Source organism: Schistocerca americana, chromosome 4 (assembly GCF_021461395.2).
Source record: "Schistocerca americana isolate TAMUIC-IGC-003095 chromosome 4, iqSchAmer2.1, whole genome shotgun sequence".
Lineage (NCBI taxonomy): Eukaryota > Metazoa > Arthropoda > Insecta > Orthoptera > Acrididae > Schistocerca > Schistocerca americana.
Genome location: NC_060122.1, coordinates 421,239,974 through 422,215,148, shown reverse-complemented (window position 1 = coordinate 422,215,148; position 975,175 = coordinate 421,239,974). Strand labels below are relative to the sequence as shown.

General features: G+C 41.1%; 1 protein-coding gene and 2 pseudogenes across 4 annotated transcripts; 2 read left to right on the top strand and 1 right to left on the bottom strand.

Moving 5' to 3' along the window:
* The first annotated feature begins 10,799 nt into the window (after positions 1-10,799).
* On the top strand, positions 10,800-510,550 carry LOC124614002 (glucose transporter type 1). 4 transcript variants are annotated; one of them, XM_047142807.1, is made up of 17 exons: positions 10,800-10,920; positions 185,114-185,277; positions 215,536-215,866; positions 222,905-223,060; positions 237,727-237,747; positions 247,997-248,303; positions 259,307-259,402; positions 288,383-288,543; positions 290,975-291,099; positions 291,871-292,041; positions 307,279-307,386; positions 329,752-329,939; positions 364,506-364,718; positions 378,192-378,395; positions 397,094-397,233; positions 434,394-434,423; positions 506,887-510,550. In XM_047142807.1, exons 3-17 carry the CDS (start codon positions 215,544-215,546, stop codon positions 507,011-507,013), a joined length of 2,370 nt encoding a protein of 789 aa, XP_046998763.1. In that variant the 5' UTR covers positions 10,800-10,920; positions 185,114-185,277; positions 215,536-215,543; the 3' UTR covers positions 507,014-510,550. The 4 variants fall into 4 exon arrangements, with proteins under 4 accessions (XP_046998763.1, XP_046998765.1, XP_046998764.1 ...); XM_047142809.1 differs by lacking the exons at positions 215,536-215,866; positions 222,905-223,060 and having other exon boundaries at positions 378,171-378,395; XM_047142808.1 differs by lacking the exons at positions 222,905-223,060; positions 237,727-237,747 and having other exon boundaries at positions 378,171-378,395.
* LOC124614421 lies at positions 349,446-349,563 on the bottom strand (annotated as a pseudogene).
* Positions 510,551-915,527: 404,977 nt separating the features above from the next.
* LOC124614279 lies at positions 915,528-915,645 on the top strand (annotated as a pseudogene).
* The last annotated feature ends 59,530 nt before the right edge of the window (positions 915,646-975,175 follow it).

Below are 975,175 nucleotides of genomic sequence, written 5' to 3'. Positions count from 1 at the left end.
GTCGCTTGGCGTTAAGTGCCACCTCCGAGATGCCGTCACTACGCAGTAAATGGCTCTGAGTACTATAGGACTTAACATCTGAGGTCATCAGTCCCCTAGAACTTAGAACTACTTAAACCTAACTAACCTAAGCACATCACACACATCCATGGCCGAGGCAGGATTCCAACCTGCGACCGTAGTAGTCACGCGGTCCCGGACTGACGCGCCTAGAACCGCACGGCCACTACGCAGTACTCACAAGGGAACCTCCCCATCGCACTCCCCTCAGATTTAGTTATGTTGGCACAGTGGATAGGCCTTGAAAAACTGAACACAGATCAGTCGAGAAGACAGGAAGAAGTTGTGTGGAACTATGAAAAAAATAAGCAAAATATACAAACTGAGTAGTTCATACGCAAGATAGGCAACATCAAGGACAGTGCGAGCTCAGGAGCGCCGTGGTCCCGTGGTTAGCGTGAGCAGCTGCGGAACGAGAGGTCCTTGGTGCAAGTCTTCCCTCGAGTGAAAAGTTTAATTTTTTATTTTCAGACAATTATTATCTGTCCGTCCGTCCGTCCGATGCGAGGTAGCCGGCCGAAGTGGCCGCGCGGTTCTGGCGCTGCAGTCTGGAACCGCGAGACCGCTACGGTCGCAGGTTCGAATCCTGCCTCGGGCATGGATGTGTGTCATGTCCTTAGGTTAGTTAGGTTTAACTAGTTCTAAGTTCTAGGGGACTAATGACCTCAGCAGTTGAGTCCCATAGTGCTCAGAGCCATTTGATGCGAGGTAACTGCGCCGTTGTATGGGTTGTTCAAATGGCTCTGAGCACTATGGGATTTAACTTCTAAGGTCATCAGTCCCCTAGAACTAGTTAAACTTAACCAACCCAAGGACATCACACACATCCATGCCCGAAGCAGGATTCGAACCTGCGACCGTAGCGGTCGCGCGGTTCCAGACTGTAGCGCCTAGAACCGCTCGGTCACCCCGGTCGGCCGTTGTATGGGGAAGCTACACCTAAACAAACATCGAAACATATTCCTGTCATGTGACGCACATGCCGTCACCAGTGTCGTATAGAATATATCAGACGTGTTTTCCTGTGAAGGAATCGGTTGACCTATGACCTTGCGATCAAATGTTTTCGGTTCCCATTGGAGAGGCACGTCCTTTCGTCTACTAATCGCACGGTTTTGCGATGCGGTCGCAAAACACACACACTAAACTTGTTACAGTGAACAGAGACGTCAATGAACGAACGGACAGATCATAACTTTGCTAAAAACTTATTACAGTGAACAGAGACGTCAAAGAACGAACGGACATATCATAACTTTGCGAAAATAAAGAACGTAAACTTTTCACTCGAGGGAAGACTTGAACCAAGGACCTCTCGTTCCGCAGCTGCTCACGCTAACCACGGGACCACGGCGCTCCTGAGCTCACATTCTCCTTGATGTTGCCCATCTTGCGTATGTACTACTCAGTTTGTATATTTTGCTTATTTTTTTCATAGTTCCTCGCAATTTCTTCCTGTTTTCTCGATTGATCTGTGTTCAGTTTTTCAAGGCCTATCCATTGTGCCAACTTATAACTAAATCTGAGAGGGGTGCGATGGGGAGGTTCCCTTGTCAGTGATGCCACCCTTCTGAGGGTCTATAGCAGTGAGAGAGAGTAGCATGTCAGGTGTCACTGTATCATTGTTTCGAGCGTGTACGGTCGGACGGACCTGTGACGGTTTGAAGCCTCCAAGTATAATCTGCTAGCACCACAACACGGCAGTCACAAAAAACTCTCAACATCTTCTTGCCTGGTGATGGTTGGGTCTTCGCCTTTTTTGACGGTGATGAATCCAAATGTTTCCACTGCTTGATTTGCTCAATTTTCTCGGGTCAAAGTGATGCAGCCAGCACTCGCCCATTGTGATTAGGCAGCTAAAGTCATCATCTGGATTGTCCTGACGCAGATAAAGCATTTCCGATCGTTCGTTGTCTTGACAAGCTGCCAGTTGGTAGAATGCGTCCTTTGCAAATGTTTGTATAATACTTTATTACGTCACGGTCGCTTCAATATATAAAAAAAATATTCACATTGCCGGTTTCGACAAGTAGTTGCCTCCTTGAGACGGGCTTACTCCCCTAGAAAGCTTCATACAGATATATAAACACATGTAGTTAAGCAACTTGAACATTATAAAGACATTTCACATTTAAATGAACGTATATCATATCGTCACGTGATAAAAAACTCAAGGCAATGCTGGAAACATACGATACCTCAGATGACTCTGGTGTTTCCATCTGCTTTCTGTCTCTCCTTTTCTGGCTGCCTATTCTTGTTCTTAAACTCAGCGGGTTTTTTTCCCATTCCTTCCTTTCTTCTTCATTTTAGTTTCTTCCTATTTCTTTACCACAGGTGTGCGCGCCTGGACTCTTTCAGTGCACCATTACTTCCATCTTCCATTACATACTAACGTGATCATATTCTTATGTATACCTTTATACTTTAAAAGCGAATCCGTGCACTGATGCAATGAATTCCAACTTTAATAACATATTCAAATAGAAGTGAATCAGTAATAATTATAAACTTACCTTCTTACTTCTATGCGCTGAAAGTAACAAGGAAGTGGGCAGTTTTACTTCTCTCGAAGTCACGTATTTACATCCCACATGGCATCTGTCTTCTTGTTCCCGTTTCTTACATACAAGAATCAGAAGAAGACAGCAGTAGTCGGAAGTCGTCATGTTTATTGCAAGCTACAATTATTTAATGCGTAAAATTGCTCAACGCCCCTACTCATCCACTATTTGTACCAAGTTTCAATAAATGCGCGCTCTTAAAAACATGCACAAACACAGAAATCCGATCCTGTGCTAGTTTTGTTTTTGGAAACACAGGACCCGAGCTGCCGACTTTATGCATGAACTTATGAGGTCCGTATATTAATCATCATTTACGAACATACAACAAACACTTCAACCAACACAAAATCGATGTCTTCGTGTGATAGGCATATTTTAGAACCAAATAAGATACAAACTTTTCCACTTTCAGTAATAAAATGTAAAATTAGAAAGTGTGAATGAAAACATTTAATATTTTTGCCTGAGTGACTTTCACATTAGAGCTCTATCTATTACGTGCAGCTGTCTTTACCCGTTAGATTACGAGTCTCCAGCTGTCTTTACCCGTTATATTACGGTCTCCAGCATACCATTTCAGTTAATATTTAATACTCTTAGATATTTGAAGAAAACTTCCTTTGCCAGCTGTTTGCTTCTAAAAATCTCTCTTGTTTCGCCCAGCATGTGCACCTCGTTTCCTAGGTAAGAGTATTCTCTATGTTCCTCTCTTTTGATTCTCTAATTAACTGCAGTTAGCACAGTATAGAAGTAACATAGAAGGTTCGCCAGCTTCTCTGTAACCCACCTGATAATGTTACGAAGTTATACTTACGTCTGCCTAGTGCATGACGCAACGTACTTCGTTCCAATATTAGCAAAATCTTGAATATCGCACAGTCTTTGCTGAAGGTACGTGTCTAAAGTGTACGGAAGTGAAACGTGGACGATAAACAGCTCTGGCAAGAAGAGAAAGGAACCTACTGAAACGTGTTGCTACAGAAGAATGCTGAACGTTAGGTAGGTAGATCGAGTACTAAACAATAGGGACTGAATTAGGGAGAAAAAAAAATATGGCACAACATTACTAAAAGATGGGATACATTCAAGCCATCGGGGAGTCGTAAGTTTCGTTGTGGAGAGACATGTGGGTGGGGGAGCGGTAAAAACTATAGCGGAAGCCCACGGTATGAAAACAGTAAGCAAGTTCAAAGGAATTAAGGTTGCAGCAGTTAATCGGAGATGAAAAGGCTTGCACGGGAATAGCATGGAGAAATGCATCAAACCAGTCCTCGGATTGAAGATTACAACAACAGCGAACACTTCCTTAAACATTGTAGAGAAAGGGGCGCAGTATTCATCATTTCCAACCGTCTTCCAGCAGGACTTTAAAAAAGTCTGATAAACAACATGTATTCAGATTTAAGCTGAAAGGTTTAGTTGTGGCACAGTCCTTCCACCCGGTACAGAGCTCCTTGCAGTAGTTGGGAACTTTGCTAGGTAAGGTGTTATTTATTCGCATATTCTTTCTGAATTTTTTGTGGTTTATTGCTTCTTCAATTTCTTTTGTTCATAAATTTTTTCATATGCTTTCCGTAAACTATGTACTGACTAGTACCATAACTAGCTTCGGCTCCTACTATCCTTCAGAACCTGATACATAAATTAAAAAAAACGAAAGAGTGGGCGAGGAAAACATTACTGCGTATGATCCGCGCTAAGCACCCTAATCTCTTATTCTCATGATCCACGACATATCCGATGGGAGCATAAAATTAAGAGGGCCTCGATACAGTTGTGAAGAATATCATTGCACCATTTACAGTAAGGTGATGAAGGTCGTGGGATGGCGAAATGCACATAGCGGTAGTGTCGCGTACACTAGGTGTAAAAGGGCAGTGCACTGGCGGGCGTGTCTCTTGTACTTAATTGATTCATGTGAAGAGGTTTCCGCTTTGATTATGGCCGCACGACGGGGGTTAACAGACTTTGAAGGCGGAGTGATAATTGAAGCTAGACTCATGGGACATTTTATTTCGGAAATCGTTTAGGAATTCAATATTCATAGATCCACGGTGTGAAGAGTGTACCGAGAATACAAACTTTCGGGCATTACGTCTCACTACGAATTACGCAATGGCAGACGCTGTTCACTTAACTACCGAGAGCTAACAGATAAGCAACACTGCGTGAAATAACCGCAGAAATCAGTGTAGGACGTACGATGAACGTATCCTTTAGGACAGTGCGGCGAAATTTGGCGTTAATGGACTATGGCAGCAGACGATCGACGCGACCGCTAACATCAGGACATCGCCTGCAGCTCCTCTCCTGGACGGGTGACCATATTGGTTGGAACCCAGATGACTGAAAAACCATGGCCTGGTCAGATGAGCACTGAAATAAGTTGGTAAGAGCTGAGAGTAGGGTTCGAATGTGGAATAGACCCCAAGAAGCACCGCGAGGTCTATGCGCCTGCCAAGGTTCGCGCGGCTTCCCCCGTTGGAGGTTTGAGTCCTCCCTCGGGCATGAGTGTGTGTGTTGTCCTTAGCGCAAGTTAGTTTAACTTAGATTAAGTAGTGTGTAAGCCTAGGGACCGCTGACATGAACTTACCGCCATAACCACCCATTGAAGTGATTGACCCAGTTACCAACAAGGCACTGTGCTAGCTGGTAGTAGCTCCATAATGGTGTGGAATGTGTTTACATGGAATAGAATAGGTCCTCCGATCCAACTGAACGTATCATTAATTGGAAATGTTTGTGTTCAGCTACTTGGAGATCATCTGCAGCCATTCATGAACTTCATGTTCCTAAACAACGATGGAATTTTTGTGGATAACAATGCGCTACGTCACCGAGCCGCTCTTGTTCGCGATTTCTTTGAAGAACATTCTGGACTGTTCTGGTATATGATCTGTCCACCCATATCACCCGACTTGAATCCCATTTAACATTTACGGGACGTAATCGAGAGGTCACTTCGTGCACAAAATCATGCAATAGCAACACTTTTGCAATTAGCTCAGTATTTCTGCTGAGAACTTCCAACGACTTGTTGAGAAAATGCCACATCGAGTTGCTTCAATACACCGGAAAAAGGAGGTTGGACACGATGTTAGGGAATCTCATACTTCTATCACCTCAGCGTCGTGTGCTCGTCCACGAAACGTCAGGGTTGTTTAAGTATGGTTGGGAATAAATTTCTAACCAACCCTATTCCAGATATGTTACTTAGGGAATATGTAATTAAGACAAACAGGAAGGAAAAGCAGTGACTAACCTCACTCTTCCAAGAAGGGTTCACCTGTGGCTGGGACTTGGCCAAGATTACAGATGTATTCAGGCGAAACGGTCGTACCTCAGACTTAAAACCTTTATTACGTAGCGCCTGCTGTGTAGATTGTCTCTTCACCGAATATCGGTTCACTAAACTTATACAAGAGGGTTTCGCGAGAACAACACAACATTTAAGATTCATAACCATGCCTATTACACTTTCGTGTAGGCTATACCGACCTTTTACGTTCCAGCAGGGCGCCTCTGTGTTTGTTCCACATCTATTGTCATGCACCGATGCCAAGAACTCCAAACAGTGGAGCAGTAGTCTAGAACTGGTTGCAGCAGCGGTTCCTCTACAGGTGCACCGCGCTTTTCCAGAACTCTTCCAGCTAATTTGTTTTCCATTTGCTTTACCTACTGCTTATATTACTTTGTCGTCCCATTCAGTATCGTTTCATACTGTTACGATGCGATGCGCTCCTGAAGTTTACCACCAGTCTTGTAACCAGACACTATCGGCAGTTTCTCCTGCATTGTCTTGAATTTTACTCGCAAGTTACGTTGCAAGTCCTCGATTCTTATTTTTGGAAAATGTTCTCCAATCACGCAAAGCATCAGACTGCACAGGGGTTCGGATATCGGTTCGGAGGAACATCTACAATAGACTTCTCTCAATCATCGCAGTTTTCTATCTGATGACTTTTTTACTTTTTCCGTAGATTTTAATAGAGTTGGGATACTATACACTGAACCTGACATACATTACAAGCTGCATAATTACTGGGCCACATGTAGAGCAATCCGAAGAACATTATCTAGGAAAACGAGAAATAAACAAGAACGAAATTTCGCGGGATATGGATAGCGAATTCTTACAATTAGTAAGATACATGTGTTAGAAATGAAATCTCCGTAGAAGCCTGCACGAGATTGTATAGATTTAAAAATTTAGTAGAGAGAGACCTGAACAATTTTTAAAAATAAGAGACAGAACCAACGAAAGAAAAGAAAGATGGCTGTCACACCTGAATAGGAAAAAAATACCGATAGAAGTATTATCATATAGAGCGTCCGTGAACTTACTAAGTTTGGCTGCAAAGCTCGCAAATAGTGTTTTTTAGATAAACCGGTTTCGACACTAGTCGTTTCCGTTTCTCGACATTGCTTCTTAACCGATGGCTGCGTCAGAAAGTAGTATGCATGTATTGAACTGGGGACCTAGAAACGACGGAGAGACTTCGTCTCCGCCGTAGCCCTCAGTAGTACACAACCGCACAACAGGCTACAGACCCCCCCGCGGGGAACATCTCATTCCAGACGAGTGTAACCCAATGTTTGCGTGGTAGAGTAATTATGGTGTACGCGTACGTGGAGGCGCAGCAATGTATATAACTGACGCGCAATAAGGGGAACCATCCCGCATTCGCCAAGGCAGATGGAAAACCGCCTTAAAAACCATCCACAGGCTGGCCGGCACACCGGATCTCTACACTAATCCGCCGAGCGGATTCGTGCAGGGGACCGGCACGCCTTCCCGCTCGGGAAGCAGTGCGTTACACCCACGGCTAGCCGGGCGGGCTCAGAAAGTAGTAGGCATTAGTATCTTCTCAAAGTTTTACTCCAGAATTCCTCAAATCGATATCTTATCTAATAAACAAAGCGTGGTTTACCCGGACATGACGCTACAACTCTGCAACCGACTATGGTGTGGTAGCCCTCAACCCACCACACATGAGAAAGGTTTCGGTTTAGAACTGCACGAGTTACGGAAGATATGGGTGTCAAAAGAAGTCATTGCACCGACGGACTTCTCATGAAAAAATCAGTGACGCATCTGGTAATAGAGTGCCAAGGCTGGCGAGATTGGCCAGAATATTTTAGAATGTTGTAGAATATCCCATAATGCTGTAGAATCTTCTAGAACTTTCGAGACTGTACTAGAAGGCTGCAGAATGTTATTGAATCTTCCAGAAAGTTCGAGAATGTTTCTAGAATGCTCTCAAGCTTTATGTTGTTAAACGTCAACGAATATTTTCGAATGTCCTAGAATATTCCAGTATGTTGTAGGTTATCGAGGAGTGTTCTTTAATGTTTCCGAGTGTTCTTGAATGTTTTAGAATGTTCTGGAATGTTCCAAAAAGTTCCTGAGTTTGCTTTTACGTTCTCGAAGATTTATGAATGTTTTGAATGTTCTGGAATGTTTCGGAATGTTCTCGGTGTTGCATAAAGAAGTGAATAAGTGACTGACAGAGTACTTTAGTTCAAATTAGCGTGTTGTTGAATACTTTAGTGGATTTAAGAGCACTTGAGAGTATTTTTAACTTTCGAGAGTGTTTTTAAACGTGAAATATTAATATTTCTACGACTTTTTTCATATTAAAATTAATTCCAAGCGCAGCGTGTCTTTTACAGCTAGTCAAAAATATCTGAGTCAAATACTGACCGAATGGTAAGGGAAACACCGGAAGATCAAGGAAATTAGGCAACGAACTTCCTCTGACAGAAACAGGCCAGTCGCTCACTTCGCTAATGAGACTCCCCAAGACTGGTTAAGTTTCACGGAAGCTCGAAATTTAGTGCGGACGTCAATGCGAGATGCTTTTAATAGTTTCCACAATGAAATATTGTCTCAAAATATGGTAGAAAATCCAAAGAGATTCTGATCGTACGTAAAGTACACCGGTGGCAAAAAACAGTCAATACCGTCACTGCGCGATAGCGATGGAAATGTTACCGATGATGGTGTCACTAAAGCGGAGTTACTAAATACAGTTTTCCGTAATTCCTTCACGAAAGAAGACGAAGTAAATATTCCAGAATTCGATGATGATGATGTGATGATGTTTGGTTTGTGGGGCGCTCAACTGCGTGGTTATCAGCGCCCGTACAATTATCCAATCTTTGCTCAGTCCAATTTCGCCACTTTTCTGGATGATGATGAAATGATGAGGACAACACAAACACCCAGTCATCTCGAGGCAGGTGAAAATCCCTGACCCCGCCGGGAATCGAACCCGGGACCCCGGGCTCGGGAAGCGAGATTAAAACATGCCCGAGGCAGGATTCGAACCTGCGACCGTAGTAGTCGCGCGGTTCCGGACTGAGCGCCTGAACCGCTAGACCACCGCGGCCGGCCCAGAATTCGAAACCAGAACAGCTGTTAGCATGAGTGACATAAAAGTAGACATTTTAGGTGTTGCGAAACAACTCAAATCACTTACGAAAGGCAAGTCTTCCGGTCCAGATGGTATACGAATCAGGTTGCTTTCAGAGTATGTAGACACAGTAGCGCCTTTCTTAGCAATCATATACAACCGCTCACTTGACGAAAGGTCTGTGCCTAAAGACTGAAAAGTAGCACAATATTCAAGAAAGGAAACAGGAGTAACCCATTGAATTACAGACCCATTTCTCTCACCTCAATTTCCAGTAGCATTTTGGAGCATATACTGTACTCGAACATTATGAATCAGCTTGAAGATAATTACTTATTGATACATAACCAACATGGATTCAGAAAATATCGTTCTTGTGCAACACAGCTAGCTCTTTATTCCCATGAAGTAATGAGTGCTGTCGACAAGGGATCTAAGATTGATTTCATATTCCTAGATTTCCAGAAGGCTTTTGATACCGTTCCTCACAAGCGACTATTAGTCAAATTGCGTGCATATGGAGTATCGTCTCAGTTGTGTGACTGGATTCGTGATTTCCTCTCAGAGAGGTCACGGTTCGTAGTGATAGACGGTAAATCATCGAGTAGAAAAGAAGTGATACCTGGCGTTCCGCAAGGTAGTGTCATAGGCCATCTGCTGTTCCTGATTTACATAAATGATCTAGGTGATAATCTGAGCAGCCCCCTTAGATTGTTTGCAAATGACGCTGTAATTTACCGTCTAGTAATTTCATCAGGCGACCAATTCCAATTACAAAATGATCTAGAGAGAATTTCTGTATGGTGCCAAAAGTGGCAATTGGCACTAAACAAAGAAAAGTGCGAGGTCATCCACATGGGTACTAAAAGAAATCCGATAAATTTTGCGTATACGATAAATCGCACAAATGTAAGGGCTGTCAATTCGACTAAATACCTAGGAATTACAATTACGAGCAACTTAATTTGGAAAGACCACATAGATAATATTGTGGGGAAGGCGAAACAAAGACTGCGTTTTGTTGGCAGAACACTTAGAAGATACGACAAACCCACTAAAGAGACAGCCTACATTACACTTGTCTGTCCTCTGCTGGAATAATGCTGCGCGGCATGAGATTCTTACCAAGTACGATTGCCGTAGCACATCGAAAAAGTGCAAAGAAGGGCAGCTCGTTTCGCGTTATCGCGCAATAGGGATGAGAGTGTCACTGATATGATACGCGAGCTGAGGTGGCAGTCACTGAAACAAAGGCGGTTTTTCTTTGCGGCGAGATGTATTTGCGAAATTTCAATCACCAACTTTCTCTTCCGAATGCGAAAATATTTTGTTGACACCCACCTACGTACGGAGATATGATCATCATAATAAAATAAGAGAAATCAGAGCCCCAACGGAAAGATTTAGGTGTTCATATTTCTCACGCGCCATTCGAGAGTGGAATGGTAGAGAAGTAGTATGAAAACGGTTCGATGAACCGTCTGCCAGGCACTTAGGTGTGAATTGCAGAGTAATCTTGTAGATGTAGACGGAGAAGAAGACAAGGCAAAACCACCTACCTACAGCACTAGCACCCTTTTCGCACCTTAATGAGTCACATACAGCAGTGGGGGAGAAGCAGTCGCGCAGGACGTCTTATTCGAACGTGGCGCGCGAGGTCCCTGGAAAGCGGCCTAACCGCGCGTTGGACAGGCAGGCCCCGGCTGGCGTGCCAGGCCAGTCACTGGGGTCCGCTGTTGCCGTGGTTGGCAGCCTTGTGCTTCTCTCGCGCTAACGCGGTCGCAGCCGGCAGTCCTGTGGCAACAATAGTCGTGGTCGGGAGTGTGAACGCAGCCGTATTCCAGCAGTCACGTGCGGAGAAATCTCGCTACGAGCAGGTGAGCGGCACGCGAACGCTAGGCACTCTGCGGTACTCATTTCCACCCCGTTGTTGCTTTTACTGTTATCCCGCCTAACATCTGAATGTCCGTCCAGACAACACGCAACAGCTAAGTACGAATAGTAACTTCTCTCTGTTTGCTGTCAGGGTAAACGAAATCGTCCTTTGCTCAGAGGGTACAAACACGGATCTCGGTAGGTCACGCTCTTAAACAGACGACTGGTCAGATAAACCATTTGAGCGATTTCAAGTGATACGTGACCTTGACTGCACGGATACCTGGCCAGTGTTACGTGACAGGTCGAGAGCAGGCTTTCTACGCACCAGGCCATGCTTTCCCGTCGCTGTCCGCTACAGTTGGCACTACTGTAGCGTGGCTCTTTAAACGGGCGCGTGAGTCGTGATGACAGAACTCATTTAAACTCGCGTTGCTGTGTTGAGCTCTGCGGCCTATACCCCACATAATGATCGAATATCATGTAACAGGCCAGAAGTGTGTGTCGTGTAATTTGACGCAGTCGTTAGTTCCCGAAGTGCGTCAAGGTACACAGGTATTTTGCGATGATTGAGTAATAAAGCCGCTGAAACGAAAGCATTCCCTTTATAGAAGCGCCGAAAGGACACGTGTGCTCCGTTGAGTGTGCAATAAACACTTAACAGACAATGAATTTAAAATACTACTATTTTTTGAGCAATTCCGTAGATATGTCTTCACATTCGAAACTCTTTGTATTTCAAAGAAGTTCATATTAATGCTATGGCCACCAGATGGTGCTGATTTATTAACGAAGTGCGCTACAAAACATAATCGGTTGGAGGAGCCTTTTGACAGCATGACGTTTATGCGCCGATTACCATCTTTCTGCCACGGTGGTCAGTCATGTTGGCAGAAATGTCGTTTGCTTGCTTATTGTACTGTGGATCGAATTTTGCCATCAACTCCTTGACAACAACTATCAACAATATTCCATTAACAGCAGGGGCCCTTACTAGTGACGAGTACTGAACACAAACGTAAACAAGGTGCTAGGTGCGGGTAAACAGATTATTGCTCAGTGTCTCGTTGACGTCGTGATCACTTGGGAGGGAGGGGTTAGCGTTAGTGTATTGAAAGCTGCATGAGGCTTTTCGCGGATGATTGTTTAATAATTAAGTTGCAACTCCAGAGAAATGAAGCAAAATGCAGAAAAACCTCCGACGATCGGCGCTCATTGCAGGCACTGTCAGCTGAGAGTAAACGTAAACAAACAATTGTGTTTTGCGTGCGCACTCTGGTAAAAGGGCCAGCCTTGAGTGTGATTTTCATGCGGTTTGCCTAGGTCGCGTAGGCAAATGTTGCGCTGGTCTTCAAACCTCCGCCTCAGAAAACACTAAACCTAAGCAGTTAAAATACAGCACTTAAAACACAGTACCACAAAGAGCAATGTTTACATGATGCACATGACTTTATTGCCTCAGCATGCGGCCAAAAATTTAAAATAACGGCCAAACGATGAAATAAAATTTGCTAATCTCGTGGCCACTAAACAACATGGAGGAGTCAGTTTTTAATAGGATTGATACGGCATATTTTAACTCTCACACACTCCATAAAGTAACTGATGTTATCTAGTTCCATTTTTTTACATCGTGCGACTGTCTCTCGTACTTGTATAAAAGAAGCAAGCTGGGACTTGTCTCATGAGGAACACCATCATTAACCCTTGATTACTAAACCCTCGTAAGATTCACAATTGGAGTTGGTACCAGTTCTCAGTTACCGTCAATCAGGTACTGCCGGGCTAGGGTAACTGGACATTTTTTACTTATTTTGTATATAACGTAGCATTTGGTAAAAACTGTAATTACGTGGTGGATACACTATAAATTAGGACTTCCTTTGAATAAAACATGGAGTAGTAAAATAGTTTAATTACAATGATACATTTTTCCACCCTTTGGCGTTCTAAGGTTAAAGCAAATTTGAGGAAAGAAATCGGCCACTGCCTTTTTGAAGGCCAGCTGCTTGAAATAATGTAACATGCGGAATACTTAAGATGACCGGGTACGACGTGTACCACAATGCTTCTGGATAAGAGTTCGATGTTAATTGCTGTGGTACCTTACTCGGTTTGTCTGGTTAGATAGCTTAGAGGATCACAGTTTGTTACAAAACGTTCCCTTATGGCAGCCACATTCATTACTAAAATTCTACCAAGTCTTCCAAAAGCGCGGGCATACACTAACGTTTCTTCCATGAAATGTTCGTTGAAAACTACCTACCATTTGAGCTTATATTCTACCTCTCTCGTATGTGTCTGGCGCTTACATCCCGCAGTGACAGTTTAGCAACATTCCTTCCTCCACGTTCACAGTCTAGTCACATTTGGTGGCAGTAGTAGTGAAGAGGCTGACTGATACCGTGGGATCAGCTTCAGCCCGTAACGTAATGATGGAACTTGTAACGTCATATGTGCGCAGACAAAGAGAGGACACTGACAGTTTGCATTTGTTTTTGTGGTAATACTGTTCTGTAATGCAGCCCGAGACCTAGCTTAGGTTCGAAAGTAACAGTATGATTGAGAGTTGGCCGAAGCAAACGGATGTGAATGCGAAATCTTCAGTGTGACGACGTACTAATCTGCAGCACAGTCTGAGGTCTAGATTAGGTTGAAAGGTGGTGTTGGCTTTGAATTAGCTATCCAATACCGAACGCTTCAGTTAATTCTTTTTGTTTTTCGACTGCACGTAAGCGGAAACTTATTTTGCTTCATTTAAATCAGTGCTATACGAACCACCATATGGATTGTGGTCAGGAGTTCTAGTGCCGCTATAATCTCCTCTCCCCCTCCCTTTCCCGTTCCAGTAGCGAAATGTTGCGTGGGAAGGATATTAGTAAGCCTCAGTATGAGATCCATCGTCTACTACCAGCCGTAATTTCTCAAAATGTTGCTTGACTCTTCTGGGAACATAGTCTCGGAATCTTTACCGTATTTAGAACAATAGTCACTAATCTGTAACACAAATACGATCATTGTGGATCTCTTTCCTGTTCTTTAAACTAGCCTGCTAACATGGAAAGTTGTTGCAGTGGCCAAAAAATTCAAAAAGTTAATATATTAATTACTTCAACGAACTTATCGTTTACTAGTTTCTGATAACGCGTGTGACACTTCGAGCTTGAAAAGCTATACAACTGCATTAGAATAAGAACATTAACAGACGTTACGATGTTTTTCAAAAACAGTGGTGGTACATGTGTGTTAAGTTACGTGCCATTATTGGACGCAAGAGCTATCCTTGCAGAAGTAGAGGAACCTCCCACATGTAGCACTACGTGCAGCGTGGTACTCTTGGAATAAAGGTTTGCGTTTTCCTAAGCAGATGGGCACCTGTACGCAAAACTACCACTTGGATGATAGGGGCTTAAGAAAGTCGCCCATCAGAGACAAAAAATGGTCCTAACTTGTACAGTTTATCATAACGCTATATCACCCTGTTTTGGTATGCATCTGGCATGTAATTTGGGTCACAACTACAGCCGGCATATTCGTCTGATGAACACTGCCTTAGAGGTATTTCGGAACGGAGTATTACCATCTTTCTACAGCGTTCCATTACAAATTGAAACTGAAAATATTGTCTCGATTTAAATACACGAAGTTCGTTTACCCTCTCATTCAGTTTTACAGCACAAACAATGCACCAAATGTGTACCACTATTCAATGTTCCACGCAGTACCTAACGCAGAGGAGGAACATTGATGGATGATGGTACAAACTTTTGAAGAGTTATTCATGAAATAGTCGTCTTTTGCAGAGTGTATCTAAGAGCAGTGAATTCTATGATTCTGCATGTATATGTCATTATTCTACCCATAATAAAAAGCTGAATCGACAATACAACACGTAAAGCCGGAAACAGTTATACACTCGGTCGCAGTAGGCAAAAACCAGCAACACTGTGGACACGGTGCGAAATAACAATCGCCACAGACGTACTTTTTTTTCCTTTTTATTATCTTCTTCCATACAAACTACGTACTATACGGAGCAGTGACCTCTGTCGATCGTAGTTGTAACTACAAATTACATCAATGGCTTATAAATTAGTGCAGCAATCAGTCGTCGTTTAAGATTTTGTTACGTATTGATTCAAAGAACTGTGACCGACGCCCGAACAATAGGGACTTAGATGCATTGACAATAGGAAAAAAATAGTACATTGAGAATGGCTAGCTACTAGCCGAAATCTGGATTTGCGTAATAAAATCTAAAAAAGGACGACTGATTGCTGCACTCTATAAGTCACATAACAGTCGCAGAGTGTAGCCACTTTCCGAATGGAAGGTAACCTGATGACACATACAATGGGTGTTTCGACAAACATACCTTCACGCTGTACGAGCAGTGTTGCACAATCAGCCTTTTTAAAGCTGACTCTGGCTTCATCTTAATATCATTTAGCTGACAAATGAGTGATTTAGCTGGGGTCCGGAATTATGGTTTTTTTTGCAGTCATTCTGCTTTTTTTCCCCTGACTATAGGAAAGAATTAAAATTCATGTTGATTATAGGGATATTATTTGTTTTGAACTAAGAGATCGAAACACACTTTAAAATCCCATGAAAATGTATTATATTGAATCAGAAAGCACAAAAAGGAAACTAAAGCTGTGTTGGTGTGTGTTCTGGGCTCGTCAGGCTAGGAACACCGCCAGGGAACAATATGTCCAACGGTATTGCATATATATAAGCACGGAGATATGACTGGATAAAATCCGTTTAAAGCATTGGCTTTTCTCACGTTACTGATGCTTGTTCTTGCAAGGTCTAACGGGAAGTTGAGAGTGTGTAGTCAGATGACTGTACTTAAACGAAACTTCGCCGTAGATAGAGTTCTGAGACACTTAATACTATTCTTAAAGTACGAGAACGGGTTAGAGATCACACTAAGTGTTGTGAGGATTACATTATTCCATGTTCCATTTTAAACAAAATTGGAAGAATAGTCTTATGCAGGTGTCAGCTTCACTATGATGCATAGATGATTTCGATGAAGTAATACTAAATGTAGGTTTCATGGATACAAATTAACGTTTAAATTAACATGTATAATGATACATATAATGCGTTCTGAACTTTTAAAAATGCGGGTCTATTCTTCCCGTATTGTCAAGCACATGTACGAGTAATTCAGATATTGTACACATTCATTCACGGCTTCATATATAATTATTTGTATTACTGTACTGTCCAGGTGATTTCAAATTACGCAAATAAATATAAATTCATGCTAGTCTGTTACAAAGTTTAATTATTCCAAAAATGAAACTGCAAAATAACACATTTTGTTTTATTTCAGTTTTTTTATTGTTTTTAATAGATATATTTACCTTATTTAATTTAGGATGGTTGGCAACACTGTGTTTGAGTCAGGGCTTCCCAATTAAGTGGGATGCTTTTTGTATCACCATGAGTATAAGCAAGGAGGAATGGTGGTAAAAGACGTACTACTACCTATCTGAAAAAGCTAAAATCATGATAGGAACAAGGTAGCATTCAGAGTATTCTTGTCCTTGTCCTCCCTCGCCAGGTACTACTAATCTCAACAAATGTTAGAATTCCGAGCTCACAACGAATTAGGAGAGAGAACGTATACACTTCTGACACTTTAAGTTCTGGAACGCACACTTCTGTCATGTTGAGCACTACACTGGTTGTACCCAGTGCGGTAAGCGAGACACCGCGGTTCTGCCAAAGCGACATCAAAGCGTTTTTGTGCTGCATATCAATTTCTCCGGTAGACCTGTTATTTCAGCTCTCCGATGAGACATCCTAGCAATTAAAATACTCCACGACGGAAAAGCGACCGCATTAAGCAGCCATATCCTTGAGGGCACCCCGAACGCCGACGGAGGCGACAGTCGTCGAGAAGCGAGGAACGCGACGACCGAGTCAGCATTCTTTTCCGCGCACCGCAGCGGTAATCAGAAAGGGTTTAGGCGGACCTTTCCGCCAAGGCATTCATCACGGGGAATAAAGGAGCAGTCGCAGATTAGTGGCGGACGCCGGCCGTCTGATTGCGCCCGTCTCATTGGCAGCCGGCTGAAAGACTCGCTCCTGCCGCCGCCTCCACTGCCGCCTCTTCCACCCCCGAAGGCCGAATGAACTGCTGCTGGTGGCGGTGGAGCAACATGCCGACTGTGATTTGGTTTCTGTGACGCACCGCCAGCGTGTAATTACCGCGTCGTCTTCTATGTCGCATGCCTACCCACCTGCCCAGTAACAGGTGGCCTCGGGAAGAAAGGCACTGGGTTACAGAGTTCCGCAGCACATTATGAGGTAAACGTCGGAATTAAACTCCTTCTCCTGTAACAGGTCTGCTGCTTGCTTTTTTACTGTCACCATAAGCCTGACTTCTCTCACACATCATGTAGGGAAAAGTCCGGTAACGTGAAAACTGGATAAGATAATGGATTTGATAATTCACTAAAATGTTACTTGGTGGACCTCTATATATATATATATCAAGAGACCAGTAGAAAACACAGATTAGATTGTTTGGTTGTTTCGGGGAAGGAGACCAGACAGCGAGGTCATCGGATTAGGGAAGGACGGGGAAGGAAGTCGGCCGTGCCCTTTGAAAGGGACCATCCCGGCATTTGCCTGGAGCGATTTAGGGCAATCACGGAAAACCTAAATCAGGATGGCCGGACGCGGGATTGAACCGTCGTCCCCCCGAATGCGAGTCCAGTGTCTAATAACCACTGCGCTACCTCGCTCGGTCACAGACTAGGCATATTACCTTAGAGCAACTGTGAACTTCCGTGTAATTTTCTTTTTAAACATACTAAGTGCTCCACGAGGAATGGTTAGTATTGAGGGGCATGACAGGATCATTTGAAGCAAAAAATGGACGTAAGCCCTATTCCGAATGGTTTCCAGAATAGAACGCAATTAATTTACATTGCTCTTTATTTTCTATATTATTCGATACGTTATCAGGTTTACAAACATTACAACAAGCGTTTTACAAAGTATTAACTGAAAAATACCTATTTCTTTCACATTCACCTCTAAGCATTATAGTACACGTCACGTTACTGCTGTTGTACATTTCACAGTAAATATTCGAATGTCTCACCGTCAACTTCAGTTAATCTGTGCACTCTTTGGAGAACATATTGTATTGCTTGTCTGAGGCCCTCTGCACGCTCCATAATGAGGACGGCAGCCTCCATGATGCCTCCAAGCAGTTCATCTTGCATATCCACCTTTCGTTTGTACATCTCAGACCTCTCCCAACTCCATAAACAATCTATTGCGGTAAGGTGTGGCGGTCTTGGCCAGATAATGGTACAATCACGACCAATCCGGTGATTAGGATAAGTGCGGCTGAGATGGCCCCTTACGCATTTGCCAAAATGTGGAGGGTCTCAGTCATGCTGAAAGTTACGCTGCAGACCACGTGACCAAAGAAACGTCCTCAAGGTGGTCAACAACTGAATTTTCCAAAAAATGTAAGTAATTCGATCCTGTCATTCTATCTTCTAAAATGACTGGACCTGTCAACATGTTATCGATCATGCCGCATCAAACATTGATGAAAACACGAACCTGGAAATTGATTTCTACTGCGGCGTGTAGATTTTCCTGCGACCATCAATGATTATTACTTGTGTTATTGATTCCATTCCGTGTGGAAGAAGCTTCATCAGTGGATAGTATTACTGGAAGCAAATGACGACTGTCATTTGACCAGTGATAAAATTCAATTCTTGTTGCATTGTCACCGGTGTAAAAATTGTGGACACGCTGTACCTGGAATGGGTAAAGGTTTTCCGAATGTCATGTTCGTCATACACCTGTTCGTGGTACATTGGTACGTGTTGGTGGTAGAACTACGCTGCATCATTTCAACAATATATTGCCGTTCCCGAACAGGTTGTCAAACCACAAGTTCAGAAGAAAAGTGGGAAATTATAAGAATGCCTGTTTCACGCTGGTAAACTCTACGATCAGGAGTTCGACGTGTCAGAACGCGCCGACGGTATTCTTCGTCAGCAGCATGAGCACTAACAACGCATAAACATACTACTTATCTGCATAGTCTTTATTAGTTTAGATCTGTGGCATTTTAGCTAGCGCCTGTACAAACGCAGTTATCACAAGCTTCTCTGTGATACCCTCTTAGCCTCTCGCACTACCTCACTCACAACATACCATGGACAACTGCGCGTTCAGTGTGCTAGTTTCATGACAGAAAAACAACCCTAGCAAAGAGGTTGACAGCAACGAGGTAGGTTGGGCTAGAATCAAACGTCAAAGATCGATGGGTAAGAGACATCAGTGCGCGCCACTGGCCCAAAAACAGTTGCACATTAAATGTGTTCGAAATAGGAAATATGACCGTACCAATCTTTTTGCTTCAAATAAGCCTTTTTGTCATAAACCTGAATACTGAACATTCTTCTTGAGACATCCTGTATATTTAAGTTTCTCCTTCTCCTCCTCAATCCGAAGATTGGTCAGCAGCAGTTCTACTTCTCAGTTTTTTCCTATCATCTGCAAGTATCTTCAGTTCCCAATAAGTTGTCGATTTCAGAGGTTGGTTTACCTGTCTAATGTTCCTCGTGCGTTCTTCCCCTGGCATTTTTCCTTCTATTAATTTGCAGTGAATTGACAATATCTCCTTTCCTTGATAGTCCTCCACAAAGACTTTTCTCCCCACATGACTGGTTATTCTTTCTGTACATGAAATAGTTAGTTTTTTCCAACTCTATACCCGAAAAACCTGCAGTCTTCTCCGTTCTGCCTCCCCAGCTGTCTTTGTTTCCTAGGCATATAAGTCAAAGCTCCAAACAATTGTTTAATGAAGTTTCCTGGTGTTTAAACTACGATTTTTCGTTTTAGTAGTTTCTTCTTGTTGAATAGTATCTTGTAAAGTCTACATTTAATTTCCTTGCATGATTACCATCGTCTGTTACTCTACTACGTGGGCACTTGCTTCAGATTCTCTCCATCCAGACGGAGTTTTACTGCTACTGAAACTTTACTACGTACAAGGATTTTGCTTTCTTCTTATATATTTTCATATTCTCTTTCTGAAAAATCTTGTTGATGCCTTCTACGACGTTCTCGACCCTATTTTCAGATTAGGCGAAAACAGCTGTATCATCTGCAAATTTAAGCGTTGTATGTTTTCCTCATTTATAGTTAATTTCTTAAAGATGTGTATCTTCATGTTCGTTTATTGCATCCCCCACTGTATCTGTTGAAGAGAAATATGGAAAGGCTGCATTCCTGCCGAACACATCTATTTACTCCAACAAATATTGGGTCACTCTTGTATTTTGACAACAACTGTCTGATTTCTGTAAAACTGGTGGATAATGCTGTCTTGGCGACCCAACTTAATGCGCATTAAGATTTTCATGGTTTAGACCACTCTAAGCTATCATTACTGGTTTCGATTTGTTATTGTTTTCCCCTTAAGCAATGCATCTTGTGTAACTAAATTTGTTTCCAACCAGACCTCAGGTACTTGATGATAAGTCAAGACCAGTTAATGATACCATCCGAGTGACCCGAGGCTCTAATACCAGTAAAAAAAAAAAATCTGTCAGCCGTGTCAAGCCCAAATGTTTCATCATGGCTTTCCTATAGTTCGCCAAATGCAAACGTGCTTTTCAGCCCACTGTGTGCAAGTTGTTCACGCCACTTCGTAACCGTTAGCATGTATGTAGTATATTTTATTTATTCGTGTGATTTTTGAAGTATTACCGAAATATAAAAAACTTGGCGTATGATTTAACTGTTCTGAGAAACTGATTTCCTGTAACGCTATTTGAATTAGAAATGATATCTGCTAGACGACGCTGGCCGTTGTGGCCGAGCGGTTCTAGGCGCTTCAATCTGGAACCGCGCACCCGCTACGGTCGCAGGATCGAATCCTGCCTCGGGCATGGATGTGTGTGATGTCCTTAGGTAAGTTAGGTTGAAGTAGTTCTAAGCTCTAGGGGACTGATGACCTGAGAAGTTAAGTCCAATAGTGCTCAGAGCCATTTGAACCATTAAAAAGACAATAACAGGATTTCTTAATAAATATAATTATGAATCACAAACATAGAAAATTATTTTTTAAATATTACACTATATTATTTTAAGAAGATTCTACAAAGATTCGAAGGCCAGCAGCAAAGAAGAAAAATATTCAAAATTTAAGTTTGCCGTCATAGCCAACTTTCTTCTACGTCTACCCCGGGCACAGCAATCCACTGTACAGTATGCGACGGAGTGGAGATACAACATTCATTTCTTCCTACGACCCCTTTGCCCCCCCTCCACCTTTCCTACTGTTTACTGATGGTGCCCGGGCAGAATGATGGTCGATATCGCTCTTCACACTCCCGTTTATCACTAGTTTTGCCGTTGAGGTGTAAACTGGCCAAAATAACCTTCACTCGCATTTAAACATAGGCTCTCTTAATATCGCTACCGGTATTCTACGCGATGCACAGTAGTTTCCTTCGGTCGTCTCTCGCCGCATTTGTGACAAGCCAGTAACGAAACGCGCGTATCTTCTTTGAATCTTATTCCTCCTTCATGTTAATCCTACTTGTTAATGATCCTACTTGTTAATGATCCTACCTACGAACAATGTTAAAGATTTTATCGAACGAGAACTTTGTAGTTACATGCTTCGACGGTAAGTTAATCTTCCGTAGGATCCTTCTAATAAATCCCTGCCACCGAACATGGTGGCGCACTTATTAAATGACTGGACTTGTATTCATGAGGGCCGAAGTCCAATTTCCCGTCTGGAAGGCCACGCAGTGGTTTCCCTGAATTGGTTAGGGCAAACGCCGGGGTGGTTTCTTTGAGTACATTACGTCTGATTTCCTAACCCACACTTTTGGAGTTCCTGTTCCGTTCCTAATAACATCGTCGTCGGAGCTTCTATCCCCAGTTTTCCTTCTTACCATCCTCCCTTTCTTCGGTCGCCATCGTAGATATTAAAAGCACCAGCAACCTATGAAGCTTGGCAAATACTTGCAATTTCATGTATTTAGAATGGCAAAATCGTCAGAAAATCATATATTGACCATTATTCGAACGATCAGAAAATCATGACAACTAAAGAGACCATAAGTCTTGGCGATTTTTCCTTAAATGTCATTGAGACTAGAATCCCGCAAAGCACGTTCCCTGCATTCACAGTCAACTACTTACTCTACTCAGGTTTACATTTCCCTTATATTGAACCAAGTCCTACTGTTTCATCAATTCAAGTTCTTTCATCACCAGAAAGAGTAAAATTTAAATCGTTCAGACATACGTGAGCATCGCTTTTCTTTGCGATATGGCAGTCAGGATGCCCACAATATGTGTGAATCATCGCTTGTAGCATGCGGATGCATAGACTGTTGCAAAAATCAGGTTACGTGACAGTGAAACGTGAGGATTATATAATTGATGTAATTAAGAAATGTACCAGCTCCTAAATCAATGCATTATTTTATCAAAATTTTACTCGATGTTGGTGGTTTCTAACCATGACAGTCGGTCAAATAACTGTAATACATGTATAACCATCAGATGAAATATCAGACCGTTTAGAGTGATTTGAGATACCGATGGAGTCATGTGATAAATTGTCACGGTTATATTACAACATAATGACTAATAATTTGATTAAATAGTAAATAAGTTCAGGAGCTGAAAGCTAATTTGAAAATAATTGTATGTAGTAACGTATACTATCAACAAGAGTTCATTAGAACATAAACACTTGAGAGAGGTCGCCTGTTAGAAAATGAACAACTATAGTGATACTGCTCAATCCACCCGTAACCACACGTCTTGCGAAAGTTTCTCATAACCTCTTGTTTAGTGAATGGAACATTAGGTTATTCCTCACTGGAAGTATTTTCTGGCTTGATTGCGGGGTTAACCTGCAGTGTACTTCATTGCTCGCAAACTGTGACGAGTTGAGATGAAAGGGCCTTGTATATTGTCCGTCACGGGGAACAAACTACTTTTCAGATGTTCTCTTACAATGTGTGAGGTACACCAACGTGATTTTGTTATTTCTGAGGACTGCATAATAACCGACAGGATATAAAACTTAGAAAAAACAACCTGAAACAGTTCCAATAATTGCCACCGGCAGAAAACAAAATATCGCGACTAACCTAGACATACACGTCACAACACATTCTTTATGCCACCGTAGACTTGGTAGGCGCAGGAGCGGAAATAGTCTGTTTCCAGAATAAATTTTCGCTCTGCAGAGGAGTGCGCGCTGATTTGAAACTTCACGGCAGATTAAAACTGTGCCAGGCCGGGAGTCGAACTCGGGACCTCTGCATTTAGCGTACAACTGCTCTACCAAGTGAGCTATCGACTCACGACCCGCCTTACCGCCAGAACTTCATCTCCTTCCTTGGAAACTTCACAGACGCTCTGCATACCTTACGGGACTGTCGGCCGATCCACGATGGCGGTTCGCCCAGGTCGAGAAACGGTCGCGATTGCATCGTTGCCGGTTCCAAGCGACAGTTGCGTTAAGCGCGTATACATGCTTTGCGCTTAATGTAAGCGTGCATCCCTCAAATTATTTCTCTCAGTTGCTTGTATAGGTGATGTCGCTTACCATCATCATCAGCCATAACTGGCAACATATGGAATAAAAATTCACTAAACTCGTTACGATCACGTTTAATCCCCACACTGGGTACGACATTCACAGCAAAGCGCTCAGAACACTACTGAACGCTCACTGGCTGTCACAGAACGAGCCTAAACTCGGCCGCCATCGTTTGTGACTCAAAATGTAACACTCCTAGTGAAGATGATGGGCGGGTCGTGAGTCGTCCTTGAATAGCTCTAGCGCCCTTGTAGCCTCTGACTTGATAAGAAATATTCGTGTAGTAACTTTCTACGGACATGAATAGATGAAATGGCTGAGATGGTCGCGAGCTAAAAGGCATCTAAATTACGCCGAAAACTCTTACCGTTGTTTCTTCAGAAACAGCCGAGTATCTAGGGATAAGCCGAGACACGTTTTCGCTTATTTTGAATCCTTTCCCGCTGTGCGAACTTTTGGGAAATCTGGTTTGGGACTTGCCGTGTTCTCCTCGTTAGTTGGCAGAGCACTTGCTCGGAAAAGACAAAGGTCCCAGGTTTGACTCCCGGTCCGGCACACAGACAATCTGCTGACAGGCCGCCAGACTCAAATCCCCCATTTGCTGTACACTACTATTACTCGCACTGGGAGAAGCGTTCGGTGGCGTATATATAGAGCGTAATTTTATAATACAACCCACTGCTCTCGCAGAACAGCTGGGTATAGTAAGCAAGTGGATGTGCGTCATTATCCACGATGAGTCGCCCATGCGGAAGTCTTCGCAAGGCATTGCCTTAGTCTCACAGCGAAACGGAAGGACAGATGCTTTGCTCACTGCGTTACGAATGTTCTCTGCGTCAACTGAAGCCCACTAAACCACCTCTAGTACCGTTGCGAGCCGCGGCCATCTGCCTTACGCGTCCCTGCTTGCTTGTAGTTCCTGTACACATTGTCCAGTCAGTAACTCTAATTTCTCTGCTCACTGCCCAATTTGTTCGTTAGTACAGTGCGCCTTGGGTGCGCTATTAACAATGGAGAAAAGAGTAACTGTATACAATATTAACAACTTCATTGCGGAAGTACAAAGTTGGACAATATTATACAGGGTGTTTGTTTTAACTTGAGACAACTAACAACACAGTACGAAAAAAAAGTCCTAGGTGAAAAGTTAGTACTAGTAAATGGGACATCCGTCTGTGCTATAACTGGCCACCTCCTAACCACTTCTCCTGCTTGGGTAGGGTCATCTTCGTATTTTTAAATGGGGACCCCCATTTTTATTGCATATTCGGACTATACGTCACAAAATATGCACGGTTTACTCAAACCATTGTTCCCCATTCGTGGTAGATGGCGTTATAATCAACAATTATCAGGTGTGTTTTTACAACTAAGAAGCGATGCATCTGATTCTACATTTCATTAACGGTGTAAATGTTATCCTTTGTATTGTAAAATTTGATACTGATGTCCAAACGTTACTCGAGTGTTGCAAATTTCATTTTACAGTAGAAATAATATGGCTAGACATTAACATTTCTGGCAAATAAGCTATTTGTATGGTACGTAGTTTTCTGTTTACTACGGGGTTGGTTGTGGTGAGTCCCCAAACCATCGTAATGCATGATTTTCGATCCTAGCCATCAGGGTGACGGATTTCGGTGTCTGTTTCCATACAACCGCCATAAAGCGGCTATCTGTGGAATGCGGACCTCAGCCATTCTAAAAAGATAAAATGCCCATGAAGTGAGACAGACAAGCGCGTCTGCTGTGGATACACACAGGCACATGGTTTTAACACTCACACGCTCGCCCCATGGGTCAGCAACACACCACGCGCCACGCCCATACTGCACTGCCGGGGCCCTTAAAAGCAGGGTATTGATATTTAAATACGAATTATTACAACACAAATTTATTTTAGAATCGTAAATGATCCGTACAGTCAAATGCGTCGTTTCTTAATTGCAAAAACGGGCACACTTGATATGTGTCGTTTACAGCGCCGTCTACCATGAATTGAAAACAATACTTTGAATAAATCGTGTGTTTTTTGGCGAATAATGCGAATACGCAAAAAAAATGGGGGTTCCATTTGAAAATATAAAGTTGAACCTGCCAACGCACGAGGTTAGATGATGGCCAGTTTCAGCACAGACAGACGTCCCATTAATATTAACTTTTCACGAAGAACATTTTTTTCGTACGATATATTGTTCTCGGGATATTTGGTAGTCTCATGTTAAAACAAACAGCCCGTATACAAAAAATATCGAAAATTTGAATTAATTATGTAATATTCAAAAGGGTCGACGGAAGGAAGTGCTAACCCAGAAGAGTATTTTTGAGGTATTACGTGTTGTCTATTTAATTAAATTGGAAGACAAGAACACCAGAATGAGTCCATTTGAAAATAGGACGGATAATGTGAACACGCTCCACTTTCGTCAGTCACCTCTATCAGTTTATGACAAATTTTCAGATGGTGAATAGTACTTGTTCGTAACGCTTATTTCTTCTCATTCCACAATCGATATCAGACGTCAGTTCTAACCCCTTTCCTGCAAGTTAATGTATTGTAGCTAGATTTCTATAAAATTAAAAAAAAATTGGCATTGCTTTAACTCTGTTGCGAATGCAAATTTGTTTTTAAAGGAAACAGCTTCTTAGAATTGGAACAAAATATCTTTTTACAATGCAATTTTTATGATAACACCATTGACCGCCACCTTATCTTAGTTAATTTCGCGTGTATATATATACACACACACACCATTTGTAAAGACCCATTCACTTTTATAGTTCGTTTAAGTTCTCTATGGCGTACGTTAGGAACTGAAAAAATCTCAGAATCTGTTCGAAGTGAAGGTAATGAAATGCTGCTCCAGTTAATCGAGAAGCGGTTACTGTATTGTGCATATTCCCACTTTTTATTTTTATTTCATATCAACGCCGCTTGGACTGTCAACTATTTGCTCTGCAGGAAACCTTTCGTAACTAGTTCCACGAACACTACGCAAGCAAGCTGCGGTTGAGCTGTGACGTGGCAGCTGAGGTATAGTGAGCGGGACTTGGGTTCTATGATTCGATGATCGTCTCAAGCGGCCTAACGCTGAAGCTTTAATACTGCTGTCACAGTGGGACTCTAAACGTTATTCACTTCCAAATATGTCGTTACTGGCGATGAAGTTTTCTCCTATGTGATTAATTTTTCTGTTAGATGGGTCATGTCAAAAAAAGTACCAGGAAAGTATCCCCATCCTAGATCCCTGCTGGTGAAGATATAAATAATGTCTGTTCATTTTCTGCCGTGATTTTTGATAAGTTTGCATTGACTGCCATTTATCGGTTTGCTCTCTGAAAAAATCGCACGCAATGATTGCATATGTCCCCTAACCGCCCTAACTTTATCTTGCTGAACATTGCACAATAGGTGCACATACAGCCGCAAATCAAGTACTGAATTTGACGTTCGACTGGTCGCCCGAAATTTTCAAAGTTGCTTTTTAAGAGAAATAAAAGATATTAGAACGATAATGTTGGTGAAGTAGCAGAAATTATGCAGTTGTTTCTCGAAAGTATTAGAACGTCTTCAGCTATTTTACCTCGCACCGAACCACATCGAAAGAAACAATATTAAAGAACAGTATTGCCTAAAAATCCTCCCTTAATAATATTTTATTGCACTAGACCACCTTAGATTAACATTTTACATGTATCAATTCTGTTCATATCTTCACTACACGCTTTACTGTTCTATTAGCATCCCCGAAGTCTGGTGAAAGTAAATGCGCTTGCCCTTGCAAATTGAAATAGGATTCAGTTTGCTTCCGAAGTCGTTTGAGATGGCATCATTAGTTACGAATTGGTCCAGAAGTATTTACATCACGTCCTGGATTTCTCCGCTGAATCTGGTGTCTTTTGTGGAGACCCTTGGAGGTAAATTAATTGTAATTTTCTGCTTTTCATTGCTTCTGTCAAGCCTTCTGCAACCCGTCTATGTTTATGTTAAGATTGATAAAGTTGGAAAAAGCTTTTATACAGCCGCGATCTCCTGTTGTAAATAGTCGATCTGTGCTTGAAATCCGAATAACGGAGAAATGTTTGACGATAAAGACCGGAAGTGTTACGAATCTTTCTGTAGCCTAGAACTTGGTAGTTCCAGTGACTGATCACGTAATCGATAGGGAGATTTTGCGAAGTCAACAAAAATCATTGGAAGGCAGCACTCTGTCACAAACATTTACGCAGTTGGTAGCAGTGGGCGGCATGGAAGGGATAGTGTCGTTTACATAGGCAGGAACCAACCGATAGCACTATCCAAGTGCAAACAGTGTAGCAATAATGTGACGAACACAGTTTGTGAGATAATGATGATGGACTCCTGACAGCATCAAACACGTAAAGACATGATATTGATCAGCTTGTAAAGTTTTCAATGTAATATTATTTTCTGTTTCAAAGCGTGTTATGTCGCACTCATAGTTCTTAGATCACAAACTTTCGTCAGCGTTTTTTAATCTTCTCTCCATAAGATATCATTTATCTTTATTCCTTTAGTAAAAAATTAAATACTTTGGGGATTCGCATAACACAACCTTTCAGCAGTACTTTAGTGTGTGGTTAGAATCTGTATTGGTCTCGATACCAAAAAAGCAGTAGCGAGTATCGCACTTACTAGCAAAAATGGTTCAAAGAGGTGATCTGAGTGTGGCAAAAGTGGAATTTCTTGTTGGCGAGCGAAGGGCAACTCCGCACGCTGCTGGGTTACCTGATTGTCATTTCACGTTTTCTCACGAGAAGTTCGAACATTCATTCCCACCTAAGGTCAATAGTAGTATATTGCGCGCGGTAATGTTGAAATCTAATTCTTTACCCGGCAACGTATTTTTGTTAAAGGGTGGTTCTTCATTTGAATATTTGTACCCACCTGTCTGTTTATAATGAATCGTATTTTAATCTATATCCTTACAGAAGAGCACTGCTGCATTGGAGATTTGCCCGTAATTTCGATAATTTAGGACGAATTTAGCACATATTTTAAACTTTGGTGTATTGTCATGGCTCATCGTGCTCTGTAAATCACTGTGAAGAGTATGGCAAGAGGATACTTCTTATTGTGCTAAGTCTTACACACTGAGGTGACGGAAGTCACGCGATAGCGATATACAGGGCTATTACACATGATTGAAGCGATTTCATAAATTCACTGTAGCTCCATTCATTGACATATGGTCACGACACACTACAGATACGTAGAAAAACTCATAAAGTTTTGTTCGGCTGAGCCGCACTTCAGGTTTCTGCCGCCAGAGCGCTCGAGAGCGCAGTGATACAAAATGGTGACAGGAGCGGAGATAGCGTATGTCGTGCTTGAAATGCACTCACATCAGTCAGTCATAACAGTGCAACGACACTTCAGGACGAAGTTCAACAAAGATCCACCAACTGCTAACTCCATTCGGCGATGGCATGCGCTTGTTTAAAGCTTCTGGATGCCTCTGTAAGGGGAAATCAACGGGTCGGCCTGCAGTGAGCGAAGAAACGGTTGAACGCGTGCGGGCAAGTTTCACGCGTAGCCCGCGGAAGTCTACGAATAAAGCAAGCAGGGAGCTAAACGTATCACAGCCGACGGTTTGGAAAATCTTACGGAAAAGGCTAAAGCAGAAGCCATACCGTTTACAATTGCTACAAGCCCAGACACCCGATGATAAACGCTTTGAATTTTCGGCGCGGTTGCAACAGCTCATGGAAGAGGATGCGTTCAGTGCGAAACTTGTTTTCAGTGATGAAGCAACATTTTTTCTTAATGGTGAAGTGAACAGACACAATGTGCGAATCTGGGCGGTAGAGAATCCTCACGCATTCGTGCAGCAAATTCGCAATTCACCAAAAGTTAACGTGTTTTGTGCAATCTCACGGTTTAAAGTTTACGGCCCCTTTTTCTTCTGCGAAAAAAACGTTACAGGACACATGTATCTGGACATGCTGGAAAATTGGCTCATGCCACGACTGGAGACCGACAGCGCCGACTTCATCTTTCAACAGGATAGTGCTCCACCACACTTCAATCATGATGTTCGGCATTTCTTAAACAGGGGATTGGAAAACCGATGGATCGGTCGTGGTGGAGATCACGATCAGCAATTCATGTCATGGCCTCCACGCTCTCCCGACTTAACCCCATGTGATTTCTTTCTGTGGGGTTATGTGAAAGATTCAGTGTTTAAACCTCCTCTACCAAGAAACGTGCCAGAACGCATCAACGATGCTTTCGAACTCATTGATGGGGACATGCTGCGCTGAGTGTGGGAGGAACTTGATTATCGGCTTGATGTCTGCCGAATCACTAAAGGGGCACATATCGAACATTTGCGAATGCCTAAAAAAACTTTTTGAGTTTCTGTATGTGTGTGCAAAGCATTGTGAAAATATCTCAAATAATAAAGTTATTGTAGAGCTGTGAAATCGCTTCAATCATTTGTAATAGCCCTGTACACATACAGATGCAGGTAGCATAGCGTACACAAGATGTAAAAGGGCAGTGCTTTGACGGAGCTGTCGTTTGTACTCGGGTCATTCATGTTAACTTTCCAGCGTTATCATGGCCGCACGACAGGAATTGACAGATTTCGAACGCGGAATGGTACCTGGAGCTAGACACATGGGACATTCCATTTCGGAAATTTTTAGGAAATTCAATGTTCCGAGACCCAAAGTGTCATGAATGTGCCTTGAATACCAAATTCCAGGCACTGCCTTTCACCAAGGAAACGCAGTCGCCGATGGCCTTCACTTAACGACAGAGAGCAGCTTCATTTTCGTAGAGTTGTCAGCGCTAACAGACCAACAACACTACGTGAAATAACTGCAGAAATCAATGTGGGACAGACGGCGAACGTATCCGTTAGGACAGTGCGCCGAAATTTGGCGTTAACGGGCTGTGGCAGCAGACGACCGACGCGAGTGACTTTTTTAACAGCACGACATCGTCTGCAGCGCCTATACTGGGCTGGTGAAAATATCGTCTGGATCATAGGCGGCTGCAGAACCGTGGCTCGGTCGGATGAGTCCAGATTTCAGCGGCAATAACTGATGGTGTGGCTCGAGTGTGATTAAGATCCCACAAAGCCATGGACCCAAGTTGTCAACACGGCACTGTTCAAGCTTGTGGTGGCTCTATAATGTTGTGGGCTGTGTTTACACGGGATGGCCTGGGTGCTCTGGATGTTCGGCTGCTTGGAGACCATTTGCAGCCATTTATGGACTCAACGTTCCCAAACAACGATCCAATGTTTATGGATAACGACGCCTCGTGTCACCGGACAGCAATTGTTCGCGATTGGTTTGGAGAGCATTCTAGATCATTTGCACGAATCATTTGGCCACACAGATACCGGCATGAATCCCATCGAACATACTTTGGATATAATCGAGAGGTCAGATCGTGCGCAAAATCGCGCACCGGCAACACTTGCGCATCTGGACGGCTGTAGATGCAGTATGACGCAATCTTTTTGTTGGGGACTTGGACTTTTGAGTACATGTCACGACAAATTGCTGCACTACACTGGACGAAAGGTGGTCGGACATGACATAAGGAGGCATCTCGTGACTTTTGTCACCTCAGTGTACTTCCTGTTCCATTCTCGAACGGAGCGCGAGTAGAATCATTATTTAAATGCCTCTGTACGCGCGGTGATATTCTTACGTGAGCTTCGTGGCCACTAAGGGTACGATACGCAGGAATCTGTAATATTTTCCTATACTGCTCTCTTACTACTGTCTTCAGGCACCTGCCACAGCGGGCTATTCATGATGTGTGTCCCTTGGAGAAACAGGAAATTTTAAATGTTGTCGTGTGGCTGGTTCAAAAGTCGTCTTATTAGCCAATCACATACATTCGAACGTTTTCTAGTATTAACAGTCAGCCATTCACTATTTCCTGGGAAACAGTTTCGATAGTTTTATGTTTTACTGAATCGTCAGTTGATGTAGACGCTAGTAAAAAAAAAAAAGACGCAGCACGAAGGAATTATCCAAATGTGGCGGGAAAAGGTAGATGGGATGTACATTTATAGACAAAAACATGATTACAATTTCAGAAAAGTTGGGTGATTTATTCAAGAGAAAAATCTTCGCAAATTGAGAAAGTCAGTAACCCGTTGGACCACCTCTGGCCTTTATGCAAGCAGGTACCCTACTTGGCATTGATTGATACAGTTATTGGCTGTCCTCTTGATAGATATCGTGCCGAATTCTGTCCAATTTGCGCGTTAAATCATCAAAATCTCGACCTAGTTGGAGGGTCCTGCCTATATGGTTCCAAATATTCTCAGTTGGAGAGAGATCATAAATGAATAAAATTTTACTACAGTGAATGAGATTGCAGGCCGAATGCGCCAGACACCAGTGTAAACGGGCATGTTGGTGCACAGAGGTCGTTACTAGTTGGTCCAAGGGGTGCCTTGAGATCAGCCTTCTTTATGTGAGCCTTCTGTTAATGGTCCTCGCTGTAACTAAAGCACCAGTTGCACGTCGGATCGCTAATAACGACGAATCGTGGCATAGCTCCTATTCAGATGTCGAGCGATTCACCGATTACTCCAACCGGCTCCCTTGAGCCCAAATGCACGTCCTCTCTCAAACGCTGACACATTTGCGTATATTGTTCACTGTCCACCTGAGCACATGGAATGAAATTCGTAGCTTTATGCCCTGGAATTGACTTTTCCCCTATTTAGTATCCTTTCCAGATGCGCTGTGAAATTTTGCTACCGCGTCACACATTCATCCACCGACAAAATTTACAACTTTGCATTGTCCTTCGGTACATTATTTTTTTCTTGTCCTAGAGTGAATTTTTGTATGAACTGTTACTGTCATTAGGACGAATACAGAGCAAAGCTTTTAGACCGCAAAACGAACGGACACTTACTACCTCGTCGTTTAGCGCCCTGAACACAAGCAATAACGGTAACACCGTGCACTGTTGCAGTTACTCGATCCAAGACCTTCTCGTGGTGCTCTACCAACTCAATTGTCTGAAGATTCTTCACTGCCATGCTCAAAGCTCTAGTCTGCGAGTACTTCCCTCTTACATTTTTTTAGTACACAGTCCCTTTACAAAGCAGCGGGACGCTTTCATTCTAAAGGCTTACACGGCCGGAGTTCATTCAGTAAAATTCTACAAGGTGCGAGGTCGTGTCTGTTACAGAACTACCGACGATTTTCCTACTATTGCTGGCGTCCTTAAAGACGGTCGCTGACCTTATCCACCCAGTCATCGTCGTATTGTTTCGGTATGGAAGAAACCGTAAGACTCGGCAAATGTACTTCTTTGTTCTTCAAAAGTATTTTCAAGGTAAAATGATTTGGGTGAAGGACAGCAGCGTAGTTAGTTTGTCTTTAAACACTCGCTGCTGCGTATTTCCCACGATTGTGTTCAGCCAGGTGAAATTTTGCCCACCGTTACGCGGACCTCCTGAATGAATTCCTTGTTAGCTCTTGCCTACGTCTGCCCACCAAATAGATTTATTTACAAAGACTTCATGGTTTTGTTAGTTATTAAAACAGTCTTGATGGATGCCATTAAAAACGATTCTTCATCGAAATACATAATACGAAGATTTTTATTTTCTCCGTTTGACATGACTTAAAATGTCAGGGGAGAGAGAAGTTAACATCTTTGTTGAGGATCTGACGTATCAAGGTTAGCTTTAAACACACGGTTCGACATGTGGACGCCTATTGCTGCATGACAAGAGGACTTCTCGCTCATTCAAATGTCGTTCGTGGAGGACAAAATGGGCTAGTTAATTTCAGGCATTTACCAAATCTGGCGGTAGTTGGTTTCCCTACTGTCGTTGGATATCTTAAGAATACTGTACTGCCTTGCGTAGCTATGTGGCTGAATAATAATGAAGAAAATAGCTCTGAGGATAAAATTGTGGAACACTGCAAGTTAATGGGTAATAATCGTCTTGTGTAATGTCCTTGCATAATCAATTTACAAAGGCGTATTTAATTAAAATGGCTAAGTTTCGAAAAACTCGCTGCCTTACACAGCGGTAACTATTTGGACTGTAAAATAATCTTATTACTGCAGCGACTCTGTAACTAGTCAAGTTGCTATTATGACCAAGATTCCTGTGTAATATTCATTTCATTTTGATTTATTATCGAGGATTTTGTCAATTTAGTGCAAAACTTCAATCGCAACTTTTTACGCCTTTTCCTTCATTTCTATTTAAACTCTGAAGTCCAAGAGTAACGTCTTTGAGCGGTACACCGAAAGTATTTTCTAATGTAACATCATTTCAGAACCAACATATTTGTAAGAGTTTTCAGTTTGTTCACGAATCTGAGAATAGCTCTGTAAACCGAAATTCGTTCGCTCGTTTTGTAGCCTTTTGCGAACAAAGGAGTATCATTAGACTACATTTGGCACTAAAATACTGTTTTATAATACAGGGTGATTCAAAAAGAATACCACAACTTTAAAAATGTGTATTTAATGAAAGAAACATAATATAACCTTCTGTTATACATCATTACAAAGAGTATTTAAAAAGGTTTTTTTTTTCACTCAAAAACAATTTCAGAGATGTTAAATATGGCCCCCTCCAGACACTCGAGCAATATCAACCCGATACTCCAACTCGTTCCACACACTCTGTAGCATATCAGGCGTAACAGTTTGGATAGCTGCTGTTATTTCTCGTTTCAAATCATCAATGGTGGCTGGGAGAGGTGGCCGAAACACCATATCCTTAACATACCCCCATAAGATAAAATCGCAGGGGGTAAGATCAGGGCTTCTTGGAGGCCAGTGATGACGTGCTCTGTCACGGGCTGCCTGGCGGCCGATCCATCGCCTCGGGTAGTTGACGTTCAGGTAGTTACGGACAGATAAGTGCCAATGTGGTGGCGCTCCATCCTGCTGAAATAGGAACTGTTGTGCTTCTTGTTCGAGCTGAGGGAGCAGCCAATTCTCTAACATCTCCAGAGAGTGTGGAACGAGTTGGAGTATCGGGTTGATATTGCTCGAGTGTCTGGAGGGGGCCATATTGAACATCTCTGAACTTGTTTTTGAGTGAAAAAAACCTTTTTAAATACTCTTTGTAATGATGTATAACAGAAGGTTATATTATGTTTCTTTCATTAAATACACATTTTTAAAGTTGTGGTATTCTTTTTGAATCACCCCGTATTTGACCCTGCTTCTAACTTCAATGTTTTTTTATCAAGAGTGTGTAACGAGACATCACTCCGTGAAATCCACTATTAACGGCATCAATCTGGCCAGTTGGCTTTTGATTTAGTTAGTAATGTACTCGGAATGACTTATGCAGATGAAATAAGTATGAGGCTTTGTCGCATCTAGAATGACCAGTGGATTACTGTCAGGCATGCAACATCGGGCGTGAAAATTTTGTTGAGGAAATCTGGTGAAAGTAATCTGATGGTTCTCCAACGGCTGGAATCCATGACAGAGTGTCTAGTAACAGAAGTTAGGAAATAGCTGTCTCGGCGTTTCAGGCGCATTTTTTGCCCTGTTTCTACTGTTTATGTGTAGATGCAATAGTGATACATTTTGATAATATACAAACAAAACACTTGAACATACAGACAAAAATTTAAATAATTGTCTTCTATGACATTCCACTAAGTGTTACTCTAAGATATCGAAGTGGTGATAGGAAGAACTTCGAGCCGAAGAAATCAAATAAGCTAAATTAAAGGTGAGCCATTGCCTGTCACTCGCGGACACTGATGGAGCAGGAATAACTTCAAAGAAAAGGAGTAGCGTAAAACAGGCTGATCGTGTTGATTTTAGGCTTTCAGTTACAAACTGCGTTTTCGTAGCATTTTTGATACACCAGTAACACTTTGATGTGTTAACGTATTAAAGACTGGAGCCTATCAATAATCTTAGTCCACCGCAGACCATGGAGCGCGCAGTTCTCTTCCGAAACTATGAGAGAATTCCTGGCTATTATAAACTGCGTAAAGTATCATCCAAATTTTTCTTTCCATACGGCGAAAGAACTATACATTTAGCGTGAAGTACACAGTCGTCACTTAGCTTGCATTTTCAGCAAAGATTTCACCGCTAGCAAATAGCGCTTGCGTTCTGTTGTTCTCCAGTGTTACATGCGATTTTTTCCATCCAGATCGTAAACCAAAAGACAATTATCGTTGGATATAAGAATCTCACAGTGAATCCTTGACAGTGTACGAGAAATGTCCGATTGCTCTTAGTTTTTGTTCTTTACAACAGTGATGTTAAAGGACGACGATCGACGAAAGGTAGATCGTGCGTGGAAACTGTCAAAAGAATTTAGGGAGTTTCGTCGCATATGAATAAGGTGTGGTAGAGACTAAAATTGTTGTCTAGTGCCACAGTACCTATGAATCTGTTCCCTTGTATTTAATTCTATCTAATGTAACACTTCTTTTTCCATTTCGTATAGGTATCCACCTTACTGTCTCAAGCCATGTCCATCTCGTCGGCTTATTTCACCACTGCAAAACTGCTTCCACACACACAAATCAGGGAGATAAACTGAGAAGCAACCATAACAGTCTTAATATTAACCACTGTGTTTACATCTCTCGTTCACTGTGTCTGTACTAGGTCATAAAGACATCGTATGCAAAATGTGAGGGTATTGACATTCTTTCGCCTGGCTGTATTGTAAATTACAGCTTTCAGGCAAAGCATCGTCCTTAGACAAACCGAGAGGATAGCGATGTAGCTGGACAGCTACAGATAAGTGTTAATGTCTCCGGCGGAGCAGCTTAATGGCTTTGTTTACGCGACAACCTGGTCTTTCGGCGACTGAAGAGGACGAGAGAGAGAGAGAGAGAGAGAGAGAGAGAGAGAGAGAGAGAGAGAGAGAGGGGGGGGGGGGGCAGCTGAGGGATCGCAGGTAACTTCCTGAACTTTCCGTAATGTAGATCTACTACCTTCGAACTGGTGAAGGTTTTAAAAAGGCCTCAAATGTCATTACTGCAGAGTAAAGTAGTGAAGGTTCTGCACTCGCTAGGGAGGAGGAAGTTTCAGTAGGGGATTGTGTATCATAAATTCGGCCAGTCGATTTCTTCACTGATCTTTGTCACATTATGTTTACTGTCCCCAGTGACGTTGGTGTTGACAGTACTTCCAAACAGTGAAAGAAAGGCCTGTCTTTATATAATGTAATATTATTGTAGTTGTTTCGCTATTGTCAGTCTGCATTTTATATTTTACCTGCTTCGGGTGTCGTTAGTTATTTTGCTGCTCAAATAACAAAATCCGTCTACTGATTTTAGTGTCTCATTTCATAATCTGATTCCCTCAGCATAGCCCGATTTTATTAGATTACACTACATTACCCTTGTTTCACTTTTGTTGATGTTCACCTTATAATCTCTCTTCAATACACTATTCCGCTGAGCTGCTCTTCCAAGTCCTTAGCTGTAACTGATAGGATTACAATGTCATCGACAAACATGGTTTTTATTGCTTTTCTTCTTAACGGAAACAATGAGAAAATAGAGTAAAATTAGGCGTAATACATCGAATTGTCAGGAAACTGCAGCACTAAAGGTACTACGGGTGGAGGACTAGAATTCGTTGAAAGGCACTGGAGAAGTCCAGGTAGATCGACATATATGCCTAGAAGTCACAAATGGAGAGATTCAGATGTCATAATAATAATAATAATAATAATAATAATAATAATAATAATAATAATAATGATGATATAATAATAATAATTCAGCCTGATAATGAAGATAAAAGCTCCACAATGTGATGAATTCAGCCTCGATGGACCGACAGCGTGTTAAGTAGAACTAGCGGCGAGAACAGTAAGGCTGGCAGCTGACTTCGTGCCTTGACTGTTAACGCCTACTCTGGGAACTCCAGGCGGGAGACGCGTGGTAATTGTCTCGATCGCGTGCTTCCTTCTCGTGTGGCTTGCGGACTTCCCAAGTGCTAACTGACTAAGAACATGATGCTGTTCTGTAGACTATGGTAGTCAAAATGACGTTCAAATCTCCGAGGTGCTCGGTTTTGTATTGATTTCTCGATGGTTGAGAGACATATTTAAGCAGAAGAATAAACCTAATTTTCACCATAGAAATAAATACTAAACTCCCATCTATTGCTCAGTCACATGTTGTGGAGATGGAAGATTTTTTGGATATCCAATACCATTGTTGATGAGTCCATGTTTCCACCATTGATACTACAAATCCCCCCTCGCCCTCGTCAGTAACTGCAAGCAAAGTTTCCAACTTGCTCTTTTGGATGCTAATTCGCTGTTACATGATCAGTCATGGTTCCTTTACAGGCGTCTGTTTGTGTATGGCGCATAGGTTTCTGTCCAGTTAGTACAGTCAATAAAAGAATGTCTCGGTCGGTTGTAGTGACTAAGTTCTCAGAAATTCTTCAAATTACTGCGCCGTGTTCTATGATGTTTAATTTTGGCGAATTTACTTGTGACTTGTTCACCACAGCACCGCTTTATGTTCAGGTGTAGCTTCAACAATTTTCGAATGTAGTACATCATCTTCGCACTAAAATGAAGCAATTTCTAAGGTGTATCTCAATACAGTTGTAGAAAAAAATCGATTCGAAAAGCCCACTCGAAACCTATTACGGCGAGAAAATCAAAGAAATAGCATTGTCGAAGATTTGTTAATGTGAGAAATACTACTTATGCTGTTAATATATTTAGTATCTGCAATTCTTTAACATCGGTCTCATTATAGCCATTAAGCGAAAGTGGGTATATATTTGTGTCAGAGAGCGCTTTCGGTGGGTGAGTTGGCAGTCGTCAGTTTCTCATATTGATGACGATTTTGGGATTTCTTTGGAGTTTGAACCGGACTCCACGACTTAGTGAACGTAGTATCTAATTCCGTGGCTATGGAGCTCCATTTAATTCCATTTCTGGTAGCCAAACGAGAGTGAGGGTCAGTGCCACACGAAGCAAACTTAAACTTTGTTGCCGACCATCTGAAGGCACACTGATGCAGACTCTCCACAACCATTGCATAATGGATACACAGAAGAAAGAAAAGTTGGAATCATTGTGAGAAATATGATACTTTGAATAACTGAGACGAGGACTTAGCGGACACAAATGAGAGTTCTGTAATTCATTTTATCGTTAGAATTCTTAGAAGCGATCAAAGTTTCGCGAGACATTAATGGAGAAAAAAGTTCAGTGACGCGTGTTAGTGATATCAAGGTAACGTAATAGCAGCCGTATTACGATAATAGCATGGAAGCTAATAAACACCGCTGCGGAGTGCTCCTTAGTAATTCCGTTCTCAGGAGGCCATTGAAAGAAAAATTTTCGTAACAAGACTCTGCTCTACGTATTATGAACCACAAAAAGCCATCGAAATACGCTCGGTCTCTTCAATTGCTGTACACGTACAAGCGTCCATTGAGAAGTCTTCCGCATGATTTTCCTTTTTCGAGTCACTTTCATTTGTCCGTAGTTCGCTTGTTGTGAGCAACGGGTCATTGACTCGCTGGTGCAAGCGGTTAAAAAGGGAAGGGGGAGAGAGAGGGAGAGAGAACGCTTTTGCTTAAGCGCATTTTCCTCTCTCTTACGTCTTGCCCAACTAGTGCTCTAAAGGTGCCAAGGAGACCACGGCCCTGCCATTGTACTGTAGAATGACTCAGGCAGCTACACAGCACTTCTCTTGAAACCACGCGACTGTTATCGATACGTGACATTCTCCTCTTTTGTGATTGGGTAAATACCAAGCAGAACTCGGTGTAATTGAACCTGTTAGCCAAAGTGTCTAAGAAGTGTAGTAAGAACGAAATGCGTACATCCTGCCGAGCAAAGACCTCTATTGCTATACTAGAAACATTAAGCTTTAGTTTCATTTAGTTGGTGTATGAAAAATGTGTAAAACTTACCTTGGCATCGAAATATGTAAATCCTGTTGTAGGGCAACAGAACTGTATGCAAATTTAATTTTGTACGGAAATATGTGAGATCTCGGTGGACGGCAACAGAATTGTGTGAAAATTTAATTTTGAACGGAAGTATGTGAGTTCACGCTAGACTGTGAAATCCAGGCACGCCGGTACATCAAACAATTCGTCTGCCAGAAAGCAGTTAGTTTTCAATGAAACTTACGTGTGCCATCTGACTGCAGATTAAAAAGTTGGCACTTAATATTGCTAATCTTTTTCTTAGTCTTGCAAACATCGCTTACCAAAACCGTAATTGTAATTACATAGAAAATGAACATAAAAATTAACTCATCTGACTTTCTGATAAAACTGCTTCAAAATTCACAAGATGGCACTTTACTCAAATCTTCTATTGGTTTTAAGCCTCTGCACGGATATGATATTATTTTCACTAGCAATCACCGTGCCGTACTGTGGACATGAACTTTGATGGTAATTATATCTGGGGGCCTTCCTGTGCACACGGAACGCTCGGCTGCTCTGCAACTTATTGGTTGTAGGAATAATATGACTATCAAAAAATTAAATTTAATTTGCCGTACTTGCGATGTGCTATGGAAGACGGTATCTTAGCAATTGTCATAAATGCTTCTCAGTGCACAACTTGTAATGTGCGATGCGAGTGTCCAAACAGTCGTGAAAGTAAAAGTGAAAATGAACTAATCTTCACGATTGATAAATGAGAACGAAGACTCAGTTTAACTATACTTCAGTAAGGCATGACTACAATACACCTTTTGACAAAGCCCTCACACCTATACAAGTTAGCAAAATATTTCTTAATGACTTTCCTGAGTACAAGTGCCTTCCTTGAAAATTGTTTCAACTGTAAGACAAGACCGTATGTTGCATCATAAAATTTCTACAGCGAAACTTCCACCAAGCGCAATGTTCTAACAGTAAGAGGCTACACAGTTACAAACATAAACTGGACACCTTAAACGTAGGCTTTTGACATTCTTTCAGTAATACTGCGTATTGAAAAACTGAGGGAGATTGTCAGCCCAAGTGATATTCTTGTGAGCTTCGATGTAGTGTCATTGTTCACCATGGTGCCTGTAAACGAAGATATTTCATACAGAGCAGATATTTTTCCGACTGACATAGTGGCTTTATCTAAACACTGCCTGACAACTTATTTCCAGTCCAACAACGAGTTTTACGAACAGATCGACGGGGTGGCGATGGGAAGCCCTCGCAGCCCAGCTGTTGCCATTTTATTTACGGAGATCTTCGAACAGCGAGCGCTTAAGACTGCCAGTAAAAAGCCAGCTAAATGGTACCGCTATGTTGATGACACTTCGGTAGTGGAGACTCATGGTGAAGAAGAGCTGGATGTCTTCTTGGTGCATCTAAACAGTATTAACCCGAAGATACAGATTACGATGGAGAAAGAGAGAAAAGGTCAACTCAATTTCCTGGGTGTGTCGGTAATTAAACGGGTGGATGGGACGCTGGGCCACAAGGTATATAGAAAGAACACTCACACGGATAGATACCTCCACAAGGAATCTTCCTAGGCAAAAAAGAGGTGGACAGAGCCAACAAAATCTGCGAGCCGGCTTACTTGCAATATGAATTAAATCACTTACGGTCAGCCTTCATGGAAAAACGGCAAGGAAAGGAAATTGATCGAGCCCTCCATCAAAGAAGAAAAGAAGCCAGAAGAGAAACAACGGTCGCCTATTGGAAAAGTTTTCCTACCGTTCATTAATAAAGTCACTGACCGTATCGGGGAAGTTCTGGCCAGGTATAGGATCGAAACAATCCTCAGACCCACCAAGAAGATTAAGGAATATTTAAGAACTGCAAAAGACTTCCGACACCCCCTAGCAACACCTGGAGTATACAAAATTCCATGCAGTTGTGGACAAGTATATATTGGTACAACGAAAAGAAGTGTAAACATCCGCTTAGCCGAACATAAAAGAAACTGTCGCTTAGGACACATCGAAAAATCGGTCGTAGCTGAGCATGTTTTTCGAGATGGGAACCACGAAATTAAATTTAATGAGACAAGCGTTCTAGCACGAACATCCCCTTACCATGCGCGCATGTATAGAGAAGCAATAGAGATTCACAAGCACCATAATAATTTAAATAGAAAAGAGGAAGTTTTAAAGTTGGACAAAATATGGATCTCGACGTTGCGCCAGCAGAATGACAATCGATTACTTTTAATCGAGAAGGATGACGCCTTCGAAAGATAGGCATACCGTCGGCATCACGTGACGAATGGTGGTGCCCTCTATGCGTCTATAAATGCGAGAGTACCTGGAGCCTCAGTGGCAGTAGCCGGACGACCTCAGATGATGTCTCCCGCAGATGGAGACGATACGTTAGGTGAAAATTTTATACATCGACCACGGCCTCTCAGCCCGGAAGTTTTAACTGAAGAAAACACCGGCCGTGAAAGCCTACATTGTATGAATAAACTCATTTGCTCAATTTCTTTCCTCAAAACATAATGTTCCAAAATCCTTTCAAATAATGCTACCTCCACTACACCTCAGGCCAGCTTCCATCCTTGCCAGACTCTCACACACACCGACTGACTTACTCTGACCAACATCTTTAGTCTCAAACACATCTTACAAAGAATATGTTTATATCTATACTACATCAGCTGAGTACATATATCAGATCTGCAGCCTTTTCAATTGTCCTCAGCTCAGACTCCATCAGTGCCCTTCAAAGTCTACGTCCACTGTACACCGCCCATCCCTCAGTGCAGTGGGTCCAGGAAACCAGTCACTTGCTCACTCTTGGTGGTGCCAGCGTGATGTTTCTGTTGGTCCCTGGTCACGTCGGTCTTCCAGGAAATGAGGCTGCTGACGCTGCTGCCAAGGCTGCAATCCTCGTACCTCAGCCCGCGAGTTCCTACATTCCCTCCGATCTCTCTGTTGCCGTCTGTCAGGGGGTGGTGTCCCTTTGGCATCGCCAATGGTCCTCCCTTCATGCGAATAATCGCCAGACTATTAAGCCTCTTCCAGGGGCTTGGACGACCTCCTCTCGGCCCTCTCACAGCGAGGTGGTCATTTTAACTAGGCTGCGTATTGGGCACTGCCTTTATAGCGATCGTCATTTGATAAGTGGCGCTACCCCGCCACTTTGTACACGTTGCGCCCAAGTTTTAATTGTCCGCCACTTCCTGACGGAATGCCCATTTTTTAACCGTTTACGTTCCCGCTTGGGTTTGCCTTCTGAGTTATCGGCCGTTTTAGCAAATGACGCGCGGGCTGTCGACCGCGTTTTACTTTTTATCTGCCAAAGCACTATGGCGGATGCTATTTAATTTTTAGTTTTAGACCTCCGTTTCTGTATGATGTCATTTTTTAGCCCTTTCTCCATGTCCCTGTTTTTAGCTGTCTTATGTCAATTGGGACTGACTTCTCCCTATCTTCGTGTTCTATAGTTTTGACTTGGGCGCGTATGACCCCAGTTGTTGTTTTTTTTTTTTTTCTCTCCTTAAAGCAAAGCAAAACAAAATCAAAACAATGGGCAGGGGATGACTGAGTGATTTAGAGTGATGAATCACATTATACCCTGTGGCAATCTCATGGAAGGATTTGGACTCGAGGAATGCCTGGAGAACGTCACGTGCCATCATATGCCTAGTGCCAAAAGTGAAGTACGGAGGAAGTGGTGTCATCGAGTGGAGGTGTTTCTTGTGCTTAGGGTGAGGCCCCTTATTGTGTCTAAGAAAACACTGTTGCGGAATGATGTGAAGAAATTTTACTGCGTTGTGTGCGGCGTACAGTAGAAGAACTGTTTGGACACGATGATTTTTTTTGTATGAGTGTGACAATGCATCCTGTTATGGAGAGCATGTGTAGTAAGGCAGTGGTTTGTGGACAACATTTCTGAACTGTTCTGTCCTGTCCAGAATCCAGATGTGAACCGGGTGAAACATTTGGGATGAATTAGAATGACTTCGCTCCTAACAAAGTGTCCAACATAACTACCTCCTCTGGTTTTAGCTGTTGTGGAAGAACTGGCTGTCATTCCTCCACAGACATTGGTACCTCTTGAAAGTGACTCCATCCCAGAGGTTGTCGTAAAGGCAGAGTGAACGCACCCTATAATGTTCACTAATAGGTATTCGGGTAATTTCGATGTCATACTGTATTCAAGATGCCCCAGCGGAGAATTTGTGATTATCGGAAATCATAGGGGGAAACGTAATCGATAGTTTGTCAGGCCTGGACGCGTGGTCTGCTCGGACAGCATAATCGTTTTCTATATCGAAACCTCATAAATTATTTTCCCGTAATGAATTAGAGAGGAAATACGTAGGAAAGAACTAGACTGTAAACAGTACGTATACACGCAACGTCTTATCAGCTTCGATCAAAAGGACATGGCTCGATACTGAGGCAATTACGACGCCCAAAAAATTAAATTAAATCAAATTAGCACCAAATCCATGCTGTAACTGGTCCTGCGTGACCACCTCCATCGGTCAATCTGTCTATGCAATGAACAAATACAGGTTCGGAATTGCACTCGGAAAAAAGTAGCCGTTATTGAAAAAATGCTCTGTGATCAAAATGACAGATATTCTGAGACCAGATTAGCGGATGTACCTTCCAGCCGAACACGATTGTAAAGTTTTATTAGCCTGCCTGTTCACATAGCAACCCAGTTCGTTTTGCAATTCAAAACACGCCGGGAAAGGAGACTGTCTAAATTTCTTGATTTGGAATAAGAAAAATTTTATTATGTTCATCAATAAGCAAATTTTAATTTCTTTATGTGATCAAATACTGGGAATAGGTAAGATACAAATGCCATCCGCATGAAGTAAATTTTAATTCGAATGTGGTGTAATTCCGTTTCTCCACAAGTGAAATGTTGCTGCTCAAAAACTTTTCTTTCTTCTTTTTTGCCCACTATAAATGCTTTTCGTTTTATGGTTACGATACCACATCTTTCTGTATGAAAAAATGTGTAACTATTATTTCGTATTGCATTAATGGAAAGCAATAGTGAACAGTTTCTAGTTAATCCCTTGTTTAAAAGAAATTTTTGAGTGGGCTATTGAAGAGTTGTAGTGAGTACTTAGAAAACTGGTATACATCTAAATGAATTGTTGAAAACCGCTTAACGTGAATGCTTATGGGTTAATTTCCGGTCTTACGAAAATACGATATATTCAAAATTGAAATTTGTTCAACATAACATTTCTCCATACACTTTTAGTGATTGTTTACTTCGTTCATAGCTCTTCAGCGTATTTACTGTAATCTGCCCCCCTTATTCTGCTTCCTCAATTGGCACACGATTTTAGCTGGAGAGAGAGGAAAAAAAGTCCGCGAGGTCGTGGCCGCTTGTGCAGGGATTCAGAGAGTACTTTTGACCCCGCGGAGAAAGCAGAGCGACGAGGCAAACATAACAGCACACTAGAGCACAACACGCATTATTGTCTGCTGCCGGCGGGCGGCGAGGGCGCCGCAGGCCAACGCGGGGGAGCTCCTCACAACGGCCGCCATCAAAATTGCAGCAGCAGCGCCCGGCGTACACTGAAGACTCCAGCCGCCACCCAGCTCGGCGCTCACCTCGGAGGCGGTGCGCTGTCGCCGCGGCCAAACGTGCACCAGCCCCCGCGCTCCGAGAACCGCTGCTGGAGCTAAACATTTACATCCTACGAGATTCTGGCCTCATACGGAGTACCTCCGCTGTCTCAATGGATATTTTACTAATACAGCACAGTATGTTGTACTCTATGCAATACATTTAAAGGGTCTCTTCTTCGAAAGATCTTCACTGTCTCCCATTGCGACGCAGAAGTTGGAAATTTAGCTCAGAGGTGCATACAACCTTCTTCGCCTGTAATTGAAGCCGGCCCATGTGGCCGAGCGGTTCTAGGCGCTTCAGTCCGGAACCGCGCTGCTGCTACGGTCGCGGGTTCGAATCCTGCCACGGGCATGGATATGTGTGATGTCCTTACGTTAGTTAGGTTTAAGTAGTTCTAAGTCGAGGGGACTGATGACCTCAGATGTTAAGTCCCATAGTGCTTAGAGCCATTTGAACTATTTTAAACCTGTAATTGTGATGGTGATGGTTATTGGGATGTTTAAGGGGGACTAAACAGCGAAGGTCATCAGTCCCCCTGTAATTGTGACGCCACCCTCGGGCTCGAGACGCTTCGAACAGCAAGGTGCCGTTATGGGGAAAAAAGGTCAGAGCTCAGTTCATGAGAGATTTAAGGTGCGTTAATGGAGTCACATTGGCAATGAATTTCACCACAATTCTGCCCAACGCCACCGTGAACGTGACACGATGGAAATAAAGGTGGTAACACCCTCTCTTACTTACATGTCACTTTTCTTTAAGGCTCTGCGATGGAGATCAGAACGGCGACGCCCAATGTTGAAATTAGGCAGTTTTCTGGTGGGTGGCCGAGGAAAACATCTGAAATACACCGCCGCTGAGTACCGACACGGAAAGGCCTCATAGTGATGTAAATAGCGTCACTGAGACCACCCCTTCCCTTGATGCGTTGATTCCCACACATTTCGCCGTGCGGTGAGCAATAGGACCACGTTTTTGACAGTCTTTGGCGCTGCTGACAGCCCATGGGCCATTCAACCGCTCTCCAAGGACATCGCGGGCGTACAACCCTATTGAACGTGGCTGCACCCATTTGGACTGTAGCGCTACTGCAATTTTTGCTCCGGTATACAGAGTGGAACACTGGGGACTGTGCAAAACCATTCAACGAAATTTGAACGTGATCCGAAGCAGCAAAGGGTGCGTCTGCTCCTGTTTAACGCCCTCCTGTGGTGTGATCGCGTGGAGTTACGACATTGACAACAGTGTGAATAAAGCGGCAAAGGGTCTCTCTGAGACCCACCAGTCGGCAACACCATCGGTACTTCTGTTCAGCAATATAGAAGCGTTCCTCTACAGGGACAGTCACTAATTACTAGGTGCCAGTGTGACGAGCAGAGTAGCATTATGCACTGAACCCGCTGCGTGCGAAATGGTGTCGAAAGGGATGCCTGCCACTCAGACGTCTAGTAACTAATGTCTGGCTGTTTCTGGACAGATACATTTTTAAAGTTCTCAACAAAGACGTGCAGGTGGCACCGATGGTGTTGCCGAACTGGGGGTTCTTAAAGGCATCTCCGCCATTTCGTTCACAACATTTGTTAGTGTTGCACCCACGTGTTATGACGACACAAGAGTACGCAAAACAGGATGGCTGAAGAAAGCATAAACACCCTTTGCTGCTTCGGATCTCGTTCAGATTTCGCCGAATGGTTTAACGGTTCCTAGTGGCTCCTTCCTGTATACTAGCAAAAAATTTGCGGGCGCACTTTATTCCAAAAGGATGGGATCATGGTCAGTGTGGTTGCAGCCCCACTATGTTCTTAGATAAGGGTCTAATAAACAAGGGGTGTCAAGAGTGTGAAAGGCTGTCAAGAACGACGTCATGCCCAACGCACTGCGAACTGTCGTTTTCGATCGTTAAATGTGTGGAAATCATCGGTGGGAGTGCTGCTTTCGTCGACGCTCTTTATCTCACACCATGAGGCCTTTCTTATCGATACTGAGCGGTGGCGTGTCTCAGATATTTTCCTCTCTCAAGAAAAAAGCGCGATTTCAACGCCTGGCATCGTGGTTGTGACCTCCATCTCACGGGCGTCAAAAGAAGCTGTGAAATGATAGTACGAGAGGATGTTGCGACCTTCCCATCGTGTCACACGTCCATGGGGGCGTTGACAAAATTGTGGCGAAATCTAGTGGCAGTGTGACATAATTAATCCCTTCTCACACCTCACATGGACTAAGCTCTTCCCTTGTTTCCGCATGTGTCGACACCTTGCTGTTTAACCCGTAGCCGAGCCCGAAGGTGACGTCATAGGACGCTACGCTTTTTCACAATTACAGGCGAAGAATGTTTTAGGCACCTTTAAGGGAAATTTCAAACTTTTTCTTCGCAGTTGGAGGCATTTAGCGGTTTCCAGCAAAGTGGAGGGTTCAATGTACTTAAAGACCTGGGCGGGTAAGCAAAATGCTACATCCATCTGCAAGGCTTTTGTCCGTATCCGGGGATATTAAAATATTGTAGTCTGCAAGTCGGGCCTCGTAATTTTCTTCCCACAGAGTAAGAATGCATATTCCGATTATGAACGTACCTTAGTACAGTGGTCTGTAAAGTTCTTGATACTTTCTTTAAGTTCCAACTTCCTATCATAATTTCTCTGTTTTTGCACCAAAGTCCTTGGAGCTCTCAACAATCTGCTTCTATACATCTCTGCTTTTCTCGTCCATCTTCTGATCTCCATCTTGGTAAGGTCATCCAACACTTTGTCCAGCCGTCTAACTCCTCGTCGCTCCCTTCCTTTTGCTGGAATACAATCGGCCTTTCATTATTCGTTTCGGTATTCTGTCATCTGCCATCCCCCCTCCGCATATCCTAACCAGCGTATTCTTTGAGATGTAACGTTTTCCTTTCCCTTCCCTTTACTTGTATCAGCTCTTGGCTTTCATAATTGTACCTTACTCTTCACGCCTCTGCTTTTTTTTTCCCTTCACACACCTATAAATTTCTCGTAGGATTTTTCTTTCAGATACCCTGAGTTTCCTCATAACCGCTTCTATCATCGTCCACGTTGCATTTATACGTCCAGTTTATAGTCTAATTATTTCCTTAATATTTCCTGTCTAATTCATTAGGGCAGAGTGATTGATGAGGGTTCGATATAGAAAACGATTATGCTGTTCGAGCAGATCACGCATCCAGGCTTCACAAACTGTCGCTTACGTTGCCACCTATGATTTCCGATCAGTTCAAATTCTCCCGTGCGCCATCTTGAATACACTGTCACATCGAAAGTATCCGAACACCTATTAGTAACATTATTACGGGGTGCGTTCACTCTTTGCCTTTACGACAACTTCATCTCGGATGGGAACACTTTCAAGAGGTATCAATGTCTGTGGAGGAATGACAGCCCGTTCATCCTCAATAGCTAAAAACCAAAGGGGGCAGTGTTGTTAGACGCCGGGCAATGAGCAAAGGCGACATTCTATTTAAAAAAAAAACTCACAGATGCTGCTCTATTACAGGATTCATTGTCATGCTCATACAAATAATCATCGTCTTCGAACAGTTCTTCTGTAAGGTCCCTTAGAAAGTCACACACACTCACTCTATGATGGACCAGGTCTCAAATAGCCGTCTCCACCATTGTAGTAGAGAATGCGTAGTAGAAAAAGCAAAGAACAGGTTTGCGCAGCGTTTGGCACACTGGACTCGCATTCGGCAGAACGGCGGTTCATATCTCCGTCATGCCACCCAGGTTTAGATTTTCCATGTTTTTCCTAAAACACGAAATCCAAATGACGGTGCGGTTTCTATGTTATAGACGCGGCCGACTTGCTTCCCTACCCTGCTCCTAGCTCGAAGTTGTGCTCTGTGAAAAATTGCCTCATCGACTATACGTTAAACCCAATCTTACATTTTTTTATTTTGAGCAGAGCGTCTGGCCGAACATGCTGGTAGCCGGACTGTAAGTGGAGCAATAGCTGGCAGTAATAGCAGCGAGCCAACGCAGCGCTGTAAAAAAGAATCGAAAAAAAGTCCACAGTGCTGGAGTTGCGTTGCTGACATACTCGTTGAGACCACATGCTATGTGAGGCACAATGGTTAGTCATACGGGGCAGACTTACTTCTCAAGGTCAACATTGTTTCTCACTCAGAGCTGGTTGTGATGATAAACGCTAATTAAATCTGTCGCAACGACTGCATTCTGATCCAGTGTTGTAACAGCGCCAACATATTACCAGAAGCGCTTTCATATGCAGAAATTTTTCCGATGTTCCCTTTATCGGACTTATTTTCTACCATATATTATCAGGACTCTGGAAAGAAGTTAGCGAAGAAACCGTTCTAGTCCTCAAAATAAAAGGGATACGTATCTACAGTAGGTGTTTTTTTGGTATATAACTGTTACGTTAGCACTCAGTGGCTGTCCATTATCATTCACTAACGCGATAAGGCTGTCCATTATCATTCATTAACGCGATAACCTCCGCAAAAGACTAACTCCAGAATTATTTGAAAACTACGAAAGCAGAGTACAACTGCATGATGTGTGAACCTATTGTTTCAAACCACGTAAATGTCTCGTGTAAGTCTCTCTCAATGTAAAATTTGCCGTCAGTCCAGATCTCGCTTTGAGACGAAGGCAATTTAGTGAACTACTCGAACTATGCTGTTCCTTCCTCCCAGCTGAAAATTACCTGTAATTAACAAAGAATTTGACGTATGCTTGAATTTGCCATTTTTTAACGTACAGTACTGTTGAAGAGGAAAATAACTTCATGTGCCAGAAAATTATTACGTAAGTGTACGAACTTTCACACTTCAGGCGGAAATCTCATTTTACACACAACTTAACTACCGTGCTAGTTCTTTTGACGGGTAAAATTTCACATTGAGGGGCTATTTAGGTGGAAAAATGACGACCTACTTTGTTGCATATTTAAACCAATTGAAACATCTAGCGTAGCCAGGGACTTCAAGCTGCTCCTATCATTTTTGCTACAACTGTCGAATTGCAGTTGAACAAAAGCCCACAGATATTCCCGTGCAATTTTTTAGGGGTCTTGTAGTGGAAATATCTCCGTATCTGAAAAGTCACTCAGTTTTCATAGATGATTGATCTGCAGCCTCAAGCACTCTCCCAGTAGAAGTTGAAGTGTCCTGAGGTCTGTACAAATTGGAGGCTGACCTATGTTTGTCACACCACTGAGGAGAGGACGGCCGGTCTTCAGAAATAACTCAAACCTTCTTCTTCTTCGATATGGCGTACTACCAGTCTTTCTTTATGTCCTCATTCCTCTCTTCCGTCCATTCGGTGATCATTCTCAGTCCAATAATGTACTGCAGATGCTTCCTCTTCATTGTTTTCTCAAAAAGTCATAGAATTTCAGCCTCTCATTACGAATTGTGCCCGTAATCTTTTTTAATGTCTGAACAATTGTTCATTTGTCCTGCCTGTCCATATCCTATCAGCAGTTTTGTGGTTTTAACATTTTTATTGGAGTCCTTATTTCCTTTTTGTCAAGTATTTGGAGTTCTACTTTCTTTTCAGATATAACACACTCTGAGTATTACTGTAATTGTGTCTAAAAACAAGAATTACCTATTGGAAGCTACTGGCCGTTCTCTATCCAGCATGATGCTGGATTCTAGGAAAATTGTCACAGTGAAGCGGCTCAAGGTACATGGACGCTTTAATCTGTGTGTTCACGATTACTTGCCCGAAAGTTTCTCTTTCGTCACAGTCCGCCAGCAAATTGGTAAAGAGCGAAATTTCAATTTATCAGCAGTAGGCTTCGAAGCTTAACGAGCGAGGTCATGCTGTGGTTCAAGTATTGAATTTGCGCTATTAATTTGGTTTCCCTTTATTTCCCTGAATGTCTGAGGCACTACCACGGTGATTTGCCGGACGAGGCCATGATCGACACCTGTCCTTAATTATCTAAAACTGGTCTAGTGTTCGTTTTTGGTGATGGTGCTGTGAGAGAGACATAAAGGTTTAGCCTTCCCACCTGTGCCTTACACTTCTTATAGTCTGCATGGAGCCGCTTGTAATTTTCTTCTTTTCGTAAAAGAAGATGATTAAAGTAACGACTTAAAAGATAGATAATGAACGGCTCCTTCAGAGTATGTATAGCAACGAATGTGCCTAGCAGAGAAAACATTTGCAGAAATGATTTTGTTAGTGTTGTAGTGTAATACATAACGTAGCGGAAACTAGAAAAAGTAAATTTTTTTGTTGTTGTACGACTTCGAAAGTGTAATTTGTATTATTAAAGCATTTGGTCAAGTTTGTCGAACTGGTTATGACGTGAACCGCTCTTTTCGTATTCTGATTAATACCAGTGTTAGACGTGGAATACTTCGTTGCTCATCAATAGCGTATTCGACATGACAAAATCTACCATACAGTAGAACAGTTGTATATAAGCCTTTCACTTTGCTGAGTAAATTCAGCGCTGAAAGAGGAAGAGTGCAGAAAGACTTTTAAAACAATGTCATTGACGGCGAGTACTTGATGTTCATAGATAGTCCTTTGCGGAGACGCAGCCGTAATTTTAACAGCTACCACAAACCGTACGGCCTCGGCTTGTTTCAGCGACACTTGTTACGCAGTTGGCATTGCACATATTTACGCTATAAGCTGCTATACAGGTTTCCGGGATTTTCCCCACCTGTCAGCTCTTGTGGTAGGAACTTGTCCGGTTGACCCTGGCGTCCAAATGGAAAAATCTTGTTACGTCGCTTACTGACCACATTGCAAATGTGGGAGAAACTTAGAAGACACAAGTTCTGAATTTATACAGAGTCCGCCAGAAAAATGTGTACACTCTGTGTCAGGCTCTATCAACATATCGATGTTGCCGTTCGATTTGAGTTAAGAGTGTGTTGTAGTATGATCTTCGGCTCAACACATGTTACTCCTTTCGTCCCGGTATTGAGAAACCAAGATGGCTGGAGCACGCTTCACATTCAAGCAACGAAAGTATATTTGGAAGTGATTTTTCAAGTTTGATAATGCCGTTGAACTGCAACGTCAGTGAACGCAGGCGTGTGAAACAGTCGCCAACCTGCCTAACAATTCAGTGCATCATTGACAAGTTTGAAATACATGAAACAATTTGTGATATTCACAAAGGAAGATCAGGAAGACGGCGTACAGCTGCAAGTCCTGCTTCATCCGCTCTCGTGTTGGAAACGTTTGATAATTCTCCACAGAAGTCTGCTACGCAATGTGCACGTGAAGTGGGGGTTAGCAGTACAATTCTAAAGCTGAAAAATGGAAAACTCACATTCCACGATCACTGCACGCGATTAATGACGACGATCCTGATCGCCGAATGCAGTTTTACGAATGGCGTCAGCAAATGGTAACTGATGACGAACAATTTGTGACGAAGGTAGTGTGGAGTGACGAGGCACAATTTAAACTTAATGGAACCGTGAATCGGCATAACACTGTGTACTGGGCACTGGAAAATCCGCATGTTAATGTGGATAAAGCGGTCAGTTTACCAGGGGTTTATGTGTGGTGTGGACTATCATCTAGAGGATTGGTAGTATCCTTTCTCTTTGATGCTGCTGTCACTGGAGAATTTTACGTGGAAATTTTAAGCATGTCAATTTTGCCAGGTATACGTGCTCTTTATGGAGCTGATGAAGAGGTCACCTACCAACAAGACAGGACGCCACCACACTACCCCCTAGCTGTACGAGCTTTCCTGGATGCCAATTTTCTGGGACATTGGATTGGACGAAGAGGGCCCAATGAGTTCCCTGCACGGTCGCCAGATCTAACACCTATGGACTTTTACTCGTGGGAAACTGTGAAAGATAACAGAATGAGATTTTCACTCTGCAGTGGAGTGTGCGCTGATATGAAACTTCCTGGCAGATTAAAACTGTGTGCCTGACCGAGACTCGAACTCGGGACCTTTGCCTTTCGCGGGCAAGTGCTCTACCATCTGAGCTACCGAAGCACGACTCACGCCCGGTCCCCACAGCTCTACTGTGAAAGATAACGTCTATCGACGTAAGCCACGCACGCTGGAGGAACTTCGGCAAAAGATTACAGCGACATGCGCAGCGATCTCAACTGTAACATTGACTGACGTAGTTGCGGCGACCGCTCGTCGTTTTGTTGTGTGTATAGCTGCCAACGGTGAGCATTTAAAGTAACCATGCGCTAAATTGAAGGTTGCACAACATGGGTGGTCAATTATTAAATAAACACTTAAGTAATACTTTTCGACCCTTAAAGTGTGTATACATTTTTCTGGCGTACTCTGTAGTTTCTCTGATCAGCTACCGCACGAATGAAAGCGTCAGTAGAACAGGAAAAATGTGTTAAGTTATCAAATATATTTTTCTCTCTACAATTCTTTGACTCTTGAAGCTCACGTGCAAAATACATGTTGTTCCCAAATAACATTATTTTTATTTTATTATTGAACATTGCCCCCTCGTACAGCTTCAGCCATAGGGGCCGCATAAAACTACTCTACATGCCATGGCGTCATGGTCCTATATTGTACAGAGTGGATAGAAACAGTCTGTAAAGCTTATAAGGGTATTGCAGGGAAGGTTGTGCTGAGAAATAATTGTTAAGAAAAAATTCGATACGTTGCTCTATTTCAGAGTTATTTCCCAGAAAATAACGCACAGCATTTTTGTCTTCAACAATTCTTTATTGAAAATAATTAAAATTACACGAACGAAAGTATGGTGTTTTATCTCCACCCCCTATTTTTCCACGTAATCTCCATCCCGTTCTATGGCCAGCGCGAAAGAAGGATGTGTCCGCCCTATCGGTACCAGTCCTTGTTCTGGTGGCGGAGCCAGTGCTTCACTGTGTGAATCACCTCCTCATCGTCCTCAAAATGTCTTCCACGAATGACATCCTTTAATGGCCCAAACATCATCTGCTCGCTGCAACATGTCAGCTGTGACAGCCGTGGCTGGTCTTCTTGACCGCTGCAAGTCGTGGAGCTCCGCCGAACCGCCTTCTAATGACTTCACCCTCCGTGCCCAGCGACTACCTGTACTTTTGTCGTAAGCAAATGTTCCATGGACTTCGCACAAGTGTTAGTCAATATTCTCCCTCAGTTTCTTTCTCTGCAGCGAGGAATTCAATGCCGTCACGTTGCTCGTAACGTACATATGAAGATAAAGTAGCATTTACTCTCGACAATAAACATAGACCATGCACTCTGAGCATATGCATGGTTTTTATCAGGAGCGCCAGCGCAGACTGAACTATTTTAAAAAATTGAGAACTTTGTAACTTCTGTTTGAAAAACTCACTGTCGACTTTGTTTTGTGATTGATGGCTCAATATTATGAACAGAAATGTTTTGTCCACTGGATACTGTCAAGATTTCCACTTGTGTACTTCTTGTATCGCTCAATATAACAACGCATTTTATTTTTTATTTCAGTACGATTACAGTTAATTAGTCCTGAATCACGTATTAGGTTTCCATTGAAAGATGGAAAATTATACACGAATACGAAGGTAATACACCTAGAGAGAGCAAATGTCTCTGCAAACAAATCAGCGTAGAACTAGGTACTATTCCTCTTTCGAAACGCAAATAATCCTTAGGTCACGCCTATATATGAAAATTTTACAAACGCCAGTCGACACCTTACGACACTACAGGCTGATAACAAAGTTACGCACATCCTGTGTATATTCGCAAATATGCGGTACGGTACTGTAGTTGGCTGACAGATCCCGGTAATACATGCGCTCTTAAGACTTCGCGAGGCGGCTGGTGCGAATAGCTAAGCCGATAAAAATCGAATGGCATCAGTCGGTATTAATTGGTGTCTGGTCCTGGCTAACGTTAGCTAGCGGACAATAGTCCTGTGTCTACGTATACCAGATCAGAAGTGACATTCGTGTTAACGATCATTGAAATGTTATCTGGAAATGATTTTAAATGCTTTTATTTATTGACACGTGTTAGCAGCATTGGGCAATGTGTTTTCTGCTGTCTGAAGTTGATAGCGATTGGACGGTATTCAGTACCAGCAACATACGTGGATTCGTAACGATCAACTCGCCGCAAAATCTTCTCAGAAAGCGCCTATAATATGTTACGCTATCGGAATCTATCAGAAAGGAAGGTGGCATGTGAAGAAACTATAGGAAGACCGTTGGGACCATTCAGACTGAAGTTATACAGCAGTATGTTAGGTAGTCAGGGATTCGGCGCTGAATTTTAACACTTCACTAATGTCCGTCGAGCTTATACTCCGCCGAGCAGTAAGCATAAAAAAAAATTAAAAAGAACTCTCAGCAGAGTCAAGATCTTTCGTTAACCAGAACTCCAACAAACTTTCAGAGGTGTTATTACGCATCAAAACAAGAAAAAAATCCAGTAAACATGGGTTCTAAAATGCTTACGTTAAGAGCTAAAGATAAGAGCAACTGTTAATCATTGCTACTGTGAAACAAATCTTACACTGAAAAAGTGCTCATAGCTCTTAGAGGAAGTATCTTAAATCCCATGTTTATTGGATGTATATATAACTTCAACAAATCGTCTCCAGTACAGATAACGACTGTATTTTGTATTATCAGTGTTTGAAAAAGACAGTAAAATATTCTACTGTCTACATAGTACTGGGCGGTTATAATTAAAAGTGCAGCTACGCACGAAGGTCGAATGTGGGCTGTAATTACCGTAGGGCAGTGAAACGTGATGAATATGAAGGGTGCGGCAGCGTTCATAATAGGGTATTAAAAACACACAGGTCAGGCAGTAACTGTAATTTATTTATTGCCTCTTATGTCAATTAATAGTTACAGGTAAGTCATTTACTAATGTGTAAGTCATTGTCCATGGCGTGAATTACTTTTTTAATATGACTGCTGTCAAATGATGCTCCCTCTGCACAACACATTCATCTAGGCGGCGTTGGAACCTTTCCATAACTCGGCGTAACATATTCCCTGGGACATTGCCGACGGCAGTTCTGATGCGATCCTTCAACCCAGGAATGGTGGCACAACGTGTTCGAAACACTTCTTGCTTGAGGTAGCCCCAAAGGAAAAAGTCTGCACATGAAAGGTCAGGAGAGTGAGACGGCCGGCAAATGCCACCAAAACGAAAAATTACTCTACCGGGAAATGTCTGTCGCATGAAATCCATGCAAATTCTCGCTGTATGCGAGGTCGCTCCGTCTTGTTGAAACCATAATCATTCGACATCCACATCGACCATACCTAATTGGGGAACGAAGTCTTGCAGCATCTTTAGGTAGCGTTCACTGGTGACAGTTACAGCCACACCGCTGATATCCGAAAGGAAGCAACTCCACACCACACTGAGACAGGAGAACTGTGATAGGGCTTGAGGTGTAGTTCATGCGGGTTTACATCTCTCCAATAACGCATATTATTTTTATTCACTGAACCACGTAACTCGAAATGAGCTTCACCTGACATCAGGATGGTGTGCAACACGTGTGGATTTTGGCGAAGGAGATCACGCATGGTTAAGTAGAATGTTTCGCGTGAAACTCAATCGCAAGGCCTAATTTCCTGAACAATCTGCAGATTATATGGGTGAAAATGGAGATCCACGTGTAATATCCTCCTGAATGAGCGATCGGACGTATACTCAGTATGTGCATGTCAACGAGCAGATCTTTTTGGACTACGCAATAGTGCAGCACGAACATTTTCCATGGATTCTGGTATCCTCACAGTTCTTTCACTTCTTCCCGGTTTGCCATTGCAAACAGAACCTATTGTTAGAAGTGCACATACCCATCTCACAATGGCTGGACGGGGTGGCCGAGCGGTTCTAGGCGCTACAGTCTGGAACCACGTGACCGCAACGGTCGCAGGTTCGAATCCTGCCTCGGGCATGGATGTATGTGATGTCCTTAGGTTAGTTAGGTTTAAGTAGTTCTAAGTTCTAGGGGACTGATGACCTAAGATGTTAAGTCCCATAGTGCTCAGAGCCTTTTGAACCACCTCACAATGGTCCGTCCATCTGGAAGTTGGGACACCAAGTTGAAATGTTGCCGAAATAGGCGCTGGGTACGATAACAGACTCGTTATTCTTGAAGTAACTTTCAACAGCAAAGGCACGATGCTATGCACTCCACCGCTCTGCATCACTGTCACACTCGAAATGGCAGCTCATTAGTACACGAATGCGACACGAGCTGGCGCGTATTCGTGCAGTACGTCATTGTACTACGCAAGTCAAATTACACTGTGAAGGATGCCGCACCCTGTACTAACGCGTTAATGCAGAACCGATTTACGCTGGGAAAAAAGTTCCAATTATGGCCACCACCATGTACAAATCTGGCTCTGTTTACTGTTTGTATGACGGTATGATTGTATGGCAACCACGCTGTCATTTGACAAGACATAACGTGCGTGGACAAAATGGCAATCGAGAAGACAGACCGCGCGCTATTAGCGAAATTATTTCATGTAACGAGAACAATTGCACTGCTGCATTGAGAGCGTATCACCGACTGAAATATCTGGGGAGAGGCCCGATCTCATTAAATGGTTTAAAAAATGATAATGAAATTAGAAAACACGTGTGACCTTGGTGTGGCACCTGGAAGAGGGAAGCTTCCTATGCCGGTAGAAGTTACTGACGTGGTTGCTGTTGATGTAACTGACCATGCAGCACGTGCTTCGAGTAATGCTTGTGCTAGTGCAGTGTCACAAGAATTGTCCGTCCCTTCGTCAACAGTACGGAAAGTTTTGCAGTCTATATTACATTTATACCTGTACATGATACAAACGGTGCAGCAACTGAAACCTCATGACCCGCAGCAACATTATGAATTCACTCACGGTTTCTGGCTCGGATCGAAGTTGATGACACGTGGCCAGACAATATTCTGTAGAGTGACGCACATCTTACGCTAGAGGATGCAACGAATATATCATCAGCCAATTCAGTCATTAAATGATGTGGCCTCTTCGAGTCGTGGATTCAGGTAGGCTTTCAGCAGTCCTCTCCAAGTGGAACGGTCTTGGGCAGTTCTCGGCCAGGTGCTACCAGCGATCTTCTTGATATCTTTTAGTGCCATCTGTCCGGTGGTCTTCCTCTAGGCCTCCGATGCTCTCTCGGACTCCACTCCACTACTAGCTTCATCCATCTGCTGTCTTTTCTTCTCGCCACGTGGTCAGCCCACTGCCATTTCAAGGAGCCTATTATCCCTAAGATGTCCTCAACGTTCGTCACAGACCGGATAACATCTGCCCTTTTACTGTCCTTTCTTATATAGCGCAGCATTGATCTTCCCGTGGCCCTCTGTGCTGTCCTAAGTTTAACTTTTGTAAACGAGTTAAGTGTCCATGTCTTGCAGCCATACGTCAGCACAAGAAGAATGCATTAATCAAGAATATATAGAGCTGCCTAATTTGGGTTACTGTTTAACCGGGTTTTGTGCACGAAGAGCCATTGCACTCGCTGAATTTGACTGTGTGGTATGGATTCACAAGCACCTTTATTCTCGGTCCATTGTTCTTTGAAGACAATATACGCAGATAGACCGCTAGGTGTCCCGTCATGTCTGCACGTAATCGAGACTACCTTGCATAGCATGTGATTCCTGCTCTGGAAGAGCGCAACCGTGTGTTCTCATGCAAGATAAGGCGACAGCTCATGTCGCTCGCCCGCTGAATAATCTGCTTGGTGCAACCTTCCACGAACGCGTTATCTCCAGAGGCTTTCCAGATACATGGCCTGCAAGATTACTTGATTTGAATCCATGTGTCTTTTCGCGCTCTGCCTGTTTTGAAGGTCAGTATGCAGGAACAAGTTGCTGAGATTCCACCGGGACAGTTGCGAGCGACTGTTAACGGATGCAGCATCTCTTCGACGTCTGCGGTGCTCACACTGAGCAAATTGTGTAAGGAGGCGTTAGTAATAAAATCAACGTTATGCCGTTTTCATTTGTTTGATCTTTTCTGCCTACGACCCGTTCCTAATCCATTACATACACTGTGTGATCAAAAGTATTTGGACACTCCACGTTTTTCATATTAGGTTCATTTTCCTGCCACCTACTGCCAGGTACTACATATCAGCGATCTCAGCAGTCACTGGACATCGTGGGAGAACAGAATGGGGCGCTCCGCGGAACTCACGGTCTTCGAACGTCGCCAGATGATTGGGTGTCACTTGTGTCATACGTCTACACGCGAGATTTCCACACTCCTAAACATCCCTAGCTCCACTGTTGCCAATGTGATAGTGAAGTGGAAACGTGAAGGCACACGTGCAGCACAAAAGCGTACAGGCCGACTTCGTCTGTTGACTGACAGAGACCGCGAACAGTTGAAGAGGGTCATAATGTGTAATAGGCAGACCTCTGTCCAGACCATCACACAGGAATTCCAAACTGCATCAGGATCCATTGCAAGACAGTTAAGCGGGAGGTGAGAAAACTCGGATTTCATGGTCGAGTGGCTGCTCATAAGCCACACATCACGCCGTTAAATGTCAAAAGACGCCTCGCTTGGTGTAAGGAGCGAAAACGTTGGACGATTGAACTGTGGAAAATCATTGTGTGGAGTGACGAATCACAGTACACAATGTGGTGATCCGATGGCGATGGCCCGGCGAACGTCATCTGCCAGCGTGTGTAGGGTCAACAGTAAAAGTCGGAGGCGGTGGTGTTATGATGTGGTTGTGTTTTTCATGGAGAGGGCTTGCACCCCTTGTTATTTTGCGTGGCACTATCACAGTATAGGCCTACATTGATGTTTTATGCACCTTTTTGCTTCCTACTGTTGAAGAGCAATTCGGGGATGGCGATTGCATCTTTCAACACTATCGAGCACCTGTTCATAATGGACGACCTGTGGCGGAACAGTTATGCGACAATAACATCCCTGTAATGAACTCGCCTGCACAGTCCTGACGTGAATCCTATAGAATGCTTTTGGGGTGTTTTGGAACGCTGACTTCGTGCCAGGGCTCACCGACCGACATCGATACCTCTCCATAGTGCAGCACTCTGTGAAGAACGGGCTGCCATTCCCCAAGAAACCTTCCAGCACCTGATTGAACGTATGCCTGCGAGATTGAAAGCTGTCATCAAGGCTAACGGTGAACTAACACCATACTGAATTCCAGCATTACCAAAGGAGGGCGCCACGAACTTGTAAGTCATTTTCAGCTATGTGTCCGGATACTTTTGATCACATAGTGTATGTAAACATTCCAACAAATCTTTCTTGCATTCATAGCGCCAGATTTGCACTTGTGGCCAAAACTGTAACTATTTTTTTCCAGCGTAAATCGGTTCCGTACTAACACATTACAATGGCTACCTAGTTTCGCTGTTATATGATAATTACTGCCCAAACTTGACGTCTGAGCAGCTGAACTTAAATTATAACCATCCGGTACGTTTGCGGAAGCACCATGAGAACAAGACGAGAGAGACTTAACTTCGTGCGGAGGTTTAGTCCCTCTTGCTCTTGGATCTGTGATGAAATGGTGAAGGCAGGAAGAAATAACGGTTAGAAGTACCCAATAGTGGTGCACAACAGTTTGCGAAGTATTTAAGTTGGAGGTGAAAGAATTATGAAAGCCAAGTGCTAAAGTAGCGTCAACATAAATTCGCCAAGAAGGGAAGGGTTGTTCCTGCCTAGTCGCCCCAGAGTGAAGTTATTCGTAAGTAGAGTTGAAAGTTAGGCATCAGAGAAGAAGCAGCAACAGAAACAGCGTCAGCAGTCAGATATTTATACTTTCGAAATCAGGAATACGTCCGATGCAGAGATGATTCCGCGTGGAGTCGCGACATGACAGGTGTGTGTGTGGAGCGGCCGGGCGTCACGTAACGCCCCGTGCGGCAGCCGGAATGCAGGCACCGGAAGGCCATCGGGTTCCCCGCTCAGCCGCTCGCGCCCGCGACTACTTGGCGGCTCGCGTGACCTTTAAACCAAACAGAACGCGACGGCTGCGGCTTGCCGTATCACAGCCGGCTCCCGTCCTTGGACCGAGCTCATCTCCTCCAGGAACTAGGGAACCCGAGCAGCCACCAGCCAGCCGTTACGTAAAGCGCACACCTTCACGCTCCATTACACGTTAGTGTGTTGTGTATGTTTACGTTTTCTTGACGGACAATCTTAGTTACCGGGAAGGTACCAGTTAATGGCACCAAAGTTGGTGTTCAGTCACTCATACACCAGACAGGAATTTAACCTCGGAGCAGTAAAGCAAAAGCAGAAATTCTTGGTTCTGTTTTCAAAAATTCCTTTACAAAGGAAAAACAGGAGTACTGTCCCAACTTAAGTTCTCGTACCGCTGAAAAGATGAGTGAAATAAGTGTTAATGTCAGTGACGTTGAGAAACTGCTGAAATTGTTGATGTTGAACAAAACCCTAGGGTCCGACGGAGTCAAATTTGAGTTATCCCCTCTGATACTATAATGTGTCGTAGATCCCTTGAATAAAAAGAAGCGCTGCCCAGTAGTTGGAAGAAAGCACAGGTCACGCCCATCTACAAGAAGAGTGACAGAAGTGATCAACAAAACTACCGTCCAATATCCGTAACATATATTTATCGTAAACTCTTAGAAAATATTCTGAACTCAAACATAATGAGGTACCTAACAGAACGACCTCCTTCATGCCAACCAGCACGAATTTCGAAAACATCGATGGCATGAAACCCAACTTGCACTTCTCTCGTGATGACTGGGTGTTGTGTGATGTCCTTAGGTTAGTTAGGTTTAAGTAGTTCTAAGTTCTAGGGGACTGATGACCATAGATGTTAAGTCCCATCGTGCTCAGAGCCATTTGAACCATTTTGCACTTCTCTCAGATCACAATATGAAAGCCACGGATGAAGGCAGTCACGTAGATGCAGTATTTCTCGATTTCCGAAAAGCGTATCACTCGCTACCACAAATCACTTATTATTAAAAGTGCGGTAGCATGGGGTATCGAGCGACATCTGTGGCTGGATTGAGAATTTTTTGGTAAGGCAGACGCAGTAATTTATCTTGGATGGAGAGTCGTCGAAAAAATGTAGACGGAACTTCGGATGTAATCCGGAGAAGTTTGTTGAGCCCCTTCTTGTTCATGCTGTATATTAATGACCTTGCGAACAATATTCATAGTAGCTTTTCGTAGTGCATGCAGGTATCTGCAATGAAGTACAGTCTGAAAGAAGCTGCACAAATGTTCAATGAGATCGTGATACTTCAGACTGGTGCAAAGTATGGCAACTTGCTTTAAATCTTCAGAAATGTAAAACAGTACACTTCACAAAACGAAAAGAACGTAGTATCCTAGAAATATAATATCAGTGAGTCACAGTTGAAATTCGTCAACTCGCACAAAGACCTAGGCGTAACACTTCGTAGGCACCTGAACTGAAAACATCACACAGGCACAGTTGTGGGTAAAACAGGGAGCAGGCTTCAGTTTATTTGCTAGAATACAACGGAAATGTAATCAGGGTACAAAAGAGATCGCTTGTAAATCACTAGAATATGGTTCCTGTGTGTGAGACACCTACGAAATTAGACTAACAGGAGACAGAGAACGCACACACTAAAGAGCAGCAAGAAGGGCTCAAATGGCTCTGAGCACTATGGGACCTAACATCTAAGGTCATCAGTCCCCTAGACTTAGAACTACTTAAACCTAACTAACCTAAGGACATCACACACATCCATGACCGAGGCAGGATTCGAACCTGCGACCGTAGCGGTCGCGCGGTCCCATACTGAAGCGCCTAGAACCGCTCGGCCACAACGGCCGGCCTGCACGAAGGGCCACAGGTTTGTTTGGTCCACAAGAGTGTGTCACAGACGCGTTGAAATAACTGAAGGGGTAGACGCTCAAAGATAGACGTAAGCTACAACGAGAAAGCCTAACAGGCTTTAAATGATGACTCTAGGAATATACAACCACCCTCTATGTATCGCTCCCATAGGGACTGCGAGGACAAGATTAATTACACCGCGCCTAAAGGCATTTGAACAATCATTCTTTCCGTGCTCAGTACTTGTATGGTACGGGGGAAAAACCTAATAACTGCTACAGTGGGACGTGTCCTCTACCATGCAGTTCAGTATAGTTTGCAGAGTATAGATACAGAAGAGCCACTCAGGGACATTTTACATTTCAACAGCTGGCGTGTTGAACTCGTAACCACGAGCTAGCCTGTAGGTTAATTTGACACGGTTACGTCGGTCGAGTAAAAACGTACACCACATTTACTATTCTTATATTGGTAGCGAGTGGATATCAGAGTTCTGCATTGAAGATTCTGTTCGGTAATAACGAGTTTTGTGTTCTTGGCGGAGTATGCATACGGGATAACTGCCTTTTCCCGACCAACGTTATCGAAACCCCCAAGAGTGGCTTACGAAATGTACACTATATTTCAGCTGTATTTCCAAATTCTTATGGGAAACTCATGAAGCTCCGCAACCCAAAACCAGGAGACAGCCATGGAGATCTCTCTTTCCTAGCGTTTATCCTGAGATACGAGATCCGCTGTTAAGTTGGGAAATTCTTTTTAAGTTTTTGGTCGGATGCACATCCTCTCGCTACAATCATTTAACCTAAGAGATTGAAATCGAGTGCATCATCGGTCTGTGAATAGTACAAATTTTGTTCTAGGCGTCGTAGCATTTCAGTTGTTCGTGTAGCGTATTGTATGAGGCAAAGACTGGAGACGATCGCAGCATTTGCCTAAACGATCGTCGAAAACCGCCTAAATACCACAGGCTGTCCGGTTTACCAGACCAATGATCGTTATACCTCGGTGCTTATTCGATCCGGATCTGGTTCACCTTCATTTTTCGCAACTTAGCGCTAAGTTATACGAGCAGGTCAGCTGGAGACGTAGATCATAGTACAAATATTTGTCCAGTAGCCCAGTTTTTAAGAGTGAGTGAGTGAGTGAGTGTGTGTGTGAGTGAGTGTGTGTGTGTGTGTGAGAGAGAGAGTGTGTGTGTGTGTGTGTGTGTGTGTGTGTGTGTGTGTGTGTGTGTGAGTGTGTGAGTGAGTGTGTGTGTGTTTCAGGTTGAATCCGAGACGCAGGGAACTGCCGAAAAGGAACTGGACGCCAACGCTTCTCCTATCCTTCGCCGCCAGATACTGATGATGAAAATTGTTACGGCCAATCCCCACACTAACCTTCGTCAATAAATTCATTCGAGGAGCAGCATTGTTGGTCCAGTAAACATCTGAAGCACAACACAGCATGACAGTGATTCGCAGACTGTGGGAAAATGGGAAAAGAAGAGATTGAATGTGGTGTTACAGAATGATATTGCGAATTTACTCAAAACATTGTGGTCGTTCTCTGCATGACCAACTAGAAAAGGAAATAAATAGAAAAATGGGAAACATTGAGGAGAAGTACACGATCAGGAAATAACTTCCATAGCACTAGTGTGGTAAATAGTGTGGGGAACGACAGACATTAGAGTACATACAAAAAATAGTTAAGGACGCCGCGTGTAGGTGCTACCCTGACAAGGGAGCGTCACCAATTTCACCTCATATTTGAAGGAGGAAAAAAGTACACTTGCAAGGTACCAACCGCAGAACTAGACCCTCCAATAAAAGTTTTGGCCATGACTCTGATATTACGCTGTTATGACCTTCTGAATGTACAGCTCTTAAACTTCGCGCGCAACCGTGGTTTGTAACTCTCTCAGCTCCACTTGCAGCCGCCTAATGCCCGAGAGCGAAGTGCTGTGCAGTGGGAGTGACAACCAAGGCTCCCCTATTCGCGGAACATTGAAGGGGAGAGAAGCGTAGGAGAAGAGAGGTGGACACATCGGCCCAACATGTTTTGAAATCTTGTTCGAGAACACGTTACTCTGTACGAGAAATAAGTAATATGAGTATTTGTCAATCTCACATACTCGCACATATACCGCTAATATTATTCTAACAATATCATCGTATTGATATTCTGGAACTATATACACGCCTAAAAATCAAGCAATTGAAGAGTTATTATGAGGTTAAGTAATAATTTTCGATTTATAGTTTAATCAAGCCAGTCGTGTAGAATAATTGCCCATCTGACAAATAAAAACATCCAAAGAAAAAAACGCACAAACAGTTACGTAATAACTAAATAGCGTTCTTCCTTAATGACACACTTTCGTTTCGTTTACTTACGCTGCAGTCATGAATCGCAACATAAAAATTGTCAGAGCAGAGAGATCTCTGATACCAGCTACAGGTTCGAAATCACGCACTTTGACACAATGAACAAGGCATATTCCAAGTGTCCAAACAGTATTTGTCAAACCTCTTAACTCGCTCCGCTGTGAAATGGCTCCTGCTTGGGCATTGGGTGGCTGCAGTGGGGCGGAGAGTGACAACCAGTGCTCTCGCATGTTTAAAAGCTGTATGTTTAAGGCCAAAAATTTTCACGGCAGACCTATTTCTGGGGTTGATATTTTGCAACTGTGCTTTTTTTTTGCTTAAAATAAGAGGTAAACTTGGTGATGTTTTCTTTGTGAGGGAAGAGGTAGCGTAAGAGACGGAAACTTAGCGGGCTGTATCAAACCAGTCAGAAGACTGATCATCCAAAACTAGAAGAAAAAAATTGATTTTAAAAGTTTACAGTAATGACTGCAACCAGCTTCCTCCTGCTATGGTAGGATTTTGGTTTTTGCATTTCCGGTTTCAAGTCGCGTGACGACGATCAGATGGCACAGATTTAGTATTCGTTTAGAGAACTGGAAGGATCGTTGTGTACCTGTGGCGACTTGGCAAGACAAAAAAGATAGAAGAAAGTGAGCACTGAATGAAGCGAGAGGAAGACTGAAAAATAAGGAAACTTTTTATTTCAAACTACTTCGAAGCAGATTGTTTCGAGGCAAATCGGATTTTAAGGAACAGATAGCATGGGGATAAATCAGATCGGGTAAGAAACAGTTATATTCAAAAAGTAGCAGTCCGCCATTGAGGTTGTTGTTTTCCTGGGATGAAACGCTTGCCAAGTGAAAAAGTACTTTTCTGGTACGCCAGTCTTCGTCAGTTCCTGTTTGACGAATAGTGCCAGAAAACGAGTCAGATTTTATGATGAGCATGGCGCTAACGTTATGTAAGGAAGGTAGGTACGTGTGTAAAAGTGCACTCTATTGTAAATCAGGAAGGAACAGCGCGTGGGCTCACCGCTGTGCCATTTGTCCATTGGACGTGCTCAAAGTGAGGTCAGCGGATCGTCAGACTGCACTACGAAGACAGAGAAGAGGATCAGCGACGTATAGTGCGGATTTTGACTGTGGAAAGAGTATCAGGAACTGAAATTCATGCCCGAAGATCTGCTGTGAATGGCGAACACACTACGTAAAATACATGTGTGTTTGCGAGGAATAAGAGATTTCGAAAATGTCGGGTTCACTGAAAGACGGCAGTCGGCCAGGACAGGCTCCTCGTGTCATTAACCTTTGCCATTGTTCAGTGGATGATGCCGTCAGGTGTGACCGACGGCGGAAGGTGGAAGGTGGAGATATTCGATTCACGCTAGGCATCAACCATGGTACCTTTCACGTCGTCTACATCTACATTTATACTCTGCAAGCCACCCAACGGTGTGTGGGGGAGTGCACTTTACGTGCCACTGTCATTACCTCCCTTTCCTGTTCCAGTCGCGGATGGTTCGCGGGAAGAACGACTGTCTGAAAGCCTCCCTGCGCTCTCTAATCTCTCTAATTTTACATTCGTGATCTCCTCGGGAGGTATAAGTAGGGGGAAGCAATATATTCGATACCTCATCCAAAAACGCACCCTCTCGAAACCTGGCGAGCAAGCTACACCGCGATGCAGAGCGCCTCTCTTGCAGAGTCTGCCACTTGAGTTTATTAAACATCTCCGTAACGCTATCACGGTTACCAAATAACCCTGTGACGAAACGCGCCAGCCGGCCGAAGTGGCCGTGCGGTTAAAGGCGCTGCAGTCTGGAACCGCAAGACCGCTACGGTCGCAGGTTCGAATCCTGCCTCGGGGATGGATGTTTGTGATGTCCTTAGGTTAGTTAGGTTTAACTAGTTCTAAGTTCTAGGGGACTAATGACCTCCGCAGTTGAGTCCCATAGTGCTCAGAGCCATTTGAACCATTTTGAACGAAACGCGCCGCTCTTCTTTGGATCTTCTCTATCTCCTCCGTCAGACCGATCTGGTACGGATCCCACACTGATGAGCAATACTCAAGTCATGACAGAGCATCTGAAGTTCCGGAAAATCTATGCACGGCGGGATTGCCCACAAGCTGGCGGAGGAGCAGAAGTTGAACAGGATGTCGACATAAGCGTAGCACCTGGTACGGTATCACGATGAAGAATAGTTTTCTGTCGCGTATTGTCGCTGCAAATGAAACATGGGGTCATCATTCTGAGCCGGAGAGCAAGCATCAGAGCCTACAATGGAAGCACGTGAATTCACCTACACCGAAAAAAATCCAAAGCCGTGCGCGCCAGCTCCGGTAAAGTCATTGTGACCTTTTTCTTTGACTGCACGAATCCGCTACTGCACAAATTAGAGCACCCAGGAATATTATCGGATGGCGGCATTCCGTTGCAGAATAATGCTATCCCACGTGTTGCTAAGGTTGTTTCGAGTACGCTGCAGAAGTTTCGCTGGAAAGCCCTTACACATCCTCCTTGCGATTGGAGCCCTGAAGGAAGACGTCCGTGGCGTCGATTTGCTTCGGACCACGCCTGGCCACAATAGGCTCCGTATGTAACAGCAGACATTTTTCCATGAAGGCACTGACCGTCTTGGCTCACAGTGGGCTAAATGTATTTGCAGTTATGATTATTTTTTAAATAATCAACTGTTTACGAACTTATACATCTGTCTCGTTTTCATTTGACAGTCGCTTTATACAGCATAGACTCAAAAGGTCGTGTTGTTGGCATTACTCACAGATATTTGATTCCGGAGGATTACTCCTGGTGCATAAAATCAATTTGGAAACCACGCTCAATATTAGCCGTTTATATTAATGACGCAACACTGCAAATATTTTACCGCAGACAAATCTCGTAGGAATGAGATTTTTCACTCTGCAGCGGAGTGTGCGCTGATATGAAACTTCCTGGCAGATTAAAACTGTGTGCCACAAACATCCCAAGTTCGAGTCGCGGTCCGGCACACAGTTTTGATCTGTCAGGAAGTTTCAAACCTCATGTGCTTTCCAGGATATAAACAAATCAAATAGTGTGACTTAAGCTAATGTTGAAATATTTTACGTCGGAACAGAGGTTTTATCCGTCTTTTTATCATTAAAGATCAGTGTACAACTTTCTAAAATACGGCATATTTGAGCGCTACAGCACATTTAGGAAAGACACTTCGAAAATCCGTGACAGGAAACAGCTCTCGGCCGACGAACACTTTTAATGGGAGCTGGAAATGACCAATTCAAATGCCTGTATTCGGCCTCTTATACTTACGTGGAGGAAGCCCCGGATGTAAAATAATATCGTGGAACAGTTTGGAGCTGGCCAGTATTAGAGTTGGCCGATGGCCCTCGTGACGTTAGAAGTCTAACACCCGCTGAGGTAGAAGTGGTGTTCTAAAATGGAAGTCGTGATCCTTCGTGATCAGCGACGTTACTTATGTACAAGCTCTCTCGTTCTCTAGTGTGGAATCGTGCTCAAGTTCTTTCCGGTCAAATGAAACTATATGGTTCCAGAGATATTTTCAGGTCTCAAACATCCGTGATATATACTTGCAGACTGAAACGACGAATGAAAATTTGTACCAAGTCTGGACATCGAACCCGAATCTACTGCTCACTAGGCAGATGCTCTAACGACTACGCCACCCTGACACAGTGGCTTTGCATAACTTCACGCACTACTCTAGAACGCCACCCTCCTCAGTTCAAATTCCAGTTCACGCCTCTACCCACTTGGTATTCCCACTAAACTCGAACGGCATTGCAGAGGCTCTCCAGCTCTATTGGAATAGCACCTCAGCATCGAACGAACGGGGGATGCTGTCTGAAACCCGGGCATAGGTACTTTAATCAAATGAAACTACATGGTTCCGGAGACCTTTCCAAGTCTCAACGGGAACTCGAATTGGGGAGGGAGACGTGCTAGGGTAGTCCGTGGAGGCGTATTCCGGGATGGTGTAGTGGTCAGCGCATATAACTGGTGAGCAGGAGACCCGCGATAGAATTTCGGCATTGATGCAAATATCCATTCGTCGCTTCAGGCTGCATATATACACCACTTTTCGGTCACCTAGGGGAGTGTTTCGGTTTTGTGAGCGGGTACGTTCTCGCTAGGAAAATACGCCATAACAGATCGCTGAGCCACTAGGTAATTGGGAAGCGGTGATTAATAAAAATTACGGACTCGACGAAATGTACTTGAAGTCAATAAATTGCATTTATTGCCGTAAAAATTTGAGATGTAGTTAATGTTTTCAAGTGTTCTACCAAGTTGTTGTTGTTGTTTCCTCTTTACGTGCACAGTATTACGAAATATTGTGCATAAAATGGAAAATACAACTACGCAGTACACCTGTAACCACTCTATTAATCAATAACGCCTATAAAATCTCAGGGATATCATTTGAAATGTTTTTTCCTGTCTTTTGTCTGTTGATTTTCAATTAGTTCGTGTTTAGTTGCTGTAGAGATTATCGGCGTCAGTTGTCAGGAACCTTCGTATGAACTGTTAAAGGTGGAAATTTCCAGTCTAGTAGTCAGATGTCTGAATCTCTCTGAAAGTAGTTAAATAGCTACAAGACTCTTAATTACTGACTTCGCAGTAGCGAAAAGCTTAACTCTTTAAGTGACAAAATGTCCAACATAAGGATGAAATCGTGTCAGTGTGGACTCTGCGGGAAATATAGTCAATAAAAGTGCACAATTTATGTATTTCTGAGCCCAACTTGAGTTATGGGTTGGTAAATATTCATACCGGTGTATCAGTAGAACAAAATCTGCCCTGAAAAAGTTTGAAATAGTCCGCAGGAAGTTAGTAATGTCGACTTCCATTAGTAAACGTGTGTCTCAGGAGGAATATATTTCCCAAAGGACTGGAGTTCACAACCAACTTTAGACCATGCATATAAATTCACATTTACAGCCACCTCAATATGAGTTAGTTTCACGGCTTTCAGAAATGCTGCTTCAAGCACAGACAAACAGGATACCCTATCTTCCACGTGTGGACTAGACGGTTCACCGACTAGTCAGCTTGACATTTTGTTACCAGACTATCACCAGAACTTTAGTAGTGTTCGAAACTGCAGAAACAGTAGCTACATCATTCGCATCATAATCTCCAACAAATTCAGAATCTTATGCGTGCTCTTCTGAAACTTCTTCGCAACGGTTCATTACACGATTAGTCAGAACTTCGGCTGCCATCTCCATCAAGTGTTTCTTACAGATCTAAAAGAAAGACTCACGAATGTCAGTATGATACCTACAAGAACCAACCAAAACTGGCAAACATGCTTATTTCATTCAAATGTGTACATAAACTGTTTTCGTCGTTTATCATACTTCCAGTAATCATCCTACACGTGCACTCTCTGGGAAATAATTTATTCATAGCGACTAACATATTAGAGATAATTTGTGAATCAATGTTATCTGCAATGTTCAGTCTTCATTAGAAGAAGTATTTCACACCACATAATCAGTAAAACTGGATGAAACTAGGAGCTCCATTCCCGACAAACTCATTGTTGACATGTACGGGACAGAACAACACGAAGTTTAACTGACGTTACCTACGACACTCATATTGATTTTACACTTTATAATATAGCAAATGTAACTGTGAATTAAACTTAAAGCCGTTTAAATCAGAAATGTAAATCCAAGGTTAAAATTGCTAATTGAACACAAAACCAGCTCTCAAGACGAGTGCCTCAAAGGCCATCAGTAAATATTCATATTATTACTCACGTGTCCCCTGATATCTCAAGCACACAGACTCAGAAATATAAAAATGGTATTCCTGCTTATCAGAGAAACTATTGTGAATAAATTAAAAGTAAAGGAGTCATCAGTCAGAAGGTTATTTTGAATACCACAGTGCTTTAATGTGCGTGGTCGTGTTCGAGGTAGATGCCGTTACCTTCTTCCGACCTCTGACCTGACTTTTCCAACAATTTACAGGGGGCGGGGCCTATCTGGATTCCAAGCCACGGTGCAACTCGTCATTTTTCACATTTATTAAAATCGACTATTTGTGGAAAATAAAGTAATAAACAGTATTTAAGACCAGTGGTACACAGAGGGTGTCCCAGGACGAATGGTCAGTGTTCAGGCATATAACAGAAACGACCATTCGAAGCAAAAATCTAGCAAACATGGGCTCTAAATTGCAAGCGCCATGAGCATCTGTCCATCTCCACTGCTGTGAAACATATCTCACACTGGTAGCGCTTTGGTTATGTCCAAATGTTGCCTCTTTCCACATGCCCAATCGCAGAAATACAAAGAGAACTTCTGTTTGCAGATTTCAGAAGGTCACAGCGAGATTTCAGACTTTCTGATTGGGAGACTGCAACGGTAACGCTGGCAATAACGTTTCGTTAGCTAGTGATTATTCCTCAGACTGAGAAATACTAAAGGGAGGTTCTTAGTCTTTATATGAAGGTTAGTTAACTTACATTGCATCATTTGTATTTATAAAAAAAGTTGTTTACGGAACTTGAATCATGGAAGATTATATGCAGGTTAACATCCTTGGACTCCACAAATTTGAGAATTTTATAGACACTGAACCCACTAGAATGAAGGTTGTGTTTTCTAATTCATTATTTTTTGTATCATCAGTATCTTTTGTTTCTATTTGTAATAGTTTCTTTTATTCATATGCAAGCCTCTTCAGCTGTGCTATTATGTCGCCGTATCACGAATATTTTCCTCAGTTTTCTTATACACTTTCATAAATTGCTGAAATATTTCCTATGTTTCCCTACTTCGAAACTTACCGTAGGCCTACCCTATTCTTTACAATTATATGATCAGAAACTACTTGTCTGATACTTCACGCTCACGGCATCACATTTCAATTTTCTATTCAAATAATATCTAAAAGCGGCATTCCATACGACTTTTCTTTGTCTGTATCCATCTATAGATTTGTGTGCTTCCTTTGGAGTCAAAAGACATTACTGCACATAAATCGTTTCACACCGTAACCTCAACACACAGTAGAATTGAACACACATGGGCCGCAGCTGCCTGTCGTTTGTTAAAAAGCGCAAAGATTCTCACAGAAGCCGGGAAGCCATGCGATTTACGCACGGGTTGCGTCTCCAGGAAAGTAAGCATGCTTTGCTGCGCTGTTGGAAATTTATGCACAATCGCAAAGTTGAACACACAAAAGCATCGTGTGGACGCCTTTTGCATTTTAGACCCCATATTTACTAGACTTCTTTTGCTTCGAATGATGGTTCCTGTCATATCCCTAAATACTGGTCATTCCATCTGGGACACCCTGTATATTTACGAATTACACTTAAAGAGGTAACCCTGGGTCAAAGCGCCGGTGGCAGCTCTCATTTGCACTGCTTTAGTAATATAACAGTGCAGAGGATAGTCCGGATGCGCCAGTAAAGGCTTCCAGTGTAAATTTGCAGAAGAATACGCCGCGCGCAGCACATGGCGAAGCTTAGGGGTCTATATGAAATCTGGTTGCGATCACGACTGGAAGGATTTTATGGTCCTTGAACTATGATAAGTAAGACGCGTCATTCATGAATCTGTGCTGAAGATTGTGTCAGGCAGGTCTCTTTTGAGACTAGAAGCCGATTTTCCTATTACTTCCTGTAATAAACGTAGAAATCGAACACAGATTGTATAATATTTACGCTCTCAGTTTGAAGATACGTAGAATCAAAATATTAAAATAAATAGGAAAATAAAAGAAAACTCAGTCCATCTGCTTTTTTCTTGAAAAGTGTTAAGTGGTTGAATATTACGAAAAATCCCTCGTATTGTGCTAATGATTCTTATTTTTTCAAACTCCGTTTAAAAATCGCGTTGTAATCGATGACGTTACAAGTAGTCAGTGCTAAAGGCTGAAAACTGAGGTTGAAGAACTTTATTTTTCGTCTTAATTTGTTGGTTTCCAAGGGCTACAAACAGATAGAGGCATATTAAGTAGACACTGCCAGCAGATCAGTTAGACTACTTTCTATTTTTGTTGCCAAGTATGAATGAACTGTTAAAATTTTTCTCCGTACATGATGTCGCAAGTCTGTTGTGGTTCCTCCCATTTGTAATCTTTTAAAGCAAAGGAAGCATCTTAGTTTATTGATACCACACTTCGTAAAGTATTGCCAGATTCGGAAGGGCGTCATTCTTTAATGAAACTGATTTCTGACAATGACTGCGAGAAATGCCGGTACACCAGATGGGGCAAGTGTTGCACATACCCGCGCACGATCTGATATGCCACGCCACATGGTAAAATGTACGTTATTGTCTCAGCAGTGTTGTATCAATTCCTATGCCATGTGTTTGCTGCTCGTTTCTGTCTGCATTGTTATTAAAAAAGCACCGATAGCTTTCCCGTTTTCTATAACAACGCAATATTTCAAAGCGATGGAAATTTTACGTATAAAAATTACTCGTTTTTATTTTAAGAAAAAAAGGTTTATTTAATAACCAAAAAATTTTGCGCTGCTGCTATGGCCAACTGTTATTTCGGCCAAACAAATACCGGTTATTCAGAACTAAAATACCGGTATTGGTTCTAAACGGTCGGTTTTTCTCTTCCGTACAGACAGGGTCGAGTGAGGAGGTGGGAGGGCTGGAGAGAGAGAGAGAGAGAGAGAGAGAGAGAGAGAGAGAGAGAGAGAGGAAGTCGGCAGCTCTTGGCTCGCGCCTAGATGGAGCCTTGCCGTTACCGAGCGCTGGCAGATAAGGTCACGGCAGTCCCTGCGGAATGCCTATCTCAGCGGCTGCCGGGGGTAGTCCCTGTCTGGGGCTGTCTTCGTGGCCCTGGAGTCTTCCCGGCTGCCGTAGATGAGTGCTGATAAAAGGGCGACAGGAAGGAGCGCTCTCTGTGGCGCTTTTCCCTTCTATTCGCGAGCTCCTCTGGCTGTGCGCAGCTGCAATACGACTTCCGGGGGGATGGGTCGGGAGGCAAGAATCACCTGCCACCTGCCAGCTACGCCACTTAATAAACACGCAAAATTGTTTAATAAACGCAGTCGCGATCCCATTTAAGTTGTTTATTTTTTTAGATGGCCGGTTTCGAACTCTCAGAAGACCGAAACTGGTCATCTAAAAAAATAAACAACTTAAATGCGATCCGACTGCGTTAATTAAATAAGTTATATTAATAGTTACTTATTTTTCCTGGAACAATGTTTCAAAAAATTTTATACACTCAAATGGTAAACTACCTTCAATATCCAAACTCTCATAAATTCATCTTTATTTTTGATCTTCGGTTTCGAAAGATGTCATCTTCCGATCTTTTAAAATTTATTGCCAAATGTGTTCAATGTGAGCTAGCCTCTTGCCATGTTGTCATCGTGGTGAATAAAATATAGCACTTCATACAAAGGTTTGTCAGAAATAAAATCTTTACAGTTAAAAAGATCCTTGTGCACATGGCCATGTTCGTCTACGTAGTGCTCACAGACGATTTTTAATTATTAAAAATCACAATACACAGTAAAATGCACATTTGGATATCTATTTACGTTTGCGTGATATGTTCCGCACATTGAGGAAGCGAGGTATATGGTGCAACTATATATTGTGATTTTTAATAGTTAACTGTCATCTGAGAGAGCTAAGCAGACGGACATGGCCATGTACACAAGGTGTTCTTAACTGTTATATTTCTGACAAACTTTTTTTATGAAGAGCTACATTTTGTCCACCATAATGACAGCATGGCATGAGGTTGTAACTTATAATCAACGCGTTTAGTAACAAAAATGTTTTTGAAGACCAGAAGATGACAGTTATAACTGTCGAAACCGGTTGTCAGAAATGAAGACGAGTTTATGCGAGCTTCGCTATTGAAAGTACTTTACCAATGAAAACACACCACGCCTCCTAATTTCTTGAGAAAATCCAGGCACAAGACACTAAGAGTGTGAGACGGTGTAATTCCGTTTTTTAAGGCAATCAGACTTCTGACTGGGTTCGTGTGGACCGCCATGGTTTCCTCTCCAGTGCCCAAGCATTGCATCCCAAAATAACACACCCAACGTCGTCAATTATTTCTTCCCTTGTGTTCCAACTTTTGTCTTTACAGCTCCCTGTAGCATCATGAAGTTTATACCTTGATGTCATCTCACATGTTTTGTTGTTCTGTCTGTTCTTCTCACCCGTAGTCTCCTCGTATCTCTCTCCTCGCTTTTTCTGCACTAATTTTCTATCCCATCAGTCCACTTCATTTTCACTTTCTTTCTAAACCTCCGTATCTCTCTTCGGTGTTCCTTCTGTCCATGATTCACTTTCCTACATACCTATGCTCTATGCTCCAGACGTACATTTTCGGATGATTTTTTTTTCCAGCTGATTCTAGCAGACTTACTTTAGCGAGGAATGTTCTCTTTCGAGAAATGGGGAAGCTAGTCACTAATCAAAGATAGTATCGTCAGGTGTTGAACTGGAACACTGTGAGACCCCAAAATATCTAGGAGTGATATTTGATACATCTCTTATTTTCAAGAGGCACTGCAACTGCAATTAAAAAGTCTCCTACGGAAACTGCCGGATCACAGTGGGCTAGTTAACCCGAAACTCTACGAACCTGTGCTATGTCGCTATGCTATTCTGTAGCAGATTATGCATGTCCTGTCTGACATAATTCAACACATGCCAAACAGATAGACATACCTCACAATGACACATGCAGAATCATAACAGGATGCTCGAAATCCACACCAGACGAATGGCTTTACGACGTAGCAGGAATAGCTCAAACTTCTGTTCGAAGAGAAATAGCCGCGAATGAGGAAAGAAAGAAAGAAACGCACCCGCAACGACTGAAGTCAAGGAGTAGTTTCGTTAGAACATCGGCAGTATTTACAATCATTGCTGTAAAAGCTATGTTGCAAGTATGGAGGGCTACAACCTACCCTCCCCTGACTGGAATAGTTTCAGAAACTCTATCTCCAAGCGGCTTAAGTTTCGGATAAAAGTAATATGGTCATTACTGCGTATATCATACGAAAGTTTCTATTACGAGAATATATAAATATTCTCTTTATGTGTAACAGGCTGCTGCTTGTATCCTTGTCACTTGGGCCGTCATACGCCAAACACTATGGTCTTCTATTTAGGTAGTGGCACATGGCCGTCCGAAGCTTGGTCTTGCGGAAACATTCGTGACTAACATCAGCTCACTACATCCAATCTCAAATGTGACTAACGCTCACGACCGTTACTGCATGTATTTAGGGCAAAACTGATTTGCGTCCTCACAGTGACGTTGCTAGCGCAACTCTTCTGTGACTGGTGCTAAATCTGAATACACATCATCCTTCAGATGCAGAAACACCCCTAGCAACTTCAGTTCATGCCGCACAACTAGTGTTGCGATTTGTTTCTCTGTCAGTGTATTTTGGTAGCCATAGACGAACGTTACTACTGATAGCGGAAGCATGACTTAAGAAAAATCTGAATGCTTTCATTAGATTTGAAACATAGAAAAAAGCCTTCGACAGCGTCAAGTGGTGCAAAAATTTCACAGTTTTCAGAAAAAAATTTCAGAAAAAATAAGTGTAAGCTGTAGCGAAAGAGAGGTGAAATACAATTTGAGTGAGAGGTAACTATTTTTCAAAGTGATAAATGAAAAGTTGGTAGGTAATTCCTTGCTTTTTTGCAGGCAGATCTCTGTGGTCCTTGTACGCCATGAAATCCCAGCGCCACAGCACGACGAAAGAGGAGTCAAAACAAAATTTCGCAGCCCACATCTTCTATCAATGGACGGCGCCATTTCGTTTTGATTCCTGTAGCACCGTCCTACGGTATTGTCATGCGAGGATTTCACGGAGTGCACATCGAAATGCCCGGATTAACAGAGTGGACTCGAATTTGAAATTAGCACAGTTCGAATAAGCTCCCAGCCAGCCCAGTCTCGCTGTTACATTGATTCATCAATATGATAGTATTCAGACCTTAGCGGATTATAAATAGTTAAAGGACTAAAGCTAACAACTCTCCGTATAACTGTGGCCGGGACAATGAACCCATACAGGTGTACGAGTGAATTTGTATGTGCGTGTATCTTGTAGTTAGCTCTAAACCAGTGGTCTTCAAACTGTATTCGTACGGCCCGCGGTAATCAGCAGTATTTTGTAATAGCTGCATTAAAAATTGTCAACTAACGTTTCCGGCCACTAAAAATCAAAAATAATTTCAGAGTCAGTAATGTTTTCTGACGGGCTCCATGTTAATTGACATTGGTGAAATCGGCCGTGTACTAAGTAAAGTTGGGCGCTTACGTCAGGGGTAGAGGGGTAAGTAACACGGCAGTTGCATCGTCAGAGGATGTGAGAGGGGCAATGTTTCACTCTTTTTTCTTCCAGTAGTGACAAGTCACGAGTGTGCGCAACTCGTACCGATCGCGTGCTACGGTATAAATTTTGACATTGCAGTAATCTGTGTTCGTGAATGCGGATTACAAAGACGACCACATTCAAATGCGATACTTAACTGTAGCAAGCAACATTAAATTAAGACTGTTGTAATTCAATGTAATGAGCAGAAGAAAAGTGGAACTTCAATAGGTATGACACGTTTGTGATGGTGTCCCATATTCGATAGTACTTTAAAATACAATTCTTAAATCACTCTAGCTAAATCCCGGGATGGTTCCTTTGAAAGGTCACAGCCGATTTCCTTCTCCATCCTTTGACGCCATTGTAGTTCGTGCTCCGTCTCTAGTGACCCAGATGTCGGCGGGACGTTAAACTCAATCTTCCTTTTTTTTTAAATACGAGTATTATTAATCAAATTCTCCAGAATGATTTTTTCACTGTCCAGCGGAGTGTGCCCTGATTTGAAATTTCCTATCAGATTAAAACTGTGTACCGGATCGGGACTGGAACCTGGAACCTTTGCCTTTGAAGGCAAGTGCCTGACCGACAAGAAGTTTCAAATGAGCGCACTTTTCGCTGCAAAGTGAAATTTCATTCAGAAAACAATCCGCCAGTCTGTGGCTATGCCATGTCTCCACGGTATCATTCCTTCCAGGAGTGCTAGTATTGCAGGGTACGCAGGAGAAATTCTGTGACGTTTGGAAGGTAGGAGATGAGGTACTGGCGGAAGCAAAGCTGTGAGGACCTTGTTAGTCGTGCTTTGGTAGCTCAGTCGGTGGAGCCCTTGCTCGCGAAAGCCAAATTACGCAAATTCGAATTACAGTCTGCCACGAAGTTTTGATTCACCTGAAGTTCCAAATTAACCAGTCACTATCACACATAGTAAAACGAACAACACTTCACCGTGCGACTATAACGTCACGACTGATACAGCTGACGTTCACAACAATCTGAAACAGGCCATAGTCAACACTTACGCCTAGTGTTCTGCATGGGGCAGTACTTCGGACCGGCGGCGAACTTACTGCACCCTTACTTTAAGTTTGGAGTACTTAACATACAAATTTATGTCGGTTACCAATTAATAATAAGATCGATACGTAAGCAGCCAGATGTGGCATCACACTGTCAGTACTGACTGTTGAGAAAATAAGTTTGACGACCAGTGCTCTATATCTGTATCGATATTCCGCAATCAACCTTAAGGCACGTGGCTGAGGGTACCCCGTACCACTACCCGTTTAGTCCGCAAATAGAACGAGGGAGAAACGACTGTGTATTTGCCCCCCTCTAAGTTTTCTCAATATTGTTCCTCGAAAAGAATGTCCCCTTCCTTCCAGGGATTCCCGTTCGAGTTCCCGAAGCAACTCTAACATTTACATGTTGTTAGAACCTAACAGTAACAAATCTAGCAGTCCGCCTCTGAATTGCTTCGATGTCTTCCTTTAATCCTACCTGGTATGGATCCCGAACACTCGAGCAGTACTCAAGAATAGGTCACACTAGCAACCCATATGCAGTCCCCTTCACAGAAGAAACACACTTTTCTAGAATTCTCCCAATAAACCGAACTCGACAATTTGCCGTTTCTACTAAGAGTACAATCCTCACGTACTCGTTCCATTTAATATCATTTGCAACATTACGCCCAGATATTTAAACAACGTGACTGTGTCAAGCAGGACACTACTAACGCTGTATCCGGACATTACATCTACATGACTACTCTGCAATTCACATTTAAGTGCTTGGCAGAGGGTTCATCGAACCACAATCATACTATCTCTCTACCATTCCACTCCCGAAAACTAACACCTAAACCTTTCTGTTCGAGCTCTGATTTCTCTTATTTCGATGATCATTCCTACCTATGTAGGTTGGGCTCAACAAAATATTTTCGCATTCGGAAGGGAAAGTTGGTGACTGAAATTTCGTAAATAGATCTCGCCGCGACGAAAAACGTCTTTGCTGTAATGACTTCCATCCCAATTCGCGTATCATATCTGCCACACTCTGTCCCCTATTACGTGATAATACAAAACGAGCTGCCCTTTTTTGCACCCTTTCGATGTCCTCCGTCAATCCCACCTGGTAAGGATCCCACACAGCGCAGCAATATTCTAACAGAGGACGAACGAGTGTAGTGTAAGCTGTCTCTTTAGTGGACTTGTTGCATCTTCTAAGTGTCCTGCCAATGAAACGCAACCTTTGGCTCGCCTACCCCACATTACAGGTTTGTTTTTCCTACTCATCCGCTGTAACATACATTTTTCTACATTTAGAGCTAGTTTCCATTCATCACATCAACTGCCGGCCGGGGTGGCCGAGCGGTTCTAGGCTCTACAGTCTGGAACCGTGCGATCGCTACGGTCGCAGGTTCGAATCCTGTCTCGGGCATGGATGTGTGTGATGTCCTTAGGTTAGTTAGGTTTAAGTAGTTCTAAGTTCTAGGGGACTGATGACCTCAGATGTTAAGTCCCATAGTGCTCAGAACCATTTGAACCATCACATCAACTACAAATTTTGTGTAAGTTACCTTGCGTCCTCCTACCGTCGCTCAATGACCAGACCTTACCGTACACCACAGCATCATCAGAAAACAACTGCAGATTACTGCCTCCATGTTAACCAAATCATTTATGTAGGCAGAGAATAACAGCGGCCCTTATCACTCCTGACGATTCTCTTCTGACGAACATTTGCCGTCGAGTACAATATACTGGGTTCTATAACTTCAGAAGTCGTCAACCCACTCGCATATCCGTGAACCTATTCCATATGCTCATACCTCCTTTAACAGCCTGCAATGGTGCACCGTGTCAAATGCTTTCCGGAAATCTAGGAATATAAAAGCTGCCTTCTGCCCTTCATCCATAGTTTGCAGTATATCATGTGATACGATATCGCAAAAAAATTTAGCAACATTTGTCTTATTTGCCTATCGTCGATTTAACGAGACTGTACCGTGAACTATTACCTTTACTCCTTCCACAGCATATTCCATGAACTCCATAGATTATTTAAATCGAATATCAGAATCTTTCCTCCAGGAGGTCACAGCCGATTTTCCATCCTTATCCAAGAGAATTAGTGTCACGTATGTATTGACCTCGGCGTGGGCTGAGCGTTATTTTCTTCGACTTAGTAGCATCCATCCTACGGTATCAACCAATCGATTTCTGTACTTCTCGTTTTGACTACATAAATGCTGAATCGCCACCACATTTACATTTCAGTCACTCTCGAAGACGCGCATTACGCTATTTTCTTTGCATCTTTTTCTTATGTTTCCTTCATGGAAATTTTCCATAGAAGTTTCATCTTGTTTTTGGAGTGGGATAGGGAGGATGGGTTGACGAGAGTCCTTCAGGACTAACTGTTTTAATTGTAAAAAATCATTCAACAACCAAGATCGCATAAAATATTTCTTTAAGACGACCGGTTTCAACAGACAGTTGTTGTCGTCTTTCAGGTCTTAAAACTCTTTCTGTTGCAAAAGATACTCATTTTACGCCTAACCTCACGCACAAGATTTCAATTGAATGAGTTTTATCCACTTGACATCTCGTACGTGAGGTTAAGCGTAAAATTAACATGTTTTGCAACAAGAGATTTTTAAGACCTGAAGATGACAGAAACTGTCTGTTCAAACCGGTTGTCTTAAATATTTTACGCGATCTCGGCTGTTGAATGTTTGTTTGAATGTTTGTTTGTTTGTGTTTTACAAAGAATCAGAAGAGTTCCTTAAGAGTAAGGAACTAGCACGCTATAAAAACCCACTTCACAGCAAGTAAAAAAGAAAACGGTTTGTTGTCCTCCATTTGCCTTATCCATGATAATCACTCTTGATAATTTCAAACATGTTCCACGCTACATTTGTGCTGCTTATTATTCTTTTTTAATACTAATTGTAAATCAGACTTGCGTGTTTTTTACATTTTCGAAGTGAAACGCACCACAATTTTCGTATTCTGTAGGGATGAAGCTCTAAGATATCAGTAGAAGTACTTTCCTTGTCAGAGTTGAGGTTTGAAGCTGGTTATTTCTGCTTAGCGTGGAAACAAACTCCTGACTCATTTGTCCGCATTACTGTGTTCCTGTGGTTTCGCGCCGCATCCGTCGTGTGGTAATACAGGAGCAGCGGCCAGAATGAATGTCCATCTGTATGGTAGTGGCACTGTCGGCGGATGTGCGGTCTTCCCTTCTGACGAATTCTTCCCTACCCACCTTCCTCCTAGAAGCAGCTTACGAAACCACGCGACAAGTTTGACCTCCTTTTTCTACGCTTCTGCTCAATTACATTTGCTAATTATACAGTTGGCTACAGTTATTGGACCGTGCACCGTCAGCGCAAGGAAGCGTTCAACGAATTCTAAAGTAAAGTTCTGTCTACCGAATCAACAGAAAATGCTAGGAAGTTTTGCTCTTATCAGTAAACGGTTTTAAGGCCATCTTTCTAGACGCTGTGACCATAGTGGCTGTGAAACGGACGACGATACAGAAAAGGCCGGGGAGTGTTCTGAATCTCGACGTGGTTTACTGTTAAAGTTCCGAGAGAGTACGTTCCTAGGACAGTCAGCCAATATATTGGTTACTATTACGTGTATCTCACGAAAAGATCATGAAGATAATATTAGAGAGCTTCAAGACCACATGAAGGCTTACCGGCAACCTCTCTTCCCGTGAACCACTGGCGACTATAACAGAAAAGGGGAAAGTGATGCTGGTACACAAAGCACCCTCCGTCATAAACCGTAATGTGGCATGCGGAGTGTAGCTGTAGGTACATAAAAATAGACGCATAGGTTCAAATGGCTCTGAGCACTATGCGACTTTACTTCTGAGGTCATCAGTCGCCTAGAACTTAGAACTAATTAAACCTAACTAACCTAAGGACATCACACACATCCATGCCCGAGGCAGGATTGGAACCTGCGACCGTAGCGGTCGCTCGGTTCCAGACTGTAGCGCCTAGAACCGCGCGGCCACTCCGGCTGGCAGACACATAGGGTACATGCCGAGTGGGGAGTAGGGCACGTTTACGTGGCCGTCTAATAAGAATAAGAATAGGAAAGGGAAATGATTGACCATTGTAAATAAGTGTATTGTCTGCACATATGAAGGGGATCTCAAAGGATCCTATGTTGACTACTACAGCGCAAGCGTCCTGTGCCATAACTAAACACTTTCTTTTCAAGAAAGTATATCGGCTCTAGGAACCATAGGCAACTCGTTTGCTTTGAAGTCAACCATCTTTCTGTTTACAAATTATTACTCTCCATTCCGCGTATGTTTCTTCGAATTTTCCATTTGCTAGGTATAGCAAACCTTTGGGGTCAGAATTTCACAAGCAGAAGAGAATCCTTTTTTTGCTAACCAAAATCAGTCGTCGGCTGTACAACTGGAATATTTTATATTTAACCTCTTTCGACAGATTAATCTGTCATCTCCTCTTCGGTAGTTAATTACTGGCTTATAACAAGCACAAGTAGGCCTCAAATTAGGATCAGGCAATTATATTTTCAATATGGAGCGGTGACATGGAGGGCATACGGTCATCCTGTGACACTAACATTCGCAAATCCAGAGTTACATGTCTACCCCGCGAAGATACGGGATAAGAACAGGAAGAAAATGTACTTGCTGTTCCACCAGTACCCGCAATATTGTATTCTTAGAACAGTACATTTCACGGTCAAGCTAACGGGTGCTTATTGATGAATGTTGTCCCTCACGATCGACTCCATCTCCTCAAACTCTACTGCGATAATGATGATTGGTTTGTGGGGCGCTCAACTGCGCGGTCATCAGCGCCCGAAATTCTAGTGCCATAACAGTTATCCGTCGAGAATCTTCGCAGGGTCTCTGTGGCTAGAGCGACTCAGTTTGTTGTGGTTTTGTACCCATGTCGATGAATTTCTTCCTAATAGTATGACGCCTGCAGCGTAATTTTTCTGTGTGGGCTGGTTCAACTTCCCGGCGTTTTCACCTTGCTGCACCGTACGGTAAATGCGTGTCTGTATGTTCCTTTAAATGCCGATCGTAATGCACCGTATTCAACAACAATTCGTGAGCTGTAAGCTGTGGTAAACTTCGTCGTAGACGCTTCACAGATAGTCTGCGATTTCTCTAGGCAGCTCCACCGACATAGAATCAGTAGTCGTTCCTTTGTGATTAAATGTGAGCAGTTTACAAACGCCTGCCTCGAATTTATTGGTCATTCAAGATTTAGTTCTTTCATCTTTTTACTGTCTTTTCTCGAGACAACACCAGGTTGAGACTGATCCGGTGCTTCTCCCGTTTTGCGAACCATACACTCATATACGATATTAGTTCAGTGGGGTCGCCACTACCAAAGGCGTTTTAGAACTATTGCCAGCTCCCCACCCACCCCCTTCCATGACCCCTCCCCTCCCTCCCCCCCCCCCCCCTTGTGCCCCTTATGGCTGCGTTTAGTGTGATCGTACGGTTAAATGTGACATCGTTCTTCAAAGTGTTTGCGCATTCTGCATCTGAGGAGGGACTTGGGAACCAGCCTATTATTTACGTAGATGGATGTGCAAAATTTCCTAAAAACATCGTCAGTTTGGCCAGCACACGGGCTTGCGTCTTTAATCCGCGAGACGGATTCGATACGGGGCTAGCGCGCCTCCCCGTGTCCTGGAAGTGGCTGCTTTAACGCGCTCCGCTATCGGGGCGGGTACTCAAGATTTATACCGTCTGATGTAGTAATTTCAGAGCGTTGCCTTATGTTGTAATACAAGGGAACTTTAACGACTGTTTTTTTTTCGATTTTTCTTCATGCTTAAAGAATTTGAAGGTCATCGAATCTGTAAAGCAGTACAAAGAGGTTCACAAAAAATTTTCATGCTACTATAAGGTAACTAAAACTGAAAAGATAATTTTTATTAAAGAAAGTATTTGTTAAGTAACAATTTTCTTGAATCGTTGACATCGTAGTACTATACCCTTCGGCTGATGGAGTAGCATCTCGGCCATTTTCTTCACGTAGGGATACCACATATTTGTTGAGGGACATGTCAAGTTTCCACCCCGACTGTAGCTTACACTTGTTTACTTTGTTAAAACTAGCCTCACAGGCCATTTTCAAGCGCTGCTGGTATCAACATGTAAAATATTCGATTATTTAGCAGTGGACGTGGCAGTTCCGAAAGCGAACACACAACTTAACTCATACGTAGAAACTGAATGCAGTAATGGTTTATTGTTGAAACTTCCGTCAAGTAACACTTCCATACGTTCAAAAATACAGACTCGAAATAAAAGTAAAAATTGTTTGCTATTGGCGGCATCCGAACTAGCGACATCAGTCGGAACTCTAGAATGCCACGCATTCGCCTACGTGCGAATGTGCTAATAGGCCAAAAATGTTTCACAATTAACACAGTTCGAAAATCTTCTGATCTTCAAAGGCGATTTATTTTTTAATTTGTGTTAGAAGAGTTGCGCCGTATGTATTAGTAAACTAGTTTTGTGCTATTACGTATGAATAAAATCAAACAAAGAACGATTCCGTAAGGTCTCGTTGCCAGTTTGACATCGTCCTCTACTGTATGTGTTATTTTGAATCAAAGCGCTTGGTACACTGTGAGTATGCAGGGCGTTTCCCTAAGAGCGTGCAAAAATTGGACAGGACAAAAATGGTTCAAATGGCTCTGAGCACTACGGGACTCAACTTCTGAGGTCATCAGTCCCCTAGAATGTAGAACTACTTAAACCTAACTAACCTAAGAACATCACACACATCCATGCCCGAGGCAGGATTTGAACCTGCGACCGTAGCGGTCTCGCGGTTTCAGACTGCAGCGCCTAGAACCGCACGGCCACTTCGGCCGGCTGGACAGGACATGAGAGGATGCTCCACTGAACAATCTGAGGTAGGAAATCTAGGATGGGAGAAGCCAGCTTAAGGAGATAATAGGAATAAAATCAAATTACTGTGTACTTCCTTATTTAGTTACAGTTAACTGCAAATACCATCACTGACACGATGAGCGTACCACTTGCACTGTACCTTACAAAATGTGCTGAAACTGACAGTCATCGACCTCAATGCAAGCATGACATCAGCGAACAAGATTCTGACGCACCCTGAGAAATATCCCTGGTGTGTTTCGAATCACATCACAGACAGCTACAATTCTGGCAATTAATTCCATCTCCGTATCCACTGGGGTCTCATGCACAGACTTTGGAATAAACAAGTCAGGTGACCTCGCAGGTCATGTAATAGAACCTCCCCTTCCAATCCAGCAACCAGGAAATAAAACATTGAGATGGTTGCGGACATTCAAACTGAAGTGAGGCGGTGCACCGTCATATTGCATCAACATCCTCTCACTAGCAGCCAAGAGGACAATGTAAACACGATACAACAGATCCACCTTATGGACAAGTAAAGAAAACAAAACCTGCATTATGACTTCCTAGTAATCAGGCTCGTCCTCCTTGTTTCCTTGCTGGCAATAATGCGCATGTAAATAAACAGCACAGTACGCGTAAACTTGTACGCATGTTAGTTGTAAATAACCTGGAGAACAGTAACGCCAGACAAAGCGGTAGCCAAGTTTACTTCCGTATCTCCTTAAGCTGGCTTCTCCGACCACAGGTTCCCTACCCTCAAATTGTTCAGTGGAGTATTATCTATGTCCTGTTAAATTTTTGTACCCTATTACGGAGACACCCTGTAGAATACGCACTGTAACGGCACAGTTCAGCGTTCATGCTCGAGTCGGAACTTCCCCCATGCTCATTAGAAGCACCATTGCGTTCGAAACAAGTATTTACTACGTTCAATAGGTTTCAATTTAAAACACACATTCTAAAATACAGTGCTCTAGAAAATACTCTTGGGCTCTGATGGCCCCCGTGTGGCTGTGTACTAGATACACCAGCCTACACGGGGTGGTGATCACCGAAAGCAGCAAATAACAGAAGTCGAACGATACCGCAATACTGAGTTACTACGGTCGATCTGACGTCATAAATACATCACGGTTAGTTCATTCCAACTCCCAATTCGTTCTTTCCACAAACAAAGTTTCAAGTCAAGTTTTATTTATAAACGCGGTGAAATAGTTCGTATTCAGAGTTCATCGATAGGATGAACTTTCAGTAAACAATGTCAGTTCCGTAATCTATTTCAAGGCAACCAGCAAAGCTCTAGATCATTCATGTATTTCGAATTTTTAGTTCGCCACTAGTTTCAGAATGTAATTTTCCCGTTTTCACGTGATAAAAACTCGGTAGAGTTGGTTTTATTGCACTTCCCTTGCCATCGATTGGACAACTACGTCTCCGTTAGCGCACAACACACGCGTCGATATGGGAGTGTACTACAAACGATTACTCATTAGTGTTATGAGGTGCTAATTTTTATCACCAGATGACAGATTTATGAAAAATAGTGCATCAACAACTAGGTATATGTTGTGTATTATCTCAAACATCATCGTCTGCGATGACGCACCACCTGCAATGAATGAAATGTTTGCGTGTATCAAAGACTAGTAGGTTCTCAGTTTTTCTAATGGACCTTTGCGCGTCATTCCTCCTGGAACATTTTGTTACTATAATTGCGTAGCCTTCCACGGACAGTCTGTTAACTTGGAAGTTTCCTGAGTGTGGTACCACGTCATATTGGCAGTAACTGTCACTAATAAAACCAACGTTACTGTGTACACCCAGAAGGATTTTTGTGAGGAACAGTTATTTACAATATGACGCGGTATCGTACCCAGGAAACTTTCATGTTAATTTCGTTAATATCGTTTGGGAATAAACGGGACTCCATTGTTCCACCACAGCAGGTTACCTTTAGTCGCGGAAGTGTCAAAACGGGACATCAACGCTTACGAGGAGTTTCGCACTTCACTGTTCACCGAGCACTAAAGCAGGGGTCTGATAGCGTGTATCGCACCTGCATATTAAGGCCAGTAACTGAATAAATGCACGGAAGCCCGCTATAACGAAAGTTAAGCCGCCTTGGAAACTCTTCGTGCAAAGTACCTCCAGGAATAAGGCCAGGCCTGGTATAAAGCAATAAAACTGAAGATAATGAAAATTACAGCCGTAAAGAGATTAAGTTTCCGAGCAGCGCAGAATTCTCTAACTTCTTCGAAGATAACATCCCGGCTCCTGCTCAGAAACCCCGAGGCGCTCAGGGGGTTCCCGTCTCGCGGAGGCCGCTGTGGAAGCCATGCCCTCGCACCGATTTGTGGTCACTCAGACTCACTCCAGTTTGCACTCGGCACGTCCTGAGTACCCGACGGCTCCCTGTAGTCATGTGACCTTGTTTATGCTTTACGACTGAAATTGTGGTTCCACGTTTTTTTTTTTTTTGTCTTCGAGAAAAAACAGTGACCAGTATATTTAATAAGTTTCCTTTAATTTACGTCTATGGTCACAAACTTTTAGTTAACAGATTACCGGTTTCGGTCTTTAATGACCATCATCAGATCTGTTCCATAAAAACAAAGTCCTAATGGAACAGATCTGATGATGGTCATTAAAGACCAAAACCGGTAATTTGTTAACTAAAGGTTTGTGACCATAGACGTAAATTAAAGGAAACTTTTTTTAGCGGCTAAAATGTAAAACACTGTAGCAGCAACTTAACAGATACGTCTGCATCTACTTGCGCACTCTACAAGCGTTATACAGTGCATCGCGGAGGGTACCTTGTACTATGGAGCGAGGGAGAGACGATTGTCTATGTCACTGTTTCCATCTACCAGGCACTTAACTGTGATCTGCAGAGTATCGATGTAGATGTAAATACCCCTTAGGTATAAAAAGAAATTTTCCAACGGGTAAGACAAAAAGGGGGAGCTCAGTTGTGTTTGGGTCTCCAAACCGATCTATTTTCAAAAGATTGTCAACACAATTTAGTAAAACCGTAATACTGATTATGTAGGTTGCCAATAATTACCTTTTTTACTTCTAATACTAGCATTAACGTGTGAGACAATGTGATGGAGGTTACAGCTTGTGAAACGAATGTATGAATATCAACCTCCTTGTACCTCACATAGTCCTGCTACTGTACATATACTCTGTATTTTCCATCTGTGACGGTAAAATTGATGCATATATGGTTGAATATCTCACGAAAATGCCGTCTCCGAGTTGTATTTGGTTCCCACAGTGAACTGCTTCATTATTCATTATTCACTTCGCTACAGTAAGCGATCTGATTGAAAACACAACACAGAAGTAATTACGCAATGGCTACTACGTTGCTGTGCGGCAGTGGTCAGACGCAAAGCATTGGCAACCTAAAGTCTTGCAGTTTCTACCATTTCGGGGGTAAGCTGTCCTGGTGTCGGTTGGTACACTAGCAGTTGGTATAGTGTACACCCTTTGACTTGGTTGCTTCTGCAGGGTGTGAGTGAAGCAACTGTCAGTAGGTAGACGAATGATGCAAAGAAAGCACTCTTTGTAATAAGTACCTACAATCAGTTTTCTTTTCTGACGAGGAATGCACTGAGAATTACTTCATCTTTCTATAAATATAAAAAAATGTTCTCGGCGACTCATTATTTTGCGGTCTAATAAGACACCTACGAAACATAAATATATTTTATATTCCATCATTTAAAAAATAAAATCATTTAAAAAATAAAATCATTTAAAAAATAAAATCATTTAAAAAATAAAATCATTTAAAAAATAAAATCATTTAAAAAATAAAATCATTTAAAAAATAAAATCATTTAAAAAATAAAATCATTTAAAAAATAAAATCATTTAAAAAATAAAATCATTTAAAAAATAAAATCATTTAAAAAATAAAATCATTTAAAAAATAAAATCATTTAAAAAATAAAATCATTTAAAAAATAAAATCATTTAAAAAATAAAATCATTTAAAAAATAAAATCATTTAAAAAATAAAATCATTTAAAAAATAAAATCATTTAAAAAATAAAATCATTTAAAAAATAAAATCATTTAAAAAATAAAATCATTTAAAAAATAAAATCATTTAAAAAATAAAATCATTTAAAAAATAAAATCATTTAAAAAATAAAATCATTTAAAAAATAAAATCATTTAAAAAATAAAATCATTTAAAAAATAAAATCATTTAAAAAATAAAATCATTTAAAAAATAAAATCATTTAAAAAATAAAATCATTTAAAGAATTTTTTTCATTGTAAAGTTTAGTTAGGCGCTAATGTTGTTGGTGGAGGGTGGGGTGGAGGGGGTACAAGGCAACATCTGATTGCATTCAGGGGTAATAGTCTCATAAAGGGTGGGAACCATTGGTCTATGTCAAATGAATTCGCAATTGCGAATAAGGACTACCATAAGCTGTAGAATGGAATGACATTGAAAATTTTTGCCGAACAGAGACTCGAACCCGGGTTTCCCGCTTATAGCGAGCGGTCGCCACAACATTCGGCTATCGGTGCACGACCCACGGCCAGACCTAAATTTCCATATATCGTCAACCACGCGGCCGCTCGCGTCCGGCAAAAATTTTCATTTTCATTGTCATTCCACTCTACAGCTTATGGTAGTCATTTGCAATTGCGAATTCATGTGATGTGTTTCGTAACGGCTGTGGTCGCCGCAGAGCCTGTTCCTCTGGACATGCATGCATGCCCAAAGGAACTTCCCATCGTACTCACAATAACACAAATGTTCAAATGTGTGTGAAATCTTATGGGACTTAACTGCTAAAGTCATCAGTCCCTAACCTTACACACTACTTAACCTAAATTATCCTAAGGACAAACACACCCATGCCCGAGGGAGGACTGTAACCTCCGCCGAGACCAGCCTCACAGTCCAGGACTGCAGCGCCCTAGACCGCTCGGCTAATCCCTCGCGGCTCACAATAATACAACCACTGCAATATCATACTGCTTTGTACGTTTCAGTGTGAGCCCGTATTTCTCCTATCTTCTCTTTGCGATACTTAGGCGAGATGTATGTTCGTGGCAATATGATCGTTCTGCAGTCTGTCGCAAATACCCGTTTTCTAAACATTCTCGCTATTGTTTCGCGAAATTCTCCCCTACATGCATTTCCATTTGTTTTCACGTGCGAGGCGACTTCAAAATGTAAGTTACACATTATTATGACAGGCAAAGTATCGTTTAATGATCGCTGCATTATACTCCAAAGTGACACAGATACGCAACGCTATTTTCTGACATAGTCACCAAATCTCTGAAAACAAAGGTCGGATGGTTCTACCAGTCGTTCATTTCCTTGAGGATACAAATCCACTCCTCGTTCACGGAGCCATCCGAGAACTGCGTTGTGAACGTCCTCATCGTTGGGAGACTTCTTTCCCCCAGACGTTCTTTCAGCTTGAAGAAAAAAAAAAATCGCGCAGTGGAAGATCTGGAATTCCCGATCAGCATCACCTTCATCTGCGTGGTCTTGGCCATGCTTTGGTACCATTTCATTACGGGTGTACGCGACACTGCATTTGGCTGGTGTCGCTCTTTAGGTTTATATCGAGCAACTTCAGTGGCCAACCGAGGGTAATAACGCACAGGAAAGGCAATCGACCCGCTTCCAGGAGGAAGTCGGTTCGAACTACTGTCTGGGGAAGCACATTTAAGTTTCTGTGTTGTTTCCCCACAGTGCTTAGCTTAAATGCCGCGTTCCTTTATTTGCAAATGACATATCCGTCGTCGAAGGTACGTTAAATCCTTATATGCCTTTCTCTTTTCCTGCCTTCTTTCCTTTCTTTATTCCTTCAGTAGTTGGAAATATAAAGGATCTCTCTCCTAAGAGTCGTCAGGTGCATTTTCTTTGGTGTTTCGGTAGGCATCTACAACTAGGGTTTGTAATTTGCTGATGGTTTAAGCCCAAACAAATGCTGGTCGTCATGTCTCACGCGTCGCTCAGCGTCGACTGAAAGAGTTGGTTTCCCGCTACAAGCCAAATGATTTTCAAAAGCAGCAGTTCATGCGTCCGTTCGATAAAACTGTCCCAAATCAGTCAAGAGCGATTTTTGTCAGTGGCAGTAGACTATGAAAAATCAGCAGTACTACTACAGGAGTGACAGCGCCGTCGCGGCCCGAACTGACGGCTACCGCCGTGCAGCAGTGCTGCCTATTATCCTGTTTTACTGTTCCTGTTAATAGATATCGATAAAACAAACACCGCACTAGACTGATTTGGGACTGCTCTATCGAAAGAACACGTAAAATACCGCTGTAAAATTGATATTGTCTATAACGGAAAGCAAACCGACGATTCCTGGTCGTCGCATGACAGACGTGATGTGCAGCATTTGTCTGAGCTGGGTGAGCTGACTCGAGGTACATCCTGCAAAAACTAAATTGCAAGTATCTGCCGAAATACCAGAGAAAACGCTCCTGACGTCTCCTAGGAGAGACACCTGGTACATACATTCCAGCTTAGGCGCAGCAGTAGTAACGTATTCCGAAATGAGCTTACAGGTTGTACTCTATTCCGACTCTGGCACTTTCTAGCAGGCTACATGTTTTCTCTTCACTTACATTCTATGGGTCACTAGATGATGATGCAAAGCAAAGCTCGGATGCTTCTTCATATTACGAAAAACATAATCACTCGAACAATCAATTTCATAATCACGAAATATGCTACTATAAATTTCCAAATGGTATTTCAGAAAGCAAGTCTGGTGGCTTCTAAAGAGGTTATTCTTATCGTCAGTCGACTTTTAATTCAAATACTTTCGTAGTGTCCTTATTTGTGGTCTTGCTGAAATGTATTCGCTCCGCTCTATCAGTTTCTTCGAATATCTCTTCCCTGTTTGCATTGTATCGGAAGCAGGTTGCGGGACCCATTCGTCAGTTCACTTCTTGTTTACGTGGAAATAGAGAATTTCTGCCATATTATTAACCAATAATTGAAAAGGTCTAATTATATGAATTTCTCACTCTTACCGTGCGTTATTTAACTGCAGAGGTCAACACCCAGTGTGCACATACATTGTTTGTAGGCTAGACAGATAGCGTGGCCTATTGAAAATGATATAGTTGTCGGAACCGGTCTAGGCAACGAACGGTGTATGAGAGCATCGACTGACAACCTCTGTAGTGAAATTGTGTACACTGACGCTCCTCGCCAACATTTGTGAACAAATGTCTGCTGTTTGTTGATAATGTTTCTGTTCTAAAGCATATCGTTTTTTCCCTTCTGTGAGTAGCCTTGTCTCTCTGGGCTGTCACTCGAAATTACATAATTATTCTTTAACGTACGGCTATTAATACTCACACTAATAAACTAACTTTTCACTTTAAGTTTTCACTTATTGTAAACATAATCGACTTTGCCTGATATCATCTCTGAAACCTTAACTTCTGGAAGATACCGTTGAATATTGCCAGTTACAGACCGGAAATCATTCTAATGCCTGTGTTCCAGAAAATTTCCTGAAATGAGCTTACAGATTACGAGCGAACCCGGCGAGGCTTCGTTGCTGCTAAATATGTTTCGAAATTGGATATACCTCCTGATCAGGGGTAACGCTGGGAATCGTGCCAGGACGCAAAATTTGGCTCCTCGTTGCAATTTCGACCACTTCGAAGGTGTGGAATTCGAAATCCTAAGAAGTCGTACGGGACATAAATGAGGAATATCTCGAAAAGTTCTTGGTTGACTTTAAATTTTTACGCAATACTCTAATTAAACATTCGGTCACAAATATGCTGCAAATTGTTTAAACAAGTTTCCAGGTTTTCTGTTAAAACAAACTGCAAGAGGGAAACTTAGCTATGCTGTGAAAATGTGCGACTCTGTTTTCTTTCTCGCATTCGGTTTTAACTACGGTAGCAAGGCATTTAAATCATTTGACAAATTGTTTTTCTCATGTGTATTGTTCATTCGTGCATATAATGTTAAACAAAAATTATATACACAATGCCCTGTTTTATTTTCTCCCCTGCAGCCGTTTTTAACAGAAAACCTGTGCCTTGTTGTTTCAAAAATGTATGGACTATGCCTATCTGAATGATTTAGAATACCATGTTAAAATTTGCAGTAAATCGGTAAAGAACTTCTCGGGATTTTTAGAAACAACGTTTCCCCTCTATGCTGTATATTAGCATAGAAAGGTCTTGTCCTGGAACTTCTTAATCGGGTATGTTTCTCTTCACTTACAGTGCTTCTTAACTTTGCACAACATGTGTGCTTGGTCTTCTGCCGGTAAATCCGATCTGCCTCTAACAGTGCTAGGCTTTCAAGTGTTCATACTACTCAAACAACAGATTCACTAGCAAAAAGCAGTCACACGTGTAGTGCAACATTAGCTACATACATTTATTGAGCAGGCAAATTCCTTGACCGTACTGTTTATAATCTATACATACAATTTCACAATTGTAAGTTAAGACTGTTTCGTGTAAGGGAAAATGTTCATAATTGAGGCCATTGAATATGACTCGGTTAAATTGAGGCGAAATACGTGAGGCTAAACATGAAGTGCATTCATTCAGCAGTACGCAGACTTAATTAGCAGCCGGCCGAAGTGGCCGTGCGGTTAAAGGCGCTGCAGTCTGGAACCGCGAGACCGCGACGGTCGCAGGTTCGAATCCTGCCTCGGGCATGGATGTTTGTGATGTCCTTAGGTTAGTTAGGTTTAACTAGTTCTAAGTTCTAGGGGACTAATGACCTCAGCAGTTGAGTCCCATAGTGCTCAGAGCCATTTGAACTTAACTAGCAACTGAAGAATAACAGCTTAACCACATACACGCGATATTCCACTTTTTGTAGTACTGTTTTCACCAACCCCATTGATATGTTTGTCATCAAAGCCCAATATTAGTTTACAGTTCCCTGCTCGAAACCATACTGCGCGGTGCCGATGGCGAGAAGTAGTAGCCTGTTTAGTTGCGGTAGTGCGGATGTGGTCGCGAGCGGCTGCCTGACCGACTGAAACCCATCGCAGGCAGCGACGGACAACGGGGCCAGCGCTCGTGCTTGGGCGGACCTCAACAGTGAAAGCGGAAACAGTGCGCGCTGTGGACGCGGCACCTGCTCTGTGAAGTCCCGGCGCCACTGCAACCGCTGCGCTGCCCACGTGTGCACGCCAGGGCGCGAGTGACTGCCGAGGAACGTAGCGACGTAATGCGTAAACGCTCGATACGAGATGCGCCGGAACTGGCTGGCTATTTCGAGCGCGAATATAGAGCGATAGAAACGGAGAGAGCACCAAGAATAAATTGCAGCTGCAAGTACCCTGCGGAGGGTTGGCAGAGTCAAATGATTCTGACCGACGGAAAGCGTAAGACATCAAGTAAGGTCCCTTAGTGTAAGAGTCGTGTACGCAGCTGTCTGTAACGCACCGAGACGTTTCGCCTGCACTCCGCGACAGCGTTAATTTCAGCTGATTTTCAGAGGGAGACTACTGCTGCTAAATCGTGGTTAAAATTCATCTCCCATTCAAGGTGACAGAGAGGTAGCGGTGGCTCTCCAGTGAAGAGTAGAGCAAGATACATCATCTGTATCTAGTAGTCCCCAGACAAGTAGTCCCTGGTGTATTATCAGTAGCATGTATAGATATCGTAGAAATATTGTCTGAAAAATTATATATATATATATATATATATATATATATATATATATATATATATATCTCTCTCTCCCCCGCGCGCGCGCGCGCGCGCGCGCGCGCGCGCGTGTGTGTGTGTGTGTGTGTGTGTGTCAGGACGCGCGCGAATCTATCAGTAATGAATCGTGAGATCATCTCTTTATCTTTCACAGTGTGCTTATATAACCTTGTGAAACTTGTGTGCTGAGCAGAGCAGCACTGCCGAAGACGAAGTTATAATATAAAACATATTCCATATTTTGTATAAGACTAACAGCAACAGTAGATAAAGTATTACATTGCACCGCCACATTAAAATCCAAAGATGTACAGACACTAGATAGGACAATATCACAATAGTTTTTATTTTTTTAGCTCAAATTCATTCTGTATTTCGGCATATTTCTTTCAGTTTTCAAAGTCACGCTCGAAGCATTTTCTGTTGAATGCTATAAAGTTCTCATTACGACTATAATTTGCATCTGAATCGTAAGGCTCGGATGACAGACCTTCTACCTTATTTAGATTTTGATGAATTATTTATATCTGCTATAGAATGACAGAGCCACAGTCACTGGAAGTTGATGCGTGATAATTTTTTTTTTTACGTGTAGTAACTGAACAGCCAGTTCGTGGCTACGTAAAATCATGAACTAAGATACAGGATTGATTATGTTACATCCGTGATACAAAAGAAACTATCTTCTGATGGGAAAATTCTTTGAAACGTTTACACCTAATTGAGGAAGTAGATGTCGTCTTCAAGTGCTTTTCATATGCTGAAATTACATGGCAGAGTTATCCACCTGGGTATTCCTCCTACAAATTTTGTCCACGTGGACTGCGCTCTATCTAAACTGACTAGTTTCTTCTGCATTTGAAACACAGATAGAAATAATATTTGTAAACAGCAGTGTATCTTATGACCAATGTTGCAAGAATCTGAGACGCGTTGTTAATAAATACATGCGATATTCACGTGTTCTGGATTAGGGTTTCTATTTACCGTCGATTACTTTTTCTCCGGCCGAGGTTCAACAGCATAGTACCAGGCAAGGATTATAATACACCTCCTGTAATAATCAATCACGGTACGACTGGCTTTCTGTGGTGAGCGTTCGTATTCGGAGCATGTGTGGTAAATCACTTACAACGGTCTGCGAACTACGTAAAGTGAAATATGGTGATGGGAGACCTCTGTTGCTCAACTAAGCTCTTCTGCATCAGTGGCTTTTCTTCTTGGCTTACTTACTACCTACCATCAAACAACAGCTTACAACAGTGATGCCCCGTATCGACGTGAAAGACCATCCACTTGGACTCCATGTTTTACAGCAGCATGATTTCATGACAAAACCCAGTGAAGAGACTAGAACATGTAGGACTATTTGTTCTTTCGAGTCCGAACAAAAAAATGCCCAAAGACAGATCCCTTCTCATACTTCTCCGTTAGGGACGTTTGTCACAAAATGAAAGCCATGGCTCCGTGACCGGATGTTGTGAAGAGAGAAAAATGGTGGGCAGTGCTCTGGCACGTATCACGTCATCACTGCCAACGTGAACCGCCCAGTACGTCTTGTGACGTAGGATGGTCTACAAGTAACCCGATTTACAACTTCGCTTACTACACTACTTGACAATTGCTAGGGGATAACGATACTTTTGCAAAAATCACTGCGCTGCAAAGATGAAAATGCTTAAAGTTGTTAGCAGAGTGCACATTCAAATGGGTTGTCTCAGTTGTAGATCGCTATCTTGGCAGAGAAAGAAGGCTGCAACTGGGGGTGACTGTCCAGTGATGCTGCTGGAGTATGGCCACAAGGAAAGGTTAACTGGTCAGTGTGAAATGTGTCAATGATAACGCCAGTCCATGCAGTCGTCGTCGTAGTTGTCGTCGTCGTCGTCGTTTTAGTCCCCCCCCCGGATGCTGAGACAGTGAGTGGTGATACTGTCCAAATTAAGTGCTCTGTATCTTTTCAGCACTTGAATGCAATAAATTACGTATGGAAATAGTCTCTGCAGAGTCATGTACTTAGATTCTACCAACGGTAACGCTTCTGGATCCACAAACCGCATTAAGGTAGGAATCTGCCAACGTGCGTAAATAATTCCTAGCAGGTATAATACGCAACGTATTCAGATGTGTTACACAGTGCATCTCAGGCCTGGTGGGTGTAATTTGCTTCTTTCATGATTTCTCTCGATAGGTAGTGACATAGTCATTGGAACGTTCATTCCAAGGATGTTGGGAACATTGGTCGAGGTTAGGTTGGCGAAGAAAGAAGCCGATAGTATCCAATTACATGTTTAGCTGTGAATATTCAGAGCACGACACAGAGCTTGAATATTTCGGTGTAATACTGAGAACTGATAGGAAACTGAGTCACCACGTAGAATTATGGCAGAAAATGGGAGGCTTATATTTGTTGAAATGATGGGGAGAAATTTGGCGTCAACGAGTTATGGCTGAAGACGGCAGACGAGGGTGCCTTTGCTAACAGCACGACATCGCCTGCAACGCCTCTCTTGGGTTTGTCACCTTTTAGGTTGGACCCTAGACGACTGGAAAACCGTGGCCTGGTCAGATGAGTCCCGATTTCAGTTGGTAAGAGCTGAGGGTTGGGTTCGAGTGTGGTGCAGACCCCAGGAAGATATGGACCAAAGTTGCCAAAAAGGCAGTGTGCAAGCTAGTGGTGACTCCATAGCGATACTAAAATGTAGACTTTCACGGCCGGAAATGTCATGTCCTTTATATTTATCCGGGCTGTTATGCCGTGGTCGGTTGATGAATTCTGTGTCAATTCCCAACGTTTCGTCCCCGTCTGCGGAGGACATCTTCAAGGGTGTCTGTAGCTCGATCGAAGGTCCAACACACCCACTGGCTCGCCACTGACTCGCTAAATTCCGTGTCCGCGCGCTCCCGCGCCGAGGCGTGACGTCACGTGTTTTTAAAACGTCAGTGCAATTTTCTTCAACACCGGCATCCATATACCGTGTAATTTCACGCCCTCCTCCTTTCGATTGAAATTATTAGGGTGTTTGGATATTTCGATTGCCTCCCTATAGAGCCTTTCGTAATATCCGCTTGTGGCCGCTAGTACTTGCGTCTCCTCGAAACGAATATGGTGGTTACTTGGCTGGAAAGCATGATCCGCAACAGCTGATCGTTCCGTTTCCCCTCTTCTACAATTTCCGTTGTGCTCTTCCCTAATAATTTCAATCGAAAGGAGGAGGGCCTAAAATTAAACGGTATATGGATGCCGGTGTTGAAGATGTGTACCACCCGTCCACTACTGGGTGATGTCAACGGCGATCGACGGCAGCGGACAGCGGCCAATTGCACTGACGTTTCCAAAACACGTGACGTCACGCCTCGGCGCAGGAGCGCGCGGACACGGAATTTAGCGGCAGTCAGTACTCAGTAGCGAGCCAGTGGGTGTGTTGGACCTACGATCGAGCTACAGACTCCCTTGAAGATGTCCTCCGCAGACGGGGACAAAACGTTGGGAATTGACACAGAATTTATCGACCACGGCATAACAGCCCGGATAAATATAATGGACATGGCTCCATAATGGTGTGGATTGTTCTTGAATGGAGTGGACTGGATTCTGTGGTCAAAGTGAACCGATCATTGACTGGAAATGTTTATATTCGGCTACTTAGAGACCATTTGCTACCATTCCCAAACAACGACGTCACGTCAGTGGGCCACAACAGTTCGCGATGGTTTGACGAAAGTTGTGGACTGTTCGAGCAAATGCTTTGGCCTCCTAGATCGCCATACATGGACATAATCGAGCGTTAGTTCGTGCATAAAATCCTGCGCCGGCAGTCGCAATTATGTTCAACTGTAGAGGTAGCATGGCTCAGTATTTGGTGCAGGGGACTTCCAACGACTTGTTGACCCTATACCACGTCGAGATGCTGCTCTACGCCTGGCAGGAGGTGGTCCAATAAGATATTAGGAGTGATTCCATGACTCTTTTCACCTCACTGTATACCATCACGTCAGACGAAGGCGAATGCGGAGTGTTTACGCACGTTGGCGTTGTCCGTCACTAATGACCTCGTTATCGACGGGACGTTAAAACTAATCTACCTTCGTACATACATACGGACGTACGTACGTACGTACGTACGTACCTACCTACCATTCTTCCATCCACCCACTCATGACCTAGTAGATAGTGTCGGAAGTTCCATGCGGCTTTTCGCGGATGATGCTGTAGTATGCAGAGAAGTTGCAGCATTAGAAAATTGTAGTGAAATGCAGGAAGATCTGCAGCGGATAGGCACTTGGTGCAGGGAGTAGCAACTGACCCTTAACATAGACAAATGTAATGTATTGCGAATACATAGAAAGAAGGATCCTTTATTGTATGATTATATGATAGCGAAACAAACACTGGTAGCAGTTACTTCTTGGCGTGTGCGGGCGGAACGATTTGAAGTGGAATGATCATATAAAATTAATTGTTGGTAAGGCGGGTACCAGGTTGAGATTCATTGGGAGAGTCCTTAGGAAATGTAGTCCATCGACAAAGGAGGTGGCTTACAAAACACTCGTTCGGCCTATGCTTGAGTATTGCTCATCAGTGTGGGATCCGTACCAGGTCGGGTTGACGGAGGAGATAAAAAAGATCCAAAGAAGAGCGGCGCGTTTCGTCACAGGGTTATTTGGTAAGCGTGATAGCGTTACGGAGATGTTTCATAAACTCAAGTGCCAGACTCTGCAAGAGAGGCGCTCTGCATCGCGGTGTAGCTTGCTGTCCAGGTTTCGAGAGGGTGCGTTTCTGGATGAAGTATCGAATATATTGCTTCCCCCTACTTATACCTCCAGAGATCATCACGAATGTAAAATTAGAGAGATTCGAGCGCGCACGGAGGCTTTCCGGCAGTCGTTCTTCCCGCGAACCATACGCGACTGGAACAGGAAAGGGAGGTAATGACAGTGGCACGTAAAGTGCCCTCCGCCACACACCGTTGGGTAGCTTGCGGAGTATAAATGTAGATGTAGATTCTCCCTCCCCTCCCTCCCTCCCTCATGCTGTACACAGGACACAGGCCTCGAATGCAAAGACGACGCGGTGGCACTCCAGTGTCCAGTATAACTGCAAGCCGCTGCAACTTTCGCAGTGCGCGTGCGTTACTCGTCTGACGAGTGTCTAGAACGCCACGATGATCTGCCCAGTGAAGTGAACTTCCTGGAATTGTGACTGGTGGTTTGGGTAGCAACGTGTCGGCCGCTTCCGACCTAATAGGAGGGTGAGAGCGCTGCAGGGGCGGCTGCAGCTGGCGGCGTCCGCTCGTGGCATTGCGCAGGCACGCACTATCGACCGCGACGCGACGCGCCACAGTAGCGCGCTCGCACGCCCGCCCGCACGCACTTGTTCCGTCTGCCAGAGGCGCCAAGGCTGCGGCCAAGGCGTTGGTGCGGCCCTGCGTGCGAGGCGGGCCGAACCTGGATCACACGCCTGCCTCTCTCTCTCTCTCTCTCTCTCTCTCTCTCTCTCTCTCTCTATCTCCCCCTCCCTCCCTCCCCATCCATCCATTCTCTGCTTTCCCCTCTTTCGTGGTTTGACTTAGCATTACAGGGAGTGCATTAAATTATTGTTCAGTGTTAAGAGGGGGCTAGACAAAAATATGGGAACACCGCGAGAAATCCATGCTTGAATAACACAGATCCTAGCCAAAACAAACCTGCAGGTTGCGTTGACCACGAACGACAACCCGTGCGAAGTTGTCAAAACGTTGCGAGTGCCAGACATGGTTAGAAGAGTGTTCTTTGTACTTGAGAGTCCTTTAGGTCGGAACGCGAAAGTAGGCAGATTATATTGGAACAAATAAGCCCTCGGTCACAAATATTAAGTCAAAATTGACCTGGTTTCGACGCTACTATGAGCGTCGTCTTCAGTATTAGACTAACTGTTCTAAAACATATTACGTATGTAGTACATGAAGAATACTGTTATCGCCTATGGCTTTAGGAACGTGTCCAGCATACCGAAAAGAAGGGGCGTAGGTTAGATGTCTTAGAGGAATTGGAGATTTTCAAACATCTCACTCGTCATAATGGCCTCATTCTCAACGAACATCTGCAGCTGCGAAATAAAAACTTTTTTGACTGTATAAAGCCATTGCTTGATCTTTGATTCAGATTTCCTCATGCAGTTTACCGAAATGTTGTTTTCCTGTCACATCTTTGCTGTTTTCTTGTATGTCATAACTAACGTTTTTTGCGTTACAAAATGTATCTCTATTTAAAGCAGATAAATATGTAACTTCATCCTGTTATTATTAATGCTTACGTTATGCCTGAATCAGCTGCATCACAATTTCATGTGTATAATTTTGAATGTACAGTAGCCTAGTTGTTTCTGCGGCTACTAGATGGCGCTCGTAGCAACACCATGTTTACTTGCCCATACTTTCTAAAGTGGGCACCTCAGTTTCGTTGCAATCCTTATTCACAGTACGAGCAGCCCTTAGCGGCTCGCTATCTCACAACTGTTCATGACGTCGCCTTTCCTGCTCAGATCTTTTTTAATATGTGACTTGTAAGTACTGCATCTTTTCCAGTCAGTACAAACTTTAATTTTATTAATGTACTATATACCTAATATGTTTTAGAACAGTTAGTCTAATTCTGAAGAAGACGCTCATAGTAGCGTCGAAACAAGGTCAATTTTGACTTAATATTTGTGACCGAGGGCTTATTTGTTTAAATATAATTCTGACACGTTCACTGAACCTTAGCAGCTATGTTCAAAGTAGGCAGATTATTGGTGCTCGCATGGTGAACGCTTCCGTAACCAAGGTAGCGGAAGTGTTTAGTGTTTCAAGAAGCACCGTACTAAAGATTTATACCACATGCAGAGAAAGCGGAAAAACTTTCGCTAATTCACAACGCGAATCAGTGTGTGTTGAGTGATCGTGACAGACGGTCATTGTAGAAGATCGTGTTGACAAATAAGAGAACGACAGTTGCAACAATCACTGCAGAACTGAATGTCCCACTCCCACGCCCTGTCAGAACCAAAACAACACGAAGGAAGTTCCATGAGCACGGAATTGCATAGCGATCTGGAATTACAAAAACACGTGCACCTGTGCCTCGAATACCCGTAACAGGAAAACGTGGTGCTGAAGCCATAAAAGCCTGGGTCTTAGAGCATTGGAAGTAAGTCATTTGGTGGGACGAGTCCTATTTCACACTGTTTCAGCTTCTGGCCGAATCTACGTCCCGAGAATGAAACGTTGCGGAGTTTGGTGATTTGGGCAGCCATAGCATGGTATTCCTTGGGTACCATGGTTACTCTTGCAAGGTCGCATTACTGCCAAGGGTTATAAGACCATTCTGGCTGCTCAGTCCATCCCATGGTACAATATTTGTTCCCAAGGGGTGATGTTGGGTTTTCAAGACACCAGTAAAGGACTGGTTTTGTCAGTGCGAGGGTGAACAGTCTCATCTCCCCCGGCCACCAGCCCCCAGACTTCAATATTACTGAGCTATTGTGATCTGATTTGGAGAGAATAGTGCTTGATCACTATCTACCTCAACTCGCAACTACTTTGCGGGAAGAATGGTGTAAAATTCCCTTCAAAACCATACGGAACTTGTATAAACACATTCCGAGACGACTAGAAGCTGTTACGAATGAAACGGTTTTGTTAGACCGTATCTGGAATGGTACTGTGGTGTTTCCATATTTTTGACCAATCTCCCCCCCCCCTCCGCCCCCAGTTATGTACATCATCGTTTTACAAGTACACAAAAGTATCTACAATCAAAACAGAAATGTCCACAGTTGTCAACCAACGAGTCCTGAGCACTTGTAGTCAGTTGGTGTACAGTCCTCAGAACAAAGTCAGATGCTCAAAGTGGACACTCCTTAACAGTATGTTCCGATGTTTCCTCCTCCTCTCCTCAGTGACTGACAGTCAACAAATGTACGGAAAACCCATTTCTTCGTGGTGTAACCACACCTGCCTCGACCTGCCCTAATGCGGTTCAGCTCCGACCATGTTTGGCTCGGTAGTTGGAATCCCTCAACTTTCTTTGATTTATCCTGAACCAGGTGAGCATTCCTGGCTGGATGTTCGTTCTAGTGTTGTCGCCACATGGAGCTCACGTCGAAAGAATTGATAGTTCGTGAATCAATCCTGGGTGGTTTTCCTGATCTTAGACAACGACTTGTTAAAGAATATCTCCCGTTTAATGTAGTTGAGATTGTAGAGTTTATTTATTAAAGGAAAACTATGTACCTCCCAATAGAAAAACACTCTCAAACTATTTACTCTCTCAAGTGTTCGACAACATACTAGTGCAAGTAAGATCAGCAATGGTGGATGGACATACGTGAAAAATGAGAATTACACTGCAGTGACTGCTCACTTCATTGATAAAAACTGCAATTTGAAGTCATATGTGGTATCTAGTTTCAAATTCCATGACAAGCATACAGCTGAAAACATTTCTAGTGAATTACAAAATGTGACTTCAACTTGGAGTATTAACAATAAAATTGTAGCTTGCACTACAGATAATGCACCTAATGCACACACACACATGCGCGCCCGTATGGCGTACGGGCATAGTGCCGAAGGAATTACCCTGCGATGCTAGAACTGGCATGAAGCGGTAATCGGTCGGACTTACGCCTATCACCGCTCGATGGCGAAGGCGTCATTATTTTGTTGATGCAGGGGACCATTTCATCGTAGCTCAGCCAGTTAACATGAAATATTTGTATATTATTTATACCAAATATTCCTCGTGAATCACTCTACCTATTACTGAAAACCAGATAAAAATCCCTACAATAGTTCCCGAGATTTTTGATGGATTACGAATGCAGTATAAGGATGTAATGCCAAAAAGTATTTTAATGTAATATAATTGCAGATGAACAATTTTAGGTTTTTTGTTCCTGTACTTGTACTGTGAAATCTTGCTTTTGCCCAAATATCATGATCAGGTGAATGGGAAGCACCCTTTAGGTTTTGTTGAGTGAGTTTGCAAGCATCAGAAAATGGCAGTATCTTTTTTTTTTCACTGACTTAAGAGCTTAAAGGTTTTACACTGCCAAGGAACTGTAGACTTCAGTATGTGGCAAATTACAGCCTCATACCTCTATCCGTTCATGAGAAAAACGAGATGGACAGGCAGATAGACGAATGTTGGCGACTCAGGCACGGGACCCTAAAAATTGAATTTGTTGTATAAATCCACAGCTACTTCAAAAGCACGATCCATAGATGCGCACTCCTACCCACGCCCATCTGCACACATCGCTCGGCTGCGTCACAATGCGTGCCCCATTGTCGTGTGGAGGGGAAGATGGGGGGGGGGGGGGGGGCAGGGGGCGCACCTTACGAGCTACTCTTATCTGAACAGGCACACACATGAGTGCAGCTGACGATATGGCGTAACAAAACTACTTATATGCGAGTGCAGGCGCAGGTAACAGCTAGTATATTAATAAAAATAATTACATCTTGCTGCATCTTATTTTAAACCACACCTCCAAAGTAGTCTACTTAGGAGCGAAGACATCCACCCCACGTTTCTGCCACTTCTGAAATGTGTCCTGGAAGTCTCTTTCTTATGGTCCTTATTACCTTCTGCAATTCTGCTGGAATCTTCTCCTCCACTGTATTAAATATTTGCCCCTCCAACTTGATTTTCATCTTGGGATAACAGGCAGGTCACACAGAGCTAGGTCTGGCGAGTATGGTGGGTTGGAAACAACTGTTGTCATCTGCATGAATTTTTACTCTGCAGCGAAGTGTGTGCTGAAATGAAACTTCCTAGTAGATTAAAACTGGATGGAGTGGGACTTGAACCTTTCAGGTTCGAGGCCTGGTCTGGTACATAGTTTTAATCTGCCAGAATTCAAATCAGCGCAAACTCTTTTGCAGTGTGAAAGTTCATGCTGGATACAATCCCCTAGGCTGTGGCTGAACCATGTTTCTGCAGTATCCTTTCTTCCAAGATTGCTGTTCCAAAAAAGGTATGTGGGAGAATATTGTGAAGATTGAAATGTAGGACGAGAGGTACTGGCGAAAGTAAAATAGGTCGTGATACATGCTTGGATAGCTTAGTCAGTAGAGCATTTGCCAGCAAAAGGCATAGGTCCCAGGGGGTTTGAGCCCTGGTTAGGTCGTGTGTCGTAGGTAATGGAATGGGATGCATTGTAAAAGTAGCTTATTTATCATACATGCCACATACTATGGTTCACTACTTCCTCTCATAACTTTGAAGCGCGATCTCCCCCTTGCAAGATAATTCAGATTATAATACAGTGGTTACGTTGAAGACGGCGTGAAGTTTTGTTGCGACTTAAAGATAAGACTGGAAGCGTCTTACATATTCTGCGATCTGCGATGCTTTGGTGCCACGTCATTCGCGAGCCATTTAATGCAGCTTGCAGAAACTTGAAAGCTTAGAAACCTTGACCGCAGAGTCACGGCGAGAGCAAGGAGTAGTAAAAGGTTGCGTGAGGAAGCTAGCATTTACACCGACAGTCGCTAGTGGTTTTCTTCGAAGATTGTGGCAATGTAAAAAGTTTCTTCTGGACAATTAGGTAGTTTCGTTGAGTCAGTAAGGGGGGGGGGGGGAGAGAGAGAGAGAGAGAGAGAGAGAGAGAGAGAGAGAGAGAGAGAAGTGCGTATTTATAGCGTAGCAAAAACTTTCGTTTGAAACAATAAAGGTGTGACTGAGCATGAAAAACCATTCTATATAACGAAAGTCTCGCAATATCGTACTTATGGCTTTAGACAAGTAAATAAAGTTCTTGGATGTTAAGAAACATAGTAATGTATTCGCTGCCAGTTTCGACACGTCTTTGAAAGTATCTTTATATTGTTACATTAAGTTTCGGGTGCGCAGCCGCAAGAAATCTCCTTCTTCTAATATTTCGGCTGTATAACGTTCAGCCATCTTCAGAGTGAGCCGCAAGACTGCCGCTCCAGTGCTCGCTTCGTCCCTTTATGCCGTTGTACAGCGCGACTGCGCATGCGGCCACAGATGCAAATGCGCCAGAGACGTTGGTCGGCGGCAGAGACGTGCATAATGCGCGAGTTGTATCTATGACTCCGCAGTTGATCTGTCCACAACAAATACAGAGGGCACTGAAAATGAAACCGAAAGAGGCCACAAAGAAAGCAGAAGAAGATGAAGAGTCCTTTAAATCGATGGCCTTCCTGCCATATGTGGGTAGCCTCTCATCAAAAATAGGACGCATTCTCGGCAGACACAAAGTAAGTGATTTTTCGTCCTCCACCCAAGACAGCTGCACTCGTGGGCTCCGTCAAAAATGATTTGCTGCTCCGAAAATCTGGAGTTTACAAAATCCCATGTGAATGTGGTCTTTCTTACATCGGACAAACAACTCGTACTGTCCAAGAAAGACGTACAGAACACCGGAGGTACACACAACTTTTACAACCTAACAAGTCGGTAGTGGCAGAACACTGTATTGATAATGGTCACAGTATGTTGTATGACATCGTCAAAATTTTGGAAACTACATCATCCTTTTGGGACTCGATAGTAACGGAGGCAGTTGAAATTCGCTTGACGACGAATTTAATTAATAAAGATAGTGGCTTCAATCTTGATAAATCATGTAATCCGGCACTTGCTGTAATAAACTCGCAAAGACGTCGTCACAGTGCAGCTCACAATGATATATCGATATGCCAACACAGATCAACTGCGGAGTCATAGATACAACTCGCGCATTATGCACGTCTCTGCCGCCGACAAACGTGTCTGGCGCATTTGTATCTGTGGCCGCATGCACAGTCGCGCGGTACAACAGTATAAAGGGACGAAGCGAGCACTGGAGCGGCAGTCTTGCGGCTCACTCTGAAGATGGCTGAACGTTATATAGCCGAAATATTAGGAGATTTATTGCGGCTGCACACCCGAAACTTAACGGAACAGTCTTTGCGCCACCAAAGCCTGAAGATTCATATCTTTATATTCTCTAATAAACGGCTAAGAGATTCAGGAATACTCAATGCCCCGTGTTCCAACCACTGGCACCCTCAGAAGTTTATCCAAAAGGAGGGAGAGGGGCTGGAAGTGCCCCCTCTTGCCCTACCCGTGGGTATCTGATTCCAACAAGCCTTGTATCCATTCACGCTGAAAATTCTCCAAGTAGCGCGTTAGACAGAAGATACTATCAGACATCTACATCTACATCTATACTCTGCAAGCCACCCAACGGTGTGTGGCGGAGGGCACTTTACGTGCCACTGTCATTACCTCCCTTTCCTGTTCCAGTCGCGTATGGTTCGCGGGAAGAACGACTGTCTGAAAGCCTCCGTGCGCGCTCTAATCTCTCTAATTTTACATTCGTGATCTCCTCGGGAGGTATAAGTAGGGGGAAGCAATATATTCGATACCTCATCCAGAAACGCACCCTCTTGAAACATGGCGAGCAAGCTACACCGCGATGCAGAGCGCCTCTCTTGCAGAGTCTGCCACTTGAGTTTATTAAAGATCTCCGTAACGCTATCACGGTTACCAAATAACCCTGTGACGAAACGCGCCGCTCTTCTTTGGATCTTCTCTATCTCCTCCGTCAGACCGCTCTGGTACGGATCCCACACTGATGAGCAATACTCAAGTATAGGTCGAACGAGTGTTTTGTAAGCCACCTCCTTTGTTGATGGACTACATTTTCTAAGCACTCTCCCAATGAATCTCAATCTGGTACCCGCCTTACCAACAATTAATTTTATATGATCATTCCACTTCAAATCGTTCCGCACGCATACTCCCAGATATTTTACAGAAGTAACTGCTACCAGTGTTTGTTCCGCTATCATACAATCATACAATAAAGGATCCTTCTTTCTATGTATTCGCAATACATTACATTTGTCTATGTTAAGGGTCAGTTGCCACTCCCTGCACCAAGTGCCTATCCGCTGCAGATCTTCCTGCATTTCGCTACAATTTTCTAATGCTGCAACTTCTCTGTATACTACAGCATCATCCGCGAAAAGCCGCATGGAACTTCCGACACTATCTACTAGGTCATTTATATACATTGTGAAAAGCAATGGTCCCATAACACTCCCCTGTGGCACGCCAGAGGTTACTTTGTCTGTAGACGTCTCTCCATTGATAACAACATGCTGTGTTCTGTTTGTTAAAAACTCTTCAATCCAGCCACACAGCTGGTCTAATATTCCGTAGGCTCTTACTTTATCAGGCGACAGTGCGGAACTGTATCGAACGCCTTCCGGAAGTCAAGAAAAATAGCATTTACCTGGGAGCCTGTATCTAATATTTTCTGGGTCTCATGAACAAATAAAGCGAGTTGGGTCTCACACGATCGCTGTTTCCGGAATCCATGTTGATTCCTACATAGTAGATTCTGGGTTTCCAAAAACGACATGATACTCGAGCAAAAAACATGTTCTAAAATTCTACAACAGATCGACGTCAGAGATATAGGTCTATAGTTTTGCGCATCTGCTCGACGACCCTTCTTGAAGACTGGGACTATCTGTGCTCTTTTCCAATCATTTGGAACCCTCCGTTCCTCTAGATACTTGCGGTACACGGCTGTTAGAAGGGGGCAAGTTCTTTCGCGTACTCTGTGTAGAATCGAATTGGTATCCCGTCAGGTCCAGTGGACTTTCCTCTATTGAGTGATTCCAGTTGCTTTTCTATTCCTTGGACAATTATTTCGATGTCAGCCATTTTTTCGTTTGTGCGCGGATTTAGAGAAGGAACTGCAGTGCGGTCTTCCTCTGTGAAACAGCTTTGGAAAAAGGTGTTTAGTATTTCAGCTTTACGCGTGTCATCCTCTGTTTCAATGCCATCATCAGCCCGGAGTGTCTGGATATGCTGTTTCGAGCCACTTACTGATTTAACGTAAGACCAGAACTACCTAGGATTTTCTGTCAAGTCGGTACATAGAATTTTACTTTTGAATTCACTGAACGCTTCACGCATAGCCCTCCTTACGCTAACTTTGACATCGTTTAGCTTCTGTTTGTCGGAGAGGTTTTGGCTGCGTTTAAACTTGGAGTGGAGCTCTCTTTGCTTTCGCAGTAGTTTCCTAACTTTGTTGTTGTACCACGGTGGGTTTTTCCCGTCCCTCACAGTTTTACTCGGCACGTACCTGTCTAAAACGCATTTTACGATTGCCTTGAACTTTTTCCATAAACACTCAACATTGTCAGTGTCGGAACAGAAATTTTTGTTTTGATCTGTTAGGTAGTCTGAAATCTGCCTTCTATTACTCTTGCTAAACAGATAAACCTTCCTCCCTTTTTTTATATTCCTATTAACTTCCATATTCAGGGATGCTGCAACGGCCTTATGATCACTGATTCCCTGTTCTGTACATACAGAGTCGAAAAGTTCGGGTCTGTTTGTTATCAGTAGGTCCAAGATGTTATCTCCACGAGTCGGTTCTCTGTTTAATTGCTCTAGGTAATTTTCGGATAGTGCACTCAGTATAATGTCACTCGATGCTCTGTCCCTACCACCCGTCCTAAACATCTGATTGTCCCAGTCTATATCTGGTAAATTGAAATCTCCACCTAAGACTATAACATGCTGAGAAAATTTATGTGAAATGTATTCCAAATTTTCTCTCAGTTGTTCTGCCACTAATGCTGCTGAGTCGGGAGGTCGGTAAAAGGAGCCAATTATTAACCTAGTTCGGTTGTTGAGTGTAACCTCCACCCATAATAATTCACAGGAACTATCCACTTCTACTTCACTACAGGATAAACTACTACTAACAGCGACGAACACTCCACCACCGGTTGCATGCAATCTGTCCTTTCTAAACACCGTCTGTACCTTTGTAAAAATTTCGGCAGAATTTATCTCTGGCTTAAGCCAGCTTTCTGTACCTATAACGATTTCAGCTTCGGTGCTTTCTATCAGTGCTTGAAGTTCTGGTACTTTACCAACGCAGCTTCGACAGTTGACAATTACAATACCGATTGCTGCTTGGTCCCCGCATGTCCTGACTTTGCCCCGCACCCGTTGAGGCTGTTGCCCTTTCTGTACTTGTACATCCTGGCAGACTGTTTAGCTGATGTTCTTGGGTGGTGACTACACTTTCGGAATATACATTCTTGATGAGTAGCGGCTCATGGCACCTAGTATATTTATGTATTCTGTGATACATGAGCCAATGGCTGGAAGTACTTATTTGGATAATAGTAGGACCTGAATGTGACACAACTGTAGCAATGAAACTAGTCGTCTGAGTAGTTTGAAAATATGGCTGTGTTCTTCCATTTCCATTACTAACTCCTATGGACATCCTATTCTTATAAGCTGCTACAGTCTTGTCCTTCCTTTCAGTCCTGGTAAGCTGTAAACATGTACACGTAATGAGTTCAGTAAAACTTATTTTGTCATCAGTCTTCTGACGCATATGATACGGCCTACAATATACTGAGAACTATTTGAAAAGCGCGCAGAAATTGTGTGTAGAAACAAGAGGACAACTTCAGTTTTTATTTACATATACCATCTACTCATCGTAATTCAGAGCAGAAATCCAGAACAGAAAATTCGACAAACTGAATTTCCTACTAGGTCCGTGTACGTTGTTGAATTGTTCGTCAGGGTAACATGTTATAACCTCTTCAGTTCCAGGACACAAGTGGCGTATTTATATCTGCAATACTTCTGTTACATGACGCCTTGCGGAAGGTAAACAAAGTATTGGTGCATGTATCTTTGGCGTTACATGGGTTCGGTATGCAGATAAGTCAACAGTTTCGTGTGTAGACACGACACATGGCAAGCGAAGAGGATACAAATATTACTCATGCAGCCTATAAGGACCAACTACGTGCGGCTCCACTCGTCTGTTCAGCATGGCGGTCAACAACACACTGGCTCATCCCCGGATCTGCGATAATTCCGAACCAGGGCAAAAAATTTGAAAATGGCGGTCCCCCATCTTCCAGCGTTTGAGATAGGACGTCAAAAACTTAAAAAATCGATTTTTCAAAAATGTTGATTTTTGTAGCGCACACCTTTCTGAAGAGCTTAATATAGAAAACAAACATGTTCAAGGAAATCTAAGACATGTTATTTTCAGGCCAAGACATCACGTACACTAAGCCCTAGATCCGGGCTTCCTCTGGTAGCACCTGAGACCCACGTTCTTGCTCGCCGCTTCAACAGTAGATAATCTACACACACACACACACACACACACACACACACACACACACACACACACACACACACACACACACACAGACAGAGAGAGAGAGAGAGAGAGAGAGAGAGAGAGAAGAGAAGAGAAGAATGCGACTCTTACAGAAAAATCTGCGTCATACCTTAAGTTGCGCTGACAAATTTATTCTGCCATTACTTCCTTTCCTCCCACTTTATGCCATACGGAGCCCGTCCTTCCTATAGGTGAGAGATTCTTTTGAACCATCTTTTCGCATTTCCAAAGCTTGTGTTGAAATTCTATGGTCGCGAAACATGATAGAATGAGAGCTCGCTGCTGATAATTTTCACTGTCTTTTGAAGATCCGACCTCACAAGGCACTTCACGCTTTCCACATTTTCATCCGTTTGTAATGTTCGTGTTCTTCCACGAGATTCCTCTACTTCTCGGCCTGCTACAACCGACTTCAGCCACGGTTGTAGATTAATACCGCGGTAACTGGAGGCAACAGCGTTGTCGGTTCATGCGTAGTGAAGATTGTTACTTTATTTTTCTAACAAATGTCATTCGTGTACGTATGTCTGATTTTATCGGGGCTTGGGGTGGGGGAGGGGAGGTTAGAAAACAGGGATAATAGTAGTGCTTGCAACGAAATTTACCCGTCAAAATATGTGCATATTTTAACTTTGAAAGTGCCTGCATGTTGTGAAACTATAAAAGTATGGACAGTTAACCACAAATATGAGGACTAATCAACATTCAGGTGCGATAATTTCTTTGTATCTCAGTTAAATTTAACACTCATTGACTGAAATTCTGACTCTTCACTAATTTGCAATTGTTATACTGTTCTTGCTGCTGATACAACGTAGTATCACAAACTGTTGCAAAACAACTTCTGATTCAGTTGTATTTTTTATTCATATAAACAAGGCCATATTACAGTTTTTATAGGTGGCTGAGCGCTGCATGGTATGACAGGGTAACTGCGGAGTCGAGAGAGTATAGGTGATGCATATGTTATTCGCATTGTTGTGTTTTTGTGGTCTTCAGTCCTGAGACTGATTTGATGCAGCTCTCCATGCTAATCTACCCTGTGCAAGCTTCTTCATCTCCCAGTACTTACTGCAACCTACATCCTTCTAAATCTGCTTAGTGTATTCATCTCTTGGTCTCCCTCATAAGATTTTTACCCTCCACGCTGCCCTCCAATGCTAAATTTGTGATCCCTTGATGCCTCAGAACATGTTCTACCAACCGGTCCCTTCTCCTTGTCAAGTTGTGCCACAAACTCCTCTTCTCCCCAATTCTATTCAATACCTCCTCATTAGTTATATGATGTACCCATCTTATCTTCGGCATTCTTCTATAGTACCACATTTCGAAAGCTTCTATTCTCTTCTTGTCCAAACTATTTATCGTCCATGTTTCACTTCCATACATGGCTACGCTCCATACAAATACTTTCAGAAACGACTTCCTGACACTTAAATCAATACTCGATGTTAACAGATTTCTCTTCTTGCTTTCCTTGCCATTGCCAGCCTACATTTTATATCCTCTCTACATCAACCATCATCAGTTACTTTGCTCCCCAAATAGCAAAACTCCTTTACTACTTTGTGTCCCATTTCCTAATCTAATTCACTCATCATCACCTGACTTAATTCGACTACATTCCATTATCCTCGTTTTGCTTCTGTTGATGTTCATCTTATATCCTCCTTTTAAGACACTGTCCATTCCGTTGAACTGCTTTTCCATGTCCGTTGCTATCTCTGGGTGCAAAAATACCTCGTTACTTGCGAAATAAATTATCTTGTGTCAGTGCTGATATGTGTGGAGTCAGCGCTCTTCTCCATACGCAACGTGAGATTAGGCACTCGAGAACTGAAGCCGACAGCGGTTTCCCTCGGAGCTTTACGCTACGTTGCGCTTCGCGGGTTAGCGCGAGGAAAGCTGCAGTTCGATTCGACGAGCAAACATCGGTCCAGTTATTCCGCTGCGCTTTCCAGGCCGGAGCAGTTCAGCCGGCCAGAAAGGCGCCGACAATCAAGCAGCGTCCGCCACTTTACGGCTTCTGTGCGCTGAAAGCGTCTCGGCGTCGAGCCCTGCTGTGGCCGTTTGCTACTTTCACAGCTTTGCTCTTCCTTAACTTATCGGTAAACTGTGACTTGACATTACTAGCCTTTATTCAAAAAGTCCACTGTGTGCCATAGTACAGGGCCTCCTTTAAACTCATTACCATATCAAAAAATCAAAATTTGGAAACTACAGGGTGGCGCACGAAATGTTACCATTTTGTTTTTGAATATAAACTTTGTCAATACCATCTGAATGGAACATACACTACAATGAAGAGCCGTCCATGGAGATTTGTTCTAACACAGCACATGCTGAATATGTCCACCATTTCGTTTCCTAACTTCCTTCAAACGAACACTGAAGTTAGTGATTACGCTACGTCACATATCTTCCATAATTTCACTGCAAGCTTGAAGAATAAGTCTTCTGAGCTCCATTAAATCACGTGGACGTTTCGGGAAATTTTTTTCCTTTAGGTACCCCAAAGAAAAAGTCACATGGATTGAGATCTGGACTATTGGGGGGCCAATTTTGTCAGTCATTGAAGCGACCTGGAAATCTGAGTGAAATGATTCGTATGTCGAAATGCTCGTGCAAAAACTCCAACACAGTGTTTGCAGCATGTCGCCTTGCTCCATCTTGCATGAAGCACTGCTTGTTGAAGGGCAAGGCAGTAGCAAGAAGCTGTGGAATGAAGCTATTGCAAAGAATGCTCAAATAACGCTCGCTGTTCAGTTTCTTCAAAGAAAAAGGGTCTATTAAGTCCGTGATTGGAAATTGCTGCCCACAGTGTAATCCTCGGAGCATAAAGTTGACGTTCATGAACCACTTGTGGGTTTTCAGTGGCCCAAAAGCGTACATTTTGTTTGTTAACCACACCGTCTAGATGAAAATGCACCTCGTCGTTCTTGAGAGTTTCTTCCCTATCCTCCGCCCACTGAGCAAACAGTAGACTCTGCTGCTTGTTCTTCAGTGAGCTTCTGTGCACAGGTCATCTTGTATGGGTACGTATGGAGGTCAATTTTAAGTATGCGTTGAACGGAGCGTTTGGATATTCCCAGTTGCACTGCTGCCTTTCTACACGATTTCCTGGGACTTCTCTGTACAGCAACTCGTACCGCTTCAATAATCTCCAGCGAACAAACAGGCTTAGGCCGAGGTCGCTTCGCTTCCAATACTGTTCCTTCATGTACAAATTTATTGTACAGCCTGTGGATGGTCTTCTTGCAAGGGACCCATCGTGTGTTAAACTGTTGAAAACGCCTCTGAGTCACAACAAGGCTTTTCGTTACATGCAAAAGTAGCGCAATTGTCGATCGTTGTTGTGTCGTCAGTCTTCCATTGTCAGCCATTGCTGCTTACTAGTCTCCTAGCGGCAGTATCGTGAATTACGTCATTTCGTAACTCAAAACAAAAAAGTTTGATGGTCTGACGTCGGGAGTGCGCTGGAAGGATGCAATGGGACCATCACGATCCTTCCACCTCTCCGGAAGAATCTTCCAACAGATCCCTCACTTTCATACTCCAACTTGGAGGTGCATCACCACGTTGGAAGATCATGGACGCTTCAGTTCTTGATTGCGTGGTTGCAGGAACTGGTCCAGCGCAGACAAGTGTTCACGTGTGCTGTGTAGGTTTGTGGAGCCCCAGAGCCAAATATTGTGGCGATTCACACATCCATAAATATGGAACGTTGCTACATCTGAAAACAGGCATTTTTTCGGGTAGTCGTTGGCATCATCTATGGAGACCAGCATGGAAAACACGTATGCATATCCCAGGGAGGCGATTTTTTGGCAGCAGTGGTTGGACCATTTGCGCACTGTACACAAAAAGTCGTAACCGTTTATGTAAAACTTTATGGACAGTTGATTTTGCTTCCTGCAACAACTGGCCACATGATTCTGGTGGCTGTGTTTAAATGCAGACTGCAGTCTGTGAACACTTGACTGAGACACAGGGGGACTCCTACATCAAGGAAGACTACGACATTGCATGTCTACGAGGGTTGCCCAGAAAGTAATGCACCGCTTTTTTTTTCTCAGCCGAAAACGATGCTACGAATGTGAAATGTTACGTATGTATTATTTGAAGTCTCCTGAGGGTGCCAATTTTCCATCATTTCCAACAGACAGCGTAGCAGCACGACAGTTTCAAAATGGCTTCTGTAGCTGATGTACGTTACAAGCAACGTATCGTCATTGAATTTCTCAATTCAGAGAAGAAACTATGGAAAATATTCGCAAAAGCTTCTACAAAGTCTATGGACTACCTGCTGTCCGGAACCGCGCGACCACTACGGTCGCAGGTTCGAATCCTGCCTCTGGGATGGATGTGTGTGATGCCCTTAGGTTAGTTAGGTTTAAGTAGTTCTGAGTTCTAGGGGACTTATGACCACAGATGTTGAGTCCCATAGTGCTCAGAGCCATTTGACTACCTGCTATCGAGAGAAGTACAGGTTGTCGCTGGGCACGGAGGGTGAGGTCATCAGAGGGCGGTTCGGCGGAGCTCCACGATTTGCAGCGGTCGACGAGACAATCCACGGCTGTCATACGTGATACACTTGACCCAGATCCCTCGGACTTGCATTTGTTTCAGCCATTAAAGGATCCCATTCGTGGAAGACATTTTGAGGACTATGAGGTGATGATTTACACAGTGAAGCACCTTCTGAGCAACCCTCGTATGCAAAGCCTTTGAACCACCTCATTTTGCTTGTTTTTTGCGGTATTGCCCACCCACACCGGCGCTAATAATTCCACAATACCGTTGGCACACATTTGAATTCTGCGTACCAGGAGACACGCTTCGCATTCTCCTGATCTGTCGCCATTTTCATGCAAGTCAAATCTGCATCAGTGGAATAAAAGGAAAAAAAATCGCATTGAGAGCTGCTAAACGTCTTACAACAAATGTCTCTAATAGTTTCAAAGTAACGATTTTCTGGAATGACAACGGGACTTCATGGACAACCCAGTATTGCTTAAACAGGTTTGTTTGCTCTATCTGTCGTGACGATGCAAGTTCATTTCCTCCTGTCGGTAGTGCTGCTTTTTATTTATAAGCTAGCTCTTGTGCCGGTGCCTTTAACACAACGTGAACAGCGATTCATATTTCCCTCTGACTTTTGTAACTACTTCACACAAATTTGTACACAATCTTTCACTCTACAGTGGTCGTCCAAGAGGATAAATAGAATAACAACAGGCTTGAATTCCTTTAAAACCCCTCTCATCATTATTATTTTACAATATCTTTGCTGCTTAGACGACGAGCTCGTAAAATGTGAGTGCCTCTCATGGTCTGACTTAGCCCGAAAGGGCTCTCAAGATCCCTTACACCCAGGGTAGAACAGAAATTACAAAATATTTACGTTTGAATCCTGACGCTTTTAACATACTACATATTGTTGCTAATCAGTTTAACGTGTAATACGAGGGCAGTTCAATAAGTAATGCAACACATTTTTTTTCTAGGCCAATTTTGGTTGAAAAAACCGGAAATTTCTTGTGGAATATTTTCCAACATTCCCGCTTCGTCTCGTATAGTTTCATTGACTTCCGACAGGTGGCAGTGCTGTACGGAGCTGTTAAAATGGCGTCTGTAACGGATGTGCGTTGCAAACAACGGGCAGTGATAGAGTTTCTTTTGGCGGAAAACCAGGGCATTTCAGATATTCATAGGCGCTTGCAGAATGTCTACGGTGATCTGGCAGTGGACAAACCACGGTGAGTCATTGGGCAAAGCGTGTGTCATCATCGCCGCAAGGTCAAGCAAGACTGTCTGATATCCCGCGTGCGGGCCGGCCGTGCACAGCTGTGACTCCTGCAATGGCGGAGCGTGCGAACACACTAGTTCGAGATGATCGACGGATCACCATCAAACAACTCAGTGCTCAACTTGACATCTCTGTTGGTAGTGCTGTCACAATTGTTCACCAGTTGGGATATTCAAAGGTTTGTTCCCGCTGGGTCCCTCGTTGTCTAACCGAACACCATAAAGAGCAAAGAAGAACCATCTGTGCGGAATTGCTTGCTCGTCATGTGGCTGAGAATGACAATTTCTTGTCAAAGATTGTTACAGGCGATGAAACATGGGTTCATCACTTCGAACCTGAAACAAAACGGCAATCAATGGAGTGGCGCCACACCCACTCCCCTACCAAGAAAAGCCGGTAAAGTCATGGTTACAGTCTTCTGGGACGCTGAAGGGGTCCTTCCCCATGGTCAAACGATCAACTCTGAAGTGTATTGTGCTACTCTTCATAAATTGAAGAAACGACTTCAGCGTGTTCGTAGGCACAAAAATCTGAACGAACTTCTCCTTCTTCATGACAATGCAAGACCTCACACAAGTCTTCGCACCCGAGCGGAGCTCACAAAACTTCAGTGGACTGTTCTTCCTCATGCACCCTACAGCCCCGATCTCGCACCGTCGGATTTCCATATGTTTGGCCCAATGAAGGACGCAATCCGTGGGAGGCACTATGCGGATGATGAAGTTATTGATGCAGTACGACGTTGGCTCCGACATCGACCAGTGGAATGGTACCGTGCAGGCATACAGGCCCTCATTTCAAGGTGGCGTAAGGCCGTAGCATTGAATGGAGATTACGTTGAAAAATAGTGTTGTGTAGATAAAAGATTGGGGAATAACCTGGTGTATTTCGATGCTGAATAAAACAACCCCTGTTTCAGAAAAAAGTGTTGCATTGCTTATTGAACTGCCCTCGTACAAAGGACGTCCGTAGCTGGTGGTCTAGCTGGTGCCTCTGGATCACGGGGTCACGGGTTCGATTCCCGGCCGGGTTGGGGATTTTCTCTGCCCGGGGACTGAGTGTTCGTGTTGTCCTCATCATTTAATCATCATCATTCGTGACAGTGGCTAGATTGGAATGTGAAAAAAAATTGGATTGTGTAAAAACTGGAACTTTGTATGGGCGCTGATGACCGCGCAGTTGTGCGCCCCACAAACCAATCACCACCACAACATCAATACAACGGTATCTCTGTTACGCTAATTGTACTTATCAAAGTTGGGAAGGGTTTGCCTCTCGCCACATATTGTCTCTGGGACCTCTAACTCTGCCCTACTTCATGATAGCAGTTCACCATTTAAAATTGTTTTAAGTCCTCCCCAAGCTTTCCTGGAGACGTTTCTTTTGAACCGTGTTAATTAAAGCGTAGGTGCTAAAAAAACTTGTCGTTAAAACGGGGCGCTAACGCCGGATTGTAGTGAGAGATTTTTGGTCCCATTTGTGCGTTCATTAGTTCCCTGTCGTCTTCTAATGGCTTGGAGTACATTCCAGTATTCGACTGCGAAACGTCATTCGTAGCTTTAAAATGTGAGTTGGAATTCTACAGTTTCGTATCGATACGAGAGCCCACTGTGTGCAAGACATTTCCACGTCATCATTTTACATTTAAGCTTCCACAAAAGAAAAACTCAAGTTAGATTTGCGATTTTGATATCAGCAGAACAAAGAGAAGATTCGAAAAAAAAACTGAAAGTTTCATCCCTGTTCTGTATCAGTTGAGGAACAAGTTCAACGCACGTTATAAAACAAATCTGATCATGAGAGGATCGTGTGCAATGCTTGTTGGTTTTCTCTGAATTCTTAATATAACTGATCGTTCAGATGTTCACTGTGCACAACGTTAATACCGTCGCAGTAAGAACAAGAAGCTTGGGTGCACCTGGTTATACTCGTTGTTAGTGGGTCGCCTAACCACAGACAAGTTGTGGGACAGCGTAAAGGATCTTGGAATCTAAGTCAAGATTGAGAACAGAAATTTGTTTGCTCTAACGAATGACAAAAATCACAATAAAAGTTAACAGAGAACGAAGCTACAAGTAAAACGTTGAGCTTAGGTCGGATTGTAATGGGAGAAAACTCAAAGTACAAAATGACGCTAACATTGCGACGTAGTTCCAAAAAGTGTGCAGGATTGTATAGAGAAAGAAAAAAACAGTTCTGTTAACCTGCGCAGCTTTCAGGACCGATACAACAAGATACCACAAATTATAACCAAAATAATCAGGTAACGAGCTGCTCAAAATATGACTCGCCCTATCACAATTGTGACAGCTAAATTTTCCCAAAATCAGTAAATGTTCACCCACCATCAACAGACAGCGGCCGGAGACGAGTGACCGTGATGTTGGGCGGTGATCGAATGATCATTAAACGTAATCTACCTCCATAATTCTGTCTACTTAAAAAAAAAAAAAAAAAAAAAAAAAAAGTGGAGAGGATGACTTAGTGCTGTCACCAAAGTAGCGGACGAGGAAAAACTGGGGAACGTTGCAGGAAGGTCACACTTTTGGCGTACATATAGCACCTTAACAAAAATAGGTGGTTGGTACTGGAATTTGAACAGCAGGCTTAGCAAATAAGAATACACAATGTTATCACTCAACTGTTTGCCTCGGTACACACAATGATTCCGTACCGTATACAGTATCGTAACGGCTCTCCATAGTAATGTATGCCCCCCTCTACTAGTCACTCAAAGCTCGCTCACAAAGCTATCTCCCGCGTAAAGCTTTCCAAGCAGGTCCTATAGCTAACCTACCCGCTTAGTATCAGAAATGCGGCAGTCAAAAAAGAAATACGTTGACAGTTACACAATTAGGAAACTACAGACTTCAAAACTAATATTCCCTGTTTCTAAACATATCCTCATTTTCACAACTAACAAACTGAGCATCCAAAGCTGATTAGACATTTCAGGAACGGATGTTATATATTCTAAGAGCTGAGAACCATCTCTTCCTGTCCCTCTCTCCCCCATCTCATCCTCTTTCATTTCTATGTCCACGTCTTTTCCCCCCGTCTGTCCATTTCCTCCTCGCCCTTCTCTCTGTGCCGTACAAAGATATAATTTTGTATTTACATTAAACGGCATATGTGCATACTGTCTTTGCTAATAGAGCTAGTATCAAAGAAGTTATAAAGCGTCATGCACGATACGGCATGTTTTCATGCATGTCAATAATTATGACTTCATATATCCTGAAGTATGTACCGTAAAATGATATAATTTTGCACATGTATTCAGTGGTGTGTGTGAACACTGTCTGCAAAATGTGTCGTGAATATCGTGGGCAGTGTAGAAGTGCGACGAGACTATTTTACTGCATGAACAACGAAAATGTACTAAAACGATAAACTTTCTGCATTTCATTATGTTGTGGGTATTGTACCCGAGAAAAGTTTACATGAATGTTTGAAATTACGTGTTAAGTTCGTTGCAAGTCACTAAGTGCTCTCGCTCTCAAAAAACTGGATGAATAAAATCTCGGTCTTCGTGCGTCGTAGCCTACACTTCTATTTCACCCCCAAAGCGATTCTTTCCAGACAGTGATATGTGCACCAAGTTTGGCTGAAATCGGTATAGTGGTTTCGAAGATGATGTGGTACATACATACAGACGTACATTACATACATTTGTATATGAATCTTCTGTTTTCGTGGTCCGATTTCGTTGTTATATAGCGTATACCGCGCGCCTAACTATGTATAACTTGCCAGTGAAAACACTATAAAAATACTTCTAGTAATTTGGGAGATTAGTGTGTTCAGACAGACACGACGATTTTAGATTTATTATTAGTATATACAATTCATCAGCTGCGGAGGTCTACGGCGACACCGTTTAAACTAAAATGGAAAAGTGGACAGGTGAAGTTTTAATCCTGTGGAATCGTGTGACCATAGAGCTGCAAGAGCTCTTGGCAAAGCAATTTGTGTAGTCTGCGGTAAGAGTGGTGACCCTCGGAAGATCACTGACGAATTACTCTCCCTCTTTCCCTCCCGCTTACCCCATCCTTCTCAAATTGCGTTAACGCTCTACTTCTAGTGATCACATTGTCAACGAGACGTTAAATAATATCTTTACTCATGTTTTTGCTCCCTTCGAGCGATATGATGCGCTAGTGGCACGACGCTGGATTCGCTTTGGGGAGGACGGCGCCTCGAATCCAGTCCGGGTTTTCAGGATTCAGGTTTTCCTAAATTGCTTCAGAAAAATTCCAGGATGTTTCCTGTGAAATGATGCGGCCTATATCCCCAAGTTTCCACAATCCAACCTCGTGCTCAGTCTCGAAGGCCTTTTATTTTTGGTCCTCAACACAATCTGGTTGAGGAATGACAAAAATTGGTGATAGAAGAATAATATTTGGAATGCGTTAATAACAATACAGAAGCGGAGACGTTGAGTCGTCTTCGAATACTTCGTATGGTTCAGTAGTAAACACACCGTTAAATAGTCACAGGCTACAGCTAATATTCCATGGCTTGCTGCGGTTGAGAGAGAGAGAGAGAGAGAGAGAGAGAGAGAGAGGGGGGGGGGGGCTGTTCTTTTATAGCCCTTTCTACTGCCAACGCGAGCGTAGAAATTGTGTGATGTGCAATGCTTCCTTCGATGTCTCGCTACACTGTAGCTTTTCGTACTAATTCCCGCCTTCAGCTGAGGAGGAGGAGGAGGAGGAGGAGGAGATTAATGTCCTGTCGACAACGAGGTCATTCGAAATGGAGCACAAACTCTGATTAGGTAAGGATGGGGAAGGAAATCGGCTGTGCCCTTTCAACGAAACCTCCCGGCATTTGCCTGAAGCGATTTAGGGAAATTACGAAAAACGTAAATGAGAATGGCTGGCGCGCGTTTGACCCGTCCTCCTCCCTAACGCGACTCCAGTGTGCTAACCACTGTGTTACCTCGCTCGGTCCTTCGGCTCTGTCCCAAGTTGTCACTAATGTGTTTTTGAGACAGGTCTACTGAAAATCGGTTTCGAACATCTTCAATGTTTTCAAAGTTTACTTTCGTTTATTTGCGGGTTACTACTTGTTTAAAATTTACGTCTGCACTGACAGGACGCATCTACTGAGTCCCACTCTAGTGGATTTTTAGTTAGTGTCACAGGTTGAAGATCCCACTGGCAATTGATAACAGTTCCACATTCTTTGTGTACGTTTTCGAAGTTTAGTTGGAACTTGTCGCTAAAATGCTCCATTTTTCGGCGAAGCTTTGTCTGAAGGTGGACTCCTAAGTATTCTGTGAAGATCCATCTTTCATAGACACGGCGGTTGGCCTGTAGATCAAAGAGTTTTATTAGGCATGGTCCTATTTGATGTGGAATGGCCGTTTCTTCCTATGACCTTAGAACTAACTTACGCAGCCAGTTACAGGCGAACCTACAATTTAATGTAGACTTATAACCACGGCGCAGCTTGTCATTTCCAGGGGAAAGACGTTATCATCAGAAAAATCATTGGACCCATTGGAGATCGAACCCTGGATCTTTCAATTTAGTCAGACGGTTTCCCACTGAGCCATACGTCATTTCATTTATTGCGTTTTTCGGTACTTGTGTAGTATTTAAAAACAGATCATACATCTTGCAGTTTTTAATGTGAGAACATAAATTATTTTTTAAGTAAATTTTGTTTTCAGCAATAAAAAATTGTAGTAGTAGTAGTAGTAGTAGTAGTAAGTTGTTACGAAGAAAAACAAAAGTAATTCATGTGAACGGAGAGTTTTCTTTTTCTTTTGCAGTTAAAGGTTTAAGCACTTGTGCCTCTTCCGTTTACACTTTTCAGGCCTCTCATTCTGGGTCTTCCTGTGTCCATTCTTCTTATCGACTGGTACAGCATGGCCAGGTGTGGGATTCATCCTTTTTCACTTTGAACAGAGCGAGCATGTATAAAATCCTGTGGCCGTGTTACGAGCGCTACGCAGGATAACCTCGGTCACAGGGCTGCCATCTCACAGCTTCCACACCCGCTGAGTCATATTTCGGATTACCAATCCTAGGCAGACCACTCCCAGGCTGAGAGCTCTGCCTGCCCTGAAGCGATGTCTTCTGCCCATTCCACGGTTGGGTAGCTATATAGCGTCCTCTTCCACCATCTGAGCCGTTGACGTAAACTTCAGTAGAGAATGAAAATGAACGACAGCCTCGGGCCCCGCAACCTAATACTGTCGGAGTCGAAAAAGCAAGAGTTCGCTAAGAGAGATCGACAGGAAAGAAAATAACTAATTGTCCAGTACATGTAAGTGAAAGTATGTCGGACCCATGGCCGACCACAAGTTCCCAAGAAGGGAGTCCCCTAGGGGGACTACTCTACTCTTTGTCTGGTCTCTCACCAGCAGACCAGTCTGGCGTAGGTGATCCTACCAGGAGCGTAGCTTCCGCCAGCATGGCTCTGTTGACCGCTGAGACACACATACCTCGAGAACAGTGACGTGGTAGTCCATGAGGAGGGTATGTTGGTAATTTGTTGAATTGCTGTAACTGAAGATCGCACAGGAATTGCCGATTCCAGCCACCGAAGTCGAGTGGGAATGGGTGTAATACAATAAGAAACAGTACGAGCCATCCGCCCACTGTTTGTTGGTTGATGTCTGTAAACTATATGTCTGTATCTATTGTATAGGTTTTACGTGACACTTTGTAAAACAACCTGCGACGGTAAATGTATTAGGCGATTTGACCAAGGAAGTTTTCGTCCTCTGTATTGTACCGCCACACTATTATGTGTTAAAAGTGAAAATCCTTACCTGTTGTGTTGGAGCCTGTACAAGGTTGTTCCTCTGGCGACGTAAGGGCACGCTGCACGGAGAGAGGGCCGCCTCAGAGCCTCTCAGCTCAGCTCGTTTGACTTTCTATTAGAGTTTATTGCCCTGGCCCGGCGTAGGACGTGCCGCTCTCTCAGCTGATGGAGAAGTGCTGAGCCACCCCGGAGTCCTAGTTGGATATGTGCGTGTTTGTGAGGAAAAACCAGTGCGAATTGATGCAAAAAAAAGTACTTCAAAAACAAAAGAAATGCACAGAAAGATCACAAAACCGAAAAAAATAGACGATATTATCCAGCGAAATGAAGGGAAGAATAAGATTACGAAAGGTGTGTATTTAACATTGCTCATAAGAAGTTTGCAACAAAAATCCCATGTCTAGAAACATCGAAACAGTTTGATACAGCAGACTATCGCGGTACCTAGTACAACTTCCAGGGACAACAAAAATTTCATTTTCAATATTTCGCGTGGTTATTGACGGAATTTAAAAATTTAACACAGTCATAATCTACTCATTAAGAGATATAATCTTACGCTAAAAGATTAACACAATAAGACAATTATTACAGTCAGAAACTGATTTTCTTGAGACAGCGTTAACTGACAGCACGCAAATACCCGGACTTAATTCATTAAATATTTAAAAATGAGAACACTAGCGACTTCCAACAAACTGTACGCGTTATTTCAAACCTTTACGAAACTTTTTCTCGCTGACACGACAAAATGACAATGTCTATCGCTTACTATATTTTCGTTTTATGTACAGTAAAACTTCAGCATCAGACATGACGTTTAAATTTATTTACTCCTTTGCTATCGACTCAACTCACATACTTTACAGATAGTATCTACATATGTCATTTAACGTACCTGCAAAAATTATGTCATTGTACAACTCAGTTCAAGAGACGTTACGTCATAAACATTGAGATCCGTGAAAAATTTTCTTTTGCTTACAGTGAAGCGCAAATGATCTAGACTTTATTCATCCAGTGTTTCATTACTTGTCAAAGCTTTCTCTCGCTTACATGCTTAACATCAAATATTTAAACTTCAACACATTCGTAATCACACGTTTGAAGCTGTTCTGCACATGGGAGTTAGATTCTTTAAAGACTTGGGGATTTACTGGTTTGTTTATAATAGGCGCACACAGTACAAGTACTTGTTTTAGAATGCATAAAATGAAATTAAGAAATCAAGGGGAAAAAGAAGCACTCACCTCGACATCTTTCACGGGACCCTTTAAGAAGAAAGCGCACAAAGCTTCTGTAAGGCTCTTTGCCTTTTGATTTTATTCATTTCATTCATTCAGTCTAACCTATTTTGATTAATAAAAATATAGCAGTCGTTTTCTATGTTTTACATCCAGAATTTTGTTCCTGAATTCCCATTGTTTGTCGTAGTTAATTATTAAGACTAATGTGGAATACTATACACATTCTGTGGCTTCTTCTACCATAGCTGCGTTCGTGTTGCTTTACATATAAGTACAGCCACTGAGCTATCCGCCTCCGTAGCTGAGTTGTCAGCACTGATTTTTCCTTGCTGCGAGGACGAGGTGCACTCAGTGCCTGAGAATGCCAGTTGAGCTATCTGATTGAAGCCGCAGGGTCTGGTAAGTCGGCAACACAGCCGGGAGAGTGGTGTGCTTACCCATGAAATTATAAGGGGAGTTGTGATGACGTCACAAACTTGAAGCCGACGTCCACCATATTAGTAGGGCCGAACATTAGCTTCTGGTGGAACTGTTTTGATATAAAAAAATGCCGGTTTGCGTAATTTACAGGTGTACTAGTCGTTTTAATTATAGTCGAAAGTGTAAATGATCACGTTTCATTCGGAAGTACAATCGTTCAAGCGATATTGTCTTTTGCATACGTGAATTTTAGCTGCGCTGTTTACTTTTACTGTTGTGGTTTGACTTCTGATTTCCTATCAATACAACTCGAATAGCGCTCTGGTGGGACGCTGTGAGAAGGAAATATTGCAAACTACCCATACATGGCAAAATATGTTTTGGGAAGAGGGCATATCTGTAATAAGATTACCTTCATCCCGAATAATGGAAATGCTGGATTACGAAAACAGCCTTTTCATATCCCTTCTCTTCTTGGTTATTGAAAATCTGTAACAAAAATAAAATTACATTAACGAAGGGAAATGCGTCGTATTACTGGATCAGATGTGCCCTTAAGTTCAGAAAAAGTTCTCAAAATGCCTTCCTGACACTGTTATTCAAGACAACTGTCTAATATTTACTATTTAGAGCAACTGTTGCGTGGACAAGACAGAAGTTAAGAACAAGAAGCAATTGTAAACGGTAGTCTGTTAATGTTTGATCCTACTACCGTGGCGTTGCCGGCTTTCTACATCCACATCTACATCCATACTCCGCAAGCCACCTGACGGTGTGTGGCGGAGGGTACCTTGAGTACCTCTATCGGTTCTCCCTTCTATTCCAGTCTCGTATTGTTCGTGGAAAGGAGGATTGTCGGTATGCCTCTGTATGGGCTCTAATCTCTCTGATTTTATCCTCATGGTCTCTTCGCGAGATATACGTAGGAGGGAGCAATATACTGCTTGACTCCTCGGTGAAGGTATGTTCTCGAAACTTCAACAAAAGCCTGTACCGAGCTACTGAGCGTCTCTCCTGCAGAGTCTTCCACTGGGGTTTATCTATCATCTCCGTAACGCTTTCGCGATTACTAAATGATCCTGCTAGTTGCTTTATAGCAATGTACAGCGTAAATCTGCAGCGCCACCACCTCTTATTATACTTCCATGTCCCTCGAGACCACATCGTATGACACCGAATGGTAGAGGGTGGCGCGGCGGTCGGTCGTTATCCATTAGGCCTTCATGGTATGACTGAGAACCACGGTAATAGTCACTAACGCTGAGAGCACTTTGTAGTAGTATATTGTCTCATTAAGCTCGTTTACTGTTAACCAACGAATCAGTGCACTAGATCAGATCAGGAGGCGGCATCGAAGCAATGCAGAAGTGTGTTGCTAAATTTGTTAAAAGTTGGTTCGGTCAGTATGAGATTATTGTGGAAACTTGCCGTGACCTTATGTGACAAGCCTTTTCGCGGAAAGTTATCGAGGTGATTTTGAGAACCACCATTTGCTACGGACTGCTGATAGATTCTATTGCTTCCATCGTTCATTTCGCTGACTGTAAGGAAAAAGAAGGGAGGTTAAGTCTTCTATAGACACACACAGGCAATCATTTGTCTGTGGCTTCTTTTGCGACTGGAATGAGGTGGGAAATGACTAGCAATAGTACAAAGAACTGTCCAGTGTTTTGCAGAGCATTATGTGGCTGTCGATTTGCACCTATGGACTTTCAACACTCGGTTTCCAAAATTTGTGGCGAGAGGCTGTAGCTGCAAGAAATAAAATATTCAAAGTAGTACTAAAGTGTCATTTGGAGGAATGAATGTGTGGTGCATGACGAATATCTTCATACGAAAGAATTAAATAAAAAATAGTTTATTCTTAATTTGCCAGAACAGATATTCGGTTCATTTAACTGTTCCTCCTTAAATCTACATCTACATAACTACTCTGCAATTAACAATTAACTGCCTAGCTGATGGGTCATCGAACTACCTTTAAGTATTTCTCTCCCCTTCCACTGTCGAAAAGCGCGCGGGGAAAAGGAACACTCAAGTCTTTCTGTCGCACTATAATGACATTGGTTTCGTATTTCTTTTAGTATATAATAATTTTGGAAGCAAGTGTGGGATAGTTGTTTCATGCTGGCACGAGATAAATGGTGCCAATTTGAGCCGTTACGCATATGAAGACAAAGTTTGTCACCGGGGGCATAGGGGACCAGCACGCAAGGCGCGTCTGCAAGTTTATTACGCTAAGTGGCAACTTGCCAACTGTGTTAGGTGCTTAGCGTTGAGATGTCTAAGGCTAAAGACGTGGGTTGTTCTTCAGTTTACATCCACTTGAGGTGATAAGCGGATGTCCCACCGCCCGCCACCGCTTAAGAGACTAATTTTAATGACGAAATGATAAAGCCACCAATGACAGGTTGTTCTTAAAAAAGGCAGTCGCTCAGTTGCCAGTCCTTCTAGCTTGTCGCCACTGGAAGTTCACCGCGAGCTGTGTCAATAGGTGAGCAGCTTTCCCTCATGAGGTGACCCTGTCATTGATATCCAAGGCACCCTTTTCCCACAGCTAGACGCTACCATTAATCTTAGTTACACGGTTCCGATCAATCCCAGCCAATTGAGCTCTCGCTGAAAAAGGGTTAGTATTTTTTTTTTTAATATTCAGCTTTTCGAATGGGGTGGCTACGGAAGGACGCAGAAACACTATCCTTAGCACGCCACGGTCAGTATGAAACTATTGCTATCAGAGGTACAGGACAGGAGGCTCCCCAGCTACTAGTACAGGGTGGCTATTTTTGAACTATATGAAATAAAATCGTCTTAACTTCTGAACCGTTTGCGTTAGGACGTTTGTACTGCGCGGTTGGCCGCGGGGTATGATACGAACTGTATGGTTTGGTTTAGCGAGGAATCCCACTTTCATTTGGATGGTTTCGCCAATAAGCAAAATTGGCACATTGGGGGGAACTGTCTCTTCACCCTCAACGGGTGGCTGTGTGGTATGCATTGTCGGGGTCACAGAATAATCGGTGCGATATTCCTTGATGGAACGGTGACCACCGAACGGTATGTGACGGTTTTGGAAGACGATTTCATCCCCATTATATAAAGTTACCCGATTTCGACAAGGTGTGATTCATGCAAGACAGAGTTCGACCCCGTCGAAGGAGGAGAATGTTTGATGTCCTGGAAGAGCACTTCGGGGACCGCATTATGGCTCTGGGGTACCCAGAGGCCACTGGCATGGGCCTCGATTGTCCACCATATTCTCTGGATCTGAACACGTGCGCCTCCTTTTTGTGGGGCTCTATTAAAGACCAGCAATAACCCCAAAACCATTTCTGAGGTGAAACAGCCATTCAGGAGGTCATCGACAGCATTGATGTTCAGACACTTCAGCGAGCCATCTGCGCCACATATCGCCAATAATTGTAGGCATATCGAACATGTCATAACCTAAACCCGAATATCTGTAGCGAAGTTTACATGTTGAATAAAGTGTGTGCACGCCATACTTTGTAACTAATTTACGATTTTTTCACATAGTGTAAATAAATCTGAAGAGAAGTAGATTACTTGCACAGTTATTCTCGTCACGTGTGGATGAATTTCGTACGTACAGCAACACCTCTCACCAGAAGTCACCAGCTGTTCATCTTTCTCGCGATACCAGAAACTGTAGTTGTGGCCAGAGGTCGGCCTCTGCCTCTGCCCTCAGAGTGGGTGGGTGTAGACAAGAGTGCAGGCGCGCTGCCTTGACCATGGGCGGCCGGCCGGGCGTTGGTGGCTGGTGTCGGGCGGCCAGCGATCCGGTCAATAGGCGGGCGTGGCCGGCCGGGACTGGCACTGTGCGCCGAGGGCCCCACCTGGCGCCACGAGCCCCGCACCCAACTCACGCTGCTGCCCCTCCATACACCACCACTGCACACTCTCACTCCCGACGGTCGCAAGCACGGGACACCAACCAAACAGCAGACGAGCCATGCAAACGGAGACGACTCGTCAGCGCTATACCACAGGACACTATGTCCAGGTTGCCCCCCCCCCCCCCCCCCCCCGTCTACTGACAGTATGTGGAAAGGTAGACAGTCGCTATCCCACTCTGTGACTCGGAATTTCTCTAATTTAGGAAACATCGTCATTACGTGACAAATATGCTGGGGGACTTAATACGTTCATTGACTCGCTCTGGCACACTCTCCCACACCGTTGCGAGTAGAACTGCGATTCACAGGGTTTCTGGTAACGCCTGTCGCTGCAACTTGAGCTGCTTCTATGCACACATTCACTGACAAAGAAAATCAGCACTAGTTGTCCAACTCTTCTTTGATTTTTTTTCACTTAAACCAACTTTGTTCTGGACAGAACAAAAATACTGAGGAATCGGTGCTACAGTTGTCTTGTTAACGACCTCTTTCGCGCGTGATTTATCCTCCCATAGTTCTTCCGATTAAACAGTCTGGTTTTCCCACGTATAGATTTTTGTAATCGTTAAGCAGAAATACTACTAGATACTTGAAGTTCGTGACTGATTCCAATGCCTCACCGCCGATCGCGTCTAAGCGCACTGCTTTACATTTTTTTTCCTATCACTCTGTTGGCAATCTTTACAGCAAGCGCCGATCATATGCACGTCTCTCCTCTACATTTCGAAAAAAAAATTGTGTATTACCACCTTGTACACTGCGTTATGGTTCAAATGGCTCTGAGCACTATGGGACTTAACATCTGTGGTCATCAGTCCCCTAGAACTCAGAACTACTTAAACCTAACTAACCTAACTAACCTAAGGACATCACACACATCCATGCCCGAGGCAGGATTCGAACCTGCGACCGTAGCACACTGCGTTATCTACGAACAGTTTCACAGGGCTAAAGACGTTGTAAGCTAAGACATTTAGTGAAAAATGGGGGAATAGTGTGCACTTCAGCAGAAATTACCATCTTGACACATTCATAATAAGTAACTTAAAAAACCAACTCTATGTAAAATGCCTGTAGTTACTCTGCCTTTACTACATTAAATCACTTTAAATGAAAAAAGCAAATAATGAAGTATAACTAGAAATACCACAAAGTTGCGATTGCGGATGAGAAGTAGAGCTTACATCAATATGTAGAAATAATGACCACTTAAATTGTTTACCAATTTCTAGTAGGAAATCAGAATAATGAAATTTACCTAAACAGTAACATTAAATGCGTACTCACTTACACTCTCACTTCTCAGCAATTTCTAATAGCGCTAAAATAGTACACGTAGCTTTTTTCTTTTTTTTTTTTCACCCCATAAATATTGTAAACAGTAACAGCCCTATAACACTGCTTTGAGGTACAACAAAGTCTTGATTTTAATACGTTGATTATGCCATGTGTAGTTTTATTTAAAATGTGAAACTGACGTAGTGTAATGTGTTCTACGCTGGTACAGTGACAAAATCGGTGTAAGCGTAGAATTTTTCTCTTTGTGCACACGGAATTCACGTCTGTGGCCGTAACTACCGTGATTATATGAAACCATAATTATGTATACCATCAGATGTTGCTTCCTTCACACATAAATGTGGTATATGATTAAAGTTTCTTTAACTGTGATGCAAGTAACAGTAGTAGTTTTATAATGCCCAAGGGGGTGAAATTAAGCAATAGCTAAATCATGAAATAGTGATTTCTAAACCAAAAACAGCCTTCCCAGGAAACTCTTCTCAAGCAAATTTTTACAAGCAGTTCTTGTAACGTTACTGCGTTTGCAATTCTTTTATATCACTTCATTTTTGTCGCAACGTGGATCGTAAACGACCCTTCCGGTTTTCTCACATTTAGTTTCACTTTCATACAGTTCCGTGGTCGAGATGGAGTTAAAATCAATCATTTCTGTTACATGGCAACATTTCGCACTAGTTAATTTCTTTAACTGAAGAGAACGTTATTCTGCAGTCCTGATAAGCTCCTGATAGCTACCATCCTCACGGATCAAGAATTGCTTTGTACATAAAACAACTTCCGTTTCATCCACTGTGGAATCCAAAATTTATACATCTACTGAAAATGCAGTTTTCTTCGTCCTAGCGTTTGACAGTTTAATCTTGGATTTGTTTCTCCTCGAATTGTGTCCTTATTAACCAAAACATTCTGTTTAACACAGTGTTCCTAACATTCGGCCTCAAGGGCTATTTCTATTGCGAGCCCCCGCGCTCCCATCCACCAGTTTAATTCCTTTCCTTACATTCTTATTCTCTTGCGTCATTTCTTCTTCCACATAAAAGGTAAAAACCACCGACGATAAGCTGCAATCGCATCTTAGATTCTCATTAACGCAAACCTGATTTTTAAATGCAAGAACTGATTTTTTTCTTCTTTCACGTTTACGTCTGTTCGCCTTCTTGTCGGAATTTCTAACACTGTATTGCACTTTGCATCGACGAACAGATGCTTTTTTGTTTTTCTTGATTCTTCTTTTGTTATTGAGCCATGGTCAAATTATTTCTGCGGTACTCTGATCTCTTTGTCTACAATCTTGTTGTATACTATACTAGCTAATAATTTATAAGCGTGATAAAATAGAACAAAAATATGATAGTTGTCACTCGTATCTGATTTTAAACAGTAATGCCACCCGAACTACTGACAAGACTGTCTAAATAAAATAAGGTAATCTTGACTGAAAACTACGGCCAAGGAGAATTTGAATACTGTAAAATTTCACTATTTCATATTATATATACAAACTTTCTAGCCTGGCATGTATAATACAAGAACAAGAGAAGTGACACAATGATGAAGGCAAACGATTCAATTTGGCAAGAAAGAAAGGTCGGAAGGAAGGTCAGGGTTTGACATCTCATCAACAGTGAGAGCTTTAGAGCACAAGCTCACGGTGGAGAAGGAAATCGACCGTGTCCTTTTCAAAGGAACAGCCCCTGCATTGCCGTAAACGATTTACGGAAACTACGCACAATATACATCTTCACGGCTGGACGGGCATTTGCACCGCCGTCCACCCGAATTCTTGTCCACTCACAATCTTGCCACTGCGTCGCGTCGCTCGGTCATATTCGGGATGAGCAAGGGTAAGATCTGCATCTGGTCATTCTGATGGTTCCCCACTGTAACTTCAGCCGATTGCCATGGTGGTTCCTTCAACAGAACTACAGCATATTTTTTCTTTCACTCATATCCGGTATGAGGGTACTAACGCCTGGAATTACTCTATTTAAAAACGTAGTATGGGACACCCATGGCGATACTAATACTGTCCGTCCCCGCAAACGTAGCGCTGGGTCGCCGCGACCCGCGCAGGCGTGGACAACATTCGACAGGAGAAAGGAGAGTCGAAAACCGATAGTTGGGGGACGTGTTTATCTCGAGTTCATTCGATCCCAGCTCGCTTTTTCTCCCTTGGGCGGAGTGGTGCGCATGCCGCCGCGCAAAATGAGATTTATGTACTCCCAGGGAAGGTGCAAACATTCATTTCGTCATCGGCGACATTTTTATGTGCTAGCCGAGAGAATCCCTGGCGATGTCAGCGTAAAGGGAGGAAGGGGGAGGGGGGGGGGGGCGGGGAGAGGTGATGGGTTAAAAAAAGAGAGATTGGGAACAGTGGTGGCGGCGGCAACATGCGACCAGGGTCGGCAGTTAGATAACTCGAGCGGCGCAGCCGTCACAACAGGCATTAAAACTTCGCAGGTTCTGATGAGAACGAAGTTGTGCCCAATGTTACACACTACAAGACAGACAGCGCTCGCGAATTCTTTGTTGCTGGGTTCGCACAATCCTGTTTTCGTGCTGATACAGTACTATTTTCTGTAAGTCTTTTACTAAATAAATACTTCTGAGAGAATGTATAATTTTGTCATTCGACGTCGTCGAACTACTAGCAACCTCTCACCAATTTACTTCACTATTATCACTTGAGCTTTTCAAATCAGGCAAGCTCCCGATTCTCAGGGTGTAGAGTGTCCATGGATAATTTTTGAAAAAAGGAAAAAGAGAAAACCATATTGGAAATTTTTTGTTATAAGTAGAAGGAATATTTCCGTCTATAATACACTGGAATACTCTTTCAAATTCTGAAGATGGCAGGGGTAAAATACAGGGAGCGAAAGGCTATTTACAATTTGTATAGAAAACAGATGGCAGTCACAAGAATCGAGGGACATGAAAGGGAAGCAGTGGTTGGGAAGGGAGTGAGACAGGGTTGTAGCCTCTGCCCGATGTTATTCAATCTGTATATTGAGCAAGCAGTAAAGGAAACAAAAGAAAGTTTCAGAGTAGGCATTAAAATCCATGGAGGAGAAATTAAAACTTTGAGGTTCGCCGATGACATTGTAATTATGTCAGAGACAGCAAAGGACCTGGAAGAGCAGCTGAACGGAATGGACAGTGTCCTGGAAGGAGGATATAAGATGATCAACAACAAAAGCAAAACAAGGGTAATGGAATGTAGTCGAATTAAATCGGGTGATGTTGCGGGAATTAGATTAGGAAATGAGACGCTTAAAGTAGTAAAGGAGTTTTGCTATTAGGGGAGCAAAATAATTGATGATGGTCGAAGTAGAGAGGATATAAAATGTAGACTGGCAATGGGAAGGAAAGCGTTTCTGAAGAAGAAAAATTTGTTAACATCGAATATAGATTTAAGTGTCAGGAAGTCATTTCTGAAAGTATTTGTATGGAGTTCGGCCATCTATGGAAGTGAAACATGGATGATAAATAGTTTAGACAAGAAGAGAACAGAAGCTTTCGAAATGTGGTGCTACAGAAGAATGCTGAAGATTAGTTGGGTAGATCACATAACTAATGAGGAGGTGTTGAATAGGATTGGGGAGAAGAGGAGTTTGTGGCACAACTTGACTAGAAGAAGGGATCGGTTGGTAGGACATGTTCTGAGGCATCAAGGGATCACCAATTTAGTACTGGAGGGCAGCGTGGAGGGTAAAAATCGCAGAGGGAGACCAAAATATGAATACACTAAGCAGATTCAGAAGGATGTAGGCTGCAGTAGGTACTGGGAGATGAAGAAGCTTGCACAGGATAGAGTAGCGTGGAGAGCTGCATCAAACCAGTCTCGGACTGAAAACAACAACAACAATAATACACTACCATGCAAGTGACTGAAGTTTTACCTCTGATAGACTATGCAGCTCCCAATACTAACGTCAAACACCCATGAAATATTTTTTCCCCATTTTCTCCCCTCTCATCTCCAGGTAAACGCGGCAGCTTTGACCCTTACCCAGTTTGCACCTGTTCTCTGTGTGAACTCACAGCTATACTGTTTTAGAAGCTACGATTATATTTGGCCGGAGTGCATTGGTTTTGTTTCATTGATTCATATTTCCACGCAAACTGTTACTCAATAAAATTCGTCACACTGCTGTAGTGGCGTGAAGTAGTCCCTGGCATTCTATCGGCGGCACTACGTATCATACACGCCATGTCTTCCCATGTGTACACTCAGCCTTGCAGCCACAAATGAGGAACAAAAAGTGAAGTGTAACTTACCGTAAAGAAGAATCGATTGTCATGTTTTTCTCGAGCCTCTGTGCCTTTCTGTTGGCTTGCAGCAACGTTTACCTCAGCTCGTCAGTTCAGACTACATTTATCCAAGCTCCGAACGTTCAGCGGCTGTGTTCGCGCACCGTGTCGCACTATGAGCAGCAGTATTCGCGTGCCGTCGTGGCTTTCTTTCTCATCAGCGAGCAGGTTATTCTGGGTAGTACGTCTGCCCACGTGGTATTACTGACGTCGTGCAGTCAGTTGCGAAGCCATTTCCCGGGTTCAGTCCGTCGATACGCTGCTATAATATTTGCTATGTAGTGCTTTTTCCCCATCTAGACGTTCTAAACGCATCAGCTGGCTCTGACAGGGGTTGTTTTACCTCAATACGACAGTGACGCGATGGCCATGAGTGGAGTAACTGCCCTGGTAGCTTAAACAGCTATAACAAGATCACTACGACCACAAGACGCGCAGAACTGCTCCATTTAGTAAGGCGAGGACAGGAGCGATCTCTCCAGCATAGCAGTATTGCTAAGTTTCTTGTCTCCGACTTCCTTTTTCTCTTGATGTACAATAAATTTCGCTTTCAAGTAAACTACTTCTTTTCTCAGACGAATGTACAGAAGGTACGTACGTCGTTGATGATAAAGTAGTAAGAAATGAATTCTGTATATTATCTCTTTCTTCTGGCTGAAGAATGCCATGCGGTAGGTGTATGTAAGCGGTACTACAAAACACTCGTCATGCTGCTGTAAATCAGATGCTCACTCTTTGTGGAAACACATCTGTGTTATAAAACGTTGACTAGTTACACTAATCTACGAGGGTATTCAATAAGTAATGCAACACATTTTTTTTTTCTGAAAGCAGGTTCGTTTTATAAAAGATTCCAATACCCCACATTATTCCCCACCCTTTTGGATACAAAACCCTATTTTTGAACTACCTTCGTTCGATACGACGGCCTTACGTCATCTTATTGGAGGGCCTGTATGCGCCCACTTGGTACTACTCCACTGGTCGAGGACGGAACCAACGTCTTGCTGAATCAATATCAGCATCATCCACATACTACTCCCTGCGGACTATATCCTTCATTGGGCAAAACAGATTGAAGTCGGAGGGCGCGAGATCAGAGCTGTAGGGTAGGTAAGGAAGGTTTGCCCGACCTTGTTGCGATGATGACAGATGCTTCGCCCAACGACTCACCATGCTTTTGTTCGCCGCCAGGACTCCGTAGACATTATGCAGGCGCTTATATCTCCGATGCTCTGATTTTCCGCCAAAAGAAACTCAATGACAGCTCTATGCTTCGAACGCTTCTCCGTTACAGCCGGCATTTTGAAGAGTATGGTACAGCACCGACACCTATCGGAAATTCATGAAGCTATAGGGACTGAAGCGGGAATATTCCACAATATCCACAACAAATTCCGCATTTTTTAACCGAAATTGGTCTAGAATAAAGTGTTGCATTACTTATTGAACGCCCATCGTACATCGTAAAATGCTGCATTGTCTTACACGAACGTGTATATCCTGATGAGCAAAAACTTCACGGCCACTTGCGTAATAGTGTGTTAGTCCATGTTTGGAACCCAACACAGCAACGATTCTGCGTGGATTTGACATTACATTGGTAGGTTTCCGGAGGTATGTGGCACCAGAGGTCTGTGCACAGGTACAGCAATTCCTGAAACTTCACTATTCGTCGACAGAGCGGGAACTCGACAGCGTCCCAGTGTGTCCCACTGGGATCAGATGAAGCGGATTTAATTGGTCAAGACATCCCGAGAGTACTCATGCAGCTGAAACCTCTGTGGCACGAATCTGGGCTTGCGATACGGACAGTTATCCTGCTTGAGGATGACATCTCCGTCGGGTAAGGCATCAAGCATGAAGGGATGCAAGTGGTTCGCAATAATGTTTATGTAGTGCAAAGATGTCATAGCGCCTTTGATTACTGCCACACGTCCCATGGAACCCCAGACGAATGTCCATTTCAACATAATACTGCCCCAACCAGCCTATATCCATGGCGCGATGCATGTTACGGGTAGCCGTTCACCCGGATGAAGGGGTAACTGGGCACGACATCGATCTAGTGTGACAAGAAACCCAATTCACCCGACCAGGCCACACATTTCCATTTCATTCGTACCCATTGCAATCTTAATCGGCAATTCTGTGGGAACACGAGGCGGCGTCTGCTGCGGAGCCCCATGTCTCCGATTGTGCCTATACTAGCATCAGATCTGCCACAGATCGCATCCTATCCTATAGAGTGGCCAAGCCTCCCACATCCGTGTTCTGTGATGAAGCGTGGGTGTCCAGCACGTTGTTTCCTACTCGTGGCTTCTCTGTTTTTCATTAGATTTCCATAGATGATCACCACAGTATCCCAGCCTAGATGTTTTTTCCGAGGCGCTATTAGCAATGTAGCCATTGTCAAAGTTGCTTACGTCATTGGATGTCCCCATTCGCGGCCAGCATCGTTAATAGAATGGTTCCCCATTCGTCTCTGTCCCGCTTATATACACTGCTCAACAAAAGTTTGTAATACTATCGAAAAAGGTAATCTACGGTACTAGAGATCACATTACCAAGGCACTTCATGCATTATCCAGTTGGAGCCCACGTACTGGAAGGTGTTCACCACTGGCAAGCTTTATGGCCGATTCCGTCATGTAAACATACCGCTGCCGGAGCAACACACCGCGAGCAGCCCAGTAACAACAGCAGCTTCATTCAGTTTATGATCAGTACTGCGGTAACTTGCCACGAAGAGGCATACAACACTTGCGATAGTAGCTTTACTTTCAGCAGGTCATTATATGTGTTAAATGTCACTCAAAATGGTGTGTCTAAGGTGTGGGAGAAAGTACAGCGAGATGGGAAATGTGAACAACGGACCTCGCAGTGGTCGTCCTCGTACAACACCAATGTAGGATCATTTCCTCCAACTGTCAGTTCGCAGGCCCTCAACATGATTTCAATAGAAATATTGAAAATGACTTCTCCCGGGCAACAGGAATTCGTATCTCAGACTGTAACGGGGTAATCATTCCAGAAGACCAATGACAAGTTTTGCACTGAACCAACGGAGCCGACGCAATGGAAGGACCTGGCCTCTTGGACATAAACATTGGACCGCTGCAGAATGGAGTAATGTCATGGTTCAAATGGCTCTGAGCACTATGGGACTTAACTTCTGAGGTCATCAGTCCCCTAGAATTCAGAACTACTTAAACCTAACTAACCTAAGAACATCACACACATCCATGCCTGAGGCAGGATTCGAACCTGCGATCGTAACGGTCTCGTGGTTCCAGATTGTAGCGCCTAGAACCGCTCGGCCACCCCGGCCGGCGGAGTAATGTCATGTTTTCTGACTGAACAGTATTGGTATAAGACCGGACACTAGACTTGTTAGGGTTTGGAATAGCGCTAGACGACATCAGGAACGTCGATACATTCAGGAAATCCATCCATTAGCAGGTGGGAGTGTAACGCTCTGGACGGCAATAATGATGGGAGAACGGGCCCCTCTAAGTCTCGGTATCTTCAAAGAGGTAACCTCAACCGAATGCATTGGCCAAAACAGTCCCCAGACATCAGTGCAATTGAGAATACTTGCACCAGTTGAAGGGGGCCATTGCACAGCGTCCGAATCCACCTGAAATGCTTCAGGATCTCAGTGAAGCCGCCATTGACGACTTGATACTCTCACATAGAGCACGCCTCGAACAGTGGAAGGCTTCATCCATGTGCGGGGAGGACATATTCACTACTGAACGACAATGATCAAGGGATAAATACTTTCACTGCGTTTACTTTCAAGATGCACACTTTGGAGAGAGCCTGCTTTGTTTTGTAATGATTTTTTGTAAGTAGAATTATATATTTTTTTTTAATTGTACAAACCTCAGTGAATGTACAATGCCATCCGGTGGTGTTCAGTGTGTCATAATGGTTTGGCTCTACAGTGTACGTTCAGTGTTGTGTTTACCAGGGGGCGATAAGTGTTGAAGTTTCTAGAAAGTGATGCCATCTCCTCGTTGTATAAATATTCCAAAAGTAAAACGGTACGGCGCCATGGTTTGTAGGAAAGGAAAAAGGAAGATCAGAGTTTAACGTCCCATCTACAACGAGGTCATTAACGACGGAGCATGGAATTTCCCTGGAGTTATTTAGGGCAACCACGGAAAACCTAAAACTGCATGGCCGGACGAGAATTTGAAGCGTCGTTCTCCCGAATGCAAATCAAATGTGTTAGCCACTGGCCACTTCGCGGGCTCCTTGGCTGGAAGAATGTACCACTATCAATAAAAGCAGTTCCAAACAACTTGTTGTTTTTCTATGAGGGGACATAAAGAAAAGCTACACATGTCGTGTCGTCATTGCGCAGCAAGTGGTACATTATCAGAAGGGACAACATGTTTTGGGTTTCGTGCAGATACAGTTCTGCTGCTGTGCGGATAATAGGTGCATCACAGTAGGCGATTCAAATGGCGTGGCAGCTTGAAACGTACTGAAATGCTGAAATACGCAGTACAGTAAGAATCTCGTGGACAAAACATTTAAATTGCACACAGTTTTAAGTAATACTCTGTCAGCATGCGGACCAAATGTAACGTCGCGTCAAGACGTGTTGAAATGACGCTAACAATTGAATCAAGACGGCACATTTGAGAGTGGTGGTGGTCGAGGAAAAAGTCATAAACATTGATCAGAGACAACAGTGTCAAGACAATAGAGAAACTGATTCGCAGCAGCTGCAGATTTTCCCATGATTAAGATACACAGCAGTTCCCGAAGGGATCCGAGACCAACGAGCGGACTTCTGTCATGTGTTATCTCTCTCTCTTTGAATTGCAGTGTAGCATTCTGTAACACTCACTTCGCCTTGCGTAACAAGGTGTAACTCACACTGAGATGGTAAGTCATGAGCCGGCCGGTGTGACCGAGCGGTTCTAGGCGCTTCAGTCCGGAACCGCGCTGCTGTTACGGTCGCAAGTTCGAATGCTGACGCAGGCATGGATGTGTGTGATGTCCTTAGGTTAGTTAGGTTTAAGTAGTTCTAGGGTACTGATGCCCTCAGATGTAAAGTCCCATAGTGCTCAGAGCCATTTGAACCGTTTTTTTTTTTTTTTTTGCTAAGTCATGGGATACGACCTAACATCGTGTCGAGCCTCCTTTTGCCCGGAGCAATGCAGTAACTCGAAGAGGCATGGACTCACAAGCCGTTTAAAGTAGCCTGCAGAAATATTGAGCCATGCTAATTCTATAGCCGTCCATAATTGCGAAAGTGTAACCGGTGCAGGATTCTGCTCCCGACCTGACCTTTCGATAGCGTCCCATAAATGTTCGATGGGATTTATGTCTAGCCATTTGGGTGGCCAAATCAATCGCTCCAGTTGTGTGGGACGTTCTTTAACCCAGTCGCGAACAACTGTGGCTCAGTGACATGGCGCATTCTCACCCATAAAAATTCCGTTGTTTTTTGGGAAGATGAAGCCCATGAATGGCTGCAAGTGGTCTCAAAGTAACCTAATATCCAGGGGACCCAATTTATTTCCTGTTAACACAACCCACGCCATTATGGTGCCACCACCAGCTTGCACAGTCGCTTGTTGGCAACCTGGGTCCATGGGTTTGTGGAGTGTGCGCCACGCTCGAACCCTATCATCAGCTCTTAGACCCTAAAATCAAGACTCATCTGACCGGGCCACGATTTTGCCGTCGTCTAAGGCCCAACCGATACAGTCACGAGAACAGGAGAGGCGCAACAGGCGTCCGTGGTGAGAGGTAATGCTTGAAATTTGTTCTCGGCTCGCTCTTGACCCTGTGGATCTCAGAATACTGAATTCACTAACGGTTTCCGAAATGAGATGTCCTATGCGTATAGCTCCAATACCTTTCCGCGGTGAAAGTCTGGTAATTCCCGTCGTGCAGCCATAATCACCTCGAAAGCCTTTTCACACGAATACATTAAGTACAAATTACAGCTCTGTCAACTCAGTGCCCTTTTATACCTTGTGTACGCAGTAATACGTCCATCTGTCTATGTGCATATCGCTGTCCCATGACGTCTGTCAACTCAGAGTATATTTTTGAGGTCCCTCGTAATTCAGATTGTCCGTCGATTGACTGTTTGTGCATGTCAGCGGCATCTGACAGCGAGCCCATTAAGTCTACAGTCTGGCGCAATTAAGTGTCTTTTCTTTTATGACTTCCATAGTGAACTTGACACCAGCAGGACGTTTAGCACTATTTTCCTCCTCCTCCTCCTCCTCCTCCTCCTCTTCACCTCTCCCCCGCCCCTCTCAACGATAACTGGACGTGACTGTTACGTTCGTCTCCCTCCCATAATAATATAATACACTACTGCCCATTAAAATTGCTGTACCAAGCAGAAATGCACATGATACAGGTATTCATTGGACAAATATATCATACTAGAACTGACTACATTATCACGCAATTTGGGTGCATAGCTCCTGAGAAATCAGTACCCAGAACAACCACCTCTGGCCGTAATAACGGCCTTGATACGCCTGGGCATTGAGTCAAACAGAGTTTGGATGGCGTGTACAGGTACAGCTGCCCACGCAACTTCAACACGATACCGCAGTTCATCAAGAGTAGTGACTGGCGTATTGTGACGAGCCAGTTGCTCGGTCACCATTGACCAGACGTTTTCAATTGGTGAGAGATCTGGAGAATGTGCTGACCAGGGCAGCAGTCGAACATTTTCTGTATCCAGAAAGGCCCGCACAGGACCTTCAACATGCGGTCGTGAATTATCCTTCTGAAATGTAGAGGTTCGCAGGGATCGAATGAAAGATGGAGCCACGGGTCGTAACACATCTGAAATGCAACGTCCACTGTTCAAAGTACCGTCAATGCGAACAAGAGGTGACCGAGATGTATAACCAGTGGCACCCCATACCATCACGCCGGCTGATACGCCAGTATGGCGATGACGAATACACGCTTCCAATGTGCGTTCACCGCGATGTCGCCAGACACGGATGCGACTATCATGATGCTATAAACACAACCTGGATTCATCCGAAAAAATGACGTTTTGCCATTCGTGCACCCAGGTTCGTCGTGGAGTACACCATCGCAGGCGCTCCTGTCTGTGATAAAGCGTCAATGGTAACCGCAGCCATGGTCTCCGAGCTGATAGTCCATTATGCCGCAAACGTCGTCGAACCGTTCGAGCAGATGGTTGTTGTCTTGCAAACGTCCCCATCTGTTGACTCGGGGATCGAGACGTGGCTGCACGATCCGTTACAGCCATGCGGATAAGATGCCTGTCATCTCGACTGCTAGTGATACGAGGCCATTGGGATCCAGCACTGCGTTCCGTATTACTCTCCTGAACCCACCCATTCCATATTCTGCTAACAGTCATTGGATCTCGACAACGCGAGCAGCAATGTCGCGATACGATAAACCGCAAACGCGATAGGCTACAATCCGACCTCTATCAATGTCGGAAACGTCATGGTACGCTTTTCTCCTCCTTACACGAGGCATCACAACAACGTTTCACCAGCAACGCCGGTCAACTGCTGTTTGTGTATGAGAAATCGGTTGGAAACTTTCCTCATGTCAGCACGTTGTAGGTGTCGCCACCGACGCCAACCTTGTGTGAATGCTATGAAAAGCTAATCATTTGCATATCACTGCATCTTCTCCCTGTCGGTTAAATTTCGCGTCTGTAGCACGTCATCTTCGTGGTGTAGCAATTTTAATGGCCAGTAGTGTATAACAATGACAGTCTTGCTTGGCTAAAAAGAAACCAGTGAATTTGCTTTAAAAAAAAAGATTAGATTCCCGGAAGAAGCAGTTTATAAGTTAGGGGAAACGATGAGACCTTCGCTTTCTGCTGGAACTCTTAACAAAATTTTACATTTTCACAGAACCTGCATCAGCGTTTCTATCACATTGAAGCAATGTACAACGGCTAGCGTGACGTGTCAAACCACTTGAGATGATAGAAGATTGGCGGTGACGCGTTTTGAAACTGCCCGCCGCTATTAGGAATGTATCTCTTAGATCTTCGCGCGATATCGCTGTAATTTCCTTTGCGTAGCTGAACCGAAACCCACTTTAAGCTCACATGTCGTTACGCAGTAACAGTCACTGACGGCGCGTTCGGTCAAGATGGCGCTACGAGGCAGTCGGGCCCCACCTCACCTTCCCATTAACCAAGTTGTTGCTTGCTGCAAACTGTAACATTTACAACAGATCGATCTAGGAATGTTACACGTCGTTCGCGCTTATTACTGCAGCTCCCAGACTTAGCATGTAGAAGGGTATGTGTGTAGGGAGGGGGAAAAGGAAGACACAGAGAGAGAGAGAGAGAGAGAGAGAGAGAGAGAGAGAGAGAGAGGTGGAGGGGGGGGGTTGGAGGAAGATCCACAGCACTGCTACTCGTGTGCCTAGCCCGCTAGCAGCCTTAATTGCGTCAAATGCGCTATGCGCTCCGTGGCTCATGTTCCCCAACTGTCTCTGTGATGATACAACTGTCTCTGTGATGATACAACTGTCTCTGTGATGATACAACTGTCTCTGTGATGATACAACTGTCTCTGTGATGATACAACTGTCTCTGTGATGATACAACTGTCTCTGTGATGATACAACTGTCTCTGTGATGATACAACTGTCTCTGTGATGATACAACTGTCTCTGTGATGATACAACTGTCTCTGTGATGATACAACTGTCTCTGTGATGATACAACTGTCTCTGTGATGATACAACTGTCTCTGTGATGATACAACTGTCTCTGTGATGATATGTCTGTACAATTCATTCTAGTTATTTTTTCAGGATTTATGCTATGAGACACTTACAGTAGTAAATTAGTTTTGCTATTTGGGAAGCAAAATACCCGATGACGGTCTAAGGAGGGAGGATATAAAGTGCAGACTGGCAATGGCAAGGAAAGCGTTTCTGAAGAAGAGAAATTTGTTAATGTCGAGTATAGATCTAAGTGTCTGGAAGTCCTTTCTGAAAGTTTTTGCAAGTACTGTAGCCACGTATGGAAGTGAAACATGGACGATAAACAGTTTAAACAAGAAGAGAAGAGAAGCTTTTGAAGTGTGTCGCTCCAGAAGAATGCTGAAGATTAGATGGGTAGATCACGCAATTAATGATGAGACACTGAATAGAATGGGGGAGAAGAAAAATTTGTGGTACAACCCGACCAAAAGGAGGGACCAGGTGGTAGGACACGTTCTGAGACATCAGGGGATCACCGAACTAGTACTGGAGGGAAGCGTGTGGGGAAAAAACCGTAGAGGGAGACTAAGAGATGAATACAGTAAGCAGATTCAAAGGGATGTAGGTTGCAGTAGTTACTCGAAGATGAAGAGGCTTGCACAGGATATGGTAGCATGGAGAGCTGCATCAAACGAGTCTTCGGACTGAAGACAACAACAACAACAACAACAACAACAACATGCTGAAAACGCTGGCAGCTGCTGTGACGATTGTTCTGCTAGCAATCTTAAACAATCACGTTCAAGCACAGAATTCATCGCTAAGCGGGTCCGACTGTTACATGTCACCCCAACTACTGCAAGGTCAAAACTGTTTCAAAAATTTACATCCTCGTGAAAGAAATATCGTCTTTCGTATTACTGTTTTAAAATCTGTGTTTTAGTACCTGGAGAGACAACATCGTCAGCGAACACCATAGGTGGCTACGTTGCGAGAACAGAGAAATCTGAAAGGTTCAGATCTAAAACCAGGGCTGACTTAAGGGTGGTTATTCTGTGACAATAACCACATTGGGGCTGGTTTCGGGTCTCCTATCCCATTGGCTGCAGCCGGGCTGTTTAGACGTTTCCGCCTCGGAAACATTCACGGACATTTAAAATAAGAAAGCGCACGCAATTTGTAGAGTAACTGCGTACGTGGATTTCCGCTATTACACGACGTCGTTAGAAAGGGCATCAGGCGAAGAAAACAACGTGTCGGTACCTCTTCGATATACAACATCAAAGCTGTGATAGTGCCACGCAAGACGCAAAGATCAGCCTCTATGAGTCAAATGGCTTTTACAGCCATCCAGAGTGGCTCAGTGGACCAGTTAGGAAACTCGACGCACACATTCCAGCACAGCGGCTTCGAAGTCGTGGTGGCTTCGACGATTTGTCGAGAAAATGGGTCACTTGCAGACCAAGGGACGAGATTTCGCCAGAATCCAGTTACTCATTCCCACTAGAGCACTGTCCTTCGACCACACTACTGCCCGCCGCCATACAACGACAATAAGCAGAGGTTCTCCAAACCACATTGTACGAAGAGCACGCGCTCCAACTGGTAGATCTCAACCATCTTCTGCTATTCTGCTCCCGTTATACCACTCCACAGATCAACCTTTATAAAGCAGACTTCAGACATGACGTACGAGTATTATGAACCGTCCACATCGACCGAATACTTCCATAGCACGATGCTATTAAGACTCAGATTAGTTTCCATGATGGGAGATCATGGAGGAAAGTTTCCAAGAGGAGCCGTGGTAGCAGCAGCAGCAACAACACATTGTACACCTTCGTGTTTGTTGTGGAATTTAAAGTAAATGCAATTCCAGTATATAGTTTTGCGCTCCCCTTACGAGACAACATAGACTGTAATAAGCACAACACTGAGACGACATTCGTAGGTCCACATTAAAACAGTGTGGAATAACGCGAGGATAAGGTGTGTGTGTGTGTGTGTGTGTGTGTGTGTGTGTGTGTGTGTGTGCGTGTGCGTGCGCGTGCGCGCGCGTTGGGGCAGTGCTTTACGATTTTATTTGCATCTAAAAGGGATTAATCTGGTAGCTAAACCATGTGTGTTCCGAATTTCCGAAAACTACTCAGTATATAACCAGCCAACATACTCTATCCGACGGTCACGTTACCATCAGTGACCTTTTCCTCTGTCACGGAAACACCACGTAGAATTTTCATATTAAATCTAGAATCTCGGCGCAGTGCTCGGTGTTTGGCAACTATAGTGCAGCATTTCTACGACAGTGTACGTAAAATGTTAATCGCGAGAAACTGTCCCAAGGACATTACCTGCACCGGTGCTTTTGCATCACTGGTTTGGTGGATGGTGACCTTGGCCAAGAAAGCGAAATACAGACCTTATAGCGTGCCACGTCACAGGCCAGGTCGTGAGACCGTGCTTAATGTACATCCATGCTTAACAGGCAGCCTTGCATTTACGTAACGGAAACAAAAGAAGCGCCGCCAGGCGGCTGAACGGCGTGTAATCTAGATGGGAAAAAATTCCAGCTCCAAATATGGCGTTCGTTTTCTTTATCGCAACTGATTAGGTATTCACGTGTACTATGCGTGTGTCAACGCTGTCACGTGTACTCACATTATCTGTCCTTCTGTGTGCAGTGTTGATAATGAATTTCTCGTTTAACGAATACGGAATACAAAGATAAACGGTTTGATTAAAGTGAAACATTCGTCCCGAAACAATTGCTCACAGGAAATTAAGTTCTATCCTGGTGTATACCAAACTATCAGGTCGACTCATAGTGTATACAAGACCGATTTAAGAGAGCAAATTCGTACCCTTGTCATACTTTCTCGTATCTGAAAATTATCGCACCAGAGGCACGTGACAGAAACGTGTCACATATTAAACGGATAACGCTCAGAGTGGGTGAGTGGGCGTACGATAATGTAACTCGTTAGTGCCTACCACTGAAACAAACGGCTCCTACTCGCAATAATTCCCAGTTCCAGGGTGACACTACCATCGCACTTGTTGTTGTTGTTTCTGTTGTTTTCTTCAGTCCGAAGACTGGTTTGGTGCAGCTCTCCATGCTAGTCTATCCTGTGTGAGTCTTTTCATCTCCGAATAATACTGCAACCTGCATCTTTCTTAATCTGGACCCCCTCCACGATTTTTACCCACCTCCCCCCCCCCCCCACCCCCATAAAAACACTCGCACTCTTTCCTCCAGTAGTACACTGGTGCTCCCTTGATGGCTGAGAATGTGACCTATCATCCTAACCCTTCTTTTGGTCAAGTTGTGCCACAAATTTCTTGTTTCCCCCATTTTATATCGTACTTGGTGATTCGTTACGTGATCGACTCATCTAATCTTCAGCATTCTTCTGTAACACCACATTCCGAAAGCTTCTATTCTCTTTTTATCTAAACTGTTTATCGTCCCTATTTCACTTCCACACATGACAACACTCCACCCAGTAGTTTCGGAAGAGACTTCCTGACACTTGTAAGTAGGCTGTTTAGGTTTTTATGTTGGTAACGCCACGTAGCGCTCTGTATGAAAATCACTGACTGTGCTGTGTGCAGTCTGAGGCTGATCGGCATTGTTGCAATATTTGCTATTGTATTGTTGGGCAGTTGGATGTGAACAGCGCGTAGCGTTGCGCAGTTAGGAGGTGAGCCGCCAGCAGTGGTGGATGTGGGGGGAGAGATTGCGGAGTTTTGAGAGCGAATGATCTGGACGTGTGTCCATCAGAGACAGTAAATTCGGTTCATTGGTAGAATTTTGGAAAGATGTGGTTCATCTGTAAAGGAGACCGCTTATAAAACACTAATACGACCTATTCGCTTGCCGAGGTGGCCGAGCGGTTCTAGGCGCTACTGTCTGGAACAGTGCGACTGCTACGGTCGCAGGTTCGAATCCTGCCTCGGGCATGGATGTGTGTGATGTCCTTAGATTAGTTAGGTTTAAGTAGTTCTAAGTTCTAGGGGACTGATGACCTCAGAAGTTGAGTCCCATAGTGCTCAGAGCCATTTGATTTGAACGGCCTATTCTTGAGTACTGCTCGAGCGTTTGGGATCCCTATCAGGTCGGATTGAGGGAGGACATAGAAGCAATTCAGAGGCGGGCTGCTAGATTTGTTACTGGTAGGTTTGATCATCACGCGAGTGTTACGGAAATGCTTCAGGAACTCGGTTGGGAGTCTTTAGAGGAAAGGAGGCGTTCTTTTCGTGAATCGATACTGAGGAAATTTAGAGAACCAGCATTTGAGGCTGACTGCGGTACAATTTTTGACTTTTGAACACTATTAAGGTAAATACATTGTTTGTTCTCTATCGAAATCTTTCATTTGCTAATTATGCGTATCAGTTGTTAGTGCCTTCAGTAGTTAGAATCTTTTATTTAGCTGGCAGTAGTGGCGCTCGCTGTATTGCAGTATTGTTAGTCAGTGCCATTCTTTTGTAGGGATTATTTAAAGTCAGATTGCGTTGGGCTAAAAATATTGTGTGTCAGTTTAGTGATGATCAGAATAAGTAAAGAGAGAAATGTCTGAGTTCGTTCAGTTCTGCTCAGCTGTTTGAAAATCAAATAATGTAAGAGGTTTATCAGCATAGTCATTCATAAATTTTTCTAAGGGGACGTTTCGCACTTAAATCTATACTCGATGTTAACAAATTTGTCTTCCTCAGAAATGATTTTTGCCATCGCCAGTATACATTCTACATCCTCTCTACCTCGGCTTTCATCAATTATTTTGCTGCCAAATACGAAAACACTAATCTACTAATTTAAGTGTCTCGTTTCCCAATGTGATTCCTTTAGCATCACCTTATTTAATTCGACTACATTCCATAATCTTTGTTTTGCTTTTTTTGATGTTCATCTCTCATTTTCCTTTAAAGACACTGTCCATTCCATTCAACTGCTCTTCCAAGTCCTTTGGTGTCTCTAACAGAACTGCAGTTTCATCAGCAAACGGTAAAGTTTTTATATCTTCTCCTTGCACTTTAATTTCTACTGCAAATTTTTCTTTCGCTTATTCTACTGCTTGTTCGATGTACAGATAGAATAACACTGGGGATAGGCTACAACCCTGTCTGTCTCTTCCCAGCCACAGATCCCCTTTCATGCCGCTCGATTCTTATGTCTGTCGTCTGTTTTCTGTACAAGTTGTAAGTAGCCTTTCGCTCCCTGTATTTTACCCCCGCTACCTTCAGAATTTCAAGGAGAGTATTGCAGTCAACATTGTCAAAAGCTTTCTCTAAGTCTCTAATTGAATTAACATAGGCTTGTCTTTGCTTAACCTATTTTCTAAGGTAAGTCGTAGGGTCAGTATTGCCTCGCGTGTTCTTACATTCCTCCGGTATCCAGACTGATCCTCCCCCGCGGTTGGTTTCTACCAGTTTTCCCATTCTTCTGTAAAGAATTCGTGTTAGTATTTTGCAACTATGTCTTCTTAAACTGATAGTTCGCTAATTATCAAACGTTTCAGCAACTGCTTTCTTTAGAATTGGAATTACTACATTTTTTTGAAGTCTGGGGTATTTCGCATGTCTCATACATCTTTCACAGCAAAATGGCTGGGTCTCCCAAGGCTATCAGTAGTTCTGATGGAATATCGTCTGCTCCTAGGGCCTTATTTCGACTTAGATCACGCAGAGCTTTATCAAATTATTCGCACAGTACCATATTTGCCATCTAATCTTCATTTGAGTCCACTTCACTTCCTATAATATATCTTCAAAGTTCATCTCATACCTTGATGTTGTTGTCTTCCAATCCAAAGACTAGTTTGATGCAGCTCTCCAAGTTGCTCTATCCTGTGCAAGCCTCTTCATCTCCAGGTAACTACTGCAACCTACATCCTTCTGAATGTGTTTACTTCAGTCATATCTTGGTCTCCTCATACGATTTTTACCCCCCCCCCCCCCTCTTTGCTGATCCCTATGAATGTGTCCTATTCCCTCCTAGTCAGTTTGTGCCACGAATTTCTCTTGTCCCCAGTACCTCACTGTACGAGTTCTAATCGCACCGGGCCATTTTTTTTTTTCCTTGTAGCCATTTTAGCCGTCCATCTAATGCAACTCTTCTCTTTGTTATTTGGCTCGTATCCGTTCTATTTTTCCATAAACATCTTCATTACTTACTAATTTCCTTTTCCCTTTGTTACATTTTGAGCCCAAGATTTTCGTGATTATTTCCTTTTTTTTCTATTCCATTTCACCTAATTGTCTGATTGTAGTTAACGAAAGGCATTCTGAAGCGTGAAGGCATTCTAGTCTAATGACAATGTCGTATTGACTGAGTTTTTCATTTGTGGATAAAGACTTCTTGTTATACACGTATCTACATCTACATACATACTCCGCAATCCACCATACGGTGCGTGGCGGAGGGTACCTCGTGCCACAACTAGCATCTTCTCTCCCTGTTCCACTCCCAAACAGAACGAGGGAAAAATGACTTCCTATATGCCTCTGTACGAGCCCTAATCTCTCTTATCTTATCCTTGTGGTCTTTCCGCGAAATGTAAGTTGGCGGCAGTAAAATTGTACCGCAGTCAGCCTCAAATGCTGGTTCTCTAAATTTCCTCAGTATCGATTCACGAAAAGAACGCCTCCTTTCCTCTAAAGACTCCCAACAGAGTTCCTGAAGCATTTCCGTAACACTCGCGTGATGATCAAACCTACCAGTAACAAATCTAGCAGCCCGCCTCTGAATTGCTTCTATGTCCTCCCTCAATCCGACCTGATAGGGATCCCAAACGCTCGAGCAGTACTCAAGAATAGGCCGTTCAAATCAAATGGCTCTGAGCACTATGGGACTCAACTTCTGAGGTCATCAGTCCCCTAGAACTTAGAACTACTTAAACCTAACTAATCTAAGGACATCACACACATCCATGCCCGAGGCAGGATTCGAACCTGCGACCGTAGCAGTCGCACGGTTCCAGACAATAGCGCCTAGAACCGCTCGGCCACCTCGGCAAGCGAATAGGTCGTATTAGTGTTTTATAAGCGGTCTCCTTTACAGATGAACCACATCTTTCCAAAATTCTACCAATGAACCGAAGACGACTATCCGCCCTCCCCACAACTGCCATTACATGCTTATCCCACTTCATTTCGCTCTGCAATCTTACGCCCAAATATTTAATCGACGTGACTGTGTCAAGCGCTACACTACTAATGGAGTATCTTGTTAATTGAAAAGCTACTTCCATTTTCCGTACCTTTGCGAAGTTAGTTTCTTTTCCCAAAGTATTTGGTTGTTTTGTTTGAACTATGTATAGTAAGTTTCGTAGCCTGTTTTATTCTTTCGTAATCAGTTTCAATGTATTTCTGCGCCTTTTTCACCCCTCTTGAAATGCATTGACAATAGGCGTCGCAGTGCAAACGGCTAATTGCAAGAATCCGCGCTTCTGGTGGTGGACCTACCTGCGTTTTACAGGAACCAGGGGCAGACCTGCCGCCTGTGTGCTCCCTGGGGGACGGCGACGGCGCCGGCAGCGCGACTCGCGACCGCCCTCGTCACGGCAATTAGGCCGTCCAGAGCGGCCACCGCCCAGTTTTAAAAAGCGTCCAGCCCAAATAGCTCGTCCCTGGAGAGCACGACGCTTTACGCACCCGGCTCGCTCCCAGACCAAACGCTGCATCCGAGTGAAAAGCGCTGGACACTCGTTGGTTTTACTGACGTAGCAATCTCCGGTGATTATAAACCCGTGTAGGCTATGTGTAAATGGAGCGCATTTCTGTTTTTTCCACAATACCACACACCCTTTCATTCTATCACAACAGTTGGTACATTACGAATTCTGTGGTTAAGTCGTAGAGTTCCCGATAAAAAGGAAATATTTTGTTCTTTACTTGACTGGCGACAAATCACTATATAATGTCGCCAGTACCTGTTCATCTCCTTTAGGGGGGTAGAAAGTCAAACGGGCCGACTTGGAGCAAGAGAGGCATCACAGGACATTTTAATTTCGAGTGTCTATACTTTTACAAATAAATTCATAAAACTTTGTCAGCATCACCAGGAAGGATTCATACTCATTTCAGTGGAAGTTCGAAAAAATAACAAAATAATTTTTTTACGTGTGAATTTTTTCACTTACTAATAGCTGCGTTTGTTGCTATAGGTACACTTTTCTTCATAAGTTAGAGAGAGTCTTCGATGAATTTTGCACAGCATACATACCATACTTACAGGTGTATGAAATTCTAGAATTTATTTATGAAAAAACGAGTGATCTGTTGTATTTTAAACTTCATGTTTAGAAAAAACACAAATTTTGTAGTTACATACCTCAATTTTTACCACTGTTTTAAATAGATGTGGAAAATTCGCGAGTTTCATACACCTTCAAGTATGGTTTGTATGTTGTGCAAAATTCATCGAAGAATCTCTCTTACTTATGAAGAAAAGTGTACCTACAGCAACAAATGCTGCCATTAGTAAGTGAAAAAATGAAGAAATTTCGCATGTAAAAAATTATATATATATATGTTTTCGAACTTCCACTGCTAAGAGTGTGAATTCTGAATCCTTCCTGGTCATGCTGACAATTTTTTATGAATTTATTTGTAAAAGTATAGACAATGGAAATTAAAATGTCCTGTCCATTATAATTATCCGGGCTGTTATGCCGTGGTCGGTTGATGAATTTTGTCTCAATTCCCAGCGTTTTGTCTCCGACTGCGGGAGACATATTCAAGGGGGTCGGTAGGTCGATGGAAGGTCCAACACACCCACTGGCTCGCTACTGAGTACTGACTGCCGCTAAATTCCGTGTCCGCGCGCTCCCGCGCCGCGGTGTGACGTCACGTGTTTTGAAAACGTCAGTGCAATTGGGGGCTGTCCGTCGCCGTCGATCGCCGTTGCCATCACCCAGTAGTGGACGGGTGGTACACATCTTCTTTAATACCGGCATCCATATACCGTTTAATTTCACGCCCTCCTCCTTTCGGTTGAAATTATTTGGGTGTTTAGCGATTTCGATTGCCTCCCTGTAGAGCCTTTCGTAGTATCCGCTTGTGGGCGCTAGTACTTGGCGTCTCCTCGAAACGAATATTGTGGTTCCCTGGCTGGAAAGCATGCTCCGCAACAGCTGATCGTTCCGTTTCTCCTCTTCTACAATTTCCCTTGTGCTCTTCCAAACGTTTAGAAACAGTTCTTTTAGTTGTACCCACATAAACATCACCACAACTGCATGGGATCCTATACACTCCAGCTTTTTCCAAAGGTTTGCGAGCGTCCTTGGCAGGCTTAAGGTATTCCTGTATCTTCCTGGTGGGCTTGTAAATTACGGTAATATTCCGCTTCGTCAAGATCCTCCCTATTCTTTCCGTTACGTTTTTAACAAACGGCAGGAAAACCTTAGATTTTGCAGTAGCCTGTACGTCAGTATGATTTCTGCGTGGCTGCCTCAACGCACGTTTTATTTCGGCGGACGAATATCCGTTCTTCATTAGTGCATTGTGGAGATGTTTCATGTCAGCGTCGAGCAACTCAGGTTCACAAATATTTCTAGCTCTGTCCGCTAACGTCTTGGTAACACCCCGCTTCTGTTGTGGGTGGTGGTTCGAATCCCGGTGCAAATAACGGTCCGTATGCGTGGGTTTGCGGTATACTAATGTCCTGTGGTGCCTCTCGTGCTCTAAGTCGGCCCGTTTGACGTCCTACCCCCCTTAATGGCAGCCTATATCCAGTAGGCCACGGATTAGGACTGATCTTTTCCAAGATCCTAACGTCTTGGTCGCTCCCCCATAACATTTAGGCGTCTGTTGCGTCCAGTTATTCAAGAATTTCAGGATGCTTCCATCTTTTACACCGACGGCTATAAACCTGTGGATCAGGCGGGATATTTTTTTACATCCCCTGCCGGTATGGAACGCCATTCGCTGTGGGAACATGTGGTGTGTTTACGGCAGATCTGACAACCATTGGTAGAGCGCTCCATTTTATTAAACAGGCCTGGCTTGGCCGTATTTTAATATGTCGACTCAGTGAGCAGTTTCCACGCTATTGACCGACGATTTTCGTGCCACCCTTCGGTCTCCGCTATTCATGACTTTATCGCTGATCTTATGAACTGTCTGATCGTTTGGCTACAGCAACATTTACTCGGTGCCCGTTCGCTTTGCCGAGTCCAGGTGTCGATTTGCGAGTGCACGTGAGATCTCTGCTCATTCAGAAATAGAACATCTTGTGGGCTAGTGCTCAATCTAATAAACTACGCACAGTCAAGCAGACTACTACAGCATGGTGCTCTTCCTTCCCGTTCTCCGGGAAGGATCCACTGTCCTACGTCGTCTTCGCATCGGTCTTCTGCGTAACGAGGAGCCTCCACAGTATCGTTGTGAAGCCTTACAAGAATTAGTTCGTATCTTGGTGAAATGCCCGCTTCTTTTTGCCATCCGTGCTGAGTACGGACTTCCGCACCCATTGTCTCTCATATTGGCGGATGGTTCACAAGTCGTTCTATCCATCTGTCTACCTACGTGATTACTCTGCTATTCACAATAAAGTGCCTAGCGGAGGGTTCAATGAACCACGTTCATGCTGTCTCTCTACCGTTCCACTCTCGAACGCCACGCAGCAAAAACGAGCACTTACATTTTTCCGTGCGACCCCTGATTCCTCTTATTTTATCGTGATCATCATTTCTCCCTATGTAGGTGGGTGCCAACAGAATGTTTTCGCAATCGGAGGAGAAAACTGGTGATCGAAATTTCATGAGAAGATCCTTTGCAACGAAAAACGCCTTTGCTTTAATGACTGCCACTCCAATTCACGTGTCATGTCTGTGACACTATCTCCCCTATTTCGAGATAATACAAAACGGAACCCCCTTCTTTGTACTTTTTCGACGTCATCCGTCAGTCCCACCTGATGTGGATCCCACACCGCACAGCAATGCTCCAGAATAGCGCGGACAAGCGTAGTGTAAGCAGTCTCCTTGGTAGATCTGTTGCACCTTCTAAGTGTTCTGCCAATGAATCGCAGTCTTTGGTTTGCTCTACCCACAATATTATCTGTGTGATCGGTCCAATTTAGGTTATTTGTCATTGTAATCCCTAAGTATTTAGCTGAATTCACAGCCCTCAGATTTGTGTGACTTATCGCGTAATCGAAATTTAGCCGATTTCTTTTAGTACTCATGTGAATAACTTCTCACTTTTCTTTATTCAGGGTCAATTGCCGCTTTTCGCACCATACAGATGTCTTATCTAAATCATTTTGCAAGTCGTTTTGATCATGTGATGACTTTACAGGACGGTAAATGACAGCATCGTTGAAATACTTATCAGTTTTGTCCGTGATATGGTTTTTATTCTCATTTACAATGATTAAATCTAGCTCTGGTGCAGGGGCAGGGTGCTTGGAAATGGAGCATCTGCCACTGTGTGTCAGGTCTCGGGGATCCCCGACCCTATCTTCTCTGTACGGCTACTTTTTCGTCACTCTTCTACTCTGCTTTAGTCGCTTTTAGATTCGGTTCTCCTCCTTTCTGCTGCACCTTGTTTTGTAATACGGATTTCGCACTTCGTTGAGTATTGGGCGCTCTCGGTTGTACTGAAACAGGACTGTGACCTGTGGTGGAACGTTTCCTGTTGCATACAGAGCTTTGGTACGCCAACCAACGGTGCAAAAGCTGTCCTTCACTTTTTGAGACTTCTCGCTTTTAGTGTTATGAATCTGTCGACTAGATCAGAAAAATCCTCGGTGGACGCCTACTTCCGGATGAACCACTCTTGGATCAAGGGACTGATGTCCTAGTTGTTCGATCCTTTACCCACAATCAATTAGCTAATCCATATCGAATGTTCCTGGTACATATTAAGGGTATACGTTACGTCTGTTATTACTTCAGCCACTGTCCGTTAACGCTAATTTATTGCTTCACCACTGGCGGAAGGATGCAACAATACAGGGTGTTTCAGGAAGAATAGTAAATATTTTAAGAGATGGTAGTATAGACGAATTGCAATGAAAATGCCATATAACGTGTGTCCAATTTTTATTGACTACAGAGATACAGCTGTTAGTATGTAACCCAAACAAATTTAAGGCAAAGATAAATAGGGCTGTTAAAAGTTTGTTTTCAAAAATTCCACAGCCAACTTCAATGCACTTTTGACATCTCTTGATAACAAAAAGTGTAACTCTTCTGAGGTCGTCTTTGTGTTCTTTCTTTCATGAGGACTGCGCTACTCATAATCGGAACGATCAAATCGGCTCTTGTGGTTACTTTTCCTTTGTAGATTTCGCCTTTCAACTATTCGCCATAGGCAAAAATCCGTAGGGGTAAGGTCAAGGGACCTTGGTGGCCAAGAAACGTGCCGCTATCTACCGATCCATCTTCCGGGGAGCCGGCAAGAGTGGCCGGGCGGTTCTAGGCGCTACAGTCGGGAACCGCGCGACCGCCACGGTCACAGGTTCGAATCCTGCCGCGGGCATGGATGTATGTGATGTCCTTAGGTTAGTTAGGTTTAAGTAGTTCTAAGTTCTAGGGGACTGATGACCTCAGAAGTTAAGTCCCATAGTGCCCAGAGCCATTTGAACCATTTCTTCCGGGGAATACTAGGTTTAGACAACGTGTCATCTGAGGACTGTAATGCGCAGGAGCCCCGTCATATCGGATGAACACCGGCATTCTGGTAGATAAAGGAATCTCTTCCAAAAATTATGGAAGCACATTTTGAAGGAAGTGTAGATAATCGGGTCCTGTAAGACGATGCGGTAACACAACAGGCCCAGTCAACTGATTGTCTATCAAAGCGCACCACACACAGAGAAACAATCAAGACCGATTATAAGTAACATTGTATGACCAGTGATTGCGGTATCCCATCAGACATTGTCTTTTTTTGCAAATTTTTTGAAAAAGTCTCCACAATGGCTTGTGGGTTTCTTCAGACGACTGATGTGAATTAAGTGTTATATTGATGCCGTCACGAGTGAAAGTGGCTTCATTAGTGAAAAGTAAAAATGGGATTACCTGGCGATTTTCAAGTATCCAATGTCAAAATTACAATCGTGTATCTTAATCTCCTGCTCGAAGGTGTTGAATAAGTCGTAAATGATATGGATGGAACCCATGCGTGCGTAATGTCCGCCATACTCTTGTATGCGGAACGCTGATATGTGTACTTATACGTGTGCTTGTTGAAGGACTACTTTGTACCGACTGAAAACTGTCTTCTTCATCCACAGTCTGTTCATTTACACGTTCAGATGCAATATGACTGCTGGGCATTGTACAAGTATCACGCAGTGTATTGAGCACACGAGTATTCTGCAGTTACGAAATCGTGTGTCGTATTCTCTACAAGCAGTAGCAGCGTTTTCATTACAAAAAGCATATACAAATTCTTCCGCAGCTCGTGGTCGTGCGGTAGCGTTCTCGCTTCCCGCGCCCGGGTTCCCGGGTTCGATTCCCGGCGGGGTCGGGGATTTTCTCTGCCTTGTGATGACTGGGTGTTGTGTGATGTCCTTAGGTTAGTTAGGTTTAAGTAGTTCTAAGTGCTAGGGGACTGATGACCATAGATGTTAAGTCCCATAGTGCTCAGAGCCATTTGAACCATTTTTGAACAAATACCATGTCGGGATACTCATTTGTAATACGTGCGGCATGTTTACACGCCCCAGTACAGTAGACTTGGGCAACAAATCACAATGAAAACTTCAATGTAAACTAAAGCACAACTTCACAACGTGAACGTCAACACCGCACTGCTGACATTCGAGAAATACACCCCTAGCACCCGATGTACCAACGCACGAAACGAAACGGCATTGAACTCAGCTGTATCTGTGTACTCAATAAAAATTGGACACATTTCATGTGGCACTTTTTATTGCAATTCGTTTAGCAATTTGTATTATGAGGTGTTACACATAATACGCTTCGACGCTCTCTGCCATGCAGTTAAATTGTTTGCAGCGTATATGTGAGGGAACTTCAAAAAACAAATCATACATTATTTTGACAGGCCAAGTAACTTCCACTGAATTCTGCACTACTCTACAAAGTGACACACATACCTAACACTGTTTTTGAACATAGTAACCAAGTATCTGCAAACAGCAGAACGTTCTACCAGTCGCTAAATTCCTCAAAGACAAAAATCCGCTCCTTTGTCACCGATCCGTTCGAGAACCACCTTTTGAACTTCCTCATCATTGGGAAATCCCTTCCCCCGCAGATGGTCTTTCAGCTTGCCGAAAAGATGGAAATCGAATGTGCAACATCTTTTTTCTTTCCCGATCAGCATAACCCTTGTCTGTGCGACCTCAGTCAAATTGTTGGCACTATTTCACTACAGCTGAACGTGACATTGCATTTGGTACATACACACCAGAACTTCACGGTCGATCTGTGAGCAATTTAGAAGTTTTGCCCACAAGAGTCATACCTCTGCGGTGAAGTACGTTTCCAGTTCATGCGCCGTTTCACTCCCCATACTGTGAAGCATTTGTTACCCTGACAGTAGCAGAACCTTGCCCGCAATAAAACCCAAAATACGCACTCTCTTGTTCTATCTTTGTAACGTTGGACGATACTTGTAATTTACTTTTTCAACTTTCCTCGTACTTCTCAAACTGGAGGATGAGTAGCGATCTGAAAAATAAAAATAAAATCCCAAAGCATATAAGTGTACATCCTCCAAAGTTGCACTGTTTTTGCCCGCGTCTCGTGGTCGTGCTGTAGCGTTCTCGCTTCCCACGCCCGGGTTCCCAGGTTCGATTCCCGGCGGGGTCAGGGATCTTCTCTGCCTCGTGATGGCTTAGGTTAGTTAGGTTTAAGTAGTTCTAAGTTCTAGGGGACTGATGACCATTGATGTTAAGTCCCATAGTGCTGAGAGCCATTTGAACCATTTTTTTTGCACTGTTTTTGCCACTTACTGTGTGGCGTCTGTGTAATACTTCGATACTCTGTGAAATTGCTGCTCTGAGACGAAATTGTTGTCACAGGAGAGGCGGGCTGCATCAAATCAGTCAGAAAAAAACTTTTTTTCCCCGATCATTACGAACGCTTCGCTGCTGTGGGAATCTACGGTACGCTGCTGCTAGTAGAGGGGCAAGTTCTATCGCAAACTCTGTATAGGATCGAATTGGTATCCTGTGAGTTCCAGTAGACTTTCCTCTGTTAAGCGATTTCAATTGCTTTTCTATCCCTTGGTCACTTATTTCGATACGTGTCACATTCACTCGTCCGACTATTTAAAAGAGGGACTGTGGTATGATCTTCCTATGTGAAACAGTTTTGGAAAAATACGTTCAGTATTTCAGCCTTTTCTGTGTCACTCTCTCTTTCAGTGTCTTTATATACGTGGACAGATGGCTTCGATCCGTTTACGGATTTAACACAAGACAGAACTTAAGATTTTCTGTCGAGTTGGTAGACAGAGCTTTACTTTCGTATTCGTTGAACGCTTCACGCGTAGCCCTCCCTACGCTAATTTTGTCTTTTAACACTCTCTGCAGTTGTCCTTTTACATTCCAGTATTAGACTGCTTCTATTTAAATGGGTCACTTTTTTAGTCCAAAGTAAAAAAAATATACTCCATAAGCAAGTCGGGAAACAACTACTTGTTGAGATAACGCCAATTTAGTTGTGTCGAGGACGGTCTCTTCTAAGTAGTGTAGGCTATCGTCCTGTTGATTTCGTTACCAATTTCTAATCGCTTGTGTGTGTACTCAGTCCGATAATGATGCTGTTAGGCATAGCTCCAGCTCCAACGGTAGCCATTCCCTACTTATCGTCTTGAGATTGTCCTGGCATCCGAACAAGATCAGCGATTGAATGCGGCGAGATCAACGTAAAGACAGAAACGGAGTCCTATTACTCCACTTTGGAAATGGCAGACATTGTGTTCTTTCGTGGTTACGCCAACGGAGTTAACCGACAAGGAGATACCGCGTACACAGACAATCCTCGACATCATATTCCATCTGAAAACTAAGTTCGGTAGCTTGTACCAGCTACATTACGACACGGAATCATTCCCAGCAATTAATGGCGATCACGGTGTATCACACTTATTTCATACACCAAATATCTACATCTACAGCGCTGATCAAAGTACCTCCAGGGTTTCAGGAGACGAATGCGTTAAGAATAAAAGACATACAAAAAACTGACGCATAGCAGTGGATAGACACACTCTCGAAGTTTCGATTCGCAACATGCGCCGTGGCGTATTTGCGCACGGGGCAGGCCAGCCAGATCATGATTATACACAAATCATCGACGTCCAAATTAGTTCACGTCTGCAGATTTTAAAAGCGGAATGCCTCGCGCCTTCCAGGCAATTTCGTGACAGCGACTCCATTGAATTGTAGGCACCTCTTGATATTTTCGCATCACAAGTAGTGACCGTACTGAGAACTGTATCATGAGTAAGCTATACGAAATATGGGTAATACGCAATATATACATTACTGGCCATTAAAATTGCTACACCAAGAAGAAATGCAGATGATAAACGGGTATTCATTAGACAAATATATTATACTAGAATTGACATGTGATTACATTTTCACGCAATTTGGGTGCATAGATCCTGAGAAATCAGTACCCAGAACAACCACCTCTGGCTGCAATAACGGCCTTGATACGCCTTGGCATTGAGTCAAACAGCTTGGATGGCGTGTTCAGGTACAGCTGCCCTTGTAGCTTCAACACGATACCACAGTTCATCAAGTGTAGTGACTGGGGTATTGTGACGAGCCACTTGCTCGGCCACCATTGACCAGACGCCAGTATGTCGATGACGAATACACGCTTCCAATGTGCGTTCACCGCGATGTCGCCAAACACGGATGCGACCATCATGATGCTACAAACAGAACCTGGATTCATCCGAAAAAATGACGTTTTGCCATTCGTGCACCCAGGTTCGTCGTGGAGTACACCATCGCAGGCGCTCCTGTCTGTGATGCAGCGTCAAGGGTAACCGCAACCATTGTCTCCGAGCTGATAGTCCATGCTGCTGCAAACGTCATCGAGCTGTTCGTGCAGATGCTTGCTGTCTTGCAAACGTCCCCATCTGTTGACTCAGGGATCGAGATGTGGCTGCACGATCCGTTACAGCCATGCGGATAAGATGCCTGTCATCTCGACTGCTAGTGATACGAGGCCATTGGGATCCAGCACGGCGTTCCGTATTACTCTCCTGAACCCACCCATTTCATATTCTGCTCACACTCGTTGGATCTCGACAACGCGAGCAGCAATGTCGCGATACGATAAACTGCAATCGCGATAGGCTACAATCCGACCTTTATCAAAGTCGGAAACGCGATGGTACTCATTTCTCCTCCTTGCACGAGACATCACAACGACGTTTCACCAGGCAACGCCGGTCAACTGCTGTTTGTGTATGAGAAATCGGTTGGAAACTTTCCTCATGTCAGCACGTTGTAGGTGTCGCCACCGGCGCCAACCTTGTGTGAATGCTCTGAAAAGCTAATCATTCGCATATCACAGCATCTTCTTCCTGTCGGTTAAATTTCGCGTCTGTAGCACGTCATCTTCGTGGTGTAGCAATTTTAATGGCCAGTAGTGTACAAAAACCAAGAGGGAACAAAAATAAAAAGGATATGACAGGGATGCAGTCTTCCACTCGTATTCTCCAATTTACACTTCGAAGAGCGATGACGGAAATAAAAGAAAGTTTCAATAGAGGGGTAAAAATTCAGGTTGAGAGGATAACAATGAGAAAATTTGCTGACTACGTTAATGCCTTCAGTGAAAGTGAAGAATAATTATAGAATCTGTTGACTCGAACATTCCAGTGAGTACAGAATGTAGATTGTGAGTAAACCAAAGAAAGGTGAAAGTAATGGAGAATAGCAGTATTGGGATTCATGGTAAACCGAATATTAAAATTTGCGATCACGTAATAGACTAAATGAAGGAACTCTGCTATCTTGGAAGCAAAATAACACATTATGGACGAAGCAAGGGTATAGAAAACAGAGTAGCACGGGCAAAGATGGCATTCTTGGCTATGTTATGCATCAGATAGTAAGGGACCGGAGAGCGCCTACAGCCCGGCACTGCTCAAGCACTCGAAGGTATCAACACAATCCGATCCCTAGGCATAAACATTTCGACACTGTTAGTCGGTCACCATGAGTGCGACATCAACACTTCTGTGCGTGGGTGCGAGCGAGCTCAGCGGAAAAGTGAAAGCCAAGTGCAGAGCAACCTGCCTCAGTTACTCTCGTAACATTATGTAAGAAGCACCAGGTACAACGCAACACCACTTATCAGGGGTTTCGCGAAACAGTTATGATACTGAAACGACTGATTAAGTCAACACAGCAAAACTGAAGAGGGCTGTAGAATCGTAATGAGAGAGACCGATTCGGTAATTATAAATCACGTCGTGCAGCAAAGCCGCTGCTAGATGCCATAAATACTCCACATCGCTAGCCTAGAGTCAGTCGATCATTATGATTGACGACGTTCATGTCGTTCGTACTAGTTTCTCTGATTATTATATTGCATCATCAGGTGTGAGATTAAAACTTTCTGCCAGATTAAAACTGTGTGCCGGACAGAGACTCGAACTCGGGACCTTTGTCTTTCGCCGGCAAACATCCCCCAGGCTGTGGCTAAGCCATGTCTCCGCAATATCCTATCTTTCAGGAGTGCAAGGTCTGCAAGGTTCGCAGGAGAGCTTCTGTAAAGTTTGGAAGGTAGGAGACGAGGTACTGGCAGAAGTAAAGCTGTGAGGACGGAGCGTGGGTCGTGCTTGGGTATCTCAAATGGTAGAGCATTTGTCCGCGAAAGGCAAAGGTCCCGAGTTAGAGTATCTGTCCGGCACACAGTTTTAATCTGCCAGAAAGTTTCATATCAGCGCACACTCCGCTGCAGACTGAAAGTCTCATTCAGGTGTGAGATTCTTCTGGTATGAGTAATACTCTTGCTGCCTGATGTGATGGCCGCAGATCCGTAGCTGCGAATGACAACGAACCAGTATCCATTATCGAAACCGCGACTGACGAGTAATCCACAAGGCTACAAAATCCGTTCCAGTTCGGGGCACCAACTGCTCGGAGACTTCAGCATCACTGGGGTAAGACAACCTACCGAACCGGCAAGCCAGGATCAGCATTCAACACACCACGGCATCCAGCATCGCAGCCCATCTGAAGGGACAACACGGGCAGTGAGAACACGACACCTGCTGAAACACCGCCATATTTTCTATACCTCGTTCGACAGGCAGTAACACAAACGTGTCAATGGATTGGTAGGAGTAGTCCCAGGTCGCATGACCATAAGCCCTTTTGTTTCTGGCTGTGGGGACATTCAAAATCAGTGGTATATTGCACACCCATCGGCATCGTGAGCAGCTTACGAGAGTGTGTGTGTGTATCATGCATGTTACTAAATACGAGGACAGCCAGGTGTGTTCGCGAGAGTTCGAGATTCCTCGAGGACGACTAAAAGAAGTCTGAGAATGATCGGTAACGAAGAAAGTTGGTTAAAAAGAAAACGGAAATGTCGTTACATCCGCAGGCTGCCGCAAACCACCAGCAGCAGCAGCAGCAGCAGCAGTTGGTCGCGACACGTGGTAGCGTCGCTGCCGTGATCTGCGGTCGTAACTCGCCGGAGCATATCTTGATCGATCTAACGATGTCGTTGTCTTTCAGCAGGTGCGCGGGGAGGCAGGCAAAGGCGGTAGCGTGGGTTCCTCAGCGAGCGCATAAAATGTTGCGCTGAAGCCGTCGCTGTCCATTTAGGTCAGGGCTACCGCAAGCACGCGCACCTTGCGTGATGACAAATTCGCGAATTTGCATGACAATTGCCGCTAAACCAATAGGCGCGCAGTTCGGCACGAACCTGTTGAAAAATGAGGCCCGCTTCCTCTGCAAGGCACCCAGCCACGCGGCTGTACGGACAGCCTTCCGTCATTTTTCGCCTTCCCGAACATGACGCGAAATTCTGTTCCAGTCTCGAACGATTCTGGTCGTTGTTCAGCTGTAACAGACATTGAAGCCACGTCACTATTCGTCACACTATTAGGCCGATAACGCAAGGGTAATACAAACCATCTAATTTAGCGAAATGACTGCCGACATACCAGGTTGTTAAAATATTAGATTACAACTACTCACGGAGGTCCTTTGTGGGTTGTAGTTACCCTATGGCAGCAAAACTTGATAGCTCTTCTCATGCGTTAATGAGGAACCGATTTACCCTGGAAAAAAATTAGTTCCAATTCTGGCCACCAGATGCAAACCTGGCACTGTGAATGCAAGAAAGACGTATAGAAATGTTTGCATGTGTAATGGATTAGGAACGTGAGCGGAAAAGTCAAACAAGTGAGAAACGCATAACGTTGATTTTATTATTAACCGCCGTTTACACATTTCTTTCCCGGTAATGGAAATGTCGTGTGGCTAGGGCCTCCCGTCGGGTAGACCGTTCATCTGGTGCAGTTCTTTCGATTTGACGCCACTTCGGCGACCTGCGCGTCGATGGGGGTGAAATGATGATGATTAAGGCAACACAACACCCAGTCCCTGATCGGAGAAAATCTCCGACCCAGCCGGGAATCGAACCCGGGCCCTTAGGATTGACAGTCCGTCACGCTGACCACTCAACTACCGGGCGGACCTCTTTCCCGGTATTAGCATCAGAGACGTCGACGAAATGCTGTATTCGTAAAACGACGTGAGCAACACTTCCTTGTAGCAGTTCTGATGGAATCTGAGAAACTTCTTCCTCTATACCGCCATTCAGATAGGTAGAGACAGAAGGCGTCTCTGGTAACCGCGTCCTACTAGATAGCCTCAGAGCCGAAAGTCACATGGGTTCAGGCCATGAATGTGGAACACCTGTGGAGGTAACATGGTCATGGAAGGCTGCATTAAGCAGATATTTCACTGGACGAACGATGTGTTGCCCCCATCTTGCATGAAAACAGCGGTTTCCACACAGTTGCTCTCTTCCAAAACAGGAATTACAAGCTGTACAAGGTCGTCTCGATAAGATGCGAACGTTCCGGTACACCTGACACACCCTCTGGGTGTATTGTCTTCAAAGAAGAAGGGACCGAGAATAAAGGCGCTTGTGAATCTTGCCACACAGTCACATACGGCGAGCGCAGTGATTCTTCGTGTATAACACCCGGATTAACAGTACCCTGAATTAGGCAGTTCTGTGTATCCATTGGATCCTACAGTGTAAAACGTGCCTCGACACTCCATGGAATATTTCCCGGCCACATATCAACTACTTCGATCTGTGCCAGAAACCGAAGAGCAAATTTTGACAGTTGCTGCAGGTCATGAGGTTTCAGTTGCTGCACTGTCTGGATGCGGTACAGGTACCAGTGTAAAATAGACCGCAAAACTTTTTGTACTGTTGACTACAGGATTGGCACTTCGCGTGGCACTAGAACTATACGGAGCACATACCTACATGGCCAGTTACAGCAACAGCAGTCTCTTCAATGACTTCCACTGGGATAGGACGCTTTCCCCTTGCAGGTACCACACTAAGCTCATCGGTGTTTTCGAATTTCATTGTCATCTTCTATAAAATATTTAATGACATCGGGCCTCTCCTCAGAGCTTTCAGTCGTTTAGACTATCTTAATCCAGCACAGTAATAGCTGCAGTTCACATAAAACAGTTTCACCAACTGCACACGGTCTATTTTTCTCGATAACTGTACTGTTCACTCACGTTATGGCTTGGCCAAATGGCAGCGTGAATGTAAAACCATTATACATAGTGTGTACAGATTGGCAGCTAGAGGGCACAATTGGAATTACACAGAAAATTGGAATAGAGATTAACATAAACATCATTTCCGCCCTTTTTATTGCTCATAAAAACCATACATTGCGTGTTGTACCACCAGTGCACCGAGACCTTCAGAGGTGGTGGTCCAGATTGCTGTACACACCGGTACATTTAATACCCAGTAGCACGTCCTCTTGCATTAATGCATGCCTGTATTCGTCGTGGCATACTATCCACAAGTTCATCAAGGCACTGTTGGTCCAGATTGTTCCACTCCTCGAACTGCGATTAAGAGTAGATCCCTCAGAGTCGTCCATAAAAAGCCCTTTTCAATCTATCCCAGACATCTTGAGAGGCATCACGTTTAAGCCAGTGAATGTTAAACTTTTTATTTCCACTATTGTAATTTCGCCCTTAGGCCATTATCAAGTGCAGATGTTTTGGATTTAAGCCTTGTCTACTTAATACAAGCTGACACATTTATATGTCGTTGTCATTTGCTGGTATATACATTCGTAACGCTGCTAAGTAATGCGAGGACACATGTCCATATATTGTAAAACAGCACAGTCTGTACATACATATGTTCGTTCCACCATCACTAGTAGCTTTTGCACTCAAAGTTTCCTTTTAAGGTGATACTTCATGACGGAACATTCAGAAGTTCTTCTGTAATTGGTAGGGGGGCAAGGGGGGGGGGGGCACTGACCATCATGGGAAATCACAAATCTGAAGGCAGCCACATAGGCTCCGACCACAACCTATTTAGGATGATTAGGGAATGACCGGCTCGAGAATACCTTCTTCCTCCGGACACAAAACCAACTGACGAACACACAGACGCGACCCGAAAATGATATTCTACGGCACCAGACCAGTTCAGACGATGGCGGATGAAAAAGAAAAAAAGTGCGAAGTAGATGGTGGAAGTTTTCAGTCCAAGAAACTGATGGGGATGCAGCGACACGGAAACAGTCCGGAGTCAGCGTGCGATAAATAGTGACGTCACCGTGTCACGAATAGCTGCAAGAGAGCAAATGGCTGCAGAGAGATGGCAGTGCAGATGGTGGGAGGAAGCGGGGGCGGGTGTGGCTGCTGTGGAGGAAGAGCGCGCGGTGACAGCCTGCCGCCTGGCAAGTGGGCGGCCGGCGCGCTTTCATCTGGCGGCGAGCAACACGCGCCGACATAACGCGCGCCATAATTAGCGGCGGGAAAGAGGCGCGCCCGCGTTAATTAGCACCCCCTCCCAGCCTCACCAGGTGGCGACTTTGATCTGCGGCTGACACCACGCGGGTCACACTTAGCCGCCACGCCACAATACCTGCTATCTGCATACCACGGGCTCCTCTCTCCCGCACTGGAAGGGAGAGAGAATCTAGCATGGATCCGTCTCCGACAGCAACTAAATTACATAGTTGGCCACTGAAAATCAGACCGTAAAGGGAATGCCATATAATGAAAATGTAATTGGCATTTTTAGTCGTCTTCATTCCAAGTACACCACTGGCCATTAAAATTGCTACACCACGAAGATGACGTGCTACAGGCGCGAAATTTAACCGACAGAAAGAAGATGCTGTGACACGCAAATGATTAGCTTTTCAGAGTATTCACACAAGGTTGGCACCAGTGCCGACACCTACAACGTGCTGACATGAGGAAAGTTTCCAACCAATTTCTCATACACGAACAGCAGTTGACCGGTGAAACGTTGTCATGCCTCGTGTAAGGAGGAGAAATGCGTACCATCACGAAATTGTAGCCTATCGCGATTGCAGTTAACAAGGCACGTCTGAGGCAGTTCCACGGGTTCAACAGGGAGGCGGATAGATTACGTTTTGGGGCGGTCTCGCGTACGAATGTCAAACAGAACTCATAGCTGCCGCTATCCAGTCGAATGTAATATCCCTTGTGAAATCGATCCCTGTACTCGTGTGTTACGAAAAACCCACATCATTAGTCCACGTTACATTCAATGTTTTCCCATAAATTTTCGATAGAATCGTGGGACTGACATGAAACTGCGTCAGTAAGTGTAGAAGACAGTACGGAAACCTGAGGAGCAGTTACATACACTGACGAAAATGGGAAATGTTACATGGTGAATTATCAGTCAGATATTTATGAATCTTCGTGAAGAAGTTAATCATCTAACGGGTATTATATGATTAAACTACCATTTCAATCGTAACTGATGCGTCATCAACAGTAGGACGAGGTAGAGTCCCACAGCTCGAAAACAATCTTTTTATTGTGGCATGGAAGCACACAGCGTCCGACTATCGTTTAGAGGAATTTCTTGTCACGCGTGAAACATATGCTATGTCGTTTCTTAGTTTTCTTGCGTTCGTATAAGATATTTGTCATGGTTGCTTATTCTCATTATTTTCATTTCTTGTTCCATGTTTGTAGGATGATGGTTATGATGTTTTAAATGCTCTGCAAATGTGGAATGGTTTGTTTCTTACTTCCAACGTCTGATATGTTCTTTGTATCTTGTTTCAAAATTCCTGCATCTCATGGCTACGTATACTGCATCACAACTTTGACATTCAAGGTTATATATTCCTGATTGTTGGAATTTGTCCCTCTTGGTAGCTGGCTGGCTTAGGTGTGATTGGAGGATTTGCCCAGGCTTATATGCTAGTTTGAAGCCCTGTCTCTTTAGGATGTTTGCAACTCTGTGTGTTAGTTTGTGTGTGTGTGTGTGTGTGTGTGTGTGTGTGTGTGTGTGTGTGGGTCATGGTAGTATTGTATTCTGGAGGTGTTGTTTTGTATTTGTGTTTTTATTTTTTGATTGAGCCTGTGTACCACATGTGTGTCTTCAACAAAAGTTGAAGATGTCAATACTCTTATTTGAATTGAATCACGCGACCATAATTTTGAATAAATAATAAAAATATAATAAAATATTATTACTGGGATAGCGATATCTGCTATGAAGTACTGATGCAAGTAAAAATAACAATAGAAAAGTATCGAGCAAAAAAGTATTATTGTCGAGGTCAGAGTATTCGGCACGGTACCAAGAAATGCCGATACTTTTTTTCGAGTCCCTACTTGTGAGTCCACGAGTAAAAACCAAGAGCATTCAATAAGTAATGCAAGCGCAACACACTTTCTTCCGATAGTAGATTCGTGGTTTAGTCAGGATTCCAGTACGCTCTGTTGGCTACAGAACCCTATTTTTCAACATAATCTCCGTTCATTGCGATGACTCCGCGCCACCTTACTGGGAATGCCTGTACACCCGCATGGTACCGCTCTTCTGATCGATGTTGGAGACGTCGCCTTGCTGCATCAAGTAACCTCCCTATCATCCACGTACTGCTCCCCGTAGAGTGCAGCCATCATTGGGTCAAACAGGTTGAAGTCGGAAGTTGCGAGATCCGGGCTTTGGGATGGATGAGAAAGAACAGTACACTGGAGTTTCCAGAGCTCCTTTCGTGTGAGCAAGCTTGTGTGAGAACTTGTGGTGTCATGGAGATGTTGGTTTGCATTTTTGTGGCGTCGAACACGCTGCAGGAGTCACAGCTGTGTGCCGCCGACCGGCACGCAAGACATCGGACAGGTCTAGACGACCTTGTTGCAATGTCGACAGATACCTCGCACAGAGGGTCATAGTCCACTTGTTCACTGCCAGGTCTCCGCAGCCATTCTGCAAACGCCTGTGAACATCTGGGATACTCTAGTATCCACCAAAAGAAACCCAATGACAGTTATCTGTTCCAAACGCACCTCCATTAAGGACGCCATTTTGAGGGCTAGGTATGGCACCGCCACCAGTCAGAACTTCAAACTATAGGGACCGGAGCGGCAATATTCCACGATGACCCTCAACAAATTCTGCATTTTTTAATGGAAATTGGTCAGGAAGAAAAGTGTTGCATTACTTATTGAACGCTCCTCGTGCAAGGCATTCACCTAAGAGTCAGTATTTTGACATGTAAGCGAAGAAAGAGTGCGTGATACCGTACGTCAGTTGAAGCGTTGAGGTCAAAAACAGGTCTTATCATTACTTTTGGGGTGTATGAGTTACTAGCGTAGTTATTGTCTTCACACGATTCCGCATGTGTTGGTTCGAATATGGCACTTCAGTGATTCCCCGCCCTTGTAAAGGCACATGTTCTAGCAGCACAGGTAGAGTCTTCCATATGAAATCATGATAACGTGCTCCATTGAGCGTAGGTGGAAGAACATGGGGCCCAATTAAGACATCACCAACAATGCCTGCCCAAACGTACTGTAGAGCAATGAGTCGCGTGTCAACACAAACACCAAAGTCAACATTACCTTCTTTCAACTGGGCCAACTGGCGGTGAATCGAGGAAGTACAGTACATATTGACGAAACGAAAATGAGCTCTAACATGGAAATTAAGCGTTTCCGGACACATGTCCACATAACATCTGAAATGATTAAAAATAATATTTTGCTTGAAAATACACTATTTTCTTAGTTAGCAATATAAAACGAGTGCTTTTAAATAAAAAACGAATATGTCAGTCTTTTCTATTATTTGCCTTTATTCTGTATCATAAATTTTGATATAAGATTGCACTTTCCCTGATGAGCGTGTGGGAGTACCTAAAAGGTTTGGAAATAATGCTCTGCGTAATTATACAGGTTTTTTTTTCTCTCAACTCAACTGATGTATTCCCCGTCATATCAAGATGTCACTTACATGATTCATGCAATCAGCATACTACGGGGGAAGCATGAAACAGATGTCGGTTTAGCACCACTCGCATGGTGGTCGTGGAAGCCTGCTCCCATCCCCCCTTACCCTACAGCCATCACCTGCGCCGCCAGACCCCGGCTCTGGCTATGACGCTATCTCTGGCCGATAATAACGGCTGGGCCGCGCACCAGGTCTTCACAGGTGAGCGACACCCGCTGCACCGCCGAGATAATGTCAGGGAAGCGGCTCCACTGGCCTACGGAAAAGGAAGCGCGCTGAAAATCCGCCGGCTTAGAGCGGAAACGCAAAGTAGTGACGAACAAAAAGGCAGAAAAAGGAAAAGTGGGGAAGGGGTGGGCTCTTAGTACAATAGCGTTCGCAACGGCGTCGCTGTGAATGTTCCTGCGTCATATTCGCGCGGCCTGCTTCTTTATGTGAAAAACACTGGTTCCCCGCTAAAATGTTTCCACCCTATACGAGCATTGACGCAAAGAATGCACACGAATAGGCGTGTGCCGCCCTGCTTTACAGCTTCCCTTTCGCACTGACTTTTCCTTCTTTCCCTTGTCTTCATCCAGAACCGCAAAAATCTAACGAACGTAACAGAGTACGAGAAGAATAATTATTTTAGGGCTTACATGCAATGTGCGTATTTGTATAGCAAAGGGTAACAAAGAAACCAATGAGCTGCAAATACAACTTCCCTTTTTGCTGACAACGTTTCACTATCGTTTATTAATTGCAGAAACATGTAAATCGGAAAGGTACATTGTGAGATTTTTGATAAGTCATATTTTAAACATTTAGGCATATAAAAACATGGCCGTATTAGAATTTAACGTTGTCAAAATGTCAAAGCAATCGGTCAAGAACTTTCAGAGTTACACGATTTTGAGCAAACAAACGGCTACAATTTTTATATATAGATAAAATATACTGGCCCCTACGGTCAGGGATTGTCAAGCAAGCATAGTTAAAATGCGGAAATAAAACCAATCAAATAAAATAACAGGTCATAGTATGAGCTGCGGCTCGTTTCTGTCTTTAATTTCTGCATTTACACATTCTTTACTTGAAAAGCCCTGGTCACAGGGACCAGTATATTAAATAATGTATACAGTGATATGCACTGACAGCATATTTTCATTCGGCAAATTCCAGATCGCTTCATTATTTGATTTTCCAATGTCAAATTTTAGTTACACGCACTTCTGAAGACTAGTTTGTATCCGTCGAAACCATGGTCGAAGGTTGAATAAAACCACCTTTTGTTGCTACCGGTTGGCTACCTTGGATTCATTTCCTACTGTAATCATTAAGTCAGCTAGCTTACATGAGACCTCCCATCTTATTATACTGATAAAACTGATATATCCTCGATAACAGTCGTCTTGGGGATTTTGGCCATGGTGCGTTGTAGATACACTGCAGCACAAATTTAGGGACGGAAGTATCTTCCGCAATATGTGCCACTTGGCCTTCGGACGTCACACAAGGCGGCATATTGTTCTCAATAAGCTGCGTACTCATTACGGGCAGCAATGCATGCTGTGCAACGTCCTTACATGGTGGCTACCAGGTTCGATAAGGAGTCAAGGTAGAACTTTCCATTCCTCCATTAACACCGTTGACAACTGCTAGGTGGTCGCCGGTGCTTGTGGAAGCGCTGCAGTACGCCTTCTCAACGTATCCCACAGTACTAGATGGGATTTAAGTCGGGCGAGTGGGCAGATCAGTCCATTCGCCGAATGTCCTCTCGTTCCGAGAGCTACTCCGTATGTGCTTTTCTATACGGTCGTACATTGCCATACATAAAAATGAAGTCAGGCACGAACAGACCCCCTGAACAGACGCACGTGGAAAGGAGTGCGGTGTCTCTATAACGTTGACGTGTGAGTGTACAGTGTTGAAAGATTTGGAGATCAGTACGCACGTGCAGCCTTATGCCTCCCCACAGCATACCGCTTGGACCATCGAAACGGTCACGTTCGACGATGTTCCTGGCTGCATTACGTGTTCTCACCTTTCGCTGTTATGAGGGTACGGCTCATACTGAACGTGTTCCCATCCGAGAAGAGCACGCAACCGCACTTCTCTTTCGTTGAGTCGCTGTACTCTTGGCACCACCGCAAAGAGTGCCGCCGAAGTGCGGGTTCAGCGGAACACAACGTGCTGGTCGGGCAGAGAGACCACCCCGTTTAGTCTCCGTGCCACAGTGGATTTAGAGATCATCTGCTGCTGTAGCTGACTGGCCGACCACCAGCTCTGCTTCGGGCAGCATTGCGTGTGCTTCGGAATTCTACCCATGCACATCAAAAATGCTGTGAGCAGTACCGAGCTCCTGGGCTACACTGGTCATATTTTTTCTTCCAGTTCTCCGATGGTTCTTCCCCGTGTGAAATCATCCAGAAGCTGTGTTCGCGCCACGTTGTAATGAACATTACCATAACAGTGCACCGTGTATATACACTATATGATCAAAAGAATCCGGACACATGACTGAAAATGACTTAAAAGTGGCGCCATCCATCGGTAATGCTGGAATTCAATATGGTATTGGCCCGCCCTTAGCTTTGATGACAGCATACACTCTCGCAGGCATACGTTCAATCAAGTGCTGGATGCTTTCTTGGGGAATGGCAGCCCATTCTTCACGGAGTGCTGCACTGAGGAGAGGTTCCAAGTCGGCGTTCCAAATCACCCCAAAGGCATTCTATACGATTCAGGTCAGGACTCTGTGCAGGCCAGTTCATTACAGGGAGGTTATTGTCGCATAACTATTCCGCCACAGGTCGTGCATTATGAACAGGTGCTCGATTGTGTTGAAAGATGCAGTCACCATCCCCGAATTGCTCTTCAACAGCGGGATGCAAGAAGGTGCTTAAAACATCAATGTAGGCCTGTGCTATGATAGTGCCACGCAAAACAACAAGGAGTGCAAGCCCTCTCCATGAAAAACACGACCACACCATAACACCACCGCCTCCGAATTTTACTGTTGGCACTACCCACGCTGGTAGAGGACTTTCACCGGGCATTTGTTGACACTCCTTAAATACCAAGCGAGACATCGTTTGGCATTTACCGGCGTGATATGTGGCTTATAAGCAGCCGCTCGACCATGAAATCAAAGTTTTCTCACCTCCCGCCTGTCACAGTACTTGCAGTGGATCCTGATGCAGTTTGGAATTCTTGTATGATGGTCTGGATAGATGCCTCCCTATTACACATTACGACCCTCTTCAACTGTTGTTGGTTTGTTGATTTGGGGGAGGGAACCACCTCTTCAACTGTCGGCGGTCTCTCTCTCTCCGTCAACAGTCGGCCTGCACGCTTTTGTGCTGTACGTGGCCCTTCACGTTTCCACCTCACTATCACATCGGAAACTATGGACCTAGGGATGTTTAGGAGTGTGGAAATCTCGCGTACAGACGTATGTCACCTGACCACGTTTGAAGTTCGTGAGTTCCGCGGAGCGCCCCATTCTGTTCTCTCACGATGTCCAGTGACTGCTGAGGTAGTACCTGGCAGTACGTGGCAGCGCAATGCACCTAATATGAAAAACGTATGTATTTGGGGGTGTCCGGATACCCCTCTGTTCCTTCAACTGCCTCGTGTTGTGGGCCACCCCGTTTGGCTCTATAGTCATACTGACACCAGATCATGTGACATCCAGCTTTCTGTGCACGATTGGGAGACCTCTGACAGCGTACTACCGCACTCTGAATCATTTTCACTGAGTAATTTATACGTTATGTCACGTTATCTCTCTCTTTCCTAAGAGCAATGTATAATGAGAATCAGTTTCAGCCATTTAGACATTCATGGCCTCTGCTTATGTCATCCTCTACAGGTGCTCAGCGAGAAACCCTAGCTTCTTAAATCCGTTCCGCTTCAAGTGTCGTGCTATTGAAGTGTGGGCTTAGTGTTGTCCCTGACAGGGGAAACGAAATCATTTGGCAGTCTCAACAATTTCAGCGTTTTCTCTGCTGCAATGTACCATTCACCAATAAGTTTAGGCAACATGAATACTGGCTAGAATGCTGTAAATCTGAAATTGGCTATGCGCGCCCGCATATTCATCAGGTATTTTTTTGTGTGGTATTTTTCATCCTGGGGTCACATAAATATCGGGTGGTTATAATTAAACTTTCCATATTTAACACATAGTACGGAAGCTAATTACTGTACGAGCACCAAACTTCGTAGCATTAATGTCCAGAGTATGGGGTGCATGATTTTCATGCGTCACAGGGCGACCGTCAAGTTCCAACAATGTTCGGCAAGTGCTGTGATCAGTCATCGTGATTCATAGTCTCTCGCATCTTACCAGTCGCAATGCACTTGTTGAGTGTGTCAACATGAGCTTGCACAAAAGGAGCAGGGCATTACTGGTGAAGCGCTATTATCAAAACAACAGTAATGTTGCAGGTGCACTTCGAGAATATCGCCGGCTGAAAGGATTACAGAATGGTCCCCTTTCTCCATCTCCTGTGCGGAGCATGACGAAGTGGTTCGAATCAACTGGTGGAGAATTGGGCGTCGTTCCGGGAAGAGACCGAAGACTGGTTGCACCACAGGTGGTTGATGAAATCGCTGTTGCTACGGCAGACAACGCTGTGCGCAGTTCCCGATCATCAGGCAGTGCGCGTGCTGTGTCACGACAGTTGAACATCTCGTGGTCTACTGAACGGAAAGTGTTTCGAACCATTCTCAAATGGTAACCGTACAGGATCTATATCGTACTGTAGCTTGCATCACAGGACGCACAACGACATGTTGACTTCGCTCTCCACTTTCTCCCAATGACTGAAGTTGACGACGGACCATCCTATGGACAGATAAAACTGATTTTTCTGTGAGGGGTGAGGTGAAAGCACAGAATTCCTGAGTGTGGGGATCTTTACCTCCAGTCACAGTGCATGAAGTTCCTCTGCTTGGTGAACTTGTCAACGTATGGTGTGGCTTCTCGGCTACGTTTATCATTGGTACATTCTTTTTTGAACAGGTTGGCACTCGATGACCAAAAAGTCCAGTATGGCTGGCCAGCGTTACTGCGACATGCTTCGCCAGCATGTCATACCCGCCCTACAAGAGAGAGACGCATTGAACCCAATAGTTTTCATGCAAGATGGGGCCCCACCGCACATAGCTCGTGAAGTTCACCTGCTCCTCCGAAACACATTTGGAAACGATCGAATTCTCAGTCGATCGTTACCAAATGCTTGGTCGGCACGATCACCTGACCTCACTCCCTGTGATTTCTGGTTGTGGGGCTACCTGAAAGACAGTGTTTACCAGGGTAACATTCACACATGTGCTGATCAGAAGCGCAGCATATCAAGAGAGGTAGCCAGCATACCTACGGACATGCTTCGTTGTGCTGTTCAGAATGCAGTCCTGCGTTTTCAGGCTCTTCTGGACACTTGACGGGCGCCATATTGAGCCCCTTTCGTAGCAGTAATGATACCGGTATGTAATGGTACGGTGTACCGCAGCAGCACATTGTTTCACTTGAACTGAGTCTGCATTATTTCTCTGGCCCATGCCCTTGACCTTAATGCTACCAAGTTTCTTCCTCGTACGGTTATTAGTTTGTGTTATAATGTGTTAAATAGGGAAAGTTTAATTATAACCACCCGGTAGTTACATTAGTGGTTTCGTAGATAATCTATTTTAAAAAAGAAAAAAGCGGGGTATTAAAATACTAGGAAACTTAATTACAAATCATGCAGACTTGAAATTTCATCCATACAAACTGATAGTGGTGTATAGACTTAAGACGAGATTTTATTTCGCGAACAAATTCATGTGAAGCCTTGATCGAAAACCTGGCTCATGACGCCCTTGCGTTCACCGACAACACACATTTTCATTTGTCTGGATGCATGAATAAACAAACCATGCAGTACCGGACTGCTATGAGTCCCCGAGAACTTCATGGGCAGCCCTTGTATACAAAACATGTCTGTTGTGGCGAGCATTACCCAAAATTGGCGTTATTGGCCCATCGTTTTTCGAAGAGAACGGCAGGGAAGTTAGTCAATTCTGAGCGTTATGTCCAGGTGACTGAGACGTTTTTTTCTTTCCGAACGTGAACTGAATGTGGAGGACGTCTGGTTCCAAAAAGATGGCGCCTCAGCTTACAGTACACGAACTTCAATGACACTCTTGCGCGAACACTTCTCCGAACGTCACATCTCTTAGAGGGCCGATCTTCAGTGACCAGCACGCTCGCCAGATTTAGCACCCGGCGACTTTTGCGTACGGGGCCGTCTTAAATTCTTGATGTATACCATTCGTCTACCGACCGCGCGAGATCTGAGGAACAATACAAGAGCACTTGCCCGTGAAAGGCAAAGGTCCCGAGTTATAGTCTCGGTCTGGCACACAGTTTTAATCTGCCAGGAAGTTTCATATCAGCGCACACTCCGCTGCAGAGTGAAAATCTCATTCTGGAGACACAGAATAGTTTGGTTTGTACTTACGGTGATTTTTCGGACGAGTTCTTAACGAACTGTTTTTCGATGTAAAAAGTAAATCAAAATTTAAATAAACTTAATTACATAACACTGATGATGCTTGACCTCAATAAAGCGAAACGCGTCTGATGAAAAAAATCACGCAGTTTTTGCAGTTGCAACGACGGATCAAAAATATCCTCCTGAAATATAAAGCAACTACGGACACTGGTCACACAAATGAAGAATAGAATCAAATTAATCTCCAATACTTTGTTATATGATTTTTTTAAATTAAGTTCTCGCGGCGCACCCTGTACAATTGCCAACAATCAGACTGTGGGCGGCTCTCCTGAACTATTCAATTAACGAGTTTCTGTATAACCTACTCAACCGGCTATAGTTGAGTTTAAAAGTCAGTTCGATTTGTAATTTAGTCTCCTAGTATTTTACTATCCCCCTTTTTCTTCTTTTTAAACAGACCTCCAGATGTCTTGGTCGGAAATCGAAACCGGTATTAATTTGTGTAATACGAGAATGAGGAATACAGTAAAACAATTTCGTTACAAATCACAGCGATCCCCATTGCCAGTATGACTAGTCTGTGCAGGACTAAAAGCTATTTTGGACGTCAGAGTTCGCTTTCTTTTTCGCGATCGAGCGAAATGGCGCAGTGGTTTAGACCATAGATTCGCAATGAGTGCAGATTTCCTTCCTCAACGGAGCTTGTGCTCCGCCTTTAGTGACCTAGTCGTCGACAGGGTGTTAAATCCTGATCTTCTTTCCTTCCTTTGCCTTTCTCTTCTGCTGTCCCCACCTCTCCAGAACAACAAATCAGACTGTTGCTTTATCCTCCTGCAGCACGAGGCCTCTGTTTGAAGCGATGTGCTGCCAAGAGAAAGATAGTGGAACATCGCTTTGATAAACTTTGGTGATACTGCCAATTGTGAATTATTTTATGGGACCAGTTTTCTTCAAGTAGAAATCAGAGGACTGAAGTAACGAATTGAAACCCGCATGGGGCAGGTGCTGTCACCCTAAGCACTGTTTCGTTTACAAAGCTGATTATCATCTTACAATAGATAAAGTGGAGAAGAAGCAGCCGACGCGGCAATGTGGGAGGGCTCTCTACACGTGATGAAAAATGGAGCGAGGATATCAAACCGCCAGAGACGTGTCTTATCAAGGTGGGTGAGTGGAGATTATTCCTGATCTCGGGAAGATAACTCTGTTAACTTACAACAAAATTCGACAAAGGTCATTTGCCGCCGTGAAAGAAGATGCAATCTGGATGGTTCTCGCACGGAACGCCACGTGTTTGACTATTACCATCAAGCCGTCAACGAGAAGTAAATACTTTACTATTTTTAAACTCGTGAATCGCGATGGTGTACCACCTTTTTTTTACCACAGTCTATCGCGAGACAGTAAAACTCTGGGAGAAGTCAAGTTTGGAAAGAAATCAGTTCATACGACGAGACCATATACGAGTATACAATTCGTAATCGTTGTCGGCGTGACTGACAGGATTCGGCGTTGTGTTGATGTATTACAATTTGTCTGTACATGAACATTGTCGGAGGATTCAATGATGGAAAATATATGAATGCATATTGCGTTATACGTAATTACTAATCATGCAGGTGTTATAATGTCGGCAGGGAAACAATAAAAAACCTTTCTCGCCCTGAGTACCACGTAGAGATATCTTGCAGTTGTATACATCACACGAATTAGCGTACTGCAGGCATAGTTCACCGACGATTCAACAGACCCGCTCAATTGCCCTACTGGCATACAATGTTTTAGACTTTGTCTTGGAAACTTCAGTTAATTATCAAGCCTCATACTGTCTTCGAAGAGCTAAATGCTGCACTCAGATAAATCGACGACATCGGAACTGCGTACAGTTCCTTTGTAGAAGTATCGATCCTTCTGGATAGCTAGCACAGTTTTGTTGTCGATACAGACTATTAGATATACGCGGTGTCCACATGTACCTGATTTCCAAATGTAATAATTTTGAGACTTAAGATCCATGCAATTTTCGGTATCATGTAAAGTTACTCAGTACGTTTTGTACAGAAAAATTGATCCACTTGTACAAGGTCTTCTTTTGTAACCCACAGTGCATCGACACGGTACCCAAACCCATGTGCGCACAGGCATGTCTGGGGGCGACGGTGTCAATTGCCTCCACATTTCTTCTGCGGAATCGCCGATGTCGTGTACAGGCGAGGTATAAACAATGTCCTTCACATAACCCCACGCCAAGAGCACCCATACGATAATTTGAAGGGGGGTGGGGGGGGGGGGGGGCAGTGACTAGACCCGAGGGAATAGAGTACTTTTAATATTTTGGAAGACGAATGGTGACTTGTAAGTGGCCATAAAACTGTTCCAGTTCCTATTCTGTTAAAACCTGCATAATATTGACTTCTAAATCATTTTCTTGAAAGAAAAACTCCTGAATACACTATATTCTTTTTTCCTTTCTAGGAGAGCAAAGGGGAATGTGTGCATCTGGGCCACAAAGCTTTTGCGTCGTTTTAACATCCTAAAGATTTGATCTGTAAATCCTGTTGGTTGGTTGGTTGATTTGGGGAGGGGACCAAACAGTGAGGTCATCGGTCCCGTCGGGTTAGGGAAGGATGGGGAAGGGAGTCAGCCGTGACCTTTCAAAGGAACCATTGCGGCATTTGCCCGAAGCTATTTAGGGAAATCGCGGAAAACGTAAATGAGGCTGGCCGGACGCAGGTTTGAAGAGTCGTCCTCCCGAATCAGAGTCCAGTGTGCTAAACACTGCGCCGTAAATGATATCATACTTTTCATATCACTATCCGGTATTCAATAGGATCATTTCATAACACTCATAATGCAGCTCAATGAATTAATTCATCGCATTATATTTGTAATAAATATGTTCTGATACTAAGACTTAAATTTTGTCTACATTTCTAAAGGAATCAAGTATATTTAAATACTGCCCATAAACTTTACAGCATATCAATCTTTATAAATGGATAGCTCGTAACCGTGTAAAATTTTTTTTAGTGAAAACGTGAGAGACTTTTGAGCAAATGAAACATTTGGTTCACTGGTTTTTACTGTGGATATGGTCAAGAAACGCGTATCTTAAGTTCCATAGAGATCAGGGCGTCAGGATAAATTTATCCTAGAGGGTATAAGATTAAAAATTTCAATTTGTACCCGACTGGTCAGTTTGAGAACTTCTGGAGCCCAAGGAGCAAAATTTTACAGGAACTGTACACACCTAAAAGTATCTTAAATGATAGATTTTGATATAAACTTAGATATCGAAATGGTAGACATAATTCATTATTACGTGCTAATTGTGTTTCACTATTATTATTATTATTATTATTATTATTATTATTATTATTAATGCCACCACTTCAGTTCAGCGATCTAAAGTTATATCCTTCTCCTGGTTAAGTCAACGATATTCAGCGACGTTATTAACAAGTAATCTTTTTATTCATGCACGGATGAAGTTAGGTTGTCACTGTAAACAAAGATGTGAACTGGAAAACAAAATCAAAATGATTCCGACAATCCTGCTGGACAGGAACAAAAAATAACCACGCAAAATTGCAAAATTAATACGAGGTATCTCAAACCATTATTGATTGCTGCGTTATACTGTAAAATGACACGTATACATGACATCATTTTTCTATGTAGTCGCCGACTCTGTAAACAATGGTCAGTTCCTCGACGATAGAAATCCACTCCTTGGTTACGGAGCCATTCGAGAAACGCTGTGTGAGCGTCCTCAACGTAGGAAAATCTGCCAATCAGCTCCTCGATTGCCTGTACATTGTCATATGTGATTCGAGTCAATGGCCTTCCTTCCCGATCATTACCCAAGTCTGTGCGGCCTTGGTCAAATTGCTAACATCATTTCGCTACGGCTGGACACGACATTGCATTTCATCCAACTACCGCCGTAGCTTCACAGTGAACCTGTTTGCACACAGTTCTGGTTCTGTCCCGCGTACTTAAACTTTGGAGCTCGTTTCCAGCCGCTGCGCCATTTCACTCCCATAATGATATGCACCTGTGATCTGAACCCCAGTAGAATGGTGTCGGAAAGTAACCCAGAACATGTATTCGCTTCTGTCTCTGAGCCACTTCTTTTACGCAAATGATCTTAGCGTGAGACGACATGTGTAATGTGTCTTCTAAACTCCCTTCTACTTCTCAAAGTGGAGAATCAGAAATAACCTTGCGTTCTTCATTGCTAAATCTACAATTTAGTAGGATTGCAGACAGTGACAGGAAGAAGGAATCAGCCGAATGGAATGGAAATCTGTAGATGTAGTGCACGTGTACAGCCAAACAAATGGCACTTTCAGAAAAAAACCTGGGTGATTTATTCAAGAGAGAAAGCTCACGAGCTGAGCAAGACAGTAACAAATTGGTCAATCTCTAGCCGTTACGCGAGTAACTACTCGGCCTGGCATGGTTTGAGAATTTTTGGCTGTCGTCCTGAGGGATGTCGTTCCAAATTCTGTCCAATTGGAGTGTTAGATCATCAAAATTCCCCGTTGGGGAGACATCTGGCGACCTTACTGGCCAAGATGGGGTTTAACAACAATGAGGACAAGATGTAGAAACGCTCGCTGTGTGCTGGCGGACATTGTCTTGCTGAAATGTAAGCAGATGAAGGCTTGCCATAAAGTGCAACAAAACTGGACGTAGAATATAGTTGACGCATCGCAGTGCTGTAAGGGTCCCACGGATCACAACCAAAGAGGTATAACTATGAAATGGAATGGCACCTCAGACCATCACTTTTTGTGGCATATGGCGGGTGACAATCAGGTTGGTATCCGACCGCTGTCCAGGACGTCTTCGCTGATCGTCAGGGTCTAGACCCTCATTGACTGGAGTTGAAATGTCTTCATTGATGAGTTCCCCATCGAAATGAGCCTCAATGACCAGCGAAGATGGGTATGGAGAAGCTCCATTATTATTATTATTATTAATGCCACCACTTCAGTTCAGCGATCTAAAGTTATATCCTTCTCCTGGTTAAGTCAACGATATTCAGCGACGTTATTAACAAGTAATCTTTTTATTCATGCACGGATGAAGTTAGGTTGTCACTGTAAACAAAGATGTGAACTGGAAAACAAAATCAAAATGATTCCGACAATCCTGCTGGACAGGAACAAAAAATAACCACGCAAAATTGCAAAATTAATACGAGGTATCTCAAACCATTATTGATTGCTGCGTTATACTGTAAAATGACACGTATACATGACATCATTTTTCTATGTAGTCGCCGACTCTGTAAACAATGGTCAGTTCCTCGACGATAGAAATCCACTCCTTGGTTACGGAGCCATTCGAGAAACGCTGTGTGAGCGTCCTCAACGTAGGAAAATCTGCCAATCAGCTCCTCGATTGCCTGTACATTGTCATATGTGATTCGAGTCAATGGCCTTCCTTCCCGATCATTACCCAAGTCTGTGCGGCCTTGGTCAAATTGCTAACATCATTTCGCTACGGCTGGACACGACATTGCATTTCATCCAACTACCGCCGTAGCTTCACAGTGAACCTGTTTGCACACAGTTCTGGTTCTGTCCCGCGTACTTAAACTTTGGAGCTCGTTTCCAGCCGCTGCGCCATTTCACTCCCATAATGATATGCACCTGTGATCTGAACCCCAGTAGAATGGTGTCGGAAAGTAACCCAGAACATGTATTCGCTTCTGTCTCTGAGCCACTTCTTTTACGCAAATGATCTTAGCGTGAGACGACATGTGTAATGTGTCTTCTAAACTCCCTTCTACTTCTCAAAGTGGAGAATCAGAAATAACCTTGCGTTCTTCATTGCTAAATCTACAATTTAGTAGGATTGCAGACAGTGACAGGAAGAAGGAATCAGCCGAATGGAATGGAAATCTGTAGATGTAGTGCACGTGTACAGCCAAACAAATGGCACTTTCAGAAAAAAACCTGGGTGATTTATTCAAGAGAGAAAGCTCACGAGCTGAGCAAGACAGTAACAAATTGGTCAATCTCTAGCCGTTACGCGAGTAACTACTCGGCCTGGCATGGTTTGAGAATTTTTGGCTGTCGTCCTGAGGGATGTCGTTCCAAATTCTGTCCAATTGGAGTGTTAGATCATCAAAATTCCCCGTTGGGGAGACATCTGGCGACCTTACTGGCCAAGATGGGGTTTAACAACAATGAGGACAAGATGTAGAAACGCTCGCTGTGTGCTGGCGGACATTGTCTTGCTGAAATGTAAGCAGATGAAGGCTTGCCATAAAGTGCAACAAAACTGGACGTAGAATATAGTTGACGCATCGCAGTGCTGTAAGGGTCCCACGGATCACAACCAAAGAGGTATAACTATGAAATGGAATGGCACCTCAGACCATCACTTTTTGTGGCATATGGCGGGTGACAATCAGGTTGGTATCCGACCGCTGTCCAGGACGTCTTCGCTGATCGTCAGGGTCTAGACCCTCATTGACTGGAGTTGAAATGTCTTCATTGATGAGTTCCCCATCGAAATGAGCCTCAATGACCAGCGAAGATGGGTATGGAGAAGCTCCAAACAGCGGTGGGAGACCAGGCTGACTGTTACCCGCCTTACAGCACGACAACTGAGTGATTGCCTGAGATGAAATTTAGTTTCATAGCAGGACACCTTTGGTTGTCATCCGCGGCGCCCTTACAGCACAGCGATACGTGGATGATATTGTACGCACCGTTTCGTTGCCCTTCATGGCAAGACATCTTGGGCTTACGTTTCAACAAGACAGTACCCGTACGCACCCAGAGTGAGTTTCTACTGCATGTCTTCGTGCTTGTCAAACCCCATCTTGGCCTCCAAGGTCGCTAGATCTCTCCCTAGTTGAGGGAGGTGGGGGTGGGGGCCCTGAATCTGTTCAGTGTATTCATCTCTTGGTCTCCCTCTACGATTTTTACTCTCCACGCTGCCCTCCAATACTAAATTGGTGATCCCTTGATGCCTCAGAATATGTCCTACCAACCGATCCCTTCTTCCAGTCAAGTTGTGCCACAAATTTCTCTTCTCCCCAATTCTGTTCAATACCTCCTCATTAGTTATGTGATCTACCCATCTAATCTTCAGCATTCTTGTGTAGCACCACATTTCGAAAGCTTCTATTCTCTTCTTGTCCAAACTATTTATCGTCAACGTTTCACTTCCATACATGGCTACACTCTGTACAAATACTTTCAGAAACGACTTCCTGACGCTTAAATCTATGCTCGATATTAACAAATTTCTCTTCTCCAGAAACGCTTTCCTTGCCATTTCCAGTCTACATTTTATATCCTCTCTACTTCGACCATCATCAGTTATTTTGCTCCCCTAATAGCAAAACTCCTTTACTACTTTAAACGTCTCATTTCCTAATCTAATTCCCGCAACATCACCGGATTTAATTCGACTACATTCCATTATCCTTGTTTTGCTTTTGTTGATGTTCATCTTGTATCCTCCTTCCAGGACACTGTCCATTCCGTTCAGCTGCTCTTCCAGGTCCTTTGCTGTCTCTGACAGAATTACAATGTCATCGGCGAACCTCAAAGTTTTTATTTCTTCTCCATGGATTTTAATACCTACTCCGAATTTTTCTTTTGTTTCCTTCGCAGCTTGCTCAATATACAGATTGAATAACATCGGGGATAGGCTACAACCCTGTCTCACTCCCTTCTCAACCACTGCTTCCCTTTCATGTCCCTCGATTCTTATAACTGCCATCTGGTTTCTGTACAAATTGTAAATAGGATTTCGCTCCCTGTATTTTACCCCTGCCACCTTCAGAATATAAAAGAGAGTATTCCAATCAACGTTGTCAAAAGCTTTCTCTAAGTCTACAAATGCTAGAAACGTAGGCTTGCCTTTCCTTAATCTATTCTCTCAGATAAGTCGTAGGGTCAGTATTGCCTCACGTGTTTCAATCACTAGACCATGGCAATGCAATGAAGTCTGTAGCCTCAGATTTCAGGACGCCTGTAATAAAGTTCATTAGAGATAGAATAACCTAGTTAGACAAGAACGAGGACGGAAATGGGCCTAGGCCTTTCTGCAGGAACCATTCCAGCATGTTCAGTTCATGAAACCACAGGCTGCAGCAGTCGCCGGTCTCTTAGCTCTCGGCGCCTTGACGCCTGCGCATTGCGCGCTGCGCACGGCCCTTCTGTTATCAGAGCGGCACCAGTATTACTCATTGTCGCTGTCGGTCGTTGTTTCAGAAGAGGTAGAGGCGCCGGCGGCCTGTCCAGCGATCGCACAAAGCTCCGCCGGCACCAACCGCAACAGCACCTGCAGCGTCACGTGCTCCTCCAGTGCTGCCAACTAGCACGCCACTAATCAAGCTCTCCTCCAGCCCTGAGACATGGCGCCCTTCCAAACTGAGGTGAGTACTGCTGTATTTTGCGCACCGCTACTGATGCACGCCACAAAACCAGAAAAATCGAGCGGTTGTTCAAATTTCTGCGAGAGCTGCTCCAACTTGCACAATGGATCCTAATTCAAAAAAATTTAAGTGTAAGAGACAAATAAGATTCTCGTCAGATGACTCCGTAGCGCTGCGTGTCCTAAATAATGCTATTATGCTTGTCTGATTTTCACTGTTTTATTTCATTTTCGAATGAAGCTCGATATTTTGAAATTGCTAGAAACAATGAGCATAAAAGCTATTTTCTGCGATCGATCATGACTTTATTTTGTTTTAATCTCAGTGACGTTTTTGCTACGCTTCATCACTGTCAAACATGCTTAAAGGCTTGTCACGGAAGGGTTAATTACGTTGCTAGATTCTCTACAATTACACCGATATATCCAATATTTAGACCATTTTTATAGCTCGACCAAACGGAGATGACACCTGGGACAGAAGTGCGTTTTCTTATTATTGTTGGTTCACAGCTCCCTAATTCTGGATCGACGGAAGCCGTTAGAAGTCGACCGACTTCAGTCCACAATGCTTTTTGGCCGACCGCTGCCAACATTGGTGATCCAATACCAGTGTTTACCGTAGCCGTTGGCAAGCGGTTGTTGCGCCGTGCAGTTCCAAACCAACAGGCACTCGTGTAGTGCCCCCGCACCATCACTTCGGCAGACTGAGCTACCTTCCTACACTCCCCGCACCCTCTGAAAACTTCTTCAGGGCGTCGTGAGCAAACATGATATGATATGAAATGCAACATCTTCGAAGCATCATTTTTTCCTTTCCTGATCTCCGCCCGGCGAGGTGAATAAGGCCCACTTGTAAAAAGTCGCATTTACTGTGGTTTCGTTTTTATTTACCTAGAATACACGAACAGTTACATATTTGTCTCCAAAGTACGTAGCACTAAGCTGAGCTTGTCATCACACGCTTGGCTGGACTATGTAACAGTGCTGCGAAAGGCATCCATGTCTCATACTCATAGTTCGTATGTTCGCTTGGCTATTGCTCTTGATTTTTTCCCCTCTCTAGGAGTGTCTACGATATATAAGAGGGACATCCAGCACTAGATCAGACTAGCAAAACCTTGTGTGTACATTGTGTAAATGAATTATTCATATTATTTATGCCACTGGAACACAGAAAAAGAACTTTCTCATTTTGTTAAAAAGCTTGAAATCCAGAGTGCATTGATTTTAAAACGTGCTACGAGGCGGTGCTTGACCACGAGACAGCTGGCACTAATGCTGACGGATGAATAAATTTGCGTCACAACGACTTACCACACAAAATGTGTATTTATTGATATCAGCTTTACAAGCTTCCATCTTCAGTCACCTTATAAGGACAAAAGACATTGAGCGCGAGTCCTGCACTGTTGTAAGGTTCCTGAATATGGGACCATTTCATTCACGAATCTATAGCATGTAAATCTGAAATCAATAAATACAGCTCAGTGCAGAAATTAAAGAACATGGGACTACAAATATTTTTATTCGGCGAAGATCGCTAAGTTTTGGTCTGCACTTTCTTCAGAGTTCTCAGATGTGTTACACCTCGCTCTTACTGATTTCGCTCTGTTTTAGGAATTGTGTCGAGTTGAAGTCGTCTGCTATTCTCAAATTCCTTAAATGCGCACAAGGAGGTTAGAATAAAGGGAGATGACTTTACCTGCGCTGAGAACAGACATTGGTTGAAGCAAGGGGTCAGAGCAGCCCATCATGTTGAATCCAAAATAACGGGTTTTCCCTTGAAACCCTGTGTTAAGATTTGCCCCTCTAGTTTAAGCCACTGAATTAGCAGTCGCGACCGAGTATGTACTTAGATGCTACGTATTTTTATGGAGGAATACTCATAATAAGACAGTGTTGCGAAATTTCATTCGTTAAGCATTCTCTACACCGTGGCAGAACAGCTGTCATTTTAACTCTGACTACGAGGGCGTACTGCAAAGTAATGCCTCTATGTGAAAACTCTTACTAACATTCTGCATCTTTATTCGATATGTCTACACATTTGCCGCCTTCTGCCGCTAGAGGGCTCCGAATTGTAGCGTTTACATGGCTGTGTGTAGCGTAACAATGTTGGTGCGTGAGAAACGGCATGCTGTGCGTTTCGAATTCGAATACTTCGTCCGCACATGGAGCAGCATCTCCTTCAGCATGACAACGCCAAAGCAGACAAGAGTGCTGCAACATCTGGACATTCCGACTCCTCGGATTCACTATCATCGATAATACTCCATACAGTCCCGACTTGGCCACATCAGATTTTCTTCGATTTCCAAAACGTAAAGAATACCTTCGAGGACTTCACTTTGATAGTGATGAAGCGGTGGAAGCAGAGGTGAGGTAGTGGCTCTGTCAACAAAGACAGACGTTCCTACGGTGATGGTATCAATAGGTCCGTCGTTGGGAGAAACGTGTTCGTCACCAGGGTGACTACGTTCGGAAATAAATATGTAGACATGAAGAATAAAGATACAGAATGCTAAAGTAAAAAAGAGAGCACTCAGTCTTCAGGCCACGAGTGGCCTACCGGTCATCCGACTGCCGTGTCATCCTCAAGGAGGATGCGGATAGGAGGGGTGTGGGGTCAGCACACCGCTCTCCCGGTCGTTATGATGGTATTCTTGACCGAAGCCGCTACTATTCGGTCGAGTAGCTCCTCAGTTGGCACCACGAGGCTGAGTGCACCCCGAAAAATGGCAACAGCGCATGGCGGCTGGATGGTCACCCATCCAAGTGCCGGCCACGCCCAACAGCGCTTAACTTCGCTGATCGCACGGGAACCGGTGTATCTACTGCGGCAAGGTCGTTGCCAATGTTAATGTATATTTTATTTAAAAAGCTGTAAGAACTGTCACACAATTCGGAGGCATTACTTTTCAGCATTGTGTTGTATTAACTGTAAGAATTAACGGTATAAACGGCATAAGATCGTTCCAATCACTTCACTACCAAATGTACGATTTTCAGAATGTAAGCACTGAACTGACGCCTTTTAGTCAGAGTAACAGGACAATATTGTATGAAACTTATTGATTAAGCTTATGTGCAACTAGGTATTACCGCTGAACTCAAAAGCTTACACTTAATATCAAGTAAAGCCTATCTTTGTCTCTCTCACTCTTTTTCCCTCATATAAGGACGCAATATATTTACATACTGTCAGTTTCTGTTGCCAGTTTTACACTATTAGGAATAATTTGTCATGATTTTAACTTACCATTACAATCTCTCTTCTGACTGCCTTATCCAAAATTCCTGAAAAAGTAATTTATTGTAGAGTAGCTTCACACCTTTGTAAAAATAAAGTTTTAACAAAATGTCAGTTTGGTTTCCAGAAGGGTTTTTCAACGAAAAATGCTATATATACTTTCACTAATGAAATATTAAATGCCCTGAGCAACCAGAAGTCACCCGTTGGGATTTTTTGTGATCTATCAAAGGCTTTTGATTGTGTAAATCATGGAATACTTCTAGATAAGCTCAAGTACTGTGGTATGAATGGGACAGTGCTCAAATGGTTTAAATCATACCTAACTGGAAGAGTGCAGAAAGTTGAAATAAGCAGTTCACATAATATATAAAAAACTGTTGGTTCCTCAAACTGGGGAACAATTAAGAATGGGGTGCCGCAAGGTTCGGTCTTCGGTCCTCTGCTGTTCTTAATATATATTAATGACTTGCCATTCTATATTGACGAAAATGCAAAGCTGGTACTTTTTGCTGATGATACAAGTATAGCTATCACACACAACAGACAAGAATTAACTGGTGAAATTGTAAACAATGTTTTTCAGAAAATCATTAAGTGGTTCGCTGCAAATGGGCTCTCATTAAACTTTGACAAAACACAGTATATGCAGTTCCACACAGTAAATGGAATGACACCATTAATAAATATAGACTTCGATCAGAAATCGGTAGCTAAGGTTGAATATTCAAAATTTCTAGGTGTATGCATTGATGAGGGGTTGAACTGGGAAAACACACTAAGGATCTGCTGAAACGTTTGAGTTCAGCTACTTATGCTATTAGGGTCATTGCAAATTTTGGCGATATACATCTGAGTAAATTAGCTTATCACGTCTGTTTTCATTGTCTGCTTTCGTATGCCATCATATTCTGGGGTAACTCAACATTGAGTAAAAGAGTGTTCATTGCACAAAAGCGTGTAATCATAATGATTGCTGGAGCTCATCCAGGATCATCCTGCAGACACTTATTTAAAGAGCTAGAGATCTTCACTGTAGCCTCAAAACATATGTATTCACTTATGAAATTTGTTATTAACAATCCAAACGAATTCAAAAGTAATAGCAGTGTACGTGGTTACGACACCAGGAGAAAGGGTGATCTTCACTACTCAAGGTTAAATCTAACTTTGGCTCAGAAGGGGGTAAATTATGCTGCCACTAAAGTCTTTGGTCACTTACCTAATAGCATCAAAAGTCTGACAGATAGCTATATAGCATTTAAAAGGAAATTAAGAGTTTCTTAATTGCAACTCCTTCTACTCATTAGATGAATTTTTGGATATAGTAAGTGGGTAATTTCCCAACCCACACCAAAAAATTAAAAATATTGAGTGTCATGTAATATTTTGTATAATGTAATATCTTATATGGACACCTTTCATTAACCTGACACGTTCCACATCATCACAAAGTGTCGTATTCATGATCTATATAACAATTACTAATCTCATCTAATCACTACTGCACATGTTTCCAATTATGATGATTATAAAAAGGATTTTCTTCAGCAAACTGATTATACACGTAAATGATCACTTCATATTCAACAAAATAATGCTCCATTGCTTTGTGAAAGTAAATCTAATTTAGCAAACAAAATAAACTTGCAACTTATTAACCAGTGTGCTTTACCAAAAATCTGGTTCACTGCCCTTCAAAGATAATTAAACTACTTGTTTTCATTCACTTTTATTTCTGTGGAAGCAGTCTTTAACATTCTCAGTATATGAGCTGTATTAGATGGCAATGCCAAGAGAGCTCTCAGATTCAGAAGTAAAGTTTAAACACTTACTCATAACTTCACTAACCATTAAATCAGTGGAATTCCATGTACATACATATTATCACTTGCGAAACCACGTGCCAAACTTTTCTACCACATGCTATTCTAGAAAGTGGAAATCAAGTATCAGATATAACGCTGAAATGATCATACACTCTTGTAGAATAAATGTTAAGCGTTGATGCAAAAGAGACAACTATCGTAAGAACGGCAAAACATAATGTAGCGGCAAACTGTCGTGAAAACTTTTCATTTACATTGGAGCACTGTTAAACACGGAAATACACATCAGTGTAGTTCTTCGTCTGCAATGCCATCATCACATGATTCACTATTTCGCTGCTTGAGGCGATAGCTTGGCTGCTGAAGAAATTTTATTTTCTTCCTGTTCGCATTTTAACTTCACACACACACACACACACACACACACACACACACACACACACACACAATGTACAACTTTCTCTTGATATGAACAACAGTGTCATAAGATGATGCATCTGGACTCAGTGGAACGTCTTTTGGTAACATTAGAAAACCATGATGCACAAAATTAGTATTACATTTCAAAGTTCGCGATTTGCATTGATTATTACTATTTTCTGGAGCATCAGTTTCAGAAATAAAAAAAAATCTTCAAAAATTATGCTTAGCACAAGGAAGAATAACAAAAAAGAATTAAAATATTGAAAATTTTAAATGATTAATTTGTTGCCTAGTCAAAACACTATTGAATTATCTCAAATGTAAATATATAGGTAAAATATACAGTGCATTGTCAGTTGATGATGATGATGATGATGATGATGATGATGATGATGATGATGATGATGATGATGATGATGATGATGATGATTTGTCCATGTTAACTTTGCAGTCTTGGACATCGTCATTTTTTGTACAATTATATCAATATCATGTCATTCCAAGAATGAATATATACATCAAGTAGCGCATTGTATATCATTCCACGCAATAATGTTATAAACACATTAGCACATTATATATCACTCTGTACATATAAGGATTATATACATCAATAAGCCAATTATAACAATACCACCACTAATATACTGCAGTATGTAAAAGAATAAACTAACAGTACTGCAGCTCAGAATTCTTTTAATGAGTATAAACATCTTTCTATTAACAAATTTCTCAACTTTCCCTTGAAAAGATTGCCTTGGAGTTGCTTAATATTTTTTGGCAACTTATTATAGAGTTGTCTCCCAGTTACATATGGACTGTGGTCTGTAGCTTTCTTGTTTCTCTGTATCCTATGTTAGTCACTTTTGGCTCGAGTATTGTAATTATGGGTGTCACTGTTCTTTACACTATTTTTCTCGTTCTCTTTTACAAACATTGTCTTACATACATACAATGAGTATGCAGTCAGTAATTTATAATTTTTGAAATAGTCCGTACAGGACTGGCGTTTGCTTATATTAGCATTTATCCTAACTGCTCTCTTTTGAAGCCTGAAAATGCGATCCATAGAGACAGTGGGTGCCCCACCCCAGACCTCGATCCCATATTGCAGATGTGAGTGTATTAACCAATAATGCACTTGTTTAAGGACAAGGGGAGCTATTATATTCGCAAGACGTTTTAGTAAGTAAATATTACTAGAAACCTTTTTACAGGTGGAGCCAATATGCTCTTTCCAAGTGAGATGTTCATGAATCAATATGCCTAAAAACTTATGTTTGTCAGACGTTTCAACTATAGAAAGTGATTGAGTATGAGTATTATTAAAATGTAGCAAGAACTTTATTACTACAGTCTTGTCCTTATTCAGTGTAAGCTTATTCACTGTTAGATATTCTGTGATCGTTTCAAAGTTCTCTTTATTGCTTTGGAATGCTGCCCACTCTGTACAACCCCAGCTAATAAAAGATGTATCGTCAGCATAGTTCACTAGTTTGGAGTTTTGTGGCTGTGTTATGTAATTAATACATATTATAAACAAGAGTGGTCCAAGTATACTTCCTTGGGAACTCCACAACTGAGAGTTCTGTATGCTGACTTTCCTGTTTGGATCTTACTTCCATTCTTATTATTTAGTTTTGTGCACTGTCTTCTACCACGGAGATAAGAACTTAGAACATTACGGGATAAGAGTAGTAGCTCTAAAATTACTAACTTGGATAACAGTACCGCTTGATTCACAGAGTCGGATGCTAACGTGTGACACTGGCTGGCAACAGGAAAGGAAAAGAAGTTTGTCAAATAAATAGGTTTCTACACTCGTACATTATAATAATTTTTGAAAACTGTAGTGCAACTTTTATTCTGCAAGTATGAGAGAAACGATGAAAAAAGTCAGTGTCTGATGCAGGCACCTGATGTTGAAGTTCGATCAGACAGCTTCGCAGAAGCGCTGTGAACATACTGTGCCGTATTTGACTGGTACATGTTATGATGTATTTGACTGGTGTGCTGTATTTCATCGCAATGCCCTGATCCACAAGCTTTTGCTTGCTCTGCCCTTCATGACCCTATATACTGTAGACATTAAATTCGGCGAGTGAAAACCAAAAGCAATGTTTTAACTACAGCATTTACCTGTAAAAGTAGCAGCTAACTATCCATTTATGTTCTTGCATCCATAGCTAACACAAATTGACGTAGATTCACGTTTGTATTTCAATGAATAACACTACGATACACAATGTCTTAGTCTCGGACACATGGCGGAGTTGTTGGCTTCGCGCTTGCGGAATTAGGGCATCTTGTTCAATTCACGTCACCTGACTGGACATGCGTTGTGTAATTCGTGCACAATGTCCTGAATCAGGGCTACGTAATTGTAAATAGGCTGAAGCCGGTAGAAGTCGATAGGTTGTATGCGACGAGTGGCTTGTCTCCGGAAGTTACCAACATTGGCAATCTTTCAATAAAATATATGCGTGTAGTAGCCATTTCGAAGTGATTCTTGAATCGTGTAGCGCCCAACCGGTGAGCAACACACGTGCGGTACGAGTACTGTGCGAGGAAAACTCAACTTGTTCCCCCAGCACCGCCATTCTCCCCGCGGCTGTCAGTATGTTGGGTTCCGATTGACGGAGCTTGCTTCCTCCACTTCCCACACCCCATGAAAACTCGGCCAGGACGTCGTGAACAACTTATGGCTCTGAAGAGCTTTGCCTCTTGAATACACGAACATCTACCCTGCAAACCATCTTAGTGTGGTGATGGGTGCTCGTACCACTGTCATTTCTCCCCTTCCTTGTTCCATTTACAGATGGAGCATGTGACAATACTGTTGGTAAATCCATTTATGGGCTCTAATTTCTCTGATTCTCTCGTCATGCTCATTTTGCAAGACGTATGGGGAAGCAATGTTGCCAGACTCTTTGGAACATACACTTTCGAGATTTCTGCAGTAAACTTCTCTGCGATACACAGTGCCTGTATCTGGAGTTTGTTCAGTAATTCCGTAACGCCTGCTAAACGATATCGTGAGGGAAAGCGCTGCTCTTCGTTGGATCATCATCATCATCCTCTTCTTCTTCTTCCTCTTCTTCTTCTATGCATCGCATAGAGAGTACAAAAATCGATGTCCACTATGCTCAACCTTCTTCCACACCATAACAGGAAAGAAGAAGGTGGTGATAAAATACCAAATCGATCATGTAGCAGTCGCACACAAGAACTGCAGAGAAATCATGAACGTATAAGTCAGAAAGTGGTGCAAACACAGTCTCCGATCATTATCTCACCAGAATCAGGCTGACACTAAACTGAATAAATTCGAAGACCACGGCGATACCAAAGTTCGATATGATAAAATTACAGTTATCAAAGATCAAGGGGCAATGAGAGGAGTGGTAGCCTCGACCTGGGAAAAAATTCAAAGAGAAAGTAATCAATAAAGCGAAAGAGAAAATTATTCTAATCAGGAAGACGACACATCCATCGTGGAATGATACATATTATAAAGCAAGTGAGGGTAAGAAAACAGCGTACCGATGATTGTCAGTGAAAACCTTGTAACTCTGTGTGTTTGTGACAACCCTTAATTCTAGTAATCAGTAACTCCATTATCAAAGCGAGATTTCTAAGTGCATGTATTTCTGATCTGTCAATAACTAGGTTCCTACTATACAGTTATAACGTAGCAACTTTGTGTATATGCCTACCGTCGATACAATACCTGGAACAACGGCAAAACAAAAGTTAATGTGGCAACGTTCGTAGGGACGAGAAATCAGTAACTGACAAGAGACATCGGGAGAGTCAAAGGAGAATATGAAAAGAACCAGTTAAACCGAATAGAGTTTATGAGCCCACATTACGAGAGACTTCCACAAGACATTTAAAACCAGAATCGTTGGGTACCGAGCACAGAATATGGGGGGAGTTCAGTAAGTAATGCAACACACTTTTTCTTTAACAGGTTGGTTTTATTCAGAATGCCAATAAACCACATTATCCCCATACTCTGTCGGCTATAAAACCGTATTTTCAAAATAATTTCCGTTCATTGCGACGGCCTCGTGACACTTTACTGCGAGGGCCGGTATGCCCGCAGCACTCCGTCTTCAGGACACGACTGGCCTACCAGGACCATCTGACCGCCGTGTCATCATCAAGGAGGTTGCGGATAGGAGGGGCGTGGGGTCAGCACACAGCTCTCACGGGAATCGGCGTATCTACTGTGGCAAGGCCGTTGCCTCCTTTCCTGTCTTGCCTTAATAAACTTCCCGTGGTTTGCCTGGTCTACTTGTTTAATCGACTAGCGTGGCAGACTAACTTGGCAGCAGCTACGATCAGCTTCTACCTGGATGAAATGTTTTCTGCAGCCGTTAGCCATCAAGCCCATCCACGTGCATTAGCCCTCAAGCAAGCAACTGATTAGCGGCCCGTGTTAAACATAGCTTGTAATATTCTAGGAGTCCTTGCCACTTTAGTCTATTTTCACGCTACTTCAGTTTCAGGAAATTATCGAAGACACTTGGAAGTTGATCCACGTAAAAATACAAATGCTGTGTTTTGGGGTGAGGGGGAAGATAGTAATCATAGTGACTCCTTGCGCCCTCTCGCCCATTGAATCTGCGCCTGGAAAGATGGAGCGCTCCTCCGGAAGCATTTTCATAACACGTATCCTTATACACCGACCGTTAAGAGAGGACCATTCCCTCTTGGCTATCTGAGTGTCCGATATTACGCCAGTATTTGTTTTTGCGTGGCAGAAGCGCTCTTGAACCTTCGTTTTGTCATACGTGCACTTCACACTGCAGGCATATACATATAAACAGACAGATTCCATCCATAGGCGTCCAGAAGGGTGAAAGGGGAGAGGAGGGTATGTGGGTCATTTTCGTCACTCTACCGCCACTCTCCCCCTCTTACGATCTTCCTGGAATCCGGAGTACAGAGTTTTTAGTCCAGAATGTATTTTCCCTATGCTGCAGAGTATACGTAGGTATGAAACTTCCTCGCAGACCAAAATTGTGTGCTCGATCTGGACTCCAACTTAGAACCTTTGCCTTTCGTGGGCAAGTGCTCTACCGGCTCAGCTCCTCGTACTTACAGTTTTACTTCCACCGGTTCCTCATCTCCTATCTTTTAAACTAGCTATTACCAGACTGTCTCCACAATAATCCTTTCCTCCAACAGTGTTAGCCTCGCAAGTTTCGCAGGAGAACATCAGTGAAATTTGGAAGATAGGTCGGAAATAATGCTGTGAGGAAGAGTCACGTATCGTAGAGTGTCACGTAGGGTAGCTTAGTTGGTAAAGCACTCACCCACGAAAGGCAAAGGTCGTGAATTGAGTCCCGGTCCAGCGCACAGTTTCAATCAGGCAGGAATTTTCCTAGAATTTTTCAGAAAAATTCCCGCCATTTGACTGTTCATTTTCTTTTGTTGTACACAATCATGATTTCGGCTTTGTAACCATTCCCAAGTGGATGTTGAAATGTTAAAATATATCTCACCTGTCTGTCAACATGTCATCGTAAAAAATACGTACTTCTGGTCTTTTGAACGATGACATGTCACAGACAGGTCAAATATATTTTAACATCTAAAACATGCATTTGAGAATCGCTACTAAGCCGAAATCATGATTGTGTATGGCAAATGAACCATTAAGTCAAATAGCTGAAATTTCTTTCAAAAACTTCTATATGACTGTGGCTCCCCACGAAGGAAAGATCCTTAACTTTCATAGTTTTCGTTCATTACAGAATTCTCATACAAGTTCAGAAGTGAGTGGATAACGATCAGTTCTCTGGAATTTAATGAGTTTGTGTCACGTATAACATTCTTGTTGCCTGGCACGTCTCGAAATGTACCGGTCATGGCTATTTCAGTGCTTTGCCTCACCCTGGATAATTTTTTCTGGACCCTCATGATCACATAGTATGTGTACGCATCATTATGAAAATAAAGTGGTCAGACTGGGTCAGGAACACGGAGGTGCTTTGAAGAGCTACTGGTGCATTCTGGTACCATTTAGAGCCAAATCCCACATACTGAAAAGACCCGTGAGGATAGCGGTGCGCGTTGGCACGCCATTTTTGGGATTTGGGGAGGCTCGGTGGATTAACGACGAAGACAAGTGTGTTGGCTAGCATGTATGTCGCTTTTAGGCCATTTCTCACAGCCGACTAGTTGAATGCCGGGCTGGTACCCAGTTGCTTACAAAGAGTTTGGGGGGCACGGAGGGGGTAGGGGGACAAGAGTTATCATGCTGTAGGTGCCAGTTGCAGAGGGTTGCTAAATGTTCTCAAAGACAAACAAGGTTTTCCGGAAAATACATTATTATTAGAGTAAATTATATATACTGCATTACTGAATGTGTTTCTGGAGAGAGGGGAGGGGGGGAGAGACCAATGAAGTGATGTGCCCTGACCGCCAGTTACGTTCGATAGGCCACTGCTGGTATCCCCGTTCTGCCACAGCTACACAAATAGCAAACATTTAGGGCACGTTCCCACACTTCCGCATGGGATGCAAATTCCGTCCCGGTGGGCGTGGAGGGAGGTGGGGGGAGGTGTGTGTGTGTGTGTGTGTGTGTGTGTGTGTGTGTGTGACTTGGAGGCCATCCGACCAACGTCAGGCATCAGGCTACTCTCCAGCACTGTCACAGACAAATCAAACAATTAACATGACGATCCTCTGAAGATACGGGATAAGGACCAGGAATAGTAGTAGATATACTGAGTTTTTCTCAGAATTTCCTAGCTAGCCTCGAAGTCCAGTGCTGTGCCACGAAAGCTGTGAAGTATTTGCAAGGTTGGTATTTCTTTGTATTAGTTGTTATATCGGAGAAACTGCAACATAACATATTTGTCCACAACATCAATGGGATATTTATGTTATGCACTTTGGCACTTTGCTTCTAAATACTGTACTTAAATCGTTCCCCCTGATATAATATGCACACCATCAACTTACTAAACGTCAACATGTTGACTGCACTTTCTAGCCAGCACAACAAATTTGGGCGTGCTCCTGCAAAATTAGTTATTGTTAAGCTTAGATTCCAGTGAGCAATGACAAAATTCAGTTTTCTCGTAGTGTGCATCACGACGAAAGGTGGTAGAGAGTCTAGAAAGTGGCAGAGCTTTGAAATGTTTGGCGCGTCCACGTCTGGCAATCGCTGGCATCTGTTGATGTTTCGGTCCGCTTCTGGGCAAGTCTGAACATGGTGCAGTCTCTAGGAGCATTGTTGCCCATACTTCCATTCAGTGTTGTCCACAGCACAAATTGTAATGGTTGGCAAGTCGGTGACCGGTCACCGATAGTCGTCTGAACTGGAATATCCACACCGGGACACTAAACTGCCTCACCGAGCCACTGTGACCCAGCAGTGACTCACCCTCGCCACATGTGACGGACACGGTTACTGTGTTTGCAGCTGTCACCGCCAGACATGCATTAGTTTGAATTGGAGTGTTCACACTGGAACACGAATGACAGCGCTGTAGATTTGCCATCCGGCAAGAAGTCATTTCTGAGCCAGTGACGCGAAACATTCATTGTACGTTACACTGCACGCATTGTAGCCACGAGGTTAGATTTGATTAACACGGAAGATTTTGGAAGTGAAGTAGAAAGTCGTCCTGCTATTTAGGATGTGAAAAACGATGACTGTAGCAACAAAGTGATGAAAACGATGCGTGGCGAGAAACTATAACGAAGTTTGTACCTGATTTCAATGAGAAGAGCATGGATGAGAAAAACAAAATTGGTAAGTTGTATGTTCCTTGTTCAAATTTAATACCTTATTTTTCGGACCGTAAAAGGCTAGGGAAATTTAGTTGCTACCCCTGTATGAATCCATTTCACTACCTAATCAGTTGGCAATACCTGCGGTGTCTGACTCAAGTGATCCAGGAATGTTCACCAGTCACCGTGAAACGGGCATAACTAGTACTCTCTCTCTCTCTCTCTCTCTCTCTCTCTCTCTCTCTGTGTGTGTGTGTGTGTGTGTGTGTGTGTGTGTGTGTGTGTTCTTGGATTTGTAATAGCTTTACTATCGTTACCAACATCGAATTAAAATTTGTGCTAACCTTTCTGCCTTTGTTATAAATGCTAATGCGTATCATGAGACTGAAAAGATCAAACGGACCACTCCGCATGTCAGTTCTAAGATAGGCGAATCTTTCCTCTGGTGTTTCGGACGATATTTACAAACTGCTTTGTATTTTATTTTGACCATCAAATATTCTTGTAGTAATTGTAGCAGCAGACCAGATTGTGTTCGTTTATTAGTCGGGCACATAAAAATAAGTATCGGTGATATAGACAGCGTACGGTACGGTATTGTTTTTCTTGATTTGTGAAACTGTTTTCCATTGACCCAGAGTTAAATGAAATATTCCACGAACAGATTTTTGATCATGTTGATCTTAAAGTGTGTACGCAGGACCTCAGCTAGAAGAAGACGACGGCGAAGACGAAGAAGAAGAAAAGAGATAAAGGTATTGGAAGGGCGTGCGAGTGGCGGCGGTGGTGTTAGTTTCACAATGAATGACGAAACAGTTTTGAAGTTTCACAACAAAGGCCCTGGATACACTTGCTACTCCTCACTATCTATTACATGTTATAGCTTTCTTCAGACTAATACTGAAAGTCCGCCTATCTGGCGGAGCACAATGAGAGTTCAATTTGCGAGGGGGGAGGGGGGGGGGGGGGCGCTGTCCTCGATTGCCACTTTGCCACTCGTTGCTGGGTGTATAACAACGAAACAAAGTTAAAACTAACATAAGAAACAACAGTTAAAAGCAATCTGATGACTCTTAATCAGTGATACCAGTATTTTGATTCTTTGTATTTCAATTTATTTGCATCGTGTTGCTTTATGATAGTAACTACAATCTTTCTGATGCATCAAATATCAGACTATACGCTTGTCTTCTGTGAAATATGAAGATAATGCTTATCTGGATGGCTGTCAGTTTTCTTTTTTTATGCCCTGGAGTTCCACTCAGATAAGATGCTGGATGTTAGCTCACTCAAAAACTGTAATAAATGTGATATTATCTCCTACAGCTGTCTAAGTTCAAGTTAGGGTTAAAGCTTAAAAGGTTGATCTTTATTTAGCAATAGTTAGAGTGTCAGCCTCCATCTCCCACATCTCTCTCTCTCTCTCTCTCTCTCTCTCTCTCTCTCCTCTCTCTCCCCCCTCTCTCTCTCTATCTCCGACCAAACATGTAGTTTAAGTGAGAAGTGGCAAGTTCTATTACTTCACAAGAGACTCACTTGTGGCAGTCTCTAATGCTGACAACAGGATCCGTATGAAGAAAATGGGAGGGTGGCTTTCCACAATGACAAGTACTTATTCTTCAAAAAGCGAGGTCAAAGGAGGGGGATAGGCGTTATTGTTGGACATTTTATCTGTTATTGCTGAAATTTTAGCATGAACAACCACATAGAACCATTCATTGCATGAATTCCTACTGATGTTATGCAGCTTAAATGTTTACGTAATATCTTCAATGTGGAAAATGTAATGTTGCTCAAGGATATTGGACATGTACCAAATAGAACTAACAACGGATGCAAAATATCTACAAAGAAGGGCTGCACAAATGTTCTCAGGTTTGTTTGACTCTCAGAAGAGCATTATGTTGAGAAAAATGAACTGGCAGAAATTTTAAGACAGAGGCTAACCATCCCACAAAAATCTCCTTACACAGTTTCAAGAACCAGTTCTAAGTGAGGAACCCAGAAGTACAGCACAGCTCCTTATGTGTGGTGGTCATATGTAGGCCCTAACAAGTTGCGAGAGATATGGTGACTGTGTGTGTGTGTGTGTGTGTGTGTGTGTGTGTGTGTGTGTGTGTGTGTTTCCTTCTCTGAAGAATGCGTTGTCTGAAAGCTAAATGTGTAACTGTCTTTTTGTTGTTTCTGTCAGCAACTCGACATTTCATCTTCATGGTGAGTGGTAACCTATCCTTTTCCTGTTATTGTTGACATTCCAACCTGCAGTGTTTGTAGCTGGTAATATCTTTTGATAGATTCACAAGACATTGTGTCATTTGTAAACCAAAATTGAAACACTTAAAAAGTTTTCATGAGTTAGTGCGACAAGATGAAGAGCCATCTTTAAGCACGCAATTAGGTACCAAAACAAAGTAAACATTATTTCTGCTGGTGCAGACAATAAACATTAATATTACCTAATAAACAAAAAAGTATTAAGATGTTTGCATACGTAAGATTTTAGAGGGGCTGTTCAAAGCATATCTGAATCTTTCCCAAGTAAAAAAAAAAAAAAAAAAAATCATGCAGTTGCCATATGCCATAAGGAGCCTCATTTCAGAATATCGATACTGCTTGGTGAGTACATCACAAATAATGAATTGCTCACCTTCCGCTAGATAAATACATTCCTGCAAACAGTTAGTAATATGTGCTTTAAATGTTCAGGAATGTAAAATTTTGCATTTCAGAAAACCAAAAATCATAACATCCTATGACTGCAATAAAAATAAATCACAGATGGAATCCTTCAACTTTTACAACAGTGATATAAAATAGAACAATCATGTTGGCTTGGTAAATCTGGTGGCAGACTGTGGTTGACTGGTGGAATACTGGGGAAAAAGCATTCAGTCTACAGTTACAGTACTGGTGGAATACTGGGGAAAAAGCATTCAGTCTACAGTTGCATACAAAATGTGTGAGACCTATCCATGTTGCGTAAGCATGTAGGGCCTGTACCAAAAAGATGAACACGGTGTATTTAACATACTCAAAGATGGGGGAGCACAAATTGTCACAGGTTTGCTTGAATCATGGGAGACCATCACACAGATACTGAAAAAACTGAACTTGCAGACTCTTGAAGTTAGTTTTGCCTATCTTTTAAAGTTTTTAGAACCAACTTTGTGATGAATTTAGGGAAATGCAACCATCTTCTACTTACCACTCCCATAGTGACCATGAAGATAAGATTAGGTTGTTGGACTAATTACAGCACGCATAGAGGCATTGAAGTAATCATTCTTCCTGCACTCGATACATGGATGGAATGGGATAAAGCTCTAATTGGTACATGGGAAGTACCCTCTGCCACGCATTCCAGTTGATTGCAGAGTTTTGCTGTAGCTACACACACATACTGGAGACTTTCCATTCCAGAAATATGTCTTATTATGTACAGAACAAAACGAGAGTTCCACCAACAGAAGTGCCAAAGTGATTGTTCAACTTTCTCAACGTAATTCTCAATATGCTTTTAATGATAAATAAGGATTATCAGAACCTCCACCAAAAGACAGATTACGCTGTTAGTGGGATTTACCACACAGCCACATACAAACAAAAACTTGTCAGTTTTAGTGAGAGCTTGTCTCTTAGAAGTATGTTGCACTGAATCTCTCTTTAAGCAGATGCGGTCTCTTTGTCAGAGGGTATAGCCACAGGATCAAGCAGCATTGTCAAAAGACGTCCTGCTGAACTGTTAGCAATTGTTCAAACATTATCCCAGCTGAAGACTGAGGCACACATTGGAACAATTCGTGCCTGTTGTCTGGGCTCAGAGGTCATACTTGGGTCATTCCAACATCTGGCAGAGAAGATTGAAGACCAGCTGCGCATGTGGAGTTTCAATGAAGCTCACAATTTGCAGCATTGTTCCTAGAACTGATCATGCTCCTTTTTTCCTGCGTCGGGTGGAAGGACTGAATGAGAGACTTTGAAGGTTCTGTGACAAGCTAGGCTGCAACTTCTTGGAGTTTGGCCATAGGGTTGAGAACTGTTCGGTGCCCTAAATGGGTCAGGTGTGCACCACCCATCAGAGGCTGCTACCCAGGTAGCTGACTGTATGTGGCATGCATGTAAAGGTTTTTTGGATTAGGCAGCTCTGCATCCAATCCAGATAACAATAGCTGTAGGAAACCCTGAGGTATTGGTGTAAGTTCAAGAGAAATGACTCCCACTGGTGAGTGTGTTAAAATCCTAACCTAGTGGTTAACTGTTGAAAGCGTTCACAACAAAGTGCTGGAGTTAGAACTGCTCCCAGAAAGCAGTGAAGTTAACATGATACTAGATACAGAAAGCTGGTTGAATCCTGAAATGATAGAGGAGTGGGATTTTTGGAAAAAAATAAAGTTTATATCAAAAGAATAGGCAAATGGGAAATAGAGGTGGTGTATTTGTCACAGTAGACAAGAAACTCAAATCCACTGAGATAGAAATTAAGCTGCGTGTGATATTGCTTAGGCAAGACTCAGTATCGGGATGGGCATAATGTAATACTTGTATCCTTCTGTCACCCACCTGACTCATCTCCTGATGTAACTGAAAATTTTAAAGAAAATCTCAGATCACTTGTACTTGAGTCCCCAAGTCATACTGTAATCATTGGTGGATGCTTTAATCATCCAACAGTTAACTGGGAAAATTACAGCTTTGTTAGTGGTGGACATAAGACATCCTGTGAAACAGTACTAACTGCCTTCTCTGAAAACTACCTACAATAGATGGTTAGGAACCCCATTCATGGTGGAAATAAATTGGAACTAATGGCAACAAAGAGACCTGACCACTTTGAATGTCTCCAGATTGAAACTGGTATCAGTGATGCGGTTGTGGGAATAATGATTACCAAAGTATAAAGAATAACTAAAGCAAGCAGAAAGATATATATGTTCAGAAAACTAGATAAAAAAATCAGTAGTGCCATATCTCAATGAGGAACTTGAAACTTTCAGCACAGGGCAGAAGCATGTAGAGGAAGTATGGCTCAAGTTTAAAAGAATAATTGACCATGTGCTAGATAGTTATGTACTCAGTAGAACACTCCATAATGGGAGGGAACTTCCATGTTAATATAATCACTGTAAAGAAACTTCTAAGGAAACAGAGATCACTGCATAAGAAGTGTGAAACAAATATCATAGGGCTATAGATAGAGAGATGATGATCAAAATGCATTTGGTTGTCAAGAGAGCAATAAGTGATGTCTTCAGTGACTACCATAGCAGAATATTGTCAAATGATCTTTCACAGAACCCAAAGAAATTCTGGTTGCGTGTAAAGGCTATTAGTGCCACTAAAGTTTGTGTCCAGCCCATAGTGAATGACACAGGAACTGAAATGGAGGGTAGCAGAGCAAAAGCTGAAATGCTTAACACCATTGTCAAATGTTCCTTTACAAAGGAAAACCCAGGAGAACTGCCCCAATTTATTCCTCATACTACTGGAAAGATGAATGAAATAAGTATTAGTGTTAGTGGTGTTGAGAAAGAGCTGAAATTGTTAAAATTGAACAAAGCCCCAGGGCCCGATGGAATCTGTCAGATTCTATACTGAATTTGTGGCCGACTTTGCCCACCTTCTAACTATAATCTATCATAGATTCCTTTTAGAAAAAACTGTGCCAAGTTCTTGGAAAAAAACATAAGTCACCAAGTCACACCTGTCTATAAGAAGGGTAGTAGAAGTGATCCACAAAACTATCACCCAATATCCCAGACATGAATTTGTTGTAGAATCTTAGAACATGTTCTGAGCTCGAATATAATGAGGTATCTTGAACATAATGACATCCTCAATGCCAACTAGTACAGGTTCTGAAAACATCAGTCATGTGAATCCCAACTTGCACATTTCTGACATGACGTACTGAAAGCTTCGGATCAAGGCAAATGCAGTATTTTTGGATTTTGAAAGAGCATTTGACTCGGGACTGCATCTATGCTTGTTGTCAAAAGTTTGCTCATATGAGGTATCAAGTGAAATTTGTGGCTGGATTGAGGAATTTCTGGTAGAGAGGACCAGCATGTTATCTTGAATGGAGAGTCATTGTCAGACATAGAAGTAACTTAGAGTGTACTCCAGGGAAATGTGTTGGGACTCCTGCTGCTCATGTTTTGTATTAATGATCTTGCCGACAATATTAACAATAACATCAGGCTTTTTGCAGATGATGCATCTATCTGTAACGAAGTACTATCTCGGAGAAGCTGCATAAATATTCAGTCAGATCTTAATGAGATTTCAAAGTAGTGCAGAGACTGGTAACTTGTTCTAAATATTCAGAAATGTAAAACTGTGTACTTCACAAAATGAAAGTCATTGTCTCCTATATCAGTGAGTCACTGTTGGAATCATGGGTTTAATTCTCCATAGGGATATGAAATAGAATAGTTACATAGATTCAGTCATGGGTAAAGGAAGTGGTAAACTTCATTTTTTAGTGTAATACTGGGGAGGTGCAATTAGTCCATAAAGGAGATTGCTTACAAATCACTTGTGTGGCCCATCCTAGAATGTTGTTAATACACGAGACTTGTGCCAAATAGGACTAAGGGGGGAATATTGAATGTGTATAGAGAAGGACAGCATGAATGTTCACCGGTTTGTTAATTGGTGGGAGGCAGTCACAGAGATACATGAAGAACTGAGGTGAAAGACTGTTGAAGAAAGACGTAAAGAATCCTGAGAAAGTCTGTTAATAAAGTTTCAAGAACCAGCTTTAAATGGTGGCTCCAGGGATATGCTACAATCCCCTACATACTGCTCACAAAGGGACCATGAGAATTAGATTAGAATAATTACTGCATGCACTGAGGCATTCATAAATTCATTTTTCCCACACTCCATATGTGAATGGAACAAGAAGAAACACAAATAACTGGTATAATGAGATGTACCCTCTGTCGTGCACCTCATGGTGGTTTGGAGAATATAGATGTGGATGTAGGTGTAGGTGTAGATTTCCCATGACAGTCTCCAATTACAGAATGAATGTTTTGCTTTCCACTGAAGTGTGTATTACTGTGGATCTCCTTGACAAATTAAAACTCTTTGCTATTGTGGGACTCACAGGCACTCCACTTTTGTTAGCCATGTTTTTCCAGTGGAGCTTCCACATCTGGTACTCAGTTTTAACCTGCCAGGAAGTTTGTCTCTGTTTATTTACCACAGCAAGGCTGAATAGTTATTAGTTATTTAATAATGTGTTTATTGGCTGCTTGTAGATTACCCTATAAAATATAATTCTTGTCCATGTAATTTGTGACTTGGCTGCAAGTGGCCAAACAAATAATCTTTTAATGCAGATAATGAGTTATAAGTATGAATTGCTATTACATGGATGTGCACAAAAGAGTCAAAGAATAGGTTCACAGATAATAATAAACAAGTGACAAACATACAACTGAAAGTGTGCTATATGAGATCTCATATATGTAAAAATGATAATTAATCGAAACCCTCAGCTGCCAACAGGTTGTTGTTGATATACCTCAATGGGGACAGCTGAAAATGTGTGCCCCTACTGGGACTCAAACCTGGGATCTCCTGCTTACATGGCAGATGCTCTCTCCATCTGAGTCACTTAGAGGACACTTTGTTTCTCTTGAATTACTCAAAAACTTCAGGTGAAATAGTTCCTTGCACAAAATTAAACTACATTAAATTTCCTCTAAAAAAGAAAGGTCCTCTTCATTTTTTTCTCTCCGACTAATAGTTTCCAGGCTGCAGTGGATGAAAAAAATTGCATGTTATTAAAAATACTGTTTTAACAGTATAAAATTAATGTAGATTGCTAAATAAAATGGGTGAAGAACAAATATTAAATGTGACTTCTGAAATTTTCCCGGCGTATTTCTTCTTCTAATAATTTCCGGGTATGCAGCCGGATCCCGTCGACATTCTGCCACGATATTTCGGCCCAGGGACGTCCGGCCATCATCAGGTGAGTACACAACTACTGAAGAGCCCAGGTGCAGTCGCGGTATTTATGCCGAATCTCGCGCATGTGAAATGTACTGGCATCCTACAGCGCATGCGTCAGGTGTTGACATGCGCAGCATAGCCGAGTTGTACGTGCTGCCCTCGGTGGTGGAAATAAAGGTTCATCTAGTCATTGAGTATCGAATGACACTGTCGATTCCGCTGTGATTGTATAATTTTAATAACAGGATTCCAATTTCCTTTATTTCCACCACCGAGGGCAGCACGTACAACTCGGCTATGCTGCGCATGTCAACACCTGACGCATGCGCTGTAGGATGCCAGTACATTTCACATGCGCGAGATTCGGCATAAATACTGCGACTGCACCTGGGCTCTTCAGTAGTTGTGTACTCACCTGATGATGGCCGGACGTCTCTGGGCCGAAATATCGTGGCAGAATGTCGACGGGATCCGGCTGCATACCCGGAAATTATTAGAAGAACAAATATTAAATGTTTTTATCACATGCCGTCCAGTCACATTACTGTGACCTGCTGTCAAAAGCCTGAAAAACCCCTTTTTGCAGCACAAACCACTGCATGATGTGCATGAGCACAGTCAGTGAGGTTCTGGTAGATATCAGCAGAGATTTGGAGCCGTGTTGACTCCACTGCAGTGGTCAGCTGCACTAGGTTTCTCAGTTGAGGATCCATGGTGCGAACAGCCTGATCGAGGTTGTCTCACATATTTTTCATGAGTGGGTTTAAATCCAGAACATTCCATGGTCAGGGGAGTATGGTAAACTTGTACTGGTGCTCTTCAGACCACACACATGCACTGTGAATTGCGTGACACATTGCATTGTTCCGCTGGTAGTTCCCATCGTGCCGAGGATAAAACAAACTCCATGTGGGAGTGGGCATTGTCTTGAAGGATAGATGTGTACCTGTATTGATCCATTGTGCCATCTAGAATGACAGAAATGTTCTCCAGAGTATAACACTCCCTCCTCTGGCCCAGACCCTTCCGACAATTGTTGCAGGATGTCTGCTTTCAGACATTTTGTGCCTTGCATGCCAATGGCCATTTGTTCTATGGAGCATAAAATGTCATTCATCTGAAAAGGCCACCTTTTACCACTCAGTGGACATGCATTTGCAATATTAGTGTGCAAGTCTCAACCTTCGTCCCTGGTGAACAGCAGATGGCATAAGTGGATCAACCAGGTGTATGCTGCAGCAATGATCACTTAACGATCATTGAGGTAACACCGTTGGTAGCCCCTTGGTTCATTTGGGTGGTCAGTTTCTCAGCAGTTGCACTTCAGTCTGCTCGTACATATCTCCATAGCCACCGTTAACCTGTGTCATCTATGGCCTATGGTGCACCACAGTTGCTTCAGAGCAAGTTTTGGATAGTGCCATTTTGCCAAACATGGTGTACTTTAACCATGGCAGCAGTTTACAAATGCAGCCATTTCAGAAATGCTTCCACCCTTGCAGCAAAAGCCATGAATCATGCCCTTTTGGACATCAGATAAATCACTTTGTTTCTGTGTTATGACAATATCTGCTCTGTTTCAGACATCCCTCCAATACATTCTATATACCCTCCTCTGTGACCTGCCATCAGTGGGTGGTTATCACATGTTGACATTGAACATAGGTGGTGGTCGCATTAATGTGACTAGACTGCATATTGGTGCTGCAGAACTGTATTAAGAGATAATCTGTGCTGTGGGAATTTAATGGTGTGAAAAGCTAGGGGTTGAGGGTAGAAGGACAAGGGAAGGTAGTTTACTGGATTGTCATCTTGCAGTTTCCTCCTTCATAGGTCTGCAAAATGTAGAGTGAGCCAGCAGTTCCTCATTCTGTCTACTGCACTACATCAAAAAGAGCAACTGCAGGGTGTGGCAAAACGTTATACTGATCCTTTCGCAGCTTGACTTGAGAATAATTGGTGAAGCCGAGTGCAGACATGCCTAGGGGTTTCATTTTCTGCAAAGTGCTTGAACGCTACATGGATTACAAATATGAATTACTAATAGTACTAACACAAGAAATGCATATGGACAGACTTAGTGTAAATCTCTGCACACTGTACTTGATTGCCACAAGGAAAATTTATTCTTAGTCTTCGTGTATGGCAGCTGTAGCATTCTTCCAGGAAAGACAACTTTCCTCTCCATGAGTGTAGCTTGCTTTCCAGTTAACAGTCTGATTATACCTCCCCTGCATTTCCTGCCCAAGTCTCTCATGTGAGTAGACAAAATAATTTCATGGAGTTCTTGTCTGTCTAGAGGAGGTATTTTCACTTTATTGACTGAGTATTTATTTGCATTTGTTAAGAACTGTAATATAAAAAAGCTCGTTCGTTGACACAGTTCTCTCTGTCTCATTTGAAATTTAGATTTCTTCATGTAGAGTAACTGTACATAGATTACTGTAGGACTTTTCTGTATCGTGTCCCTCATTTGAGGTGATCCGTAACTCCATCGTACACAGCATAAGTGTTGCATACATTCAGCAGTGCCTCTGGAGCCGCAGCTTTCTTTGTTGAACCATGTGGACTCAATGAGTTGCTTGCTATTGTGAGCCCAGATCTCACTTACTATGTATGCTCACGTTGCATAAGTGTTAAATTCTTCACACTGTCATGCTCTTACAGTTTCCGTGTTTGTCCCTGACCATGCATACGGACATTCTGCTCACTAGTGAGGTTGCACCCCATGTTTTTTACACATGCCACACACAGTGTTACTCCACGCTCATCCTGAGTGTTTTTTGTGGACACTACCATCTTCTTATGTGAGATACAACAGAAATATATCCTAATTTCTTCCTTTCACTGTGCTCATATTACGACTGAATGATGATATGCAGTAATGACTAGTATTCACTATCCCAGTCAAATGTAACCCTAATCACAATTTTCAGAGACTCATTGCCATGAATTTATATACTTCACTATATTTGTTATCATTTTGTCAACTATACACCTCAGTTTTCGAATAATTTCGTATAAATGATGTGAAGATTGTGTTTGTGATTTTGTATTCAAAATTGTGATGACTTCAAACTAGTGGCCACAAAGGAAATATCATCTTGTGATCCCATAACCAGTTTTTTATTGAAACAATTGTATTCGATTGCTATCATATAAATTTACATATATAACCTTCAGGCCTCCTTACAGTGTATTCTCTACTAAGAGAATATTTATAGAAAAAAAACTTAATATTGCATTTTAAATATAAACAGCATAAAATTTGTGGGCAGCATTAATGAAGGTAAGAGTGCAGAGAGAGAAAAAATGAGTCTCATGATATATTCGTAGTTATTGGACTTTAGTCATACCAATAAATGGTTAGTTAAGTACCAGGCAACTACACTTAAGTACACAGTGACTGAAGAATGTGATGTTATTGATTTTTAAATAGCTGATCATATAGAACTAAGACCTAAAATAGAGAATGCAATTCCAGTATTGCAGAAAGACTAGAGAAAAACATAATTCAGACTGAGGCTAACATCAGGTAGATGATAACCCAGTTAAAAGTATTGGATTGCTGTGGTACACTTAATAATGATAAAGTAATATTGATGATCCTTGGTAATTTTCTTCATTTGGGCATTCGGCTGTGGTTTAAGGCCCATTAACAAAAGAAAAGGCCAGGGATTCAAAATGTGAGCCCTGAAAGCCTCCATCATATAATGGAATGTTTTTTTCCTTTCTTAGTTGGCAACAGACTCATATCACACGCATCCAGTGCCACCAAAAGGTATACTAATATTACACACCTTACCAAAAATGGTACACTCGACAACTAAAGAAGCATGGTTATTATTAATTATTCTTACTGATAAATACCATAAAATTTGATCAAGGAATGTACATAACTTTCAGGAAATTCTAGCTGAAATGTGAGATTGAAGTTGCTAAGTACAAAGTAAAAAGTAAACATATTTTAAATGCCAAAAATAATTGTGCCACAGTCTGAAACGTTAATGAAGGAGAAATGATCATTTCTAGTAAAGAAAGTTGTCTAGTAGCCACGAAAATTTTGTACACTGTTAGTTTCACTTGTATCTTGAATGTGGAAACTCTGCTTGTTCTTGTACAACAGAGATGATGTGTGAAAGATTGTTAAAAAATCACTGTAAATGATGATTATGAATTTATAAACAAACTTACATCAACAAAAATAATAAATTTCTTAAAGTATAATATAATTGAATAGATAAAAAATCTATTCACCAAGTGGGGCAAGAGAAAACGTACATAAAAGCTAAGGAATTGCGCAAGCTTTTGAAGCCAGTGGCTCCTTCTAGAAGAAGAGTTGAAGGGAAGTGAGAGGAATGAAAGAAATGGACTAGTAAGATTTAGGGAAATGGGGAGAGCTGCAGAAAAGTCACACAGAACCCTGTGTCGAGCAGTAGGCTAGAAGTAGAGATTGGAAATATTCAAGATAATAAGAGGAGTTCGTTGATGTTCTATTTTTGGACCTTCCATGTACACTATGTGATCAAATGTATCCAGACACCCTTAAAAAACATGTTTTTCATATTAGGTGCATGGTGCTGTCACCTACAGTTGAAGAGGATAATAATGTGCAATAGGCAGACATCTATCCAGACCATCACACTGGAATTCCAAACTGCATCAGGATCCACTGCAAGTACTATGACAGTTCAGCGGGAAGTGAGAGAACCTCGAATTCACAGTCGAGCAGCTGCTCATAAGCCACACATCATGCCAGTAAATGCAAAATGATGTTTTGCTTGGTGTAAGAAGCATAAACATTGGACTACTGAACAGTGGAAAAACATTATGTCAAGTGATGAATCACGGTACACAATGTGGCGTTCCGATGGTAGAATGTGGGTACGGCGAATACCCGGTGAACGTCATCTGCCAGCTTGTGTAGTGCCAACAGTAAAATCCGGAGGTGGGGGTGTTACAGTGTGGTCATGTCTTTTTCATTGGGGGTTGGGGCTTGCACCCCATGATGTTTTGCATGACACTATCACAGCACAGGCCTACACTGGTGTTTTAAGCACCTTCTTACTTCCCACTGTTGAAGAGCAATTCGGGCATGGGGATCGAATCTTTAAACACGATCGACCACCTGTTCAAAATGCACGGCCTGTGGCAGAGTGGTTACACGACAATGACATCCCTGTAGTGGACTGGCCTGCACAAAGTGCTGACCTCAATCCTATAGAACAACTTTGGGATGTTTTGGAACGCTGACTTCGTGTGAGGCCTCACTGACCGACATCAATACCTCTCCTCAGTGCAGCACTCCGCGAAGAATGGGCTGCCATTCCCCAAGAAACCTTCCAGCACCTGATTGAACATATGGCTGCGAGAGTGGAAGCTGTCATCAAGGCTAAAGGTGGGCCAACACCATATTGAATCCCAGAATTACTGATCATGGAGGGTGCCATGAACTTCTAAGTCATTTTCTGCAAGGTATCCGGATACTTTTGATCACATAGTGTATATTGGTTATATTAACAATTTTTCCATGTCGTGTGACATGTATTACAAACTGTTGACAAAATGCAAGCAATTGCACAAAAGAATATATAAGGTGGTGCAGGTCAAACAGTGGCTCTAATAGCCCTAAGTGTCAAACCAATTAGTTGTGCATTAATAAAAAGAAAATAGGAGAATTTGTATTTGATCTCAGGATACTCAAAACAAAAGATAAAATAGGAAAATTTCTGGGACTTATAAGTGACAAAACATTTTCTGTGTAGTAAATATACTTATTTACTTCATTTTCAAAATTATAAACAATATGGGCAAATAGATATTTTTTTACGATGAGATGAGCTGCACAAGTAAATAATAATCCCACTTGGAAAATTAGATTTCTGCAAGACTCTCTCTGGTTCCTAGTAAGTACAAGTATGGAAATAAACAATTTTTCAGGAAACCATCCCATGCATCACATTAAGCACCATCAAAAGAACACAGGCTCATGATACATGACATTTCATGTCTTTGTGAGTGTGTGTTTTCCTTTGTTGACCTCCTTTTTTATGTTCTCCCTAACCCAGAGTTGCGAAATCTGGTAGACTTGCAGGCCATTGTGTATTTGCCGAATGGCTGCTTCAGTGCCCTCCCAATGTTCTGTTATTAAAATCTGTTATCACTGTGTGGAATGGGCAGGACATCCATCGCATTAGTACCACATCAATTGCTTTATGTTCAATAACTGTGGATTGTGTCTGTTTGCAACTGTAGCTACTTATGGCTATTTAAGTCCTACAAACAAAACAGGGGCTACTGATGCAGTTCCTGGAAAGCCAAAACCATGCACTAATATACCATGGCCATTGTTTGTCCACTTCTCTCAGCTGCTTTGGGTTTTCAGCTGACCAGTATTGCATATTACAAAGGTTTATTTGCTTACAGTTTGCAAAAAAAATGCTTTATCCGCAATCGGTATCTTGTATCTTGCTAGAAATGCTGCATTACTTTGCAGTTGTTGCAGACAACATTCAGAGAGCTGAAACTGATTTGGAGAGTCATTGCCATGATATTCTTTATGGAATGAAATGCAGAAAGGGTGAAATGTTTTAGAATATAGAATTAACAGAATACTCTTTTTAGCTGATCGTACTGGCATATTAAAGTTGCCTCATAGTGTCACATGGATTGTTAAAATGTCAGTTGTGTTTCTCCTATCAGTTGCTATTCTTTTTTGCTGTCATGTTTTGTTGTTGAGACTTCCCCATTCTTGAAATTATTTATGCTGTTTGCAAAGACAGTTATAAGGTCTTGGCACCATCAGGATACCTTTCAGTATACAACCACACCACTGCATCAACAATTTGGTGACATTTGTCATTATTCAAAACAATAACCACTTCTTCAACCATTGTATACTTTGCAATAGCCTGAATTGTACACTTCATATGATATGTCAGACTTTGGTGGAACCTCTTCTCCTGATTGCAGGACAGTAGTGTGTGTGCGGCTGTTATGTTGTTACTATTGGATTAAGTTTCACCTGTTATGTCACTGAAGTCCCATTTGAATTTTTCAGTCACGGAAAAAAGTATGTGGTTGCATTAGGAAAAAAAGGTGTTTGTCATAACCCAGCTGCTAAAAACATTAAAAAAAACTGCTACCATCATCTACTGTGACTTAGTGACTGACAAACCTTGGTATATTTACTTGTTTTGGATCTATTTGGGATAGCCTGTCTTAATTGTATCTCGCATTGTTCACGTTTAGGGTTTATTATGAGTTTCGGCATAAAATGCTATAATTTGCTTGTCTTACAAATTCACTATATATATCACACCATCACGTAGACAGTGTCACAGAACTTACATTGCTGACCAGGATGCTGTGCACAGTGATGCTGTCTGTAGTGATGCTGTTGTATAGAAGAAAGCTGTAACATTTGAGAACTTGATGCCAGAACTAATAGTTGACTTTCTTCATAAATGAAACCAATCTGTCGCACACAAATAGGTGTAAAGAACGATTACTTTTGTGTTACATTACCATTGATCAGTGAGTGGGAAATACCACAACAGATATATATATCTATGAGTGTGAGTGTGCAACTGTGCCTGTTTGAAGTGGAGCAACCACGTACAATTAGTTGTACGTAAGGTGGATTCCAGACTGTGATTCATTGGAAGAATTGTAAAAATATTTTATTCACCCATGAAGGAGGTAAATAACAAAATGATGTATGGTAGATTCTTGAGAACACTTAGTACATGACAGTAATAGAGGGAACATAGAAGATCCATAGAAGACCTGTGGGCTTTGTATGGAACTCTTCTAGTGAGCTCATGTCAAAAGAAATGCTCATAAAAATCAATTGTCCCTCAGACAGTGGTTATGATTAATGCTGTGATGATGTAGCCACTCTTTAACTTAATTTTGTTTGTTAGTACAGTGCTTAATGTGCAAACACCATTGATGAGTGTATGGATTTTAGTTGACACAGGGTACTAGCTAAGACCTGTTGGTGTGACATTCCCTGTCTGTCTTATGACCAAACACCCATTTTTCATATTAGATGTCTTTAGCTGTAAAGATTTGACTTTCTGGTGCAGTATTGCCTTTGTGAATTCCAGTGAATTATTACTAAATCATGCCCAAATAAGACCCCCCCCCCCCCCCCCCCCCCCCCCCCCGCCCACGCCACTCACACACACGCAAGACCAGTTATCTACAATTTATGCCTTGTTATTTCTTTGTAATGAAACTTGTGATTGTGTTTTAGTGAAGTAATGTGCACATCAGTTGAAAAGGAAAAAATCTTTTAGCACCACTCTTTATCTACCATTTATACAGTCACTTCCGTATGATGAGGAAATGTTTGTGGCTTCATTTGTTTATTCTTCCTAAGATTCATATCTTGTATCAATGTTAATGTGAAACTGTACAGTACATTTTGGATGTAGCTTTTTTCTTTTTTAGAAATAAACCACAAGTGTTTTATACATTTTTTGAGGACTGGTTCGCTGCTGCAACTCATGTTCATAAAATGTAACAAACTGAAGAAGAAATGTTCCAGCATTGTCACAGAATTCGTTTCTAGTACTGAGCTCAGAAACAGTGACTTGAAAGAAGTATATGACATGAATTAAATTTCCATTCTTTTTTAATCAAAACTGAGGATTTGTAATGTGAATTGTTTGTTATATTCTATCACCAAATTCTGAAAATATTTAGCTGAAATTAATTGTTACCGTAGCTATCTTACTTGAAACGAATTCTGACACGACAGAAGTCTGATGGCTTCCCCCTTCTAACATTTTAATACAGGTTACTCCTGCAAGTATAACGTTACACATTTTCAGTGTTCTTTTAATACATTTCCTTTTTTGTGTCTGTAATGCACCTTTTTCCTCCCACTAAGCAGAGGACCGAACCGGCACAGCCACAGCGGCAACTGACAATTTACTTTGACATACATATCGCAGCCTTTAAAATATGTTGTCGGGTTTTCTCCCTTCCCTACCTCAACCCTTGTCCCAATTTGTCAACAAAATCCCAGGCAGGAGGATGGGTGAGACGAGACCAGGGCTTAAATCGATGAGAAAATCTGTGGTCCAGCAAGGAGCAAGAGGAGCAGGAGCAGGAGCAGGAGGAGGCATTTCGGGGGCATACAAGGAAGTAGCTCAAGTGCACGAGCATGCACACAGTCACGCCCACGGCCATCCGGCGCTCTTCTCGGCCGTCCCCACGCTCGAGTTGACTGCCCGGCACGTGCACCCCCACCCGGTCCCCGCCCCGGCCCCGCCGCCGGCCCGCAGGAAGGTTAGTGATGAGACGAAGGAAGAGGTACAAGAAGAAGACGAAGCCACCCTCAGGGAGTTGCTTATGAGGTATGTTACCTCGTAGCTCAGGTGGGCATCCCTGCCCCTCTATAATGCTTGCTCTTTTTGCGCATGCCCTGCCTCCCGCCCCTGCTCCTTTTGAATACAGTACAGCTCTTAACCACTTTGCCATCAGCACAAGTAGGCTTCATCTCAGTATATGCTCTGCTGCCGGCACTGCTACTTGTAGTGATACTACAGAGTTCCTATTCTTCAAGAAAGTGACAAAAGCGAAAGAGTCCTTAGTTCTTTCTATTTAGATTGCTTAGTGAGTTTATTTAGGTCTAATGTATATAACTTTCGGAAATAGATTTCAGTTGTCTATCAACTTTTACCTCAATGAACTTAAAATTTTGAAACTTAGCATGAGCTGTTCAGTAGCCCCCTCCATACGAGATAGTGAATGATTGCTTTATTTTACATATTTTGTGTGATGTTCCACTTTATAACTGTAGCAGTTAAATGAACTGACACAGAAATCAGGCAACTTCAACTGAATACTGTATTTTTGTTTTGCTCAATTTGCATTGCTGACTTACCATTCTGTTGCATGGATATAAAGTCTTTTGAGAATTCTCATTACATAATGTGAAGGTTTATAGGAACACACAAAACAGACATGTGATCAGTTCTTACCTCCTGCTTAAAATGCTAATTATATTTGCAACTATGTCAGGAATAAGAATTACAAATTTGCCAGTGTTTGAGATTTATTTAGAACACAAGAATAAATTTGCATAAATGAGACATACATTATCACTTGGGGCTTAAAATTTTGTAATAAATTTAAAACATGAGAACTTTGAAAAACAAAAGGGCAGTGAATTTGATGAGTAATATGGAATTTAAATTTAGCCTGTATCACAGTTTCAGTATCAATACTCGTCTGTGTTTGATAGTGTAATCTTCTATTAAATGTTATATAATTGTATTATGGCATGGATTACTCACTGGTAGTTAGTGGAACACGAAAACCTAAAACTAATGAGACAGAGAAAATTAGACCCTTTTGTGAAATTTCTCTCATGATCGATAAAACGTGCAGTATTATTGCTTCCAGTCTCACACAAACATTTGAAGAACATAAAACTATTATGATCAAGTATTATTTCCTTTAAGGCTCCAGACCTTACCATTCCCGGTTAGCTCCACAGGTTTTTTTTAAAGCTTAAGTTCTGTTCAGTTCAGGGTGTCAGTGCTACAGGAGTAATATTTCTATAATATGAACAATTCTGTCTCATTTTCAATTACCATAAGATCAACAGACAATATTTAATTTTTATAACTGACACTCACTCTCACAATTTTTTCAATTCTGCGTCTCCCATAAGATTAGTATTGTTTAGCTATACTGCTTGTGTGTCATATTTCTTACAGTGAGTTGCCGTATACTTACATGATTTATACAGCTACCTGGTTTTATATGACAACTACTGCTTAATGATAATAATGATAATGATAGTAATAATAATAATAATAATAATAATAATAATAATAATAATAATAATAATAATAAACCCCGTGGAGGCCCGGGAAAAGAATAGGCCTCCGTATGTTCTGCCAGTCATAAAGGCGACGAAACAACAAACCACTAATAGGGCTAACCCCCCTTTTAGTGTGATTAGTTGGTTCAGGTCAGAACTAAAGAAACCTCGGACAAGCGCCGTCGTGGGCGGGGACGACGTTTGAACCCTATGCCTGCCCACAATGGTAACGACACTGCTAGCCAACTGGAAAAAGATTTAAATTCAAATAGAGGTGTTTTGCAGGATATGCTTCCTGCAACCACCCTAGAAGGAAAACAAAGACGGAGGATGAGATGGTCAGATGAAGTTAATCGACACCTCATGTTCTGTTATTACCAAGCAACAAATCTAGGAACCAACACAACTGGATACGGATCACAAGTATACACAACATTTATTATCAGATACCCAGAATTAAAAATTTGTAACAGAACAACGACTAGCTGATCAGATCCGTGTAATAATCAAAAATAACAGGCTACCCCAGTCAGAATTAGAAAACATCAAACAAGTAGTACAACAAATACTGGAACAAAATAATGTGCAATCAGAAGAAGAAGAAAATACAGTAATGGACTCAAACATCCCAGAGCAAACAAACAAAGAACAACACGCACCAATTAAACAATCAGAGGAAAACGAAATCTTAAGACAGCCACCAGAACAAGCACAAATAGAACACGAAGTGACACACATCTTAGATATAGAAGAAAAATTTCAGCTGCCATATATACAATACAAAGACACAAATACAGACATTAGACCATTCTTGCATAGACCGCCAAATAACCTACAAGTCGAAACAACAATAAAAACTATCAACACAATCATACACAACAAAATAAATGAAAACACAACTACGGAAGAGTTACAACTACTGGTTTATATAGGAGCACTCACTACACTAAATATACACACTAGGCAGAGATCAGAACCAACCAACACACAGAAGAAACCCACAAAACCAGCATGGCAACACAGGCTACAGATCAGAATAGAAAAACTGAGAAGAGACATCGGACAGCTAACACAATTTATAAGAAATGAAATGTCAGAAAAACAAACGAAAAAGGTTAGGTAAAATCTCACAATAAGAAGCGATAGAGCAATTAGATGAAAAGAAGCAGAAATTACGAGCATTGGCCAAACGACTTAGGAGATACAAAAAAAAAAAATGAAAATAGAAGGAAACAAAACCAAACATTCAACACAAACCAAAAGAAATTTTACCAGACAGTAGATAACACACACACATTAAAATAGACAATTCACCAAACGTAACAGACATTGAACACTTCTGGAGCAACATATGATCAAACCCGGTACAACATAACAGGCATGCACGGTGGATACAAGCAGAAACAGATACATACAAGATGATACCACAAGTGGCTGAAGTGATAATTTTGCAACATGAAGTCACCCAAGCAATTAATTCTACTCACAATTGGAAAGCCCCTGGAAAAGATAAAATAGCAAATTTCTGGCTAAAGTAGTTCACCTCAACACATTCACATCTAACTAAATTATTTAACAGTTACATTGCAGACCCATACACATTCCCTGATACACTTACAAATGGAATAACTTATCTGAAACCTAAAGATCAAGCAGACACAGCAAACCCAGCTAAATATCGCCCCATAACCTGCCTACCAACAATATACAAAATATTAACTTCAGTCATTACACAGAAATTAATGACACATACAACACAGAACAAAATTATAAATGAAGAACAAAAAGACTGTTGCAAAGGAGCGCGAGGATGTAAAGAGCAACTGATAATAGGTGCAGAGGTGACATATCAAGCTAAAACTAAACAAAGGTCGCTACACTACGCATACATTGATTACCAAAAAGCTTTTGATAGTGTACCCCACTCATGGTTACTACAAATATTGGAAGTATACAAAGTAGATCCTAAATTGATACAGTTCCTAAACATAGTAATGAAAAATTGGAAAACCACACTTAATTTCCCAACAAATTCAAGTAATATCACATCACAGCCAATACAGATTAAGTGTGGAATATACCAAGGAGACTCATTAAGTCCTTTCTGGTTCTGCCTTGCTCTGAACCTACTATCCAACATGCTAAATAATACAAATTATGGATACAATATTACTGGAACATACCCACACAAAATAACACATTTGCTATACATGGATGATCTAAAACTACTGGCAGCAACAAATCAACAGCTCAACCAATTACTAAAGATAACAGAAGTATTCAGCAATGATATAAATATGGCTTTTGGAACAGACAAATGTAAGAAAAATAGCATAGTCAAGGGAAAACACACTAAACAGGAAGATTACATATTGGATAACCACAGCGACTGCATAGAAGCGATGGAAAAAACAGATGCCTATAAATATCTAGGATACAGATAAAAAATAGGAATAGATAATACAGATATTAAAGAAGAACTAAAAGAAAAATATAGACAAAGACTAACAAAAATACTGAAAACATAATTGACAGCAAGAAACAAGACTAAAGCTATAAATACTTATGCTATACCAATACTGACCTACTCATTTGGAGTAGTGAAATGGAGTAACATAGACCTAGAAGCACTCAATACACTTACACTATCACAATGCCACAAATATAGAATACATCACATACATTCAGCAACTGAAAGATTCACATTAAGCAGAAAGGAAGGAGGAAGGGGGTTTATCGACATAAAAAACCTACATTATGGACAGGTAGACAATTTAAGAAAATTCTTTCTAGAACAAGCAGAAACTAGCAAAGTACACAAAGCAATCACTCATATAAATACATTGGCTACACCACTGCAATTTCATAACCAATTCTACAACCCTTTAGATCACATAACATCAACAGATACGAAGAAAGTAAATTGGAAAAAGAAAACACTACATGGCAAGCACCCTTATCATCTAACACAGCCACACATCGATCAAGACGCATCCAACGCATGGCTAAGAAAAGGCAATATATACAGTGAGATGGAAGGATTCATGATTGCAATACAGGATCAAACAATAAACATTAGATATTACAGCAAGCATATTATTAAAGATCCCAATACTACAACAGATAAATGCAGACTTTGCAAACAACAAATAGAAACAGTAGATCACATCACAAGCGGGTGTACAATACTAGCAAATACAGAATACCCCAGAAGACATGACAATGTAGCAAAAATAATACATCAACAGCTTGTCTTACAACATAAACTTATAAAACAACACGTTCCCACATACAAGTATGCACTACAAAATGTACTGGAGAATGATGAATACAAATTATACTGGAACAGAACCATTATAACAGATAAAACAACACCACATAACAAACCTGACATCATACTCACCAATAAAAAGAAGAAATTAACACAACTAATCGAAATATCCATACCCAATACAACAAATGTACAAAAGAAAACAGGAGAAAAAATTGAAAAATACATCCAACTGGCTGAGAAAGTCAAGGACATGTGGCATCAGGATAAAGTTGACATTATACCAATTATACTATCAACTACAGGAGTCATACCACACAATATCCACCAGTACATCAATGCAATACAGCTACATCCAAACTTATATATACAACTACAGAACTCCGTAATTATTGATACATATTCAATTACCCGAAAGTTCCTAAATGCAATATAACGTATACCGTACAGTTAAAAGGAAGTCACGCTTGATCAAGGTCCACGTCACTTTCCATTTTTGACCAGACATAACGTCTGAGAAAAGAAAGAAATAATAATAATAATCTTTTTTCACATTAATAGTGGTTTTCTATATCTGCTATGTTGCTTGGATTAGGAAGTCCATGCCATAACGGTACACAGTAAAATAAGAATCATTATTATCAGTGGGAATCCAGATATGGTAACAGAAAATATTCACCACAGACTTTTGCATTGTTTATTTTTAATCAGGGAGTTGGAGTTGGTTAGATAATGATTTTTGCTGATCTAGTAATCAGTTTTCTCATTTACCACAGGGAAGGGACCTAAATACAATGCTAAAATTTAATTATGGGTTATGTTAGGAGAGGGTTACATACTGTAGGAACATAAAACTTAGCATCCACTGTCATTTTACCTGGAACCTCTGAACTCCAGCCGAGTGATTGAACTCTGAATAGATTTAAGTAAATGACTGGTGGAAATTGAAAATGGAGATACATTGCATGAAATAATTGGAAAATAATGTGCTTGAAAGATAAAAATTCTTTGGCAAATAAGACACAGTGCAGTGAAGTGCTAACTTTACATCACATATTAAGACTTACATTGTTTAAAATATCATGGAGAAATCAATAACAAGAGAGAATAATTTGTAATTTAGACTGGAGTATAATGTTTCAATTACTTATCATGCAAAAACTAAAAATCTATGTTTCTAGTTTAAACCACATCATGGAAATCAGTGTTATGAGGATATGGTGAAAGAGTATGTAAACTGTTGACCAATAAAATGAGTATTAATAAGATATCAAGAAACATGATAATTTTCAAACAGTAAAGAATCAAATCCATTTAACCTTGAGGAAACTGTAATAGGGAAGGAAACTAAACTTGGGTGGCATATGAACATTTCTTTACATAAATTATCTCAGGGTTAGTCTACATGTTACAAAAGTTACTGTGTTGTGGTTTCCAATAGCCATTATTTTGGTTGTCTGTGATATTTCATGCAATTCAATTTACTACAAAAACCTGTGGACACTAGAGACAGAGTTAATAACCCAAAACTACCACCTGGAGTCTCTCTCTCTCCTCTCTCCTCTCTCTCTCTCCTCTCTCTCTCTCCTCTCTCTCTCTCCTCTCTCTCTCTCCTCTCTCCTCTCTCTCTCTCTCTCTCCTCTCTCTCTCTCTCTCTCTCTCTCCTCTCTCTCTCTCTCTCCTCTCTCTCTCTCTCTCTCTCCTCTCTCTCTCTCTCTCCTCTCTCTCCCTCCTCTCTCTCCCTCCTCTCTCTCTCCCCTCTCTCTCTCCCCTCTCTCTCTTTTCTTCTGTTTCTACTATTCTGTGTCTACCATTCCCCTAACTGGAAAGAGTATGTAATACGGGATGCAGTAAATATGCTAATGAAGGAAGACAGAAAACGTTATTAGTGATGCGTATAATGGGATGAGTAACAACCATGAAATCAAAACATATGATTCCTATAATAAATGAAGATTTGTCAATATATTTTTGAGTAATATGTCATTATCTTAATGGATAGTGACAGATGTTATGCAGTTACATTGTAAGATGGTATCTTTATGTGAGTAACTTAAAAAAAAAAAAAACCTTGTTAATTAAGATTGAAGTAACTTTGATGCTGGGTTGAGGGTGGATGCAGAGCTGGGAAAACCTGAATGATGTGTATAATGTAATAACAGTAAACATTTTAAAAAAGGCCTTAATAACACACATTTTTTTGTCTTAAATCCTGACAGTATTTTTACCTATAACACAAAACTATCATTGTCGTGGGAACTTTTGGTGATTATGTTGCTGATGTTTTGCCAGGTACCTCCTGGCATTTTCAGTGGAATGGGAATCCTGTGCTGTGAGTGGTCTATCAAGCACTGCACCTGTAGGTTCTTTCTTAAAAAGATGTGACGATGCTCCCTATTCTGCGCCCTCCAGCATGATGGCTACGTATAGGATTTTCCAGGATTTAAGGTATGACATATCCCATATATCTGGGAATGTGATAGATAACATGGATCATCTGATGATAGTAGATAGTTTTTAGTGAGGGTCTGGCTGAAGAAACTGCCAAAAACAAAAGTTACTGTAATGCTCTTTTGTTTGAGGTGTTAGTACTATCAGTATCACAGTTTCCTACAGATAATGTCACAGTCAAGTAGTTAGAAGCATGTTATACCTATGTCATATACCAGTTGAGGATAGGATGGCCTTCACTGCCAGTACTTCAAAGTACCTGAGACATGTTGTACACTACTCAGATTGTTACAATACAGTTTCTTACTAATTCAGATGGAGCCATCTTTGGCATATAAAAAGTAATGGCATTAATCAAATAGACAATAGAATGACGGTGTAGAAAATACCCATTTAATATGAAGAAGACAACTGCTGTAAGATTGTACAAGAGTAGTTCCATGAAATGTTTGTGTAACTGATGACAGGAGAGATACAACAGTGGCAGGCACGAGAACTGTCAGTCAGTCTCCCTACTTTTCCATGATCTTGTCGGTTTCCTTCATTCGCTAGTCAGCAGAGTACCAAATGATACAGGCAGTTATCTGTGACTAATTTCATCAATTTGGTTAAAATTTATTGTCAGAGGAATTTGGTGAACCAAAAACATTTTCAGGCATAACATCTGATCTGGGAAATGGTCTTGAAAACTGTTATAGTAGTAGCACAAGAGGAGAATAAATTATTCATAAAGGAGGACAAGCAATTACTAAGGCTAAGATATGTCCAATACAATAATTTTAGATTTACAAATGAAGGATATCTTTTGTTGGGCTAGGTTTGAAATATTCTTGAAATGATTGCTCTGTATGCCTTCTAGAAACCACATACTACACATAAAATTAAATGAAGACAGAGTTGATGGTTTTGCATGTTGACTTCTGTGTGAGCTCCAATTTTTTTTTCTGCGAAGTTCCTCTGCCTTAATGAGTATTGTGTGACCATCTGTTCAATAATAAATGTCTCCTTACATTGAAGTAATGATGTAATAACTTTTAGTATAATAGAATTTATAATTATATAAAATTGTCTGAGTCTTCAGATCATTCAAAAATAATAGCCATATTCACCAGAATTGTTGGAGGATAATGTGAATAGCAACACAAAAGCGCTGATTCTGAATTTTGAACTTTTGGAACATAGGCACCTATCTCAAGGAAAAAAAGAAAAAATTAAAATAAGGTGATGAAGATGGGGAAAAAGGTAATCATTAGAAACAGATTTTTGAGTTATGAAAGCATTAGTGTACAGGAAGTAAATTAATTTTTTTGGTATTAATTAAAGAAATCTTGGGTGGTTCCCAGTGACAGAATTATTACCATTTTGCTGTTATTGCACCACTAACAGTTTGCTTGACTGTAGGTATTAATCTGCAAAGGAAAAATGATATTTCTAAGTATGTGGGCTCTTTGTTCCCAGCAACATTAGCGTATAAAAGTATCTTCTCATTAAGTTCTTTTTATGAACTATTATCACAGTTCATGCAAAAACATTGTTGTTGAAGCCATTTCATTGTTTTAATGCTCAAAATTGCCAGGAAATTTTTATTTCTTTACTTTCATAATTTTAAGAAATTCTTTGACAGTGGATATTAAAAATGGAATGAGGGATGGATAGGAAGTCTGTATACAATTTTGAATTTCACACTATATCTTGATGAAATCACTATGATAGTCTTTCCTTGTAGGAAATAGATCTTAAATTCAAATTAGTCAAATTAGAACGCTTCTGTACTATAGTATAAGTATAAACATCTTCTGAAGGAAAGATTTCTTTACATGAAATTCGGTCCATCTGCACTTCATGATTTGTACACTACTAAATGTTTATATGCTAGTGAAATACAAATGATCTTCATTTAGATTTTTTATGACTTCTTTCTGGAGAGGGACCACTAAAGGGATGAAACTGGTGAAATGTGTCAAGCTGTTAGTGAGTATTCAGTTTTCTAAACAAATAAAATGACATACAAAAAATTCGCAATTTTTGTTCTACCAAGCATGCCAGTAAGGTCATATACTTGCGTGACCATTGCGGAGATTTGCTTAAATCTCCAAGAAATGGATCAAAATATTTTCCATCATAATCAGAAGCATAGTTGTATTATCTAGCTGGTGCATGCTTTAAGCTGGTTAATTACTAATGCAACTCTGGGTATATTCTAATCAAGGTGCAGTCTTTTTAAAAAGTAAACAAACCTTGTTCTATTGGAACAGAACTCAAAGAGTGCAGTGAAGGAAATGTATCACTTGAGATTCTGCATCTTCCCTCCTGTATCTCTCACTCAACAGAACACCTATTGTTTGGGCAATTAGGATTTAGACTAATATGTAAATAATGCCCAGAATGTCACAAATTCATCCAATAGAGCCATAAGGTTGTGCACATACAGAGATGCCATTGGTGTCTGTAGAGTCTCTTGTTTGTTCAGCCAGCACATTAGTCTGAAATAATGACTCGCTGGAAGGCAATATACCGAGGAATCCATTGCAGCCAGTAAGGTCTATTGTCTAGTGTACTATATTGTGCAAAGAATATATGTTGACAATCTGTGGCATAGCACACACATGCAGATTGTGCAGTAAGTTCTTGGCACATCGGTACCAGAACTGCTGTATATTGCCATAACTCAAACTGAAACTTAAAGACGAGACATATGTAGCGTTGCACAGATTTCTCTTTTGGTGGTCTGTAGTTGGAATTACGAATTATGTGGGACTTGTATCACTGTAGCGACTGCATATCCGTATGATCTGTAATATATCACTACAATAGACCATTCTCATGAAGGTCAATTGTTCACCTTCAATTCAAATTACCTAACTTGACCATGTGACACTGTTTCTTGTTACTTTTACTGCTAACATACAGTAATAAGCAATAATCACTGTAGTCCAGAAGTAGTTTCGAAAATACTCTTGACATAGCCATGCAAAATGAAATGATTCAAATTATTTATGTCCTACATCCCACTTTTGAGGCTAACTAAACTTCAGATCATGTGATCAAATTTATACTGTGGAGTAGCGCTATTTTCATCAGTGCTAATTAGTATCATCTATCTTCTATTTTCACTACTTACTACAGAACTCCTCAAAGATTTTTCTGCATAGCCTGTTATGCTGATAAGTTTTTCATGTTCATTTTTGACTTTCCTGTTATGTGGTATCCTCTACTTGCCATTTGGTATCCATTAGCTCCTCATTGGTTTCTTAACATCAGGAATCCAGCAGATGGACCCAGCACCTGTCTTTTTTCCTTACCCATTTTTTTCTGTAAATAAATATGACGTATACATTTCTCTGGTGAAACAAAAATGAATTGTCACATATGCTTTTCTTTGTGCACATTCAATTGCTTTTAGTTGCCATAAGTATAGAAAAATGCAAAAAGTTCAGTAATATATTTGCTAATTAGTACTATCTTCCTTTCTGATGGATTGATTGAGCAATTTACATTTGGGACTGTTAAATTCCTTTCTGTAGGAAGGATGTGCTGTGATGTAAGACAAGTCAAAGAGTAAAATCTTACATAAAAAAAGAGAGAGGAAAAAAGTAAACATGATAAATATTCCATATGAGTATTCATTATTATTTATGGTGAAGTCGTTTGAATAGTGTGTCTTGCTTATTGGCGCATATGATACATCAAACAATATGCACACTGGGCACACAATATAACATACATAGCACACAATGTTGTGATATTATTTATGAGGTGTGATCAAAGACCACAGAAATTTTTGTTTTTATTAAAGAATCTTTATGTATTCATTAGCATCAACAACTTGGTCCTCTTCAAAGTAATCCACCTCATATATAATACATTTGTGTCGGCGCTTTTTCCTTGGAAAAACTTCTGGAACACAGTTTCAGTTTGTGTTCAGCAATTTTGTTTTCGTCTCATCATTGGTGACTAAATGACGTCCTTTCATGATTATCTTTAGCCTCGGGAATAGAAAGAAGCCACAGGGGCCATATCTGGCGAATACAGTGGCTGAGTAGCAAAGCAATTTGTTTTTTTCCCAAAAAATCACCAACAAGCATTGAGGTGTGAACAGGAGCATTATCATGATGCAATTTCTACAAGGGGTTTCACCACAGTTCAGATTGCTTCAGGCAAATGGCACATAATTTCCAGGTTTATTGGCTGTATGACCATAAGACTGGAACTTGATATGTGATCCCATTGTAATCAAAGAAAATAATGAGGAGAACCTTCATTTGTGATCTAACTTGTCAAATTTGTTTCAGTCTTGGTTCTTCGGGCAGTTTCCATTTGGTTGATAAGCCTTGGTTTCAATTTCATAACTGTGTACCCATGTTTCGTCACCTGTTATGAGCTTCGTTAGAAGTTCTGGATCATTGTTGACTTAGTTAAGGAAAATGTGAGCGATTTCTATGCAACATTGTTTTTGGTTGAAATTCAACAATATCAGAACAAACTTTGATGCTATGCATTTCATGCGCCCCTTTTCCACCCCCCCCCCCCCCCCCCCCAAAAAAAAGGAAGAAAAAGAAAAATCATCAGCAATCTCTCAGACGGTGATTCAGCAGTTTTCCAGAACCATATTCATTACTACTTCCACATTATTGTCATTAATCTGTGTGCTAGCGTGTCCAGGATAGTCATTGCCTTCCTCTTCTTGACCCTCTTTGAAATGTTTGTACCACACATAAACTCTTGTCTTACTCATAGTACATTTGCCAAAAGCTGCAGTCAACATTTAGAATGTGGTGCTGTTCTTTATTCCATTTTTCAAGCAAAATTTAATGCAAATTCTTTGATCTATCTTCTTTGAAAGTAAAAATTGACTGAGATCTTGAAAACATGTATAACCTTCTTTATGGCCAACAATAAACTGAATATTCAAAACTGCTGAAAATACAAACATACATCAGGAACATGTGTACTGACCAAATAATAAAAATAAATTGGAAACTGGCTGTATAGCACTCACAAAATTAAAAAATTCCTACCCACAGGATACCTTTTAAGTTCATATAGCCCGTTGTACTCTACCCTCTCAAATATGTTTGAAAGAACTAGTGCCAGAGAGAAAGGCCAGTAGTTACATAGGGTGAAGCAGAACTCCACTAACAAGTTTTTTAAGGTGGTAGTATGAACCAAAACAAGAAAAAAGAAGTCTAGTAAACATGGACTCTAAAATGCATACCTTAAGACCTAAGAGCTTTGTTTCAGTAGAAGACATATTTCACAGTAGCAAAGATGAATAACTGCAGATAGTTCTTAAGGTCTGCACTTCACAGCCTATGCTTGCTAAATGCTTTTTTCTTGTTTTGGTCCAAACTACCACTTCTCAAAATATGGAAAGCAGAGGGCTTTCAGTAAGATGTCTCAGAGTAGTGAAGATGAAAAAGTACTCTTAATGTACAGTATGCAATTTAGAGCCTGGTTTACTAGACATTTTTTCCTTGTTTTGGGCCTTACAGCTACCTTTGAAAGCTATTTGGTGGAGTTCCGGTTCAATCTGTACATTACATGTCCCGCACCACATTTGTTTGTTGACATCACTGTAGCAAGTTTTAATCTATAAGGAAATGCCCCCTTTCTCGTAGACTAATAAATTAATAACACACTACGTTGCTTACAAAGTCACCAAATAATTTTAGTGCCTTGTTTGATGGTCCATTGTACCCAGAAGAGCTGATGCTTTTTAGGGAACTTATGATTTTTATAACTTCATTAGGTGTTGTGGATTTGAAGTAAAGTGAAGTGCAGTCATCATCATCGGTGTGTGTTAAGACGACGATTATGGCTTCTGAGGAAGGCAGTGTGTTTTGTGTTCCAACATTTTCAAATACTGAGCGAACAAATTTATTAAATTCTGAGGCTGCCCTGTACAGGTTATTCTGATCTGTTGCACTTCCCATTAACTGGGCTGCCCCTGCTTGTTCTAATTTTTTTGTCCATGATTGTTTTTGATTTTATGATTTTCCATACACTTTTTGTTTTATTGTTTGATCTGTTGGTTTGTTCAGCATAGTGCATGTTGATTTTAAATATCCCTTATAGTGTATGTTTACTGTTTTGTTTGTGCTATCCCTCTGTTGTAGGTAAGGTTTCCTTTTCTGTCACACGATATGCTGATTCCTACAGTTATCCAGTCTTTCTGATACTTGCTTTTGAAATAATTTTAATTTGTCTTTTTGGGAAGCTGGCATCGAATTGTTTGAGAGTAGATTTAAAAATGAATTAAATTTCGTATCCATTGGGTACATTCATTATTCAAAATTTTAACATGCCTAACTAGAGTTCATTAACTGTTGCCCTGTTCTCGAGTTTGAGGATTGCCATTTGACACTCATGGACTGGTAGTACGTTTACTAAAGCCTGTATTTTTATGAAAGTTATCATATGTGGGCTCCACAAAAATATTGTCATTAGCAATTTTGCTGAAGTCATCTACACTTGTTGAAAATGAGATCATTGGGTGTAAGTTAAAGCAAGACATCAATGTTTCTAATTATATATGACTGCTATCATTACATACAATTAGTCAATGTTAAAATCTTCACAAAAGTGATGTTGCTGTTATGCTTGTAAATTTGCATAAGAGCTGTTTCCTAGCTGAGCAAGGAACTTCGGGAAATCTTCTTGTGGTGCCCTGTAGATTGTTCTGATTACAGTGGACTACTTCTCTAGTTCTAGTTTAGTTGCACAGCATTAAAAATGTTGTTAAATGTGGCTCTGATTTTTATCTAGAGTCTATGACCCAAGAGTGTTGTTAATAAAAATTACTATCCCTCCTTGTTCTAAGTTGTTTCTACAACAACTAGATCTAATTTGCAACTTCATCTGCTCAATTTCTGCAGCTCCTAGATGATGCTCTGTTAAACAGAGTACATAAATATTTGCTTCCTTTGTTGCATCTTGAAGTGGAAGCAGCAGCTCTTCATTTTTGTTTAACAGGCTTATTATGTTCTGATGGAGTATTTTTAAACAGTGATGATTTCATGTTATTATCAACTAGATCTACTTTCACATCGTGTTTTCCATTTTCTTTTATCCTAAAATAGAAGTATGGTGAATGTTAGAGGTTACTGGGATTGGGTGGATGCTGGATTAGATACAATCTAATGCTATCGGTGATGGCCTTTATAACAGGCTTTTCCCCCTGATGTATTTAAATGCAAGCCACGACATATGTGATGACGACGACTTAGTGACATTGCATCATTCATTTCCATGTGTGACCAGCTTGGCTGCCAGACCAGTCTGCTAAGCTTCTCATGAAAACGTTTCACAGAATGTTTCATCCATGGTGTATCAAAATAGTGGAAGAGCAAAACCATCTTAACTTTGGTGTTGATACTGATTATAGACACTGATGAGCCAAAACATTACGAGCACCTGCTTGATAGATTTTTTTTGTCTCTGTCTTTGTCTCGAAATAAATCACTGATGCTGCTTAACATGGATCTGACAGTTTTTTGGTGAGTTTGTGGAGATATGTGGCATTAGATATCCATACACAGGTCATATAATTTGCATAAATATTGGGCCACTGATTTGTGTGGACGATGCTGGCACCTGATAGTGACCCAGATGTGTTTCATAGGATTTACAACAGGTGAATTTGGTCCTAGAGATGTCAACATTAGTTCACCATAATGTTGGTCAGATCACAGTAGCACAAGTAGCACAGTTCTGGCTTCGAGAAACAAATTATACTCCTGAAAGATGAAATTCCTGTAGAATAATACTGCTCCTACCAGCCTGTCTCTGTGGCGAGCTGCATGTTTTGAACGACTGCTCACCTGGATGACAGCATTTGTGGAGACAATCGCTGACCTAGTGTAGCAAAAGCGTGATTCACCCAAATAGCTGATGTATTTCCATTGATCAATGGTCAAATCCAGATGGTTCTGTGCCCACTGCAATCATAAATGACAATGTCATTGGATCAGCATGTGAACACATAGAGGTTGTCTGCTGCGGAGCTCCATATTCAGCAAAATATGATGAACGGTGTGCTCCGAAACCTTAATGCGTGCACCAGCATTGTGCTATTTCAACAGCGATGACACCCATCACAATCCATCCTACTTTACAGAATGGACAAGCCTCCAAACCCTGCATTCTGTAAACAGTTGTGGACATCTAACCATTTAGCACCCAGTAATATTTTCACTGTCCTCCTACCCCTTGCCATAGAGACTAAAGACAGTAGCACCTGAACATTTGACCAGCTTCACCATTTTCAAGATACTCATTCACAGGCTTTGTGTAATAATAGTCTGTCCTTTTTGCAAAGTTATTTATCTCAATGTATTTCCCCATTTGTAGCCCATATCTTCGCTAGGGTGATCGCCCGTTTGTGTCTGCTGTGCTTACATGTTTTTCATAGTGCATTGTGTACCCGCAACATCACTGTGTGGTATCCAACCTCGTGGTGGGCTATGGTCACAATGTTTTGGCTTATCAGTGTATCATTGTAGTTACAATGCAATTAATTTCCTACTCTGCTCCAGTAAATGCTGACTGATATACTACTATCATCTGCCAAGCTGTTCTGCAACCAAAGCAAACACGATAGTGTGAACAAAAAAAAAGTTGTTCAATATGCAATGATGGTTCTCTGTCTGTAGAGCTGAAAAATGTGATTGTGACGTGGAACCACTGTACCCAACTACTTCCTTAATTTTCCACATACTTGATGTTGTCTGATGGAACCTATTCTGAAATTACAGATGTTTCTTAACAAACTGATGTAGATGGATTTTATTGCTTGAAATCATTTAAAGCTCAGACAAAACTGGTAATTCATGCTGCTGGTTATTGCAATTTTAGTTTTTGATGTACGGATGGCAACTCATAGTACTGTCATTTTTGAAACTATTCTGGTTTCTTCCCCATGTTATACAGTTTGATTATGGTAAAAAATCTTGTCTGCTGATGAGAAGAATAATGAAACTAGAGTTTTTTTCTTAATTATTATATTAATTCAGAAACTGGCTGTCAGCATCTTACAGAAACCTTCTGCAGAAAATTATGTTAGTGCCAAATTCCCAGCTCTCTCTTCATTTTGTCCATGATCAAATGGCCTTGAATTCTGGCTCTGTGCTTGGAACTAAACTGTATTCATAGCCTATGATCAATTTTTGTGTTAGGTTTTCAAAACTGATGATAGATATTTACCAGATGATTAAAACCCTAAAGTAGCTCTTCAAGCTCCCAAAGAGGTGCCAAAGACGGCAGAGACATATGCAGTTGCCTGACTTAGAAACACAAAATGAGAGACACACACAGTAGAGCTATGCAAAACACAAGAATGAGAAATAAATGATAGTGGAGATGTATGTACATTTGGATGACAGTAAAGAGTATTCAAACTGATCGCATTCTGAAGTGTTGCTGCTGGATGGGAATGACATAGATCTTGTGAAGTATCTTTGCATTTTGTTTCAATGAATCACTATTATAAAATATGGTTTTGTTCATTTAATGCTATCTCCACTGTCTTAATGACTGATGTATAATATTGTTATGTAAGACTTCCAAAGGCAATAAGGTTACCCTATTGTGTTTATTAGAGCGCACAGTCATCCACATAATGCCAAAAAGTGTTCTTTCATTTCTTCAAGGGGTCATTGTCCATTGGGTAAACCACTGCCTCTTGTGGTTTCCTCTTTTGAAACCTGGGACATGACATGTCTAGTTTTTCCTTCAGTCATCTTGCAGGGCTATGCATGCTATTGTACATTTTATCTTACTGAACAATAGCTTTAATGATTAACATAAATTTTCAAGTACAAGGTGTACAACTTCGCTTCCGCCATTTTTTCCCCAACATTTGGGGTTTAATGAAACAAATTGGTTACACATGTATCATTCAAAGTATTTTCCATCTTTGGCCACTACTTTCTCCTATCTTTTGGGCAGTGTACGAATCCTACATCGAAAAAATTCTTCATCTTTTGAAGCGATCCATGAATTGATCCAATTTGTGACTTCATGAGATTGGAAGGGTTGATCAGCCAGGCCATGCGCCATTGATCTAAACAAGTGATAGTCAAAGGGAGCAATGTCTGGAGAATACGGCGGGTGGGGTAGGACTTCCTATTTTAATGTTTCCAAGTACATTTAGACCCCTTTTGCAACGTGGAGTCGAGCATTGTCATGCTGCATAATCACTTCATCGTGGCTCTCGCTGTATTGTGGACATTTGTCTTATAATGCTCTGCTGAAAGACATTAATTGCATTCGATAATGAGTACCTGTGATTGTTTCACTTGGTTTTAACACCTCATAATGTATGACGCCAAGCTGGTCCCACCAAATGTAGAGCATGATCTTGGAGCCGTGAGTATTCGGTTTGGCTGTCGATGTGGAAGCATGGCCACGATATTTCCATGATTTTGTGCGTTTAGGGTTATTGTAAACACAAACACACAAACGCTGTTCAACGTCTGTTGGTTTCAGCTGACATGGGACCTAAGTTCCTTCTTGCTGAATCATGCCCATAGCCTTCAGACGTTTTGAAATGGCTTGCTGTGTCATTCCCACTAATCATGCCAAGTCTTCTTGAGTTCTACATCTTTGAAAACATTCCCTCTTCCACCACTATGCCAGTCTATGACGTTAAAATCACCATTTTTGATGCGTTGAAACCACTCAAAACATGTTCTTTCACTAATAGCATCCTTACTGTATGTACTTGAGAGCATTCGATGAGACTCAGCCACTGTTTTCGTCATATTGAAACAAAACAGTAACACCTCCCACAAATGACGAGAATTTGACTCATATACTGACATTTTCAATCAAGAACAACTTTATGATGCAGACACACATTGACTAATGCTTAAATGAGGTTATGCTGACCTAGGTCCAAGCTAACTGCCTGACATCTGTGATCTGTTTCTTTCGACCGCTACTTACCGGCAAACGGCAGAAGCAAAGTTGTACACCTTGTAGTTCTTTCAGAAGTTATCCCCCCCTCCCCCTTCCCCACAATTCTCTCTCTCTCTCTCTCTCTCTCTCTCTCTCTCTCTATCTCTATCTCTCTCTCATATCATCAGTTTTCCTTAGAGTTTACAATGTTAAAATATGTTTTAAAATAGCATCATTTAAATAATGGTTAATTATAACCATATGCTTTTCTTAATTGTCAAAATTATTTCTTACAAAACTAGTAACAACACTTCTATCACGTACAAATTAATAACAGCCAACTGTAAGTAAGGATTTGCTTTGTAAAATACAAGAAAATGAAAGCTTTGAAAGAATAAGAAAACTGCAGTGGGAATCAGTAACAAGACTTGGGAGTAGGGGAGGAGAGGGGGGGGGGGGGGGGAAGGTGGGATAATCTAAAAACAAAGATGATGTGACTTACCGAACGAAAGCGCTGGCAGGTCGATAGACACACAAACATACACACAAAATTCAAGCTTTCGCAACAAACTGTTGCCTCATCAGGAAAGAGGGAAGGAGGGGAAATACGAAAGGATGTGGGTTTTAAGGGAGAGGGTAAGGAGTCATTCCAATCCCGGGAGCGGAAAGACTTACCTTAGGGGGGAAAAAAGGACGGGTATACACTCGCGCGTGCTCACACACACATATCCATCCACACATATAGACGCAAGCAGACATATTTGTCTTTAAATATGTCTGCTTGTGTCTGTATATGTGTGGATGGATGTGTGTGTGTGTGTGTGTGTGTGTGTGTGTGTGTGTGTGTGTGTGTGTGTGTGCGTGCGCGTGCGTGCGCGCGCGCGCGTATACCCGTCCTTTTTTCCCCCTATATATATATATATAAAAAGCGCTGGCATTCCATGTGGGAAAAATATATCTAAAAACGAAGATGATGTGACTTACCAAACGAAAGCGCTGGCACGTCGATAGACACACAAACAAACACAAACATACACACAAAATTCAAGCTTTCGCAACAAACTGTTGCTATATATATTTCTTTATCTTGCTAGCTATATATATATATATATATATATAGCAACAGTGTATATATATATAGCAAGATAAACAAATTTTGACAAAATTACGTATATCGGTTGAGAAGAATAAAGATCATCTACAGCAGACACACAAAATTAGCATGCTTAATTCATTGCTAAAACAATTTTATTCTTTAATCTTTGTATCAGTGCTTCAGAAGTCTGCAGTGGTACTAACTGTGTGCTACATGCAAGAATACCACAACACACTTCATTAAATTTTCTTCCATTTACTCATATTGGCATTTATAATCTCATTTCCTTTCATGGTACCATGAATTCATAATTGTGCATGCCTTTACTCATGGCTTCTTTCATCTTTTTTTTTCTACTTCTGTTTTCCCTCTTATTTTCCCAGTAACTGTACCAACTGTATTCCATTAATAGATTTTTTTGTTTTCACAGCCATCATGTTTGTGAATCTACATCCTTACTCTATCACCTGCATTCATTAAACATTTTGTTCCATACAGTTTTACTATTTTGCAATGGTTCATATATTTGAATATAATTTGCTAGAGTCACCATTATAACTCGCCAGTTACAGTATTTGAGATCTAAGTAACTTCATAGCCTATTCTTTATACTTTTTTCAAGTGTAGTTGGTATTTCCATTTTGCAGTTTCCCTCACATTTTAAAAGAAATAATATTTGGTTCCAAAAGCTTAATTGTTGACAACTTGTGCTGCTGCTGTCAAACAATTTGTTAACCCTTTATCTGGTGAATGTGACTGTTACTAATTTTTATTTGGTTTCATAAAAAAATCCACAATGTTTTGATAGTGTACAGCTATTTTTTATCCTGATCTAAATTTTTCAAGTTGTGATGTAAAATCTAATATAAAATGCTCATGGGGTACTTTTCTAATTCATATGTTTTACATTTTATGTTTTATAAATTTACAGTACTTGTTTCCAAATTACTAGAGGAATAAACTGAGATGCATAATTGAAAAATTACCAGTTCTTTCGGGAATGTAGGTGAACGTACCGGCCAAAATGTGTAAGAACTGGTCTTTTGAAATATGAGTTATCATAAAATGAAAATGATCTTTGGCATCCAGACAGTAATATACACTATTGCCTTCATATGTTTGTGATTGTGCACATTTTTATAGAAATTTGTAATGAGAATTCTGAATAAAACTTATTACCCATATAGTTAGTTACAATAATAATTTTTCTTGTGCTGTTTTTCAGTCAGCTAGCATTTAGTGTACAGTTTCTACACTGCAGCTTTTTACTTCCAACTAAAATCTTGTTTGATATTTAAAACTCAATAAACTTTTGGCTTCACTGTTCCATAAATACAGTCAGTTTAACTTTCACTTTACTGATCTTGTTTAAGGATCATGCACAGAATAGATGGAAAATTTGGGTGTCCTAGTATGAAATCAGTAACTCAAACCATATATAGGCAACTGTCTGCCATAGGAATCAGTCACCTTTCATCTTTGTTAAGTGCGTTTTGCCTTAACAAATGCAACAAACTGTTTGAAATTTTGTTGCTTCTTAATCATCATAACTTAAACTAAATATTGTAGAGATTTATGAGTTATTGTAAACGAATTCACAAGTACCTTGACATTTCATATTATCCTTTCCAGCTTTGTGAAATGACTACATGTGAGAATTTATACCAAAATTTATATTTTTGTGCATTGCATGGACCCTATCATTTCATTCCCTATGCAATTTTTGTTGAAAAATCTTGTATGTTCAGTACTATCAAACATATGAACATCTTACTTCACGAGTTGTGGTATTTTCATTTCTTGCAATTCATTCATGTATCAATAGCAATATTTCTGTTAGGTAAAATGCATATCAGAACTGTTATCTAGCTGTTGCCTGCAATTTATAATCCATACTTAATGTTGCTGCAGTTGACCTACATAATCGTGTTTGCATGGGAGTGGTTTAGTTAAAACTGACCATTACTGTCATGAATTTATTTGCTTGGAATTAATTGTAGTTAATTGTTCCTCTGAAATATTCATAGATATAATATATTTTAACACCACTTTTAACAGATGATGCTTGTAGAAGTGGTGTATACTGCATTAGTTATAATGACAAATTAATACTTTAACCATCACTTTTAACATGTCAGTTCTATTCCATCATTTGTTAGCCACAAAGTAATTTGATATACAAAAATTAAAATCTTCTATTATCTGTGTTAATATCTTTTAGTATTATTGACAACAAGGACCCTTTAGTGCACAAAGAAAAGAATCTGTTTTAATCTAAGATTTTGAGGAAGCATAAATTTTGCCTATGCTTGTCCTGGTACCAAACCAAGCTCAAGTTTTGTTATTGATTCTGTTGTCTACTGAAACAGCTATCACGGCAACAAAAATTGCTGGATGGAATGAATGTTATTTAACACACATTGTTACAAATGTCTCATTTCACAAGGCTGTTCCCAATTACATTTGCTGTAACATATGTACCTAACTGCTTGTTTCAGCCATGCAGTCTCCCGGTAACTTCCTTTAGAGACATAATAGTATTAAAAGGTATCAGAATGTATTATTCACAGTAAAAAAAAAAAAACTGACATGCATTAAAACTACTTATCGAGACTATAAGCAGTACCCTTTCTTCCATTTTTATTCCTCTTTCTGTTCTTTTCCTTTATAGTGGAGGCAGCCGGGAGTACGGGTAAATATCAACCTCATCTCTTTTTATTTATTATTTTTTCTTAATTTAACCTTCATTCATTACTGAAAACTTTTCACCAAACAGTATACCATGGTAGGCCAGTGAAGTAATGTACTGAGAACAGATGCTGTGAATGTGGTTCATTTAAAATACTTTTTTGTGCTCTTTGTAATATCCATAGATTATCGTACCAATTTATTGGAAAGTTTTGTGAGTAAGTAAATTAACTTCGGACATACTGGCTGATTACCCTGGCCTGTAATCCAAAAAGTAATGTGATGTTTGTATTGATACAGCATCAGTTTGCATCAATCTTAAAACCAGTAACGGCAGCTATTCAAAATTATACAGCTCTCACTGATTCCATTTTGATACTTAGACCATCTGCTATTCATTATAATTCTCATCAGCCCATTGCATTAGAAAAAAGAAAAGAAAATATACATTAAGAAGAAAATAAAACAATGGGCTGATATTTCATTCTGTCTTACAAAACGAAAATCTCATTTAGTAAATTTCTTGTGCATATTTCCTGTCATTAATGCTGCCCCTAGATAGTTGAACACACATTTTGCAGTAGCAATTTCTACTCCTGTTACAATATGGATATGGCCTTCTGTATTGAACTGTGGATGACACTAAACTCGGGATATACTGGAAAAGCCAATTCAAGGGTACTGAAATATTTATTTTCCATCTCTTCACCTCTCTGAAATATTAAATATTAAATGCTCCTAAATTACTGTAAGTCTTTGCCTTTTAAAACCCATGTAGTAATCATTTGAGTTGCTTAATACTCCTCATGACAAAAAAACTTGCCACACTCGTTAGATGTTTCAAAGCATAAAACTGTTACACAGATATATGGAACAGGAAGCACATCATTATTATTTAGCTGTAGCAATGCAGTAAACAACAAATAATTTGATGTTGAAGGAATGACTTGGAATAAAAATTATACTAAATGTTTATTTGAATAAAATCATCAGCTTTTATTGTTAATGCAATTGCAAATGTAAGATGTTCCTTTCAAAATTACATACCAAAAACTAAATAAAATATTTTTGTATTAATTAAGCACTTACTATGAGTGAGTGAGGGAGGATTGTAGAGCTATATTCCAATATGGTGCATAGTGAACAAAGTAATTTTAAGAGCTCCACCACTTCATTTCTTAACTACAATGTAATTGTTCAGTCCAGTGAAAATAGCCAGTCATATTTCCTGCTCATTTTATGATGCATAATCTAATACAATAAAGAAAAAAAATGTAACTAATTGCTCTGATATCATGCATGGTAAATTTCAACTTCACATGTATTCATTTCCTTAACAGATCTTGTGATTTGAAATGGCAATGCATTTCAAGACTGACATTAATAAAAAATAAAATTTACTACTCTATAACTCACTAATGTCTGAAACATTCTAGAAAATATTTTTATTTGCTGCTGTTGAACACAACTAAAGCTATAAAACACCAGAAATTTGTCAGTAGCTGCAGTTGTGATAACACAGACCGATTCCCAGTCCCACTGAGAGGTGCAGCGATGTGAAACCGAAGAATGATGGAACATTAGAACTGATTGGTAACTAATGAATCAGTGATAGACACCACTTAGTTGAACCAAAAGAAAGGGAACAAGTTACTTAAGAGAACTAAAAATGCAAATCTATTTTGTGCATGTAAATTCCTGTCATTTTGTGCAGCCACTTTTTTATTGTTTCGAAACAAAAATATGCTTGTGAATTCTTAGGGCCTAAATATTCATATGATTTGGTGGAGAGTTTTGCAGCTTCTTATTTTTTATTGCATGTCTGTTGAATAAAAAATTTTTGTTTAACTTACTTAAGTTTTGTGTGTTTTGTCCTGTCATGTGAATGTTTTGATGTTAGAATTTATTGTAGGATAATGTATTTTTAAAAGGCTCTTGGTTTTATCTAAATAATAACTCTTAGCACCTTTAATTTTTGCACTATTTCATACACTGTAAAATATACAATAACAAAAGAAAGATGTGAAAACCAGTGATGAAAGTCTGCCAAACCACATATAAAACAACTCGTTTAACAAGTGTTTGGTACACATTGTTGTACATTGATGAGAGATTTTTTCCTACTGAACTATTATTTTTGGAACAAAGTTGCTTTCACTTTTGAAGTGCTCTAAACATATTAAGAACCATACTCATTCCTATATAATAACTTAATTAAAAACAAACTTAAATGAGAGGCAGGAGGGGTAGGCAGTGGATGAGCTGATGAAAGTTCTCTGCTCTAGGTCGACCTTATAGCAAAACATTGCCAGTTTATTTTGTTTTTAGTTGCATTATTGGAAGTCAATATAAAATTGTTAATTTCCATCTTGGCAAGTGAAACAGTGAATGATGATGATGTAGAAAGAAATGGCAGGTCCCCAGAATTTTAACTAGTTCATTGTTAATGAGTCATTTGATACAGTTGGTTACGAAAATAATAAAACTCCTGAAGGAAAAAGAACAGCACAATACTGAACTAATTTTATCTTGACATACAAATGTAATTTATGACTGACTGGCTGCATGTTAGTTGAGACTCTGATGGCCCAGTAGACTGTTGTAGCTAATAATCCTGTTCCCCAAACCATGTCTGGGCATAATCAACAGTGATGATTGTAGCATCATTATTTCAGAAAAGGTTATCGTTGTTAGACATGTACTGCATTATACCTTTTCTTTTTACAGCATCAGTCTTTTGAATAGTTTGATCCTATCCTCTTTAGCTTGTACAATGATGTATTTTCGTCTCTGCATATGGGCTTCATCCAGCATCCTCCATTATCTATTCAATGTTTGTGTCTTTGTCTGCCCTACAATATTTCATTTCACACAGAGTATGTTTCTGACTCATTCTTTCTGAAATATCTTCAGTTCATACTTTATCTATGCATTCAATTCTTAAACATCCTTGGTTACATCACAGTTCAAATACTTTAATACTGTTCAGATTAGCAAAATAAATAGTAGGCAGGCTGTTGAGCTGACCTGAGAGTTAGTTACTGGAGACCATGATGCTGAGCATCCAAAAACCTATCATGCAGCCAGCCATCCATCCATCCATCCATCCATTATATGCATGTGGTTCCAAGACAGAAGTACCAGTGTTTCCAGTTTCCTCTCTTCCAGTTTTATTGTTATCAAGTTTTGCATCCCTGTAATACTGTGCTCCTGTCACATAATTCATTGTCAGGTTTTGAAACCAGCAAAGCTCATTCTTTTATTGAAGAAACACTCTTCACAGGTAACAATGTTTCTGATAGTGTATTACGTTCAGCAAGACATTATGAACCTTAGCATTGGTGCATATTATTCTTCGTGCCTTCTTGTCACTGATGCTTTTCCAGAAACTCCTCTTTTGTACATCTAGCCACGATATGAAATAAGCTTCTGGTTTCTGAAGCTCCTGCTGATTGCATTAACTTCAACAGTATCTCACTGATTCATTCTGACTATTCAAACCTCTAAGCGACAAATTAAACTCTAATGCATTATTGGACTGTCAGTTTCTGCCTCATAAACCACTTTATACTCTTCCTCCTCCTACTAAAGGATGAAGTGATACCTTGGCTGGATCCTTAAAATGAAATAAAAACTTATGTTAGTCAAAGAGGATGCAAATTCTGAAATAGTGTTAGAAATAACCTTGTATAAAGTCTTCAATAAGTAATATTGTAAGCTTGACAAATTTTAAATAAATAAATTGTAACCCTGACATGTCTCCTGTACATCAGATGTATATTCTGAAGTTATACGTGTTATGAGATGAATAAAACACTTTCCACATTTCTCATCCATCTCCACCTCATCCTGTTCGTAGTTGCAGGACAGGACTTGCTAACTGTTCAGACTTTCAGTGTAAAGCATACATTTATTTGTGATTTTTTTTTTGTTGACATTTAACTAAAGTTTACCTTTTGCACCTCCTATGCCAACATTTTTTAATTTCTTCAAATTGTATTCAGTTGTCGATTACATAGCAAAAATATCATTTCCTTTTTTTATATCATTTCTTCCACAAGTTCTGTTTTTTGCTTCTTTCCATTTTGTAATTATTTTATATCTAAGTAACCTATTCTGGCACCAGCTGGTTGTCCCACCCATTATCTTGCTTCTTTTTGCTCATTAAAGTATGAAGTGAACTATCCATGACACTTTCCACTCTACTTTGCTGTACCTGTTGTATTGTCTCCAGCCTTAACTGTTTTTGTATTGCTAATAAATCATCATCAGGGTAATCTGCTTATAAGGCTGGCTTCCAAACTTGTTTACTGAGGAGGCACTGACTCTGTTTCAGTCCTTACAAGAGCTGTTTGGTCAATATGTGTGTGTGTATATATTAAGTCTCTTAATACTATCCACCTCTGTCAGTTTTTAAAACTTGCCACTGATTTGTAGAGAGTTAGCTTTATTACATACTTTTGCAAATACTTTATTTCCAGAATGAAATTTGCATTCTGCAGCGGAGTGTCTGCTGATAGGAAACTTTCTGGCCGACTAAAACTGCGTACCAGACAGAGACTTGAAGTCGAGATCTTTGCCTTTTGTGGGCAAGTGCATGCAGTTTTAGTCTCTCAGGAAGTTTAAATGTATTTTTGGGTAGTTGACATGTGCAGATCCAGAGTACATTGACTTCTGATTTTTTTTTTTTTTTTTTAAGTAAGGTAATATATTGAGGTTAGTTTGGATAGTGTGTTTCTTTCTGCATCCACCCAAACACACTCACCTCTCGCTCCCCAATATATATCTCCCTCCCTCCCTCTTTTATGTGTTTATGGGGGGGGGGGGGGGGGTGCAGGGGAAGAGGGTGGAAGAATGATGATAGAATTAGAGTAATGCCTTCCAGAAGTCTTCAGCTTTACTTTGAAAGCTTTGTAGTGATTGAAATAATACACAGCACATTTTGATGAGCGATCAACCACGCTAACATTAGAACTCGGTAATCAATGCGCGCGCGCGACCGCACGCGCCCACACACACACACACACACACACACACACACACACACACACACACACACACACACACACACACACATGACCATGTAGTATTAGGTCATAATTTGTTCTTAAAGTAATATTAAGACTAATAGAATGTTATGAAACAGCAGCCCACACCATCGCCAAACAACTTCACCGTTTAGTGGAAGTTGACAGGGCACTTCATAAGCTTTTGGTGTGCATGCTGTACAGAAAATTGGTTTGGAAACAAAGTGAAGATTACCTATAAGGTTATACTGCTTATCGATAGGGTTATGTTAAGCAGCCTCAGCACAATTTCTATCAACCACAGATGTTTGTGTGCAGCTTCAGTTTGACTAAGTTTACAGTGAAAGAGGGTTCAAGATTGTGTTGGAGCTTTTATTTTACATATTCCATTAGCTCTGTAGCTACTTCAGAAAGAACTCTTCACTGTTCAGTGATTACTGTGAAGTGAATTTTTTCACCGTTCATGTTTTGCATGCTGTCTTCAGCTTGGATGCTGTCACCTTGCATATGTTTAATACATTGATAGTCCTTCACACGTAGCTGCAATTAACTCTACTCAGACAAAATATCCTTAGTTAAAAACTAATAGGTCTTCCATTTTACTGCCCCTTCATCTGGATAGTAGCAGAGACAAATAGGATATTTACCACCAAGCATACTGCAGTGCAACCTACCTACTAAAATTTCTCCCCTTCCTCACTCCCTGAAACTAAATAGAAATAATTATGTAACTAATCAACTAAGTTTCTATTTCATATTTCCATTGTTTTTTACTCATTACATTCTCTGTGAATTAAGAAATGACTTTAATATTTTGTAACTGCAGTTATAAGAAATTGATAGACGTGATATTCTGCAGTCTCTCTTTTCCTCTCAGTTCATTGTGTGTTAGCCCAAACTGGATTGTTAAAATTGACTCTCTTTGCACCAAGATATTTTATCATTTCGCTGAAAACAAAAACCATTTCAAGAAATATCATACATGACCATTATCTACTTTGTGTATTTGTGTGCACAGAATCATTAAATAAAAAGAAATTGTATTTCATTCAACTATCACAATATTATTAGATGTAAATACAGTCGCAATTTCTTGTGCCTTTCACAGTGTAGCGTTCTGTGATGTCTTCCACACACTCCACTTCTCCCTCCTTTCACCCTCTAATTTTGATTCCTAATATTAAACAAAGGCAATAACAGGAGGCGATTTTTTGAGAGGGATAATTAGTTTTACATCAGGCTGAATTTTTTTGTAGGTACTGGTAATCTACTCTTCGGCCAAGTAGGTGGAGCAATTCTGAGAAGTGAAAGTTGAGGCGAGACTGATTGTTTTCATGAAGAAATTCATGTAGTTGATCATTGTTACACATTTTTGCCATAAAGTGGATAAGTACTTCAGAAGAGGAGGATAGATATTTTTGGCATATTTCAAGAAAATTTTCTGTTTTTAAACCTGTCTGCTACCACTTAATAAGCAAAAATTATTGATTTTGCTTTCATTTTTGGAGATCTTTTTCGGTAAAGATAAAGAAAATAATTTAATTCCCTAAATCTGTTTAAAAAAATCTAAACATTGGAAATCTGTTTTTGAGAATGAGAATCAGCCATAAAAGTAAACTTTCCAGTAATGTTTTGAAGTAAATTATTTTAAGCAAATGAAAAATCCTTCTTTGTATATAGTCCTGAACCTTATGATTTCCTGAAACTTTTGCCCCACAAAAAATACTGCTGAAGCAGATGATTACAAAACCATTTTGTAAGTCATATATCTTAATATCATTTACACTAACAGAAAAGTGGAAATCAGAGGGTCACTAATAATGCACTCATTTGGGGGAGGGAACTAAGTTGCATGGTGCACTCACTCGTTTATAAAGGTGCATTCATTAGATGTGTTAAGATCTATGGGGTTTCTTGATGGAGTTCATAAGTTATTAATGTAATTGTGTGTTCTTTACTTTGCAACAAAAGTTTCAGCATGCTGTAATTGTGTTAAGACTATTTCAACATTTGTGAGTTATTATTTCTAACTGAATTAAGATGCCTGTGTTACTGATGTCACATAAGTTACTTGAAATTGCTATTGCATGTCTTAAAACTTAGCAAATTGTTTCAGAAGATTAAAAAAATCGCTGAATGAACGGAAGGAGAATGACTATTTAATGTAATCAAAATTAATACAAGATATACTTGTTAACATGACCAAAAACCAAAATGCCAAATTTGTCACCTAATTCCCTTACTAACATTATAAAAAGCATATGTCACATAGCATACAAGATGTAGCATTTAATTACAGTTATTAAAAACAAAGAGCAGGACATTGATATGTTTCCAGTTGTCATATTATTTCTAATTCATATGGTTCACTTTAACCAAAGATTATTTGCTGATAAATGAATTAATTGAACTCTGTTGAGTAGTCATACAAGTTTTCCCTCTTTCATATGTGAGAGTAATGCACTGAAAATCATTTGTAGATCACTTTTTTATTTGTTGTAATTCGTAACACCTCTTCTATGTACCATTAATTTGTAACTATTTCCAAAACAGTTTAATAGTATATGGCCGCTTCAACAGCACATGGTGCGAAACACACATCAGCTCATGAAATTTCTCTGACATAGCAAGTGTAAAATGATAAAGAAATATTGCTACAGTTAATAAGAAACTGTTTGTGGGGCCTACAGAAATATGGTTACTGTTAATATGAAAATCTTTGTCAAGTTTACTAATGTAATATTTATTTCCATTTCCCTTGTAACTGCGTCTGTAATTCTGCAGAAGACAATATTTTTGGGAGCATAGGCTTACACATTTCAGTTTTAGTTCCTTACATTTTTCTGGCATATGTGATCAGCATTGAGATGTAGGATGAATATGGCATAGGTACACTACTAACTTCAGTTTTGTTTATATTGCATTAATGAAAAGCAGCAGGGACCTGACATAGCAACACCACTTACGCAGTGTTTATTTTTTTATCGTTATTCCTTGTTACTGAGTGTGTAGAATATTTGTAAATTTCAGTAGTCTCTCCGAACAAAAATAAGTTATCGATTATAGGCAAAATGTTGTTGGAATGAAATTTTTGAAATTTGTTTTTCTGTTGGAATTAACATTTTTTTCTCTAGAAGCCTTATGTTTCTTGCTTGTTCAGGCAAGTTCCTCCTCTCCGACTAAATCAGATCTGTAAAAGTCCTTAGCAGAAAGTCAAGTAAAACTGCTCACAGCAACAAGAGCACAGCTCATTTCATGTATCTCCAGGGAAATATACATCAGGATGATTGGAAATCTGATAAAATTCTAGGATTCATAAGCTAAAAAAACAGTGCTGCCTGTTTTAAATTTTGATAGTGTGTTTTCAAAAAGGCTGTGTAGAACTAAATGTGAATTTTATTTAATTGTACTGGAGTATTGTAAATAGGTCATGGTGAGAAATATGTAAAAAGGACTTGCTGTTAAGAGGCCTCACATGACCAACATGCCATTGAGATGCACAGTTCCATCAGTGTCAAACAAAATCTTGTTGCTCGCGTAGACTAGGAGCTCTGTTTCACCTCATCTGTGTAGTCAAAACCTTTCGCATTATTTGAACAATTGCAAGTTGTATTGTCATTCAGTTCAGATGGTGCTTTTCTCTTCCTGTTTTGCTTTCTACACAACTTTAAGAAATGCAAACACACACAATAATTTAGATTGTGTACCCCAACAGGATTCATATTTTGGCTATTGAGATAATATTAAATCTCAGTGGGGATCAGTAAATTTCCTTCTTTGTTAATGATGCCTCACTTAAGTAATTAGGAATATGTACTGAGAATATTAAGTAGGATATGGTGGGCTCTGTATGCTGCATATCGTGCAATCATCAAAGATAATATTTTCATACTCCAGCATTAGTTCATGCTATCACACATTGTACAAAGTGTTTTCTCCATTTATTTACAAATTATTTTGTTCAGTCATTATACTAAATGTGTGGCTAACATGCTTGTTATTCATGCTCTGGAACATCGGTTGAAATACTTTGAATCATTAGCAAATACATGCAGTGGAACCATTTTTGAGATACAAGAAGTTGATTTTCCAGGAGCAATTGTTAGAAGAGGGCCACGTATTAATGAGTGAAGATAAAAGCTGAAAACCAGTAAAAATATGCTGTATTTATTTTGAAAGTGGTGTATTGTGGATGTGTTTAACCACCTTGTGTGATGGAATTTAATTCTTGCATACACATCATGTAAAATTTTCTGCTCAATTTCCTCTATTTACATGTAGTTTATTTTGTATTTGTATTAGAAATGTCTTTGTTGTGGTTGCTTTCATTAATCCATTTTGTCATTTAGTTTGAATACTGATTAAAGTTTTATGTCCTGTTTTACAAGTTGTCAGTATTTTGGAAGGTGCATCAACAACTACAGAAAGACTGGCGTGAAAATAATAGTTAAGTTGGATGCACTAGTTATTTGTAACATACTATTCAACCACATCGTTAGCAGTTCCTGCTATCTTCAAGCAGTTTGTTCCATCATTACAATAAATGTAGTCTCATTAAACTGCTGCATGCAGCAACAGGAATAAAAAAATTAGGTACTATTACTCAGTAAACAGTACGCAATTAAGATATTTTGCACGTAGTATTTACTAACATATATGTGCCCTTCCCAGAAGAAAAATGTGGAGCATCCCCTTCCAGATTATTTTGTATGCAGTGTATTTGATTACTGGGAATGAATGATTCCGTTTGCTTGCTAGAAATCTCTTAAACAAGAGAATTACTTTTAACTTACTTATCAACAGTTTCTTAGAACAAACAGTCTTCTATTTGAAAGATGATACACCTAGAATATCTTTTTGCATCCACCTTCCATTCAGTTATAAAGTATTATCTGATTTTTGAAGGTTCATTCATTTGGTGCAAAATATTGCATAACATTCTGTTATACATTATTGGAATGTGCTTTCTGTAAGCCTATAAAAACTGCAGCATTCACCTGAAATTGCTGGTCTAGCTGTCATTAATTAGACTGATTTATATTTCATTTGAATTTAATACACAGCATCTTTACTATGTATGAGGGACTGCATGAGAATGATTGGGCATTATCAGCAATTCAAAAAATAAAAATTAAGTATGTCATTCTCCTTCTCAAAATTTAATTTTAATTATCTACTGACACAAGTAGACAGAATTATTGTAACAGGAAATTGGGGGGGTGACAGTCTGCAGAAGCAGGTGAGCGTGATGAGCACAAACCTGAGCAACAAGCTGGATGAGCTGCAGGCGAGAGGAGACCGACAATTTGAAACGTCTGTAGCACTGTGCGAGATCCGGACCCAGCTACAAGAGCTCACAAAATCAGTCGAGTCGTGCCAGAGTGAAGTGAGTGAGGTGAAGCGTGATATGGTGGCCATCAAGCACGAGCTGGATACTGTCCAGCAAGTGAAAGAAGAGATTGAAGAACTGCGTGAATTTGTTGATCGACTGGGCGAGCAGAGTCATCGTCGTAAGCTTCGCCTTCTAGAACAGGTAGGTCACAAACACTGTACTTCATCTTTTCTGTTTATAGTTCTGTTTTCTTTTTACACATTGCAGGGTGACTGTTAGTTTTATAACCATGCACTGCCTAAATTTTGGTAACTTTTATGCTGCTATTTGTTTTTGTGGATTTAAAAGATGATGACGATGGTGATGGACATGACAGCTTAGTTTACAATTCTACTCATCTGATGCTTGTGTAACGTTCTGTTTCATTTCAACTTATTACCAGGCTAGTTTAGCAAGGTGATATTATTATATTTTCCTGATACCCTTCCCACACATACTTTGCGGATCACTATGTTCATTATCATAAGCAGTACATGGAGATTCAAAAAGCTCACTGGAAAAAAAAGTTGACAATCCATTTTGTGGAAATTATTGTAACTAGTGTTCTAGTGATGCTGTGATAGGCAGTCTTACATAGGTTTACTGCAGGACTTAAACACTTCTGGCTGAGCTAGGTATTGAGCACATACTAGATCATTACTTGGGTTACTTGAAGGTTATGACTAGATCAGTCATTTAAGTATATTGTGCAGAGGAGCACATTAATTCATCTATGCATCATCAACAAATATCAATATAATAATCGAAAGTACTGCACAATCTATCTTTGATTTTTTTCTTTCTTTCTTTGATTATTCATGGTAGAAATTCTTTCAGTTGTTGCATAATTTATTGACCTTGTATATTTCCTAGTGGTTTTATAGAAGTAGAACTCCTTGCTTTTAAAGTTTTCTTTACAACAATTGATTCAGTAGTGACTAAGCATTAGAAGGAAACTTGTTAAATAAAGTATTTGCACAATTCTTAAGTTTGAAGATACTCACTACACAGACAGTATTTTCTCCAAGGTAATCACACAAAGCAATTCCACTGTTCTACACTAGACATAACTTGAGGCAGTTTTCATAATCTGGATGTCAGTACCATCCATTGTATTCCTGTTAAGCAAAGTTGTCATTATCAGTGCCTAGAAAAGCCTACATTTTCATATTACAAGTGTCATAATTGATTGGACTGCCCACAAGTAGGTTAGAGAGCTTGAAATTAACCACAAGGTTTTTCCACTATTGTATGCTCCATAATAATGCTAAAACTTACAAATCTCGCATCAGGAATTTAAGCCTGCTGCTGCACCTGAAATACTATTTAAAGTAGGCATGAACGAACCATTTTCCTGATGAACACCACACAGGCCTATTAACACATTTAGTAGAAATTACAGTGAAATACAGGAAATCATATTTAACAAGATACACAAACACTGACTAAGTATAGAAAAGTTTTAAACTGTAGTTTCAAGTGCTTACTTTTATATGTGAACCTAACTAATATGTTTGCCCTACCAACAGGTGGTAGTCATTGTACTACATTGAGCACCACATTGTACCACTTTTCAGTAATACACTACATGCTTATTTGATAACATCTCTTAAACATATACTGACCAAACAGGCTCAAAAATGGTACTACTTACTCAGCAATATAGTGGAAATTCGAAACAGTTGAAGTCAATGAGTCTTGGATTTAAAACTAATGTAGTTCTGTAACAGGTTTGAAAATCCTCTGCAGGATATCCCAATCTGCAGCATATCACATTCTGTGTAACATTTACTCCCAAAACATTACATCATATGGACCTCTCTGTTCTTCATGAAGAAATTAAGGACTTTAGAGAAGTATTGTGATAAAATTATTTGGGGCATATGAGGAGGGAAAAATGTTACTACTCATGGAGCATTGAATTATGCAAATGTAGTAGTTAATATTTACAATTCATCGCTTTTTGAAGTGCTATTAAGAGAAAGCAGTATATATTTTATTCAATTACAAATGATTCCTTCAAAATGAAAGAGTTTGTGTCTCATTTAAATTTGTGTGATTAGTGGAAATGTGGTTTTTCATCATGTTGTTTTCTTGATTGTTGCTATCATCTCTTGCTCTGAAAAACTGTATAGGCACTGACAAAGGACTACCTAGTCAATGTAGCAATGGCCACCACAGAAATATGTCCCCTAGTGCACACACTCCTGCCTGTTGCAGTGCATCTCTCTTCTCCTACAGCCAACCCAGCATGTTTCAGCCACTAATCTACATCCCCCAGTCCATTTTTTCAATGACACAGTGCACCTCTTCAGTCAGAGCAGTTTGCGACATGAAATCCACCACCTTACTCCTTTCCTCCAATGTGGTCAACCACATTCAGACTATCTTGTTTTGCAGCTACTAATTATTCCCTTCAGTAATAGTTTCTCTTCTAATGTTTTACTCTCTACTTTTGAATCTCTTTGTCTTTGAAATTATTTCTGTAACAATATCATGTTCTTTCTTCACTGCTAATGAGAACATGGTGGTTTGAGATACTCTGTGTGCATAGGAAAAGCTTCTAAGAACCTATTAGCTCAAGATTAACATGAAGAAAGGAATTCTCATGGATCCCATTTTTCAAGTTATTATGTTTTTTGATTAATAACTTTGGTAAATATTCATTATATCAGACTTACATGCAGTGTTCTGCTATGACAGGTCACCCTGTAATTTGATTTTGTCGTGACTAATGTAAGAACATTTAAAACAGATATTGAAACTTCCTGGCAGATTAAAACTGTGTGCTGGAATGGAACTCGAACCTGGGAACTTTGCTTTTTGCAAGAAACTGTTGTACCAACTGAGTTATCAAAGCACAACCCATGACCTGCCCTCACAGCTTTACTTCCACCAGTACCTTATCTCCTATCCTCCAAAATAAACAGAAATTCTCGTGCAAACCTTGCAGTACTAGCACTCTTGTAAGAAAGGATATTGGAGAAATGTGGTTTAGCCAAAGCCTAGGTATAGTTTCTGTATTTGAGCCTTGAAGAAGCTGGTAAACCTTTCTGACATACTAAATTGTATCTTGAATGTAGATTCTACTTTTGCAAAAAGCACAGTGTGAAATGAGTCATCTAAGTATTTCTCATACTCTGGTCTAGCAATTTAATGAGCCACTACCTCATGTATCCAATACTATACTAAATTTCTCAAAATGTTCTCCTACTAATTACAGACCAGCATATGGAGGACAATGGATGTGAAGAAAAAGTCACTAGATGTATGCTACCTAAATCTTGCCAAAAATGCTAAAAATCTATATTTAAATTTGAGTCTTCGTCACATTTTTAATCTGTTAGGAAAGTTCGTTCTTGCACCAACTGCAAAGCTGAAGTGTCTGAAAAGCTGATAATGTTTACATATTAATTTTATGTTATGTGGATCTTATATGTTTGTGTATATATTGAATGAAATGAGGTAGCTTGATGATAATTTAAACAGAATTAATATATATGTATAAATATTTCTGATCATTTAATTGTAGACTAATATTGAATCATAAAGTACTCCTGACAGAAACTGCATGTATCTCATCTTGAGACATATTGCATCAGGTCAGTTACAGTAAGAAGTGACATGAAATCTAAGAATTAAATACTTTCATTTAGCTGTCTTTGTGTTTCTGTGTTTTCAATCAGTTTTTTAAGTTGAGGCAGATGTGTTTTTCACAACTATTTAACATTTGCACTTTTGTAATACTCTAAAGCAACTGGATAGGTAATAAAGCTAGCCTAAATTCATTTTGTAATCTAGTTTCAGCCAGATGAGCTGCAATGTTTCAGGAGTAACGGATGTGTTTATGTGAGTGGCTCATGCATAATTTTTCCACTGTACAACTTCACTGAGTACACTGTATAATTGTATATTGTTATGTTCTGTGTACCATAACGTGAGCTTTGTCACTTCACTGCACTTGCTTAAGTCCCTCAACTGACATCATTTTTGGGACTTGGAAGCATAACTGTATTCATTCACTGTTATCTCATTCCATTCAATAAATATGCAGATATGAAACTTTGTGATAACTACTCACTTTTGTCTAAGTTTCTCATTTGATTTTTTTCCCATTGTTTGCAATAGATTAGAAAACCATATTTTTATTCAAAATTCATTTTAGTGTAAAGTCTTCAGATAAGCAAACATGTCTGTCACAGAAAAATGGGTGATTAATTATCATCCATAATTTGCCAAAACAGAAGACATCTCTGTTCCCGGATAGTTTAAGGGCATCAGTAAATCCATGTAGTAGGCTATACATCTATGTATAGACATAAATTAAAAAAGCAAAATTTGTATTCGGCATTAACATTACATACAGTGAATTTGGGAGTAACAAACTTCATCTTGAATAAGATGTGCATGTAGTGTAATGTTGAATTAAAAGTTTGATTTAAAGTTTGAATCAGCTGAATTTATAAAGAATGCAGAATGAACTATTGGTTGATTGGCTTGTGGAATGAAAAGTTTTATGTTGTAACTGGCAGTATTATTATTATTATTATTATTATTATTATTATTGACTGTTACTTATTTTCCAGAATGGCAACATCATGATTTTTGAGAAACTAAAATATTGAAAATACTTTATTTTACTACATTACAATAATGCATCAGTTCTTTTATGTTCCCTTATATCTTAAAATATTAGTAAACTAGTACTGTTTTTTCTTTTTTATTTAGTTTCTTTTTAATCAGTAAATCACAGTGTCAAGTAAAATGGAAAAATTACTTTTACTCTCAGCAATAGATCTTATAAGAATTGTGAACACATCTTTTTTCTTAAGGCTGAATTTACTCCAGTAGATGAAGTATCACTTAAGCAGTGTACGAGATGCATAGAAGATATATCTTCCTGTATTTCTTTAATGAATAATAATTTATGCAACTTTAAACAGGCCATTATCTGATGTCAATAATCTGGCAAAGTCCAAACCTCTTAAAGCCAGCATTGGAGTTGAGCAGAATTTAAATTTCTGAGTCCAGATATTCTTGTACGATATAAGAGGAATGGCTAATGACGTATTCTTTCACTTAACTTATCTTTGTACTGCTGACACCTCAATTTGTTATCCAGCTGGATGCCTGGGAACTGTACATATGAAGTCATCCTCTGTGTTCCCACTGAACTGTTCGTGTGGTACTTGATAGTCAGTTTTATTTTTCTAGACTTGCGTCTTTGTAAGATTAAGGGTTAAACTGTTTTCTGTGAGCTAGTTCCAATCCTGTTCAATTATTCTTGTGGCAGTATCTGGTATGGATATGTTTTGGCCCTTAGTATACTAGTGTCATTAAATATTCTAGGTAAATCATTTATGTAGGCAAAAAACAGGAGCAGGTTAAGCACCAAGTCATATGAGACACCACATTCAATGTTTCACCACTGTGAAGTTAGTCTTATTTCTGTTCCCTCATTTCATAATGTGACCATCTGTTTCTAGAACAAGACTCTCTTCATGTGAGGGAAATGCCTTTAATACCATACTATTTTAGTTTCTCCAGCAGAATTTTTTGATTTGCACAAACAATGACCTGGGGAAGGTCACAGAAAATGCCATAATGATAATTTTCTTCTTTTGTTCTACCAGAAGTGAATTCGTGAGAACATTATTGCTTTTTCAGTAGAAAAGCCTCAATATAAAGCCAAAGTAAGACAATTGTTAAAAGATGATTCAACGCTACCTTTCCAAAAAAAATTCAGAACACAGGAAGGAGGGAAGACCTCTATAATTAGAGGTAACTTCTTCTGACCTTTCCAATAGTTTAACAAAACTGTTGCTGGCAGTGACTTTGTTAATCAGTCCAATGGATCTGTATTTAAATATTTATTTTTTATCTGTGTTTCTTTCTGGTACTTTCAAGAATTCCAGTCATTTGAATTTATCATAATCTGTATGACTCTGTCATTAGGAGGATGAATATCAAGTTCACTCATTTCATTTTTATAATGTGGTGAAGAATTTGGCAGTAGTATATGTAATGGTATTTTGTATTGGTGAGAGCTAGTCTTCTGCATTAAATATAGCTCTCTCTCCTTCCTGGTACAGGCTGCTTTTATCTTAAGCCTTTTTAATGCCATTTCACTACCGTGCTGAAATAGATCATTTTTTTTCTGATCTCACACATGTTGGTTGAAAGACAGTCTGATTTAGATAAATTGTCAATCATTGTTTTGCTAAGTCCTATTCTTGTTGGAAATACTGCTGTGAGCAACAAACCAAAGATAGGCATTTAAATGCCCTGGGTTAATACTGCCCAGAATTAAATAAATATTGAACTCTCCAGGTACAACTGCTTCCCAATCTTATGGACAACCTCTGAAATTTCTTAAGGAAGTTTAAAACATTTCCTGTTGAGGCTGTACACATTCGAACCCATATGCAGTTCTTGTATGGAAATGTGGCCTAGGACTTTTAAGTTTTTGTTTATATAGCTGGTCTCCCTTTCCTTATTTACATATGCAGTAATTAATAATGTGGTAGTAACTTGGAACCATCTAAGTGCATGTGTTCAATTACTGTGACTTCCAAATGATATGTTCAGCATAGAACATTTGTAAAAAATATCTTTAGATCTTTCAGTTTCTTGTAATGATATGAGAAGCTGATCTTTCTCATTTGAAAAGCTTCTTGTGTTTTCTTGAACAAACTCAATTTATGATTATTGTTGCCCTTTGTGTTGTCTAAGGTGCTGTTTCTTGTTTCTCCATTTATTCCCAAAATTGTGTGTCTATATATACTAGCTGCACTGTCTCGAATAACTTTACCTTAAAAAAGACCCAATGGAAATAGTAGGGTTTGGAGAAAAATCTTCTGGTTATACTGAATGCTTGTGTAGATTAGCCATTCAAGCAATTTCTTACAGGGAACATTTAGATGTAGACTATGCCACGTATGGTGCACCTATGTGAGAGACAATGCATCAGTCACATCCATGTGCGATTTCATCACTGTACTGACTCACTGCTGAAACTCTGTACTTACACAATCTGTTTACTAGAGGACTGTTCCCAGCAGTGTGCCTGATGTCCTCCTCAGTAGTATAGTTCAGGTTACAGTTCAGACTGTTTCCAGCATCTGCCAGTAATAACTACATAATCTTAGTTACCAATTCTTTTCTTCTGTGTAAATCTTGTAAGTGATATGAGTATTCAAATGATAAATTTCCAAAGCATTTTTTATTTGATGATAAACTGAAACTGTTAAGGGAATCTTACTTGTTCCTCCTCCTCATTTTCACTCCTGCAATTCATTTGCACTATTAAGCTGAGAGAGAGAGAGAGAGAGAGAGAGAGAGAGAGAGAGAGAGAGAGAGAGAGAGAGAGTAGCTGATGGATGAATTTGTGGCATTACAGCATAATTTTACCACACAGCTTACAAGGATAGTAAACAGGGGAGATGTCATTACCAAGGCATAAAGTCTTTGCTAATTTCATTCTGTGTACTCAGTTAGATAGTATGTGTGCCTTGCAGACAGGTGCATGGAAAATATATGCGGATTTCACCATCTGAGAGAGGATGTGTTGTTGGGCTCAAAGAAGCCTGTTGGAGTAATTGGTGAATTGCTTGACATTGAGTAGGACCAATGCCACTGTTCAACAGTGTTGTCAGGAATAGGTGAACCGTGGCTGAACACAATGTCAAAAAGGAAACGATTGACATAGAGAGACAGCAGAACGTGAGGATCGGCCAGTCATCAGAGGGGCACTCAGAGCCCCACATTCATCATAATCATCATCAATCCAACATGCAGTTGGTGCAGCAATGACCGCAAGTACCATTAATAAGTGGCTCACAGATAGGGGGTGGAGCTCTTGGTGCCCCTTACATCACCTACTATTGGCCTCTGTACACCAACAAGCCTGTTTGCATTGGTGTTGGTCACATTTGGTGTGGAATCTCATTGTCTGGAGTAGAACTGTCTTCAGTGATGAGTCCTGCTTCAAACTGAGTCCCAATGACCAGCGAAGACTTGTCTAGAGACACCCCAGACAGCATTGGGCTACAAACACGACTGTTGCCTGCTATATGGCCCGACAAGCAAGAGTGATGATCTGGGGTGAAATTTTGTTGCATAATATGACCCATTTGGTTGTCATCTGCAGCATCCTTACAGCACAGTAGTATGCCAAAGATAGTCTACACGCTATTTTTTGTCCTTCATAGCAAGCCATCCTGGGCTTAAATTTCTGCAAGATAATTCCCAACTCCACACAGTGAGAGTTTCTGCTGCTTGTCTTCTTGCTTGCCAAACCATACATTAATTAGCAAAGTTGCTGAATCTCTTCCTACCTGAGAATGTTTGGAACATTATGGGCAGGGCCCTCGAATATGTTCGGGATTTGATGATCTAACATGCCATTTGGACAGAATTTGGCTCAGTATTCCTCTGGAGGGTATCCAACAGCTTTATCAATTAGTGCCAAGCAGAATAACTGCTTGCATATGAGCCAGTGGTTTACCAGGCCTTTATTGACTTTCTCAATTTCTGAAGCTTTTTCTTCTTGAATAATTCGTCCAGTTTTTCTGAAATTGCAATCGTTTGTTTGTCTGTACAGGTATATCACATCCATTGATTTCTATACCACTTGAATAATTCCTTTGTGATGTGCTGTTCTCTCTCCACCCCCTCCCCCCCATGCACACACTCATGTGTATTTATATTTACTTTCCCCCTACTATTTAAACAATGTGTTCTACAAAAAATACAGGTACATTGCAAATAGTTTTTTATGAATGTATGTTATCCTTTTCCCCCTAAAACAGCTGCAATCTTTACTTTAGAAGCAATGAAATAAAATTTTGAAGGAGTTTTGCTATTCATGCAAACCTTTGAACAAAAGCTATAAGCAGGAAAACGGTCAGCTTTCATGTTGCAAGAAGACTGATAAACTTTTATACCCAGAATAATGTAAATATGTACTTCTGCTTTTAATTTCTGTTGTGCATAAGTCTGAGTGCATATATGTTCATAGTATGATATTTTTGGTTGTCGTCCTCTAAGTTTATTATATTTTTTGCACCCTTACACAGATTTTGCATGATTATTATTTTATTTTTCAGTTATCCTGCATTAATCTGCATGTGCTTGCTTGCTTTCTTGCTTGAATATTTCAATGTGGCTCCACAAGCATGTCATGTTGGACCAAGGCACTGAATGAAATTGCTGCAAGATGTAGAACATTCAAAAGAAGCTGATTCATGTGTATGAAGAACTGAAGAGGAAGATATACATGAATTTAGCAAAACAGCACTTTATTGTGAAAACTTTAATTGTGGTCTGAATATCACTTTATTGTATTGTAAAACATAAAAATCCTGTAACTTTTATGGTTCAAGATTTATACCATGAAATTGTCAATTACATGACTGGGACTCTCTGACTTAGGTGAAAGTACTAGTCCTAGAGAGAATGGGAATTGTTTCTTTCTTCTATTAAAAAACTGGAAAAAAGATGAGGCTGGGAGGGAGGGTGATAAAAAGAAGCCTAAGGAATAAATAATATGCTTCCTGATGACCAGCCAAGTTTTCAGTTTATAATATTTTATTTGTAACAATGGCATTGATACTCTGCAAGTTTCCTACTGAATTGTTATAGTACATAACTGAATGTGTGTGTTATATAAATAACAATCTTTGGCTGTGTCTTTCCCAGTTTGGTCCAGTTTGATGAACTGTCATCATTAATCACATTATTCGACATGGTCAAATTTGGAGATAAGTGATCTGTTGTGTTAAAGCTGTGGATTCAAGAAAACCTGTAATACTCAGTATTGCAAATTATGTAATTTCAGTGATTACTAGTCTCAGCTTATCTACAAGCCATCTTCGGAGGTTTTTTTTTTTTTTTAATATAAAAAAAGGGTAGTGTACAACTGCCAGACAGCATGACATAGTCTCACAATTTGTGTATGCAGGATTGTTTTTTTATGCAATCCAATGGAACAGTGATGTAAATTATTCTAGAATAAAAGGTCATCAAACGTAATGCACACAGACAAAATCCGACAGTTTATGGATACATACACAGTGGTCATGCTTGCGACATTGTGTTATTCAAAAGCAACATCAGAAGTAGTGACTGTTAAGTACTATGCAGAATGAGATGCCTGTTTCTCGCTGGAAACAAGCACTATGTAACCTCTTTAGGTGAACATTCTCATTCTACAGAGTCCATAGTCACTGTTCATGACACTACTTTAGACTAATGTAATGTGGAAAGCATGATCCCAGTGTCCACATATGTATACTGTCTGATTCTGTCGGTGTTCATTACACATGGCGGACTTCTTATCCAGGGAAAATTTACATTATTGTTCCATTTGACTGTATAACAATCAATCCTGCTCACACAGATGATGGTGCTGTGTCCTGCCGTTCGGCAGTTGTACACTAATTAGTGTATTTTGTTACAATCTGTAGATACATTGTAGATAAGCCAAAACAAGTATCAGTAAAATTATATTTGTGATCTTGAATTTTAAAAGTTTTTCTGAATCCACAGCTTTCTTTCCACTGGATATGGCTCTACAAATGATGTAACATTTCCTGTACAATGTTTATTCTAATTACTGTTAATTTTTTGCATTAGATTCACAAATTTATAATGAAAGTTTTGAAATCTTTGTGAATAAACTTCCAACTTCATATTTAATAGCAGAAAAGTGTAAGAAATACTCTTGTAGATAAAAATTTTCAAAAAGAGTAACAAACATTGTAAGTTTTGCAGATCTTAAGTTTTTCGTATCATATATGTTATTTCCAATAAAAAGAGAAATTTTATTTGTTCTTTATTTTGTGTTTGTTTCTGTTAACCCCAAGAAAATCTATGCAAATCTGTCCTTTTAAAATGGACGTTGAAAAATTATACTTCAAATGATATATGCTAAGCACTGTGATTTTGTGATTGCAGACTTCTGTACAATATTGAATCACGCAAAATATAAGTGATAAATCATACGCTTACAAGGAAAATAATTACTCTTCATCTTACTCATACCAACACAGTTAATTACACAGTACAAAACTGGAAATTATTATGTAAAATATGTGTCTGTGATTTTATACCTCATTTGTTTTTCATAATAAATTCTAAAAAAAATATTGTGTTGTGTATTCCAGGGACTGACATTCTTCCTGTCATATGCAATCCTTGCCGCAGTTTTGGGAATGCTGCAATTTGGCTACAACACGGGGGTTATCAATGCTCCACAAGGGGTAAGTTCCTTTAATGACCCAATATGACTTGTGTTTTGCCTGAGTTAATAATGTGAATGTATTGTATCTTTGGTTTTTTTCCCCTCTCAAAGCAGCAGGGTTGTGAGACTATAATTAGGTATTGTTTAAACGTTTATTAAAACTAAGTGACTTACCTTTAACAAAAGCAGAGAAGGAAAGTTGCTATTCACCATATAGCGGAGATGCTGTCATGATAGGCACAACAAAAAGATTCACACAGTTATAGCTTTTGGCCATTAAGGCCTTTGTCAGCAGTACACACACACACACACACACACACACACACACACACAAATGCAACTTGCACACGTCTGCAGTTTCAGAGAACTGAAACCACACTGTGAGCAGCAGCAGCACTGCATGATGGGAGTGGCGACTGGGTGGGGGGAAAAGGGGGAGGCTGGGGCAGGGAGGGATAGTATGGTGGGAGTGGCGGACAGTGAAGAGTTGCAGTTTAGATGGAGGGCAGGAGAGAAGGTACGGAGGGGGGAGGGGGTAAGTAGCGGAAAGGAGAGAAATAAAAAGAAATTAAAAGACTGGGTGTGGCGGTGAAATGACGGCTGTGTAGTGCTGGAATGGGAACAGGGAGGGGTCTGGATGGGAGAGGGCAGTGACTAATGAAGGTTGAGGCCAGGAAGGTTATGGCAATGTAGGATGTATTGCAGGGAAAGTTCCCACCTGCGCAATTTAGAAAAGCTGGTGTTGGTGGGAGGGATCCATATGGCACAGGCTGTGAAACAGTCATTGAATAAGGGATATCATGTTTAGCAGTGTGTTCAGCAACAGGGTGGTCCACTTGTTTTTTGGGCCCAGTTTGTCAGTGGCTGTTCATGCGGACAGACAGCTTGTTGGTTGTCATGCCTACATAGAATGTAGCACAGTGGTTGCAGCTTAGCTTGTAAATCACATGACTGGTTTCACAGGTAGCCCTGCCTTTGATGGTATAGGTGATGTTAGTGACTGGACTGGAGTAGGTGGTGGTAGGAGGATGTATGGGACAGGTCTTGCATCTAGGTCTATTACAGGAGTATGATCCATGAGGTAATGGATTGGGAGCAGAGGTTGTGTAAGGATGGACAAGTATATTGTGTAGGTTCAGTGGACAGCGGAATACCACAGTAGAAGGGGTGGGAAGGATAGTGGTCAGGACATTCCTCATTTCAGGGCATGATGAGAGGTATCGAAATCCTGACAGAGAATGTAATTCAGTTGTTCCAGTCTCGGATGGTACTGAGTTATGAGGGGAATGCTCCTCTGTGGCCGGACTGTGGGACTTCAGCAGGTGGTGGGAGACTGGAAGGATAAGGCATGGGAGATTTGCTTTTGTACAAGGATGGGAGGATAATTACGGTCACTGAAGGCTTGAGTGAGACCCTCGGTATATTTAGAGAGGGACTGTTCGTCACTGCAGATGCGACCACCACGGATGGCTGCGCTGTATGGAGGGGACTTCTTGGTATGGAATAGGTGGCAGCTGTCGAAGTGGAGGTGTTGCTGATGGTTAGTAGGTTTGATATGGATAGAGGTACTGATGTAACCATCTCTGAGGTGGAGGTCAACTTCTAGGAAGGTAGCTTGTTGGGTTGAGTAGAACCCCCTCCCCACCTTCTCTCCTGCCCTCCATCTAAATTGCAACACTTCACTGCCCACCACTCCCACCATACTATCCCTCCCTCTCCCCACCCTGGCCCCCTCCTTACCACAACCCAGTCGCCACTCCCATCATGCACTGGTGCTCGCAGTGTGGTTTCAGTTCTCTGAAACTGCAGATGTGTGTGCAAGTTGCGCTTGCGCGTGCGCGTGTCCACTGCAGACAAAGGCCTTCATGGCCGAAAGCTATAATTGTGTGAATCTTTTTGTTGTGCCTATCGTGACTCAGCATCTCCACTATATGGTGAGTAGCAACTTTCCTTCTCTGGTATTATTGCATTCCATCCTGGATTTTCCATTGATTTACTTACCTTTAAAATATTTTTATGGGCTACTGAAATACCTTTGATGCACAATGTTTGAAATATTGGTTAAAATATGTCTTTACCTTCTCCTAAAATTTACTGCCTTGCCAAATCTGTGCAGCAGCACATGCAATTTTTTCATTGCTGCATCAGTTTGTGGCTCTCCTTATAACAGGTTTATGAGCTGATTCTTTCATTTCACAATTTTAAGGAAATCTTCTGAGTACGAGTATGAGTGTATTTTGACTACAGGAGGAAATCTCTAGGAAAAAAAAAAAAAACCTCAGTTTGTTTTCAAATTTGGCTCTGCTATTTGTTAGGCTTTTCCCATCAGTGGATATGTGAATGGAAAAATTTTATTGCAATAGCACAAAAAGAGTATGTGCAATATGAACCTGAATTGAATATTTTAACTATTTAGAGTCTTAAAAAAATATGCAGTTTGCACCATATACATCCCTTACAGGCCTCTGTAGTGCAGTGAAAAACTTCTCTTTAAAAATTAATTTTTCCATAATGATATTCCATTAAACATTACACTCTGTAAATAGACAAGTGTTAACGTATTGACTTGTCTGTCTTGAATATTTGCAATGACATGAAGTGCAAATCTATTTTTATAGTTAAAGTTGCCATCCATACAAACAAATAAAAATTTTGAAGATCTTATCCCACTGAACAGCTCCTAGCTGTGTAGAGAAATAAAATTGATTATTGTAGAAGTTGGGTTTTGCAGATCTTGAATAGACAGTTTCCTAACACTAAGAGAGAAACCATTTTTAAAAATCACTCAGAATTGTTTTAAAAATATTTTCACCTTATCTTTACTGTATCTCCATAAAATACTTATGTCAATTGCAAAAAAGTAATAATTCTGCTTGCTGCTTCTTGTAAGATGTAATCAGCCACATTCAGGAGAAATATAATGTATCAAAGTGAACTTTGTGGAACTCCATTTATAATCTGTCATGTGAAAATTTTTAAGTCCAGCTAAGGGTGTGCCTCTGTATTTGTGGTGAGATGAACACTGCCTGTGAAAGACAAGGATTCAGGTTGAATTGTTGGTGAGGCATGTAGTTTTAATCGGTCAGGAAATTTGAGCAAATGATGTTCTTGAACTAATTGAGATACCAAATTTTGTTAGAACTATAGCAAAATGGACAAGGTAACAGTACTTCTCTTTTTTTATCTAAAAAAGTATTCTGCTCCAGGAGACAAGAATAAACTGAAAGGAAGGATAAGATACAATTAATTAGTTCATAGTTGAATATGAAATAAACTAAAAGATGGAGTGGAAACTGATGACAAATAGTGTATCTATTCAGTATTGGAAGGACATTTTTTTAAGGAACAATCCTAGCATTTATCTTAAGGGGAAACCATGAGAAACCTATTAACTCATGACCAGATGAAACTTTGAGACTATTCTCCAGAATACAAGTCCTATGTCTTAACCTCTACATTCCTTCACTCACTGTTGATCTGTGGAGATCACAGATAATGGTTTCGAAACAGAATGAAAATCAATTTGCTAGTTTCTGCGCGCAATGTAAAAGTCTGAAGGGGAAAATGGAATTTGATTCCTTTCTCCATTTTACGTGGAATCGTGTGAATTTGAATAACCTTTACATATATACTTCAGGAGTCCTGTTGTCGCAGTTCACATATTGGTAGATGACTACATTTTTTCACACAAATTTTTACACTGTTAAGTAGCGGCACCTGACAGTGCTGTAGTTATAAACTGACCAAATAATATAAAATATTATATTAGTGAAAAATAAGACACTGGTGCAGTATTCTAGAATATTGTAGAATGGAACACCAGTTTTGTGTGTGTGTGTTTTTTTTTTCATTTTTTTTCGTAATGTATAAAATGTTCTTCCAAGAAACGGGGGAACAGTCAATCAATGCACTAGAATATTTTATCAAGTATGTCACAGTGTTATTCACTTATGGTTGCTCAGTGGTTAAATGACTCTGGTCACTGTTGTAGAGGGGAGCATTTGCTACTGCTATTCTAAATGTCCGGTTTGAGCTCACCACATAGTCCCTGAATGAATATCATTATGTATACTGGCTGAATTCTTCTGATGTAAGCACACCTTTATGTCAACAGTTTTTGAATTTTTGTTTTTTAAATATTTGTAAAAGTCCAGATTGAGGTTTGGGATAATACCCTGTCCTTAGGTTAAGAAACTGCTTATACAAATGGAAAAATCAGCAATAATAAACTGCAGAAAGTGGGGAAACTTTTGATTAAAGACACAAAAAAGTGTATATGCGGAACATACATACAAGAAAATATCCCAGTGATGCTCACTTTAAACAATTTAGGGAGCTAGGTTTATTGCACCTCCCCCATTAAATCTTATGAAGGAATTAACTTTTAACTTTTTAGGTTACGTGAAACTCTTAAGATCCCCAGTAGAAATACCAGAATCATATGAGGCAATTATTCCAACAAATGGGCCAAAGAATCATGAGTCAGAATCGTAACTGCTGAAGTATTTGCTGCAAAGTCCCAGAGGTAATATCCTTCATAGAAAGCAGTTGCCCCCAACATCATACAAAGAAACAAGTCACTTAAAACTTTTTTGTTTTTGTTGAGAAACTTTTGATGACTCGTGGAATGTTTATCAGAAAGATAAGTGGAAACATTAGGTCTAGCAGGGTTCAAAATTAATGTGACGGTGAGCTAACATAGATAATAATAAACAGTCAGTGGATGTTGGTTAATAATTGGATATTTCTGTTAACGAATAGATTCACATCCATCAGTCATAGCCATTCAAAGAAGGTGTAAACAAACAGCAGAGAAATAGCTCAAGTGTACAGTAATAACAGATGGTGACTTCCACCTGCTCCACATCAACTGTGGGAACTAGGAATACACTTTTGGTAGTAAGGACAAACGGCCTTGAAAGTGGTACTGAGTACATTGACAACTGCTGCAAACAACTGGTCTGACAACTTGCATACAGAAGAAATATTTTAGCCTCTTGGCTACAATAGGGTGTATACGACCCGGGATAAACCCGGGAATTTTTTCATCCGGGAGAAAACTGGGAAAAACTCGGGATATTTTTAGAATTCCAGAAGTTTTTCATTGTTTCAGTTTTCAGTTAATTTTTTGTATTTTTGACTGGTAAAACTGATACTCTAACAAAGGATATTACTGTGTCCCGTTGCTGCAGAATAATACTTCCACCAATAAAATATAAACGAGAGAAAAAACGAAAATAACTTAAATTTGATTTGATTTGATTTGATTAAATTGCAAAGGAAATGCGCCATATACAACAACGACACACAGTGCTCATGCAAGCATCTGCCAATTGAAAATGTGTCAAAGGCTTTAGGAAGACTATGCAGTGCTTCATAACAACTAATTGCCTCCAATGGGCGTGAAGTCGCAACTATTTACATTCCATTTGCTTTAGCAGTTACGCGCGGGCTCATTCGCATGTGCAGTTGAGTCACGTTTAAGCAGTAGATTCTCCCACTTCTAGCAATAGGAATGTGGCTGTTGGCTGTGCAAGCAGTTGCAGCTAGATGCTACCGGAAAAAGGGTGCGCCAAATTCATATTCTTGAGGGAAACAAGTTGTTTCACAAAGCACCTAGCATCCAACGCACTTTCGCATGTCGATTATTCATATCATTTTGAAACGCTTCCTTGTTGGTTATTGAACATTTTTGAACACATTTTAAGTTGATTTCTGAGTGAATCATAAGTTGGCTTTTGGATGCATGCATAGTGTCCGTGATGTCTCTGTCAGGAGAATCCTCGTCGTATCTAGAAATAAACTTACCGCAGACAAAAGGGGACAAGGCTATACGAGCTGAAGGAGTAAAGCCGAACGGATGAATGCCAATCGCTGTCTGATTATGTGGTTGAGTGGGTTTGCGAATGATCAGCGTTGTTATGATTACATAGATTCAGACTACACAGAGAGGAAATAAACGACTGACAGGAATAACAGGTGAGAAAGATTACGTATTATCTTTTCGGTGTATCCAAGAAAACGAAAGTTTGACAGAAAATTTTTGGCCAGATCACTACACTAGTAAGGACCAGTAGTACAGTCGCCGGCTAGCAGCCGCGTAAAGTTCTATTCTGGAAGTAACGCGGAAAACGTGTTGTTCGAACACGTAATAACGCCTAACCGGAAAATAATCGCGGGATAACTAAACCTGTGATTCTGGCAGGGTTAGTGAAGTTCATCGGCGAACAAATTTTGACAGTGGCAGCAATAGCTACAGAATTGGTGATAAGATTGTTTGTTAGAACTAGGAAGGAGAAGTAACGGGGACATCACACAAATTATGGAAGAATAAGACGATTCCAAATTTTATAAAAATTCGGTCTCATGCTTGAGAAGCTGGTGCATATGAATGAAATGTGAAACTATTTACTAAAGTAAAGCTTTTTGCTTGTAGTAGGCCTAATAGGCATTTGATATTGGTACTTGCTGGATTATATTCTGTCGTGCTATAAAAATGGCCATTTGTGCGAAAACAGTCTCGTTTATTTGGTGTGTTACAAAATTGCTGCCATATGAGAAAGGCCTATTTTGTTTCATCTAGCAGACAGTGACAGAATAGACGTAATCAGATCGAGAACCCACAGCAGTCTTTGGTATTATTTGTATTAACAGATTTTTGAGTATTAGATAACGACATTTCGATTTTTCATGTAGCAAAACGTTTGACTAACTTTGATGAGGTAATAGATTCTTTCGCAGAAAGGAAAGCACGCCATGTAAAGCTGTAGCAAGATTAGAGAGAAAAAAATTCTAGGAGCTAAGGTCTGAAGAAATATCTACTTTCTTGCTTATCTCTTGTCAGTATTGGTTTTATATGCAATATATTTAATGTTACGTCACACAAAACAGCAAATTATTAGCTATTAGGGAATAAAGATTTCAGCTGAAGAGTTCTTGTTCTCTCGATTACAAATAATCCCATCCACTATTAATTGTGAGATTTTTTAAAGAGGGGCAGGCTGTCAAACCGGCTGACTGGGAGCAGGAGAGGCACCACAGGAAATTTCACTTTCCACTCTCTTGAATATAGTTTGGACGTGCGGTAGAATGTTTGCTTTAGTGATTTTGCTGTTTCCTCTTCGTTTACTCTCACGTCAAATGAAAACGAAATGGGTATCTGTGGCCGAGAGCTATCAAGTAAATTAAAACACATTCACATAATTACGGAAGGCTGAAAAATGTCATTAGTTTCAGATTTTATTTTATTTCCACCTTTCTGACAGTCAAGCATTAATCGCCTTGCGGAACAAAGAAGTTATTTTTGTCTGTTTGCTTAAGAAATTAGGCTTTTGTTAACCTTTTCCGCAGAGTCAGTCAATGTATTTGAAACGAAATGTTTAATTCCACATTACTGGCTAGTTTCAACTGTTCGCTGCATTTCAAGTGCACGTTTTCATTTTCTAGCACGTATGATGGCGTTATGCCACAATGAAGACCCAAACATGATATAATACAGTACTGGTGCTCCAAGAAAATTTACATCCCGAAAACCACACTGAAAAGCTTAATATCAGGTCGAGGTCTATTTCAATGGGAATCTGGACATACGAATGTGCCCTTTAAGTATGCACTTTAAATGTGCACATTTTAATATGGTACACGAAATTCCAATGCTCTTGCAGTATCCTCTGATGTCTTGTTTCTTTTATGACATCATGTATGATCTTTCAATTTTTTACACGTATGTACATACGGGCTTCCTACGTCATGATAGCTACCCAAGCGCGGTGTTGCCTGTTATTTCTAACAGGTCGCAGGAAAATATTGCGAATGGTGGTTTGAAAAGTGCTACTTTCAAACTAAATATCCTTTTACGTAAGTTGAACTATGTGCAAGAATGTACCATGAATTTATTAAATCAAAGTGCGTTTAACTTTCATTTAAAAATCAACTCTTTGATGACGAGCCATTTAGAAGAATGTTGAAGCCAGATCAGACATTTATGGCAGTATTAAAAATTTTACTGGCGCATTTGTTTGATATATTTTAAAGTGTAACACGCGCAAAAAAGATCAACAGTATATGCGAAAGCTTTGCTTCCCTTGCAGCTTGAAACCAATATTATATGTGAAAGCTTTTCTTTTCTTGTCGCGACACTATGTATATTAATTTAAACTATTAACTTTCCCTGTTTGTGTGTTCATGCTACTTAAGTGATTTTGCTGTTGGCTGACTACATCACGTGTCTTATGCTCTGAATATCCGCTGTCATCGGCTGGCGAGATCACGTGACGTGAGCTACGAACGGCTTACAAAAGCGCATCGAAATCTATATTTCAATGATTGGGAAAGTAACATGCGGTGTTTGGTGGAATTCCAATGTGTGCTATCGTAATACGAAAATACGCAGCGTACATGCTGCTGCTGCGGTGGCCGAGCGGTTCTAGGCGCTTCAGTCCGGAACCGCGCGACTGCTACGGTCGCAGGTTCGAATCCTGCCTCGGGCATGGGTGTGTGTGATATCCTTAGGTTAGTTAGGTTTAAGTAGTTCTAAGTTCTAGGGGACTGATGGCCTCCGACGTTAAGTCCCATAGTGTTCAGAGCCATTGAACATGTTGCTGCACATCAAAGATATTTCCGAAACGTGTCTTTTTCCCTGAGTTTCGTTTTCTAAAGTGCCGGGAAATTGTACGCCCTTGCATAAAACCAAAACCATTCAGAGGATTGATAACGGATAATATACTGTCACCCGGGAGAAAGTGTATTTTTAACCGGGAAATCCGGGAATTTTTTTCCTTGTCCACGTATACACCCTGAGTTACAAACAGACCTAATATTTCTGAGTGTGTCACCAATGAGAGGATGGTTATCAATCAAGATCCTATTATGGGAGTGATCTGTACCAAAGGAAAAGAGGTCATAAACAAAGCTGTGAGTATTTATGTCCAGTTGAGCTGATACACACTCATTGACATACTTGAAAAATGAAATGAGAACATTTAACTCAGATCTGGCAAACTTAAACAATTATGGTTAAAGTTGAGACATTATAAACCATGATGTAGGTAAATATATTCATTCATTCATTTATTTATCATGATCAGTATATCCTACTACAAAGAAATACCTTAATTTGTGTAGTGTATTAACAATAAGCCATCACTATGGTGCTTTTTGCTGTTCCTGGATATGCCAGCTGTATTTAACCAAATACATTAGAAATAAAGCTATTATTTTCAAAGAGCTGCTGTCTCCATGAGTGCTGTTTCTCTCCTATTGGCAATTTTTTTCACTTGATTATATTGATATTTTTCAAAGACATTAGTTACATACATCTGTACATACGTAATTCTGTTTACATGAAAAACTACTGCTGGTGAGGCCACTTCACAATGAACACTGCTACTTTTGATGTAGCCAACAGAACTTTCCAAAATTTGGATTTAGATATTCAGATAGTTTGAAAAACTATTTGGTAATAATGGATCTCCATAACAGACAGCACACAACAACTGAATGCACAAAAGTCCATCTACAAGTGGTAGCCTTGGGCAATACACTATGGTATATGGTGTGCGAGCCATGAACTCCAACCAAAGGATGGTTACTACAACCGGATGTTTCTATAAAATGGTGCCCATAAATAGTAGAATATTGTAAGTCAAGACTAGTGCAACAAAATCAGCTGTACTTAGGAAAATAAGTTTATAGAGGAGTGTTGTGCATGAATTTACAAAGGGAGGAATCTTCATGGACAATTTCATTTATTGTATCATCAGCTGTGGTCACCAGACAAATTCTTCAAGAGCAGAGATACATTTGACTATCACATCAATGAATTAAAGAAGAATGTTTCTTATGTGACTACAAACTTTCAACATTCAATAAGTGCAGAAGAATGATTAACAGAAGTATGGCAAAGCAATTGAGTTCCCCCATGAGGTATCTGTGGTGTAGCAGTAGCATCTTTGGCTAGTAATTAGAATCATTGTGGGTCCTGAGTTCAGACCAGGTTACTACTTATAGCAGGCTCATCCAAGAATTGCTCCCGGCGGTCGCCCCGCGGGCGCAAGGCAGTGTAGTTCAGTGCCCCGTCCGCGACCGTGTGTCGCTGATGTCGCCATAGGAGCGAGGGAGACTGCACAGTACTGCTCAAAGCTGACTGTCCCGCGGCCAGAGCCAAGAAAACGCCGGCCGCGGTGGCCGTGCGGTTCTAGGCGCTCCAGTCCGGAACCGCGCTGTTGCTACGGTCGCAGGTTCGAATCCTGCCTCGGGCATGGGTGTATGTGATGTCCTTAGGTTAGTTCGGTTTAAGTAGTTGTAAGTTCTAGGGGACTGATGACCACAGCAGTTGAGTCCCATAGTGCTCAGAGCCCAACGAAAACAAAATAACAGACGAAGTGCAGCTCTGTAAAAGAGGTCGATGAGCGGTGAAACAAGCAAACCATTTACTGTTTACGTAACTAGTGTTCGTGTGGCAGAATTACTACGCAAAGTTTTAGGAAACAATATCCAAAACAAGAATCGAAGAACAACTTAGTAATTTCCTGACTCACAGGTTGATTCTATTAGTACTGCACATGCACACTCGTCATATGTACAGTAGGCATCTTCTGAAAAATGTATCAGTTTCTTAAATGAACTAAGTCATAAATATTCTATTTTAGAAATAATTTTATGTAAGGAATATACAGTCTCATTCTTCCTGTTAGTAGTTGCAAGTAAATATTTTTTGTTATACTTCGTGCTACAGCTTTTTGTATCTCTTTTCAGAGTTTAGAAATCAGATCCGTAGTTTTGTTTTGTACATTTTAACTGAACAAGATTGAAAACTTATTAAAAATAGAATTAAGGTTATAAATCCCTTTATTTATCACAGTCAACATTGTTAAAGAAGACAATTAACATTTTACACTTTTTTTCTTTTACAAGGAAACGATGTAGTCTAGGTTTGGTACAAATTTTCGAACTGATCTTTGTGACAGTTGTTAAAGTGCCGTTCAATCAAGTACTTTTTTAAATAATGTGGCTCCGATGACATACTAAATTATTGCCATGATTTTCGACTGCAGTACAAAGGAAATTAATTTACCACTCGGGTTTAAATAGTGCTATTGACCATCCATCTCGATCCATTGTAACCTTACGTCTTTGTCTCGATTTTGGCCGCTGCTGACGCGGTGGCCTGTCGGCCATACGAAGCGCGTTACAGCGGCATGGCGAGGCTTAGGCGGGCGGTCCGCACGGCCAGCTAAGCGCCTCAGCTCGTCCACTGCGACAACACACGAGTTCGCCCGGGGCGCTGGCCGCGGGCGCTAGCACCCCAGGGGCGCAATTTGTACGAGCCTGACGTATAGTTTAACATACTCAGCTGCAATCCTACGTCCTGTTTCGTGTATTAATCTTTGTCTATATTCTTTGCATTGCATCTCAAAGTATATTTTTATGATCTTGCCAAAGTACGCTGTCTTTAAGTGTGTGCTCACCAATCCCAGTATATTACATACATTAAATTCATAACTAAACACATTGAACTACCAAAAAAATTTTGATGATCTTTTATTGCTAGGTATGTATTCCATTAACAGTCAGTGATAATGCCAATTATTTAAATTAATCTAAATACTTTGCATAAGTAAGATACATGATTTTTTTTAAAAACAAGAAAGGTCAAATGTTTTGTGAAATGATTTGTCTAAAAGTTAGAAATAAGAGAGACTAGAGGAACATTTGATGCACCTCATTTGCTGTACATGATTTCAAGCATCATTCAAAGGCACACCATCTTTAATCTATCTTATTTCTTTTAGACAAATCATTTCACAAAACGTTTGACTTCTTTTTCATTTTTTGTTTCAAAGTTTTATTCGGAAATCTTGTTCTCACTAACATCTCATTTGCCTTCCTAGCACCACAGATTAAAAATATCCTAAATTTAGTTCTTGATTCAAAGAAAGCCTTTTTCGCAGTTAAATATGTTATCATTTTACGTGCAAAAAACTAGGCCGTGAAGAGATTAACTTGTGACACTTTATTTGCATTAATAACAGCAAATGTTTGTGAAATATTTCAGTTCTCCCTGAACTCACTATGGTTTTCTTAATCACCACAATTACTTTAAAGTAAGCAAATATTTGTTTGCAAAACTAGACCTCACACTGGTCAAGTTGATACCCTGTTTGTCTATTTCTCATTCTCCCTCTTCGTTTGGATATGAAACTTTGGATAAAAGCCCGTTGTAAGATTTATAGGGAGTTTTGCTTTTAATCTGCTCAGAAATTTGCCTGAATCATTTTCAGTGTTAATCATATGACAAAATGCATCCTCTTTGCCTGCTGTTATTTTCGAAAAACATAATTTTGATATCTTGCACTGGTGTGATGATTTTTACAATCGTGTTTCTGGATGAACAGGAAAGAAATTGGGCATGCCACACGTGAGCCGCCTGCTGATGTAAAAACGAATGTCTTGAGAAAGAAGATAGATCATTCTGCACTGAAATTTAAATAAATTTTAAACATGTTGGTTACATTTCATACACCATAACGTATGGCCTAAAATGTGAAGTCAGTGCAATTAATTTTTATCTCTGCGAGCTCTTAAAAATTTTGTGCTGTCATTTACTTAGTTTCAAGCAGCTCAGTAACTACGACGAATAATGAAAAAAATCAGTCCTTTACTGAGCAAAGACAGCAAGCTGTCAGATGCAAAAAATTAATTTTTTTCTCTGGATAGTTTTCTTTAAATCAGATAAGTATTCATAGTAGCCAGCGTGTCCACTTCAGCACTATGTTGAGAAGATTTGTAGACGTTGCTGTCAAGAGTCACATGGGCTGCAGTGGCAAGATTCACACACATTTGAATTCAAACATTGCCAGTCTTAGCGGACAACAGGCAGTGTCTTGGATGTTGCGAACCAAGGACACTTTTGTGGGTACACATTTGGTCACATTTTGTCACTTGAAGCTATCATTCACTGTGTGTCGCTCACAAAAATAGATGCAAGTTAACCAGTAGTTTTCCAAAAAACATCTCTGTTCACATAAGTGGCTGCTAACCAAAATAGTCATTCAGAGTAAGTTTTTTTTAACTAATAGAGCCCTGTATGGTACACAGGATGACGAATGTTCTACAAAAAGTGAAGCAACTTTGAGTGTGCCCTGGGAAGTGCCATAGGAACTAGAATGTTCTCAATGTACATAAATGATTTATAAAGACTGTCAGCAATACTATGAGACGATTAGCTGATGATACTCCTGTTTCCAGGAAATTGTAGTAATTGAATGGTGATAAAGAAATGCAGATCGATTTGAACTAGATTTCTACCTTGTGAAATGAACAGATATTTATTGATAAGACAAAATGGAAGAATTAACCCTGGGAAATAGGCGAGTTCTTCTGCCCCTTTTGTCCTATCCTCTGCCTGTGAGAAGAAACCTTTCACCCATTCTGGGACTGTTAACACACACAGTTGCCACAGTATCGTTTCATCCAAGTAGCATCTTAAAGAAATTAATTTATGAAATAGACTTCCATCACAATGTGTTTTATGTGAAAAAAAGTGTGGTTCCAACATGTAAGTGGCTTGAAAACTTTTTAAATTATAGAATCCAATATTGTACCCTCAGTGGCAAGTGTTCATCAAAGACAAGGGTATCATCAGGAATGTCCCATAACCCCCTTCAGTCAGTCAGTCAGTCAGATCTCACAGACAGGCCGAGCAGCAATCCGGTGCTGTTTGCTGATGATGCTGTGGTGCACAAGAAAGTATTGTCGATGAGTGACTGCATAAAATTTCTAATTGGTGTGATAAATGGCAGGTAGCTCTAAATGTAGAAAAATTTAAGTTAAAGTAGATGAATAGGTGAAACAATCGAGTAATGTTTGAGTAGAGCATTAGTAGTGTGCTGCTGAACACAGGTACATCAGTTAAAGATCCAGGCATAATGTTGCAAAACAATATGAAATGGGACAACCACATAAGATTGGCAGTAGTGAAGGCTAATGGTGAAGTTAAGTTTATTGGGAGAATCTTCAGAAAGTGTGGTTCATCTGTAAAGGAGACTGTGTGTAGGACACCAATGCATCCTATTCTAGAGTACTGCTAGAGTGCTTCGGGCACCCACCAGGTTGGATCGCAGGAAGACACTGAAGCAGTTCTGAGGTGGGTTGCTAGATTTTTTACTGGTAGATTCATCAATACACAAATATTATAAAGATGTTTGAGGTACTCAAATAGGAATCCCTGGAGGAAAGGCAACATTCTTTTTTAGGAACACTATTCAAGAAATTTAGAGAACTGACATATACACAAAAGGTAAGAGAAATTAGCACTTCTATGGAGGCGTATAGACATTCATTGTTCCCTCACTCCATTTGCGACTGAAATAGGATAGGGAATGACTCGTAGTGGCAGAAGGCACCCTCTGCTATGCTGTATACATGTGTAGATCTAGATCTGAAATAATGAGCAAGGTAAAAAGTGCTAAGTACTTCTCTGTTGTTTGACTATGTTATGAAAACAGCAATTGTAGAACAAAGGAATCAAATCATTCAGTGTGTCTACACTAACGATGAGGACTTTTCAATGGAAGAAAGTTTGGTTGACTTCATCTTAAGTCGTCAGAAAACCGAAAGAGGCTTATCAGAAGAAATATTTTACAAGATGAACAGTGATGGCTTTGGACATTCAGAACTGTTGTGCCTAAGGCTTGGATAATCACTTGGACATAGCAGGAAAATGTGGAGCCATTTAACCACAAAAAAAAAACTTTGCTAAATTTATGCATTGTGCAGCACACAGCTCATTGACATGCATGCTCTGGAAGTGTCTGTTCTAATGATCACTTTTCTGGAAAAGTGGTGCAGTTTTTCAGTTACATCAGCAGCTCTGCTTTGAGGTGAGGGGCTTTACTTGATTGTCTTAAAAAGACTGGAGAGATACACTAATACAAAATAGTCTTCTGGACGGCAAGCTATGGCAACTCTTCAGAACAACTTAGCACCTGAGCACCTTGTGTTGCAGGATATGATCAATACAGGCAAATGAACCACTGAAACAGCAACAGGTGCTATGATCCTTTTTTGGTTAAATTAATTATGAATTTAAAGATATGATCTTACGAATTATTAAAACTGGACAATACTAACAACTCATGATAGAGTGCAGCAATTTGTTTGTTATCTGGTTTGGCAAAAAATATTGAACAGTTATATGAAGGGAGTGCAGAAATCCAGAGCCAAAGCCAAATATGTTTGTGATTCTGTGTCCATCCAAAGCAGTTTTCCTGTTAAATTATTGAGAAAGATGAAGGGTACAGCTGGAGAGAAGGCTGGAGGTAAGACACACTTGATCAATGCTGGGAAACTATTTGAGCTAGAATGCTTCAAATTTTTTGAGTTTTGTCAAGGGTGCAGGATCACCTTAGTGTGACTATGAACATAGGCCGCCCAATAACTGGCTGGGTAGTCAGTTCAGATGATGGAAGAAGGCAGCAGCAAACCACGTCCAATAGGAAAATGCGTTGTAAAGTACTGTGATCAGGTAGACAACAGATTTTCTTTTTTCTGAGGCATAATGGGCATAGTAGACAATCATTTTCCCCTTACTCAATATACATAATACAGTGACTTGATGAGTATAAACATGCAGGTAATAATAGATGTAAAATACCAACATCCTGCCTTACAAAAGAACAAGAATAACGAACATACCTGAACTGAAAGAAATTAACTGAAATCTCATGAGACAAAGAGGTTCACACTTTAGTTTTTCTTTCATTGTGTTTTTCATAAGTGTCCTAAACTATTCTATATTTCTTAAGTATAGTAACAATGGAAATTTGTGGGTGGATAATATGCAAAATAAAGGAAAGGTGGCCACTCGCCTATAGTTGATTGATGTGTGGCACATAGAAGCATGCAACATAAACAGTGTTTTACTTGCTTTTGAGGTCTTGCTTTTGGGGTCTTGCTCTTTCTCTTTCTTTACTAGAAGTACACACGTTCAAGCATACTGCCACACACAAACCCAAACGCTTGTGACCATGTCCATGGCGAGACTAGTTCTCGATTAATAACAGCAGGTGCCCAGGCATATGGAGTAGGGGAAGGGGTAGGAAGGATTTATGAGGCAAGGAGTAGTTAAGTGAGTAGTGTGAAACAGTCCTTTTGACAAATGGCCCAGTGACTGTACCAGAAGACAAAAGGACTTCAGAGGTTAGAGCTTGTAAGAGGTAGAGGTAGAGAGAGAGAGAGAGAGAGAGAGAGAGAGAGAGAGAGAGAGAGAGAGAGAGAGAGAGGGGGGGGGGGGGGGTAGGTAGGTAGGTAGGTAGGTAGGTAGGTAGGTAGGTAAGGTGAGGCACTGGGAAACAGGTTAGTGGAGGTTTAGGCCAGGGAGACTGTGAGACTGCAGAAAATACTGGAGAGGGAATTCTCATCTGCATAGTTCAGAAAAACTAGTGCTGGAAGGGAGTATCCGGATAGCTCACATAGTGAAGCAGCTGTTGAATATATTCCTGTTGTGTGTAATGTGTTCAGAAACTGTATGGTCAAGCTCACAATTTGCTACAGTTTGGGTGGTGACATTCATGTTAGTAAATAGTTGGTTACTTGTCATAGACAAACAGAATGCTGTACAGTATTTGCAGCATAGGTGATGTACAACATAGCTGCCTGCCTTTTGTAGGATAAGAAATGCCTGTGAGTAGACTCCAGTAAGAGGTGATGGGTGGATATATGAAACAGTTCTTACACCTGATTTGACCACAAGGAATGACCCATGGAGAGCATGATTGGAATAGGGACAGACAAGGATATTCTGTATGTTTTGTGAGTGGTGGAACACGACTTTGGATGATGTGGGTAAGATTTTGGTTAGGATATCCCATCTTGTGGCACAACGAGGTATTGCTGAAGTCCTGGTGAATTAAATGGTTGACCTGATCAAGGCCAGGGTGATAGTGGTTGATCAGTGGAGTGTTGGTTGGTGCCTGGTTAATATGTTGAGTTGTGTCAGAGGGAGGAGAAGATGGCATGGGCGATCTATTTGTGGATGATCTGGATAGGTTATTGTCAATAAAGGCTGTGGTAAAGTTGTTGGTATATTATGACAACTCTAGCTTTCCACTGCAGATGCGGCATCTAAGGGTAGCGAGGCTATAAAGAAGCCTCGTCAGTGTACATTGCACCCGCAGTGGAAAGCAGGGTGCACCAGTGCTTCTACCTCTGGAGGAAGACTTTGTCCGATAGCTTGGTCTAATCTAAATGTGCCTATTTACTGCTCTGTACTTCGTTTATGTGATGAGCAGTAGTACATTCTATTTGATATATATGATAAAGAAATATGATAGAAGGTTGATGGAGACCTGAATGATCAGAGGTCAAATGAAATGGCCGAAGTGAATGCTCTGCCTCTGGAATTACAGAAATCTCTAAGAAGTTTATAAATTACTAACTTCTTCAGTTTTAAAGTAAAGGGTATGTGTAACAGAGGACTTAAGATTAGATTTCCCAAACAGTATTACGGCTCACTGATATGTCATGGATTTTTTTAATCTCGTCATGGAAAGACCTTAAAGGATATTGTATGAATCAAGTTACGCATCAACAGGCAGAAGCAGCCATTGCAGCTTACTTCTGTAAAGCATACCAACTAAAGATTAGGACTGCTGCTAATCTACTCACACTGGCAATATTTTTTGGAATGACTGTTGTATTACTTTATGTATGTAAATTAGTAGAAACACAGGTACTTTGAAAAAGCCATTGCTTCTCATTTTACACTAATAAGCTGCTGTTTTAACCAATACTTCAAAGCACTTGCTTTACTCAGACTAGTACCAGCAGTCTATTTACTGGCAAAGCGAATATTTGTTTAATATATAAAGCAAAGTTTTGTAGAATATTCATTGCTGACTCCAAATATATTGACAAGTTGTAAAGGAGTAGCTAATGATGTGTTATTTTGCTTTGTGTTAGAATACTGAATATCCCTAGATATTCAATCTGTTGTCTACTGGTTTTTATACCAGAGTAAAAAACTTATTAACAAAATGCATTGTCTATATTGACATCAATTTTACTTCTAGTTGTGTGACTTTGAACTGAAGAGGTATATCAACCAACCTCACACAACTTCTTATTGCATGTTTCTGTAGAAAAACTACTTTTTAATCTTAGTTGTAGGGCTTCATTGTATTCAAGTTATCAGTATGAGGCAAACTGTATACAAATAATTGACTTCTTGAACTGCAGCCTGTTGTCTTTAATTGTGAGCCACTACACCTCCTGTAGTTGCATGACTCTGCTTAACACTTCAACTTGGCAACAAAATGACAGTCTGCAAGGGAATGACACTTTGTAATCTGTGTTCCCTGTATGTCCCCTTGGTTGCTTGGTTTGCTTGCCATTTCCCAAGGTTCTAACACACACTGATGCCAAGTAGAATGTCAGTGTTTCCTTTCCTGTTGGAGGAGGAGCATTTTGTCCTATGCTGTTCATATTGTTTTCTCCACTGGGTACTTTTGCGGCAATGCTCATAGGGCACTAAGGTAGGCAGAGCAGATGCTTTTACGAGACATTAGCTGCTCTGGTCCATTTGTACTATTTTGCAAAGTGCATCTTGAATACATGATTGAGACTGTCAACTGTCAGTGTATACCACATTGATGTCTATTTAAAATATTATGAAACAAGGGCTCAAACGTTAAATCAGGAATGCATTCAATCCTAAACTGTGTTAGATCTTGAACTATTCCGGGTCTCTTAAGAAGCCAAGGTGAAGATCTGCTCCATTCTTGGTGTAAAACTTTGAAATGAGCTACACGTATCTGTCAACAGCAGTCCTTCATGCAGCCACCTTGAGGCATCATTGGTCACAGTTGATTATGGATAAGCCATTTCATTGATGGGTGAGCAGTGGTATGATATGGCTACATTGGAGGTGTGGATATTGGTTTATAAGCTTTCCATACCATGAAAGTCCTTTCCTGATGGTATGTGGTATCTCACCAACCTCAGCACAGTGACTTGTAATTGTGCTGCTCCTAAAGGCCATGGTGGACAATCTACATTTCTCAAGATGAAAAGGAACAACAGGTGCTGACAAGAGCTCTGGGAATGTTTTCTGATAACTATAACTAGAACTACCTGAAGCCAAACCCACACAAAAGTTGGATCTGCATTTTCCACATGCAAATTAGACAGACGAAAAGAAAATTCAAAGTTATTTGGGAAGGCATTGAGCTGGAGTGTTGTTTTAACCCCAGTACTTTGAAGTTACCTTAGGCCAATCACTCGCTCACCGGCTCCACTACACTAATACCAAACATGAGGTGTCAGCCCGAAACATCATGATCCAGAAACTTGATAGTAATTAGGTTGCCCAATCCCAAGTGGTATGTACTTTTGCTATGGCACTCTGTTTCTCAACTGGTGAATGTGCCAGTCCAGTGTGGTATAAATCTGCCCATATGAAAGAAGTAGATGTAGCCCTCAATGAAAGTGCAAGGCCAATTACTGGATGCCTGAAACTGACTCCTGTTGATAAATTGTACTGCTTGGCAGGCATTGCTGCTCCTGATGGACACTGGGATGTAGCCACAAATGCCGAGAAGAAGAAAATTGTAGAAAGTGAGCTACACCCACTGGATGGACACACTCCACCAAGACCTAGGCTGAAGTATAGGAAGAACTTTTTACAGTCGATGTCTGCACTAAATACATCTGTCAAGGAATGCAAAGGAGAACTGTGGGCAGAGGTAAAGGCAGCTGAATGCTTGTCAGTTGGACACAACTTAGACTGGCATTGGCAAATCTAAGGACAACCTAGTAAAATAGGGATACTTAAGAGCTAACACTGTATGAATGTGGAGAAGTACAGACAATGAAACATTCTGTGTCACTGTTCACATTGTCCTGATTCATGCTACTAAGAGGAATTTTTCAAGAGACAAGAGCAAAGACTGTTACAGTTTATTTTTGTGTTTGTGCATATGTATGAATTCATTTTGTATGTATGAATTCATTTTGTTTCCTTAACACAAATTGTAAATTTATATGATCTTTCTTGTATACTTCTATCTTGAGTAAATAAATGAACCTGTAGAAAAGACATTTCCATGTAGAACAACACTTTGCGTTACATAATTCTCATGTTTTAAGCAGTCAGGCAGGGTGGCATCATCTCAGTATTTAAAATAACACAGGGAGAATGAGAACTGTATAAAGATAGGAATATGTCTGAGGAAAACCTCACTTGTGGAACTGTCAGAGGGACTTATGCCTCAAAGTAATATCATACCTGTTCCATTGTCAAAAACTATACCTGTTACATTATGCCTGTGCAGGAAAACCTTTAGTATGCCTACTTCTAGTTGGGTCAGGTAGCCCTAAGATCCTTCTTATGCAGCTGGTGAGAGCAATGCCACAGTAACTACTCCGGAATGTATCAAGAGGATAATTAAAATAACTTGTCTTATGGAGCTGTGAGAGCAGTGCTGCAGTAACTACTCTGAAATGTTTCAAGAGGATGACTAAAAAAACTTGTCTTTCATGATTCGGGGAAGTGTCCTGTCAGCCAGAGAAAATGGTGTGATTTTCTTTACTCCTTCCTTTAAGGTGCTGCAACATATTATAGTGTATTATGTCATGACCAGGTGATGGGTGTCACATGCTAAACACAATACTGAATCCAATTCCCATATCAGAAAGGGACAGTTGCATGCTCCATAGTTGGTGAAACTGAAGGCCTCAACTGCCTCTCCCAGCAGCCACTCTGTTGCATCAGAATAATGGATGTTGACTGGCAGTGTCTGTAATTCTGGCAAAATGTTCTGCCATTGTATGGACAGCGCCTTCCAGTTTGGTCTGAAGACAGTTTCACCTTGCAACTTGGCCAATAGCATTTGTTCTTTGTGAGAAGTATTTCAAATTACAGGAGACTTGGTGCGTACAAATCAGTGGAATTTTATACCATTCATCAAACTTGAATTGTCAAACATCCCTGAAGAGATGTAGGAGGGCATTGATACTAAGCCTGTAATACAGTTATAAATTTCTAAATATAAGTTCATGAATGGTAATGGTGCTGCGGTCGACACCACTGAATCCATAACAAATGCTGAGTAGGAATGTGTTGAGTGCAGCTAGATGGCAACCAACATAGTCTAAATTACAGAAAAAATAGCTTGTGTGAGAGTTAGCAATAAGTCCAAACTGACTTAAATAAGATAGTAGCAGTCTGATAAAAACTGAAACCAATCCCAATACAGTAACAGGATTGTTGTCATTTGTCTGTTTGGATGAAGCCTCTAGAAATGTGCCATCAACTTATGAACTGTCTGTGGCTTGTTGTGCTGCTAACTGTAAAGAGTGTAGAGGACTGGATGCTCCAACACTGAAATCATCTAGTCTTCCCATGGAGGGCATAACAGTTAAGTGGTTCAGCCCCCTCATTTCAGTTGTGGACTCATGTATCAATCTCATTGTCTGTCAAGAGCCCAGACATCTCCATTTCCTTACTGCTGTTACGCAAGGGTATAGAAAAACACATGTTCAGTTGCTTTTACGATGCAGTCCACAATGACTCAACAGGAATATTATAGTTTGAGGTCAGAGAAGATCTTACTTCATCCATGTACTCATTGCAGTTGAATGAACACACAGTGGTTTCATGAATCTGGTCAGTTGCCTTGCCTCAGTATGTGTATATGAGAATTTGGAGGTATTATTTTGTTGATAAAACCTTCACATAACCTGTGCAGTGCTTCACTGTTAGAAGAAGAAAGTCTGAATTTTGTGGTTCTCTTTGTTTCTCCATATGTAAACATGACTTGTGATGAGAATGTAGTAAAAGTAGGATAATCACACCACATTATTTGTTTGCATTTCAGGGTAGCAAGTTCTTATGTCGCACACACTGTTGAAGCCTCTGCTTTGCTTTCAGCTGTTCTACAAGAGGTTTGGGAGCAACAGCTCTGCAGTGAATGTTCAACTCATGCTGTTCACATCACACTGCTTCTCTTGACACTTTCCTCACCTTTAGTCCAGCAGCCACTTAAGTTACTAGGGTCTTTTTAGAGGTACTTAATTTCAGCCCCTACCATCCCCATATCCACCAGAAAGTTTATATGTTTTGCTTACAGCAAAAAACATCAGCATTCTATTACAGATAAACTGAAAATAAATTACTTGTATCAGGTTGTTCCTGATAAGTAGTCTACTAGTCCCTGTACATGTAAAAACTGTAGTGAGTGAGGTATTCAGAGACCGAGACACTGGATTCACTTTTGGGAGAAACAGGATTCAAATTCTCATCGGGCAGTCCAGATTCATGTTTTCCATCATTTCCTTAAATTAATTAATGTGAATGTTAAGGATGGTTCTATTGAAATGAATGTGGTTGATTTCCTTCCTCACTCTTGTGCTATCTGATCTCTAATTGCTTTGTCATCAGTAGAATGTTAAATCCTAAACTTCCTTATATTTTGTACAAATAGATAATCAATATGTAACAATGTACATACGAGGGCGGTTCAGAAAGTAACCTCCGATTGGTCACAGTGCGGGTTGTGGGGGGAGTAGCGACGCCATCTGTGCGTTCACGCACTCAACAGGTCAGTCGGCATCAAGCCGTGGTCGAGTGAACGTCGTACCTGCGCTAGTTTAGTTTTTGTGGCAGTTTGAAATGTGTGCTGCAATAGAAAACCCCGCCAAATGTGAAGTTCGTGTTGTCATAAGGTTTTTTACAGCCAAAGGATATTCTGCAGCAGCTATTCATCGTGAGCTTTGTGCCGTGTACAGACCAAGAGTTATGAGTGAAGGAATTGTCCGTGAATGGGTACGTTTATTTAAAAGTGGACGAGAAAACGTTCATGATGAAGAGAGGAGTGGTAGACCATCATTGGTGACTGATGAACTCGTTCAGACAGTTGATGCAAAAGTTCGTGAAAATCGACGTTTCTCAATGTCGGAGTTGTCTACTGGTTTTCCACAGATTTCTAAGACTCTCTTATATGAGATAGTGACAGCAAGATTGGGTTACCGTAAGTTCTGTGCACAATGGGTGCCCAAAATTCTTACCGACCACCACAAAACTCAAAGAATGGCCTCTGCATTAGACTTTCTGTCACGTTATGAGGACAAAGGAGAACCGTTGTTAAACAGAATCGTGACCGGTGACGAAACCTGGATTAAGTACGTGAACCCTGAGACAAAAGAACAATCAAAGATGTGGGCACATTCAAATTCGCCTACCAAACCAAGAAAAGCCTCGCAAGATTTTTCTGCCAGAAAACTGATGGCAACGGTGTTTTGGGATGCCAAAGGGGTGTTGTTGGTTGAATTCATGGAACGTGGTACGACCATTAATCAAGACGTGTACTGTGAAACAATAAAAAAGTTACGACGGGCTATACAGAACAAACGCCGTGGTATGCTGACTTCCGGTATCGTTTTTTTGCACGATAACGCCCGTCCTCACTCTGCTCGCAGAACAATGGCCCTTCTTGAGTCCTTCAAGTGGGACGTTATCAACCATCCACCTTACAGCCCAGACCTGGCGCCAAGTGATTATCACCTCTTCATGCATTTGAAGAAATGGCTTGGGTCACAGCGGTTTGATGACGACGAAGAGCTCAAAGATGCGGTCATCGGCTGGCTCCAGGCACAAGCGGGTGATTTTTATGCAGAAGGAATTTCAAAGCTTGTGAAGAGATACGATAAGTGCCTCAATCACTATGGAGACTATGTAGAAAAATAGTGCAAAGATGTAGTTGTAAGATGTATATATTAAAATATTTTTATTTAACTTGGTGTATTTTTTTAAATCAACCGGAGGTTACTTTCTGAACGGCCCTCGTATATTTCTATTTGTGGTTGTTATTCATTGGGCATATTCAGCATTATAATGTTTCCAGGAATATGGCCTATGGAACATTTAATTAAAAAATTTGTTGTCAACTGTGATGTCATTAAATATGGAGAAGTGACTCGGTTGAACAGGAATGGGAAAGGATTACAATCTGTATTTAACAATTTACCGAGTAAAAATGTAGTGAGAACATTTACTTCAAGGTTCTTTCTGCACTGATCAGCAAGAACATCATTCCCACCGACCTTTAATCAGTATAAACCTCTTCTAGTGATAGCAACATCACATGGTGAGGAGTGCCTGCTACACACACACACACACACACACACACACACACACACACACACACACACACCAGTAAGTATGATGTCCATGTGTAGAATGGGGAAAGCACATGATCTATTTGAGTTTGACCAAGGGGAGATAGTGATGATCCGGAGGGTCGGCATGAGCATTTTGAAAGCTGCATGACTTGTCAGGTGTTCGAAGAGTGCTGTTGTGAGTGTCTTCAACGTGTGGCAAAAGTAAACTAAACTCTGGCTGAGCAGGTCGTGGAGGCTAAATGGTACCGACCAACTGCAGTGTCATCCTCAGCCCACAGGTATCACTGGATGCGGGTATGGAAGGGCATGTAGTCAGCACACCTCTCTACCAGCCGTAGGACAGTTTAAGAGACCAGAGCTGCAACATCTCAATCAAGTAGCTCCTCAACTTGCCTCACAAGGTCTGAGTGAACCGTGCTTGCCAACAGCACTCAGCAGACTGGATGGTCACCCATCCACGTGCTAACCCAGCCCAACAGTGTTTAACTTTGGTGATCTGACGGGAACTGGTGTTACGACTGTTGGCAACATGTGACAAAACAAAGGTGAAACCATGTCCAGATGTTTTGGGTTTGTGCTGCAACTGGTCATTACAGATGTCGGACCTCGTAGGCTGGGCAGACTGATAAAACAGAACAGGCAGTGAACTGTTACTGACCTACCATCAGACTTTAATGCTGAGCAGAGCATGAGTGTGTCTGAACACACAGTGCACCAAACACTCTTAATGACGGACATCCACAGCTGACAACCCATGCATGTGGCAATGTTAACACTGTGACATTGGCAACTTTGACTGAAATGGGCAAGTGGCCATCCGCACTGTCATTGGTGCAGTGGTAGAGCATTGTACGATCTGATGAATACTGATACCTTCTTCATCATGCCAGTGGGAGGGTGCAAATCAATCGTCTTCCAGGGGAACAGCTCCTTGACACTTGTGCAGTGGGACAGAGACAATCTGCTGGTGGCTCCATTATGCCCTGGGGAACATTCACGTGGGTCCAGTCGAGCTTGTGCAAGGCACCATGAAGGCAAGGAGTATCTTGCAGTGGTTGCAGACCATATACACTCCTTCATAACGATCATGTTTCCCAACAGAAGTGGCATTTTTCAACAAGATTATGTTTCATTTTACAAGGCCAGGAGTATGATGGAATGGTTCGAGGAACACAGTAGTGAGTTCTAATTGTTGTGCTGGCCCCCCAACTCATCAGATTGGAACCCAATCGTCACGTCAGAGCTCATCCGACCCCTTCATAGAGTTTATGGAAATTAGGTGACTTGCGCATGTAGCAGCATACCAAGGCCTCTTTGCTTCCATGCCATGATGTGTTGCCACTGTTATCTGTGCCAAAGGTGGACATACTGTCTATAGGTAAGTGGTCATAATGTTCCGGATGATCAGTGTATAGTCAACTGCAGATAACCTCGGTTTTTATCACAAAGACCTCAATTATTCCTTTTATACATTCTACAGTCAAACTGTTCCTGAAATTGCGCTAGCTAACTTAAACACTAACAAAACTGTTGAAAAAAAAAATCAAAATTATGATCAAGATCAAACACCAATGTTTAAATAACTATCCTTCCATAAGAAGTTGCTGAGATATGCCTCTCTGGAAGCTCACACATTCATGTGGTACACTGACACACAGAGTTATAGAAAGAGGAACTTGCTTCATATGTGATTGTCATCATTGACATCAAAGATTAAAACCATTGGACTGATATAGTTGTATTTACTACTGTGCATTGAAGCTGTCCCCTCCTCTTTATTCTGTTTTTCATAATATTTGGAACTATTCTGCAGAGTTAGATTTCCTTTCGAATGTTATGTTGCAATTATCATCACATTGTGCCATAGAAATCTTAAATCTTTCAAGATTCATTTAAACATCATCTGATTTTATATGTTGAAATACATTTATTTGTTCCATTATATGTCCTTTTTATCACAATTTCCGCTGTTATTGGTTCTAATGCTTGAAATGACACCACTTTAGCTTTGCTTGTGGAAATCATCATGCCACATAGAGCAACAAATTGGCCCAGTTTATATTCTGCTGTCTAGATTTTTCTTGGAGAAATGCATGGTACAACTGTGCTGTCTTACAGTATAATTATAATATTTGAATAAATATATTGTAAGACAGCACAGTTGTACCATACATTTCTCAAAGTAAATCGAAGCGGTTTCAATTTCACTATTGCCTGTTAGGACCTGGAATGAGTGCAAAACCAGAACTCATAAAAATAATTCAGAAACTAAAATCCAGAAAGTCTATGGAGATGATGAAATGTCAAACTATCCAATAAAGCATGTGTATGAAGAAATAATTGAACTGCATTTGACTATATTAAACTGCTCATTCAGTTGAAGGAGTATTTGTGGAAAAATTAAAAATTGGCATATTAGCAGTAATATAAAGAAAATTAACAAGGATGACCAAAATAACTATAGACGAGTTTCTTTAATCTCTGATTTCTCGAAAATCTTAGAGAGACTTATGCATGGTAAGTTGATTATTTTGCTAGGAATACATATTATTCAGATTCTGGCACAAAATGGTTACCAAAAAGGAAAGTCTGCAGAAACCGCTATCTCAAGCTTAACAAAATCTTTTATAGATACATCAGACAACAGACACTCTGTATCTGCTATGCCTCTGGATCTGTCTAAAGCTTTTGGTACCATCACCTATAATAACTAAAAACTTGAATGTTGTGGCATAAAGGCCTTTGGACATGCAGTGCAATGGATAAAATAATACATGAGTAAGAGACTGCATAATACGACTACAGTATCTGGGTACAGATCTGAAATTACGGATATTAAATACAGTATACCTCAAGGATCTACTCTTGCTCCAGTTTTGTTCAATGTATTTATAAAGAATATTGAAGGCAGTGAGAAAGATTAAAAAATATTAGATGCTGGTGGTATAAATTAGTAAAAGCAGAATAAAATCTGGACACAATGGAAAGAATATCATTTGTTTCAGAGAATGACACAGTGCAGTGACTCATATGGAATGACTTAATTATAAATCTAAAAAAAAAGATAGTTTGTGGTGTTAATGGATAGAGAAAGGGAAAGAGAAAAGGAGGGATATATATAAAATAAAATAAATACCCCAGAAATATTTCTGGGAATTATATTTGACAATAAGCTCCAATGTAGACAACATATAGTCAATGCCTGTGGTAAATGACGTTCTGTAATATTTATTAGTATATAGCTTGCACATTATGCTAACAAAAAAACTTCTACGTGCAGTCTATTGTGCTTTTTTGAATTATACTTAAAGTATGAAATTACTATTTGGGGAAACTCCAGCAGCAATAATAAAAAATGATTTTTGTATCAAAAAAGCCATTGGGGACCATTCTGAATATAAAAAACAGACTGACTCATGCAGAGCAGCATTCTACATTCCAAACATACTGACATTTCCAACCTTCTACATAAACAGGACAATAATTTCTTTAATCAAAAGCAGTACATTACATGGAAAAAATTGCAGATGTTCGTTCATGTTGAGATGATCTGTTTGCCTGTAGTTAGATATTACTCTCTGGTTTGATGAATCTTGAAGTCTCATTTAGTGCTTTACTGAAAAGATACATTTGAAACTGCTGCTATACAGGATAGTGACAAATGATGTAGAGCAAACAAGGAATGAATTATAGAAGTAGTTCAGATAATTCTAAATATGTTTTCCGAAAGGTGGGAATGTCTGCTGTCAAATATTAGTAACAATACCTCCTCTGCTGCTTATTAGCTCACAATGTTCTTTCCATTATACAGTGTTGTTGTCACTTTAATTAAATGTCGCTTTTAATTACTCAGGCTTCCAGTAAAACCAATCACATCATTATAATTGTGAATATAAATATAAACAACTGACTATAAGTTTAAAAGAGACTGTGCATAAATAAAAATTTTACATATTCCTGTACAGATTACCTATATGTGTGCATCTGTATTAGCCGTAGAATGGAAAGCGAAAAGAAAAGTTATTCTTGAGAATAGGAAACTCAACAGGTGATTAAATTCTGACTGGCTATGTCCCGATGTGACATAAGAAATAAAGGCCAACTGAGGAGTATACCACACAGACTACATCTGTTGAAAAAGGTCCTTGATACTTAGGATACAACTGATAAAGCATTTCATTCGGTGGTATTATTTAAAGGAAAAAGAACTTTTTAGTATGACGGATTATATACATCTAAATAATGAAGAATTTTTTTGTTAAGTGTGTGTGTGTGTGTGTGTGTGTGTGTGTGTGTGTGTGTGTGTGTGTGTGTGTGTGAGAGAGAGAGAGAGAGAGAGAGAGAGAGAGAGAGAGAGAGAGTGTATTTTTTATATATATTTGCCTTTGTATGTATGTTATGTAGTCACCCGAATTAAAAAGTATGTAAAACGCCTTAGGCCTAAACATTGAGAGAGAAATGTAAGCAACTGTGCTATCATTGTTGCCTTTATTTGATGTTTTAAATTGCAATTAGATTAAGTTGATTTATTCTGTATTATAGTTGCAGACTCTGTACAGAATGTTACCAAATGGGACCAAATAAGTCAATCAATCGAGCTAGTCATTGGCAAACAATATAGTCGTAAACTTTATATTCTTAATAATTTATTGTTTTGAATCAACTTTTATCGCTCTAGTGTCACGGTATTTTAGTGATTAGAATGGTCTAAGGATGGGATTTCAAGAATTTTTCTCCTTTATGTGATTTTGGAAAATAATACAGCATTGTCTCAAGTTGTACCCAAACACTCAAGTAATACATACTTTCTTTTTCTTTTCAGAATATTGAAAATTTTATGAAGGATGTGTACAAAGATAGATATGGTGAAGATATGAAAGAAGAAACTGTGAAATTCTTCTACTCCATCGCTGTATCAATTTTTGCCATTGGAGGCATGTTTGGTGGTTTTAGTGGGGGTATGATAGCAAACAGGTTTGGCAGGTGAGCCAGCTAATTGTCACACATCTATCATCTCTCTCACCTTCAGTAATGGCCCACAGATATTTTGTATCGTGTATTTACTTTTATCAAACTATAAAGTAAACTGGAGAAAAGAACTTTTACTTGAAGTAACTATTAACTCGTGTTGATGCAAAACAATGGGGACTTCCAATTAACTACATAGAAGTTTTTGGAAGTGCGCAAAATGTTTGTTGTTCATAACTACTGCAGTGTCCTCAATGATCACTTGTTAAACTGCATTTTTGTCCTATTACTTTACCTCGTTCATAATACTGAATATTTTATATAAATCAGATAATGGAAAATGGAAGGTTCAGGATCAAAGAACAATAACATGATAGACTGCTACTCATAATATAGAGGAGGTGTTGAGTTCCAGTCGGGCACAATGAAAAGATTGCTAAACATTTAAGATTTCAGACAAAAAATTGAAAAGATCGCGCGCGCGCACACACGGCTACTATGTGCAGCTAGTGAAGCCTGAAAGCTAAAACCTAACTGCACCTGTGTCTGACTTGGTGGCAATCTAGGATGGGTAGTGGAGGCTAGGAGGTGGTGTGGGGCAGAGAGTGGGAGGGACAGCAGGGTAGGGGTGGGAGAATGTTGTACTGCTTGTGAGAGCATGGAAGTACATAGTTGGGAAGCTGGGCTTGTGAGGCAGAGGGAAGAGGAGAGACATGGAGAAGGAGAAAAGACTCTAGGTGCGTTGGTAGAATAATAAAAGCATTCGTGTTGTTCTGGAGTGGGAGCAGGGAATGGGTTAGATAGGGTGAGGACAGGGATTAGCAAAGGGTGAGGCCAGGTGGGTTATGGGAACATATGATACATTACAGGGAGAGTCCCCCACTTGCACAATTCAGAAAAGCTGGTGTTGGTAGGAAGGAGCCAGATGGTGTAGGCTGTGAAGCAGTCACTGAAGTGAAGCACATTGTGTGATGAAGCATGTTCAGCAGCTAGACTGTCCAGCTCTCTCTTGGCCATAGTTTGGCAGTGGCCATTCTTGTGGACAGCCAGCATGTTAGTTGCCATGCATATCTAGACAGCAGCACAGTGATTGCATCATATCATGGATAACATGGCTGCTTTCTTAGGTAGCCCTACCTTTGATGTTATAGGAGATGTCTGTGACCAGATTGGAATACGTGGTGCAGTGGACGGATATATGGGACAGGTCTTGCATCTAAATCGTACATTCTTCCACTACCAACAACTCCAGTCCTGTTACTGGCATCTTCTATCCCATCAAAGGTAGGGCTACCTTTGAAAAAAGTAGTACAATCTGCAAACTAAGCTGCAGCCACTGTGCTGCTTTCTGTGTGGGCCAAAAAATTAGAAAGCTATGTATCTGTATGAATGCCCAATGCCAAACTATGGCCAAGAGAGAGCTTGAAAACCCAGTTGCTGAACATGCTGCCCAACATGATGTGCCTCACTTCAGTAACTGCTTTGCAGCCTGCACATCTGGATCCTCCTGCAGCATTTCTGAATTATTGTGCAGGTGGGGACTCTCCCTGCAGTAGGTCCTATGTTCATGTAACCCCCCTGGTGTCAACCTTAACTAGCCCCTTTCCTCTCCCTACCTGTCCCCCTTCCCTTCCCTGTCCTCACTCCAACCCTACACCTGTCTTCTATTATTCCATTAATGCACCTGCAGTCTTCTCCCCCCCCCCCCCCCCCCCCACTCCTCTCTCTCTCTCTCTCTACCCCCCCTCACTCCTCTCTCTCTCTCTCTCTCTCTCTCTCTCTACCCCCCCTCTCCTAAGCCTCCCCTCCCCCTCACCTGTACCCAGCCTTACAATTCTGCACCTCCCCACCAAGTCTCTGCATGTTCCCACAAGGCTGACATTATTTTTTCCCCGGCCTACCTTGCTGTCCCTCCCCTTCCCTGTACCATGCCACCTCCTTACCGCCAACACCCATGCCAGATTGCTCCTCCCGTCAGACACAGTTGCAGTCCACAGGTCTATCACAGTGGTTTAGAGAGAGAGAGAGAGAGAGAGAGAGAGAGAGAGAGTGCACTATTTTGGAGGGAGGACTTTTTTGTCTGAAAGCTTAAATGTTTAGCAGTCGTGTCATTGTGCCTATCTGCAACACTGTCTCTGATCCACTGTTCAGTCAGGTTGTTGATCAGTTACTCAATGGGAAATTAAATACAGTAACAGTGAGATATGGAAAACATTCACATAACACTTTTTTTTTACTTTGTCGCACAAAATAGAATGGATTTATCAAGATTATAAGCACTGAGGTTCACCAGTGACATAGTAAAGGGTAACATGCAGCTCATTGTAGAGAGTTTTTCTTATGTAGTTCTTGTAAAACTTGAGAGGACTAAATTGACTGGGCCTGTAAGTTAAATATTTATAGCAGGACATTTGAAGGTGCAAGTACTCACCCCCTTACGTTGCAGGAAAGGTGGTTTGCTCCTCAATAATGTCCTGGGAATAGGTGGAGCCTGCCTCATGGGTTTCACTAAGATAGCCCACTCATACGAGGTGCTGTTCCTTGGCCGGTTCATCATTGGAGTCAACTGCGGTGAGTTGCTGGAGGTCCGCAGTCACTTGTGCATGCGAGACAACTCTGGCACGACACCAACACTATGCATGGAAACTAGCAAATGATGTTGATGCATGTTCTATATGTTATGTGCTGAGATTGTGGAATTGTTTGCTTCTCAATCTTCTCATTCTGTTACTTAACTAACCCACATTTCCTTCTGTGTATCATTACATATGATATACATAACCTTCCAGCTGACGCTTCACATTCTGTTGAAAGAACTCTTCATTGAACTTGTGCATACTAACTGAATGTTACTCAGTCAACTTCTAATACATCCAAAACCCAATCATGATATTTTTCCTGTTTTTATTCAGCTCTATGGCTGTGCTGGTAATGTTGAGAGATGCATTTATCTTGCCTTCCAAAAACATTTTTAGTCTCATTCATCAATAACATCACATTCTATTTGTTAAATCAAAGCACATGTAACATCGTAGATACATTTGACCTACTAACCAAAGAATTAATTCCCTGTAAGCAAAGCAGTTAAAATACTGCTGACAGAATGACTGCTTCATCCTAACACTGCAGTAGTTTTGGCGAGCTGCTTCTTAACTGTATTCAGACTAATACTGCGAAAATCACATCTCACTTTCTCAATGATTTTTTACTTTTTGCCACTGTACATTACAATCCCTTGTTTCCTGTAATTTGTTTGTAGCGCATTGTAGTGATTGTGTAATCAAACCAATAATCTCTAACAATTACTACTATTTTCTTATTATTTGGCTTTTATGACTTTAGGTCTGAACACATCACTGGTGCCGATGTACATCTCTGAGATAGCACCTCTGAACCTTCGTGGAGGGCTAGGTACAGTTAACCAGCTTGCTGTCACGGTTGGTCTCCTACTCTCGCAAGTTCTTGGAATAGAGCAGATTCTGGGAACTGATGATGGGTGGCCTGTGCTGCTGGGTATGTGCTTAGTCTTATTATGTGTAACATAATTATTTTTTGTGGAATTTGATTTTAACAAAATCTTTAAGAAACAGTTCTATCAATTTTCTGCTATCATCAATAAAATCCCCTAGTGTAAATTTAATATTCACTGATCTCACCTGGTTAATTAGCTGTCAAAAAAACTCAGCATTTCGGTATAGCCATTTGTCAACATCATGAATATCTGAGGGCGCATGAATTGAAAAATCTAAATCTACATCCAAATACATACTCCACAAGCCACCATGTGGTTTATGGAGGTTGGTGTCTTATACAACTACTAGTCATTTTCCTTCCAGTTCCACTCACATATAGAGTGAGGGGAAAATGACTGTATGACTGTCCATTTGCCTCCTTGTGAGCCCTGATTTCTCTTACCTTGTCTTTGCAGTCCTTAAACAAAATTTACATTGGTGGCACTAGACTCATTCTGGAGCCAGTTGGAAATGCCTATTGTCTAAATTATCTTGATAGAGTTTTGCAAAAAGAATTTAGTCTTTCCTTCAGGGATTCCTGTTTAAGTTCCAGAAATGTGTCCGTAACACTCCTGTACTGATTGAATCTTCTGGTAACAAACCTAGCAGCATGCTTCTGAATTGCATCAGTGCCCTTCATTGCGACCTGATGGGGATCCCAAACACTTGAACAGTACTCTAGAATGGGTCACATAAGTGTTCTATACACAGACTCCTTTACAGATGAGCTACATTTTCCAAAAAATCTCCCAATAAGCCAAAATTGACCATCCATCTTCACTAGTAATGTCCTTACATGCTCTTTCCATTTCATATCACTTTTCAGTGTCGTGACTGGGTATTAAACTGATATGGCATTGTCAAACAGCACTCCACTAATTCTGTATTTGAATACTACAGGATTGTTCTTCCTACTGATCTGCATTATCTTACATTTTTCTCTATTTAGAGCAACCTGCCATTCAGCACACCAAATAAAAATTCTGTCAGTCATCCTTTATCCCTTTACAATAGCTAATATAAAAATGAAAATAATCAATTCTTGAAAACAGAATTGTATAGATAAAAAAAAATTTACTCATAAAGTGGCAGCAGAAAAAACACACTTAAAGGTTCTCAAAATGTGTAAGCTTTCAGAGCCAGTGGCTCCTCCTCCTGGCAGAAGGGTTGAAGGGGAAGGAAGAGGGGTGAGGTAAAAAGACTGGTGAGGTTTGGGAAAAGGGGTGGAGTACAGAGAAGTCATCCAGAAACCTGGGTCAGGGGAGAAAAAAATTCGGAAATTTGTGGTAAGGTCTTAGGGGACCAAACTGCTGAGGTCGTCAGTCCCTCAGCTTCCACACTACTTAATCTAACTGAATCTAACTTATGCTAAGGACAACACACACATCCATGCCCAAGTGAGGACTGGAACCTCCGATGGGGGCAGCTGTGTAAACCATTACAAGGCGCCCTAGACCGCACAGCTACCCCGCACAGTATCAGGGGAGACTTACTAGTTGGGATGAGAAGGAAAGACTGATTCTTTGGGACTGCACTGGTTGAGATTTGAAAACCTGGAAGATATGATAATAAGCAAGACAGAGATCATTGACAAATCATGATGCAAGAGTTAATAAGAGCAGAATGCTAAGTGAACTATATGTGTTAGATGTGGGAAGTGGAGAAAAATAGACAGGGCAGAAAATAAAAGTATAGAAAACTAAAAGCGAATGAAGGAAAAAAATAGTTACTGAGAATAAATGCTGAGGCTGAAGAAACTGAAGAAAATTACTAATGTAAAATAAGGCCAGGGGGTGGCAAGAACCAAGGACATGTCGTAATGGCAGTTCTCACATGCAGAGTTCAGAGAAACTGGTGTCTGGAGGAAGAATACAAATGTCACATTTGGTGAAACAGGTGCTGAGGTCATAAGTCGTGCTGTAGAGCATGATCTGCAACAGGATATTGTGTGTTGCCAGTATACACCCTCTGTCTATTCCCATTTGTCCTAACTGATAATTTGGTGGGAGTCATATTGATGTAGAAGGCTGAACAGTGTTTACACAACAGCTGGTACATGCCCTGTATCATTTCACAGATGACACTCTTTGATAGCAAATGTTCTGCCAGTTTCAGGGCTGGTATACATCGTGGCAGGAGGGTGCGCAAGACAAGTCATACATTAGGGACAGGGGGGCCATAGTGTAGGGAAATGGGTGCAGAAGGACCTTAGGGTTTGATCAAGATGTTACGGAGATTGGGGAGGAGGGACAAAAAGCTGTGCTAGGTGTGGCAAGTAAAATGTTGGACAAAATGGACCTGATTTTATGAAGTCGTAGTCTTGTTGAAGTAGCGTATTGATATTAATAAGCTACTTTGACAAAGCTTTGACTTCCTTCCAATCTCTTCAACATCCTGGACAGACACTATGAGCCTTCTGCATCCATTTCCGTATCCTGTGGCTCCTACTGCTGTGACCATTCCCACTGTAAGATTTGGTTCCCTCCTTCCACCACCTATACCAGCCCTGTAACTGGTAAAACATCTACTATCTAAGGGAGAGCCACCTGTGAAACAACACACATCATGTACCAGCTGTTCTGTAAGCACTGTTCAACCTTCTATATAGGTGTGACTAGTGCAAAGTTAATAATTAGGATGAAGAGACATCGACAGATGGTGTTGTATACTGGAAACACATAATATACTTTTTCAGAGCAGACTCTAACACATGACAAGCATGTCCTCAGAGGCCATTTCACCACATGTGTCAACTGGATTCTTCCCCCAGACACCACTGCCTCAGAACTCCACAGGTGGGATCTGACTGACATGTTCTTGGTTCTCGCCATCCATTTGCCTTAATTTACATTTATTATTTTCTTCATTTTCTTCAGTCTCAGCATTTCTTCTCCGTAATTACCCTTTTCTTCATTCCCTTTTAGTTTCCTATGTATTATATCTTCTCACCTGTCAGTTTTCCTCCACCCCTACCTCTACCATATTTAATGCACTTAGCTTTCGCTCTTAACAACTCTTGCACCATGCTACTTTTGTCAGTAATCTCTGTCTTGCTTACTATCCTATCTTCTGTCCTTAAGCTCTCAGGTTTTCAAAATCGTCTAGTACAATCCTCAACAATCAGTCTTTCTCCTTGTCCTGTCCAGTAAGTCTTCCCTGATGCAGGGTACTGGGTGACTTTCCCAAAATCTCCGCATTTCCTAAACCTCACCTGACCTTTCCTTCATCTCACTTCCTTCCCTTTCAAGCCTTCTGCCAGAATAAGAAGCTACTGGCTCCAAAAGCTTCCACACTTTTTTAACCTTTACATGTGTTTCCTCCTCCTACTCACTTGGTGAGTAGATTTTTTAACCTATCCAATTATATTATACTTATTATGGTGACACTTTCCAGTATCTGGGAACCTATTCCATGTGCTCAGACCTATGTTAACAATTTGCAGTGGCAACTGTGTAGAACTTGTTCCTTAAATTATAAATATTCCAACACAGGGAGCAGAAAATGTTGGAGGATAAAACAAAATTCTTCCTTGAGATGTGGTTCCGAGTGTTTGACAGGCACAGTGAAGATTGAAACAGTTGCTTGCTGAACTTTGTTAATAAAAGAGTGTAAATAATTGGGCTTTCGCTAATCTACTGAATAGTATGTGTGTCAGGGCTCAAATTACATAACACAGAAATTCATAAAGGGGGGGGGAGAGAAAGAGAGAGAGAGAATACCTCATTAGCTACTCCTACAATTTATTGGAATACTTTAATTCAAGCATGTAAATTCCATTCAACTGTAATATTAGAAGTAGATATATCATGACTTTGCCAATATATGGATAGCTGATAGTGGTCTGCGTGAAATTAGATAAATGCTTTGTTCCAAGTATTAGATTAAAGCAGTGCGTGAGTAGTGTAGGAGGAAGAGCAGTGTTTTTCCTCTTTATTAAAGCAGCCGTTTTCTTTCCCCATACAATAAAAAAAATAATATAAAAGTTGTTACCATAACTTATCAGTTCGAGTAATTAGTGTTAGTCATTTGTTGTTGTTATACTTTATAACAGTGGGTGGCAATGGTTGCTACTGCCTGTTAATGTATTACATAACTTGATACATTTCCTGAAGGGTCTCCTCCATGATGGAATTTGTGGAATACAGTGTGTGAGTGAGTGAATTAATGAACAGAAAGTGTGGAAACAAAGAATTAGTATGTGTGTTAATGAAACACAGTTGATCCACCTTCAGCTGTTAGATAACGTACTGTTCCCCTTAATGCAGATAAAATTCAAGGACAAACTGTAGATTTAGTTGAGAAAATTTGAAAATAGAACTTTAGTTCTAATAAGTCAAAAATGAGTAATAATTAACAGTGTGGCTTGGTTTCATCATGAGTAAGGGTTGGATTTTAAATCCAAGGTTCCAGGATTCAATCCCCACTGATCAGTTTAGCTATTTTTGTGTCCCATGGCACCAAATTACAACCTCTCACTATGATGTGGAGAGTCAGTTTTACAATAATTATAATACACTTTAAAAAATCAGTGAAAACTATGGCCACATGATCATCATTTAGATGATAATTGCTACTTTTTTTAAACATACAAAGAATTGTACTTTACTATGTCCTTTACTATTTTCTCTCTCTCTCTCTCTCTCTCTCTCTCTCTCTCTCTCTCTCTCTCTCTCTCTCTCTCTCTATCTATCTATGACCCCATCATGGTCATGCAGAAGCTCTTACACATATTTCATGGAAATGCTGAGTTGAAAGAAGTTTTCTGTTAACAAAGTAATTTATGTTGCAAGGAACCCCTTGAGTCAAGTTCAGTCTTTAGTAAAGCTCATTTGAAAGAGTTGTGTTGACAATTATTAGAGGAATAATATTAGCTGTTAACGTCTTGCCATGTGCTTCACGAGGAAAACAGAAAATGGGTGTTTAGGAGGCGCAGAGATAAGCCTTCTTTGAGATGTGTGTATTATTACACTTTACAAAATGGGCATCGTTGACATTCAAGAAATGATCAAAACAAATTATTAACTTGAACCATGAATACCAAATGAAAAATGGTGTGCTGCAGTGACCACAAAGACTCACACGAGTTAGTTGATATTTGTACAACTCTCTTGGTGCCTCTAGTTTCCATGGTTTCTTTATAAGCATTTCCTCCTCAAATCATGATTGGTCAGAGTTGAAAAGAAATTCCTTACTGAACGATGGGTTAAGTTTGTGTATCTCATGCACAAATTTTTGGGCTGATTCAATATTTTGCAGTGCATCATCAAATTTACGTATTTTTTGAAATTTTGTTATCATATGTCTTCCGGTACTGTAGCAGTTTTTGAAATTGTGCATCCTTCCACACATTCCCTTGCATTCACTGTGATGTATGTCACATGCAATTTGATGTGCATAACATAGTAGGTCACTATCTTGCATGTACTGCAAATTGTATCAAGCATCCTTGAAATATGCATATACCAGTTTTTGTAACAAGTGTGCCTTATCCTCCCTTGAATATCTGTAGTTTTCCTTATGCAGTACGTGGGGTCCTGCCCACTTGTCTTGTATAGGGTGCCTAAAGGCTGCAGCATTCTTGGAATGCTATACAACAATTCAAGTAAATCACATTAATAGTTTTTATTGTAAATAAGAAAATTGAGAATACTTAACTTTCGAATTTACAACAAGTGTTGCAAGCGATGGGTAACATGCAAATAGTAATGTTCTTCGCTATACACAATGTCCAAAGAAGCAATGGTACAGATCACTAATAACTGTTCTGTGAGTGCTGATCTACAATGGTGCTTATACTGTCTTATTACTGTCTGGCCGAGGCTGGCAGGAGTGGCGCTTATACTCACTCCTTGTAGAGGCTGCTCCTGTCATGGTGTGGTCTTAATTGGTGCACCATTGGCTAACATCGTCTCACTGCCTCTTCTCTTCTCTTCTCTTCTCTTCTCTTCTTTTCTCTTCTCTTCTCTTGTGTTCTTCATCTTTGTTCCGACACTTGTGGTCATGCCAGAACACACTACAGTCATATTGCTGCAGACTTGAAATCTGTTCATAATTTTTTTTTGCTATGATGCAGATGATCTTCCACGTACATAATTATGTTCAGTACCTGCTTCTTGGATGACGATCGTCCTTTGCTGTGTTACACTGGAGATGGGATTTGTGATTCCCTGTCTGACAAGAATGATGAACCACTTGGCTTGACAGCTGTTTCAATACACCCTCACTTGTTAAGCATATTTCGTCGTCATTGTACTACTCATGTGCATTGTCTGCACAGTTGAACATATGACACCATACATTTCATTGACTCATTTCGCAGGAATGCCAAAATTCCACCTGCCACTTCTTTCTCACACTGCAAATTTCCTTGAGTTTCTTTCTGATGAAATTTCAAGTTTGGTAACTGTTATTACAGATATGATGCAATTTTTGCTTTGTTTATCATTAGCATTACTGGTCTTTGTATCAAAACCACTAGCACTGTTGCACTTTTGTGAGTTACGTGTTGACTAAGCAGTTCAACTATACTCTGTAGCTTCATGCTGTGCTCACTATTGGATACCTCCAGTCCCGTCCCCTGTTGCAATTAGCAGTCAATATCATGGTAGCATGGTGGACAGTATGCGGGATATCGAATGCCATAATCATAATCGCCACACTCGAGGAGTTGCTTGTTCAAAGAAAAGAAAATTGTTCCAGAAATAAGTGTTTACAATGCAATACAGTTGTTAGGTAATTTATTTAAAAGTGAGAAACAACTGAATATGGTTATTACAAAACCAGTGATGTGCCATCAATAAGAATAGTAGCCTTAAAAAAAAGGAATCTGATGAAAATTAAGTGGCTAATATTAAAAGAAGAACAGTTCAAGAAATAAGAGCCCCAAAAAAGAAAGAATGGCTATAGAAAAGACAAAAGAAAAACCTGAAGTTTTAGATGTTGAATGTTGAAATTCCAAGTTTATCTAAGAAACTTACACTGAATCTTTCATTGTGAAGTTTAACATTTGACATAAATTTTATACCTTTAAAATTGTTATAATGTGTTAGGGAAAATTGTAAGTTTTCACTACATTACTATGTTAAAACAATTTATATTTTAATTGATGTGATGATAAATATGTCTGAAAATAGCATACCACATCCTGTGTGAGTTTAATGTTTCCATAGCATTTGATGAATGGTACACACCAAGTCATACATAGTTACATTATTCATGCTGACATGCAGTTTAAGTGATATGAGAATTTTTTCATTCAGTGTTCATTTCAACTAGCTTTCAGGTTCACAAAAAAAGTGTTTTGTCATTGTACCACACACATTTTAATAGAGGTAATGAAAAGTCTTGAATTTGATCCTGTGATAATGCGTAGACACCCTGTACGGCCATCATGCTGGGGCAAAGTGATGTCAGTTCATTGTCTAAGTGGGGCACTAACAATTACTTACCTCCTGTTTCTAGCCTTCTTGAATGAGTTATTAACTTTAGTAACCATACGTGTTATAATATCTGATGACCACACCATGTCTCTATTCAGATGCTGTCGATAAGGTCAGACCTATTTGCACCTACAAGGTCTAAAATATTTCTGTCACATGTGGATTGTTGAATTAAGTGCTCAAGACAGTTTTCAGAAAATGTATTCAAAAGTAATTTACAAGACTGTCTGCCTGTACCTTTGCAGTGAATCCGTAGATATTCCAGTCTGTACTCAGTATGTGTGGGGATCTCCAACTAATATTTCCACACTACTGGCCGTAAACTTCCTTTGAATTACTAAAACTGTCACAACAGAATCAGTGGCCTGGTAAAAACATCCAACAATTAACTTTATTTCATCCGGACCTACTCTACGCCACCAGATAATTTCTCTGTCCCAATCAAATTTGACCTCAATAGAGAGAATATTTGTCAACTGCAATGAACACTTCCCCTCCCACAGCTTCTAATCTTTCTTCCCAATATACTTTCCATGACTTACTAAGTAGCTCAGTGCTATTTAGCAAGTCTTGGAACATACGGTGGAACTTATTGGAATGACACTCCAGCTGTGGGAGACTGTTGCCATTGTAGAACTGTTGCGAACTGAACCACATACAATTGCACTAAGGCTTGATTTGCACGATGTGTGCCGTGTGGCACTGGGAAGGCACTTTAGGTGAATGGAGCCAGATCTACTTGAAGGTTGTGGCCGAGCAGTTCTAGGTGCTTCAGTCTGGAACCACGCGGCTGCTATGGTGGCAGGTTTGAATCCAGCCTCTGGCATGGATGTGTGTGATGTCCTTAGGTTAGTTAGGTTTAAGTAATTCTAAGTCTAGGGTACTGATGACCTCGTCCCATAGTGCTTGGAGCCATTTTTTGAGGTATGTTGCGTGTTGTGGAGCCTCTGGAGGAAAACTATATGCTGGATGCAGCAACTTATTTTGTCAAGAGAAGTGTTGTACACCTACAAGAGAGGTATGGCAGAAGAGCGATACCTATAAATATAGGTAATTTTGACCCCGAAGTAATGAAGTTAAGAAAGGGAATGTTAATCGAGAGTTGAGACATTCCAGACAAGGATGAGTGGTGCTTGAGGAGTGTGAACCACAAGTGGCTGCAAGCTGCCTATAAGACTGTGATATGTAGGAGAGAGAGAGAGAGTGGATGAAAGAATTACTGTTTGAATCTGAGGTTTTATTTTTACTGTGGTGTCCATTGCCAGTAACACCCATGATCCAGTGTGAAATATGAGCAGGGGATGAAGCACCAGTGCATTCCTAGGTATTTACAACTGATAACAGAAATTGTATTAACCAGCAGTTATGTGATTAGATAATAGAAGAGAGTGATAGTCAATGCAGCGCAGGAATTGTGGTCGTACCAACAAGACTGCGGATGGATCTAGACAACACAGGTCCTGCTGTGATTACCATCACCTGAATAGCAAGACCATAACAGGTGGATCCTTTTACCGACCTTCCAATTCAGATGATACAGTTGCTGAAAGGTTCAAAGAAAACTTGAGTTTGATTTCAAACACACACACGACTCTTATGATAATAGTTGGTGATGACTTAAATTTACCCTCGATATGTTGACGAAAATAGATGTGTAATTCTGGAGGTACACATAAAATATCATCCAAAATTGTTCTAAACGCATTTCCTGAAAATTACTTTGAGCAGTTAGTTTATGAGCCCACGCGAATAGTAAATGGTTGTGAAAACACACTTGACCTCTTAGCAACAAATAATCCTGAGTTAATAAAGAGCATCAAAACCGAGTAAGGAATTAGTGAACACAGAGTTGTCGTACCGAGATTGAATGTTGTAATCCCCAAATCTCCAAAAAATATACCTATTTAAAAAAGCAGATAAAAATTCACTTGACGCCTTCCTGAGAGACAATCTCCACTCGTTCCAAATTAATAATGTAAGTGTAGACCAGATGTGGCTTGGATTCAAAGAAATAGTATTGGCAGCAATTGAGAGAGTTATACCAAATAAATTAACAAACAATGGAGCTGATCCTCCTTGGTACACAAAATGGGTTAGAACACTTGTAGAAACAATGAACAAACATGCCAAATTTAAACAGACGCAAAATTCCAAAGATTGGTGATCTTTTACAGAAGCTCGAAACTTTAGTGCGGACTTCAATGCGAGATGCCTGTCAAAGAGATTCTGGTTGTATGTGAAGTAAGTTAGCAGAAGAAACATTCAATGCCTTCTCTGCATGATAGCAATGGAGATACTATTGAAGACAGTGCGGACAAAGCAGAGTTACTAAACACAGCCTTCCGAAATGCCTTCACTCAAGATGAAGAAGTAAATATTCCAGAATTCGAATTGAGAACAGCTGTCAACATGAGTATTGTAGAAGGAAATATCATCAGCTCCTCCTTTCTTGTATTTTGTGTACAAAAATGGATTGATAATTCATAATTCTGAGTTTAACATGTCGATTGTTGTATTTACATGGTACTTGATTAAACATAACACTCTAACTTCCTTTTGACGTTGTAGATGATGTAAACACAGGAGGTTCGTTAACTTTGTTTAATAGTCCTCTAACATTCTGATGAATGAGAGTAAATTTACTCAGACAAGTTTGTTGTTTGTATGACAGTTCATTTATCTGCCTGCATAAGGTATTATCAAAGGATTTCTCCTATTGGTGATGCTGCTTCACCATCGTGGCATGAGGCTGCAGAAGGCAACGAACACCACTGCATTAAAGGCACATAAGGTGTAGTCACACAACATCTGGCATGTAATTAAAAAAGCACTGTAATTATCTCTCCATTGGCAAAATATTCCAGATTAGTTCCCTGTTTGAGTGACTAATGTAAAAAATGGAGGCTTGTAAGTTACAAATGCTGCAACTGATAATTTTTATGTACTTGACATGAAGGAATCTTCCTTTGATCTGATGTAGTCATATTTGTGACTTGAAGGAAGTCAGTTGATTGAAACTGGCTCTTGACAAATAAGCATGCATTACATCAACTTTTGATGGTTTTATGATGCTGTTCTTTAAGTGAAGTGTACATCTTTCACTTCTTTTCTCAGTACACACTCCTCTCTATAGAACATGAAGAATATATTTCATATGATGTGGTGTAGAAATAGTTTGTGTTGTTTTTTGATGGCTCGAAACGCAATTATATGTAGTGATTGTCACATTACTGGGTCTGATCACTTGCAATTTTACAAGCTGTCAGATGTACATCCACTTTTCATATAATCGTCGTCATACTTGGCTATGGAACGAAAGAAACCTGTCATATGGAAGATGAGTCCTGCTTCATAGATTTCAGCATGATTCTTTGTGGATGTGCATTTGAGAGGGAGCTCTTACTTTTACAGCAACACTGTCCTGCTGTTGTTTACTTACTAGGATGAGTTGAATGAATAGTACATGACAGACAGCAATAAGAAGCCAATTTGGGGTTGGGGGGGGGGGGGGGGGGGGTGTTCAGAGAGGATTGACCAGTCAGCTTTCACAAATATCAGTGAAATAAGACTTTAATTGTTGTTTAGACTGTGTGAATTCCAAATTCCCTGCCATTTGGCTGCCCTGTATGCTGATAAAATCTTAGTTATTTATAGAAAAGTAATTTAATTTTCAGACAGTGTGGAATTAGTTTTAAGTATAAAAGGATAATACATTTTATTTTTATGAAGCCAGACCAGTCCTAAGTGTGGACAGAATGATGCAAGAAGCCAGAGTTAGGAGAAGTGTAAGTCAGTGATAGACATTGTCATCAGTAAAAACTCTACTCACCAAGTGACAGCACAACACACACATAAAAGAGGGTTGTAATTAGGCAAGCTTTTGCAGCCATTGGCTCCTTATTTGGGCAGCAAGGTTGAAGGGGAAGCAGGAGGGGTGAAGGAAAAGGACTGAAGAGGTCTAAGAAAAGGGTAGATTTCAGGAAAGTCACCCAGAACGTTGGTTTAGGGGAGACTTACCACATGGGATGAGAAGAAGAGTCATTGTTGGGAACTGCATTGGACAAGATTTGAAAACCAGAGAGCTTAAAGGTGGAAGACCAGGTAATATGCAAAACAGAGATTACTGATCAAACAACATACATGAGTCAATAAAAGTGAAAAGCTAACTGCATTGTACGTAACAGAGGTGGGAGATGGGCCACAAAAATAGACGGGTAACACAATGAAAGATCTAGAAAACTAAAATGAAGTGAGGAAAAGAGTAGTTACTGTGAAGAAATGCTGAGATGGAAGAAATTAACATAAATTAAGGCCAGGTGGATGGTGAGAACCAAGGACATGTTGTGGTTCTAGTTCCCACCTGCGGAGTTTTGAGAAACTGGTGTCTGGGGGAAGGATCCAGGTGGTGGGTGTGAAGAAACAGGCACTGAAGTCACAATTGTCACATTGTAGAGCACACTCTGCAACAGGGTATTGTGTGATGCCACTATACACCCTCTGTGTATGCCCATTCATCCTAATTGATAATTTAGTGGTAGTCATGCTGATGTAAAAGGCCAAACAGTGTTTACATAACAGCTGGTATATGACGTGTCTTCTCACAGATGGCTGTCTCTTTGATGGTATATGTTCTGCCAGTTACGGAGCTGCTGTAGATGGAGGTAGGAGGGTGCATAGGACAAGTACTGCAGTGGGGATGGTCACAGGGGTAGGACCCATAGGATAGGGAGATGGGTGCAGGAGGAGCATAAGGTCTGACAAGAATATTGCAGAGATTGGGAGGGAGACGAAAAGCTTTTTAGGCGTGGTGGACAAGATTTTAGACAGAATGGATCTCGTTTCAGGGCATGATTTTAGGAAGTCATGGCTCTGTTGAAGTAGCTAATTAATACATTCCAGACCATGAGAATACTGATTTTCCTGTGATGTGCTCAGAAGTTTGTTTTTTTTTTTTTGAGGGATCAGCAGTACCAGGATTCATACTGATCCCTGTGACCGTCCCTTCTGCAAGACTTGCCCTATGTGCCTTCCTACAACTGCCTATAGCAGCTCTGTAACTGGTGAAATACATACTATTAGAGAGAGCCACTTGTGAAACAACACACCCTATACTAGCTGTTACATAAACACTGTACGGTCCTTCATGTCAGCATGACTACCACCAAATTGTCAATTAGGATGAATGGGTGTAGGCAGAGGGTGTATACTAGCAACATGCAATCTCCTGTTGCAGACAGATGCCTATTTCACCACATGCACCATCTGGATTCTTCCCACAGACATCAGTTTCTCAGAACTCTACAGGTGGGAACTAGCACTACAACATGTGCTTGGTTTCTGCCATCCATCTGGCCTCAATATAAATTGATTTCTTCTGTCTCAGCATTTCTTCACAGTAACTACTCTTTTCTTCACTCTGTTTTAGTTTTCTGAATGTTTCATTGTGTTACATACAATGCAGTTAGCTTTTCACTCTTATTAACTCATGTGTTATGTTTAAGCAGTAGTCTCTGTTGCATAGTATCCTGTCTTCCACCTTTACGCTCTCAGGTTTTCAAATCTCATCTGATGCAGTCCTCAGCAATCACTTTCCTTCTCATCCCATCCGGTAAATCTCCCCTGACCTGCGGTTCTGGGTGACTTTCCCGAAATCTACCTCTTTCCCTAAATGTCTCCAGTCCTTTTCCTTTACCCCTCTTTCTTCCCCTTCAACCCTTCTGCCTGGAGAAGGAGCCACTGGCTCCAAAAGCTTGCCTAATTACAACCCTCTTTTATGTATGTGTTCTGCCGCCACTTGGTGAGTAGATTTTTTATCTATCCAGTTAAATTATTTTATCAAAAATTGATTGTATTCGTTGTTACATTGTCATCAATGATGTTTAATTTGTATATTCCCCAATGAATGGAGTAACAGACTATCTCAACATGCAGTAATTTGTCAAGGACAGAAAACAAACAGCATATGGTTCCTTCATGACATATTAGTGCTTGCTGAAAGTGAATTAGAATTGAGTCATTTGCTGAATGACATGGAAATGTCTCTAGCTGACAGTTGTAATATGTGATAAAGAAAAAGAAAACTGAGGTAATGGTGTGGAAATTCAGGATGATAGATGTAGAACTTGGGCACAAGATGCTTGAAGAAGTGGATAAATTTTGATATCTAAAAACTAGAGAATAAAGTTAAAGATACAAGAAACACTTTGTGGTAAGGCTTACAAAAGACAAAAGAATCTTCTATAAGAAGAAACAAACACTAACATTCAAATAGAAAAAGTTAATGATTTGTAATGTTTGTTCACAGCTTTGTGTAGGTGAGAAGTATGAATAATGGAGTAAGGTGCAGCTGAAATGATCATAAGCCATGAAAATGTGGTATTACGGGGGACTATTGAAGATTGGCAGACATACTGATTAATTTAATTCGCAGTTGCAAATAAGGACTACTATTAGTTGTAGAATGGAATGATGACAGTGAAAATTTGGGGCAGATTGGGACTCGAACCTGGGTTTCCCACTTATTGCGAGCATTTGCCTTACCATTTTGCTATCCGTGCATGACTCATGGCCAGACGCAAACTTCCGTATGTCATCAGCCATGCATCTACAACCTGAACTCGTACATCAATTATGTATATTCCCATACAGGTCAGACGTTGTACTTGAAAGTCGCTTACACGGGATCGGCAAATAAATTTGATTTTGCAGTGCCTGTGTTGTTCTGATTATGATGTGAAGTTCCTTTGGACATTCATGGGTATGGAAGTTTGGGTCTCACTGTTAGTCATGCACGGATAGCCGAATGATGATGGGATTGCTCGTGATAAGCAGGAAATCCGGGTTCGAGTCCTGGTCTGGCACAAATCTTCATTCCATTGTACAGCTGAGGGTAGTCCTTATTCACAATTGCAAATTCATTTGATATGTTTCGTAATGGCTGTGCCAAAGGAGCTTTAATCATAATCAGAACAACACATGTACTGCAATACCGTATATTGATCAATGTCCTGCAGTGAGTCAATGATTAAGAAAACAGTGGAAAGGAAATATAGTAAGTATGATTTCATTTTACGATGTGTCATTGCTGAAAACTATGGATGGAGAAAGGAAAAGGTTGCAGGGGCAGGCTTGACATTATATAGATAGTTGATAATGTGAGATGCAATAGTTACGCTGAAATGAAGACAGCTAGCAGACAACCAAAACAGTTAAGTGCATCAAAACAGTCTTAAGGTTTGTGACTGAAAGAACATACTCTGCAGTGAATATTTGGACAAGGGAGTGTAAGTCACAAGTAGCTTTCCTTTTTTTTTTTTTTTTTTTTTTTTTTTTTTTTTTTTTTTTTTTTTTTTTTTTTTTTTTTTTTGCAAAGATTAATAGTGCAATTAACAACAATTAACCGTATAGAGAAGGAAAAAATGAAATTCTGGCAAATGAGCTATGTAGGTTCTTAGACTAAGTATCCTTGTTAGGCTATATTTGGCAGAACAAATACTTTATCATTATTTACTGTGAGATTCTTCATCACCTGATCTCCTCTCTGCTTGCCATTCTAATTAACACCTACCTCATCTACCTGCTCTTGGTTCTGCTCTCTTCCCCCACTCCCCCACCCCCATCTCACATTTGCATGTATGTGCTTTTTTTTTTCTTTCTTTCTTTCTTTCTTTGTGTGTGTGTGTGTGTGTGTGTGTGTGTGTGTGTGTGTGTGTGTGTGTGTGTTTGTGTGTTTGTTTGTTTGTGTGTGTTTTCTATATGAACAGACAAATAATTAAACGCTCAGTGAATTTTTTTTACAGGTCTTGCGGTCTGCCCTGCTGTCCTACAGTTAATTTTGCTACCGGTCTGTCCAGAATCACCTAGATATTTGCTCATAACAAAACAGTGGGAAGAAGAGGCAAGAAAAGGTACGTTTTTCTTTATGGAACACATGACTCAAAGCAAAAATTTCATTGTCTGGTTGTATAAATAGTCTGTTTCCCTGTATCATATGGTGAATCTGCTTTCTTTTGACCATCACAATAGAAATATGCTGCCATGTCAACATTTTTTGATAAGAAGTTTACCAGTGGTAAGAAAAAATGTCTGACTAGAACCAGAAAAAAAACTAATAAAATGTATATCATATAATAATTAACAGGAAGAAATAAAGAAAATATGAAGAAAGGTGGAACAGAATGTTGCGACTCTCAAGTGTTTTTCAAAAAGATGAAACTGCCACAGAGTAACTTATTGAAAAAAGTGCAAACAAGTGTTCATTGAAGAAAATTGAGACAAGTCTGAATACAAGACACTTAAAAGTGTGTGTGTGCGCACACACACACACACACACACACACACACACACTTAATGCTCGAAGAAAATTTTATCTTTCATAAAATGATGCTGTTGAGTCAAAGAACTAGTGTCGTATCAAGAAATTCAGTGTAGCAAAGTAATTTGAGAAAGACTGGAAAATTAATATGCCTACAAGGAAGGACAACATTGATGAGATACAGGACAATTCATTTTGAGAGTTGTGTAACAACTAGCATTCACCATTCTCTTTAAATGTGTGTGGATGACCATATTTAATACTCAATTAAAGGCCCATATACTGTAAAAAATATTAAAATATTAGGAATTTGAAGAACAACAGACACACATGGGGAGCAAATACGGAAGAATTATTAAACAATGGAGAACTATATTTATCATTAGAAAGGAACCTAAAGTTATAGACCAGTGTGACATAGGAAAAGGAGAATATACCTACTGACTAAGAGTACTTTCTTAGAGATATGTTCCCACTGCCCAATCTAAGAGGAACTGCGTTAGAGACTGTCATGTACAAACTAATACCAATGAGTGAAGAAATAGTTATCTATGACACACCATTAATTTATACTTAGATGGATATGGATATCAAAGAAAACCCAGGAATTTAATTTCATGCACTTCTGCCTTTATGGTCTAAAAAGGTGTACATTATCATAAGTAACCAACACTAGTAAATGTTATCAGAGTCTGTAAAATCTCCTCAACAGTAATTTTTCAAATGGATAGACATGAAAGAAAAATTCAGTAAAATCAAAACATATGCAGAAAAAACTGAGAAGCATGAAAAATTAAATCTTGATTCATTATTTTATATAACTTCATTCTTGAGAAAATTTACAGAGTTGGAAAAGGTAGCCTTCTCAAATTTCTGATTTTATACAAAGGCGTCATTTTGATAGACCCCAGTCCCATTAGAAATGTGTTCATGAAAACAAGGTACTAGAGTTCTTCTTACATGAGTAACAAAGCTGATTTGTGATTGATAAGGAACCCAAGGAAAGCTCTCTCAAAAATTATAAAAATAGAATGCACATTTTATTGGCAGTGTGACTGAATAAAATCTTCTCAGATTTCCATCTGCATTATGTCTCTAAAGTTCAAACACTCTGACAAGGCTGGACATCCAAGATATTTATTAAGTATTATAAAAGCAGCATGAAACTATAGCTTGTGCCAGTTTAAGTAAACTAGAGTACCTTCTGACAATGAAATGGATAAGACAGATGTGTCCTTTGCTAAGGAGAACTTCAGGAAATATTGGCTTAACAATTTAGAAAGCTTTTTCCAAGCAAGGGAAGCAAAATAATACAGGAAGTGAAGCAAGCATAGTGGCAGTTACCAGGTCAGCTTAAATCCTCTAACATTCTGTTAAAAGAATCATTTTCATCAAACTTTACTCAACAGTAAAACCCCTGGGTGGAATACAAATAAAGCAAGAAGTCAAAGTAATTCCTCATTCTATAGTGGAGGCAGCTGTGAGGAATAAACATAACTTGGATTTGCTTAGTATGTCTTTATAAGAATAACCAGATGGTAACCTATTATTTAGATAATTTGAAAAATAATTTGCATGGCACTTAACCAAGAAATACAACAAGGAGGTAATCATACGTCATGCTCATGTTTTTTTAGGTGTCTGTAAGTTACTAATGTAATTAAAAACTGTTTACAAAATTGTGCTATACACAGTATTTAGAGCCATCTTTTGTAGACAATGTACTCAATGTTCATTCTATTTGATATTAAAAAGCAAGCCAGGTACATTTTCTTATGTGAGAGACCTTTCTTTGTATTGGTGGCCAACCACGTGAGGAGTGTCACTCTCTGAGACTTGGTTACTTTTGAAAGAAGCTTCTCCTGTATATTGGCAAGGTAAGAAATTGATAAGCAAGCACCCCTTTCCCCCCCCCCCCCCCCCCTCTCCCCCCCTCCACACCCCATTTTTTATTTATTTTTTAAGCACAATAAGTTAAAGTGATGGCTTCAGCTACAGTTGCCTTATGTTTAGTTTTTATGGAAAGCCTTGTTCCATTAAACAAAGTTCTGCAGAAGTATTACTGGAACTTTCTATTTCACACGTAGTTGGGAGGTTGATTTCATATATGCTGAGGTTTTAGGACACCCAACCTGATAATACAGTGCATGCTTTTCGTGCAGAACATTAACATTGGCCTATTAGGATGTTGTAGGTTTGGAGCACAATAACTTCACTGTTAAGGGAAGTAGTTGTCTCTTGTGGAAAAGTATCGTTCACTTCCACAGCCAATTTGCAGAGAGGTGATTCTCTGCCATATTTGAGAACATCCGATCAGATCATCCAAATACACAGCCATATTTGCTACATCAAATAGAAAGAACTTGCATTTCCCCTGGAGTGATAATTCCATACCAGTATCCAGTGAATTTGCTGATAACTTGTCAGCACTGCAATCATTCTGGAGGTCATGTCACATATATTGCATCAGATATGAATTCTCAAGAAATTTCACAAAATCAACTTCTTTAAACAGGCAGTGATTTGATCTGATTGTGTACCATGTTGAATAAGTTGAAATGATTAACAGGAATCACCAGCTAACAAAATGAATAAATTTCCCATAATGTCTGTTACTAGTATCTTAAAGAAAGCATGTAGTGAGATGTGGTAAATTTGTCTCATATCAAAATGTAGAACAACATGAGACCTTCAGCTCTTTCCAATGTTATGAAGTCACTTTGAAGATCTTGCAAGAAACTAAAATATTGAACAGTCAACAAATATTATTGAAACAGTGAATGGATGCTCTAAGCAAGAAGCTGAGTTAGTCCTCATAGCCACTAGTATATTTTTTCCTGGTATATCCCATATTCGAACGGCTCCTGAGCTTCACTCTCCTTGCTATAACTTTTATATGTGTACTTGTCAAAGTTTTGAAGTTATCTAGAACTACATGTGGAGAAGCGGGCAGACACAGTAGCATTCTAAGTTGGCCATATGAATGTTGTATGCAGATTATTTAATGTGAGGAGGTACCACAAAATATGATCCTTGTTCTCCTTATTTCTGGTGTCTCAGCCTTAATAATGAGGCAGTTCTTGATGTAGCAGTGGTTTTACAAAATTATCTTAATTGCACATGGACAGCATGCTTTTCATAGATTTTTCGCATTTTTCTTGCATTTTGCATTCATTAAGGTTCTCGCGTTAACCTCTCAGGGTAAGTAACCTGGAGATAGACTGTGTGTTGTCTGTGATGAACAGGAAATTCAGAGAAGTCATTGTTGCTTCTGAAATAATGCCCAATTTGGTGGTGAGTTGCGTAATCATTACTAATCACAAGTCCTTCTTCCGCTAAGAAATTGAACACAGCTTGATTGATACATTTGCATACATATTTCCTAGTGTACCTGATGGGTTTGAGTACACTACAGCATTCAGAATTGTTGTGCATGTCAAATATCTTGATCAAGGCAGGACTGGTTGTACAATCCATTGGTTGTTAATGTCAACGACGTGCAACAAGTGGGGAAAAAAAACACCATCCACAATACTGTGTGTCTTAATGATACATTGACGAAGGGAATACAATGCAACATTCTTGTCATGTTTTTTAATGAGGTTCTGTTTACACTTATAGTGGACTTTTATATGGAAATAATTTAATTGTCTGACAGTCACCTTTATTTCGAATGAAATAACTGCTTTCAGCCAACATTAGTCATCCTCAGGTATTAAAATGTGAGCTATGATTCAATCCCACCACTATGGAAACCAGACAATCTCATAGAAGTGAACTTGTATGTTCCAGTTGAGTGTTCGTTGCATATGTGTATGAGATAGTTTGGTGTGCATTTCATAGGTCTCACTTGAGAATGGCCACAGTGCCAAAACTAACTAGTCGTGATGCAATGATAGACTAACTTACTCAAATATGAAGCAGGTTAATTCGAATAACAATTGGTTTTACACTTCGCAATATGATAGTAAATTTGTCTCTAAATAGTAAAATTGGTGAGAAAATAACTAGAAATTAACAGACCAGATTCAATGGAAGATGTCTTTTTGGATGCACATATTGTATTTATTAATATTTTTAAGAAAAACCTTTGGCAGCAAAAAACATGTTTTTGATTGACTCTGTTGTTTTCTAACAAAATTAGTTCCACTTTGCAGTTGACGTAATACACATAAAGTGTCACTACTTCCCCTAAGCGGCCCACAGAAGCCACAAATTCTACTGAAGTTTTCAATAAAAAAACTCATGGTTGATATTGCCATAAAGTCTGCTGCATACGTGGAGTAGGGATTAGCATAACTGGCCGGTATGCTGAGTGTCACCAATTAAAACCTAACAACCAACAGTTATTTGTTGTTTAGTATTTTTAATTTCTGGAAGATTTTCAAAATTTCATAGTATTTGTATATTCTGGAATATTTGATGTTTGTATAAATAACAGCATACTCCACCCAGGAGTTCAGTTCTGTTCTGTCTGTACTCTGGTGTAGGTAATAAATGTGCTTTCAGTGCTAAGTGCTGTATTGTACTCACGATGCTGCTTTTGGATCGGACATTGTTTGGTGGTGATGCCAGGTACTTCAAAACATCATCATCTCCACAGCTCCAATTGCACAACATAAAAACTGTTGCCTACATGAACAGGAATCAGAATACAAGCAGTGCAGAGTGTTCCCTATGTCCGTATATGCAGGAGACTATTGGATTCCAAAACAGCAATAAGTCAGATGGACATCAGGCATCCATCATTGTTTTCTGGAGATGCTGGTCAGGACCCAGTGAAATGGTTCAAAGGATTTGACCAATTTGTCGAATAAAACAGGCGATGAAGTGACATGTTTAGTAGATGTGTACTTTTACTTGGATGGTATAACTCAGCAGTGGTTCAAGAAGAGTGAAAAGAAACTTGTTATATGGGACAAATTTGAGGTCATACTGAAGAAAATAATTGGTGACTATCAGCAGAATATCTGCTTAACAGAACAACTATTGAAAAACATGGCCCATGTCATATGGAAATGACACATTCTTAAATACAAAATGTTTTGGGTCTATGCCACATTGTGATTCTGAATATGACAGAAGCTAACGAAGTGAAAGGAGTAGAGAAGACATGTATCAAGCACCTCTTGAAGGACATCACAACATGAGTAGTTCATCAGATAGTGCCAGCATATTGAGGAAATGCAACAGAAAAGAGCTGGACAAAAGAAGTATGACTATCTCCTGAATGTGGTCCCTATGGGAGTTGCGGAAGACCATGCATGACACCACCTCTCTCGTGTGTGAAATGTGATTTATTAGTCTAATTACATAACAGTGTTAAGGTAATTAGTACAGGAGACATGTCAAGTTTCAAAAGAATATAATGCATCACAAATGATATCTTTACAATGTTTTTAGAAAGTTATGCATTGTAGATTAACAGTTACGGAAATGCTTCTAATAAAACCACATAAAATACAACATTTGTATTATATTAACAGTTAATGAATTAATAGTTAAATATTTATATTGCTCAAGTTGTCAAACTGTCTTCCATGAATTCTTCAATGGTATAGTAACATTTTCCTACTAAAACTTTATGGGCTTAACTTTCCAAAGAGCCAGGGTCATGTTTAATACGTTCTTACCTTTTAGTTTGTTACATATTTTTAGCCCCATGTACAGTGGTGTCAGAGCATAAAGTTTTAAGCAATGTGAAAGAAGTTTGAAGTTCTTCTTGTGCCCATGGCTGCGGCTAAAACAGTACTTCCCAAGTTTAAATTGTTACTTGTATGCAAAAATAAAAATTTAAGAAATGTGCCATGAAGGATTGGTTAGTATCTTCAATTGCTTAAATGATGGGCAGCATAATTCATTTTTATGGTCAGCACATGGCATGGGTTTCTAAAGATTTCCTTCTGAAGAATTAACAGCCTTGTGCTGTTTGTAGAATTTCTCAAGAAAATTATCTCATATCAAATAACCGATTCAAAATAACCATCATAGATGGTCTTTCTAGTGTCCACATGAGTGGCAACAGATAAAATAAACATAACAAAAGCAAGGGTAGTTACTTTGTCAAAAAGTGTATTGTGTCACCCAGTTTAGACTTTCGTCAAGGTTTATGCTCAAGAATTTCACATGGCTGACTTCTGTCACCAATTGATTATTATGAGGTATTTTTATATGGAACATTGACAATGATGTAGAGACAAACTGTATTATCTGGGTCTTTGTGGCGTTCAGTTTTAGTCCATTTTTATGGAACCAGGATTCAAGTTTTCCTAGAACATTTAGTACATTATCTGGAATTTTTTCAATAGTGTCATTTTCCATTATGACTGAGGTGTCACCTGTGAAAAAGACTGAAGGAGCATAAATATTGAATGGTAAACACTGACAAATGGCAAGGACATGTATGGACCCATTATTGAACCTTGTGGGACCTCTTCAGAAATTGTTTTCCATTCAGAGCAGTAGTTAACTGAATTTGATGTTAAAATAGCTGTTTGTTTCCTTTCTAACAATATTATAAAAAGGACAGTTGCTACTCACCAATAGTGGAGATGCTGAGTCGCAGATACACACAACAAAAAGAACAATCAGACAGTTACAGGCCAACAAGACCTTTGTCAAATTGTGAAGTCTTTTTGTTATGCCTATCTGCAACTCTGTGAGTAGCAACCATTCTTTCCATAACAGTATTACATTCCATCCTGGATGTTCCATTGTTTGTCAGTTTCCTTTCTGTCAGATAAGAATTGAAACACTGTAATGGAGTATCCTTGCTCTGATAGCTCTTAAGTTTGGAAAGTAGTGATGAGGGGTTCACTAAATCAACGGCCTTTGTTAGATCACAGAAATGTCTGAAACCTGGTCCATTGAGATGCTTATGTTTTTTGTAAATTCTCTGGTGGCACTTATTATGCTCTCTCTTCAATGAAAAGCAAACTGATTTAACATTTTAAAGAACATAGTTCTTATGATAGGAAACAGCGATCTATAATTATTATAAATAAACTGGAAGCAGTCTTGATCGCATAAATTTTTAATGTGATGACCGGTTTCGATCTTATTATGAGATCGTCTTCAGACCACAGTTGTCTACCGGAGGCGGTGGCGCATGGCAACCATCTTGCTTGTGGCTGATGGTGTACTGCAGTAAGAGGATTGCCATGCACCAACGCCTCCAGCAGACAATTATGGTCTGAAGACGATCTTATAATAAGATCGAAACCGATCATCACATTAAAAATTTATGCTATCAAGACTGCTTTCAGTTTATTTATAAAAGTAAACTGATTTTTAGAAATACTGTCATTTCCTCTAAGAAAATTTACAAACTGTTTCGCCACAAGTTTTTCAATTGTTTTAGAAAAGAGGAGGAGGAGAGATGTAGGACAATAATTTCCTATACCTTCTTGTGAGTCCTGCTTGAATAGCAACTTTCTCAGTGTAGTTTAGGAATTTGAAAAACACCCTTGTTCAAAGGACTGGTTTATAATACTAGCCAATGGGTGTGAAATAACACAGCATACAGCTTTGATTGTAAGGCATTCCACTCCTCCAGGTGAATTTTTTTATTCATAGCACAGGGTGTATGAAAAAGAATCACCCAATTTTAAAAATAAAAAAAAATAAATAAATAAAATAAAAAAAAAAAATTACTATTATGTTATTTGAGATGTGCGTAAACAAAACATTGTTGGAAACAGCAGACTCGCAAGTTTTACATTGTTTTCTCTAGGTAGCAGCAGTGTGCACCCACTTCAGTTCTAGTAAAAATGGTGTCAAGACAACAGAAAGCATTTTGTGTTCTAAGTTTTGCACAGTGCAGATCAGTAATAACTGTTCAGCGTGACATTCGTGGTTGGTATGGTGTGGATCATTCTACAGCACAGAGCTTTAGATGATGGCATGAACAATTCTGAGAAGCAGGTTGTTTGTGTAAAGACAAATCACGGGGCTGTCCTCAAGTGTCTGACACAGACGTCGAATGCATCTGCCATAGTTTCACAAGGAGTCCGCAGAAATCTGTTCACCTTGCAGCTCGACAGCTCGCCATGGTCCACATGTCCATGTGATGTGTGTTGCGTTGTTGTTTACACATGAAGCTATACAAAATTCAGCTATTGCAAGCTCTTTGTGAAGGTGACTAACAACAACATGCGGAGTTCTGTAATTTCATTCTTGGCAAGATGGAGGATGACAGTTTTCTTCAACACTTAGTGTGTAGTGCCAAGGCAACATTCCATTTAAATGGAAAGGTTAACAGTTCTAATGTGAGAACATGGGGTACGGAACAACCACACAAAGTTGTAAAATATGAGAGGGACTCTCCAAAATTTAATGTGTTTTGTGCAGTTTCATGGGAAAAGGTGGATAGCCCATTTTTCTTTGCTGAGAACAATGTTGCATGAAGCACATATTTCGATATGCTTGAGAACTTTCTTTTCCCACAGTTGGAGACTGATTAGTATGACTTTATCTACCAACAGGATGTGGCACCGCCACACTGACATATGGAAGTGCAGGAATTTTTGAATCAAAATCAAAGGGTTACTGAATGATGGATCAGTTGCATTGGACCAAATGATTCAGCCTTACATTACTGGGCTCAAAGGTCACCAGACCTGACTGTATATGATTATTTCTTGTGGGATTTTACATGAGATTCTGTTTATGTGCCTCCGTTACCAACAACAACAATGAATGAACTGAGACATTGCATAATGGCAGTTGTGGGAGTTGTAACTCAAGAGATGCACACTGTAGTGTGGGAACAATTTGAATACTGCATAGACATATGCCACGCACCTGAAGGGGAGGCATGTTGAACACAAGATAAAAAAAAATTCAACACCTTGTATAATGTCTTCCACATCTTTGAGTGATTCTATTGAATTTTTTAAACTAAATATTTTGTTTGTTATCTTTGTGTGTAATATTCATCTTTTTCTGGTAGGCTGTCATATCTGCATCAGATTTTGTCACCTTTACAAAGAACTCATTGAAGCGATTTGACATTTGAACAGGGTTTACAACTTTTTTCTTAATCTAGATTTGTGAAAGTTCTGTACTGTTTAACATTTGCTGCCAACTCTAATTTTACAACAGACTAGACTTCTTTTGTTATGTAGTTGTGTGTGTGTGTGTGTGTGTGTGTGTGTGTGTGTGTGTGTGTGTGTGTGAAGGTATTGTTTGCCAGTGTCTTTGCTGCCAATGCAGCTTTCTTGTATATAGTCATATAATGCTAACATAAATTAGAAAATTGAGGTTTCTATTTACTTTATGCTCATTATACAGCTGTCTTTTTCTGGCACTAGAAATTCTTATTCCTGGTGTAATCCAATTCCATTTACTCTTTATTCTCTTTTGGTTATATTTTAGGGGAAGTGCTTCATTGAACACACCTGAAAACAATCTAAAAATTTGTGAAAGTTTCTGTAGCTTCAAGCACAGTGTTCCAATGGCTAGTTTATAACACTTAACTTTTTCTTTTTTTCTTTTGAGCTTTATAAACGAAGATGAGTGATCAGATATCCCTAGGGCTAGTGAGAATTCCTTCTATCATCAAAGTGATAATTACTTAGAATATTATCCATGCAGGTTGCTGAGTGGAAGTTTCTCTACTGCACACAGTAAATTTTAACTTAAATTCAAATCTCTGGATTAAATCACAATATTTAACAGTGTTTCCAGATAAAGTATTTAAGTTGAAGTTTGCTGTGCTCACACTTTTTTCCCTGCATCCTTTCTTAAGTTTTTCTAAAATAGAGCAAAATTTATCCAAGAAAAATTTAGTGACAGAACTTCCAGGAATTCTGTAAATTGATTTGAGCACAATATTTAAATCACGTAGCTCTACACAACTACTTTAAAAAATACATCCTTCATTCAGACAAATGAAATTTCCTTTCACTTCGTAGATCATTGAGGTATCAAGTAGGATACAGGAGCGGTGATGAGATTTGTTTGTTCTACAAAAATTGCTGGCAAGTTTAAAATTTTAACTTTTATTTAAAACCTCTGTGCATTTTTTTTTTTTTCATTCTTTTGTGAGCCAGTGTTCATTTATGCAGAATACCTTTATTTTTACAGATTATGAAAATATAACTGTGAGTTAATCAATTTTAGAGTAACTAAGATTTGGGTATTCTGCTCTCGGACCACGTATATTCAGATGCATCAGGACAGAGTTTTTGCATTTGTTTGTGATTTGAAGAGCATTGCTGTTTCATTATATTTACAGTTTTTATTTTCGACTTGTCCTTTTGGTTTATCACCTGCTTCAGAAATTATCAGTTTCTCTCGCTTTTCATGGCTGTGCAGATGTCTACAAGCATTTTTTTGAAAGTCATTGAACATAATCTATTAAAGTGTAGCCCATCCTTAGCCAGACACTTAAAACTTAAAAATTTGAGTCAATGAAAATTGCACCCAGCTTGTCACATTGTTCTCTCAATCAACTTTTAATTTTACTTACATTTGTATATGACTTACCAATCTCCTGTGCGAGTTTTCACTAATAACAGTTTTTGAATTTGTAGAAATTGTTTCAGCTGAGTGAATAATGTGTATGGTTTCATTGATTATTTGTTCCTCACTGCAGTTCTGGATAGAATTTATCTTGCCATGAATTAAAACACATCTGTTATTTGTCCTTTTTTTTTTTTTTTTTTTTTTTTCATTTCCACCTTCAGGTACACTTGGTTTCGAATTCAGGATAATTTGAAAATGTCTGCTGATATCTCTCTCTCTCTCTCTCTCTCCCTCTCCCTCTCCCTCTCCCTCTCCCTCTCTCTCTCTCTCTCTCTCCCTCTCTCTCTCTCTCACACACACACACTTATTTCGGTTTGATGGATTTCACACACTCAAGACTCTTCTTCTTCTTCTTCTTCTTCTTTTTTTTTCTTTTATTATTAACCTATAATTTTCTTTCCTGTAATCAATAATTCAGTTTCTAATTGCTCAAAGTCCTCTTGTAGCAAATTTATAATTTCGTTTCTTGAATGTCATTGTATTTCCCTTACATTAACATGTTTGCTTCTCATATTAATCTATCATTTCCTTTCTTTATAGTCCATATTTCGGTTTTTAATCCCTCACTGCCATTTTTTAGTAATTTTATGATTTGTTTTAGAATCCAGTGCATTTACAAGATCAGTCAGATTGACTCATACATGGCATGTTCGTGGAATATAGTCACTGAGGAATTTTGGGTTTACTTTAAAGCACTTTTCACATTACCATTAGTTGCACATGGCACATGGCACGCAAAATTCCTTTATCACTCGCTTTTTACATTCTCTACATGAGTAAGTCTTTATTTTTTGCCTTTTGATGAGACCAAAGTGTTACTACACTTAACTGTTGGTGCCATTTTGACACAGTACACTTGGTAGTAAGAGAAGAAATGCAGCAATTTATGGCAGCTACAACTATTAGACCAAGTAAGCAGGAGACGGCAGCCAGGAGATATGAAGAATGTTGAAGCGTATTGATCTTTAGTACCAATCACCACCAACAGCCAAATGTGCCAGGAAGAATGGACTTCGTCAACTTGGACTTAAGTCACAGTCATCAAATAACAACCTAACACCCAAACAACACAGGTACAGTCAACCATCTGCCAAGTATAATGCCTCAGGGAACTACTGAGATATGGAGGAAAGCAGACAACTTGCTGGTATTTTTCAAAGAGGATCCCGGACTCACTGTATGCTACTACATAGAAAGATAATGAGTTTTTGATGACTACTACACTGCACATTGTCAACCATCACAGCAGCCCTATTCACTCTAGGCATCTGCAGATGATTACAGTCAATGTGTGACACAAAATCTATTTCTAACCCTGGAAAAAATCCAATTGTAACTGTTCGATATAGCCATAAAGAGGTACCAGCCACTTGTCTGGCCACCAAATTCAGGAAACTAAGCAAGTTAACCATGTATGGAGATGGAGCCACTACGAATGAAAATACTCCGTGGGCAACAATTACCAAGATGTCAGGAAATCACATTCATGTCACCATCAACGACCAATCTGTCCATGTGATAGTTGACTCAGCAGCTTAATTTTCTCTAATGTTAAATGCTTATTTGTGCCAGCTGAAGAAGACTAGTTCATCAACAGTAAAGATGCTTAGTTTAATTGTGAAGCTCTTGTCAATTTCAAAAAGCTACTCAGGTTTACAAAAGAAATCTACATTCCAGTGATGATCATAAAAATTACAAGTGGTCAAGGAGAACTTTGGATCACTGTTGGTCACGAGCAACTGCAACTCGCTCCTAAAAGTAATGTGAGGAGCAGTTGAATCAGTCCAGGGTGGGCAGCCCAGTGCCATCTCCAAAGACTCGGGCTCCACTACCACTGCAGACATCATGGTTGAGGAAACTACTATTGAACTGTACAGTTGCAGAAGTGGAAGTGTGGTCGGAATGGTTCACAGTTGATGTCAGAAGAGTGTTTTGAAGTAAGACTTGAATGATCTGAACTTTGGATACACAGTATGTGTGTAAAGTCTGGGAACACTCTCAATTATTTATTGCACAAGAACTTAGCATTGTACAGATGTCATACATATTGCATTTTGAAAAGAAACTCTGAAAGTTTTTTTACAAACCTTCGATAGGTGAACCATGAGTGACCCGGCAGACATCAGTACAGTAATCGAATTCTTGCCATACCTGTCGCAGCATGGTATCGTTGACTGTGGCAGTCACTTGCTGTATTCTCTCCCAGAGCTCTGCTACATCATGTGGTAGAGGTGGTTCTTACGCCAGATCTTTAAAGTGTCCCTACAGAAAAAAGTCACATGGAGTGATATCTGGTGATGGGGAGGCCACTTCATGAATGTCATTGGAGCCATTTCGAGTTCACGGGATGCATGAGACACCAGTTCCTTGGACTCCTTATGAATGTCTCTAGTACGCCCTCCACATTCACTTCACTCACACTGGGACATCCACTTCTCTTTGCTGGGCACAAGCAACCTGTCTTAAAGAATTTGTTGTACCAGTGCTAAATGGCCTTCCTTGTTGGTGGCTTCCTACTGTACTTGATTCTAAACACCCATTGAACAGTTGTAGCACACTTGTTTTTGTTGATCTACAACACACAGAAAACTTGCTCCACACCTGAACTTGCCATGTTTGTGACTAGCGCTGACTATCGGCAAATTACGAAATCACGCTGTTGTGGTATACATGGAGAGAGAAAAAAAAACAAACTTCCAGGGTTTCTATTCAAAATGAAATATGTATGATATCTTTACAATGTTTGGTTCTTGTGCAATAAATAATTGGAAGTGTTTGCGGATTTTACGTACACCCTGTATTTTAAATACTCATGATACACGAGGTGGTTGTTAGGAAAGGGAATAGGAGTAAGAAGAGGGAGAGAAGGCAATTGACGTCTGAAATGACCTGGTAGCTGGAGCACCAGAGACAGGGACAAACAGCAAAAGCCATCTGCTCTGTCACAAAGCTAGATCACAAGAGAGTGGTTAGACTATGCTCTGCACTCCCAGACATGCCAGGGCTAGTGGGTGACTCCTTTCTTATGCCTCCTATTAGGTATGTGTGGCTGGATTTGTCAACAAAGGACTGGAAATTGTGGTGTGATGCTGATATCATGGTTTGACTAGGCACATAAACACTGTTGGAATTCATGCTGGCAGCTAGGATAAAGGCATACAAAAAATTTACAATAAAATTTCCTATAAAAATCTTAAAATACTCTGACTGTCAGATGCCCTGTACAGTCCTTCCCCTTCTTCCCCTTACCATGAGGCAAAAGTGCCATGGGAAGTTGACACATTTGAGGACTTAGGAGATAGGAAAGAGATGTTAAAATTAATTGTCTGTAGTTTCTGAGGAGGGAACTTCGACATAATTAAATTTCTCTAATTTGTTAAGAGGTCCCATGTTAGTTTACCACTTAATATATTACAGCAAAACTTTGGGTACATTGCAAGAATAATCACAATTTAACTACTTCTTTTTTATCTAATTTTTAGTTTACTTTGAAGAGTGTGTTTATGTTCATGGAGCACGTATTGAAGAGCACCCCTTGCCGGATGGCTTCAGTGTTTTCACTGCAGAGCTGTCGGCCATATCTTGTGCTCTTGAACACATCTGCTCATGCCCTGGCGAGTCATTTCTCCTGTGTAGTGACTCCTTGAGCAGCCAACATGCTGTTGAACAGTGCTACCCTTGCCATCCTTCGGTAGCATCCATTCAGGAGTCCATCTATGCGCTGAAATGCTCCCGTTGTCCAGTGGTGTTTGTGTGGACCCCAGGACACATTTGAATCCCAGGCAATGAACTTGCCAACAGGCTGGCCAAACGGGCTATGCAGAAACTGCTTCTGGAGATGGGCATCTCTGAAACTGACCTGCGTTCTGTCTTACGCTGCAGGGTTTTTCAGCTTTGGGAGACGGAATGGCATAACAGTACACACTAAAAGCTGAATGTCATTAAGGAGACTACGAATGTGTGGAAGTCTTCCATGTGGGCCTCTCATAGGAAATCAGTTCTCATCTGCTGGCTCCGCATTGGCCATACGTAGGTAACGTGTGGTTACCTCCACTGTCGCGAGGACCCCCCTTGGTGTCGCTGTGGCTCACAAATGACGGTCATCAACCTTTTGCTGGAGTGCCCAATTTTAGCCTCTCTACGGTGGACTTTCAATTTTCCCAGCACACTACCTTTGTTGTTGGGTGACAATGCCTCAACAGCAGCTTTAGTTTTATTTATTTGTGAGGGAGGGTTTTATCATTTGATCTAAGTTTAGCGCATGTCCTTTGTCCCTCTGTGTCATCCATCCTAGTGCTTTTAGGATGGAGGTTTTCATGTGTTGCAGAGTGGCTGGCTTCTCCTTTTTATTCCCATGGCCAGCCAGCGATGGTAATCTGCTCTCTTGTTTTGATCTATGTGTTTTGTCTCTCTCTCTCTCTCTCTCTCTCTCTCTCTCTGGTTTTCTCGTCCAATTTTGTCCACTTTAGTGTTTGTTGCCCTTTTGTCATTCTTGTGGTTTTCTCCTTTCTTCCAGCTGTGTTTTGTATGTCTTGCTTAGTTTACTCCCACCCTTGTGGAATTATTTTAATCAGAATGAGCTAGCAGTTTAGTCTCCCCCTCCTTTAAATCAACCAACTAACCAACCACCTTGCAACCCATTTTTTTCAATGACATCGATCGGCATCAGCGTCCTATTTGGCTGTCTTTCTCATCTCAAAACAGTGGGCTGAAGCTTCCCTGTCGTGTTTCACCCATTGTCAGGCAGAATCCTACAGTGAACTTATCATTGAAAGGGAACTTAGCATGGCCCCCTTCTCTTCCCATGATTTGCCCCTGGCTCCAAGTCCATTCATAACCAATTGCTTCAACACCTCATGACAGTATCTCCTCCATGTTTTTAGCCACATTTGGCTTCAGCATGTATTCAGGGTATTACATGCATGTGAATAGTAGCCTCACCTGAAGCGCTTAAGTTATCTTTGTAAAGAGATGGCAACTCCTGTCTTGCTCATAATCATTCCTCTAATTCCGATTCATAACATAAGTCACAATTTGTTCTCGCAATGCATTAATGGGACCCTAACTAACACCCTCCACTCTCTATCGGGAGATGTGTGTTTAGGCAGTATGTCCACCCAAATATCTCTACTCAAAATTGAAATAACCTAACCTTCCATTTAATTCAGTCTTACTGCAATTATATTCCAGTCCACATGTGAACCATCCCTAAAAATGAGATTAAGAACACTGGCAGAAGATTCTCTTGAATACTGTCCATTAAAAACTATGATACTAACTTAGAAGATAATTTGGCACATGTTACTGCTTATTAGCCCAAGGAACAGGCACTAGGTGGAAGTACACAAGAAGAAAACCTAGCAGTAAATTGTGTAATGAGAATAACACTTTATGTGAGTGCTTCACAGTTCAGAATTTTACATCCAGGACAGAAGTACAGAACTCTGTGCCGGTGAAGTCTTTCTGGTCACTGTTCTTGAGAGTCTCTCTCTCTCTCTCTCTCTCTCTCTCTCTCTCTCTCTCTCTATCTGTGACTCAGCATCTCTACTATATGGTGAGTAGCAACTTTTGCTTTTCATAATATTGTCACGCTGCAACAGGATTACTGTGGAGCCTCGTCAACAGGACTGTGAAGACAGCTGGCTCGCATATGCACCCTGGACACTCGGGTGAATGATTGAGAGTGCTTGAATGCCAAACACTAACCAGTGAAATACAGCTCAGGGGACTTAATATGGATTTTTCTGCCTGTGCAGAAAGTGGGATGCAGAAAGTGAGACTATCAGAAAAATTGCTAAAGCACTACTGTGGCCCATATCGTATCCATCACTTTTCAGACATCACATGTGAAGTGGAGGGTTCAGACACCTCATGGACAAGACAATAGTACAGAAATGTCATCCATGTCCTCCTTATGAACCCTAATACAATCCTGAGGTGCAGATAGATGAGTTTTCTCATAAAGTTTGCTTGAAGACCACCTTGACGACTGCTAAGTTCTGATGATAGGAACTACATTTGATACTTATGGAAAATGATGTGACAACAGGAACAGCACATGAGGATCTGCCAGTGCTGCCACATAGAGGACTATTGACAAGATCTAGATCCAGGGTGCTGTAATTGGCTCCAGTGAGAACTTCTGAAACGTTAGGTCACTGTTTCTCCCCAAGAGAGAGCAATAGTGCAAGCTGTAATGTAGTGTAGTGGTTAGTTTCGCTGGCTGGAGTACTGTGTGTTGCCAGTACAAACTCATCCACCAGCAGTTATTTGTTGTTTGGTATTTTCTGGAATGTTCTTGGAGTTCCTCATGTAAGTAATGTGTGTGTGTTCTGGAATATAGCATGTTTCTATAAATAGCAGGACACTCTGTCCAGGAGCTCATTTCTATCCCTTCTGTATGCTGGCATTTGTAATAAACATTTTTTCAGTACTATATGTTTTGGACTTGATTGCAATTACGATGTGACAGTATATTCTGTGGCATGGCCAGACATAGATCCAATATCTGTAAATGGATATCAATATTTTCTCATGGAAAATTTATCGTTGAACCATCCTAACATGAAGAATGGTTTCTTGTTGTTTAAAATTTGTGTCAATACATATCTAGCATATCATGTTGTGAATAAATTTAAAACTGATCAGTGGCTTCTGACAAATCTGGAATGCTGCTATGTTAGTGTTGGTTTCTCATTGTGCCCTACAGGCTTCCATTACTCAAAAAAAAACTCTGTATCATTAGATTCACTTGATGCTTAGTCTTGTTTGTTATACTTTCGGAGCTAATTTTGTTTGTTATACTTTTGGAGCATCAGAGCATCTCAGAAAAGGTATTCTGTTGGTCTTAACTTTTAACTGTAGGATTTTTCCATTTTTCTGAAGCATGTTTGGAAGCTTGTCTCACAGTCAACTATAATTGTTATCACTGTTGTGCAGATTAACTGCCCTGCAAGGAAAATATTACTTTGCAAGTGAGGATATTTGAGGAAAGAATATAATTTATCTCTCAGGATGACATTTGTTTCTAGAAAGTTCCACGTTCAGCTCTGTCTGGCACATAGTATTAATATGCAATCCAATTTCATGATGCTCGAACAATCCACGGGTGTATTGCCGATCCACAGTGTCCAACGGGCACAATATTTCGGCGATCAGACATCTCGCCATCGTCAGGTGCGCACCTGATGATGGCGACATGTCTGATCGCCGAAATATTGTGCCTGTTGGACACTGTGGATTGACAGTACACCTGTGGACTGTTAGAGCAAGAAATACACCAGGAGGAACTGAAGAATCACATCATATACCTCTATGGGGAGGAGACGTATCACAGGATGAAGAAATTCGACAAGCTGCGCCACCGAAGCAGCCAGTTGCTGACTTATCTAGCTTTTCTCAAGAGATGTCATGCTGATCAGGTTGTGCCAAACTTTGCTAAGATCACACATCACATTGATTCTGCAGCAGCTAAGAGAATTATGAAGCGTGCTAGCCTCGCCTTGGTTCGTGAGAGGGTACACTTCACCAGACACAGCCTTGAGTATAACACCCAGGAACTAATTAAACTACATCTACAACTAGCCAGTCATTTTAATTCAGGGACCTGGGACTGGATTGATGGTTTTACCTGGGTGATCGCTGATTCTGCACGTAAGAAGACGTCGGGATGTCAGATATCTAAATTCTCTCGTGTGTCTGACAAACCGTCGCTGGAGGCTTCACGCAAGACAGTCATCAATCTCACGGACATTGAGCTGACTGGGGATGCAGTTTCTGTTCTGGAGAAGGCACTTCATTTTTCTCCCACACCTAGGTTCACGCCAGTAGTGGACATTGTCGGTGCAGTTGAACAGGTTGCTGTGGGACTACCGCCTGAAGCAGCTGAAGTAGTTTGATGGGAAAGCTGCTGTGCTCTGATGAGAACTAAACCAGTCGAGTCAAATATTACCAGCAGGGAGAGGGCAGCCATTCGAGAGCTGAGACAGAACCATGAGATTGTTGTCTTACCTATATGGATATGGTGTCTGTTCTTTTGGACATGTCCAAAAGAACAGACACCATTGATGACCTGCAGCAGTCTAGAACAAAATTAGAATTATATTAATACCATCAGCTGCTGATCTCCTGCTTACATGGCAGACACTCTATCCGTCTGAGCCACTGAGGACACAGAGGATAGTGCGACTGCAGGGACTATCTCGCGCATGCCTCCCGCGAGACTCACATTCTCACCTTGTATGTCCACACACTACATTCATAGTGTCCCACCCCAACACACTCATTACTCGTGGAAGACATTCTTACCAAGTCCGCTAAGAATGTGGGTCTTGCGGGAGGGGTGCGCAAGATAGTCCCTGCAGTCACACTATCCTCTGTGTCCTTGGTGGCTCAGATGGATAGAACATCTGCCATGTAAGCAGGAGATCCCGGGTTCGAGTCCCAGTCAGGGCACACATTTTCACCTGTCCCCCGTTGATATATATAAACACCCGTCAGCAGCTGATGGTATTAATATTATTCTAATTTTGTTGTCTTACTGGCTGACAAAGGCAATGCTACGGTTGTTCTTTCCCATAAGGACTACATCGAGAAGATGCAGAACTTGCTAAATGATGAATTTACAGGAAGATAAAATCTGACCCCACAAAGAAGGTGGAGAACAAGACTAGAGCTCTTCTCAAGGATGCAGATTGAGCAGAGGGTGTCGCCAAGAAATTGACACCTCAAGGACCTGTATCGCCAAGACTTTATGGATTCCCCAAAGTCTACAAAGAAGGGGTGCTGTTATGCCCAATTGTCAGCAACATTAGGGAACCTACATATTTGCTGGCCAAATGCCTGGCAGAATTACTAAGCTCTTATGTGGGTAAATGCCCTCATCACATTCATAATTCTGTGGATTTCGTAAAAGTCTCGACAACTTTAAGCTGAAATACTCTGATATCCTGGTGAATTTTGACCTTGTTTCATTATTCACCTGGGTGCTTCTTCAACAGTCAGTTGAGCTTATTGCACAGAAATTTGACGAGAAGACGACCGACCTTTTCAAGCATGTTCTGACCTCCACGTATTTTTTGTTTAATGGAGAATACTATGAACAAACAGAAGGAGTCACAATGGGGAGCCCACTCTCGCCCTGTGGTTGCGAATTTCTATATGGAGTACTTCAAGGAGGAAGCTTTGGCGTCATCCAAATGGAAACCTACTTGTTTTCTATGTTATGTGGATTACACGTTCGTGATCTGGCCCCATGGAAGGGACAAGCTCCTAGACTTCCTTACACACCTGAAATCCGTACATCCAAACATCAAATTCACTATGGAGACCGAAGCAGAAGGAAGATTACCATTCCTGGACATCATGGTCAAAAGAAGAGTGGACGGCACACTGAGCCATGGGGTATACAGGAGAAAACGAACACCAACCTGTATTTGCAAGCAGGATAGCTGCCACCACCCTGCACAGAGGAATGGGGTGCTAAAAAACACTGATACACAGGGTGCACACCATCTCTGATGCAAAGAGTCTGCCTTAAGAGCTGGAACACCTCAAAACTGTATTCTGGAAAAACGGGTACTCAGAATGGCAGATCAGACGCGCTCTCAGCCCCACCTCTACAGTACAGCGTGTGGAGACGGAAGAAGTCATGGAGAGAGAGAGAGCCACTGCCTTTACACCGTATACTGGTGCACTATTGGGGAAAATAGGATGAATATTGAGGAAACACAGATTAGGAACTGTCTTTTGCCCACCAAATAAAATGCGAGCATTATTGGGAAGTGTCAAAGATGATCTTGGTTTGCGGAAGGCGGGCATATACCAGATTCCATATCAATGTGGCAAGGCGTATATTGGACAAACAGTGCGCACCATCAAAGATCATTGCCGAGAACATCAGAGGCAGACTCGACTTGGGTACCCCAACAAGCCAGCGGTCACAGAACACTGTTTGTCTGTAAATCACAAAATGAACTACCGACATACCACGGTCCTGGCACAGACATCTAAATACTGGGACAGCGCCGTTAGAGAGGCTATTGAAATTCATACCAGGGATGGACTCATCAACTGAGATTGCCAGTTCAACCTCAGCAGAGCATGGGAACCAGCATTGAGTCTAATTAAGAAGACGCTCAGCAAAGGAAACGAATGGGCGACTAGGGCAGACAAGACAATTACACCGACGCCTCCACAGACGCCGACACAAGCATCTCACCAACTGCTGACGCACAGGCATGGACCGTGGAGAGAATGCCCGCAAGGGGAGCGGATTTAAGATGACCACTCACCGTCAGGAGCTCAGTTCGTCAGCGCACCTGACTATGGCGACATGTCTGATCGCAAAAATATTGTGCCCGTTGGCCACTATGAACCGGCAGTACACCCGCTGACTGTTCGAGCAAGAAATACGCTGGGAGAAACTGAAGAATCACAATTTCATGATATTTGTTGTTTACTGGAAATAAAGCAATAACAGTTTATTTGGAGCACGTGCTCTCTCTCTCTCTCTCTCTCGCTCTCTCTCGCTCTCTCTCGCTCTCTCTCGCTCTCTCTCGCTCTCTCTCGCTCTCTCTCGCTCTCTCTCGCTCTCTCTCGCTCTCTCTCGCTCTCTCTCGCTCTCTCTCGCTCTCTCTCGCTCTCTCTCGCTCTCTCTCGCTCGCTCTCGCTCGCTCTCGCTCGCTCTCGCTCTCGCTCGCTCTCGCTCTCGCTCGCTCTCGCTCGCTCTCGCTCTCGCTCTCGCTCGCTCTCGCTCTCGCTCTCGCTCGCTCTCGCTCTCGCTCTCGCTCTCGCTCTCGCTCTCGCTCTCGCTCTCGCTCTCGCTCTCGCTCTCGCTCTCTCTCTCGCTCTCTCTCTCGCTCTCTCTCTCGCTCTCTCTCTCGCTCTCTCTCGCTCTCTCTCGCTCTCTCTCGCTCTCTCTCGCTCTCTCTCGCTCTCTCTCTCTCGCTCTCTCTCTCTCTCTCTCTCTCTCTCTCTCGCTCTCTCTCGCTCTCTCTCGCTCTCTCTCGCTCTCTCTCGCTCTCTCTCGCTCTCTCTCGCTCTCTCTCGCTCTCTCTCGCTCTCTCTCGCTCTCTCTCGCTCTCTCTCGCTCTCTCTCGCTCTCTCTCGCTCTCTCTCGCTCTCTCTCTCTCTCTCTCTCTCTCATTATGTATGGTGTCAATGATGTATTTTTAGATTTTTTTCGTAAGTCATAATAAGATTTCATTCAGTCCTTGAAAAACAAAATAATTTCATTCCAGTACTTTTCTGACACAAAAGAAATGTAAATTTGCTACTCTTCCCAGCCTCCTATGTCTCTCTTCTCTTAATATACTCGATGACTTTAGTTTTTCTCTATCTTTCTCTTTCACTAGAAGAAAGAATACTTGTCTTTTAGAGGCCAAAAAATAACATAACTCTGTTTAATGAAAAAAAATTGTCGTATTTGCAGCTCTCCGTAGACTGCGAGCATCAAACCAGGTAGAAGAAGATATAGAAGAAATGAGGGCAGAGGAGCGTGCTCAACAAGCAGAAGCAACAATATCAATGATGGAGCTCATTTGTTCACCAACACTGAGGTCCCCACTCATCATAGGTGTTGTAATGCAGCTTTCGCAGCAGCTTTCAGGGATCAATGCTGTGAGTAGTAACAACAGACATTATTTGTGTAACTTGAAATTATACTGGCTTAAATAAGTTGTACCTGACTAGCTTTGACCAGAAACTCTTCATGTATACCTACAAAAATTATAGTAGTGCAAATTGGATGACACACACAAAAATAAAGCTGTAATGAGGTGATTTTGTGAGGAATTGGGAAAATGAGGACAGACATCCAGTAACTGCAGAGAGGGAGCAGTGAGAGGGAGCAGTGAGAGGGAGCAGTGAGAGGGAGCAGTGAGAGGGAGCAGTGAGAGGGAGCAGTGAGAGGGAGCAGTGAGAGGGAGCAGTGAGAGGGAGCAGTGAGAGGGAGCAGTGAGAGGGAGCAGTGAGAGTGAGAGGGAGCAGTGAGAGTGAGAGGGAGCAGTGAGAGTGAGAGGGAGCAGTGAGAGGGAGAGGGAGCAGTGAGAGGGAGAGGGAGCAGTGAGCAGTCTGAATGGTCAACAACAAGATGATTACATATATATATTTAAAAACAAAGATGATGTGACTTACCATACGAAAGCGCTGGCAGGTCAATAGAAACACACACACACACACACACACACACACACACACACACACACACACACACACACACACACAAAATTCAAGCTTTCGCAACAAACTGTTGCCTCATCAGGAAAGAGGGAAGGAGAGGGAAAGATGAAAGGAAGTGGGTTTTAAGGGAGAGGGTAAGGAGTCATTCCAATCCCGGGAGCGGAAAGACTTACCTTAGGGGGAAAAAAGGACGGGTATACACTCGTCCTTTTTCCCCCTAAGGTATACTTTAGTATATTCTACTGAATGCATTTTTAAATTTTGACTGTTCTCAGAGGTTGTTGACTATGAGGAAAAAGAAGACATCATGTGGCAGTTTGGTACACTTACGATTTATTCTTGAGGCTAAGGAGTGAATAATGTTGAAAACATCTGTTCAGTTAAGCTCACGTATTCTGTAGGTTGACTTGTTGTGAAGATCTGTGTGTCGAAAACAAAGATCTGTGTATTGAAAACAACTATTTTCTGATGCTTGGTTGTTGAATAACACTCTTTGTGGAATTTGTTTGTAACTTACAAACCAATCTCATATAGTAGCGTTGGTACATGCATTGTTCTATAAATTTTTAGCCAGATTTGTTTCTGTTTGTTACTTTTTTAATCACCAGATTATCATTTTATATAGAGGAATATGATACACTCAATCACAGATATCTATCATATTTGTGAGAAGGTGAACTGTTCAATTTGATGGTGCAGTGGGATCTGTGTTTCTCTTGGATGTTATGTCTCTGGGCCCCATATGATGATCTGAATGGCAATTCTGCTCAGGTTTGGTAAGCCTTCAGCTAAATTGTATAAGTAATCAAAATGGAAATAATCAATTTGAAGTACAAACTATCAGACTCACATCTGGAATTTGCCTCTCTTATTAATAAGACTTTTAGACCTAAGTACATTAGATTGTTGCACAAAATTGGATCCCAAGCATGTGATTTCACCTCTAGCTCTGTGGCAGCTTTGGAGTTTTCAGGGCAGACTTCATCTGAAGTATTAAAACACTTGTGTTTGACAAAGATACTGTGGTCATGCACAACTCTGGTTGATGAATCGTTGTTGGTAGCTCAGATTGTAATGATGGTTATCCAGGTTTCAGTTCAGTATATGTTGATGCTGGATAAGGCGTTGTGTGCAACATACCACCCAAAACCATCATCACAAATGGATACTAAAGTCAACACACCAGTCAAGTACCTACAGTAACACATTTAATAAGGGATAGCAATTAGTTAAGTTCAGGAACACTGCCACTGGATACTCAAAGATTGGTGTGTGGTCACCTGAACGGATATGTTAGTGCACACCATGGAATCAGTCGGTTGTATCTTTCTTGGGAACAGAGTGCAGTCGATGCACAGGATTGTAAGGATCTGCCAGTAGTCAATGTGAACAGGTCTGATTACCTTATGAGCCATGCAGAAGATGGTTTGAGTAATTAATCTTGCTACCTTATTAGGTTGATGCACAAGTTTGTAGCATTTTTGTTTCACATGTTGCTGTGGGTTTATTTATTAATTGTCATTTTTATTTGTAGTTCACTAGACTACTTTAGTTTACATATTTTCATTTTGTCATTTGGAGATAGTGAGTGGAACTGTGGCTGCTAGAAAATGGAGTACCATGTGTGAAAAATAGTCTGAACATTTCTGACATAGACTTCTGTTTGAGTTCAATAGAAGGGTGACAGCAGTGGAGGCAGCCAGAAACATTTGTGCCCTGTATGGGGATAACGCCAATGGACAAAGCATGGCAAGAAAGTGACATTCTTGTTTAAAACAGAATCATTTTGACATTAATGCCTTCCACATTTAGGAACACGTTCTGGTGTTAATCCACAATGATCCACATCAGTGTACTCAAGAGCTGACAGATGTAATGAACTGCGATCAGTCCACCATTTTGTGACATTTTGATGATATGGGGAGGTTTCAAAAATCAGGTGTATGAGTATCTCATTCTCTAAGCCAAGATCACAAAAATCAGCAGGTGGCCATATGTGCATCTCTGCTTGGCTCGTCATCTGTTTGCTCACAAATGTCACTGATCATTCCTATCCTGTATTGATATTGGTGATGAAAATGGTGTCCTCATGCTAACATAAACAGGGTGAATACGACCCGGGACAATCGGGAGATTCGGGAAAAACCCGGGAATTTTTTCATCCGGGAGAAAACCGGGAAAAACCCGGGAATATTTTAGAATTCCGGAAATTTTTCATTGTTTTAGTTTTCAGCTAAGTTTTTGTGATTTTGACTGGTAAGAACCAATACGCTAACAAATTATATTACTGTATCCCCATATTGCAGAATAATACTGCAGCAACAAAACATGAACGAGAGAAAAAAAAAAAAAACGAAAATAAAACTTAAGTTGCAAAGGAAATGTGCCGTATAGAACAACAAAACAAAGTGCTCAGACAAGTGTCTGCCAACAGCAAAGTGTGTCAAAGGCTTTAGGAAGACTATACAATGTTTCCTAACAACAAATTGCCTCCTTCCGATGACAACCATTACTTAATATTGGCCCAGTTCGGAAATATAGTAAATCTGGCACTGATGCCCAGAACAGTCTGAGTTGTGGTAGGGAGATGGATCGTCTCCCCGTGACCTGTGTTTACATTCAGTGATTTTGTTGTTTCCTCTTAGTTTATTGCTCTCACATTAAATGATAACAAATGGATTTTTGTGGCTGGGAGTTATCAAATGAATTAAAATACGTTCGCATAATTACAGAAGGCCAAAATATGTTATCAGTTTTAGATTTTATTTCCACCTTCCTGGCAGTCGAGCATTAATCACCTTGCGGAACAATGAAGTTATTTTTGTTGGTTTGCTAAAGAGATTTGGCTTTCATTAATCTTTTCTGTTTCATTTGAAACGGAGTGTTTAATTTCACACTATTGGCTGGTTTCAACTGTTCTCTGCATTTCAAGTGCACATACGGCATTATGCCATAATAAAGAACCAAACATGAGATAATACAGTACTGGTATTCCAAGAAAACTTACATACAAATCTGGACATATGAATTTGCATTTTAATCCGAATTATGCATTTTAGCATGGTTCACGAAATTCCGATTCTCTTGAAGTATCCTCTGATGTCTTGTTTCTTTTATGACATAATGTAAGATCTTTTAATGTTTTACACGTACGAACATATGGGCTTCCTACGTCGTCATAGCTGTGCAAGTGCGGTGACGCCTATTATCTGGCGCTCTCTTCCAACAGCTGAAACGAACATATTTCTAACAGTTGCAGGAAAATATTGCGAATGGTGGTTTGAAAAGCGTTACATTCAAACCAAATTTCCTTTTACGCAAGATGAACTATGTGGGAGAATGTACGATGAATTACTTAAATCACAAAATGTTTGACTCTCATTTAAAAATCAGCTCTTTGAGGACGACCATTTAGAAGAATTTTGAGCCCAGAAGATCGAACATTTACGTCGTTATTAAAAATTTTACAGGCACACTTATGTGATGTATCTTAAAGTGTAACACATGCAAAAAAGATCAACATTATATGTGGAAGCTTAGCTTCTCTTCCAGCTTATTAATCTTAGAGACCAATATTATACGTGAATGCTATGTATATTAATTTAAACCATTAACTTTTCTTATTTGTGTGTTCGTGCTACTTAAGAGTGATCTTGTTATTGGCTTACTACATCAAGTGTCTGTGCTGTCATCAGCTGGTGAGATCACATGACAATGAGCTATGACTGGCTTACAAAAGTGCCTCGCAATCTCAATTTCAATGCTTCGGAAAGTGACATGCGATGTTTGGTGGAATTCAAATTTATACCTTCACAACACGGAAATATGCAGCATACAAGTTGCTGCACATCAAAGGTCTTTCAAAACGTCGCTATATAAAAACATAAACATGCAAAGAATTGATGAGTTTTACAGTGCGGAGGAAGAGTATACTGTCACTTAACACGGAAAAAGTGTATTTTCACCCGGGAGAAAGTGTATTTTGAACCGGGAAAAATCTGGGAATTTTTTTTCCTTGTCCACGTATACACCCTGATAAAGAAAAGAAAGTAATTGCTGAGCCCTAACAAAGCAGCAACTCCCCATACAAAGACCTGTATGCATCAACAAAAGATAATGTTGTGCGTGTAGTGGAGCAGTGGCTGTGTGGTGTACTAAGAATTGCTTCCCTGAGGTGCAACCATCACTGCTGAAATTTATTGTCAATAACTGAGACATTTTTCAGATGCAATCCAAGAACAATGACCAGGAAGACTGTATGGAGAGACGCTACTCCACTATAAAGCCCACACGCATTCTGCTGGACTGACAAAAAAAACTGCACAGGAGCTGGATTGAGAAGCCATTCCACACCCACCTTATTCACCTGATCTCGCACCCTCATATTTTCACCTTTCCTGCTCACTATTGAACAACCTTCAAGAACGTTCCTTTCTGATTGAAAATGCACTCCGAACATTGCTCGAGATGTTCTTCACCTCAAAATCACATTATTTCTACAGTTGTGGAATCAAAACGTTGCCCCAGCGATGGCACACGTTGTGAATAGTGTAGGAGAACATATTATTGAGTACTAATGTCTCTATTATGTGTATCTGTTGTTTTATTAAACTTATGCAAAAATGCTACAAACTTATGCACCCTCCCAATATTTTTATCAAACTCTTATTAAAGTTATTTGCAGTTTGAAGAGTAGTTCACATATACAATGGAACCCAAAGGTAACAGAATGCAGTTAAATCGTGCATTCTGGTTTGATCATGTTGTGGTCAGCACCGACACAAAGAAGGAATGAGGGAAGTTGCGATGGCCGGTGGCAGGAATCCAGAATGATTTGTACACTAAACTTCCTAATTAACAGACCAATATATTTCTAAGAAGAAAAGAAACCTAACTTCACTTCTGCTTCACATGTTTCCTAGATGCACTAGCTTTGCACACAGTTATTACTCGCAGAACGCAGGCTAAGTATCATCTTCATATTACTCAGTACTGATGCTCTCGAAGTCTGTTACTGAACTGGGACAAACCAGCAATGGGCAGCTGGTTAAGTCAGCTTTGACAAGAGGTGCTGAACTCTTCCTGGAGGTGTGTCGCTGCCCTCTTTTTCCATTGGCTTGCGAGTCAGTGCCTTCTTGATGCCATTTTGTGGCACTGTGCTGGTCGGTGTGCAGTTAATCCTTTAAGACTGGACAGACCAATGTCCATGACTTCCATTACCTGACAGTGATGGTAAATTAGGTTAGCTTCCCAATAATTCTGATATCTTGCGAATTTAATGTTATGATAAGTTACTGCTAACACTGCATGTAAAGGAGTGCCTTTAGGAGTATTCCTAATTTAGTTGCTCAGTAATGCATTCATGAAGTTTGACAGGTTGTTAATTTAAATTAGCTACAGGTTATTTTAAATGAATCACTTTAATTACTGTATTGCTCTAAGTATTTATTTTTATGAAGGACCTTACAGTTAAATGCTTGATATTTTAAATCATGCTGTTTACAAATTTTTTTTTTTTTTTTTTTTTTTGTCACTTTTAGTTCTGCTTTTAGTGTGAGTTTGTATATGTACAAATAAGAATCCAGTGCTTTTGTGAGTTCCTATCACTGTATTCAATGTATTGAAATAAGTTTTAAATTTCCAAATCGCATCTTCTGAATAAGTAACAGTGACTGAAACAGCATATCCTTGTCCAGCCACCTTGGGTATTGTAGTGAAATGAGCAAAACTGCCACTTAGGAGGACTGTTGTGTTTACATATCACAACTGGGCACTGTAACTTTAGTAAACAGTTCATTTTGGTAAATAATTGCCAAATGAATTCCCTGCTTCCTGTCGGTGGATTTTTATCTTTTTAATCATGAAAACCGCATCCGTTCATGAATTTTACTTTCTTATTATAATTATTCCCATGAAATACACTTCCTGACATGACTTTTAATGTGTGATTCTAGCAGATATTTTGTACTTCTTCCTGTAAGGCAATTCCTCAACAGTTTTCACAGTCTACAGAGTTCTCTGCTCTGACTGGTTTCATCTTAGCCCCACTTTTGGATTAATCTATTCAGACTTTGTGGGACTTCCACCACATTTATTTTTCGTGTCATAATAGTCAACTATCCATTACTGATTATTCAGAAGCTTCTTTGTTGAAATTTCAAAGATTTTTACTGTAGTAATTATGTCATTTCTCTATTGCAAAATTTAATTGGTGCCTTACTTTTGAGAACAATGAGAGACATGGATCATCCTCCCCTCCAAACCAAATATAATTTGTTGTCGCTCCCATTTTTAATGTATCACAGTTGGCTATTATTTAATACTGATAACTATTAAGTATATAAAGTATTTCAGTATAATAATTAATGATGATGATGATAGTTAGCTACATTAATTATTAGCACAAAGTTTTGTCATAGTTTACATTATTAGTATTACACTTAGCACTTGGGTTCATTATGATCAACATGTGAAAGTGTGTGTTTCCCTTGTTTGAAAGCTCTATACAGGTTCTCAACTAGCAAGCGCACCCTTGTGGGCAAGCTGTAGAGCAATCATCTGGAAAGTATCCCATGTTAAACACCAATGGAAATTTCTTAGAATTCCTTGGCATTTTTATACTTTCTTATGCTGCTTTATTTTCCAAAAATTACCTAAGAAACTTGGAAAGTGATATATGTAAAAATAGAAATGGGAGGGGTTCACGGTCCCCTCCCTCCCGCCCTCATCTATTCAGCAACCATCTTCATCCTTTAGATCCATGCCTGTCACTTTGAGTGTTGTCTAGTGATATACCCAACTTAGATCACATCTAGTCTGATTGTTACAATTACACTCTTCCCATTGTAATTTGCTATTAATGGAAAAAACAAATGTGTTTGTTCCCAGAGTGAAAGTTCAAGCTATCATACTGAGCTTCACAATTACATCAAGCTCTCCACATGCCTTAGCTGATGTCTCAGCTTTCAATTCAAACCAAGTCACTAATACCTGAAAAAAGAAAATAAAAGAAATATCCTAACCAAACAGAATCACTTTCTCAAGCAGTGAAACTAACCTGCTCCTGAGAAGATGGATTGTGAGACGTTATAAGGTGATCAGTTCCAGTGCTTCAGTGGCATAAATTTTTAATCTTTTAGAAAGTTTGTCCGGAGAGAAGGTGTCATTTGTCAGTTTTGCGTAGTCACTTTTTAGCAGTATTATGGCCATTTCAGAGCTAAAGCATAAAACAGCTAAAATGAGATCAGAAGGGTTGAGTTTAGTTTGTTAATTTTATCCGTTAACCAGAAAGATCAATCAAATTAACAGTGAAAAGACTGTCAATCAAAGCTTTTGGCCAAACAGGTGAGAGTGAGAGAGCGGGGGGGGGTAGATGGGGGCGGGGGGGAAGTGCCTAATTCTGATGAAGGCCTGTCTGACAGAAAGCATTGTTTGACAGTCTTTTTGTTGTGTGTGTCTGAAACTCAGCATCTCCACTGTATGGTGAGTAGCGACAATCCTTTTCATAATATTGTCATGGGGACAGGATAGGAAAATTTATTTATAACCAATTAGTGTAAAAACACACATTATCTGTTCAGAAGGTCTCACACTGACTTGGGGACTCATACAGAAAAGTTAAACATTAATAGTACTAGTCATTTACACATTCAGAGAGGAAAAGAAGTGATGATCTGTAAAAGTTCAGGAAAAAACTAAGAGTAGAACAGATTTCATGCAGTTTTCTCAGAGATTCCTATTGAAAGCTAAGTTACTTGCTGATAGTGGATCTGCATTGGCTCCTAATTGTCTGAAGAGAAATATTATGAAAGCTTTACAGAATTCAGTCACAAAATAAAGTCATCTGTCTCATTTCTATCAAAATACTTGTCAAAGTTCATTATATTAACATAAATCTTTCTTCAAATAATAGAAAATCCAGGATGGAATGTAACAAATTTATGAGAAGGAAAATTGCTACTCGCCGTATAGCGACTCAGCATCTCCGCTATATGGTGAGCAGCAACTTTCCTTCTCATAAATCTCTTTCCTTCTCTATACAAATGGAAATACATAATTATTCTGACATAAAAATGTTTAGTTTGAACTGTCTACATTATATATCTCACTTATTCTATAAAATGTAAGAGGTTTTAATGTGGAATTCAATCTTGCTCTTGTTAAAGTTTATACTAATGATGTGTTTAATCTAGACAGGATGAAATGGAGCAAAGTTGGGCTTTACTTCTAAATTCTTGGAGCATATCTTTCTAAAGCTGGTCCCATGTCATTTTTTATAATCTATCTACCTTCATACAGCTGAATTGGGATTAAAGCTGTAATACTATGAGTAAGTCTTTATGACTTCCGAGAAAGTGTGTTCAGATAAGAGAAAGGGGAAAGGCAACTACTCAGCTATAATGAAGTAATAGGTGGAATATGAAAACATGTAACAGGAAAACAGTTTCAGTCTAGGTTTCAAGCTCTTGCTTTTTATCTAGTAAAACTACACATGTGTGAATGTGTGCTTCTGCTCGATAAAGAGCAAGAGCTTGAAAGATAGTGTGAATAATGTTTCATGTTATATACTTCCATGCTCCACAGATTGGTCTGCTATAGGTGAGTTGTTGCCTCTCCCTTATTTTATGCATTGTTTCGTCCAGGAATTTTCGTTGTTGTTGTTGTTGTTGTTGCTATTATTAGTATTATTATTAAACATGTTTAAAGCTCTACTAAGGTTGAAATTAAGTGTGATCGTGAAGTTATCTGGTTGCGCATAATAGGTTTAGGTGAAACCAAGGCAATTATTTAATTTTTTACAGACCAACCGACTTTGCTGTAACAGTTCTAGAGTCATTAAAAAAATATCTATGGTCAGTTGTACATACATACCCAGATCATGCAACACTAGTTGATAGTGACTTCAACATACCGTGTAGAGACTGGTTCATGAATGGATTCATTGCAGGGGGTACAGACAGACAGTCTTGTGAAGTACTTTTGAACACAGTTTTCCAAAAACTGTCCTGATCAGCAATTCGGCAGGCAACACACATTGGAAGTATCTTGGACCTTGTAGATACAAACAAGCTGGATCTCATCAATGATGTCAGTAAAGAGATGGGGATTCGTGATCGTGATGTCATCATAGTGACCATGGTTAGGAAAGTTAATAAGTCAGTCAAGACGGCTAGGAGAGTGTTACTGCTAGAAAGAGCAGATAAGCAGTTATTAGCATCTCAAGTAGACAATGAACTGCAATCATTTGGTTTCAACATGATGGACATAGAGGAATTACAGGCAAAATTCAAACAGATTCTAAATTGTGCTCTGGACAAGTACATGCCTAGTAAGTGAAGTGAGAACAGAAAAGACCTACCATGTTTTAATAACGAAATTTGGAAAATTCTGCGGAAGCAGAAGCTGTTGCACTCTTGGTTCAAAAAAAGGATGCACAAATGATGACAGGCAAAGATGAGTAGAGATTCATGCAACTGTGAAACGATCTGTGCACAAAGCCTACAACAGCTACCAATGACATATCTTGGCTAAAGATCTGGTGAAGGGAAAAAAAAAAATTCTGGCCCTATCTAAAATTGCCGAGTGTTCCAAGGCTTCCACTCAGTCACTTGTTGACCAGTTGGTTTGGCAGTAGAAGGTTGCAAAAGGAAGGCTGAAGCTTTAAATACCACATTTAAGAAATTGTTCAAGCAGGAGAATTGTATAAATGTACCATTGTTGGACCACTACACAGAGTTCTGTATGGATGACATAGTAATAAACATCTCTGGTGTAGAGGAAACAACTTAAACATAAGGAATTAAATCACCACGTCCAGATATAATCTCAATTTGGTTTTACAGAGTTCTCTGTCTTTGGTCCCTCACTTAGTTTGCGTTTATCACGAATCTCTCGACAAGCACAAAGTGCCAACTACAGTGTATAACAAGGGTAAAAGAATGGACAAACAAATATCCTTAACATCGGTTTGCTGCAGAATTCTACAGCATATTCAGAGTTTGAATATAATAAATTTTCTAGTGACCGACAAGCTCATGTCCACAAATCAGCACAATTTTAGAAATCATTGCTCATCCAAAACCCAGTTTGTACTGATATACTGTGAACTATGGATGAAATGTAACAGGATGATTCCATATTTCTTAGATTTCTGAATAGCATTTGACATGGTACCCAACTGCAGACTGTTAATGGAGGTACATGCACACAGAATAGTCTCCTAGATATGTGGCTGGCTCGAAGACTTCTTAAGTAATAGAACCCAGTATGTTGTCCTTGATGGGGTAACATCAGGAGTGCCCCAGGAAGGTGCGATAGGACCATTGTTAATTTACATAAATGATCTGCAGAGAGGGTGGGCATTAATATGTGGTTGTTAGCTGATGGTGCTGTGATTCACAGGTGAGTGTATCGAACATAAGTGACTGAACGTTGATACAAGATGACCTAGACACAATTTCTAGTTGGCATGAGGGGAGAACCATGTAATGTTCAGATACAGATTAGTAGTGTCCTGCTAGACACTGTCGCATCATTTAAATGTTGTTGTTGTTGTCGTCTTCAGTCCAGAGACTGACTGGTTTGATGCAGCTCTCCATGCTGCTCTATCCCTTGCAAGCTTCCTCATCTCCCAGTACCTACTGCAACCTACATCCTTCTGAATCTGTTTGGCGTGTTCACCTCTTGGTTTCCCTCTATGACCCTCCACGCTGCCCTCCAGTACTAAATTGGTGATCCTTTGATGCCTCAGAATATTTCCTACCAACCAATCCTTTCTCTAGTCAAGTTGTGCCCCAAATTTCTCTTCTCCCCATTTCTATTCAATACCTCCTCATTAGTTATGTGATCTCCCATCTAATCATCAGCATTCTTCTGCAGCACCACATTTAGGAAGCTTCTATTCTCTTCTTGTCCAAACTATTTATTGTCCACGTTTCACTTCCATACATGGCTACACTCCATACAAATACTTTCAGAAACGACTTCCTGACACTTAAATCAATACTCGATGTTAACAAATTTCTCTTCTTCAGAAACACTTTTCTTGCCATTGCCAGTCTACATTTTATATCTTCTCTACTTCTACCATCATCAGTTATTTTGCTCCCCAGATAGCAAAACTCATTTACTACTTTAAGCGTCTCATTTCCTAATCTAATTCCCACAGCATCACCTGATTTAATTCGACTACATTCCTTTATCCTCATTTCGCTTTTGTTGATGTTAATCTTATATCCTCCTTTCAAGACACTGTCCATTCCGTTCAGCTGCTCTTCCAGGTCCTTTGCTGTCTCTGACAGAATTACAATGTCATCAGCAAACCTTTAAGTTTTTATTTCTTCTCCATGGATTTTAATACCTACTCCGAATTTTTCTTTTGTTTCTTTTACTGCTTGCTCAATATACAGATTGAACAACATCGGGGAGAGGTTACAACCCTGTCTTCCCTTTCATGCCACTCGACTCTTATAACTGCCATCTGGTTTCTGTACAAATTGTAAATAACCTTTCACTCCCTGTATTTTACCCCTGCCACCTTCAGAATTTGAAAGAAAGTATTCCAATCAACATTGTCAAGAGCTTTCTCTAAGTCTACAAATGCTAGAAGTGTAGATTTGCCTTCCTTAATCTATCTTCTAATATAAGTCTTAGGGATCAGTAGTGTCTCACATGTTCTAAAATTTTGACAGAATCCAAACTGATCTTCCCTGAGGTTGGCTTCTACCAGTTCTTCCATTCATCTGTAAAGAATTCGTGTTAGTATTTTGCAGCTGTGGCTTATTAAACTGATAGTTCAGTAATTTTCACATCTGTCAGCACCTGCTTTCTTTGAGATTGGAATTATTATATTCTTCTTGAGGTCTGAGGGTATTTCGCCTGTCTCATACATCTTGCTCACCAGATGGTAGAGTTTTATCAGGACTGGCTCTCCCAAGGCCGTCAGTAGTTCTAATGGAATGTTGTCTACTCCCGGGGCCTTGTTTCGACTCAGGTCTTTCAGTGCTCTGTCAAACTCTTCATGCAGTATCATATCTCCCATTTCATCTTCATCTACATCCTCTTCCATTTCCATAATATTGTCCTCCAGTGCATCGCCCTTGTATAGACCCTCTATACACTCCTTCCACCTTTCTGCTTTCCCTTCTTTGCTTAGAACTGGGTTTCCATCTGAGCTCTTGATATTCATGAAAGTGGTTCTTTTTTCTCCAAAGGTCTCTTTAATTTTCCTGAAGGCAGTATCTGTCTTACTCCTAGTGATACATGCTTCTACATCCTTACATTTGTCCTCTAGCTTACCCTGCTTAGCCATTTTGCATTTCCTGTTGATCTCATTTTTGAGACGTTTGTATTCCTTTTTGCCTGCTTCATTTACTGCATTTTTGTATTTTCTCCTTTCATCAATTAAGTTCAATATTTCTTCTGTTACCCAAGGATTTCTATTAGCCCTCGTCTTTTTACCAAGAAAGAAGAACGAAAATACAACGCTGCTGACGTTCCTAATTTAAACTAGAGGTATGTGATGCTGTAAATATGATTCCCAATTACCAAATCGTGAATACGCCCGAACTAAAAATTTATCACCATAATGTGCAATCCCTGCGTAATAAGATCGATGAAATTAATGTTCTATTAACACATGAACTTAATGATATCTCAGTGTTATGCATTTCAGAGCACTGGCTTAACCCAGAATTAACCCAGAATACGAAAATAAACAAATTTGTCTTGGCTGTTTACTACTGCAGGAAAAACAGTAAACAGGGTGGGGTAGCAATTTACACAAAGGATAATGTAGATTTTATTACACTACCTGACTTAACTAGGGCAAATGTCGAAAAGGATTATGAAATTGCAGCTATAAAAATTACTCAGTTCAACCTGGTTATTGCTACAGTTTACCGATCACCGTCCGGGAATTTTGAACTTTTCTTAAACAAAATGGAGTCATTGCTAAATAAAGTAAATAAAATGGATTGTGAATTGATAATCTGTGGTGACTTCAATATTGACTTCCTCACGAATAGTGGAAATAGGGAGACCATTTTGAACCTTGCAACGTCCTACAATTTAAAGGCTGAAGTAAAAGCAGCTACCCGAGTATCAGAAACTTGTCAAACAGCTCTTGATCAGTTTCTAGTAAAGAAGAGTTTACACAACACCTCACTAAAAATATTCAATGCAGGTTTTAGTGATCATCTTGCTCAAATATTAAGCATAAAAGTACAAGGCAGTATTATTAACAACATGTCTTTTAGAACAGCATATCGAAGCTATAATCAGCATAATGTGAACTACTTCAACAACTTATTACAGAAAGAAAAATGGCTAGGAGTGTACAAAATGAACGATATAAATGAAAAATTCGACACTTTCATTGATACATTAACCCATTTCTTTGAACTTGCATTCCCACTGAAAACATTAACCATACGGGGAAACTCTAGAACAAACAGCTGGATCACCAAGGGAATAAGGGTTTCATGCCAGAAGAAAAGACTACTTCATGAAATATGTAACTCAAAAAATTCCTCACCTGTAATACGCGCATACTATAAAACATACTCCAAAATATTAAGAAAAGTAATAAAAGCAGCAAAAATAATGTGTAATGATGAAATCATTTATAATTCAGCTAATAAATCAAAGGCTATGTGGAGTGTTATAAAAAAAGAATGTGGAGAATACAGACAACCTTGGAAAAATATAACACTATCACATAAAAATAAAAAAGTAACAAACCCCTTAGAAGTAGCTAACACATTTAACAACTTTTTCACAGGTGTTGCTGAAAATGTTACAATCAAACTTTAAGAGCATCCAGGCAAATGAATATAAAATAAGTACATGTAGAGGATCGATGTACATCAGTTCTGTTTCACAAGATGAAGTAGCTAAAGCAATAAAAGGACTAAAAAATTCCAAATCGGCAGGTATTGATGGTATACCTGCAACAATGTTAAAGAAGAGCGCATCAAACCTAATTGAAGTACTCACACATTTATGCGACTGCTCACTTCAGGTAGGCACTTTCCCTGATGTGTTAAAAACATCAAAAGTTATTCCTGTATATAAAAAGGGGATAAAGACAATGTAAATAACTACAGACGCATCACAATTTCCTCCTGCATCTCTAAAGTACTGGAAAAAGTTATGTATGAGAAACTTATGAAATTTATAAATAAAAACAGCATCCTATGGATTCAGAAATAAGAGGTCAACGACAACTGCTGTCTATGAGTGCATCAATTCCATCCTAAACCTGATGGACAAAAAACAGTAAACAATAGGAGTCTTTATTGACTTGTCAAAAGCTTTTGACATGGTGGACCATAAAATTCTGCTATCAAAGCTAGAAAGATATGGTATTCGAGGTCTGTCCAACAAGTGGATCAGTTCCTTCCTGACAAATCGTATGCAGGCAGTGTGCGTCAAGCACACAAATATTGAACTAAAAACTGTATCTAATCACTTATCTGACTATAAACAAATAAAATGTGGTGTACCCCAAGGATCCGTATTGGGACCCCTTCTGTTTCTTCTGTACATAAATGATCTAAGCTTAAATATTGATGCACACAAATCAATCATATTTGCAGATGACACCACGATTCTACTAAAAGGAGACGACGATGAACAGTTACAGCAGACAGTAAACACGGTAACGAAACAACTTAGCAGCTGGGCACAGAGTAATCAGCTTGTAATAAACAGTAAGAAAACCGTTGCTCTAAAATTCCACAATGTTCCTAACAAGGACATGTTTATCCCATCAGTCTCTATCAATGACGAACCAGTTGGTAAAAGTACTGAAACCAAATTCTTAGGACTTTGGCTGCAGAGTAACATCAGATGGAATAAGCATATTGAATGTCTCAATGCAGAACTGAGCAAAACATGTTATCTTCTTTGTTCATTAAAATCATGCTTTAGTGAGAAAACAGTATTGAATGCATATCATGCGTACTTTCATTCTCGTCTTAGATATGGGGTCACCTTCTGGGGAAACTGTAAAATAGCTAATAGCACTTTTAAACTACAAAAAAGGGCCATTAGAATCTTGTTTGGGTGCAAGCCTAGAGACTCTTGTAAACCCCTGTTTAAGAAATCTGGTATTCCCCCATTACCGTGTGTATAAATTATGGAAACCCTTTTGTTCTTTAAATTAAATGTAATAGGCAAGGACCAGAGGCTACAAAAAAAAACTGTGATATACATGAGCACTTTACCAGACAAAACAGGAACTTACATATGACTCAAATCAGCACAGCACTGTGCCAAAAAGGTACTTTTCACATGGGAGTTAAGCTTTATAACAAACTTCCTGAAAACATAAAAGCTATCACTGAGGTCAATACATTTGGAAAATCTCTAAAGTCATATTTACAGCATCACTGCTTTTATTCCATTGAAGAATATTTAAATTTATGAAATGTGTTATATAAATACTTGTGTGTAAAGTGTATTATTGTAAGCTTAAATATGTATGCCTTGAAATTACTTTCAGCCTGTATATTTATAACTTGACTTGTCCAATGTCTTATGCATAAGCTGCTATGTAGACAACAGGACCAATAAAATACAATCTACAATCTACAATACCTACTTGATCCTCTGCTGCTTTCACTATTTCATCTCTTAAAGCTACCCATTCTTCTTCTACTGTATTTATTTCCCCCATTCTTGTCAATTGTTCCCTATGTTCTCCCTGAAACTCTCCACAACCTCTGGTTCTTTCAATTTATCCAGGTCCCATCTCCTCAAATTCCCACTTCTCTGCAGTTTCTTCAGTTTTAATCTACAGTTCATAACCAATAGATTGTGGTCAGAGTCCACATCTGCCCCTGGAAATGTGTTACAATTTAAAACCTGGTTCCTAAATCTCTGTCTCACCATTATATAATCTATCTGATGGCGTTTAGTATCTCGAGGCTTCTTCCATGTATACAACTTCTTTTATGATTCTTGAACCAAGTGTTAGCTATGATTAAGTTATGATCTGTGCAAAATTCTACCAGGTGGCTTCCTCTTTCATTCCTTAACCCCATTCCATATTCACCTATTATGTTTCCTCCTCTTCCTTTTCCTACTATCGAATTCCAGTCACCCATGACTATTAAATTTTCGTCTCCCTTCACTGTCTGAATCATTTCTTTTATCTCATCATACACTCCTGGAAATTGAAATAAGAACACCGTGAATTCATTGTCCCAGGAAGGAGAAACTTTATTGACACATTCCTGGGGTCAGATACATCACATGATCACACTGACAGAACCACAGGCACATAGACACAGGCAACAGAGCATGCACAATGTCGGCACTAGTACAGTGTATATCCACCTTTCGCAGCAATGCAGGCTGCTATTCTCCCATGGAGACGATCGTAGAGATGCTGGATGTAGTCCTGTGGAACGGCTTGCCATGCCATTTCCACCTGGCGCCTCAGTTGGACCAGCGTTCGTGCTGGACGTGCAGACCGCGTGAGACGACGCTTCATCCAGTCCCAAACATGCTCAATGGGGGACAGATCCGGAGACCTTGCTGGCCAGGGTAGTTGACTTACACCTTCTAGAGCACGTTGGGTGGCACGGGATACATGCGGACGTGCATTGTCCTGTTGGAACAGCAAGTTCCCTTGCCGGTCTAGGAATGGTAGAACGATGGGTTCGATGACGGTTTGGATGTACCGTGCACTATTCAGTGTCCCCTCGACGATCACCAGTGGTGTACGGCCAGTGTAGGAGATCACTCCCCACACCATGATGCCGGGTGTTGGCCCTGTGTGCCTTGGTCGTATGCAGTTCTGATTGTGGCGCTCATCTGCACGGCGCCAAACACGCATACGACCATCATTGGCACCAAGGCAGAAGCGACTCTCATCGCTGAAGACGACACGTCTCCATTCGTCCCTCCATTCACGCCTGTCGCGACACCACTGGAGGCGGGCCGCACGATGTTGGGGCATGAGCGGAAGACGGCCTAACGGTGTGCGGGACCGTAGCCCAGCTTCATGGAGACGGTTGCGAATGGTCCTCGCCGATACCCCAGGAGCAACAGTGTCCCTAATTTGCTGGGAAGTGGCGGTGCGGTCCCCTACGGCACTGCGTAGGATCCTACGGTCTTGGCGTGCATCCCTGCGTCGCTGCGGTCCGGTCCCAGGTCGACGGGCACGTGCACCTTCCGCCGACCACTGGCGACAACGTCGATGTACTGTGGAGACCTCACGCCCCACGTGTTGAGCAATATGGCGGTACGTCCACCCGGCCTCCCACATGCCCACTATACGCCCTCGCTCAAAGTCCGTCAACTGCACATACGGTTCACGTCCACGCTGTCGCGGCATGCTACCAGTGTTAAAGACTGCGATGGAGCTCCGTATGCCACGGCAGACTGGCTGACACTGACGGCGGCGGTGCACAAATGCTGCGCAGCTAGCGCTATTCGACGGCCAACACCGCGGTTCCTGGTGTGTCCGCTGTGCCGTGCGTGTGATCATTGCTTGTACAGCCCTCTCGCAGTGTCCGGAGCAAGTATGGTGGGTCTGACACACCGGTGTCAATGTGTTCTTTTTTCCATTTCCAGGAGTGTACATTTGATCAATCTCTTCATGATCTGCAGACGTAGTTGGCATATGAACTTGTGCTACTGTGGTAGGCATGGGCTTCATATCTATCTTACCCACAATAATGCATTCACTATGCTGTTTGTCTGCTCATGGTCTCGCGGTAGCGTTCTCGCTTCCCGAGCGTGGGGTCCCGGGTTCGATTCCCGGTGGGTCAGGAATTTTTCCTGCCTCGAGATGACTGGGTGTTTTTGTGTCATCTTCATCATCATCATCATCATCATTCATCCCCATTACGGTCTGAGGAAGGCAATGGAAAACCATCTCCACTAGGACAGTGCCTAGTACGGCGGTGTGGGTCTCCCACACCGTTCTCCTACGCTCTGTCACAGAGTATGGCACAGCGTCATCATCATGCTGTTTGTTGTAGCTTACCCACATTCCTACATTTTTATTCATTATTAAACCTACTCCTGCATTACCCCTATTTGATTTTGTATTTAGAACCCTGTATTCACCAGACCAGAAGTCTTGTTCATCCTGCCACCAAACTTCACTAATTCCCACTGTATCTAACTTTAACCTATCCATTTCCCATTTCAAATTTTCTAACCTACCTGCCCGATTAAGGGATCTGACATTCCACGCTCCGACCTGTAGAAATTTTCTTTTCATTTAAATATTTGGCCATAATGTTGCGAAGCGATATGAAATGGGACAAGCCTGTGAGGATTGTGGTAGGGAAAGCAAATGGTAAACTTCAGTTTATTCGGAGAGTTTTAGGAAAGTGTGCTTTGTCTGTAAAGGAGACCATGTACAGGACGCTAGTGCGATCTATTCTTGAGTACTGTTCAAGTGTTTGGGATCCACACCAGATCAGATTGAAAGAAGACGCTGAAACAATTCAGAGGTGAACTGCTAGGTTTGTTACAGGTAGATTTGAACAGCGTGGAAGTGCTACGGATTTAGTTATTTGGTTTGGTAGCTCAAGTGGGAGTCCCTGGAGAGAAGAGGAGGTTCATTTCAAAGAACACCACTGAGAAACTTTCGAGGACCTGCATATGAAGCTGACTGCACAACAGTCCTATTGTCGCCAATATAAATTTCGCTTAGGGACCATAAAGATAAGATAGGCCTAAGAGAAAGCACAGCTCATATATAAGCATATATAATATATAATGCACTCCGTCTTCAGGCCTCAAGTGGCCCATCGGGACCATCTGACCGCCGTGTCATCCTCAGCTGAGGATGTGGATAGGAGGGGCATGTGGTCAGCACACCGCTCTGCCGGTCGTTACGATGGTTTTCTGTGACCGGAGCCGCTACTATTCGGTCGAGTAGCTCCTCAATTGGCATCATGAGGCTGAGTGCACCCCGAAAAATGGCAACAGCACATGGCGACCCGGATGGTCACCCATCCAAGTGCCGGCCACGACCAACAGCGCTTAACTTCGGTGATCTGATGGGAACCGTTGTATCCACTGCGGCAAGGTCATTGCCATATAAGCATATAGACAGTCATTTTTCCTTCATTCTATCTATCTGTGAGTGGAATAGGACAGGAAATAAATAGTTGTGGTACAGGGTACCCTCCGCCATGCATGTGGTATGATGGCTTGCGGAGTGTGTAGGTAGATGTAGATGTAGGTATAAATTTAGTGTCTGTATCTGGTACCAAATGACACACACATTGCACATTATACAAGAAAAGAGGGATAACAATATAAAATTGGCCTTAATAAATATGAAATAATTTCAAAAATAATTAAACAATCCGTTTGTAGGTTTATGATTTAATTTGGTGTGTCAAAGATGTTTATTGCACTGCTTTGTCGTGATTAGCAGTCTATTCTTTTCATATTGTTACTATTCCCTCCTAAATTTTCCACGATTACATGAGACAGAAGACTTATCAAGTGATTTATTCTCCAGTGATAGTAGATTTGTGTAGAGGCTGTGGTGCATAGGTGGAATGAGCTGTAGTGAGGACACCAGACCCTTTACAGAAGAACTGGACTATTACATAAAAAATAGTGGAAGCCTTGTGCATTCATCATTCTTCATACAGGGTAGTACAAAGCTAGCTTTACAAAATTACCTGTCTTCATTTAATGCCTCTTTGACAAACAGCAGCTATTTTGACTCTACATGTCTTTTCTGCATGCGCCTTATTTTTGTCAATTTACTTTTTTCTTCTCATTGCCTACTTTCCTGCTTCTCTTAACATCCCCAGTTGGTTTTATTGAGAGATAAGAACATAGTCTAATCAGACATGGAAAAACAAAGCTCATATTATGAACTTGATGAACTCGACACTTGGAAATAAAATAAATAAATTCAGTTTTCTATTTTCTCTTCTCGATGCAAAAAAAGTCATCATTTTCAAGATAGCTGAGTGTGCATAGCAGAAACTTGTGACTGACATTTTGTCACTATAAAAAGCTTTGGAAAGCTCTAAGCATACATCAGATACGTTCCCCTGATCATCCAAATTCTCTATTATTTTTGTTACAAATTTTGTCAGTGCTGTCTTTGTGAATCTCCCTTTCTGAACTATTTTGTGCTTTAAGGTGTTTTTGTTTCTGTGTGAACTTTATCATTCTATCTTTAATCACAGCTTCTGCTATTTTAAACAGAAGAGTTGTGATGGTTATGGGTCTGTATTTTCCTGGATCTGCATTATTCCCTCTTTTAAATACTAACAATACCTTGATACTTTCAGCTTATTTTGGAAATACTCCTTTCTTCATTACTAAGTTTATCAAGGGTGCCAGAGGCTTGCAAGACTTCTAGTACAGTGTTTTACCATTTTGCTGATATGCTGTCCAAACCCTGTATTTTTCAGTGCTGCAATTATTTTTGAAACTTACAGCTCATCTTTAAGGAGTAGGTATAAATTCTCAGCTGCCCATTTGGGTCTTTCCATGCTTTTTGGTACAACTAAGTTTTGTTTTAAATGTTTCTCCACTATAGCTATATAGCGCTGATAGAAATTATTAAACACTTGCGGATCTGTCACTTCTTTCACCCCCCCCCCCTTCCCCACCTCTCGTCAGTATTATGTATTTTAAGACAAGTGACTCTTTTCTGTTCTCAATTATACAGATCCAGACTGTTTTAGAAGTGTCAGGTGAAGTTTGTTTTTCCAGTTTTTCATGGCTAGCCTATGCTTCTCTTACCATCATAGTGTACATTTTCTTAAATTACACTATATAAATATTGCAACCACCCACTTGTGATGTGTTCCAGTATTTCCTACACTGTAATTTATGAAAATAGCAGTGGTGTTCTCTATCCAAAATGGATAAAATAATTTCTACTTTCTTCATGAACTTGTAAGCATCTTCACTAGAAAGAACAATCAGTTCTTTTCTTGCTTTTTAATTACCATGGTGAACCATTTCTTGTTTGATTTACCACAAATAGTTCTGCATACTCTGGGACAAGCTACATTTATGTGGTCTCTTAATATGTAACAAAAGTATTCCAAGCTTTTTTCAACACTATCCTCTATAAACATCATCCCTTTCTTTGCTTTTAGCAGCAGTTCTAAGAACATGGTCTATCGAAGTGCTTGACATTTCTGTATTTCTTGTTGTATTTTTTACAGTAAACTGAAAATTGTATGTGGTTGTAACATCATAGAAACTTCTTTGGAAACCACTGTCTTTCAGCATATCTGTATATATGTCACCTGCTGGTATTGTAAAACTGTGTTTCTTCATAAGTTTATATTCTAGTACATAAACATCCAGGAAAAAGCTTACAATGCTTGAGCTTGGTGACCAATACATTCCTACTAAAAATTGTTTTTCCCCAATGAGATTTATTTGTACTGTTGATACTCCAGAGCAAAATTTTTGTGCAGTTTGAGATATGTTGTGGAATGTAATTGATGCAGTATTTCCAACTGCATATTCATGAAAGCTTTCTTTGTGTTCCAAATATATATTCCAAAGTTCCTTGCTGTGATAAACTAGATTTGTGTTAAGCATTGGTGTGACAAGTATTTTGTGTAGATCAAATGTAACCAATCATTTGTACTAAATTGTCTTTCATCATCAATACAATTTCTTTCAAGGCATGCTTGACTTGGCTCAGTTGAAATCAGTTTTCCACTGAAAGTTTGTATTTTATGGATGATCCTGTCTGAACTTCGGTTAAAGCAGACATTTAATTAAAATATTCTATTCTATATACACATTATGGTTACCTCTTCTAAGTTTATAAAATGAAGTTTATGCAGAATTCAATAAATGTTGAAAAAATTAATCCCCTGTAAACAAAAATTGTTACCTTTGCATCTTTGCATCTTTCTCCATTTTGAGACAGATAATGTATGCGAAAATGTATGTATTTTGTGGGGATTATCCTGAGTTGAATAATAGTGGACTAACTTCAATCATTCAACATTAACTGAATTTTTCATCAGTGCTTGGCAGAAAGTGATGATAATACTAAAAACGAAAAAAACTTTCTAATGTTCTGCAAGGATATATTTATTTGGACATGAACTGGCTTTTGGCCTCATAAGCCATTTTCAGGTGACAACTGAATGTCACAGACAGAAATAAACATGATGTGTGACTTATGCAGATACTATTTGTACAGAAGACACAAAAATGACTCTGTGTTTACACAGGAAATCATTACATTTTCTTTTGTCACATGGAAATAGTTACATTAACTACTGAAAAGTGTGGGAAACAAAGTTTTCACGTGGAAATACATGTAGCAGCTGATGATGAATAAGATGAATTTATGGTTTGCATCTGTTATAAATAACAAAAACTTAATTAACAAATGGCGAGACGGAAACAGAGTTTGATCATTTAATACTAACCTGGCATTCTGTGTCATGTATTGTGTTGATTTCGCATAGGGTCATTGTTCTGCTTTTCTTAGCAGCACTTAAGAATAGTTTTCTGTTAAAAGATGATCAGCAAAAGTTCAATCTTTCTTCCTTAATCTCCAGCTTCTCTCATGTCCACATAACCTAATAGCACAGCTCCGCCTGACTGACCAATATACATTTCTTCACATTGCTTATATGTGATTTTATGCACACCACTCTACGTGAAGGATTGCGATTTGTCTGTATTGTTGAATAAAAAGTTTGATATATGCCATTCGTATTATAAAATGCAGACCTGTAGCTGTGAGACCTTAACTTTTTAGCAAGGCTGTCCAACACGTTGGCAATACATGGGATCTTGCACCACACTTTGTAACTATTGTACGGACTGCTGTTGACCGTTGTACAGAAGTGGTGTAATTTTATTCATCTTTTTTTGTAGTATATTATCAATCAGGGCAGAGCTATAGCAATTGCAGGAAGCAGTATGTGTGAGGTTTGAGAAGCTGCATGTTTGTAATTGTGTGGATGCTGGGTGCTTGCAGGGATTACCATATTTGCAGTTGTGGTTTTTTTTCTGTAAATGCTAAGTGAGTGCCTTCTTATGCTAATATCTACATTAAGATCCATGAAATTTATAGAATAGCCTCCCAGCTCCATTGTAAACTAAATTTTTTAATTTTACTTGTTTAAATATTGTAGTAATGTATCTAATTGTGTGGTGGTACCTGTGTTATAGGAAAGTTATGGTAGAATGTAAATGCTTTTGGATTTTTTAAACCACTCACTGAGAAGCAGAAACCTTGAATTGTCAGCACGCACTAAAAAAAGAAAGGAAACTTGCTAGCTTTCAGAGTAATCCCTTTAGCATTGATGACTCAGTGCTTCTACTTTTTGATGAGTTGTCTCCTGTGATCCAAAAGTATTTGCTGTTTAGTGGTACAGTGTAGAACATGGCACATTAACCACATATCTGAACCAATACAAAATTTTGAAATTCAGTGGCTCATTCTGTAAGAAAATGTGTTTATGATTGTCCATGAAAATTTCGGGTAGCCTAGGACTTGGGGGGAAAAACCTCTAGCTAGTTCATCAGACTGACTACTGATTGTTTTGAAACTGGGAGTAATTCTGTTTTACACACATTTAGTATCATCAGGTATCTCATGCAATTCTTTATTTTGGATTTGTACAAAAAATCTGTTAATATCTTTATACATTCATCAATAGGAGCATTTGTAAATAAGCTAGTGATGAGAAGAGCCATAGATTTTTTCAATTTTATTTTCAATGATATAGTCTAGCTTTCACTAGTAGGTAACAAGAGGCAGAAAAGGATGACACTACTGAGCTACTGGAACATCATCTTTATGTAATTTAGATAAGCCATATAATCTAGAAACCATAGGATTCATATTAACTAACATATTATGTTGATATAATGATATCAATATAACATATTATGTTGGTTTTATTTATACATTGAAAGCAGCAGTCAGACCTTTTTGTAGAAACTTCATCTAATGCATACTTAAGATCTACTTTTAGCACATCTAGCTGTTTTTTAGAGATTGTGCAAGGTGGAGCATGTATAACACCTTTACTAATCACTTTTAGCCCATCCATAATAATTCATATATTTGACTTGTTTGTGATTAGATCCAGCAAACTGTTGAGCGTGTACAGGTTTTGTAAACAATTTATCTTTTGTTAACTGCAAAAGTTTTTTTTCCAGGTACATTTTTTGGATAGTTGCATTTGCATCATCGTGCACATTGTGATCAAAACTCATATGTATATGTGACAGTCATAATAAGCATAGCTTTAAATGTGAACTTACATTATCACTGATTCTGTACCAGTTTTGCTTTTCTTCTCTTATCTACATTGTCTCCCCAGTCTTGTTAGCCTTCATTGACACTGAAGTATTTCACTTTGATTAAACGCTGACGTATTGCGGAGTAACGTTCCTGTGTAAACATTCCCTATTGAACCAGATATGTTGTGTAGCTTTTAGCTTCTGTTAAGACAATGGTTAATTGTACTTTTGATAGCACACTTTATAATAGTAACTGAATTTTACATCAGTGCTTGGCAGATTGTGGCAAAAATATTAAAAAAGAAAAACACTTCCAAACTTTCTGCAAAATTATAATATAAAAGTGGCATTCCCGTACACCCAGTAGTGTCATCCTTTCTGATCCTTGTTACCTACTAGCAGAAGAGGTAGACTGCATCAAAAAGAAAAAAAATTGAACCTAAATTTAATATAAAAATTTCTGTGGTTGTTGTTGATAAAATTAAAGGTATGCAAATTCCAGTGGTTCTAAACTAGTATTGTTTGATGTTGCTAGTTTATTTACAAATGTTCACATTGATGAATGTATGAATATATTAACAGAACTTTTGCACAAATCCAAAGTAAATACTGCAGAATATGACATAATCGATGCTACTGAAATAAGTGTAAAACAGAACTATGAGAGGCAGTCAAATGAAAACTGAACACCTGCCACAATGGCGCCATGGAATTGTTCGATTCAAAAGTAATCACCACATGCTTTAAGACATTTATCCCACTGGAAGATAAAATGATCAGTTCCTGTTTCATAGAATGCAGTCAGTTGCTGATGGATCCACAACTGCACTTCCTTGTCTGACTGAAACTAACACCCACACGTCTTTTTCCAGACTGCCAAAGATGTGAAAATCCCACAGCAACAGATCCAGGCTGTACAGAGGATAGTGCAATGTTTCCCAACCAAAGAGCTGAGGTGTAGCCTTTGTCCAATTGATAGTGTGAGGGTGGCCGGTATCGAGCAACAGGATGATTCCCTTAGAGAGCATTCCTGGGCATTTTGTTTTTATGTGCACACAGTGCCTTCATAGTACTGTGCATTGATTGTGGCTCCATGCTCGAGGAACTTGATGAGCAGAGTGCCCCTACAGTTGAAGGAGGTGGTCATCGTGATCTTACCGGACGTTGTTTTCTTCGGCAGGGGAGATTTGGGATGTTTCCACTGTTGGATTTGCCATTTGCCTACAGGCTTGAAATGTTGGCACCACATTTTATCCCATGTGGCACAGTAGATGGTTCAGACTTTACCCAGTTGTGTCCACATTTAGTCCCTCAAGTGATATTACACTATGCGAACTTTATGGTAATGCAAGTGATCTTGGATGACGACTTGCACGGAGCCATGACAAACGCCAACCTGAACACAAATTTCATTCCTGTGATGCATTGGTCTTCCAGGATAAGGCCATCTATCGACTCCATCATGTCAGGGATAATGGCCCGATGGGCCAGTTGTGGGTACAGATTGTCTCCCAATGATGTGCGCTCTTCCTGGAATGGACACAATTCAAGTTCATGCAGTTTTCACCATACACAGCAGACATGTGAAGGAGAATTTTGCACATTCTAGCTCCCTCACCCAACAGAAAAAGGAATGACGCATCTGCTGTTCTTTGCATGCCTCCATATCAGCACCTGAATGAGCACACTAGACCAGTTCCAACAACCAGGGTCATAACATAACAACTGTGTGTACCTGTTATATGGCACTCTGCTGTTACTCTACTACAATAGTGAAAGTATCGAAATGTAACAACAGTGGGACAACCTGTCATGTGGAATGTATATTGTGGGTTTGTTCAGTTTTCATTTGAATGCCACTGATACTTCCTAACAAGTACTCTATTAGTCTGATGGCCCAACTGTGGGTTCACCTTTTAGTTGTATGCTATCTGAAATGTTCATGAACAGTTATGAACAAATTTTAGTACATAAAGAGCCACTGAACTGAGAAATTATATACTGGTTCATATAGGAGTATGCTGTGCTGTGTTTGTGTACTAGTACCACTACACAATCAGAGACATTACAACAACATTTAAACATGCAACTAAGAAAATTCGCTTTAGAGTGGAACTGGGAAGCTCTTTTATATATTTCTTGGGTCTTAATGCAGTATAACCTCATTAGTGTGAACTCGCTTAACACAAACTTGTGGTTAAAACCAAAAAAATATATTAGTTTTTATAGGAAGTTTTATTGGTTAACATGACTTTTGGTTAAGGTGAATTACAAACTCTTTTTCTGTGCATAGCGTGATTAAATTACATTGTAACACAAACTTCTGATGCTTTTAAGTGCAATTTTTTTTTCCAAAATGAATGCAAGAAATGTAACTAAAAAGCTGACTACATGTTATTGACTTGTTTCTAACAAATTGTTGGTTGGCAGCTGCGATTATCAGCCCAATAATTAGATGTATGGTACATTTAAAACTTCAATAATGTGTGCATTAACATTTAGAAATGTATTTGATCCCAGATGTTCCTTTAGTCATAGCCAAATTGAGTTAGAATACTGAATAAAATCCTACAAATGGTTGCATGCAAAGTATGGCAGAGAGGAAACGGACAACTCTAATTGTACTGGAAAAGTTTAAGATGCAGATGAAGTGGGCTTTGGTACAAAGATAGCAGCAATTGCAGAGCAGTTTGGAATTCACAAATCAACTTTATCGCTGATAAATAAGACATGAGAAAAAATCATTAATGATGCTGGATCAGGTTCCACAGACAAATTTCAATGACTTCATAGCACTAAGTATGAAGACATTGAGATGTTACTGTTAGAATGCTTCAATCGTGTGGGCATCTAACGTACCTTTAAATGGACTTGTGATTCAGTCAGAAACAAATATACAGACATTGAAGACTTCGGTGTTTTCTGGTTGGTTGTATTGGTTCCAAAAGACACATTCAGTTTCATTTGTACAAATTTGTGGTGAGTGAAATAAAGTTGATAGAGAAAGTGCGAATGGCTGGCTGCATGAATTCGACCAAGTGAGGGAAAAGTATGTCTCATGTGATATGTTCAGTATAGATAAAACTGGACTTTTCTGCAAACTTTATCTACAGTGGATCCTGGAGATAGAAGGTGTTAAGTGTCACGGAGGAGCATGCAGCAAACAATGTGTAACAGTTGTCCTTGTATGTAATGCAGATGGCAGTGAGAAGTTTCATCCCTGGGTTATAGGTAAGTCTGAGAAACTGAGTTGTTTTAGTAACACAAATATATATGCTTTACCTTGAATCTACTCTTGCCATAAGAAAGGTTGGATGAGCAGCACACCATTTTGCAAGTGACTTCTTCATTTCAATAGTCGTTGGTTGCTCAGAACAGACATGTTCCTCTTACATTGGAAAGTTGCACTGCCCCTTAGATACAGGATCTGAATCAGACTAACATAAAGATTCCATTTTTTCCACCCACCGTGACAAGCCACCTTCAGCCATTGGACCGAGGTATCGTTTCTTTCATGAAGAGATCGTATCACAAGCAGTGTGTAAGAGTTGCAATTAATGCTGTTGAAAATAATACTGCAACCTCTAATCAGAATCCACTTGACATAGTAAAAGCCATCACAGCAGCCTGGAACTTCATGTTGCCATATCAAATACAGAAGTGCTTTAACAGAGCCTGGAGACGTAGCAATACTGAAGATGTCCATGAGTTGGACAATGTCACTTCACCTGAGGAATTCATTAGTGCAGACGACAGTGTTACCTTATTTGCTTCTGTGGAATCTGATGTTCCAAAAGATGTGACTGAGGTGCAAGAAGAAGGATGAGGAGGAGGAGGAGGAGGAGGAAGAGGAGAAAGAGACAGATATCATTCCACCTACCCTTCAGGATATGTTTACAGCATTTGACTGTTTAGAATGATTTGTTTCAACATCTGACATCGCTGCTGGTTTGTGGATGCTAGAGTTACAGTTGGTTGTGAATATTTTCCTTCCCGTGAATGTCGGCAAACTGTGCCTGAATTTTTTCCAAGGAAATATAATTTCTGAGTACTTATACCTTTACAGTCAGTTTATAGTGTCATTAATGTAAAGTGGTTGATGCAGCAATGGATTATGCCTGTACTACTGTACATGTATATGTATTAAAATATACATATTAAAAACTGTGATTTTTACCTAATACGAATTTATTTAACATGAACTCTTGATTTTTCGGTCCCTTTGGATTTGTTTTAATGAGGTTATAATTTGTAGATACTAGCACTTAAAGAAAAAAACATTGCTACAGGTACAGTAATCCCAGCAAGCACCCAGCATCAACACAGATACAAATGTGCAGCTTTCCATTTGACGGTGCATCACTTCATATCTGTTCCATTATCTAAATGAGCCCTTCAGACAGAACTTCAGACCATCACATGCATTGCTTCATGCAATGGGTATTTTATAGTGCAAACAACATGTATCAGTCCGGAACCGCGCAACTGCTATGGTAGCAGGTTCGAATCCTGCCTCGGGCATGGAGGTGTGTGATGTCCTTAGGTTAGTTAGGTTTAAGTAGTTCTAAGTTCTAGGGGACTGATGACCTCAGATGTTAAGTCCCATAGTGCTCAGAGCCATTTGAGCCAACATGTATCAGACTTTTTATTCAGTAGTAAAGACAAATTGCAGCCCTGGCACAGAGTGGTGTGCATAAAATCACATACAAGCAGTGTGAAAAAGTATATATTGGTCATTTGAGGTAGAGCTGTTTCAGTTAGGTAATATGAATGTGAGAGAAGCTGGAGATTAAGGAAGAAAGATTGAGTTTTTGCTGATAATCTTTTAACAGAAAACTGTAAATTCATCTTATTTCTCATTGGTTGTTAAATGTATTTTCTACATGAAAACTTTGTTTCCCCAGCCTCCCTTTTTAGTTAATGAAATTATTTCTATGTGTGAAAACAAGATGTAAACCCACTGTCATTTTTTTATCTTCTGTACAAATAATATCAATGTAAGTAGCACGTGATGTTTATTTGTGTCTGTAACATTCAGTTGTCACTTGAAAATGGCCAGCAAGCCAAAAGCTGTTTCATGATAGAATAAATAGATTCTGCTGAACATTAGAAAGTGTTTTCCATTTTTAATATTACAGTTTTTTTAGAAATAAGTTATTGCTTTCATTTTGGTAAAATATAACGTATACCCTTCACTTTCTCTACATCCCCGAGACTACTCTCAATGTGATATTATGTGTGTCATGTAATTCTTGAGGGCAGTAATTTATGAATTGAGTCATTAAAGTTGTTTCAAAGATGTTCACTTCTAGTTATACAGTAGCTGTTATATTGTTCATGTGTAGTTATGAAACGTTGGCATTTCAGAACAACATTATTCCTGTTTTGTCAAAAGCAATTTAGCCTTTCAGGGTATATTTACATTTCAGTCAGCATCAATAGTTTGGTAAACTATAGCTTATCTCCGTCTGCTAAGAGATGCAATGTAGTAGTCAAGCAATAAATTTTTATTTACTAAGGCTTGGAAACCAATCAACTGAAAAACATAAGTCAATACAAAGAATACTTATAAAAATCAGAGAGTAAACCAGATTGTCCGTGCACTCTTCACCACAAAATAATGCTGTGTTTCATTGTGCATTCACAGATGTTCTTCTGGCAACTCCCACACAGTGTCGTCCAACCTTGGTCTTCTGACAGTCTAAGCATGTTTTTGCCCAACTACGGCAGTCCTTCATTATGTCTGTCAGTCACCAGTTTGACACTCATTTATTCCCAGATGAGCCAGCCCATGGATGCTGTCAGATAATTTCCATCACAATTTCTTAGGTACAAAAGTCTCGGTTTTCCCTGTGATACATCGCATCACAAACGTTCACCAGTAGGTTGTATTTGGCGCAGACATAACCCAGATTACTGTCACAGTGGAATTTGGCAAGTTGTTGGTCTGTCTCTTGCGCAGCAGCTAGCTCCTTGTAGTCAATAGCCTGAGAGAGAGATTCCAACCAAGACAGGAAATCCGCCTCAACATTCTTAGCTCCTTTTATATGCTGCAGGTCAGTCGTGAATTGGATGATGAATTCAAGTTGTCTGAATTGTCGTGGTGAGCAACCATCCTTGTTCCTACTGAAGGCGAAAGTAATCAGCTTGTGGTGTGTGAAAACGGTGAATGGCCTGGCTTCCACTCATGGCCAGAAATGTCTGACGGCTTCATAAATTGCCAGCAATTCCCTATCATAATCACTCAGTTTCTCTTGTGATGATGTAAGCTTATGAGAGCAGCAGCCCAAGGGCTGCCAGTGGCCTTCGACTTGGTGGTGTAGAGCTGCGCCAATGTCTTGCTGGCTAGCATCCACAACTACTGCCAGTCGCATCTGAGCAACTGGGCGTGTCAACATGATTGCCTGATGTAGACATACCTTGGTCTTACCGAATGCCATCAAAGTCTCTGGTGTCCATTGCAAAGATCGTTTGCCTACTGCGTCCTTGCTGGCTGGTGCTGATCTCAAAGGTGCCTGGATGGCTGCCACATTAGGCAGATGATGTCTATAGAAATCAACTGCTCCAAGGAACTGGCGTAGTTGATGATAATCAATGGGGTGAGCCATCTCTTTGATAATGGCAAGTTTATCTTGCAGTGGGCTGATGCCAGCTGCTGTCATTGAGTATCCCAAGAATGGCACCTGACTGCGCCGAAGTGAACACTTTGATTCATTGACCGAAATGTATCAGTGCACTGGTAAACAGTCTTTAGATGCAGTTCGTGCAATTTCTCGGATGCTGAAAAGACAAGGATATCACTGAGGTGTGCGAAGCATTACGGTAAACCTCTTAGTACTTAGTCGACAAACCATTTCCAAGTGTGTGCCGCATTTACGAACCAAATGGCATACGGAGGTATTTGAATAAGCCAAATGGTGTTGTGACAGCTGTCTTCGATATATCAGAAGGCGCTACCGGTATCTGGTGACAAACTTTCTGGTAATCAATGGCACTAAAAATGGTCGTGCCTGCCAGCGTGTGCATAAAATCCTTAATATGTGGTATCGTGTAGTGATAGGGTATGGTACAGGTATTGAGTGCTCAGTAGTCTCCACATGGTCTCCAGGTCCCATCTTTCTTCTTTACTAGATGAAGTGATGATGACCACAGCCTGTTGGATCTACAGACGACTCCTGAGTGCAAGAGTTCTTTGAATTCTGCCTTCGCTGCAGCGAAACGATCAGGAGCTAACTGGCGCATGTGCTCAGGTACTGGTTGACTGGGTGTAGTCCTGATGTGATGGACCGTGTTGTGCTTAACTGTCTGTGCACACGGCATGGATTTGCATTTTGCTATGTGTGGCGTCACTTCCTGTCAGTCATCAAACGTAGGCAGAGAACCTCATCCTAGGATGCTTCTAATGCTTTGTTTACCCTGGCAGATGCTCCACATACTGACCTCTACTTGAGCTGCGTAATGAAAGAAAAATTTGCACTCAATATTGTGTCTGAAATATCGGCAATCACAAAAGTCCATGGTAAACGATCTTGGAAACCGAAGTCTACATGTATCTGGCTTTTTCCATAAGTCATTATTGAAGTGTGATTTGCTGCTGTGAGCTTTGATTGAGATGGAGGAAGCTTCACATTGCAACTTCTAACAGGCGATGCACTGACATCCGAGCCTGAGTCAATTAGATACGGGCGGCCAGATTTAGCGCCTGTGACAAAAAATCGGTGGGACAGCAAAGCTAAAGAAGAAAGGTTACTCACCAGTAGTTTCCCATCTATGCTCTCACCTTGCAGTGGTGGGTGCTGGTGCTGGTGCTGGTGCTCGAACTCGCAACTGGCGGCGCCTATCTCCAGCCGCTGTGGCCATTTGGGTGAGTGCAAGGTGATGTGCATCGCGTCGCCTTGTTTCAAAAGTCTTTGCTCTTCTTGTATGCAGCTGCTTTGCCTCCCAGCAACGTCGATAACTGTCGCCGCAAGTCGTCAATGTGATTTCATAGTTCATCCAATTGTCGAGTAACATCCATTTGTTGGCATTGTTGTATCGCTGCAGCTTCCTGAACGTTTGTAGGTACTGCTGCATTCAAACGTCACAGATGACGTATGTCCTGCATGTAATGAAGCATAGACCTTGTCGGCTAGTGAGAGCAACGATGAAATATTGCGTGTGTCATAAAACACCACAGCTGTTCTTTACTGCCTCTGGCAACTGTACGCGCCATACATGTTGCAGTGTCATATCTGGCCACTCGCTGTCGTTGACTGAGCATCACAGGTGCCACCAAAATTCTGAAGGTGACATGTCTCCTCTCTCTTCACCATGTAGTGCTTGTTGGATACATTATTCCACTGGCCGACGTAATTGCTCAAAAAGAAACTGTTTAAAATGTGTATACTTCTGCGTAGTGGGCGGGTGGAGTATTATATCTGCACTGATAGTTGCTGCTTTACTTTTGAGCAGATTAACAATGATCATAAATTTGGTATCTTCATTTACAGTGCTGTGGTGCTGGGAAGTCAATTCGAGCATTGCAAGCCATAATTCCAGTTTATCAGGAATGATCTGCAGTGAGTGTATCTTGATCTTGTTAGTGTCATCGCCAAGCGGCTGTTCCTTGGTGCAATAGAAAAGTTTAAAACAGCATTTTACTGGTTTTCAATTTTGCATCGTAAATATTCTGTGTGTTTCAACAAAGCATCGTGCTGTATGTGTTGTGCGCCGACTCTGCAGTAGACGATACCGAACGGTGCTGCATTTGTTCTTCTAAAACTGAATTCAGTAGACGGGGTCACCACTTTGGTCACCTACAGCTTATCTCCATCTACTGAAGAGATACAATGTAGTAGTCAAACCATAAGATTTTATTTACTAAAGCTCGAACACCAATTAACTGAAAAACATAAGTCAATACAAAGAATTCTTATAAAAATCAGAGAGTAAAGCAGATTGTCTGTGCACTCGTCACCACAGAATGATGTTGTTTTTCATTGTGCATTCACAGATGTTCTTCTGGCAACTCCCCCAATAGAAAATACCAGCATGTGACATGATTGGACGATGATGCCAATTAACACTATTTTATATAACAGAGTTAATTTGCAGTATTTTTGCTCTTCGATTGAATCAACAACTTGTTGTTTACCGCAATTGTATTCCAATTTTTTCCATTTTTATTTCCATTTGTTTATTTTCATTGTTTTATTTCCATTCTTTTGTTTTAATTTCCATTCTTTTGTTTTAATTTCCATTCTTTTGTTTTAATTTCCATTCTTTTGTTTTAATTTCCATTCTTTTGTTTTAATTTCCATTCTTTTGTTTTAATTTCCATTCTTTTGTTTTAATTTCCATTCTTTTGTTTTAATTTCCATTCTCTTTTTTTTTTAATTTCCATTCTCTTTTTTTTTTAATTTCCATTCTCTTTTTTTTTTAATTTCCATTCTCTTTTTTTTTTAATTTCCATTCTCTTTTTTTTTTAATTTCCATTCTCTTTTTTTTTTAATTTCCATTCTCTTTTTTTTTTAATTTCCATTCTCTTTTTTTTTTTTAATTTCCATTCTCTTTTTTTTTTTTAATTTCCATTCTCTTTTTTTTTTTTAATTTCCATTCTCTTTTTTTTTTTTAATTTCCATTCTCTTTTTTTTTTTAATTTCCATTCTTTTTTTTTAATTTCCATTCCATTCTTCTTCTTCTTCTTCTTCCTTTTTTTATTTTGCTGTCTGACAATGTAAGTAACATTGTTTTGTTGTGTAATAATTAGTATTATCCTTCTTGTTTCAGGTGTTCTACTACTCAACAGACTTGTTTAAAAACTCAGGACTTACTGAGGAAAGTGCCAAATTCGCTACAATTGGCATTGGTGCCATTATGGTGGGCATGACACTTGTTTCTATACCACTCATGGACCGCACCGGTCGGCGCACACTTCATCTGTATGGCCTGGGAGGAATGTTCATTTTCTCCATATTCATCACCATTTCATTTCTAATAAAGGTTTGTTATGCAATCTCAGTTTTCACAGTTCAGTTACTTGCATATATTTATGATCCTTGACTAATATAGCAGGATCTTTGTAAGTAGTGAAGTAAGTAACTTAATGCATAAATCAGATGAATTAGGTATCCTATTGTTGTCTTACACTGATCAACTAGAACATTGTGACCACTGCCCACCACAAGATTGAAAGACACATGGTAGTGTTGCGGGCACATAATGTTTCAAGGAAAGTTTATAAGCGTAACAGAGATGAATGGGAAGTCATTCTAGCAATGATATGGGTGTCATATGGATATGGAGAAATGTACTGACATAATTGAATGTAATTAAGGGCAGATTGTTGTTGCCTGGTGTCTGGGAACAAGTGATGCAGTATGTTCTCTTTTAGCATGCTTCTGTCATGAGCATTAATGAAAAGTAGTTGACAGACAATGAAACTGCAAATAGGCAACAAGATGTTGGTTGTTCATGCCTCATCACTGAGCATGGAGGTAGGAGGCTTACCCCTCAGTAGAGCAGGATAGTGATTGTCTGTTGCAGATCTGATGATGGAATACAGTGCTGGTACAGGCACAAGTGTTTCAGAGAACACTATTGAGCACATATTGTTGAACATGGGACTCTGTAACACACAACCCCTACATGTCCCAGTGTTGGGCCAACGTCGTCCTCAATTACCACTGCAGTGGAAACAGGATCATCGAGATTGGATCAATGAAAACATGTTGCCTGAATAGTGTTTCTTGTTACATCTGATCGATGGTCTTGTCTGGACACACAGACAAACGGGGCAGTATCATGCTGTTGTGGACATTCACCTGAGCTTCCATGGGATCTGTGATAGGAATCAAAGGCACCATTACAGCAGTGGACTTAATTATTGTGGACCTCCTGCAGCCACTCACACTTGATGTCTTACCTGAGGTCAATGGCATTTTTCATCATGAGAACTGGTCATATTACCAAGCCAGAATTGTGATTTGAGAACCATCATACTGAACTCATGTTAAATGTATTTCCCACCAAATTCATGTGATCTGAGTCAAATGGAAAACATCTGGGTGGTTGTTGGGCACCAGCTCTGTATACACAAACCATCGGCTCACAATTTGTGGGAATTGCATGATCTGTGGTGCCACATACCTCCAGAAACCTACCAACGTCTTCTTGAATTCATGCCAGGCAGAATCGCTGCAGTATTTTGTTCCCAACAGTTGGTCATAATGTTTTGGCTTATCGATGTAATTATTGGCACTGTACATTTGCAGCTATATTAATAAGTAAATAATAAACTGAATATTGATAAATGACGTGAGAAGACACATTAATTCGTCATGCCCAGATGACATTGATGGGAAGAGAGACATACAAGGAAAGTTTCTGACTAATGTCAGTCAGCTAAGAATCCTGAGAACATACACATATAACATCTGGAGCAAAATAGGTTAATATTACTGTTGAACTACCTTAGAAGAACTACTATGTTGTTGGAAACACAACTTCTCAGGTGTACAGCAGGGTCTGAGGATATACTTCAATTTATAAGTTAAGAGTGATAGCAGAAAAGACTGACGGTATTACATTCCATATCTTAGCTGCAGTTGGATTACACACAAACGTGTGTGCATTTTGTTGTTCTAGGAGGAAAGGAAAGGAAGGAAGAGAATACAGTATGTCTGAGAGATGAAGCAATGAATAATGCTTACACGCACTAAACATGCCTAGTAAAATTCTTATTCAATCTCATAATTCTTTATCCACTGTCTTACTTGCTTTTATCTCCAGTCATTTTACCTTTGGATCATTATGTGCATACTTTGTATTTAAGGTACATGTTCAAAAGCAAGTAACTTCTGCAAGCACTTGCTGATGATGTTTTACATTATAACAGAGGCTTTTGAAACTTAAGTCCCACAACTAATTTCAGCAAGTTAATTTCGGAAACTCTTTGCAAGTACTTGCAGTGTTTCCATTAGAGTCATGAGATGGGCAAGTGGAATATTACAACGTCATGCTTAAAAAATCAGAGCAGGTGACACTGTTGTTGTGGTTGTTGTTGTTATTATTATTATTATTAAACAATGTGAAACCTAGGGTGAAATAGAGATAATATTATGGAAAGGATAGATTATTACTCACCATGTAGCAGAGATATTGAGTCACAGACAAGCACGACGAAAAAACTACCAAACCTGTCAGCTTTCCCACATGCGCCCCCCCCCCCCCCCCCCCCCCCCCCCCCCCCCCCCCCCCCCCCCCCCCCCACACACACACACACATAGGAGGAGGCTGGGGCAGGGAGATGGAGGGGGAGGGATAGCGGGGTACTGCTGAGGGATGTAAAGTGATGTTTGTGGGAGCATACCGGGGGAGGGGGGGGGGGGGGTGAGAGAGAGAGAGAGAGAGAGAGAGAGAGAGAGAGAGAGAGAGGGAGGGGGGGGGAGAGAGAGGGGGGGGGGGGGCGGGTGGGTAAGTAAAGGTGAGAAGTGAAACGAGTGTGGGTTCACTTGTGGAATAGAAGGCTGTAGACTGGAAACAGGGAAGGGAATAGGTGGGTGAAGGATGCAGTCTCCTACTTAATCCACCATCCAGATTGCTTCTCCCATCATGTGGAGTTCCTCGCAGTCAGGCCCTGGCGACCAGACAGTGATCGCGTGTGTGTGTGTGTGTGTGTGTGTGTGTGTGTGTGTGTGTGTGTAGGCCTTCTGGCTGAAAGCTAAAGTGTTTAGTGGTGTTTTTATTGTGCCTGTCTATGACGCAACATCTCTGCAACATGGAGAGTAGCAGTCTATCCATTTCTTCTTCTTCTTCTTCTTCTCTTCTTCTTCTTTTCTTCTCCATCTTATTCTTATTCTTCTCATTATTATTATTAAAGAATAATTGTAATAAAAGCAAAAAGATAGATAGAATAATTGTTTGGGCAAAGAAATGGGTACAGAAGTGTACAAATTTAAGTGTATGAGAAACACATTTAAATTTCTTGTCCACTAAGTCTACAATTTGTGATATTCTTTTCCCCTCAAAATCTGCCACAATATTTTCTGGTGCATCCAGCAATTTATCACACGGTTCTTATGAGCTTTGTGTTTCATGTCCCACAATACAGGAAAGCGTTCCACTTTCTTAATTCACAGTTGCTTTCTTGTACTGGTCCACGCGTTTTTCTCACTTATCAATACTGCATTTTCGTACCTATCATAAACACACAAAATTTCTATGAATTTTATAAAACTTCCAGCAACTGGCAAGTAATTACAGCAAGATGCAAGGAACTGTTTCCATTAAACTTGCAGAAGTTATTTGTAGAGGTTGATTAAACTTGGGGAAGTTGACTTGCTCAGCCTTTTTTTCCACAGCAAAGGACTTGGAAAAGTAGCTTCTACAAGCGACTTACTGAAGTTCACTAGCTAGCTGACACATCTATTTAGAGATTTTGAGCATGGATTTGTACTTATTTGTAACTAATTTCCAATGATATGTAATTTTTATGAATTATTCAGCATTACACTATGGAAACTGTAATGAGGACTGTGTGTATGATAACTTGTACATGTTGTGCAGTTGAGGTAGTTACATCTGACACAATCTGTTATGCTGTGGCAAGTTGACATTAAGATTTTTATGCTTTAATAACTGTGTGCACTGTCTTCAGAACCCCCCAGGGGGTCCACAACTCTTTTGTGGATACGTGCGCAGCGAGTGTGGGACCCCGAGCTAATGTGGCCCTCCTTCCTTTCCGGGCTGCATACCTTCCCTTTCCGCATCCTTCCCCGTCCCCCATCTTCGCCCCCCCCCCCTCCACCCCCCCTTCACCCCCCCCTCCACCCCCCCTCCACCCCCCCTTCACCCCCCCCCCTCCACCCCCCTTCACCCCCCCCCCCCTCCACCTCTGGCTCTTTCCTTCTCTTTCTCCCCCTCTGGGAGTATGGTTTGTGCCTACGTCCGGAGACGAACGCTCGAAACTGTTACAAATTCGTTGCTTTCTACACTTCCAAGTCTTCGTCCTTCCTCTGTCCTTCTCTTTTCCTTACCTCTTGTCTTTGCCGTTTTCTCCACTGCGGCGTTTGAGACCCCTCTTCTTTCCTTTCCCTTTCTCTTTTTTCCTCCCTGTGCGTGTCTGAAGGCCGACCCACGCATTTCCACGCGTAGCCGGTGACGGGGTAACGCGTAATTTCCCGCCCCGGGTAGACAGGTAGGACACATACGTACCCCCTGGTAATGGCCAGGCCCAGGGAGGGGTGATTACCCGAGCTGATACCTTCCAAAAGTGCCGATTGGTCCCTCCGTCCGTTTGTCGGGAGGTGTGACCTGAGGTGTGAACAATCACCTAAGGTGGGAGTGCCCTCAGAGAGGGCCCCCACAAAGGAGGAGAGCGCCATCGGAGACGCCGGTAATCATGGGGGATTCTTCCGCAATGGTTTTTTTACCTTCCACTATGTCTGCTCACAAGCGTAAGTTCACTGAGTCTCAGCCAGACAGAGTTCTTCCATTGTTGCCACAGTGCCTTGTTGTTTCTCGGTCTGACGAAGGTCACGACTTCTCCACGGTCAACCCTTTCATTATTCAGAAAGGTGTCAACGCAATTGTAGGTCCTGTAAAGTCTTGTTCCAGATTACAAAATGGCACCTTGTTGTTAGAAACAGTCAGTGCCCTCCAGGCATAAAAATTTCTGTGTGCTTCACTGCTCCACACCTTCCCTGTCCGGGTTGAAGCGCACCACACATTAAATTCCTTGCGTGGAGTCGTTTATACACGCTCCCTCGATGGATTGTCTGACGAAGAAATTCAGCACTACCTGTCTGACCAGGGCGTAACGGCTGTTCATAGAGTTATGAAAAGGGTTGACACGAACATCATTCCAACCCACACTGTCTTCTTGACATATGACAAAGTTCAACTCCCATTGAAAATCAAAGCAGGCTATGAGATAATTTCCGTTCGCCCTTACGTCCCAAACCCTACGCGTTGCTATCGGTGTCAGCGGTTCAATCACACCAGCCAGTCCTGTTCCAATCCGGCCAAATGTGTTACGTGTGGCAAGGATGCCCATGAGGGTGCTTGTCCACCTCCATCCCCTCGCTGCATCAACTGTATGGGTGACCACGCTGCGTCCTCTCAAGATTGCCTCGTTTTTAAGGACGAAAAGCTCATCCAGGAAATCAGAGTGACGGAAAAGGTGTCGACCTTTGCTGCTCGAAAATTATTCGCCAGTCGACAGCCCACCGTGCCTCAGATAGGAGAATACAGCACTGTCCTTGCTTCTCCTCGGCCAACAAAGGTGGCGGCCATGCAGACTTGTGACCTCACCTTTAGTGCCACGGTCGTCAGATCGGCCAGCGCAAAGATCGCCCGTTCAACCTCACCACTTTCGCCTGCCCACTCTATGGCTCACCCTTCGTCGGGTTCTGCTAAATCTCGAGCCCAAAAGTCAGACACCAAGACTTTGAAAAAAGAGCATACTCGTGAAGATTTTTTACGTACCCCAACTTCACACCCATCGGTTCCTCCTTCATCTAAACATCATACTTCCAAGAAGGCTACAAAGAAACCCAGTTCATCTCCTTCTCCGCCAAGGCGTGTCGCATCTGTAGCACCACCTGGCGGAAATCGCCCTCGGCCGTCTTCTGTGTCGTCGAGGCGCACTGCTGGCGGCCGATCAGCCGGCCGATCACTGGTGGCAGGAGCTGCTGCTGAACAACCTATGGATCAGGATCTTCTGCCTTCGGCTGAATGCCATTCCATGCTGTCGGTCACAAGCTCTGAGCAGCCGTTGAGTTGACAGCGACCTTGGTCACATTCCTCCATTTTCTGTTCACCCTATGTCCATTATCCACTGGAATATCCGCGGCATTCGAGCCAATCGGGATGAATTGTCGATCCTCATACGATCCTAATCGCCGGTCATTTTCTGTCGTCAGGAAACAAAGCTGCATCCCCATGACCGCTTTGTTCTCCCTCATTTTCAGTCTGTCCGATATGATCTCCCCTTTGTTGAAGGCACTCCAGCCCATGGAGGACTCATGATTCTTCTCCATGATACTCTCCATTATCGCCCAATCCACTTAAACACTTCCTTCCAAGCTGTCGCCGTTCGTCTTTCCCTTTCTGGATACATGTTCTCTCTTTGTACTGTATACATTCCATCGTCCACACCAATGGCACGAGCTGATCTCCTTCATCTTCTTGGTCAGCTTCCACCCACCTATTTGCTGGTTGGGGCTTCAATGCCCACCACCCGCTTTGGGGATCTCCACATCCTTGTCCACGTGGCTCCCTATTGCTAGATGTCTTCCACCAAGCGGATCTAGTTTGCCTCAACACTGGGGCCCCCACATTTTTGTCTGCCTCCACGACACATTTATCTCATTTGGACCTTGCGGTCGGTACTGTTCCGCTAGCTCGGCGCTTCGAATGGTTCGCTCTTGATGATACACACTCGAGTGACCACTTTCCATGTGTCCTTAGACTGCAGCCTCAACTGCCATCTATGCGCCCGCGACTCTGGAAGTTTGCCCAAGCCGATTGGACACTTTTTTCGTCTCTAGCGACATTCGATGACTGTCACTTTCCCAGCGTCGATGATGAGGTCAAACACATTACCGACGTTATTCTTACAGCTGCGGAACGTTCAATACCATGCACCTCCGAATTGCCCCGGCGCCCCCCCAGTTCCTTGGTGGAACGAGGCATGCCGTGACGCAATACGTGAGCGGCGACGTGCTCTCCGCGTTCTCCGCCACCATCCTACTTTGGCCAACTGTATCCGCTATAAGCAGTTCCGTGCGCGATGCCGTCGTGTCATCCGCGATAGCAAGAAGGCAAGCTGGAAATTCTTTATTAGCTCATTTAACACCTTCACTCCCTCCTCGGAAGTTTGGAGTCGGCTTCAACAGTTCTCAGGCGCGCCTAGTTTCTCCCCGGTCTCTGGGCTCACTGTCGCGCATGATACATTAGTGGACCCTGTCGCAATTTCTAACTCATTGGGTCAGCACTTTGCTGAGATTTCGAGCTCTTCAAATTACCCGCCAGCATTTCTCCCGAAGAAACGTGCAGCGGAAGTGCGACATCTTGCTTTCTCCTCTCAAAATCGCTAAAGCTACAATACTGTTTTCTCCATGCGGGAACTACAACATGCACTCTCTTCTTCTCGCTCCTCCGCCCCAGGACCGGATGGTATCCACGTCCAAATGTTGCTGCATTTATCAACCCATAGTCTGCGTTACCTCCTTCGCCTTTATAATCGAATTTGGACCGACAGTACTTTTCCCAGACGATGGCGGGAAGCTATCGTCGTTCCTGTTCCGAAACCTGGAAAGGACAAACATCTCCCCTCTAGCTATCGCTCCATTTCTCTCACGAGTAGTGTCTGTAAGGTTTTGGAGCGTATGGTGAATTACCGTTTAGCTTGGTAGCTGGAATCCCGCAGTCTTTTAACACCTGCCCAATGCGGATTCCGAAAGCATCGTTCTGCAGTTGACCATCTTGTTGCTCTCTCCACTTATATCATGAACAATTTTCTCCAGAAACGCCAAACAGTAGCAATATTTTTTGATCTGGAGAGAGCATACGATACCTGTTGGAGGACAGGCACCCTCCGCACACTGTTCTCTTGGGGCTTTCGAGGTCGGCTGCCCCTTTTTCTTCGCGAATTTATGGCAGAGCACACATTTAGGGTGCGGGTGAACACTACTCTCTCCCATACTTTCTCCCAAGAAAACAGGGTACCCCAGGGCTCCGTGCTGAGTGTTGTGCTGTTTGCCATTGCCATAAATCCAATTATGGATTGTCTCCTTCCTGATGTCTCGGGCTCCCTCTTTGTGGACGATTTTGCGATCTACTACAGCTCTCAATGGACCAGCCTTCTTGAACGACGTCTTCAAGGATGTCTCGATCGCCTCCACACTTGGAGCATCGAAACCGGCTTCCGTTTTTCTCCCAGTAAGACCGTTTGTGTTACTTTTTGGCGACGTAAGGAGTTTCTTCTGCCCTCCTTACATCTAGGTCCTGTCAACCTTCCATTTCCAGACGTCGTTAAATTCTTGGGTCTTATGTTTGACAGAAAACTGTGCTGGTCCTCCGATGTTTCCTATCTTTCGGCTCGCTGTCTGCGGTCCCTCAACACCCTCCGTGTCCTGAATGGTACCTCCTGGGGAGCGGACCGAGTGGTCCTTCTCCGCCTCTATCGCGCCTTAGTGCGCTCGAAATTGGACTATGGAAGCATAGTCTACTCCTCTGCTCGACCGTCTATTCTTCGGCGTCTCGACTCTATCCACCACCGTGGATTTCATTTAGTGTCTGGAGCTTTTTACACCAGTCCTGTGGAAAGCCTTTATGCTGAGACTGCTGAATCTCCGCTGTCCAATCGGCGAGCAGTCCTTCTGAGTCGTTATGCTAGCCATCTGTCTTCCATGCCTGCTAATCCAGCCCATGACATTTTTTTCGACGCCTCGTTTGATGTAGGATATGCAGGCCGCCCCTCCTCCCTACTACCACCGGGAGTCCGCTTCCGTCAACTGCTCCATTCTCTTTCCTTCCGCTTTCCTAAAACCTTCTTGACAACTTGGGGTACAGCACCGCCTTGGCTCCGTCCCCGGATCTGCCTGCTCCGTGACCTTTGTCGATTTCCCAAGGAAGGTACCCCTTCACTTGTTTATCATCGGGCATTTGCTGCTCTATGTGCGCAAATGACGGAAGCCACATTTATTTACACCGACGGCCCGAAAACATCATTAAGTGTAGGGAGTGCATATATTGTTGGCGACACCCCAAATCACTTTCAGCTTCCCGACCAGTGTTCGGTTTATACTGTGGAGCTTTACGCTGTTCTCCAGGCTATCCACTACATCCGCCGCCATCAGCGGATACAGTATGTTATCTGCTCAGATTCTCTCAGCTCTCTCCTCAGTCTCCAAGCTCTTTACCCTGTGCACCCTCTGGTCCACCGGATTCAGGACTGTCTGCACTTGCTCCACCTGGGGGGCGTCTCGGTGGCGTTCCTCTGGCTCCCGGGACATGTTGGTATCTGTGGAAATGAGGCGGCTGATATTGCAGCCAAGGCTGCAGTCTCTCTTCTTCGGCCAGCTATTCAGTCGATTACCTTCGCCAATCTACGGAGCGTTTTATGTCGTTGTGTTGTTCATTTACGGCACGCACATTGGTCGACACTTCCCCATAATAAATTGCGGGACATGAAAGCTCTTTCTTGTGCTTGGACGTCTCCCTCCCGAGCTCGTCGTCGGGAGGAGGTAATTTTAACTAGACTCGGGATAGGGCACTGTCTTTTTAGCCATCGACATCTTTTAAGCGGCGATCCTCCCCCACTCTGTCCCCACTGCTCTCAGCTGTGGACGGTAAGACACCTTTAATTGAGTGCCCCTATTTTAATCCGTTACGCTCCCGTCTACAGCTATCGCCTGATATATCGTCGATTTTAGCAGATGTCCCATTGCTGCTGGTTTCCATTTTCGGTTTTTTACTGTTTCCTAAGTCCCGGACCGAGTGCTAATGACCATAGCAGTTTTGCGCCCTAAAAAAAAAAAAAAAACTTATCCGTAACTGGCCTTCAGAGTAATTTCACTGTCTGCAAGTTATTTTGTATACGTGAGGCTTACAGTGAGCATCACAGTATGGTATTTTGCTTCTCTGAGCCAACCAAGGGCCAAAAAACTATGCATGGAGTCACTTACTGTGAGCACTGGAAAATGTGATGTAGAAAAATTCTGTTGATCATTAATTTTGTCCTAAACATTTTTCTTAGACCAAGCAAATTCCAGAGTTTTATAATCATGTGCTATGCTGTTTTTAATTTTTCTTCATTGTCAGTATTAAGTAATTTCACTGTTAAGCTATAAATGAGCTTCACTTTTCATTTATGTGTTGTAGAGTTTGAACTGTTTACACACCCAAAACAAAATAATCTTCATGAAAGAGAGGTGTAACATGATTAAACTGCTTGGCTTAGCTACTTAAATCAGAATCCATAAGTTGTGTTAGCTACAATGCAAAGTGATTCATTAGGAAGACTGTGTACTTGTATTCCAAAACACAAAGATTCAAATTGCTGCTTAAATTGAGGTTATCCATGATTTCCTTAGATGCTATGGGGAAATGCTTTGGGGTTCCATGGAGGACAGCATGATCTAAGGCCTACCTCAATCTGAACTTGGATTCCATGACAGCACATGTGTGCATGCGCATATGTGGTGCCTACTCCCTCCAGTGACCTACCAAGGCTTCACTGCTTTCATGCCACGATAAGTCGCTACTGTTAACCATGCTATTAGATAGGTGGTCATAATGTTCTGGCTGATCAGTACAAGATCTGCACACTGATTGTATGGTTCAATCTTTCTGTGAGTAAGTTAAGATAAATGTTTTACTGTCTCAAACATGTACTACCAACTCAGATGGGTTCATCATGTGCACACTTTTATAATGTGAACCCCCCTTCTAACAATGTCAATTCAGGCTAATGTTAATAATTTTATGTTATCCTTTCAGTATTTAAATGCCATGTATGTATTAAACGAATGATTTTAATGGCCCTCAACTTAAATTTCAGTTGCAGCTTCCACATGCATGTATTTGTTTGTTTTGTAATATCACATTGATTTATATTGTATGCACATACATTACAATGCATTCATTCATTTTCTGTTGAAAGTGAATTTTAACATTGTAGCTTTGTGGGATACTTGCACAAAAATTTGTTAGCTAGAATTGTATTTACATTGAAAATAGTCATGGAACTTTTTTTAAACCCAGCATGTGATTTTGTTAGTTAAGTCTTAAACTAGTATAAACTGCTTTAGATATGTCAAAGTGAAGACTTGAAAATGATGTCAGGAAAATGCCGGTATTTCCATACATACTGACAAAGGTAGTTCACTTATCTGAGAGTGACTAATTCTTGTGCTCTGGTACTGGAATTATTATTAAATCAAAATCGACAAAACTGCTACAAATGAAAATGGCAACAATAAAGACAGATTGAAACTATGCAAATCATGGCCATTGGAAGAAGAGGGAGGGAGGGGAAACAAGCACTGCTTCTAAGGCGTGTTGCTGTCTATAAGACATGGTGTCCAGGTGTGCTGGAGCAGGAGAAAAAGAGGTAAAGAAGGGGGATTGTTTCAAGATGGCTCAAGTTATGAAAGATGCTGCTATACTTTTACTGTTGCAGTCAAAGGTATGGACTGCAACATGACAGTGTGTGCTGCCAGTGTAGGCTGTTTGACCCTCCATTCATTTATGCAGAAAGTTGCTTGCTCACCATTCCACTGTAGAGCTGTACACTCTCTTTTTACTCTCTTTTTATAGTGTCTCCACATCTTCCACTCTTGTTTTAAATCTTTTTCATTTCTAGATAACTACTACAGTCATCATTTGTATATTTTCTGGATATTTTAGTCTTTACCTGTCTCTAAAAGTCTTTTCCTCTAATGCTCATTCCTGTGTAATGCTAATCAGTACAGAATGCTGTAGCAGATGTTCCAGGAGCTGATTTCTGCTTTTAGTAAAGATTTTGCTAGACTCACTTCCTTACCTACTGTTCATAATAACTTTGTTTCTTATGTATCCAGTTAATTTTTAATTTCTGTCAATGCCACCACGTTTCAGTTATTTGTTTTTTCTTCTCTGAGTTTCCAGTAGGCTACATTTCACCGCATAAAATGCGGTTTTCCAGTCTACACTTTCAGGAAATTCTTCAATTCCATGTTAATATTTCATTCCTTGATAGGTCTCTGAAGAAACCTTTCTTCAAGCTGCACAGATCTACTTCTGAAATCATCCTACCTTCTGTGTAAGCTGTGTAGGTGCATTGATATATAACATCGTTAGTACTATTATGTGTAAGGTGTAGCACATGGGAGAACACATCACTCCAGGTGCTTTCAGTATATTACAAGAGAGATAACAATGGGTATGGGCTGTGGATGTTAAGAGTAAATGAATGTGAATCCCATAAAGTATCCTGGACAGGAGGCAAATAGTGAGTTTAGGTGTGTGGGATACTGGATTTGGTAAAGGTATATATCTTCATGTGAGGGGATTCCAGGGGTTTGGATGGAGGGATCCCAAGAGTTTTGAGGATGACTTTAGTTTTATGTTACGTTAAGGATTTGTAGGTCGTGCCTCATAATAATAACTGGAATAAGAACTTCTAGAGGTTTAGAATAGATTCTCTGCCACAAATCTCAGAACTAAAAAAGCATGATCAGCGGACAGATTTATTGCATTGGAAGAAGTGATGTGTGCATGTGATTCAGGGAGTAGAAGGTTTCTAGCACACACAGTATATTTAAATCATTATGATAAAGCAACATTGCAAAAACCATTGGAAAATTTGTAATGAGTAAATGAAACATGGAAAGTGAAACTGTTTTTACATAATGTTCCACTTTGGATCTAACATTGGAAGGCTGCTCAGATTAGGGAGTAAAGCAATGCCTTCTGACGCAAAAATAGTAATATTTACATCATGCGTGTTCTTTGGTGATGAGTTGGTGGAGAGCTTAAGTACCAGTAAGGCTGATGTTGCAAGAGTAGATGGATTGCTTTTGCAGATGAAATGGAGGGATGAGATACAGTAACCATATTACAGCTCCTCAAAAGTTCAAATGATTTTTCATAATTTACAATTGATTATATGGATAATACAACACTGTGTAACATATAAAGCTGATATTAGAAAAATTTATGCCAGTGTTCATGAGACACTGCTGGTGAGATGTGTTGTCAGAGTGTCACTGAGCGTTCCAAATATTGCTACAGATGATGTTGGTGAAATAAGGACTTGCAAACCAAAATTGATATTTTTATGCAGAGAGATGCATTGCAAAAGACTAGATGATTTGTCAGCTGGGTATCACTATGAAAATAAAACAAAGAAGAATCTTGGTGACAAAGAAACAAAATAAGAGAAAGGAACAAATGGAAATGCTGTTTGTCATACATTATCTGAAGTTGGACATTTCATTAACCCTTTTTGGATTGAAATCAATTGGTATATGTATATATCGTTTTTTTAAACTAAAAAGTTCTGACACAGAACAGAACTATAATACTTCAAAATGCATGCTACTGTTAGCTATAAAATGCTTCTGGACTACAAAAAAGGTAGATATCTGGCTCATCCAGAGATTTTAAGCTGTACTTTCAGGTTAGTTTCTTGTTCACATTGCACATGAATGCTTACTTTTTATTTTGTGCATGATGCTTCTTTTGCAGCCCTCCCTTTTTTTGTTATCAGAAAACTTTCCTGATACAACTTGAAGGAGAAGTTGAATTTGCTGACCATTTATGTTTAAAAATTATTTAGCAATGAAGAAATCAATGCATTCTCCAGCATGTTCCTCTGGATGCCTGCATAATTTTTCTTGAGTTTAACTATTTTAACTCTCCTTCACCTGTATCAGGAAAGAAGAACAGGGTACCAACGCCTGATAGGAGTTTTTTGGGTATGTGCAGGAAATGATAGACTGGATGTCGTACCTATCTGTTGTATCAACACTGAGTTTTGTGGTCTTCTTTGCTGTCGGCCCTGGCTCCATACCATGGATGATTACAGCTGAGCTCTTTTCGCAAGGACCACGGCCTGCTGCCATGTCCATAGCAGTCTTAATTAATTGGATTGCAAACTTCCTTGTTGGCATAGGCTTCCCCAGCATGCAGGTTAGTTTCTACATACCATATGACAGAAGTACACATATGTTTAATACAAAATTATAATATATAAAGGTGATTGTTGACTGGTCTAATATTTTCTGCATATGGAGTCTGTGTCTTACCTAGGAAAATATTTTCATTTGTTTACAAACTATAATTCTTCATTTCTATAACAAATTATTCAAATGTTGGTAACATAAAATATTCTAAAGATGATGTGATAAAAATAAAGTGTATTCTGTGTGGGGCATAATCTATTGCTGAGAACATCATTTCTGGAAGAAGCTGAAATTTATGTATTTTGATTTGTCTACAGTTGATGAGATAGACTTATATGATAAATCGGTCAAATGGTGCTTCTACATTATTTACATATATGTTTGTAGTTCTGTGATTTTTTTCCAGGTTACTGTAATCAACTAACTTTATCTAAAAACTACTTAGCAAATTTGGGAAAATGTATTAGCAGTCTTAAGAATTTAAATGGAGGTTATAAACTGAAATAACATCATGAAAAAAAAAAAAAAAAAAGGATTCACATACAGTTCGAAACAATAAACAAAAATGACCATAACCAACCATTCACTTGCAAGTGACTGATGTTATATTCATGAAATCGTGGCAGCGATTCAGTCCCATAACAAAGAATCTTAATCACTCACAAGCAGCAATTAGCCAACCTTCAGAAATTTCCTTTTAACATGCTACCTAATATGACACTAATATTTTCATACATGTATAATGTTCTTGTGCAGTTTGTTGTTGGTAATACATACAATTGAAAGTGGAACTTTTACACTTAGAAGATAAAAGAAGAGCAAAGTTTCATAGTAGTACTGGTTTTTGTAGAGGTATATAAAAGTTCAATACATGATATTCAGAAGATATGTTCCACTGGTAATTAAAAATGATGGAAATGTACTGCAAACTGATGTTCTGTCTTTAAATCTCCTAATGATTTTGCTTGTATTGATAATAAATTATTAACTGCTTGTTTGACAACAAGAAAAGTTCTCAAGTATAAGAAAAGAAGATAAAGCAGATGGGATAAGGTCAAAATTATAAGAGGATGGGGAAAGATTTCTCAGCAAAATTCCATAATGAGTCATAGACCTACTGCCAGTAACTACTGCATCCTACATGCTTCTGAATATGCTTACTGCAGTCATGTCTTGGTCGGCATCTACAGTTTTTACCCCCACACTTTCCTCAAATACTAAATTGGTGATCTCTTGATGTCTCAGAATGTGTCGTTTCAACCAATCCCATTCTTTGGTCAAGTTGCGCCACAAATTTCTTTTCTCTCCAGTTCTGTTCAGTAGCTTCTCATTATTTATGTGATCTACCCATCTAATCTTAAACATTCTTCTGTAGCACCACATTTTGCACGTTTCTATTCTCCTTTTGTCTAAACTGTTTGTTATACATGTTTCACTTCCATACATGACTACATTCCAGACAAATACTTCAGAAAAGACTTCCTAACACTTAAATCTATATTTAGTGTTAGAAGATTTCTCTTCTTCAGAAATGCTTTTCTTGCCATTGCCAGTCTACATTTTATATCCTCTCTATCTTGGCAGTCATCAGGTATTTTACTGTCCACATAGGAAAACTAATCTACTACTTTAAGTGTGTTGTTTCCTAATTCAATTTCGTAGCATCACCTTACTTAATTCGACTATATTCCATTATCCTTGTTTTGCATTTGTTGATATTCATCTTATACCTACATTTCAAGACACTGTCCATTCCATTAAACTGCTCATTCAAGTCCTCTGCTTTCCCAGATGGAACTACAATGTCATCGGCAAACATCAAAGTTTTTATTTTTCCCCCCTGAACTTTAATTCCTACTCCATATTTTTCTTAGGTTTTCCCTTACTGCGTGATCAGTGTACAGATTGAATAATGTCAGGGACTGTCTCACTCTCTTCTTAACCACTGCTTTCTGTTCATGACCCTCGACTCTTATTTCTGCCATCTAATTGCTGGACAAGTTGTAAATGACCTTTCGCTCCCTGTATTTTACCACTGCTACCTTAGAATTTCAAAGAGAGTATTCCAGTCAACATTGTCAAAAGTGTTATCTAAGTCTGCAAATGTTATAAATGTAGGTTTGCCTTTCCTTAACCTATCTTCTAAGATAAGTGGTAGTATCAGTACTTCCTTGCTGGTCCTACATTTCTCCAGAATCCAAACTGATCTTTCCTGAGCTTGGCTTCTATCAGTTTTTCCATTCTTCTGTAAGGAATTTGTGTTAGTATTTTGCAACCATGAGATATTAAATTGATAGTTTGGTAATTTTTCGCCCCTGTCAGCACCTGCTTTATTTGGAACTGGGATTATTCCAGTCTTCTTGAGGGCTAAGTTGATAAGCAGATCAAAATCTTTTATTCAATTGCGTAGTGACCATACTGGTACCAAAATGGAAGATGACAGAAATCAAGGGTGACATGTAATTTCATCTCCAGAAACTGTTTTACTGTGGAAGATCAAAATATGGTTCTTCCTTTTCATTACCACATTATTGCCAAAATGACAAATCCTGGGATAAGTGATTGCAGAACAGAAAAGCAACTACTGTCATGTAGTAGTGGAAAGGCATCTGGATCAGATGAGACAAATTTAATATTCCAGAGACATTATGCTAAAGAACTTGCTCTCCATTCTAGCTGTAGTTTTATCATAGGTCACTGGCGGAACAGGGAGTATCCAGTGAATGGAAAAAGTGCAAGTCAGTCCAGTTTTCAAGAAGGGCTGTAGGACAAATGTACACTATTACAGGCATATATATCTTGGGAAACTTGTCCTGATCTATCTACTTACATACTCCATGCGCCATACATGTACGGTGCATGACTGAGCCTGTCCTGTACCACTACTAGCAATTTCCTTTCCAAATCAACTTGCAAATACAGCAAGGGAAAAAGACTGTCTGTATGCCTCCATAGAGGCCCTAATTTAGAATTGCCCTGCAGTAAGCTTAAAACACCGGTTCTCAAAATTTTCTCAATAGTGTTCTTCAAAAAGAAAGTCACCCTGCCTCCAGATATTCCCATTTTAGCATTCCTAAATTCCTGAAAGTTGTTCAAACCTACAAGTGACAAATCTAGCAGCCTGCCACTGAATTGCTCGGATATTGTCCTTCGTTCTGATCGGTTGCGCATCCAAAAAACCCAAGCAATACTCAAGAACAGGTCACAATAGCATCCTGTATGAGGTCCCTTTTACAGATGAACCACAGTTTCTCAATAAACCAAAGTTGAGCCTTCCCTATCACAGTGCTCATATGGCCATTCCATTTCATATCACTTTGTGAAGTTACGCCCAGATAAGCAAATGACATGGCTGTGTCAAGCAGAACACCACTAATGGTGTATCTGAACATTACATGTTTGTTTTTGCTACTGTTCTGCATTAAGTTACATTTTTCTATATTTGGAGCTAGCTCTCATTCATCACACAAACTGGAAATTGTGTCTAAGTTATCTCGTATTCACCTATAGTTACTTATCAATGACACCTTCCTGTATACCACAGCATCAGCAAGCAATCACAGATTGCTGCCCACCCTGTCTGCCAGATCATTCATGCTTATAGAAGATCGTATTAGTCCTATCACACTTTCTTGGTGCACTCCTGGTGATACCCTTCTCCCTCCTGAACACACGCCATCAAGGACAACATACTGGGTACTTTTACTTAAGAAGTCTTCAAGCCGTTTATAATTCTAAGAACCCACTCCATATGCTCATACCTTTGTTAAAAGCCTGCACTGGGGTACAGCGTCAAGCGCTTTTCATAAATCTAAGAATAATCTGCCTTTTATTCTTCATCCTTAGTTTACAGGATATCATGTGAGAAAAGGGAAAGCTGTGTTTTGCACGAGTGATGCTTTCTAAAACTGTCTTGATTTGTGGACTTAAGTTTTTCACATTATAGGAAATTTACTATATTTTTAATTCAGGACATGTTCAAGAATTCTGCAGCAAACTGATGTTAAGGATATCGGTCTGTAATTTTGATGGTCTATTCTTTTACCCTTCTTACACACAGGACTTGCCTGGACTTTTTTGTAGTCTCATAGGACTTTGAGCACAGCAAGTGATTCGATAAATTCACCCTAAGTAAGGGGTTAATGCCATAGAGTACTCTTTGTAAAACTGAATTTGGATTCTATCTGGACCTGATGACTTATTTATTTTCTACTATTTCTGTTGTTTATCTACACCAGAGAGGATTATTACTGTCATCCATGTGGGTGCAATGGTCAAACAATAGCAGACCAGGTAATGATACCAGAAGTGCCTCCCACCACATACTGTAGGGTGGCTTGAAGAATATAAAACATAAACATGTGTTCTAAGGTCATGTACTTAATACAGTCATGCACTACTGACTGTAACTTCATACGATGATTGTTGGGCACCAGCCGACTTGATAATACTGGCTGATGTAGTGTCTGTTCTTGATGAATACTAAATGCAAGCTGGTGTTAAACATAATCATGGCTAACACAAAAGTGCACAAAATTATTCTTGGATGGTGACTGAGGGATGGGTGGCGGGATAATGGGGAGGCATGAGCTGGAGAGCAGGACAAGTAGCAGGGTAGGAGTGGAGGAAAATGCTAGTGCTGTCTATCAGAGTGTGCAGGTGTCTGGTGGAGACAGGAGAGGGCTGTTAGTTGCAGTGTTGGGAGGCTGCTGTTCTCCCAATCTCAACAGTGACAACACTTCTTCATCACCAATCAGACCCAATTCAAAACCAACATTGAACCCTGCCTGATTAAGTTTACTCTTCAAACCAACCATATTACTCCCCCACTGCCTCCAAATAACCCATTGTTAACTGTCCAGAATTTCCCAACCTCAAACAATGCATCACCATCATTCCCAAATCCCTCAAGATGGTGTGGGCTGTGAAGCAGGCTGTAAAGTGAAGCACATTATCCACAGGGAGAACCAAAACCCACCATCTAAAAATTGACCCTGACATCATAATCCTGCCTGCTGACAAAGGCTTCACCATTGTTGTAATGAATCACATTGATTACCTGGCAGAGGAACTCTGCCAGCTGTCCACCTACAAACACTACCACAGTGACCTCATTCCAGAAGCTCAGCAGGATCTTCAGTACTTCCCCAAATCAGGAAGCCCACAGCAGAATCTCTTCCCTGAATCTCTCTCTCTCCCCCCCCTCACCCCCCACTACTCCCTGCAGTATTTTGCATCTGTGACTTATTAAACTTATAGTTCAGGAATTTTCACAACTATCAGCACCTACTTTCTTTGGAACTGGGATTATTATATTCTTTTTGAAATATGGGGGTATTTTGCCTGTCTAATACATCTTAATCACCAGATGGTAGAGTTTTGTCTTGGCTTGCTCTCCCAAGGTTGTCAGTAGCTCTAGCAGCATGTTGCCTACCCCTAGGGCCTTGTTTCAACTTAGATCTTTCAGCACTTTGTCTAATCCTTCATGTGGTATCATATTTCCCTTCTCATCTTCCTCTACAAGATGGCGGCAAGTGTACATGTAACTTTAAACCGCTCTGCAGTTTTTGAGGACTTAATTTCAATCAAGTGTATTGTGTGTGACGAAACAGTGCTAAATAGAATTACAATGTGCGTGTTTAAACATAAATGGTGCCATTAACACTGCTTTGCTCAGGAAGATTTACAAATACAGTGTAAATATGACATAGAGTGTAACAGCCGCAAGATCGCGAGTGAAAAGTGCTACGCAGGATTAGAAGACAGTGTGCATGACGAACTTCAAAAAGAAATTGACATTATAAAAATATATAAAAACAGTGGAAAACGTGGCACTAACCATACGGGAACTGTCTGAATCATCAAGGCAACAAGATCTCATTAATGCTAGCCATAAAATTCGTAGGTCTGCACAACCAAATGTTCAAAGTGTAAACAGTACGACTGTAACTAGAAATATGAACGAACTGATCACCCAAAAAGACACAAGTGAATTAAACATTAGAAAAGACAGTGTTAATAGTGCGTCTATGGATAAAAATATGAACAAACTATCCACACAAAAAGATGCAAGTGGATTAAACGGAGACAACCACAAGGTAAATGTTCATAAAGAAAGAAAAGTAAACAACCATGTTATGCATAAGCAAGGATACAAGCAACAAACACATATTTTTGCAGATAGTCATGGGAGAGGAGTTACAGAAATTATGAGAAGAAATCACCCAGATCTTAATGTAACAGGCATCATCAAACCAGACGTGCCACTATGCGAATTTTTGAAAAACAGTGACAATATATTGAGGACCGGTAACAGCTGCATCATAATAGGAGGCGCAAATGACGTTTACTGTAATGAAACTTGGCGTACAATGAGAATCCTAAAGGAAACAATAAAAAGGATGCCTCGAGTGCATTTCTACATTGTTAGTATCCCCAGGAAACACGATCTGATGGAAAACTCGTGTGTAAACATCGAGATTGTTACAACAAACAGGCTATTTGAGAAAATATGTAGAGGTTTCCAGAATACGACTTTTGTAGAGATAAACAGTGTTCAAGACATGGTCTCCATATGAACGTAAAAGGGAAAAAGATTATTAGTGCCGAAATACTTAAATTTATTAATGAGTCATCTGTAATGGAAGGCTCTCCAATCCCAATTCCGCCAAAACAAGAATCTGTAATAGTGGAACCATCATTATCTGCAGGAGAGCTATAACAAACACCAGTAGCAGCAGCAAAGGCTCTGATATTCTCACCAGCAGCGTCAGATAAACCACTAGCAGCAGAATCACCACAATCGTCAGCAGAGCTGTTGTCATCAGCAACAGCATCCAGAACAGCAGACCCCATAATACTATCTCAAGGCAATGAAAATGCTTGTGAGGAAATCATACAAGGGTCATTAGCTGCAGCAGCTAACAAAGGAGGGAAGTCACAAAGTCAGAGAGCACAGGAGCCACCAGCAACAGCAACCACACAGAAGAGGTACCTGAGGCCTGCGAGATCAACAGCAGAAGCAGCTTCCAATCAAGACAGATGCCTGAGAACTAGGAGACCTGCTACACTAAGTGAGGATTTTTATGGTATCAAGTAAACAGAAAGAGAACATGGAAAAAGATGTAAGTAAAACTGTCCATCTTAAGTACCAGTGTGACAATAGTGAGAGGAATATAAACATAGGACAAAGATATGACCCAGGTTTAATGATACAAACTGAAAAAAATCACTGCATAGTACCAGAAGCAACGGGAGCAAGTGATGTGCTTAGTATATTACAGGAAGGGGAACTATTAAATTTAAAGTCAACTGTTAGAATACTTCACCAAAATGTTCAATACATAAACAATAAAGCAGAGGAACTAGAGGCAATATTACAGGAATATAGGCCAAACATTCTAGTAGCTACAGAATATGGGCTAAAAGAAAATCACATAGGAATGTACAACTTGAAGAATTATGTGAAAGTAGCCAGTTTTTGCAGAACTTCCTATAAAGGTGGTACGGTTTTTTCTAACTATAAATCAACTAAAGCCATAAATATAACAAAATATACTACAGAATTTAGCTTTGAAGCTACAGCACTGGAAACTAAAATTGCTGGGAATTTGTTGTGTATTAGGTTTCTATCAATCACCAGATAGTGTAATTAAAACCTTCTTTGAACAGCTGGAAGATATAATCCAACACCTCTCAAAAAGAAAAGCTTATTTTGATCATTATAGGAGATCTGAACATACACAAGTAAAAATACAGACAATACTAAGACCCTACTGGACTTATTGTGCATATAAATCTAAAAATAAAAATAGATAAACCAACCAGAGTAACAAAGCATAGTGAAACTATAATTGATCATGTAATAACAAATATTCCTACATGCTATTGTGACACACAGGTAATAAACTCCACATTAGCATACCATTTTACAATCATGATAAACATAAATATAAAGACTAGTGATTCACTGCAGAAGATACGGGAGATGAGAAGACAGAACCACCCACATAACATAAATCTGCTAAAAAAGATGTTAGAGGCAGAAAACTGGGAAACAATATATGCAGCAAAAGATGCAAAAACCAAATGGAACCACTTTTTTTCTTTATTCAACTATTATGATGTTACATGTCCTGTTAGTAAAAGGCTTGTCAAAAAGCAACAAAAAAAGAAAATCTGGGTGACTGGGGATGTAATCCATGCCAGAAATAATCTGAGAGTGTATTATGACCTCTCCAAACAAAAAAAAATATACTGAGGCCTACAACACACTGTATAAAATAAAAAAGAAAGAGTACTGTAGTTTTACCAGCGAAACTACAGCATCATTCATCAGGATGTCTATAGATAAGGGAAAGAACTTCTCAAAAAGTTTATGGTCTTTCATTAATGAAGAGAGAGGAAAAGTAACAAACCGGGCAGAGGACATCTGCCCACTGATGAGCGGGAAAAGCAACACAAACCCTCTAGAAATAGCCAGTACTTTTAACAGATATTATATTACTGTAGCAGACAAATTAATAAGACAAAATAAAACAAATGCAGTAAATAAATTGTTAAAACCCCCACAAACAAATCATACTATGGTTTTCATACATACAACAGATACAGAAGTGTCAAACCTAATAAAACATTAAAATTAAACATTCATCTGGCTGGGATGGTGTCACATCACATCTCATAAAGGAATGCAGAGAATGTATATTAAAACCATTGACACACATGCTGAATGCTGCGATAGAAGAAGGTACCGGGTAATCAAAAAGTCACTATAAATATGAAAACTTAGTAAACCACGGAATAATGTAGATAGAGAGATAAAAATTGACACACATGCTTGGAATGACATGGGTTTTTATTAGGGGGGGGGGGGGAAATAAGTTCACAAAATGTCCGACAGATGGCGCTGGACAGCAAAATGTTAGTGATCGTGCATGACAATCACGTATAAAAGGAGATGTAATGAGAGAGAGAGAGAATCAGATGCGCCAGCAGTCACAGCATGTTGACATTACCTGAAAAGGCGCGTTTAGTGAAGCTGTATTATCAGAATGGGGAATGTGCTTGTTCAGCGTTATGATCCTATCGCCATAGGAAGGGGATTCGAATGGGTAAAGGTCCGTTGACAAAAGCAGCTGTGGCGAGAATGATTTCGAAGTTCGAAGCCACGGGTTGTTTAGACGATAGACGCCGTAGTGACCGACCGAGCACAAGGCGTAATGCTGCTGAGACAGTTCAGGGAGAAATGGAGACTGTAGCGGGTTCGTCTATGCACGGGGAAGTCAGCGCTCGTGCAGTCGGACGTCGCACCGGCATTCCATACATACACTACTGTTTGGGTGGCACTTAGGCGAGCCCTCCGATGCTAAAATCCATCGGCATCATGAACTGTTAGCTGGTGATTTAGTGAAGCGGAGGGCATTTGCGATGTGGGCGTTTCAAAAGATGGCGGAAGATGATGATTGGTTGAGTAACGTGTTGTGGACCGACGAAGCTCATTTCACACTCCGAGGGTCTGTCAACGCCCACAACTGCAGAATTTGGGCTACCGAAAATCCTAGAAATGTCATGAAAACTCCATTGCACGATGAGAAAGCCACAGTATCGGTTGGATTTACCACATCTACCATTATCGGGCCTTTTTTCTTCGAGGAAATTCGTGATTCTGGTTTTGTAACTGCTACCGTGATGGCTGAGAGGTACGCCGATATGTTACAGAATCGCATCATCCCCAGCCTGGCTGATAAACACCTGCTGGAACGTACGATGTTTATGCAGGTTGGTGCTCCACCCTATATTGCTAGACGCGTGAAAGGTCTCTTGCGCGCGTTGTTTGGTGATGATTGTGTGCTCAGCACCACTTTTGTCATGCTTGGCCTTCCAAGTCCCCAGACCTCAGTCCATGCGATTATTGGCTTTGGGGTTACCTGTAGTTGCAAATGTATCGTGATCGACCAACATCTCTAGGGATGGTGAAAGACAACATCCGACGCCAATGCCTCACCATAACTCCGGATATGCTTCACAGTGCTGTTCACAACATTATTCCTTGACTACAGCTATTGTTGAGGAATTATGGTGGAGATATTGACCATTTCCTGTAAAGAACGTCATATTTGCTTTGTCTTACTTTGTTATGCTAATTATTGCTATTCTGATCAGATGGAGCGCCATCTGTTGGACATTTTTTGAACTTTTGTATTTTTTTGGTTCTAATAAAATCCCATGTCATTCCAAGCATAGGTGTCAATTTGTACGTCTCTATCTACATTATCTCCCCCCCCCCATGAACCATGGACCTTGCTGTTGGTGGGGAGGCTTGCGTGCCTCAGCGATACAGATGGCCGTACCGTAGGTGCAACCACAACGGAGGGGTATCTGTTGAAAGGCCAGACAAATGCGTGGTTCCTGAAGAGGGGCAGCAGCCTTTTCAGTAGTTGCAGGGGCAACAGTCTGGATGATTGACTGATCTGGCCTTGTAACACTATCCAAAACGGCCTTGCTGTGCTGGTACTGCGAACGGTTGAAAGCAATGGGAAACTATAGCCATAATTTTTCCCGAGGGCATGCAGCTCTACTGTATGGTTAAAATATTCCGGAGGTAAAATAGCCCCCATTCGGATCTCCGGGCGGGGACTACTCAAGAGGATGTCGTTAACAGGAGAAAGAAAACTGGCGTTCTATGGATCGGAGCGTGGAATGTCAGATCCCTTAATCGGGCAGGTAGGGTAGGAAATTTAAAAAGGGAAATGGATAGGTTAAAGTTAGATATAGTGGGAATTAGCGAAGGTCGGTGGCACGAGGAACAAGACTTTTGGTCAGGCGAATACAGGGTTATAAATACAAAGTCAAATAGGGGTAATGCAGGAATAGGTTTAATAATGAATACAAAAAAATAGGAATGCGGGTAAGCTACTACAAACAGCATAGTGAACGCATTATTGTGGCCAAGATAGACACGAAGCCCACGCCTACTACAGTAATACAAGTTTATATGTCAACCAGCTCTGCAGATGACGAAGAAATTGAAGCAATGTATGATAAAATAAAATAAATTATTCAGATAGTGAAGGGAGACAAAAATTTAATAGTCATGGGTGACTGGAATTCGATAGTAGGAAAAGGGAGAAAAGGAAACGTAGTAGGTGAATATGGATTGGGGGTAAGAAATGAAAGAGGAAGTCGTTGCGAAGAATTTTGCACAGAGCATAATTTAATCATAGCAAACACTTGGTTCAAGAATCATAAATGAAGGTTGTATACATGGAAGAAGCCTGGAGATACTGGAAGGTATCAGATAGGTTATATAATGGTAAGACAGAAATTTAGGAACCAGGTTTTAAATTGTAAGACATTTCCAGGGTCAGATGTGGACTCTGACCACAATCTATTGGTTATGAACTGTAGATTAAAACTAAAGAAAGTGCAAAAAGGTGGGAATTTAAGGAGATGGGACCTGGATAAACTGACTAAACCAGAGGTTGTACAGAGTTTCAGGGAGAGCATAAGGGAACAATTGACAGGAATGGGGGAAAGAAATACAGTAGAAGAAGAATGGGTAGCTCTGAGGGATGAAGTAGTGAAGGCAGCAGAGGATCTAATAGGTAAAAAGACGAGGGCTAGTAGAAATCCTTGGGTAACAGAAGAAATATTGAATTTAATTGATGAAAGGAGAAAATATAAAAATGCAGTAAATGAGGCAGGCGAAATGGAATACAAACGTCTCAAAAATGAGATCGACAGGAAGTGCAAAATGGCTAAGCAGGGATGGCTAGAGGATAAATGTAAGGATGTAGAGGCTTATCTCACTAGGGGTAAGATAGATACTGCCTACAGGAAAATTAAAGAGACTTTTGGAGAAAAGAGAACCACTTGTATGAATATCAAGAGCTCAGATGGAAACCCAGTTCTAAGCAAAGAAGGGAAAGCAGAAAGGTGGAAGGAGTGTATAGAGGGTCTATACAAGGGCGATGTACTTGAGGACAATATTATGGAAATGGAAGAGGATGTAGATGAAGATGAAATGGGAGATATGATACTGCATGAAGAGTTTCACAGAGCACTGAAAGACCTGAGTCGAAACAAGGCCCCGGGAGTAGACAACATTCCATTAGAACTACTGACGGCCTTGGGAGAGCCAGTCCTGATAAAACTCTACCATCTGGTGAGCAAGATGTATGAGACAGGCGAAATACCCTCAGACCTCAAGAAGAATATAATAATTCCAATCCCAAAGAAAGCAGGTGTTGACAGATGTGAAAATTACCGAATATCATTTTAATAAGTCATGGCTGCAAAATACTAACGCGAATTCTTTACAGACGAATGGAAAAACTAGTAGAAGTCTACCTTGGGGACGATCAGTTTGGATTCTGAAGAAATATTGGAACACGTGAGGCAATACTGACCCTACGGCTTATCTTAGAAGCTAGATTAAGGAAAGGCAAACCTACATTTCTAACATTTGTAGACTTGAGAAAGCTTTTGAAAATGTTGACTGGAATACTCTTTCAAATTTTGAAGGTGGCAGGGGTAATATATAGGGAGCGAAAGGCTATTTACAATTTGTATAGAAACCAAATGGCTGTTATAAGAGTTGAGGGGCATGAAAGGGAAGCAGTGGTTGGGAAGGGAGTGGGACAGGGTTGTAGCCTCTCCCCGATGTTATTCAATGTGTATATTGAGCATGCAGTAAAGGAAACAAAAGAAAAATTCGGAGTAGGTATTAAAATCCATGGAGAAGAAATAAATACTTCGAGGTTCGCCGATGACATTGTAATTCTGTCAGAGACAGCAAAGGACTTGGAAGAACAGTTGAACGGAATGGACAGTGTCTTGAAATGAGGATATGAGATGAACATCAACAAAAGCAAAACGAGGATAATGGAATGTAGTCAAATTAAGTCGGGTGATGCTGAGGGTATTAGATTAGGAAATGAGACACTTAAAGTAGTAAAGGAGTTTAGCTATTTGGGGAGCAAAATAACTGATGATGGTCGAAGTAGAGAGGATATAAAGTGTAGACTGGCAATGGGAAGGAAAGCGTTTCTGAAGAAGAGAAATTTGTTAACATCGAGTATAGATTTAAGTGTCAGGAAGTTGTTTCTGAAAGTATTTGTATGGAGTGTAGCCATGTATGGAAGTGAAACATGGATGATAAATAGTTTAGATAAGAAGAGAATAGAAGCTTTCGAAATGTGGTGCTGCAGAAGAATGCTGAAGATTAGATGGATAGATCATATAACTAATGAGGAGGTACTGAATAGGACTGGGGAGAAGAGAAATTTGTGGCACAACTTGACTAGTAGAAGGGATCGGTTGGTAGGACATGTTCTGAGGCATCAAGGGATCACCAATTTAGTATTGGAGGGGAGCGTGGAAGGTAAAAATCGTAGAGGGAGACCAAGAGATGAATACACTAAGCAGATTAAGAAGGATGTAGGCTGCAGTAGTTACTGGGAGATGAAGCAGCTTGCACAGGGTAGAGTAGCTTGGAGAGCTGCATCAAACCAGTCTCAGGACTAAAGGCCACAACAACAATAATCTACATTATTCCGTGATTTATTCAGTTTTCAGATTTATACTGACTTTTTGATCACCCGGTATATTTCCAGATTCACTGAAAGTAAGTAAAGTGAAGCCAATATTTAAGAAAGGGAACAGGGATGAATTAGGAAATTACAGGCCAATATCATTGATCTCAACATCTGCTAAAATCTATGAAATGATAACAAAGAATAGAATTGTAAATTTTATAACAAAGTGCAGTATACTGCATTCATCACAACATGGTTTCAGAGAAGGGAAGTCAACAAAAACAGCATCAACAGATATAATTGAGCACATTCTTAATTTACTTGACAGGCAACAAAAGACTTGTGGGATTTTTATGGTCCTATCTAAGGCATTTGATTGTGTGAACCACTCAAAATTAATGATGAAATTATATCAGAATGGAATTAGATGAAAATTCTATGACATACTTAAATCATACATTACAAATAGGAAACAATGCATGGAAATCAGAAATACTAGTGGGGGAAATATAACAAACTACAGATCAGAATTGCAAACAGTTAAACATGGTGTGCTGAAATGGTCGGTGCTAGGGCCAATACTATTTGTAATCTATGTAAAAGACTTCCCTAGCTACATAAATCAGAAACTTATAATGTATGCTGATGACACAACAATCAGTTGCACAGCTGACACAGAGGAGGAGCTTGAGAAGGAAGCACTCCTGAATATCGAAAATGCAAATAAATGTTTAACACAAAACAACCTGTTTATGAATCAGTGTAAAACAATGAATGTAGTATTTCAGACCATGCATAGTGAAAATTATAATATAAATGTTAATATAAATGGAAAGACTAGTAAAGAAGTAACCGGCACAAACTTTCTGGGAACTATAATAGACAAACATTTGGCATGGGGGGGAGCATATAGATGCACTGTGTAAAAGATAAACAAACAGATCTTCATCATGCATAAAACAGCTAAGATTGTGGATCATAAAGTCCTCAGATCAATGTATTATGGACTTGTCTTCTCACATTTGTCTTATTCAGTTCATATATGGAGAAGTGCACAAGCTGGCTACTTAAAAAGAATATTCACAATTCAGAAAAGGGCAATGAGATGCATTGCAAAAATACCACCAAGACAGACCTGTAGGCTAGCTTTTGTACACTATAATATTACGACAGTATATTCACTGTACATATACCAAAGCATAATGGCAGTAAGGTCACGCTTATCCTCCTAAATAAAGAAGTACACAAACATGGTACAAGAGGAAATGAAAATTACCACATGATAAACAGAAATCTAAAACTGTCTATGACTGCCCCTGAAGAAGCAGGCAAAAGGTTTTTTTAATAAACTCCCCAAAATCATTAAAAAAGAAACAGACCTAAAATAAAAAAGAAACAGACCTAAAATATTTTAAAAATCATTTGAAACTATATCTCACAGAGAAATGTATATACAGTTTGAGTGAATACTAAGATGGTATTTAAATATATTATATCATTACTGAAATGTATCTTTAAAAATTATCATTTCTGTATGTTGTTTGGATTTGTGTGTATATATAATGTGAAACATGTAATATCTTTGTATGCTTATAGACTATTTCTGTTTAATTATTTGTTTCATTTATATATAATGAAATCAAGTTTTATGTTAATAGCCTGTTGTATGACATGCCCAATACTCTCAGCTGGATTTTCAGCTGGAGTCCATGGGCAAAGAATAAATAAGTAAATAAATAAATAAATAGATAGATAAATAAATAAATAAATAAATAAATAAATACCTCCTCTTGTATTTCCATAATATTGCTCTCAAGTGCATCTCCCTTGCATAGACCCTCTACATACTCCTTCCACCTTTCTGCTTTCCCTTCTTTGTTCAGGACTGGTTTTCCATCTGAGCTCTTGATATTCATACAAGTTGTTCTCTTTTCTCCAAATGTCTCTTTAATTTTCCTGTAGGAAATTTCTATCTTAGCCCTAGTGATATATGCTTCTACATCCTTACATTAGTTCTCTAGCCATTCCTGTTTAGTCATTTTGCACTTCCTGTCAATCTCATTTTTTAGTCATTTGTGTTCCCTTTCGCCTGCTTCTTTTACTGCATTTTTATATTTTGTCCCTTCATCAATTAAATTCAATATCTCTCGAGTTGCCCAAGGATTTCTACTAGCCCTTGTCTCTTTACCTACTTATCCTCTGCTGCCTTCACTATTTCATCTCTCAAAGCTACCCATTCTTCATCTGCATTCCTTTCCCCTGTTCTTGTCAGTTGTTTCCTAATGCTCCCCCTGAAACCCTCTACAACCTCTGGTTGTTTCAGTTTATTAGGTAGCATCTCCTTAAATTCCTGCATTTTTGCAGTTTCTTGCACACCACAAATTATACATTAAAAACTGTAACAGCTTAACAAAACTATCATGTGTGGATTCCATTGAAATATGGATGAAATGGAATGTTTCCTCTTAGATAGTGCTGAAAAGGGAACAAATGTTTATTGTACAACTGTGGTGTGATGGAACACTGTGTCAGTGATACTAATACAATTGCAGAGTAAACTGAATATATCAGAATTATGTAAGAGTTTATAAAAAAATTTCTTTGCATCTACATCTGTCAAAATTACAATAACAACTACAATAGATAAGCCAGCATGACACACACTGTTACTCAACAAGAATAATAGTTATTAGTGTATACAATAGTGTTGTCATGTGGATCACATCATGCTGAATAATGAAGGTACCACAGTCAATAAAAATATGTGTTATGCATGTACATTAACGTAATACTGTAAAGTGTAGTTACATCTGACATCTTTTAATGCAGATGTAAGATACATATAAATGTGATGACATAAACAGAACTGTTCATCCCAACTGTTATCCCAAATATAAATACAAGGCATGTCCAGAAAGTAAGTATCGTGTCATTCTACCTCCTTCAAAGCACTAGTGTTTCAGTTCTGCACATTCACACTCATCTCTATGGTTCATTGTCTTTCCACTGGTGCCATTACAGCCAGATTGTGTTGTGTTCACATTTGGTAGTGATCATTCAAAATGTTTCAGACAATCCCTGAGACTGCCGAATGTAAAATGCATTCTATAATACAGTTTTTGAATTCAAAGAATGTTAAACCAGCTGAAATTCATCATCAGCTTGTAGAGATATGTGGCAAAACTGTAATGACTGATGTGTTGGTGAGAGTGTTTCTCATACAGTTCAATGCTGGATGAACCATTGTTCATGATAAAGCATGGAGTGGATAGCCTTCTATTGTCAATTATGATTTGGCTAAGAAAGTTTTCAAAAACAAACAGTACACAATATAACTGCTTTGTGATGAGTTTTCACAAATTTCAAAAACTGTTTTGCATGAGATTACCACAAAAAGCTTAAATTTTCTCAAATTGTGTTCCCCTTGTGTTCTGAAAATGCTGATGGATGTGCAAAAAACAAAGCAACATTTCTTACACAGTACAGGGATGAGGGAGGTGAATTCTTAAGCAGAACTGCTTGTTGAGTTTCTTTGCAGACATTAACCCATCAATGCAGCTCACACACAACCTTATTAACCAATTCAGTTGAGAGCAGTTCAGTCATCTGCTGTACAGCCTCGACCTTGCACCTTCTGACTAATACTTGTTCCTCAACTTGGAGTGTGATTTTTGGAGCAAGACACTTTGACAGTGGTGATGACACAGAAAACTGTGGTCAGCAGTGGCTGTCTTCACTGGTGGCATCGTTCTACAAAGGCAGCATAGAAAAGTTGGCTTCCTGCTATGACAAATGTCTGAACAATGGTGCCACCTACATAGATAAATTATTTACAAAGTGCCTTTTTTTGTAAAAAAATTATTTTGGTTTGTGAAAATTGTTAAGAGTTTTCTCCAAAATAGTACTTACTTTCTGGACATGTCCCACATCTAAGTAGTTATCATACAAACCATTTTATCACTGATAACTGTATTATCACCTTTCCACACATTCACTCATGACAAATTCTGTTCTGTGTAATAGGTGGCTTGTGACAATGGGCAAACCCCAAAACTAATCAGACAGTAAATAAACAGATTTGGTATTAAAATGTCTTTTCTGTGCTTTCTTTGTGTTTTTCACACAGTGAATGCCACATTACCATCAGTCTTCTCACTTTTTGGTGAGTCCATTATCTTTCTGTCATGAAACACTACTTTCTGGTGGCATCCCCTTTTCTTCTTTCATTCTTTGCACTGAGTTTCACAGCGTATCCTCAACTCCGAAACCAGTATTGCATTACCCATACAACCTATGCAGTATCCTATTCACAAAATTGAATCTAAAGGCGCATTCCCCAGCAGATGATGCAGGCGCCACCCCTGCCCCCAAACAGCACCTGCCATTTACTACTGCAGTCCAGTCATGGGCATTTTGTATCCTGAAAAAGTTCAGGACGTGTGTCAAAGTAGCCATGTTATATACCACCTGTGTTACAGTTACTGTGCAGCATTCTGTATCGCTTTGACAATTAACCAGCTATCTGACTGTAAAAATTACTGTGGCTATCTGATCACAGTTCCTGTAGTTGCTAAATACATTGTGATGTACAGTGGTTTTAACAGCTTCTTCAGTACCAAAGCCATGTGGATCCCTGTGTCACATCCATCCATGTTCTCTTCAAACACACCTGATATTCTCATCCCCTTTTGGCCCCCTTCCTCTCTCTCTCTTTCTTTCTTTCCTTCCTCTCTTTCATGTTCCTCTCCCTCAGTTGTTCAACTATGACCACTTTATTCAGTCCTCATTTTGCTGTGGCCACTGAAAGCCTCTTCCCTTCCCCTCTGATGACTTAAATTGTCTCCCTATGTGCCTTGTCTTTGATATCTTACCCATTCCCAGTTGTACACTCTTTTCCCCTCCTTCAGGTGTCATCATTGTCACCATAGATAACCTCTAATAAACTACCAGTCACTGTGTGTGTGTGTGTGTGTGTGTGTGTGTGTGTGTGTGTGTACGTACCTGTACCTGTCAAGGACTTGATGTTTCTCCTTGTCAGTGAGTGGTCTCCTTCACTCGTGAAGTATTTACATTATACCAGAACAGTCCCACTATAATTAAACAGCTGTTTAATGGCCACATTTGTTTATTAATAAGTAATGTTTTTGTATTATTTATTTTTCACTAGAATGCGCTGGAGAACTACACTTTCCTCCCATTCAGCGTTTTCCTGGCCATCTTCTGGACATTTACGTACAAGAAGGTTCCAGAAACTAAGAACAAGACTTTTGAAGAGATCTTGGCTCTTTTCAGACATGGGAATGGAAGGTAAGGGTTTTTTTATTGAGGATGCTTTTCAAATTACTTAATGCTTTAGTAATTTCTATTGAGTAGTACCAGTACAAGCTGATGTAATTCTTAAAAGATATTCTGTTTCAGCATTTGTGCATGTGGACATTGAAAGTAAGACTGAAAAGACATTATCTTCATTTTTTTCATGACATGCTGTATAATTTACTATTTCAGAGGACTGGTGTCCATGTACGTAAGATGTAACAGTTACAAAAGATGTTACACCTGACTTGAATAATGTTAATATCAGGTTCATTACTAGAAGAGAATGGGGAAACATTAGAGAAACAATGCCTAGAGAATTAAGCAAAATTTAAGAGTTCAGCAGTGCTGTAACATTACTTAATAAAGTGACATAAAAATGGAATTAATTAGGTAGTATCCAAGTATACCTGGGAATTACTACTCAGATGCTGTTATTGTCAAAGCAAGCACAGATGTAAATAGTGAACTTCTTGAGAAAAACTTATCAAGATGGATTTAGGTGGTAGATGGTGAGAGGTGGGGGGGAGGGAAGGAGAAGGGGGGGGGGGGGGAGAAGAGAAGATGAGTGGAATGGCGTGGGGTGAGCTGATCTTCTTAAACAAGAAAAAAATCAGCTTGGCTAACAATTTAATTGCTGTAGTTCCAATGATACTACTGAGTTTCAGAGAGTGAAACGTTCCTGTCTTTCACATGGAATGAATTACATATTTTGATACAAGGGTAAAGGTGGATAATGCGAACAAAGCAATATTTCAGTTATTTGAAAAAAAGCCTTCAGTAGAATGCAATCTATTGAAATGTTGCTAAAAATATGTGAAGCATATTACTGGCAATGATTAGGGTCTTCGGTTAACAACTAAGGTGCACTTGGACCTGTAAGGGTGAAAGCTGAGTAAAGAGAGGTAGTATATTTTGGCCTACCAGAAAGGATGCTGTATAAGATACCACAATCATCAGTTCTTTAACATTATGAGAGTGATTAATGGCTGTCACTATTCAGTGCGTGATAGTACTGGGGAGTTAAATACATTAGAAATAAAGGAGAATATTCACTGAAAAGCAGCAGCATGGTGTTGTCAACGGGTACACCAGAAAAAGAACAAAGAGTTTCTAGCTTTTGCAATAAACCCTTTTGTGAGCTAGAGTACACGCACACATGCACATGCCCTTATGTAGTGCCTGCTGGACACACAATGCCAGGAGCGCAGTTCAGTTGGTGGACAAGGGTGAAGTGGGGAATTGTATTGGATGGGGTGGCAAGGGAGAGGGATGCAGGAGACAGAAAGAGGGATTAGGGATGGGTTGCTATTGGCTTTGAGGGAGACAGCCTCTTTGCTGGCTAAGAATGCAGGAGGGGAGGGTGGCAGGTGCACAGGCTAGACATTTGAGACATAGGTACTGGAGCCATTCTGGTGCAGTGTGCATTGAAGGTGACATGAAGAGATGAACGGGAGGGTGTGATAATTTAGAAGAAGGGGAAGCTGTTGGTTGTGGCAGAGGGAAGGATACAGATGGTCCATGTTTTAAAGCAGCCATTGAATTTGAGCATTTTGTGCTCAGCTGCATTTTGTGCTACTCGGTGTGTTTTGTTCTTGGCCTCAGATTGGCAGTGGTCATTCATTTTGGTGGTTGGTTGTCATACTGAGATAAAAAGCTGTACAGTGATTGCTGCAAAGAGCTGCTATATAACATGGTTGCTTTCACATGTAGCCTGGCCTCTGATGGAGTAGGGTAAGACTGTGCCAGGCTTGAAGCAGGAAGTGCTGGGTGGCACCATTGGGCAGATCTTGCACCTGGATCTACCACTTGGAAATGATCCCTCTGGCAAGGGATTGGGATTGAGAGTGGCTTAGCAATAAACTAGGATGTTGTGTGGATTGGATTGATGGTGTAATACCACTTTAAGATGCGTGGGAAGAATCTTGGGTAGGATGTTCCTCATTTCAGGCAACGATGACATGAATCTGACCCCCGATGAAGGATATGTTTCAGTTGTTCCTGTTCTGGGTGATACTGGGTGGTGCGAGATGCACTACTTTGTAACCAGTTCTTGGCAGTGGTGAGAGGATTAGGGGTATGTGCGGATGTTGCAGCCGGCCGTGGTGGCCGGCCGAGCGGTTCTAGGCGCTACAGTCTGGAACCGCGCGACCGCTACGGTCGCATGTTCGAATCCTGCCTCGGGCATGGATGTGTGTGATGTCCTTCGGTTAGTTACAGGCACCCAGGCTGTATGGGAGGGATTTTTTGGTGTGTAAGAGATGACAGCTGTCAAATGCAGGTGCTGTTTGTGGTCAGTGGGTTTAATAGGGCAGAGGTGTAGATGGAGCCATCAGAGATGGAGGTAAACATCCAGGAAGGTGGGTCATTCGCTTGAGGAGAAGTTGTTGAAACTGTGATGGAATGGGGATATTGTTTCCTGGGCCAGAGTCCAGTTCACGAAGATATCATAAATGAACCTGAACCAGAAAAGGAGCTTAGTGGTTTCAGGAGGGTAGGAACAATTGGTCTAAATAGCCCAGAGAAAGGTTGGCATCGGAGGATGCCATGTGAGCGCCCAAGGCTTCATGATCTCGACACAGTCTCAGAACTTTTTCTCCCATTTGCTTCACCTGTTCCTTCTCAAGTGAACATACTACCTTCCTGGACATTGACCTCCACCTCTCTGATGGCTCCACCTGCCATTAACCACCAGCAGTATCTGCTTTTCGACTGCTGTCATCATTTCCACCCCAAAAAATCCCCTTCGTACAGCCTGGCAACCCATGGACAGGGTATCTGCACTAGGATGAGAATTCCTGTGCTCAGTATGCTGAATGTCTCATGAGGGCCTTCACAGACTGACTCTACCTCTCAAACTGGTCCACAAACAGACTTTGTGTGCCATATCTTCACACACTCACCACAATTTTCCCACTACCTCCAAGAATCAGCTACAAAGGAGTGTCCTCTTGTCATCCAATATCACTCTGGATTGGAAAAGTGAACCATATCCTTCCTCAGAGCTTTGATTATCTATCATCATGCCTTGAAATGAGGAATATCCTACCCGAGATCGTTCCCACCCATCTTCAAGTGGTGTTACGTCACCCATCCAACCTACCAACGTTCTAGTCCATTCCTATACCACTTCCACTGTCAGCCTATCAGCCCCTTACCACAATGACCATGTCCCTGTAATAGACAAAGATGCAACACCTGCCAAATCCACTCTACTAAAACTTCCTACTCCAGTCCTGTCAGAGGCTTACCCTTCCCCATCAGAGAACAGGCCACCTGTGAAAGCAGCCACGTCACACAGCAACTCTGCAGCAATCCGTGCACAGCTTTTTAAGCCAGTACAACAAATAACCAGCCATTCACTCGAATGAATGGCCACAGTCAAACTGGGGTCAAGAATAAAATAGACCATCTTGTGGCACAATATGAAATTGAACACAGCATGCACAATTTCAGAGGCTGCTTCAAGACCTGGTCCATTTGGATCCTACCTTCCATCACAAGCTTTTCTGGACTACACAGATGGAGTTATCCTTCAGACATATCCTACACTCCCGAAACAACCACGGCCTCAATCTCCATTAGCCAACTGTTCCCACACTCTCCACCAACAGCTTCCCTTTCCTCTGTCCTTATCACCCCTTTCAAATTCACCTCATCATGTTACCTTCATCGTCCACTGCTGCTCTCTGGCTAAGACACCCAAGCATCAAATGCATAGCCTGTGCACCTGCCACATCTTCCTCCCACTTTCCTAGCCAGCAAACTGACTTTCTCTCCCCAGGCCGCTAACTATCCATCTTAACGCATCTTCTTTCCTCCTTCCTTCCTTTACCTGTACTCACCCCACACGACACAAACCTGCCTTCCCCTCCCTGGTCCATCTGCTAACTATACTCGTGGCATTGAGCATCCTACTAGCACTATGTAAGTTTCTTGAGAAATCATTCTGTAAGTGCAGGTGAAATTACAGCTTCTTCATGCAATAATGTACATACACTGCTGGGGAAAAAATACAATATTCTCAGAGGTTTTGTTCAGTGGAAGCAGGGTATAACATGTTCTTACTGAGGAACTGTAGTGTTATTGATTCATTTGTCATGCTCACCAGTGATCAGATGGCACTCGGGAGACCTGTCTGTGTAACCTCTGTTTTTACCTTGCCAGCAGTAACTATACTGGGTTTAGAGGTGAACAATGTCTGCAACATTCATTCTATCGTACAACTGTGCCCCACCATTGAGTACATACTCCTATTGAACAACTTCAATCATTTGAACGGAGTTGCATTATGGCCCTGCAGGGAGTTCGATAGACTGTTGATTGGTTGCTGCAGATGTTGGGCACATTGTATCGGACATGTGCCGTCGCCTTCAGTAGTGGTCTGTGAAGATTCTCACACCCATAGACCAGGTTCTTGATGTTTGTGTAGCACAGAGCACCTCAGGTTAGAAGCATTGTGCAGCAGTTGGCAACTGAACTTCATCCAGGGAAGAAATCCAGGCACATGTTACCTTCACCATGGAGCATTGGGAACTGTTTGCTTGTAGCAGAAATATCATGTGTCTCTGCCCAGACTAACACTGACACTATGCCACTGCAAAGCATGGCTACTCTGGTGTCATGAAAGAATTGACTGGAGAGTGGAATGATGCTCTTGTCATCAGTGATGAGAACAGGTTCTGTCTGTATGCGAGTGATGGACGCACACGTGTATAGTGTAGACCTGACTTGCCCAAGTGTACTCACCCACGACACACAAGTGTTGTCCTAGGCTTCATGGTATGGGAGGGGCTATCGGTTGCAACTCATCATCACATTTGGTTTTTATGTAGGGTGCCCACTGCATTGCACAGTTTGTTATCCCTATGCTACTGCGATTTCTTCAGCAGAAATATGATGTGCTTTTTAAGCAGGACAATGTTTGCCCACATGTGGCTGCTACATTGCAGCACACTCCTCATAATGTGCAATTATTGCCCTGGTGGGCAAGATCACAAGAACTCCAGTCAGTTGAAAACCCCCACCTCCCCCATTTTCCCCCCAGTGTATTTAAATTACATCAGATGACAATAAATGAAGTATAGTAGGAGTACTGTGACACTGAAATGAAGAATTATTGTATTAAAGTAGGTAAACATGTTCAACTGATGGAATGAAACTGCAATCAAATAAATATAGAAAAAATATGTACTTACTAGGCACCAGCAGATGTTGAAAAAGTGTTAAAATTGTCAGCTATCAGAACCAAGGTTTTTTTCACCAATGTTAACTCAGAAGCTTCACCTAAGTGCAGTTCTTTTTTTTGTCAGATAAAGACTTAATTTGAGGCCATGCTGTAGAGCCACGTATTGAAAGACATAATGGGTGTAGAAAAAGTTGAATATCTTAAAGCAGTGTGATAGATGTGTAGATGAATTTGGAATCTTGGACAAAACTAAGTTTTACTGTTAGGTTTATTACTAAAAAATTCTAAAAAAGTGGGTAGCTAAATTTTGCTTCAAATTGTTTGCTTTGCAAATGAAGGATGGCCTCAGGGTGTATAAATAATAGAGCAGGACATAAAGGTCTTTCAAGACAGATTCATTCTGTTGTGTCTAGACAAGACAGCCTAGACACAATGAGAGGAAGCAGACATGCACGCGCTAAGCCAAAGAGGGTGCGTGAGGTCTGAAACAGGATACGTAATGATTGCTATAAAGAAAAGTATGTAGCTTCTGTAATACTTAACTTTAATCCATCCTTTTGGTACATCTGGAGATTGTGGCGATACAAGTGAGACTCTTTAGATACATGCAATGTTACTAATGTCGCCTTGCTAGGTCGTAGCCATTGACTTAGCTGAAGGCTATTCTAACTATCTGCTCGGCAAAGGAGCGAGGCTTCGTCAGTGTAGTCGCTAGCAAAGTCGTCCGCACAACTGGGGTGAGTGCTAGTCCGTATCTCGAGACCTGCCTTGTGGTGGCGCTCGGTCTGCGATCCCTGACAGTGGCGACACGCGGGTCCGACATGTACTAATGGACCGCGGCCGATTTAAAGCTACCACCTAGCAAGTGTGGTGTCTGGCGGTGACACCACACATTCCTCTGCGCAGGTTGTTATGAGTAGCTTTATGTCTGAAGAGTAGGGGGAGGCTAATATCAGTTTACAGTTATTGGGACATGTGTTTAAAGTAACAGTTGTAAGGCAAGAAGAGGAACTCCATTGTTGAAGTAGTCAGGGTGAATGTTTGATAATTTTGAAGGATATGTTTACTTGAACTTCCTTGATGGGTAAAGCAATCCAGCAAAACATTAGGAGGTGCACAATTTCTGAACTTGAGAAGTTGTAAAACTGTGAGGCAGAATTGCTGGCTCGTACTTATTTCGAGGAGAAATGGCACTGCGGCTGAGACTTGTAGAGAAGTATATGTGCTAGCCTAGCTTTTGGAACTAATTGTTCCATTGTGAGAGAGAGAGAGAGAGAGAGAGAGAGAGAGAGAGAGAGAGAGAGAGAGAGAGAGGGGGGGGGGGGGGGGGACAGGAGGAGTAGGTGGAGGTGGAGGTGGTGTAGATTGGGGAGATTAAAATAAATGTTCAGGTCACTAAAATACCATGATGAAGGATGTCCTCTCTCCCACTCCTGAGGAAGTGTCTATTAGTTCCGAGATGTAAGGTAGTTTGTGTGCCCATCAGCAGAACTGACACTTCTCCTACAGGTAATTACTTCAGCAATTCTCCCATAATTTTATACAAGAAAGGATAGTTGCATCTACAAGTTCAAAATGGGGTAACATGGCAAAGAATTATTTTGATTTGTAAAGGGGAAGAAATTATGGAATGTGAGATGTAACTTAGATATTTACTCTGGAAATTAATCTTTGTGAAGATGTCAGATGACAAGAAGATAGCCGACCATTGTGGCTGAGCAGTTCTAGACGCTCCAGTCTGGAACCGTGCGACCGCTACGGTCGCAGGTTCAAATCCTGCCTCGGGCACAGATGTGTGTGAAGTCCTTAGGTTAGTTAGGTTTAAGTAATTCTAAGTTCTAGGGGACTGATGACCTCAGATGTTAAGTCCCATAGTGCTCAGAGCCATTTGAACCATTTTGACAAGCAGACTGAAGCAGAAGAATACATGACTGAATTTTCAGGGTCATGTGTAAATGTATGGATGCACGATTGATCTTTGAAAAAGAAACTTCAGTTATGAATTCTGTAACACAGTGGACATTTGTGTGATTTAGCAGATTTGGAGTATTTATGAACTCCAATCACACACGTCGAAGATTTGTATTGGGAACCATGTAAGTGCAATTTTGACAAGGAAATTCCAGCTGGAAACAAATAATTTTCTTACTGCAGTAACAAACCTGCAAAATGATGTATTCCAATATTGCAGCTTCTGGCTGAAAAGGTGACAGTACTCATAATTTAGGTGACTCTGGCTAGTGGCTCTCTCTGTGTGAGCAACTGGTTGTAAATGGTGCCCATTATTAAAAGTAAAACAAAATGTATATTACTCACATGTCACATCAAACATTCATTTTCTGTGTTCTCTCCACTGTAGTGATACATGACATGTTCCAATAATACATTAGTGGATAGCGTTGCATATTAATACTTACCTGTAAATGTTTTATGTACCAGAACCACTATGAATCTTTGTTGGCTTGTCACATAGCAGACACAGGAGAATGGAATGTGTTGGTGAATTATGGAAATGATGTGTGGCTAAACGTGACTTGTTACCTAAAATCATGCACACTTGGTCACTGATACAACTTATTAACATAAAACCTGCGATGTCTACAGTGATGATTCGAAGAGTGAATCAGTGGTTCTTACATGGATGAAACAGTTCATGATGAACTTGAAATCAGTGACCCTTATTACTAGTAAACTAATGGGGGTCATTAAATAGCACAATGTAAGGGATCAATGTGGGGAAGCAGGACTTGAGCAGTCATTACTACTTTGAACATGGGATCCATAAAACTTTTAGAAGACAACAGTTAAATCAAAACTCTTTACTTCACTGGACTAATTATATGCGATGACCAATGATCAATAAACACAGCTGATTTTCTCCTTCTTTTTCATGTAGCACTTTGGCTGATTTACTTGCTTCAATTGATCACACGTTCCTATACTCACCAACTCCACTTAAACATAATCCAAAGAGCTACAAGGACATGGCAATCATGTCTATCAAATAGATCAATGAATACGTGAAAATTAGGGTACCTTCATCAAGTAGTAGTAGCAGCTAATGAAACAGGAATAATTAATAAGTAAAAAGATTGGTATGGTAATTATTTTTATAAGAAGTTAATTGCATGAATGTCTTATTGACAGTCCTGAAGGTACTAAGCTAGTAAATCTTCAGAAATTGATCATACTGAATCTAAGTGACCAGTAACTCATTGACCGATGTGGATGAGTTAAATTGTCTCTGCTGCTCCTCAGGTGCTACTCGTGTGTAAGCACAGCCTTTGAGTTTTCCTTCGGTGCTATTGAAAAGTTAATTCATGCCTCCTTGCTGACCTCTGAGCGCTGATAAGTATATCATATCCCACTCTGGTACCTGCATGCTGTTGTCAAATTTAAGAATACAGTGGATTTTCAGCCTCACTGATTTTCACAGTTCTGGCCTCTTCAGATGATTGATTGTTTTTGGCCACTAAGTTGTGCTTGGATATTTCAGCAGTTGTGATCTCATTTTGCCACATTGGATTTCACTTTGTCATACTGTTCACAATGATAGACATCAGTGTTTTTCTCATCCTCCACTCTATAATGTCAAGGCATCATGGTTGCAGTAGGGATGAGGTCGTGGAGGTACTTCTGGAGAGCAACATTGAGAATGAATTATTTGATTGAACATAACTGATAACCCCTCCAATAGTTCAGAAAGCAACAGCCCTAAGATTTCTCTGTCACCAAGTGTAACATTGCAGTCTTATGTTTCAAAAAGAGATGTAATTGACTAGTCTTCTGAATCCAAAGACTCTAAAAGTGATAATGGAATGCTTAGGAAGAATGCACAGTTTAGCGAGTAATTTAACTGTAAATAAAATAATTTTCATGCATTTGATCACACATTTGTTATTTCCTTTTGGGACACAAGTTTCAACTAGGGAATGATCCAAGAATTCTGTCAAGCTTCATGTTATTTTTAACTTAAGTTTTGATGATGTTTATAGCTGATGAAGCCATCTAGTTGTAATTATTCATCACAGAAACTACTTCAGAGTCATTGCATTCTCAGTTATCAATGTGGAAAAATACAGGATATGAAGAAACGTATTACTTCATAGCGCTTCTCATGCCATGAAAAAAAACTAAAAATTGGTGAATATTGGTCCAGAGATGTTCAGAACAATATTCCAGCTGTCAGCAAAATGATAAACTTCAGTACCAAATCTGTCAGTGATGGAGGAAGCAGATTATTTAACACCAAAACATATTTGGTAGGGTTCATACAGGATTCCGTTGTGGATTTAATCTGCATCAGAAGCTCTGCATTGATGAAAGTATGTCATTCAAAGCACATTAGCCTTTTAGACAAGGCATTCCATTGAAATGGAGTAAGTTTTTAACAAAAAGGGCATGTTATATGAATGTCAGACTGGTGCCATCTTGGATTCTATTGTTTATGTAGATAAAACAGGAGAAACTTGCTGTCTCAAATTGTGGAAAAGTGGTGACATAATGGCAGTACATATGTAGCCCTATTTTGACTGTGGATCATTTGTGTTTAAAATTGTTAGTCAAGCCCACACTTGTTTTGCTGTCTTCACAACCGTGAGAAATGCATATGCTACTATTTATAGTAACAGTTCCAACTTTCCAAAACTTCAGAAAAAACTAAAATGAGCATGCTTTCCATAGAACCGTCTGATAAAAAGAAGTGTGAATGTTGACTACATATAACAGTGCAGAAATGCTTGATATGAGATAGACTGACAGAAATATTGGAATGAAATTTAAGAAACTGCAATGCATTGTAGATTGTAACTTGAATATGGAAGCAGTTGACTATGGTGTGCTACTAAACTGTGTCAGACCAATACGGGAGATGATGAAATGGTATAAAAAGTTCTTTTTTCAAGTTCCTGACATGTATATTCTAAATTCTCATGTTCAACAAAGTCAGTAACAGGTCAAAAAATGCCAATTGCATAGTTGTTGGTAAGGGAACTTGTAGAAATGTATGCAGAAAACCTGGCTGTGCTACTGTGATGATTGTCTACAATTGTGGGTAGTCATTATCCAAATGTTATAATGAATGAACAATAAAAAAATGTGCGAATGTGTTGATGCTTGGTTTATTGGAAATTGAAATAATGCTGAGAAACCAGATAAAAATAAAAACTTGCAGCATACAGTTTTGGGTTGTACCCTGTTTTGTCTTTTACTAAACAGTAACTACTAATCTACTGTGTAGGATGGATGAAATTAAACTAACAGGAATAACTCAGCATGAAGAATAAAACAATAAATAAAAACAAAATAAAAATAAATTTTTAATTTCACTAGCAACCACGCAAAGCATCAATAAAAAAGGATGGAAAACACACAGACTTTGTGTAAAACTATTTGCACATCTACTTTAAGACATTGAAGGTTCTCTCCAGATAATTACCCTGCTGGTGAACATGCAGACTAGAGATGTGAAATGGCATGATATCTTTTGTTTGTGAAGTACACAAAAGTAAAAATGCAGCGTACACTATGTCAGATAGACAAAAACAAAAAAGGAATCATTTATTTATGACATGGAATTATCCATATTCTGACAAAGAGTATTCAAACATCTTGATTTCTGTGCACTTGAAGGATTTATTGCACAATTAAACACACAAATTACTGTTGTTGTACATTTCCATAAACTGATGAGAGCCACATTTTGTGGCAGTCTATGGACAAAGTATTGTGCTTTATTTTAAAAGTCACGGTAAAGTTACAAAATATGTGTACCTGCAAGCAAGAACTAAGTCATCCATTTCAGTGGACAAGCAGGTATTGGAAATTTAAGAAATACATTGCAAAATTTCTCTTCAGGGCAACAACTGTGCCACCCATGTACTGTTTGCATATTGTACTTGTAACAGATTGACAGTATGTCCTCCTTTTGTGATAAACCACACAATTAGTCTAGAGAAGAACTGTTCATGATGCCACAAATAAGTTTTGTGATACAATAAAAGTGAAGTTAAAAAATCCTTAATGTGGTATACAAGTACTGCCAATATTGGATAACAATGTGAGATAATTAGTATTATTTCATTCACTATACAATGTAACAAGATGCTTTTGACTACAAAATCACAAAAAACAAAATTATATCAGTGGTGGCATTCAGTCCTCATGTGCAATGAAATGGTGTACTCTGTGCACTGTAACAAAAAATAATGTATGATACATGACCTAATAAACACATTTAACTAATATAAAATGTTTATTTCTTTATTTTGTTGAGCAAAGAATACATGCAGTGCCTTAGGTATTATGGACTTATAGGCTAACTATAAAAAAAAACAGTGAAACACTGATGTATATTTTAACTTGACTGGTTATCAGAATCAGATCAGAAACTATTGAAGGAAAAACAGTAGTTACCTCCCACTGGATTTGTAACAACTGTAAACTCCCAGAGAAGTTGCACAGTCAAAAATTAAAATTTATTTCTACAATAATGTTCATCTCGGCAGAGACAAATCTTTGAGCATCTGAAGACATAGCACAAAATACTCCAGAAATATTCAGCATAAGTTGAGGCAGTCCACTTCGATAACCCCAGCCCAGGGAGAAGCCCAACCACAGGTTACTTAGTGCTGGTAGGCACATTAGGTGGTAATGACTTGGCATTCAGCTCAGTATTTAGCAAGCATGCCTTAAGTAGCAAGGAGTGAAGTTCCCTCCCAATGCTTTCTCTGTATAGTTTTGTCCCTGTCTCATTTGTTTAAATTCTCATTTTTACATACTCTAGCACTACCAGAGAAGGAAAGTTGCTACTCACCATGTAGCGGAGATGCTGAGTCGCGATAGGCACAACAAAAAGATTCATACAATTAAAACTTCGACGTTAAGGCTTTTGTCAGCAAAACACACACACACACACACACACACACACACACACACAACTTGCACACATGTCTGCAGTGCAGTCTCAGAGAGCTGAAACCACTCCGCACTGTTATTTTAACAGTCTGCTGGAGGGGGGGGGGGGAAAAAAAAAAAAAAAAAAAAAAAAGAGAGAGAGAGAGAGAGAGAGAGAGAGAGAGAGAAATTGGAAATACTTTACACTTCACTTTGACAATGAGACACACTTTCTTTGTGTTATGAGGCGTCTTGTTATCCATTGGGGTGGGGTGGCTGTGCATATGCACTGGTGCTGCTGGAGTGTAGTATTTGTTCAACATTGCCAGCTGAGTAAATTGGAGTGTAATGTGTCACACACTTCAGCACGGGTCAGCTATGTAGCCCGCATGAGTGAAAGTTGCACTTGGTCACTCATGGCTATGTCTGCCACAGGGGAGGTAAGCAAGCAGATTTGCCCTACACCTGTGTAGAGGTACCATCTGACTCCAGTATAAGAACTGTGTTGCAGGAAGGGGGATTCTCTTCTGTACCTACTCAGATTGTTAATCGTCTTTGCTTCTGTTGCACAACTACCTCACACAAGAGTCCTTTTTGACTTAGCATTGCTGCATTCCTAATCCTAATTCACTGCAACTATCACTTGAAAGGTTAATAAGCTAAATCATGCCCATAAAGTTTTTAAATAAAAACATCACAATATTCTTGTTGTTTCTGCTGTGTAACTAGGTTTGTGATTTGTCCATTTTTTTCTTTCTTCTGTTTCTTTACTTGCTGTGCAGTATGTTGTATATTTTCTTCTTTGACACACATTTGACTTTCTTGAGATTGCAAAGAATCTTTTCCCTCATTCTTCTTGTTTTACTCTCTTCTTTCTTTCTTTTTCTTTCTGCCATCCATTCCTCCTGCCAATGTTCTCTATCCAGTATTTTGGCCCATTTACTAACATCAGCTTTATCAAACAATGGAAACTCTTTGTTCTTACATAAATCTGCACTTGATCAGATTTCCTTCTCTGTAGCTGCAACTGTTTCAGATTGGTTCTGTAGTCCTGCTTCCAGATTGGAAATTCTTTCATGATTGTTTTGATCCTGATACCTCACATTTGGCTAAAACTGGCCTACAAAATATTGACTTAAGAATTTCTTTATGATCTTCACCTCCTGTAGCCATTCTCTCTCTTGTTCTTCTGTCTTCAGGTGTGTGCCTTAGGCTCTTTCTTCTCATCTGTTGTGGTTCTCATTCTTCCTTCTCTCTTATTAAATCCCTCTATGCTTTCAATTGTTTTTATAGCCCCAGTTCACTACTAGTCATACATTCTTTTTGTTGATCTTTGTACGCTTATGAGCCTGATGTATTACTATACGTAAAAGATTTTCCCCCACACTTATTTCACTACTGTCCACAAAAATCTTGAATCTCTAGATTCATTCCATTTTATTGTCCTCTTGGTCTTTATTTATTCAGCTAAATACTACTTGTGTTTTGACCTCAGTGACAGTTTGCAGTAGAAGAAGATTAACACCCACCACTCAGCTTGGATAAATATGTGAGGTACATCAAAAATGTAAGGTCTCACAGTGGTAACATTGTTCTCAGGTTTCCAGCCACATAAAGTGATTAAATTTTCACGAGCTTTTGGCCAAGCACTCCTTGGCTGTTGTCAAGTGGTATGAGTGTAGGTTGGCTGCTGGTATGCCCTTGCATATGCTGACTGCCGGCTCTGATATCACTGGTGCTTATGATATTGCCATATATGGGCATATATTAATTCAACATTTGGTGTGCCCACTTTAACTTGGCGATCACTAGGTCCTATGCTGCACTGAGCTGCAGGTCACCATTTCCATTAAGGGCATTATTGATGAATGTCATTTGAAAGGCTTCTTCAATTAAACAGTCCCAGAAGCCATTGATGCAAGCAACAACAGATATTTTGTTGAATTTTATCCAGTGACGGTTTTTTAAGCAGGCACAGCTAAAGTAGATTTCTTGGGGTAGCGATGATGCACTGTTGCCCAGTGTGCACTGTGTGTGTGACCTAAGACTTGCCACACTCGCAGGGCATCTTATAGACCCCAAGTGTTCAGAGACCTGCTGTGCCTTTAACTGGTCTCAGTAATTGACAGATTTTTGTCAGAGGCCTGAAGACAAATTTGATTTCGGATCTTTCCAGCAGGCTGCTTATCTTGCCAGACATGGAGCCAAGAATGGCAAGAAAGCACATTTCAAAAATGGAAAATCCAGAATGGAATGTAACAGTATTACAAAAAAAGAAAGTTGCCACTCACCATATAAAGGAGATGCTGAATCGCAGATAGTCACAACAAAAAGATTGTCACAAATAAAGCTTTCAGGCTGTAAGTCCTTTGTCAAAGACACACACACACACGAGAGAATAGGGCAACTATGTGCAGTTGGGAGGTCAGACAGTGGGCAGGGGAGGAGGGTGGGGGAGGGTAGCAGAAAAGGAGAGGAGTAAAGACTTTGTACAATGGTGAAATGAGGGCTGTATAGTGCTGGAATGGGGACAGTGAGGCAGGATGGGTGAGGACAATGACTAACGAAGGTTAAGGCTAGGAGGATTACGGGAATGTCGGATGTATTGCAGTGAAACAAGAACATATGATATGTTGCAAGGAAAGTTACCACCTGCTCAGTTCAGAAAAGCTGGTGTTGGTGAGAAGGATCCATGTAGCACAGACTGTGAAGCAGTCATTGAAATGAAGGATGTCATGTTTGGCAGCATGCTCGGCAACAGAGTGGTCCACTTGTTTCTTGGCCACACTTTGTCAGTGGCCATTCATGCTGACAGACAGCTTGTTGGTTTTCATGCCCACATAGAATGCAGCACAGTGGTTGCAGCTTAGCTTGTAGATCAAAATACTGGTTTCACAGGTAGCCCTGCCTTTGATGGTATAGGTGATGACTGTTAACAGACTGGAGTAGGTGGTGGTGGTGGTGGTGGTGGTGGTGGTGGTGGTGGTGGCGGTGGTCCCACAGGTCTTGCATCTAGATTATTACAGGGGAAGCAGGGATTGTGTAGGGATGGACGAGTATATTGTGTAGGTTCGGTGGACAGCGGAATATCACTGTGGGAGGTGTGGGAAGATGGGAAGAATAGTAGGCAGGACACGGCGATAGGTAGTCAAAACCCTGTCGGAGAATGTAATTCAGTTGCTCCAGTCCTGGGTGGTATTGAGTTCTGAAGAGAGTGCTCCTCTGTGGCTGGACAGTGAATCTGAACCAGGTAAGGGGTTTAGGATTCTGGGTGTGTAAGACAGATTCCTCTTGATGGCCCATGAATAGGTTGGCATAAGATGGTGCCATGTGGGTGCCCATAGCCATACCTCGGATTTGCTTGTAGGTAATGCCTTCGAAGGGAAATAATTTTCGAGTGGGGATCTAGTTGGTCATGGCAACTAGGAAGGAGGTTATTGGTTTGGAGTTGGTCAGGCATTGGGAAAGGTAGCTTTCAATAGTGGTAAGGCCATGGGCATTGGGGGTGTTAGTGTAAAGGGAGGTGGCATCAACAGTGACGAGCAGGGCACCATGTGGTAAGGGGACAGAAACTGTGAAAAGTAAGGGCAGGATATGGTTGCTGTCTTTTATATCGGAGGGTAGGTTCTGGGTAATAGTTTGAAGGTGTTGGTCTATGAGAGCAGATATTCTCTTTGTGGGGGCACAGTAGCCAGCCACAATGGGGTGTCCCGGGTGGTTGGGTTTACAGACTTCAGGAAGCATGTAGATGATAGGAGTGTGGGGAGAAGTTGGGGTGAGCAGAGAGATGGACTCCAGGGAGAGGTTCTGGGATGGGCCTTAGGATTTGAGTAGCGACTGGAGATCCTGCTGGATTTCTGGAGTGGGGACACTGTGATGAGGTTTGTAGGTGGAAATATCTGACAACTGGCAGAGTCCTTCTGCTAGGTAAGCCTTGTGATTTAAAACTACTGTGGTGGAGTCTTTGTCTGCAGGTAGGATTATAAGGTCAGGATCAGTTTTTAGACGGTGGACTGAGGTTCTTTCTGTGGATGTAAGGTTGGTTTGCATGTTGAGGGATTAGGGGAAATGATGGTGAAGCAAGGTTTGAGGTTAAGGCATTCTTGAAAGTTAACAGGGATGATTTGGGGGCAGAGGGGGTGGATCACGATTGGATGGAGGAGTGAACTGAGTTAGGCAGGGTTCGACATTTTTCTTTGGTCGGTCTGATTGGTAGGGTTGGTGGCGAAAACATGTTTCAACTGTAGGGACTGGGAGAAGGAGAGAATGTCTGTAACAAGTCCTACATGATTGAATTTGGGCATGGGGACAAAAGGTGAGGCCTTTGGAAAGGACTGATATTTCTATGGGGCTAAGGGTCTTGGAGGAAAGGTTAATGACAGTGTTTTGGGTCTGTTTAGTTTCTGGATGGTGGGAGTGAGTTTTGGAGAGTGGGGTAAGTGTAGTAGGTCTGCTACACAGGGTTTGTCAGCTATGAGGGGACGTGGAGGTGGTTTGGAGGTTGTTGTAGAGGTGATGGACAGCAGTACTCCAAGGCATTAGTAGGAAATGAGTATGATTGAGAGATTTTTCAGGTGGCATTGTGCATTTTGCTGTAGTTCCTGCAGGGCAAGAATTTCAGTGTATGTTATGGGTTCCAGGAATTTGGGGTTCCCCAGCAGTAGAAATTTTGTGGATGGAGAGAAGATGCAAGCAAAGGGCTTGGTTGATAACATTTTGCAGGACTGTATTGCTGAGGGCTAAGGATTGGCGGAATCTTAGCTGGTGGAGGTCATTACGGAAGTGGGGATGGCAGCTGGAGATGGGTAATTTGAAAGTAAGTCCATTTGGGAGGATTCCATGAGCCAAGCAACAATGTAGCAACAGTATGTGGGACTGGGTTCTGGCTGGGGATAAGGAAACTTTTCTGTACTCACTTAGATGCAGTGAGCAAGGATCCATGGTGGTAGAAAAAATGCAAGAAGTACATAAATAACAGAATTACATCCAAAAAATTCACTAAAATATACACAAATACACAGGAAAAATCACGAGAAGGAAGAAATAAATGCAAAAGGTTGAAACGATGAAATCTGAGGCAGTTTACTATAGCTAAAGGTGAAAACTCACTAAAATTGGCATTAAGTCACAATGAAATCAAAGAAAAGATATATATATCAATATAATAGAAGGAAACATTCCACGTGGGAAAAATTATATATAAAATCAAAGATGAGGTGACTTACCGAACGAAAGCGCTGGCAGGTCGATAGACCGGAGATGGGAACTTGCCCTTCAGTATATCCTCTCTTCTCGTCATCCGCCAGGCCTCAATCTCCGCTAATTTCAAGTTGCCGCCACTCATACCTCACCTGTCTTTCAACAACTTCTTTGCCTCTACACTTCTGCCTCGACTGACATCTCTGCCCAAACTCTTTGTCTTTAAATATGTCTGCTTGTGTCTGTATGTGTGGATGGATATGTGCGTGTGTGCGAGTGTATACCTGTCCTTTTTTCCCCCCTAAGGTAAGTCTTTCCGCTCCCGGGATTGGAATGACTCCTCACCCTCTCCCTTAAAACCCACTTCCTTTCGTCTTCCCCTCTCCTTCCCTCTTTCCTGATGAGGCAACAGTTTGTTGCGAATGCTTGAATTTTGTGTGTATGTTTGTGTTTGTTTGTGTGTCTATCGACCTGCCAGCGCTTTCGTTCGGTAAGTCACCTCATCTTTGATTTTTTTTTTATATATATATGTGTGCGAGTGTATACCTGTCCTTTTTTCCCCCTAAGGTAAGTCTTTCCGCTCCTGGGATTGGAATGACTCCTTACCCTCTCCCTTAAAACCCACTTCCTTTCGTCTTCCCCTCTCCTTCCCTCTTTCCTGATGAGGCAACAGTTTGTTGCGAAAGCTTGAATTTTGTGTGTGTGTTTGTGTGTGTGTTTGTGTTTGTTTGTGTGTCTATCGACCTGCCAGCGCTTTTGTTCGGTAAGTCACCTCATCTTTGTTTTTATATATAATTTTTCCCACGTGGAATGTTTCCTTCCATTATATATATATATATATATATAAAGCTTTCACAGACTGCAACTATCCTCCCAAACTTGTACAAAAACAAATCTCTCATGCCTTATCTTTCCAGTCTCGTACCACCTACCAAAATCCCACAGTCTGGCCACAGAGGAGCAATCCTCTCGTAACTCAGTACCACCCAGGACTGCAGCAACTGAATTACATTCTCCACCAGGGTTTCAGCTACCTCTCATCGTGCCCTGAAGTGAGAAATGTACTGTCCACTATCCTTCCGTCATCCCACACTGTGGTATTCTGCCGTCCACTGAGCCTATACAATATACTCATCCATCCCGACACAACCCCTGCCCCCAACCCTTTACCTTATGGTTCATACCCCTGTAATAGACGTATATGCAAGATCTGTCCCACACATCCTCCCATTACCACCTTCTCCTGTCTGGCCACAAACATCACATATCTCATCAAAGGCAGGGCTACCTGTGAAACCAGTCATGTGATCTATGTATGAGCTAAACTGCATTCTATGTGAGCATGACAACCAACAAGCTGTCCATCTGCATGAAGGGCTACCGATGAACTATAGCCAAGAAACAAGTGGACCACCCTGTTACTTAGCATGCTGCCAGACATGACATCCTTCATTTCAATAACTGCTTCACAGTGTGTGCCATATGAATCCTTCACACCAACACCAGCTTTTCTGAACTGTGCAGGTGGGAACTTTCTTTGCAACATATCATATGTTCTCGTAACCCTCCTGGCCTCAACCTCCGTTAGTCATTGTCCGCACCCATCTTGCCTCCCTGTTCCCATTCCAGCACTATACAGCCCTCATTCCATCACTGCATCCAGTCTTTTTACTTCTCTCCTTTTCTACTACGCTCCCCCCCCCCCCCCCCCCCCCCGCCCCTCTCCCCCTGCCCTCCATCTAACCTCCTGGCTGCATGTAGCTGCCATACTCTCTCTCCACCTCAACTAGCAGCACTGCACTGTCCACCACCCCTGTCCTACTATTGCTCCCCCTCTCTGCCCCATCCTCCTCCTGACCCCTACCCAATCACTACTCCCATCGTGCAGTGGTACTGGTGCTCGCAGTGTGACTACAGTTGCCTGAGACTGCAGTCATGTGCGCATGTGGGGGGGCTTGTATTTTTGATGAAGGCCATATGGGCCGAAAGCTTTATTTGTGACAGTCTTTTTGTTGTGCCCATCTGTGACCCAGCATCTCTGCTATACGGTGAGTGGCAAGCTTCCTTTTTAAGAAAGCAAGTTTCTTTTCCTGCTCATCACTGGTGGTTTATTTGTGATTCTTTCTTGGAATCAATTGATGTGGTTGATGAGCGCTGTAGCTGTTGTTCCTGTAGACTTTGCATTGGTGGCTCAGCTCAAGTTTGCAGCATCTGATATCGTTCATACACAATCCACCAATGTACGTAACACAGTACACTGCTCAGTCTATCGCCTCTCCAGTTTCACGACCTTCACATGGAACTTCTCTATAGTACCTTTGTCTCCACCGATGGCTCTTGGACTGACTATTGGGCCGGGTGTGCCTTCGTCATTGGCACCCATGTCTTTCGATATTGGCTTCCAGCACACTCCTCAGTATTTACAGCTGAGCTCTTCACCTGGTATCAGGCCACGGAGTACATCCGATGACACAGCCTTTCCAATTGTGTCCTCTGCTCAGACTCGCTCAGTACCCTCAAGTCTGTGTGCACTGTACACTGCTCATCCCTTAGTGTAGTGGGTCCAGGAAAAATTTGTCATTTGCTCACTCTTCATGGAGCCAGTGTCATGTTTCTGTGGGTCCCTGGTCATGTCGGTCTGCCAGGAAACGAGGCTGCTGATGCAGCTGCCAAGGCTGCAGTCCTCGTATCTTAGCCCGCGGGTACCTATATTCCCTCCGATTATCTCTGCATTGCTATCTGTCAGGAGGTGGTGTCCCTTTGGCATCGCCAATGGTCCTCCCTTCTCGGGAATAAGCTTTGGCTCATTAAGCCTCTCCCAGCTCCTTGGACGACCTCCTCTCAGCACTTCCAAAGCAATATGGCAAAGGCCATTTAATTTTTGATTTTGGACCTCCATTTCTGCATGGTGTGTTTTTTCAGCCCTTTTTCCATATGCTTGTTTTTAGCTGTCTCCTATTCTGTCCATTGGGACTGACGTATAGTCGTTTAACTCCTCTATGTATTGATGTTCTATAGTTTAACTTGGGCACGTATGACCCCAGTTGTTTTTTTGTGCCCTAAAGCAAAACAAACAGTACACTGCTGTGCTGGGTGATGATTGCAGATGGAATGAGAGTACAGATCTGTGTGACTATTTTTTTTTTTTTTTATAGATACAATGAGGCAGAATAGCACTCCATTCTCTTGGATCTTCGGTAAAGCATAAGCAGTAGGTGGTCTAGATGCCTGTGGGGCAAGATTATTGACCACACCGTCTTTCACAGAAGAGTACTTGAGAAGTTCAGATGTTTTTCATATTCCACGTTGTTTTGCATAGGAGTTTCTGGTAAGTATCTTCAGCCAATAGCACACAGGTCTTTGTATCATAATTCGTATTCCACAATTACGGCTGTGTTGCCCATTATCGGCAGGAAGGACCACAACACTTTCATCATTGCATAGTGCTTGCAGGCGATTGTGCTCAGCCCCTGGTCATGCTGGGTACTGGTAACTTTACTTTCATGAGAATTCGGCTTGTTTTGTGCAGTATTTCGTCCACTGTTTCATTAGGGAGCCTGCAGACTGCCTGTTTGTATCCATCATTGGTTCATCAACATACATGCTGGCCAAGTACTTGGCCAATCTCCTAGCTCCACAGTAGAGCACTATGAACATCATATTAAAATCCCAGGAGGTTTTATCAGCTGAATTAACCATCTGCAACTTAGTGAGAGTGACATTACTTTCAGTTTTGATGTGGTGGTCCTGTTTACGAATGTGCCTATCAATGACTCTATGGGCCTAGTATCCCAGTTCTTTGTAAGTGACATGGTAAAGCTATTTAAGCACACTCTATCATCATCTTACTTTCTGTATAATAGCCAGTATGATGATCAGACGGATGGTGTTGCAATGGATAGCCTGTTAGCTCCAGCTGTTGCAAATCATTTCTTGGAGAATTTTGAGGATATTGCCTTGCACATAGTGCCATTAAAGTATATTTGCTTCTTTCAATATGTTGACGAAACGTTCTTCATTTGGCCCCACGGACATGAGAAACTTGATTACTTCTTTCAACACCTCAATAACATTAACATAACATCCAGTTCACCATGGAGGTACAGAAAGGCAATGCACTGCCCTTTCTCGACACCCTCATCCACTGCACACAGCATCTATAGAAAACGTATTGACACAGCTCTGTACTTGCTCACCTCAGCCATCACCACCTGGCACAAAAGTGTACTGTGTTACAAACATTGGTGCCTCATGCAAGAATATCAGATGCTGACAACCTGCCCCATGAGCTGAGCCACCTACACAAGCTCTTAAAGAACAACAGCTGGAATGATCATAAAATAAATGAAGTTATCTCAAGTGAGAATCACAGTAAGACCATAGCTGATGAGCACGAGAATAAACTCGCTTTGTTCCATTCTGTGGCACCATGTCAGGCAAGATAAGCTGCCTGGTGAAAATGACATAAGATCAAATTGGTCTTCAGGCCTCTGATAAAAATCCATCGACTGCCGAGACCAGTTACAGATACAGCAGGTCTCAGAACACCTGGGGTCTACAAGACACCTTGCAAGTGTGGCCAGCCTTACGATGGACAAGCAGTATACAGTGTGTAACAACACAGATAGGATCATAAGAGGTTTAATCACCTGAACTACCTCGAGAAATACATTTTGGCCAAGCATGCTTTAGATAATGGTAACCGGCTAAACTTGAAGAAATCTCTGTCATAGCTCACACTAACGGCTTCTGGGACTGTGTAATTGAAGAAGCCAGTAAAATAAAAATCAATGATAACACTCCTAATAGAGACAGTGGCCTGCAGCTCGGCTTGGGGTGGAATCCAATGATTGTGAAGTTAAAATTGGCACATCAAACACTGAGTCAATGTATGTCCATATATGGTAATGCTGCGAGCTCCAGTGACATCACAGCTACCATTTAGCATATACAGGGGCATACCAGCAGCCCACAGGCAGTTATACTGCTTGAAAATGGTCAAGGAGTGCTTGGTCAAAAAGCTCATGTAATTTCAATCAGCTGATTCGACTGGAAACCTGAGAACTTATTATTCAGTGGTTCAGTTTAAACACAGTTAGCTTTAAATCTCCACATGCTATTTCACACCAGAAAATACACCTGTAGCCACCAAAAATTCTACTGCAGCTTAAACACCTTGATTTGGCTGCATGCTTCAATATACTGGTTCCTACTTGTCGTTGAACAATGTGTACAGTCCTGACAATTGTTAGTGCCTTTGTTCACACTTAACGCTAGATCCTTCACCATCGCTTTTAATATTATGATTTTGTCTCTTCCCTCCACCCCCTTCCCATGTTCTTCTTCATCTACGTCTACATCTATACTTGCAAACCACCATGAAGTTTATGGTGGAGAGTACTTCCCGCTGTACCAGTTATTAGAACTTTTTCTTGTTCCAACCGTGTATTGAGCACAAAAAGGATGGTTGTTTAAATTGCTCTGGGCATGCTGTAATTTGTCTAATCTTGTCCCCCCATGACTCCTAAGAGAGCAATACATAAGAGGTTGTTGTATATTCCTGGAGACATTGTTTAAAGCCAGTTCTTCAAACTTTGCAAGTAGGTGTTCTCAGGATAGTGTGCATCTATTGTAAATCGTCCTCCAGTTAAGTTTCTTTGTCAGCTGTGTGACACTATCCTGTGGTTCAAACAAATCTTTGATCATTCAGGCTGCCCACCATGTGTATGTTCAGTATCCTTTGTTAGCTCTATTTGGTGTTAGCCCCACACTCTTGAGGAATATTCTGAATCACACAGGTGGTTTGTAAGTAATCCATTTGTAGGTTGTTTGTATATCCTTAGTATTACACCAAAGAACCATAGTCTGCCATCTGTTTTACCTACAACTGAGCCTATGTGCTCATTCCAGTTCATATTCCTACAAAGTGTTACAGCTAGGTACTTGTGTGAGTTGACCGATTCCAGTTGAGACTTCTTGATACTGTTATCATAGAATACTACTCTGTTTTTCATTTCATAAAGTTCCCAAATTTAAATTTCTGAATATTTTAAAGCAGTTTGCCAATGTATGTGCTACTCTGAAATTTGATAAAGATCCAACTGAACATTTGTCCACCTTTTTACAGGCAGTACTTCGTTATAGATAACTTCGTGTTCCACAGAAGTTCTGAGATTATTATTATTATTATTATTATTAATACTAGCTGGAAGGTCATTAAGATACAACATGATCAAAAAGGGTCCTGAAACACTTCCATGGGACACAGCTGAAATTACTTCTACATCCATCTATGACTCTCCATCCAAGATAGCTTGCTGCATTCTTCCTACCCAGAGATCCTCAATCCTGTCGCAAATTTTACTTGTTACCCCATATGATGGTACTTTCGATAGTTAATATCTTTGGAACAAAATGACATATAATTTCAGTTGTGTGAAATAGCATAGGCCAGTGTTTTCTCAAACGATCTTGGTGTGCATTTTCCAGCAGATAATAGTGAACAAAGTAAGATTGTCATTTGAGCAACACAAGGCTGTATTGAAGTGGTACTGGAAGTGCAGAAAGATGATGGAAGTACAATGACAATGGCATAATTTGTACAGAGATCAGCTACCAAGCCATACAACAATATATCAAATTTGGGATAAATTTGAAGCCGGCCATACCATTCAGGATGTGCACAAGGAAAGGTCTGGTCAACCAAAACATCAACAAGCTCAGCTTCCAGTGCTGCTGTGTTGCAACATTTTACTATATCCCCTCAGAAATCTAAGAAGAGGTGCACATTAAAGTGGGGTAAGCCAATCAAGCATACGGCAAATTCTGAATGCTCCAAAGTGGAAAGTGTACATTCCAAGAATGAGGATGATCCGGACTGAAGGATGGAGTAATGTGACATTCACACGGACAAACGTGTTAATCTACTGGGTGTTAATCTGTGAACTGGTCTGTCATTACACTCTTTGATTGGCCCATTCTTCTTTGAAGATACTGTAGCTGGTGAGGTGTACCTTCATATGCTTCGAACATTGATATTACATGCCATCCTGGAGGTGGTTGGAAATGAAAGATTTTCCCTACAACAAGATGGCACTCCACCTCACTTCTGCAGAGACATCAAACCCTACTTGGATGAAAATCTGCCTGTACGATGGTTAGGTTGAAGAGGGGTTTTTAGGTACCCACCACGGTCTCCGAGTCTTACATCTCTTGACTTCTACCTATTGGAGACCTTGAAAAATGAAGTTTATCAACAGAAGCCAGTCACACTGAACGAGCCACGAGAAACCATGTAGACAGTCTCTGTGCGTATCACACCGGCAACACTGACAGCTGTAATTTAGTCAACAGTTCAGCAGAATCAATGTTTTTGGTTGCTAATGGGGGTCACTTTTTGAACACACAAAATAACCTTCCTCTCCCCCACCCCAACGCCCCCCCCCCCCCCCCTTCCCCACTCCCGAGCGCCTTAATCCATGGATGGAACACTAGCTTGAACTACAAAAAGATGGAAAAAGAAATCAACCATGCCCTTTTCAAAGCAACCGTTCTGGTATTTCTTAGGAGCAATTTGGAGAAATTACAGAGAACCTAAGTCTGTGGGGCCAGACAAGGATTTGAACTGTCTTCTTCCCAAATGTGAGTCCAGTGTGTGAGCAACTGTGGTACCTTAATCAGTGCCAGTAGAAGGACCTGATTACATTTACTGAGTCTGGTCCAGACATTTTTGCATGCTGTTTTCATTTCTATCTCAGCAGATTTGAGATTCTTGTCTGCTGCATCAAGTTCACCATCTCCATTCACCATTAGCCTATTTTGTAGTGCACCCCTGATCCATTTATGGGGACCATACAGTTGTCAACCCTATGGCACAAACCCAAAAAGTTGTAGCCTAGCTTGTCACAGAATCTGATTCACTCCTTCTGTCTGACTCAAAACCAGGGGGTCATGATCAGTTCTGGGGACAATGCTGCAAATTTTGAGCTTTGTTGAAACTTCTTGAGCAAGGTACCTTCTTGACCTTCTCTGCCAGTTATTGGAATGATCCAAGTATGACCTTGAAGCCCAGATGACAGGCATCATTTGCTCTAGTGTGGGGCACACTCTGCAGTTGATCGTACTCTGTTCCCTCAGTGGCTTCTGGAATAGCCACTTCAGCAAGTTGAACAAGGCCTCAAGGCATAGACAATGAGTACATCTGGTATTCCTTCCCATACCTTGCTACGTTAAGGAAAAACATTATTTGCCGTATGTTTGAACTGTTGGTGATTAACCTTCACCGAAGGTTTTTCTGATCACTCTTTGTTACTCGTAAAGAATTGGACCAGGGGAGTAGGAACTGAATCATGATGTGCTATGTCATACATTTTGAAAATCAGAACCATAAAACTTTTAGAAGACAGCAGTTCAATAAAAAATTTTTATTTCACTGGAACACTTATTTCTGGTGACAGATGGTTAATAAAGATATCTGCTTTTCCCCTTCCCTCTTTTGTTCATCAGTCTGATTACTTCACCCACTTCAATCAATCACACATTGCTCAACTTCACTTAAACATATGAAAAGAGCTCCAAAGGTGCAATAATCTGGCTATTGTAGCTCTACAGTAACCATCAAGCAGCTGGAATCTGTTGTTTTTGGTTGTTGAAGTTGTACTCCAATCAGCCATCATTAGACCATCTTGTTGATCTCTTCATAAGAACATTCGTAAGAACAAGATCTCTTCATAAGAACATTCATAAGAACACCAAAGTATACTTAAGGGGTCATGTGGATAGGTACTTACTTTTGTATGACCATCTCACTTTAGTCATTTTACTTTAAAGATATGCAGTGAGTTTCTTCCCAATCATAGCTGTTGCCAGTTGTTTTCATTTCTTATGGTTCAAATGGCTCTGAGCTCTATGGGGCTTAACATCTGAGGTCATCAGTCCCCTAGAACTTAAAACTACTTAAACCTAACTAACCTAAGGACATCACACACATCCATGCCCGAGGCAGGATTCGAACCTGCGACCGTAGCGGTCTTGTGGTTCCAGACTGAAGAGCCTAGAACCGCTCGGCCACTCCGGCTGGCTTCATTTCTTACTTAATCAGTTTCATCTTTTGTAACCAAGAGTGGGGGAACTTCTTTTCCATTAACTAGAGATGACTGTACTGGTCCAGTAACTGTTCATGTCTCCAGTCCATGTACTGAAAAAGTTACAAAAATATTTTTACAGGCTCATCCCCCAAGTCTGTGGAAATGTTTCATCTCAGACTATCTGACTTACTAAATGGTAAAATTAAGATGCTTTTGTGTTATGGAATTAAGCTCTTGATATAATGGTACTTTCCTAAAATTGAATGATGCCGCCTGTATTCTAGAAGATACTCATATTATATCCCTCTGTCTTCACTTCTTAGTGAGCTGTTGATGAAGTGGCATGTAGCAAAAAATCATACTGTATAGGTTTCACTGATTTTGAGATCCATTATCATAAAGTCTTCATGTTCGAGACCTTGATCAGACTTCACTGTAAATTTCTCTCCCCCTACCTTTACATCATTGACATAGTTTGGGTAATCATTAGGCGTTCGGGCCTTTGTTTTGACTGTTTTTAAAACTTCATCCATTATGATGACAGCAGTAATCTAAAGAAACTTCTTCTGGGTCTTTATAAAGCTCTTAATCTCATCAGTAATAGCTGTACTCTTGCTGTTGTGATCTCAGGCATAGGTGCCCACAGAAATTTATCCAAGGCGATGGGAAGGGGCGGCAAGTGTGTAAAATTGCAATTTTTTATGTAAATGATACAGCAGTTGCTAATGCCATAACAATCTCACAGTGATCAGCCACATAATGCTACAATTGTTTAAATGAGAGGTTTAGTGGGCCCATGGGAAATTGCATTTAGAAACATATGACGGTTCTGTAATGAATAAAACCTCTGTATTCCAGATTCCCGGGGGAATGGGGAGGCAAGTGCCCCTTTTACTCCCTTCTTTTATGGACATCTGATCTCGGGCACTTTCTTATCTATCAAAGGTAACAGATTTAAACAATGTTAAGTCCAGGATGGAATAATGACAATATTATAAAAAGGATATATGATTACTCACCATGTGGAGGAGATGTTGAGCTGCAAAGAGGCACAACAAAAATACTGATTTACATTTCAGCTTTCGGCCGAAAGATCTTGTGAGGTTATCCCTCCCCCTCCCCACCCCTGCCTTCTTCTTACCCACACCAGCTAAGCCAGATTCCTTCTCCCATTAGGTGTTCTTACAGTCTTTAGTCTGGCCTCAGTGGCAAGAGACAGTGGTCTATTGCGTGTGTGTGCGTGTGCGAATGTGATTTCTAATTTAGAATACCTTCCGGCTAAACGCTAAAGTACAGCAGTTCTTTCATTGGGCCTTTCTGTGACTCAGTGTCTCCTCTGTATTATAAGTAGCAGTCCAGCCTTTTTGTGATATTAAAGGTAACAAATTCCTATGATGAGGTGCAGAAATAAAAGGGTTTCACAGTATTACAGGTGTCTCATCAATAAAATACGATTACATAGAAATGTAGCGGGAGATATGCACTTGAATATTACCATATTACTGTTTTGTGTGATGCAAGATTTTTAATTGTATGGGAACTTAAGAGTTTTGGATGAGCCACATTTAGAGAGTTGGGAAAGCCAGTGGGGAGTGAAAAGAGAGAATAAAATGGTCTATAAAAAAAATGATAACAAAATGAAAATGACACAGATTAGGGAGAGAGAAAAGAAACTGAGCTGGCAAAGAAGTAGCAAGAAACCAGTTGAACATAATGACTGAGATCCTCAAGAACAGATGGGAGAAGAGAGAAAGAAGAAATATAAATGTATCTTACAAGGTGTACAACTTTGCTTCCACCGTTTGCCGATAGATGATGAAATGGTAAGTAACGGTCAAAAGAAACAGATTGCAGATGTCAAGCAGTTAGCTTGGACCTCAGTCAAAATAACATCATTCAAACATTAGTCGATTTGTGCCTCCATCGTAAAGTTGTTCTCAATTGAAAATGTCAGTTTACGAGCCTAATTCTCGTCATTTGCGGGAGGTGTTGCTCTTTTGTTTCAATAAGAAGAAAATAGTGGCAGAGTCTCATCAAATGCTCTCAAGTATGTATGGTAAAGACGTTATTAGTGAAAGAACGTGTCATGAGTAGTTTCAATGCTTCAAGAACAGTGATTTTAACATCGTAGATGATCATAGTGGTGGAAGAGAGAACATTTTCGAAGATGCAGAATTGGAGACATTGCTGAATTAAGATTCACGTCAAACTCAAGAAGAATTGGCACGATTAGTGGGAGTGCCACAGCAAGCCATTTCAAAACGTCTCGAGGCTATGGGCATGATTCAGAAAGAAGGAACTTTGGTCCCGTGTGAGCTGAAACCAAGAGACATTGAACGGCCAAACTGAATATTCACAGCTCCAAGATCATGCTCTGCATTTGGTGGGATGAACTTGGCATTGTGTTCTATGAGGTGTTAAAACCAAGTGAAACAATCGCAGTGTTCTTTATCGAATGCAATTAAAATGTTTGAGCAGAGCATTAAAAGACAAATGGCCTCAATACAGCAAGAGGCACGATAAAGTGATTTTGCAGCATGACAATGCTCGACCCCACATTGCAAAATAGGTCAAAAGGTACTTGGAAACATTAAAATGGGATGTCCTACCCCACCTGCCGTATTCTCTAGACATTGCTCCCCCTATCACCTGCTTAGATCAATGGCGCATGGCCTGGCTGACCAACACTTCCAATCTCACGAAGAAGTCACAAATTTGATCGATTCATCGATCGCTTCAAAAGATGAACAATTTTTTCAACGCGGGATTCATACACTGCCCAAAAGATGGGAGAAAGTAGTGGCCAGTGATGGAAAATACTGTGAATGATACATCTGCAACCAATTTGTTTCATTAAAGCCTCAAATGTTGGGGAAAAAATGGTGGAAGCAAAGTTGTACACCTTGTAAAATGGAAAATCCAAGATGGGAATAATGATAATATTACAAGAATGATAGATTTCTACTCACTTTATAGAGAAGCTGTTAAACTGCAGACAGTTGCAACAAAAAGACTGCTACACATTTGAGCTTTCAGAAAGGCCTTCTTCTAAAGTAGAAAATACACAGAAGGCATTTTGGCCGAAAGCTCAGATGTATAGCAGTCTTTTTGTTGTGACTGTCTGCGGCTCACTGTCTATTAATCTTCATTTATACCAGTGTGGGAGGGACGGGCTGGACATTTCTCATTTCATGGTACACACGTGCCAGTCAAAACCCTAGCAGAGTATGTGATACTGAGTGGCAAGGGAAGCACTTTTTTTTTTTGTGGCTTGTCAGTTGGTATGTGGGGGATGGCAAATGATGGGGGAGACAAGGTCTAGCTGATCACTTTCTGGACAAGGTGGGAAGGGTAACAATTTTGGTCTGTGAAGGCCTATGAGAGACTCTTGGCACAATTGGAGAGGGACTGTTCATCACTACAGATGTGATGTCTGTGGTGGCTAGGCTGTATGGAAAGGACTTCATGGTGAGGAATGAGTAGCAGCTGTCAAAGTGAAGGTATTGTTGGTGTTTGGTAGGTTTGACGAGTATGGTGGTACTGATGAAGCCATCCTTGAGGTGGAACTCGACATAGAGGAAGATGGATTGTTGGGCTGAGGAGAACTAACTGAAGCAAATGGGGAGAAAGTGTTGATGATGTGTCTCCAGTCTCATAAATTCTACACACTAATTTCAATAATTATTTGGGTGCCACTTCTGTAAATGGTTTCAGAAATTTCACAGAAATGTTACTAATACCTTCTGCTTTGATATTGCAAGTCTACCAAAGCTCTTTCAGACTCTGGTTTTAAAAATGTATCCCTGTGTCCTCCAGACAGTTCCTATTTTAAATCATATGGATATTAACAGACAGTTCTCCTCCTCCTCCTCCTCCTCCTCCTCCTCCATCATCATCACTGTCATCGTAATAGATACCTCAGTTTAACTATTTCACCTATCTCTTTTCTCCTCTTCATTTAAGAGTGGACTTTCTTTTGTATCCTTAGTATTTGTTTCTTTGCTTTTCAGTGCTTAGTTATTTTGACATTTCCATTTCCTGAAACTATCCCTTCTTTTCGATTTTCACATTTTTCTAGCTGCCATTTTGCTTTAGCTTCATTGTGCATCAAACTGATTTAACTTCAGAGTGATACATGGTTATATTACTTTCTTTTCCTGAACATTATTTTTATTACCTTCTTTGTTCCTATATTTCTCTGTCAAACTACTGTGACTGCCCTGGTTGGAATACCCATTCTACATCAGCTGAACTGCTTACCGTCATATCCATTATTGCAGTATCTACATCCTCCGAGATATTCGCACGCACACACTCGACTCTCTTAAACTTCAGGCTTCTCGTTGTCATCACTAAATTGTTATTCTGAGGCTATATCGGCTCATGGATATGCCTTGCAATGCAGTATATGATTTTAGAATCTCAAGAGTCTCAGTATGATGTATCTAGCTAGTATCTTGCTGTGTGTTGGTATTTTCCAAGTATACATCCTCCCATTGAAACTTCCGTGTAGTGTGTCTGTTGAAATTTAGTGCAAAACTCATTGTCTCTTTCTCTTTCACATTACTATTGCTGAGCTAGCATTCCTACTTTCTCCTGTAACTCTGTGTTCAGTCACTTCCCCTACTACAGAACTCAAAAATTCCCTATCATTATTGGACTTAAATCTCTCTTTTCATAATAACTTGTCTGTTAAGTTTCCTTATACTGTGTATTCTCTGGCTCCAGTTACCTGGTTGTGATGTTGTCATGTGTACCTGAACGGTAGGTATTGGTGTGTGTGTGTGTGTGTGTGTGTGTGTGTGTGTGTGTGTGTGTGTTGTCCCTAACCTTTCTGTTCATAACAAGTCATATTACTGTTATATCATTGTCTGAGTCTGTTGATATTTCCTTGCATTTGTCTGGTCAGATACCTCCTTCTTGTATTCATTTCAACTCATTGATCTCCACAACCCTAGTTTCAGCCTATGCGTGTCCCTTTCCAGATTTGTAGTTTCTACAACAGATTCACACTTCTGTCATTCCACACTTGGACTTGTAGAATGCTACCCTTTCATTGGTTTTCAATATTTTTCTCCTAGTCACTTCCTCATTGGCAGCAACTGTGCCCCCCCCCCCCCCCCCTCTCCCCCCCCTGATGATCAGGAAAGGGTGCCCTGGATCTCTCTTTCCACTGTTTCCCTCTTTTGACAAAGTTATTGGCAGATGATGTCTTCAGCTGCTATAGCTGACAATTTTTATTAAAAATCTTAGTAATGATGGGGATAGATTTTGAGACCCAGGGCATTACTACGAGACTATGGTAAGTATTCCAAGCAGCCAAAGAACCTAAAAAATTATTCTGCAGAAAGCACTGAAAATGACATTATCATTATGGTAATAGCTTATTAAATGTAGCTGTGTGACAACATAAAGCTATATGGATCATTCCGCTCTGAGAAGCAGGATATTGACTTCAGATCGTGGTGAAATGACACTGAATAAATGTCACAAACAGAATTAAAAAAGTGAATTACATTCCAGAATACTGGTAGTTACAAAAGTCACACAAAATCAAAATTTGAGAAATTCATATAACAGCCCCACCATTACCACTATTCAGCATAAACATTGTTAAAGTCTGATTAAAGTAAGAGTACTTTGAATTTCGTTGTCACTTTATTTTAAATGTGTACTGTTCTTATGAAGTGGTTTCTCTCTTCATGCGTATAACAGAAATTAATTGCCTGTGGCATATTTGTGTTGTTATATTTTATCATTTAATATTCAAACATAATCCCTTGAAGACAAGTTGTAGGATGAGGATGTATATTTTTTAATGCATAACAGGCCTTGTGTTCAAATTAAGTTCTTAGCCACATGAGTTATATACTCTCCAACAGTGATGTGGTGCTTAACACACAATATGATTTTCATTAAGCACAGAACAAATAATATACAAGATACAGAGAATGAGATAGAGTGGTCTGCTTATCCATTGCTCATTATTGTGCTGTGTAGATGCACAAGTTAGTATTTAAACAATTTAGTCTTTCATTTCTTCAGGTGCTAAAAGAGAATGCAGGTGGTTTGTTGTTAAAATTACAACACATACATTCCAAAAAAGATTTGGCCAACATATCACTTCATCCCACATACAGCTTGTGAAATGATCATGACAAGAAAATCGACACACAAAAGAGCTCGTCTTGGGACTTAGGGCCAGTTGTTCATCCCATGGACCATTTGTGAAAGGGACAGGGAAATGGGGAGGGGGAGGGGAAGAAACCATTATACCTTGGATAGAAGTCTCATATCAGTATGCACAACAGGAGTGTGCAGTAGCTCATTACTTCCTCAATTAACCTCATACTTTTAGAATCCTATGAACATGAAGGAAAGCGAGAGGTGGTAGTGTCAAATGTGCATAATCTAGGAATTATGTTGAAATTTTGACATCCCTCTGTATCTTGAATCATTTTTTAAATGGGAAAAAAGGTGTTTTGATGTTATAATAGATAATTGTGTGTAGAAAATGGTGAAAATGTTAATGAATAGAACAAATCTATATATATATCTCTCTCTCTCTCTCTCTCTCTCTCTCTCTCTCTCTCTCTCTCTCTCTCTCTCTCTATCTCTCGTCGCGCGCACACACACACACACACACACACACACACACACACACACACACACACACACACAAACACAAACAAAGATGATGTGACTTACCAAACGAAAGTGCTGGCAGGTCGATACACACACAAACATACACACAAAATTCAAGCTTTCGCAACCAACAGTTCCTTCATCAGGAAGGAGGGAAGAAGAGGGAAAGACGAAAGGATGTGGGTTTTAAGGGAGAGGGTAAGGAGTCATTCCAATCCCAGGAGCGGAAAGACTTACCATAGGGGGGAAAAAAGGACAGGTATACACTCGCACACACACCCATATCCAACCGCACATACACACACACAAGCAGACATTCGTAAAGGCAAAGAGTTTCGGCCGAAACGCTCTGTTTTTGCCACTAGTTTCACTTTGTATTCACTTTCTCCTTTTCACCGATAAAAACTACTATACAATTTTATCCCGCCTAAATATACTCAATATTACGTAACCCACTTCCAAACCACAAAAAATAAATAAATAAATAAAATTCCGCATTCAACACTACCGCTGCTATAAAATCCACCGTTTCTAGTTCACAAACAGTTCCTTTCACCTATTAAACAACCATTTCGGCTGGTTCTAATAACTTTCGCTTTATTTCCATTTCCATTTTTCCCACATCACCGATCATTTTTAGCCGCTTCTCGCAGGTTTTAATGTCATTATTTCTTCGTCAGACAATTTGTAGCCTCATTTTCATAATCTGCCACCACAAAACCACTCCTTTTAATACATTTACACGCAGTTTTTTCGAAATTTTGCTGAATTTCTCCACCCTTTAACGTGTTTTGGCGGCAACACAACCACCTAACCTTTGTGCACATTGTTGTCTACCAACCCAAGTTCACCACAGGATCAACATAGCCCAGCTTTAACCAACACTTTTTCGCCTTTTTTCATACCAGATCTCCAGTTGCTTTCTAGTTCACCTTTATCTCTCCCCATATATTTTTATTTTAGTTTTCATTTCAGCCTCATGTTACACTTTCCAACTTCTAATATCATGCCACCCTCAAAACACCACCACAACGACCCCATTAAGTTTTATTTACATTCCCTCCACAAACCTGCCTTCGCCCTAGCCAGGTTTTGCTCCCATATTTTATTTCCTCAGGCTTGTCTGACATTTGGCATTACCCCCAAAGGCCTCACACTTAAAGTTCCCATCTCTGGCTGCAACCCTTCTTTCCATCAGTCCCTATACCAATTCCAAACAGAACAATCCATTGCCCTCACCCACCTAATCCTTCACCTACACATCAAAGGTGTGCGGTTGGATATGGGTGTGTGCGCGAGTGTATACCTGTCCTTTCTCCCCGTAAGGTAAGTCTTTCCGCTCCCGGGATTGGAATGACTCCTTACCCTCTCCCTTAAAACCCACATCCTTTCGTCTTTCCCTCTCCTTCTCTCTTTCCTGATGAAGCAACCGTTGGTTGCGAAAGTTTGAATTTTGTGTGTATGTTTGTGTGTCTATTGACTTGCCAGCGCTTTCGTTTGGTAAGTCACATCATCTTTGTTCTTAGATATATTTTTCCCGTGTGGAATGTTCCTATATCCAACCGCACATCATGTTGGATATCAGCAGTTGGATATGGGTGTGCGTGCGAGTGTATACCTGTCGTTTTTTCCCCCTAAGGTAAGTCTTTCCGCTCCCGGGATTGGAATGACTCCTTACCCTCTCCCTTAAAACCCACATCCTTTCATCTTTCCCTCTCCTTCCCTCTTTCTTGACGAAGAAACCATGGGTTGTGAAAGCTTGAATTTTGTGTGTATGTTTGTGTTTGTTTGTGTCTCTATCGACCTGCCTGCGCTTTCGTTGGGTAACTCACATAAAGATTCTGTAACTTACCAAGCGAAAGCGTTGGTACATTGATAGAAACAATAACAAACACACACACACACACACATACAAATTTCGAACTTTCACAACCCAAGGTCGCTTAATCAGGATAGAGGGAAGGAGAGGGAAAGATATGACTTTGGATCAGTCACTGAAAATGAATATTGGTTCATTCAGAAATCACTCAGTAGTAGATATATATATAGAAAGGCACAAATGCTATTCGAAATGACAGTGGACAGGAGGTGGCACTAAGAGATGTATTAGGGGAGCAGTTGACATTGTATATGTGAATTGGACGTGAAACATTAGTGCAGCTGTAAGTGGAATAAAAATTAGAAAACTGAGGAGGAGAAGGGAAGAGATGGAAGGATGAATAGTAGTTTTCAGCAAGACTGACAAGATTTTTAACTGTGTCACAACTGAATCAGAATTGGTTCTTGCCACTGGATGTTTGATGAACTGGAACCGATAAGGAAAATGCCATATGTTCCTGATTGTAGAGGAGCTACTGAAAGCATGAAATATGTGGCTGGCAGCATGTTTGGGAACTGAGTGGTCCCTTCTATAGCCATAAAGGACTGGAATACACTGCATGGTAAGAAATATGCTTCTCTACAGTTGCTTCCATATTTTACAACTCTTTTGTAGTTTGGATTTAGTGTCAGCTCCTTAGGTCAGCGACGAATTGTGATTTTTATGTGAAGTATAGAGATCCAAACCAAGAAAGATGGTACAGTGGTAAGACACTGGATTTGCACTTGGGATAACCAGAGTTTAAATCCCTGTCTGAGAATCCAGAAATAGGTTTTCCATGTTTTCCCTAATTGCTTAAAGCAAATGCCAGGTTATTATTATTAATGTTATTATTATTATTATTAGAAGGATATACCTAATTCCTTTCCCCATTGTTGTTCATTGCTAACATGTACTCTATATCTAACAACCATGTTATCAACAGGATCTTAAATCCTATCCTTATTTTCAGTTATGGAACTTTGTGCTTGGAAAGCTACCAAGAGTAATTTTTAGATTAAAAAAAAAAAAAAATCAGATTTATGTTGCTCTCAAATAGTTAGTTACCACCAGGCTGAGTAAATGTACATGAGTCTGCCAGAGTTTTTATGCCCTCCAAATGCCAGAGGTGAGAAAGTCAGACAGAGTCAGAATTACAGGATTTTGTTACAGGGAGGAAGATTTTATGTAGTAAAAATGCAAACTTGTCATACTGTCAAATTTAAAAACTTTAACTAGCATACATAATAAATAATTAAATAATTTAAATACACCACTGATGGATGTTCATCATATTCCTGGTTGGGCTATGAATCATTTGGTCAAATTTTAATATAAGAAAAAAATAGATTGCCACTCTCCATAAAGATGACACGTTGAACTACAGATAGGCGCAACATTTTTGTTGTGCCTGTCTGCCACTTAACATGTAATATTTACGGTGAGTAGCATCTGGAGATTCTATTCTTTTGTCAAATCTTTGTTACAAAACTACTCCTGATTGAAATTACATGTTTTGTTTTTTTCATCCGGTGAGCTGTTGCAAGATTAAGGTGGATTATTTTCTTATAGTTTATAAAAGAACCATCAGACAAGAAGAAATACAAATAAATAACTCAAACCTAATACGTTGGTGGCATTAATAAAAATTTTCAGTGCAGGTGAAAAAGATCTTCATTTCATAAAGGTTCCATCCAGCTTCTGTTCAGAATGTTACTTCAAAGAGTATTAGATATTACTAACCCTTCTCAGTACTATTTCTGTCTTCTCTCTCAGAGGGGAAAATCTAAATTTTGAAAATGTGGGTTAACAAAATCATCCATAGTTTGCTGATTGGTATCATTTTGGTTGAAAATAATTAACACATATTTTTGCCTTTGGTGAACTGACTTCTACATTCTTTAGAATATTTTACCCTATCAATGGCTTCCTTGCGGAAACTTCACATACTAGGGTTGCTAATCTAAATTTACTGATATTTGTAACTGAAATATGCTAACCTTTTTGTCTTGGACAGTATGAAGGAATACACTTTCGGCAGCTATCAATGAGCAATCTTTATTTTAATCTGTAATGTTCTGTGTATGAATAAATTTTATTTACATTGCTTGAAAGTTTAAAATATATATAGTTGTATCGTGGAGGATGCATAGTGCAGCCACTGGAATTTGTTGTTACTGATTTAATTAAGAATGTGTGCGATAGATTACTTTCTATCCATCAAGCAAGGTCTGTATGACCCTTCTTTTAATTTGGTTCTCTCTTCTTACCATGACAACAAAAGGGGAAGTCTTCGGGACAGTAGGTTGTATGGGTGAGTAACAAAACTTTTTAAAATGAAGCATGAGAATCAGTGTATTTACACAAAATTTTGCATGAATATATCAGTAACAAAATCAATGAAAAATTGAAATAAGAACCATAATGCTGTCTTCGGGAAACACTGTCAAAATGTTTATCTTTTGAAGTTCTCAAATCAGTAAAAGTTGAGACATATCAAATAGAGGGCAGTTTTACTGATTGGCATTGGCTGAGCTTGAATCTGAATGCATATTTTTAAATTGTAGAGTAGTGTTCACACTACTGTAGCTTTTTATAATTTTCTTTTTTTACATAAGAATATCAATGCACCAAAATAAGTTTGCACGTGATTTTGATTTGGAATACAATGGTAGCTTGTGTTTGTGGTGGAACAGTTTTTGGAGTGAGCCTAGACTGGTACAGAAATTCGTAACACTTTGGCACTAAAGTAGTGGAACTTCATGTTGTCATTAATGACACTGGAAGAAATAAAAAAATGGAAATTTCCAGTTACAGTGAATATTTTACAGTCATTCTAGAAAATTAAATTTTACCAGTAATTTGTGTGTCTTTAGAGAAAAAACACCTCATCCAAACTAGGTAGTATTAACTAGAATGTGACGATTAAACCACAGTTTCTTTTACTATTAAAATCACACACTTAATCACTAAGACTATATTCGACAAGTGTTTCCATGCACAGAAAACAGAGTTCTTTACTAACAGATACCTCCAGCTAAAATGCTCCGAATGTTATTCTTGTTCTGTAACTGTTTAAAAACAAGCTGTTAATACCACCACAGCTACAGCATTGTAAAAACAAAGTGAATTGTGAAATTTAAAGTGCGAAAGAATTGTTAATGTGGTGAAGCACAGCTTCTCATATCTCGCTCCACCATTCTTTCTTTCTCTCCAATAAGAATATGTGCAATAAATTGTTCTCTAAATTTATGATCTCTGTTTTAGTATATTTCTGTAAAACCCTTGCTTTAAAGCAGGATTCCATTTTCTTGTGAAATCTGTACAAGGTATTCAATGAAAATTTTCACACAATATATGGCACATATAGGACATCAGCAGATGTACTCACTGCTGTATTGTAACAGTCTCCTAGCCAATTAATACTGCATAGCTTTGCTCTCCAGTTATTTCAAATTCATGGTATGCCATGTAATACTTAAAGAACGCAGGCATTTAGAGTTTCACAGGTGTGCTGCTTGTGGTGCCCCCTGAAGATCCAATCTACTTTAAATAATAATTCTTGGCAAATAGATTTTATTGGCAAATTGGGAACCTGCTTTAGGAGTTGCAAGGCCATGATTTCCTAGGCAAAGAGGTGGTCTGTCCTCATTTCAGTACAGGTACACACTTACCAGCTGGAAACTTAATAGCAGTGTTCTTCGATTTCAGGGACGATGGAAGTGTTAACGCCAGCCGAGAGACTTTTGTGAAAATCGATGAAGATGCTCCATCCAAGTCAAGCTTGCCTTTAAAAACAACTGCTGTTACTACTTACAATGCAGGAGGAGGATGCTGATCTGCTGTTGAGATGTTAGAACATTGTACTGAATGGCAAAGCAAATTGTTTGTACTGTGAAATATATGCACACTACAAATTTAAAGATTAGAGTGCATGTACTTTTATAAGCCATTATAAGCACATAGTTGTTTACAAACTGGTATAACAAGCAATATGCTTTGTCACATTTTATTGTAGTGTTCATAGTACTTGTAGTACTTCCATTTTCTGTATTTTGAATGTGTGTGTGTGTGTGTGTGTGTGTGTGTGTGTGTGTGTGTGTGTGTGTGTGTGTGTGTGTGTGTGTGTGTGTGAGAGAGAGAGAGAGAGAGAGAGAGAGAGAGAGAGAGAGAGAGAGAGAGAGAGAGAGAGAGAGAGATTTTGATAAATCAGTGTGTCTGGTCCTAAGGCACAAGGAAAAATATTTATTCTTAAATCTTGGTGAGAAATGGGAGTTATGGTCCTGACATTTGTCAGAGGTGTAAATTCAGATGGTGCCAGCAGATAATAAAGTTGGGTTTCAGCTTATATGAGCTATTAATGAAATTTAATTGTGTCATATTTCTTTTTATACATAAAGAGTGGACTTTATTGTCTAGAAACTGCTTGTAGACTTTCTCGTTTCTTTCTTGCCACATTTTGACACCACAGGTAATAAGAATAAAGGCACCCACCATTTGCCAACAAATAGTTGCATAGCTTTACCCAGACCAGATATGCTGACTCTTTTCCAGGAGCATGCTAAACTGTGTGAATGCGATAGAGCAGCGCATGCCTCCGACAGAACGAGCAGCGTTAATGGTGGCAGAGGAAAAGCCACACCCTGACTCATGTAAGCACTGACCCCCCTATTCTGACTCTCTTCTCTGTTATAGTTGAATTTTGGTGTTAAGATTTTGAGATTTCATTTTATTTTAATTTTACACTTATAATTTTTTGGGTGCCAGCATATAGGCTCGATAATACTGTTACACTCACAAACACGCACATTCTACTCAGATTTTTTAAAAATAAAATCATTGTGTGTATTTACACACACATACACAATTTAAATATTAGTACAGAAACCAACATTTTAAAAGTGATACATGCACCTCAGCTGCTGTTGCTGCAGCTTCAGCACCCATCACAGCTCCGCATGATTTGGAACTGTTCATCCATTTATTTATTTTTACAAGCTGACTTTCTTCATTTTGTTCTTCTGGCACCATTACAGACATTTCTGATAACTGTTTTTATTGTGACTTGAGTTGTAGTTAATTTGAAATTAAAATTGTATCCTTTTTGTAAAAGGAGTTTGTTAATTCTGCACATTGATTTGCATGAGAATTTATGTCTCATTAATATTGATATTGTTGTGCATGAAGTACATAAACTATGTTTGCTGCATTTAGTGGCTGCAAGAATTGAAATTCTTTACCTGTATATGCACTGTAGTAAATGGACAAAATATATGATTTCATTTTGCAGTCAGTAGGACACTACTCCTTGAACACTTTATAATGTATAGACCATTTTGTCTTGCATGTTAGCTTCTTTGTGAGCTTATCATAAATATTATGTAATTTTATTAAAATATTTTATATAATTCAATTTCTATTTCATTGTACTTTGTGTAATCTCTTGTTTATACTGCGAAAAAATGTCTGAAAATAAATATCAATACCACAATATTTGTAATGCTGAAGACTTGAGCTTTTTGTATGCATGGTCCAAAAATACATATCAGTATTCATATGGCAGTTTTTGTCAGTTCATTTGAAATAATAAAATAAAGAATATGCCTAAAATGGTTGAATATAGAACCTGGGTTAGGGGCCTCATTAGAGGGTCATTAGTAACAGAAGCAGGAAAATTAATGTGCTTAAACATGGTTCAATAAGTAATTTAAAAAAAGGTTACAAATAAATAAAATTTGTTATAAGAGTTTTGTAAAATTCAGTGTGTCGAATTATGTATCTTCAGGTATATCTGTAAGACACAGTGCCAGTAGCTTTGCTGTATAACTGGATTTTCTTTACTGCATGTATCTTAAACGCACACATTGTTCTCTTCAATAGCAAATAGACTGTGCCTATGTCAGTAGCAGCTAAACAAAAGAAAGAAAGAAATGTGGAAATTTTTGTTTAGGTCTCTCCCTCTCCTTGTCTAACGTATTGTAAATAGCTATTATTGATGTGCTACTTTTTTGTTAGGTGACTCCTAGTGAATGACACCTGAATTTTCAAGGCAGTATCAAAGAGAAATCTCCGCATTTTGAGGGCATGAGTGTTCCTTTGTGTTTGGAAATTATCTTAATTGTAAACGCATGTTTTTAAGCCATCATCATCATTCATTATCGCTTGTGAAATACATGCTCAGAATTTCGATTTCTGTAACCCTCACAAACATCAAAATCTTCACATAATACACTTATTTCACATAAGAAATTTTATAAACAACAATTACTATTTCATATCCAGCGCCGAGCCCGTTTGAAAGAAGAACATTTTCGAGTAAATACAATCCGAGGAGGCATTCTGCATATGCTACAGTACCAGGTATGGGACCTTATAGTACGGCGCACTGATGCACGCTATCAGCACGGCCTCAGATTCACTATAAAAAGTCATAAGTTTGACTTCGTGAAGCAATTATTCTACTCACATCTATTCTGCACTCTAAAAATGAGCACTGCTGTAATATCACAGTGAAATTTGAAATGATCTCAATGAGTGCCATAACTTTACTTGTACATTCCCATATTAATGAAACTGAAAAATAAATAAAGAAGAATCCTGGTAAGGACTGAACAAATATAAGCAAATGATTCATGGTGAAACAGACTTTTCTTTTAAAGATAAGGGAATCTGGATTTGACTGTCCAATCACATCTCATGCTGTGGTCAGTGCCACAACTTACCCTATGCACAGATCCATCCTCCATTTTGTCATGTTTGTGCATGTTACTATGGAATGTGCAATGCCTGTAAGTGTAGCTGCTTGCCATGTGATAAACCTTCTTTTAAATAACTAACTGTCAGGCTTGGTGATATCCTCAGCTGGCTGTAAAGATGTTACTGAAAGTTTTTGAACAAAGTATATTTTTAGAATTGGGAACTACTACTGTATCACTGGAGCTGCAATATCAAAACCTCAGAACAGCCACATTACCAACAGCAAACTATTACAGTATTTATTCTTGATATGGTGAAGAACTTGTATGTGTGAAGAGGAAGACAATAGTATTTGTTATTTTAAATTACACTTTGTCTGGATCACAAACTTAAATATGAGCCTGATATTGGGGACAGCAATACTACAAGACAAAAGATTTGAAAATATTAAAAAGTTCTTTAATTACATGTGACATATGAACATCTACTCAAAAACTGCTGGAACCGGAACAGTTGGAGCAGAGCTGGTGGACACATGCTTTATAAAAACCATAGTGGAAACTATATAATTACACAGAAAGAGGGGAGCATATATGTAGCGTCAAGCAAATTTAGAATGAACAGATGCTGGAGGGAAAGAAAAGTTGCTCCCCTCACCAGATCAGTTGTGAAATTAGGAGAGGAACAATTGTTTCTCTTGAGTCAGAATTTGAAGTCACTTCCCCTTTCCATCAGCATCTCTTAAAATAATATATCATTTTGTTTTTTTGCTATAGTATGTCTTATTTTTCTCTACATCCAGATGAACAAATTTAAAAAATGCACATTACTACAGAAGAAGTTGTGTTTCTTGAGTAATACCGGTATTACCATGTCAGCCCTGCTCCAACAATCCCTTTCTCAGTTTCACATTGGTAGGTACTCATTTTTTTCATATCAGATTCTTTTATAACTGATTTTTTTTTTTTAATTTATATTTCATATGTGAAAGTTATTACCCACATGTTACAGTCTCTGGATAGTCTCTTCCAGAAGGCCATTGTTAGATATCTATCTTAAAATTATGCTTCTCTGGATCTGTCGTTTGGGCTGCCTACAGTGATTTTGTTTATGTACACTTGTGGTCATTAAAACAGCAACACCATGAAGACAGCATACAACAAATGTTAAGTTGGTATGAAATGTACAAAATGCTCGGTTATGCAAATTATCATCATTTCAGCACAAATGCACAAAGAAGACAGGAGTAATGACAACAGTATTCTGAGTATAACAAAAGACTAAGCAGTGTGTTTTAACTCTGAAATCACATTTTAATGTTGGTTAGTTTTGAGATCATCATGCTGAAAGAGAAACGTGTAGCAGCATGTGCTGGAATATAACAGACAGGATTGTGACCTATTGAGACTGTGGTTTATCATCCCGCAGTCTTGCTGCTCCGACTGGTTAGGATCCTTTGACTATCATGCGAATATGGCACAGATGAGTTAAGAGGGGTGGTACTCAATGCCAAACAGTATCTCAGTGACATCACATTAAAAGCATTTGAGAGGACTCTCATATGCTTCACTCAGCTGTGCAGGATTGTACACTAACATCACATGCACTGAGTTAGGAAATGTGCTTCTATTCAGACACAAAAGTATCCACATGTACAGCACAATGACAGCCGCAGCACCAAGGACTGTCGATACAGTACTGTATACGAGTGGCGCCATGTCATCTACTCAGCTGAGTCTTGGCCCTGTGTACTGCACTGCACTGAAATCGATGTATCTATGTTTGGAGGCTGTGAGGCACATGAATGTTGCTGTCTACAGTACCTTATGTGACGATATAGGGTGACAATGAGTGAACAACATGATCACTTTTGGTTCAAGTAGCTGGTAATTTGGACAGCAACTATTGCACTTCTGTTGTATCAAGAACAGTGGCTGTGCCCTGTCACCAAGGTCTCCGTGATGAGGTAACTCAACACCATCTGTTGCCCGTGCTGTCCTGACGTATCTCCTGAACAGCACGTTCTCCATATCTCACCCACTAAAAATAATGGGTCATGAGTTGCTGAGAGGTATGTACATCCCCACTAACCAGCTACTGTGATCCATTAACTATCACATAGAGTTGAATCAGCATCAAATGACATATCCAGGTGTGTCATCTAACTTCAGTTCGACTTGACAACTGCGTTAGGGCCTGTGTTGCTGCCAGCCATCTAAAAGTTTAATAATATATTCTTTATACTGTACCATATATGGCCAAAGTAAAATTTGTTATTTGCTATCCATTGTGGTCTTGTAATTTTAATGGCCAGCAATGTGTAAAGGATAAAGGCAATGCCATAACTATAAATCACAATCATCAGTGTTATTACTATTATTATTGTAACAGCAAAGAAATATCTAATTTCACAAGTGAAGTGAATCAGAAATGAGAGCTGCAGATTGCTTGATATAGGTGTCACCTATCTGGAACATCAGACATGCTAAGTTTGTGAAGATCATTGAATAATGTGACTAGAGATGACATATTTCATTTTTTAAATTAAAGTGATGCTTCTTAAAAGTCAGTATTTGAAAGGTACAATCAGCAACAAATTTGGCTTTGTAACAAAAAAAACTGTATAGATAAAACTGTGATGAGTAAGTTTATGATAGTCTCCACCCTGTTTCCCAACTTCCTCGTATGTTTAATCCTGCAGCCCCTCCCTCTGCACTGATTTCCATAAACTAGAGAGAAGACACAGAAACAGCAATAACTCACAAAAACAGTGTACTTGAAAAAATGGGTTACCAACACAGTGCTTTTCAATAGTTAGAATATGCAAATCAACAGTTCAGTTTCCATTTACATCATGTCACATAGCAACTGCAGGCTGAAGGCTGCAAGAAAAAAAAATTCGTGCTTTGAGCTGAGCTAGCCAACTTTGTCAAATTCTATTTTGCCATTACCTATTAGTTGTACTTAAGTGGAGGCTGATGACAAATTGGACACAGTTAGTAATGTTACAACCCATAATTATTCCAAAGTTAATTAATGGCAGAGATTTCCATAGATAATTAACTTAATTTTAAAGAAACTTTTTCTTTTGTTTACATCATTGAAAAAAGTGTATTAGCAGATGACTGTCAAAATCTAACAAACTGAATTTGTTAATGCATATATAAAAATAAATAATTTGCTGCCATGTGTTTCTTACACAGAATTCTGTCTGGAAACATGTAAAATGCTTTTACCAAGTCTTAAAACATTACAGTTCACTGAGTGGAAATGCTATTTATTGTGCAAAACACTACATGCCTGTTGCATACTAAGAAACAGTGAATCACTTGCTACATTCAGGAGTCTCCATGTAGTCTAAGTGGGAGCATATTAATACTTATAATTCAATACTTTTTAAATGGGCTTATTTTATATTATTTATGCTAATAAAATATTAGTTAAACAAAATATAAGTATCACATATTTCTTTACACCTTTCAGCAATTCAAGTAACTTCTTAATTCTAGGCACTACAGTCTGGAACCGCGCGACCTATACGGTCGCAGGTTTGAATCCTGCCTCGGGCATGGATGTGTGTGATGTTCTTAGGTTAGCTAGGTTTAAGTAGTTATAAGTTCTAGGGGACTGATGACCTCTGAAGTTAAGTCCCATAGTGCTCAGATCCATTTGAGCCATATAACTTCTTAAAACTGAATTTAATTTTTGTGCAACAATGACACTTCCAAATTTACATGTTAGATAAAACCACACAAATTTCTATAATTTGAAAATGTTTCTCTTTAAATAAGTAGACATTATTGTTCCATTGCAACATTACTTAGGGGGTCAAAATTTTTAGAACACTCATTACTGAAATTTTGATTATCAAGTTACACAGTGAAATTAAAATTCTTTATGAAAAAATTCAGTGAAACAAGTAAAAATGTAAAACTTATTAAGTTTCACATTCATCTCAGTTTTGACAAGAATAATCACTATGGGTACCAATAATAATAACCTGGTAAATATAGCCTGTGACGTAATTTTGATATTTCCTAGAGAGTTATGATCTGAAAGTAAATAGCACAAAGGATTTATTTACTCCAGGAGTGATGCCAAAACAAATGGAGATAACTCTACTTTCATTCAAGATCAGAATGATGGCCAGGTGATAAATTATTCACGCTTCATTCATCACAGACTACTGCAACTATTTCTGACCGTTGATGTGGTATCCAACAGGCAACAATATTTGGTGATAATCAGTATTTATTATATGCATTTGAAGGAATATTACTGTGATCCTGTAAGCTATTCTTACTCACCAGTATGGAGATACAAAGTACTGTATGTGAAAGGATTTATAGAAAGAGATGTATGAGGTCAGTAGCCACAGGAGAACTAGTCACTGTTCATTATAGGTGAAGTGCTTGCATAGGGGCTTGCCGTTATGTACACTTTTCTCATTGGTGTATCATTCTTTACATTCATAGCTTTCACCAAAGTAAAAACAGATGCTTTGATTTAATGAGTAGCTGAAAACTGTTATTTATTGTCTAGAATGTCACAATGGGATGCATTTAGATAAGGCAGTGCCTGGGTGGACCAATGGCCTTACATTTCTTTATGTATATAGACTGAAGCAGCGAGTGGAAATTTGTACCAAGGCCAGGAACCAAAGGATTTCACTTGCTGCCTCAGTCTATATACATCAAATCGTATCTGTATGAAACCAGTAAAGTCTCAGAAATTGTGTCATTTCATTTACAGTTCTTTTTCAATTTGTTACTGTGCAGATCTAGAGATTGCTTTTTTTACATTAACCAGTCAGGTGCACAGTGGCAAAGATGTTCATATAAATATGTAGGCTTCCACAGCCAATGTCAATCTTATTAAAGTCCTCCTGGGTGTATCGCCATATCATCTTTTAAAATACTAAAATAAAATGTTTTGGCCGAATAGCAGCAGCCTTCCGCAGGGCAAATACTGATTACCGTAGGAATGTTTGCTTCAGATGTTGCTTCTCTAATGGTGTCACTAGGCCACTGCTGAACAATTTATTGGATTTTATTTGCCCTAAAACAACATTGGTGGGTGTTACAAGAGAAGGGGTTACATGTGACCATCTATATCTGGGTTTCACTGCTTGCTCGTGGTTGGTAACCCACCATGAATCGTGAAAAGCTTCTGGGAGTCACGTTTTCCTCCTATTAGTAGCAGAGAGACAATGCCAGTTATGTGTGTGCTGTTTGTTCAGTCAGTTGTGACAGTATCCTGTGAGCCAGCCACCCTACGATATATGTGCCCGTTTATACTGGGGAAGATGGCAGTCAGGATCCTGGGAGCCTGTAGCTGTATTTCCTGTTGAAGATGTCAGGCTGCTTCAAGATTTCAGTTACCCCTGTTGTTTTCTATGTGTGTCTCCAAAGTTGCATCATCGGTATTTGAGCTTCTAAAATCTTGATGTCTGCTAATGATGCCAATGTTTGTCTGAAAATGCCAATCTGTTGTGCTGCCCCAATTGAACATGCCACACTTGCTCTAATACTCGGGTACTAGCAAGACTTCCTGTTTCCCAATGTAGGCAACAATGCACTAACACAGTATCTTATATACTACTGAGGCTTTGAGAATTTTTGCTGCAACCTTAGAGGACTCTACCAAATCCTGGATCTTGGATCCACTCCAGAATACTGACTTGTTGACTCATCAGTGAATTGCCTTGAGCTACCCTAACACTGACACCCTTGATGCAAGGTAAGCTCACCACCAGGAGCTTGTTTATGATTTCAGTTTCTGTACCCTTATTCCTACTGTACCTAGCTGCTCTTCTTATTGTTTTATCATCATATTTATTGGCTCAGAAGGTGTTATGCAGCTCCATGAGTTCTTATTTTACATTGTTTTTAATCGCTGTTGCACCTGGCTTCAGTGGTTAGCATGTATAAGATAGAATACTTCTAAACTGGATGGTGGTGGTGGTGGTGGTGGTGGTGGTGGTGATGGTGATTCATGGCTGAAGTCAGTCACATTCAAATCCTTCTGAGTGTATTGCCACATATCTTGTAAAATACTTTAAATACTAAAATAAGCAACATTACAGCTGAGTTATGGCCTTCCTCAGAGCAAAGAGTAATTAGCTGGGGATTGTGTGCCTCAATATATCAATTTTCTAAGTATCTCTAGAGCACTGATGCCACATTTTTTACATTTTATTGTCCTTTGAATAACATTAGCATGTGTTAGGCCATGTGAGCCTTAGTCCAAGACTCCAGAATAGATCATGACACAGCCAGGGAACTCATCAACAAAATCCAGGCTACACCAAGGACTTAGACACTTAAGATCCAGCCCCCCTCAGGTTTGCCATTAATGGCATCGATTCACATACTCACAATGTGGCAAAGTATGTGGCTAGAAAACTGCTTCCCCTTAAGGAACAATGGAAAACCCAGGATGGATTCGCTTTGTTGTGCCTGTCTGCAACTCAACATCTTCAGTATACACTGAGTAGCAACTTTCCTTACGGGACACACAAAATTGTGTGTGAAGGATTCAAGTTGTTTTGTTCACTTGTACAGTAGCAACACATACAGCAAACTGAATTTTGGTACACTTACACAAAGCCTTTCTTCATCAGCATTCCGATGCCTATCAGCATCACTCAGGATTGAGTACTGGTTGATATTTGTGACCTGATGCAGTTATATTTATCATCAACCTATTTCGTCTGGAGTTGTAAATATTATGAATGACAGACAGTGTGCCAATAGGATCCCCATTCTCTCTGATATCAGTTTACATTTTTAGGTGATCATTTGAGTAAACTGCCTTAAGCTCCATGCAGTTTTGTGCACATGGAGAACAGAGCTGCAGAAGTTCCATCAGTATATTAACAGCTTGCATAAGATCATCCAGTTCATACCAGAACAAGAAAGAAACAGTGTGCCTCTGTTCCTGGTCTTGGAGGTCTAGAATACAAGGTCTACAGAACCTACCCACACCTACTGGTCCATAAATGCTGAATCCCATCATTGTCCAACTCAGAAGCATTTCCATCCTGCACTTGGTGACCACTTAAGCCCGATGCATCAGTGATAAAAACATTATCAAATAAGAATTGAAAAAACTTTATGCCAAAATAAAAATCAGCTATCACATGCACAAAAATTTTATTAATTTCATTTTAGCAATGCTTAAATCAGAGGCAGACCAACATCAAATGTGGATTGAATGACAGAGATGTCCTTCATTAAAGAAACTACGAACTAAAATTTAAAATCTAATAGCTAATAGCCACAGTTCTCGTGTTTTGCGTCAGAAAGTAAACCGACTCTGTGACACATTAAAAGTTACTTACCAGGGGCAAATTATTTATTCACCTGAGTGCTTTGGTAGTTAGGTTTTTGAATATCTGTGTATTATTAGACACAGTTTGTGCGTTTTCATCAGGGTTTACAGTAGAGTTGCGCAGCACGGTTCGATAGTCCGTTTATCTGCATAGTTTAGTTTTCCACAGTCTTTAGTATGGACAGGGACTGCGATTGTTGTGTGCGAATGCGAGCTGAGTTGGTGACACTTCGCTCTCAGCTTCAGGCTGTGACGTCTTAAGTTACACAGATTGAGGCTGCAAGGGATGGGCACCACTGTTGTGGGCTGGCCATGGGGGTCCTCCGATCGGTCTTCACCGGTGGCCAGCCCAGTTATTGCTCGCACTGAGGTTGAACCCTCACCTGTGGTCGAGTGGGAGGTCACCCCGGGGCAAAGCAGGTGGCGAAAGGCTACCCAGGTGGCCGCACGTAAGGCCTCCCCAGTTTGTCTGACAAACAGGTTCCAGGTGCTGTCTGTGGCTGACACTGTCGCTGAGCCAGATGCTGTCACATGTCCTGTTTCAGAGGAAACCACTCAGCCTGCAGGATCTGGGCAATTGCAGAGGGTGGGATTATTGGAAGTTGGGAGCTCCAATGTTAGGCGCATTATGGGGCCCCTTAGGGACTTGGCTGACAAGAAGGGTAAGAAAACCAATGTGCACACCAGGTGGAATAATTCCAGATGTGGAAAGGGTCCTCCCGGATGCCATGAAGATGCCAACTGCAGGTGGTTGCTCACGTTGGTACCAGTGTGTGTCACTTTGAATCAGAAGAGATTCGCTCTGGTTCCGAGCAGCTAACAGAAGTGGTAAAGGCTGCTAATCTTGCTTGCAAGATGAAAGCAGAGCTGACCATTTGCACCATTGTCGACAGGACCGATTGCGGACCTCTGGTACCGAGCCCAGTGGAGCATCTGAATCAGAGGCTCAGACAGTTCTGCGACTATGTAGGCTGCACATTCCTCGACTTGCGCCAAAGGGTGGTTGGGTTTCAGGTTCTGCTTAATAGATCAGGTGTCCACTATAGAGGGTCTCAGGAAAACACAAGAAGGGCTTCAGTCACAAAGGGGGCAGGCTGAACACAGGAAGAACGTAGATAGAGGAACCATTGGTATAACAGTCGTAAATTGTCGTAGCTGTGTTGGGAAAGTACCAGAGCTCCAAGTGCTAATAGAAAGCTCTGATGCTCAAATCGTTATAGGCACTGAAAGCTGGCTAAAGCCAGACATAAGCTCAACCGAAATTTTTGCAAAGAACCTAACGGTGTTCCAAAAGGATAGGCTAAACACGGTTGGCGGTGGCGTGTTTGTTGCTGTCAGAAGTAGTTTAACTTGTCACAAAATTGAAGTAGATACTTACTGTGAGTTAGTATGGGCAGAGATCATTGTTGGCAACCAGAATAAAATAATAATTGGATCCTTTTACCAACCTCCCAATTCAGATTGTACAGTTGCTGAAACGTTCAAAGAAAACTTGAGTTTAATTTCAAACACGTACCCAACTCGTACGATAATAGTTGGTAGAGACTTTAATATACCCTCGATATGTTGGCAGAAATACATGTTTAATTCCAGAGGTATGCATAAAATATCATCCAAAATTGTGCTAAACACATTCTCTGAAAATTATTTCGAGCAGTTAGTTCATGAGCCCATGCGAATAGTAAACGGTTGTGAAAGCACACTTGAAATCTTAACACCAAATAATCCTGAATTAATAACGAGCATCAAAACCGATTCAGGGATTAGTGAACACAGGGTTGTTGTAGTGAGATTGAATATTGTAATCCCCAAATCTCCGAAAAATAAGCAAAAAATATACCTATTCAAAAAAGCAGATAAAAATTCACTTGACGCCTTCCTGAAAGACAATCTCCACTCGTTCCAAATTAATAATATAAGTGCAGACCAGATGTGGCTTAAATTCAAAGAAAAAGTATCAGCAGCAATTGAGAGATTTATATCAAGTAAATTAACAAACGATGGAGCTGATCCTCCTTGGTACACAAAACGGGTTAGAACACTGTTGCAGAAACAATGAACAAACATGCCAAATTTAAACAGACGCAAAATCCCAAAGATTGGCGATCTTTTACAGAAGCTCGAAATTTAGTGCGGACTTCAATGTGAGATGCCTATAACAGTTTCCACAATGAAACTTTGTCTCAAAGCCTGGCAGAAAATCCAAAGAGATTCTGGTCGTATGTGAAGTATGTTAGCACAAGAAACAGTCAATGCATTCTCTGCATGATAGCAATGGAGATATTATTGAAGACAGTGCTGCCATAGCAGAGTTACTAAACACAGTCTTCCAAAATGCCTTCACAAAAGAAGACAAAGTAAATATTCCAGAATTCGAATCGAGAACAGCTGCCAACATGAGTAACATAGAAGTAAATATCCTCGGAGTAGTGAAGCAACTTAACTCACTTAATAAAAGTGTGTCTTCTGGTCCAGACTGTATACCAATTAGGTTCCTTTTGGAGTATGCTGATGCATTACCTCCATACTTAACAATCATATACAACTGTTTGCTTGACGAAAGATCCGTACCCAAAGACTGGAAAGTTGCACAGGTCACACCAATATTCAAGAAAGGTGGTATGAGTAATCTACTAAATTACAGGCCCATGTCGTTAATGTCGATATGTAGCAGGATTTTAGAACATATTTTGTGTTCGAACGTTATGAATTACCTCAAAGAAAACTGTCTATTGACACACAGTCAACATGGCTTTAGAAACATCGTTCCTGTGCAACCCAACTAGCTCTTTATTCATGTGAAGTGTTGAGTGCTATTGACAAGGGATTTCAGATTGATTCCGTATTTCTGGATTTCCGGAAGGCTTTTGACACTGTACCACACAAGTGGCTAGTATTATGCGTGCTTATGAAATATCATGTCAGTTATGTAACTGGATTTGTGATTTCCTGTCAGAGAGGTCACAGTTCATAGTAACTGACGGAAAGTCATTGAGTAACACAGAAGTGATTTATGGCATTCCACAAGGTAGTGCTATAGGCCCTTTGCTGTTCCTTATCTATACAGGGTGTTACAAAAAGGTACGGCCAAACTTACAGGACACATTCCTCACACACAAATAAAGAAAAGATGTTAGGAGGATATGTGTCCAGAAACGCTTAATTTCCATGTTAGAGCTCATTTTAGTTTCTCAGTATGTACTGTACTTCCTCGATTCACTGCCATGATTTCATACGGGATACTCTACCTGTGCTGCTAGAACATGTGCCTTTACAACTACGACACAACATTTGGTTCATGCACGATGGAGCTCCTGCACATTTCAGTCAAAGTGTTCATACGCTTCTCAACAACAGATTTGGTGACCCATGTATTGGTAGAGGCAGACCAATTCCATGGCCTCCACACTTTCGTGACCTCAACCCTCTTGACTTTCATTTATGGGGGCATTTGAAAGCTCTTGTCTACACAAGCCCGGTACCAAATGTAGAGACTCTTCGTGCTCGTATTGTGGACGGCTGTGATACAATACGCCATTCCCAGGGCTGCATCAGCGCATCAGGGATTCCATGCGGTGGAGGGTGGATGCATGTATCCTCGCTAATGGAGGACATTTTGAACATTTCCTGTAACAAAGTGTTTGAAGTCACGCTGGTACGTTCTGTTGCTGTGTGTTTCCATTCCATGATTAATGTGATTTGAAGAAAAGTAATAAAATGAGCTCAGACATGGAAAGTAAGCGTTTCCGGACACATGTCCACATAACATATTTTCTTTCTTTGTGTGTGAGGAATGTTTCCTGAAAGTTTGGCCATACCTTTTTGTAACACCCTGTATAAATGATTTGGGAGACAATCTGAACAGTCGTCTTCGGTTGTTTGCAGATGATGCTGTCGTTTATCGACTAATAAAGTCATCAGAAGATCAAAACAAACTGCAAAACAATTTAGAAAAAATATCTGAATGGTGTGAAAAGTGGCAGTTGACCCTGAATAACGAAAAGTGTGAGGTCATCCACTTGAGAGCTAAAAGGAACTTGTTAAACTTCGGTTACGCGATAAGTCAGTCTAATCTAAAAGCCGTAAATTCAACTAAATAATTAGGTATTACAATTATGAACAACTTAAATTGGAAGGAACATGTTGAAAATGTTGTGGGGAAGGCTGACCCAAGACTGCATTTTATTGGCAGGACACTTAGAAAACATAACGGTCCTGCTAAGGACACTATGCTTGTCCACGCTCTTTTAGAATACTGCTGCGTGGTGTGGGATTCTTACCAGATAGGGCTGACAGAGTACATCGAAAAAGTTCAAAGAAAGGCAGCACGTTTTGTATTATCGCGAAATATGGGAGAGAGTGTCACAGAAATGAAGCAGGATTTCAGCTGGAAACCGTTAAAAGAAAGGCATCAGAAACTTCTCACGAAATTCCAATCACCAACTTTCTCGTCCAAATGCAAAAATATTTTGTTGACACTGACTTACATAGGGAGGAATGATCTCCACAATAAAATAAGTGAAATCAGAGCTCGTATGGAAAGAGATTGGTGTTCATTCTTTCCGCGCGCTAAACGAGATTGGAATAATAGAGAATTGTTAAGGTGGTTCGATGAACCCTCTCCCAGGCACTCAAATGTTATTTGCAGAGTATCCATGTAGATGTAGATGTAGATGTAGATGTAGAACAGCATCACATTGCAAAAAATATAAAGTATATGTGATGCGCAGCAACCGGCAGTCTGTCACATTGTAAATAGTACATAGTATATGCAATAAATAGTAACCAACAGACTGTTCTTTAATCAGGGATGCCTTTATTAAAACTTCCTGGCAGATTAAAACTGTGTGCCAGACCGAGACTCAAACTCGGGACCTTTGCCTTTCGCGGTCAAGTGCTCTACATTAAAGCACTTGCCTGCGAAAGGCAAAGGTCCTGAGTTCGAGACTCGGTCCGGCACACAGTTTTAATCTGCCAGGAAGTTTCATATCAGCGCACACTCCGCTGCAGAGTGAAAATTTCATTCTGATGCCTTTATTGTCCGATCCCTATTTGATGTCAACTTACCTATGATTGAAGCCTGTATCCAACTTCTGAAGATGACAGATCAATCTACTGAATCCAGTAAAGTGAATTTAATAAAATTTATGACCAGCTGATGACTGATTTTTATTTTGGTGAAAAGAGTGCACACTGCAGCTGCTGAACAACAGTTATGAACAAAATCAAGAACTGAAAGAGCTGCAGGACATATTCCAAGCCAATAGATATGACAATAAAATACACTCCTGGAAATTGAAATAAGAACACCGTGAATTCATTGTCCCAGGAAGGGGAAACTTTATTGACACATTCCTGGGGTCACATACATCACATGATCACACTGACAGAACCACAGGCACATAGACACAGGCAACAGAGCATGCACAATGTCGGCACTAGTACAGTGTATATCCACCTTTCGCAGCAATGCAGGCTGCTATTCTCCCATGGAGACGATCGTAGAGATGCTGGATGTAGTCCTGTGGAACGGCTTGCCATGCCATTTCCACCTGGCGCCTCAGTTGGACCAGCGTTCGTGCTGGACGTGCAGACCGCGTGAGACGACGCTTCATCCAGTCCCAAACATGCTCAATGGGGGACAGATCCGGAGATCTTGCTGGCCAGGGTAGTTGACTTACACCTTCTAGAGCACGTTGGGTGGCACGGGATACATGCGGACGTGCATTGTCCTGTTGGAACAGCAAGTTCCCTTGCCGGTCTAGGAATGGTAGAACGATGGGTTCGATGACGGTTTGGATGTACCGTGCACTATTCAGTGTCCCCTCGAGGATCACCAGTGGTGTACGGCCAGTGTAGGAGATCGCTCCCCACACCATGATGCCGGGTGTTGGCCCTGTGTGCCTCGGTCGTATGCAGTCCTGATTGTGGCGCTCACCTGCACGGCGCCAAACACGCATACGACCATCATTGGCACCAAGGCAGAAGCGACTCTCATCGCTGAAGACGACACGTCTCCATTCGTCCCTCCATTCACGCCTGTCGCGACACCACTGGAGGCGGGCTGCACGATGTTGGGGCGTGAGCGGAAGACGGCCTAACGGTGTGCGGGACCGTAGCCCAGCTTCATGGAGACGGTTGCGAATGGTCCTCGCCGATACCCCAGGAGCAACAGTGTCCCTAATTTGCTGGGAAGTGGCGGTGCGGTCCCCTACGGCACTGCGTAGGATCCTACGGTCTTGGCGTGCATCCGTGCGTCGCTGCGGTCCGGTCCCAGGTCGACGGGCACGTGCACCTTCCGCCGACCACTGGCGACAACATCGATGTACTGTGGAGACCTCACGCCCCACGTGTTGAGCAATTCGGCGGTACGTCCACCCGGCCTCCCGCATGCCCACTATACGCCCTCGCTCAAAGTCCGTCAACTGCACATACGGTTCACGTCCACGCTGTCGCGGCATGCTACCAGTGTTAAAGACTGCGATGGAGCTCCGTATGCCACGGCAAACTGGCTGACACTGACGGCGGCGGTGCACAAATTCTGCGCAGCTAGTGCCATTCGACGGCCAACACCGCGGTTCCTGGCGTGTCCGCTGTGCCGTGCGTGTGATCATTGCTTGTACAGCCCTCTCGCAGTATCCGGAGCAAGTATGGTGGGTCTGACACACCGGTGTCAATGTGTTCTTTTTTCCATTTCCAGGAGTGTAGTAAAAAGAGCTTCTAAGTTCAGTATTTAGAACAACACAGCTTCTGGTGGTGCACTTACCTTACAACAAAGACATCAGTGATCAGGTAGGCAAGATACTTCACCAAGGAGGCTTAAAACCAGGATTTGGTAGGGTCCATTAAGGATGCATCCATCAGCACAGCAGATGTATACCAGATACAATGTGAGTGTAATGTCACACCCACATAGCAGAGCATGATTGTTATATTTGTTTGGTACAACACAACAGATGGGCACTATCAGAGCACTATTGCAGTTGTGGGCAGACTGCCAAGTTACAAAAACCACAAGTATTGGTGAGACAGCCATTTTGTGCAGCCTGATATCGGCAGCTGGGAAGACAGCTACAGGCTCCTGGTGCCCAGCTGCTAGCAATCCTGGTACAGTGGGCCATGTGTGACTGCAGGGCAGCAAACCAGTCTTGGCTGCTGTGATTGGCTAAACAAAGAGCTCATGTACAGCTGGTGTTGTCTCTCCACTACCGGTAGCAGGAAAACGCAAATGGCACCCAGAAGTTTGTCACTGACTTGTAGCAGGCTACCGATTGCCTGCAAGCCATGAAACTCACAAATAGCCAGTCAGATATCACCCTCTTTCTCCATAACACATACCAGTTTTAGTTTAGGGCCAATGAAATCTAATAAATGTGATGCTGGTGACCTAGTGATACCATTATATATTGAAGAACTCAATCCTCAGCTAAGGAGTCTTTGCCATGAGGAAGGCCACTGCTGTTGATACAAAATGTCAGTTTATTTCAGTATTTTAGATGATGATGATGATGCAGATAAGATAATTATTTTGTGCACAAATTTCAATTAAATGATCAAGATAGATTTTACGTTTCTTTAAATCTCTTTGTATTAATGCCATTATAGATTGTTTTAAAATATCAGCATTGATCTTCTGTTGTACAGGCTTTAGTTGTGCTCCATGTCCAAATGACTTCATTGCTGGTGGAACATTAATTTTAAGCAATATTTTTCTTGAGCCTTACGTATGTTTTTAGGGGCTGCATTAGGTGATGGTTGTCATCTTGTAAGACAAAGCTTATTCATCCCTGTGTGCTTATCTTCTGCAGATTATAAAGTGACCAGCTAAATACAATTGGAAGATGTGTTATTATTTGCAATCCCCTTCACAAACCCCTTGTTGTTATAACATGGTCACCAATTGCCGTGGTGTCTATACACACCATAAGTAATAGCACCAAACATTGTAGTTTGTGCTGCTAAAGGTAATCCCACTGTACTGATGATGTTTGTAGTGAGAGTCATACATGATGCTTTTTCTAGTCCACCCAGTTTAGCATCTTGTGCCCTGACCGGTACAATGTGCAGGACAGCCCAACTGGTTTGCAAGCCAGTAGAGCTAAGTGCAAGATATCAGGCCAGCCAAGACTGGTTGATGTGCAATGCCAACATCTTGCTTCCCCAGCTGCCAAGCTGTGCACACAAGGTAATTGCCATTCGGTCCCTTGCCTCTGCTGCATCAGAATAGGCATCCATCTGTAAATCACAAAACCCTCTAGATTATTTCAATTAAATATGCAGGGGCAGGCTGGCAGTGGTTTCAATGAATGTATGACTTTACATGCTTGACAATAATGACAGCTTCCCTCTTTTTTTATTTTTTTTTGTTTCAGCCAGTTTCAGTACCCCATAGGTTCTTTTATACTGTTAGAGGTATGTGACAATAATAACAGTTACAAAATATACATTCCAAATAGCGCAAATCAAGCATACATTGAACAAATTCGAGATAGCTCCTTGTCTGTGACACTGTAGGCTGCACTAAGCTTGCCAGCCGACTGGGATGGACGAATTAGCCCATGGCCCACAGAGGTCACTGCATGACACATGGGCTGGGCAGGTTGAAACTTGCACCACTTGATTCTGTGTATGGCACTGTTGTTTTGAGTTAGGGACACATGTACATGGTCAATAGCACTGTTTTTTGGCTGCGTATGTTTGGTTTTCTTATGCTCTTCCATACTGAACTGCAAGCCCTTCAGATCTCATAAAACTGTTACCATCAGATTCCCAATTAATGGAACAAATTTTCTTTCTTGAGAGCATTATTACCACCTACTTCTGTTAATTGTTGAGTGTTTTTTGTATCTGGTGCTCTGAAGGGAAGTCCAGCAGTTGTGGTCACATATGTTGATGAAATTCTCCACAGATTGCTTTGACTGCTATTTCAAGTTTCTGCTACATGCTCCATAGCTTTTGTGAAAACCCAGTATTAAAGCTTTCTGTGTAACATCTGTCCTGATGGCTATACCCAGTTTGTGAGCCTTGTGGGCAAGAATTTAGCATGGCGTGATCTGGATCTACAGGCTGTGTTGCCCAGTGTGCTTGTCAGATTTAAGAAAACTTTTCTTTCATATATAAAATATACTTTTTCATAAAAACAATTAGTGTTTTAAAATTACAGGAACCTCTCAACTGTCTGTCCAAATGTGGTGGAAGGTCGATCTGGATAACAAAAAAAAGTGGATAGGCCAGAGTTCTGAAAATGTTCTCTTCTGACCCCAGCCATGCCTTAAAACACATTTTTTTTAGTACAAAAACCCAATTTTATTAATGTTCTCTGACATCTTACTTAACACATGCTAGTCATAAGTGTGTGTTGTGTACATGCTGTACAATTCAAAAATTATTACAGGAAACATGAAATGATCTGCATTGTAAAGTATGAATGTATGATTATGTACATGTGAAAATCCAGGCCTAATAAAAAAGATGAAGCTTACAGGTTTGAGGTTTTAAAAACATCTTTGATAGATGACTGTTTCCTCGTCATAGTCCTCTTCTCTACTTAGGCAAAAAGATGATATCAGCTGGTATTGCTTTCTCCTACTCACTAGTGTACTGCAGTACAGCCTCAATCATCTTTCACCCCACCGAATGTGGGGTGAGATTTCGTCTTTCATCTAAGTTTGCATCTTCCTCTTGTGTTACTTCCCTCTATATCACCATTTCCACAATATCGTTGTCAGTTAGTTCATCTACTCGATCATTCGCCATCCATTCTGTAACATCCTCTGCATGGACATCCTTACAACCCAGTTCATTTTTGAGCAATGAAACAATATCATTGTTTCCATCTTTGACTTCAGTTTCCCACATGGATTCAAAGTTGAAGTGTTCACCTTCATGGTCTAAAAGAATTTTCCAAGACATACTAGTGATATGTTCAGAATTTATGACATCTAGCAAGTCAATCCTCTTACATGGTCTTCATTATTATCTCCTCTTACACAGTCTTCATTATTATCAATAGCTGACACCAACAACCTGAGAATATGGAGATGAGATGCATTGGCTGATAAAGAGCAGTCACATTAGGTGGTAAAATAATGCTCTGATATCTCCATCTGTAAGTTTATCACTGGAAGGACATGAAGGCACGTTATTGAGAAGCAGCAGAGCTTTCCTCAGTAAGTTGTTGTCTTTCAAATATTTCTCTACAGCTGGTATGAATGTATTTTATAACCACGTTTTAAAGATTTCTGAAGTCATCTTGCTTTCTTTTGATGAGTGTGATGTAGGTGCAGTGATTCCTCATTTTTCAGGTGTTCGAAAGCTGTAGGTCTCTGTGATTTCCCTGTTCATGTAAGCCAGTTGCCAGTTGTATTACTGCAAGCTAATTTGCTAACTCATTCCCTACCTTTCTTGTATCTGGGTGCCGCAGCTTCCTTTTCTGATGTAAGCATTTTTCTAGGGAGCATTTTGTAATTTAAACCACTCTCATCCCAACTGTATAACAGATCACCAGAAATTCCCTCTTCATCAATTAACTTTGACAAATAGTCTTTAAACAATGTACAACCTCTTTGTTGATGGTTAAAGCCTTTCCACTAATGGTAATCTGGTGAATACTGAATTGTTTTTCCAATCATACAGTGCTGGCATTAAATTCTGAATCTTCTCCTATTTATCACTGAAATGGCAATTCTTTTTCCTGCAATATCAGTCCAGTAATGGACAAATCTTTCCTCTCAAAATGTTCATGCCACAAAAATTAAGCTTACTCAATTTCTTTATATTTACCTTTTAGCAATTGTATGGAGTGTAGCCCTATATGGAAGTGAAACATGAACGATAAATAGTTTAGACAAGAAGAGAATAGAACCTTTCAAAATGTGGTGCTACAGAAGAATGCTGAAGATTAGATGGGTAGATCATGTAATTAATGAGGAAGTACTGAATAGAATTGGGGAGAAGAGTAGTTTGTGGCACAACTTGACTAGAAGAAGGGATTGGTTGATAGGACATGTTCTGTGGCAACAAGGGATCACCAATTTGGTACTGGAGGGCAGCATGAAGGGTAAAAATCGTAGAGGGAGACCAAGAGATGAATACACCAAGCAGATTTAGAAGGATGTAGGTTACTGTAGGCACTGGGAGATGAAGAAGCTTGCACAGGATAGAGTAGCACAGAGAGCTGCATCAGACCAGTCTCTGGACTGAAGACCACAACCACCATCACCAACACCACCACCACCACCACCACAACAACAACAACAACAACAACAACAACGTTGTCTTCCTTACATTTAGTCCACTTCCAGTAGCCTGGGAAGCACATCACTTTTCAATTTCTGCTCAATTTATCTTCCAGTCCCCAACAGTACTTTTTCCTGTCTGTAGCTTCAAAGTAATAGTTTTGGTTGCTGCCCCAAAATCCAGTTGGATTACAGCACATAGTTTCTGATGCACAGTCACTACAAGTTTCTTTGTTTACCACCCATTTGGGTCTCTCTAATTAAAACACAAAGGACTGCACACAATAACAGTTTAACAATGCACAGCTTTAGACATGTAATATACAACTGAAGAAACAAAGAGTGCAGGGTTGCCAATAGAGAAGCTCTCTCTGTGAGTGTTGTTGTTTGTGAGCACTGGAAGAGGGCTTCTAAACACCATATGTTGAAGAATGGTTCTGGTAATTTATTCCATAACAATACACAATATACTTCATAATTGTGACTCCAGATGTGCTAGGAGCAAAATAAAAAAAAAAAAGCATCAAATATTTTGAAAGGGCTCACAGGCCTCATGTAATTATAACTGGCACCTGCTTGCTAAGGCTTTGGAAAAGTATGGTTCATACAGTAGATCCTCATGTAACCAAATTTCAGGGGAGTGAAAACTAGCCAACCCAGTTTAATGAAATTTGAATTACTGAGGCGTTTTGGAAAAATACATGGCTGTTCACATATTCTGTTGTTATGGGTACCAATAAATGAGGATGCTCTGTCTTCATGACTTCTAAGAAAAAATAAAAATAACTACACTGTATATGTACAATAGCATTTCTGGAGTTTGTTTAGTTGAGAAAGTACATGTACATCTTGTCAAATGCTTGTCATAATTTTTATTTATTTACACGTCTAGTTCCTAGGGCAAAATTGAGGAGCAAACTTGGAGATCATGAAATGTGTCAGTACATGAAATTACAACATATAAGTACTAACAGAAAAAACAAAATGTTTATGAAACCCAAAAAGTCAGGCTGTAAGTTTAAGTAAACACAATCAATAATATAACATAAGAGTCAGCTTAATTTTTCAGTGAACTCCTCAACAGAATAGGAGTGACCCATGAGGAAACTCTTCAGTTTTGATTTGAAAGCCCCTGGATTACTGCCAAGATTTTTGAATGTGGATTTTTCTGTTTTCCAATCACTAATGGCTTGAGCTTCTGAGAACCATCTGAATTACAATGCAAGACTACCATCAGTGTCATTTTACTCCATATTTTGTGTCTTTGACATGTAGTGTTTTTTCATGCATCAAGTTATGGAAAATGCTTGCTTCATAAATGAGAGAGCTTGGAAATGAAAGTCCTATGCCCATTCATTGGCATCCTCCTTGTTTACTGTGTGTACTTCCCCACAGACACTGACAGCACTGATTTTACACCTCTTCTGCAAGTGTCGTATCCTGCCCTCAGAACACACAAACCGAGAAATTCCCTTTTCATGGGTGATATCAAGAACCTTTTATTGCATGGGACTTCACAATGGACTGCTGCGAGTGCATGTGTTGGAACCGTTCAAACAGCAAATCCTCCACTACTTCTTGTTTGGGTGGCCTCATGTGCTTGTTATTGCCGCCGAATGAATAGCTTGCCAGTCTTGTCCCTGTTTTCTGTCTTGAACTTAGTATCAGTGAGAGAACAGCTTTTGGATTCTGAAAGTGTTCTGCAACCTGTATTTCAGTCTTCCCTCCACTTTCATCCTTATGTGGAATTTGCTATTTTTATTTTAGCCTCAGTGCATTATGACCTCATTTTAGTTTCAGTAGCATCTTGTGTATGGTGGAGCAAAAGGAGGAAAACACATTTGCTGTTCACTTACAAACAGAGACCAAGATCTCTCTGGATTGTTGCCTGTCATGTACCGTATGTAGTCTACTAACCAACCACTCTCTCCCCCACCCATGTGTCTTATGCTACAGAAGTGACACATGAGCAGCAAGCAAGTGATCACACTATTGTTGCAAAATTGCAGTACAGTACCGTTCAGTAAATCACATTACTGAGAAAATTATGTGAAACATGTAATGGAAAATACCGTAGTACACACCACTACATATGCACATAGTTATTCAGTTTAGATAAAGAATAAGATATGGAACATGTAATGTGGGGGCTAAATTTTAGTTTGTGGTGCAAATTATCCAAAATTTGCTGTTAGTCGTAAATTTTTCTATGTAATATGGCAGGGACTGAACAGCTAGTATGGATTAACAGAGGGTCTACTGTACAGTAAATTAATCCTTATTTTATTGTGGTGAAATATTATTATGATATGAATTAAGTAGCCTGGATAGTACAGAAGCCAGATAGTAAACAGTTTATTGAATAAAGTTTCTTTTTTATTTGATTTGGAAGAAATCATGATTATTAATATCTTTCACATTTTGAGATTTGACTTCTGTGGTTTAAATTAGGTCATATTTTTATATCTGTGTTGAAATCACATAATTCAAAATGAAAACATTGTAGTTACTCAACAAATGCTATAATTGGTTCTCTTCATGTCCTAGTATAAAGCACATATATCTAAGTAGATCATTTTAGTATGGTTCAGGTCTAAGACACATGATGTTTGATATGTTTGTTTTTGGTCCACAAAAGTTCATAATACATAAAATCCTATAGAAGTATTATGAAAAAGATAGATTACTGCTCGCCATATAGTGGAGACGCTGAGTCACAAATTTGCACAATAAAAAACCTGTCAAACAAGTAAGTTTCATCCAAAAAGGCCTTCATTGGAATCAAACAAAATAGACACACACTCACCACTCACACACCCATGACCATAGTCTCTGGATGCCGAGGCCAGACCACAAGCAGCAGTGCATGATGGGCGAAGCAGTGTGGAAGATGGGGGTAAGGAGGAGGCTGGGGAGTGGAGGGGGAGGGATAGCAGGGTAGGGGTGGGGTTTAGTAAGGTGATAAGGTGCTGCTTGTGGGAGCATACAGGGGCAAGGTGGAGAGAGGGTGGGGCAGCTAGGTGCAGTAAGGAGGTTAGATTGAGGAGAATTGGGATGGGGATATGGGGGTAGGGGTGGGGGTGACTGGAAGAGGGAGAGTAGTGGAAAAGGAGGGAGTAACTTAATCCTAAGCTAGTCAGAGAATCTCCAGGTGGTTATAAGTTGTATTGCATGCCTTTTTTACCATGCAGTTGAAAATCTTATGTTCTAGCTATGTCCTACAAATGATTATGAAACTTTCAATGTGTTGTTTTTACAAAGGTAAAACAGTTCAGATCTGGTAATAATACAGTGAGGTGACAAAAGTCATGGGGTAGTGACAGCAATAGTATACATGGTATAAAAGGGCAGTGCAGTATGTGTGTTTCTACATCTGAAAGGTGATGTTTCTTCAGATTTTGCACCATTTTCATAAGAGCGGCACTAGTAGTGTCACATTGAGGATGCAAATCAAATTTGCTTTAAATACATGCTGTAAGGGTCAAGAGCATTAGTTACCTTGGGATGAGTTGATGTTAGTGAAGAATGCTTTTAAGGCAACAATGAGGGGGTTACGAGTAGATGGATGTTCCTTCTGCACTATTGCAGAAAGACTTGGCAGGAATGTAGCCACTGTACATGATTGCTGGAATGGTGGTCACAAGAATGTATAGTCGCAAGATGACTGGGCTCTGGATGGCCACTTGGAATTACTGAGAGGGAAGACCATCAAGTTCAGTGTACGGCTGTGGAGCATCATACTGCATCTGAAACATCAATTTGAGCAGCAGTTGGCACCACAATGATACAACAAACTTTTACAAACTGGTTACTTGAAGGACAGCTCTGCGGCAGACACCTTGTAGTGTGCACTCCGCTGACTCCAAACCATCACCATTTTTTACTTCAGTGGTGTCATGTGAGTGCTCATTTCAGGGCAAGGTGGAGGTCTGTTGTGTTTTCTGATGAAAGCAAGTTCCACATCGGTGCCAGTGATGGTGATGTGTTGGTTAGAAGTAGGCAAGTTGAGGGCTTGCAACCAGTCTGTATGGACATTCCATTTCTGAAATTGTTAAGGAATTCAATATTGTGAGATCCACAGTGTCAAGAGTGCGGAGAACACCAAATTTCAGGCATTAACTCTCAACTCAGACTAGGCAGTGGCTGACGGCCTTCGCTTAATGAGTGAGAGCAGTGGTTTTTGTGTAGAGTTGTCAGTGCTAACAAACAAACAATACTGCAAGAAATGACCACAGAAATTAATGTGGGCAGTATGATGAATGTATGCATTTGCAAGGACAGTGCAGCAAAATTTGTCATTAATAGGCTATGGCAACAGATGACCAAAGCAAGTGCCTTTGCTAATAGTAAGACATCACCTGCAGTGCCTCTCCTAGACTTGTGACCATATCAGTTTGGACCCTAGATGGCTGGAAAACTGTGGCACGGTCAGATAACTCCAAATTTCAGTTTGTAAGAACTGACAGTAGGATTCAAGTGTGGTGCAGACGCCACAAAGCCATGGATCCAAGTTGTCAACAAGGAACAGTGCAATCTGGTGGTGGGCTGTGTTTACATGGAATGGTCTGCGTCCTTGATTATGTTCGGCAACTTGGAGAACGTTTGCAGCCATTCGTGGACTTCATGTTCCCAAATTATGATGGAATTTTTATGGATGACAATGCACCATATCACCAGGCTACAACTGTTAGTGACTGGTTTGAAGAACATTCTGGACAGTTTGAGCAAATGATATGGCTGCCCAGAACCAGACCCAGGAATCTCATTGAACATTTGTGAGACATAATTGAGAGTTCAGTTCGTGCACAAAATCCTGCACCACCAACTTTCACTATTATGGAAGGCTAGGGAAGTAGCATAGCTCAATATTGCTGCAGCGGTATTCTTACAAGTTGTTGAGTCCGTGTCATGTCAATATGGTGCACTATGCTGGACAAAAGGTGGTCTGACATGACATTACGAGGTATCCCATGACTTTTCTCACTTCACTGTATAAGAATTAAGGAGCCACCTATTCCTTGAGGAAAGCATGGTTTCATTGTGCTTCCTTAACAATTTTCTTTGACATCTACTACTGCATTCATATAAATACTAAGCTGCTAGTAGGTGATGAGAAGTAGTTATCTAAAACAGCCTTATTCCTCCAAAGTGTTGGCTTGCCTGCTGATGTGATAGGTTACATTTAGTTGGTGTAACTGTAAACAGTATCAATCAGTGTAGTGACAATCCTGAATAAAGAAAGGATGGTATCATCAGGATTCATATACTGGCAATTACAGCTGCAGGAACTGGCAACATGCTGATGACATTCCACCATCCTAGTTCACTCCTTGTACTGCCTTGTAAGTGTCAGTCATCCAGTCAGACTAGTCCTAAGGCCCAATCCATGAAAGTGTTTACATTTCAGTGATAACTTATTGTTTAAACAGTGTGCAGACTATGCTCTTAGAGTTGCTTCTCTTTTGTTCACACTAACTTATTCCACTTTGACGAAGATTCTTGTTTTTGATTGAATCTACAGACCACAGTGAAAGACTGAATAAATATTAAATGGCTTTCATTCTTTGCTGTGTTCTAAAAGCAGTGATTTTTTAACTGACCAGTGCTATGATTTATTATCGTATTTCCTATATCAATTTTTTATTGACTTTATAGGAATTCCTTTCTATTCAGTTGCACATTCTTTCTTGCATATTTCTGTTACTTTAATTCTACATTGTGCGTGTGGTATCATTTACACCTTTAAATGTCTTATTTTCTTGTACAAGTGAAAGAAGTGTGAATTACTGAAATTTAAAATCTCTATCTTTTTAATTATCTCAACATTGAGTGCAGTGCTATATTTTCTGTTGGGCCTGGTAGTCTAGTGGCAAAGCACTTGACTGGAAACAAGGGGTCTCGAGATAGAATCCTGGTTGGACCTTCGATTTTTCTCTGCGAGTTTTAATCTAGCCTTCAGCTCTCAACGATGTGAGGAGTTGCCAGAAATGACATGTGGTTCAGATTCCAAATTAAACAGTTGGTTCCCTTTCCCTCAAAGTGGCATCCAACTGAAAGACTTACACTAGGCCAGTGAGCCACATGAAATTATTATTGTATGTTATGTTTCCTTATGGTAAGTGGGAACTTTATTTGTGGTTACCCATATATTGTTAAAATACTTTGATCTAGACCAGTGTGAACTATTTTGAAAATATTTGATGGGGTTTGGAAGTTGTTGTGTGCAAGTATTTTCTTGTTGCACTTTATATTCCAAGTGCTAATAAACAATTAGCTTTGGATTCTGACATAATTCCATAAAATCTTATAGGGGCAGTTTGTTGTTGAATACTACCAGGAAAATGATAACAGCAGTAAAGTATATCATTTTCATATTTTTGGAATACACAGCTTAAAAATCACTCCTAAATATTATATTTCTAATAAATTACATACCGTGCAATATTGTGTATTGTTAATATCTGAGTTCATGCACAGACACTTCTTATCTTCATAACTGTAACCAGAATAAACACTAAACTGCTATAAATTTGTAAGAACAAGTTGTTTTTTGATATCTTTACCTTTACATGGTATAAAACATGGTGATATATTTGCACTGTCACACCAGCTGTGGATATTCAAACCATGGCACATACAAATGCTCCCACATAGCACATAGTAATTAATAGCAGACATTAGCTATGTATGTCTCACATTTACAAGAAGATTCATGTTAGAAACATGAAAATTTACAGGTAATGTTATGGAAACATCTGTTGTGACTAACAAATAAATTAAATTATCAACAACACTTTAAGCACCCATGCAGCAGTATAGTATCTCACTAGCAATATCTACTGATTGAATATTAGCTTTCGTTAGTGGTCCAAAGGTCTTTTGGATTCATTACACAGTGTCCAGGTTAAGTACTTAAATTCCTTGTGCAAATCAATTTTGTTCATTAAAAATCATTATTTGAAGTATTTATTACACCCTTCTCTGTGCTGTCCCTCTTAATAATCCACAGCAAAATAGTGCATGTCCCAGTTATTACTTTCCTGAAGCAATCTAATACTGTTTAGTAATAATGTGCTTCATTGGTAATTACTCATTGGCGTCTTCTAATCTTTATGTCAAAACAAAGGAACCATAGGATCACACTCACAAAAAACATGTTCATGAGATTTATAAGCATCAAATGAGTTTGTCAGACACTGATGGGGAAAAAAATTACAACACCAAGAATGAGTTATGCAATGTAAATGAGAGTTGGTAGGCATGTTTCTACATCTGAAAGATGATGTCTGTTCAGATTTCGCACCAGTGATTTAAGAGTGGCAATAATAGTGTAACATAAGGATTTAAAAGTCACTTTCTGAACTTTGCTGGTAAATTAAATAAAAGCTTAGTTTCCACAGGGAATCACATAACACACTTGCAAAATGGCTTTCCAAGGCTGATACCTAAAGTACTCCTCCATGATACTTACAAGGGGGGACTGAGTCAATAATTAAATCACTGAAGACGAAGGACTCTCATGGATATGATGGAGCATCTAGCACATACTAAAGTACTATGAGGCACATATTAGCTGTGTACTTAGCCATATTTGTAACTTTTTCCTTTAGGAATGGCCAGTTTCCTGAATGATTGAAGTACTTAGTAGTAAAGCCACTTTATAAAAAAAGGGAAAAGGGATAATGTAGACAGTTTTAGACCTATTTATATGCCACCAGTGTTTGCAAAAATTATTGAAATGGCTGTGTGTATAAGAATAATTGATCATTTCATTTCACACAATTTGCTGCCAAATGTCTTGTTTGGTTTTAGAAGTGGTTTAACAACTGAAAATGCTGTATTCTCTTTTCTCTGTGAGGTACTGGATGGATGAAAAAAAAGTTGCAAATGATAGGCATTTTATTTGATTTAATTAAGGCATTTGATTGTGTTGATAACAAAATATTGCTCCAGAAGTCGAACAATTGTGGAATATAGGGAGTAGTGCACAAGTGGTTCACCTCTTACCTTAATAACTGACAGCAAAAGGACATTCTCCACAGTACTGAGAAAGGCTGTAATGTGTGGTCTGAGTAGGGTATGGTTAAATTGGGAGAACTAACACTAAATCACAGAAGATTCAGATTTTACAGTTTCTAACATACAATTCAACAAAATCTGAAGTTTTAATTAAGCAGAATGGGCATATGATTAGTGAGACTGAACAGTTCAAATTTGTAGGTGTTCAGAAGACAGTGGAAAGTTCAAAGAGTTAATGCTGCCATTTTTACTATTAGAACAGTATCTGAAGTGAGTGATAGTTCAACACAAAAATTAGTCTACTTTATTTATTTTCATTCGCTTACAACATTTGGTACTATATTTTGGGGTAACTCTTTCCATTCTCAAAGGATATTTTTGGTCCACAAAAGATGGTTTGAGCAATAAGTGGTGTAAATTCACAGATGTCTTGTCGACCCCTGTTCATTAGTGTGGGTATTCCAACATTGTCCTCTCAATATATAGATTCTTTAAAGTCCTTTCTTGTCAACAATATGAGCTTATTCCGAAGAATTAGAAGCATTCAATCAGTTAATACTAGTCAGAAATTCAAACTGGATTTCGGTTGCACCTGCTTGACTCTTGTGCAGAAAGATGTACAGTATTCTTCTTCATCCATTTTGAATAAGCTACTGCAAGAATTTAGAAATCTTAGCAGTAATCCACGCACTTTTAAATCTAAGGTGAAGAACTTCCTCAAGGGTCACTCCCTCTGTTCTGCCGAGCAGTTCCTTGAAAACTTAAGCTGATTCGTATGTCATATTCTTGAGTGAGTTTTTATGAATTTATACGTTGTCATCCTTTTAGGATTTGTAAACATTTTATTTTATCTATTATTAATTTTATGATATAATTTCATGTACTAACATATTCCATGGCCATGGAGATTTGCTCCTGAATTTGGTTCTATGGAACTAGATGTGTAAAATAAGTAAATAAATAAAAAATAAAAAAAAAAAAACAGGTTCACCTTTAAATACATGCTGTAACAGCCATGAGCACTAGTTACCTTTGAGGTTGGATGGGGTGAGTTGATGTTAGTCAAGAATACCTTTACAGCAACAAATATGCCATTATCAACAACTCACTGAATTTTCATGTAATAGAGCTACATGAAGCTGCACGTTCCTTCTGCACTACTGCAGGAAGACTTGGCAGGAATGTAGCCACTGTACATGATTGCTGGCATGGTGGTCACAAGGTTGTATGATCACAAGAAGACCGGGCTCCAGAGAGCCATGCGGCACTACTGAGAGGGAAGACCTTTGTGTTCAGCATATGTCTCTGGACCATCATACTGCATCTACAACAGCAATTTGAGCAGCAGTTGGCACCACAGTGACACAACAAACTGTTATAAATCAGTTACTTCAAGGACAGCACTGAGCCAGACGCCCTCTAGCATGTGATCCACTAACCACAAACCACCACCATTTGTGACTATAGTGGTGTCAAAGGAGAGCTGAATGGAGGGCAGGGTAGAGGCATGTTGTGTTTTCAGATGAAAGCAGGTTCTGCCTTAGTGCCAGTGATGGTTGTGTGTTCGTTAGAAGGAGGCAAATTGATGGCCTTCAACCAACCTGTCTGCATACTGGACACATCAGACCTACACCTGGATTTAAGGTGTGGTGGTGTGGGGTGCAATCTTATATGACAGTTGGAGCACTCTCATGGTTTTCCCATGCAGCAACTACAAATTTGTAAGGCAATCTGGTGATTCAGCCCGCTGAGCTGCCATTTGTGAACATCGTTCCAGGGGTGTTTTTCAAGAGGATAATGCTTGCCCTCATACCACTGTTGTAACTCAACATGCTCTACAGTGTGTCAGTATGTTGCCTTGGCCTGCTTGATGAGCAGATCTGTCTCCAGTTGAGTACATATTGGATACCATTATATGAAAACTCCAGAGTCATCAACAAACAGCATTAACTATCCCTGTATTGACCATGGAACTCCATCCCATAAGCTGACATCTGGCTCATGGGACACCATCACCAGGCTCTCTATGGCTGGATTCTGATGTCATGCAGCTGGCTGTGATGCCGAGGTCATTCAGATTGCAGAAGGAGAGTACACCAAACTACTTGACCGGTTTCCATCATTTACAAGACTCCTGGCACCCCGCAATAGATATGCTATGATACTGCCCATTATGTAAACATCATGGCAAGGATATCCAGCATGTCTCAGTGCTGAATAATGTTGTAGCTGATGCCTGTCATGAGTCAGTGCCATCACAGAAACTGTTGACCTCCTATGCCTGCCCAATGTGCAACAATCTGATCAGGAGCTCCGTGACCTACTCAAAGATACTGAGACAGGCCTTCAACTCAAACACCTAAACATTCCAGTCACAAATGTGCAAAACTGTGATACAGCCAATGTAAAAGCTTGCCCATATGTGCCAGCAGAGCTTTGAAAGCACATTTTTAATTGTCCTCATGAACTCTGTCACCCACGAATCAGGGAAACTGTTGAACTTGTCGCCATCCATTACATATGGCCTGGACTACAGAAGGATTGCCAGCAATGGGCTTGTGCGTGTCTAGGATGCCAATGTAGTAAATTTTCATGCTACATCCACATGTCTATTGGGAACTTTCTGGGGACAAGTGAGAGATTTGACCATGTTCACATTGATGTTGTGGGACCCCTACCACCATCAGACAGACAACACTATTTGCTAACAATCATAGACAGATTTACACATTGTCCAGAAGTGATCCCAGTGGACAACATCTCCACTGAGACACTGGCATTGGTGTTCAAGTCTCAGTGGGTTGTGCATTATGGTTTTTCACTACACATTACTACTGACTGAGAGCCCCAGTTCGAGTCCGAGCTGTTTGCACATCACAGCAAGTTTTGCAGCACAACCCACCATTTTACCACAAGCTACCACCCAGCCAGCAACGGTATGGTGGAACAGAGGCACAGATCTCTTAAGACAGCGCTCCTGTGTTATGACTCTGAGTGGACGCAGCCTTACCATTTGTTCTACTTGGCCTGCAAACAGTACATAAGCCAGATCTTCATGTGGGACCAACAGAAATGTTATATGGCGAGATGCTGTGGCTGCCAAGGCAATTTTTTAATATACGTGCCTCAATGTGGGATGATTCACATCCGCCAGATTTCAAAGCACAGTTGAGGGAGCACACCTTGTAAATCTAACCCTGGCCAGCACCATGTCATGGCTCACAACCACCATTTGTGCACAGGGAGTTGTCTAACAGTACTCCAATCATGTTCTGTAGAGATAGTGTCAGATCTGCACTTACACCTCCTTATACCAGCCCTCACTGGGTCCTGGCACAGAATGACAAGCTGATGGACATATTGATCACTGGCAAATTGCACACCACTTCCATTGACCACCTAAGGCCTACATTTGTGCTAGAAGAATCACTCATTACTTCCCAGCCATATCATCTGCCTCCACCACTATCTAAAAATGATTGGCCAACTCCCTTCTCTCAATTGCCACAGCCACTATGCCAGACATGGCTGGGTTGTCATGTACAGACCTTCAAGATTCTGAGACAACGCTGAGCCTGGTGGACACTAGTGATGCTCCTTTTCTCCTTGGGGGACTGATGTGGTGACTAGGTGAGATCACATGCTTGACATATACGGTCAACTGATCACCACTGAATGTCAAAGAGTTCATGTGCCTGCCACTTGGAGTGCTGCCTCATGCTTATACCTTGCCATGGCACAGATGCTCTGTGAATTCCGTAATTTAGCAATTAATTATTCTGTTGTTACTGACTAGTAACTAGTTCTTCCCCTACTACTGAAGGAAGTAAACATTTGTATTCTTTCTCCTTTTCAATTTTATTACACAGAGTAACTGGAAGCAACCTATGTTAACTCAGGGCAGTGAATTATTGAATGCAATAACTGCTGCTTGTAGACACACACCGAGCATGTCAAAATAAGCTGCGGCCTTGTATCCCTATGAGATTAGCAACAGATATTTCAGCCCATTAATACTATTTAAAATTGTCCAGTTAGAACGTGTTTTGAGGACTGTTGCTCATTTCCAGGCATATGCCATACCCTATTCACTATTTATACTGACAAAGAAGCTGCTGAATAAATTAATACTGGGGTTATTTCTGGGTTGTAAGTGCCTTCATTGGAGTCTTCATCAATTGGTGTTCTGTATGTTTGTCCTCTAGGTTCTTTGGCTGTCAAGCTTCCAGTCTTCACTTTGTAGTATGCTATGTTGCACTTTTATGCACTGTTTTTCAATTCTCATGATTTTCAATTTTTTTTAATTTTTAATTTTCTTACAGACTGTTACTCCTTTAAGGCTCATAATGACATTGCATCAAAAACACAAAATGAAAGACTTATTCTGACCATGAGACACATATCAAGAAATCATATTGTTGAGATACTAAACCATATTTACTCATGTTTATGTGGATGCTACCACAAAACACCAATGTGTTTGGAGCTCAGCTACTTGAGAAACACCACATGTATCACTCACAACTGTAGCTGAAATGTCAGAGTAAACAGAATAATCTTTTTCATCTTACCGAAGTAATTAATATTATTTTTCATTCCTTATGGCTAAAAAACCTGCCAAGGAAGATGGAGATTGGAATACATCCAGCAGGTAATTGAGGACATAGGTTGCAATTGCTACTCTGAGATGAAAAGGTTGACACAGGAGAGGAATTCAAGGTGGGCTGTGTCAAACAAGTCATAAGACTGATGATCCCCCAAAAAGAAAGAAGAAAAAAAGTATTTACTGTAACATTACCATATGATTATGATACTTTTCATTAAATTAAATGAATAATAATTGTGTATACTGAATGAACGAGTAAGAATGATGGTAATATAAGTGTGTAAGAAGCAAAGATTAGACTACAAATGGTGGACACACAATGGGGAAAGAAAGGCCCACATTCTTTTGTAGACAGGATCTATCTTTCTGGAACAATTTAGGAAAACTGTGGGAAAATAACAATAGTGACAGTAACCGTATTTTATGTCTTGCCTTGACAGCATCACACAAATGGCAGTTGCGTCTCAAAATATGGGCATATCCTGTACTTTTACTGTGAATGTTATTTGCCAAAATATATTCCCTGTCATCTATTTGTTTCATCACCTATTGGTTTGTTATTTTGTGTTACTTGTCCCTCCCTCCCAACCCACCCCAGCCTATACCTCCTTCCTTCATGAGAAAGGAACTAACAATCTCAGAAGCTAGGATAGTTTTTTTAATTTTAATATGTGTTTATTGACAGTGCTTAGAATTTTCCCTTCTAAAGGTACATATTGGCCAGACATTCTGTCTTCTGTAATTTTTTCTTCAGTCCAGTACTAATCATGCAAGTCAGCCAAGATATTCTATTTGTGAATGCCTTCTTAGCCATGGCTCAACAACATACTTCATTGGTACAATAAGTGTCACTTGCCATAGAGCTTCCCAGATATTTGAACTATACGACATCTTCCACATAACTTTATTCAAGTCTTGCATCTTGCGTTTATGAGGTTATTATTTAGACTTATTATTATGACATTTGTCATTTCTATACAAATTTCCTTACTTATTCTATCTCCATGTCAACCACTCTCTCTGTCAACTCTTATCAGCATATCTTATCTTTTTTACAATTTACCCTCTTACATAAGAACACCCATTTCCATCAAACCCACTTTCATCAAGTACTCTACATAATTTAGGAGACATGCAATAAGTGTATTAGATTCCTCCTCATTCTGGAAACGTACCCTAGGTTGTGGCTGAGCCATGTCTCCACAATATCCATTCTTCCATGAGTGCTAATCCTGCAAGTTTCAGAGGAAAACTTCTGTGAAGTCTGGAAGGTAAGAGATAAGGTATTGGCAGAAGTAACACTGAGAGGATGAGTAATGAGTTATGCTTGGGTAGTTCAGACATAGGGCACTTACCAGTGAATGGGAAAGGTCCTGAGTTTGAGTCTTGGTTTGGCACATGGGAAGTTTCACTACTGGTTTCAATCATAATTTTACTTTTTACATATGTAGTTTGTAAATAAATCTCCAACCTCTATAATCTACTCCATTTTTCTTTAGAACTTCTAACAGTCTAGTCTTTTGAAAGTCAGAACATTTTTGCCAGCCAATGAAACACAAACACAGCTCCTAATTTGTTTCTAAAATAGTGTCACATCTTGGTAATAATAATATATTTTAAAGTTATAATATATTTTACAGTTTGGATTTCAGAGGCTAATGGTGTCTATAAATATATTCTTTTCGGATTATGTAAATCACAATGTTTTGCTACAAACACTGAGATTTTATTGAATTAATGGTGACAGAAAGAATGCAGATAGTTACACTCCATAATTCAGCTGTGCACAGTTTATAAGGGGTAAAAAATTATTATTAGAGTGCAAGTTGTTTCTCATATTTCTTAAAGATCTCCAACTTAATAAACATCACACAGAGTAAGTTACTTTTGCAGTTGACTGAAGTGTTATAATTAATTCCCATTAGACATACAGCAAGAGATGAAATTACAAATAATTTGTTTAGTGGTATTGTTGACCAGTTTTCTGCAAATTTTCTCTCTTAATTCCTTTTTTTTTTTTTTTTTTTTTTTTTTTTTTTGGAAGCACCATTTTTCACTTCTGTGCATTATTAGTGTTAAAGTTGAATCATGATTAGAAGGTAGCAACCAAGGCAGAGTCTTCAAAAATTTTGAAGTGCATGTATTGATGAGAATTAAAATTAATTTTTTTTAGAACTTCTAAATCATAGTTCAGTCAATTTTTTCATTTTGCGCTATTGCAAGTCTTGGGGATGGACAAGTCAGTGAGTTAACATACTTTGCTTATTTTCATTCACTAGTACTATGTGGAATTGTATTCTGGGGTAACTCATCAGTGAAAAAGTAAGTCTTCGTTGTGTAGAAATGTGCAATATAAGTAATATTTGGTGCTCACCCTTAATCATCTTGTAACCAAATGTATAAAATGTAAGGTATCTTAACTGAAGTATCAAAGTTAATTTTTTCTGTCATTGAATTTGTTGTAAATAATCAATCAGAATTCAGAAAGAGTAATAACACCTGTAATTACAATATTACAACACTCTACAGTAAAACTGAATTTAGTGCAGAAAGGGGTGAATAATTCTGCCACCAAAATCTTTGATCATTTACCAAATGATCTTATAAGGTTGATAGATAGCAAACCTAAATTTGAAGACAAGCTTTGTAAGTTCCCTCTGAGGAACTATTCTTATGCAGGGGACTTCTTATATAGAATATTTTACCTTTTTTGTGCAAAAAATACACACTTAGTTGTGTTGTTAACCTAAATATTGCTCTTGGTAATGCAAACTCATCTGTAAATGGTCAGCATACAGAGCATTATTTAAAAACAAATTAAGTTAGCCTTCTGTAAACTGACTTGTTTCATGTCATTAGGATGTGACCTGTGCAAAATGTAACTACTAACCAACCAGTGATCGTATAGTGGCTCTTGTTTCTTTCCTCTCTTAAATTTTTACTGATTTTCTTCCATCAACTGTTCTGTCTTATTCTCCAAACATCAAGAAATTATGAGTGTAATAATTTCACCATTATGTGATGTAAGGCTGAAAGCCATGCAATAATTGAACTTATTTGCTGATGTTGTCTTGGAACTGGCCATTTTACGCTTCGATAGATTTTATTGGCAAATGTAGTCAAAGTGTTATTCTATTGACTCCTAATTCTGTGAATATATTAGCTGTTGTGTCATGACCACTTATATTTTTTTTTTCCTTTTTCAGTTTCCTTAATGGCTTTTATCACTTTGCTATTTTGCTGTCGTCATTTATTCTCTCTTCTGCTTCTAATTAATTTTCATGTTGCTGGTTCTTATGGCTGTGAAGATAACAGATTTGTTTGTTTTTGCTAATTAACTAATTAACCTTGTACATTTTCTGTGTCATAAATGTGTATATTTTTCCAAGTCTCCTGCATGTCCTGGTATGTTAGGTCCAACCCTCCATGTTTTGAACTTTATTATTTCTTTGCATATCACAGCCACATACTTTTCCTGGATTTTCCATTTGTCTCCATAATTCATTGTGTAAAAATGCAATATTATATAATATTTGTTATATCTCTGTTCCTTACCTTTCCCCCTTCTTTCATCTTTTCATGCACTGTGTTTTCCCTGGTACCACTTCCGTCTTTCCCAAAAAGTTTCTTCAGTATGTTCCGTATGGCCTATTTCTTTGAATCTGGTTTCTACCTTTTTCTTCACTTCCTTGTTGTTATTTATTACTCTCTCCGAGCTCCATTTTGGTTTCATTCTACTGTATCAGATGTCTCAATGGATTTTAGCCATGTTTGTGCTTCTGCTAGTAAGAGACTGTGGTCTGATATGATATTCATTTTTGGTAGTATTTTCACATCTCATACGCTATTCCTGGATATCTGTTTCATCAAAACATGATCAGTCTGGTGACACCTACTGTCTCCAGACCGTTTCTAAATAAAAAGACTTGTTTTCATTTCTTTGAACCAAGTATTCTTCACCAACACATCATTTTGTTTATAGAATTGTGTAGTCATCCTGTGAAGTTCACTTCTTCTACATGAACTATCCCACTGATTCATTTAGCATTTCTCCTACTACTACACATTTGAAGCTTCTTATCACTTTTTGATACAGGCTGTCACTTATTTCTTCATATATGACACCCACTTTGTGGTCAGTTGTGGCACACATACTCGAATTAACATACTTCACTTGCAGAATATTTTCAACAGTCCAGTTCCTTAATATGGTGACAACTCCACTTTCACTTTTCTCCTCTCTTGAGTATAGAATATGTTATCCCTTTTCCTGCTCTATGTACATCCGTCTAACCAATTACAGCAAACTTCACTTGTCCACCTCCACTTTTAAGTTTTCTACCTTTTGCATTTGTTTTAATGTTCTTATATTTCATTCCATTTTGTTAAAGTTAAAATTTGATAGGGGAAGGATCTGTGTAGAATACAAATGAAGACATTTTAAGTGCCAAGTGTGACATTTGTCAGGAGAATGAAAAATCAATGTATCTCTGTTTGTACATCTGTATTCAAAAAATTGAGAAGGTGTTCTTATACCACAGAATTATGTTGCTCACCAAATGATAATAGTAATAATAACAGTAATAATAATAATAATGAGACATAGTAGAAAATAAATATCGCAAGTGCCATACCAAGAAACTGACTGTTTCTAGGGACCAGTAAGAAAGCTTGTAAAAGTTGATGGAACAGAGAATAGCAACCACCCACTGTTAATAATGGTATTCATTTACACAAATAGCATTGTTACTAGTTTCAAACCTACAGGTTCATCTCCAGATGGCTGTTCATGTTTCTATTATTTGTTTGTTTGCTGTTCACATAACAATCAGTTTTTGGACATTGTCAGAGATTTTAGTTTACATATACAAAGGTTTAGTTAACGTACATAAGTGCACACATACTCATGTAAGTAGTGAAGGTCAGAAATTATAATTTTTTGTTGCAAAAAACAAACTTATGCTATAAGCACTGTTTTACAGAGAGACTTTACAACTTTAAATATAAATGCATACATTGATATATTGTGTGAAGATCAGAAATTATCATTTTTGTTTTGAAAAAACAAACTTATGCTATATACACTATTTTACAAAAGGGAGATTACATTTAACTCTTCTATTGAATAACAGCTTTTCTCTATTAATAAATGCTTAAGTTTGTTCTTTAATGTGCTTAAATTAGCTGTCTTGAGGTCAGATGGAGGTCTATTATAAAAGATGGTACCTATTGTATGTGGACTATGGTCTGCAGTCCACCCTCGGTAGCTGAGTGGAAGCCGGCATGTTCGGTCAGAGGGCTGCGTGCCCCCTGTAATAAAAGAACTGAGTCAAGGAACCAACGATCAATTTGAACGGATGTCTTGTGACATCTGCCCCAACCAAATGCAATGAACTATATCGAACAAAAAATGAAAAAAAAAAAAAAGTGGTCAGCGTGACAGACTATCAATCTTAAGGGCCTGGGTTTGATTCCCAACAGGGTTGGAGATTTTCTCCGCTCAGGGCCGATGCGCAAGTCACCAAAGTGGCGTCAACTCGAAAGAATTGCACCAGGCAAGTGGTCTCCCCAACGGGAGGCCCTCGTCACACGACATTATTATTATACTATGGTCTGCAGCCCTTTTTTTTTTTTATTGCACTTGTTTTCATTACTGTTTGTTACAGTATTCTGGACTTTGTTTCACAAACATGACTGTCTGCTGGATGTACATAGAGTAAACGGTTAATATTTTATATTTTCTGAAGATTTCTGTATAAGGCTCACTCCTGTTTACCTTGGCTACCCATCTTATTGCCTTTTTTGTAGTCTGAAGGGCCTGTCTGTATAGATAGCAGGTACCCCACCCCATATCTCAATACCATAGTGAAGATGTGGATGTATGACTCCGAAGTATATTTGCCTCAAGCTATCATGGTCCAGGAAGGCTGAGACTCTTTTCAGCAGATATACATTATACTAATTTTCTTACAAACATGGTCTATATGTTCTTTCCATAACAGGTGTTCATCAGCAGTTAGATCCAAAAATTTGTGTTTGTTTGTGTAGCTAAGGGGGTGGTCTAGATAGAATTCTATTTATGTTCTGACTACAGCTAAGGATAAATTGCATTGCCACTGTCTTCTCTTTATTTATGAGTAACTTATTTGATGTAAGATAACTTGACAGAAATTATAATTGGTTTCACTACTGCTTGTAGTAGTTTGTATATCAAGGTTCCAACTGACAGAAGGTGTCTCATCAGCACAGCTTACAACCTTGCAGTTTTGGGGTCCAATTAAATTGCTTATATAGACAAGAAACAGAAAAGGCCCCAAAATACATTCTTGGGGCACACCACATTGATGTATCTTGTGGGTTGATTTGGTTATTTGGAACTGTTCATTCCTTTTATAAATTAGGTTGACACACTGTTTCCTGTCATTCAAATAGGAGGTAAGTAGTTGTAAGGCTACCCCTCTCATCCCACTTGCTTCTGATTTATGCAACAGAACTGTATGATTCACAGAATCAAAAGCTTTACTCATATCCAAGAAGGTGCCTTTTTCCTTGTCTCCTTCATCTAGCTCCTTTAATATTTAATGTATAAAAATTGATACTGCTGTCATGTTGTAGACTGTTAAAAAGATTATGTTTGATGAAATAGGCCTCAAATTGATTTAATATTACTTTATCAAATAGTTTCCCAAGCTCTGAAGTTAATGATATTGATCTATAGTTTTTCATGCTAGTTTTTATTCCTTTCTTATAACCGGTTGGATTTCAGTGACTTTCAAAAAAGATCAGGGAATTCTCCATGGGAGGGGGAGATATTTATTAGATGTGTCAGAGGCTTCGCTAATTCACCTCTGATTTTCCTTTAGCAGCTTAGGTGAAATGTTATCCCAGCCACAAGACATTTTTGCTTGAAGTTTTGAAATGATTGTTAAGTGGTCCCTCTCAGTAATGCCATGGATGAAAATTGATTGGCTAGTTTTTGTAACATTTAAATTGAGTACCTAGTCATGTGTTTCATTTGTGCCAATTGTATTAAACATCTGTGTGAATTTCTCACACACTTCTTTTGGGCCATTTGTTATAGCGTCATTTTCTTTTAATGTTATGATGGTGTGTTCATCAGACTGCTGTTTCCCACATTCTTCATATATTATTTTCCAGGCTGTTTTACTAACACTGGTTGAGTTACTTATTTGATGGGCATATTTCTGAGCTTTAAGGTTAGTCAAGGAATCTGTATTTTTTTCCTGAGCGGTTTGTATTTTGTTAAATAGTATTGTAATTCAGTACCTCCAGTCTTTCATGTTCTCTCTCAGTTCAATGATTTCTGGAGAGAAATTCTGAGTTTTGTGATTGATAGCTTTGTTTGCTTGTTTTACTAAATGGCATGTTTCATTTAAAGTTCTATTGAATAATTTATAGAAATTTTCCCATTCATCATTCACATTTGTTCCATTGTAAACTGGTTCCCATTTGCATTGCCTAATACCCTCCTAAGTTTATTATAGTTGACTTTTCTTTTATACATAATCATATCACTTTCATCCATATCTACATTCCCTACATCAATTTCCATTGGAAGAGATCTGTGGTCAGATATGTTGTTTTCTATGGTGGTTGTGTTTATGTTCTCCTTTGTTATGTTTGTGATAATGTGGTCAATGCAAGTCCGTGTTTCTTCAGTAATTCTTGTAGGTTCTGAGTTTATGTGATAACAGGTATAACACTGAAGTGAGTCAGTATAACACAAATAATTATTGGTGTAATTTAAAGAGGCTATGTTGATGTGTCCAACAAACAGCACATGCTTTTTATAAGCTGATGTCTTCTCCAGCAGGTCCTCCAGACAACTGAAACATTCTACAATATTGCTTCCAGGTGACCTATACAGAGCTGCTATAATCAGGCTGTTTTTCCCAAGTTATTTACTCAGATCATCAATCCAGCTGACTTTTTCACATGCTATATCTTTTGTACTATATATGCCTACCCCTCCACCTTTATATGCCTTTCTGCAGTACAAGTTTATGAGTCTGTAATTTCTCAGCCTGTATCCACATGCTTCCTCTTCCTTGCAACCTAATTCACTCGCTATGAAGAAATGCAGTTTTGATTCATCTAAGTATATGTCCAGGTGCTCTGTTTTATTCATTATATACTGAACATTCTGGCATGTAAGAATTAAATTGCAACATTTTACTCCAGAAAAAGCATCTCTATCACCTTTTTGATTGCTAATTTTGTTTAAGTAATCTTCCTCTGCAATAATTTTGCTTGTTTTCTCTCACAAATGTTTCTTCGCTTAAAAATTTAGATTCGGCCCATGTCTGATATGTAGGCATTTGTCGATTTTACCTACATCTACTAAACTACACATTTCTCAAATGAAGCACACATCTGTTTGATTTTGATGTTTATTTTTCGTATCTCCTTGTTAACACATGAAATATAGGTCATGCCTGTGAGGTAGCATTGTACTATTGTGTTTCAAGATTTTTTGGCCTCTAAGAAGTTTTCCAGGCTTGCTAAGCAATTTTGTGTCTTGATTTTTGTGCAACATTGTTGGAATCATTACATTTGATGCTGTTTACTGTAGTTGTTGGCTTTTTACTGAGCAACTAATGCAATCAACAACAAATTTAATATAAACATGAACAGCTGTCTGAGGGTGAACCTGTTGGTTTGAAACTGGTAATGGCACCATTTGTGTAAATAAATAACATTAACAAGGGCTGGTTGCTGTTTTCCTTTTTGCTTGAATCAACCTCTATTCTGTACACAATCATGGTCTCAAAATTGTTAGTTTTTGATAAAACAGGAGGAGGAAAGTTTTTTTCCAAGTGCATTAATACTGAGCCATTATGTATTATTTTTGACAGAACAACACAGAAATACAGCATTAAGTTTTTAATTAGACAAACCACTTCTCATATTTTTAACATTTTGGAATTCCAGAGGGAAGCAAGATCTAGTCCAAACAAATAAACTGCCAAATCCAGATGGAATCCCAATTCAGTTTCAAAAATTTTAATTTGCATTTATTGCAAATTTCTCGCCCAGCACAAAGTCCCAAGTGACTGGAAAAATGCGAAGGTGACTTTAGTATATAAGAAGGGTAAAAGAATGGACCCAAAAACTACAGACCAATATCTGCAACTTCAGTTTCCTGCAGAATCCTTGAATGTATTCTCAGTTTGAACATAATAACTTTTCTTGAGATCAAGAAACTTATACCCACGAGTCAGCATGGTTTTAGAAAGTATGTATGAGTGCATACAAAACTCAGGTTTTCCTTTCCTTACATAATATTCTGCAAACTATGGACAAAGGGCAGTAGGCAGATTCCATAGCTCTAGATTTCTGGAAAGCATTTGACATGGTGCCCCACTGCAGGCTGTTAACAAAAATACAGGCACATGGAACAGGTTCCCAGATATGAGAATGGCTCAAAGACTCCTTAAGTAATTGAACCCAGTATATTGTCCTCAACAGCAAGTGTTCATCAGAGACAAGGGTATTGCCAGGAGTCCCCAGGGGAGCTCAATAGGACCACTATTATTTTCTATACATGTAAATGATCTAGCAGACATGGTGGGCAGCAATTTTGGTTGTTTGCTGATGATGCTGTGATGTACAGGAAGGTGCTGTTGATGAGTGACTGTAGGTGGTTACAAGATTATTTGGACAAAATTTATAGCTAGACAAAGTTTATAGCTAGCTCTAAATGTAGAAAAATGTAAGTTAATGCAGATGAGTAGGAAAAACAAACCTGTGTTTGGATATAACACCTGCCGTGTCCTGCTTGACCAGCCATGTTATTTAAATGTGTGGCCATAATGTTGCAAAGCAATGTGTAAGAAACGAGCATGGGAGAATTGTGGTATGGAGGGTGAATGGCCAAGTTCAGTTTATTTCGAGAAATGTGGATAAGTGTGATTCATCTGTAAAGAAGGCCTCACACAGAGTGCTATAAATCATTCATCATAAGAATAAACCTGATGTAAGTATTGCACTATGTATTCATTCACGTCTGCTGGAACCTCATTGGATTTCTGTTTCATGTGAGACTGCAGCCAATTTGTCTCAAGTACTGTCAAGTATGATGATAATGGTACATTTTGTGCTGTACGTTATGGTGCATTTAATTTGGGCAGCACTGGCTGGTCAGCTGGTACAGCTACACTGCAGTGACGTGGCCAGCTGCAGTTCACGCGTAAAAAGAGACAAGAAAAGGAGCAATACAGCTTTGAATGTCATTTAATTTTTAAGCAGAATGAAATAATACGTTGCAAATCTCGCACAATATGCTCCTTAGATGACCAGACGAAAACCGCAACACGTTATCATTTTTAGCTAACATACTATTGTAATTAAAATCAATAATGATGAAAATTCCTGACTTAACCACAGGGTAATTATTCTGTGCAAGCTGTGTGTAATGTAAGAGAGTATTGAAGGATTTCACCATATAGTTAAATATTGAAGCCACTGAAGGTATTACTTAGATTCAGTAGTCTGGTACTCTCTCAGCTCCTTCCTCATCTGAATCCAAGAAATAAATTTCAGTTCTGGAAGTGCCACCTGCTACATTGATAACAAGCCTATCAACAACAGAATCCGTGAAGCCAACCAGGCACACCATTTTCTCCTCTTCTTTCATGACTGGGTGTTTGTGTTGTCCTCATCATTTCATCATCATTTATGGAAGTGGCGAGATTGGACTGAGCAAAGGTTGGGAGTTTGTACAGGTGTTGATAACTGCGCAGTTGAGTGCCCCACAAACCAAACATCATCATCATAATCTTCTTCTTCTATTATGATGAGCCGTTCTATAACCCACCAGTGTTTGGCAGTGATGTGTGAAAACGCTGCTTGCGTTAGTTCTAGTATGTCTGGCAGCTTAACAGTCTTGTTACTTCTTGAGCCAAATCCTGCAGCTTGGCTCTGGATCAGTTCTGTTCAGTTCATATTGTAATGGTACAGAAGCAAATGTAAAAACACAGCAGTTCTATGATGTGCTTGATGCTGTGAAAATGATTGTTTTTCATGTTTCTATGATACTTACGTACCTCTTTGATATAAAACGATGGACATTGTCCAAATAAAGAGGATTTGGGTGTTCATTTTTGCCGTAAATAGTTAAATTATTATGTTTTCTTAATTGAAACAACTTTTATGAACAATTCTTCATAAAACATTGATAATTAAGAATTTATAATTGAAATGGAGACAGGAAATTTGCATCCAATATAAACAAGGAGATGTTCACTATTCATAAAAAATGATGATGAGTTTTGTAATTATGATGTGCAGGTATTTCAAATTGAAGAAGGAGAAAAAATGATACAGGGAAAAATTGAACCAATGCACGAATAACTGAAATTGATTCAAATTCTATTACACTAATGTCTATGCTACTCGCTCAATGTGTGGATGGCTATCAAATGGATACTTTACAATGCTGGAAAAACTTCAAAGCCAATTATCTCCATAAATTTATGAAAAACATTAAGAACAGGCTATTTCTCGGCACTTTTTTGACCATGTTCCATGTGCGTGTTTCACTATGGAACAAAAAGCAGCCTCAGCCATTTTCGTACTGCTCATTAACTGCACGACAATCAGAACACAATGCTGCAGAGGCTGTGAGTGTACACAATTTTTGAAATAAAAACTATGTAGCTAAAGTGTGATCAGGAAAAACATTAATGGCTGTTAATACACTTGAATATCTTAAAGTTTCATTTACAGTAACTTAGTAATAAGATATCTAATACATAAGTAGGACCTAATTCCAAGAGCATAACAACACCAGTGTATGTGTGCTACAACTTCTGACCAATCATTGCATTTGTGTTTGTTTACATCAGGTTTATTCTTATGATGAACAGATTATAGTGTGAGTGTTTGGGATCCATACCAGGTCAGAGTAAAGGAAGACATCGAAGCAATTAAGGGGTAGGATGTTAGATTTGTTATTGGTAGACATGAAAAACATGCAAGGAGATGCTTTGGGAACTCAGATGGGAATCCCTGAAGGCAAGGTGATGTTCTTCTCAATAACTGGCATGTGAAGCCAACTACAGAATGATTCTTCTGCTGGCAACATACATTTTGTGCAAGGAGCATGAAGATAAGATAAGAGAAATTAGGGCTCATGTGGAGGCATATAGACAGTTCTTTTCCTTTGCTCCATTTGGGAGTGGAACAGGGAAGGAAATGACAAGTAGTGGTACAGGATACCCTCTGCAATGAAACATATGGTGAATTGTGGAGTACGCATGTAGAAGTGGAAAGACCACATGCCATTCATAAGCACATTTTTGAAAGATTTTCTCCATGGTTTGGCACATAGATAAAGTCTATAGATGTGCAACAGACTATCAAAAACATTACAACACTGAAAATTCATTTTGTGAAAAAATGACACATTTTCCATTTCTGTTCTTCAAATAATGGAGGGAGTAAAGGTAATAAAAAAACATACAGTTGAGATTTTTGGTGGTTGATATCCACATAAACAAGACTGAAAACTATGTTACTCTTTTGGGTAATATACCAGTACTGAATACAACAATGTGGGAAAAGACAGATTGCTACTTACCGTAAGAAGACACATCAAGTAGCAGAAAGGCACAATTAAAAGACACTTACATAAAGCTTTCGGCCATGGCCTCCATCAGTAAAAGAGAGACACACACCATTCACACACATGAGCAAGCACACCTCATGCACTCATGACCGCCAACTCAAGCATCTCAGACCCGAAAAGCTGGAGTTGGTGGCCCTTTTTTGTTGTTGCTATTTTTGTGATTTTCCTTGACTCATCAGTGTCAGTGTGCTCATATAATACATCTATCAGAAATTTTGCACATTACTGAATCCATACTTTTATCATACAGTGTTAACGGGGAAATAAGATACCTTTAAATGTGAAAAATCAACTGCAAATTCTGAAAGGTGCATGAAAAATATGTAGTTACTGAAAAAAATCATGATTATTGTGCAGTAATTGGATCAAAAGGAATGTAAAAAGTGTTAAGATTTCAGAGATTTTGTATTATAATGGGTGATTAAAGAGACTGATGAGAAGAAAAAAATACCAAACATTGTAAAAATTGTAGTAACAGGTAAACCATTCTGAACCCTACTGGATTGTTATAGTTAAGCAATAATGAGAACTGTAATAAGCTACATCAGTGAATAGTTTCCAGCTCGGACTGAAAGGTCAGAACTAGATGAAATAGTCCTCCAGACACATGATAAGCTAGGTGGTATTGGTGACTGTGAGAAGGAAATGGAAACATATTGATTATACATAATTTTAGTTTTTTTATAATTGATTTTCAGTCCTACTTTCAAACTTTGTACATTAAATTCTTTCATTCATTCTTGAAGTTTATGTGCACTAGAGGCAGCTGTAGCCTTTTACAAGTAATGTAGGATGTATTATATCTTTTATCTGTGGCATATATTATCAGCAAACTAGAAAATTTTGATTGAATAAGAGGGAACAGGTTCTAGATCTGAGGTATGGAATATAAAAAGCAAAGCACTTAACATATCCCTAGGGGAAGCCTTTCCATCTCATTCATGTAGTTTATTATTGTATGTATGATTGTATTGCATTGAGTAATGCATGTGCCTACCCTGGGTAGGAATCTTCATTGTCATTTAATATGTTCTGCATATTGAAGTTATTGACATAAAAGTGAGCTCAATAACCAACAGCTGGTATACTGAAAAGTAGATGCACTGTCAGAGGACCTAGTCTCTCCATAAATGCTTCTAAACAAGAATCATCCATCTTTATTTATTTATTTGAGATACATATTCCATAGATCCAGTATGGCATGATTACGCATGGATGTGGAACAAGTCAAAGCAGATACAATATATATCATACAATACAATACATACTGGTATATTACACATGGTAGATGAATGATTCAAAACTGGTAAAATACAATAGTATAATCAAGATAATAAACAATACAATACAAAAATACAATTGTGATAAAAAACAATACAGATAACAATGACAAAGGAAATAATCTGAATTACTACTCAAATTATTTATCTCTGTTGAAGAATTCATCTAAAGAGTAGAAACATTTTTCTAGTAGGAATTCCTTTAGCTTTTTTTTGAATAGCATTTTTTTTCCTTTAGACACTTTATATTACTCGGGAGTGCATTAAAGATTTTTGTATTTTTGTACTTTACCCCTTTTTGTACCAGAGAGAGATTTTTCCATTCACAGTGCATATCACCTTTCCGTCTCTCATTTGTTTCATATTCAGAGGAATTGAGAAGAGTGAAAGCCATGAGTGAGAGGAGATATTGTGAGGTAGTGGTTAATATACCTAACTGTTTAAAAAGATTGCGACATGAGGTTCTTGGAGGAACTACTTTTTTCTGGCTCACAAAAATTTTTTTTGAAAGTGGTGAGTTGCCCCAAAAGATTATTCCATAGCACATCACTGAATGAAAGTAGCCAACATATCCAGCCTTTGATATGTTGATGTCTCCAATTTTGGAGATTATTCGTATGACTAATGTTGCTGAGCTAAGCTTTTTTAGTTTCATAAGCTTTTTTAGTGTTTGCTGTATGTGGAATTCCCAGTTGAGCCAGTTATCTATGTGAACACCGAGGAACTTTGTGCACTGAACGCTCTGTAACTGTTTTCTCTCGTGTGCAATCTTAATGTCTTCTGGGCTTATGTAACTGGATTGGAACTGCATGTAATTTGTTTTACTGAGGTTTATTGCTAGAGAATTTGCCATGAACCAGTTCAGAACATTTGCAAGTGCTTCGTTGGCATTTAACTCTACCTCAGTTGAGGTTTTGCTGGCTGTCACTATACTTGTGTCATCTCCAAACATTGTGATATTGCTAGCACTATTTGAGGGCAGGGGTAGGACAATAATATATATAATAAATAGGAGGGGACCAAGGACTGACCCTTGTGGAACTCCATGATGTACTGCTCCCCAGCAGACTCTACCTATCCTACTTGTAGATTGTTAACACCTAATACTATTTTTTGTTGTCTGTCTTCTAGATATGATCTGAGCCAGTTACTCATTTGTCCACGGATTACATATTGGGCTGCTTTTCCTAAAAGTATTCTGTGATCGACACAGTCGAAAGCCTTAGTCAGGTCACAGAATATGCCAACGGGTAATTTTTTCTATTCATGGCAGTCTAAAACGTTATTTGTAAGTGCATAAATTGCTTTGGTTGTAGATATACCTGATCTGAAACCAAATTGTTGTTTACTAATTAGTGCAAATTTTTCAAGGTGATTGACAATCCTGACGTATATTAATTTTTCAAAGACCTTAGAAAATGCTGTTACAAGAGAGATAGGATGATAGTCGGGAACATCTGTGGGATCACCTTTTTTGTAGAGCGGCTTCACAGTAACATACTTCATTCTGTCAGGGAAGATACCTTGATTTAGAGAGGAATTGAATGTATGAGTTAGAACTTTAGAGAGTTGATTACGTTGGCTTTTTAGCAGTTTGCTGGAAATATTGTCTACACCCAATGAATTTTTACTTTTTTGCAAAATTTCAGGTAATTATCTAGAGAAGGACTTCTCTTGTATGTATGGAGCATGATTTGTCTTCTGGGACATTCTGAGTTCCACCCCCAAGCCTCTTATTCAATCCCGCAATCTACAATCTCCCCCGCCCTCCTCCTCCCCTCCTGATCACTCTCTTTTTTTAAATGAATGGACCACTAAGACCATTAATGTCTCACATTTGAGGAATACCCAATAATTTACCCATTTAATGATTGCCTCTTTTTGGTTGATATATTGTTGTTGACATTTAGCTAAATTGATAAGTGGTCTGCTAAAAAGTTCCCACCTGGAAATGTTGGCTCTCATTCATTACAGTCAATAATGATCTTCTGTTGCTTTTAATAAATTAGTTCCTTCTGTGCCTGTACGAGCACAGCTCCAACTCCTGCAGTCTGATTTGAATTCTCCACATGTATTGACTGGTATAACTAATGATGAAAGATTTTATTGTAGGTTTCAGCCTCTATTTTCTTTCTTGGTGAAAATCTGACGTATACATTTTATCTCCATATTCCCAAATTTAAGAGAATTAAAGCACATCTTAGCTGAAGGAATACATAGTGATACTTCACAGCTTATATGAAGTATGAGTAAATATATTAATTGTGGAAGAGTGAGAATCAAAAGTTAAAATGCACATTTGTAGTTTTACTTTTTGTTCCCTCTGAAGTCCTTTTTTTTATTCTTTTCACATCAATGACACTGAATAAGGCCTAATCTCATTTTCTCAGTAGAACTAAGATTTTTGAGATGGAATTACAAAAAGATGCTCTTCTACTAAGCCAGTCTTATTACCACTAAACTTAGAAAAATCTAAACTATTTGAGCATGTCATACCAGAGCTGTGGGTAGACACTGAGGCAGTGAGTTTATCTAGCATTGTATTTTCACTTGCTGCTTATAGTTTTCATGTTATGATTTATTATGCTTCCACAATAAAGTTCTCACTGTCTGACCACCATTAGCAACAGTTGCCAGTATATTTATATTGTCAGATAAATGTAATTGCCCTCCTTCTCCATACTATAGTGGGATATCCACTTTGACTGCTCTGAAGTAGCTGGTTGTAGAAAACTCTGATCAAGGTTCCAAGACAAAACAGTAACTAAAATAGTTGAAAATCTAAAATATACTCTTTTATAGTTCATTACTTAATATCTTGAAAATGTCACTAGCACATCAGATTGATCAGTTGCTCTGTATGTCAGATCAGATGTGTTTTGGCATTTTACTTCAGGAATCATCTTCTATGTATAATTTAAAATTTTTATACATAGGATAAAGTTTATTACAGCCATGATTTTTTGTTCAAAAAGTAGTTTACTGTCTGCTTTATTTGAAGATCTTGTAAGTACTCTTAACAGCCTTCTTCTGCAGATGATGCCACAATTTTAACTAGAATTGCCTCAAATCACCGTATAATATACTACTTTGACAAAATACAAAATAAGATGTTCTGACACTGATTTCTGGTACAAAATTCATTAATTGTTCTAGATACCTTGATAGTGAGAGAGCAGTTCTTGTTAGGATTATTTAATCCACATACATTGAAGTTTTTTAATTACACACTCTAATATAAGCCCGTCAATGCATATAGGAAAGAAGTTTCCATGAGGATGAAGACAAATGAATAATATTCTTTGGAGTTGCTGAAAAGTAGAATGTAAGGGTTGCTCTGAATTACATATTTTTGTGAGTGTGTTAAACCAGATTTTTTAATTAAATCCATAAGATGTACTGCATGAAAGGAATACTGGTGTATAAAAATGATAAACTCCCACAAAAATGCAGCTGATCATTAAGAATACTTGCATATTTACAGGAAACTGGGATTGGAGTGTTATAGATTACTGAGTGTGGAAGCAAGGCTTTGTTGAAAAGAAGAAAAAAGTAATTCTCAAATTCTAGAGGTTTTTTCACCTGGAAAACTACTGTCTCCATATCTGCAGTGCCAATATAACACTAGATGGTGAGGTGGTGTTCTCTACACTGCTGGCCATTTAAATTTCAGCAGAAACTTCAAATTGGCATTATGTGTGCTACATGCTAGGAAATGCAAATGATTAGCATTTCTGTGCAACCACGCAAAGTAGACAAGAGTAATTTCATCTACATTCTTTATACAAGGAAATATTATGTAGCAGGGATCTCATTCAGAAATCAAATATGAATGTTGTTTGTTTGTGAGAAGACTGTGATATGACTCGTGTAAGATAGAGCATGTGCCAAAACTCAATAGTGGCATGATCATGGTCTACCTAGACTGCAGTTAATTGTCCAATGATATTTCTTCTTGTGCTGGACATGATCCATAACTGTCATGTAAATACAGAATCAGTGGTTCAGGAGAGCCATACTCAATATCAAGCAGGAACCTTAGGGACTCCATGTGAATAGTGCCCAAGAGACAAGACTTATTGCTTGGTCCACCATGCAGGATCATACAGCCACAACACATGCCATGAATCAGTAAATGGGCTTGCTTGCAGCTAGACAAGCATCCACACTGATAGTGTAATGACATATAGAACATCACTGACTGTCAACATGGTAACCATTTTTGTGATTTACTTTGATGTGGCAACACAAAGAGGTACACGAGCAGTGGTGCAACCAGCGATAATATGCTGCACATATGAGATGCTACCGAAAATACTTGAGAATTTCATCGTAAAATCAGAAAACTATATTTACATCCTAATGTTCTCCACCACCTTCGAAGAAGTCACCTTGGGCATGCATGCAATGATCCCACTATTGTTTGTAAGTCGTACTCCTGGAAGTCTGCAGGGTGTTCATAACCCATTGTGATTCCACTTGGATGTCTTCAGTCGAGTCAAAGTGTTGCCCTTTCAATGCAATTTTCATCTTTGGGAGCAGGTAGAAGTCACACAGGGCTAGGTCTGGCAAGTAGGGAGGATGGGGGACCGTTGCCATGTTATTTTTGGCCATCAATTTATTCACAATGAGCGAGGTGTGTGCAGGTGAATTATAATGATGCATCAAACAATCTTTCTTTTTAGTGTCTGGCCATCTGTGATTAACATTTTCCCTCAGTTGTCTCAATACCTTGCAGTAAAGCTGCCTGTTGAAAGTCTGACTAGGTATAACAAACTCCTTATGCACTATTCCCCTAAATGGAAAAAAAACAACTTGTTGAGTTTCTTTCATCATTTTCCATTGTGATGACTGCTGCTTTGTTTCAGGGTCATAATTGTAGACCCAAGATTCATCACCTGGTATGATTCTGGATAAGAATTTTGGACACTCTTGAACTCGTTGTTGCAGCTCAGTGTGTGTCTGATTCCTGAGGTTTCGCTGGTCGATGCTCAGAAGACGAGGAACAAAATTCACTGTGATTTGACTCATGTTCAGTTCATCAGCTAGAATTCATTGACATGTACGGTATGACAGTCCAAGTCTGTCACAAATATTGTGAATTGTTTGCCTTTGGTCTTCGTGAATAACATCACATACTTTCACGATCATTTCCAGTGTTATGCATACTGACAGCTGACCAGAATGTTTGTCACCTTTCACAGATTCTTGGCCTTCCTTGAAGTACTTGAGCCACTCAAATATTCCTACTTGACTCTGTCGACTCTCACCAAATGCCTCTGCCAGCATGCGGCGGTTTTCGCCTGTAGTTTTCTTCAACTTAAAACAGAATTTGATGCAAATACTTTGCTCCTTCACATTATCCATTTCACAGTTTGCAGAAGCACTGAAACATTTCCTTGAGATGCACCACTATAATTCATAACTGCATGCACAAAAGATGACAGCAGTAGCTAAAACGTGTACCTCAAGACATCTGGTGATGGAATATCTTACTGCTATTGTTTTGACCGGTACAACGAGATTCTTGGATATTTTGGATAGCATCCCATTTTTATGTGTCAAGCTCCAAGCAGAATGGACGCTGCCAGATTGTATTTGTCATCATCATACAGGCCCAACACCTGGTGTGATGATATGGAGTACCATTCGGTATACAACACATTTGTCTCTGTTTTGCACAACTGATAATATAGAAAGCAGACATTGCATTTCTGATGGGTCAAGATTGGTGGCTGTTCCCTATCTTTGATGTCTCTGTGACATTATCTTTCTCTTGACTGTTGCCCTGGCCATTAGGTTCTCCAGATCTCTCAACCTTAAAAACATTTAGTCACAGTTTAGTGAGAGACTGGCATGCCAACACCACTCAGGCACTATCATTGATGATCTATGCAATCTATCTGAAGCAGAATGGAATGATATACCTATAGCTGTCATTTAACTTCAGTTCTGTATATTGACCAGCTGAGTTAGAGCTGTTTTTGCTGACAGAGGTGATGTAGTAAATTTTGCATTCTGTATATAAACTCCCCCCCCCCCCCCCCCCCCCCCCGCGCCCACCGCCCACCACCACCACATACACCCACTCACACACAAATCATCTATCACCTATAAATTTAATCATTTCTTCATCCTACTATACTGTACATGCACAATAAAGAAATTGTTATGTGGTAAAATGGAAAAAAAATGACTGAAAGATCTGCACACACAAAATACAAATAAAAAGTAATACAAAGTTGCAAAACTGGTGGCTGATATATTTTATATATTGTCTGCACAATAATATATCATCAAAATTTAGACCCAAGAACTAGTAACAAGTACGTCATCAGATGAATTTTGCTTTTTAAGTTAAAAACAATCTTCTTTGTCATATAAACGTTTCATTAAGAATTATGAAAATGATAATTGCTACTCACCATACAGCAGGGTGCTGAATCACAGAAGACTGTCAAACAAAGCTTTCAGACTAACAGGTCTTCGTCAGAACTAGGCAACAGATATATACACACACACATTCAAACAAACGCAACTCACACACACACACACACACACACACACACACACACACACACACACACACACACACATAACCACAATCTCTGGCTGCCAAGGCCAGTAACAGTGATCATGTGTGTATGAGTTGCATTTGTGTGTGTGTGTGTGTGTGTGTGTGTGTGTGTGTGTGTGTGTGTGTGTTGGTGTATTGTCTAATTCTGATAAAGGCCGGTTTGGCTGTTGGCCCAGAGCTTTGTTTGACAGCCTTTTTGTTGTACCTATCTGTGACTCAGCATTTCCAGTATATGGTGAGTAGCAACTATCCTTTTCATAATATTGTCATTATTCCATCCTGGGTTTTCCAGTGTTTCATTATGAATTAATGATGCATCATGATAGATTTCATCATTAAATCTGGTGCCTTTATTTATGTTTAGCAAAATACCATCCACTGTGAACCAATAAAATTCATAGTAGATTGTTTGTTGTCACAATTTTTCCAACAAATGGATTTCCGTCATTCACTCACTCTGAATTAATAATATGAGATCTTGTTACTTTACAAAGGCTAACACTATGAATTCCAAACAGATAAAAGTGGCTTACATATGCCAGGTGAAGAGCTCAATGGACAATGAGGCTCCACATTTGAAGCTCCTAGAAATTGAAATAAGTAATAAATTAAAGTGGCACCAGCATGTTAACTAGAAATTTCAGCTTTGCCTGCTTTGCACATAGAAATCTGTCTCACTGTTTTGACTTAAATAGAGGATTGCTCAAATTCTTTCAAATAATACCACCCTATGACTTAATGTTCTGCAGCAATGCAGCTAAGGTAAAGAAACTGTTTATTTTGTAGATGAGTGCAGTAAGAATAACGTGTTAAGTTGATAACTGAACATCCTGCCTATTCAGGGACCTTGAGCTTCATACAATTAAATACCTTTTGGGAGTCAATGTATTGGTACATATGACTAACAATTAGATTAAGTTTGTGATGAATTGTGAAATCCACAATTATACTAAATGATACTAGAAGTAAAAATAATTTCATGTAGCCTCACACCTAAAGTCTGCTTGACTGATCAAAGATCTAATCTCTGTCTCTCAGTTTTTACAGCACAAAATCATTTTTTGCCATCAACCTCACCAAAAAACAACATCAAAACTTCCTTTGTCAACAAACACTTTTGGTCAATTATGATAGACCCCCTCCCCTGCCACCCAGATCTGATCAACCAATCCCTGGATACCTTTCAGGAATTCCTTACCACATACGGCCTCATGCTTCTTTCCCAAAGACACAAATACTCAGCAGAGGAAAAAATAGCCATTCACAACCTTGATATCCTAAAGATTCCACTACTTTTGCGCTGAGCCACAGTGATTGCCAATGAAAGGTATCTGCTAACTGTGTGACTCTTTCTACTACAAGTTGTACTACAATGATCCCATCTCAGAAGTCAAGTACAACTTACAATCCTATTCAAACCCCTAGGCCTGTCCCAGAACCTCTCCATTAAATCTCTCTCCCTCCTCACCAAAACTAGCCTCAAACCTTCTAGACCGAATGCAAACGTTCTACATGATTCTCAAAATCCGTAAACCTAGTCATCCAGGATATTTGGCTGAAGGAAGTTGCTCTGCTGTAATGGAAAAGAATCTAGGCTCTGATTGACCAAAACCTCCAACACATACCTGCAACCTGGTTTTCCATATTAAGCACACAAATCTCTTCTTTCACTGCCTCTCAAACATCTCCATCCCATAACAAACTGGATCCTACTTGTCACTGTTGATGCACTCCCCTTGTACTCCAACTTTACCATCCTCATGGACTTGCTGCTTTCAAAGACTACTTCTATAAACTCAGGGCCAATCACATCACTCCTCAGTCACCTAATTAACAATGTCTTAACCTATAACTACTTCTACTGTGAGAAGAAGATATACAAACTAATCCACACCATAGCCATGGGCACCCACAGGTCACCCACATCTAGAAGGAAAATCAAAACAATGGAAAATCCAGAATGAAATAACAACAATAGGAAAAGGGTAGATTACCACTCACCACTTAGAGTAGGCATTCACTTGCAGACAGGCAAACTGTGTTTGTGGGAATGTGCGCTAGTTTTTTATGTCTGATGCAGGACTTATTGTGGCAGCTGAATATGTCTAGCAATTTTTTTCAATGTGTTTGCCTGTGACTCAGTTCCTCCTTATGCAGTGAACAGTAATCTATCCTTCTCATATCATCTAGAGGAAATCTTTCCAGCCAATCAGATCCTGAATTCCTCATCTTGTTCAGGTTCACTGATCATATCTTTATAATCAGAATTTGAGCCAAAAACATTTTATTCACATTCCTTCCACAATCTCAACAGCATCTCTCTTATCCACTTCCCTAGTCCTCTTCAGCCCAAAGTGACACATTCTTGATATTAATCCCCAACTATTCAGTGGCTCCATGACATTCTCCACCCATATCAGGTCAATCAACCATCATTAATACCTCCATTTTGAGACTGCCATCTCTTTCATACTAAACAGTCTTCTGCATAATGGTCAGCAGTACTTTAAAGGTCTTACTAAGGCCTTCACAGACAAATACTGCTCTTCAAATGTTCCCGCACATACCCGCAATACCCCATCCTCCTCCATGAACTAGTTGCAAAGATGCAAGCCCCCCAGCCCTTCAAAATGTTCAAATGTGTGTGAAATCTTATGGGACTTAACTGCTAAGGTCATCAGTCCCTAAGCTTACACACTACTTAACCTAAGGACAAACACACACACCCATACCCGAGGGAGTACTCGAACCTCTGCCAAGACCAGCCCCACAGTCCATGACTGCAGCGCCTTATACTGCACGGCTAATCACGCATGGCCCCCCAGCCCTTATTGTCCCCATTACGCTATATCACACCAGATCTGAATAAGAAAACCACTTTCTTGGCCAGGCCTCCAACATCCTATCATTATACCTAATGAAGAACATCATACCTGGAAATGATCATCATACCCATAATCCTTCAATATCCTTTGATATTCAGTCACTCACACAATCTACAAAACATCCTGGTCTGTTCTTAGGCCACACTTATTCCCAACCCTATACTACATGGACCATATGCCTATTCAAGGCCAAGCTTCAAAACCTATTCCAGTGCATATCCTATCCTATCAGATGAAGAGCAACCTGCGAAAGCAGTATTAGCACTGCTGAAAATTTTGCACAGACTTTTATGTTGGCCTGACTTCCCACCCTGATGAATGGCCACTACAAAACTGTGACCAACAGCTATGTTGACTATCCAGTGGTAGAATATTTTACTGAGCTATGGTGCTTGATTTCAATGGCTGCTTCATAATCCAAGCCATCTGGATCTTCTCTGTCCCCTTCTGTTTCCTCCTGAATACTAGCTTCTCTGAATTATGTAGTTATTCTTAATAACATACCCTTCACTTTGATTTGACTATTTACTATTTGTAATTAAATTTTCAAGGACAAGGGATGGGCTTGGAAAGCCCAAGCCAAACCTCAATAAATAATGATGCGAATGACGTTATTCACAATCAGTGATATAGTAGGTCATAAAATGCCAGACCAAAATGGTAATGCAGAATTACATGTGAGATGTGCTCTCATCATAACATGTTGTAGGGTGTTATTTGTCACACAGACACGGAAAACATAAATTGATACTTCATGCAAATACTTCATGCCAATACACATGTTTTTTTTTTTTCATTATATTACCTCTTAATTGTCATATAAATAAAATAATGAGACCAGTGACTATAAATACAGATTAAACATGTAAGTGTAAGTGGGATTCAAGCTGTTGCTTAACCAATGACTCCTCTTGCCATGTTCAAATGCTAACCACGTAACCACAAGGACTTCTTACACCTAAGCGACTTAGCACAGATACATAATTTACATAAAAGACATGTAAAACACCTTTTGCGGTTTTCTTGGAATTTCCAGAGTAGTGCACTTTCTATTTTCAGATTACATTGTTTTAATGGCCTACTAAAGGTGTACAAAGTTTGAAGTAAATCCATGATCCCGACATCATGGCCTCAGGAACTGCTGAGTGAAACTGACAATGATCCAGAATTTTTAAAGAAGGTTATAACAGGTGATGAAACATGATATATGGATATGACATCGAACCGAAGACCCAGTGACCTCAATAGAAACTGCCTGAAGAGCTGGGACTGAAAAAAATTAGACAAATTTGATCACATGTAAAGGTTCTTCTCACTGTTTTCTTTGATTACTATGGGATAGTGCATTTATGAGATACTGCCTTATGGCCTGGAAGATGTGTGACATTTGCAAGAAGCAGTTCAAAGAAAATGAACAGAATTGTGGTAAAACCATTAATGGAAACTGCATCTCGATAATGCTCCTGCTCACACCTCAATGCTTGTTCATCCTTTTTTTGGAAAAAAAAGTGTTACATTGCGTCAGCTACTGTATTCACTGGACATGGCCACCTGTGATTTCTTTCTATTCTGGGGACTAAAGAGAACCATGAAAGAATCTAATTTTACCACCACTGATACAATAAAAACAGAATTGCTGAAGACACTGAATACCATACCAAAAATGAGTTCCAGAAGTGTTTCCAAGACCGGAAAATGTGCTTGCACAAACGTATTGTATCTGAAGAGGATTACTTTGAAGAGGACAAAGTTGATGTTGATGAATGAAGAAAGATTGTTTAAGAAAAATAAAAATTTCTGTTACTTTTTTGTCACACCTGATATTTCTTGGGCACCATGCCTTACCTAATAATAGTGGTATGTACCAACTGAATTAAGTCCACTGAAATTAAGTGAAGGTGCCAATGGGAATGAAATCAATGAAGATCAATGAAATGAAATGATATCACTGGAAAACACTCAAAAAATCTGTAATGTAAAGAATATGACTGGTTGTAGCATTCATAAATATTAGGAGGAAACATCAGTGACAATGACAGTCTGAATAAGATGTTGGAATGTGCTTAGATAGCCTAATGGTAAAGGCAACTGCTAGCAATAAGCAAGATATCTGGATTCAAGTCTTAATCCAATACAGAATTTCTGAATGATCTGTGCTGATATTATTTCATTGTCACTGACTTCATCTCCATTGACTTAATTCATTTCAACTCAATAAATTTAATTTCCTTGGTAAGGTTTTCTTTCAAAATCACACAGTATGAGTCTTTTTGAGATCAAGACTTAAAATTAAGGTGTTAGAATTGCATCTGTGTGGATCAGTATTTCAATGGGAAGCGATAATGAACCTTGTGAGACTCCATGTCTCATATACCTGACTTTATATTTGTTCCATTAGTGCAATTTATTAATGTGATCCTCTATTTTCTATTATGAAGTAAGATTTGATCCATGCAAGGGGGATGACATTAATGCCACAACATTTTAGTTTCCAAAGTATATCATAGAATACACCAATAGAATAATTTTTGTTGTGTAGCCGTGCCAGACGTGATATCATATACACATTGTACAGTATCCTTTACAAAAGTGAAAACAAGAGACCATTAAGAAATGTGGAAAAAAACTGAGTCGGTATTCCATTGTAAACCACACTCTCAACAATTTTTGGAAGCACCGGAAGTAGTGAATGGGTCTTTAATATTATAAGTGAGTTGCTTACATTTATTTTTATAGTTAGGTGTCACTGCAGTATATTTAAATCTGTCAGAATATATCCCTTGAGTCACTGAATGTTTGCAAAGAGAGCTCAAGGATGATGCTATCAAACAAGCAGAATATTTAATACTCTTATATAAACATCATCATAGTCAGAATTACCACTACTAAGTGGCATAATGCTTTTAGCTTTTTCCTTATATTGGTTGAAAAGGAGGGAGGAAGATTAACATCTTGTCAGTGACAAAGTCATAAACCCCTCCCCCAAAGCAACCACCCAAGTGTGTGACATAATAAGAATTTATGGAAACCATTAATACTAAAATTTAGATCACTAGGTGCAAGTCTGAACCTCATTCCTTTAGTATTTGTTTGTTTACTAGTAAATCCTATGTTTCCAACCATCTGTGAAAAGTTATCGTTTAAACTGGTGCCCAGTGATACAACGTATCATTATTTCCATGCAGCTACCACCTGGAAACTCAATTTTGTTTCCTCACTGCTTGTATTTGTTTGCTGTAAGACATTTTTCCAGGTTCTTACATCATTATATGATAGAAAATGTGGAATTTAGAGGGTACTAAAGTTGCTAAACATGGTGGATTCTTTTATAATATTCTACTAGTGAACCCAGCAATGCTTCACAATTGCTAAATATGTATGGGAATTGGATATACATCATGATGTGGATATGTGAATTGTGTTGTGATTTTGGCTTCTTATTGTGACTTAGGTCACTTTGAACATACAAACCTTGAAGTTAATAAGGAAAAATATGACAGAAAAAGAATCCTTAGTTTTCATGTTTTGTTTTCATTGTTTTAAGTGGTTTTTTTTCATTTATGTACACAATATGGTTACAGTACTTCAGAATATACATTTTTTTTATTTCTTGGATACTTTGTGGTAGGAGTATGAACTGGTTTTCTGAACTACCAGTTCATGATGGGACAACATACAACTGACCATGTGAAAAATTTGTCTAATTGTTTAAATGCCCTGCTTTTGTAGTTCAAACTCACTGAAATGAAGAAAAACTGTTGTTTAAAAATATATAGCTATCCTAATATACATAGTTTTAGTTTTTGGGACACTGTGTTTGTACAAGAAAATAATTGTATGATAAGAGCTGGCGAAAGAGCACATACAACTGACCATGCTAAACACACTCGGATCATAAACTAATTCCAATCCAACCTTGAGAATTCTTTACTGCTACTGCAAACAAAAACTTGGTTTGCTTAAACTGAATGGGTAAAAGGATAATTGGTATACTGGGTATGTGAGACCTCTCCGGCTCCTGGATCTGCAAGGATAGTAGCTTCAATGACATTATTTCACATAGTTTTAGTCTGTGAACAGGTTGCAGTAGAAAGTTTTGGATGAATTCAGATTGCACAGTAGTATTCTAATCACAAACTGATAAGCCATGAATACAACTTTCATAATACAGAAGTTTTCTGTTACAATTCACCTTGACCAAGAAAACGAAATGGCACACCACTGTGAATACAATTTGTGTGTGTGTGTGTGTGTGTGTGTGTGTGTGTCAGAGAGAGAAACAATATATTTGAGAGAAATAATTTGTCTAATAGTTTGGTTTAGATGCCTTGCTACCATACTTAAAACTAACTGTGAAAAAGGAAATAAAACCATGCATTTTCATAATGCAGCACAGCATTTTCTTTCTTGTAGTTGGTTAGAACAGAAACTCTGTTCATTGTTGTTTAAAAAATGTGAAGTAAATCAGTTTAAAAATTTTTTGGGAACAACATTTCCGCTTTATATATTAGCATAGATTTACTTTTTCTGTAGATGTGTGTATTTATTTATTTACAAATGTTCCTTCCTCTCAAGCCTCCTTATTCCAGTTTCCTGTGTCATGGATTTATTTGCTAATGATCGTTTTCGCCTTTTCTGTTAAAACTTACAGAACTGGTGGTGCCTCCAGACATTCAACTATCAATGTAGCACTTCTTTATTTTAACTTCTCTCAGTGACTTTACTTGAGCCTAGTGAAAATTAGTGATTCATAATGTTATGTTTATTCTCAACTTTCCACATCCTTTATTGATCTATTTTAGTCTTTTGTTCCTCTTTCTCTCTCTCTCTGTCTCTTTTTGTTGAATATTCTGATTATTGATCTCATTATTTTTGCATTTATTATATTTACATGCACTCTTGATGCAATGTTAAAGTCTATAACCTTTCAGTTTTTAGTTTTCAGTTTCAACTTTATTATTGAAATTAGATGAAAGTAAATAAGCCTGAAAATTCTCACCACAGGTATTATCTACTGTGTACAAAAACTGTATAAATGGACAGAGACAACAACTATTTTATTGTGAACAGAATAGAATAGAATAGAAGATTATTGTCTCATAACATACAATTTCAAGCCATTGACTTAAGAGACTAGTCAAAATGCAAAAACTGGGTTTACAATTTTCCTTATAATATCAGTAATATAATATATGGTACTGAATAACTAATTAAGCAATTAATAATTTTTCTACAAAAGTAACAAACTTTTAAAAATTAACTGTCCTAAATACTTGCTCTCTCCTGCTCAAATTTTCAGGTTGTCATTTATGAATTCTTCTGCTGAATAGTAGCCTTTCTGCACTGGTTTCTCATATAAGGATTTTTTCAGTGTTTCTAAATTTATGCTGAGCAATTCTCTTCGTTTCACTTTGTTATAAATTTTCGTACCCATATAATGTGGAGTTCGAGCGTAAAGTTTTATACGGTGGGTGAGCAGCAAAAAATTATTTTTAGTTCTGGTGTTGTAACCATGTTGAAAATTATTTGCTGCAAATAAATCAACTTTACTGTGTACAAAGATAATCAGCTCATATATGTATAGTGACAGAACACTTAATATACTTAGATTTATGAGGAGTGAGTTTTGTGTAATGACTATATTATAACCAAATATTGATGAGAAGTTTCCAAGTGTGAAGAAAAGGGAACTGGTGTTGGTGGTGGCTGTTTTGAGCTCTTAGTAATCTAAAATTGGAAAATAAAGAACTGTTTTACACTGTTATAAATAACTAGGAGTTCTTGCTTATGCCTTTTTACATTTGAAGCACTTCTGTAATATATACCATTCCAAATTTAAGAAAATGACTTGACAGTATGCAGTTTTGTAAACAGATGTAGGGGTCATTATTGCACAATTGTTATGAAGAATAGCCAAAGATAACATCTTGGACCTACTGATAACAAACAGACCCGAACTTTTCGACTCTGTATGTACAGAACAGGGAATCAGTGATCATAAGGCCGTTGCAGCATCCCTGAATATGGAAGTTAATAGGAATATAAAAAAAGGGAGGAAGGTTTATCTGTTTAGCAAGAGTAATAGAAGGCAGATTTCAGACTACCTAACAGATCAAAACGAAAATTTCTGTTCCGACACTGACAATGTTGAGTGTTTATGGAAAAAGTTCAAGGCAATCGTAAAATGCGTTTTAGGCAGGTACGTGCCGAGTAAAACTGTGAGGGACGGGAAAAACCCACCGTGGTACAACAACAAAGTTAAGAAACTACTGCGAAAGCAAAGAGAGCTCCACTCCAAGTTTAAACGCAGCCAAAACCTCTCAGACAAACAGAAGCTAAACGATGTCAAAGTTAGCGTAAGGAGGGCTATGCGTGAAGCGTTCATTGAATTCGAAAGTAAAATTCTATGTACCGACTTGACAGAAAATCCTAGGAAGTTCTGGTTTTACGTTAAATCAGTAAGTGGCTCGAAACAGCATATCCAGACACTATGGGATGATGATGGCATTGAAACAGAGGATGACACGCGTAAAGCTGAAATACTAAACACCTTTCTCCAAAGCTGTTTCACAGAGGAAGACCGCACTGCAGTTCCTTCTCTAAATCCTCGCACAAACAAAAAAATGGCTGACATCGAAATAAGTGTCCAAGGAATAGAAAAGCAACTGGAATCACTCAATAGAGGAAAGTCCACTGGACCTGACGGGATACCAATTCGATTCTACACAGAGTACGCGAAAGAACTTGCCCCCCTTCTAACAGCCGTGTACCGCAAGTCTCTAGAGGAACGGAGGGTTCCAAATGATTGGAAAAGAGCACAGATAGTCCCAGTCTTCAAGAAGGGTCGTCGAGCAGATGCGCAAAACTATAGACCTATATCTCTGACGTCGATCTCTTGTAGAATTTTAGAACATGTTTTTTGCTCGCGTATCATGTCATTTCTGGAAACCCAGAATCTACTATGTAGGAATCAACATGGATTCCGGAAACAGCGATCGTGTGAGACCCAACTCGCTTTATTTGTTCACGAGACCCAGAAAATATTAGATACAGGCTCCCAGGTAGATGCTATTTTTCTTGACTTCCGGAAGGCATTCGATACAGTTCCGCACTGTCACCTGATAAACAAAGTAAGAGCCTACGGAATATCAGACCAGCTGTGTGGCTGGATTGAAGAGTTTCTAGCAAACAGAACACAGCATGTTGTTATCAATGGAGAGACGTCTACAGACATTAAATGGCGTGCCACAGGGGAGTGTTATGGGACCATTGCTTTTCACAATATATATATATATATATATGACCTAGTAGATAGTGTTGGAAGTTCCATGCGGCTTTTCGCGGATGATGCTGTAGTATACAGAGAAGTTGCAGCATTAGAAAATTGTAGCGAAATGCAGGAAGATCTGCAGCGGATAGGCACTTGGTGCAGGGAGTGGCAACTGACCCTTAACATAGACAAATGTAATGTATTGCGAATACATAGAAAGAAGGATCCTTTATTGTATGATTATATGATAGCGGAACAAACACTGGTAGCAGTTACTTCTGTAAAATATCTGGGAGTATGCGTGCGGAACGATTTGAAGTGGAATGATCATATAAAATTAATTGTTGGTAAGGCGGGTACCAGGTTGAGATTCATTGGGAGAGTGCTTAGAAAATGTAGTCCATCAACAAAGGAGGTGGCTTACAAAACACTCGTTCGAGCTATACTTGAGTATTGCTCATCAGTGTGGTATCCGTACCAGATCGGTCTGACGGAGGAGATAGAGAAGATCCAAAGAAGAGCGGCGCGTTTCGTCACAGGGTTATTTGGTAACCGTGATAGCGTTACGGAGATGTTTAATAAACTCAAGTGGCAGACTCTGCAAGAGAGGCGCTCTGCATCGCGGTGTAGCTTGCTCGCCAGGTTTCGAGAGGGTACGTTTCTGGATGAGGTATTGAATATATTGCTTCCCCCTACTTATACCTTCCGAGGAGATCACGAATGTAAAATTAGAGAGATTAGAGCGCGCACGGAGGCTTTCAGACAGTCTTTCTTCCCGCGAACCATACGCGACTGGAACAGGAAAGGGAGGTAATGACAGTGGCACGTAAAGTGCCCTCCACCACACACCGTTGGGTGGCTTGCGGAGTATCAATGTAGATGTAGATGTAGATGTAGATGAGTTATGTGTATCTTCATACATCCTTCTATAGGCTCTTATGCTGAACAAACTCTGGCACAGAAGCAAAAGAAAGTTGATGGAAGTGAATGCCATTATACTGTATACAATACCTACTACTGCATACTGTCAATGTTAATCAATGGAATAGTCTTACAAATATTTGATTTTTTTTAGAAGTATGTATGCAGTGTCAAACACTGCTTGCTTGGCACAAGACTCCGAAGTTCTGAGATTGCTGAAAATGAACAGACTGAGATCTGTCATTACCCATATCACGACAATCTGTTGATGAGTAAATTTATGGGTTGCAATTTAATCAAAATGATGTATCTATTTCTTACATTGCAGCACACATTTCACTCCTCCTGAACTTTTGATCCTAAGGAAAATGACAATATTATGAAAAGGATAAATTGGTGCTCACCATATAGTGGAGATGTTGAGTCACAGACAGGTACGACAAAAAGATTGCAAAACAAGTCAACTTTTGGCCCAAAGGTCTTCTCCTGGCGAATGACTGGCCTTGGCAGCCAGAGACAGTGGTCACTTGTGCTGGGTTGTGTTTGTGTGAATGTGTGTGTGTTTTCTACTCCAGAAGGCCTTTTGGCCAAAAGCTCACTTATTTAGCATTCTTTTTGTGGTGGCTGTCTGCAACTCAACATTTTCACTATATGAAAAGTAGCGATCTATCATTTTCATAATATTGTCAAACTCTGATATTGTTGATTGAAATTTATTATGGCTTGATGACATAATTTCCCTTTCCCATCTTCTAAAAATGAAGGCGTATTTACAATCTTGCAGGACACAGTGATCACATTTGTTCTTAGGTAATCCCCAAATTTTTTATGCTGCTGCTCTCATAAGGTCATAATTTGCTGTGGCTGTCTTGTTACATATTTACATTTTTTTCCTAAGCCTATGACTGAATTTGGAAAAAGGTTCCTCCCATTTTTTCTTCATTGAGATGTTGAAGTAGTTCTTTAGAACATTTGTGGTTTACAGCCCTTTCAGCTGAAAATGAGACATTTGATTTAAAATTCTCCATACACTACATGTCTCTGGCTAAGTAGCTGCAAGGATAAGTGTTAACAAATTAAATTTTGGAGGTTCAGTTCTTGGTAGGTTGTAGGACTGTTCCCTGGAATTGTCTTTTGTATGTAGAAAATGCCACACTGCATAGACCTGATTCCACATTTAACTGCAGATTCCATTTTTAATTGGCTAGGTGAATCAGTTCACAAGGGTTATAAAACAAATATTTTAATAAATAAAAAACATATTCCTTTAGTTTACAGTTGCAATAATATGACATTTTAATATACATCTACCTCCACACCTACTTGGTACTTGTAATTACCAAGTGCAGCTAGTCACAGAGGTCCAATTTGGGCTGTAATTATACACACATCAAAAAAAGTTGTGCATCACCTCGGTTCCTAGAGTTTTGGAACCTGTACAGAAAATTGGAATAGAGATCAACATAAACATCATTTCTGTCCTTTTTATTGCTCATGAAAACCACACATTGCATGTCGTACCTCCATACAGCGAGATCTACAGAGGTGGTGGTCCAGATCGCTGTACCTCTAATGCCAAGTAGCACATCCTCTTGCATTGATGCATGCCTGTATTCATTGTGGCATACTATCCTCAAGTTCATCAAGGTACTGTTGGTCCAGATTGTCCCACTCCTCAATGGTGATTCAGTGTAGATCCCTCAGAGTGGTTGGTGGGTCACATTGTCCATAAACAGCCCTTTTCAGTCCATCCCAGGCATGTTTGATATGGTTCATGTCTGGAGAACATGCTGGCCACTCTAGTCAAGTGATATCATTATCTTGAAGGAAGTCATTCACAAGATATGCACAATGGGAGTGCAAACTGTTGTCCATGAAGATGAATGCCTCACCAATATTCTGCCTGTATGGTTGCACTAACGGTCAGAGGATGGCATTCACGTATTGTAAAGCTATTTCGGTGCCTTCCATGACCACCAGCGGCATATGTTGCCCCCACATAATGTCACCCCAATACAATAGGGAACCTCCACCTTGCTGCACTTGATGGACAGTGTGTCTAAGGTGTTCAGCCTGACCAGGTTGCCTCCAAACACATCTCCGATGATTGTCTGGCTGAAGGCATATGTGACACTCATCAGTGAAGAGAACGTGATGCCAATCCTGAGCAGTCCATTCGGAATGTTGTTGGACCCATCTGTACCACGCTGCATGGTATCATGGTTGCAAAGATGGACCTCGCCATGGACATTGGGAGTGAAGTTGCGTATCGTGCAGCCTATTGTGCACAATTTGAGTCATAACATGACGTCCTGTGGCTGCACAAAAAGCATTATTCAACATGGTGGCATTGCTGTCAGAGTTCCTCTGAGCCATAATCCATAGGTAGTGGTCATCTGCTGCAGTAGTTGCCCTTTGATGGCCTGAGCGAGGTATGTCATTGACAGTTCCTGCCTGCTTGTATCTCCTCCATGTCTGAACAAAATCACTTTGGTTCACTCTGAGATGCCTGTCCTGTCTCTTGCTGAGAGACCTTCGTGGCACAAAGTAACAATGCGGATCCAATCAAACTGTGGTATTGACTGTCTAGGCATGGTTGATCTACAGACAACATGACCCATGTACCTCCTTCCCTCATGGAATGACTGGAACTGAACGGCTGTCGGACCCCCATCCATCTAATAGGCACTTCCCATGCATGGTTGTTTACATCTTTGGGTGGGCTTAGTGACATTTCTGAATAGTGAAAGGGACTGTGTCTGTGATACAATATTCACAGTCAATGTCTATCTTCAGGAGTTCTGGGAAATGGGGTGATGCAAAGCATTTTTGATGTCTGTAGCATTGCAGCGAAACTTGGTACATGTTCTAATGTGTTAGTGCAGGCCGATCAGCAATAGAAAAAAAAAAAAAATAGTGGCAAGTTTGTCTACCAGGTGCAAATCTGGCTCTGTGAATGCAAGAAACATGTGTAGAAATTTTCCCCTACATAATGGACTACGGACGGGACGTGTGCAGAAACGTCAGACAAGTGAGAAACGCTTAATGTTGATTTTATTACTAACCACCATTTGCACAATTTGTTCCATATGAGCACCAGAGACATCAACAAAATGCTGTACAGTGCCAGATTTGCACCTGATCATTAAAATTGGAACTAATTTTTTTTCCAATGTGAATCAGTTGTGCACTAATGCTTTACCAAAACTACCAAGTTTTGCTGTCACATGATAATTACACCCCACACTGGACCTATGCGAGTAGATGAACTTTAATTTCAACCACTTGGTACATCTATACTCTGCAAGCCACCCTTCAATGTGTGGTGGAGGGTACTTTGTGTACAACTGTCACTTCTCTCCTTTCCAGTTACAGTTGTGAATAGCTTGTGGAAAGAACAATTGCCAGTGAGCCTCTAGGTTGGCTTGAATCTCTCTAATATACATTCTGTTAAGGTTATAAAATTTAACAAGAAAACCCATAGTATTTTTGCTTTTTGTTACCAACATACAATGTCTCATCTAGAAATACTTTACATCTATTGACCTTTTGAATTACCATACAGGTATTACAATTAGTTTGGGACTTTTAAACAACAACTTAGTTTTCTAGTGGTGAAACAGTTAGTAATATTTTGCTGTTGGTATCTTTCAGTGAACACTGTTTGCAAAGGCAGTAATGTAAATAAAATAGTGTAATGGATTAAGTCAGCTGCAGTATCATTGTTAAGACATTTTGACATTTAAAGTTGAACTCCACATCAGTCACTTGAAAATAAAGCATTAATTTCCCATTGGCATCAAAATCTACACTGACTTTATGACCTACTCCTTTTCAACTGCTCATAACAGTTAATATGACATCTCCTCTCATCCAAGTGAAGCCAGAAGATATTTTTGTGCACATTGTGTGCAGCCTGGGTATCACATCACAATTTTTGAATATAAAATATCCCTCCAGTATTTGTTACCATCACAACTCCTGCTTTTGGCATCATATGCACCCTCAGTTTAGCATTACAATTCTTCAGCAGTAGGTGTCAGAGGTGCACAACAACTACTTACTTTTGCAGGTGTTACTGAACTTCATAAAAATCAGCTAATAACAACAGTCATTTCAAACACTACTGTCTGTGAAGGAGTTTTATAGTAGTAATTTGTAGCAGTTTCTGTTTTAAAAAAACATTTAAGTGACAGCACTTGCATTCTGCTCTTGTAAAACACAAAATACAGTAGAAAGGTATGTGTTTATTTCTTTATCTTCTGTATGCTTTGGAAGAGCAATTCATATGCTTTGAAGGCTCCTAGCAGCACTATCCCTCTCACCCACCCTGTGCCAAGTTATGGAGTGTGCACTACATCTATAATTGAAACACAATATCTTTTGTTAAAATGCAGGTGTCCTTCTAGTGCTGCCTTTGTTGCCATATCTAGCATCATTACACTTTTTCACAGGTACAGTTTATGTCCAATATACATCACAACTTTCACCTTCAGTAACTTATTATTGTGTCTTTTCATTAAACTTTGCTTGTTATGAGAAATAAATGTCTTCATTGCATAAACTTTCTGCCACTGGCATTCAAGCTGCCTATTGATAACTGATGTCGTAATTCTGGTGTCATTTCTGCACAAATTTATGACCAAGAATGCTTATATAGAAAGAAAATGAATTTAATGGAACAGGCTATTTAACAGTGATTGCTCAAAGTGATGGTCAGAAATGCTGAAATCAAATATTCCATGAGATTTACTTTTTCAGTGGTAAGTTAAAAAATCACTATCAAATAATACACTGCTGATTTGGGAAGAAATATGTCATGTAAGCAGTAACATTGTTTGTGTTATGCTAGAAATTGTGAGCTACAAACTTTGTCCTGGAAGAAAAATATGATGGAAACACATGCATGCTTTTCCAGCAATTGATTTCTAATTGAAAAAAAATTCTGCTGAAATATTATGACCAGTCATTACAATAACAATTAGACTCACTCCAGTTTTACACTGGATTTCTTGTGTACTCTCAGAAAGGTGAAATTCATTTGTTAGTATTAATATATCTGCAAAATTGATGTCAAAATATTTTACAAAATCAAAACACGTTCTTAAAGCAGTTTACACTTCCAGTGCAGTTACAGCCATTTTCAGTGTCTGGTAATCAGCTTCCAGTTGCTATTTGAATAAGCACTAATGACTGTTTCATTTTAATCATTTTTGGTCAATCCAGCTGAGGATAAATCTGAGCCTGAGAAAATGTATGTGAAAAGACTGACTATAATAAACTGATTTTGCATATGATGTTGCAGCTGCCTCCGAGCGCTCATCGCGAGAACTCGTTTCAACTGCTGCTTTGCTGACCAGCAGGACACAGGCCCCCCCGCTACCCCCACCACGGTTCCCGAACAGTGCTGTCTGACACTGGGAGACTCTTAACGTCGGTAACTTCTCAGTGTCGCTGACGATGCTGGAAGGCCGACTGTACGGGCTGGTGTCGGAGCATGGCAAGGCCTGCTTCGTGTACCTGCGCCATAGCCTGCGGCGCTGAGCTCCAGTGGGAGGGAGACATCTCCAGCTCCACCAATGGGCTGTTTCCTTGCAAACACTGTTGAGACCGGAATCTGGTTGCCTCCGTCGAACGTGTTCACGAGGACCTGTGAGATCTGTTGGGTAATGTGGTGGGTTTTGAATTTGAGAAACATTACTTGAATAGTCTTATCACTTTTTTATATAGACTGGTGGAGCGAGATAACCATTGGGAGGGATGCTGTTGCCGTGTGGACAGTGCCGTTTTCCACAGTGTGATGTTATAAATTTCAATCTTCCTTTTTTTAGAAATGACTTGTATGAATTTATCACATTCATAAATATAGAAAACAATGGAAAAATACACAGGCCACTAGATTCAGCAAACAAATACAACTGATTCCCTGTTCCTCAAGCTCCACAATCATCCTCTAGCCATCCACGGTAACATGCCATTTTCAACTCTACAAGGTGCGGGACACCTGTACCATTGAACCCTTCCCTTTCTGACAATTTCTGGCAACTTAACTTGTAAGTTGCCTGTGGCACTAATATCAATCCCAAACCCAGCGCAAAATCAAATAGAAAATATAAAAATAATAAGTGAAACAATTTTTTACATCCACTGTACCGTCGTGTATATAAAATTTCGCGACAAATTCTAAGTACGTACACTGCCAGGACTTTAAACTTAAAGCATTAAGAAATATTCAAAAGACTAGAAATATCTTCTCCTCTGTAAATAAATTGTTATAAGGGAGAGTATCTCCTGTCGTAAAAGGACGGATTGGTGTTATTTTTTTTTAAACTTGTGTACTTGTAAAACTGACGTCACCAGCGTTCAGGTGCTCAATTTTCAATAGTTGTCACCAGAGTATGGATCAGGACATGTTTAGTAGTAGTATAACTAGGCACAAGCAGAATAAAAATAGTGTAAATGAAAAAGATATATATATATATGTATATATATAAATATATATATATATACACACACACACATATATATAAATAAACATATTGCATAAGAGTTTCCTGCCCCGCCCTTCCATTTCCTCACCAAATCAGATTACCCTTCTGTCCCTCTTTCCCTGCCGTCACTACTACAGTGGGTTGGTTTGTTGTGTTGGTTTGTCCCTGAGCAGCAAGGCTGCTACCGCACGTGTGTGTTGTGTGAGGGCCCGGTGGCGGTTCCCGCGAGATCCCGGTGCCAGCGGCTGATAGAGGAGAGCCTGAGTGTACGACCATCTTCGTGCCTCCACCACTTCTTCCCTCAGAGAAGAGCAACCGTGTCCTGCCCTCAGGCCTCAGACAACTGGGAATACTCTGGAACAGTTGTAATATAACTGGAAAACAGACAATTCTATCCAACGAAATGTGCACAGCTGTTTTTTTTACTTTAGTTATTTTTTTAGAAGAGTTTGTGCACGTGAGCTGAGTAAACTGTTAGCGCACACTGAACTCTTGGAGTTGTTTACTGTTATGAAGCAGAGATGAAAGTTATATATACATTCTGTGTACACTAAACTACTGCCATTTAGGAAGAATGAGCAAGTGGAGACTGGGACTGTTGTTTGAGTGATTTTATGTGGTAGGAAATGGGACCAGCAACTCACCTGCCAGGGGAAACAACTAACATAAATCCAGAAGGGGTTGACATTACGGAAATGTGTGATATTTGGCAGGTGTTTAATTGAGGATTTCATCTTGGGTACAGGTAAACTGTTTCTCAGCATTTGTTTTTGTCATATTGTTTTCATTTTCTGTAGCTTAGTGATTCACTGCCACTGTGCTCATGAGAGGAATAGTGACAGCGAGAAAAGTTTGCCTGTTACTTGAGAAAAAGTGCATTCACCTGCCATTTAATTTTGTGATCAAGCCATAATGCCTTTATTTAACAAAAAGGAATAAAGATTTAGTTATCAACATTTTTAGGGATATGATGTGTTTGGAATCTTGCCAGATTTATTGTATCATAACTTGTGGACATGCACGTCATGTGCTGCAGGGAAAAGGCCTAGTTTGTGATCATACTGTGGAGGGCTTCCGGATCAAATAATAAATTATAATAAGAGGGGACTTGAATAATGTTTGTATGTGGGAATATGAACCAAACTGCATGTGCTTGATGCAATCAACTTAAATGAGGTTTTAAAACACTTTTTTCTTTCATTGCAAATTCAGTGTAGTACTGTCAGAGTTCATTTTCAAAATCAGAAATTCAGACCAAAAATTAAAAATCATGATCAACCTTACTAAATTCAGAAACATAATTGCATATTAAATCTGTGATGGCAGGCAGTTATTCTGTCCTACATGGTGAAATTACAAATGTCTAAAACTACAGTTTCTATATAATGATGAAGTTGAAAGATATCTATATTAGGTTCATTTTTGAAATTCCTATTAATAGGTATTAATTTTTTGGCAAGGGAATGTATAAATTAATGTAATTAGGAAACTTACTATAGTAATTATTATAGCAAATCTGAAAAATGTAAAACTAACGGTTCTAGCAATCTGTTGTGATTCGCAAAGTTTGGAAGAATGACGTCTGATAGAGCGGGAACATTTCTGACCTCTTCAAAATAATTAATCCTGACCCTCCATACCCCGCGCATTGGGCGTCATTGCAGGAGACAAGTGTTATTCTAAATGTAAATATTGTTATGTACTTAAGACTCATATTCCTGATGAATGAACTGCATATTGCTTATGTTATTCAGTTTATTTTTTAAAGGTTCTGTGTATGTATGCAAGACAAGAAGTACAGTAGCAGAATATGCATAATTCCTAGATTTTAGCCATCAGTTGGATCTGTTAGATAACTTGGGGAGTACGGATGACGTTCCTCAGTATTTGCTGATAAGAATAAGAAACACATTATTATGATTATTATTATGATTATTATAATTCTAATATAGAAATAAATTTTGTGGACTTGGTGCAGCACAAGAATCCACTACTGATGTTGATAGCTCATGTCTTCATTTCTTCAGTGCCAGTTTCTTTTAACCCACATAGGGTGCAAGGGAATAGGCAGTGTAATAAACGTGTGGTTCTTTAGAGAAAATTTTTGAGTCACCAGTCATGTATGAAAGTCTTCCGAAATGTTGTAATAATTTTATGTGAGCAAGTCCAGAATTTTAAATAAAGTAATCAAAATTTAAGACCCTATAAAAGAGGGGAAAAGAAAGGCACACACATACATTCTGTTTGCTGCAGCCCAAAAACTTTTTAACAGTTATCATGTATTAAAGAAAAGTTTTTCTTTGACACCCACGAATGTTACACTGCCACTGCAGAAGGAATAATATAAGAGTAAAATAACTCTATCAACATAGAAAAAAGATTGTGTTGTGTCAATTCAGCAGCAGATTTCAGCTGCTGCAATGCTGCTACGGAAAGATACAGTGTGTAAAGTTCCATGAATGCAATAAAATTCTATCTCTATGAGTACAATGTTTAACAGATGATTTTGTTTTACCTGTTATAACCATGCTGTCACTTTAACATGTTTGCATACTTGTTGTGTAATTTTTATTTGTGAGGTATTTACAATTTGAACACAAATTTACTTAGTTAAAACTTTCATTCTGAACAGTGATTATATAAGGATGAATCTCTTATTCCCAGAAGAGTATTTGCTGATTTTACTAGTCATGACAAACTAGAATGTTGTGGTGGCTGAGATTCAAACTGAGTTACCTACATTTCACAGACTGTACTATACCACTAATACCATTCAGTAATATTTCGAAGAATTGAATCATTGCTTACCACTACTTTGTTCCATATTTGTCTTAGAAGTATTGTTTTCATTAGCAAGATCCTTGTAGAGAGGCAAGATATTGTCTTTAGTAGTATTACAGTTACAGAGACAAACAAACAAAATTTCAAGTGATGTAAATTGTGGGTAAAGTGGCAATGTTCATTACACAGGCTATAATTGTACCATGGCCTTTAAATTAGATTTTCTCTCTCTCTCTCTCTCTCTCTCTCTCTCTCTCTCTCTCTCTCACACACACACACACACACACACACACACACACACACACACACACTGGACCATAACCAATCATTCTACTGCAAAAGATGAGAAAAAGAAGAAGAAGGGGTGAGAGAATGAAAGCACAAAATGAGGTGAGAACAAAGTGGAAGTGGGTAGCAGACCACCTACAGTCCTTGTCAAGAGACACTTATTAAAGTGCAAACAAGTCACTTACAATTACATTATGCCTTTCTGAATCTACTGAGTCTCTTGATCTGGTTTTGGTCATCTGCTGCCTCTCTCAAAGTGTTTGTGATTTCTCATAATCTATTTGCTTAACTGCTTTAAGATCTCAACACTGTCATTTTTCACTTAGATGTTTCATGATTTCTACATTGTGAGTGAGTTCAGCTACTTTAAGTGTAACACTATTAAAATGTTACCACTGTGCAGAAGAGTCATCACAAATAAATTTGGTGCAGAGGGGTATGTATTTCTGTAATATGAAATTAAAAACAAAGTAACAGAGATGCACTATCATTAAAAAAATTAATCATTTTAAAATACATTAGTAAGAAATTAAATTTAGCAATAACTTATCTGGCAGAAAAAACAATAAAGATGGGTAATTTTCCCACATTATAATATAGTTAGAACTCCAAGGATGTGGTCCTTTTTAAGTAGTGGTTTCATTCTGGTTGTATGCACCTATAACTGTTAAACTGAATACTGCATCCATTTTCTTTAGATGGCTTCCAATAACTCAAAGGCAGTGCCAGATATCATATACAAATGCACACTCACCTAGATATATACTGTGTGGAGGCAAGACCACCTACAATTTATTGTAGGTGGTCTTGGTGGAGGGTACAGCAGATATTCCACATTTCCTTTGGCTAAATACTGCGTGATACTGTTGTCAATATAAAGATATCTGTTGATAGTTTTCCACAAGATGTGTTCACCCAACATATTCAAATCTAAATCATAATCTGTTCCAGTATCTCATTTATGTATGCGTGGGGACATAGTGTTTAGAAATCATATTAAGGAATTGTAAAATTTAAATCACCATTATCTATCCTGCATACTAAACAACTTCCAGTTGCTTGCATGTCAGCAACAGGCAATTTACAGATTGTGCTACTGCGTATGATGATGGAATTGAGGTAATCTTTATGATGCACTGCTGTTACTTGCACTTACTTCTCTTCACAGCAATCTCAGTCCCCATGATGTACAGGAATGTCACACTTTCAAGTAGTCATATGAAAAGATGGGAGCACTGCAATATGAAAAATCAACATCTCTTTCAATATATTGATTGATTCACACATAATGTACTTTATGTCCTATAATGAAGATGAGCCTTCATGGATGCAGAACCAGTTAGATTATACAGACCAACAAAGTTAATTACGGAAATTGCTACTGGAGTACTCCTATAGATACATCCATGATTTACTTACTGTATAGTGCATAGTACCATTGTTGCACTGAGCCAGACATTTGTTTTGTGTTTGGACAGTTACTGCAGTAGTTAAAGGTCCCAGTCTAGTACTAGCTTTCGTGACTGCAGCACATCTGACGATAGTGTTTTGTTCTGTGAGTTTGACACAGCTTCTCATAACAAGTAACTTATTTTAAATTTCCTCTGTGCTCCTTAGTTTAAACTCATTAATTTTGCATGTGTTTGTTTATTTATCAGGCACAATTCCATGTTTATTAGCTGTCTAGAGTATATTTTCACTGTCTTTAGTATGGACAGGAACTGTAACTGCTGTGTTCAGATGTGAGCTGAGATGGTGACCCTTTGCTCATAGTTACAGGCAGTGTTAACTCTGGTCACACAGTTTGAAGCTGCTGCCAATGGGCATCACTGTGGGGGCTGAACGTCGAGATCTGAGGAATCTGCAGCACATTCCATGTGCCTCCCAAGTATTACATTACAGTGGCCACCTTGGGTACATCTTGCACTGAAGTGACCCCTTTCGTGGTCAAGTGGGATGTTGTTCTGAAGTAAGGCAGGCCGCAAAAGACTTTCCAAGGCGCTGATCAAAGGGCCTCCCTGGTTCATCTGACGAAGAGGCTTAAGGGCTATTTGTGGCTAATGGAGTTACTGAGTCAGATACGGTCATTTGGTCTATTCCAGAGGGAAGCCTCTTGACCTGAAAAGTCTAAGCATTCACAGACAGTGAGTTTCCTGCCAGTTGAGAGCTCTGACATCAGGCACATAATGGGGCCCCTTAGTGACATGGCAGCCAAGGATGATAGGGATACTAGTGTGCTCTCTATGTGCATACTGGGAGAGTGTCATTCCAGATGTGAAAAGGGTGCTTCCAGATGTGATGAAGAGCACAATGAGCAGCCAACTGCAAGTGGTGGTTCATGTCAGTACCAATGATGTGTGTCACTTTGGTTCGGAAGAGATTCTCTCTGATTTTTGGCAGCTAGCTGAAGTGGTACAGACTGCCAGTTTTACTTGCGAGGTGATAATAATAATAATAATAATAATAATAATAATAATAATAAAAATTTTATTGTCATTTGGCTGAGTACAGCAATAGACAAAGTCAAGAGCATATATTTTTACATAAAATACTATATTGATGTAAATTGGTTTACATAAAATAGATACACATTAGACTACAGTATTTTCATCTTCAAAAAATTCATCACTGGTGTAAAATAGATTGTTCACTAGTAGCTTGAATAATTTAGCTCTAAAAATATTTACAGGCAGTTCTTTAAGGTCAGCACTTATTCTATTAAACAATCTGTCCAAGAACTAGGTAGGAGTTCTGCAATTTTGATAATCTATAATATGGCATGTCTACAGATGTTCTGTTTCTAGTATTACAGCTATGAATATCACTTCTCAACACAAAATTAGAGACATTGTTTCTAATGTACAATAAAACATTGTAGATGAATAAGTTCACTACTGTAAGACACTGCAATTTAATAAACAGGGGTTTACAATGTTCTGTTTTATCAGAATCCATTGTTGTTCTTATTATTTTCCTCTGTAAAAGTAAAACATCATTTACATGACAGCTACTACCCCACAGTAAGATTCCATAAGAGATTATGCTTTGGAGGAAGGCAAAATATGCTGATCTCACATAGTCATTGGAAACATGTCTTTTTAAATTTCTTATTAGATAAATAATGTCAATTTATTGTCAATAGTAACACCTAAAAATTTAACAGCTTCTAATTCTTGGTAGTTAGGAATCTCTTTGAGGCTAAAGTAAAGTGTCTGCATTTTGTTTTCATTTAATAAGAAGCCATTAGCTTTGAACCATAATGAGGACTGAGCAAGGGTATTTTCGGTCAGTGTTTTCCATGTACTTGGTGGAACCCACCATCTGCAGCATCATTGACAGAATTAACATTGGTCCTTTGGTACAGAGCAGAGTGGAGGGCTGAGTCAGTGGCTGAAGTGGTTCTGTGATTGTGTAGACTGCAGTTTCCTCAAATTACGCCATTGAGTACTGGTATTCCAGGTTCTGCTTAATAGGTTAGAGGTCCACTAGACACAGAAAGCAGCTACATTGTTAGCAGGAGCTGTGTGGAGGGGACTGGGCAGTTTTTTAGGTTATAAGGTCTCGGGAAACTACAGAAAGGGCATCAGTCTAAAAATGTGCAGGGCAAACACAGGAAGGTAAAGCTAGCAACAATTGGTATTGCACTTGTTAACTGCCATAGCTGTGGTGTGAAAGAATCAGAGCTCCAAGCCCTAATAGAAACAGCCAAAATTTTTTCAAGGGACCTAACTGTGTTCAGGAACAATAGATTAAATACAGTTGGTGGTGAAGCGTTTATTACAGTCAGAAGTAGTTTAACTTGTAGTGAATCTGAAGTAGACAATTCCTGTGAGTGAGTACAGGTAGAGGTTATACTTGACAACTTGAATAAATTAATAATTGGTTCATTTTACTGATTCCCTGACTCAGATGATACAGTTACTGAACAGTTGAATCCTATTTCAAATAGGCATCGCACTCAAACAATTATAGCTGGTGATGACTTCTACCTAACCTCAATATATGGGCAAAAATATGTGTTTAAAGCCAGCAGTAGGCATAAAACATCATCTGAAATTGTACTGAATGCTTTCTAAGAAAATTGTTTTGATCAGTTAGTTCATAAGCCAGCTTGAAGTGTAAATGGTTGAAAAAACATACCTTAACTCTTAGCATCAATTAATCTTGAGACAATAGAGAGCATCATGATAGATACAGGGATTAGTGACAACAAGGCAGCTGTAGCAAGACTGAATACCGTAACATCCAAACCCACCAAAAATAAACACGAAGTACGGCTATTTAAAAAAGCAGATAAAAATTCTCTTGACATCTTTCCAGGAGAGAGTGCCCACTCCTACTGATCTGACTATGTAAGCACAGACCAGCTGTAGTGTGGATTCAAAGAAATAGTATTGATGGCAGTTGAGAGATACATACCACATAAATTAATAAGGGATGATAATGATCCCCTTGGTACACAAAGCAACCTTCATTGCAAGACAACAATGGTGATGCCACTCATGACAGTATTATTAAAGCAGGGTTACTAAATGCAGTTTTCTGAAACTCGTTTGCCAAAGATAATGAAGTAAATATTCAGAATTCAAATCTAGAACACTGTCAACATGAGTTACTTGAAAGTAGAGATCGTCAGTGTAGAGAAGCAGCTTAAATATCTCAATAGAGGCAGAGCCTCTGGTTCAGACTGTATGTCTATCAGGTTTCTTCCAGAGTATACTGACACAATAGCTCGATACATAGCAATCATATGCACCTGCTCGCTCTTCAAAAGATCTGTACCCAAAGACTGGAAAGTTTCACAAATCACACCAATACCCAAGAAAGGAAACAGGAGTAATCCACTGAATTACAGACGAACATCACTAATGTTGATTTGCAGTAGGATTTTGGAACATATACTATGTTGGAACATTATGAATTACCTTGAAGAAAACAGTTTACTGACAACTACTCAGCACAAATTCAGAAGATATTGTTCTTGTGAAATATAACTAGCTCTTCATTCCCACAAAGTAATGACTGCTATTGACAGGGTATGTCAAATTGATCCCATATTTTTAAATTTCCAGAGGGCTTTCAATACCATTCCTCACAACTGTCTTCTTACCAAATTGTGTGCTTATGGAGTTCTGCCTTCTCAACCATGTGTGTAGATTCACGATATACAGTCAGTAAGGTTACAGCTTGTAGTAATTGAGAGAAAGTAATTGAGTTAAACAGAAGTAATATCTGGGATTTCCCAAGGAAGTGTTATAAAGGCCTCTGCTATTCGGCCGGCCGGAGTGACCATGCGGTTCTAGGCACTACAGTCCGGAACTGAGCAGGTTCGAATCCTGCCTCGGGCATGGATGTGTGTGATGTCCTTAGGTTAGTTAGGTTTAATTAGTTCTAAGTTCTAGATGACTGATGACCTCAGAAGTTAAGTCACATAGTGTTCAGAGCCATTTGAACCAGCCTCTGCTGTTCCTGATCTACATAAACAATATAGAAGACAATCTGAGCAGCCCTCTTAGATTGTTTGCAGGTGATGCAATCATTTATCATTTTGTTAAGTCTTCAGATGATCACAACCAACTGCAAAATGATTGAGACAAATATCTGTATGGGGCAAAAATGGGTGACTGACTTTAAATAATGAAAAGTGTGAAGCCATTCACATGAGTCTTAAAAGAAACCTACTAAATCTTAGTTACACAATAAATCACATAAATCTGAAGGCTGTAAATTAAGTAAATTCTTAGGGATCACAATTATGAAACTGGAATGATCACATAGACAGTGTTGAGGGTAGAGCAAACCAAAGACCGTGATTTATTGGCAAGAGGTCTACTGAAGACACAGCTTACACCACAGTTGTCTTCTGGAGTATTGTTGTGCAGTGTGAGATCCACATCAGAGGAGGCTGATGAAGGCCATCAAAAAATTTCAAAGAAGGGCATCTTGTTTTCTATTACCATGAAACAGGGGAGGGAGAATCACGGACATTATATATGAATTGGGGTGGTAGTCATTAAAACAAAGGCATTTTTCATTGCATAAGGATCTTCTCATGAAACTTCAATCACCAACTTTCTCCCCCGATTGTGAAAATATTCTGTTGGTGCCCATCTACACAGGGAGAAGTGATCATTGTGATAAAATATGAGAAATCAGAGCTCACACAGAAAGATTTAAGTGCTCATTTTTCCCCTGTGCTATTTGAGAGTGAAACAGTAGAGAAATAGCTTGAAGGTGCCAGGCACTAAGTCATGAATTGCAGAGTAATCATGTGGATGTAGATATCATCATATGCACATATTAGGCTTTGCCCGCTATATGTACTTATAGAGATTAATTTCCTTCCCTTTGGGTTTGGGTCTCATGTTCCTTTATCCAGTTGGTTTGTATTTGTAAAGTGTTTCTAATAGTCTGTAATACTCTATCCTATTGAAGTGTTCTTTCAGTTTCCTCCTAGATTCTTCTGTATATTTCTTTTAGAGACATTAATACTAATTCTGCTCTTGTCTTGTCTGTTCCACAGACATGTCATCTCTGGCAGCAACAGTTCCTCTGACCCAGTTGGGCAGAATCAAACTGAACTTTTATGATGGATATGGGTATCTCATTTCAATTTGCTTCAACACTTGCCAGAGTTCATCAATCACAGTGGCTGGCAAGTGGTGGCATGCTAGTCTCTCATCATCCCATGACCAGATGTTTTCAGTGAGTGAGAGATCAGGAGAACATGCTGGAAGAGGCATCAGTCAAACACCCTCTGTACTGATGTAGCTCTGGACAATATGTGGTTTCATTAACTTGTTGAAAGATAACATCACATAGAACTTGAAAACAGGGCACAGTCACCACCCATAACAGATCAGGTATGAAAAGACTGCTGTTCAAATAATCGGGTATGTCAAACAGTGGTGATCCTGTTTTATACCCCACCGGCACCCCGTACCATCATGTGAGGTGCTGGGCCAATACAACAATGACAAATGCAGTCTTTCAACATTAGTTCTCCTTGGAGCCTCCACACATGGATACATCCACCATGATGCTGTACATAGAACCACAGCCTGTATGAAAAGATGAAGTAGTACCACTACTTTATCCAGTGCTGTCATAGGTGCATCACTGGCAGTATGCCTCTCTTGTTGTGATATGGGAAGCCACAATGATGGTCACCATGGTGACAGCCAAAGGAGCTCCAGACACCATCACATTAACTGTGTGGATACTTGTCTTGCTGCAAAGAAGCACTTTCCTGACTCAAGACATGTGATGTGGATGCACAATCCAGTGTGGGTGAGTGAGCAACATTTCTGTCCTCCCGGGTCTAGACACATGGGACCACCGAATTCTGTATGGCACTGAGTATGGCTCTCATGAACACATCGATTCCATGACAGTTATGGGAACCCACCCAACTCTAACCATGGAATGCATAACATGATGACCTTATAAACATCCAACATTCAAATGTGATTTCTGAAGCAGACACCTGTTGGATAATATTTATTTATATATAAATGGGATAGGCATCAATCTACCTATTGTGAGGTTGCTCTGAAATATTGATCCTTTGCGTATTCAAGCATGATGTCAGTTGCATGCCACCTTCATTGTATTGAAATTTTAATGGTTAGTGTCACCAGGAAACATAACAGTTTTTGAAGAATTATCCAGAGTTCTTGGTATAATATTTATCTAGGCCAAGGTTAGAGCAAACATTGTAAGACACCCTATTTGAAATTTCTCCCATTCAAGTATTAAACTGGAGTCAGTGATCTTCTCGTGCCATGACAGTAGCCAAGTTGATAATGGTAACATTCAATACCATGGACAAAGAGGTACCTGCTTTTGAAGTATGGTCTGCCCAACCTTGGTTAATCCTGGATGAAAGTTTTCATCATTGAAGTTTGAGTCTGGAAACAATGCCTAGGTACTGCCCCAGCCTAGTGGAGCTAGTCCAGACAAATATACAAAAGAGCTTCTCTGGGGTTTTCACATGTAGGAGAGAGGTACTGACTGACTGAGGCTTTGAGGTGTACTTTGGTGCTTTGGTGACACACTTGGCACTTCATTGCCTATGAAAGGCATGGGCCTAATTAAAGCCATGAGATTTTATCACAGTGTAAACATGAAAGTAGGTATGAACATGTTAATGCCCTTTCATTCTGAAAAGAAAATAATAGAAATGCCTATATGCACTCTTTATTTATTGCTCTTGAAGAGAGCAAAAACCTGAACTAGCAGAAGCTTGAAGGTAAATCCAATGAAATCCTACTTACAAGGTTTCACCAACCAGCATTAAGTGACTACTACAGCTCCTTTATTCATTCAGGCTATACATTGTCATCTCTATATACTGTGGAGTCAACTAGTCTGTGGGTAGCATAAATTATTTATCTATTTATTTTTTTCCTCATGAAGCACATATTAATGAGTCAGGTTCATTAATAATGCCTCAAATTATTTTTGTCTACTGTGTACGGAGATTATAATTTTATAAATGTATATGAAGGGAACAGTTAGGATTTGTAGTCTCTGAAATAATGGATGACAATTTTTTTTCAGCACACGTGTATCATAATTTTCATCTGCAGTTTGAGTATTTGAGGAACACTATTTTAACTTCCCCAGAAAATTATACTGTACCTAATGACAGATTCAAAATAACTATGATATATTATTTTTTGTGTGCTCATGTCGGTAGAATTTGCTAGTATTTGCGTTGCAAATGCAGAACTGCTTAATTTATTTGATAGGAAGTCAATGTGTGTATTCCAAATCCTTGTACACACTTAGTCCAATGAATTTAACTGTGTGAACTTTTTCCATAATTTGATTATTATGTTTATTTTAAGTTCCACATGTATTGAATGTTTGGTTTTGAAATGTACAATATAGGTGTTTGCAATGTTCAATTTCAAGCTATATAACTGGAACCACTTCTCTAGGGCAGTGTTTTTCACCCTTTTTAAACACACAGCCCCTTTCCAAACACAAAAATTCTGGTGAGGCTCCCCCCACTTCCCCCAGAACCATAATTAAATTACGTCAGTGTTTTCAAAGGCAACACATTTAATTTTCTTTCTATTGATATTAGATTGGTCAAGAAATCAAGTGCACTGTGTCACAAAGCTCTGTGGGCAGTGATACATGTATTCTTTGGCACAGAAGAGACATGGGAGTGAGAAGGAGTCAATGGTTGCATAGGCAGGCATTTTCGCTCACTTCAATCAGTTGTCCCAGTATGCCAGGGAGTACACATGTGATTATTGTGTCTTCGCACTTCACTCCAAGTGAGTGTAAAATGGAAAAGTTTCTCACAATATCTGCACAACCCCACCTCATCCGGTACAAGTGGCAGTGGTGGAAGTGAATCAAACCCAAAAAAATATACTTGATGATAGTTATTTGAAGTATTGTTTTACTGTTGTGAATAATAAACATAAATGTGTAATTTGTCGTGAATTAGTGCCACATGAAACTATGAAGCCATCAAAGCTTATGGATCACCCCTCAACTCAACATTCCAAGGAAGCTGCTGATAAACCACTGGATTTTTTTTAAGGAAACTAAAAACCCTTAACTAACAGCAAACTACTATTATGCTGGTAACAAAACAGTATTGCTATTTGTTGATTAAAAATAATATTATAATATTGACTATTTATTTTTCTGTTTTGACAATATTTTTTATGAGATATTAGTTTCTGGTGTCAATGAGAAAGGGTTATTAGCTAGCTAAAGAGTCACATAATGAGTCAAAGCAGGAAAGCTGTTTACAGATGCCAGAAATATTTTGCCAGCTGTCCTGAATATTGCTGAAATTGTATTAGGTAACCAGGAAGCAAACAAGCTGAAAAGCATACCACTTTCTGATAATACCACTGAACGCAGAATAAATTATATGGCTGGTTACATTCAAGAACAATTAGTCCAAAATTAAAGAACCCACATTTTGCTTTGCAGTTTGATGAATTTACTGATGTTTGAGATTGTGCACAATTTGTGGTGTCTGAGTACTTTGAGGCAGATCTAAGTATCATGGAAGATGTTTTATTTTGCAAAGCACTTCCTGCAAACACTATTGGCTGTGGTTTGTATGATGTGGTTTCAGAAAGCACTCACAATTAACTATGAGATTAACTGCACAAAATGTATTGCCATGATGGTGCTACAGCTATGCATGGCAATAAAAGTGGGTTTGTGGTGAAATCAAAATCAATAATACCAAATATTTCATGGACACACATCAACAACATCTGGCAGTCATGATTGTACCTCCTGGTTTAAATGATGTGCTTAAAGAGGTGATCAATGTTGTGAACTCTCTTAAAGATAAAGTGTTGCAGACTCAAGTGTTTAGAATTGTTTGTGAAGATGTGGGTTTGCTCCATTGAAGTCTCCTTTATCACACAAGGTCCAGTGGCTTTCCAACGGAGAGGTAACAGCAAGGATAAAATCTAAGGATTTCTCACAAAACTTCATTTGTCAGTGACGTCTTTGCGGAACAGTCTTTTCCTTGCTTTCAGGAGATTGTCAAGGAAATCACAAGGACCAGTTAGCGATATGAAGTGGACAAGCATGTAATGGCAGTTGTGGGGAAGGCAGATAGTCGTCTTCGGTTCATTGGTAGAATTTTCGGAAGATGTGGTTCATCTGTAAAGGAGACCACTTATAAAACACTAATACAACCTATTCTTGAGTACTGCTCGAGCATTTGGGATCCCTATCAGGTCGGATTGAGGGAGGACATAGAAGCAATTCAGAGGCGGGCTCCTAGATTTGTTACTAGTAGGTTTGATCATCACGCGAGTGTTACGGGAATGTTTCAGGAACTCGGGTGGGAATCTCTGGAGGAAAGAAGGCGTTCTTTTTGTGAATCACTACTGAGGAAATTTAGAGAACCAGCATTTGAGGCTGACTACAGTACAATTTTACTGCCGCCAACTTATATTTTGCGGAAAGACCACAAAGATAAGATAAGAGAGATTAGGGCTCATACAGAGGCATATAGGCAGTCATTTTTCCCTTGTTCTGTTTGGGAGTGGAACAGGGAGAGAAGATGCTAGTTGTGGTACGAGGTACCCTCCTCTATGCACTGTATGGTGGATTGTGGACTATGTATGTAGATGTAGATGTAGTAATTTCTCAGATTTCTTGCATGATACAGAGCCTCCACAATTTGGAACAGAAACTATGAAGTTACTTTCCAGAACTGAAATTTGAAGCTGACTAAATCCATTTTTGGATATGTCAGTACAGTTGTCTGATCTGAGCACAAGAATGAAAGAAACACTTTAAGATTTTGCTGCTGACAACATGCTTGAAATGGAATGCAATTCACAAAAGATTGATGTGTCCCAGATGAAACAAGAATGTCCATGGCTGATAAGGAAAGCTTTGAAATTATTAGTGGCATTCGTCACTTCCTTCCTATGTGACTTAGCATTTATTTCAATGGTGAACAAAAAAACTAAGAAGAGATGGAGGCTATGATTAGGAAATGAACTGGTTATTTGTGTCTCAAAAACAGAGCCATGATTTGACAAATTATTAATAAATAAACAGGCACAGACTTCTCATTGAAACTGTTGTATTTTACCTGTAGTGTAGGACCTGCAGCTCTTGCTTACTTTTACATGCATAAGTGGCATCTGTGACAGATACTGATGGTGTCACCTTATGAATAAAAACTGTCAGAAACAGCAAAATCCTGGAAAGTGTCAAACATAATTTCAAATAATAAAAATGAGAGACCTTAGTTAATTATCAAGTTGCAGTTGTGTCAATAAAGTGCTGTGCATTTGTGTATAATTGCTACATTATACCATAATTATGATGTACTTTACTCTTGATGGTATGGTTTATGCTCCTTGGGAAAGAATGATAACAAAAAAAGAAAACATGGAAGAATAAATAGCATAACTTTTACATCAGTATTGTTATTACGATGAATAACATACTGTCAAACCTCGCTTGACGAGCACCTTTTATAAAGTGTGATTCACATAAACAGCATTGTTTCATATTATGAGTTTGTTCAATGTTTTTTCAATCTTTGGTAACCATTTCAAAAACCACTTTTGGGTCTAGATAAACCTCTTCAGCTAAAATAGCTAGCAATTAAGACACTCACTGTTCTATGACCTGCCTTTTACAGTAGAAGCTTCAACAAATGACAATGCCACCAAGAAAGCAGTGTTTAGCTGTATTGTTAGCAACACTCTTTGCATTGCAATTGTCATCTCTGGTGCCTCTTCTCCAAAATGGAAATGTCAGTGAAAATATGACAAAGCTTTGCACACATATTGAGAATTGTCTCTAGCATGTCTGTCGATCACATCATGTCACTCTTTTCAACTCTGACCACACAGTGAGCACAAAAAGATACCTAGAACAACAGCATCTCCTGTTAAGTATGGGTGCCCATAGTGAGGATTCTCCTGATTTCATGCAACCCTACACAATGTACCTGTCATGCATTTCCTTCTTCATGACAAACCTTTACCATACACCGCAGGGACAATGAGGATGCTCTTGCAGCATTGACCATCCACCATTCAGCCTGGATTTGGCTCCCTCTGATGTTTATCTCTGCTCACCTGAACCACTAGCTATGAAGACAACATTTTGGCACACATAATGAACTGCAGACCAGTGTATAGAAGTGGCAGAAAACACAGCCTTCTATGACAAAGGTATTGGAAAGTTGGCACAATGCTATGACATACATCTTAAGTCAGAGTGGCAATCATGTAGAGAAGTGGCTGGAAGGGGTAACAAACTGTTGCAAATAAAACATTTTTGATTTTCTCTGTGGTTTCCATTTTGTCACCAGTCTGACTGCTTTCCAAACAGTCCTCATATTTGTGAATTTAATTTTAGATTTGTCATAATTAACCAATGCAAATTCAACAAAGCTGCTCATTAACCAATAAATGGAGATATATTTCATTCAACTAGCCATCTTCCATGTTTAGCAATCACTTTGAAGAATAGACAAAACTAAAGTTTTTAGACAATTTTTTTGTAAAAAAAGGATGTACAATGTTCTACATTATATTTCTATATTAAACACTCTATTACAATTTTATAAATTGTTTTAGTATTTTTCAGAAAGGAATGCATTATCCTATTTTTACATGAATTCCTATAGAAAAATATGTTTCACATAATGAGTATTTCACATTGCAGGTAGGACTATGAAGTGAATTAGGGTCATTAAGCAAGGTCCCATTAAATAATCAGTTTGTAAAGAAGTTGATCTGTTTTCAAATTTTTTAATGTTGTTTCTTGTTCGTTTAGTTACTGATCAGTTCCTTGAAACAGTTTTCAGGTTTTGCGTTTATTCATCTTTTACACATCTTGTTTCCCATAAACCAGTCCATGTTCTATTCAATTCAGAATTAATGTTAAGAATGGAATTACACAATTTTAATAAAAAAATTAAATTTCACTTTTTCTTAGGGCTACAGTTTAGTATTACGGCACCAATTGTATACAGACCTGAATTGGGCTAGTTGTTTCATTTAATTTCATCCAGTTTCAAAAGAAGACAACATTTCCTTTTAATTAATTGCAAGAATATTTTGTATTTCTTATTACAAATTATTTTACTATTTTTTTAGAAAATATTTTTCAACTATTTTATAAATTACTATCAAAGTGCAATATTATGAAAAAGAAAGTTGCTACTTACTACACAGCAGAGATGCTGAGTCACAGATAGGCACAACAAAAAGACTGTAACAAATAAATACAGCTTTCAGCAATATTGTTACAATCCATCCTGGATTTTCCATTATCAAATTATGATAGATTCATTTCACTGCAATCAAAATTAACAACATGAAAGAAATAAGAAATTTACCAGAGTACAAGCAATGACAAATTTTTGGGAACCCCAACCAAGCCACAGAGCTATGAAAATAAAAGTAACATCAACACAAAATTTGTCAAATACAATCTGTGGTGAGTTCAAACATCAACCGTTGTGCGATGTTTTGCGCACGAGCTGTAAGTATTGTGTTGCAGCCATTTTGTATCACATTTCAATGTGAGCATCTTTTAAATGTTCCTTCACAATTCTAGTTACATGTGGTATTTTTATAACAGCAGATGATCAGCATGGAAATTAAGTCATCAGAACACACAAGACACCAGCCCCACACCACCATTCCCACCCAGAAGTTAATGTGGTTCTTACCCTCGTCCTGCAAACCGCTCAGAGGTGAACTTGCAAGTGGAGTCTGTACTGAACTTAGTGACCCTTGCTGACCTAGTTCCAATCTGCATTGTATGAAGCATTTGATAGGCAACATGTCACTCCTCAGTGTTGGATGTCTTCATGTTCAACATATTTAAATTAAATTCCTGTTGATTACTACAAATAAGAAGCATATCTGAACATGAGCAACTTTACAATGTGCTTTGATGAAGCCTTGACACTTCTGTGTGACATTCTGCCTCTTCAGTTAAACAGACATATCATCTACAAACAGAACTAATGGGGAATTTATATTTATGGGTAAGTCATTTATGTAGAACAGGAACAGGGTTGGCCCTAACATGGAGCCTCAAGGCACAGCTAGTGACACTTTATTCTGTTTAGAACAGTACTTCACTGTATTTGATTTGATAGTTGCCCTTTGTTGTCTATTCTGCAAGTCTGAAGTAAGCCATTTTAAAGCATTGCCTGGAGCCCATTTTTATCTAATTTGTAGATAAGCAATGCTTTTATAAGATCACAGAAGATACCTGCATCTATACTTCTCTGATTCAGTGCTTTGCATATCTTTTCAATAAAGGTATTCACTGCATCCAGAAAGCTTTCTTCATTGTTGAAATTCAAATCTGTTACTTATAATAATAATTTTTACAGTAAAATTTTGAATCTGCTTTGTGGCTACTTTCTGTAAGAGTTTTGACAGGATAGGAAGAATAGAGCAATAGTTTCCCACGTCTTCCCTTGACCCTTTCTTGATCAGAAGTCTGTCTTCAGCATACTTCAACACCTCAGGAAAGCATCCCTGATTGGTTGATTATTTGAGTTATTGGAGGTGCTATTATGTTCTACATTGCTTTAATCAGTTTGGTTGGTATGTCACCCATCCAACAGAGCTTTTATTTTTTAATGATATTATAACATTTTCCACATTCTTTGTTCAGACTTATTTTTTAAATCTTTGAGATTGAGGGACTTACTTTACTCTGGTACTCTGCTGTATAAACATCTGACTTTGCCACATGTGTGAAGAATTCATTAAAAAGTTTTAATATTTGAGCTGGGTTTACAATAAGGCTATCACCCACTTTAATCCTAGACATTTTATAATTACTAACTGTTAACCTAACCCTGATTTGACAATGGAAACACTCCTTTGATTTGTCTTATTTATATGGTGAAAACTGAACTTACTGTTTGCCTTTTGTTTAGCTGCCTTCACAACTTTTTAAGTATAATTATCTATTCAGATTTACTAGTCATTTTGTTACATGTGGTTCTAAGTGGGAAACTTCCATTACAATTTCAAGAAAGATATTTAAAAATTTTTCAAAGCTGCTACTACTTGACATAAAATCATCAGTCATCAAAAGCCATTAAATCCCTCTTAACTAATTACTAACTATAGCTAATCTTTTCATTGAAGTTACTTTTCATTTGGTTTTTGTTACATGAAATTTTTGGTAATTCAGTGAATAATGCAGACTTGTCAGAGATTCTAAATCTAAGCAAGGATATGTATATGTATTGGCATGTAAGTCTACAAATCCTTACCTCACTGAAGTACTTCTACAAAATGTTCAGATATCAACTTTATGCACAGTCCTGTAGAATAAATACCTTTATCACCTTTGCTGCATGTCACAGAAGATTGTGCCACAGGACAGAACTGAGTATGCAAAATATGCTAGCAATCCTATTACTGTAGGTCAACACAATGAGAGAGATTTGTGAGAGCAAAGCAGGAAGAATTAAGCTTTTTGGTTAACTTATCCACTTGCCAGTGTCACCTCAGTTTATTATATATCTAGATGCCCAGGAATTCCACACATCTCTGGCTATGGTACTTGAAAATCACATTTGTCTGCAATAGCACACTATGAGGTTTTGTAAGATTAAGTGGTAAGCTGTTAGCTGTGAGCCTGTACCATTATTCTCCTGGGTACCTGTTATGGATGTGTTTGGGACCTGTACTAAGATACTTGTGTTATCAGCAAACATTGCAGTTTTGGAAAAGCCCTCCAGTATGGGGGGGGCAAGGATTAAACCTTGTGGCATATCATATTTAATGTTTCCCCACTCTGAATTTTATCTTGTTCCTGTCATCATACTACAGGCAAGAAGAGACTGATGTCAAACAGCAAGTGCACTTGAAACCAAATTTAACAGGACTGCAAGGCATGTAATCTCCATGCTCCACAGTGACACAGCAACTGCACGGGGGTGGTCTCTTGCCTGATGACCACCACATTGTGTTCCACTGTCATCTGCAAATAGGTGGCACCATATACAATTATTCCAAGAACACAGGGGCTGAACCAACAATGAGTGGGGTCACATGCTCTTCTCGGATGACAGGAGATTGAATCTGAGTAGTGATTCTCGATGTGCCCTCGTATGACGAGCGGTGGGAACATGTAATACAGCAAGAAACTTTCCCAAACATAGATTGTTTTGGTGGTCTAGGTTTTATGATTTGGGAAGTATAATGTTTCATGGGCATACTGACCTCCAAATATTTAAACACAGTACACTCACTGGTCAACATTATTGTGCCTTTTTGGGAGTACATTTGGCTCAGACTTCATAGGTTTTTATAGGTGACTATGCATGACTGGATCAAACAATGTAGGTGGAAGAGCTCTTGAAATGAGAGGATATTCAGTGAATGAACTGGGCTGCTGATTTCCACAACTTAAATTCCATCAAGCACATGTGGGATGTAGTTGGGAGACATAGTGCATCATGTCCACATGCACCAACAAATATGGAGCAGTTGTCTACTGTGCTGGTGGAGGAATGGAATGCCGTACCACAAGAACTCCTTACCAACCCTGTGGCCTGCATGGGAGCACATTGAAAAGCGTTTATTACTACCCTTGGTTACCACACAACCTGTTACGAATGGTGTTCCACCTTTTGTAATGTTCAGGGGACCATCATGAATGTCAGTGACTGTAGTGTAATTTTGTCTTTGAATAAAAGTGTAATTTCTGTCCACCTCATTGTGTATTTCTTTCAGGTTACATTCTGTATTTTACTGTAGCAGTTCTTTCTATGTATGCCCCAAGTTTCCTTGAGCTATATTATTTTACAGTGGCACATCATGCAAAAGTTACTTCTGTTCTTAAGTTTTGCACACCAATATGTTTACATTTGTCCGCAGCTCGTCGTCTTGTGGTAGCATTCTTGCTTCCTGAGCATGGGGTCCTGGGTTTGATTCCTAGCATGGTTAGGGACTTTTACCAACCTCAAGAGTACTTGGGTGTTGTTGTGTCATCTTTATCATGACCATTCATCCCCATTACAGTCAGTGGAATGCAACGGCAAACCACCTCCATTAGTACCTTGCCTAGTATGGCAGTGTGGGTCTCCCAAATCAATCCCCTATGATCTGTCAAGAAGCATGGGACTTCATTTCCATTTTAGTATTTTCATTCAGGTTGAAGTGCCAGTCCCAGCACCAATTACTGATCATCTACACGTCTTCTGGCACTGCAGCCTTCTTATAGACGACTGAATCATCTGTGAACATTATCATGGATCTTCCAACATTATCCATTTAATCATTTAAATGTACCAGGTGTCCCACTCAAACCTCACTGATTTCAAAGAATCAGGAAAAAATCACAGTAGATACAACAATGAAAAATGCACCACATTGTAGAGCATCTCAAAGAATTTACCTATTTATCATCAATACACCTCTACATGTGAACCATTTGTAGCACGAAGAATATCAAGTCTATATTCAATTTCTTGCCATGTTCTTTGTAACATTTCCTCTGTTATTGTTGCAGTCGCATTAGTGATACGATGTCACAACATAGGAATATCGTCCACTTTGGTTGCATATGTGCATGGTCCTTCACAAATCCCCACATGAAGAAATCGAGTGGTGTAATGTCATGTGAATGTGGTGGCCAGGCAATAGGTCCTCTGTGTCTGATCCAACAACTGGGAAATTTCCTATCCACGAACTTGCAAACAGCCATTGACCAATGGGGCGGAGTTCCATCTTATTGAAAAATGATGTTGGGTTGCAAGTCTTGTATCTGAGGGTACACAAACTGCACCAACATGTCCAGATACATGGACCCATTCACTGTCTCTTCAGCAAAAAACAACAGTCCAACAATCCTGTCATGCATTAGCTCGCACCAGACATTTGGTTTAGGGCTATCACGAACATGTTCAGTGACAACGTGCGGATTTTGCAAACTCCAAATCTGAACATTATGGCTATTCACCCTTCCTGATAGATGAAAGGTTGCCTCATCTGAGAATAAACATCTTACCAGGAAGCTGGCATCCATATCAATACGCTGCTGCATATCCACAGCAAATTGTTGTAGGTGTGGTTACTCGCTTGGTGTCAGATGGTGCAGAATTTGCACTTTATAAGCACACATACCAAGATGCTGGTGAACTACATGATGCAATGTTGATTGAGGTACTTCAGGTTGCCTAGATGCTTGACGAATTGACTTACATGGGCTTCTGAGAAACATTTGCCTGATGTCCTCCACTATCTCTTCTGAAATTCTGTAACATTCACCACCAGAATGTTTCAGAACACTTACCATTGCCAGAAAATTCCTATATCATTCCTTAATTGTTTTCCCATTAGGTGGATCACATTCATACACACAATGATAATTTCTTTGCAGTAATTGGCGATTTTGTTTCTGCAAACCACACTACTGCTTGCGCTCGCTACTGTGGAGTCGCCATTTTCACTTCATGTGACAATGCTGCACTCTACTGATGATACTTGGCAGTTCTGACGTGGGAATATAAATTCTTTGAGATGCTCTACAATGTGGTGCATTTTTCACTGTTGTATCTACTGTGAGTTTTCTCTCCTGGGTCCTTGAAATCAGGGAGGGTTGAGTTGGACACCCTGTATTATGACAGTACTGGTCATATCTCACTTCTTTGGGATACTCCTGTATTTACCTTTAAATCTGTCAATCTTGATCCTTTAAGAATGACATTTTAAGCTTTGCTTGCAAAAAGTGCTTAGTGCAGTCACAAATCTGCTTTCATAGCAACTGTCTAAAATAGCTATTGAGTTATAGTGGGTCTTTCCCATCCCTGACAACCTTGCTTAGCATGCACATGTCCAACATGTAATGAACAATGCTTTTTGAATTAATTTTCATACTAAGAACAGAATATATGAAGTTGACTACTTATGTACTCTGCAATTTGTTTCCTGTAATTCTCTATAAGTAAAAATATTTTCCTACTTTAGTACCTGCACAGGCATGACAGTGCTGCTACACTGCACAGTCAGTACAAATGTTTAATGAGGCAATGGTGGCCTGATAATAGCCAGGGAACAGAACCCTCTGAGAGGGAAATGAACTTGCTGTGACAGTCAATCTGAAGGAAGCAGAGAGTCCAGAACCTCATAGAGATGAGCACAAGAAGAACTCAGCCTGTGGCAAGCATGGATGGCTAATAGCCAAACACTTGGAACAACACATGGCACTATATGATAGGTGATGTCGTGGTGGATGAGCTCTAAGTAAGCACTGACTCACCCAGTCAACTGCCACACACAGGTAAACATCTCCATCAGTGGGTTTGCTGATCTAATGTGTTGCGTGGGCCACCTGTGGTAGGTTTCCACGCAATTCCACTGCACTTGTCTGCCTGCAATGTGATGTCCACTGGCATGGATACAAACTTACCTTTCCTAACATTCCTTGTAACACATACAGCCATTGATGATATCACAGTCTTTTCATCATTGGTGCTTTTCTCTACATTAAAGGATTTGAAAAATTCAGGCCTGTTTGTTGCTAAGAGGTCCAAGAAACTATACTAATGAACTAGTTCTCAATCTGCTTAAAGTAATTTTTGGACATAACATTCACAATAAACTCAACTGAATTTCTGTCTCTGCCATCAGCTTTGATAACATTAATTTATTTTTATTTATTTCTTGTTCCTGTGATGCATGTTGTGACACTCTCCCATCCCATGGTTGGTAAATTGAAGGTCCCCCTATAACAGTAGCATGACCAGGAGACTTGTTAATAATATTCTGCATGTTCTCCATGAATTGCGCTGTCACTACAGCTCTTGAATGTAAGCTGCACTCAGATTTATTGTGTGAACTCATAAGTGCTCTCGAAAGTCATGAGGTTATCACAACAAATTCAATTTCTACTTGGTTAGTGAAACAATACTGAATGATAGTTTCTTGTACTTATCTTTCACTGTGTCATTCTTGTCCACACTGCAGCAATGAACTGTGTTCTCCTAAATTTGTAGTTCCATGTAGTATAGAGGTATTAATATTCCCTGTTGTCTCTTTAATAAATGAAAAGGTCATTCATCTTAGTAAACATCTTCATTTATTCATTCAAAATTTGGAGGCATCAAATTGGATGAATGTGCATGTCACTCATGAGGATCTCCTTGTCCAATCCATTGACGAGGGTCATGTCAGTTCAGAACTTCATGAGATATCCACAAATAATGCGTTTGACAGCTGTCATGAAACCACATATCCATTCCTGTTTGAAATGGGACATCTGAGAGTAGTATTGGCAAAATGTTATCTAAAAAGTTGCCATACATTTGACCATTCACATTACAATCTATGAAGTACTGGCCAATTATGCCAATTATCCAGGTACCTAACACACCACACCAAACATTGACACTTCAGGGGCATTTAAGATAGACCTGCCTTAACCACTGGGGATTCTACATTGCCCAGTAATGCATACTATCCTGATTCATGCGACCACAATTCATAAACATTGCTTCATCAGAGAAAAGTAGCTGTGAATGAAAATCATCATTGGCTGCTAGTTATTGTATTCAGTTGCAATAGTTCAAGCTGCAGGGCTTTATGCAACAGGTGCTGTAGGTGGTATTTGTGTTGATGCAGTATGCACAGAACACTTTGTTGTGAAATTCCTGCATATCGAGCAATTTGTTATGAACTAATGTGCTGATACGCAGCAGTTACAGCAGAAACATCCACTGTGGCATTTTTGTTCATCACAGGTGGTGGTTGGATTCTTCATGTGGATTTGCCATTTCCAGTTGTATTAAGCAGTTGAATAATACTGTGAAATGTTGTTGCAGAAGTAACATTAATCTCAGGAACAGGTTCAGAACCATCGACAAGCTTCTCCTACATGCTTATTTGATGCAAATTATGATGCAATGATATCTATTCTCTCTGCAATCATCAACACTGTTGCACACTCAGTTATAGATGTTTGCAGTGAAGTGAAGCACAACCGCTTTGTGCCACTGTGTTCTTGTCCATTATTCAAGGCACAGCCAAAGACGTGCTTGACACAATGAAACTACATCCTTGCACCTAGAGGTGTGGCACCTGCAGCAGGTATCTGATCATGGACTGCAACATATGTTCACTGTCCACTCATTACAGATGGTTATTTGAATGGTACAAAGTGTATCACAGACAGTAGTTAATGTATCAAACATCCCCTATCACTTTTCAATGGGTTGTAATGCATTTTGATTTGTGTTTATTACAGTGCCATCCATCACACAATGATAAAATTGTTCCATACAAAAGTTACATATTTTTTTCTGGAGACTCTGAACCCACAATAAAAACTTGGGGTTCCTACTGAAGATTTCAAAGTTGACCCCCCCCTCAATCCAAACCCCTGGGGGTGGGGCAGGGGTGTCATATTTAGTGTCATTGGATGTCACCTTTCAAGATGAACAACTTTTATTACAACTTTTTTTTTCATCTGGGTTGTAGTGTCCCAGATATTTCCACAAATAGTTTTAACCACTCCACCCTGTATATCAGTCAGAATTTAGTATTTTGTTTGTAATCACCAACCAATTTTCTTTTCCTGATGCTATCTGGGCATTACTGCCTTTAATGAGCAACACCATGAATAATGCTGCAGCTTACTAACATCATATTAACCTTTTCTATTTCCATTATATGAGAATGAACATTCTCTGAGTATTACTACTGTTCTATCTTCAATTTCGGCATGCAGTTTATCACTGATCCTATGGAGGGGTTCCGCGGTTCCGCCAACTAAATGCCTCATGTGCACCTACTCTGCTTCCTGAGTAGCTGCTTCTTTTGTCTAGTGCATGCCTGACCCATTGAGTGAGGCACTTTACCCCATAGTGGAGCTCAACAAATTTGCAACTGATATGATTAGCAAATCATCTGATTCTCTGGTTTAGACATTCCACACAGTGGATTGCAATTGAGCCTAGGTACAGTGGTACAAATAGCAAGACGAGCTCAAACCCTGCCTTAACTAACTCAACCAACCACCTAAAGGACTCGAGGATGGCCTCAGAGCCCAAGTGGCAAGTATCATCTGTGCTAATATGACCTACAATTTGCAGCTGATTGCATCCACTGCACTCAATAGCTGCCAATAGAATCAGATCTCCCAGCAAGTATACCCAGTATACGACGACCTTCTTTCTTGACCTGCCAGCTATTTCCATGAGGGGCTACATTACCTGCCTAACACTGGTGCTTCCAATGACCAGCATACTCACCCCCTGCTCTTGTCCAGACTTTGCAGGAAAACTAGCCACTGGTCCAACAGACAAGGCATTCCATGCTGGCTCAGATGTGCTGTCAACACTAGGCAGCATCTCATACATGTTGGTAAGACATGAAGGGGCAGCTGTACAGCCAGCTGCCACTTATGCAGTGCATGCAGAGACTTGTAATACCATCACTTTTCATTGCACAATGTCAACTGAAGACAGGTGGTCAGATGTTGTGCATCAGAAGACACAGTGACAATGTTGTTTTCAGAGGATTACAATGACACCAAAAATGTCAGCTTTTGCTAATGGTGCCCCATTATTGTTGCAGCTCAGAACATCAGCCCAAAGCCTGTCAGCTATGGCCACTGGAGCTTCTAGCTGTTTCCAGACAGCAATCAATTTTTTTGTGAGCATATGTAACCAACACAGTTCCTATGCATTTCACACTGTGTTAAACTGTATTAAATCACAGAAAACACAAAATGAGCAGTCATAACTAACTGAGAAAGAACATGCAGACTTCAACAAGAAAGAAAATTATCTGACTGTTCCACTAAAATTCCATTTTCTGCAATACATTTTCTATTTTTTTTTTGTAGTGCCTTTCTTGTTGTATTCTATTTTAGTACTTGTATTTCATATGTTTTATTTATGCATTTGTTCACTTTGTAGTTATATCCACTTTCTTTCACTTTTGTGCCTATTGTGTCTTTTGCTCACCAGTGCCTTTTCACATTCCTGATAGGATGCATGTATTTCAGAAACTTTGTAAATGCCATGATCAAATCAAAAAATTTGGTAGATTGTTGTCGTGGTCTTCAGTCTGAAGACTGGTTTGACGCAACTCTCCATATTAGTCTCCTGTGTAACTATTACAACCTACGTCAACTCGAATCTGATTTCTGTAGTCAAACCTTGGTCTCCCTCTAGAATTTTATGCCATCCCCCCTCAAAGACACTAAACTGTAAACCACCTTCCATTACAACACTGAATATTTCTTACGTCAGGAAATATCCTAACTGATCCATTCTTGTAGTGCACTTATGTCATAAGCTTCTCCCTGATTCAAAGCAATATTTCTTTTTTAGTTATTTGCTCTACTGTCTAATTTTTTGTGTTAATCTACTGCTCCATATTTAAGAATTTACTACACTCTTCTTATCTGTATTGTTTATCATCCAGTAACTTCCATACTAGGCTGCACTTCAAATGCTTTCAGAAGGACTTAATGACACTTAAATATACATTAACATAGCAAGGAAAGTTCTTGCAGAATGTAAATCATTTAGGAATAAAGGAACAACTCATAGACAGCATCTATGTCCAACATGACTACTCTGCAATTCACACTTAAGTGCCAGGCAGGGAGACAGATAAACAAAGCTCCAATGAAAGATACAGTTCAGTTGTTCCAGAACAGAGTGACACTAGGTGACAAGGGGCTGCTTATTAGATTTGTAGCGGGAAGAATGTACATAATTATGAGTAAGGGAGGCCACTCACCGAATAACAGAAGTGTTGTGTTGTCAACAGAAAGACACAAAATAGAAAGACGACTTCCTAGCTTTCAGAAAAAATTCTTTGTTGAGCAGGTTTAGACACACACACACACACACACACACACACACACACACACACACGCAAAAGCATGTACCTCCACACTCCCATGCACACTTGCACCCCAATCTAGTCCACCTGCTGAAATGCAATTCCGGTACAGGTGTATACACGCACGTGTGTGTGTGTGTGTGTGTGTGTGTGTGTGTGTGTGTGTGTGTGTGTGTGTGTGTGTTTGAGCTCTAGCTTGACAGAGGGTTTATTTTAAAAGCCAGCAAGTGTTCATTCTCTTTTTGGTGAGTGGTCTCTCTTAGTCCTAAATTATTTAAATTCTGTCAGATCTTTCCTTACTTTATTTATACTGCCTCATCAATCCCTCTCATCCTAAACCTTGTGTCATCCATCCTTTGTTTCTCTCTCATAAACCTCATTTACTTTGTGTCTCCCATATTTTGCATTCAGATCTTTCCTTGTGTTTTTCCTCTTGCATTTGTTACAACCACACACATCACAGGCCACAATCAGGGTGGTCACACATGTGTTGTGACACTCTGTAGCACCAGTACTGGCCTGACTGTGATGCACACTGCTCTATGAACCACCCATTTACCAGATCACAGTCAACACACTATCCTAGTAGCAAACCACTATATTTAATCTCAAAACAGAAACATTGCTCCCACTGATATTTTATACCTTTTCTTTATCTTTCCTATGTGTGACAGGAATTTACATGTGACCAAATATCCTCATGTCACACAACTATCCTATTACCTCCAGTATTATTTTTTCTATCCTTCTCTTTCCCCAAACCCACACTTCGCTATCCAGTTCCCTTTACAGCCACTAAATGCTTTCATTCATCGATTTCCTGCAACATTTTACATTCTCCCAGCATCATCCCAGCCCCAGTGGACCCTTGTTCTGTCCATCTGCATCATTTCAGGAAAGTATCCCTTTGCCTAGAGAAAGCCCAATGTTGCGTACTGTTCCTTAAGTGCTGCCTACACCATGGAGCCCCCTAATGCTAAAAATTTCCTTTCCTGGATCCCACCCATCCTTTCACAATGGCCTTCATATGTTTAGATTCCATTAGTCCCTATCCCTTACAAAACTGGTACTGCAGAAACACACCTCCATGGCACAGGCGTCCTGGAACCACTTATGCTCTCTCTGCAAGATTTTGTTACTGCACAGTCATAACTAGGTACTCCATGTCTCCAAAACTGAAACACTTGCCCTCCAAAAACTGGAAGGCATTCCAGGTACCACCATAAATTGTCCAACCAGTTGACATCCTACTTCCACCCTGGAACACCACTGCCCATCAACACCTGTGTCACTCACAGTGAAGTCTCCCGACAACCCCTAATAGCTTCCAGACACTGTCTAGCTAACTTTTCCAATTTTCCACAGCCCCAAAAACTCAGTCACAACACTCCAAAAAATCCACAACCCAAATAGATCCCAAACAATGATGTTAACCTCTCCACCAAAAACCTCAATCCTACATAAATTTCAGTCCTACCCAAAGGCCTCAGTTTCAGCCCCACTCCCATGTTTAACCATGTAGGACTTGTCAAAGACCTACTCTCCTTCTCCGAATTCTTATAGGTGAACCTCTTCTTTGCTACCAGCCCCTCCAACCAGCACCAACCTATTCCCTTGTGGAAGTCTGGGTCTTCCATTTTATACCACCATTCGAATGTGAGCCTCCCATTCTCACACCTAACCACCCCCAGGTCACCTCTCAGGAATTCCTTATCACCATCTTGATCTCACAATATTTGCCCATGCCCCTTCCCAAGAACACCAACTTTACAACAATAGAAAGGACAGCAATTCACAACCTGAAAACACATCCTCAGCTAGTTATCCTCCCTGCAGACAAAGGCTGTACCACTGTCATGGTGAATCACAATGACTAACTGACAGAATGCTTCTGCCAACTGTCTGACTTCTCCATCTACAAGCTCTTTCATAGTGAGCCAATCCCAGAAATCCAACATAACCTCCAGTCCCTGGTGAAATCCTTAAGCTCATCTCAGAACTTCTCCCCTGAGTCCAATCCATCTCTCACCAATGACTCCCCGCACACCCGCCTTCTAAGTGCTTCCCAAAATCTACATATCCAACAATCCTAGACAACCCATTGTAGCTGGTTATTGCACTCCTACTGAAAGAATTTCTGCTCCTGTTGACCAACACCGGCAACCATTAGCCCAAAGCCTAGCCTCTCACATCAAAGACACTACCCAGTTCCTTCACCAACTTTCCATTATCCCTATCTCTTTACCACCTGGATCCCTACCCATCACTATTGGTGCCACCTTCCTAAACACCATCAACTCTCATGCCTGTCACCTTGCTGCTACTGAATCTTCCTCTCTCAGTCTCCTTCAGACTCCAGACCCACTACCGCATTCCTCATACTTCTAAACAAATATATCTTCACATACAACTACTTCTCCTTTGAGGGGAAGGCATGCAAAGAAATCTGTGGCACAGCCATGGGCTCCCTCATATGTCAAACTTTTTATGGACCATATAGAGGAAACCTTTGTAGCTTCCCAAAACCCAAAATATTTTGTCTGGTTCAGGTTCACTGATGATGTTTCCATGATCTGGTCTCAGGACCAAGACGCCCTATCCTCATTCATTTACAACTCCAACATCTCTCTTATCTGCCACACCTGGTCCTCCTCAAACCAGTGTGAAACATTCCTGGATATTCACCTTCACCTCTCTGATGGCTTCAACCACTCCTCTGACCATATGAAACTGCTAACAACCAACAGTACTTGCATTCTGCAAGCCGTCACCCTACACAAACCAAAGAACCAGTCCCACACAACCGTGCCACCTGTGGGTGACTTACCATGTGAATAGTGTCATATGACTGGGGGGACAAAATAAAGGAAACTGATTAATAATTACACTTGATTAATTAAAAAAAATTGATTGGAAAGAATAACAGAATGAAATTGGAAGGTAATTAATAAATCTGTAAACATATCCTAGGCAAATTTTAAGTGGTACTAATATCAACAGACCTTCAATGTCAGCACATTTAAGATCAATATTCAGATTTTTTGTTACGTACTGCTTCATGTTAGTTCCACTGTGCATAGAGCTGGTTATGACAATGCTGATACAGGATCACCCCTCCACCACTCATGCAAATTCCTTTTGTCTGTTTCTAACCTCTTGATGCAGGATTCTTGGCATGTGTGAAGTAGGGAACATGGGTGTGACTGATGTAAAAAAAAAAAATATATATATATATATATATATATATATATATATATATATATATATATATATATATATATATATATAAAAAAAATAAAACTTTTTAACCTATGGTTGGATACACAATTTTAAACAATACTGGCACAGCAGAGCTAGTCATATGTCCATCCGCTATAACACTTATAGAAACAAACAGGTGAAGATACAGAAATTAATCAATTGAAGAGTGTATCTCTTCTCTTTTTTTGTGCCAAAACATTATCTCTGCCACAAAGCAATTCGTTAATTCACGTTTCACTTTGTACACGTATAAAAAGAAAAGAATTAAAAAATAATATGATGATAATTGACCCTCCCCCATGCACTGACGTCATTAGGAGGTGCAGTGTCTGAGCTCATTTCCTTTTTTGAAGGTTGATAACCCTGGCTGGTATGGCATAGCCTTTATTTTCGGTCATTGGAGTTATCCTGTATGGTTATCAATTTATATCGGCATGTCCACTTCTTCTAACACGTACATAAATAAGTTTTCTCTCCTAACAAAGTACTTGCTGTAACCACATACTCACATTGTTGTCAGTCAGTATCTGCACAGTGTTTAGCTTGCAAAGCATGCACATGCACTGCAACATCCATTATCATCCCAGCTCATGCTCACATGTTTAGTACAAAGCCAGAGTGTCCATATTGTGCATTTACACTAGCTTTCACTGCACAAATTCTTGAAGTTCATGTTCAGCAGCGTGATCCTTTGTGTAATCTTTGACGTGGTGACAATTGGTTTCCATATCAGTGGCCCGAGGAATTTATTGCACCTCGTTGCTCTCACTTACTCAGTGAAGACACCAGCCGTACATCTGACACCTGTAGATAAGGTAAGTTTTTTGCCACTTTTATGACCTTGTCGAGCACAGAAAATTCATGTTACACAAAGTATTGCCATCTTTAGTTTATCACACCCACACCCACATATATCACATACACACTTAACACTTTGGAGCCATGTTTCTATGTTCTTGCACTTAGTTTTTGAGCATTTTTCATACTGTTGCATTACATAAAGTTTCTGTAGTGTCCTTTCCACATACTACACACATAACAAAAAATAAATAAAATAAAAAATACAAATACAATTACAAAATACACTTATCCTATTCATTTTCTGACATGCCATTATCATCACTTACACACATTATAGCCTGCTTGTCATTTTGTTTTAGTACATTTTGTTAAATTACAATTTTGTTACATTATTCAATACCAGTTCTATGAGTACACATTTTACTCTTGTTTGGTTATACATTCCTCATTTAACATTCATACAATAATAGATTCTATTTTCTTTTATGGCATAAATTGACATGCATTTCATTTCAATTTACAATGACTTCTCATCGGAGCATATTTATCAATTAAAGAATTAAACAACAGTTGCTAGAATAGATACTATGCACTGCTCAGATAACTATACATGACCTCACGTCTCTAGTATTCTCCAAGAAGGATCTACACACTACGGGATTGAGGAAATTCCATGAGAAGGCATTTATGTGCTCAGTTCTGACTCATTACTAAACTTAACTGTGATCCCAAGAACAGAATAGTTTGTTATTTATAAACACAACTCAAATCTGGTGATACCAATCATATCAAATACTTATTCAGTACCGAGCGAGGTGGCGCAGTGGTTAGACACTGGACTCGCATTTGGGAGGACGACGATTCAATCCCGCGTCCGGCCATCCTGATTTAGGTTTTCCGTGATTTCCCTAAATCACTCCAGGCCAATGCCAGGATGGTTCCTCTCAAAGGGCACGGCCGACTTCCTTCCCCAACCTTCCCTAATCCAATGAGACCGATGACCTTGCTGTCTGGTCTCCCTCCCCAAAAACAACAACAACAACTTATTCAGTGTTTAAAAATGCAGTTCAATATTTACTTGTTATGTTCATTTCGTATGCTGAGTTATACAGAGTTGTATCATCAATATGAAATGTTACCTACAATGAGCGTAAAACAGTATTTACGTAAGTTACAAAGGTGCATAAAAATTTCAATGTAAATCAGGTGTTTGACATTTTCAGGGTAATCAATGCTCACAGTAGTTAGGTTTCAATCCCCTGATTATTTGGTAGTGCTTAACCTTACTTCAACATCGTGATGTGTGACATCCTGCAACTGTTTTCTTCTTCACATACTTTCACACTATCACATTTGTATGTATCATAAACTTACAAAAATATTTACCTTGCAGTGCAGTCATTTTTTATTTTTATATGGTACCTAACACTCTACAAGCATTTATCTTTCTTCACTTTAGGATGTGTCAATGCATTGTCCCCTGGAAGAAAAGCTTAATACTAATTTAAAACTAAATCCTCATAGATAAGTGTATAGTGGCTCAATGGCTACTAATATATTCAACCATATATTCATTCACTTCAGTGTGCACTCATACCGTCACAAATCTTATTTAATGTCATGTGTGTGTCTCTACTTACCTTATAAATCTGTAAGATAAAGTGTATTACAGGCATAGTGTGACCTCTTATTCAGTTTGCCATTTACACTGTACTCACTTGTTTACCTGCAGCAAGACTTTTCTGGTCCATCAAATATAAATAGTGCTTGTACTTTCTGTGCTTAAATTTGTAAATATCACACATATATACCCCCCCCCCCCCCCCATGAACCATGACCTTGCCGTTGGTGGGGAGGCTTGCGTGCCTCAGCGATACAGACAGCCGTACCGTAGGTGCAACCACAACGGAGGGGTATCTGTTGAGAGGCCAGACAAACATGTGGCTCCTGAAGAGGGGCAGCAGCCTTTTCAGTAGTTGCAAGGGCAACAGTCTGGATGATTGACTGATCTGGCCTTGTAACAATAACCAAAACGGCCTTGCTGTGCTGGTACTGCGAACGGCTGAAAGCAAGGGGAAACTACAGCCGTAATTTTTCCCGAGGGCATGCAGCTTTACTGTATGATTACATGATGATGGCGTCCTCTTGGGTAAAATATTCTGGAGGTAAAATAGTCCCCCATTCGGATCTCCGGGCGGGGACTACTCAAGAGGATGTCGTTATCAGGAGAAAGAAAACTGGCGTTCTACGGATCGGAGCGTGGAATGTCAGATCCCTTAATCGGGCAGGTAGGTTAGAAAATTTAAAAAGGGAAATGGATAGGTTGAAGTTAGATATAGTGGGAATTAGTGAAGTTCGGTGGCAGGAGGAACAAGACTTCTGGTCAGGTGACTACAGGGTTATAAACACAAAATCAAATAGGGGTAATGCAGGAGTAGGTTTAATAATGAATAGTAAAATAGGAATGCGGGTAAGCTACTACAAACAGCATAGTGAACGCATTATTGTGGCCAAGATAGATACGAAGCCCACACCTACTACAGTAGTACAAGTTTATATGCCAACTAGCTCTGCAGATGACGAAGAAATTGAAGAAATGTATGATGAAATAAAAGAAATTATTCAGATTGTGAAGGGAGACGAAAATTTAATAGTCATGGGTGACTGGAATTCGAGTGTAGGAAAAGGGAGAGAAGGAAACATAGTAGGTGAATATGGATTGGGGGACAGAAATGAAAGAGGAAGCCACCTGGTAGAATTTTGCACAGAGCACAACATAATCATAACTAACACTTGGTTTAAGAATCATGAAAGAAGGTTGTATACATGGAAGAACCCTGGAGATACTAAAAGGTATCAGATAGATTATATAATGGTAAGACAGAGATTTAGGAACCAGGTTTTAAATTGTAAGACATTTCCAGGGGCAGATGTGGACTCTGACCACAATCTATTGGTTATGACCTGTAGATTAAAACTGAAGAAACTGCAAAAAGGTGGGAATTTAAGGAGATGGGACCTGGATAAACAAAAAGAACCAGAGGTTGTACAGAGATTCAGGGAGAGCATAAGGGAGCAATTGACAGGAATGGGGGAAATAAATACAGTAGAAGAAGAATGGGTAGCTTTGAGGGATGAAGGAGTGAAGGCAGCAGAGGATCAAGTAGGTAAAAAGACGAGGGCTAGTAGAAATCCTTGGGTAACAGAAGAAATATTGAATTTAATTGATGAAAGGAGGAAATATAAAAATGCAGTAAGTGAAACAGGCAAAAAGGAATACAAGCGTCTCAAAAATGAGATCGACAGGAAGTTCAAAATGGCTAAGCAGGGATGGCTAGAGGACAAATGTAAGGATGTAGAGGCCTATCTCACTAGGGGTAAGATAGATACCGCCTACAGGAAAATTAAAGAGATCTTTGGAGATAAGAGAACGACTTGTATGAATATCAAGAGCTCAGATGGAAACCCAGTTCTAAGCAAAGAAGGGAAAGCAGAAAGGTGGAAGGAGTATATAGAGGGTCTATACAAGGGCAATGTACTTGAGGACAATATTATGGAAATGGAAGAGGATGTAGATGAAGATGAAATGGGAGATATGATACTGCGTGAAGAGTTTGACAGAGCACTGAAAGACCTGAGTCGAAACAAGGCCCCCGGAGTAGACAATATTCCATTGGAATTACTGACGGCTGTGGGAGAGCCAGTCCTGACAAAACTCTACCATCTGGTGAGCAAGATGTATGAAACAGGCAAAATACCCTCAGACTTCAAGAAGAATATAATAATTCCAATCCCAAAGAAAGCAGGTGTTGACAGATGTGAAAATTACCGAACTATCAGCTTAATAAGTCACAGCTGCAAAATACTAACACGAATTCTTTACAGACGAATGGAAAAACTAGTAGAAGTCAACCTCGGGGAAGATCAGTTTGGATTCCGTAGAAACACTGGAACACGTGAGGCAATACTGACCTTACGACTTATCTTAGAAGAAAGATTAAGGAAAGGCAAACCTACGTTTCTAGCATTTGTAGACTTAGAGAAAGCTTTTGACAATGTTGACTGGAATACTCTCTTTCAAATTCTAAAGGTGGCAAGGGGGAAAATACAGGGAGCGAAAGGCTATTTACAATTTGTACAGAAACCAGATGGCAGTTATAAGAGTCAAGGGACATGAAAGGGAAGCAGTGGTTGGGAATGGAGTAAGACAGGGTTGTAGCCTCTCCCCGATGTTGTTCAATCTGTATATTGAACAAGCAGTAAAGGAAACAAAAGAAAAATTCGGAGTAGGTATTAAAATTCATGGAGAAGAAATAAAAACTTTGAGGTTCGCCGATGACATTGTAATTCTGGCAGAGACAGCAAAGGACTTGGAAGAGCAGTTGAATGGAATGGACAGTGTCTTGAAAGGAGGATATAAGATGAACATCAACAAAAGCAAAACAAGGATAATGGAATGTAGTCTAATTAAGTCGGGTGATGCTGAGGGAATTAGATTAGGAAATGAGGCACTTAAAGTAGTAAAGGAGTTTTGCTATTTGGGGAGCAAAATCACTGATGATGGTCGAAGTAGAGAGGATATAAAATGTAGGCTGGCAATGAAGAAGAGAAATTTGTTAACATCCAGTATTGATTTAAGTGTCAGGAAGTCATTTCTGAAAGTATTTGTATGGAGTGTTGCCATGTATGGAAGTGAAACATGGACGATAAATAGTTTGGACAAGAAGAGAATAGAAGCTTTCGAAATGTGGTGCTACACAAGAATGCTGAAGATTAGATGGGTAGATCACATAACTAATGAGGAAGTATTGAATAGGATTGGGGAGAAGAGAAGTTTGTGGCACAACTTGACCAGAAGAAGAGATCGGTTGGTAGGACATGTTCTGAGGCATCAAGGGATCACCAATTTAGTATTGGAGGGCAGCGTGGAGGGTAAAAATCATAGAGGGAGACCAAGAGATGAATACACTAAGCAGATTCAGAAAGATGTAGGTTGCAGTAGGTACTGGGAGATGAAGCAGCTTGCACAGGATAGAGTAGCATGGAGAGTTGCATCAAACCAGTCTCAGGACTGAAGACCACAACAACAACAACACACATATATAGATTTAATGTATATAGTAGCGTCACGTAAGTCTTAATTTAGGGTCCCTTTCCATATATATATAATTTCTTAGCTTATCTTCATATGTGTGTATTGTGTAGACAGACACAGTTGTATAGACTCTCTCTTAATGTCCCTTCTTATGCAATAGGCTTTACAAATGCTAGTACAGGCTGCAGCTCATAGGGTTTGTTTGTTTTGGATGCTCCTACACTCTCAGCTGGTCTGTCTGGCACATACACACATGCGGTTTGTTGCCTAGCCTGCTCCCCAATGCACATGTGCTGCATCGCTCTGATACCATCTACATCGTGGCGAGTTGTGTATTGCATTGTGCACTACTGTGTGTTTTACAAGTTCATTTATTTGTTTACAACTGGGCCAAGGTGAAGTGTTATATTTAGCACAGTGTCATCTCTAGACACATAAAAGTAAAATTCTTCCTTGTTACATCCATTCATCTTATCATTTACACATTTGACATACAAGACAAAACACAAACAAAAATTTTCCTTATTAACTAACAACATAAATTTTGTAATGTGATTTTCCAGCACCCTAAATCTAATATTATTATACATATATACAATTTAGAGGGCATACCTACCTTGATCACATCTGATAAGGCAAGTGTCGATCAAGGTCATGCCCCCACTCTCCTCCAAGGTCACAGGACGGGGGGGGGGTTCCAGTTTCCCGGTATTACAGTGGCATCGGTCTCTGGGTTAGGCATAACTTCTACTATATGGACAGTTGGTGTTTGATTATGCCAATGAGTATCCTATGAGGCTCTCAACTGAAATTCTCTTTGCTTTTGTGCATTATTCGGCATATGTGCGTTACTTTTATGACTGAATTCTGCTGTCTGTGAATTATTCGGCTGTCTGGTATTGTTTTGTGTTTGCCAAGCAATCGGCTGATTACTGCTGGTAGCTTGTCTGCACATATTTCACAGGCTGGCCATATGCTACTTGCCCATTGTTAAATTTTTGCCCATTTCTTTTATATCGCCCATCAATTTACAGCTTTGTCCACTGCTGTTGTGATTACCATTACCGTTACCGTTACCATAGGTCTCTGTGAGTAAGGTTGCGATCCATGTTGTACTATGAATCCATTGTTCACTTGTTGGTCCGTGAATCTCTGTGGCACTATTTGTGTATTAACAGGCTTGGGTTGTACTGGACTCTCTTCGTATATCATATCTATTGAGTCCAGTATTGATAGAAAGTATTCAGTATCATGTTTCAGAATGGTAATGAGTTTTCCCTAACATGGGCAAGAAGATGGCTCTATAAAATTTTCAGCACCTCTACTTGAGATACTGGGTTCATCCAGTATGTGGTCTTATTCGAATATTTTTCAAAATAGCCCCTTAAGCTTCCATGTTTGCTATTGAATGGAGCTGGGTTGAATACTTCAAGCCTGAGCCTCTCTTGTACAGCCACAGACCAATATTTATCCAGAAAGGCTCTCTCAAACTGTTTGTAGTAGTGGCAATGTTCCACCATCTCTGTAGCTCATAGCAGCATGTCACCTAGTGTGTATCCAACAACAAATCTAATTTTCTGGGCTTCGGTGCAGGTACGAGGTAAAACATTTTGAAATGCTCTGATAAAGACCACGGGGTTTGTTCTTTTCCCTTCAGAGGAAAGTAATGTTGACAAACACGTCGTGCTGTCAGTGACAGGTGTGTTTGTGTTCACTTGTGTCGTAGCGTTTGACAACACGTACAGCTGCTGGCAAGTGTTGTTGCATTCTGAACCCTTCACTATTTTCCTTCGACAGGCTAGGCCTGTATTGTGAGTAACCAGTGAAAGTATCTAACCTCTCTATTAGCATGGGTTTGTTTTCTGTCAAATGTTGTTTAGCAATACTGCCCCTAACCTGCCCCCTTTAAACCTGAATCTATTTTACATACAAGCTGACTTTCTTTTTCCTTTAGAGCTTCTTTTACAGTACCTAGACAAATTTTGCACTCTGACACTACCTTTTCAGCCAAGGTGCTGCACTTATCCAGCATCCTCACTTCAGCTTTTTCAGTTATTTCCTATACATCTGCACATATCTTATCTCTCTGTTTTGTGGCAAATTTTGACTCTAGACTTAACTGGTCTACTCTCAGACTTAACTTTTGTGCTTCTGTAGGTAAGTTTTTGCATACATCTTGGATCTTGCTGACTGCATTCGTCACATTTTTTTACCAATGCATCCACTTGGGATTGTGTCTCCTGAATTTGAGAATATGCTTCACTAAGTTTTGTAACTCACCTGCAAGTTGTTCTTTTTCTGTTAACGTATTTATACTGCAGGGCATGTCGGTAACTATTTCTTGCTTTAGTTGTTTACCTAGCTCGTTCAACTTCCTGGATAGTTTGTCAGATAATTCAGTGCATATAGCTTTACTCACCTCACTGAACTGTTGACTAATACTATTCTTGAAATCATTAAATGCCTGATTTTGCAGTGTAAACTGTTGTCCTATATTTTCCTTAAGCTATTGTGTTACAATTTCCTGAAATTCCTGTTATTTTGCAAACAGTTTTGTTATTAGCTGCATGAATTGTGTCAAACTGTATCATTAGCATTTACATTGTTTCTATGAACTGTTTTCTGTTCTTGGGTTCATGACATTGTGAGCAAATAATCAAAGGAATTTTCACTGTCATGCACTTCAATTTCACTATATGAAAAAATATTTCCCAGTGAGAACTGAGAAATTGTCTCATTGAGTGTCATAAAAGTGACATCATGATTAGTTATATTATCAGTGCCATCATTTTTTGATAGTTGAACATCAACTTGTTATTTCGGAAGCCATCGGCCAGTTCATGAGTTGGTCCATTACATTCAACTGTTGTCAAGCTCGAATTTCTGACATCTAGTCATATTGCATTTTGTAATGAATTTTCAACAATAGCCATTTCCTTTGACTCTATTAGGAATAGTGTTTAACAAAATCATGAAATTTTTTTTTTCAATAATGAAATTTTTTCTGTGTTGGTACTTTTCAACTAAAGTAGATTTATCTGTGTGTTCACTAATTAAGCTTATTATTATCTGACACAGTCTTATAGGATTTGATGACTTATCTTGCACTTTAATGATGACTTTATGCAAATTTTTGCCTTTTCTGCAGAAATTCAGTTTCTGTAAAGAATATTAATTGAAAAGAAAAGAGATTATCTACTTCTAGAGAGACGGTGCCAAGCACAGCCATATAAGCATACAGCGTAGCAGCTTCCTACCTTTACCGCTGAAACCAGCATTCTCGGCGCGTGTCGTTTGTAGCCAGAATTTATTTTTAATTTGCTCCTTCAATGTTTTCCTTATTCCCAATCTCATGGATATGTAACAATACAAAAAAAGTCTCAATACTTTCTTGTGACAGTAAACTGAATCATTTATCTCAAAAACTTTTTTATCTCAACAATTGAAAGGTCTGTTCGTATTCCACTCTGTGCCGTCGTTTAAATGGTCACCATTGAACAGTGTCATATCAGAGGGGGGATGAAATAATGGAAACTGATTAATAATTACTGCTTGAATAATATAAAAAAATTGATTGGAAAGAATAACTGCACGAATTTGGAAGATAATTTATAAATCTGTAGACATATCGTACATTAATTTTAACAGGTACTAATACCAACAGACCTTCATTGTCAATGCATTTAAGATCAATATTCAGATTTTTTGTTACATACTGCTTCACATTAGTTCCACAGTGCATAGAGATGATTATGACAATGCTGAAATGCTGATACACATTTTTAAACAAAACTGGCTCAGCAGAGCTAGTCATACATCCGCCTGCTACCACACTTACAGAAACAAACAGGTGAAGATATAGTAATTAATCAACTGAATAGAGTATCTCTTCTCTCTTTTTATATCAAAACACTATCTCTGCCACAAAGCAGTTCATTAATTCACATTTGGCTTTGTACACGTATAAAAAATAAAAGAATGAAGAAAGAAAAAACTAATATGATCCATTATACCTGGAGTGACAAAAATTCCCTTGTACAGTATACCGGTGGTCTCACAAGGTCCTTCGCAGACAGATGCTACTTCCCTCCCCCCCCCCCCCCTCCCCCCAAAACTAGTCTGCAGACTGATCTCCAGTCATATCCTCACCACACATCTCTAACCCTTCCACCACCCTCTGGTGGTCAGCTATAAAGGAGTGTCCCCTCATTATCCAATATCACCCTATACTGGATCAACTGAACTACATCTTTTGGTAGGGCTTTGCTTATCTGTCATCATGCCTAGAAATGAGGAACATCCTACCCAAGATCATTCCCACCCCTCCTAAAGTGGTATTCTGTCACTCATCCAATGTACACAAGACACTGGTACATCTCTAAGCCAATCACACTTCCAGCTCCTTGCTGTGGAAGATCCAGGAGCAAGACTTCTTGAGTCCACTTACCCAGCATTTCCAATTAGAGTCCTATCAAAGGTTTTTCCTGTCCCCTCTGAGGCAGGGCCACAGGTGAAAGCAACCATGTCATATACAAACTCTACTGCCATTAGTGCACAGCTTTTTATGTTGATAAGACAACCAACCAGCTGCCCATCAGAATGAATGACCACCACCAAACTGTAGCCAAGAATGAAGTTGACCAACCAGTGGCACAACATGTAGCTGAGCAGAATGTGCTAGAGTTCAATGACTATGTCACAACTTGGGCCCCATTTGGATTCTCTCCTAGACCACCAGCTTTTTCGAAGTACGGAGATGGGAGCTGTCTTCACAACACATCCTTAACTCCAGTAATTCTCCTGGCCTTAATCTCCATTAACCACTGTTCACATACTCTCTAACCATCCATTTCCCCTTCCTCTGTCCTTTCACCCCCTCCAAATCCATGCCTCTATGTCACCTTCATTGTGTGCTGTACCTCACTGGTTTCACTAGTTGTTTATCACATGCCTAGTCTGTGCTTCTCTAACTCACCAAAGGACTTATTCCAAAAAATAGCAACTTTCCTTTGTGTTTTGTGTGTGTCTGTTGACAACTCAATGCTTCTGCTATTCTCCTCACCAAAGGACTTATTCCAAAAGGTAGCAACTTTCCTTTGTGTTTTGTGTGTGTCTGTTGACAACTCAATGCTTCTGCTATTCTACATACCTTGTTAATGTCCGCCCTTGGTATCTGAGTGGTCAGCTCGACAGACTGTCAATCCTAAGGGGCTGGGTTCAATTCCCAGCTGGGCTGGAGATTTTCTCCACTCAGGGACTGGGTGTTGTGTTGTCTTAATCATCATCATTTCATCCCCATTGACGCGCAAGTCACCGAAGTGGCATCAAATCGAAAGACTTGCACCAGGCGAGTGGTCTACCCGACGGGAGGCCCTCGTCACACGCCATTATTATTATTATCATACCTTGTTAATGAATTAAATTTACATTAACATATTTCTCATATCAGAAATGCCTTTGTTACTATTGCAAGTATGTATTTTATATTTTCTTTACTTCTGTCACCATCAGTTATCTTGCTTCCTAAGTAGCAAAACTAATTTCTATGTGTTGTTTCCCTATATGATTCCCTCATATGACTTAATTCAGCTACATTACATTACCCTTGCTTTTTGATGTTCGTAGTATAATCACTTTTCAAGCCACTGTCCATTCTGTTCAGTAATCTTTCAAGATCTTTGTGTTTCTGGCAAAATTTCACTCTTGTCAACAAACTTTGAAGTTTTAATTTCTTCTCCTTTAATTTTATCTCCTGTTCCAAATTTCTCCTTCATGTTTTTTATTGCAAACTCTGTGGACAGACTGAATAATGTGGAGGATGGGCTCAATCCTCACTCACTATCTTTCACATTACTGCTTCCTTTTTATGTCCTTTGACACAAATAACTGCAGTTTTTTTCTGCACGATATTGAGGACCCTTCCACTCTTGTGTTTTATTCCAGCCACCTTCATAATTTCAGAGAGCTCCAGTGAACATTGTCAAGTGCTTTCTCAAAATCTACAAATGCTGTAGATGTAGGTTTTCTAATTTAGGCGTAAAAGTGACCATTCACAGAATAGCAAAAGCATTGAGTTGTTGAGAGACACACACAAAAGAGAATGAAAATTTTGTTCACTTTCACAAGGAATCCTTTGATGGGCTACACAAACACCTGTGCACCTTCACTGTGTCAGGTGGACACACAATTCTGTGGTTGCAGTTTGGCAGGTAAACTGGGGTGGGGATTGTGTTGGGTGGGGTTGGTAGAGGGTGAAAGAGGCAGGAAGCAAAACTGTGGACAGGAACAAAGTTGACCACTGAGTGGGACAACACACGTCTGAGCACAACATGCTCAAGTTGAATGGGTGCATCACAATCTGCCCATCTGGATTCTTACCTCCAGCACCAGCTCTTTTGAACTAACATAATCCTCATGGCATGAATTTCCACTACCCTACTGTCCAAACAACTTCTTCCCACCAGTTTTCCCCCCTATGTCCTGCCACTCTCTCCCTCCATGCTTCCACAGCATCTTCAACATCCACTGTACCTCACCAGTTCTGTTACCCATGTGTCACATGCCTACCCTGAGCATCTTCCAGCTTTTCCTCCTGCATTCCTACCCTGCACAACTGCTGCCTCCCTCCAAGCTGCTAGGTACCTGTCTCCAAACCCTCCTCCTGCTTCTACATCTACATCTACATCTACATCATATTCCACAAGCCACCTAACAGTGTGTGGCAGAGGGTACTTTTTGTACCACTAACTGAGCCTTCCAACCCTGTTCCACTTGTGAACAGTGTGTGGGAAGAATGATTGTCGGTAAGCCTCTGTAATGGCTCTAATTTCTCAGATTTTCTCCTCATGTTCATTATGTGAGATTTACGTAGGGGGAAGTAATATGTTGTCTGACTCTTCCCAGAAAGCGCTCTTTTGAAATTTCAATAGTAAATCTCTCTGTGATGCACAACACCTTTCTTGTAACATTTGACAACAGACTTTGTTGAACATCTCCGTGATGCTGTTATGCTAATTAAATGATCCTGTGATTAAATGTGCCAGTCTTTGTTGGATCTTCTCTATCTCTTCTATGAGTCCTATTTGGTAGAGATCCCAGATAGATGAACAATACTCAAGAATACATCCACCTAATAAGCCACTTCATTCAAGGATGAGTTTCTTAAGATTCTTCCTATGTATCCGAATCTGGCATCTGCTTTTGTCACTGTTTGTTTCATATGGTCATTCCACTTAAGATTGGTCAAGATAGTTACTTCTAGATACTGTTTCCAGTGGTTGCCATCAATAGTGTAGCTATACAGTAGTGGATTTCTTTTCCTATGTATGTGCAGTATGTTACATTTATTTGTGTTCAGAATCAACTGCCAGAGCCTGCACCATTCATCAATTCTCTGGAGGTCATTCTGCAAATTGTTACTATCTTTACATCTCTCAATTTTGTTCCATTAAGAGTGATGTGTTGAGTTTTGTCAGCAAGGAAGTATTGAATCCAGTCACAAATCTGCTCCGATACTTGATAAACTTGTATTTCTTTCACTAAACGGCAGTGCAGAACAGTGTGAAATGCCTTACTGGGTCAAGGAACATTGCATCAACTTGAGCACCATGGTCTACAGCACTGTGGATCTCATGAAGGAACAGAGAGAGCTGAGTTCTGCAGGTTCTCTGTTTGCAGAATCCATGTTGATTTTTATAGAGGAGGTCTTCTTTCTCCAAGAACATCATAATCCTTGAACATAAAACATGTTCCATAGTTCTACAACAGACAGATATCAATGATATAGGTCTATAATTGTGTTAATTTGTCTTACAGCCCTTCTTAAAAATGGGAATGATCTGTGCTCCTAGGTACCCTTCAATGCTAAAGTGACCTACAATAAATTATTGGTACAAGGGGAGCAAGTTCTTTCTCATATCCTTTGCAGAATCTTATAGGTATCTCATGTGATCCTGATGACTTTCCACTACTAAGTGATGGTAGTTGTTTTTCTATTCCACGGTTGGTTATCTCAATAAATGCCATTTTTAAGTTCATATGGTTGATGAAAGGAGGGACTGTGTTACAGTCTTCTGCAGTGAAACAATTTTAGAAGATCGAATTCAGTATTTCAGACTTCTCTCTGTCATCTTCTGTTTCAGTGCCAGTGTGGTCACTGAGTGAATGAATAGATGATTTTGACCCACTTACTGATTTTACAGATGACCAAAACCCCTTAGGTTTTTTACTCAGGTTGTTTGACTAAGTTTTACTTACAAAGTCATTGGATGCTTCTCTCGTTGCTCTTCTTATGCTCATTTTTGCTTTGTTCAGCTTTTGTTTGTTAGCTAGGTTTTTACTTCTCTTGAATCTGAGGTGAAGTTCTCATTTTCTATGTAACAGTTTTCTAACATGGCTATTATACCATGGTGGGTCCTTCCCATCCCTTAAGACCTTACTTGGAACATATTTCTCTAGGGAATATTGCATGATTCCTTTGAATTTTTTTTCCATTTGTTTTCCACATCTTCATCCTCATCACTGAATATATGATGTTAATGGCTCAGATGCTCTGAAATTCGTACACAGTCACTCTTGCTCAGCAGAAATATCTTCCTACCTTTCTTAACATTCTTTGTCAGACCCACTGTCACAAATGCTATCACAGCCTTATGATCGCTGATACCTTCCTCTACATTAACTGATTCGATAAGTTAAGGTCTGTTTGTTGCCATGAGGTCTAAGACATTACCCTCGTGAGTTGATTCTCTAACTATTTGCTCAAAGTAATTTTCAGACAAAATATCCAGAACAATGTCACATGAATCCCTGTCTCTGGCACCAGTTTTGATAGCATGACACTCTCAACCTATACCTGGCAATTTGAAGTCAGCTTCTATTACAATGGTATGATCAGTAAAATTACTAACAATATTCTGCAAGTTCTGTCTGAAGTGTTCTACCACTAGAGCTCCTGACCCAGACAGTCTATAAAAGCATCTGATTACCATTTTTGACCAATCTTTGATACTTAACTTCAATCAGATTAATTCTGAATCAGAATCCATGATAAACTTGCTATATTTGATTGATTTCCTTACTGCAGTACACATGCTGCCACCAATGCTGACTAAGCTTTCCTTTAGACAAATATTCTAATCTGAACTTAGGATTTTGTTGTCATTAATGCCAGGTTTCAACCAACTTTCTGTTCTTAATGCTCTCTGTGCTTTATTGTCTTCAGTAGGCAATACTAACTCTGGGACCTTTCCTTGGATGTTCCTGCAGTTTACTAAAATCGTATTAACCTTTTCTAGCTCTGATCTGTTACAATGAATGTTCTCTGAGGAGATTGTGCCTGATTTATCAGGAAAATTATATTTGATCCCAAAGGAGGCTTTTTCTAACCTAAAAAAGTTCCATGTGCACATCACATGTACTCCTCTACCCTAGTAACCACTTCCTGCTTGTAGTGCATGCCTTACTTACTAAGGGGAACCCTGAAATTCTGTACCCAATAACAGTGGTCAGGAAATTCGCATCCGATAATGCTGCACAGTCATCTGAGACCCTTCTTGACTCTTTCTCCTTCTATCCATCCCACTTTACAACAACCCTTATCCCAGTTTACCTGCCAGACCGTGTGTCCAGCCAGCACGGTGTAGTTGCATAATTGTAATGTGTGTGTGTGTGTGTGTGTGTGTGTGTGTGTGTGTGTGTGTGTGTGTGTGTGTGCGCTCTAGCTTATCACAGGATTTCTTCCAAAAACTAGCAAAATTTTCATCCTCTTTTGTGTGTGCCTCTCAATGACTAAATGATTCTGTTATTCAGTAGTGGTTTCCATTACTCCTAGATTACTTACAATCTGCCAGAACTTTTCTTAATATATTTATAGATGTAGCTTTGCCTTTTTTCATTCTATCTTATGAGATAAGTGGCTGAGTCAGTGTTGCCTCACATGTTCTATAACTCATTCTGAATCCAAAGTGATATTCCTCAAGATTGGCTTCTAACAGTTGTTCTATGTTTGTGGATAATTCATGTTGTATTTAGCAATCACAGTTTATTAAACAGATGGTTCATTAATATACACAATTGTCACCACCTGTCTTCTCTGGAAATGGAATTATTACATTCTTCTTGACACGAGATATTTCACCTGTCTCATATATGTTGCATATCAAGTGCAACTGTTTTAACAATGTACGAAAGGGTAGATTGCTACTTACCATAAAGAAGACATGTCAAGTTGCAGAAAGGCACAATTAAAAAACAGTCACATTTAGCTTTTGGCCACAGCCTTTGTTGTAAAGGGACACACACACACACACACACACACACACACACACACACACACACACACATCTCATGCACACCTCATGCACACATGACCATCAACTCCAGCATCTCAGGCTGGAATGCAACATCACATGGGGTGCAACAGCAATCTGGAGGGGCTGCAAATAAACAGGGTAGGAGGTAAGAATTGGGAGAAGATAATAGAACAGAGGAGCTGGAAACTGTTGGGTGGAGGGTGTGGGGACAGCTTGTTACTGTTGGTTGAGGCTGGGGTAATTATGGGAGTGGAGAATGTGTGGTAAGGATAACTCCCATCTGCACAGTTCAGAAAATCTGGAGGTGGAGGGAAGGATCCAGATTGCTCGGGTAATGAAGCAACCATTGAAATCAAATGTGTAACGTTCAGCTGCATGTTGTGCCACAGGGTGGCCTACTTTGATCTTGGTCGCATTTTGGTGGTGGCCATTCATCATGGTGGACAGCTGGCCGGTAGTGATACCAATACAAAAAGTTGTGCAATGATTGCAGCAGAGCTGGTAAATGACACGGCTGCTTTCACAGATGGACCGGCTCCTGTTCGGTTAGCATAAACATATGACAGAACTGGAATAGGAAGTGCTGGGTGGGTGGATTGGGTAGGTTTTGCAGCTGGGTCTTCCACAGGTATATGATTCTTGTGGCAAGAGGTTGGGATTGGGAGTGCCCTAGGGATGGAAGTGCAACTGCTTTGTTATGTTTCATGCTTCCAAAGATCCTAATACGTAGTTGGCCATTAAAATTACAACATACATCAAATTTGGATGACATGTATACATTTCAGTGATGTTTCTCTTTGAGAAGATTATCCTTGTGTAAGAAGAAGAAACAACTATCAGCATCTGTTGGAATTTGACTGCAGCTAGATTGTGACCTCTCAAGGTGTAGTTTATTGTTCCATGATATTGTTGTTTGTGTTTGTTGGGAAACTATGACTTCATGCGAATGTGGTATCAATGAGTCCAACAGAGCCACCATTTCAGCAATCTAATATGACTAGCACTTGAAAGGATACACATAGTGTTTTCTCAGTGACGCAGGACATCACATACCTCTGGTCAGAAAATGGGTTATTTGTAATAAGACAAGTACCTTCATGGACAAAATGACGGTATCTGGGGCATTACAGACTGTCGGCATGGTGATAAATGTTACAACTTCCCTTCATACAGCAGCAGAGCTGTGGCAGCAGTTGTGTGCTCAACAACAACCCTAGATACAGTAATGGTACCATGTCATCTTTTCAGACAAGTTTCACCTACAACACCATCATGGACATATCCATATGTAAGCCACCAAGGAGAATGAATGTTGCTAGATTGCATTTGTTGTTGACACATTGGGCTAGCACTTGATGTGACGATATGAGGTGACATTAGGTACACAAAGCGATCATCTCTATTTTGCATAGCCAGTAATATGGATAGTAGTCATTGCATTTCTAACGTGTTAGGATTTGTTGCTGTGCCCTATCTTTGAGATCTCTGTAACATTATCCTTCAACTGGATAATTCATGACCACATGATGGCCATGCTCTTCTGACCAACCTCAAGACAGAGGGTTTTGACTGTTGCCCAGGCCATCAGGTTCTACAGATCTCTCACCCAGTGAATGTATCCAGTCATGGTTGCTGAGAGGCTGGCATGCCACTACTTACCAATCACTATGACTGATGAACTCTGACATTGAGTTAGAACAGTATGGAATAATAAATCTGAATCTGTCATCGAAGTTCACCTTCTAAGTGTTCGGCCAATAATATGTAGTCTTTGGTTTTCTATCTCCAAAATGTTATCTTTGTGGTTATTCAAGTTCCAGTTATTTGTAATTATAGTCCCTAATCATTTAGTTGAATTGACAGCCTTTAGATTTGTGCGATTTATTGTGCAGCCAAGATTTAACACAATACTTTTAGTACTAATGTGGAGGAACTCATGCTTTTCATTTTTAGAGTCAGTTACCATTTTTCACATCATGGAGCTATCTTGATTAAATGATTTTGCAAGTGGTTTTGATCTTCTGGTGACTTAACAAGACAGTAAATGACAGCATCATTGGTGGAAAATGTTAGAGGGCTGCTCAGGTTGTCTCCTAATTGTTTATATAGATTAGGAACAGCAGAGGGCCAGTAACACATCCTTGCGGAATTCCAGGTATCACTTCTGTTTTACTTCATGCCTTTCTGTTTATTACTGATGCCTCCATAAGCAGAATAATTCCTTCATTCACATAAACTGCAAATTTTTTAGCATCTCATTCTTTTGTTCCTGCAAATGGTAACTCAAAATTTAGTGCTCCAGAATTATTTTGACAGATACAGTCACTTTTTGCAATATGTACGTTGACAAGCCTGCTAAAGTTTTTCTAAGATTAATTTTTGGTTTATGGGCACCTGTATTCTGTTTATTATACTATTAGTTTTTGATACAGTTTCTCAAGATTTTAACAAGTGGAAGTCTTTCATCATTTTACTGCATATAACTGAACCACTTACAATTTGTGATTTACCTATGTCAAAATGATAACAGAGCATTTAAAGTACACATAATGCTGTAGTCAAGTATATAATTTTGATATGCTACACAATATTCATGTAGTTAAGGGAACAAAAACTAAATTGTGATGGGGAATTGAATTCAATTGTAGAAAAAGGAAGCAAAGAAAAAATAGTAGGAGGATATGGCTGGAGAAGAGGAATGCAAGGGTAAGCTATCTGATAGAATTTTGCACAGAGCGAAATTTAAAAATCATGAAAGAATGTTACTAGCTAGTAAGAGATGTGGAAGTGGTAGAAGGTTTCATATAGATTACATAACAGCAAACCATAGGTTTTGAAACCAGATTATGAACTGTAAAATATTTCTATGAACAAATGTGGACTCTGATAATAGTTTATTTGTTATGAACTCCAGATTAACATTGAGGTCATTGCAGAAACATAAGAAATTACAGAGATGGGACCTGGATAACACGAAAGTACCAGACATTGTTGGGAGTTTCAAACATAACATTAGGCAACATCTGACTGAAACAGGAAAAAGACATACAACAGAAAACCAAAAGGCAGCAAAAGATTTAATAAGTAAAAGGACAAGACCCAGTAAAAATCCTGGGTAACAAATGAGATACTGAATCAAAATTTCGAAAAGGCAAAAACATAAAAATGTAGGAGTGAAGCACTTAAAAGAGAATAGAGACACCTAAAAGTCATACTGACCGAAAGTGCAAAGTGACAAAAGAGCACTAGCTACACAAGAAATGCATGATTGTAAAAAATGTGTAACTATGGGAAAAATACATACAAATAATAGGAAAATTAAAGAGACCTTTGGAGAAAAGATATACCAGAACTAAGCAAAGAAGGAAAAGTTGAAAGATATGGAAGAAATATATAGAGGGTCTATATAAAGGAAACAAATGTGAATACAATATTATAGAAAGAGAAGGGGAAATAAATGAGGATGAGACAGGAAAAATGACACTGCGAAAAGAAATTGACACAGCACTGAAAGACTCAGGTCAAAACTTAGCCCCTGGAGTAAATAACATTCCCTCAGAATTTTTGAGATCCTTGGGAGAGTGAGCCCTGACAATACTACAACACCTGGTTATTGTTGTTGTGGTCTTCAGTCCAGAGACTGGTTTGATGCAGCTCTCCATGCTACTCTATCCTGTGCAAGCCTCTTCATTTCCAAATAACTACTGCAGCCTACATCCTTCTGAATATGCTTACCGTATTCATTCTTGGTCTCTCTCTACGGTTTTTATCTCTCCATACTGCCCTCCAGTACTAAACTAGTGATCCCTTGATGCCTCAGAACATGTCCTAACAACCAATCCCTTCTAGTCAAGTTGTGCCACAAATTCCTCTTCTTCCAAATTCTGTTGAGTACCTCCTCATTAGTTATGTGATCTAACCAACTAATCTTCAGCATTCTTCTGTAGCATCACATTTCGAAAGCTTCTATCTTTTCTTGTCCATACTGTTTATCATCCATGTTTCACCTCCATACATGTCTACACTCCATACAAGTACTTTCAGAAAATACTTCCTGACAGTTAAATCTATACTTTATGTTAACAAATTTCTCTTCTTCAGCACAGATTTACATGGCATAATACTGGGTAGGTCATTAATATAGATTATAAACAATAATGGTCCCAGTACAGAACACTGATGCACACTTCTTGGAACATATAGGAATCCAGAGTTTATACAATTAAAATGTACCTTCTGCTTCCTTTTTTCAAGATATGATTCTATAAGGATGAGTTCTGTATCTAGAATGCCATAGCACCTATTAGTATCAGAGGACTCATAGATTCAAATGCTTTGCTTAGGTCAGTTAGCAGGAAATCAACAGATGATTTTGCTTCAAAGGCACTGAGTATTGTTGAAACAACATTTTCAGCAGCTTTCAGTGTGGATGAATTTTTCCTCAAGCCATACTGAGTGTTTGCCAACGTTCCATGACAGGTAAAATGTTTGTAGATTTGTTGGTACATGCAACGTTCAACTGTTTTCAAAGCTCTTGGTACAAGAGAAATGGGATGCTAGTCATCAGTGCATGACTTGACTTCGTTTTTATGTAGAGGGTAACTACTATTACCTTCAAGCAGGCTGGAAAAGAACAACTCATAAAAACCCAGTTTATCAGTACACAGACCGATAGTAGTATAATCCACTATCTTTTTCTTAACAGAACTTAATAGACCATACAAGTCTTCTGATTTCGAACTGTTGAATTTTGCTATAGCTACTGCAGCATCAGTGACAGCAACTTGTGCCCACTTGAATGAGGATGTTGCAGGTTCATTGTGCAATATAAATAATGTCATTTTTTAAATGTCTATTAATGCCTGATATATAGTTGTCATTTTGTTGAGTTGGGTGTCCTTTGTTAGCAGAATTGATAAAGAAGTTTTCCATTTCATTGAGTGTGGTATTGGTAGTGTCACAAGTGACTCTATTAGTATTATCCAGTTCTGCTTTAATGATTCTCCAAGCAGCCTTGCATTTGTTTTGTGATTACTGAACATAGTTACCATTTGCCATTCCTTTTTGTTTTATGACTTCTGGTCTGTACCATTTTTCAGTTACAGATGCTGGAGTCTATAGTCTTCATTGTTCTTTGATATGTTAAACAGATTGATGACTTGTGACCTTAACTTTTAGAGGCAGGTGTTAACAATGAATGTAAACTTCTATGATTACTTGTGCTTGGTTTCCCTTGTGTCTTTTTAATACTTTAGGACAGCATTTATTAGACATATTAAAAACAAGATTGATAAAGTTGTCAAAAGCTTCAACAATGTTTGTAAACTGAGACAGGAACTTGGCACATTCTATCACACACAGCTTTGATATGTATAGTATAGCAGATGCCTCAAAACACTTTCAATGCAGAAATTACTGATTTTATGATTAGTGCATCTTGCTGGAAGATCATTTCCAATATATATTGAAGATTTTAATACTCTACTAGAAACAGTATCAGAACCAGTAGAATTGCACTTTTAGCGACCTAATAAATTTTGTTGCCCATTAGGGGTTGGTGCAGGCGGTATCTGCCAAAATAAGCCTAGTGCATTTGTATTTCATTGTTTATTGTTGGGTAAAATATTTACTGCCACTGTGGGGAAGAAATAATTGAATTTGGCAGTCAATGATTTCAGTGTGTTACTGCTTCCACAGAAATACTGCAAGAACTCGATTCCATTTACATTGCTGTTCTTGTTTGTTTCCTGCTTCATAATGTTCCAAATTGATTTTGTTTTATTTTTTGAGCATTTTAGCAGTTTTAAATAACAAACTGAAGGGTTTGACACTACTGGTGGCATTGGAGTTTCAACTCTTGGAGGCAGTTTGTCCTCTGAAGTAGGTGAATCTCTTTCTTTTTGTAGCACAAGGTGCTTTAATCCCAGGAGTTATTTATTCTGTCCCTGCTTCATTTTTTACACATCTCTGTTTCACTGGAAAATAAGATTCAAAGTGCAGAAGGAATGTAATTATGAAAGATTTAAATTTTTCATATACACTGCCTGCCTTATAAGTCTCATTCTGTAGTTTCCCTCTAAACACTGTGACTGAGCCTTCTTTCCAAATCAGTGACAAGTTCTAATAGATTACAAGTTTGGCAGCATCAGTAGCTTCAGTGGTTTGGAGACTGTTGACGAAACCAAGATTTTAACCTAAGCGTCACTGAGCAAACACTATGCGTGTCCTTTCAAGTGCTAGTCATATTAGATTGCTGAAATGGTGGCTCTGTTGGACTCATTAATACCATATTCGCATGAAGTCGTAGTTTCCCAACAAACACAAACAACAATATCATGGAACAATAAACTACAGCCTTGAGAGGTCACAATCTAGCTGCAGTCAAATTCCAACAGCTGCTGGTAGTTGTTTCTTCTTCTTATACAAGGATAATTTTCTCAAAAAGAAACAACACTGAAATGTATACATGTCATCCAAATTTGATGTATGTTGTAATTTTAATGGCCACCTATGTATTAGGATCTTTGGAAGCATGAAACATAACAAAACAGTTGCACTTCCATCCCTAGGGCACTCCCAATCCCAAGCTCTTGCCACAAGAATCATATACCTGTGGAAGACCCAGCTGCAAAACCTAAGGCATGCAGCTTTACTGTATGGTTAAATGATGATGGCGTCCTCTTGGGTAAAATATTCCAGAGGTAAAATAGTCCCCATTTGGATCTCCGGGTGGGGACTACTCAGGAGGACATATTTATCAGGAGAAAGAAAACTGGTGTTCTATGGATTGGAGTGTGGAATGTCAGATCTCTTAATTGGGCAGAAAATTTAAAAAGGGAAATGGATAGGTTAAAGTTAGATATAGTGGGAATTAGTGAAGTCTGGTGGCAGGAGGAACAAGACTTCTGGTCAGGTGAATGCAGGGTTATAAATACAAAATCAAATAGGGGTAATGCTGGAGTAGGATTAATAATGAATAAAAAAAATAGGAGTCCAGGTAAGCTACTACAAACACCTTAGTGAACACTTTATTGTGGCCAAGATAGACACAAAGCCCACACCTACCACAGTAGTACAAGTTTATATGCCAACTAGCTCCGGAGATGACAAAGAGGTTGATGAAATGTATGATGGGACAAAAGAAATTATTCAGATAGTGAAGGGAGATGAAAATTTAATAGTCATGGGTGACCGGAATTTGATAGTAGGTAAAGGAAGAGAAGGAAACGTAGTAGGTGAATATGGAATGGGGGTAAGAAATGAAAGAGGAAGCCGCCTGGCCGGCCGCAGTGGCCAAGTGGTTCTAGGCGCCTCAGTCCGGAACCACCCGACTGCTACGATCGCACATTCGAATCCTGCCTCAGGCATGGATGTGTGTGATGTTCTTAGGGTAATTAGGTTTAAGTAGTTCTAAGTTCTAGGGGACTGATGACCTCAGATGTTAAGTCCCATAGTGCTCAGAGCCATTTTTTGAAGCCGCCTGGTAGAATTTTGCACAGAGCATAACTTCACAGCTAATACTTGGTTCAAGAATCATGAAAGAAGGTTGTATACATGGAAGAGGCCTGTAGATACCGGAAGGTTTCAGATTGATTATACAATGGTAAGACAGAGATTTAGGAACCAGGTTTTAAACTGTAAGGCATTTCCAGAGGCAGATGTGTACTATGACCACAATCTATTGGTTACCATAATCAAATACTCCTCACACTGAACCAAAACAAAACTGAAAGACTCCCCTCCAACACAGGTGCCAATGCCAAGGAAAAGGTAACATGGGTTAGAGGGTAGAAGGAAGAAGTAGTAAACCAGTTCATTCATAAACTCAGAGATATTAAGTGGGACTGTATATGTTACTGTCAAGTGAGAATAAATAAAACTGAAATGGCTTTTGAGAACTTCATTAAAATTTATTTAGATTTGTGATATTCTTGTTCTCCTCTTATAAAAATCAAAATTTTAAAAGCCAACCCATAAAGAAAAACATTAAGTGGTATGCAGATGAACTGACCAATATGAGGGAAAATATGTTATCATTGTACCACATGTATAAAAATTCTCTTAAATATGGAATGGAGCAGAAAGATGAATTGTACAAAACATATCTTGAATGTAAGAGAACCTACAGAACTAAGCTTAGAATGGCAAAAAGAACAGCATGTGAAAGATGCATTGAAGGGGCTCCTAATAAGTGCAAAGCTGCATGGAATGTTGTTGCACAAGAGCATTGCAGGAGTGATGAACATAGCATAGCTCTTGACCCAGATAAAGTTAATAGTTTTTTCATGGACTCTGTAAGTGATACTAGAAACAAAATTGAAACAACAAACACTAATGCAAGTTATCTACTTGAGCAACAACAACCTGCAAACAAAACCTTTAAATGGAGGACAATCGCATCCACTGAGATTACCAAGGTAGTGGCAAAGTTCTCAAACTCCAAGAGCATGGACTACTCTTGGTTGTCCAATTACATAATTGAAAAAAAAACAATGCATATATTTAGTTAACCATTGGCCTTTCTGTTTAATAGGTGTTTGGAGTTTGGAGCCTATCCTGTAACTCTAAAAATATGAAAAGTTATCCCAGTGTATAAAAAAGGGGACAAACATGACCTCAAAAATTACCAACCAGTTTCAATAGTTCCAATTTTCTCGAAAATATTTGAATCTCTTATTTATAACCAACTAAACTACTACTTTGAGTTGCATAACTTACTCTCTGATAGTCAATTTGGCTTCTGCAAGGGCAGAAATACCGCCACTGCTGTTCTTTCAATTGTGAATGAGGTAATAATAACCTTTGAAAATAAAAATGAAGCCTCATTTCTTTTATGTGATTTAAGTAAGGCATTTGACTGCATTTCTCATGATATATTACTTGCTAAACTCAAATTCTATGGTACAAGACTCTGCATTGGCAGTGATTGAATCATACCTAAACAATAGTTAGCAGTTTGCCTCTGTCAGAAACAAAGACTCACAATTGCTAGAAGTTAAGAAAGGAGTTCCAAGGTTCTGTCCTTGGGCACTTCTATTTTATAATTGCAGTACTGTTATTTGTTATGCTGATGACACAATGTCGCTTGCTCAGCATGAGAACATATCAGTTATGCAAGATATGATGCAAGATGGACTGGAAGAAGCAATAAATTGGTTCTCATCAATTACACTGCTTCATAATCCTGACAAAAATCAACAGATTATACTAGGATTGTCAAAAAAGGTAGAGGTGAAAGCAGTTAAAATTCTAGGAATTCTGTAGCCTCTAAGTTAAAATGGGAAACACACATCAACCACATCTGCTCAAAATTGTCTCGAGGTACATATTTAATGTGGAAACTGAGAAGCCTAGTGACAAAAGAATATTTAAGAGTTATTTATTTTGGACTCTTTCAGCCACATATAGAGTATGGACTGCTGATATGGGGACACTATCTTCACATCACTGAAGTTCTAAAAATTCAGAAGAAAGTGATACGGGCAATGAGCAATTCTGGTAGATCAGAGCAACTGAAAATATTAACAGTTATTAATCTTTATATATACACCTCAGCATTGTATGCTAAAAACAATATAGCAGATTTTGAAATGAGGGAAAACATACACCAAAATAATACCAGAGGCAAAACAAAATTAGACATACTTAGGCACAGGCTGACAAGAACAGGGAATTCCCATCTAATCAATAGTCTAAAAATATTTAATAAACTGCCATTTTCTTCTCCTTTGGCTCACATAAGTAGCTTCAGGAGCAAGCTACTAAACTGGTTACTAATCAGTCCTTTTTACAATATAACAGAATTTATGAATATACAATCAATTGACATTAATTTTTAAGGATTTCATTATATGATGTCACTGAATGTATTTATCTTATGTTATGGCATATGTTCCCCCCCCCCCCCCCCCCCCCCCCCCATGCACCATAGACCTTGCCGTTGGTATGGAGGCTTGCGTGCCTCAGCAATACAGATAGCCGTACCTTAGGTGCAACCACAACGGAGGGTTATCTGTTGAGACGCCAGACAAACGTATGGTTCCTGAAGAGGGGCAGCAGCCTTTTCAGTAGTTGCAGGGGCAACAGTCTTGATGATTGACTGATCTGGCCTTGTAACACTAACTAAAACAGCCTTGCTGTGCCAGTACTGTGAACGGCTGAAAGCAAGGGGAAACTATGGCCGTAATTTTTCCCGAGGGCATGCAGCTTTACTGTATGGATAAATGATGATGGCATCCTCTTGGGTAAAATATTCTGGAGGTAAAATAGTCCCCCATTCAGATCTCCGGGCGGGGAATACTCAAGAGGACGTCGTTATCAGGAGAAAGAAAATTGGTGTTCTACGGATCGGAACGTGGAATGTCCGATCCCTTAATCGGGCATGTAGATCAGAAAATTTAAAAAGGGAAATGGATAGATTAAAGTTAGATACAGTGGGAATTAGCGAAGTTTGGTGGCAAGAGGAACAAGACTTTTGGTCAGGTGAATACAAGGTTATAAACACAAAATCAAATAGGGGTAATGCAGGAGTAGGTTTAATAATGAATAAAAAAGTAGGAGGTTGGAAAGCTACTACAAACAACACAGTGAACGCATTATTGTGGCCAAGACAGACACGAAACCCATGCCTATGACAGTAGTACAAGTCTATATGCCAACTAGCTCTGCAGATGAAGAAGAAATTGAAGAAATGTATGGTGAGATAAAAGAAATTATTCAGACAGTGAAGGGAGATGAAAATTTAATAGTCATGGGTGACTGGAATTCAATAGTAGGAAAAGGAAGAGAAGAGAACGTAGTAGGTGAATATGGATTGGGGGTAAGAAATAAAAGAGGAAGCCGCCTGGTAGAATTTTGCACAGAGCACAACTTAATCATAGCTAACACTTGGTTCAAGAATCATAAAAGGAGGTTGTATACATGGAAGAAGCCTGGAGATACTGACAGGTTTCAGATAGATTATATAATGGTAAGACAGAGACTTAGGAAGCGGGTTTTAAATTGTACGATATTTCCAGGGGCAGATGTGGACTCTGACCACAATCTATTGGTTATGAACTGTAGATTAAAAACTGTTGAAACTGCAAAAAGGTGGGAATTTAATGAGATGGAACCTGGATAAACTGACAGAACCAGAGGTAGAGAGTTTCAGGGAGAGCATTAGGGAACAATTGACAGGAATGGGGGAAAGAAATATAGTAGAAGAAGAATGGGCAGCTTTGAGGGATGAAATAGTGAAGGCACCAGAGGATCAAGTAGGTAAAAATACGAGGGCAAGTAGAAATCCTTGGGTAACAGAAGACATTTTGAATTTAATTGCTGAAAGGAGAAAATATAAAGATGTAGTAAATGAAGCACGCAAAAAGGAATACAAATGTCTCAAAAATGAGATTGACAGGAAGAGCAAAATGGCAAAACAGGGATGGCTAGAAGACAAATGTAAGGATTTAGAGGCAAATATCACTAGGGTAAGATAGATACTGCCTACAGGAAAATTAAAGAGACCTTTGGAGAAAAGAGAACCACTTGTATGAATATCAAGAGCTCAGATGGAAACCCAGTTCTATGCAAAGAAGGGAAAGCAGAAAAGTGGAAAGAATATATAGAGGGTATATACAAGAGTGATGTTCTTGAGGACAATATTATGGAAATGGAAGAGGATGTAGATGACGATGAAATGGGAGATATGACACTGCGTGAAGAGTCTGACAGAGCACTGAAAGACCTAAGTCAATACAGGGCCCTGGGAGTAGACAACATTCCATTAGAACTACTGACAGCCTTGGCAGAGCCAGCTCTGACAAAAATCTACCATCCGGCGAACAAGATATATGAGGCAGGAAAAATACCCTCAGACTTCAAGAAGAGTATAATACTTCCAATCCCAAAGAAAGCAGGTGTTGACAGATGTGAAAATTACCAAACTATCAGTTTAATAAGTCATGGCTGAAAAATATTTACACGTGTTCTTTACAGACAAATGGAAAAACTGGTAGAAGCCGACCTCAGGGAAGATCAGTTTGGATTCTGTAAAAATATTGGAACGTGTGAGGCAGTACTGACACTATGACTTATCTTAGAAGATAGATTAAGGGAAAGCAAACCTACATTTCCAGCATTTGTAGACTTAGAGAAAGCTTTTGACAATGTTGACTGGAAGACTCTCTTTCAAATTCTGAATGTGACAGGGGTAAAGTACAGGGAGCGAAAGGCTATTTACAATTTGTACAGAAACCAGATGGCAGTTATAAGAGTCGAGGGACAAGAAAGGGAAGCAATGTTTGGGAAGGGACTTAGACAGGGTTGTAGCCTATCCCCAAAGTTTTTCAATCTGTATACTGAGCAAGCGGTAAAGGAAACAAAAGAAAAATTTGGAGTAGGTATTAAAATCCCTGGAGAAGAAATAAAAACTTTGAGGTTCGCTGATGACATTGTAATTCTGTCAGAGACAGCAAAGGACCTGGAAGAGCAGTTGAATCGAATGGACAGTGTCTTGAAAGGAGGGTATAAGATGAACATCAACAAAAGCAAAATGAGGCTAATGGAATGTAGTCGAATTAAGTCGAGTGATGTTGAGGGAATTAGACTAGGAAATGAGACACTTAAAGTAGTAAGTGAGTTTTGCTATTTGGGGAGCAAAATAACTTATGATGGTCAAAGGCCAGAGGATATAAAATGTAGACTGGCAATGGCAAGGAAAGCGTTTCTGAAGAAGAGAAATTTGTTAACATCGAGTATAGATTTAAGTGTCAGGAAGTCATTTCTGAAAGTATTTGTATGGAGTGTAGCCATGTATGGAAATGAAACATGGACAATAAATAGTTTGAACAAGAAGAGAATAGAAGCTTTTGAAATGTGGTGCTACAGGAGAATGCTGAAGATTAGATGGGTAGATCACATAACTAATGAGGAGACTTTGAATAGAATTGGGGAGAAGAGAAATTTGTGGCACAACTTGACTAGAAGAAGGGTTCGGTTGGTAGGGCATGTTATGAGGCATCAAGGGATCACCAATTTAGTATTGTAGGGCAGCGTGGAGGGTAAAAATCTTAGAGGGAGACCAAGAGATAAATACACTAAGCAGTTTGAGAAGGATGGAGGTTGCAGAAGGTACTGGGAGATGAAGAAGTTTGCACAGGATAGAGTAGCATGGAGAGCTGCATCAAACCTGTCTCTGGACTGAAGACCACAACAACAACAACATGAAAATTAGTTTTCAAAAAGAGTTTCCTGTCTGATGGTTATCAGCAACATGTTATAGACCTTTACTCCAGAGTATTAACTCTATTCTGCACCTTCCACAGGGATGCACATAGTCTATGTGAGAATTATTTTTATTTCTGATATTGTGGCTGTGATTTTTTACAACTCATTATAAATTCATTCTTTATTGTTAACCGCAAATACCACTATGGAATAAACATATTGGGCATAAGTTTAAGAATACCAAAGATTATGAAGAAGCTCCTTAAATATGTTCAGATATCAACTTTACACTTGTATAGAAAAAAATACCTTTTTGATTCACCAGCATTGCCCAAGAAGGTTATGTCACAGGCATGTGCAAAGTGAGACTATACAACATCCTAGTGATATGGTGCAAGCCGTTGTAATAAGAGAGATATCTAAGTGCAAAGCAGGCAGAACTAAGAGTTTTAGTTTCCAGAAAGAATGTTTCATTCAGCTGTGCAGTGTACACAGTTCTGAAACTTCCTGGAAATTAAAACTATGTGGCAGTTCTGCACTTGAACCTTTGACCTTTTGATCCATTTGCTAGAGCCATCTCATCGCTGAAGTCTAGAATTATGAGTGTCTTATATGAAATGAATACTGCAGATATTATCTTCTGGTTTGATCAGTTTTCTTTCAGCAAGACTGGAATATAAATACAAAGATTTAGAAATAAGTAAATTATGTATAACACTGAATACAGAAAACTGTGCATGTGATTTAAAATGTGGTATGTGTGGTTATTAAGATATACAGGGCTGCCTTTGGTAACTGGGAAATTTTCATGGAAAATTTTGTTGGTTTATTGTGCTATCTAGTCAAAAAAAGTATTATTACAATCTGATAATTTTAATGTAAATTTATTGAATTAATCCTGTGATATAGACATGATGGTAGCCACTTATAATTTAGTGTAAATCATAAGCTTCCCTAGCTGTATTGCATAAGATAGCAATACCCTTCTTGATAATGTGTTCATACAACATGCAACAGTTTAAAAAAGTTTAGTCCTGTATACAAATTGGCTCCATGTACAGTTAATCAGACACTCAAAGGAAATAGTGAAGCAGATTAATAACAAAACAATGAAGATTTTAAAGAAATCTTAAAAAATTTAAATGGGTTGAAGATTACAATGGCCCTAAAGCTAGTTCTAAAGTCATCAAATTTCTTAATGAGTTTGGATCCATTTTTGACAGTAGTTTTCTTAAAAAGACAATTAAATTTAATAATGAGAAGTCATCAAAGGAACATTAGACCACTACAGACATCAGAGACCCTTCACAATAAAAAAGGGACATTTACAGAATAGCCAAATCACGTAATGGTCCAGAAATACTTTCACATTGTGTGCAACCCTGTCACATACTTAAGAAAGTTGTAAAAATCCAGGAGTATGCACATCTTGTTTGAAGTTGACGGATCAGATACTAAAATCAAATCAACATGGAAAATTTTTAAAAGAGAGACACAGAAAGAAGCCATGGAAGATTACAATATTTCTGTTAAAGGGAAAAGTAGTATTGTAAAAGACAATTTTGTGAAGCAGATATTTTTAATAATTAATGTTTAAAAATTGGTGAGAAAACTGATCCATAGAGTTCAGAAGGAGGGGAAAAAACCAGTACCAAAGAAGCAATACAGAGGATTTTTAGTGAAATAAAAATTATTCGCACATTGCCACTTAAAGTGAGGAAGATCATCATGAACCCTTCAACAGCTAGTCCATTCCTTTTACTAAAGTCTATTTCTCATTCCCCACCCTTCCACTCCCAATACTTAACCCTAGAGAGTGTGTCCCTAGATGATGCATTGAGGAATGCGTGTCAACAATTCATTACTGTTGAATGGTAGGAGGAACATAAAATACCTCCAACAGACTAAAAAGCCTGAAGAGAAAACTCTGACAACAAATCCAACTATGACAGGCCGAGCATGTCATTACTGGATAAAATTGTAAATTTTCAGACATGAAACAAACCTCGAAAGGAATGGATATAATGGAAAACGATCCAGCTATTCCTAAGAACTAAGATTTGGTACACTGAAAATACAAATGCTGACAGAGAAGGTTGAGGAAATGGTGGACTTGACAAATTACACATCTATAATATTTATATTTACAAGTAATTAGGATGTTCCACTCATTATACACATCCTTCAAGTTACTTTGAAGGCATTTAACTAAATAATCATCTTAAATTTGTTTAGAGTGAGCATTTTTTACTGATTATGGCAGTTCTTATATATTTAGACTTAGGTGCTTGCGACTATTATGTATCAATTACAGCCTTGAAAATGGTACATATATCTTCCAATTGTTTCTGGCACTGAGCAAATATACATTCATTCTCACAGTAAATTTCTGTGTATTTTCTTACAATCAGTTTTTGAAAATATAATACAAAACTGTAATTGGATAGATAAAAAGAACTACTCACTAGTGGGCAGCAGGAGATAACATATATGAAAATTAAAGAAATGTGCAAGCTTTTGGGGCCAGTGTTCTCCTGGCAGAAGGATTGAAGGGAAAGAAAAGAGATGAAAGAACAGGGCTGTCAGTGTTTAGGAAATGAGAAGAGTTATGGAAAAGTCACTCAGAACCTTGCATTGGGGAAGCCTTACTGGACAGGATTAGAAGGAATGACCCCCCCTCTGCCCCCTACATGGTAAATTTTCCCTGACCCTGGATTTTGAGTGACTTTTCTATAGTTCTCCCCTATTTGCTGAACCTCATCAGTTCTTTCCCTTCATCTCTCTTCCTTCCTCTTTGACCCTTCTGCCAGAAGAAGGTTCTGAAAGCTTGTATATTTTCCTTGGTGTATATTAAGTGGTTATACATACAGAGACTTAAGAGTGTCATTATATTGGGTTGAGTGAAATGTTTCTTACAGGATTCTCTAGAACCCAATCCTTTAATACAACTGATTGATTTTTTTCTGTCATCTGAACACACAGTTTGTACCTGATGAATGCTCCCATAACAGAACCGCTGTGACCAAAATAATGAATAATGATACATAACAAGTAAATTTTTGTCCATGAACTATCTTAGTTTACATGTAGAAAAATCAAATGTGCAAAGTTTACCAGTCAGATATTTTAAGTGCTTATTCCATACGAGTCTTTGGTCTAGTATGAGGCCCAACAATGTCACAATGTGATTCTCTTCTTTACATAGCTTTAGATAAAAATAAATGTCCTCTGTTTTTATTTACACACAGATGGTTAACTTTGCACTATTTGCTATTCTTTTCAAATACTTCCTTATTTTTGTCTATCACTACTTCCATATTCTCACCAGATGAAATCTGAGTCCTATCATCAACAAACAGAATATCTTCCAGGCCATATCATTTATGAAGTTGTTAACAGACAATAAACAGAACTGTCAAAGAACAGAGGCTTGTGGGACTCCTCTCTTTATTTTCATTAGTTTTGACCTTTCCTTCCTGATATACACTGGCTGTTGCCTATTGCTTAGGTAAGTTCTAACTAAGTTTAGTGGTTTATCCGCAACAGCATTGTATTCTATCTTTTTGCAATAATCTCATGCGGTACAAAATCAAAAGTCTTCCTTAAATTTATATGTGTAGCACAGGTAGTCAGTTTCCATTCACAACCACTGTGAATTGCACTTAGCAGGCCTTCAGTAGCTTTTATGTTGATAGGTTTGGCATGTGTCCAAATTGGCTTTCATTCAGTAAATTGTTCTTCTCAAAATACATGTAAATCTATATATGTATGCAGTTCTCATTTACTGAAAATAAGCACCCTCAAGGAAAATCAAAGCATTCCACATTTGGTTTCAACAGAAAACAGAACAGAGGAAGTAAGGAAGGAATACACAGAGAAGAAGATGGCTGAGAGAGTGGTAGCAGGGGAAAAAGAGGAAGTGAATGAAAGAGTGGACACAAATGAGGGCCAAGAACAACAAGGTTAATAAAAAGGTTCTCTATGTATAGGTTAATGCTATGAAAAGAAGCATGATGGAAAATGTCAGGATGATCAATAAAGAAGCAAAGGAAGTTGAGAATGAACAGGAAATCAAGGAACTATGGAAGAAAATTTTGAAGGGTTACTAAACTCCAGTAGAAATATGGAAGAGGAAAATGAGGAGCCTGAGGACATAGAGGATGTTGAGATGGACCCAATCTGAATAGAAGTAAAGCAAGTGATAAAGACCATGAAAGAGGGAAAACAACTGACTGGATGAAATAAGTGTGGAGGTGGTGAGAGCAGCAGCCATAGTAAGAATTCAGTGACTCCATCAGGTTATGAGAAAAGTGAGGAAAGAAAGAAGGGCACCTGAAGACTGGAAAAAGAGAATCATGATGTAAATTTTTAAGAAGAGTTTAAGGGAACTATGTCGAAATTATAGGGAAGTTACTTTAACGTGTCACTGTGTCAAGGTATTTGAGAAGACATGGAAGGTAATAGGAGAAGGATTTAGAGGAACAATATGAGTTTAGACCAGAAAGGTCTACAGTGGATCTAATTTTATTGTAAGGCAGCTCCAAGAGAGACACTAGAAATATGGTAAGGATTTAGTAATGGTGTTCCTCGACAGTGAGAAGGTGTGCAATAGTGTGAAAAGATTCAAGAATGGGAAACCCTTACACACTGTCCCTGCAGCTTTTCACCACAATTATGAATGAGATAATGGTAGGAGTGGCAGCATAAACAGGTGATGAAAATATTAAAGTAATGGTATGGGGAAATGGAGAAAGAGAGGTACAAGAAAAGCAAAATATATGGGAGGAAGTGTTGGGTAAGAGTGAATTGAAATTCAATACAAAGAAATGTGAAGTGATGGTGACAGTGAGGAGGAAGAAGACAGTAGCAACGGATATAAGTATTAGAGGGCAAGTGCTAAGGAAAGTGGAAAGTTCCAAGTACCTGCCGAGCATAATAGAAGACAACAGGATGAATGATGATGAGATCAGTGAAAGGGGATTTCTGCCAAGTTTAAGGAGCCTGGCATTACTATTACCAATACTGCGTCATTTGCCAGCCATGGCTGGACAGAGAGTGCCATGTTTACAATAATATTACTGCAATAAAATGAATACAATCTTGCAATTTTGAACTATGATACTAAAATGGATACTAAACATAACACAAAGTTAAGGACTAGATTATTATATACTTCAAAATAATAAGACAATCCATATTAGAACACAGTGTAGTAAAATAGCAGAGCTGCTGCTGTCTTCACTGGCACTGAGTTGCAGTTCAAGTAGGTACTGTTCTATCACCCAGAGAAGTATTCTTCAGTGCAATGAAAAGATTGTTCTTGTAGTATACATGGAATTTTAGTTCTAAATTGTTTGGTTGGTAATGACTGAAATCCTTAGGAAGCGCATTAAATAATTTTAGGGCCACCCCATTGGGAAACTGTTCTGTGTTTTAGCTGATTGACATCTTGGCCCATCTTCACTGTCTTTATAGTGAGTGCTGCATTGATGAACTTCATCTCTCTTTCTGTAAGTCTCATGATTGTCTTTGTGTGAACAAGGCAACTGAAAATATATTGGCTGAAAACAGTCAGAACTATTACACAGGAAAAACTGGCTTACAATGTACAGTTTTTTGCTTGAGATAATGATTCTCACTGCTTCCTTTTCAATAAAAACACACTGTTGCAGCCTGCAGAATGGGCCCCAGTAACAGCTCATAGCTGATGTGTTTGAGAAAATTGCATAGTATACTGTTAGTAGATACTGTTGTGATATTACACTTTTTAGTTTCCTCAACAGGTACAGAACCTGTGAGAGTTTGGAACATACATTTTTAGTGTTCTGTTGCCAGGTTAACTTGGTATCAATGAAAACGCCAAGAGCTTAACATTTGCTGTGTTACCTAGTACTCCAGTATCACTGAGGCTGCATATCATCATATGTGTTTTGTCTTGATCAGTTTTCATCTTGTTCATGATAAACAGGGGCTAGACCTCACTGAATAAGACTTCTACTTGTTGAACAGCCTGAACTACATTCTTTGCTTTTGAGAACAAAGTTGTATCATCTGCAACTTGCAAGATGTGCCCATGGGAGCCTATGTCATTAACGAAAATTAAGAACAACAGAGGCTCTGTAATGGATCCCTGTGGCACACTGCGTTTTAACTTCATTTCATTTGACTCTGCTCCTTGTACTGATACAATCTGTCATCTGTTATTGACATAGGATTTTAGAGTTTGTCAAACACCTCCCCCAATACCATATGATTTTAGCTTGCTGAACAGGGCCTTATGTGGGGTACAGTCACTGAGGACCAGTGCATGGAGCAAAACTATAGCACACGAAAGCAAGCAACTGTTATACTGTGCATATTATGCTCCTATGCTTACATATGCAACAGAAGCATGGATAATGGAGAAAAGGAAGGTGAGCAGGATTCAGGGTTGTGAGATAAAATTTCAAAGGGCTAGAATGGCTAGAGTAAGGACTAAGACACAGGGAAATCATGAAAGAGAAGCCACTGTAATAGGCCATAAAAGAGATAAGATCAAGGTAGTAAGGACACATTAAAAGGATGGGAGCTGGCAGATGAATGACAACAGCAGCAAGAGACCCTGAGGAAGACTGAAATACATGTGGATCACTGGATCATTGGAGTGAGCCTCTCCATATTTTCTTTTCCTCTCACCACATTTTTCTCACCCATCTGACCAATTCTACTCCTCACTTCTTGAAGAGCAGAGTAGAATGGATCAGAGTTGAGAGAAATGTGATGGGAGGAAAGGAAAATATGTAGAGGCTCTTGTTCCACAGAGACCCAGTAGATTAAGATGATTCTGATGACCATGATCATGGCTCTAAAAAATAGAAATTCATATAGGGTGGATAATATCTTCAGTAAGACACTAAAAGTTGTGGCCCTGTAGTATGTAATGTTCTTAGTCACTTGTATAATGCATCATCAATTCAGGGTGTATTCCCAAAGAGATATAAATGTGCAGTTGTTAGGCTTATCATGAAAACTGAAAGTGGGGGGTGGGGGTGGGGGGGTGGGGGGTGGGGGGGTGGGGGGGGGTGGGGGGGGGGGGAGAAATGAAAGGGTAGGAACTCATGATGTTAGCTGCACTGGGATTCTATGTTGAGTCAGCAGCACTGAGTGATAATGCATGCCAGACTGGAATTTGAACCGGAATCTCCTGCTTACTAGACAGTTATGTTAACCACTGCACCACCTGGACACAGTGTTTATCACAACTGTGCAGCCTGTCTTGGTACACCCCTTGGCTGACCCCCATTCCCACCTTGAACCACCTATATGCAGTTCTGTCCATGTGCTCCACGCTTGCTACTCTGAGATTCTTGCAGGAGGTTGAATGTAACTGTGCATTTGCACTGAAGGTGGTGGATTCGTAACCCTTTGACATGACTCAATTATATGAATGCATGATGTCTGTTCCTTTGGACAAAAGAACAGACACCACACATTTGTATAATTGCTAGGCTTCTCAATAAGAAGGTGACTCCATAGATATCAATAACTATCATCCAGTGTCACTTCTTACACCATTTTCTAGCATATTTGGGAATTTAATGTGCTCCATTCACCCACCAGTGCAAAAATGGGAGACTAGACAACCATAGTTGGATTTCAACTGGGCCACTCTGCTAAGTCAGCTATTTATGCATTTACTGAGCACATAATAAAATCTTTAAGAGAGAAAATAAAACCAGTTGGGATCTTTTGTGACTTATTGAATGTGTTTAATTGTGTCAGTCAGAACATTCTGTTAGGGAAGTTAAGTTTTAATGGAATAGATACTTCAGAACAAGCCTGGATTAATTCTTATTTAAGAAACAAAATACAGAAAATCACCCTAGGCTGTATGAGTAATACAAAGAGGGATGCCACATCATCTGCAGGGGCGGGGGGGGGGGGGGGGGGGGGGGTGCATTAAAATGGGAGTCCAAAAAGGTTCAACCATTGGCCTACTACTATTTTGGCTTGATGTTAATGATATGCTATTTCATTTGTATCAAAAGGCAGAAACACCCATGTTTGCAAATTGTTTTGAGGCTGAGCATAGAAGCATCAACAGAGAAAACAGTAAATGATCTTTTTTCTAAAAGTTACTGACTGTTTTTGCACAAATGGGCTAGCTTTAAACTTTGAAAAAACACAGGTCATCCAGTTTTGTAATGCCAAAAATATCTCACCTCCTATTAATCTAGTATGGAGAGTGGTGTGCTGACCTTATGCCACCCCATGCTGCACCTGTATGATGCCACATGCCAAAGGATGGCATGGCAGATGGATGACATCACTTGGTCTTCAGGGCCTGATCGTGGAGTTATTAACCTACTATACCAACAAGAAATAATAAACACAGTAGATAGTTGTAAGTTCTTAGGTGGGCACATTAATGAAAATTTAACTGGAAAAACAACATAATCCACCTATTAAAACATTTAGGTTTGGCTACTTTTACTATAAGAACAATTGCCAAATTTGGGATACAGAAGTCAGTAAGTTAATATATTTTGAAAATTTTCACTAACTGGTGTCTTATGGGATGATATTCAGGCATAACACTTTACTTAGGCAGAAAGTATTCATTGCACAAAAGAAAGTTATTAGGATTATGTGTGGTGTTTACACAAATACATCTTGCAGGCATCTCTTTAAGGAACTGTGAATATTAACCAGAGCCACACAGCACAATTTATTCACTTATGAAATTTGTTATCAACCACTCATATAAGTTTGAGAGTAGTAAAAATGTTCACAAGTGTAGCAATAGAAGGAAACAAGATCTGCATTTCCCTTTAATGAATCTAACTTTGGCATCAAAAGGGGTGATATATGGAGCTATAAAAGTCTTTGAGAATTTGTCCATGGAAATAAAATGGTTGACAGTGAGCAGAAATGTTTTAAAATGTAGATTAAAGATGATTCTCCTTACCGACTCATTCTGTACCACAGAGGAATTCTTGAATAATAAAAAAAAAAAATTAATCAGTTTTACAGAAAAAAACTTGCAATGGTCAGCATGTAGCCATAACTAACTAATTGACCAGAAGTTATTTCTCATCCCCCACTGGGATTCACAAAGTATCAGTTTTAGTGATAAATTTCTTTTCTGTATAACTTGCCCTTTGTACATATGCCAGATCTGTCTGTGTCACTATGAGCAATACATAGCCCATATTTATCATAAACGAATCCAGTTTTTCATGATTTGCAACAACAAAAATAAGCATTTATCATGACATTTCATCATCAAGTTGTGAATACAAACAATCATCAGATGTGTAATGTAATGATGAAAATTTGTGCCAGACTGGGACTTGACCCCAGGACAGGTAATGTGGCAACTACAGCCCAAATACATGAAATTTATTCACAGTTGCAAATACGAACAACCATTAGCTGTATAATGGAATGATGCCAAAGAAAATTTGTACCAGATCGGCTTCTGAAATCAGATTTCCCGCTTATCGTGAGCAGTCACCTTATCATTAGGCTATCTGAAAACACTCCACATCCAGACCCAAAGTTGCATGTGTTCTAAACCTACATGATCTGAAGGAAAATTGCACAGTGATTCTGAACAACACAGGCATTGCAATATTGTATTTATTCGCCAACATCAGGCAAGTGACTTTCAATAAAGATGTCTCCCCTGTATGGGTTGGCTCTGAGCACTATGCGACTTAACTTCTGAGGTCATCAGTCGCCTAGAACTTAGAACTAATTAAAAGTAAGGACATCACACACATCCATGCCTGAGGCAGGATTCGAACCTGCGACCGTAGCGGTCACGCGGTTCCAGACTGAAGTGCCTTTAACCGCACGGCCACACCGGCCGGCCCCTGTATGGGAATATACATAAGCAATGTACAGGGTGACAATTATTGAACTATATAAAAAACATATATTAGTTAAAAACTATGGTGTGCAAAAACTTTATTCAACATGTAAATGTCACTACAGACATTTAGATTTATGTTATGACATGTCTGATACGCATTCCATTATTGGCAAAGATGTGGCACAGATGAATAGAGAAATTCTGCATGAACTGTTGAAGTGTCAAAACATCGATGCTGTCGATGGCCTACTGAATGGCTGTTTTCAGCTCAGCAGTGGTTTTGGGCTTGTCTTTATTTATTTATTTAATCGTATGGCTAGAGTGCCGGTCTTTCAATTTGATGCCACTTCGGTGACCTGCAATTGATGAAGATGATAGGATGATGATGAGGACAGTACAACACCCAGTCCCTGGGTGGAGAAAATTCCCCAACCCAGCCAGGAATCGAACCCGGGCCCAGAGGACTGACAATCCGTCATGCTGTCATGCTGACCATTCAGTTACCGGGGGGGGGGGGGGGGGGGGGGCAGACAACCTTGTCTTTAATATAGCCCCACAAAAAGTAGTTGTGTGTGTGTTCAGATTTGGAGAATATGGTGGCCAATCAAGGCCCAAACCAGTGGCCTCTGGGTGCCCCACAGCCAGAATGCAGTCCCAAAGTGCTCCTCCAGGACATAAAACACACTCCTGCTTCGAAGGGGTTGAGCTCCATTTTGGCTGATTCACACCTGGTTGAAATCAGGGTTACTTTGGATAATAGGGATGAAATCATCTTTTCCTACCTTCATGAACCATTCGATAGTCACCGTGCCATCATGGAATATCACACCGATTATTCAATGGCTGGACATTGCACACCACAGTCACCCGTTGAGGGTGAAGAGACTTCTCGATCATGAAATGCATGTCCTCAGTCCCCCAAATGCACCAATTTTGCTTATTGACAAAGGCATCCAAATGAAAGTAGGCTAAACCAAACCATGTACATACTAATTCTCATCATACCCTGTAGCTGACTGTGCAGCTTGAATGTCCTAACATAAACCATTCAGAAGTTATGATGATTTTATTTCATATAATTCAATAATTGTCATCCTGTATGAGTGCAGGTTGTAGACACATGGCAGACAACATAAAGAAGTTTATGTCTGGCCATAAAGTGTATCAGATGGTCTAATTGTAAGACAACTGCTCACAATGAATGCGAAATCTGTGTTCGGGTCTTGATTCGGCACAAATTTTCATTGCCAATGCTTCATTATACAGCTGATAGTTGTTAGTGTTCGCAACTGCAAATAAATTTCGTGTAATTCATAATGGCTACCATCACTGCAATGCCTATTCCTTTGGACACACATGCATGTCTGAAGGAACATTGTATCATAATTCTGAACAATGCAGGCACTGCAATATCATATCCCTGATACTAACAGAGGCTGTGGTGGGATCACTCCTGCAGTAGTTGGTGTTAGAGCTGCACCTTTTTTTAGATTGAAGGAAGCTAATAGATATCCTTGCTTAAAGGGTGTCCCTCTAACAAAGAAATCACATTCAGAGGAGGTCAGGCATCCAAGTAGTGGAGAAGTTAGTGTATTTCATCAAAATGTAAGAGGTATTAGAAATAAAGTCAGTGAACTGCTTATACATGTTGACTCCGACATTATGGTATACCGAAGCACCACTAAAATAATTTGACAATTCAGAGGCTTCCTTTACCAGGGAACACATCAGCTGGCTGTTTTTCAAGGAGTTATTTGTGGAGTGGGGGAGTGGCCATGTATATAAAAAACATTATTCCATTTGAGTCCGCAGACATATCACGGCATTGTACTGACAGGTATTTGAATGTTGTGCAGGGGCAGTTGAATTAAGTGAAGCTAAACTTCTAATTGTTGTTGTTTATAGGTCTCCTAACTCTGATTTCAGAGCATTTCTGCTCCTAAATTCATATGATCTAATGCAGACTGTGTTTTTTCCAACCAGGATGCAGGGGAACAGTAGCACAGCCATAAGCAATATTTTCATTCATTGGGAAATGTTGCACAAATTTTAAAGTTGCAAAAAAGAATCATTCATAACATGTGCTCTGCACAGCTGAGGGCATCATGGCGACCATTATTTAAAGACCTATTAATATTAACTGCCCCCTCTTTATACATGTTTGAGGTATTTCTTTTCTTATACAGCAGAGATGATCTACTAAAAAAAAAATAATTTTGGACACTCATATGACACAAGACATAAAGAGAACTTTATGTTCACATCTCATCACTTAAAACTGCATGCTCAGACTCCCCAGTATACAGCCATGACAACACAATAAAAGGGTGTGAGATAATGAATATGAAGATAAATATTTTTAAAAGCAAGTTACATGATTTTCTGATTGAACGATGCTGCTACTCTGTGAATATTTCATGAAGGACAAAGTGATACTTTGAGCTGGACCCCTAAAATAGAATAAAAATTTATGATAGTTATAGTAGATGTAAATACTGTAAGTTTGACAAATTTCAAGTAAGTAAACTCTCCACAAAGTATTATTGTAAGTGTGACAAAATTTTAAATAAGCAAATTGTAACCTTGATATGTCTCCTGTACATCAGACATATGTTCTGAAATTGTGCATGTTATGAGATGAATGAAACACATTTCACAAGATGGGCATTCTGTTAGTAAGAGAGTGAATGGCCTTTCAGACTATGATGCACAAATTTTAATACCAAAAGGTTTTTATATATATAATTATTAACTATGTAGAAAAGATAATTCAATGGCAATAGAGAGTTTCTTTAAATTTCGTTAAGGAACAAGAGTGGCAGGATATATACAGTACTGATAACATAGTTGACAAATATAATGCTTTCCTTAACACTTTTCTCATGTTTCTTTAAAGTTTCTTTCCATTAGAACATTCTAAACAGGGTACTAACAGTAAAAGGCAGCCTGGGTGACTGATTGGTGGGATAAGGATATAACGTAGAACAAAGTGCGAATTATAATGAAGTGTTAGAAGCAGTCACAATCGAGCAACAGCAGTCAGTTACAAACAGTATTGAAAGGTGCTTCAAAATGTTATTAGAAAGGCAAAGGGTATGTGGTTCGCAAATAGAATAGCCAATTCAGTGTATAAAGTTAAAACCATATGGTCAGCGCCATCTGTTCAGCAGCACAACGTCGATGATATAAAGTCAGTTCACAGTAAAAATATTTCTGTTACTGATAAGTTAGATATAAGTACAGTATTTAACAATCACTTTCTTAGCATTGCTAGTGAATTAAATGATAGCTTAGTATCTACAGAGAATCATATAACTATTCTTTTTATGAGATGGATGTCTGAAATACTCCTCTGTGATTCCAACAAGGGGATGATTGAGTCAATAATTAAATCACTGGAGACTAAGGACTCTCATGGATATGATGGAGTGCCTAGCAGAATATTCAAGTACTGTGCTGCACATGTTAGGCCTGTACTTAGCTATACTTGTAATTTTTCCTTTAAGAATGGCCAGTTTCCTGAACGTCTAAAGTACTCAGTACGGAAGCCACTTTAAAAAGGGAAAAAGGAATAATGTAGACAGTTTTAGATCTATTTCTATGACATAAGTATTTGCTAAAGTTATTGGAAAGGCTGTGTATGTAAGGATAATTGACATTTGGGTTCACATAATTCACTGTAAAATGTATAGTTTGGTTTTAGAAGTGGTTTAACAACTGAAAATGCTATATTCTCTTTTCTATGTTAGGTGCTGGATGGACTGCAAAAATGGTTTCAAATGCTAGACATCTTTTTTGATTTTACTAAGGCATTTGATTGTATTGATCACAAAATATTGCTCCAGAAGTTGGACCACTATGGAATAAGGTGAGTAGGTCACAGTTGGTTCACCTCTTACTTTAACAATAGACAGAAAATGGTCATTATCCACAGTGTTGAGAATGGCTATGACGTGGGGTCTGAGTGTGGCATGGTCAAATGAGGGGTGCCCCAGGGATCAGTGCTGGAGCCTCTACCGTTACTTATTTATATAAAAGATATATCCTCTAGTATTACAGCTGATTCTAAAATATTTCTGTTTGATGATAACACTAGCTTGGTAGTACAGGATGTTGTGTACAACATTGGAATTGTTTCAAATAGTGCACTTCATGATGTTAAGTTCACAGCTTGTACAAAATAAATTAACACTAAATCACAGCAAGGCTCAGTTTTTACATTTTATAACATACAATTCAACAAAACCTGACATTTCAGTTTCACCATGTGGGAATATGATTCGTGAAACTGAACAGTTCAAATTTCTTGGCGTTCAGATAGATAGTAAACTGTCATGGAAAGCCCACATTCAGGATCTTTTTCAAAGACTTCATGTTGTCATTTTTACTATTCGAAAGGTACCTGAAGTAAGTGATAGTTCAACAAGGAAACTAGTCTACTTTGCTTATTTTCATTTGCTTATGACATATGATATTATATTTTGGGGTAACTCTTCCCATTCTCAAACAATATTTTTGGCTCAGAAACAGACAGTTTGGGCAATAAGTGGTGTAAGTTTGTGAACCTCTTGCCAACCCCTGTTCTTTAGTCTTGGTATGCTGACATTGGCCTCCCAACATATATATTCTTTACTGTTGTTTCTTGTTAACAATATCAGTTTATTCCCAGGAATTGGCAGCTTTCACTCAGTTAATACTAGCCAGAAATCCAATTCGCATTTGAATCGCACTTCCTGGATTCTTGTGTAGAAACGTGTGCAATATACTGTTGCATCCATTTTCAATAAGCTACCACAAGAATGCAAAGATTTTAACAGTAATCCACATACTTTCAAATTGAAACTGAAAAGTTTTCTCTTGACTCACTCCTTCTATTCTGTCAAGGAGTTCCATGAAAAATTAAGCTGATTTCTATGTTATATTGTTGACTGCATTTACATAAATTTATGGCTTGTCTTTTTTGGGTTCATAAACATTTTATTTTATCTGTTATTACTTTTATGTTGTAATTTCATGTACTGACATGTTCACTGGCCTTGGAGATTTGCTCCTGAATTTCATCCTATGGAACTAGACATATAAAATAAATAAATAAAATAAAAACAGCTTGGTAACAAGTATCTGTGATGTAACCTTCCCTCTGCAACCATGCTCATTTACCACTCAGTTTTCTCATGACTTGAGTTCGTCATTAGAAACAGTACATTTTTCTTTCTTATTTTTATGAAACACATTGGAATTTGAATATTAAACTGAGATTTACTCGCATGACAAAAATAACTGTATGTACTCTCCTACCGACTGCTTCTGAAATTTCCACTGCAATGGGTTTCTTCCCTATTATTTTCCCCAGGAATTTGTTTCCATTGTTTGATCTATAACACTCAGCTGATCTAAGTAATTTAACAATGCATTACATATATTTCATTTCCCTACTGACCACACACTCCAAACTTCATCCAAATACTTTCCCTGTTCAGGTACAATTCAAATTATATGCCTTGCAGTCTTAGCTTTCATTAAATGTGCTGAGTCTAGTAATTCCATTTTCCTCTGAGTTTCTTCTGACCGGAATCTTCCATTTGAAAGATGTTTGAAAGTCTTTCCAGGGTTTCAAATTATTCATATGGAGTACATCTCAATGTGTTTGATAATTTTGTAGGTGACCAGCATCGAAACTTACTTCTTCTATGTCAAAGGTTGGGGTAAGGTAGCCTGAGAGTTAGTTTCATATACTGTATTGTAAAACAAAGTTTACGGTTGGCACAGTAATAATGGGAAATGCATAGCATGTTAACTGCTGTTTTCTAAATTGAACTCTTTACACCAGACCAAGCAAGGTGGTGCAGTGGTTAGCACATTGGACTCAGATTCTCAAGGATGACAGTCCAACACTGTGTCCAGCCATCCTGATTTAGGTTTTCTGTGATTTCCCTGAATCACTTCAGGCAAATGCTGAGATGATTTCTTTGAAAGGGCACAGCCAACTTGCTTCCGCATCCTTCCCTAATCTGATGGAACTGATGACCTTGCTGTTTGGTCCTTTCCTCCAATTCAACCAGCCAACCAATCTTCACACCAGTAGATTGGATGGGTTTTCCTAAGAACATATCTGATCCTTAAATCCCGTTTTCCATCACTTGCAATACTTCCTTTCTGAGAACGCATTTCTCATGAAATCATTTTCATAATGAATCCATTTTTCGTCCCCGGTCACAATGCGATGCAGAAATCCCTTCTGTTTTTGCCTCTGGAGCAACTGTTCACAAACACACAAATGTTGCTCAACATCTCTTGGTTTCAATGCACACGGGACCCAAGTTCCTTCTTTCTGAATTATGTCCATAGCCTTGAGATGTTTTGAAATGGCTTGCTTTGTCACTTCCACTAATCATGCCAGTTCTTCTTGAGTTTGACATGAGTCTTCACTCTGCGATGTCTCCAATTCTGCATCTTCGAAAACATTCTCTCTTCTACCACTATGCCAGTCTGCGATGTTAAAATCATCATCCTTGAAGCATCGAAACCACTCATGACACATTCTTTCACTAACAGGATCCTTACAATACATACTTAAGAGCATTCGATGAAAATTACAGTTTTGTCAGTGGTTAGCATGCTAAGACATCCTGTGAAACTTTTCTAAATATTGTCTCTGAAAACTACCTCGAACAGACAGTTAGGAACTCCAATCATGATGGAGTTATATTGGATCTAATGGCAACAAAGAGACCCGACCCCTTTGAGGATGTCCATGTTGAAACTGTTACAAAGGACAACTAAAACAAGCAGAAAGATATATATGTTCAGTAAACTAGATAGAAAACCAGTAGTGTCATATCTCAATGAGGAACTTGAAACTTTCAGCACAGGGCACGAGCATGTAACTATGGCTCAAGTTTAAAAGAACAGTTGATCATGCACTGGATAGATATGTACTCAGAAGAATAGTTCATAATGAGAGGGAACCTTCATAGTATACTGTCTCTGTTAGGAAACTTCTACAGAAACATACATTACTGCATAATAGGTGTAAAACACAGTGGAGGTCTAATGATAGAGAGATGCTCAATGAAATGCTTTTGACTGTCAAGAGAGCACAGTGTGATGCCTTCAGTGACTTCCATAGCAGAATTCTGTCAAGTGATTTTCCACAGAATCCAAAGAAATTCTGGTTGTATGTAAAGGCAGTCAGTGGCACCAAAGTTAGTGTCCAGACCCTACCAAATGGAACAGGAATTGAAATTGAGGGTAGCAAAGTAAAAACTGAAATGCATAACTCCAGTTTCAAATGTGCCTTTTTGAAGGATAGCCCAGGAGAACTGTCCCAATTTAATACTTGTACTACTGAAAAGATGAATGAAATAATTAATAGCAATAGTGGTGTTGAGAAACAGCTGAAATCATTAAAACTGAAAAAAGTTCCAGGCCCCAATGGAATCCCTGTCAGATTCTATACTGAATTTGCAGCTGGGTTAGTCCCTCCTCTAACTGTAATGTGTCGTAAATCCCTCAAACAAAAAACTGTGCCCAGTTCTTGGAGGAAGGCACAGGTCACACCCTTCTACAACAAGGGTATGAGAACTGATCCACAAAATTACTGTCCAGTATCCTGGACATCGATTTCTTGTAGAATCTTAGAATATATTCTTAGCTCAAACATAATGCGGTACCTTAAACAGAATGACCTCCTCAATGCCAGTCAGCATGGATTTCAAAAGCATTGAGCATGTGACATTTAACTTGCACCTTTCTCAGATGACATACTGAAAGCTTTGGATCAAGGCAACCAGGTAGATGCAGTATTCCTTGTTTCCAAAGAGCATCTATGTTTATTGTCAAAAGTATGATCATATGAAATAAAAAGTAAATTTTGTGACTGGATTGAGGACATTTGGAGGGATGATACAGCATGTTATCTTGGATGGAGAGTCATAGTAAGATGTAGAAGTAACTTCAGATGTGCCCCACTGAAATTTTTTGGGACCCGTTGCTGTTCATACTCTATATTAACGACCTTGCAGACAATATTAAGAGTAAAATCAGACTTTTTGAAGATGATGCAGTTATCTATAATGAAGTAGTATAAATATTCAGTCAGACCTCAAAAAGATTTCAACCTGGTGCAGAGATTTCCAACTTGCTCTCCTACAACTAATATCAATGAATCAATGAGTCACTGTTGGAATCAGCCAACTCATAAAAGTACCTGAGAGTAGCTTTTTGTAGGGATATGAAATCAAATGATCACATAGGTTCAGTCATGGGTAAAGCAGGTAGTAGTCTTTGGATTTTTGGCAGAATACTGGGAAGTGCAATCAGTCTTCAAAAGAGATTGTTTACAAATCACTCGTGTGACTGGTTCTAGAATATAACTCAAGTGTGTGGGATCCATACCAGATAGGACTAACAGGGGATGTTGAAAGTATACAGAGAAAGGCAGTGTGAATGATCACAGGTTTGTTTAATCTGAGGGAGAGTGTCACAGAGATACTGAAAGAAATGAACTGGAAGACTATCCCAAGAGAGTGTATTAACAAAGTTTCAAGAACTGGCTTTAAATAATTACTCTAAGAATATGTTACAACCACCTACGTATTGCTCACATAGGAACTATGAGATAACATTAGAACAATTACTGCAGCACAGAGGCATTCAAACAATCATTCTTCTCATGCTCCATATGTGAATGGAGCAGGAAGAAACCCTAATAACTGGTACAATGGGCCAAACCCTCCGCCATGCACCTCACAGTGGTTTGTACAGTCTAGGTGTAGATGTAGATGTAGAAGTGTTTAGACAAGCCAAGGAGCTCTGGAACACTCTACAAGATTGGAAAAAAGTGAAAGTTAAGCCTATTAAAGGTCAGTTAAGCCTAGTAAAGGTTGGATGATTAAAAAGACCTAAAAGGGTCTTCTACTAGAGCATAGTCATACAGTGAGAATGACTGACCTACAACAGAACTTTCAGAGTTATGAGTACCAAATAACTAATTATTTAAAGTCAAGCTTACAGTTCGCTGATGTCACCTGTGATTTATACCCTCTGTGGACAGAATTGTTAAAAAAAAATGATACGGTAAGGACCGTTCCTTTCATGAATATGAAGTTCATGTTGCATCTTGAGTGGCACAACAAGCTTTGGATGAAGTGTTCTGTTGGGCATGCAAATGTAGATCTTAAGAAGTCACTGAATAGTACAGGATGATCGCACATGCATTAGTGTTGCACAGCCCCTTATGGGGTTTCACCACACATGCTATCTAAATGTCTCTGGTAAGGAGTTACTTGCACAACTAGTTGCAGAACCATTCAGCATAACCAGACCACTGTATATCCAATCTCCATGATTTGCAAAAACCAGAGCAGATGAATAACTCAGACAGACACAGTTACAACAGTCAACAGAGAAGCACAGCCACCTGGAGAGCATTACGAGTAATGATCACAACATATTTCACATTTTTCATCAAAATGTAAGCAGCTTGCTAAAAAAGGAAGATGAGCATCTTCTCTCACCACAGGAAACTAAGTAAATCTAAAGACGCACTTTGTTAAAAATAATATAATTTGGATGTCATAGAAACTGAACAGATGGATACAAGTTACTACTACATTACTGAACATATAAAATAAGAAAAAGAGGATTGGTTAGATACATAAAAGATGGAAAAAGTCCTAGACTACAGTTGTTTATTTGTAATTACTGAACAGCTCTTTGAGTGCTAGATTATGTATATGTGTGCTTGTAAGACAGACTTTGTAATATGGCCTTCCAACAGGATATATTTTAAACTTCAGTAAGTAATTAGAGAGAGTACTTATAAGAATGGGAAGTCACTGTATCTGGAAATTTCAAGATTCATTTAATTTCAGGTAGTACTGATCCAAGGCACATAACTGATGCCCATCTTTGGTTTCTCCCCACAGCAATATTCCCAACAATGATATTAGAACTTAGCAAAACAATGGTTGATAAATAATTTCTTAATCCAACTACCTTTCAATAAGTAGGTATAAGAGTGATAATAACAAATCATTTCTGCATGATGATCAAATGGCAGCAATAAAGCACCACCATTCAGTCAGGTTTAGCTGAAAAGGGAAGGGTATAATTTCACAGAAACATAGTTATTAACTCAGTTACAGTATTCAGAGAGAATTTGTAGGATGTAAATCTATAAATAGCACAAAGTTGATGAGAAATTAAATTGATTCCTAAAAATATTCATACAATACTTCAAATCAATTTTATTTTACAATGTGTCAAAGGCAATTATGGCGGGAGCCTAGAGAAATGGTGATTAGCATTTACAATCAAAAGTACCTCGTGCTGGAAGAGATGACTTTATTTAATGTAGAAGGGTAGCTCTAATCAAGACTTAAAGATGCACACTATGCAATAAGGCAATTTTTTTCCATTTCATCATAAATTTCAGAATTCAAGTAATAAAACATAGACAATCTGGAGCATTATTAGGTATGAAGTGAATAAACTTGGTAAGGTAAATGACATTTGTCCTTCTGATGCAGGAGCAGTGAGATACACAATGTTAAATTCAAATCGTCGGTCACTAAATGCTTGAATTCTTTCTAACAGTAGATGAAGAGAATGGGATGAAAATAGACCATTAAATGTAGATCTGTTTGACTTATTTACACAGGCATTGCACACTCCATCAGTAGACAGTTTTGTCATATCATCAGTAAGAGAAATCATGAAAATCATGAGGCCACTTAAAACCAGTAACACTTCTGTCTATGAAGTTACTGCAGTTAATGAACTAAAATCTTGCATTGACTTGGTAGCATGTCCTTTGAGTTGTCTAAATAACCATTTGATGAGCCAAGGTATATTTCATGAAAGCCTGAAATATGTACTAGTAACTCCCATTTACAGAAGTGAAAACAAACTTCCATTTTCATGAATGTATGATTATAGAAGTGGTCAAATTCAGTTCCCCCATTAGCACAATATTCTGTTTAATGAGCAGAATGTAAGCTAACAGCAGTACTTAGTTGCCTGTAGTTGTTGATTCATCAGTTTTCATTCTACAGCAAGAACCTTCACCTTTTCCATTTCCATCAGCCCCTAACCTCATCAGTCTGGTTCTTCATAATCAGACAATCAAAGTTCAAATCATTCTTCAATACACAGTGAAGCTTCTCTTTGACATCAAAGGCTATCTCACCAATTCTTCTCACAATACTGTCATTACTCAAAGGAATTGGTTTCACCAAGGCTTGTTGGTCAGGTCCAAGCACTGTACAGACACTTACTTTAATTGTAAGCAATACAAATGTTTCCCTTATAGTATGCAATTTCACGCATTTAACTATTAATAATAAGTCCTTATAGGAAGCAAAAACACCTTTGACTGCACTGAGAGTGGGTTTCCAAAATAACACGCCCACTGCTAGGGAAAATAAAAATTCTATAATAATAATGGAGATTTGTGAATGGAACAATACATAAAATAAGGGAAAGGCAACCAACCACTCACCTATAGTGGACTGTAGTATGGCACATACACACATGTAACAGTAAACAGACTTCACACTAGTTTTTGAGCTCTTGCTCTTCTTCTAGAAAAAGTACACAGATTCTCTCTCTCTCTCTCTCTCTCTCTCTCTCTCTCTCTCTCTCTCTCTCTCTCTCTCTCTCTCTCTCTCTCACACCCACACCCACACACACACACACACACACACACACACACACACACACACACACACACACACTCACAAATGCACACTGCCACAGCCACAGCAGACTGATTATTGGTTATTGATGGTTGAGATCAGTTGCCTTGGCTAAAGAGGTACGTTGGTGGTGTGAAAGAGCGCATGAGGTAGAAAGAAGATAGCAGGATGGTGAGAGGCAGGTCTTTTGACAGATGAGTCAATGGCAACATGACGAAAGGAGATCAGAGGGTTTGAGCATATGAGATGGAGAGAAAGGGAGGGAGGGGGGAAGGAGGGGGAGAAAAGAAGAGGAAGGTGGAAATGAAGACAGAGATGGGGAGGGGAGAGAGAAAGGGAGAGGAGCCAAAATGAGAGGAGGGCAGGAGGAAGAGAGGGGGGGAGAGAGAGAGGGAGAGCGAGTGAGTGAGTGAGAGAGAGAGAGAGAGAGAGAGAGAGAGAGAGAGATTTTGTTTTCCACTCCACTTTCCATCGGTGGCAAGGCGGTAAGGAAGAGAGAGACTCTCTGACATGGAATGGCTGACAGCTGTTGAAGTGGAGATCCTGTTGGTGGTTGGTAGGCATTATACTGGATGAACAAACATATTTATGGAGCCAGCTAAGAGGTGAAGATCAACATTTAGAAATATGGCTCACTGAGTTTAGAAGGACCAGATGAAGCAATTTTGGGAGTAGATGTTGAAGTTATGGAGGACGGAGTGAAGGTTGCCATTGACACGGTTCCAGATAGTGAAAAAGTCATCAATGAGTCTGAAACGGGTTTTAGATGTTGACTGGATAGGGGGATTCCTTTGATGACCCAAAAATAAACTGGCACAAGATGGTGCCATGTGAACACCCATGGCAGCACCATGGATTTGTTTGTAGGTTTGACCATTGAAAGTTATATAATTGTGGGTCAGGATGTGGTTGGGTAGCAGAATCAGGAAAGAAGTGCTGGTTTTAGTATCAGGAATATGTTGGGAAAGGTAGCTTTCCATAGCTACAAATCCATGGAAATGGGGGATGCTGGCATATAAGAACACTGTATCAACAGTTGCCAATAAAAAGTCTGGTGGTAATGGGGATGGGAACTGGGGAAAGGCAGTGAGGAAAGTCAGCAGTGTCTTGAGTGTAGGATGGGAGGTTATGGATAATAGCTTGAAGATGTTGGTGAACAAAGGCAGAGGTTCATTCTGTGGGAGCATTGTACCCAGCCACAATTGGATGGCCAACAGGGACACTTGTGAGATTCAGTTTGTGGCATAGGTAGAAGGTAGGAGTGCAAGGAGTTGCTCGTGTGAGGATAGACGTGTATTTAGGTGTCAGGTTTTGGGAGTGACCTAAGGCCTTGACAAGCTGATGGATGTCATGTTGGACTTCTGGTATGCAATCATAGTTATACGGTTTTCATGCAGAGGTATCAGAACTTTGGCAGAGATCCCTAGCCATGAAGTAATTACATTTCTTGGTCATTGTGGCGGAGGTTGTTATGTGGGAAGGAAGATAAGGTCTGGATGGATTTTCAGGTTACAGATAGCTGTTTGTTCCATGAGAGTGATGTTGGACTCACTGGGAATTGACTTAGGGAAAGGAAAGTGAGGTCATGTTATAAGTGAAGAACTGCTGAAATATTATCAGGGGAATCCAGAGTAGAAGGGGAGGAGGGTCATGGTTAGAGGCAAGTTGGAACTGTCTTGGACATGGTTCAATATTGGTCTTAGGTGGGTGTTGTCAGTGGTGAACACAGCAATGAAATGTTTCCACTGCAGAGAATGAGTACAGGAATGAAGGTCCTTTACAAGTCCAGCACTGTTGAACTTAGGTTTAGGGTTAAAAATGAGGCCCTTAGAAAGTACTGAGATTTCTGCAGAGATCTGGCAGAAAGGTTGACAACAGTGTTACAGAATGGGTGTTCATGAGCAGTGTGTGTCATGGAGGGTGGTGGAAGTATTTGGGCATGTGGAAGGCAGGGTAAGTCAGCAAGGCTAGGTCAGTGAGCTATGAGGGGTTGATTTGGAAGAGGGGGGGGGGGGGGGGCGTCAGAGCAGTATGCTATAGGTAATCCCAAGCAGGCACAGGACAGAAGTAGCTGGGACATATTCCACAGATGGTGTTGGGTATCCTTTTCCAGCTGCTGGAGGGCAAGAGTTTCTATTGGAGTGATGACATTCAGGAAGTTGTGGTCACAGAGTAAAAGGATGTTGAGAAATGATTAAAGGCTGTCAGGTATGATTTGAACTTGGATTGTCTGATTATGAAGAACCAGACTGATGAGGTTAGGGGCTGATGGAAATGGAAAAGGTGAAGGTTCTTGCAGTAGGATGGGTGACAGCCTGAGATGCCAATTTTAATGGTAAGCCTATTAGTTGGGATACCATGTGCAAGATAAGATTTCAGAAAGAGGATGTGTGATTGGAGTTTTGGAACTGGTAGAAGTAAAATGAGCAGTGATTCACAGTTCAATGGTCGAGAGACAAAAGGTGTGATTGCAGAAATAGTTAAAACATTTAGAAAATAAGAAGGTGAAAACTTGAGGTTGAATTGTTATAACAGAAATGAAAGGTAGGTACTATTTAGAGAGCTATGTTGAAAGTTACAAGGAAGGGCAGAAAATGTTTTATGAAGTAGCAGGCATAATCATAAAGAAATAAATATGTCCAATTGCAAACTGAGCAGCATGACAGTAAGAAACACGTGCAATCATAAATAAACGTACATATTCAGCTGACACCCAGCACAGCAGTACAGCTTTATATGCCAACTAGCTTCACAGATGAGGAGGAGATCGATGAAATGTATGATGAGGTAAAAGAAATTTTTCACATAGTGAAGGGAGACAAATATTTAATAGTCATGGGTGACTGGAATTCAATAGTAGGAAAAGGAAGCGAAGGAAAAGTAGTAGACGAATATGGACTGGGGGAAAGGAATGAAAGAGGAAGCTGACTGGTAGAATTTTGCACAGAGCTTAGAGCTTACTTTAATCATAGCCAACACTTGGTTTAAGAATCATGAAAGGAGGTTGTATATGTGGAAGAGACCTGGAGACACCAGAAGATTTCAGATTGATTACGCAGGGTGGATAAAAATTGTGTCACGAAATTTTAACCCTGGATAGCTAATGCCAATAGAAACCAAAATTACTAATGTTGTGTAGGTTGACAACCCACCATTTTTAAAAGACGGAAACTTGGCGCCACGCACGCCTATTGGCCGTGGGATTGTCCTGTTGCCATTCGGCAGTTGATGGGCAGCGCTATGGTTGTCGGTTCACACATACAAATGTCCATTGACCTGTCACTGCCCCAACGTGATATGCACATGTGTCGAATAGGTCTTGCTGTTTGTCTCTGCATCTCGTTAGAGGCATTCACATGTAAGCTTCGCTTTGGAGCACACATGTCACCTGCGATTTAGTCATACAGTAAGCAAGATTGCACAGTATTTGTTTGAGGAACAACAAGATATGGTTTTTGTTTATGAACTAGCCGATGGCAATGTGCATGAAGCCTGATGGTTGTATGAGCAATGGTAGCCAGCAAGATGCCATCTGCACCTGGGTCATTCCATCTCAAATCAACTAACAGTCTGAACCTTGATATCTCAGATTTGGAGGAATTTTTTTTTTCAGTTAATGTACCCACTAACACTAGTTTAAATTTGAAATTTCAAATTTTTGTGACCTTTGGTTTTTGAGTTTCAAGGGTTTAAAAATTAAAAAAACCTCTGTTTTTGATCAATCGATGATTGTTTTAAAATACTGTAGCTCAAAAACTATACAACCTAGAGACCTCAAACTTGCACCATTGTTTTCCTCTAAAACTTCCCTTCAATTTGATATGTAACATGACTATGCTACCTAAATCTGAAAATTTTAAACTATTCCAAAAAAATATTTTTTGAAATATCCAAAATACTTACTCTCAGATTTTTTTATAAAAATTGTATGTGTTGTCCAGTCTAACTGACTACACGCATGCAAAATTTCAAGATGGGGTCTTAATGGGTTCTTGTATAAAATAATATTTTACTACCGCAATACACACTAGTGAGATGAAGAGCAGACTATTTCTACGCTATGAATACTAAGGTAGGCCAATGTAATTCTAACAAACTTAAATTATTATGTTAGCCTTTTTATGAAACATTACCCTCATATTGTTTGTTAATTCATTAAATGATGTTTTAATGTGAGAATAAATTATATAAAAAAATAATAACTTAAGAATACGACATTCACATTTTATTATAAAAAAATGTGTGATTTTCATATAGGATCAAGGCTCTAGTTTTGGCCACTACCCCACTTATGGCCACCTTGATGTAACAGGGAAACTACACTGCATCCTTTCATCATATATTATAAATGGGAGGGAAAACTAAAACATCTGCAGTATGTCTTCATATCAGATTGCCTGAAACATAATGTAGTGGTTTTCTATGTATTCCAGAAAAACTTCTAGAAATCATAAAGCAAAACTTGCCTTTTGAACTTAAAAAGCTTACTTACTTTTCTGATGACAGTGCTGCACAATGTAAAAATAAGAAAAACTTCCTTTATTTGTGTTTGCATAAAACTGATTTTGAAGTTGAGGTAGAGTGGGAGTTCTTGCAACATCCCATGGCAAGAGCGCATGCGATGGCCTTGGCGGAACTGTTAAGCAGCTAGCTGCTAAAGCCAGCTTACAAAGGCCATATGATCAACAAATCTTAACACCCTATCACTTTATGTATTTGCCATGGAAAACATAAAAAACATTGACTTTGAATATTGCAGAACAGAGGACTATGAACTGACCAAAGAATAATTACTTCCTCGGTTTAGTGACTCAAAAGCAATTGAGGGAACACAAAAGTTTCACTCATATAAACCCTGCACAGAGAGTCAAATTACTGTCAAGCCTTATCATTTTAGTCTGGATGAGTCTCTTGAAAATGTGACAACACTGAACCAAATAACACTGTCACATATGGAAAGTATTACTGCTGGTTTTGTGACAGTAGCAAAGGATGACTTTTGGTGGCTAGGATGCATTGAAGAAAAATACAATGACATGTAACAAATAAATTTTTTACACCCAACGGGTTCTGCCCAGTCTTTTTACTATCCACAACCAAGAGATATATTAGATGTCCCAGGAAATACTCTTTTACAAACAGCAAATCCAACAACAGCTATGGGAAGAACCTACACTTTAAGTGCTAAAGAAATGAAGTTGTCTTCTCTTGCTTTGGAAAAATATCTTAAAAGATCATAAAAGAAGCACGTTTAAATTATGTTACACCTACCCTCACTACACAGTAAGTTGTATAAATATCATGTGTATTAACTTTGTAAATACCAATTAGTATTATAAATACAGTTCTATCCATGCAAATATCAACAAGTTAATCTTCTTTCCAAGCAAAATTATTTATATGCCAATTTCTAATATAAGGAACTTGTTGTAAATGATTACAAACAACACTGGAAAACCAAGAAAAAGATAATATCTGCCATTTACAACTAAGGATGAAGGTGAGTGGCTTTATTCAAATTTTAACTTGTAGCATGTATATTACCAATTAAAATGTGTTCACTTCCTTCTGATGCATAGTTAAAAGAATCATGAACATTAAATTAAAACAAAACTATATCATTCAATGAATTAAAAAACAATATGAGGGTAATGTTGCATAAAAAGGCTAACATAATAATTTAAGTTTGTTAGAATCACATAGGCCTACCTTAGTATTCATAGCGTAGAAATAGTCTGCTTTTCATCTCACTAGTGTGTATTGCGGTAGTAAAATATTATTTTATACAAGAACCCATTGAGGTCTCATCTTGAAATTTTGCATGCATGTAGTCAGTTAGACTGGACAACACATACAATTTTTATAAAAAAATCCGAGGGTACGTATTTTGGAACTTTCAAAAAATGTTTTATTGGAATAGTTTAAAATTTTCAAATTTAGGTAGCACAGACATGTTACATACCAAATGGTAGGGAATTTTTAGAGGAAAACAATGGTGCAAGTTTGAGCTCTATAGATTGTATAGTTTTTGAGCTACAGCATTTTAAAACAAACATCGATTGATCAAAAACAGAGGTTTTTTTAATTTTTAAACCCTTGAAACTCAAAAACCAAAGGTCAGAAAAATTTAAAATTTCAAATTTAAACTAGTGTTAGTGGGTACATTTCCTGAAAAAAAAATTCATCCAAATCTGAGAGGTGATAGTTCAAATCATGTGGTGCAATTGGTTGATTTGACATGGAATGACCCACCTGCAAATGTTTTACAGCAATTCACCAGCGACTTGATGAAACAGGCTCATTAGCGGGATATCATGGTGATGCTGGAAGACTGAACATGACAGGATACTGCATTTAAAGAGACTGTTCTCGAGCACATCCTGCAACAGGGCAACTCCATGGGCAATTGGAGCACATGGTGTGAAGTTTCCATAGTTTAAAAACTGTGCATTGTCGACCTACACAACATTAGTAATTTTGGTTCCTACTGGCACCAGCTATCCAGGGTTAAAATTTCATGACACATTTTTCTCCACCCTGTATAATGGTATGACAGAAATTAAGGAACCAGGTTTTAAATTGTAAGGGATTTCCAGGGGCACATGTGGACTCTGACCACAGTTTGCCAGTTAAGACATGCAGATTAAAACTGAAGACACTGTAGATAGGTAGGATTTTATGGAGATGATACCTGGATAAACTGAAAGAACCAAAGGTTATAGAGAGTTTCAGAGGGAGCATTAAGGAACAATTAGCAAGAACAGGGGAAAGGAATACAGTAGAAGAAGAACGGGTGGCTTTAAGAGATGAAATAGGCAGCAGAGGATCAAGTTGGTAAGCAGATAGGGGCTAGTAGTAATCCTTGGGTAACACAAGAGATACTGAATTTAATCGATGAAAGGAGAAAATATAAAATGCAATAAATGAAGCAGGTGAAAGGGAATACAAATAACTAAAAAATGATATTGACAGGAAGTGCAAAATGACTGAGCAGGAATGGCTGGAGGACAGATGTAAGGTTGTAGAAGAATATATATCAGTAAGGTTAAGATAGATATTGCCTACAGGAAAGTTAAAGAGACCTTTGGAGAAAAGAGAACCACCTTTATGAATATCAAAGATTCAGGTGGAAAACCAGTCCTAAGCAAAGAAGGGAAAGCAGAAAGGTGGAACAAATATATAGAGGATCTATATAAGGGAGATGTATTTACAGGCAGTATTATGAAGATGGAAGAATATGTAGATGAAGACAAAATCAGAGATATGATACTGCATGAAGAGTATGACAGAGCACTGAAAGACCTAAGTCAATACAGGGCCCCTGGAATAGACAACATTCCATTAGAACTACTGATAGCCTTGGGAGAGTCAGCTATGACAAAACTCTTTCATCTGGTGAGCAAGATGTATGAGACAGGCAAACTACCCTCAGACTTCAAGAAGAATATAATAATTCTCATTCCACAGAAAGTAGGTACTGACAGATGTGAAAATTACCAAACTATCAGTTTAATATGTCAAGGTTGCAAAATACTAAAATGAATCCTTTACAGAAGAATGGAAAAACTGGTGGAAGCTGACCTTGGGGAAGATCAGTTTAGATTCAGGAGAAATATAGGAAAGTATAAAGCAATACTGATATTACACCTTCTCAAAGAAGATAGGTTAAGAGAAGACAAACCTATGTTTACAGCATTTGTAAACATTGAGAAAGCCTTTGACAATGTCGACAGGAATGCTCTCTTTCAAATTCTTAAGATGGCAGGGGTAAAATACAGGAAGCAAAAGGCTATTTACAATTTGTACAGAAACCAGAGGATATACAATAAACATCAACAAAAAATGAGGATAATGGAATGTAGTTGAATTAAATCAGATGGTGCTGAGTGAATTAGATTAGGAAATGAGACACTTAAAGTAGTAGGTGAGGTTTGATATTTGGGAATCAAAGTACCTGAGGATGGACAAAGTAGGGAGGATATGAAATGTAGACTGGCAATACCAAGAAAAGCATTTCTGAGAAAGAGAAATTTGTTAACATTTACATGCCAGGAAGCCCTTTCTGAAAGTATTTGTATTGGGTGAAGCCATGTATGGAAGTGAAACATGGACAATAAACAGTTTAGACAAGAGAAAAAGCCTTTGAAACGTGGTGCTACAGAAGAATGCCAAGATTAGATCGATAGACCATGTAACTAATGAGGAGGAACTGAATAGAATTGTGGAGAAGAGAAATTTGTGGCACAACCTGACTAGAAGAAGGGATTGATCAGTAGGACACATTCTGAGGCATCAAGGGATCCACAATTTACACTGGAGGGAAGTGGGAGAGGGGTAAAAACCATAGAGGGAGGCCACAAGATGAATACAGTAAGCAGATTCACAAGGGAGGATATGAAATGTAGACTGGCAATACCAAGAAAAGCATTTCTGAGAAAGAGAAATTTGTTAACATTTACATGCCAGGAAGCCCTTTCTGAAAGTATTTGTATTGGGTGAAGCCATGTATGGAAGTGAAACATGGACAATAAACAGTTTAGACAAGAGAAAAAGCCTTTGAAACGTGGTGATACAGAAGAATGCCAAGATTAGATCGATAGACCATGTAACTAATGAGGAGGAACTGAATAGAATTGTGGAGAAGAGAAATTTGTGGCACAACCTGACTAGAAGAAGGGATTGATCAGTAGGACACATTCTGAGGCATCAAGGGATCCACAATTTACACTGGAGGGAAGTGGGGGAGGGGTAAAAACCATAGAGGGAGGCCACAAGATGAATACAGTAAGCAGATTCACAAGGATATAGGTTGCAGTAGTTACTCGTTGATGAAGAGTCTTGCACAGGACAGAGTAGTGTGGAAAGCTGCAACAAACCAGTCTTTGGACTGAAGACCACAATGACAACAACATTCAGCTAACAGTCAAGTTGGGCAACATGAGCTGGTAGGGGAGAATATGTTAAAAACAGGTAAAATGGTATGGGATGGAAGAGATCTGAACTGGAAGAGTATAACAAAAATGGAAATTTCTGGATGGAATAATATGCAAAATAAGGGTAGGTCAACAACTCACCTATAGTGAACTGAGGAATGGCCCATGGTCACACGTAACAGAAAACACCATTCACATTAGCTTTTGAGTTCTTGCTCCAGAGTACATACCTGAACACTCTCGACTGCAGCTGAGTTAAGACTGATTACTGATTAACAGTTATTGAGATCAGATCAACTGCCTGGCTGATGGAGGTGGGGAGGGGGTAGGGAAGGACATAGGCAAGGAGGGGGGTAATGGGATAGTGCAAGAAAGGTTTCTCGACAAGAGACTCAATGGCTGCACAACAAGATGAAAGGAGTTCAAAGGATGCAGCATGTAAGAGATATAGAGAGATGGAGGTTGGGGGGGGGGGGAGGTAAAGGAGAGGAAGGTGGAGATAATGAAGGAGATTGGGAGGGGAGAAAAAAGGAGAGAGGCGTGGAAAAGGTGGTGAGAGGGAAGCAGGTTAGAGAAGGTTTAGGTCAGGAGGATTGAGGGAGCACAAAATATGCTGGAAAGACAATGCTCATCCACATAGTTCAGATATGGGAATATCCACATGGCCCATGTAGAGAAGCTGCTGTTTAAGTCATTTGTATTGTGGTGTGCAGCATGTTCAGCAACTGCATGGCCAAGTTTCCAGTTTGCCACAGTTTGGTGGTTGCCATTCATGTGTGTAGATATTTGGTTATACATCATGCCCACGCAGAATGCTCTACAGTAATTGCAGCATAGCTGATATATAACACAGTTGCTTTCACACGTAGCCCTGCCTTTTATTGGATAGGAAGTGCCTGTCACTGAACTGCAGTGGGAGGTGATGGGTGGGTGTATGAGACAATTCTTGCACCTGGGTCAGCCACAAGGCAATGACCCATGTGGTGCAGGATTGAGAGCAGGATATAAACAGTGATGAACAAGAATATACTGTAGGTTAGGTGGGCAGTGGAACAGTTCTTTGGTTAACCCGACATGGGGTAGATGCTGCACACTCAAAAAGTCTCAACAATGGGTCATGCTAGTGTCCTGTATGTGAGCTTCTTTGCAGGGAATCACCCTTTCCTAAAATTCTCCCAATGAACCAAAGTCGACCTTTCACTTTCCCTATTACAATCCTTACACACTCATTCCATTTCACACTGTTTTGCAATATATGTCTAGGTATTTAATCAATGTGACTGTATCAAGCAGAACATTACAAATGCTGTACTCAAACATTATGGGTTTGTTTTTCCTACTCGTCAGCATTAGCATATATTTTTCAACATTTAGAGCTATCTGCCTTTCATCCACAGTCACTCAATAATGACAGCTTCCCAAACACCACAGCCCTGTCAGCAAACATCTGTATACTGCTGCTTACCCTATCCACCAGATCATTTGCGTATGTACACTTTGTGATTAAAAGTATCTGGATCGCCACATTGTGTACTGTGATTCGTCACTCCACACAATGTTTTTCCACTGTTCAGGGGTCCAATGTTTAGGCTCCTTACACCAAGCGAGGCATCATTTGGCATTTACTGGTGGGATGTGTGGTTTATGAGCAGCTGCTCAACCATGAAATCCAAGTTTTCTCACCTCCCGCCTAACTGTCATAGTACTTGCAGTGAATCCTGATGCAGTTTGGAATTCCTGTGTGATGGTCTGGTTAGATGTATACCTATTACACGTTACGACCCTCTTCAACTGTTGGCAGTCTCTGTCACTCAACAGACAAGATCTGCCAGTACTCTTTTGTGCTGTACGTGTCCCTTCATGTTTCCACTTCACTATCACATCAGAAACAGTGGACCTAGGGATGTTAAGGAATGCGGAAATCTCGCATACAGTCACATGACATAAGTGACACTCGATCACCTGACCACGTTTGAAGTCCGTGAGTTCTGCGGCGCACTCCATTCTGCTCTCTCACGATGAGTAATGACTACTGAGGCCGTTGATATGGAATACCTGGCAGTAGGTGGCAGCACAATGCACCTAATATGAATAACGGAAGTTTTCGGGAGTGTCCATATACTTTTGATTACATAGCATTGAAAATAACAGCAGTCCTATCACACTTCATCAGTCCACTCTTGTCCACCCCCAGTAGCTGACTGGTCAGTGCGACAGAATGTCAATTCTAAGGGCCCGGGTTCGATTCCTGGCTGGGTCGGAGATTTTCTCTGCTCAGGGACTGGGTGTTGTGTTGTCCTAATGATCATCATTTCATCCCCATTGATGTGCAAGTCGCCGAAGTGGTGTCAAATCGAAAGACTTGCACCCGGAGAACTGTCTACCCAACGGGAGGCCCTAGTCACACCACATTTATTTATTTAGGGCACTCTTGATGATACCCTTGGCCCTGATGAACACTCATCATTGTGGACAACATACTGGGTCCTGTGAGGCCAGTGTGTATTGTTCAATTGAGGGATTTTCATTATTGTTATGCATTGCTGATTTATTTCTCTTCCACCCCATGCCCTTATATTTTTGATAATGTCTTTCTTTACATATGTAACTCATTTGTCCATTCTTTATTACTTTATTTATGCACACAGGTAATTCCATGTCACTTCAACATTGCACTTGACCCAGCCCACTCAGATTTCTTTCGCATTTGGTGCATCTGATGATCCAAATAACAGATGGAAATCTAGCAACTCGCTGAAGTATATGACAGTTGGGAAGAAAGCTACTGGTCTGCAAAATTTAGAAATTGTGTAAAATTAACATGTGCCTGTATCAACATAAATGGCTATAATTTTGGTTTTAATCCAGAAAACAGCAATGAAACTTGTATCTTTGAAAATCTAATGAGTAGAGCTTTACATTGATAAGCAACAAGGCAGGTTCCTAAGAATTTCCAAGGTCACTGAGCTTAACCTTTGATCTTGCTTATTTCAAAACACCCTACCTTCCATTTTTGTGTAAAAAATACATTGTATCGCCACAATATCCTACTATAAACATGGTAAATATCAAGGCATCCTGACCAAAAATTTATCTTGTCCAAATCACTATGCTAACAAAATGCCATAAGTGACATTTTTTTTTCAGAAGAGCAAACATCAGAAATCACTATTAATCTGGCAAATTGCTGTGAACAGTCAATCAGGGAGAGTTGTATTTGAACCAGTCATCATTAGCTTGTTTCATAGGTGTGGCTTGTTTACTCAGACTGCAGTGTACAAGTGCTGTGAAGTAGTATTTAGTAGTAGTCTGTAAAAAATGGATTTCAAGTCAAAATTGCAATCCATTTCAAGAAGAAGGTCATGCAAAAGTACAGAAGAATTTGAGGAATATTCGGGAGTGGATGGTAAACAAGTGTCCTGATATATTCCTAGGTGGAAAAATTTACAGCAAATGTAGAAACCAAATATCACAAAAAATGGTTCAAATGGCTCTAAGCACTATGGGCTTAACATCTGAGCTCATCAGCCCCTAGACTTAGATCTGCTTAAACCTAACTAACATAAGGACAACACACACATCCATGCCCAAGGCAGGATTTGAACCTGCGACTGTAGCAGCAACATGGTTTCGGACTGAAGTGCCTAGAACCAAATACCACAAAAGCAATCAAAGCTTTGGAGGTGTTGCCTCAGCTGTGCTAGGTACTTCCAGAGAATATGTTTAGTGAAGATGAAATAACATTGGATCTGGTACTAGATTCTTTAAATACACAATTTTCAGACAACCTTCCTCTGAAGAAAGAGGCTTCAGCATGAGGAAAAGTATCCAAACACAAAAATTGAAAAAGTTTCCTCGGTATTGGGGCACACTTATGTGGCCCAACTGGAAAAAGAAGAGTTTGAGAAAAATGGAGAAAGATAAGTTGTAGATTAGCTGAAAGACAATTTTACGATATAGAATGTATGCACAACAAAATACAAATTAGGAATAAATGATACAACTCACTGACAGGCGGAAGTGCTGCGCCGTTGATATGCACCCCAACAAAAGGTATCGAGCTTTATCTAGCTGTAGGAAAAACATGCACACAAACACACACACACTCACTCACATTCACACACATGTCTCCCTACATTGTGCACAGTCGACTGTCAGCTCTCTACTGGCCATGGTGAGTGTACTGGGGTGAGATGGGGGTGTGGGGTGGACTGGCTGGAGGGATGGAAAGAGCTGGAAGGCACAAAGAGGGTTGTGGGGGAGTGTCTAGTGGCTCGTGGGAGAGTGGGGAGTTGTCTGTGTGACAGCTAGGGGTGGAGGCAGAGGGGGCAGGTGGGAGATGGCTGAGTAGGCGATTTCATAGAATAGGGTGTAAGATAACAGCACACAGATAGCTGATGTGGAGACACAAATTGGGTGGGGTACTGTGGCAGGAGATGGTGTAAACGCACAAACACACTATTGAGTGAGGGGTGGGGGCAGAGAGTTATTTTAGGTTTAGGCCAGGAAGGTTACAGGAGCAAAGGATGCACTGTAGGGATAGTTCCCATCTGTGCAGCTCAGAAAAGCTGGTGCTGGTGGGGAGGATAGGTTGGAAGCAACCATTGAAATCTCACAAGTTGTGCTCTGCTACATATTATGCCACTGACTAGTCCACCTTGTTTTGGGCATCAGTTTGCCAGTGGCCACTCATTTAGTTGAAAGTTATTTGGTTCTTATATCAATGTAAAACGCTGTGCAGTGGTTGCAGCAGAGCTGGTATATAACATGGCAGCTTTCAGGTGGCCCAACCTTTGATGGGGTGGGATGTGCCTGTGACGGGACTGGAGTAGGTGGTGCTGGGTGGGTCCCCATCTGGGTCTTCCACAGGAATATGATCCCTGTTTCAGGGGATTGTTGGTGGGAATGGCATAGGTATGGAATAGGATGTTGTGGAGGCTGGGTGGGTGGCAGAACATCACATTGGGAGAGGTGGAAGTATCTTGGGTAGGATATCACTCATTTCAGGGAATGATGATGGATAATCAAAGCCCTGGCAAAGGACATGCTTCAGTTGTTACAGCCCGGGTGGTACTGAGTGACAAAGCGAACACTTTTTTGTGGTTGTTTCTTGGGACAGATGTAGGATCAGGTGTGTGTGAGGATATGGCACAGGCCATCTGTTTCTGAATTAGGTCTGTAGAGTATTACTTGTCTGCAAAGGCCTTTGTGAGGCCTTCAGAACACTGGGCGAGGGAGTTCTCATCACAGCAGATGCGTCTACCACAGGTGGCTGGGCTGTATGGGAGGGATCTTTCAATGTGGAAGGGGTAGCAGCTACCAAAGTGCAGGTACTGTTGGTGATTGATTGGTTTGATGTGGACTGAGATGTGGATGGAGCCATCTGAGAGGAGGAAATCTACATGTAGGAAGGGGTAGCAGCTATCAAAGTGCAGGTATTGTTGGTGACTGATTGGTTTGGTGTGGACTGAGATGTGGATGGAGCCATCTGAGAGGAGGAAATCTACATTTATGAAGGTGGCATGAGGGGTGGAGGAGGACTAGGTGAACTGGATTGGAGAAGTATTGAGGTTGTGGAGGACTGGTGATAAGATGTCCTGGCCTTTGGTCCAGATTATAAAGATGTCATCAGTCAACCTTAACCAGATGAGGGGTTTGAGGTTTTTGGAAGCTGGGAATGTTTCCCTTAGGTAGCCCGTGAAGAGATTGGTAAGGGAGATGCCAGGTGGGTACCATGAATTTGTTCATATACCTCCCCTTAAAAGGTGAAGTAGTTGTGGGTTAACGTGTAGTTGGTTAGGTGTATAAGAAATGAAGTGGTGGATTTGGAATCTGAAGGGCATTGGGAGAGGTAGTGCTCAATTGCAGCAAGGCCATGGGCATGAGGGATGTTGGTGTGTAGGTAGGTTGCATCAACAGTGACGAGCAGGGATCTGGGAGGTAAGTGTGGGGGGGGGGGGGGGGGGGGGGTGGAGAGCTAGTGCAGCAAGTGATTGGTATCTTTAATGCGGGAGGCTAGGTTTTGAACAATTGGTTGGAGATGGTTAATCAACAAGGGCCGAGATCGGTGGATGCACTGCAACCAGCCACATTGTGTTGCTCAGGATTGTTAGGTTTGTGGATTTTAGGGAGCAGTTAGAAGGTAGGTGTGTGGGCTGTTGTTGGGGCGGGTAGAGAGATGGTCTCAAGGGAGAGGTTCTGGAAAGGGACTAAGGTTTTCAGCAGGGACTGGAGGTTATGTTGGACTTCTGGGATGGGGTCACTCTGGCAGGTGTCAGACAAGTGGAAGAGGCCCTCTGCCAAATAGTCACTCTGTACCATCACAAAACGGATGGAACTTTTGTCTGCCGGGAGGATGATAAAGTCAGAGTCCATTTTTAGGACCTAACAATCCTGGATGACCCAATGTGGCTGGTTACAATACCCCTCCCAAAAGAATCTTGGCCCTAGCCTCCCACATTAAAGATACCAATCACTTACTGCACTGGCTCTCCACCATCCCCACACCCTTACCTCCCAAATCTCTACTTGTCACTGTTGATGCAACCTCCCTATATACCAACATCCCTCACGCTCATGGCCTTGAACACTACCTGTCCCAACGCCCTGCAGGTTCCAAATCCAGCACTGCATTTCTCATATGTCAAACCAACTACACCCTAACTCATAACTACTTTCACAAATTCGCGGCACAGCCACGGGCACCATCATGGCATCTTCCTGTGCCAACCTCTTCTTGGGCCATCCAGAGGAAACATTCCTAGCTTCCAAAAACCTCAAATCCCTCATCTGGTTCAGGTTTATTGTTGATACATTTATAATCTGGACCCAAGATTGGGACACCTCATCCTCATTCCTCCAAAATATCAACACCCTCTCTCTATCCTTATTCCTCCAGTACTTCAACACCCTCTCCCCCATCCAGTTAACCTAGTCTTCCTCTACCTATCATGCTATCTTCCTAGACGTTTATTTCCTGCTCTCAGATGGCTCCATCCACACCTTGGTCCATATCAAACCCAACACTCACCAACAGCACTTGCACTTTGATAGCTTCCACCCCTTCGACATCAAAATATCCATCCAATACAGTCTGGCCACTCGCTGTAGATGCATCTGTGGTGATAAGAACTCCCTCGCTCAGTATGCTGAAAACCTCACAAAGGACTTTGTGGACAGGGAATACCCTACAGGCCAAATTCACAAACAGTTTTCCTGTGCCATATCCTCAAACACACCTAATCCTCACATCCATCCCAAGAAACAACAAAAAGAAGCACTCTGCCTCCCCCCCCCTGCCCCACCCCCCTTGTCACCCTGGATTGGAACTACAGAACCATGCCCTTCGTCAGGGTGACTAATGATCATCATGCCCTGAAATGAGGGACATCCTTCCCGAGATACTCCCAGCCCCTTCCAAAGTGGTGTTCTGCACCACCCGCCCAACCTCCACAACAGTCTAGTCCATCCCTATGCTACTCCCACCCCCTATCACCCACCACTGGGATCATACCACAGTGGAACAGTCAGAGGCAAGACCTACCCAGTCATCCACCCACTGCCACTAACTCCAATCCTGTCACAGGCATATGCTACCCCATCAAACGCCTGGCCACCTGTGAAAGCAGCCATATTATATACTGGCACTGCTGCAACCACTGCTCAGAGTTTTACACTGGTATGAGAACCAAACAACTGTCTACTAGACTGAATGCTCTCTGGCAAACTGTTGCCAAAAACAAGGTAGACCATCCAGTGGCACAACAGGCGAGATTTCAATGGCTGCTTCACAACCTGTGCCATATACATTCTCGCCACCACCACCAGCTTTTCTGAGGGGCACGGATGGGAGCTATCTGTACAGCACATCCTTTGCTCCTGTAACCTTCCTGTCCTAAACCTAAGGTAACTCTCTGCCCCCCATCCCCCACCCATAGAGAGAGAGAGAGAGAGAGAGAGAGAGTGTGTACACCATCCCTGCCACAGTACCCTGCCCAGTTTGTGTCCCCACATCAGTTAGCTGTGTGCTGTTATCTCACGTCCTAGTGTATGAAGTTGCATGCCCAGCCATCTGCCAGCTGTCTTTACCTGCACCTTAGCTACCCCACGGATGGCTCCCCATTCTCTTACAGGCTGCTAGACGCTTCTCCCAAACTTCCTCCATGCCTTCCATATCTCTGCATACATCCCCCCACCCCACCCCACGCCACGCCCACATCGTACCCCAGTACACCCCTGTGGGCCAGTAAAGAGCTGGCAGTCGACTGAGCACAGGGTAGGGAGACAGGCGTGTGCATGTGAGTGAGTATCTGTGTGTTTGTGTGTATGTTTTTCCTACAGCTAGAAAAAGGAAAATGCATTCCAAAAGCTATCCAAGCTCCATACCATTTGTTTTTCTGCCTGTCGACGATTAGCGCTTTTGCCTTTCAGTGAGTCATCTCCTTTACTCCTAAATAATACATAATATACAAATTTTTACAGTAATTCCAAAGAGCTGGTGGATAGGGAAAATCAGATTATATGGTACAAAGAACAAAACAGGTAGAAGCAGAACATGGTATACTAGTGACACCAAATCCAAAGCGAGGTAAGATATGTGAAAAAACCATTCAATGTGTGCATGATTTTTACTGTCATCATAATGTGAGCCGAGTGTTGCCACTATGTAGCTGTGAAAAAGGGTTGCACATTCTTAAGGCCTTGTATTCATGGGTGTAAATCCTGGATGTAAATCTTGGATTCTCAAAATTTTTCTTAGTTGTGGCCAAAGCACTGCCAATTCCAATGGTATCCATACTAGCTGTTAGCGTGTCTCACACCAGAATTTTAAGTTAATGGTTGAAAGTTGTAAATTGAAGAACTAAAGAAGTGTGAAGAACACACATTACCATCATAAAAGCACCATGTGACATTTGTTACATTGGCACTTCCCACATGTTTCTTAGGTGCATGACCCCATTGTCCATCTTTGACTGATCATCTGTTTGAACTGTTTGGTGCCAACTGGATGGACGAAATTACATCTAATGCGGGCCGTTTCTCGTCGTTGTCTATACCTTCTTTTCTTCCTTACGACGAGACGGCGGAGGATTGGTCTGATTACGAAAAACGTCTTCGACAGCACTTCTTGGCATTTCATGTCACGGACGAACAAACATGTAAGTCTCTGTTCCTTTCATGGATTTCACCGCAAATGTATCGGTTGTTGTCGCAATTGGCTCCTTTGAAAGATCCTGCGTCTTTGTCCTTTGCTGAAATGTGCTCACTTCTGTCTGTCTATTTTCAAAAGCAAACGCATGGGGTAGCCTCTCGTGTTGCCTTTTATCGTTGTCAAAAACAACCGCATCAATCCTATCGCGCTTGGGCTGCTGAACTTCAAAGAAGTTAGGCAACGTGCCCTTCAGTTGGCAAATCCGACTCTAGATGAAGTCCTCTCCATCGCGCAGTCTTTAGAAATTTCTCGCACCGCTGAGGCGCAAATAGAGGCGTGGTGTGACGTCGGGGAAATACAACCTCTGTGTGCGCTGTTGACGAAGCGTGCGGCGTGGCCCCATCGGCCGACGTGGCCGCAGTACGCTCCCACGCGCAGCCTCGGCCTAACCGTATAAACAACCCTCTAAGAAACTGCAGCAAAAGCCACGGCAACTTCATGTCCGCGGTGTTTTACGAAACATTCACGGGAGGATTGTCCCCAACGTTGGCCCGTCTGTCACAATTGCAAAAAGAAGGGTCATGTGTCTTCCGTTTGCAAATCCGATCGCATCCATGATGTTCATGAACATGACGCTGATTCTGCTTCTGTGTTGTCTGTCAATTGCACTTCTTCCCTTTCAGGGAAGTTATTCCTCACTGTCTAAATCCTTGGTAGGGGTGTTCGCATGCAGGTGGATACTGGTTCTGCTGCCACTATCATTAATTCTCAGACGTATCTTCAGTTGGGTTCTCCACTCCTATCACCTGTCACTCGCGCAATTACGGACGTACAATAAACAGAAGATTTCTCTCTTGGGACAATTTAATGCTCAGGTATCTTACAAATCAGTCGTTCGCACTGTTCCCATATTTGTGGTCGACTAGCGTAATGCAGAGAATCTTTTTGGTTTCGATGCCTTTCGCGTTTTTGCGTTCTCCATAGATGACTCTGTCAATATCGTCTCTGATGCTATTCCTTATGCTCAATTGGATTCCTTGTCGACGACATTTTCATCCCTTTTTTCTCCTGGGTTAGGCCGCGCAAATGACTTTAAAGCTCATATCACGCTCAAACCCACTGCTCGGCCTAAGTTTTTTCTGGCACGGCCCATTCCTGTGGCCCTTCGTGATCGGGTAAAACGGGAGCTGGATCGTCTCACTACTTCAGGGGTCTTGCTTCCTGTCACCTCCAGTGAGTGGTCCTCTCCTGTCGTTGTCGCGTTGCTAAGCCCAATGGTGATATTCGTCTCTGTGGCGATTTTAAAGCCACTGTAAATGCTCAATGCCTCATTGACACTTACCCTATGCCCCGACCTGAAGAACTGTTTACTAAACTTGCTGGAGGCCAGTATTTTTCTAAAATTGACCTTTCAGAAGCTTATCATCAACTTCCTCTCGACGCTGCATCCCGGCAATTTCTGGTCTTTAACACGCCTTTCGGCCTCTATCAATACCAACGTTTGCCATTCGTGGTTGCCAGCGCCCCTGCTCTCTTTCAGCGATTTTTGGAACAATTATTGCTTCCTGTCCCTGGGTGTATCAATTACATGGACGACATTGTTGTCACTGGCTCCACCAATGACGAACATCTTCAGAATCTCCGCACACTTTTTCATGTCTTACAGACCGCCGGTCTTAAGTGTAATCTTCAGAAATCGCAGTTTTTTCAGGCGTCTATCACGTACTTGGGCTTCCAACTCTCTCAGGATGGTATTCGTTCGCTTCAGCAAACTGTCGCTGCGATCGATGCCCTTCCTCGCCCTATATCCGTTAAAGAACTGCAGGCTTTCTTGGGGAAAATAGCATACTATCACGAGTTTTTACCGTCTGCTCCTTCGGTGGGTCAGCCGTTGCATCGCCTGTTGCATAAAAACGTGCATTTTCACTGGTCCGCGTCATGCGATGCGGCTTTCCAGAAATTGAAGACTATGCTGAAACAGGCCCCGTGCCTGGCTACTTATCGACCTGACCAACATCTTGTTCTTGCCGCGGACGCCTCTCAATACGGGGTCGGTGCAGTCCTTGCGCACCGTTTTTTCTGACGGTTCTGAACAACCCATTGCTTATGCCTCCAAAACGCTCACGGATGCCCAACAAAAGTATTCTCAAATTGAAAAAGAAGCTTTGGCCATTATTTATGTTCTTCATAAGTTTGGTGTTTTTCTCTATGGATCCAAATTTCATCTTGTTACGGATCACAAACCACTTGTTTTCTTGTTTCATCCATCAACGTCACTTCCCGACAAGGCTGCACACCGCCTCCAGTGTTGGGCTCTTTACTTGTCACGCTTCAATTATGAGATTCATTTCCGGCCGACGGCTCAACATGCGAATGCTGATGCTCTGTCTCGCCTTCCCATGGGTCCTGATCTGGCATTCGATAGGGACGAACTTTTGTGTTTCCACCTGGATGTTCGCGAGCAGCGGGTTGTGGACGGATTCCCATCACCGGGGACCGGCTGGCAGCTGCTACGGGTTCTGACCCTACCCTCTCCCGGGTTTTACGCTGTATTCAGAAGGGTTGGCCAGATCGCCCGTCCGCTAAGACTTCTGATCCGTTGCGGAACTACTACGCTTTGCGCTACCGCCTCACGGCTAGGGATGGTGTTATCCTCCTTTCCACCGACAATGCTTCGCCGCGTGTTGTGGTACCTGCATCTTTGCGTGCTTCGGTCTTGCGCCTCCTTCACCAAGGGCACTGGGGTGTGTCTCGCACAAAATCTCTGGCGCGCCGTCATGTGTATTGGCCTGTCATAGACTCTGAAATAGCACACATGGTCGCTGCCTGCGGCCCTTGTGCGTCACAGGCCGCCGCCCCGAAGTCATCTTTGTCACCGTGGCCTTCGCCTGAGAAGCCCTGGGAGCGCATTCATGCTGACATTGCGGGACCCTTTTTAGGTACTTATTGGCTCCTCGTAATTGACGCCTACTGTAACTTTCCTTTCATTGTCCGTTGCACGTCGCCTACCACCGCGGCAACCACCAGTGCTCTCGCCCGCATTTTTTCTTTGGAAGGCCTTCCCTCTACTCTTGTTACTGATAATGATCCATAATTTGCCTCTTCCGAATTTGCGAATTTTTGAGCTCGTCACGGTGTTATGCATGTCACGGCCCCGCCGTTCCATCCACAATCAAAAGGTGAGGCTGAACGACTGGCCCGCGCATTTAAGGCTCAGATGCGGAAACTTCTGACTTCTTCTGCTGCTGATGATGCGCGTCTCCAGTTTCTGACGTCTTACCGTTTCACCCCCATGGGTGACCTCAGCCCGGCTGAGCTCTTACATGGCCGACAGCCCCGCACGCTACTTCGTCTTCTGCGGCCTTCCACCTCACGGCCGCGGGTGCCTTCACTTGGCCGGTTCACCGCCGACGACCTCGTCTGGGTACGGGGATATGGCAGGCGGCCAAAATGGAGTCTGGGCCGCATCTTACGACACCGTGGCCGACGCCTGTATGAAATCCAGACGGACACGGGTGTTGCAGTGCGTCATTCGGACCAGCTTCGGCCTCGTGTGCCGGCAACGCCTGTTCCGAATGCCGCTACACCACCTTCGGCTCTACCTGACGCTCGGGATCTTGGCATCTCTCAATACTTACAACGCAGCCCTCTCACCGTCATCTCGGTGCCAGCACAAGAACGGACGCCACCAGGAGACGTGCCCATGCAGGAACCGGATGACCATCCTCTGTCGGAGCCAATCTACTCGCCTCCTCCTACGGACGCAGACACATCGCTCATGTCTCCTGTTATATCAACTGGACTTGCCGCAACGGGCAGATTGGTGCACGGGGCCCCAGCCGATTCGACCCCTACGTCTCCTGTCATCTCGACCGGTTATCATCGGGTACACTTCTGTCCATACGGGAAGCCTCCTCTTCGAGACTTTACGGCCTGTCAAACAACGCCTATGGACGTTAGCAAGCTACAGGCCACCTCCATCAAGACCAGTGCAACAATTTCAAAAGGAGGGAAAAGTGGTGTGACTCGCTGATCTTTCAAAGTGCCGCCGCGCAATTACGCGCGTCCTCTACATGCAGCGCTGTCTGCCAGCCATGCAGCAGCCGCGCCACCTAAGCGGCCAGCCAGCCAGCGGCCGCTAGACTTGGACTCAGTGCTCATTCGAATGTGACCGTGTTCACATGTCTTGCTTGGTCAACTTGCTCAGTGACTTATATGTGTGTGTCGTTTTGAATTATATGTGTTTGATTTGACGTTATAACACACTGTAAAGCTCTACTCCTTGGCTTTTCAACGATACAAGTTTCATTGGTTTCAGAACCAAAATTATAGTCATTCAGGTGTTGAGACAGACACATGTAAATTTCACACAATTTCTTAATTTTGCAGACCTGTAACTTCTCAACTGACATATACCTCTGCAAAAAAGGTGGTATTTGATCTTTTATCTGGATCATTGGAGGCACCAAATCTGGAAGAAATCTGACATGGTCAGGTTGAAAATGTTACTTTTCTACGTTGAACAAATATGGACTTACCCACACTGAATTTGCATTCGGGAGAACGACGATTCAAATCCTTGTCGGGCTACCCCGATTTCGGGTTTCAATGATTTTCCTAAATCACTCCAGGCAAATGCTGGGATGGTTCCTTTGAAACGGCCTGGCCGATTTCCATCCTTAATCCGAGCTTGTGCATCGTTGTCAATGTGACGTTAAATCCAATCTTCCTTTCTTTTATTCCGCGATACGTTTTCTACAGTACATGCCTTCAAAACACTCTGGCCACTCTCTGTTGTGCTACCAGTATTTAAATGCCCGCTGTTGTAACGAACTGACGGCGCACCAGGCTGAGTCTCGTACTGTTCCCTGCTTTTGTGGCGACATGTCTGTCAATTTGACATCGAATACATTTATTTACGAGTTTGCCTGCTATGGTCCTTCCCGCATCTTTAAAACATTTTCTGACCTCCCTTGTAACTTCCTACATATCTTTTATTAGGTACTTAAAATTTATTTCTGTTGTAACACTTTGATCGCAAGTTGCTTCTTATTTTCTATCTTTTTCACTATTTTTTCAGTCTCTCCTTTTGTTTCCTACTCTTTCTACCTCAGCCAATTCCGAAAACTCTCCTTTGCCCAATATTCTCTCTCTTCGCTCGTGGCAACAATGTAAATGGCTATAAGTCGTATGAAATGGCTATAAAACCATATTATTATCTGGCGTGCACAGGCTAATAATCCACGAATCCCACATCTAATATTTTTCAAACAACTGATTAAAGTGTCGCCTCTTTGCATGGCGAAAGAGAATATAATAAAATATCTTTACTTTTGTCCAACTGCGACGAGTTTATTAGCGAACACAAAATTTAATATGAATTAAACCAGCGGGAATACCAGTAACAGATGAAGAACTGTGTTTACCTTTTTTAAGTTTTTTATTGCTTTGAGCACGAAAGTTAACATAACTCCAAGCTAGTATGATAAATTTGACTTTCGTTTCTGTTTTTCCAATACCAATAATATTCAAATACTTATGCCTCTTGCAACAGCGTACTCTATGCTATACGTGGCGGAGCTTGTCACAAAGCGTGTCATACAATGAGCTGATGAGTGCAGACGCTTATCCCATGTGTCTGTATCATCTCCCGGAGGAGAAAGACATTTGAACATTCTTGGAGTAAAAAACATCTTTCACTCCACAGCGTGGAGGACAATACTTATCTTTAAAACTTCATCGCAAAACTTGAAACTGGCTACGCTGGAGGCGGGAAAATGAAACTTAAGTACCTCAGTGCCACCAACGTAGGTTGAAATCATACGGTTAGGATCGTGTCTACCTACGTTCGAATCGTAGTTTCATAAATTGACATTATTTTACGTTACTTTGGCAGAGATGATTAATTGGTAAGTAGAACATTTAAAGTTGATCCATGAAAGTTTATATACACTCCTGGAAGTTGAAATAAGAACACCGTGAATTCATTGTCCCAGGAAGGGGAAACTTTATTGACACATTCCTGGGGTCAGATACATCACATGATCACACTGACAGAACCACAGGCACATAGACACAGGCAACAGAGCACGCACAATGTCGGCACTAGTACAGTGTATATCCACCTTTCGCAACAATGCAGGCTGCTATTCTCCCATGGAGACGATCGTAGAGATGCTGGATGTAGTCCTGTGGAACGGCTTGCCATGCCATTTCCACCTGGCGCCTCAGTTGGACCAGCGTTCGCGCTGGACGTGCAGACCGCGTGAGACGACGCTTCATCCAGTCCCAAACATGCTCAATGGGGGACAGATCCGGAGATCTTGCTGGCCAGGGTAGTTGACTTACACCTTCTAGAGCACGGGATACATGCGGGCGTGCATTGTCCTGTTGGAACAGCAAGTTCCCTTGCCGGTCTAGGAATGGTAGAACGATGGGTTCGATGGCGGTTTGGATGTACCGTGCACTATTCAGTGTCCCCTCGACGATCACCAGTGGTGTACGGCCAGTGTAGGAGATCGCTCCCCACACCATGATGCCGGGTGTGGCCCTGTGTGCCTCGGTCGTATGCAGTCCTGATTGTGGCGCTCACCTGCACGGCGCCAAACACGCATACGACCATCATTGGCACCAAGGCAGAAGCGACTCTCATCGCTGAAGACGACACGTCTCCATTCGTCCCTCCATTCACGACTGTCGCGACACCACTGGAGGCGGGCTGCACGATGTTGGGGCGTGAGCGGAAGACGGCCTAACGGTGTGCGGGACCGTAGCCCAGCTTCATGGAGACGGTTGCGAATGGTCCTCACCGATACCCCAGGAGCAACAGTGTCCCTAATTTGCTGGGAAGTGGCGGTGCGGTCCCCTACGGCACTGCGTAGGATCCTACGGTCTTGGCGTGCACCCGTGCGTCGCTGCGGTCCGGTCCCAGGTCGACGGGCACGTGCACCTTCCGCCGACCACTGGCGACAACATCGATGTACTGTGGAGACCTCACGCCCCACGTGTTGAGCAATTCGGCAGTACGTCCACCCGGCCTCCCGCATGCCCACTATACGCCCTCGCTCAAAGTCCGTCAACTGCACATACGGTTCACGTCCACGCTGTCGCGGCATGCTACCAGTGTTAAAGACTGCGATGGAGCTCCGTATGCCACGGCAAACTGGCTGACACTGACGGCGGCGGTGCACAAATGCTGCGCAGCTAGCGCCATTCGACGGCCAACACCGCGGTTCCTGGTGTGTCCGCTGTGCCGTGCGTGTGATCATTGCTTGTACAGCCCTCTCGCAGTGTCCGGAGCAAGTATGGTGGGTCTGACACACCGGTGTCAATGTGTTCTTTTTTCCATTTCCAGGAGTGTAGTTGCTGCACAGAATGGCTAATGTTACGTTTTTGCTTTTCATGTCCTACTGTTAGAGTTTTAAAGGTTTTCTGTCACTGCCGGCCGCTGTGGCCGAGCGGTCCTAGGCGCTAGAGTCTGGAACCGCGCGACCGCTACGGTCGCAGGTTCGAATCCTGCCTCGGGCATGGCTGTGTGTGATGTCCTTAGGTTAGTTAGGTTTAAGTAGTTCTAGGGGACTGATGACCTCAGAAGTTAAGTCCCACAGTGCTCAGAGCCATTTGAACCATTTTCTGTCACTGTCATTTATTGTTTAATCATTTGATTACAAATCATAAGATTTTGAAACAATATTTTGCAAACATATGTACTGTTTGGCCGCGATAACTTAACGATTCCGCCACTGCTGCCAGAAGCGGAGAAAATCGGCACTGCTTGAAAGATATCCATTATTCATCTATTTAAAATTTCGCTGCAATGCTCTCCATTCTCATATGTTGGAATTTTGAAATATTGCCACTGTACAGATCTATCTTCAAGAGAGTACTTTGCAAACCATTCTCTTCTTAATGCGGCATGCTTCGAATAATTATTGTTGCTAATGTTAATAATTATTACTGTTAATGTTAATAATTATTGGTGTTAATGAAATTGCGCCATCACCAACTAAAAACGTATCCTATTGCATGCCGAGTGTTCTCGATTTAATGCATGCGATATGATATGTAATATCAGTTCTGGCGACAGTACTTCATGCATTACAGTACCTTTATTCCTTATTGCATAATTAACTCTATTTAGAACAAACATAAACAGTTCTATTGACATTCTAAGTTAGTTAAAAGAACTTCTTAGATCTTCCGTTATAAATTATTTCAGCAAGGATGCTGAGCAACCGAGCTGACGTCTTTTCTTCATCCAGTCACAAATCGAAATACGTTTCTTCTTTTTTTTCTTATTCAGCGATTCCACACAACAAGCTTTAACTCCATCACAACTCGTGCGACGCGCAGCTGCCAAAACTTTCATTTCAGACGCGGCTCAGGGACCCACAAAACGATGAAACTGAAGTGTCTACTGCTGACATGAAACCACCTGCATGCAACTCATTCCACGCAACGAGTGGCGCAACCCAATGTCGTCGTGTAAACTAGGCTGAAGTATTCCGAGAGGCTTGTGGTCACTAAGCAAGTAACTTGTGCAAGCACTTGCTCAGGTATTTACTTACTCAGGTTGACTTCTGCTAGTTGTTAGGGCAACTTTACTTCAGGAACTTACTGCAAGTACTTGTTGTCGAAGTGCAGTTTTCTTAAAAACCAGAACGGTAGCCACTATTGTTGCATAGTTATTAATAAATAAAAATCGTGACATAAAAATAAATAGAAACATTTTTTAGAGACACAGATTTATATTATCAAGAAACACTATTCAGTACGATGTCATACACCAATTTTGAACATCTCTTGTCTAATATATAATCAAATATTCGACGGCAGGAAAAAAGTGCGGTGCTATATGTCATCAAGAGATTGCATGTTAATTACTATGCTATTTTTTGCAAGCAATATTTACTACTTTCACCAAAAATGTAATGCACCTGTGCTTATGGTAATATTTTAAAAAATCAACTAAAATCTAAAGATGTCTGTACTGCCAATCTACTTTCTCTTCTGGCGAAACAAATTGATTAGTAAACTCAGTTTGCATTTTCTTGACTGGTGGTGCCCATTATATGTGTTTAGGGGTTCCAATGGTACATTTGTTTTGGCCCATCGGTCTTTGTGCCGTTCTCCTTTTCGACACTGATTTTTTCGCACAGATGCACTCAACTTCTGCAGGTTTAAGATAACCTTTCACGAAGTGACAAATTCGGCAAGTAGTTGCAGAAAGATGTAAGAGCGGAATGTGTGCTGATTTGAAACTGAATGTCGAACCTGGAATTGAACCTCGAAACCCAGTCTGACTCCCGGTTTTAATATGACAGGAAGTTTCATGCAAGTGACTGTTTCCGCTAACTTGTGAACTTTTTGATGTTCCAGCGGACGTTGACGGTTGGCGAGGGAGGGGGGGTGGGGGGCAGAAGGAACAAATATGGTGGTTCCTAATATTCCACGCAATTTTATGATTGTGTGGATAATGCGCCATACCACAGCAGAAAGTTCGACAGAATGCTTAATAAATATAATTTCAGGATTACGATGTTAGAGTGATGATGCAAGACAGACAAATTAACTGCAACGACTCAGTGAAAACGCTGAACTGTTATCTAAAATAAAGGCAAACAAACCAGCCGTGAAAGTAATGTACGTCATGGATGAAATAGCTGAGAGCTGAAGCCACAAAGTAGTGCGTATAGTACCCTACAACTGTGATCTAAATCCATAGAATTGGTATGGGCAAAAATGAAAGACAATTTCAGGGAGAACAATGTGAACAGGGATTGTGAGAATAAGATTAAGATAATTACAGCACGCACAGAGGCAATCAAATAATAATTCTTCTCACGCTCCATACGTGAGTGGAACGGGAAGAAATCCCAATAACTGGTACAATGGGATGTACCCTCTGCCAAGCACCTCACGGTGGTTTGCCCAGTATACACTATGTGATCAAAAGTATCCGGACACCTCCAAAAACATACGTTTTTCATATTAGGTGCGTTGTGTTGCCACCTACTACCAGGTACTCCGCATTAGCCTCAGTAGGCTCTGCGGAACTCAAGACTTCGAACATGGTCATGCGATTGGGTGTCACAGGTATAGAGAGATGGTTTTATATAAAATGCAATTAAATTCACTGAAACAGTAACAAAAATGGCTAGCCTGCAATGAAATGATATAAATAAGGTGACAGATAATTGCGGTCATAAATTACAGCATTCATAGAATGGGGACTAATATTCAGTCTTCAGCAGCAGCACACATTTAGCACCTTCATTGTCACCTTCAACTGGTGGTAGTTCAGCTAGCACATTTTCTTCTTCTGCAGCCTGAGGTTTCCCATCATCATTTCACAGCCCCAAATTAATCATTCGGTAAATCCTTGATGTGTGTTCCTAAAGGTGGACAGAAGAGCAGTCCCGAACAGCAACATAGCAAAGTCCTCCACTGCCGTGATATTTTTGTCTGTTTCGGTCTTCTTAACGCATCCTTGGGGAGTTCAAGATCTTTCTTTATGACGGACACCAGATATTTCCCGTCATATTCTTATATCTGCTGTTGTTGTGGTCTTCAGTCCTGGTTTGATGCAGCTCTCCATGCTACTCTATCCTGTGCAAGCTTCTTCATCTCCCAGTACTTACTGCAACCTACATCCTTCTGAATCTGCTTAGTGTATTCATCTCTAGGTCTCCCTCTACAATTTTTACCCTCCACGCTGGCCCCCAATACTAAATTGGTGATCCCTTGATGCCTCAGAACATGTCCTACCAATATCTGCTACACTACTGTTTTATTTTTCATGTATGACTTGCCGGTGACGTTAGGGTCGGGAAAGCGCCGCAGAAGCAGTGGGGCCTCTCCACTGCACAGCTAGTGCTTCGTGGCCCCAACCATCCCCTCACCACGAGGAATCCACATATTCCCAACAAGTACCCATTCTGTTGAAGGCAATTCGCAGCATGTTACCAAATCTCTTATTGTGATTCTGATACTTAAGTGTTTTCACTAATTAATTTTCCATATACATCTTGTATTCAATATGTTCATCGCTCCCAATATTGCTAAAAACGTAACTTGCATATTTTCCCATTAACTAAATCACTGCATAAACCAAATATCACCGTTAGACCAACATATAATTAAGGTGACCGTAGCTTTTTGACTATTCATCTAATAGTGTGTTGCTAAGCAAGAAATCAGATGAATGTTTAACCTCTCCTCGACGGCGGGGTTATTGTAGCTGGAGCACACGCTTAGGTGGGAAAGATGAGGAAATGAGGAAGTAAGTCACCCGTACCTTTTAAAAGAACCGTCCCAGAATTCGCATTCAGTGATATAGGGAAATAATGGAGTTCTTAAACGTGGGTAGCCGAATGGCGACTCGAACCACCATCTCTCCAAAACATAGATCTTATCGTTGAGTCATCTGAATCGGTCATTTTATAAGTAACCGAGGGAAACCTAAATCTGGATTGCTGGAAGGGGATTGGAAATCCACTTCTTGCCAACGCGAATCCAGTGCCCAAACCACTGTGCTGCCTCGCATGTTCTGCAGTTACCCACGGCCATATGAACACTATCGCCGGTGTGCTAAGTGTTGAAACGTAGTGGCTACGGAGATGTCCTCTTCGCCTTGCTAGCATGAACCAGTTTCGATCAGTATATCATCATCATGTAATATCTTATTTGCATCAGCCTTTACGGTATCGTTCATGCCGGAGAGTAAAAATAAACAAATAAGAAATGAAATGATATTTTCAGAGGCTTTACTGATTTCCTACAGATATGATTTTATGTATACAGGGTGGTCCATTGATCGTGACCGGGCCAAATATCTCACGAAATAAGCGTCAAACGAAAAAACTACAAAGAACGAAACACGTCTAGCTTGAAGGGGGAAACCAGATGGCGCTATGGTAGGCCCGCTAGATGGCGCAGCCATAGGTGAAACGGATATCAACGGCGTTTTTTTTTAGTAGTAACCCCAATTTTTTATTACATATTCGTGTACTACGTAAAGATGTATGAATGTTTTGTTGGACCACTTTTTCGCTTTGTGACAGATAGCGTTGTAATAGTCACAAACGTATAACTACGTGGTATCACGAACATTCCGCCAGTGCGTAAGGTATTTGCATCGTGATACATTACCCGTGCTAAAATTGACCGTTTACCAATTGCGGAAAAGGTCGATATCGTGTTGATGTATGGCTGTTGTGATCAAAATGCCCAACTAGCGTCTGCTATGTATGCTGCTCGGTATCCTGGACGGCATCATCCAAGTGTCCGGACCGTTCACCGGACAGTTACGTTAGTTAAGGAAACGGGAAGTGTTCAGCCACGTGTGAAACGTCAACCACGACCCGCAACAAATGATGATGCCCAAGTAGGTGTTTTAGCTGCTGTCGCGGGTAATCCGCATATCAGTAGCAGACAATTTGCGCGAGAATCGGGAATCTGAAAAACGTCGGTGTTGAGAATGCTACATCAACATCGATTGCACCCGTACCATATTTCTATGCACCAGGAATTGCATGGCGACGACTTTGAACGTCGTGTACAGTTCTGCGAATGTGTTCGAATGTGTGTGAAGCCTTATGGGACTTAACTGCTAAGATCATCAGTCCCTAAGCTTACACACTACTTAACCTAAATTATCCTAAGGACAAACATACACACCCATGCCCGAAGGAGGACTCGAACCTCCGCCAGGACCAGCCGCACAGTCCAAGACTTCAGCGATCCAGACCGCTCGGCTAACACCGCGCGGCTACAGTTCTGCCACTGGGCACAAGAGAAATTACGGGACGATGACAGATTTTTTGTACGCGTTCTATTTAGCGACGAAGCATCATTCACCAACAGCGGTAACGTAAACCGGCAAAATACGCACTATTGGGCAAAGGAAAGTCCACGCTGGCTGCGACAAATGGAACATCAGCGACCTTGGTGGGTTAATGTATGGTGCGGCGTTATGGGAGGAAGGATAATTGGCCCCCATTTTGTCGATGGCAATCTAAATGGTGCAATGCATGCTGATTTCCTACGTAATGTTCTACCGATGTTACTACAAGATGTTTCACTGCGTAACAGAATGGCGATATACTTCCAACATGATGGATGTCCGGCACACAGCTAGCGTACGGTTGAAGCGGTATTGAATAGTATATTTCGTGACAAGTAGATTGGTCGTCGAAATACCGTACCATGGCCCGCACGTTCACCGAATCTGACGTCCCCGGATTTCTTTCTGTGGGGAAAGTTGAAGGATATTTGTAATTGTGATCCACCGACAACGCCCGACAACATGCGTCAGCGCATTGTCAATACATGTGCGAACATTACAGAAGGCGAACTACTCGCTGTTGAGAGGAAAGTCGTTGCGGTTGACGAACATCATTTTGAACATTTATTGCATTAATGTGGTTTTTACAGGCAACTCCGCCGAAACAGCATGCGTTCTCAGAAATGATAAGTTCAAATGGTTCAAATGGCTCTGAGCACTATGGGACTCAACTGCTGAGGTCATTAGTCCCCTAGAACTTAGAACTAGTTAAACCTAACTAACCTAAGGACATCACACACATCCATGCCCGAGGCAGGATTCGAACCTGCGACCGTAGCGGTCTTGCGGTTCCAGACTGCAGCGCCTTTAACCGCACGGCCACTTCGGCCGGCGATAAGTTCACAAAGGTACATGTATCACACTGGAATAACCAAAATAAAATGTTCAAACGTACCTACGTTCTGTATTTTAACTTAAAAAACCTACCTGTTACCAACTGTTCGTCTAAAATTGTGAGAATATGTTTGTGACTGTTAGTGCCATCTATCACAAAGCGAAAAAAGTGGTCCAACTAAAACATTCATATTTCTTTACGCACTACATGAATATGTAATAATAATGGGGGTTCCTATTAAAAAAAAAACAACGTTGTTGATATCCGTTTGACCTATGACAGCGCCATCTAGGGGACCAACCATAGTGACATCTGGTTTCCCCCTTCAAGCTAGACAAGTTTCGTTCTTTGTAGTTTTTTCGTTTGACGCTTAGTTCGTGAGATATTTGGCCCGGTCACGATCAATGGACAACCCTGTATATAGACTGAAGTGGCGAGTGATAATTTGTAACAAGGCTTTGGTAAAAAATTTCGCTTGCTGCTTCAGTCTATTTGCATAAAATCATATCTGTATGAGACCAGTGAAGTCTCTGAAATTGTGCCACTTTGTCCTGGGTTTCAGGCTGGACCCCCCATTTCAATGCTGAAGTTCTCTTCTACGACATGGAGAGCTTCGGCAAATCTGTTCGTGTGTAAGAGGGAATTTCAAGTAGTCTGGGGCGGCGGTGAGAATTTGGATCGAGGAGGGAGGTGTGTGAGGATAATCCGTGCGGTTATCTAAACGGCTGCGCCAAGGTGGATTATTGGCTGACGCATTTACCTATTAAGCAGGAAACCCGGGTTCGTTTTCCGGCGTTGGAACAAGTTTTCACTCGCCACTTCAGTCTATATAAATAAATAAACAACTGCCGTCATTATTAAAATGAATGAATACACTACCACAAATATGGATTACTATGGTTCAGTAAGACTGAGCATATTAATGTATTTTACTGTCAAATATTCTTAAAATACAAAATGAAAAAAGACATCCTTCGTTTCTGAAACTGTCGCCAGTATTAAAATGCATTAGTTCATGAGTAATACAGACTATATCAATACATTTTACTGGTATCTTAACGATATTAACGTATTTTACTGCTCACTGTATTAATGATTTTTAGTTTTGATCGCAATTTCAGTGACAAAGAAATTTTTAATTTATTTTTTGCCACAACAGTAAGAATCGTATCATACAGGTTGATGTAAACAATTTTACTTTACGCGATGACGCTCGGTGATAGAAACTGGTCGAGGATAAAGAGTCGTTTCGTCGGCAGCTGTTGATGGTTCAAAATTTATGACTTTTCCAGGCCATCGCTAACTGTGGAGCGAGGGATCTCAAGAACCCTTCACTCATCCATTCACCGCGTTCCGTAGGTCCTGTCAAGAAAGGAATCCTTCAGGGATGCGGAATGAATCAAGGCAGAAACATCTAGAAATATTATATATAAACTTTATTAACAATAACCTATCACTATACCAGTTAATGCTATTCATGTTTATTTTATCTGATTTTAATCGACTAAATTATTAATGAAGCAGCTACTTGGAAGAAAACTGATGCACCCTAAGTTTTACCGCATAGCTACTATTTACCTGTTATTAGTAGCTTAACATGTATTTGACTGTAAAGGTTTTCTTCCAAGAAAATATTTTTTGCAACTATAAATACTGAGTTCTGTTTTTAGTACACTATTACTTATCCCACAGGTTCATAACAAAGGTTGCTACCTGCCATATAATTAACAGAACCTTTCAGACCTTAGCCCTATACATGCAGATAATTTTTAGAAAAAATCGTTAATGTGGTATGTTTTCAATTTTTTTGGATTGTTAGGGATTGCCAATTTCTTACTGTTTGTTAGATGTGCAATTTATTCAGTATCAGACCGCCGGAGTATTTCTGGACTCAGGACAAGGAAGCAAAGCCTACATGAAAACTGTTTTGCAGCTTTATATTGTGACTGTGGAGCCCACAGTTCTTTTGAAACTGATTTTCATTATCAGTATCAAAAATTATTAAGGAGCAAATATCTGGGAAGTGAGCATAAAAATTCCAAGATCTTCAAAAAGGTGAGAGCTGGCACACCACTCTCTCACTTTGGCAATACTGTAAGTCAGATTAGTATTCATGTTATAGGTCATATTCTCGGTGTTCCCGAGAACTAAATTTGTCTGTGTGGTTTATTACTTTCTTACACGAGGAAATTGTGGGCAGAATGTTCATATACCTGCATATGTAGCCTGTAGAGAAGTTTTACGTGATGGGTCATAGTAGAGACGATGGAGATCAGGGAGAGAGATGGATTGAGGGCGCTTGATGACGCGCCCAGCGTCCTGGCTGTGCGTTAGATTATGGGAACAGCGCTCTCTGGATTGTTCCGGCAGATGGACCTCGGGCTGTGGCGCTCCTCTTTTTCCACTTAGGGTCAGACCAGAGGGCGCCGGTTCGCAAAACATTTTACCTGGGCCAGGTGACAGTCCATCACGAAAGTGACTAATTGGCGGAAAGTGGGTGGACAACTCATTTAAGATAGGCTGCAGTAATCTGGGCATTTATGCAAACACTTGGCGCCGGCCGCTGTGACTGAGCGGCTCCAGGTGCTTCAGTCCAGAACCGCGCTGCTGCTACGGTCGCAGGTACGAATCGTGCCTCGGCCATGGATGTGTGTGATGTCGTTAGGTTTAAGTAGTTCGAAGTTCTAGGGGACTTATGACCTCAGATGTTAAGTCCCATAGTGCTCAGAGCCATTTGAACCTTTTTTTTTTTTTTTTTTGCTATCGCGACGTCAAGAAACAGTTAGCCATAGTCAGAACGTACTCCGTATTACAATCATCTTAAACGAGGCAAAGGTTGTTTGAGATGAAATAGATAGACCAACATATAATTAAGGTGACCATTGCTTTTTGACCATTCATCTAATAGTGTGTTGATAAGCAAGAAATCAGATGAATCTTTAACCTCTCTTCGACGGCAGGGTCATCAGAGCTGGAGCACACTCTTAGGTTGGAAAGATGAGGAAATGAGGAAGTAAGTCGCGCGTACCTTTTAAAAGAACCGTCCCAGAATTCGCATTCAGCGATATAGGGAAATAATGGAGTTCTTAAACGTGGGTAGCCGAATGGCAACTCGAACTGCCATCTCTCCAAAACATAGATCTTATCGTTGAGTCATCTGAATCGGTCATTTTATAAGTAACCGAGGGAAACCTAAATCTGGATTGCTGGAGGGGGATTGGAAATCCACTTCTTGCCAACGCTAATCCAGTGCCCAAACCACTGTGCTGCCTCGCATGTTCTGCAGTTACCCACGGCCATATGAACACTATCGCCGGTGTGCTAAGTGTTGAAACGTAGTGGCTACGGAGATGTCCTCTTCGCCCTGTTACACGAGGGGCATTCAGTAAGTAATGCAACATACTTTTTTCTCAGCCAGTTTCCACATGTATCAAGTTCATTTTAGTTTTATCGCTTCTTTAAATATTTGAGAACAGACATATTTATTTGCCAGCATGAACCAGTTTCGATCAGCATATCATCATCAAGTAATATTTTATTTGCATCAGCCTTTACGGCATTGTTCATGCCGGGGAGTAAAAATAAACAAATAAGAAATGAAATGACATTTTCAGAGGCTTTAGTGGTTTCCTACAGATATGATTTTATGTATACGGGGTGGTCCATTGATCGTGACCGGGCCAAATATCTCACGAAATAAGCGTCAAACGAAAGAACTACAAAGAACGAAGCTCGTCTAGCTTGAAGGGGGAAACCAGATGGCGCTATGGTTGGCCCGCCAGGTGGCGCAGCCATAGGTCAAACGGATATCAACTACGTATTTTTAAATAGGAACCCCCAATTTTTTATTACATATTCGTGTAGTACGTAAAGAAATATGAATTTTTTGTTGGACCACTTTTTTCGCTTTGTGACAGATGGCGCTGTAATAGTCACAAACGCATAAGTACGTGGTATCACGTAACATCTGACGTCCACGGATTTCTTTCTGTGGGGAAAGTTGAAGGACATTTGCTATCGTGATCCACCGACAACGCCTGACAACATGCGTCAGCGCATTGTCAATGCATGTACGAACATTACAGAAGGCGAACTAGTCGCTGTTGAGAGGCATGTCGTTACACGTATTGCCAAATGCAAATGCGGTATTTGCTTCGTGATACATTACCCGTGTTAAAATTGACCGTTTACCAATTGCGGAAAAGGTCGATATCGTGTTGATGTATGGCTGTTGTGATCAAAATGTCCAACGGGCGTGTGCTATGTATGCTGCTCGGTATCCTGGACGACATCATCCAAGTGTCCGGACCATTCGCCGGATAGTTACGTTATTTACGAAAACAGGAAGTGTACAGCCACGTGTGAAACGTCAACCACGACCTGCAACATATGATGATGCCCAAGTAGGTGTTCTAGCTGCTATTGCGGCTAATCCGCATATCAGTAGCAGACAATTTGCGCGAGAATCGAGAATCTGAAAAACGTCGGTGTTGAGAATGCTACATCAACATCGATTGCACCCGTACCATATTTCTATGCACCAGGAATTGCATGGCGACGACTTTGAACGTCGTGTATAGTTCTGCCACTGGACACAAGAGAAATTACGGGACGATGACAGATTTTTTGCACGCGTTCTATTTAGCGACGAAGCATCATTCATCAACAGCGGTAACGTAAACCGGCATAACGGAAAATCCACAATGGCTGCGACAAGTGGAACATCAGCGACCTTGGCGGGTTAATGTATGGTGCGGCATTATGGGAGGAAGGATGATTGGCCACCATTTTACCGATGGCAATTTAATGGTGCAATGTATGCTGGTTTTCTACGTAATGTTCTACCGATGTTACTACAAGATGTTTCACTGCATGACAGAATGGCGATGTACTTCCATTATGATGCAGGTCTGGCACATAGCTCGCGTGCGGTAAAAGCGGTATTGAATAGCATATTTCATGACAAGTAGATTGGTCGTCGAAGCACCATACCATGGCCCGCACGTTCACCGAATCTGACGTCCCCGAATTTCTTTCTGTGGGGAAAGTTGAAGGACATTTGCTATCGTGATCCACCGACAACGCCTGGCAACATGCGTCAGCGCATTGTCAATGCATGTGCGAACATTACGGAAGGCGAACTACTCGCTGTTGAGAGGAATGTCGTTACACGTATTGCCAAATGCATTGAGGTTGACGGACATCGTTTTGAGCATTTATTGCATTAATGTGGTATTTACAGGTAATTCCGCTGTAACAGCATGCGTTCTCAGAACTGATAAGCTCACAAAGGTACATGTATCACATTGGAACAACCGAAATAAAATGTTCAAACGTACCTACGTTCTGTATTTTAACTTAGAAAACCTACCTGTTACCAACTGTTCGTCTAAAATTGTGACTATTACAGTGCCATCTATCACAAAGCGAAAGAAGTGGTCCAACTAAAACATTCGTATTTCTTTACGCACTACACGAATATGTAATATAAAATGGGGGTTCCTATTAAAAAAAACGCTGTTGATATCCGTTTGACCTATGACAGCGCCATCTAGCGGGCCAACCCTAGTGACATCTGGTTTCCCCCTTCAAGCTAGACAAGTTTCGTTCTTTGTAGTTTTTTCGTTTGACGCTTATTTCGTGAGATATTTGGCCCGGTATGATCAATGGACCACCCTGTATATGGACTGACGTCGCGAGTGATAATTTGTAACAAGGCTTTGGTAAAAAATTTCGCTCGCTGCTTCAGTCTATATGCATAAAATCATATATGCATGAGACCAGTGAAGTCTCTGAAATTGTGCCACTTTGTCCTGGGTTTCAGGCTGGACCCCCCATTTCAATGCTGAAGTTCTCTTCTACGACATGGAGAGCTTCGGCAAATCTGTTCGTGTGTAAGAGGGAATTTCAAGTAGTCTGGGGCGGCAGTGAGAATTTGAATCGAGGAGGGAGGCGTGTGAGGATAATCCGTGCGGTTATCTAAACGGCTGTGCCAAGGTGGATTACTGGCTGACGCACTTACCTATTAAGCAGGAAACCCGGGTTCGTTTTCCGGCGTTGGAACCAATTTTCACTCGCCACTTCAGTCTATATAAATAAGTGAATAAATAAACAAGTGTGGTCAATATTAAAATGAATGAATACACTACCACAAATATGGATTGCTATGGTTAAGTAAGGCTGAGCATATTAATGCATTTTACTGCCAAATATTCTTAAAATTAAAAACGGAAAAGACATCCTTTGTTTCTGAAACTGTCGCCAGTATTAAAATGCATTAGTTCATGAGTAATACAGACTATATCAATACATTTTACTGGTATCTTAATGATATTAACGTATTTTACTGCTGACTGTATTAATGCTTTTTAGTTTTGATCGCATTTTCAGTGACGAAGAAATTTTTAATTTATTTTTTGCCACAACAGTAAGAATGGTATCATACAGGTTGATGTTAACAATTTTACGTTACGCGATGACGCTCGGTGATCGAAACTGGTCGAGGATAAAGAGTCGTTTCGTCGGTAGCTGTTGATGATTCTTAATTTATGACTTTTTCAAGCATTCACTAGCTGTGGAGCATACTTCTTTGAAAGCGTAGCAACAGCAGTAGGAGAGGGATCTCAAGAACCCTTCACTCATCCATTCACCGTGTTCCGTAGGTCCTGTCAAGAAAGGAATCCTTCAGGGATGCGGAATGAGTCAAGGCAGAAACATCTAGAAATATTATATATAAACTTTATTAACAATAACCTATCACTATACCAATTAATGCTATTCATGCTTATTTTATCTGATTTTAATCGACTAAATTATTAATTAAGCAGCTACGTAGAAGAAAACTGATGCACCCTCAGTTTTACCGCATAGGTACTATTTACCTGTTAACATGAATTTGACTGTAAAGGTTTTGTTCCCAAGAAAATATTTTTTGCAACTATAAATACTGAGTCCTATTTTTAGTACACTGTTACTTATCACACAAGCTCATAACAAAGGTTGCTACCTGCCATATAATTAACAGAACCTTTCAATCCTTTACCCTACATATGCAGATAATTTTTAGAAAAATTCGTTAATGTGGTATGTTTTCAATTTTTTTTGGATTGTTAGAGATTATCAATTTCTTGCTGTTTGTTAGATGGGAATTTATTTCGTATCCGACCGCCGGAGTAGTTATGGACTCAGGACAAGGAAGGAAAGCCTACATGAAAATTATTTTGGAACTATATATTGTGACTGTGGAACCCACAGTACATTTGAAACTAATTTATATTATCAGTATGAAAAAAGTCAGATTAGTATTCATGTTATAGGTCATGTTCTCGGTATTCCCAAGAACTAGATTTGTCTGTGTGGTTTATGACTTTAATACGCTAGGAAATTGTGCGCAGAATATTCATATAACTGCATATGTAGCCTGTAGAGAACTTTTACCTGATGGGCCATAGTAGAGACGATGGAGAACAGGGAGAGAGATGGATTGTGGACGCTTGATGATATGTCCAGCTGTAATGGTACTTGAATTACCTAACCATCACATCACCTCACCTCAACCTCTCGATACCAGCAATATTCTACTGTGTTTCTGTAAAGTAGTTAACATATTTCTGAGACAACATTCAGATTTGATTTCATTAATGTAGAGGTACTTTGATACATCGATATGTTTATATTGCAACGATATTATTCTTATGTGTATTCTTTCTTTTGTCACTGTGATCTTTTACGTACTTCTAGCTCTGATTTTTGGGCGCGTAGTGGTTATTAGAGAGTCAAGTCTTGGTCGTCATGTTGAAAAGACGCAAATTGTAGTCAGTTTATAACATGCGAACTTTAACAGTGAGGAAGATATTTTTCAAGTATGTTTTATATTGTGAAGTGATGTTTTGTGAGTTACGTGATATTGCAACAAAAGTAATAAAAAAGAAGTGTAAGTTAAATTCGGAGTGCTGATTACTTTTTTACATCACCATTGTGCTAACTTGCAAAAGTTTATTTTTCAAGAATGGTTCATGAAACACATCTATGAAACTTTTGAATATCGCAGAATAACACCTAGGCCTCTTTGCATCCGAGCTTGGAATCATCACTACCTAGATTTTTGACGATTGAGCCATGAGTTCACAACGAGACCAGCGTGGGAAACACGAAAAGATGAATGCCTAGTTTATCCATTATTTCATGAAATGACTTTTATAACTGTGCTCTAATGACATCTGCCACATAGTAAAACTTTGTTGTTGCCCGAAAATGCAACATTTAGCAGCGTGAGCAACACTACAAATCATAATTAATTTTTGACATTTATTGTGGTTGGGTTGTTAGACCAGCCTCCTGGCTCTGCGAGAAATTATGGGAACACCGCTCTCTAGATTGTACCTGCAGATGGACCTCGGGCTGTGGCGCTCCTCGTTCTCCACTTAGGGTCAGACCAGAGGGCGCCAGTTAGCAAAACATTTTACCTGGGCCAGGCGACAGTCCATCACGAAAGTGACCAATTGGCGGAAAGTGGGCGTACAAGTCATTTAAGATAGACTGCAGTAATCTGGGCTTTTATGCAAACGCTTGGCGCCGGCCGTTGTGACTGAGCGGTTATAGGTGCTTCAGTCCAGAAACGCGCTGCTGCTACAGTCGCAGGTTCGAATCCTGCCTCGGGCATGGATGCGTGTGATGTCCTTAGGTTAGTTAGGTTTAAGTAGTTCTACGTCTGGGGGTTCTTTTAGCGAGCGGCAAAAACACATAGTACATGGGCACGACTGTCTGGGAAACTTAAGAGCCTTCTTTCTTTCAGAAATTGGAAATGGTCAGCCTGGAAAGATCAGACCTCTCCATAAATGAGGGACTGTGGTCCCGTTTAGGTAGACTTTTTTGCCGAAACATGGCCATGCTTACCGTGGGAACGACATCTCCCGAGTCTAAATTCTTTTACAGACAAGAGAGATTTTGAGTCACTGATTGGCTCAGGATATCAAAAGCAGAGGCTTGCTCGCGTGTGACTAGGTTCAAGTCAGTCAAAAAAATATTTTTAACTCCCTCAGATAGACACGAAGCCCACGCCTACTACAGTAGTAGAAGTTTATATGCCAACTAGCTCTGCAGCTGATGAATTAATTGATGAAATGTATGGTGAGATAAAAGAAATTATTCAGGTAGTGAAGGGAGATGAAAATTTAATAGTCACGGGTGACTGGAATTCGACAGTAGGAAAAGGAAGAGAAGGAAACGTAGTAGGTGAATATGGATTGGGGATAAGAAATGAAAGAGGAAGCCGCCTGGTAGAATTTTGCACAGAGCATAACTTAATCATAGCTAACACTTGGTTCAAGAATCATGAAAGAAAGTTGTATACATGGAAGAAGCCTGGAGATATTGACAGGTTTCAGATAGATTATATAATGGTAAGACAGAGATTTAGGAACCAGGTTTTAAATTGTAAGACATTTCCAGGGCAGATGTGGACTCTGGTTATGAACTGTAGATTAAAACTGAAGAAACTGCAGAAAGGTTGGAATTTAAGGAGATGGGACCTGGATAAACTGACTAAACCAGAGGTTGTACAGAGTTTCAGGGAGAGCATAAGGGAACAATTGACAGAAATGGGGGAAAGAAATACAGTAGAAAAAGAATGGGTAGCGTTGAGGGATGAAGTAGTGAAGGCACCAGAGGATTAAGTAGGTAAAAAGACGAGGGCTGGTAGAAATCCTTGGGTAACAGGAGAAAACATAAAAATGCAGTAAATGAAGCAGGCAAAAAGGAATACAAAAGTCTCAAAAATGAGATCGATAGGAAGTGCAAAATGGCTAAGCAGGGATGGCTAGAGGACAAATGTAAGGATGTAGAGGTTTATCTCACCAGGGGTAAGATAGATACTGCCTAGAGGAAAATAAGAGAGACCTTTGGAGAAAAGAGAACCACTTGTATGAATATCAAGAGCTCAGATGGAAACCCAGTTCTAAACAAAGCAGGGAAAGCAGAAAGGTGGAAGGAGTCTATAGAGGGTCTATACAGGGGCGATGTTCTTGAGGGCAATACTATGGAAATGGAAGGGGATGTAGATGAAGATGAAATAGGAGATATAATGCTGCGTGAAGAGTCTGACAGAGCACTGGAGTAGACAACATTCCATTAGAACTACTGACAGCCTTGGGAGAGCCAGTCCTGACAAAACTCTACCATCTGGTGAGCAAGATGTATGAGACAGGCGAAATTCCCTCAGACTTCAAGAAGAATATAATAATTCCAATCCCAAAGAAAGAAGGTGTTGACAGATGTGAAAGTTACCGAACTATCGGTTTAATAAGTCACAGCTGCAAAAAAATAACCTGAATTCTTTATAGACGAATGGAAAAACTAGTAGAAACCAACCTCGGGGAAGATCAGTTTGGATTCCGTAGAAATGTCGGAACACGTGGGGCAATACTGACCCTACGACTTATCTTAGAAGAAAGATTACGGAAAGGCAAACCTACGTTTTTAGCATTTGTGGACTTAGAGAAAGCTTTTGACAATGTTGACTGGAATACTCTCTTTCAAATTCAGAAGGTGGCAGGAGTAAAATACAGGAAGCGAAAGGCTATTTACAATTTGTACAGAAACCAGATGGTAGTAATAAGAGTCGAGGGACATGAAAGGGAAGCAGTTGTTGGGAAGGGAGTAAGACAGGGTTGTAGCCTCTCCCTGATGCTATTCAATCTGTGTATTGAGCAAGCAGTAAAGGAAACAAAAGAAAAGTTCGGAGTTGGTATTAAAATCCATGGAGAAGAAATAAAAACTTTGAGGTTTGCCGATGACATTGTAATTCTGTCAGAAACAGCAAAGGACTTGGGAGAGCAGTTGAACGGAATGGACATTGTCTTGAAAGGAGGATATAAGACGAACATTAACAAAAGCAAAACGAGGATAATGGAATGTAGTCGAATTAAGTCGGGTGATGCTGAGGGAATTTGATTAGGAAATGAGACACTTAAAGTAGTAAAGGAGTTTTGCTATTTTGGGAGCAAAATAACTGATGATGGTCGAAGTAGAGAGGATATAAAATGTAAACTGGCAATGACAAGGAAAGCGTTTCTGAAGAAGAGAAATTTGTTAACATAGAGTATTGATTTAATTGTCAGGAAGTCGTTTCTGAAAGTATTTGTATGGAGTGTAGCCATGTATGGAAGTGAAACATGGACGATAACCAGTTTGGACAAGAAGAGAATAGCTTTCGAAATGTGGTGCTACAGAAGGATGCTGAAGATAAGGTGGGTAGAGCACGTAACTAATGAGGAGATATTGAATAGGATTGGGGAGAAGAGAAGTTTGTGGCACAACTTGACTAGAAGAAGGGATCGATTGGTAGGACATGTTCTGAGGCATCAAGGGATCACCAATTTAGTACTTGGGGGCAGCGTGGAAGCTAAAAATCGTAGAGGGAGACCAAGAGATGAATACACTAAGCAGATTCAGAAGGATGTAGGCTGCAGTAGGTACTGGGAGATGAAGTAGCTTGCACAGGATAGAGTAACAAGGAGAGCTGCATCAAACCAGTCTCAGGACTTAAGACCACAACAACAACAACAACAGCTTCTCTGCCGGGGGATGAACTCTGGCGGCTTCGCATGCCAGCGGAGGAGAAGTCTGACGTGGAGGTTCCCGGAGGTGAAGAAGTCGAAGAGTCGATAGCAGAAAATCGAATGAATCTGTATCGACTTCTTCTTCAAAGGAAAACTCGTATTCTACGTTTTGCGTCCTCTACTCCGTTTGGATTGACTGGGCTATGGGAATTCTGAACGCTAAGCAGTAAAAAGATTACGTATAAGATACTGGTCCCCTTCCTTAAGCTTTCCTTCATGCGGTTACCAGTAACGCACATCCTAGCGATTAGTATTCTCTCTGTCTGTGGCAATGAAATGGAACCTCGGCAACACAGTCGAGTTTCTCTCTCTAACTTCTAGTTAGTGTACGATACATCAGTCAATCCTGGCAGTTCTTAAATTGTGTAAATATATCTTTTTTGTGGACCTAACTTCTGGTGGCATCCAAATCTTACAAAGAGGTCCCAAACTGTGGGCTGTCACTCCATATTCTAGATGTTATTGCAGCGTCCAGTGTGTCCCAAGGAAACACAGCTTTATACGTTTTGTTGACAAGAGTACGTTTCCTGGACCTTACACTTTATACCTTCCAGTCATAAAACAGTCGCTGCTGGAGGCCTTACGGCATGGGAGATCATATCTGAGTTGCCTGTGGGGTATCGGTTGTCCAGTTGCAGCAACTCAAAAGGAAAGTCTGGTGAAAATAATAAAAAAAAGTCCAAATGCGTGTGAAACCTTATGGGACTTAACTGCTAAGGTCATCAGTCCCTAAGCTTACACACTACTTAACCTAAATTATACTAAGGATAAACACACACACGCATGCCCGAGGGAGGACTCGAACCTCCGCCAGGACTAGCTGCATTAGAAAATCTGGTCAGGCGACAGGCATTGACCTTGCAGCCCGTTTGGCGCACCCTACTGAGAATTAAATTACAATGAAATCCAGACCTTTAGCGACTTACTGGTGTTGATAAATATCAACGGAGGCAGTTAAAAATGTGTGCCCCGACCGAGACTCAAATCCGGGATCTCCTGCTCACGTGCCAGACGCTCTATCCGTCTTTTTTTGTTTAGTCTTTTTAATTTTTGCGTTTTTGAATTTTATTATCAAAATGACTTGGTACTATCATGACGCTTCAGTAGACCATAGTCATATCATCATGTAATAGAGACTCCAAAGGGAGAAAAAATTAATTATGATAACAGAACAACAAATAAAAGAAAAATAATCCGAGAACGTAACCGACAAACCACCACCAAGCTCACAAGATATGTTTCAACAATTATTTTATACGGTTTTTTAGTAATTTTTAATTCTTTTATTTTTTATTTTGTTTGTTTTATATATTTTTACAGTTCGTAATTGAACCTAAAAGTAGTAGTAAAACGAAACAAGGTTACATTCGAAATACCAAACTAAAAAAATTCCAAGTAAACTAAGAAAAACTAAGGACTGTAGACGCTGACGTGTATCTATACTTCATCGATACACATTTGACAATAGAATTGGACCAATGCTGAGTCAAAACACAAAACAAAACGAACAGGGAAACCAGGAGAGGACAAGCCGATGCAGATCAGATGGAAACATACATAACAAAGAAAAACACTTGTTGCTGTTGTTGTTGTTGTTGTCTTCAGTCCAGAGACTGGTTTGATGCAGCTCTCCATGCTACTCTGTCCTGTGCAAGCTTCTTCATCTCCAAGTACCTACTGCAACCTACATCCTTCTGAATCTGATTAGTGTATTCATCTCTTGGTCTCCCTCTACGATTTTTACCCTCCACGCTGCCCTCCAATACTAAATTGGTGATCCCTTGATGCCTCAGAGTACGCCCTACCAACCGAGCCCTTCTTCTAGTCAAGATATGGCACAAATTTCTCTTCTCTCCAATTCTATTCAATATCTTCTCGTTAGTTATGTGACCTACCCATCTAATATTCAGCATTCTTCTGTAGTACCACATTTACAAAACTGCTATTCTCTTCTTGTCTGCCGGCCACGGTGGCCGAGCGGTTCTAGACGCTTCAGTCCGGAACCGCGCGACTGCTACGGTCGCAGGTTCGAATCCTGCCTCGGGCATGGATGTGTGTGATGTCCTTTGGTTAGTTAGGTTTAATTAGTTCTAAGTTCTAGGTGACTGATGACCTCAGAAGTTAAGTCCCATAGTGCTCAGAGCCATTTGAACCATATGAATCTTCTTGTCTAAACTACTTATCGTCCACGTTTCACTTCCATACATCGCTACACTCCATACAAATACTTTTAGAAACGACTTCCTGACACTTAAATCTACACTCGATGTTAACAAACCTCTCTTCTTCAGAAACGCTTTCCTTGCCATTGCCGGTCTACATTTTATATCCTCCTTTGACCATCATCAGTTATTTTGCTCTCCAAATAGCAAAACTCATTTACTACTTTAAGCCTCTCATTTCCTAATCTAATTCTCTCAGCATCACACGACTTAATTCGACTACATTCCATTATCCTCGTTTTTCTTTTGCTAATGTTCATCTTATATCGTCCTTTCAAGACACTGTCCATTCCGTTCAGCTGCTCTTCCAGGTCCTTTGCTGTCTCTGACAGAATTACAATGTCATCGGCGAACCTCAAAGTTTTTACTTCTTCTCCATGGATTTTAATTCCTACTCCGAATTTTTCTTTTGTTTCCTTTACTGCTTGCTCAATATACAGATTGAATAACATCGGGGATAGGCTACAAACCTGTCTCACTCCCTTTCCAACCACTGCTTCCCTTTCATGCCTCACTTATCATCAGAATAAATTAAACTAACCAATACCTTGCCGACGGAAAACAAGATTCAACATGTTGGCGAAGAGGTCTCGGTATCGAGGCATTCGCAGGCATGTCCAGTAGGCCGTGATCATGTACTGCATGAAGTTCATGTGATCGTCCCCCTCTCCTTCTACAACGTAATGAACGAAATGTCCCAGCAAACACAAAATGGTACGAGTTTTCGACCGTGGAAAGAAAGAAGAATCTGGGCGAACTATGATGTCCGTAGTGTAGGCAGTCTCAGAAGTTCGAGTAAGGAAAGCCAATTGTGTCCTGATCCAAGACCAGTTTGCCTTATGACCTCCAAAAGTAGAGCGATGTCGTATCGTATCGGGAGACGTACAACGACTACATAAATCCGTGTCACTAAGCCCAATACGGAAAAATCGCTCGTTCGTTGGAATCAAGTTATTTACGACCTTATACCACGAGGACGCTACGCACATCGGCAAAATCGGAAGACTGATATTGAACCAAACTTTCTCCAGGTTGTTTGCGGCGAGTCGTTTTCAGTGAGGTTCGGGCAAGGGACTGCTTCCCCACGAGTCTGTGGGAATTTCCTGGTGAGGACAGGTCTCCATAAGAAGTCAGCCCCTAAATTGTTCACCGCAACATAGAAGTCACGAATGTGTTTTAACTTATAATTTGTGCGACCAACATCAATAGGGGGTTCAAGACCAGCGGGACGGACACAGAGAAATAAGTGAGACGTGAATGTGTGAGTTTCTTGAGTCATCGTCAAAATAGTACGACGTACATATAGCATCTGCGACTTCCTGCGTATATCAGTCAGGTCCAGCCCCCCAAAGTAGCGAGGCTTCGTGAGCACCCCATACCGTAAGCGAAATATATGTCTTTTCCACAAGAAACGACCAGACAATTGTTGTAGTTTCTTCGCCATCATCGAGGGAAGCGGATAAACTTGGGCCACGTAATAAGCTTTGAAAGAGACATATATATCCAGTATTCGGACTTTCTGGAGCAGAGTAAGACACCGCCTTTCATGCTCTAATATCGCTCCCTGAATTTTTTCCGTAACAGACATCCAGTTGAGCGCGGCCATTTTGAGTGGACAACGATCAATGATGATACCGACAGACATATGCCGATTCACCTCAGTAGCCCATGGAACAACCGCGTCATCTAGCCCTCGCAAGAGAAGAAGCTTGCATTTACCTTCATTAAGTTTTGCGCCTGAACTACAAAAATCATCGATGACAGCCTTCAGTCGATGTATCTCAGCAGGATTGCGAAGTAGAACCATCACGTCATCCGCGTATGCACGAACAGCTATAGTCCCGCCGGAAAGCGCCCAGCCTGAGCCGGGATGCTAGCATCTGAAGTAGGGGCTCCAGAGACAACACAAACAAAGTCGTTGACAGCGGTGTTCTTTGAGGCACTCCCCTACGTATATTTATTTGGGACTTCAGTTGGTCATTAACAATCACCGAAGCCGAAATACCCGTTAACAGATTTGAGAGCACTCGCCGCGTGTCAACAGTGAAATCAAGTGCCTCCAGAATCCGAAGCAGAAAGTCGTGATTAACACGATCAAATACGCTATTGAAGTCTAGAAAAGCAAGGGCACAAGGGACGGACGTTACAGCAGCAACCGAAACAACATCACGGACCCTTGACTATAGGGATAACAATGGTACGACCAGGTATGCAGCTTTGATGTTTTGCAACAATCGTATCCATCAGACCCGACATCCTACTATTAACTGCCCTCGCCACAGTCTTACAATAAAAGTTTAACAAAGTGGGCGAAAGTGATCAGGGGCAGCTGGTCCAGTGCGTTTCGGGATTAAAACAATTTTTCCCACTTTGAACGAGGGTGGCACTCTACCCTGTAACACTTCATTCAAGATGGAGGTAAAGGTAGCACCCAACAACGGCCAAAAGCGCACGTAAAATTCCTTTGGACGTCCATTTAGACCCGGGGACTTTTGAGAAGGCGATCCTACAATAATTCCACAGGCTGAAAGGCAACTAAGAGCGTTTCATTATGTTAAGGTGTAATTATCGTATCCAAGATGCTGACAAGTGGGTTGTAAAAGGTTTCACTGGACTCACCAATATCGTAGATGTCTACATAGTACTGCCGTAAAGTACGCATAATATCAGCTTGCGCCATTACGATACGTCCATCATTTGTCGCGAGAGAATGAATACAAGCGCATCGGCGACGGGTCTGATGCCGAAGCAAATGATACAAGGAAGTCAGTTCTTCCGTCACCAATGAATTGCGGCTTCGATCGGAGTTTCAAACCTTCCATTTGTACTCTCTTCAAGGTTAACCGTTTTGCCTTTACACGCCTAACATCCGCAATTCGCAGAGGAGCGTGATCCGAAGCAGCATAAAGTTCATTCAGGATGGAATAGTAGTATTCATAAGTTTCCGAAAGTCTCGCGCTTTGGAAGCGCAGAAACGTATCAAAGTTTGCCTGAGCCTCGGTTTCACTAGCTGTGTCCACCAGTCAAGCGTGGAAGAGAATTTCCCAGTGGACCCTAGAGTACGCTCCCAAGTCACTCGCATCGCGTCATCGAGAGAGGGGTCAGCTAGGTGAGCGATGTTTAGCATCCACAGAGTGCGAAGCAATTTGACTGGTTGCTATTCAAGATTGAGAGTTGTGGCCATGGCACAGTGGTCCGTAAAGGAAGCTGGGATAACTTCGACGTTAAGAATACTATCGCTCAGGGATTCCGATAAGTAAACTCTGTCTAACCACTTACCAGAAGTCGCAGTAAAGTGGGTACATTTAACTAATGTCAGGTATTTACATATCCAGATGTCTTTTAGGCGTAAGGAGCGGATTAATTCATGCAATTCGCGACAGAAATTAAAGTTGGGAGATTGCTCCGCACGATGCAATACACAGTTAAAGTTACCACCCAACAGAATACCTGGGGGATTCTTACGCAACGGATAAGCAATATCCTCTTTATAAAACCGCGAACGATCCACTGCGCGACCAGTGCCAGAAGGGGCATATAAAAGAACCAAGGTAAGATTAAAAATTTGACAACCTATGCCCCTGCCAGAATCCAACATTTCCACCTCAGCAACAGGAATGCCTTCGCGAAAGAATAAGGCGGTCCCCGTTGAATATTCGGGTGCTACATTAAAGATCATACGAAAACCAGGTAAGGAGAAATTACTAAATAACACCTCCCGTAAGAAAACTATGTCTGCACATGAATCATAAATGAACTGACGCAGCGAAGCCAACTGCAGTTCTGATTTCAGGCTTGGGTCATTAATCACAGCTCGACAGGGATGTACGGAACCTCCGAGCAGAATTATGTAGACAGCTGAGAGTCAAGGTCCATTGCGGAACCCACAGTGGAATCAGACATCGGGGGACCAGAACCCCCGTCATCATAACCTTTTCTTCTTAGGTTTCTTACGTGCCACGCACGGTCATGTTGTATACGCTGTTTCTGTCGCCTACGTGGGATGGCGGCGTCTGCAGACGGAGACGTGGGAGGGGTCAGAGCCACAGCTCACAGCTTCACCCCCCCCCCCCCCCCCCCTAGAACTAGGTCAGGTAATGCAGTTCCAGTCACTAAGGCGGAAGAATTCTGTGGAACTACCAATACAACAGGTGATATTTGGTCGCGAAGTTTCTTCTCTTCGGGAGTTGCTGTAGGTGGCAAATGCAGGAAACCGTCGGCGGCTGAAGACGAAGGAACAGGAGTACATTGCATCGTCTCAGACTGTAACGGAGAACACAAAGACTCAGCTCCCTCTTCACACACAGGCAGCTCAGAAGGAGCCACTTCGGGAGCAGGAGGGATACTGGAGATAACTTCTTCGCCACTCACCGTAACACGGACGGCAGGCATCGTAGCATCGAGAGGAACAGGGGACACAATCGATGCGGACGAGGTTGGTGCAGAAGGTACAGCCAAATCCTCACCATCACCATCCTGAGTGCGACGTCGATTGTTTGTCGCCGTTATAAGTTCTGTCATGGGGCCAATAGTATTCTGAACCTGTCGCGGAGGTAATGGCGAAAATTAATCGACACGAATATCAGAACCGACTGTTTGTTCATTATAATCCGAAGCAGAAGTAGGCCCGACGGCGGGAGTGGATGGAACAAGATCAACAACCGTCAATTTACGACGCTGCACTAATGACGGCTTTAATACAAAAACCCTCCGTGGACAATTAGACCGAACATGTCCACTTTCATTACACAGGAAGCAGGTTCGCTCTTGACCAGTATACATGACACGGACGCAGTAACCACACACTTGTAAATGTGATGGTATATTGCGTTTGACATGCATTTCCACGGAACGAATTCCACTACAACACTGTAATATGTGTTGAGTAGACCAGCGTTCACGACGGACGTCTTTCACGTTATCATAAGGAGTCAATATGTCCTTTAGAAAATTGTCATCATCTTCCGGCCGGAGGCTGTACACTTGAACGTTGGTATATTCGATTTCAGCATCTGCGAGTGGCACTATACTAACGGAATTATCACGATGCCTGAACGGGACTTGAGAACCATGTCGCGACAGCAATCTTTCAACGTGAGGGGGGATCCATAAATTTCACGTAAAACATGTACTCGTCAGCATCAAAATAAGCGGTATGGACGTGATCAGAGTTCACATGAATTGTATCGACAAGCCAATCGTGGATTTCTACAGACTCGAGCTGCATCTTCATATAGATACCATCTTCATATACACTCCTGGAAATGGAAAAAGGAACACATTGACACCGGTGTGTCACTTGCTCCGGACACTGCGAGAGGGCTGTACAAGCAATGATCACACGCACGGCACAGCGGACACACCAGGAACCGCGGTGTTGGCCGTCGAATGGCGCTAGCTGCGCAGCATTTGTGCACCGCCGCCGTCAGTGTCAGCCAGTTTGCCGTGGCATACGGAGCTCCATCGCAGTCTTTAACACTGGTAGCATGCCGCGACAGCGTGGACGTGAACCGTATGTGCAGTTGACGGACTTTGAGCGAGGGCGTATAGTGGGCATGCTGGAGGCCGGGTGGACGTACCGCCGAATTGCTCAACACGTGGGGCGTGAGGTCTCCACAGTACATCGATGTTGTCGCCAGTGGTCAGCGGAAGGTGCACGTGCCCGTCGACGTGGGACCGGACCGCAGCGACGCACGGATGCACGCCAAGACCGTAGGATCCTACGCAGTGCCGTAGGGGACCGCACCGCCACTTCCCAGCAAATTAGGGACACTGTTGCTCCTGGGGTATCGGCGAGGACCATTCGCAACCGTCTCCATGAAGCTGGGCTACGGTCCCGCACACCGTTAGGCCGTCTTCCGCTCACGCCCCAACATCGTGCAGCCCGCCTCCAGTGGTGTCGCGACAGGCGTGAATGGAGGGACGAATGGAGACGTGTCGTCTTCAGCGATGAGAGTCGCTTCTGCCTTGGTGCCAATGATGGTCGTATGCGTGTTTGGCGCCGTGCAGGTGAGCGCCACAATCAGGACTGCATACGACCGAGGCACACAGGGCCAACACCCGGCATCATGGTGTGGGGAGCTATCTCCTACACTGGCCGTAAACCACTGGTGATCGTCGAGGGGACACTGAATAGTGCACGGTACATCCAAACCGTCATCGAACCCATCGTTCTATCATTCCTAGACCGGCAAGGGAACTTGCTGTTCCAACAGGACAATGCACGTCCGCATGTATCCCGTGCCACCCAACGTGCTCTAGAAGGTGTAAGTCAACTACCCTGGCCAGCAAGATCTCCGGATCTGTCCCCCATTGAGCATGTTTGGGACTGGATGAAGCGTCGTCTCACGCGGTCTGCACGTCCAGCACGAACGCTGGTCCAACTGAGGCGCCAGGTGGAAATGGCATGGCAAGCCGTTCCACAGGACTACATCCAGCATCTCTACGATCGTCTCCATGGGAGAATAGCAGCCTGCATTGCTGCGAAAGGTGGATATACACTGTACTAGTGCCGACATTGTGCATGCTCTGTTGCCTGTGTCTATGTGCCTGTGGTTCTGTCAGTGTGATCATGTGATGTATCTGACCCCAGGAATGTGTCAATAAAGTTTCCCCTTCCTGGGACAATGAATTCACGGTGTTCTTATTTCAATTTCCAGGAGTGTAGATAAGGCTTACCAGTCAATGATCTTCTTCAGTGCGTATGCACTCACATTGCCGGAACGCTTACGGGAATCGGTAGATTGACTGCCGCGAGTAATGAGTACAGTGGGCAGGGGCACTACAAATGTAGTGTGCGGACAGTAAGCTGGGAATGTGGGTCTCACGTCGCACTATCCTCTATGTCCTCGGTGGCTCAGATGGTTGCCGGCACGGTAGCTCAGCGTGTTCGGTCAACGCAGGTGACGCCTGTATATAAGAAGGGTAGAAGGACGGATCCTCAAAATTACAGACCAATATCCTCAACAGGCTTCTCGAACATATTCTCAGTTCGAATATAATGAATTTACTTGAGACAGAGAAGTTGCTGCCCATGCATCAGCACGGCTCTAGAAAGCATCGCTCCTGCGAAACGCAACTCGCCCTTTTTTCACATGATATCTTGAGAGCCATGGATGAAGGGTATCAGACGGATGCCATATTCCTTGACTTCCGGAAAGCGTTTGACTCGGTGCCCCACTGCAGACTCCTAACTAAGGTACGAGCATATGGGATTGGTTCCCAAGTATGTGAGTGGCTCGAAGACTTCTTAAGTAATAGAACCCAGTACGTTGTCCTCGATGGTGAGTGTTCATCGGAGGTGCGGGTATCATCTGGAGTGCCCCAGGGAAGTGTGGTACGTCCGGTGTTGTTTTCTATCTACATAAATGATCTTTGGGATAGGGCGGATAGCAATTTGCGGCTATTTGCTGATGATGCTGTGGTGTACGGGAAGGAGTGACTGTAGGAGGATACAAGATGACTTGGACAGGATTTGTGATTGGTATAATAGTGTAGCGCTTGACACAGTCACGTCGATTAAATATTTGGGCGTAACATTGCAGAGCGGTATGAAGTGGGACAAGCACGTAATGGCAGTTGTGGGGAATGCGGATGGTCATCTTCGGTTCATTGGTAGAATTTTTGGAAGATGTGGTTCGTCTGTAAAGGAGACCGCTTATAGAACGCTGGTGCGACCTATTCTTGAGGACTGCTCGAGCGTTTGGGATCCCTATCAAGTCGGATTGAGGGAGGACATAGAAGCAATTCAGAGGCGGACTGCTAGATTTGTTACTGGTAGGTTTGATCATCACGCAAGTGTTACGGAAATGCTTCTGGAACTCGGGTGGGAGTCTATAGAGGAAAGGAGGCGTTCTTTTCGTGAATCGCTACTGAGGAAATTTAGAGAACCAGAATTTGAGGCTGACTACAGTACAATTTTACTGCCGCCAACTTACATTTCGTGGAAAGACCACAAAGATAAGATAAGAGAGATTAGGGCTCGTACAGAGGCATATATGCAGTCATTTTCCCTCGTTCTGCTTGCGAGTGGAACAGGGAGAGAAGATGCTAGTTGTGGTACGAGGTACCCTCCGCCACGCACCGTATGGTGGATTGCAGAGTATGTATGTAGATGTAGAGTTAGCTACCCTCTGTAATAATAAACTGAGCGAACGGATCAACGAAGAAACTAAACGGGTGTCTTCGGACGTCCTCCCTGAGCAAATTCCACGAACAATATAGAACAGAATGAGATAAAAAAAGAAAAAAATGGATAGAGCGTCTGTCAAGTAAGCAGGAGATCCCGGGTTCGACTCCCGTTCGAGACACACATTTTCAACTGTCCCCGTTGATATTTATCAACGCCTGTAAGCAGCTAAAGGTCTGGATTTCATTGTAATTTCATTCTTCGAGAGTTGCAAGATCACCAATGGTATCTGATCTTTTGGACGTGCCGGAAAGAACAGATACCATCTTCGTAAAGATAAGGCTTACTGGCCAATGATCTTCTTCAGTGCAGATGTACTCACACTGCCCGAACTCTTACGGGAATCGGTAGATTGACTGCCGCGAGTAATGAGTATACTGGGCAGGAACACTACAAACGTAGTGTGTGGACAGTAAGTCTGGAATGTGGATCTCATGGAGAGCATGCCAGAGATAAGTCCCTGCAGTCGCACTATTCTCTTTGTCCTCGGTGGCTCAGACGGAAGTCTGCCTTCGGCAGTGACACTGTGCGGACCGTATTGCTCTCCGGCCGCGCTGCGGTGCAGCGCCTGTTTGTTTAGGCCGGAACAGCTTCGCGTTTGCGGTGTTTTGAGTCTACAACGAGATGGAACACTCGTACAGCAAACGACTTTGAAATTCAGTTTTGTGAACGACTATACACGAGCAAAGGCACACGAGATTGAACGTTTTTTAAGAGAAGAGGCTAAAATCGATCCACGGGAAATAGTGGGAATCCATCTATCGATCGTTTCAAGCGTCGTCTATGTCAGGCTTATTGACGAGGCGGCTTGTGAAAGACTTCTCCAACGGCCACCGAACGGATATCGTTTCTGTCATGCCGACGGGAATGTTGGTGCGGTTACAGAAGATCACGCGGGAATGGGGATACGCATCGTACGGGTCTTCGAGCTTCCCTTTGAGGTCCCGTCTGCACTTGTGATCGACGCCTTTTGACCATACGGAACAGTTCTATCCCATGTGGCCGAAAAATGGGCGAGTTTTACCACATACCCCGTCCTAAATGGGGTGAAACAAATACGGATAGAACTGAGAGAGCACGTCCCCTCTTATTCGTATATAGGGGGTTGTCGAGCGGTTACAATATATGATGAACAACCCTACACTTGCTCATGGTACGGGAAAGAAGGCCACGTCCGCTCGGAATGCCTCCAGCGTCGTTTAGTGCAAACCCCGCGGGATGACGTTCAGGCTCCACAACAGATGACTGTAGTACCGATGACGTTTGTGGAGGGCCTGAGAGAAGAAGTGAGGGAGATTTCCGATGGGCGCTAGCAGCTGCACACTATAGACAACATGGACACCAACGGATTGGGACTCCGACCACCGGTTCCACATACAAGAGATGCAGCTGAAGGTCGCTCCAGGCTCAACCGTGGTGGCTGCCAGTGCTTCCATCAAGAACATGATAGACCAGGCTCAAGACGGAGGATACGCCATCCAAACAGCCGACTTGGAAGTACGACCAAGGAAACAGCGTTCGCCAAAGACTGACTTCTGCTGACGGTAGCCATAGTCCCGAGGGGACAATGACAGTATCGACCTGCGACCAGTGGATTCAACAGATACCGAGATGAAGGTGCAGTAGTTGCACAGCGACGATAACTTGGATTCTCCTTCTGGTGACCGGAAGGCAGAAGTGGAGATGACGTTTGTGCAACATCAGAGCGGTGACACCGCTGTCTGCCATCCTTCGGCCGGCTCTGGAAATATGCTGGGGGACTGGGCACAGGAAGTGGACCAACAGGAGCAGGATGAAGATACGGACACGGCGATTGAGGATAGTCCTGGCCATGCTCTGGGAGGGGCCAGGGAATTTTGAACAACTTGGTGTAGTGAGGAGCGATGGAGGCGCCGATAACCGACAGCAGTTCGGTTTTCAACACCATCACTTGATGACACCCCCCTCCAACTGATGAACACACGCCAGGTATACCGCATTGCGACGATCAGAATTAATGGCATTCGGACACCACTTAAAATTCAAATGCTGAAAGATATGTTACACGCCACAGAGGTGGATATTGTACTCCTACAAGAAGTGCGTTTCACATCGCCGCCGGAGTTCTACGGCTATGACGCACATTATTCAGTGCACGATGAGAGTGGATGCGGTATGGCGTTCCTCACTAGGGAAGGAATAGGAGTGAAGGAAGTCCTGTTTCTCCCTTCGGCATGTAGAATAGCGATCACTCTCGACGGCGTTCGTTTCATCAATATATACGCGCCGTCTGTCTCCACAAAAAGAAGAGAAAGGGCAACCTTTTACATCCAAGAGATAGCACCGTTTTTCGCTAGCTGATATGACAATTATGCAGTGGGCGGCGACTTTAGTTGTGGCGTGTCTCAAAAGGACCAAGTACCCCATTATGTGCCATGCATGGAACTGCGGGCTTTGATTACCGAAATGGCGCTTCTGGATACCTGGGAACTTTGGCATGGCTATAGAATGGGTTACACGTATGTAACGGGATATTCGGCGAGTAGGCTTGATAGAGAGCATGTGACAAACGCTCTACGGACGGTGATACTGGATGCCGAAATCTGGCTGGTGGTTTTTACGAATCACATGGGGTGCGTCTGTAGGATTTCACTAACGTGGCAGAAGACATGGCGGAGGAAGGGTCACTGGAAAAGGAATAGAGCACTTTTACATGACGCTGCATGTCGCCGGTCGATAGAGGAGGTCTGGGAGACCTCCGTTCGCCACCAACGGGCGTACACCTCAGTTGTCCAGTCGTGGATCAAATGCGCAAAACCAACGTTACAGAGAACGTTGATACGATACGGGCAGGACAAATAACAGTGGAACCGCGCCAGGGAGGATTTTTATTTTACAGCTCTGAGGGAACTGATGACCCAACAACCATCGTCGGAAAGGCACATGCCCATGAGCAGGATAAAAACCAAGTTATTACAGCTGACGGGACCAAGAATGGAAGGGATAATGGTCCGGGCAAGATTGACGGACACAGTTGCTGCTGAAGCCTCCTCAATGCACCACGTAGCACGTGAACGCCAACGACGACAGAGGACATTGATCAGGGAAATAATCTCTGAAACTGGCCAGCAGGTTGCGACCCAACGTGACATTGCGCAGGTGTTTACCGACTACTTCCGCCAGTTATATGGACCTGTAAAAGTGAACCACGAGACACTAAATGATGTCATCTCCGAAATGCCAGATACAGGTCCACCACTGGATGCAGAGAGTTTGATCACAGCGATAACGGAGGACGAGCTGACAGATACAATTGCTGTGGGAGCTCCGAACAAGTCCCAATTGAATTTTACCGTGCCTTTGCATACCTCATGGGACAGACGTGGATTCAGATGTATAGCGAACTCCTGCTACCGCAGACTGAGATACCTGTCGAATTCACAGAGGGTATCATCATCCCAATACCGAAACCACGTGGTGGCAGAAGGCCAGGAGATTATAGACCACTAACCCTCCTGAATTGTGACTACAAGATTTTCTCGCGCACCCATGGGGCTCGCCTGAAGTCTTCAGTTCTGATAGACTCCCCACAGATCAAAAATGCATTTTCGGTTAGAGTAATGTCAATACGGCGCTTGGTGATTACCGAAATATCGTCGCATTAGCAGCGGCGTTCCGACTGCGCGGGGCACTAGTCTCTATTAACTTCGATCATGCATTTTACAGGATGGATCATATCTTTTTGCACGCCGTGATGGGCAGTTTGGGAATCCCACAGGCCTTCATTCTGGTGATCATGCGACTGTTACACAGCGTGCAATCCAAGGTCTCAGTGAATGGGCAAGGCACTTACTACATTGTCATTTCACGGTCAGTTCGTCAAGGATGCCCCCTTTCGATATTTTTGTATGCGATGGCATTGGAATCCTGCCTATATGGTCTCCAAAGACGGCTGGAGACAGTGCCGTTGCCACAGCTGACCTTTCATTGCCACGCTGGTGCTGACGATGTCATGCTGCTGGCACAGACAGGCGACGAAGTACGTACGGCGTTGGCATGGATACTGCGATACGGGATGGTGGCGGGAAGCGTGCTTAATCTACAGAAGTCACGTTCATGAATGTCAGTCGAGGATTACGACTGGGGGAGGAAGGCCCGCTCAAGTTAGTTAACACCATAAAAAGTTTAGGTGTCACGTTCCACTCAGATGTGCAGCGGACAGCAGCGGATAAGTACCAACACATATTGAAGCTAATGTGGACAATGGTGCTGTTACAGAAATTAAGAGCGTTGGATATGAGTCAGAGGGTGGGCTATGTTAACATGTACCTAGCACCAAGACTCACTCACATAGTGCATGCCCTGCCTTTAACGTGCACAATGGCAATGCGGATACAAGCAACTTTCGGAACTTACGGGAGTGTGGGACACCTGTTTTACATCCAATACACAACGCTTACGCTGCTACCTGAAGAGGGTGGACTTCGTCTGGTGAACGTATATCAAAAGGCACAGGCGTTACTCGTCAGTACGGTTTTTCGACAGTGGCGCGGTCAATTTCACAGTATCTCGGGTGCGTTGGCCGATGCACTGATGCCCACTACAATGGTGCCCCCAGTCAATGTGGGCCATATTTCACCGAAAATGTCACATTTCAAAATGGTTCAAATGGCTCTGAACACTATGGGAATTAACATCTTAGGTTATGAGTCCCCTAGAACTTAGAACTACTTAAACCTAACCAACCTAAGGAGATGCCCGAGGCAGGATTCGAACCTGCGACCGTAGCAGTCCTGCGGTTCCGGACTGCAGCGCCAGAACCGTCAAATTTCAAGTCTTTCTTTTTGGAGCTTAGCTAAGTCAGAGAAGCCTTCCCAACAACACGACTACCGACGAAGCGAGATGTGTACCAAATATTACTGCGCCGGTGCCCCAGGAATACCCTGGAAAAGAAGTACCCAGACACGAACTGGCACGTTATACGGAACGTCTGCCTCCCAACGTCGGTACGATCATCGTGGTATGTGGTGGTAAATAGGAATTTAGCAACGACCAAACGGCGGCATGCGATTCATTTTTTCAGACACTCCATTATGTTTAAGCTGTGCGACAGTGTACACTGATGAACATCGTTTAGTATGTAGTGGGGCGGCTCCGGTGTGGCACTTGTCACGACAGATATTGACGTTCCTGTTGCGCACCGCCCCTCACACAATTTCATCGGACACACTCCTTTTCCCCCAAGAATCTTATTTTCCGGTCCGTAAAACAAATGCAGTGACATGGGTACGGGGAATGTGTAACAACAACTGTACATATAATGATTTTTTCTTCTGATTTTCGATGAATTAATGTAAGCAATGTTTTGATTTCATTTCTTTTTATTTTTATGTCATTGTGTTAAAGAAATTGCAAGCAACTTTCGAGGTGAATATTAATATTTATGTCAAATTTCAAGCAATGCTATAACAGAATTGAAGTGTAACCTATGTCGAATCTATTGTAACATGTTTAAAATTGTAATTGTGCGCCTGGTCCATACGTAGTCAATGTATTAGGATATGTGGAATGTAAAACCTTTGGTGAATACCCTATCTGTAGGGGAGCGGTAAAAGGTGGATGGCAGGCGAGCGCGGGGAAAATGCACACGGGCGCGGCACGGCATAACGGGCTCAGTAACACAGTCGGAGTTGGGCATCGGTCTGTGGAACACGTTCCGGATCGAGGAGGCTATCCTGGAAAAAGTGGTTTCATTGAGCCTCGGATGTGCCGTTTCCGACGACTATACAGCATGGCTATATTCTATAGGCACTGAATGGAAAAGGATTGCGACGCCAAGAAGAAGCAAAGTGCCGATACAGCAAGAGCCATAGCTGCGATTGTATGTGTGCTGTGCGGCTCGCCATCTCGCTGCCCGCCAACCGCCGCATCGACTCGAACAGGTTGAATCTTTAGAATTGTATTCGTGTGGACCAGTGTTAATTTTGTTTCTGACTATTCAATAATAACTTAACTTTTACCAGAATTGCCCTATCAATTAATTATCCTCATCACTAACCGAGACAGGGTCCTTTCCACATGTGCAATCCGAGTGTGCCGAAATGAAGATTTAAAGTTTATGTTAATAAGAATTACCTGCAGACCTATCTATGCTAGAAAGATGTTTAAGGAGCTTTATTGTTAATGAAAATATAAGCAAAGAACTAAGGTCTAACAAAGTTGGAAGATAATTTTGGAATTGGTTTAGTAATGAAGCTTAATTAATTTGAGACAAAAATAATGGTAGTTAAATGAGGAAGTAATAAGACTAAAAGAGTAGTAACTCATATTTTGTAAATCTTGAGTGCTTAATGTTTCCAATAGTTAATAGTTTCAACACAGTGATCATAACAGTTTCATGGTCTGGAGTGTACTGAACTGATTTGACCTGCAAAGTTAAAGTCAATATAAAACCTAAATTTATCAGTGTTTTACCCTTATTAAAATTGACATTGTTTGTGTTTTTCAAAAGTGCTATTTCTAGGGTAACCTATGCCCGATTTCAGTCAGATCAATAGACAAAACGCAGTTTGTAGTAATCATTATAGTGTAATCTTGTATATTTATAACTTGTCCAAATTAGTACAAAAAGGGAAAATATTAGTTCAGTAGATTTTTCTGGTTCTAAAATTTACCATATAATGCAGTATTACGACGTGTTGTTATGCTTGTACGTACACCCACTTGTACAAGGAAAAAACTCACTTAATGCCTAATTAGGCTGGCGACCGTATTATTAACAATTGGTAGTATCTGCTGTGCACATTCCTTGCCCGTCCTAACGTGTAGTTGCACTTTATACTTGCTTGACGTATCATTGTTGTTACTGACTGGGTATAAGTCCGATTTTGCTTCCATTCAGGTACACGCGGTCAACGTATGTACTAAAATCCTTTCTTAAAAAGGTGAAGCCCGTCAACTTATCATAGTACAGGCTTTAAAAAGTTAACGCACGCCAGAGAGTAGAGCGTTACAAGTGGCTTCCCGGTGACAGGACATCCAGTTGTTGTCGGTCACAAATTAAAGTGAATACCGAACAGTGGATGTTCAGTGGCTCGAATTGCAATAATAGTTAGTAAAGTAAATAGCAGTGAACGTCAAGTACGATAGTGTGGTGTAATTTGCGTTCAGTATGGACAAGAATGTAGAAACAGTAGATGTGCAGAGCGTAATGGAAAATGCGGCTGGCAGTAGCAGGAGTTTACGCGGCCAGATAACAGATGGCGTTAGCGGAAGACAATTGGCGTACATACAATAATATCATGAGCACTTTAACGAACAGATTGAAATGTCGAGATCGTCTCGAACACAGCAAGGGATAAAACAGGAAGTAGACGGTGACTTTGTAGATGATAGTGGGTATGTGAATGAATCCACTGACATGTTTGATTCACCACAGATAAAGAAAGAACCGAAAGAAACTTCTGAAGTGGGATCGGAACACACCGATTCTGTAGAACAGAGTAGTGTGAAGATTTTAAGCATGAACGAATTATTTGAACGATTGACCAAACAAATTGCAGGAAAGAATGATCAGCTTAAAACACATGTTGATGAGCTCAAAACACAGAATGATCAGCTTCAAAAACAAGTTGGTAGTCAGGTTAATCTGCTTAAAACCCACGTTGACGAGCAGCTTAAAACACAGAGCCGTCAGCTCAAAACACAGATCGAAGAACAAGGAATTAAAATTAGTAAACAAATAGAACAGGTAGAACAATAAGTGGGTAATTTAAGTTCTGTGGTAAATACTATGAATATCGAAATTGACACCATTAACAAAAATATGGATACTATGCAGGGGGAAACTGGTAACATTAACAGTAGGTTCCATGTTGAAATTCTCAACATCCAAGAGAAAGTAGAGCCTCTGGTTGAAACAAAAGTAAACGAAAAAGTTTTCGGTCTTAAAACTGAAATCGTAAACGAATGTCAACATGGAATCTCACAGTTGAAAAAGGCAGTGTCAGACACTGAAAGAGATTTAGGTGAGAAAGTTACCGAATGTGTACAAAAACGTGAACAAAATACTTCGAAAATTCAAGGCAAAATTTTCGATCTTGAGAGTAAAGTTAAAGATAGACCTGGTGTTGTCTGCAATGGCACACCAATTACGAAGCTGTTAGAAGGTGAGGAACGCTTCGATCCCGCCAAGAAACATAACGGATGGCATCCGTTAGATTTTATCAAAAATTGCGAGAGAATGTTTCCTGAACACTTGTCTGATCAGGAAAAGATAAACGTAGTAATTAGCGCCTTAGCAGGTGGCGCTAAGCGCTGGGGAATTAATTTGAATACCGAACGAATGACGTTCGAAGAATTCAAGCAAAGGTTTATGGAAGAATATTGGTCCGAACAAAAACAGGATCATTTATGGCGCGAGTTCATCATGGCCAAACATCATGATAACAGGGGCAGGAATTCTTTGAAAAATTTCTGCGAATATTGGTACCGAAAATTGACACATTTAAGAGGTAGAAGATCGGATTCAGAAATTATCTGGGAGCTATATAAAAAGCTTCCGGAAGATTCAAAGAGATACGTGGGAAGCAATCATCGCAGCTTCCAAGCATTTCTAGAAAGGGTCGAAGACGAAGACCATTGGCGCGAAAGTCGTGCCAATTATCAAAATTTTGGTAACCAAAATAACCGTAATAATGACGAGAGAAATGACGGCGAAGGGTTTCGTGTCAATATGATACAGAGAGGTAGAGGTAGAGGCAGAGGAAGAGGAAATTATCCAGGTCGCGGAAGAGGGTACACCGCGCAAAGTAATAACGACGAGGGAAACTGATTTCCGCGAACGTTGCGGGCCAAACGGAAGCGGACAATATATACCGGCCCCGATTTAAGAAAGGTTACCGAACTGACAGTAAATTTATGAGACAGGTTAGAGACAGGCGTGGAACGACGCAACGTGTTGTTGCGAAACAAGCGGCAGGTGCGAGCCAGAATGAGTCATCTCCGCCGCGCAGAGCGCTACTTGTTAACAGGCGAGTGGAGCATCAGAGGGCAACGGCCCGGCCTAGCAGTACAGCTGTTCAGAGAAAAGCCGCTAGCAATACGGCAGCATTAGGTACGAACATAGCCGTAAGAGCTGATGAATATATTACGAGTGATAATTCCGTGGCGAAGGAAATAATAGATGAAACTGTGGATACACAGAGAGGTGCGGTTAGCAGTGTTAGCAATAAAGTAAAAGGCGAGAATGAATTAGCAGAAGTAAGTAATTGGCATGTGCAGATCGACGATCTGTACAAGGGCCTAAAGCAATGTGAGTGGGAGGATTTTAAGAAGGAGTATGAGGCAAAGAAATTAGTTAGTGGAAAAGGAGATAATAGGGACGTCGATAAGGTGACGTGGCCCGGGTTTAAAGAGGAGAGAGTAAATAGCGCTGCGCAAAGTACGCGTGCTGCCGATAGGGCGAAAGTTAATGATAGGCAGGAATTGGAGGATGAAATCCTAAGCATTGACGAGGAAGTAACTTCTGTTAATGATCCGCCAACAGTACAAGCTGCTACCGAAATGCACCGCGGAGAAGGGGCAGATAAGTACCTAAAAGTAATTGAAGTCCACGAGGATTACACGGAATATGAATTAACAGTAGATGTGAGTAGAGCTGATGATGAGGCCGTTTTGCCAAAAGAGGATACTGAGTTAAAATCAAAGCCTGACCAAAATGCAGAAGGAGAGCTTAGTGCCTGTCTCAGAAAAGCTTTTATGTTAGAACCTGAAAGCGATCCAGAATGGTCGGATTCTGACGATAGTTCAGATGACGAATATTTCGGTAATAGTGGAAATAATGGAAATACAGCTAATGGCGATATTGTACCTAATGATGAAGTAGTTTCAAAACAAAATCCAGATGTTGAGACTGAACAAAGAAAGAAAGAGCCACCTGACGACTCAGGGTCTATTTCACAAAGAGTTCAAGTAATTAATGACTTTGAACTCCCGGAACCAAAGAAACCGCCAGATATAGGTGAGGTGAATGTTAAAAGCATATCTTGGGACGATGTTATCGTCGACCCAGATTTGCTTAGGGAAGATCACAACAATGAAAAACATTCGACGGTGAAACAAACTGTAATACCAGTTGAAATTCATAATGTGACATTGCAAGTACTTCTTGATACCGGATCTCAGATAAGCGCAATCTCCCAGTCGTTTTTTGAACACATTTGTGATAAGCCTGGACTAGTAATTATGTCAGTGATGGGTGTAAAAATTGTTGGTGCTACGGGCAAGACTAGCAAGCTGGTAAAGAACCAGATTTTGGTTGAATTTAGTATAAAAGGACAAACATTTGAACACGAATTTTTGGTTGTGCCAGACTTGAGTACTGAAATGATTCTGGGAATAGATTGGTTGGATAAAGAAAAGGTTATTATTGATTGTAGCCAAGGAGTGATCAAAATTAATAATGCGTCTAGGAATTTGGAATGAAAATTTGAGGAAAATGGGAAGGTGTTCCATTCAGGAATTGATTCTTTGTTGTTGGAGATCGACCAAGGGAATGATGGTTCGACAAACATGTATGAGGTGTACCATGTCCAGAGGTTAATAGAAGAGAGTGACAAGCAGGGGCATAATTTTAAAGAAATTGTAGAAAATTTGAAGAAGATATCTCCTGATCAGAAAACAGAATTGCTTGATATTTTAGAAAGTAATAGTACCGTATTTTCGGACAAACCTGGCCTAGTTAAGAACTTCGAATACCAGATTGAGACAATAGAGCATAAACCTTTCTTTGTAAGACCGTTTTCGATACCCATATCAAAGAGGCAGGCTGTTCAAGTGGAAATAGATAAAATGATAGAATGGGGTGTAATCGAACGGAGTAGCAGCGAATATAATAGTCCCCTTATCATCGTGAACAAAAGGGATGGGGGAGTGAGAGTAGTTATCGACGCCAGGACTTTGAACAAAATTGTAAAGAAGGAAATAGACAGACCTGAAAATCTGGACGAAATGCTCCAAAAATTTTATAACGTGAAGTATTTAACCAGTCTGGACATGACCACCGGATACTGGCAAATCCCATTGAGTAAAGAATCCCGTAAATATACCGCTTTTATATTCGCCGGGAAATGCTAACAGTATAAAGTAGTGCCATTTGGGCTTAGCACTTCTGTGGCAGTATTTATTAGGGCACTGGACTTTGTATTAGGGAGAGAATTGAGTTCCCGGCTAACCATTTATGTAGATGATTTACTGATTGCTACAGAAGAATGGCAAGAGCATTGTGAATTATTGCGGAAAGTTTTTATTGTTCTACATGCAGGGGGCATGACGCTTAAGTGGAAGAAATGTGAATTTGTGAAATCGGAGATAAAGTTTCTGGGGCACATTATTACTACGACCGGTATTGGCAAGGACCCGGAAAACTTAAGTGCAATAGCAGGGTGTCCGGCTCGTAGAAATAGAAAACAGTTGAAAGCTTTTTAGGTTTATGTGGGTTCTATAGAAAATTCGTCAAGGGGCAAGTTTTTAATAGTCCTCATTTGAATAATCTACTTAAGAAAAATAGTGCTTTTGTGTGGACTGAAGGGCGCATGAGAGATTTTGAAAATTTAAAAAGGGAACTTTTGAATGACAATATTTTGCATCACCCCATACTGTCAAAACCTTTCCATATGAGTACTGACAGCAGTGCTTATGGAATTGGTATAGAAGTTTTCCAAGAAATCTGTGATGGCAAAGAAATCGAACACAGGACTATCGCATTTGCAAGTAGGACTCTAACAAAATACGAGAGAAACTACACTATATCGGAAAAGGAAGCTTTAGCCATAATATGGGGGTTAAAGAAGTTCAGAATTTATCTGTGGGGCCATAAGCTCATCATACATACTGACCACAAAGCTTTAACTTTTCTTAAAGATTGTCGTTTACTTAATGGCAGGCTAACTCGTTGGGCTTTGTACCTGCAACAATTTGATTACGAGATTTGCTATGTTAAGGGTACTGAGAATTATGTGGCAGATGCTTTATCTCGGTTGCCTAATGGTATGAGTGAAGTGCGCAATGAAAATGGTGAAGAGGGTACTTTTCAGATAAGGTATATGAAAGAGGTTTCAGGAAAAAGGAAAATTGAGCAAATATGTAAAAATATGAGATACCATCAGAATGAGGATCCGACATGGAAATCTGTGAAGGTAAATTTTGACAGTGTGCAGTATCCTAAAATTAAGAAATACTACAAAATTTTTAAAGGCATTTCATATAGGAGGAAGGATTTAGTCACTGAGGAATGGAGAGTATGTTGGCCACACCAGTTTGATACTGATGTCATAGATTATTTTCATTTAGCATTGGGGCATAGTGGGCCAAAGAAATGTTTGGATGAATTGAATAATGTAGTAGTGCTTGCTGGTAGTGTCTGTAAGAAGGTAAAGGAACGGGTTAAGTCGTGTGATGTCTGTCAAAAGGCCAAAGTACCGAACAAAACTAGTAGGGGTCCAATGCAAAGTACATTACCTGAAGACACCCTAGACTTATTATCGGTAGACTTATATGGTCCCCTCCCAAAGACTTCGGGAAATTGTGCATATATTTTAGTAATTTTGGAAGTATTCTCAAAGTTTGTGAAATTATACCCCTTGAAAAAAGCAACAGCAAAAGCTGTATTTAGTAGGATGGTTGAATACTTCAGAACCATCGGGAAACCCAAGGCTGTACTATCTGACAGTTCATATCCAAAATTTGGAAAGAAGGAATGGAGCAAAATGGTGTGGAGGTTAAATATATCGCAGCCTATCATCCTGCTAGCAACCCGGTTGAAAGGTACATGCGAGAAATTGGGAGGTTGTGTAGAACGTGCTGCAGTCATAACCATAGAGCCTGGGGTAGATTTATATCGGATTTTGAGAATGTCATGAACACTTTACATCATGAATCTACTGGATTCCCACCGGAAGAAATTTTGTTAGGCGGCAGGAGTAAAAGTTTAACTGAAGAAAAACTAGAGTTTCCACCTTGTACAAGTTTGAGGTTGAGTCAAAAGAAAGAATTAGTCAGAAAAAGGGCAAAGCAAAAAGCTGAATCTAGATCTAAAAGACACGATAAAAATCTGAAAGTTTCAAAATTTAAAATTGGGGATTATGTTCTTTTAAAAACCCACGAAAAGTCTAGTGAACTGAACCATGAAATTTCCAAATTTAAATACATGTATAATGGGCCGTATATAATACAGAACATTCCACACGATAATGCTTACTACCTGATCTACCCAAAATCCAAAAGATCTTTAGGTGTAAGAAATGTTGTAGACCTGAAACTGTACGTTCCTAGGAGTGAGTGACGTAAGTACACTCAGAAAGCAATTTGCAGTAAATGTGCTGTATCTTATACTGAAACTAATTTATTCGAAATGTAACTAATCTCTGTAAATATATGTATACCATTGACAGTGTGCTAATGTAGTTATGTGAGTTTCAGATTACCAAATGTACTGTAAATGTGAAGATGTGTGGAGAAAAGGACTGAAAAGGGAAGGGTAAATGCCGAAAACCAAAGTGGACAGTATATGAGTCATAATACGAAGGACTGCCAAACACTAATGAGGGCAGATAAATAGTCAATGGAGAATTGTAAGTGTGATATAGGAGATGTGACAATATGAGATGAAAAGGACTGCCCAAATCTGAATAATAGGCAGCAAATATGTGTAGTAAATTCTCTGAATATTATTGTGTGTGTTTTTTTTTAGTAAATAAGGAAATGGACTGCTATTCAATGCAAGCAGCAGTAAATTGTCTTATAGTGTATACAGATATTTGCATTTGCTTTTCTAGTTAAATGTTTGTGTTCCAGATTTTGAAATTATTTCTTTGAGAAGTTTAGTAAAATTGAGTAATTTGCTATTTTAATAATGTTGTGATGGGAGGTTGGACTGTGCAAAAGACACTTTAGTACATGACAAGTAAATGTTCTTGATATGTTCAAAAGTATAGACCTGTAGAATGTGAGTGAAAGGAAGTATGTGGTGTAAATTTTTTTGGACATTCACATAAAGATTCAGAACCACTGTATAAATGTAAAATTTAGTGTTCCCATTAAATTCATAATTAGAAAAATTTACTGGAAACAGGGGCATGTGTAACAACAACTGTACAAATAATGATTATTTCTTCTGATTTTCGATGAATTAATGTAAGCAATGTTTTGATTTCATTTCTTTTTATTTTTATGTCATTGTGCTAAAGAAATTGTAAGCAACTTTCGAGGTGAATATTAATATTTATGTCAAATTTCAAGCAATGCTATAACAGAATTGAAGTGTAACCTATGTCGAATCTATTGTAACATGTTTAAAATTGTAATTGTGCGCCTGGTCCATATGTAGTCAATGTATTAGGATATGTGGGATGTAAAATCTTTGGTGAATACCCTATCTGTAGGGGAGCGGTAAAAGGTGGATGGCAGGCGAGCGCGGGAAAATGCACACGGGCGCGGCACGGCATAACGGGCTCAGTAACACAGTCGGAGTTGGGCATCGGTCTGAGGAACACGTTCCGGATCGAGGAGGCTATCCTGGAAAAAGTGGTTTCATTGAGCCTCGGATGTGCCGTTTCCGACGACTATACAGCATGGCTATATTCTATAGGCACTGAATGGAAAAGGATTGCGACGCCAAGAAGAAGCAAAGTGCCGATACAGCAAGAGCCATAGCTGCGATTGTATGTGTGCTGTGCGGCTCGCCATCTCGCTGCCCGCCAACCGCCGCATCGACTCGAACAGGTTGAATCTCTAGAATTGTATTCGTGTGGACCAGTGTTAATTTTGTTCCTGACTATTCAATAATAACTTAACTTTTACCAGAATTGCCCTATCAATTAATTATCCTCATCACTAACCGAGACAGGGTCCTTTCCACATGTTGTGCAATCCGAGTGTCCCGAAATGAAGATTTAAAGTTTATGTTAATAAGAATTACCTGCAGACCTATCTATGCTAGAAAGATGTTTAAGGAGCTTTATTAATGAAAATATAAGCAAAGAACTAAGGTCTAACAAAGTTGGAAGATAATTTTGGAATTGGTTTAGTAATGAAGCTTAATTAATTTGAGACAAAAATAATGGTAGTTAAATGAGGAAGTAATAAAACTAAAAGAGTAGTAACTCATATTTTGTAAATCCTGAGTGCTTAATGTTTCCAATAGTTAATAGTTTCAACACAGTGATCATAACAGTTTCAGGGTCCCCCCCCCCCCCTTCCACTTTTTTCTTTTCTATTCATTTAAATTCCGGAGTGTACTGAACTGATTTGACCTGCAAAGTTAAAGTCAATATAAAACCTAAATTTATCAGTGTTTTACCCTTATTAAAATTGACATTGTTTGTGTGTTTCAAAAGTGCTATTTCTAGGGTAACCTATGCCCGATTTCAGTCAGATCAATAGACAAAACGCAGTTTGTAGTAATCATTATAGTGTAATGTTGTGTATTTATAGTTTGTCCAAATTAGTACAAAAAGGGAAAATATTAGTTCAGTAGATTTTTCTGGTTCTAAAATTTACCATATAATGCAGTATTACGACGTGTTGTTATGCTTGTACGTACACCCACTTGTATACGGAAAAAACTCACTTAATGTCTAATTAGGCTGGCGACCGTGTTATTAACAATTGGTAGTATCTGCTGTGCACATTCCTTGCCCGTCCTAACGTGTAGTTGCACTTTATACTTGCTTGACGTATCATTGTTGTTACTGACTGGGTATAAGTCCGATTTTGCTTCCATTCAGGTACACGCGGTCAACATATGTACTAAAATCCTTTCTTAAAAAGGTGAAGCCCGTCAACTTATCATAGTACAGGCTTTAAAAAGTTAACGCACGCCAGAGCGTAGAGCGTTACAAATGGTTGTGGGCTACGTGTACAACGAATCGGAAAAGGACAAAATGGATTTTGGAATTTTCTCCTAGATGTACACGCGAAGCTGCGACAGCATGAGAAAAATAGGCAAGACTTCGCTTATTATCTGTGGCGGACATTTACCGACCCGCCGGCTAGATGGGGTGTGACAGGTGAGAGATGAGATAGACGAAGTAAGCCGAGACAGACATCGACCATACTTAACGGAACTTTAGTTATTTTCGAACAGACGACCCAGTCTTTCGCCAACGTCTGGAGAGTGGGTCGATAGATGGCTCTATTGCTCTATCGACTGTCGGGTGGTGATCAGGTGTCGCCCCCGACTTGAATTTCATTTCATTGCTAGAGGAGCACGTTTCTTTTGTATTTGTACTATCAACGATGATTTTATTCATTACCTTACATAATTTATTTCTATTTGTCAATATTTGGACATTGTAGACAGAAAAACCACGTCTATTAAAAATAAAAATAAAAAACAGACGGATAGAGCGTCTGCCTTATAAGTAGGAGATCCCGGGTTCGAGTCGCGGTCGGGGCATATATTTTCATCTGTCCCTGTTGTTATTTATCAACGCTCGTAAGCAATACAGTGTTGACTCTTTGTAATGAAAGACGTCGTCCTTTAGACGTAGTACAGGCCGGGACTTAATTCCACACAACATCTTAATATGACTAGCAAATTCGTCAATAAAACTGCATGGTCCAGGGATCCAGCTCTGCTAGAAGACAAATTGTTAAACAATCTGCGCTGACAGTAACGCACCCTAAAGCAATAATGCAAATTTTAAAATGTGCCGCGTAATGGCGGCGGACTGCACGGCTCCAGAGATGCTGTCTTCACTCCGCTGCAGACAAAGCTATAATTCTGAAAACTGGGATTATTTGACACAGGTTTAACACTTCTATAAGTAAAACTCAGCTGACGTTTTAACTTGTTGTCTATTTGGCATCAGCTCAGTAAATTACATTACATTACAGACCTGGATAAGCAGTGTACGTAATAACGCTTCGGAAGACAGAACGCTCATCAGTTCAATGATAACGTTTACTTTCGAAATGCATCGTTATTGTCTATGTTTTTTAAACAATTAATTTTTGTAATTTCCCGCCAAAAACACAGTACATTTCATAGCCACACGACTTTTTTGATACGTCTGTCTCACTTCACTTGCTAAAAATATTGTTACAAGTTGTTATGGGGATGCTATATGATACGACACTGATACGTATCTGTGTCGTATTGCTTGATGCAGCATGGAGTGCTGGTCGGCTCATGCAATTTCCCTCGTACGATGCATAGCGACGTAAATTTTAAGTAACCTGACTGCTAAAAAAAAAAAAAAAAAAAAAAAAAGAAAAACACGTAGAAGAAGCAAAGATACATTCTTCTCTGCAGTAAGTTTCTCAGTAAAACTTCTACTTTCTGTGTAAAAAATTAAGAAGCACTGTTTGGAGATTTGCACGTGTTCTCTGCTACGCAGTCTTTCTCATTCGAAACTAATTGGTTAAAAACCTGATTTTTCTGCATTTTTTGTGTGACGTCATAATTTGATAAAGAACTAGTTTTCTTTTCATAATTTCCCATAGTTCTTGTGAAACTTCACACGTAACTGAACCACTGGACATGTTTTGAAAGGTTTATGGTGAAGAATGTAGTCTTTGGCCAGCTTACGTTAAGCGGATTTTACGTCATAGACTGCTGTGTACAAAATATCGCTAACGCATCAAAATTATTTTTTGCGGTGGAAGGAGAGCGAAACTTCTCTCTATTCTCAAGAAAAGATGTGAGACATACAGGGTGTTTCCGTAAGAGCATGTGAAAATGTAACAGGGCATGGAGAATGCTCCACTGAACAATGTGAGGCGTCGGAGAAACCAACTAAAGGTGTAAGTAGGCTGTTTAGGTTTTTTTATTGGTAACGCCACCTCTGTATAAAAATCACTGGCTGTGCTGTGTGCAGTCTGTGGCTGGTTTGCATTGTTGTCTGCCATTGTAGTGTTGGGCAGCGGCAGCTGGATGTGAACAGCGCGTAGCGTTGCGCAGTTGGAGGTGAGCCGCCAGCAGTGGTGGATGTGGGGAGAGAGATGGCGGAGTTTTGTAATTTGTCATGAACTGCTATATATATTATGACTATTAAGGTAAATACATTGTTTGGTCTCTATTAAAATCTTTCATTTGCTAACTATGCCTATCAGTAGTTAGTGCCTTCCGTAGTTTGAATCTTTTATTTAGCTGGCAGTAGTGGCGCTCGCTGTATTGCAGTAGATCGAGTAACCAAGATTTTTGTGAGGTAAGCGATTTGTGAAACGTATAGTTTAATGTTAGTCAGGGCCATTCATTTGTAGGGTTTTTGAAAGTCAGATTGCGTTGCGCTAAAAATAAAAAATATTGTGTGTCAGGTTAACCACAGTCTTGTACAATTGTTCAAAGGGGACGTTTCATATGTCGACCCTTAGCCGAGGATACCTCACTGGAATCTTCTGATTTTTTTCTTGTAGTTTGTGTAATTAGTGTAGCTTTTGTTTATTGCTAGCGCGTAATTATAGAGAGAATTTCCTTTGTAGTGGTAGTTTTTCATTGTTGTACAGTAAAGCAGTTGTGGCATGCATGTATCTGCAGCAAGTATTTCGCAGCTGCGCTTGCAATTAACTAGATATTATTTTCAGTGCTATGTTAATGTGTTCTCTTATTTTTGCTGTTCAAATTGTGCTTTTCTGTGTTATCGTGTGAAATATTGTGACAATAATGGCGTGTGAAAAACGTAATACTAGGCTCCAAAGTAAACTGAGAAATGACAGTGAAGACGAAAGCAGTGTGTTAGCGCCACCGTGTAATGAATTAACTAATGTTCAACATAGTAACTTGGTAATTGTGCATAGGGAAATGGAGTGGGCGGCAAACAATGGCGTAGGCAGTGAAACAGTTAGTGAACAGGGAAGCATTATCAATCGATCGCTTGGCAACAGCTCGCCTCAGGAATCTGAAATGACAGGACACAATTTTGCAAATACTGTAATTCAGGTTTTGCGTCCTCACCGTTTTCTCAAATAAGTCAAGACACATTTTCTGCTTGTCAAAATGTGAATGTTGCCGGTACAAATGCACTGCCGAAAAGCGTAGAGGAACAGATTCCAGACACTAATGCATTGTTATTACAGCTAATGCAACAAATGGAACAACACCAGAGACAAACACAGCAAAAGCTTCAAAAGTTAGACACAATGGAGCAAAATCTTCAAAAGTTAGACACAGTGGAACAAAATCTTAAAAAGTTAGGCACAATGGAACAAAATCTTCAAAAGTTAGACTCATTGGAACAAACTCTTGAACAAACTCGTGAAGATTTAACTACTGAGTTACATAACATTGAATCGAAATGTCAAAAAGTCTGTAATGACGTAAAAACTCAAATTTGTGAGCATTTTCAACCTATTTTTTCGCGGCATGAAAATGCATTACAGAATCACGAAGCAGCCATAAAAGAACTGCAAACTATTGTTCATGAAAATCATGAGACCTAGCAAGCTAAATTTGACTCAGTTGCATCTACCGATTCAGTTACCCAACTTGCAAAAACTCAGGAAAACTTAAAGGACACAGTAGATGCTCTGAAACTTGGTTCAGAAAAACACACTGAGGAAATAAGTACACTATCGGAGAAAGTAGCCGAACTTTCGGATCAGTTCACTAATTTATCTACGAAGGTAGATGATAATCTGAATGACACAAAACCGGTAGTTTTTAATGACACAGAAGAGTGCAAACAAATTAGGAAATTCAATCAAAATCAAATCAATATACAGTACAAAAGAGAAATCCGGGAAGTACAAGACCAGTTGGCACAAGTAATACAAAAATTACAAATTTCAGAGGACACTCGCACCCCAATACGGGAAGAGGGACATAGAAATACGGAACAGCCACAAAATAATAACACAGCGCATTTCGGAAATTATGAAAGAAATTGGCAAGGTGCACCGAATTTTGAAATGGAACCGCCGAAACGACGTAACAATGACCGATATGCGACTCGCCGACATGATGATTTTGACTATAAGCTGTTCATCACTACATGTAAATACAAAACTTTTAAGAATTCTGGCAACGACATTCATCCACAAGCGTGGCTCCATCAATTCTCTCATTGTTTTCCTCCCAACTGGTCGTTAGAACACAGATTAGAATTTATGTGTGGCTATTTAGAGAATGAACCAGCTGTAAGAATGCGATCGGTCATTCACAATTGTCACAGTGAAGGAGAATTTTACCATGCCTTCCTCTCAGGATATTGGTCTCAAGCTAAACAAGACCGAGTAAAACATAACATCGTGATGATGAAACACTTTGAACAACATGAATTTCCCAGTCTTGTCAAATATTTTGAAGACATGATGCATAAGAATCAGTATCTTTCAAACCCATACAGCCCCTCAGAACTCATCCGCATTTGCTTACTCAAATTGCCTGAACATTTACAACATATTATTTTAGCAGGACGTTTCAAAGCTGACACTGAAGCTTTTCAGGGACTGTTACAAGAACTGGAAATTGACACTGACAATCGCGAAACGCGAAAACGGGAGCACAACAATTACAGGTCACATCTGTCACAATTCCGCGATGAAAGAAATAATAACTGGACACGACAAGGCTATTCTCACAACACATATCGTGACCAAAACAGACACCACCCGTATGACAACCGCTGGCAGAGTAGTAATAATTACAGGGAAAGATCACCTCTCCGCGGTAGTGACTATCACAGAGACAATCAGAGAAACAGACAATTTGGGAACCAAAATAATTATAATCAAGGGAGACAGAATAACTTTAGACGCAATGGTCCAGCCCGCAGTTACGATTCAGGAAGAAATTCTCCACCACGTGACCAACAAGAAAGAAACTATGGAATCTACCGACATGACGACAGACGATATGATCGTAACGACAGACCTGAATTGCATCAGAACTGGCGGGATTCAAACAGAGCAGGGCCCTCTCGAGGAGGTGAATTTGTAGAAGTTAGGTCTCCAAACCCCAATAACGACGCCCGCCAACAAAGAGACAATAGGCAATGACTCATACCGCTGGCAGCCACAAAACGTATGTATGAAACTAACGACGCAGCTGCCGTAGCTAGTAATTACGTAAAAATGGAAGACATTAGGGACATCTTACTCCAGGAACATGACGTAAAAAATAACAATATTGCATATCCTGTGATTCACATTACTGTAAATGACGTAAAATTTACGGCAGTACTTGACTCTGGCAGTCCCATTTCAGTAATTAGTGAAACAGCTTTTAGCAAATGCAACAAATCGAACGATTGCCCCACACTTCCGTTACGTAAGATTAAATTACAAGGTTCAGTCTTTGGAAAAAGTGTAGATGTACGCCAACAAACCAATTTAGAATTCTTTTGCCAAAGCCACAGCTTCTCTATGAACTTTCTTATTGTTCCATTATTGTCGACGGAAATTATATTGGGAGTAGACTTTTTGAATGAATACAAAGCAATCTTAAACTTTCACGATGCGGAAATAAGTTTAGAGAAGGAAGGTAAGCAATAGCTTTCAAATTTGAAGATTGGCTCTCAAACCATGACGAGGAAATTAATCGGCTTTACCTTCTGTTAGACAACAGTTCGGAATTTTCCAACGAACTAGACACTAACAATCACTCTGCAAGTACTGACAGGGATGATATCGACGGCATATTTGAAATTAATGAGTTAATTCAGAATAAAATTCAAACAATTGAGAATTGTAATGACACTGATAGGCAGGACCTTTTTGAGATGTTACAAGCACATTCCACAGTTTTTACTCATAAAACAGGAACAATCAAGGGATTTCAATACCAATTTTGTGTTCGTGAGCATACTAAATTTTGTGTTAGACCATATGTAATTCCAGCACATTATAGGGACCGTGTTAGAACAGAAATACAATCTATGCTTGACGAGGGCATTATTGAGGCTGCAGTAAGCTCATACAACAATCCATTACATGTTGTTGAGAAGAAAAATGGATCGATCAGGCTTGTCTTAGATTCGAGACAAATCAATACTATCATTATACCTGAAACAGACAGGCCGCAAACCCTGGAAGAACTTCTTCAAAATTTTAATGGTGTAAAAGTGTTGTCTTCCATTGATCTCAGATCCAGCTTTTATCAGATCGAACTTCATCCAGAATGTAGAAAATACACAGCTTTCCATTGTTTCGGCGTTTGTTATCAGTTTCGGAAACTTCCTTTTGGTTTGAACATTTCTTCGGCAGCATTTATTCGCGGGCTAAATTCCATATTACCTGAGTTCTTAAAACGGCACATCACCTTATATGTGGACGATATTCTGATAGCAGAAGCCTCATGGGAACAACATAATCGCATCCTCAACAGTTTGTTACTTATTTTTGCAGAATCTGGAATTACAGTTAACTTGGAATAGTCTGAATTCGGTAGGTCAAAGGTGAGGTTTTTGGGACATATTATTTCTTCTGAAGGCATTCAGCCGGATCCTGAAAGATAGAAGCAATCAGAGCCATTCCAGTTCCATCCACAAAAAAACAAGTCCGCAGTTTTCTAGGTCTCGTAAATTTTTACCGTCGTTTTCTGAAAATGCAAATTCTTGTTACACCAAAACTTTGTTCTCTCACTGGAAAAAATACTATTTGGAACTGGGACGAACAAGCACAGTTGGAATTCAATTCTTTGAAAGAATCGCTACTTAACGCGCCAATACTGGCTCATCCAGATCTGTCACAAGATTTCTGCCTTAGCACGGATTCTTCTAACGTCGGTCTTGGTGCCCATTTACTTCAAGAAGCCACAGAAAATGACACTACTGTTCAGAAAACCATTGCTTTTGCTAGCCAAGTGGTAACAAAATCTGAAAAAAATTATTCCGTTACTGAATTAGAAGCTTTAGCTATCGTTTGGGCAATTAACAAATTCCGTTTCTTTCTTTCTGGTAAGCACGTAAAAGTATACAGTGATCATCGTGCATTACAATTTCTTATGTCTTCAAAGTTAAATCATGACAGGTTAAAACGTTGGGCATTGTTTCTGCAAGAATTCCGCTTCACAATAGTCTACATTCCCGGCAAGGAGAACATTGTTGCGGACGCGCTGTCACGCGCACCGGCTGGGCTTGAGAAAAGTAACACAGAAGGCAATATTGAGAAAAATTTCAGTATTCTTTACATTCAGAAAGTCGCCTTTGAAAACTTCATCACCACATCTTTAAAGGACATTGCTCATGAACAAGATAAAGATCCGATTTGGAAAGACATCAAAAGTAAATGGCATGAAAAGACACACACTCAGATTCGGCATTATTACCTGGTTAGAAACAACATACTCTTCAAGCGCTGCACTGTTGATGACAAGCTATGGGTACTTTGCATTCCAGACGATTTTGTTAATAAGCTCATTTGGTACATTCATTTCAGCTACCCACATTTTGGCCCACGAAAATGTTATCATATTCTTCGAACGACTTGTTATTTTAGCAATATGGAAAAGCGAATTCGAAGAGTCTTGTCTATTTGTAAACTTTGTCAAAAGGCGAAACCATCTACTATCTCACATCATGTTCCGTTGTTTCCTATTATTCCTTCTAAATTAAAAGAATTTGCTGCTGTTGATCTCTTGGGACCCCTTGTCAGAACATCGAATGGATTTTCGTATGTTCTAGTTTGTTTCTTTCACTCCGTTACGTAAAGCCACTGGACGGTCTGTATCCAACGCCTTTGTTAAAAATTTCTTACGTGAAGTTGGACACGTTAGTGAAGTCATTTCAGATAACGGACCGCAATTCAGATCTGCTGTTTGGTCACGCATGCTTCGCAACCATAAAATCAAACCTGTTTTTATTTCATTGTACTCACCACATTGTAACCCCTCCGAACGGATTATGAAAGAAATCAATAAGCTTTGCAGACTTTATTGTCACAGAAAGCATCAGCATTGGGACAGATATTTACACTTATTTCAAAACGTGCTGAATGAAATGCCTCATGATTCCACTGCTTTACCACCTACTCTTGTACTGAAGAATGAAGAACCACCGAACAGAATCAGAGAGCTTGTACCTTTCCCGAATACACGTAAAATTCAACACAAGGACATAATTGATTTGGCTCTTAAAAATATAAAATCTGCAGCAGACAAAAGGAGAAAACTACACAGTAAAGCAAATGCAAAGAAATTGTATATTGGTCAGAAAGTTCTCATTAAAGCTCATTCATTGTCACATAAGAAGAAACACTTGAGTCACAAATTCTTTCTAGTTTACAATGGACCTTACAGAATCCGACGTATACCACATGATAATTGCGTTGAAGTTGAAACTCTGCGTACTAGGAAGAGTAAAGGTTTACACCACATTTCACATGTAAAACCGTTTATTGAAAGACAATCTGCTTTTTAACTTTGTCTTTGCCATAAAACGTTTCACTTCACGTTACTAGTATGCTTTGTCAGACTTAAGAAACTGTTAACATGCAACAATGTTTGAAGTTAAATATTCAGTCTAGAACCTAGGGAACATTTTTAAACAGAAATTACGATTGCATTGTTATAGTGAACAGACGACACAGTGTTGTATTTGTACATTCTTGCTTGTTAGTTGCACGATTACGTAACAACTATCAGGCTCACATACTTAGAACATATACCGGCACTGCTAATGAGATTCTAATGCAACATTTTGGTTTACTTGAAAATACATTCTGGATTTAAAGTGCTTTCTGAGAGATACCAGTTGACACAGAGGTTAGTTTATGTGACAGCTATTTTATCACGACGCTACTAATGAGTGACAATTTACAATGTTGCTTTTGCGGTGTTTCTGTTTTATTTCTGCACAGTTTTTCTACATTATTCTGGAAAGTAAAACATGTTTTAGTAGCAACTTTTGTGGTATAGCTACAATGAGACTGCCTTTTCCGTAGCACAACAATACGTTACAGCACAGTACTTTCTTCATCACGGCAACAAGCGTAATGACTAAGATATCTATACGCAAAGCATTTCACTTTTGTTTATCATGAGGTAAGTACATTGACTTCTGCAGAACTTAGCTTTCGGAGGACGATAACTATGACACTTCCACAGAGATTATGTTGCAACAAGACAGACAGTTTAGCGCTACAGTACACGTATTTGAGAGATTAACTTTGTACTTAAGCCATTTATTTTTCAAGATTTTTGAATTACAAAGAAAGTTTTCCATGATACATTTCATTCCATTGTTGTAATCTGTAACACCTGAGGGTATAATTACATTAATCCTCAGGGGGGTACACGCTTACTTTGTGTACCATGTGTTTGGCAAGCACAAGGAGCCCTAGCTAAAAGTACACAGTTGGATAACTTCACACTTTATTTTGTCTGTACTTTGTAAACTGTTCACATTTTTTCGGAACCATTGTGATACTATGAGAGCTTTGAATGATGTATTTGGTATGGGATCATGATTGTTGAAGTGCGTTTGAGGCAGACGACACTTTTGACATGAGCAGTGAATTTTTTTAGGTTCTGAAATTATTGGAGGAAGCTACGACGATTTTGAGAGTTGACTGAGGTGTTATGATGTTATTATTACGATGACTATGTGTATTATGCTGTTGCGGTATGTTTATAATCAGTAAGCTGATGCTATATGAGTTATTTGATTATGCTACATATCTGTAATGATGAAATATTGAAGAAGTGTCGACGAATAAGGTAAGGAATAATGAGTAGTGGTTAGGGACTCTGGTTTGTGAAAAAGGTTGTTGGAAACCAAGAATCGTACTTTAAGAGTTATGTAATGTGTGTATATGCGTGAATGTATCACAATGCTGGCGAAAATTTTTTGGACGCTGTTATATTTACAGGATTTTGTTTCTACAGATGTGTCACCCAAATTCTTGACCTGTGAAATATTTTTGTATGAGACTGTCACTGTGGCAGAAACTGCCGTCGTAAATATTTCAGCAAGAAAGGTAAGTGACCTTGGCATAATGCGTTTTGGGCGCCCAGCTGAGAGGTAGACGTCTGACAAAAGAAAGCCATTAGGTGCAAAAAAAAAAGAGAGGCCATTATCCTTGCTATTGACATTCCTTTGTAGAAAGAATCGCAAATACAACACGCTCGAACTTGAAAACATATGATTACACTGTGGAGCTCTTAATTTATGATATTTACTAAAATGCCTAATGAAATGATGAGAAACATTTTACATCCATTGTCTTTCTAGTTGAGAGATTGCTCATTTTGTTTAATATCTAGTTTCTAGCGGCACTGCAGCATTGGTTAAAATAAAATTTTATAGATGTACTAATATAAATATTTTCTGTCTACAGACCGAGTAAATAATAATTTTTTTTCAAAAAAATGAGGGAGCACAAAAAGACATTTGCCTTCACAGGAACTGCATTCATAATTTTCTTTTCAAGTACTTGGTAACTTTTTTGGTAGAATAACTTCTTGTGGTGCACCACTTTAATTACTTAGACATTAAGATGTGATTATACATTTCCCTTATCTGCATTGTTATCTTTAGTGTACTATTTTTTCTGCTTGAGCTATGTCATGTTTAGGTATAAGTTATTTCATTTTCTGCTGCTGTTTGCCAGGCATAGTGCTACTGAATTTTAATTTGTGTTACTCTGCTAAGCCAGATTTATTTTTCTTGTTTGCTGCACATTGCCTTATATTAGTTTAATATTGCAATTGCTTTGCTAATTTCTGTAATGCTGCTTCCTTTGCAAATCTGCATTTTTTTGTCATTGCTGTTTGTGTTAATTGTTTTGTGCCGCTGCATTGCCTCGCCCCTTAGTTTAGCATCTGAGCTCAGTAGATTTAAGTTAGCTTAAGAGGGGGTAGACTATATAAGAGAATGAGTTGCGATGAATTGGAAGAAACGCATTGAGAAGTTATACGAAAAAAGTACCGAAAGCAGGTATAGATAGGACCTTTTGGGAATAATGAAGAACGAAGGGAGATCTCCGAGAAGTAAAGAAAGTGTTTGTGGACCCTTGTGTATTTATGTTCTTCCTGTCTTAACATGTTTATCTGATAAGACTGATGTTGTAGAATGTTTCTAATACTCAGCTACATGAACTATGATGAGGAATACTGTTATCCTCAAATATAATTTGCATTAATAATATGTTATTTACTTTGTAAATATGTTAGACATTATTAATTCTGTTCTGTTTTAATGCTCATGTGTGAAGTCGATGTTTCAATAATTATTCTGATCTTTTATGTATGTACTTATGTCATAATTCCTGTAACACTGATGTAAATGTTATTTCGATTCTTTTGTAAAGCCCATATTACTACAAATGTTATCTGTACTATTATGTTCTTTAATGATGTATTTTGTACCTTTGTAATTGTATTTTCATGTTGTAAATTTATAATTGTATAGACACCAGTTCTTCAAATTAAGTTGCATTTCACTGCACACGTTTCTGTTGTTCACAGCATATGGACAATATGTGAGAAGTAGGGACTGTTAGTGTTTGCATGTGTGTTAATAATTCAGCAAGGGACTGGATAACAGCATTGTTGGTTCTAAGGACAATTCCAAAAACTTTGTGAGTGCACTAGTGGTGGTTTATGGACTTGCTACACTCCTGGAAATTGAAATAAGAACACCGTGAATTCATTGTCCCAGGAAGGGGAAACTTTATTGACACATTCCTGGGGTCAGATACATCACATGATCACACTGACAGAACCACAGGCACATAGACACAGGCAACAGAGCATGCACAATGGCGGCACTAGTACAGTGTATATCCACCTTTCGCAGCAATGCAGGCTGCTATTCTCCCATGGAGACGATCGTAGAGATGCTGGATGTAGTCCTGTGGAACGGCTTGCCATGCCATTTCCACCTGGCGCCTCAGTTGGACCAGCGTTCGTGCTGGACGTGCAGACCGCGTGAGACGACGCTTCATCCAGTCCCAAACATGCTCAATGGGGGACAGATCCGGAGATCTTGCTGGCCAGGGTAGTTGACTTACACCTTCTAGAGCACGTTGGGTGGCACGGGATACATGCGGACGTGCATTGTCCTGTTGGAACAGGAAGTTCCCTTGCCGGTCTAGGAATGGTAGAACGATGGGTTCGATGACGGTTTGGATGTACCGTGCACTATTCAGTGTCCCCTCGACGATCACCAGTGGTGTACGGCCAGTGTAGGAGATCGCTCCCCACACCATGATGCCGGGTGTTGGCCCTGTGTGCCTCGGTCGTATGCAGTCCTGATTGTGGCGCCAAACACGCATACGACCATCATTGGCGCCAAGGCAGAAGCGACTCTCATCGCTGAAGACGACACGTCTCCATTCGTCCCTCCATTCACGCCTGTCGCGACACCACTGGAGGCGGGCTGCACGATGTTGGGGCGTGAGCGGAAGACGGCCTAACGGTGTGCGGGACCGTAGCCCAGCTTCATGGAGACGGTTGCGAATGGTCCTCGCCGATACCCCAGGAGCAACAGTGTCCCTAATTTGCTGGGAAGTGGCGGTGCGGTCCCCTACGGCACTGCGTAGGATCCTACGGTCTTGGCGTGCATCCGTGCGTCGCTGCGGTCCGGTCCCAGGTCGACGGGCACGTGCACCTTCCGCCGACCACTGGCGACAACATCGATGTACTGTGGAGACCTCACGCCCCACGTGTTGAGAAATCCGGCGGTACGTCCACCCGGTCTCCCGCATGCCCACTATACACCCTCGCTCAAAGTCCGTCAACTGCACATACGGTTCACGCCCACGCTGTCGCGGCATGCTACCAGTGTTAAAGACTGCGATGGAGCTCCGTATGCCACGGCAAACTGGCTGACACACGGCGGCGGTGCACAAATGCTGCGCAGCTAGCGCCATTCGACGGCCAACACCGCGGTTCCTGGTGTGTCCGCTGTGCCGTGCGTGTGATCATTGCTTGTACAGCCCTCTCGCAGTGTCCGGAGCAAGTATGGTGGGTCTGACACACCGGTGTCAATGTGTTCTTTTTTCCATTTCCAGGAGTGTATATCATCCGCAATACTCTTCAATGGTGATTGTGCACCTGCATAGTCACAACAGATGGCTGCTGGCCGTCTCTACAGGGACTACAGTGGGTCTGCGTCTTTGCTGACTCACCAGTACCATTATTTCTACAAGGACTGCAGTGGGTCTGCGCCTCTGGTGGCCCACCAATACCGTAATCTCTACCAGGACTACAGTAGGTCTGCTCTGTGATGACCTACCAATACTCTTCAAAACTTCGATTGACTCTGCTGTGGGTTTGCTCTGTTATGGCCCATTATCTGTCAGCATGTCAAGAGTCAGCAGTGTTTTTCTGTTGGAAGGACAACACTACTTCTTCAAGACTGCATGGAAATCCACTACTTCCGTGTACATTGTCTTTTACTGCTCAGACTTTGAGAAAAACACTGCTATTTTACTGTGATGAACGATCAGCCCACTGCCCAAAACAATTTGTAAAATTTTTTTGTGGGGAGCATGGGGGCTATGTAAGTAGGCTGTTTAGGTTTTTTTATTGGTAACGCCACCTCTGTATAAAAATCACTGGCTGTGCTGTGTGCAGTCTGTGGCTGGTTTGCATTGTTGTCTGCCATTGTAGTGTTGGGCAGCGGCAGCTGGATGTGAACAGCGCGTAGCGTTGCGCAGTTGGAGGTGAGCCGCCAGCAGTGGTGGATGTGGGGAGAGAGATGGCGGAGTTTTGTAATTTGTCATGAACTGCTATATATATTATGACTATTAAGGTAAATACATTGTTTGGTCTCTATTAAAATCTTTCATTTGCGAACTATGCCTATCAGTAGTTAGTGCCTTCCGTAGTTTGAATCTTTTATTTAGCTGGCAGTAGTGGCGCTCGCTGTATTGCAGTAGTTCGAGTAACCAAGATTTTTGTGAGGTAAGCGATTTGTGAAACGTATAGTTTAATGTTAGTCAGGGCCATTCATTTGTAGGGTTTTTGAAAGTCAGATTGCGTTGCGCTAAAAATAAAAAATATTGTGTGTCAGGTTAAGCACAGTCTTGTACAATTGTTCAAAGGGGACGTTTCAAAGGAGATATGGAGGTAAACGTGTCTACCGCTTTGTATAGCATTACAGCTTTCCAGCTTGTTTACAACTAACATTCGTGCTACTTTACACATACTGTGCTGTTCATTACATGTACATTCTTTATTTCCTGAAAGGAAACAAGGAGGACGAGCCTGATTACTAGGAAGTCGTAATGCAGGTTTTGTTTACTTTACTTGTGCGAAGGTTGGCCTTGTTTTATGGCATTTACATTGTCCCATGACAGAACGTGCTATGAATCAATGACAGACCCATTCATTACTCAGTGCTATTCAGGACGTATAGTACAATACGATGGAGCAGTACCGTTACAGTTTCGCAGAACTCAATGACATGCACCTTGTGTATGGGGAAGTACGTCGCAATGCTCTCTCTGCTGAAAGGCTGTACAGGGAACGATTTCCTAACAGGCGTCAGCCGTCACGACGAGTGTTTATTTCTCTCGATCCACGAATTCGAGAGTGTGGTTCATCGGAAAGAAGGAACGAGGGACGTGGCAACATGAGGACCACTCGTACACCCTATTTTGAAGAGGAGGTACTGGAACAGGTTGCAGCGGACCCTACTACAAGTAATCGTCGTATTGCACTTAAAACAGGCGCTGCACATACTATGTGGCGAGTGCTTCGCGAACAGCAATTACATCTATTCACCCACAATGAGTCCATGCAGTGCTTGTGACTGACTTTGCACCAAGGGTTGCAGTGTGTCAGTGGTTACTCCAGTAATGGATTGATAGACCAGATTTCCTCCAGATCGTGTTGTTTACTGACGAGGCCTCATTTTATAATTATGGTATTTCGAACAGAAGGAATAGCCCTATTTGGGATGAGGAAACTCTCACGCTGTAGTAGAGTCACACGTTTTGCTGGAAATATCTGGGCCGGCATTGTAGGCAACAATCTCATTGGGCCATATCTGCCTGACCGTCTGAATGAAACCTGTACTTGACGTTCGTGCAAAGAGTTCTACCTGAGTTGTTGGAGAGCGTACCCTTGGCTGTTCGTGTGAGGATGCGGGTACAACATGACGGCTCACCGCCTCACTTCAGTGTGGATGTCTGCAACCATCTCAAAGCAGTATTCCCTGTCGCTTGATTGGAATGGGACATTCTATTCTATCGCCTGCGAGGTCACCTGACCTGAATCCTCTTGATTATTTCCTACAGGTATATCGAAAGTCACTTGTGTATGAGACCCCAGTGGATGCGGAGATGGAATTAGTTGCCAGAACTGTAGCTGCCTGTGAAGTGATTCGAAAGACTCCAGGGATATTTGTCAGTGTGCGTCAGAATCTTGTTCGCCAATGTCACGCTTGCATTGATGTTTGTGCCCTCAGTTTCAGCACATTTTTAAGATACAGTGCAAATTGTACGTTCATTGTGTCAATGGTGGTATCTGCAGTTAACTGTAACTAATATAAATAAAAAAGTGCACAGTAATGTGATTTTATTCCTATCATCTCCTTAAACTGGCTTCTCCAACCCCAGATTCAAATTGTTCAGTGGAGCATCCTTTACGCCCTGTTCAATTTTTGCACGCTCTTACGGAAACATCCTCTTTTGGAGGCTCTTCAGGAAGAGGATGGCAGTTGCGTGCTACACACCAGGCTACTGTTGTCTGCTACGGTTTGCTATGTGGAATGCAGAGCTGCTTTCCTATTGAAATAGAAACCTAGGGCCTTCCCATTGTTATTAAAAATGGCTCTGAGCACTATGGGACTTAACATCCATGGTCATCAGTCCCCTAGAACTTAGAACTACTTAAACCTAACTAACCTAAGGAAATCACACAACACCCAGTCATCACGACCATTGTTATTACTCCCCAGTCACTAAAATTTTGTACCTCTCCAACAGTGTTTGGATTTATTCAGCACAACTTTTTTCATTCCGTTTGTCATGTGTGATTCAGGCAATTTGTGTATAAAGCCACCAGTTCCATAAAACCTAAGTTTTCTTAAGTGTGTAATTTCATATACACAATCAAACGCTTTAGAAAAATCACAGAAAACACCAACTAGCGATATTTTATTATTTAAGGTTTCTAATACGAGGGGTACATAGAAAAACCGCAATTATTTTTTAAAATCTATATATTTTCAAATTGTTTACAAAACTACCTTCCCCCCTTCAAAATACTCTCTGTTACAACTAATACATTTGTCCCCCTGGTGCTTCCACTGCTCGGAACATTTTTTGTAGTCATATTTAGAAATGACTGAAAGCTCGTCCTTTGTTTTTTTTCTCTTGAGTTCTTCAGTGTTGTCAAATTTCATGTCCCTTTTCATGTGCGGAAATAAGAAAAAGTCGAACAGTGCCAGAACAGGCGAGCAAGATGCGTGGGACAGCGGAGCCATGCCATTTTTAGCCCAAAACTGTCTAATATAGATGGATGTCGTGGTGGAAGAACCAGTCTCCTGTCTGCCACAAATCGGGTCTTTTCCGACGAACACTGTTGCGAAATCTTCTTAAAACTTCCAAATAAAAGGTTTGATTGACGGTCTGACTGAATCTTTTCGATAGTATCAGTATTTTCGCCAGTTCGGGCAGTTGATGGACATCCAGAACGAGACTTCCTGACAGATTAAAACTGTGTGCCGGACCGAGACTCGAACTCTGGACCTTTGCCTTTCGCGGGCAAGTGTTCTACCAACTGAGCTACCCAAGCAGCTTGGGTAGCTCACTGGAGAGCACATGCCCGCGAAAGGCAAAGGTCCCGTGTTCGAGTCTCGGTCCGGCACACAGTTTTAATCTGCCAGGAAGTTTCGTATCAGCGCACACTCCACTGCAGAGTGAAAATCTCATTCAATCCAGAACGAGGTTTGTCATCAGTCCGTATGTCGCCGTTTTTCGAGCGAACCACTCGTACACTTGAAGTTTTCCCATAGCGTCATCTTGGTAAGCTATTTTCAACGTGAAAAAGTTTCAGCAGCATTTTTACGGAGTAGAAAACAAAATCACACAGCTGCCTGTTGTTCACTTAAACTTGTCATCATAAAAAGCGAAACAAGAGCAAAACAGCGCTAGCAAAAAAGATCACTGCAGACGAACAGAACAGGTGAGGTTACCGAGCGAGGTGGCGCAGTGGTTAGACACTGGACTCGCATTCGGGAGGACGACGGTTCAATCACGCGTCCGGCCATCCTGATTTAGGTTTTCCGTGATTTCCCTAAATCGCTTCAGGCAAATGCCGGGATGGTTCCTTTCAAAGGGCACGGCCGACTTCCTTCCCCGTCCTTCCCTAATCCGATGAGACCGATGACCTCGCTGTCTGGTCTCCTTCCCCAAACCAACCAACCAACCAGGTGAGGTCGGCAACACAGGCAGCACTGAACTGGCGATGAGTTAAGCCGTCGGCACATAGACCCTGCATCCGAACGTTGAACGTTGAGCGTGCCGAGTTTCTGACGTCATAGCGTGGAATAGCACGTTCGGGAATCTTTCCGAACGTGCAGAGCAGTATCTAGCATGTCAGATATTCTGAGCGTGCGTCTGAGCGTTGGCCAATGTGATGGCACAACGCCACCTACTTCACATGCAAACCATCTCCTTTCAGCACGAAGGTGTGAGGCGCCATATTGGCATTCATTTCAAGCCTACATATATATATATATATATATATATATATATATATATATATATATATGCCGTTTCTGAGCACCAGCAAATTGAGAATCACTGGAAAACTCGTTGTTAACTGTGTGAACTGTTGCAATAAAATAATGAGAAACATGAAATTCGTGGCAAAAGAATTATTGTAACTTGCATATTATGAGAGTATGCTATTTGAAGGCAGCAATACACTGAGAATGCACCCAAAACGCACTGTTCTTGGTACAATTTGTTATAATTAAATTTCAGTTAGTAACATAGTTACCATTAAAACTTTCAGCAAGTGCTAAGATTGGTAAGATCCTACGAATGGCAATTAACAACAAAGTGTTGGTCTAACGCCGGCACGGTAGCTCAGCGTGTTCGGTCAGAGACTGGCTTGGCCTCTGTAATAAAAAAACTGAGTGGAAGGATCAACAAACGAACCTAAACGGATGTCATGTGATGTCCGCAACGACCAAACACAACGATCAACTACGAAAAAAGGCGTGGTGAGTTGCGTCAGTGATTTATGGGATTTTAATGTTTGGGCGGTGGTTCGCGATGCGCCAGTGTGTAAATTTTTTTCCTAACATTTGCGTTTTTATTATGTTCTGTTACTTTATGATTAGTTTAATATAAGTATATACTATAATTTTTGATGTTATGTAAATATAAGTTCACTTTTCTTTGGGTGTTCGATTGTCTTGATCTACAGGACATCTTACGCTACTTGTGTAAAGCTATTTTTCCACTTTTTCTTTTACGTTTCCTAATTCGCTTGTTGCAAAGATTCTGCTACTGGGTACGAACAGTGTTCAAGTATGACTGACCTTAGAGTTTTTCTAAAATGTGGGAATGATGAAATAATGTTTATCTTATGTGAAGAAGTATGCAAATTTTTATAGCACTGTTTGTAATGGAACTTTTATAAGCCTGTGTCCTTATTGATTGGACACGGTACTTTCCTTTTCGTGAACAATGGAGGAAATGTGCGTTTTAATAGAGCTAACGTGGGAATTTTACGAGCGCCCGTTTAGTAAACAGTGTGTTTTACGAACTAAAAACTTCCCGCAACTGCTGCCGTAGTGCGTTGCGATCGCGTGTACCACGTTGGGGCCCACGTACCGTACGCACAAGTCGCATCGTTTCTGAGCGTTCAGCAGCACGCTGAACTTAAGCTGTCGGCACACGGACTGTGCATCCGAACGTTGAGCGTTGAGCGTGCGGAGTTTCTGACGTCATAGCCTGGAATAACACGTTTGGGAGTCTTTCCGAACGTGGAGAGCAATATCTGGCATATCAGATATTCTGAGCTTGCGTCTGAGCGTTGACCAATGAGATGGCACAACGCTACCTACGTCACACGCACGTTGTCTCCCTTCAGTGCAGAGTTGTGAGGTGCCATATTGGCATTCATTTCAAGCCTATATGTATATATGCCGTTTGTGAGCACCAGCAAATTGAGAATAACTGTGTGATTCGTTCCAATAAAATAACGAGAAACATCATATTCGTGGCAAAAGAATTATTGTAACTTGCGTATTATGAGAGTTGGCTATTTGAAGGCAGCGACACAGTGAAGATATCCCCAAAACTCATTGTTCTTGGTACAATTTGTTGTGATTATATTTCAGTTAGTAACATATCTACGATTAAGGTTTCAGCAAACGGTTGCACTACATGATCAAATGGTATGTGTGTGTGTGTGTGTTGTGTGTGTGTGTGTGTGTGTGTGTGTGTGTGTGTGTATGTGTGTGTGCGAGTGTGTGTGTGTTTTGTTGGTTTAGCAGCTGGCACAGTACCTCGGTACCTCAGCGTGTTCTGTCAGAGAGCCGGTCGGCCTCTGTAATAAAGAAACTGAGTGGAAGGAGCAACAAACGAAATTTAACGGATGTCATGTGACGCCCGCAACGACCAAACACAACGATCAACAACGAAAAAGAAAAAAAAAAGAAAAAAAAGCGTAATGAGTAGCGTCACTGTCGTGGAGCGATTTGTTTGGCGTTGTGGTTCACGTCTTGACACTTCCAACTTTTTTTTCCTAACATTCGCGTATTTATTAGGTTGTGATACTTTATTATTAGTTTAATGTAAGTATGTACTATAATATTTGATGTTATGTAAATATCAGTTAACCTTTTTTTGAGGGGTGACTTTGTTCGATTGGCTTAATCTACAGCACAGCTTGCGCTATTTGTATAAAGAAATTTTGTTCCTTTTTCCTTTACGCTTCATAATTCACATGTTGCAGAGATTCTCCTACTGGGTAGGAACAGTGATCAAGTAAGACTAACCTTGGGTTCAAATGGTTCAAATGGCTCTGAGCACTATGGGACTTAACTTCTGAGGCCATGAGTCCCCTAGAACTTAGAACTACTTAAACCTAACTAACCTAAGGACATCACACCCATTAATGCCCGCGGCAGGATTCGAACCTGCGACTGTAGCACCTAGAACCACTCGGCAACCCCAGCCGACACTAACCTTGGGGTTTTACTAGTATGTGGGAATGATGAAATAATGTTTATCTTAAGCGGAGAAGTATTCCAAATTTGTACCGCACTGTTTGTAATGGAACTTTTATAATCCTGTATCCTTATTGACTGGACTTGGTATTTTCCTTTTCGTGGACGGTGGAGGAAATGTGCGTTTTAATGGAGCTAACGTGGGAATTTTACACGCGGCTGTTTAGTAAACAGTGTGATTTACGAACTAGAAACTTCCCGCAACTGCCGCCGGAGTGCGTTGCGATCGCGTGTACCACGTTGGGGCCCACGTAACCTATGCACAAGTCACATCGTTTCTGAGCGTTCAGCAGCACGCTGAACTTAGCACGCTCAACGTTGACCTGCGACAGCTCGGTCCGTGTGCCGACGGCTTTACGCTATACACGTCTAGCGGCAGGGTTGCGCACCGCTCAATCTCCGTCCACGGCAGTGTTATTCCGGCTTTTTGTTTGGGTACACTAGAGAGCCTGTATACAGAGAGAGTGCCCATAGGTGAAGTTGCCCGTGATTGGTTGATTAGCTTTGGCAGAAAAATGGCGCCAAACGTCTCTCGCGCTTCCTATGTTCGCCGTGCTTTTGAGTTGAATTGAAGCTCAGAGGACTTTTGGAAACGATTAAAAAGTATTGGAATTATTGAGAGACTTGTTATGTGTTGTGCATGCATGTTCGATTTAGTTGTATATTGTTTTTAGTACGTAATTAACGTTTGCGACCTTAAATAATGAAGCGCTTTGTGATGAAGTCGGTAGGCCTACATGTTTGAAGTAAACACGTTAGTAATTGTACAGTATTGTTTTTGACATCTATAATTAGTTCTGCAGACGTTCGTTAATGATGGCAGGTTGTGCTGCATTTGGTTGTTCCAATAGAGGCAAAGGTGGATTTCGCATGTTAGCAGTTTCATGCAATGAAGAAAGCCGAAAGCAGTGGACAGTCGCAGTCAACAGGGCTGACATAAATCAAACAAGAGCCTTGTGGAAACCAACCAAGTACTCTTATCTATGCGAAGTAAGTCGTTTTTGCTTTTTACTACATATAAAACAACTTGCAATATACATAGTTAAATTTGAAAACAGACCTGTAAATTGGCTGTGTGAAAATTATTATAACACATTATTCTTATAAACAAAGGCATTTAACGAATGATTTCGCCATATTGTCTTGTGCTTTTGATTCGGTGAGTGTGTACTCCACTACTGCACTACTGGCCATGCAAAAGTTCCGCCCACAGTTTGGCAGAAAAATGGCCGCCGTATCGTCCGGTTGGCCACTCTCTCCCTATACAGGCTCTCTAGTGTACCATGTTGGGGCCCACGTACCGTATGCACAAGTCGCATCATTTCTGAGCTTTCAGCAGCACGTTGAACGTAGCACACTCAACGTTGACTTTCGACAGCATGGTCCATGTGCCGACGACTTTACACTATACACGTCTAGCGGTAGAGTTGCGAACGGCTCAATCTCCGTCCAGGGCAGTGTTATTGCTGATTTTTGTTTGGGTACACCCTCGTATTTTTCAATCGTTGGCACCTCTGACACTTTTCCCTCCTAGTCCCCCTCCCTCTCTTGTGCCCCCCTTTCAGTGTCTCTGCACTCCCTCCTGCCCTTCTTCCCTCTTCTTCTCCCACCCCACGTGTCTCCTGCCTCTTTGTGTACCCACTGACGCCCCTACTCTCTTCATCCCGCCGCTTCCCCTGCTGCCCCTTGCTCTCCCCTCCTTTTCCATCCTCTCTGACCTTTCCCTCGGCAGGTCCCACCTGGCAGTTTTATTCTTCACCGTGTGTGCTGCAAGTGGGTTTTAAGTGTGTTGTTCTGGAGTGTTTTTAATGCTGTGACCGACTTTTAACCTGTGCATGTCCATTCAGTGTCTTCTCTGTGTTGAAGAATCGCCAACTGTGTTTTGTAACTTTCTGGTGACATTTTTAACTGTCCCCCATGAACGTCTCCATGTCAGTCTATTTTTACCTCCATTTTTTCCCATTACTCTGTTTTAAGTTCCGCTTTTTTATCGCCTTCTGTATGTAAAATATTCTTCTTATTTAAAGTTGTCATGTCACTCGGCTGAAGAGCGGCGGATTGTGCCGCTGACAGCCCTCCCCTGCCCATACGGGGCAGGGGAATGAAATCACAATAAAGAAAAAAAAAACTCTGACAATTTAGTTGAGTTGCCTGCTGTCTAAAAGAAGCTCCGCAGCGAAGGCCGCGGCCGCCAGCAGGAGACCGGCGGCGAGGGCCGCGAAGGCGGCGGCCAGGTGCGCGAGCTGCAGCACGGGCTGCTGGGAGGCGCGCGGCCCGCCGCCGCCGGGCACCAGCTGCCGGCTGACGTGCAGCCGGTGGTCGGCCTCGCGCTGCCACAGCGCGGGCAGCCCGCCCTCCAGGGCGCGCCGCACCGCCGCCTCCAGCGCGCGCCGCAGCGGACAGCCCGTCCGCACGCCGTAGGACAGCAGCCCGGGCATCAGGCACTCCTCCACCACGTGCAGCAGCGGCCGGCCGTCGCGCACGTGCTGCGGCCGGCGCAGCTGGTAGCCGGCCGACATCTCGTCCAGCGTGCCCGACATGTTGCCCGCGCTCAGCACGATCCGCGGCAGCTCCACCAGCGCGCGCTCTTCCACCATCTGCCGGCAGCAGCAGGCGCTTTCCTCTAGTTCTCTGTGTTAACCCTAGGACGCTAAGGGGGGGGGGGGGTGGTTCGTTGAACCCACAGTTTTCTTATGTCCCCTGCTTTCCCAAGTAACTTTCATACTACATATTCCCTTTGAGTTATTGTTTGTTGGGTATTGTATGAAACGGTACTGTCAATACAGGGTGTTACAAAAAGGTACGGCCAAACTTTCAGGAAACATTCCTCACACAAAAATAAAGAAAAGATGTTATGTGGACATGTGTCCGGAAACGCTTAATTTCCATGTTAGAGCTCATTTTAGTTTCGTCAGTATGTACAGTACTTCCTCGATTCACCGTCAGTTGGCCCAATTGAAGGAAGGTAATGTTGACTTCGGTGCTTGTGTTGACATGCGACTCATTGCTCTACAGTACTAGCATCAAGCACATCAGTACGTAGCATCAACAGGTTAGTGTTCATCACGAACGTGGTTTTGCAGTCAGTGCAATGTTTACAAATGCGGAGTTGGCAGATGCCCATTTGATGCATGGATTAGCACGGAGCAATAGCCGTGGCGCGGTACGTTTGTATCGAGACAGGTTTCCAGAACGAAGGTGTCCCGACAGGAAGACGTTCGAAGCAATTGATCGGCGTCTTAGGGAGCACGGAACATTCCAGCCTATGACTCGCGACTGGGGAAGACCTAGAACGACGAGGACACCTGCAATGGACGAGGCAATTCTTCGTGCAGTTGACCCTATTGTCAGAGTCAGAGAAGTTGCTGCTGTACAAGGTAACGTTGACCACGTCACTGTATGGAGAGTGCTACGGGAGAACCAGTTGTTTCCGTACCATGTACAGCGTGTACAGGCACTATCAGCAGCTGATTGGCCTCCACGGGTACACTTCTGCAAATGGTTCATCCAACAATGTGTCAATCCTCATTTCAGTGCAAATGTTCTCTTTACGGATGAGGCTTCATTCCAACGTGATCAAATTGTAAATTTTCACAATCAACATGTGTGGGCTGACTAGAATCCGCACGCAGTTGTGCAATCACATCATCAACACAGATTTTCTGTGAACGTTTGGGCAGGCATTGTTGGTGATGTCTTGATTGGGCCCGATGTTCTTCCACATACGCTCAATGGAGCACGTTATCATGATTTCATACGGGATACTCTACCTGTGCTGCTAGAACATGCGCCTTTACGACACAACATGTGGTTCATGCACGATGGAGCTCCTGCACATTTCAGTCAAAGTGTTCGTACGCTTCTCAACAACAGATTCGGTGACCGATGGATTGGTAGAGGCGGACCAATTCCATGGCCTCCACGCTCTCCTGACCTCAACCCTCTTGACTTTCATTTGTGGGGGCATTTGAAAGCTCTTGTCTACGCAAACCCGGTACCAAATGTAGAGACACTTCGTGCTCGTGTTGTGGACGGCTGTAATACAATACGCCATTCTCCAAGGCTGCATCAGCGCATCAGGGATTCCATGCGACGGTTGGTGGATGCATGTATCCTCGCTAACGGGGAACAACTTGAACATTTCCTGTAAACAAAGTGTTTGAAGTCACGCTGGTACGTTCTGTTGCTGTGTCTTTCCATTCCATGATTAATGTGATTTCAAGAGAAGTAATAAAATGAGCTCTAACATGGAAAGTAAGCGTTTCTGGACACATGTCCACATAACATATTTTCTTTCTTTGTGTGTGAGGAATGTTTCTTGAAAGTTTGCCCGTACCTTTTTGTAACACCCTGTATACTGGGTGATCAAAAAGTCAGTATAAATTTGAAAACTGAATAAATCACGGAATAATGTAGATACAGAGGTACAAATTGACACACATGCATGGAATGACATGGGGTTTTATTAGAACCAACAAAATACAAAAGTTCAAAAACTGTCCGACTGATGGCGCTTCATCTGATCAGAATAGCAATAATTAGCATAACAAAGTAAGACAAAGCAAAGATGATGTTCTTTACAGGAAATGCTCAGTATGTCCACCATCATTCCTCAACGATAGCTGTAGTCGAGGAATAATGTTGTTAACTGCACTGTAAAGCATGTCCGGACTTACGGTGAGGCATTGGCGTCGGATGTTGTCTTTTAGCACCCCTAGAGATGTCGGTCGATCACGATACACTTGCGACTTCAGGTAACCCCAAAGCCAATAATCGCACGGACTGAGGTCTGGAGACCTGGGAGGCCAAGCATGACGGAAGTGGCGGCTGAGCACACGATCATCACCAAACGACGAGCGCAAGAGATCTTTCATGTGTCTAGCAATATGGGGTGGTTCTAATAACACCCCATGTCATTCCAAGCATGTGTGTCAATCTTCACCTCTCTATCTACATTATTCCGTGCTTTATTAAGTTTTCAAATTTATACCAACTTTTTGATCACCCGGTATTTTATAGAAAATTCGTGCTTTGAAAGAAAAAAATAAATAAACTTGTTATGGGTCCAACAACCCCCTCCCCCCCTTAGACTTCCATGCTATAGAAAATTTCCCTTACTAGGATTTCGTATTTCTCAGGTATACAACAATGCGAGTTAGTTTCTTGTTGGTTGGTATTCTTGATATTCACAACAATCGGTTTACTTTCAGAGGAAGTGATTGTTGATGTCAGTCAGCTGTTATTTATCTTGTAAACTTGCAGTTCCCTACTGTTCACACCCAGACTTAGAAATGACTAAAAGAATACGGGAGTCGTCTTTAGTAAGAGTTCTGAATGAAATTTTAGATGAAGATTCTGACTTGGGGAGTGAAAGTGAATATGAGGATGGTGTTATGGAGTATGATTCACATCGGGAAAGTGATGTGGATGTTAGAGAAGATGAAGATAGCGCAGCTTCAGGCAGTGACCATCAAGATGTTATTGTGGTCAAGTCTGGAAGAAGGTACGTAACCACACAGCCTAGAATTCCTCGGAGGTCTGTTGCTAACATAGTAAGAGAGCAGGCAGGATTAACTCCAGCTGGTGTTTGCCATTCACCTGGAGAAGCCGTGAACTTACTTCTTACGCCTGACATCATGGATGTTGTAGTAAAACATTCAAATGAAGAGGCAGTTAGGCGAAATGTTACTTTGACTAATGAGAAAGAATTGTATGCCTTTATAGGGATCCTGATACTCATGGGGGCAAATAAGGACAATTCTGCCAGTGTACATGATCTTTGATCAGACGTAATGGGTCGGCCAGTTTACAAGGGTATTATGGCAAGAGAACGTTTCAAGCAACTTATTGCAATCATAAGGTTTTGATGACAAAAGTACCCGCCAGCTAAGAAGGGAAGCAGACAAGTTCACAACAATCCATGATGTTTTCAACAAAGTGAATGATAGGTTTCCACTGCTGTATAAACCAGTGGTCCACCTCACCACTGATGAGATGCTCAGCTTGTTTAGAGGGCGCTGCCCCTTCAAAGTATTTATGAAGGATAAACCGGGCAAGTATGGCATCCTTATACGCATGATGTCCGATGCAGTTGATACATCTTGAATATGGAACCCTATGCAGGTAATGTTCAGAATTTGTCGAAAGAAGAACAGTGTTCAGCAGCTGTCGTCAAACGTCTGGTAGCACCTGTGAAAAATACTGGTCGAAATATTACTACAGACCGATACTGCACATCGGTGGGTTTGGCGGAAGAGTTATACCAAGACTACAAAGTTACTACAGTAGGAACTCTCCAGTCAAACAGGAAGCATATTCCAGACATAATGAAGAACACGTCAAATAGAGAGCTATATTCATCAATGTTCTTGTTCACAGACCCATCAACAGGTAGGCCTCCAGTAACTTTGATGTCCTACATAGCAATAACGAAACCAAGTAAAAACTTACTGATGTTGTCAACAATGCACCAAGATAAAGGCACTGTTGGAGGAGAGAAGAATAAAACCGAGATAAATGCATATTACAATTCCACTAAAGGTGGAATTGATACCATTGATCAAATGTCACGTATGTACACCTGCAAGAGGGGAACAAAGAGATGGGCTCTATCTGTATTTTACTCTCTCATCGACAATTGTGCTATCAATGCAACCACCATATTCATCCAGCAACATCCAAGATGGAATGAAAAGAAACACAACAAACAGAAACCCTATCTTCTGCAAGCTAGGATGAAACTAGTGAAGTTGCAGGCAGAAGAAAGAAGTGCCAATGCAAGACGGTTATCCAACCAAATTGTTCACTCAATGGAGACTATTCTACAAAAGAAAATCAAAGAAGTGACAACAGAAGCACGTCAGCCTCCCGCAGGGAAAGGTCGCTGCCATATTTGTGTAAGAGAAGCTAAAACAAAGAAGCAGGAGTACAACAATCTAAGTAAACCAAAACAGTATTGTGCACAGTATCATAAACATGTGTGTAACACACATTCAGAAAAAATTGTGAAGTGTGTCTTGCCTTTTAAGTTGAGGACTCAGAGTAGTCTATGTATATGAACACATATGTATTTTGTATTGCAATATGTCAATTTTTTATTCACTCAATCCAATATTTATAACAATTAACACCATTTGTAAACCGATACTGTAGTTAAAATACATAAAACAGTTTGAAAAGTGTAATTTTTCGTCAGTAAACTTATTTAATACCTGTGGGCTCGACGAACACCCCCCCCCCCCCCCCCCCTTAGGCATCCAAGTTAGAAAAAAAGGCTTGGGCGTCCTAGGGTTAACATTCACCAACAAAAATAAAAAGACCTGGACAAGTGCGAGTAAGATCGCTTTCCGAGGGTTCTGTACGAACTTAATTACGTATTAACAGTGGCGGCTGATGTGAAAGAGCACAAGAATACGTGAACAGCCTAACTTTTAACAACTTGAGGATTAACTGGTCATTTTTCTTTGAATGCTGTTAAATGTAATGTAGACGCGGTAATCTGAAATACAAGGCACTAAATCTACCGCGGTGTGCCACTTATTGCTCCTCTAGTCTTGGAGAAACTTAGCATCAGGGTCGTGAGCACGCCTTCACTTGTGCACGTTTTAAGGGGCTTCTGCACATGCGCAACTGCCGGGAAGTAATTGCCTCACAGACCAAATGCATTCGGATTTGATAAACAATGTGCACGGTTCACTGCATGCACTACTGGTCCTTACCATCCAACTACAAGTTTACCTTGGTGGCACCAAGTGGTAGCACACTGCAGCAGACTTTTATCTACATTCGCTGGTATGAATCCCGCTAGGCAGTAGCATAGATCAGATACGCGAGTCATTTACTATATAATAAAATTATATCGACTTCAAGAAGAATATAATAATTCCAATCCCAAAGAAAACAGGTGTTGACGTGTGAAAATTACCGAAATATCAGTTTAATAAGTCACGGCTGCAAAATACTGACATGAATTCTTTACAGACGAATGGAAAAACTGGTAGAAGCCGACCCTGGGGAAGATCATTTCGTAGAAATGTTGGAACACGTGAGGCAATATTGACCCTACGACTTATCTTAGAAGATAGATTAAGGGAAAGCAAACCTACATTTCTAGCATTTGTAGACTTACAGAAACCTTTTGACAGGCATGACTGGAATACTCTCTTTCAAATTCTGAAAGTGGCAAGGCTCAAATACAGGGAGCGAAAGGCTATTTACGATGTGTACAAGAACCACATGGCAGTTATAATAATCGAGGGGCATGAAAGGGAAACAGTGGTTGGGAAGGGAGTGAGACAGGCATGTAGTCTATCCCTGATGTTGTTCAATATGTATATTGAGCAAGCAGTAAAGAAAACAAAAGAAAAATTTGGAGTAGGAATTAAAATCCGTGGATAAGAAATAAAAACTTTTAGGTTCGCCGATGACATTGTAATTCTGTCAGAGGCAGCAAAGGACCTGGAAGAGCAGTTGAATGGAATGGACAGTGTCGTGAAAGGCGGATATAAGATGAACATCAACAAAAGCAAAACGAGGATAGTGGAATATGGTGTAATGAAATCAGGTGATGCTAAGGTAATCAGATTAGGAAATGAGCCACTTAAAGTAGTAGATGAGTTCTGCTATTTCGGGAGCAAAATAACTGATGACTGTCGAAGTAGAGAGGACATAAAATGTAAACTAGCAATGGCAATAAAAGCATTTCTGAAGAAAAGAAATTTGTATGGATTTAAGTGTCAGGAAATCGTTTCTGAAAGTATTTGTATGGAGTGTAGCCATGTATGGATGTAAAACATGGACGATAAATAGTTTAGACAAGAAGAGAATAGAAGCTTTCGAAATGTGCTACAGAAGAATGCTGAAGATTAGATGGGTAGATCACATAACTAATGAGGAGGTACTGAATAGAATCGGGGAGAAGTGGAATTTGTGACACAACTTGACTAGAAGAAGGGGTCGGTTAGTAGGACACGTTCTGGGGCATCAAGGGATCACTAATTTAGTGATGCAGGGAAGCGTGGAGGGTAAAAATCGCAGTGGGAGGCCAAGAGATGAATACACGAAGCACATTCAGAAGGATGTAGGTTGCAGTAGTTACTCGGAGATGAAGAGGCTTGCACAGGATAGAGTAGCATGGAGAGCTGCATCAAACCAGTCTCTGGACTGAAGACCACAACAACAACAACGGCAAAATTAGATCGGACATCCGTATATGTTGTAGATATACTGATACAAAAATCTATTTTGTGGGATTATGAGTGAGATATAGTACATCAAGTTTTGGATTTTATTCTAGCATAATACATTTGAAGTGCTGCGAACCACAAAGCACATCATCGTCGATTGTCAGACTGTAGTATTTATCCATGCTTCTGACATCTACTGATCTTCATGGTGTGTCAGGTTTATCTGTACCGTAGGGCCACATTGTACGTTTATCTAAACATTCTCGAAAAACGATCTCACTAGTTTCTCTGATATTCATTTAAATATGGGGAGTCGAAGACGGTGTGTGTTGGCCCATACAGCTCGCATCACCTCATCTGTATTCTACTGAAATGACGTACTTAGTAGATAGTACTACTTGAATTTAATCATTTCCGCAAACGGCAGTCTGTGTTTGGAGCTGGTTGTCTACTGTGGACGATCGGATTTCCTGTGGAGTGTCAACAGGAGCTTTGTTGAACCTGTATTAAGTGCTAACAGAAAAGAAAATTATCAGGAAAAGTTAACCGCAAAGAAACTAGGGCCTTCCATACCAAATTCGTTGTTTGAGGAAGAGACGAATTCAAATAAGCGTGACTACAAGCAAACGTTTAACAAAGAAGAGTATTATAAGCTAAGCTGTTGTGTGAATGCAATGTAAGAATGCCTGATATTCAGCTCGGAAGTTAAATCGTTAACTAGTACATGAATTAGGGATCCTGTAAGTCTGTCTGAAAAAATAAAAAAGCACGGAAACTTCCACTTATTCAAAAATGCGAAACGGAGAGTAGCGAAATCTTAAACATTATTTCGTTCTTGCCATAAACTGTGCTTAATTATGTACAAAACAACAACATTCCGCAGAAACAATTCTTCCTTTTTTCAGACAAGTTATGCATATTATTTTTATCATTATTTTTATTACTGTTATTACTGACAGCGGCTGAAGTTGTATAAATATGTTCATAAGCATAACTGTTATACAGCAGATACTATTAATTTCGCAATCCCATGTTTATCTGAATTTAAAAAAATTGTGAACACCCAGTTTATATACCTACGAGCCGCCACTGTTTATTATGTTGGTGAATAACTTCGTAGCTTTTTTGTTTTGCATCTTGATATTCCGGTTGCTGTGGCTTTTTTCTTATCGATTCTCATTTTTTATTTGCGGTTCACTGTTGCTATTTATTTAGCTACTGACAATATGGCCACACAAATGAAGAATTTAATGTCATTTTCTCATGTGCAGATAGTCAGTGGAGCTGCGGAAGCTACAAAATGGAGAAATCGAAACATTTCGACATACTCTTCTATTTGAGTTCAGTAGAGGGGTGACAGCACCGGAAGCAGCCAGAAACATTTGCACCATGTATGGGGATAATGCCACTGGACAGAGCAGGACAGGAAAATGGTTTTCTCCTTTTTAGGATGATCGTTTTGGCAATAGTGACTCTCCACGTTCAGGAAAATCTTCAGGATTTGATGAACATCTTTGAAGCTCATTAATACATAATGATGCGTCTCACTGTACTCCAGAACTGGAAAATGTGATGAACTGTAATTATTCCACCACCGTGCGACATTTGCATGCAAGAGGGAAGGTTCAAACATCGGATGTTTGGGTACAGAGTAGGACTACCTCATGCTCTAAGCCAAAATCACAAGAATCAGCGCTACGGTAGCAGGTTCGAATCCTGCCTCGGGCATGGATGTGTGTGGTGTCCTTAGGTTGGTTAGGTTTAAGTAGTTCTAAGTTCTAGGCGACTGATGACCTCAGATGTTGAGTCCCATAGTGCTCAGAGTCATTTGAACCATTTAAACAAGTGGATGGCCATTCCTGGTGGCTCCTCATCAGTTGGCTCGTTAACAACACCAACCATTCCTATTCTGTACTGTTGCTGGTGATGAGAAAGGTGTCTTTATCCTGACATAAGGAAAAGAAAGGAGTGATTGAGACCAAACAAAGTAGCAACTTCTCCGTACAAAGACCCTGGCGCATCCGCAAAAGCTAATGTTATGCATTTGGTGGAACAGCGACGGTGTGGTGTACTATGAATTTCTTCCCCAGGTGTAACCATCACTGCTGAGTTCTACTGTCACTAATTGAGACGTCTTGCAGACGCAGTCCAAGAACGCCCGCCCGCATTCTGTAGACTGACAAAAACATTATGCAGGAGTCATTCCATAGCCATTTTATCGAACTGATCTCGCGTCCTCAGATTTTCACCTTTTCCGCTCTCCATCGATTAATCTTCAACGAATTTCTATTCCGGATGAAAGTGCGGCCCGAACATGACTCGACGAGTTCCTCGCCTCAAAACCACGTGATTTGCCAGTCGCGGAATCGAGAAGTTACCCCATCGTTGGCAGATTGTTGTAAATACTGAAGGAGAATATGTTATCTATGACTGTAACTGTCGTATTTATTAAGCTGTTGGGATCGTACACTATACGATCGTGGTACCACGAGAAATCCGAGGAGCCGTCAGCACCAGCCATAGGTACCCAAAAAATTCTGAATATACCTTGTATATAAGCCGAAACCGTCAATACAGAAATATTATTGCGATATCGACTGCACATTTCAACTTTAAAACAAACGTGAAGACATGGTCAGATGTTGTTCTTGTTGTGGTCTTCAGTCCTGAGACTGGTTTGACGCAGCTCTCCATGCTACTCTATCCTGTGCAAGCCTCTTCATCTCCCAGTACCTACTGCAGCCTATATTCTTCTGAATCTGCTTAGAGTATTCATCTCTTGGTCTCCCTCTACGATCTTTACCCTACACGCTGCCCTCCATTACTAAATTGGTGATCCCTTGATGCCTCAGAACATGTCCTAACAAACCGATCCCTTCTTCTAGTCAAGTTGTGCCACAAATTTATCTTCTCCCCAATCCTATTCAATACCTCCTCATTAGTTATGTGATCTACCCATCTAATCTTCAGCATTCTTCTGTAGCACCACATTTCGAAAGCTTCTATTCTCTTCTTGTCCAAACTATTTATCGCCCATGTTTCACTTCCGCACAAATACTTTCAAAAACGACTTCCTGCCACTTAAATCTATACTCGATGTTAACAAATTTCTCTTCTTCAGAAACGCTTTCCTTGCCATTGCCAGTCTACATGGTCAGATATGAATGTAAATTTGTTCACGTGCACACCACCCACGGAATTTAATACACATATAACCTGTACTGGTACAGTTTAATATTTAAGCGTACAGAGAAATAAAACAAAATTACGCGGCGATAACCAGTATTGGGGTTGAAATAAGAGCCTCCTCTATTGTGTCAGTTAACTAAATTTACGTATGGCGTTGTAGACAGCTACTACACGAAGTCGATTCAGCCGGGACACAATTCAAGAAGTGTTCAGTGGGCAGCCCATCACGTGAAGTCTTGAACATTCGCCGCAGACTATGACCCAACTTTTTAATTTGGAATGGATCTCCAGGAATGCGTTAACATGGTCGAAAAGGATCTGTGATGTTAGGTTTGCGTTGTTTGTCCCACGGGAAGGCGTCACGGAAATGCTCGAAAACGGGAGCTAGCAGGTGCTTTAAGATACAGCGAGATGACAAAATATGGAGAAACAAAAACGCAACTCATTACAAGGCCTGCCGGTCGAGGTGGCCGAGTGATTCTAGGCGCTCAGTCCGGAACCGCGCGACTGCTACGGTCGCAGGTTCGAACCCTGCCTCGGCATGGATGTGTGTGATGTCCTTAGATTAGTTAGGTTTAACTAGTTCTAAGTTCTAAGGGACTGATGACCTCAGATGTTAAGTCCCATAGTGCTCAGAGCCATTTGAACCAATTACCAGGCCTGATACGGTGTAGGAAAATCGTTGTCATTGAAAACAGCTTCCACTGGTCTCTGAGTGGATAAATAAAGTCCCTCTATGATTATCAAGAGACACTTATACCACTGTTCCTGCAAAATAATAGCAAGTTCAGGTAAGGATGATGGAGATGAACAGCGAACACGGATCCAAAGTAGACAACAAAGGCCGAATAATACTGAGATCTGGAGACTGTGGTGGAGAGCGGAGATGCGGAAATCCGTCCTCTTGGTCTCAAAAGCAGTCCTGGACGATGCGAGCTAATGAACAGCGGCCCTGACGTCTTGGAACTCAGCATCGTCATTCGGGAACAAACATTGTATCATGGGATAGATCTGATCAACCAAAATGGTCATCAACCAAAATGGTCACATAATCATTTGCAATAATACGACCAATGGGGCCCATGGAATACCACGATTTGGTTACGCAGTTCATCGCCGAACACCCGCCAGGTCTCAGAAGTTGGAAACAGTGTGCAATATCACTCACCCGACCAAATGACATTTTTCGATTGCTCCATTGTCCAGGTTATAAGGCTTAGACACCACGTTTTGATGTTATGGGCGTTTTGCATCACTGATGAGGGCTTTGGGAGTTCCAGCTGGCCCTACAATTCCCTGCTTATGGAGCTTCGTGTTGTTTTAACGGTGACAGGGTTCGCGAGTACCACATTCAGTTCTGCAGTGTCTCCTGCTGCTATCATCTTCTTATTTTCCGTCACAATCCTCTTCAATGACCTTTCGTCGTCATCAATCAACACACAATTTCGTTCGCGTTTTGACTTGGCGGGTGATGGTCTTTTGCTTTCGCTGTTGGAGTAAAAATCTTCGATAACGTTCCTCTTGAAACGCCAAACACTTCGGCTGGCTTATGTATTGTTTCTCCTGGGTGGACTTGGGTTTAAAAAATGTAAACTAAATATTGCGATAAATTTTATAAATAATCGACAAGTACGCCAAAGAAGAAGAGATAGAACTACAATGGACATGTTATTCCATGGACTCTTGCGCTTATATGCATGAACTATCAAACAAACAGAACAAATAGAAGCTTTCGAAATGTGGTGCTACAGAAGAATGCTGAAGATTAGATGGGTAGGTCACATAACTAATGATGAAGTATTGAATAGAACTGGGGAGAAGAGGAGTTTGTGGCACAACTTGACAAAAAGAAGGGACCGGTTAGTAGGACATGTTCTGAGGCATAAAGGTATCACAAATTTAGCATTGGAGGGCAGCGTGGAGGGTAAAAATCGTAGAGGGAGACCAAGAGATGAATACACTAAGCAGATTCAGAAGGATGTAGGTTGCAGTAAATACTGGGAGATGAAGAAGCTTGCACAGGATAGGGTAGCATGGAGAGCTGCATCAAACCAGTCTCTGGACTGAAGACCACAACAACAACAACAACATTTCCTTTGTCTGTCACTTATCTTATCTACTTGGATTCGGACCTGTTCTTGTGTAAAGCTCATCTTGCTGTACCAGCTGATAATGTAAGTTGTACTTAAATCCCGAAAATTATAATGGTTATTTTGTCAAAAGAATTTGTGTATGAGGCCAGTCAATTGGTAGTCTGATACCTGGATTGTCTTAAGTACATATGGGCCTTAACAAAGAATTTTCATTGTTAGGCGCCATCTTAGAAAAATCTTTAACATTTTTCTTTTAGCTCATCTACAAGACCTGCTGTAGGTTAGGACAATTAGCTTTATTCCAGATCCCACGAGACCAGAGGCAGCTACTAATAATTTAACAATTTTACTTACAGTTTTTCTTTATATAACGGGATAACATCCCAGGCAGAAAAGGTCTGGTCACAGGATTCCAGTTCCATTAATGGATTTCATTTGTAGATGCTACTCTTGTTATCTTATCTTCTGGATCGAGACGAAACCACGATGTTAAGTTGCGTATTGCAGCAGTGTACATCGAACATACTTGGCAAAAATTCTCTGGTGCAATAAGCACACGACTTCTCACGAGCCTGGAATGATATCTGTAGTGTTGGGTAAATAAGAAAAGGATAATTAATCACCGACGAATACGTAACTACTCTGAGAACGGAGCTAGTTTACTGAGTGCTTATACACGTCTGGCTAAATTAAACAACATATTACACTGTTAATAATATCACTACATTAGTTATTTCTCTTTTATGCTGAGCCATTGCATTAATGTATGTTTCTTTTTTATATAAGTCACGGCTCATATTCATTCTATTACATTGCACTGATAGCAAAGAAAACGAGATACAAAGAATTTTTATTTTATTACATTACACTTGGTTATGGAAGACCCACCATATGAGCGCCAGCAATTTGCTCTCGTTCGAATACCCTGAGCTCCTACATAGTAAACTCAAAACTACACAGAACACCGTTCTGACTTAAACTTGCAACGTATTGAAGACATTGCACAAGGGCCGTTCGTAGTCAGATACCACAGGGCAACCTGCAAGTTCGGTAGCATCTGCATTTATGTTCCGTCATGTAGTCATCGCGCTGTTTCAATGTTTTTCTCCACCCTCTGCAGATATCAACAATTAAAGTAGAACCTACTTACAAAGTTTCAAGAACCAGTATCAAATGAGTAATCTAATAATGTACTATGGCTCCCATAGGTACCGCGAAGACAGGATTAGAGTAAATACTGAGTTCTCACAGGCATTTAACCATGCGTTCCATGTGCAACTAGAACTGGAAGAAAAGCTAATATGTGGTGCAACGGGAAGTACCCTGTGCGACGCACTTCACAGTGGTTTGCAGAGTACGGCTATAGGTACAGAACACTATGAACACATTTAATCACTTCCAAAACTTGAAAAAAGAGAAACACTGGAAAATAATAGAAGTAGCTGTATGTAATCCGTATAACTGTACCTTCGTTATGAGTCTGTTGACGACGTCTTCCTTTCCACTGGGGACTACGGACACCTTCATACTTGGGTGTATATAGATACCCATGCCGGTCCGGTCCAACTGTTCAAGAGTGTGAATGTCGTCCTGGTATTTGGGTACAGCGAAGTAGCTTGTGAGTGAAGACTGGAACGCGCTGGTTACTACAAGGCTGAAGGCCGCCAGTGACAGCAACACTGTCCTGTCAGACCATCCTCGTAAACAGGAGTCAGTACTCGAACCTGTCGACAAGGAAAGTTCATAGTTCTGGTAGTTTAACTAAAAAGAAATAGAAATGTTTGGTGAAGACAGTACGTAAGGTCTCCACAGATGACCAATAATTAATGTCGATGATGGTTGGTTCATGGGGCGCTCAACTGCACGGTCATCAGCGCCTGTACAAAGTCCTAATGTTTAACAGTCCAATTTTTGTACACAGTCCACTCTAGCCACTGTCATGAATGATGATGATGATGATGAAATGATGAGACAACTCAAACAGCCATTCCCCAGGCACAGGAAATCCCCAACCCGGCCGGGAATCGAACTTGGGACCCCATGATCCAGAGGCAGCAAATTAATGTCGATAATAATTATGCATAAGACTTTTAGGTGCAACAATGAAACGAAAAATGTGCAAAAAGGTTTTAGGCGAAAAATGTTCGGAAAAGGTTCCAGTTTCAATTGAGAAAATTCGTTATTAACTTTCCGAAAGAATGCACTCAGCCACTGAAAAATATGCTGAAACACTTTGTAATCACACTATCCCACTTCAGTCATTCAGAAAAATATTGAAACAAATAGCCAGCAGTTAAAACTCCAATTTTTTTAATTTTCGTACTGATCAACTAGGATCATATGACAACCATCTGTAGTTTGTATTGCCTTCATTGTTTTTCTCATAATCTCCATTTAGGGTATTTCTATTATCTTTGGCTTACAGTTCATCGTTAAGTATTCACGTTCAAATAACATTCTTGTCTTTCCACTGAGGTGTAGTGTTTGATTTTGTATTTCTAGAGTTGCGTTTTTGTTGTAGATATCTTCAGCTAAACCATATGCGCTTTCCATTTTATTAACTATCATATATATTTCAAATTTGCCAGACCATTCTACTTTTGTCCAAGCTATTTAAATTTAACAACTTACTGCTTTTACTTATTTGTGATTCTATGTGATTTAGTACTTTTTTCTGCTTGTCATGATCTTCGTTTTTTCAGATGAAGCTGTGATACAAGTTATATTTGATATCCTTTTCAGAAAATTTATTTGACGAACTGTTTGTGTCAGACTTCCAGGAAGTATTGGAAAATCTTATGAAAAAGCCAGCCAGTTTCCTTTAATTTGATTTCCTTACTGGAATAACTAGTCCACTTTCGTGATATTTGAGTTCTAAATTCTGTTTCCTTACACACTTGTCCAAAGGACATGTAAAGGTGGTAGGCCATCCTCCAATTTTTTGATTCAAATTGACGAGCTACTTCCCCCCTTAAATTTCAGATTAGATCTTGTATTTTTTGAAGTTTCACAAATTATGTTTGTTAATTTTGCTTTAAGACCAACTTCTCTCATGTTTTTGTCTACAGAATCAAATGCTTTAGTCAAACCAAAAAATGGTACCAATATAGGTTTATTGTTTAGCTTTCTGTGTTGAATTATTGGTTTTAAGTTAAAAGCATGTTCTGTAATGTATATTATTCTTCAAAAGCCACACTGTTTTTCTCCCCAGTGCTTGTCTTAAGTTTCTTTAATTCTCTTCAAGAGAATTTTTAATAATATTTTTGTGCTAAAGGTGAAGTTACACTCTTCGGAAATTGTTGACATTTTGTTTGTTTTCCGTTTTATGTAATGGGTGCATTAATTCTATTTTCCTCTCTTCTGGAATCTTGTACATTTTCCATATATTGTCAAAAACTAAGTATAGATCTCTCATAATCCTTGGTTCTGAGGATTTCAATACTTATGCTGCGATTCAGTTTTCACCGCTTTCTTATTTAGTTTTGAGTGTTTTGATGGTTTATCGAATCTATAATGCAGTTGGTGGTCGTCTTTCTCAAGATTCTCTGGCATTACTGAAAATTCTAATTTAACTTTTGCAACTGGACAGTTTAGGAGTGAGTGAAAAGATGTCACTAATATTTCACAATTTCCTTTGTTATTTAATCCTATTTTACCAATGTTATCTTTTTTGAAACAAAAACTTTGTGCTTGATACCTCTGAGGGCACGTTTAAAAGTCTGGCAACAATATCTAGCATTACATTTTATATAATATTCTTGTATATTTATGAACTGAAAATTTTCAAAGCGTCTTTTCTTTCTCTGGAAATTTTTTTATGTTGCTTTTCTTTGTTGTCTGAATTATTATAGGTGTTCTTATTTTGAACACCTGTACATTCTTTAGTTTTGTGATGTTTATTCTTGTGCTTCTTCACACTCCTTGTTCCACCATCTCTACTTTTTATTCTCGGCCAATCCTAATGTTTCTTCTGTTAATGCAGTAGTTTGTTCTTGGAGTTCATGCCAGTAACCTTATTTTATTGTTGCAACTTCTTCCTTACATTTTTCTCTTGTACTGTTGTTTCTACAGATTTATCCGATACTTCATGTTTTAGTGAGATAATATTGTGAATGAAATTCCTCATTTCTGATTACTTTAACATTCGTAATTTTGTTGCTAATCCTTCTGGATATGAGAAGGTGATCTAGCCAAAATTTTCGTAGTTTGTGATGATATACATGTTTTGGCTCTTCTTGGCAATTTGCAAAATATGTGTGGACTTCGGTTTTAACTAAGGCATTTTATACATACAGATAAATCTTTCATAATTTCTGTTTGTCCTGGGCAGCGTTGGATATCCTCCAACAATATTCTGAAATTCCTTTTCCTTCCCAAATTGTTCATTGAAGCTCTTAAGAAATATTTAAAAATCATTGTTTACTATATTTGAGATCTGAGATTCTAAAAGATCCAAACATTGCATTACTTTCTACAGATTATTTCCATTATGTTCATTTATAAGAACAAGAGATTTTGTAGGGGTATAATTTTTTTACTTGTACTTTATTGTTAGTGTGGTCAGTCTTTCTGATTTTGACTTAAAATATGTTATTTTAGCTACGATTTTTTGTTTACATAAATTCCTGTTACAAACATTGATATGTTTTCCATCATTCTTATTAAAGATTTCCCTTCACGAAATTTGAAATTTTCTGTACCAGGTACATTCTTATCTAAGGACGTTGTACTTTCAGTGCTAAAATTTACATACGGTTTTCTGTAGAAGTGTTTATACTTTCTGTTTTTCTTTGTTTAGTTTAATTTTTATGGAAGTTTGTTCAGAGGCTGGCCATCCTTTCTCCCATTTGACAGTGCCCCATTTAATTTTAATCCTGTTATCGGTATTATTTATTTCTGTTGGGACATGCATACCTCTGGACATTTTAATGAATTTCCTTAAAACACAACAGTATTTTTTGTAGCATACAAGCAATGTCAGATCTTGACTTACTCTGGCTGTTACATAAATTTCCATCTTCTTTTTACATCAGAATTGAATTCCCTTAGTTATCCATGGTGTGCTTGTTTTTTTTTTATCCTTTGGATAATTTTTTAGGCAAGCAACTTTCAAACACTGCCACAAGCATCTCTTTCTACAAATAGCTCATCCCACTCCACCCCTCTTAACTTTCTCTTAAAACATTGCTTCCTGTTCTCATTAATAACCCTCGCTTCTTTGTTTGAAGCTGCCTCAGGGATGTAGAGTACATTACTGTTTATCTCAATTAATTGTGCTTCATGACTAGATAGTGCTTTAGCAATTGGGTGCATACTAATTGCCTCAGCCTGAACATTGACTATAAAAAAGTTATCAGTCAGTGTCCTACTCTTTTGCATGCATATGAATTACAAAATTGACTACCGGAATAAGATTGAAACACCCATATAATAATTCTAATACCTTTTTGCTATCAGTATCTTTTAAGAAATCTATACTGAAATCTCCATAAAATACTGTTTCTTGTTGGCTGACAGGTAGGTCAATTATACTTACAGATTTCTCAGAAATAGCTGAAAGTTTCGTAGAGGGGATCTGTAGACTGCTTTAATCATTAGAGGAGTATTGTGCAGTAACAACTCACAAGTACATGCTTCTAGGTGCTGATCAACACAAAAATTTTTGTTTCAATATTTTTGACTTTGTGTCCAGCTTTTACGTGTGTTGAACTTCTCCTTTTTTCCGTGTTAATTCCACACAAAAATGATGCAGGTATCTAATCCCTGATGTGTAGCTTCTTTCTCCCTTTGGTTACATGGTGTTCAGAGAGGCACAGAACATCTATCCCTTCAGAATTTTCAACACCGTATTCAGTTGGCAACAGAGCTTTTTGAGTTTGTGAACTATGTACATATTTTTTATGCTTTTTAAGCCTGGAACGCTTCTCTGTTGTTCTGGATGCAGCAATAGCCAAAATAAGTTCTAAGAGCTTTAAAGTTTGACAGCACGCAGTGTAGAGTCTTTTGAAATAAATTTCAACACATCGGCAACACTTTTATAATGCATTTTTCTGGAAATATACGCAACAAGTAGCTGTGATCTTTAACAGGGGAAAAGAGATCTATAGCAGTCTTTTATTAATTGCAACGGAAGTTCAAGGTAACACTGTTTCTACTGGCCAAAATTGTGTACATTTAAAAGTTCCAGTTACTAGCTGACCCATATGTTGGCTACAAATGACTGTTGCCAACGTTGTAAATGTTTAAAGTGTGATGCTGTACAAGAATGTTGAAAATTAGGTGCACTGATAAAATAAAAAAACTGACAAGTGCGAGTACAATTAGCGCTGTGAACGTTACCTAGAAAATAATAACGTATATAGACAGTTCATCTATAGGTTCTGATGAGTGCGGTCGCGATTATCAAAATATGTGACATAAATGACGGTGTCTTTTAATTACATTGGCTTGTAAGCTTAAATTTCTTACATCACCAAGGGACCATAGTCCTTAGTATTTAACATAAATTTCAACTTCATATATTAACCCAGTCCAGAGAAAAATCAGTGTTAAGAGTCAGACACACAGCCAGACAACTAAGTGATCCTACAAGGGTTCCGTTTTTGCCAGCTGAGGTACGGAACCCTAAAAAATTAAGGTGGATCTCCACAAAATCGACGAGGAACAAAGTGTATAGTAAACATCAACAAGAAGGGGGAGGATGACAGGACATTTGTTAAGACAAAAGGGAATAATTTCCATGGTACTAAAGAGATCCATTGAGGGTAGAATGTGATGCGGAAGTGAGAGATCAGAATATATTCAACGAATAATTCCAGACTTTTGGTGTGAGTGCTATCATGAGATGGAAAGGTATCGCAGGAGTAGTATTTGTGGCGGGTCGCATCAAAGCGCTCAAGGACTGATGACCCAAAAGGAAAAGTGCATGTTGAATGTGGAGTACTGTATCTTCTGTTTAACATAGCCATTAGTGTCTAGGGAATGTGTGTGTGTGTGTGTGTGTGTGTGTGTGTGTGTGTGTGTGTGTGTGTGTGTGTGTGTGTCTGTTTGTCTATAAACTATTAATAAACTTGCGAAATTATTAGTGTCATGGAAGTAGTTAATAACTGAAAGAGGAAAAGTAGGAGGTTCTAATAACGACTGAGTGTGTCTTGTTTAATACATTTGTTGTTGTAGTAAGAGTTTTTAGTTTTCCTTACTTAGGATCATACTGTTCTCTGCCATAGCCGTTTATGTGATGATTGCCACCTGTCGACATTATTCTCACAGTTAGGTGATTAGGGAGCATGGGGTTGATGATTTTACTTATTTTCATAAAATAAATAATACTAAATTAATAAGCATTTTTGGTTCTTGTAAGGAAAAAAATCATGTGTGATCTGAACGAAACCAAACAGCTAGGACAGGGATCACAAGATCCACCGGGCATCATTTAAGACCCATGGTTTTAATATGGCCCACTTAATGACTAACTCTTCATTATTTACACCAGTGAAAATTATGAAATACTTGAATTCCCCAGTTTTTTACCTCATAGAGAAATCTTTCTAATAATGTGGGTAGTATTTTCCTGAATGTCCAAATTAAGAGTACAGGAGCTGCAGAACCTTTGAGGGCCTTAATTGATACACCTACCTTATAGTCTTACTACTATTCTGTACTACCTCTTAGTGAAAAACTTAACCAACTTACTAAGTACTCAAATACCTATGAATTACGTTACCATTATCATACAATGAAAGTATTCTGTTATGAACATCCTCCCTCCTTTCCCATGCAACATACAGTCACATTTATCTGCAGGATATGAGCAGGTAACTGAAACCAGTCGAATGTAGGTCTAAAACAAGTTGGTGCATGATCGGCAAGGGAATGAACATCTGACAACCATGACTGCAATGTACCAAATAGAAGTAACCTGTTTCTTCCATATTGAATTGTTATGAGGACAAACAAGCTAGTTACATCTTCAAATTTCCCACCATTTTATCAGAAGTGGATAAGGGAATGGAAGTCATGTTGATGTGCTGTATCTATGTTACTTAAAAATATTTAGAACGAGCACTAAACAGCTAGGGCCTACTCATATTATTTTGAATCTTTATTAAACTATAGTAGTTATTTATGTAAGAAATGTTTCTTATGGCTAATGGCCACTGACCAGTCGTAAACTATCATGGGCCTAGCCACTCCTCCTCTATTTTATCACTTAGTGTGATGGCCACATAGTTACCTTCCTGGACACGTATCTCATCTGTACAATAACAATGAGCCCTCTGTTCCTGACAAATTATCTCGCATGTCCAATGCTACGTTGTAATTGTTTGTTATAAATTAAAACTATGTTTCAGTCTACAATTCGAACCCCAGTTTCACTGGCAATGAGTCGGAATGCATTGGGGCTCCGGACAACATTAATTTTTGTCTGTCAGATTGCCTACATGCAGAGGTATAGGCTTGCCTGCATGCCAGTGGTAGTGATGTCATCTAGATTGCGGATGCCAGGAAATTTTGAAATCCAAAACGGTGGATGCTGGAGAAATTTAAAAATTAAGTATCATGGATAGCAGGAAATTTAAAAAAATGCAAGATGTCAAATGGTGGGAAATTTAAAAGAAATTAAAGATGACTGAGGGCAGGAAATTTTAAAGAATGCAAGATGGTATTGGTGGGAAAATTTTTGCAGCCATTCATAGCGCAATATGTTTTTTTTTTCAAAAAGCCCGCCATGTTCAAAAGTATCCACTTATAATACACTTCCCACAGTGCAGAAAGAATCTATTAAAAAAAATTATGTAAAGAATGTAACTTGCAGTATTTCTAATTCGGCTCAAAAGTACCCAAGAACTCTGAATTTTTTTGGTGATATTTTCAAAAGTATTTGTCAAAAAAGTTACATAAAGCATGTACCTTGCAGTATGTTTGGTCGTGCTCCAAAGTATCTAAATGCTTTGATTTTTTTTGTGCTGTGCTTAAGAGCATTTATCAAACAAATACGTAAAGGGTATAACTTGGAGTATTTTTGATGATGCTGATTGTATCCAAACCCTCTGACTTGTTTTTGCACCATGTTCAGAGGTATTTATCGGAAAAATTACACAATGAGTGCAATCTGCAATGTTTTTGACCTTAGTCAAAAGTATGCAAACGCTCTTAATTTTCTTTTGTGCCATATTCAAAAGCATTTATAGAAAAAATTACGTAATTGTTGTATTTTGCAGTATTTTTCACCAAGCTAAAAATATAGGAATACTGAATTTTTTGCATGATGATGTTCAAAAGTATTTATACAAGAAATTACCTAAAGGATGTAACTTGCAGTGTTTCCACACCTAAAAGTGCTATACAGATCATTTAAAAGAAAGAGCTAATCACAGTGTAATCATCTCGGCTTGCCCAAAAGTATCTAAGTGCTCTGAATTTTAGGCACTTTCAGAAGTATTTATGCAAAAAAAGTATGTGACTGCTCTGAATTGCCGGCCGAAGTGGCCGTGCGGTTAAAGGCGCTGCAGTCTGGAACCGCAAGACCGCTACGGTCGCAGGTTCGACTCCTGCCTCGGGCATGGATGTTTGTGATGTCCTTAGGTTAGTTAGGTTTAACTAGTTCTAAGTTCTAGGGGACTAATGACCTCAGCAGTTGAGTCCCATAGTGCTCAGAGCCATTTGAACCATTTTTTTGCTCTGAATTTTTGCTTTATATTGAAACGTATTAGTCCACAAACTTACAAAAATTAGCAGTTGGATAGGTGCAAAGTCCAATTTCTGCACCACAGAGCATGCAAGCCACAACAGATCTTCAAATTATTTATGTCCCACATCTTAACTGCTCTATGGTGATTTTCAAATGTCACAGATGAGCTATGGCAAGACTGAACTCGCTGACTGAGCATTTCCTTGTTCCAAAAAGTCTCGTCTTACTGACATTCTATGCACTTGATTCTGGGCCAGTGTTTTATGTGATGCGTGACAAATTGCGAAACATACGTGGACACTATTGCTGATCTAACTTGCAACTTAAAGTGCAATTTGCCCATTTACACTGGAAAATGCTCTCCAGCAGCTGAAGTCCAGTTGCTGACACCATCAGTAGCTGACATCTCATAACAAATGCTAGTAAACTGTACAAAGTTCCCAGGAAACCTCTGATGTATAAAATTTCTGGAAAATATCCAGTTCAAAGACACAACTTTCGTCTGTGGGCTAGCAATATAAGCAGAAGATGCGAAACGTTTTTTACTGGTAGACGAAATTAGTGCCGTTGCATGGAGTCGCTATAACGTTTGGCTGACCTTTACAGTATAGCAACTTCTTACCTGTACAGTTGCGCATTACTACTGTTCAATGTGGTATTCCAATTAAGTGTCACGTAGTTTCCACTGTGTGACAGCAGAAGAAGACAAACGGTTGGAACTGTAAAATGAGGCTAATACTATAGTGTGGGGTTACTATAGTGTTTGGCTGACACTGATATCGATTTTAGAGACGAGTTTTTTATGTGTGTGTGTCACAGTTTACCTTGGCAGTTCTCATGACAAGTGCACTGTAAGCTGCAAATCAGATGAGCAGTAGTGACCATGTAGGTTTTGGAATGTGGCACACATGTCGAACTAATACATTGACACCAGAATGAAATGCAATGGATGTTGGCAAGACAATACTTGTGAGAACAAGTAAAACGTCCAATCAGTCTTACCGATGCCTGTCTGCATGCCTTCTAACACTTAATAAGTATCATAGGACAATTTAGATGTGGAACATGATTAATCTGAGACTGTGCTGTGCCTTACACCATCTACAGTACAGATATCGAACTTTGCCTGCACGAAAGTGCTGCTTTGTATGATTTTTTTGGATAAACATTCTGAACACGACCAAAAGAGAAAAACAAAATTAGAACGTTGGCTGCTTTCGAGCAGAGCCAAGATGATTACACAGTGATTGGCCGTTACATTTTAATGACCTGTAAAATAATTTTACGTGTGGAAATACTGCAAGTAACAACCTTTACGCAATTTTTTGGATAAATATTTTTGAACACGACACAAAAGATGGAGCATCTGAATACTTTCGAGCACAGTCGGGAATACTGGAGGTTACACCCTTTACGTTATTTTTTTGGAAAAATTCTTTTTAGTGCTGTAGTGTGATTAGATGCTTTTGAGAAAGGCAGACTTTGACAAAAAAATATACACTGCGCTGTGGTTCGCTGTATAAAATTTTCCTATCAGTACCATCTTTCATTTTTTGTTATTTATTATTCCCGCCAAGAGTCAGCTTGCATTTTTTTAAAAAATTCTCGCCGTCATCCACATTGCATTTTTTTAAATTTCCCGCCATCCGCAATTTTTAATTTTTGAATAACCTCGCCACCCGAAATCTTGGATTTTTAAGTTTTCCACAATCTACCATCTTGCTGATGTCATTGGTATTGCTTACAGTTCCCAGTATGGGCCTTAGAAGTTGAAGTCGAATTATTTTGCAACTGTGACTGAAATAAGTAACAAGAATATTTATTTGGCTTTTGTCGTGTTGAAGATGGCGTTCAAGTAAAATGGTAAAATGCACAATAGATAAAAAAAAACAAAGCAAAACAGTAAGCTTTCTTATGTCACTGTATGACCAATATATAAATTTGTTAAAAATTAAATTTTAAGTTCCCTTTTCTTCTTTATGGGGCACTAAAATATACCGATGGAAACTGAAAGTGTTACACAATGGACACTTGACAGAACACTACTAAACTGATAATGCAATATTTCCTTGTCTGTGGCATATATGTGTTAAAATTTCATTCTTATGCAAGTTTATTTTCAATACAGAAACAATCCATTCCCACAAATGAAGAATAGCGTGAGTGTACGATGGCTGTTGGGTGAGCCCAACGTTACTGGAAATATTCGGGTGGTCGTAGCATCACAACATGCGCAAAGGGCGCCTGTTTCGGAGTTTAAGAAAGATCGTATCATTGGCGTGAGGGACATGACAATAACATGACAGATCGAGCAGACAGTTTGCTGCAGTGCAATGACTGCAGCGAGCTATGACGAGTTGGACTGAGGACAACAGCGAAGTAGGTAGAGGTGCTTTCAGAAAGACAATAGCACGAGAATATTGGTGGACTGTTCTGCCATCTCTGACGAATATTAAGATGATAACAACTGATATCTTGAAAGGGGTTACAAGCAGAGTGTCGCTACGAAACGTAGCGAATAGATTACTGCAAGGTGGGTGAAGACCTTGTTTATCGACGACACCGTACCGTAGGCAACAAGAACTTACATAGTAGACGCTACTGGTATTCCACGGTGTCTAGCGACAGTATATGGCAACAATGGTAAACTACGTTGTTATACCATTCATGTCCAGGATACCAAATGACATTTTCGAGTAGGATAACGCAAGACCCCAAACCGCAGTTGACACTACTATCGTCTTGTGCGTACGGATCTTTGGCTGGCCTGCTCGATCCCTTGAGTTATAACTCGTAGATCGCGCGTAGAATGATACGGGAAGACGTATACTTTCACTCTAGCCTGCAGTCAGCAGTCTTCACGAACTAGCACAGAATGTTTTTCAGGCATAACAAGAAATTGCTTGAAATGATATTTGGGGATGTCATGCCATATTAATGAAAGAATCTATTAGTGCCCTTGTGGGCCACACCTTATGCTGGTGTTAATGAAGAACATCAGTTCGGAATATAATGAAATTTAATCATTCAGTACCCGCTGTGAGAAAAATATCTCCATCGGGTTTCACAGGTAGCGGACTGGTGCTTCATGTAATATTATCCATTTCAGTCAGCTTATCAATGGAATATGTGGATCAGCTATTATGATATACACTACTGGCCATTAAAATTGCTACACCACGAAGATGACGTGCTACAGACCCGAAATTTAACAGACAGGAAGAAGATCCTGTGATAAGCAAATGATTAACTTTTCAGTGCCTTCACAGAAGGTTGGCGCCGGTGGCGACACCTACAACGTGCTGACATGAGGAAAGTTTCCAACCGATTTCCCATACACAAACAGCAGTTGACCGGCGTTGCCTGGCGAAAAGTTGTTGTGATGCCTCGTGTAAGGAGGCGAAATGCGTACAATCACGTTTCCAACTTTGATAAAGGTCGGATTGTAGCCTATCGCGATTGCGGTTTATCGTATCGCGACATTGCTGCTCGCGTTGGTCGAGATCCAATGACTGTTAGCAGAATATGGAATCGGTGGGATCAGGAGGGTAATACGGAACGCCGTGCTGGATCCCAACGGCCTCGTATCACTAGCAGTCGAGATGACAGGCATCTTATCCGCTTGGCTGTAACGGATCGTGCAGCCACGTCTCCATTCCTGAGTCAACAGATGGGATTGCTTGCAAGACAACAACCATCTGCACGAACAGTTCAACCACGTTTGCAGCAGCATGGACTATCAGCTCGGAGACCATGGCTGCGGTTACCCTTGACGCTGCATCACAGACAGGAGCGCCTGCGATGGTGCACTCAACGATGAACCTGGGTGCACGAATGGAAAACGTCGTTTTTTCGGATGAATCCAGGTTCTGTTTACAGCATCATGATGGTCGCATCCGTGTTTGGCGACATCGCGGTGAACGCCCACTGGAAGCGTATATTCGTCATCGCCATACTGGCGTATCACTCGGCGTGATGGTATGTGGTGCCATTGGTTACACGTCTCGGTCACCTCTTGTTCGCATTGACGGCACTTTGAACAGTGGACGTTACATTTCAGATGTGTTACGACCCGTGGCTCTACCCTTCATTCGATCCCTGGAAAACCCTACATTTCAGCAGGATAATGCACGACCGCATGTTGCAGGTCCTGTACAGGCCTTTCTGGATACAGAAAATGTTCGACTGCTGCCCTGGCCAGCAGATTCTCCAGATCTCTCACGAATGGAAAACGTCTGGTCAATGGTGGCCATGCAACTGGCCAGAGGTAGTTGTTCTGGGTAGTGATTTCTCAGGATCTATGCACCAAAATTGGATGGAAATGTAATCACATGTCAGTTCTAGTATAATATATTTGTCCAATGAATACCCGTTTATCATCTGCATTTCTTCTTGGTGTAGCAATTTTAATGGTCAGTAGTGTAGACGAGAAACTGGATGACACAGGTGAGTCAGTTCATGCAAGGCTAATTGTTACTCCTCTTACTTACCTGTAATAACGATGCGGATCGTGAGGATAACTGCAACAACAAAGTCACTGTGAAGACCGCCAAACAAGAACTTCCTGGCCTTAGAGACGAGACCCCACAAGCAGGAGGCGCCGAGAACGCTCAACAGGAGGCACAGCCAAGTAGGACGCTGGAACGGAAGGAACAAATTCTGGTACCGAGGAAGTATTCGCGCCTTTGGCACGAATAAACAGTAGCAACACCAGTGGTGGGGGTAAAGATAATCCTGAGAGGCTCTTCCAAGTTTGTAAAACTGCGAGTTAGCGATAATATCGATAGTTCCTTCTTCTGCATCAGTCATAGTACCAGGAATATCTCCATCTCTGGCTAAAAGTGAACGCCAAAAAACTTTCTCGCTAGCATTCAACGTTCGCACTAGCGTTTCATACATACGAATATCTGCTCCCCACACGCCGACATTGTCCTTGAAAGCTCTCGGAGGGAACTGTATCAGACTTGCTATCAACGGGCGTCCGTTCATGTCGAGCGCTGGGTCGTAGTTTTCTACTTCTCTCTCCGCTATTTCCAAGACGCTACCAGAAGAGTCAGTGCCCGAGTACGGGTTCAGTGCGAATACTCGCAGCCTTCCAGCCACTGGCACCACGAACCTCACCTTGTTATACTTCTTGTTAAGTGCCTCACGCAGGATTGACCTGGCAGTGTCCAGGGTGGAGTCATTCGCCTCGCTGGCGTGGACAATGAGCAGCGGCTTCCAGTAGGCCCATTCTGGTGCTGGAGGCAGCTCTGACATTAGTGATCTGTGGAAGGTCGTCTGCAGCAGGATGGTCACCTGAGCAACGGGACCAGGAGCTGACGCTGCGTAGTAGGAAAACAAATGGCGCAACATGACTCGCTGGAGTGCGACGACGTTTTGTTTACCAGGTCCTAGTACCAGGAAATGCACGCTCGTGTACTGTCATCCACCCAGCGACAGAAGATGGCCAAGCGTTTGTGCTGTGAGCGCGTCGGAGTCGACACGGAGGCGGTGAACGGACGACTCGAAGAGGCTGCTGGAACACGGAAGCAGCAGCAGCGCAAACCAGAGGCAGATGGCGGTCAGCCACATCATACCTGCAAATATTTGACAGAGATCGTCAATTCTCGTAAAATGTGGCCGGTAACTTTCAATACAGACAGCTCATGCAACCGAATTGCCTAGAAAATAAGGTAAATTCTGAAGGTATAGATGTTTTGTGTCTCTCTGAACATCATGTAACAACAGGGATGGAGAAGTTAAATTTAAGGGATTACAGATTAGCACCTTATTCATATAGAGTCAATATGGAAAAATGAGGAGTTGTTACTTATATAAAAACTGGACACAAAGTTAAAAATATTGAAACAAATAGTTTTTGTGTAGATCAGATCCTTGAAGCATGTGCTTGTGAGTTGCTACTGCAATATACTTCTGTAGTCAAAATATCCACGGGTGTACTGCCGGTCTACAGTGTCCAACGGGCACAATATTTCGGCGATCATTACATTGACACATCCAAACTCCATACACCCCAACATCAAATTCACTATGGAGACTGAAACGGAGAGTAAATTACCTTTCTTTGTCGTCTTGGTCAAGAGAAGGGCTGACGGACCCTAGGTCATGTGGTGTATCGGAAGACAACGCACACTGATCTGTATTTGCACGCAGACAGCTGCCACCACCCTTCACAGAAGAATGGGGTACTTAAAACTCTAGTACACAGGGCGCGCACTATCTCTGACACAGGAATTGGAACATCTGAGAACTGTATTTCGAAAAAATGGGTACTCAGAGTGGCAGATTCAACGTGCTCTCCGCCCAACTACTACATCACAACCTATGGAGATGGATGAAGTCACGAGGGAGCAGGTAGGCACTGCGTTTATTCCATATACAGGCGCACTCTCGGGGAAAATCGCCCGCATTTTGAAGAAATGCCGGGTCGGAACTGTGTTTTGTCCTCCGAATAAAACTCGTGCACTGGTGGGGAGTGCCAAAGATGACCTCGGTTTGAGGAAGGCCGGCGTGTACCAGATTCCGTGTCAATGTGGCAAGTCGTATTTTGGTCAGACGATGCGTACCGTCGAGGATCGATGCCGTGAACACCAGAGGCACACTCGAATGATGTATCCGAGCAAGTCACTGAACATCGTTTGTCGGAAAATCACGCTATGGAGTATGAACGCACGAGGATTCTGGTACAGACGTCGAGATACTGGGACAGCGTTGTTAGAGAGGCCATCGAAATTCGCACCAATGACGACCTCATAAACCGTGACTGTGGCTATAATCTTAGCAAGGCCTGGGAACCAGCGATTGGGTTAATCAAGAGTATATCGATCAAACGTATAGTTGTGACGACCACGGCGGACAGAGCCATCACACCGACGTCATCTCAGACGCCGTCGGAATCTGTTCCACCGCGCGACCGTGGCGCGGGGCGCGGACAGCGGAGGGAGCGCGCCGCGGACGGAGGGTATTTAAATCTGCCGCCGCCGCGACCGAACCCAGTTCCCTCTGAGCAGCCATAGCGTACGGATCTCCGCGCCGGCACGTTCACAGGAGCTCAGTCCGTCAGTTCACCTGATGATGGCGACATGTCTGATCGCCGAAATATTGTACCCGTTGGACACTGTAGACCGGCAGTACACCCGTGGATATTTTGATTATCAAATACGCCGGGAGAAACTCAAGAATTACTTCTGTAGTAATTGTAACAATCGACAGATCCCCTCAAGGTAACTTTCCGCTATTCATGATAACTCGAGAGGCATTATTGAGCTACCTGCCAGACAAAAAGAAGCAGTTAGTTTGTTTGTGGTGATTTTAATGTAGTTTTCTTAAAAGATACGGATAGGAAAAATGAGCTAGAATCTTTGTTTGGTTGTTTCAGTCTAGTATCTGTTGTAAATTTTCCAACTCGTGAGCAGCAGGATAGTAGGTCACTTATCGATAACAAAAAAATGGTTCAAATGGCTCTGAGCAATATGGGACTTAACAGCTGTGGTCATCAGTCCCCTAGAACTTAGAACTACTTAAACCTAACTAACCTAAGGACATCACACACATCCATGCCCGAGGCAGGATTCGAACCTGCGACCGTAGCAGTCACGCGGTTCCGGACTGCGCGCCTAGAACCGCGAGACCACCGCGGCCGGCTATCGATAACATTTTCATAGACAATGCTCAGGCAGGAACAATTAATGTGTACCCAGTTGCTAATGGGCTATCTGATCATGATGCACAGTTAATAACTCATATAGCACCTTACAGGCTTCAGGCAGGTTCATACAAGGCAGGGAGGCTTATTGATGCGAACAGGGTTCAGAGTTTTAAGAGCAACCTAGAAGAGGTAGAATGGGACGAAGTGAACGCAGAAAATGATGTTGATGTCAAATTCAATTTATTCCACCGTAAATTTGTCTCAATATTTGAGTGTTGCTTTCCTGAAACGTTATGCAAAAAAGCCATTACAAAGGCAAGTAAGCCATGGATTACTAAGGGAATTGGAAGCTTTGAAGGAGAACAAAGCGTTTTTGTTCATTCCATTCTTTTCGAGGCTGTGCTGAAGCTGTATTTTGCTTATGGTGTGTTATAATGTGCTATTAAAAATGGCTGAAAATACGTTACTAAGAAGGAGGGAGCGAGCTACATGTAAAGCAGTAACGAAGTGCTACATAAGATCATAAATCTCCTGTCAAGCAGCTATTCTAGATCAATATCCACAAGTGATTAAGTGACAAAATTCGCAAATGGAACGCTCTTTAAATATAGAACACAAAAATAACTCGTTTTGATCTCCCTTCGGCTCACTATTCAACCGTAGAGGTGACCTCAAGAGAGCGTTTGCAATGACATTTTCCTTTCCAGGAATATGTATAACACTCAAGTGGAGTTCTTGTAAATACAATGCCCATCTGACTAAATGTTCATAGGTGAGCTTAGCAGTCTTCAAAAATTGCATAACTTTTTTTAGAGTCAGACTAAAGGAAGAATGCGCGAATTCCAATTCCTCAAAGAAGGTAAGTGTGGACAGGTATGAATACTATCGAACTATCAGTTTAAAATGTTACGATTTCAAAATACTGGAACGAATTTATTACAGAAGAATGGATAAACTGCTGGAATATGTGTTAGTGTAAGATCAGTTTGTGTTCTGGAGAAGTGTAGTAACATGTTAGGCAATACTGTCCCTACGACGAGGTTGAAGAAAGTCAAACCTGTAGTATCATCAGAGAAAGATACCAAGTAGAGGTATGCTGATTGCCGAGAGAGCAGCCACGAGCGACCACTTCCTCCAACCGCCGTTGCCCGTCGATGCCTCCACAGATAGGATAAGACGCCATCGCAAGGAGCCTCCAGTCTCCAGCGTTCTGGCTACAGCGTTTGAGTCTCCAGGATGTTCAGTCTTCGGTCTATGTCCGAAGTAAACTTAGTTGATACAGAGTTGCGAATACAAGTGTAACAGACCCAGGCCTCTGATTGTTATCATATAGTGACTAAAGTTCAAGTAGGACTTATTGTTAGTAGCAGTACCTGTACATACTTCAGGTTACTATCTGGGTTTGTATCATGGCATTCAGTGGAATCATTGTACCAAGTTAAATATACAATTATATCAAACTTTTACCAGTGTATGTGTATTCAATCTACCGGGTGATCAAAAAGTCAGTATAAATTTGAAAACTGAATAAATCACTGAATAATGTAGATAGACAGGTACAAATTGACACACATGGTTGGAATGACATGGGGTTTTATTAAAACAAAAAAAAAGTTCACAAAATATCCGACAGATGGCGCTGGACAGCAAAACGTCAGTGACTGCACATGACAATCGTGTATAAAAGGAGCTGTAATGAGAGAGAGAATCTGATGCGCCAGTAGTCGCAGCATGTTGACGTTACCTGAAAAGGCGCTTTTAGTGAAGCTGTATTATCAGAATGGGGAATGTGCTAGTTCAGCGTTACGATCCTGTCGCCATAGGAAGGGGACTCGAACGGGTAAAGGTCCGTTGACAAATGCAGCTGTGGCGAGAATGATTTCGAAGTTCGAAGCCACGGGTTGTTTAGACGATAGACCCCGTAGTGGCCGACCGAGCACAAGGCGTAATGCTTCTGAGACAGTTCAGGAAGAAATGGAGACTGTAGCGGGTTCGTCTATGCACGGGGAAGTCAGCACTCGTGCAGTCGCATGGCGCACTGGCATTCCATACACTACTGTTTGGTTGGCACTTAGGCGTACCCTCCGATACTATCCGTACAAAATCCATGGGCATCATGAACTATTACCTGGCGATTTAGTGAAGCGGAGGGCATTTGCGGTGTGGGCGTCTAACAAGATGGCGGAAGATGACAATTGGTTGAGTAACGTGTTGTGGACCGACGAAGCTCATTTCACGCTCCGAGGGTCTGTCAACGCCCATAACTGCAGAATTTGGGCTACCGAAAATCCTAGAACTGTCGTGGAAACTCCATTGCACGACGAGAAAGTCACGGTATGGGTTGGATTTACCACATCTACCGTTATCGGGCCTTTTTTCTTCGAGGAAACGCTTGATTCTGGTTTTGTAACTGCTATCGTGACAGGTGAGAGGTACGCCGATATGGTACAGAATCGCATCATCCCCAGCCTGGCTGATAAACACCTGCTGGAACGTACGATGTTTATGCAGGATGGCGCTCCACCCGATATTGCTAGACGCGTGAAAGATCTCTTGCACACGTCGTTTGGTGATGATCGTGTGCTCAGCCGCCACTTTCGTCATGCTTGGCCTCCCAGGTCCCCAGACCTTAGTCCGTGCAATTATTGGCTTTGGGGTTACCTGAAGTCGCAAGTGTATCGTGATCGACCGACATCTCTAGGGATGCTGAAAGACAACATCCGACGCCAAAGCCTCACCATAACACCGGACATGCTTTACAGTGCTGTTCACAACATTATTCCTCGACTACAGCTACTGTTGAGGAATGATGGTGGACATATTGAGCACTTCCTGTAAAGAACATCATCTTTACTTTGTCTTACTTTGTTATGCTAATTATTGCTCTTCTGATCAGATGAAGCGCCGTCTGTCGGCCATTTTTTGAACTTCTGTATTTTTTTGGATATAATAAAACCCCATGTCATTCCAAGCATGTGTGTCAATTGCATTTGTACCTCTGTATCTACATTATTCCGTGATTTATTCAGTTTTCAAATTTATACTGACTTTTTGATCACTCGGTATATTTTCTGCCATAGAGCCCAACGCCGTCTCAACGGGACACAACAAAACCTATATCCACAATATTTGTAGATTTAGAGAGAGCTTCTGATACTGTTGACAAGAATACACTCCCTAAAATTTTGGTCGCGTGGATAAGTTACAGTAAGTAAAAGGTTACTGACAAATCTTATGGATGTCAGAGAGCAATTGCAAGAGTCGAAGGACACGAAATTCAAACCATAATTGAGAAGAAAGTATGGAAGTGTTGTGGTCTAACCCGCTATGTTATTAAATCTGAACATAAGTAAGGTGTGGAGGAAACCAGAGAGAAATTTGGAAAAGGAATTGAAGTTCAGAGAGATAAAACGAAAACTTCAAGGATTGCCGATGACATTGCAATTCTGTTAGAGACGGCAAGGGACTAAGAAGACACTTGAACGGAATTAAAAGGAATTATAAAATGAACCTCAACAAATGCAAAACAAGAGTAACGGAATGTAGTGGAATTAAATCAGGCGATGCCTAGGGGACTAGATTAGGAAACGAGACGCTAAAAGCAGTAGATGAGATTTGCTGTGTAGGCAGTAAAATAACTGATGATAGCCGAAGCAAGGAGGTTACAAAATGCAGACTGGTAAAGCAATAAAAGCATTTCCAAAAAAGTAATTTGTTAACAATTAACCTGACTTAAAGTGTTTGGAAGAGTTTTCTGAAGGTATTTGTCTGGAGTGTAACGTTATATGAAAGTGAAAGGGAGTCAGTTAGGAGTTGAGAAGAACAGAAGCTTTTGAAGCTTGGTGCTTCGGAAGAACGTTGAAGATTAGATGCACAGATCGAATAACTGGTAAGAAGGTACTGAATCGAATAACGAAAAAAAAATTTGAAGCCTTAATATTACTAAAGGAAGGGATCGATTGATACGACAAATTCTGAGGCAATTTTTCATAGAGGGAAGTTGTTGTTGTGGTCTTCAGTCCAGAGACTGGTTTGATGCAGCTTTCCATGCTACTCTATCCTGTGCAAGCTTCTTCATCTCCCAGGACCTACTGCGACCTACATCCTTCTGAATCTGTTTAGTGTATTCATCTCTTGGTTTCCCTCTACGATTTTTACCCTCCACGCTGCCCCCCAATACTAAATTGGTGATCCCTTGATGCCTCAGAAAATGTCCTACCAACCGATCCCTTCTTGCTTAAACTATGTATCGTCCACATTTCACTTCCATAAATGGCTATACTCAATAGAAATACTTTCAGAAACGACTTCCTGACACTTAAATCTATACTCGATGTTAACAAATTTCTCTTCTTCAGAAACGCTTTCCTTGTCATTGCCAGTCTACATTTTATATCTCCTCTACTCCGACCATCCTCAGTTATTTTGCTCCCCAAATAGCAAAACTCATTTACTACTTTAAGTGTCTCATTTCCTAATCTAATTCCCTCAGCATCACCCGACTTAATTCGACTACATTCCATTATCCTCGTTTTGCTTTTGTTGGTGTTCATCTTATATCCTCCTTTCAAGACACTGTCCATTCCGTTCAGCTGTTCTTCCAGGTCCCGTGCTGTCTCAGTCAGAATTACAATGTCATCGGCAAACCTCAAAGTTTTAATTTCTTCTCATTGGGTTTTAATTCCTACTCCGAATTTTTCTTTTGTTTCCTTTACTGCTTGCTCAATATATAGACTGAATAACATCGGGGACAGTCTACAACCATGTCTCACTCCTTTCCCAACCACTGCTTCCCTTTCATGCCCCTCGACTCTTATAACTGCCACCTGGTTTCTGAACAAATTGTAAATAGCCTGTCACTCCCTGTATTTTACCCCTGCCACTTTCAGGATTTGAAAGAGCGTATTCTAGTCAACATTGTCAAAAGCTTTCTCTAAGTCTACAAATGTTAGAAACGTAGGTTTGACTTTCCTTAATCTATTTTCTAAGATAAGTCGTAGGGTCAGTATTGCCTCACATGTTCCAATATTTCTACGGAATCCAAACTGATCTTCCCCGAGGTCGGCTTCTACCAGTTTTTCCATTCGTCTGTAAAGAATTCGTGTCAGTATTTTGTAGCCATGGCTTATTAAACTGATAGTTCGGTAATTTTCACATCTGTCAACACCTGCTTTCTTTGGAATTGGAATTATTATATTCTTCTTGAAGTGTTAGGGTATTTCGCCTGTTTCATACATCTTCCTCACCGGATGGTAGGGTTTTGTCTGGGCTGGCTCTCCCAAGCCTGTCAGTAGTTCTAATGGAATGTTGTCTACTCCAGTGCTCTGCCAAACTCTTCACGCAGTATCATATCTCCCATTTCATCTTCATCTACATCCTCTTCCATTTCCACAATATTGTCCTCAAGAACATTGCCCTTGTATAGACCCTCTATATACTCCTTCCACCTTTCTGCTTTCCCTTCTTTGCTTAGAACTGGGTTTCCATCTGAGCTCTTGATATTCATGCAAGTGGTTCTCTTTTCTCCAAAGGTCTCTTTAATTTTCCTGTAGGCAGTATCTATCTTACCCCTAGAGATATGCGCCTCTACATCCTTACATTTGTCCTGTAGCCATCCCTGCTTAGCCATTTTGCACTTCCTGTCGATCTCATTTTTGAGACGTTTATATTCCTTTTTGCCTGCTTCATTTACTGCATTTTTATATTTCCTCCTTTCGTTAAGTAAATTCAGAATCTCTTCTGTTACCCAAGGATTTCTATTACCCCTCGTCTTTTTACCTACTTGATCCTCTGCTGTCTTCACTATTTCGTCTCTCAAAGCTACCCATTCTTCTTCTACTGTATTTCTTTCCCCCGTTCTTGTCAATTGTTCCCTAATTCTCTCCCTGAAACTCTGTTTCTTTCAGTTTATCCAGGTCCCATCTCCTTAACTTCCCGCCTTTTTGCAGTTTTTTCAGTTCATAACCAATAGATTGTGGTCAGAGTCCACATCTGCCCCTGGAAATGTCTTAAAATTTAAAACCTGGTTCCTAAATCTCTGTCTTACCATTATATAATCTATCTGATGCCTTCTAGTATCTCCAGGATTCTTCCACGTATACAACCTTCTTTTATGATTCTTGAACCAAGTGTTAGCTATGATTAAGTTACGCTCTGTGCAAAATTCTACCAGGTGGCTCCCTCTTTCATTCCTTACCCCCATTCCATATTCACGTACTACGTTTCCTTCTCTTACTTTTCCTACTGTCGAATTCCAATCACCCATGACTATTAAATTTTCGTCTCCCTTCACTATCTGAATAATTTTTTTTATCTCATCATACATTTCATCAATCTCTTCATCATCTGTGGAGTTAGTCGGCATTTAAACTTGTACTACTGTGGTAGACGTGGGCTTCGTATCTATCTTGGCCACAATAATGCGTTCACTATGCTGTTTGCAGTAGCTTACCCGCATTCCTACTTTTTCATTCATTATTAAACCTATTCCTGCATTACCCCTATTTGATTTTGCATTTATAACCCAGTATTCACCTGACCAGAAGTCTTGTTCCTCCTACCACCGAACTTTACTAATTCCCACTATAACTTTAGCCCATCCATTTCCATTTTTAAATTTTGTAACCTTCCTGCCCGATTAAGGGATTTGACATTGTTGTGGATGGCAGGAGAGCCAACACCGTGTTACCAGAGGAGGCCGAATGGCACGCGTTTTAGCTCACGCTGGCTGGTGTGAGGTCTGGAACAGGACAAGGAAATTACAATTTAGAAAAACGGACGTAACTGGTGGAATACTTAACTTTAATCCATTAATGATGAACGTATGTCTTGACGGTACATGATTCACAATATTAATAGTAACTGATAATGGCGCCTTGCTAGGTCGTAGCAAATGACGTAGCTGAAGGCTATGCTAAACTATCGTCTCGGCAAATGAGAACGTAAGTAGGCAGTGAACCATCGCTAGCAAAGTCGGCTGTACAACTGGGGCGAGTGCTAGGAAGTCTCTCTAGACCTGCCGTGTGGCGGCGCTCGGTCTGCAACCACTGATAGTGGCGACACGCGGGTCCGACGTATACTACCGGACCGCGGCCGATTTAAAGGCTACCACCTAGGAAGTGTGGTGTCTGGCGGTGACACCACAGACATTCCACGCTCCGACCCGTAGAACGCCAGTTTTCTTTCTCCTGATAACTACGTCATCCTTTGTAGTCCCCGCCCGGAGATCCGAATGGGGGACTATTTTACCCCCGGAATATTTTATCGAAGAGGACGCCATCATCATTTACCCATACAGTAAAGCTGCATGCCCTCGGGAAAAATTACTTCTGTAGTTTCCCCTTGCTTTCAGCCGTTCGCAGTACCAGCACAGCAAGGCCGTTTTGGTTAGTGTCACAAGGCCAGATCAGTCAATCATCCAGACTGTTGCCCCTGCAACTACTGAAATGGCTGCTGCCCCTCTTCAGGAACCATCCGTTTGTCTGGCCTCTCAACAGATACCCCTCCGTTGTGGTTGCACCTACGGTACGGCTATCTGTGTCGTTGACGCACGCAAGCCTCCCTATCAACGGCAAGGTCCATGGTTCGTGTGGGGGGGGGGGGGGGGGGGGAGGGAAGTGTGGGTGGTAATAATTACAGAGGGTTACCAAGACTCGAAAGCAGCAAGCAGGTTCAAATGTATTTAGGTTGCAGCAGTTACACAGAAACGAAGGGGCCGATTAGCATGGAGAACTGTATCAAACCAGTATTTGGACTGAATACCACAACAATAATAGCTACACTCCCCTTAGCTGATTGTAGTGATACTGTTCTCCAAGGACTTTCGTATAAAATTATATCGAAAACAAAAGTCACACTTACAAAATTATTTTTATTTAAAAGTAACGCGTTTCGCCGTGGTTTATAGGATAGGTAGTAAATTAGCCTCCTTTTTCCTTTTAGATAATTTGATGATGTCTTTATTGTCGGAGACCTGCTGTATGTATGCCTGTGACGCGACTTCACAGAATGGAACGGCTACAGTGGAGTCGTCAACATGCCATCTGGACAGTCAAACAGTGTGCCAATGTTCTTCACACAGATGAGTCCAGATGTCGTCTGGAGACTGATTCGCGACGGATTCGCATCCGAAGGGAATGTGGAACGAAATTTTGAAACACGAACATTGAGGAAAGAGACCGATATCGAGAAGCATCGCTAACGGTGTAGGCGGGGATTATGTACACCACTCTAATACCTCTTCATGAAATTGTACGAATGAATCAGAGAGGTTTAACTGCTGTCAGATACCGTGACGAGGTCTTGGGGCCTCATGTACGGTTGTTGGAGGTGCTGTGCGACCGGACGTCGTATTGCTGGACAATAATACGACTACTCGACCAAATGGAGTACGTGTCGTTGATGTTTTATTGGAAACCGAAGATACTGCACGCATGGTGTGCTCTGCTCGCTCTCCCGATTTGAATCCAATTGCGTACGTCTGGGATGCACTAGGGAGACGGTTTGCATCAGCTAAACATCTACCAACCACCCTCCAAGACTCGCGAGCAGCTCCGAAGGAAGAATGGACGTTATTACCTCAACATGACGTTGATGACGTTATTCACAGCATGCTCCTTCGTCATCGGGCCTCAATTGCTGCCAGAGGTGGTCACACCCCATAGTGTGCACATTAACCAGTTGTCGGAATGTGTGTGCAGATCTGTTAAGTTGGAAAAAACGAAGAACATTTTCGTCTACGGTTCTGCATGTTGCAGTTGTTTACATAGTTTTCTTTACATTGTTACTATTTTGCTATCACCAGTTTATACAGTTGCAAAATTTCCGTTTGTTGCTGTAATTTTGGAAACCAGTGTATTTACGGAAACGAGTAGCAGTAACATTGCCATGGGGTTTGGTGCATCACAGGTTACTCAGCAGTCGGAAGTGCAGCCTGGATTAATATTGATGGGTCACAAAGAAGCCGAGAAAAATGCTCGTGCTTGATTCCTAGTCCTCACGACACAGTTTCGATTTACCTACGCTTCTGGGCTACGGCTATTCACGCAGATTTTATGGCTTATACCATGTTTAAAACTGATTGGCTTCATGTTTTATTCATGGTCGCACGCACCTCCGCCACAGCGTGGTGTGTATGATGTGATCTGGGAATTTCATTTTGCCAATAATATTTCGTTCGCTACATTTCATTCACTAAATCATACGAATAATTTTTGTGCGGAATTTTATTGTTATCGAGCTGACTTCACCGATGAGTTGTTTGGAAAAGCATTGCCCATTGATCAGTACTGATTTATTGTTACGCATTTGGCCAATCAGAGCTAGTTAAAATAAACTTTATGAAACCACCACTGATTATTCTTTTTTCCATTGTTGTTGAGCATCCGTATTTGACCTATAACGATATTCACACTGAAGTTTGGGGTCAAATGAATAGCGCTGTCTTGCTAAAGCAAGAATTGTTTTTCAATAAATAATTATTTTCAAAATATATCTACTCTGAGAATTCTGCCTGCATTGGGCACAATATGTCCAACTTCTTGTTATTCTCTGTTAAACCTTGCACATTCTGGTAATATTACATCAACGTCAGTTTGTCTGCAATATCTTGTTGTTAGTGGTAGTGTTCTTCACATTATCTTAACTCTATAAACTGTGTTCACAACATTCACTGTTTCAACATTTAGGGAGAAATACTATAAACTTTGTATTGCTCAAGACAAAACATTCAAAATATATTTATCACACAAGCAAACAAGGTCCCAAATGGATCTTTCTGAAGAAAATCACTGCCATATGAATGGTTCTACGAGAGAAATCGGTTAAAACATACAACACGTGATCAATGTTACTTGTATGGCATTTTTATTGTTCTTCGACCTATCCTATTAGATTCCTATGAAGGAAGCAAAGGAAAAACGTTGTTTATGAAAGGTGTATCGTTTAACGCTAATGCACAAAATGGGCTGTAATATTTTAACCGACATCTCACGACACAAATGGTACCTCATTTTATTTTCAGCACTACGAAGAAGTTATTGACTGAAGTAAATGGTGGTAGTTGAGACTTCTAAAAACAGGGGCAGAGGTATGTAAAGCGCATCGCGTTTATGGAAAGCCCTTTGGACCTTGTCTTCAATTTAGAATTGGTAGACTCTTTTAGTGTAGCGCGCAATCCACGATTCTCTGTGCACTGGCTGTGACGTGCAATTGAACAAAGTCTATCTTGTTTATTTTATTTCAGTTGTTCAATTTTGACGAAAGATATCTTTTCTATAGTTACCGATGATAATTATACATGCGGCCTTTTTCGAAGCTACTTGTAGATCGTTTCATCTTCCGTCTCCTTGATGGGACGCATATATCTTACGAGTACTGACGAAAAAATACGATTCAGAAGTTTACACTACTCGGTTTATCGCTAGATTATGCAAACTTCTATACTGTTTTGCTATATAACCGCTTCGAGAGGACAAAAATCTACACAATGTTTACGGTCTTTATTAAGGTCTCTGTCAAAAATCGACTATATGTATCTTCATCTATACTCTGCACGCCACCTGATGGTGTGTGGCAGAGGGTACTTTCTGTACCAGACTCACTTTCCCTCTTTTCCGTTGCGTCCGACCATCCTGCCTGCTAATCGCTCCATGAAAATGACGAGATGGTGCCTTTGAAAGGGCATGGCCGATTTCCTTCCCCATCCCTGAAACAATATCAGCTTGTGCTCCGATACTAACGACGGCGACGTCGTGCAGACGTTAAACCCTAATCTTCCTTCCTTTTCTGTCGTGTTCCAGGCACTACTGCTTCGCGGAAAGAAAGATTGTTGGTAAGCCCCCTTGTGAGCTCGAATCTAATTTTACGCTCATGGTCTTTTATTGAGATATGCTTACGAGGAAGCAATAATTTCATTGATTCTTCTAGGAACGTACGCTTCGGAAATTTAACAGAAAATCACGCTGCGATACGGAATACGTAGCTTGTGGTATCTGCCATTGTAGTTGGTTGAGCATCTCCGTGACGCTTTCGCGCTTGCTAAATACCCTGTAAAAAACTTTCTCTTTGGAGCTTCTCTATTTCCTCCATCAATCCTATGTGGTACCGATGGCAGATTGAAGAGCAATATTCCAGTGCTTGTCGAACGAGGGTTTTGTAAGCTACCTCCTTTGCAGATGGACTACGTTTCCTGAGAATTCTTCAATGAATCCGTCTGGCATCTGCCTTACCAGCCACTAGTCTTATGTGTTCGTCCCACTTCAAATCGATCCATGCTCATACTCTTAGATATTTTGGGGATAGAACTGCTTCCAGTGGTGGTTCTGAAATCGAGTAATCATTCGATAATGGGACTTTCGTTCCATTTCTGTGCAGTACGTTACATTGAGTCTACTGCAATCCCTGCACCACCGTCGCCCGCTCCAGGTATCTTGCATTTCGCTACAATTCGAATTCTGTGCGTATGACAGCATTATCCACGAAAAGCCCCCTGGAACTTCCGATGTCGTGCAATGGGTCATTTACATATTCTGAAAAATTATCATCTTATAACACTCACTTGGGATGCACATGAAGATTTCTCTCCTTTGAGATTGACATGGTGTTTGGTAGAAACTATTCAATCTAATCACACAATTGGTCTGATACTCCATATGCTCTCACGAGGAGCGTACAGTAAGAATTGATACACATTTTTTTCTGAAAGCAGACTGGTTTCATTCAGGACTCCAGTTGTTGTTGTTGTGGTCTTCAGTCCTGAGACTGGTTTGATGCAGCTCTCCATGCTACTCTATCCTGTGCAAGCTTTTTCATCTCCCAGTACCTACTGCAACCTACATCCTTCTGAATCTGCTTAGTGTATTCATCTCTTGGTCTCCCTCTACGATTTTTACCCTCCACGCTGCCCTCCAATACTAAATTGGTGATCCCTTGATGCCTCAGAACATGTCCTACCAACCGATCCCTTCTTCTGGTCAAGTTGTGCCACAAACTTCTCTTCTCCCCAATCCTATTCAATACTTCCTCATTAGTAGGATTCCAGTACACCATATTATTCCCCACTCTTTTGGCTAAAAGGTCCTATTTTTCAACATAATCTCAGTTCAATGGGTGGCCTTATGCCACCTTACTGGGAAGGCCTGCACGCCCGCTTGGTACCACTGTACTTGTAGACATTGGAGCCAACGTCCTACTTCACCAATAACCTCTCTATCATCAGAGTGCATCCACACAGATGGAAGTCTGAAGGTGCGAGACCCGAGCTTTAACGTGGATGAGGAAGAACAGTCAAGAGAAATTTTGTGCGGTCCTCTCGGTTGCGCAAACTTACGTGAGGCCTTGCGTTGTCATGGAGAAGAAGAAGTTCGTTTGCATTTGTGTGGTGACGAACACCCTGAAGTCGTGTCTTCAGTTTCCCGAGGGCAGCGCAGTACGGTTCAGAGTTGATCGTTGCACCATGATGGAGGACATCAAACAGTATAACCACGTCAGAGTCCCAGAAGACCGTCGCCATGACTCCATTGCTTGAGGGTGCGGCTTTGAAGGTTTTCTTCGCAGGAGAATTGATGCGGCGCCACTACATAGATTGCCGTTTTGTTTCCAGTTCGAAGTGGTGAACCTATATATCATCGCCTGTGACGGTGTTCGACAAAACTTTGTTACGATTAGCCTCATAATGAGCAAGCTTTTTATTTTGTGGTCTTTTGTTATGCGGCGAGGAACCCAACGTGCGCACACCTACCAGTACCTCCATGGGTGGAGGAGTATGTCAGCACTACCAACAGAGACGTCCAGCTGAGCAGCGAGGTTTGATTGTGATCCCTCTATCACACGTTACAACATTGCAGGAGTCAGAATTGTATGCTGTCAGCCGGCACGCGGGGGATCGAACAGGTTTGCGCGACCTTGTTGCTTTAGACGCCCCGCCCAACAGCTCGCCGTGCTTTTGCTCACTGCCAGGTCCGCATAGACATTCTGCAAGCGTGTACGAATATCTGCAATGTTCTGGTTTTCCGCCAAAAGAAACTCGATGACAGAACTCTGCTTGGAGCACACCTTCGTCATTCATAACATTTTGAAGGGTATCTATAGCGCCGCCACTAATCGGAACTTCATGAACTATAGGGGCCGAAGCGGGAATATTCCGCGATGTCCCACAACACATTCCGCTTTTCTTCAGCCGAAACTGGGAGAGAAAAAAATGTTTTGTATTACTTATTGGACGCCCCTCGTATTTTGTTCGCTAGGCAGCAGCGTCGAACAATATCGAATGTCTTCTGGGAGGCAAGGAGCACGGCATCAACGTGGGCACCGGTCTCTACTGTTTCCTGGGTCTATTAGACGAACACAGGGAACTGAGTTTCATACGGTTGTTATTTTCGAAACCCATGTTGATCCCTACAGACGAGAATTCCGGCTTCCAGAAATAGCGCAATACACGAGCATAAAATATGTGCCAAAATTCTACAACAGATCTGTGTCAGAGCTGTATGTCTATTGTTTTAGACGACTCTTCTCGAAAACGGGAACGACCTACGTTTTTTTTCCCAGCCACTAAGAACGCTTCGCTCCTCTAGCGACCTGCTGTACATCGCTGCTAGAGGAGGAGCAAGCTCTTTCGCATAATTTATTAGAACTGAAATGGTATCTCATCGGGTCCAATGGCTTCTATTGAGCGAATTGCTTTTCTATACTGTGGTCACATATTCAGACTTTTTTTGTCGTTCGTACGAATATTTAAAGGAGAAACCATAGTTTGATATTTCTCAGAGGAACACTTGTGGAAAAAGGCGTTCAGTATTTCGATTCCCTGTTTCGATGCCATTATGTCAGCTTCTTTCCATTTACTGAATTAACATGAAATCAAAACTTCTTACGATGCTTCATGTAACTAGTAAATCACTTTCAATTCGGTAAATGCGTCACGCATGGCTCTCCTTACCTTAAATGTGGTTTCATTCAGTTTTTTTGTCTATGACGTTTTGAATAAATTTAAATTTGCAGTAAAATTGCCTTTGCTTTCGTAGCAGCTTTGTGACATGGCTGTAGAATCCAGGAGGGTCTTCCCCATCCCTCACAACTTTCCTCCATTGATCATCAACATTTTCGGCTCAGGAGATGAATTTTTTAGGTTGACTGCTCAAGGAGCTTGAAATGCGTTTTCTGTTGATCTTGTTATGCAGAAATGTTTTCCAGTCTTACTTTACATTGCTATTTACAGCCATATTCAGTGATGTTTATAAGATTTCTTCTTTTCTTGTGTCGTCAACATTCTGACCTGTCTGTTGCGGCCCGCCACGAGTTCCTCTCTTGTGCCGACCTCTTCATCTCAGAGTAGCGCTTCCACTAAAAGTACTCAATTATTTGTTGGACGTATTTCAGTCTCTGTCTTCCCCTACAGCTCTTTCTAGTACCATCACAAATTCTTGTATAGGCTGCTGGTTGAGTTATTTAGCGCAGAGATGCTATAAGCCTGATCTCTGATAACCTACACGGAAAAAAGCTCCCCATAAGATCATGAATGTTTTAAGGAAATGACAATGTCGTGCAATGGAAACGTCTTATTGAATGATAATTAATAGGCCAGACCCAATCAAGAATGAAAATACGGGTAGCACATCTCATTGGATACATTAATAACAGGACAGATAATGTATCCTTAATAGAAACAGCCACTCAATTAGGGGTACTACTGTAAAGTATTGTTGCATGCCAACCATGTATAGGCCAGGAAAAAGGGTAAAATTTGCAAAGTCCCAGAGCGAAGCTATCTCGCTACATCACAACAATGTCGACAAGAGGCGGCCACGATGAAAACAATTTCGCCACCGAAACTGGGTCACGGCAAAAGGCAACATAGACGTTTCTGGCGAGCCCTGCAGCGGACTTCAGCAGAATGTTGTGGATCAGAACAGCCAAACAGGGTCACTCCACCTTCGTTATGTGACGGACGAATGGCTAAGACAAATTCGACAAATGGTACCAAGAGCTTTTACGAACCAGTTCTATGCTACAACAAACGCGTCAAACAAGCACGGCCGAGGGAAAATCGCTGACACCTTTGTAATAGCAAAGGCTATGCGGTCATGATGAATGACGTCGGGTAAACATTAGCCACTACTTCGCTCCATAAATGCCCCAGCTCGTAAGGCGTACATGACGTTCACACTCGATTTCCTGATTACAGCGAAGTGACATCTGGGGAAAGTGTGCTATACATTTCCTAGACACTTTGGACAACATTCGCTACTGGGCGAGATGGCTACCTCGCCATAATCACCAGTCACGGAGTTTAACACCACAGTCTGCCTCTGTCGCAGGTGGGAGGACCTGGAGGTCATTCCGTCGAACCAGGATCAGGATACCAGCGTTCCTGACATTCCGGCGGGCTGAATAGGGCAGCTATTACAACAGACACGGTATCAGTAACGACAGAACATGTTAAATTAGTAAAAGTGGCACAGTAGTTACGTAGCCAAATGGGAGGTCCTTCACAATCAGGTTCTAGTGAAGTTAAATCAATATTGGCAGTAGTTTCCCCATCCACGGATCCTATAGTCGCTAGTAGTATTTCCCTGTTTTCTAGCAAAATATCGGAGGATGTCACTATTTTTATTCCGGACGTGTCTGATCTGTAAAACATCATTGCAAACGGAGAGATTGCTTTTGTCGCGTGAGGCTAAGACGTACATCATGTGCGATGACGTTCTGAGTAAAGAAACCACATTTACATAGCTGGCAGATGGCTTAAAGCAACGGTACAGAAAACAAAATAGTGTTTGTTTCTTTCGAGAAAAGTAATTTGAGACAGCTGCCAAATGAGACTGTCGGAGCGTTTTCGGAGAGCATACTCAAGCTGAACATCCAAACTTATGAGCTGAGTAACAAAACTGGGCGCTATGCACTTTACTGACAGAGGCTCAGGGTCGGGCGCTAGATACGTCTGCGGCATCAGCTGCCGTGGGCTGGCTGAAGGCCGCAAGTGATTCTTCAGCAGGCACTGACAGACGATGCCAAACGTAACTCAAGGCGCTACCTGTATTTCTATGGAAATAAATAACTAATTCTGAATCTTCTTTCACTGCGCCTACCGGCGACCATGGGTCACTACCATCCCACCGAGGAAAACCGGCAAGGAGCGAACTGGGAAAGTGCTTCCTGACACAGATACAACTCTTGGTACTCCCTCCCGATAGTCGCTTCTTGCCGTATCAGCACATGAATTACAGAATGAAATAAGTAAATGAACGCTTAATAAATGGACAAGAGATTATAACTACGGAATCTAACCTTGATACAGGCAGGAGAGCACAATGAAAGCAAAATCATGAAACTAAATCGTGGATATGGATAATTACTTCAAGAACGGTTAGTGATTCAAAGGAAGAACCCGGGCCGGCTGGAGTGGCCGTGCGGTTCTAGGCGCTACAGTCTGGAGCCGAGCGACCGCTACGGTCGCAGGTTCGAATCCTGCCTCGGGCATGGATATGTGTGCTTTCCTTAGGTTAGTTTGGTTTAAGTAGTTCTAAGTTGTAGGGGACTGATGACCTCAGATGTTAAGTCCCATAGTGCTCAGAGCCATTTTTGAAGAACCCGGAAAAGTAAGTACAAATACCAGTAGCATCGGCAAAGTACATAATGGAAGCAACTAGCTGGTTGCATATGTTAAAACTGAGCAATCAACTCTGATGAAAGTTAAGTAACATATCGTCCCACTCGAATCAGAGACTGCATCGTGGACTCATTCTCACCATTCTCATGAACTGTCAAGACGGAATACAGCAGCAGTAACAACTGGAAATTCGGAGTCCATCTCGCTTTCTGTAGTCACTATTAAAGTCGAGCATTCCTTCTGTACTACACCAAGACTTGACTTATCGGTCTCTCAGAAGCAAGTGAGTGTTCTCTTCAGCCTCCCACTGGCAAGAGTTCAATCTGCCGTCTCCAGCGGCAAGAGTTCTCAACTCTTCGGAGCTTGGCTGTTTCTACTAGAGTAGGAACGTCGCCGGCCAATGACAGCAGATCTTGTGAATTACGTCTAGTAATAATTTTTGTAAATAAGTTGAACAATCTCCTACTGTTAAGGATCTTGAGATAATTAACCAATGATACCACGACATGGGAAGGAATGCAAAAAACTTCTCCCACTCCATGACAGGATTCCAAAGATGACAAATCTAAAGGCTTGCATGTAAGCGCACGTGAGAAACTGCGTGCTCTGTGGACGTAAATATTATGAGCCAATCAGATAGATGTTGCATAGATTTTAAACTAACATTCTTTTGCGCTGAGGCCAGAGAGTAACGGCGGATCCGTTTCTTTAGTCGAGGTGCAACAGAGTATTATGACAGATGCACAGCTGGCGTTTCGACCGCCAACTGCTGAGACTGCACATACTTCTTCCACCAATATTTCGGCCACGTGCCGTTCGGCCATCCTCAGAATGAATCGTAAGACTGACGACAAGGTGCCAAGCGCGGCCTTATATACTCCACTGTGGTGGTACTGCGCTTGCGGGTCACAGAATCTGGTCGCGACAAAGAGGTACAGTTACACATGTGCCACCTGTGGTGAAAAAGTTCGGAGATTCGACTCACTTATCGATGTATGTTCGACGGCATAACACCTTGACGACTTCTCTGCAATTTAATTACACCATGCTTATCCAAATTAAAACCATTACCTCTATTTATTAAGTTACTGGTTAATCTATTTTCTATGGCTTTCTTGAAAATAGAATCCCAAAAGGAAGAGGTGGATGTTAGAATCCTCACTATACAGTACTTCATCGAATGGCCCATATCGATAGAAAGTTTTGCCACAGATGACTTGTTTGGCTGTTGTAAGCTTGTGTATCTTCGATGTTCCAGCACCTCTCATGAACGATGCCTGTTTTCTGAAGTATATATGACATATCACAATTTCCGCAAGGAATCTGATACACACCCGCTTTACCAAGCAATAAATCATCGCTCACAGAACCGAGTAGGGCTGCAATTTTCGTAGGAGGTCGCAAGATCACCTTAACATAATGTTTCTCGAGCATACGGTTTATCTTCGACGAAAGTGCACTCACAAAGAGAAAAACGCTCTTGATTTGAAGGTATTACTTTCTTCTTCCAGATCACGTACTTGCATTCTAGGATTCACATTGAATGCTGTATGAATATGTTGGTGGGAATACCCATTAGCTTTAAAAATACTCTTGACGTGTGTGAGCTGGTCTTGCAAATTATCATTACCGGATATACAGCGCGGCTCGTGCACTAAGGTCTTAAGATTCAAACGGCTCTGAGCACTATGGGACTTAACTTCTGAGGTCATCAGTCCCCTAGAAATTAGTACTACTTAAACCTAACTAACCTAAGGACGTCACACACATCCATGCCCGAGGCAGGATTCGAACCTGCGACCGTAGCGGTCGCGCCGTTCCAGACTGTAGCGCCTAGAACCGCTCGGCCACCCGGGCCGGCAAGATCTTAAGGACACCTATGATTTGTGAAGGGCAATCACAGCTACTAACATGTTCGTTTACGATGCACAACATGTCCTTAAGTGCCGTTAACTTTACGATGAACGAAAATATCCAAAAAAGGGAGACATCCATCTTTTTCTATTACCATAGCAAATACTACCTTGGATAGAATTCATATGCTCAAGAAATCGATTTCACTCACCCTTCCCGTGAGGCCAAACTGAACATGTGTCGTCTACATACCTCCAGAAGACCGTTGGTTTAAAACTCGCCGAGTCCAGTGCCTTGTGCTAAATCTTCCAAAAAATAAATTAGCTACCAGATGGAAGAGGAGACTTGCCATAGCAACTTCATCAATTTGTTCATAAAATTCACCATTAAACTGAAACTAAAATGATAGAAGTTCATCCTCAAAAAAGGCCGTGATGTTTTTCTCAAAATGTTGGCCGATATGATACAAAGAATCCCTTGAAGGTAGGATTATTCAAAATGCACATTTATAGCCCACTTCTGGTCCTTTTAAGAGCACTACGTCACCCAAGCCAACTAGAAAGCTTGCACGTCCACGGAAAAATAAAAGGCCACTCACCGTAATAAAAGAAGGTAAGTGAAGAAGCAGTCAGATGGGCAGTCACTGAGAGTATTGAATTATTTTTGCGGTTATGATGCAGCGTAAGAGGTCAATTACACTGCCCGCAGGGATGTGCATAGTACATAATAAAACACGTTGCATGACATTTTAGGGATAACCTGCCATGTAACATCACTTCCTTTTGGTGAATGAAATAGATACCGATGAAATTGTGCTGAAATTCATCTCTACAAGTTCATCAAAGGTGTTTTAACTGGGGATGGATGGGAATTTAGATTTTTTTTTTCGCATGCTCATCATCTGATGAGTATCATGCCATAGGTTAGAAGAATATACCTACTGCCAAAAGTAAATAATATGTAAATATAAAAACACACTTATGTACAAGCCACCTCAGGTACACTCATTATTGCTCGTGCAAAATGTATACATATCTGTGGAAACACATAATAACGCGGAGGAACAGCAGTGCTTACAATATTACACACACGTACTAAATGTCCTTACAATGATAATGAATGAAAGCAGTGCCTTCATAGAGCCATACACTCATGGAGGGCTCGTTGTCGAGATCCACACATACTCAATTCATTCTACAACTAATTGCTCTATTCACACTTATTATATTACAATTCCAAATCATTCACTTCATTACAACCATAGCATACTAAATACTATGCTACACTGAACAATGAGAATGTCATTTACAGAAACACATGTACAGTAAATTACATCGAAAAGCAGGAATGACATGTAAGAAAACACTTGTTCAAGTTAAACAAGACATAATCAAAACAAAACGTACTACACTTACGGCGCTATGTGGTCACGTAGCAGTAAAAATTGTAAATTCTTAGACATGTAGTCCTGACTACATAAAACATGTATAAATGCGAGAATGAATACTAAATAAATTCTCATACGCAAAAACTTGTGTAACTGTATACACACGCTAACGCACATGTCGGTAAATGAGTATCGTAGCTGTGACATCAAATTAGACAGTATGAAGCAATAAGTGACATAATTACCGCATGTTCTCATCATAAGTATTAGAAATTCACGGGCTCTCAGAAAATGCGACTTTGCTGATGGTGTGCATTAGAATAACTGTGTGAATACTATAAAACAACATTGTAACCATGTTTATTGCACAACTGACGAGATGCATTAGAATTATTGAATAACTGTTGGTTGGACTGACTGGCCGGTCTTTACAACAGTCCCTGAAATGAAACTTCCTGGCAGATTAAAACTGTGTGCCCGACCGAGACTCGAACTCGGGACCTTTGCCTTTCGCGGGCAAGCGCTCTACCATCTGAGCTACCGAAGCACGACTCACGCCCGGTACTCACAGCTTTACTTCTGCCAGTATCTCGTCTCCTACCTTCCAAACTTTACAGAAGCTCTTCTGCAAACCTTGCAGAACTAGCACTCCTGAAAGTAAGGATACTGCGGAGACATGGCTTAGCCACAGCATGGGGGATGTTTCCAGAATGAGATTTTCACACTGCAGCGGAGTGTGCGCTGATATGAAATTTCCTGGCAGATTAAAGATGTGTGCCCGACCGAGACTCGAACTCAGGACCTTCTGTAAAGTTTGGAAGGTAGGAGATGAGATACTGGCAGAAATAAAGCTGTGAGTACCGGGCGTGTGTCGTGCTTCGGTAGCTCAGATGGTAGAGCACTTGCCCGCAAAAGGCAAAGGTCCCGAGTTCGAGTCTCGGTCGGGCACACAGTTTTAATCTGCCAGGAAGTTTCATATCAGCGCACACTCCGCTGCAGAGTGAAAATCTCATTCTGGAAACATCCCCCAGGCTGTGGCTAAGCCATGTCTCCGCTATATCCTTTCTTTCAGGAGTGCTAGTTCTGCAAGGTTCGCAGAAGAGCTTCTGTAAAGTTTGGAAGGTAGGAGACGAGATACTGGCAGAAGTAAAGCTGTGAGTACCGGGCGTGAGTCGTGCTTCGGTAGCTCAGATGCTGGAGCACTTGCCCGCAAAAGGCAAAGGTCCGGAGTTCGAGTCTCGGTCGGGCACACAGTTTTAATCTGCCAGGAAGTTTCATATCAGCGCACACTCCGCTGCAGAGTGAAAATCTCATTCTGGAAACATCCCCCAGGCTGTGGCTAAGCCATGTCTCCGCTATATCCTTTCTTTCAGGAGTGCTAGTTCTGCAAGGTTCGCAGAAGAGCTTCTGTAAAGTTTGGAAGGTAGGAGACGAGATACTGGCAGAAGTAAAGTTGTGAGTACCGGGCGTGAGTCGTGCTTCGGTAGCTCAGATGGTAGAGCACTTGCCCGCGAAAGGCAAAGGTCCCGAGTTCGAGTCTCGGTCAGGCACACAGTTTTAATCTGCCAGGAAGTTTCATATCAGCGCACACTCCGCTGCAGAGTGAAAATCTCATTCTGGAAACATCCCCCAGGCTGTGGCTAAGCCATGTCTTCGCTATATCCTTTCTTTCAGGAGTGCTCGTTCTGCAAGGTTCGCAGAAGAGCTTCTGTAAAGTTTGGAAGGTAGGAGACGAAATACTAGCAGAAGTACAGCTGTGGGTACCGGGCGTGAGTCGTGCTTCGGTAGCTCAGATGGTAGAGCACTTGCCCGCGAAAGGCAAAGGTCCCGAGTTCGAGTCTCGGTCAGGCACACAGTTTTAATCTGCCAGGAAGTTTCATATCAGCGCACACTCCGCTGCAGAGTGAAAATCTCATTCTAGTCCCTGAAATGCAGCAAGAAAAAGAAAAAGAGAGAGAGAAAGAGAGAAGATAAGAAGAAGACAAAAGAGCATTTTGGGCCATACACTTTTCATCAAATGGATGGTTTTTATGAAACGCTCAACACATGAGAAAACACGGAAATGGAAAATTTGTGTTTGGGCCATAGCTGCACTTCGTATTCTCGCTGGCATGTGACATGATTCACAAGTCAAAATTTGTAGCTCATCCAAGTGGTACATCTTGAGCGTAACTGATGTGTTAACTAGCATGATGCTCATGTCGGTAGCCTGCTCATTACAAGAAATGTTTCTTTTGGACATTACAAAAGTGTTCAGCATAATACAGTTCATGATTTTCCTGCTCTAAGGTTTGACTAGTTTTTAATTCATTCATGAGCACCAGTAAAAGTACGAGGGTCGTTCAGTAAGTAATGCCCCACATTTTTTTTTCTCGGAACATATTTATTGTTAAGAGTCAGAATTTGGATGAGGCAACGATGTCCAACCCAATTTGGCGATGGGTTTCCGGGTTCTCAGACCTGTGCGTTATCTTATTGGAGCAAGATTTCTGCTTAATTCTTGTCCTATCGAACACGTCGGAAACGTTTCTTGAGTTTATTCATGTCTTCACGTATGCCTCCATCACATCCACGGGAATGACGCCATCACAATCCCAGAAGACTGTCACCATGACTTTTCTGGCGGAGGAGATTGTCTTTAATTTCTTCTTTTATGGTGAATGAGGATGATGCCACTCCAGGGACTGCCTTAAGGTATCCGGCGCCAAGTGGTGCACCCAGCTTTCCCTCCCCACAACGGTCTGTGACAGAAAGACCTCTCCGTCGGTTTCAAAACACTCCAACAATTCAGATGAAATGGTCTTTGTTAGAATCTTGTGGTCTACTGTGAGCATTCGTGGAGCCCATCGTGAGCACCTTTTTGAATATCCGAGAGAATGCAGACGCACTAACAATGCTAACCGACAACTGTAGAGCCAATTGTCATTCGCAAGATTCTGCATGTCTGGAGCAGTGGCTGTGACAGAACGTCCCAAGCGTGGCTGATCATGGAGTTCTGTTTCTGCATTTCCTGAGGCTGTTACTTTCTTTACTCATCACCCAACTGTACTCCTCTCAACTGCAGCATCGCCATTAATTGCACACAAATGTTCATGGATGATTACCGCGGTTTCTTTTTCTGCACACAAGATTTCAGTAACAGCACGCTGCTTGTAATGTGAGTCGTACGTAGACGCCATTTTGACGCTGTACTACGGCTCAGCCAACTGCTAAAACGTTTCGAAACTTCACCGGCGCACAGAACAAACATCAAAAGTGAAGCACCAACAAGGACATTTGTCTATTTATATCAAGAGCTTTTTTTAAAAAAATGTGGGGCATTACTTATTGAACGACCCTCGTATTTTTTACTCACAAAAAACTTGAGATTGTTTCCGAGTGTCATTAAAAGTGTTCATTATCTCACCCAAGCAATGTAGAAATATGACGTCGTTTGCAGCAGTAATATGCATGAATCGGCACTGTATGACTTGGAATTTGAATGGGTAACTAACGCGAGAGTTCATGTCTGTTGTCTAATGCATAACGTTCATAAGTTTAGAGTGGTCTAGTGGGTATCTCAGTGTTTACAGAAAGTTCCTCGTAAAGATCTCCCACACAGGATGATAGTGTAAATTCGCGTAGTCTCCTTCCGCCACCGAGCAGTGTCAGCAGTGCGCAAGTAGCAGCATTACTGCATTTACTAGGCAATCTTGTATTTTAATAACCGTTTAAATTTTGTCAATTTGTTTGCGCTCTCTGTAGATTAGTTCAGACGTTCTTTGCAAAACAGTTTTTAGCATGGATAGGGACTGCAACTGCTGTGTTCGGATGCAGACTGAGTTGGCATCCCTTCGCTCCCAGCTTCAGGCAGTGTTGGCTTCGGTCACACAGCTTGAGGCTGTTGCCAATGGGCATCACTGTGGGGGTCCGGATGGAGGTTTGTCGGGGACGGCCAGCTCGTCCCACGCATCCCCTGATCGGACTACGACTGTGGTTGCCCGGGATACTGCCCGCATTGAGGCTGATCCCTCACCTGTGGTAGAGTGGGAGGTCGTCTCAAGGTGTGGCAGGGGGCGAAAGACATTCCGGAGGGCTGAACGGAAAGCCTCTCCAGTTTGTCTGACGAACCGGTTTCAGGCTCTGTCTCAGGCTGATACTGATCTTCGGCCTGACATGGCTGCTTGTCCTGTTCCAGAGGTTGTCCCTCAGTCTGCAAGATCTGGGCAGCCGCAGAGGGTGGGCTTACTGGTAGTTGGGAGCTCCAACGTCAGGCGCGTAATGGGGCCCCTTAGGGAAATGGCAGCAAGAGAGGGGAAGAAAACCAATGTGCACTCCGTGTGCATACCGGGAGGAGTCATTCCAGATGTGGAAAGGGTCCTTCCGGATGCCATGAAGGGTACAGGGTGCACCCATCTGCAGGTGGTCGCTCATGTCGGCACCAATGATGTGTGTCACTATGGATCGGAGGAAATCCTCTCTGGCTTCCGGCGGCTATCTGATTTGGTGAAGAATGCCAGTCTCGCTAGCGGGATGAAAGCAGAGCTCACCATCTGCAGCATCGTCGACAGGACTGACTGCGGACCTTTGGTACAGAGCCGAGTGGAGGGTCTGAATCAGAGGCTGAGACGGTTCTGCGACCGTGTGGGCTGCAGATTCCTCGACTTGCGCCATAGGGTGGTGGGGTTTCGGGTTCCGCTGGATAGGTCAGGAGTCCACTACACGCAACAAGCGGCTACACGGGTAGCAGGGGTTGTGTGGCGTGGGCTGGGCGGTTTTTTAGGTTAGATGGCCTTGGGAAAGTACAGAAAGGGCAACAGCCTCAACGGGTGCGGGGCAAAGTCAGGACATGCGGGGACCAAGCAGCAATCGCTATTGTAATCGTCAACTGTCGAAGCTGCGTTGGTAAAGTACCAGAACTTCAAGCGCTGATAGAAAGCACCGAAGCTGAAATCGTTATAGGTACAGAAAGCTGGCTTAAGCCAGAGATAAATTCTGCCGAAATTTTTACAAAGGTACAGACGGTGTTTAGAAAGGATAGATTGCATGCAACCGGTGGTGGAGTGTTCGTCGCTGTTAGTAGTAGTTTATCCTGTAGTGAAGTAGAAGTGGATAGTTCCTGTGAATTATTATGGGTGGAGGTTATACTCAACAACCGAACTAGGTTAATAATTGGCTCCTTTTACCGACCTCCCGACTCAGCAGCATTAGTGGCAGAACAACTGAGAGAAAATTTGGAAAACATTTCACATAAATTTTCTCAGCATGTTATAGTCTTAGGTGGAGATTTCAATTTACCAGATATAGACTGGGACACTCAGATGTTTAGGACGGGTGGTAGGGACAGAGCATCGAGTGACATTATACTGAGTGCACTATCCGAAAATTACCTCGAGCAATTAAACAGAGAACCGACTCGTGGAGATAACATCTTGGACCTACTGATAACACACAGACCCGAACTTTTTGACTCTGTATGTACAGAACAGGGAATCAGTGATCATAAGGCCGTTGCAGCATCCCTGAATATGGAAGTTAGTAGGAATATAAAAAAGGGAGGAAGGTTTATCTGTTTAGCAAGAGTAATAGAAGGCAGATTTCAGACTACCTAACAGATCAAAACGAAAATTTCTGTTCCGACACTGACAATGTTGAGTGTTTATGGAAAAAGTTCAAGGCAATCGTAAAATGCGTTTTAGACAGGTACGTGCCGAGTAAAACTGTGAGGAACGGGAAAAACCCACCGTGGTACAACAACAAAGTTAGGAAACTACTGCGAAAGCAAAGATAGCTCCACTCCAAGTTTAAACGCAGCCAAAACCTCTCAGACAAACAGAAGCTAAACGATGTCAAAGTTAGCGGAAGGAGGGCTATGCGTGAAGCGTTCAGTGAATTCGAAAGTAAAATTCTATGTACCGACTTGACAGAAAATCCTAGGAAGTTCTGGTCTTATGTTAAATCAGTAAGTGGCTCAAAACAGCATATCCAGACCCTCCGGGATGATGATGGCATTGATACAGAGGATGACACGCGTAAAGCTGAAATACTAAACACCTTTTTCCAAAGCTGTTTCACAGAGGAAGACCGCACTGCAGTTCCTTCTCTAAATCCTCGCACAAACGAAAAAATGGCTGACATCGAAATAAGTGTCCAAGGAATAGAAAAGCAACTGGAATCACTCAATAGAGGAAAGTCCACTGGACCTGACTGGATACCAATTCGATTCTACACAGAGTACGCGAAAGAACTTGCCCCCCTTCTAACAGCCGTGTACTGCAAGTCTCTAGAGGAACGGAGGGTTCCAAATGATTGGAAAAGAGCACAGATAGTCCCAGTCTTCAAGAAGGGTCGTCGAGCAGATGCGCAAAACTATAGACCTATATCTCTGACGTCAATCTGTTGTAGAATTTTAGAACATGTTTTTTGCTCGAGTATCATGTCGTTTTTGGAAACCCAGAATCTACTATGTAGGAATCAACATGGATTCCGGAAACAGCGATCGTGTGAGACCCAACTCGCTTTATTTGTTCATGAGACCCAGAAAATATTAGATACAGGCTCCCAGGTAGATGCTATTTTTCTTGACTTCCGGAAGGCGTTCGATACAGTTCCGCACTGTCGCCTGATAAACAAAGTAAGAGCCTACGGAATATCAGACCAGCTGTGTGGCTGGATTGAAGAGTTTTTAGCAAACAGAACACAGCATGTTGTTATCAATGGAGAGACGTCTACAGACGTTAAAGTAACCTCTGGCGTGCCACAGGGGAGTGTTATGGGACCATTGCTTTTCACAATGTATATAAATGACCTAGTAGATAGTGTCGGAAGTTCCATGCGGCTTTTCGCGGATGATGCTGTAGTATACAGAGAAGTTGCAGCATTAGAAAATTGTAGCGAAATGCAGGAAGATCTGCAGTGGATAGGCACTTGGTGCAGGGAGTGGCAACTGACCCTTAACATAGACAAATGCAATGTATTGCGAATACATAGAAAGAAGGATCCTTTATTGTATGATTATATGATAGCGGAACAAACACTGGTAGCAGTTACTTCTGTAAAATATCTGGGAGTATGCGTGCGGAACGATTTGAAGTGGAATGATCATATAAAATTAATTGTTGGTAAGGCGGGTACCAGGCTGAGATTCATTGGGAGAGTGCTTAGAAAATGTAGTCCATCAACAAAGGAGGTGGCTTACAAAACACTCGTTCGACCTATACTTGAGTATTGCTCATCAGTGTGGGATCCGTACCAGATCGGTTAGACCGAGGAGATAGAGAAGATCCAAAGAAGAGGGGCGCGTTTCGTCACAGGGTTATTTGGTAACCGTGATAGCGTTTCGGAGATGTTTAATAAACTCAAGTGGCAGACTCTGCAAGAGAGGCGCTCTGCATCGCGGTGTAGCTTGCTCGCCAGGTTTCGAGAGGGTGCGTTTCTGGATGAGGTATCGAATATATTGCTTCCCCCTACTTATACCTCCCGAGGAGATCACGAATGTAAAATTAGAGAGATTAGAGCGCGCACGGAGGCTTTCAGACAGTCGTTCTTCCCGCGAACCATACGCGACTGGAACAGGAAAGGGAGGTAATGACAGTGGCACGTAAAGTGCCCTCCGCCACACACCGTTGGGTGGCTTGCGGAGTATAAATGTAGATGTAGATGTAGATGTAGATGTAGGATCACTAATGATTGAGGTCGACATACAGTGTGCTTGATAAATCACGTTGCCGGTGTGGATTGGATGATCTGTGCAGTGTCACCTTGTGGTCTGAAGGAGGGTTGACGTGGCGGCTGCTGTCAAACATGCCGTAAGCTTTTGCGGTGGTGTCCCATGTCGAATGGAGCGATTTATCGTTCATGTGGAGAAACAGATCTCACAGGGGTGCGCCGCTACTTGGAGAAAGAACACGCACACGCAGACAGGAATGTGTCTCTCTGCAGCTGCAACTGGGGTGAGAACGGCTGCGCTCCCCATACATAATAAACAGTTATCTTGTCCGATGTATCTACCAATGTGGCTCTTTCGGTGCGCCGGCCGGAGTGGCCGAGCGGTTATAGGCGCTTCAGTCTGGAACCGCGCTACCGCTGCGGTCGCAGGTTCGAATCCTGCCACGGGCATGGATGTGTGTGATGTCCTTAGGTTAGTTAGGTTTAAGTAGTTCTAAGTTCTAGTGGACTGATGACCTCACCAGGTAAGTCCCATAGTGCTCAGAGCCATTTGAAGCCATTTTCTCTGGGTGCAAAATCGAATAAATAGCTATATAATACCGTCACCAGATCTTTCGGACTCTGCTGCGCGGGATTAGCCGAGCGGTCTAAGGCGCTGCAGTCATAGACTGTGCGGCTGGTCCCGGCGGAGGTTCGAGTCCTCCCTCGGGCATGGGTGTGTGTGTTTGTCCTTAGGATAATTTAGGTTAAGTAGTGTGTAAGCTTAAGGATTGATGAACTTAGCAGTTGAGTCCCATAAGATTTCACATACATTTGAACATATTTTTTCTTTCGGACTCTGACTCATTATCTTCTATGATTACTTTGTTCATTGCCTCATTTTTTATCTTCAGAACTCCTGCTGACACAGGTGGCTCCTTCTTTTCTTAATTCTTCTTGTCCTATTTCCATCAATCTAACACTTTCGCTTTGTACTAATGTACTTCCTTCACTAGTCAATATCATGCCTAGCGTTTCAAAATTCTTGTTGCGTGAGTCACCCTGATTGTCCTCCAATTAATGAATTAATTCCTGCCTGAATGTAATGGCACATACCTCTGCCTCAAGTACAACAGTACCTTGTAGTCGAGACTGAGAATCGCGTTTTCAGTCAGATAACGTGTGATGGTGCTGTGGACACTCATCTCCTGCTTATTAAACACTGGCCATTTCTTATCCTTACCACACATCTCATATATATATAACTATCGAGTAATGAGTCATGGCTACCTGAATCCAAAATACAAGGTATAGCTACCTCTCCTGGCGTTATATCAAGCACTGCGAACAAAATGTCTTCTGTTCTGGTGTCAATCAGCGACATTTTACGATAGTTTCTTTTTTAAGTCTTCGTAATCGGTAAGTCATGTTCCAGACATTTGGATTTCATCTAGTGGCGAAGTCTCAGCCGCTAGTGCGATGTCACTACCCGAATTTACTGTATTATTATCAGACCATGCGGCATCGGACTTCCGGAAAGCGGCTCTCGCATGTAATAGGTTTGAATAGACACCTTATGGTGATCCAACTACTACACGGAATTTTTGGAATAAATAATGATAATGTCGCGTAACAAACTTATTTTTACGTCTATATTTGATTATTAGTAGCACTGATAATCTCCTTGAAGTGACTGAACAGGGAGCACTTATTTCTGTATGCTTGATATCGCCTAGCAGGAGGACATTACTCATGTAAAACAATACCACAGCCTGAAATCGTTTCACAATACATAAACACACATGATAAACACTTGAACTTGGTTCAAATGGCTCTGCACACTATTGGACTTAACTTATAAGGTCATCAGTCCCCTAGAACTTAGAACTACTTAAACCTAACTAACCTAAGGACATCACACACATCCATGCTCGAGGCAGGATTCGAACCTGCGACTGTAGCGGTCGCGCGGTTCCAGATTGTAGCGCCTAGAACCGCTCGGCCACCCCGGCCGGCACTTGAACTTGTTTTAGGTTAACGAAAACTACACAAATTGTAATTACTGAATGTAACGTTATTGAGCTTGCATTGTGCTGAAGGCACAATGTGTACTGTGGTGGCAGCAATTTCCTTGAACGCTTAATTAAAGAACAATAAAGATCTGCTTGTCAATATAGTTACTGAAAACACTAACTGAGACCCACGTTGCTCGGACGGAACCGAGTAATTTTTGACAGTGGTAACGTACTGGAAAGCCACCACATTGAGCTGGATAGTAATTAAGGTGGCACAGTACCTGGAATCTTCCATCCGTTGCATGAAGCGGTGTCTGCTGGCAATTTCGGCGTTAATTCAGACTATTTTCTCTTGTAATATAGCTACGCTGATACTCACGCACCATAACTTTTCACTGATGTTGCAGCACATAGAAATCACTAGATATGGGGTAATAATGAACTATTTTCTTTAAATAATTGATTACACTCGGGGAATGCAATTTCAACCTCAAAATTTTTATTGCCTACAAACTTTACACACTGTAGAGAACTTGAATGGACTATTACAGAAACTGATTCACAAAATATAAATGTACTGGTTATGGTGTCGGTATAACAACCACTATTCATAATAATACCCTTGTAAGAAAACTTCTAGTTCGTTGCTACCGAAGTGAGCTCACCAATGGATCTCGTCAGTTATTGAGATCACGATACGCCGTTGGATGCGGCTACTGGTCCCTTCACACCTCTCCGTTGGCACAAGCAACTCGTCGCAATTAAAACAGCATTGCACCATGCAGTGGCATGTACTTCAGAGCGGGAAACAGTACTATTTTTACGCTCACTGCCCATCTTCGTTGAAATACCGCGTCTTACAAGCCTTAGTGTCCATTTAGCTTGTAGCCATACGATAAACGAAGTTCATATCTGTTTTCAGCTCACTTCTGAATGGTCTTTTAGCAACGTTACAATAGCACACACCGGCAGTCACTTTTACGCCACTTAACACTTGTTCTGCCTCAGAGCTCCGACAACTTACTTCTACTGCCAATAATACGCGCCAACCTGTACACTGTTCTCATTCTCGGGGATTCCTTCCACACCTAAACATTATTTTACATTACGCTAAGTTCTCTATTTACAATTAAACATACCATAGCATTACAATATTCAATTACAGTCATATATTAAAGTAATATTACATTTATATTTTTACTACACGTAACAATATTATTTAGTTTAATTCTTTTGTTATTTCGCTGTCAGAGTGCAGCACAAGCCAGACACTGTCTCCCGCACAGTGTTCTTTAATTTAGCTGCCACCAGGCGGAAGCACTTCCACTTGCCTTCGATTCTGGCCTACAAATGTCATAAGCGTCCACTTTATCTACCGTTGCGCCTTGACTATGCCTGGCATTCACTAGACGGAACGTTGTCACATTACACAGTCTCTCCTCATTTTCCTTTATTCTTGATTTCTGATACGTACTTCCAAGAAGATAGAACTCGTATCATTGGCCAGGAGGTTTATCTCGCAGGTATACTTCTGATAATGGACTCTTTGGTTTTGCCGGGTCTGAAGCAGGAGCCATCAGGATGCTGTGTAGAGCCTCTTCAAAGGGAGCTGGGGAATAGTCGTTTCACGAGTGACACAGAGGGGGCAGTGAGGGCTGCCAGTGGAGTGGCAGCTTGCATGAAGGAGAAGGAGGCCGTGGCAGAGCGCCGCTGACAAGGCTGCACCCGGGGGCAGGAGAGGTGGCTTTGGAGCGGCTAGTGGCTGTTGCAACGCTTCACAGGAGCTGCGCGTTGTATGGTGGAACAACGTTTTGACGGGGCAATGGTGTCATCCTGCGGCACTACCTGCAGTATTGAGTCCATGCGAGCATCTCTGATGGCCAACACCCTTCTTGGTGAGCTGCTTTATTTGAATATTACTGTTTAGGAGTTGTTCTTTGGTTTTCCGCATTAGTGGTGACTGTTAAAGCTCCCTGCCAGCAGTACTCTGTCTTCCTACATGACATAGGCGTACTTGTTATCTGATTTGGCTTGGCTCTGCCCTGCTTCTTAGCCTCCTCCAGCGTCTCAAGTTCTGTGGAACTTCCAGCTTGCTAATTGATTGTTGGTGTTGTAATTCTGCAACTGCCGGCCGCGGTGGTCTCGCGGTTAAGGCGCTCAGCCCGGAACCACGCGACTGCTACGGTCGCAGGTTCGAATCCTGCCTCGGGCATGGATGTGTGTGATGTCCTTATGTTAGTTAGGTTTAAGTAGTTCTAAGTTCTAGGGGACTGATGACCACAAGTCCCATAGTGCTCAGAGCCATTTTTTAACTCTGAAACTTCTGTCCCCATCCTGAATGGGGCAGGGGATTTAGAAGATCAAGTGCTCGCAGTTTCAGATTGGGTCAGTGTAATCTTACAATTTTGTTTAAAGTTTGAAAAATTGTTATCTCTATTTGAAGACTGCTCTGTGCAAAAGCCCTATTTACAATTGTGTGCATTTGTTTAAATGTGTAAGTATCCCTTGAAAGATGCTTGAACTTGAGAAATAGTTTTTAAATTCACATTTAGATGCACCTCATGATAAATTTTTTTCTATTTTTATCGCCCCTTTAAGGGTGATTGAGAGTAATTTTTACCCTGATTTTGGAAAGAAATCTTTTAAAAGCGGGTCAGTCAAAATTGTGCACATTGTAATAATTATTTTAAATCAAACATTAACGTTCCTCCTGATCTCTTGTCACTACATCTACGTGATTAATCTGCTATTCACAATGAAGTGCCTCGCAGAGGGTTCAATGAACCATTTTCAAGCTGTCTCTCTACCGATCCACTCCCGAACGGCGCCCGGGAAAAAGGAGCACTTAAATTTTCTGTGCGAGACCTTATTTCATTATTTTATCTTGACTGTAGGTGGGTGCCAACAGAATGTTTTCGCAATCGGAGGAGAAAACTGGCAATTGAAATTTTATGAGAAGATCCCGTCGCAACGAAAAACGACTTTATTTTAATGATTGCCACTCCAATTCACGTATCATGTCTGTGGCACTATCTCCCCTATTTCGCTATAATACAAAACGAGCCGCGCTTCTTTGTACTGTTTCGATGTCATCCGTCAGTCCCACCTGATGCGGATCTCATACCGCACAGCAATACTCCAGAATAGGTTGGACAAGCGTGGTGTAAGCGGTCTCTTTAGTAGACCTGTTGCACTTTCTAAGTAATCTGCCAATGAATCGCAGTCTTTGGTTTGCTCTACCCACAATATTATCTATGTGATCGTTCCAATTTAGGTTATTTGTGATTGTAGTCCATAAGTATTTAGCTGAATTTACAGCAGTCAGATTTGTGTGACTTATCGCGCAATCAAAATTTAGCTGATTTCTTTTAGTACTCATGTGAATAACTTCACACTTTTCTTTATTCAGGGTCAACTGCCAGATTTCGCACCATACAGATATCTTATCTAAATCATTTTGCAATTCGTTTTGGTCATCTGGTGACCTTACAAGACGGTAAATGACAGCATCATCTGCAAACAATCTAAGGCGGCTACTCAGATTATCTTCTATGTCATTAATTGAGATCAGAAATAATAGAGGGCCTTGGGGAACGCCTGATATTACTTCTGTTTTACTCGATGCTCGCTGACTCGATGGCAGCCAGATCAAGAACGGATGTCGAGGTGCTGGCCCTAAGGTGCTAGATGAAAGTCGTTCTGGTTACGTTTCCCCAATTCCGCCTTAAAGGAGGAGGTGGGGGGGGGGGGGGGGGGAGGGGAAGATAGATACGATCGTATCCTATTTTGAACCCTCTTCCGACTTTTTCAACTTCTTTCCTGATCTTTTTGCCTAATTTGTCCATCCATTCGTCACACCCTTGTACGTAACCTGTAAACTGTTGTAAACTCCGAAAATGATCACTACGTTCTCTGACTTTTTCTTCAGACTTTTTAAAACCACATCATGTTTCTCATCTTACTTTCTGAAATTTTTGTCTTTCTGTTTGAAAAATTTCGTCTCTTGTTTTACCGCTCATCTACCTTTTTCCTGTTCTTCTGCTCTGTTATGCTGTTCTTTGGTCTTTTTGTCTGCTGTTTTCTACGAACTGTGTGTATGCGAATAGGTTGTGACGCAAGAACGACGAAATATGGAAGTTTGGATGTGACTGAGTCGTGCACAGATAGCCAAAGCGGTTAAAGCAACCGATCGTGTAAAGTGGGAAATCCTAGTTCGAGTCCCAGTCACGTACAAATTTTCACTGTCGTCATTCCATTACACAGCTGATGGCTGTCTATATTCGCAACTGCGAATGCGTTTCACGTATTTCATAACGGCTTTAGTCACCGCAGTGCCTGTACCTTCAGACATGCAAGTATGAGCGAAGGAACATCACATCGTTCTTCTTAACAAAATAGACACTGCAGTATCGTATGGTATTCTCTACGGCAATGATACGAAATATGTCTTTAGAAAAATCGATGTCATACAATACAGCGCAATTTGGATATTTCTCAGAGTTGTGATTGCCTTCCCCAAATGCCCTTCTGGCGGGAGCTGTTAAAATGGGCTGAACATTCGCTGTGCAACCGTGGTCTAGGGGCAGTCGGCTTTCAGCCGTGATAGCGTGAGGACGGACTCTGCGCGCCGAGCAGCGCTTCACAGGCGTTGTTGTTTTCCCGCTAGCGCGCGGTTGCGTCGTTGTATTGCCTTATAGTAACGGTATCGACCCACCATGGCGTTCTCATATCGACAAGCTACAATCAAACTAACGTTCAACGCAGCGTACACGAGACCGAAGGCCCATGAAATTGAAAGGTTTCTTCGAGGCAACATGCACATAGAACCGCAAGAACTGATAGGCATTCATTTGTCTGTTGTCCAGCACAGTGTACCGCAAACTGATTGACGAAGCGGTCTGCGACAGACTCCTCCAACGATCTGCAAACGGCTTTCGCTTCTGCCACGGAGACGGTAATGTGAGTGTGGTAGCAATTGACCATGCTGGTCTGGAGGTGCGTACCATGCGCATCTTTCAACTACCATTCGAGGTTCCTGCCAACCTTATCGTTGATGCGCTGCAGTCTTATGGCACAGTTCTGGCCCACACAGCGGAGATATGGAATACATTCGAAACCTACAGGGTACGACAAGTGCTCATAGAACTTAAGAAGCACGTTCCATCATATGTTTTCGTTGGTGGCTGCCGCGTAATTGTTATATATGATGGCGAAACGAGGACCTGCACGGGCTGCGGCCAGGAAGGCCATGTTAGAACTGAGTGTCTGCAGCGCCGCCTCATTTAGGTGCCCCGCAATGAACTTCCTCAACGATCCACGATGACCTCTCTCCCGCTAACGTACGTGAAAGCGGCACGACATGATGTGACGGATGATCAAAACCTTCTACCACCTCAAGTCGCTGAGAGCTCCGTTGGAGAGTCAGTGCCAACGACGACAACGACGACACCACAGCAGCCAAACGGTGCAGAGGTTCATGCAGCCTCTGCCCATCGCTGCGTCGTGGGCACCCAACCGCCGTCACTGTCGTGATCGGACACAGGGATTCCCGACGACCGAGACCGTGTCGAGGCCCCCCCCCCCCCCCCCCCCCCCCGCTCCAGTGGATGTCGAATCTCCAACCCGCAAGCGAAAACCACCCAGCGACACAAGAAGAGGTGATTGTCAACTGCAGAATGGGACAGGGATGTGAGACTAGCGGAAGTCATCGACTCCATTGACGCGTCTACAGTTGCAACGGATTCCAGCGTCCTTATTCACCAGAAGGTGCCTGACGATAAGGAAAACTCTCCTACATCTGGTGGCCCTGAAAACGCGGCACATCGGGTCGACTCCCAAAATATGGGCTCCTGTGAAAGTTGCCAGCCACCACTGACCTCCCAAACCTCACAAGGCTGATGATGCATGACACATATCGATACCTCCTCCAGAGTCCATGGCTGACATTGAGCCTGGAGAGCTGTGCCAGTCAGGGATTATATGGCGCAGTGATGCACATCATGTGGCTGGTTGGCTGTGTGGTGTGTGACCTCACCGTGGGCTTACACCAGCACACTGCCTGCACCACCTGATATGTCTCAGTCATACCGTGTGGGAACAGTCACTGTCAATGGTGTCCACTCCACTGTCAAGACCCGCATGTTACACGACATGATAAGAGCAGCAGACTTGGACATTGCCCTTCTCCAGTAGGTCCGTCCTGAACTGCGTTTAGACCTATAAGGCTACACCAGCTACAGCCTACCCTCCGGTAATGGCGCAGGAGGAACGGCCATCCTTCTCCGAGAGGGCATGGAAGGGACGGACGTGACATACTTGCGGAACGTGCGAGGAATCGCTCTCACACTTGGTGCGGTCCGCCTCGTCAACGTCTATGCTCCCTCTGGTACTTCGCACCGCGATGATAGGCGTGTCTTCTGTTAGGAGGAGGTAGCCCCACTTTTGCAAGGAAATATGGACCATTACATAGTGGGCGGCCATTTTAACAGTGTTCTGCGGCCCGAGGGCCAGATACCGCATTACGTCCTATGCCCTGCTCTACAAGCACTGGTTCGTGACCTCGCGCTGCACGACATATGGCTCTTACATCATGAGAACTAGCGAAGATATACGCACTTTACCAGCCACTCTGCGAGTCGTCTGGTCCGGATATACGTCTCGCGTGCCCTCCGCACAGCAACCCGTGATGCAGAAATTGGCCGACGGCCTTCACCGATCATCTCGCGTATATCTGCACTATCACTTTACCCCGACAACTCACAAGGCGCAACAGAGGCCCGTGGACGTTGAACGTTATCCTCCTTTTCGAGGAAGCTTGTCGGCAAGCAGTTACTGATACGTGGCGTCGTTGTTTCAGGCTCCTGCCCATGTATGCTTCTACGGTGCTGTGGTGGCTGGGATGTGTCAAAACTGCACTCCGACAGACCCTGATGGCCTACGGGCGTGACAGAGCGAACTGGCAGAGGACAACATCGGAATTTTACAGCGTTACGTGAGCTGGTGACGCAACCGAAGTCTCCCGAACGTCAGATGTCTGTACAACGCATCAAAGCTCGTTTACTTCGCATCAGGGCAGACCACCTAGAAGGTGTCCGCTTCTTTGCGCGAGTGCAAGACTGCATCCCCAACGAAACGACATACGTGTATCACATTGTGCAGGAGATGCACCACCGCAAACGTCAGCTCATTACGTCAGTAAACACGGAGGAGGGTGGCCGCTCAGTGATGCAAACGGACATAGCGCACACGTTCGTCCGATACTATGGGACCTTGTACATGGAAGATCCGCGAAACGTACTTGTTTATGAGGAGCTGTCGCACAATTTTCCCGCCCCTAGGGACGTGACACCCGATGATACTCTGCCGTTCCCCTTTACATCTGACGAGCTGACATCGGCCTTGGCACGTGGTGCACCGAAAAATTCGCCTGGGCTGGACGGTTTACCCCCGGAATTTTTATGACCTTATGATTCAAAATGTTTCAAGAACTGATCCGCCCTGATTTCACTGTCCCCACGGAATTCACAGACGGCATCTTGATCCTAGTACCGAAACCGAATGGTGGTTGTAGGTGGCAGGACTTTCGCCCACTCACACTCCTCAACAATAACTACAAGATCTTCGCCCGCATCCTCCGCGCTCGTCTCCACACCACTATCGGGAAAGCCATCCACACCTATCAGACATGTTTAGATGGTGTCAGCAACATTCATACAGCGTTAGGAGAATACCGCGACGTAATTGCTTTGACGCGGCCTGCAAAATACGAGGCGCCCTTGTTGCCGTCGATTTTGACCGTGAATTCGACCGCGTCGACCACGGCTTTCTACGCGCAATTTTGGAACACAGTCTGCACAGGTGGTCATTCGACTGGTCCACGGATCGCGCTCCCGCATGATGGTCAACGGTTACCAGTCTGGCCACATTGTTGTTGGACGGTCAGTGAAACAAGGGTGCCCCTTGTCAGGTATATTATTTGCGGCAGCGCTTGAACCAGCTTTACATGGCCTATGGCAGCGATTAACAGGCATTTCCATGCGGGACGTGACCTTTCGTTGTGATGCATTCGCCGATGATGTGGTGTTCCTGGCCAAATCAGAGGATGAAATGCATATGGCGCTTCAGTGGCAACGCCAGTACGGGGCGGTCGCTGGGAGCGTCATCAACGTGAAGAAGACAAAATACATTGGTGTCGGAGGGGGGGCTTTCCCATTCAACGGCGGTGCCCTTTGACAAGGTGCTCGTACTCAAATGTTTAGGAGTGCAGCTCTATAGCAACGTGTGCCGCACGGCGGCTGCTACGTGCCGCCGTCTCCAGCACCAGACACGTGCTCTGCTGCAGGACAGCAAATTGCGTCCCATGGATACGCTCCTCGCAACACGTTATGTCAACACCTATCTTGACTCCAAACTGAATTATTTTGAGTATGTCCTTCCCGTGACAGTTACGATGGCCGACAGACAAATAGTGAGTACTGTGACGAATACAGGGATTAGCGACCACAAGACAGTTGCTGCTAGGCTGAATACCGTAACACCTACAATCATCAAAAAGAAACGCAAAATATATTTAAAAAAGCTGATAAAAATGCTCTTAACGCATTTATAGGAGACAGTCTTCACCCCTTCATATCTGATTATGTAAGCGTAGAAAAATTGTGGAATGTTTTCAAAGAGACAGTATCGACAGCAATTGAGAGATATGTACCACATAAACTAATAAGTAATCGTACTGAACCCCTCATGGTACCCAAAACTGGTAAGGTCGTTGTTGCAGAACCAAAGAAAAAAAGCATACAAAAATTTAAAAGAACGTAAAAATCCCCAAAAGTGGCAAAGTTTTACAGAAGTTCATAATATGGTGCGTACTTCAATACGATATGCTTTTAATAATTTCCACAACGAAATTCTGTCTCACCCAAAGAGGTTCTGGTCATACATAAAGCACACCAGTGGCAAGACGCAATCAATACGTTCACTGCGCGACAACTCCTTCACCAAAGAAGACGAAGTTAATATTCCTGAATTCCAATCAAGAGAAACTGCCAAGATGAGAAACATAGAAGTATATATCCTCGGTGTAACAAAGCAGCTTAAATCACTTAATAAAGGAAAGGCCTCCGGTCCAGATTGTATACCAGTCAGGTTCCTCTCTGAGTATGCTGATAAAATAGCTCCATATTTAGCAAACATCTACAACCACTCGCCCACAGAAAGATCCGTACCACAAGACTGGAAAGTTGCTCAGGTCACACCAATACCCAAAAAGGGAAGTAGGAGTAATCCGCTGAATTACAGGCCTATATCACGAACGTCGATTTGCAGTAGGGTTTTGGAACATATACTGTATTCGAACATCATGAAGTACCTCGAAGAAAACGATTTATTGACACATAGTCAGCACGGATTCAGAAAATATCGTTCTTGTGAAACACAACTAGCTCTTTATACTCATGAAGTAATAAGTGCTATCGACAGGGGATGTCAAATTGATTCCATATTTTTATATTTCCAGAAGGCTTTCGACACCGTTCCTCATGAGCGACTTCTAACCAAACTGCGTGCCTATGGAGTATCGCCTCAGTTATGCGACTGGATTCGTGATTTCCTCTCAGAAAGGTCACAGTTCGTAGTAATTGACGGAAAGTGATCGAGTGAAACACAAGTAAAATCAGGCGTTCCCCAAGGAAGTGTTATAGGCCCTCTATTGATCCCGATGTATATTAACAACATAGCAGACCAACTGAGTAGCTGTCTTAGATTGTTTGCAGATGATGCTGTCATTTACCGTCTTGTAAAGTCATCAGATGATCAAAACGACTTGCAAAATGATTTGGATAAGATATCTGTATGGTGCGAAGTGTGGCAATTGACACTGAATAAAGAAAAGTGCGAAGTTATTCACATGAGTATTAAAAGAAATCTGCTAAAATTCGATTACGCGATAAGTCACACAAATCTTAAGGCTGTAAATTCAGCTAAATACTTAGAGATTACAATTACAAATAACCTAAATTGGAACGATCACATAGATAATATTGTGGGTAGAGCAAAACAAAGATTCATTGGCAGAATACTTAGAAGGTGCAACAGTTCTACTAAAGAGAATGCTTACACTACGCTTGTCCGCCATATTCTGGAATATTGCTGTGCGGTGTGGGATCCGAATCAGGTGGGACTGACGGATGACATCGAAAAAGTACAAAGAAGGGCAGTTCGTTTTGTATTATCGCGAAATAGGGGAGATAGTGTCACAGACGTGATACGTGAATTGGAGCGGCAATCAGTACAATAAAGGCGTTTTCCGTTGCGACGGGATCTTCTCATGAAATTTCAATAACCAGTTTTCCCCTCAGATTGTGAAAACATTCTGTTGGCACCCACCTACATAGGGGGAAATGATTATCACAATAAAACAAGAGAAATCGGGGCTCGCACAGAGAAATGTAAGTGCTCATTTTTCCCGCCTGCCGTTCGAGAGTGGAACGGTGGTTCAATGAACCCTCTGCCAGGCACTTTATTGTGAATCACGTAGATGTAGATGTAGATGTAGATGTAGATTTCATGCAGCATATGGACTTTTCGTGAGCGCTGGTCTTGTTTTTAAATTCCGATACGCCACCCCGACACTGCCGCAGTGGGCGGGCGGTATCGGTTTCATTGATGTCTATAACCGTGTGCGATCATTTTATCTCTGCCCACGCCACTGTGACGGGTACCCTGATAGTTGAAGTGGCACCACACTCTCTGCATTCCCCGGTGCCTGTAAGGACACATTTCACTGGCACTCGCCCACATCAGACAGTTCTTGATTGACCTCAGCTACTATCGTTCAGACCTTCCGACGACACGGATGCCCAGCACGAAAGACTATTATCGCCTCTATAAACAGCAGCAACCTATCAAAACGGTCGCACACAGACATTCTGAAGTTGCCTGGAACACGGTGTGGCGAGCGGTACAACGCCTTTTGTACTTACGACTATGCGTTCATTGTGGTATGTGGTTGTAAATGGAAAGTTCGTTACTCGTCAGAGGCTACATTCCATTCATTTGACGTACGACCCCTTATGTCCGACATGCTCAGTCGTTGAGTCGGATGCACACCGCATGACTCGTGCCGTGATCAGCGAGTGCTTCAGTAGACAAAGAAATGGGATACTGAGGTACTAAGGAACGAAGAGATGCACTTGAAGTTCTCTAAGGCTATAGATACAGCAAATAAGGAATAGCTCAATAGGCAGTGCAGTTGAAGAGGAATGGACATCTCTAAAAAGGGCCATCACAGAAGTTGGAAAGAAAAATATAGGTACAAAGAAGCTAATTTCGAAGAAACCATGGATAACAGAAGAAATACTTCAGTTGATCGATGAAAGAAGGAAGTACAAAAACGTTACGGGAAATTCAGGAGTACAGAAATACAGGTCGCTGAGGAATGCAATAAATAGAAAGTGCAATGAAGCTAAGACGAAATGGCTGCATGAAAAATGTGAAAAAATGGAAAAAGAAATTATTGTCGGAAGGACAGACTCAACATACAGGAAAGTCTTAACAACCTTCTGTGACATTTAAAGGAAGGGTGGTAACATTAAGAGTGCAATGGGAGTTCCACTGTTAAATGCACAGGAGAGAGCGGCTATGTGGAAAGAATACACTGAATGTCTCTATGAGGGGGAAAACTTGTTTGATGTCATAGAAGAATAAACAAGAGTCGATTTAGAAGAGATAGGGGGTCCAGTATTAGAATCAGAATTTAAAAGAGCTTTGGAGGACATAAGATCAAAAAAGGCAGGAGTTGATAACATTCCATCAGAATTTCTGAAATAATTGAGGGATGTGGCAACATAAAGACTATTTACGTTGATGTGTAGAATGTATGAGTCTGGGGACATGCCATCTGAAAATGATTCAAATGGCTCTGGGCACTATGGCACTTAACGTCTGAGGTCATCAGTCCCCTAGAACTTAGAACTTACCCTTACCGCATAATGTGCCAGATATGGCACATACCACTTTTCTCTTTGTCAATCTCATATCTGAGAATATATTTCCAAACTGCATGTTGGGACAGATATGGCACACAGTCAAGAGCAGCTGTGCAAGTAGTGTATGCCATCTGTTGGGAGAGTAAGGAATTACGTGTAATGAATCTTTGCTTTGTGTTGCTAGCTGTTTACATCCAAGTTTGGTCACACAAACAGTTGCAATCAGGTACAGTAAACGATTGATTTCAGTGTTTATATTATTTGCAGAGGAAAAAGGATATCTGTGGACAGTTATAAAGAGGTAAGTTTATATATTTGTCCATTAGAATACATATAATACTGAAAAATAGGTCTGTGACGGATATGGCACAACATGCAGTCCGATCCAATCGAGTACGTGGTTGCATTTTACCTAAGGAGGCAGTAATGAAGATGAATGGTCGAGGCAGCATGGAGGAAAAGATAGCAACAGTAGACGGTGTGCAACTGTCAGTAGTCTCCTGGTTTGATAATAAGTAGTCAACACTTTGTCAACTTACGTTGGATGCAAACCAGAAGGCGAGATCAAGAGGCTTTTCAGGGAGGAAAAAGAATATAAAATGGTACCTTGTCCACACTCTGTGATGATCTACAATGACTACATGGGGGTGTCGATCTATTAGATTCTATGCTAGGATATTATAGAATTCAAATCAGATCAAAGAAATGGTACTTGAAGATATTCTTTCATCTAGTTGACTTGGCTTGTGTGAACAGCTGGCTGTTATGGAGAAGAAGAAATACGGATTACATGCCCCTTGTTGATTTCAAGGTCGCAGTTGCAGAGGCCCTCTGTAAAATTGGGAAATCCTTATCCAAGAAACGTGGTAGGCCAAACAATGAAATACAAAAACAGCTTGACTGCAAGAAGAAGAGAGTCCCTACAGCAGATCTTCCACAGCGTCAGGTGCGACTGGATGGGATACATCACATGCCTATCTGGCTGGAAAACCGTGGTCGTTGCAAGTATCCAGAATGCAAGGGAAAATCCTATATAGTGTGTATGAAGTGCAGTACAACATTGTGCTTGAATAAGGAGAGAAATTGCTTCATCAAGTTTCATAATGAATAGAGAAAAATGGAAACAGAATGTGTGTTATTTTCTCAAAATATGTGTATTGTAATGAATAGAAAGTGTAAATTGTTTTACATAAATACAGTTCTGCTAGTTCATGTACGTATCTTATTGTGTATTTTCCACATTGTGCATCATCAATCCCAAAACTGGTATCACATGGTATCAGTCGTTACTGCATGCTGTCCCATATATGGCACAAACACTTAATTCTAAAATAACCGCCCCTACATAAGATTTAGAATTTTTTAAGCATTTTTTATGAAATCAGAACATCGAACATAACATGTAACATTTTTTTCAGAAAAAAAAATCATGCAGTAAGGGGTTACACCTAACTAACCTAAGGACATCAGACACATCCATGCCCGAGGCAGGATTCGAACCTGCGACCGTAGCAGTCGCGCGGTTCCAGAATGAAGCGTCTAGAACCGCTCGGCCACCGCGGCCGGCCATGACATCTGACTTTCGGAAAAGTATCTCTACACAGTTCCGAAGACTGAGAGAGCAACAAGTGCGAAAATTATCTAACAATCAGCTTAACAGTTCACGCATCCAAGTTGCTGACAAGAATAATATACAGAAGAATAGAAAATAAAATTGAGGATGTGCTAGATGACGATAATCTTCCTTTATAAAAGATACAGGCATGAAATAGGCAATTCTGACGTTGCGGTTGATATTGGAAGCAAGAAAAAAAAGGATTTTTACACCTAGAAAGATCGTTCGACAGTGTGAAATGGTGCAAGATGTTCGAAATTCCGAGAAAAATAGGGGTAAGCTATAAGGAGAGACGGGTAATATACATTGAAGAGCCAAAGAAACTGGTACACCTGCCTAATATCGTGTAGAGCCCCCGCGAGCATGCAGAAGTGCAGCAACACGACGTGGTATGGAGTCGAATAATGTCTGAAGTAGTGCTGGAGAGAACAGACACCACGAATCCTTCAGGGCTATCTACAAATCTGGAAGAATACGAGGGGGTCGAGATCTCTTATGAACGGCACGTTACAAGGCATCCAGCATATGCTCAATAATGTTCGTGTTTGAGGAGTATGGTGGCCTGATAAACTAAGAAGAGTGTACCTGGAGCCAATCTGTAGCAGTTAAGGAAGTATGGGGTGTCGCATTGTCCTGCTGGAATTGCCAAAGTCCGTCGGAATGAACAATGGACATGAATGGATGCAGGTGATCAGACAGGATGCTTACGTACGTCTCACCTTTCGCAGTCGTATCTAGACGTATGAGGTGTCCCACACCACTCCAACTGCACACACCGCGCCGCGCGGTCTTTGGCATCCTGTCACGGTTCGCAAGGGGCACGCCGTATAAGGTTCGAGTCCTCCCTCGGGCATGGATGTGTGTGTTGCCCTTACGTAAGATAGTTTAAATTAGATTAAGTAGTGTGCAAACTTAGGGGCTGATGACCTCAGCAGTTTGGTAGCATAAAATCTTACCACAAATTTCCAAATTTTGCACACGTAGCACACTATTGAAGAGCCTCCACCAGCTGCTGACATGCAGGCTACATGGATTCATGACGTTGTCTCCATACCCGTACACGTATTTTGTGACGATGGGAGCGAGCAATGTCACCCATCAGCGTGAATCCCGATCGAATACGTTCACCAAATGAAACCAAAAGGCATGCAAGCATGTCGTCTCGATACTTCATACCTGCCATACTCCCATCTATTGACACAAAGGGGGGCCTGCGGCCATCTATGTTTCCGCCCTGAAACATGACTGCATCGTCTTGATAAAAGTGGCGCTCAGTGACACAGTCAGGGTTTAAATGTTCTCCTCGTTGCCTCCACACACGAATGTCAGTATTATCAGGGTCGAGACTGATACGGATCTCATCAGAAAAAAAGCACCGTGTCCCACTGGTACGTAGCGTCCCCCAAAGAGTGGTTTCGTGCTAATGCGATACTAACACTTGTCCGAATCCGATTTAGATGAGGAGTCTTGAGAGTTCTTGTGGCAAGCAAATCATGCTCATGGAGCCTATTTCCTGTCGTTTGTGTTGACGCCTGCACTCCTGTAGATGTTTGGAACTGCCATTCTACACGTGTAGCATTGTGCTGAGAGTTTCTGCTTGGTTTCATGCACTGATATCGATCCTGCATACGTGTTTTTTTTTTCCGCGGCCACTTCTGTGACGATCCTCATCTGATTCTGTCGCTATAAATGTTTTCTAGATTCTGGAGACATCACTTTGACCCACAACTACCATTCCCTCATCCATTAGAGTGACTACACGGAGCCGCTGGTACTATGTCATTGCTGTCCGAACCATCCTGAAGCAACACAACTCTTGTAATGGCACACATCACCAATACTGCAATGTTTCTATACACTTTACATACACCCCACCTCCCCCCCCCCCCCCCCCCCCCAGGGTGGAAACATGGACTGTTTCCACTAGCACTATACTAGAGAAAAAAGCGACACACCCCGAAGGAATTATCCGAATAGGACGGGAAACCATAGACGTGATGTATATGTATAGAGGAAAAAAAAAAAAAAATAAGATTACAGTTTCAAAAAATAGATGATTTATTCAAGAGAAAGAGCTTCACAAATTGTGCAAGTCAGTAACACGTAAGTCTGGCCCTAATGCAAGCAATTACTCGCCTTGTCATTGATTAACAGTCTTGTTGGATATCTTCCTGCGGCACCTCGTGCCAAATTCTATCTAGATCGTCAAAATCCCGACCTGCTTGGATGGCCCTGCTCATAATGTTCCAAGCGTCGTCAATTGGGGAGAGACCCGGCGACCTTGTTGACCAAAGTATGATTTGGATAATCCGAAGACAAGCGGTACAAACTCGATGTAGAATGTCGTCGACGCACCTCAATGCTGTAAGAATGCTGCGGATGACAGCCAAATGTCTCTTGCGATGAAATGAAATAGCATCCCGGATTATCATTCTTTGCTCTCGGGCCATATGGAAGTTGACAGCTTGGTATCCCACCGCTGTCTGGAGCGTCTCCAAATACGTCTTCGGCCTGGAATCACATTGACTGGAGTAGTCTTCAGAGATGAGTCCCGCTTTAAAATGGGCCTTATTGGCGAGCAAATACCTTTATCGAGAAGCCCCAAACAACTGTGGGATACCAATTTGATAGTCGCTCGCCATACGGCCATCAACCAGGAGTGATCGTCGGGGATGCTATTTCATTACAGAGCTGGACCGCTTTGGTTGTCATCCACGGCAGCCTTACAGTACAACGGCACGCCGAGGATATTCTACGCCCCGTTATGTTGCCCTTCGTGACAAGCAATCATGGACTTACATTTCAGCAACATAATACCTGCCCACACATGGCGAGAGTTTCTACTGCCTGTCTTCGAGATTGCCAAGCACAGCAGCAATTTGCCGAATCTCTCCGCAATAGAGAACGTTTGAAACATTACAGGAAAGATCTTCCAATCAGATCGATATTTTGACAATCTAACGCGCCAGTTGGATGGAATATATGACACGATATGCCTCAGGAGGACATCCAAAAAGTCTATCAATCAAAGGCAAACCGAATAAGTGCTTGGATAAAGGCCAGAGGTGGACCAACGCGTTATTGGCTTAGTTTGTGAAGCTTTCTCTTGAATACCGACTTCCATCCGATTCGGACCATTCTGTCGTGGCGCGTCGTTTTCTTGGCTTAGAATGTACATTGCGAACAAATCATTTGAGCCGTGGCGTTTTGCTAGTGCACCAGCGTAGTTTCAAGTACCTCGCCTTCGCGCTCTTATCTTTGCTTGTGGCTCGTACTGAATCTTGGCTGCTTTATCTTTGCCGGAGGAGTTAACTGGAGGCTCTCGCCAAGGACGTGAACAGTTGGAGTTCGATGTTACCTGAGGCTGGAGTGCCCTTGCAGTGGAGCGGGAACCGGCCACGTGTGTGCGGCAGCTTGGTGGAGAGCCTTGGGTTGGGTGCTGCTGGTTCCGGACACGGTTGTCTACGGTCGTCCGCTGCCTTATTGCCGCCTGCTGCACCCGACGCAAGCCATATCGGACGTCCAGCGAAAAGTTAAATGAGATTGTTCTTAGGGCATGTGTGTGAAGGTGTTGAGGGCTGCTACCTCACTTCTGGCAAATGTAAGCGTATGGATGTTACCATCGAAGTAAAGATGTGCCTATGAAAAGTTCAAAGTGTTTAAGACAGCTGTTAAATATTAATATAATGCACGAGCGTGCCTCTTCCAGCTAGTGGGAAATTGTTGTTTGATGTAATACTTAATCAGCTGCAAGGCCGTAATCTATTGATCAAATATACTGCATTCGAGTGTTTGGTAGCCTTAGTGCAGTGAGCCCCAGTAAAGCTATAACGAAATTTTCAGAATTGTGCTCGTTACGGTTTTCACTGAACAGTAGGGCATAAGAGTTCACGTAATTTAATTGTGACTAAGACTGGAGTGCCCGCTGGCCTTGCTCGTAATTGTAAGTTTTTTTAAAAATATCTTAATAGCAGGCAGTTCTACTTAAGGGTATTGATAAGATTTGCGCTGTTGGTTGTACCTTGCCTGTTTAGTTCATTCGTAATGGGGCAAAGGTAGTGCGCCGTTTTATTATAGTCAATACTTTAACCTGTTGTTTAATATTTTTTGGTGGTTGTTTACATTGTCCCTGCAGACCTGTTATGTGCGCTTGTTAAATGTTACAGCTGACTGGCTGGTGTTTTGGAGTAAGCGCTACCTTTCCACCCATGGGTACCGGGGCTGTGAAATCCTGGGTAGCGGAAGGTGACTTCGGGTCGAAGCTCGAGAAATGGGTCTTGTACGAACTGCCACCTTTCGCCTTTCGCTTTGGCTTCTCCAAGTTAAGTTTTCGTTCTGCCTTCGAGCGACCTGGCGTCACTACTAGCAAATTAATTCTGGCGCTAATTATATTTACTTCGGTATTTATTATATTTATTAAACCTTGTCTCAAGAGCCACATACAATTGTGAAAGGTTGTTGCCGTCCTACTCTTAGTAAGACTTTGTGCTGACTAATTGTGTTACTGGGCCTTGGAGCCGAAGATTTAAACCTTAGTAAACCTTAGCGATATTGATTAACTCCTGAGTGTGAAACAAGTGCCTTTGTATTAACTTCATCCTGCTATTTATTGGTAGCATCTCTGGCAGGTTGTTATTTAGATAAATGTTTTTGAGAACATTAGTTCTCAGTGTCCAAAGACTAGTCAGAAATATCGTGTGTCTTAATTTAAGCCGTTAGGTGCATAATTGTTAGTGGTTTTAAAATTTTCTTATACAGGATGGTCCATTGATGGTGACCCGACCAAATATCTCACGAAATAAGCATCAAACGAAAAAAGTACAAAGAACGAAACTCGTCTAACTTGAAGGGGGAAACCAGATGGCGCTATGGTTGGCACGCTAGATGGCACTGCCATAGGTCAAACGGATATCAACTGCGTTTTTTTAAATTAGGAACCCCCATTTTTTATTACATATTCGTGTAGTACGTAAAGAAATATGAATGTTTTAGTTCGACCACTTTTTTCGCTTTGTGATAGATGGCGCTGTAATAGTACGTGGTATCACGTAACATACCGCCAGTGCGGACGGTATTTGCTTCGTCTTAAAATGGACCGTTTACCAATTGCGGAGAAAGTCGATTTCGTGTTGATATATGGCTATTGCGATCAAAATGCCCAACGGGCGTGTGCTATGTATGCTGCTCGGTATCCTGGACGACATCATCCAAGTGTCCGGACCGTTCGCCGGATAGTTACGCTATTTAAGGAAACAAGAAGTGTTCAGCCAGATGTGAAACGTCAACCACAACCTGAAACAAATGATGATGCCCAAGTAGGTGTTTTAGCTGCTGTTGCGGCTAATCCGCACATCAGTAGCAGATAAATTGTGCGAGAATCGGGAATCTCAAAACCGTCGGTGTTGAGAATGCTACATTAACATCGATTACACCCGTACCATATTTCTACGCGCCAGGAATTGCATGGCGACGACTTTGAAAGTCGTTTACAGTTCTGCCACTGGGCACAAGAGAAATTACGGGACAATGACAGATTTTTTGCAGGCATTCTATTTAGCGACGAAGCGTCATTCACCAACAGCGGTAACGTAAACCGGCATAAAATGCACTATTGGGCAACGGAAAATCCACTATGGCTGCGACAAGTGGAACATCAGCGACCTTGGCGGGTTAATGTATGGTGCGGCATTAGGGGAGGAAGGATAGTTGGTCCCCATTTTATTGATGGCAATCTAAATGGTGCAATGTATGGTGATTTCCTACGTAATGTTCTACCGATGTTACAACAAGATGTTTCACTGTATGACAGAATGGCGATGTACTTCCAACATGATGGATGTCCGGCACATAGCTCGGCTGCGGTTGAGGAGGTATTGAATAGCATATTTCATAACTGCCGAATTGGTCGTCGAAGCACCATACCATGGCCCGCACGATCACCGGATCTGGCGTCCCCGGATTTCCTTCTGTGGGGAAAGTTGAAGGATATTTGCTATCGTGATCCACCGATAACGCCTGCCAACATGCGTCAGCGCATTGTCAATGCATGTGCGAACATTACGGAAGACGAACTACTCGCTGTTGAGGGAATGTCGTTACACGTATTGCCAAATGCTTTGAGGTTGACGGACATAATTTTGAGCATTTATTGCTTTAATGTGGTATTTACAGCTAATCACGCTGTAACAGCAAGCGTTCTCAGAAATGAGAAGTTCACATAGGTACATGTATCACATTGGAACAACCGAAATAAATTGTTCAAACGTACCTAAGTTCTGTATTTTAGTTTAAAAATCCTACCTTTTACCAACTATTCGTCTAAAATTGTGAGCCATATGTTTGTGACTATTACAGCGCCATGTATCACAGAGCGAAAGTGTGGTCCAAGTAAAACATTCATATTTCTTTACGTACTACACGAATAGGTAATAAAAAATGGGGGTTCCTATTTTAAAAAAACGCAAATGGTATCCGTTTGACCTATGGCAGCGCCATCTAGCGGGCCAACCATAGTGCCATCTGGTTTCCCCCATCAAGCTAGACTAGTTTCGTTCTTTGTAGTTTTTTCGTTTGACGCTTACATCGTGAGATATCTGGCCCTGTTACGATCAATGGACCACCCTGTATATGAGATAGACTTTGTTTCATAAATAGACACTGGTAGCAGATTCACTAAATTGTTGTGACTTACTATTCTTATTACCTAAAATAATCAGGATTAAGATAGTGTTGTTTTAATGGAATTTTTGATATGATGGTTAAATAAAACGAGTGATAACAAAAGAGGTCCAGTCCTTCCTATTGTTTCCCTATTCCTTAGTTGTAGAACGTTTCATCATTATGTACAAATTATAATGCATATCTGCGTCACATCGGTCAGTAGTAAAGTTTCGGCAATATGCAACATTTATTTGGATCACTGTAGATGGCTGTCTCTCTGCGTGGTGTGCCACGGTTTGCAGAAGCTAATAGGGCGGAGTAGAAGTTGCGCGTAGCGCCGCAGCGCAGACGGCCCTGCAGCGGGGCGTAGCACGGCCGCTTCCGGCGGAAGCAGCGGCGCGGGGCAGCCTGCCAGCGCCGGAAGCGCCGGCGGCGACAGCGGCTTGCGGCGCGCACTCGCGCGGATTAGCGCCAGAGCTGGGCAGCCACTGTGCGCCGCGGGCCTGGCTAAGCCGCAGGCGCCGAGCACTGCACAGCGGAGGACAATTACATTGTCACTCTGCTCGACAGTCTGTTTGCTTCCCAAGAAGTGATCCGTATCTGCCCACGAGGTAATCCAGTAGAACGAAAGATTAGAACGAGTCTACTGCTCCTTAGAACCGGAGGCGGGCTACGCTATAATGTCGAATTTATAATGTGTCTTGTAACATTTCCGCCTCTTTCTCTTACTGTATTTCCATTCAAAGCATATTACGTGTAACAGTAGGCAGTTGATCGGTTTATGCAATCCAAGATGCTATCGCCAGAGATCACCTATTAACATCATCCGAGGGACTGAATACGGAGCTACCAATCTCCGTCAATTTCCTGCTATTCTATCAAGTAAGTTACAATCTGTTGAAACCTATATGTGCCCGTAGAAGAATGTGACGAGTACTGTACACTCTTTCCTCTGTAATTGGAATAACCAGACAAGTTTTGCAAATATATATGAGCCGTGCGCGGCTTGTGTTCGTGCCGTTTATTGCTTCACATCTTGTTTTCGATTTACTGGCATCACTAAGTTGCTGGCTTGCCTGCCTGTGAGTGGCAGCAACAGCAGCGCTTATCGATAAGAGCACTGTCGTACTATCTTTGGAGCGACCGCTAGTATTTCAGGGTCGTCGTGTGTCGGGAGTTCAGTCGGGACGGAGCAGCAGTGAGGTCCGGACAGCCGTGACTCGCCTGACCATTGCCAACACCCATGACTTGAGTGGGGAAGACCTTGGTTGGTCGTTCGGTCGGTCGTCTCATTGGACGACGTGTATTTGGACGCCGACCGCTTCTGGGTTCTTCGTGTGTGTCGACTTGTGATTCGTCCTTGTCCCACAGTCACTGGTTTTAGTATTGTCTGAGTTGTTTGTGGAAATGTTTTCTGGAACCGTGTGTAGCTTGTGTGGTTTTGACTGAGCAGCTATTTTAATGCTGTCTGCGTGCTGCATGTGGTCAGTCGGTTGGGACGGAGCAGCGAGGAACTCTTGGTGGTGCAGAGCCACGCCGGGACTGCTGTCGGCGTGCACACACTGTCAGATCGTGAGGCGCTAGCTGCGAGAGCGACAAAGTTCGTTGCCCACAGAACCTGGACGCTGAAGTTGAGTGATCAGTTAACCTGTTATGAAACCTCAACTATTGCGACATCTCTTCGTTCATTTGTGGGTTGTTGCTTTCTGGGCCATTCGAGCTAGCAGCAATGTATGATGCGTTGGAGTGGGCGAAATCTTCCAGCCGGCTGCCTATATGGTGATGAAGTGCATCAGTGGTATTTTCTGCCCTGTGGCCGTTAAGGCCCCAGTTACTTGACCTGGTCGTTAGCGTAGTTTTCCGGCTCTGCGCCTTTCCTTGTGTTGATGCTGTCCTGCATGGCGTGTAGTTCGACAGCCTTTTATTTGTTTGGTTCATATTTTGTTTAGAGTGGTTATTGTTCCCTTGGCTGTTTTTGGAGGCCAATTTCTGAAGACGTATTGCTGTTCGTATCCTCGTCCTCGACCGATATTTTCCATCGTTGTGCCATTGGTCAGCTGGAAGGGAATTGGTTAAATTGTTGGTCAGTCCTTGGGCCGTCCCTAGTTTGGGTTGCCATCCGATTATTCAACTTCAACTCTTGACTGCCTGTCTCACCTCACCTTACGTTTGAGCTACCTTCCCAGGCCAACCTTTGGAACACTGATGAGCACCACTTGTTCTGTTTGTTTTACATTGTGATTTTCATTTTAGTTTGAAGTATGGTGTAATGCCTTCGGCTGTGTTTTAATTCAGTTCCTTTTAAATTTTACATAAAGGCCTTCAGCTGTGTTAAATTAAAATTCTGAAGATAGATTTTATTTGAAAAATTTTTTCCTTAAAATTTGTTCTATCTGAAATTATTTGTAATCCAGGCCCTAAGCCGTTAGTTGTTCGAAGTGTTAGGTGTGGCCTTCAGCCGAGGATTTACGTGAACCCCTTTTAATAAGGCCTTCAGCCATGTGTATTCTTTAAAGGAAAATTTTTATTAGAAGGAAGGGGTTTATTTAAAATTGTTTGTCTGACTTGTTGTCTAGTCCTTCAGCCGTTGTTTCAAATTTGTTTCAGTCGTGCAATGAGTTAATATTTCTTTAATTAGGCTTTCGGCCGTTCTGTTGTAAGTTTTAAAAGAAATTTCTTGGTTAGAAAAATTGTTTGTTAATGTGTTTTAATTATAGTAGTCCTTCAGACGTGTAGTGTATGACTTCAGCCGCTAATTGTTTTCAATTGCATGTTTTTCTTAAAAGAAATTTTTTACATTCTATTTTTAATTGCTTTTGATTTCTAAACCAGGCCTTCAGCCGTTCTTGTTTTTGGTATGGTTTCGGGCCTTCATCCCAGAAAGCATCTTAAGTTTTCTTTAACTAGACCTTCAACCGTATTGTTTAGTTGTAATCTTTTAAAGCAACGTGTAAATAAGTGGTTCTTAGAAAAATAAAGTTGTGTGTTTGACTGTGCAACTCACAGTAACTGTTTACAGCCCCATCCAAAACCATAACCTTATCCTGTGCGCTCTCTGAGTACCTACCAACCAGGTTCCAATGTAAAATGAAGAGAAAGACGTTCTTTTACATACTCGAGATGATTCATGATGATACTGAAAAGCACGAGTACAAGCACTCTGCGCAACTTCGTATAAATTCAGCAAAACAGACGTATTTCATTTAACCTTCAATGACCGTCATGCACCATAGTTGTGAAAGATAAACTAGTCGGAACACCTAAAGCACTGAATAGGGGGATCAGACACACCACATTTGCAAATCACTCATAATACGAGCGGCTTTCAATAAGTAATGGAACATTTTTTTTTCTTTCTGGAATCTGATTGGTTTTCTTCAGGGCTCCAGTACATCATATTATTCCCAACTCTTTTAGCTACAAAACCCTGTTATTCAATATAATTTGCCGACCTGTGTGGCCGTGCGGTTCTAGGCGCTACAGTCTGGAATTGTGTGACCGCTACGGTCGCAGGTTCGAATCCTGCCTCGGGCATGGATGTGTGTGACGCCCTTAGGTTAGTTAGGTTTAAGTAGTTCTAAGTTCTAGGGGACTGATGACCACAGCTGTCAAGTCCCATAGTGCTCAGAGCCATTTGAACCATCAATATATTTTCCGTTCAATGCGACGGCCACGCGCCATCTTACTGGGAGGGTCTGTGGTATCACTCTACTGGTGGACGTGGAGCAAACGTCTCGCTGCATCAACCTCCCCATCATCCAAGTACTGCTTCCTGTGGAGTGCAACCTTCATTGGGACAAACAGGTGGTAGTCGGAAGGTGCAAGATTCGGGCTGTAGGGCACACCTTTGAGTACTCCAAATGGTGGGCAGTTGTATCAACACTACCAATGGAGATGTACAGTTCTGCAGCGAGGTGTTTGATTGTCATCCGTAGATCACATTGAATGAGTGTGTCCGCACGTTGCGAACTTGCAGGAGACACAGCTGAGTGGTCGGCAGGCGCACGGGAGAGTGGAGAGATTTCCGTGAACTTGTTGCGGTGATGACAGAAGCCTCGCTCAACGACTCACCGTGCTTTCGTTGACAGCCAGGTCTCCGCCAATTTCTTTCATAATTTCCGAAGTTCCCTGTGTTATTATTTTGTGGCTGTTCCGTATTTCTATGTCCCTCTTCCCGTATTGGAGCGCGAGTGTCCTCTGAAATATGTAATTCTTGTATTACCTGTGTCAACTGATCTTGTACTTCCCGGATTTCTCTTTTGTACTGTGTATTGATTTGATTCTGATTTTGTTTGAATTTTCTAATTTGTTCATACTTTTCTGTGTCAGTGAAGGCTACCGGTCTTGTGTCATCCAGATCATCATCTACCTTTGTAGATAAGTTAGTGAACTGATCCGAAAGTTCGGCTACTTTCTCCGATAATGAACTAATTTCCTCCATGTGTCTTTCTGAACCAATTTTCAGAGTATCTACTGTGTCCTTTAAGTTTTCCTGAGTTTTGCAAGTTGCGTAACCGAATCGGTGGATGCAACCGAGTCAATTTTAGCCCGCTAGGTCTCGTGATTTTCATGAACAATAGTTTGCAGTTTTTTATGGCTGCTGCGTGATTCTGTAATGCACTTTCATGTCGCGAAAAAATAGGTTGAAAATGCTCACAAATTTGTGTTTTTACGTCATTATAGACTTTTTGAGATTTCGATTCGATGTTATGTAACTTAGTAGTTAAATCTTCAAGTGTTTGTTGAAGTGTTTCTTTGTTTCCGAATTTTTTTCCATTTGTTGCTGTGACTGTTTTTGATTTTGTTCCATTGCGTCTAACTGTTGCTGTGTTTGTCTCTGGTGTTGTTCCATTGTGTCTAACTTTTGAAGATTTTGTTCCATTGTGTCTAACTGTTGCTGTGTTTCTCTCTGATTTTGTTTCATTAATTGCAATAATAATGTATTAGTGTATGGAATCTGTTCCTCTATGCTTTTCGGCAGTGCATTTGCACCGTCAATATTCACATTTTGCAAAGCAGAAAATGTGTCTTGACTTATTTGAGAAAACGGTGAGGACGCATAACCTGAATCTACGGTATTTGCAAGATTGTGTCCTGTCATTGCGGGTTCCTGGGGCAAGCTGTTCCCGACCGATCGATCGATAATGTTTCCGTGTTCACTAATTGTTTCACTGTCTACACCATTATTTGCCGCCTGGTCCATTTCCCTATGCACAATTACCAAATTACTATGTTGCACATTAGTTAATTCATTACACAGTGGCGCTAACACACTGCTTTCGTCTTCACTGTCATTTCTCAGTTTACTTTGGAGCCTAGTATTACGTTTTTCACACGCCATAATTGTCACAATATTTCACACGATAACACAGAAAAGCACAATTTGAAGAGTAAAATAAGAAAACACATTAACATAGCACTGAAAGTAATATCTAATTAATTGCAAACGCAGCTGCGATTCTTGGTGCAAATCTACATGCATGCCACAACAGTTTTTTACTGTACAATAATGAAAAACAGGAACTACAAAGGAAATTCTCTCTACAATTACGCGCTAGCAATAAACAATACCGACACTAATTACACAAACTACAAGAAAAAATTAGAAGATTCCAGTGAGGTATCCTCGGCTAAGGGTCGACATATGAAACGTCCCCTTTGGAAAATTTATGAATTACAATGCTGATAAACCTCTTACATTATTTGATTTTCAAACAGCTGAGCAAAACTGAACGTACTCAGACATTTCTCTCTTTACTTATTCTGATCAACACTAATCTGACAAACAATATTTTTAGCGCAACGCAATCTGACGGTTCACCTTCAACTGAGTAACACTACGCGCTGTTGACATCCAACTGCCCAGCGCTACAAGAGCAAATATTGCAACAATGCCAACCAGGCACAGACTGCACACAGCACAGTCAGTGATTTTCATACAGAGCGCTACGTGGCGTTACCAACATAAAAACCTAAACAGCCTACTTACAGTATCAGCACTCCAGGCCCTAGTAAATGTTAATCATCTCATCACATACAGCTGTCACTAGAACCTTGCGTACTAAGCAAGTTGAAATTAATGCATTCCAGGACAGATTCAGTAGGAGTAGCAACGGCCGGTCAAAAAACTGAACACAGTAGTCGATTCCGGCCACAATTTACAGCACAAGCAAGGTCCTTACCCTCTGGCTTTTTCGACGAAGCCAACCGCCGCAGATACCTGAAGTGAAATACACCAACGGCTTGCCAGTAACATGACTGCTTCCACGCCGGCGATATTTGCTACGGCGCCGTCACGCGGGTGAACAGCCCCTTTTAGATGTGCTCTTCCTGCTGCCTCGCACGGCGCCTGTACTGTCCTCCAGACTTACTACGATGCAATAAGTAAATGTTTTAAATGCTGTGGGCTAGGCCACACAACTAAGTACTGTGATGATGAACAAATAACCTGCGCCAAGTGTGGGGAGAAGGGACATAAAAAAGCTGATTGCCTGTCAAGGGAACCTCCAATAGGATGCATCCCATGTAAAAGAAGAAACAAAGTATGTAACAAAGGAGGAAGCTCAGACTGCCCAACATACAAGATGCTGCATGACAGACTGATTGCTAAAATCCAATATGAATAGAGAAGGAAATGTAAATAAATTGAGGATATTACAGTTAAATATGAAGAATAGCATCACTGTGAGTAACGAGCTTCCTAAGGCAATGGAGGAGACACGAATTGATATAGCATGTTTGCAGGAACCGTATTCAAGAAATGGCAAACTGATATGTATCCCAAGTAATAGTAGAGTGATAACAGGAGATACACCACCGATGGCAGCATTGGTTGTAAAACCAGTAGATATAACTATTACTAAAATTACCCAGTTAAGTAATACTCATGCAACAACAGTAGAACTGAAAAGAGGAAATGATACGTGGATAATAGCATCCTTGTACGCCCAATATTCCCATGACATAGAACCATATGCAGATTGGATTAAGATGGTGGCCGAATATGCAAGGGGAGGAAAATTGCTCATCGCAGCTGATATTAACGCAAAGTCAACCGTTTGGCATGCAAACACTACAGATGATAGAGGAAGAATCATCAATGAAATCCTCGCTGAGCATAACCTATACGTTCTAAACAAAGAGGGAGAACCACCAACGTTCGACAATGGGAGGTCACAGAGCGAGATAGACATAACCATAGTAAACGATAAAGCCTTACCACACTGCCATAGGTGGGAAGTGCGACCAGGGCTTGTACATAGTGACCATAATGGGATAGTGATAGAGTTACATGGCACTCTAGAGACAAGTTATCGAGAAGGAAAGCAGTTCAATCTGAAGAGAGCAAACTGGCCTAAACTGAGACAGATAGTAGAATCAGCTGATCTTGCTTCAGAACGTGGTAGTGTGGACTACAGAATCCATGTCCTCACGCAACTGTTAGTGAGGGCACAGGAAGAAAGCATTCCAAAGCACAACTGCAGGCCCAAAACACGAACGCCATGGACAAATGAATTATCCCTACTTCGAAAAGATAGTAGGAAGAAACGCAAATTTTATCAAAAGGCGATAACCGCACAAGATAAAGAAATCAGACTGGCTGACTATCGTGATGCGAAGGCAAAATATAAAGAAAAATTAATCGCCGCAAGGAAACAGCATTGGGACAATTATGTCAAAACGCAACTAGCTGAAAACATTTGGGGCACGCCATATAAGTTATTGACGGAGAAGATTAAATCGCCCACCATACTGTCAACACTGAAACAAGAAAATGGGAACATGACGAGAGGATGGAGGAGTACTGCGGAATATCTGCTTTTTAAACTTTTACCAGACGATGATTTGACGTCAGATAACCCAGAACACGCGAATATGCGACGACGTTTTAATGATGTCTATCTGACAGAAGCAGTAACTCCCCCTTTCGCGAATGAAGAAGTACAAAGGGCAATTCTCAGTATGAAAAGTCGGAAAGCACCGGGCCCGGACAGTATATATCCGGAGACATTACACCAAGTAGCAGTACAGATAACGCCTTTCCTGACAAGGGTTCTAAACGACGCATTATCAGAAGGGAAAATACCGGCTTCCTGGAAAACAGCGAATACGGTGGTAATAAAAAAGGCAGCCGATAAAGACCCTACAAATCCGAGGTCATACAGGCCCATATGTTTATTAAACACCTTGGCGAAAGTTCAAGAAAGACTTTTATGTGATCGTCTGCAGGCCCACAGAGAGCTTCAGGGGCTTAGTGAGCATCGATATGGTTTTCGCAAGAATAAGTCAATAGATGACGCCATCAATCAAGTGCTTCGAATTATTAATGATACTGACAGGAAATACGTAGTAGCAATATTGATAGATATACAGGGAGCATTTGACAACATGTGGTGGCCTGGATTGTTCTTGCGGCTAAGAGAGCTGCAGCTCCCGGGAACCCTGTACTACAGCTTCAAAGATTACTGTCGAGATAGGGTCGTCCAATGGGAAGAAGGTAATAGGAAGGTAGTCAAAAAGATAACAAAAGGATGCCCACAAGGATCCATCCTAGGGCCCCTATTCTGGGATATCACAATTGAGCCACTTCTCAGTCTCATGGAAGAAAGTGTCAATACAGAAGGGATCGTGGGCTATGCTGACGACCTAACAGTTTTAGTCACGGCGAACTCAAGAGCTGAATTGGAATCAAAGGCAAATGACACCTTGCTTGAAATGAACAATTGGTGCCAGAAATATAAGTTAACAATAGCCCCAGCAAAGACGTTATATATGTTGATGAAAGGAAACTTACAGCGGAATCCAGTGATAAGATTGGGTAATAATAACATTGCCAGGAAGAAGGTGACTAGATACCTTGGAGTCCAGCTAGACGAAAGACTATCATTTATGCAGCATATAAAGCTCACAACCGACAAGGCAGTAGCTATTCTACATAAACTCGCCAGAATAAATACCGCAGAGTATAGGATGCCACTAAACATGATTAAGACATATTATTATGCAATATACGAGTCGATAGTGAGTTTTGCCTCTAGCACATGGGCACACAGATTACGTCTATCGACATATGTGACAGCCGCCAGAAGTGGTCAGAGGAATGTACTCCTGCGGCTATCTGGCGCTTTTGGAACAACATCTACGGAAGCCCTATGTGTAGTGCTTGGCACGTATCCTATTGATATAACAATAAGGTACAGAGCAGCAGCATACTGGTTAAGACGAGGACAAAATCACAAAGTTCAGGAGATAACGGACGAGGATGTCCTAACCAGATACGACTTAAAGCGATGGAGACTGATGGAGTGGCAAAGGCAGTGGGACACCAGTGAAAAGAGCAGGCGCGTATATGAATTTTTTCCTGATATTGAAGAGCGCCTGAAAATGAGACATGCTGACCCAGGCGTAGAAATGATGCATTTCCTTACGGGTCACGGACCGTACCCAACGTATTTTAATCGTATACATCAGGACAGAGCTGCCAATTGCATATGCGGAAACGTGGGCACACCAGAGCATGTTGTTCTCCAGTGCAATAGACATGAACCTGGTGAGGCATTACAACTACTACAAGATGATGTGAAGCAAGCGCTACGGGACCCTGATAAATGGAAACTAATTAGTGAGATGGCAGATAGAGTCTCGAGGGCCCTTAAGGAGGAGTACAGAAGAGACAAACAACTCCAAGCTGCGCAGATCCGGCCACAGCAACGACAGACACTCCAGGACGACAGTGACAGCGAAGAAACAGAGGGAGATAGCACTGAAGAGAGCTAACACGATGTGCATATTAAGAATTTTAAAGTTGTAATGCTCTCTTGGCACAAATAGAGACTACAGATTTGATGTACTAATTGCAAGTTTTAAGACTGACTAATTGTAAGTTTTATGAATTGACGTAGTAAAAATATTTTAAGCTTTTAACTTGTTTTTGAGAAATTTAAGCTAGTGACTAACAACAATTTTAATGTAAATATTTATGTCCATGGCAAGTTTAATGTAATCACATCCTAGAAAAATAAGGTTTTAAATGTGTTAAATGCATGTAAAACAGGAGCTACATATGATATCGTTAATCCTAAGTTTTATATTCCTACAAAATTGGTAAAGTTTCATTGGTCATATAGATGCAAATTAATATGAACACCAAATTTAGACTGTTTTAATTGAAAGTATGCATTCTAGATAAACAACAATTTTAATGTAAATATTTATGTCCATGGCAAGTTTTATGTAATCACACCCTAGAAAAATAAGGTTTTAAATGTGTTAAATGCATGTAAAACAGGAGCTACATATGATACAGTTAATCCTAAGTTTTATATTCCTACAAAATTGGTAAAGTTTCATTGGTCATATAGATGCAAATTAATATGAACGTCAAATTTAGATTGTTTTAATTGAAAGTATGCATTCTAGATAAATGAACAATAATTGTATGTATAGTTAATTTAAACAAAATTTTATCAATATACTCCAGCATGTTTAAGACATAATCTTTAACAATTATTTAATCTCATACAATATCTTAACTTACATTAACTTAAACTTTAGAATTATAATTTAAATCTATGTATATTTATTTTGTAATAAGTATTTACAGCTGCAATCTATACTTAGAAAGAGGGCATAGTGGTCCACCTCCATGTTGGTGGGGCACGGGCAACGACACACAAGTATAGTTGTAGCGCTCTGTGTGTCGGCTAAGAGACCTGCCCATTAGCTAGAAAGGACCCGTCTTATGTATAAAGATGGCGGGTTATTACAAAGAGTAGCAGCAGTAAAATAAAATAAAAAAAAAATAATGTCCTCCAGACTTCCCAAACGACGTGACTGCTAGGCGTCCCAAGGCAAAAATCCTCGCTGCTTGCTAGAGCTTACCCCTCGCCCCCCGATCGGCGCTTTAGGTGGCGCCACCGCGCGCTCTGCGCACACCACGGGAAAGATGACCCGTACCGGCGGCGGGAATATCGCTGATCTACGATTTATTATTGCCAGTCACTGGTGTTTTTATGTCGTAGGGTAGTGATTCTGTTATATGAGGGGCGTTCAATAAGTAATGCAACAATTTTTTTCTCTCCAGTTTCGGTTGCAAAAATGTGTAATTTGCTATGGGAAATCGTATAAAATTCCCGCTTCAGCTCCTATAGCTCCATGAAATTCCGATAAGTGGTGACACTATACGTAACCTACAAAATGGTAACTGTAAAGGAGGTGCATTCCAAGCAAAGAGTTGTTATTGAGCATCGCAGATATTCAGAGGCGCGGAGTTAAGCTGGCCAATTGCTATGGATATACATGGATAAAATTTCCCTTGGATATATTTTGCTGCGAATTACAATAACATTACTGTTAGGTTTATATCTGAAGTGATAGTGTGTCTGAGAGACACGTGTCTAACTCTAAGTGAGTAGTTTCATAAATTTTTACAAGTTACTGAGAGGCCAGTTGTTATTGTGTGTTTAAATAGTTTGAAACTGATTCTGTTAATTTATTTATTTAATCGTGTGGCTAGGGTCCCCCGTTGGGCAGACCGTTCGCCGGGTGCCGGTCTTTCAATCTGACGCCCCTTCGGCGACCTGCAGTCGATGAGGATGATAGGCTGATGATGAGGACTGCACAACACCCAGTTCCTGGCAGAGAAAATTCCCCGACCCAGCTGGGAATCCTGGACTCGCATTCGAGAGGACGATGGTTCAATCCCCCATCCGGCCATCCTGATTTACGTTTTCCGTGATTTCCCTAAATCACTCCAGGCAAATGCCGGGATGGTTCCTTTCAAAGGGTGCGGCCGACTTCCTTCCCCGTCCTTCCCTAACCCGATGAGACCGATGACCTCTCTCTCTGGTCTCCTTCCCCAAACAACCCAACCCAGCCGGAAATCGAACCCGGGCCCAGAGGATTGACAATCCGTTACGCTGACCATTCAGCTACCGGGTGCGGCCATTCTATTAATGCATGTACAAGAATTCCTTCAATGACAGTCTGTGGATATGGTAATTAATTCTGATTTATTGTTCTTCAGGTTGATCATGGTTTTTGAGTAAATAATTTTTAACTCATTTCACTAAATGTGTAATAGTCCATGTGCCGTAGTTTATGAATGTTTAAATTTTGAAGTAATTTGGTCTCACCTAAATGGTAATTTTGAAAATTGTGTTGATGGTTTTATTTGTTATTTGTCTTGTTTAAATGTGCCAAATAAATGTTCAGTGCAACTGTCGACGGTATTTGCCTGATGTGTCACTTGGTCCAGTCCTACCACCCCACAGCCTATTGTGCTGAGCTTGTGACGTTTTGTAAAAGCTGAATTCCATGCTGTGCAGACACATCACTAATGCCCACCTACAACAACTCAAAAAAGATCCCTTACAAGAGCTTTAACCATTAAAATTGACGTAAGTCACCTGTCTCACTCGAGCATGTAATTTTTTGAAGTTATAAGCTAGGGCTCAGATGATCGCTGCAGATTTTTCCTGTGTTGCAGATGACATGTTGCACAAAGGATAGACACCAGGGTGAAGTGGTTAGACAGCCACAGGACATATGTAATGTAATGTAATATTCAATAAATTATTACTAAATTTTTAAGTTGTTAAGAACTTGTGGTTTCCAGTGAAGTAGCGATTTCAGACTATAAATTCCTAGACATATCCCCGTTTTTCTCTTTCTCATCCACAGGATGCCACAGACTCCTTCTTCCTCGTATAAAACTTAAAAATTTCTCACAGTGTATATTTTACGTCTGGGAGACTTGACCGATTCAACCCAGAGAGAGCAAATTCATTTAAATTCTGCCGACCGCCCTCCGAATTATGTAGGTTCGGGCGTGACATAGGCTGCGCTGTGACCGCGCACGTAATGGCCTACTGATTTGGGAAGATCAGCCGTCTTCGGGCCGACGTCGGTCGTCGGTGGAATCCGCCAGTGTCGGTACCATTATAACCGCAGCCTAAGGCTGGATTCCGCCAACGACCGACGTCGGCCCGAAGACGGACGACCTTTCCAAACCAGTAGCCCATTACGTGCGCGGTCACAACAAAGCTGATCCCACCGCAGAAACATAATATATGGGCTGAAATGGCAGCTTTATTGGAACCCACAAATAGGCAAAATCTTTATCGAAAACTTTAGGACTAAATTACAACCTCAAAAATAATTTGTTCAAGTGAGAAGGGCGGCGTATCTTACGCTTAAAGTAGCAGTAGCGGAAATTTTTTGGGTTGTGGTAAATGGGCAATAACTCCACAAATTACTGATACCGCTTTTTGGCGTTTTTATGCCAGTAGGGTGGTAATTATGTTATACGAGATAGTTTACAAATGTGGTGTAGGTTGTGTGTTTCCACTTCTCAGTGTTCGCAGTACTTATTGTAAGATATATGTTTGTCTTTCACACGTACAGTGAAAGACAGTCCTCGATGATTAACTGACGTATATCTGTTTCGCTGAATTTATCTGAAGTTGTGTAGAGCACATTGTAAGAGGTCCATGACTAAGGAATTTATTGCGAGTGCACTCGAGAAGATGTAATTTCGATGGATTGCTCACGCGCTGCCTGCGATATGTAAGCTATAAGAGAATCTCAGACCAGAGAGCAGTGTTGGCTGCAGTAGGAACTGCGTGGCAGTAGGAGTAAGGAGTAGCTAGGAGTCGTGTGTATGGAGTTGGCTGGGCCGGTCGTGGGGAGCGATGGCGGTGCCTGAGCGATGTAATATAAGGTAAAAGCAGCCTCGCGCATATGTACTGTTGTTATATCAAGCCCCATGTAAATGATTTAAAAAATCTCTTAATAATAATCTTTCTTATAAAAAGTAACTTTTGACAAGCATTCATCTCAATTTAAGGATTTTACTAATTTCTCCAATCCATGGTTATCCCGATTATTCTAAGGAAAAATCAGTTGTTTCTTTTTATACATGACAAATCTATCGGCCAGCATTGCACTGAGCTGTGCCAGAAAAATTTCTTAAAGGATCAGATATATACGCGTTATCCGGCGATCATATTCAGGTAAGAATTTTCAATTTATTCAGAATGTTCTTTCAGGGCCATGACGCAGCACTGCTGACGTCCAAATTTACGTGTTTAGATTCACAGTCAGTTAATTACTGAAAGGTTACATATGAGTCACACTTTTTATTGGGAGATTAGTCACGTTCTTATTGCGAGGTTACGGAATAGTAAACTGTTGGGTAGTTACACTGAATATGAATTATATAATCATATTTTTTACTGTTGGGACGTATTTTTAACTGTGTTACGCTGAATGTGAATTCTATATAATTATTTTATTTTTTGGGAGGTTACACTAAGAATGAATGTTATACTTATATTTTTTACTATTGGGAGGTTATTATATATTTTTTACTGTTGGGAGGTTACAACATGTAATATTGCTTTCCAGTGTTAGCATGGAGCATCTCGTATATGTAACAGAGCGTTTCTCTTTTCATCATATATCCGTGAAACTTGTCTAACTGAGGAAAGAGCGTACAGTAATTGCAACATTTTTTTGAGACTGATACAGTTCATTCACATGCGTTCAGTGGCTTTCTAACAAGAAAACCGGAATGCAGCACTTGTCTCCAAGCACATAGGCGTCGTGGCATCCATCAGGCCCGCGGAATTTAAGATTGTAACTCCTTTATTAGAATACATAATAATCTATCGCAAACTCACGGCCTTGATTCCTCCAGAAACTGACGAAGGACATCGGACGTACTGTGACCAAGCTGTCAGCCGATGTTATCGGAGGACTTACGGCGATGGCGTTTGGATTTCGTTGTCGGTGACACTATGAACGTAGCTGGAGTTCAGTGAGTTCCTCCATTAGCTGTCATTGAACTGGCGAGCAGTGCTACTCCACGAGTGGCTGCTGGGGTATGGTGTGCAGGCCGAAACTTATAATTTCAGTACTACATATTAGTTAAACAAAGTATCAGACAGGAATTTGGGGAGGATAAAAAGTTTCTTATGAATGTATTATTCTCGATTTACAAATAAAAATGATCTGATTATGAAATGTAAATATAAGAAAAGTTTTAAACCCCAAAATTACTTCGCTCGTTTCTGGCTTGTAACGAATAATGCCCCAAGGATGTGATCCGTGCTGGCGGCTACCGTTGATTGTGAACCTTGCCGGCAGCCATGATGCTGAGTGTTGGTGCGGGTCTGCGAGCAGTGCAGACCTATCACACTGTTAGTACTAAGAAAATTACTTATCGTTTTACAGGGCATTTCTACATGAAACGTATATCTGTAACATATGTGGGTTATTTTCCTTCTGGACTGGAGATTATACTGCGTATCAGTATGAGCACTTGATTCTGACTTTTTTTTCGGACGCCTTCTTCGTGAAGAAAATAAGTCGCTTCCATTGCGAAATTTCGACAACGTCACTTAACAGTCAACCTAATCCAGAATATCTGGGTCAAGTACAGCAGCAAACCGGTCAAGGTCAAACGCCTTGCCTTTCAATGCGCTGGGACCACCACTTGGGTTGAAAGAGCCAGGTTATTACCGTACAATTTACAGAGCTTCTGTAATTTTTCCTGCTGTGTTAAGATCCAACTGAACCCCCACATGAACTGCAGTTTCAGAATAAATGAGGCCAATACTGTCGACACAGTGGTAACATTTTGTGAGCGAGGAAGGTTATTATAAAGTAAGAATATTATTACTTATGAAAACCAGTGTAGTCTGTACGAGAGGGAGTGACCTGGAGAAAGATAAAGCTTTTCCCAGATATTTATATTCCAACACTATAACAATTCGTGACCTTATATAGCTATCCGTCATGAAATAGAAATGCAGTTTTCAACGCTTGTTGGCACTGGTTTCATTACTTCACTGTATATGAACAGAGATCAGACTTTACAGTACTTTCACATTATTTGATATTCTTAATAACATATACATCACTCAGTTCAAGAAAGAAATTCTCCGACAGCGGTTTAGGAGTTCGTTAATTATAAATTCTTTAGGCTCTTCTTAAATTGAACAACATTAGCAGTTAAAATTTTTGTCGCTGCTCGTAAGGTATTTCAGAAGCAGTAACTGAAATATGTATTACTGAATAATGACGCTTTCTGAACTGAAGTACGTCGCTTTGAATCTTTATGGAGATTACAAAATTGTCGAGGCTTCTAGGACCATTTGTTATGATTTTGACAGCTGACTTCTGTCTTGGATTCTTCAGCCAATGCTGAACGAATTTTTCGATATTTCGCCAGAACGAGTGGCTGGAATTGTCAACCGTTCACCATCCACTGTTGGCGGCCTACTGGAGTCGACCGAGGGGAATTTTATTCAGGGGTGCTTCACTCTCTCGTTCAAGTGGAACACTAGCACAACGTGTTTCACATCTAGAATCTGTGATTTTGGAGTTTTATGCCGTCGTTTTCTCTCCTTTTCAGATTTGGTGTCCTCTGTCGCTGAAAGCGTTTTTGGAGGCCAGCAACTGGCCTATCATTACAGCTCCACGCGCGGACCGCATGTGAGGAGGGGAGTAGAGCGATCGGCTTTGTGACTGTAGAGCACACCTCGCTGGTGAGCCACCGCGATCTTAATCTTCTTGCAGCCATCGTAGCTCGCGAAGCGATCACCACCACAATTCCTGACTTTGGACGCAGCCACTGAGAGCTCACACGGTGACCTACTCACTTCACGCACACCACTGGGAAGGATCAGTGGCGTGGCACATGCCCCACTGTTTGGCAGCGGAAGCACTGAGGCGCGCCTGTTCTGTGCCTCACTGGATGAACGATGCCTGCCGTGTTGGCCTGCCCCGTTAACTGAAAGTTTCCTGTTCTCCACGCTACGTAGGGCGATAACGTGCAGAGACGGGGACACTCTCTATGTCTTGGTTGGCTTGATGCGTGGCACCGAGAACACACCACACCCAAGCTCCTCCCATTCTTCTTTGCCGTGCACAGGGACCGCCCAGTACAGGAAACCCTTGAACACTACCTTGAAGAGGTGACATCCGTGTTGAACTGCAGCGTGTGTGACGCCACCTCGCTCGTCACACTCCGGTTTATCTTCGCATCTGATGGGCTCTCTCACCATGTCTGTTCTTGCAGAGCTCGCGGTGTTGACCCCTGATATCCATTACTTATGGTGGTGCAGAAAGCATTTATAATCGTTCCTTACCTCGAGGACGACTGGAGATGGTCTCGGTTCAGATGCGTAACGTCGGGCACTGTGCGGGAGCTGGCCTCTTTTGTCGCGGTGTGATTTGCGGCTGTTTCCATGGTCGGTATCTGTTCTCTGGCAATGGTTGCAATCGGTTGCCGTTGAGGATTGTACACCGTCTAGTCACATTAATGTGATAACCTGTTAAAAGCCTGAATAACAGACTTTTGTAGCGTGGGACGTACAGTAAGAGACTCAGTGAGGTTTTGGAAGGCACCGACATTGACAAGGAGCCATTCCAACTCCAATACCGTGGCCAGATGCTCCAGGTTGGGAATCAATGGCGCGAACATCCCGATCGAGGTGGTCCCAAAAATTCTCCATTGGGTTCCAATCCGGGGAGTTTTGGTGTCCAGGTGAGCATAGTAAACTCATCCTGATGCTCTTCAAACCACGCATGTACACTACGAGTGTGAAGCATTGCATTGTCTTTCTGGTAAGAGCCGTCCTGTCAAGGAAAAGCAAAGTGATTGTAGGGGTTGACATTTTACCAAGGATGGGTGTATGCTTGTGTTAATTCATTGTGCCTTCCAGAATGACGAGATCACACAGTCAATGTCACGAAAACATTCCCCGAACCATTATGCTCCCTCCACCAGCATCGACCCTTCCGTTGACTGTAGCAGGGTGTCTGCTTTCTGACGTTTCACGCCATACACACTAACAGCCACGTGTCTGATGGAGCATAACACATGATTAATGAAACGGCAACCTGTCACCAGTCAGTGTATATCCAGTTGCGGTAATGGTGAGCACATTGAAGCCTTCGTCGCTGATGAGTAGCAGTCAGCACAGACGCATGAACCACGTGCCTGCTGAAGAGACTCATACACAGCAACGTTCGCTGAGTAGTCGTTGAAGAGACACTGTTGGTAGCTCCTTGGTTCATCTGGGTTATCAGTTGCTCAGCGGTTGAATGTCCGTTTGCCCCTACATATCTCCACAGCCGTCGCTCATCCCTGTCATGTATGGCACGTGTTGCACCACAGTTGCCTCTGCGCCGGTTTTGGATAGCGCCATTTGGCCATGCATGATGTATTTTAACCATGGCGGCACACGAACAGTTTACAAACTTAGCCGTTTCGTAAATGCTTCCACCCTTGGCCTGAAAGCCAATGATCACGCCCTTTTGGATGTGAGGTGAATCGCTCTATTTCTGCATCAGGATGACGATTGCATTGTTCCTCCCCCTCTCTTCCCCCCAGCATGTATTATATACCCTAGACTGCTAGTGCTGCCACTTGCAGTTAGTGAGTGATTATTGCACGTTGACGTCAAACGTAGGCGGTGGTTACTTTAAAGTGACTGGACCGTGCAGTTGCTGTGGTAGTTTGCATAGGGCGAGCCGCGCGTTTTGACGCCACTGTCGTCGAGGCATGGCTCGCGGTGTAAGCTTCTGCGGCAATGTGCTTCTTCACGCCGGTTATCGAGACTATGATCTATCCCTTGATCTTGCTGTTTGATGGCTGTTTTGCTGTCCGCGAGTGGTGCCACTGCTCACTGTCAAGCTGGAACAGCAGAGCCGCCGTCTCTCGGCGCTTGCACTCCTCTTCAGAGAGATAGCCTTGTTGTGCATTGCCAAAACACTCTGCCGCGCAAACATCTGTGACCTCCGTTTCAGTGTCCATTTACATAGGTCAGATCCATACATGTCGGAGGTTGCTGGTTGGGGGTGCAGACGAAGCAACATCTATTGGACGCCGATCCGCCGCGCCCTTCGCTGCATCACGTCCGTCTGCTCGGCACGACTTCTCAACTTGGTTCGGACTGGAGTTGGGTTGTGGCCGGAGACCTGTGACGCCAACGTATAAGGCATTTGCTCGGTCATTTCCTTACTACCTTTAGCAGTCGTTTGCTGCAGCACAGGAATCCCTCTTCTCCAGAGTGATAACCTTCTTGTCGGCTAATTTTACTATGTTGTCGGGTTTACTCAGCGCGTGCTCCGCCACAGCCGAATTTACCAACTGCCCCATCCTGCAATATTGTTTACGATCAGTGATACTGTTACTAAAGGATCGTCCAGTGATTCCAAAATATGCAGTATATTGCATAGATTGGTGTTGGGTCCCCTTTGTTCTCTGCCGATCTGAGACACTCTTTGATCCGCTTTGTCGGTCTGCAAAAAGTCTTTACACTGCATTTGCCCAATTTACGGACTATTATAGCAGAAAGCAGTTAGTAGTCACGTAGGTATGAAAAATAGAGGTAGAAGAAGATGGAGGAGGGCAATATTAAACCAGCCAGTATACTAAGTACTTAAAAAAATAAAAAAGTTAAAGAACGGTCAAAAGTTTTGCGAAACGACTCGTCTAAAAGTAAGGCATTAAATAATTAGAAAAACATCTGATGTACCTTTGAATTACGCTCGAGATCATGCACAGCAAATGAGGCGACGATTGAGAATTTAAAATTCAAGTTTTGGAGAGTACTAGACATTCTGTTTGTCTGCTGAAGGATGCAGACACTGCACTCTGCTGTTTTGTGATCTTGAGAAACTGTTGCTGTGTGAAGTCAAGCGGTAAAATATTTTACGAGAAACTACTGCTATATAAAGTCCAACCGTTAAATATTAAACTAGTAAAATAAATACCAGCTGGGATACTACTGCTATGTCAAGTCAAACTCTTAAAATATTTTACCGACAGAGTCAATATTGCTATGCAAGTCATGATTCCGAGCGTCATTCAAAGGTGCGTCAAATCTTTTTATATCTATTTTATTTCTTACTTTCAGACAACTCACTTTCAAATATTTAACCTTTTTTCAATTTATTTCAATTTCTAGTTTTATTCAGAAAGTGTGAAATATAATATATTTTAACGTCGATCGGTATTCAATTTTTATTGAGAGAATATAGATCAAGAGGAAGCAGAGAAGTTTGAATTAATGTTATGATTCGAGGGAAGCCGTTTTGATAGTCAAATAACATACAAATGCAACTCTTTATCCCCGAAACTGCTAGGCGTTGAAAATATGAACTTTCTGACGTCTTATTGGCCTTCCTGGCATGTCCTAAATTTACAACTTCTTTCGAAGGAAGCCTTTTTGACAATTAAATTACCATTGTAGATTTTCATGCGTGAAATAGCTACTTCTTGAAAAGATCAAGGTTTGGCAGTTCGTTTACATAGCAAGCAGCAGCTGTTTGTGAAATATTTCAATTTTCCCTAAATCAATAACTAAGTTTTTCTTAGTTACCATTATTTCCTTCAAGTCACTGAATATGTTTTTCCAAACTTAGACCTCCGATCTGTCCATTTCTCAGTATCCGTTTAGCTACGAAAATCCGGATAAAAATTTTCCCTCAAATCACTAATTAAGTTTTTTAACTATTCCGATTATTTTCAAGCAATTAAACCTTTTTCTTTTTGCAATGCTAGACCTACCGCTGGTCAGTTTGATAGCCTGTATGTCCATTTCCCGCTCCTTGTTTGGCTGTCAAAATTCGGACAAAATCCCTTGTATAATATCTAGGGAGTCTGGTTTTCGTTCCACTCAATCATTTAACCAATTACCATGATCTTCTCTTGGAACCAGATTCTCAACACGAAAAAGCTAACGCCCTCACCTGCCTACACGATAGGCCCAGACAGTAAATTTGACAGGCACATGTTTGTAAACTGAAGCTAAGGCCTTAGCGAACTCTTGGTTACGAAGCAGCAGAAGCAACGTTTTGAGACCTGGCTGTTGTGTTTGTCCAGAGGGTATGACGAAGGCTGAAGGATCGTCCTATCGTTGCGTTACAGGTTTAATCCGCGTAACCTAGGTTACTACTTGTAATCTACTGCTCAATGAATTGTACTGAAAATAATCAGGCTCTTACACAAAAGTCGTAATATGACACTGAGTGTATTTCTTAATGGAAAAGTTTAGCTATGGACATATTCCCTGAAACTGAAAACCCATTTGTTGGACCTTCGTTTATGCGTAAAGGATGTTCTCTGTTGTCTGTCTGCTCTTCATTTCGTAGACTCCTACAGCGACAAACAAACCTCGCTCACTGAAAGAAAACATTTCTCTATATTTGTGCTCAATGTACACAGTTCAGTTTGTTACGAAAAGAGGAGATTGTGACCATGGGAGAGAGATTCCGAGGAGTACGGAAAATTATAGAGATGGCGAGCAAATTCGGTAACTATAATTTGGAATATATCTGTAATGAGGTAAAACAACCGAAACAATGGGGATTCCAATCAGAAATGTTAATTGTAGTGGACGCGACCAATAGCTGATGCCACAGACTGAATGAACACTCGTAACTGAACGTACAATCCTCACAAACTCATACGTCAATTATGATTACAAAAGTCAATGAGAAAACAGATTGAGAAAGACTATAAGATGCTATAAAGAAAGAAAGCGGGTGTCATGACCTGGCGAAACAACTGTCGTCCTGACGTAACTGCGGGTTCTTTGAATGGTCTGGGAGATGGCTGATCGGAACTACAGCATGTGATACATTAGTTCACTTCATTACAAGACTGATAAAATGATTTACTTAAATTCACACAACGCCTTGCCAAAGGAATTTGTTCTCTTTGAACAGTAAAGCACCTCTTGATAAACACCATTACTACTCTTCTCTAGAAGTACAAGTCCAATACTTACAAAAGAACAGTTCCATTTAAGACTTGAGACTTGCATTACACTGGTGTCCTATAGATGATACTGACTGATTCATCAGAAGTAAAAAACTGGGGCAAATTTTTCTTTTTGGGAGGCTTTGATTCAGCTTTACCGGTTTAGAGCGGTCTAACTGTTTTGGTATGTGAGTGAGACCTTCCTGTATTACGATGACATCATTTTGTAGCACGCTGAGGGTGTGGCGATGCGAAAAGGAGTCCTGTACCACCATCCGTCAATGGAAGTTCAATGTTGTCGGTAAGAAGTGACGGAGCTACAATGGTATATATAAATACGGGCAGTCAAACGCCGGCATACGCTGTGTCTTGGATGACGTCACGGCCAGGCTGCTACCAAACGCATGTTTTCGTAAAAAGTAGCAAGTGAACTCACAAGCACAGAACATCGTCCTGGATCACTTAGATTTAATGAAAGTAACTGTCTGTGTGGCCGGCCGGGGTGGCCGAGCGGTTCTAGGCGCTACAGTCTGGTGCCGCGGGACCGCTACGGTCGCAGGTTAGAATCCTGCCTCAGGCATGGATGTGTGTGATGTCCTTAGGTTAGTTAGGTTTAAGTAGTTATACGTTTTAGGGGACTGGTGACCACAGCAGTTAAGTCCCATAGTGCTCAGAGCCATTTGAATCATTTTTTTGTTTGTGTGTTGCCCGCAATGTTCACAAAAACGCGTGGCAAGTGGTGAAAGCAGTTAACTTCGACGATTAGAAGTCAGGGCGATAGACCGTTTTACTTGGAACTTACCGTAGAAGTCTCCCCTGAAGTGCTAATAGTGCTGTTTATGACAGGGACCTTATTATTATTATCAGGAAAATTATTATGTATGGGCATGTGAACTTTTACTGACAGTGTTAATGAGATAGAACTCAAAACTTTTATTAATAGTCATAGTTCCTGATCCCACTGAGTAAATAGCGAGTAGAAACATTTTTTTTCAGTGAGCACTAGAAGAATGTAGACTTGCAGACTGGATGTTATGGTATGTTCTCCATTGTTTTCTGGCTGACCGCAAAAATAGTTTTCAGGCTCTAGTGAAAGACGGCGAATAAATATTGTTAATTATGGTGCATCGGCCGGTAAACTGAACAGTGAAAATGATCGGTACAAACAGGTAACTCGGTAGCCAAAACAGGGTAATGGAGTGAAATATGCCGAAACCAGTGCGAGGTCAGTACTAAGATTTGCTCGCGAGTATGGAAAATAAATTGTGAATATTAGCAGTGACCCTGAACGTAACGGAAGGAGAGAAGAAGACGACACTACATCGCGGTTAATACCGGTGCTGAGGTTAGAAGACGGCGCATCTTCACGGTGTTGCGTCGATCTACATACTACCGCGCACGCGCTCACCTGTGCCCAGCCCCCCCCCCCCCCCCCCGCCCCCCCCCCCCCCCCGCCACAATTATTAGCTAACATCCTCGCCGGCTCAGGTGCTACTGTTGCCTGTATTACGTCGCGCTGCATCACATCGCGTTCGCTGGTACACCGCGCCGGCATCGTTTGTCGAGGTCAATCGCTTAAGTCAGGAATATTTAAAAATTTTGTTAACTGTTTCTAACACGCTACTAAAAATGATTGTATTGATAAGGATAATGTGAAAGTTAAAATGGAACAAGCCTCTGACGATGAATCCTCAGAATTAGAAACTGAAATTAATGAAGATGGTTCCGTCAAAATAATAAATCCAGAGTAGGAAGTAGATTCAATGTTACTGCAAAGTTAGAACCATTTCTTGATGACGAGATAATTGAAGTTGAGCTCGCGAAGCGGGTGTAAGGCTTTCATCCAGTCTCCTGTTGACCGGCCTGGTGTGGCAGTTGAAGATAGTGAAACGAAAGTCGAAGTTTTAAATTTCGTTCACACAGGAGAACCGTACAAACGTACCGTCATCTAACCATCGGAGAGACTCCCTTACGGACGACATAGTAGTAAGCAAACCTGGCGTAGAGAAACAACTCAAAGATTTGAAAGCAAATAAATCACCAGGTCCGTATGAAATCCCAATTCGATTTTAGAAAGAGTACTCTACGTCACTAGCCCCTTGCCTAGCTTGCATTTATCGTGAATTTTTCGCTCAGCACAAAATCGCAAGCGAGTAGAGAAAAGCTCAGGTGACTCCAGTATGTACGAAGTGTAATACAACGGACATGCAAAATTACAGACCAATATCCTTAACTTCTGTTTGCTGCATAATCCTTGAACATAATCTCAGTTCGAATATAATAAACTTTCTTGAGACTGAGAAGCTTATGTCCACGAGTCAGCATGGTATTAGAAAGCATCGCTCCTGCGAAAATCAGCTCGCCCTTTTCTCACATGATATACTCTGAGCTATGGATGAAGGACAACAGATTCCATATTTCTAGATTTCCGAAAAGCATTCGACGCGATGCCTCATTGCAGGTCGTTAACGAAGGTACGAGCATATGGAACAATTTCACAGATATGTGAGTCGAACACTTCTTAAATAATAGAGCTCAGTACATTGTCCTCGTAGGTAGGTGTTCATCAGAGACAAGGGTAGCGTCAGGAGTGCCACAGGGAAGTGTGGTAGGACCGCTGTTGTTGTCTATATACGTCAATGATTTGGCAGACAGGGTGGGCAGCGATCTGCTGTTGTTTGCTGACGACGCCGTGGTGTACGGTAAGGTGTCGAAGTTGAATTACTTTAGGGAGATACAATACGACTTAGACAAAATTTACAGTTGGTGTGATGAACTGCAGCTGGCTCTAAATGTGGAAAAATGTAAGTTAATGCTAATGAGTAGGAAGAATAAACCTGTAATGTTCGGGTCCAAAATTACCTGCGTCCTGTTTGGCGCAGCAAAGCGATGTAATGTGAAACGAGCATGTGGGAACTGTGGTAGGGGGAGGGGGGCAAATGGCCGACTTTGGTTTATTGGGAGAATTTTAGGAAAGAATGGTTTACCTGTTAAGGAGACTGCATATAGGACGCTGGTGCGGCCTATTCTTGAGTACTGGGATCCGTACCAGGTCGAATTGAAGGAAGACCTCGAAGCAATTCAGAGTTGGGCTGCTAGATTTGTTACTGGTTGGTTCGAATAACACGTAAGTGTTACGGAGATGCTTCGGGAATTCAAATGGGCATCCCTGGAGCGAAGGCGACGTTCTTTTCCAGAAACAGTACTGAGAAAATTTAGAGAATCAGCATTTGAAGTGGACTGTCGAACGATTCTACTGCCGCCAACATACATTGCCCGTATGGACCATGAAGATAAATATGAGAAATTAGGGCTCATATTGAGGCATATAGATAGTTGTTTTTCCCTCGCTGTATCTGAGAATGGAACAGGAATGGACATTACAAGAAATGGTACAGGGTACCCTCCGCCACGGACCGTATGGTGGTTTGTGGAGTATCGATGTAGATGTAGATGAAATGACAGCTGATCCTACAGAGATTGATGACCCCATGTGTCTGATTGTAAATGTACTTACATTTACTTCAGCTGGAAACAGATTGTAAAGGATTTATTAGAAGACTTTTATGAGGAACCTGTTCTAACTAAAATATGTCACCCTATTATAAAAACTAGCGTCTCAGGAGTAACAGTGCATTGTCTTCGTGAAAATGGTAGTGAAGCAAGTGCTTTGTCGCAAGCGTTCTTGATTCTATTCCTAATAAGGGCAAATTAACTGTCATGAAAGTAAGTGGTTTAAGAACAATAGGTGGTACTGGAAAAGTTTCTAGACAAGTACAGCACGATACTTTCTTGTCAATTGGTATAGGTGACAAATAAGTGACCATCCTTGCTTAATTATGATCGGTTTAAGTGTGGAGATGTTAATTGGCACAGACCTCTTAACAAAATATTGATCAGAACCACTTAGTATTAACTTAACCTGATTCTTGGGTAATTAAAGAACCTTTCTTAGGAAATTATATAGGCAGCAATAACGGAGCATGGGAACTGCATATTAGTGTAATGAGAAATAAGGATACTTGCAAGAGGATACTCAATTCGGTAATACTGTGCAAGATGCTAATGCGGAAGATAACAGTATCCTGGAAGGAATAGAAGCTCATATACAGTTAATAAATTAAATTTCTGAGGAAAGGTCTTTGGACAGAAAAAGAAGGCATGATGCAAAATCTTTCCCCATTGGTGAACTAGTGTTAGTCAAAACCAAAGAGAAATCTAAGAAAATTTCAGTGGAACGAAGAAGTTTATGCATGTTTATCAAGAATCATTCAGGATGATAGGTAAGCCTCATGCATACGTATTCCGTTTGGAATACCCGAAGCGTAAGAAAGAACTAGGTCTACGGAACGTTGTAGATCTGAAGCGTTTCAGAAGCGACAGTAATTAGATTCTGTAGAGAGTCTGTCACTCCTTGTTGGATAACAGTTTGGCGTACTGTGTGGTTCCAGCTTGATGAAACTTTATTTCCCTTTCAAGTTTCATCCTCTTCTTCTGTCCTGTGATACTAGATTCTGTAGGATGTCTGCCACTCTTTGGCGGATACATAGTTTGGCGTAATGCGCAGTCCCAGGTGGATGAAACTTCCCTTTCAAGTTTCCTTCTCTTCTTCTGTGCTATCTATACTAGTTTCTGTAGGGAGTCTACGACTCTTTGGCAGATACACAGTTTGGTGTATTGTGCGGTCCCAGCTGGATGAAACTTTATCCCCTTTTAAAGTTTCTTCTTCTTCTTCTGTGAGACCGGGCGTGAGTCGTGCTTCGGTAGCTCAGATGGTAGAGCACTTGCCCGCGAAAGGCAAAGGTCCCGAGTTCGAGTCTCGGTCGGGCACACAGTTTTAATCTGCCAGGAAATTTCATATCAGCGCACACTCCGCTGCAGAGTGAAAATCTCATTCTGGAAACATCCCCCAGGCTGTGGCTAAGCCATGTCTCCACAGTATCCTTTCTTTCAGGAGTGCTAGTTCTGCAAGGTTTGCAGGAGAGCTTCTGTAAAGTTTGGAAGGTAGGAGACGAGATACTGGCAGAAGTAAAGCTGTGAGACCGGGCGTGAGTCGTGCTTCGGTAGCTCAGATGGTAGAGCACTTGCGCGCGAAAGGCAAAGGTCCCGAGTTCGAGTCTCGGTCGGGCACACAGCTTTAATCTGCCAGGAAGTTTAATAATTTTCAGTTGGAAGTAGGATTGTCAGTAGGTAAGAGAGGGCAATAAAATGGTGCCACTAAAGGCAAGGCGAAAAGTTTTTATATTAATTAAAGGATATGTGTGGAAGCGGTGTGAGGATCACACCAAAAATATATGTAAACAGTCAAGTCAGTATGTTGCCGAAGATAAAAGGCAGAAAGAAGGGTCGAAATAGATGGATAAACGAAAATAGAGAGAAATAGGAGCAATGAAGTCTGTAGAGTGACGTATACGGTAAAAAGATGGAAAGTGGGTGAGTACTTCTCTCACATCTCCAAAAAAGGGTTGAGAACGCACGATCTTGCTTACGGTACATGATCATTTAACAGATAAATATCCTCAATTACAGGGAACAATACAGGTAATGAATACATTAAGAAATGCAGATATGAGAGTACTGGTACGTTATAGTAAAAATAGCTTTCTAAGTATGTGTGTAACAAAGCAAAGTAACTGCTGTCGAACAAACGACTTCTTTAGCATACTAGTCCTTCAGTATGCAGTCAGGTTTGTTGGGAATGTGAACCCTTCAGCCCCAAAACACCAGTCGCAACCATAGGTTCACGAAGTACGTTGTCTTTCATGTCTGACTGTGAAATATCAGAAGAGCCTGTTGTACAATATCAGTAAAAAACTTAATGAGATCCTCACCAAGACCCTTACATTTGAAGATAATTTTCGTGTAAACAATAGCCATGTGCTTTCAGAAAACATCAAAGCTGTTACCATACCACACACAGCTAGATTTGCATCCTACAATGTAGTTAACTTGTGCACAAATCTATCAGTAAAAGAAATATCTCAGTAATTAAAAGTAACTTGCTTGAATATAAAAACATCAGTCTACCTGAAATTTATGAGCTTATTGAACTCCCAACCTTAGTGCCGTCACTTCAGCTTTAATAACAAATTTTATGACCAGGAAGATGTCTTGCAGTGGGCAGTTGCCTAGCGAGCCTGTTAGCCAACATGTACATAAATCATTTAGAAATATCATTTTTCAATGCGAATTTGACAACAAAGAAAAAGATAATTTATTACAAACACTATGTGGGTGAACACTTATCTTATTTCATGGAACAGTAGAAGAAATTGATCAGTCTGCAAAACAGCTTAACAAACTCTATCAATACACAAAACTTGTCATTGAACATGAAATTGATAATGGCATAACGTTCTTGAATCTAAAAATTAATAAGCACAGTGGTGAACATAAATTTAAAATATACTGAAAACCCACTACAGCAAATGACACAATAAACAGCTGATCATGATGCCCAGAGGAACATATAATGGCTTATTATAGGACAATGCTCTACAAAATGGAAAAAATCCGTTTGCACACTCAAAATAAATTACAAGAACTAAAAACTATCAAACTAATCGTCCATAAGAATGGTTACAGCTCTAACACTATCACTAAACATTGCAATACAATTTAAAACAAATACAGTAACAAAGATAGCTACAAGTCCAAAACAAAAAACATTTAAGCACAAATAGCTGCTCAAGACTCTGGGAAATATGTCTACATACGGTTAATTGGTAAAGTGTCATGTCAGAATGAAAATCTATTCCATGCCAATAAGATTAAAATTAGTTTTTCGACAAACAATAAAATGAAACACAGCTTAGATTTAAAAACTGAAGTACACCATAGGTCTGGAAATTACAGACTAAATTACGCTGTGTGACCCAAATATTATGTAGACCAAACTGGTAGGAGTTTCAATGCACGATTCTGGGGACACAACTTAAATAAGTCAACTTTTCATTACTAAGTTGGCCCAACATGGAAACACAGATACAAGGTCAAACAAAACTTAGAAATATTATATTTTGCTGACAAGGAGTAGAGATTTTTGCTAGAGGAATTACAAATGTACAGTCACATTCACAATAAACCTGACTGCACACTGAATGATCAAGTAGAACCAAAAAACCAAAAGTACATCCAAAATTTCGTACACTCTTATAATTTGAAACAATAGAACCAATTAATTAGTGGAGAGAAATTTCTCCATTGGTCATTACCAGCATCTTTCAAACCTAAATTATTAAATGTCTAACTATATAAAATTATCTGTATTATGTAGAAGTATCTCTGAAGTAACTCCAAAAGTGTAACATTTCTGCACACATATCACATTCTATGGCACATCATATCAGCAGACGATTTAAACAAATGTAGCCACCATCTTGTTTTTAGTTCAGTTCATGGATTAGTATGGATTGTAAAAGAAATCAAAACCTCTGTCTTATAATACAGATATGTAACAGAAGTAAGTACAATGCATAGAGCATATATAAGTGTAACACTGTTAAAACAAAAACTTTGTTAAATTTTAGGACGCAAATGTAAAATGAAAAATCTTTTGTAAATTACACATCAAAAAAACTTTTTTTATATTTTAGGATACAAACGTAAAACTTGTAAGAAGTCAACGCTATCATCTGACGATGGGCTCAAGCCCAAAACTAGTGATGATATAATAAAATCGTTTCAAGAATACTTGTGCCTGGTTGAAGTATTTTCTACAGTGTAAGTTTCGAAAGCACCTGCGGTGTTCTCCAACGAAAATGCATAAAAAGAATCATAGGTAAGACAGGAAGGAGGCAGCTTAAAGCCCCTGGTAACTATCAAATTTTTTGCACTGCATACAAAGACAGAAAAAGAAAACAAGGCGCGTATCCAGGGAATGGCTGAAACTGAGAGATAAATATACCCACCTATTTAAAGGACCATAACGTAAGGACATATACTTTGTCCGTGGAAGAACCGCAGAAGTTTGACTTTTTTCTGTTTCATTCTACTCCCACTTGAATGTAATGCACAGAATTTTGAATACGTTCTTACGTTTTCTAGAGTAATTGGATGATTCATTCATGAGAAAGAACTTTACAAACAGAGCAAGTCAGTAATGCGTTGGTCCATCTCTGGCCCTTATGCAAGCAGTTATACGGTTTGGTGTTGACTGATAGAATTTTTTGATCTCGTCTTAAGCCGTATCGTACCAGATTCTGTCCAGTTGGTGCGTTAAATGGCCGAAATCCCGAGATGGTTCTAGGGACCTGCCCATAAAGCTCCAAACGTTCCCAATTGGGGAGACATCCGGTAACCTTGATGGCCAAAGTAGGGTTTGGAAAGCACGACGTCAAACAGCAGAAACTCTCGCCGGGTGCGTCCTGGCATCATTTTGTTGAAATGTAAGCTGTGCTGTAAGGGTGCCGTGGATGAGAACCAAGGGCGGCCTGCAATGAAGTGAAATGGCAGCCCAGACCATGACTCCTGGTTTTCGGGCCATATGGCAGGCGACAGTTGGGTTGGTACCCCGCAACTCTCCGATGCGTCTACACGTCTTCGGCTTTAAATCCAATTGACTGGAGTAGAACTATCTTCAGTGATGAGCTCTGATAACCAGCGAAGACGTGTCTGGAGATGCTCTGGACAGTGGTGGGATACCAACCTAACGTCACCTGCCATATGGCCTGGAAACCAGGAGTGCTGATATGGAGCGGTATTTTTTTCCGTTGCAGGACCCCTTTGGTTGTCATCTAGGCTTACATTTCAACAAGACAATGTCCGCGCGCACCACAACGAGGGTTTCTGCTGCTTATTTTCACGGTTGCCAAACCCTCCATCGGCCAGTAAGGTCACCAGATATCTCCCAAATTTGGAACGTTTGGACCATTATCGGTAGAGTCCTGCAACCAGCTCTTGATTTTGACGATCTGACTCGCTAGTTGGATAGAATTTAGCACGATGTTCATCAGGCGGACATCCAAAAACTCTGTGAAATAATGCTAAGGTGAGTAAGGGCTTCATAAGGGCCAGAGGTAAACCAACGCTTTACTGACTTGCTCTATTAGTGAAGCTCTTTCTCTTGAGTAAATCATGTAATTTTTCTGCAACTGTAATCATTTATTTGTCTGTACATGTACATCACATCTACCGATTTCCGCCCCGTTTGAATAATTCCTTCGTGATTTTCTGTATTGCAGTATATTCTGTACTCTTTTGATAGTAGTTTCCACAAGTTTGGAAACTCGCGATACTTTTAGAAAAACTCATTTTCTCTAAACACGCGCGGAAAAACATCAACATAAAGTGCGCCATCTTGTAAAATTTGACATCAATCCGATTTTCTCACAAACACATCAAACACGCTGTCTGTTTGCCAGAAATGGATAACTAAGTCACTTAATGTAAAATTTGGCAAATTGTTTGATGGTTTACAGCGGCCTTTACAATTCTCTCGGCCGTCCAATATTTCGGTATAGCTTTTCATTCTGGGACGTTCCCCACTAGGACTGAGAAGAAATAAGGAAGGCTTGAAGAAGAGCAACGTGCAAGTCAACATTACAGTAGTGATGTGTTGCAACCCGGGACGTTTATTCTCAAAAAACTAATCAATATATCGCTTCCTCGAAAGCATATCTCGTGAAAGACCACGAAAATAATAACAGAGGGATTCGAGCTCTTGTACTACGTTATCGTTACCTGTTCATCCTGCACACCATTCGTACTGAATGGGATAGGAGGGAAGCTATAGTGGTACACGAAGTGCCCTTCACCATTCACCATAGGGTGGTTTACAGAGTGTAGGCGTAGGTTAGTCACTGTAAATCATTCTACGTTTTGGATTATGTAGTTATGGTTGCACGTACTCTTTGCACCTTTAAACAGAACTTACAGTCCAGATAGGGAAGAAAAGACTCACAGTTTCGAACAGTTCCATAACAGAAACAGTTCCATCAGTAATATGATCCTGAATGAATGAAATTTTTAATATTTTGGGAATAAACCACTTGATGTGTATTAATACCTTGGCGAATATGCTGGCTCCCAACGATGGCGTAGATCTCACCAGAGGGGCTGCGACCAGAGACAGCTTAGTGACCTAGTTGGTATCGCCGGCAGAAATGGGCCAGTGGCGTTACGAAGGTGCTAGAATTACCTTCCGTTGCAGACGAATTTTCGGGCAACCTCCTGGGAATGTGATTGATTAAACGTGGCATAAAGGCGATATGTCGGACAGCGGGAGAATGTGATGTCTGCTGGACGGGGCTGCCCCACCACACCTTTTACCTTGATTGAGGTGTTCTAGGGCAAACTGTATTGAAGCCAGTTTCTCACTCGTATTGTCGTCGGTGCAAGACCGCGAATATTTCTGCTGCTCTGGTCGTTTATGACGTGTCGCTCCCGGGGGAACACATCAGCTTCATATTTCGTGGCAGCCTGTATTACTTTCGAAACAATTTTTTGGTGTGTTTTGATGTAACGAGCAGTTTCCTAGCCGACGCATCACCCCTCGTTGTTCGACTTGAATTGCACCTGATGACTGACTGGGGACTCAAAGATAACAGTCGCATTAGGCTAACAGACTTCGCAATATCAACCACCTAAGTAATACGATTGTTTTTGCGACAGCTATCGTAAAACCTACTTAAATACGACAAGTGTACAGTCACGATCAAATCTACGTATCCGTAAAACGTACTTAAATGTAGCAAGGGTAGAGTCACAGTAAAATAGATTTATCTCTCGGCGACAACTGGCTGGAATCACAGCTGTGGAGTTCCCTTCTCTGATCGATCAATAAACGCGAGCTCATTACTTCCGGCATTGCAGCGAGAGATTTCATCAAAAAATACGAATGAGTTGCGTCAATAGTTATATAAAGCCGAGGAATTTGAATAATGAGATGGAGTTCTTTACAACCTGCAGTGTATATCTCTCAGCTAGTTTGAAACCTTTAATATCCTCTCCGAATCAGCTAAAAGGAAATACCGAGAATAAAATTGCTTTTCTATGTATTCGTCCGAGGATTACAGCTCAAAATTCGTGATATGCTAAACGATCCGTTCCAAAACTTTTCTTTATTTTGAAGGATACTAATGTTCGGGTTTTGAAACTGATGCTTATATGTGCATCTCGTTTAGCTTCTAAGCATGAAACGTGTCACACTACAGTGAATGAAATTAGTCGCTATAATATACTGCACAGTGACGTAAATATCAGAACTCAAAATGCAAAAGCCAAATGTCATCCCCACCCGACAAATAAACCGTCGATACCTATTTATAAGACAACAATTAGGACAGCGCTTTTCATTATTTCGAATTTTCATAACAATTGATCGTAATAGTCACCAACAATTTTGCGTTCGCATGGTGTAACATTTTTCAATTTTCTCCCTAATGTTAGTGAAAACTTAGTATTTCCAAAATTCGCACTCCTTTTCCTTTTTTACAAATCAATATATCTTTACTTCATAATTTCGCTATTTTTTATAATTAATTTTCCATTACCCTTGGCCTCCAACATTTGTGCCCATTTGGTAAACTTATTATAATCATTAATACACAGTATTCTTATCGTTATGGTATCATACTTTTACATTAATTTCAACTTATAATGTACACATCTTAAAAGATCGTGTATCAGACTTAGTTTGCGACTCGAACATCTATCGGTTTAAGTAAGTATCAGTTGGGTTAGTAAGACGGTCCCCAGGAAACGATCGACCAATTAACCTTTATCTGCCAACAAAAGAAGTCTGTCTGGTAAAGCGTAAACAAAGTGTTGGAAATATTTTATGCGGTGGACGTTGTTTGAGTAATACAACCAACAGATATTTACAGTCGTATCATGAAACAGACATGAAGCAGTGGCTTTTGAGTGCTTTTAAATAACAGCCAAACTGCTATCTGTGGGCTTAGAACAGAATTGTTAATAAAGATAAATGTGTTTTGCTTCTAACGAGTCTTACAGATTGCAGAAAGCGGCGGGATATTCTGTATAAAAGAGCGCATCCACTAAGCACTTTCGTAACTACCGGTATACAATGAAATTTCATATTTCACTACCACTGTCACAAAAAATATTCCAAGACATATAATTCCGTTCCTCTCGTTACCGATTCACTCACTCTTTTACGAGCTGCTGGAAAAAAACTATTCTGCCCCCCCCCCCCCCCCCAGAAGAACGGTATTATCTCCTCTACTACGGTACAACGTGGCCTAGCGATGGAAGGCAATAAAAAGCTCGTAACTCCATTTTGTTAAATTTTGTATGTGAAGCGAAAACGGTTTTATTAAAAAATAATATAAAGTGGTACAGAAAGTTTCTATATGTGCAAGGGTATAGTAGAAGCCCAGTTATTTGACAGAATAGGGAAATACGTGCACTTTCAAATTCCTCTTTGATTATGGAGTGACTGGTTACTGGAATTACGAGTTTCCACAGACATGTGGAGTTGCGAGATTTTCATTGCCTACCACCGCTATGATGTATCAGCCCGCAGGGCCGTTTCTCAAACAACTCAGAAGAAAATCATGCTAAACCTTGCAGCGCGCTAAGTACAGTTTAGAGTTCCGACGAGGCTACAGTTCCGGCACATCTCCACATTTCCGCCAGAAAGAATTGTGAATGCACTTATAATTAGTATTGGGCTCCGTTCGTCTGCGCCCCCTCAATCATAAAAGAAAAAGTCTCATTAAGGACAATATTAGAAGTGCCGCCGTGACTGAAAACACAAGTAATCATTTTTCTAATTATGTTTCTGAAGAAAGTGATGAAATCTTCGTAATGCGCTCTTGCGCAAAAAATTACAGAAAAACTAGCTCTCGGTTATTTACGTTACAAGCAGTGTATTACTAAAAAACGCACAAAGATTTTGATATTCATAAATTTTTTCAGTGTAACTGCAGTTATGTTATTCCACTGCACGTTCCGTGAAACGTATGTAACTGCTTTTTAACACTAAAAAAAGCTACTCTGACACTCCAGTTAAAATAAATCGCAAGTAATAAATGTTTTTCTGGCAAAATGTGCATGTCAGATAACAACTTGAGGGAAGTTTAGTGGTTAATCCTTCCTAAAAACATTTCATCATAGATTTTACTGCGAATGCTAACACTGGGATTTTCGGCCACCAATCGGAAAGAGTCACACATGAAACCATCGTGAAAACGACATTCAAGCAGTGACACTGATTACTCTGGACTATTCCTAACTAACGGTCAGTTTCACGAGCAGGGATTACGAAAGAATCACGAACGATTGTGAATCATCAGAAATAGCTCGACGTTTTTTCTCCAATTGTCCTGGACTACCAGTCTGCGCATGCGCATAGCTAGCTGCCATTCGGCTCTTTCGCGCACACTACAAATGTAGCACTCTGCTTTCGGGTCGTGTGTTTCCTTACCTTATACCGCGAAAGTGCTGAAGACTTCTTTATTTGTTTCTTCTCATTAAGACAAAGTATGTAATTACATAAAACTCATTTCAGTGTAGTAGCGAAAAATAATGGCAAAATTTGTGGCATTAAGGAAATGTCTAGTAACTTAGCAGGAGCCAGTGTTCTCTGTTCAGAAACAAACAACTGTGGTAGTGTATACGGTGAAGGACGTTATACAGTAAAGCCAACGCAGGATACGGTGGCCAATGCGCAGTGACCAAATTTTTGTCCAAAGCACTAGGCGAGTTAATTTGTTAGTTTGGAAGGGGAGGCCGACAGGCACACGCCCTGCAATCTTCCCCAAACGATTTTACAGGAAGTATTGGTAAAAAAAAGTAATTTCTGGTTTACTTACAGCTTCCTATGTCAGTTTCATGATGACGTGCCTATCATTTCGTTGATGGTCATAGTTATTGCGGCACTTACGTGGATGTAAGACACTGCGCAAATTCGAAAAAGTTTGCAATGAAAAACAGAGGTCGCTACTGTTATGTGTTTGGTGCATATATATATATATATATATATATATATATATATATATATATATATATGGTGGTCATAAGCATCAAACGAAAAAATTGCAAAGAACGAAACTCGTCTAGCTTGAAGGGGGAAACCAGATGGCGCTATGGTTGGCCTGCTAGATGGCGCTGCCATAGGTCACACACAAAATATAGGAACCCCCATTTTTATTACATATTCGTGTTGTACGTAAAGAAATATGAATATTGTAGTTGGACCACTTTTTTCGCTTTGTGATAGATGGCGCTGTAATATTCACAAATGTATAAGTACGTGGTATCACGTAACATTCCGCCAGTGAGGACGGTATTTGCTTCGTGATACATTACCCGTGTTAAAATGGATCGTTTACCAATTGCGGAAAAGGTCGATATCATGTTGACGTATGGCTATTGTGATCAAAATGCCCAACGGGCGTGTGCTCTGTATGGTGTTCGGTATCCTGGACGACATCATCCAAGTGTCCGGACCGTTCGCCGGATAGTTACGTTTTTTAAGGAAACAGGAAGTGTTCAGCCACATGTGAAACGTCAACCACGACCTGCAACAAATGATGATGCCCAAGTAGGTGTTTTAGCTGCTGTCGCGGCTAGTCCGCACATCAGTAGCAGACAAATTGCGCGAGAACCGGGAATTTCAAAAACGTCGGTGTTGAAAATACTGCGTCAACATCGACTGGACCCGTACCATATTTCTATGCACCAGGAATTGCATGGCGACGACTTTGAACGTCGTGTACAGTTCTGCCACTGGGCACAAGAGAAATTACGGGACAATGACAGATTTTTTGCACGCGTCCTATTTAGCGACGAAGCGTCAATCACCAACAGCTTTAACGTAAACCATTGGTCCCCATTTTATCGATGTCAATCTAAATGGTGCAATGTATGCTGATTTCCTACGTAACGTTCTACCGATGTTACTACAAGATGTTTCACTGCATGACAGAATGGCTATGTACTTCCAACATGATGGATGTCCGGCACATAGCTTGCGTGCGGTTGAAGCGGTATTGAATAGCATATTTCATGACAGGTGGATTGGTCGTCGAAGCACCATACCATGGCCCCCAAGTTCACCGGATCTGACGTCCCCGAATTTCTTTCTGTGGGGAAAGTTGAAAGATATTTGCCATCGTGATCCACCGAGAACGCCTGACAACATGCGTCAGCGCATTGTCAATGCAGGTGCGAACATTACGGAAGGCGAACTACTCGCTATTGAGAGGAATTTCGTTACACGTATTGCCAAATGCATTGAGGTTGACAGACATCATTTTGAGCATTTATTGCATTAATGTGCTATTTGCAGGTAATCACGCTGTAACAGCATGCGTTCTCAGAAATGATAAGTTCACAAAGGTACATGTATCACATTGGAACAACGGAAATAAAATGTTCAAACGTACCTAAGTTCTGTATTTTAATTTAAAAAAAACCTGCCTGTTACCAACTGTTCGTCTAAAATTGTGAGCCATATGTTTGTGACTATTACAGCGCCATCTGTCACAAAGCAAAAAAAGTGTTCCAACTAAAACATTCATATTTCTTTACGTACTACACGAATATGGAAAAAAATGGGTGTTCCTATTAAAAAAAAAACGCAGTTGGTATCCGTTTGACCTATGGCAACGCCATCTAGCGGGCCAACCATAGCGCCATCTGGTTCCCCCTTCAAGCTAGAAGAGTTTCGTTCTTTGCAGTTTTTTCGTTTGATGCTTATTTCGTGAGATATATCACTAATCTCGAGAAAATTGATGTGATGTAACACATTCATTTTCTGTCGCTCCGCTCCAGCGATAGAGCCAGAGTGAAATATCCACAGCATTCCTCATATTTCATAAACGATTTGAGATATCGAAATGAAATTTTGGAAAATGATAGCACACAAAGAGGAGAGTATTTTGCCGTATGGTTATTAAGTAAAACTTCATTACCTACCGTGTTATTCCGGTATCTGCAGACTTTTTCGATGAACGAATGTTTTAATGGTCATCGACAGCTGTTGGAATGAGAAATGCTGTGGGTTTTAGAACAACCTTTATTTTGTACTGAGAATTTGCTTTTTAATGAGCTACTGATTTAATTTTCCCCAGTTCCTCACTTCATAACCTTAATAAACCCTTTTTTCAGAATTCTTTTGCAGTAGCATCTGCACAACATGTTAGTGAGGTGAGACTGCGTTTTGTCAAAAGAAGCAAATTTTAAAGTGTCAGCCAGAGAAATGCATAGGTTTTACTCAAAATTCGCACTCATGACGTTTCTCTGAAAGTCACCAATGGTTAACAAGCCAGGCGAAAATAAGTTGCTGCATTTTAGGCTAAATTATTTTTAGATGTTAACTGGAGCAGAGGTGGCAGTAGATCTTTTTGAATTTCCACCATGCAGCTGAGGGCATGGAGAGCCCCCACTTAATATTTTCAGAAAATATGAGTGTAGGCTTCAGTTTAGAATGGCACTTTTCCTCAAGCTCTTGGCTTTTCTCCTGCAAATGCTGCCCATAACCCCCACCACTATCACTCCCCCATGCGTGCCATGCCAGTTGTGCATCTACCGGCCACAGTACTACGCGTGCACTTTATTTACCGTATATCACTAAGCGATAATCCCGGAAACCTGTACCAGTTGCATCTTGCCTGTCTAGAGGTTCCTAGTGGCAGCAAAAATTTAATTTTCACTATTTCACATAATCTAAAATTTAAAATGCTGTCATAATCTATTAATTAGGAGGTATAATCTTATGTTAAAAGTTTTACAGTTAGGAACTGTACGACATATAGTTCAGGAGATATGACATCATTGACAGTAACATATCTGTGAAAGACAGCGGTGCCTTTCGGGCAGGGCACTGCTGTGATAATACCCATCAGGCACTTCCCCTTTCATTTTTGTTTCGGTGATTATCATACAGTTTCATTCGCCTTTTTAGTGTATCTAAATTTTCCCTGGTTGATATTAATCTGATGGACTGTTGGTTTAGGGTAAACCACTGGTTGTTCTCACAGTACTTGCATGACTTGAGTAGCACTAGTAGATTTAAATTCGGCAAGAGATTTTTGGATGCTGGAGGTGACCACTGCACTTGATTGTAATTCAAGAACACCGGGGGGAATGGCTGCTTTTCGGTAGGTTGTGAGCAACGGGAGAGGAGGGACTTGATTCTCGACAGTCGCTACAGCTCTTCCGTTTCTACGGAGAGAGCAGTTAATTGTAAACATGTCCGGACTTCCGGGCGAAACTTCATGTTTTTGTAGGCGTGAGACAATCACCGGCAGATCTGGGGTCATCTCCCGCACTACGACACGCCACCAAATCTAGCAGCTTTGGCAGAGCACACGCGGAGACGACAGCATCTCGTCTTTCACCGGCTATATCGGTAACGTTGCGCAGCTTTAGCAAATTCAGAAACTTATCAATCGTTTGCACTGCCATCTTTCTTTCATAGCAGCCTTGTACTCACAGTAGTCACTCCCAGTGTCCATTGCATGCTTAATTATATTTTGACACGAGAGACCAATCAGTGAAACGATACAGCACAGAGTGCCTGCCTAGAATGGCATTCTTCCACTCACAGTAGCCAGTCCCATCTACACGTAATTTCCAGTTAGGTTCCCCAAGTCTATTGCCAACCAACCTGAGTTTGTGTTAATGAAATGTTATATACTTGAAGTTTCTGTTTGTATTTTTGTTCTCTGGACCTTGATATTAGTTAGTAAATCTCTTTGTGATATCATAGGTCCTTGTAAGTAATTTTTGTATGACACCCATTCTTATTCCCTACGACATCAATTATTTTGTTGTGGGTTTGAAGCCCTTAAATTAATTTTAGTTAGCCAACTCATTAGGTGGACCTCACAGAGGCCACTATATAACGAATGTCAGATTTACTTGCGCTGTAGATAAATGTGGCACCTATTGGGTGTGGTGGTTACGACTTTTTAATCGTTTGGTAGAGAGCGAACTGCCGTCACCATAGGCTAGCTTGCACGTGGAAAACAAGATTCTGCTTAAAATGGCTGGCAGCGAAACTGCATTAGGTATAACGATTTAGTTTACTAATTCTTCACTACAAACTCTACTCGCACACATGTTTCACATAGTATCTACATAAATAAATGATAGTACCTGCAGGTTATATCATTGTATGAGATGTATTTCAGCAGATTGAGGTATGTGAAAACCTTCGATCTGCTTAAAATGGAGTTCCAATTAATCAGACTATATTCATTCAGTGTTTCATCATGAGAGCAGTTAACAACTTGCAGCCAATTTTATGCATGATTTCAAATTTGTTCTAAATTTTTCCTCGTTTACATACTTAATATCAAGTACACTATGTGATAAAAAGTATCCAGACACTCACAAAAACATACGTTTTTCATATTAGTTGCATTGTGCCGCCACCTACTGCCAGGTACTCCATATCAGCGACCTAAATAGTCGTTAGACATCGTAAGAGAGCGGATTGGGGCGCTCCTCGGAACTCACAGACTTCGAATGTGGTCTGGTGATTGCGTGTCATTTGCGTCGGACGTCTGTATGCGAGATTTCCACACTCCTAAACATCCCTGTTTCCGATGTGATAGTGAAGTGGAAATATAAAAGTACACGTGCAGCACTAAAGCATATAAGCCGACCTCATCTGTTGACTGTCAGAGACCGCCGACATTTGGAAAGGCTCTTAATGTATAATAGGCAGACATCTATCCAGACCATCACACAGAAATACCAACCTGCATCAGGATCCACTGCAATTACTATGACAATTAGGGGGGAGGTGAGAAAACTTGTAATTCATGGCCGAGAGGCTGCTCATAAGCCACACATCACGCCGGTAAATGCTAAATGACGCCTCGCTTGGTGTAAGGAGCGTAAACATTGGACGATTGAACAGTGGAAAAACGTTGTGTGGAGTGACGAATCACGGTACACAATGTGGCGATCCAGTGGCAGGGTGTGGGTATGGTGAATGCTCAGTGAACGACAGCTGCCTGCGTGTGTAGAGCCAACAGTGAAATTCGGAGGCGGTGGTGTTATGGTGTGGTCGTGTTTTTCATGGAGGGGGGCTTGCACCCCCTGTTGTTTTGCGTGGCACTATGACAGCACAGGATTACATTGATGTTTTAAGCACCTTCTTGTTTCCTACTGTTGAAGAGCAATTCGGGGATGGTGACTGCATCTTCCAACACGATTGAGCGCCTGTACTTAATGCGCGGCCTGTGGCGGAGTGGTTACACGGTAATAACATCCCTGTAATGGACTGGCCTGCACAGAGTCATGACCTGAATCCTATAGAACACCTTTGGAACGTTTTGGAACGCCGAATTCGTGCCCGGCCTCACAGACCAACATCGATACCTCTCCTCAATGCAGCCTCCATGAAGAATGGGCTGCAATTCCCCAATAAACCTTCCATCACCTGAAACTTCCTGGCAGATTAAAACTGTGTACCGGACCGAGACTCGAACTCGGTACCTTTGCCTTTCGCGGGCCAGTGCTCTACCATCTGAGCTACCCAAGCACGACTCACGCCCCGTCCTCACAGATTTACTTCTACCAGTATCTCGTCTCCTAGCGTCCAAACTTCACAGAACCTCTCTTGCGAACCTTGCAGAACTAGCACTCCTAGAAGAAAGGATATTGCGGACACATGGCTTAGCCACAACCTGGGGGATGTTTCCAGAATGAGATTTTCTTTCTGCAGAGGAGTGTGCGCTGATATGAAACTTCTGGCAGATTAAAACTGTGTGCGGTCTCGGTCTGGCACTGGCAGAAGTAAAGCTGTGAGGACAGCGCGTGAGTCGTGCTTGGGTAGCTCAGATAGTAGAGCACTTGCTCGCGAAAGGCAAAGGTTCTGAGTTCGAGTCTCGGTCCGGCACACAATTTTACTCTGCCAGGAAGTTTCATATCAGCGCACACTCCGCTGCAGAGTGAAAATCTCATTCTGGTTTCCAGCACCTGATTGAACGTATGCCTGCGAGAGTGGAAGCTGCAATCAAGGCTAAGGGTGGGCCTACACCATCCCGAATTCCAGCATCACCAATGGAGGGCGCCCGAACTTGCAAGTCACTTTCAGCCATGTGTCTGGATAAGTTTGATCACACTGTGTATTTAACACATTCACTCATTTGTAAAATAATCAGGAGGACGATTTGTTAAGGAATTGGGAGTTTACCGGTGTATACAAATTGCGTTAGATCCTATCTGGAATGCCATAAATACTGTATCAAAGTTAAAGCACAAAATAAATATACAGAACTGTAAAATAAAGTCACCATTTGGTACAAATTCTATAATGAGTTTCTATATGCAGAGGTGTGTATTATTTGTTTAAACTCACAATAGCTACAGTGTGATAACAGCGTATAGGCTACCTATGGTAGGTACTGAATTCTAATATGTGAGAAATTAATTGCTTTAAATGCAGAGATGATATGTGTGGGTCATTAAGCCTGTCTCCAATGATGGTTCTGGTAGTTCTTCTCAGTGATGTTGGCAAATAAATAAGAAATGAATTTTCAGTGCTTTATAATTATGGCTTGACTGTAATTTCTAGGCATTGAAATATGTTAATTATATTTACTCGCACTGTACTTACTTGTAAGCAATCTTGCTACTTCAACAGTGGTAAGATTGCCTATTTCACTAGAAGGGGGACGAAGATTATTATCATAGATTGTCCCTTATGCTCACATCCTCTGGAGTAAATACTGAAATTTTGTTTGTGATAAGCACAAGGCTTTGGAAACCTGTCTGAAGAGCATACCCAATTCGACAGTGTTCCATAGTAAAGAACACCATTAGAAACTTCATATTACATTTTAGTGTATAATTTAATGGTGCTAAGAACAAGTAGAAGTGATCTAGAATTAGAAGTATGATAGATTGCGCTCTTCTTCTTCATGAATCATAGCAGTTCCGTCTATCCCAGCCCCTGTTTATCTTAATCTGCTTGAAACACTAGAACATTACTTATAAACACTGCATTTAATAAATGTTACTGTCTAAAATTGATTGATCAGTGCCACTAAAAACGCTTATAAGTACAAACTAGTAATTTTAACAGGTGTCAGAGACAGCCTATATGTAAATTAAACAAAACTTCTTGCCAACTGAATCCACTGTTGATTATACTGGGTAATAATAAAGACAATAATAAATATGTTTCATGAAGGTAGTGCATTGTTTCAGAGTGTTCTTTCAATTAACACAGAAGGTGGTTCACCAAATTTTGGCACCAGGTACAAGAAAGCACAGTACAAAAATACACACTTTTCTTGGCAACTCAGGCATGCAGACAAACGCTTGAAGCAGTGTCTAGCAACGTGGGGAGAGGGGAGACTGCAACGAGCGCTGGGAACTGTCCCAACGAGAAAAAGCGTGAGGCTGAAGTAGGAGTCACCAGGCTACGCTCCAGCCTCTGTAAGATCGTAAATTTTTACCCTGTATGAAGACTGGGAGGCTTGGCCGCGCAGCATCGATTGCTCTTTGTGTGGCATTGGAAGTTGTGCCCTGATGAGTAACAAAGAAGACACGAAGGAAAATTCTGTGCTCAGGAGGACACAGTGAGAGAGACCAATGACAAAGCTTGTAAGGTCTCAGAATAAATGGTCAGATTCGCACCTTCCATGAGAGCTTTATACATCGCAATGAGAAAGTGAATATGGCACCTAACCTAATTCGGTGGTAATGAGCAAATTTGCTTAGCAGTATGTAATGCAAAAAGGGATGGCATTCAGTCTACAGTAATTAACACACTATTCCTATAATGCATGTTTGAGCTGAAGGTGAAACAAGCTGCGAGAGGCGTTTTAATTTGGAATTCAGAGGGACGACGCAGAGGCAAAGCCGTGCTACAGGGGGTAGCACAGAAACCACTTAAAGGGGTGTCCCAGGTGGAAAGTCAACGACCAACCACGTGACTCAGAGGGGGAGAACGAGTATAATGGCCCATCTGAGGGAAGACAGGAAAGGAAGCTTTTAGAAAATAGCGTTTTGGAATTCCAAGTGGATACGAAACAAGATCAGTGACGCATTTTCGATCACGTGTCCAGCAAATGGTGTACATGTAAGAGAGTCAACGTACGCATTTAGGCGTCTGGAACGAGAACAAAACGCCCAATTAGCGGAAACGCGGTAGGAAGGAGAAAAAACCCAGAGTTTCGACGCAGTTTAATGGTAGGGACCTTGCGATTGGTAGAGAGAGTTTCCACAAAGTAAGAGGAGCACTCCTATTGGTCGAAAAAAGCCGTGACGTGAAGAATGAAAGAACCCAGGTGGGGAATTCGTTTGGCTATGAGTAAGACAAGACGGAAATTTTCGTGGACTCTTCTCTGAATTGGCGTCAAATGCAGAATGGAGCGCATAACGCTCTGTACGACGCAGAGAAGTAAGTTGTGTGAACACTGCGTTTACAGCGGCTGATATCCAGCTAGAAATTAGCTGTAGCATCGCTTAGCACCAACTGTGGAGAAACGAACCAGCCAATAGTCAATTGTTATGCGAGAACTGAGAGGGCATTATAATATGCACGCTGCTCCAACCATGCACGTGTATATAGCCTTACAAGCCGGCAAGCATGAGCAGACTGAGCTTCTCATTCAGTCAGATAATCAGACGGTCAAGCAAACAGACAGTGAAGCAATGTATAAAGACAGACAACAGAACACACAGTCAATAGACAGAGGACAGACTGTGATGAGGTGGTGATCAGGCAGTCAGAGGGCTCAGAAGAGACAGTGAGTTTCGCTTCTGGAAATGTACCAACCCGCTAGGGATTCAGTCTTCAGTCCCTCAATCAGATCCCTGCTTTTAATTCAGATATCCATCGTCACTTTATGACGTAATCATTTTCCATTCAATGTCCAGTACTTGAATCTTGGAGCAACCAACTGCACTTCCTTATCCTCAGACTCCATATATTACGCTGACACTGCTTCTATAAGACAATTATGGCAGACAGTACCCATCGGGGCCGTGAACACAGGAATACCACGCCGTCTGATGCCATGCGACACCCGAACGATGAAGTCACCCTCTGAGGAAGCACGAATGAGTTAAGATGCCCAGGGCGTCGCTGCAAAGACATGGAACATGGTGACGAAAGCAGCCAGCTCACACTCGATACAGAATGCCGACCTTGCACCTATACCTCATACACCGTCATTCAGAATTCACTTTGTTTGGTGAGTTAAGACAGTTAATCCTCCTCCCCCCCCCCCCCTCACCACTTCCTATACTTATCAATCACTGAATTATTTCTATGCCAAGTGAAATCGGCCCCTACACTTATGTTTAAGTTGATAATATAATAGTAAATACTAGTGCTTCTAGTTTTAATCTTTCAGTTTGTTATACTGTAGACTTCTGTATATTATTCTTGTCAACAGCTCGAATGCATGAAATGATAGTTCTCACACTTGTGAGCGGAAGTTTGAGGCTATGTCTTAAGATTGATAGATTCTACAAATCAAACAATATTTTCGTGGCTACTACCCCGAAGAATTTTAGAAATTCTGAAGGAATATTATAGTTTCCACTTACTACTACGATTGAGTTGTGTAGCAGGGGAGGCACTGGCAATAACACAGTAAAGTGGTCTTTGATACACTTTGCACTTAAATGACTTCAAAATTGCAGGAGCTATTGTGGGTTAGCTACATACCAGGGGCAACGCATGTCGTCTCAAGCCAAGATCCCCCTTATCTACGACATCATCATCATGTGACACGCTACATCCTCTTTTTATGGCGTCAACATGCGCTTGCCCTCTTTCTCTCACCTTCCCTCTCCCCTCACCTTCAACCAGAGCTTTGTATTTTACCTAGCGCTAAATTAAAAGCCAATCACAATCCAGTACTGTTTCAAACGTCACAACGACACAGTGATTTCTCGCTTTCTTACTTATCTCGAATAGACAATGACGTTTAATGAACAGAAAACAATACTTTTATTACGAGAAAAGAACTCACAAAGTGTTTGGACCTGAATCGAGACAACGCTGATTTAATTGTTATCTCCATGACTAAAGGGGAGAAGCTGTTCTTTTTTGGTACGTATTTTCTTTCTTTCCTCGTTAGTTCTTATGGTCTCGCTGGTGCTTGTATTTGCACAGACGTCTTGTTCATGTAAGTCTTCTTGAATAATATGTAACGATAAATGAAATTCTTCGTATTGTGCTTGTTCATTTTCACGTCATCTCAAACGAGCAATGAGTTTTTGTGATCAGAATTAGCCAGATTGGTCGCGATTTGTTCAGCTTCCATTATAGTCATCTGATTGAGGTAATTACTATTTATATTTACTACATATCACTCGCTTCCTTTATCCTGCCGAAGTCTCATTTGCCAGTGTGAACGAAACTGGTGCACTTAGAATTTTAAATTTCATAGCCATATAATTTATAACCAAGGTAGTATACTTCGTTTTCTCACTACTTACTTACAGCATCAGAGAAAGATATTTTATCCTAAAGCGTTACATGTTTCAGCTAGAAAGAACCAGTCACAATGTAGCTAACACATTCAAAATTATCTGAATTTTTTGTGTTGTGGTAAAAAAAGTGACAGAACAATATTTTCACCTCTACATTATTTGATAAAATTGTTCATGTCAAATACTCTACCTTTCATCTTATGTGTTCACACAGTGTTAAAAATTATGTGATTTTTACCTGAACTCCGTAATATGGAGGCATGTCCAAAATAAAGAATGTTGTCAGTACTACAGTATTTCCATATACAAAGAAATACATAACCTTCACCTGAATTTCATAACATGCTGCCATGTTCAAGAAAGATAAATTTGCCAATACTGTAGTATTCCTAAAAAATTATTTAAGGTTCACCTGAATCGCGTAAAACTGGCGTTACGTCAAACAAATATATTGACAATACTACAGTATTTTGCACATCGAAAAATATGTGAGCTTCATTTGAATTATTGTCATGTTACAGAAAGGAAAAATTATGTAAGCATCTTCACTTGAATTGTGTAAATGGGCTTCACTCAATACACACATATACACACACGCACACACACACACACACACACACACACACACACACGTACACATCAAGGGAACACATTACGTTCTGAAGTGTGCAAATGGTACACTGGAGTAAGAGACAGGTGTTTGGTAATGGTAACACGTCCAGCTGCAGAGGCGGCACATATTACATTCCGTCTCTCTCGCTAGCGATTCTTGTGCTGGTTCAGAGACAGGCATCAAGCTAATAGCACTGAAAATTGCATTCTACGGTTACTCATCATCTTCACTGTGGATCTGTGTATTTGATGAAAAAATACTCTCGTAGTCGAAATTTTATGTTCTTGCAAGCAGTAATCTAGGAGATATTAGCAGTTCATCGTCATTTGAAATGAAATTGAGATCTTGTGTACGTTCAAAACTATGAACACGAAATTGAGTATGAAAATTTAATTGTGCATTACATTCATGGGCTTAGTGTCATATTATGCAGTTTATGTGTTTTGTGTCGATAAACTATCGGTTGGAGACTTTGAACTGACTTTTTACGGGAGTGAAAAATGCAAGATTTTCAAATAATGAGTTACGCGTTGTACTGTAAGTATCTCTTCATTTTAAATCTCACAATGAAAAATCGTGCAAAACCCAACGAAGACACCTTGTTCTAATGTGAAACACATAATGTGTAGCAAGCAAAAAGGCTTTTCTTGTCGACTAATACAATTTTCATAATTTTGTGTATCGTTGATAGGTAACTGTAAACTAGTTCCTCTGAGATCTTCGATTAACTCTGATATGAGGGTTGTAATTCTTTTAGATTGCGTCATTAGAAGTGATCATTCTTTAAAATGACCATCATCACCACCCGGGGTAATGGTTCTCATCCTGTAAATTCACCATTGCAGTTCCGTTCCCACACATCAGTGAAACGTGTCTGGGTGCACTGTATCCTATGTGCACTTCAGTTTCAGTGACAAATACTGAGAAGTTCAACTATACCAAGGTGCAAATTGCATAGAATTTTACAGCAAACAGGTGTATCAGATTGCAGAACACACAAAAAAATCACTTGTTGCGAAGCAAACCCAATGATTGTTAGTCCTGAAGAGGGGAAAAAACAGCAGTCTATCACATTTCAAGCAAACATATATGAAACACAGAGACTATTGCCATTTTTACTGGTAGATTTCGTAGAGTTGCACACAATAGATGTAATTTAAATTATAGTTCTTATTTTATGCAAATAGGTGTGATAGGTGAGGAGACTCTTACACACCACAGGCGGCTAACGGGTATACGGGGCTTTCTTTTTTTTTTAGCCCTTTCTGTCTTCGAAAGACAGAAAGGACTTCAGTCTCACAGGGTGCAGGTCGAATACAGGAAGAACGTAGGTTTAGAGACCATCCGTATAACAGTTGTAAATTGTCGTAGCTATGTAGGGAAAGTACCAGTGCTAACAAGTGCTAACAAGTGCTAACAGAATTCACTGATGCTCAAATCGTTATAGGCACTGAAAGCTGGCTAAATCCGGAGATAAATTCAGCAGAAATTTTTACAAAGGACTTAACTGCGTTCAGAAAGAGTACGCTAAATACAGATGTCGGTCGTGTGTTTGTTGCTGTTAGAAGCAGTTTATCTTGTAGCGAAATCGAAGTAGGTAGTTCCTGCGAGCTAGTATGGGCGAGGTCATTCCTGGCAACCTGAATAAAATAATATTTGGATTCTTTTACCGACCTCCCAACTCAGATGATACAATTGCTGAAAGAGTCAAAGAAAGCTTGCGTCTAATTTTAAACACGTACCCGACCCATACAAGTGAGGGATTGTCAGCAGAGACCCCACTAATAAAAAAAAACAAAAATGAGTTAATGGCGCCATCATGTAGTGTGCAGCATTACGCGTGTGATTACACAACCGCTTTTGTCAAAAACACCTCAAGTCGTACTGTGCAAGTCTATAAAAATACGGCGATTCTATAAAAATCCCACAAGTCTGGACTGTTGCTAGCAAGCTGATGCGCCACACTTTGTTTACAACCGCCCTCGTTCTTCTAGGTTATACTCCTGTTCCCCAAGCGTTTACAGTAATTTGGACCGACATGGTATTAATCAAGTCGGGAAACTGGTACCAGTTCGCATGACTGGAGAGGACTGCAGGTTCTTAGGATTACGTGTTTAATATACAGTCATTGTTCATTGGTATCGGGTACATTATCATAAGGGGAACACTTTTAAAAATCCCAAATTAGTACGTCTGAAATAGCTGAGACGTCAGTTTTATCTCTATTTGTCTTCAGCTTTCTTTTGTATTTAAGAGGAAGAATGCCATCAAACGTACTTCTTTTATTTATACTATAAAAGAAATTTTGCAAAACTAAATGTATATTTGATGCAAAAGGGTTTCAACTTATTTTAATTTTTCTTGTTTTACCACCGTATTGGTTTTATTTCACAACAATCCAGATCAAAGAGCCAGTACTCTATTGGTAAAACCAGTACGATGGCCACTTTAGTTATCATCATTGTTATTATTAGTTCCTATTATTTCACTGATTGTGGTACACCCGTCACATCTAAGGAAAATGCCGTCAATAATCAGTTTGTCTTTAAAGGATAATCAGTTGTTTTTTTTTTTTTTTGCTCGATGTTCCAGGCTGCACTGTTTTGAGAAAGTGGGAAAGAAGCCTGGCGCTGTGTCACTGAAGACGTTAACAAAATGATATCGAAAGAGTAGAAAATGTTGTTTTTGTAAAAATGATTTTGGTAGTTTACGTAGAGTTGTTTACATAGAGTTAACTGCAACAGCTTGAGAAGACTGCAAAATAACGTAGTTCATTGCAGGAACTCGCTAGCAGACAATCGTGATAAATATTTCATCCGGCACCGCAAAACGCCGTATCAGCTTGTAAAGGTTGTTGAGTCCCATATCGTTTACTTCCCTGTCTGGAAATGCCATTATTCACTCAGAAATAATCACAATAAGCACTGTTTGCCAGAAGACCTCACTGTCAAGGAAGAGCATGACGATTTCCCTAACACCTACCAAGGAAATGTGCCCTACAAGCTTTACTGACAGATTTACAAAACTTTCAACAACCATTTTGGATGTACCAGATCAGACACTTCCAAAGAATGCGATTCGCTTCAGCAAAACATAAACGCAGGTAAAGAAGATCCCGAGAGAAAAATTTTTGAGATACAGGAAGCTGTTCACCCCAGAAAAGTGGGGGCTTTCGTGGATGAAACAAGAGCATATTTTATGAATCCCTGACAGGGAAAAATTAACTACATCTCGACTGCTCTTGTGCAGAATTTACCTCTTCCCCATTTACCAACAAGTGTTGTGTACTGTATGCGTCAGTTGTGTTATTATGTCTTTGGGGTAGACAATCTGAGAACAGGAAATGTCAAAATATACAGATATTTGGAAAATGAGGGAAAGAAGCGACCCAAAGAGGTTATTTCAATACTGCTACACTCCATAAGTAGCACCCGACACTCAGAGTTAACGAGGATCTGGTTTTAATAAGTAACAGTTGTCCCGGGCAAAACAAAAATAAAACAATGGTTTATTCCCCCTTCTGTGTGGTGCACCTTCCCAAAGTATTTTAAAGAGTTACTTACATTTTTCCTGTTCGTGGTCATAACTAACTAGCAAACGACCAGGATTTTTCATTCATTTCTTCTCAACTGTGTAAGACTACTTCCAGATCTCCAACTTCCAGAAATCTTGGGTGAAAGAATTCTGAAGGCCCGAACGCATCCATCTCCATTTTCTGGAGATTTTCACCCACCACCATTTCAAGGATTTTAAAAAAACCAACCGTCAGTTTGTTATTAAAAACCTCAAAGCCAGCATTCAGGCTTTATGGTGTTTGATCTATGTAGTTTGATATAAGAAACAAAGCTGTATATCTGCAAGACGCGTACCATGGTACTTGGAGCTCTCACATCATCACAGTTCCGAATTTCAAAACTCTGGACACAGTGAACTTAGCAGGAGATATCAGATTCTCTCAAGGAGTGGAACTTGCGGATGTTCAAGAAGTATTAGAACTTGCGGAATATCTGGAAATTGTGCAAGCAAAGAGAACTACTGAAGACTATTTGGCACAGCCGCATCAAGGACTCATCTACAGTCAGGAGTGACTATGAACCAGACAGTGATGACATTATTGATGGAGGTGAATATTAATGTTTTGAGATGTCATTGTATGCTGTATATCATATTTTTTATCCTCTACCTTTAACAAATAATTGCTTAACTAATGCAAGTCGTAAGACATTACCTGGACAAGACAGCAGCATCTACATGGTATGAATTTATAATATTATTATACATTACATTAGTTACGTTTTTAATGAATTCTGTAAGAACCCCACTAGTCGAACCCGCTCCCAGAGAATATAATTTGGTATCAGTCAAATTAGTTCTGGTTGACATTTATGATGCCTACACAATATGTAGACAAAACAAAAACAAATTAACTACTTTTTGTCGTTTTCCCAACATTGTGGTTTTATGATTAGTGCTACTTTTGCCGGCAGTCTCTCAATTACATTTGATCGTGATTTCAATTTACTCTCGATCTGTTGGCGAAAAAACGTTTAAGTCCGGAGGTACGCATAAAACATCTTCCGAAATTGTGCTTCACGCATTCTCTGAAAATTATTTTGAGCAATTAGTTAATGAGCCGTTCATATGATAAACGGTAGTGAAAACTCACTTGATTTCTTAGCAACAAATAATCCTGAGCTAATAACGAGCATCAAAAAGGATACAGGGATAAATGAACAAAGCGAGACTGTACATCGTAGTTCTCAAATCTGCCAAAAATAAACAAAAAATACGTCTATTCAAGAAAGCAGATAAAAATTTGCTCGACGCTTGTTTAAGAGACAACCTCCACTTCTTCCAAACTAACAATGTAAGTGTAGACCAGATGTGGTTTCAATTCAAAGAAACAGTTTCGACAAGCAATTGAAAGATTTATACCAAATAAATTAACAAATAACCGAGCTGATTCCCCATGGTACACAAAACAGGTCGGAACATTGTTGCGGGAACAACGGAAAAAGCATGCCAAATCTAAACGAACGCAAAACCCCCAAGACTGGCGTTCCTTTATAGAAGCTATAAATTTGTCGCGGATTCCAATGCGAGAGGCTTATAATGATTTCCACAACGACACTTTGTCTTGAAACCTGGCAGAAAATCCAAAGAGATTCTGGCCGTATGTAAAGTATGCTAACCGCAAGACACAATCAGTTCCTTCTCCGCACGATAGCAATGGAAATAATATGCATAAACAGTGCTGCTAAAGCAGAGTTACTAAACACATCCTACCGAAATTCCTTTACCAAAGGAGACGAAGTAAATATTCCAGAATTGGAATCAAGTACAGCTACCATTATGAGTAACTTAGAAGTAGATGTCCTCAGAGTAGTGAAGCAACTTAAATCACTTAATGAAAGCGAGTCTTCCGGTCCAGACTGTATACCAATTAAATTAGTTTCAAAGGGTGCTGATACAACAGTTCTTAGTCGTAGCGCCATATACCGATTCTGCCTTGGAGGCGGTTAATGGGAGGTGTGTCTCAGACCTGGATGGTGACGCGAGACTGGATGCGCACGTAGTTTATGTATCAGCCGATAGAGGACAGTATTCGATAGGGGACTGCGATTTAGTTTCGATTGTGCCCACTAGAGCGCACTAAAGTAACAGAATATTTTTCATAAACTGTTCCAGTATTTTCATAAAGTGTTTTTTTGTGTATGTAAAATGTTATAAATGTGTTTTAGCAGTATGAATGATGCGTGAGTGTGGTTAAAGGTTAATATGAAGATAATTGTTTAACGAGTTATGTAGTGGGATTTGGTGTGGGAACACTTCGAAGCAGTATGGATGTGGACAAAGGGGATTTGTGAAGTAAGTTTATGGTAAAGGGAAAGTTAATTCAGGTATAAATAACAATAGTATATAACTTTATGCATCAACAAAACTTCAGCATATTAGATAATTACGTCGGTAAAAGTGCAGTCGTTAAGTTTACTATTTTGCGATTCATTATTGATGAAAAGCGCGGACTGACGCGGGAGAATGTTGTTTTGCTTTTAGCTGTTGAGTAAACTGACAAATGATAAAGCAATATTCTTCGCGCACCTTTCTCTGCCAGTAGAGAAGACTTAGAGTATTCTGGGAAGGAGTCGGAGCCTAGCAATGAAACAGTTCGGACGTGCGTAGCAGTAGTTCCGATGGAAATGATAAGTTGCAGGATCTAGCAGTGTTTCATACATCAGAAGTGCTGTAAAGTGACGGCATAATTATTCCGATGCGTGTGTAGAAATTTCGGAATTTTTAAGTGAATCTTGTGACGAGAAAAGACAAAAATTCCGCGTGGCGTATTGTGCCGGTCGGTGGCTAAAAACTGTGACTGCATTAGGTACCGACAGACTTAATATTTGTCGAGCATTCTCAATCAAAAACAATCCGTATTTTTGTAGCTATTACGTTTTCGGGAAATGCAACACCATAAACTTGCCAACGCGAGTGAAAGGGACCGTGAGTGGCTGTGTTAAGACTAGCACGGGCTTGGCAGTGATACTTGTTCACCTAAGTTTCAGAATATATTAATTAAGGACAAAATTTCCGTCCTTTAATTCCGTGTGACAACTTTCTCCCGAAACGTAGATTAGTGACTTTAATTGCAGCCAGGTTCACGTCGAAGTATAGTAGATTTCGCTCGGCTTCCCTACTGATGATCTGCTGAGACAATGTTCGCAGGTAGAAGCAGGTTCGTCGTAAAGGGACGGAAGGAACCGCGCCGCCGCAGTTCCATACTTATCATATATACCGCTCGCTCAGCGAAAGAGCCGTACCTAAAGACTGGAAAGTTGCATAGGTCACACCAATATTCAAGAAAGGCAATAGGAGTAATCTATTATATTACCGCTCATATAATTCACGTCGATATGGAGCAGGATTTTGGAACATAAATTGAGTTCGAACGTTATGAATTACCTCTAATAGAATGGTCGGTTTACACATAGTTAACACGGATTTAGAAAACATCGTTCTTGTGAAACACAACTTGCTCTGTTGAGTGCTATCGACAAAGGATTTCAAATTGATTCCGTACGTCTAGATTTCCAGAAGGCTTTTGGCACCGAAACTCACAAGCAGCTTGTAATCGAACTGCGTGCTTACGGAATACCGTCTCAGTTATGCGACTGGATTCGTGATTTCCTGTCAAAAATGTCACAGTTCCAAGTAACTGACGGAAAGTCATAGAGTGAAACAGAAGTTATTTCTGGCATTTCACAAGGTGTTGTTATTTCTTATCTATATAAAGGATTCAGAAGACAATCAGAGCAGCCGTCTTAGATTGTTTGCAGATGATGCTATTGTTTATCTTCTAGTAAAGTCATCAGAAGATCAAAACCAACTGCAAATAGATTTAGAAAAGATGTCTGTATCGTGCGACAATTGGCAATTGAACCTCGATAATGAAAATTGTGAGGTAATCCACAAGAGTGCTAAAAGGAATCCGCTGTAACCCGGTTACGGGATAAATCAATCGAATCTAAAGGTCGTGAATTCAAAAAAATCCTAGGAATTACAATTAGAAACAGCTTTCAAATTGGAAAGAACATACAGAAAATGTTGTGGGGAAGATGAACCAAAGACGGCTTTTTATTAGCAGAACGCTTAGAAGGTGCAACAGATCTACTAAAGAGACTGCCTACACTACGCTTGTCCGTCCTGTTTGGAGTACTGCTGTACTGTCTGGGATCCTTAACGGACAGGATTAACGGAGTATATCAAGAATGTTCAAAGAAGAGGAGCACCTTTTGTATGATCGAGAAATAGGAGGGGGTGAACATAATTAAAACAAAGGCGTTTCTCGTTGCGGCAGAACCTTCTCACGAAATTTTAATCACTAGCTTTCTCCGCCGAATGCGAAAATGTTTTGCTGACGACGACCTATATAGGGAGAAAGGGGCATCACAGTAAAATAAGAGAAATCAGAGCTAATATGGAAATATATAGGTGTTTGTTTTTTCAATGTGCAGTTTGAGAGAGGAATAGCGGAGAATTATTGTGAAGTTGGTTTGATGAACCCTTTGCCAGGCATTTAAGCGAGATTTTCAGAGTAGATATGTAGACGTAAATGGTGTTAGTTTTGTTTCGCAGTCTGATGAATTACAGCGCATATTTTATAGTTACGGACCTATGTGAACGGGTGGAGGTAACGGCTAAGTACACCCCAGCCATATTTGCGATATTCAGGCAAATATGGAAAAATGAAAATGTTCACAAAAACTGTCGCAGTAGGTATTATAGCATCATAAGATTTTAGGTTTTAGAGTCTTTCTAATTTGTGCCATGGTCTCTACAAAAATGTCTCTCTCGAAAGCTTGGTAGAGTGAATAAATTTTTTTAGCATCTCAGACGAAGGTGATACAGAGTTTGCCCCAGTGGTGTTTTAGGTACTGCATTAAGCAAACGTGTTTAAAATATCATACAGTTTAAAGCCACAGAAAGAGGTCTCAGGCTTACTATTATCTTTTCAGATTGAGCAGCACTATTCGTCCACTTAAAAGCTTCTCTGTGCGGTAGCGTTCTCGCTTCCCACGCCCGGGTTCCCGGGTTCGATTCCCGGCGGGGTCAGGGATTTTCACTGCTTCGTGATGCCTGGGTGTTGTGTGCTGTCCTTAGGTTAGTTAGGTTTAAGTAGTTCCAAGTTCTAGGGGACTGATGACCATAGATGCTAGGTCCCATAGCGCTCAGAGCCATTTTTTTTAAAAAAGCTTCTGCAATGGAATGTGACGAAGTTTGCTGTATAGCTACAATGCTTAAGAAATAAAGGCCACTATTTGAAATAGCATCTGTAGTAGTAGCAACAGTAAAAGTAGTAGTAGTAGTAGTAGTAGTAGTAGTTGTTGTTGTTGTTGTTGTTGCTGCGTATTTGGACTGAAGACTGGTTTCATACTGCTTTCCACGCTAATTCATTACATGTAATGCTCTTCATTTCAGCATAAATACTGCAGCCTATATCCATTTGAACATAATTAATGTATTCATTCCTTTGCCTCCCTTTACAAAATGCGCATCAATCGTTTTCCGTTGTAACTGGAGACTCCTTGATACCTCAGTATGTCTCCTATCAATCAATCCCATCTTTAATCAAATTGAGCCATAAATTTCTTTTTTCCCTCAGTTTGATACAGTGCCTCCTCATTTTATTACAATTTTGCAGTAACGTGGCTATGTGTCGGGCAATTTGTTTCAATTTTGCTCTAACATAGGATGTATAGAGCAGTTTGTTGCAATTTTGCTGTAACATCAAGAGAAATATGCTACACTTTTACTGTAACAAGCATAATTTGTTGCAGTTTTGCTGTCGCATTAAAGACAATTTTGTTGTAACATGGAAGGCAGTTTTTTATAGTTTTGCTGTAAAATGAAAGATATTTTGCTCAAATTTAACCGTAACGTGAAGAGCAATTTATCACAATTTTGCTATAATATAGGAAGAATTTGATGCACTTTTGCTGTAATTTCAACGGCCATTTGTTATATTTTCCTGAAGCTTGAGACAACACGTTACAGTTGTGCTTTGACGTATGGCAGTTTGCTGAAGTTTTTCTGTTACACGGAGGACAATTTATTAGAATTTTACTGTAAACATAGACGGCAATTTCTTACTACACAAACTCATCAAAAATATCTGGACACCTCCACGTAATGCGTAATTGACTACTAGGCGATTACAGGCGATATTAATGTCCGCTTTCTAAAAGAAGGATGTCGTGGTTCTGTCTTTGTTTTGGAAAACGTTTAGTTCTTACATACAAAATCATTGTTTCTGCTTACAGTCCAAATGCAGCCACTCAAAAATGCGAAATTTAAACTTTCTGAACAATTTGTTGCTTTCGAAGCGCATGATAACTCTGAATGTATTTATTTTACTGAGCTGTTTCTATTTTAGTACAACAAACTGGTTCTCTATTACAACACAGGTATATTATTCGTACTGTACACGGTGTGCTTATAAAATTAAATTCGTTGTCATTTTGTTAAGGCAGATACAGCTGTCAAAACTCGATTAGCTGATGATGAAATCTCACATACTTAGTCAAATTGCAACAGCCTACTTTTCTCAATAGATAATGTTCTATAACGTGTTGAAAATGATTAAACACATATATTTGCACTGTCTGATGCATAAGATGACAAACGATTTGTGCTGCAAGACAAGTTAACTGTGATTTTAGTGTACGGATGAAAATGTGATTTATTGTGTGAAAACGTAAAGAAGATTATACTTATAGTATTTTTGTTTCGTTTCTTCCTTCCATTTCACCTATAATGAGCTGCAATGTTGATGTGTCATTAAAGTACTGGTAACTATTACAGAGAGATAGAGAGCTAGTTGATGAGGTAGATATGGAAGTACTATACGTAATTTTATTGATGTGCACGCACATGTAAGATAAAATTTAATGATAAGGCAATACAGTAATTGACACAAATAGAGAGGAGAGGAGAGAGAGAAGGAGAGAGATGGGGAGAGCGAGAAATATGAAATACTGAGGTAGAATGTTATACAGTGTATGTGTGTGTGTGTGTGTGTGTGTGTGTGTGTGTGTGTGTGTGTGTTTGTTTGTGTGTGTGTGTGTGTGGGAGAGTGTGCGGGTGGGTGGGTGGGCGGGAGGGAGTGTGTTTGCATGTGTGTAAACATTTTTTAAATGTGAAATACGGAGGTGTATATGTTTTTATAAGCAGTCTGGGTAAGAATGTGGTGGCAATCAGTTGATGGCCATGTATTATTAGACAATGAAGTTGTTGTGTCTAGACAAGATAGCCTAGACACAATGAGAGGGAGCCGAAAGGCACGCGCTTAAACTCACGCAGGCTGGCGTGAGGTCTGAAACAGGATACGTAATGAATGCTATAAAGAAAAGTACGTAGCTTCTGGAATACTTAACTTTAATTCACATTTGTAGAACATCGCTCTTGATGATACATTAATAAAATCTCAATATCAATTGAATACGGCGCCTTGCTAGGTCGTAGCAAATGTAGCTGAAGGCTATGCTAACTATCGTCTCGGCAAATGAGAGCGTATTTGTCAGTGAACCGTTCCTTGCAAAGTCGGCTGTGCAACTGGGGCGAGTGCTAGTAAGTCTCTCTAGACCTACCGTGTGGTGGCACTCGGTCTGCTATCACTGACAGTGGCGACACGCGGGTCCGGCGTATACTAATGGACCGCGGTCGATTTAAAGGCTACCACCTAGCAAGTGTGGTGTCTGGCGGTGACACCACAGAAGTACTGTAATACTGGCTGTACCTTTCTTGCAACATGGCATCATCTTTGCACTTAAACAATTTTTTTGAAAATACTGTAGTAATACCAAATACATTTTTGGAATATGTCGCCGTTTTATACAGTTCACGTGAAGCTTATATATTTATTTGGACATGGAAAAACTGTAACATTCACAATATCTTTAAACATGGCACCATTTAACTCAGTTCAGGTGAAGGTTACGTTTTTTTTTTTTTTTTTTTTTTTTTTAGGAAATACTCTAGAACTGGCAAGCATCTTTGAACACTGCATCATTTTTATCAGTTCAGGCGAAGCTTACAAGATTTTTCGACATGGCAACACTGTAATATTGCCATTTTTTAAAACATGATGTCAGTTTATGCAGTTCAGGAGAAGCTATAGTAACGTTTGATGCTGTGTGCATGCAGTTGAGATGATAAGTACAACATCTGCAATATCTGATATAACATTTTTGTTAAAAAATTTAGAGTGGGATATAGGTGGAGTCGGTTTGGGCAGGGGTCGAGCAGACGAGAGAGTCAGTCCAACACTTACATTATTTAGCGTAAAAAATTTCAACTAACGAAACCTAAAGCACTTACAATAAAATAAATATAATTTTCTGTAGGCCAGCAAAGTAGGTTAAAATAACAAAGCACAATACATCCTTTTGACAATCGCAGAACAATGTCGAATATAGGAAAACGTCCATCAGGCCATACAGAAGGCCACTAAGCAACAAGTTACACCTCAAAATATCTAGCTCTCCACCATGATCAGAAATGATAACACAGACCCTAGCTTACTTAGGAGCAGTCATATAGCCTCCGAGTACACCTTGTTCTGGTATTGCTACAAACATAGACAACTAAGACACCAACTAACAACAACATTACCAAGCTACCTACGCTTATGTCTGAATAATTTCTTGTATATTATATGACAAACCACAATCAACTTATGCTTAAATTTCTTAAAGATTGGGTGCGCTACAACAACAGTGCATGCCAGAGCTTCAATGTATCTGAAACAACAGCCAACCAGTTGCAAAATACACGTTTATTAACTCTTGACCATGGCTTCGACCGTTTTAAAACTGCCTTCTTCAGAAGAGTAGGACATAAAATCACGTTATCTATTGTCATAGTGGGAGTCGCCGTCTCACTCTAGTACAGGTCATCCACTTAATAACCATATAAATAAGTTATATAGGCGTCTGCTGTAGGGATTTGTCATAAAACATTAATTTTTTTAAAAATATCACTTATATGACGTAGGAGACAACAGTATATAGTATGCCACTTGAAAGGTTTGTATAAAACTGACCTTTAAATATAAAATGTGCTATCAGATTCTCTAGAGCGTGAATATGTTAGTTGAGAGCTAGTGGCGTGCGACGACTTGAATCGTATTCCGAAGGAACGGTATTCAAATCATCGTCTCTGTTATCCTCATTTTGATTTTTCGTAGTTTTTTTACTTAGATTAAAGCGACTTCTGCGATAGTTCGTTCGGAATGAACATGGTATTTCCCATCTTTGTCCTGTACGAGATTGTTTTCCGTCTCTAATGTTCTCGTTTTCGATGGAACGTTAATCTCAGTTTTCCTTCCATGTGCCTGGAACATGGAACTAGTTAAACTGATATGAATTCTTTGTCGTGGCAGGAAAATTTTTAATGCGAGCTTCAGATTATTTTTTCAGCTGAATTAGAGGAAACCATACAAGGACCTACAAAATGTTGAAATAGGGAAATGGAAATGTCTTATGGAACCCTAAGATAATTCAGAATACTTTTCAATTTTTCTTCATGCTACAATTATAGTGTGGAAGTTTAATTATCGACTTAAAGAAAGTGTGACCCAGGCATTGTGAATACATTACCATGAAAACTTTGTCTACGTAAATTAACCAAATGGTTACAAACTATTTCAAGAAAAGGAAGGAAAGAAGCATAGGTTTTAATGTCTTGACGAAATGAGATTATTAATGCTGGTGATGGGAGGGGAAGCACGTACCAAACTATAATTTGCCTGAAGGGATTTTGTGACCTCACAGTCAGGATAGCTAGAGAGGGATTTGAAAATCACACCTTCAGAATACGTAGCTGCTTAGCAACTAACTGAATAACCTTTTTTGCTTTTAAACAGAAGGTGCGCGGATCACAGTTTTGAGCTAGTTATTTAGTATGTCAATCCATGTTGCTTGATCTCCACGCCAGTGCGTACATTAATTGCAGGTGCAGGGGATAGGCGGCCGGCAACCACAGATCAAATGTTTCCAGTGGTTGAGAGATCAGGAGAACGTGCTGACTAGGGCCTCAGTCGAACATCCTTTATATCGAGGTAGGTCAAGGGAGCATGGACAACGTGAGGTCTTGCGTTAATTTGATGGAAGATGTCACAGAGGCCTCGACGATAGGGCACAGCTATCTGCCCTTGTACGTCAGAAATAATATACCGGCTGATGTCCGAATTACCGTCTATACAAACCAGAAGTCATCCTGTTGTGCACCCAATGGTCCCCGATATTACTACTCTAGGTCTTCGGCACTTATGGATGACAAATGCAATCGGGCAATGGCCAAAGGGGGCCGCAAGGAGGGTCGTGAAATATCGACCAGTGCGAGCAGCGATATTGCATGCCAAGTAGCCGGTGCCAAAATCTGACGCGTGCTGGCAAACGTTTTTCTTACACGCAGCATGACGCGACATTAGAAACAACCAATATTTAAACGTGATTTCGGTATAATAAACTCATTGTTCCTTGTATACAGAGTGTACAATGTACTCCACAATTCTATGTGCGGATGCGCTGAAATATCATTTGCATATTCTAATGATTCCCATCTTTACTGCTACTAAAGTTAATTACTTTGTGAAAACGGATTTGAAAACCTCATTTGAGCAACGAGTTGACTTGTTCTGCTACTCGCCAATATTTTAACAAGTGGAGCATAAAAGAGAGAACATTAATATCGGTGCGATGATAACATTAAGTCTGTCAATATCAACTAAACTTTCCTATCGTATTCAACTGTAGTTATCCCCTTCATGTAGGCTCGATGGTCTAAGAGTTGGTTACACTGGGTTAAAAAGGTTTCGAATCTACGCTGCACATTTGAATTAAAAGTTACAGACGTTCCACACACGCTTATTTGCTATTATAGCTCACTAGTAAAACGCGTAACAAAACAGAGCTCAAATTACTGACAGACGTTAACACACGCCAGAACTCAACTAACATCAAAAGACCAGCGATACTCACGTAGCATCCCTTCTCAAAGATGCTACAACTAATCGATTGTTTACGTACAAAGATATAATTTGTAAGTCAGTAATATTTCATGACATTTACGATGCAGAAATTCTTCAAATTAGAATCCGATATTTATTTAGTTAGCAAGAATAATAAATTTTAATCATTTCCAAAGTCTATTTAAAAATTAAAGAGAACACAAATTTTCAGATTTGAAATAATTTCTTATTATACATTTGAGTATATCTGTACCTAAGTGAAAAATTTTTCTCCAATTTATTTAGTCATAACAAATGAAAACAAAGTTATACCATTTCCGAAGTCTTTCGTGCATCGAGTAATATGGTTGGCCCAGTGTATCGGCTAACCAAGGTTTTTTTATGTAGCGAGCATACCGATTGTTTGTGTGCATCGCATGTTGCAATATTCAATAATGCAGTACCCATCATGTAAACTTTTTACGTTTGTTGTATACCGCCCCACTGAGGAATTTTAGCGGCCAGCAGTGTATCACTGGGCAGCAGAAGTTTAAAATAAATTCAAATGTTAATTTTTCGTTCAAGGATTTCACATCTGTCCTGTTAGGTATAACGCTGAAATTAGGGGTAGGTGGTCCGTAATAATACGAAGTTCAAGCTCTGATTTCTTTATGTACTTTTCATGAAAAATATTGCACACGGAGTTACTATGGTTGGCTCAAGACTTTTTGCAAACCGTCTATAGTCAATGTACTGATACTACTGTAAGACCGAGAGAGTGAGACTAAATGAAGTCTCTTCTTTCTTTTAGTTTTCAACCCTGAGGTTGGTTTGCAGCAGAGCGCCATTCCTCTCTTCTGTCTGCATTCCTCTTCATTTCCACGTATGTCTTACATCCAACGTCATTCATGATCTGTTGCATGTTGATATCCTTGGTTGCCCCCGCCGATTCCTTCCTCAATAGCTCCTTCTGCTATTGTTCCAATGATGTTGTTGTGTCGTAGGATGTGCCCTACAAGTTTGTCTCTTCTTGTTTGGATATGCCTCCACAGAGATCTGGTTTCCTGCACCCTTCTAAGCACCTCTTCATTTGTTGCTTTGTCTCTCCAGCTGATCTTCATCATCCTTTTACAGCACCACATCTCCAGGGCCTCTAGCCGTCTTTTCTCTTCCAATCGTCCAAGTTTCACATCCGTATAGGACCACACTCCAAACGAAACCTTTCATGATACGTTCCCTTATTTTCAGGCTGATGTTGTTGCTGGTGAGTAAGTTCCTTCTCCAATTAAATACAATTTTGGCCTTTTGTATTCTGGTCGCAATTTCTTTCCGGCTTCTACCATCTCTTGTGATTTTGCTTCCCAGGTAAGTAAATTCCTCTATCACTTCCAGCTCCTCTCTTCCAATTCTCATTCTCAAAGGTTCATATTCTTCTCCTGTACTGCATACCATCACTTTAGACTTTTTCTTGTTCATTCTCATTCCATACTGATTGCATAGAATTTTTTCCATTGTTCTGAGGACTTCCTCTAGACCTTCTTTTGTCTCCGTGACTATAGCAATATCATCTGCATAACGTAGCATTGTTATTATAGCATGTCTATCTTCTGCCCATTAATTTTGATCCCCACCTCAGTCGTTTCTCGAACTTGGTCTATATCTTGCTGGATGTAAGCACTGAATATAAGAGGAGAGAGAGCACATCCTTGCCTTACCCCTTTTCTAATATTTGGTTCTTGTTCATGGTGACAGTTCCTAATCACTGCCACCTCATTCTTATAGATGCTGAGTATCACACGGATGTCTTTGTACTTTATTCCACTTTTCCTCAGCACTCTGAACATCTCTTGCCAGATAACGTTATCAAATGCCTTTTCCATGTCTACAAAGGCAATATAAGTTGGTTTATTTTTCTGTAATTGCTTTTCGATAACGAGTCTCAGTGCCAGAATCGCCTCTCTTGTTCCCAGTCCCCTTCTGAAGCCAAACTGATCTTCACTCAGCATATCCTCCACCTCCTCTTCAATTCTCTTCAGAACTATTTTTATGAGAATTTTTGATGCATGTGATAATAGGCTTAGAGTTCGGTACTGTTCACATTTTGTAGCTGCTGCCTTCTTTGGCATAGGAACAATGATACATTTCTGGAAGTCTGTCGGTATCTCTCCTGTGTTATAGATGAACCTAATAAGTTTAAGCAGCATCATTTTCATGCTGTCAACAGCATTTTTTATTAGTTATGCAGTGATGTCATCAATACACCGTTGCTTAGCTGTCCCGTAGTTCTTTTAGAGCTCTGTCAAATTCTTCTTGCAGAATGTCGTCTCCCTTGTCATTTTCGTCTAGTTGCTCTTCTCTTCCTATTATTTCCTCCGAAAGAGGTGTTCCGGCATACAACTCCTCTATATATTCTTTCCATCTTTTCGCCGTGTCCTCACCAAACTGCGTTTTCCCCTCTTTATTTTCTACTGTGCCTGAGAGTGTTGTTTTACGTTTGTTAAAAAAATGAAGTAGGTGTGTATTATACACAATAAATAACGAGTGTACAGCAGAGCGACAAATGGTGACAAAAAAAGAACCCGGTGGACCAGTAACGGATTCTGTTGTGGATGCAGGGACACTGTATCGGAAATCTGATTAGTTCTGTTCCATTAATTTCGGTGAAAGAACGCTCTCCGTGCGTTGCCTGTGGTGCGCTCCAGTGCTGGGAGCTGTAAGAGATGCGTTACCCATCTCGTAGAGGTTTATTGCTAAAAATGTGGGAGCATATTTTCCTCTAAAAGTTGGATAACATGTTATTTCGGATTGAAAGTACGTTATGGAAAGATAATGACTGTACAATCATTACCGACAGTCGTTATTGGCAGGCACCACGCGTAACTGGAATAGAAAAGAGAGAGGGATGGCGGTGAGGAAGTACTCTGCCTCACGCCTTAAAGTGGTTTGTGGAGGGAAGGTATAGAGGTAGGCGTGTAGACACGCTGAAAGGAGAAGGCAGTGTTCCGTATTGTATAGAGATGGAATTTTAGAACCAATTCATCCATTTTAATCTTCTTTAAATCTCACTTTCATTTGATTGGGATTATCTTAATGGTCTGCATATCACTGAGAGTTTATTGCCCGGACTTTGTTACAAATGGTCCTCGTATTCTCGTAAAATGAGAAAATAAACCGCTGTGTTCACTTTATGGATATTTATGTTCCTGAAGTTCGCTTTTGGTCTCAGAGGAAGGTTTCATTTTGTCTACTAATAACGCTTTTACTCTGCATTTTTCTTTAAATACTGGTGGCGTTGTAGGCCAACATGAAAGAAAAATAGCAAATTTTAAATTTGGCTTTACTGTTCTTCAAAATTTCTCTCTTTCTTTGTACCCACTTCATCTGCCCTACAGTTTGTCCTGCGATATTACAGTATCTCCTCTGTCCTGAGATAGTACAGTACCTCCTTTTTATGCTGAAGTTCCTACTTTTTTTTTGTATTTGTCGCTGGACACCCCTTTTGTTTTGACACTTCAGTAGTTGATGGGAGGAAAAACTGTCTACTCTGCCTCTGAGTGAGTTAGCTGTGTGTGTGTAGTGTTAAAACTGACTGAAACGTTTCCGACATGATGACGTGGAATACGTAAATTCTATGGAGGAATGTGTAAACTCGCTTTGAACCACATCCAGACAGACAACTGTGACACACCACCTTCCAAACTTCACATGGGTTAGACCCAAGTTTGGGATTCTCTTCCCCCCTTTTCCTCTTTGATATTTTCATATGACCATTTGAAGTGCTTTAGGAGAAAAAGAATGCCGCCTCATCTTGTCCTTTATTTCAGATAAAATAATGAAATTCGAATCCTCTAAAGTTTAAAAAAATTAAAGTTTATAATTTTCTAGATCGCTTACATTACAAAACATTAAAATGTGATGGTAAAATAAATGTCAATATGCAGCGTATTCACAAACCCTATGTCGTTTATGCAGAGATACGAGATTTAAGACAACTGAACTGACCGCCACATATCCGTGGACTATATATGAGGGGCTTCAGTAAGTAATGCAACATACGTTTTTTTCTGAAAGGAGCTTGGTTTTAGAATGAAGTTTTCACTCTGAAGCGGAGCGTGCGTTGATATGAAACTTCCTGGCAGACTAATACTGTGTGTCGGATCGAAACTCGAACTCGAGACGTTTGCCTTTCGTGGGAAAGTGCTCTAACATCTGACTTACCCAAGCGCGACTCACGACCCGTCCTCACAGCTTCAGTTCCGCCAGTAACTCGTCTCCCACCTTCCCAACTTCACAGAAGCTATTTTGCAGACCTTGCGGACCTAGCACTCCTGGAAGGAAGGATATTGCGGAGACATGGCTTACCACAGCCGGGGGATGTTTCCAGAATGAAGTACTGGCGGAATTAAAGCTTTGAGGACGACCCGGCAGTCGTACTTGGGTAGCTCAGTTGGTGGAGCACTTGCCCCCAAATGGTAAAGGTCCCGAGTTCGAGTCTATGTCCGGCGCGCTGTTTTAATCGGCTAGGAAATTTTATATCAGCGCACACACCGCTGCAAAGTAAAAATTTCGCTCTGGAAACATCCCTCAGGCTGTGGCTAAGCCATGTCTCTGCAGTATTCTTAGTTCCAGGTGTGCTAGGTGTACAAGGTCTGCAGGAGAGTTTCTGTTAAGTTTGGAAGGTAGAAGACGAGGTTCTGACGGAACTGAAGCTGTAAGGAGGTGTCGTGAGTCATGCTTGGGTAGCTCAGATGGCAGAGCACTTGGTCGCAAAATGCAAAGATCCCCAGTTAGAGTCTCTGTCTGGCATGCAGTTTTAATCCGCCAGGAAGTTTCATATCATTTTGGTTTTATTCATGATTCCAATACACCACATTATTCCCCACTCTTGTGCCTATATAATCATACTTTTAACATAACCTCTGTTGGGAGGGCATGTGTGCTTGCTTGGTACCACCGTATTGGTCGACGTCGTAGCCAACGTCTTGCTGCATCTATAATCTCCCCATCATCTACGTACTGCTTCCCATTGAGCGCATCCTTCATTTGGCCAAAGAGATGGAAGTCGGAAGGTGCGAAATCCGGACTGCAGGGTGGATGAGAACGAACTGTCCAATGAAATTTTGTGAACTCCTCTCATGTTCACAGACTTGTGTGAGTGAGGCCTTGCGTTGTCACGGAGAAGGAGAAGTTCATTTGCATCCGACGATCACCTCGAATGAACGTGTCCGCACTTCCCAACATTGCAAGGGTTGCAGCTGCGTGCGGCCGGCCGGCATGAGGGAGACCGGACATGTTTGCGCGACCTGGTTGCGGTGATGACAGAGGCCTCGCCCGACGACTCACAGGTTCTTTCGTTCACTGCCAGGTCTCCGTAGACATTCTGCAAGAGCTTATCAATATCTGCGATGCTCTGGTTTTCCGCCAAAAGGAACTGAATGACCGTTTAGGCCCGCCACCAATCAGAACTTCATGGAACTATAAGGGATGAAGCAGGAATATTCCGTGATGCTTCATAACAAATTTGGCATTTTTTCAACTGAAGTTGACCGAGAAAAAAATGTGTCGCGTTTCCTATTGAATGCCTCTCGTATAAACAAAATTACATCAAAGAGGTGGTGTTAACATACCAAATGTGTGACATTTTCGATAAAAAAACTAAATAACCAGCAATGTATAACCATTTATATCAAAACTATGCTGCGTCTGTGGATAAGTCATAGACAAATCAGACCTGCTGGACACACAAACATTTCTCAGCTTGACAGGTTACTCAATGTAATGATGTTGTATGCATATGGGATTTATAACTGACTACAGTTTCGTTGAGAGCGGTTTTGAAGTTGTAAATTGTTGGTTATTCTGTTTTGTACCGAAAGTGCCACAACCGCTTTTATCTAATTTTGATAGTTTATGTTTTATCGACGCTTACCTGACGGTCATTTCCGTTTTCTTAAATATCTCCAAGTTACATCGACGACATACGGTTTGTCAATACCCTGCATGCTGACATTTATTTTACCATGAGTCATCTGAAGATAGTTTATTAGCCAGCTTAAACTAGTTTGTCACATTTTAATGTTTCATAATGTTTGCCATCTAGATATTTTTTAAATGTCATGAAATTTATTTTTTATCGCTTTCTGTTTCTCGGAAAATGTCGGGTGCAATTAAATTTGTATCAAATGACATGGCTGCGTGATATGAGGTAAATCTTTTCTCAGAATCGGTCGAGTCCGATAATTTAATCTCTCAAGAACAGGGAACTCCGTACCTTTCGTAAAATTGGAAAATATGTCCCAGTACATTTGCACTCCTCTGAGTATTACTTGGATGTGGGCTTCCTCGAGGTCCTATCCTCTGCCACCTTCCTCACCTCCGAGTAGTACTTACACACGATGACCTAAACTATTTGTTGAATATTACTGTGATGGCAGTCACACGGTGCTGTATTGCACGACAAATAAATGTCAGTTTCTCCAGTCAAATGCTAAGAAGCATGGATTTGGGAGTGGTAACTTGCCGAGTATAAAAAAATACGAATAGTTAACCTCGTTATTTTGCCTCAGCTGCGTTAAACTATATAAACAACAATAAATGATTAAGTTGCAGAAAATTGCAGTAATTAAATTGACATAATGCTGTTTAATCACATTTAACTTTTTGCCAAATTCTTGAATCTGATAAACACTTAAAACTTTGTCTCAGATTACTCGGAAAACAATGTTTACTTGCAAAACAGGTGTTAAAATAACAACCATTTGAATGACGCTTTAAAATTTGAGAAAAATTTTAAGCTTCCGAAAACTTTTGATTCAGACAATCTTTTAAATTAGAAAGAAAATGAAGTCACCGAAGTTCACAAGTTTTAAAATGATAAACCACAAAAGGGCAAAAAACGAATGCATTTGATTCACAGATTCAAAACAGAACCAAGGGAGCTGAAAGTGAATGCATTAGCCAACATAAGATTACTGACTTGATCTCAGCCCATGCATCACGCAGTTACTTGATTCAGTTCAAACTCTAAAGACACGCAGGATACACATTGAAATCACATAATTAATAAATTACAAGTTGTACACAAGTCTTTAACTTTGGTACAGTAAACTTAGAACAAGAGAAACCAAGACCGTTTAGCCTACGCGTGCTTCAAAGTTAACAAACACTTGGAGATACAAATATTTTATAACATTTGCCAACTTGCAAAACAGGTATAAGAATAAACACCATTTAAATGAAACATGAGACACTTAAGAAAAATTGTAAGATTCTGAAAACTTTTGACCCAGACACCTAAGCTTTCAAAATAAAACCCACATAAAATTTTAAAGACTCTATATTTACACTTAATCAGATAATAATTGAACTAGAATTGGGCGAAGTATGAACTACTTTACAATTATCTGAAGAATAGCTCCGACATCTTACCAGCGATACAGAGCCATGTTAAGAACACAAAATGGCTCTGAGCACTAATGGACTTAACATCTGAGGTCATCAGTCCCCTAGAACTTAGAACTACTTAAACCTAACTAACCTAAGGACATCACACGCATCCATGCCCGAGGCAGGATTCGAACCTATGACCGTAGCTGTCTCGCGGTTCCAGACTGAAGCGCCTATAGCCGCTCGGTCACCACGGCCGGCACATTAAGAACACAGACCAAAATAATGGCCACTAGCGAAAGCTACTCTCAATAAAAGAACAGTCGCTTTTCACGAATCATATCCAACTCTTAGTCACACACAAGAGAAGGTGCCCACTATTTATTTTTACTCCAGACGTTGGCGAAATAACGAATTCTGGCAGGGCCACATCCACCAACCAAGGCCGCGGAAATGGAACTGGGCCGACTCAGAAGACACAACCAGCGGCTATAAAGGCTGAAGGAAGCAGTGATTCTTTAAATGGCGTAATCAAGCTCTTCATGGTAAACGATAGCAAACCATAACACAGCGTCCAGACCTCCGTCCTTAGGAAGTGAACCCTGTTCGTGCCAGGCACAGCCAGCAAGTCAAGACTCGCTTAGAACCGTCTAAATCCCTTAACAAGCCGCAAGGCTGCACCCTCATGGAATGCCAGGGAGCTCTTGCTAAGAAATGAAGAGCAAAGAAGCAAGACATAAAAAAACGCACAAACAGAAACGTGTAGCTTGGAGCCGTGTGTCCTCTTAAGTACCGGCCAAGCGGAAAGTTCTTTGTCCTGCTGTCGGTTTGTGCATTTGACCATCGTAAGGAAGTAATGCGATGGCTTGGGCACCGCCTGGAAATACATTGACGCGACCTGTCTGTGTGGCGCCTTTCGCAAGCCGGACCATTAACATGTTGTTATAGTGCTGTGGACGTATGCCGAGTAGCATCCTGAGACAGTTAGCTGTACTGTTGGAGGGAATAAACTTCAGGATACAGCAGATATATTCCAATGTCTACCTTGCCGTGCAGTTTTTCCCTTCTACAAGTCCCTCTAGTACCATGCAAATTATTCCCCAATTAACAATGTGCTATCGGCAATTTTGTCATATGATGATATGGTTGGAGACCGTGGCTGTTATTTGAAGACAAATATTGATGGTGTTGAGACAGCAACCAGCCAGAAATGTGGCTTGTTGCTGCCTCAACTCCATCAACATGTGCTATCATCATATCCCTTCTTCTTGTCAGTCTTTTCCTATGTTTCTTCTTTTCCGGTTTCTGCATAGTACGTCCTCATTTCTTATTTAATCAGTCTACCTAATTCTAATTATCTTTCACAGTACTAAATGTCAAATATTTCGAGTCTATTCTTTTCTTGTTTTTCCGCAGTCTATGATTTACGTCCATGCAACGCCCAGGAATATACTTCTGAGATTAAGGCGAATGTTGGGTACTAGTAGACTTCTTTTTGACAGAAATTCCCTCTTTGCCTGAGCTAATCTGCTTTTTAAGGCCTCCTTGTTTAGCCCATCATTTGTTATTTTGCTTCAAGTTCGTAGAATTCTTTCATTCACGGTCACTAATTTTGACAGTAAGTTTCTCATTTCTCATTTCTACTACTCCTCTTTATTTTCATCTTCACTGGGTTTGCCCTCAGCATATATTATGTACTCATTTATTTATTCCATTCAGTATATCCTGTAAGTGTTTTTCACTTTTCCGTAGGATAAAAGTGTCATCAGTGAATCTTATCACTGATTTTGTTTCATACTGAATTTCAGTCCCATTCCTGAACCTGTCGTTTATTCCCAGCATAGCTTCATCGATGTTTAACTTGAATAGTAGGTGTGAAAGACTGCATCCTTGTGTTTCACCGTTTTTAATTTAAGCATTTAGTGGTTGGTTTTCCATACTTATTGTTACCGATTGGTTGTTATATGTATATATTTTATACTAGCCTTTCCCCTGGGCATTGCCCGTGTATGTGTTTGACACATATACTGAACACACCTCTCCCCCTTCTCTCTGTGTCCACCTCTTGCTCTTTCTGTCTGTCCATCTCATCCTCTCACCACGATCTGTCTCTCTTCTCCTCCCTACCCTCTCTGTCTCTTCATTTCCTCTTCTCCTCTCTCTGTCAATTTCCTCCTCATTCTCGCTCTGTCCATCCACTCCTGTTCCCATGTCAGCCTATCTCCAGCCAGGATCCTCAGCATGTCTAGCCAATGTAATACAGTTCAGTAAGGCAGGCCAATACTAGTCTCACAATGCGCTGGTCGTGCATATGACAGGTCACACATCATGGGATTGAAAATCATTTACTTATCCCTGGTGTACTGACTGCCATGCAAAGCAGGTCGATGAAGCTAACCAATACTACTCCAACACGCCTGTCATGCAGAGTAGCCTTCATGTCGGGGCCTGCAAAACCGCTTCTTGTCCCTAATGTGCAGACTGCCCTGAAAAGGAGGTTGATTTGGCTGTGCCAATAGTATTCCCCCACAACATTCATGTCATGCAGGGCAGCCAATATGAGAGGGGCAGGACAATCACGTTTTTGCCTGTATCGCCATTCGTATTGGGACTAGGGGGTTATTAACCAGGCAGTGTTGGTACTTGCGAGATCTGCCCCAAATTTACTTGGAATCAATCCCACAAATTAAAAATTTGAAATACCTGATTTATGACTTACTAAATGAGTTAACTACGACTTTTAAGGGCTATGGAGTGGGTATTTGCTTCCATGTGCACTGCCCTCTTGACAGATATGAAAGCAGTCCTCAGTCATGAACGAAAAATTTGGTATTACCATCAGCTTCCAAAAGACCAAGATTGTGGCGCAGGATACCATCAACCTTGCATTTATCAGCACTGATGACAGTTCTTTCTATGTAGTTGATGACTTCACCTACGTGGGATCTGCAATACGTAGCAGCTTGTCTGTGGACGTTGATATTACTAACAGACTCACAAAAGCATAATCTACCACGACTATACTGAAAAACGGAGAATGGAACAATGGACTGCTCACAATAAAAACCAAATTACAAGTATACAGTGCTGGTGTTATCAGCACCATTTTCTATAGACGTTAGACATGGACAACTCTTGCTAAGCACGAACTTCTACTGAACAGCTTTATCTCCGCTGTCTCTGAAGGATCTATCAGATGTCTTTGAGAGAGAGAGAGAGAGAGAGAGAGAGAGAGAGAGAGAGAGAGAGAGAGAGAGAGAGAGAGAGTACCCAAAATCGAAGCCTTACAACTCACTAGCATTCATGAACTCCTGAGTCACGGACGTCTAAGGAGGCTGGGACATGTCAGGCGCATGGATCCTGAGCGAATTCCGAAAAAAAAAAATTCTGCACAGAGAACTTCAAGAGGTTGTGAGGTGAGTTGGAAGACCGCATCTTCACTTTAAGGATGTCTGCAAGAGAGACCTGACCAAGGCCAGTATTAATCAAAGTCGCTGACAAAGTACTACTGATGACAAGGTGGCGAATAACTGTGGGAAATGGGTTCAAGCTTGCAGATGACGAACGCACGCAAGAACAAATCAGGAAGAGGACAAGACGGAAAGGGGGATCTGTTCGAAGTCCCTCGTGTTTCACTGCGGTAGGGCCTGACAGTCTCAAGTGGGACTTTTCAGCCACAACAGACGTAGCAGACTCTGAGCCAAGTATGTTACACAATCATCCTTCAAGGATGTATGGGTGGCTACAAAAAGATTATAGGGGTACAACAGATACAGCTTCGGACTTCTATAGGAGAGGAATTTTTTTCATTTATCCACATTCAGCTCCATCTAAAGCGGCCAGGGATGGAGAAAGTAAATAAGGTGGAGATTCTTCTTTCTTGCATCCTCAACTGTCACGCTTTTGCCATAGCCTTCAATCATCTGATGTTGAAAGCCTTGACGCAAACTGTGTCACAGGTTCAGGACCCACACGCAAGTAAAATTTGTTTCTACAGCTCAGGTGATAAAACATTAACAAGTAAGGCCACAATTTCTTTTCATCACATGTAAGTAAATATTCCAGAATGAAGTTTGGAAGGTAGGAGACGAGGTAGTGGCAGAATTAAAGCTGTGAGGACGATTCGTAAATCGTGCTTATGTAGCTCAAATGGTAGAGCAATTACCCGCGAAAAGCAAAGGTCCCGAGTTCGAGTCTCGGTCTGGCACACAGTTTTAATCTGCCAGGAAGATTCATACTAAATATTATTTTCGAATAGTAGATTAAATAATGGTATGAGAAAAGGGCGGGCATAATGGCCAACGTGGGCATAACGGCCATTTTCACTTGTGAGCCGGTACATTGCTGCAGTACTACGGAAACTGCGTAAAGGTGTCATTTGAATGAGCCAGGGTATCTCAATGAACACGCTGGACGGTGACGATAGGCTAACAGGTGTGGTGTCGTACGTAGATGACTTCCTCGTAGTGGTGTCAGCCAACACGAGAGCAGCACTAGAGACAAAAGGCACGCAACTGCTTAAGAAAATTAACAATTGGTGCAAAGAAAATAAATTAAAAATCGCTCCCAACAAAATTGTATATTTACTGCTCACAGAGACATTACGGAGAACTACAATTCTAAAATTAGACAATACAAGCATTCAGAGGAAGCAAGCCACACGTTATCTAGGACTCCATCTTGACGAAAAACGGACTTTTAACTATCATGTCAAATTGAAGAAAGAACCAGAGGTTGTACAGAGTTTCAGGGAGAGCATAATGGAACAATTGAAAGGAATGGGGGAAAGAAATACAGTAGAAGAAGAATGGGTAGCTTTGAGGAATGAAATAGTGAAAGCAGCAGAGGATTAAATAGGTAAAAAGACGAGGGCTAGTAGAAATCCTTGGGTAACAGAAGAGATACTGAATTTAATTGATGAAAGGAGAAAATACAAAAATGCAGTAAGTGAAGCAGGCAAAAAGGAATACAAACGTCTCAAAAATGAGATCGAGAGGAAGTGCAAAATGGCTAAGCAGGCATGGCTAGACGACAAATGTAAGGATGTAGAGGCTTATCTCACTAGGGGTAAGATAGATACTGCCTATAGGAAAATTAAAGAGACCTTTGGAGAAAAGAGAGCCACTTGCATGAATATCAAGAGCTCAGATGGAAACCCAGTTCTAAGCAAAGAAAGGAAAGCAGAAAGGTGGAAGGAGTATATGGAGGGTCTATACAGGGGCGATGTTCTTGAGGACAATATTATGGAAATGGAAGAGGAGGTAGATGAAGATGAAATGGGAGATATGATATTGGGTGAAGAGTTTCACAGAGCACTGAAAGACCTAAGTCGAAATAAGGCCCCGGGAGTAGACAACATTCCATTAGAACTACTGACAGCCTTGGGAGAGCCAGGCCTAACAAAACTCTACCATCTGGTGAGCAAGATGTATGAGACAGGCGAAATTCCCTCAGACTTCAAGAAGAGTACAGTAATTCCAATCCCAAAGAAAGCAGGTGTTGACAGATGTGAAAATTACCGAACTATCTGGTTAATAAGTCACAGCTGCAAAACACTAACGTGAATTCTTTAAGACGAATGGAAAAACTGGTAAAGCTGCCCTCGGGGAAGATCAGTTTGGATTCCGTGGAAATGTTGGAACACGTGAGGCAATACTGACCCTACGACTTATCTTAGAAGAAAGATTAAGGAAAGGCAAACCTACGTTTCTACCATTTGTAGACTTAGAGAAAGCTCTTGACAATTTTGACTGGAATACTCTCTTTCAAATTCTGAAGGTGGCAGGGGTAAAATACAGGGAGCGAAAGGCTATTTACAATTTGTACAGAAACCAGATGGCAGTTATAAGAGTCGAGGGACATGAAAGGGAAGCAGTGGTTGGGAAGGGAGTGAAACAGGGTTGTAGCCTCTCCCAGATGCTATTCAACCTGTATATTGAGCAAGCAGTAAAGAAAACAAAAGAAAAATTCGGAGTAGGAATTAAAACCCAATGAGAAGAAATTAAAACTTTGAGGTTTGCCGATGACATTGCAATTCTGTCAGAGACAGCAAAGGACTTGGAAGAGCAGTTGAACGGAATGGACAGTGTCTTGACTGGAGGGTATAAGATGAACATCACCAAAAGCTAAACGAGGATAATGGAATGTAGTCGAATTAAATCGGGTGATGCTGAGGGAATTAGATTAGGAAATGAGACACTTAAAGTAGTAAAGGAGTTTTGCTATTTGGGGAGCAAAATAACTGATGATGATCGAAGTAGAGAGGATATAAAATGTAGACTGGCAATGGCATGGAAAGCGTTTCTGAAGAAGAGAAATTTGTTAACATCGAGTATTGATTTAAGTGTCAGGAAGTCGTTTGTGAAAGTATTTGTATGGAGTGTAGCCGTGTATGGAAGTGAAACATGGACGATAAATAGTTTAGACAAGAAGAAAAGAGAAGCTTTCGAAATGTGGTGCTACAGAAGAATGTTGAAGATTAGATGGGTAGATCACATAAATAATGAGGAAGTATTGAATAGGATTGGGGAGAAGAGAAGTTTGTGGCACATCTTGACTAGAAGAAGGGATCGGTTGGTAGGACATGTTCTGAGGCATCAAGGGATCACCAATTTGGTACTGGAGGGCAGCGTTGAGGGTAAAAATTGTAGAGGGAGACCAAGAGATGAATACACTAAGCAGATTCAGAAGGATGTAGGCTGCAGTAGGTACTGGGAGATGCAGACGTTTGCACAGGATAGAGTAGCATGGAGAGCTGCATCAAACCAGTCTCAGGAATGAAGACAACAACAACAACATAAAATTGAAAGACTCAACACAAATTACCTATAAAGACGATAAGGATCTACCACATTGCAATATTTGAATCCATCGCATGTTTCGCCGGAAGTGCGTGGGCTCACAGACTGAACATACAGGCTAACAAGATAATTGGAAGACGTGTACCCCTGAGAATGAGCGGAGCTTTCAACACCACATCACTAGAGGCAGTTTGCGTTGTGATGGGGACCTGTCCTGTAGACATAACCATACTGTATAGAGCTGCACTTTACTAGCTTAAGAGGGACAGGCTTGATAAGGTCACCGAAATTACGGGAACCAACATTATGAACAAAACACAAATGACACAGTGGGGGATCAAACATGGCAGAGAGAAGGGGCGCGTCCGACAAGGGTTGCGAGGTACACTCGTTCTTTCCTGACGTACGCGCCACCGGCCGTATCTGGTACATTTAAACCGCATGGGACTAACGATGAAATATGCGTTTGCGGAGAAACTGGGACACCAGAACATGTCACACTGCTCAGCAGCACTCTGGCACAAGTGAGACCTATACAGAACGGCAGTAGAATCACCAAAATAATACGTAATCACGATGACTGGAACAAAAAGTGGTTCAAATGGCTCTAAACACTATGGGACTTAACATCTCAGGTCGCCAGTCCCCTAGACTTAGAACTACTTAAAACTAACTAACCTAAGGACACCACATACATCCATGCCCGAGGCAGGATTCGAACCTGCGACCATAGCAGCAGAGCGGTCACGGACTGAAGCGCCTAGAACCGCTCGGCCACAGCGGCCGGCTGATGATTGGAACACAATAAATAGCGTAGCCGATATTGTATCGAACACACTGCTTGAAAAATACAAGAGCCAAAACCCATTTGGAAGGTGGCGTAGACAAGCACAAACAACACAACAAATCACACGGGAAGACACAAGCACGACCACAGATCCCGAAACCGAGGAAGGAACCAACACGTTAAGTGAACATGACTCAGATGGGATCAACATGTAAGGGACCAAAACCAACAACCCATGACACTGCATGCCACAACACAGATACAAACAACACAACAGGCAGTAACAATCATAAAACAAACACCGATACCACATTAAGACTCTAGTAATGACGTAACGTCGCTTGGCAGGAGAAGGCTCGAAGAATTTTTATTCCAAGGCTCCTACTCCCTAACGACATATTGCATCGTGTTTAAAGTATACTGCAAACAAGCAGTAATGTATTGTTCGTCTTATTATATGTAGATAGAAGTATAGTCTCTTCTCTATATAAAGCTACAATGAATTAATTTTGTACATCAAATGCATTTTCTGTATAAAGTACGATAAAACTAAAATTGTAATGTATTAAGTTATTTAAGGAATAATGCAGTCAAGTAGCAATGACATACATTCTTTTTCTACTAACTAATTTACAAACGTAAGTGTATTTCTCATGTAAAGTTAAAATTCGTGTGTTCCATGTATCAAATGCTGAGTCAGTATCTAATCTGTATAATACCAGGTGTTTGTATCTACGGTATCACATAGAATATTCCTCAACTACCAACAATAGGACAAACAAACAGCTGCTGAATTATCATGTAGTGTCCTGACTTGCATCACACTCCCAGTAATATACCATTACATACAAACACTGTAAACATACAGAGGCAAAAAGCATTTCAGATGAGAATAGCTCGAGGTTCTACCGAGACCTTCTCACCTGAAATACGTAGAAAAAGGCCATTACCAACCAACATACGTAGGCTATATTACACATCCCGATACAGTATATCACTTCCCTCTACATATTACAAATTATTTCCACCACACTCATTATATTACATTTCACTTTTTATATTTCTATGATATTTGCATTTATAAATTATATTCTCATCAGCTAGGCAGAAACAAATTGTGTAGAACCATTTTACAACTGTTAAGTACTCAATTCGCTTAAATCTTAGAGAAATTTTTACATTACGTTCTTTATATTATTTAAAACAAGCATTAACAACTGTATACTAATAACGTTGTAATACTGAGAAGTTTTTGCTGTTAAATTCAGAGGCATCCGACCAACCTTATATTTCAAGACGGTGGGTTACTTTGTACTGTTAATGAAATAAAAAAATAAATAAGTAAAATAAATGTCTCGCATTCACATTTTGTATGGTTTTGAGACCTCCGATTAAAAGTAAGTTCTCACTTCATGTATTTATTACAAATTTTCTATAGCAAATGAGGCTTTTCTAACAGAACTCTGTTGAAAAAGTGGGTACTTAGCGATCAGTTCTCATGTCGATGGTTGCTTCATCGGAGACCGTCCCCAACCAAAAACAATTTTTGTGGCACGGCTTCTAGGGGGGGGGGGGATATCGGGCATACGGTGGCCAATATACCATCCCTGAATTAAAACATTTTTCTTCCGTTTTCACAATCATTTATGTGAACAGGTACTGAACACTGCTAACAAGAAAGTATCTGGAAGGTCTGCGTCATTATTGATCTCATAACAAGGACAAGAAATTTACGACAATCTCCTCTTGTTGGAGACAAGCTTTTCGGCGTAACAGTTAAGAAACTGCAATCACAGCGTTTGAACTGTCCGAGAGGAATAATCTTGCGACCATTTTTAGTAAGGAATCGAGAACGGCTGGAAATGGTGGACTGCTGGTTTCAGGAAAAAATTTCTAACACTGAAGATGAGGTCAAATGGCCAGGATATTCAACGCTCGCCAACTATTTCGCAGTTATTGTCGAGGACAAAATGACTATTTGTGTGAAACCTGTGCCTAAAACGCTACGGTCGCAGATTCGAATCCTGCCTCGGGCATGGATGTATGTGATGTCCTTAAGTTAGTTAGGTTTAAGTAGTTCTAAGTTCTAGGGAACTGATGACCTCAGATGTTAAGTCCCATAGTGCTCAGAGCCATTTGAGCCATTTGCGCCTAAAATTTTTTGATTCACTTTAATTTTCTCGGTACTGATAATGAATTTTGCCTGAAATAGATAATAATCAGATTATGTGATTAATATACTAACAGTATTAACATAATAATATTAATATTATAATAATAAATTTGTAAATAGGTTGTGATTTTTAAAATTTTCCCGGCGAATTGTTCAAACAAAAATTCGGGCTTTCAGCCGGTCGTCGTTTAATTCCTCGAGGGTATTTCGACTGGGCACCTGCCAGTCATCTTCATGTGAGCCATCAATAGCTCACCTGAAGATGACTGGCAGGTGTCCAGTCGAAATACCGTGCGGTGAATTAAATGACGACAGCCTGTAAGCCCGAAACTTGTTTGAACGTTTAAATTTCTTTTTCTCTCTATTCACTTTTCAAAGTTAAAACTGTTTTCTCAATTTATATAGGCCTTTGGTGTGGTTATTATTCTCTACCCCGTCGGACATAACAGGCACTCGGGTATTTTTCAGATTATAGTTTTTAAGTGTTTTCCTTTTATCCAACGAGAATGGAAGAAATCAGCCAGTTAGTCTAACTGTACACACTGCGAGTTTGGAGTTCCTACGGCGTTGCAACGTAGCTAAGAAACTCAAAAAATCTTAGGGTGGCCGTTACAGCCGGCCGAAGTGGCCGTGCGGTTAAAGGCGCTGCAGTCTGGAACCGCAAGACCGCTACGGTCGCAGGTTCGAATCCTGCCTCGGGCATGGATGTTTGTGATGTCCTTAGGTTAGTTAGGTTTAACTAGTTCTAAGTTCTAGGGGACTAATGACCTCAGCAGTTGAGTCCCATAGTGCTCAGAGCCATTTTTTTGGCCGTTACGCCTGTCCTTCGCCTGTGTTTCCGATATTTATAAACTTCTAGCGTTCAACGTTTAACAGTGCTTTGTGTCTACAATTCCAGCATAATATTGACTCTGGATACATTTGAGTGATTCGTAGTTCACTGCATCATTTATCTTGAAGAGATCTGTAGGTATCTTCACCTTTTGTGTTGGTGAAGAATGAGTCATATTTGCTAAAGACTTTTCATGTGTTTTGCAGCTTCTACATTAAAGAATGAATCATTCACTCTATAGTGAAATGCTTACGGTACTGGAACTTCCTGACAGATTAAAACTGTTTCGGACTGGGCCTCTAACCCTCAACTTTGCCTACCTCTTACCAAAGGAGCTACGAAGGGGCGACACATGAGCCGCCGACACAGCTTCACTTCCGCCGTTCCTCCAGCATCTATCTCCTAGCCTACAAACTTCACAGAAACTCTCTTGGTCCGTTGCAAGGTGCCGCATAGTAGTCTGGTTACTCACACGACTATCCGCTATTTAATAACCTCGAATTTGATGTATAATTCCAGAAAATGCAACTTACACTTCGTTTTCAGTATGACATTATTCACACTTTCGTCCAGTACATTAGAGGGAAATAGCAAGCGCAGAGGCTTATCTGTGCGATTCCATGCTTCCAGCACCACTGGAAAATATTTCTCATCGAGGATTGTCGCGCTTTTTCGAAAACGCCCAGACATTGTCAAATGGTTCCAAACGGCCTTCGTCACAAGTTGAAGTAGCATCTCTGAAATAGGAATATCTATTGCAAAAACTATTTTGGATGGTTCCAGGGAAGAATGTGGACTTTATTTTTCTCACATGTTCTCTTGCTTCAAATTCTGTCGTCTGAAATCGGTGTAGCTTTTCGTGTTGCCTATTGTTATTATGTTTTATTAAATGTAATCAATTGACAGTCTAGTATTAATAACAGTAAAGCCTTCAAATTTTCCAGGTTACATGAAAGTTGGACTGGCAGAGACTTTCTCTGTGTGTCGTGAGCTATACAGTCAAGTTACATGAATCTCACCAAAGCCTGGGTCGACGTCAACTTGCAACAGCCATTCATAGACGGCAGGTGGTAGCACTAGCTGCGGAGGGTATATAAAGTGTGTCGGAGGGCGCGGAAAATAGTGCAATCTTTGTCGTAATGTGGAAACGGAGCGATTTATCTGACGTCCAAAATGGTATTACATTGGATTTTGGGCCAATGGTGGAAGCATTTCTGATACGGCTAAGTCCGCGTGCCACCGTGGTTAGAGAGTGTAACGTCTATCGCAAAATGGCACTGTCTAAAACGGGCACCAACTGGGCTCCCTCTCCCCCCCGCCTTTCCATCCTGTTTTTTCCCCACTTACCCTCTCTCTGCTTCCCTTCTCTCCCCCAAGCCCTTTTACATTCCACTCCTCTGCCTTTCCCAACTCCCTCTAGTGTCCGCCCTGCCCCCCCCCCCCCCCCTTTATGAGTCCACTCCCTCCGTCGGCTCCTCCCCCCACTTCTTTTTTCCTCTCCTTTCCCCTTTTTTCCCCCTCGTCTGTTCAGCCCCCCCCCCCCCAATCTGCCCCTGGCTGTGTTGTGACACCTTCGTGCCAACTTTTTAGTGCTGTGTTTTAAGTGAGTGTTCAGTGTTGTGTGTCTTTTCCGAAGTGTTACGAACAGAAATCATACTGTCGCTGGGTGTGATTTTTATATCTCTTGCTAACAGAAACCAGACTGTTGCCGTGTTTTTTTAATTGTCTGTCTACTATTTTACCTGTCTGCTACATGTGTATTTTATTAGCATCTCCCCTTAGTTTTATGTTTTACCTTCCTCAATTTTCTGCCATTTTACAATTTAAGTCACCGTTTTTATCGACTGCTCTTATTGTTTATTATTTTCTTCTTCTGGTTTAAATATTCTATAGGCTGAAGAGCGGCGTACTAAGCTGCTACCAGCCCGCCCCCTTTGGGGGGGGGGGGGGGAATCGAAACTCAATAAAGGAAAAAAAAACCGGCACGAAGGGGACTGTGGTGCACCACGGGACACAGATGACAGGGGTGAACAACGGCTGTGGAGATTTGTGCAGTCGAGATGACGTGCAACTGTTGAGCAACTGACCATCCAGATGAACCAAGGGGCTACCAGCAGAGCCTCCTCGACAACCGTTCAGTGAACGTTGCTGCATGTTATCCTCCACCTGGTGCATGCACCCGTGATAACTGCTATTCATTGGTGACGAATACTGGAATTTGCAGGTTAATACCGCAAGTGGATGTCCATTGATGGCAACACGTGGCTTTTTCAGTTGAATCGCGTTTTATGTTCCATCGGATGGACTTTGGGGTGTGTGGCGTGAGCTGGCCGTTGTGGCCGAGCGGTTCTAGGTGCTTCAGTCTGGAACCGCTCAACCACTACGGTCGCAGTTCGAATCCTGCCTCGGGCATGGATGTGTGTGATGTCCTTGGGATAGTTAGGTTTAAGTAGTTCTAAGTTCTAGCGGACTGATGACCTCAGATGTGAAGTTCCATAGTGCTCAGAGCCATTTGAACCATTTTTTGCGTGGCGTGAAACACCTGAAAGCAAACACCTTGCTACAGTCGTTGGAAGGGTCCAGGCTGGAGGAGCAAATGTTGTGGTCTGCGAATTATTTTCATTGCATTGCCTGCGTGATGTCGTCATTCTGGAAGGCACAATGGATCAACGCAAGTATGCATCTATCCTTGGGGACCACGTCCACACTTACATGCGTCGACCAGCAGTACGATGCAAGTAATCACACAACTCGTAGTGCATGCAGGTTTTACGAAGACTACCAATATGATTTTACCATACTCGCATGGACACAAAACTCTCCGGATTTAAACCCAATTGAGAATCTGTGGCACCACTTCGATCGGGCTGTTCGCGCCATTGGACCCTCAGCCGAGAAACCTAGAGCATCTGGCCACGGCACTTGGGTCAGCATGGCTCCACACCTTTTCCGGTTCCTTCCAGAACTTCATTGACTCTCTTCCTGCTCGTGTCGCGACGGGCCGCACTTCAAAAGGCGGTTATTCGGGCTTTTCACAGGTGATCACAATAATGTGACTGGACTGCGTATTTTGTCTCATTAAAAGGGGTCGCGATCCAACCGTTTGATTACGTATTTGACCTGTACGCCCATGTAGTTTACAGCTGAGGCTTACTATTATCAGTCAAGTTGCGGCAGTAGCTGGCACAAATGAAGGCGACCAGCAGAGAAATTACGGTTCTATAATTTGGATGCTTAACTGAAGATTGGCAGTCTGCTATGTATGATGTTTTGTGGTGTACGGGGTCATGACTTCAAATATCAGTTTTAATTTTATGATCGCCCAACGCATGTATACCGGTCTTGTGTCCCGTATCCTTGCGACAGGGACCAATGACGTGTGACTGTGATCGAGCCTGCAACCTCGAGGTGGCACCAGTGTCTTTCCGAAAACTCAAGCGAGTATCGCCGTCATTGGATCATGTGGACCAATCCCGTGGCCTGCTGCTATAGCTCGCTACACATTGGAAGGTGGCCATGTTTTCAGCCGTTCTGAGCATCCCACCCACCATTAACTGCTAGTAGGCAATAAGATTCATTGTGTTACCGAGCGGCTAGCCGCGAGTTACAAATTGGACTGCGAGAATCTCTCTCCCACGTGCTGCGCTGTTGTCGTACTTTGCGACAATGCAGTTTCATTCACAGAGCGACCGGATTATTCAGTCAGAAGTCGATGTTACTTTCTTGTAGCAGTATAGCTGTGAATGTGTATCTGTAAACGTTTTACTGTGGTTTCCAAATGAATGTCAGGCGACGGCAATAAACGTCAAGTTCATCACAAGCAGTTTTAATCAAACTGTGTGTCTATGGAGTATTGTCTTATTTATGCGACTGGGTTCGTGACTTTCTGTCATAAAGGTAATCGACGGAAAATCATCGAGTAAAAGATTTAAGAGACAATCTGAGCAGCCCTCTTAGACTGTTTGCAGATGATGCTGTGATTTACCATCATATAAAGTCATCAGAGATTAAAAAAGATTAGAAAACGATTTAGACAAGATATCTGTACGGTGAGAAAAGTGTCAATTGACTCTAAATAATGAAAAGTCTGAAGTCATCCGCATGCTTACTAAAAGGAATCCGCTAAATTCGGTTTACGGGATAAAACACACGATTCTATAGGCTGTAAATCAACTAAACACTTAGGAATTACAATTACGAATGACTTAAAGTGCAACTATCACATGGATAACATTGTGTGGAAAGCAAACCAAAGACTGAGTTTTTTTGGCAGAACACTAAGAAAATGCAGCAGGTCCTCTAAAGAGACTACTTACGCTATGCTTTTCCGCCTAGTTGTAGAGTATTGCTGTCAGGTGTGGGATCCACAGCAGATAGAATTGATCGAAAAAATTCAAAGAAGGGCAGTTCGTTTTGTATTTTCTCGACTGCCACGGATATGATATGCGAATTGGGGTGGCAATCATCAAAACAACATCGTTTTTAGTTGTGGCAGGATTTTGAACGTTGTCGCTTTCAAGAAGTGATTCACTGAACAATTCTTTCCATGCCTAGCTTCGAAGTCGTCATTGTAATTACCGTGCCAGTCATCATTCAGTTGTTACAGAGGAATGACAAAGCACGAGCACAAGGAACGGGATATTGTGCTCTGGCTAAAAAATAAAACATTCCGTACAATAGAACCCAGACTCGTGCTGAACTCTTGCAGCTCGTTAATTTATAAAAGTCACGTGACAAAATGTACACATTTGACTTTCTTGCATGTGAATGTAGTCACAAAGTTTTCTGTTCACCCACACATTACTGTCTGTATGATCCGACAGAATTAATTTGCGCCCAGATCACAAGCTAGCCGCACGGGATTAGGCGAGCGGTCTAAGGAGCTGCAGTCATGGACTGTGCGGCTGGTCTCGGCGGAGGTTCGAGTCCTCGCTCGGGCATGGGTGTGTGTGTTTGTCCTTAGGATAATTTAGGTTAAGTAGTGTGTAAGCTTAGGGACTGATGACTTTAGTGGTTAAGTCCCACAAGATTTCACACACATTTACCATTTACCATTACAAGCTATGTGGGGAAAAAACGAAACATTCAAGATAACAGACAGTGGCAGACTTGTGCTTGAAGCAGTAGACAGCATCCCCCTTCAGCGTCGGCACACTGTGTGTGTCACGCTGAAAGGTTTCAAAAATAAGACTTTCACAGGGAGGTGAAGATGGATAAAAGCCTTGAATGTATCATCTTAAATTTACAATGAGATGTTTCGAACATGGACTCAGAAAGTAGATGGTATTACGATGTAGACTTTGAAAAAACAAAAAAAGATCTTTCTTGGTTTTAAAGACTCATGGTTTAAAAACGTTTTTGTCAACGTATCCGTGCATCCACTGTACATGAGAACTTCTTAGCTTTTATTGAATAGGAATATGTAGGCTGTGAAGTATTCAGACTATGATGTTCAACACATTGCCCAAGGAGAAGTTACTTGCGAGAATGCGGCTGGATAAATTCGTCACAAACTCCAGTATTTCGACACGTAAACCCTGTCATTTTCATTGCACGAATTAGAAAATGCCTTAAAATGAAAGGGAGGGTTACCTGTCGACATATCGGAGGACTTCGACGTTATCGGTCAGCATTACATCGAGTTATATATAGAAGATGGTGAATTGTTAGCCTGTTCAATGGATCATAAATGCATTCTCTCACTAATGTCGAACGAGTCAGTTTAAACTCACAATGCCTGTTGACACCGAAAAAAATGATAACATACTGACAATTTTTACGGTAATCTTTTGTACTAGTGTTAGCTACCAGTAATCTTTTTTCAAACATGGTGATTTACACTGAAAAGCAGTGAAACACACCCACATACTTGCATTATAGTCCGTCCCCGGTAGCTGAGTGGTCAGCGTGACGGAATGTCAATCCTAAGGGCCCGGGTTCGATTCCCGGCTGGGTCGGAGATTTTCTCCGCTCAGGGACTGGGTGTTGTGTTGTCCTAATCATCATTTCATCCCCATCGACGCGCAGGTCGCCGAAGTGGCGTCAACTCGAAAGACCGGCACCAGGCGAACGGTCTACCCGACGGGAGGCCATAGCCATACGACATTTCATTTCACTTGCATCATACACATTTAAAAAATTATATGGAGTAGAAGCAGTTCTCAAAGAAATGTAATGATTTCGGTTTGAGTTTGAAGTTTATTTTGTTATGTATTACGTTTTAAGTTGTAATACACTCCAAATCGCAATAAATGGCAATTATTACAACTATTCTTTATGATCTTGTCGTTAGACAATCATCGTTTTGAGAAAAATTGTTCTTGAGGTCTTCAACAAAGCTGTATCAGCTGTCCTCCCTTTCCGACGTCACAAAGACGATAGCTTTGGAGCAGTGGACACAACCTCAAGACTCAAAAGTAAGGTTTCTCTCGTGTAGACGAATGATCGAAATCGGTTTTGAAATGTGTTATTCCCTCATAGATTTGAACGTATAATACGATGTATCTAAGGTAAATTAACAAGATTGTTGTCCGCAGCAGCACAGTTCGGCTACAAGGACTTCGTTTGCCCGCTCTCTGCCACCACGCACGTGCAAACCTCATCCCCTCCATGCCTCCCTATCGCTCGGCCTCCATGCGCGGACGCGCCTTCTTACCTGAAGCGGGCTTTGGGAATAAATCCGGGATCCGTACCTCGCCCCAGCAGTTCTTAGCAGATCGCCTTTGCACACCGCGAGTACGGTCATTACTTAGACACTGACTTCCATTGCGCTCAGTATCTTCTATGGAGCGTGTCTCTCTCTTTCTCTCGCTCTCTCTGTTTACCAGAATTTGCACATTCCTGAGTTATGCTTAGACTGAAACTAGGCCTAGCTGTTCAGTTGCTAACAATACCCTTACATGTACTGATTAGCTTGTGTATGTGGATGATGACGCATGCCATCGATCAAGAAAGGGGCTCCCGACCGGACGCCTAGGTGTCAGAAACATTGAGAATGGAATGTAAGTGAGAGGAGGAAGGGATATTCATAGATAAACGGAAGATTAGAGGCAAAAAGATCATTAAAAATGCAGCACAAGCTTAAATAGACGCAAGGATAAGGAGGGAAATAGTACCTTTTTGAGTCAATCTGTCGTTTGTCTTGAGCCACTTCAGGGCAAAACTAAATATTGATTATCAGACCAGGGTTAGAAACTGCTCTTACTCAGTATGAATTCAGTATGTCAATCAATGAGTCCATTCGTTCAGTTCTGCAGATGAATCCCATTTAGTTTAGCAGAACGATACTTCTATGCTGACATACTCGAGAGTGACGGGAAATCGTATTAAGAGAGCACTATATTGTTGGTAGGGTCGTACAGTGGTGAAAACATCAACTTGGATGGACGTGTAGTTTCATATCTTCACGGGTGGTCGGAGCAAAATTGTTTACTTCCAGAGGAACTGCAGCCATATTTGCAACTTATCTGAGATTAAGCTGGTCCATATTTCCTCTCTGCGTACGAAATGGCCGGCCACATTGAGCTCTGAGATGACAGCACATGACTGTGCAGACATTACGGCCCATTCCGCAAAAACACGACCGCACGACGTTCGGTTACGTCACAGCTGTCTAGCTTGTTCGCTGGCTACACACATTTTGTCGACTGCCAGTTCTTTTCTCGCAGCCCCATAGCTCTAAAAATTAGACATCTAGCTTTTGCAGATAGAACGTTTAACATAAATAAAATATGATCTTATAGGGTCATATAACATACACAGATGGAGATGGTGTGGCTTGAGGTGTTGTGTAGTTGTGGTTGTTGTGGTTTTGGCACGTCAATGGATGTCAGCATAAAGGTATGGAGGCTGTAAGGAAGGATGAGGAACAGTACAGGTGAATGAATTGATATATCTGGGAGCGAGGTTGTCACTGGTCTGAGAAGTGTGAATGATAGGTGAGTAAATAGTGAGGGGTAAATTTGTTGTGGCCAGTAGTCTGGGAACGCTACTGGAACACTCATCAAAGGAAAAAAAAGACCCATTCCTTCTCCTGCTAGTTGCTGTAAACTGTACATTTGTATATAGTGTAACCATTTCGGTGCATTTTAAAAACTAATTATAATTTTTTCCAACTACGAAATACACATCGAAACCGCAAGTCTGCGACGGAAGTGAACCGTAATACATTGTGTATCCCCGCAAGAGATCCAAAGAGTCGTGGGACTTCTTGAAGAGGCTAAGACCCTTGCAAGACTGTAAAGCCATGAGAAGAAGAAGGGAAGTTGATTCGGCTGGAAGGCGCTCTTTTTTTGTCATCAGTCTACTGACTGGTTTGACGCAGCCTGCCATGATTTCCTCTCCTGTGCCAATCTTTTCATCTCAGAGTAGCATTTGCAGCCTACGTCCTCAAATATTTGCTGGATGTATTCCAACCTCTACCTTGCTCTACAGTTCCCTCTTCCACCATGGAAGTTATTCCCTGATGTCTTAACAGATGTCCTATCATTCTGTCCCTTCTTCTTGTCAGTGTTTCCCACATATTCCTTTCCTAGGCGATTCTACGGAGAACTTCATACCTTACTTAACATTCACAATTCTTCTGTAGCAACAGGCGTCAAATGATGGTTGTCCTTAATGGCAATTGTGAATTCATTTAAAATAAATCTCAAATGCTTCTATTCATTTCTGTTCCGGTATTCCAACAGTCCATGTCTCATTCGCGTACAGTGACGTGCTACACACATAAACTCTCAAAAAGTTCTTCCTCAAATTAAGACCTAGGTTTGAGATTAGTAGGCTTCTCTTGCCAGAAATGCCCTTTTTCCTGTGCTAATCTGCTTTTTATGTCCTCCTTGCTCCATCCGTCATTGGTTATTTTGTGCATAGAGTAGCACCATTCCTTAATTTCATCTACTTCGTGATCACCAGTTATGCTGTTAAGCTTCTCGCTGTTCTCATTTCCGCTACTTCTCATTACTTTTGCACTTCTTTGATTTAATTTCATTCCATATTCTGACCTCATTAGCTGTTCATTCCATTCAATATGTCCTGTAATTCTTCTTCACTTTCATTCACTTCCACCAAGGAAAGCAATGACATCAGCGACTCTTAACACTGGTATTTTAATCCCACTCTTGAACCTTTATTTTATATCCGTCATTGGTTCTTCGATATATACATTGAACAGCAGGGGCGAAATATTACGTCCTTGTATTACAAACTTTTTAATCCAAGCATTTCGTTCCTGGTATTCCATTCTCATTGCTCCCTTTTGGCTCTTGCGCATATTGTATGTTACTTTTCTTGCCATACAGATTATCCTTGATTTTCTCAGGATTTCGAATATCTTGCACTATTTTACAATGTTGAAAGCTGTTTCCAGGTAGACAAATGCTATGAAGATGTCTTGTTTTCCTTCAGTCTTGCTTCCGTCATCAACCATTAGGTCAGCGTTCCCTTTCTGGTGCCTTTACCTTTTCCAAAGCCAAACTGATCGTTATCCAAAACATCCTCAATTTTGTTTTCCATTCTTCTGTATATGATTTTTGTCACCATCTTGGATGCATGAGCCATTAAGCATTTGTCGACTCTTGTAATAAAGGCTCTCAGTGTACTATTTCTACCTAACTGCTCTCTCCTCTGCATTTATCAGTGGAACTCCCTTTGCACCCTTAATGTTACCGCCCTTGCTTTCAATTTCAACGAAGATTGTTTTGACTTTTGTATACACTTGACCAGTCATTTCTTCATATGTCATTTTGTAAGGTGGCAGAATAAATGAAGGTCAGTTTCGCACCTTACATAAGCGTTTTATACATCGCAACGGGAAGGTGAATATGACACCTAACTTACTTCGGTGATAATGAGCAGATTTGCCTATAAGTATGTAATGCAAAAGGGGTGACACTCAATCGACGGTATTAACACACCGCTCCTATATAATGCATGTCGATGAGCAGAAGGTGAAAAAATCATTGAGATGCAAAGTTTTGTGTGGAAGCAGGTGCGGACAAAAGCAGAGGCCGCACCATGGGAGGCACCATAAAAAGCTCTTAGGGGGCGTCCTGCAGCGGGAGGCAGCGACCGAATAGGTGACGCATACTGGAGAGTAAGTAATGGGCCACCAGAAGTAGGACAGACAGAAACTTTAGAAAGCTGCATTTCCGAATTCCAAATGCATAAGAACAAAACCAGTGATGCAGTTGATCATATGAACAGAGAGTGATTCACATGTGATCTACGCATGTAACTTTTAGGCATCTGGAGCGGGCACAAAACGTCCAATTGGTGGAAACGAACTAGAAAGGAGTAAAGCGCCGAGATTTCTCCGCAGTTCAGTGGCAGGGCCCTTGCAATTGGCAGAGAGAGTTTCCACAAAATAAGAGGAACGCTCCTATTGGTCCAAAAAACTGTGATTTGGAGAGAGAAAGAACCCAGGCGGGGAGACAGTTAGGCTATGAGAAAGACAAGTGCGAAATTTTCGGGGGACTCTTCTCCGAACTGGTGTCAAGTCCAGAATGGGGTGCGTTACACTCTGTACGATGCAGAGGAGAAATTTCTGTGAATACTCCGTTCACTGCGGCTGACATTCAGCTAGATATTAGCTGTACCGTCGTTGAGCTCCAGCTGCGGAGAAACGAACCAGACAGTTAATTAGTTGTTCTTGTGAGGACTGAGAGGGCATTTTAATATGCATGCTGCTCCAGCCATGCGCGTGCATATCGTCAAATTCCAAGACTAGGGATGATTACATGTTTTCTCGCATTACGAGGAACATAGGGAGCGTTTCTGCTGGAAAAATCAGCAAAGGCTTAATTAGTTTTTTAGGAATTTCAGAGGACGAGAGCAGCCATGCAGACGACAGCTCGTCGCAGCTAAGGTAAATACCGCGAGCAGAGGCATAAACTTTTTGGTTCACCAGCTTGCGTCCACTGTAAACTAGAGCGACCTTGGCTAATCTTTTGCTCAACTCGCCACAAAACTAACCATTCTCCGTAGACTTGATTGTCATCCTAAATATTACTGTACTTTATAATTTTGTAAAGAAACTTCTAGTTAAAATTTACCATTGTTGTGTTTAGGATTATTTCACTTTCTGAGGACGAGATGCGTCCGTTTGACAACTGTCGTAACATTGTCACATTGTAAACTGTGTAAATGCTTGTATTTCTGTAATAAGATCGCAACATTAAACCAAAATGTTTACAGCTTACACAATTGTTGTTTTGTCCACAAACCCTTACAATTTCACCTTAGGTTTCTTGCACTCCCTGTTTATTTCACTCATAAGTGACTTGTATTCCTGTATTCCTGAATTTCCCTGAACGTTTTCGTACTTCTTTCTTTCATCGGTCAATCGAAATATTTCTTCCGATACACATGGTTTCTTTGCAGTTATCTTCCTTGTACCTACTTTTTTCTCCACATCTTCCGTGACTGCCCTTCTTAGAGATGTCCACTCTTCTTCAACTGAACTGCTTACTGAGCTATTAGTTATCGGTTTATCTATAGCCCCAGGGAACAAGTGTATCTCTTCATTTCTTAGCACTTCCGTATCCCACTGCTTTGTGCATTGATTCTTCCTGAATAGTCTCTTAAACTTTAGCCTACTCTTCATCCTTACCAAATTGTAATCGGAGTCAGTATCTGCCACCTGGTACGCTTTACAACCCAATATCAGATTTCGGAATCTCTGCCCGACCATGACGTAATCTAACTGAAATATTCCTGTACTTCACACCCTTTTCCAAGTACATCTCCTCCTATTGTGATTCTTGAACATATTATTCACTACTACCATCTGAAAATTATTGCAGAATTCAATTAGTCTTTCTCCCATCTCATTCCTACCAAGCCCATATTCTCCCATAACCATTTCTTCTACTCCTTCATCTACAACCACATTCCAGTCTCCCATGACTATTAGATTTTTATCTCTCTTTACGTACTGAATTACTTGTTCAATATCCTAACATACTTCCTCTGTCTCTTCATCTTCTGCTTGTGAGTGGGGATGTATACCTGAAATATTGTTGTCGTTGTTGGTCTGTTGTCGATTCTGATAAGAGTAACCCTATCACTGAGCTGTTCACAGTAACTCACCCTCTGTCCTATTTTCCTGTTCATAACCAATCCACCTCCCATTATATCATTTTCTGCTGCTGTTGATATCATCATATACTCATATGACCAGAAACCCTTGTCTTCTTTCCATTTTACTTCACTGAAGCCCACTGTAATTAGATTGAGTCGTAGGGTTTCCCTTTTCAGAATTTTTAGTTTCCCTACCACCTCCAAACCTGTGGCGTTCCACACCCTGACTCGTAGAACGTTATCGTTTTGTTGGTTACTCGATATTTTTCTCATGTTCACCTCCTCCTTTCTAGTTCCCTCCCAGAGGTCTGAATGGAGGCTTAGTCCGGAAACTCTTGGCAATGGAGAGATTGTCAAAACATTTTTTTAAATTTCATTCGGCATGTCATGTGGATACACATTGTGTGTCTTTAATGCAGTGGTTTCTATTGCCTCCTGCGTCCTGATGCGGCTGATCATAGCTAATTATTCCGCCTTTAGGAGCACGTCACCGCCCTTTAAGAGCGCATAAAGACGCGATGAGACAGACAGCTAAAAGGTCGTCACTGCTCATGGCATCGTAGTTTCAGGTGTGAACACCTCGTTTCGGTGACGTTACTGCAGTAGTGGTACTTTCGGTCATGCCACTAAAAGTTAACGCCAATTACACCTAGCGAGGTCACTAACCTTCTACCGCCATTGGAAAGTGCCATTAGGGTTGTACTTCGGAGCACCAGCGTTGTGGCTCAGTTTTCGTGGAAAAGTTGCTACTGCAGCCGATTCGATTTCAGTCTACTTTTATTGTCTTACTGAAATATGTCAAATATGGATCGGCAGGTACAATTTCAACTTCTTTGGAACGTCATTGCTTGACATTATTGTTACATTTCTGTACGCATGCGCGCGTGTGTATTTTTGTATTATGAATAAAGAATTAAAATAAAATCACAAAATAAAAAATAAAGTCGTGGAAATTGTCGTATGCAAGCGGGAAATAGCCCACGCATGTGATGTGGCGGCTGCGCAAGTAAAGGTGAAAATTATTGGAATGTCTACATTAATGAATACAATAAAACACTGAAACATCGGAAAAGTGGTGCATCTGTAGATGATATTTACAAAGTAACTATCGATTCGTTTGCCCGCATCTGCCGCGAAATCAATTTTCAGCTCTAACATTTGAATTTTCTTTTCCTTGCATTTAACTCTTGTCCCAGTGCTAATGCCGTAGTCTGCACTATAATATAAATGCCTGCTCGAAACATGTCAACACACTGAAAACTGTGCCACTGAGCAAAATTTCTACATTTATATCTACTACAACTTCTACTCTACAAACCACTGAGACGTGCGTAGTAGAGGGTGCATTTCATTGTAAGACTTATAGAGGTATGGTTCCCATTACATTCAGGTGGAAGTGCGGGAAGGATATTTCCTTAAACACCTCTATATGTGCTGTAATTGGTCTATTCTTGTCTTCACGATCCCCGCGTGGGTGATACGTAGGAGATTGTAATATAAGAGTGTATTCATCGCTCAAAGTTGATTCTTGAAAATCAGCGAGTAGGCTTTCACACGGGTTTGTTTGATTCTTTTTTGAAGTGTTTGGTAGGTCAGTCTTTTCAGCATGTCTGTGACGCTCTTTCATGGGTCAGACGAACTTGTCAACATTCGAGCTGCCCTTCTTTGTGTATGTTCAGCATCAACTGTTAGTCCTATTTGATACACATCCTGAACACTTGAGCATAATTCTGGTACGGGTGACAAATATTTTGTAAGCTGTATGCTTTGTAGTTTGGTTGCATTTCCCCAGTATTCTTCCAATGAACTGAAGTCTACCATCTGCTTGGCTATGAGATTGTGTGATAGTCCCAGTTCATATGCTTGCAAATTGTTACATCGGGGTATTTGTATGGAGTTGAGCGATTCCATCTGTGATTCAATTAATATCGTAGGCACAGGACACTACGTTGCTTCCTTCTGCGAACTGAAAAATTTTACTTTTATGAACATTTGAAACAAACTCCCAATCTATGCATCACCTTGAATTCTTGTCTAGATCGTAATGTATAGTTGTCCAACTTTCTTCAGACAGTACTCGATTACAGGCAACTGCATCACGGGCAAAAATCTGAGGTTACTATTATCACTCTCTCGAAGGTTATTAATATCCGACATGAAAAGTAAGGGTTCCAGTACACTTCCCCGGGACACAGCTGAAGTTCCTTCTACATCTGTCGACACCCTGTGTTGTTCCATCCAAGAAATCCTCAATAGAATTTGTGACGTCTTTCGTCAACGCTAGTTGAAAGCGTTTTCACACTACGACTCAAGCAATGGCGGTGTGTGTGTGTGTGTGTGTGTGTGTGTGTGTGTGTGTCACTCTCTCTCTCTCTCTCTCTCTCTCTCTCTCTGTCTCTGTCTCTCTTTCTCTCTCTCTCAATATGGCTTATAGCGTTATCGCGCCACAGTCCACCAACGGTTTCCAGAGATGGTGTTAAGAGGCTGCCTGACGAGACACATCACCAGCGCTGTGTTTCAGCTACATTTTAAATGACTGGTCAGATACAGTTTTGGTACTTCTTTGGGTCCTGCTTGGCAGTGTTTACAATTAGTTTGGCCACAAACTTTGAAAAGTGGCTAGTATTTTGGGCTCACCTCTCTTTCACCTAATTGATCACAATTATGGACTGAACGCAGATTAGAGTACTCGTGTAGCGTTGTGGAGGTACAGTGACCAATTCAGTGAAAAGTATAGAGGACTGATAGTGATTAGGCATGATGTTTGTTGTAATGTAATTTAGCATGCGCTACTTTCAGGTGAAGGAGTTGCGTTCATGAGGGAAGCGTTTCTTGCTCAACGACAGCCAAGGCTGCTGTTGGGTCCAGTGGCAGATACCGACGTACAAGGTGACAATTATTGAACTATATGAGAAAACGTAAGTTAGTTACAAACTACAGGGTACACACACTTTATTCAACATGTAAATGTCACTACAGATATCGGGATTTAGGTTATGACATGTCCGATACGCCTGCAATCACTGGCGATGATGTGGCGCAGACGAATAGTGAAATTCTGCATGACCCGCTGAAGTGTCGGAACATCGATGCTGTCGGTGACCTCCTGAATGGTTGTTTTCAGCTCAGCAATGGTTTTGGGGTTATTGCTGTACACGTTGTCTTCAATGTGGCCCCACAAAAAGGAGACGCATATGTTCGGATCCGGAGAATATGGTGGCCAATCGAGGTCCATGTCAGTGGCCTCTGGGTATCCCAGAGCCAGGCTGCAGTCCTCAAAGTGTTCCTCTAGGACATCATACTTCGATTGTGTCGCGCACTGTCTTGCATGAAATCTTGTCGAAATCAGAGTCACTTTGGACAGTGGGGATGGAATAATCTTCCAAAACCCTTATGTACAGTTCGGTAGTCACCTTACTATCAAGGAATATGGCACCGATTGTTCCGTTACTGGACATTACACAGCACAGAGTCACCTGTGATTTCTCGATCGCGAAACGTGTATTCTCAGTCGCCCAAATGCGCCAATTTTGCTTATTTTTCACGTGCAAATGGCCGGCAACAAGAAGGCGCTACTGCATGCGCATGAGGAGCCGGGGTAGCCGAGCGGTTCTAGGCGCTACAGTCTGGAACCACGCGACCGCTACGGCAGCAGGTTCGAATCCCGCCTCGGGCATGGATGTGTGTGCTGTCCTTAGGTTAGTTAGGTTTAAGTAGTTCTAAGTTCTAGGGGACTGATGACCTCAGAAGTTAAGTCCCATAGTGCTCAGAGCCATTTGAACCATTTTTTGCATGCGCATGCTCATTCCCATCGCACCCCGCTGCCAACCGTGCAGTTTGAATGTCCTAATGCAAACATTTCATAAATTATGACGATTTTATTTCGTATAGTTCAATAATTTTCACCCTGTAGACAACAGAACAGCCACTTTACTGCTGGAAAGTTAGAGAATGCAGAAGACTGAACTCAGATATATGGGGCAACGAGCGAGGAGTCTTGGTCTCCGCTTCCTCCCTGTGGAGGAAACCGTGCTGGATGGGCCTTACGCAGTTGGCCGTTCGCTTGCGTCCTGAAGGGACGTGCATTTAACAGGACACGGGGCATCTCAGGCTCCCACACCAGTGTTCCTGCATGGAAGTTGAATCTATGTCTTGATTGCCGAGCTGACTGCTACGTTGAGGTGTACCTGTTCGATATTGCAATAGAGAGGGGACTGGTGGGAAAAGGATATTCCCGTCTGTTGGAGGGAGGCAGAACTGGCTATTACAGAATACGCTTTCGGCGATAAATGCTGCTCACGGCCCGCCATTGATGGATTGTGCTATCTGACGGCACTGCATGTGGAGTGTTTGTTTTCTGCAGAGTGCTAGGGAGAAGAGGGAGTGGAGTGCGTAGAGGGAATACGGCGAGAGGATCGTGGTCAGACTGTTGGAGTAAAGTGTAAGTCGTGTGTGGTAGCCGCAAAATTCGCCACGCATTCAGTGTTAGGTGCGAGGCAACTCTGGTCGATTTTCAGTTTCCTGCCTCAAGGCAATCTGAGCGAATTTTCTGATTGACAGCTTTGGTTCGTCTGACATCGCACTTTTGTTTCTGGGTCAGAGATGCAGCTGCGGTCTTGTATGGAGCAATGGAGGATGTATTACTTTCGTCGAGTCATCACTGTGATGCATAGCTCACCACACTGCAGGTTGCCGGTGGTGCACGGTAAGCGTTGCGCTCTACTCTAGCTTGACAGGGATACTGGAAGCGAATCTCTCCCCATGTATGGTGTTCGCCTGTACAGACAGCAGCAGTCTTAGCTCCACGTATAAACAGTTCATTAACCTAATTTGCCGTTCACAGTCTCTGTGAATCCACCATTCCCGACTTTGTCAAATGCACTGAAGTACCTTTTGGTATTCATTCTAAATAAGAGTTATTTATGTTTCTTCATAGTATTCCACCAGTGTGTTTTTTGACGGTAAGTCTGTGTAATCAGATATTTCAGCAGAGACCAGTCCCAATAATTTAAATTAATTTATGTGGGAGATACTTAAAGTTGTTGAAAATCTATTACATTAAATCTACTTCAACTGAACATTAGGGACAAAATATTAATTGTACAGAGTCAGAATTCCACTGCATGTAATTTTATAGAGGGGTAGCTGAACGGTGGTTGTGTCACTTAGAATGTTACCGGACACATAGAAGTAAACAGAGCTATCCCACATTGCGAAAATACACTCAGTCCGCTGACGTTTTGCAACTTCAGCTTCTGCTCTGAACACGGATTGAGTTCTACTTAAGACAAAACAGTACATTAGCAAGCAATGTAATAAAGACACGTATTACTACGGTCGTGTTCTGTAGTCACTCATCGCTTGTGTTCGTATAATTGTGTAATAAAATTTATATAAAAAGTTGGGGTCACGTGTTATTATAAACTGCAAAACCGCATAAACCACTACAGGAATGACACAGAACATCAGCACATGTTCACAGTTTTGGCTTGTAAGTGTTGAAATATTCAGGCACTTAGAAATGAAATGATATATTTTGATACTGATATATTTTCATCAGTGAATTTCCGGAAATGCATCTCTCTTCCCTGTTTTCCACTTTCAAAACCATAATATTGACTTGCTTTCCTGGGATTCAGTTGAGACGAAATTTACATTTTTCAAAAACTATAAAAAACTTACTATAAACTCAAGCAGTTCCGCTGTACCATAGAATGGAAACACCATAACTGAGTTCTTGTCGATGGAGTAGGTCTGCAGCGTCATCGTATGCGCTTCTTCGCATTCCCTCTCTCCATCACGTGTTTCATTACTCCACTGCCGTAAATTTTCCAAATTAAAGCTACTTAGGCAACTCGAGCACTTTCTTCGCCATGACTTTATTAATCTAGTATCCTTTAATCAAAGTTCTGCTAATGAATCTTACGCCATTTAAATAAGTAACAAGAATCCATCGCCTGCTTTTGAAGAGAGTTAATTAGAAAGTAGCCGCAACCGCTCGAGTTCAGTAATTATGGAACGTCCAACTGCAATTTCGAGCGCTACTTTGCGGAACTACCCCGTAACCGCGAAAACAACGGTGTGGAACTAACACGTACCTCGTTCCCGGGGAGCCCCAGCGGTGACGTTAATCACAAAGTGCTAAATAACTAGTTCCTGCTCTTCCCGACGCGCGCATCAGATACCTTGTGTTTCGGCCCTGTGTTCTCACTGTAATCTGGTTAGCAACAAGTAATTGGTTAGGAAAGTACACCGTGAGAAGTAAATTCGAGAAATTCCGTGAAGTGTTTCATTAGATATCATGTTTGATTTACACGTTGAACAGTTAAAGGGATGCAGATCAAATGAAGTTTACATTGTTTTGTACTTGCTCCATTTGTACAATCTCTGTCATGGGACGAGTGAGATTGCAGCAATTAACGACATTTTTTCGAACAGATTTCTATACGTTTTATGTGGCAGCAACTGGTATGAGATTTCGCCTTTTACGAAATACGGTCCTTACTTGATGAAAACCCAAAAATATTTCGCGAACGTCAGTGTTGTGATGAACTGTTGACCGCATATACTATGCAGATTACATTTTCGGTAAAGATTATTTTTTGCATCCTTCTATTTGATCCCGTGATTTTACAGGTGATGTATAAATCGGTGAATGTGCTTTGAACAACAGTGTACGACACAAGTATTCCTTGTTGACAATCCAAACATATTTCGGAGCCGGCCGTCGTGGCCGAGCGCTTCTAGGCGCTTCAGTCTGGAACCGCGCGACCGCTACGGTCGCAGGTTCGAATCCTGCCTCGGGCATGGATGTGTGTGATGTCCTTAGGTTAGTTAGGTTTAAGTAGTTCTAAGTTCTAGGGGACTGATGAGCTCAGTAGTTAAGTCCCATAGTGCTCAGAGCCATTTGAACCACATTTCGGAAACACCAGTACCGTGTTCAACTAGTGACCACAAAAACGTCATTTTCTGTATAGATTACAGTTTCACAACGATACTTCCTCGTTCTCTTATCTCAATCAACAGTTTAAGAGTGAAAAACAAATTCGCAGGAAACAAAAGTGGAGTTCTACAGGTCGGAGCGTGGAATAGTAGATCCCTTAATCAGATGGGTACTTAACAGAGTGTAAAAAGAAAAGTGGATTGCCTGAAGTTAGATACAAGAGATAGTGAAGTGGGATGGCAGGAAGAACAGAACTTCTGGACAGATGCACACAAAATGAAGTAGGGGTAATGCAGGTGTAGGTCTAACAGTTAATAATAAATTATGAATGCAGGTAAGCTACTATGAACAGCATAGTGTATGAATTACAGTAGCCAAAATAGACAAGTTTCTGATGCTCGCCACAGTAGTACAAGTTTTTATAGTTTTTAGCTCCGCAGATCGTGAAGAGATTGAAGCAATGTATAATGAGATAGAAGAAATTATTCAAATAGTTGAGGGAAATGAAAACTAACGGTGATGGTAACTGGAATTCGGTGGGAGGAAAAGGACGTGAAGGAAAACATGAATTGGAGGAAAGGAATGTGAGGGAAAACCACCAGGTCGAGTTTTGCACCAAGCACATCTCGATCAGTCCTAATATTTGATTTCAGGATCGTGAAAACAGTCTGTGTACTTGGAAGAGACATGGAGACACAGGAAGGTTTCGAATAGACTACATACTGGTAGGAAAGAGATTCATAAAGAAGATTTTAAAATGCAAAACATTTTCAGGGGCAGATGCGGGGTCTGTCCATAAATTGTTGTTTATGAAATTCAGATTAAAACTGAATAAATTGGACGTTGGTACTTTTAGAAAATTAAGCAGATGGGACCTGATAAGGGGAAAGATGCAGAGGTTGCTGAGATTCTGAAAGGGAGCATTAGACAAAGTTCGTGCGAAACAGGAGTAAGGAACACAAAGACGTCGTGGGAGATGAAATGGTGAATTCAGCAGAGGATCAAATAGGTCAAAAGACAAGGCCCGGTAGAAACCCTTGGATAACGCGTGAGATATTGAACTGGCTAAAGGGGAAAATATAAAAGCGCAGTAAATGAAGCGGGAAAAGGCGAACATAGATGCCTAAAAAATGATTTCGGGAGGCGGTGCCCCATCGGTCTTACATATTTGAAAAATGTCGCGGTAACGCCCTTGAGCTGCTGTTAAAACACTTTATTTATACGACCAGTTTCAGGCATCTCTCTTCAGATTACTATATGTCAAATAACATAATGCGTAAGTAACGTTACAGCCTTAAACTGTAACGAGTCTGTCAACTGTCGCTAAGAAGCATTCACAGCACAATGTTACGCATGGAATGTCACACACTCGCATAAAAACCTGACAATAACGATATTGCGTTATCGTTATTGTCGGGTTTTATGCGAGTGTATGATATTCCATTACGTGTGAGTTCGTGTAAACATTTCAATCAGTTAATAGATTCATGACAGTTTAAGCTTGTAATGTTAAGTATGTGTTATTTTATTTGGTATATAGGAAATTGATGATATTCAGTTGACTGAAACTAGCAGCTCAAGGCGGGAACATCAGATTTTTCTAAAAAGTGAGATTGAAAGGAAGTGTAAAACTGCAAAATAGGAACGGCTAGAAGAGGAAAGCAAAGATGTCAGTAGCATGCATAACTAGAAGAAAGCCGGCCTTTGTGACCGAGCGGTTCTAGGCGCTTCAGTCCGGAACCGCGCAGCTGCTACGGCCGCAGTTTCGAATCCTGCCTTGGGCATGGATGTGTGTGCTGTCCTTCGGTTAGTTAGGTTTAAGCAGTTCTAAGTCTAGGGGACTGATGACCTCAGATGTTAAGTTCCATAGTGCTCAGAGCCATTTGAACTAGAAGAAAAATAGACGCAGCGTGTAGGAAAATTAAAGAGACGTTTGAAAAAAGTGAAGCACCTATATAAATATTAGCAGCTAGATAACACTTGTACTAAGCAAATAAGGGAAGGCTGAAAGGTGGAAGGAGTACATATCGGTCTATATAACGGTAAAACTTGAAGACAATATTATAGAAAGTGAAGTGGAAGTAAATGGAGACGAGATGGAAGATATGCTGCTGCGACAGAAATTTGACAGAGTACTGAAAGATCTAAATCGAAATAAGTCCTTGGAGTAGACTACATCCCTTAGAACTATTGAGACCATTGGGAGAGCCATCTGTGGCAAAACTATTCAAACTTGTATACAAGATATATCAAACGGGGGAAGTACCATTGGTCTTCACGAAGAAAGTAATAAATCGTATTCCAAAGAAAGCTCGTCCTGATGAGTGTGAATTACCGTAAGTTTAATAATTAATGGCAGAAAATATTGACACAAATTATTTACAGAAGAATGCAAAAATATTTAGAAGTCGCCCTCGAGGAAGATCAGTTTGGATCGTGGAATAATATCTAAACATGCGTTGTCTTATCGATTGTTCCACTTATCTTGGACTTAAGGAAAGCAAATCTACGTTTACAGCATTCGTAAATTTAGAGAAAGCTTTTGACATTGCAGCTGTTTGAAATTCTGAAGGTAGCAGGTGTAAAACGCAGGAAGCGATAAGCTGTCTACAAATTTTTTCAGAATTCAGACTGCTGCTATAAAAGTCGACGGATATGAAAAGCAAGCAGTAGTAGAGAATGGAGCAGACAGGGTTATAGCCTCCCTGCAGTGTTATTCAACATGTACGTTGAGCAAGCAATAAAGGAAACCACGGAGAGATATGGAAAGGGAATTAATATTCAGGGAGGCTTGCCGACGACGCTAACTCCGTCAGAGACAGCAACGGACTTGTAAGTAGAGCTGAACGGAGCTGATAGTGTCTTGAGAAGACGTTTTGAAACCAACTGAGCCATGTCGCGAATCCACCTATGGCGCCAGGCTTTTGTGCGCGCTTATCTTTGTCTAGAGGGCGTCCACGTGCAGCTTCTGCGAAGTCTCTGGCCGAGTTCGCCCTCTCGCAGTCGGTCCGCCTAGGAGGGCAGGTGGTGCATAATACCAATGCTGGATACTTTTAAAAATATTGGGAATCCGATATGTCTATATCGCGGATTGGTATCGATACAACGATATGTCGACGGAAAGAATATCGAAGTACCGCTCCATAAAAATATCGGCTTCAGGTTGTAAATATACCGCCGATTTTAGAGCTGTGTATTTAAGTATTGATTTAATATTAGATACTGTGCACACCAACAAACTATCAGCTTGCCTGTCCCCTTAGAGCAAGAATTAAAAGGAAAACGATGCACCTTCACGCTTGGCGATAACCACTTTGCGAACAATGGTAACTGCCTATAAGTGGCGCAATAAAAGGTGTCCGATGGGTCCGTTGCTCGGTTTCGTCACAAATCGGATTTGTCTGGAATACTTCATGTGGACTTCCCTTTCTTTATTTTTTTTTCCTTTCTGCCATCGCCAGCGACATAGCAGTTACAGTTTTAAAATTGCATGGTGGAGTCAAAAGTTGCAGGTTCTGTTGGTAGCGCCAAGTGCTGATAACGTTAGCATTTCCCTTCACGCATCCGCCCACCGCAAAGACCAATCTTGTCATTTAATTTTTGTTCTTATTTTTCAGCAACTGCTTTTGAAGAATGCCGATGTGAAGAAACAGCGCACTAGTTGCGTTAAAAATTGTTTTTTAATGCAACTGCTGTGGTATTCTTCCTTCACATTAGAAATCTTGTTACTCTATTAACCCCCCCCCCCCCCCCTTCCCAGTGCAATAATTGGACTTCTTCTTTCGTGCCACATATACTTGCTTCACACATCTAAGAGAAAGACTGTGCGTGATGAAAGCTCAAGATAGATCCCTTCACACAGTGAAAGTAAAATTATGTTCTATTACAATTTCAAAACAACACCAGATGTTGAAAATACCGCTACAGTTGTAAGGTTAGTGCTCGTCCACCGCAGCGCTCGGGGTCACAGCACGAGGTTATAGCACCTGAAGAGGGGAGTATAAGAGCCCGAAACCGGTCTTGTTCTAAAGAAAAGAACCTTACAACTGTAGCTGTACTTCCAACCTCTGATATATTGCTCAGTTGCGAACGTTCCTCCGACAGGATTGTTTGTAGGTTCAAAAGAACAACTTCAAATATGTACCGAAAATTATGAAAAAAATTATACAAACATATCGGAACTCGATATTGCCTTTTTGATATCGATGTACCGATATATTAGCAGAGAAAATTTCGCCTATATACATCAATCTCTTTGGGTAAGGTATCGATGTATCGATATTTTATCAATAGCCCCAGTGTCTAACAGGAAAACTCGTGCGTTGTGCGGAACAGCTGTGAGTCCTGGATTGGCAGCTGTGCTTTTGACGAGGGGCATGTGAGCCTCGTTCCGTCGTAACTGCTGGGTAGCCTGTATAGTGGGAAGAGGGGCCTTCTCCACTGCAGCCTTAGGACTGGTACTGCAAAGCGCCTTTTGTGCCAGAGTTCTACTCTACATGCCACCATGGGACAGCAAGCTGCATGTTTACGTAGCTCCAGTAATAACCGGGGAGAAGCTTTTGAAGTGGTCGCTTTCACTGTGTAGTGTAGCAGAGCTGTTCTAATTGCGAATATGACAGGTTACACAAGCCGAGTGTCTTGCAAGGTGCGCTAACTTAGTTAATGCTCGTTAACCGGGTGGACCTCTGAGAGAATCTGATACCAGCTAATTATCATCTCGCTATTTAAATCACTTGGCTTGTTTGACAAGGTTCAGCCTCTCGTGGTAAAGCTTCCTTCTAATTACGTGCTTACTGTTCGTTACGTTGGCCCTTTTGTGAAAGGAATAAGAACATACGGCTTTCTATTCATTAAATTTTTCCGTTGTGGACAAGTAAAGTTTTGGTGTGTCTTTTAACGCTTCACCTGCTTTTTTTGATGATGCTCCTTATTGAGTTGGCTCTGTTAATGGGACTGTGATACTAAGCGGTTTTTGCAGCAAGAAATTTTCTACTTCTTGCAAATGCTGCAAAATTGTACAGTAGTTCTCTAATATCACCTGGTACCAGGAATTTTTACTTGTCCTTTCTAGTACTGTAAAACACAGTGGTACTGAAGGAAGGGGAGCACTAATCCGCTAATCTAATCCCCAGAGTGTGTGATTCAGCGATTCCCCACGCTACGTTGCGTTTGTTAATTTTATTGTTTGTAGCAATAGGCTTGTGCATGTTTTAGAACCAGTTAGTTTGGACTACTTAGCCGTGTCCTTGTGGAGTGTGACGAGTTCTACCGCCCAGTGCCAACCGCCTGCAAAACCAGGAGATTTCTGAGACTATTTTGTAAAATTTTCACCTTCAAATTTCTTATTAGAGTTGTTGTACATATCTTTTCATAAAATCATCTTTAAACTGATTTAAATGCAACTCGATGTACTGAGTTAAACTTTCAGTTAGATATTACTGTGCGTTTCTGAGAATTATTCCAGCATTGCTTTTAAGTGTTGTTTAATTTTATTTCAAGGCATACACCGTTAAGATTATGTAATTTTACTTTCATATGTTAATTAGTGTAGAGAATATTTGGCAAATTTCTTAATGTCCAAATTTTTGCTTTCTCCTTTGCTTTTTGGGGTCATTCTTTTAAGTTTGCGTTTTGTAATTTTAATCAGTTGTAGTCCAAATGTGCATTTACGAATGATGTCCAGACCCTATTTTCCCAGGCCTTTCTTGTCCATCATAGTAGAGGCATATTGAATAATCTCACTAATAATAACAAAAGTTTGAGTACATACACCAAATAGCTGCTTTCAATAATTAGACTTTATTTACGACAGACTGGACAGACTGTTTCGGCTTAATCGTCATTTTCAAGTACGTCTAGATTGATGTGGCGTCCATATTGCGTCGTTAGTGGACTGTTTTGTAACTGTCACTGCTTTATTAAGATCGTAAATGGTGTCAAGATATTGAAATTAAATGTTGGTTACGGAGTGACAGCAGATTGACAGTTCCACTCTTACGACGCTATGTCACAGTCTGTCTAGTCCGTCGTAAATAAAGATTAATTATCGTAAGCAGCTATTAGGTGTATGTACTCAAACAATCATGTCGTTATCAGATATATATTACGCTGATGGCCCTAAAGAAGAAGAAAAAATATCAAAAGTAAAACTGGAGTAATGGAATTTATTCAAATTAAATCAGGCGATGCTGAGGGAAGTGCATTATGGAATGAAACACTAAAAGTAATCAATTACTTTTACTGTTTGCGCAATGAAGCAATTGATGAATGCCGAAATAGACAGATACGTAATGCTGCCTGGCAGTAGTAATAAAAGCGTTTCTTAAAAAGACAAACTGTAGTATCAAATATAAATCACAGTTAGCCATCCTTTCCTTACGGTACATGTACGATTAACAGTTCACACAAGAGGAGATGAAATGCAGTGTTACAGTAGAGCATTGAAAAGGAGGTGAATAGATCGAATTACGAAATCGAACAGAAGGAAAAAATAATTAGTGGCATAATTAGACCAAAAGAAAGGATCGGTTCATAGGATACGTTATGCGGCCTCAGTAAATCGTCAGTTTGGTAATAGAAGGAAGTGGTGGGAGTGGGGGCGGGAGGGAGGGGGTTGAGGTAGAAGTAGTGGAGGGTGAGAAAGGTTTGCGTACAGTAAGCAGGTTCGACTGGATGTAGGACGCAGTAGTTACGCAGAGACGAAAAGTCTGGAGAACTACGTCAAACCATTCTTCGAGCTGAAGACCACAACAACAGCATACAAATCAGTATTTACGCTTTAAGGTAAATATTTATGATATGTAATTACTGTGCTTTTCATATGTCATGATCCAAGTGCTTTGTAACATTTCCTGACCACTGGGGCATGTAGAACGTCATCCTCTTATACAATGACAGCCAAAGAAACTGGTACACCTTGCTAATATCGTGTAGAAGCCCTGTGAGCACGAAGAAGTGCCGCAGCGCGACGTGGCATGAACTCGAAGTAGTGCTGCAGGAAACTTACTCCATGAAGCCCACAGGGCTATCGGTAAATCTGTAAGAGAACGAGAGGGTGGAGATCTCCTCTGAACAGCACGTTGCAAGGCATCCCAGATATTCTCTATATTGTTCATGTCTGGGGAGTTTGGTGGCCAACGGAAGTGTTTAAACTCAGAAGAGTGTTCCTGGAGCCACTCTGTAGCATTGCCGGACGTGTGGGGTGTCGCATTGTCCTTCTGGAATTGACCAAGTCCGTCGGAATGCGCAATGGACATAAATGGATGCAGGTGATCAGACAGGATGCCTACGTGAGTGTCACATGTCAGAGTCGTATCTAGACATATCAGGAGTCCCATATCGCTCCAACTGCACACGCCCCAGACCATTACAGAGCTTCTGCTGACATGCAGGGTCCATGGATTCATGAGGTTGTCTCTATACTCGTACAGGTCAATCCGCTCTATACAATTTGAAACGAGACTCGTCCGAGCAGGCAACATGTTTGTAGTCATCAACAGTCCAATTTCGGTGTTGACGGACCTAGGCGAGGCGCAAAGCTTTGTGTCGTGAAGTCATCAAGGGTACACTAGTTGGCCTTCGGCTCCGAAAGCCCATATCGATGATGTTTCGTTGAATGGTTCTCCGGCTGACACCTACTGATGGCCCAGCACTGAAATCAGCAGCAATTTGCGGAAGGGTTGCACTTCTATCACGTTGAAAAAACGATCTCTTCAGTCGTCATTGGTCCCATTTCTGCAGAATCTTTTTCTTCCTGTTTTGAAATGAGTGAAGAGATTAATCCTGATGCCTAAAGGGATTCGAATGCGACTCTGCCCACAACAGGAATCAGCGACCCCTAAGACCGTTATAGCCTGCTATCGTGGAAACACAGTACACGGACGTAGCATGGCAGCCCTTAAAGAGGGAGGCGGGGTTTATTCCCCCGCATCGTTCCTCTCTCCTCGGGCGGTCTTAAGTTCTCGTTTGCTTACGGTCGAGGCCGGCTACCGCGGTACACTGTCCGCATAATTGTGTAGTATTTGTTTTAAACATCTGTGTAATTTTAAGAAAATGAACATCTAATAAATAGATTAATTTATTAATTAACATGTTGATCACTGTAAGTGGTAAAAATACTAGATTTTGATGGGTGCCAGCTCTCTAACAACACAAGAAGGTTCTTTTCCTACCTGGAATATTTTAGTTCCTAAATGTGCAACCGTGAGAAACTCACAATGCAACAATAGTGGAAGCTTACATCTGCTAGCGTTCCTTGCTAGTGGCTTGTCAACAACAACTCCAGGAAACACACACAGAAACTATCATTTATTTATAAAGAACCATGGTTGAAGTGTTTACTTTCCAATGATCCCCAAGCTACAGATGAATACCAGCGAATCCATTCATAGAAATAAAGGGCACTGAGGGGCAGTGTACACTGTGAAAAGACGACTTTTTTAATGCATCGCTCCTTTCAACTGTTGCATATTTACAGGGAGGATGGTGGTGACTTTGTATTCCATATATCATCACGATTAAACATGACAACATGAAATCAGGTGACATTGAGGAATACCTGCCTGCTTTAACATCATTCAGAAATGTCGGATGACTTCATGTGAAATTTTTTTCTCAAAATCGTGAGTGAACAACCAGAAGTGTGAACTGTCTCTAGGACCTCTCCAGATTCATCTGTTTTGGACCGAACGAACTCTGAGCTTTTCTCAATAATAATTCCATATCTCAGTTAGTATGACAGCTTCATGCACTAAAAATTTCGAACCCTACATTCCAAGTGGCATTTGCCGTAACAGTCACTGAGATGATGTCCTTGACATTTTTTCCATCACTAGGATACGAACCAGCTACCTCCAAGTCGAGCACTGCCGCACGGGATGCGATTACGTCCGTGGTAATCTGCTTGCTCAATTATCCCTAAATAGATACAGCAAGTTGAAGCATGTCATAGCGTAATGAGGTGGTTCCCGGTCAGAAACAATCAACTCATCACGACATAAATTTTTTTGCCATCCGAACCACCTCGTTTAGTTTTCGCCAGGCCTCGTGTTAACAGTTTCCGAAGAAACGTTCCGTACTTGCTGTCAAGCAATAGTTTATTTGGAGCTAACATTTATTTTATGTTTTGGCTTTCAGAACACGCCCTTACAGCCATCTGAAACAGGACGTGTTATATTACAATTTTGTTTTGACAGTTCATGGTAGACTTTAGTTTCAGTCATACCCCAGTACAAAGTTACATAGGCTTAACACACGACTGATTCGAAGTAAGTATGCTGGCACAAGCTATCGCCAGCACACCGGTCGGCAAAGATGAAGCGTGAAGATTGATTAGTCGGTGGTGGATCAAGCGCGCCTATCACGAGAGAGGAAACAGACACACCCACGAGCAACACGCCGCCAACGCCCTCTAGACATCATGTGTTTAGGCTGCCGCCGCTGAGCGGAGGGCCTCACTCTCTCAGTCATCCAGTTTGGAGTCTGTCATTTTACTCTAAGAGCAGGTTTAATTCGTCACAGGCTACTACAGTATTCGTCATAGGCTACTATAGTACCTACCGACCAGATTAGTGACTATAGCTGGACTGGTTACCTCAACCAGAAATGTACATTTACTAGCAGGGAGAATTGACCTTGTATTGTATTGTATGTTAACTGGGGGCCTAGAAACGATGGAGAGGCGCTGGAGGAATTGTGCAGTATCCATACATGTGGGGCACTCGGATGTGACAGTGACCGTATGGAGGACTGCACGAGAACATCAGGGCAGGCATAAGGTTCCGGTCGATCATGTCTGACACCACATGGGAGGACCTGTTGTGTTGTGCACCAGTTACATCGTAACGTCTCCATGTACGCACCTGCTATCCGAGTACAGGGAATGGTCTCCATTCAACATTCTGCGTCATCCCGCGCTATTGATCGGAGACTAGCAGGAGCCGGACTAGGCAATTACCGTCCCACGCGTAGATTCCCGATAGCACCCCAACACAAACCGCTGAGTTTGGAATTGTGCCGTGACTCTGAAGAATGAACTGTTTATGAATGGCGTTGCATTGTGTTCAGCTTTAACCCAGATGGCCAACGTCGGTATGCGTGGCGATGAATCGACGTTCGGAGAGGCTCCATTCTTCCCATGTTACGCAGAGGCACAGCGATGTCACTTCCAGCGTCATGGTGTGTAGAGCCATCTGACATGACTATGATCACGGCTGGTAGCGGCTAAAACTGGTAGCACAATAGTGCGCATAGGCATCGTACATCCACATGTTATCTCTCAGGCCACAGTACCATGGTCCCATTTTTCAGCAGGACAAAGATCGTCCACTCATCGCACTTTATAAATTAGCTGCGTCAAACTGACGCAGTCCAGTGGCCAGTGAGATCCTCAGATTTGACCCCGACGGGACGTGTTTGGGACCAGCTCGAATTCCGCTCCAGTGTGAATATACGGGATTTCGAGGACCGGTTACAACAGTTGTGGGTCAACTTGCCTCAGGTGAGGATACAACGGCTTTATGTCACCTTTACCAACCGAATCCGTTCTTGTATCGGGCCAGAACAGGTGTAAAATCATACCGATAAGTGTACTCTTTTGTCAGTACTATAAATTCGACTCGATTTTGTAATCACTGTAGTAACACCATAAACCGTGTCAACCAGTGAAGTCTTATTTCGTTTTATCTTCTCCTACTGGGTGCCTCCATTTTTTTTTCAGGCAATGTATTTAGTTCTTGTTACCATTTACACCGGAGAGCCAAAGAAACTGGTACACCTGCCTAATATCGTGTAGGGCACCCGCGAGCATGCAGATGTGCCGCACCACGACGTAGCCTGGACTCGACTAATGTATGAAGCAGTGCTGGAGGGAACTGCCACCATGAATGCTGCAGGGATGTCTATAAATCCGTAAGAGTAAGAGGGGTTAGAGATCTCTTCTGAGCAGTACGTTGCAAGGCATCCCAGATATACTCAACATTTTTCATGTCTGGAGCATTTGGTGGCCAGCGGAACTCAGAAGCGCCACTCTGTAGCTGGAGGTGTGGGGTGCCGCCACAAGGGACATGAATGGATGCAGGTGACCAGACAGGATGTTTACGTACGCGTCACCTGTCAGGGTCGTATCTAGACATATCAGGAGTCCCATATCGCATCAACTGCACACGTCCCACACCATTTCAGAACCTCCATCAGCTTGAGCAGTCCCCTGCTGACATACAGGTTCTATTGAATCATGAGGTTGTCTCTACACCCGTACACGTCCATCCGTTCGGTACAATTTGAGACGAGACTCGTCCGACCAGGCAACATGTTTCTAGTCATCAACAGTCCCATGTCGATGTTGACGGGCCCAGGCGAGGCGTAAAGCTTTGTGTCGTCCAGTCATCAAGGATATACGAGTGGGTCTTCGGCTCCAAAAGCCCATACTGATGATGTTTCGTTGAATGGTTTGCACGCTGACACTTGTTGACAGCCCAGCATTGAAATCAGCAGCAATTTGCGGAGTGGTTGCACTTGTGTCACATTGGACGATTCTCTTCAGTTCTTGCAGGATCTTTTTCCGGCCGCAGTGATGTCAGAGATAGATACTTTACCGGATTCACGATAGTCATGGTACACTCGTGAAATGGTCGTACGGAGAATTTCCCACCTCATCGCTACTTCAAAGATACTGTGTCCCATAGGTTGTGCTCCGACTGTAACTCAGTTAAGTCTTGATAACCTGCCATTGAAGCAGCAGAAACTGATCTAACAACTACGCCAGGCACTTGTGTTATATAGGCGTTGCCAACCGCAGCGCCGTATTCTACCTGCTTACATAGCTCTGTATTTGAATACGCATGCCTATACCAGTTTCTTTGGCGATTCAGTGTATTTGCATCGAATAGTTTCATCTAGAATTGTGGTTCATTGAACTGCGATTTTAATTAACTAACGTCTCCGCAGTGTCGGTGTCCGTGTATTGGCTGCAATGGTCGCCGACGTTTCACGGCCTGTCTTGCGTGTACCGGTATCGCAATGCTGCTCATACACCAATCCCCACGGCTGTGGCAAGTTCATCAGAGAGCCGGCCGTGCCTTTGATAACTCAGGACTCCGTTATTACCTTGCTACAGCTCCGCCCATGAGTCTGACGTCATTCTGAATTCAGTCGCCGTGATACAGAATTAATAAGTTAGATGGATTCTGCATACGAAAAGAAATCTCATATAGGAGATATATTTAACTTCAGAGGACGGTAATTTTACAAATCCTGACAAGCGGAAATAAGATTCAAATTATTAAATTTCCGAGGAGAACCACGTTTAATGCTGTATTTGAATCTTAAGACACACAGATGAAACGCAACAGCAGAAAAGCGTAAATGTTGTTCTGAAACAACCGCAGATGTGCCCAGAAATGAAATACTTTAGAGCAACAGCTTGTTGAACAAATAGTCCTTCTGATCCAGTACAGCACTAAAACGTGGTAGGTGAAAACACAGTCTCCATTAATTCTGTGGATTAAACACGAACAGTTAATGTCCTGACAGTTACATATTTTGCAGTTGTTGAATGAACAAAACTGTGAAAGGAACAGCTGTTCACTTAGCTGGTAATAAAGCATTTACACTTCAAAACAACAAGTCATATTTTCTTTCACTTTTGATGAAGTTTCAGCAACGTCTATAAATAAAAAAAATTACAGCTGTACAGCCAGGCGTCATTACGCAATTAGCCCAATACAAGTAGTTTGGCAATTGTAAAGTTGATGGCAAAGTAATCGGTTGCTGGCGTACTGTGCCCGTTGGACTCCGAAATACGACCATATGTACGTGAATTTTTTTAATCGTCAGTTATGTGGGGAGACACAGGAGAGTCACATTTAGAATATTCGTATTGTCACAACAGTATAGAACTGCACAAAAATACAAAATGCAAACGAGCGGCTCTGAAATCCACTTCTGTCATACGTACGTAACAAACCACTTTTTACGTGGTATAAGGGAAGTTTGTGCAGTGAGGGTGAGAAGAGACACCTAGGATAATCAACAAGATCGAATGACTTAGAAGCAGAATTTACCATAAGAACTGACAGACTAAAGGCAGATCAGAGTAAAAGACTGCCACGTGGCTGTGCCATGTTGTTCAGAGTCTGTGACAAGATTGGACAAGGGCAAAAGTCAGTGATATGACTGTTGTTTGGTGCTACGAATTATAGGCAGTACGACAAAGAACCAACGAAAATTACGAACTGAACTTGTTACAGCGAACAGGAACGGAGGTCTCATTTGGTACTATACGCTGCGGGTTTCATTAGGATAGTATGCGAAGCTTCCAACGCGATACCAAAATAACAGTCACCGAAATTAGCACCTGTAGTGGGTGCAACGACATAAGAGCAGGAGCGGAAAAGCTGTGTTCAAAATGGCTCTGAGCACTATGGGACTCAACTTCTGAGGTCATTAGTCCCCTAGAACCTAGAACTAGTTAAACCTAACTAACCTAAGGACATCACAAACATCCATGCCCGAGGCAGGATTCGAACCTGCGACCGTAGCGGTCTTGCGGTTCCAGACTACAGCGCCTTTAACCGCACGGCCACTTCGGCCGGCAAAAAGCTGTGTTCAAAAATGGCTCTGAGCACTATGGGACTTAACTTCTGAAGTCATCAGTCCCCTAGAACTTAGAACTAGTTAAACCTAACTAACCTAAGGACATCACACACATCTATGCCCGAGGCAGGATTCGAACCTGCGACCGTAGCGGTTTCACGGTTCCAGACTGTTGCGCCTAGAACCGCTCGGCCACTCCGGCCGGTAAAAGCTGTGTCCTCGAAGACTAATTCACGTGACAATCTCAGTCGATGAACTTATCGGACACTGCCCGAGACAATCTTTGCACACTGGATATATCATCTAAATTCCTTACAAAAACACTGCCATTTCTGCGAATGTAAAAAGCATATTACGACAAAAAAAGGGACTGCTAGAAGTCCTATGCAAGGAAAACAAATGCGATATCCTTTGCCAGCAATATATTCATATCAACTGTAATATGAGGCACCGAGAATAAACGGAGTACGACTGGTTAATGAATGACCTCAAAATAAATACGGAAGTGCTATCTTTGTATACAGATTACATCAACAGCTTTCAGTGAAGTGAAAGATTCAGAAGTTCTTCCAGTGAAAATAAAATGATATACAACATACTTACAGAAATCATCAATCGCTGGTTTCACCATCAAGGTAGCTCATAGCTTTCCAGAACAACAAAAACTAAAATAGTACTTTGTGGTTCTAGTTACTAGAGTACCATGAGAGAATTAGAGCGTCACTAAAAGAGTGGCGTAACACTGGAAGTGTAGACCAAAGGTAACCGTACGACCCTAAAACAACTCGCAACGTTCAACAGAGACATATGGAAACTAGAATGTAATCGCAATACAAAAAGAGTCTATAATTCCTTTCTAAACACGCAATATAGACCAACATTTGAAGCCGGCCGAAGTGCCCGTGCGGTTCTAGGCGCTGCAGTCTGGAACCGTGAGACCGCTACGGTCGCAGGTTCGAATCCTGCCTCGGGCATGGATGTGTGTGATGTCCTTAGGTTAGTTAGGTTTAAGTAGTTCTAAGTTCTAGGGGACTAATGACCTCAGAAGTTGAGTCCCATAGTGCACAGAGCCATTTGAACCACTTTTGAACCAACATATGAAAGATATACTCCTCAGTCCATAGATAATCGTAATTTCAATGAATTTTCTATTTTAAGGAAGCGTACCAGCCGAAAGTACTGATATTAAGGATACTGCAGTTTCCACTACCTAACCAACGCTCGAATCATACAAAACACTCGTTAAGGTTATAAGACATATGCCAGTGTAAACGCCTCGTGATTGTCATAAATCGTATTTCGATGCCCTTACTTCGTAATTTGTTTATAAAGAGAAGTGGACCCTTTGAATGAGACCATATTAACAATTAGGAATTAGCTCATTACATTGACTGCATCAGATATGAAAGAACTTAATCCAGTTAAAAACTGCCAATAATTATGAACCTAATGAGATGACTCACCAGTGATCCAACTAGGTTTAGTGTACACTGCGGTGTCATTACAAAACAGATAGCTTACCAGCTAATCACGAATGGAGAAATCAGGCACAAAATCGATTTAAACATCTATTACCTAGCATAATCTGCCTTGAAAATAGATACAGGAAGTTTTTATACGCATTTTTCTGCTTAAGATCCAACATCTCGAATTTTTTCAAAAATCTTTAGTGGGTATCATACAAATTGGAAACATTAGGTGCACGAGAATTTATTTCTATGAAAGGCTTTATTAGTAACTAGTACTGAGCAGAATACGTATACATTAACTGAGACTTTTTGATCAAAGTCCGCAGCTCGTGGTCGTGCGGTAGCGTTCTCGCTTCCCACGCCCGGGTTCCCGGGTTCGACTCCCGGCGGGGTCAGGGATTTTCTCTGCCTCGTGATGACTCGGTGTTGTGTGATGTCCTTAGGTTAGTTAGGTTTAAGTAGTTCTAAGTTCTAGGGGACTGATGACCATAGATGATACGTCCCATAGTGCTCAGAGCCATTTGAACCATTTGTTGATCAAAGATGCATTAAAACAGGTATAATCAGTTCTCATTCTTAAACAATACACTCAACTACAAGCTTTACTTCTGTTGACCGCATCTGTCAAAGCAGTTCTCAGTATGATATTTATAAAAGCACTCAGCACCACAAGACACGAATAATACAGAGAATTGATGTTACAATAACGTGACTATCTCGTACAGCCACTCACGTTGCCTCTTTGTGGATTCACTGTCGGTTCTTGTTAGAGATTTCTCCCATCAAATCTGACAGCAGTATATTGCAAAGCTCTCATTGTAGCCCTGGATGAAGCTTTCACAGGCGATGGAAAGGGGGTAAGCCATCTGATTCTTCAAAACGTATATCGACAAGGAGACATCTTACTATGTCCATCTTGTAGTCCTCCAATCATCCAGTGCCTTGTATACTTCGATACAACAGCCAAGGTGATGACTGTCATATCCAGAAAGTGAAATGCCAGTCTCGAGTACCATTTTCTGCTCTTGACCTTTATCTTGCACAAGGAAAGAAGAAAATCTACTTTATCCACTCTCCCCATCAATTCATTGTAGCTCTTTACCATCGAAGGCCTAGCCACGTGGACGATCTCTTTCTTTTTGTGATCATACCTCCTGCATTGCCCAACAGGTTCAATATCTGTCATATTTGAACCATAGCTCTGCAGCAGATATTATATCCCCACGTAATTTTTTTTCTTTTTTTACCCTATAGACATTCAACTATGGCGATCTCGGAAAGCGATCATCGTTTCGTCCACTGCGGCTTCACATTCCTGGAGACAACCTTTCTTGGATGGTTCCCTGAACAAGTTGACAATGGACGAATCTTGAACATGCTGTCGTATTCCTCCTCAGTTGCTTTCTTCTGCAGTACATTGTCATTCAAATCAAAGGAATGAAGAATTTCTTCAAATCTGATATGCATCATTTGTCCTTATACCAACAACTACCTCGTTCCCGGACTCCAGTAATCCTACGATAGCTTATTTTCACAGTGCTCATAAACACGATGATTCCTATAAATTTCTTTATTTCTAACCGTTCAGCAAGTCGATTACGTTTGCTGTTGGGTTTCTGTGTACTGAAGAGATTAGTTTGAAATACGAAAGTTTCCATTATGTCATTGATCAGCAGTTTTTCAAACAACTTTATTACATGCGTATGGCCATGCCACAGTGTTAACACCGGCTCCTGTCATATAACCGAAGTTAAGCGCTGTCGGCTTGGCTAGCCCTTGGATGGGTCACCGTCTGAGATTGGTGAGTGCTGTTGGCATGCGGGATGCACTCAGCGCTTGTGAGGCTAATTGAAGAGTTGTCTGAACGAGAAGTACCGGCTCCGGTCACGAAAGTTGACAACGGCTGGGAGAGCAGTGTGCTGACCACATGCCCCTCTACATCCGCATCCAGTGACACTTATCGGTTGAGGATGAGACGACGGCCGGTCGGGACCGTTGGCCTTCCGAGGCCTGTTCGGACGTTTATTGGAGGTCTAGTCATTGTAAGCGTCTGGTCGCTAGGTGTAATATTTGTCACTTCACTAGAATTTTGACTTTTTGGATCTCTGTTTTGCCAATGGGGCACAATGCTCCTCTTGCCTGTGTGTGGTTCTTCAGTAACGGGAAACTTGGATGCTTCAGACTGACGCCGCCTCTCGCTTGTTGGGCATTGGTTAATCAGGTTCTGTTTGCTACAATCGGAGCTAAATCTGACCTAGAGGATGGTTTATTGGTACTTTCAGCACCATTATCTTGGATTTCGTAGAGGTTCTTCACTTGTCACTTGACTCTTCTAACTAATCTGCACTACCTACAAATGGAAATGGAGCTGAAGTAATGTTGCTGGCTTTTGCATCATAAAATGCCCTGCAAGAGAAAACTAATTTCAGCCTTGCTGATTGCATGAGGAGAAAGACCCACGGACACTGTAAATGCCTAATGTGCACATTACACTGTACATGTGTACGTTTACGCTGTTTACCTGTCATCTACTATAATAGACATCAGCTTTACATAAAGATTTTCCACCTAAAATAGCAAAGCTCTTACAAAAAAAAACTCCTTACATCCACTTTTGGCCTCGTATAAAATAATTGAAACATTTAGATTGATAATTTCTTCATGAATAAGCTCACAGCCCCAATGCATATTCTAAATGTTGGAACTATTTTAGTTATCGTATACTGTTAGTTTTATTCTTTTAATGCGCCATGCATATAAATTACATTATTTGCCAGTTGCTTCATCAGACCATTATCAAATGTATGCAACATAATACCAAAAGTAAAGTAAATAGGTCAGACATGCTAGTGGACAACCTTACACTTGCATATTACAACTGTTGTTTAAACAAGTGTAGTGTTTTCCACTAATATGTGTTACCCCTTTACTGTATTTTTGGTATTATATTACAAACATCTGATAATGGCCAAAGGCTGAAACTGGACAGTAATGTAATTTATATGAACGGTGGATTAAAGGAATCAAACTCTCAGCCTACGGTGGTTAAAACGGTTATATCATTTAAATCACTACTGAGGACCGATAAGATTAAAATCACACACGCCTGCCACCAATTTCATGAGCTTCCGAAACTATAACAATCAGTAGCCCGATAGTGTTGCCATCTGCAGTCACTGAGATAAAGCTAATATGTAGTTTTTCCTGATCAGAGATAGTAAAAGAAGACATTATATCTGTGACACAAGATCAAAACACTACGTACAAGTGTGTCTACATCCGTTGACGTTAGACAATAAAGGGGTAAGTAATGCACCAGTGGCTAACTGGAAAATGTTATTTGTACATTCAGTACGTCAGAACTGAATGAATCAATTAAGGAGACAAAAACTGGGAAAACAGCAAGCTTAGGTAATTTGGCAAACCCTCGTCGGCAGTTTTGAAAAGGCTTCGTCACAGCTGCTCAGGAGACCGAGTCGCCACTGTTGCTACGGCAGGTCGAGTTCGTGAGGTCGTGAAACGGCGTCTGGTGCAGTACACGGCTAAGACAATTTCTCCCCGCCACTGTTACACAGCTATGCCCCAGGGTCAGGTAACAGGACAGGAGAAGGAAGGTTCTACAACTCACCAACAAATTAGTAACAAAATCACACAAATGAGTTAAAAAGGTTTACTTACCTTTGTGACTTGTCGAATGTTCAAATGTGTGTTAAATCTTATGGGACTTAACTGCTAAGGTCATCAGTCCCTAAGCTTCCGAAACTATAACAATCAGTAAGCCGATAGTGTTGCCATCTGCAGTCACTGAGATAAAGCTAATATGTAGTTTTTCCTGATCAGAGATAGTAAAAGAAGACATTATATCTGTGACACAAGATCAAAACACTACGTACAAGTGTGTCTACATCCGTTGACGTTAGACAATAAAGGGGTAAGTAATGCACCAGTGGCTAACTGGAAAATGTTATTTGTACATTCAGAACGTCAGAACTGAACGAATCACTATCCTAAGGACAAACGCACACACCGAAGTCCGAGGGAGGACTCGAACCTCCGCCGGGACCAGCCGCACAGTCCAACTTGTCGAATAATAGAGTCTGCAACACTGCATGTAATGTAACACAAAAAAGACCCTCAATGGGTAAGTGGAAACAGTCATAGGTAACCTTCACAGCACACAGAAAATGTAGTTTACAGCAGCTGTCTGTTGACTTGTAAGAGTCCACTAAACGACGTTCCCTGTCTAAGTAGGCGCTGGACGATGATCTATAACGAAGTGGGCGAGAGCTGCTCTTGTATATTCCGAGTAGGCTTTTCCGTTGTCGTCAGGTCATTGGCGGATTGTACCTGGACGGCAACTGGCCGAGGCGAAGTCGATAGCTTCATCCTCAGTGGCTCCCGTGACGCTGGTGGAACTCACGCAAGTGGCGAGTCTCTACGGTATTGGCACCAGCTCACATCTTTGCGCCTGTGGTGCTTTTGCACTAGCTGTGTCTTGTTCGAAGCACACAGCAGGTAAAATACGAAAGTTAAAATTATTTCAATAAAGCAGTCTAGATCGCAGAGCGTGCGATCTAGGCTGTTTTACTGAAATAATCTTACTATAATTTTATATCGCTGCTCTCATGACGACAGTGTTTACAAGAAATTCAAAATACAAATGGAACGAATGAAGAATTTCAGCCCATTAACAAGGGAGTGGACATTCAGCTCTCCAACAACTGTGTGAAAAAATGCTAAAGATATAAGGAGGGAGTTGTCGAAGGGGGGGGGGGGAGGGGGAGAGGTGAATTTCTCACCGCGCCCTTCACATCATTCGGCAAGTCACAAGTGCCTCTTTCATTGCACCATACCTCGTGGAGTGGTGGAGCTCAGTCTTTATTGTTGGCTGGGTACCGGTTTGGCGAATCTGGGCTTCCTGAACTGGGAACTGGTGAGCGCCGCCAGTTCTGTGTAACGTAAGCTCGTCACCGCGAAAAAAAAAGACAGAACTCTGTCTGGATTGATGAAACTGTCTTCATACAGGAATCATTAGAAAAACTTGCAGGGAAACTTAAATCTACCTAGTGGCTGCATAACAGTGTGAATAGTGCTGGTCGAGACATGACAGCTGTCCATATAAACAAGCTAATAAACGCCAAATAACTCGGAATGTATACTATCAACAGTGATCTCCATGCTGGATTAAACGAATGCAAGAGAGTTGTTATCTGTCGATATATCATGGACATAAACGCCAAAGAACTGCAACAGGAATGGGAAAGCGAAGGCGTTATCCGCCTTAAGAATTTTATGGAAATAAATAGTGAGCATTAGAAGACGCAATGTTTTATTCTGACATTCAACATCCCGAAGCTTCCATAGTACATTGCAGCAACCTTTATCCGCCTTAAAGTTAGGCCCTGCATTTACGACACAACGTGCTGTCTCAAATGACAGTCCGCCCCCGGTAGCTGAGTGGTCAGCGCGACAGACTGTCAATCCTAAGGGCGCGGGTTCGATTCCCGGCTGGGTCGGAGATTTTCTCCGCTCAGGGACTGGGTGTTTTGTTGTCCTAATCATCATCATTTCATCCCCATCGATGCGCAAGTCGCCGAAGTGGCGTCAAATCGAAGGACTTGCACCAGGCGAGCGGTACACCCGACGGGAGGCCCTCGTCACACGCCATTATTATCTCAAATGACAGCAAAATGGTTTCTAAATGTCAAGCTACGTGCAGAAGATGCGCTACAGTTGCCCACGAGTCAGGCATCCAATGCACTATCTCACCCAAGTGAGTCAAGCGCTCTCAAAATCATCCAGTTTGGAGCAGTAGTCCAAGAAATGAAGCAAAGGTTAAAAAACGCATCTCTTATTAACTGAGGTGAAGACGGTATTTAAAGGCTATACAGACACCGAGCTTCGTGTAAACAGTCTGTACCAAAGACTAGCGTTGGCAACCAGACAGATACGACTGGCCACAGTACTACTTGCAACTGTATATGTAGGTACAAACCTGCACCACTGGCTATACCAAAATGTTTGCCTGCGGTCAAAACTGTGGTGGAAGCGGAGAGTACTATTGGTAAGAATAACAAACTTTCAAATCGGACAAAGAAAGAGAAACAGAAAAACGTTGCTGTTAAAACAGCCTTACCACCATCAGACACCAGGCTGGAGACAAAAAGCAATATCCCAAAAGAGATCAGCTCCGAAACTAACTGATTATTCGACCGTGGTCTGTCTGATGGATCAGACGATGACCATGTGTCTACTGAGGGAAGCAGCAAGTCTCTTAAGAAACACCACTCCACTGCAAACGCCGCACCACAGAGGAAAAAAAAGGGGGAAATACAGAGAAGAACCTAACTTTCATAGTTTCTATACTACAGCGGAACACTGATAGGTGCAGGACAGCTGTGGAGGAACTACGGCCCTCCTGAGTTATGTGGCTACACTCCTTTGATCTTCCCCTCAGAATCACCCTACAACTAGCCTCTAAAGAAGTGCGTGTGCGTCATGAATTGACAGTACGTTTCCTCTGCCTGCCCCACTCGCATTCGAGAGGACGACAGTTCAGACACGTGTCCGGCGAGCCTGATTGAGCTTTTCCGTGATTTACTTAAATCGCTTCAGGCTGCCACCGGGAAGATTCCTTCGAAACGGCGTGGCCAACTTCCTTCCCATCATTCCCTAATCCGAGCTGGTGCTTCGTCCCTAATGACCTTATTGTCGACAGGACGTTAAACACTGAACTCTTTCTCCTCCTCTCAATGAACTCATTATGCAGATTCCCTAGTTATTTCTTCTATGTGGAAATTTTAACACGAACGAAATGCTTTACAACTATCTGTCTCAGGGACAGTGCCACTGAGAACCTGCTAATGTCATCACACATTTGTTTGTTGAACAGGCAGCAGAACACGTACCTCAGCACTTCAACACGATCGTACACTGCTGTCGCTGTCTCGGTATGGTCTCCAGCCCTTTCACTCACTGCTCAAGGGAAATTGTCATTGACATGCACTCGGATGAAAGGTTCTCGATCTTCATTCCCGACAGAAAGTTGACACATTGAGCCTTAGTAAGGCAAACTGGAAGCTGTACAGCAAACTTATTGTGTTTGAATACGCTGACGGCATCCAAGAAAGAGCGGATAATGTCGATCCACCATGCTTCTAAGCGTCCATTACGCAGTCATCAATCCAGCTAAAAATGCTATCTGTCTTCTGCTGGAACGACGAATGCCGCTCCGTGATAACGAGGAAGCGGGCAGCTATGAGTAGGTTGAGATTCCGGCCGTCTGCAAAGAACCTAAAAGATTTTAGTGTAGCAAGGACTAAATGTCGTCGAATTATTAGAGAGGAAAAGAAAAAACCGTTTCAACAGTTCTTGAACAGCGTGAACCGTTCCAATAAAAGTACATCGTATGGGAGACCATACGGAGTATCTCCTGGAGATGTGGGAAGTATCCTGTGGATGGTGTATGGGGAACCAACCAACGAGACATTGCCCAGAAAATAGCGGAATATTTTGTCAGAGTTAACGCCTCTGCCAGTCAATCTAGTTTCCCGTTGTTACAGAGTGTCTAATGAAAGGGGCATTTGGGGCTTTAGTTTCTCCACTTATGAAGAACGCAACTCTCCTTTCCCATTTTGAAGCTTGATTCTGCATTATAGGTGCCTCGTTAAAACCACATTGTGTTTTATAACTTTTAGAAACGACTTTTGTCCTTTGGGGCCCACACTACAAAATATGTCTTTTAATGACATGATTATTATGAATAATAGCCAGCTACACTGCTATGTAAGTTATTATATTTTATATCATTCACGATGAGCCCATTTCGGCATGTAGCCATGTCAGCTGCTCTGTAAATACATAAGAAGCGATGGGCTTAACAAAAATAGTCCAGTAACTATGATCTGAAACCAGGAAAAGCTGTAATACCTGTTCCGATAGCAAAACACTACACCAAATTAATGAAAAATTAACGAATAACAATGCGCTAGCAGTTAAATCAGATAAAGGCAATAGTATAGTTATCACAAACAAAAACAACTACATACTAAAAGTCAACGATTTCTTTGGTAGCAATGCTTTCACACAAATCAATAGAAACTCCACAAACAAATTTGCAGCCCAAACCATGAAAACCATAAAAGCATGTCATATAATACTTATAGAATATGAACCCCAGACCACAAAAGCTCCATGGACATCCTAAGATAGATAAACAATTTGTTTCTATACGTCATGTAGCAGATAAAGTTAACAGTTCCAAATATTGTATAAGCAAGAAATTAGACAATGTCCTTAATAAATTTTACACATACAACAAAAAATATACAATAAGGAATTCTAGAACATTAGTTGAAAAAGTAAAAGACATGAAAATACCACTAAATGCAAGATTTGTATCTTTCGAAATTACTAATCATCCCAATCCAGGAAACAATATCATAGAACAAAACCTACTCAAATACAGAAAAATCTCAGTACAAATCACTGCAGAAATTTTACAACTAAAGAAACATGTCTTACAGGCAAAATTACTTCGAGTTTGATAATAAAATATACATGGTACACAAAAAGGTGGAGTTGTGATAGGACATAGAATTGCTGGAACCGTAGCTAACACATTCCTTAACAGCTTGGAAGAAAAATTGTTTGAAACAAGAAACAAAACTAATCAAAAAATCACGTCTTGTTACAGATACATAGACGACACTTAAATGCTTATAGAAGGTAACCCTACTAACACAGACGAAATACATAAAGCACTGAATCAAGTGCACTCAAAAAAAAAAAAAAAAAAAAAAAAAAATTACCGTAGAACACGAAACTAACAAAACAATTAACTTTATCGACCTAACTATTAAGAACACTAACAACAAACATTGGTTCGAAATTTGAAGAAAGCCTGCCACAAAAGACTGTATTATCATTGCACACTCATGTCATCCAAAAGTCCACAAACCCTCATTCTTCCGCAAAATGCTGAACAGATTAATAAATTTAGCACTAGAAGACGAAGCAATTCAGAAGTAAATAAAAATCTTAGAATACATAACCCAGACCATTATGACCCAAAAACTGTAATAATTATACCGCAGTAAAACAGAACCTATAATCAACAGTATACATAAAAAATAACACTAAACATACACGCAAGGAAAAAGAAGAAAACAAAATACGTAACCACAACTTATGTAAGAAACATCTCGAACAAAATCAACAAAGTATTCAACAAAACTGACACCGCATTTGCATTTCAAAACACACATAGCCTCAAACACAAATATCAGAAAGGTGGCTCGAAAATTCCCACAAACAACAACCCCGGCGTTTATAAAATTTCGTGTAACACATGTCACAAATTCTGCATAGGACAAACTGGTAGAAACTTCAAAATTAGATATAAAGGGCACATCAGAAAAAATGAAAATAACCCATCCACATTTTTCCACATTTACAAACAGAGAAACAAGACGTAAAACCTATAAACGAAGCGCTAGGATTCCTCCATATTACGCAGAAGGGAACATTCGTGAACATCCTCGAGGAAATAGAGATATATTCACAATGCTTACAGCAAAGCGACAAATTTACCGAACGAACAAACGGAAAAGTACACAGAAAACTTTATTCACATTGTAAGTCAAGAAAACGTGTAAAGTAATAAATCAGAGACGCTAAATAATACGTATCCATAGTAACAGCGAAAACAAAATGAAGAGTATAAAACAGAGACATAACACCAACATAAATCATAGACAATAGAAAATTATTACGAAAAAATTAAAAATATAAAATAAAAATCTCAAATAAAACTAAAACAAACTCCAGGCAAGAACATAATTATCTTATAGAATAAACCGATAAAAATAATAAACAACAATCGAATTTCACACATCGCTTGTTTATGATGGTAATACGTAAACGTGTAATATCGCTGATCCACTGTCATCCACGCTGTCAGAAAAGCAGCATACATGGAAACCAAATAAAATCCGATATACACATCCAGTGTACACCTAGGAGAAATTAATAATTCTAGAAACGACAGGACGTGATAGCAACGACGTTACATGTAAGGTAAAAGCACCTAATGATGTGTTATAGCTTTTCAGATCGCAGTTAGAAGACTATTATATTAATACCATCGCTTACTTACGCATTTACAGAGCCCCTGACGATGGCAATATGCCGAAAAGGGCCCATCGTGAATGATATAAAATATAATCAATTTACATAGCAGTGTAGCTGGCTATTATTTGTAGTAATTTTCAGATATGCATTATGTCTTTAAAATAGCATGCACTGACAGCTCAAGGAAAAGGCATTCTCATGGCTTGTCAGTCGCGTTTCTCGACCGTGTCTTCGGGATTGCCATTTCTAATGATTGCAGTGTGTTTACTGCAGAGCTCCACGCAATCCGAAGGACCTTGTACACATGAGGCGTCTTCAGGGCAAAACGTTTCTTATCTACTCCAATTCCATTAGTGCTCCGTTGGTACTGAATGAACCCAACGCAGAAAATGATGCAATACATATCTGACATCCTTTTTATTCCTTCAACAGGAAAGGAATGAGGAATCTGCTGAGTACAAGAGCAGGTGGAAATTTGGTGAAACGAGCTAGTAGACCAAGCAGCCGAGGAGGCTTGCACTGAACACGACGAGACACAACATGCCACTCCCCTGAAGACTATTTCGCCTCTGGGCCAGTTGTGGAGTGGCTCACCATGAAGGACGACGTATGGTCGGGGCGTTCCTCATACGGGTCACTGGCGGGATGTTCAAAATGTATAAATGTGTGTGAATCCCCAAGGCACCAAACTGCTGTGGTCATCAGTCCCTAGACTTACACACTACTTAAACTAACTTATGCTAAGAACAACAAACACGCCCATGCCCGAGGGAGAACTCGACCTCCGTCGAGAGGAGCCGCGCAGTTCGTGATATGGCGCCTCAAACCGCGCGGCCACTCTGAGCGGCCTGGCGGGATGAAGTATCCGTGACCCTCGCCTGAAAAGATCACTGTCCCTTTACTCACGATATCACAATCCGGAAAAAGAACTTCGCATCGGTGATGAGACCTTCAGTAAAAATTTTATTTCCTCGGCCTGCACTGCCGTACTGGATAATGAGAAATGGTCACGAAAAATGTTTTGAAGTTTTTATTTTGCTCCCTAAAATAGTATCCCCCCACAAGGACATCAGTTTAATATTACAGGCCTTATATTTCAATCTAACTATCTGAAACTTTGATTAAAACAATATTACAAAAATAAAAAATAACTATTAGAGTTACATTGTATTCCAGTTTGGCATAAAATCAATATAAGCTTTATAGCTTAACACTGTTCGACTGTAGGGGTTGTATGGGAATGTGCATGTGGTGTGGATGACGAAGTAAAATACAATCTCTCACATTAAATCCCGAAAATTAAAGTACTAAAATGTTCAGAAGTTCTAGATCAGCTCGAAGACACCATGTGCTACTGCACAAAAAGATTTACACACACTATACACAGCACAAGCACTTCAATGGGCTCAAGTAAATGTTATTGGACCTACAAGTTTGGCTACGTTTCGTCCATGGGGCGCCAACTCACATTCGTCGCAATGAACTCACTGTTCGACCGAAGTATTTATTATAATTGCAGGCAGGATTTGCTATGCAAAAATCACTTACGCATTCGCGTATTTTTTAAAGTTTCACAAATTCGAGTTTATTTTCAATAAGCACATAGAAAAATCGCGAGTCACAGTTTACAATAAATTAATTTCAAAGCTTGACCGAGTTTCTTAAGATCTTGGAGGCGGTTGAATAAACTACCGTTAATTGGGTAAGTTATCATTACAAAACCGTTAAAGCTACACAGTATTTCAAGCTATAAATTCCACAATGGTCTCACTATGAAACCTTCTAAGGGCGGCTTGTATCACACGCAACACGAACAATAGCAAGTCCATCAGATGCCGCAAAATTTGTATGTCCGAAAGTAGGAACTCTGAATAATTCGCAGATGTGAACTAGTGGCCACTTCACGGCCCATTAGAGAAAACTTTCTTGAAACAGACTAACACAGCCTGACCGCCTCCAAAGGCATTCGAAGCTAGGCTCCATCCAAAGTGCCTCTGTTTCCCGGGGAAACCTTGGTCAAGCACCACTGAAGTAAGTTAAGCTACTGAATATGAAAAGTGCTGAAATTTTTAATTTTAATGTTTTGTGTACATATGATAAAAAATATCAAACGGAAGTTTTCCAAGGAATATTACGCTGTTATCTGTTTTCTTTTATCTGACATAATTTATCTATAAACAATAATTTCTATGGTTTTCCTCCATTTTCAGATTTATAAGTAAAAATTAACAAACAATTTACATTATACGAGCCATGAAATGATTTCCCGTATGTCTGAAGTTTACAGTACTGCCGCTACTTTAAATGTTTCTCTATTTAATACTAAGAAAAACTATTTTTGACTGCGCCAAATCCACTTTTCAGCCTCTCATTTAAAGATGACAATAGTTTCGGTAAAGCTACTGTCACAGTCCGATACAGCTGTACGTTAAGTTAACTGCTGTTCTTTACTATTTGACCCAAATTTTATGCAAATGAATAAAAGTAAAAATTGACAAGTATCCCATTACATAACATGGTACAGAAACATTATAACGTCGCTGAATAAAGTAAACCATGCACATAAAGATATAAACCCATATACCACAAAGCATATTTTAATCAGTTCATATAACTTACTGTACACCATTTCATTCCCATACTCTGACGAATCAGTCCCATGTGAACTACAAATTTTACCTCCATGCCCCAAAAAGAAGCTAGGTCATTTGTGACCAAAATAACCAACCATACAAGAATGCATCTATATTTGTCACATTCCAAAATAGCAGTAAGTAAAATTTCATCCACAAAATTCCTCAACCTTCTTCCATATCGTATCATACTCATGAGCTGCACAGTAACCACTACTGCTGTCGCTTGTAGCACATCAGTCTCCAGTTTTCCACTAGCCGTACCTCCCATCTGTTACTCCACAGTTCTCATCCCCAATATATCTCCCCCGTAATTCTTAAATCTAAGTTGTTTGGTAAATATTACCTCTTAAATAAACAAACAAATACCCTTCCAAAATTCTTAAGCTAAGCACAAATATATACACTGAAGTGACCACCACAAAAAGTTAACATACAGATGTCAAAACGATTCCAAAATATTAACCTAAGTATGTACAATTTAACAAACATGTATATTTCATAACATCAAAATTGTGTGCCGCTAACTACATTGGTTGTTTGTGCAACTGGAGCTCAGTCACATTCCTCAGTCCCAATTGTTTCTGTGACTTAGGGTAGTCCAGACTGTAGCCATTTGGGTGAGGACAGCATACTACAACAAACAGGCCATAGTAAAGTTCAAAAAGGTTTTTGGCCTCACCGTCTATTTCCTTTAACAGTTTCTTTGTTTTCACTAGCACCAATTCACCAACATTGTACTTTGTTGGCATGTATTTACAGTCATGCCAACTTTTTCTCTGTAATGCGCCTCTTGTAGTTTACCTTGCAGTCAATTTCTGTCACTCATATTCAGAGTAGGTGATCGTGGCAGGAAACTCACTACATCAGCTCGTAGGGAAGCAGCATACTCACGCCTTATAAAATTCACAAAAGTCTTTCCACTGTGTGCCTAGCTCTGACGTCATAAATATTGCACAATACTTTAAAATGAAGTAAATAACCTGAAACGTTTCTAGTATGTCAGGAGTAATACAAAATCAATATGTGCTGGATATCAGTTCAATAGCTTTAACCATTTTCGAAATTTGGATGTTTTTCTGTAAAAATCATTGGCGCAACAGAAAAGAGCTAGAAACTTAAAAATTTATATTTAGATTCCTTTTGGATAATAATTTAGTAGAAACAGTATTCTGGATCTCACAAATGAAAATTTTAGTTGAAACTCATGATTTTCTGGTTTTTGTCTTAGAAATTAAGGAAGCAAGATAGATTAAGCAGGCGAATAAATAAAGCTAGGATGTTTAAATTTAAGTAGAAGGGAGATCCGCTATAATCATAAAAATGTGGGAAGTTTCAACAGAATAACTATAAAACTATAGCTATAGTGTATCTCCAAAGAGCAAGTTCAGAGCTCGTCTACTGCGTGTAGTGTAATTAAATTAATTCTCTCGCCCAAAATATTTGACTTAGCCACGTCAGACTTTTATTATGATTCCTTACTTGTGTGCTGATTGCACAATTAAATTGAAAGCTTCATTGGCCATCAGCAAAGGAAGCAATGATTTATTCGATAACTTAAAGTGGTGCATTACTAGCCCAGTAGCTAGTCGGGAGAGCAGATTTGATTAGGCGTTCCCTTAGCCATGCGCACTGCGGCTTTATATGTAAGAAAGCTGCGTGAGAAAGGAAGGCCCCAGTTCTCTCCAGACGCTAATTAGCGCACCACCTGTGCCGGGAGTCGTGTCGCGTCGGTATCGTTGATATAAACAGCTTCGGATGCGGTAATAAGTTACTCGGGATACGCGTAACCATGAAATCGTTTTCGAGTGAAGTGTTAATTTTGGGATGACGTTAATGATCTATCTTTAGTTTGCGTATGTCGTATTTTCACGTGCCGCCGCAGGACAGACATTCTACCATTATTAGCATGGCGTTTGATGAACATTATCATCAAATTATGGCGAACATTCACTTAAACATTTAATTTGAACAGTTATAGTTGCATCAGCGCATTAGACTCTGAACTGCTCTGGTAGTTGGATTGTGTGGATTCTTTTTGGTCTGTGACTTTCAGAATATAGTGAACATTTTAGAGAGAATGGTTATTGATTCTGAATCCCAGACAATCTCCTAATTCCTCAGAGCTATAAGCTGTAGCTATAAATGTATTTTTCAGATGAAGTGGGCACTAGGAATTCTAATTACAGGCTCACGTTTTGCTATCACTTTCTGGTTGCCAATATAGTAGTTAGAGAGCCAGTGTTGAGAATGGCAAACAACAGCATTAAATAAGTAATAGGAACATTTATTCTATTATTCCACCGGCCGCCCCATAAGCTATCAGGGTGGCTGCCTTCTCGCTCCACATCACTTCATGTGGTGTGAATCTCGTAGCACTACTTTCCACACTGTTCATCGTAGCTTCAAATGTGGCTACATACAACGTATACTGCCCAGGTAGTATGTCTGTGGATGCAGTGTGTCCAGCACAAGCATCCAACTTTGTGAATGTACCACTAAGCTGGATTTCCTGTCAGGTGATAAACTGAGGTCATAATGTGCTTCAACAAGCCTTCGAGAGGAACTGGGATCAATTGTCAGAAAACACTCCCTTTGGCTTACCGAGGTCATTAATGTGAGACTCCTGTTTCTTTATCATAGTTCCACTGGTGGCCTTTTTCATTCAATACAAATTTATATGTTTGAAAAACATATCTACAGCGACTGGAATGTATTTTTGCCCGCCCCAACAGTTTGACAATGGGCCAAACACATCAGTCGCAACAAGTTCCCTCACATTATTGGGCAAGATCTGCGTTTCCCCATGACTCGCAGTGGTGTTGTGTTTTACCCTTTGCCGCCTGTCTCATGATCCTAGTTGCTTTCTCAGTCTGCAGTTAAACAGTACATAGTCCTGTAACACTCCTACACAATTCTGTGCCCCATGATGTCCACGGCTCAGATGCACATAATTTGTGAGGTACTGTACATGTTCCTCAGGCCAGCACAGTCGCCACTCCTCTTTATTTTAACTCTTCCTGTGTAATAACACCCCTTTGTGAATTTTATTGAACCTGTCCAACTTCTGACGCCCTTTGGTTCCTAAAGAGGTCTTTACTAAAGTCAAATTAAGATCATCATTCTGTATCCACTTCATGTCCTTACATGTAATTGTAATTGTAATGTGGTTTTCCCATTCTACACTCCCAATGTGCACCATTATAAACTCGCTCTTCCCATGTCCTTCTTCATTATTCCCTTCACTTTCAATTGGAAGGCGTGAGAGTGCATCAGCGATCACATTTTCAGTGGCCTTGAGATACTCTGTCTGATACTGAAATCTTTGCTAGAACATCACCCACCGATTGAGCATTTTATTCTGTGGGTTACAGTCCTGTTAACAACTAAGAGCCTTATGATCTGTCATCACAATGGTAACATGTCGTTCGAAATATATCCTAAATTTCATGAATCCCCATACTATTGCCAATAATTCCTTTTCTGATATGCCATAGGCCAACTCATGTTTTGTCAGCACCCTACTGGCAAATGATGCACCTCAGTGTTCAACCTTTCGATCCACTAACTTCTTTTGAAACAGGGCAGCACATATTCCATAGGCTGAGCTGTTTGAGGCAAGGTAAAATGGAAGACAAGTCTGGGTAATAAACTACTGTTACCCAAACCATCATTTATTTTATTAAAATCCGTATCACAGTCAGCTGTCCACACCCATGGCGCATTTTCCTTAATCAAGCGCGACAAGTATGGTGAATTTAGATTTAAACCACCCACAAATTTTTGGTAGAAACTCACAATTCCGAGGAATGACTTTAACTGATTACAATTTCTTGGCTGGGCACTCTCTGTTATTGGTTTTATTTTGTCTTCATTAGGTACAAGACCTTCTGATGACAACACATGCAATAAGAAATTTATTTCTACTTTGACAAACTCACAGTTTTAACTTAACTTTAAGAGCCGGCCAGTATGGCCGAGCTGGTTCAAGGCACTACAGTCTGGAACCGCGCGACCGCTACGGACGCAGGTTCGAATCCTGCCTGGGGCATGGATATGTGTGATGTCCTTAGGTTAGTTAGGATTAAGTAGTTCTAAATTCTAGGGGACTAGAGCCATTTGAACCTTTTTTTTAACTTTAAGATCATACGACCCATTGGCAAAGCTGCAAACATATCCTGCAACGAACAGTGGTGGTTCTTCCAAGTTGATGTGGCAATCTGTATGTCGTTCACGTATACGGTCAGTCTTCTCATCTGCTCATTTCCCAGAATGTAACTTAGAGCCCTCACAAATATAGTAACAGATATCCAAACTCCAAAAGGGGCTACTTAGTACTAGTATGCCCTACCTTCGATCATTCGATCAGAAAGGCGGTATGTTTTCTGCTTTCCACTGTAACAGGACCTGCCCAAATCTAGCAGTTAGATCCGTAGCTGTTAATAATTTTATGTTTTTGTTTGTTTTGTTTTGCTTTAAGGCACAAAAACAACTAAGGTCACACGTGCACATGTCAGAACCTTAGAACATTAAAATGAAAAAGGAGTTAAAAGCGTCTATAAGTTAATCCCAAATGACAGAAAGAAAGAAAGCTAAGAACAAGGACATCCTCTTAGATAAAGGTGCACAAAATACATTGTACAGACAACGGAGGTCCCAAACTGAAGATTAAATGTCCTTTGCCATTTTGCTACGACAGATCAAAAATAAAATACAGTCGACAGCACGCGCGTCGTTCACTAAAATGGCTGACGGCTGAGATGGCAAACATACAGTAGAGTGCAAGAGGGTAAAAAAAAAGAGCATTCAGTCAGGAAACGGTGAACCGTCCAAGGGTGATGACAATGAGCACAAAGTGGTGTGCGATCACCACTTAAATGTCAGTGGCTAAAACGACAGTGCCCAATACAATTTTACATTTTTGAAACCTTGGATTGGCTCATCTATATTTTTGGGGTGGTCTATTTCCTTTACAATTATTTTATTTAGCCTTCTAGCATCTAGAACGAGATGAACTGATATATCCTTCTTGGCAATTAATTTAGGTTGCAATATTCACTTCTGCATTCTTCAACAATTTCCGATTACAACATACACTGTGGCTCTATTCTAACTGCCTCTCTGTCTGCTAATGTTACTGGATATGGCCTGGCCTTAATGGGTTCATACGTTTTCAATCTGAGTGAATTTTTAAAATCTGTCACCTTCTCTGGTTGTTCTTGAAATATATCTCTGTTTCTAACTGATGACAGCTTTACACGCTCAAAAATTCTCTTAGTATTATTTACTGTACTTCATATTTCTTCCTCAAACTCCATTTCATCACTTAAGCACTATGCCACATGCAAACTAGCTACTAAGTCATTATTGAATGCACTTTTAAATTTTACCCTTTTCCTCCTCCCAACAGTACTAAGTTCCAACACCTGATACTTACAGTCTACGTATGCCTCATATTTACTCAAAAAATCAATCCCGAACACCACCTCTATACCCAAATTTGGGACAACCAGAAATGCATGACTAAATAATTCTTCATCAATAATTGCATCTAATATAATTTCATTTCTTACTGGCTTACTGTAATTCCCTGTGGCATTTTTAATTCTCACCACCATGAATAAAACTTCAACAGCTTTCTGTTTCTTAATGTGTTCATAAAAAAAACCCTGCCACTCCACATTTAGAACTACCAGTGTCCACCAGAGCAGTTTCACAAACCCCTTCCACTTTAGTATTTATTATTGGTTGTACTTTTTCGGTATACTCGCGCTTCAATTCAGTTTCAGCTAACAGATCTTCCTCTAGCTCATGAGTACAATCTTTAGCCATAGTACACACATGATCTTCACTAAAAGGTTCTGTATCATCATCCTCTGCAAATATTACTTCAAAAGCCTCTCTAAACTTTAAACTTCCTACACTCAACCCTCATAGCTTCATGGCAACGCTATATTTCTCTTCGTCCCATGTCTCTGGTATTAACTGCCAGTGAGACTTTGCAAAGTTAGTCTGGTCTTCAGCATCATAGTCACACTCATCCTTCCCCATTCATTCGGTATTTAAATCACTCATCTATAACCATTTGCTGTTCATCACTAGGAATAAGAGAGGTTTCAATTTCACCCTAATTCTGACCACTACCACTAATTGAACCATTACATTCTGAATCTTCATTGCACACACTGCGTTTTTTATCTTGCTCACATTTTCCCCCAATAACTCAAAATCTTTATCCCCACTGCTTCCTTAAGTAAATGTGCCTGCCCCACTTTTTCATTCACACCATTTGTAACCGAAATTACGTCACTGGATTCTGTAGAACTACTCACAGCACCTACCACAACATTATCCTCTGTAGACCTATTCTGCAAATCACAACCACTGTCAATAAAAATGTGCTGTGCAGGTTCTCCAGCCTGCTCATCACTGCACATTTTCCGTCATAATAACATTAGAAACAGGCAGTACTGCCTTCACATTAATAATATCACCTTTCACTAGATTAGTCTCAACTTCACGCAACTCAACGTTTTCCATAGTTTCATTCACACACTCATTCTCATCTTCATGCCACACACTCACTTTATCCTGTTGCACAGCTGATACATTTTCCTTACTTAACATAGCTGACAAGCCAACACTACTTTTCACTATCTAACACATCATGATGCCTTTCATGAAACAAGCCCATACCATTAATTTCCACCCCTTGATTCCTGGATTTTCTATTGAAATTATATCTATAAGCTCACCCGTTATCACACTGATTAAATCATCCCCCAAACAGCTCATCATGGCCTAGGATGGCCCCCATACCACATATCCTTTACTCCCTTATTTATACACTTATTTTGAAACCCCCATTACTTTTCCTATAATTATTTTCCTTTTGTCTAGTTCTACTTCTGTCATTGTGTCTTGTACCAAATCAGACCCCAGTTGGAACACCTTTCAGTTTAAAGAATTCTGTTCCTGTTGCCCTGTATTATGCACTCCCCTCTTCTACTTTCCTGCACTGGCCTTTGCTCATTTTGGATCCCTTTGGTTCCTATTTTCATCATCATACATTCCTCTGTTTTCTCTCCAATTTTCATTTTGATTTCTATCCTTATTTCTGTGCTCCCTCCAGTTTTCATTTTGATTTCTACGTATGTTTGAATTGTGGTGTTTGTCACCACAGCTGATATGGAGGCCGGGACTGCCCTGTAAGGGGCCTCCCGGCCAATGACGCCAAACACTCTTTTCCATTTACCACAGCTGGTGTTTTTCCTTTTCTCCCCATGTTTCCTATGATTATTTCCTGTACCATTACCCCCTGAGCCTGGCTTATGGCACATTGCCTGATCCATTCTTTCAATGAAATCCAAAAAGTGTTCAATAGAATCAGTGGAGCAATATGTAAGTTCTCATTGCAAGTTCTTTGGTAACTTCCTCTTTAAAGAAGAGATTCCAGTTAACACTCCCAATGGTCTGTCTAAATATACTAAATTTCTTAATTTCCTCATTTAATATTTACCACCCTTATACACTAGCTCATTTAGGAATCCATTCTGAGCCTATTCTGCTTTTCTTGGTTCCGGTATATATTTAAAACATTTTTTCAGACACTTCATATGATGTGAACTGTTCAGCACAGTGATTTTCCCACATCAGAACCCTCCAGCAATCTTTTAACAAAATTAATTTTACTGTTATCAATCATTCCCAGTATCAAACAGCCTTTGCATGCTGCAAGAAAATCTACAGTAATTGCTCTCCCCTGAAAGGGTTTTACCACTGGGTGTCTGCATGTAAGCCAACCCACAGTTCAAGATGCACCAAATAATTCTGAATTAGTTATCCTATCTTTTTTTTTAATTTCATTATTCTTAAGAGCAACTGCATTCTTCATTTATATTCTCAGATTGCAAGCTGTGCCTGTCAATTCACCCATGTTCCATCACAGCTAACCACAATTTTTCTATCCGCCACAACAAGAGCTTGTCTTGTCTCCTCATCCCTTGCATTACACTACCACCTGCCTGAACGAATCTCAACCCTCAGTTGAGCCCTAACTGTATCAATTCTGGCAAACACATATTTTTCCACCTTCCCAAATTTTATCGACAAAGCCGGCCGCGGTGGCCGTGCGGTTCTAGGCGCTGCAGTCCGGAACCGCGGGACTGCTACGGTCGCAGGTTCGAATCCTGCCTCGAGCATGGATGTGTGTGATGTCCTTAGGTTAGTTAGGTTTACGTAGTTCTAAGTTCTAGGGGACTGCTGACCTAAGATGTTAAGTGCTCAGAGCCATTTGAACCATTTTTTATCGACAAATCCTCCACGTTGGTTAAGCCCTCAGTTTTACTACTCAACTCATCTTTTAACAACCTCACAGAAACATCCATCACCCATAACTATCCTTATATTTCCCATCCCACTCATCAGTGACTTAAGCATGTCTATCATGGTTATGTGTTTTTTCTGTCTCTGTGGGCTATGATGCACACTTCCACTAGCAGCGGATTCACAATAACTAGATGATTTTTTTGATTTCCATAGTTTCGTGCTCCATTGCTCTGGCTGGCACAGAAGCTGAAATTGCAGAAGAAATTGCGCCTGCTGCAACACTTAACTTGTAACTGCGACTCTGATGCTGTTGCCGACGACTGTTGCACCGCTATGCGGCTGTTGCGGTGAGGTGTGGAGCGTCTTTTTGGGGGCTGAGTGAGCAGCGTCCAGAATCTGCGGGTGTGACAGGCGGTGTCGGCATTTGGCACATTGTACAGCGAACTGTTTAGTGCTGGCGGCTGCAACGGCCGCTACTACTGCGACGCGGCAGCGGTCTCGGCGCACTAGCGTGTAGCGATGTTGGATGAAACTGTTCTACTGTCGAGGCGTAGTCTCACACCGTGAAGTCCTGCACTGGCTTCCGGATCTGTTTACTCTGAACTGTCACGGAAACGAGCCCTCATATGCCATCGTACGGGTTGTATGGGAGTGTGCCCATAGTGTGAATGACGAAATGCAGTACAACCCCTCTCATCAAACCACCGAAAATCGAAGTTCTAAACTATTCAGATGTTCTATATCAGCTCGGAGCCCCATGTACTACTGCATCAAAAAGATTTACCCACTCTATTCTCAGCAGAAACACTTCAATGGGCCCAAGTAAATGTGAAACTTCCTGACAGATTAAAACTGTGTGCCGGATCGAGACTCGAACGCAGGACCCGTGCCTTTCGAGGGCAAGTGCTCTACCAACTCGAACCCGGGATCTCTTGCTTACATGGCAGACGCTCTGTCCATCTGAGCCACCTTTTTTTTTCAACACAAATGCATTTCAATATACTTAGTGGCATTTCTAAGCTGATAAAACATTACAAAAATTTTAAACTGACAATAGTATCTTCAGTGCAGACCGAGACATAGAACTAAAACACAAACATATTAACGAGAAATACAATATATATATATTGACTGTCTTAACTAAGACTAATAACAAAGACATGGTTCAAATGGCTCTGAGCACTATAGGGCTTAACATCTGCGGTCATCAGTCACTTAGAACTACTTAAACCTAACTAACCTAAGGACATCACACACATCCATGCCCAAGGCAGGATTCGAACCTGCGACCGTAGCATTCGCGCTGTTCCGGACTGAGCGCCTAGAACGGCGAGACCACCGCGCCCGGCTAACAAAGACATGCACAGGCAATATAAATTAAGGGAAACGTCATAATGAAGTTAATAAAGACCGCTGAGAATTCGGGAGCAGTCCTGGGAACAGGTGTATCCTCTTATTTGTTGTGTATTTTGTCCGCTACATCGTCGTGCATGTGATTTGTACCCTTAGCGGCATCGAGAATTACCCTACGCCTTGTTTTTCAAAACTTGTGTCTAGCATGTCACCAAACACCGTCCTGACATTTGGGTAACGTTTCATCTTCCATTGTGCCGTTCCCATATAAGCATCGAAACTAATGAGATTATCTTCACTATTGTGGGTGATGGTATATGTCACACTCTGCCTAACAGCCACATCATGGTGTTGTTCTTGGTAGCGGGAAAATGTTTCGTGTCCGGCCAGAGCAGGATGTCGGTGCAGTGGCTGGCTGGGGCGCTGTGGGAAATCAGGCCCAGCCTCTGCTGCACCCATTTCCAGTTAATGTGTTGACCGCCACAAGTGAAACGATGGTGTAAGATGTCGACCAGACCACAGCGGACGCATTTATCACTGTAACATATGCCGATTATAGCCGGCCGAAGTGGTCGAGCGGTTCTAGGCGCTACAGTCTGGAACCGCGCGACCGCTACGGTCGCAGGTTCGAATCCTGCCTCGGGCATGGATGTGTGTGCTGTTCTTAGGTTAGTTAGGTTTAATTAGTTCTAAGTTCTAGAGGACTGATGACCTCAGAAGTTAAGTCCCATAGTGCTCAGAGCCATTTCAACCATATGAGCCATATGCCGATTATATGCAACCTTTCATTAATGGCCGGCCGGAGTGGCCGAGCGGTTCTAAGCACTACAGTCTGAAACCGCGCGACCGCTACGGTCGCAGATTCGAATCCTGCCTCGGGCATGGATGTGTGTGATGTCCTTAGGTTAGTTAGGTTTAAGTAGTTCTAAGTTCTAGGGGACTGATGACCTCAGAAGTTAAGTCCCATAGTGCTCAGAGCCATTTGAACCATTTTTCATTAATGGGAAAAACATCGTTTACCACTTTATACCACGTGGATGCCACCTCAGCAGTGTGGACGGTTAAACTTACGTTGTCCCAAACTGCTTTCCAATGAACACTGGGGTATTTCAGTTCAAAGGGATTCCGGACTATTCAACTGAGCTACCCAAGCACGACTCATGATCCGTCCTCACAGCTTCAACTCTGCCAGTATCTTGTCTCCTCCCTTCCAAACTTCACTGAAGCTCTTTCAGAAGTGCTAGTTCTGCAAGTTTCGCAGAAGAGCTTCTGTGAAGTTTCGAAGGTAGAAGACGAGATACTGGTAGAATTGAAGCTGTGGAGGCGGGTCGTGAGTCGTGCTTGGGTAGCTCAGTTCCTTGCCGGCACAGTAGCTCAGCGTGTTCGGTCAGAGGGCTGCGTGCTCTCTGTAATAAAAAAAAATAATAAAAAAAACTGAGTCAAGGAATCAATGTTCAGCTTGGACGTAAGTCTTGTAACGTCCGCCCAGACCAAACGCAACGGACTATATCGAACAAAATAAAGAAAAAAAGTTGTTACTTGCCCGCGAAAGGCAAAGGTACTGAGTTCGAGTCTCGGTCCGGCACACAGTTTTAATCTGTCAGGAAGTTTCATATCAGCGCACACTCCGCTGCAGAGTGAAAATCTCATTCTGCCAAGTAAATGTGATTGGACTTACAAGTTTGGCTACGTTTCGTTCATGGGGCGGCAGTTCATATTCGTCGCAATGTACTGAAGTTCCACAAAAGTATTTAATACAAATGCAGGTGGGATTTGCTATGAAAAACCACATACGCACTCTTGTATTTTTTAAAGTTTCACAAATTCGAGTTTACTTTCAATATGAACAAAGAAAAATCTAAAGTTACAGTTTACAATAAATTAATTTCAGAGCCTGACTGATTTCTTAAGATCTTGGAGGCGGTTGAATAAACCACGGTTAACTGCGCAACTTAACTTTAGAAAACCGTTTAAGTTACACAGTATTCCAAACTATACAAGAAACATAGTACAACCAGCTTAACAGATCATGCATCCAAGTTGCTGACAAGAATAACATACACTTTGTGATCAAAAGTATCTAGACACCCACAAAAACATACATTTTTCATGTTAGGTGGATTTTACTGCCACCTACTGCCAGGTACTTTACATCAACGACCTCAGTAGTCATTAGATATCGCGAGAGAGCAGAATGGGGCGCTCCGCGGAACTCACGGAGTTCGAACGTGGTCAAGTGATTGGGTGTCACTTGTGCCATACGTCTGTTCCCGAGATTTCCACACTCCTAAACATTCCTAGGTCCGCTGCTTCCGATGTGATACTGAAGTGGAAAAGAGAAGGGACACGTGCAGCACTAAAGCGTACAGGCCGACCTCGTCCGTTGACTGACAGAAACCAACGACAGCTGAAGAGGTTCGTAATGTGTAATAGGCAGACATCTGTCCAGACCATCACACAGGAATTCCAAGCTGCATCAGGATCCACTAAAACTACTATGACAATTAGGCGGGAGGTGGGAATACTTGGATTTCATTACTGAGCGGCTGCTCATAAGCCACACATGCCGCCGGTAAATGCCAAACGACGCCTCGCTTGGTGTAAGGAGAATGAGCACTGGACGACTGAATAGTGGAAAAACGTTGTGTGGTGTGACGAATCACGATACCAATGGGGCGATCCGATGGCAGGGTGCGGGTATGGCGAATGCCCGGTGAACGTCATCGGCCAGCTTATGTAGTGCCAACAGTAAAATTCGGAGGCGTGATGTTATGGTGTGGTCATGTTTTTCGTGGAGAGGGTTTGCACCCCTTGTTGTTTTGCGTGACACTATAATAGCACGGGCCTACATTGATGTTTTAAGCACCTTCTTGCTTCCCACTGCTGAAGAGATATTCGGGGATGGCGATTGCATCTTTCGGCACGATCGGGTACCTGTTCATAATGCACGGCCTGTGGCTTAGTGGTTACACGACAATAACATCCCTGTAATGGACTGGCCTGCACTGAGCTCCAACTAGCATCCTATAGAACACCTTTTTTGGATCTTTTGGAACGCCGACTTCGTGGCCAGCCTCACCGACCGATATCGGTACCTCTCCTCAGTAAAGCATTCCGTGAAGAATGGGCTGCAATTTCCCAAGATACCTTCCAGCACCTGATTGAACGTATGCCTGCGAGAGTGGAAGCTGTCATCAAGGCTAAAGGTGGGCCAACACCATATTAAATTCCAACATTACCGATGGAGGGCGTCACGAACTTGTAAGTCATTTTCAGCCAGGTGTCCGTATACTTTTGTTCACGTGGTATATATAAGAATGGAAAAGAAAATTGAAGGTGTGTAATGTGACGTCAGTTGGCTTTAGGAAAGGTAAAGGCACCAGAGAGGCAATTCTGGCGTTGCGGCTGATAATAGAGGTAAGACTAAAGAAAAATCAAGACACGTTCATAGGATTTGTCGACCTGGAAAAAGCGTTTGACAGTGTAAAATGGTGCAAGATGTTCGAAATTCTGAGAAAAATAGGAGTAAGCTACAGGGAGAGGTGGGTAATATATAATATGTACAACAGCCAAGAGAAAATAATAAAAGCGGATTACGAAGAAAGAAGTGCTCGAATTGAAAAGGGTGTAAGACAGGGCTGTAGTCTTTCGCCCCTACTGTTCAGTCTGTACATCGAAGAAGCAATGATTGAAATAAAAGAAAGTTTCAGGAGTGAGATTAAAATTCAAGGTAAAAGATAACAATGATACGAATCGCTGATGACATTGCTATCCTGAACGAAAGTGAAGAAGAATTACATGATCTGCTGAATGGCATGAACAATTTGAGTATAGAACATGGACTGAGAATAAATCGAAGAAAGACGAAAAAATGAGATGTAGCAGAAATGAGAACAGCGAGAAACCTTACGTTAACATTGCTATCCTGAACGAAAGTGAAGAAGAATTACATGATCTGCAGAATGGCATGAACAATTTGAGTATAGAACATGGACTGAGAATAAATCGAAGAAAGACGAAAAAATGAGATGTAGCAGAAATGAGAACAGCGAGAAACCTTACGTCGGAATTGATAGTCACGTAGTAGATGAAGTTAAGAAATTCTGCAACATAGGCAGGAAAATAACCACAAAAAGCAGACTAGCAATGGTAAAAACGGCATTCCTGGCCAAGAGAAGTCTACTAGTATCAAAAATAGGCCTTAATTTGGGGAAGAAATTTCTGAGAATGTACGTTTGGAGCACAGCATTGTGTGGTAGTGAAACATGGAGTACGGGAAAACCGGAGCAGAAGAGAATCGAAGCATTTGAAATTTGGTGTTGGAGACGAATGTTGAGAATTTGGTGGACTGGAAAGGTAAAGTATGAGGAGGTTCTGCGCAGAATCGGAGAGGAAAGCAACATGTGGAAAACACTGACAAGGAGAAGGGACAGGATGATAGGACATCTGTTAAGTCATCAGGGAATTACTTCCATGGTAGTAGGGGAGCTGTAGAGAGCAAAAACTGTAGAGGGAGACAGAGATTGGAATACGTTCAGCAAATAATTGAAGACGTAGGTTGCAAGTGCTACTGTGAGAGGAAGAGATTGGCATAGGAAACTAATTCGTGGCGGGCCACATCAAACCAGTCAGGACAACGATGACACAAAAACAGTCTCTCTTCCCTTTACAATAGGCTGTCGTGTCACATTTATATTTAGGCCATAAATCAGAGTATTATACACTTTTTTCCTACGTTAACAAAATTTGACATTTCTTTACCTTAGAAAGTTTTCTCATCCTGTTTTTAGCCACTCAGAGGCCAACGTTGCCATTTCATAAAGTGACACTTGTGTGAGAATACGTATGGATACCATTTCTTAATAATATGTAGCGCCTGGGAAAAGGTGAAGTCATACCTGAGTTGAATACACGCTCTGTATTGTAGGTAACTTCAGTGAAGTTCCAAAATAATTCTCAGTTATCACTCGCAGTTCAGCATACATAAAAAGTTAAGTTCGGAAAACATGTAAAGTAAAAAATTTAGGACATATGTCAAGATAAAAAAAGAAAGAAAGATTACGATTTTACATGGAAGATTACGATTTCACGTCCCGTCGTCGATGAGGGCGTCGGAGACGGAGCAAATGCTCGGAAAGGGGAGGACGGAATATGAATGCGGCCGTACCCATACGAAGAAACCTTGGCGGTATTCTCCTTAGACGATGCAGGGAAATCACGGGAAACCTATATGTGGATTACGGACGGGAATTTGAAGTTTAGCTGCTGTCCTTTCGAATGCGAGTCTGCCTTAGCGCTGCGTCTCCTCGCTCAGTAATGGCGTAAGAGGAAATGGAAAGAGGATGTAATAATGCGATAGATTTCCCAAAGTTTTTAATGCTGTTAGCATCTGGAAAAGAGATTATTTCAAGTCAGTATTACCATGCGGAATGAGAACTGCCACAGCGAAAGCTATCCTCAGGGAGCCCGTTATAGTCTCAGTGGAGAAATGCAGCTATTTCACCGAGGAAATGCCCGCGGCAACCAACAACTTTCCTTCTAATTGCTGCTCTGAAGTTCTGTAGCTACAATAGAGGCTGTTTTACATTAATATCTCAAGATATTTCCCACTTAGTGGAAGTCAGTGCAAAGTTTATCTACAAGTTTTATGAAGGACCAAGATAGAATTGCGACATAATTGTTTCTTTTTATTTACCAACTGCAAGAAACCTCTGCAGTTTTACACACTATGTCGTAAAATGTAATTTTAGCTCCATCTGATTTCGTATAAACGCATTCTGTTTAACAGATGATAGCTATTTGAGCTCCTTTCTGCACTCTATTAGTTAACGACAGAGGCTATTTGACTCTTTGATTTGTTATTCAACTTCAATTCAAGCTTAACACGATTCACAGAAAGAAAGAATTAAACAGATGCCGATGTTCAACTTGAAAATAAAAATCGATTGGTGACTCTTCGCAGACTTTCACTAAATGAAACAGTCTGTTGACTGATCCACTTCACGTTTTTATAATTTTACCAGACACATTCATGTCCCCATCAGGTTAAACTACTGCAATGTAAACACACGAATGGCGTTACTTATTCAGCGTTTGTTGTCAGCCTTTGCTATTGCATACAAATCGTATAGCATTATTGATGGTTGAGTGTCTTTCAAGACACTAACGCTGTTCCTGCCCTTTCCTAACTAATTAATGAAATAAGGTGAGATAAGAAGTGTTCCTGTTGCGACATATCACTGCGTCAGATATAGTGCAATCTGTTCCTGGCGAATTCTTGCATGTGGAGGGTTACGTTGACCAACTCGTAAAGAGGAGAACCAGTACACCGGCAAGTTCTCCGATCAGCACTTAGAGGTTTGCTCACCTCGTATGTTGTAAAGTTGCCTCGTTGTTCCAAATGGTCTTATCCTCCCCGTTTTGTGGTTCCATACGAGCCTACGATGGACTGTGAATAATGAAATGGTAAGCGGGAAAATACCAACGCGACTTTAATGGAAGTCTCTTAATAATTGTATGCCACCTTGTTTTTTAATAAGAAATTAAGGAAAAAAATCTTTAGGTCCAGTCTAATACTTAACGTAAGTTAGGGGATACTAGTCATGACGTATCGAGAACCATTTAAAATTAATACAATTATCTGCACATGAATTTAATGATAATTTGAAGTCGCACACTCTGAAATTCGCATACAGACATTTTCTGAGGCACTATTGGTCCACCAAACCACTTTTCACTGAAAACACTGCACATGAGTAGTGTGTCTCCAAAAATTAGTCCAAGACTGTCTAGAAAACACGATACAGTAGTGCCTGTGTTGTTAAGAAACAGGATGCAATGTTCCTTGGGACGTACATAAATGTCACTGAATCGGACTTCTTAACAACACGGGGACTGAACTATCGCATTTATCCGCCCGTACCAGGCAGCGACTTTCCTCCACTTGTATGGGAATTACATAATGTGTACGAGTGCAGGTTGTGACGCATAAACAATGGGATATGGTAGCTAAAGCGGTTAAGGCGGTCCTTCGCGTAAAGCGAGAAATCCGAGTTTGAGTCTCACATCTTCATAAATTTTGATTATCGTCATTTCCTTGTGCAGATGATGGTTGTTCGTTTTCGCAATCGCGAATACATTTCATGTATGTCTAGTAAACGTTTCCCGATATTGCCTAATGTTTTAACTTCATTTGAACAATCAAACATGTTTACCCGCAGTCTGAATATTAGTTATAGACTGTCTGTGTGAGCCATTTGAAACTTCGTTCGAACTGTCTAGTGAGGTAGTTTGAATGTGTCGCACCTGCCTGCATGGAGCGCATATCTGACCGGTCGGTTTAATCGTCCAATGACTGAGAACCTTAAATAAAATTCCAATTCAAATGTGAGCTAGATCTGGAGTTGCTGAAATGTTAGTTAAGAAGTAATGTCAGCAATCTTGTTACAGTCGTTCACTGTAAGATAAAAAGAAAAACTACGGACTACGAAGGAATTATCCGAATGGATGGAAATCTGTAGACGTGATTTACGTGTACAGTCATAGAAATGATTACAATTTCAGAAAAGTTAGACTGATTCATTCAAGAAAAAATTGGTTCAAACGGAAACATCCATGCCCGAGGCAGGATTAGAACCTGCGACCGTAGCGGTCACGCGGTTCCAGACTGAATCGCCTAGAACTGCTCCGCCACACCGGCCGGCCATTCAAGAAAAAGAGCTTCATAAATTGAGCAATTCAATAACACGTTGGTCCACGTCTGGCCCTTATGAAAGTAGTTATTCGGCTTGGCATTGACTGACAGAGTTTTTGGATGTAATCCTGAGGGACATTGTGCCAAATTCTGTCCAATTGGTGTCTTAGAGTGTCAAAATTCCGAGCTGGTTGGAGGACCCTGCCTATAATGCTCCATACGTTCTCAATTGGGAGAGATCTGGCAACGTCGATGGCCAAGCTAGGGTTTGACAAGCGCGAAGAGAAGCGGTAGAAATTCTCGCCATGTGCGGGTGGGCATTATCTTGCTGGAGTTTAAGCCCAGGAGTGATTAAAGGCAACAAAACGGGGCGTAGAATATCGTCGCTATACCTCTGTGTTGTAAGGGTGCCGCAAATGACAACCAAAGAGGTCCTGCTAAGAAAATCATCACTCCTGGTTGTCGGTCTGCTCAGGTTGGCATCCTACCACTGGCTGGAGCGCTTCCAGACACATCTTCGTTGGGCGTCGGGGCCCGTTTTGAAGCAGGACTCTTCACTGAAGACAATTACACTCCAGTCAATAGGATTCTAGGCCTAAGATGTGTCTAGAGGTGTGGCGGACAGCGATGGGTTACCATTCTGACTGTCGTTCGCCATACGGCCAGACAACCAGAACTGATGGCCATTTCCTTTCATAGCAGCACCCCTTCTTTAGTCACTCCTGGCACCCCTACAGCATAGCGGCACGTCGACTATATTCAACGCCCCGTTTTCTTGGGCTTACATAGCAGCAATACAATGCCCGCTTGAATGCGGCGGGAGTTTCTACCGCATGTCGCCATGCTTACCAAACCGTACCTTTGCCGGGAGGCTCGCCGGATTTCTCCACACTTGAGGAAGTTCGGAGCATTATGGTTAGCGTTGGACAACCAGCTCGGGATTTTGATGATCTAATGCGCCAGTTCGATAGAATCTGGCACCATATCCCCCAAGACGACGTCCAACAAAACTGTTGAACAACATCCTATCGAATAACTGCTTGCATAAGGGCCAGAGGTGGACCAACGCGTTATTGACTTGCTGTTTATGAAACTCTTTCTCTTGAATAAATCATTCAGTTTTTCTAAAATTATTATCATTTGTGTGTCTGTACATCTACATCACAACTATGGATTTTTGTCCCATTCGGATAATTCCTTCATGGTGCGTCGTTTTTTAGTCTTGAAGTGTACACTTACGTTTAAACAGTAATAACACAGGTCTGCGACATAAAAATTGTTTCGAATTTATTACGTGATTTTTATAGTGTTTTCAACGCTGATTTCGGGAAAAATAGTGAAAAAATTTCATCACGTACAGTTATTTCACAAACTGCTTGTCTAGTTTTAGCTTTTTTCGATACTCCAGCATTCTAGTGAGTTTGAATTTTGTTTCTAGGATCTCCATAAACTGTTATTTAGCCGTTTTTATACTAGATATACTTGAAATAAAGAGTAATTAGGAGAAACGAGCAGTATTTTCATGTCAGTGCCTGTCTGTCGCGCTGCCCCCTACCCCGCCATCACGAAGCAGTGAGCTTCTGCTTTTGTCCTTCAGTTCACAGTACCTCTTCACTCAGTGCTGTTCACGTGTTGTTGTTACTAGTGCTTTAAAGTAGTGACTGTTTTCTTGTGCTGTGAAGTTGTTTTATGGACAGTGGACAATGGCTACCAGATTGCTTCTGCTACATTTGTGGTAGCTATACTGTTAAAAAGCAACAAAGAAACATTTTAGATTTTGTTGAGAAAGTATGTTTCGCCTATTTTGGTATAAAGTTAGGCGATCAAGGCCTTCGGCCGCACACAAAGTTTGTTCAGTGTGTGTTGAACAACTGAGGCAATGGTTTCAACGTAAAAAGCAATCCTTACGTTTTGGAATACCGATGGTTTGGAGGGAGCCTAAAAATCACAGTGATAACTGCTATTTTTGTTCTTGCAACGTACGAGGTTTCAATCTGAAAAACAAAAACGATATTTCTAACCCTAACATTCAATCAGCCATTCGCCCTGTTCCTCATGGATCTGAAGTACCAATACCGTCTCCTCCAGGCCCTTTGGATGATATAGATGATCACGAGCCATTGGCTCAGCAAGGTGATAGTGAAAAAGACAGAGATTGCTACGATCCTGGCCCAATCAATCGCATTCCATTCTCACAATCTGAATTGAACGATTTTGTTAGAGACCTAGGGCTTTCTAAAGAATCGGCAGAGGTTTTAGGATCTAGATTGAAAGAAAACATATATTGGCTCCGGGTACATCCTTTTCTTGATATCGATCGAGGGAAAAGGAGTTTGTATCTTTCTTCTCTGAAGAAGGTGACCTGGTCTTTTGTTTGATGTTCCTGGATATATGGCAGGTTTCAAAATAGAATATGCTTCTGATGAGTGGAGACTTTTTATTGTTTCTTCAAAAAGAATCCTTAAAGCAGTACTTCTACACAATGGCAATAAGTATGCTTCTATACCAGTTGGACACTGGGTTCACTTAAATGAATGTTACTAAAACCTTGAACTGGTTTTATGCAAACTCTACTATTAAGACCACAAATGGACACTATGTGGTGATTTAAAATTGTTTTCAATGCTGCTTGGTCAACAAAGTGGCGATGCAAAGTTTCCTGGCTTTCTCTGTAAATGGGACAATAGAGACAGAAAGCAACACTACATAAAGAAAGCTTGGCGTTTGGGAAAAACCTAACAGGTTAGGGTTAAAAATGTTGAGAGGAAAAGCCTTGTGGATCCCAAAATGATGTTACTTCCACATCTTCACATTAAGTTGGGGCTGATGAAACAATTTGTTAAGGCATTGCCGCAAGAAGGGGAGTGTTTCAGATATCTTTGTGGACAGTTTCCTGGTTTATCCGAGTCAAAGCTAAAGGAAGGAATCTTTGTCGACCAGACATTAGGAAACTAATGACAGATCCCAAATTTGTGGACAAAATAGAAACAAAAGAAAAGGCAGCATGGACATCTTTTAAATTAGTTGTTACCGGTTTCCTAGGAAACAAAAGAGATCCAAACTACAAAACAATCGTCGCAGACATGCTCAAGAACTTTAAGAAGCTGGGCTGTAACATGAACACTAAAGTTCACTTTCTCCACTCACATTTTGACTACTTCTTTGCAAACCTTGGTGATGTAAGTGGAGAGCAGGGCGAAAGATTCCACCAGGACATCAAAGAAATGGAAAGAATATATAAAGGAAGATAGAACGTCAACGTTATAACTGACTACTGTTGGATGATAAAAAGAGATGATCCTCAACGAGTCCACAGCTGGAAAAGCAATAAAAGAAGCTTCTACAGAAAGCGAAAGCGTTATTATAAAGACTTATTAGCTTAGAAGTGGAAGTGTACTGGAAGTGTAGTTTAGAACATGATTTATAAATAAAATAAAATTTTATAACGTTGGACAAAATGTGATAAATTGCTTAAATTTTGTTATTATACCTAAAAATACTCCTTTTTTGTGAGAAAACCTGACGTGATAGAAAAAAATGGATTGCATTTTTGAAATTAGCGCTGTAGTCAGTTATCAAATTTAAAACAACTTTCCAAAAATATTTTTTTTTCCGACTTGTGTAATTAATAATCAAAGTCGTGCGTATGCCGCCAAATCTCGCAGTGTGACTCACCAATTTCTCTGTCAGCTGCATTACGATGCGACTCCTCCTCCAGTCTCTCTTCTGACGCTCCGTTATAATCTGTCGCTACCGATCCTAAATGCTTGCTGGCGTACAGCAGCGAAACCTTTCTGCGCTGCATGATGAAACCTACTAACACATGGGTCGACGTGGGTCATAAAAGCCACCAGCGCTTCGACGTTGTGCAGTAACGTGCCACTTGCCGTTTGCTAGGAAACCGAACTGTGTGAGATAAACGCATGATGAATAGACGATTATTTGTGGATTTGACTTCTCAGTATTGGTTCTTTTGATGCTCAAAACTTGTAGAAGGTCGTGTGTTTCACAAATTGATAATAGCCACACAAGAGATTATTTATTCACAAACAAGGCACAGCAGTGCAGGTCTAACATTCTGCGTGGTGTCTATTTGTCCTATATCGTGTCTCCCTACCACTTTCGCGCAACGACGCATTGATTTTTGTTTGCCATTAATTCGAAAAATTTCACGGGACTCTTCTCTTCTGAATTTTCAAAATATGGCTTCTGTAATAATTCTCTCTGCTCGCATTCCTTGTACTCTGTGGTGAGGGAGCTCTGATTACTTGTACTATGGGTTCTACGTATTCAAGACGCAAGTTAGAATCCTCATCGACTGTCTCTCTACTTTCCTGCTCGTCTGTCGTATGCTGACTTACGTTTTCTATGCCTTGACGTACATTATCCTCGTTATGGTGCGTTATATGTCCTATTTCTCGCGATACTGCATCGTCTATTCTCTGTCCATCTTCATACTGGGTCTCTACCTCAATTCGGTCAAGGTCTCGATCTGCCATTGCTAATCTTTCCGAATCCCTTATTTTCTGTTTTAAAAGCAATTCACGCGCCCTGCTTCGCGTCAACACGCGCTCATACGATCTCACGCATTTCATAAACTTTTTGCAGACACGACTTGACAATCAATTCACTTACTTGTTGGGTCAGAATCAACTTGTCAACGATGTATCCGCCACCTGTGCGCTTGCATTGGAGAGAAAACTTAATTCTAACAATATTAATTATGATATTGTCTCTGCCAGAATGTCTCACTTTTATTGAATACTTTTTTACTATCTATCGCTGCAGCTACTGTATTCGACTATTTATAACGTTCAAAAAAAATTTTTTTTTATTACGAAAATTTTTCGACAGGATATTTTTCTGACCTAGTTAGGCCTGTGGTCGACCTTCAATCATGGTATTTTACCATCCCGGCAGGGTCGCCATTTTCTAACATTCTGCATGATGTCTGTTTGTTCTATATCGTGTCTCCCTACCACTTTCGCGCAACAACGCTCTGAGCGTGTTTTTTAGGGAATTGACTGGTTTGAACCTGGGACCTGTTGCTGGTAAGGAGACGCCAGACCACACATGACATGTAGAATTCAGAAGAGTTCAGTGAGACTAGCGATGATGTAACCAAATAGTTAATGATTTCAGCGTCAGCTCCACTGCACCCCCTGTAAAAGAATCTTAATATTAACTAAATTTAGTGGAAGGGGTTCAAGGCTTTCCTGTTTTTAGTAAGCTGGTAAAATAACGTCGAAAAAGCAGTTAAGTTTACCATTGGAAATTTTGTTCTACTCACAAAACATAGTTTATAAATTGCACTATTGATAAAAGGAAATGTTTTAATACAGGATGGTAAAAACCAACTGCGTTCAACAAAAATGTGAACGAACATTCCCTGAGTGGGTTTCCAAGTTCTACAATGGATCGATGGATGACCTATGCCATATCACATCTATAATCTAGGTTTAAATTAAGTTTCACAAGAGAGAAAACTATCAAAATGGTCTACAGAGACCCTCAATTACCTTTAATTACTTATCTAACTTGTCGTAAATTACAGTGGCTGATGTGGCTTCTCAATAACTATATAACAGAAAAATCATCGCGTTTCAGAATTTTACTTCAAGTGGCAAATGTGAACACCATGAGTTTTAATTGACGATCGACACTAGTATTACGCAAAAAGGGGGTGTAACAGATGAGACTTCTGCAGTTCTGAGTGAAGCTTTATGCGCTGTTATGCGGCATCGCGTGCGGGCAGTACAGCTCCGCTCACCTCGCCGTCTCGGAAGCAACTCTACTCCTAACTTCTCCTTACTACAATTTACCGAAGTTGGTTTAAAAAAACTATCTGGCTGTGTTTTCATCTGACCAATCAGGGTCTCAATGTTAACCTTAAGCTCCGCCTACAAAAATTCTGTCCATCCAATGAGAAACGTTATACTTTTCGTGGTGGGGCAAAGTTTTTAAAGTTTGCAACGTAACAGAGACGCGAAAAAGTCTCACGCTAAAACTTGCAGCTGGTATGGTCCTTTTTAGTGTTATCTTAAGATCTATACTGTTCTTCTGGAGGGCTCTATCTTTTAACATGGGCTGGGGTGTGATCCTGACGTAACAGACACGCGAAAAAGTCTCACGCTAAAACTTGCGGCTGGGGGGGGGGGGGGGGGGGTGGCCCTTTTTGTGTTATCGTAAGATCTATACTGTTCTTCTGAAGGGCTCTAGCTTTTAACATGGGCTGGGGTGTGGTCCTGACGTAACAGAGACGCGAAAAAGTCTCACGCTAAAACTTGCAGCTGGGGTGGTCCTTTTTAGTGTTATCTTAAGATCTATACTGTTCTTCTGGAGGGCTCTATCTTTTAACATGGGCTGGGGTGTGATCCTGACGTAACAGACACGCGAAAAAGTCTCACGCTAAAACTTGCAGCTGGTATGGTCCTTTTTAGTGTTATCTTAAGATCTATACTGTTCTTCTGGAGGGCTCTATCTTTTAACATGGGCTGGGGTGTGGTCCTGACGTAACAGAGACGCGAAAAAGTCTCACGCTAAAACTTGCAGCTGGGGTGGTCCTAGTGGTTAGCTGGCAACGTGGGTGTCCAGGCCTTCTAGCTTAACACGGTTCTGCTCTCGGCTTCTGTTCTCGTTTCTCCCCCCGGAACTGTGTCTGTCTCACGGTGGGAATATATGACATGCATTTAGGCATTCTTGTGTTAGTCTGTGGTATTCCATTTGCTCACTCGTTACTCTTATTACTTTGGTTAATTTAATGTCACGATTTATTCGGAGCTATGTGACATACTACTGGATTTGCTATCATGTCAGGGTTTTCACGGAAGGTGTTGGATTTGCCTGACACCTTACACAGGTTCAGATTGCTGTCAATAGCCACAAACAGAAATATTTGCACCTTGTACAGCGCGTGCTTTATTTGATCTGGATTCGTATTGTCAGAAAAATGATATTAGGGTGAATGACGTCGAAGGTTAACCAGAGTCATCAATAAACAGCTTCAGCGTACTCGACAATTTTATTCAAAGAAAATTCAATTCTGCCTACATCATCGTGTTCCCTTTGATAAAAAGTGTCAGACCGATTACAATCGTTAATTCACGGTACAGTTCAAGCTTCGACGTCATCCACTTTGGAATGTGTTGGCTAATTACGCATATCCAAATTACGTAAAGCACTGTACAGATCATAAATTGTGGAAGTACTGTTATATTTTGGCGAAAATGGACATGTGGACTCACATGTGACTTATTTGCGAATAACTAACCTTTATCGCTGAATTGCAACGACGTTCATAAACTTTAACTGAACTACAGAGCTCGAACTCGATGTACAAACTAAACAATTTAGAGTGTTGGATCGACATTGCAACTATTGCATTCTAAAACGTACGACGACGAGCATTTGAAGATGGGTATAATCGTGTCTGAGCTACTTGTGGCAAACAGTCATTTACCTAGTAGCTAGGAAGAATCGTTTCAAATCACTCAGTAAGCTGCTTCAGACCTTAATAATGTTAATAATAATTGAAATGACAAATCATGTGAACAAGAGTTTACACTTTCCTTAGGGTAACGTCGAACTGTATACTCACACAGAGCTGGCTCGCTTCTCAAGCGACTGATTTCTTAGAAAATAGGAAAGAAAACATCTTGTTTAGTGCAATAACTCTTTTTTTTTTTGCCTGAAATTTCTATCACCTGCAGAATAATGGAGAGTGCACATTTTAATCCTGGCTTTGCACGTTGCGAAGTTAAATGCACTTTGGTTTTTTCCTCTCACCACCTTGGATCCCGTCGACAGAGGTCCCATAGCATTTCACTCAAGTTCACTAAATGGCGCCGGCCGCGGTGGCCGTGCGGTTCTAGGGGCTGCAGTACGGAACCGCGGGACTGCTACGGTCGCAGGTTCGAATCCTGCCTCGGGCATAGATGTGTGTGATGTCCTTAGGTTAGTTAGGTTTAAGTAGTTCTAAGTTCTAGGGGACTGATGACCTATGTTGTTAAGTCCCATAGTGCTCAGAGCCATTTTTGAATCACTGAATGGCCGTACGTACTTTACTATGATCTCAAAAATGGCCACACTGGCCGGCATATTATGATCTCTTAACGTGTGAGACGTAAGCTTCGAGAGTAGAAAGAATTTATGGGCTGAGCAGCATTTATTCCCTCCCAAGAATGACGCGGAAGTCCCAATTTTAAATTTCATCTAAGATCTACGAAGTAATTATATTACTGTTAGAATTATATATTAATACCTTTAGCTGCTGACGGGAATTGGTATATGCCAACGGGGACAGGTGAAAATGAGTGCCCCGTCCGGGAGTCGAACCCGGGATCTCCTGCTTACATGACAGACGCTTTATCCATCTTTTTTTTTATCTCATTTTTTTCTATAATGTTCGCGGTATATGTTCGGGGTGGACGTCCCATGATACCCGTTCAGGTTGTTCGTTGAGCCATTCACTCAGTTTTGTCCACTATAATTATCCGGGCTGTTGTGCCGTGGTCGGTTGATGAATTCTGTGTCAATTTCCAACGTTTCGTCCCCGTCTGCGGGAGACATCTTCAAGGGGGTATGTAGCTCGATGGAATCTGAGTCAGTAGCGAGTCAGTGGGTGTGTTGGACCTTCCATCGAGCTACAGAACCCCTTCAAGATGTCACCGCAGACGGGGACGAAACGTTGGGAATTGACACAGAATTCATCAACCGACCACGGCATAACAGCTCGGATAATTATAATGGACATGACACTTCCGGCCGTGAAGGTCTACATTTTAGTATTCACTCAGTTTTTTACTACAGAGAGTAACTAACCCTCTGACCGAACACACTGAGCTACCGTGCCGGCGTCCTTACCCAACGCTATCATTACTCGTGGAAGACATTCTTACCATGTCTCTTAATATAAATTATATTGCTGTATTTGTAGTACCAGGAACTGCTATTTTGGTGCCAAAGCACACCATAAATCCACTTAAAGTACCTATGTTTTATGCCGCATCTTCCCCATTCTTCTACACGTAATGTAAAAGTGAGACACATAAACGTAAAAATGGCACATATAATGCAAATTTAATGCAGCGCTTTCAGACTTTCTGTATTTATCGAGCATTAACATACTGACGGAAGAAAAAAAAAACGCAGCACCAAGGAGGAGTTGTGTTACATGAACGAAAATTGGTAGGCGTGTTACTACATGTGAAAGAAGATTTCTGTACAACTTTCGTGCCAGTCGCATAAGAGTGACGGTAGTACCGCCACTGAGGACGCAAATCAGGTTTGCTTTAAATACACGCTGCAACGGTCGTGAGCGTTAGTTACCTTTGAGATTGGACGTCATGAGTTGTTAGTCACGAATGCCTTTAACGCGACAAAGACGCCATTATAAATATCTCACTGAGTTTGAAGGAGATCGTGTAACAGGGCTATGTGAAACTGGATGTTCCTCCTGCCACCGTACATGACTGCTGGTAGATGTGGTCACGGGAATGCACAGTCGCAAGAAGACCGGGCTTCGGACGGTCACGTGGCACTACCGAGAGAGCAGACCATCGTAGGGTTCTGGCGCATCGTACTGCATCTGCAGCAGCAATTTGAGCAGCAGTTGGCGCCACAGTTACACAACGAACTGTACTGTTACTTCAAGGACAGCCCCGAGCCAAACGCCCAGTAGTGTGGATTTCTACGACCCCAAACCATCATTGTTTGCGGCTTCAGTGGCGTCGAGCGAGACTCCTTTGGAGGGTGGAAGTCTGTCGTGTTTTTTGATGAAAACTGGTTCTGCCTCGACGCCAATGATGGCCATGTGTTTGTTGGAAAGAGGCCAGTTGAGGGCCTGCAGTCAACCCGTCTGCGTGCTGGACACACTGGACCTACACCTAGGGTTATGGTACGGGATGCGATTTCGTATGGCAGCAGGAGCACTCTCGTGGTTATCACACGCATCCTCACTGAAAAATTGTACTTCAGTCTGGTGATACGTTCTGCCGTGCCGCCATTCATGAACATCATTCCAGGGGGTATTTTCTAATAGGTCAACGCTCTCCCACACACTTTCTCTACAGAGCGCCGACAGGTTGCCTTGGCCTGCCCGATCATCAGATCTGTCTCCAATCGATCACACATGGAACATCATCGGACGACAACTCCAGCGTCATACAGAAACAGGATTAACGGTCCCAGTGTTGATCGCGCAAGCGCAACAGACATGGAACACCCTCCCACAAACTGCCATCCGGCACCAAACATCACAATGCATGTACGTCTGCACGCTTGCATTTAATAGCCTGGTGATTGCACCAGCTGTCGATGTACCAGCATTTAACATTTGCAATGGATTAAATCGCTCTTACATTAACCTGTGATCTTGCAATGTCAATCACATTTGTTACCTAGACGAATGTATTTCAAAAATTTTATTACTCTACATTAATTATTTTTTTGGTGCTATGATCTTTTTCCCGTCAGAGTGTATTACAACTAAATCTAGTCATATATGCATAATTGTGTAAAGAAAAGGGATCTCTATACTACGTGGATGTAGAACTCTGCTCTCTGAGCTCAGAATTTCAGCTTGCCTGCAGAAACCTATCACCTACAATATCTGTCATGTTGCAGCTAGCCCATCGTATAACGAGGCACAAATGGCTCTGAGTACTATGGGAATTTTTGAGGTCATCAGTCCCCTAGAACTGAGAACTACTTAAACATAACTAACCTAAGGACATCACACACATCCATGCCCGAGTCAGGATTCGAACCTGAGACCGTAGCGGTCGCACGGTTCCAGACTGTAGCGCCTAGAACCGCTCGGCCACTCCGGACGGCGTATAACGAGGAACCTGGAGAACCATGCCAACGGCCTTGCCGCAGTGGTAACATCGGTTCCCGTCAGATCACCGAAGTTAATCGCTGTCGGGCTGGGCTAGCACTTGGATGGGTGACCATCCGGTCTGCCGAGCGCTGTTGGCAACTGGGGTGCACTCAGCCCTTGTAAGGCAAACTGAGGAGCTACTTGATTGCGAAGTAGCGGCTCCGGTCTCGGAAACTGACAGATGCCCGGGAGAGCGGTGCTGACCACGTTCCATCCATATCCGCATCCGGTGACGCCTGTGGGCTGAGGATGACACGGCGGTCGATCGGTACCATTGGGCCTTCATGGCCTGTACGGGAGAGGTTGGAGAACTACGGGTTTCTACTTTCAAGCTTATTTCAATTTAATACAAAATGACTCACAAGAACCAAGACATAAAGCTAGACAACAATGAAATGAAACTAAAGCAGTGTTGAGGAATGCAGGGAAAGATTGAATAAATTTGTCGTGAAAATAGAAAATAATGTACATGGACGTATGGACTTCACTTGTAAGCTGTTGAGAAACATTAATCCTCATTCGTTTTTTCAAAGGTCTGCGAGTTGTAGCCATTTACTTGATTCTTTTGCTTCTTTCTCTTGATTTTTTCTTTTTACTGTTGATTTACAGTCTGACGATGTACGTGATTTTCGTCGTATGTGTGTGTGTGTGTGTGTGTGTGTGTGTGTGTGTGTGTGTGTGTGTAAGCACTTAGGGCATTATTTCTTTTCTTCCTTGTAGTGCAGGTTTACTCACACTCGTCTCGTGATATTTTAGTAGGGGCGCTAAAGACGTTGCTGTCAGGTACCCATACGAATGTATCGCCATCATAGTCATTATTTGCGCCTAAAATGCTTGATACACCCCTGGAAATGGAAAAAAGAACACATTGACACCGGTGTGTCAGACCCACCATACTTGCTCCGGACACTGCGAGAGGGCTGTACAAGCAATGATCACACGCACGGCACAGCGGACACACCAGGAACCGCGGTGTTGGCCGTCGAATGGCGCTAGCTGCGCAGCATTTGTGCACCGCCGCCGTCAGTGTCAGCCAGTTTGCCGTGGCATACGGAGCTCCATCGCAGTCTTTAACACTGGTAGCATGCCGCGACAGCGTGGACGTGAACCGTATGTGCAGTTGACGGACTTTGAGCGAGGGCGTATAGTGGGCATGCGGGAGGCCGGGTGGACGTACCGCCGAATTGCTCAACACGTGGGGCGTGAGGTCTCCACAGTACATCGATGTTGTCGCCAGTGGTCGGCGGAAGGTGCACGTGCCCGTCGACCTGGGACCGGACCGCAGCGATGCACGGATGCACGCCAAGACCGTAGGATGCTACGCAGTGCCGTAGGGGACCGCACCGCCACTTCCCAGCAAATTAGGGACACTGTTGCTCCTGGGGTATCGGCGAGGACCATTCGCAACCGCCTCCATGAAGCTGGGCTACGGTCCCTCACACCGTTAGGCCGTCTTCCGCTCAAGCCCCAACATCGTGCAGCCCGCCTCCAGTGGTGTCGCGACAGGCGTGAATGGAGGGACAAATGGAGACGTGTCGTCTTCAGCGATGAGAGTCGCTTCTGCCTTGGTGCCAATGATGGTCGTATGCGTGTTTGGCGCCGTGCAGGTGAGCGCCACAATCAGGACTGCATACGACCGAGGCACACAGGGCCAACACCCGGCATCATGGTGTGGGGAGCGATCTCCTGCACTGGCCGTACACCACTGGTGATCGTCGAGGGGACACTGAATAGTGCACGGTACATCCAAACCATTATCGAACCCATCGTTCTACCATTCCTAGACCAGCAAGGGAACTTGCTGTTCCAACAGGACAATGCACGTCCGCATGTATCCCGTGCCACCCAACGTGCTCTAGAAGGTGTAAGTCAACTACCCTGGCCAGCAAGATCTCCGGATCTGTCCCCCATTGAGCATGTTTGGGACTGGATGAAGCGTCGTCTCACGCGGTCTGCACGTCCAGCACGAACGCTGGTCCAACTGAGGCGCCAGGTGGAAATGGCATGGCAAGCCGTTCCACAGGACTACATCCAGCATCTCTACGATCGTCTCCATGGGAGAATAGCAGCCTGCATTGCTGCGAAAGGTGGATATACACTGTACTAGTGCCGACATTGTGCATGCTCTGTTGCCTGTGTCTATGTGCCTGTGGTTCTGTCAGTGTGATCATGTGATGTATCGGACCCCAGGAATGTGTCAATAAAGTTTCCCCTTCCTGGGACAATGAATTCACGGTGTTCTTATTTCAATTTCCAGGAGTGTATTTTTAATTTCGTCTCCTCACATGCTTGATACCGCTTCCTACACACGTATAAAGGCCACTTCATTTTTATTACATTGCATGTGTGTGAAACTGAATGCGTGTTTGATGGAAATTTGCGAGTAAAAACATCGTTCCTTTCTCGAGTTTTTGCTGCTGTGTTGTGTTACCCGCGTTGTGGCTGGTACGACCCGTTTTGCAATCAGCGTTTCCATTTACGCGTGTTTTATTCTTGTGTCGTGGCGTTATTATGATTAGATGTACATGTCAAGCGCTCAGATTTGTTTATTGCGTGCGCAGCTTATTGCATCTGTCCCTCTTTGTCATATTGGGCACCTGAAGTCTGCATATTATTTTGAATTAATTGGCCCAGTCGACACCGAGATACGCAGATACATCCGTGTCTGTGAATTGCAGTGGCATTTAGAACGGTAACGCTCTGCTATCTTATGTGGGGTGCGTGTAGAATATTAGAATATTAATCAGCGCCACACACTGAACTAGAAAAGGAGCGGTACATATGTGCGTTATGTATCTTTTTACAGAGCAGTTCTTTCGTGGAGAACAAAGCCGTGGTCTTTTTTTCTTTCTTCTTTTTGCCTTCGCATTACATTATCATTGAAGGGTCTTCTTTAAGAATCAAGGGGAGAGAGTGTCAGCTGGTGCAGTGGTTCCATCTTTCTGATGCCATTTTCTTTAATGAGATCAAACGTCATATAACATTCAAAATAACTAAAGATATGTAACAATTGGTTAACGTTCAAGCAAAGAATGCACGCACTTGTATCAAGAAATAATCCTCATAACATCCAGTTTGATCTCAGTCATTGCTCATAAGAATCATGCTCCACGTCCATTCGTTCCTTTGCTTGTATTTTCGTTGATATCGTAGTAGAAAATCCACTTTCACACCTTTGAGTTGCGACGAATTTTCTAACCTTAATGGATACTAGTCACCTCCCTTTCGCTAAAATGTTGCCATTTAACGTCGAACCTTTCTGCAGCGTATTGTCTTTGTGAAGTTTCTTGGTCTCAATATCAGTTTCTGTAAGCATTAATTCATGCACTGACAACTGTCTAAAGTGTCCTTAATTCAGCCCTATGTTGGTAATGCTCCATTTGCGAATAAACCTTTAGCTTTATTTAGTGCTGTTGAGCTATGGGTCGTACTCTTATGCTCTCGCTAATCGAGGTTAACGGTATTTATTACTTCAAAGAAATTCACGGGGTATGTCAGTTTGGTAATAAGTACATTATCCGTTACTTTGGGGACGGTCGGCGAGCCAACAGCTTACTAACGAAATAATGAGTAACAAGCGAGCTGTTAACTCATCATGCCAAGCAAGTGGCCGGTTGCAGTAAGCTGTGGTCCTCGCTCAATGCACGCTACCGTCCCTTATTATCGCCCTCTTTCTGCAATGAAAGTTGACAGAGTGTGTGGCCCACAACGAAAGCTTTGGCCCGATCGCTATCATTAGATCGAACACACAGAGCGTAATAATTTGTCCCTAAACAAAGATTGTTAGATAATAACATCGCTTATGATTTTGATATCAGAATACACACTTACATTGCAAAATCACATCAGCAACGTCAACCAAAAGGAAATAACGAAAGTATATGTTCATAAAAGCGTCCTTGAAATTCCATTTATGCCATCAAGCATTCGAAATGCTCCCCTGGCACACAAAACGGGTTAGAACATTGTTCCAAAAACAACGAAAAAAGCATGCCACATTTAAATGAATGCAAAATATACAATATTTGGCGATCTTTTACTGAAGCCTGAAATTTAGCATGGACCTCAATGCGAGATGCTCATAATAGTTTCCACAACGAAACGTTGTTTCGAAACCTGGCAGAATATCCGGAGAGATTCTGGTTGTATGTGAAGCATGCTACTGGCAAGACATAATCCACGCCTTCTCTGCGCGATTGCAATAGAAGAACTATCGACGACAGTGCTGCTAAAGCAGATTTACTAAAAACAGCCTTCCGAAATTCCGACGAAGTAATATTCCAGAATTCGAATCAAGAACATGAGTAACTGAAATGTCCTCGGAGTAGTGAAGCAACTTAAATCACTTAATAAAAGCAAGTCCTCCGGTTCAGACTGTATACCAGTTAGGTTCCTTTCAGAGTACGCTGATACTGTAGCTCCATACTTTACAATCATATACAATCGCTCGATAAATGAAAGATTCATACCTAGGTACAGGTCACACCAATATTCAAGAAAGGTAGTAGAACTAATCCGCTAAATTCTAGGCCCATAGCGTTAACGTCAATGTGCAACAGGATTTTGGAACACATATTCTGTTCAAACGTTATGAATACATCGAAGAGAGCGGACTATTGACACACTGTCAACACGGATTTAGAAGACATCGTTCTTGTGAAACACAACTATCTCTTTACCCACAGAAAGTGTTGAGTGCTATTGACAAGGGCTTTCATATTGATCCCGTATTTCTAGATTTCCAGATGGCTTTTGACACTGTAACACACATGCGGCTTGTAGCGAAATTGCGTGCCTATGGAGAATCGTATCAGTTACGTGATTGGATTCATGATTTCTTGTCAGACATGTCACAGTTAGTAGAAACTGACGGAAAGTTATGGAGTAAAACGGAAGTGATTTCTGGGGTTCGCCAAGGTAGGTTATACGCTTTCTGCTGTTCCTTATATGTATGACCAATTTAGGTGAGAATCTGAGCAACCGTCTTAGGTTGTTTGCTGATGATGCTGTCATTTATCGTCTAGTAAAGTCATCAGAAGATCACAACAAATTGCAAAACGATTTAGAAACGATATCCGTATGGTGCAAAAATTTGAAGGTGACTCTAAATAAAGAAAAACGTCAGGTCATCCACGTGAGTGCTGAAAGGAATCCGTTAAACTTAGATTACACGATAAATGAATCAGATGTAAAGACCGTAAATTCAACTAAGTACTTAGTACTGCTGCGCGGTCTGGAAACCTTACCAGATAAGATAAACGGAGTGCATCGAGAAAGTTCAAAGAAGAGAAGCACTTTTCGTATTATCCCGAAATAGGGGAGAGAATGTCACTGACATGATACAGGATTTGAGGTGGTTATCATTAAAACAAATGCGTTTCTCATTGCGGTGGAATCTTCTCACGAAATTTCAGTCACCAGCTTTCTCCTCCGAATGTGAAAATATTTTGTTGACGCCGACCTACATAGGGATAAGCGATCATCATAATAAAATAGGTAAACCAGAGCTCGCACGGAAAGACATAAGTGTTCGGTTTTTCCACGCGTTGTTCGAGATTGGAATAATAGAGAATTATTGTGAAGGTTGTTCGATGATCCCTCTGCCAGGCACTTAAGTGTGATTTGCAGAGTATTCACGTACATGTAGATGTAGATGTAGGTCTACTGCAATACTTGTTTGCAGTCGCTGCTGCAAAGACTTTTGACCAGACTGAATGGTGCTAGTATCACATACATCTACATATCACATCATGTTGTTGTTGTTTGTTCTGGTCCACAGTCCAGAGACCGGTCTGATGCAGCTCTCCTTGCTAGGTGGTGGTGGTTAGTGTTTAACGTCCCGTCGACAACGAGGTCATTAGAGACGGAGCGCAAGCTCGGGTTAGGGAAGGATTGGGAAGGAAATCGGCCGTGCCCTTTCAAAGGAACCATCCCGGCATTTGCCTGAAACGATTTAGAGAAATCACGGAAAACCTAAATCAGGATGGCTGGAGACGGGATTGAACCGTCGTCCTCCCGAATGCGAGTCCAGTGTGCTAACCACTGCGCCACCTCGCTCGGTCTCCTTGTTACTCTATCCTGCGCAGGCTTCTTCATCTCCGTGTACCTACTGCAACCTACATTCTTCTGAATCTGCTTAGTCTATTCATCTCTTCTCCAATATTAAATTGCTGTTCCCTTGATGCCTCAGAACATGACCTACCAACCGATCCCTTCTTCTAGTCAAGTTATGCCACACACTCCTCTTCTCTCCAATTCTATTCAGTACCTCCTCAGACGGCTGGAGTGGCCGAGCGGTTCTAGGCGCTACTGTCTGGAACCGCGCTACCGTTACGGTCGCAGGTTCGAGTCCTGCCTCGGGCATGGATATGTGTGACGTCCCTAGGTTAGTTAGGTTTAAGTAGTTCTAAGTTCTAGAGGACTGATGACCTCAGAAGTTGAGCCCTATAGTGCTCAGAGCCATTTGAACCATTTGAAGTACCTCCTCATTAGTAACGTGATTAACCCATCTAATCTTCAGTATTCTTATGTAGCACCACATTTCGAAAGCTTTTTGTCTAAACTATTTATCGTCCATGTTTCACTTCCATACATGGCTACACTCCATACAAATACTTTCAGAAACGACTTCCTGACACTTAAATCTATACTCGATGTTAACAAATTTCTCTTCTTCAGAAACGCTTTCCTTGCCATTGCCAGTCTACATTTTATATCCTCTCTAATTCGACCATCATCAATTATTTTGCTCCCCAAATAGCAAAACTCCTTTACTACTTTAAGTATCTCATTTCCTAATGTAATTCCCTTGGCATACCTGATTTAATTCGACTATATTCCATTATCCTCGTTTTTGTTTTGTTGATGCTCATCTTACATCCCCCTTTCAAGACGCTGTCCATTTCGTTCAACTGCTCTTCCAGGTCCTTTTCTGTGTCTGACAGATTTACAATGTCGTCGGCAAACCCTAAAGATTTTGATTTCTTCTCCATGGATTTTAATTCCTACTCCAAATTTTTCTTTTGTTTGCTTTACTGCTTGCTCAGTATACAGGTTGAATAACATCGGGGATAGGCTACAACCATGTCTCACTCCCTCCCCAACCACTGTTTCCATTTTGTACCCCTCGACTCTTATACCTGCCATTTGGTTTCTGTATAAATTGTAAATAACCTTTCGCTCCCTGTATTTGACCCCTGCAACCTTCAGAATTTGAAAGAGAGTATTCCAGTCTACTTTGTCGAAAGCTTGCTCTAAACCTAAAAATGCTAGAATCTAAGTTTGTCTTCCCTTAATCTATCTTCTAAGATAAGTCGTAGGGTCAGTATTGTCTCATGTGTTCCAACATTCAACGGAATCCAAACTGATATTCCCCGATGTCAGCTTATACCAGTTTTTCCATTCGTTTGTAAGGAATTCATGTTAGCATTTAACAGCCGTGAGTTATTAACTGATAGTTCGGTAATTTTATCACCTGCCAACAGCTACTTTCAAAAATGGTTCAAATGGCTCTGAGCACTATGGGACTTAACTTCCGAGGTCGTCAGTCCCCTAGAACTTAGAACTACTTAAACCTAACTAACCTAAGGACATCACACACATCCACGCCCGAGGCAGAATTCGAACCTGCGACAACAGCGGTCGCGCGGTTCCAGACTGAAGCGCCTAGAACCGCTCGGCCACTTCGGCTGCCTACATTCTTTGGGATTGGAATTATTATATTCTTCTTGAAGTCTGAGGTTATTTCGCCTGACTCATACATCTGGCTTACCAGATGGTAGAGTTTTGTCGTGGCTGGGTCTCCCAATGCTATCAGTACTCTTCACGCAGCCGATATCTCCCATTTCATCTTCACCTACGTCCTCTTCCATTTCCACAATATTGCCGCAAAGCACATTACCCATGTATAGACCTTCTATATACTCCTTCCACCTTTCTGCTTTCCTTTCTTTGCTTAGAACTGGGTTTCCATCTGAGTTCTAGATATTCATACAAGTGGTTCTCTTTTCTCCTAATGTGTCTTTAATTTTCCTGTAGGTAGTATCTATCTTATCCCTAGTAATATATGCCTCTACATTCTTAAATTTGTCCTCTATCCCTCTTTGCTTAGCCATTTTGCACTTCCCGTCGATTTCATGTTTCAGAGCTTTTTATTCCTTTTCACTTGTTTCGTTTACTGCATTTTTATATTTTCTCCTTTCATCAATTAAACTCAATATCTCTTCTGTTACCCAAGGATTTCTTCTAGCCCTCGTCTTTACCTTCTTTATCCTCTACTGCCTTCACTATTTCATCTCTAAAGCTACCCATTCTTCTTCTACTGCATTTCTCTCTCCCGTTCTTGTCAATCGCTACCTAATGCTCTCCCTGAAATTCTCTACAGCCTTTGGTTCTTTCAGTTTATCCAGGTCCCATCTCCTTAACTTCCCGCCTTTTTGCAGTTTCTTCACTTTTAATCGACAGTTCATACCAATAGATTGTGGTCAGATTCCACATCTGCTCCTGGAAATGTCTTACAGTTTTAAACCTGGTTCCTAAATCTCTGACTTACCATTGAATAATTTATCTGAAATCTTCCAGTATGTCCAGGCCTCTTCCACGTATACAGCCTTCTTTCATGATTCTTAAACCAAGTGTTAACTATGATTAAGTTATGTTCTGTGCAAAATTCTACCAGGCAGCTTCCTCTTTCTTTCCGTACTCCCATTCCACATTTACCTACTACTTTTGCTTCTCTTCCTTAGCCGCGATCTCTGGAGCGTCTTGTCACGGTTCGCGCGGCTATCCTCGCCGTAGGTTCGAGTCCTCTCTCGGGCAAGGAAAGTGTGTGTTGTCCTTTGCGTAAGTTTGTTTAAGTTAGATTAAGTAGTGTGTAATCTTAGGGACCGATGACCCCAGCAATTTAGTGCCATAAGATCTTACTACAAATTTCCAAATTTTCCTTCTCTTCCTTTCCCTTCTATAGGATTCCAGTCCCCCATGACTATTAAATTTTTGTCTCCCTTCACTATGCGAATAATTTCTTTCATCTCATCATACATTTTTTATATCTCTTAGGGTATATGCGGAGCTAGCTGGTATAAACTACAGTGGTAGGCGTGGGCTTCATGTCTGTCTTAGCTACAACAATGCGTTCGCTATGCTGTTCGTAGTAGCTGACCCGAGCTCCTATTTTTTATTCATTAATAAACCTACTCCTGCATTGACCGTATTTGATTTTGTATTTGTAACCCTGTATTCACCTGACCAGACGCCTTGTTCCTCCTGCCACCGAACTTCACTAATACCCATTATATCTAACTTTAATCTATGCATTACCCTTTTTAAATTTTCTAACCTATCTGCGCGATTAAGAGATCTTGCATTCCACACTCCGATCCGTAGAACGCCAGTTTTGTTTCTCCTGATAACGACGTCCTCTTGAGTAGTCGCCGGCCGGAGATCCGAATGCCTCCGGAATATTTTTTCCCAAGAGGACACCATCCTCTTTTAACCATACAGTAAAGCTGCATGCCCTCAGGAAAAATTACAGCTGATTACCCTTGCTTTCAGCTGTTCGCAGTACCAGTACAGCAAGGCCGTTTTGGTTAATGTTACAAGGCCAGATCAGTCAATCATCCAGACTGTTGTCCCTGCTACTACTGAAAAGGCTGCTGCCCCTCTCATATCAGGTTAAAAAAAGCAATAATTAAAATAGTACTTTCCCTAGCATAGCTTGTTGCAATGGTCTAAGAAGCTGTATGCATCTTTTACACGTTAAATCTTTGTTTATTGGCTTTCTGAAGGTGTCAGCACAGCCAATTTTATGCTATAGTTGTTTTTGACAGTTCACAGTACACATTAAAGTAAATTATACCCTGGTGCGAAGTTATATAGCGTTAACAAAGGGCATATTCCTACATAAAACAAATTTTCACATACACAATTCACTGAAGTGAGTAAACAAGAGTAAACTTTATTATATTGTACACTGAGGTAATGTGCTATAAGAATCCTACCTGTAATACAGTAAGAACTGCCAAATCGCCGTTGGCATACATTGAGATATTCCCAATTCAATAATAAATAAAATGTTCTTTTGGGTGAATGTTTTCAAAGATTGCTGAGAATGAACTGAATATCCGGTCAAAATTAAATGTGCCATCTACAGACAATATGAGAACACTACAAAACAAAGGGATTTGGGTAATACAGTCATACGTGTAGATAGACTAGTAATCGAACACATACACACGAAGTGTTCCAGGAGGAATGGTCAACAGTCAGGGAATTGGCAGAAACGATCATTCGAAAAAAAAAAAAGAAAAAATACCGGTAGGAAACATAGGATCTAAAATGCGTACCTTAAGGGCTATGAGGACTTGTTTAGTAGAAGGGACGTGTTTCACAGTAGTGAAAGCGAACAACTGCTCATAGCTCTTTTAGAGCGCCGGCCGGAGTGGCCGTGCGGTTCTAGGCGCTACAGTCTGGAGCCGAGCGACCGCTACGGTCGCAGGTCCGAATCCTGCCTCGGGCATGGATGTGTGTGATGTCCATAGGTTAGTTAGGTTTAATTAGTTCTAAGTTCTGGGAGACTGATGACCTCAGAAGTTAAGTCGCATAGTGCTCAGAGCCATTTGAACCATTTTTCTCTTTTAGAGCCTATGTTTACTAAGCGTTTTTGCTTCTGGTATCATGTGCTTTCAACTGCAAGTGTTTATGCCACTAATTATGCTACAACTTGCATATCGGGACTAGAATTTCACCAGCGTTTACATGGTGTACTTAGTGTTTTTCATATGGTCACAACTTTACCTTTTGTGCAAATAGAGGCGCGCACACATCGCAGATAGGTACATGAGTGTGTTTTCCTTACAGAGCGTGAGGCAAGTTTGTCGGTTTACGAGGCTACGAGATGCAGGGCAGACAGAGCAAAGGCCACTGTTTTTAAATAACATGTTTAATAAGAGAGGTTTTAGTTTTCTGGGCATGATTCTGGCAGTAAGCTCACGTTAAAATAAAATCTTTATAAAGAAAGAGTTCAATGCATTCAGATAAAGTGGAGTTCAGGTCAAATTAAGGCCCAAATTATAGGCGTTAAAGTGATTCTCCTTTTAGAGTAGGACTAATTTCGGGAGAACTCGGGGCAGCAGCTTACACGTATTATCCTAGATATATAAGTTTCAGGAAGTTACTTTAATTTGTTCAAGGGCAGACGTAGGACAAGATGCGTACCGACATTTAAACATCGCTATCTCGTACAATACTACAGTGAAAATGTTGAAACTTGAGACTACTGTGTAGAACATAGATCACGGTATCCTGGGTAGTTTTTGTTTAATAATCTTCATAGACATCCATTTAACAAAGGTTCAACTTAAAAGTTTCAATTTTTATTCAGCAGTGTACATATAATGTACCTTTTCTCACTAACTAATCAAACATTAGAGCTGAAACCTTACAGCTGCATAAAAGGCTGGTAAAACGTGTGCAACAGATTTTTGTTGAAATTCTTAGTTGGTTTCAAATTGATTTTTCAGTTTTATGTTAACTTAGACTTCTCTACTTTCCCCCCTAGGGTAAAGAAGAACATTGCATCACATACCAGAAAAATCACTCTACGGCAAATCTGACTTAAAGTTTTTATTTCAATTTTTGACCTGTAGTCACTAATGCTGTCCATATCCACAATATTTATTCTCTTCTTTGTCCTCCTGGAGTATTTTCTTCCCCTGTCTCCTGTACCTAGCTAACTTTTGCATATTTTCTTCTGTTGCCTGTGCTTTGTCAATTCGTTTTCCATCGATGGTTCTGATCATCTTGAGTGTGAATACACATGGATGGAAGCCTGATCTCTGCAGGAACTTAATTGAACTTTCATTTCCATTATTAAGCAATGGGCTGACTTGCATGCAACTATCATCATAACATCTGAGGACACAAATGCTGTTTGTGAACAACGCATCCAGATGACGTTGAGTCAAGCTCTCATTCGCATTTTGCGTTTTCCCATGTACATAGTTTTTTAGCAGTTCAGGATTGGGTAGGTTTCTGAAAGTTCGCTTTATACATTTAAAACGATAAGCGGCAAACCATGCTTATGGATATATGGCTTTCTACTGCCTTCTGCCTACAGATGTTTGCAGCACGATAAGTCCCAGAGGAAGAGCAGAGAATTCTCATCTGTTTAAAGTTTGTGGAAGAATGTTGTCCGTACTACTTCCTGCATTGTTTTTACACTATGTATATTGTCCGTGACGGCTTTACCATAATACATTTGTAATGCGTGAATTTCTTTGTCAGCTTGTCAGCACCTCCCACTCGCTTTCTATTTTCTAATTTCTTGCCCTTCATTTCCTTCTTCCGTTCGAGAAATCTACCTTCTATTCGCTTTTGAATATGCCCCATTCAAAATTAACAAAAAAAAAAATGCGTGTGAAATCTTATGGGACTTATCTGCTAATGTCATCAGTCCCTAAGCTTACACACTACTTAACCTAAATGATCCTAACGACAAACACACACACCCATGCCCGAGGGAGGACTCGAACCTCCGCCGGGACCAGCCGCACAAAATTAACAGAAAAATGTCTAGTGTTGAGGTCTAGGTCAGAGCACGGAAGAAGGGGTGTGCCAAGCGCGGAATGCGGAGGCAGATATCGATTTTGAACATTGAGATGTCCACCTTAAAGCATCAATATTATAAATTAATCAATAAAAAATTTCGAATTTTTTCGGCATCTGCCCTTAGGTTAAAATTGAAAATATAGCAAAGTACAGTCAGCCGTATTATAATAGTCATTAATACTTCCGATGTATTTTATAAATGATAGAACGCAGCAATCACTCGTACTTTTTTGCCGAACAACGGGGAACTAACATCCAAACATCCATCGAGATTAAAAAATAGTGCATAGATAATGACTAGGCACTAGCCGAAATCTGGATTTGCGTAACGAAAAAAAAAAAAAAAAAAAAAGAAAAAAAGGACGACTGATTGCTGCGCTCCATCATTTATAAATTACATAACAGCCGCTGAGTGCACCTAATATCTTAATGGAAGGCAACCTGATGATACTTTCAATGGTTACTCTGATTTCACACCATGCACTGATTACAGTATGTGAAATTTTTTGTTAGTTATTAAATTTTTATAGATATACCGGTGTAACGAAAAATTGATAAAAACGAAGATTTTTAAAAATATTTTAGTTTTTCGTTTCAAGCTAATCGATCCTTTTCCGTTTATACCACTCCGAGCCGTTCATTTTACCCTCAGAGGCTAATTTCCCCTCAGCCCCCCCCCTCCCCTCCAGTCCAAAGTTAATTACGCCTAGGTCGTCGAGTGACCGACCGACGCACATATCTGACGCTACGACGCTGAGTCAGCGAGCACTGAGAGAACTGAAGCGCCTCTGCTAAGTAGGCTGTTGTGGAACTGCTTCGTCTCTCCACGGCGACGCCTTTCCAGCTCTCCCCCCCCCCCCCTTCCCCTTTCCAGTCGAGGCCTCATACCAGGCGCACTGGCCGTCCACCCCCGAATCGAATGCAAAAGAAATAAATGGCGGAAGAGCCGGCTACAGCGGCTAGGCGGGAAAAAAAGGGAAAAGGGTAAGGCTACGAACCAAACGACATTTTTATGCAGATTTCTTCCGCGGGGAGCGGGCGCGCCTCCAGGCCGCGTTTTGTGCCGTTAAGTACGTTGTTTCCTCGATTCGCTGCCGTACTTCCGGGACTCGGTGCCGGAGACTGTGGAGGGGTGGTAGTGGTGACGGTGGTGGGGGAAGGTGTGGGAAGGGGTGGGAGGGGAGGTGCCATCCCGGCGGCCGCGTCGCGCGTTGAGGAAACCAATTTCCTGGCGAGGCCCGCTCCCGCTGGCGGCTGTGTCCTCCGCCTCCGGCGCCTTCCAGGGGCCGCTCTTCTTTAACGCGTTACGGGAAACGCATCTGGCGGAGCCATATAACTCGGAGAGCTGCTGCCTCCACCGGCACTCATATTCCCGTCGGCGCTAACACAATAACCGCGGCCGTGATACGTACACTGGCGGCCGGGCAGGGCCTCTGCGATGCGAGGCTCGGCGCGCAGGAGCGGAGCGCAGGGCGAAAGAAAGCACGGGTCTGGCAGAGAGGTAGAGAGACGGAGGGACAGAGAGAGAGAGAGATGGAGGTTGACGCCGGAATGAGACAAGAAACGCGCCCCGCCCGGGGACTCTGGTAAACTACCTCCTGACACTTCGCCGGAATTGTGCGGACGTCCTCGGGCAGAGAAGCTGCCAGGCGCACGGCCGCACCCCTGCCCGCCTCCTTGTCGCTGCCGGCCCGCACTTCGTTACAGCTACTTCCTCCACAAGTGTGATTCGGCCCGCGAGCCGGCGTGCCGCAAGCCGCACACCTAACGGCTCCCGAGCGGCAGTCTAAACTGTTCCCGAAGAATCTGCATACGCTAATGGAAATTACTGTGCCACCCACTGACTTAATAAGAGAATATGGTGGTACATTGGCTCACATAATTATTCTGACAGGCGTTATGTATTATATTTACCTTCATATTAGTGATTTCAGTAATACACTACTGGGCATTAGGATTGCTACACCAAGAAGAAATGCAGATGATAAACGAGTATTCAATGGGCAAATATATTTTACTAGAACTGACATGTGATTACATTTTCACGCAATTTGGGTGCATGGATCCTGAGAAATCAGTACCCAGAACAACCACCTTTGGCCGTAATAACGGCCTTGATACGCCTGCCTGGGCATTTAGTCAAACAGAGCTTGGTTGGCGTGTACAGGTATAGCTGCCCATGCAGCTTCAACACGATACCACAGTTCATCAAGAGTAGTGACTGGCGTATTGTGACGAGCCAGTTGCTCGGCCACCATTGACCAGACGTTTTCAATTGGTGAGAGATCTGGAAAATGTACTGGCCAGGGCAGCAATCGAACATTTTATGTATCCAGAAAGGCCCGTACAGGACCTGCAACATGCGGTCGTGCATTATCCTGCTGAAATGTAGGGTACCGCAGGGATCGAATGAAGCGTAGAGCCACGGGTCGTAACACATCTGAAATGTTACGTCCACTGTTCAAAGTACCGTCAATGCGAACAAGAGATGACCGAGACGTATAACCAACCAATGGCACCCCATACCATCACGCCGGGTTATATGCCAGTAAGGCGATGACGAATACACGCTTCCAATGTGCGTTCACCGCGATGTCGCCAAACACGGATGCGAGCATCATGATGCTGTAAACAGAACCTGGATTCATCCGAAAAAATGACGTTTTGCCATTCGTGCACCCAGGTTCGTCGTTGAGTACACCATCGCAGGCGCACCTGTCTGTGATGCAGCGTCAAGGTTAACCGCAGCCATGGTCTCCGAGCTGATACTCCATGCTGCTACAAACGTCGTTGAACTATTCTTGCAGATGGTTGTTGTCTTGCACGATCCGTTACAGCCATGCGGATACGATGCCTGTCATCTCGACTGCTGGTGATACGAGGCCGTTGGGATCTAGCACGGCGTTCCGTATTACCCTCCTGGACCCACCGATTATATATTCTGCTAACAGTCATTGGATCTCGACTAACGCGAGCGTGTCTCGATACGATAAATCGCAATCGCGATAGGCTACAATCCGACCTCTATTAAAGTCTGAAACGTGATGGTAGGCATTTCTCCTCCATACACGAGGCTTCACAACAACTTTTCACCAGGCAACGCCGGTTAACTGCTGTTTGTGTATGAGAAATCGGTTGGAAACTTTCCTCATGTCAGCACGTTTTAGGTGTCGCGACCGGCACCAGCCTTGTGTGAATGCTCTGAAAAGCTAATCATTTGCATATCACAGCATCTTCTTACTGTCGGTTAAATTTCGCGTCTGTAGCACGTCATCTTCGTGGTGTAGCAATTTTAATGGCCAGTAGTGTAATAAAGCCCTGGTATAAAGTAAAAACAGGTTCCCCGTAAGGAATGTAAAAACTGCGCTGATAAGCGCTGACCATCGCGACGCTGGATGCCGCCTGGTGGCGTTGTGGGCGTATGACGTGGTAACCGAAGTGTGCAAGCGGAGCATACATGACGGGGCTCACCGTTGGGAAGATATGGGCTGCAAATGGCGAAATCCATTGTGATAAGAAAATATGACAAAGGACAGATTATTATTGCCGGCCGGTGTAGCCGTGCGGTCTGGGCGCTTCAGTCTGGAACCGCGTGACCGCTCCGGTCGCAGGTTCGAATCCTGCCTCGGGCATGGATGTGTGTGATGTCCATAGGTTAGTTAGGTTTAAGTAGTTCTAAGTTCTAGGGGACTGATGACCACAGAAGTTAAGTCCCATAGTGCTCAGACCCATTTGAACCATTTGACAGATTATTATTACGAAAAATCATGCTAATTTGTATCTCTAAAATGGCGAAGCTGGTAGAGGGTTCACGTACTGCTGTCATGAGAATCTACGGAAAGAGTGAAACTACCACCAGGCGCTAAATGATCGGACGTCCACGACTCTTCACAGAACGTGGGGTTCGAGGTCCGTCCACTCAGTACAGTAGGAGAGATGCTGATCTGCGGCATTTCTGTCGAAGGAGCACAATGTTGGTGCACGCACAAGTGTTTCAGGGTACAACGTTTATCGTACATTGTTGAACATGGAACTCCACAGCAGACCACCCGTACGTGTTCACTTGTTCACCGAACGACATCGTCAACTAAGATTGCAGTGTGCACGGGACCATTGGGACTCTAGCGTCAATCAACGGGAACATGTCGGCCCTTCGGGTGAATCACATTTTTGCTATAGTAGTTCAGCCGTCTCCACAAACGTCGTCATCGAGGTGAAAACCGGCTCGAGATGTGTTGCGCGACTCGGACGCAGGCTAGTGGGAGCAATATTAAGCAAAAGGGAGACATTCTCCTGCACTTGCATGGGACATGTAGTAATCGAAGACACCCTAACAGCTGCGAACCACCTGCATCCCTTCATGCATCATATCTTCCCCGACGGCGATGTCATCTTTCAGCAGTATAATTGTCCGTGTCTCGCAGCTAGAACTGTGCTACAGTGGTTTGAGAAGCACTATAGTGAACTCACGTTGATATTTCGGCGACCAAATTCGCCTGATGTAAATCCTAGGGGACCCATCTGGGTCGCAATAGGGCGCCATCGCAGCGTACGCAAATCAGCGCCCCGTTATTTACGCGAATTACTTGAACTGTGCGTAGACTTCTAATGCCACATTCCTCCAAAATCCTAAAAACAAACGGTCGGACCCCTGATACGCAGTATCACTTATGTGTTTCGTTTCAAAGACTGACAAACATGCTGTTAAGCAGGTGGTCATAATTATTTGGGTCATCAGTGTAAATGTTGATAGTACTTCTAAAGAAGAGTGCAAATACAACACAAGAATTGCCAAACACAAACAGAAAGCCAGTACTACTCATCCGAACACCTTCCTTTCTACTGGTCCAATAGTTCAGTATCTGGTAGGCATTCCTTTCATTGTAATTACTGCTCTGAGACGACTTGAAATGCTCTCCACTAATTTCCGGATATAATTAGAAGGTATTTTCTACCGAGCCTCTTGCAGTCTGTTTTTCTGCCGTTCCCTAGATGTGACTGGTGTTTGCCTTATTTCTGTAACAAGTTTGTCCCAAAGATTCTCAATCACGTTCTAATCTGGTGACTGTGGTGGCAGATGAAGCACCTTTCGACAGTTAAACAATAACCACGTCGTCCACCCCCCGGGAGCTGAGTGGTCAGCGCGACAGAGTGTCAATCCTACGGGCCTGGGTTCGATTCCCTGCTGCGTAGGAGATTTTCTCCGCTCAGGGATTGGGTGTTGTGTTGACCTAATCATCATCATTTCATCCCCATCGACGCGCAAGTCGCTGAAGTGGCGTCAAATCGAAAGACTTGCACCCGGCGAACGGCCTACCCGACGGGAGGCCCTAGTCACAAGACATTAAGAAATTATTAAATAGCCACGTCCTCACATTGCTGGTCCTATGTGTGTGGTCGTTATCTTGATAGAATTTAATTCTCCAATCCCATGTTTTCGGCGCTCTTTTGCAAACTGTCCCTCAATGTTCTGAGATACTGAAATTAGTCCACTTTACCCTCAATAAAAACAGATTCCCCAAATCCATTCGCCGACATGCACCCCGCGCCATTACATGTCCACCACTACACTTCACAGTTGCTTGGAGTATTTTCCCTTGAAGTTCAGTATTAGGTCGCTATCGTTACCCTTCCATCAAATTGAAATTTATTAAATTTACTCTCTTCAGTAAATATAACGTCATTCCACCTCATTTTGTCTTCTGTAACGTGCTCTTTGGCAAACAGTATCCTCTTTCTTTAATTTATTTTACTTATGAAGGGCTTCCGTCTTACAATACGTCTGTGAAAGTTATGTCTTCTGATCACCCTCGGTATTGCTTCAGGATACATTTCCTTTCCGATATCTTTGGCAATCTCAATAGTGAGTTTTGGAGTACTTAACTTGAAGCCCTTTATCGTTTTTATGAGGATATAATACTCTTCTCCCACAGAAAACTTTCTTTTACGTCCCGTATGCGGTAGATTGTCAATACTATTTTCCTCCCGCAATCTTTTGATTATATCGGAAACTTTACTTTCCTTCGTTTGTACTATTTCAGCGATTTTACGACAACTTTTGCCTTTAGTATGGAGAAAAATTACTAGTTGCTGCTGTTCGAATTCGGTCTGTCGTCCTCTGTGGCCATCGTTGCTGTACACAGAACCCTGCCTCGCTGAATTTTTACGTTCACTGTCCGTAGCTGCTCTACACACGACCTCTGCAGGACAACTGAGCGTGTCCGAATAACTTTGTTGACGCATGTTAATGATGTTTGGAGGTTCAAGGTTTCTCCCATGTTTCCTAAACGTAAACATTTTACCGGGGTGTTGACCTTGTCGAACGGGAGTATTAACAACCAGTTTGCGTGGACACTATTTTCTTTGAACCATAGGGCCAGTGTGTCGCAAAGACTAGTTTGAAATCTGGTTTCTCAGGACAGAGCGGATCAGGTTGTGGAAACAGCCCTACGTCAATTACTGTTAGTTATTCAAGAACACACAATTTTATTCCTCAAACCAAAGCACAGTTTTCTCTTTAAAACAACAAAGATCAATTCACGGCTGAGGGCCCAAATAACTTCTTCAGAATAAGTTTAAAGGATTCCTTTTAAAACACCAGGATTTAGAGTAACGGCTGAAGGCCTTACTTAAGTAAAATTGCAGTATCTTCGCGGCTAAAGGCCGAAATAATATTTCAGATCAGCTAAGGAAGTTCTTTAAAAACCAAGCGTTTACAAATTTCGGCTAAAGGCCATATTACGGAAAATTCAAATTAATTCTTCGGCTGAAAGCCTGATAATTTTTTTTTACATATTAAAAGAGATGCTTTAAAAGATAAGCTTTTACGCAGTGCATCACACAAACATCTTAAGGGAACTTGAAGTATCGTGTTGGCTGAAGGCCCAAACAATTACTCAAGAATAATTAGAGACCACCTTAAGATAAACATTTCCAGAACACGGCTGAAGGCCGTTTCAAGAATCCAAGATAATTAAAGAGAAATCTTCGGACAAGGATTTACATATTAAGGCCACAGACTCAGAAACAAACGCAGCTGAAGGCCTAAATACAAAGCAACAAGAATTTTAAATAAAACACGGCTGAAGGCTTAAGATAAAATACACTCCTGGAAATGGAAAAAAGAACACATTGACACCGGTGTGTCAGACCCACCATACTTGCTCCGGACACTGCGAGAGGGCTGTACAAGCAATGATCACACGCACGGCACAGCGGACACACCAGGAACCGCGGCGTTGGCCGTCGAATGGCGCTAGCTGCGCAGCATTTGTGCACCGCCGCCGTCAGTGTCAGCCAGTTTGCCGTGGCATACGGAGCTCCATCGCAGTCTTTAACACTGGTAGCATGCCACGACAGCGTGGACGTGAACCGTATGTGCAGTTGACGGACTTTGAGCGAGGGCGTATAGTGGGCATGCGGGAGGCCGGGTGGACGTACCGCCGAATTGCTCAACACGTGGGGCGTGAGGTCTCCACAGTACATCGATATTGTCGCCAGTGGTCGGCGGAAGGTGCACGTGCCCGTCGACCTGGGACCGGACCGCAGCGACGCACGGATGCACGCCAAGACCGTAGGATCCTACGCAGTGCCGTAGGGGACCGCACCGCCACTTCCCAGCAAATTAGGGACACTGTTGCTCCTGGGGTATCGGTGAGGACCATTCGCAACCGTCTCCATGAAGCTGGGCTACGGTCCCACTCACCGTTAGGCCGTCTTCCGCTCACGCCCCAACATCGTGCAGCCCGCCTCCAGTGGTGTCGCGACAGGCGTGAATGGAGGGACGAATGGAGACGTGTCGTCTTCAGCGATGAGAGTCGCTTCTGCCTTGGTGCCAATGATGGTCGTATGCGTGTTTGGCGCCGTGCAGGTGAGCGCCACAATCAGGACTGCATACGACCGAGGCACACAGGACCAACACCCGGCATCATGGTGTGGGAAGCGATCTCCTACACTGGCCGTACACCACTGGTGATCGTCGAGGGGACACTGAATAGTGCACGGTACATCCAAACCGTCATCGAACCAATCGTTCTACCAGTCCTAGACCGGCAAGGGAACTTGCTGTTCCAACAGGACAATGCACGTCCGCGTGTATCCCGTGGAACCCAACGTGCTCTAGAAGGTGTAAGTCAACTACCCTGGCCAGCAAGATCTCCGGATCTGTCCCCCATTGAGCATGTTTGTGACTGGATGAAGCGTCATCTCACGCGGTCAGCACGTCCAGCACGAACGCTGGTCCAACTGAGGCGCCAGGTGGAAATGGCATGGCAAGCCGTTCCACAGGACTACATCCAGCATCTCTACGATCGTCTCCATGGGAGAATAGCAGCCTGCATTGCTGCGAAAGGTGGATATACACTGTACTAGTGCCGACATTGTGCATGCTCTGTTGCCTCTGTCTATGTGCCTGTGGTTCTGTCAGTGTGATCATGTGATGTATCTGACCCCAGGAATGTGTCAATAAAGTTTCCCCTTCCTGGGACAATGAATTCACGGTGTTCTTATTTCAATTTCCAGGAGTGTAGTTGTCATGAAGTTCGGCAGAAGGCCATATGCTAAACATAAATCAGACAATATTAATACACGGCTGAAGGCCTAGCACAGTACCCGTGACAAAATAAAATGACAATCAGAAACAACAAACAGCGGTGCTCAGAAGTGTTTCAAGGGTCGGCCTGGGGAGGAACCTCTAACCAAAGTTTAGGTCAGACAGGCAGCCAAGCGGAACAGTGAACAATCGGGTGGCAACATGACCTAGGGATGGCTGAAGAACCAACCAACAGCATAATCAATTCCCTTCCACCCGACACACTCGCTGCTTTATTTCAACCGAACGACTGAGTACTCCAGTACGCAGACAGCATTCATCTGCTCAATCGAAATCACAGAAGCTACACACGGTTCCACATAAACACACTTGCACAAGAACTCGAAAAATGGTAAAAGAAATCACTGTGGAACAACAAGGACGAATCAATTCGACACACAGAGAGTTTCGACAAGCGGTCGGCGACCAAATACACATCGTCCGATGAGACGACTGACCGAACGACCAACCCAGGTCGTTCCCACTAAAGTTATGTGTGTCAGCGACGGTCAGGCGAGTCCTGGCTATCCGAAGCTGACTGCAGCTCCAACCCAACTCCATGTCCGTTCGGAACTCGGAGGCACGGCGACCCGGGCACACTGGCTAGGACTCATCAATGCAGAGGTAACTCTTGCCCGTTGGCCACGGCATCTCTGCACAAGGAAGGGACCGACCCACGTCCGGCAAGATGACCAAGTGACGAGGCCCAGAAACGGTCAAAAGACCCAATATACGTAGCCCGATGAGACGAACAACCAACGGTCGTTCCGATCCAATCTCCTTCATGTGTGTCGCCAGCCGTCCGCACCTCACTGGCTCTCCGTCCAAAACTGCTGCTCCGTCCCAGACTTCACTGCTGCAGCGTCCCAGCTGAGCTCCCAACTGAACTCCAGACGCATGAGGACCCGGAAATACTAGCGGTCGCTCCAGAGATAGTACGACGGTGCACTTATCGATAAGCGCTGCTGCTGCCATTCACGGGCAGGTAAGACAGGAAGTCAGTGACGCCAGTAAGTGGAATAAGGAAACGATGTGGCAGGACGGTAAGAGAAGATGACAAACAATAAACGGAATGAACACGAGCCGCGCACGGCTCATAGTTATTAATGACTGTCAGAAAAATCACGCGAGACACTGTATTTAACTGCTGGTCATCAAAACTGCAACAGCGGAAGGATAGCAGATAACCTAATTTTAAGACGAATACATTATTAACTATCGCGTGGTTATAATTAAAGCGTAGCTACTCACAGAGGTCCACTATGCGTTGTAACTATCTTATGGCAGTGAAATTTGGTAGATAAGCTAATGCGTTTATGCGGCATCGATTAACACTGGAAAAAACCTTAGTTCCATTTGTGACCAACGGTTGCAAATCTGACGCTGCACGCTGCTTGTATGACGGTACGACACCCACGTTGACATTTGATAGTAACGTGAGTGAGAAGTATGGCTGTCCGGAAGAGAGTCCGTGCGCTGTTAGTGAAACGGTTTTTCGTGAACGGCATTAATTACAATGCTGCGTTGAAATAATATCGCTGGCAGAAAGGTCAGAGGAGAGGCGCGATATCATTAAATGGTTTAACGAAGAAGATAATAAAATTCGTAAACACGGGTGATCTTCGGGTGGTACCTAGAAGATGAAGGCGTTCTACCACGGTGAAACTTACTAAAGCGGTCGCTTTAACTGTCATGCAGCAGGTGACCCGAGTAGTTCTGCTGCTTGTGCAAAATAACGAGAATTATCCATCCCTCGGTCAACAGTACGGATAGTTCTGCAATCTGTTTCACGCTGGTACCCGTACAAGGTCCAAACGGTGGAGCAGCTGAAACCTCATGATCCGTAGCAAGGTTCTGAATTTGATCTTCGGTTTTCGTCGCGGTTCGAAGTTATTAACATATTGTTCGGCAGTATTCTATGGTGTAACGAGGCACATTTTGCACTACAGTGTCCAGTGAATACACAGAACGACTGAATTTCGGCACTGTTTAACTGCTTCTTCTGCACGAAGAGCCATTGCACTCGTTGTACCTGACTGTGTGGTGTGGATTCAGAAGCACTTTTATTGACGGTCTGTTCTGCTTTGAAGAGAATACATCCAGAGGGCCTGCCAGATGTACCGTGAAGTTTGCATGTTATCGAGACCACCTTGTAAAGCATGTGATTCCTGTAATGGAAGATTGCAACTGTGTGGAAACCACTGTCCTCATGCAAGGTTGCGCAACTCCACCGTCCTTATGCAAGATGGGGCAACAGCTCATGTCGCTCGCCCAGTGAAAGATCTGCATAATGCAACATTGCACGAACGTGCTATCTGCAGTGGTTTTCCAGATGCATGGCCTGCAATATCACCTCATGTGAATCCATGTGACTTTTAGCTCTGGGAATATCTAAAAGAACTCGTTTACCAGTGACACGCTCGGTCTCTACCTGATCTGAAGACCAGTTCTACCGGAACTGATGCAAGCAACTGTTCATCACGTCATTTTACGGATGCAGCGTCTCGTTGAAGTCTCCGGTGCTCATATTGAACAAATTGTGTAAGCGGCGGTTAATAATAATGAATCTACGTTATGTCATTCTCACTTGTTTGATCTTTTCTGCCCACGTTCCGTTCCTAATCGTCTTCCTTACATTTGTAGCACCAGATTTACACCAGTGGAGAAAATTGGAACTAACAGTTTTTCCAGCGAAAATCAGTTCTCCATTAACTCATTAGAATATCTACCAAGTTTCGCAGCCATATGATAACTGCAGTCCACATTGGAGCCGCGCGGGGGAGTCGCGCGGTCTTGGGCGTCTTGTCACGGTGCGCGCGGCTCCCGCCCTCGGAGGATCGAGTCCTCCCTCGGGCATGGGTGTGTGTGTCGTCCTTAGCATAAGATAGTTGAAGTTAGTAGTGTCTGAGTTAAGAGACCGATGACCTCAGCAGTTTGGTCCCATAAGATCTTATCATAAATTTACAAATTTTTTCCACATTGGACCACTGTGGGTAGCTGCACTTTAATTATAACTGCCCTTACTAAGGGGATATTCAAATAGTGGAATATAGCAGATAGACCTTACACCTGTGGCTCCCCATCTATATCTGTATACGTACTACGCAATCCACCATACGATTCACGGCGGAGGGTACCTTGTACCATTACTACTCATTCTCTTTCCGATTCTACTCGCAAATGGAGCTACCGTAAAATGACTACATGCTTCCGTACGAGTCATGATTCACCTTCTCTCTGCGGGATTTACGTGAGATGTGTGTTGACGGCGGTGGAATCGTTCTGCAGTCAGCCGTAAATTCCGTTTTTCTAACGTTTCTCAGAAGAATTACACGAAAATAATGTCTTCTTTCCTCCAAGGATTCCTATTAGAATTTACAGAGCATTCGCTTGTTGGTCCAACCTACTGGTAACAAACGTAGCAATCAACCTCTGAATTGCTTCGGTGTCTTCCTGTATTGTGACTTAATGGAGCTCCCAAACACTCGAGCAATACTCCGTCGCTCGTGTACGCTCCATGCGATCTCTTTTCTACATGACCTACATGTTTCTAGAATCTCCCAATAAACCGAAGTAGACCATTCGGTCTTCCTACAATCGACCTTTCGTTCTCCTTCCTTTACATGTAGCTCTGCAACGTTACGCCTGGATAGTTAACAGACCTGACCGACTCAAGCAGCAGAACACTAATACTGTACTCAAAAATTACAAGATTGTTTTTCCTACTCATCTGCATTAATGTACAGTTATCAACATTTAGAGGAAGCTGCCATTCATCACATTCAATACATATTCTGTCCCGACCATCATGTAACCTCCCACAGGTAGCTATAGACGACCTGTCCCGTTCACTACAGCGTCACCAGCTAACACCCGCAGACTGCTTCTCAACCAATCCATCAGATCGTTTGCGTACAAAGGGGGGTTCAATAAGTAATGCAAACAATTTTGATCTCGATCGTGTAAAAGATGTGTGATCTCCTGTGGGACATCGTGAAATTTCCCGCCTCAGCTCCCATACTTTCCTGAAGTTCCCATCTTTAAAATGGCTTCTGTAAGCGATGTGCGTTCCAAGAAGAGAGCTGTCATTGAATTTCTATTGGTGGAAAACGAGAGCAACGCAGATATCCACAGGTGCTTACAGAATGTCTACAAAGACATGACAATGAACAAAAGCACGGTGGGTCGTTGGGCGAGGCGTTTGTCATTATCGCAACAACGTCGCGCAAATCTGTCCGATCCCCCACGTGCCGGCCGGCCTCACACAGCTGTGACTCCTGCAATGTTGAAACGTGCGGACGCTCTCGTTCGAGGTGATCCATGGATCACAATCAAACATCTGGCTGCACAACTGGAAGTCAAACGGTCGGGGCCCTTAAAGGTATGTGCCCGCTGGATTCATCAGCGCGTAGCAGAAGACTGTAAAGAGCCACCAAAGACCATTTCTTTGGAATTTCTTGCGCGTCATGAGGCTGATGGTGACAATCTTTTGTCTAACCCCGTCACTGGCAACGAAACGTTGTTTGATCACTTCGGACCGGAAAATAAAACGCCAGAGTGGAGTCATACCACTTCTCCTCGCAAGATAAAAATACAAAGCCGCACCCTCAGCTGGTAAAGTCATGATGACGAAGTTCTGCTGGGACTCTGACGGGGTTATTCTTTTTGATGTCCTCCCTCAAGGCGCAACGACCACCTCTGAAGTGTATCGTACTCCCATCAGGAAATCAAAGAATCGAATTTAGCATGTTCTTCACCACAAAAATGCAAACGAATTTCTCCTTCTACATGACAACGCGAGGCTTCACCCAAGTCTGCGCACCCGAGAGGAGTTCACAAAATTTCAGTCGACTTTTCTTTTCTCATCTTGCACCTTCCGACTTCCATCTGTTTGGACCAACGAAGGATGCACTCCGTAGGAAGAAGTGCGTGGATCATAAGTATATTGATGGAGCAAGAATAGTAGAATGGTACCATGTGGGCATATAGGCCCTTCCAGTAAGGTGGAGTAAGGCCGTCGAATTGAACGGAGATGATATTGAAAAATACTGTTCTTTAGCCAGAAGAGTGGGAAATAATAAGGTGTATCTGATTCCTGAATGAAACCAACCTGAGTTCAGAAAAAAAGGTGTTGAATTATTTATTGAGCGCCACTCGTATATAAAGAACAAGAGTGGTCTTACCACACTTCCCTGGAACTCTCTTTACGATACCCTCGTCTCCGATGGATACTCACCGTCCAGGGCAACGTAATAGCTTCTATGACGTAAAGTTTTCAAGTCACTCGCACATTTGACAACCTATTCCATGAACTCAGACTTTTGTCTTGCCCAACTAAGCATCAAGCCGAACCGAGCTTAGATGACAGATACGCTTATATAAGTCGGATGCTACTCGAACTCTGTCCTAGAATTTGTTATTGTGAATGCCGGGTTGTTGTGACAGGGTCTCGGTAACCCTTGAACAGGTAGTAAATGACAAAAATTCCCAAGCCAAGATCTCTAAAAACCATTTTATTGGATGACCAGTTTCGACAGAGCTATTCTGTCATTACAGGATGATGATCCAATTACGACAGTGTAGCTCTGTCGAAACCGGTCATTTAATAAATTGCTTTCAAAGCGATCTTGGCTTGCGAAGTTTTCTTCAGTTATCTTGCATTGACTATCGCCTGCAGACTGACAATGTCACGAATGTACCACGAACAGATTTTTTTCAATGAATTAGAGGTGTGAAGAACGTGCTGGCCGGAGAGTCGAATCCCGTCTGTATCGAGGCGGCTTAGGACAGCACGAGCAACATACGACCATGCAGTATATTGTTGAAAGATAACATCACAGAGATCTCGATGAGATGGCATAGTCACCAGCCTTGTCACACAAGAAATGTTACGCTTCGTAGAAATAACCAGCTGTGTGAACTCGAGGTGGACGCATTTTGTACTCTATGGCACTCCAGGTGTTGTGCCATATGACGATGAATGTAACCTGGCAACATTTGATCTCCTTGGAGCTCCACACACGGATTTGTCCATCCTGATGCTGTACACAGAATTAGCTCTCCTCTAAAATGATGACATGGTGTGACTCCCACATTCCGCCTTGAAGATCGGCACAACCCTGCCCGGGCACCGCTCTCCGCTGTCGCGTCAAGATAAGTCGTAACGGTCGTCGACGTACTGACAGTCCGTGGTGCACTGTGGGTTACGATTATTTACTAATAATAAATGAAAATAGTAAATTAACAAATAAATAAACAAGTAATGTCAGTTACGATGCTACATTTGAGTCCCCAGTGTTCTGAATAGTTTATTGCGACCCGCCTCGAATTCCTCTGCTGTGACAATATTTTCATCTAAGAGTAGCAACTGCAACCTCTGCCCTCAATTATTTGCTGGATGTATTCTAATCTCTGTCTTCCTCTACAGTTTTTACCCTATAAAGCTCCCTCTGGTACCACGGAAGTGATTCCCTGTGGTCTTAACAGGTGTTCTGTAATTCTGGCCCCTCTGCTTGTCAGTGTTTTCCACATATTCCTTCTCTCGCGGATTCTGTGGAGAAATCATCAACCCTTACCCTATCAATTAATTTAATTTTCAACACTCTTCTGTAGCACTACATCTCAAATGCATCGATTCTCTTCAGTTCCGGTTACCCCACAGTACGTGTTTCACTTCCATACAATGCTGTGCTCCAAACGTACATTCTCAGAAATTTCTTCCTCAAATTAAGGCCTATTTTTGATACTAGTAGACTTCTCTTGGCCACGAATGCCCTTTTTGACAGATCTAGTCTGCCTTTGATGTCCTCCTAGCTCAGTCTGTCATTGGTATTTTCCTGCCTGGGTTGAGAATTCCTTAACTTCATCTACTACGTGACCATCAATCCTGATGTTAAGTTTCTCGCTGTTCTCATTTCTGATACACCTCATTACTTTCGTCTTCCTTTAATTTATTCTCAATCCATATTCTATACACATATTGTTCATTCCAATCAGCAGATCATTTAATTCTTCTTCACTATCACTCAGGATAGCAAAGTCATCAGCGAATCACAACACTGATATCTTTTCGCTTTGAATTTTAATCTCACTCCTGAACCTTTCTTTTGTTTCAGTCATTGCTTCTTCGATGTACACATTGAACATTAGGGGCGAAAGACTACATCCTTCTTACACCCTTTTTAATTCGAGCACTTCTTTCTTCGTCATCCACTTTTATTATCTCCTCTTGGCTATTGTACATATAGTATATTAACTATCTCTCCATGCAGCTTACTCCTATTTAGCTCAGAATTTCGAACATCTTGCACCATTCTACACTGTCGAACGCTTTTCCCTGGTCGACAAAACCTATGAACGTGTCTTGATTTTTCTTTAGTCTTGCCTCTGTTATCATCCGCAACGCCAGAACTGCCTCTCTGGTGCCTTTACCTTTCCCAAAGCCAAACTGACGTCACGTGACACACCCTCAATTTTCTTTTCCATTCTTGTATACACTGTGTGATCAAAAGTATCCGGACACCTGGCTAAAAATGACTCACAAGTTCGTGGTGCCCTCCATTGGTAATGCTGAAATTCAGTATGGTGTTAGCCTTGACGACAGCTTCCACTCTCGCAGGCATACGGTTAGTCAGGTTCTGGAAGGTATCTTGGGAAATGGCATCTGTACTGAGGAGAGGTTTCGATGTCGGTCGGTGAGGCCTGGCACGAAGTTGCCGTTCCAAAACATCCCAAAGGTCTTCTATAGGATTCAGGTCAGGCCAGTCCATTACAGGGATGTTATTGTCGTCTAACCACTCCGCCACAGGCCGTGCATTATGAACAGATGCTCGATCGTGTTGAAAGATGCAATTGCCATCCCCGAATTGCTCTTCAACAGTGGGAAGCAAGAAGGTGCTTAAAAATCAATGTAGGCCTGTGCTGTCGTAGTACCACGCAAAACAACAAGGTCTACAAGCCCCCTCCATGAAAAACACGACCACATCGTAACACCACCGCCTCCAAATTTTACTATTGGTACAACACACGCTGGCAGATAGCGTTCACGGGAATTCGCCATACCCACACCCTGTCATCGGATCGCCACATTGTGCACCGTGATTCGTCATTCCACGGAACGTTTTTACACTGTTAAATAGTCCAAAGGTTAAGCTCCTTACACCAAGCGAGGCGTCGTTGGGCATTTACCGGCGGCATGTGTGTCTTACGAGCAGCCGCTCGACCATGAAATTAAATTTTTTCTTTCCCCCCGCGTAACTGTCATAGTAGTTGCAGTGGATCCTGATGCAGTCTGGAATTTCTGTGTGACGGTCTGGATAGATGTCTGCCTGTTATACATTACGACCCTCTTCAACTGTCCTTGGTTTCTGTCAGTCAACAGACGAGGTCGGCCTGTACGCTTTTGTGCTGTACGTGTCCCTTCGCGTTTCCACTTCACAATCACATCGGAAACAGTGGACCTAGGGATGTTTAGGAGTGTGGATATCTGGCGTACAAACGTATGACACAAGTAACACCCAGTCACCTGACCATGATGGAAGTCCGTGAGTTCCGCGGCGCGCGCCATTCTACTCTCTCACGATATGTGATGATTACTAGGGTCGCTGATATGGAGTACCTGGCAGTAGGTGGAAGCACGATGCACCTAACATGAAAAACGTATGTTTTTGCGGGTGTCCGGATACTTTTTTTCATAAGTAGTGTATGTATGATACTAGCAGACAACTTTTAACTAGGAACGCACTTTTTGTCAGTGGTAGTTTCCTTTTCATTCCTCCTTGATCCGTCCGTGACGGGTTATTTTGCTGTCTAGGTAGCAGAATTCCTTAACTTCATCTACTTCGTGATCCCCACTTTTAATGTTAAGATTCTCGCTGCTCTCATGTCTGCTACTTTTCATTACTTTCGTCTTTGTTCGATTTACTCTCAGTCCATACTTTAAACTCATTTGGATGTTCATCCTTTGAATACGTCCTGTAATTTTTCTTCACTTCACTGAGGATAGCAATGTCATCAACAAATCGTACCCTTCATATCCTTCCACCCTGAACTTTATTCGCAATCTTGAACATTTTTTTTGTTCCCCGCACTGTTTCTTCGATGTATTGATTGAACAGTACTTCGTCCTTCGTCTTCCAGTCTTATTGGTCTTGGCTCCCAAGAACTGTCGGTTTGTAATGGTACTTGAATTACGTAACCATAATGGTACCTCACCTGAACCTCTCGATACAAGTAATATTCTACTGTGTTTCTGCAAAGTAGTTGACATATTTCTGAGACAACATTCAGATTTGATTTCATTTGTGATACATCGATATGTTTATATTGCAATGATATTATTCTTATGTGTATTCTTTCTTTTGTCACTATGATCTTTGACGTACTTGTAACTCTGATTTTTGGGCGCGTAAGCGGTTAGTTAGTTGTTGAGTTGTTAGAGAGTCGGACCTTGAGACGGTCAAGTTTTGGACGTCATGTTGGAAAGACGCGTATTGTAGTCCGCTCATAAAATGTGAACTTTAACAGTGACTGTGAAGAAGATGTTTTCAAGTATGTTTTGTATTGTGAAGTGATGTTTTGTGTTTACGTGATATTGCAATTAAAAGGAAGTGTAACCTAAATTCGGAGTGCTGATTGCTTTTTTTACATCACCATTGTCCCGCAAAAGTGTAATCTTCAAGAATGATTTGTGAAGCGCATCTACAAAACTTTTGAATAAAACCTAGGCCTCTTTGCATCCGAACTTGGAATCATAACCACCTAGATTTTCAACGATTGAGCCGTGATTTTACGACGAGACCAGCGTGGGAAACACAAAAAGATGAGTGCCTAGTTTTTTGATTATTACGTGAAATGACTTTATTAACTGTGCCACATAATATGACTGTTGTTGCCCGAAAATGCAGTATTTAGCAGCGTGAGGAACACCACAATCGTTATTAAATTCTGACTTTTGTGTGGTAGGGTTGTTAGAGGTTGAACTATTATTGAGCCACTGCGATCTGCTTAACGCAATCAATCAAGAGTTGTGAAAAAGGACTAATTTAACGCTGATGCCAATATTTATAAGAACTAAGCTGTAACTCTACAGTGACAGCGCCAAGCAGCAAAGCTGAGAGTACAGAGTGAGTAAGCTGAAGCCGACACATTTCATAAGTGATGGAGTCGACTTGCAAGGAGCTGGTCCGCATATTGGCGGTGTTCATGAGGGGGGCGCTGAGGTGTGGCTTACAGCTATGGATCACAGGATTATATCACTGCATTAGGCGTCGATGCCCTGGATTAATTTCGGAATCTCGCCGTATTGTCTGAGCGGGCAGAGAACACCGCAGTTAACGATCTACCCAATTCAGAGGGCGTTAAGACAGAATGTCCGATTTGGAGTTTACCAGTAGACCTACCTTCAACAGTGCATTTATGCGTCATCCCTTTTGTATCGAGTTCAATACGACGTATAGGTAACACTTTACAGATATTCTACACAAGATTCGTAGAAATCTGGTACGTCAATGAGAAACCTTCACCAATCTCGTTATATTGCAGCTCTCTACTTTAAATTAGTTTCACTCCTTGGTTTTCATGAATTTGGGGATTTTGAAAGAAGTCAAATATATACATTTAATTTAAGTCTTATATAGTATGTACTCTATCCCTTGATAATGGAAATCTCATTACATATGGCAATGCCTGAGGCAAACTCTTGCGGAACATTGAGGATTCTGGAAGACCTCCTATATTTTCAAGGTAATCAAATTTTTAAAAAATCAAAACTAATGATGCAGAAATCATAATAAAATAAAAAAAGTTAGTATCCTCAAAGTATTGAAAAAATCGCGTTGTTATTAATCGGTTTTCACGGAGCACTTACTCCCTTCCCGTGGAACACCAAAGTTCCATGGAACACAGGCTGGGAAACCATGGTCTAAAGAACGTTTCTCTGACTGAAATGCCTTCTCGTAACACGAATTTATGACTCACAAATTTTTATTTAACTCTATCTGGCTATGTTTTCAACAAGAAATCACAAGGGGAATGCTTACTTTGCAGAAGTGTCGATCAATGAGCATAAATGAAAATTTAACTGAACTTGAGAGATCAAATTCCCTGCCAGCAAGTTCATGACATTTGCGACGTATATAAATGTTCGCCCTACAGAAAAAGGCATGTGCAATGACTTGTCGCTCAGTCTGCTATATTGAGACGGTTCCACACAAAGCTTCTAATAATAAAACACCAGAATAAGCACTGAGCGGAACATGAGATATCGCGCGCTGCTGCGAAAACCTGAACGCAACCTACCTTCAAACACCTGAAAAATCATGCAGAGAAGCTAGAACTAATAGTACTGCTGAACATATAAACGTAGCTGATACGAATACACACTTGCTGAAGACAATTGACCGTAAGGGAACCTGTATTGCAGGTTAACTGCAGAGTGCACGAACGCATGAGATGCTGCATCGAATTGTTATGGTTCAGTTATAAATTAATTAGCGACTGTTATACTGCACATTATTGTACATGTCTAAGCATACTTTCATATGTGGCGGTTTTCACGAAATGGTTGGTTTGTTTGTATCATGTAACATCATAGTAGTATCATGTGACTATTATATTACATAATACTTTATTGAAAACTAGGGGCAGCAGTGATAATAATTATAAATGGAAAGAAATGAAAAAGGGAAAAAATGTGCTGAAGAGGAAAAATATTTTTATATATTGTATTTTCTTTTATTGTATTTCTTTTATTGTAATTTGAGTGCAAGTGCATCTTTCTGTGAGTGTACTCAAGTGTACTAAAGTTTTGGAACCTTCTTTGATCTCGATCTTTGACTTTGGCTTGTACCTTCTTTGATCAACACTAGCATGTTAAAATGCTGGGTGTTGTTGTGCTTGAGGAATCGTGCTGTGCACTTAAAACTGTAACATGTTTGTTTTCAATGTTTTCTCCTTAAGAAAGTCGGTATTATGGCTTTAGATATCACCTTCTGCCGTTTTCAAATCAGCGAAGGTGTATTATTTTCAGAGCAAACAGCGTGTATCAAATGTGAAGCCGTACAATAGATTTTTTTCGTAAGTACACAGTTGCAGGGTCAGGGGTTCGAACCCGAGACTCCAGATGGCGGAGCTGAAGCCGGGACCCACTGCAACATATTTTGTCAGGAGGCTGAGCAAGTTGAAGAGCGTCAAGGGGCAGTGCAGAGTGATATAGTCGTATTCGGTAACATTTGTTTTTTCCGATAATTTACACTACTCGATGGGTGAATCATAGTGTCGGCGTGCTGTCCATGAAATGTCCCGCGAGTCCAGCCAGCCCAGCAAACTCCTGGTATGCCGATGCCGCCGCTGCCGATGGAAGTCGGCCGCGTTTTCCCGGTCACCACACGTCGATGCGCTACGACTTGCGCTGTGCTGCCGCATGTGATTCCGGAGACTGCTACAGTCCCTGGTCATTGCCACCCTTCACCCCATTTGGCCTGCTCTGTCCTGCCATGGGACAAAAGTGGGTGTACTGGTCACCAGTGGCCCTCGGGCCACCGCTGCTCGCAGGAAAGGACTCGAACCCGCGCCCTCCTCGATGCCGTGCCGCAACTTGCCGCTATTGGTGCTTGCTGGATGGAAACACCCAATGCCGTCTCTGGCGCTGCTGCAGCGCTGCTGCGCTTCCCGCAGCATACGCCTCGCCTGGACCCCGGTACGCCAGGCGGGAATCGAACGTGGCCCTTAGACTGGAGTGGAACTGAGCCCCTCCTGGGCCCACTGCAGACCGCTGTCACTGCCCTCTTTCAGGCACACTGTGTGATCTCCAAGTTCCAGGCTGCCGTTCCGTCCCGCTCCGTTGTTGTTCCCCGGAGGAGGAATATAGCCCGAACAAGCACATAGAAAACAGAATACAAATTTATGCAGAATACTTATAACATTGCTGCCAGATTGACTCCTATAAGCGAAGACCAGCACAGGTCCGTCCCGACGCTCGACTGACCTGGCACGCTCTGTCTCAAGCTAATATTGCCTGTCTATTTATATTGGTGTCTCCCTCGCTTCTGACATAGTGTCAGAGAGAGACAGAAACTATGGCGGCGATAAATTCCCACATGTCGGCCGCTTACAAATCGCCACTCTTGGCTCTGGCCTAGCGCCCCGCCTCATACATCATAACTTAAAGCAACGCTGCAGCTTCCTGCCTCGTTGTTGCTCCACTCAAATCATGCGTGCAATACCACTGTCGCAACTCTGCACCCTCGAGTGCAATGTTTACCTTGCCTGGCCTGCTGGCTGTCGACTGTTACCACACTCTGCCAGCGGCCCCATATTTCATCGCCCAACTGCGCCTTCATTGAATTTTGATAAAATTTCCCTTTTCCTTGACTAGGACTGACACTATCGCAGCAACACTTAATAATGCTCATGACAATGTAATCTGCGTTGATATTCAATGTTCTCACTTTGTTTCCATTTTTGTGCTACACTCTGAAGATGGCCCACGATCGAAACTAGTAATGAATAATGAGTAATGTAAGATAACAAAGTGTGCTTCATATACTTCTCCAAGTACACAAAGATGAAAATTTCAACAACATCCTGACAGGTGATAAAAAGTTAGGTTGAGATGCCTTTGTTTAAGTGTCAATAAACCTAGAAAGAAATCAAAAAACTATAAGGATCTTGTGCCAAATTTTCTGCACCGTTACAGTAGACAGGGGTACAACATGACCTTAAAGTTACATTTCTTAGATTCCCACTTAGGCTTTTTTCTTGACAACTGTGGTGCTGTATCCGACGAGAACGGAGAACGCTTCCACAAGCAAATTTTGGGCATGGGTATGACATACCAGAGAAAGTGGAGTGAATCAAGGTTAGCCGGTTACCACTGGCCACTAATCAGGAAAACACCAGCAGAAAACTACAGACTCCAGGCAATGCGGTTGGGCCTTCGGTGACCTTCCTCCGAAGGGGTAACATGCATAAGCTTATATAGGCAATAACCTAAAGTTATCATAACAATCTTGCATTTTCATTAATATTTTCGCTATCAGTACACTATGAAACATAAAGATTACCTGTTTTCATATCAGTTACAGGAAAAAAGTAAATATTTGTTGTCTAGTGTTATTTGTACGTGCTCTACGTGGCATACAAGTCCAGCACATACAAATGAATTGGAGAAAAAAGAATTCTATTCACACTGAATAATACTGGACTCATTTAAATAAATGAGGCTGTCATGTATGCAGCTCACTTACTAGTTAGTTAGTGTTTAACGTCCCGTCGACAACGAGGTCATTAGAGAGCTCACTTACTATTCAGATGGTCTGAAGAGAAGCCGATTCTATACCATGCACATCTAAACCTGGATACGTCACTGAACACCGTTAAATTTGGGCACAACTGAAAGCATATTACAGATCTGAAGACGCTGGAAGCAAATATTACGTCAATGTACCAAAATGCTTGCCACAATCTGACCATACTTCTGTAACGCATGAGAATCACCACTAGAAGGCAACTTCAAACGCTGTTCGTACACCAGTCATCCACAGTAAAAACGTGAAAACAGCAACCAAAGCCACACGAGGAAGACCAATCGGAAACACAGACAGGAACACACTAGTCGTTCAAACGTGCACCCTGTTGACACCTTCGGCTGCACTGGCTTACTATTGGCTTACAGCTCCTCTCAGTAGAGATGTCTTTACTCAGCTAATGAAAAGCTGTGAAGTCTTCAGTAATTGATCATTTGGTGCAGAACGTCTTTCCAATATCCTTGCAGTTCGAAATATGCGAAGAAATCATCCTTCCTTACTTGCAAGTAACCAACACATACACAAAATAGTGCAGCTAAGCTAGGTGTTTACAATTCGATAAAGTCAATTACTCGAACATTATTTCCATTTGTTTCACATATGTTGTATCTTTAGAGTATATAAGAAGCTTTGGCAGCTATAGATGGTAGGTATTCAGTGTTATTAACATACAAGAAACTGACAATTAGTGTCACCTTTGTTTGGTAGCCCTTAAGTGGGATATTGTAAGAATCAGTACGCTGATAGCTGCATTTAAAATAGTTAATGTCAGCACACTCACCTATGACGCGTTAACTAACATTGTAACCTACCCCACCTCCACCTCAAACCATGTTTTTAGTGTATATATGGGCTCGCTTTGGCAGGTAGCATGACGTGTTTATGGAAGTTATTTTCTGGGTAGACATGTCGAGGAAGAAAATTAAATGCTAATGCAAACACTTTGTACATACTCTTGCTGTGTGGGGGAACCAGAATCACTGTCGGATGCCACAGAAACCAACCCACACCTAGAAGGGTGGCGAATAAGAATATATTTGTTCCTGTTAAAGATCGTTATTAATCTTTGCATGTACAATTATACACAGAATATGGAAACAAAATCCAGATGTAAATGGGGATATGGGATATCTGGGTGTACTGTAAATACTAAGCCCTTGACGAACTTTCCGAAAAATGATGGGTTCAATAACGTATACTAAATGCACATTAGTTTACAAGATACTTTGGACGTGGGAGACATCAAAGATATGTAAATGTTTCGGATATTTTGAATAGTCTACATTGCATCAGAGATACACAGCCACAGATTCTATGGAGGGGTTAGCAAGAAATGCGGTGTAGTTATATATGCCCAAAGGATGTTGCTGTTTTCCTTAATGTAAGGCACTATACATCAACATTGTATATAGAGACAGTTAATAGTTAATAGTTAGATAGGTCAATACTTAATAAGATTGCTGTGATAACATCATTTCCTCCAAAAAACTGTTAAACATTCAGGAACCATAATTTTAGTGCTAAAACATAAAATAGACAGAGAATAGAATCGTTTGTCGATGTGGACAGTCGTCTATAGGATTAAAAAAACACCATTTTTTTTCTCATCGAGTACTGCTGCTAGGTCATCTGTGTCTTTAATACACAGTTATATAACATGTGTTCGCAAGTACTTTGCGATTTGTGAATAGGACTCTACACGCAACTTGTTCACACCACTAACCTAGTAATGAACAGAGTCTGCAGTGGGATGTATTGCATGGGGAAAGTTAGACTGCATTACAGAGAAGTTGTAATACGTTACCTTCAACCACATGACGGAATTCTTTGTTAATATTACACCATTTTTTGCAGATACACTTAGGAGTAAGGATTACCAGCGGAAGTAATCAAAATTTGCCGAAAAATCTCTGAGCGATAGATATAAATAAGGGACGACAACACGTATCTACAGTGGGTGGACAGAAATATGGAGACAGCAAAAATACAACACATTACCACGCCTAAGAAAACCGTTGGCATTCAAGACACTTCCAGTCGTTTTGGAATGGATGCATACAGGTTTTTCACGGTTTTAAAGGGGATCTTATTACCATTATTTCTGCAAAATAGTGATAAGTTCTAGTAAAGGTGACAGACATGGATAGCGATCACGTACCCTTATCTCCAAAGCAGACCATGGAGGCTCAGTAACAACGAGCGCTGGTGATTGTGGTGGTTAGCTCATCCTCGCAAAACCAGTCCTGGATAGTGTGAACTGTGTAAACAGAGTCCTTGTCGTCTTGGAGAACAGAGTCACCATTTGGGACCAAAGATTGTACCACGGGATGGACCTGCTTAGCCAAAATGTGGCATACATATTGGCATTTGTACGACCCTGCACAATAGCGATGTTGCCCATGGAATACCACGCTATGGCTGCTCAAATCATCACCAAACCCCCACCACGTTTCACCCTTGGGATGTAAACTCCACCAGAAGTTGGAAAGACTGTGAAACAAGACTCATCCGAGAAAATGTCATTCTTCCATTGCTCCATAGTCCATTTGTTATGACTTTACCCTAACGTTTACCTGTTACAGCCATTTGCATCACTGATGAGTCTATGGAATCCTAGCTCGCCCTGTAATTCTCTGGTAATGTAGCTCCCTTTGTGTTGTTTTGAAAGTGACAGGGGTTTGCAGCTATAGTCTTATTTCACGTTAAAATCGTTCAATGAGCGTCCTTCACGACCATTCAGCATGAGAAACATATTTTTGCAATCCAGAACACTGTTCGCCACTTTACCGTAAAACATAGATATTACAGATTCAGCATTGGTTCCTGCAATGTTATTCTGCAGGTCTTAAGTAGGTGAACCAATGTGTCAAACAGATTTAAACCAGTCTCTGTTACAGATTTCAAGTGTAAAACACATATGACCAATTACTGTTGCAACTTAACTGTCCTGCAGTTGCAGAATATACACATGGTTTACTTATTTCCACAATTGTTGGTAGCGAGTACCTGTATGTATATGGGCGATACACATTAGTTTACATGTCTCTTTGGACATAAGAGACATTCATAGAAGTTAGTGATTTGTTAACTATCTTATAAAATACTGTGATGTATCTTCCTGACTAAAGACCATGGTATGAAGCCATGATTTATAACTAGACACAGTATATTTCTTACTGTAAAACATAAGTATGATTATAGTTTTCTGGTTGTCAACGAAAATTCATTTGACCTTTGTGCCAGAGGGGTCAGTGTTATTTCCACATCTAAACTGTCCACACTATTTTGTCAAAAAAATCGTTGAGGTACGCTAAAACATATATCAGTGTCATCCTTACATCACTGTGACCGCCATGTTTGGGTAACTTCTGATATTAGCAGTTGGCTGGCATTTGGCATCTAACATTAAATAAGACACAGCGACTGATACTTCGATAAATGTAGTCACTAAATTCCCTCCCTAAGTATGTGTTTTGGAGTACTGAGTAATACTATGCATACAGAGGAGATATGTATGTTACATGTCTTATTAAAAGTCCTGTGTTTGGGTAACTTCTGATATTAGCAGTTGGCTGGCATTTGACAACTCACATTAAAAAGACACCGTGACTGATACTTCAATAAATGTAGTCTCTAAATTCCGTCCCTAAATATGTGTTTTGGGGTATTGAGTAATACCATGCATACAGAGGAGATATGTATGTTACATTTCTTATTAAAAGTCCTGTGTTTGGGTAACTTCTGATATTAGCAGTTGGCTGGCATTTGACAACTCACATTAAAAAGACACCGCGACTGATACTTCAATAAATGTAGTCTCTAAATTCCGTCCCTAAATATGTGTTTTGGGGTATTGAGTAATACTATGCATACAGAGGAGATATGTATGTTACATATCTTATTAAAAGTCCTGTGTTTGGGTAACTTCTGATATTAGCAGTTGGCTGGCATTTGACAACTCACATTAAAAAGACACCGCAACTGATACTTCAATAAATGTAGTCTCTAAATTCCGTCCCTAAATATGTGTTTTGGGGTTTTGAGTAATACTATGCATACAGAGGAGATATGTATGTTACATGTCTTATTAAAAGTCCTGTTATACCTCTTCTTGACTAAAGTGTGTTGTACTAAGCTGCTATTTATAATTCTACAGTGCTTATATTAATAAATACTATTTTTTTACAGTGTACTCCATGCCAGTTGCATATCTATACATTAATAAACATGCAATGCTAAGAAAAGCTTCCTCTACATTCTGTAAAATTATAGGACAGAACTTGATAGCCACTATTAAGGTGTCATAATTATGCTTTTAAAAAATCTTGGTCATTGTGTCAGGATGGTACGTAGAACAGATTCTTTTAGTATTACCGATTGTACTCTCGGTTACAGATAAGCAAAGACAATTGCATTCATCCGCATGTTGCAGCAAAATTGTGGCAGCCTGCTCTGTTGGCAGTAAAATCATGATTGAAGAACTTTTGGGGAATGTTGTATGGAGAGTATGTGGCAGTGGTAAATACATCACTAAAAAAAAGTTCTCGATATCCGAGTTCTTTATAAGCAAAGATGTCAGTGGCTGGGCACCAATACTCTGTAAATAATAAAATGGGACATCGTTTACTTCGCTCCTTGTAATTACTCTGGAAAAGTAATTTTAAATGTGTGTTACATAGCCTGGAACATGAATCCCACACGGCATACCAGCACCCTTAACATCCGTTCATAGGACGACGCTGTATAAAGTGGATCAATTTGGGAAGCTGGAATAGACAGCTACTAACATCTTAAATACAGAAGGTGCAGGGAAGAAGAAAGTTTTTTTGGCGTGAATCATCTAGTTTATCCTTGAACAGGGTGTCTCTATTCCCAACATCACATATTAACCAAGCTTAGGTAATAGTGATGGCAGTTATCTGAGTGAGACATAACGTTGGTTCAGGAGGGACATCTCGCTGACACTTTAATAAATATATGCCACTATCCTGTCAACTATATGTTTTGGAGTTGCGGAGTACATTCTAAGTACAAAACAGATCCAGGAAGATTGTCACAATTCATATGTGTAATTACATTTTTCTGATTGCGGACCACAACCATAGAAACGTCACAAACAGATTGCTTTAGGACATTGTTATCCAAAATACCGTTAACCATACCGATTACCGAATTAAGATGTTATTCCACAGGTCTTATGAAAAAGAATTAATTGTTAAATGCACTTAAACTGTTCATTATTAAATAAAGTGCTCCCTTAAGCCCAGTTAGCATGCTATGTGTGCACAAATTGAAAATGGTAAAGAGAATGAAACAAAACAACTAAAAATAGAACTATTGGTGAAAACAACTGACATAAAATAAGAATACAAACTGCTGATGGACGAAGAGCAGGGTATTGCAGAGGTGACGGCAAGGGTTACATATTACTTTAAATACAACGGATGTTCAAACATAGGTACAGGTCGGGAATACAAGATATCAGCATACACTGAACATACTAGCGGAATGTGGGCATACACTGGAGTATTCAAAGAAACCAATGAAAACGTGGACATTTACCATCTTAAAGGATACACGAAAAAGTTATTTTGTTAAGCATTAATTCACATTTTGATTCACTTGAAAAGGACGGTTACATCGTATTTAAATGTGGTGAACTGGAGGGCCTAAATGTCGGGAATTCCTTGAGTCTGGTTACGGATTAAGCGGTTGTGTATTAGAAAACAGCGATGCAAGAAGGTTGTAGTGAATTGCAGAGGATGAATGATTGGTACTGTAACATAGACGCATGTAAACGTAACTATTGCACATATATAGGTGAAAAGGTCCAATACCTTCGATTACGCAATTAGTGGAAACAGTAACAACCACGTCATAACTAGAAAAAAATGTCCAGGCCTACCTAAAGTAGAATGAATACATAGAGGAATGTAATTCATTCACGAAAGAAGAAGTGGCTTACATAACACTTGTACTATCAACTTTTGAGTATTACTCATCAGTCTGGAACCTTTATCAGGTTGGGTTTATAGAACATCCAATGAAGAGCGACATGCACGAGATCGTATAGTCAGTGGTACATGCTACAAGGGAGTTGTTATACATCACAGAGAAGTTTTACTGCTTCAAATGCAAGAGAGCCAGTTCCTGGCAATATATTACTCCGTCCCACATACGTCTCGCAAACTGACCACAACGAGAAATTACACCACACACAGTAAAGTGATATGGAACTGCTGCACACCTGACTTTTGATATAGGCATTAGTATGTCTCAGAAAGCTGTCGTTACTCTTTCATGGAATACAAATTCCTACAAAAAAACATGTACGTTGCTTATTGTAATAGACTAGTGTGATTATAAATTTCCGATCACTACGATAGTGTCAGCATTTAGGAACGTAGGAGGAAAGCCTATCGCTCGTTCAGAGGACCCCGATCTTGGTTTTCGTACGTGAGCTATTATTGACTGCAAATAAACTTTTGTAATATATAACGGTTCTTCGTAGTCATTGTTATGCAGAAGTCATAAGAACCTGGTATTTCATAGCTGTGGAATGAATTTGCCACTATAGAAAAATTATGATGGATTAGGACACCGTTCAATTGTTGCCCAATTGTGATGTAACAGGAAGACAAGAGTTGTACATGCTGTATATTATGAAGACTGTAGTCTTAATGAAATGTTTAAGAGAAAAATATAGCGAAAAGTAGTACCATGCAACAGTTAAGTTCTTATAGAATACACAAATGACTGGAGGATGTAATAGACGAGAAGAGGAGAGGGTAAACAATCATGGTGCAAGCAGTCGCTTTTATTATGAGCTTCCTGCCTCTTCAAAGTGCGGTGGCAATGAAACGCGGTCTTTACCTCACCTTTTCGCTGGATGTAAATGCTGTTGTAGAGGATAATCACGTTATTCACATTTTTGGCATGTAGAGATCTTATTCAGAACACAAAACACACAAAGCAAAGTCAAATGGAATAGTACTGTCGCATCATGAACGAATTCTGCGAGAATGATCGAGAATATTACTCCAGAGTACTTTGGACTAGATTCCTGAAATGCATCACAAATCCCTCAAGCATGTTTCTCTCTTGGCATTCACGGCTTTCTTTTTAAATACTATATGCCTTTTGACTGGTATATCATATTAATGGTAACTAGTAGGTGCCCTAATGCTTTTGTTCACATAATATACGCCCAATGTAGATCGCACATCGCCAAGAGTGTAGAAAACTCACGAAAGCACACTGCTAAGGGTAAGTCTATAGTTCGAGGTGGTTCTTTATTAAACTTTGTACTTAGTTCTCAGAGTTTATTTTTAGACGAAACTTTACGGTGGAGGTTCGAGAGTCTGGTAGCAGCTAATCTGTCCTGTTGGTGGTGGTGGTGGGTGGAGCCATGCACTTAATATTTTTTTACAAGTGTGGATCTGGCCTGCTTGGCCCAGCCTCATACTGAATGAGAGATAGGCCTATTCGTTCCTAAGTGGACATGCGCACCATCACTTGCATTCACTGCCCAGTACGTAACTGGGCTTGTGGTGGGAGAATCACTGCAGTGGCAGTGGTGGTGGAGTGACGCTTGAGGCTGAGCAGCTGAAGCACAGAAGGGAACACTCAGATGTACACTGCAAGAAACATGAAAGATACCCTTCCACATTTTTGCTTGATTTAAATAAGCACTTCACTACTGTTCCTGTCCTATCCCAGTGGTGGCTGGTAGCAATTCAAGATTGGGAAATTGTTTACAGATAGGATTTTAGAGTAATTTAGTGATGTTTTGTGCGTGACCCTGCAGTCTATGTACATACATGGTTGTAGAAAAGTTCCTACTTCATTTTTTTTAATTCTCCACCATTATTTATAGTCTACTATAATCCAGTTGTGTCAGACTCCTCTAAGGCAGATCTGATAGCGACATCATAACGTGTCAGCCATTTTTGGATCGTAAATTATACAAAATAAGATAAGGATAACATAGATACTGGGTGTCCACGGAGGAATGGTCCATATTCAGGGACATGACTGGAGCGATCATGTGATGCAAAAAGATCTCGCATACATGGGGTCTATCATGCATATCTTAAGCCCTATGAGCGCTTCATCTTCGATATTGTGGAAGAAATCTCTTCTATGGAAACTTCTGCTTCCCATATTTTTGGAGGAGGTAATGTGGACCAAAACAAAAAATATTATCTGGTAAACAGTAGCCAAAATGAACAATTGCTTCTAGCCCTTAAGGTATGCACTTTAGAGCCCATATTTACTGAACTTTTTTCTTCTTTTGGTCTATATTTCCTACTCACAAATTATAGGAAGCAAAGAGCTTGAAGTAGATGTGATTTGTTTTTGGATTCCGAAGATGAAGAAGTTCTCATAGCTCTTGAGCTGCGTGTTTCAGAGCCCATATTTAATAGCCTGTTACATCCCTCAATACTAAGAATTCCTGCTGGAGCACCCTATGCAGAAGCAGCCAAATTTTGATAGTGGTATCATAGAGTGTCAATGTACAAAATACTCATGCCACCTTGTAAGATGTCGTGGTCTACTGACCTTCATTGCTTACATATTCCGTCCTCACAATTATATTCCCACATGAGGACGTTTCATTCGAACCCAAACTCGATAAGGTAAAGTCTGTGTTGTATGAATTCATATAAACAGTATGCAAATAACAAGTAAATCGCAAGTGGGCACTGAGGTTGAAATACTCAAGGCTGGTGTACACACACACATTCAAGACACGACAGTCACAAAAGCTTTTAGTTCAAGACAAACCACACGCAAGGAGGCCAGTCCCTTCAGAGGATGAGTCAACCAATCTACGTCGGGCCGGAGACCACCCGTAGAGCAGGCAGCATTTGCCCGAGTGAAAGGGAGAACGACCCCATGTTCACCTTAGAAGCAAATTCCGCTACATTGTGTGGGAGCGCCCAGCCTACGCATTCTTTACAAACATTACACGCAGTGTCAGTGGTTTTCACAGGGAGACAGCAAACGCCAATCACCGATGCTACAGATTTTCGGATTGGTCGCCTTAAACAAAACGCCATTCTCCCGTTTTAGAAGAGCAATGCTGATTGGCAGACGATATTCCTAACTCCTTGAGCTGACAGAGTAATGGAAGAGACCGAAAGATATACCCCTTCATGTCAGCCATGGAGAGGGGCCTTTCCATTGTCGCTCTTGGAGCAAGAACATGTAACGAGAACGTGTGCACTTGTATGTGAACTCAAAGAGCGAGGAACAAGTCCCTCCTCAGTACTTCACTGGGAGAGCACCTCTGTCGAGAGTGAATCGGAGTGCGACTCTATATTGAGTCCTTGTGATTAAGCGCTGTTCACTGTGTTGACCACCACACTTATTGTGCGGTATGAACGGACAGAGTTATAGTTAAATGCCTGTGGGCGAATGTTTGAGTGGCATCACGGTGGACTGGCTATCTGACCGGTGTACCACGCCAATAGTTAGACTAGGGGCAAATTGGACTCCTTGACTTCATTAAGGTGTAGGGAGAGTTTGATTGGCGAAAGTCAATCCAGATAGAACGAGAGTTATCTTATTTGTCAGCAGCGAGCGGCACAGACAGCAGTCATCGCTGCTTACGGCATTGTGCGCTACAGCTCTTGTGAGCCCCATATCTCCTACACAACAGTACACTTCAGTGCATCTTACATGCAACAGCCTTGACTGTACCTAGCAACATTCTAAAGGATAATTATTCAAGTTGAGTAGGCGTGGCTCTCAGCCATTCTGCCAAGTCAATAACAATCTTAAACTTTGTATAGAAATTTCATTAGCGAATCCTATCCTTAAGAGGTAACTTCAATTTCTGAAAACAACCCAGAAATAACTTGTTCAGTTCATAACTAAAAGTGCCATTGTGATTTCTCAGAATTTTTACAAGAAATAATAATTTTCGTTAGTTTCATGTTTTTCTTACAGTAACCAGCACTACTCCAGTACCCAAGTATCCCACTAGTTACGTAAGAAATTTTGTGAATTTTTGTGTGATTTCCTTACAGCGGACGACTTCAGATGATATATATTGCTGAAAGTTTTTCAGGCATTTCTCTTTAGAACGTTAGGAGCGTCTGTCTGACTTCTGTAGTAGTGTGGGGGTGGAAATTGCATCTTGCAGGAGCCACAGGTTAAAGGGTACATATCAGATTAATCCGTTGCTCAGAATTACAGAATAGCACATACATGTCGCTCACAAAAAATAGCAACCCTGCCAGGATAGGTAAAATAGGTAAGCTACCAGGATAGGAAAGTGTCAGGATAGTTAGGTACGGCAGGTCGCAGCAGTAGCACTTTGAACAACTTTCTTTTTTGTATTAAATATCTATTTGCAAAATTGGGATCAGAATAGATACAGGTAGTGAAGAAAGCAGAATTGTAGGGGAAAGGGCGTGTGTTATTGTGTTGGAAAATTTTGCATTTTTTTACGATTTTTGTGTAGCTGTTAGGGCGTACGATTTTCAGGTGATAGGCACAGACGCAGATTGACGCAGCAACATATAAGTTTGAATTAAGAAATAACATTTTTCTCTCTTTGTAAGCGCACAGGTGGAGATTGGACACTGTAGCAGAGCAGACAGAGCATTAGGCGAGAATTCACGACGTTGTTGTTGTTGTTGGTTCAACCAAGTTCTCGTACAATTTTTTTAGATAGGGTTGTGGTGTGCTGAAAGAATTTCCATGTTAACGAGAGCACAAGCCAAAAGGTTACGTGAGAGACAGCAAGTAGACAAGATGGGGGAGAATCAACCAGATAGACAGCAAGTAAAAGAGCTTGTTGAGAATAGGACAGAAGGTGAGCCTGAGAATAGGACAGACGGTCAATCAGAGAATAGGACAGTCGGGGAGCTGCAGAATCAATAGGCTCAGTTAGACTGGGATAAAATTGAGACAGATCAGACAGATGGGAATCGAAGGGACGAGAACTTTGAATTTCCAGAATATGAAATTCCAGGTAGGGCACATTCTGAGCCAGAAATAGACACCCCACGTAGGAAATAGGAAACGAGCACAGGAAACGCGTTTGTTTGCCGCATACTCAGGGACAGAATACGCGTCAATACAGTCAATGAACCGGCAGTTAGCTAACGTTCAAAGAGAAGTAGACAGTGAGGAAGAGGGGGAACATTTAGAATACGTCGAACCTATCGTACACATTCTAAATATGCCCCAACAACAGACACAGAATTTTGCGGAGCTACGAGCGCAACGAAAAGTTTCCGTAACAGACGCAACTGTACCTGCAAACACAAGACATACACAACAGACAGGGCAGTATGTGGAGTTGTGTGCGCCACGTAATTGTTCAATGACAAACGCAACGAGTCCTCAACACAGACAGCACGGGCTATTGCAGTTATCAAACTTAGAAACGCCACAGCACAGCCCAGTAAACGACGTAACTGACCTAGTAGAAAACAATAGATCGAGAATACATAGTTCAGCAGAAGGTAGTGTTACAGGACAGGACGCGATCATGGAGATGTTACAAAAAATGAACGCTAGTCTGACGAAACAGAATCAGGATATTAACACACAGATAACGAAACAGAGTACACAGATGACAAAACAGTATCAGGAATTGAAACAGGATAATCAGGCTATTAAGACACAGATCCAACAGGTTAAAATCCAGATGGAAGAAGGGATCGCCAGAATTGATAGATCACTCAGATAAACAAATACGCGAAAGAATCTAGAGAAAGAATTCAGGTACTAACACAAGGTAGCAGCAGTTACGCACTGACGTGGACAAGGTCCAGTTGGATATCGTAAACGTTGACAAAAAGGTGGATCGTTTTACGAAAAAGCCACTCGGACAGCAATACAAATTTCGGAAGAACAAGCAGTTCAAAGCAAGGTCGCAAAGGTTGCACTGAAAAAATATGACCAGCGGATCAATAAAATAGAACTTAAAAACATAGATCAGTTTGAAAAGCTTCGAACAGAGTTGATACAAACTATCGAAGAAAAGATCGAGACCGATTACACCTGTAGCGAAACAACTGACACGTCAAGGATTAATTCAGTACACGAACACGCGCCGTCTAATAAAGTTCAAGTAGAACCAAGGCTAGACGATAGACTCACGCAGAAATCGAAACAGAAAACCGTGGTTAAAGTAATACATGACATGCCACAGGATCAGGCACAGTATCTAGAAAAACGGAACACATACATTCAGCCGATACCAATCGAAAGACAGGCAACTGAACCAGTAAATCCAATGACACAACATAATAGCAGCACAGGTACTATACCGCGAACGACGAGAGTAGAAACACACGAACAACACTTTTGTTCACCAATGATACGATGTGACGCGGATATGAGTCAGAAAATTGAGAATAGGCAGACAGGCAGTAGATTACCAGAGAATAAACACGACGACACAAGCAGTGGCAGATTATTTGAGTCCATGAATCAGCCACAAACCGGATTTATGAGTATATATGATATAGACCACCTCCTTACAGTTAGAAAATTTCAACATTTCAAGGAAGAAGGCGATAGCTTGCATGCACGCACAGTCATCGACCAGATTCAAGTAGGCTTACCAAACCACTGGCTCGTAGCTCACAAACTTGGCTTCATTTGTGCGCACATGTCAGGGACAGTAGCAGAAGTGATGCAAAAGATTGCGGCTACCTGTGCGTCTTACCTACAGTTCAGAACAGCATTTTTTGAAAGATATTGGTCTAAGGAGGCGCAAAACAAAATTAAATACGAGTTACTTCAGATGACACCATATGAAAACTCAGGAGAGAAAAGCGTGGTAAAATTCTTTGACACAATGGGGAAAAAGAATCAATGCCTAGACAAACCATACAGTAACGGAGAGCTGATAGGTCTATGTAGAATGAAATTACCGGTAAAGTATCAACAGGTGACAGTAGGAAAAAATGAAAATACCGAAGAATTCAAAGTGGTTTTAAGGGAACTTCTATTTATGTTTAAAGACGACGAAGTGAAAGAAAAAAGAAAGGAAAGGGAACAGCAAAAGGAGAGGGCTATGAAAGGTTATTCCAATAATAATAATCGTAATCCTGACACCAAAAATTTCAGGCAATTTAACAGACAAGGACAGTGGCACAATGGAGACAATTAGCATAGAAACGATAACCAGAGTAAATGGTACCGAAATATGAACGGTAATGGACACTCATACAGTGGCGGATATGGGTTTAGGAATCACAATGTCAGCGGTCAAGGGTACTTTGAAAGAGGTCACGATTTTAGAAACAGCAACTGGCGAGACCAGGGCGTGAATAATTACCGAGGAAATTATGGTCCACAGAGACAAGAACAACACAGCAAAGGGAAACCAGAAGTAGAAATTAGGCCACGAAATCCTGAAAAACGTAAAGTTCGACGGGAAAATCCGTAAGAGGTTAGGCAAACTGACGTCCATTCATTAAAACAATCGAAAAAGGACATTCATGTTTTGGAAGTAGCTAGATCAAAATTAGAAAAAACTGAAAATAGCCAAAATTCAGGCAAACAGGAACTTAAGAAAATTTACGATAAAGAGTCAGCATCAGATACACTCGAATTACGCTACATAGCCTGGGAAAACAGCATAGCATCGAAAATCCTGAAAGCGAGGATGAACTGCCACCACTTCCATGTATTAAAGAGTTAAGCGATGAAGAATTGTTAACCGGACTTAGTAATATATTTGACGAGAAGCAAGTAAATGAACGCAATAAAACACAGCAGAATATCCTAGATAAAAACAAACCACAGACGCCACGAACACAAAAGACGTATAATGAATACATCATGGGTGACTATGAGAAGCTAGAGAGAGAGTACATTCGGGAATGTTTGGAAATGAAGGAAAAGGAGAGACAGGAGCTCGAAAACAGACGAAAAGTGGTAGATAGGTCGCAAACGGTTTTGCTCACGGAGTTAACACCAGAGCAAACACCAACACGAAGGGAAGGTACAATTATCCACAGGTTAAGCTATGAATCTATAGCAGAGGATTTGATGCAAGAAAAGGAAATCGTAACATCCTCAATTACACAACCCATATTAAAGATAAACATTGGTGAAATAACGACACAAGCAATCATAGATAGTGGGAGTCAAGTGACGGCTATATCAGAAAGCCTATTTGAAAGGTGCAATAGAGAGAAAGAATTACCAGTTTTAAGGACAAAAAGGATAAGAGGTTTTGGAGCCTTAGGAAAAAATGCAACACAGGTGAAATACGAAACGCGTCGTTCATTCAATTTCCAAGGTTACGAGTTTGAAAACAATTTTATAATCGTACCAAAACTTACGGCTGATGTGATAATCGGTGTAGATTTCATTAATCAGGGCAAGGTTCACATTTGCATACCACAAGGCTTCGTAAAAATAGATGATGCAATACTATATTTTATTCGAACTTTGAACGATGAAAAAGATCTGGGAAAAGAAAAGCAATTGCATTTAAGTCAAGAAGGGAATGAAATAGAGGAGGAGAGACACCCTAGGTATAAGTTTGAGGAAAACCTTGACCCACTCCCACCATAAATAATAGAAGAAATTCATTAAGAGATTAGTAAGAAGATAGAGGAAATAGATGATATTTTGCTCCAGGATAAAAAAAAATTTAGATGGCACATTGAGATCACATGCGGAGGTATTTGCACCAAAGACAGGTAGCATTAAAGATTTTCAATAAAAATTTGAGGTCAAAGATCATATACCATGTTGTGTTCCACCTTATTCCATACCATATAGTTATCGAGAGCAAGTATTTCTTGAAATCAGAAATAGTTGGATGATGACATAATTGAACTCACCAAGTCACCATATAATTCACCGTTACACGTTGTAAGTAAGAAGGATGGGAGCATACGTTTGGTACTCTATTCAAGACAAATAAATACAATTATAATTTCGGAAACAGATAGAGCAGAGAAATTGGAAGTGTTGATTCAGAAGTTTCATGGAGTACAGATTTTTTCATCCATCGATTTGCGTTCAAGTTTTTGGCAAATAGAATTGGAGCCTTCATGCCGAAAATACACAGCCTTTATAGACTTTGGTCGTTGATACCAATTAAAACGTTTACAGTTTGGCCTCAAAATTTCGTCAGCTGCCTTTATTCGCCGTCTGAATTCTGTGCTGAATCTTGACAGACTTCAGAAAATTACTTTCTATGTGGACGACGTTCTTGTGGCGGAGGCAACTTGGGCAGAACATAATTATATACTGGATAATTTCCTACAAATTATGAAAAAACATGGGGTCACCGTCAACATTACTAAATCGCATTTTGGAAAATCAGAAATTAAATTTTTAGCACACAACATATCTGCAAAAGGTATAACGCTAGACGAGAAAAAGATAGATGCTGTTCGTAATATTCCTACTCCCTACAACAAGAAAAGTCTAAGGGGTTGATAAATTTTTACAAAAAATTGATAAATTTTTACAAAAAATTTATATGGATAGACACACTTGCAGCACCTAGACTGTGTGCACTGACAGGAAAAACACCCCCCGGATATGGGATAAACAAGCAGATGAAGAATTTCATAAGGAGGCATTGAATAATGCTCCAATTTTATCACACCCAGATTTAAGTCAGGAGTTCTGTCTAGTAACTGATAGTGCAAAGACCGAGCTAGGGGCGGTACTATTTCAACAAATTGAGGAAAACAGTAAGAAAATACAAAGAACAATAGCCTTTGCAAGTAGAGTACTATCGGAAGCAGAAAAGAATTATTCTATAACAGAATTAGAAGCTCTAGCCATAGTATGGGCATTTAAAAAATATCGGCATTTTCTGTTTGGCAGAAAAACAGAAGTATACACGGACCATAAAGCATTAGAGTCTTTAATCTCCTCCAAATTAACCCACGGACGTTTGGCAAGATGGATGCAAGTACTGCAGCAGTATGACTTTTCAATCACATACATATCAGGACCTGAAAATATTCTGGCCGATGCAGTGTCTCGTTCACCACAGAGAATGGCAGAGGACCAGAAAATCAACGTTGAAGATGAAGAACGGACTACCCATTATCTAAAAAACGTACCATTCGAAAATTTTATCACAAATGCCTTAAAAAAGCAAACAAAACAAAGATCAGACCCTCCTCAAGATTAAACACCGACTTACCGATAAAACCAACACAGCAATTAGAAAAAATTACATAGTAAAAGATAATATCATATTTTCAAACGTAATGATGATACTATAAAATGGTTAGCATGCATCCCTGACGAAGTTATTAGTAAATAAATTTGGTTTAGCCACTTTAACAGCGCACATTTTGGACCCAAGAAATGCTATCTAAAAACGAAACAAACGGTACACTTCCCAAATATGGAGTGACGTATTCTATGTGTTCTTAAAAGTTGTAAAAAATTGATACAGTCAAAACATGTGACATATCAGACCAGACCCCCAATGTTTCCAATTATCCCTGATAAATTAAGACAGATTTCTGCAACCGATGTTTATGGTCCAATTCCACGAATAAGGAAAGGCTTCACCTAGATATTTAAAAAATGTTTCAAATGGCTCTGAGCACTATGGGACTTAACATCTGAGGTCATCAGTCCCCTAGAACTTAGAACCTAAGGGCATCACACAGATCCATGCCCGAGGCAGGATTCGAACCTGCGAGCGTAGCAGTCTTGCGGTTCCGGACTGAAGCGCCCAGAACCGCACGGCCACCGCGGCCGGCCCTAGATATTTGTTGTAATTGAACTAGCATCAAAATACACTACACTTACGCCCTTAAAGAAAGCCACTGGATTTACAATTAGTAAAGCACTTCAAAAGGACTTTATACAAGTTGGGAGAGTGAAAAGAATCATCTCAGATGATGGGTCCCAATACAGATAAGTGCATTCGAAAAACACATTAGACAAATTAAAAATCAAATCCAACTTTATTTCCAAATACAAACCAAGTGGAATTCCAGGCGAACGTGCCATGAAAGATTTAGGAACATTTTGTAGTCTATTTTGTACGGAGAACCATTGTACTTGGGACCTATATCTACAAGATTTCCAAGAAGTAATTAATGACACACCACATAGTACCACAACTTATCCACCAATCACATTATTAAAGAATATAGATCCACCAGAAAAAATAAAAGAAATCATTAAATTTCCAGTTATTCCCCAGAAGCAATATAGACAAATCGTCGCTTCTGTCCTACAAAACATTCGCTCAGCAGCAATGAGACATAAGATCACTCATGACAAATCTGGCACAAAGAAACGCTTCACACTGGGCCAAAAGGTATTCGTAAAAACTCATTACCTCTCACATAAGAGTCAAAATAAACGCAGAAAATTTTTTGCAATCTATACAGGGCAAATGGTAATTTCCAGGATCGCTCATGAAAATTCCGTAGAACTAACGAACCCAAAAGCAGGTAAAAGTATTGGCATCTACCACGTGAGCCACCTAAAAGAATGTGAATGAAAGAAATGATAAAAGAGAAGGAAGGGAAAGAGACAGAGGGGCAATCGCAAATCGTGTACTAACCACTAAATCAAAAACTAAATTATGAATCAACAAAATAACACATTAATTAAAAGAAAAAGAGACACAATACACACTAACAGTCTCTTGTAGTATCAAGTAGACTACAACATGCACACAAACAATAAATGGTACACAACAGTTAAAAGAATGAAGAAGTGGTAGGCTATAAAAATGATAGATATATGCTTTAATTAAATTATCATATGAGAAATAAATAATAATTTTCTTCATTTTTATGAACACTGCATCGTATAGAGTCAAAATCTCTCGTAATTTGTATAAAACAAAACATTTCAAAAAATTTCTCTATACGGAAAAAGGGACATCGGCACCAACACCAATCACCAGCTCCCTTAGCACCAGATGCTTCGAGATAGCGATGGAGAGGCTACAGACATGTTGAGAAAGCACTTACGACAATAACAACAATATGAAGACCAACGCCACACTGGAAATGGAGGTTGCAACCAGGTTGGACTTCAGGAGGACAACGCACAGCATGGACATTTCATATGTGACGACACTGCTACACAATGGAAGAGCGTGGGGAGAATCATAATATGATGAGACGACAATGAAGGTACAAAAAATTACTAGGATCTACAAACTCATCAAGTAACATTTGGAAAGGCAATCAGATCCTACAAATCCTATATCACTTCTACACTAAAATTCACATATTCCTAGCCCAAGAAGAACAGAAGAATGCAAGAAAGAAGAGAAGAACAGAAGATGCAAGCTGAAGAAGGGCAGAAGACAGCAAGATACCTTTCTCTCCTATCCTACAAAGCAAATTGCTACAAATGTCTTTCCATGAACTCTGAGGCATGGCAACTACTACAACCACCTCTCCAAAAATAAACCTTGAATCGTCAAACAAATACAAGCGAATGGTAAACGGAATATTAAGTAGTACCAACCAACATTATCTAGAAATAGATTCAACAAAATGAACAGTATTCTCCCAACCACATCATCAAATTGCCATACCGAACCAGGTGTGAAGTACCAAGATGTCACACCACAATATTGGGTGACGATGGTCGGTAATCAACTACAGTCATTGAACTGCCATACCATCCCAGGTGTGACAGCAAAGGAGTACCAAGACATCACTGTTAATGCAGTAAACCACAGTCATCATCATCAGTTAAAAGTACCACTCCATGATGACAATGTCAACAAGTAAGACCCGGCATCGCATGCTAGAGTGCTTCTCTCAGGATTTGTAACACCCATACAAATGAGTCGACGCCTTCCAGTATTTCAGTGGGGATCGTCGAGAACAGAAACTGATGCAGCACAAAACGAAAAGACTGATAAGATACAAATGTAGAGTTAAGAAAATGATATATTTTTAAAAATATTTTTTTCCTTTTTTGTTAAAGTAATTATTTTATCATATATGTAAAGCCCATAATATGATAGAGACCTCAAAATATTATGTAAAGAAAATTAATTAGTATAAGTAGACTATCTCAAAAATCCCTGTAAAGCCAAGTTAGTTTTGTATATAAAAAGGTTTTGGTTAATCATAGGTTGAAAGAGGATAGAATAAAGAAAAAACACATCTTCACTCTTAGAACAATGACACAAAAAAATAATGCCAAAATAAATAAAACAAAGTCACACAACAGAGCTTTTGCGAACATTCACGTGAAGCTTAACTAAAGAAGAGATATAACCACTCTAAAACATGATACACTGTACACTAACGAGTTTAGAAAAATTAATATTGTAAAAACAATTGTTGGAAATCAAAAAGAAAAACAGAGACACGTACTGGCATTGACAAAGAATAACAACCTTTGTAAAGTCTATATATGCCTAACAACAAAACATAAATTTAGAATTAAAAAATAGAAGCAATAGCTATAAAGAGATCATTAGAAAAAATTGTTAAGAATGGCTGAGAAAAATTTATTGGAAAATCTAAAAGAACAATTTTTGCCTGCCTTTGTCCATGTTTTCCTTAGCATTGACAAACCCCAGACAAAAATTTTGTCAGAAGGAGGGAGGTATGTAAGACGTCTTGGTCTCCTCACCTTCATTGCTTACATATTCCGCCCTCACAATCATATTACCACATCAAGACGCTTCATTCGAACCCAAACTCGATAAGATAAGGTCAATGTTGTATGAATTCATGTAAACGATATGTAAATAACAAGTAAATCGCAAGCGTGCACTGAGGTTGAAATACTCGAGGCTGGCATACACACACACACACATTCAAGACACGACGGTCACGAAGGCTTTTAGTTTGGGAGAAGTAAATCGCACTCGAGGAGGCCGGTCCCGTCAGAGGACGAGTCAACCTATCTATGTCGGCCGGCGCCCACCCGTAGAGCAGACAGCATTTTCCCGAGTGAAAGAGAGAATGACCCCATGTTCGGCTTAAAAACAGATTCTGCTACATTGTGTGGGAGCGCCCAGCTTACGCATTTTTTACAAACACAGCCCGCAGTTTCAGAGGTTTTCACAGGGAGACAGCAAACACCAAACGCCAATGCTACAGATTTCCAGATTGGTCGCCTTAAACAAAACGTCATTCTCCCATTTTAGAAGAGCAATGCTGATTGGCAGACGATATTCCTGACGCCTTGAGCTGAAGGAGTAATGGAGGAGACCGAAAGATATACCCCTTCATGCCTGCCGTGGAGAGGGGCCGTTCCGTTGTCACTCTTGGAGCGAGAACACGTAACAAGAGCATGTGCGCTCGTACATGTACTCAAAGAGCGAGGAACAAGTCTCTCCTCAGTACTTCACTGGGAGAGCACCTCTGTCGAGAGCGAATCGGAGTGCGACTCTGTATTGAGTCCTTGCGATTGAGTGTTGTTCAGTGTGTTGGCCACCACACTTATTGTGTGGTGTGAACGGACAGATTTATAGTTAAACGCCTGCGAGCGAATTTTTGAGTGGCATCACGGTGGACTGGTTATCTCACCAGTGTACCACGCCAATAGTTAGACTAGGGGCAAATAGGACTCCTTGACTTCATTAAGGCATAGGGAGAGTTTGATTGGCGAAGGTCAGTCCAGATAGAACGAGAGTTATCTTATTTGTAAGCAGCGAGCAGCACAGACAGCAGTCATCGCGGCTTACAGCATTGTGCGCTATAGCTCTTGTGAGCCCCATATCTCCTTCACAACAGTACACTTCAGTGCATTTTACATGCGACAGCCTCGACCGTACCTAGCAACATTCTAAAGGATAATTATTCAAGTTGAGTAGGCATGGCTCTCAGCCATTCTGCCAAGTCAATAACAATCTTAAAATTTGTATAGAAATTTCATTAGCGAATCCTATCCTTAAGAGGTAACCCGGAAATAACTTGTTCAGTTCATAACTAAAAGTGACATTGTGATTTCTCATAATTTTTACAAAAAATGATAATTTTCGTTAGTTTCATGTTTTTCTTACACTAACTAGCACTACTCCAGTACCCAAGTATCCCACTAGTTACGTAAGAAATTTTGTGAATTTTTGTGTTATTTCCATACAACGGATGACTCCAGAAGATATTTATTGCTGAAAGTTTTTCAGGCATTTCTCTTTAGAACGTTAGGAGCGTCTGTCTGATTTCTGTAGTAGTGGGGGGGGGGGGGGGGGAGGAATTGCAACTTGCAGGAGCTACAGGGTAAAGGGTACGTCTCAGAATAATCCGCTGTGCAGAATGACAGAATAACACCCACACGTTCACCACAGAACCTATATAGGTGTAGTCCTTGAGCGCGTTGCGTTCCTACCAGGTCAGATTAAAGGAAGACTTGGAAACAATTCAAAGGCACACTTCTAGATATGTTACTGGTACGAAAATAGGAACGTGGGTAAGCTACTACAAACAGCGTAGTGAACGCCTTATTGTGGCCAAGATAGATACGAATCCCAAGCCTACCACAGTAGTACAAGTTTATATGCCAACCAGCTCCGCAGATGACGAGTAAGTTAATGAAATGTATGATGAAATAAAAGAAATTATTGAGATAGTGAAGGGAGAGGAAAGTTTAATAGTCATGGGTAAGTGGAATTCGATAGTAGGAAAAGGGAGAAAAGGAAATGTAGTAGGTGAATATGGATTGGGGGAAAGAAATGAAAGAGGAAGCCGCCTGGTAGAATTTTGCACAGAACATTTCACAGCTAACACTTGGTCCAAGAATGATAAAAGAAGGTTGTATACATGGAAGAAGCCTGGAGATACTGGAAGGTGCAGATAGATTATGTAATGGTAAGACAAAGATTTAGGAACCAGGTTTTAAATTGTAGGACATTTCCAGGGGCAGGTGTGGACTCTGACCACAATCTATTGGTTATGAACTGTAGATTAAAACTGAAGAAACTGCAAAAAGTTGGAATTTAAGGAATTGGAAATCTGCAGATGTAGAGGTAATTTCGGGAGTACCGCAGGGAAGCGTGATAGGACCTTTATTGTTTACAATATACATAAATGACTTAGTTGACAACATCGGTAGCTCCGTGAGGCTATTTGCAGATGACACAGTTGTCTACAAGAAAGTAGCAACATCAGAAGACTCGTACGTACTCCAGGAGGACCTGCAGAGGATTAATGCATGGTGCGACAGCTGGCAGCTTTCCCTAAACGTAGATAAATGTAATATAATGCGCATACATAGGGGCAGAAATCCATTCCAGTACGATTATACCATAGGTGGTAAATCATTGGAAGCGGTAACGACCGTAAAATACTTAGGAGTTACTATCCGGAGCGATCTGAAGTGGAATGATCACATAAAACAAATAGTGGGAAAAGCAGGCGCCAGGTTGAGATTCATAGGAAGAATTCTAAGAAAATGTGACTCATCGACGAAAGAAGTAGCTTACAAAACGCTTGTTCGTCCGATTCTTGAGTATTGCTCATCAGTATGGGACCCTTACCAGGTTGGATTAATAGAAGAGATAGACATGATCCAGCGAAAAACAGCGCGATTCGTCATGGGGACATTTAGTCAGCGCGAGAGCGTTACGGAGATGCTGAACAAGCTCCAGTGGCGGACACTTCAAGAAAGGCGTTACGCAATACGGAGAGGTTTATTATCGAAATTACGAGAGAGCACATTCCGGGAAGAGATGGGCAACATATTACTACCGCCCACATATATCTCGCGTAATGATCACAACGAAAAGATCCGAGAAATTAGAGCAAATACGGAGACTTACAAGCAGTCGTTCTTCCCACGCACAATTCGTGAATGGAACAGGGAAGGGGGGATCAGATAGTGGTACAATAAGTACCCTCCGCCACACACCGTAAGGTGGCTCGCGGAGTATAGATGTAGATGTAGATGTAGGTACCTAGATAAACTGAAAGAACCAGATGTTGTAGAGAGTTTCAGAGAGAGAATTAGGGAACGATTGACAAGAGTAGGGGAAAGAAATACAATAGAAGAAGAATGGGTAGCATTGAGAGATGAAATAGTGCAGGCAGCAGAGGATCAAGTAGGTAAAAGTGCGAGGGCTAATAGAAATCCTTGGGTAACATAAGAGATACTGAATTTAACTGATGAAAGGAGAAAGTATAAAAATGCAGTAACTGAAGCAGGCAAAAAGGAATACAAACGTCTCAAAAATGAGATCGGCAGGAAGCGCAAAACGGCTAAGCAGGGATGGCTAGACGACAAATGTACGGATGTAGAGGCACGTAACACTAGCGGTAAGATAGATACTGCCTACGGGAAAAATAAAGAAACCTTTGGAGAAAAGAGAACCACTTGCATGAATATTAAGAGCTCAGATGGAAACCCAGTTCTAAGCAAAGAAGGGAAAGCAGAAAGATGGAAGGAGTATATAGAAGGTCTATACAATGGAGATGTTCTTGAGGACAATATTATAGAAATGGAAGAGAATGTAGATGAAGATGAAATAGGAGATATGATACCGCGTGAAGAGTTGACAGAGCACTGAAAGACCTAATCCGAAACAAGGCCCCAGGAGTAGACAACATTCCATTAGAGCTACTGACAGCCTCGGGAGAGCCAGGTCTAACAAAACTCTACTATCTGGTGAGCAAGATATATGAGACAGGTGAAATTCCCTCAGACTTCAAAAAGAATATTATAATTCCTGTCCCAAAGAAAGCAGGCGTTAACAGATGTGAAAACTACTGAACTATCAGTTTAATAAGCCACCGCTGCAAAACACTAACACGAATTCTTTATAGACGGAGGGAAAAACTGGTAGAAGCCGACCTCGAGGATGATCAGTTTGGATTATGTAGAAATGTTGGAACACGTGAGGCAATACTGACCCTACGACTTATCTCAGAAAATAGATTAAGGAAAGGCAAACCTACGTTTCTAGCATTTGTAGAGAAAGCTTTTGACAATGTAGACTGGAATACTCTCTTTCAAATTCTGTAGGTGGCAGGGGTAAAATACAGGGAGCGAAAGGCTATCTAGAATTTGTACAGAAACCAAATGGCAGTTATAAGAGTCGAGGGGCATGAAAGGGAAGCAGTGGTTGGGAAGGGAGTGAGACAGGGTTATAGCCTCTCCCCAGTGCTATTCAATCTGTATATTGAACAAGCAGTAAAGGAAACAAAGAAAAATTTGGAGTAGGAATTAAGATCAATG

Bases quoted from the DNA above. Each gene is read 5' to 3' on its own strand.
- LOC124614002 (XM_047142807.1), top strand. From the start codon at position 215,544: ATGGGTGAGACGAGACCAGGGCTTAAATCGATGAGAAAATCTGTGGTC. The intron at 259,403-288,382 runs GTAAGTTCCTTT...TTTTCTTTTCAG, and splicing joins TTATCAATGCTCCACAAGGG to AATATTGAAAATTTTATGAA. The intron at 329,940-364,505 runs GTGAGTAGTAAC...TTCTTGTTTCAG, and splicing joins AGCTTTCAGGGATCAATGCT to GTGTTCTACTACTCAACAGA.